This window comes from Schistocerca gregaria, chromosome 5, assembly GCF_023897955.1.
Source record: "Schistocerca gregaria isolate iqSchGreg1 chromosome 5, iqSchGreg1.2, whole genome shotgun sequence".
Classification (NCBI taxonomy): domain Eukaryota; kingdom Metazoa; phylum Arthropoda; class Insecta; order Orthoptera; family Acrididae; genus Schistocerca; species Schistocerca gregaria.
This window is the reverse complement of record NC_064924.1, coordinates 457,733,493-458,859,815: the sequence shown is the minus strand read 5'-3', so window position 1 is coordinate 458,859,815 and position 1,126,323 is coordinate 457,733,493. Positions and strand designations below refer to the sequence as shown.

The window sequence follows — 1,126,323 nt, the reverse complement described above, 5'->3', positions numbered from 1 at the left end:
GTTACATTATCTGTTGTTACAAATACCTATACAATCCATTGCTCTTTTAGACCAGTGGTCCCAAACTTTTCTGAGACTATAATCCCTGGCTGCAATCGGATATTAGCTGTTACCACTCTCCTACCTTCCCCCCTACTCATTTTCAGCATTAGCACTCAACAATGGACTGAAAAAGAATTTTCTTCGAATACTTATTTGTAAAATGAGCAATATAAGCTACATATAGCTTTATTAAAACACAAAGTAATAAGTCAGTGAGACAATTGGTACTGCTTATTTCTAACAACCTTAACTTATAAAATGGCGAAATAATTCTCAGTACATCACAAATGCCGATTAACCCACATTGGGATTGACATTTCTTACAAAACGTGCTTCCTCTGCTAGGGTAGCCAGATTTGAGTGAGGGTAAGTAGTAACACATTTATTTTTTAACAAATAATTATATTCACTGCACATTTTCTGCATAACACACCCAATACAATGAAGAGAAGTACTTTTCAGTGGAGCGTGCAATTCTTCACATTTTTTTTTCATTAAGGGAGCAATATTTTATAATTCTCTGTCAAACAACCTGAAACAGCTTACTGGTAGAATTTTTAAAAATTAGTTAAAAATGGCTTATATTGAAGTGCCCATACAGTATGGTGCTGACATGATTTGACCTCAGAAATGCTATGTTAAATCTACTTAAATGATTTTTTACTTAATATCATGTACTCTATATTGTGTATCAATAATCTAAATGTAATTATTATAACATTGCCCATGCATGTTAAATACATGTTTCGAGCTGTAAGATAAATAAATAAATAAAGTACTGTCTTATAAAAATCACTACAACTTCCATCATAATTGGAATAAGTGTACGATTCATTTTTTATTAGATCAGCTGAACATGTGTTTTGCTCATCCTTCCATTTAATGTTCATAATGGGGAAAACTCCCTCCATGAATGCATTTGAATGGAATATACTCGAAACTAATGTAACTAAAACACTAGCATAGTAGCTAAATTTGCTTCCAAATGGCCATTCTCTTCCTCCCCAAAACAAATCAGAAACCACAGCGACCTCTGAATATATATTATCTACACTAAGGAAATCAAGAATACAAAGTGATCGGCTAATTTTAAAATATTTTGAAACTTTTTTTTTTTTCAAGTGACATGCAATTCATGAAGGATAATACGTTACTCTCACCAAAATCAAACTATTTATTTAAGTATTTCAGACAAACTTTCTATATATGTCTGCATTGTTCCAGCTTTGTTTGTCTTTCACTTGGGACCAGGACCTCCAATTTATCTAGCAACCATTGAACCTTATAATCAAGAAACAGTTCATTTATCCTATTTTCTTACTCCATTTTTATTTTCTCCATCACACAGTACACTTCACAAATTGTCAGTGCATTTTTTTCTGAATTGAGTACTCCCTTTGAAAAAATGTAAGTTAAGTGAAAAGTTAATTGTAGATATATTTCCACTAAAATAAGTTGTTTTCCTGAACCACTCACACCTATCAAGTTGTTTTTAACGAAGCTGGGGCAATTATCTACATTAGAGAAGTATGATATAATTGCAGGAAGATTTTTGAACAATCTTTCTACAGTGAAATTTAGGCTTAACCACATTTTAGGTACATGTCTCAGCAAAGCAATGTGTTCTGTATCAACAACCTGAAAGAAATTTTTCAACTGAGGTATCCTTTTAGCTGGATTTGAGAAATAGTTGAAAGTCCTAATCACTAACATTTCAATATCTATTGTCATAGCATTTATACCAGATTTACAGCAATTATGGAAGATATGTGCACAGCAGTTTGATTTCACTATATCACAGTTTTCTTTCTTTAAGTAAACATAAACCTAATTTTTTTCCCATAATTTGCATTTGTATTGTCTGTAGTAAAACTTGAAAACTGGGACAATTTCAACTTTTGTTTTGGAATCTTATTCAAGATCTGGTCAGACACTGCAATGCAGATTCATCAGAGTCCTCATAGACATCTAGAATTCTGTGGGACATGCCTGCTTGCACATCAAAGAATCTTACACAAATAGGATAACACTTTTGATTACCTTTGTTGGAAGCGTCAAACCCACATCAAAAACATTGTTATCCGTCAGTGACACTATTTGGTCCAAAAACACCGGTAATTAATGCCTCTTTTTTCCCGTATGTGATTTTATTTGCAATTGTCAAATCCAGGAATAACTGAGAAGTTATTTTTACATTGCAGTCAGTGCTGGTGTAGATAACATGATGGTTAACTGTGTGAAACGCGAATGTAAGCTCAGACATTGATATCTGAAAATGAAGAAAGAAGCACCAATAATAATTGTCTTTTTATAATTGCCTGAACAGGTCTATTATTGCCTTGAAAATTAGAAATGTTGAAATTAGCATGTACGTACTACATACTTTGTCTGCTTAAACAGAGTCCACCTTGTAGAGACTTTTCATCAGTATGGTTTGTACTGATGTTAAGTGTCTGCATTTGTAGTTGACACTGTTAAAGTGATGCCTAACATGGGTTATGCTGCCATGTCAACTCAAAAATCCCTCTTCCAGCTTTTCCAACATAAAAGGTACACCTTGCTCTATATACATTTCCTGCAATTGGCCGAAATTCTGGAAATTCTTTTTCCCAAACTGAACGATACACTTGCAGTCTTCTGTTCTGGTGTTTACTGGTTAGAATACCAAATTTTCTTTTCATGGGATTTGCCACATTCCCATCCATTTTGAGCACACTACTTCCACAAAGAAATAACTTAAACATAAAATATATGCTGGCTTGCAATAAAGCGTTGAACCTACTTCCAAAATGAACGAAACAATGTGCATGGAGTGGAAGTTGTTCACAAAAAGAAGAAAAATTCTGAGGGGGTGTGGTGTTGGGAGAAAAAGCCACACTTCCATCATGCCGTGCCAGTACTTCACTTGCACTTACATATCAATTTATGCCTAAGCAAGGCTCCAGTTGGAATTGTTAGTTTCCTGTTGAATTATGGTGCTTTTTGCTCCTAATTTCATATCATAGATGTTTCGAAATTGAAAGAGTCAGTAATAATACTTACATTTTGGTGAGGGGGGCGGGGGCAAAAAATATTTTTCAACATGTTTCTTAAAGTGAAAATTAAATTTGAAGATTTGTATGTAACAAATGAGGTATGGATCAAAGTCCATGATGTACTGTTTTTAACATACATATACGTTTTTTGTTTGCACTTATGAAATTTTCTTAATAGAAAATGAGCGTATGGCGTCAGTTGTTGGGAGTTCCCAGTCGGGAAGTTCAACCGCCAAGCGCAGGTCTTATTGAGTGCAACGCCAATTTGGGCAACCTGCGCGTTGACAATGGGGATGAAATGATGATGAAGGCAGCACAACACCCAATCCCTGAGAGGAGAAAATCTCCTGCCCCAGCTGGGAATCGAACCCAGGTCCCCGTGCGTTGCAATCCAATGTGCTGACCATTCAGCTAATGTGGTGGACACTATTCATAATATTTACAGTACACATGAATAAAACAAGTCTTCACCCAATTTAGCACAACAACCATGACTTTACCCAGAAGAGTTCTCTGCAGAGTACACGGGGATAATAATAATATTTAACACTAAGAGCATTCTAAGATAAGAAGTTTATTACTAGATATTTAATGGCATCTTCCCTTGTCAAAATTGTAAAAGGATCTACTCATTTAGTCACATGGCATATATGTATCAAATTCGAAAGCAGAAATCTATTACAAAACAGAATTATATTGTTGTATGAACCTGCACATATATAATATATATTTTCTTCCAGACTAGGGCTCACTATGCATCCACATTCAAAAGTCTCGTTTTCTATACTAAAACTTAATAGTACTTGAGATTTTACTAATTTGTTGCTTACCAGTAGCTCCTCTTGTCTTTACATGTACAATGGACATTTCCACAAAATTCTTACTCTACTTAATCTTGTCTCTAAATTGTTCAGATGTACCACAAATCGAGCTACGTGTATCAATCAAACAGGTATCTTCCCACTGGTCAGACTTATTTTAAATTAAAGTCACCAAAAATATGAATCATCTGCTCTGTTGTCAGACACTTCATGCAGTAGATCACTTCTAATTTCATCAAATGCTACATCTTCATTGTCTTCACAAGGTTTTATCAACTTTACGGGTATCATAGCATTACTCTGATTACTCATGTTGACAGGTAAAGATTGAACACAAAGAATAGGTTCCACAGCAAATTAACATCACTTGTTACAAAAGGAACACAAAACACATTACTGTCAAAATTACACTTCCTACTTAGATCCTCTTTCACTTCATTCCGCCAACTGGGATACAAATTCTGACTAACCACAGATAAATTATTCTAGAATGTATCTTTATCTATGTTATCGTCAATCTGGTCCCATATAAACTTCAAAAAGTTTTCACCTTTATTCTCCACGCTCGCAGATACCTTATATTTACTGTTTTGATCATTACTCTGCATAATTTTAATGGAAAACTGTTTGTCTAGACTGGCATTCCATGACCCTCACTTACACCATCACATACATCTCTCATCTTACCTGTATTGTTAACATCATTTGAAACTAACTCTGAAAATTCATTATTCATGAACTCCATGAATACCTGATACTCATCATCATCATATTCCTCCAAAATTACATCATCAACAGCATCACTAACAATAGAAGTCTCATCTCCATCAAAGTCACTTACCTTCATTTTCAATAAGCCACCAGGCTCAGAGTTACCAACCTCAGTTATTTCATAGCTCTCTTTCACATCTACATAAAAAATACCACCTAGTTCAGATCCAATACAGTCATCACCTGATTTACATATAGCAACAACACTGTTTTCCATCTAAGAGAAGAAATCATTAGTACATACTACATCAAAATTGACACTGCTCTCCCATCCCAATTAGTGATTCGCACCTACATCACCATAATAGTAGTAGTAGTAGTAGTAGTAGTAGTAGTAGTAGCTTTATTCATGTGTAGATCTCTTTTTACAAGGGCATAGGACATAACTAAACATAGTATCCCGAAACTTTTGAACAAAATATAAATTAAAAATCTGATATTCTTTGTGTTAATTTCAGATACCTGTGGCGTATCATTAACACTGTCTAATTGCAAGTGTAACTTGGGGGTCCTGCCCTTGTTATGTGTCCTCACCCCAAAACTGTGGACCTTCATTAAGGCGAACTGCCATTTCCCAAGTAGTTACTTCTATTATTGTTTCTCCTATTAAAATTCCTATGGTTATTCCCATTATTTATATCCTGCAAATGTTTGGAATTTCTCTTTCTATTGACCCTTTGATCTTGATAGAAGTTGACCACTATCTGTGTTTCTGTGACTACTCTCATTATGATTTCAGTAATTCTGATTATTATGGTACATACTTCTTTCTGTAAAAATTGTTCAAGACAATTGTCAGGTCGGTGTACTAAATCCCACTGCAATCTTTCTAGTAATCTCCTTTTAAGTGCATCAGTCAAGGTTATTTTGTCAAATGGTTTGTCAAAATGTGCAAATTTTTTAAGTTGGTTCTTACAAAACTCTTTCAAAGTGCTGTCCCTATTCGTACAATAAGGACCATTCAAAAAATTCACTTTTGATTCTCCCTTGTTCAGGTTCTGACCAAAATTTATTTAAAAAAACTTTTCTCAAAACTCTGATATGTTCCCCACTGACTTAAATTTAAATCTACACATGGCAGAGGTTCACCTTCAAGAAATCTTTTTAACAAATTTAAGTTTTTGATCGTCATTCATGCTTAACACAAAACTATCTCTGCAGTGGTAAAGAAAATACAGTGGATGTAAATTATCTGATGGAAAACTTTTGATAGGAGTGTTGGACCATGCAATACTATTGTTTACAGACAGATTTTTGCGAATTCAAATTTCCTGAACTGTTTAATTTTATTGATTTAAAACAGTTACATTAGTTTGCATATTGTTTCCTACAATTAAATTTTTTTCCTTTAAACCAGCGATATTTTGTCAAGTTTTTTCTGGTGCTGTTCAACTCTGATGTCCACAACATTCTTTGATTGTTTAGCTGACTCAGCTACAAACTCTTTTTCCAAACCAATACATTTATTTTCTAAAAGCTCAACCTTTTTGTCCACACTATTTAACCCCTTTGACAACCAACTTTTTAACTCTGAAACTTGCTCGCTAAATTGAGCTATCTGATCTTGTACTCTGTCCATTTTGCATTGTTTGCAGTTCTTATTACAGCTAACTGATCATAAACTGCCCTAAATTTTCTATTGTTATCAGTGTTGATTTCCTCTAGTTTTGCCAGTATTAAATGCAAAATATCAGTTTTTACTGTTTCTGTACTGACTACGATTTCACTCGGCTCAAACATACCCTGACTGAATCTTAGAGCTTTCACTTCTACCTCACTTTTGCTTTCATCCCTATTCATTTTGTTAACAAGCACACAAGTCCACAAACAAATTAACTTCACAAATATTTTCTATTTATCTTTCGTTTTTGATGTCTCTGGCTGTAGTTGTAAAGTCCTCTTCACTTTCATTCACTCTGGTCCACCATCACTGTTGGAATGATTTGCTTTGCTTCGGTTTTTTGCTCCATGTGATCAAAAATTTATTTGTACATAAATTTCAAAAATTTACAAAATAGAGCACTTTCTGCAACAGACAAAACTTCATTATCAGTTAATTTATTATGGACAATGCCCACAATTGTAATCTCCTCCCTCCTTACTAGTTGCAGCTGTTGTCCACAAATAGCAAAGTCTTTTCTGAAGATTTGAGAGGAGTAAGATTACATAAACATTTTAGTTTTCTTATCTTTTCTTCTAGAGTTGGCTCCAGTTCTCCTTGTCTAGTGGTCTGATTCTTGAAGCTGAAATTCTCACATTTTAGGTCCTGATCTAGATAATTCTGAAGACTGTTGTTGCAGAAATTTTGTTTTTGTGTTAATTTATTTTGTCACATTTTAGTAAATCACACTGTCTTTTGAATTTTCACATTAACAAAGCTGAAATTACATTGTTTGCCCAAAATACAGAAATATGCCCGATCACATCTGAGGCGTGCTTACTACTAATTCACTATGAGGATATAACAATATTCCAAAGGATTTTCAATTTTGCTTGGCAGATGGTGCTGGACAGCAAATCATCAGTGACTGCACGTGACAATCGTGTATAAAAGGAGCTGTGATGAGAGAGAGAATCAGATGTGCCAGCAGTCGCAGCATGTTGACGTTACCTGAAAAGGTGCTTTTAGTGAAGCTGTATTATCAGAATGGGGAATGTGCTAGTTCAGCATTACGATCCTATTGCCATAGGAAGGGGATTTGAACGGGTAAAGGTCCATTGACAAATGCAGCTGTGGCGAGAATGATTTAGAAGTTCAACGCCACTGGTTGTTCAGACGATAGACCCTGTAGTGGCCGACCGAGCATGAGGCGAATGCTGCTGAGACAGTTCAGGAAGAAATGGAGACCGTAGCGGGTTCGTCTATGCACGGGGAAGTCAGCACTCGTGCAGTTGCACATCGCACCGGCATTCCATACACTACTGTTTGGTTGGCACTTGGGCGTACCCTCCGATGCTATCCATACAAAATCCATCGGCATCATGAACTGTTACCTGGCGATTTCCGGTGTGGGCATTTCAAAAGATGGCAGAAGATGATGATTGGTTGAGAAACGTGTTGTGGACTGACAAAGTTCATTTCATGCTCCGAGGGTCTGTCAACACCCACAACTGCAGAATTTGGGCTACTGAAAATCCTAGAACTGTCGTGGAAACTCCATTGTCCGATGGGAAAGTCACGGTATGGGTTGGATTTACCACATCTACCGTTATCGGGCCTTCTTCTTCTTCTTCTTCTTCTTCTTCTTCTTCTTCTTCTTCTTCTTCTTTTTCCCAAGGAAATGTGTGATTCTGGTTTTGTAATTGCTACCATGACAGGTGAGAGGTACGCTGATATGTTACAGAATTGCATCATCCCCAGCCTGGCTGATAAACACCTGCTGGAACGTACGATGTTTATGCAGGATGGTGCTCCACCCCATATTGCTAGACGTGTGAAAGATCTCTTGCTCGCGTCATTTGGTGATGATCGTGTGCTTAGCCGCCACTTTCGTCATGCTTGGCCTCCCAGGTCCCCAGACCTCAGTCCGTGTGATTATTGGCTTTGGGGTTACCTGAAGTCGCAAGTGTATAGTGATTGACCGACATTTCTAGGGACACTGAAAGACAACATCATTCCTCGACTACAGCTATTGTTAAGGAATGATGGTGGACATATTGAGCATTTCTTGTAAAGAGCATCATCTTTGCTTTGTCTTACTTTGTTATGCTAATTATTGCTATTCTGATCAGATGAAGCACTATCTGTCGGACATTTTTTGAACTTTTATATTTTTTTGGTTCTAATAAAACCCCATGTCATTCCAAGCATGTGTGTCAATTTGTACCTCTCTATCTACATTATTCCTTGATTTATTCAGTTTTCAAATTTATACTGACTTTTAAATAACCCAGGACTTCCTGACTGACGACATTTTGCTGATATCTAGAAACCCCTCTACATGAGAGATACTGCCAGACTGTGCACAACTTCTCCTGCAAGACAGTGCAGTCTGACAAATCACAAATACATTAACTTGACACACATCTGAAGATGTCAACCATCACATGTTTGCCATACCTATTGTGTGATTAAATCACTGCCAGTATGAGAGGACATCATCATACAACTGCAACATTCACTAAGGAGAACTGAAACCACAGACCAACCTGCCAGTAACAGTTTGAAGACGTATCTTGATGAGTTCAGGATGTGAAGAAAATCTGTCTTTTGGATTGTGACATAATGTCAGTTGGGAAGCAGTAACAGGAGAGTGTGTTGGTCAGGATAGCTCAGTGACTTTGAATGTGGACAAATCATTGGATGCCAGCTTAGTAAAAAAAATCTATCAGGGACATTCCAATCCTTCTAAAGCTGTCCATGTTAGCTGTTGGTAATGGACTGAAGTGGAAAGACAAAGGATCAACCACATCTAAATTATGACCAAGCAGACATCATGTACTGTCAGACAGTGACTGTTGAGCATTGGTGATGGTGATTGTAAAAAATTGCATGAAATCAGCAGAAAGAATCACTCCCGAGTTCCAAAGTGCTGGCAATAGTCGTGCTACCACAATGAATATGCACAAGAAGCTGAAAATAATGAGGCACAGTGGCTTAAGGACTCCTTATAAGCCACATATTTCTGTTGTCAGTGCTCGGATAATATTGAGGTGGTGTAAAGAGTGACCCCATTGCACGAGAGATCACTGAAAACAAGTAATTTGGAGTGGTGAATCATGCTATACCATGTGTCAATCTAATGAAAGTGTTTGTGTTTGACAGATGCCTGAAGAAAGTTACCTGCTATTGTGTAGTGCTAATGGAACAGCTCAGAGGTGGTGGTGTTATCATATTGGGGTGTGTTTTGTGGTTAGGATGTGATCCCCTCATTCTACTTAAGGAAATGCTATGTGTGGAAGGATATGAACACATTTTACAGCATTGTGTATTGCATATAGTAGACCAGGGCTTCCCAACGTGTGGTCCACGGACCCCTTAGGGGTCCGCCGGCTCTTTCTGGGGGTCCGTGGTCACCCTTCACCAAATCATGTAAAATTATTGAATAAAAATGTGAAAATCAAATTCATCACTGTTTTTTTCTTTTTTTTTTTTTTTCGTGTGAAAAACATGTGATTTTACTTCAGGTCATATTCCCAAGCAGCCTTTGCGGTTCCTAAATGAGAACGCATACACAGTTTAGTGCCGGAGAATGTGGCTTCTCTGATCTACTGTTTCGCATGCTCGCTGGCATGTATGCATCCCCAGGCATAATTAAATGTTAAACTTGCTTTGACAGTGCACTACCTATTTCATACCGGTAAGTCGATTTTTGACCTTCAAGTTGTTTTCATTCATCTCTAAACCAAAGACTATTGATACTTCGGGAGCAGGGGGGGGGGGGGGGGGGGGAGGATCATTGGGAACATGGAACTTGCATTAAGAAGCTTTCAGTTCCCATGGGTTTCGCTCTGAAATTTAAAGTTACTGTGCTTTTGACTGACTAGGGGTCTGCTATGGATTTTCGACTGAAGAAGGGGTCCACCAGCTGAACAGGTTGGGAAGTCCTGTAGTAGAGGAACAGTTAGGACATCGTGACTGGTTGTAAAAGCACAAAAATAAGCCTATTCATAAAATAGCATTTGTGAAGCAATGGTTTGTGGACAGTAACATTCCTGAATTGAATTGGCATGCCTGGAGTCCTGGCCTGAACCCAATGGAACACTTTTGGGACGAGTTAGAATGCCAGTTTTACTCCATGACTCCTATCACTGAACATCACTAGCTTCACTGGTTTCAGCTCTTAAGGGGAAATGGGCTTCCATTCCTCCATAGACATTCAGACACTCACTGAAACTGTCTCTAGCAGAGTTCAAGCCATCATAAAAGTGAAGGATGTGCACGCCAATATGTATCTGGATACTTTCAATCACATAGTGTATGTGTTTCTGTCTATTTTTGATTGTTGGTCTCTGTTTTGCCAGCAGTTATGGGTCTGCTTTAAATTTAGTATTTAATAAATTGTTATTACTTCCTGGTTTTTTGACTACAAATAGTCATTACAGGAGTTTATGGGCCCATGAGACAGGTTTCACAGTGTAACAGTCATAGTGGTAGGAAATCAATTTCAGCAGTTTGTTACATTATCTACAATAAAATAGCACAGGAAATGGAGAAATGTAGGGTACCAGTACCATTAATTGTTTCTTAGTATAAAGTTCAGCAGCTGGATATGTAGGACTGAAATTCTTTTAAGAGGGATGGAATTACTGAGTTTTGTGAAAAGACTGTGCATGGAAATGATGACAGCTGTAAAACTTGCACCAGAAAAAGGCTCTTCTGGGAAAGCAACAGGTGTAAGTCACAAATAATCCATTTAATTTCTGACATTAAGTTGGAATATACCCAAGACAAGGAAACCACCAATGATTTATTGAACCAAAGCCACGTGTGGCTGTTGCCATCAACTGGTATAGTGTGTGCACTAATGCCAAGATCTTTGTTGCTCACATTGTAGAGAAATAGACAATGTGCAACGGGCATGCCTTAGGCTATGGAACCAGCAGAAGAGAGATTTTCTGAGTGTTAGATGCTAGAGGAATTACAAGCACACATGAAAATAAATCCACACCATAAAAGAAAACATGAAACTTTTTAATTCCAAAAATTGTAGCCACTTTGTTTTGAACAGTAGTGCTGCTAATGACGATTGCATATGATGTTATTTATATGTACTTGACGATGCTGGTGCTGATTTGGGTTTAACATTTGATGATGCCACTATGGCTCCAGTATATTAGGACATGTTTTTATAAAACAGATCTGAAGATGGTCATTATAGGCCAAATTTTGCATTGAAAATGTCCTGTGTGCCATCACCAGTGGCCTGGAGAGAGATCTATGTTCAGAGCGACTACTTGTGGTTCCCACTGACACTGCTAGATGGCATCTGATGTAACTCCACGGTTGTTGGCTTGGAAAAGGATGCATGTGCCTTCAGTATTCAGTAAGAGTCAGTGCTACACTTAGGGAAGTCTGAGTGTTGATTTATATTCACTACTCATTTAAGTCCTACCCCCCTGAACCATGGACCTTGCCGTTGGTGGGGAGGCTTGCGTGCCTCAGCGATACAGATGGCCGCACCGTAGGTGCAACCACAACGGAGGGGTATCTGTTGACAGGCCAGACAAACGTGTGGTTCCTGAAGAGGGGCAGCAACCTTTTCAGTAGTTGCAGGGCCAACCGTCTGGATGATTGACTGATCTGGTCTTACAACACTAACCAAAACGGCCTTGCTGTGCTGGTACTGCGAACGGCTGAAAACAAGGGGAAACTACAGCATAATTTTTCCCGAGGGCATGCAGCTTTACTGTATGGTTAAATGACGATGGCGTCCTCTAGGGTAAAATATTCCAGAGGTAAAATAGTCCCCCATTCGGATCTCCGGGCGTTATCAGGAGAAAGAAAACTGGCGTTCTACGGATCGTAGCATGGAATGTCAGATCCCTTAATCAGGCAGGTAGGTTAGAAAATTTAAAAAGGGAAATGGATAGGTTGAAATTAGATATAGTGAGAATTAGTGAAGTTCGGTGACAGGAGGAGCAAGACTTTTGGTCACGTGAATACAGGGTTATAAATACAAAATCAAATAGGGGTAATGCAGGAGTAGGTTTAATAATGAATAAAAAAATAGGAATGCGGGTAAGCTACTACCAACAGCATAGTGAATGCATTATTGTGGCCAAGATAGATCCGAAGCCCACGCCTACTACAGTAGTACAAGTTTATATGCCAACTAGCTCTGCAGATGATGAAGAAATTGAGGAAATGTATGATGAGATAAAAGAAATTATTCAGGTAGTGAAGGGAGACGAAAATTTAATAGTCATGGGTGACTGGAATTCGGTAGTAGGAAAAGGGAGAGAAGGAAACGTAGTAGCTGAATATGAACTGGGGCAAAGAAATGAAGGAGGAAGCCGCTTAGTAGTATTTTGCACAGAGCACAACTTGGTTCAAGAATCATAAAAGAAGGTTGTACAAATGCAAGAATCCTGGAAATACTAGAAGGTATCAGATAGATTATATAATGGTAAGACAAAGATTTAGGAATCAGCTTTTAAATAGTAAGACATTTCCAGGGGCAGATGTGGACTGACCACAATCTATTGGTTATGACCTGTAGATTAAAACTGAAGAAACTGCAAAAAGGTGGGAATTTAAGGAGATGGGACCTGGATAAACTGAAAGAACCAGAGGTTGTACTGAGTTTCAGGGAGAGCATAAGGGAGCAATTGACAGGAATGAGTAGCTTCGAGGGATGAAGTAGTGAAGGCAGCAGAGGATCAAGTAGGTAAAAAGACGAGGGTTAGTGGAAATCCTTGGGTGACAGAAGAAATATTGAATTTAATTGATGAAAGGAGAAAATATAAAAATGCAGTAAATGAAGCAGGCAAAAGGGAATACAAATGTCTCAAAAATGAGATCGACAGAATGTGCAAAATGGCTAAGCAGGGGTGGCTAGACTTCAAATGTAAGGACGTAGAGGCTTATTTCACTAGGGGTAAGATAGATACTGCCTACAGAAAAATTAGAGAGACCTTTGGAGAAAAGAGAGCCACTTGTATGAATATCAAGAGTTCAGATGGAAACCCAGTTCTAAGCAAAGAAGGGAAAGCAGAAAGGTGGAAGGAGTATATAGAGGGTCTATACAAGGGCGATGTACTTGAGGACAATATTATGGAAATGGAAGAGGATGTAGATGAAGATGGGAGATATGATACTGCGTGAAGAGTTTGACAGAGCACTGAAAGACCTGAGTCGAAACAAGGCCCCCGGAGTAGACAACATTCCATTGGAACTACTGACAGCCTTGGGAGAGCCAGTCCTGACAAAACTATACCATCTGGTGAGCAAGGTGTATGAGACAGGCGAAATACCCTCAGACTTCAAGAAGAATATAATAATTCCAATCCCAAAGAAAGCAGGTGTTGACAGATGTGAAAATTACTGAACTATCAGTTTAATAAGTCACAGCTGCAAAATACTAACACGAATTCTTTACAGACGAATGGAAAAACTGGTAGAAGCCGACCTTGGCAAAGATCAGTTTACATTCCGCAGAAATGTCAGAACACATGAGGCAATACTGACCCTACGACTTATCTTAGAAAATAGATTAAGGAAAGGCAAACCTACATTTCTAGCATTTGTGGACTTAGAGAAAGCTTTTGACAATGTTGACTGGAATACTCTCTTTCAAATTATGAAGGTGGCATGGGTAAAATACAGGGAGCGAAAGACTATTTACAATTTGTACAGAAACCAGATGGCAGTTATAAGAGTCAAGGGGCATGAAAGGGAAGCAGCGGTTGGGAAAGGAGTGAGACAGGGTTGTAGCCTCTCTCCGATGTTATTCAGTCTGTATATTGAGCAAGCAGTAAAGGAAACAAAAGAAAAATTCGGAGTAGCTATTAAAGTCCATGGAGAAGAAATAAAAACGTTGAGCTTCACCGATGACATTGTAATTGTCAGAGACAGCAAAGGACTTGGAAGAGCAGTTGAACGGATTGGACAGTGTCTTGAAAGGAGGATATAAGATGAACATCAACAAAAGCAAAACGAGGGTAATGGAATGTAGTCGAATTAAGTCGGGTGATGATGAGGGAATTAGATTAGGAAATGAGACACTTAAAGTAGTAAAGGAGTTTTGCTATTTGGGGAGCAAAATAACTGATGATGGTTGAAGTAGAGAGGATATAAAATGTAGACTGGTAATGGCAAGGAAAGTGTTTCTGAAGAAAAGAAATTTGTTAACATCGGGTATAGATTTAAGTGTCAGTAAGTCATTTCTGAAAGTATTTGTATGGAGTGTAGCCATGTGTGAAAGTGTAACATGGACGATAAATAGTTTGGGCAAGAAGAGAATAGAAGCTTTCCAAATATGGTGCTACAGAAGAATGTTGAAGATTAGATGTGTAGTTAGATGTGTAGATCACATAACTAATGAGGAGGTATTAAAAAGAATTGGGGAGAAGAGGAGTTTGTGGCACAACTTGACAAGAAGAAAGGACCGGTTGGTAGGACATATTCTGAGGCATCAAAGGATCACAAATTTGGTATTGGAGGGTAGTGTGGAGGGTAAAAATCGTAGAGGGAGACCAAGAGATGAATACACTAAACAGATTCAGAAGGACGTAGGTTGCAGTAAGTACTGGGAGATGAAGAAGCTTGCACAGGATAGAGTAGCATGGAGAGCTGCATCAAACCAGTCTCAGGACTGAAGACAACAAGAACAACAACAACACTCATTTAAGTGTGTTTTGCTGCTTATTGAAGAATTATATAGAGCTAAGATGTTAAGGAACATCCCAAAAGTGAAGGAATTGCATAAACCCCCAGAAAAGGTATGTTTCAATCAGTTCTTTGCTATATATAACAACATAATCAACACATTGTTTGCATTAAACTCCTTCAATATTGTTGCTTATTCCGCTGTGTTCATTCTACCCAGGCTTCCTGTAAATGCAGATATGCATGCCAATCATTGATCAAGAGCGACATCCAAAAGCTGTATGAGGATTTCTCTCATTTAGCAAAAGATGCACAAGGCACATATTTAATGAGTCTTATTCAACTGACAAACATTGCAAGAAGACACCGAGGGAACTGTGAAGATCCAGCAGACAGCAGAACAAAAGTGTCAGCTACGTACACTATTCCATCATGGCCATGTACCGTACGGGTCTGTAACAATACCTTCTTAGCTGTTTTCAGAATATCGAAAAAGAAAAACCAACTTCTTTTGGACTGTTTGAAGAAAGGAGGTATACTGCTCAGGGATGCCTGAGGCACTTTTGCTGCATCACACATGCAAAAATATAATGCCACTGACTTACATAACATAAAAGATCATGTGCAATCATTCCCAGCAGAAGAAAGCCATTATTCGAGGCAGAAGTCAGCAAGGCAGTACCTCAGTCCTGACTTAAACATTAATCAGCTTTATCATGCATTCAAGGAAAACTTTCCCGAGGCACATATTGATGGTCGACTTTATTGTTGAGTCTTCAAGAGAGAATTTCCCAATTTTCATTTTAGATGGCCGTACCTGCGATAAGTTCACCTGTGAAATAATTGCCAGTAGTGAGGCATCCAGATTCATTGCAATTTCCGCAAAAAGAGCTTTGCCTCAGGAAAGCTGGGAAAGCTGTAAGACTTCTTTCTGCTTCCATTAAATCTAGCCAATATCCTTTGAGCTCCATAGTGACTGTAGCTATCGATATGCAACAGGTTATGTTCACGCCAACTTTAACACATAGTAACATGTTTTATATGTGGCAGCTGTCGAATTATAACTTGTGTATTCATGTGGGAAATTCTGTAGTCACATGTATGTGGCATGAAGAAATTGGAGGCCGTGGAGGCAGTCTAGTTAAAAGTTGATTACTTAACTCTCTACAGTAAATTGTTGATTTCTTAGGATGGATAGGATGTGTGACTGCTGTGTACAGATGCAGGAGGAGCTGGCCACTGTGTGCGAACGTGCTGATGGCCACGGTCAGCCGTCTTCAGGCTGCTGCCTCTGAGTGTATTGGCAGTGGGGAGTCGGGTGTGTCGCATGGTACACCCCAGGTGTTACATGCTTCACCCATGGTCTCTGCTGTTGAAACAACTTAGCAAGTACTGAGCACGGTTGAGCCATTCTCTCGCCAATGGGAGTGGCGGGTTCAGCGGCGTTCACATCATACGAGGCGGAGGGTCAATATGGAGGCTGACCATGTGGAATCGCCCACTCTGCCTGTGAGTGGACATGTGGCCGCTCCTTCAGCAAGGTCCGAGTAGGCAGGCTGGGGAGAGGTTTATTAGTGATTGGGAGCTCCAATGTTAGGTGGGTGATGGAGCCCCTTAAGGATATAGCGGAAAGATCGGGGAAGAAGGCCACTGTTCACTCTGTCTGCTAGCCGGGGGGGGGGGGGGGGGGGGGGGGTGTCTCATCTGAGATGTGGAGGAGGCCCTGCCAGTGGCGATAGAGAGCACTGGGTGCACCCGAGTGCAAATTGTTGGTTATGTTGGCACCAGTGACTCCTACCGCCGAAGTTCAGAGGTCATCCTCAGTTCATACAGGCAGTAGGCAGAGATGGTGAAGGCAGAAAGCCTCACTCACGAGGTGGAATCTGAGCTTACTATTTGTAGTGTCGTTCCCAGAACTGATTGCGGTCCTCTGGTTTGGAGCCAAGAGGAAGGCTTAAATCAGAGGCTCAGATGATTCTGCGGAGATCTGGGGTGCAAATTTCTCGACCTCCGCTATCGGGTGGAGAAATCTAGGGTTCCCCTGAATAGGTCAGGCATGCACTACACACAGGATGCGGCTACAAGGGTCGCGGAGTACATGTGGGTTTTTTAAGTTAGAGAATTCCCTCCCTAGGCTCGACAAGATGCCCCCTGAGATGCGACAAAGTAGCAATAGGCAAAACGCAACAGGGAATGACAATATTAATGTGCTAGTAGTAAACTGCAGGAGCGTCTATAGAAAGGTTCCAGAACTGCTCTCATTAATAAACGGTCACAATGCCCACATAGTACTACGGATGGAAAGTTGGCTGAAACCAGATGTAAACAGTAATGAAATTCTTAACTCAGATTGGAATGTATACCGCAGAGACAGGCTGGACAGTGAAGGGGGAGGCATGTTTATAGTGATAAAAAGTGCAATAGTATCGAAGGAAATTGATGGAGATCCAAAATGTGAAATAATTTGGACGAAGGTCATGGTTAAAGCAGGCTCAAACATGGTAACTGGATGTCTCTGTAGGCCCCCTGGCTATGCTGCTGTTGTGGCAGAACACCTGAAGGAAAATTTGGAAAATATTTTGAGTAGATTTCCCAACCATGTTATAGTCTTGGATGGAGGTGTTAATTACCAGATAAAGACTGGGAGACTCAAACGCTTATAACAGGTGGCAGAGACAAAGAATCCAGGAATTTTTTTAAGTGCATTACCTGAAAACTTCCTTGAGCAGTTAAACCAAGAACCAACTTGTGGCAATTACATATTAGACCTTCTGGTGACAAACAGACCCAAACTATTTGAAACACCTAACACAGAACAGGGAATCATAAATCGTAAAGCGGTTACAGCATCGGTGATTTCAGCCGTCAATACAAATACTAAAAAGAGGTAGGAAGATTTTTGTGTTTATCAAAAGTGACAAAAAGCAGATTTCAGGGTACTTGATGGCTCGACACAAAAGTTTTATCTTAAGTACAGATAGTGCTGAGGATCAGTGGACAAATTTCAAAACCATTGTACAACATGCATGACATGAGTATGTGCCAAGCAAGATTGTAAGAGCCACCGTGGTACAACAGCCGAGTTAGAAAACTGCTACGGAAGCAAAGGGAACTTCATAGCAAACATAAACATAGCCAAAGCCTTGCAGACAAACAAAAATTACACGAAGCGAAATGTAGTGTGGGGAGGGCTATGCGAGGGGTGTTCAATGAATTCGAAAGTGAAGTTCTGTGTACTGACTTGGCAGAAAATTCTAAGAAATTTTGGTCTTGTGTCGAAGAGGTAGGTGGATATAAACAAAATGGTACTGAAACAGAGGATGACAGACTAAAGGACGAAATACTAAATGTCTTTTTCCCGAGCGGTTTCACAGAGGAAGACTGCATTGTAGTTCCTTCTCTAGATTGTCACACAGATCACAAAATGGTAGATATTGAAATAGATGACAGAGGGATAGAAAAATAATTAAAATTGCTCAAAAGAGGGAAGGCCGCTGGACCTGATGGGATACCAGTTCAGTTTTACAGAATACAGGAAGGAACTTGCCCCCCCTTCTTGCAACGGTGTACCGTAGGTCTCTAAAAAAAAGCATTCCAAAAGATTGGTGAAGGGCACAGGTCATCCCTGTTTTCAAGAAACGACGTCGATCAGATGTGTAGAACTATAGACGATCAGTTGTAGAATTTTGGATCACATATTATGTTCGAGTATAATGACTTTTCTGGAGACTAGAAATCTACTCAGTAGGAATCAGTATGGGTTTCGAAAAAGGCGATAGTGTAAAACCCAGCTCGCACTATTCGTCCATGAGACGAAGGTCAGCAACTGGAAGCAGTTAATTCCATAAATTATCTGGGAGTAGGCATGAGGAGTGATTTAAAATGGAGTGACCATATAAAATTAATCATCAGTAAAGTAGGTGCCAGACTGAGATTCATTGGAAGAATCCCAAGGAAATGCAGTCGGAAAACAAAGGAAGTAGTTTACAGTACACTTGTTTGCCCACTGTTTGAATATTGCTCACCAGTGCGGGATCCTTACCAGATAGGGTTGATAGAAGAGATAGGGAAGATCCAACGGAGAGCAGTGTGCCTCATTACAGGATCATTTACTAATCGGGGAAAGCATTATGGAGATGATAGATAAACTCTAGTGGAAGACTCTGCAAGAGAGGCGCTCAGTAGCTCAATACAGGCTATTGCTGAAGTTTTGAGAACACACCTTCACCGAGGAGACAAGCAGTATATTGCCCTCTCCTACGTGTATCTCGTGAAGAGGCCATGAGGATAAAATCAGAGTGATTAGAGCTCACACAGAGGCGTACCGACAGTCTTTCTTTCCACGAACAATACAAGACTGGAACAGAAGGGAGAACCAATAGAGGTACTCAAGGTACCCTCCGCCACACACCATCAAGTGGCTTATGGAGTACGGATGTAGATGTAGAAGTAGATTTATTTTAAGGCTACTGATTCAAGAGAATTTGTATTCCATTTATAATCTTTTTAACAAGATTCTAGGGACATGAAAGGTGCCTCCCTGAAGTATGCTAATTACACATTTGAGCATCCCCTGAGGAACAGCTTTGGCTGGCCCATCCTTTCACTCCAGAAACATCAGAAGTGAAACAATTAGAAGATGTAAACAATGCAGAGGTCCTTTTCAGCTTCAAAGATGACTTATCTCTAAGATGACTGTTATCTCTTTAAATATGGAGGGCATATCCACATGCTAGGAAAAGCAGTTTCAGGGCCAATGTCAAAAATAGGACTGATGGCCTGTGTATTCTGGCGACCCACAGAGATAGTTACCAGAAGAGACCTAGAATTCAAAGCAGAGGCTTACTGCCAAAAGACCTCATTGACATTATGGAAGAGCAGTTTGTGTTGAGCCCAGCATCCAGATCCAGTCGACCAATATAACTGAGGAGAATGAAACTGAGATACTAATAGTAGAACTGAACAACTGCACAGTTACTTCTATGTGTACACCACCATACACTGAAATTGAGGCCAACGAATTCCACTCATTTGTTGCTGAAAAGGTACATTTGATGGTTGGGGATTTGAACTGCCACAGCAGTCTCTGGGGGTGCCGTGATGATGACAAGAATGGGGAGGTGCGATCCAGTTGGCAGACACAAATGGTCTAGGTCTCTTACACGATGATAAATTACCATCCTCCTTCAGTAAAGCTGGATAGTGGAGCAATAATGGCCCACAGATGCTATTTGTGAGTAACGGGATAAACCACCACTGGATCAATGGAGTATGCCCACTCATTCCGAAAACTCAGCTTACTGGTATTGACAGATCCTATAACATCCCCTTCAGATGCATATATGACTTTCAAAAAGCCGCCTGGTCCTCATTTCAGAAACTACTGGATAATGCAATGGATACCCTTTTCCCCATCCGAAGCATGGTGGCAGGTTTGTGAAAATTGTTAAAAAATGCTCATGACTCCATCTCCAGAGGATGTAACAAGAACTACATTCAAGGTCTGACAACAATAACAAAGGCTGAACTGCAAAACTACCTAACTCTCTTCGAGGCCAATTCCCTGTGAGATGGCACAATAGGGGGCAAGCTATCAATTAATCAGTTCCGTATTAGAGGCCAAGAGAGAGAATTGGATCAAACTAATGGAGGAACTCAACATGAGCAAGAGCAGTCACAGAGTGTGGAGACTACTGAAACACCTGAACAGTGACCCAACTCACTCAAGAGCCTATACGTATGTATGGCAGACCAAATAGCCACTCAGCTTGTAAAGAATGGCAAACCAGATCAAATCCTCCCAAAGACATGAACCTCATATTAACTGAAAAGATGACAATGAAATGTCCAAACTGTCCGCCCCTTTCACCATAGAAGAGCTGATTACTGGACTGATAGCTAAACAGTGACTATTTACATATTCAGTGCCTGTTCACAATAGCGCAAAATTCCTAGAATCTGGCAAAAAACCAAGACTATACCTATTCTTGAACCATATAAAGATGCCAGCAGTCCAAAGAGCTACCATCCATTCTCCCTGTTATGCTATATGTATAAAGTTTTCAAATGAATTTTATAAAACTGCCTCTCACTGGCTATGGAACCTATCCTCATACTCCAACATGCTGGATTCTGTCCCGAAAAAAGTGTACCACCCAAGTGCTCAGTCTAACTCAGCACATCAAGAATGGTTTCCGAGGGGGCTATGTAACATGTGCCATTTTCATTGACCTTACAGCTGCATCAGTCTCCAACTCCTGATGCAGAAGGTGTATGCTTCAACTAAAGACATTAATCTTACAAACATCACTAGAAACCTGCTCCATAGTCTGGGGTTTCTAGTGGAGTTAGAGCAACAACAAAGCCGAATGAGAAACCAGAGGAATTGCCTGCCACAGGGAAGTGTATGTGTTTTGGGGTGCAAAACCAACTGGGGTCATACACACCCAAGTCAAAACCATAAAACACAAAGACAGAGAGGAGTTAAAAAATGATTACACGTCAGTCCCTATTGACATAAGAGAAGACAGCTAAAAACAGGGATGTGGAGAAAGGTCTACAAATACACCACAGACAAGTGGGGGTCCAGAACTAAAAATTAAATGGCCTTCACCATGTTGCTACAGTGGATAAAAAGTAAAACGCGGTTGACAGCCCGTGCGTTGTTCGCTAAGATGACCAATAACTCAGAAGGCAAACCCAAGCAGAAACGTAAATGGTTAAAAAATGGGCATTCTATCAGGAAATGGTGGGCAGCTAAAACTTGGGTGCAATGTGCACAAAGTGGTGGGGGAGCACCAGTTAACAAATGGTGATGGCTAAAAAGGCAGTGCCCAATACGCAACCTAGTTAAAATGACCTCCTCCTGGCTGGAGGGCTGTGAGGAGGTTGTCTAATTGCTGGCTGAGGCTTAATAATCTGGAGCTTATCCCCAGGAAGGGAGGAGCAATGGGAATGCTAAAGTGACACCACCTCCTGACAAACAGCAACACAGAGATCATCAGAGGGGAATATAGAAACCAGTAGGCTGAGGTACGAGGACTGCAGCCTTGGTAGTGGCAGCAGTGTCAGCAGCCTCGTTTCCTGGAAGACATAACAGGAACCCACATAAACGTCACAGTGGCTCCATCAAGAGTGAGCAAGTGGACCCACTGCACTAAGTAATGAGCAGTGTACAGCGCACAGGGACTTTAATGGGCACTGAGAGAGCCTGAGCAGAGAACACGATAGAATAGTCAGTGTTGCCAGGTGTACTCCATGGCCTGATACAGGGCCAATGATGAAGGCATACTCAATACCATGCCCAGTTCAAGAACCATCAGTGTACACAAAAGTACTATCACGAAGTTCCATGCGAAGGTCATGTAATTGAAGGCAATAGAGCGAGGTTGGAGTAGAGCTGTTAGGAAGCAAATGAAGACTAGGTGAACATGGACTGCTGCACAAAGCCAAGGTGGTGAAGGGTTCACACCCACTAGGAAAGTTGCAGGTAGTGTGAAGAGAGCAAGAGCCAAAAGCGGATTACAGGAGGTAATAAGGAAGAGGGGCATGCCCCATACTGGCTATCAAAGGAGTCATCGAAGAAGGAGGCATAGGATGCATGGCCACACGTGGCAGACAAAAGGCGTGCATACCTTCTGAAGAGAAAGTCACAGTGGTAGGACAGTGTAGTTCAGGAGCTTCGACATACAGACTCTCATCCAGGCTAGTGTGGCCAAACAGATGTCATGGTGATGGATAGTGTTGAGATGGCATAAGAGGGACGGATATGCAGATGCATAAACAAAGCAGCCATAGTCTAGTTTCGAACGGACAACAGACTGGTACAAATGGAGGAGGGTGGTTTGATCTGCACCCCTGGAAGTACCATTGAAGACATGTAGGACATTGAGGGACCATGTACAGTGGGCTGCCAGGTAAGACACATGGAAGGACCAAGAGTGTTTGCTACCAAGAATGAGCCCCAGGAATTTTGTAGTTTCAATGAACAGAAGTGCAACAGGTCCAAGATGTAAAGTCTTGAAGCTGAAAAATCTCACATTTTAGGTCCTCACTGTTGGATTGAATTAAATAAATTTGGAGATTGCTGTCACAGAATTTTTGTTTTTAGATAAACATATTTTCCCACATTTTAGTATATCATACAGTATTTTAATTTTTTGCATTAACAAAGCCAAAATTACATTGTTCGCACAAAAATACAAACTTACATCCGGTCACATCAGTGCATGCTTATGAGTTCTTCACTTTGTGGAAATAACACTATTCCAAAGGGTTTGCAGTTCCTCTGGACAAATGAATTTCTGCTAGTTACCATTACATTATTAATTTCAATTATTATTTCATAAATGAATCCAGACATAAATATAGCAAACAGTACAGGATTGTGTAATTAATAACAGAAATTTTAAGTGTACCAATAATTTATAATTTCAAATTTTTCTAAAAAATAATTTTAACTGTACATTCAGAACTAGTACCTATCAGTTATAACATCAAAACTATTTATTTTACAAAGTAATTCCTTTTCATAAATTTTAGCTTGAAATACAACATACTGAGCATAAAATTGTATGAAAGTTTTCAAAAAAGCAACTGCAATAATACTGACCAGTCCAAAATTCAAAAAAAAAAAAAAAATATACAGGTATCAACAACTACTGTTGAGGAAGAGTAAAGCTGGAGGAGGATTCCTGTTACACACTAATGCCCATGGAAGGTGCAACTCTTGCATATATTCTTGGTCCTGCTTAAATAGAAGCCTAGCAACAGTGTTTTGCTCCCCTCTAGATCAATTAACTTAAAATAATAGTTTTTTCCTTATATTCACATGAGTATCTTTCATTTCTTGAAGAGCCAAAGAGTGTATCATGGCATTTCCTAAAAAAGACGTCATGTTAAATTACAAGGTGTATTCTGTATGTGAAGATTTTTGAGAGCTGGGGTTCTCTTCAAATCTCCGATCCACATTAGATGCCTTAAAAATCCTACAGTCAGTATTTTTTCCATAACCATGTATGTCAACACAAATTTCTAAATTCTTTCATCATTGGTTTCTGACAAATGAAAGGGATCTTTTTTATGATAACATTTTGGACTTTTGCAACAGTTACACACACAGTTGAATGTCCGACATGGAAACTGTGCTCTATGGTATAAAACACGTCACTGTAGCAAGATAGTTACAACACTGAATTATCAGAAATGAATATTACTCATATACCTGATAATAATTAATATACTGAATATTAGTAAAATTAATAGCTTATGAGAAAGAGTAATGTTTCATAATGCATCTTGTTATTTTCAGGAAAATCACCCAAGAAAAAAAAGACAGGAAAATGTCTGTGACATCTATTATGAATTTTTTAATAACACTAAAATAGAACGGACAATCAGCTGACAGTAAGAAATTGTGTGATCTAAACAAATGATGGCATTTTATCCCTTTGACTTTTGTGTTAGCACTACTAATGTAACTGCACCTGCACATTTAATACATATACAGAAGGAACAAAGGAATGTTATGAATATCCCTCTTGCACAAAATAGGAGTTAACTGTCTGTGACGTCCAAAACAGCTAAAATCAAACACCTGCTCTGCCTGCACAAGCAATGTTAAGCGAATCACTCCCTGTAACAAATTGCATGGCACATATCACTAAGAAAAGGACTAAGGATCTCCTCGAAATTGTTGCTTTCTGTAATAGACATTTTTTTCACCATATGCCAAAATGGTGAAGACATTTTCACTTACAAGGCAAGCCTTAGTAGAATTAAAAATAAACATCAGCTACTACTAAACAGTGAAAACTCGTGGATAGAGTAACTACCATATGGAAAGGATAGATTGCTACTCACCACATAGAGGAGACATTGAGTTGCTAACATTTGAATAAGAGTACATTTGAAGAAAACCAAGAAAATGGCAGCATGTAACAGCAACATGCATTCTACCTCGAATGATAGTGTTAAGGATGTGGAAGTGAATGCTTTCTACTTTACTCATGAAGCGTGTTAAACAATAGAACTGAGTAACTTATTGCAGTGTCTATTGCAAAATATGTGCAGTCATTAGTTAGAAATCAATAGCAGCCCACAATAAAGTACTTTGTAATTTTTTGGTATGTACAGTTCATTTGTAATTGTACAAATGGAAAAGTGTTTGTGTGTACATATGGTTGCAGTTTGCTTACAGTAAAGTGATGACCAACCATTTTTTCAGGGGGCAACTGAATTACAGAAAGCTGTATCTGCTTTTCGTATTTTGTCTTTGCCAAGATTTAAAATCTCATTGAAACATTCACTAGTCATTTTAAAGTAAATGAAAAATTGTTTCTTATCTAGACAGAGTTGTGGCATCAATGTAGGATATTCATCGTACTTGCAGTTTTCCAAAATGATGCTATTGGATGCTTACCTCATTCTTCAAACATCATCTATTATAGCTAAAAATAGAAATGTGTCTTCTTCATCAGACATCATCAGACATCATCATTATGAAATGGATCGATTGGTACTAACGGTAAAGGTAACACACTGAGTTGCAGACAGGCACAATGAAAATATTGCACAGTCAGGAAGCACACCTCGTGCATACACGACAGCGCACTCTGGTCGCTATGGACCATGTGCATGTGTGTGGGTTTTTTAGGTCTGAAGATGGCTTTCGCCGAATGCTAAAGAGTGTAACAGTCTATTTGTTGTGCCTGTCTGCTACTCAATGTATTATATTTCCAATGGACAGCAGTCTGTCCTTTTCATAATATTGTAGATATTCCAGCAGGGTCATTCCAGTGTGGACATCCTCTTCATTTGACTCGCTGCAGAAAATTATGTCATGCCATCAGGGCAGATTTTACTCCATGTGGATTGTCTAGATAAAACACTTCTCCATTGCTCTTGTGCAGCCGGGGCGTAATTCCAAATCTGCTGCATCACATTTCATCCAACAAGATCACATCTGTGTAGAGACCACTTTAACATTGATTGGTACAGGTAATGGAGATCATCAATTTTTTTTTCTGAGAATTCTTTCCAAAAGTATGTTGACAATGTGACAAAATATGGTCAATGGCCATTACTGTTACTGTATCTAGGAAATAAATATTTCAACTATGACCTTGTGGGACTGACTTCTTGATATTTACAAAGCACAAGTGAACTCTAGGACCAGATTTCTGAAAATGGACTGGACGTAGCATAATTCATCATATATTGTATCTACACCTATGCTCTGCAAATGACTAATTTGCTTGACAGAGGTATGCCCCACTGTACTAGTTACTGTTTCCTCCTGTTCCCTTCACGTGTGGAATATGGGAAGAATGATAGTTTAAATGCCTGTGTGTATGCAATAATAACTCTAATCTTATCCTCATGATCCCTATGTGAGCAATACATAGTGGACTGGGATATACTCCTTGAGTAATCACTTGAAACTAACAGACTTCATGACAGTTTACATCTGTCTTCAAGAGTCTTCCAGTTCATTTGCTTCAGTATCTTTGTAATACTCTTCCAAAGATTAAACAAACTTGTGATAATTCATGCTAGCCTTCTCTATATATGTTCAGTATTATTGATGAAATCCAAAAGTTGGATTTGTGGCATTATTGAATGAGGGTTCAGATTATTTTTATTGATCTCTGGCTCAAACTGTCACAGGTTATATATGAGGGTTGGTGGCAGCAACTACTCGTGTATAAAGTGAGAATGAAGAGGGTTTCACCCCATCTGGGACCAGCGCAGAAAGCTTTTTCTGTGCTCTATAGCTTTACACTACCTGACAGTAGCAAGAACACACTAAATTGGAGATCCATGTTCCTATCACCAATAATTTTTTAGTCGAGATTGTGAAAACATTTCATTACTGACTCTGAAATAAAGCCATAAACAAAATAAAGTCCAACTGACAAACTATGCTCATGACCACAATACATGTAAGAATTAAGTTTTTGTGATTTATTACTTGGTAGAGACAGAAAAGCAAAGTAGGAATAGTTGGATCAAAACACTTTTGGTCAGTATAATCTTGACATTAATGTAAACCAGTGGTAACATTTTCACCATTGTTTCAAATGGCCTTCCTTCATCAGGATGGTGAATTTATTATTTACCTGCATTCCTGAATTGCCCTTCCTTAACACACTGATTGCCACGAGACTGTCGCTGGCCAAAGCAGAGCCTCAGTTCTGACACCATGGCCTGGCATGGTGATATCAGCATGTATGTGGCAGTTAACTGAGCTTTACTCATAATATTGTACACATGCAGTCTAATAACATAGCAGATATCAACATTCGAGCTTATCTTATAAGGAGAATGTAAATTTTAATTTTTTTTTGTAAATTGCAAAGATAAATTTAACACCAGATGATTATGTAATCCACAGATTGTGTATAGGAAAAACCAGCAAAGACTGTGTCTAAATGTTATTCATTTTTTAAGAGAAAATTAAAGAAGCATGGACTTCCTCTTTTACTCTTCACTTCTTGTTGCATTAATGAACAGAGGTATGTATAATTGCTCTGTGTAATTTGTAATTATCGATGATTAATAATGCAGTTTCTTAGAAATGAGTGTACAGTCATTCATGGACTCTTCTAGAATCAAGCCTTTTAATCTTGTTTAAGAGTTTTAACATTTCAGATGTGTTTATCAGATTGTGCAAGATTGCCAATAAAATACACTTTCACGGTCAATGCTTTCAAACAGTGACAATGCATAATAGTCACTACGGCCTGATAAATTGAGAAGACTTCAAAATAGCAATGGCAGAAGTAAGATACTGAAAATGATAACAGTTAACCAAATGATAAGTTTTGTGATGTGTGTGAAACTGGTAACCATTCATGCCATCAAACTTGTGATGTGTCTTTTCTGAGGCAAATCTTCCTTAACCGTTCTGCATACATTTTGGTTACAGCTAAATGTGTTTTTTTTTTTTTTTTCAATTTTTATTCTGTTAGTAAGGTAGGATACATTACAATTTCCTATGTTATTCATATAATTATAAACAGTGGTTGCCCATGTGAACATCCCAACAAGACACAATCTTCTCTGTATATTTAATCCATAATGGACATCATCATAAATAGTACCACCCTCTTTCAAACCAACAGTTTTGCCCAATGGGCCGATATTATGAACAAGGATGGTCTCCATACAGTCTTAAAATAACGTAATTTGGTCCAGAATGGTGTCCATTATTTTTAGAAATTTACATTTAAAATGCCATGCCAGCAACTATAAACGTTTCAGCTACTTCCCAACTGAAAGTACTGGATGGAATAACAACAATCTGGAAAGGACAGATTGCTACTCACCATATAGATGAGGTATTCAGTCACAGACTGGCATTATGAAAAAGGCTGGCTATCAGATAAAGCACTCCTTACAAAGTACAAACAACACACCTCACACATGCATGGCCATGATCTCTGTGCCCTGGCTCCCAACTACGACTGCTGCTGACATGAAGAGCCATCTGCTGGGGTAGGAGGTAGTGAGAACATGGCAGCATAGTGATGAGATGGGGCAGGGATAGAACGATAGGTTTGGGGGCAGATGCTAGCACTGTCAGCTGTGCTGTTGGGAGGGGGGTGGGGGGTGGGTGGGTGGGTGGGCAAAGAAGTAGGAAAGGAGAAAGAAGGACTGGCAGGTGCATTGACATATAGAAGCCTTGTGTAGTGCAGGAGTCTAAGCAGGGAAGGCGATTGAAGGTACAGGGCAGGTGCTAGCGGGAAGGCAGTGGGGTTATGGGAATGAAGGCTATGTTGCGCAGCAAGTTTTCACTTTCACAGATCAGAAAAAATTGGTGTTGCTAAGAAGAACCCAGATAATGCAGGCTGTAAAACAATCATTAAAGAGAAGCAAATCATGTTTGGTGGCATGTTTAGTAACTGAGTAGTCCATCTATCTCTTTGCCACAGATTGGCAGAGAACATTCATGCAGATAGACAACTTGTTACGTGTGAGATGCACATAGTAAACAGCACAGTGGTTGTAGCTTAGCTGGCAAATCACATGGCCCTGTATGAAGTGGCAGATGTCTGACATGACTGGAGTAGTTGATAGTGGGAGGATGTGTGGGACATCTCTTGCATTAGGTCTATTGCAGGGATACAAGCCATGAGTCAAAGAGATGGGAGCAGAGGTGGAATAATGATGAACGACAACACTAAGTTTGTTGGCAGTGAAATACCATTGTGGGAGAGATGAGAAGAACAGTCCTCATTTCGTGACATGATGAAAGAGAGTCTTAACTCTAGTGGGGAACATGATTCACTTGCTCCTGTCCTAGTTGGGAGTCATGGAGATAGTTAATATTTAAATTTCTTCTATTTTGCAATCCCAAATTCCTGCACCTCATTTTCCACATTCAAACTCTTGCCCTCCAGAACTAGAGCAGCATGCCACCTCAAAAAACCCCTCAACTCTGTTCACCTCATACTCCCACCTTAGATTAGCACTATCTACCATCTCTGCAAGAGCCTCCAACAAATTTTCCCCACATCCCCTCAAAATCACCAAACCCTGCCTTACAGACCAGTTACATTTATAACCGCTATAAGAATGCAGAACCTGAACAGACCCACAGCATAATCCTGAACCTATCCTCCAAAATTATCAGCCCCACCAAAGTATTAGTTCTTTCCAAAAGCCCTAAGTTTTGTGGCACTTCCAAATTAAATTATGTTGGCCTTGTTGATCACCTCTTCGTGTCCCAGTAGACACTGCCTTGCCACCAATCCAAGCATTCAGACTCGATCTGAAACCAATATTTAACTCTGGCAAACTGTTTATTCCTCCATTCAACCATGATCCATCCTAACTGGCCCCAGCCCAACTACTGACTTTCCAGAATTGTCTCAACCCAAACCTCGTTTCACTATCATCCTTCAGCATGGAAATCTACCTTACAGCTGCAGAAGAAACTGCAACCCACCACATAAAAACTGGTCCCAACTTTATAATCCCACCTGCTGGCAAAGGCTCCACCACTGGTTATGAAATGCAGGGATTACCTGGTGGAAGGACTCTTCCAGCTGTCAGGTGTAACCACCTACACACCCTGATGTTTTTCCAGAAATCCAGCCTATTACCTGTAACCTGCCTTCCTATATAAATGACATCAACCATCTCCTCCACAGACTCTTCACAGTTCGTGCTGGTGTCCTGCTTGCCACTGCTGATGCCCCACCTCCTTCTACACTAAGATTCCTAATGCTCATGGCCTTGCTGTTATTGAACACTATAATATGCATGACAGTGGTTTCAGCTTGTAGATCCCACCCACCAACTCGCCAGTCAGGCACTACAGTAATAGAGCTATTTTCCACAGAGAGGATGACAGAAGTCTTCCTCCAGGTCACTAGAAGTGAAATTCATTAGAGATGGTTTTGGGAGAAAAGCAAGATCGCTTTGTTATTTGGGGCAAAACTGTTCCAGGCAGGGTTCTATGTTGGTTCTATTTCTTGGGGTTGGTATTGGATGGTGAAGTGCTACATCCTCTTGAGGTGATATTTAACTAAGGCATTATGACTGAATTCGATGTGGAGGGCTGAAGGTTAATGTTTTCAACAAAACGGATGCCTCTTGTGCAGAGAGGTAGTTTGAAGATAGGTTTAGAATCAAACTGGAATAAGTACTTCGAAGTGTTCAGGTGTGATCGTAGTTTTTGTGCATAGGCAGATGTGTTGAGGTTAAGTGAGGAGACAGACCAAACTGTATTTGCCTTCCAAGGAGGATTGTCATCCAAGGAGGAGGAGGGGGGGGGGGGGGGGGGGAGGTAGTTGGGTAGTTTAAGGAATTAGGTAGACGACCACAACTTTTGAAGTACTTGGCCAAAATGACATGTAATATCCTCATGTGCGTTAGGAATTTTGTTAAAATTTACAGCTGGCTTCTATGAAAATGATGGTGGCTGTATTCACAGACCCACTGGCTGAAATGTGGAGGATTTGTACAGCTGTGTATAAAGCTAACAGCAGTTGTATGTTCCAGAAATTGTTCAGGTCTTATCAGTACTTCATACCCATGTCAGAATAACAAAGCGACTGAAAATCAGTTGCTTACAAAAACAGCTACCACAGGAACCCACAACCAGAGAGTGAGCTTGGTCACACCTGCTGTTTTGTTGTCAGTTGTCTTATTGCTCTGTGGGTAATGATTATGGTTGACAATTTAACTGTTATGACTTGTTTTCACAATGGTTTTTATAGTACACAAAACAATGCCTGCAGCTAATAGTGAAAGTGATAAGGGTTATTACAGTTCTGCATAGAAAAATCCAGTATTGTCAGTTAACAGAGAATATGCAAAGGAAATTCATGTTTAACTTAACAGCTGCTGCTGCTGCAGCTATCATATTACGATTGCAGTAACAGTGAACTGCCAGCATCGCCTGTTTTGATGTGTATCAATCATTTTGTTTGTTTTATGATCTAGTTACATGCTATTAATCTTTTTTCTTATTTGTGAAATTTCGAACTTCATACTGAATCCCACTTACCTATTTGAGAAAAATGTAAAACAAAGGGCATAAGGCAAAACTGCAAAGAAACTGGAAAACACATTAGATTAATATTTGACACAAACTGTCCTGTAAATACTCCAAAGTGTGGATCTTTCTACATACTGCACCACTTACAGTTTAACACACAGTAATCCGCAGTCCTTGACAGTTTTCGTCTGTTTGCCTAATTTTCTTACACTATACCTAATGTGTTCTCCTGTAGGTAGTCTCGTTTGGCAGTAAGATAGCTAATTCAGCATATTAGGCTTGTTAACAACAGGAGTAAAACTGTATATATAATATTATTTGCTGATATTGTCACCAGATTTTGATTGAATATCTGCACTGTTAACATATTTACGACTGTCTATTTGCTTGTGATGCTGTTTTGAGTTTTGTGCCTACTATGTGGTTCAAAACAGAACGTTATCATTCAGGTACTGCTGAATGATTCTTAATTAAGAAGGTTAAAAAGATAACCAAATACAAGGAACGTTCTAAAAAATCTGATGACACTTTATTCATTCTGATATCATAACCAATGATTTGACATGAATATTCACAAATGTTGTAACAAATTGAATGACGTTAACTTGTTTACAGGAAGTCTTTGAAACTGTTAAATATTATATTCCAACTACAATTACTGTACAAAAATGTCATGAAAAGGAAATATCTTACTGTAAACAAAACACAGCAAATTATTCTCAGATTACCAGCATTAAATCACCTGATTTGTGGTCACAAATGATATTAGTAAGTCACTGACAATTTCAATAGTGTGATGATCATTAAAAATTGCAGATGTAATCTGAGCACAAAATAAATGAAATGTCAACACCACCATTTATATAAATATGGACATTGGTGAAACTGACACACACACACACACACACACACACACACACACACACACACACACAATACTTTCATATTTAGTAAATGTCTTCTGAATACTGAACAGTCTCCACAGTTCTCACAATAGCTTTTATAGAAGTTATCTTTCAAGCATCTTTGAGCCATCTCGAGAAAGTCTCATAGCTTTCTTCAATTGGTGCAAGAGCAACTATTACAATAATTGCTACAGCAAGTCCAAGTATGATCACGATGTAAATGCCAAGGAGCACTTTCCTCAAACATGTAAACTGTAAAGCAAGAAAACTGAATTAATATATGTTACAATTGAAAAGGAGGTAAATTTGCTACAATAACAATAATAACAAATTTTCTTAAAATCTGTATGGTTTTCCACCACAGCTACAACCCAAATAGGTTAGAATCTGTTCAGTCTAAGGAGCTCAAAATCTATTTTAATCTCCATGGGGGACATTGATGAAATTTACCAAAAGTCACAAAAATAACTACAGAAACAACTGTACTGAAGTTTTACATGCAGATTATTAAATATAAGCAGGTCAAACTTAATACCAATAAGAACCCAACAACTTATGTACAATAGAGGATTTAAACACACAAACACTTATTTAATGATTAATAAAATTCTAACTTCTATCAACACAGGAATAGGATAAATTTAATATCACTGGGCTACAATGACAATTATTTGCTGTATACAAAGATGGGTGACAAAAGAGCACAGGTTTGTTTGACTTGCAGGAAAGAGTCACCCAGACTTGGTGAGCTTCATTGTTTCAGTTTAACATGTGAAGACCTCAGCTTACACGAGCAATCTGACAATATAGAGCTCCCTGGGATCATGTAACCATTCAAGTGATTGAATGTTTAGCAGTGTGATGCAGCTATTCTGTCCTAAATAAGCAGCACAGCTGTGTAGCCTATGTTCACAGTGTACTTAGAATGGTCACCAGCTCAGCAGACAGCTTTGTTATAGTGCATCGCATCTCCTCCACCAGTTTTTGGTAGGATCACGGTGGTGAGGTTAGGTTAGAATCTGTTCAATCTAAGAGCTCAGAATCTATTTTAATCTCCTTAAGGGATGGGAGACGATGATGAAATTTTACCAAAAGTCAATTTTCAATTTATTTTTTATTTGTTACTACAACTCATGGACAATAAGTTTCAACATTGAAATCGCACCCGAACTGCCTGAAAAATTAATTAAAAGTGTGACGTGGCCTTTCTGCCATGCCCATATTTTGAAGCAGCACTTCAATACCAGCTGAGTGAACAACAATTCTGTGTATTACTTTCATCCAAACTTGGGCGGGATATACCTAAAAGGCCACAATACATACTCTTTGGTTTTATAGATCATCTTTGACTGTTCCGCATCTTATAAATGATTCTCTAAATTCACTCCTATGGAAATGGTGCCCTAAAAACACATTTGACATCATGAGAAAAATAGTTTTACAGTGCATCTCTGCAGCTGAAAAGTCAGTTTAAGACCTGGTAAAGGAAAGAAGACAGAAAACAAGAAACCAGAAAAGAAGCCTTGAAGGGAGAGATGACCCAGAGTACAAATGTGGTGCCTTCTGAAGAAGTGACTTAAGGAAACAAATTAGGTTGAACTTAAAATTGTGTTTCCTGAAATTTGTTTTTAAAAGTTTATGTAGCTTTTCCTCAGATTCTATGAATGTTAGAATTGTGGAATTTTGTACACATTTCTGTAAACCTAATGAACGCTGTCTCAAGAGCAAATTTTGAAATTCTGATTGCAAGCTGAGATATGGGGCAAAATGATTGGAATTTTGCATGAATTTAAAATTGTACTTGTGGAATTATAATTAAAAAATTACGAAAATTTTCCTATTTGACCTATCCCAAAAACCTCATGAGGGAAGCTTACAACATACAAAGAAATGAAACAGAGAATTTTTTGTAGAAATCTATTTAATACTTTCTAAGAAAAAGGAAATGCATTATTTTTTGAAAATAAAACTTCAAATTTCATTCAAAAAAGTAAATGTGTTGCTTTCATGTAAAGTGTGGTACAAAGTTTCATTGCCATATCTCCAAAACTGTGGATTTGGTGCATTTTTGAAATAGTTTGTTTTTTTCATCAACATCCCCCTATTCCTTTAGTTATTGGAATAACGCGACAAGTTTAATGAATATACGAGATGATGTGTAACAGTTCACAGAAAGCTTAAGTTGTCACACACACTCCAAAATAAAAAAAAAAGTTATTACAGTAACTTAAAGCATTACATATGGCACCCTTCCCACTTGAACGTATTTTATGGGTTATAAATTATGTCTTAGACTTCCGATAAAGATGTTGAAATTTTGGTACACGGATTCCAAGCTACATCCTGATGATAATTTTCGTCCTCAGAATACCACAAACTACTACTTTCTTGGACTTAAACTCATCTTCTTCTTACAGTGCAAATATCATGTGAAAGAATGTTGGCCAATTCAATCAAAGAAAACAGACTTATTTTAATTTCACCAGTTGCCATCCAAAATCTGTACATTCAGGCAATGAGATCACATACACTGCGACAGCACATGCACACTCTTACTGATTTGAAAAGATCAGCCGTCCACTGTCAGCAGGAACAACCAATGTCCGTGTCACTGATTGCAAACTGTCTGCAGCACTTGAGCGGATGTGCCAGCTACTATCAAATATATGTTGCCCAATTTTAATAAATCTATTCTGTGAAGAGATTTCATTTTTGCACATACACCATATCAAATCAAGTAAACCATTGTATGAAACTTTAAAGAGTTTGCAGAGGTAAAAGTGCATTGTGTGGACTTAGTGTATTGTTCATTTTGGGTCCTGCATTGCTGCAAATATGAAATGTTGCTAACCTAACAATTTTTTTTTAAACTAGAGAGCAGAGCAATATTGGTTTTTATACAGTGTTAACATTAATAAAATTGACTAACTGCATGGACTGGTTCCTAAGTGAAACAGAGGAGAAAGTCCTATCAGCATCCGTCCGGAAAAGCATTGTTGCCATGGTAGACGGCACTGACAAATGAAATTTCCTCTGACCGTGGCAGTGCATTCTTTGTGCGTTGAAGGCTGTGCGATTGGCTCAGCATACTGTAAGCAGTAGTTTAGTCCAGTATTCTCATCGGGAACAAGCCAAGATGGTGTTTGTGTGTAGCCAAGCAGATGGAAATGATCGAGAGGCAGAACCCAATCCTCCAAATCAGATGTATGCACGTTCCGCTGCCTCCTTGAGTGTTTGTCCATATGAAAGGATCCACAGTCATACTATCACCCAAAACAGGTTTGAAATTTTGTGTGATGTGGTTGGTGTCTTTGAGGGTACTTGTTTTGGTATAGCCATGCTGCCTCTACTATTTCCATCTGTAACCTGAAACTTAAAACTCATTTTTCTCAAAACTGTGTTTTTCGAATTGGTGGAAAATGCACCTTGAGTATGGTTCATACAACTTTAATCAGAACTCAATGCTAGCATTTCAAATTGAATTTTCCTGTTGTAACTTAAAACGCAAACTGCATCCACTTTGTGCAAAAATGTCAAAAACTGATTGTGTCCGCTTTGATTGGGTCTGTCGTGCTGCAGCCATTAGTTAACCGGCTTTCATTATAACTGCAATGAATTTGTGTAAATACTTACTCTAAAGTTCACCATCTTTATCAGAATGTACACAAACAAATATTAGGATTTCTCAAATTTTCCAAGCAAAATGGCAGCTATGATATTTGAAGTGTAAAACAATTCTGCTGAAAACATTGGTAACTTGTGACTCCGCTTAATCTTTAAGTACTCAGCATTTTCATGTTCAACATTGTTTGCGTAACTGGAGTTATAAGTTTGTGTGATCTAAGCCAGTGAAACTTTTTTTCTACACAGAAATTTGAATCGAATACAAGCCTTACTCATTAATAAACCATTCACTTATGCAAGACTTTCATTGTAACTCATAAGAAATGGGCACTTGATAAGAAGTAGGCAATCAACAATACACATACTAAAATTTGTTTATTGTTAGTTTACATAAGGTACATGGTTGAAACCACACTGAGAATGTTGAAGCAGCTTTCAATTAAATCTGTTCTGTATCAGTTTTTGCCACAGTGTTGTAATAAATAGTAAAGACTTATCTATGGTGCGTTGTCTGCATCATTTGCAATTAGTATGCCATCCCAATGCCCTGATAATTTGATTTGAACCACAGACATGTTTTAATGGAATAGCTATCACAACTTGCCAAGTTGCACTACCCACAAAATGAGCTGCAAATTATCAGTTAAGTAATGAAATGAAATGCCTGGTCCATTTCATAGTTCATGTGTAATGTAATAGGTGAGTGAGAAGTATTATTAGTAAGGGTAAATGAGACTGTTGGTGTGAGATTTAGAGTATCATCAGGAAGCCAGTGTTTAAAGTAATGACAGCCATTTGGGGATACCAGTAAGGACACGAGAACCATTAATGGTAATTAAGGATGGAGCAATACATCCAATAAGGGAAAGGCACAACTAGTGTATAGCAGATCAATGTGTGGGGCACAGGAAAACAACTGAAAACAGTATTCACAATAGCTTTTGAACACAAACTCTTTCTAAAGAAAGTAAATACCTCCCTGCACAAAGACAAAAATACACACTGCTGTGTGCATGGCAAGAGTAATTATTGATACCAGATTATCAAAAGCAGTTGCCTGAGCTGATTGAGATGCGGAGTGGGTAGGAAAGTGTTTTCAACAGATGACTTGCGAAGAAGCAAGCTGGGATATTTTTAATTCCACTTTTGTTTTGCCATCTGCCTCCTTAAAATTCATTTTTTCAAGTCTGACTAATTACCATTGACATACATGAGTATAATCTGCATTTTCATAAAAGAGAAAGGTTGCCCGTCAGTTTCAAATAATATAACATCAGATCTAATTTTGTGCTTAGTTTCATGTATGTAATTGATTTTCTAATTTATTTTGACTATTCCTAGTTAGCATCTTTTGTTACAGGATGAAATCAGTAATTGTTTTGTAACTTAAATTCTATTGTTGACTTATAAACAAATATAAATTCTGTACCAATTATAAACATTTGGAAGACGAAACACTGGCATTCTTTTAGTAATTATTTGGCTCTGTTTGAAAACTTCATTCCAAAGTAATTACCAGTTTTGTCAGAAGTATTGTTTGTATAACTATTTGTTTTAATTTCATCATTTAAACAAATAATTCAGCTTAACTGTTGCAGTAGAAGAAACCGTTAAAAAAAGAAAGAATTTTCCATGTGTTCAGTTAATTGAATGAGGTATGCTTTAATTGTAATTTCTGTAACTTTAACATCAAACAATGTATAGTTTCAGTGCCTAGTATTGTGAGGATATATGAAGGCCCGATTTTTGGTGCCTAGACAGTCAGTCCACAGCCGATTTTCAGAAGAGAAACCTGTGCTTGTTAGGTCAACAACAATGTATCAACTTAACTGTGAAATAAGTGTAAGACAAATAGTCTGTGTGTTAAAACAATGACTGTGTGTTAAAACAATGACTGTGTGTTAAAACAATGACTGTGTGTTAAAACAATGACTGTGTGTTAAAACAATGACTGTGTGTTAAAACAATGACTGTGTGTTAAAACAATGACTGTGTGTTAAAACAATGACTGTGTGTTAAAACAATGACTGTGTGTTAAAACAATGACTGTGTGTTAAAACAATGACTGTGTGTTAAAACAATGACTGTGTGTTAAAACAATGACTGTGTGTTAAAACAATGACTGTGTGTTAAAACAATGACTGTGTGTTAAAACAATGACTGTGTGTTAAAACAATGACTGTGTGTTAAAACAATGACTGTGTGTTCAATACGTACTGTATTATTCTGCAAGAACTGAACTGTGTGGTTAGATTTTTACTGCTCATAGATATTCAACAGTAAACTATTGTAGCAGTCTGTTTATGTTTGCTTGCAACCTATTAATGAGGCTTATCAAAGTTAACCAATAGTGGACTGGCCATATAACCATTATTTGAAGGGGGAGGGGGGGGGGGGGGGCGTGGTGGTGGTGAACAGTGAAAATAAAGAACTGTTAAACACAAATGTGGACCTGTCGGATAAATCATTTAAAGTAGCCAGTGTTTAACTCCCCCACTCCCCCCCCCCCCCCCCCCCCCAATTTTTCAGCCAGTATAGCAACACAGTATGTTGACACTGCGGACAAGCAATGAAGAAATGAAGCAAGCAAACGTCACAGACTCTGTGGCCGCACAACAAGATGAAAACAATAGAGCAAAAAGTGGTATAAAAGTAGGAGGGGGAGGGGGGGGGGAGGAGGAGGAGGGTAGATAGCAGGGAAGAAGTAAAATGATGCAACATGGAAAGGATAGTGGAGGTTTGCACCAAGAGGATTGTGAGTGCAGGATAGGCTCCAACACATCCTGCGCTCTGTTTTGCAGCCATGTGCTAGTTGTTTAGGTTTCCAAAAGTTGTATTCCTGTGTTGCAGAAAATTAAGCAGCATCTTCCTCCAATTCACTAGAGCTACTTTATTGCTCAGAAACCTCACTTTTGAGTTTTTGTACAGCTTGCCCACATGCAGCTGGATGTTTAAAATTCACATCCTTAAATGGAGTTGTAAAGGATGCATGGTCATTTGATTCAGTTAACACACAACTTTTTCTTTGGCTCTCTCAATAAAATTCCTTGCATTCTTTAAGTTCTTTATATTTACTAAGATGGTACCTGTTCTTTCAGACATGTCTGAAAGAACAGATACCATCGGTGACCAAGCAGCTTGTTAGAATGAAATTACAAAGAAATGAACACCCTTAGCTGCTTACAGGCATAGTAAATATATAGTTAAGGCTCACCGGCTACTTGACCATCATCTTCTTCTGAGCGAATGCACAAACAGAGCCGAACTCTTACAGGAACAGGCAACGAGCCGCAAGTAATGAGTATAATGGGCGGGGGGGCCACTAGGTTGACAATGTGGGTTTCGCGGAGTCATGCTAGAGATAAATCTCTGCAGTCGCGCTATCCTGTGTCCTCAGTGGCTCAGATGGATAGAGCGTCTGCCATGTAAGCAGGAGATCCCAGGCTCGAGTCCCGGTCGGGGCACACATTTTCATGTGTCCCTGTTGACATATATCAATGCCTATAAGCAGCTAAGGGTGTTCATTTCTTTGTAACTATTAAGTTCTGTTGATGAATAATCTCTGATACAGGTTTGGATATTTTTAACATACTTTTTGCAAGATGCCTATGATATGACATAGGCTTTAATATAGCTGTAAGTTGGTCAAGTGTTTCCATCTTTACAGCAGTTGGGAAGCCAGGTGTTCCAACACTTTCAGTTTCAATGTCAGGTATCACTTGTCAGAAATGTAAGCACTGCTCCAACATGAAATGCCAAATTCAGCATTTTTGTCCTTAGTGGAGTGTCTTTCCTTTTACATTTTACCATATTCAACTTCCTGTGCTTTGTTGTTTCCACCTGTGGATTCATGATCCATGTCAGGTACATTTTGTATGTCTTCAGCTGACTGGAATGTTACTGGTCAGGTCGCAAGTGCATCCATGTGGGTGGGTCCCCCTCACAAGCAATGAAAAATATCTTGTGTTAAACACAGATGGCAATTTAAAGAAATCATTGCCATTATATTTTTGTGACTGTTTCATGATATCTTGTTCTCCCGAAGTTAGCTGTAACCACACTAGAAACATCAGCAGCTTTGATACCGTACATTCAAAACCTACCAAACTTAATATAATGGTCAAGCACTATTTGTCAGGTTACAAACACTTTTGCATCTGGAAAGAACTAAACGTGATGTGATGAAGCAGACTTCAGCAAAATGCAACCTGCTCTGGATGCAGTTTTCAGCAAATATGAACAGGCCTGGTGGATGAACAGCAGTGTAGCCAAGAGTAACCAACCACTATTTGGATATGGGTGTAAAATCTATTCAATAGAAGTACTTTTTTCTGATACTGAGTAAGTACTGAAAGAATGATTTGATTCTAAAACTACTCTGTATCAAAACAAAAGTATCAAATATTTACTTGTATCATAACATCCCTAGTTGTGTGGTCCTGGAGTCATCTGTCTGAAGACCAGCTTCCTCCTCATTACCCCTTTCTTGCAACCTCCTCTACCCTCTCTCTATCTCCAACAGCTCAGGCGTCACTAATTAGTCCTGCCGCGGCCACAGATGTATGGGTTTTTTTTTTTTTTTTTTTTTTTTTTTTTTTTTTTTTTTTGAAAGTATGTACTTCTGCTAGAAGACGACCTAGTGCTTGAAAGCTAGTGTGAATGTTTTCTGTTCTCCAGGCATCAATTTATTAGCATATATGTATGACCATGCCAACTACTTTACACAATTCTGTACTGTGTCACCCCTGTTATTATTTTAATGAAATCTGCACTATAAATCTGAATAGGTTTTAGTTTATCCAGTCGTGGTGGTGTAATAAATAAAACACACACAGTTTTGTTGATAGATGACTAGAGCTATTGTCACAATCCACATCACCATCCCAAAATCTATGATAAGCAGTATTTGTTCAACACTACCCTCCAAAATTCATGATAAAACAAAAGAAGGTTATACTGATCTGAAGTAATAACTTCCTCCAACACCGAATTAAGTAAAGTCAAAACTTAAGAACTTGGAAAATAGGACATCAGAGTCTGTTGACCCTGTAGATATGAAAGGCGACTGTGATACCAGGCTTGCACTGGCTGTGTGGATTACTGATACATAATCTTTTAAGACTTAACAGATTAACTATACTTTGCCTCAGGAAATGAAGAAACAGGTATCACTTGCTGCATTCCATTAAATTATTAAAAAAATAATTTGCAGAAGTTAAGGAAGGTAGTCAACTCACTCTTAGAAGGTTAACAGTGAGTCATGGAGGATATATTCACTATAGACCTAACTATAATGAGAATGAGGAAGCCTGGGAATTTTGAAAGAACTCTGTGTTGACATGAGAAACACATTCCACAGTATCACAAAGTAAAATATGTGGAAATTCTGCTGAGGTGTGGAAGTACAAAGCTTTCTCATTAAAAATGAAAAGATTTTACGGCAAGCAATGGAAACTCCATGTAGGAATATCAATAATGCAGGAAGAAACAGATTGCTACTTACTCTAAAGAAGAGACATGTAGTTGCAGACTGGCAGACAAATATAACTTTTGGCCACAGCCTTCATCAGTAAAGAGGACACATGCGCACATGGTTGGACACAAGTGAACACGGACGAGCACATGCCTGCAACCACCGAACTCCAGCATCTCAGACCAGCATTGTGGCCAGAGGTGCTAGAGAAGGCAGTTGCTGATGAAGGCTGTGGCCAAAAGCTACATGCAAGTCTGTTTTAATCATGTTTGTCTGCAATTTGATGTGTCTTCTTTGCATTAAGTAGTTATCTGTCTTTTCCTACACTGTTAAGATTTTATAACAGATGTTACAGTTGCATTCTGGTAGTGAACGGATGATCCAAGCAATTTGAAAAAATATAAGAGTTCATTATGGAAGTTCTTTATGACTATGACTATTTATTGTAGTTAAAGATCAAAATGATTAAAACAAGTAATGAAAGTTATGGTACATTCTGGTATTTATAGGTGTTATTATGTTATGGGAGAAATCTGAAATAGCATTGCAGGAGAAACTTACTACTTTGACTAACCAGTTAAAATAATTCACATGCTGGCTGAGCAGATATTCACAAAACTTTGGCACATGCACCACTTAACCAATACACCTTATAGTACACATGTTTATTGTTCACAAGGATATTGGTAATTTTAGACAGTGTGTGAAGGAACAGCAGCAACCATATACATTTGTGTATTGCTGACAAAGGCCAATGGCCTAAAACTAATTGTGAAAGTCTTTCTGTTGTTCCTATCTGCGACTCAGCATCTCCACTATCTGGTGAGTAGCAACTTTCCTTCTCATAATATTATTGAAGATGTAAGATTGATAAACTACATTAGATATAGAGGCCTTTAACAATTTGATTGTAAAAGCAGTTATAAATAAATTGTCTCATTTCTGTGAACATTATTACTAAAATGACAAATTACTGAAGGATGAAATATGGGTAAAACAGGATCAAACAGTGATAATTCTGAATGGATGCTAGTGGGAGAGGATAGAATTCAAATCTCTATCCAGCTATTCAGATTCAGTTTTTTTAGTTTACCTATATTGTTCAGGATGAGTGAGAGGCTGGTTAATTTGGAAAGTAAATGGCCAATTATGTTCTATCTTATCTGATCTAAATGAGCTTCTGTACACCTGCTTCCATATTTTGTAAACCGCTGTGAAATACTTAGCACATACTACTTCCCATTGCACCACATAATAATGTTCGGTTCTATTCCACTAACATAGGGAGGGAGGGAAGATTGAGCGGTTAAATGCCTCTGTTTATGCTGGCTTAGCAGTCTCTTTGACAGCAGTGCAAGGTCTGTTAGAGAAGTATTCGACCATAGGAGGAAGAAGAAGAAGAAGAAGAGGAAGAGGAGGAGGAGGAGGAGGAGGAGGAGGAAGAAGAAGAAGAAGGAGACCCCCTGGAGTGTTGGACACCTAATCACCCTAAAAGTAGTTCCCTTGGGACTCCCCACATGTTGCACACACTTTTCCCAGTGGTGCCACCATTGTTGGGGTGTTTAGCTTGGCTGTTGTCGCTGCCATAATACGCTTTCTTGTGAAATCGATATCCTTTCAATAGCCTCTCGAGTTTGGTGAACAGCCAGAAGTTGCAGGGGGCCATATTAGGAATGTAACGAGCCCGTTTTAAGCATAGGAATCTGGTTTTTCACCAAAAAAAGTCTGAATCAATTGCAATGAATGTGCTGGAGCATTGTCATGATGGATGTGCCTATTTCCTGTTGACTGTAAATATGATCTCTTGCACTGGACAGCATCACATCCTGCAGTGCTTTCTCTTGGTGTGCCACACTGTGGGACTCAAAGAAAGCAGTCAGCATCCCTCTGACATTGCTGCATACTTGGTGAGTCGTCTTTGGGCTTGGTGACAAGGGATGCTTCCACTGTGACAACTGGGATTTGGTTTCCAGATCATACATTCACTCCCAGGACTCATCACCAGGGATTATGGTGTTCACAGAGTTGGGGGTCACTGTTTCTGGAGTCCAGCATGTCCAATGAGACATGAACACAAAGTTGCTTTTCCTCCACCACCAGCAGCTTCAGCACAAGTTTTACTGACACTCTTCATGGCCAAATCTTCCATCACAATGGACTAAAAAAAGGCGGATGCTTACTTCTGCAATTTCTCTGATAGTTACTTGATGGTCCCACATCACCAGTGTTCAATTTGGCAATGATCTGGCTATTTCGGCATTTTGATGGTCAATTGGAGTAAGACTTGTTCTCCACTGATGTGCAGTCATCTTTAAAACCATTTTACCGCTCATTAATCTGTGTGATGCCCATAGTATCCTCACTGAAAGCTGTCAATCTCCCAAATGGTTTCCACCTGGCTGTCACCCAGTTTCTGCCAACATTTGATGCAGTAGCACTACTCCAGTCATTCCATCATTTCCCTTGCAACGAAAAACTGACATTAGCAGTACCTCACAAAACAGCTGCTTGCCAGCAGCTGATGCTATCTACAGACAGGAAAAAATTTATGAATGCACATGAAGGATCAAGGTTGGCTCATGCAAGCATGCTAGATTCAAATCCATCAGGTACTCACAGAAAGTGAGCCTGGTAGTTTACTACTAGACCTAGTATACAGGGTTTTTAATTACATCACTAGATTCTTCATTTAATATTGTTCTTGAAATTTTATAAGTAGACTTTTGTGGGATAACTGATGCTTATTTTCATATATTTGCCTGAACTGGACTTCCAGAATTTCTGTGATTGTCCAGTGGGTCATACAAACTTATGAGCAAGTGCATTGTCATTCTTTGTAGACAACTGGTATCCCCTTTAGAGCTACACTGGTAACAAAATTGCAAAACCAGGAAGGACAGCAAATAAAAAAAAATTACTTCACTTGCTTCCACAGTTTAGTAGGAAGATAGAGGAGATTTGGGGGTATACAGGGAGCAGAATTGAGTGCACAGAGCTGGCTTCTGCGGTAGCAGCAGTGGCTAACACAGCTGTACATCAAATTGAGCAGAGCTTGGACAGTAGATATGGGCACATCATTCCATGCTGCTTCACTCTTGCAGAAATGATCAATGAGAGTGGCTGGTGAGAGGTAGTGCAATAGACTTTCAGCGTCCTGTTACTAGATGTTTTCAATACGAGAGAGATCAGGAGAATTCAATAGCCAGGGCCTCCGTAAGGAACTAGGTTAAGACAGCAAAGACAACACACAGTTTTGCTGCATAATGGAGAATAAGGTAAAGACACAGGCAATGTTAACATATCATAAATGCCTGATAGCCAACTTACTAACTGTGCAAACCAGGGGTGTAATATTTATGTGGTGGCATCCCATACCATGACACCCACTGCGTGGACTACATTTATGACAATGATTACAGTCTGGCACTAATCTTTTTCCTTTGAGCCTCCACACATGGATACATCCATTGTGTGGCTGTAAATTTAACTGCGACCAGTATGTAAAGGTCGTGCATGCTACTCTAGCATCCAGCATTACTGCTGTGTGTATGACTCTCTCTGTGCCTTTCACTGCTGCTGCACCAAGCAAAGTTCAACAGTAGTCCCTGTGCTGACAATCATGGTGCTCCAGGCACCATGGCATTCTTTTTTTGGAACTTAAGTTGCTACAGAAAAGTGTCCTTTATAATCCAAGGTATATGATGTAATTGTACAGTCCTGCACAGCTCAAGCAAACAATGCTTGTGTCCTCTTGGGCAGCAGGCTTGTGGAGACACTGTGATCCTGCATGGCTTTTTCTATTGCCTCCCTGAACCCATTGAATCCATTGTCACATGACAGTCGTGGAATCCCAACAAACACAAGCAGCAGTATTGCAGAAAGATAAACTGCAGTCTTGATAGGCAATGAACCTGCTGCTGCTCAATTCTGACATGCTGGTACACATTTATCCTCCTCACACAAGGATAACAAAACCTTCTCATAAAGGACTAACAGTCACGTGCATTTTCTCAAAAGAAACTCTTCACATAATATATCATCATACACAAAATGTACGATTTTGTTAACCCGATTTTGTTAACCCTATTTTGTGCTTTTGTGCTGTTGTTGTGAAATATTAAGCATTTGCATATTATAATGCAATTGCAGAACATGATACACCCTTTAATAAACAAGCTGACCCATAGTAAATGCTTATTATGGGAACTTTTATTTTCCACTCACTGTAATTATTGACTCAATATGTTATATGCAAACATAATTAATGTCCTCATTATTAAATAATTTTAGAGAACCGGTGTGTTTCTTATATGCAGATTTATGTGCCTAACGTTTTCAGAATTCCAAGTAGAAGGAAAAACTTTATATGACATTCTACGATGTAAAGTTCAGACACAAATGATACGTGTGTAATTAAAATCTGAAACTCTGATTGTTGAAAATACATATGATGTAAATTTGAAGCTGGGAAGCATGTAAATTACTTAATTCTTAACAGAAAGTACATATTTATATTTTGTCAAGTATACAAATGTGCATTTCAGTAACTCTATAATGAACTTCTCTAATTAGAGAATCAAGCTAAAATATTATCAGCAATACTCACGTTGGTACAACTGTTAATAATGTACGTATACTCTGGTGGCAGAGCTCAACAAACCAGTGTAAACTGAGTGCACCCAAGTGCCAGTGTAGTGAACAATTAATCATACAAGAGCCCAAGGTCATGTCGATAGACACATCAATGTTTTGAGAAAATTCAATCAGAAATTTTAAAAATTATTAAGTATGTGAACTTATTTAATTTATATGTGATTTTATTTGAGGTACTGAGTACACCAAATAACACAACTTGGAACTAAATTGTTGCAGTAAGCAGTCTCAGCTGACTTACCTTCTACAGTTGGATTATGAAATAAGCAAATCAAAAAGTAATGTTGCATTTGTCTACTGCAATATACTGATATGGTTCTTAGTTGTGCTGAAGGTTGCACAATTTAAATGCACATATTTTAGCTACACTAAAGGCAAGGGGGTATTACAATATCCAAGCACATAGTAAACTTGGTGCCAGGTTGACTTTTTACATGTCACCTTCACGCTGGTGCAATTTTAATGGCCCACAGCTTATGTTTTACTCCTCTGTGTACAGTCAGTATCCACTAGCTGTCTTGTTTGGTGTTAGTCCCATAAACTTTAGAAATATTCTAAAATGAATTGCTAGAGTTTCTTTTAAGTAATACATCTTACCGGAGCATCATGTTTCCTGTCAGTCTGGAGTGCCATACGACTTGATGCAATGTCTTTCATTGGGAAACTGTCTATCCTTGATGCACTATGTCGTTCACTCATACAACCAGTGACCTGAAATGAAAGCAATGAATCTCTGAACAGAGTGAGTGAGCACGTGTGTGAACACCTGTTGTAGCTGCAAGTGTGTTACTGATACTTTAGTCAGTGATAAACAAGAACTGTGTAAATAGTTCACTTACACGATACATGTGGTCACCTTCAATTTTTCAGAAAAAATTCTAAGGTATCTAAACAAGGTTTCTCAATAGGACTTTATTCCCCCCCCCCCCAATAAACTTTATCTGTGTAGTGAAGCTATTTTTATCGGAAGCAGTGAACTATGATATTTTCACAATGCACATAAATAGTAGTATAACAAAACAATATGTCCCAATTGTTTATGCTGAAACAATTAGCAAAAATACCCAGGGCATAACAGCTTTATGTGAAACTGATGTCTGTGCATACCGACCAGTTTCTGCCCTTTTAGCTATAATCACGAAGAAATCTAAGAAGAAATGCTCTGTACTGTACCACTTTACACAACATTAATTGCAGTTAAGTTCATTGTTCCATTTTAAACCAATCATAATGGCAGTATGTAAAGTTTTTAATGTTGATTATACAGAAAAAAGCTTAACCTTTCCCTATGACATAGAAAAAATTTCTGTTTCAATACCCTTAACAATCATGGAAAGGATACATAGCTACTCACTGTAAAGATGAGACAGTTGCAGACAGGGCCAACAAAAAACTTCATAAGAAAAGACGAAAACACACACACACACACACACACACACACACACACACACACACACACACACACACACACACACACTTTACGCAAATGATTGCTTTCTACGGCTGCTCAGACCAGGCAAATATGTCTAACAGGAGTAATTATCTGTAGCAGAGCAGTGAACACAGAGGGATGACAGAGAAAGGGCAGGGAAGGTGAAAAAGTGGTGCATAGCAAAGTGTGCAGGGACTAGGTGACAGACAAGGCTGGGGAAAGGGAACAGGAAGGAGAGTAGCACAGAAGGGAAAAAGAGCAGTGCAAAATGAGGGTGAGGGGACACAAACTCCCTCACAATCGCAACACCACCTCTCCCATACATGTCACTTGGTCCTTCTCAAACCAACATGCTATCTTCCTGGAAGTTGACCACCTCCTCTCTCAGAGCTCCATCCACACCTTTGTCCACATTAAACACATCAATCACCATCAGTGCATGGATTTTGACAGTTGCCATCCTTTCCACATTAAAGAATCCCTCCTGTGCAGTGTAGCCATCTGAGTATGGCATATCTACAATGATTGCACCTCCCTTGCTCAGTATGCTGCCAGTCTCACAAAAGCCTCCACAGTCAGGCACAACCCCTCAGACCTAGACTGCAAACAGATTTGGTGTGCCAAATACCCATACACCACAAATCCTTCCACCACTCCCAATAATCAGTTACAAAATAATGCATCCCTGTCATCCAATTCCACCTTAGACTGGAGCAACTGAACCACATCCTTTGTCAGGGCTTTGATTATTTATTATCTTGCCATGATATGTGTGACATCCTCCCAAGATCCTTCCCACTCCTCCTAAAGCAGTGTTCCAGTGCCCATCCTACCTCCACAACATTCCAGTCCAACCCTACACTACTACCAAACACACTGCTTGCCACAGTGATGTTATCCCTGTGGAAGGCCCAGGTGCAAGACTTGTCCAATCCAACCACCCATCACTTCCTATTCTGGTTCTAGCCCATCAGAGGCTGGGCCACCTGTGAAAGCAGCCCTGTTGTGTACTAGCTCTGCTGCAATCATTGCACAGCTTTTTATATTGGTATGAGTACCAAGCAGCTATCCACCAGGATGAATGGCCACCTCCAAACTGCAGTGTAGAGAAAGTGGACCAACCTGTTGCTCAACATGCAGCTGAACATAATATGCTTTATTTCAATGGCTGCTTCACAACCCGGGCCAGCTAGTTCCTCCCCTCCCTCAATTTCTCCAAGGCCTCATGATGCTATACCAGGCAGCCTTGTCTGTTACCTCTAATCCATTTCATTCTGCCAGACATAACGGTTTTCTCTTCCCCCACCAATACCCTGCTATCCCTCGCTCCTTCCCCAATTCAAACTGATGCTCCCATTCAACGCATTTCAGCTTCAGTCTGAAATCAGACACACACACACACACACACACACACACACACACACACACACACACACACACACACACACACAGAGAGAGAGAGAGAGAGAGAGAGAGAGAGAGAGAGAGAGAGAGAGAGAGAGAGAGAGAGAGAGAGAGAGCATGCTTTGGCTGGAAGTTTACTATAACATAAGTTATTTGTGAGAATGACCTATGTTCCACTGAGGACACACACACTGGCAAAAGATGGATGTATCTCTTATAAACGTTTTATGTAGTGGAAAAAACCCACTGCATACACCTTGATTTTTTTTATCTGTGCATATGAGTAGTACGCAGTGACAAGCTGCAGCATGGTGACTGAATTAGCACTTGCTTGACATGGATGTTTATGCCTTGGGGACACACTTTCAAAGTATCATGAATACCACACAGAAGGAGGACATACTATAATGCAAACACTCAAAGACGAATGAAGACTGTAGACCTTTGATCTTAAGTTGTGCATGATGTGGTTGGATGTTTTGAGTGATGTGTCTCAGTCTACGAGTTACTAACATTTGTATCTGTCTTCACAAATGATGTAAACAGCTGGAACAATACAGAATATTATTGTGGAAGATTTGTTCCTCAAGCGTGCACATGTGAGCCAGAGTGGCCGCTGCCTGTTACAGCTTCTCAATACGACTTGCCCACTTAACCTGTGCAGTCAGTGGCAGTTTGCTGGTCTACACATTGGGTCGGATACGATTTTGTAAATTTAGCACTCTTCTATTATTAGTATTCTATTATTTTGTGTACAGGAACTTACAAAATTAGTTACCAATGTGTGTGATGAAGACTAGTGATGCCTAGATTAACTAATTATTTGAGCATTTAATTAGCAGTGTATGCCTTTGTGGACAAAAAAATGGCATCAGAAGCACTGGAATGGTTTAGGTTATTTGTGAAACAGAACAACAGAGCAGTGGAGGAAAACAGTGAAGGAAGCATTTAACATGAAATTAGAAAAAAGCATTAAGAAACTCACAGGGCCTTTATAGTACTTAGGGACAATGATAAAACCAAACTGGAAGTTATCATTAAGACTCTATAGACTCAATGGGAAGTTAGACTTAAGAAGTTGGAAAAAAAAATATCAACCAATATTAGAGGCTACAACTACCAAGTTTGCAGCAATTAAATCACATGCAAAAATGTTTGAAGAGGAATTTGAAGTCTATAGTTAACATGCAGCAAAATAAAATTACTGCTATTGAGAAAGAATGAAATGATTTGCCTAGTGAATTACAAATGGACATTAATTCACAGTGTGATTTAGTGGAGGATGAAGTAAATAATTATCTGAAAGAAGTTCATAATAAAAGTACAAACAATCAGATATCAGGTACATACGCAAGTGGGTTGAAACAAAGCAGAGACAATTATTGAATGAAATTTTGAGTCCGCAAACAACCTTTATTAGTTTGGAAGATAGAATACAGGAGTTGGTACAACAAAAACTACAGGATGCAGTTGAATCCACTGGTATTAAAACTCTTTCTTTGTGAGATATTGTAGACCACAGAAAGGAAATAATATAATTTAGAATTAATGAGAATAATATTAACACTGATGTACCGCATGGAAGACTAATAATAATGTTGGTGTACATCATTAGTTTGGGGATATTCAAATGGAAAATAGAATAAAATTTTCTGAACAGTTTCATAAGTTCAGAGCAGATGCGGAGGTGCATCCAGTACATTTTTCAAGGCCATTCTGTAGATCTTTACCGAAAAGATGGGAGGACTCCGGAAAGATAGATTATAGGCTTAGTTGGTGATTCATCAGACTGAGGAAATGCCCATTCTGAAGATTTCAAGTCTTGGGAGAATTTTTCAGGGAAGTTTTAAAAAGGCAATATGTGTCTCCTAGCACACATGAAAAGCTAATACTTTATGTGACTTTAAGCATTATAATAGTTCTTGGGGTAATTATAAGAAGTAAATTGAGTGACACATAATAAGATCAAACTATTTAAATAATGCATTATAGGAATCACATTTAGGGAAAGTGTTAATATATCAGTTGCGGCATGACACACAGACATTTTGTAGAGGCTGGACAACTGTGAATGAGCTACCAACTTTTGTTGAGGGATTAGATACCTTAAGGAATGTAACGAAAATATTAACATTACTAATCAGAACAAGGAACAAAGGCAATAGACCATTTCCAAAGGAGAGAGAAAAGAATTTCTGTTCCATCAACAATAGACTACAACTAGCAATATTAATACACATTCGCAGATACTAATACCAACCCCTGATAACAATGAACAATAATGCTGGTAATACTTAGGAATTGGTAAGGATGTAACAACAGGCAAATATCTGGTAATAACAGAAAAAAAACAAAATGTGCTGGGTTGAGGGCCAGGATCCAGAATGTGACTGATCCATAGTTGACACATATATACAAAAATTAGTAGCCTAAATCCATACAATGCTATGTAATGAAATAGAAAATTGGGCCAGTTTGAATGTATACAGTCTATAATAGTTGTTTCAAATGTTCACAGACGTATTGTTGGGGATAGACTGGCTGCTAAAGTGCAAAGTGATTTCAGATTTTCATACAGCTAGCTGTCACAGAAGTTTATGTTAAGCGTATATTGCTACCTTTCAAAATAATGAAGTTATTATGCAGAATATAGTAATACAGAGAAAATGTGTCCAAGATGTAAATGGACAATCAGAAAGTGGCACTGTACCACATTCTATCAAATTAAAAATCAGTTTTCCCAATGAGCCAGGAGTCTTAGGAAGTTACATCTGTCAGTTTAATACCAAGAATATTAACTCATTCATATGCAAACTTTATCCTGTGCCTTTAAGTTTAAGGTCTGCAGTTCAGGATAAAATTAACAGTATGGTTATAATGAGGAGATTGAACAAAGTACTAGTTTGTATAACAGCCCACCGTTAGGGGTTAAAAAAGCCACAGCAGGTGTGTTTTTAGTTTTAGTTGCATGTATACTTAATGATTACATAAAAACACAAAGGGCAAGTATTGAGGAACTGTCAGTCAGATTTGAGCAAGCCCAGTATGTTAGCTCAATGGATTCAATGGCCAGATATTGCCAGGTGAGGTTGCATGAAAACTCCAATAATTATACTACTACTATCTTATTTGATGGAAAATCTTACCAATCCTGCATCTTACCTTTTGGTTTGAATTCTCTGTGTCAGTTTTGATTCTAACTCTGGGTTAAGCATCAGCAAGAGTATTACTACAAGAGCTACTTGTATATGATGACAGTGATGACATTCTGTCGTTGGTGAAAAAGTTGGAAAGAACTTCGTACACTGTGCATTACACACATCACAGGAGAAGGTGATGGGGAAATCCTGTACATGCAGTGTAACAGACTGAAATATGACATGCTAACATAAGCGTAATGAGTGGAAGATTGTAGTGCCATCTATAGAGAAATCTGTTGATAGATAGCACATGTGTGTGGTCAATAACACAAGACTATTTTATCAGTTTTAAACAGAGTTAAAGTAGGCAGTACACAAGAAACGGGAGTAGCAAACACAAAGATTCTATAAGTAACAATGTTCAATCAGTGTAAGAAGACAAACAACAGTTAATCACCCAGATATACATTATAAGATAAGGAGAAAATAAAATAAAGTTCACTCTACCACCATGCAGGTTTTGACATCACTATAAAATCAGTTGAGTCTTCAGAGGATGAAAATGGCAATTTCAGTCCTTTCTTTGCTATGCCTTGTGGAATTTTTATTGCCAAATTGAGATATACGTGTTGGCTTCAATAATTTTAAATACAAACATTGGAGGAGATCTAAATGATCTTCAGGAAAGGAATACCATTGCCCAAAGTTACAACACCAATGTTTTTTGTACAGCAACAATCATTTAGGGAAAATCAATTTTGTATAGGGAGTATAGTGCAGTATGCTTTAAGAAAAGGGGCGAAGACACGCCAGAAATAAAGGAACCCCTCTCTGTCAGGACTTGAGAAATGAAACTGAGGTACTGTGCACAACTAAATTTTATATGAAGAAGTGTACCATGCCTTAGGTGAGTTGAAGGAGTTTGAGTTAGTAGGCAGACTTTTAGAAAGGCTGTCCTACAACTAAGCACAGGTGTATTCAAGAAAGAAATGGCCTGTACCACATTTAGGGTAGAGGAGTCTTGGGACAGGTGTACAAAATAGAGGGGCCTATTCCTTAGTTGAATCTGCAGAGTGTAACAAACTGTTTTTGTAGGGAATGGATAGGTGACACTCATCTGAAAGGAAGAATGGTTGTATAGTATCTGCCCATAGAGAGGATTGAACTGAATTATTAAGGTTGGAGAAGATGCGTGTAGTGACTGTTTGTCACTTTGTCAAAGGAGTATCCAAATTAGTTAGGAGCAAACAACTTTACAATGGAACCCACGTGTGGTAATCTATATTCCATGTAGCTGACTTTTGAAAAAGGATGAAATTAAGTAATTTCTAATGATAAACTTCTACTGTTACCCAGCAATGTATTTCAGTTTAAATGAAGTAAGCACATCTCATCCTCTTTGTAAGTTTAATTAATGTTATGGGGTGTGTAATGACTGAGCACAAACACCATGGTATGCTGAATTGCTGGAGACAGCTTCCACACTAACTCTGTGACAACATAATCATGCATGAAGATTCAAAGAAAAGTTTCCATATATTTAGTACGGATAAATAAAACTTATCAATTGTAATATGATACCAGTTCTTTTACATTTAATTGTAAATAGTAGGTTGAAGGACTTTTGCACGAAATCTTTGTCTCAATGGGGAGATTTGTAGGATACCATGGGTTGTTCGTGAGAATGCCAGTATGACCATCCTCAGTGGAACATAGTCAAAGGATGATCAAGTCTTTAATAAACATTTTATGTAGTAGAAAAAGAAAACCCATTGTGTGCACCCCGATCTGTGCTGATGGCATGTATGCAGTGATGTGACACATTAGGAGCATTAAGGCATAGTCAGCATGGATGTGGACATTTATGCCTTAGTGACACCCTTTCAAAGCATCGGGAACACATCAGACATACTACAATGTAAACACTCAGGACAAATGGCTATTGTAAATTTTCTATCTTGGGTGAAGTTTGATGTGGTCAGACGTATTGACTGATTTGGTTCAGTTTATGAGTTACTGATATTTGGGTCTGTCTTCACAACTGATGTAAATAGTTGGAACAATACAGAAGGTTACTTTTGAAAACCTATTCACTATTCTGTAGTTTAAAGTAGTGAGATACTCTTACAACATCAACTTGTCAGGATACGAAGTCAAGAGGAATAAGTTTGCAAATGGATGTGGTATGGAGCAGCCGCACTACGAGAACAAAAATAATTATTTGTCTCACTTGAGTACTTCGAGTGCTTTGGTAGTCGAGTTTCTGATCTCTGCATGTTAGTCTAACTTACTACACACAGTTCTTCCACTTTCCTCCATGTCTACTATAGGGTGACAAAGTACATTTATATTTCTTTCAGGAGTGCTAGTTCTGCAAGGTTCGCAGAAGAGCTCCTGCGAAGTTTGGAAGGTAGGAGACGAGATACTGGCAGAAGTAAAGCTGTGAGTACCGGGCGTAAGTTGAGCTTCGGTAGCTCAGATGGTGGAGCACTTGCCCGCGAAAGGCAAAGGTCCCGAGTTCGAGTCTCGGTCGGGCACACAGTTTTGATCTTCCAGGAAGTTTCATATCAGCGCACACTCCGCTGCAGAGTGAAAATCTCATTCTGGATACATTTATATTGTCCTTATTTGTATGTGTAGTATAGTTTTCCACAGACTATATTATGGATAGGGACTGCAATTGCTGTGTATAAATGGGAATGGAGCTGGTAACATTTCACTCCCAGCTCCAGGTTGTGCTGGGTTCCGCTATAGCTTGAAGCTGCAGTGGATGGGCATCACTGTTGCGGGCCGGCTGTGTGGATCTAACAAATGTCCAGTACATCTGACCCCTCACCCGTGGTCGAGTAGGAGGTCACCTTCGAGTGCAGCAGGTGGTGAAATACTCCCAGGGAGCCGAACATAAGGCCTGCCCAGTTAATCTGACAAACATATTCCAGGTGCTGTCTGTGGCTGACAACCTCTCAGCCAGCAAAATCCGGGAAGTCACAGAGGGTAGGATTATTGGTACCTGGGAACTCCAATGTTAGACACATTACGGGGTCCCTTAGGAACATGGGTGTCAAGGAAGGAAGAAAACCAATAAGCACTCAGTGTGCATACAGAGTGGAGCCATTCCAGTCATGGAGCAGGTTCTTCCAGATGCCATGAAGAGCACTGGATGCAGCCAACTGCAGGTGGTGGCTTATGTCAGTACCAATTGTGTGTGTCAATTTGGATTGGAAGAGATTCTACCTGGTTTCAAGCAGCTAACATAAGTGGTAAAGGTTGTTAGTATTGCTTATGAGATGAAAAGCAGAGCTCACCATTTGTAGTATTGTCTACATGACCAATCATGGATCTCTGGTACAGAGCTGAGTGAAGGGTCTGAATCAGAGACTCTGACAATTCTGCAACTGCGTAGGCTGCATATTCTTCAATTTGAGCCATAGGGTGGCTGGGTTTCAGGTTCTGCTGACTAGGTCAGGAATCCCACTACACACAGGATGTCACTACATGGGTTGCAGGGGCTGTGTGGCATGGACTGTGTGGTTTTTTAGGTTACTGGGTCTCGGGGAAACACAAAAAAGGCTTCAGTGTCAAACAGGAACATAGAGGAACTATTGGTATAACAGTTGGAAATTGTTGTAGCTGTTTTGGGAAAGTATCGGAGCTCCAGGTGCTAAGAGAAAGCACGGATGCTCAAACCATTACAGGCAATGAAAGCTGGCCTAAAGGCAGAGATAAGTTCAGCTGAAATTTTTGCAAAGAACCTAACAGTGTGCTGAAAGGATAGGCTAAACACAGTTGGCAGTAGCATGGTTGTTGCTGGTAGAAATAGTTTACCTTTTATTGAAATTTAAGTAGATAGTTCCTTTGAGTTAGTGGGGGCAGAGGTTATTCTTGGAAACCAGTACAAAATTATAATTGGATCCTTTTACTGACCTCCCAACTCAGATGATACAATTGCTGAAAGGTTCAAAGAAAACTTTAGTCTAATTTCAAACAAGTACCCAACTCATACGATTATAGTTGGTGGTGACTTCAGTTTACCCATGATAGACTGATGAAAATACATGTGTAAATCTGAAGGTATGCATAATACCTCATCCAAAATTGTGCTAAATGCATTCTCTGAAAATTATTTTCGGCAGTTAGTTCATGAGCCTACACAAATATTGAGCAGTTATGAAAACACACTTGACCTCTTAGCAACAAATAATACTGCGCTAATAATGAGTATCAACACAGGGTTTCCTTAGCGAAATTTAATATTGTCATTTCCAAATTCTTCAAAAATAAATGAAAAATAGTCCTATTAAAAAAAAGCACATAAAAATTCACTTAACACCTTCCTCAGAGACAATCTCCACTCCTTCCAGATTAACAATGTAAGTGCAGATCAGATGTAGCTTCAATTTAAAGAAATAGTATCTGCAGCAATTTAAAGATTTATATCAGATAAATTAACAATTGATGGAGATGATTCCCATTGCTACACAAAATGGGTCATAACACTGTTCCAATTGAAAAAAGTGTGCCAAATTTAAGTGAATGCAAGATCTCCAAGACTGGTGATCTTTCGCAGAAGCTCAATACTTAGTGTGGACTTCAATGCAAGATGCGTATAATAGTTTCCACGATGGAACTTTGTCTTGAAACCTGCATAAATTCCAAAGAGATCCTGGTTGTATGTAAAGTATACTAGCAGCAAGACAGGTCACTATTTGTGACAGCACTGCCAGAGCAAAGTTACTAAACACAGCCCTCTGAAACTACTACACCAAAGAAGACTAATCAAATACTCCAGAATTAAAAATCAAGAACAGCTGCCAACATTATTAACTTTAAGTAAATAGCCTCCGAGTAGTCCAGCAATTAAATCACTTAATAAAATCAAGTCTTTCAGTCCAGATTTTATACCAATTAGGATTTTTCAGAGTATGCTGATAAAATAACTATACCCAGCAATCTTATACAACCATTTGCTCAACAAAACATCAGTACACAAGCATGGAAAGTTGCACAGGCCACACCAATATACAAGAAAGGCAGTACGAGTAATCCACTAAATTCCAGGCCCATATCATTGAAGTCTATGTGCAGAAGGATTGCGGAACATATATTGTGTTCCAACATTACGAATTACCTCTAAGAGAATGGTCTATTGACATACAGTCGACACATATCTTGGACTTTCTAATGTTTGTTTCAATATCATTAAACGTTTATAAAATACTACTACTGTCCACACCACATTCAACAAATTGTTTACGATCAATAAATATGTTTATGTTTGGCAAAAATACCATATTTCAGGCCACATTACACAAGGTGTATGGTTTTTTGTCTCAAATTAATCACTTATCACTATAAAATCTGTGTTTTGATATAAAGAAAAGCCGTCAAATCTGTACTTACAGAAAATACTAGGTGCATGACCACATGGAACACCACATATGACACTAGTATCCAGTCCAGCCATACAGGAAGTTCAGCCTTTCCCAGTTTTGCAGCAAAGAAAATTGTAACAACTGTAAATCAGAAAACATACACCAAAAAGTTAATTGATTTCTTATTTTTCATTTTGCTTAGAAATTAACTGAATCAAGAAATAAAAACTTTTAATGTAATTATCAATGTGAATCGCAGAAACCCCCTGCCTCTATTGACAGTATAGGAATAGGGATAGGGATAGGGATCAACAAGGGCGAGCAGGAGGGAGCAGCACAGTCCTGTGGTGCGCAAGTGTGTGTGTGTGTGTGTGTGTGTGTGTGTGTGTGTGTGTGTGTGTGTGTGTGTGTGTCAAAACTCCTCTGCCTCTCAATACTATGCTACTCCCTCCTGCTCCCCTTGTAGATCCTTATACTCTCAACATTGGTAAGGGCGGTGTAGGGGGGGAAGGCGGTGTAGGGGGGGAAGGCGGTGTAGGGGGGGGGGAAGGCGGTGTAGGGGGGGGGAAGGCGGTGTAGGGGGGGGGGAAGGCGGTGTAGGGGGGGGAAGGCGGTGTAGGGGGGGGAAGGCGGTGTAGGGGGGGGAAGGCGGTGTAGGGGGGGGAAGGCGGTGTAGGGGGGGGGGGGTGAAGGCGGTGTAGGGGGGGGGGGGGGGAAGGCGGTGCAGGGGGGGGGGGGGAAGGCGGTGTAGGGGGGGGGGGGGGTGAAGGCGGTGAGGGGGGGGGGCGGTGAGGGGGGGGGGGGTGAAGGCGGTGTAGGGGGGGGAAGGCGGTGTAGGGGGGGGGGGGGGTGAAGGCGGTGTAGGGGGGGGAAGGCGGTGTAGGGGGGGGAAGGCGGTGTAGGGGGGGGAAGGCGGTGTAGGGGGGGGAAGGCGGTGTAGGGGGGGGAAGGCGGTGTAGGGGGGGGAAGGCGGTGTAGGGGGGGGAAGGCGGTGTAGGGGGGGAAGGCGGTGTAGGGGGGGGAAGGTGGTGTAGGGGGGGGAAGGCGGTGTAGGGGGGGGAAGGCGGTGTAGGGGGGGGAAGGCGGTGTAGGGGGGGGAAGGCGGTGTAGGGGGGGGAAGGCGGTGTAGGGGGGGGAAGGCGGTGTAGGGGGGGAAGGCGGTGTAGGGGGGGAAGGCGGTGTAGGGGGGGAAGGCGGTGTAGGGGGGAAGGGGGTGTAGGGGGGAAGGGGGTGTAGGGGGGAAGGGGGTGTAGGGGGGAAGGGGGTGTAGGGGGGAAGGGGGTGTAGGGGGGAAGGGGGTGTAGGGGGGAGACTAATGGATGAATGGAGTACATGATACGGACAATGACAGAAGTGAAAAGGAAAGAGGTGACAGGGTGGTCGGGAACAAGTTAGTGAAGGAAACTTCCTGGCAGGTTAAACCTGTGTGCTGGACCGAGAGACAAACTTGGGAGCTTTGCCTTTTGCGGGTAAGTGCTCTGGTAGAATTAAAGCTGTGGGGACAGACCACGAGTCGTGTTTGGTTACCTCAGTTGGTACAGCACTTGCCCGCAAAAGGCAAAGGTCCCAAGTTCGAGTCTCAGTCCAACATCAGGGAGTTTCACTTCACAGTGGAGTGTACGCTGATATGAAAATCTCATTCTGGAAGTTAGTGAAGGTTTAGGTTGGGGATGGGGATTGCAGAAACAGCATATACTGGAGAGAATTCTCACCTGTATAGTTAAGACACACACGGGCTGGAAGGGAGTATCAAATCGGTATACACTGTGAAGCAGCTGTTAAAATCATCTGTGTACTAGTGTGCAGCATATTCACCAGCTGAATGGTCAAGTTTGCAGTTGGCCACAATTTGGTGGAAGTCTTCATGTAAGTCTACAGTTGGTCGCCTTTCATGCCCACATAGAAAGCTGTGCAGGAATTGCAGCATAGCTGACACGTAACATGGCTTCTTTCATGAGTGACCATGCCATTTATAGGTTAGGACATGACTGCAGTAGGAGGTGGTGGGGTAAGAGTATGGGACATGTATTACACTTGGGTCATCCACAAAGGAATGGCCCATGGGCTGCAGGATTTTGAGCAGCATTAAAATAGGAATGGACAAGGATATTCTATAGATTGAGTGGGTGGGTGGGAGGGTGGGTGGGTGGCAACACCCTACATTGGATGTGTAAATATAATTTGGGTAGGATATCTCTCCTCTCAGGATGCAAGAAGATTCAGTCTACGCCCTGCTGAAGGATGTAGTTGAGCTTTCTCAAGGCCAGGGTGATACTGGGTGATCAGGAATGTTGATTGGTGTTTGGTGTTTGGTTAACAGTTTTACTGGTGTCAGAGGAGGAGATGCAGGGGAGATCTACTTACAGGTAAGGTGGCTAGGATGTTATCTGCAAATACAGGCTGAAGTAGAGTTATTGGTATGTTTTGCCAGCTCATGCTTTAAACTGCAAATGCAGCATTCATGGTGGAGAGGCTGGAAGGAAGAGTCTTTTTGACAGCTGTCATAATGGAGGTGCTGATGGTAGGTTGTTGCCCTTGATAAGAACAGATGTGTTTATGAAGCCATGTGAGAGGTGGAAGGCAACTCCTAGGAAGGTGGATATGTGAGAGGTGGAAGGCAACTCCTAGGAAGGTGGATCATTGAGTTGAGGAGGGCCAGGTGAAGCAGATTTGAGAGTAGGTGTTGAGGTTATGGAGGTCAACAAACTCTCTTGCTGAACAGGCCTCTGAAGGTCCAAGGGCACCGAATTACCACCTATCATCCTGAGCTGACAGGTGTCACTGTATGCGGATATGGAGGAGCATGTTGTCAGCACATTGCTGTGAAGCCATTGTCAGCCTTTGTGACCAGAATGCTATTTCTCAGTCAGTCAGCTTCTCAATTGGCCTCACAAGGGCTGAGTACACATCTCTTGCCAACAGCATTCAGCACACCAAGACAGTCACCCACTGAACTGTTTGCCAAGCCCAACAGTGCTTAACTTCAGGGATATTACAGAAATCTGTGTTACCACTGCAGCAAAGCAATTGGCCGAGATCAACAGAGGCAGAGGTTTATTCTGTGGGAGCATTGTAACCAGCCACAATAGGACAACAAATAGAGAAACGTGAAGAGATTTTAACAACAAATTTAGTTTAAGAGGAGCATGAAGAATTTATTAGTGGATGACTCCTCTTACTCCACTGATGAATTTTTTAATAGCACCAGCTGATGTGTGTGTGTTTCTAATAATATAAAATAATGCACTCACACACACCATTCTGCTGAAGTGTTATGAATTTAGCTTATTTCTAATTGGCACAGACAGTTGGAAATAATCTCTTATGTTTTGAAGATACAGTATGTAGAGTACTATTATAATGTTTATATCTAATTTCCTTGTTCAGTATGCTTACTTGCTAAAATATGTGCAGAATTTCCAATGAACCAGTGAACCCAATTAAATACTGGTCGTCGTCTTGTTCCAGGGTGAGGCCTGAATGCTGCTCCTATTGGCTGTATAAAAGCTAAAATTGTTGTAATTGTGCCAAGAATTGCATGTGGATTGTCTTCTTGTGACCAGCCACGTAGTTCCACAAAGATTATTACAAAACCAGCGATGGTGAGGACCCATGTGGTGACCATCAACATGCGATGCCACTGGAAACAATTTCCAAATATGTTTGAGCTATAAAGTAATGGAAGTATCACATTTCAAAGTCATGTTTGTTAATGGCAGCCTTATTCATTAGAAAATCAATAATTAAATATCTGGGAATAAAATAATCTTAAGTAAGATCTAAATACGCTGAGTTACACAGCAGCACACTTACTGCAAACCATAAGTCCTTTTTGCAGAGTTGTGTACCGACCCAAGTTTGTCTGAAATATCTCGCCAAGAGAATTCCAAGACTTGCCGTTCCTATCCATGCAGCTACCATGAACGCACCATGGAGACGGAGCAACACTTTTGAAGCAGCAGTCCATCCCGTTACATCAGACAAGTATTTAGCAGATGATGTACTGACCTTAGCAGAGTGGATACCAATATTATTATCTGAAAATAAAAGTTATGTTCATTTCCTGCTAGTATAGAACTGCTTGTGGAAATACAACCAATCATCAGACATACAAAATTTATGATAATGGAAAATATGTTGGATCAATGGTTGGCTGCAGAACCCACCAATTAAATCAGTTAAATAGAATGCCGACTGTTAGAAAATTTTACTTTTTGTCCAAAGATGATCTTCAGATGAGAGACAACACCACACACTTTCAGACTTGCACAAAAAGCCCAAGCATGCCCGCACATGGTCATGGCCTCCTTTACGCACATATGTAAAGCTGATAGTTTTCAATAGCCCACTTTTAAATGTGTGTGCCAGTCAACACATCTCCTATCTGGTGATCAGCAATATGTTCAGTTCATACTGTTATTATTATTCGATCCCAGATTTTGCATTGTTCAAGTAGACAGAAATATGTATATGACGTAAGGTGAGAAGCACAATTCAGACAAAAAGTCTAACAACAACAAGAACGCTATTACTGTGATACAAACAGAGAAAAAGGAACCAAACACCCAAGCAAGCAGGCACATTTTAGGGCCTTTCCCTGTTTGCACATGTACGTTTTATATGAAGAGTGTCAAACAGTAGACAAGCCCAGCCAGAAAAACATAAAAATCTAAAAATAGTTAATTATAATAGAGGGGAACATTCCACGTGGGAAAAATATATCCAAAAACAAAGATTATGTGACTTACCAAACGAAACCGCTGGCAGGTTGATACACACACAAACAAACATACACAAAGAATTCAAGCTTACGCAACCGACAGTTGCTTCATCAGGGAGGAGGGAAGGAGAGGGAAAGATGAAAGGATGTGGGTTTTAAGGGAGAGGGTAAGGAGTCATTCCAATCCTGGGAGTGGAAAGACTTACCTTGGGGGGGAGGGGGGGGGGGGGGGGGGAACACACACACACACACACACACACACACACACACACACACACACACACACACACACACACACACACACACACACACACACGTGTATGTGCAGATGGGTGCGCCGTAGAGAAACACATTCAATACCCTGTGGAAAGTTAATTGCTAAAACTTATTTTTGTGGCCATTTGAAGTTAAAGGAATATTTGAATAGTCTCTTATTAAAATATATAGTTGAACATGAAAAAACTCTTCAGAAATATAAGGAATATTATGTGATTCTTCAATTTCTCCCAGTGTATTTCTTGCTCGAATAGTCCACAGGTGTACTGCCAGTGCATAGTGTCCAACGGGCACAATATTTTGGTGATCAGACAAGTCACCATCGTCAGGTGCACTGACGAACTGAGCTGAGTGCGGGCGGCAGTCCTAAATCCCCTTCCCCTCGAGGCATTCTCTCCGCGGCCATGCGTCGGCAGTCGCTGAGAGGCTGGCGTCAGCGTCTATGGTGGCGTTTGTGTATCTGGCTCATCCGCCCTGGTCGCTCGTTCGTTTTCATTGCCGAGTCTCTTTTTAATTAGGCTCAGTGCTGGTTCCCGTGCCTTGCTGAGGTTGTAGCTGCAATCTCTGTTCATGAGTCTGTCCATGGTACGAACTTTGATAGCCTCTCTAACGACGCTGTCCCAGTATTTAGATGTCTGTGCCAAGACCCTGGTATGTTGGTAGTCCATTTTGTGATTTTCGAACAAACAGTGCTCTGCGACTGCCGACTTGTTGGCCTACAAAAGTCGAGTGTGCCTCTGATGTTCTCAGCAACAATCTTCGATGGTGCGCACTGTCTGTCTAATTTAAGTCTTCCCTCACTCACAGGGAATCTGGTATCCCCAAACTTAGATCGTCTTTGACACTTCCCAATAATGCTCATGTTTTATTGAGTGGGCAAAAGACAATTCCTACTCAGTGTTTCCTCAATATTCGTCTTATTTTCCCCAATAGTGTGTCAGTATGCAGTATATAGGCGGTGGCTACCTCTTCCTCCGTGACTTCATCCATCTCCATAAGCTGTACTGTAGAGAAGGGGCGGAGAGCATGTCTAATCTGAATGGCAGATACTAGACTGTTGCATGGAGGGTTGTGAGCTCAAAACTCACCTGCACAGTAAAATTTTAATTTCTATATTTGGTTTGAGTATATTCTATAAGTATCCACAAATGTCAAGGGTCATTGTACTGGAATGTTTTGTGTGTTTGGCTAATGCAATTTTCTACTTGGAGGGCACTGCAAGCAGTAATATAAGAACAATTAGGAGAAGTTCACAAGCTGGGAAGTATTCCAGGTAGAATTGCGCAAGTATTTCAGAGATGAACGACGACAGAAGTGCAAGGCTGAAGATGAACTAAAGTGCAGGGCACAGCGTCCAGGAGAAATTACAGCATCCCACTTTCAAGACGTCTGAGCTGTGTAAAATAGTGGATCCTAGAATGAAGGAGGAAGATAAGGTTGCACATTTCATTAAGGGTGTTGCTGAGGACATTTATCAAGCCCTACTCCTGAAGGAGGCTTCGACAGCAGGCGACTTCATAAATTGGTGCCAGTATATCGAGACAAGGCATCAAAAAAGAAGTACAAGTAGTTTGAACGGCTTCCAAATGTCATATCGATGTCTGGGATGGAGGAAGGAACCAATTTCACAAGTGTTCATCAGATAGTGAGAGAGAAAGTTCAGGAGGCGAGCAAAAAACAGAGTCACTTCAAGAGGTCATAAGGGAGGAAGTGGAACAGACATTGAACCCAATTTCTCATCCTTCATTTCCCTTTAAAACTGTGAAAAAGTCGAGACCCAGGCGAAGTTACATCCCTACGAAGCCGCATGAGGAACCTGTTTGGGTACCAAGGATGACTGATGCTTGGAGGACCCAGGATAACCAACCAGTATTTTTCCACTGCAGACGACTGGGACATGTGGTGCGCTATTGTCGAGTAAGGCTGCATGTATTTGATGATGCCCGTGCCAAAAGACAGCAGACCAATCTTAGCAGACGCCAACTCTGGGACAATGAAGACAAATATGAAGATTTTGGTGCAGGACGATGTAGGTCACCATCGCTGCAAGCTGGCCACTGGAGAGGATGCTCCCCAACACTCCAATCAAGGTGTCCATCGCCGTTTAGAAGCTCCAGCCAATCACCTAGCCACCACAACCTGGAAAACAAAATGGTTCCACCTTCCATGGATGTGAGGCCGCCGAAAAGAAAAATCCTCCACCATCGATCACTATGAAAATGATAGGAAACTATGTTGATATCCTCTTGGATGGCAGATCAGACCAAGCCCTTGTGGACACTGTAGCATCATATTCAGTCATTTCAGAGAAGTACTGCCGCCAGTTGCAGAAAACCATATTCGTCGACAATAAAACATCTCTGCTGAAGGTGGCTAATGGGAAATATGTAAAACCTATAAAACCTGCAGGAAGATGTGTCATTCATGTGAGTAAGTAGCCATACACAGCCCTCAGAATTCATCGTCTAACAAGAGTGTAGTCATGATGTCATTCTCAGATGGGACTTTTTGAGAGCTCCTCAAGCAATTATAGATTGTAGTTGCTCAAAGATTATGCTATACTGTGGACAGAAAGATGTGCATCTGTATGCGTGGAGACTGTGTGTGCTGGACGAAGTAATCATTCCTGCAGTCAGCGCTACAAAGGTAGCTGCCATGTCATACCATTCATCAACCCATGGATCCTTTAGTGGAATGTAAGAGAAGCATACCACTGAAGAAAAACGAGACTATAGAGGCTGGGATGACCAAGTTAAAGAACAGATTCGGTGAATTGTGCATAGTTAACTGTCGCCGAGAACTGCAGATGCTTCCAAGACATGTGTGTAGTAAATGCTGAGCCGTTAATTGCAGAACAGCCGAGCGTCATAGACACCTCCCATGCCGAGTCTGTGGGCGAAATTAGTGCTACCACTACGAGACTTCTAGCTTGACTATCACCAGATCTCACTAAGGAACAACAGAAGAAGCTACTTGCCATTCTTCCAGAGTTCTCTGAATGCTTCAATCCACAGGTGACAAGGAAATTAGACAAATCGATCATGAAGCACCGGATTATCACTGGTGACCATCAACCAATAAGCCAGAGAGCATACCGTGTGTCAGCAATGAAATGTCAAATAATTCGTGACGAGGTAGAGAAAATGATGATGAATGACATCACTCAGCCTTCGTATGGTCGTCACCAGTGGTTCTTGTCAAGAAGAAGGATGGCAGCTGGCACTTTTGTGTTGATCACAGGAAGCTTAATAAGATAACTGAAAAGGATGTTTACCCCCTTTCCACTAATTGATGGTCCACTCGATTGTCTGAAGGAGGCCAAGGTTTTCTCTGCCATGAACATGTACTCGAGATACTGGCAAATTGAAGTAGATGAGGTGGATCGTGAGAAAACTGCATTCGTCACCCCTGAGGGCTTGTATGAATTCAAGGTAATGTAGTTTGGTTTTTGTAACGCACCGGCACCTTTTGAATGGATGATAGGATGATGGCTAATCTTCTAAGTCACCGGAAGCGGACGATGTGTCTTATTTAGATGACATTATATTGTACTCAGAGACATTTGATGAACACACAAAAAGACTGAGGGCTGTTCTTAAGTGTCTCCAACAAGCCGTACTGAAACTTAATCCGATGAAGTATCTCTTTGGAGCAAAAGAAATCAAAATACTTGGATACCTTGTGTCAAACGAAGGTGTGTGGCCAGACCCATAAAAGATGAGAACTATAACGGAATTTCCTACTCTTAAAATTATTAGAGATGTGAGAAGCTTCCTCAAATTACTTTCTTATTACTGTCGTTTTATCGAAGACTTTTGCATCAAAGCCAGGCCACTCCAAGAGTTGTTAAAAGCCAATACTAAATTTGTGTGTGGTGGTGCTCAACAAGATTATTTCTATGTTCTGTGAAAACCCTTGACGACTGACCCTGTACTTTATCTGTTTGATGGGAGAGCAACTACAGAACTACACACAGATTGCAGTGGGTACGGGATTGGTGCAGATTTCAGATGGAAAAGACAAGGTTGTAGCCTATGCTTACAGGACACTTAAAAAAGCCCAGAGAAACTACTCAACTACAGAAAGAGAATGTCTTGCTGTGAGCTGGGCCATGTGCAAATTTCGACAGTATCTCTATGGAATGCCATTCACAGTTGTTACAGAGTATCATTCACTTTGTTGGCTTACAGGTCTTAAGGATCCAACAGGACGAATTTCCAGGTGGGCACTGTGTCTTCAAGAGTGTACAAAAGTGGAAGAAAACACCAAGATGCCGACCGTGTCTCAAGAAACCATACGCAAGGCCATCAAGACTTTGATGAAGATAGTGACTGTCTCTCAGCACTCCAAGATCTCTCTATTGAGCAGAAGAAGGATGCCAAGGTAAGTCAAATTATGCTTGCCTTAAATCCGGTCAGAGGATGTGAAAGGACAATTTAAGATTAATTAAGAAAAACTTTAATCTGTTTGAAAAGAGGTGGCTATCAGTGATTCCTAAACACATGGTATAGATGTTCTACAGAAATTCCACGACACACCTGAGGCCGGACATCTAGGATTTATTCACACATACGATAGGTTCTGCAAGAGATTTTTCTGGCCAGTTTTATCTTGGAGTGTCCGCCACTATGTGTCGCATTGTAGAGAGTGCCAGAGGAGAATGGCAGTCCCTTAGAAACCACCTGGCTGACTCATACCAATTCCACCAGCTGAAACGCCTTTCCAGCGCGTTGGGATTGACCTCCTCAGATGATTTCCAACGTCTGCTAGTGGCAATAGATGGATTATTTTTTGCACTGATTATCTGACACACTATGCCATTACAAAAACCGTGAAAACAGCCAAAGCATTCTAGGTAGCCAAATTTATCGTAGAAGACATTGTATTAAAACATGGTGTCCCAAGGTCATTAATTACGGAACGAGGGAAGTTTTTCAATCAAATCTTGTGACAGAGAGGAACAGCCAATGCAACATTACTCATAACATGACAACTAAACTAATAGGCTTACTGAACGCCTTAATAAGTCCTTGGCCAACATGCTATCAATGTTGAGCAGAGCAACTGGGATGAGATGCTACCTTTCGTGACGTTTGCCTTCAGCACTGCCAAACAAAACACCACAGGATTTATGCCATTTTTCTTGGCGCATAGGAATGAGGAGACGACGACAACAGACACTGTGTTTCTGTTACATCCTGATGATATGGATGACAACTACATCGGCCAGGTGTTAACCAGAGCTGATGAAACTCTGGCAGTTAGCTCGACTCCACATGCTGCAGGCTAAAAAAAAAAACGATTGCCAAATGTATGACACAAGCTACCACCCTGTTGTCTACTAGCATGGTGACAATCTCTGGATCTTCACTCCTGTTCAGAAGGTTGGGCTCTCTGAGAAGCTCCTCAGGCGATACTTTAGACCTTATAATGTTGTCAGACAGTTGTCTGATGTTACATGTGGAGTTGAAGATTTCGACCCCGACGCAAGACTACGAAAGATCAGAGATACGGTCCATGTCCTTCGAATGACGCCCTATAAGGATCCTGCAACCCAGGGTAAATTCGAAGCTCAAGTGACAGGCAACAAGCAAAAAGGCAATGAACATAGCAGCAAGGGAAGTTCTAAGAAGATTACCACCAGGCTGAACAACAGTCATTGGGAGTTGGAGTATGCAGGACTAATGACTTGTTCCCAGAATAGGAGGAGGTAACACCAAGATGCTGTTCTCTTAAGGAGGGAGCAAAGTCACAGAAGAAGCCGAGTAGCGCAGTCACCGTAGTGTAGTGGTTATGGTACTATATTGTTGCATGGAGGGTCGTGAGTTTAAAAGTCACCTGAACTAAAAAAAAAATAATTTCTATATTTGATTTGAGTACATTCTAGAAAAATCCACAAATGGCAAGAATCATTGTACTGGAATGTTCTGTAGCTGTATATATACTGTATGTGTTTTGGCTGGAGGCAGTTTGCTCCGCACTCTTGTATGTGGAAGTACTGAATAAACCTTCATTAAGTGAAGTTAGCATTCGTCATTCATCTACTTACGCCTTCCTCTACATGACAATATAGCGGAAGTCCATGGACATCTTCTGAAGACCAAATTGATGTAACAGTTGATTAACATTACTTTATTCTCAAAAGGGAACTCAAAGAACTTAGAGTGTAGATGCTTATGGAACTATACCACACTGTCCGATGAACCAGGAGCAGTGGATGTCCCTGCACATGTGATGGAGTACAACACTATAAGCAATAGTTTTGTTCTGCGTGTTTGTGGCACCATGCAGAGTAAGATTATTCTTTGGCCACAAGTCTTCCATTTCCATGCACCCAAAAAACCAGAGGGTAAAGTCATGGTGTTACACCTGATCTTGGGGCTTCATTCTTCTGGACTGTTGACCCCGGGGAGGGATTCACCACAACACAGCTTGAGCACTGGCAGCAAAATTTACGGCACACCCTGTTTAGTCGGGTATAGGTACAGCAACTTCAAAAACTGCCATGGGACTGAGCTGCTGCTGCTGCTGCTGCCTCCTCCTCCCCCCACTGCACCATTTATTTGAAGGGTTTAGGGAAAGACAATGGTAACTGAGCCGTGCTCCAGCTCACCTTGGGGCCATTGACAGGTTGGCATCGTGTATTGGGATTGTCACCTCTCGTTTTCTTAGTCTGTTCACTGGTGCCACTACGTTTGCTCACTGTCTGTCCATCAGTGGCAGCAGCAGTGCTTATCGATAGCAAATACTGTGGTACTATCTTTGGAGCGACCTCCAATATTTCTGGGCCGTCTTGTGTCAGGAAGTTTGCTTAAGACAGAGGAGCAGTGAGGTCCGCACAGTGCCAGTACTTGCCAGGCCTGTGTGTATCTAGTGTGTTTGAATGAACAGTTATTTTAATGCTGTCTGCATACTGCATTTGTGGAGTGGTCCCTTCTGTCTTTTGGTGTTTTCAAAGCCAGATTCTGCAGACACAGTGCTCTCTGTCACTTCACCCTCGCCTGAATTATTCCATCATTTTACTGGTTATCAGATGTTAGGTGGATCCGGTAAGAGGGTTGGTCAGCGTGTAAACTGTCCCTAGTTTGAGTTGTAAACTGTCCCTAGTTTGAGTTGTAAACTGTCCCTAGTTTGAGTTGTAAACTGTCCCTAGTTTGAGTTGTAAACTGTCCCTAGTTTGAGTTGTAAACTGTCCCTAGTTTGAGTTGTAAACTGTCCCTAGTTTGAGTTGTAAACTGTCCCTAGTTTGAGTTGTAAACTGTCCCTAGTTTGAGTTGTAAACTGTCCCTAGTTTGAGTTGTAAACTGTCCCTAGTTTGAGTTGCCATCCTGTTACTTGAGCATAACACTTTGCTGCCTGTCTCACTGCTTACACAGCTACAGGGACTTTCCTCAGGTTGGTCCTTGGAGCACTGTCTGTGGATCACACTCTTCTTTATTTGGTCTGATTGTGTCAACTGTTTAAAAATAATATTTTGTTTAAATTATTCCTTTTGCTTGTGGCCTTCAGCCGATAAATAATTTTAATTCTCCTTAATAAGGCCTTCACCTGTCAGTGTAGTTTGTGTTACAGTCCGTTTCTCTTTTTTTTTAAAAAAAGATTGGTTTAAAAAATTATTTCCTTAAATAAATTGTGTGTTTACTGTGCAACCAACAGTAACCAGTTAGGATCCGTCCACACCTTTTCCTGCCTTCCCCAAGTCCCACATATCAGTACCCATCAAATTTGAATTTTTCAAACCAAGTACAGTCAGACAATGGTAAACTTGATCTACACCAGGAAGTGTAACGAGTTCGTCTTATTGATGACAGATGGCAGGACAACAAACAATGTTTATTTGCTTCTGTGGGAATCCACATACACTGGTGAGAAACAATGGTAATGCACAAATTCAAAATGGAGGCAGCAGCAGATTGCAGTGAAGGAAGTTGTGATATTTTTGTTATTTTAAGTGAATTGTGTGGTGATTCCAGTGGTTCTGACTGTTTTCATGATGACAATGATCCAGATTTCAATTTAAATGAGGAGATGGAAAATTCTACTTATATTAATCCTACCACAAGTCAAGTCAGTTTTGTTTCCCACATCATGTTGTTTGCTGGTTACCATTGTCTTTATGCTAGCTAGTTAGGCTACATATTTTATTTCCACATTCAACTTTTTTTTTCTTCAAGATCTTTATACAAAGATAGAGTCAACACATTTTTTTACTATGTTCGCCACATCTACGGAAAGCTAGACCTTTGGACATTATTAACTCAAAGTTTGTATTTTTTTCCATATGCACTTAATGTTTTACAGTGGCTACCAGTTGCATAAATAATAAAATATTAATAACTTAAGTATGATTTTTTTAACTTTTCAAATTGAATATCCCAATTCATAGCTAATGTGGGTTACCATTATATTTCCCCATACCATTAAATTCATGTGTTTCTTCATATTTCTTGAGCGTATTGTGTAGCCCATTTACTGTTGTCGTCATCCTGAATCTGCTTAATGTATTCATCCTCTACGATTTTTACTCTCCACACTGCCCTCCAATACTAAATTGGTGATCCCTTGATGTCTCAGAACATGTGCTACCAATTGATCCCTTCTTCTAGTCATGATGCACCACAAATTCCTCTTCTCCCCTTACCTGATCTACCCACCTGATTTTCAGTGTTCTACTGTAGCACCACACTTGAAAAGCTTCTTTTCTAATCTTGTCTAAAGTAGTTATTGTCCCTATTTCACTTCCCCAAATTTCTCTTCTTCAGACACACTTTTCTTTCCATTGCCAGTCTACATTTTATATCCTCCCTACTTCAACCATCATCAGTTTTGCTCCCTGAACAACAAAACTCATTTATTACTTTAAGTGTCTTATTTCCTAATCTAATTCCTTCAGCATCACCAGATTTAATTCAACTACATACCATTATCTTCGTTTTGCTTTTCTTGCATCTTATATCCTCCTTACAAGACACTATCCATTCCGTTCAACTAATCTTCCAGGTCCTGTGCTGTCTTTGCAGAATTACAATGTCACTGGCAAACCTCAAAGTTTTTATTTCTTCTCCATGGATTTTAATTCCTACTCCAAATTTTTCTTTTTTTCCTTTACTGCTTGCTTAATATACCGATTCAATAATATCAGGGATAGGTTACAATCATGTCTCACTCCCTTCCCAACCACTGCTTCCCTTTCATGTCCATCAACTCTTATAACTGCCATCTGGTTTCTGTACAAATTGTAAATAGCCTTTCGCTCCCTGTATTTTACCCCTACCACCTTCAGAATTTGAAGGACAGTATTCCAGTCAACATCGTCAACAGCTTTCTCAGTCTACAAATGCTAGAAATGTAGGTTTGCCTTTCCTTAATCTGTCTTCTAAGGGAAGTGGTAGGATCAGTATTGCCTTGTGTGTTTTAACATTTCTACGGAATCCAAACTGATCTTCCCCAAGGTCAGCTCCTACCAGTTTTTCAATTCACTTGTAAAGAATTAGTGATAGTATTTTGCACCCATGACTTATTAAACTGATAGTTACGGAATTTTCACACCTGTCAGCACCTGCTTTCTTTGGGATTGGAATTATTATATTCTTGAAGCCCGAGGGTATTTCGTCTGTCACATACATCTTGTTCATCAGATGGTATGGTAGTTCTGTCATGGTTGACACTGAAATACCACAGGTTAGACAGTGGGGAGGGGAAGGGAGGGGAGGGGAGGGGAGGGGAGGGGAGGGGAGGGGAGGGGAAGGGAGGGGAGGGGAGGTAGCGGAAAAAGAGAGAAATAAAGAGACCAGGCATGGTGGTGGAATGACAGCTGTGTAGTGCTGGAATGGGGACACGGAGGGGGCTGGATGGGCGAAGACAGTGAATAATAAAGGTTGAGGCCAGGAGGGTTACAGGAACGTAGCATGTATTGCAGGGAAAGTTTCCAGGATATCACATTGGCAGTGTGTTTGGCAACAGGGTGGTCCACTTGTTTCTTGGCCACAGTTTGGCAGTGGCCATTCTTGCGGACAGACAGCTGGTTGGCTGTCACGCCTACATAGAATGCAGCACAGTGGTTGCAGCTTAGCTTTTAGACCACATGACTGGTTTCACAGGAAGCCCTGCCTTTGATGGAATAGGTGATGTTAAGTGACCGTACTGCAGTATGTAGTGGTGGGAAGATGTAAGGGACAGGTCTTTCATCTAGGTCTATTACGGGGGCATGAGCCATTTGGTAAGGAGTTCGAGGCAGGGGTTGTGCAAGGATGGTTGGGTATATTGTGTAGGTTCAGTGGATGGCGGAATACCACTGTGATGGGTGGGAAGGATAGTGGCAGAACATTTCTTATTTCAGGCTTCACCTGGTCCTATTCAACCCAACGAGCCACCTTCCTAGATGTAGATCTCCACCTCAAAGATGGCTACACCAGTACTGACCACGAGCAATACCTCCACTTCGGCAGCTGCCACCTGTTCCATACCAAAAATCCCCCTCCCGTACAGCCTAACCACTCGTGGTCGTCATATCTGCAGTGACGAGCCGTCCCTCTCTAAATATACAAGGTCTGACTGAAGCCTTCACCGACCGTAATTATCCTCCCAACCTGGTACAAAACAAATCTCCAGTGCCTTATCTTTTCAGACCCCCACCACCTCCCAAAGTCTCACCATCCAGTCACAAAGGAGTATTGCCCTTGTAACTCAGTACCACCCAGGACTGAAGCAACTGAATTACATTCTCCGCCAGGGTTTCAATTACCCCTCTCACAGTGGCATTCTGCTATCCACCAAACCTACACTCATCCCTCCTTACACCACCCCTTCTCCCAACCCCTTACCATTTGGCTCATATCCCTGTAACAGACCTAGATGCAAGACCTGTCTCATACATCCTACCATACATAAAACAGGTGGGGGAGGGGGGGGGGGGGGGGGGGGGGGACGGCATACCCAAAAAACCAAGATCCATGAACTGTTAGAAATAGTTGGTTCCTCAATAAAACCCTTAACAAATGCATACAATTCCGATGCACAGTTTAGTATGATTGTGGATGTTGTTAATATGGAGTGCAGTGCAGTGAGAACACGCCACCTGCTTCAGTTAGCAAACTGCACACAACCTAGCACTTCCCACACACGACATGATACAAAGTAAAGAGACATCAAACAATGTTCTGGTGGATGTACCCAGCTGCAGTCTGTTTCACAGCGCCCTGATCCACCCAAAGAAAACATTTTCATGCCAAAAAGTACATGGCATCCTCGCAGAATGCCTGCAAAATCAGGGCCGTCAGGTTCAGGAACAATAACCAAAAATGTGTGCAAGAAGAGAGTGAAAGTACTGAAGGCCCAATTACACATGATGAAGGCAGAACATAAGAAAGAGCTGAGGATTAAAAATTTAAAGATTCGGGCCCTAAAAGAAAAACTAAAATCTGGAAGAAATTTTCCTGTGACATTGAATTTTTGTAATTTTTTCTGTTGTGTTATATTCTGTCTAATGTATTAAAGTTGTCTCACAATTCAAACTAACTAACACACACACTCTCTCTCTCGGTGTGTGGTGTGGCCTGCATCTGTTAATATTTATAATGGCAACCTACAGCTTTTATCACAACAGAATTTGTAGCAAGATATTTTCAGTAATGCATTCCTATGATGGGAAACTGTATTCTGCTGTAGTAATCCAAGCATGTGTGGCTTTCTTAGCAATACTCTGCACCTGCTAATGTTTATTATAGCAACCCATAACTTCTGCCACAGCTGTATTTGTAGTGAGGAATTTTTCACTGGCACTATGGTGTGACAAGGAATTCTCCTCTGCAAAGGCGAGCATTAAATACATGAAAAACTGCATCAACATCAGTGAGAGTGAGGGGAGGGAGAGAGTTTTCCTTTGTAATAACTTAAAGTATTACACTTCTTACAGACAACCCACAGCATTATGGTTCCACTTTCATATCTTCCGAGGTAGCACACTCGTTAACTAATTATTGTTCTTGCACTGATCCCAAAGTGTTAGACACTGCTGACAAAATTCCATTGCCTTTTGTAGCAATGAGAACTTGTTTTTGGTGGCAATTTCTAATCACAACTTTGTCTTCACTTTCATGTATTTTTTTGATTCCATACAGTTGTACATAATATTGTGTAAAGTGCTGCTACAGGCATGACTGGCTAGAATTAACAACATAATTCAATTCTTTGCACAGTTTGTCATTACATCAACATTTACATAAGTGATCTGGGCTACAATCTTATAGCCACACACACTGATGTTTGAAGCAAATCATATTGTAAACAAAGAGTAGTGATTAATATGGAAACAATTTAACAAATACGCGATGCCAAACTCACATTTCATGTTATTACACAAATGATTATTTTGTGCCTATGTGTTTACTGCATATTCACAAGTTTAAGCTAATGGGCGATAAGACTGCATTAATAGTGAGCAGAAGTGCAGTAAAATAATCTCTAATCTGAAAGGTTCTCATAATAATGAATGTGCTCTTTTAATTGCAAAATTGTTGGACATTCACATATTTGTTGTTACAGTAGAAAATTTAAGAGATAACAAGTTTGTTTGTGTGGCCATCCTCCGCAGCAAGCATATAAATACTTGTTTTGCAAATCAAACTGCCTTTTCCTGCTGCTAGGCAGTTTGGTTTGCAAAACAAGAATTTTTAGAGAAGGTTAGGGTCTATAGTGAACATAACACAGAACTATCCATTATATTTTATTCCATTTGATTTTACTCTCAAACTCTCTAAATGTAATGGAGTCATTAGTTCCCAAATTTAAGTAACCCATTGCTTTCTTGCTTTCACAACCAATGTGATATGAGAAATATATCTTTAATAATGAATTATCAACAGTTCCAGACTAAAAAAATCTCTCAGAAAAGCAGCAGCTGTAGGCAACACATCCTGTCCCTGGCACGCCTCAACCTCAAATTTCTCAAACACCCAGTTCAGTGAATTCTTTTATTTTCCCTAGATAACAGAAAAAATAGATTACATGCTGAAATAACCGAGAAAATTCAAAATACGGCGGAATCCCGTGACTGTAATAATAATTTTTCCATTCTGAACAATATCTGAATTTATGTTACCTTATTGCAAATGTTCATTAATTATAGCACTGCAAACTGCTTTTCCTGGTAATGTATCATCATGATACATCTGCTGTCCAGGTAGCACAGGTTCGTTACCTTAAATGTTGGGGCCTCTCTCATCCTGTAACCAATTAAAAGTCGAGAAATTTCTGCATCTTCTTACGATTTTTCACTGCTTGTACTCCTCGCAATATTATGTAAGAATTGACATTGCTTTTTGTGGATTACATCTTATTCCTATAGATGATATGGGAAATCATCTCTTCCACAAGCCGTATTTTCTCTCAACAGTGTTTCTAATTTTAATATGAGGCCAATTATATAGATGCTCTACTTCATTTTGCAGATTTAAAAGTGGAGTTAAGAAATAGGATCTACATGTGCAACCACTATCTCCCAACAAGTGACCTTGTGGTATTTCTCCGTTTTCAAATTGTGCTCTTTGAGCATAGTCGAGAAATATGGTACTGTCGTGCACTGAGCTCGGCCATCGAGTGACAATATCTCTTATTAACAAATTGTGATCACTAATGGTTTGACAGTTAAAGGAAAAATATGATTTCCTATTGCGGAAAAGTTCCGCATTATGTTCTCCAAGAGACTGGATTCTTATATGGGTACAATCCAAGTTACCAGGAATGCCAGGAAATCGGTCCAATTTACTAAAACCATACATCACAGGGCACACTTCTCTTGTAGGAAATTTTATAAAGCAAGGAGACATTGATGCTATGATGTGTGATACATCACTGATGATTCGTTGCACTGTTGTATGATGTACATTACTGTTGTCCCCAATAAAAATGTTGAATGCACCTGTTGTATATGCCCTTAAAGTAATCGAAAGTCTGTTCATTGGCAAAATGGAGTTATTCCGATCAGTAAGAAATCCGAACCTATCATTAATTTGCTTTAATAACCACCACGCTGTTTCTTTTGACAGACGAAATCTCTCTTCAAACTTCCTGTCACCATAATCTTGACAAGGGTTTCCCTTTCCATATTACTTCAACACTGTTTTGGTCACGATTTAAATGGTCACGGTATAACAATTCTTCCTCAATGCCATCCATATCATCAAAATGCGCCACGAGCTTAATAATGTATGCTTCTAAAACAGCGGTTATGTCGAGAAAACTGGGAAAGAGCCCCAGTTAAATCTTAACATGGTCGATTCCCTCGTTTAACTTAGATTGATGTTGGTGCACTAGAATTTTGCGTTGAACAGGATTATATATTGATTGAACTGCGGTTAAGTGTTAATCGAGATTGGTGCACTCCGCCATGTGAGTTGCTCTAGAGAGAAGTTCCGGCAAATCATGCAGAAAGGCAGTAGTGCAACTGAGCATATCCATATGCTCTGTTCAATGGATTCCTAAAAGTGAACTCCAGATGTATCCATACAAGAAGACTACTACTCAGAAGTTCACTGCAGTGCACAAGCAGCAGGGACTACTGTTTGTGTGCTGGACTGAGGAAAGAGAACAAACTCGCAACAAAATTTGGTTTTCAAATGAGGAGGATTTTTATTTGGATTGTGTGGTTAAACTAAATTTACACTGTAGGGCTTCTGAAAATCCCAGATTGCTTCATGAACAACATTGCTCTGAGGTTTTCAATGTTGGTCAAAATTTCCATTCATGGTCTTACTGGACTTGTTTTCTTTGACAAAACGTAACAGTGCACATTATTTAGCCGGATTGAGATGTCTTGGCAACAAGAAACTGTTGTTCATAGCTCCATCATTAATATGATGGTAATGGTTTGGATGCTGCTATGACAGTGGTTTTAAGTAAAGGACAAAACATTGCAGCCAAACCCAAAGTTTTACCAATTCCTCCATTGACCAGTGCCATTGAAGAAGCTGTTTGACCTCTTTCTACAGAATCAGCAGAAGAAATAAGAAGCGAAACTTGTCGAGCAGTTATGAAAGCTTGCCCACGACGGATTTACATGTCTGTGACAGAGAGGGCTGCACTACATAAGCTTGGCAGGATACTGAGATGATGGTTCTTACAATGATAAAGGTAATGTCACTGATTCAGTGTCTTGTGACAACTATCACGATAAAATGAACAATTTACTGTGTGATAGCACATAAAAGAAAATCAGTAAAGAACCCACCAACCAAGTGGTAAGGAAGGCTGCTTCGCTTTAAAACACATGCCCCTTTCCACTAGAGGTTGTGCTAAGACTTAACCTGGTGCAGTTCCTCTGAGGCTTTATGGACTTCCAAAGATCCAGAAGAAGAGAGTTCCTCTGTGTCCGATAGTAACATTGGCCCTCCAACCTATGACTGTGCTTAACATTTAACATCACTATAAAGGCCTCTGTTGGGAAAATGTGCTCATCATGTGTGTAATTCTGATGACTACATTGACAAATTAAAAATCATTCAAACTGAACACTGCTGATATGCAAGTCTGTTTCGATGTAGCGTTGTCGGTCATGAAGGTTCACTTTTGAGACTCGTCATTTCTCATTGGCAAAACCTTTGACAAAGAGATTCCATAAACAAAGTCACTTCACAAAGTGATCTATATTTGCATTTGTTCTGAACTCGGTGGTATTTAAGAAAACGTGGTGACTCTTGACTGTGCTGTTAGCAGAGAAAATAGATTCATTGCCATAAACATTAATCAAAACAGGAAAACTGAATGGAAACATTCAAATCAACCCATCAAGGGAGGAGGAGAGAGAGAAAATAAATGACAAAAGAACACCACAAGTAAAGTGACATTCACAGATTTATGACTCAAACCCATTTTTTTAACAGTTTAGAAGCACAGTTCACTGAACAGCTAGTACTAATTCAATGAGCTGTAAAAACTAAGAGTCACAATATTAATATAACATCAAAGAAATGAGTCTGCTGTACTGTATCAATTTCCATCATTAAGGTAAGATAATGTTCTGGGCTCTGGTCTTAAATGGGCCCACTGCCATGTCATCCTCTGCCAATGGCACCATTGGATGCAGTATGAAATGGCATGTGGTCAGGACACCACTCTCCCAGTTGTCATGTTTCTTGACCTTGAAACTACTACTAATCAGTTGAGGCTCCTCAGTTGGTCTGATAGGGCTGAGTGCACTCCGTATAAGACTTCACATCAGGAAAAATCCCTGACTGCGCCAGAAATCAAACACTGGTTCCCACATGGCAGTCAGCCATGAAGACAAGACATCTTTGGAGACAGACCACCACCACAGAACCGAGAAAATGCAACAAGAGGGTGAAATTAGTGTTCAATGGCACATCGATGATCAGATATTGGACACTTAAGTACAAAACTGGGTTTGGGAAGGGTGGAGGGTGGAGGATGGAGAATGGAAACCAGCTGAGCCCTTTTCAACCCCAGCATTTGCATCATCAGATTTAGGGAACCTTGTAAAAATTGTTGATGGCCTAGAAAGGGATTTAACTGCCATTATCTCAAATGCCAACCTAGTTTATTACCACTGCACCACCTCACTTTGAAGAAAACATCAGACATTATTATAAATTTTGGTTAGAAGGTCTGTATCATCCACTTTACCAGTCAAGCCTTATATAGCTCAATTTTTATTTGTTAAGTCTGCTGCTCCAGTGTGTACAGATCATGTTTCAAAAGGAAAATACAGCAACAGAACAGTAAACATGAGATGCTCAGACACCAAGATTTGATTTGAAAGCTCACTTGGCAGTGTTATGAACGACTGTGTTTGAGGCTACATGGTAAAGCACTGCATCTTTCATTGTTTGTTCAGTAAATGATCTGAAAGATAAAATTTAACAGCACTTGAGACTAGCTCATTTTTATCAATATGATTTGTTTTTAAATTTGGAAAGTGTGGGTCAAGAATTAGTGGAGGATTGGTGACAAATTATTGATCCTAATCATGTACTGAGGGTGCACTCAGCCTTGTGATGCCAACTGAGGAGCTACTCGACCGAATAGTAGCGGCTCCGGTCAAAGAAAACCATCATAACGACCGGGAGAGTGGTGTGCTGACCACACGCCCTCCTATCCACATCCTCAACTGAGGATGACACGGCAGTCTGATGGTCTCAATAGGCCACTTGTGGCCTGAAGACGGAGTGCTAATCATGTACTGAGGAGGACAAATTATCAGTTTAATTTTTTTGAGTATTTTAAGAATTAACATTGCTTGTTTTAGTAATTAATATTTAAAGAATTTTTCTGAGTCATAAATCTTCAAACTGGTTTGATGTGGCCCACCATAAATTCCTCTCCTGTGCCAACCTCTTCATCCTAGAGAAGCGCTCACAATCTACATCCTAAATTATTTGCTGTGTGTGTTCCAGTCTGTCTTCCTCTACAATTTTTGCCCTCTACAGCTTCCTCTTGTACAATGGAAGTCATTTCCTGGTGTTTTAACATATGTCCTAATCATTCTGTCCCTTCTAGTCAGTGTTTTCCACATACTCCTTACCTCTACAATTTTGCACAGAACCTCCTCATTCCTCACCTTATCAGTCCACCTAATTGTCAACATTTGTCAATAGCAACACATCTCAAATGCTTTGATTCTCTTTTGTCCCGGTTTACCCACAGTTCATATTTCACTACCACAAAATGCTGTGCTCCAAACATAGATTCTCAGAAATTTCTTCCCCAAATTAATGCCTATGTTTGGTACTAGTAGACTTCTCTTGGCCAGGAATGACCTTTTACCAGTGCTAGTCTGCTTTTAATATCCTCCTCTCTCCATCCATTACCGACTGTTTTGCTGCCTACCTAGCAGAATTCCGTAACTTCATCTACTTCATGACTATCTATCCTGATAAGTTTCTCACTGTTCTCTTCAATTTGTTTGCTTTTAGATAGTTAATAATCCTGTTCAGTTTTCTGTAACATTTAAGTTCATTTCTGATGTACTGATTTCACATTTATAAATCTTAATTGAGGTCCGTTTATTACATAGTACCATCCAAATAATAATATTAAAAATCATCACTTCTTATGAATGATACACACTAAATTTCATATCTTTCAAGTTCTGTGTTAGTTCTTTAGTTATTACGATATGAAGCTAGTAAACTATGCAAAGTTTTATTTTGTTTCTCTTACTGAAGGAATCACTGAATAAGTGAAATTGTTGATTAAATGAATAACATACATTAGTATTTTAACCTATGCTTAGTAAATATTTATAAAATTAACTCTAATTCTGGGAAAAATATATTCTGAACTGATTTCTCAAAACATACAGTAATAAGATGTCATTAACATACCTCTGATATTTGTGCCAGAAGCCAGAAGTAGGAAAAATGGTTGATTGGCTAAATCATATGTCTTGTTGTTCGTGTAAGTCACCACTTGCCTTCTAAACCTGCAGTAAACTCTACCATTGACGTAACTGTGATTCACCAATGTAATTCCTTCAAAAGGCTGTAAATTAACACAGCAATGAAATACTTAATTCGAAAGGTATGAGTGACCATTTAAAACAAAAAAATTCTAGTAAAAACAGGCACTAAAATGTATACTTAAAGAGCTATGACCACTAGCTTATTTTCACTGCTCTGTGAAACATCTCTTCTACTGAAGAAGTGCCCATAGCTCTTTGCACATGGATTGGCATGGACAAGGAAGGTATGAAAGCAGAAGCCTTTTGCTGGAGTATTAAGGAGTTTTGGTAGAACTTTGATTATTCATAACATTTTGTAACCACATAGTACCTTATACAGTAAGCTAAAACAATATATACAATATCTAAATTGGGTATTTCATGCAGTTATAGAGCTTCTTGTGTTGATAAAAGCTTTGTCTACATCAGTATGCGTGTGTATAGATTCACAAATACAGTTTTACATATTTGTTTTTATAAGTATCCGATCACGTTATGTGTATATCCAATAGTTAAGCCATGTAAGTAATAAATTCTTAGTGTAGCGTAACTTACTTTTTCATCGCGGAAATTGGCCTTGTCATCAGGAGCATTTGATGACCTGTATGCTTGAACAGCTGTATTAGTGGCATCATAAACACACTCCACAACACTGTCGTCACCCTGTAATTGAACGTTATATATGTGACTGAAATTTATTATCCAATTTTCCTGTATATTTAGTCTCGTGTACTAGACATACATGTGAATAAGGTCTCAAATTCACTCACTACCTCATAAAAATAACATTTTAGTGCTCACCATAATTCCATCATCTGACAAGCCAACAGCAACATATAAAGCACCATCTGCCATCATTTCAAATTCATAATCTTCTACTCTATCAAGAACCGATACCATCATACTACAACTTTTTGTTGCAAGGCATTCACCAGGACCAAAGCAAGCTTTTGTTGAGCCACAGCCTTCATATATAGGGTTTGAAGGTTCCGATATCTGTACGGAAAAAAAAGGGAGCCAAACAAAGTCAGTTATCTTTCTGTACTTTTATTATTAAATTATCTGTTAATAAAAGGTCAACATACTGCTTTAGGATCAGGAAACTCTGGTATAACTGGTATCTCTGTAGTATACTTCACTGGATTCCTGGTTGTTGAGATTCCTGTTGAATGATCAGTTGTGACTTCTGGGTGTTCAACAACTTTCACTTCTTCTGACAAAATCCCTGTCCAGTAAGTCTGGAAATCTTGCACAACAGTGGCTCTGAAAATTCAGAATAGAAGATATTTCAAAAAACTAACAATACTAACAAACAATAATTAAAAACGAGTACCTTAACCAGTAGTTGTATGAAAATTTTATCCCTAGTATGTACAGCTTTTCACTAAATATCCCTGACAATTAGGATAATGCAGTTTGTACAAAACTCACAGCACAAAGATAAAGCTGCTACAGGGCACTTGAGTTTATTCCCAACAGTCTACTGCAGAAATGCTAATGATCAACTTATAATATCATCAAATGGTATAATAGTAATAAGCAGCTTTATTTTTCCTCATCTTTGTTATAAAAATATACTATATAAGAGCAATTATAAAAGAAGAGCTACAAAGTAATTAATGTTTAACTCTACAAATGTATAATAGACAATTTAATCTTCCCTATCCCCAAGTTAACAATTTGGTTTTGTGGTGTGTATTTTACTTTGTTACTGACTAAATACAGTGGCTTACTTAAATATTCATTATTACAATAACCTTAATGAATATTCCGAAGTTCTGTAATCATGAAAGCCATTATAAATTACTCACCGGAAAACGAATGTTTTAATGTCTTCGTCTGGTGCTGTCCACTCAAACGTTAAGGAATTCTTCTTTGAAGCATCCTTATGAGTTACTGCCGACTGAAACAAGTCATTAAGCAGAACTGTGTATCAGAAAATCAGTGGAAGAAATGGAAACAGGAGAAAAAGAGGACACAAAGAAACAGAAAAATACTGCACATGCATTTAGCATGTATCTTTATACTTAATGTAAGAAAACTGGCAAATGATAGACCATTAGGTTATTGTGTATTTTGTTTACAGTAACATAAAAAGCATATTACACTATTTCTTCTCACTTGTGCACTTCAGATGTATACTCTGCAAACCACTCTGTTGCATAGCAGATGGTACTGCCCATTGCAACACACACTACAATTTATTTCTTTTCTATTCCAATTTGGGGTGCAGGGACAATAATTGCTTAAATGCCTATGTGAGCACTGTATCCAGTCTAACCTTGTGTTCATGGTACCTACAGAATGATACATAAATGGCTGTGGTATATACTTAAGAGCACACAACTGTTCTTTAAACTTTGTAAGGAGACTTTCACACGAAACCAGGTATACCTTCAAGCATCTGCCAGTTCCAGTTTTTCAGCATTTCTGTAATGTTCTTCCATGGGTCAAGCAAACCTGTGACCATTTGTGTTGCTGTTCTCTGTTTGCGTAATATACCTGGTAAGCCCTATTCGGCAAGTGTGTATCTCACTCTAGTAATATTCTTTGACAGATCACAGCCAAGTCTTTCCTCTGTATCCTGACAGTTTTTTGCCCAGTATTCGAGCAGCATAGCCAAGTTTTACTCGCAGTTAAGCATATTTTATCATCCCATTTCATACCCTTGGAAATTGTTACAACTCTGTATTTGTTTAGAGCTTTCCAACTTTAATTATTGATCATTAATATTTTAGTCATAGGATCCTACTTCCATGTGTTTTGTGAAGTGTGTAACTTCACATTTCTGAATATTTAAGGGAAGTTGGAAATCTTTGCACCAGTATGAAATCTTATCAGAGTATAATTTAATATTAGTGCAGCTCACGGTCTAGCTGTCAGTGTCACAGTGGGATCGCAGGATCCCATTTTGGATTCCTTCCTAGACTGAAGATTTTCTTCACTTGAGAATCTGATGTTTGTATTGCCTTAATCATCTCATCTCCATTGACTTACAAATTGCAGAAGAGTCATCAAATAAAAATACTTGCCCCAGGAGGAGAAACTAGCTCTGATGAGGTATCCTGGCCATTTCATTTGAAATAGTGCTTCATTACAAATAACTGCATCTGCAAAATGTCCAAGATTCTATTAATATTGGTTGCCAAGTCATTAATATTAAACATTAACAGCAATTGTCCCAGTGCACTTCTCTAATAATTTCAGAAGTTCCTTCTAAAGTTTTCAAGGGCTCACCATCTACGATATCCAAACTGGGTCCTTCCTACCAAGAAATTTTCAATAGTGACAAATTTTGTGTGACAATCTGTATGATAGCTCATTCATTATTAAGTGTCGGTGCGATGCTGAATCAAAAGCTTTTCTGAAGTCTAATAATACTGCTGCCACCAGATTTCTTAACACATAATTTTAGTATTGTAAAGTGAGCAAAGTGCGAGATTGGCTTCACATTACAAAGCTTCAAAATCCGCGAGTGCATTATGTCGCAAAAACAACTGAGGCTTTGACAACCAGCACATCATTCTCAAAAATGGCTAATAACTCATACGACAAACACACACTAGAATTCAAGTGGCCAAAAAGAAAAGCATTCACTCAGGAAATGGCAAACTGTCTAAGATTGACACCAATAAGCATACTGTGGTAGCGGAATCACCACCTAACAAATGACGGCTAAAGTGACAGTGCCCAATATGAAACCTAGCTAAAATAATCTCATTACAGTGAGAGGGCAAAGAGGAGGTTGACCAAACTCCTGGGAAAGGTTAAAGTCTCTGGAGCTTGTTTGCATGAAGAGACGACCAGTGATGATGCCAAAGTGACACCACCTGCACAGCCTTATCTCCCTGCAGACCAATGTGACCAGGAACCCACTTAAATCACAGTGGCTCCCTCAAGAGTGAGTAAGTGGATGCTTTCTTGGACCCATTTCACTAAAGGATGAACTGTGTACAGCACACAGAGGCTCTGAAGGGCATTGACAGAACTGGAGTGTGTAACAATTTAAAATCCTGTGTTGTCTGATGTACTGCATAGCCTGGTAGAGGGCAGAGACCTCTGCTATAACTACTGAACAATATTTCAGAAGCAGATACCAAAAATGGATGGTACCAATCGCGAAGGCACACCCACCACCACAGTCAGTCTTTGAGCAATCAGTGAACACAAATGTGCTACCGCTAACCTGTGTGCAAAGGTCAAGGAACAGCGATCAAATTAATCTGCTGTAGTTTCCTTACAAAGCAAATGAAGTACAAGATGAACATGGGTCGTCACATGAAGCCAAGGTGATGAAGAGTTCACATGCACTGAGAATGTGGCAGGTAGCATGAAATTAAGCTTCCGAAGTAATTGCCAAATGTGAACTTTGGGAGACAACAGAAGGAGGATGTGCCCTGTACTGGTGGTCAAGTGAGTCATCAAAAACAGAGGCATAGTATGGATGTCCAGGCATGACAAACAGCAAGCATAATCCAATGAGAACATCATGCTGGTGTGACAGTGGTAGTTTGGCAACTTCTGCATAGAGACTCTCAACCAGGCTAGTGTGAAATGTGCCTGTGGCCAAACAGGTTCCACGATGGTGGATCATATTAAGATAGCCTACGAAGGATAGACGTGCAGACAAATAAACGAAACACTCATAATTTAATTTCAGACACACAAGGGATCAGTACAAATGGGGGAGGGTGGTCTCATCCATATCGCAGGAAGTACCACTTAGGACACGTAGGGCATTGAGGAACTGGGTACAGCAGGTGGCCAGCTAAAACAAGTGAGAGGGCCGAAAAAGTTTTCGGTCAGGAACAAGCCCCTGGAATTAATTTGTTTCAGCGAACATAAGAGCAACAAGCAATATGTAAAGACCATGGAACAAAGACACTGCATTGTCAATATTTCATACAAATGGTTTTATCAGTGGAAAAACTAAATCCATTGTCAATGCTCCGTGAGTAAGTATTATCGAGACGTCACTGAAGACTCCAATCAAGGAGACAAATCCGTGGAGAACTGCAACAGATCACAGAGTCATCAATGGAAAAGGAGCCCGAGATGCCAGGCGGGAGAAAGGCCATAATAGCGTTAATGGCAATATCAAAGAGGACGAAGCTCAGGACAGAGCTTTCAGGCACGTCGTCCACCTGGGTAAAGTTTCCAACAAAGCCAAGCCAATACGTATATTGAAAACTGTGTCTTAAAAATTCCTGGAGGAAATGGAGCAGGCAGCCTCTGAAGTCCCTTAAGTATAGAGAATGGAGGATAGCAGTCCTGCAGCAGGTCTTAGAGTTTCCCTAAATCAATATTCCACTCACAGTTTGGTGTATCCACAGAAAACCATTCATGACAAGGGTTGAAAAAGTGACGATATGGTCAACTGCAGAACGAGGCGCTCAAAATCCACATCGTGCAGTGGTTAGTAGATTGCAAGACTCGAGTCACAATACCAACCAGCCACAAATCTTAGATCAATCACCTTGCAAACACAGCTGGTGCGAAGTGGGTGGTAGCTAGAAGGAAGGTGTTTTACCTTAGGTATGGGTATGACAGTGACTTCACACCAGCATCTGTGATATGTGCGATCTTCCCAAATGTGTTTGTACATATGAAGGACAAAGCAAAAAAAAAAAAGTGCAACACATCTGAATGTGCACGTCTGCCCCTGGGGCGAAAGATTGGAATGAACTGAGAACATGATCTAGCTCCCTCCGGCTAGGCGCAAATTGAGCCGCGTATAGCACGACACGACACGACACTCATGAGTCGCGCGGGTGCAGCGCATATTGCAACGCGTACACCACACTTCGCACGCGCCGACAGAACCGAACCGCGCGCAACCTGTTATCTTTCTCAAACGATTTTACAGAAACTATTCACTGAAAATATTTGATTTTTGTCTTACTTGTAGGGTTATATATCAGCTTCGTGGCGAAGTGCCCTTCATCTCGCTAATGTCCATTCTTATTGTGAGGTACACATTTTAGTAAGACACTACGCAAAACTCAAAGTTTGCAACTAAAATCAGGGGTCGTTATGATTTTGCGTTTGGTGCGTATTACACCATATGTTGCTGCGTATGAAATTTAGCTAACATGTTGAATCTTTGTTTAAACTTACGAGGAGGTCTCTCTATCTGCCTCCGATTTCGAGGAAGTGGATCCCATGTAGCGAGGTGACTTCCGATCTCACGCCCACAAGTATTAAATACTCGCAACATGTCTCATATCTCTTAAGCCGCTCGAGACATCGAAACGAAAGTTTGGCGAATGATAGCTCACAAGGAGCAGAGTGTTTGACAATTCTTAAACACACGGAACTTTCTTACCTATGGCGATATATCAGTACTTCCACTTTTATTTATTTCACTCCAGCGACTAATTTTTTTAAGAGTTATCGACAGCTAGCGAAACAAGAGTTTCCTAGTATGAAAATAAACATTTTCGTAAGTTACTGAACTCTGTGGTTGCCAATTACTTGTTTAATGAGGCACTCCGCTTCGGAATTCTGTCGCAATAGTTGCTGAGAGATGAGTTTGGCAAATTACACTGTGACAAACTAAGTACAATTAAACCTGTCACCAAGAGAAATGTGGCTGTTACAAACGGTGATGTTTCTTCTAATGAGAAAAGGTTAACAATTCACACTAAAATAGATTGCCAATTCTGTTGGAATTTTAGTGGAATCCCCGTAACCCATCGTATTTTTAACACTGAGCGACTGGAATGGAAACTTACCAAAGGATTTTATTTCCTCTCGTGACCTGAGCAGTATTAAAATAATGACGAGCAGTCCTTCAGGCGGCCACATCCCAGATACTAATTACTCACCTACGGCTTGCCAAACTGACAATGTGTGACCGCGAATAAAATAGTTGTTATTGAGAAAAATAAGCAATTGATCTATCGCACAACACAATGGTCGGTGTATTGTCAGCAGCAGAGGATAATGCGCGCGACAGAAATGCTCAATCTAGCCATGTGTACGTTGTGAGTTGGAGTTCGAAAAACATTGTCGTGGAAGTAGATCTGCCTTTGTTAGCAGTACATTTCAACAAATTAAATATATCATAACAATCTTTTAGGATATTCCTACTTTAGTAATAATACCGACCACTTTCTTCATTTGTGTAGCCTGTTGTATAATTAGTTTATTAATGCTGATAATGTGCACGGAACAATTTAAATGTTTTTTTCTCATCTCGGCGAACCATTTAAAACATTGTTATTTGTGACTGCTTTTCGAATGTTTCTAACTTGCAGTGGAAATGTGAGGTTCACATGCATGTAGTACAGCGTGTCTTATTACATTATTACATCCACATCCAAGTAATCACAGTGAGGCTTTTATACTTCACGTCTTGGACGCTTTTTACCTGGAGCACAAAGGGATCACACCTGTGGAGATTATCCATTTCTAAATTTTTTGTAACAGATCGTACAGATACGTCAGCATACTAGGCAGCGAGGAGATAACCTTGTTTTACTTTCCTGCCTTGATTCTTAATCACATGATTTTATAATACTGCCCAAAGGCAATAAAATTTAGTACACAGTAAGGAAAATTTATCGTATGGGCAATACTACCACTTCTCATATGTGCCGTGCCGATGTGAGCATATAGCCGGGCTCCTTTTCCGCTCCCCGCCTCAGATTTCCCACGGTGCTAGCGAGGTACGAGAAACTGTGCCTCAACCACAGGCGCGTGTCGCTTCGCGTCGCGTCGTAATTTGCGCGGTCCCATTTGAACCTGTACAAAAACACGGGCTGCGCTGCGTCGCGCCACACGTGCTATACGCGTCTCAATTTGCGCCTAGCCTCATAGTAAAGGCGGTACTGTAGCATTCACCATCATAAGATGAAAAGGTTATCACCCAAGCCGAGGTGGCTTCTTTCCGAGGGAGGATAGTGGGTTGATGGAGCTTTAAAAATAGCGGTCTGAGGTGTTGGAGATAGCAGTAGGGTCCACAGTGACATCTGCTATGGTCAGGCCAGAAATTGGGAAATGGACTCTGGTTCTAGAGAGCAGATGGTAGTGGCCCCACACAACAGAAGAGGGAGCGAGACTGTTAAAAGATCTAGTAAATGAGATCCAGCTACCTGTTTCGCTATTTCGAAGAATGCAACAACACGGTGCACCTAACTGTTTATAAGGAATACGGTTCACCATCTTAAGATTATTAAAAACGCAGAGAGCACATCACGAATCTTGTCATAGCGTGCCTCAGTCCAGGACACGGCACAGTAAAGATGATATGTGGGGTATGGAACATTCTGCAGCAATAAGGAAAACGTTTCTAAGTTACTTTACCTGGTCATCACACCTGGGGAAATGTTGTTCATCAAAGGTTGCCTGAGAGGAGTTTCCAGTCGGCTTTACAAAACTGCCAGTTGAGTTTACACATAGGTGGGATACGAGTCAGCAAATGAATAGGACACAGGAAATCACTCGAGTACATGTCGGAGAGAACAGGTTATCTAGACAATGACCAAGCTGGGCAGTGCAGAACGAGAGGTCCATTATGGGAATAGATGTGTGTGGAGTCAAAGAAAGGGGGTCCGCCAGTGTTAAAACAAATGATATTGAATTGATTGAGTTCAGCCAAGAGGGCACCTCTCCGACTGTTTCTGGGCGAGCCTGAAAGGGTGTAGTGTGCATTAAAGTCACCAAGCAGAAAAAAGGGATGAGAGAGTTGACTAATAAACTGGAGGAAATCTGCCCTGGTGACACGGAATGACGCAGGGATGTAGACGGTGCAAAGAGGAAAGGGAAGCGAGGAAGGATAATATGGATTGCAACAGCTTGTAGCTGTGTGTTCAGTGAGATGGTTTGGCTATGATTGTCATCCCTGATGACCAGCATGACTCCCCCACGAGGTGGAATGCCGTCCTGGGGGGGGGGGGGGGGTAAGATCAAAGTGGACCAGACAGAAATGTCAGAGGTCAAAGCACTCTCAAAGATGCAATTTTTGTTTGTGGGAGCCAGAAAACAAGTGGACGCTGCGAATCCAAGAGCAGCTCTAATGCCTCTTTGTTGAATATAATGCCGTGAACGTTCCATTGGAGGAGAGTCAAAGTGGGGACAGGGGAGGAGGGAACAAATGAAGGGTTGTTACCTAGACAGCTGCCGAGTCCCAGCCTTCGAGGACTCTCTGCTACAGGGCGCAGTGGCTGGAGGATCCTGTTCCACAAGATCTACATAGCCGGCGGCATTCTCTCTGGGTCGGCATATGGACCCCACGGTGGAAAAACAGTAGGTAGCGCGCACCAGCGAAATGGAAGGTCAGATGGGTGAGTATCACGCGGCGATACCGTTTAAGAGATTCCCCGAGTTGAAGACCACTTGCCTTTCTTTGATTTCTTAGAACCTTTGCTTTTGGCAGATGAAGACTCAGATGTTCGTTCAGTGTACGGACGTAAGAAGTCTTCATGGGAGTATTCCTTATGTCCTTTCGAGCCTGCCGGTTGTGAAGCAGGCTATTTCGTCGCCGGGGGTGAAGATTTGTAGGCTTGTTGCGCAGCTGTGGGAGAAGGAAACGGGAATGCTGCCATGATACTGGGCGATTTTACAACTGCAGTGCGGAACCCGAGCTGCAAGCCTGGGTGGCCATGTCCTTCGTAGAGCGAGGCATACCAAGAACGGAACGGCAAGTGCCAGATGGTAAAATGCATGGCTTTTAACTAGCCAGCAACCTGCGGAAGACAGGGTAAGGCACTCCTGAATGGCCCGCTCATCGAGATACACGGGATATTCTCGGGACTAGGGTGCATGGTCGCCATTACAACTGATACAGTGGGGAAGCGGAGGCTGGCAATTGCCCTCTTTAGCATCCCAACCGCAAGTAATACATTCGGCTATGTTTTGATAGGACCTGCGAGTGTGGTTGTAACATTGACACTGGTAGCAATGCATTAGGTTTGGAATTTACAGTCGAAACGTGATGACTTTACAGCCTGGTTTGATCTTTGATGTAAGCACTACTCGATCAAACATCAGAGAAAGAGTGGCCGTAGGTACTAAGGTAGCATCAACCTTTTTCATTCCCCAATGGACTGCACTGACGCCCTGATCAGAGAGACAAGTTCGGATTTCACCTTCAGTCAGATCACCAAGCAGCTGAGTATAAATAACACCATACGAAGGACCATGTTCGACAGGCCTGGACAAGAACAAGACAGCCTTGGAGGAGCAAAATTTTAAACAATTGTTGGGCTTGAAAATCACAATTGGTCCCCCAGAGGCAAAATTTAATTCCATAAGCAAGAGCAGGATTTCATAGGGCCTTTCTGAAAAATGAACAGATTAACCGTAGCAAAGGACTGACCTACTTCAGTACGTGATACCACTACGAACTGAGGTGCAGTTGGGTGTTTCTTTGAACTTGAGCCTCATTCTGTTTACGTTGAGTAGAAAGACTGACATTGTGATTGGCTCATTGCAAACAATTCCCCCACGATTGCCAGCTTCTACGGCGCGCTCCTTCCAACTGGGGTCGCGCGCTCAGAGGTAGGCTCATCTGCCTTAGGTCCCTACAGCACTGGGATTCCATGGCAGGTCTGCTGGCAGAGACGCAAGATCAAAGCGTGGGACGCAATGGAGCCTCTCGCACTTGGCAGCTACCTGAGTATAGCATCTCTGCCGGCAAGCTTATGGCCACTTCCACACCAGGACGCCAGCAGAGTTGCCAAGTGCTCACCTGCCGCTCATAAATTAAGGACAACTGCAGAATGTGGCGCCACACAACGTGGCACTACACAAAACTGTCGCTAATAGCATAGGAACATAGGGAACATACATGACACAGATCTATAAGTCCACAGTATTGGTGATAAGTGAGAAAACCGTCCCTAAACACATGTGCTACAAAACGCCATTGTTTCCTGCGCATGTACCCCGACATCAATATGGAATATGATCACCATGCACACGTACACAGGCCGCACAACGGGTTGGCATACTCTGGATCATGTGGTCGAGCAGCTGCTGGGATATAGCCTCCCATTCTTGCACCAGTGCCTCTCGGAGCTCCTGAAGTGTCCTAGGGGGTTTGAAGACGTGCAGCGATACGTCGACCGAGAGCATCCCAAACGTGCTCGATGGGGTTTAGGTCTGGAGAACACGCAGGCCACTCCATTCGCCTGATATCTCCTGTTTCAAGGTACTCCTCCACAATGGCAGCTCGGTGAGGCCGTACGTTATCATCCATCAGGAGGAAGGTCCGACCCACCACACCTCTGAAAAGGCGGACATACTGGTGCAAAATGACGTCCCGATACACCTGACCTGTTACAGTTCCTATGTCAAAGTAATGCAGGGGTGTACGTGCACCAATCATAATCCCACCCCACGCCACCAAACCACGACCTCCATACAGGTCCCTTTCAAGGACTTTAAGGGTTTGGTATCAGGTTCCTGGTTCAAGCCAGATGAAAACCCGGCGAGAATCACTGTTCAGACTATGTCTGGACTTGTCCGTGAGCATAACCTGGGACCACTGCTCCAATGACCATGTACCGTGTTCTTGACACCTTGCTTTACGGACGCTCTTGTGACCAGGGGTCAGTGGAATGCATCTTGCAGGTCTCCGGGAGAATAAACCCAGCCTGTTCAGTCGTCTGTAGACTGTGTGTCTAGAGACAACTGTTCCAGTGGCTGCGGTAAAGTCTTGAGCAAGGCTACCTGCTGTACTCCGTGGCCATCTGCAGGCACTGGTGGTGAGATGTCGGTCATCTTGTGGTGTTGTGCACTGTAGACATCCCGTACTGTAGCGCCTGGACACATTCCAGTTTGCTGGGATCGTTACCATAATCCTGAGATCACACTTCGTGGCACACAGAGGACCCGTGCTACGACCTGCTGTGTTTGACCAGCCTCCAGTCGCCGTAGTATTCTACCCCTCATAACGTCATCAATATGTGTGTTGAAAATGGCTCACACAGTCACCATTAGCACGTCTGAAAATGTCTGCACACTTACTCGCTGCATCGTACTCTGACATGCACCAACACACCTCTGCGTATGTGGACTGCTGCCAGCGCCACTGTACGACGACCATAAGTCAAATGCACCGCATGGTCATACCCAGAGATGATTTAAACCCGCAAACCGCCCACCAGAGCGTGTTTCACCATGCGTCAGCATTAGCCTTAATTTATAAGCATGAGTAGTTTTATCCGACCACATGAGCATTATGGCTAGTTTTGAGACCGAATCATTTTATCTGCGAGATGCAGATGAAATCAGCACCATGGGACACTCAATCTCAGTCATCCAAAATGCAAACTGGAGAAAAGGTGTTGGGAATTACCAGGGTCATAAATGAAGCTCAGTTCGAAGAATAAGCCTCTCCGCTTTACAATCGCGTTTTAACTACTTACAATAACGCAGTTTCTGCACTCTGGCAGGCTGGCGATCGTGGAAGTTATCGAACCTCAGTTTCTACACATCCTGTTCCCGATGCTCCACTCCAGCCACAAGAGCTTTACACCACAGACGAAGCACATTTACTATCCGGGCTATGTCACTTTTCCTCGAAAGCTACTTCCAGACCGAAATAGCACAGCCTCATCTCCTGTTTCAGCCATAGAGTAGAAATATCTCTAGAGTGAGCATTGAGAAGCTCAGAATTGATTGTGTGTTGTCAACATACGTTGCCACAATGGCCACGTGATCTCGGGTGATATTTGAAATAAATTGGACTCTTATCTTTGAAGAGCAAAATGAACGAGACGTCACAGAAGCTTCACGTCAGCATGTATTTACTATGTCTTTCAGGTCACATCTCGTCAAGTCGCTTAACACAGTACTGAACGGCGAAATTGGGGTTTTGAGTCACCATCCCTAATAAGCATAAAATGTTACAGTATAGTATCAGAACTGAGGAGCTAAGCATGACAGAATTTGTCAATGGCCGAAGCAAACTTTATGACAAGTTCTTGATCAGTTTTGTTTGGTAAATTACTGAGAAGTGAGACAACGTTTCAAAACATCGACAATTATTTGCTAGGGAAAATATGTACATTCATACACATCAAAGAAAGCTTCAAACGAATTAATGAAGCCTGTTAAACTTATCCATTATGTTTTTTCTTACGTAATTAATAACGTCATTAACAACTGTATATGACTCCTTCATTGAAGCTGACTGTTTTTGCTTAAAATGTCATATGGTGGAATTTGCTTCGTCTACTTATGTTCTTATACATACACATTGTGAGCGTCAGCGCCGTTGTGTTATCGTAAAACCTAAATAACTTTTCGTCTTCAGATATACGACCTCGGTTGTGTAAGAAGGTGGAAAAAATATCCCAGTCGTCATGGAACATCTCCAATTTGTCACTAAAACAAAGCGCTATTATAAAAGATTATGAAGATACAACAGTACAAAATCCACTGTTATAAGGAGAATGAGCGCGGCGAAACCTTGATGTACCGTGAAATGACGTGACGTTCCATTGACGACCTGTGCGAATGCTTCCATTCGAAAGGTATTGTAGAACGTTTTGGTGTTGTGTGACGAGACGTGACGTCACCTGATGGCGGACGCGAATTGGCGTTAAACAATTGACGTCGTCCCTAGATCACGTGACAATTCCAGTTTAATGTTGACAACATGCGCAGAACGCAATGCTCACTCCAGAGATATTTCTACTCTATAGTTTCAGCTAGTGATGCTATTGGGCCAGATAAATCACACAGGCTGGAAATATTTTAGACAAGTTTCCGACTTCTTGTCTAAACATTTATAAATTTAATTTCAGTTTATAGCAACGTACTTTTCAAACAGAAACTGAAGACCACTTTTATGTACACTTTACGGTTACAACTAAAACTGTAAATATCGCTGCAGAGTACACGTCACGAAAATCTTTTTCTCTGGTGATTATTTTCCTTAAAACGTGACTTTTTCGCCAGTTAATCTCGGGAGATATCCACTATCCACTATCTCGTCAAATGAACAAACTGACAGTATCAGGGCACTGGAAAATAACACTGTAATGTCTTGCGTAGTAAAGCGAGTCAAATAAGCCGGTAATATCACGGTCAGCAATGAATGGATGTGCCCAGAACTACTTTTTCTGCATTCTCTTTTTATTTCGAACTTGCACACAAAAGTTTCAGCTCTTTTGCCGAGCTGAGACTGAAGGCTATCATCTGGCGTCTTGTACCGCCAGACTTGAGTGTTCGCAAGAAGGTCCGGGTTCGATTCCCGGCACGTGACTGGGTATTGAGTGTCCATTTTCATCATCATTGACACGCAAGTCGCCGAAGTAGCATCAACTAAAAAGACTTGCAATACGGCGGCCGAACCCCGAAGGGGATATCCCCGCCAATAAATGCCATACGATCATTTCGTTTCACCTGGTCGCTGCCGGTAGAGCAGCCAGAAGACGTGCCGTAGCGTCCCAGTACGATAGGGCCATCGGGTGGTTGCTCATACTTCCCGAACTATTGACGGTGGGAACATCTGGAAATTTGGGAAGGACACAGCTTAGGCAATCACCCTTCCCTGGGCCTGGCCTGCAGCGGGGGTGGGGTGTGTTAACATGTGAACACTGAACACTGTGTCGACCAGGGGCCCGAATTACGTGTCAAACGCGTGCGTCGGTCTTCAATAGCATACAGGGAGGACGAAGAAGCAGAAACCTCAAATGCCGAAGCGGAGGAAGGGCAGGAGATGGACAACGAAGAAAAAAGGCAGATGAGGGGTTGCTCTGGTGTCAAGCTATTGAAACTCAAAAACACATTCCCAAAAATATCCGAGACATGTTCCCGAAGGGAAGGTATAAAGAATATTGGAAGTGTAGACATGCAGCACTGAAATGGAAGAGGTGCTGCAGGCACAAATTCACCGGAGATTAGGGACCCCTCCGGGGCGAAAATACATGTTTGAAATGGAGGTGATCCTTCTGCTAAAGACTCCTTTCTTAAAACTGTGTTCTATGATTCTGCAGGAGATGGATTTCAGGTAGGTGACTGTTTTGTTAGTAACTTCCGTGTCCCTTCTTGTCAACAGATGGGACATACTCTCTTACAATTACTGAGCACAGTCTTTTGTTTGAGAAAGCTGTGGCAACTTAAAAGTTAGTTGCAGTTTTTTCTTCTTTCAAAGAAGTGGCACGTAATTGCCGGCCGCGGCAGCCGTGCGGTTCTAGGCACTTCAGTCCGGTCGCAGGTTCGAATCCTGCCTCGGGCATGGATGTGTGTGTGATGTCCTTAGGTTAGTTAGGTTTAAGTAGTTCTAAGTGCCAGGCGACTGATGACCTCAGATCTTAAGTTCCATAGTGCTCAGAGTCATTTGAACCATTTGGTTTTTTTTTTTTTTTCGCATGTAATTCCCTGATTCTTCCTTCTTTGAGATACTGTCTTTTGCTCGATACATACTTTCATTCTGAATACTCACAAAATTACAGTTATGTAACTTGAGTCATGGTATATCGATATGCACGTGCACAGGGTGGTCCATTGATAGTGACCGGGCCATATCTCTCACAAAATAAGCATCAAACGAAAACTACGAAGAACGAAACTCGTCTAGCTTGAAGGGTGAAACCAGATGGCGCTATGGTTGGCCCGCTAGATGGTGCTGCCATAGGTCAAACGGATATCAAGTTAGTTTTTTAAATAGGAACCCCATTTTTTATTACATATTCGTGTAGTACGTAAAGAAATATGAATGTTTTAGTTGGACCACTTTTTTCGCTTTGTGATAGATGGCGCTGTAATAGTCACAAACGTGGTATCACGTAACATTCCGCCAGTGCGGAGGTATTTGCTTCGTGATACATTACCCGTGTTAAAATGGACCGTTTACCAATCGCGGAAAAGGTCGATATCGTGTTGATGTATGACTTGTGATCAAAATGCCCAACGGGCGTGTGCTATGTATGCTGCTCGGTATCCTGGACGACATCATCCAAGTGTCCGGACCGTTCGCCGGTTAGTTACGTTATTTAAGGAAATAGGATGTGTTCAGCCACATGTAAAACGTCAACTACGACCTGCAACAAATGATGATGCCCAAGAAGGTGTTTTAGCAGCTGTCGCCGCTAATCCGCACATCAGTAGCAGACAAATTGCGCGATAATCGGGAATCTCAGAAACCTCTGTGTTGAGAATGCTAAATCAACATTGATTGTACCCGTACCATATTTCTAAGCAACAGGAACTGCATGGCGACGACTTTGAACTTAGTGTACAGTTCTGCCATTGGGCACAAGAGAAATTACGGGACGATGACATTTTTATGCACGCGTTCTATTTAGCGACGAAGCGTCATTCACCAACAGCGGTAACGTAGATCGGCATAATGTGGACTATTGGGGCGGAAAATCCACGATGGCTGCGACAAGTGGAACATCAGCGACCTTGGCGGGTTAATGTATGGTGCGGCATCATGGGAGGAAGGATAATTGGCCCCCATTTTATCGATGGCAATCTGAATGGTGCAATGGATGCTGATTTCCTACTTAATATGGGAGTAGCTTCTCCATAGCACTGAGAGGGCCAGCAAGACTGGACACGTAAATACAATAATGCATAAGTTCTCTAAAGACTTACCCATGCAACATGAGGGGTTTTCGAATGTCAGTTTACGTACGAGTCGCACAAGCCAGCGCTCAAGCGCACCGACTGTTAATTAGTTGACTCCCGTTCGATTATAGCTGCTACTACTTTTCCATTTTATTTTATTCCTCAAAAAGTTAAACGATTAATTACAAAATTGAAATGCATTTAAATAGTTACATTTACGTAAGTAAATTTAATATATTCACTTCGGTTACTATTACTACCCTTGTAAGTCAAATTTCTATAGACCATCACGTTGTGGCACACTGGTTTGAACTGTTACCCACAACAATGAAACGCCGTTGCAGCATTCGTGTGTGTGTGTGTGTGTGTGTGTGTGTGTGTGTGTGTGTGTGTGTGTGTGTGTGTGGAGGGGGTTGAAGATCTGCTTTTCAGTAGCCGACTATAATGAACACCACCGGCTGATGACTGCTGCTGCATACAAATTATGGCACATTAAGTACCGAGATGTTCATGGAACATAACTATCACCTATTGCGGAGAAACAGTGAATAGCTTCGTCAGTCCAGACAACATAAAACTGTCCATTTGTAGCAGTTTCTGAAACAGCTGCGAAAAGGCAGCTGCTGTCCTCTGAAATGACGTTGCTTAAATATCGAAATTAACTGGCCAATTAAAGATGTTAATTGTGAATTGCCAGAATAAGCCAGTCATCCCACTAGACCCTACATCGTATCTACTATCGTCGCATGAAGTGGAGCATTAATAGCTCATTTATTTTAGGAAACAGTAATGTGGCAAATAAGAGCGGACATGTGATTTGGAAACCTCAGGCTGGTAAAAAAAAAAGGCACCAATTTCTGCCGTTAGGCGGAGGAATACCGTACAGTCAAGACAGAATGGCGCGGGGGAGGCTCGAACACAAATAGGTACCCCTCCGCAAACTTCGGCACTACTTCGCCACGTTTTGCCAGCTGTAGGGGATACTTGCCATTGGTTTAGACTAGATTCTAGAGCTTCATTCACGCGTGAGTGTGAGAAAAAAAATAAAAATATTAGGCCTAAGTATCATGTAATATCTTGTATAGACACCTTTTATTAACCTGACACGTCCCACATCATTACGAAGTGTCGTATTCATGATGTATGGAACAAGTACTAATCTAATCAGAGAGAGAGAGAGAGAGAGAGAGAGAGAGAGAGAGAGAGAGAGAGCGCTGATGCAATTTTCAAAAATAAAAAAAAGGGAAACTAACACTTTCGTTCAATTGCGCTTAAGAGTAAGCAAAACATGTCCAAAGAGTACGCATTTAGTAAATGTCACAAATGAACTCAATATCACCCTTAAATGAAGAGCACTGTTCGTGCCACCATCTCACTCAATGCGCTGGATCCAGTCCTCTGGAAACGCTAAAATTCTCTACTCACAGTTTTCAGTCTTTTCCTTAAAGCAGACTCCTCCGTTACCACGAGCAGGGGGCAACCAAATTTGAAGTCATTCGGAAACAAAAGCTATCCTTCGGACCACACACACACACACACACACACACACACACACACACACACAAGGTAGAAATGTGCAGTTATGCCCTAAAGAGAACATGCGCACTCTTTGTTTCTGTACGAAGGAGCGCGCATATAACGTCCCAATCATTCCAAGTGGAGTCAACAGATGGCAGCACACGTCACATTAGCAAAACATGTGGTTACAGTAGGGTAGACTGGAAGCCAGTCTTTCACAACGCAGACAAGAACTGAAAGATACTGCTCATGTATTCTGTGTGTAACTTATGCAACGGAGTACCAAATCTACATCAAGAAAGCTGGAAAGTGAGTCTTGCCTGTTCCACTCCTGAAACGCAGGATTTCTGCGGACAACTTCTACGAGGTGTTTCTGATATCACTCTGAATACAACTACGTCAGAGGCGAGCTAATTAGTTTAATCAACTGTTAGGAACACATACTGCGCTCTCTCTGGGGCCGCGCACTCTTTGGTACATTTGCTCTGTCTTCCATTTCGACCACCTATCGTCAGCTTCGCTGAGGCTCTCTGGACGGTATGCCATGGCAAGAGGGCGTGCGTGGAAATATGGACGCACTTCTTATGCCGTGCACAAGACCGGAGTGGGAATTCTTATAGACTGGAAGGAGCATGCGTGAGGCTGGTGTATGGCGATTAACTTGGACGCTTGACGTGATCTATCCTGGACCAGCGCGGCTCGTACCAGAGGCACCTCTCGAAAAGGGGCACAGCGCTTTTGCCGCCGTTAACGAGGACGTACACCGCACAACACAGCGACCTGAGCCTGAGCCTGGAAGCCGAGAGCTAACGACCGTCTTGCTGATCTATAACTGGTGAACATCTGCCGGATTTGTCTGTCTCGTTCAAAGACAGCGTTGTCTCCGGCTGTGACACTGACTTAACATAGACAAGTACCAGTGGCGCAGAGTAGACTATGTCTAGAACAGTTGCGTAGTATGCGCGGTCGGCTGTAGTGCCACTCAAGTTAAACCTCCAAAGTAATGTAAAAATTAAGCTTACGTCGGTAAGGTTCTTTTCCACTAATCGACTGCCTGTCTCATGGTTGTTTGGCCAGTTATTGCACCTGTCATTTGATTCAGTATTGAACTGGGGCGATTATTTTTCTACACCGGCTGTCACTAAATCAGTTTTGTTATTAATGCGCCGGTACGCCAGGAGAAGTTTTTGTATACATGATTTGCTTCAGTATTAATCTATGTACTATTCCTTTTTTAAACTAAATCATTTTGGGTGATATCTTGTGAGGCGCGGTAGATGAAGATTTTGGTGTGTTATTGCTTATCATGACCTGTAAGCTTATTGTGTCTTTCTCTGTTATAGAGGTTAAACTTTGTATATTTTTGTACTGTAAGACGTCCCAGCACAGAGTGTGGTCCACGGGCATCTTTTACTTGTGAGCTGACTACGGAAGTTGACTACGACCTAATACGCCACCTTCACTAGCAACTGCTACCGCTGCTTTCTCTTAAAGATTACAGCCGCAACTTCGTGTTTATCAGTTTTGTATCTTGATATGGCCAGATCACTGTAGTTGTACCTGAACATTTTGGAGATTGCCGTAGTTAAATTGTCAGTTGTTCTTTAACGGTTTCAGACGATTTGCTTTTTGAATATTGAATATTAAATTTTTTAATATATTTATCTGTTGTGTTAGTCAATCCACTTACCTTGAATTTAAAATCTATTACACTATTGTCAATTGTGTTAAGAAGTTGGTCAATTTCCACACCTTAAAAACTTAAAATATTTTTTTAAAGATTTGATTCAATTACAAATATCATTACTGTTATTATTGATTCTGACAAAGATTTCTGGCTAATTAACATTTTCTGTGTGAAGTTATGTTTTTCAAGTACCGGTGTATACAAATATTTGACATTTAATAATGGTGTAAGTGAAATCCCAGTGGCTTGTCGCCTACGTATGCATGTCTCCAAGGTATTCTACTCAACCGCACCTAGCGCAATACATAGGAGCTAACCAATTCCAGCATTATTCCCCTATGTGACATGCTACATAATTTCACATTACTTTAAGCCTTTAAATGGGTAACTAGCTGCAGTAAAGTTGTGTGTTAGATTTTTTTTTACTCTGTGCATATTAAGAACACACACGTCTGTAAATCAAATACTGAAGCAGAACCTTCAGGGATATGGAACAGTTCACTACTGGTGCGATTTGTCATCCCTCTTTGTATAATTTAGGTTGTGATCTTAATAAGGGGGCCTTAGGATCCAGACAGGAGACATTACTTTTCTTATCCTGTCTACAAGAAATGTTTGCTTTAACTGGCCTTTTCTTTTGTTGAATCTTTGCTCAGTTGCAGTATGTCGTTCCCTACATACAAACTCGGCCAAACCATATCACTTCTTAAAATAAGTACTTCATACATGAAACCTGTTTTAGTAGTGTGGTTGCGTTAGCAGTCCAACCAGATCATCAGTCCTTTTTTCCCCTAACATATAGGTCTGCCCGACTATTGATCAGAGAGAGCTTAACGCAAAATCCAGAAGCAGCAAACAAGGTCTACGAAGGGCCAATAAAGGTAAAAAAAGAAAAGAAAAAAGCGAGACAAGGAAAACAACCTGTTCTGTAGAGAACAGTACCATGCTAGTCAGTGAAATTAGAGAAACATTCCATATGCTTCCAGATTTATATCACAAACCGATACTGTAATGTTCCTATTACAGAAGCCATTACACTCAGAACAAATTACTAAAGCACAGAACGTGTTCATAAGCTGAAATTAAAGAATTTATGACATTACTAGAACTAATCCTCAACTGCAATACATTCAGGGTAATATTTAATAGTAACATAGACTCGTCTTGGGCTCGTCCTTATCTGGTGCAATAGGAGGTATTTTCATTGACGCCTAATACAGTAAGTATATCAGAATTTTAGTCCAAGGTGACTACGAGGGCTACGCTAATATTATAAATTTGTTCAGTAATGCACACAACTGACAAGCAACATGGTGGCGAATATGGGTACCGACAAAGATCATCTCTCGATTTCCGAAGTATGTGTTGGTTCTGCAGGTAATATGTGCTCTCAAAACTTAGTACGGTAGGGAGTATTTTATGTACGGAACGTAAGTGTTAGTATCACTGGAAGTGATAAACGATGTATCAGTGCAAAAGCCGTACGTGTATCGAGCACTTAGCAGAAGGTAATTTAAAGAACTCCCAAACGTTGCAGGAAAAGGAAGCGTCTGCTACCACTGGAACTTATAACCTATCCTGGTCGAGTTCACTCCTATTATAGGAATGAATTTTGTTCTTTAGTGTCTTCTTAATCTTTATTGTGTTCTTTGCTTTGTTTTCGTGACACACAAAAGTTACACAAAGTTCTGGTATTTTTTTACTACTAGTGTTCTACAAGAGGAACGAAATATCTGAAAACAAGAAGTATTTACGTTTTACAGAGAAAGAACCTACAGTGAGTATAAACAACGTTGATAGATAAACGTTTAATGAAAGGTTTTTGAACAGCTAACAACTCGTAATTACAGGATAAGAGAACTAGTTTTCGACGTCATTCGGCACCTGGAAAGAAAACAAGATACAAATTATAAAGGAAAAAGGGGGCTATTACTGCGTTCTGCATACTTTCTGATGTGTTACAGGCATATATTTCCTCGACCAAATGTTTTCTGAAAGATTTGGATGATACTTTTCCTATTCTTTCAGCTCTCAGTAGTGTGAACAATTTACCATACGACCTTTGACAAGAACTTCCACTATGAATTCTCATTTGGTCATTATTTAACTCTATTCTCATTGCTTTTTTTACGTTTTGTTACTGTATTTCGATTTTTCCGTGAAAAAGGATAAGCCCTCAAACTCCACAGCAGACCGCTTTCACAATACCGGCCATTTTGGCGCTGGCCTGTAAACGAAAACGACCACTCAACACAGACGGCTCAGTACAGCAATAAACCGCCAGGGCATTGCAGTAGATCTTCGACCATACCATACTATGGTCGAAGCAGTACATGCACTTGGTGCACGTAGTCAATTGGAACAATGAAGTCGATAGTGTAAAAGGGGCTTAAAGCCGGTATTACACTATCAAATTCCTTTTTTCAAAGAATTTTGATGGTGTAATAGGGAACTTAGTCAAATGTCGTCAAATATTTCCATCAAATCTAGGGCCTCGCTGTAGATATGATCAAAGAAGTTGCTTGTCTTCTGTTCACTGCAATGTGACATGTTACCACGTGGAGCGCTAGCATCGATTCAGCGTTGTGTGATCCATAGTGTTTGTATAAACATTGCCGGTAAATAGAAATGGTGGGTACCGACAACTACAAAATTAATAGACCTGTATGAAACTGATGAGGCGCTTTACATCGTGAGGTACCCTGAATACAAAAATAGATTAAGAAAATTGGAGACCTGACCTAACATAACTCTCTCCTGTAGCAAGTAATGTGTTAGTGAGCCTGTTTTCTGTAGATATAGCTGTTCTTAAGTGAGTATTTTGCATTGTGATATGAGGACACACTTCACTGAGCACATACAGAAATTTATGCTCATCCATCCTTAAATAATTTATGTACGACTTAACGTTCTCCACTATAAGCTCACGTAACAAGTTTTGTTGGTTTATCGTGTCGTCGTAGAACTCACGGGTTCACCCAGGTACGTTTCCTTTTTTCCCCATTTCCCTTCCGCATGTGCACACAGTGCAATTGTGGTACATGCAACTGCTGCGGTTAATAACAAGTTGTTGTCAGCCATCTTTAACTTTGACGAAAAATATGATGACAGTGTAATAGCCCTTTTCAGGGCCACATCAAATATCTTTGTCAAATATATTTGACGAACATTTGATCAATCTTTGACAAAGAAATTTGAGAGTGTAATACCGGCCTAAGGGACGGTCCTGTACTCATGGCTAGAGTTGTGGCGATTCGTGAATGAGTCTTTCATTTGAACGTCTCTAAATAAAGAATCGTATGAATCGAATCGTGATACGGACGAATCGTCGTTCAAAAGAATCGTAAGAACGATTGTGTGTTTGCGAGTCGTGACGATTCCAAGTTCCAATGATTCATCGATTCTTAGTACGCTATGCTTCGAAGGCAACTGCCGAGTCGTGCCGAATGATTACGACCCCCTGATGGATGCGTGTTAACAAAGGAAGCTCAGAACGAACAAACGAAGTTCGTGGGCCGTAATATTACTCGTGAAAACAAAGCTGATATTTGGCGGTGGCTGACGGGAACGAGCGTAAAAGAATTTCCCATTTACTATCACTACCATCAGCCACCGCGCCGACGTCAGCTTAGTTTGCGCGAGTAATACACGAACTACGATGACAAACGATATACAGCGAGTACACAGTTCCCAATACACACGATTTCAGACATGTCCTGCCATCTGTGAGTAAGATGTAGAACTTAACTGCATTCCGTAAGAATCGTGAACGAGTAGTAGGAATTGATTCGCAATGTGAGATTGAATCGTAGGAATTGAACCGGGAAAAAGAATCGTGTTGCCCAACTCTACTCACGGCGTATCGGCCGTTGCAGTTGATGGTCTTGGCGGTGTCGGGGTAGCTGGTGAAGGCGCCTTGGGCCTCGTCGGAGCCGGGCGCGCGGGCCTCTAGCAGGAAGCCGTGGATGGGCAGGCCCTGCGGCGACGCCAGCGCCACGGTCAGCTTGCCGTTGCGCGCCACCTGTCGCACCGACGGAGTCACCGTGTAGGGCGGCGGCGAACTCTGCGGCGTTGAGCCGGTGTGGTGCGGCGTCATCGAGGCGCACGTGCTGTTGGGCGCGCCGCTGCTCAGCGCCCAGCCGCGCCCACACAGGCACAGCCAGAGCAGCAGCCAGGCCGTCCATTCTCGCATCTGCAACACACGACACCTAACGTCACACCTGCTGCTCATTCACTTTCACAGTCTTATTTCTATATAAGAGGGACAGAGGTTTCAATTTAAACAAGGCTCTGGGTTCGGCATTCAATACTCGGCAAGTCAGAAAGGACTTCACAGCTTCGGAATAATATATAAATTTGAGATGAATTACAGAATCGGCAGATGTGATATTTTGTAGCAAACAACCTCAAGTTACTAAAATTTAGACTTTTACGGCCGGAAATGTCATGTCCATTATAATTATCCGGGCTGTTATGCCGTGGTCGGCTGATGAATTCTGTGTCAATTCCCAAGGTTTCGTCCCCGTCTGCGGGGGACATCTTCAAGTGGGCGTATAGCTCGATGGAAGGTCCAACACACCCATAACTCGCTACTGACTGCCGCTAAATTCCGTGTCCGCGCGCTCCCGCGCCGAGGCGTGACGTCACGTGTTTTGGAAACGTCAGTGCAATTGGCCGCTGTCCGCTGCCGTCGATCGCCGTTGCCGTCACCCAGTGGTGGACGGGTGGTACACACCTTCAACACCGGCATCCATATACCGTTTAATTTCACGCCCTCCTCCTTTCGATTGAAATTATTACGGTGTTTGGCGATTTCGATTGCCTCCCTATAAGAGCCTTTCGTAATATCCGCATGTGGCCGCTAGTACTTGCGTCTCCCCGAAACGAATATGGTGGTTACCTGGTTACCCTTGTGCTCTTCCAAACGTTTTGAACAAGGGCAATTGAAGAGGAGGAACGGAGCGATCAGCTGTTGCGGAGCATGCTTTCCAACCAGGTAACCACCATATTCGTTTCGGGGAGACGCAAGTACTAGCGGCCACATGCGGATATTACGAAAGGCTCTTAAAGGGAAGCAATCGAAATCGCCAAACACCCTAATAATTTGAATCAAAAGGAGGAGGGCGTGAAATTAAGCGGTATATGGATGCCGGTGTTGAATATTCTGACTGTGAAAGTCATCGGTCCCATTCCTCCAAACATGTTGCAAAGAACCTGGATAGAAACTGAATACAAATTAGGCATTCTTCGAGTCACCGCAGGGGATCGCATGTAAGTGTTTCAATGTTTTAGTTTTTTTTTTTAACTCAACTTCACATCCAACTTTTTTTTAAGAGTAAACCAACTTCATTTAATTGTTTCTTGGGAGCAAAATGAAAACAGGGCATTTCAGTGTAAACCCCGTATCAGTTCTGCAATGTATCGGCAACGTGCCACGAAAGTTTGAACCACTCTTTGCGTTACACGCAGAACTTTCAAGGTGCCACACTTTATGTCGCTTCCATCTGAAGCCCATATTTGGTGGTTTTTATAGTTTACATCCTACGAATAGATGCTGTTTGTAAGCACCGGCACATGGAGCTGCTCTTTAAACTGTCATTAAAAAGGAAGTTCCAATGGCTCTGAGCACTACGGGACTTAACATCTGAGGTCATCAGTCCCCTACAACTCAGAACTACTAAAAACTAACCAACCTAAGGACATCACAAACATCCATACTCGAGGCAGGATTCGAACCTGCGACCGTAGCGGTCTCGCGGTTCCAGACTGAAGCGTCTAGAACCTCTCGGCCACCGCGGCCTGGTTAAAAGAAGGGGAGTGTTATATTTGTGGTTAAACGATTTTCGTATTTTTGTGCTATAACTGCGTGACATTAAAGTACGCCGTTTCTAGGCAACGGGACATTGAAGATTCATAAAAATACGTGCCTTTCTTGGTAGGAATTATAATTAACTGAAGATAACATATCGGCAATTAAAGTCGTCAGATGATCGTAACAAAAGAAGTCATTGGTCGAAGTTCTGTGTCGCTTAATTGGTGGAGAAGATGAGGTACGAAGCACTGTAGAGTGGGTTCGTGTTTTGCTTTATCCTAATTTTTCATTTTTTTTATCTTCAAGTTCTCTAAAAGGCTCTGGGACTTTCTTACTAATCAACAGAAATGTTTTCTGTAATATTTAATGCTATTTAAATATAAATGTCCTGAAACGCAAATATTAGACATGAAACTTTCCTTTTTGTCTTTTAACAATTTATCGCTACTCAAGTTTATGTACAATATAGACAGAACAGCGTGACTAGCATATGAACAAGGGAGGAAATGTCCCTTTTAAAAGAGCTAACGAAGGAATTTCACGTGCGTCGATTTGCGCGAACCAAATGTATGGTTTGGGAGCCGATACAGCAGATAGCTGCAACTGGAGAGCGCTGTAGTCGCAAATGGCTTGAAAACACAAGAAGCACGTGACGCGTGGCCTGTCTCGTGAGGTTAGATTTCTCGTTCGCGACCACGTAAACATTATCTGCCTCGTCGCGTGTGAATAAGGCTTCACCGAGCTGCTGCAAGTGCGTTGATTCCGCTCTGAGGGAGCTCCTCGTGCTTCTAGTGTCCCCTGGACGGCAGTGTCGCATCGTGGCGGGTTCAAGGCGAGTCACTCACTGTCATTTCCTCGGGGAAACGTACGGTGACCGGAAATACCGCAAGTTCTTGAGTCACAACAGCGCGTCACGGCAAGAACCACAGGAAGCGCGGAAATATCACAGATAGGAGAATTCCTGTGATAATCAGCACTGACACGGACTGAACGTCCGTAGATTTTAGTATTTAGGAATCACCGCTGTAGTGGGACGCGAAATTGAAGCGTCACCCATCCACCAGTGTCAGCCCAGTTTGCAGGTGAATACAAGTTTGAATTAGTGTTTTGTTTATGTATGTTGTAATATCTGTAATGTTTGTGAATTTTCTAAAGTTTATTTATTTTTATGTTTCATGTACGGAGAGGGTGGCGCAACGAAGACTGTCGGGACCAGAGAGAAAATTGCTGGCCACTATACGTCGCGGGTCGACAGCCAAAGAGCAACAGAAGATCCTGAAACCGAGTTGTTGCGTCGTGCTTCTAAAAGCTGAAAAAATAAGAATCTGTAATGTTTCCACAACAAAGACATCATAGAAAGTTTAATCATGTTGTAAATGTTCAGTCCTATCTTGTCAAGGCTCATGTTCACGTCTATATGTAGTATATTCGAAGATAATAAACTAGTATATACTACAAAAGTTTAAATACATGTTCCGAGAATTGTGTTGAGGAGGAATTATGTTGAGGAGGAATTATGTTGAGGAGGAATTATGTTGAGGAGGAATTATGTTGAGGAGGAATTATGTTGAGGAGGAATTATGTTGAGGAGGAAGTATTACTAATTTGTTTGACAAGATTATTAATTTTTGACAACGTTCATTGTGAGTGAGTCTTAAAAGTTTATTCAATGTGGTTTTAATATTTATTAAAGCAGATAACTTGCATTAATATAATTTCTGAGAAGAAAGAAACGACATCTAAATTGAAAAAGGTTTGCGCAAACTAATTGGTATGAGTAACGTAATTCTGCTCATACGACTCAAATGATGTTTTAATTACAGTTTCGTTCAAGAACCATTCAGAGACAACTTTAAAAAAGAATTTTAATAATTTTGAAGTGCTTTGTAACTGACGTAGGTGACAAAGTCTGCACATGTTCATATGTCAAAAGAAAATCATTTATACAAAACACGTCGTTACACTACACCGCGTATTACAGACTCCCCACCGCGTTTTTTGTCTATATGTGAAGGTTAATCTCAGGAACTAGTGTAGCAACTCTGATGCTGTTTTCACTGATGGACTAATTAACTAGCTAGATTTTGTGTGTGTATTACCGCTACGCCAGACAAGACGTCCGCACGTAGATACGTCAGTGCTACCGCGTAATACCGGTACGTGTCTCTGGCATGTGGTAAAGATAAGCAGTACAAATTGTGTAGATTTTATTTGTTTTGCAAAGTCTTGATTCTCTCGACTAACGATATCAGTAAGATGGCCATGAGTAACGAGCAGATCGCTTCCAACAATGTAACCGACCACTCAACTGACCTTCCGACCACAGAAAATTTTACAGGCGAGGTCATAAATTTTATGAAAAATTACATTCGGAGAGAATACTATTTTTGAAATTCTAATTAACCACTTCACCAGTTGATGTGACCACAAATGCCTCAGTCTGGAGAAAAGCCCTTACGTGATGTGTATTTTAATAAAGTAAGCGAGGCAGCAGGGCGACCAGATCACCAGTATCAAAGGAGTTTAGCAAGCACCATATTGAGTTGGTTAGCTCCAGGAAAATCTTGGGTCCTTTCGGAACATTTCTGCCTTCGGCAAGTACGTTCCATGTTGCAGTAAAGCTATGAGCAGCTGACGTACGTGAGACTAGCTGGGAGTTTCTCACGCTGGTTCATTACGTGTAGTACATGGCCTCCTGGTTTCATAGCAGATTGCACAATAATGTGTGAATTTCAGCGTTGCTTAAAAGAGCAAAGTATCTAATATGTTGCGCTGCGATGTCTGCACTTTTCGCCGTTACTATAGCTGTGTTATCCATGCCAGGAGTCTGTCATCAGTCTTAGACGACACTTGCGATAGGTGGGCAGCTACCCCAGTCGCAGCGATGTTTTAAGGGTGTTTACGGTGCCCCGAAAGAGTATTTCAATACGATAATACCTGAAGCGTTTGATCGAGTAAGGTGGCGCGTTGTAAACTATGGTATCGTATTCGGTTGGACGGCAATTTAAAACTTTATATAGTCATCCAGGTATAGGCAAATGAGAAGATGGTTCCTTGTAAACGTCACGCCGATTCCTTTCCGCAATACAAGCCCTGAACTTCATTCATTCCTGAAGTGTTGGATCATTACCAGGAACTCGGCCAGAATGTTTTAAGTGATGTGTTCCTAGCGGAACTTTGGAGGTACTATTATGCTCCAATATACCTGTAAGAAAACATACTGGCATACAATCAGGAAGAATTCAAAAAATATCGTTCAATAGTTCTAGACTTCCAGACGGCTTTTGACTCCGTTCCTCTCAAGCGGCTTCTAATGAAATACGTGCTTAAGGACTATAGTCGCACCAATCCAACTGGACTATCTTCTGTCGAAAATGACGGGAAATAATCTTGTGTGCCCCAAGGTACGTATAGGCCCTGTGCTGTTCTTAATCTTTATATATGAACGACTTACGAGATAATCTAAGCAGTAAGATTCATTGCAGATAATGCTGTCAGTTACCGTCTAGTAAAGCCACAAGAAGTTCAGAACCAATTACAAAACCACTTAGACACGATATCTACGAGGTGTGGTAAGTGGCACTTTTCTAAATAAGTGAAAGAGGGTACATTCAAACGAGTTCTAAAAGAAATTCCTTACATTTCTGTTACACGATAGACCAAATCGAGTACTTGTTGATTCAACTAAATACCTAGTCGAATAGTTTATCATTAGAAAGAATTTTAACTGGAACTCTGAAGTTATTAGAAGGCCGAACAAAGCCTCCGTACTATTGGCAGAACACACAGAAGATGCAGTAAATCAAGTTCAGGGAGTGCCTACACCATGATTGTTCGTCACTTACGGGGTATTGCTGCTCGGTATGGGAGCCATACCAGATAGGATTGATGGATGACATCGAAGTTCAAAGAAGGGTTGCTCGTTTTCTACTATCGCGGTATAAGGGAGACAGTGTCACGAATGTGATAAGCGAGTCACGACCAGCGTTTTTCGGTTGCGACGAGATCTTACCACGAAATTTTAACAACTTTTCCGGTAATACAGAGAACGAGTTACAGCGCGATACTCACTAGCAGTATTTAGTTTCTGGCGCGTCCAGAGGCGTGCTACGGTAGTGTGACGTGGGGATTTCAGTCCGTACCACCACTACGGACCTGTATCTACGAGGACCGTTCACTAAGTAATGGAACTTTTCTCCGCCAAAAATACGGAATTGTTTGTAGGACATCGTGAAATATTCCCGCTTCAGTCCCTATAGTTTGTCAAGTTCCGTTAGGTGGCGTAGCCTCAAAATGGCGCCTGTAAGAGGTGCGTTGCAAGCAGATAGCTGTCACCGAGTTCCTTTTGGCGGAAAACCAGACCGCCTTAGACATTCATAGGCGCTTGCAGAATGTCTACAAGATCTTGCAGTGAACAGAAGCACAGTGAATCGTTGGGCGAGGCGTCTGTCATCGTCGCAACAAGGTGGTGCAAACCTTTCCGATCTCCCGTATGCGCCCAGCTGCTCACGGCTGTGACTCGTGCAGTGCTGGAACGTGCAGACACATTCGTTGGAGGTGATCGATGCATCAAAATTAACCACCTCGCTGTTCAACTGGTTTTCTGTTGGTAGTTCTGAGGCGCATGTGCGCGCGCTCGCACTTATGTCGACCAGTTGCTGTACACAAAGGTGTACTGTGCTATCATCAGCAAACTGAGGAAACAACTTCGCCACAAACAAAAACAGACGAATTTGTCCTCCATGGCAACCCAAAGCTTAACCCAAGTCGGCATACCCGAGAGGAGCTCACAAAACATTGGACTGCTCTACCTCAACCACCGTCAGGATCTCCTACCTTCTGACTTCCATTTGTTTGTCCCAATGGTTGGTTGCTTGCTTGTTTGTTTGTTTGCTTTAAAGGCGGGAGAAGGGACCAAACTACAAGGTCATTGGTCCCTTGTTCCTAATAAAACAGTGCCACAACTTTGAGAATAAAACGAAACATAGAAAACGGAAAGGAAGGAAAAAGCCACAAGAAAGAAGGGAAGGCAACGAACACTAAAAGGAACAAAAGAGTACAAGAAAACAGATACGCTAGAAACAGAGAGAGTAAAACATGAAAGCAAATTACAGTGCCTGGCCAACGAGAATAAAAAGGGAAAGCCAGCCACTCTGCAACACATTAAGACCTCCACCCAAAAGCACTAGGGGAGGAAGACACAGACGGACAAAGGGCATGCGCTAAAACTTACACAGAAGTATATAACCCACTCCCACGGTTGTTGTTGTGGTCTTCAGAAACAACAACAACAACAACCGCAACAACGGCAACAACGGCAACTGTGAGAGTGGGTTTTATACTTCTATGTAAGTTTTAGTGCATGTCCTTTGTCCCTGTGTCTTCCGTCACAGATAAAACGTAAAACTAAAGCTGCTGTGGAGGGTTTGTCGCCCAACACCGAAGGCAGGGTGCTGGGAAAGTAAAAAGTCTGCCGCAGAGCGGCTAAAAGTGGGCAGTCCAGCAAGAGGTGGACGACTGTCATTTGGGAGCCATAGCGACACTGAGGTGGGTCCTCGCGACGGAGTAGGTATCCTAGAAACGTATAGCCAATGCGGAGCCCGCAGAGGACAACTGATCCCCGCGAGAGGCACGCATGGAAACTTGCACACATTCCTAGACTCCTTAATGACAGCAGTTTGTTATGCGTGCTGTTATGGCATTCCGTCTCTTAAAGCCGGAAAACCCTGCGGTGTAAGACAGAACGCAGGTCAGCTTCGGAGACGCCTATCTCCAGAAGCGGTTTCCGCGTCGCCTGTTTGGCCAGCCTGTCGGCAAGTTTGTTGCCGGGGATTGCGACGTGTCCTGGGGTCCACAGAAACACCACGAAGCGGCGGGACTGTTCCAGGGCATAGATGGACACCTGAATGGACGCTACCAGATGTTAGCGAGGGTATCACTGGTCGATAGCTTGTAGGCTGCTCAGTGAATCACAGGAGAAGTGACTCGCCAGGGCACGAGCGGAGGTACTGAAGAGCACAAGATATGGCCGCCAGCTCTGCAGTGAAAACACTGCAGACAACAGCACGGAGTGCTGCTCAACGTGTCCTCCATGAACATAAGCGAAGCCTACGTGACCATCAGCCATTGAGCCGTCGGTGTAAACCACTTCAGAGCCCCGGAACACGTCAACAATCCAGAGGAAGTGAGAGCGGATTGGTTGACAGAGTCCTTGGGGTCATGCAGAAGGTCCAGACGAAGCTGCGGTCGAGGTGTACACCATGGAGGCGCACGTGGAGGTGCCGCAAGCAGACGTGGTAAAGCGAAGGACTCCAGTTCTGAGAGAAGGGACCACACGCGAACCGAACGTTATCCCCGATCTGGGCCGCTGATGCGGGAGATGGACTGCCACAGGCGGGAAACGCAGACGGTTATTCGGATGCTCAAGGGAACTATGAATGTGTGCTGCGTAACTGGCGAGCAGTTGCTCACGTCTGATCTGTAGTGGAGGGACTCCAGCCTCCACCAGTACGCTGGTCACCGGACTCTTCCCAAAAGTTCCTGTCGCCAATCGAACCCCACAGTGGTGCATAGGGTCGAGTAAATGCAATGCTGAAAGCGCTACCGAACCATAAACCACACTCCCATAGTCAATTCGGGATTGGACAAGGACTGTGTAGAGCTGCAGCAGCGTGCAGCGGTCTGCAGCCCAACTGATGTTGCTCAGGCAACGGAGGGCATTGAGCTGCTGCCAGCACTTCTGCTTAAGTTGACGAAGAGGAGGGAGCCAAGTCAATCGAGTGTCGAAAGCCATTCCTAGGAATTTATATGTATCCACTACAGAGACTGGATCGTCATTAAGGTAAAGTGTGGGTTCCGGATGAACTGTACGACGCCGACAGATGTGTATGACACACGACCTGTCCCAACGATGGATGCACTCCGCGGGAAGCTGGATGTGGATGATGGAAAGGTTATTAATGCTGCACGACGTTGGCTCCGACGTCGAACAGTTGAGTGGTACCATGTGGGCACACGAGCCCTCCCAGTACGACGGTGGAAGGCTGTCTTACTGAACTATTTAAAGGAGTTTGTTGAAAAACAGGGTTTTGTCGCCAAAAAAGTGGGGAATTGGAATTCTGAATAAAACGAACCTTCTTTGAGAAAAATCTGTGGCATTACTTATTAAACGATCAAAAAACTGACAATTTTTGTGAGGTGGCGAAACTGTGTGGCTAACCCTCACACTGTCTTTATGCATGGCGGAGGAATTCTCGTAACAATGAGGAGAGAAACGCAGGAGGGTCTAAGAGTTTTCTTAATCTAGCTCGGCTTGGCGACCGATGTGTTCCGGCACGCCGCGCTGTGTTGTGTTGTGTTTACCGGCAAGTCGCTTCTCTCTGCTTTCGCAACGTCCACCAAGGCCGTGTGGGCGCGCCAAGGCGGCGGGCCGTACGTGCCTGTGGAAGGGAATGGCGCTTCTACACACCTCGAGGGATGTGTCGCCGGCCGTAGTTCCACAGCTGTGCAAGTGTCCAGTTACGGAATCACTGAAATAATCTTATAATAGTGGCCTGGAGCAACTGGAGATCTCGTCCAGTTTTGCTCTGCAACCTGCATCTACATTTATACTCCGCAAGCCACCCAACAGTGTGTGGCGGAGGGCAGTTTACTTGCCACTGTCATCACCTCCCTTTCCTGTTCCAGTCGCGTATGGTTCGCGGAAAGAACGACTGCCGGAAAGCCTCCGTACGCGCTCGAATCTATCTAATTTTGCATTCGTGATTTCCTCGGAAGGTATAAGTAGGAAGAAACAATATATTCGATACCTCACCCAGAAACGCACCCTCTCGGAACCTGAACAGCAAGCTACACCGCGATGCAGAGCGTCTCTCTTGCAGATTCTGCCAGTTGAGTTTGCTAAACATCTCCGTAATGCTATCACGCTTACCAAATAACCCTGTGACGAAACGCGCCGCTGTTCATTGGATCTTCTCTGTCTCCTCTGTCAACCCGTTCTGGTACGGATCCCACACTGATAAGCAATACGTAAGTATAGGTCGAACGAACCCCCATGAACCATGGACCTTGCCGTTGGTGGGGAGGCTTGCGTGCCTCAGCGATACAGATAGCCGTACCGTAGGTGCAACCACAACGGAGGGGTATCTGTTGAGAGGCCAGACAAACTTGTGGTTCCTGAAGAGGGGCAGCAGCCTTTTCAGTAGTTGCAGGGGCAACAGTCTGGATGATTGACTGATCTGGCCTTGTAACACTAACCAAAACAGCCTTGCTGTGCTGGTACTGCGAACGGCTGAAAGCAAGGGGAACCTACAGCCGTAATTTTTCCCGAGGGCATGCAGCTTTACTGTATGACTAAATGATCATGGTGTCCTCTTGGGTAAAATATTCCGGAGGTAAAATAGTCCCCCATTCGGACCTCTGGGCGGAGACTACTCAAGAGGATGTCGTTATCAGGAGAAAGAAAACTGGCGTTCTACGGGTCGGAGCGTGGAATGTCAGATCCCTTAATCGGGCAGGTAGGTTAGAAAATCTAAAAAGGGAAATGGATAGGTTAAAGTTACTAATAGTGGGAATTAGTAAAGTTCGGTGGCAGGAGGAACAAGACTTCTGGTCAGGTGACTACAGGGTTATAAACACAAAATCGAATAGGGGTAATGCAGGAGTAGCTTTAATAATGAATAAGAGAATAGGAATGCGGGTAAGCTACTACAAACAGCATAGTGAACGCATTATTGTGGCCAAGTTAGATACGAAGCCCACACCTACTACAGTAGTACAAGTTTATATGCCAACTAGCTCTGCAGATGACGAAGAAATTGAAGAAATTTATGATCAAATAAAAGAAATTACTCAGATAGTGAAGGGAGATGAAAATTTAATAGTCATCGGTGACTGCAATTCGGTAGTAGGGAAAGAGAGAGAAGAAAACGTAGTAGGTGAATATGGAATGGGGCAAAGAAATGAAAGAGGAAGCCGCCTGGCAGAATTTGCACAGAGCACAACTTAATCATAGCTAACACTTGGTTCAAGAATCATAAAAGAAGGCTGTATACATGGAAGAACCCTGGAGACACTAAAAGGTATCAGATAGATTATATAATGGTAAGACAGAGATTTAGGAACCAGGTTTTAAATTGAAAGACATTTCCAGGGGCAGATGGACTCTGACCACAATCTGTTGGTTATGACCTGTAGATTAAAACTGAAGAAACTGCAAAAAGGTGGGAATTTAAGGAGATATGATCTGGATAAACTGAAAGAACCAGAGGTTGTACAGAGTTTCAGAAAGAGCGTAAGGAAACAATTGACAGGAATGGGGGAAACAAATACAGTAGAAGAAGAATGGGTAGCTTTGAGGGATAAAGTAGTGAAGGCAGCAGAGGATCAAGTAGGTAAAAAGACGAGGGCTAGTAGAAATCCTTCGGTAACAGAAGAAATATTGAATTTAATTGATGAAAGGAGAAAATATAAAAATGCAGTAAATGAAGCAGGCAAAAAGGAATACAAAAGTCCCAAAAATGAGATCGACAGGAAGTGCAAAATGGCTAAGCAGGGATGGCTAGAGGACAAATGTAAGGATGTAGAGGCTTATCTCACTAGGGGTAAGATGAATACTGCCTACAGGAAAATTAAAGAGACCTATGGAGATAGGAGAACCGCTTGCATGAACATAAAGAGCTCGGATGGAAGCCCAGTTCTAACCGAAGAAGGGAAAGCAGAAAGTGGAAGGAGTATATAGAGGGTCTATACAAGGGCGATATACTTGAAGACTATATTATGGAATTGGAAGAGGATGTAGAAGATGAAATGGGAGATACGATACTGCGTTTAGTGTTTGACAGAGCACTGAAAGACCTGGGTCGAAACAAGGCCCACGGAGTAGACAACATTCCATTGGAACTACTGACAGCCTTGGGAGAGCCAGTCCTGACAAAACTATACCATCTGGTGAGCAAGATGTATGAGACAGGCGAAATACCCTCAGACTTCAAGAAGAATATAATAATTCCAATCCCAAAGAAAGCAGGTGTTGACAGATGTAAAAATTACCGAACTATCAGTTTAATAAGTCACAACTGCAAAATACTAACGCGAGTTCTTTACAGACGAATGGAAAAACTAGTAGAAGCCTACCTTGGGGAAGATCAGTTTGGATTCCGTAGAAATGTTGGAACACGTGAGGCAATACTGTCCCTACGACTTATCTTAGAAGAAAGATTAAGGAAAGGGAAACCTACGTTTCTAGCATTTGTAGACTTAGAGAAAGCTTTTGACAATGTTGACTGGAATACTCTCCTTCAAATTCTGAAGGTGGCAGGGGTAAAATACAGGGAGCGAAAGGCTATTTATAATTTGTACAGAAACTAAATGGCAGTTATAAGAATCGAGGGACATGAAAGGGAAGCAGTGGTTGGGAACGGAGTGAGACAGGGCTGTAGTCTATCCCCGATGTTATTCAATCTGTATATTGGGCAAGCAGTGAAGGAAACAAAAGAAAAATTCGGAGTAGGTATTAAAGTCCATGGAGAAGAAATAAAAACTTTGAGGTTCGCCGATGACATTAATTCTTTCAGAGATAGCTAAGGACTTGGAAGAGCAGTTGAACGGAATGGACAGTGTCTTGAAGGGAGGATATAAGATGAACAACAACAAAAGCAAAACGAGGATAATGGAATGTAGTCGAATTAAGTCGTGCGATGCTGAGGGAATTAGATTAGGAAATGAGACACTTAAAGTAGTAAAGGAGTTTTGCTATTTGGGGAGCAAAATAACTGATGATGGTCGAAGTAGAGAGGATATAAAACGTAGACTGGCAATGGCAAGGAAAGTGTTTCTGAAGAAGAGAAGTTTGTTAACATCGAGTATAGATTTAAGTGTCAGGAAGTCATTTCTGAAAGTATTTGTATGGAGTGTAGCCATGTATGGAAGTGAATCATGGACGATAAATAGTTTTGACATGAAGAGAATAGAAGCTTTCGAAATGTGGTGCTACAGAAGAATGCTGAAGTTTAGATGGGTAGATCACATAACTAATGAGGAAGTATTGAATCGGATTGGGGAGAAGAGAAATTTGTGGCACAACTTGACCACAAGAAGGGATCGGTTGGTAGAACATGTTCTGAGGCATCAAGGGATCACCAATTTAGTATTGAGGGCAGCGTGGAGGGTAAAAATCGTAGAGGAAGACCAAGAGATGACTACACTAAACAGATTCAGAAGGATGTAGGTTGCAGTAGGTACTGGGAGATGAAGCTTGCACAGGATAGAGTAGCATGGAGAGCTGCATCAAACCAGTTTCAGGACTGAAGACCACAACAACAGGTCGAAGGAGTTTTTTTGTAAGCCACCTCCTTTGTTGATGGACTACATTTTCAAAGGGCTCTCCCAATGAATCTCAACCTGGCAACCGCCTTACCAACAATTAATTTTATATGATAAGTCCACTTCAAATCGTTCCGTACACATACTCCCAGATATTTTACAGAAGTGCTACCAGTGTTTATTCCGCTATCGTATAATCATACAATAAAGGATTCTCCTTTCTATGTATTCGCAATACATTTGCCTATTTTAAGGCTCAGTTCCCACTCCCTGAACTAAGTGCCTATCCGCTGCAGATCTTACTGCAATTTTCTAATGCTGGAACTTCTCTGTATACTACAGCATCATACGCGAAAAGCTGCATGGATCTTCAGACACTATCTAATAGGTCATTTATATATATTGTGACAAGCAATGGTCCCATAACACTCCCCTGTGGCACGCCAGAAGTGCTAATCTTTCTATCTGGCGTTATTTCCGCAACCTACGCGTATTTATCAAGATGAGATGAAGTAAAATACTTATGAGAACAGGAACACTGAGTCCCCGAGTAAAGAAAAACTCCGACATGACCGGGACTTCGTTGCTAAGAATCTGCAAGTTGACGCCACTTATTTTAAGAGCAGTTTCGAGGTTTATATGCACATGGGATGTTTAAGAAAGTGTCACACTTACGGGAGCTAGTTTTGCTCGAAAATAGAAGTTCCTATATTATGTCCGGAAAACGATACCTTTCAAATATCAGCCAAACTGTTCTATCATTCCCATCTGCCTGCTAAGCAGAAGTAGACTAACGGAGGTGACAATCATGGCGGTACCACCGAATATCGAGTCGGTCTCCTTTTATCCAGGGTAGTATCACAAGTCGACGTGGTATGGATTAGTCGCGGAAGTCCTGAACCGTGCTGCCTTTTTAGCCGTCCATAATCGGTGAAGTGTTGCCGGTCCAAGATATTGTGCAGGAGCTGATGTCTCGATTGCCCAATAAATGTTCGCTTGAATTGATGTAGGGCGATTTGGGTGGGCAAATCATTCGCTCGAACTGTCCAGGACGTTCTTCAGTCCAGTCGCGAACAGTTGTGGCCTGCTGACAGGGCGTACCACCATCTATAAAAATCCCATCGTCGCTTGGGAACAAATGATCTCCAAGTTAAGACTGTTGATATTTTTAAAAATGCCGGAATCCAATATATTTATATTTAAAAGCATCGGCTCTCGGTATATCGGGGAAGAAATACCGATGTACCTGCCTATAAAAATTACGATTGTCTATTGTAAATATCCTGCCGAGAGATGTATATTGAATTTTTGATTTATTATTAGATATTCTGTAAATCAAGTTAGCAGCTTGCCTATCACCCTTACAGCAAGAATTTAAACGAAAACGTTACGCGTTCACACTTGGCGATAACACCTTTGATAACAATGTAACTGCATTTAAGAGACACAATGAAAGGTGTGTGATGTGTCAATCGTTCGATTTCCTCGCCTATCGGATTTGTCCGGACACTTCACGTCGACTTCTGTTTTTCCATTTCTCGAAACATCAGTGACTTAGCAGTTGTAGTGTCAAACTGCTTGCTGAAGCAAAATGTTGCAATTTCATTTGGCAGTGGCGAGTACCGACTACGTCAGCATTTTCCCCTCAAGCTTCTCCGCCCACTGTTTAAAAAAAAAAAAACCAACTGGTGTGCTGTTTCTTCACATCGGAAATCCTCTTATTCCATTCACACAGCCACTTATCCTAAGCGAAACTGAAGAAAAATTATTGTATGTGTTGAATGGCATGAACAGTCTAATGAGTACAGATTATGGATTGAGAGTAAATCGAAGAAAAATGAAATAATGAGGAGCAGCAGAAATGAGGAGAGAGAGAAATTTAACATTAGAAATGGTGATCAGTAAGTAGATCAAGTTAACGAATTCTGTTACCTAGCAAGCAAAATAAACCGTAACGGTCGGAGCCAGGACATCAAAAGCAGATTAGCGCTGGCAAAGAAGAGGAAGAAATTTCTCAGCGTGTACGTCTGGAGTACAGCATTATAAGGCACAGAAATGTGGACTGTGGGGAAACTGTAACAGAAGAAAATCGAAGCATTTGAGATGTGGTGCTATAGATGAATGTTTAAGATGAGGTAAGGAATGAGGAGATTTTCCGCAGAATCAGCGAGGATATGAGTATATGGGAAACACCGACTAGAAGATACAGGATGACAGGAATTGTGTTAAGACATCAGGAACTAAGATCCATGGTACTAGAAGGCGCTGTAGAGGGTAAAAACTGTACAGGAAGACAGAGATTGGAATATATTCAGCGAACAATTTAAGACGTAAGTTGCAAGTGCTAGTCCAAGGTAGATGAAATAACGGATGAAAAAAGTTGTAGAAATTTCTATTAAAATACTAGCTAAATCAGCAATGGGCATTAAATTCTCCATTCTAAAGTCATGGAGAAGACTGACAACGTGACAGCTATGTTGACAGGATTCGGGCCCCCCATTTGTAACAACATGTTTGTTAATTACGTCACCCAGTTAGGAATGTCTTTGAACATCTTGATACCGAAATGAAAGAGCGCGACTGAACATTAGCAGGATCATCAACCCGATGTACACTGCTCCAAAGCGACCAGTGTACTCTTAAGCTTTTTTGTGATTGTGGTGGTGGTGGTGGTGGTGGTGGTGGGGGAAGAGACATTTTGTCCAGTGGGTTTGAATTAAAATGCGGTTCAACTTAGTCAATGACCCTATGCAGCAATGTATCTCTTAGGGAGGGTTGACGGGCTAGGAGCGCCGGTTTACTGAAACTGGTATTAGCCTCTTGTCTTACGGGCTTTCACCGTACAATCTTATCAGCCTGTGAGTGTTAAGACGCATCATCATACATAGTACCGTAACACTAAGTACCAACGACACAGGCAGACAAGATTATTGTATTGTGGAAGCCACGACGAAGAGAATGTGGAGCGTCTAACACTTCGCCCCCACACTTCTTAAGCAATACATAACTATATAAAATCATCACGTAAAATTAGTTTAACAATCTATTAATTTCTAAAATCTATGCCTGACGAGTAGAATCAATCTCAAGTACGTCGCTTTTTAATCGTGATCACTGGTGACTGGTGTCGATAACAATATTTTTTTCCTTGGGACAAATAGAAGTCGAGGACGGATTACCCTAAAGGTAATGATTTATTTCTGTTACCAGTGGCAAATGCATGAAACAAATGAACCGAATCCTGTAAATCTGAGACAACGAACAGCCAATAGCTTGTGTTTCTCAGACAGTTTGTGATAAATTGATGTCGTTACTGTGGTGAAAGCGACACGCAAAAATTTGTGAGGTGGTTCGGCCTTGTGATAATCACTTCACTGGTGCAGATACTGAACACTGGTATTTTATACCTAATGCCTTCACTATAGACGGCAATTAACCTTATTACTCTGTTACATATTTAAGGGTTTAAGGGTCATTAGAAGTATTTACACAAGTACGTAATCTGTATTCAGTTTTCTTTCCTGCACTGTGATTACCTCGTTGTGTGTGATACCTACTTTCAGCAAGGCAGGTACAAATCCTTACCCATAAATTCTTTAACAAGGCGGCCATAAAATCGTGGAGCCAGGCGTAGCCCCAACATCTGCCGCGTTACTCGTTAGTCCTGTTACAACCGGTTTTATATAGTGAGGGCAGATGCCAGGAAAGAAACCTTGAGGGATGCCAAGTGCTGCCCTCCATGGGGTAAAAGCAAAGCTCAGCCTCCTGCACAAAGAGAAATATACTAACGAAAACATCTGAACTCTAAAAAATAAATTTAGCAGAATTTTCTCATTATGGGAGTACTGAAGGGCTATCTTTTTAGTTGTTAAAACTATTCGAAAGCCAATATCTTACGAAATATTTTCTATTCAAGACAACCGGTTTCAGCAGTCTTAGGTGTCATCCTCAGGTCTTAAGATTTTTTTTGTACACTACTGGCCATTAAAATTGCTACACCAAGAAGAAATGCAGATGATAAACGGGTATTCATTGGATAAATGTATTATACTAGAACTGACATTTGATTACATTTTCACGCAATTCTGGTGCATAGATCCTGAGAAATCAGTACCCAGAACGACCACATCTGGCGGTAATAGCAGCCTTGATACGCCTGGGCATTGAGTCAAACAGAGCTTGGATTGCGTGTACAGGTACAGCTGCCCATGCAGCTTCAACACGATACCACAGTTCATCACGAGTAGTGACTGGCGTATTGTGACGAGCCAGTTGCTCGGCCACCATAGTAGTTATTAAATAATTTCTGATACAGATATTAACTATAATTTCAGCGAGTGACATACCAGTAGCGAAATGCGTTGTGGATGTTTCTCCTGGGCCATGTGAAGTGTACTAGTACATCCTGTTTACCAAGCACACAGGACTTTATTCAGTCAGTCTTGGACGAACGACCAGACGTTTTCAGTTGGTGAGAGATCTGGAGAATGTGCTGGCCAGGGCAGCAGTCGAACATTTTCTGTGTCCAGAAAGGCCCATACAGTACCTGCAACATGGGGCCGTGCATTATCCCGCTGAAATGTAGGGTTTCGCAGGGATCGAATGACGGGTAGAGCCACGGGTCGTAACACATCTGAAATGTAACGTCCACTGTTCAAAGTGCCGTCAGTGCGAACAAGAGGTGACCCAGACGTGCATTCAATGGCACCCCTACCATAACGCCGGATGATACGCCAGTATGGCGATGACGAATACACGCTTCCAATGTGCGTTCACTGCGATGTCAGCAAACACGGATGCGACCATCATGATGCTGTAAACAGAACCTGGATTCATCCGAAAAGATGACGTTTTGCCATTCATGCACCCAGGTTCGTCGTTGAGTACACCATCGCAGGCGCTCCTGTCTGCGATGCAGCGTCAAGGGTAACCGCAGCCATGGTCTCCGAGCTGATAGTCCATGCTGCTGCAAACGTCGTCGAACTGTTCGTGCAGATGGTTGTAGTCTTGCAAACGTCCCCATCTGGTGACTCAGGGATCGAGACGTGGCTGCACGATCTGTTATAGCCATGCGGATAAGATTCCTGTAATCTCAACTGCTAGTGATATGACGCCCTTGGGATCCACCATGGCGTTCCTTATCACCCTTCTGCACCCACCGATTCCATGTTCTGCTAACAGTCATTGGATGTCGACCAACGCGAGCACCAATGTCGCGATACGATAAACCGCAATCTCGATAGGCTACAATCCGACCTTTATCAAAGTCGGGAACGTGATGGTACGCATTTCTCCTCCTTACATGAGGCATCACAACAACGTTTCACCAGGCAACGCCGGTCAACTGCTGTTTGTGTATGAGAAATCGGTTGGAAACTTTCCTCACGTCGTAGGTGTCGCCACCGGGGCCAACCTTGTGTGAATGATCTGAAAAGTTTATCATTTGCATATCACAGCATCTTCTTCCTGCCGGTTAAATTTTGCGGCTGTAGCACGTCGTCTTCGTGGTGCAGCAATTTTAATAGCCAGTAGTGTAATAAAACGTGTTCATTTTACACTGAAAATCATGCACAAAGTGTCACGTGGGTAAAACTTAACACAATATAAAATTTTGTCGTCGCTAAAATATTTAAAAACACACAGCCCCTTGTCCAAAAGGCCATGTCCGTATACGTATTGCTTATGACGCCACAAATCGACGTCACTGATTTCACAAGTGACTCTTTTGGCTCAGTGGAATGATCGCTACTGGGCGTCTGGCTCTGAGTTGTCCTTGAAGTAATCGATTTGTAACAGTTCATTGTTTGGCGTAAACTGCTGCTCAGACTGCTGATGCAGATGCAATGAGATGCGCCACAGCCATACGCCAATCCGATGGTCTTCACTGTCGGCAGTGTCATGTCGCCGTCCGGAGCCGAAGACTATACTCTCACGTGGCTATCATTGCCAGCACTCATGTACAATGGCTCTATTCCTGCCAAGTCTTTCTGCAGCATCGCAGAAGGAACATCCAGCTTCTCGTAGCCCTATTACACGACCTCGTTCAAACTCAGTGAGATATTGATAACATAATGACGTCTCTGTCGCCTTAAAGGCTTTATCGAGTAACATCAACTCACCACGTCCAATATACATCCACATCCACATCCATACTCCGCAAGCCACCTGCCGGTGTGTGGCAGAGGGTAACTTGAGTATCTCCATCGGTTCTCCCTTCTATTTCAGTCTCGTATTGTTCGTGGAAAGACGGATTGTCGGTACGTCTCTTTGTAGGCTCTAATCTCTCTGATTTTATCCTCATGGTCTCTTCGCGAGATATACGTAGGAGGGAACAATATACTGCTTGACTCCTCGGTGAAGGTATGTTCTCGAAACGTTAACAAAAGCCGGTACCGAGCTACTGAGCGTCTCTCCTGCAGAGTCTTCCACTGGAGTTTGTAACTCCGTAATGCTTTCGCGATTAATAAATGATCCTGTAACGAATCGCGCTGCTCTCCGTTGGATCTTCTCTATCTCTTCTATCAACCCTACCTGGTGCGGATCCCACACTGCTGAGCAGTATTCAAGCAGTGGGCGAACAAGCGTACTGTAACCTACTTCCTTTGTTGTCGGATTTCATTTCCTTAGGATTCTTCCAATGAATCTCAGTCTGGCATCTGCTTTACCGACGATCAACTTAATATGATCATTCCATTTTAAATTACTCCTAATGCGTACTCCCAGATAATTTATGGAATTAACTGCTTCCAGTTGCTGACCTATTTTGTAGCTAAATGATAAGGGATCTATCTTTCTATGTATTCGCAGTATATTCCACTTGTCTACATTGAGATTCAATTGCCATTCCCTGCACCATGCGTCAATTCGCTGCAGATCCTCCTGCATTTCAGTACAATTTTCCATTGTTACAACCTCTCGATATACCACAGCATCATCCACAAAAAGCCTCAGTGAACTTCCGATGTCATCCACAAGGTCATTTATGTATATTGTGAATAGCAACGGTCCTATGACACTCCCCTGCGGGACACTTGAAATCACTCTTACTTCGGAAGACTTCTCTCCATTGAGAACGACATGCTGCGTTCTGTTATCTCGGAACTCTGCAATCCAATCACACAATTGATCTGATAGTCCGTATGCTCTTAATTTGTTCATTAAACGACTGTGGGAAACTATATCGAACACCTTGCGGAAGTCAAGAAACACAGCATCTACCTGTGAACCCGTGTCTATGGCCATCTAAGTCTCGTGGACGAATAGCGCGAGCTGAGTTTCACATGATCGTCTTTTTTGAAACCCATGCTGAGTCCTACAGAGATAGCTAACGCTCACGACCATTACAGAGTGTACTTAAAGCAAACCTGATCTGCATCCTCGAAGTGGCGCCACTAGCGCCATTTTTATGCGAGTGGTGCGAAATTTAAACTTTCTTTCGTTGGTGTATATGACGTCTGGGAAACCAAGCAACGTCGCAAAATTTTTAGTTTCTCTTTCAGGTCGACGTGTTAAGTCTAACTCCGGGAGGGGGGGGGGGGGGGGGGGGTGCAAAGTTTCATTCATATTGGTGCGAAGTAAGAAGCTTATGCAGCCAATAATGACAAAAATTGACGAAAGTTGGTGTCCGAGGAGATATAAAGGAGGGAAGAATGAATAACTGGAAAGGCTTTCGCATACGAAGAGATGTCTGATCTCGCTCAACGCTAAACTGCCACATACCGGGTGATCAAAATGTCAGTATAAATTTGAAAACTGAATAAATCACGGAATAATGTAGATAGAGAGGTACAAATTGACACACATGCTTGAAATGACAAGGGGTCTTATTAGAACCAAAAAAAAAAAAAATACAAAAGTTCAAAAATGTCCGACAGATGGAGCTTCATCTGATCAGAATAGCAATAATTAGCATAAGTAAGACAAAGCAAAGATGATGTTCTTTACAGGAAATGCTTAGTATGTTCATCATCCCTTAACAATAACTGTAGTCGAGGAATAATGTTGTGAACAGCACTGAAAAGCATGTCCGGAGTTGTGGTGAGGCATTGGCGTCGGATGTTGTCTTTCAGCATCCTTAGAGATATCGGTCCATCACGATACACTTGCGACTTCAGGTAACCCCACAGCCAGTAATCGCACGGACTGAAGTCTGGGGACCTGGGAGGCCAAGCATGACGAAAGTGGCGGCTGAGTACACGATCTTCACCAAACGACGCGAGCAAGAGATCTTTCACGCGTATAGCAATACTTTTTTTGTTCTAATAAAACCCCCATGTCATTCCTAGCATGTGTGTCAATTTTTCCATCTTTATTTACATTATTCCGTGGTTTATTAAGTTTTCAAATTTTTACTGACTTTTTGATCACCCGGTATTTTTGGCCACGCCCGCAGCAAGACACCGAACAACCGACAGTCTGCTGCCGCGTGACACGCTGAAGACTTAGCGTCAGTCCCTAAGAGGACTCCAGTCAGGCGGACAATGAAGGCTACCCGCCTGCACAGCCGACACCTCACTCAGCTGCACAGTGAACATTTGTCAAGACGACACCTAATTATTTTCAGGAAACACACATGAAATAATGTGCCATTTTTGCTCCACCAGTGATGTACCGAGTAACAAGATTATCTCTTCAGAATGTTCTAATGTGGGTGAAATCTTAGGGGACTTAACTGCTAAGGTCATCAGTCCCTAAACTTCTTGTGGTCTTCAATCCTGAGACTCGTTTGATGCAGCTCTCCATGCTACTCTACCCGGTGCACTCTTCATCTCCCAGTACCTACTGCAGCCTACATCCTCCTGAATATCCTTAGTGTATTCATCTATTTGTCTCTTACGATTTTTACCCTCCTCCCTACCCTCCAGTACTAAATTTGTGATCCCTTCATGCCTCAGAACATGTCCTACCAACCGATCCCTTCTTCTCGTCAAGTTGTGCCTCAAACTCCTGTCCAAACACTTTATCGTGCATGTTGAAGTTCATCTTATATCCTCCTTTCAAGACACTGTCCATTCCTCTCAACTGCTCTTCCAAGTCCTTTGCTGTCTCTGACAGAATTAGAATGTCATCGGCGAACCTCAAAGCTTTTGTTTCTTCTCCATGGATTTTATTACCTACACCAAATTTTTCTTTTGTTTCCTTCACTGCATGCTCAATATACAGATGAATAACATCGGGGAGAGACTACAACCCTGTCTCATTCTCTTCCCAACGACTGCCATCTGGTTTCTGTACAAATTGTAAATAGCCTTTTGCTCCCTGTATTTTATCCCTGCCACCTTCAGAATTTGAAAGAGTATTCCAGTCAACATTGTCAAAAGCTTTCTCTAAGTCTACAAATGCTAGAAACGTAGGTTTGCCTTTCCTTAATCTTTCTTCTAAGTAAGTCGTAGGATCAGTATTGCCTCACGTGTTCCAACATTTCTACGGAATCCGAACTGATCTTCCCCGAAGTCAGCTTCTACCAGTTTTTCCATTCCTGTGTATAGAATTCGCGTTAGTATTTTGCAGCTGTGACTTATTGAACATAGTTTACACATTACTTAACCTAAATTATCCTAAGGACAAACATACACACCTATGCCCGAGGGAGGACTCTAACCTCAGCCGGGATCAGCCGCACAGTCCATGACTGCAGCACCAGACCGCTCGGCTGATCCCGCTCGGCGATTATCTCAAATATACAAACAGGTAACAGATTTGTTTGTTCTAATTCATATACTGCCACATTAGCAGTCTTCCCTTCGTGTATGCTATAAATTTGGTCTTTATCGGGTAACATTCAACGGTCTGCCGCCCAACAATTATAAAGAAATGGCTGGAACGAACGGCGGACTGCTACAAATACGTTGTATACAACTTAGCGCAGAAATTTCCATATTGTGAGACTACTGAACACACTTTGCACTTCATGCGACTGCGATTGTCATTTTATAGTGAGTACCAGTGAATTAGTCAGTCGTACAGTAGGTGCTGTTGTCGATCCGTCAGCGGCCGACCGCGTTCTTCGAAGCAGAAATTGATCGTCTCGTCTCCTTGTGAGATAACTGTCTTAACGCATTTGCTGATTACTTTTGAATGGCCCATTCCGTGGTCCCGTTGTGGCGGGTGTTTTGTTTTCATTTGACTGCCCCTTAGATGATGCATAGCTAGGAAGAGTGCATCTCACCAGCTTTGACAAATACGCTGTATAAGTTATAATTACCTAAGTACACAGTTACACTTTTAGGAAGGTTAACATATCGACGATTGCAGTTTCGAACTTCCATGTAGTGCGCGTTTTTATCTGCCATCTTAATCATGCACAGAATACACGGCCGGCCAGAATGACATCTAGGAAGGAAGCTTATTTATGGAAGATACTAGTATTAAAATATCGTGTATCATCAATTCCAAGAAAAAGTGTCACTTATCTGCAAAGATATGAAAATTTCTAGATAGCGGTCTCAAAATCCCTGCAACTATGTAGGTATGCCTACATATGTCACTTTGTATTGGGGAATACATACCATTTATATTGTGTACTTGCAAAACCGCACTATTCACATTTAGATTACACAAGCCAACGACGAAAAAAATATTTTTGCTGTAAACACCTTATTCTTATGTTTTTAGGGTGGGAAATCCAAATATTATACTTAAAAAACTTTACCACCACCATTTCTTCACATTTTACAGTTGAATTGATTAAATTAAGCGAGTTTTTACAGAATTTAATACCTTGTATATAGTTAAAATAATTTAAAAACGAAATGTAATGAATGTAGATGACGTTGGTAGCATTGCTGAAAAACATTTGATGCCAAGAAGAGACTTTTTGTCTTAACGGATGGCGATTTGTTTACTGTCAACCTAAATTCACTTTCCCGTTTCCTCTACATGTGTTCAGTACAAAGTCTAATCGTGGTTGTAAAAACTGTTGACAGTCTTGTTATATTTGTGGTTAATTTGTGATTAAAAACATCAAAGAAACATTACAGACTTTGTGAAAAGTCTATCATACTTCGGATCTAAGCTTGGCGATCAAGATAAATCTTGGGCGCCGCATAAGATATGTTGTTTGTGCTGAAGGTCTGACAAAACGGTCCAAAAATGAGAAGAAACTTTTAAATTAGCTGTCCCTATGATACAAAGGCAGTCAAGAAATCATTCCGATGATTGCTACTTTTGCAGTGTTAGTATTACTGGTCATAAATCGAAAAACAAGAAGGTAACAAGCTACCCTAACCTTCCGTTCGCCATCCGACCAGTAAGGCATGGTTTAGATTTGCTTGTTTCTAGACCACCAGATGATTTACATTCTATTGCAACCGAAGTATTTTCTGATGTACAATCAGATTTACCTGAGCCACATGATGAATTCCATTGTAAGAGAGATAGTCTAGAGCCTAAATTGTTTACTCAGACCGAGCTTAACGACTTTGTTAGGGATCTGGGCTTAACGGAAGAAAATCTGAATTTGTTCGCTCTAGATTAAAAGAGAAGAACTGACAGCTGGAACCAGTATATACGTGTATAGAAAGAGAGATAGCAGCAATTTTCCAAGTTTTTTTCAACAAGAAGGTGATTTAGTGTAGTGCTCAGACATTCTCGGTCTGATGAATGAGTTTTGTATTGAATACAGAAAGGAAGACTGGAGACTTAATTGATTTATCCAAAACTAAAGGCTGTTTTATTACACAATGGTAACATGTATGCATTTATACCTGTTGGACGTTCTGTACACATGAAAGAAAGCTACTTTTTAAACCTAGAAACAGTGCTGAATAGAATAAGCTATTCTGCTCATGGTTGGATGATATGTGGCGATCTAAAAGTAATATGCAGGATCCTTGGTCCTTGCTCAGCAAGGTGGCTTTACCAAATTTCCATGTTTCTTGTGTGAATGGGACAGTAGTGCTAGGGATCAATACTGGTGCAGAAAGAACTGGACTGTGAGGGAGTCTTTAAAACCTGGTGAGAAGAACATACTACGCAAAAACATTGTAGATAAAAAACATACCTCTTCATATAAAATTAGGCCTAATGGAACAGTGTGTAAAGACTTTGCCTAAGGATGGACCACGTTTTAAGTATGTGTGGACACTTTTGGCCAAAAGTTTCCACACCTTTTAAAAGCTAAACTATAATAAAGCATCATTGTACGACCTGACATTATATAATTGATGTTTGATATTGACTTTGAATCCACAATGACCTCAAATGAAGAAGCATGGGTATCACTCAAGCAAGTTGTTATAAAGTTCTTAGGACATGAAAAAGACCCAGAATATGGGTATTATAACAACAATGTTGTTGTTGTTGTGGTTTTCAGTCCTGAGACTGGTTTGATGCAGCTCTCCATGCTACTCTATCCTGTGCAAGCTGCTTCATCTCCCAGTACCTACTGCAACCTACGTCCTTCTGAATCTGCTTACTGTATTCATCTCTTGGTTTCCCTCTACGAATTTTGCCCTCCACGCTGCCCTCCAATACTAAATTGGTGATCCCTCGGTGTCTCAGAACATATCCTACCAACCGATCCCTTCTTCTAATCACGTAGTACCACAAGCTCCTGTTCTCCCCAATTCTATTAAATACCTTCTCATTAGTTATGTGATCTACCCATCTAATCTTCAGCATTCTTCTGTAGCACCACATTTCAAAAGCTTCTATTCTCTTATTGTCCAAACTATTTATCGTCCATGTTTCACTTCCATACATAGCTACACTCCATACAAATACTTTCAGAAATGACTTCCTGACACTAAAATCTATACTCGATGTTAACAAACTTCTCTTCTTCAGAAACGCTTTCCTTGCCATTGCCAGTCTACATTTTATATCCTCTCTACTTCGACCATCATCACTTATTTTGCTCCCCAAATAGCAAAACTCCTTTACTACTTTAAGTGTCTCATTTCCTAATCTAATTCCCTCAGCATCAACCGACTTAATTCGACTACATTCCATTATCCTCGTTTTGCTTTTGTTGATGGTCATCTCATATCCTCCTTTCAAGACACTATCCATTCCATTCAACTGCTCTTCCAAGTCCTTTGCTGTCTCTGAAAGAATTACGATGTCATCGGCGAACCTCAAAGTTTTTATTTCTTCTCCATGGATTTTAATACCTACTCCGAATTTTTCGTTTGTTTCCTTTACTGCTTGCTCAATATACAGATTGAATAACATCGGAGAGAGGCTATAACCTTGTCTCACTCCCTTCCCAACCACTGCTTCCCTTTCATGCCCCCTCAACTCTTATAACTGCCATCTGGTTTCTGTACAAATTGTAAATAGCCTTTCGCTCCCTGTATTTTACCCCCGTCACCTTCAGAATTTGAAGGAGAGTATTCCAGTCAACATTGTCAAAAGCTTTCTCTAAGTCTACAAATGCTAGAAGGTAGGTTTGCCTTTCCTTAATCTTTCTTTTAAGATAAGTCGTAGGGTCAGTATCGCCTCACGTGTTCCAACATTTCTACGGAAGCCAAACTGATCTTTCCCGAGGTCAGCTTCTACTAGTTTTTCCTTTCGTCTGTAAAGAATTCGTGTTAGTATTTTGCAGCTGTGACTTATTAAACTGATGGTTCGGTAATTTTCACATCTGTCAACACCTGATTTCTTTGGGATTTGAATTATTATATTCTTCTTGAAGTCTGAGGGTATTTCGCCTGTCTCATACATCTTGCTCACCAGATGGTAGAGTTTTGTCAGGACTGGCTCTCCCGAGGCTGTCAGTAGTTCCAATGGAATGTTGTCTACTCCGTGGGCCTTGTTTCGACCCAGGTCTTTCAGTGCTCTGTCAAACACTACACGCAGTATCGTATCTCCCATTTCATCTTCATCTACATACTTTTCCAATTCCATAATATAGTCCTCAAGTATATCGCCCTTGTATAGGCCCTCTATATACTCCTTCCACCTTTCTGCTTTACCTTCTTTGCTTAGAACTGGGCTTCCATCCGAGCTCTTTATGTTCATCCAAGCGGTTCTCCTATCTCCATAGGTCTCTTTAATTTTCCTGTAGGCAGTATTCATCTTACCCCTAGTGAGATAAGCCTCTACATCCTTACATTTGTCCTCTAGCCATCCCTGCTTAGCCATTTTGCACTTCCTGTCGATCTCATTTTTGAGATGTTTGTATTCATTTTTGCCTGCTTCATTTACTGCATTTTTATATTTTCTCCTTTCATCAATTAAATTCAATATTTCTTCTGTCACCCAAGGATTTCTACTAGCCTTCGTCTTTTTACCTACTTGATCCTCTGCTGCCTTCACTACTTCATCCCCCAAAGCTACCCATTCTTCTACTGTATTTGTTTCCCCCATTCCTGTCAATTGTTCCCTTACGCTCTTTCTGAAACTCTGTACAACCTCTGGTTCCTTTAGTTTTTCCAGGACCCATCTCCTTAAATTCCCACCTTTTTGCAGTTTCTTCAGTTTTAATCTACAGGTTTTAACCAATAGATTGTGGTCAGTCCACATCTGCCCCTGGAAATGTCTTACAACATAAAACCTGGTTCCTAAATCTGTCTTACCATTATATAATCTATCTGATACCTTTTAGTGTCTCCAGGGTTCTTCCATGTATACAGCCTTCTTTTATGAGTCTTGAACCAACTGTTACCCATGATTAAGTTGTGCTCTGTGCAAAATTCTTCATTTCTTTGCCCCATTCCATATTCACCTACTACGTTTCCTTCTCTCCCTTTTCCTACTACTGAATTCCAGTCACCCATTACTATTAAATTTTCGTCACACTTCACTATGTGAATAATTTCTTTTATTTGATCATAAATTTCTTCAATTTCTTCCTCATCTGCAGAGCTAGTTGGCATATAAACTTGTACTACTGTAGTAGGTGTGGGCTTCGTATCTATCTTGGCCACAATAATGTGTTCACTATGCTGTTTGTAGTAGCTTACCCGTATTCCTATTTTCTTATTCATTATTAAAGCTACTCCTGCATTACCCCTATTCGATTTTGTGTTTATAACCCTGTAGTCACCTGACCAGAAGTCTTGTTCCTCCTGCCACCGAACTTCACTAATTCCCACTATATCTAACTTTAACCTATTCATTTCCCTTTTAAATTTTCTAACCTACCTGCCCGATTAAGGGATCTGACATTCCACGCTCCGATCCGTAGAACGCCAGTTATCTTTCTACTGATAACGACGTCCTCCTGAGTAGTCCCTGCCCGGAGATCCGAATGGGGGACTATTTTACCTCCGGAATATTTTACCCAAGAGGACGGCATCATCATTTAGTCATACAGTAAAGCTGCATGCCCTCGGGAAAGATTACGGCCGTAGTTTCGCCTTGCTTTCAGCCGTTCGCAGTACCAGCACAGCAAGGCCGTTTTGGTTAGTGTTACAAGGCCAGATCAGTCAATCATCCAGACTGTTGCCCCTGCAACTACTGAAAAGGCTGCTGCCCCTCTTCAGGAACCACACGTTTGTCTGGCCTCTCAACAGATACCCCTCCGTTGTGGTTGCACCTACGATACGGCTATCTGTATCGCTGAGGCACGCAAGCCTCCCCACCAACGGCGAGGTCCATGGTTCATGCACAATGTTAAAGTAGTTTAAAACTTTAGGATGTTTAACGAGCCTGAAAGTTCACTTTTTGAACAGTCACACTGATTACTTTCCGGACAATATGGACGATGTTAGTGAGGAGCAAGGAGAGCGTCTTCATCAGCACATTAAAATGATGGAAAAACGCTACCAAGGCCGCTGGAACACCAACATGATGGGGCTTACTGTTGGTCATTTCACCGAGAATTTCAACAAGCGACTCATCGTGGAAAAAGCTACTCAAGAAGCTTCAAAGAAAAAATAGAAAGAAAATACAAAACAAATCCAGCTGGAAGTGAAACCCCTATTAACACACATTGTTTGAAGTAGCTTACTGTAAATACAAACCATGCGTATGTTGTAATAAACCGTTTCATTAATTTCTTCGTTTACCGTATAGCATAGAATTTTTATACTATATGATAAAAAGCATATTGCTCGAAAACTGTTGGTGACAAAAAACTGAGGCTACATTTGGGTTCAGCTCAAAAATCGATAAAGATAAGCCATCAAAGCAAAAAAGTTTTTGAAAAATTTTTGTTGGCCTGTGCTATATGTTAGTGTAGGACAATGATTTTTAATCTAGAGTGCAACACTGTTTACATTTTCTTGGATCTTATTGAGAACCAATCCCGTCCTCCTCTCTAACAGGTCTTGTGAAATCTACACTTATGTGAGTCACTGACTTCGAAGAAGAAAAAGTTACGACCAGAGCCGAGGAAAAATTAAACTCTAGCGTTCAAGGTCTTGTGCACAGTAACGACAAAAGCGATTCCAGATTATCACCAAGGAGTTGCACCGTGTCTGGCTTTTACTACGCTCATTATGAACGAATATAGCCAAATAAACGACCAGTACCACACTCAGTCTCTGAAATGGTCGAACTCCCCGGAATGTAGCATTACTTTGAATCCAACTCACTATTCACTGTTATTAACCGATCAACTTTGATGTCCGAACTCGCTGGTACCAGATCTTTAAAAAAAACTATCCTTATATTTGGTGCGTCTGCGAGTTCTGATGCCAGATTTTCCATTTGTGTTATTGTCAGAAATCTGACTGCAGAGGATTGTTTTCAACTATATTTTCCTCCTAACTTTTACATTACAAAAATAAGCACTGCTATGTACTGTATTACGATGCCATATAATCTATATGAATAAATCTCGCGAAATATTTTATCGGCACCAGGTTTACCAACTTTTCGCATTTTTCAGCAGTTTTGTTGCAATAGGTTCTCATTTCTCATGGAGCCATGAATCAGTCCTAAGAATGGAAGGACTTGCAACTTGTACCCAGTTATGATAAACAGTCCATTCAAGATTTAGAAAGTTCACCTATAGCGGCTGTAAGTGAAACAGCGCTGGAGATAAGTGTTGACAAAGTAAGATCTTTTAACGTGAGGAATTACTCCAAGCATAGTACTTCCTTTTAAAAAGACACTTGTGAACGATATCAAACAGATATTACATAATTCTTACTGTTACGTGAAAAATAACAAGCATTACTGTTCTGGTTCTGTTACGCAACAAATTAATAAGCTCTTCCGAAGTAGCAGTAAAGCTTTAAAACTACACGCCATTGCTTTTAAGATAGAACTGCCCTTGTTTCAGCCACAACTGGTTATCTTTCAAGGAGCTTTGCTACAGCGACTATTAGGAAACTGAGGGTCTGACCTTCGAGACATTCGTTGTGTCAACATATGGGAAACTGATATGAAGTACATTAAGGGAAATCAACATCTCATCCAATGAATTTACGGCTGATGTTGATCTAAAAGGCCTAAAGATCCCTTTAGAGTTGTCTTATGTAAGCACTGCCTAGTTAGAAATTTATTACCTTCTCTTCGAGCATCTTTCACACTCAAAAACGCGATGCTCTAGTCCCTCTTAGTCTGTTAATTTTGGCAGAAAACTATCAAAATGAGCAGAAGCAGATACTAAATTGTTTGTGCTAAACAGAAAAGGCAAAAGCAATTTTTAGTCTTCCGTCGAATACTGTTGGTATCAGGCGCTTACCATCGCACCAAGTCAGTTCAAAATGAGTAAAATTAATTGGAAACTCAAGATGTCACGATCTGCCACCAGTCGACGTTTGAGTGTCAGACTGACATTTTCCGCCCAGCTGATTCCATTGTCAGGCCGTGCTTACTAAGCGCGTGCGTAACTGTCAGCATACGCGACAAGCGTTGTGCAGCACTACATGCAAAACCGTATTTATCAGTCACTTTCCTAGTCTCGGGTTCCTTAGTTACTGCAGAGAATTGTGCACGATTTGAATATCAGTTGGCACCAGTGAATAATGGTAGGTAAAAATAACCCTCGAACGTCGGGATAGCATTTTCCCAATTCAGTAACATTCGAAAGCACTTTTGTGAACACGATAATTGTAGTGTCGGAGACTGCCATGATCAAAAAATTATCCTTTGCACTGTTTTCAGTGGTTTATTTTCAGAATTTTTGGTTTCTGCTGTGACCAACAGGCTTTTCGGATCAGTGTTCCGAAGCTTTTTATGTTTAACACATCGAAGACGCAACCGGTAAATAAAGTAAGAAACTAACACTTGTGTGTGATGCATTTATGACGTTCGTTTTTCGATAACAACTCTCCTGCCTAAGAAACGTAGTTAAGCTCATATAGTGTAATACCCTCTGTTTGCTCTACCGTATGCTCAGTCATCGCACGTTATCTTCATCTTCATTATCTGTACAGCGTATCACGAATTTCCATTAACATAGCAAAATGCCATTCATGCAACAACGTAACACACTAGTCTCGTCAAATCATTTTCTGTGTTGGGAATCCCACTTTGGAACAACCTTGCTGCAAGTATACGAAAAATTCTAGTCTTCCCCAATTCAAAAGATAGCTATGTGGCAGAAGATGGACCGTTAATTTTCTTCTCCATATAACTGTCTGCAGCTAATTTTCGTCAACTCTTACCGCGTGTAGAGTCCTCTATTCAAACAATCTACTCTAAGTTCCTTTAATGAATTTCCGTTTTCTCCTTTGTCATTATTCCTCCCATTTCTTAAGGTAGAAATCACTGCATCAAAAGTGCAAAAAAATTACCACTACTATTTCGGCAGTTCTAGGTATCATCACGATTTCTCAGATTTATTTCTGCACCCGAAGTATGCACAGAATACGTTTTTTAATACATTTTGTTATGAATAACCGCTGGTTCGATGTAAGAAGGCTCGAAGGCCCCAATGTGACCAAGCTAAAAAAAATATGAAAGGATAGCGATTATAGAATTGAGAAATCAGTAGAATACTCTATATGCGGACTGTGCAAAGCAGCTGACGAAGCAACTGACCATCTCTTTAGCGGTTGCAAAATGGTCGCTCAGACTGGTTATAAGCAGAGGCAGAACGATATAACAAGATTGATACGGTTTAACGTGTTGTGACAATTACGATTCGCCGGAGGCAACGAACTGATCGGACCACAAGCCATAAAAAAACACGGCAAATTTCTGTGCAACTTCGGACAGATTGAATGCTAAAACAATACTCCAGACATGACAACTGCGATGAAGTAAGTGTGGATCATTGACATTACCATTCCAGGTGATCGCAGAATCGACTAGAAACGACTTTAGTACTGGTCTCGGTGAGCCTAAAACCACTGCAACCTCTGACAAGTTTCTAAAGTGTCTTAGTGGGCGCTTTAAAACCATTGGCACCGATAAAATATCGATCTTGCAACTACAACTCTATTGGGATCTGCACGAATTATCCGCCGATAGATCACGCAGTCAAACTCTTGGTAAGAGACTACCGATAAGATAGGAAATCCAGCACAGAAGTCATTTGCAGTGTCGCCTTAATAATAGTCCACTGTCGGCGATAGTGTAGGTTTGCTGCGTTGGCGTTCCACGTGGGAGCTGTGGCTAGACACAGGGGCAGCGCCCACCCTGGTAACACTTCAGCTTCTGAGCCGTGACGCAGGACGTCTTAAAAACACTATGCCCGTCACACTACACACAGTAAACGTAACACACTTCAAAGTAACTACATTTACCAGCTGTGAACTAACACCATTTGTTCATTATTCACCCTAAGGAATGAGAGCAGATGATTTCTTTCCGCGACCAATTTTTCAGAGACTTTTTCCCTGTTTTTAAGAAAGATTTGGTTATTTTCTTTTACGCGGTACCCATAACGATACGGGATACTGTGTTCATATCTTAAAATAATGTGAATTCAGACAAATTTGGAAACAAATATGACAGTCTTTACTGGTTACAGTTAAAGGGTGCTTTCATATACACAAAAACTTACACTAAGTTTTAAGTTGCTGTGCATTAAAATTATATTGCCAAGGAACGGGCTATGCACATAGTGGAAAATAAAGATGAAAAAAACTTTCATCACTCGGTAAATGCAGGTTTCTGTGAGACAAATTACAATAAGCTAATGCATTTTCTGTTTAAACATGTGAACGTTATTTGACGTACATTAATCACTTTCACGTTACCAAAGAGCACACTAGAAAACCAAGTCTGCAGCGGAAACTTGTCGCGACCTGCTCTAAAATTTAAATGGACGAATCAGTTCGTCATCTAGTGTTTCTGTTGTTATGGAGGGTGCGCTCCTTTGCAACGAGGCACTCACTTTTCAAAGAACTTCAGCGAAGAAAATGTGTGTTAAGACAACGGTTTTGATACTGAAATAGTTCAAATGGCTCCGAGCACTATGGGACTTAACATCTGTTGTCATCAGTCCCCTAGAACTTAGATCTACTTAAACCTAACTAACCTAAGGACATCACATCCATCCATGTCCGAGGCAGGATTCGAACCTGCGACCGTTGCAGTCGCGCTTTTGATACTGAACACAGTAAGATACATTGTTTCTGTCGATGAAAATACGTAAACTCATTTTTTTAAAAAACTTTTGATGCCCTAAATTTTCTGGTAGATAAAGCTATCACTGTATAGGTCAAACAACAACGCGCTCTCTTTCTCTTATGTTAAGATTTTATGAAAACATTGTTTCGAGAGATTCAACAATTTATTACCTGGGACTCTTTGCCTATTTTGATTACATTGTTTTCCGTCTCTATTTTACTTATACAGGAAGGTCCGGGATGAAGCTAGGCTAATAAGTGGTCATTCGTGAAACCACAATAAAAAAAAAATCGAAATTCACATCGGTAACACCGAATTAACAAGGGACGTGGGAGCGAGCGATGTCCGAGTTCGATACACCGCCGTGTCCGTTGTGGCTTTCGGTATCGACTGGCCCACTTCTGCGAGCTCTTTCTGACCATCAGCTTTGCATTCATTTTACATGCGCCGTCTACGGTAATGCATCCAGGGTTGCGAGATCTATGCCAAGCAACGACCCAGAAAGACTATACCCCGTGCAATTTGCAATTGTTCGCACGCGACCCGTGTTAAACCTGCTCGGCAATGGTGCAGAGACTAATCCTTTCCGCTTTAGTACAGTATTTTGCACAGTGGTTTGAATCTCAGTAGACTGCAAATTTGAGTAAGGGCGTAATACAGTCTACTAATAACAATAGACAATAATGGTTAATCAGCGTTGGCTAGAGGACAAATGTAAGGATGTACAAGCATTTATCACTTGGGGGTAAGATACATACTGCCTACAGGAAAATTAGAAAGACCTTCGGAGAAGAAAGAACCACTTGTATGAATATCAAGAGCTCAGATGGAAAGCCAGTTCTAAGCAAAGAAGGGGAAGAAGAAAGGTGGAAGGAGTATATAGAGGGTCTATACAAGGGCGATGTACCCGAGGACAATATTATGGAAATGGAAGAGTAGGTAGCAGAAGATAAGGGAGATAAGATACTGCGTGAAGAGTGTGACAGAGCACTGAAAGACCTGAGTCGAAACAAGGTCCCGGGAGTAGACAAAATTCTATTAGAACGACTGACAGGCTTGGGAGAGCCAGTCCTGACAAAACTCTACCATCTGGTGAGCAAGATGTATGAGACAGGCGAAATACCCTCAGCCTTCAAGAATAATATAATTCAAATCCCAAAGAAAGCAGGTGCTGACAGATGTGAAAATTACTGACCTATTAGTTTAATAAGTCACGGCTGCAAAATACCAACACGAATTATTTACATACGAATGGAAAAACTAGTAGAAGCCGACCTCGGAGACGATTAGTCTGGATTCCGTAGAAATGTTGGAACACGTAAGGCAATACTGACCCTACGACTTATCTCAGAAAATAGATTAAGGAAAGGCAAACCTAAGTTTCTAGTATTTGCTTTTGACAATGTTGAATATAATACTCTCTTTCAACTTCTGAAGGTGGCAGGGTAAAATACAGGGAACGAAAGGCTATTTACAATTTGTACAGTAACTAGATGGCAGTTAGAGTCGAGGGACATGAAAGGGAAGCAGTGGTTGGGAAGGGAGTGAGACAGGGTTGTAGCCTCTCCCTGATGTTATTCAACCTGTATATTGAGCAAGCAGTAAAGGAAACAAAAGAAAAAGTCGGAGAAGGTATTAAAATCCATGGAGGAGAAATAAAAGCTTTGAGGTTCGCCGATGACATTTTAATTCTGACAGTGACAGCAGAGGACTTGGAAGAGCAGTTAAGCGGAATGGATAGTGTCTTGAGAGCAGGATGTAAGATGAACATCCACAAAAGCAAAACGAGGATAATGGAATGTAGTCGAATTAAATCAGGTGATGCTGAGGGGATTAGATTAGGAAATGAGACATTTAAAGTAGTAAAGGAATTTTGCTATTTGGGGAGAAAAATAACTCACGATAGTCGAAGTAGAGAGGATATAAAATGTAGACTGGTAGTGGCAAGGAAAGAGTTTCTGAAGAAGAGAAATTTGTTAACATCGAGTATAGATTTAAGTGTCAGGAAGTCGTTTCTGAAAGTATTTGTATGGAGTGTAGCCATGTATGGAAGTGAAACATGGACGATGAATAGTTTGGACAAGAAGAGAATAGAAGCTTTCGAAATGTGGTGCTACAGAAGAATGCTGAAAATTAGATGGGTAGATCACATAACTAATGAGGAAGTATTGAATCAGATTGGGGAGAAGAGAAATTTGTGGCACAACTTGACCAGAAGAAGGGATCGGTTGGTAGAACATGTTCTGAGGCATCAAGGGATCACCAATTTAGTATTGGAGGGCAGCGTGGAGGGTAAAAATCGTAGAGGGAGACAAGAGATGAATACACTAAACAGATTGTGAGACCCAACTCGCTTTATTTGTTCATGAGACCCAGAAAATATTAGATGCAGGCTACCAGGTAGACGCTATTTTCCTTGAATTCCGGAAGGCGTTCGATACAGTTCCGCACTGTGGCCTGATTAAGTAGGAGCCTACGGAATATCAGACCAGCAGTGTTGCTGGATTGAATTTTTAGCAAACAGAACACAGCATGTTGCTCTCAATGGCGAGACGTCTACAGACAAAGTAACCTCTGGCGTGCCACAGGGGAGTGTTATGGGACCGTTGCTTTTCACAATATATATAAATGACCTAGTAGATAGTGTCGGGAATTCCAAGTGGAATGATCATAAAAAATTGTTGGCAAGGCGGGTACCAGGTTGAGTTTCATTGGGAGAGTCCTTAGAAAATTTAGTTTGTCAACAAAGGAGGTGTCTTACAAAACACTCGGTCGACCTATACTTGAGTATTGCTCCTCAGTGTGGGATCCGTACCAGAACGGGTTGACAGAGGGGAGATAGAAGATCCAATGAACAGCGGCGCGTTCCGCCACAGGGTTATTTGGTAAGCGTGATAGCGTTACGGAGATGTTTAGCAAACTCAAGTGGCAGACTCTGCAAGAGAGGCGCTCTGCATCGCGGTGTAGCTTGCTCGCCAGGTTTCGAGAGGGTGCGTTTCTGGATGAGGTATCTAATATATTGCTTCCCCCTACTTATACCTCCCGAGGAGATCACGAATGTAAAATTAGAGATATTCGAGCACGCACGGAGGCTTTCCCCCTAACCATACGCGACTGGAATAGAAAAAGGAGGTAACGACAGTGGCACGTAAAGTGCCCTCCGCCACACACCATTGGGTGGCTTGCGGAGTATAAATATAGATGTAGATTCAGAAGGATGTAGGTTGCAGTAGGTACTGGGAGAAGAAGCAGCTTGTACAGGATAGAGTAGCATGGAGAGCTGCATCAAACCAGTCTCTGGACTGAAGACAACAACAATAACAGGGAACTGTAAGAAATATGGTGGTTCACAATTTTGTGAATACGGCAATAAAACAGAAGTAGAGATCAGTTTCTCTGCGTCGTCCATCTATCAGAGATTTTTTTTTGTCTCTGCAACTCAAACGGTGCTATCTTACATGCAGGATGATATCACCTTCGTGCTGTAACGCGTCCGGCCACCCTGATTTAGGTTTTCCGTGATTTCCCTGGTCGCTCCAGGCAAATGCCGGGAAGGTTCCTTTGAAAGGTCACGGCCGACTTCCTTCCCAGCCTTCCGTAATTCGAGGGGATCAATGATCTCGCTGTTTGGTCCCCTTCACCAAATCTACCAACCAACGTCTAATAACTGGGGTAAACCCGAACACATCTATACCTGGTCACCGCTAACGAAAACCTTTTTACAAGAAGGTGAGATAGGCCCAGCGTGGGGTTGCTGGAATTAATTAGGTGTAATGTACAATAAAACAGCTTTGTTATTAATGTTACTTTCTAATGAACACTCCTCACCCTTTAAGACCAACAATTGAAGCCATGTAATGATATCTGGCCATGCTAGTCACCCTGTTTCTGTTCCGAAGACATACTGATTTTTAAAAAGATAAATGTGTACGTCACATCCCATCAAGATGGTGATTTTTCCGTAACAGGAGCAGCTTAACCATATCTGGAAATGAGAAACTAAAAGGTGGAGGACTTATTAGCAACTAAAGCTTTTCTGAAAAACAAATTTATATCTAATTTTTATTAATTTTTAGCAAGCATTATTTGGAAGTATGTGTGTGGCTTTAAGCCTTGTATGGAAATGAAACTGTCGATAGATCGCGCACACGAAAGTAAAGAAGCTTTTGAAACGCGGTGCTATTCACGAATGCAGAATATTAGATGGGCAAATTTAATGACTAAATCGGGAGGGTACTAATCCAATTTGAGGGGAAAAAACAGACACCTTGACTGAAACAAAGGATATGTTGATAGGTCACATCCTAAGAAACTTTGTAATGGAGGAAAGAATAGGCTGAAACAGTGACGCAGAGATTATGAAGTTCGCATAGGAGAGACTATGGTGGACAGCTGCATGTAACCAATCCTTAGACTGAAGACAACAACAGAATATTGGATTTATTTTCTGTGATACTTCGAGGAGTAACTTAGTTTACTAAATGAAAGTAAAACGTATCGTAGCATGACAGGGCTACAAAGTTCAATTAAGTTTCCGCGCCGGCCGCTGTGACCGAGCGGTTCCAGGCGCTTCAGTCCGGAACCGCGCTGCTGCAACGGTCGCAGGTTCGAATCTTGCCTCGGGCGTGGCTGTGTGTGATGTCCTCAGGTTGGTTAGGTTTAAGTAGTTCTCAGTCTAGGTGACTGATGACCTCAGATGTTAAGTCCCATAGTGCTTAGAGCCATCTGAACCATTTTAAGTCTCCGCAGAAAGGCGATAGAATGTTTGCTTCCGTGTATAAAAAATTCTGGTTCAGTGCTAATAAAATTAATACCACACGTGGGCTTCCGCAGCCTTTGTCACAATTAATCACATTTTTCTGGGTTTGACTGAATTGTCAACATGTAAAACTACCCCCGTTTCAGTCACTATTACGAATGACCTCCTTCAGGGTATCTTTGTTTACAAAATGATTTATTGATTGAAAATTAATACTGTACATGATTCGTGAAGCTCGTTATAATATGTCATGAAATGTAGAAAAACCATTTCTTCTCGCTCTAGCAATTCGAAATATTGGGATTATCAGTTTCTAAAATTTGCAATTTTATTTTTTCTCTAAATTCTGAAATATGTCTATGTACTTGAATTAACAACGTCATCTGCTACCGAAATCATTACATTAGTAGATATCAGCATCAAATGCGTGACAATGATTCACTGACAAGCAAATACTGCGGTTGTAAATATTTTACAGCAGATTAGCAGTATTCAGTTTCGTACGCTCAGTTATCTTTCCCAATAGACGAGTTTAATATAGACCCAAACGTCATTGTGTTCACTTTATTGACAACGCGATGAGGATGGCGTCGACAAGAATGTTAAGAATGCCAGTTCGTTACCAGATGATCCAGTCTCTTACTGCTGCAGTTTGAGCCAGTTTTCGAGTCTGAGCAACGATAATCTTACGTGACTTCAATAGCGGTCACGCCGTGGTTATCACTGTAGTGTTGAAGACAACCTTCCCCATTTCAGTTGAAATTAGAATATACAAAACAACTCAAAAATAGATGATTTTTCAGATTATATGCAGCGCATCATCAGAAGTTATGTACTATACTGATGAGTGGTTCGCAGTTATCGAGTTTCAGTTTTCTGTTAAACACTGAACGAGTCGTATATACGTGGCACGCTAGGGAAATACTGTGCACGCAAGTCTGTTCACGTTTTTCCCCGCAATCCAATGCCGCTAAGGAATTTATAGTATGCAGCCGGATGTTGTTGGCTTCAGTCCGCAGGCTGGTTCGATACAGCTCTCGATGTTGCTCTACCCTGAACAAGTACCCTCACTTGTGAATAACTACCGCAATTTACTTTCACTTGAACCTGCATACTGTTTTCATCTTGCAGCCTTCCAGTATAATTTTTACCCATCTCCCCGACTCACTGCACCACTCACACACCACCTGTAACACCCGACTGCAAAAACAGGTCTGTATGGTTAGTCAAGCTGTGCCACGAATTTTTTTTCTCCCCAGTTTCTATTTGTTACTACCTCATTACTCTCCTAATCTAATCTTCAGCATTATTTTGTAACACCACATTTCAAAAGCTTCTCTTCTCTCATTGGCGGTGCTGTTTATCATCCACGTTTTACTTTCACGTAAGGCTACATACACTCCCAGAGTGCTTTGATAAACTCTTAATACTTATATGTTGGTAAATTTATATTTTTATAAACGCTTTTATTCTAATTGCCAGTGCATTTAATAGCCTCTCTTACGGCCATCGTCACGGTTTGCTGCCCAGGTAGCAAATCGCGTGTGTTTTCGCCGTAATTATCGAGTATTTACAGCGTATTGCCAATGTCGCTGACATCAGACTGGAATCGTCACGTGACTTCTGTATAAGGCTGTATGTTTACTTTACTTTCATTCAAACTTTTATATCACATGGGTGTTTGCTCTTTTACACACATTTATTTATAAACAACAGCAACTGTCAATAACTGTTGCTGCTGTAAATGTATGTATAAACACTCAAAAACAAGAAAATAACTCTTCACAGATTAAAACCACGAAGGTCCAAAAAATATGTTTTCTAGTATCTAGGTAGTAGTGTAGTAGTGTACTGCAAGTCAAACCGTCCAGTTCTACTCAGTGCTCCCTCAGTAACGGGATTAACCCGTCTAGTCTTCAGCGACCTTCTATAGCACCAGATTTGGAAAGCTATTCTCTTTTTATCTAAACTGTTTATCATCCATGTTTCACTTCCATACTTCGTAATACTTAAACCGATATTCGATGTTAAACTTCTCTTCTTCGGAAACTTTTCTTTCCATCGCTGGTCTAAATTTCATATCCTCCCTACTTTGACAATCAATTATTTTGCAACCCAAACAGCAAAACTCGTGTACTACTGAAAATGCGTCATTTTCTAATCTAACGCCCCTAGCCTCACCTGATTTAATTCAACTACACTCCATTATCCTTGTTTTGTTTATATTGCTATTTCGTTCAGCTGCTCTTACAAGTCCTTCGCTGTCTCTGACAGTATTACAAGATAATGGGCAAACCTGTAAGTTTTTATTTCTCCATAGTTTTTAATTCCTACTCCAAATATTGTTTGTTTCCTTTACTGCTTGCTCAATATACAGGTTGAATAGCATCGGGGATATGCTAAAACCCTGTCTCACTCCCTTCTCAACCACTGCTTCCCTTGCATATGTCCCTCGACTCTAACTGCCGACCGATTCCTGTAAAAGTTTTGAACAGCGTTTCGCTCCCTGTATTTTACCCCTGCTACTTTCAGAAATTCAATGAGAGAGAAAGCTTTTGATACTGTTGACTGGAATACTAAGTCTAAAAATGCTAAAAATGTGGGTTTGCCTTTTCTGAATTTCTTCCAAGATAAGTCGTAGGGTCAAGTATTGCCTCGCGTTTTCTTACATTTCTTCGGAATCCAAATTGATCTTTCGCGAGGTCGGATTCAACCAGTTTATCGTTTTGTAAGGGATTCGTGTTAGTATTTTGCAACCATGACATTAACTGACAGTTCGGTAATTTACACACCTTCTAGCAACTACTTTCTTTGGAATTGGAGTTATTACGTTCTTCTTGAAGTCTGAGGATATTTCGCCTGTCTCCTACATCTTGCACACCAGATCGAAGAGTTTTACCAAGGCTGGCTCTACCAAGGCTATCACTAGTTCTGACGAAATATCATCTATTCCCGGGGCTTTGTATCGACTTAGATCTTTCAGAGCTTCGTGAAATTCTTCTCGCTGTGTTATGTCTCCTATCACCATTATCTAAGTCAACTTCTTTTTCTATAATAATGCCTTGGAGTTCATCTCGCTTGCATAGGTCCACCTTCCACCTTTCATCTTTTCCTCTTTTGTTTAGGACTGGTTTCCCACCTGAGTTCTTTTTAGTCTTACAGCTGCTTCCTTTTCCGTAATGGCCTCTTTAATTTTCCTGTAGGCGGTGTATATCTTTCTCATAATGAAAGATGCTTCTAAATCGTTAGATTTGTAGGTTAATCCCTGCAAAGCTTTTTGCAGTTCTTGGCAGTCACATTTTTTATACGTTTGTATTCCCTATCACCTGCTTTATATGCAGCATTTTTAAATTCTCCTCTCATTTAAATTCAGTATCACCTATTATACCCAAGGATTTGTACTAGGCCTTGTCTTTGATCTTCTGCTGTTTCCACGATTTCATCTCTTCAAGGTTTTGTCTTTTACTGTGTTCTTCCCCCTGGTCTAGTCAATCATTGCTAATGCTCAATCTGAAACTCTGAACTATTTCAGGTTATTTCAAATTACCCAGGTCCTATCTCCATAGTTTTGTACCTTTTGTTTTCAATTTCTTCAGTTTTAATCTACAGTTCATAACCAACAAATAGTGGTCAGGATCCACATCTGCCCCTGAAAGTGTCTTACATATTTAAAAACCTGGTTCCTAAATCTGTCTAATCAGTCTGACAGTGCAGTGGTTTCCACGTATACAACCTCCTTTTATGATTCTGAAACCAGGTATTCCCGTGATTAAATTATGCTCTGTGCGAAATTCTACCAGGCAGCTTCCTCTCATTTCTTTCCCTCACCCCATATTCAGCTAACGTTTTTCCTTCTGTTGCTTTTCCTATTGTCGAATTCTAGTCATCCATCACAAATTTTCGACTCATAACTATGAGAATAATATCTTTTATCGCATCATACATTTCTTCCATCTCCATCTGTGGAGCTAGCTGGCATGTCAACTTTTACTACTGTGGCAGGCGAGGGCTTCGTGTCTGTCTTGGCAATGATAATGTCATCACTGTGCTGTTCATATTAGGTCACCCACATTCCTATTTTCCTATTCATTATTAAATCTACTCTTGCACTATCCCTATTTGTCTGTTTATAACTTTGTATACACCTGATCAGAAGTCTTGTTCCCCAAACTTCACTAATTACCCGCTATAACCTCAAACCTATCCGTAGAATGCCAGTTTCGTTTTTCCTGATGATAACATCCTCCTGAGTAGTCCCCGCCAGGAAATCCAAATGGGGAGGAGGGTCTTATTTCCGGAATATTTTACCTATGAAGATGCCATCGTCATTCAACCATACAGTGGAGCTGCCTGCCCTCGGGAAAAATTACGCTTGTAGTTCCGCCTTGCTTTCAGCCGTTCGCAGTACCAACACAGCAAGGGGTTGTGGCACAAGGCCAGATCAGTCAATCATCCAGATTGTTGCCCCTCTTGAGGAACCACATGTTTGTCTGGTCTCTCAATAGATACCCCTCCGATGCGGTAGCGCTTTCTCTATTGCTAAGGCACACAAGCCACTTCACCAACGGCTGGGTATTTCGTTTATTGGGAGGAGGGTGACTCTGGATTATACACCTCTTCAAACTACTGTGACAAAATAGTCGCAAAAGGAAAGTGTAGAAGCCTTTTCGTACCCACGACGTGAAGACTGGGTGTTTAAGATTGTTATTTTAATTAGAGGGATGGCACCGGAAACTAAAAACTCAAGTATTTCCCCTTGAAAATATTTAAATATATGATGAACTGCTTATTTCCAGTACGCCAGAGCTCTAAATTCGACGATTTTCGGGACTTATCCGCTTGGTGTACTAGAAAGCCAATTTGCAATTTGACATCAGCGTAATTTCTTATACTTACATCTATACCACGCAAGCTAACGGACGGTCTGTGGCAGAGAATATTGTGCACCACTGTTACTTCCCCTTTTTCGTACCAGTTGCGAATTGTTCGCTGGAAGTAAGAACGCTGTAAAGCAATGAGCTAGAAAGTGTTTACTTTCATACAGATACACAAGCAGCTATCAAATAAAAACGAGACAGATGGAGAGGTAGAGGTGCATTCAGTAAGTGATGCAACATTTTTTCCGACTAATTATGGCTGAGGAAATTCTGTATTTGTGGTGGGACGTCGTGGAATATTCTCGCTTCACTTCATGCGCGTGAAGTCTCAAGGAACTTCCAGAGTTATGCACTACGTCATCTACGTGTGTTGTGGAAAGTGACAGTACCATAACACTCCTATGAGATGCGTCCGAAATTACTTTTACGTCTGAAGCTCTCTCTCCGTTTGGAATGTTATGCTGGGCTTACTTTGGTAGAAACTCTTGAATCACGTCATACAGCTGGTATGACATTCCGTACGCTCTTATTTTGTTGATTTAGGCGGCAGTGCGGAACTGTGTGGAACGCCTTCCCGAATCTATGTTGATTCCTACAGAAATTTTCTGACTCCACAAACGTCGTAATAAGCATGAATAAAACACGTTCCAAAACCGAACAGCCGGCCAGGGTGGCCAAGCGGTTCTAGACGCTACAGTTTGGAACCGCGCGACCGCTACGGTCGCAGGTTCGAATCCTGCCTCGGGCATGGATGTGTGTGATGTCCTTAGGTTAGTTAGGTTTAATTAGTTATTAGTTCTTAGTTCTACGGGACTGATGACCTCAGATGTTGAGTCCCATAGTGCTCAGAGCCATTTTTTGAAAACCGAACAACAGACCGACGTCGGAGCTATTCTCTTACATATCCGTGTGTCTCTTCGGCGACTTCTTGGAAAATGTAAGTAATCTGCGCTTCCCTCCCTCCTCCCCCCCCCCCCCCCCCCCCAATCAGTAATAACGTTTCGCTCGTATAGCGATCTACGGTACACAGCTCATCTTAAAGCAACAGCCCTTTCGTATATTCAATGTAGAATCTTATTGGTATTCCTTACCTCTGTTAAGTGGTGTCCTTTGTTTTTCTGTCCCATGTTGACTTATTTCACCGTATGTCATTTTGACGATTTAAAGGAGGAACTACAGTGCGATTGTCCTCTTTGAAGCAGTTTTAGAAAATGACATACAACTTCCGCCGTCTGTGTCTTCCTCCACTTAGATGCCATTACGTCCTCACTGTGTCTAGACAGACGGCATTGACCCGTGTACCGATACGATACGGGCTCGGCAATATGTTGGAGTGCAGTATAAAACCAAAGAAAAGTATCAGTGGCTGTCCTTTCATTTCTCCTAAGGAAAAAATTAGCAATGTCTGAATCACGAAATTTGTCGCTAATAAGTGAAATGTTCTTCCATTTCCCAAGTTGCGACATGGCCGCGGATTAAAACAGTGATACATGAAGGTTGGAATGAATCTCCCTTATTTCCGCTCATGAATACTGATCTTTTAACCTTTAGGCTACTACCAGTTTGTCAGCAATTATCTTCAGAAATGCAAATAAACGTGGGAAATTAAATACGACTAGTGAACAGATTACGTCTTAGAACAATGAAATATGTCATTATCAAAAATTATTGCTGTGATAGTTGTGAAAGATACGCTTAATGTATGACGAGGCATACCTGTTTTATAACGTGTCCCAATATTATGAAGTCATACACACATCGTCACAAACAAAACCATCTTAGCATTGTCATACACACCTAAAATATGGTGAAATCTAGGCCACAGTTCTGGCAGTCATATCTTTATCGCCACTGAAAGTGTGCATATATTCCTCTATCATAAAATCTTACAGTAGTTAATAAATGAAGAATGCGATATGTAAAGTCTATAGTGGGCTAGCCAAATGAATAATTATTACAGTTATAAAATATGAAAATTAGAAACATGAATAAAGTGCAATTTGAAATAAGCTTATGGAGGCCCTCCAGCGGCTAAGTTACTCCGACTTCTGATCTATGCTACATTCTGGAGACTACGTCAACAGATTGCGCTGATTACTTTAGTCTTTTTTCATCTTTTTTACTTCTTTTCCTAGTTATTCTATCAATTTTATGTTATATTATTAGCTCCATGAATTTTTTCTTGAGTAAGTTTTATCTGAAATGACAAGAACGTCTCAAAATCAAGTATTATCACTTAAGCATTTCCTTTTAACAATTTTAAATTTATTCGAGTTCTTAATCATTACACTTTATCAGTCCAGCAAAATACATATACGGCCCACTGTAGACTTTGTCTACTGTACTCTTCATTCATTGACTACCGTACGACTTAATAATTGATGAATGTGTAGACTTACAGTAGCGACATTACCGATCTTACGGCACAAACATACGCTGTGACTACTTCATTGCAGTTTGTTATGGACAGTAGCGATATACCCGGTATGACTGCTAGAACTGTGACGTAGCTTTCACTGTATTTTAAGTGTGTACGGCACTGCTAAGCTGATTTTGTGTATATTTTATGGTGATGCCACTACGGCTTTGTAATATTAGGATGCGTTATAAAACAGGTCATCAAGCCAGTCAGAGGACTAATGACTTGACAAAAAACATGCATGCCTCGTCACATTTTAAGCATACATTTTCACATCCATCAATGTAATACTTTTTGTTTATGGCATATTTTATTGTTCTAAGAGGTAATCTGTTCACTAGTTTTATATAATTTCTGATTTTTTCTGTCGATCTGAAGATGCTCACTTTTGATCGAAACCGGTAGCCTGAAGACCAGAAGTTTCGTGGTCATTGGCAGGAACGGTAGAAATTCGTTCTTGCTTTTAGCTCTTTTAGTACTTTCAATCGAGATCTGACAATACTACAGATTTAACGACATTAAAAATGTGCTGAGCGCTTACGAGGAATCGTTAACGCAATACCAATCACGTGACTGGAGGAAAGCAAGGCTGACGCCAAAAATTGTATTTAGCGCATCTGAATGCTAGCGCTGAAGGTATTCTTACTCTATGGTATCTAGCTCCGCGTAAAAAGAAACAGCTCAAGCAGTCTGTAGCGCGTACTTTGCGTATCGCTTCTGGATATGCAAATTATCGCTCGTTTCGCGCGGTGAGGGCAACGACCCGCATCCACGCACGCTAGCCCTCATATCGAGCGGCCTGCAGGAGGACCACCCTCGGTATCGCGGCCCCTTCTCTGACCACCTGTCCACTTGCCATGTTCTACAGTCAGCGGGATTTTGCCTCTTTACTCGTGGTGTCTTACTGTAATGGGAGGGAGGGAGGGTGGGTGGGTAGGTAGGTAGGCACTAAAGCTGAACGTGCTAACCGATACAACGTTTAAAAATGCTACATCGTGAAAGGTCTAAAACATGGAGGTCGTTGAAAAGTAGTGACTGACTGAAGGCACTCATCAGCATAGTTATCAGCGCTCTCACTGGATGTCAGCATACTCATCTCAAGTTCGTAGGCTTCCACAGCCGGTGTAATTTAGGATAAAATAATTTTGGCTATTGGGCCGCGTCACTTTAAATTACAAAAACAACTAAGTCGCCGACATTTCAATTGATTTGCGCCGGTTCTCTCTGAAGAGGCCCGCAGCAACTCGGCCGAAACGTCGGCAACTTAATTGTTTTAGTAGTTTGCAATGACGCGGTCCAATACCCAAAATTAGTTCATCCGAAATACTCTACCCATAGTCTGAAGATTATCTGCTTTCACAAGCCAAATTGCTGGAAGATTCTGCCAGGGAAAGATAGTCGTCCATTCAGAGCTCGGTGACACCTCCCCAAATGCTTGGGTAGCAGGCTAGACACTTAACGACATTCAAAAACGCGTTTTCACCAAAGAAAAGTCACCAAGCAGCCATATGTTTTCAGAAATTATCTTTTTTACACAATCAGTTTCGGCATCTCATTACGCTATCTTCAGGCCCCTTATATATATGTTAGCACCGAAACTGTTTTGTCATAATACCAAACATTACAAAAACAAACAATACGGAAAATTGACGCAGGAACTAATTAACTTTGCCTGTTGAGCTCTTTTTATTAAAAAATTCTGGAACTCGTGTTGATGGGACCACCGTAGTTCTTAGGAAAAGCTATGTTCATTCACATTAAAAGTCTTGACTTAACGTATGAAGTACACAATTACTGACTTTGTACGGTAGTGACATCTTGAGGGAGAGAACAGTACGCAGCACTCAGTGGTTGTTCGTAATAGGTGTCGCCGATATCTCCAACTTCACTACTTTCAAGAATTAGTTGTCCTAATATCAAAACACGTAACCAGAGACAAAACAATACGGCCGACGAATTACTTCGTGCATAACGGCAAACAAAAAACTTTCGATGGGAATACTCATACGAAATCTAGGACATAATGCTATATATCAAATCAAAAAATGAAGAGATTTGGCTTAGAGTTTCTTAAACATCAATCTCCGGGCAAATACTAGGGTGAGACAAGCAATGTCTGACTGCATACCGTTCCGTATCCACGCCACGAGATTTTAAAAATGCATGTTACACTGTTCCCGTTGTCAGCAAGGATGGCAAACAGATCTCCAGCCATACTGGGTTATTTTCATCGTGCGAAACGTGCGGTTGAAATATGTTGTAAACTTATGACAGAAGAACGAGCATGAAACCTGGTGGTGTTACAGAGCTCAATCCTTAGCAGCAGCAGCAGCAGCAGCACCGGGGCCGACGGCTTTCATGTCACCGCCCAGCAGACATACCACCATCGACAGTGTCACCTGTCCTCACTCCATGGGGGCACTGGATAGCCGTTTGGAATGTAACCAAGGACATCAGCTTCAAGTGTTATAAACTGTACGCTATTAACTTTCCTCCCTTTTGCAGGACAAATTCTGTTGCTAAAATACAACCGGACCGACTGCCATTGTTCAGGCGGTGCTGGAATTCAGGAAAAGGATCCTAAAGAAGGCTCTCGCGCTTAGGAACGCCTCGTGACCAATTATTTTGGTGTCGTCACAGATGTTTTACGAGTTCAACACTATTTTTAAAATAATAATAATAATAATAAACCCCGTGGACGCCCGGGAAAAGAATAGGCCTCCGGTATGTTCTGCCAGTCGTAAAAGGCGATGAAAAGAACAAACCACTAATAGGGCTAACTCCCCTTTTGTGTAATTAGTTGGTTCAGGACAGAACTAATGAAGCCTCGGACAAGCGCTGTCATGGTCGGGGACGACGCTTGAACCCTATGTTCGTCCACAATGGTAACGACACTGCTAACCACACGGGAAATGATTTAAATCCAAATAAAAGTGTTTTGCAGGATATGCTTCCTGCAACCACCCAACAAGGAAAACAGACAGAGGATGAGATAGATGAAGTTAACCGACACCTCGTGTTCTGTTATTACCAATCAACAAACTTAGGAACAAACACAACGGGACACAGATCACAAGTATATGTATAATGTGCTATCAGAAGAAGGAGAAATTACAGTAATGGACTCAAACATCCCAGAGCAAACAAACAAAGGACAACACGCATCAATTAAACAATCAGTGGGAAACGAAATCTTAAGACTGCCACCAGAACAAGTACAACTAGAACACGAAGTGAAGAAAAATTTCAGCTGACATATACAGAACACAAAGACACAAATACAGACATTAGACCATTCTTGCATAGACCACCAAATAACCCACAAGTCGAAACAATAACTATCAACACAATCATACGCAACAAAATAAATGAAAATACAACTATGGAAGAGTTAAAACTACTGGTTTATATAGGAGCACTCACTACACTAAATATACACACTAGGCAGAGATCAGAACCAACACACACACAGAAGAAACCCACAAAACCAGCATGGCAACATAGGCTACAGATCAGAACAGAAAAACTGAGAAGGACATCGGACAGCTAACACAATTTATAAGAAATGAAATATCAGACAAAAAACGAAAAAGGGTAGGTAAAATCTCGCAACAAGAACCGATAGAGGAATTAGATGAAAAGAAGCAGAAATTACAAGCATTGGCCAAACGACTTAGAAGATATAAAAAAAGTGAAAATAGAAGGAAACAAAACCAAACATTCAACACAAACCAAAAGAAATGTTTCCAGACAATAGATAACACACACAAAAATAGACAATCCACCAAACATAACAGACATGGAACACTTCTGGAGCAACATATGGTCAAACCCGGTACAACATAGCAGGCATGCACGGTGGATACAAGCAGAAACAGACACATACAAGATGATACCACAAATGCTTGAAGTGGTAATTTTGCAACATGAAGTCACCCAAGCAATTAATTCTACGCACAATTGGAAAGCCCCTGGAAAAGATAAAATAGCAAATTTCTGGCTAAAGAAGTTCATCTCAACACATTCACATCTAACTAAATTATTTAACAGTTACATTGCAGACCCATACACATTTCCTGATACACTTACACATGGAATAACTTATATGAAAGCTAAAGATCAACCAGACACAGCAAACCCAGCTAAATACCGCCCCATAACATGCCTACCAACAATATACAAAATACTCACTTCAGTCATTACACAGAAATTAATGACACATACAACACAGAACAAAATTATAAACGAAGAACAAAAAAGGCTGTTGCAAAGGAGCACGAGGATGTAAAGAGCAACTGATAATAGATGCAGAGGTGACACATCAAGCTAAAACTAAACAAAGGTTGTTACACTACGCATACTTTGATTACCGAAAAGCTTTTGATAGTGTACCCCACTCAAGGTTACTACAAATATTCGAAATATACAAAGTAGATCCTAAATTGATACAGTTCCTAAACAAAGTAATGAAAACTTGGAAAACCACACTTAATATCAAAACAAATCTAAATAATATCACGATAACCGAAGTATTCAGTAATGATATAAATATGGCTTTTGGAACAGACAAAATTAAGAAAAATAGCGTAGTCAAGGGAAAACACACTAAACAAGAAGATTATATATTGAATAACCACAGCGACTGCATAGAAGCGATTGAAAAAACAGATGCCTATAAATATCTAGGATACAGACAAAAAATAGGAATATATAATACAAATATTAAAGAAGAACTAAAAGAAAAATATAGACAAAGACTAACAAAAATACTGAAAACAGAATTGACAGCAAGAAACAAGACAAAAGCTATAAATACTTATGTTATACCGATATTGACCTACTCATTTGGAGTAGTGAAATGGAGTAACACAGACCTAGAAGCACTCAATACACTTACACGATCACAATGCCACGAATATAAAATATATCACATACATTGAGCAACAGGAAGATTCACATTAAGCAGAAAGGAAGGAGGAAGGGGATTTATCGACATAATAAACCTATATTATGGACAGGTAGACAATTTAAGAAAATTCCTTCTAGAACGAGCAGAAACTAGCAAAATACACAAAGCAATCACTCATATACATATATCGACTACACCATTGCAATTTTATAACCACTTCTACAACCCTTTAGATCACATAACTACAACAGATACAAAGAAAGTAAATTGGAAAAAGAAAACACGACATGGCAAGCACCCGTATCATCTAACACAGCCACACATCGACCAAGATGCATCCAACACATGGCTAAGAAAAGGCAATATATACAGTGAGACGGAAGGATTCATGGTTGTAATACAAGATCAAACAATAATCACCAGACATTACAGCAAGCAAATTATTAAAGATCCCAATACCACAACAGATAAATGCAGACTTTGCAAACAACAAATAGAAACAGTAGATCACATCACAAGCGGATGTACAATACTATCAAATACCGAATACCCCCCAGAAGACACGACAATGTAGCAAAAATAATCAACAACTTGCCATACAACAAACTAATAAAACAACACGTTCCCACATACAAGTATGCACCACAAAATGTACTGGAGAATGATGAATACAAATTATACTGGAACAGAACCATTATAACAGATAAAAACAACAACACCTAACAAACCTGACATCATACTCACAAATAGAAAGAAGAAATTAACACAACTAATCGAAATATCCATACCCAATACAATAAATATACAGAAGAAAACAGGAGAAAAAATTGAAAAATAAATCCAACTGGCTGAGGAAGTCAAGGACATGTGGCATCAGGATAAAGCTGACATACAAATTACACTACCAACTACAGGAGTCATACCACACAATATCCACCAGTACATCAACGCAATACAGCTACATCCAAACGTATATATTGAACTACAGAAATCTGTAACTATTGATACATGTTCAATTACCCGAAAATTCCTAAATGCAATGTAACATATACCGTACAGTTAATAGGAAGTCGCGGTTGATCAAGGTCCGCGTCACTTTCCATTTTTAACCAGATATAACGTCTGAGACAGTAAATAATAATAATAATAATAATAATAATAATAATAATAATAATAATAATAATCTTGAGTAAATGATGTAAGCCAGCAGTTAACGTTCTACAATGCGGTATATCCAAGACATGATCGACCATGGTAATTTATATTTATGGGACGACTGAACAATGGCTGGAAAATAATGAATGGCAGGGCAGTATGCAGCAGTAACAGAGGCTTACATGTGATCAAGCATTGAAAGATCTTTCTGGGACCACCTACAGATTTTTTTCCTACCTCCAATTCTTGTTAACATTTATGCGCATAGACAAACTAACTACATCTCCTTGAATTTCTTTGTTTTTCGGAAGTGTATGTCGCTACTTTCAAGAATGGAATATCGTCCCGTCGATGGGGTCATTAGAGACAGAGCTCCTATAGGAGCAGGGGAACGAATGAAATCTGCTGCGACCTATTCGTAGGAACCTTTCCAGCATTCGCACTGCGCCACGTCGACCCGTTTGATCGGTTAAGACTTCGGTTCTGCTGCAAATATTTTAAGCAATACTGTCTAAAGAGTGCAGTAACATGAGATCACAACTTACAACTGCTATATTGTCAGGTAGGATAGAAACATTAAATCAAGGTATATTGAGAGGTTTGAGGTAATATGAAGTCTATTTACGTTCGAATTCTGCCACCACGAAAGCACTGTTAAGATTTTTGAAGTTCTAGGTTATAGTCTTCTTCGTGTTACAGATTTCTTTCCATTTTACAATGTCTCCAGATGTGGTAAAACAAACCAGAGACCTATGTTTTACCTTACGGATCTAATCTGAAACACACACGTGATAAATACTGAAGTGTTCACGATATCTATTGTAATTGCAGAGCAATCCGCCATTTCTATGTGCTGTGTTCCATCCCCGTGAGTCATTACCGTACATCCAAGTATATTACGAAGTCGGGAAAGGTCGTGGGGAGGGCATGTTAGGTGTCGCCCTCTATATGTAGTATGTCAGGATGCAGTAGTCACGTTAAAACGAACTGTCCCAAAGACTGGACCGCTTTTGTTTGAACGTATCATCTTCACGTACCACACAACGGCGACGCCTTACAATACGCTGAACTCCCTGTCCTCTATAATTCCTGACTTTGTAATTTATGTACGGTAGTGATTTCTTGAGGGAGAGCACAGCACGTAACACTGGCTGGTTGTTCGTAATAGCTGTCGCCGATATCTCCAACTTATCAATTTCTAACAAACATTTGGTAAGAGTGACTTGCTCGCTTACGTCACAAACATACGTATTCGTACAGCAAAAGCAGCCGCAACGATTCAAGCCTGCTTTCACTAAACAGCAGCTCCGTTAGGTGAAGCTTCTGACACATTCATTCTGCCGTCGAAACAGACTACGATAAGGTTATGTGCGGGTACTGCATTAGCCGTCAACCTTGCAAATGGTTTTAAGTCTGATTTGACTGCGCAATTATATGAACTGTTCACAAAAACAGAGCATCAAACAGGCTGTACGAAGCACCGGACTTACCCGGCTTCTCGTTGTTACACTGGTCCTGTTACGACGTATCAAGTGTGAAGGAGACTGGTTTCGCTGGTGTCGCCCGCTGCCCAGGGACGTGAATCACAGGCGACGCGCTCGTGACGCAACCAACGGTAACGGTTTGCACTTGGCACGCACAGTTCCGTCGCTGTGCGTCACGCACCGGACGACGAACGGAAACTGACACTAGGAAAACCCCGGCCACACTAATGCCACGTAACCGGTTAATGGACACTGCTTCAGGGTCAACTATGGCCTCATATGCTCGCTTGCGTTGTACTGGACCTAACAACCAATTTGTCAACCTAGAGTCTCCAACAGTTTCACTTGGCACTCTGTTGTTCTCTCGCTTTAAACACTAACGTGACCGGAAACTAGAAAATGCAGGAATAATAACTCTAATGACTAACACAGGAGTTGCTTTTAATAGTTTCCACAACGGAACTGTCTCGTGACAGAAAATTCAAAGACATTCTAGTCGTATGTAAATTACACCAGTATGAAGACGCAGTCAATACCCTCAATGCGAAGTAACAATGTTACGGACGACAGTGTCGCTAAAGCGGAGTTACTAAATAGTTTTCCGAAATTCCTTTATCACGAAGGACGAAGTAAATATTCCAGAATTCGAATCAAGAACAAATGCTAACATGCCGAACTTAGATATCCTCGGTGTAGCGAAGCAACTTAAACCACTTAATTAGGGCAAGGCCTCCGGTCCAGTTTATATACCAGTAAGGTTTCTTTCCGCGTATGCTCATGCTGTAGCTCCATACTTAGAAATCACATGCATCCGCTCATTCGTCGAAATATCCTTGCCTAAAAGCTGGAAGACGCATAAGTCACATTAGTAAAAAAAAGAATTAGAAGTCATCCGTTGAATTACAGACCAAAATTTCGAACGTCAATTTGCCGCGGGATTTCGGAGGATTCACTGTTTTTCGAAAGTGATGAGTTACCTCGACGATGATTTACTGACAAAACAGCCAACACGCATTCAGAAAACATCGTTTTTGTGAAACAACTAACACTGCCGGGGTATTCTCCCGCCGAAATATCTGCGCTCGCTGAAAGTGTTACCTGGCTGAATTCCCGGAAGTTATTTGAAACTAACAGTACTCTCACGGAATACTTAGTGCTGTCGATAGGGGATGTCAAATCGATCCCATATTTTTATATTTTCACAAGGCTTTTGATACCATTCCTCACAAGCGAATCATGGTCAAATTGCGTCCCTATGGAGTATCGTATGAGTTTTGCCGCTGGATTCGTGATTTCCTGTGTGAAAGGTCACAGTTCTTAGTGAACGACGGGAAGTCAGAGTAGAACAAAAGTTATATCCGGCGTTCCCCAAGGAAGTTTCTTAGGTCCTCTGTATAGAACAGGAACAGCAAACGATACAGGAGATAATCTGAACAGCCCTCTCCGACTGTTTTTGTAGATGTTGCCATTTACAGTGTTATGAAGTGACCAGATGATCAAAACAGTAAATAACAGACTAGATATAGGTAAAGTCATCCACATTATTACTAAAAAAATCCGTTAAGTTTCGGTTACACAAGTCTAAAGGTTGTGAATTCAAGTAAATACTTAGTGATTACGATTACGAATAATTTAAACTGGAACGATCGCATAGATAATAAAGTGATGAACGCAAACCAAAGACTGCGAACTGTTGGCAAAACAGTTTAGAGAGATTTCTTACACCATGCTTGTCCGCGATTTTCTGGGGTATTTCTGTTCAGCGTGAGGTTCTCATCAGATTGGACTGACGGAGGATATCGCGGAGCTTTAAGTAAGGGAAATGAGTGGAGCGTGCCGCGGTTATGATACACCAATTGGGACTGGCAATCACTAAAACAAAGGCGATTTTCATTGCGGTGGGATCTTGTCATGGAATTTAGATCACCAACTTCGTACTCAGAGAGAAAATATTTTGTTGACCACCTACATAGGTAGAAGTGATGATCAAAATAAATCAGAGCTCACTCCGAGGGATTTTAGTGTTCGTTTTTGCCGCACGCTGTTGGAGATTGGTACGGTAGAGAACCTTCTGCCAGGTACTTAATGGTGAACTGGAGAGTAAACATGCATATACGTGTAAACGTTGAGCACGCAGAAGAGTGCCGCGTCAGTAAGTGGTTACTACTGCAAAGAGGTGGATTAACAGACCCGCAAGCGCCATCTACGCTGGATGTTATACCAAGGTCATTCACTGAAGATATGAATGGCTGGAAACGAGAAAGCAAGCACCTGTATCAGCAGTCGACCTCTACGGCAGCAACATCGGCATCCGAATTCCAACAGACCACTATGACCGATGTCTGGAAACGAGTTTGCTATTGTGCATTCCGGTTTGTACTGAGCGCACCATTAAGAGGTGTTGTGGTCCCGCCTGCGTCCACTTCCCGACACTGCCTTTTTCAACACGAAATGGTGACATGGCTTCCACAACGTCGACGAGAAACTCCGAACGCCAAAGACCGGAACGAGCACGTGAAAGTGGCCACCAGCGTTCGGACAAGGGTAGCGCGCAGGAGTCACAGCTTTAGCTCATATTTCGTACGATTATAGTGCATGCTTCGTACTGCTCAATTACGTTGCGCTCCTCAAACGTTCTTGAGAAACAGAAGTTCCAAGTTTAACGAGTCTGTTGAATACTAGGCAAGTGTGCCAGACGCATGGCAGCAACGTTAGGGAAACCGGTGAAGGCACCACAAATGAAGCGCATTCGTGTACTGCGTTCGAATTAAATATCAAACTACTGACGAATCCTCCTTCAACCTCTCATGCAGTAACGGCCGCATACCTGCTAGGCGCTACTGTGGCAGTGGTAACTACAAAACGGTGGCTTCCATTGTTGAATGGCATAATATGGAATGATATGGGGAGCCATCCAGTCACCTACATATTGAGGGAAATTTGAACAGCATCCACTACATCAGAGGAGCTAGTCACCCATCTTCATTAATTTCGCATGCCGTATCTGAGCAAGCCAATACTTAACCACAAACGATGAGATATTTTTTTTGTTTAGCCCAAGCTAGTACCTTTAGCTTCCCTGCCCTGCACTTTCGCCGGGTATGTCAGACTACGTCATAGGTACGATCGATGGTAAGTAGTTCATCACAGTCCGGCATGACTGCTGACGCTTTGTGGACGGAGGGAAATTCCAAACGAACATATTCAGGCTCCGATTCCATCGGATGTTTTTCGACTGCAGCACGCATTGGCTGAATGGTCATTGTCAAGTCCTGTACAGGTCTGCAATCAGAATCATTTCTATATCGCCCAATCTGACAAAATCAACATCAAGCGTCATTTACAATTTTTCGTTTTGCAGAATGGCCAACGTCAGCTCCACCTGTAACGTTAAATACGATCTGTCTTCCTGGCTGTACCGCTCCAAAAACCAAAAACTTTCAACAGATACAGTGTATGGCAAAGCAAAAAGTGATTTCCAGAAGTTGGTAGAAAGCCCAATCAATTTTTCGTAATTCTATTTTAGCGCCTCAAATTACATAAAAACACTAAGAAAATTAAGTAAACGCGACAAAGTTTAAAATAAATAATTCCAGCGAAATAACGTCAGTTCAGGCGTACACATTTTTCCAGACGAGCCTTGAGGTTATTAATCACATTCCGCAGTAGTGCCAGTGGGATTTGAACCACCACCTGTGGGATCCTTTTTTCAATGCATCAGCTGTTCGTGATGGATTATCCTGATACAACACTCCTTCGTTAACCCCACAAGAAAAAGTCGCATGATGGTAAGGCCAATAGACAATAATGCCATACGACGCCTTTACTTCCAAAGATCACTTGATTTGGAAATAAATCGTTAGCACAATTAATGCTTAAACTTGCCATATGGGAGGTTGCTCCGTCTTTTTGAAAAAATATATCCTCGTGTATTTCGTGCTGAGGAAGTCGGGGATAAAAAAGCTTTCCAACGTGTCTGAATCTCTCTTAAGTCACTGTCTTAGCACTACCTGGATCATCTTCGAGAAACTATGACCCTTGATCAATACATAGCGCACCAAGAAGCAATTTTTGTTGAACAGAAGGGCTAATGTTGCTGTGATTCATATGAGCCCATGTGCTTGTTGACGTTACCGGATGAATGAAAACGGGTTTTATCACTTATCCATAAATTGTTTACAATGTCTTCGCCTTCATCAAGTAAATTCAACATTTCACAGAACCGTCTCCGTCTAACTATCTGTTTTCTTTAATACCCCGGACAATTTGGATCCTTTAAGGAGGATAGAGTAGATCGTTGTGTGAAATACGCCAGACCATTCTGTTAGAAATCCCTAATGCCATCCCAGCGGGATGAGCGACGCGGACATCTTTCGTTTTCAGTTCTTACACGCTATATGTTCTGAGGTTACATACTATCTTAGGGTTTCCCAGACTTCTTTATCTTCATTGACGATCTCTCTTCAAAGTTCTTAACCCACTTTTTAATCGTTGAGGCAGATGTCTCCGCCTGATCCCAATCAACCTGAATCAGAGTGCGAAAAGCACGATTTGCCTGCACGCGAGAACTGTAAACACCATCATCAGCTCTTATCAGATACAACAGATAACACTTTGCATCAACGAAATATGACAATGCACGCAGAAAAACAAATCTTTCTTGATCAGATATTCGTAGTTTCAAAGTTAAGTAGTATTTGTGAGGAATTTACTGGCGACTGTACGTCAGAAGCTTTGTATATACATCACACGAGAAGCTATTAGTTTAGTGTTCTGTGTCTTTTTATAAGATAATAAAGTGACTTATTTTTGGTTTTCCATGTAATTGGTTCGTATTTCACAAATTCTGCAACACCTACTTTCCTCATACGTTTGATGATGGCTGCAAAATCGAGACCGGTTATCTCTTCAAATAAAATTCTGTGATACCACGATTGTATAATACAATTTTTCTTAAGCTTAACCTAGGCCATCAAGACGCCCCATAGCTCACAGAGAAACATTAACCACTGTTTAAAGTTTCTCCATCATTGTCATCAGCTTATGGAACGAGCTATCTAGTAATTTAGCCCTCCCGGTTAGCCGTGCGGTCTAACGCACTGCTTTCCGGGCGGATTAGTGTCGTTTTCTAGTGTGCCGACCAGTCTGTGGATGGTTTTTAAGGCTGTTTTCCATCTGCCTCGGCGAATGCGGGTTGGTTTCCCTTGTTCCGCCTTAGTTACACTAAGTCGACGATTGCTGTGCAAACACTTTCTCCACGTACGCGTACATTATAGTTACTATATCACGCAAACATTGATGTCACACTCGTCTGACGTTACCGGCAGGTAGGGAAGGGGTGTCCACAGGAGGCCGAACCGCACAATAACCCTGGGTTCGGTGTGGGGTGGCGATGGGGTGAGTGGACTGCTGTAGCCTGTTGTAGGGGTTGTGAACCACTAAGGGCTACGCCTCTCTGTCGTTTCTATGTCCCCAGTTCCATACAATACAATACAATGTAGTAATTTACACATGTTGCCGTAACAACGTAGCGCGTAACGAAGCTCCTCATTCAACCCGCTTGTTTCTTTATAGGTTCAATCTATAACCCTCACTGAGTCGCACCTTCCTAGACTACTCTTCGCTGTCTATTACTTCCATGCCTTTCAACGCCCTTCTGTCTCTGCAGTAAATTCTCTTTCGTCTCGCGTGGACTTCTGGCACAACTTACGGTCTTTTTTCCACGTCTTATGAAACAGAAGTGCGGTTTTAAGTTATGGGCCAATATGCCTAACGTTTATTTGTTGCGGGCTACTTCGAAGACAACCAATTGCAGGCCTTACTGGATGAAGATGATACTCAAACTCGACAGGAACTCGCGGAACAACTGAAAGTGACGCAGAAAGCCGTTTCTCTTAGGTTGAAAGCTATGGGTAAGGTGCAGAAAGTGGGGAAAATGGGTTCAGCACGAATTGAATGAAAGGCAATAATCAATTCGAAAGACCACTTGTGAAATGCTGCTCGCCAGGTACAAAAAGTCGTTTCTCCATCGAATAGTGACAGGTGATGAAAAATTGCTACATACTGAGAATCCTGAGCGTCATAAATCATAGATGAATCCAGGCAAACATCCACTGAAAGACCAAACCGCTTTAGAAAGAAGACAGTGCTCTGTGTCTAGTGGGATCAGAAGGGTGTCATCCATTATGAGCCGATAAAACCTGGTGAAACCGTTAACATCGCTACCAACAGCAATTTATCGATTTAACTCTAGCATTACGTTACAAACGACATGATTATGGGAGAAGGCAAAACAGAGTCATACAGCTCCATGATAATGCCTTATTACACACAGCAAAACGGATCAGGGAAACGATCGAGGCATTCAGCTGGGAAATTCCAGGTCATGCGGCTTTTCTCCAGACTTGGCTTCGTCCGGTTACCACCTATTTTATCACTGGGACACGCTCTCGCTTAACTACGCTCCAGTTCGTATGAAAATTTACGAAAATGGCTCGCTGACTGGTTCGCCTCAAAAGAAGAACTGCTTTTTGGTGGGAGAAATGTATAAATAGCAATGGAGATTATTTTGAATAAAATATTGTTTATCAGTTTCAAACAACACATGTTTTATTATTGCAACCAAATTCCGGTTTCAGGCTTCTACACCTGGTATAGTCTAGTTACGAATTTAATGTCCCTTCTTGAAAAAGCAGTGCCAAAAAATTGTCACTCTTTCAGAAGGCATGTCTAGTGTGAAGCAAGCTTGGACTCTCGGAATGAATCCTGGTATATTTCTCTACACCAGTGCTGAAGATCAGACCATTTTTTTTGTTGTGACTTGAGAAAATTTAAGGTATTTTTCTAAGCAAATGAAGAATGGCATTTAAAATACTAACATGTCGTAGAAGCGACAGATAGTGTAAAGAGGAACTAAACTGCTCGTTATGTGTAGAAAAACCCCGACGTCTTATGTAATTGGATAAGCGGTAATCCTCGACTGCAGTATCTATGAAATCTTTATTGGTAAGCCTACATGTAAATATACGAAAAGGAACATATATTTTGTGTTTTATTGCTGCATTATTACCATTTATCTAATTGTCTGCAGTGAGCCGTAGAATCATTAGGAGAAAACAACAGGCAACACTCAGTATTAAATGAAAATTAAAAACTGACATAAAAATTTTGTTTGTGCGCGCGTGCAACTTGCTTGTACACGGGGAAATCATCTCGAGTAGTGCTCGTAAGTCAGCTTTAATGGATCGAAGGGATTCACAGGTTGGCTTCTACATTGCTGTTGATCGGTTAGAGATCTTACTTGGAGATCGTTTGTAAAGGCTTGAATCTTACACTTCGCTGATGGGCCTCTAAGAATATAATATGTAACATGATACGAGATTTGTATTATTCCGATACCTATGAACATTGCTTCACAATGATCTCACGAAGAGAAATGACATACCGAAAAATGGAGTTCCTTGTTGAGAAATCGCCTTCGAAAGCTATGCGTCCATCGTAAGGTGCTTGTTATAACAAACTTGCACGTTAGTACTTTATCCCGTCTTTGTTTTAATTCGGTTTGAAAGTTTCATTCTCAGTGCTCCTACAATACGTATGCAATTTTTTCTCTCGACTTATTCTAGCCCATGCGTTCACACACTGTGTGGGCCATAATTTACGCACTCCTAATCAGTTATTCTGAAAACCAAGGATTGGCCGAATAAATTATCAAGTATGCGTACATCTCTGGCGACGCACAATGAACATATTGGTTACGACACCTTTGCATATACGTGCCCCATTATTGCGCCTACAAGCTTACTTCAAAGATACGTCACTGAAAGCTAATATACTCTTACGAAGCTTTTAATTTTAGTTAACCATTTAATTTTAGTTAACCATGGACCTTGCCGTTGGTGGGGAGGCTTGCATGCCTCAACGATACAGATAGCCGTACCGTAGGTGCAACCACAACGAAGAGGTGTCTTGAGAGGCCAGACAAACGTGTGGTTCCTGAAGAGGGGCAGCAGCCTTTTCAGTAGTTGCAGGGGCAACAGTCTGGATGATTGACTGATCTGGCCTTGCAACATTAACCAAAATGGCCCTCCTGTTCTGGTACTGCGAACGGCTGAAAGCAAGGGGAAACTGCAGCCATAATTTTTCCCGAGAGCATTCAGCTTTACTGTATGACATTGTAATTCTGTCAGAGACAGCAAAGGACTTGAAAGAGCAGTTGAACGGAATGGACAGAGTTTTGAAGGGAGGATATAAGATGAACAACAACAAAAGCAAAACGAGGATAATGGAATGTAGTCGAATTAAGTCGGGTGATGTTGAGGGAATTAGATTAGGAAATGGGACACTTAAAGTAGTAAATGAGTTTTGCTATTTGGGGAGCAAAATAACTGATGATGGTCGAAGTAGAGAGAAGATAAAATGTAGACTGGCAATGGCAATTGCAGGGAAAGCGTTTCTGAAGAGTAATTTGTTAACATCGAGTATAGATTTAAGTGTCAGGGAGTCATTTCTGAAAGTATTTTTATGGAGTGTAGCCATGTATGGAAGTGAATCATGGATGATAAATAGTTTGGACAAGAAGAGAATAGAAGCTTTCGAAATGTGGTGCTACAGAAGAATGCTGAAGATTAGATGGGTAGATCACATAACTAATGAGGAGGTATTGAATAGAATTGGGGAGAAGAGAAGTTTGTGGCACAACATGACTAGAAGAAGGGATCTGTTGGTAGGACATGTTCTGAGACACCGAGGGATCACCAATTTAGTATTGGAGGGCAAAATTCGTAGAGGGAGACCAAGAGATGAATACACCAAGCAGATTCAGAAGGATGTAGGTTGCAATAGGTACTGGGAGATGATGAAGCTTGCACAGGATAGAGTAGCGTGGAGAGCTGCATCAAACCAGCCTCAGGACTGAAGACAACAACAACAACAGTATGAATTAATATTGTTTATGTGTCGAACAAAACAGAACACGACGGGAGAGTAAGTTGAGCCAAACTCCTCAACGCAGTCTTTGTTAGACACTGTGCGTTCAGTACACTCTACACTCCAGTTCTTTTTCACTCACTGAACCCAACTGGAGATAGCTGATGGTCACGGTTTACATAACACTTGGCGGACAGCTTCAAGGGTGAGCCTAGACGTACCTCGTGTCGCGTGATGGTTTCGCTGACTCGTCAGTAGCCCCGGAGGCGTCTCGCCGTCTTCGACAGCTCTGCTGCTACAGACTGGTCTCTCGCAGTGCGACACGGACAGTATATAGTGCTGCCCGCCAGCGCCTGTTACGAAACGTGTGACGCGCAGCCGAATCTTGAGCGCCGTGCAGTGCCGCTGCTATCTGCTCCGGCAGGTAATCAGGAAGAAGACACACTGGCTGTCTGGGTGGTGGGGACAGATTTCCGGAACCTCTGACGCTGCCATTGCTATCTGGCCAGGCTACAGCAGTTAAGTAACACTTGCCGATGATCATCGCCAGCTATTGTGCTCATAATGCCATGTTAATCGTACGATGGTAATCCCAAAAACAAGGTCTCCAAAGCGCTGGGGCTCAATAGGGGGTGGCTGTTTTCTCCCCCCCCCCCTTTTTCCCTCGCTTCCTTTACTCTACAGAAACCACCTCACATCCGCTGGAGCTTTCAGTCTTGGTGACAGGCATCTAAAGCTAGCGAAATGAGGGATGTTCAACTACCTTATCTACCTATAGATGGCTCTAGCGTCAAGCTACCGCTAGCTATCGACGCCTGTGTTTGTATACGCCACATAAATGGGTGTCCATGTAAGACAACAAACAGTACGTATCAGTATACCTTAATTTAGCTGCTAACGAGTCTTCACTGGCAGTATCCGTCAAAACCACAGGTAACTTATATTCTCTGGTAATGTAGTTATTTTTCATAGCTGTGAATGTTGATTCGTCGCGAATGATAATGCCGATCCTTTGCTTGAATCTATTCTGAGTGATTTTGTTACATTTTTAGTTCCCTTGCCAGTCAAAGTATTTATTCTCCAATAGTTATCACACACCATTTTTGTGTACGTGACGGTCTTGACCCATACTGTAGTAGTTTACTTATAATTGCAATGCCCAAATATCGCTAATGACGTCGTAGCGTAACGACTACAATTTTTTGACTAGTAATGTTAAGGTCCTGGGTTCAATACCTACTCACTGAAGTTTATCTGGTGGAAAGATTTGGAAGGAGGTTTCTTCTGTCTTGGGAAACCAACAGAAAAGCTATTGAATATAAAACGAGCCTGTGTCTTGGTGCGGCAGCGACTTTTAATGGCGTTTCCGTTAGCCACTACCACCACGAGCGAAATTCGCTCAGTTATTCGGGTTTTGAGTGCAAAAGGCGTTAAACCAATCGACGTTGACGGAAGTGTTTGGAGTACCGTGTGTGTATAGTGGTGTAGTGTGTTTGCAGGTGGTCGTACTGAAAATTAACGAGGAAAGAAGCGGGAGACCGCCAAATCACGAAGAGGCACTCGCAAAGATTGATCGAAACGTGCTTCAAGACCGGAGGATCACTCTCAGTAAGCTCTGCAATGTCGAAGTTTCTAGAATCGCCGTTCACTAGAATTTGAAGTGTTGAAATTTTGGAAGGCGTACGCAAGATGGGTTCCAAGAATACTAGCGCAAGACCACAACGGGTTGAAACTTCACACCAATTGCTTCAATGTCATGCGGATGAAATTGACAACATGTGAGATTCAGTAGTGACGGATGATGAAACCTGGACTTTCCGTTTCACACCTGAGACCAAACAACGATCATCTGAGTAGCTGTATCTGGATTCATCCAAGCCGCCAAAACTCATAACATAGTCTCCAGTAAGGTCATCACCACTGTGTTTTGGGATCGAGAGGGGATGTTTCTGGTCGACTTTATGGTTCCTGGGACAACAAATGCCGACAGGTGTTGTCAGACAAAGAAACTCAGACGAGCGATTAAGAAAATATGACTGTTCAGCGAGGGCATAAGCCTTCTCCATGACAATGCTCGCCCCGACATCGCCCGTCCGTCAAACGACGACGACGAGGAAGATGAGATCCGACGCTTCTTCAGTAGCTTGGCAGCGGGCTAGCATGACGTAGGCATACAAAACTGGTACAGCGTTTACAAAAATGCATCGATCGAAAGAAGAGATTACGTGGAAAAATAGCAAAAAATGTTCAAGATTCGAAATCGTATGCAGTTAACTGTAAATAGATGTTTCCCCATATTTTTAGAGGAACTAGAGACCTTACTTTTGGAATCACCCTAGTATCAATTTATAGACTCAATGCAAACCTTTTAGTAAAACGTTACGTTTGCCGAGCAGGTAAAGAAATTATTGTAAAGTGTTTTTTTTTAATTTTTAACTCAGTCATATTTTTATGATTGAATCATGACCGGTTTTGGTTTTCAAAGACCATCTTCAGATGCTATGGGTGACATCTGGTGAACTCATGTTCAAGATTCTATCAGAAAAAGTGAAAGAGTCAAAAATAAAAAAATCTTACAAACCTTTCAGGGGAGGAGTTCATGTACGTCGTCTCACGCAAGCGATCATTTCTTAAGGCTGCGACGTACTCGCCAGGTGATAAGACCTCTGTCAAGAGCTGTGAGCTCTTGAGACAGGTGCTGCGCGAGAGAATAGCAATCTAAACTATATTGTGTATCGACACTGCACTGCTCGTACTGTTCTGGCTTACCAGTCAGCGGAGAGATGGCAGCGGCATTCGAGTCGCCTAATACTCGAAACGAGCCAAAGCAGATAGTTTCTAGGCTGGATGAAACTTGTAGCAGTCTATGTACTACCTGAAGATTTGTTATTAGCTAGACCTGCCTTAAATGTAAGGTTACTATGTCCTGTGGGCTATTAAGTTGGCACCCTAGCGGAGGTGGTCTCAGTGACTTGTTCACTGTCAGGTAGCGGTAGAAAGGTTATCGACATAAGAGCTCACGCTCCCTGGTTAGAAAGAAGGTTATTCCTTCTATTCAGTTGCCGCCATCCATATTTAGTTACTTTCATCAGAAAATTTGCAACCCAAAGTGTGTATAAGTAAGTTCCAGAAATTAGAAACCCTAAGGAACCACCATTCCGAACTCTACCATCTGGTGAGCAAGATGTTTGAGACAGGCGCGATTCTCTCAGACTTCAAGAAGAATATAATAATTCCAATCCCAAAAAAAGCAGGTGTTGACAGATGTGAAAATTACCGAACTATCAGTTTGGTAAGTCACAGCTGCAAAATACTAACGCGAATTCTTTACAGACGAATGGAAAAAGTGGTAGAAGCCGACGTCGGGGAAGATCAGTTTGGATTCCGTAGAAATTTTGGAACACGTGAGGCAATACAGACCTTACAACTTATCATAGAAAGAAGATTAAGGAAAGGCAAACCTACGTTTCTAGCGTTTGTAGACTTAGAGAAAGCTTTTGACAATGTTGACTAGAATACTCTCTTTCAAATGCTAAAGGTGGCAGGGGTAAAATACAGGGAGCGAAAGGCTATTTACAATTTGTACAGAAACCAGATGGCAGTTATAAGAGTCGAGGGACATGAAAGGGAAGCAGTGGTTGGGAAGGGAGTGAGACAGGGTGGTTGCCTCTCCCCGATGTTATTCAATCTGTGTATTGAACAAGCAGTAAAGGAAACAAAAGAAAAATTCGGAATAGGTATTAAAATACATGGAGAAGAAATAGAAACGTTGAGGTTCGACGATGACATTGTAATTCTGTCAGAGACAGAAAAGGACTTGGAAGAGCAGTTGAATGGAATAGACAGTGACTTCAGAGGAGTATATAAGATTAACAACAACAAAGGCAAAACGAGGATAATGGAAGGTAGTCGAATTAAGTCGTGCGATGCTCAGGGAATTAGATTAGGAAATGAGACATTTAAAGTAGTAAAGGAGTTTTGCTATTTGGGGAGAAAAATAACTGATGATGGTCGAAGTAGAGAGGATATAAAATGTAGACTGGCACTGGCAAGGAAAGCGTTTCTGAAGAAGAGAAATTTGTTAACATCGAGTATAGATTTAAGTGTCAGGAAGTCATTTCTGAAAGTATTTGTATGGAGTGTTGCCATGTATGGAAGTGAAACATGGACGATAAATAGTTTGGACAAGAAGAGAATAGAAGCTTTCGAAATGTGGTGCTACAGAAGAATGCTGAGGATTAGATGGGTAGATCACATAACTAATGAGGAAGTATTGAATAGGATTGGGGAGAAGAGGAGTTTGTGGCACAACTTGACCAGAATAAGACATCTGTTGGTAAGACATGTTCTGAGGCATCAATGGATCACAAATTTAGTATTGGAGGGCAGGGCGGAGGGTAAAAATCGTCGAGGGAGACCAAGAGATGAATACACTAAGCAGATTCAGAAGGATGTAGGCTGCAGTAGGTACTGGGAGATGAAGCAGCTTGCACAGGATAGAGTAGCAGGGAGAGCTGCATGAAACCAGTCTCTGGACTGAAGACCACAACAACAAGGAACCACAGGAGACAGGAGTATAGCAAGTGACTTCCACGATGATTATTAGATTGTTTGGACGCACGACACCTAGGTCTTTAGACCCGGTAACAAACGCATAGAAAATAAGTTAATTTGTTCCTGTGAGATACGCTACGTGCAGTCGTAACCAAGTTACCAACTGGGCCTTTAGTTATGGTAGTAGACAAGTGCATCGTCTGGAACAGATGACCAACTAAATCGCCTTATCACTATCAGTTTATAGGCATCATCAGAGACGGTGGCCCTCCAATTATCCGGTGCGGTCACTACGATGCATTCGTATTCCGTTGTAGAGCAGAAAATGCAATGCATGTTTGCCCGTTCACCACAGTTGGGGAAACAAAGTAATTCACGGCATTATCAACATAAAATCAAGCAGCAATTCTGAAGGTTTCACGACTGAATGAGAAACTAAGCTCTACAACACAGCTCTGGAAGCCTTCAGCCAGATGAATCTGTAAATTGTGACTAACATTACATCGGCCGCATTTCTTACTATTGGTCTTACGGCCCAACTGTTAATAGCCTCATATTGTAGCCCCATTCAAATGAGTCTGCAGAATAAGGACATGAACAGAGAATGTGGTGATTATTTACGACTAGCTGGGAAACCTGACTTTGACCTATCAGAATATACAATACGGCATGGGAGAAGGCATGAGTAGCATTATAGATATGAGATGCATACAGACGTATTGATGAGTAAGGGCACTACAGACGGTGTTTTCCTGTTAGCGAAGTGGCCCGGTCGCGCTGCGTTGCAATGGGTGAGTGTGGTGGGCAAAAATTTGCGAAATATGGGGCAATAAATACTCTCAGGTAAAACTAAGAAATATATGACTTAAGAACTTTACTGTATATGTGTAAGTATTTTTATTGTTTCATTCACGATGGTTATCAGAGTCCTCAACATGTAAATACTGTGGTGAGTGAGTTATTGTGGTTGGCTTTTTCTAAGAGAACTAAGTGTTCGGCATCGCGCATTACGTTGAAACTTGCCATGTTCTCAAAAATGGTTCAAATGGCTCTGAGCACTATGGGACTCAACTGCTGTGGTCATTAGTCCCCTGAAACTAAGAACTACTTAAACCTATCTAACCTAAGGACATCACACACATCCATGCCCGAGGCAGGATTCGAACCTGCGACCGTAGCAGTCTCACGGTTCCGGACTGCGCGACTAGAACCGCGCGACCACCGCGGCCGGCTGCCATGTTCTCTATGATTTTTGAACTTTACCGTATTAATGGATATACTCGCTTATACAATCCTCACCGTGTTCCATCCATACTGCCATTAACATTAAGTTACGTTGCGCAGGCACATTTAACCGTGGGTAACACAACGGGGCCAGTGCTAGTTTAGTAACATTCTCTTTACATAACAGTGTTTGAACCAAGTTGGAAAGGAAGTTACTTTATTTCATTAAGCATTAGCGAAGTGAATGACGAAAACGCGCTAAATTATGGAAAGGATTATACTCACTAAGAATTAGAGAAATGTTTTTCCGAAATCACTGTAGTGTACCTTTGGATTATTCATTCGTTGGTTACGATTAGTTTTATTTTTGAGTTTATCTGGATTTTTTCATTTGTGTGTGTTGACGGTAACGCTCGTTTCACAACAGTTCCCGCAAACGTGACTATAGACGTCACACACAATACCGGCGACCGTATGGCCGGGTATCGTCTGTTAGCATTCGGATACAGGTATCGACATTTCATCCGCGGGTACCGCAGATTTACAGGAACACGTCATTCTTGGAACGATTTATTATAGATATTGCTATAGTAAAATGTCAATTATTTATCAGCGGTTAATGCCCTCCTTATAAGAGTGCTCTCTTGGAAGTGAGCTGTTGTCAATTTACAAATTAAGAATGGAACACTTGTTTTATAATTTGCACATGCCGCTTCAATGTAACGGAGCATTGGAAACACACATCACCATTAGCATTAAATGCCACTTAATAACGCATTGATGATACAAGCCTTCAAGGTAGAATATGGTAACCAAGACAGGAGCTAAACACCGCATAGTTAGGTGCTAGCGTAATGAGTAACGTCGTGGTTTCTGGAGTCTCAAGTTGTTGATTCACTTACCGATACACGCAATCTTTTGTATTAGCGTTGTTAAAATGTTACTTTCTTCTGAATGTAATAAAATTATATTCCGCTATATTGGATGTTACTTACATTCAGTCAGATCAGAGAACGAAGGATTACATAAATATTTAGCGATATGCGAGTATGTGGTTAGGCAGGAACCTAAATGGACAGCATAAATTGCTGAGAGTCAATCGAGGAGCCATAATATTCATATTATTCTTTGTCACGAAGTCGATAGCCCATCACGGAGTCGTCGATATTGCGCGCGAAGTGGAAATGACATCACGTTTGTAGGAATTATTGTGAATCGATCATTAGCCCTATGTTGTCGTCGGTAAAGTACGCTTTACGAAAACACGTTGAGCTTTAACAACTGATCTGTTCGGTACTACACGTCGTTATTAACATCTGAATGACGAAACCGCGCAAGCGTCGTATTACGTCGGACGAATGAAACAATAAAAGCGTTTTCACATATGCGGCAAAATTCCTAAGTCACAGAGTATATGGCTTTTACAAAGAGCATTTATTGCTCCATATTTCAGATTGTTGCTCGCTACACTCGCCGACTGCCACGTACCGCAACCGAACTCCCTTTCTAATAGCGTGAGACCAAGGACGATCTACCACTACAATCACAAGAGGGTAGTCGCGGAGGAAAGTGTCAAAACACACACACACACACACACACACACACACACACACACACACACACACACACACACCACACACACACCTTTTATACACAGATTACTTCATTTATGCATCGGCCTGTTCAGTGAAAACTCTTGAAAATTACGCCGTAAGTCGAGAATTGCCCTTTAAATGCTTCAGAGGCTACTTTGAGTGTGTGTGGGGATTGAGGTAAACGTCTGGAGTTATAGGCAATTGTCCAGTAGCGGCTCTTCTCACACATTACTCGCGGGATGCCTGCTCTGCGCCAGCACTGCTTTCTACGTAGCGCCAAGTGCGAGTAGTAAAAACGGCCTCCACGGCAGTGTGCGACGTCCATTCCCGGGGAGATATAAGACGCGCTAGCACGAGCGACCGAGCCAAGTTCAAAACAGATGCACTTTATATCACAAGCCCACTTCCGCCACATCAAAGGCGCCGCTTTCTAGCTATCTGACGCACTTTTTCATTGGTCAAAGTCTGCTTATTTCGTTTGCAACGTTCAGTTCCTGCTTCCTTTGTCCGATAAAACATGTGCAAGTACAACGAAAAAAAAAAAAACGGGAAAAAATTAGTCTATTTCTCAATGTGCACAAGGCGTAGAAGAAACTCCGTAACAAAAATGGTTCAAATGGCTCTGAGCACTATGGGACTCAACTGCTGTGGTCATCAGTCTCCTAGAACTTAGAACTACTTAAACCTAACTAACTTAAGGACATCACACACATCCATGCCCGAGGCAGGATTCGAACCTGCGACCGTAGCAGTCGCACGGTTCCGGACTGCGCGCCTAGAACCGCGAGACCACCGCGGCCGGCAAACTCCGTAACAACCGTGTTCCACAGCACCGAACAAGAGAAGACTTCCAGGAAAATGGAATATGTTAACATGGATGTTAACGCAAGACAAGCAAATCTTGTGATCATCCTGTATATTAACAACAAACCATCACAACAAACTATCGCAACAACAATGCTTCATGGTATTCCCACTCAAGCCAGCTACATTTAAATTATAAAGAAACTTTCTACTCTTACTTTAATGAAGCAGGAGTTTGAGTTATATTAAACTAGTAACTCCCATTCTTTACAGAATCTAACTCCATGTATAAAATAGTTTAAAATCTGTTTACAAATGAGTTAGCGTGTTCAACATTCGCCTTTAACCATAAAGGTTTAGAAAATGTTTTAAGTGCTCTCAATATCAAACACAGGCTGACTATAGGCTGGATAATTGGGACTCCGTTTACAGAAGGTGTTTTTTCACGTGTTTATGATTACTACGTACTGAACTGTGTTTCATACAGCGACACAATTTTGCAAGTACATTCAGTGCTATACGTGGATACTGCCTGCAAACTTGCAAGTAGAATTAGCAGTAAAGTATAAAACATAGTGCTTCATGCGGCAACTTCACTTTTCATTATTTTATAGCGGATGTCAGCGAGAAAGTTTCACAAACATTTGAAATTATGTGCGAAGTTTGTTATCAGTAGGTGAGCGCCCTCATACTAGGAGAATATAGTCTGGGTACTTCCCTGTCTCAAGACATGCACACTGTTAAACTCAGAATTATTCCCCTTAATGAGTAGTTTATGACAACATTTTAAATTATTAAATTTGGTCATTAATTGTATGAAAGACTGGAAACTATTGTTGTCCCTCGAAGACAACAACCTGCAACTGGTAGTGGATGCCCATGCACTGGGCTATTCACGTAGTAACAAAGGTAGCTACTAGAATGAAATTTTCGCTCTACAGCGGAGTGTGCCCTGATATGAAACTTCCTGGCAGATTAAAATTGTGTGCCGGACCGAGACTCGAACTCGGGACCTTTGCCTTCCGCGTGCAAGTGTTCTACCAACTGAGCTACCCAGTCACGACTCACTCCCCGTCCTCACAGCTTTGAAGTTTGGAAGGTAGGAGACGAGGTACTGGCGGAATTAAAGCTGTGATGACGGGGCGTGAGTCGTGATTGGATCGCTCAGTTAGTAAAGCATTTGCACGCGCAAGGCAGAGGTCCCGAGTTCGAGTCTCGGTCCGTCACACTGTATTAATCTTCCAGGAAGTTTCGAAGGTAGCTACTGTTTATCACAAGTAGTAGCTTAATGTTTAATTGATTGCACCGGTGTCTGAGAAAGGAAATTGTTATGTACATCTGAATACTGAGCCCCGTTTACACGTAATTATTTGTAGCGCACCTATACAACGAGCACTTGTATGTGCGATGAGCGTTCAAAGTAATGGAAAACATCTTTTTCTCGGACAATTTAGGTTGAAAATGGGGAATTTGTTGCAGGACATCGTTGATATTTCCGCTACAGCCGTTATAGTTTAACAAAGTTCTGCTAGGTGGCAGTGCCATACATCTCCATCTACGTGATTACTCTGCTATTCACAATGAAGTGCCTGGCGGAGGGTTCAATGAACCACCTTCATGCTGAGTGTCTACCGTTCCACTCTCGAACGGTACGCGGGAAAACTAGCACTTATTTTTCCGTACGAGCCCTGATTTATTTTATCGTGATGATCATTTCTTCCTATGTAGGTGGGTGCCAACAGAATGTTTCTGCAATCGCAGGAGAAAACTGGTGATTGAAATTTGACGAGAAGATCCCATCGCAACGAAAAACGCCTTTGTTTTAATGATTGCCACTAATTCACGTATCATGTCTGACACTATCTCCCCTATTTCTTGGTAATAGAAAACGAGGTGCCCTTCCTTGTACTTTGTCGCTGTTATCCGCAGTCCCATCTGACGCGGATCCCACACCGCACAGCAATACTCTAGAATAGGTCGGACAAGCATGGTGTAAGTAGTCTCTTTAGTGGACCTGTTGCACCTTCTTAGTGTTCTGCCAATGAATCACAGTCTTTGGTTTGCTCTACCCAGATTATTGTCTATATGATCCTTCCGATTTAGGTTATTTGTAATTGTAATCCCTAAGTATTTTGTTAAATAAATAACGTTCACGATGGCGTCTGTAACGGAGATGTGTTCCGAGCAGGAGCTATCATTGAGTTTGTTTTGACGGAAAACCAGAGCATCGCAGATATTCATTGGCGCTTGCGGCATGTTTACAATGATCTTGCGGTTAACAGAAGCACGAAACCACGATGAGTAGTCGGGCGAGGCGCTTACCACCGCAATTCTAACTTTTTGCAGTGTTTGAACGTGTGGACACTCACTCATTCGATGTGCCCTGTGCATCACAAACACCTCCCTGTACAACTGGACGTCTCTGTTTTTGATCCTTACTTACTTTTCAAGCAGTTGAGGTACGGTACCCGCCGCCTAACTGTAGACCATGAATAGCAATCATCTGTGCTGAATTGCTTGCGCGTGAAGAGGCTGAGTGTGACAATTTTTCGTCGAACATCGACACAGGCGGTGAAACACGGATTCATCACTTTGAACCAGAAACAAAACGGCAATCCATCGAGTGACGCCACACGACCTCTCCTCCAAAGAAAAAGTTCAAAGCTGCACCCTCAGCCGTAGAGACATGGCGACAGTCTCCGGGACATCTGAAGGAATTATTCTGTTTGATGTCCTCCCTCATGCTCAACTATCAGTTCATATGTTTACAGTGCTATCCTCAGGAAATTCAAGAAATGACTTCAGCGTGTTCGTCGCCATAAAAAATGCAAACTAATTACTCCTCCATTCAAAGGCAAGGCCTCGCAAGCCTGCGCACCGGAGCGGAGCTCTCAAAACTCGTTCGACTGTTCCTCATCTACCATACAGCCTTGATCTTTCATCTTCCTATTACAAAATGTTTGGCCTAATGAAGGGTGCACTGAGCAGGAAGCAGTACAAGGATGATGGAGAGGTTATTGATGCAGCGTGACACTGGCTCTGACATCGACCAGTAGAGTGGATTGTGTCTCTCGTGTTGCGATTGTGTACATCACAGTTTATATTAAATTTCGTTTTACTGTTAGCGCTGAAAACATTTAACAAGCAATGAATTGTGAAGTGAGAGAAACTTAAGATCCTTAAAAAGGCTTCTACGCGATGTACGGTTATCTAATGTTCCCCCGTCAGCTTCTGTTCAATAAATGCTATTAAAAGTAGGTGTACTCTTTCAGACGACACTATCAGATAATGATGCATGAATAACACATGCAAAATAAGTAGACGATTGTCTTTAGTTCAGTACAATGAGAGGCGCAGCTATGCACGAAACTTGCTCTGCCGAGCTTCTCGATTAGTTTGTGCTGGCTTGACTTGTTATATCATCTAGTCCTCCCTACCATTTACTAACCCTCCCCCAGCCCTCCAAAACCGAAGACACTGTCATTTTCTCGTATGTGCAACCACACTGGAGTGGTTCTTGTCAAGGGACAGAGCAGGATGAGGAGATCAATGTTTAACGTCCCGTTGACAAAGAGGTCATGGAGATGGAGCACAAGCTCGCATTTGCAGGAGTGGAGAAGGAAAGCTGCCATGCCCTTTCAAAGGAACCCATCCTGTCATCTGCGTTAAGTCATTCAGGGAAATCACGGAAATACTTGTCAAGAGAGAAGAGACGGACTAGCATTCAGTTCTGGAAGAAGGGCAACAGCCTCTACAGCACTTGCAGGGTCAACGGCCTGGATGATTACATTAACCAACACTGCTATGCTATGTTCGTACTGCGAAGTGCTGAATGCAAAGGGAAACTATTACTACTGTATTTCCCGAGTCCTTGCAACTTTACTCTATGGTTTAATAATGGGATCGTCTGGAGTGAAATACCCCGGGATAAGAGAGTCCCCTATCCAACTATGGGCGGGGGATACTCAGGACGACGTTAACAACAACAAATCTGGCCTTCTACGAAACTGACAAGGGGAAGGCCTCAGACACGGCCAACCGATTCGGCTTAGATTTGGTAAGTCGCTTGTGTACAAACTAAAACGAAGGAATCTAAGATATTTTGGGTCAACACCCCCGCGTTTTTGAGAAAATCACCTCTATAGGTTATGACTAGCGATCGGCTCAAAGTTGGCGGGATCGATAGATAATTGTAAATAGAGCATTTTTTATCATTAGGTATGGGGTCCGAAAACGCATACTTTTTCCAGAAATCTACGTAAGAAACTTTTACAACTGCCGCGTCTGTACCCACATGGTCAACGCTTTTCGCCGACAGCGCAACGAGGTGGCACAAAACGGCTGAAGTATTTGCAACAGTAACATCAAATATACTGTATTCTCGAGAACGGCATTGGTTTTGAACAAAACAGTTACTTTTACCACCTTACATAAAATTCGGTTATGGGGTTTTATGCTTGTGTCATGTGGTTTTAGTTTTCGGAGGACCCGCTACCTTTTTCCTTTGTCAACGAAACTTGCATCTTCAGATCGAATCCATCCACCCATTCGCCGCCCCCCCCCCCCCTCGTCCACCCCAACTGTTCACAAATGGTTGTTGCTAATTACCAGTACTGTATCCAAACAAAAGCAGCCCTTCATACCCGAAATGGTTACTTTTTTAAACGTTCGAACTACTTTGGCCTCAATGATTTTTAAGCTGCTACCTATTACTCATCTGTTACAATGTGTGACTGAAGTAAACAAAAATTATCATTAAAACAGAGAGGAACATTTGACACGAAATTTAGAGGGTTTGAAGCACTACGTCAAAGGTAAAACGTGCAACTTAGGTATTTTCCAGCTACAGAAGATGTCTCATTAGCTGAAAACAAGCACACGTGCACAAAATGCAGCAGTCATTTGAGCATCATAGATGAAGAACGATCAGAATCAGCGGCTTTTGCAGCTGAACATATTCATACAAAGAAGTGTCACTGTGACAGGCCTGCCTTCGCCCGATGCCCAGCCTATTTCTACTTTTTTTTTTTTTTTGTTTCCGCGATCGGTATGATCCAAGCGAATGCATGATATCCCTGAAGAATAAACATTCGAATAAAATACACGAACCGACAGTAAGAATGAGACATCAAATTGAGAATTTAGAAAGACCTCTCAACGTATCATACATATTATGTAATAAATGTGAGACATTTATTATGAAATGTAACAGTAATTTCACAATTGGTATTAAGCCCTTGTATCCCCTGATTTGATAAATATTCGTGTAGTGACCAACGAACATTGGTAGAAAAATGCAAACAAAGATAAAAATAATCGGGTTTCAAACACAGGGCGCAAAATTAACAAGCCGCGACGTTAACCACTTCGTCGGAACATATCGGACGGTAAAAGGTACATGAAGTACACCGAAAACTTTGACCGTCGCTTGACAGCACTGAACTATCTTTTAATAGATACAAATCTTTTACAGATCTTGTCTTCAAGAAGATAGCCTGTTAAAACCAACACTAGTAGTATATTCCGTAAACGACAGCTTGACCTTCCCACTTTTGCTTCAGTAACAATGTTTGGTATAGTGTACAGACATAAATGGGCTGCTTACAAAATTTGGGCTGATAAGCAATCCAGAAGAATGGCGTCTATTTATAGACTACTCAAAGAGCAGTCTCATTGTTGTTGTCTTACATAACAGAGAAGATAAACCTTCGATACCAGTGGCCATTCCTTTCAGTGAAAAGAAACCTACGAGATCGTGAGGCTACTTAAGTATACTGGCTATTCGAATCAGATGGAAAATCTGTTGTGATCTCAAAGTTGTGGGGGTTACTTCAGGGAATGCACATTTGTTACACAAAATATTGCTGCGTCTTGTGTCTCTGGGATAGTATGGCGAGGAAAGGACATTATGTTGTCAAAGAATGGCCTTCGAGAGAAATTACCCAATTCTCGCAAACAAAAAAAAAGTATGAATTCCTTGTCGATAAAGACTGTGTTACCAGCCAATAGATGCTGACAGGCACTGCGAAGTCAACTTGGCTTGCTTGTAAAGATGTAGGCTATAGTTTCTTGGGAAACTAATGTCTGAGAATTACGGAACACATGCTGGACTGTTACACAGCCATATGGTACAACATGTCTCTGTAATTACATTTCCTTCATTCCTCTTTCGATTTGTTCCCATACAATTCTTGAGATGTGAAAGACGAATGCGGTGAGCGATTTTACCCTCATATCGCTACCATGGGAAGACAATATGTAGATTGTCTCCAAACCTTTTGGCGGATTAGGCTGCACACTCCTACAGGGGTTTTTTATGGCCATCCTTTCGACAAGGGGGTCCTGGGGACGACGGGCGTTTACTATTGTGAGAAAGTGAAACACCTACAGCCGTCCTAATTTTATTTATTTTGTAGCTACAAGTTTCGGTGCTTCAATGCTCTATCTTCTGACTGTAGTTGATGCTGAAGGGGTTGAAACTATCACTCTACTTACCTCATCAGTGGCGGACATAACTGGTTACGCAGACTACATGGCCACTTATGCGGTATATGTAGGGATCGTTTCAACCCCTTCATCATCAACAACAGCCTGAAGATGACGCACTGAAGCGCCGAAACTGGTAGCTACAAAATAAATAAAACCAGAAGGACACCTGTAGGTGTCCTTTTCTCACAACTACAAGAAGTTTCACCATACACCCACAAACGGAAAATTTCCAAGAAAAATTTGTAACTTGTAAGTACTGGGTGATCAAAAAGTCTGTATAAGTTTGAAAACTTAATAAACCACGGAATAATGTAGATAGAGGGGTAAAAATTGACACACATGCTTGGAATGACATAGGGTTTTATTAGAACCAAAAGACAACAAAGTTCACAAAATGTCCAACAGATGGCGCTAGACAGCAAAACGTCAGTGACTGCACATGACAATCGCGTTACAGAATCGCATCACCACCAGCCTGGCTGATAAACACCTGCTGGAACGTACAATGTATATGCAGGATGGCGCTCCACCACATATTGCTAGACGCGTGAAAGATCTCTTGCGCGCGTCGTTTGGTGATGATCGTGTGCTCAGCCGCCACTTTTATCATGCTTGGCCTCCCAGGTCCCCAGACCTCAGTCCGTGCGATTATTGGCTTTGATGTTACCTGACGTAGCAAGTGTATCGTGATCGACCGACATCTCTAGTGATGCTGAAAGACAACATCCGACGCCAATACCTCACCATAACTCCGGATATGCTTTACGGTGCTGTTAACAACATTATTCCTCGACTACAACTATTGTTGGTGGACATATTGAGCATTTCCTGTAAAGAACATCATCTTTGCATGATCTTACTTTGTTATGCTAATTATTGCTATTCTGATTAGATGAAGCGCCATCTGTCGGCCTTTTTTTGAACTTTTGTATTTTTTTGTTTCTAATAAAACCCCATGTCATTCCAAGCATGTGTGTGTCAATTTGTACCCCTCTATATACATTATTCCGTGATTTATTCAATTTTCAAATTTATGCTGATTTTTTGATCACCCGGCACATTTCAAACTTTATTCAGATTTCTCGTCCTATTTTCATTTTATTTTATGTTTTTTAATACATACAACTGGATTGTTACGGATTCTTTCAGTATTGTTACTAAGTCGTTTCCAAGTTTCTCGGAAGTTGTGTACGTGGCGAGTCTTTTCCAGAAAGACTGGAATGTAAAGGAATACTTCTGATTTCAGTTTCGCAATCAGCTATGTGATTTAGTTAAGAACACGTACCTTCATTTCTCGGCAAGACAAAAGTTCTGATTTGTTGCACTTTGTGAATTCCAAGCTGGTAATCAAAGACGCTGGTAACCAAAGAAGCTGAATTTCTGAAACGAGCCCCGATTTAAATTATTTTTTTTAGTGCTTTAACAGCTTAACATAGTCAAGGCTTCCCTTTATACTCGTTGTGCCTGGCTTGATTGTTGGAATGCTGTTGCGAGTAAACGTTACGAAGAGGTGAGTTTGTAGCGTTTTCCAGTGCAGTGTGCAGCGCCAGCCACTCGCAGGTGCTGACGTCTGCTGCGGCGAAAGCTATCCACCAGACGCAGGTGCGTGTGCGTTGTTCGTGTCCAGCTATGCAGCAGGAACGCCAGCATGTTACGTCACGTGCTGCGGTCCTGGCCCCGTGGAATGATGAACTATCGTTTAACTTTGTACGAGCGTATCAACTAGGCAGAAAACACTTTCTGACACGTGTCGGATGACTTGCTTATCTCTACGTATAGCGTCAAACAATTTCGGAGCGTATTTCCACAGGATCTGGCACGTAAATTCGTGCAAACGCTAGTTCTAACGAATCTCCAAATCTTGTGATTTCATTCGAAAAGTAATGAAAACACTAGACAGTTACAATTAAGCAGGAATGCTTGTGTGCGTTACGTCTGCAGCATTCGTCTGAATCAGGGATGGCTTCGGGGATCACTTTGTGGAACCGGATAATATTGAAGGGACACACTTTTTAAAATAATTGAATGCATTAGTTAACTCTGCATTTCAGAAAAGATATAAATTCCTAGATATGAAAGTAAATGTCTCGACTCACTCACCTCATTACACCCCAGCCCAAACCACTCAGGATAGAAACGTGAAATGTGCAGATGGTGTTGGTCTTCTACTATAGGCGTCGTTTAAGAAGGGATTTTTTTAAATTCCATCCCTAAGGGGGTGAAACAGGGGATGGAAAGTTTTTTGAAAATATGTTGCTGTTAAGGCAATTTTGAGGCTAAACCTGCGAAAATTAGTTTTTGATTTCTTGGTCAGGGATGAAGAAATGTGTGAGAATTTTTGGAAAACTAGCTCTTACGGAGGCGAAACAGTGAGTGAAAGTTTTCTTTTCAAATTAAATTGCTAAAGTAGTATTTAAGTATTGAAGTATTTTAAAGCATAATTGATACTCTACTTCTCGGTTCCAAATAAATACATATTTAAGGGTTTTTGGAAATCCAACCCCTAAGGTGATGAAATAGGGCACGAAATATTTCACGAGAATAATTACGAAAACATTATTAACGCTATATCTGTTAAAATCTGAATTCGTCTTCTCGGTTGTAAATAAATATTTCACTGCTTCTAAAAATTCGACCCCATGGGAGAGAAATAAGGGATCACCATTTCTAAGAAAGTATTTCGTTACAAATTAAAAAAAAAAAAAAACTGCTACATCAAGAAAACCGGTATTTCACCTCTGTTACAAGGCAATGTGTGTTCAGGAATGAAATATCACCACACGAATGCCAAAGGCATGACTGACTTAACCGTTGGACTCCAGCTACCAGAATCACCTTTTGGTCGGAAGTATATTCGGGAAAGACCATGCTTCTATGGCCCTAATTAGCGTCACAAGCTTAGAAGGTATTGCTATTTGTGAAAAACATTCGATTAAAGAGAGACAAAAAATCTTTGCCAGGCATACAGTGTTCGCAAGGGACAAAAACCACTCTTGGGCAGTATGCTGCCCTCGGGCCGCTATTTGTTAACGCCTGGTCTAAAGGTCCAGTACATTTCTTCACACGTCCCGATATGTTGGTTGTGGCCAAACTAGTTACGGGACTATCGCACACTATGTCTTCTTCATCGGGTCCTCAATGCGCAAGTAGCTAACATCAGAGGTTAAATACCTCTCATCTTTATCGTGGCAAGTGGTCCCACTTATCTAATATCTTAGCTGGGCCCCTTCACAAAAAGTCGGGATTTTTCACTGTTTCTGTTGTCTGCCTCTGAAACAAGCTGCTCTGCTCTTCACTTTGCACACAGTTCACTGCCCTATTGTGTTAAAGAAGCTTAAGCACTTTCTTTCGTCACACTCATAACATTTTCTCGAAAAATTACAGTTTATGGCCGATTTTCCCCTTGTCGCACAGTAAATCTATCTTACCCAAGCTACACTTCCGTCTTTTCTCTTTTCTCTACGAGTGACGCCATTTTCTTTCCAGTTATATTCATTACATTTCTCGTCATCTTCCTCTTCCTAACCCTGTTCCGTCCTTTCCCCATGCTCATTGTTCCCAGCACTCATAATTAACACCTAGATTCCCGTAATATCTGTTATGTATGAATACACGCTTTATATGGGGTAGTGTAATTTTTAATTTCTAATTTAGTACAACATGCTTTTTTGACAATGTGAAATACGTACAATGCCAGGTCAGATGTAAGAGAGGGCTTGATGGTCATGTTGCCAGCTTAAACAAACAATATTTCGGGAAGAGTATTCATGGAGGACGATGACTGTTGAAATCGATATTTATTTTTAGTTTTCGGGTTATCAGGTCGATTTGTGGAATTTTCACATGAAATTTCATCTCTAGACATTTAGAAGAGGGGTTGTGGTGAGAAAGAGCCAACATGTAAAGTTGATGTCTGGAATATGTGGAACGATTTCAGCTGTACGAATCACTATCTGCAAAAAAGCACCTCCCTAGCACGCCTGAGTGGCCAGTCAGGAAGGTTGCGACAGGGAAGACAAATATTATTTGTGAGATTATTGTCAAACAGGGTGAGTAAAAACGAAGTGAGCCACTACTGCTATTAATCTTTACTACTGCTCTGTCTTCAGCACATGAGTAGTTTTTAATTTATTTTAACTCTAATTTTCCGTGGTTGAAAAGAGAAACATGCATCTACTTTTGTCAATGGTATGCCTAACCATGTTTACACCGCAGATGCAATCACTTTAAAATGATCGAAACGTCGAAATCTTAATAGTGCATATTGTAATAAATGTGCAGTGAGCGACAAATATGAAGTCATTAAAAAAATTACGAGATTGTGAGCCCACAACAAATACGATTGTATACACAAAGGCATTCCGGGCGTTGACTGTATACAGACTCAATGATATTTCATAATCTAAGAATTACTGTCAGATACAGGGGGTGGGAATGTCATGGTAAGAAAGTCACATGACAGCGCGGGCTAATTAGCTGCTGTGTCATTAGGTTTCAAGTGATCGAAACGAGATTTAAGCGAAGTAGTGAATATTTTTTCTGCGCTGTTAATATCCTTCCTAGACGGAGACATAGCAATAGTTACCCATTTTGACAGAAGAAAGATGCACTTCCCGTAAAAGCGTTCGGTGGCTTACGAAAATGCGGAATATTTCGCAGAAGAAAGTGGAAGCAAGGCTGAATGTCACGCAGACACGTGCCGACACATGGCGCTGTTTTACGGCTGTTTACAGATAGTGGAGGAGAGAAAGCGCCTTGTTGACAGACCTCTGCAAGACATTTAGCACAGAGCTCTCTCTCTCTCTCTCTCTCTCTCTCTCTCTAAAACACTAATATAAGCTGATAACCATTTCCAAGACGTATGAAGCGATATTTAGGAAAGGTCGCACTTCTATAGCTGCTTTAGTCTATCTCCGTAGTTAAAGTCTGCACTGTTAATCTTCTAGCAATATTCTCATAATTTTGCGTATCATTATTTGACGAAAATCTTTTTAGGAATCCGAACATATATGAAGCGTTAATGGAATAGGACTCACAGTACGCTTTATCAATATTTTTGCACAAATAAGCAAACATTTTAGTTATGATGATTCTTGGTTGGCTGTAGCATGTATGAAATGAAGCAACACGTAACAGATACGATGGAAAGTCTTAATCAAGAACAAAAAATGACAGAATAAGCTAAAAACGAAAAGCACATATCGTGTATATTATACGTGATTAATTTATTTAGTTAAACGGTTTTCGGCTTACAAGCTTCATGAGACAGATCATCGTCGTGAAAGAAGTTACAATATTCGTAGAATACGTTGTTACTCATCTAGACTAAGGCACAAACACAGCAAATGTCATCTTTGACAGTGCAGTGGCAATTAAAAAGGTAAAGAAGTTGATTAACAAATATAAAGCGATTAAACCAGGACAAATGTATTGAAATCGAGAAAGAGTGAGTTTATAACAATTTACATTAAATTAACAATTGCAATAAAATAAATTAGTGGTTGACAAAATTACTAAAAACTAGGTTGAAGAGGTATTACATGCGGCAAGTGATACAGAAACAGCGTAAAAGATGGAATTGACTATTTTAATAGCAGAAAAGACGGAGGACAGAGGCAATCATAATAAAATAAAATAAATGGTTCAAATGGCTCTGAGTACTATGGGACTTAACATCTATGGTCATCAGTCCCCTAGAACTTACAACTACTTAAGTCTAACTAACCTAAGGACATCACACAACACCCAGTCATCACGAGGCAGAGAAAATCCCTGAACCCGCCGAGAATCGAAACCGGGAACCCGGGCGCGGGAAGCGAGAACACTACCGCATGACCACGAGCTGCGGACATAAAATAATAACAGGAAAATGGGTGCATTGAATTGAACAGACTGTGTGAGAACTAATGGGGAAAAGCGACTAAGTGAAATTTAGAAGCGGTGAAACAGTGAGCTGCTGCTGTATTTGGGAGTTTAATATTTATTCTGAACAGAGGGCCACACCTAACAGCTCAATACAGCCCTCTTACGAAATTCGCTCATCCCTGTCTTTATTTTTTCCCACGTTGTCCATTTTCATTCCTTCATTTTCCTCTATTTTTGTTTTATTGTGATTGCTTCTATACTCCGTATAGCCTGCTGTTACAACCGTCAGTTCCACCTTTTCCTCTCTTCCTGTGTCATTTTCCGTGAGTAATATCTCTTCAAACTGAAAGCATGACGTCCAAAATTAAGTACATACCTTTCAAAACTATTGGAAATTGGAAATTTGTGGTACGGTCTTATGGGACCAACCTGCTGAGGTCATCGGTCCCTAAGCTTACTCACTACTTAATCTAAAGTAAACTAAGAACAGCATACACCCACGTCCGAGGAAGAACTCGAACCTCGGGGGGGGAGAGAGAGCAGCCGCGCGGACCATGACAAGGCGCTCTAGACTACGCGGCTTTAAACTATTCTTTACTAGTGCCAATTCGTTTCATTATGATTGCTGATTTAAATTGTTACATATCACTGTTTCTCGACTTTAGTACGTTTCTCCTGATTTGATCTCTTTTATTGTTCAGTTTTTTGCTTTTTATTTTCGCTATCAACACACAGTCAAAAATGACACTGTGTTTGTATCCCAGGGGAATAGATCAGAAATTTTTTCCAAATGTTACTTTACAAATATTTTAACTTCTTAGACGACGATAGTCAGTTGAAGTATGATGACAATCTTGTGAGCCGAAAACCTGTTAGCTAAACACACACGCCACGACACACGCGACACACACACACACACACGCGCGCGCGCCACGACACACACGCGCGCGCCACGACACACACACACGCGCGCGCGCCACGACACACACACACGCGCGCGCGCCACGACACACACACACGCGCGCGCGCCACGACACACACACACGCGCGCGCGCCACGACACACACACACGCGCGCGCGCCACGACACACACACACGCGCGCGCGCGCCACGACACACACACACGCGCGCGCGCGCCACGACACACACACACGCGCGCGCGCGCCACGACACACACACACGCGCGCGCGCGCCACGACACACACACACGCGCGCGCGCGCCACGACACACACACACGCGCGCGCGCGCCACGACACACACACACGCGCGCGCGCCACGACACACACACGCGCGCGCGCGCCACGACACACACACGCGCGCGCGCGCCACGACACACACACGCGCGCGCGCGCCACGACACACACACGCGCGCGCGCGCCACGACACACACACGCGCGCGCGCGCCACGACACACACACACGCGCGCGCGCGCCACGACACACACACACGCGCGCGCGCGCCACGACACACACACACGCGCGCGCGCGCCACGACACACACACACGCGCGCGCGCGCCACGACACACACACACGCGCGCGCGCCACGACACACACACACGCGCGCGCGCGCCACGACACACACACACGCGCGCGCGCGCCACGACACACACACACGCGCGCGCGCGCCACGACACACACACACGCGCGCGCGCGCCACGACACACACACACGCGCGCGCGCGCCACGACACACACACACGCGCGCGCGCCACGACACACACACACACGCGCGCGCCACGACACACACACACACGCGCGCGCGCCACGACACACACACACACGCGCGCGCCACGACACACACACACACACGCGCGCGCCACGACACACACACACACACGCGCGCGCCACGACACACACACACACACGCGCGCGCCACGACACACACACACACACACACACACGCGCGCGCCACGACACACACACACACACGCGCGCGCCACGACACACACACACACACGCGCGCGCCACGACACACACACACACACACACACACACACACGCGCGCGCCACGACACACACACACACACACACACACACACACGCGCGCGCCACGACACACACACACACACACACACACACACACGCGCGCGCCACGACACACACACACACGCGCGCGCGCCACGACACACACACACACGCGCGCGCGCCACGACACACACACACACGCGCGCGCGCCACGACACACACACACACGCGCGCGCGCCACGACACACACACACACGCGCGCGCGCCACGACACACACACACACGCGCGCCACGACACACACACACACGCGCGCCACGACACACACACACACACACACACACACACACACACGCGCGCCACGACACACACACACACGCGCGCCACGACACACACACACACGCGCGCCACGACACACACACACACGCGCGCCACGACACACACACACACGCGCGCCACGACACACACACACACGCGCGCCACGACACACACACACACGCGCGCCACGACACACACACACACGCGCGCCACGACACACACACACACGCGCGCCACGACACACACACACACGCGCGCCACGACACACACACACACGCGCGCCACGACACACACACACACGCGCGCCACGACACACACACGCGCCACGACACACACACGCGCCACGACACACACACGCGCCACGACACACACACGCGCCACGACACACACACGCGCCACGACACACACACGCGCCACGACACACACACGCGCCACGACACACACACACACACACACACACACACACACACACAGTGGTACGAATAGTTCTGATGGTTTAAAAAAGGCCAAACGGAACTGAAAGATGACCCTCGTTCATGACGCCCTTCGACGATTACCGACGGCGCTCATGTAAGTAACGTCAATGGAATTGTGCGCGCCAATCGAAGACTGACTGTCCAAGGGACTGCAGAGTAATACAACGTTTCAGTTGCATCATGGAATGAAATCTTGACAATATCTTTTAATGCATCGAGTTGCAGCCAAATTCGTCCCGCGGGTCCTAAATCAAGACCAGGAAGACCTACGCCACACACTAATAAAGAGCTTTTGGATCGCGCAAATGAGACCAAAATGTTGCTTAAGAGAATTTTAACTGGTGATCAGACTTTGGGGCTACCGTTATGATGCTGAGACTTAACAAGGGGAGGCAGATTTACTGCTAACTTCGTACACTCGTAGTACTCCATGAGGACAACAAAATGCGTAAGCAGTAGCGCGTACTTCTCAAGCGTTATTGAGAAAATCTCAAGATAATTTCGGTCGTCAAATATATACCTGTGCGGGGCCATTATTGTAACGAAGCGGCGGCAGCCGAGTGGTTAACGTTCAAGCCCCGTAATCGCTGGATCGCAGGATCGAGTCCCGTTCGTTAGTTTTTTTTTATTTCTAACAGTCAATTTCTTTACTGTTTATATTACAGTTGATCTAATGGAGAAAAATACTTGTAATCGGATGAACTTTTATCAAATTTACAATGTTATTTGGCAGTCTACAAATTTTTATTATAATATAACTAGTAAACGACCAAACGCATAAAGTGATACTGAAAATGCATGGTTGTCCGTGACTTCAAAATTATTCGTATTTAATCGAAAGAGAACGAGAAATTGCTTCTCGTGAAGATGCTATTAAAATACACTCGACACTACATGACCAATTATCAGCGTCGATATTTAAGAAAATGCTGCGTTATGCATGGTTCGCTTCCAAATTATCGGCTGAAATAAAGGTTTTTGAAAATTTTAACGAGGTTTGTTTTTCCACGGAAAACCTCAAAAGATCTTGCATATGCGGAAACATAGCATTTATTCAATGCCGTTGGTGCCATTTAACTTATGTTTTGATTGTTTTTACGAAAAATACCATGCTGCAACTTGTAATGGCGAAAGTGACGATTAATTGTACATTTTTCGAAAGCCCTCTATGCCGGCCAAAACTTGGAGGTAACAAGTCGTTCCGGGCTCCTCCCAGGTACAAGGGATTTCTCAAATCGCGAACAATCATACATTTTCAGTATCACTTTATGCATTTGGTCGTCTACTAGTCGATAGTTATGAATATTGTATGTGATAATAAAAATTTATAGACTGCCAAATAACATTGCAAATTTAATAAAAGCTCATGCGATTACACGTATTTTTCCCATTAGATCAATTGTAATATAAACAGTAAAGGAAATGACTGTTAGAAAAGGATAAAACTGACGAACGGGACTCGATCCTGCGATCCAGCGATTACGGGGCTTGTACGATTAACTCGGCTGCCGCAGCTTCATGGTAAAAATGACCCTGCACAGATATATATTTGACAACCGAAATTATCTTGCGATTTTCTCAATAACGCTTGAGAAGTACGCGCAACTGCTTACACATTTTGTTGTCCTTATGGAGTACTACGAGTGTACGAAGTTAGCAGTAAATCCGCGTTCCAAACGACGTGGCCTCTCCTTGTAAGATTCAATCTTCACAATGGGTCTGGAAAGTTCCTCCAAGACAAAAAAAAATCGTCAGGTCAAGTCAAATGTCAAAGCCATGCTGATAATTCTTTCACTTTGGATTAGTTCATCATGAACCCGTGTCACAGCGACAAACAATCGATAGTACGATCGGGACGTGTCGCGACGCATGTGTCGCATAAGAGGACTGTATCGCCACAATACGGGAACGCCAATGTGGAACTGGGGACCAAACACGAAACTAGGGTGTTTACAGAGAACGCTGCCCCAATTCGACAGCTACGCCAGTCACATCTCTACTAGAGGCTGGTGGGATTCGCGTCCACGGTATATAGGGATGGTTTACACAATAGAATTCCAAGTAAGCTGCTGAGTTTGCTTTTATTTCTGCAGGAGACCTGTTTTCAGTCCAGAGCCTGGTTTCATGCAGCTCTCCGTGCTACTCTATCCTGTGCAAACTTCCATCTCTGAAAAACTACTGCAACCTACATCCTTTTGAATCTGCTTGGTATATTCATCTATATCTCCCTTTAAGATTTTTACCCTCTACGTTTCCCTCCAATACTAAATTCGTGATCCCTTGATGCCTCAGCACGTGTCCTACCAACCGATCCCTCCTAGTGAAGTTGTGACACGAATTGCTCTTCTCCCCAATTCTATTCAGTATCTCCTCATTACTTACGTGATCTACCCATCTAATCTTCAGCATTATTCTGTAGCGCCACATTTCGAAAGGTATTTACAAAATTTGGTAGTCTTATTTTTCGTTATTACTTATTTGCATGTTCACGTAATGTCATCGCTTGATACTGTTATTGTAATAAGTCACATTGACACGCAAATGTTAAGCAGGTAATTAACAAGTGTTACCAAAATTTGTAAATAATACCGAAAGTTAAATATTCAAACATTTATAGATGTAGCACTCACAAAAAGAGAGAAGGTAACATTAGCAATAGGACTATCTACACTCCTGGAAATGGAAAAAAGAACACATTGACACCGGTGTGTCAGACCCACCATACTTGCTCCAGACACTGCGAGAGGGCTGTACAAGCAATGATCACACGCACGGCACAGCGGACACACCAGGAACCGTGGTGTTGGCCGTCGAATGGCGCTAGCTGCGCAGCATTTGTGCACCGCTGCCGTCAGTGTCAGCAAAATTTGCCGTGGCATACGGAGCTCCATCGCAGTCTTTAACACTGGTAGCATGCCGCGACAGCGTGGACGTGAACCGTATGTGCAGTTGACGGACTTTGAGCGAGGGCGTATAGTGGGCATGCGGGAGGCCGGGTGGACGTACCGCCGAATTGCTCAACACGTGGGGCGTGAGGTCTCCACAGTACATCGATGTTGTCGCCAGTGGTCGGCGGAAGGTGCACGTGCACGTCGACCGCAGCGACGCACGGATGCACGCCAAGACCGTAGGATCCTACGCAGTGCCGTAGGGGACCGCACCGCCACTTCCCAGCAAATTGGGGACACTGTTGCTCCTGGGGTATCGGCGAGGACCATTCGCAACCGTCTCCATGAAGCTCCCGCACACCGTTAGGCCGTCTTCCGCTCATGCCCAACATCGTACTGCCCGCCTCCAGTGGTGTCGCGACAGGCGTGAATGGAGGGACGAATGGAGACGTGTCGTCTTCAGCGATGAGAGTCGCTTCTGCCTTGGTGCCAATGATGGTCGAATGCTTGTTTGGCGCCGTGCAGGTGAGCTCCACAATCAGGACTGCATACGACCGAGGCACACAGGGCCAACACCCGGCATCATGGTGTGGGGAGCGATCTCTTACACTGGCATACACCTCTGGTGATCGTCGAGGAGACACTGAATAGTGCACGGTACATCCAAACCGTCATCGAACCCATCGTTCTACCATTCCTAGACCGGCAAGGGAACTTGCTGTTCCAACAGGACAATGCACGTCCGCATGTATCCCGTGCCACCCAACGTGCTCTAGAAGGTGTAAGTCAACTACCCTGGCCAGCAAGATCTCCGGATCTGTCCCCCATTGAGCATGTTTGGGACTGGATGAAGCGTCGTCTCACGCGGTTTGCACGTCCAGCACGAACGCTGGTCCAACTGAGGCGCCAGGTGGAAATGGCATGGCAAGCCGTTCCACAGGACTACATCCAGCATCTCTACGATCGTCTCCATGGGAGAATAGCAGCCTGCATTGCTGTGAAAGGTGGATATACACTGTACTAGTTCCGACATTGTGCATGCTCTGTTGCCTGTGTCTATGTGCCTGTGGTTCTGTCAGTGTGATCATGTGATGTATCTGACCCCAGGAATGTGTCAATAAAATTTCTCCTTCCTGGGACAATGAATTCACGGCGTTCTTATTTCAATTTCCAGGAGTGTATATAACAGCAATCCAACAGAACTGTCTAAAACCATAGAATATCGCTGGACTATCTGTCACATAAGCTACGCACAGTCAGATAAGGTGATAACCAAACATTATCACTCCAATAACACCAAAGGAACTGAAAGAACAACCAAATAGTGATAGAACCACGGAAATCACATGGATGGCAAAACCATCAGGAGTATATAAAAACGTAATATAATGAAATCAATCTAAATATTACCTACAGAATTAGAAATGTACCCAAATTATGTTTCATCTCATACAGATAACTTTAAAATGGCAATTCAGCCGAAATAGGCATATTGTAAAAATAGGACGGAATTATACTATCAAATTTTCTTTTTGATAGTGTAATAAAGAACTTTGTCAAAGTTCGTCCTTGGTCAAATTTTCTTTGATATAATCTAGCGCCTCGCCTTAGCTTTGATCGAAGGATTCGTCTTGTGCCGGCCGCGGTGGTCTAGTGGTTCAGGCGCTCACACCGGAACCGCGCGACTGCTACGGTCACAGGTTCGAATCCTGCCTCGGGCATGGATGTGTGTGATGTCCTTAGATTAGTTAGGTTTAATTAGTTCTAAGTTCTAGGGGACTGATGACCACAGATGTTAAGTCCCATAGTGCTCAGAGCCATTTGAACCATTTCTTGATTCGTCTTGTGTTTATTGCATGGAAAAGCGTAATCGCTTGGACCGCCAGCATCGCTACAGCTGTGACTAATGTTTATAAAGATAGCTTCGAAATTCACATGATGCTTCATATCTACAACGTAATTTAAATGTACGATGCAGATGTAACATTGTACAACTTCCGGCATTCGGAATACACAGATAGAACAAGAGGTATAGATAGATATTAAAAATTGCTCAGGCCGTTAGCTGTAAAGCACTCTAAAGGATATACAGGGGAAGATCTACAACTTTTGTAGAAATAAAAAGGCTTATTAATGGCTGTAGTATGTACTGAACAAATATTTGCCTGCAGATATTCCTTCTACAGTGTTTTCTAAATAGCTTCACACGTTTCTGATATTTTCGTCTATGTGCACTGCAGTATTAGAGTGCTGTACTCGAAATACTAATAGCTTTATCCTGTTGCAAGGAATCTTAACTCCCATTTTTACGGATATAGCATTTCTGAGGTCATTGTTCTGCTTCGTTATATGAGAAGCGACTTTAGCACATACTGAATGTACTCTCATCTATTCGCAAGAAATTTTGATAAGACTTGGGTCCTCTATTTGCAGCTCCCGTGACAGATCTTGTTGAATGCTTTCAGAATTTCGCCGTGAAACCAATGGTTTCACCAAGGAACGTTTCCCTTTGTTCTATTACTCTGCTCCTCTCCCAAACACAAATACAACGCATTTGTGGTACATGAAAATACAGAGCACAATAGTAAGTCCTCGTCAGCCATTCTGAAGGAGCTATGACGACGAAGATCTTTGTCAAAGGACATTTGATGATAGTGTAATACCCACAGACATACATTACTAGACTTGCAATGCTGTATACATCATTAGTGTCACTGACGCCAGCAATCTTTAATAGCAATATGGTGGCGAGCGCAAAGAACGTGTGAGCAGCAGTTTTATCAGGAGATGAACGCTCGTATGAAATGGGAATAAACTAACAACTAAGGTACCTTTAGAATTTTGATATAATGGTCAATACATGTGACGTGTTTAATTTTTCGTGTAACAGACGGAAGATGCAAGGAGCGGAACATGTCTCAATGTAAACTTAACTATAAATATCTTACTATTTTTGTTTTTGTGTTGTATGCAAGCCTAAATAATTATATTACGGTTTGTCTTATCCGAAATAGCAGCAGTAGTTAAATAGTTTATGTATATTTTAGGGGGTTAATAATCTAGTATTAACAGACGTAGCTTAATGATGTGCTTTTAAGGAGTTCTGATGAACTTCTGTTTTTCTTAGGAAAGTACGCTCGTTATGAAAGTGTTCCTGTAAACAGAACGTGCTATTTATCTTTGATAACAAATGTGGTTCATTTGAGTGTTCTTACGAAAACTACAGGCTGCTTTAAACGTGTATATATGTAACCTGAGTCTACACTGATGTGTCACACTCAATTACAACGCAAAGAATCACTCAGCAGCAGAAATTCTTTAAACCACCTCGTCAAGCTTACAACGCCGGTTCGTTTCAGAAAATGGTGTTAGTATCTCACACAAACTTCCTGACGCCGCCATATTACAGTACCAAACGCCAGGCTTCAGTAAAAGCTACGTCTTTGCCAATCTGACCCACATCAAATATATTTGTCAAAGAAAATTTGGTAGTGTAATACTTGCCATAAAAGCGAACTTAGCAGCGTACTTTGAAATGCAGCGGGCCCAGAAGAATATAAAAGGTTATTTACATGATAGCCCACGAGTTCTTTTTAACGGCTAACACGAATCAGAAAGCGAACACCGAGTCGGTAGGTCAGTGGAGACTGGGCGCTAATTAAAAAAACGAAAGGCAGTGGAGAGACTGAGGGGAGGGGTGACTTTGTCGAGGAAATTATGCCGTCGTTTCCAATAACATCACATCCGTGTTGTTAGAATGTGGTAGCCCGAATCTCTACATCTACATCCACACTCCGCAAGACACCTGACTGTGTGTGGCGGAGGGTGCCCTGAGTACCTCTATGGGTTCTCATTTCTATTCCAGTCTCTTATTGTTCGTGGAAAGAAGGATTGTCGGTATGCTTCTCTGTGGGCTCTAATATCTCTGATTTCATCCTCATGGTCTCTTCGCGAGATATAGGTAGGAGGGAGCAATATACTGCTTGACTCCTCGGTGAAGATATGTTCTCGAAACTTCAACAAAAGCCCGTACCGAGCTACTGAGCGTCTCTTGCAGAGTCTTCCACTGGAGTTTATCATCTCCGTAACGCTTTCGCGATTACTAAATGATCCTGTAACGAAGCGCGCTGCTCTCCGTTGGATCTTCTCTATCTCTTCTATCAACCCTATCTGGTGCGGATCCCACACCGCTGAGCAGTATTCAAGCAGTGGGCGAACAAGCGTACTGTAACCTACTTCCTATGTTTTCGGATTGCATTTTCTTAGGATTCTTCCAATGAATCTCAGTCTGGCATCTGCTTTACCAACGATCAACTTTATATGATCATTCCATTTTAAATCACTCCTAATGCCTACTCTCAGATAATTTATGGAATTAACTGCTTCCAGTTGCTGACCTGCTATTTTGTAGCTAAATGATAAGGGATCTATCTTTCTATGTATTCGCAGCACATTACACTTGTCTACATTGAGATTCAATTGCCATTCTCTGCACCGTGCGTCCATTCGCTGCAGATCCTCCTGCATTTCAGTACAATTTTCCATTGTTACAACCTCTCGATACACCACAGCATCACCTGCAAAAAGCTTCAGTGAACTCCCGATGTCATCCACAAGGTCATTTATGTATATTGTGAATAGCAACGGTCCTATGACACTCCCCTGCGGCACACCTGAAATTACTCTTACTTCGGAAGACTACCTGCATTGAGAATGACATCCTGCGTTCTGTTATCTAGGAATTCTTCAATCCAATAACACAATTGGTCTGATAGTCCATACGCTCCTACTTTGTTCATTAAACGATTGTGGGGAACTGTATCGAACGCGAAATTATTCTGGAATTCGTTATTATCAGCCAGAAAAAAAAAATCATGCAGCAGTGCACCTGTCTCCTTTGGGAAGGTGAAGTGCATGGTGACAGCCCTTGTGGAAAGTGGAACTCTGTCTGATGTCTCATTTTAGGAAGAGATCAGAATATTTCACCAATAGTTATCTGCTCTTGTGAGATGTCGCGCTTCCTGTAATTGCTATCGGGCGAAGGAATTCTGCAGTTACATTCCACGGCAATGACCTTGTCGCAGCACCTGAATTCATTTGGTTCTCAATTTCCGTGTTAACGTTTTCTCGGCAATGCTGTTTTAGGAGATATCAACACCTGGTTCTGACTAGTAGGCCCTCCCCTAAAAATAACTGCTAGTTTTTGTAGGCTTGTGAAACAATAAGAGACATACGACACAATATAAGCAATTCCTGTTACGTAGTTGCATTATGAATTACCTCGAAGAAAACGGACTATTAACACACAGTCAGCATGGGTTTAGAGAACATCGTTCCTGTGAAACACAACTAGCTCTTTATTCACATTAAGTGTTGAGTGCTATTGACAAGGGATTTCAGATTATTTCTTATTTCTGGATTTCCGGAAGGCTTTTGACACAGTACCACACAAGCGGCTCGTAGTGGAATTGCGTGCTTATGGAATATCGTCTCAGTTATGTGACTGGATTTGCGATTTCCTGTCAAAGAGGTCACAGTTCGTAATAACTGACGGAAAGCCATCGAGTAAAGCAGAAGTGATTTCTGGCGTTCCCCAAGGTAGTGCTACAGGCCCTTTGCTGTTCCTTATCTATATAAAGGATTTGGGAGACAATCTGAGCAGCCGTCTTCGGTTATGACGCTGTCGTTTATCGACTAATGAAGTCACCAGAAGATCAAAAACTGCAAAACGATTTAGAAAAGATATGTTAATGGTGCGAAAAGTGGAAATTGGCCCTAAATAACGGAAAGAGTGAGGTCATACACCTGAGTGCTAGAAGGAATCCGTTAAACTTCGGTTACACGATAAATCAGCCTAATCTAAAAGCCATAAATTCAACTAAATACCTAGGTATTACAATTACGAACAACTTAAATTGGAAGGAACACACAGAAAATGTTGTAGAGAAGGCTAACCAAAGACTGCGTTTTATTGGCAGGACACTTAGAAAATGTAACAGACCTACTAAGGAGACTGTCTACACTACGCTTGTCCGTCCTCTTTCAGAATATTGCTGCGCGGAGTGGGATCCTTACCAGATGAGACTGACGGAGTACATCGAAAAAGTTCCAAGAAAGGCAGCACGATTTGTATTATTGCGAAATATGGGAGAGAGAGTCACAGAAATGATACAGGATTTGGGCTGGACATAATTAAAAGAAAGGCGTTTGTCGTTGCAACGGAATCTACTCACGAAATTCCGATCACCAACATTCTCCTCCTAATGCGAAAATATTTTGTTGTCACCGACCTACATAGGGAGGAACGATCACCAAGATAAAATAAGGGAAATCAGAGCTCTTACGGAAAGGTATGTGTTCATTCTTTCCGAGCGCTATAGGATATTGTAATAATAGAAAAGTATGAAGGTGGTTCAATGAACCCTCTGCCAAGCACTTTAATGTGATTTGCACAGTATCGATGTAGATGTAGATAGATTTGAGAAATACTGTATCTTTTTTCAAATCGCATGCGAATATTTAATTTACCAACCTACCCTCTTCCTCCTAGTCTAAGCTACGATTCCCTTACGTTCTGAACACTTCTGTCGGACATTCTCGATACTCTTGTCCGATTACAAGTATGAACAGCGATAGCTGAAAAGTGTGAGCAGTAGCAAGCTGTAGACGTTTGAGTCCGTGCTGAACTTCCACCTGTAAGTTTTTTTTTTTCTTGACGCCAAGCCTCCCTCTGATGCTGTGAGCTACACACAATTTTTATACTGAACAGGAATTTGTTAAAATTGGTCATTGATATCGCCTCTCCAAGAATACTGCAGAGTAAAATCTTTCCCTTAAGTGTACTGCTCCCAATATTTTGTTACCGTCAAAGAAAAACCAACTTAATCTCCATGTTAATTATGAACGAGCAGGAAATCATTTAAAAACCTGTACGCTTGTAGATTTGCTTTTAGCTGAGTTCCTGACAACACCAAAGTTGTGTATTTCTTTCTACAAGCGACAATGAGCAGTGATTATGACAGTTCCTTCCTTTCTCGTCAAATATTTACAGCACAGGACTTTTTTAGGAAGCTCTCACCATACTATAATAGAGCTGCCTAACCGGAACAATATGAATAGAAACAGCTGTTTCAACTTTTTGCCGATTGACGAGACATATGAAAAACGAAAATTAAATACACCGCTACAGGGAAAGCTGTCCCTGAAGGAACGAACTCTTCTAGTGATGGCTGGCAAATGCCATTGAGCACGGGGAGCTATGTAACGCCCTTTCTCGCCGTAGTAACTGTGTGGGCTTTGTAGGTTCTATTACGAAGTGATCGTAAAGCTCCAAAGAAACTTGCAGGCACAACAGCTTTTCACTAACGAGCGGGGCGAAACGTGATTCTCTGAAGTGCTTACTCCGAGAAACGAAGGTTAGCACACGCTTCAAATTAAGTATGTCTGTAATGGAGGTAGAACAGTGTCAGGGCAAACAACAGCTGTGTGTGGGCGCTTGCGCACGTTCGCTACACGACAGTAGGGTAGAAAGGGGGCAATGTGGAGAAAAGTACGACACGATCTAACAAGGGAACAGTCTTTTCTGGCCTGATAGAGCCAGCAGGGCGCAATGAAATGTGCGAAATTATACCGAGTAACCTACAAATCTGCAAATGCGGGTAGCAAGAAGGTAAGTGCAAGAGCAAAAGTAAGTTCGAGATAAAATATTACGACTAAGCTGCAAGTTCTCCCCCCTCTAAAAAGGAAGGAAGGTAATTGTATGACAATTCCAGTCGACGCCGATGTCATCAGAGACAATGCTAGCTGGGACATGACGAGGATGGGCCAGTAAACTAACAGTGCCTTTTCTTAAGGACATCAGCTGACGGCCACATGAATCAGTTTAGGGAAACGACGAGAAATCCCAACCTGGGCACCACCTCGTTGATACTGAAGACCGTCCATCTGGAATAAGATTTGGATTCGCAATATGCCTCTTTAGTCGAATAAGCTGCGGGGGGAAGACTAGTACTGAATTTCAGGAGAATGTAAGGCGAGGAGCGGGGGGGAGGGGGGGGGGGGGGACACAGCTCCTACAGTTCGCAGAACAAGTTATCTTCTCCAATAGTACGGACATGGCACTATCTGCGTTAGTGGCGTTGTACATGTACTTACAGAGCACTGTTGTAAAGAAATAAAGATGGTCGTTTCAAGGATGATGCCCGATAGACAAGCGAATATTTACTTTTGCCGTAGCTTGGTGTATTTATAATCACTACATTAAAATCACTCGTTTGCACTGCTCGAAAGGATATTTCATCTTTAGTATTGTGTGTTTCGAGAAGCCGAATTCGTTCCATTTCCAGAATATTTCAGAGGTTACTAGCCCTATCGTGGTGTAGGTGACTATCTAAACAGATGTTTGCTCCACAGAAATGTTAAAAGTTTTTAATAGTCAGTTAACCATAGTAGCACACACTAATTTGCGAGAACATGTTTAAATCGTTGAACTGTTCAAACACTGACTTAACCACGATCACAGCCTATACTAATATAGGGTCGCAGGTAAACTTACATTGTGTTCAGTGCACTCATTTTATTTCATCACACACCTTGCCGAATTTCTAAGCTGCTGTTCTATTTTGAAATAAATGTGGTGTTTGGCATCAGTCTTCTGCTGCATACCGAAGATATCTTTATTCCAGTCCTGTTTAAGTGAAGGTGCCATCTGTTGCTCAACATTTCTGTGAAATTGAGTTTTAGAAGTTTTCCACGTTTTGTCTTATTTTGGGTCAATAAACTAGTATGTGCATCTACTTTTGATGTGTTTCCTCACCTTCAAGAGAATCATCCCTAACCAGTTTTTATCCACGTCACAAGAATAGTTAACGAGCGCATACCACCATCTGCTAAGCAAAGAGTAAGTTTTTGTGCAAAGACGATTTTTTTAGAGGTTAGAATTGTTTTGTGCAGAAAACTTTATAGATCACAGTGTCAGACAGCATCTTATCTTGTTAGCGCCAAGTCATAAATGATTTACATGAAGGTGAGTAACCTCATTAAAAGTAGACTACACGCAAGTTTTTGGGCCTAAAAAGTAACATATGCCGCAGATAATCAGCATTTCACTGTGCAAATTATGAACTGCAGTGTTAGAGAATGGAGAGTCGTTTACATGTCAAGGTGTTAAGAGATTTAAATAGTGGTACAACTTTCAATGTTGAAGTAGACACAAAAATACCTTTCCAGAGGATGGAAGATGACAAACTACGAGGTTAGAAATTTGGGGTTTAACCACTGATTGCAACGAAACAGTATTTGGTTCCTTGAGGAGTGGGTCAGGACCTGGCGTTAGGTTTTCGAGTCGTAACGTCTTTGGCCTTCTTACAAATACACTGTTGTGCGAAAGTTATGGGCGTAATTAAGTTTCGCACGATGTGTCACTGTTAAGTAACACAGCTCAATGAAACTTTACAGTCAATATAACTGCTACAGTATAGTACAGAAGGTAACGAAGAAATATGGAAGAAGACTAAAACGACTCTTCTATTGAAAGACAATAGGCGCACGGAAGTCACTGCGATTCGGCGAATGGACTGGCCTGTCCGTTCTCAGATTTAAAACGCATCTACGACGTGCAAAATGTGTTAGAGAGACGTTTTGCAGCACATCCACAGCAGTAGAGCTACCTGTGGCCACCCCACATTCCATTATTGCCAAATTTATTCAAGATGGCGACGATGACGTCATCCAAGATAGCGGATTTTGGCGGGAAGATAGGGCAGTTGGGCTACCCCCAATAACCTAACCCTTCAGAAAAAAAATCGGCGGATAATTCAAATTCCAGCAGGATAATGCGTCACACCACAAAAACTGCGGGAAAATACACCAATTGGGCTACATACACTAACCTAACCCCCAACCCCCTAGAAAATGGCGGCAAGTTCAAATTCCAGCACGATAATGGCGGGAAAACCGGTCTTTTCATTATTATTTAAACAATATCATGCAAATGTGTTCGCCCCTGGGTCTAGACTGCAACTGACATAGTTCAAATTGGTGCCACCAGAGTGCACTCTCATGACGTTAGATCATGACAAGTACAGTTATTCAAGATGGCTGCACCGAATGTGTCCACCACGAGCTCCAGAGCTCAAGTGGTTTAGTTCATATTGTCAACACCAGAGGACGCCACAGCGACGTCAGGTGATGACACAAGATAGTCCGCTTTATCTCGCACCGCCTCACCGGCCCACGACCGTCCGACCGCTCACGTCGCAGCCTTAGGTCGGTTGGCGCCGAAGTTGTTTGCTGGACAGTCGAATCTGCCCGGTCAGTTGCTGTCCAGACCCAGGAGCGAACACATCTGCATGATAGTGCTTAAATAATAAAGACAAGTCTTGTTTTCCCGCCATTATTGTGCTGGAATTTGAACAAGCTGCCATTTTCTAGGGGGTTTGCAGGTTAGGTGTGACGCGTTATCCTGTTGGAATTTGAATTTCCCGCCAGTTTTTTCTGGAGGGTTAGGTTAGAGGTGGTGGGCTAATTGCTCTATCATCCCACCAAAATTCAAACTTCCCACCAAAAGCCGTCATCTTGGATGACATCATGCACTGTTGGCAAGTCTACATGCCGCCATCTTGGATGACGTCATCGTCACCATCTTGAATAAATTTGGCAACAATGGAATGTGGGGTGGCGCACTCTTAGCTCTACTAGTATCCACATGCACAAACGACCGCCCAGCGGTTGGTGGAGGAACAGAACGCACTACGACAAGAACTCTTCCAAGATTGTGACCAGCAGGGGAGAACATTGCAGAGCATGCATTGTTGTCCCTGGTGATCATACGTCCTATGAAGGACCATACCCCGCCTCTTTCAGCGTCAAAGACAGGATCACCATCAATAGCAGCGACTTCATTGTAGTTACTCTTTGAATGAAAAGTGTGGTTTGTTCGTCCCATTGTTTCTTACCGTTATCCTTCTGAACATACTGGAGCAGTTACTTTTATGTATGGTCCAAGTTTCGTCGAGCTATGTTTCGGAGTGACACCATGCGGAAGTTACTTTCGTCATTAAGTCTTTCACTCCGGTGTATTCGCGAGTCATTAGCAACATAGATAGATCCAGTAAGGGCGAAATTAGGAACTGCATTCTCCTAAGTAGACAAGCAACAAAAATACAGTTTTATGGAGCACACGTGTTAGATCAGATATAAAGATAAAAACATTTAAAACAGAGATAGTATAGCAACGTATCTTGCAGGAACGTGGGAAATAAAATATTAGGAGGAACTTATTGTCAATGGGGGTGAGATCTGGGGGTCTCGCTGTAGGTCGACACTACAGGATGAAATTAAAAAGGTAGTCATACGAGAGAAAGAACCTCGGTATCATTGTAATGGATAGAATCTGAGCTAATGACACAGTATGGGCATGTATGCTGTGTGAGAACACAGGTGACCTAAGATGATGATGATGATGATGATGGAATGAATTACAGCTGATAGAGAAACCCCAACACTATAAGAAGATCGAGTCAGAAGAGCTATGTCAGAGGAATCTGCTGGCGAAAGACTGAAAATGAAGACTTTATAATGGTTTTCTCGGATACTAGATTACAATGTTTCATTACATTGCAAAAAATAATGAGTAGAAAAATCAGTCAACGAATCTTTTTACAGACATAACACGTGACCCAATGGAAGCATATAGGTGAAAAAAAAAAGAGCGTGAATAGGGAAAGAACTGCTTGATTAAACCAAGTTTCGCATAGACGTTTATGTGGCATACAGTGTAATATCTAATCATTTTGTTGTTGTGGTCTTCAGTCCGGAGACTGGTTTGATGCAACTCTCCATGCTACTCTATCCGGTGCAAGCTGCTTCATCTACCAGTACCTACTGCAGCCTACATCATCCTGCATCTGTTTAGTGTATTCATCTCTTGGTCTCCCTCTACGATTTTAGCCCTCCAATACTAAACTGGTGATCCCTTGATGCCTCAGAACATGTCCTACCAACCGATCCCTTCTTCTAGTCAAGTTGTGCCACAAACTTCTCTTCTCCCCAATCCTATTCAATACTTTCTCATTAGTTATGTGATCTATTCAATGTAATCTTCAGCATTCTTCTGTATCACCACATTTCAAAATCTTCTATTCTTGTCTTGTCCAAACTATTCATCGTAAATATTTCACTTCCATACATGGCTACACTCCATACAAATACTTTCAGAAACGACTTCCTGACACTTAAATCTATACTCGATGTTAACAAACTTCTCTTCTTCAGAAACGCTTTCCTTACCATTGCCAGTCTATATTTTATATCCTCTCTACTTCGACCATCATCAGTTATTTTGCTCCCCAAATAGCAAAACTCCTTTGCTACTTTAAGTGTCTCATTTTCTAATTTAATTGCCCCAGTATCACCCGATTTAATTCGACAAAATTCCATTATCCTCGTTTTGCTCTTGTTGATGTTCAACTTATACCCTCCTTTCAAGACACTGTCCATTCCATTCAACTGCTCTTCCAAGTCCTTTGCTGTCTCTGAATTCTAATGTCATCAGCAAACCTCAAAGTTTTTATTTCTTCTACATGGATTTTAATACCTACTCTGAACTTTTCTTTTGTTTCCTTTACTGCTTGCTCAATATACAGATTGAGTAGCATTGGGGAGAGGCTACAACCCTGTCTCACTCCCTTCCCAACCACTGCTTCCCTTTCATACCCCTCGACTCTTAACTGCCGTCTGCTTTCTGTACAAATTGTAAATAGCCTTTCGCTCCCTGTATTTTACCCCTGCCACCTTCAGAATTTGAAAGAGAGTATTCCAGTCAACATTGTCAAAAGCTTTCTCTATGTCTACAAATGCTAGAAACGTAGGTTTCCCTTTCCTTAATCTATTTTCTAAGATGAGTCGTAGGGGCAGTATTGCCTTATGTGTTCTGACATTTCTGCGGAATGTAAACTGATCTTTGCCAAGGTCGGCTTCTACCAGTTTTTCCAGTCGTCTGTAAAGAATTCGTGTTAGTATTTTGCAATTGTGACTTATTAAACTGATAGTTCGGTAATTTTCTCATCCGTCAGCACCTGCTTTCTTTGGGATTGGAATTATTACATTCTTCCTGAAGTCTGAGGGTATTTCGCCTGTCTCATACATCTTGCTCACCAGATGGTAGAGTTTTGTCAGGACTGTCTCTCCCGAGGCCGTCAGTAGTTCCAATGGAATGTTGTCTATTCCGGGTGCCTTGTTTCGACTCAGGTCTTTCAGTGCTCTGTCAAACTCTTCACGCAGTATCGTATCTCCCATTTCATCTTCATCTACATCCTCTTCCATTTCCATAATATTGTCCTCAAGTACATCGCCCTTGTATAGACCCTCTATATACTCCTTCCACCTTTCTGCTTCATCTTCTTTGCTTAGAACTGGGTATCCATCTGAGCTCTTGATGTTGATACAAGTGGTTCTCTTATCTCCAAAGGTCTCTCTAATTTTCCTGTAGGCAGTATCTATCTTACCCCTAGTGAGATAAGCTTTTACATCCTTACATTTGTCCTCTAGCCATTCCTGATTAGCCATTTTGCACTTCCTGTCGATCTCATTTTTGAGACGTTTGTATTTCTTTTTGCCTGCTTCATTTACTGCATTTTTATATTTTCTCCTTTCATCAATTAAATTCAATATTTCTTCTCTTACCCAAGGATTTCTAGCAGCCCTCGTCTTTTTACCTACTTTGTCCTCTGCTGCCTTCACTACTTCATCCCTGAGCTACCCATTCTTCTTCTATTGCGTTTCTTTCCCCCATTGCTGTCAATTGTTCCCTTATGCTCTCCTTGAAACTCTGTACAACCTCTGGTTCTTTCAGTTTATCCAGCTCCCATCTCCCACCTTTTTCCAGTTTCATAGTGCATACAACTTCTGCCCACCAGCCTACCGACTTGGCTGCGTAGCATGTCTACAGAAGTTAAACTGAAGTGACCTTTTATTATTTCTTAACACAATGGCGACGGACTGCTCTACGCCGTGCTACGTTGCCCACTGCTGGGGAAGGCGCAGTCCTCCACGCGTGTTCGGCCTCGCTCCCTTTCCTTTTCCTTTCCCGAGCCGCCGTCTACAGTCAGGCGCACCTCTACCGTCGACCAAGGTCATGCATGACTGCGCTAGCGGACAACAGCCTTACTAGTCTGCTTCGGTTCCGCGAACACATACTCCGGCCTCCGCCGTCTGGGCTCTTTCATGTGTCACTGTAACAATACCGGACAAAAAGTCACTCGTACGGCTAATCGAGCAAATGTCGCGTAACAACGTCCATAGCCTAGATAATAGCCTCGACCCCGAAGTGGAGCGTTCACTACTTCCTTCCGACATACCATATACAGCTTGAAGCCCCTCTTTGGTGGAGTATATCCCGCTGAGGTATCACATTGCACAGACTGTTTACTGCTACGTTTCACACACTGCTCCAAATGACAGACATTATCTGTGGCCTAAAGCCAGTTTCCTACGAGCGACTTTCTGGTGAAAATCGACTACTCTTATGGGGAGACTGTCGCGAACAGGCTGAAAAAATCAATTTTTTTTAGTCTTAATCTATGCTCCAATTATTTGGCTACAAAATGCCGTTTGTTTGATACAAATCTGATTATTAGATTCGGAGTTATTAATTTGTTCGTGAAGCATGGTAACTAGAGATATCCATTTTTGCTGTGTCTTGCGTAGTAGTCAGCGTTGACTATAGTACAACAATGTTCCACGGATATAAATACTCTTTATTTGGGTTGCAAGAGAGAATTGTTATTCTGATGTTTGCCAGCCTGTCTGCATTGTCGACTATCGTTTGCAGTTTCTTCATCCTAGTTGTTTACGTTTTAGTGATACAAATGTAATGATTTTGTGAAACGTTATAACGTAATGGGTAGAATAAGGAAGCCTAAGTTTCGTGGAAATAAATACGTAAAAATACACTGCGAAACTGCTAGTTTTGAACAGAGGGAAGAAAATAATATTGAAAGTGAAGTCAGTAGGAGTGTCAGTGCTTCAAGCAAGAAGCTTCTAGGTGCTGCCGGTTTTCCAAGTGCCTCTCAAATGCGTGACAATGCAATATGTGGCGTGAACAGTGTTTCTGTTGTTACTGACACAAAAAGTCTGATCTCCATGAGGTTATTACGTGAACTTATCGAAAAACACACAAATTGTAAAAACTGTGGTGGCAACGTTGCTTTGCAGGAAGATGTGGTGAAAACCAAGGGAATTGTTTTTAATTTAGTTTTGACATGTTTGGAATGTAGCTGTACTGCCAATACAATGTCATCCCACGTAACATGAAGCAGATTGTATGAAAACAATCTAAGATCAGTGTATGCACTTAGATCTATTGGAAAAGGGCGAAGTGCAGGTGCTATTCTTTGTGCAGTGATGAAAATTCCTCCACCCCCAAGAAAGTTTGATGTTTACAACAAGACTATTGGTGCATTTGTAGCTGAGGTAAGTGAATCACAATGTTGAAAACAGTCAAAGAAGCAGTTCAGTTGAATGATACGAAATCTCCAAGGCAAATTTCTGCTGGTTTTGATGGCAGCTGGCAGAAACGTGGGCATACATCCCTAAATGGCATTGTGTCAGCAACTTCTTTTGATACTGGGAAGGTTTCGGATATTGAAATTATTACTAAGTTCTGTGACATCTGTAGCAAAAATCCCACTATACAACATGTGTGCAAAAAGGACTATGATGGCTCTAGTGGAGGCATGGAAGTGGCTGGTGTTGCTAACATTTTCAAAAGATCTGTGCAGTCAAGAGGTGTCCTCTATACAGACTGTGTTGGGGACGGGGACAGTAAGGCTTATCAGAAAGTTGTAGAAGATAAACCTTATGAGCCTAGAGTCAAAATTAATGAACTGGAATGTTTAAGACACGTACAGAAAAGAATTGGATCACGACTTCTAAGGATACGTAAGGAAAAAAAGTTAGATGGTAAAGGGGGCCTGAAAGGCTGAAATAGACAGGATTCAGACTTATTATGGTATGGCAATTAGAAATACACTCCTGGAAATTGAAATAAGAACACGGTGAATTCATTTTCCCAGGAAGGGGAAACTTTATTGACACATTCCTGGGGTCAGATACATCACATGATCACACTGACAGAACCACAGGCACATAGACACAGGCAACAGAGCATGCACAATGTCGGCACTAGTACAGTGTATATCCACCTTTCGCAGCAATGCAGGCTGCTATTCTGCCATGGAGACGATCGTAGAGATGCTAGATGTAGTCCTGTGGAACGGCTTGCCATGCCATTTCCACCTGGCGCCTCAGTTGGACCAGCGTTCGTGCTGGACGTGCAGACCACGTGAGACGGCGCTTCATGCAGTCCCAAACATGCTCAATGGGGGACAGATCCGGAGATCTTGCTGGCCAGGGTAGTTGACTTACACCTTCTAGAGCACGTTGGGTGGCACGGGATACATGCGGACGTGCATTGTCCTGTTGGAACAGCAAGTTCCCTTGTCGGTCTAGGAATGGTAGAACGATGGGTTCGATGACGGTTTGCATGTACCGTGCACTATTCAGTGTCCCCTCGACTATCACCAGAGGTGTACGGCCAGTGTAGGAGATCGCTCCCCACACCATGATGCCGGGTGTTGGCCTGTGTGCCTCGGTCGTATGCAGTCCTGATTGTGGTGCTCACCTGTACGGCGCCAAACACGCATACGACCATCATTGGCACCAAGGCAGAAGCGACTCTCATCGCTGAAGACGACACGTCTCCATTCGTCCCTCCATTCACGCCTGTCGCGACACCACTGGAGATAGGCTGCACGATGTTGGGGCGTGAGTGGAAAACGGCCTAACGGTGTGCGGGACCGTAGCCCAGCTTCATGGAGACGGTTGCGAATGGTCCTCGCCGATACCCCTGGAGCAACAGTGTCCCTAATTTGCTGGGAAGTGGCGGTGCGGTCCCCTACGGCACTGCGTAGGATCCTACGGTCTTGGCGTGCATCAGTGCGTCGCTGCGGTCCGGTCCCAGGTCGACGGGCACGTGCACCTTCCGCCGACCACTGGCGACAACATCGATGTACTGTGGAGACCTCACGCCCCACGTGTTGAGCAATTCGGCGGTATGTCCACCCGGCCTCCCGCATGCCCACTATACGCCCTCGCTCAAAGTCCGTCAACTGCACATACGGTTCACGTCCACACTGTCGCGGCATGCTACCAGTGTTAAAGACTGCAATGGAGCTCCGTATGCCACGGCAACCTGGCTGACATTGACGGCGGCGGTGCACAAATGCTGCGCAGCTAGCGCCATTCGACGCCCAACACCGCGGTTCCTGATGTGTCCGCTGTGCCGTGCGTGTGATCATTGATTGTACAGCCCTCTCGCAGTGTCCGCAGCAAGTATGGTGGGTCTGACACACCGGTGTCCATGTGTTCTTTTTTCCATTTCCAGGAGTGTAACTGCAACAATGTAGAAGCATGAGGCGAGCCATCTGGGCTATATTATTTCATAAAATTTCAACAGATGAGGAACCACAACATAACCTTTGCCCACGGGGACCTGACAGCTGGTGCAAATTCAACATCCCAGCTACATCTTCCTGCTATAAGCACAAACATTCAATTCCAGAAAAAATCCTGCTAGCTGTGAAACCTATTTTCAGAGACCTTAGCCAACAAGACCTCTTGAAAAAGTATCCACGGAAAAACTCAAAACCCAAATGAAAGTTTGACTTCTGTCATTTGGACAAGGCTACCAAAAACGGTTTTCGTTAGAAAAGAAACACTAAAATTTGGTGTTCATGATGCAGTGATGTGCTTCAATGCTCGTGTGTCAAAGAAGACTGATGTATTAAGTCTTGGGAAAAAAGGATGGTATCAATACTGAAAGGGGGACTGAAAAAGATTGACATGGACCGTATCCGTTATGCTGATATTTCTGCAGGAAATGCTACCAAGGAGGCCAGGATAGCCAGAAGACAAAAAAAGAAGGTAAAGATCAAGAAGCTGAGCCAAAGTATAGCCCTGGAATGTTTTAAAAGTGGGTCTGTATGACATTGTACATTACTTTCTTGCATGTAAAACTGTAATGCCATTTTTCTCAAAACTACATTTTTTGACCTTCTGGTACACTTTTCTCAAAAAAGTATGACTGCTACAGACATCAGACATACAGTATCTCTTGTTAATACAACGATGATTAGATAAAAAATAGACCAGTAGTGATAAAAAGAACAGATTTACATGCTCCAAGTTGTTTAGAGAAGTTAATTTTTTGTCTTATAGAACAAAAAAATGGTTACTCATGAAATACATAAAATACATTCGCCATTTTTATGTGATTTGAGAATGATGTTTCAGCTGTACACTGTAAAAGTTTCAGGTCTTTATCTCCATTAGTTACTTCAGAAAGCGTACCTGACGTTCGATCGTTTTAGCATTGATTCCTTATGGGAGGTCCCTCACGACTGTGTCCTCTTAATGTTGTGTCTTTCTTCATCCGTGTAAATCAGCAACGAACGACGTAGCGAGTATGTCATGACGTCAAGTATCTACAGATTGTTCCGAGTGTGGAGTTCTAATTTCGTTGTATGTTACACACAGCGCACGCGCAGAAACGTGCGTCTGTGGAGGCGTCTGCTAACACCGAAGTGTTAACATGTTCTGGCCGAGATAATTCCTGTTAGAGCAATGGATACTGTGCTATCGCATCTTTTTGATCTATATTGTGTTCGTTTTGTCGTCGTCCCATATGGGAAAGCTTTGCAGAATGCCCAGATATTTTCCTACTGATACAATCCAACAAGAGACACGAACTAACTGAAAGCAAGAAGTTCTTTTCATTTTACACATATACGCAAAATAAGTGAAAAAGTGTTTGATGAAAATGATTTCAACAGTGAAAGAGTCTTATTTGCCGGGAATAACAATGGTAGATAATATTTGGCACTTTGCATGAAAACCAGATACAAAGGATAAAGTAAGGAGGAGCTATTTTCTAGGTTTTAGATATTGTTTGATATGTTTGCAAGTACGTGTTTTGTCCAACAATTACTTGTCTATTCTAATCTTTCAGTTCTCAGGATGTAGTGAATATTCCACGCGACCTCTGAAACAACATCCATTATGCCTTTTGCTTTGTTCAGTGAAGGTTATGGATTGTTAGTACATTTTGTATTTCCAATTTTTTCATGAAAAGTGTAGCCCCTCACAGTCTTTCACCGATAATCACTGGAGACAGACTACAATCAGTGCAGGGATAAACCGCCAGGGTCGCTGCAGTAGACTCGCTTGTCCTGAGGAGTGAAAAGCGAGAACGAAGTCGATAGTGTAAAAGTGGCTTCATATTGGGTTATGTAGCGGAATAAAACTGGGAACGCAAGCATCCACGCTAACACTCATGACAAAAATAGAGGAATATAGGGCAATCTTTTTTTTACCAGGAATACTGAAACATTCAGTCTCACGTCTATGGCAAAGGGTCAAAGGGTAAAGTGCATGAGCGAGCCCAATTCATGGCGCTAAAGCCTCCCCCCCCCCTCTCTCTCTCTCTCTTTCTTTCCTCTCCCCCCCCCCCCCCCCCGCCCCATCCCTACCATCACCCTTCACCAAGATACGAGATCAGAGATCATGAAACCACCTCTGGCCAGGACTACACCCTCCACACTCAGCAAGTTGAGAACCGTGGGTGCAATCTATGACTTGCATCATTCGAAAAGCAAATTCGCGGTTCGTCAGATTACACTACATACCTCCAGTCAGCGTTCGGTTTTGTGTTTTTTGGCTTATTGAAGAGGTGCAGCTTGATGTGATGCTGTGATAACGGCCTTCCGCGAGTACCCCACTCCTGATGTCGGTTGCATGCAGTTCTCTTGACCATGTTTCGAAAACTGAGATTGACCCGCATTCTCTGACCTCAGTATTTCCCGTTCTGTTTGAGACAATCACTGACGGAGTGACAGCACTCCTTGGTTTGTTGGGATCTCTAATTTATTCAGTCGTCTTCACAGTACACCATTCCTTTAGGAAGCGTTGGGACAGTTCGCTTTGAAACGCCATGAAATCTGACAATTTCACACACGAAGCTGTCACTGATGCAGGACACAAAATTTGATACTTTCTCTAAACATTGGTTGGATGCAGCTCTCGACACTATTCTGTGCACCCCTTTTCACCAACGCACTGTTGACGTATTTCAAAGGCAGAGTAGTCGAATATTGGTCTCCCTCTAAAAAATTTACACACAAATGTCCCTTAATTACTGAATCAACTATTCTTTGATGGCTCAGGATGTGACCTATCAACCTACCCCCTCTTTCAGTCAGGTTACTCCGTAAGGTTATCTTCACCCCAGCTACATTCAGTACCCCTCCACCCCACCCCCACTTTAGTTGTTCGATCCACCCATCTAATCTTAAGCATTTATCTGCACCATTACACTTCAAAAGCTTCCATTCCGTTCTTGTATTAAAGGTTCATCATCCATGTTTAATTTATGCACATGACAACAACCCAGACGAATACTTTCAAAGAGACTTCCTGAAACATCTATATGCGACGTTTAAAAAATGTTTTCTAAATAGCTTTCTGCAATTTATATCATCTTTACTTCTGATATCGCCAGTTTTTTTCCACCCAAACGGCAAAACCAGTTTAGTACAAGTATATCATTTTATAACCAGCCAACGGCCTTGCCTCAGTGGTAACACCGGTTCCCGTCAGATCACTGGAGTTAAGCGCTGTCGGGGTGGGCTAGCAGTTGGATGGGTGATCATCCGGTCTGCCGAGCGCTGTTGGTAAGCGGGTTGCACTCAGCCCTGGTGAGGCAAAATGAGGAGCTACTTGCCTGAGAAGTAGCGGCTCTGGTCTTAAACTGACATAGGGCGGGGAAAGCGGCGTGCTGAGCGCATGCCCCTCCGTTTCCGCATGCAGTGACGCCTGTGGGTTGACGATGACACGGCGGCCTTCCAAGGTCTGTTCGGACGGAGACACTAATTCAGCTACTATCCATTGCCACTGTTTTTTCTTGACATTCAGTTTATAACCTCTTCAAGGTAGTATCCGTTCCATTCAGCTGCTCTTCCAAGCAGTAGCACTCTCTGCCAAAATTACCATCTCATTTGCTAGCCTCGACGTTTGTTGTTTCTCGCCGGACTTTAATTCCCTTTCCCAATTCCACTTTCGATTCTGTTACAGGTTATTCAATGTACAAACTGGGTAGGGTACAATCCTGTATCACTCTTCTGAATTATTGCTTCCCTTTCATTCCCTTCGACTCTTAGCTGTAGTCTGGTTTCTGTACAAGTTTAAATAAAGTTTCGCTCCTGTACTTTATCTCTGCCATATTCAAAATTTGGAAGAGAGTATTGCAGTCAACGTTATCAAAAGCTTTCTCCAAATATGCAAGTGCTGTGAATGTAGATTTGCATTTCTCCAGTTATCAGTTATGAGAAGTGCTAGCGTTATACGTTCCTGACATGGTCTATCTGGGGACGGTCTACAGCGTATGGTAACTGAAGAAAACGTCACAAGCCACGATTGCTAGAACACTATTATTGTATGACCTGTTTCCACAAAACTATGCTGCGTTGCCAGCTATTAATGTGCAACAACGTTAGCAATCGACACAATACAGTTACGTTTATGTTTGTACGTAATACTTCTCCATTTGAAATGCCGATGTCTAGTGATCTTCATGATCGTGAGGGGGTGCATATGCAGTGTGAATCGATTGAACACTGATGGATAATTTGTAGAGAAGTTAAGATCCGATTACAGCATAGCTTGTCGTAATCAGTCATCCAATAAAATACTGTTGTTGTGATGTTGGCTTGTGGAGTTTAGTTACTAGGTCATGACGTCATTACTGTCATCCATGTTCCTACAGTCCTCTGGAGCCCACACTGATTAACAGATGTCTGCTTCTACCTTTTATTCCGTCCTTCTACAGAGAAACCCTGCCAGTAAATTTGCAACCATGACTTGTGAACGTGAAGTTTCGATAATATGCTCAATTGCCAGCGCGTGCCACTTTATTCGGCATTGTAAAATATTTCGCCCGCCTAAAATCTTCCCTAAATGAGATGGTGAAAGAAACCAGGAGAGAACTATTGTATGCCTCTTATAATTCACTACTGGCCATTAAAATTGCTACTCCAAGAAAAAAATGCAGATGATAAGCGGGTATTCATTGCACAAATATATTATACTACAACTGACATGTGATTACATTTTCACGCAATTTGGGTGCATAGATACTGAGATCAGTATCCCAAACAACCACCTATGGCCGTAATAACCGCCTTGATACGCCTGGGCATTGAGTCAGAGCATGAATGGCGTGTACAGGTACAGCTGCCCATGCAGCTTGAACACGATACCACAGTTCATCAAGAGTGGTGACTGGCGTACTGTGACGAGCCAGTTGCTCGGCCACCATAGTAGTTATTAAATAATTTCTGATACAGATATTAACTATAATTTCAGCGAGTGACATACCAGTAGCGAAATGCGTTGTGGATGTTTCTCCTGGGCCATGTGAAGTGTACTAGTACATCCTGTTTACCAAGCACGCAGGACTTTATTCAGTCAGTCTTGGACGAACGACCAGACGTTTTCAGTTGGTGAGAGATCTGGAGAATGTGCTGGCCAGGGCAGCAGTCGAACATTTTCTGTGTCCAGAAAGGCCCATACAGTACCTGCAACATGCGGCCGTGCATTATCCTGCTGAAATGTAAGGTTTCGCAGGGATCGAATGAAGGGTAGAGCCACGGGTCGTAACATCTGAAATGTAACGTCCACTGTTCAAAGTGCCGTCAATGCGAAAAAGAAGTGACAGACGTGTAACCAATGACACCCCATACCACCACGCCGGGTGATACGCCAGTATGGCGATGACGGATACACGCTTCCGATGTGCGTTCACCGCGATGTCGCCAAACACGAATGCGACGATAATGGTGCTGTAAACATAACCTGGATTCATCCGAAAAGATGACGTTTTGCCATTCGCGCACCCAGGTCCATCGTTGAGTACACTACCACAGGCGCTCCTGTCTGTGATGCAGCGTCAAGGGTAACCGCAGCCACGGTCTCCGAGCTGATAGCCTATGCTGCTGCAAAAGTCGAACTGTTCGTGCAGATGGTTGTCTTGGAAACGTCACCATCTGTTGACTCAGGAATCGAGACATGGCTGCACGATCGGTTACAGTCATGCGGCTAAGATGCCTGTCATCTCGACTGCTAGTGATACTGCGTTCCGTATTGCCCTCCTGAACCCACCGATTCCATATTCTGCTAACAGTCATTGGATAACGACCAACGCGAGCAGCATTGTCGCGATGCGATAAACCGCAATCGCGATAGGCTACAATGTAACCTTTATCAAAGTCGGGAACGTGATGGTACGCATTTCTCCTCCTTACACGAGTCATCACAACGTCGTTTCACCTGGCAACGCCGGTCAACTCCTGTTTTTGTATGAGAAATCGGTTGGAAACTTTCCTCATGTCAGCACGTTGTAGGTGTCGCCACCGGAGCCAACCTTGTGTGAATGATCTGAAAAGCTCATCATTTGTATATCACAGCTTCTTCCTGTCGATTAAATTTTTCACCTGTAGCACGTCGTCTTCGTGGTGCAGCAATTTTAATGGCCAGTAGTGTAATTATGAACGAACGTCATCTACTCCACGTGCGTTGTATCAGGAGAGGAACTAGTCAAAACAGCGCAAAGAAAAATGGTCCTATGTTCCGCAGTAATTTGCACTATATTTCAACCCCGTCATTTCGCGAAAGTATTTTCCGCTATGAGAATTCGTTTCTTTCCCCTCCCCAAAAGGTAGCTGTCGCGTCCACAAAGGCGTGTTTGGGTGTCTCGACGGCGACACTCCAATGGAGCGTGGTAACCGTTAGGCGAAAACGAAGTCCCGCTGCTCGCTAGAGGAGGAAGACGGGAGAGGAGCGAAGATAACGTGAGTTTCTCCGCCGCAGGCCCCACACTGGGCTTCGTCCACCGTCATCATAACGCATACTCCCGTGCCACCTGGCTACGCCTTTCAAAATGGCACCGAATGAATTTCAATCAACGTAATCGAAAGTGTGGCACAATAAAAAACCAGTAGTTTTCCGCTGATGTGTGACGCAAACACATACGATAAGAGCAAATCTCATTTATCGCAGATATCTGTCTAGCGTCACACCTCACATGCTTAGGACTGAAAGTAAATTGCGATTACCTAACCTAGGAACTTCACGAACACCAGGTTATGTTGTGCAATACTAGTCGAATGAAACAGCTTTAAATCTAAAGCTACATCACTTTCTCGTTTGAAATTATGGAATGTAAAAAAATGCTGATGGTTTTCGTATTCCGTGTACGTCTACTATTCAATGGCAACCTTACAGCTTACTGTGTTGAAAATATTTGGAATGACAATCTTGGCCACAGCACTGGTGATATAACACGACCTTCACTGCCTAAGCACGTAGACAAACTGACAATGAGAAACACAAATGGCTCTGAGCACTATAGGACTTAACATCTACGGTCATCAGTCCCCTAGAACTTATAACTACTTAAACCTAACTAACCTAAGGACATCACACACATCCATGCCCGAGACAGGATTCGAACCTGCGACCGTAGCAGTCGCGCGGTTCCCGACTGAAGCGCCTAGAACCGCTCGGTCAAAACGGCCGGTTGGGAAACACTTAATACCTATACCATCTCGAATACACAGACGCTGTGGACGGATTTTCTCTGAATGTTCCTTTTCCATGGAACTATAAATTCACCTTTTCGAAGCTAGTTCCTTGAACACCATTCTGTAATCCTCCATTCGGTCATCGAGGAAGATCAGAAGACTATGATCTTTGAAGTATATACAGCGAAGTCCCTAGTGTTAGGCGAGCGCATAAATTTTTACAAATAAAAAGGCGGAGGTTTGGACGAAGGGAATCAGCCTTGCGCTCACCCAAGAAACGCCGCAATGATTTGGTGAAACAAAAATATGAATCAACTTTGATTTCATAACGAATCAGTGTGCACAGCGACTCTATACTACTTTAAAGGAAGGATAGGAACATATCGATCAGTCGCGGTGCCACTTTTGTTGTTCTCGCCTATCGAGATTTCAGCTACAAATAGCCACTCAGTGCTTTTGAGTGAGTTAGATGAGAAAATTACCGAACTATCAGTTTAATAAGTCACAGCTGCAAAATACTAATGCGAATTCTTTATAGACGAATAGAAAAACTAGTAGAAGCCGATCTCGGGGAAGATCAGTTTGGATTCCGTAGAAATATTGGAACACGTGAGGCAATACTGAACCTACGACTTATCTTAGAAGCTAGATTAAGGAAAGGCAAACCTACGTTTCTAGCATTTGTAGACTTAGAGAAGGCTTTTGACAATGTTGACTGGAATACTCTTTCAAATTCTGAAGGTTGCAGGATAAAATACAGGGAGCGAAAGGCTATTTACAATTTGTACAGAAACCAGATGGCAGTCATAAGAGTCGAGGGGCATGAAAGGGAAGCAGCGGTTGGGAAGGGAGTGAGACAGGGTTGTAGCCTCTCCCCGATGATATTCAATCTGTATATTGAGCAAGCAGTAAAGGAAACAAAAGAAAAATTTGGAGTAGGTATTAAAATCCATGGAGAAGTAAAAACTTTGAGGTTCGCCGATGACATCGTAATTCTGTCAGAGACAGCAAAGGACTTGGAAGAGCAGTTGAGTAGAATGGACAGTGTCTTGAAAGGAGGATATAAGATGAGCATCAACAAAAGCAAAATGAGGATAATGGAATGTAGTCTAATTAAGTCGTGCGATGCTGAGGGAATTAGATTAGGAATTGAGACATTTAAAATAGTAAAGGAGTTTTGTTATTTCGGGAGCAAAATAACTGATGATGGTCGAAGTAGAGAGGAGATAAAACGTAGGCTGGCAATGGCAAGGAAAGCGTTTCTGAAGAAGAGGAATTTGTTAACATCGCGTATAGATTTAAATGTCAGGAAGTCGTTTCTGAAAGTATTTGTATGAAGTGTAGCCATGTATGGAAGTGAAACATGGACAATAAATAGTTTGGACAATAAGAGAATAGAAGCTTTCGGAATGTGGTGCTACAGAAGAATACTGAAGATAAGGTGGATAGATCACGTAACTAATGAGGAGGTATTGAATAGAATTGGGGAGGAGAGAAGTTTGTGGCACAACTTGACTACAAGGGAGGATCGGTTGGTAGGACATGTTTTGAGGCATCAAGGGATCACAAATTTAGCATCGAAGGGCAGCGTGGAGGGTAAAAATCGTAGAGGGAGACCAAGAGATGAATACACTAAGCAGATTCAGGATGATGTAGGTTGCAGTAGGTACTGGGAGATGAAGCTTGCACAGGATAGAGTAGCACGGAGAGCTGCATCAAACCAGTCTCAGGACTGAAGACCACCACCACCACCACCACCACCACCACTAACAAACTCGCAGCAGCACATGTCACAATATGACATACCATATGCACCAGTGAACTCAGAGTGCCATGTATTGCTGCGATTTTGTTAGATAGTGACTCACTAGAAAGCACTGAAGACGGCTATTTGCAGCTGAAATCTGGATATGCAAAAATCCAGGGACAGCGACCAATTGCTGTGTTCCTATCCTTCCGAATTATATGAGCAGACGGGTATTCTAACCATGTTACTTTAAGTGTGAATCTAGTGCCAACATCATTCGGTCAGACCGAGTACTCATTGTGCAGGATGGCGAAACACTTCCACGTGGAAAAACAAAACGTGGAAACATTTAGCGCGCGTACAAACAGTTCGGAAATAAGGAAAAGGTGGAAGTGCAGGCACCAGGTATATCACATCATAACGCAAGGAACTGATACCCAGTAACGATATATGTATGTAATAGGTTGGTAGCCGCCACTTTCGACTGGTACTCTGAGTTTTACTCTTTTTCTTGGCTATCAACATGTGCGACATTATCTTTTTGCGTAACTTGAGTAATTTTTCGTGAAGTCGTACTAGGTGGTAGTGATGGGACGATGCGAGTCTTTCATGCGTGTTGCATTTTCTTTTGCCCGGCGTTGTGCAACAACCCTACATGTCGTGGACTTAGTAGGTCGTTGGAAGTCCCCTAAAGCAAAACTGAGTCATACTGCCTCTACAGCTGTTCGTAGCTGCGAAAGAGTTACCATTGCACGAGTTTGTGCACGAACTGACCCCTCAGTTATGTCCCGTAAGTGTTCTATTGGTTTTAGGTCGGGCGATCTGAATTCTCCAGAATGTGCTTCAAACCATTCGCGAAACTATAGTCTGGTGGCATTACCCATTGTCATCTATAAAAATTCTATCGTCGTTTGGGACATGAAGTCCATGAATGGCTCCAATTGGTCTCCAAGTAGCCGAATATAAGCGTTTCCAGTCGATGATCGGTTCAATCAGACCAGAGGACCCACACCATTTCGTGTTAACAGAACCACACCATTATGAAGCCAACAAGAACTTGGACAGTGCCTTCTTGACAGCTTGAGTTCATGGCTTCGTGAGGTCTGCGTCATACTCGAGCCCTACCATTAGTTCTCGTCTAAAATCTAGGTCATCTGACCAGGTACACGATTTTTCCAGACATCTACGGTCCAACCAATGTGGTCCGGAGCCCAGTAGAGGTGATGTCATGCTGTTCGCAAAGGCGCACGCGTCGGTCTACTGCCATAGCCCATAAGGCCAAATTTCGCCGCACGGTCCTAACGGATACGTTCGTCGCATGTTCCACATTGATTTCTGCGGTTATTTCACACAGTGTTGCTTGTCTGTCAGCACTGACAACTAAGTAAACGCCGCTGCTCTCAGTCGTTAAGTGAAGGCCATCGGCCACTGCGTTGTCCGTGGTGAGATGCAACGCCTGAAATTTGGTACTCTCAGCACGCTCTTTACACTGTGGATCCCGGACTATTGAATTCATGTCATCTGCATTTAACGCCAACTAATATTCCCGCCGTGTGGCCCGAAAAACGTCGGGAACTTTTCACATGAATCACCCGAATACAAATGTCAGGTCTGCTGGGACTAATATGCGAACGCTGGCGCTGCATGCCATACTTCACATCTCAGTAAATTAAAAGTCGTGTGCGTTTCTAGGACGCGAAGCGAAACGTCGGAGGTGCTAAGCTTGAGACCACACCTGACGTCAGGGCACCGTGTGCCGTGCACTTTTACACCGTCTCTGAACATCTGACACAGGACTTGTTTCATTCACCCCTGCCGGCCGCGATACGACTGTCATTGCAGGATTACTGCATGTACTGATCGAATCAGTCTGAGTAGCTATGTCCCTTCAGGGAACACTTCCGATGTTACTTATTTCTTGGACCAATTCTAGAATCGACAGTACAGTTGAGATGTGCAAAGAGGTAAGTTGTAAGCGTCCCTCACGTGTCTACGTCAGATGCTTGGAGATGAGGCCGGCAAGTGTGTAATATCGCTACGTGGGAGATCGCCAAAATCGTTCGTCCAAGACTGACTGAAGAAAGTCCTGTGTGCTTGGTAAACAGGATCTACTAGTACACTTCACATGGCCCAGGAGAAACATCCACAACGCATTTCGCTACTGGTATGTCACTCGCTGAAATTATAGTTAATATCTGTATCAGAAATTATTTAATAACTACTATATGATAGCGAGCGAAGCTGAAGCTACACGAGCATACGAGTTGGTTTGATAAATTTCCATGTAAGAATGCGACGTTTTTATTGCGCCTTCATAGCTGGTAAGCTTGATTATTCCAACGATCGTATAATAAATCTTAACAATGCCACATGTACAAAACACAATTAGTTGTTCGCAGTGTTCTGAATTGATCAGTGTGTCAATTGCTGTTGGCTGTTAACAGCGGGTAGCGTTGCGCAGTTGAAGGTGAGCCGCCAGCAGTGGTGGGTGTGGGGAGAGAGATGGAGTTTTGAGAGCGGAAGATCTGGACGTGTGTCCATCAGAGACAGTAAATTTGTAAGACTGGATGTCATATGCCTTTTGAACACTATTAAGGTAAATACACTCCTGGAAATTGAAATAAGAACACCGTGAATTCATTGTCCCAGGAAGGGGAAACTTTATTGACACATTCCTGGGGTCAGATTCATCACATGATCACACTGACAGAACCACAGGCACATAGACACAGGCAACAGAGCATGCACAATGTCGGCACTAGTACAGTGTATATCCACCTTTCGATGCAATGCAGGCTGCTATTCTCCCATGGAGACGATCGTAGAGATGCTGGATGTAGTCCTGTGGAACGGCTTGCCATGCCATTTCCACCTGGCGCCTCAGTTGGACCAGCGTTCGTGCTGGACGTGCAGACCGCGTGAGACGACGCCTCATCCAGTCCCAAACATGCTCAATGGGGGACAGATCCGGAGATCTTGCTGGCCAGGGTAGTTGACTTACACCTTCTAGAGCACGTTGGGCGGCACAGGATACATGCGGACGTGCATTGTCCTGTTGGAACAGCAAGTTTCCTTGCCGGTCTAGGAATGGTAGAACGATGGGTTCAATGACGGTTTGGATGTACCGTGCACTATTCAGTGTCCCCTCGACGATCACCAGAGGTGTACGGCCAGTGTAGGAGATCGCTCCTCACACCATGATGCCGGTTGTTCGCCCTGTGTGCCTCGGTCGTATGCAGTCCTGATTGTGGCGCTCACCTGCACGGCGCCAAACACGCATATGACCATCATTGGCACCAAGGCAGAAGCGACTCTCATCGCTGAAGACGACACGTCTCCATTCGTCCCTCCATGCACGCCTCTCTCGACACCACTGGAGGAGGGATGCACGATGTTGGGGCGTGAGCGGAAGACGGCCTAACGGTGTGCGGGACCGTAGCCCAGCTTCATGCAGACGGTTGCGAATGGTCCTCGCCGATACCCCAGGAGCAAAAGTATCCCTAATTTGCTGGGAAGTGGCGGTGCGGTCCCCTACGGCACTGCGTAGGATCCTACGGTCTTGGCGTGCATCCGTGCGTCGCTGCGGTCCGGTCCCAGGTCGACGGGCACGTGCACCTTCCGCCGACCACTGGCGACAACATCGATGTACTGTGGAGACCTCACGCCCCAAGTGTTGAGCAATTCGGCGGTACGTCCACCCGGCCTCCCGCATGCCCACTATACGCCCTCGCTCAAAGTCCGTCAACTGCACATTCGGTTCACATCCACGCTGTCGCGGCATGCTACCATTGTTAAAGACTGCGATGGAGCTCCGTATGCCACGGCAAACTGGCTGACACTGACGGCGGCGGTGCACAAATGCTGCGCAGCTAGCGCCATTCGACGGCCAACACCGCGGTTCCTGGTGTGTCCGCAGTGCCGTGCGTGTGATCATTGCTTGTACAGCCCTCTCGCAGTGTCCGGAGCAAGTATGGTGGGTCTGACACACCGGTGTCAATGTGTTCTTTTTTCCATTTCCAGGAGTGTAGATCCTCCTCTTAAGACACTGTCCATTCCGTTCAACTGCTCTTCCAGGTCCTTTGCTGTCTCTGGCAGTATTACAATGTCATCGGCGAACCTCAAAGTTTTTATTTCTCCTCCATGGATTTTAACATCTATTCCGAATATTTCTTTTGTTTCCTTTACTGCTTGCTTAATATTCAGATGGAACAACATCGGAGAGAGTCTACAACCCTGTCTCACTCCCTTCCCAACCACTGCTTCCCTTTCATGTCTCTCGACTCTTATAACTGCCGTCTGCTTTCTGTAGAAATTGTAAATAGCCTTTCGCTCCCTGTATTTTACCCCTGCCACCTTTAGAATTTGAAAGAGTATTCCAGTCAACATTGTGAAAAGCTTTCTCTAAGTCTACAAATGCTAGAAACGTAGGTTTGCCTTTCCTTAGTCTACCTTCTAAGATAGGTCGTAGGATCAGTATTGTCTCACGTGTTCCGATATTTCTATGGAATCCAAACATACAATAACAGTAATAATAATAATAATAATGATAGCTACATTAACGACCCAAAAAATGACGCAGGCTATGCGATTTGGTTAGAATAATGTTCATTCAGAAAGCAAACCAATAGCGAAAGTGGTCGTATTTCGAGTTACTGTTATACTCGACCGCTTATCCATTTGATAGAGTTCGACCATTCACAATCTCATCGCGAAACAAAAGTCCAATATTCCACCTCGTTATTTACGAGGCGCGCGGCTGCTCACCGCTCAGAGACCAAGTCCCGCGATACCACACAACGCGAAATTTTCCAAGTCGTTTCACTTCGTAGCTTCCTAGCTACCTAAAGACCAACTGTCCGCTTTCGCCTCTGCATCCCAACTGTTCCCTTTGGTGCATAGACCAGAACTGTCTCTTTGGCGTCTGCACCACCACTGTCCTCTGCCCGGGAACTTTCCTGAAGCCGTCCGTCTGGTTGGCTACAGCTTAATCTACATTATTCTACATTGTAACATATTTAAATAATCCAAGCTTGACCACTGTCACATTCTAAATAAAGAAAGAAAAATATCCATTACATAATGAACATCAAATTCTTTTATATAATGCATCACAATTTCCTCCTTAGCTTTGAATGCCACTGCCAGTAGCTTTGCAACAATCTGTTTTCTGATAAATACAGAACAAAAGTAACTATTATGCACTAAATTTTATAGTAAATATTCTATTACCTAATGATTAAATAAGGTGTCATTCTGTCATCGTCCAATGTGTTTTATGTGGAGGAAATGACGATCTTATGCTTAACTGTAAATACTGATAATTTAAATTTACTATATCTTGTAAAGGAAGTTAAGCGTTTGTCATTTTAATGATGCGCTTCTATATGAAATGATCGTTACGATCGACCAAGGCGTTCAGATTTTAGCACTCAGGTCTTTGTTACAAACTTGTTGATTTCACTTTAACAGTAAATCCTAAACTATTATAGATATGATCAATATTAAAGTTCTATTTGCATCACCATGAAATTTTATGAAAGATGTTGTTGTTGTTGTGGTCTTCAGTCCTGAGACTGGTTTGATGCAGCTCTCCATGCTACTCTATCCTGTGCAAGCTTCTTCATCTCCCAGTACCTACTACAACCTACATCCTTCTGAATCTGCTTAGTGTACTCATCTCTCGGTCTCCCTCTACGATTTTTACCCTCCACACTGCCCTCCAATGCTAAATTTGTGATCCCTTGATGCCTCAAAACATGTCCTACCAACCGATCCCTTCTTCTAGTCAAGTTGTGCCACAAACTTCTCTTCTCCCCAATCCTATTCAATACCTCCTCATTACTTACGTGATCTATCCACCTTATCTTCAGTATTCTTCTGTAGCACCACATTTCGAAAGCTTCTATTCTCTTCTTGTCCAAACTAGTTATCGTCCATGTTTCACTTCCATACATGGCTACACTCCAAACAAATATTTTCAGAAATGACTTCCTGACACTTAAATCTATATTCGATGTTAACAAATTTCTCTTCTTCAGAAACGCTTTCCTTGCCATTGCCAGTCTACATTTTATATCCTCTCTACTTCGACCATCATCAGTTATTTTACTTCCTAAATAGCAAAACTCCTTTACTACTTTAAGTGTCTCATTTCCTAATCTAATTCCCTCAGCATCACCCGATTTAATTGGACTACATTCCATTATCCTCGTTTTGCTTTTGTTGATGTTCATCTTATATCCTCCTTTCAAGACACTGTCCATTCCGTTCAACTGCTCTTCCAAGTCCTTTGCCGTCTCTGACAGAATTACAATGTCATCGGCGAACCTCAAAGATTTTATTTCTTCTCCATGAATTTTAATACCTACTCCAAATTTTTCTTTTGTTTCCTTTACTGCTTGCTCAATATACAGATTGAATAACATCGGTGAGAGGCTACAACCCTGTCTCACTCCTTTCCCAACCACTGCTTCCCTTTCATGCCCCTCGACTCTTATGACTGCCATCTGGTTTCTGTACAAATTGTAAATAGCCTTTCGCTCCCTGTATTTTACCCCTGCCACCTTTAGAATTTGAAAAAGAGTATTCCAGTCAACATTGTCAAAAGCTTTCTCTAAGTCTACAAATGCTAGAAACGTAGGTTTGCCTTTTCTTAATCTTTCTTCTAAGATAAGTCGTAGGGTCAGTATTGCCTCACGTGTTCCAACATTTCGACGGAATCCAAACTGATCCTCCCCGAGGTCCGCATCTACCAGTTTTTCCATTCGTCTGTAAAGAATTCGCGTTAGTATTTTGCAGCTGTGACTTATTAAACTGATAGTTCGGTAATTTTCACATCTGTCAGCACCTGCTTTCTTTGGGATTGGAATTATTATATTCTTCTTGAAGTCTGAGGGTATTTGGCCTGTATCATACATCTTGCTCACCAGCTGGTAGAGTTTTGTCATGACTGGCTCTCCCAAGGCCGTCAGTAGTTCTAATGGAATGTTGTCTACTCCGGGAGCCTTGTTCCGACTCAGGTCTTTCAGTGCTCTGTCAAACTCTTCACGCAATATCGTATCACCCATTTCGTCTTCATCTACATCCTCTTCCATTTCCATAATATTGTCCTCAAGTACATCACCCTTGTATAAACCTTCTATATACTCCTTCCACCTTTCTGCCTTCCCTTCTTTGCTTACAACTGGGTTGCCATCTGAGCTCTTGATATTCATACACGTGGTTCTCTTCTCTCCAAAGGTCTCTTTAATTTTCCTGTAGGCAGTATCTATCTTACCCCTAGTGAGATAAGCCTCTACATCCTTACATTTATCCTCTAGCCATCCCTGTTTAGCCGTTTTGCACTTCCTCTCGATCTCATTTTTGAGACGTTTGTATTCCTTTTTGCCTGCTTCATTTACTGCATTTTTATATTTTCTCCTTTCATCAATTAAATTCAATATTTCTTCTGTTACCCAAGGATTTCTAGCAGCCCTTGTCTTTTTACCTACTTTATCCTCTGCTGCCATCACTACTTCATCCCTCAGAGCTACCCATTCTTCTTCTACTGTATTTCTTTCCCCTATTCCTGTCAATTGTTCCCTTATGCTCTCCCTGAAACTCTGTACAACCTCTGGTTCTTTCAGTTTATCCAGGTCCCATCTCCTTAATTTCCCACATTTTTGCAGTTTCTTCAGTTTTAATCTACAGGTCATAACCAATAGATTGTGGTCAGAGTCCACATCTGCCCCTGGAAATGTCTTACAACTTAAAACCTGGTTCCTAAATCTCTGTCTTACCATTATATAATCTATCTGATACCTTTTAGTATCTCCAGGGTTCTTCCACGTATACAACCTTCTTTCATGATTCTTAAACCAAGTGTTACCTATGACTAAGTTGTGCTCTGTACAAAATTCTACTAGGCGGCTTCCTCTTTCATTTCTTAGCCCCAATCCATATTCACCTACTATGTTTCCTTCTCTCCCTTTTCCTACACTCGAATTCCAGTCACCCATTACTATTAAATTTTCGTCTCCCTTCACTATCTGAATAATTTCTTTTATTTCATCGTACATTTCTTCAATTTCTTCGTCATCTGCAGAGCTAGTTGGCATATAAACTTGTACTACTGTAGTAGGTGTGGGCTTCGTATCTATCTTGGCCACAATAATGCGTTCACTATGCTGTTTGTAGTAGCTTACCCGCATTCCTATTTTCCTATTCATTATTAAACCTACTCCTGCATTACCCCTATTTGATTTTGTGTTTATAACCCTGTAATCACCTGACCAGAAGTCTTGTTCCTCCTGCCACCGAACTTCACTAATTCCCACTATATCTAACTTTAACCTATCCATTTCCCTTTTTAAATTTTCTAACCTACCTGCCCGATTAAGGGATCTGACATTCCACGCTCCGATCCGTAGAACGCCAGTTTTCTTTCTCCTGATAACGACATCCTCCCGAGTAGTCCCCGCCCGGAGATCCGAATGGGGGACTATTTTACCTCCGGAATATTTTACCCAAGAGGATGCCATCATCATTTAATCATACAGTAAAGCTGCATGTCCTCGGGAAAAATTACGGCTGTAGTTTCCCTTGCTTTCAGCCGTTCGCAGTACCAGCACAGCAACGCCGTTTTGGTTAATGTTGCAAGGCCAGATCAGTCAATCATCCAGACTGTTGCCCCTGCAACTACTGAAAAGGCTGCTGCCCCTCTTCAGGAACCACACGTTTGTCTGGCCTCTCAACAGATACCCCTCCGTTGTGGTTGCACCTACGGTACGGCCATCTGTATCGCTGAGACACGCAAGCCTCCCCACCAACGGCAAGGTCCATGGTTCATGGGGGGGTTATGAAAGATGGTAGATGGAAATTACTGTTGCTTATTTCCCTGCACTACTGCAGAATTAAATAGTTTTCATAACTGTTTCCCTTTATGGCTGATCTTACGTCCGCCATATTTAACACTGCTACTGCTTCTACTGGGTTTCCCTATGCCGGAGGTATCGTCTCTCACTCGCAGACTGCAGCGCTTAGGCCTCAATAGACAGTAGATGCCTGTGAGTTCCCCATCTCTTGGTGAATCTGCGCACTTTGTGGCACACAGTCCTGGACGGCGGAGTTTCTTTTCATAATTCCTGAAGGCTGACTTTTTCGGCCATATATTTAAATGAGTGCGAAATGCTCGTTAACTCATGTGTGACCAGAAATGAAATACAGTGTTAAAGATTTTCCGGTGTTACGCTATAAGATTGTCATACACACATGAATCAATTACAGTTGTGTTTTAAATTTACTGAAGGACGTTGTCATTAAAACAAAGTAACGCTTAACATGACATACATCTCACAAAGCCGGCCGGTGTGACGGTTCTAGACGCTCGAGTCTGGAACCGCGCGACTGCTACGGTCGCAGGTTCGAATCCTGCCTCGGGCATGGATGTGTGTGATGTCCTTAGGTTAGTTAGGATTAATTATTTCTAAGTTCTAGGGGACTGATGACCACAGATGTTAAGTCCCATAATGCTCAGAGCCATTTGAACCATCTCACAAATGCCAATGAGTTGAGCCAGAGAGTAGGCCCCTAGACATGTTCCCTGCGTCTCTGACATTCTTTCAGGCAAATGCTTTCCACAGTCTTTCCTTGCACCTGTATCTGGCATTGGTACCATTTTCCTCTGTTTTGGCCTCTCTGTAGGGACCGTTTCGGTAGTTTATACACCTGATCACTCTCATCTGGGGAATCTGTTCTTGTGTAGATGACGACGATTTGGCGATAGTCCAGAACATCTTTCGTCTGTAGTCCACCGCTGACGTGGGATCATTGGTTCGTCAGCGCAAATGTTTGTAGCTTGTAGGTCGTCAAACAAGTTTCACTCGATATTTAGCATAGGCATCGCTTTCCAGAAGCGATCAGATTGTCTGTTCAAGACAGCACTATGAACTACTACTTTCAGGGTGACTAAGAATCTTTTTTCTGGTAGTGTAGTCTACTTCCTTTGCTATCCTTGTTCCTCGAGCCCAAAACATTATCAGACGTGGATGATCGATTAGTATCGTGCAAAAACAACTTGCGAAGAATGTTTTCATTTTATCGAAACTGGTACCAAATGATTTTCCTTTAAATCGGGAAACTTACCTACTTTCGCAAAAACTGTCATTTAGACGGTCTCGATACCATTCAAATGCCTTCCGAAGATTGAGACACTGGCTGTGGTACAACCATCTCGGTTTGTGAAAAGCTGTTCGCGATAAAATAAAAAAATCTGTAATTTCTACAATCCATTATCTCAAAGGTGCAGTTTCTCATTATTAAAAAAAATTTTTTTTCTGTACACACATATCCAGGTGCCTGTAAGAATCTTGTAAATTTCTTCCCCCTACTGGTTTAAAATATTGCTGCAAGTGACTAAGGGGTTAGTCATAGAAAATTTCCCAAGAATAGGTATTATTTTCCTGTATCATTTATTTCAAACACGAAATCAGTGTGTTCTGTGTATGGTTTATTAGATGTGAAATTTCATCGTCTGTGTCCTGCAAATGAACGGAGGACACCAATCTCTGCTGTGAGTATGGATTACGTTGGCATATTACGGAATCAAAGTATAAGATATATTTTAACGTTTTGACCTAGGAATTCCATGTGAATAGGCATTTTAGTTATCCAATACAACTGATATGAGTAGTGTACTCTAATGGAACGTAGTATAAGGAAATCAGTTTAGAAACTGAAGAATATTCTATTTATCTTCGTTTTTCGTAGCAGATTGATAGCTCGCATACTAAACATTATGCTGACATGATGTCTACTGGCAAGGTGGTAATGTTTGCAACAGTTACCAGTCGTGTTTTGCATGAAGCACGCATTTTGACATTGTTGGTCCCCGAAAGAGAGATGCGCTCTTAACATCATGGAAAAATTTTGAAAGTGAGGTGTCACATACAATACCCGGGAACCGAAGATGATGTAAGCATGCTCTCAACCCGGGCGAATGCGCTCGCCGAAATTCAAACCGTTCCTCTGGTACGCCGTACAGCCAGGCTATGGCTTTTGGGCTATTTTCCGAACTCGTCTTTGTGAACATCGTGCTCTGCATTCATATGGCTATCTTTTAAATCAAGGTAAAAGGCGAGGTGACGCTAGAAGATTATCTGACTACAGAAAGTGTGCGTTAAAATGCAGAAAAAACTCCATTTAGCAGTATGACGGGCAAAGAAGATATGCGTATCATGACGAAATGATGTGCGAAGTTGGGGTTTATGGCTTTATTTTTTAATGAATGCTCATCATTTTCTGTACTAAGTGTTTGATCTTATTGTTGATCAGTTACGATATTAGCAAGTTCGAAATTTGATCGTGAATCGAAGCAGTGGACTGATAAGTGAGCGTCCCTCAACGGCTTATTGTAATTATATGATGCAGGCTTGGTTTGCGGGCCATCTTGCGTATGCATCGTGAGTTGAGTGACGTGCTACGTCAGCAGTTGTGTGGTAATATGTTGCGCAATGAATTATCGCAAAGGTACTCGATGAGTAACCGAATCTTTCAAGGCTCCACCTACATTAAAAACAAACCTTTATCAGAGAGTCCAGTGAAAGAGAAGAGCTGTACTAGCATTGCGACAGCAAACATTCGCATTGTTGGGTACGCTAATGACAGTTATTCAAAATGTTACGTTTCAAGAGAACAGTACCAGTAAAACATAACCACAGCTGTAAACTAACAGATATGCGTCGGTGCGTCGAGAGATGCTAAACGATACGTAGTTGGCAGTCATCAGATATCGTCGTTTCCCCCATTTTCAATTAAGAGTATAACACCACATTTGAATACAGAAGCGTGTGAAGTGAACGGTTAGCAGCAGCCGTAGATAGTTACTTGCAGTAGAAAAATGAATGTTAGTGTTGTTATTAGTTTGTAACTGTATGTAGTCGGCACAAACGATAGTCCTGTGAAAATTCTTAGTATTTGAAACAGAAAAGATGTCGCCTATTTTTTAAAAATCAGCTCCTAGAATCATAAACGAAAAAGTGAAGAAGCGAAAGGTGCAGTTGTACTTCGCATACAGTGATTCGGCAAGTGTCTTTGTCCACCCGTCAGTGGGGTTTCGTTGTCACGGCACTATTAGCGTCGTCCTTACACAGCCCTGGCGCTAAGCGACTCCAGACTTCTGCTGGGCGGACTGTCGCAATCTTCCCGTCTCGGGGACAGGTTTGAACGGCGTCTGTTACGTCACTCCCACGTTGTTCGATTCCACTGGTAGACGATGACGAGGGGTTCAGGTGGATGGCATAGCAAGGTGTTCTGGTTAAGTGTTCTTTAAAGTGAAAAAACATATATAGGTAATTCTCAGTTTGTTAACAAGATTAGGTAATTCTCAGTTTGTTAACAAGGTTGCACCCGTTTTTGCCTCGAAATAGGCACCGATTCGCCAAAGATAATACCGAATTCCAGGTCGGTCTGCAGTAGTAGTAGTAGTAGTAGTAGTAGTAGTAACGTAAATACATTGAGCCATCTGACGAGCGAAATGTCGACAAACCTCAATGTGCGAAATCATGTGAATGAAACTGAATTCACCCGGGCGCTCTTTACCACCATCACCAATAAAGGACAACGCAGTTCCAACAAAATTGACGCTTGATAGTACATCTACATGACTACTCTGCAATTCACATTTAAGTGCTTGGCAGAGGGTTCATCGAACCACAATCATACTATCTCTCTACTATTCCACTCCCGAACAGCGAGTGGGAAAAACGAACACCTAAACCTTTCTGTTCGCGCTCTGATTTCTCTTATTTTATTTTGATGATCATTCCTACCTATGTAGGTTGGGCTCAACAAAATATTTTCGCATTCGGAAGAGAAAGTTGGTGACTGACATTTCGTAAAAAGATCTCGCCGCGACGAAAAACGTCGTTGCTGTAACGACTTCCATCCCAATTCGCGTATCATATCTGCCACACTCTCGCCCCTATAACGTGATAATACAAAACGAGCTGCCCTTTTTTGCACCCTTTCTATGTCCTCCGTCAATCCCACCTGGTAAGGATCCCACACCGCCCAGCAATATTCTAACAGAGGACGAACGAGTGTAGAGTAAGCTGTCTCTTTAGTGGACTTGTTGCATCTTCTAAGTGTCCTGCCAATGAAACGCAACCTTTGGCTCGCCTTCCCGTCAATATTATCTATGTGGTCCTTCCAACTGAAGTTGTTCGTAATATTAACACCCAGGTACTTAGTTGAATTGACAGCCTTGAGAATTTTACTATTTATCGAGTAATCGAATTCCAACGGATTTCTTTCGGAACTGATGTGGATCACACTTTTCGTTATTTAGCGTCAACTGCCACCTGACACACCATACAACAATCTTTTCTAAATCGCTTTGCAACTGATACTGGTCTTCGGATGACCTTACTAGACGGTAAATTACAGCATCATCTGCGAACAGTCGAAGAGAACTGCTCAGATTGTCACCCAGGTCATTTCTATATATCAGGAACAGCAGAGGTCCCAGGACGCTTCCCTGGGGAACACCTGATATCACTTCAGTTTTACTCGATGATTTGCCGTCTATTACTACGAACTGCGACCTTCCTGACAGGAAATCACGAATCCAGTCGCACAACTGAGACGATACCCCATAGCTCCGCAGCTTGATTAGAAGTCGCTTGTGAGGAACGGTGTCAAAAGCTTTCCGGAAATCTAGAAATACGGAATCAACTTGAGATCCCCTGTCGATAGCGGTGAAAAAGTTTAAAATCTAGAAATTTCTAAATTATGACTCTTTTGATGATATCTTTGTTATTTAGAAGTAAATGCCTCGTCCGTCATACGCTCTTTGTCATTTTTTGCTTACCTATCCATTCTAAGTAAAACATTCGGAAATCTGTATCTGCCGTGCATTGTGTAATGATGTAAGAGTTAGCGGAACAGTCACGACATTGCTCAAGACACACTTGAGATGACGAATCTGAGGCCAGAATCAGCTCCGTTCCTCGGTATCTGTGTCGTTAGAAACTGTAAACACAAAGGAATTTTTAGCTTATATAAACGCAAGTCTCATCGAAAAACCAACGTGCGACATTTATATCTTTAGCTTATATAAATACAAATTTCATCAAAGAACCAACGTACGACATTTATATAAATGCGGACAATCGCATAACAAAGCTCTTGCAGCTTACGTAACGTCCGATCACACTCGGTAACGTCGTGATCCATACTGTCGCAGAGAGATAGGCAAGCGTTTCAGTGAATGGCCTACGCCCAGTCCACGCAGTAAATCACCGGAGAAGCCAATTCGGTCTGACGAGGCCAGTTGTGTTACACCGATTTCACCTTTCGGAGTGTTAGACACCCTCGTGACGCACTCTTTGTTCGAGGAACGCTCTCTTCCCGAATGACAGTCGTGAGACAGTTGAAGCTTGCACCGGACAGTACGTTGACGTTTCAAGAATGCTTATTAGATCCATGACACCAATTCTCCTTTTCCACTACAGTTCTAAAACTGTATGTTCTAATAACGTACTGAAGTGGGCCATAATATGAAAGCGTCGACTCCATTGAGAGTCCTCCATATTGCACAATATGGTGACGCAATATCCCCAATCAGTACCTGTTTCTCATTTATATTCTCTATTTCCACTTCTCGATTCAAGTTACCAGTCAAAATATGCGTATTTTCTAGCTTTCTATATCTGCTGGTGTTTTGAAATTCAGTCACTTTCGTCTATATTTGCTGAGTATCATCAGATTATTTTTGCTATTGCTAACTGAAACCCCTCAATTTAAGGAAGATGAGAATATAAGCTTTTAAAATGTGATGCTACAGAAGAATGCTGAAGATAAGATGGGTATATCACGTAACTAATGAGGTGGTACTGAATAGGAGAGAAAAAAAGTTCTGGAGAAACCCGACTAGAAGAAGGGATCAATTGGTAGGACACATTCCGAGACATTAAGGGATTATGAAATTAGTACTAAAGGGAAATTGGTGGTGGGAGTAAAAATCTTAGAGGGAGGCCACGAGATTAATTATTATTTTCACTGTCAAGGGGAAGGCCTCAGACACGGCCAACCGATTCGGCTCAAATTGGCAGGTCGCTTGTGTACAAACTGAAACGAAGGACTAAGATATTTTGGGTCAACACCCCCGCAATTTTGAGAAAATCGCCCCTAAAGGTTACGACGAGCAATCGACTGAAAATTGGAGGGATCGATAGATAATTGTAAATAGAGAATTTTTCATTATCAGGTATGGGGTCCGCAAACGCAAAATTTTCCAGAAATCGAGGAAAAGCTTTTACAGCTGCCGCTTCTGTACCCTCATGGTGAACACCTTTCGTCGATAGCGCCGATAGCGCAATGGCCAAGGTAATTGGCTGGGAATCGAAAAACCCGGGTTCGGATCTCTAAGAAACGTAGCGGATGTTATGCTTTTCATTTGTATTTTTCAATATCCCAATTGAGAGAGATAGGAGGGTAAATAAGGAAATCAATTAGGAATGATAATACTTACCTTATTAACCCTCATATCCCTATTAATTGAGACATGGGGAAATACAAACGAAAAGAACAACATCCGCTAGATTTATTCCAGATTCGAACCCGGGTTCTCCGAGTCCCAGCCAGTTACCTTGGCCGTTGCGCTACCGGTGCCGTCTGCGAAAAGCGTTTACATGTGGGTACAGAAGCAGCAGTTAAAGTTTCTTACCTCGATTTCTGGAAAAGTATGCATTTTAGGACCGTATACCTGATGATTATCTATCTATCCCTACAATTTTAATCGATTGCTCGTCATAACCTTTAGGGGTGATTTTCTCAAAATTGCGGGGATGTTGACCCAAAATATCTTAGATTCCTTCGTTTTAGGTTGTGCACAAGCGACAAGCCAAATTTGAGCTGAATCGGTTGGCCATGTCTGAGACGTAGACCTTTCCCTTGTAAGTCACGGATAAAACTGGGAACGAGAAATTTTGTCATAATTACTTTGGAAAGGTATTTTTTTCCAACCTGAACGAAACATCGTTCTTTAAGGTTTTCCATTGTTGAGAGAATGTCTGGTGGTTGGGGAAGTTCTTGGTTCGTCGGTGAGGAGCAAAACAAATTGGGAAAGAAGAGAGAGAAGAGCCACTTTAAGACTAGGATGTTTAAAAAATGCAATGGTGGGGAGGACGAAATTTTGCCAAACTACGTTTCAGTGTGAGTAGTTCTTCATTGCTCCTGAAGAAACTCATAGTCCCTTTTAACAGTCAGATTTAAATGACTACGAAGTTAGAGACATCGTTTCGGGGAAGAATTAGACAATCCGAACGACTGACATTGAGAAATTCTGCAACCAGAACTCCCCAGGCAGCATTATTACTTATCTCCGAATGCAAAACGGGCTGCCCGAACAGACAAAACTACTCTTCTTTAGTTATTACAGAGTGAAGATATTAAGAAAATTGTACTTCACAATAACAAGTAAATAAGTAAAAGGCTTTGGCACCGAAGTCAAGACACACACTTAACACACTGATGACAAGTAAAAGCACTTACCAGATTTATCTTTCTTTGTAAGGCTACTACCAACAACTCTGATGTGAATTTCGATGGTCTTTACTCCAGAAAATTTGGTTTTATTTTTTAGATGTGTCATGTCCAAACACAGAGTCAAATTCCTTATTTTATATTGGAGATTTGATTCTAAACACATACGCGGCGAGAGAAGAAATGATGAATTAGCGCCCTTTCGTGAAGTGCCGGACATCCTACACCCCTTCCGGTTGTGTCACTGTCGAAAACCCCGACTTAGTTTCAAAGGGAAGTGTCCCTTGAAAATTTGTACCCTAAAAATTCCAATGAATGTCAAGATTGTGTCACTTGGAAACAAACGCACATTTTATTTTTGCAATGGGAGATCCTACATAGTTAAAAATACAATTCAGAGGGAAGGCCCCCTTTTACCAACATTAGACATCTTTCGCCTGCGTGCAACATAAAAAATACGAATCGGAATGTAACAGCAGACAGCTGGTTTGCATCGTACGAATTAGCTTAGGAGCTCACCTTTGTTGACACCATCCGAGGCTAAAAACTAAGAACATCGTTGATTGCTGTGAAAGGATTCAGTGAAATTAAAATTTGTTTACCAGCCCGACAACAAGCTTAGCACCACTTCTGGAAAGTAAGTAAGCATAATACTTTTACTCACCATGCATGATTGAGGAACCGTAAATACCAACACACGGAATCTTTACGTCGTTGAATTTCCCAATATGACAAATGGAAGACTTCACAATTTCGACAGACTGTCACTCTTACACTACAAATAAGTAGTGTTGTAGGGATGCCGGTTATTGCTGAAGTAACTTGCTTTCGGTTATATCGCTCTTCTGCACGCTTGTTTCAATTAAACCAATAAAGATAACCGGTTCCTGGAATAACCAATTTTCGGTTTTTTATTCCTTTTATTTTCTGCAGTAAACTTAAAAATCGAACGTAGATTAACAACTTGGTCTCTACAGCTTCAAAATACATGGAAACAAAATATTAAATTAATAGGCACATAAAACAAAGTTTAGTCCAGCCCCTTACGGTGCTTTTTTTCGGAAAGTGAAAATTTAAAAATCAGTAGTATCCTATTGATTCTAATTTGTTTGAAACTACTAAAAAATCATGTTGTAATCTGGGATCGTACCACCGTTTGGGCATTACGAGTAGTCGGTGCTAAAGGGTGAAAAACTGAATTATTTTTCGTCTTAATCCATCCGTTTTCAAGGGCTACAAGAAGATGAGGGCACATTATGTAGATACAGGAAGCAGATCAGCTATTTTCTATTTTTAATGTATGCTATGAATGGATTGTGCTTAAGGTTTTATATTATTGCTGTTACTGAATTTCCATTTCGTAGAAATGGCAGACAAATCTAATTTGTTAAAGCCAATGAAGCATAGTAATTCATTGCCACCTCAATTCGTAAAAATATTTCCAGACCAGCATTTACACCATACAATGGATGCTCGGCGACGACAAAGGGAAACTATACATATGGTGGGGCAAGTCTCCCACTCTGCACGTGTACCTTAAGCCACGAGACACGGCGACATCTTTGTCTCAGCAGTGCTGCACCGATTCTTATGCCATATTTTGGTTCCTCGCTTCTGTCAGCATTTTTATGAAGAGAGCACCGATTGCATTTCCTGCAATAACACAATATCTAAAGCTTACGCAAATTTTACAAATAAAAATTACTCCTTTCTTTAAGGTAGTTTATTTAAATACTAAAAAATTTAGCACTGCTGATATGGCTAACTGATGTCAGTTCTTTCATTCGGTTATTAGTAAAAAAACTAACACCTGTTACACTGAGATCAAACAAATACTGAAAAATACCAGTTATTCAGAAATAAAAACCAGTGTCGGTTTTAAGTAGTCTGTTTCCCCATCTCTGTACCATAATAATCGCATGGGCCAACGACAGCGGTATACTCGATATAATGGTAGTGAAAAGCTGTGTTTTATTTACCACAGCTGGACGTCAACTGACTCGACAAGATTTTTTGAGAGATCTTGGCTGAGCCTTGCACCAGTGGAAGACATTGTAAGGATTAGGAAAACCTTACGTTTCGAAGTAGGAATGGTTCTTGGAACTAAAGAAGATACACAACACCCCGCCACGCCTCAAGAGTGAGATGCCAAATGTGCGATAGAAAAACAAGTAATGAATACAAAAACACAAGAGCCAAATGTAACCGTCCAGTTTGCAAGACACATGAAAGACTTAATTCATCATGTATGATGCAAATGATTCATAAAGTGAATAAGTAAAAGATTCATTCTGTGATGAAATCTTGGAATGTTAATTTGTTCTTATTTTCAAAGTTTATGGAGCGTTCAGGTTTGTACACTATTCGAAGGCTCATTTTAGTATAGTCAGTAGTGTAAGTTGCTTTTGCTTCGTCACTGATACCGCAATTCAAAAAAAAAACTTGAGTTTTTTTTCGGAGGTTTGCTGGTTTATTTTTGATGTCAATGCAATACTTCGAGTTAATATACACTGAAGCGCCAAAGGAAAGCAATTTCCAAATTTGCTACCCCTTGTCTCAATTTGCGATAACAATATGTTTCCTTGATACTTCTACTTATATGAGAAATACTGTTCTCATATTCAATGATCGCTTAAGTTTATATATCATTTTGGTGTCCATAGAATGTCAGTTTTGAGTTTGTGTCATTTTGGTATACAACAACGTATCCACTTCTATGTAATTTTCTTGCCTTGTTTCTTTTCTGGAATATCTTAATGCTTCTTTCCATGTATTTTAGGTGCTACAAGCCACAATTTTACTTCGTGAGGCTTTAAATTTGAGGGTATACTCTTAGCCACCTTTGACTTTATTGTATGTCGTTTTGACGCCTGCCCGATGCGATTATGTGGTGCTGTCTCCAGAAATGAAAGGTCCGAGCAGACCACGTGGTAGACGGTGTTCCAAGTCCTGGTAAACAGTGACGCATCCAGGCTTATTGTGACAGCGTGGTTCGGCCTGAACTGTAGCAACCGTCCGAGACACATCCAACCTACTAACCCTGAGGACATGCCCACCAATTTTCTCAGCGTAAGAAGGCACCAGCCCATTTTGCGGTATGCATCGAAACTGACGAAGTTTAAGAATCCGGAAGAGTTTGCACACTGAGCAATAGGATGGTTTCAATCGGTTCCTCTAGAGAAATGGAGATTATGATGGTGGTGGTTTGTGGGGCGCTTAACACGGAGGTCATCAACTCCCCTACAAGTTCCCAATCTTTCCAGTTCCAATCTCGCCACTTCCCAAATGATGATGAGGACACCACAAAAACCCAGTCCCCGGGCGCAGAAAATTCCCACCCAGCCGGGAAACGAACCCAGAACCCCATGGTCCAGAGGCTAGCCACTAGATCATGAGCTGCGGACGCGAAATGGAGAGCGTTAGCAACGTAAAATTAATAATATGTCTCAGTTTCAGAGAAGTTACTATCAGCAATCAACGTTTTATAGAGCAACACGAAGCACGCTATAGAACGACAGTTTAGCCAAGCGAGCTATTAAGTGAAATCGTCAATACTACGACAGTAACTGAATTTTCCATAGATGCTTGGCACAACATTAGGGAGTTTAATAACGAGCATCAAAGTGGCAACACATGCTTTATAAAATGCTTGCAGAATGAATGCCACAATCCGCACACTTACCAAGCCAAAATCAAATGACTGACCTGATAAGAGGCGTGTGTGGATTGTTGTATTTATTCTGTAAAGAGCTATTAAGCATGTGTCGCCACTTTGCACTGTCAATGCAGCCTCAGTAGGATCGGCCTGAAATTTGAACCTGTAAGTTCGAAACTAGTCGTCTAATATAAATACCGCAACTGTTGACAGAATCTTTGATAAACGCTTTAAGGAATTTGTTTCTATGTATCTTCTATAAATTGCAATTAAGAAGCTGTATAATGAAGTAGATATGACCTATGTAAATATATGACCACAACATGGCGTTGGGACGGGGGGGGGGGGGGGAGGGGGGGAGGGGGGAGGGAAGAGAACTGCTCACGCTGACATTGAGCACGTGAGCACGTTGTAATATTCATGAACTTGACAACCAAACACAAACATGTCACATCGATGACTATAAAGAGAGATTCTTTATCTAAGCATTCTTCCCATTAATGTACATCAGATTCGATAAAGACCAGTACGAATGGATTTTGCGCTTTACTTTCACTGAACCAACTAACAAGATGGTTAATGGGGCTGGTGTGTCCTTGGTTCTTCATTCACGTATGGATTAATTCAGACAAAAGCGTCTGCTCATTAGGTGTGTGTGTGTGTGTGTGTGTGTGTGTGTGTGTGTGTGTGTGTTTGTTTAAAAAACCTCAAGTTCCTAGCTACCTAGCCACCATTTCCTCGTAACTAGATGCTATACTGGGCGAAAGTTTTCCATTACAATTATTAGTTCAAATGCGAAGTGTGTGTTGCAGTCCGGTTTCAGAGTAGTCCCATGTTTCAAGTCAATTTAACGTTACAGTTTGGAGTAGCACGTGATATACCGTTTGTTGGAGTTCGAAACCTCTCGACAAGTTGCATGATTCCCTGAATATCGCACCTACGTGTATCAATTCTTGGATTTATGAAAACGGTAGGCTGGCAACTGTGAGGGTTTGAATCACGTCATCGGTGGACAGCTGATGTACTGTGGGAATGGCGTTACCGCTGGAACAACCGGTTTCATGTTAACGGATTTTTCATGTAGTTTAATCTAAATATTAAAACCGCTAAAAATAAATTTCTGAAGCGACTTTTTTCGTTTTTTATTGCTGTTATTCCCAGCATTTATAACCGTACACTTCGAACAAATACTTAAAAATTCTGAGATTCCTTCTGACTTACTTTCATTATACATTTGAAGGCACATAGAAGAGAAGAAAATCAAACAGTCTGTCCACTTCGCTATTTTTCTGGAAGAGTAATGAGCATTCTTAATAGTATAAAATTCACCAGTATTCTCCTACTGATTCTAATTTTTTTTTTAATCTTTGCTCAATAATAACGGTGTAATAGAGGCTCATACCACTATTTGTGCTTTAGGAATAGTCACTTCTGGAGGGTGAAAACTACTTTTCGTGGAAAGTTGTTGGTTCCCAAGGGTTACCGGTAAAGGCACATTATGTAGCGAGGGACCAGATCAGCTGCTTTCAATTTTTATTGTAAGCCATGGATGAATAAAGTTTTTAAATTATTACTGTCACCGCAACTTCTTTTATCTCATTTTACAGAAATTACTGAAACAATAAGCTTTTGTTTAACATTTGTACTATTTTTCTTTAATTTTATCTAACGAAAAAGCCGTTTAGTCACATGTATATCTTTACTTTTAATTGTGGGTCTGAACAAATTTATGGAGAACACAAAAAATGCTCTTTCAAGAAATTCAAATTAACTATTTTAATAATATGCAAAAAGTAACATTTACAAGGAACAACTAAATGTCAACAATTAAAATATAAATAACGAATTATTCCATTGGCCAAAATTTGTTCAATCTGTTCATAAATATTCGTTCTGTAATGTGTTTTTCTGTAAGCTGGGACCTATCATTAGAACATCATTTAATAACGACAGTACCTACCAATATTTCGGAAGCTATAGAACTTCTCCTCCACCCATGAACCATGGACCTTGCCGTTGGTGGGGAGGCTTGCGTGCCTCAGCGATACAGATAGCCGTACCGTAGGTGCAACCACAACGGAGGGGTATCTGTTGAGAGGCCAGACAAACGTGTGGTTCTAGAAGAGGGGCAGCAGCCTTTTCGGTAGTTGCAGGGGCAACAGTCTGGATGATTGACTGATCTGGCCTTGTAACACTAACCAAAACGGCCTTGCTGTGCTGGTACTGCGAACGGCTGAAAGCAAGGGGAAACTACGGCCGTAATCTTTCCCGAGGGCATGCAGCTTTACTGTATGATTAAATGATCATGGCGTCCTCTTGGGTAAAATATTCTGGAGGTAAAATAGTCCCCCATTCGGATTTCCGGGCGGGGACTACTCAAGAGGATGTCGTTATCAGGAGAAAGAAAACTGGCGTTCTACGGGTCGGAGCGTGGAATGTCAGATCCCTTAATCGGGCAGCTAGGTTAGAAAATTTAAAAAGGGAAATGGATAGGTTAACGTTACTAATAGTGGGAATTAGTGAAGTTCGGTGGCAGGAGGAACAAGACTTCTGGTCAGGTGACTACAGGGTTATAAATACAAAATCAAATAGGGGTAATGCAGGAGTAGCTTTAATAATGATTAGGAAAATAGGAATGCGGGTAAGCTACTACAAACAGCATAGTGACCGCATTATTGTGGCAAAGATAGATCCGAAGCCCACACCTACTACAGTAGTACAAGTTTATATGCCAACTAGCTCTGCAGATGACGAAGAAATTGAAGAAATGTATGATGAAATAAAAGAAATTATTCAGATAGTGAAGGGAGATGAAAATTTAATAGTCATGGGTGACTGGAATTTGGTAGTAGGAAAAGGGAGAGAAGGAAACGTAGTAGGTGAATATAGACTGGGGCAAAGAAATGAAAGAGGAAGCCGCCTGGTAGAATTTTGCACAGAGCACAACTTTATCATAGCTAACACTTGGTTCAAGAATCATAAAAGAAGGCTGTATACATGGAAGAACCCTGGAGATACTAAAAGGTATAAGATAGATTATATAATGGTAAGATAGATTTAGGAACCAGGTTATAAATTGTAAGACATTTCCAGGGGCAGATGTGGACTCTGACCACAATCTATTGGTTATGACCTGTAGATTAAAACCGACGAAACTGCAAAAAGGTGGGAATTTAAGGAGATGGGACCTGGATAGACTGAAAGAACCAGAGGTTGTACAGAGTTTCAGGGAGAGCATAAGGCAACAATTGACAGGAATGGGGGAAAGAAATACAGTAGAAGAAGAATGGGTACCTTTGAGGGATGAAGTAGTGAAGGCAGCAGAGGATCAAGTAGGTAAAAGGACAAGGGCCAGTAGAAATCCTTGGGGAACAGAAGAAATATTGAATTTAATTGATGAAAGGAGAAAATATAAAAATGCAGTAAATGAAGCAGGCAAAAAGGAATACAAACGTCTCAAAAATGAGATCGACAGGAAGTGCAAAATAGCTAAGCAGAGATGGCTAGAGGACAAATGTAAGGATGAAGAGGCTTATCTCACTAGGGGTAAGATAGATACTGCCTACAGGAAAATAAAAGAGACCTTTGGAGATAAGAGAACCACTTGTATGAACATCAAGAGCTCAGATGGAAACCCAGTTCTAAGCAAAGAAGATAAAGCAGAAAGGTGGAAGGAGTATATAGAGGGTCTATACTAGGGCGATGTACTTGATTGTATTATGGAATTGGAAGAGGATGTAGATGAAGATGAAATGGGAGATACGATACTGCGTGTAGAGTTTGACAGAGCACTGAAAGACCTGAGTCGAAACAAGGCCCTCGGAGTAGACAACATTCCATTGGAACTACTGACGGCCTCGGGAGAGCCACTCCTGACAAAACTCTACCATCTGGTGAGCAAGATGTATGAGACAGGCGAAATACCCTCAGACTTCAAGAAGAATATAAAAATACCAATACCAAAGAAAGCAGGTGTTGACAGATGTGAAAATTACCGGACTATCAGTTTAATAAGTCACAGCTGCAAAATACTAACGCGAATTCTTTACAGACGAATGGAAAAACTAGTAGAAGCAGACCTCGGGGAAGATCAGTTTGGCTTCCGTAGAAATGTTGGAACACATGAGGCAACACTGACCCTACGACTTATCTCAGAAGAAAGATTAAGGAAAGGCAAACCTACGTTTCTAGCATTTGTAGACATAGAGAAAGCTTTTGACAATGTTGACTGGAATACTCTCCTTCAAATTATGAAGGTGGCAGCGAAAGGCTATTTACAATTTGTACAGAAACCAGATGGCAGTTAAAAGAGTCGAGGGGCATGAAAGGGAAGCAGCGGTTGGGACTGAGTGAGACAGGGTTGTAGCCTCTCTCCGACGGTATTCAATCTGTATATTGAGCAAGCAGTAAAGGAAACAAAGGAAAAATTCGGAGTAGGTATTAAAATCCATGGAGAAGAAATAAAAACTTTGAGGTTCGCCGATGACATCGTAATTCTGTCAGAGACAGCAAAGGACTAGGAAGAGCAGTTGATAATGGAATGTAGTCGAATTAAGTCGGGTGGTACTGAAGGAATTAGATTAGGAAATGAGACGAAGTAGTAAAGGAGTTTTGCTATTTGGGGAGCAAAATAACTGATGATGGTCGAAGTAGAGAGGATATAAAATGTAGACTGGCAATGGCAAAGAAAGCGTTTCTGAAGAAGAGAAATTTGTTAACATCGAGTATAGATTTAAGTGTCAGGAAGTCATTCCTAAAGTATTTGTATGGAGTGTAGCCATGTATGGAAGTGAAACATTTACGATGAATAGTTTGGACAAGACAAGAATAGAAGCTTTCGAAATGTGGTGCACAGATGAATGTTGAAGATTAGATGCGTATATCACATAACTAATGAGGAAGTATTGAATAGGATTGGGGAGAAGAGAAGTTTGTGGCACAACTTGACTAGAAGAAGGGATCGGTTGGTAGGACATGTTCTGAGGCATCAAGGGATCACCAATTTAGTACTGGAGGGCAGCGTGGAGGGTAAAAATCGTGGAGGGAGACGAAGAGATGAATACACTAAGCAGATTCAGAAGGATGTAGCTTGCAGTAGGTACTGGGAGATGAAGCAGCTTGCACAGGATAGAGTAGCATGGAGAGCTGCATCAAACCAGTCTCAGGACTGAAAACCACAACAACAATGGAACTTCTAACCACTTTTTTTATTTAAGCGGGTTATTTAGAAGCAAAAAATATTACCATCACTGTTATAGCAAATTGTTATATCGGTTTTTACCCGGCTATCAGTAAAAAATACCTCACGAACGAGACCAAACACCGAGAAATACCGGTCACTACACAGAAATAAATTACCGTTATAGGTTGTAGCCGGTTTTTTTTAACGTTAACGATTATTCCAGGCCTGTTTGCTGCTTTTTCTCCATTTCTCTACTCATATCAACTCCCTCCTCAAACTGGACCAGTATTCATCGACTGCATACCCCAAACGTATACATATCTCGCTTTCAGTTTCAATGTCAATGAAATTTGCACTAAAAGTTCCTCTCAATCTTCTCCAAAGCGAGATTAAACAATTAGAGATATTCTTATTTCAGCTCTATCATACCAAAACTTTTCGTTAAATTGTTTTCCGGGTTTAACTTGCCCTTTGTACTCTACACGCTGATTTAGTTAACTAGCTTATGTAGTAAAGCTGATACTGTTTATCTGTAATGTCTTTGAACTGCTCCCGCTATGCAGATTTATTTACTACCAACATTACACGCAAATCAGTACGGTCCAGCGTCAGCTCGATACATTGCAGCATTAAATCTGTATTGTAGGAATCGTCCTTTCTGGAATCCTCCTTTAAATCCTTCGGCTAATGACGGAATTCCACCCAGGTCACAGTTCGAACAATTTACTTTTTTTTAATAATTTCGCAGGATATCGTTATCCGGTTGTTACGATGGAACCCACTATATTTGCATTATCCATATTACAGAAACCACACGAAGTCTAGAATAGGTCAACCACAACGTGATTCGAACCCAAATCCCCTGAACACAGGAGCAGAGTTTCACCTGTCCAGGCCAGGTACCTTCCTACCGTTGTAGTATTCACACTTGTGAAGCAATCGTTTTAAAACAGTCGCTATTCACCAACAGCCGGTTGAGACAGCTTTTCCTGGTCAGCACCTTACGCTCTGCTGCAGATGTTTACGGGTAAACATCACGCGTCGCGCGAGTGAGGTTACGTGTTTGTATGCATGCTTTGGTGCAAAAGAAAACAGGGTGGCAGGGGGGGGGGGGGGGGTGGAGACTGTAGGAGGTTCTAAACAAAACCGATAAAAAACGAGCGTTGAAAACTAATATTTACACAGAACAATCTTTGAGGAACTGCAGAATTTCTTCCGAAGTTAGTTTTATTTTAAACAAAACCAGATTTGAAAATTGCATTGTTGAAATCACAAAAATATGGCGGTAACGAATATTACCTCTATTATTCATAGCAACTCTCAACACTTACGACTCCTATCTTAAACTCCCAACTAAGCTTCGTAAAACAGCCACTAGGGCCCAAAGAGAAAATAAATATTCAAAATAGTACATACATGGGGCAAAAAAGTCAAAGTTTTTAAAATAATTGTAATTTGCGTTTTTCAATATTGTTGCTGAGTGGTGCTAGTTAGAAATTGGGAAGTTTCTCTATTCTATTCACCGTAGCAGGCTCATTGGGAATCTCTCTAAGCTATTTTTATTTAGACAGTAATTTTGATCGAAGTACAGTGATCGTCAGGATTTCATTCTGGTACTCACTTTAAATTAATGCTGCCGATTCATTCTTGATGATGGCTTATTGACTGTATAGATGCTGCTTCTTCGTTAGGTCTTCTCCAGCCGAAGCTTTGGTCATTCATTCGTAGACGAGATGTGTCTGTGATTGGCGGAGTGATGTATTTCACAGGTCAGAATGACTTCCAGTAGGATCAAGTCTGCTGAAGCACCGTCTTGTTCACATCCATCTTTCGATTAACACTTCTGAACTAAACAATTGTCAGGCTAAAATCAACTCCAATCTAGGACAATTTCTTAATATTTACAAAACTTAAGATCTATCGACTATCAGTGTTTTTTGAAAAGTATAATACATCTTTTAAAAAATGGAAAATTCAAGATGGAATGTAATAATATTCTGTGACTTAGCATCTCCGCTATGTGGTGAATATTAATACATCTTTTTGATACACTGTGAATGATGTACAGTTAGAACAAAACAGTTGTCAAATAGTCATCTTGAGGTTGAAGTTCTTTTGCCTGTGTTTGCTTTAATACATATGTTTTGGATGGGTCCGCCTTGAGCGAAATGGTTTTGTTTTTTGTCCCCAAACATGTTTCACTACAGTTGCAGCAGCATCAGTGGGTTTATGTTACGGCACAAGTTGTGGTTTTCCTACTGTACTACGTTTTTACACTGTGCTTTCTTTACAGTTTGTCTTTTTTTCCTTCATCTTCTTCACTATTAAGTTCTGTGTATTGAGTTGCCACTGTCACTGTTTACCAGCGGTAAAAACAGTGCTGCAACAGCAGTGAAACGTGATTAGGAACAAAAAAATATGTTTTGCTAAAGGCGGACCCCATCCAAAAACTTATGTTGTTGTTGTGGTCTTCAGTGCTGAGACTGGTTTGATGCAGCTCTCCATGCTACTCTATCCTGTGCAAGCTGCTTCATCTCCCAGTACCTACTGCAGCCTACATCCTTCTGAATCTGCTTAGTGTATTCATCTCTGTCTCCCTCTACCATTCTTACCCTCCAGTTGCCAAATATTTCGACGTACGTTAGCTTGCAGTGGATGACGCCATTCCTCACACATACAACACGTTATTGCCCTTAAATGTCCTTGCTGAAGATTACATGTTACAGCTGTAAAGCTTTTTTCCGGTTCCAGTAACCTAACCTTTTTTGACTCAGAACCAGCAAGCATTTACTAACAAATCTGTCACAGTTGTGTAGATGTGTGTCGCGACTAGTTTCGAGCCAACTGGTTCACTATCAAGTGTGGCCTACGAAGGTCGCAATGGAAGTGCCTGTTCTGAAGAACATTAAAATGGCAAAACACGCTGCATAAAGTGATCGCTGATGACACGATCAACATATGCCTACTTAGCTAAGTACGCACATATTGATTGTGACAATCATCTGCGATCATTTTATGGAGCATATATTGTCATTTTGGTCTTTGTTATTAAGATCAGGCTCTTTCAGTGCAGCCTTCGTAGGCTACGCTTGAGAATGAACCAGTTGGTTCAAAACTAGTCGCCGAACGTAAGTACTGCAACACGTAAAACTGAAGTTCATTAATTTTATGACGACAGATTTGGGCCTATAATGTAAACTCAAATGACATTAAATTCATCAACTTGATATAAACACTATAGTAAGAATAGCGTAGGGTCAACAAAAAGGCTGCTCGGGATGTACGAATTCTCTCTCCTACAAAGGAAAAGCAGAAAGGTGGAAGGAGTATATAGAGGGTCTATACGGAGGCGATGTTGTTGGGGATCATATTATGGAAATGGAAGAGGATGTAGATGAATAAGAAATGGGAGATACGATACTGCGTGACGAGTTTGACAGAGCACTGAAAGACCTAAGTCAAAACAAGGCCCCCGGAGTAGACAACATTCCATTAGAACTACTGACAGCCTTGGGAGAGCCAGTCCTACCAAACTCTACCATCAGGTGAGCAAGATGTGTAAGACACGCGAAATACCCTCAGACTTCAAGAAGAATATAATTCCAATCCCAAAGAAAGCAGGTATTGGCAGATGTGAAAATTACCGAACTATCAGTTTAATAAGCCACAGCTGCAAAATACTAACGCGAATTATTTACAGACGAATGGAAAAACTGGTAGAAGCAGACCTCGGGGAAGATCAGTTTGGATTCCGTAGAAATGTTGGAACACGAGGCAATACTGACCTTACGATTTATCTTAGAAGAAAGATTAAGGAAAGGCAAACCTAAGTTTCTAGCATTTGTAGACAGAGAAAGCTTTTGACAATGTTGACTGGAATACTCTCTTTCAAATGCTAAAGGTGGCAGGGGTAAAATACAGGGAGAGAGAGGCTATTTACAATTTGTACAGAAATCAGACGGCAGTCGAGGGGCATGAAAGGGAAGCAGTGGTTGGGAAGGGAGTGAGACAGGGTTGTAGCCTCTCCCCAATGCTTCTCAATCTGTATATTGAGCAAGCAGTAAAGGAAACAAAAGAAAAATTTGGAGTAGGTATTGAAATTCATGGAGAAGAAAAAACTGAGGTTCGCCGATGACATTGTAATTCTGTCAGAGACGGCAAAGGACTTGGAAGAGCAGTTGATAATTGAATGTAGTCGAATTAAGTCGGGTGGTACTGAAGGAATTAGATTAGGAAATGAGACAAAGTAGTAAAGCAGTTTTGCTATTTGGGGAGAAAAACAACTCACTATGGTCGAAGTAGAGAGGATATAAAATGTGGACTGGCAATGGCAAGGAAAGTGTTTCTGAGGAAGAGAAATTTGTTAACATCGAATATAGATTTATGTATCAGGAAGTCGTTTCTGAAAGTATTTGTATGGAGTGTAGCCATGTATGGAAGTGAAACGTGAACGATAAATTGTTTGTACAAGAAGAGAATAGAAGCTTTTGAAATGTGGTGCTACAGAAGAATGCTGAAGATTAAATGGGTAGATCACATAACTAATTAAGAAGTATTGAATAGGATTGGGGAGAAGAGGAGTTTGTAGCACAACTTGCCTGGAAGAAGGGATCGGTTGGTAGGCCATGTTCTAAGTCATCAAGGTATCACCAATTTAGTATTGGAGGGCAGGGCGGAGGGTACAAATCGTAGAGCGAGACCAAGAGATGAATACACTAAGCAGATTCAGAAGGATGTAGCTTGCAGTAGGTACTGGGAGATGAAGAAGCTTGCACAAGATAGAGTAGCATGGAGAGCTGCATCAAACCAATCTTAGGAACGACGACGACGACGACGACGACGACGACGACGACGACCACCACGTTACGTCAGTTGTTATACAGGGTGTTACAAAAAGATACGGCCAAACTTTCAGGAAACATTGCTCACACACAAAGAAAGAAAATATTTTATGTGGACGTGTGTCCGGAAACGCTTACTTTCCATGTTAGAGCTCATTTTATTACTTCTCTTCAAATCACATTAATCATGGCATGGAAACACACAGCAACAGAACGTACCAGCGTGACTTCAAACACTTTGTTACAGGAAATGTTCAAAATGTCCTCCGTTAGCGAGGATACATTCATCCACCCTCCGTTGCACGGAATCGCTGATGCAGCCCTGGAGAATGGGGTATTGTAGGATAGCCGTTCACAATACGAGCACGAAGGGTCTCTACATTTGGTACCGGAGTTGCGTAGACAGGGGCTTTCGAATGCCCCGATAAATGAAAGTGAAGAGGGTTGAGGTCAGGAGAGCGTGGAGGCCATGGAATTGGTCCGCCTCTACCAATCCATCGGTCACCGAATCTGTTGTTGAGAAACGTACGAACACTTCGACTGAAATGTGCAGGAGCTCCATCGTGCATGAACCACATGTTGTGTCGTACTTGTAAAGGCACATGTTCTAGCAGCATAGGTTGAGTATCCCGTATGAAATCAAGATAACGTGCTCCACTGAGCGTAGGTGGACGAAACTAAAATGAGCTCTAATATGGAAATTAATAGTTTCCGGAGATGTCCACGTAACATCTTTTCTTTATTTGTGTGTGAGGAATGTTTCCTGAAAGTTTGGCCGTACCTCTTTGTAACACCATGTATAGAGACGGGCACTATAGCACAGCATTCAAGCTGAAGGGTCATCAGTATTACAGTCACGCCATGTTTGGAAAACTGCTCCAACGACAAAATGGGAATGTGCGCACATGCATACGTGCTGCGTCTCTTCTATGGCACTAGCCAGATATCCGCAGCAGATAGCAAAGAGCTTTAAATTCGCGTCGCGTCACTAAGACCACTACGCAGTCGCCTCTCGGTAGCGTGACGTAGTACGGCAGACATGCAGCCCGCATTCCTACGCCGCAGAAAAACCGAGACGAGGCCGCTGTTGCATCACAGCCTGCTGCTACAGCTGACCCCACTCCCACTTAAGTCCTTCCCACCTGTGAGTCCCACCGGCCGCGCCAGTACAACAGCGCAGAGGCGGCTGGGGCGCACACCACACACGCACACCGCCACCGACCCTGGCCGATCCGGCGCCATTGTTAAAACTCTCCCACCGCTCAAGCGCGGATCCCAGCTCGCCGCGGACAGCGTGTGCTTGTTTGTAGTATCTCTTTTCGGCGCTTGGGAATAGTTTTAACCTCTTTCGACAGCTGCCTACCTCAACTGTCTCTGAGTGGTGAGGCTAGATATACACGGCTATTCAGATGTAGAAATGGGCAAACTCTCATCCTTGGGAACTAGTTCACTGGTGATCGTTCTTTTTTGGGAACCGTTCATTTTTACTCGTTCATCGTTCATTTGTGCTTGGTATATGGTTCTTATGAAAAACTGAAAACCAGTAGCGTAGGTGACTGAAGGATGGAGGGCACCAAGAGGAGGCACTTTCCTCCCCCCTGGAGTATAGTGTTTTTATTCATTACAGAATTCTTACACACTTTTAGAAGTAATTTCTGTGATTCTGCAGAACCTCTCGTTTAGCCAACTGTAGCGTTGTGTGGCTGATCGCAGGAAAATAATACAGGGTGGCGCACGGAAAACCGGCCGCGGGTACAGACTGCTCGCCAATTACGGGCGATGTGTTGCCCGTTACGAGCAGATACAACAAACATGCAAGCAACAATTGCGAAACAATCGATGGCAATGTGTAGTGAGCTGGAGAAGAGAACATTAAAATCTCACGCAACGCGCATGGGCTATAGCACATGTAGTCTTGAAAACCTGTTGGTGGCTGTTTCCCAACTTAATAGACCAAAAGTGTCTTGTATAAAAATTCTTCGTTTCCACTTCCACTACATAGCTATGCTACGTTGTAAACAATAATCGTTTACACCTTGTAGATACTTCACGTTGCCTCTGAGTTCGTAGGCGAAGTAGACTTTATGGAAGCATTAAATAAAATGTCTCTCATCATAGTTGCGTCACACGCTTAGTAAAAATTAGATTTTTATGTTGCATTATTAAAGTTAATGCAGCAATAATAATAATAATCGTGGAGGCCCGGGAAAAGAATAGGCCTCCGGTACGTTCTGCCAGTCGTAAAAGGCGACGAAAAGAACAAATAGGGCTAACCCCTTTTAGTGTTATTAGTTGGTTCAGGACAAATAAAGAAGCCTCGGACAAGCGCCGTCATTGTCGGGGACGACGCTTTAACCCTATGCCAGCACACAATGCTAACGACACTGCTAGCCAACTGGAAAATGATTTAAATCCAAGTAGAGGTGTTTTGCAGGATATGCTTCCTGCAACCATCCTAGAAGGAAAACAAAGACAGAGGATGAGATGGTCAGATGAAGTTAATCGACACCTCATGTTCTGTTATTACCAAGCAACAAACCTAGGAACCAACACAACTGGATACAGATCACAAGTATACACAACGTTTATTACCAGGTACCCAGAATTAAAATTTTTAACAGAACGACTAGCTGATCAGATCCGTGTTGTTGTTGTTGTTGTTGTCGTCTTCAGTCCTGATGCTGGTTTGATGCAGCTCTCCATGCTACTCCATCCTGTGCAAGCTTCATCTCCCAGTACCTACTGCAAGCTACATCCTTCTGAATATGCTTAGTGTATTCATCTCTTTGTCTCCCTCCACGATTTTTACCCTCCACGCTGCCCTCCAATACTAAATTGGTGATCCCTTGATGCCTCAGAACATGTCCTACCAACTGATCCCTTCTTCTAGTCAAGTTGTGCTGCAAACTCCTCCCCAATTCTATTCAATACCTTCTCATTAGTTATGTGATCTACCAATCTAATCTTCAGCATTCTTCTGTAGCACCACATTTCGAAAGCTTCTATTCTCTTCTTGTCCAAACTATTTATTGTCCACGTTTCACTTCCATACATGGCCATACTCTATACAAATACTTTCAGAAACAACTTCCTGATACAGAAATCTATACTCGATGTTAACAAATTTCTCTTCAGAAACGCTTTCCTTGCCATTGCCAGTCTACATTTTATCTCCTCTCTACTTCGACCATCATCAATTATTTTACTTCCTAAATAGCAAACTCCTTTACTACTTTAAGCGTCTCATTTCCTAATCTAATTCCCTAAGCATCACCCGATATAATTTGACTACATTTCATTATCCTCGTTTTGCTTTTGTTGATGTTCATCTTATATCCTCCTTTCAAGACACTGTCCATTCCGTTCAACTGCTCTTCAAAGTCCTTTGCTGTCTCTGACAGAATTACAATGTCATCGGCGAACCTCAAAGTTTTTATTTCTTCTCCATGAATTTTAATACCTACTCCGAACTTTTCTTTTGTTTCCTTTACGGCTTACTCAATATACAGATTGAAAGGCATCAAGGAGAGGCTACAACCTTGTCTCACTCCCTTCTCAACCACTGCTTCCCTTTCATGTCCCTCGATTCTTATAACTGCCATCTGGTTTCTGTACAAATTGTAAATAGCCTTTCGCTCCCTGTATTTTACCCCTGCCACCTTCAGAATTTGAAAGTATTCCAGTCAACATTGTCAAAAGCTTTCTCTAAGTCTACAAATGCTAGAAACGTAGGTTTGCCTTTCCTTAATCTTTCTTTTAAGATACGTCGTAGGGTCAGTATTGCCTCACGTGTTCCAACATTTCTACGGAAGCCAAACTGATCTTTCCCGAGGTCAGCTTCTACTAGTTTTTCCATTTGTCTGTAAAGAATTCGTGTTAGTATTTTGCAGTTGTGACTTATTAAACTGATAGTTCGGTAATTTTCACATCTGTCAACACCTGCTTTCTTTGGGATTGGAATTATTACATTCTTCCTGAAGTCGAGGGTATTTCGCCTGTCTCATACATCTTGCTCACCAGATGGTAGAGTTTTGTCAGGACTGTCTCTCCCGAGGCCGTCAGTAGTTCCAATGGAATGTTGTCTATTCCGGGTGCCTTGTTTCGACTCAGGTCTTTCAGTGCTCTGTCAAACTCTTCACGCAGTATCGTATCTCCCATTTCATCTACATCCTCTTCCAATTCCATAATACTGTCCTCAAGTACATCGCCCTTGTATAGACCCTCTATATACTCCTTCCACCTTTCTGCTTCATCTTCTTTGCTTAGAACTGGGTTTCCATCTGAGCTCTTGATGTTCATACAAGTGGTTCTCTTATCTCCAAAGGTCTCTCTAACTTTCCTGTAGGCAGTATCTATCTTACCCCTAATGAGATAAGCTTCTACATCCTTACATTTGTCCTCTAGCCATCCCTGCTTAGCAATTTTGCACTTCCTGTCGATCTCTTTTGAGTCGTTTGCATTCCTTTTTGCCTGCTTCATTTATTGCATTTTTATATTTTCTCCTTTCATCAATTAAATTCAATATTTCTTCTGTCACCCAAGGATTTCTACTAGCCTTCGTCTTTTTACCTACTTGATCCTCTGCTGCCTTCACTACATCATCCCTCAAAGCTACCCATTCTTCTTCTACTGTATTTCTTTCCCCCATTTCTGTCAATTGTTCCCTTATGCTCTCCCTGAAACTCTGTACAACCTCTGGTTCTTTCAGTTTATCCAGGTCTCATCTCCTTAAATTCCCACCTTTTTGCAGTTTCTTCAGTTTTAACCTACAGGTCATAACCAATAGATTGTGGTCAGAGTCCACATCTGCCCCTGGAAATGTCCTACAATTTAAAACCTGATTCCTAAATCTCTGTCTTACCATTATGTAATCTATCTGATACCTTTTAGTATCTCCAGGATTCTTCCATGTATTCAACCTTCTTTTATGATTCTTGAACCAAGTGTTAGCTATGATTAGTACAAGTTTATATGCTAACTAGCTCTGCAGATCCGTGTAATAATCAAAAATAACAGGATACCCCCGTCAGAATTAGAAAACATCAAATAACAAGTGCAACAAATACTGGAACAAAATAATGTGCAATCAGAAGAAGATAGAACTGGGTTGCCAACTGAGCTCTTGATATTTATACACGTGGTTCTCTTCTCTCCATTTGGAGTAGTGAAATGGAGTAACACAGACCTAGAAGCACTCCATACACTTACACGATCACAATGCCACGAATATAAAATATATCACATACATTGAGCAACAGGAAGATTCACATTAAGCAGAAAGGAAGGAGGAAGGGGATTTATCGACATAATAAACCTACATTATGGACAGGTAGACAATTTAAGAAAATTCCTTCTAGAACGAGCAGAAACTAGCAAAATACACAAAGCAATTACTCATATAAATACATCGGCTACACCACTGCAATTTCATAGCCACTTCTACAACCCTTTAGATCACATAACTACAACAGATACAAACAAAGTAAATTGGAAAAAGAAAACACGACATGGCAAGCACCCGTATCATCTAACACAGCCACACATCGACCAAGATGCATCCAACACATGGCTAAGAAAAGGCAATATATACAGTGAGACGGAAGGATTCATGATTGTAATACAAGATCAAACAATAATCACCAGACATTACCGCAAGCAAATTATTAAAGGTCCCAATACCACAACAGATAAATGCAGACTTTGCAAACAACAAATAGAAACAGTAGATCACATCACAAGCGGATGTACAATACTATCAAATACCGAATACCCCCCAGAAGACACGACAATGTAGCAAAAATAATCAACAACTTGCCATACAACAAACTAATAAAACAACACGTTCCCACATACAAGTATGCACCACAAAATGTACTGGAGAATGATGAATACAAATTATACTGGAACAGAACCATTATAACAGATAAAAACAACAACACCTAACAAACCTGACATCATACTCACAAATAGAAAGAAGAAATTAACACAACTAATCGAAATATCCATACCCAATACAATAAATATACAGAAGAAAACAGGAGAAAAAATTGAAAAATAAATCCAACTGGCTGAGGAAGTCAAGGACATGTGGCATCAGGATAAAGCTGACATACAAATTACACTACCAACTACAGGAGTCATACACCACAATATCCACCAGTACATCAACGCAATACAGCTACATCCAAACGTATATATTGAACTACAGAAATCTGTAACTATTGATACATGTTCAATTACCCGAAAGTTCCTAAATGCAATGTAACATATACCGTACAGTTAATAGGAAGTCACGCTTGATCAAGGTCCGCGCATCACTTTCTACTTTAGACCAGACATAACGTCTGAGATAAGAAAGAATAATAATAATAATTATTATTATTATTAGTATATCAATAATATCGTGAATCATTGGACGCAGCTCCAAAAAATCTTAGTTGTACAGAACATTCAGTACCGTCTAGGGATACTTTTGGAATTAGTCTAAAGTGTAATTCTTGTCTTAACTTATCATTTGCTATTACTGTTTAAGCCACATTACAATTCTTTTCACAATAGTAATTAACGAATGCCATTTTTTTCAGATGGAGCACGTTGGCAAGTTACGATATACAGCTTTTTCCTCGACATGAAGCTGATGTCTTATGTTCGGAAACAGATTCGTTTTCAACGGCGAAAAAATTTAAATTTATGACAAATATCCTTTCTTCCGACATTTAACGTCGGTATTTTGTGTAATATTGCTGTTACGATGTTTCAAATACATCAGTATCGATATTGTAACATCTGCGTTTAAACTTCGAACATAAACGTATCGCAAATATCGACGGTAAACATCTGTTACTGATAACTGCGAGCCTCTAGCTTTGTGGTGAGATTTAAGTACAAATGTGTGTATCTGACACGACGCACCAGGTGCGCACTGAACCTAGCGGCAGTATCTAGGGCGTGGTAGAGGATATTGACCAACATTACCTCATGTTTCTCCCTACACTCCTGGAAATTGAAATAAGAACACCGTGAATTCATTGTCCCAAGAAGGGGAAACTTTATTGACACATTCCTGGGGTCAGATACATCACATGATCACACTGACAGAACCACAGGCACATAGACACAGCAACAGAGCATGCACAATGTCGGCACTAGTACAGTGTATATCCACCTTTCGCAGCAATGCAGGCTGCTATTCTCCCATGGAGATGATCGTAGAGATGCTGGATGTAGTCCTGTGGAACGGCTTGCCATGCCATTTCGACCTGGCGCCTCAGTTGGACCAGCGTCCGTGCTGGACGTGCAGACCGCGTGAGACGACGCTTCATCCAGTCCCAAACATGCTCAATGGGGGACAGATCCGGAGATCTTGCTGGCCAGGGTAGTTGACTTACACCTTCTAGAGCACGTTGGGTGGCACGGGATACATGCCGACGTGCATTGTCCTGTTGGAACAGCAAGTTCCCTTGGCGGTCTAGGAATGGTAGAACGATGGGTTCGATGACGGTTTGGATGTACCGTGCACTATTCAGTGTCCCCTCGACGATCACCAGAGGTGTACGGCCAGTGTAGGAGATCGCTCCCCACACCATGATTCCGGGTGTTGGCCCTGTGTGCCTCGGTCGTATGCAGTCCTGATTGTGGCGCTCACCTGCACGGCACCAAACACACATACGACCATCATTGGCACCAAGGCAGAAGCGACTCTCATCGCTGAAGACGACACGTCTCCATTCGTCCCTCCATTCACGCCTGTCGCGACACCACTGGAGGAGGGCTGCACGATGTTGGGGCGTGAGCGGAAGACGGCCTAACGGTGTGCGGGACCATAGCCCAGCTTCATGGAGACGGTTGCGAATGGTCCTCGCCGATACCCCAGGAGCAACAGTTTCCCTAATTTGCTGGGAAGTGGCGGTACGGTCCCCTACGGCACTGCGTAGGATCCTACGGTCTTTGCGTGCATCCGTGCGTCGCTGCGGTCCGGTCCCAGGTCGACGGGCACGTGCACCTTCCGCCGACCACTGGCGACAACATCGATGTACTGTGGAGACCTCACGCCCCACGTGTTGAGCAATTCGGCGGTACGTCCACCCGGCCTCCCGCATGCCCACTATACGCCCTCGCTCAAAGTCCGTCAACTGCACATACGGTTCACGTCCACGCTGTCGCGGCATGCTACCAGTGTTAAAGACTGCGATGGAGCTCCGTATGCCACGGCAAACTGGCTGACACTGACGGCGGCGGTGCACAAATGCTGCGCAGCTAGCGCCATTCGACGGCCAACATCGCGGTTCCTGGTGTGTCCGCTGTGCCGTGCGTGTGATCATTGCTTGTACAGCCCTCTCGCAGTGTCCGGAGCAAGTATGGTGGGTCTGACACACCGGTGTCAATGTGTTCTTTTTTCCATTTCCAGGAGTGTATTTGCAGATAGCATGCACGTCTTAATGAATGTGTACAAGGTGCTTAAGGAAGACGACTTCGCTTACAACACCTTTCTGTTCATTGCACTGCATTTTAAGTCCTGCCCCCCTCAAAGCAGTCCCTTTCACTGGCAATATACTGTTCCCTATGTTTCTTCCATTTCTGGAAATCATCCTGAAACGCACTTTCTGGGACAGCCCACGCGTATTTTGTCGTACTGCCTGGCATATCCTCTTGGTTTGCAAAGGACATTTTTCCAACGTGGTTTTAGGTTTGGGAAAGCGGAATACGTGTGCTAGATCCGGAGGATAGGGTGGATGGAGCGCAACGGGTGTCTAATATTTTGTCAGATGGTGTAGACAAGGAGCGACGCATAAGCTGGTGCACAGTCACGATGCAGCATCCAAGTGTGGCTTTTCCACATTTCAGGCGTACCTCAGACAGGTAAAGTTCCCAGGCAGACTTAAACAGGCGATACGAACACACTATCGATAATGTTGCAGTTAAAAACCACTAACAGACCCAATGGCCACCATCTGTATCTTTGACTCACGCCTGCTTTTTATGGACAAGGAGACCAATGGTCACATCTGACCAATCTATGTACCTGTAAAAACAAACAAACAAACAAACGAACACACACACACACACACACACACACACACACACACACACACACACACACAAAAAATTGTTCTTCAACCTCTTTCATTGCCACTTTGTCACTAATCCAAGCAACAGTTTGTGCAGGGGCTCATTTAAGCTCGGCAACTAACAGGCACAGTGAAACGTGGCTAACGGCAGTTTGTTTTCCCAACTTTGCGACTGGGCGTACTGAGAAGCTGCAGCACGCGCTCTGTCGCACGAGGTGCATTTTCCAAACTTTGGTCTTATGTTTAAAACACGGATGTTTCTCGGCAACACTGATTTCTCTAATTTTAAAAGTTGTAATTGCGCGAAACGTACAAGAAAGTAATAATTAGTCGTAATTAGTTCAGATAGTATGTTCTCTATAATTACAGACCAGTATTTCGTGACACACACTTTCGTACAGTGCACCACACAGTAATTTCTTAAGCTTTTCCATAACGCTTTAATGTTTACTAAACTCCCTGATAAGAGTCCTCAATTCTATGAAGTTTTTGTTTTTCTTCTCAGGATCGCATACTGACTGACAACACCGAGTAATTACATCGGCTCTTACTAATAATCGTGTAACTTCTGCGGGAAAACCGCTATTACAGCATTAATAATTATTCGCGTCCCCGTCATTTGTCCTCAAGCGTTCAGTAATACGTCACGAACGTATTTCTTTTGATGTTTCAAGCGCCATGAATATCACCTAGCGGTGTATTTGGGTAGTTGCAAATGTAACATCGCTACTGAAATCGACGACTGGATAGAATGCTTTTGACTTCTTTTGAACAGAATGGCTGTCAAGAAGTCCAACGCTCCATCGCATTTTACCATGTCTCGCTCTAGCAATCTGGTCACTGTAAGGTCAGCCATTCATTCGGTGGGCGTAGCAGCTGAAGACAAGAGTGACGTGGCGGACAGAGCTGACGTCAGCAGCCGCCTGGACACCTGGGCCCACGCATCAAGGTCAACATACCAGGGACTTCCCCCTCACTGCGCAACCGTTCTCGCCAGAAGAGGGAGAACAGTTTCTGGGACTCAAAGGTTAATTCTGTTTCACGTGATACTTTATATTCCCCCCCAAGTTCGTTGGCGTGGATGTCTTCCGCAGGATGTCTACAAATACTAGTTTCATAAATTTATGGCGGTAAGAGTCTTAAGCAGAAGCATATTCATCTACATAGATACTCCGCAATCAACCGTACGGTGCGTGGCGGAGGGCACCCTGTACCACTGCTTGTCATTTCCTCACTCGCTAATAGAGCGAGGGGGAAAAAAAAAGTGTATATACCTCCATATGAGCTCTAATTTGTTGTGTCTTATCTTTGTGGTTCTTACACGCAGTGTTTGGGGCAGCAGAATCTTTCTGCAGTCAGCTTTAAATGCTGGTTCTCTAAATCTTCTCAATAGCGTTATGCGTTCTTGTTTACAGATGAACCACATTATCCTAAAATTCTCCCAATAAACTGAAGTCCACCGTTCGCCTTTCATACCACTGTCCTCTTTCTCGTTCCATTTCATATCGCTCTGCAACGTGAAGCCCAGATATTTGAACGATTTGACTGTGTCAAGTATGACACTAATGCTATACCCAACGTAACGGGCCTGTTTTTCATACTCATCCGCATTACTTAAAAGCAACAATACACAGACGCACAGAAAATTTTAAGGGCACAGGTCTGACATGTTTTCATCGGTGACTATGCCCGCATTTGTTAGTCGAAATTGTGCTGTCTACACATCGCAGTTTATGTGGAAAAACTGGTGAAGAGTTGCGTATCACTTAACTGCACAAATAATTTCGATAAAGGGACCAATATTACTTTACACAGCCGGCCAGTGTGACCGAGCGGTTGTAGGCGCTTCAGTCTGGAAGCACGCAACCACTACGGTCGCAGGTTCGAATCCTGCCTCGGGCATGGATGTGTGTGATGTCCTTAGGTTACTTAGGTTGAAATTGTTCTAACACATTTGAACCATCACTTTTCATAGGTTCGCGGATGTTTTATGCATCAGTTTACTTTCCTGATAAATGTGTGTCCTACGTGGTAATAAACGTGCATGCTGGCTTGCCATTTGAAAAACACAGCTCTTAGAAAAGCACCGATACAGGGAACGCATCAAATTAGTATTGATGTTACCAAAAATCTCTAAAAGTAGTTGTTAGATTTTCTTTTATTTTTTGAAGTTGGAAGTAAAACTTTTTGAAGTTGGAAATAAAACTTTTTGAAGTTGGAAATAAAACTTTTTGAAGTTGGAAATAAAACTTTTTGAAGTTGGAAATAAAACTTTTTGAAGTTGGAAATAAAACTTTTTGAAGTTGGAAATAAAACTTTTTGAAGTTGGAAATAAGCCATTTTTTAAAACCGACTGCGAAAGATAAATGCTCCTGTGAAAATATGCAATTCATTTTCTTCCTTGCCGTCTGTTGTAACTACCGTATCAGGGAACAAACAGAAGAACACGTTTTTCGCATGGCCACTTGCATGCTACTCTTTCTCCAACTGGTACTTCAGATAACCAGGTCACCCTCGTAACACGCATTATCCATTATTCATACTCTAATCACTCTTTATCCAAAAAAAAACGAATAATGTATATTCAGAAGTTTTGTGATTGTACTGTGTAGAAAGAAATTAAAAATCTGTAAAAACGAAAAACAATGACCAACACAAAGGATTCTGTATGATTTATTATACTTTCGAGATCCATAGCAACAATGAGACGAAATTTGCGTCCTGACAATCCCCAAGGATATCCCAGATTAGAATATGTATTCAATTCCACACACATTTAGCAGATGGGGTGCTTTGCCGTTCAGTAGTATAACAAAAGTCAGTATCGATATGACATTAACCCTAGAACACTAAGGGGCGGAAAATATTATACCGCTATTAAACCACTAAAGTTTACTCATTGTTAATTACCATTACTGTATCTCCAATGGGATGTTACACCAAATTAAGGACAAGATTTCCTATTTTATACCCTACTGCAATTTTAAATTTTATGAAGATTTTTGAATCTAGGGTTTATAATGGCAATAATGCTGTGTGTTGCCAGTAACACGAAGTAAAGAATTTTTTTATGTTTTAGTAGCGCCACTGTCTTATTCTGTAGTCATAAGTCCGACGTATTTTGTTTTCTTTATCCTTATCCTTTTGGCGTAAAAATTTAATGCTGGAAATTAAACGTCTCGTAAAAAATGGACTGTAAGCGGTTTCAATACAGCACCTAACGCTAGACAAGAACTGCAGGCTTTTGTAGTAATTTTTGAGTCCCAAACATTTCCGTGGAGATGCAAGGCCCTGCTTTTCTAATCTTTACAGTACTTTTGACAGGATAGTTTCAAGAATTTATGTCGCTTTACGAGAACGTATCACTATACCTAACACTCACTATACCTAACATTAATACTAATTAGAGCATTCTTATAAGGACGTATTACGCAGGAGTTTTCCTTACAGCTGCTTGGTTCAACAATTAACTCTGTTAAGCGAGACGATGAATCTTCAAAGTACGGGAATCTTCCATTCCCGTAAAGTGGCCTTGAGATGTGCACCTTCGTACAGTTTTTTCATCAAGGACAGACGTTGTGGAACTACGTGAGGAAATGCTCAGGTGAGGTGAGGTGAGACGCCTAGATTAAATCGCCAGCTTGCTGCGGGGCGATGATTCAGCTGTCCTGCAACTGCCATGACGACGGTGGGCGGTTGCTCCCTGCCGGAAATGAAACTCGTTACTTCCGCCCAGCCAAGCATCGATTTTGTGCTTGTGCACAGTATGGAACAAGGAGGGAAAGCGGGGTATTAATTAATGAGCGTATGCAGTGCACGTCAGAATGAGCAGTTCCCAATGGCGACCAAATCTTGTCCAGGGTAACTTGCCATCGGGCAGAACGAAACATCTAGCAAACATAGCAGGTCTAGTGATTCTTACCCAGTTCCCTGTGTAAGAATACGGGTTCATTTCGATACCTGCCTACAAAGTGGAAGGACTCTGCATAAATTCTGCTGTTGTTTGGTATCACTATGCATATATACGAACAACATTCTGCATGTCAACTTACAGTAATGATGTACGGGTGAACCAAGAACTTTATATTACTACCCCTTCTCTCCCCCCCCCCCCCCTCCCTCCCATCCATCGACCAGTTACCCAATAGCAGAGGGCTGAAGTACTGACAAGCCCCTGCAACTGTACTCTGTAGATCATTGCGAACTGCATGACAGAGGGTACTTTCGAAAAGGTTTTCGTGACATACTGTTAGAGAATGTGACAGCATCTCTTCCTTCAGTCAAAACTGACCATTCGCCCTGCCTTCCTCGTGAACATTCTAATTTCCTTCTAGTCTAACCTGGTACGCAACCAGCAGTACTTCACCGGATGCTGTATTATACTGCGTTCATCATAAGAATAAACCTGATGTAAAGATTACGCAGTGTACTCTTCCGCGTTTGCTTGTATCTCATTGGATTTTGATTCACGTCGAGCGGAAACCGAGCCGCGTCCACGACAGTCAAGTACGATTATAAGGATACTTTTTATGCTGTGTTTCACGCGCACAGACTGAGCGATAATGCGAGACAACAGCTTTACCGGCACGTTAAGCTTGGGCAGCACTGGCCAGCCACCTGGCCCAGCTAACCCGTAATTATGTGAGCATATGCAGTTCAGACGTAAAATGAGACTAATAAAGAAACAATATAGCTTCGAATATCATTTAATTTTTAAAGAGAATGAAATATTCCGCAGAACTCTAGCATTACCGCACGCTTCTCAGGTGACCAGACGGAAACCATAAAATGATCTCGTTCTCGCCTCACATAGTATTCTAATTAGAAACAAGAGTGATGGAAATTGCTAACTTAAGCACAGCGAGGTTTTTCTGAACGATTTATGTTTGATGTCAAAACGTTCTGCACGGATTTCACCGTACTGTTTAGTACTGAAGCCACTGAAGGGATTAATTACAGTCCGTTGTCTAGTATTCTCTTAGATCCTCCATTATACAAATGCGGCAAATACATTTCAGTTCTGGAACAGTCATCTGCTACGTTAATAACGAATATACCAACAACAGAATCCATGAAGCCACCCAGGCGCCGCATTTTCTCCTCCTATGAATAGCCGTCCTATGTTATTTCTCGCGGTAAATCCCTTAACTTTGCTCCAGACGAGTTTTGGGTTCATATTGTAACGCTGCAGCGGCAAATGTAAAAACTTAGCATTTGTATGGTTTGGAAATGATTGTTTTTACGACACTTATCATTCTCATTCGTGCAAGGCTGCATCTGTGGTATAAAAAATGGACAGTCGAAATTTGCCTTAAAAATCGAATTATGTTTTCTTGATTTAACCAACTTTTATTAACAGTATCTCATAAAATATCGATAATTAGGAATTTATATTTGAAATGAAAAATTTAGCGTGCGATATTTAATTATAAACAAGACGAGGTGCATTATTCATAAAAAATATGAATTTTACAACTAAGAGATGTAGGTATTTCAAATTGAATGCAAAGAAAAAACCTAGCGAGAGTTTAACCAGCGAACCACGAACTACAGTTGGTCGTCATTGTGCTACGTTGCCGTTTCCGCTATACTTCTCATTTGAATGTGTCAGTTGTATGTAACAGTGTCTCAGAAAACTTCAGTCTTATTTCTGAAAATTTATGAAAAACATTAAAAACCGCTTATTTCTCGGCACTTTTCTAACAGTGTTCCACGGGCGTGTTTCGCTATGGAACAGAAACAGCCTCAGCCATTTTCATACTGCGTGAAGTATGAACGGCGCGACAATCAGAGCACAACAGTAGAGAGACCGTGACTGTACACGACTTTTGAAATAGGAACTGCATAGCTAACGCTTGATTAAGAACAACAGCGTTGTTGGCAGTCTTAAAGTTTCATTTGTGATAATATAGCTGATACAGAAGTAGGACCTACTTCCCTGAGTGTGACAACGGTGTACGCGTGCTACGGCTTTGTGCTTTTTTTACATCAGGTTTATTCTTATGATGAACGGAGTATAGCGCTGTGAATGGACTACGTAGATACATCACAGTGGGTAATTTGTTATTTTTAGCTATTTTTACTTCGAGAGATGTATGTTACACTAGTTACTCGCCCCGGCTACACATACTTTACATCTTCACAGCGCCATGCCAAATACATTTTAAAACAATCTAATTCATTTCACAATCAAAAAAGCTTTCTGCAGCTCTTACCGTAAGTAATCACGAAAGATGAGCAGAACTTGCAAAGCATTTTGGGCTGCGACTATCTCACCTGCAAGGAAACAAATACAGTTTACACATTCCATGTCTATAGGACTTGTTAACAAGTACAGAACAGTCTTATTTTAGGATTAACTTACATCATAGAAATATTTCTAAAGAAAAGAACATATTCCTCAGATTTTCGCCTGGCTATCCAATAGACCGCTTATCTTACTATGAAATGCATTGCCGAAGTATTGTGACCAAACCGATTTGGAAAAGTGTAGAATTCATCAGCCAAATGACAATTTGAAATAAATTTAAATAATTTTTCTTATAAAGATCAATTTTTGTTTGTCACCTGATAGTGTGGTTGATTATTAATATTTTGTGAAATGCAAATAAAATAATAAAAATGCGGTTGTAAGCTCAAACAGAAAACTTGCTTTTGAACAAATTACTATTACAGTTTCTACATTCAGATGAAACAATGAAGAAAATTACTGGAAAATTAAATGCCTAACAAGCGAAATACATTGTGGTAAGCTAATTCCGATTGCGAAGATAAATTACAGCGGCAGTACCCATATTCTACATAGTATCAGACCTCACTGGATGACAACGGGCGAAATCTCGAGAATTTTGGCAGATATGACTCCCGGCCCACAAAGCTGTACGCTCATTTCCATTTGCAAACCGTTGTTTATCGATTAGTTGCCATTGTTAACATGACCTATGCCCTAGAAGGTATTTTAGCCCGTGTTTAAGTTATTTTTATTATTAAAATCCATAGTGCCATACAGGTCGGGGATATAGTACCAACGGAAGATAATAGCTCGCGGGCACATCAAAAGATCAAATAGAACAACGTACAGTGTTCTAACACAGACCACCTTGAAACAGCGAAAACTGAACTGAAACAGTGGTAAACACTAAGACGTACTTATCGCAAAATTTAACAGATGGCCCAACTAATTTTTGCAGAGAGAGAAAATATAAAGTTTGAGAAAAATTTCTTGAAGAAATGAACCTCAGCAAGAGCATCTAAGTTCTGCTTGTCGAATTCTGATGATTAAGCAAAATTCAATTTCCTCCTTAAGCGAAAGTTTTAAAATCGTTTACATCACAATTTCTTATTTGGCAGTTGCTTAGTGCGGTGATAAAGGGGCGTGGCCGTTGGCTTGAATTACCATTTATCGGCTAAGTCACCTTGATTTCTCTATGCTAATTTTTAGTAGTTTTAAAGTGCTGATTTGGTTATTTAAGTTAGAACTAGAAAAACATTTGGTTATGAAGGTAGGGGTCAGTTAATACCCATAGGAATATCTCCGAAAAGGAAGTGTGTTGGTCAGAAAAACCCTGCAGCCCAAAGACAAAGCTATTCCGGCGTCGGAAACACCTGCACAACGGACGCTTCGTTTATATCATGACCGTACAAGGGCTTCTAATTCTAGGGCAAGTGAAGTAGCGACAACTTTGATGATGTGTCACATATTACATCGTACGGGTTTTTGATGCCGCTGGGGTTTAGCTGACAACCGAAAATGACCCCAAATCCAGATTCGAAGAGTAAAACGCGATTTGCGTCATACAAACAACTTCCAAAACAAACTTAAATGAAGTAGTTTTGTGATAGCGAGAGTTATGCTTGAGTAAGTTCCACGAGTATTGAGGTCAAAACTCAGAATAATTTTTTTAACGACTAATCCACACAATCGTGCTGTGTGTTAACACTTACTGTCACTGAACGCAACAAATATCAATCAATAAGTTTAATAGGATGGTGTTTACAACTATCTCCGTTTAAAAGTCTTTACGATTTTTGTTAGCTTCATAACGGAGAAACTCATCTGTCATCTGAAGTGAGATACAGTTCCAACAACGATAAGGCTCTCTGCAGTTGGTTTGTACTTTGAATTTAAGAGCCGGGGAAAACCCACATTCTGTGACGTTGAGTCATACACAAACAAAGTGTTTCTCGCTTCTAAGTCTACGTGTTATATAATGCACTAAAGCGTTATAATGATGTATGCTGACAATCTCTTCCCGCTCCCACGATCTCATATAACCGTTATCATTTTTCGACGAATTTACGACAAAGAGAATTCTGTAACACTTGCGCAACGGAATTAGCAACGACATACATGCTTTGCTCTTAAAACAGCTGTCAATTTGACTAAACAAGCACGTATAGTAATGCTTTCTTCAGAATTCCTGGTGGTGTGTCTACAAGTGTGATTGGAAGTGATGTTGCAGAAAATTTCGTAGCTTTTTTAAAATGAGTGATGAAGTGGCGAGAGGAGGAGGAGGAGGTTGCTGGCAGATGAATGAGAATTAAAAAGCTACAGGATAAAAAATCTACAGGAGCGCTCACCATTTTACTGACTCTAAATAGGAACGGAATACGTCACGTCGAGACGGGACGTTGACACTTTGAAGGCAAAACGCTCCAACTACTGTACTATGCAAGTTTCCATTATTCGAAGGACCGTTTTTTTTTTTTAAATCTAATCTCCACAAAAAGTATTCTAATATACATCAACCATATACAAAAAAACAAGCAGGAAGAGTGCACGGAGTGATACGATACTTTCGTGTCTAGAAATTTGATTTGCCGAGTATATTTCGTCAAACTTTAGTAAAGAAAATGACAGTGCCCTTATAAATTCGCAGCTAATTTACGTGTGATCATGTATTATTATAATGGAACAGAAGTTTTATTTACCAATTTCTAGCGAATATAGGAGTAATTTTAGTCTTGCAGCCCCGGTATCACACATTTATTCCTTAACGTTAGTGTGGTACTGGCAAAAGTAGCAGATGTGTACGGACCGATTGGCTGGGAGGGAAGCGAGCGTGGCCGAGTTTCAGACGCATGCGGACGTCATTCATTGTGTTTGAGGTCCGAGCATCTCCAGTAATATTAAGTTAGGGAGACAACTTCGGGTAGTGTTTCCTGATAGGAAAAGAGACGGAGAAGTTTGTATCAACGTTTGTCTGCAAATAGACTTAAACCTTTAATAATCCATTAGTACAGATACATTATATTACACATGGTATTAATTTATTATTTAATTGATGCATATTTGCCGACTTATCGCACAGCATTATACTTTAGTTTGGACTAAATCCAAGCACAACGGCTTTTTATACATAACGGGAACAAACCAGGATGGGTTTACCTACAGTCAATCACGAGGAAACGATCGAGATGTCACATGGGATTACCGAGTCACTTAGCCTGGTAGAAGGAGCCGTCCAACAAACATTTGCACCTATTTTTCCCTATTTTTGTGAACATTTGCCCTTTCAGAAAACACAGACGTGGGTGGCGCTCTTACATCAGCTCTGGAACGAGAGGTTCTACACGTTAAGAGCTCCAGGCACGGGACCTGCCAGCATCGATTACGAAACTGGACAGGGTGTCTCTTTCCTTCATGAAAACTGATTACCTACGACGTGTATAGAGATTATCAGAGAGGATTTTCCTCCAGAAGAAAGGTTCTGTTGCTGGTCGTTGCAGTATACAACTATCATGGGTTTTCTGTTGTCAGTGCCCTTCACAGAGGAATCGAGTACTGGGAAAGATGGAGTCATAAACCTACATGATCGTATGTGATCTATGAAAAAATCTTCGGAGAGCCGTTGAATCTTCTCATCAGCAACGGTTTAGCATCATTGGTTGGGCAGGTATAATTGGTGACCACCGAAAGGTAACATCTGCTTTGTCAATACGCCTTAATTGAGACGCTTCTGTAGAAGTTCTGCAGAGTACTCTTAATCTTTTGCTCGAGAAAGTAACTTTAGCAATGTTCTTTGTTGTTGTTGTCTTCATTCCGAAGGCTAGTTTTACGCAATGCAGCTCTCCACGGCACACTATCCTGTGCAAGCGTCTTCGTCTGCGACAAACTACTGCAACCTTGCTACCTATATTCTTTCGAACCTGCTTACTGTATTCATCTGTCTCCATCGTCAATGTTAACCCCCTTCTTCCTCTCCCCGCCACACACACACACACACACACACACACACACACACACACACACTTCCGTCCAATCCTAATCTTCGTCTGCGACAAACTACTGCAACCTTGCTACCTATATTCTTTCGAACTTGCTTACTGTATTCATCTGTCTCCATCGTCAATGTTAACCCCCTTCTTCCTCTCCCCGCCACACACACACACACACACACACACACACACTTCCGTCCAATCCTAAACCGGCGACCCCTTGGTGTATCAGACATAATGTGTCTTATCAACTGATCCCTTTTTTTAGTTTAGTGGACTGAATATCTTTCTTCCCAGTTTGATTTAGTACCCCATTAGTTACGTGATAAGCCGTAAAACCGCATTTCAAAAGCTACTTTCACCCATAATGGATGAAGTTTTATTCTCTTCTTGTCTGAACTGTTAATGTCTACGTTTCACTTCCATACAAGGCTACACGCCAGGTAAATTTTTCTGAACACTATTCCTCACACTTAAAACTACATTCACTGTTTACAAATTTCCCTTTTTCAAAAACTTTTTCTTGGCACTGCTATTTTATGTTTTGCATTTTATCTACTTCGGCCCTCAGTTATTTTACTGTCAAAGTATCAACACTCGTCTAATTTCTACCTAATTCTCCCAACGTTGCCTGATTTAATGCTACTACAAGCCATCACCCTAGTTTTGCTTTTACATCTTATCCTCCTTTCAAGACACACAGCCCATTCCGTTCAATGGATTTTCCAACCCCTTTGCTATCTCTGGGGGAAGTACGTCATCGGCAGACCTTAAAATTTTTATTTTTCTCCCTGAACTGTAATTCCTTCTCCAAATCTTTCATTAGTTTCCTTTATACGAAGTTTCCCGTCTTTGCTTCGCACTGGTTTCCCATCTGAGCTGATATTCATACAGCTGCTAGTCTTTCTTCCAAAAGCCTCTTTCATTTTCCTGTAGACGGTATCTTTCACCTAGCTATTTTCTCACATAACCGCCACCCCATTTAATGCATTTCTTGAGCTGTGGCTTTAGCTTGTTTATACCGTCCTCTAAGAAGATTCACTTCTCCTACGTACCTTCGGGGAGACGAGAAGATCATCTCCAGGCCTCAAGCCAAGTCAGAGGAAAATGGGAGGTTGTTCAAAACATGCCAAACAAATGAGTCCAAGAGTGCCTTGGTGGTTAATTCTGTGTGAGGACGGGGTTGTCGTGCAACATGCACATACCTCCCGTCAGCATTCCATCCTTTTGTTTTTGAATGCTCCTTTTCAGTTTTTTAGGGCCTTAATGTCTATGTGCATTGATGATCATCTCTCAGGCAGAAATTCTACTGAAGATACCTTTTTGGTCCCAAAACACAGACCATGATTTTTTACCCGAAATTGTGGTTTTGAATGTTTTGGGTCTGGCGTGACACGGAGGAAGGGAGGGAGGGAGGGAGGGGAGGAAGGTTGGGTTTAACATAAGTTCGGCATCGAGGTCATTAGAGACTAAACACAAGCTCTACGTTAAGAGGGGAAGGAAACCGGCCGTGCTCTTTCAAAATAACCACCCCGGCATTTGACTTAAGCAATTAGGAAATCACGGTAACTAATCTGGACGGCCGGCCGCGGGTTTGAACTGCCGTCCTCCCGGGACACTACAGTAACGATTGTTTTTGTCTCGCGTGTAATGATCCACCAACGTTTTATCTCCATTCACAATAGAGCTCAGTTAAATCCTCAGTTTCTAATTTAAATCTGTCAAGAATCTACAGGGTTGCATTTTTCTTGTGCTGCTGTCACATGGCGGTTAGTGTTTAACGTCCCGTCGACAACGAGGTCATTAGAGACGGAGCGCAAGCTCGGGTTAGGGAAGGATTTGGAAGGAAATCGGCCGTGCCCTTTCAAAGGATGCTGTCATGTTTGGGAAGTATCTTGCGCACAGATTCCAGTATCCAAGCGTTTTTGTGAGTGTGTCGTATAATAGGAGTTCTGGGCAAATATCGAAACATTGCAGCAGAGACTAACACGTGGAGACACTGAAATCTTGTTTCAATAGATTTTAGAGACTGATAATCATCAATTAAGACTGATTATGCCTTTCAGCGTTCAGTCTGGAGCATAGCCCCCTTATAAAATTCCTCCACGATCCCCTATCCAGTGCTAACATTCGTGCCTCTTCTGATGTTAAACCTATTCCTTCAAAATCATTCTTAACCGAATCCAGGTACCTTCTCCTTGGTCTGCCCCGACTCCTCCTACCCTCTACTGCTGAACCCATGAGTCTCTTGGGTAACCTTGCTTCTCCCATGCGTGTAACATGACCCCACCATCTAAGCCTGTTCGCCCTGACTGCTACATCTATAGAGTTCATTCCGTTTTTCTTTGATTTCCTCATTGTGGACACCCTCCTGCCATTGTTCCCATCTACTAGTACCTGCAATCATCCTAGCTACTTTCATATCCGTAACCTCAGCCTTGTTGATAAGGTAACCTGAATCCTCCCAGCTTTCGCTCCCATACAACAAAGTTGGTCGAAAGATTGAACGGTGCACAGATAACTTGATCTTGGTACTGACTTCCTTCTTGCAGAAGAGAGTAGATCGTAGCTGAGCGCTCACTGCCTAGAGACTGATCTGAAGAAAAATTTCATTGTCAGACTATAGTGTCCTGAGACACCACAGACAACATCGTTAACGATGTAACCTCGGGGTCATACGCTCTAAAGCTGTGGGACACACAGTTATATTTAGTTTAGGATCGTTGAGTAGCGCGGCACATGCGCTGCTGTTCTACGGGCAAACACCGAGCGGAGGAGCAACGGGTGATGCGTCAGCCCGATGAAATAATTAAATCAACTGTGTTTGGCAGCTCTGTAAGAAATGTTACTTAAAACCCCTCGCAGAAGATAAACTTAATTGCTCTGCAACTACATTCGAAAAAAAAAAAAAGCCATGCTGTCGTCTGGTATACTTCAGTTTCAAAAACATTGAATGGAACAAGCCTGGTGAGCAGCAGCAAGCCTGTCTTCGGACCCTAATAACAACGACCGCCACCTGTCCACGGTTTTAAAACTCTGAAGTACGATCTACATCTACATACATACTCCGCAAGCCACCTGACTCTGTGGCGGAGGGTACCCTGAGCACCTATCTGTTCTCCCCTCTATTCCAGTCTCGTATTGTTCGTGCAAAGAAAAACTGTCGGTATGCCTCTGCGTGGGCTCTAATCTCTCTGATTTTATCCTCATGGTCTCTTCGCGAGATATACGTAGGAGGGACCAATATACTGCTTGACTCTTCGGTGAAGGTATGTTCTCGAAACTTCAACAAAAGCCCGTACCGAGCTACTGAGCTTCTCTCCTGCAGAGACTTCCACTGGAGTTTGTGATCTCCGTAATGCTTTCGCGATTACTAAATGGTCCTGTAACGAATCGCGCTGCTCTCCCTTGGATCTTCTCCGTCTTTCTATCAACCCTACCTGGTACGGATCCCACACTGCTGAGCAGTATTCAAGCAGTGGGCGAACAAGTGTACTGTAACCTACTTCCTTTGTTTTCGGATTGCATTTCCTTAGGATTCATCCAATGAATCTCAGTTTGGCATCTGCTTTACCGACGATCGACTTGGTATTATCATTCAATTTTAATTCACTCCTAATGCCTACTCCCAGATACTTCATGTAATTACCTGCTTCCAGTTGCTGACCTGCTGTATTGTAGCTAAATGATAAGGGACCTATCTTTCTATGTATTCGCAGCACATTACACTTGTCTACATTGAGACAGGGCTGCTAGAAATCCTTGGGTAACAGAAGAAATATTGAATTTAATTGATCTACATATACATGACTACTCTGCAATTCACATTTAAGTGCTTGGCAGAGGGTTCATCGAACCACAATCATACTATCTCTCTACTATTCCACTCCCGAACAGCGAGCGGGAAAAACGAACACCTAAACCTTTCTGTTCGAGCTCTGATTTCTCTTATTTTATTTTGATGATCATTCCTACCTATCTAGGTTGGGCTCAACAAAATATTTTCGCATTCGGAAGAGAAAGTTGGTGACTGAAATTTCGTAAAAAGATCTCGCCGCGACGAAAAACGTCTATGCTGTAATGACTTCCATCCCAACTCATGTATCATATCTGCCACACTCTCTCCCCTATAACGTGATAATACAAAACGAGCTGCCCTTTTTTGCACCCTTTCTATGTCCTCCGTCAATCCCACCTGGTAAGGATCCCACACCGCGCAGCAATATTCTAACAGAGGACGAACGAGTGTAGAGTAAGCTGTCTCTTTAGTGGACTTGTTGCATCTTCTAAGTGTTCTGCCAATGAAACGCAACCTTTGGCTCGCCTTCCCGACAATATTATCTATGTGGTCCTTCCAACTGAAGTTGTTCGTAATTTTAACACCCAGGTACTTAGATGAATTGACAGCCTTGAGAATTGTACTATTTATCGAGTAATCGAATTCCAACAGATTTCTTTTGGAACTCATGTGGATCATCTCACACTTTTCGTTATTTAGGGTCAACTGCCACCTGACACACCATACAGCAATCTTTTCTAAATCGCTTTGCAACTGATACTGGTCTTCGGATGACCTTACTAGACGGTAAATTACAGCATCATCTGCGAACAATCTAAGAGAACTGCTCAGATTGTCACCCAGGTCATTTATATAGATCAGGAACAGTAGAGGTCCCAGGACGCTTCCCTGGGGAGCACCTGATATCACTTCAGTTTTACTCGATGATTTGCCGTCTATTACTACGAACTGCGACCTTCCTGACAGGAAATCACGAATCCAGTCGCACAACTGAGACGATACCCCATAGCTCCGCAGCTTGATTAGAAGTCGCTTATGAGGAACGGTGTCAAAAGCTTTCCGGAAATCTAGAAATACGGAATCAACTTGAGATCCCCTGTCGATAGCGGCCATTACTTCGTGCGAAGGAGAAAATATAAAAATGCAGTAAATGAGGCAGGAAAAAAGGAATACAAACGTCTCAAAAATGAGATCGACAGGAAGTGCAAAATGGCTAAGCAGGGATGGCTAGAGGACAAATGTAAGGATGTAGAGGCTTATCTCACTAGGGGTAAGATAGATACTGCCTACAGGAAAATTAAAGAGACCTTTGGAGAAAAGAGGACTACTTGTATGGATATTAAGAGCTCAGATGGAAACCCAGTTCTAACCGAAGAAGATAAAGCAGAAAGGTGGAAGGAGAATATAGAGGGTCTATACAAGGGCGATGTACTTAAGACAATATTATGGAAATGGAAGAGGATGTAGATGAAGACGAAATCTGAGGTAAGATACTGCGTGAAGAGTTTGACAGAGTACTGAAAGACCTGAGTCGAAACAAGGCCCCCGGAGTAGACAACATTCCACTGGAACTACTGACTGCCTCGGGAGAGCCAGTCCTTACAAAACTCTACCAGCTGGTGAGCAAGATGTATGAGACAGGTGAAACACCCTCAGACTTCAAGAAGAATATAATAATTCAAATCGCAAAGAAAGCAGGTGCTGACAGATGTGGAAATTACCGAACTATCGGTTTAATAAGTCACAGCTGCAGAATACTAACACGAACTCTTTACAGACGAATGGAAAAACTGGTAGATGCGGACCTCGGGGAGGATCAGTTTGGATTCCGTAGAAATGTTGGAACACGTGAGGCAATACTGACCTTACGACTCATCTTAGAAAAGATTAAGAAAAGGCAAACCTACGTTTCTAGCATTTGCAGACTTAGAGAAAGCTTTTGACAATGTTTACTGGAATACTCTCTTTCCAATTCTAAAGTTGGCAGGGGTAAAATGCAGGGGGGGGGGGGGGGGCGAAAGGCTATTTACAATTTGTACAGAAACCAGACGGCAGTTAAAAGAGTCGAGGGGCATGAAAGGGAAGCAGTGGTTGGGAAAGGAGTGAGACAAGGTTGTAGCCTCTCCCCGATGTTATTCAATCTGTAATATTGAGCAAGCAGTAAAGGAAACAAAAGAAAAATTTGGAGTAGGTATTAAAATTCATGGAGAAGAAGTAAAAACTTTGAGCTTCGCCGATGACATCGAAATTCTGTCAGAGACGGCAAAGGACTTGGAAGAGCAGTTGAACAGAATGGACAGTGTCTGGAAAGGAGGTTATAAGATGAACATCAACAAAAGCAAAACGATGATAATGGAATGTAGTCAAATTAAATCGGGTGATGCTGAGGGAATTAGATTAGGAAATAATACACTAAAGTAGTGAAGGAGTTTTGCTATTTGGGGAGCAAAATAACTGATGATGGTCGAAGTAGAGAGGATGTAGACTGGCAATGGCAAGGAAAGCGTTTCTGAAGAAGAGAAATTTGTTAACATCGAATATATATTTATGTATCAGGAAGTCGTTTCTTAAAGTATTTGTTTGGAGTGTAGCCATGTATGGATGTGAAACATGGACAATAACTAGTTTGGACAAGAAGAGAATAGAAACTTTCGAAATGTGGTGTTACAGAAGAATGCTGAAGATTAGATGGGTAGATCACGGAACTAATGAGGAGGTATTGGAGGGCAGCGTGGAGGGTAAAAATCGTAGAAGGAGACCAAGAGATGAATACACTAAGCAGATTCAGAAGGATGTAGGTTGCAGTAGGTACTGGGAGATGAAGCAGCTTGCACAGGCTAGATTAGCATGGAGAGCTGCATCAAACCAGTCTCAGGACTGACGACGACGACGACAACAACATTGAGATTCATTAGCCATTCCCTGCACCATGCATCAATTCCTTGCAGATCCTCCTTCATTTCAGTACAATTTTCCGTTGTTCAAAAATGGTACTATGGGACTTAACGTCTGAGGTCATCATTCCCCTAGAACTTACAAGGGGAGGCCGCCAATTGTGAAATTCAGATTCGACTCATACTGCGCATAATAAAAGCTCATGGCCAGAGGTGTAATGTGGCAAAGCACCAAGATGCACTTCTCAGGCGTTGTCGAGAAAATCGACACTTAAAATAAACCGTTGCCGTGACATACTCTCTACGATTAATACTTTTCCACAGCGTCGTGGCACAGCGGTAAGCGCTCGGATTCGTAATCCGAAGGTCGCCGGATCGAATCTCGCGCCATGCAACCTTTTTTTAGGAAATTTGTTTTTTGTAATTCAAATGTGTATACACACACACACACACACACACACACACACACACACACACACACACACACACACACAGATAATATATATATTCCCGGCAATCAGTTGCAACAATTATGCATGTAATAAGTTGTTGGAAGTCGTTTGTCGTGGAAAAACTGGCGACTTCGAACATCATTATGTTTTCCGCAAACAAAGTTGTATTTCACAAATGTTATTAATTGTCTTCATAATGTTAACCACGTATAGTTAACGGAAGACGTAGAAACGATATTTCGAAACGAATACATATCGCATAAGTCAAACGTTCGAATTAGAATAGAAACCCTATGAACACAAGTTTGCTGTGGCAGGTATGAAATATAAACTCCGTTACTCGCTCGTTACAGTTGAAGGACAGATGTTGAATGGGCCGAAACGAGCCGCCGCATAACAGCGTAGTTGCCTGCTAACTTCGAAAGAAGGTAGCTGCGGTCCCTAGCACAACTTATAACATCGTCGAAAATCATTGCGGACGTGAGAGCTTTGGTACACACTGTTAAACAAACGGAAAAATGGAGGCGGTTCAATTGGAGAGCGATCTGACTTCACCAACATGCACAAGCAATTCATTAATAGTTTATATATATATTACAAAAACTAATAAAAAAGTTGCATGGCGCGAGATTCGATCCGGCGACCTTCGGATTACGAACCCGAGCGCTTACCGCTACGCCACGACGCTGTAGCAAGTTATTAATCGTCGAGAGTATTTCACCGCAACGGTTTATTTTAAGTGTATTTTCTCGACAACGGCTGAGAAGTGCATCCTGGTACTTTGCCACATTACACCTCTGGCCATGAGCTTTTATTATGCGCAGTATGAATCGAATTGGTGGCCTCCCCTTGTTAGAACTACTTAAACTTTACTAACCTAAGGACATCACACACATCCATGCCCCAGGCAGGATTCGAACCTGCGACGTGGTCGCGCAATTCCAGACTGTAACGCCTAGAACCGCTAGGCCACACCGGCCGGCTTTCCATTGTTACAACCTCTCGGTATACTACAGCATCATCCGCAAAAAGCCTCAGTGAACTTTCGATGTTATCCACAAGGTCATTTATGTATATTGTGAATAGCAACGGTCCTATGACACTCCCCTGCGACACACCTGAAATCACTCTTACTTCGGAAGACTTCTCTCCATTGAGAACGACATGCTGCGTTCTGTTATCTAGGAACTCTGCAATCCAAATGCTCTTACTTCGTTCATTGAACGACTGTGGAGAACTATATCGAACGCCTTGCTGAAGTCAAGAAACACGGCATCTACCTGTGAACCCTTGTCTATGGCCCTCAGTCACGTGGACGAATAGCGCGAGCTGGGTTTCACACGACCGTCTTTTTCGAAACCCATACTTATTCCTACAGAGTAGATTTCTAGTCTCCAGAAAAGTCATTATACTCTAACATAATACGTGTTCCCAAATTCTACAACTGATCCATGTTGGAGATATAGGTCTATGGTTCTGCACATCTGTTCGACGTCCCTTCTTGAAAACGGGGATGACCTGTGCCCTTTTCCAATCCTTTGGAAAGCTTCGCTCTTCTAGAGATCTACGGTACACTGCTGCAAGAAGGGGCGCCATTTCCTTCGCGTACTCTGTGTAAAATCGAACTGGTATCCCATCAGGCCCAGCGGCCTTTCCTCTTTTGAGGAATTTTAATTGTTTTTCTATCCCCCCGTCATCTGTTTCGATATCTACCATTTTGTCATCTGTGCGACAATCTAGAGAAGGAACTACAGTGCAGTTTTCCCCTGTGAAACAGCTTTGGAAAGAGACATTTAGTATTTCGGCCTTTAGCCTGTCATCCTCTGTTTCTGTACCATTTTGGTCACAGAGTGTCTGGACATCTTGTTTGGATCCACCAATCGCTTTGATTAAGTTTTAGATCAGTGTAGGACTGTAGCATGTTTTTGGTGGTTATTTATAAAAATGCCACCTTATAGTCGATGTTGGAAGCTAAGAGCTGGAGGAAGTGCGTTGTCCACGGCCTGTTTGGTCTCCATGTGGGCGTAGGGACGCTGCTTCACCCACCCTGCACACAAAGGCTTTGGTAGGCAGTGCACGTCACCGCCCGCCATTGTCCTCCGCCTGAGGTGAGGTCCATCTGTGTCCACGTGCGTGGACGGACACACACACACACACACACACACACACACACACACACACACACACACACACACAAGCGCGCGCGCGCGCCCCTCTGGACACCGCATGCTACAACGGGAAGCGATAAATCAGGCATTTATTTCCAGAAATTCCTGTTTTCCTGCTGGCCAAGGTTTTCCGTAGAGAGAGAGAGAGAGAGAGAGAGAGAGAGAGAGAGAGAGAGAGAGAGAGAGAGAGAGAGAGACGCTACAACATTCACCAAAATTCGAACAACTCACGTACTTTAATTTCTGTAAGGTCAGACAGACCAGTACGAAATCAGTCAATTCAATGCGACGGCTACAGAACTGTTACCATACTAAGTGCCATATCTTACCTACTTTTATACAGATATGCCCAGCTATTAGTTTAATAAGCCGTCACTTCAGAATACTAACAATGGAAAAATGATGAAGGCCGACCTCGGCGAGGATCAGTTTAGGCACTGAGAAACGTGGGAAAGCAATACTGGCCATACGACTTTCTTACACAACAGGCAAATCTGCGTTAACATTTGTGGAAGGTTTTTAACAATAAGGAATACCCTCTTTGAAATTTTGAAAGTAACAGGGATAAATCACAGGGAAGTGGCAGTTACGTTCAACTTATGCGGAAACTAGACTGCAGTTATGAAGCCTCTAAGGACATGACACGTATGCCACAGTTGGGAAGGCAGTGAGACAACGGTGTAGGCTATCCTCGATGTTATCCGATCTGTACACTGAAAAAACTATAAAAGAAACGAAGGAGAAATTTGGATAGGAGATTAAAGTGTAGGTAGAAAAAATTAAAACTCTGAGGTTTGCCGATGACATTGTAATTCTGCGAAAGAAGGCAAATAACTGAGGATCGATTGGTCGGAATGGGTAGCGTCTTGAAAAGTTTTAACATGTATAGGTAAGACACGGAGAATCGGATTTAGTCAAATCAGGTGATGTTGAGAGAGTTAGATTAGGAAACAGAGTAAGGGTAATAATGAGGTCTGCTGTTTGGACAGCAAAAAAACAGACGGCGGGCGCACTGAAGAGGATACAAAATGCAGACTGGCAATAAAAAGGAAAGCTTTTCTGCCGGAGAGGAATTTGTTATAAACCAATATGAATTTAAATGTTAGGAAGTCATTTCTAAAGACATTTGCTTGTTTGTAGCCTCGTGCCGAACTGAAACGTGCACGTTAAATAGACCCGACAAGAATAGAAGAAAAGCTGTCTGAATGTGGTGCTGTTTATGAATACTGAAGATTAGGTCGGTAGATTGAACGGCAAGCATGTATTTAAACGAATTGGGGAAAAGAAATTTGTGGCACAAATTCCCTTAGAAGAGATCGGTCGACCGGATACATCCTGATGCATCAAAGATCAATTTCCTAATGGAGCGACGAATGGGAATAACGACCACGTCAACACATCTAAACCGATGGTACTAAGCTACGAAAGGCGGTGTATGAAGTAGGTACTTCCCGGATATGGTGGTGTCCGTAAAATAAGGTTGGGCCATAAGCGTTCTGTGCTGCGATTGGCTGATGTTATGACTCACTAAGGACCAGCCTCTGCCACCGAGAACAGCACTAACATGTGGGCCACGCATTTATACGATGTATGGCATGTTTTAGCTTCTACTGCAGCGGAAATTGCTTTTCTGTTGTTGCTACAATGCTACTGCCACATTCTGTAACCTGTCCAGGTTTTAAGTAGGCACTACTGATTTTAAGAGACTTCAATCGTCTATCGGATCGAAATATGTGAAAAGTCTAAGTATAACCTGTTTTTTTTTGCGGTTTTCTGCAAAGGCGAAAGAACTCCTGAAAGAAAGGATATTGCACAGACATGGTTTAGCTACAGCCTGGGCGATGTTTCCAGAATGAGATTCCTTTATTCCCTGAGTGCTAGTTCTGCAAGGTTCGCGGAAGATGATCTGTGAAGTTCGGAATGTAGGAGACGAGGTACTGGCAGAATTGAAGCTGTGAGGACTGCCCGTGAGTCGTGCTTGGGTAGCTCAGATAGTAGAGCACTTGCCTGCGAAAGGCAAAGGTCCCGAGTTCGTCTCGGTCTGGCAAACAGTTTTAATCTGCTAGGAAAGTTTCATATCAGCGCACACTCCGCTGCAGAGTGAAAATCTCATTCTAGCCTACCATTGCATAACAAGCAAACTGATTAATTCGTATGCCCTCTTCCCTCACATATTTACATTTTGATTGCTTCAGTGTACATTAGTTTATATTCTAATGATGAAGGTAAGTTTAGACAATGCCAACTCGCCACCTACGTAGAAAGAGACTATTTTCGGTTCCTTGTTGGCATACACTTACCTATTTGTAGACATGTGTATATTTATTTACATCGACGACCGACCTTGCCGATGTGCCGTGCACAGCGTGTGGGGCATGAGAACGTATCACGTTGTGTACTGACGTAGTACTTATGGGTCTGACGGGTGCATTTTCCCCCTCTGCCGTCTTGGGTGAAGGAAACGTATTATTGGCGACGCTACATGGAAATCATCCGTTTTATGAATACGAACACTTTTGAATCAATCAGTCGTGTGGTATCTTTAGGCTGAAGGGCGATGAAACCAACGCTAGGAGGTTGTCTACGAGAGACGGCAGTTGAGAGCTGTGGGAGCCAGCCGCAGAGGCCGACGCTGGACATCAGAATATTTGCATTCTAAAACAGGTAAAAAAAAATCGAATCGCCAAGTTATTTTAAATACCTTTCAAACGTGTTTATCTTCAAGGTCTATTACTTGCCCGTCTTTCGGCAGCTGGAACCTCCGTTTAAGTCCATGCCACCTGTTGCAAGATGAGTTGCAAGCAAGACATAGTGGGAAAGTGTGTCCAACGTAAAACCAGTATGCCTCATGCCCGAGATTCAAGTACCAATGTACTTACTAAAAACATTAGTAAGATAAAAAACATGTTATCTGTTGATAAGAGGCACTCGAAGTGGTGGTCACGGACATCCTGGCATCGCTGACTTCGTGTGGTGAGAATACCATCACGCTGAACCGTTAATTTCCCTAGTAATGTTCAGTCTAAGATCGTCTATTATGTGGGGATTGTAAGCTCACACTGTTTTTTTAGTGTGTCCATAAATAAAAATGGTGTTAAGTCCAGGGACCTCGGGACCACAGGCCTGTGACAAGCCTGTCTTCAGAGAACACATTGGTGATGTGGGTCATATTTTGGTTCGATGTACAAGTGGTTGTTCCATCTTGCTGGAATACTGCTTAGAGTTTCTCTGCATCTGTTAACCGTGCATACAACGCGTCAAAGCTCTCTAGATATCCGTCGCTGTTTAAGGTATGATTGAAAAACATGAGGCCAACAATGAGCATGCTGGCAATGTACGCCGAACATCTATCTTCTCTCAGTTGAGAGGTTCTTCATGCAGAATGTGGTTTGGCCTGCGACCGGTATACGTAATTCTAGGAGTTTACCAAACCCGACAAATGAAACCAGGCTTCATTTGATGAAGAAAAGCTAGGGGTCCAAGAAACCATTAGCAATTTATGTGAATAATCAGTTACAATAATGAGCCCTTTTTCCTTATACTCTTCTTTCAGCTCTTGCGCCACCCGCTCACGAGTCTTTCCATTTCCTATCTTTTGGTCCACGATGTACAAGATACACCAACCTTCTGCGGTAACCTCCTTACGACTTGTGGGGACTTCTCTTAATGCCACTGCGCTTTTTGTCTAGTTTCATGGGCCCTCACTGTCGGTCGGCTATTCATATGCACATTCTGAACTGATCCGACAGCTATCCGTTGTTTTACAGATATTTAATAGTGCTTGCCATCGGAAGTTTCCTACCAGGATCCTTCACTTGAAACATTTCTTTACATTTCTTTACATTTCTTGATGGAGCCTGCCTTTATGTATCACTTCACGTTATCAATTCGCTGTTGTAATACTAACTGCCTCATTTCTGTGACAACTCACCACCAATAAGCCTGACGCACGAACACACAGCTGCACAAAACTTTCAGATAAAATGCAGTGTAGCCAACTTTCGAGACAGTGTTGCCACTTCAAAGCAATTCGACTAAAGGTGTGGGGGAGACACTACATGTGCTTGCCTGTGCGCTCTAGTTTGTGACATTCGTTTCTCTCGCTTTGTGGTTAAGTTTTGATACAAACACCCTTTATTTTTTATGTTCTAGTGCATGGACAGTATTTTTGTATATACTTTTGTCGCCTCAAAATCTTGAAACTTAAATTTTTTAGTTACCTTTCAGGTGTTATAGAGCTATATTTACACTAATATAGACGAGGACAATTAACACAAGAACATTGTCCGCCCTCATACACCATTTTGTATTTTATTAATACAAAGTGAAATGTTAAACTAGTAGAACTCTTGCAACACAGCAATTTGTTTATTCTGTTGTGGATTCTTTGGAAACAGTCAAGACATTTACCAGAAGAGTTTTGTACGATATTTTAAATCCTCTATGTGGATTTAATTAAACGGTCCAGGGTAATCCTGAAAGTGATTTCGAATGCGAACAGCACTGTCACTGAGAAATTTGATGCCACTGCTCATGAAACTGCAAAAATGTACAGGTTTGTAGGGCTGGTTTAATATGTCAGCAACTCTTCACTAAGTTTTAATGCATGGTGCCTAAGACGTATATAATGCAATTCTACCTACAAGCCAGTTGTTGAAGGAGGCAGCTCAGGTCCGCAACAAGTACGTGAGCCAATACAGAAAAAATTCTGGTCCAAAATTTTCACTTTTAGAGTGTAACAGGTGCACTACACAGATTGCTACTAATTTCACACAAACACAGTTGTAGCACACAAAGTAATCATAAGGAGAGTGTCCCATTTTGTGACAGATAATCAGTTAAATGGTCGCAAGCTAACAATCTCTACCTCCAGATGAAAATGATAGCGACAAAGCTTCAAAGGAAGGCAAAGATGAAGAGGAATATGACCAACAGCTTGACACTGATTGTCGATATACTGTAACAGTTTGCTTGTCAAATGTTTTTAGTGAATATACATGTAATGGTGAAAATTACCGAACTGTCAGTTTAATAAGCCACGGCTGCAAAATACTAACACAAATTCTTTACAGACGATTGGAAAAACTGGTAGAAGCCGACCTCAGGGAAGATCAGGTTGGATTCCGTAGAAATTTTGGAACACGTGAGGGAATACTGACCCTTAATCTGTTCTTAGAGAATAGATTAAGGAAAAGCAACCCTACCACGTCTCTAGCATTTGTAGACTTAGAGAAAGCTTTCGACAATGTTGACTGGAATACTCTCTCTCAAATTCTGAAGGTGACAGGGGTAAAATACAGAGAGCGAAAGGCTATTTACAATTTGTATAGAAATCAAATGGCAGTTATGAATCGAGGGACATGAAAGGGAAGCAGTGGTTGGGAAGGGAGTGAGACAGGGTTGTAGCCTCTCCCCGATGTTATTCAATCGTTTTGCTATTTGGGGAGCAAAATAACTAATGATGGTCGAAGTAGAGAGGATATAAAATGTAGACTGGCGATAGCAAGGAAAGCGTTTCTGAAGAAGAGAAATTTATTAACATCGAGTATAGATTTAAGTGTCAGGAAGTGGTGTCTGGAATTATTTGTATGGAGTGTAGCCATGTATGGAAGTGAAACGGACTATAAATAGTTTGGACAAGAAGAAAATAGAAACTTTCGAAATGTGGTGCTATAGAAGAATGCTGAAGATTACATGGATAGATCACGTAACTAATGAGAAGGTATTTATAACTGAATTGTGGAGAAGAGAAGTTTGTGGCACAACTTGACTGGAAGAAGGGATCTGTTAGGAGGACATATTCTGAGGCATTAAGGGATCACCAATTTAGTATTGGAGGGCAGCGTGGAGGGTAAAAATCGTAGAGGGAGACCAAAAGATGAAACACTGAACAGATTCAGAAGGATGTAGGTTTCACTAGGTGCTGGGAGATGAAGCTTGCCCAGGGCAGTAGCATGGGGAGCTGCATCAAACCAGTCTCTGGAGTGAAGACCACAACAATACATGTATTGAAGCTCAAATAATTTATTTCATTTGATCGCACTGTGAAAGTATAAAATAATTTTGGCCTGCTTTACAGAGCAAATACTCCCATGGGCGACGCCACCGGGAGTTTCCGCTGTCAAGAGAGAGGTCGCCTGAGCCACTGACACTGCGGCCGCACAAGGCTGTGTACTTAGAGGCCTCCGTTACAGAACTGAGGCCAGGTAACGTGCATGATAACTGGGACATGGTCGCACCTGCTGTTGCCAATCTCAAAGATGGCTGCCACTCACATAACGTAGATAGTTGCGACGCCATCGCCGTTACAGTCTTGACAACACAAAATGGATGCGAAACTAATGGCTGAACTACTAGTTCATGGTTTCGGTTACTGCCATCTTCGAAGTTTACAGAATTATTTACTCTCTCCCCTTCATTAAAGCAGTCACTGGGTTTATGACGTCCATCCACGTGGGAAAGAATTTCAGTGCTTTCCTCGGCGAAGTTACGTTTTTCTAACAAATTATCTGAGAGAGAGAACGGGAAAGGTAGGCTTTTTCAGCCGTCAACGTCCTGCGAATGATGTTTAGAAAATATCGAGAGTAAGAGACCAATACAGTATAACAGTGACATTACTACCTTCATCAACGAAGTCTGCGATAGTACATGATCAATATACGAGGTATGTGTGAAAAGTAGTAAGACTGACAACACAGCGAGTGATCTGGCAAAGCTGTGTCGTTCTAGTCTCGTAGACCGGTGCGTCAATCCCTTCCAGATGCTCAGTCCCAGTTTCAGCTCCGTACAGCCATCACGAGATTGTTGAGAGCGCCATCAATGAATTAGTGACAAAAGTTGAACAGCGGAGTTTAGAACAACGTTATACAATCAAGTAGTGTGTTGAACTTAAGGAAGTCATGAGCGTGACCTTTGAAAAGTTGAAACAGGACTATGGGGAACAATTGTTATGAAGAGCACATTTTTTGCCGGTCAAATCATATTTGGAAGGCTGAGAACACGCTTAAGATTAACCACGCTTTGGGAGACCAACTTTAGAAACCGACGAAAATGTCAAACATGTGCGTTCTCTTGTGAAATCAGACAGTCATTTACCAATAAGGATGATAGGTGACGTGTTAAGCACTTCCACTGTACATCAAATTTTGGACGAAGATTTGCTAAAGGTTTGGGCCAAAATGGTGCCGAAAAATCTCCCAACTGAGCAGGACAACCTAAGAAACGTGTACGTTTATTGTGTTGACAGGACTACCAGTGACCACAAATGGTTCAGACGTGTGATTACAGGTAATGAATCCTGGATTTTTTAGTACGATCCTGAGAGAGCGGCAGTGAGGTGTGACCCAATGAGACATGTCCTCTAACGGAAAAAATCTCGAATGAGCAAATCTACGATCAAACCAATGCTGATTTGCTTTGACAGCAGGGGTATCGTGCTCCTCAGTCTACACATTTCACACTTGAGCCTCTGCGATGGAGATCAGAACCGCGACACCCTCCGATGAAATCACACTATTTTCTTCTGGGTGAACGAGAAAAAGATGACGCACCGCTGCTCAGAATCGACATGCAAAGGCGCCATAGCAGTGGCAAAAGCGCGTCCGTGAAACCACCCCTTTCTCTGGGTCCCTTATACCCACACATTTCGCAGTTGAAAACAACGTTAGAAAATGCTGTCACCCCCTCGGCGTTTCAACACTACTTTAAGGCCATCGTGTGTCTGCAACACCACTGAATGTTATCCTCTCTGTGTGTTGTGCAGCGCGACCGCACTTTTTGCTCTATTGTACGGGTTGAAACACCCTCCCCTTCTGTGGCATGATCACGCAGGAGTGGAACATTGACGTGTGCGTTAATGAAACAGGAGAGTCCCTGCAAGACCCCCAGTCCGCCAAGACACAAATGTGCCACACACTCAACTTTGCTGAGCATGTTACAAATGCACCTACCACAAATTTCGAAATGAAATCAGTCTGGCGTCTGAATGTCGGGAAGCTCTGCCCAAGGGGGTCTCAAATGGATTGCTCAGCCCCTGTAGTGTCCCTTTTGCAATATTCACCATTATCGAGGTGAAACATAAATAAAAATGACTGACTCAAAATGAACTGCAAACATCGATTTATCTGCGAAAGGTAATAACACTAACTGTAAAAATATGCAATATAGATCGATAGATGGAGAAAAGACATTTTTATTGTATGAGATTATAATGGGTAAGTAATAAAAGAAGTATTATAATCTTTGTAAGTGCGTAAAACAATGCAATGCTCATACTTCTGTCTAGTCTGTTTTGTTCTGTTCGTTCTGGTGTTTGCTGGAATAAAGTACGCAAGCTATTGTGCTGCGCTAGCTTCTGTTTCTGTTGTAACGTAATTGCAAATATTTAATGGTGTAAACTGTGTCCTAGTAAGAATATATTAGTATAAAGTGATCTCCGTGTATTATTTCAGGAACCTACGCCACATTTATCGTATGAAAAGAATATTTAATGAAAATTATTTAGCATGTTTCCAGCTGCTGCGGAGCGAGTAACAGCGATCTCTGACTTAACAATTAGCCGCCATTACGCGGTACGTTTAAAAATATTTTTTCACGGCACAATGATAGCCGGAGCGGAAGAAATTATGTAAAAATATTCGGCGAGATTAATTGAAGGAATCGAGTGAAATAATTTGATTAAAACTTGTCTATTTTCTGTGATAGTAATAATTTCAGATCAGTGAACTGGAGCCGAGTTATACTACGCTATTTCATTTACAGTAATTTGTAGGGAGCTTGCTGCTCGATAAAACCAGATAATTGACAATCTACGAAACTCATTATTTTGCTTATTATCTCTTGTATTTTTTTGGAAGCTAAACGTAAAAACTAACTTCACTAAAAATCAGTAACAGAACACGATAAATCAAAGGGCAAACAAATTTACTAAGAGTGTTTCCTCTAAATAAATAGTTACATGTTTTTTTAAGGAGATATAGTACCCCAGGGGCTAGAGCAGCCGCTAGGTTGATTTGGTTTCCAAATGTCTGACATACGTTTATAATGTGCTCAACAAAGTTGCGTGGGTGGCGCAGAGAGTGTTGCCAAACTGGTGGGTTGTAGAGATACTCTTTGCTGTTTTATTCAGGCACACGTTAATGTTGCACTCCCGTGTGATCACGCAGCAGGAGGCGGCCGGAAAAAAGGGAGGCTTGAAATAGCGTAAGTACTCTTTACTAAATCGGATCCTGTTCGAATTGCGTCGAATGGTCTTGAATAGTCCCTGGTGGTTCCAATCTGTAAACGAGAGCAGAAATTGCGGTCGCGCTGCGCTCCCCTCCAAATGGGTCACATCATATTTAAAACGGATGCAGCTCCACAATGTCCTTAGAGAAGGTAGAAACGTCCGAAGGCGTCAACAGCGTAAAAATTTGTGAAGTACATCTTTCTGTCGCTTATCGCCATTCGGACAGTGTTTTTCGACCGCCAAGTGCGTGGGAACCGACGATCCATCGAAAGGGGTGGTTTGATTGACGCTCTTTATGCCACCCCCTGAGCCCTTTACACGACGATTCTGAGCCGGTGTGTCCAATGTTTCCCTCCGCCACCCATAAAAACTGCTCGACTTCAAACCTGAGTATCAATCTTCCTATCTCAAGCGCAGAGGCGTCAAGGGAAGGGCTGAAATATGGGTAAGCGTGGCTGTGACGACCTTATGTGACACGCCCGTTAGCCCGTGGGTGCCATAGCAGGGCAACTTTCTCACAATTACAGATGAACGTTGTAGGCATGTTTGAACCGAATTTCGCGATGGGAAACAGTTACGGAGTTTCGAATGAGTTATCCTTTAGAATGAAATTTTCACCCTACAGCGGAGTGTGCGCTGATATGAAACTTCCTGGCAGATTAAAATTGTGTGCCGGACCGGGACTCCAACTCCTGCGAACCAGGAGAGCTTCTGTGAAGTTTGGAAGGTAGGAGGCGAGGTACTGGCGTAATAAAAGGTGTGAGCACGGGACGTGAGTCGTGATGGGTAGCTCAGTCGGTAGAGAACTTGCCCGCGAAAGGCAAAGGTCCCGAGTTGGAGTCCCGGTCCGGCACACAGTTTGAATCTGCCAGGAAGAGTTATCCTTTAATTCTGTTTCGCAGTGTAGTAGGGAAAACAGACACGGATGAAAGTGTACCACGGACAGGGGGGGGGGGAGGGGTTGCCAGATCATACGTCGCATGTGTGGAAAAATTTTCTCGGACCAGAACTGGTCCCATCACGATAACAGATACTTTGTGGGCCAGTAACTCCCATTGTTAATCCCCTGCAAGCTACTAAGACAGAAAAGTCGCACTGGTACACGAAGTACCCTAAAGCCATACACAGCAACAAGGTGGCTTGGAATATGGATGTAGATGGAATCTACCTACGATTCTCTAACTCCTTCGCTGTGCGCCTCAACAATGCACTGCAGAAGAGACAGGCCAAGCGAAGCCAAGCAGAGAGAGAGAGAGAGAGAGAGAGAGAGAGAGAGAGAGAGAGAGAGAGAGAGAGAGAGAGAGAGGGGGGGGGGGGAGTCGCGACAGGTCCTGAAGACGCAGCGTTACCACGCATATTGTCCGCCGCTATGATGCAGGCGTGCGCGCCCCCAGAGGCGGAAATGTAGCCGACAACGGTGACTGCGTCGAAATTGCGAAACAGCAGGCGTTAGGAGTGCGTGATTACAGTAGCTACCGTGCACTCTGCGGGGAAATTGACAATTTCCTACAGCGCTGCGGACAAATAACGCAAAGCGACGTTAGTTCTTAACTTGCCGCTGTCCTGCGCAAACAGTCGGCAGCTGCCGTCGTGACTGTACCCAGAAATTATCCTGCCATGACGATCTGTAATTAGCAACAAATTACGTGCTACTCTTTTGTAATGTTTGTTCTTTAGCTTGATACCATAAGACTACAAAATATGTCCCCATCACCCTTCCTCCTATTCCCTCTAAATCATGTAATTTTCAAATTAACCGCCTCTAAAACAAGTAATTGTGTAATTTTAAGTATGTCAGTCAGTATCAATTAATATGGTGCTAGCAAATAGGTGCTAAGGTACTTAAGACCACTGCCACGATAAATAAAAAATTCGACACAATGACAATCATCATGATCCACGTCAACCTCCAGTTTAAGCAAAAATTGTGTATTGAAACTTAACAGACAATTTTTCGTAAGAGCTAGAGGCTAATTTAGATCGCTTGACTAATTCATAAGTTATTAGGTAGGACCTATATATGTAATTTCGCCTTTTGACCTCTGCAACGTAATTTTCAATAAGTTGGTAGCAAAGTATTGGTAAAAATTACGTCCATCGATTGGTAGGGCCCTATATTGTCTATTTGTTTAATTGCAGTTAGGACTATTCAATTACAAACAATTGGGTAAGAAAAAAGAAATTTACTGATTTCACGATGTTGGAAACATGTAACAACTGTCATACTGTCAATATGGTATTCTATTGTTTAACCTAATGGAATCTAATTACTTCGTAATTACTATTATTCACAACAGTAAACTAATTGACAATGTAAACAATTTTTTTATTTAGGCTACTCTAGTATATACTGAAATTGCATCCACACTAAATAAAATAATGTACTCTTAGTTGATGCAGGTAACATCGTAGGAATACTTGAGATAGGTAGTTTTAGTGCAATTAACAAATGTAATCAGTATCGTTTATTTGTATCTTTTCACTTATTTTTCTGTGAAAACGCTTTTTATCCTATTTGACTTATTTCGACTGTAATATCCAAATAATAACGTTTTCTGTGTTTCTGAACAAATTCTGTAATTGTAATTAATGAAATTACTATGTGCAACAACGTTCGAAATGTTAAGCAGTGTGTGTAAAACGACGAGAAATCGTGCGCGGGGAAAAGGGGGGGGGGGCTGTGCAGTGAGATATTTTGAACTGAACTGTGTGACGTAATATCAAATATATTACCTTACAACTGAATCTTTGACTTTCAAGTTATTAGACAACCCTGGTGTTCTCTGGTTCGGTATCACTTAAATTTACAGAAGACAACTGGAGCGGACCAACGGAAAGGAGCTGCGTTTACGCCAACATCTTTTTTGCACAGTCCGAGTTACACCCGTCCAACTTTTAAGATTAACATTCACAGGGACTTTTATTTTGTTTTATTTGATAATTATCGTCCCAGCAATGCTGTTACACCACAGTCTAAGAACTAAACAGGAAAGAATGTCCGCAGTTAGAACGCGAGCTGCTTCTGCTATATGAGGGCTAAGAGCGAAGTTATTATACTGGCACTAAACCGCCCTATCCGCTACAAAGAGCAAGATCCTGGAAACATCCCATACCATGTGCCTAAGCCTTTTTACCTAGAAAAACTCTCGTCTGTTCCCGTACAGTAAGGTGCGCAGGAGAGCTGCAAAATTTTGGAACGTAGTTGATAAGTATTTTTGGCCCTTTTTCTTGTGCCTTTGTCCCGAATCAGCGCAGGGTTGGCATGATTATGAACGATTTTTCCATGGTTAGTCGCCAACCTCTTCGTTCCCCGCCCTGGCACCCTGGACGGAATGTGTGTAATCCTAATTGTCTGCCTGTTGTGTTATTCGTGTGAAAGTTAGCGAAAGTTTATAAATATTTGTCAACTGTGTAACTGGGGCGGGACTTTGGTACCAACCCAGTATTCACCTATTGGAATGTGGGGAACTACCTAAAAACCACGTCTAGACTGGTCGACACTCCGATCCTCGCAAATCTGCCAGGCAGATTTGATTCGGGGACGGAACACCACCTTTCCCGAAGGCGGAGGTGTAACATGCATGGTTATCCGGGCGGGTCAGTTTAGAGGTGTTGGCAAATTTAAAGCGGTGAAGAGGATGACTTCTGCTTCGAGACCTCAGAAGGTAAGAACACTGTACGTCAGACACCGTTTCAACAACCAACAGAGCAAAGTTAATTTCCCGGACTGAAGGTCTTACCGACTTGGTGGTATCTTTTGACTACTTTTAGTATCACCGTTATTAAGTCAAGATTGTGGATGAGATAGTGAGTGAGTGTTTTCTCACATTCATGTTGTAGAACCCCTTTCTTGCTATTGCGAACGCGTTTTCGTCTTCCCTACATCGGCCGTCCTCAGATATTTTTTTGCCAAAATGCGAACTCATTATTTTCAACGTCTTACTTCGTTATCAAACTGCCCCAGCATCGCCTGATTTACATTTACTGCAACTCAACCTTTATTTTACTTTTGTTCATATTCATCTTATACCCTCTTCCTTTATACTACCAATACTCATATTCCACGTTTAACACTGTCATCGGCAAACAGTTCATTACGCTACAGAAAACTGATCATTGTATTCTATTGTCTCTTCCACAGAGCATGGTAATGCAACCTTACAAACCATACAGTCTTAACAGCAAGCTCAGTGAAGCGCGAGAGTTTCATACGTCAAACGAAATAGATTCTCTCTTTTACACTCTCATGCTAGTTTGCTTCACAGAACTCAGTTTTTATTTCGATTTCTTCGTAAAAGATAAGATCAGCAATGGACATTATGAAGTGGTTACGTCACTTCACGCCATGCTTCGGTAAAATTGTTCCACAGAAGTGCACAAAGGCTCTTGCTACGAAACAATGGCAGTGCGCAGAAGGCATGTATTATTCAACAGCAGTAACACAGCATCATACCTGTCACTGCCTTATCTCTACACTCTTCAGTAAGTATTAGTGATTAAAATACGATTTCTGCAGATCGATAACAACTGAGTACGTGAAAGTACTTTTGTATGACGATTAACACTGATAAGATTACGAAGCGACTCATTGATCAATAAGTCATTTGAAAACTTGAGGCTTTCTTGTGCTGTCAAAGTCTGAAATTGCGTAACGTGCAGACGATGACATCATTCCCCTGGAATCTAAACCAGAAGGCTTCTAGGCAGTAACCAGTTTTCGGCGGTAGGATGTTTAGGAACCACTCACGTCACAGGATATATCACCTACACACCAGAAATCCCTATGTTCGTTGACCACAAATACATTCTCTTGTTAAGCTGGGTTCATTGTTGATCTGCGCAGTACAGTGTGGTTAAAACTCTTACTTTCGCTATTTGAGATGGTTGCGTGGAAAAACAAGTGATTGTATGACAATGCTGCTTTTTTGCAACGTTTGTAACAAGCGGAAGAAAAATAATTGAGACATTTTAATTTCGCATGAGGGGGTACCGTTTGTTAACTACATACCACCTTTACGTTCCGGGTTAGAAACGTTTCTCAAAGTCACGGCCATCTTCATCCACGACAGTCCTGAAGTCTGTGCGGATACCATCCCACAACTGTTCGTAGCACTTTTCAAACGGTGGGCCACCTGTCCTGAAACATCTCGTGCACCGCTTGAAGATCGCACATTGCGTTCAGCGTTCTAAGCCACGGCAACAGTATCATCAATTTTTGCCACAATTGCCCGTCAGAGTTTCGCAAGAGCAATTCCCAAATCGCCCAACTTCCGAATCACGTTCTATTGCGGTGCAGAAAGAGGACCTCTCCGTGTTCCTTTAATGCGTCGATACTCGCCAAAAGTAGCGTCACTACTGCTGTTTCATGAAGCAGGTGTACTGGTGAAGAAGCCCTGTTCACCTTGGCCAGACCCATCACACTGACAGAACCACAGGCACATAGACACAGGCAACAGAGCATGCACAATGTCGGCACTAGTACAGTGTATATCCACCTTTCGCAGCAATGCAGGCTGCTATTCTCCCATGGAGACGATCGTAGAGATGCTGGATGTAGTCCTGTGGAACGGCTTGCCATGAGATTTCCACCTGGCGCCTCAGTTGGACCAGCGTTCGTGCTGGACGTGCAGACCGCGTGAGACGACGCTTCATCCAGTCCCAAACATGCTCAATGGGGGACAGATCCGGAGATCTTGCTGGCCAGGGTAGTTGACTTACCCCTTCTAGAGCACGTTGGGTGGCACGGGATACATGCGGACGTGCATTGTCCTGTTGGAAAAGCAAGTTCCCTTGCCGATCTAGGAATGGAAGAACGATGGGTTCGATGACGGTTTGGATGTACCGTGCACTATTCAGTGTCCCCTCGACGATCACCAGAGGTGTACGGCCAGTGTAGGAGATCGCTCCCCACACCATGCTGCCGGGTGTTGGCCCTGTGTGCCTCGGTCGTATGCAGTCCTGATTGTGGCGATCACCTGCACGGCGCCAAACACGCATACGACCATCATTGGCACCAAGGCAGAAGCGACTCTCATCGCTGAAGACGACACGTCTCCATTCGTCCCTCCATTCTCGCCTGTCGCGACACCACTGGAGGCGGGCTGCACGAAGTTGGGGCGTGAGCGGAAGACGGCCTAACGGTGTGCGGGACCGTAGCCCAGCTTCATGGAGACTGTTGCGAACGGTCCTCGCCGATACCCCAGGAGCAACAGTGTCCCTAATTTGCTGGGAAGTGGCGGTGTGGTCCCCTACGGCACTGCGTAGGATCCTACGTTCTTGGCGTGCATCCGTGCGTCGCTGCGGCCCGGTCCCAGGTCGACGGGCACGTGCACCTTCCGCCGACCACTGGCGACAACATCGATGTACTGTGGAGACCTCACGCCCCACGTGTTGAGCAATTCGGCGGTACGTCCACCCGGCCTCCCGCATGCCCACTATACGCCCTCGCTCAAAGTCCGTCAACTACACATGCGGTTCACGTCCACGCTATCGCGGCATGCTACCAGTGTTAAAGACTGCGATGGAGCTCCGTATGCCACGGCAAACTGGCTGACACTGACGGCGGCGGTGCACAAATGCTGCGCAGCTAGCGCCATTCGACGGCCAACACCGCGGTTCCTGGTGTGTCCGCTGTGCCGTGCGTGTGATCATTGCTTGTACAGCCCTCTCGCAGTGTCCGGAGCAAGTATGGTGGGTCTGACACACCGGTGTCAATGTGTTCTTTTTTCCATTTCCAGGAGTGTATATAAACCCTACGCCACCGCACCAGTAACGGCTCCCATCGTCAAGTCACGACATTAATACTACCAACAACATAAATCCTGTAGGGGACAGTTTGCAGATCATTCCTATGAAATTTGGTACCCATAGTGGAAATAGTTTACCGTCTACTAGGGCAGTTACCGGAAGTATAGTCATCCTGTAAACAGATTACAGTGATCCAGCCGTTACTGCGGCTCAGACCATCACTCGCAGCTCCAAACAAATATCATGCTTATAAAAGTCTAACAAATGTAGGGCAAACTTATGAGAAGCAACTGTCCATATTCCAGATGCGACTATCAGCGATATCCATAAAATGTGTGTAATACACGACAGTCTGACATTTGTCGCAATGCCATAAAATTATCACTCGCTTGTGGTATGAATGATTACGTCGTGGAGACGAGATGGCGTGATGTGTGTGTAAATGAAAACATATAAGTTGTCAGTCAAATACCAAATTGCCAATTCTTTGATGCCCAGAATAGGACCTATCAACTATTCCCTTCTTTATGTCAAATTGTGTCAGTTTTCCCCGAAGTTCAATGTAGTATCATATCATTAGTTATTTGATCTGTCCTTAGCACCATTGTTTTCGTGTCTGAACTGCTTATTGTCTACATTTCGCTTTGTTAAAAGGCTACACTTCAGACAAATAGCTTCAAGAAAATAATTCCTAACACTCAAATTTACATTAGTTACTAAGAAATTCGTATAACCAGTTTACATTTTATATCCTCTACTTTTGCAGTCAGTTTTTTGCTATCCAAATAGCGAAACTCATTTAATTTCAGTATCATTTGAGGGCTTAACTATTTTAAATTAGAGGTAAAGAGTTTTAAATTTATCTGTAGTTCCGATTCCAGGTAAGGTTTATTTGCAGTGCGTACCCCAATCTCCATCTATAGGTTTGTCCCTTCTCCGGCTCCCTGTAATATCATGGAATTATTCCTTTTAGCCGATTCTGCGAGGATTCTTAAAATTTTGAATCACACTCATTTTAACAGACATTTAAAACTTATGGGGTACGCAAAACTTAGCTATTTAGTAGTTATACAGCGCCAGTATTGTTTTGTGAAGGCATGCAATATAACCTACAACTAAAATTTTATAATTTTGTAGTCCATAACAGCTACCAATGTATTTCGGCGAAATTATAAAATTGACCCTGATGATTTACAAATAACTAACGACGCAAGTTTCAGCAAGGTGCGATGGATCGACTGCTGCCTGCTTTTGCGAATTTCATGACATCGAGAGGTTATACTAATTCTCCGGATCACTTCTGATATATCTATGGGCAACTTTTAGTGAATAAAGTAGCAGCATACAATCTCAGACTTTTGACAAAGAAGTGTATTTTTCGTACTTTAGCGTAAAGGGTGGGGCTGAGGACGGACATGTTCTATGCAAATGGTACAATCTCGAGGTCAAGCACTTTACTCAAAATATGGGACCAATTAGAACGCCAGAAGTTGGTGGTAAAAAAAAAAAAAAAAAACGAGAATGTTCAATACGATTCAACAGTGGATACAAAAAAAAGTTGCCCCCACTTCATGTAAAATTTGGCATTATGAAAATATGTTAATGCCCTACCAAAAGATGTTACAGTTTCAAGTATGTGGCAAGGAAACTACTGCGGCTATAAGAAGCTACGGGAAAAGATGTAAACTAATGAAAGACTAAGCATTTGACGACAAAATGAATTAAATTAGAAGATAGTCTTGGATATCCTTTGACACCCTGGCAAGTTTCTTGGCAACTGAACAAGATTCGGGTAACTTTTAGAGTATTGGATGGCTCTATGAGCCTGAAGCTGGTTTTTATGAGGTCCCGCGTCATTTATTTATTGGAAAATATAGGTGCTGTAAGTGAGGAAGAAGGAGAACGGTTCCATCAAAAACTAATGGAATGAGTGTACCAGGGCCGATGGGTTAACAGCATGAAGTCGCCCGTTTCTTGATGCTGTATAGCAAACTTATTCTGTCAGCGCACAGAAGAAAAGCAATGGAGATTTGAGCACAGAAAAAAAAGAGGCATTAATTTACTCCTGAATAACGTAATACTTCGTTAAGATGCTAGTAATGCCTTATTTGTCATGTATTTTGAATTGTGTTTTTATGAAGTAATGGATTGTTTTTTGTGAAAGTGAGAGAGGAAACTTACAATATCAGAAAGCTTTAGAATCACACAAAATGATTAAGAATAAAATGGTCAAGTATAAATTTGTAGACTTTTTTCTTCTTATGCGGTTCTCACAATTGCTTGGTTTGATTTGACAAAATGCTATTATCGTTGTTTTACTTCTGCTGACAATGCTGTAACCTGTCTTGCAATGCGTTATCTATTCCTTTCCACTGTCTCTGCTATCTCTGAGGGTTACCAGCAAGACTAATTCTGTCTAAGTATTTGTGTCATCTCCCAAAAATTCAATACACTTTCCAAGTTATGCCTTTATTTCCTTCACAGCTCTATCTCATAAATCTAAAACGCAATAAAGGAAGTGTAGTTATTCCCGAACATCGATACCTTAGTATGTCTAAGGTACAAATAGGAAATACTGTACAAAAGCGACGTACAAGACATTTTCGCTTGGTAATCTATGTCTTTATGTGCAGGAATGCTTCAGCACCGTGGCTTGTCTCCTGGAATCTGTGTGAAGCCTAACTGCAGGCATTCCTCCTCTTTCCCGGCCTTTCGGTCTTTACAATCTCCCTCGATGACCCGAGGTTATCGTTGCCACTTCCTGCCGCTTCTGTACGCACTACCAAGCCAGCTCACAGAACGTTCTCCCAAGAAATTTGGAACGTCTCTATACCAACCCTCTAAAATAAAAATCTATACAGTCACATTTATTTAACTAATGTTAAGTCTGCACTTTTCAGTATGCAATATTTAGTGTTGAGACAAAGAAAGGGTAGAGTAGTTTAACTGTTCTTGAGGGACCCAAACAGCTATGTATTCGAAACTTCCTGGCAGATTAAAACTGTGTGACCGACCGAGACTCGAACTCGGGACCTTTACCTTTCGCGGGCAAGTGCCGCGAAAGGGAAAGGTCCCGAGTTCGAGTCTCGGTCGGGCACACAGATTTAATCTGCCAGGAAGTTTAATATCGGCGCACACTCCGCTGAAGAGTGAAAATCTCATTCTGGAAGCTATGTATTCACCCACAGTTTAACTTATTGGGCGCTTGACAGCATGGTTATGAGCGTCCTTGCAGGATATGAACTGAATGCTTGGTGAGGAAATTCTTTCCTCCTATCCAATCGTCTCAGGGACAATGGCCCATGGAGAGAGATTAAGACTGCTGGCAATAATACAGAAAGTTGTTTCTGACTGTTTGAAAGGCTGTACGTTCATCGTTTTCAGTCAGTTAGCCACCAAATTGTGTCAGTCAAGTGGTGGCCAGACCTTCAATGAGCAATCGCTGCACTGCCGCAGATATATCTAAAAATGTGTATTAACTGGGTAGTAAAACTGACGGGAGCGTACCCGTCTACTTGCACGTTCACGCTCGTTCCTGATGCTTAAAAAGCTATAATCATGACAAAGAAACTGTAAAAATTATTCTTTAGTAGTTGTGGTACATATGAGTTACCACCAATAAAAATCTGAGTCTCAGTTTAAAAATATATGTTAAAAGATTCAGGATTAACTTTATGACTGACTAAAAAAGGATGACCTAGCCACTCTGAAACAATTGAACAACCGACCTGTTTACTTGACAGGAGTCTGTACAGCACGAACCATTCTCATCTTTTTAACACGCGCCTCATTTAAAACAGTGTTATCTCGAGAAACTGCTGTCCCCTGGTCAGAACATAAAACGCAATAAAATAAAATGCAGACCACTAATTCTGATGGGGTTAGGCGTTCGTGTGTCAGAAAACACTTTTCTCAAATCTAAAGAAGGGTCTAAACTACGGTTATGATCTGTTAATAACCATTGTCAGATGTCTAACAGTCTAGGAAGTAATTCCGTAGAAATGTAAAGTTTCAGGGAAGGGCGAAATTATTACGTTGCTACATAATGTGGATAACCCAATTCGTCTTTGATCTCTGCCTGGAGTGTAATCTATCCCGCTTGCTCAAGCAGTCGAGTTGTGTGCAACACAAACTTAAATAGCTTGCATCTATAAAACTGACTTAACTGGACCAAGAGAAATTTATCAGTAGTTGGTGAAGACTTACAAGGAATGTGCACCTCTTTTTGTGTAAGTTACACACTCACGAAAGCGAAGGCAGGAACTAATTCCCAGCGACGTTTGGGCCCCTTTGTGAACAGATTTGTCACGAAGGAAGGATGGCAGGCAGGCAGATTAGGTTTTAACCTCCCGCCCACATCGAGGCAGTTAGAAACAGACCAAGCTCTGTTTCAACGTGGGGATGGAAATCTGGCACGCTTTTCAAAGAAGCTATGCCAGCATTTTCCAGGAGCTATTTCGGAAAATCACGAAGAACCTAAATCTAGATGCGCGGATCTGAACCACCGTTCTCTCTATTTCTTGTGCAGTGTCCTAACTACTGCGACACTCCGCTCGGTGAGAGACTGGGTAAGACGCCTATGCACAACTTCAAAGGAGAGCAGTGTGACGAACCTGCAAAAAGTACAGTGAAACTCTATTGAAAAATTTTTGATGTAATTTGAATGCAGGAGACGTATAAAGAACCTTACAATAAATAACTATTTAAATGTAGAGCAGTTAATGAATTGTGTCTTGCACGAGATGCTTGCAGCCTAAGTCATTCTATGAAAGGATAATACAATAAGACCTAAGTTGTTTGTTTAGTTTTAGAGCGCAAAAACAATTAGGGTCATACACTGCCATGTCTGAGCTGGAGAACACACAGACAAAGAGGCAAGATAAAAACGACTACATGTTAATGGCAATCGGCGGAAGAGAAGACAGCTAACAACGCGGACGTGGAGAAAGCAAGACCTAAGTGTTTTCCCCTAGCCGAAAGGCATTTATGGTATGGGTTGACTGAAAATCGACCCCATTCATTATAGAGGGGTCCGAAAAAATTTATCCATTGTTTAGAAGTCCATAACTGGCAATCTGACAGAGTTGTCTCATCTTTGGTAGTGTAATATTCTGTAGTTCCAGCAATCGCCACACAAGCGTTGTTTCGTGTGGCCAGATGACAGTTGGCCAGATGACAGTTGGCCAGATGACAGTTGGCCAGATGACAGTTGGCCAGATGACAGTTGGCCAGATGACAGTTGGCCAGATGACAGTTGGCCAGATGACAGTTGGCCAGATAGCGTTTTGTTCTTAGTTGCTCCTAGTTCTCGAGTAAACATGGCTGCCACAATGCTTACATTCTATGAAAGGCAGTTTTGAAGTGGTATTTTAAGTACGAAAACTTTAAGGAGATTCAACAGCAATGGCAAAATGAGTATCAAACAGAGCCACCGACACGTTTAACGATTCGTCGCATTAGAGACAAATTTGAAGTCGAAGGCTGTGTTAAAGATGTGCACAAACAAAGATCTGGACGACCTGGAACAGTATTAAGCCCAGCTAAGTCCCGTCGTGTGTTACAACAATTCACTCGCTCACCACAGAAGTCTGTGAGACAGTGTGGCCGTGAAACTGGAGTGAGTCGCTCAAGTGTTCGGTGAATTTTGAAGACAAAAGTGGAAGTGCTACATCCCACGATTTCTACACGTAATGAACGAGGACGACCCAAATCAAAAATTGGTTCAAATGGCTCTGAGCACTATGGGACTCAACTGCTGTGGTCATCAGTCCCCTAGAACTTACAACAACTTAAACGTAACTAACCTAAGGACATCACACACATCCATGCCCGAGGCAGGATTCGAACCTGCGACCGTAACAGTCGCACGGTTCCGGACTGCGCGCCTAGAACCGCGAGACCACCGCGGCCGGCACCCAGATCGTAGAATGGAGTACTGCGAATGGTTTACTACCATGGTGCGCAACGATGAAGATTTTGCAGAGATGATTGTGTGATCTGATGAGGCACAGTTCAAACTCAATGGTACAGTAAATCGCCACAATTACATCTTCTGGGCCGCTGAAAATCCGAACGTCCATATAGACAAAGCCGTGAATTTGCCAGGCGTAATTGTTGGTATGGGTTGTCTTACCGGAGCTTGATTGGATCACTTCTTTGACTGTTACCGGTGAGATGTACCTTCAGAAGCTTCAGACATCCATTTTACCTGCCATCCAAGACTTGTATGGAGACGGAAGAGTTTACTTTCAACAAGATGGTGCCCCAGCCCACTACCAAAATCTTGTTAGGGCGTATCTCGACCAAAATCTACCAGGAAGATGGATAGGCCGTAGAGGTGGTGTGGAGTATCCACCACGTTCCCCAGATCTAACTCCTCTGGACTTTTACCTGTGGGGAACACTAAAGGACGTCGTTTATCGACAAAAGCCACGAACATTGGATGAACTTCGAGAATCCATCATACATTCATGCGCAAATATCCGACTGAACAAGTTGCAGTCAGTAGTTCGTGCTGCAGTTCGGCGGCATCGTTTGTGTGTGGATGTTAATGGTGACCATTTCGAACGCATACAGTTACATCTTTAAGTTGGACTTTAAGCTACACTTTCACCAAAACTGAGAGAACTCCATTAGTTTGCAAATTATGGACTTTTAAACAGTGGATACATTTCTTGGACCCCTCTGTATTTGGCATCGTGTGATTACTTAAAGAATTTCGTGACAATCTTTTAAATCCATTTATGTTAGATTCAGATCTAGGCTAAGTATAGGAACGGTATCTATTAAATCGAAAAAGTTAGGACTAGGTGCAGTGAGGTATACCACTTAACGTGGGGAAATAGGTTGCTTTAATTTAACACGTAAGAAGATATCTTTAAATGCCAGATCGCAAAATGTTTCTTTTGCTATGATATGTGAGCACGAATCAGCAGGAACGTAATGTTGTTGTTGTCTTCAGTCCTGAGACTGGTTTGATGCAGCTCTCCATGCTACTCTATCCTGTGCAAGCTGCTTCATCTCCCAGTACCTACTGCAACCCACATCCTTCTGAATCTGCTTAGTGTACTCATCTCTCGGTCTCCCTCTACGATTTTTACCCTCCACGCTGCCCTCCAATGCTAAATTTGTGATCCCTTGATGCCTCAAAACATGTCCTACCAACCGATCCCTTCTTCTAGTCAAGTTGTGCCACAAACTTCTCTTCTCCCCAATCCTATTCAATACCTCCTCATTAGTTACGTGATCTATCCACCTTATCTTCAGTATTCTTCTGTAGCACCACATTTCGAAAGCTTCTATTCTCTTCTTGTCCAAACTAGTTATCGTCCATGTTTCACTTCCATACATGGCTACACTCCAAACAAATACTTTCAGAAAAGACTTCCTGATACATAAATCTATATTCGATGTTAACAAATTTCTCTGCTTCAGAAACGCTTTCCTTGCCATTGCCAGTCTACATTTTATATCCTCTCTACTTCGACCATCATCAGTTATTTTACTTCCTAAATAGCAAAACTCCTTTACTACTTTAAGTGTCTCATTTCCTAATCTAATTCCCTCAGCATCACCCGATTTAATTTGACTACATTCCATTATCCTCGTTTTGCTTTTGTTAATGTTCATCTTATATCCTCCTTTCAAGACACTGTCCATTCCGTTCAACTGCTCTTCCAAGTCCTTTGCTGTCTCTGACAGAATTACAATGTCATCGGCGAACCTCAAAGTTTTTACTTCACCTCCATGAATTTTAATACCTACTCCAAATTTTTCTTTTGTTTCCTTTACTGCTTGCTCAATATACAGATTGAATAACATCGGGGAGAGGCAACAACCCTGTCTCACTCCTTTCCCAACCACTGCTTCCCTTTCATGCCCCTCGACTCTTATTACTGCCATCTGGTTTCTGTACAAATTATAAATAGCCTTTCGCTCCCTGTATTTTACCCCTGCCACCTTTAGAATTTGAAAAAGGGTATTCCAGTCAACATTGTCAAAAGCTTTCTCTAAGTCTACAAATGCTAGAAACGTAGGTTTGCCTTTTCTTAATCTTTCTTCTAAGATAAGTCGTAAGGTCAGTGTTGCCTCACGTGTTCCAACATTTCGACGGAATCCAAACTGATCCTCCCCGACGTCTGCATCTACCAGTTTCTCCATTCGTCTGTAAAGAATTCGCGTTAGTATTTTGCAGCCGTGGCTTATTAAACTGATAGTTCGGTAATTTTCACATCTGTCAGCACCTGCTTTCTTTGGGATTGGAATTATTATATTCTTCTTGAAGTCTGAGGGTATTTCGCCTGTCTCATACATCTTGCTCACCAGCTGGTAGAGTTTTGTCAGGACTGGTTGTCCCAAGGCCGTCAGTAGTTCTAATGGAATGTTGTCTACTCCGGGGGCCTTGTTTCGACTCAGGTCTTTCAGTGCTCTGTCAAACTCTTCACGCAGTATCGTATCTCCCATTTCGTCTTCATCTACATCCTCTTCCATTTCCATAATATTGTCCTCAAGTTCATCGCCCTTGTATAAACCTTCTATATGCTCCTTCCACCTTTCTGCCTTCCCTTCTTTGCTTAGAACTGGGCTGCCATCTGAGCTCTTGATATTCATACACGTCTTCTCTCCAAAGGTCTCTTTAATTTTCCTGTAGGCAGTATCTATCTTACCCCTAGTGAGATAAGCTTCTACATCCTTACATTTGTCCTCTAGCCATCCCTGATTAGCCATTTTGCACTTCCTGTCGATCTCATTTTTGAGACGTTTGTATTCCTTTTTGCCTGCTTCATTTACTGCATTTTTATATTTTCTCCTTTCATCAATTAAATTCAATATTTCTTCTGTTACCCAAGGATTTCTAGCAGCCCTCGTCTTTGTACCTACTTTATCCTCTGCTGCCTTCACTACTACATCCCTCAGAGCTACCCATTCTTCTTCTACTGTATTTCTTTCCCCTATTCCTGTCAATTGTTCCCTTATGCTCTCTCTGAACCTCTGTACAACCTCTGGTTCTTTCAGTTTATCCAGGTCCCATCTCCTTAATTTCCCACATTTTTGCAGTTTCTTCAGTTTTAATCTACAGGTCATAACCAATAGATTGTGGTCAGAGTCCACATCTGCCCCTGGAAATGTCTTACAATTTAAAACCTGGTTCCTAAATCTCTGTCTTACCATTATATAATCTATCTGATACCTTTTAGTATCTCCAGGGTTCTTCCACGTATACAACCTTCTTTCATGATTCTTAAACCAAGTGTTAGCTATGATTAAGTTAGGAACGTAATGTGTAAGGAAAATAAATAAGTCTGGATCTGAAAGGTGCAGCGATCGAGCCAATGTCACCAACTCGAGTATCAACACCTGTCTCTAACCAGTGTTTGTTAAAAAGATCAAAAAATTGTTCTGGAGCAAATCGGTCATCGGGAACGAACAATCGCCGGGTCATCCTCTGCCAATGCAGTCACTTGGATGCGGTATATAGGAGCGGTGAGGGGTCGGGGGGAGGGGGGGGGGCGAGGTCAGCTCACTGCTCTCCCGGTTGTCAACTTTGATTTTTCAGCCCCTACTTCTCCATCAAGTAGCTCCCCTACTGACAGCATCAGGCGCACCCCGTACCGATTCTCCCACAAAGGAAAAATTTCTGTCACTGCTAGAAATCCACCCCGAGTCCTCCGCTTAGTAGTCAAAGTCCCTGACCACTAAGTTAGGGAGGGGACTGCAAACCCTTCGCCTTTACAAGTTACGCAATAGTGTGTGTCCGCGTAGCATTCCAATGATTGGGGCAGCGTGGCTGGAACAGGCGCCTGCTCGCAGCGGGGAAGCTATCACAGACCTCACAGCTCACAGGCCGCTCGCTATCTGGAGGTCTCTAACCCGGTCCGTCTAACGGTAAGTCAGACACCGCGCAGCACACTCATTGTCCGAGCGAACGGCTGTCGAGTGCGGAAAAGTGCTGCGGCTCCACGCAACAGCGCGGACTTCCAGCAGGTGTGACCAGTTAAATGGCAATGAAATACAAGACCATAAGACACTTCGACGCCGTGTTTCATGCGGTCAAAACAAACCAGCGGAAAAATGCTCCTACCTGAGTACAAAAAAAGTCGAATATGTTCCTCTTTATTAATGGCTCAAATGGCTCTGAGCACTACGGGACTTAAAATGTGGTCATCAGTCCCCTAGAACTTAGAACTACTTAAACCTAACTAACTTACGGACATCACACAGATCCATGCCCTAGGCAGTTGCACGGTTCCAGACTGTAGCGCCTTAACCGCGAGACCACCGCGGCCGGCCTTCCTCACCATCTTTGAAAATTTCGCAAAGATATTGCCATGCGAACATATTCTTGCTTTTTATTCTGGAGTGAGGGAAATCAATCCAACAGAAGACTATTCGGCTACTTTGAGAGGTATATTAGGGAAAGATACGAAAGGTTCAAACGGGCAAAAAGCCAACGCCTAGTATATACCCTTTGATAGCAATCGATATTGAATTTAACCGATGAAATAAGAAAATACTGCAAATTAAGGAAGCTAAAGGAATAGAGAGGTATAAAAATGAGATCGACTAAGTGTGAAATGGCCAAGCGGGAATTGCTGCAGGACTTATGCAAGAATGTAGAAGCAAGCAAACCTACAGTAAAGGTGTGTACAGCCTATAGGTAAATTAACCTTTACAGAAATCAAGAGTTCAGATGGCAAGCCAGCACCAAGCAAACATGCTAAAATTTAATGGTGGAAGGATATGCACAACAGCTATAAGAGGGAAACGAGGCTATACTGTAAAGAGAAAAGGGAGTATACAAAAATCAGTTGGGAGTACGATACTGCGTGAACAATTTGACTGAGCACTGAAAGGCCTGGGTCGAAATAAGGGACGTGGTTGAGAAGGAGAGACAGGGCTGCATTCTACCGCTGACAATATTGAGTCTGCACTCTCAGCGAGCTGTGAGCAAACTAACGAGAAATATGGAAAGTGAACTGAAGGTCAAGGAGAAGAAATATAAATGTTGAGGTTTTCCGACGATATTGTATTGCTGATAGAAATTGCTAAGCAGTTCTAAGAACAGCTGAATGGAATGGATAGCGTCTTGAAAGGAGGTTACAAGATGAACAACGAAGTGAAATGTATTATAATAAAATCTGGCGATGCTGAAGGAATTAGACTATGTAATGAGACATTTAAAGTAGAACAGTTTTCTATTTTGATAGTAAAGTAACGGATGATTAAGTATCGAGGGTATAAAATGAAGTCTGGCAACTTGAAAAGAATTTCTGAGAACAGGAATTTTCAGAGGGTATTCGCCTGTAGTCAAACGTTGTGTGAAGGTGAAAGTGGACGATAAACATACGGAAAAAAAGGGTGCTGTACAAGAATGCGAAGATTAGATGGGTAGGTCGAACAACGAGGTGGTGCTGAATCTGACTGTGGAAAAATGAAATTATGGTACAACTTGAGTAAAATAAGAGAACACTTGATAGGACACATCCTAAGTCAACTTGGTAAAGGCCCGTGGGGGAGGGGCGTAAAACTGTAGACGGAGATAACTTTGATGCAGTAAGCAGTTTCAAACTGATGGATGTTGCAGCAGTTTTCAGAAACGAAGGGGTTTCTAATGTGGAAGGATACCTCATTTAAAATGTTACGTAAAACTGCACACACAATTATTGAAGTAACGGTTGTTCCAACTGCCAAGAAACTTTCAGCTGCTTTAGAATACTCATACAAAAAGGACAGTTAATTATATCCTCTACCCAGCAACTAAATTCTTCAGAAACGAAACTTATCTCTTGCTTCTGGAAGTTTGGAACTGTTTCAAACTTTACTACAAGCCTATGTAAAGATTCTCCATTGCTACATAATTCTGGGGCTATCCAGTGGTGTAATGTATCTGGCAAAGAGAATTTTACGAATAAAGTTTTATTACACAACTAAACAAATACAGCAATGTACATAAAATACAATTCAGTTGCAGAGCATATTTTTATATATTTCTTTAATCTTCTCTTAAGATATTTACATGTATTCAAAGGCTGAGCGCACAAATTCAGCAGTTGTGTAAGTTACAAAATGAAACATAAAAACTCTCCCTTTCTGTACAACTGCAATATGTTCTCTAAAAGTACAGCAACTAACATTACAGACTGGCACCACAAGGAGCGCTAAGGAACGTGACGAATCATCTGTGTATTGTTTTTCTTTCTGGTAAATACTGATGAGCTCGTAACGCTACACTTCGAACGATGGCTGCTAAGTGATGACTGGCCCATTCATTGTACCTCTCATTTCCTAGGAAAATCCTGAAGGATGATCATAGATGCAAGATAACTCCCACACGATTCGCCATTTTCTTGTGAAAACCTTGAAATATAATATGCGGAATGCACATTTCTCGTTATAGCTTTATCTATGATGGTATGATTCTTGTGGAGATGTGAAGTGTATCAATGTCGCCCTCTTTTAGATGAGAGATCTTTGTCTTATGTTTTCATGTAAGCAGATTACGTCTTCGAAGTATGAATTTGGAAGGTCACTGAGGAAACAGCCATTGGATTCTTTCTGAGTGAGGTTTCTTATAACCCAGCAATCATTATGAATGAAGACACAAGGGAATTACGGACATTAAATTAATGGCGAAAGTCGATTAGTGCCGTACCAGGATTCGAAGCCGTGTCTCCCGCTTACTAGGCAGATGCTGTGACCGCTGAGCCATCCGGACACAGATGTCATTTAAACTACACGGACTGCCCTAGTATGCCTCACGTCAGACCGAAGTTCTCAAGTTATTCACATATTACTGTTATAGTGTCCGTTGCCCAAAATCCTCTAAACTCGCGGCATTTCGCCATTTCCCGTAAGAGTTCGAGCGTGTTGCGAATCCTCACTGAAGTGATCCGTAGTCAAAACAGGCAACTGATTTTGCATATCAGGAATAAGAAAGTTTCTTTGTAGATTTGTGGAGGTATGTGGTATTAGATGTCTACGCACAGGTCACGTAATTCGTGTAAACAACGGGCCGCCGATTTGCACATGGGGCGGTGGCGCCCGACAGCTACCCAGCGGGGTTCTATAGGATTTACATCAGGCGAATTTGATCGCAGAGACATTAACGTGAATTCACTATAATGCTCCTGCAGCCACTACAGCACGGTTCTGGTTCCGATAGACGAAGTATCATATTGCTGAAAGATTACATCGCTGTCGGGGAAAACGTCAAGCATGAAGGGATGTAGGTGGTTCTCCGCAGTTAGCGTGTCTTCGATTTCTACCACAGCTCCCATGCAAGAGCAGGAAAATTTCTTCCACAGCATAGTACTGATCCACCAGTCTGCGTCGGTGTCGCGCTGTACATCTCGAGCCGCCGTTCACCTAGATGAAGGCGTTTGGAGACGACCATCAACCTAGTGAAGCAAAAATTTGATTCACCCAGTCTAGAAGTCCGCGGGGAGATCAACACGTGCTCCACATGGATCCATGTGGAGCACTTGGATCCATGTGGAGCACTTGTTGATCTCACTGCAGACTTTTAGATTGAGCCACACTCAACTGATTTCAGCAAAGTATATGGGCCTGAAGATAGCGTTAACGCAACGCCGAAGCTAGTAGCTAAGTAAATAAATCTTCAGTACAGCTGGAGGAATTTCATTTCTAATAAAAATCACGGTCGATACTTCCGCAACCAATGTCTAGTTCCTTTGTGTCTGAATATTTATGTTACGTCCATAGCGCTGGAATAATTTCTTGTGTCTGTAGCGTAATAAGAGATGTAAACACGATTCTTCATTTCGTCTCCAGTTCTTTGTTTCTTGATTTGAATTTTAATTTATTTTGTTCTTATTTAAATCTTTGTCTATCGTTACAAAAAAGACAATTGATTAGAGATAAAAGTAAATACTATTTATTTCATTAATTACCTAAACAGGTTCAATCTTCCAGTAATTCATATTGCAAAGTTTTTTTTCTTGCCAAGGTATCCTAATGTGAGGTGCATTGTTCTGATTTGACAACTTTTTGGGTATCTCAACAGATGAGTCAGACTGGTAAATACGGAGAACGATCCAGGAATTCTTACTTAGAAACCCTTGACATTAGATAATTTTCTGCATTAACTGTCTCTTACCACGTTTCTTTTTGTTTCTGCTCGCCTAACTATTCCGTACAACTTTCGTAAGTCTTCGCCATTTTTTACCCTTTGCAAGATGGTCGACTTGATGAATTCTCTTTTTCCCTGGTCACTGCCTTTCTGGCAGATGAGAATATTTTTTCTTTTCTTGTGTGGTACCACAAGCAGAGTTGACTTGTTTCGCTTCAGACGTGAAAGATGGACCGGTGTTTCATCCACAGTTCTACATCTACATTTACATGACTACTCTGCAATTCACATTTTAGTGCTTGGCAGAGGGTTCATTGAACCACAATCATACTATCTCTCTACCATTCCACTCCCTAACAGCGCGCGGGAAAAACGAACACCTAAACCTTTCTGTTCGAGCTCTGATTTCTCGTATTATATTTTGATGATCATTCCTACCTATGTAGGTTGGGCTCAACAAAATATTTTCGCATTCGGAAGAGAAAGTTGGTGACAAATTTCGTAAAAAGATCTCGCCGCGACGAAAAACGTCGTTGCTGTAACGACTTCCATCCCAATTCGCGTATCATATCTGCCACACTTTCTCCCCCTATTACGTGATAATACAAAACGAGCTGCCATTTTTTGCACGCTTTCGATGTCCTCCGTCAATCCCACCTGGTAACGATCCCACACCGCGCAGCAATATTCTAACAGAGGACGAACGAGTGTAGTGTAAGCTGTCTCTTTAGTGGACTTGTTGCATCTTCTAAGTGTCCTGCCAATGAAACGCAACCTTTGGCTCGCCTTCCCGACAATATTATCTATGTAGTCCTTCCAACTGAAGTTGTTCGTAATTTTAACACCCAGGTACTTAGTTGAATTGACAGCCTTGAGAATTGTACTATTTATCGAGTAATCGAATTCCAACGGATTTCTTTCGGAACTGATATGGATCACACTTTTCGTTATTTAGCGTCAACTGCCACCTGCCACACAATACAGCAATCTTTTCTAAATCGCTTTGCAACTGATACTGGTCTTCGGATGACCTTACTAGACGGTAAATTAAAGCATCATCTGCGAACAACCTAAGAGAACTGCTCAGATTGTCACCCAGGTCATTTATATAGATCAGGAACAGCAGAGGTCCCAGGACGCTTCCCTGGGGAACACCTGATATCACTTCAGTTTTACTCAATGATTTGCCGTCTATTACTACGAAAAGCACCAACAATATCAGCAACACCAATTTTTAAAAACTAAACATTTCTTAGAAATTCGTTTTAGCATTTGCCTCTTAAGACATGAAGAGATGTAGCGCATATCACTACATAAATTTTCCATGTGTAATTTGCCGTACTCTTTCTTCTGTTAGATCTATTTGGCCCACCATTAACCGCCGATCGTCCAATACCATGTTCTGCACTTTCAATATGTTCTTATCTCTGATCCCGGCTTGTGGAACTCTTTCACGCAGATAATCTTCAAAACACGTTCAGCCTCTTTCAGTTCCGGCACCTTTCCTGAAAAGTTGAAGACGAAGTTAACTCTTCATGAACACTCTACATATTTTCATTGGCGATGAAATATGTAACTGTATTCCAGATAATCTCTTTGATGATGTTGACTTGAGGATATTTGACAAACGATAGTACTTGGAAACTGCATCAAACCAATATCAGCACTGGAGGCAAAGACAAAATTCAGATACCAAATCTGTTGAGCATTCGCCAATAAGCTCTGTTACTAGTTCTTTAGTGTGTGTGTGTGTGGGGGGGGGGGGGGGGGTTCAGCAGAAATGACCGTTTCATGGAAGGCTAGCTTGTGCCACTCTCAGCATTGCCCCTTTCCAAATAACTTTAACTTAATTTTAGAAGTAATTAAGTCACTGTTAGTTATTAGGTTTATGCAGATGATTATTAGGTTTATGCACATGATACACGGTTATCTTCCGCATCCCTTACGCCCATTTCAGCCAGTGGAGCTCTCATCCGTGAAGTGACAGGTAAGTTAGAACGCTGCCAATTCTAATTTATGGCATCACACGACGCTGTCTAAAGACAAACCGCGATGTGCATGGACGAAGTTCACATTCGCTAGAGGCTACGTGAAATGCCCGTGTATTTTTGTGCAGTACATAGTACTTTAAAGCCACAACTTTCTCAAGTTATAAAATTTGGTGCAAATTAAGATATAAAATACAGGCTACTTTATTATTATTATTATTATTATTATTATTATTATTATTATTATTATTATTATTATTATTAATCAATAAAGTAACCAACAGTGGGACTCATATCCCGAACACCCTTTGTTTAGATGTAATTTCATTCTATGTACGGAAGGAGGATAATTTAACTGCCTCTAGCTTTCGCTCTTGAGAGCAGCTACCTCCCGATGAAAGCCCCACGGAACTGATACAACTCTAACAGTAATAAAAAATCAACAATAAATTAGAAGGTCGCTCAAAGTGAGTAATGTTATCAGCTTTAATTCAAATTTAAACGTCAAGGAAGCTAGAAACAGCTTAGAATTAAAACCATACACACTTTTCTTTAAAGAATCTAACTGCCTTGTATAAACCAGCTTCAAACTTTGATTACTTTACAAATGAGTTGAATATTTGTATTATGAATTTAAGGGAGAAAAAGTTTGGAGAAGGTTGAAATTATCTTTTAACCTTGTTGGAAGTCGTTAAGTGCTCTCACGCTTCAGTACACAATGAGCACTGAGTAATTTGCGTATAGTGGGTTACACTGCCTGAACACAGGAATACAGCTTCTAATTTTACTACTTGTCTGTGATTAACCTTTCACGTAAGGTTATAGGTCTTATTGAGCAGATTATGTCAGCATTTTAAATTCAGTCAATAATTGCACCAAATATCGAAAATCAAATTTTTGTTGGCACTGGGAAGCCTGAGCTAGGCAAACTGCAATTGCATCAGCGTTCCGTGCCGCTGAATAGGCCTTAGAGATGATCTATTTTTTTAAAAATGGTTGTCACACTGTCAGTGTCTCAGTGTCGCAGTGCATGCTCCAGCCCCCTCCCCCCATTCAAACCACTATATCCACTTGTCTTCGTACAAACATAGTAAAAGTGTTAATTGCTTTTTGTGTTAGCATAGACTTCTCGCACTAGCGATTCTTCGTAAAGCAGAAGGAACCAGCCTTTAAAGGGCAGTGCCTGTGCGGAAGTGCGTTTGAATTGCCTCGTTTCTTTTGAATGACTGGAAGGCGGCGCGCCATGACCGAGCAGTCTTTAGGCAAGCGAAACTTATTACACTCGACTGCCAGTCGAATTCTTTACACTTTCCCATGATAGGCCCTTTTTAGTACGATATAATGCAAGGAGCGGGCGCACCAAGCTTACATGGTTTTTCAGTCCGAACCGCGAAGCTGATACAGAGTCCCGGTATGAAATAGTGTACCCTGTGTGTGCCCTTTACATAGTTTTGCAGGGAGAAGATGTCTGGATGCGTTTACTGGATAATCTGGAGAGCACTCAGCGAGTCTTAGACACGAACGTTCAAGAATAGCAACCAAAGGCTTTAACTTTTTAGCTACTCCGTTATGATGGCCACCTGATAACTAAGTTTGAAAAAGTTGTTATTCTCCAGAAAAAAAATCGCATGTCCGACTCACCGACTATAGATCTGCGTGTAATTCACTACTGCGGCAACAACGTGCCAGCCAAAAAGTCAGAGATATGTAGGAGCAACACACACTGAAGGATTTCGTTCGAGGAACTTGCGGGCAACTGCGGCTATTATAGCACAAGTTTGTGTAGTGACTAACTTTCTCGGGTAAGGCTTAGATTATTTTTCCAGTAGACAATAAGCGTGTATTTCCAAGGCTAGACGCTGAAGGGTGAACAAAACACCTAACTTCAAGTGGCTGCTTCCTCTAAGATTCAGTGTATATTTACACCATAATAACAATACTAATAGTTCTGAAATTTCAGTAGTCAATTTAATTTACCTTACAGAACGCTATTTGTACTCACGTAGTTCTAGGTATCACTTCTCCCCCTTAATTTTTGGGAACAAAACAGCTCTGGTCACATTGCAGCCTTAGAAAAGAATGGTTGTGTTTTTTCGAGTTTCATAGTGTAATTTTGAAACCTTTCAACAGACAACACAATTTCGGCCCTCGGAAATATTGTACTAATTAGTAGATATACATTTGGAATGTAAATATTTCGGTACAAGTTCCCATGTGATTTCACCAAGTCTTCAAAAATAAAACACTACTTGAGCACGTTCCTGTAACACCTTTCGCACATTTGCTTCGAAGTGGTGCGCCACGTGTCTGAGTTTCGACGGACTGCTGCGTCTTTTCTATAATGAATTAAGAATTCTTTCAAAGACGCCAAATCATCTCGGGAAGTTTGGTGAAACGGTACAATTCGCTAGCCCAGTTCCTCAACCGTATGAGCAGGGATGCTGTACACTTTCCTTATGGCTCCAGATAGGAGTACCGAGAGGAATGAGTTCAGCCTACCTTCGAGACCAAGGTAGAGCCTCTGCTCGACTATCCATATTAGCGCGTTAGCTACCGTATCACCAGCAACAAGCGCTGGTACCATTACTGTACGTACCACATTCTGCACTCATGGGATTAATTTACACCCAGTTAGGCTAATGGATGAGTTTGCATGGAGGTGAGTTTCATTTCACTGACGACTGACGCTTCTATCCAGCAGTAACATTCCTACAACACTATCGGCTTAGTAAACGTACACGCTTCCTCGTGAAGGTAAAAATAAGCATCTCCATTGCTCTCCTCATAGCAGTTACGCTCTTGAACGCGGCACATCGTAAACTGGCAGGCGAGTTAGTCTGCATGGCCTACATTCGCACCAAGAGTGACTGTAGGAGGATACAAGATGACTGACAGGATTTGTGATTGGTGTAAAGAATGGCAGCTAACTCTAAATATAGATAAATGGAAATTAGGCAGATGAATAGGAAAAAGAATCCCGTAATGTTTGAATACTCCATTAGTAGTGTAGCGCTTGACACAGCCATGTCGATTAAATATTTGGGCGTAACATTGCAGAGCGATATGAAGTGTGACAAGCATGCAATGGCAGTTGTGGGGAAGGCGGATAGTCTTCTTCGGTTCATTGGTAGAATTTTTGGAAGATGTGGTTTATCTGTAAAGGAGACCGCTTATAAAACACTAATACGACCTATTCTTGAGTACTGCTCGAGCATTTGGGATCCCTATCAGGTCGGATTGATGGAGGACATAGAAGCAATTCAGAGGCGGGCTGCTAGATTTGTTACTGGTAGGTTTGATCACGCGAGTGTTACGGAAATGCTTCAGGAATTCGGGTGGGAGTCTCTGGAGGAAAGGAGGCGTTCTTGTCGTGAATCGCTACTGAGGAAATTTAGAAAACCAGAATTTGAGGCTGACTGCAGTACAATTTTACTGCCGCTAACTTATATTTCGCGGAAAGACCACAAAGATAAGAGATTAGGGCTCGTACAGAGGCATATAGGCAGTCATTTTTCTGTTTGAGAGTGGAACAGGGAGAGAAGATGCTAGTTGTTGTACGAGGTACCCTCCGCCACGCACCGTATGGTGGACTGCGGAGTATGTAGATGTACAGAAATATTAGTTTTGTATATGAAGAAAGTATCTTGCTGCAGAGTAATTTGTCTCAGACGCGCTTGGCTTTTTACTTTAAGGCATCTTCAGTGGAATCTAGAATGATGGGTGTTTAGTTTTGATACGCGACATTAAGTTAGATTACTTACAATTATTCGAGTTGTTTGGCTGACATCTGCGTTCCCTCTCATCTGGTCGCATGTTGGAATTCGCGCTGTAACTTCACTTACGAAAAGTAAGAGTGATTTCGCGTTCTGAACTGTTTTCACAATTTTCATGGTCTCGGCGCTAACTGCACTATTATTCCTCTGTCACTATTATCCCTCTGCAGATAAGGAAACATTATAACAGGTCGTCGTCGTCGTAATAGGTACCACTCCTCGCTTGCCATGAATCCCTCCACAAAACCTTTACACCAACATTCAAATCAGCTGAACACCAAAATTTTTCAACCACTCAGATAGTACCTTCACATTCAACTTACCTCCTCCTTCCCTCTCCCTCCCCCTTTTTTTTTAAACAAATAATGCCCTATGCACGAAATAAAGCAGATAAATATTTAAACGGAAGAAAGGATTATACGTAAAGTTAAGTTCCAGCAAAATGATGATTAAGAACAATGAATGAAATAACATGCACGAAAATATAAGATAAAAGTGAGGAAATTCAGTCGAAATCAATAAATTCACCTCCACAAAGATTCCACATGGAAGAGGAATGATAGGAAGAAAAAATGAGGGAAACAAACTCAATTCTTTGATTAAAATGACTAAGATATAAAGAATACATTCGAACCAAATAACTGAATAAAAATCACGATCAATGTGATTTCGATAGAGATTTAAAAATAAAAATCTTCAAAGCAGCTGACGAGATTCGAACTTGAGTGGGAAAACTGCACAATAACCACTACGTTACAGCAACAGTTCGATTAATTCTACTATTTTGAAAGGTGTACAGCATCTTGCGAAATTTCACTTTTCTTTTGTCATTTACTCAACAATGAGAGTCCATACGGATTGATGGCTGCAGGGTATGATACTTTGTATTGATACTTTTCGAAAAGTCAGTCCCATTGCTGGGACATTCCTCCTTGTAAGTTGCACGCGGAGGTGTCTCTCGCGTTAACATCCGGCCGTGTGTGTAGAGCTGGCCGCGTGCCTGGAGGTTTCCCAACGCCACATGCCGGCTTGGCTTTCACTGCCGCGGTTGGCTGGCCGGACACCTCGCAGTCCACAGCAGCGGGCCTCGCTCGGTTTCTCCGTCTGTCAGTCCAGCACAGCTGCTGTCCGCCAGGGACCGCCCGCGCGTCGCTTCCCTAATGTCCGCATGCCCTGCAGATAGGCCGCTTTCAACGCATGTTCTTCCACAAGCCTAGTAAATTTCCGTGAGGAAAGGTTGGTGAGCTACAGTATTTCAAGGAGGGTATGAAGGATTTCAACAATCTACAGCCTACAGTTAATTGTTGTCAGTGGCGTGAATTCTTGAGTGTTAATTGCGACTGACAATGGAGAAAATCGAGTTTCATGCTGGTACTAAACATTTTCATTGAGGGGTTGGACTGCCGCGCAGATCAAAGCAAAAGTCCCACGGATTCTGCACTACCGTTGAAGATCATTTACTTTTGGATTAATTAATAAACGACGTTGGACAAGGACCAAAGAGAGCGCGCTCCGACCGTCCACAAAGGAAACAAATGAAAAATCCACGGTATAGTAGCATACAGTGGGGCTATTCCGCGTGTTTCAACTGTAAGCCCTATTCAATACGAAACTTCTTAGAAATCTGTTAATGTGAATACATTCGAGCATATAAAAGGTCGCAATTTCTTTATGCGAACAAAGCATTAAACGTCTGAAGGCGGAAATCACAAAATATTCCGCTCACGGGACTAATTCGTCTGAAATAAAGTTTACTATAGCGCGCCACTTCCCTCGAGTCCGGGACGTTTCGTCTTCAGTGCGTGCTCTATGCGCCGCACGTGATTGCAGTAAGGGCATTTTTGTTACGTTAATTGACAGCACAAAACACACTCTAGAGGTAAACTAATAGTGATGAGATTCCCATAGTTAAAGAATAAAATCTAAGAAATTTAGATGTACCACGCATAATAACGTGAAATTTTGAACCTATGTTACTTGTATAACAACACAGGTTATGCAGTGCGTGTCATAAAACATTGTTGACTTTTTCCACAAACATGTGACTTGCCGCGTGTTTCGAAATGTCGGCGGGGATCTATTTCGCCCCGTACACGTCAGGCTATATCCGCTTACACAAATCACTCATTTAATTGGTGTTTTACTGCAAAATTCTGGAAAACACTTTCTCTACTTTTCAGATAGTCAGTAAACACAAAAGTAAAAAGCAAAGTGCTTCATGGTGCGAGGCAGCAACAAATGTTACAGGCAACTCCTCTGGATAAGGTGCCAGCAGTCTGCTTCATGATTTCACGAAGTGTGAGAGGATGCAGAAAGGAAGAAAAATATTTGCTTATGGTATATGCTTCTGATTGACAAATTTATTTTGGCACTCAAATAGCCCTGTAAGGGTCTACTCCACCCGGTCAAGAGCCTGATCTGTCCTGTGTATTTCAGTGTCAAAATCACAAGCATTTACCGCAAGTAAATATTTTTGTTCCTTTTTGCACCCACCCACGCTTCGTTAAATCATGTAGCAGATTGCTGGCAGTATCCAGAGGAGCTGTCTATGCCATTCGTTACTGCTTGCTTCGTATTTTCCACCATGAAGCACTTTGCTTTTTCCTTCTGTATTTACCGATCATCTGAAAAATCAATGTTTCGCAGTAAAACATCGATTAAATTAGTAATTGAAGTGAGCGGAAATAGCACCACGTGTACGGGTCGAAATGGACCTCCGCCGACATTTCTAACGACGTTTGTGGAAAATCCAGCAATTTTTATTGACACACATACTGCATAACCTGTATTCTTATACGAGTTATGCGAGTTTAAAATTTCACGTTATTGTGCATGGTACATATAAATTTCTTAGGTTTTATTCTTTAACTATGGGGATAATTAATCAGAAATCGCTTACTTCTTGAGTTGTTTGTTCTGTTACTGAAGTAACAGAAAACGACCTTACTATAACCGCATGCAGCGACATATGATACTAGCACAGACTGAAACGTGACTGTGGGGAACTAGCGCACTATAGTAGAACTAATTTCTGGCGAATTCGTCACGTGAGCGAAGTAGCTCCGCTATACCCTAATGCAAGACCGCCGCATAAAAATTCATAAGATTGATGAGAGTGTAGGTATATGAACTGACCGAGTGCTTCATGTTCTGCACGGAGAAATGGCTACGAAGAAGCTGTGGACGCCGCGATTGCTTACAGTAGACAAAAAGGACATCCGACACAACAACTCAATGTATGGTTATGTTTAATCGTCATCCGTAAGACTTATCCGCCGATCTGTGACTCTTGATAAAGTCTTGAACCATTATTACGCAGCAGTCTCAAAACGACAAACAATGGACAAAGACTGGTGAAAATGCATCGCAGAAGCCAAAGTCCATTTCGCAATCTGGTACGGCGATGGCCACTGTTTTTGTGATTCCCTAGGAATACTACTCTAAGATTACTCGGAAAGAGGCAGAACCATTACTGGACCCTATTATGCTTCACAGTTGGATCGTCTGATACTTGCATAAGCTGAAAAAAGCCTAAGGCGGACACAAAAAAATACGCTCTTTCACCAGGATAAGGCAACATCCCTAACAACAGCGATAACAACGGCGAATGGACTCTGGTGGCCGAGCGGTTCTGGGCGCTACAGTCTGGAACCACGTGACCGCTACGGTCGTAGGTTCGAATCCTGCCTCTGGCATGGATGTGTGTGATGTCCTTAGGTTAGTTAGGTTTAAGTAGTTCTAGTTCTAGGGGACTAGTGACCTCAGATGTTGAGTCCCATAGTGCTCAGAGCCATTTGAACAACGTCGAAAACACATGAATTGGGCTCTGAAATGAGGTGACTACTTCCTGTTCCTTCACTTTTAATTTTGGCTTTCTGGGGAGAAATTTTCATAAAATAACGCAGTGATAGTTGCAGTCGACCAGTATTTTGCAGAGTCGGGCAACCTATTTTTCCTGTATGATGAAAAAACTCGAGGATCACTGGGCCAAGTGTGAATCACTCGAATAAGGCTGTGTTGAGAAGTAAGGTGATCTGTTTACGAAAAATTTTTCTTGCTTTATCAGACTTACCAAAACACACACTGTTACGCCTGTACGGCCCACGAATGTTTGCGGTTATCATTCAGTCCCGGTAATACTCCTGCCACCTTACGAGTTTACCAGTGCTACATAGGCACAGATGATAGATGCCAGCCTCCATCATCAGCCGCCACTGAAGAGTAGGCCAGGGACCTAACTACATCGATCCAGCCTGGGGCGCGAACTGTTGTGAAATAACATTGCATGGGTCGGCGTTCAACACGACCTCACTGCATCCGACATCACAGTTTATCTGATAGGACAACACGGGCAGTGATCTAGGAGGGACAGAGTCTCCCAGAACGGCAGTGTCTCAGCACTCGTGCCGTAGTCATTTCGGCAGAGCTCCGATGGGACGCGCCTTCCACACCACGGATGGCAACCCGGCCTGAGCCCAGAGCTGATGCAGCGATCGGAACCAGCCACTGGGTTCAACAGATTCCTCGCCGGCTTGCTAAGCCAGCAGCCGCCGCCAAAGATACAGCGCCGAGATGTATTCGGAGAAATAAGCGAAGTAATATTTAATCCTGCTTTGTTGCATTTGGCGACGCTACAAGTTCCTCGTCCTTCATTCTGGCCAATAGTAGGGGGTTTACAGCCCCGGAGTGAGCAACGTACGTTTTGTCAGGTTGTTATTTACATAAGCTTAGTCTTACAAATTGAGAAAGTGCCTTGGCATCCGAAGGAGAAACTAAATCCTCTTGGCACACGAGATACTGAGAAGTCTCAATAGAGCAAAGGCGCCATGTCAAGTGATTCATCTACAACGTATTACGGGGCATGCTGGTATTATAGACAACTAACTAGCAGACCAGCGGACGAAAATTGTGCCGAATTTATTTTACGCTGACAGACCACTACCATATTTTGACTCAGATCGTATTCGACAACAAAGCAAAAATAGAATGGACAGTGTTGGCAGACATGGATCGTAACATTAAAGGCACGTGGTATTCATTGACTATGACATTGCACATATAGTAGAAGAACGCGATAATCATTCAGGAGCAATTACAATGTACGATTTAAAATTACTTGGTACCCGATGTTTCATGAGAGAATAAGATATCTAGTGCAGCAGGGTGTGTCCATTACGGCAGAGACGCATCGGAATTATTTTAATCCGTCATTTTTAATAGCCGACTGGTCTGACGAAGTATTTACTTAATAGTCACTTATCCTTGAGAATATACTGGAAAGACAAGGAGTTGTCACCAATGAAAAGACCTCCACCGTCTGTATGCTGAGGCTGGTTGGTGTGGTCTTCAGTCCAGAGACTGGTTTGATGCAGCTCTCCATGCTACTCTATCCTGTACAAGTTGCTTCATCTCCCGGTACCTACTGCAACCTACATCCTTCTGAATGTCTAGTGTATTCATCTCTTGGTCTCCCTCTACGATTTTTACCCCCCACGCTGCCCTCCAATACTAAATTGGTTACCCTTTGAGGCCTCAGAATATGTCCTACCAACCGATCCCTTGTGCCACAAATTTCTCTTCTCCTAAATTCTATTCAATACCTCATTAGTTATGTGATCCACCCATATACAGCATTTTTCTGTAGCACCACATTTCGAAAGCTTCTATTCTCTTCTTCTCTAAACTACTTATCGTCCACGTTTCACTTCCCTACATGGCTACACTCCATACAAATACTTTCAGAAACGACTTCACGACACGTAAATCTATACTCGATGTTAACAAATTTCTCTTCTTCAGAAACGCTTTCCTTGCCATTGCCAGTCTACATTTTATATCTTCTATTTCGATCATCAGTTATTTTGCTCCCCAAATAGCAAAACTCCTTTCCAACTTTAATCGTCTCATTTTCTGATCTAATTCCCTCAGCATCACCCGATTTAATTCGACTACATTCCATTATCTTCGTTTTGCTTTTGTTTATGTTCATCTTATATCCTTTCAAAACCCTGTCCATTCCGTTTAACTGCTCTTCCAGGTCCATTGCTGTCTGACAGAATTAATGTTATCGGTGAACCTCTGTTTTTATTTCTTCTCCATGGATTTTAATTCCTCCTACAAATTTTTCTTTTGTTTCCTTTACTGCTTGCTCAATATGCAGATTGAATAACATCGGGGAGAGGCTGCAACCCTGTCTTACTCCCTTCCCAACCACTGCCCCTTTCATGCCCCTCGACTCCTTACTGCCATCTGGATTCTGTACAAATAATAAATAGGCTTTCGCTCCCTGTAGTTTACCCCTGCCACCTTCAGAATTTGAAAGAGTATTCCAGTCAACATTGTCAAAAGCAAATACTAGAAACTTAGGTTTCCCTTTCCTTAATCTATTTTCTAATATGAGTCGCAGGGTCAGTATTGCCTCACGTGTTCAAACATTGCTTCGGAATCCAAACTGATCTTCCCAGAGGTCGGCTTCTACCAGTTTTTCCATAAGTCTGTAAACAATTCGTGATAGTATTTTACAGCCGTGGGTTAATAAACTGATACTTCGATAATTTTCACATCTGTCAACACCTGCTTTCTTTGGGATTGGAATTATTATATTCTTCTTGAAGTCTGAAGGTATGACAATAAATGTTTCCGATTCTTTCGTGTCCACAAATGAGAGAATTGAATGTTGGAACTGACTGCATATTCAGGCAACAAAAATTAACAGAGGAAGAGTGCAGCATTGGATGAAAAGCAGATGGTATTCGTTGATTAGGACATTGCGCACATACAAATAGAATGTGATAACAGCAGTCTAAGGATAATTACAATAAACAATATTTTAAAAATTAAAGATTATTTCTCATTTATAGTAGCTCTTAGTTCCATGGTTAGGTCCGCTGCCAGATAGACGTGTCATTTCAGACGTTTTTACAAAAGGACCTTTAGTACTTTATCTTTTCTCCCATTCAGTAAATATGTCACATAGTTGTGTTTTGTATTTTGTAATGCCATATTTGCGTCATTGTATGACAGTTTTACCACGCGAAAAGTGTTTCATTTGAAATCAATAAAATGAAAAATCAATGCAGTGGGACGGAAAAACTGCGAAGTTTCTAGGTTGCCAACTGGTAGTGTGTCCCAGTTCTAGCTAGCAATTACTTCGACAAATTCTTTGGCGGCGCAGAGATGTCTTTTTCCACAATGCAAGACGGTATCAGTAGTGCTTGAACGTTGATTCCAGCAAAAACAATATTGCCTGCCACATATGCTCTGCCTGTCAAACTCCGATCTTTCAGGAGACGAGACACTATCTTCGTAACGTTATCAGGGATTAGGGAGTCCGACAGTCATAACGGCCGATGTGTTGTCTCTCCGCCTACACACTGTCTCTGGTAACCACACAAAGCGTGTTACATTCGCAAACTATACTATAGACGTCACCAAATTTACGTTGTTTGAAGTCTGAAATTAAATGGGGCATGTTACCCCAGCGTATCAAATCTGCTGAAGAAACGAGAGGGTCCAGCCATCGTTAAGCCGGTAATGAAACTACATCGGCGGTGATAACACAGCAATTTTTTCATGTTACCTTACCTACTACTACAGACAGGCAAAACCAGGCTTGGTCCGGACATTGCACACTGAACAAATCTGTACATTAACCAAAGGCTCTTCAGTGTTCTTGTCAGTATTTGCTGATATCTAATGTAAGTCAAGATAGCACGTCAGTCAGAAATCACTGTCAAAAATAAAAACGCGCATCTTGCCCTTAACTCGTGAATAAAATTTGTATGAGTAAATTTGCAAGTCTTTTCCGAAAGGAAAGTGACGTAACTGCCATTTGTACAGCTAACATACGTTGGCCTTACGTCCACTTGAGCAATGTTTTCTGGTGTTTCGACACATTTCCAATAATTTCACAAATACCTCTCCGGTGCTTCGAGTACTTTGTCACGAGACGTCGAAAACATTTCCCATCGAGGTTTCATTTCTACCTTCCTGGATTTCGTTACATTTTCTAATCCCTTAGCATATGTTGTACGAGGGCTATCCACAAAGTACATTACGTTTTGGAATTAAAAATGTATTGAATTTTTTTAATTATATACAGATGAGAGCCACACTTAAATACTACTTTTGTAAATGTTGCCATTTAAATTAAGGCACTTATCGTAGCGATGGACGAGCTTGGAAATTCCTTCGTCCTAAAATTCGGCCGCCTGCGCCTTTAACCCCGTAATGACTGTCTTTTGGGACAGAAAAGGTGTGATCTTTGTGGATTTCCTGGAAAGAGGCGCTACAAGAAACTCTCAAAGGTATTGCCAAACTCTGCACAACCTCAGAAGAGCAATACAAAACAAGCGCAGGGGAAAGTTGGGCTCAAAGATCTTGCTGATTCACGACAACGCCCGGGCCCACACGGCAATGCCACTCGTGAAGCTCTCGAATCTTTCAAGTGGGAGTTGTTTCCTCATCCGCCGTACAGTCCCGACCTGGCACCGAGCGACTTCCACTTACTCCCAGCAATGAGGAAGTGGTTGGCTATGCGGCGTTTTGATGACGAGGCACAGCTTCAAGAAGAGGTAACCACGTGGTTGAAGGCGGAGGCGGCCGAATTTTACGACGAAGGAATTTCCAAGCTCGTCCATCGCTACGATAAGTGCCTTAAATTAATGGCAACTATGTAGAAAAGTATTTAATTGCGGCTTTCATCTGTATATAATAAATTTTTCAAATACTTTATTTTTAATTCCAAAACGTAATGTACTTTGTGGATAGCCCTCGTACAAACAGTTTCCTGACAAACGGCACTTAATAGTGCTCTCGGTGCGTTCTTCAACAGCCCCTCGTTTCGAAATTTTTGCTCGTTCTTCAGGAACACATTCTAAAATCTTAGCGTTTTTTTACTTGTGGTTTTGCCGGCGTTCATCTTTCACTTTCATGATACCTATCTACAGGTCAACTGTATTGCCGCCTGAAACCAAAAACGATTGTCATTTGAGGCGGAAACTGTACGGCGGGGGAGATCTTTATTAGTGTGTGGCTCAACAGTCTGTTAGAGGAAAAAAAACACTATAACGTACCATGATTGGCTATCGCAGTACTCAATCATCACATCCCTGAGAAATGCATGTCGATATCTTCTGTGTTATGGAACTGGACAACTGCATTCTATAGTCCTAGTTTTGAAGGAAATGGCACTGAAAGCACTTGTGCAACGTTCATCGTATTTATCAAAACACAAATTTCCTCAATTTAACCAATAGTGTGTTTGTACACTTGAAAACAGGAAAACACTTTTACGGATTATTACCGAAGTGGGTGGGTCTCTTACCCCAATAGGGCGATCAGGGGATATTGAACATATAGGGAGAAAGAGGGTAGGGCATCACGAGTTGTCACAGGTTTGTCTTATCCACGCAAGAACCACTTTAAAATGAAAAAGCTCTTAACTGACAAACGCTTGAATGACCAACAGTCTGGCGAAAGGCTACTTAAAAAGTTTCAAGAGCCAGAATTAGGCGAGGCATCTAGCAATGTACTACAACCACCTTAGATCAGAGATTACAGCGTGAACCGAGGCAATTAAGCAGTCATTCTTTCATGGCTCAAATGTGAAACGGGTACGAAGAGGACCTAATGTATGGTGCAATGGGAGTACCCTCTGCTACGCACTTGTGGTTTGCCGAGAGTGGGTGTCAATACTTTTAACGTAGTGTTAGCTGGAGAAGTTCCATGAATTCGATAATATCTGTGTATGTAAATTCGTGTTTCAAAAGGTTATCGGATTACTATTATATCTTCTTGTATGGGAATGTTTGAGTAATGATTGGTGATGTCAAGTGATAAAAATTGAACATGTTTGAGTTTTTTGAATTTAGTTCAGCTAGTAACGTATTACTTGTTATAGAACGTGTTTCATGTGGGTAACTTTCAGTGACAGTTTATATACTGGGCTGTTTATGCCTTTTTTTACCATGGGCCATATTGGATTGCCTTCTTTGTTTAATTTTGACCGTGCTAGTAATTGCTGTACCTTTAGGTTCATGCATGTGAGATTTCTTTCCGGTTTCTGTCAATAGGAGATGTGTGTCCCTTTGTTGTTCCTTAATTTTACTTTGAAATTATTTTCTTGGGTATTTTATAACGTGCTGAACATTATCATCATTGAATTAATGTATTTTGTCTGCGTACTCCATTTCTTTCGCAACTAATGTACTGCTGTTGTCTGACTTTGTAACTACGATTTGGTTTGCTTTTCAGTTTCTTATTTATGGATTTTGAAGGTTTTGTATCATCTATTGTATAGTTCATTTATTTCAAGATGCTTGCTGGCTTTGTGATCTATTGTTGCTTTTGCATTTGAATTTAAAACAATTTGGACATGGAACTGCTCTAACGGTATTTCTCCCTACGGTGTGCTTTATTGAATTACACATTCAACCAATTTACAATATGAAATTTTGACGAGAATCTTCAATTAAAATTATTATGTACCCATAAATTTTATCCTCGCTCACCTGACTAGTGAACTGATCTGAACATAATGACAACGTCTTTTTCAGGTCCTGAGCGATATTTCAATTAGCTTCCTAGCCAACATTTTCCGTTGACCAAAAAGAAAGTTTCTCTTGTTTATAGGCATTTCATTACACATTCCTGGGCCCGAGCATGATCAGAACCCAGGGTCCCACACAAACAATGTAGCCGCAATAGCTGATGGTTCCTCAGTTTTTCGTTAACACTTCAGGTGATCAGAAGAACGCCTGCACTTACGTTGAATACAGTTTAGGAAAAACCTGCAACGACGTATGCCGAATACTATTAACGTCCTGTCTTATAAATTCCCGCTTGTAAAGCATTACACGTATCTGTGAACTAAAATATGAAGCGGAACATATACAGAGCACGAAAATTGTTTTTCTGTGCAATCGTCGTGAATATAAATGTCTCCTTGCGATAGAGCCAGTCTTACAAGCCACCAGGTATGTAGCTCGTCGTTTGTGAAATGTGCACAACGTTCAGTGCAAGACATGTCCACTCAGTACTGCCCTCTGACGTGCTAATTACAGCCGCAGACAAGAGGAAAGTTTCACACTGCCTGTCTCTGAAAGGACAAATTAGATTTTAGAGACTGCTTTTTAATTTTTCAGCACGGTAATTTTGCAAGTATCAAAAGCTAGCAGGGCGTAGGTCCATACTAACACCCTCGAAATTTGTCCTCTACAAAATACACGTTCAGTCTACTGAATTTCATGTTAATCTTCGTCCAATATGCCATTTATGTAATTGCCTGTTTGGGAACAGAAAATTTTTTTTACAAACAAATCCGTTAAGGAAAACATTTGTGAAAGCACTTCAAAGCCACTGTCGAGTGTTCTTAGCAAATACGTAAGACCTATGTGAAGGCAAGTCATTGTAGTGAAAAACAACTTTCTTCCCTGCAATTTGTGTTTAGCCTAAACAACTTGTCTTGTGTAGTGATGACGCACGAGTACTCCACACTATGCGTTTACGCTTGAAATGCCGCACCAAGAATTTTCACGAGATCTGAGACGTAAGTTTTTCTGCAAAGGAAGAGACTGAGGTTTCACATTTCGTCGACAACAATATCGTTCTAGATCTCGTACTGGGGACGGATGGAGAAGGAAATCAGTCTTGTCCTTTTCCAGGCATTTGACTTTAGCGATTTAGGGAAAGCACGGGATACGGCTTCATCGTGCAACCATTGCGTCACCTCGTTCGACAGCTTTTCAACAGACGGACACTCATTTTCTTCTTTTCTCGCCCGCCGTTTCACACTTCATCTCGGGTGTATATTTCATGTTACAGTTTTTACCAGACATCACAGAAACACGGCAATTTCGCTAAAAGAAGTAATCTGCTGCGAAGTTCATTAGAAGGTGCTCTTGGTCGGTGGTTAATGAAGACACGCCACTCGTTGAGTTGACACATTCTATCTAAAAGAGAGCGAAGCATACGCTCTCTTGTAGTTTCAAACGGGTATCATTGAATACGGCTTTGTGATTTCCACTACAATCTCATCGGTCTTACAGATTTTTGAATGTTTTGAGCACTTATCTTCAATAGATAATCGACAACTTTATTTTTGCAGCCCATTACCTACCTATTGAAATGTAAGAGAATAATCGTTTAGTCTATTTGTAAATCTCCTACATAATTACTTCGTAACTGTTGCTAGTTTGCATTATCCGTTTTCGCTGGAATTCAATCTCACGACCGCCACAAAAACAAAACGTGCACACAAAGTTCACAGAACGCCTTAATCATGCTCTTTAACAACTCCCAATACAAAAACTGGCGAAAAGACATCTAATTATTCTCGCACAAACGATAACCTAACTTTAATAAAAACATTTTACAAATAAATCAGAATTAGCCATTTCTAAACCACACAATGAGCTAATGTTAATTATGAACAAACGTATTTGATCGTTTTTCGAAACTTTACACCTGGTTTTCTACATTTTAAATACGTTGTCTCAAAATCTGATATATCCTTACATCTTACAACTTTCAGGGTGTCCACCTTCCAATGACGAGAGGAATGGATTGATAGAGGAGCGTTGAAGCAGTGTGTCTGCCTAGCACTGGTAAAAATAGCACGAATGAAGCATTCTACGTCGGAGAATGCCAAATGCGTCGTAATACAACGACACTTCTTTGAATCGGATTATTGTTTGCCTTGTTGAGCAGTTTGTCATTTGGCTGTTACGCGATATCTGGAATTGCACCTATCAGGGTCAAAGCCAAACCCTGAGTTTCATTTGATGCTCTTATCGTACGAGGCGACAGCTTCACCAAATCCGGATTACGGAACGGAATTTAATGTCCCTCTACATATTACTGTTGTCAGTGTGTGACAAATCCCTTTAGTTTTGGTAATTGCTATACGGAAAGTTTTTTGAATTATGCCCTTTTCTTTCTAATCTGACAGCCGTAGTTTGTCATCAGATCCAAACAGGGAGCGAAATATCTGGACTACTTTAATCACTCCCGTTTACTGTATTGTTTTTGCTAGACAAGTATTGGAGACGTGATAAGTAAGGAAAAGCTGTTCTGCACAGCAAATTAAAACGTGTCTTCTGGGGGATTAGCTCCACTGTGAAAGCCGACAGCCGGATAACATGTAGGGCTATCACTATCACGTAAGTGTCTGGACTAAACCCATCAGGCCGGCCGGAGTGGCCGTGCGGTTCTAGGAGCTACAGTCTGGAGCCAGGCGACCGCTACAGTCGCAGGTTCGAATCTTGCCTCGGGCATGGATGTGTGTGATGTGCTTAGGTTAGTTAGGTTTAATTAGTTCTAAGTTCTAGGCGACTGATGACCTCAGAAGTTAAGTCGCGTAGTGCTCAGAGCCATTTGAACCAAACCCATAAGAGTACTGGCCGGACTTGTGTTTACTCACCAATGTAGCGTACGTTATCGTGCCACTGACTGCAGCCACTGCTGTAACTGAATCCACTGGTAATCTGATAGCTGTTTTTAAATTACTCACATACAGATGCGTATCCCCATAGATGAAAGCTACCGCCAAAACTTACTTTTTCCGAAAGGATTACGCAGCTGCTTGCGGGAAGGGCATATCCAAACGACGTTTGAGGTACATTCTTGGCAAACCACATGGGATGGTGACGGGAACTTACGGCTTTCTTCCAAAACTCTGTTCTCGTCAGCCACGAACATCAGATTTTTCTCTTAGAGAAGCTAAAATAATGTGTCAGACCGTAGAAGTAACGATTTAATGCTCTCTAACTAAAGAGATGCGGAATGTCTCGTTAAGAAACCCAAGGAGTACGCATAAAGAAACAGCATTTTCAGAAGAAGAATGCTAACACGTGTCCCACATGGCTCGATAATGGGACGCTCTTTGTAGCCTTATACAGGGTGACTTATTAACGCTTAAAAAACCCCGAAGCAGCATAGGTGGCACCGAGACAAGTACTTTAATATAAAGACAAGGTGCCGCAAATCTGAGGAAAATCCGTAAAAGTAGATTACAAATGTTGAACATGTTACGGCACCGGATGATGTACCTCGGCGCACATGTAGCGATGGAGCCCAATGTCCCATCATTCACGTGGGTGTGGCTCTGCGCCATGCGCTCTACTTGAGCGCGTGGGGCTAAGGGTTCGACACACTTGTCTGGCAGGCTGTGTTTCAGGCGCTGTGTTACACAGTTCTGTGTTTATGTTGCTGTAAGATTCATTATTTCATTTACAGGTCTACAGGTCTCCGCTAGTTAATTGTAACGTACGTACAACGTAAACCTACCATACTGCGCCACAATTAAATATAAGCTTCCTAATTGCGCCGCTATCAGTAAATACCTATCCATCTCTCACTAAATGAAGTCTAAACAAAAACGGGAGAAGGAAAGAAATTAAATAAAAAAACAGGTCTTGCTGGTTACGTCGAAGACAATTTTGAAACTTCTACGTTTACAACACATTTCGAAAAGGTGTTCGGAAACTGAGTGGCCTAGTGGGTCGATGCCTAGCACTGCCCCATACCATGAGGGTGAGATCGACAAGCCCAATCGGAGCACGTGCGGCAAGGAATGTCAACAGATGACGTCACATCTACATTTGTCATCAACTTTTGGGGTATTCCCTGAAGTATAGGTCAAATGTGTCTTGTATTAAATTACTTGTCCCAGCGTCATTTGCGTCGCTTCAGGGGTTAATAATCGCCCTACATGTAAATTATTTCCAATCATACTTTATATCCAAGAAGCAGAAATACCTCATGGAGTAAGCAGCACTTGAAAATGTAAACAATATTTCCTGAAAATATTGACACACTGCAAAAAATAAGAGACAGACAGACAGACAGACAGACAGACAGACAGACAGGTAGGTAGGTAGGTAGGTAGGTAGATAGATAGGTAGATAGGTAGGTAGATAGGTAGATAGGTAGATAGATAGGTAGATAGGTAGATAGATAGGTAGATAGGTAGATAGATAGGTAGATAGATAGATAGATAGATAGGTAGACAGATAGATAGGTAGGTAGGTAGGTAGACAGATAGATAGATAGATAGATAGGTAGGTAGGTAGACAGATAGATAGATAGATAGGTAGGTAGACAGATAGATAGATAGATAGATAGATAGGTAGGTAGACAGATAGATAGATAGGTAGGTAGGTAGACAGATAGATAGATAGATAGATAGGTAGGTAGACAGATAGATAGATAGGTAGGTAGGTAGACAGATAGATAGATAGGTAGGTAGGTAGACAGATAGATAGATAGGTAGGTAGGTAGACAGATAGATAGGTAGACAGATAGATAGATAGATAGATAGATAGATAGATAGGTACATGAAACTATTCTAAATCATTGAGTATGTCGACAAGAACCTGAACTTCGTGTCATATGTTACAGATCTTAAATGTGTAAGCTCTGCAACTTCCACGTTACTGATTGTATCATTATGGAGATTAAAATGTGGAAAGTTCACATCCATTTTTATTAACGAATGTCTTCATATTCTGTGGTATCTAGTCACTGAAAGAAGTGTGTACTGCACAGAAGCCTGTAATAAGGATAACAGGTGATTTCCTTTCTAGCACCTTTTTCAGACAGCTCTAAACAGTTCAGCACAGTAACCACAGCCTTACAGTAAGTCTACATGCTCATGTAGTTTGTCGTCAATGATAGATGACAGTTCTATAACATTAACATTCATAAACTTTGTAGCAGTAGCAGAAATGACGTGCACTATCAATTACGAACCTTTGATGAGGCACACAAGGGAGTAAAACTCGGCTGTAGGAGTCTCACCACCTACCTAGTTATGTGAATAATTCAATCACTAGTAAAATAAACTTCGACTGAAATACTTGCTTGGACCAGGTCTGCCACCACAACCACAAACTGTGTGATCAGAAGTATCCTGACACCTGGCTGAAAATGACTAGTTCGTGGAGCCCTCCATCGGTAATGCTGGAATTCAATATGGTGTTGGCCCACTCTTAGCCTTGATGACAGCTTCCACTCTTGCAGGCATACGTTCAATCAGGTGCTGGAAAGTTTCTTGGGGAATAGCAGCCTGTTCTTCAAGGAGTGCTGCCCTGAGAGGTATGGATATCGGTCGGTGAGGTCTGGCACGAAGTCTGCGTTCCAAAACATCCCAATGGTGTTCTATAGGATTCAGGTCAGGACTCTGTTCAGGCTAGTTCATTACAGGGATGTTATTGTAGGGTAATCACTCAGCTACAGGCCGTGCATTATCAACAGGTGATCGATGATGTTGAAAGATACAAAAAATGGTTCACATGGCTCTGAGCACTATGGGACTAAACTGCTGTGGTCATTAGTCCCCTAGAACTTAGAACTACTTAAACCTAACTAATTTAAGGACATCACACACATCCATGCCCGAGGCAGGACTTGAACCTGCGACCGTAGCAGTCGCACGGTTCTGGACTGCGCGCCTAGAACCGCGAGACCACCGCGGCCGGCTGAAAGATACAATCGCCATCCCCGAATAGCTCAACAGTGAGAAGTGAGAAGATGCTTAAAACGTCAATGTATGCCTGTACTGTGACAGTGCCACGGAAAACAAGGGGTGCAAGCCCCCCTCCTTGAAAGACAACCACACCATAACACCACCGCCTCCGAATTTTACTGTTGGCACTACACGCAGGCAGACTGCGTTCACCGGGCATTCGCCATACCCACACCCTGCCATCTGATCGCCACATTGTGTACAGTGATTCGTCACTTCATCCATTTTTCCACTGTTCAATCGTCCAATGTTTACGCTCCTTGCAGAAAGCGAGGTGTCGTTTGCATTTACCGACGTGATGTGTGGCTTGTGAGCAGCTGCTCGACCATGAAATCCAAGTTTTCTCACCTCCGGCCTAACTGTCTTAGTACTTGCAGTGGATCCTGATGCAGTCTGGAATTCCTGTTGATGGTCTGGATGGATGTCTGCCTATTACACATTACGACGCTCTTCAACTGTCAGCGGTCTCTGTCAGTCAATAGACGAGGTCGGCCTGTACCTTTTTATGCTGTACTTGTCCCTTCACGTTTCCCCTTCACTGACACATCGGAAACCGTGGACCTAGGAATGTTTTGGACTGTGGAAATCCCGCGTACTGACGTATGACAAGTGACACCCTATCACCCGACCACGTTCCAAGTCTGAGTTTGGCGGAGCGCCCCATTCTGCTCTCTCACGATGTGTAATGACTGCTGAGGTCGCTGATATGGAGTACCTGGCAGCACAATGCACCTAACATGAAAAACCTATGTTTGAGGGTGTCCGTATACTTTTGATCGCATAGTGTAATCCACTGGAGCTGTCATTCAGAGCTCCGATTACGTCTGCATCCCGTGAATTCAAAAAGTTGCCAAAACAGGCATCTTTAGATTGCATTAAAATTTTACCAGATATGAAGTTTGAAAACCCACTGGCATGGCAGTGGAGAAAAAATGCCAATGAGCAATACAAGCGGATAAGTAACTTCAGAAACTTACAAACCTCCCACAGTATGCCTTCGCCGACTCCGATTTACCTGCGAGCCATACTCGTTAGCTTACAAACGAACTAATCAGCAGGTGTGGTAACAGCTCAGCTAATGGTTCACCTCAGGTAATACGTTAATGGTCTGATAACAGCAGGACAGAGCTAGCGAGCGTTGGCAGCCATCTGCCCACTTCACACTTCTTCCGCAAAACGGCGAACACCGTACACTCGCTCCAGCCCACTAGGTTGCTTTTTCGTCTTCAGATGCTGTTGCTCCGTGTCTTTGGACTGAGCTGTAGGCTAAATTAAAAAAACTGCACACATTCTTTGTTCGTGGAAAGTAACCCAACACAAGCCAGACTGTATGACCGCAGCACGTTCCGTCGTGGTCTGAACCGCAACGAGAATGATATGTAGAGAAAGGAAATAAAATCGTCGTGTCAAACTTTTACGGTAACTATGTGCGCTAACAAGATTGACAGACGCTTAATTACATCCTTTTTGTGTGTATTCCAAGTAACAAAAGAAATCATTTTCCTTTATTTTGAAAAAAAAAGACTAAGGTGCATCATTCAGGAACCTTAATATTGTAAACAATGTGACAATGTCAGCTAGTAACAGTTTGTCGTTTAAAGTAAGGACTAGTTTGTTCTATGTCTTCAAATGAAGGTTTTATTACTTAGATCCAAGGATTTGCCAGTCTGTAGTAACTTAGAAGTTTATCTAAGACGACTAACCACTTTGACTGTCCACTGCTACATAACGCCAAGACGCTACGTTATTAGGTTTAATGCCTCTCACAAATACGGAACAGGTGATGTAAGACATCCAGCAGTTTAAAAGATAGCATGAAATTGCTTCTGACTTGCTTTGAAGTATGGAAAATTGTATCTTCACACTCAAATTTTTGAGATGCGCCCTAAAAAAATTTATGGATCGCCATGATATATCTAGAACCACTAACAAATAAGAAATGATGAACAACATTAATCCTGTTTCTTTCATTATTCGATCGTGTCTTAAATTTACAAGGATTTTAAGCTTCTCAGGAAAGTTCGCTCTTCAGCTGAGTACTGCTACTAAATTTAAAAGACAATATTTTTCTACATTTTCGCAATGGCTTGATATGCTACTCGATGTCATTTTTTGCAAAAATGTTTAGTGCTATGGTTATCCAGTGTAACTAAGGGCGGCAGTTATATATCGCGCTTCAATTTTGGAAGAAAATACGATTCATGTTCTTGGGACGTCATCTATACGTTTTTATTTTACAGCACTAACTGCGATATCGGAAACGTATAGGTAGCAAGAAGTGATTCAACAGCGAGCAGCCGCAAGAATATGAATCAACGTTACACGACAGTTTGCTGTGAGTGTGTGAAAGAATGTTGCAGTATTCTAGAAGGAATCCATGCCTCTCATTTCAGGGAAGTAAGGTAAGCGGTAGTAACTCCGCATTGTCTTATTGTCTGCCCAGTCTCGTTTCCTTGAAACGTTGAATCAGCTGGCAGCGAAACGAACAGTAAAGCAAGGTCACTGGTCCACAATCACCACAGATTATTACTGCACAAGAAATGAATTATTTCCTTTCGACGAGCACGTTTAACTAGGTCGAAACTGATGTATCTCGTAAGAAACTAATACGGAATTTATTCTTTCCTCGACAACTAAACGAATGTTTTAGATATTAAATTTATGAGTTATGGAATGAAGCCTAAAATATGACTAACTGCACAATAACGATCGTGACAATCTAGATGCGATTTTACGACTGGCACATCTAACTGCGCGCTTATTTTCACAGAAAAGCTTTATCGTATGCGATGACAGCCAGCGTCAAACCGCTACAAGAGTTCCGCATACAATTTGCGAAAGCCGCCGCTATGTTACTTTCTCGCAGACTATCAACGTCATGCGTTATCGGTATCACAGAACTACTACGGAAATTCTTCGATCTGCAGTCATGAGCAACTCTGTCGATAGCCGAGACTTCGCAGTCGCTTCCCAGTGTGTGTCGCAGTGACTGAAGATTCCGCGGCCAGAAAGAATTACTGCTGAACGGAGGAATCTAATGGACACGGGATTTTAAGATGCGGTTATCCCCTGAAATCTCAGACGCTGGGTATAGCTTAGACTTCAGAGGAAATTAGCGCCCAAATTACGTACATGTATAACATGAGATCCTGGTATAGACATCAGTAGGGTCAGATTTAAGCAGACCAGTTCAAACGCTGACCACTATCTGACAGGAGTTAACTGCACTTCAGAAGCCTGGCCCATTGACTTCTCTCTTGACGAGCAAGGAACAACATGCCACACAGCGGATACCTATTGTTAGATTAATAGTTCTGTGTGGAATACTTATTGGAACGATGTTCTGATGACGTCCATACCGGTCAAGCTGCTTTGTCAAGCCGATATTTTGAATTTGGTTGGAGAAGGGATCAAACTACGCGGTCATCAGTCCCTCCGACCTGAGATTAACTAAAACCGATAAAATCCCACATTAAAAGATGGAACTACAACATCCATAAAATGATGAAATATTGACAGGAAAGGAAGGAAAAGAATAGAAGACGAGGTGAGGGAAAGAAAGTAATGACAGGGGCATGAAGGAAGAAGCACAGGAGACAAGAGAGATGAGGAAAGGAGTGGGGAGGCAGACGACCGGGGTGAACCACCAAACCCAGTTGAAGCCAATCCAGTCGGGGTGAAAGGGTGGGGGGGGGGAAGAGAGCATTAAAGTCTGCCATCCCCTCCACTCACCGATCGATATTACTTTCATTTAACGGGTAGTCAGAGGCTGATCTACGTTCAAAACTGGTTCAAATGGCTCTGAGCACTATGCGACTTCTCAGGTCATCAGTCGCCTAGAACTTAGAACTAATTAAACCTAACTAACCTAAGGACATCACACACATCCAGGCCCGAGGCAGGATTGCAATCTGCTACCTCAGCGGTCTACATCTACATCTACATCCACACTCCACAAGCCACCTGACTGTGTGGCGGAGGGTACCTTTAGTACCTCTATCGGTTCTCCCTTCTATTCCAGTCTCGTATTGTTCGTGGAAAGAAGGAAGGTCGGTATGCCTCTGTGTGGGCTCTAATCTCTAATTTTATCCTCATGGTATCTTCGCGAGATATACGTAGGAGGGAGCAATATACTGCTTGACTCCTCGGTGAAGGTATGTTCTCGAAACTTCAGCAGAAGCCCGTACCGAGCTACTGAGCGTCTCTCCTGCAGAGTCTTCCACTGGAGTTTATCATCTCCGTAACGCTTTCGCGATTACTAAATGATCCTGTAAACAAACGCGCTGCTCTCCGTTGGAACTTCTCTCTCTTCTATCAACGCTATCTGGTACGGATCCCACACTGCTGAGCAATATTCAGGCAGTGGGCGAACAAGCCTACTGTAACCTACTTCCTTTGTTTTCGGATTGCATTTCCGTAGGATTCTTCCAATGAATCTCAGTCTGGCATCTGCTTTACCAACGATCAACTTCATATGATCATTCCATTTTAAATCACTCCTAATACGTGCTCCCAGATAATTTATGGAATTAACTGTTTCCAGTTGCTGACCTATTTTGTAGCTAAATGATAAGGGATCTATCTTTCTATGTATTCGCAGCTCATTACACTTGTCTACAATGAGATTCAATTGCCATTCCCTGCACCATGCGTCAATTCGCTGCAGATCTTCCTGAATTTCAGTACAATTTTCCATTGTTACAACCTCTCGATATACCACAGCATCATCCGCAAAACGCCTCAGTGAACTTCCGATGTCATCCACAAGGTCATTTATGTACATCGTGAATAGCAACGGTCCTACGACACTCTTGAAATCACTCTTACTTCGGAAGACTTCTCTCCATTAAGAATGACATGCTGCGTTCCGTAAAGCTCGGCTCCAGACTGTAGCGTATAGAACCGCACGGCCACTCCGGCCGGCGCTGAGCTAGGAAATTCTAGTCATTTTATGCAATGTCTTACCGGAACCAGGCCGTAGATCGTTACTCAGTTATGTCACTTTTCACAGTTGCACTGTGATTCTGAATCCACATTCAACTACAGGACTCTTCTGGGTAAGTCCGTCCGAAGCAGAACAGCTGTAATAGGGCTCTGCCTAGTAAAGCATTGTGTTGTTCAAACCACCATCTGGGACAGGTTTACCTTTCTCAAACAAAGGAGTCTAGTCATGGTGATGGTTTTATTATCCATTGAGAGACAATAGCAAGTGGAAAACGGCGGATGTGCAGCGGCTCTGCCCTTGCAGGAGTTGACGGCTGGCCATTAGACGTGTGATGCCTACACGGCTATGAGGAACGCTAGACTCTCCCACGGCAGGTGATGGGAACCGCCGCTGACTCCCTGCCGTCCTCGAGGCTGTGTGGAACGAGGACGCGCCTGGGAGACACTCAGCCACCTGCTAACCACTACGTCACGGAAACGCGTCAAGGGGACGTTCCGCGAAGGACCAACGCACTGTCTGTATTATCACATATCAATAATTCCGTTATCACTTTCTGAACAGGGAAGTTCAAAGAGGGACAAAAGAAGCAGGACCGAAATTATAAATATATTATGGTCTACCTGATTTAGATGGACGATAATATATTTAGAATTTCGGTCCTGCTTCTTTTGTCCCTCTGTGAACTACATCTACATGACTACTCTGCAATTCACATTTAAGTGCTTGGCAGAGGGTTTATCGAACCACAATCATACTATCTCTCTACTATTCCACTCCCTAACAGCGAGCGGGAAAAATGAACACCTAAACCTTTCTGTTCGAGCTCTTATTTCTCTTATTTTATTTTGATGATCATTCCTACCTATGTAGGTTGGGCTCAACAAAATATTTTCGCATTCGGAAGAGAAAGTTGGTGACTGAAATTTCGTAAAAAGGTCTCGCCGCGACGAAAAACGTCGTTGCTGTAACGACTTCCATCCCAACTCGCGTATCATATCTGCCACACTCTCTCCCCTATTACGTGATAATACAAAACGAGCTGCCCTTTTTGCACCCTTTCGATGTCCTCCGTCAATCCCACCTGGTAAAGATCCCACACCGCGCAGCAATATTCTAACAGAGGACGAACGAGTGTAGTGTAAGCTGTCTCTTTAGTGGACTTGTTGCATCTTCTAAGTGTCCTGCCAATGAAACGCAACCTTTGACTCTCCTTCCCCACAATATTATCTATGTGGTCCTTCCAACTGAAGTTGTTCATAATTTTAACACCCAGGTACTTAGTTGAATTGACAGCCTTGAGAATTGTACTATTTATCGAGTAATCGAATTCCAACGGATTTCTTTTGGAACTCTTGTGGATCATCTCACACTTTTCGTTATTTAGCGTCAACTGCCACCTGACACACCATACAGCAATCTTTTCTAAATCGCTTTGCAACTGATACTGGTCTTCGGATGACCTTACTAGACGGTAAATTACAGCATCATCTGCGAACAACCTAATAGAACTGCTCAGATTGTCACCCAGGTCATTTATATAGATCAGCAACAGCAGAGGTCCCAGGACGCTTCCCTGGGGAGCACCTGATATCACTTCAGTTTTACTCGACGATTTGCCGTCTATTACTACGAACTGCGATCTTCGTGACAGGAAATCACGAATCCAATCGCACAACTGAGACGATACTCCATAGGTCTGCAGCTCGATTGGAAGTCGCTTGTGAGGAACGGTGTCAAAAGCTTTCCGGAAATCTAGAAATACGCAATCAACTTGAGATCCCCTGTCGATAGTGGCCATTACTTCGTGCGAATAAAGAGCTAGCTGCGTTGCACAAGAGCGATGTTTTCTGAAGCCATGCTGATTACGTGTCAATAGATCGTTCCCTTCTAGGTGATTCATAATGTTTGAACACAGTACATGCTCCAAAACCCTACTGCAAACCGACGTCAATGATATAGGTCTGTAGTTAAATGGATTACTCCTACTACCCTTCTTGAACACTGGTGCGACCTGCGCAATTTTCCAATCTGTAGGTACAGATCTATCGGTGAGCGAGCGGTTGTATATGAGTGCTAAGTAGGGAGCTATAGTATCAGAGTAATCTGAAAGGAACCTAATCGGTATACAATCTGGACCTGAAGACTTGCCTGTATCAAGCGATTTGAGTTGCTTCGCAACCCCTAAGGTATCTACTTCTAAGAAACTCATGCTAGCAGATGTTCGTGTTTCAAATTCTGGAATATTCCGTTCGTTTTCCCTGGTGAAGGAATTTCGGAAAACTGCGTTCAATAACTTCGCTTTAGCGGCACAGTCGTCGGTAACAGTACCATCGGCACTGCACAGCGAAGGTATTGATTGCGTCTTGCCGCTTGTGTACTTTACATACGACCAGAATTTCTTCGGATTTTCTACCAAATTTCGACACAATGTTTCGTTGTGGAACCTATTGAAGGCATCTCGCATCGAAGTCCGTGCCAAATTTAGCGCGTCTGTAAATTTTAGCCCATCTTCGGGATCTCGCGTTCTTCTGAACTTCGCATGCTTTTTCCGTTGCTTCTGCAACAGCGTTCGGACCTTTTTTGTGTACCACGGGGGATCCGTTCCATCTCTTACCAATTTATGAGGTATGATTCTCTCAATTGCTGTTGCTACCCTGCTACCCTGTTCAGAAAGTGATAACGGAATTACTCATATGTGATATATCTAATAAAAGGTAAGCAGTGCTTGGGAAGGGAATGAGACAGGGTTGAAGCCTATCCCTGATATTAAATCAGTATAAAGCAAGCAATAAAGGAAACAAAAGTTCGGAGTAGGTACTAAAAGCCATGGAGCAGAAATATAAACTTCGTGGTTCGCCGATGAGATTGTAATTCTGTCAGACAGCAAAGCACTTGGAAGAGCAGTTGAATGGAATGGACAGTGTCTTGAAAGGAGGGTGTAAGATGAACATAAAAAAAACAAAATGAGGATAATGGGATGTAGTCTAATTAAATCGGGTGATGCTGAGGGAATTAGATTAGGAAATGAGAAAGTAGTAAAGGAGTTTTGCTATTTGGGGAGCAGAATAACTAATGGTCGAAGTAGAGAGAATATAAAATGTCGACTGGCAATGGCAGGGAAAGCGTTTCTGAAGAAAAATTTGTTAACATCGAGTATAGATTTAAGTATCAGGAAATCTGTTCTGAAAGTATTTGCATGGAGTGTAGACATGTATGGAAGTGAAACGGACGATAAATAGTTTGGACAAGAAGAATATAGAAGCTTTCGAAATGTGGTGCTACAGAAGAATGCTGAAGATTAGATGGGTAGGTCACGTAACTAATGAGGAGGTACTGAATAGAATTGGGGAGAAGAGGAGCTTGTGGCGCAACTTGACTAGGAGGAGGAATCGGTCGGTAGGATATGTTTTGAGGCATCAAGGGATCACCAATTTAGTATTGGAGGGCAGCATGGAGGGTAAAAATCGTGTACGAAGACCAAGATATGAATACACTAAGCAGATTCAGAAGGATGTAGGTTGCAGTAGGTACTGGGAGATGAAGCAGCTTGCACAGGATAGAGTAGCATAGAGAGCTGCATCAAACCAGTCTCAGGACTGAAGACCACAACATACCTTATCTTCCACAAGGAAACGCAGTCGAACGAATTGTACCAATGACCAGACTATTTCATGTGGCTGTAAGTCATTTATGCAGACGACCGAAGTTTAGCAAGCGAAAGTGAGCATTCCTGGATATGGAACATGAGCCTGCGAGTGCTCTAAATGTGCCCTCCAAACACTATTGGAACCTTCACTACATTCCATCTAATAAAATTTCTACTGCGCTTGCTTGCTTGCTTCGCGAGGTGTAGGGAATGCAGACGTTGTGTGTGACAGAATGCGGCTGAGCTGCAGCTTAAGGAATTGCTGAAGTATCTGAGTAAACACTAGACAGATTAGGCAGAAGGCATTTCAGCACACCCAGTCGGGTCTAGTGGTCCAGCGGTAAAGCATTTGACTGGAAACTAAGAGGTCGCGGGATCGAATACCGAAACTGATTTTTCAGTCTTCGCTTTAACCTAACCTTCACGTCTTGACGATGTCAGGAGTCGCTAGAAACGACATGTGGTTCGGATTCCACGTTAAACAGTAGTCCTCTTTCTCAGGCTGGATAACTAAGTTAGCTTAGGGACATGCAAGTGACCAAAGTGACTTCCAGTTAAACTTTCATCAGGCCAGTTAGCCAGTAACACCTATCGAAATGGCTGCCTTCATTTGGGTGCTCTCACAGCTGGAGACAATGACAGACCTATCGGCATTCTAAATGTCTCAGTATCACCCGCTAATGATTATGTTATACCCAGTTCAGCCCCATCCTCAACAACGGGACTTTTGTCGATTTTAGACATTTACAGAATCCATAATGATGTTTAAAGCACATAAGAATCCCACTGCTATGATCTTAGAACCAGCCCCAAGAACTCCGAATGTTATAATTACCAAGATGCCACCCCGTTAACAAGGGAATGAATTCCTCCCCCCTCTCGACTTCCTCAACTATCTTCTGCGTTCCATGAGAGCCACACTTAAATACTACTTTTGTACATAGTTGCCATATATATTAAGGCACTTATCGTAGCGATGGACGAGCTTGGAAATTCCTTCGTCCTAAAATTCGGCCGCCTGCGCCTTTAACCACGTAATGACTGTCTTTTGGGACAGAAAAGGTGTGATCTTTGTGGATTACCTGGAAAGAGGCGCTACAAGAAACTCTCAAAGGTATTGCCAAACACTGCACAACCTCAGAAGAGCAATACAAAACAAGCGCATGGGAAAGTTGGGCTCAAAGATCTTGCTGATTCACGACAACGCCCGGGCCCACACGGCAATGCCACTCGTGAAGTTCTCGAATCTTTTAAGTGGGAGTTGTTTCCTCATCCGCCGTACAGTCCCGACCTGGCACCGAGCGACTTCCACTTACTCCCAGCAATGAGGAAGTGGTTGGCTATGCGGCGTTTTGATGACGACGCACAGCTTCAAGAAGCGGTAACGACGTGGTTGAAGGCGCAGGCGGCCTAATTTTACGACGAAGGCATTTCCAAGGTCGTCCATCGCTACGGTAAGTGCTTTAAATTAATGGCAACTATGTAGAAAAGTATTTAATTGCGGCTTTCATCTGTATATAATAAATTCTTCAAATACTTTATTTTTAATTCGAAAACGTAATGTACTTTGTGGATAGCCCTATTATATTACACAGGATAAAATGATGTGCTGCTGCTTAAGTAACAGAAGAGACAATCAGTTCTGCTATGAGTCAAGCAGTCCATCTCCTCGCACCGCTACCAACTTACTAGTCACGTTCTTTAGCCTCACCCCCGTCTCATTACCTGTCACTGTTTCATGAATGATTTTTAAATGCATTTTTAACTGGAACTATATTCCAGCCATATCCTAAGGTGGTGTGTTTCTCAGGTATGCACATTCTTCATAGTATTATGGAAAGCATTCTCTGTTTCGTATCATGGTAATGGTACCCTTCAGAACAAACAAGTTCACCTATATTCAAATTATCGGGCTGACTGCTATTAAACTTTCTTCCTGAATAAACAACGAAGAACTCTTTAGTTACAAACTGGAAAGTTTATTTAAACCTCCCAGTTTACAACCATGATTGCTGCTCCATTTATATACAAAAAAATTGTTTAAGGACTATAAAACTTCGAATTTGTTTGTGTCTTGCAGTGAACACGTAGTGCGGGATCACTCTGTCATAGAAATAATTCAAAAGCCAAGATCGCTTAAATACCGTTCATTGGATTGCCCGTTTCAACACACTAAAAGTGCCATCATCGGATCCGTGAAGATATAACATGACAGGTATGAGGGAGGGCTTACATGAGTTACAATATATACATTAGTACTAGTACAGTACCACATACCTCAATGTAGCTTAACATTTATAAACCAACTGATGTAAGTCCCTTGAAAAACAAAACAAAAAAGAACCTGCTCTCATGGTCATTCTTTTCCATCAGATACGTAGAACCGAAATCACAAGATAAAACTAGTAAACAGTATCTAATCGATCTTTGCTTTTGAATTATTTCTTGTTTGTGTCTTCGAACAACTTTTAAGTGTCAAGGATTTGTTGTTATACGATATGAGAATTCACTGGTGGTGTTGAGTGAACCACTTCCAGAAGATTTCCGTTCATTACTGCACCTAAAATCTCTACAGGTACACGCTTTCAAGCCACATACCACGCAACATTTATGACTGAAATAATAATGCAAGAACAGCAAAAGATAGTAAATGATTTCGAAGAGACACTCTTAAGAACATAACAGGCTGGTATGTTGATTGCGAGAGTAAGCAGAAATTAAATAGTCATCTTTAGAAGGACAAGAATATGGCAAATGGGGACTGAACTTTAAGATCGAAAGGGCACAATACTTAACCACAGGTACATAATTGGTAGATCTTCAAATATCAGACGATATAACCCTGGGTAATTGTGTAAGTTTTAAATCCTTAAGGAGTGTAATTACACTGAGGTGACAAGTCATACGCACACTTACAGATAGCGGTAGTATCGCTTACACAAGGTATCAAAAGGCACTGCGTTGGCGGAGGTCACTTTTACTCCGGCCGCACATCGGGAATCTACAGACTTTGAACGTGCAGTGGTAGTTGGAACTGGACTTGTGGTGCATTCCATTTCGGAATTCGTTAGGGAATTTAGTATTCCGAGATGCAGTGTCAGGAGCGTGCCGATACTACCAAATTTCAGGCATTACGTCCCACCATCACCACGGACAACGCAATGGCCAACGGCCTTCACTTCGCGACAGAGAGCGGCTTGCAGAGAGTGTTCAATGCTCAGACAAGCAACAATGTGTGAAGTAACCACAGAAGTCAATGTGGGATGTACAACGATCGCATCCGTTAGGGTAGAGCGACGAAATTTCGCGTTAATAGCCTACGGCAGCAGACTACCGACCCAGTGCTTTTGCTAATAGCACTACATCGCCTACAGCGCCTCTCCTGGTCTCGTGACCATATTGGTTGGACGCTAGGCGATTGGAAACCCATGTCCTGGTCAGATGAGTCCCAACTTTAGTTGGTAAGAGTTGATTGTAGAGTTCTGGCGTGCCTCAGACCCCGCGAAGCTATGGACCCAAGTTGTCAAGCTGGTGTTGGTTCCATAATGGTGTGAGCTGTGTTTACATGGAATGGACTGGGTACTCTGATCCAATTGTTGTCGATCATTGAGAGGCAATGGCTGTATTACGCTACTTTGAGACCATTTGCAACCATTCATGGACCTCATGTTCCCAAACAAGGATGGAATTTTTATGGATAATAATGTACGATATAACCAGGCAACGGTTATTCGCGATTTGTTTAAAGAACATTCTGAACAATTCCAGCGAATGACTGGCACCCAGATTGCCCGACATGAATCCCATGTAACATTTATGGGACATAATTTAGAGGAGAGTTCGTGCACGAAATCACGCACTGGGAACACTTCCGCAATTATGCACGGCTATTGAGGCAGTATGGCTCAATATTTCTACAGGTTACATCCAATGACTGAAGTCCATGCCACGTCGAGATGCTGCACTATGGAGAGTAAAAGGAGGCCTAAAACGGTATTAGAAGGTATCCCATTACGTGTTACCTCAGTGTAAAAAAAAAAAAAAATAATTAAAGATGCGAAGATGACTTGAGAAAAAGATTGAGCTCAGGTAGAAGAGCAATATAAAAACTGAATTCCCTTTTGTGGCCCACAAAAATCTTATTAAAACTAAACTTTATGCATATGAGGCCATTTCTGAGGCAATTATCTATGGTTCGGAATGCTGCGCGATTACAGAGAAGCAGCACAAGAAAATTGAAGCTGTGGAAACGGATTTTCTGAGACTAACATCAAGGATCTCCATTTTAAAAGGTACAACAAATGAGGATGTTCGGGACGTAACACAAGAATATAACGTAATGGATGAAAGAGCATCGAAGACATTCATTCACGATTTGGATAATGAGAATGAGACAAGAAAGAATAGAGTAAAATAAATACAGACAAAAGGATCTGAGGAAGACAGCTATTGAATCGATTCAAGGAATAGAAAGGAGTATATCACCAGAAAAATTTTGGTATTTTGAAAACATCCCACGATCTTAAAAGTGGTTAAAATTAAAATTTGAAAGTCTTGATCGCAATCTTGTTAAAATATTTCTTATATTGGAGTGTGTAACCGGTTTCGACTATACGAGGGAGTCATCTTCAGACTGCGGAGCGGTGTATGGACACTGCTAGACGAGTTCCGTCGACCCTTGGCGCTCGCATTACAGCTATGAAGAATGCTTTCACAGAGTCGAAACAGCTCACTCACCGCAATATAAAAAAAATATTTTACCAAGATTGCGATTAAGACTGTTTTAAATTTTAATTTTAAAGAAATTTGACCGTGAAAGAGCCGTGGGAACCCTGCCAATGTTTTTGAAAGGAAGGCGACGTTATCGTGAAAGTCAAGTACATCTACATCCATACTCTGCAAACCATCGTAAGGTGCGTGGTGGAGGGCACTCTGTACCACTACTAGTCATTTCCTTTCCTGTTCCACTCGCAGATAGAGCGAGGGAAAAACGACTGTGCTCCTCCATGTGAGCCCTGATCTCTCTAATCTGATCTTCATGACCCTTACGCCAAATGTACGTTGGCAGCAGTAGAATCGCTCTGCAGTCAAGCTGAAATGCTTCTCTAAATTTTCTCAATTGTGCTCATCGAAAAAAAGAGATTCATCCGGCGGTTCCCATTTGATTTCCCGAAACATCTCCGTAATATCTGCGTGATATTCGAAACTACAGGTAACAAACCAACCAGATCGCCTCTGTACCTTTGATGTCTGCCTTTAATCCGACCTGATGCGGACCCCAAACACTCTACCAGTACTGAAGAATAGGTTGCAATAGCGTCCTACATGCAGTCTCCTTTACAGATGAATAGAATTCCCAAAATTCTCTCAATAAACCGAAGTCTACCATTCGCCTTCCGTGCTACGGTCCTTACATGCTTATTCCATTTCGTATGGCTTTGCAATGTTACGCAAGATATTTAATCCTTCTCATCTGGATTAACTTACATTTTTTGCACATTTAGAGCTAGCTGTCATTCACCCACCAACTAGAAATTTTGTCTAAGTCACTCAAAGACAATACCTTGCCATACGCCATAAAATTTGGAGAACCGATGTTCCAGGAAGACAGTGTGATAGTTATACTTCCACCAGCGTATACGCTCGCGCACTAATCATGAGCGAGAGGCAAGAGTGAGCAGCGCCCGTACAGAGGCCTATTCTCAATTTTCACCCCTCCAAGCCATTTTACTAGGACAGACAACTGCAACGATTGCTACGAATGACCTATTAAGTTTTGAGTGACTTGTGCATATGTAACATTGACAGGGGCCGTGCGGTGCGTCGTCCTGGTCGGAGGATAGTTGAGCACGAAGATGACGTAGGTTGTTCATCACTCCAGAGAGCAACTACAATTCTCGGTACTCTGCTGTCACCTACGACCACAGACTTCTGGACTTATTTCCTCACGATGATACGCAATACGTAGAAAACTGCACGGAAACGCAATCGCGTGTAGACACTACTTCAGCGTTGAACAGAGAGACAGCCGAGTTTAAAGGTAGAGAACGCAAAGCTGATCATTTCACTACACGGAACGATTAAGCAGGTTTCACTGTGGGATTACGACTGGAGTTTCATGCCCAAGTACCGGTTTATACACTCCTGGAAATGGAAAAAAGAACACATTGACACCGGTGTGTCAGACCCACCATACTTGCTCCGGACACTGCGAGAGGGCTGTACAAGCAATGATCACACGCACGGCACAGCGGACACACCAGGAACCGCGGTGTTGGCCGTCGAATGGCGCTAGCTGCGCAGCATTTGTGCACCGCCGCCGTCAGTGTCAGCCAGTTTGCCATGGCATACGGAGCTCCATCGCAGTCTTTAACACTGGTAGCATGCCGCGACAGCGTGGACGTGAACCGTATGTGCAGTTGACGGACTTTGAGCGAGGGCGTATAGTGGGCATGCGGGAGGCCGGGTGGGCGTACCGCCGAATTGCTCAACACGTGGGGCGAGAGGTCTCCACAGTACATCGATGTTGTCGCCAGTGGTCGGCGGAAGGTGCACGTGCCCGTCGACCTGGGACCGGACCGCAGCGACGCACGGATGCACGCCAAGACCGTAGGATCCTACGCAGTGCCGTAGGGGACCACACCGCCACTTCCCAGCAAATTAGGGACACTGTTGCTCCTGGGGTATCGGCGAGGACCATTCGCAACCGTCTCCATGAAGCTGGGCTACGGTCCCGCACACCGTTAGGCCGTCTTCCGATCACGCCCCAACATCGTGCAGCCCGCCTCCAGTGGTGTCGCGACAGGCGAGAATGGAGGGACGAATGGAGACGTGTCGTCTTCAGCGATGAGAGTCGCTTTTGCCTTGGTGCCAAAGATGGTCGTATGCGTGTTTGGCGCCGTGCAGGTGAGCGCCACAATCAGGACTGCATACGACCGAGGCACACAGGGCCAACACCCGGCAGCATGGTGTGGGGAGCGATCTCCTACACTGGCCGTACACCTCTGGTGATCGTCGAGGGGACACTGAATAGTGCACGGTACATCCAAACCGTCATCGAACCCATCGTTCTACCATTCCTAGACCGGCAAGGGAACTTGCTGTTCCAACAGGACAATGCACGTCCGCATGTATCCCGTGCCACCCAACGTGTTCTAGAAGGGGTAAGTCAACTACCCTGGCCAGCAAGATTTCCGGATCTGTCCCCCATTGAGCATGTTTGGGACTGGATGAAGCGTCGTCTCACGCGGTCTGCACGTCCAGCACGAACGCTGGTCCAACTGAGGCGCCAGGTGGAAATGTCATGGCAAGCCGTTCCACAGACTACATCCAGCATCGTCTCCATGGGAGAATAGCAGCCTGCATTGCTGCGAAAGGTGGATATACACTGTACTAGTGCCGACATTGTGCATGCTCTGTTGCCTGTGTCTATGTGCCTGTGGTTCTGTCAGTGTGATCATGTGATGTATCTGACCCCAGGAATGTGTCAAAGTTTCCCCTTCCTGGGACAATGAATTCACGGTGTTCTTATTTCAATTTCCAGGAGTGTATTTTAAGATAGCGGGAAACTGCAGCTGATATGCTTCTGAAACGCTTAAGCAACCTTCATAGGAATAGTGTAAGAGTAATACGTAATCGTGCTGTGTCAGGATATACAGTATTGTATCACTGCCAGTCAGATGTGCGAGAAAGCGAGCTCCTTCAGTGCTCTGAAACATTCATAATTAGTCTTATTTTTCATAAATGTTTATCTGGTATTCAGAGTGTACTTGTAATCCAATCAGTATTCGAAATGATTCTGAGAATATAGGCTGTTAAAAATTTTCTGCTCTACTAGAACTATAGAAACGTCGTTATTCGTACTGTTCCATCGAAATCTTGACAAGCTTTTCTTAATTCTGCGGACTAATAGTTTCGAAGTTATCAGTTTCCTAGCACTCTTACAAATGATGTATTAAGCTTTAACGAGAGACAATAGTTAATTTACAATAAACACAAACCACTAACTTGCCAAGAGATTTAAACTTAATTCAAAAGTAATTCTCTTTGTAATGTAGTACCGCTAACGGACATCGAGCTTCTACAGGCGAAGACTGTTTAACTTCCAGTCGATGACGCGACTGAAGTATCATGGATGGGGCAAGGGTGCGAAAGAAACAGAGCCGCATCCTTGATGAAGGATTTAATCCCAGCATTCTCCTTTATCAATTGAGAGAAAGCACGGGAAACAAAGCGGCTGACGAATGACGAGTTCACCTCCTGAATCCAAATCCGATACCTGAAGAACTGCACGATTTCCACTTATTGTATAGTGTATATAAAGAAACATATCGTCTGAGGCCTTGAGTTTTTCTAGACTTTCTCGACGGGTGACAGTAGTATTTTTCATGTTGCCGCCGCAAAACGCATACAAAATTTAAAAACACACGTTGGGAGTTCGTGAATTAATTTTTCCGAATTGTTGCATATTTCGCAGAGGCAATGAAGTTGTCAGTTACTTTACTCTGTCCTTGAAAGGCATTTAGCGAATACAAACATTTCCTAATGGAATAAGAATAAGAAAGTGGTATGATAACAGATGAGAGTAACCAACGATCTTTTACACAAAATCGCTTAACATACGGCACTGGAGACTTCCACGACAGAGTAAGAGGAAAACCCAGCAATATTGGAACGATGGAGTTAGGTGTGCGATGCAGGAAGGACTGGCAAGAGAGAATGTGGAAACTTTGATGCGAGAGATGCAGCATGGTGTACAAAACTCTCAGAATGGAAATTCAAATGGCTCTAAGCACTATGAGACTTAACATCTGAGGCCAGCAGTCCCCTAGACTAAGAACTACTTAAACCTAACTAACCTAAGGAGAGCACACACATCCATGCCCGAGGCAGGATTCGAACCTGCGACTTTGGCAGGCGCGCGATTCCGGACTGAAACGTCTAGAACCGCTCGGCCACAGCGACCGGCCAGAATGGAGGAGAAGAAGCATCGTCGGTCCCTCAGTTCGCATGGAGTTTCAAAGACTAGATCTACATTAAAGGTCAATGAACAGTTAAAACGTCAAGAGTGAGAGCCTATGATTAGATGATTGAAGTTTCCTGAATGTCGCTACCACTATCCTTTGCAGAAATGTAAGCCTTCCCAGTTATCGTCCAACACGTCGGTGCTCATTCGCTAACTTCGGGAGTCTATAGTCTTTCAAACGTCGTGCACCTGTCTTCCACTTCTTAAACTCCTCGTCCATGTCAGTAATAGGTCTAGAGATATCAGCATAGTATGCCCTAAAACACTTTACAAATCTTCTAAGGAGCGTTAGGAAATTCCCGTTACAAACTTCTATGGCTTTAAGAGGGGAATGAGTACATAGTATTTTGAGCTGGCACCGATGTCCGGAAACGTGCCGTTTTCTTGCTACAGCCGTTTGAAAACATGTCTGCAACAGGGCAGTCATGATGGGAGGAGAGACGGGTGCTTACGTCGGGTCGGCTGATGTCATTTGACGTCTATTCTACTACCTCTCAGGTGACTAACCTCTTTCACGTATCAGAATGTTGTAGCAACATGTTTGGGCACACGTTTGCAAAATACACCGACATAATCCTTCTGTATGGCGATACTCACGGTAATGGTAAAGTTGCTCGTCGCCTTTATCAAGATGTTTCTCAATAACGTTCTACTCAATCGCATACGCGTTTCGCCGCAAGTACGCAATGGTTTCGAGAAAGGGTGGCTTCATCAGTGAGTGTGGCACTGTTGCCCCAAGCAGACGCCGCACACCGGAATTGGAAGAGTGGGTGATGTCCGTGGAAACTGTTTCCTTTTTGTTTCTTTGGTTATTAATGATTGGATTAGAAAACAAGTGATGTACTGGGTCAAGCCTAATAAATTACTTGAAAAATTGGTCGCGTTACCAACATTATTTCAAATGGCCGTAGCACGGAACGGTGCGTTTCTGGACGTGGGTTAGTATTCAAAATATCATGTACTCCTCTGTACAACTCTTAGATGTTTATAACGTTATACACCATGTACAGCGTAGCTGACAATGCTACTATCTTAATTGTATTAACAAGTCTTTCTTGCTTTACTCTTTAGTACATTTCGGAAGCTGCTACCCATGCAGCAGGTATAAAAAACGTAAAAATACGACAGGTCCAAAAGCATGCTTCACATATTGAAAATATTGGTACGAAAGTCGTCATACCGAAACACTATTACTGCGTAAGGTATCTAGCAACTACTGCTAAACCGGAGGAACACATCGCGTTTCTGCACTTTGGACGCAACGAAACGATCCCCGAAACCAACGTCTGTTAATACTGTGGATCTCACAGTGTACGACGCTCTACTACAGATAATTCGCCGTTCAATGAAACTGTAAAATGTAGTTGGAATGGTGGTTGTTGTGGTCTTCAGTCCAGAGACTGGTTTGATGCAGCTCTCCACGCTGTGTGCAAGCTTCTTCATCTCCCAGTACCTAATACAACCTTCTAAATCTGCTTAGTGTATTGATCTCTTTGTCTCCCTCTACGATGTTTACCCTCCACGCTGCCCTCCAATACTAAATTGGTGATCCCTTGATGCCTCAGAACATGTCCTACCAACCGATCCCTTCCGGTCAAGTTGTGCCACAAACTTCTCTTCTCCCAATACCATTCAATACCTCATTAGTTGTGTCGTCTACCCATCTAATCTTCAGCATTCTTCTGTAGCACCACATTTCGAGAGCTTCTATTCTCTTTTCTTCTTGTCCAACCTATTCATCGTAAATGTTTCACTTCCATACATGGCTACACTCCATACAAATACTTTAGGAATGACTTCCTGACACTTAAATCTATACTCGATGTTAACAAATTTCTCTTCTTCAGAAGCGCTTTCCTTGCCATTTCCAGTCTACCTTTTATATCCTCTCTACTTCGACCATCATCAGTTATTTTGCTCCCCAAATAGCAAAACTCCTTTACTACTTTAAGCCTCTCATTTCCTAATCTAATTCCCGCAGCATCACCCAACTTAATTCGGCTACATCCCATTATCCTCGTTTTACTTATGTTGATGTTCATCTGACATCCTTTCAAAACACACTCCATTCCGTTTAGCTGCTCTTCCAGGTCCATTGCTGTCTGACAATGTCATCGGCGAAACTTAAAGTTTTTGTTTCTTCTCCATGTATTTTAATTCCTCCTACAAATTTTTCTTTTGTTTCCTTTACTGCTTGCTCAATATGCAGATTGAATAACATTGGGGATAGGCTACAACCCTGTCTCACTCCATTCCCAACCACTGCTTCCCTTTCATGTCCCTCAACTCTTAACTGCCATCTGATTTCTGTACAAATTGTAAATAGCCTTCGCTCCGTATATTTTACCCCTGCCACCTTCAGAAAGGAGGTTGTATACATGGAAGAACCCTGGAGATACTAAAAGGTATCAGATAGATTATATAATGGTAAGACAGATTTAGGAACCAGGTTTTAAATTGTAAGACATTTCCAGGGGCAGATGTGGACTCTGACCACAATCTATTGGTTATGACCTGTAGATTAAAACTGAAGAAACTGCAAAAAGGTGGGAATTTAAGGAGAGGAGACCTGGATAAACTGAAAGAACCAGAGGTTGTACAGAGTTTCAGGGAGAGCATAAGGGAACAATTGACAGAAATGGGGGAAAGAAATACAGTAGAAGAAGAATGGGTAGCTTTGAGGGATGATGTAGTGAAGGCAGCAGAGGATCAAGTAGGTAAAAAGACGAAGGCTAGTAGAAATCCTTGGGTGACAGAAGAAATATTGAATTTAATTGATGAAAGGAGAAAATATAAAAATGCAATAAATGAAGCAGGCAAAAAGGAATACAAACGTCTCAAAAATGAGATCGACAGGAAGTGCAAAATGGCTAAGCAGGGATGGCTAGAGGACAAATGTAAGGATGTAGAAGCTTATCTCACTAGGGGTAAGATAGATAACTGCCTACAGGAAAATTAGAGAGACCTTTGGAGATAAGAGAACCACTTGTATCAACATCAAGAGCTCAGATGGAAACCCAGTTCTAAGCAAAGAAGGGAACGCAGAAAGGTGGAAGGAGTATATAGAGGGTCTATACAAGGGCGATGTACTTGAGGACATTATTATGGAATTGGAAGAGGATGTAAATGAATAAGAAATGGGAAATACGATACTGCTTGAAGAGTTTGACAGAGCACTGAAAGACCTGAGTCGAAACAAGGCCCCGGGAGTAGACAACATTCCATTAAAACTACTGACGGCCTTGGGAGAGCCAGTCCTTACAAAACTCTACCAGCTGGTGAGCAAGACGTATGAGACAGGTGAAACACCCTCAGACTTCAAGAAGAATATAATAATTCCAATCCCAAAGAAAGCATGTGTTGACAGATGTGAAAATTACCGAACGATCAGTTTAATAAGCCACAGCTGCAAAAGACTAACGGGAATTCTTTACAGACGAATGGAAAAACTAGTAGAAGCCCACCTCGGGGAAGATCAGTTTGGATTCTGTAGAAATACTGGAACACGTGAGGCAATACTGACCTTACGACTTATCTTAGAAGAAAGGTTAAGGAAAGGCAAACCTACGTTCCCAGCATTTGTAGACTTAGAGAAAGCTTTTGACAATGTTAATGGAATACTCTTTCAAATTCTGAAAGTGGCAGGGGTAAAATACAGGGAGCGAAAGGCTATTTACAATTTGTACAGAAACCAGATGGCAGTTATAAGGGTCGAGGGGCATGAAAGGGAAGCAGTGGTTGGAAAGGGAGTGAGACATGGTTGTAGCCTTTCCCCGATGTTATTCAATCTGTATATTGAGCAAGCCGTGAAGGAAACAAAAGAAAAATTCGGAGTAGGAATTAAAATCCATGAAGAAGAAATAAAAACTTTGAGGTTCGCCGATGACATTGTAATTCTGTCAGAGACAGCAAAGGACTTGGAAGAGCAGTTGAACGGAATGGACAGTGTCTTGAGAGGAGGATATAAGGTGAACATCAACAAAAGCAAAACGAGGATAATGGAAAGTAGTCGAATTAAGTCGGGTGATGCTGAGGGAATTAGATTAGGAAGGGAGACAAAGTAGTAAAGGAATTTTGCTATTTGGGGAGCAAAGTAGCTGATGATGGTCGAAGTAGAGAGGATATAAAATGTAGACTGGCAATGGCAAGGAAAGCGTTTCTGAAGAAGAGAAATTTGTTAACATCGAGTATAGTTTAAGTGTCAGGAAGTCATTTCTGAAAGTATTTGTATGGAGTGTAGCCATGTATGGAAGTGAAACGTGGACGATAAATAGTTTGGACAAGAAGAGAATAGAAGCTTTCGAAATGTGGTGCTACAGAAGAATGCTGAAGATTTGATGGGTAGATCACATAACTAATGAGAAGGTATTGAATAGGATTTGGGAGAATAGAAGTTTGTGGCACAACTTGACTAGAAGAAGGGATCGGTTGGTAGGACATGTTCTGAGGCATGAAGGGATCACCAATTTAGTATTGGAGGGCAGCGTGGAGGGTAAAAATCGTGGAGGGAGACCAAGAGATGAATACACTAAGCAGATTCAGAAGGATGTAGGTTGCAGTAGGTACTGGGAGATGAAGCAGCTTGCACAGGATAGAGTAGCATGGAGAGCTGCATCAAACCAGTCTCGGGACTGAAGACAACAACATTGCAGTCAACATTGTCAAACGCTTTCTTTAAGTCTACAAATAATGCGTAGGTCTGCCTTTCCTTAATCTATTTTCTAATGTAAGTTAGTTGGAATTAAGAACCGGATATGTAGGACGGAAGGAACACTGCGTTCCTGGCGCGCACGGCGGTGCGGCTCACCTTGCGAATGCGGATCAAGACCACTGGAAGGCCGCGACTCACTGCGGGACCAACCTTGTCACGGTTAGCGGTGAACTCCCAGCCGTTTAGCCAGCACAGCAGGGTCCTGGGGGTACGTCAATTGAGACCAACGTCATATCCGTTACACTGGACTTCCGGTCTCAGCCGAGTGATTGCTGGTAACCTCAGAGATAGAGATACTGGAAGATACTTGTAAAAAAAATAAACCTACTTTCAACGAAATACGCACCACTGTAACGTATGTTCCCATTAGTACTTTGGTCCTGAAATAAGCATACTACCTACTTCCTTTCTGTCGTGAAAACATTTTGTGAATTGCCAAGAGTTATAAGTTATATCATCCTAATTACATTGTTCTTCACTGGCTAGACAACAAAACATCACACTTAAGGGTTCAATGTTTTTTTTTGTAGAGAATGAATTTTCACTCTACAACGTGTAATGAATCTTTTCTCCGAAGTTCTGTGTTTAAACTTAATTGTACGATGCCGCATAAATTTCAGCCTGGCTCGAGGAGTTAATGTTCATACTTAAATTATACACTGCTGGCCATTAAAAATGCTACACCACGAAGACTAAGTGCTACAGAAGCAAAATTTAACAGACAGGAAGAGGATGCTGTGATATGAAAATGATTATCTTTTCAGAGCATTCACAGAAGGTTGACGCCGGTGGCGACACCTACGACGTGCTGACACGAGGAAAGTTTCCAACCGATTTCTCATACACAAACAGCAGCTGACCGGCGTTGCCTGGTGAAACGTCGTTTTGATGCCTCGTGTAAGGAGGAGAAATGCGTGCCACCACGTTTCCGACTTTGATAAAGGTCGGATTGTAGCCTATAACGATTGCGGTTTATCGTATCGCGACATTGCTGCTCGCGTTACTCGAGATCCAATGACTGTTAGAATATGGAATCGGGGGTTCAGGAGGGTAACACGGAACGCCGTGCTGGATCCCAACGGCCTCTTATCACTAGCAGCCGAGATGACAGGCGTCTTGTACGCATGGCTGTAACGGATCGTACACCCACGTCTCGATCCTTGAGTCAACAGATGGGGACGTTTGCAAGACAACAACCATCTGCACGAACAGTTCGACGACGTTTGCAGTAGCATGGACTATCAGCTCGGAGACCACGGCTGCGGTTATCCTTGAAGCTGCATCACAGACAGGAGCGCCTGCGAAGGTGTACTCTATGGCGAACCTGGGTGCACGAATGGCAAAACGTCATTTTTTCGGGTGAATCCAGGTTCTGTTTACAGCATCATGATGGTCGTATCAGCATTTGGCGACATCGCGATGAACGCACATTGGAAGCGTGTTTTCGTCATCGCCATACTGGCGTATCACCCAGCGGGATGGTATGGGGTGCCATTGGCAACACATCTCTGTCACCACTTGTTCGCATTGAGGGCACTTTGAACAGTGGACGTTACATTTCCGATGTGTTACGACCCGTGGCTCTACCCCACATTCGATCCCTGCGAAACCCTACATTTCAGCAGGATAATGCACGACCGCATGTTGCAGGTCCTGTACGGGCCTTTCTGGACACACAAAATGTTCGACTGCTGCCATGGCCAGCACATTCTCCAGATATCTCACTAATTGAAAACGTCTGGTCAATGGTGACCGAGCAACTTGCTCGTCACAATACGGCAGTCACTACTCTTGATGACCTGTGGTTTTGTGTTGAAGCTGCATGGGCAGCTGTACCTGTACACGCCATCCAAGCTGTGTTTGACTCAATGCTCAGACGTATCAAGGCCGTTATTACGGCCAGAGGTGGTTGTTCTGGGTATTGATTTCTCAGGATCTACGCACCCAGGTTGCGTGAAAATCACATGTCAGTTCCAGTATAATATATTTGTCCAATGAATACCCGTTTATCATCTGTATTCCACATAAAAAGGAAATTTTATATAGATTGGACCACCTAAACACTATGCTTATGATAATAAAATTATATCTTTCATGCCGATCCGTTTAGCAACATCACCCTTTAACCATCAAAATCAGTAATCACAATTAACTGAAATGAGTAAAAAACCACGTTCTAGTGAAATAATTATTATGCTCTGGTTTTCATGTAATGAAATTTGTTTTCATTTTAATATTTTTCCTTATTTTATTCGGACATGCACGCATTTTATGTATTTCATAATGGCTGCAGTGGCCACAGTACATGTTACTTCGGACTTGCATGAATGTCTGAAGGAACAATGCACTTTACTTTTGAGCAACAAAGGGGCTGCAGTATCCTATTTATCCGCAGACACCGGGCAAGTGACTCAAAATGTCCTTCCCAGTCAACTGCTTAGTGTTCATCACAGTCTTCGTCTCCGTTACAGTTTAGTGGACGTGTTCTCAAATGTGGAGTTGGCGAAGGCCCATTTGCTGTGTTGATTACCAGATGGTGATGGCCATGGCGCTCAACGTTTGTATCGAGAGTGATTTCCGGAATGACAGTGTCCAGACGAGAGGACGTGTGTAGCAACTGACCGTCGTCTTAGAGAGCATGGGTCGTTTAATCCCACTACTTGCGACTGAGACATGCCTTGAAGTCCGAGGACATCTCAGCTAGAGGGGAACTACATCGTGACGTTGACGACCCTAGTGTCAGCGTTGAGACAGTTAGCTGCAAGAAATAGTGTTGACAACAGGAGACTTTAGAGTGCTACACGAGAGAGCGTGTGCAGGCAGAATCAGTGGCTGATTTTCCAGCACGGGTACAATTCTGAATATGGTTCATTCAAAAGTGCCAACTCTCCGTTTTAAGGACAATGTGCTGTCTATGGACGAAGCTCCGTTTCAAAGTAGTGATTAACGCGTTGAAGTGTTATAGAAACTTAACTGTAACACGAAAATAAAACGTTCCCGGACTTATATCCATCTATGAAATTTTCTTCCTGTATATGGGAGGGATGTTTCCAGAAAGTTTGGCCATACCTTTCTGTTATGCCCTGTTTAATGGTAGACTAATTTTCCAGTAGAGTTCTTGACACTAGCCATAAAAAATTTAATATATTGCTACTGAATACTACTTTCCAAAAAGGGATGATACTGCTGCAAACAACAAATGACTGCTGTCGCTATGGACGGAAAGGATATCAGGAAACAACCCAGTAATAATCAAAATTAAAAAGTCCGGAAAATTCATCTTTAGGGACTGTTCTAGTATACACTGGACTGACGTATAACTACTGAACATGAGACGCAGCGGGCTATGTATACAAACAGGATCACAGTTTAATCAGCCCGTGCTCTGTGTGACTTGGGGAAGAGGAATTAAACTCATTCGTTACCCCGGAGATAGAAACAGATTTCATATCGCTAAAAGCGCAGAAAGTGAAAGGCTGTCATTTCTTCGGAACGCTTCCGCAGAGGAGAAAGGTTCTTGCTCCACGCCAATTACCCATTTCAGTGCTATAATCATTTAGCTCTGCTGCGCGACACTACGTTACGCAAATAGAATCATCAGGCTCAAAGATGCTTCGCTACAGCTGAGGCTATGGTATAGTTTCAGCCTTGGTTCTTCGATTTGACGTAAAATATCTGTAGTTACGACTGTACGAGGCTGAAGCTGGGATGTCCGAAGTGATTACGATGACGGGCTACTATCACGTCCACGATCCTTACTATTGTAATATGTAAGAAATTATCAGCCTCGATTGGGGTAATGAAACCAACCTGTACCTAGGTTTCAGCCCAAGTACTTGGGCCTTCTTCGGAAGATATACCCGATTCTATAATACGTCTACGAGAGCATGGTCTAGAAATAAAACTAGAACAGCCTTACTATTGTATCAGTAGACAAAGTGAACGACCCGTTTGGGTATCTTCATGACCCACTGTACAGCGCACGGTAGAGGGTGCTTTCTATTGCATCACCGTGCAGAACGCTTAAAGCAAGACTTCGAAGCAGCTCAAAGGTGGTGACTTAAGAAAACAAAAGCCAAGATCGATGAAAAAGCATTTCTTTGGATGAGCGGTTTCGACAGATGTTGGATCTTATGTTCTGATGACAGCAAAGCTCTGTCGAAAGTGATCATCCAGAAAAAAAATCTTTAAAGATCTTTGCTTGTGAAGTTTTATTCATTTACCATACGTTATAGATTACCGCCATACTGACACTGCCAGGAGTAAGTAAACTATTCAAAGGAGCCCTGTTGGGTTTCTTACCAGCCAGTTCGGTCACAAAGGGTGTTACAGAAATGCTCACTTACTTTAGATGGGAATCGTTGGAAGAAAGATCATTCCGCGAAACGCAATTAAAGTTTACAATGACATCTATGTTCTGCAAAATAGTCTACTGCCTCCACAGTTCATCTTTTGTGAGGTCTGTAACAACAAAATATGGCAGGTTATGGCACATGTTTGCAGCCGTGGCGCCGGCCGGTAGCTCAGTGTGTTCGGTCAGGGGGCTGCTTGCTTTCTCTAATAAAAAACTGAGTACAGGAAACAACGATAAATTTGAACGGATGTCTTGTGGCGTCAGCCCAGACCAAATGCAACGGACTATATCGAAAAAAAAAAGAGGTAGCGTCTTTGATTCTTAATCAAAACTTCTTTGGTCCCGGGTTCGAATCCCGCCGCTGCTTACATTTTGATTTATAATCAGCATTGGCGGCCGAAGACTTCCTGCATAAGAAGTCATCACCCATTCCGCCAACGGCGTTGTCAAAGAGGGCGGAGCAGCGGACAGAGATACAGGGCACACTTGTCCTAGGGGTGGTAAACTGCCCCTAAAGGCGGAAGAATCAGCAATCATCAACAGCTTAAGGATGCAGAAGGCAATGGAAACCACTGCATTAGACAATATGTATCCACAGGAGATGTGGCCTGTAATTCAAGAAGTGTCAAGATGATCTCTCCATTGGCAAAAGATTCCGGAATAGTTTCCCATTCGGATCTCTGGGAGCGGACTGCCAAGGGAGAGGTTACCATAAGTAAAAGATTGAATAATCAACGAAAGGATAACGTTCTACGAGTCGGGGCGTGGAATGTCCAATGCTTGAACGTGATAGGGAAACTATAAAAGGGAAATGCAAACGCTCAATCCAGTTATAGTAGGGGTCAGTGAAGTGGAAAGAAGACAAGGATTTCTGGTCAGATGAGTATTGGATAATAAACAGCACCAGAAAAATGGTATAACGGGAGAAGGATACGTTATGAATAAGAAGATAGGGCAGAGAGTGTTACTGGAAACGGTTCAATGACAGGGTTGTTATCAGACAGCAAACCAACACAGACAGCTATAGTTCAGGCATAAATGCCGACGTCGCAAGCTGAAGATGGAGATAGTGATGGAGATGGAGAAAGTATGGGAATATTGAAAGAGTAATACAGTATGTAAAGGGGGATGAAAAATCTAATAGTCATGGGGGACTGGTATGCAGTTGTAGGGGAAGGAGGAGGAAAGGTTACAAGAGAATATGGGCTTGGGATAAGGAATGAGAGAGGAGAATGAGTTATTGAATTCTGTAATAAATATCAGCTACTAATAACGAATACTCTGTTCAAGAATCAAGTGGAATAGGTATACTTGTAAAGGCTGGGTGATACCGGAAGAAGTCAATTAGATTACATAATGGTCAGACAGATTGCGAAATCAGATACTGGATTGTAACGCACACCCAGGAGCAGACAGACCCAGATCACAAGACAGTAGTGATGAAGAGAAGGCTGAAGTTTAAGACATTTGTCAGGCAGAATCAACACGCAGAAAAGTGGGATACGGAAGTACTAAGGAATGATGAGATATGGTTGAAGTTCTAAGGCCATAGATACAACAGTAAGGAATAGCTCAGAAGGCAGTACAATTGAAGATGAATCGACATTTCTGAAAGGACTATTACGGAAGTTGGGAAGAAAAACACGTACAAAGATGGTAACTGCGAAGAAACCATGGGTAACAGAAGAAATACTTCATTTAACCGATGAAAGTAAGTACAAAAGCGTTCCGGGAAAACAGGAATACAGAAATACGAGTCGCTGAGGAATGAAATAAATAGGAAGTGCAGGGAAGCTAAGACGAAATGGCTGCAGGAAAAATGTGATGACATCCAAAACGAGATAATTGTCGGAAGGAAAGACTCAGCATACAGGAAAGTCAAAACAATCGTCGGTGACATTAAAAGCAAGGGTGATAACATTAAGACTGAATGGGAATTCCACTGTTAAATGCAGAGGAGAGAGCGGATAGGTGGAAAGAACACATTGAAACCCAAAGCCACTATGAGGGGGAAGATTTGTCTGATGTGACAGAAGAAACAGGAATCTATTTAGAAGAGAGGGGATCCAGTATTAGAATCAGAATTTGAAAGAATTTTGGAGGAGGAGGAGGACATTAGTGTTTAACGTCCCGTCGACAACGAGGTCATTAGAGACGGAGCGCAAGCTCGGGTGAGGGAAGGATGGGGAAGGAAATCGGCCGTGCCCTTTCAAAGGAACCATCCCGGCATTTGCCTGAAGTGATTTAGGGAAATCACGGAAAACCTAAATCAGGATGGCCGGAGACGGGATTGAACAGTCGTCCTCCCGAATGCGAGTCCAGTGTGCTAACCACTGCGCCACCTCGCTCGGTAAGATTTTGGAGGACTTAAGATCGAATAAGGCACAATAGATAGATAAGATTCCATCAAAATTTGTAATATCAACGGGGGAAGTGGCAACAAAACTAATATTCATGTTGGTGTGTAGAATGTATGAGTCTGACGACATACCATCTGACTTAAGGAAAAGCATCATCCACACAATTCCGAAGACGGCAAGAGCTGACAAGTGCGAGAATTATCGCACAATCAGCTTAACAGCTGATGCATCCAAGTTGTTGACAAGAATAATATACAGAAGAATGGAAAAGAAAATTGAGGATGCGCTAGATGACTATCAGTTTGGCTTGAGGAAAGGTAAAGGCACGAGAGAGGCAGTTCTAACGTTGCGGTTAATAATGGAAGCAAGACTAATGAAAAATCAAGACACGTTCATGGGATTTGTCGACCTGGAAAAAGGGTTCGGCAATGTAAAATTGTGCAAGATGTTGGAAATTCTGAAAAATATAGGGGTAAGCTATAGGGACAGACAGGTCATATACAATATGTACAACAGCCAAGAGGTAATAGAGTGGACGATCAAGAACGAAGTTCTCGTTTTAAAAAGGGATGTAAGACAAGGATGTAATCTTTCGTCGTTACTGTTCAATCTGTACATCGAGGTAGCAATGCTGAAAATAAAAGAATGGTTCAGGAGTGGAATTAAATTCAAGGTGAAAGGATATCAATGATACTATTATTGATTACACTGCTATCCTGAGTGAAAGTGATGAACAATTACCTGACCTGCTCAACGGAACGAACAGTCTAATGAGTACGGAGTATGAATTGAGAGTAAATCGAAGACAGACGATTTTAATGAGATGTATTGGAAATGAGAACATCGAGAAACTTATCAGGATTGATGGTCACGAGATAGATTAAGTTACAGAATTCTGCAACCTAGGTAGTAAAATAACCAATGACGGACAGGCATCAAAAGCAGACTAGCAATGGCAAAAAGGGGCATTCCTGGCTAAGAAGTCTACTATATCAAATATCAGCCTTAATATGAGGAAACGTTTCTGAGAATGTACGTCTGAAGTACAGGACTGTATGGTAGTGAAACATGGACGGTGGGGAAACAGAGAATCGAAGCATTTGAGATGTGGTGCTACAGCAAATCTATGTCAGTGAAATTGGCCGGTAATTATGTGCATCCGATTTTCTACCCCTTTTATAGATTGCTGTGACCTTGGCCTTCTTCCAGTCCAGTGGAACTTTCCGTTGTTCCAATGATCTCTGATAGATGATGGATAAGAATGGTGCTATATTTGTAGCATAGTCAACATATAATCTTACGGGGATACCGTTTGGGCCAGATGCCTTCCTGGTGTCTAAGGATCTTAACTGTTTTACAATCCAAGATACGCTAAACACTATGTCAGCCATCATTGCGTTTGTTCGATAACTGAACGGGAGAGTGGTGCTGCAGTCCTCTGCCGTAAACGAGTTTCTGGAAGATAGGTTTAGAATTTCGGCCTTCTGTTTATCATCATCCGTTACAGTACCCGTAACGTCAGTAAGAGAAGGTATTGAATTATTTGTAGGTCTGAGCAGTGCAATGGCGAATTTGACAGTGTGAGGAATTTAGTCCCGTGTATAGTCACCGAGAGAAGATTAAATGTAATCATGGGTCGTGATGAATTGTTCCACACATGTTATGGTGCCCACAATTTACTGCAAGCTTGACAAGCATGTATGTGTTAGCATTTTGCACAAGTCGCCCACGCCCGATATTTTAATCATCGTTATACAGTCTGTGTAATCAATGACGCCCTCGTTTCGGTCGTGTTTGCAACTGCGATTAAGGAAACTATACTGTGTATAGAAAGTGACTGAGTCAACAGTCTTCAGACTGGCTTGTTGCGACCAAGCACGACTCCTGTGTCAGCCTCTTCATGCCAGACTAGCACTTACACGCCACATCCTCAGTTTTTAGTTTTATGTATCCTGATCTAGTTTCCTCTAGTTTTCCCTTCTTGAGCCACTGAAATTAATCCCTCGTGTATTAAGTGCCCATCATCCTGGTCTTCCTTCTGCTCAGAGTTTCGCACATCGTTGCTCGACGATTCTGCAAAGAAGTACATTTAACATAACATTTATTTACAGACTTCTTTAACACCACATCTCAAACGCTTCCATTCTCTTCTTTCCCGTTTCCCCAAGCTCCATGATTCATTTCGAGCAATGATGTGCTCCAGACAAACACTCAGCAAATTATTCCTCAAAATCAGGCCTACGACTAACAAAATAAGTCATTCCAACATTAATGTATTCAGTGAATTGATATATCCAGCAGGATGATATAATCTAAAGAATGGACAGATATATGTGAACATTTGGTCACTAAACTCCCTTCATTAAAGACAAGATGAGAGCACACGAGTAACTGTAATACTGTTATTTCTGGCGGCTGTGAAGAACTGACTAGCTAGTCTCCTCTTATTCCTTTCACAAATTTTGTTCTGAAAAATGTATTTGTTATTGACGTCTCCGCCGGCAATCGGTTTAATTACTTGGAGTTTAAAAACAATATGATGTGATGCTGCACAATTACTCTTAGTTTAATTAGTTACATTTTCATCTAACCCGCCCGGTTAGCCGTGAGTGCTGCAACTCCACTTACAGGATCGAATCCGGCAAGCGGATTAATGACGAAGCTTGGTGTGCAGCCTGCCTGGATATGGTTTTTAGGTTGTTTCCCACATCCCACTAGGTGAATACTGGGCGGGCACCCAAGTATTGTTTTAGTTGCTAGACAAACTTTAGATAACTTTCGCTCGCTTTCACAAGAACAACACTACACGCACACAATTTGAGTACACATTTTCTGTCACAGGAATGGCATCTGGCCACCACTTAAACTAAAAACTGAACTAAACTCTGCACAAACAGACCATGAAGGCCCAATGGTACCTACCGGCCGGCGGGTCATCCTCAAAATGACCCAAGTATTGTTTTAGTTGCTAGACAAACTTTAGATAACTTTCGCTCGCTTTCACAAGAACAACACTACACGCACACAATTTGAGTACACATTTTCTGTCACAGGAATGGCATCTGGCCACCACTTAAACTAAAAACTGAACTAAACTCTGCACAAACAGACCATGAAGGCCCAATGGTACCTAGCGGCCGGCGGGTCATCCTCAAAATGACTGAGCACTATGGGACTTAACATCAGAGGTCATCAGTCCCCTAGAACTTAGAACTACTTAAACCTAACCTATGGACATCACACACATCCATGTCCGAGGCAGAATTCGAACCTGTGACCGTAGCGGTCGCGCGGTTCCAGACTGAAGCGCCTAGAGCAGCTCGGCCACAGCGGCCGGACTGTTATCTTCAGCCCACAGGCGTCACTGGATCCGGATACGGAGGGTCATGTGGTCAGCACACTGCTTTCCCAGGCGTATGTCATTTTACGAGACTGGAGCCGCTACTTCTCAGTCAAGTAGCTCCTCAGTTTGCCACGTAAGGACTGAGCACACCCCGCTAGTCAACAGCGCTTGGCAGCTCGGATGGTCACCCATCCAAGTGCTAGCCCAGCCCGACAGAGCTTAATTTCGGTCAGCTGACGGGAACCGGTATTAACACTGCGGTAAGGCCGTTGGCACCCCCGTAAACGAAGCATCCCCAATACATTAACAACCATCCTGAACCTGCGCCGATGCGGGACAAACGCACAAGAGAAAGACTTCAATTTTCATCTGCTAGGACAAGCTCAAATAAAACGCCCAAACAGATAACCATCTTAAATAGGTTGGTAACTTGCAGCTCTTAGAACGAGTCTTTGCTTGTAAAAATACGCACAAATCTGAACACAAAAGCAGAGACGCTTGCGCAAACGTGCACAATCTAAAACAGTCTTTGCTTCAAGCCACACGAGTAGTTAAAAAAACAACTTTCAACAGAGGAACCTAAAATTCGTTTTTGTGGCCATATTGTCTGCAGTTGCTTTACATTTGAATATTTTAATTTCGTCTTTGTAACTATGCGTGATTTTGTCACCAAGGACGTTTCATTTTATTATAAATGGTCTGTAATGGAAGTCATTTGCAATTTAATTGCCTTCGAGATGGAAAACAGTTCGTTGCAAATTATATTTACTTACTGGAATGAGATTTTCACTCTGCAGCGGAGTGCGCGCTGATATGAAACTTCCACAGAAGTGCTGCAAGGTTCGCAGGAGAGCTTCTGTAAAGTTTGGAAGATAGGAGACGAGGTACTAGCGGAAGTAAAGTCGTGAGGACGGGGCGTGAGTTGTGCTTGGGTAGCTCAGATGGTAGAGCACTTGCACGCGAAAGGCAAAGGTCCCGAGTTCGAGTCTCTGTCCGGCACACAGTTTTAATCTGCCAGAAAGTTTTATGTTCACTTACTGCGTTTCATGCCTGGTTTTCCTCTCGCATCAGGAATTACCGTCTCCTTATTACGAGTTTTTAGGTCATTTCTTGATTTGACACTTTATTCTAGTGATCCCACAATGATTTACAGAACTGCATTGTAGAAATAACAGTGCATGCCCTTATTTGTATCATTCTGGAGTACTGTGCAGCGTTGCCAACTTTGCTACTAGTTGTTCCTTCGATCTGAAACTTTTTCCTCTTGTCATTTGTATTTTTTGTTTATTTGTAACATGTTCCATTACAACTTTTTTGTAATACCGTATGTATGTAGAGTTTGTGAGTGAGTGAGAGTGGCTGTGTGTGTGGGGGGGGGGGGGGGAGAGGGGGAGGGGGGCGGAGGAAGTGGTAGGGGTTATAGAATAAGGGGGGGGGGGTGAAACCCACAGCATAACATAGCCTGCTCCTCACAAATAGCACCTAGGGGACCACCAGGCACTATGTCCCAATCCGAAGTGTTGTCACATGCCCTCACTTTACGAGGCACTGCAGAAATGTTTGAAATTCAGAGCAGGATAATGACGTAAAGTCTGATGGTCAGGAACTTTACACCATCGCCTCATCCCCCTTTGGCAGTGAAAATGTTTTCTACCACCAAGATTAGAACTAGCTTACCCTCAGGTTGAGGACCACCGCGTAAGTGTGTGTCAGCGACTTCTACCAAGCAGGCGGGTTTCGTTGTTTTTGTTATTGCATTTAGCTATGTTGGCAGAAACTGTTTCTTGTAGTTGTAAAGACGGAATTAAAATACCCTCAGTAACAGGCGCGCTAGTTCGATTTCACGACATGCTTGCGCATGCGTACTCGGCAAGCTTTCAGCAGCGTGTGTAGGCACCACCTCCAAGGGCCAGCTGTGGCGAGCCGGGTATTTCCCAGTGGCCGGCGCGGCTGTGAATCAGCCAAGGCCGGCAGCGCGAGGGCCGATCTCCGAGGCGTTGTCCCAGCTCCGCTGCCGGCCTCGGGGCTCCGTGTCTGTATCCGGCGGAACGGCAAAGTTCCGGTGACGTAACGACCTCCTGCCCACGGCACGCGCCGCCTACTTCTCTACGCAGAGACGCATTTCTGGCGTGTGCGAAGTGACGTCCGGGAAATACAGATATCGTTCTCGGTTTTCATTGTCTTCTGTCCCTACTACCTTCCCTACTCCATTCCGCAAAACACTTCAAACGAGCTTTTACATCCGTAGCCTTTTGCTGTCTTCTTTCGCTATCCGGAAACTATTGGAACGACAACCACAATACGGTCCAGCAATTTCTTGGAACAGCAACTGCACATCACTGATGGCCATGTTCGACCGTTTAGAAGCCGCGTGTGTGTGTGTAGGTTCGCATTTTCATTGTCACCTGGAATGTATTCTTCGCCAATCAGGAACCAGCTTTGAAGAAAGGATACGTATATAACACCTGCAATCGGAATAGTTCGCTGTGGTAATTAAGAATCAGCTAACATTGAAAATGGGGTGTGGTGATAATTTAATCCACACAAAAAATGGTTCAAATGGCTCTGAGCACTATGGGACTTAACATCTGTGGTCATCAGTCCCCTAGAACTTACAACTACTTAAACCTAACTAACCTAAGGACAGCACACACATCCATGCCCGAGGCAGGATTCGAACCTGCGACCGTAGCAGTCGCGCGGGTCCAGACTATAGCGCCTAGAACCGCTCCGCCACCCCGGCCGGCTTAATCCATAGATGTGGAATGCAATCGACAGGGTGGAGTAAGTAGTGAACACACGAGTAACAATTCATGAAGATGTAAACATGCTGAGATTTGCCGATGATTTAGCACTAATTGTAGAAAGTAAAGGAGACTTGCAAAAGAGTCTTAAGATAATGGATAAAATAATAAAGAGGAGGAATTCCTTACGACAAGAAACACACAAAAATTCTAGTCTGCAGTACAAACAAAGAAAGCAAGAGAGCGGCGAAGCTGAAAAATGAAACGGTTAAGTAAATTCACGAGTGATGGAAGAAGCTATCAGGAGGCAGTGTGCAGAGTTGCCAAGGCCAAGAACGCTTTTAATACGAAAAACATTCACTACCAAGAGTATACAATTTGACGCGAGGAAGTAAATGTTGAAGACCTATATGTGAAGCATTGCGACATACGGCAGCAAAGCTTGGACGATAATTGTGAAAGTAGACAAGCTGCATTCGAAACATGGTGCTACAGAAAAGTGAACGAAGATCAGCTGGAGAGAAATGATTGCGAACGAGGAAGTTTTCATTAAAGCAAGAAAGGAAAGAAACCACATTTTCCGACGTGATTGTCTATCGGAAGTAATTAAGGGTGCAGCAGAAGGCAGAGCACAAGACCCAGACTGGAGAACATTAAACAAATAATAGAGGATACGAATTATTGTTCATACTATGAGCTGAAACAGAAGATGCAGGAAGAATAGGGAGCTGCTACCAGAGAGAGAGAGAGAGAGAGAGAGAGAGAGAGAGAGAGAGAGAGAGAGAGAGAGAGAGAGAGAGCTTTTAACGAGCTAGAACGTGAGAAAACAATGGGACTATTCCTACAAAACTACCATTAGAAATATGTAAAGATCTTGTCATAAAGACAGCCAGCTGATAGATTAATGAGCGGAAATGCGGAAGAACTGTCACCACCTGATAAAACAGTCGCCTTCCACATGACTACATCAATGATTATCCGTGTATATTTAGATGCAACGCAGCCGAAATGACTGCTAGTTCTCTGGCAGAGAAGAATCGGGCTTCGGTAACTTCTCTCATTCAAAACTTATCTTTGGGCTCAATATTAGCATTGGAATACATTCACAAGGCAATATAGATATCCGAATACCTGATTTCTTAATATTGTGGGTAAGCATTTAGCACACAACTTCCAAACCACACATTTTACAAATAATGATAGGCTGATTATTTTGTGGGATCTCTTCGTTACATGGAAACATCAGAAGTTTCCACAAACATGCACGATTTTGCTTTAGGTTTCAGCGAAATCCCGAAATTTCATTATGTTATAGCATTTTACAAGAACAACTAATTCCAGCTTACTTAAATTGTATGTTGTTGCTGAAATAAGCGTCCTCAGGCAAGGTTTAGTTCAAAATGTCAAGCTCACGAACTTACTTTATGGGTAATTGAGTTCCCTAGATAAGCTTTCACATCCAAACCAGTTCTCATCTGTATTTTCTTCCTCTCATGAGGTATTTGGCCTTTTCACAACGCCTGTCCCGAACAAGCATATCACAAAGCACCTGTATTTTAATTTCAAACTCTTGTTTACCGAAAGTCTGAAATATTAAGTTGAACACAGTTGTCAAGTAACTTATTGAATATATAGTTTTCATATAACAACTTTTGAACATAATAGCCATAAAGTTCACTGAAGTTCTTGTTTTTAAACTTACTTTAGCACCAACAATCATCGGAAATAACCCGCACGCGATCGAACAACGGTTGACGACCAGCTAGCTGCTTTTTTTGTTCTCACTACTGTTCTAGACATACAGTTGGGCGTATTTTAGTGGGAGACCATACTGTTGCAGGCGATTTGTGTGTTTATAGAATTGATTACAGACTAAAGAGCGTCATTAGGAAAGTCTCCCTGCTTTATTACCCTATCTGGAACATAAGCGAGTTTTTAAGCTTGGTTCTCAAGGAGCTGCCAGTGAAGCACATGAAACTTTAAATCTTGCGCCAAGCTGTGTGTTTCTCGTATAAAGACATTTCCATCCAGGAAAGAACAAATTACTGAGTATGAGACCATAAGCGAATTCTGTCAGAGGATTCGTCACCGGAAAGTATAACACCCAAAATGATGAATTACATCGCCTCGTGAAGTGACTCCAACTACCCAGCATATCAGAAGACGAAAGGGTCACGTGTATTGTGAGGCATTCATACAATATTATTAAAGATTTATGGAATCTATGCTACTTGTTTTGCTCAAAACTGGGACCTGTTTTATAAGTTATGGATGCGTGTAATGGTCATGAACCCAAAAGTCAATAGTAAAGCAAAATTTAAGTGGAGGATGGAGAAGGCAATGGCCGTGTTCTGTTAACAGAAACCATTTTGCTCTAAGCAGTTTAAGTGAACTACGTACAACCTAAGGCTGGATGTGCAGCGGCGGAGGTTAACATACGTCCTCTAGACAAGGAACGCAGTGCCTTAACCACTGCGCCACTGATCGGCAGAGAATTCGACGTCGGCCGGGAAAGAATCTCGCACAGAAAAGTTTACCACGAGCAGCCTTATTTGGCGACAAAGGCCAGTTTCCCGTGCTAAACACGCAGACCCGCAGTAACAATGGACGAGCCGTGCAACTGCAGGTAGACTTTTGCAAGTCGCGAGTAATTCTCATTGTGTTCCAGGATGCACGATTGACTTCTCAGACCAAAAAGCTTAACGACCGACTGCTCAACTGATGCCACAGCTATCACACGCTACGACTTGCTTTCACCGCTGGCCAACAAAACAACTTGCAAATCCCTTAAAAGCGTGGCACCCCAGGTTAGAAGCGTATTCGGAGGGAAAGCGGTTCTGATGCAGCGAAAATCAGTTTCCATCCCACCGTTTTCATTAGCTAAGACCGGGAAGGTATTTCGCGACCAAGACTACCGGCATTTACATTTCAAGTCCCACAGCTGGCCGACGTATAACAAATCAGTAATGATTAAAATCATTCAGTGATTGTATCCAAAAGGAATGAATATGTATATTTAATTTTTCCATTGTGATGGAAGATGGGAACGCAATTTTGCTATGAGTTGAAATCAGACAATTTGTGGTTGCTAGAACCGTTTTTAATTTCCTTATGGCATTACAGATTTCGGTATTATGAGCCCCAGATGCACCTGGTGTATATATACAGCTAACGCTATTGGGCATAACTTCTTCGGCATCACAACTTGTCATGGTCTGTCAACAATCTTCTCTGCGACACCACACAAAATTCACACCTTAGCTTCCGACTGACGAGGTGTTAATTTTGTGTGGAGTTGCAGACATGTTAGTTGCCCGCATTGTTGATTGTCATGACAAGTTGTGATCCCGAGGAAGTTATACCTAACATCTGAAAGTATACAGGTTGTCTTTCCTATGCGCCGTGAGACGCATTTTCTCTGGCGTTTCGGCAAATATTTTCAATTTCGTTTTTGCAGCGTGTAGCTGGAGTCCGTCCTAGCGAATACTGTACATCGCATCTTCCATGTGATGCCAAGCGTCAGTTTGTTTTTAGTTACAAAAATGATTTTTATAGCGGTATTTTGCATGCCCATCCCACAGAACAGTTCCAAATTAGCCTCGTACGATATTCGCGTTAGCGAATTAGGGACTGTAAAACACGAAGAATAATCAGTGCTCCACCAGCGACAACACTGCCTTGGCCCGCGCTGTTTGCTACCTCGATGCAGAAGTGCTGTTCTGTCACTGCTGGAGTATTTATTATTCTTCGTGTTTTACTGTCCCTGCCAACACATCGCTAAAACGAATACCGTACCAGGCTAATTTGGGACTGCTCTGTGGAATGGGCATGTAAAATACTGCTGTAAAAATCATTTTTGTAACGAAAAACAAACCGACTCTAGGCCTCACACGAGAGACGCCATGAGTAGTAATTTTTGGGCTGAGAAAGACCCTATAATTTTTATATCCTTTGAAAGCAATTTACTCGTCTCCATATGGTACGTTCGTTAGAAAGGACAGGGATCATTGCGGTCAAACTTGCTTCATTACCACATTTCTGCCAGATAGAATCTTCCTTTTGTGGGAGTTCTGGACTGAGCCTTTTACTCAATAAGCTACCTATAAGCCAGGGAGTCTCCCAACTGTATTGATACTTTAATTACGTAACCATTACGGCACCTCACCTGAACCTCTCGATACCAGCTATATTATACTGTGTTTCTGTGAAGTAGTTAACGTATTTCTGAGACAACATTCAGATTTGATTTCATTAATGTAGAGGTACTTTGATACATCGATATGTTTATGTTGCAATGATATTATTCTTATGTGTATTTCTTTTGTCACTATGCTCTTTAATGTACTTGTAACTCTGATTTTTGGGCGCGTAAGCGGTTATTGGTTAGTTGTTAGAGAGTCTGACCCTGAGAAGGTTAAGTCTTGGATGTCATGTTGGAAAGACGCCCATTATAGTCAGCTTATAAAACGTGAACTTTAACAGTGAGGAATATGTTTTCAAGTATGTTTTGTACTGTGAAGTGATGTTTTGTGTGTTACGTGTTATTGCAACAAAAGCAATAAAAAAGAAGTATAACTTAAATTCGGAGTGCTGATTATTTTTTTTACATCACCGTTGTGCTAACTTTGAAAGGTTTAATCTTCAAGAATGGTTTGTGAAGCGCATCTACAATACTTTTGAATATAGCAGAATAAAACCTAGGCTTCTTTGCATCCGAGCTTGGAATCACCACCACCACCACCACCTAAATTTTCGACGATTGAGCCATGATTTTAAACGAGACCAGCGTGGGAAATACGAAAAGATGAGTGCCTAGTTTATTCATTATTACATGAAATGACTATTAACTGTGCTCTAATGACACCTCCCACATGTTTCCCGAAAATGCAGTATTTAGCAGCGTGAGCAACACCACAATCATCATTAAACTTTGACCTTTGTTGTGGTAGGGTTGTTAGACAACGATTATGTGAAACACCACAGGAGGGTCAGAGCTGCCTCCCTCTTAAGTCGGCTGCAAGGCACTATTTCCTTTCCACTATGGAGGCACCCCACACTCAACATCGATAAAATAAAAAAGGGGCACAAGCTTCCAGATCACTTCAAAACAGTATCTTTTAGTTAGTCTGTTTCGGTACAGTATGAACACTGATGTAAAAGTCTGCTGTCCTCTTAGTTACAACATGTGATGGACTTCATTATCTTTAAGTCATGTGTACGGCAAACTCAAAATTGGTATTCGGCCGTGTCTCTACAAGATGAGCGCAACTCCGGCGGTCGCTGTTACACGCGCTCGCGTCCAGTACTGCAAGCAGTCAGCTGCCAGCTCACCGATAATTGTGGAAAGAAGTGCGCTCATGTGCCCGCACCCTCATCTCTAGGAGGATGCTAAGTTCACCCAACCTGGATATGATGTGACGTCATTATGACATATACGCTTTATTCGATTAACACACCCATCGACTTTTATGAACGCTCGAGATTCTAGACTGTCGTCAGCTAGTGGTTTGTTTTGACACGTGCGAGTCTGAGAACAGCTCAGTGTGGCAGAGTATATGTATTTCGCCAAAATAAAAGTAGAAGAGCTGGGTATTAATAGAAGTATTCCTGCCGTGGCCTTGAAAACACCACGGACAACACGTTTCGTAAAAAATGTGAAGTCTTATGTCCCGAACAGATTGTGTGATTGTTGTATTGAATTCTTACGCCGAAGATAAATATTTATTATCAACATTTTAGTATGGTTTCATACAATTGGTCTTGTCAGTACATATTAGATTGTAGCAGCATACTCTTACTGACTTTTTTTTCTTAATTTATATAGCTGAAAGAGAACTCGTGCAAGTTTGTTAGCTAAGTAATTTATATGTCCATCCCAAGATAGTCTTATCAACCACTATTCCAAGTAATTTTACACTCGGACCGTAGAGACAGGTACCTTAGTGTCCAATAATGACTGGTGTGTAGAATGATTGAATTTTGAACTTACAAAGAAAAATATGAGGCATTGTTGAAGAAAAATGGTCGACCGGAGATGAAATACGAAGGGAAGTGGATTTCTCAATCTAATCTTAACCGAAGGTTAGTGTCTAGTACTGATTGACGTATGAAATGATTGAATGCAGTGTCAAAGCATTCCATGGTGGTATGATAAACCAGACGCACAACCTTAATAGTTTTAGCATGTACTTGGCCATGTCAATGTGGTTTATGTCAGCAGTATAATTTGATAAGATTATGCAAAATACGAATTGCATCACAACGAGAGCGGATACCTTAAACTATGCAGAAGTCTCGTTACTTTTGCTGGATGCAGCTTGCAGAAGATGGCACCAGTAAAGGTCTCTTACTCGGAGAACCAATGTGTTTGGTCATCATATACTCTGTTCAGCTTTGGAGTCTACTGTTCACAAACGAATGGCGCAGAGCACAGCGCTACCATGTCACAACCTCTCGAAAGTTCACAAAAGTCGAATAGTCGATATACGGTTTCTATCGTTTTCAATGTAGCTCAATGTAGCGTGTATACGTCATAATGACGTCACATATCCAAGTCCGGTGAACTTAGCATCCTCCTCATCTCTACCACCCGTGGCTCAGTATCTACATCTACACTCCGCGGGCCACCCAACGGTGTGTGGCGGAGGGCACTTAACGTGCCACTGTCATTACCTCCCTTTCCTCTTCCAGTCGCGTATGGTTAGCGGGAAGAACGACTGCCGGAAAGCCTCCGTGCGCGCTCGAATCTCTAATTTTACATTCGTGATCTCCTCGGGAGGTATAAGTAGGGTGAAGCAACATATTCGATACCTCATCCAGAAACGCACCCTCTCGAAACCTGGACAGCAAGCTACACTGCGATGCAGAGCGCATCTCTTGCAGAGTCCGCCACTTGCGTTTGCTAAACATCTCCGTAACGCTATCACCCTTATCAAATAACCCTGTGACGAAACACGCCGCTATTCTTTGGATCTTCTCTATCTCCTCCGTCAACCCGAACTGGTACGGATCCCACACTCATGAGCAATACTCAAGTATAGGTCGAACAAGTGTTTCGTAAGCCACCTCCTTTGTTGATGGACTACATTTTCTATTTCCGTTCGATTAGTTCACTCTGCCTACACCCCTAGTAAGTTTCCCTAACGGATGGAAAGAACTTCCATTGTTTTCTGTTTCACGTATTCTTTCCCTAATGGACAGCTTATCTTGAGATTTGATTCCATTAAGTTAATGTACCTCAACCACAAAGTATTGCAAACAGCGATGGTCGTATAATTTGGAACCTTTTTTTCTATTACTGCACGTCGATTTCAGAGTGATCATCTTCAGTGCAGTATTACGACCAGTGGACTCACAGTCACGCACGTCTAGCTTCTAACATAGGTGTCTACCGTGAATAACATGCCAACTAGCAGTTTGAGTCTTGCCTGCTAGTTGGCATGTGCTTTACGATAAACAGCCATGTTTGAAATTACATTTTGTGTGTTACTATCAGTCCACTGGTTATAGTATTGCCCTGAAGATGATCAGTGAAATAGATTAGCAGAAATAAAGTTTCAAATTTATACGACCAATACTGGAGTTTCCCTTGTTTGCAAAGCTTGCTTTGTGTCAGTAGTTATGCAGATTTGTGGATTCGTGGCCGTTACCATATTGTGAACGCAGCCTCACCATTCCCCACATGTTTGAGGTCAGTATAAGGGTTTTGAAGTCAACTCCAGCACTTCTTATTCCTCTGTAGCTCTTCCGTATTGTAATGTTATCAATCCAGTTATACATTAGGACTCCTATAGTACCAGCACGTATTATGATCTTAGTATCTTCGTTTAAATGCACTTAAACTGAGCGCATAAAAACTGCAGAAAAAATTATTTCACTCCTAAATATGTATATCCCATGTTCAAAATAATGCTTAAGTTTAAACATTCCATTAATTTTGCTATATATGTAACAGCTATTGTCTCTACCAAAGATATAAACTTTTCGCTTTGTGTAACGTGTTCATTGCATAGACTTGGCGAGAAGTGGTTATAAATGGAAGACGAGTCGTTTTTTGATGCCGCAGGAAGTCTTATTTGTTCAACTTGTGCCATTCTCACATGTGCATCGTGCAGAAGGTAAACGTTTGAAAGTTAAGATCCTTTACTTAACTTACTATTTCGAGGGCTACTCGATTTTTAGAAATTCATCATTTCCTCCGTCTAAAAGGAAACCTGCGAACGTTATCATGCCTAAAAAAAGACAATCAGCTCAGTAAAACTTCATATTTTCGTATGTGTATGTGCCCTTTGATGAAATTTCAAAATAAGTAACGTCCGGCTCTGAGGAAAAGTGAAGTAGCAAATTACAACCTTAGCTTAGGAAACTCAAGCCGCTAGCTAAACACTTGCTGCAGGTTGCGAGCTCCGATGTTGAACGGTCAAATAGATGGGCAGTTTCTGCAGGTAAGCCGTAATCTGTACAGCTGCAGGAAGGCGTGACAATTGCAGGCGTCGATAGAAATCAACCATCGTATTTCCATTTTATAATAATCTTTCCTGCTATAAATCTAGTCCCCGGTGGTAAAGCAATACTAAGTTTTTCTGGGTTTTTACAGGTCTGGGGCGTACCAGTCCAAGTGTTTTCCACAACAGCAGCTACACTGGGCTATCCTGTTCTCTGCTCCACCCTTGCGTTCCACAAAAACATTTACCATGGAGGTTGTTCAGCGAGCAAAGGAAAGACATGCTGGGAAAGACAGGGAAACAAATGTGTCAGGGAACAGAAGATCAGACACGAATAGTGAAAATGGTATGGAAGGTGGACGGAACACGCCGAATAGACTGTAAGTGGGCCAAGGCTGGATTCCAAGACAAGGAAAGCCTAGCAGAAAGCAGGCAGTTGAACACTGTTACAGACAGACAAGTCCGGAAGTGGTTCTTATTCGGCGATTGATGTCAAATGGCCGATGAGTCCCACTCTTTTCTTCGCGGAACTTATAGTAGTTGTAAACTGCACTTCAACTATTCAGGTCTTTTAGCGGGATTCAGAGCACCCCATTTTAGCACTGCATCGTATTACTTTGTCCGAGTCTTAGTAATCATCTTCAATTACGTTTGCATCTCTTCCAGATTTTTCCTTCAAAACAGTTTTCACTATAATATGGGAAATGCCTACTGACAGTATGTTTGCTTTCCCCTTGCTAGAAATTTTCCCAAACAACAGTGTCAGGTCACCTTTTTACTGTCTTTCTAATCATAATGTTAGCTCCATAACCATGCTTATGATGATCTTTAATGCTATGCTGTTGAAGGATCTATGACTGTTCATTCTAAATGAATAATGTCAAATGTTTGTTTTCATAGAATTAGAGCTTTATGGCAGTATTTAAAGAAAGTATTGCTATGTGGAGATTATCAGGTGACTGAAGTACATTACACTCTTTTGCAACTGATTAATCAACAAATGAGCATATGTCGAGCTCTACCAGCATCTGAATGGTTATTCGACCTGTCAAGGGTCTGGAGTGGAGATGCATTTTTAGACTCCTTCTGAGGAAAACAAATATCAAGCTGTGACGTGGAAAACTTTTTTTACCGAATAGTTTCCTCAAAATCGAATGAAAAAGACTGCATAGCGCAGAAGCGCACGAATCACAAAAACACTCGTTTTTAACTTTTCATATGAAAGATAAAATATTCACCAACCGACCTCGAATACTCCCCTGCCAAACGTGAAAGTTCAGCATCAGTTTAAAAAAGGCCAGTTCCACGGTATCCAGAGCTTTTTTTTTGCAAAATCTCTGAAGTATTTCGTCATTCACCACGAAATTAAGGTGAATCGCTTCCCCACCCACCCGTCAGATACTAGGTGTTCTTTTGACAAGTTATCACTAGTTCCTGAATTTTACCAGCAAGGTGAAGCTGATGACAGAACGAAGAGCCTGTAATTTAATATTAATATTCCTGCAAACTGCACTAAATTCAAAAATGCTCACTTCGTAACTGAAATTACTTTGTACGTAACAATGCTTTGCTTGGTCAAACGATATAGCCGACATTAATAAACAAGAGACATAGGTGTGGTCACGATTGAATCCCATTCCGCAACTTCTCTTTTAAAACTATCTTGAGTATAGGTGAATGTTAAACTAACGTTGATGGATCAGAAACGCACGTTTACCTTTTAAAACTTGTTTTGCGAAGGCCGCAATTTTGTGAAGGACGCAATAATATCCCAACGCCCACGCAGGCTAACTGGTTCAGCACTTGCTTCATATCAGGTATGACGGAAGGTTCCGAGAGGTGATTGTGTTTCAACGAAAACGATTAAGAGTGGAAGAAAAGTGAAACAAAAGGAACTTGCAAATCTACTTGCAGGATCTTTGCATAGGAAGCCAATGCCACAAAGGTGGAATTATGCAGTAATTGTTTACTTCACAAGAAACGAGAAAAGCACATGTAAAAAACCGAGACCAACAGATGAAAACTACAGATCCACCATTAGACTTCAGAATACAGAGAAATTCAGAACTGAAGGAAGATTAAGGTAAGGAAAATTCCACATCCCTATACTGTTCCCAACTGTCAGAAACTGCAGATTGTGACAAAACTAAGGAATGGGTCTTTATGAACATATCTAAGCTCCTGGGATGTGCCAAACGAGACCTGAGTCTATTATAGAACGAACATTATACAATGAACATACCGAAAATAAAATTGTACATACTAAAAACGAAGTCAAAACAGTTTTTTGTATGAAAGGCCGTCTGTGACAAGTAGAGCCGGGATCAGTGAAATGTCACAAATTTTGTTTGGAGTGCTTTCAGTAAACTCCATAGGATTCTCAAAACGAAGGACCCGATGAGTCAAAAACAGAACTCTACAATCAATGCGTATTATCTCGATTTATGGCTGTAGAACATGAACTTGTAAAGTGAAAACCATTGAAAAACAGGATTGATCCACCAGCAATGGAGAGCTACATGTACAGTATCAACATAAGAAAAAACATATGGGAACAAACCGGTGCTCAAGACGTAATCATGGCAAATGAAAATAAAAGATGGGCTTATGTACGATAGGTGGACCACAGATTAGCTGGATTACAAGAGATAAGAGACGAACAAACGACGACATAATGGAAGGTGGGTAGACGTGACATTTGAAAAGAGTGGCGCACAAACATAGCGCTTATAACCACTATACATATACTAGGCAAACCACATCTTTTACACAGATGGCCAGTACATATCACTGTCTGTAATATGTGTATAGTAAATGGTTAATTTCTCATAAGCACTAACTTATTTTCATACACACAGTTGCCGGTTGCACACTGATCTATGTTCTCGTCCTGGACCGGTCAAATGCATGAATTATCTACTCAGACAGTTTGTAATGGGTTGGCTTGTAATTAGAATCTGACAGTTTGCAGATAAGAATGCAAGCGAACATCACTTATCAAAAAACAAAAAAAAAAGTATGGGCTGACTGGCATATTTTACAGGCTTTTTGTCTTTACATGTATAGAATTGTCTTCGTCAGAATGTGGACAGAGATAATTCAGTCTCAATTTGAATCAAACAAAAATGTTATTGTTGTGAACTATTTCCGAAAATTGCGGGGGAGGAGAATTAGCCGTAAGCGGGTGCTAGTTTTTTCAGTAAACAGAATACAAGTGTATATCGAAACCACCAGCATTGAAAATCTACCTTTCGTAATTTGTAAGTTGTAAGAACGAAATGAGGACGCACACGATGGTACAAGTTGTCGCTCCTGTCTGTTCTTCGTGTCACTGAGTAAGCAACTTATGAAGGTCTCTTAAAAAGGTGTTACAAGGCTGTCTCCGATAAGCCAGAGTCTGGGATACTTTTCCTCTTCAATGAATTGGAGACTCGGTTAACCAGAGTTAACAATATTCAAACAACACTCCACAGAGTGCAGTAGGGCACGTTTTATCGCAAGAGATAACACTGCACGTTTCCGCGCCAAATATAAAGACGACTCTGATCAGAAGGTGACAATTTAGCCGTCAAACTACTTTCGCGAATGAGACTTATTTCCTCGTCCACTGCGAACAATTTCGATATAGACATCACTTGTGTATTATTCTCAAGGTGGTGAGAGACCTAGTTATTTCCAATTCACACACTGTAAAGTTCCTCTCATATGCACCCTTTCATCAACACTGTAAACAAAGAAGCTGATTGACCCAGCAACGTCTCACTTGCTGCAAAGGTAGGCGCGTCCGAAAGGCTACATTGACACCTTGAAGTAAGAAAAAGAAATTCGATGTCAGGGAAAAGTGACTGACCTTAGACAGTTGGCTCCTTCGACGTCGGGTGTGATGAACTTTGTTTCAACCGTGACAGCTCCCACGGTAGTAAGCAACACTGCGTGGTCTGGGTAAACACTCTGTCTTCTGATGGAACACCTGTTACCTGTTGCTCCGAACAACGACAGCGGTTGTACTGAGCAGTCAGCCACGCGCTCTTTGCGTCCCTGGGTTGGACGCCTTTCCTCATTGGCTCGCCGAAGCTCCGCCGTTCACTACCCTCCACGAGGTAGTTACGCTTGCCGTCGCTAGGTGCCAGTGCTAGTGGCGTCTGGCATGATACTTCGCACCAGGAATGTGGTCGCGACTGCACAACAGGCACTAGGTTTGTTATTTTTAATTTTTCAGTTGCAGATGTTTAATTATGGCATTGCTTGCTCTTCATATGTGTACAGTTACTACGTAGTCGACTGCAGTATCCTCAGAGATTCCTTATTTAATATTCGTCCTTGCAGGCACGTAATCAGGATTTTATCAAAGGAACGATCCGATTTGCTGTAGAGGACCTTAATAAGATTGTTTTTCATTTATTCTGAAAATTTCCATGAATAACGACGAACAATTTTATTCGGTGATGATCCGGAGTTTTCACCAAGCAAAGATGTAATCTCGTTATAAGTTTCTCCATGTATGGATGACACTGTTGATGACACAAAAGTTGTTTAGTTAGTGAAACGCCGCTCCAGTTGCTTCTTTTACAACTTTATTAAGTTCACACATCCGGCTTCGGCGTTTATATTAAACCATTATCAAGTGTATCAGAAAATTATGTTGTACAGAAGCAAAGTCAAATGTCGTAATTGGACATTGCTTCTCTACACCATACCTTCCAGATACGCTTGATGATGGCCTAATTTAAGGACCGAACCCGGTCGTGTGAGCTTAATGAAGTTCTAAAAATTCAGTTGGAGCGGCGTTTTGTTAAATTAAATACTGTCGTTATTTAGGACTACTGTATTTTGGCAAAACACTAAGAAGCAGTCATGCTCCGGTCCCCTTTCTTCCTTCAAGATCATTTTACACTCTTCTTCTTTCAGTTTGGATTTGAGCTGAGGAAGCGATCAGAAATGGACGAGCGCAAATTTTTTGGGACGCCTTTCTTATTACCGACAGTGTTGGTGTACGTGTCTGTTGTGTGGGGGAAGACCACCGACTCACGAAGTAGGGGGTGCAGAACCGACCTCTGAAACTTGTTAGTATGCTGTTTAGGTTTTTATTTTGGTAACGCCACGTAGCGCTCTGTATGAAAATCGCTGACTGCGCTGTGTTCAGTGTGTGGCTGGTTGGCCTCATTGTTGGAATATACACTTGTGGAGTGTTGGGCAGTTGGATGTGAACACCGCGTAGCGATGGGCAGTTGGAGGTGAGACGCCAGCAGGGGTGGATATGGGGAGAGAGATGCCCGAGTTTTGAGAGGTCACTATCAGCGGACGATCTGCACTGTGTTCGTCAGATATAGGAAATTTGTAAGACTGGATGTCTTATATATAATGACTTTCGAACACTATTAAGGTAAATGGATTGTTTGTTTTCTATCAAAATCTTTCTTTTGCTAACTATGCCATCAGTAGTTAGCGCCTTCAGTAGTTAGGATCTTTTATTTAGCTGGCGGTATTGGCGCTCGCTGTACTGCAGTAGTTCGAGTAACGAAGATTTTTGTGAGGTAAGTGATTCATGAAAGGTATAGGTCATTGTTAGTCAGGGCCGTTCTTTTGCAGGGATTATTGAAAGTCAGATTGCGTTGCGCTAAAAATATTGTGCGTCAGTTTAGTGATGACCAAAATTAGTGAAGAGAGAATTGTCTGAGTACGTTCAGTTTCGCTCAGCTGTTTCAGTATCAAATAACGTAGTTTACGAGCACAGTCATTCTTTACATGTAAAGGGGATGTTTCAAACTGCTCTGCGCTCCCGAGGCTGTATTCAAGAATGTCTGCTGCACGGGACACTGGAATTCCTCTTTTGCGGGATGGAATCTGGCAGAGTGCACGTGCCTTCTATGAAAACTCTGTTCAATCCCGCCATCGGCTCATCATTCAACTGGGCCACCATCCACGCCACAAGCCGACAATACGTTGGCCTGACCTGCTGCGAGAATAGGTCACCTCCACATCACCATAGGCCAGTCTTGCTGCGAGAGTAATTTTCTCTGCAGCAGCGTGAGGACCATTACCTCCACATCAAAAAATGTGTGTGAAATCTTATGGGGCTTAACTGCTAAGGTCAACAGTTCCTAAGCTTACACACTACTTAACCTAAAATTATCCTAAGGACACATCCATGCCCGAGGGAGGACTCGAACCTCCGCTGGGATCAGCCGCACAGTCCATAACTGAAGGGCGTAACCATTCTTTTAGTTTTTTTAAAAAATCTCATTTTGTTCGCTTTTGTTCGTTGCATCTGCTCGGGGCGAACGTCGTGAAACATCCGTTTAAATACGTTGTTGACCGATTAGCTCGTGCCGGCCGCGGTGGTCTCGCGGTTAAGGCGCTCAGTCCGGAACCGCGCGACTGCTACGGTCGCAGGTTCGAATCCTGCCTCGGGCATGGATGTGTGTGATGTCCTTAGGTTAGTTAGGTTTAAGTAGTTCTGAGTTCTAGGTGACTGCTGACCACAGATGTTAAGTCCCATAGTGCTCAGAGCCATTTGAACCATTTTTTGAGTAGCTCAGTTTTATTTATTAGAGAGGGCAGCTAACCCTCTGACCGAACACGCTGAGCTACCGTGCTGGCAGACCGCTCGGCTAATCCCCACCACATCACCTGAGGCCAATTCTGCATGTCAGGTAAAACGTAACACCATACCGAGCGGTTCAGCAGGAATGACATTTTAATGTTCAGCCTGCACACATGACAAATAAAGAACGCTCTACAATTATTGTCACTGTGACTGCGACCGACACTGCTGTTCTAGTGAAGAGATCTGTGTTCGACAGAGGCGCTAGAAAAATGTTTAGTGGCGAAAATGCATAGGTTCTGGATTCATTCAGCCTTACAGTTTCTTAATTTTCCTGATTTAAGTATACAGCCGTCACTTCTTGTAGTGTAGAAGGATCATTTTTTGCATTAAAGAATGTCTCAGCAGACAAACGCCTGAGTCTATATGAGACGAATTTGGATTGTTATTTATTTACCTTATGGCTTTTAGCGCCTTGTGTTTCCAAAGAGATGTTCGGCCCGCGCCGCGCGGGATTAGCCGAGCGGTCAGCCGGCACGGTAGCTCAGCGTGTTCGGTCAGAGGGTTAGCTGCCCTCTGTAACAAAAAATCTGAGTTAACCGATCAACAACGAACTTCAGTGGATGTCTTACGACGTCCGCCACGAGCAGATGCAACGAAAAAAAGTGAACAAAATGAGATTTAAAAAAAAGCGGTCTAAGGCGCTGCAGTCATGGACTGTGCGGCTGGTCCCGACGAAGGTTCGAGTCCTCCCTCGGGCATGGGTGTGTGTGTGTTTGTCCTTAGGGTAATTTTAATAAGTAGTGTGTAAGCGTAGGGACTGATGACCTTAGCAGTTAATTCCCATAAGATTTCAAACAGATTTGAACAATTTTTTTCGGCTCGCCTTCAATGCAGCTCTTTTGCTTTAAGCAGAGAGGCTGTATCTTCAAGGGAATTGGAATCTGTCAGGAAAGTAATAATTTCGGAAGGGATTGGCTGTGACCTACAGTAGGGATCCAAGCCCGGTACATGGCTAACTTGAAAATGGGAAACAAGCCGGCGAATGGATATGAACCACCTCACCTTCCGAACCCAGGGATTGCTATCACGCAGAGCTACCCCGGTCAATGGCGAATTTGCAAAAGCTGGTTGTTGTACATTGTTTTAAGGTAAAATAAAATGCATCACACAAAAAACGAAGTTCTTGTGCATGTTGGGTCACTTGATAGTGCATGAATGTATGCATATTTTAAGAGTTAATCGTGCAAGGAATTCTTGTCGTGAATTAATATAAATTTTGGACGAAAGAGGGAAGGGATGGGGGAAGCTGAAGTAGGGAGCAGTCGGCTCTGACGAATCCAACGAAACCTCTGAAAAAATCTTTTAAAACCGAACGAACTATAGAATGTGCTGTCATCACGTACCTCTTCCGCTCTCCACAAAGCTCTCCTCATTGTGTCGTGTCGGAAATGGTTTTCATAACTGAGAACCACCGTGGTTGGACGATATTTTGCCATTTGGGCTTCTAATGATAGAATATTGGACAAAGATTTGCAAGTATCACCGTTTGGGCGATGTTTATGTTGATCAGCGCTGTTTTTGGGCGACATGGACAAATCCAAGTGTATTTTTATGCACTGATTTTAATCTAATCTTATTTGTAGTGATTTTTACCGCTCCGCTGCGTCGTGAAATTCAGAAATATTGCGATCCCAAAGTTCTGCCAGCCTCGACCCCAGTGTTAATATTTAACAGTCATAGATAGGTAACAAGGCTATTGTTGAAACTTCCTGGCAGATTAAAACTGTGTGCCCGACCGAGACTCGAACTCGGGACCTTTGCCTTTCGCGGGCAAGTGCTCTACCAACTGAGCTACCGAAGCACGACTCACGCCCGGTACTCACAGCTTTACTTCTGCCAGTATCCGTCTCCTACCTTGTTGTGGCTTATACATATTTTTAAGTTACGATAACACTAGGTGAAGAACCAAAATCAGTTTTCTTCTTCTTCCTTGTAACGGACTTAGGCATAATTAGAAACTATCACAATAACACACCTCAAAAACAATAAACTGTAATTTTGAATCTATCGTTGGCCTTTCGTCGTATGATTGAAAACTAATATATCTTTCAGTTTTACTACACGGCAACAGGGTAGCGTGTACTTTCATTTAGGTGATTGGGGAGGGGGGGGGGGGGGTAGGATCCAGACTTGTTCTTGAAATTTTGTAAGTAGGCATTCGAGGAATATGCATCGACATCTCATCTATACTCTGCAAACCAACGTGAGGTGTTAGGCAGAGGGTAAGTCCCACTGTACTATTTATTAGGGCTTCTTCGCATTCCATTTACGTATGCAGTGCGGGAAGAATAATTGTTTGCATGCCACTGTGCGTACTGCAATTGTTTCAATCTTGTCCTCACTACCCCTATGAGAGCGATACGTAGCAGGTTGTAGTGTACTGCTAGAGGTATCGTTTAAAGCCGGTTCTTGAAACTTTCTTAGTAGACTTCCTCGCGATATTTACACCTATCTTCAAAAGTCTGTCAGTTCAGTTTCCTTAGCATCACTATAACACTCTCCCACTGGTCAAACAAATCTGTGATAATTCGTGATGCCCATCCTTGTATACTTTCAGTCTTCCCTATTAGACCTATTTGGTATGGGTCCTACACACAGGGGCAATATTCTAGAATAGGTCGTACAAACTATTTTTAAGAAATCTTCTTTTATAGCCTGATTATACTTCCCAATATTCTATCAATAAACCAATGTCCACCACCTGTCTTACTCACAACTGATCCTATACGATCATTCCATTTCATATCCCTACAAACTGTTACACCCAGGAATTTGTATGAGTTGGCCGATTCCAACTGTGACTCTCTGATATTATACTCAGAGGATAAATCATTTTTTGTTTTTCGGTTTGTCAAGAGCACAGTTTTACATTTCTGAACATTTAAAATAAGATGCCATTTTTTGCACCACTTTGAAATCTATCGATATATGACTGAAGGTTTGTGGTAAAGACTAGGAGACCAAACTGCTGTGGTCATTGGTCTCTAGGCTTAGGCACTATTTAATCTAACTTAAACTAACTTACGCTAAGGACAACACACCCACCCATGCCCGAGGGACTCGAACCTTCGACAGGGGGTGCCGTGCGAACCGTGACAAGACGCCTCAGACAGCAAGGCTACCCCGCGCGGCGATATATGGCTGAATGTTTATGCAGTTTATTTCAGACATAGCTTCATTATAGACAATTGCATCGTCTGCAAGAAGTCTGATGTTACTATTAATATTCTACGGAAGGTCATTAATATACAACATGACCAACAGGGGTCCCAACACATTCCTTTGGGGCACACCCGAAATTACTTCTACATCTGGCGATGCGATGACTCTCCATCCAGGATAACATGCCGCGTCCTACCTACCAAAAAGTTATCAGTCCACTCACATATACCACTCGATAGACCATATGATCGAACGTTTGACAATAAGTGTAGGTGTGCTACTGAGTCAAATGGTTTTCGGAAATCAAGAGGTACTGCATGTGCCCGACTATCTTGATCTAAAGCTTTTAGTATGTCGTGTGAGAAAAGTGCAAGTCGAGTTTCACATGATCAATGTTTTCTGAATCCATGCTGGTTGGCATGAAGCAGATCATTATGCCCAAGGTACCTCATTACGTTTGAGCTCAGAATATGTCCTAAGATTCTGCAACAAATCGATGTCAAAGATACTGGACGGTAGTTTTATAGATCACTTTTGCTACTCTAGTTGTAGACTGGCATGACCTGTGCCTTCTCCCAGCTACTGGGCACAGGTTATTGTTCGAGGAATGTATGATAGGTTATAGTTAGAGGAGGGGCTAACTCAGCTGCAAACTCAATATCAAATCTGATAGGAATTCCGTCGGGCCCTGGAACTTTGTTCTATTTTAACGATTTCAGCTGTTACTCAACACCACTGACACTATTTATTGTGACAGAATACTACGTATTTGCGTTTCGAAAGGTGTTCAGTTTACATTTCTAAACATTTAAAACAAGTTGCAGATCTACGCATCACCTTCAAATCTTATCAAAAGCTCTGCGAACATCCACGTTTTTAACAACTGCATCTATTTTTTCTGCATTTTTCTATATAGATTTAGCCAATTGTATGATTACTGAAACTGTGCTCACTAGATGCTACAGTCACTGACATTGTCATAAATATCCACAAAGGTGTTTCGATGTTTAGATAAGCCACGTCAATGCTCTTCATCAGCTCTTTCACCTGAAACTTGGAAGCAGCTCCGCTGTATCAATATTTTTATGTATTTGGCACCAAAATCAGCTGCACATTTTCACGGCGCGGGACATACATACCTTTTATTTAAGCCGTTTCTTGACAGGTAGTTAAAGTCGGATTAAATGCTGTGATTATTTGAATTGTGTTTTCATCTCACTTGTTATTCTGTCAAGTTCAGACAGTTTCTCCTTCTCGTGTACAATCGCGTAGCCATGTTTCCTTATTTATGTAAATGGTATGCCCTCTAGTATTACAGGTGATTTTAAAATGTTTCTGTTTGCTGATGACACTAGCTTGGTAGTAAATGATGTGTGCGACGTTGGCACTGTTGCAAATAGTGCAGTTCATGACGTAAGTTCATGGTTGCAGAAAATAAACTAAAGCTGAACTGCAGTAAGACTCAGTTGTTACAGTTTTGAACTTACAATTCAACGAAACCTGACGTTTTAATTTCACAGAAAGGACATATGATTAGTGAAACTGAACAGTTCAGATAGATGGTAAAATGTCGTGGAAAGCCCACATTCAGGATGTTGTTCAAAGACTTAATTCTGCCATTTTTACGACAATATCTGAAGTACGTGATGATTCGACATGAAAGGTAGTCTACTTTGCTTATTTTCTTTCACTTACGACGCATGGTATTATTTTTGGAGTAACTCTTCCCATTCTCAAAGGATATTTTTGGCTCAGAAACGGGCGGTTCGGGCAATAAGTGATGTAAGCTTGCGAACCTCTTGTCGACCCCTGTTTACCAGTGTGGGTATTCTGACATTGACCTCTCAATATGTATATTTTGTTACTGTCGTTTCTTGTTACCAATGTCAGCTTATTCCCAAGAAGTTGCATCTTTCACTCAGTTAATACCAGGCAGAAATCCAATCTGCGTTTGGATGGCACTTCCTTGACTCTTGTGCAGAAAAGTGTGCAGTATACAGCTGCATCCATTCTCAGTAAGCTACCACAAGAATTCAAAAATCTTAACAGCAATCCAAGCGCTTTCAAATCGAGACGGAAGAGTTTCCTCATGGGTAACTCCTTCTATTCCGTTGAGGAATTCCTTGAAAAATGAAGCTTATTCCTGTGTTGTATTGTTGATTCCCCTTACATAAACTTATGGCTCGTCTCTTTTTGTGTACATAAACATTTTATCTGTTATTACTTTTATGTGGTAATTTCGTGCATTGGCACGCCTTTGACATTGGAGATTTGCACCTCATTTTGCTACTATTAACAAGACTTGTAAAATAAAATAAATAAAAAAGGGTTGTGCATGTTTAGCCGCCTCTCCGCTAAAGAAACCCACCAGTTACCGTCACAATTAACCTGCAACAGCGCCTCCTACTTCGCGGGCGTCCGCCAGGATACGCGAATGTGAACGATGCGTCCACATGGGCACAGCGGAACAGATACAAGAGCTAGCTGGGTTAAACGTATAGCCCAATGGTTAACAAAGAAGCTTATGACTTTCGATGCTTTAGAGTGTGTCCGACTTCCATTCACGTCTAATACATACGAGATATGGCTATAAAATGACGGAACTGATGCTATCACGGAGTAAGTACGCTTGCGGCAAATATGAAGGACCAATAGTTGTGGTGCGTAAAGCCTTCTTACCCGAAGGTGCCCTCTCTGATATCTGCAGACAAATCAGTGTGGTCGTGGCCTCCGTCTGTGTAAAAGCTGTTTTGTTTTGCAGGAAAAATGAGAAGTTTAATAACAGAGCAACGCATTGTCGTGAAGTTTCACATGAAACTTGGAAAAAACTGCTACTGAAACTTTATCTCTTACTAAAAGAAGTGTGTAGCGAAGATGTTTATCATGTACACGAATTTTTTAGTGGTTCAGGCGTTTTCAGTACAGCCGAGAAGACGCCGAAGATGACTCACACCCAGGACGTCCTTTAATATCAAAAAAGGATGTAGATATTAAAATAGTAGGTAATCTGATTCGATCTGACCTTCGGCTGAATATTCGGTCGATTTCTGAAAATGTAGGAATTGACAAGGCAAACTTTACATACACAATTTAACATGAGAAAAGCGTTTGCGAAACTGGTGCCGAAAATTCTCACTAGCGAACAAAAAGACGCTCGTGGAAGTGTGTCTATCGACACATTGAATACCACTGAGAATGATCCTAATTCCTTGGAAAGAGTGATAACATGCGAGGACTCTTTGTTTTTACTTATTATCCGGAAACTAAGCGCCCGTCCATGCATTGCAAAGATCCAATTTCATGGAGAGAGAAGAAAGCTCGAATGAGTATTGCAAGATTCATGGCGATAATGATCGTTTTCTTCCGATAATCATACCATTGTGGCAGTTGATGGTTGAACTGCTGACACATTATGTGCGTATCCAGTAATGCTGGCAACTGATCTGTTATTCATGGGGATCATATCAACCTGTACCGCATCAGAAACAGCCTGAAGATGACGCACTGAAGCGTTGAAGCTGGCAGCGACAAAATAAAATAAAATCGTAAGGATGGCTGTAGGTGTTTTTATTTGTCACGTTTTGCAAATGTGTTCAAACATGTCTTTGAGAATAAGTCATTTGCATACACTTACTGTCATTAATGCTTAGAACATTATGGTTCTCTCATGTTTTTAATTCATCGATGATAGGTTGTGTTCCTTAACAAAAATTATCCTCTGCGTGTGTCCTACTGTTGGTCAATGTTTGCCGGTGAGGCCCTGCAACACCCCTAGGGCTATATGACTGATCTCGCCATAAACCCTTCTGCGCACAATTGTACAGCATTCAAGTGTTTGCTGTGACGATGATCTGTGCATGGGATGGCTTCAACAACCCATAACAGCAAATACTGTCTATCCGCATCTATGATAACACTTGACTGACTTCTCGAATGTCCAACTTGTAACTACAAATTGTGGCTATAATCTACAAGAACAGAAGGACAATCGTTGTTCATTTGAGCTACATCTAGGTTTGGCCAGCTGTCAGTTCGCCGATGAAAGTCCATCACACAGATAATGTTCCCTTGACGTCATTTGAGGAAGTTGGTCACCCTAGTCGTCTTTTCTCTTTCTCTTACCACCAACTCTTGCTCTGCTGTTGAACAGTACATGTCCGCTGCGTACACGTGATCCAAGTGATTGCAGCGCCCCTAGTTTGTGTCTGGTTGTGCTGTGGTAACCACGTACTCAATATATATTGTCCTTTACTTCATGCTTTTCCGAGCTATCGCTGCTTTTGCCGTTTTCCTCTATAGTCGCTGGACTGTCCAGTCTTCGTTCTTTGGACATCACAATCTCACCTAATCGAAAGCAGTCCTAAGAGCTCATTGCAAGTGAGTCCCGAATGGGCGTTACACAACATTGGACAGAGCTATTCCGTCGAAGTTGGTACTAGTAGAAATCTCCATCACACATCGCAACTCAAGATGTGTGACACACACACACACACACACACACACACACACACACACACACACACACACACTGATGAATCAAAATTTTATGACCACTGTCCATCGCGTGAATGTAAAGAGATGTAGGGGAAGGCAAGGCAAGATGAGGAAGCTAACTTTAAACCCTTACAAAAGGGACAAAAACAAACAAATTTAAATAGGTTTGATTACCATTTGTTTATATAACCACTGAATTACAATAGCATGCAAAGAAACCTGCAAACTTTTTACATTTAGTTAGAAACATCTCGATTTGAAACATAAACTACCAATTCCCCATCTTGCCCCATATGCGGGGTAAGGTGGGGAACTAGCATGAATTCATCTCTAAAGCTTAAATAAGGACTGGAATAACGAAATCATGTGACGATAATGTTTCGAAACATGGTTCTGCGAATTGTAGAATTAGGTATTACGTTTTATTTAGGACTCTTACTTTCACATAGTACACAAGTGTGGACAGCCTCGTCATCATCACTTTCTGTCCCTGCACAAGTGTCGTGGGCACACCGACGGTAAAACACATATATCTGTGGCACATTGAACTGTCGAGCAGCCCTGAAAGAACCCATATGACCTTCCATAACAGCATTTACAGCGCCTTCCATTGACTCAAATGACCAATCTTGCCTAGACGTTTGTCGCCGATACTTGTGAACCATCTGAAATAAAACACATGGAGCGTACTATTGTGTCAGATCATTCCTGATAATCTACATTATACAGTAAATACCATATTTCCAATAGTCAGTCGTTAAAGCATGGCAAGAATATTGACTTTGCACGTTTTGTGTATTTTTATTCACCGTATAGCCTAAGGCAAACTTTGTAATTAATTAGGAAAGTGTTGGAATAACGAATACCATTCTATTTACAATTGTATTCAACGTGTAATGTACGTGTTCAAAACCTGCAGCGAGGTAAACACATGAGACGATAAGAACGTAATGGTTGGACAAATAGTGTGGGAAAGACGGAGAAGCTCCCCATCTTGCCCCCTACTATGCTGTCAGGTTATGTTACGCCTACATGAACACTATGTAGTGAACATTGACTACTGACCCAGCAGTTTACTGTTAATAAGACGTACTATTCAGTGCTATATATACAGTCTGGACAAATGTTCTCGAAACACATGTTTTAGGACCTCGAAAGGTGTAAAACATTGCAAATCAGTATAACAATTGTACGTACCTTGAAAAGCTCACAGAAACCGCCGCGAAACTATGGTTCAGCAATGTCAACACACTGGGACCTGTGTATTGATGATGTTGACGTTGCTATCCACAGATGGCCCGCCTTCCCCTACAAAAGTAGAGCAGAGATGAATGGGTAATTATTCTAGCGACGATACGGGTCTAAAATGAGGAAATTAAATGACAAGAGCAACTTTGACAAAAGGAAGATTATTGAGGAACCTAGTCTGGGAACAAGCATGTCGGAAGTGCCGAAGCCGCCTTGCTGTTCTCGTGCCACTGTCGTGAACATACACTGACAAAAAAATCGCTACACCAAAAAATAGTTTATGTAGAGTAATGAAATTTGGAGAATACATTTGTCTGCATAACATATTTAAGTCATTAACATTGAAATATCGCAGATTAATGTAAGCACAGGGACGATTGATGCTTGGGACAGAGTTCCACACACTAGGTGCTGCCGGCCATCCACGTGGAGCACGTGTTGGTCTCACCGCGGACTGCTAGACTGAGCCACGCACAACTGATTTCAGCAAAGTGTACGGGCCTGAAGATGGCTTTGACGCAACGTCGAAACTAGTAGCGAAATAAATAAAAAATCTTAAGTACAGCTGGAAGAATTTGATTTTTAATAAAAATTTAATATTATGACAAAAAGGATTTCGGCAGCATTACAGACGTTGAAATAAGTCGGTGGAGGAAGCTGAAAATTTGTGTTGGACGGGGACACTCGAACCCATGTACTCCACTTGTTTGGAATGGTTGCCTTAAGTGCCTTTTTTTAATTTTTTGCTATGGTGACAACGAAAGTTTGTGCACAGGCTGGAACTCGAATCCAGATCTTTTTTTTTTTACGTTTAAACAGGATCAATAGAGAACAAAAAACTGCCTTTTTATTAGAATTGCAAAATGAAATTACAAATTTCTTTATATATAAACTTACATAAGGTGAACAAAATAACTATAGACCAGACTGAGATAAAATTAACATTGTAATAAGTAGTAATCGTTGGAAAGTTAAACATACTACATAAACTGAAAAAAACACAATAAAGTTATGTTAAAAAGAAATACCCCTCTAACTATGATTCAAATTCCATGGATATCTTACACAAATTAAAGCAAATCCGTGTTCATATATATCATTTAAGTAAAGTTAAATTTCGGTAAAAAACACTTCATTTTAATACCACAAATAATATTTCTGTATTGCTTGAAAGCTATTAAACTGAACACTATCCTCATATAACATAAAGAAAGAAACACACAGCACAATGGAGAACCGCATTTCCAATCTCCCCAATGCTCTGTCATCTGGGTATATCTTCTCGTAGGCATATGGGATCCATCGATTCTTACCTCCTGTTCATACTTTCACCGCGTCGATAGTTTAACTTCTCCTATCCTGGACGTTCCAGCTATGCGGGGGTCTTGAAACGCACTGCATATGAAGTAAGAGAAATACTGTCCGTATTTCGGATTGCTGCAGACGTGGTTAGCTTCTGCATTGATGTACAAGCAAGTATTTCTCGTGGTTTTTCTATACTTTTGTCCAACCCCTCCAGATGTGGTACTTCTGGATTTCCGCAAAGCATCTGACTCGGTACGACACCTACGTTTATTTTGAAGGTATGATCAGATGAGGTATCAAACGAAATCTGTGACTGAATTGAGGATTTCTTGGTAGGGAGGAAGCAGGATGTTATCTTCGACGGAAGGTCGTTGACAGATGCGGGAGTCGCTCCAAGAGTGTCCCAAAGTGGCGGAATGTCGGAAACTTGCTTTACATATCCAGAAATGAGAAATTTTGCACTTCACAAAACGAAAACAAAGGTAGTATCCCACGACTCCAATAAAGAGAGTTTCAATTTCAAACGGTCAGTTCACGTAAATAACTGGGCGTAACAATTTGTGGAGAAATGTAGGGTCCCCCTGAATAGGTCAGGCGTGCACTACACGCCGGAAGCGGCTACGAGGGTAGCGGAGTACGTGTGGAGTGCACATGGGGTTTTTTTAGGTTAGAGAATTCCCTTCCTAGGCCCGACAAGACGCCTCCTGAGACGCGGCAAGGCAGGAGTAGGCAAAATGCAACAGGGAATAACAATATTAATGTGCTAATAGTGAACTGCAGGATCGTCTATCGAAAGGTCCCAGAACTGCTCTCATTAATAAACGGTCACAACGCCCATATAGTACTAGGGACAGAAAGTTGGCTGAAACCACATGTAAACAGTAATGAAATGCTAAACTCAGATTGGAATGTATACCGCAGAGACAGGCTGGACAGTGAAGGGGGAGGCGTGTTTATAGCGATAAGAAGTGCAATATTATCGAAGGAAATTGACGGAGATTCGAATTGTGAAATGATTTGGGTGAAGGTCACGGTTAAAGCAGGCTCAGACATGGTAATTGGACGTCTCTATAGGCCCCCGGGCTCAGCAGCTGTTGTGCCTCAGCACCTGAAGAATAATTTGGAAAATATTTCGAGTAGATTTCCCCACCATGTTATAGTTCTGTGTGGAGATTTTAATTTGCCGGATATAGACTGGGAGACTCTAACGTTCATAACGGGTGGCAGGGACAAAGAATCCAGTGAAATATTTTTAAGTGCTTTATCTGAAAACTACCTTGAGCAGTTAAACAGAGAACCGACTCGTGGCGATAACATATTAGACCTTCTGGTGACAAACAGACCCGAACTATTTGAATCAGTTATTGCAGAACAGGGAATCAGCGATCATAAAGCGGTTAGAGCATCGATGATTTCAGCCGTAAATAGAAATATTAAAAAAGGTAGGAAGATTTTTCTGTTTAGCAAAAGTGACAAAAAGCAGATTACAGAGTACCTGACGGCTCCACACAAAAGTTTTGTCTCAAGTACAGATAGTGTTGAGGATCAGTGGACAAAGTTCAAAACCATCGTACAATATGCGTTAGATGAGTATGTGCCAAGCAAGATCGTAAGAGATGGGAAAGAGCCACCGTGGTACAACAACCGAGATAGAAAACTGCTGCGGAAGCAAAGGGAACTTCACAGCAAACATAAACATAGCCAAAGCCTTGCAGACAAACAAAAATTACGCGAAGCGAAATGTAGTGTGAGGAGGGCTATGCGAGAGGCTTTCAATGAATTCGAAAGTAACGTTCTATGTACTGACTTGGCAGAAAATCCTAAGAAATTTTGGTCCTATGTCAAAGCGGTAGGTGGATCAAAACAAAATGTCCAGAAACTCTGCGACCAAAATGGTACTGAAACAGAGGATGACAGACTAAAGGCCGAAATACTAAATGTCTTCTTCCAAAGCTGTTTCACAGAGGAAGACTGCACTGTGCTTCCTTCTCTAGATTGTCGCACAGATGACAAAATGGTAGATATCGAAATAGACGACAAAGGGATAGAGAAACAATTAAAATCGCTCAAAAGAGGAAAGGCCGCTGGTCCTGATGGGATACCAGTTCGATTTTACACAGAGTACGCGAAGGAACTTGCCCCCCTTCTTGCAGCGGTGTACCGTAGGTCTCTAGAAGAGCGAAGCGTTCCAAAGGATTGGAAAAGGGCACAGGTCACCCCGTTTTCAAGAAGGGACGTCGAACAGATGTGCAGAACCATAGACCTATATCTCTAACGTCGATCAGTTGTAGAATTTTGGAACACGTATTATGTTCGAGTATAATGTCTTTTCTGGAGACTAGAAATCTACTCTGTAGGAATCAGCATGGGTTTCGAAAAACACGGTGGTGTGAAACCCAGCTGGCGCTATTCGTCCACGAGACTCAGAGGGCCTTAGACACGGGTTCACAGGTAGATGCCGTGTTTCTTGACTTCCGCAAGGCGTTTGACACAGTTCCCCACAGTCGTTTAATGAACTAAGTAAGAGCACACGGACTATCAGATCAATTGTGTGATTGGATTGAGGAGTTCCTAGATAACAGAACGCAGCATGTCATTCTCAATGGAGAGAAGTCTTCCGAAGTAAGAGTGATTTCAGGTGTGCCGCAGGGGAGTGTCATAGGACCGTTGCTATTCACAATATCCATAAATGACCTGGTGGATGGTATCGGAAGTTCATTGAGGCTTTTTGCAGATGATGCTGTGGTGTATCGAGAGGTTGCAACAATGGAAAATTGTACTGAAATGCAGGAGGATCTGCAGCGAATTGACGCATGGTGCACGGAATGGCAATTGAATCTCAATGTAGACAAGTGTAATGTGATGCGAATACATAGAAAGATAGGTCCCTTATCATTTAGCTACAAAATAGCAGGTCAGCAACTGGAAGCAATTAATTCCATAAAATATCTGGGAGTACGCATTAGGAGTGATTTAAAATGGAATGATCATATTAAGTTGATCGTTGATAAAGCAGATGCCAGACTGAGATTCATTGGAAGAATCCTAAGGAAATGCAATCCGACAACAAAGGAAGTAGGTTACAGCACGCTTGTTCGCCCACTGCTTGAATACTGCTCAGCAGTGTGGGATCCGCACCAGATAGGGTTGATAGAAGAGATAGAGAAGATCCAACGGAGAGCAGCGCGCTTCGTTACAGGATCATTTAGTAATCGCGAAAGCGTTACGGAGATGATAGATAAACTCCAGTGGAAGACTCTGCAGGAGAGACGCTCAGTAGCTCGGTACGGGCTTTTGTTAAAGTTTCGAGAACATACCTTCACCGAAGAGTCAAGCAGTATATTGCTCCCTCCTACGTATATCTCGCGAAGAGACCATGAGGATAAAATCAGAGAGATTAGAGCCCACACAGAAGCATACCGACAATCCTTCTTTCCACGAACAATACGAGACTGGAATAGAAGGGAGAACCGATAGAGGTACTCAGGGTACCCTCCGCCACACACCGTCAGGTGGCTTGCGGAGTATGGATGTAGATGTAGAAGATACGAAACGACATTATCACATACGATCAATGAAAGGTACAGCACGTGGCACACTTCATTCAGTTGTAGGATGCTGGGGAAGGCTCTCCATCCACAAAAGGAAAATTCTGATTGATTAATTCATTCGTCGTCCCCTGTATTTTACTAATCGCCAATCTTCATTTCAAAGCACAGCTTCATCGTCAGAGCCACTCTTATCGTTGAGAGAATTTCGTTGTGAAATCAAAGAAAGTGAGTACCTCTGAGTCGCGTGTGTTGAATATACTTCTTTTCCATGGGATTATTCTTCTGTTTGTTTCACTGTTTTAGGTTGCCGAGTAGTGTCCAGGTGGCTACCATTCAATAATTTCGATGATTTGGAAGCTACCCAATGCTTTTGATGCCCGCTTTGCACTTAGATTGCATCCGACAATCTCACTCATGTGAGAGGAGGCTCTCTCATGCTGAAAAAGATCTTCTCGCAGACAGACAGCTATAATGTGTCACTATTGCATTCCTGAGTCAGAGGACTGTTTCGATGAGGCTCTCAATACTAGAGCCAGTCTCTTTACTTACTGCGAGGCATATTCAGAATGTGTGCTGCGAACATAATGGGCTGCGACTTTTTTTTGTTTCTTGGTGGGGGAGGAGGAGAGGGCGATTGATGACACTGAGTACTCTATCAAAACGTCATCTGTCGCGAGTTCAAAATCAGCCACCGCTTAAATTTTGATTAATAATCAGCACTGGCGGACGAAGACTTCCGACATAAGACGTCAGCCCCATTCTGTCAACGGCCTTGTCAGAGAGGTACAGGGCACTCTTGTCCTTTGGGTGGGAAACTGCTCCTAAAGCCGGAAGAATCAGCAATGATCAACGGCATAAGGATGCAGAAGGCAACGGAAATCACTGTTTTCAAGAAAAGTAGTAACAGTAATCCATTTAATTACAGGCCCATATCATTAACATCAATATGTAGCAGGATTCCAGAACATATACTGTGTTCGGACATGTTGTTGTTGTTGTTGTTGTTGTTGTTGTCTTCAGTCCTGAGACTGGTTTGATGCAGCTCTCCATGCTACTCTATCCTGTGCAAGCTGCTTCATCTCCCAGTACCTACTGCAACCTACATCCTTCTGAATCTGCTTAGTGTATTCATCTCTTGGTCTCCTTCTACGATTTTTACCCTCCACGCTGCCCTTCAATGCTAAATTTGTGATCCCTTGATGCCTCAAAACATGTCCTACCAACCGATCCCTTCTTCTTGTCAAGTTGTGCCACAAACTCCTCTTCTCCCCAATCCTATTCAATACCTCTTCATTAGTTACGTGATCTACCCATCTAATCTTCAGCATTCTTCTGTAGCACCACATTTCGAAAGCTTCTATTCTCTTCTTGTTCAAACTAGTTATCGTCCATGTTTCACTTCCATACATGGCTACACCCCAAACAAATACTTTCAGAAACGACTTCCTGATACATAAATCTATATTCAATGTTAACAAATTTCTCTTCTTCAGAAACGCTTTCCTTGCCATTGCCAGTCTACATTTTATATCCTCTCTACTTCGACCATCATCAGTTATTTTACTTCCTAAATAGCAAAACTCCTTTACTACTGTAAGTGTCTCATTTCCTAATCTAATTCCCTCAACATCACCCGATTTAATTTGACTACATTCCATTATCATCGTTTTGCTTTTGTTGATTTTCATCTTATATCCTCTTTTCAAGACACTGTCCATTCCGTTCAACTGCTCTTCCAAATCCTTTGCCGTCTCTGACAGAATTACAATGTCATCGGCGAACCTCAAAGTTTTTACTTCTTCTCCATGAATTTTTATACCTACTCCAAATTTTTCTTTTGTTTCCTTTACTGCTTGCTCAATATACAGATTGAATAACATCGGGGAGAAGCTACAACCCTGTCTCACACCTTTCCCAACCACTGCTTCCCTTTCATGCCCCTCGACTCTAATAACTGCCATCTGGTTTCTGTACAAATCGTAAATAGCCTTTCGCTCCCTGTATTTTACCCCTGCCACCTTCAGAATTTGAAAGAGAGTATTCCAGTCAACGTTGTCAAAAGCTTTCTCTAAATCTTCAAATGCTAGAAACGTAGGTTTGCCTTTTCTTAATCTTTCTTCTAAGATAAGTCGTAAGATCAGTATTGCCTCACGTGTTCCAACATTTCTACGGAATCCAAACTGATCCTCCCCGAGGTCCGCATCTACCAGTTTTCCCATTCGTCTGTATAGAATTCGCGTTAGTATTTTGCAGCTGTGACTTATTAAACTGATAGTTCGGTAATTTTCTCATCTGTCAGCACCTGCTTTCTTTGGGATTTGAATTATTATATTCTTCTTGAAGTCTGAGGGTATTTCACCTGTGTCATACATCTTGCTCACCAGATGGTAGAGTTTTGTCAGGACTGGCTCTCCCAAGGCCGTCAGTAGTTCCAATGGAATGTTGTCTACTCCAGGGGCCTTGTTTCGACTCAGGTCTTTCAGTGCTCTGTCAAACTCTTCAAGCAGTATCGTATTTCCCATTTCATCTTCATCCGCATCCTCTTCCATTTCCATAATATTGTCCTCAAGTACATCGCCCTTGTATAGACCCTCTATATACTCCTTCCACGTTTCTGCTTTCCCTTCTTTAGTTAGAACTGGGTTTCCATCTGAGCTCTTAATATTCATACAAGTGGTCCTCTTTTCTCCAAAGGTCTCTTTAATTTTCCTGTAGGCAGTATCTATCTTACCCCTAGTGAGATAAGCCTCTATATCCTTACATTTGTCATCTAGCCATCCCTGCTTAGCCATTTTGCACTTCCTGTCGATCTCATTTTTGAGACGTTTGTATTCCTTTTTGCCTGCTTCATTTACTGCATTTTTATATTTTCTCCTTTCATCAATTAAATTCAATATTTCTTCTGTTACCCAAGGATTTCTAGCAGCCCTCGTCTTTTTACCTACTTTATCCTCTGCTGCCTTCACTACTTCATCCCTCAGAGCTACCCATTCTTCTTCTACTGCGTTTCTTTCCCCCATTGCTGTCAATTGTTCCCTTATGCTCTCCTTGAAACTCTGTACAACCTCTGGTTCTTTCAGCTTATCCAGATCCCATGTCCTTAAATTCCCATCTTTTTGCAGTTTCTTCAGTTTTAACCTACAGGTCATAACCAATAGATTGTGGTCAGAGTCCACATTTGCCCCTGGAAATGTCCTACAATTTAAAACCTGATTCCTAAATCTCTGTCTTACCATTATATAATCTATCTGATACCTTTTAGTATCTCCAGGATTCTTCCATGTATACAACCTTCTTTTATGATGCTTGAACCAAGTTATGATTAAAAAAGAAAAGGTTGAAAGAGCTCTAAGAACTATGGGACTTAACATCTAAGTCATCAGTCCCCTAGAATTAGAACTACTTAAAATCTAACTAACCAAAGCACATAACACACATCCTTGCCCGAGGCAGGATTCGAACCTGCGACCTTAGCAACAGCGTGGTTCCGGACTGAAGCGCATAGAACAGCTCGGCCACACCGACCGGCATTATGAATTACCTCGAAGAAAACTGTCTATTGACACACAGTCAACGTGGATTTATAAAACATCGTTCTTGTGAAACACAGCTATTTCTTTATTCGCATGAAGTGTTAGGTGCTATTGTGAAGGGATTTCAGATCGATTCTGTATTTCTGGATTTCCAGAAGGCTTTTGACGCTGTACCACACAAGCGGCTTGTACTGGAATTGCGTGCTTACGGAATATCGTCTCAGGTATGTGACTGGATTTGTGATTTCCTCTCAGCGAGGTCACAGTTCGTGGTAATTGACGGACAGTCATCGAGTAAAATAGAAGTTATTTCTCAAGGTAGTGTTATAGGCCCTTTGCTGTTCCTCATCTATATAAACGATTTGGAAGAAAATTTGAGCAGGCGTCTCAGGTTGCTTGCAGATGACGCTGTCGTTTATCGACTTATAAAGTCATCAGAAGATCAAACAAATTGTAGAACGATTTAGAAAAGAGATCTGAATGGTGTGAAAATTGGCAGTTGACCCTAAATAACGAAAAATGTGAGGTCATCCACGTGAGTGCTAAAAAGAATCCGTTAAACTTCAGTTACACGATAAGTCATTCAAATCTAAAGGCAGTAAATTCAACTAAACACCTAGGAATTACAATTACGAACAACTTAAAATGGAAGGAACACATAGAAAATGTTGTGGGGAAGGATAGCCAAATACTACGTTTTATTGGCAGGACACATAGAAAATGTAACAGATCTACTAAGGAGACTGCCTACACTACTCTTGCCCGTCCTCTTTTAGAATACTGCTGCGCGGTGTGGGATCCTTACCAGATAGGACTGACGGAGTTCATCGATAAAGTTCAAAGAAGGGCAGCACGTATTGTATTATCGAGAAATATGGAAGAGAGTGACACTGAAATGACACAGTATTTGGGCTGGACTTCATTGACAGAATGAAGTTTTTCGTTCCGACGGAATCTTCTCACGAAATTCCAATCAACAACTTTCGCCTCCGAATGCGAAAATATTTTGTTGACAACGGCCTGCATAGCGAGAAACGATCAACACGATAAAATAAACTGAAATCAGAGCTCGTACGAAAAGATATAGCTGTTGGTTATTTACCCGCGCTATACGAGTTAGGAATAACAGAGTATAGGGGAACCCTCTGCCAGGCACTTAAATGTGATTTGCAGAGTATCCATGTAGATGTTGATGTAGACATAACGTGTATCCAAATGACACGTCGCCTGTAATTTAAAAAAGTGTTATGATGATCTCTCCATTGCCAAACATTCCGGAATAGTGTCTCATTTGGATCTCCGGGAGGGGATTGCCAAGGAGGAGATGACCATGAGAAAAAGACTGAATGACCAACGACAGGATAATGTTATACGAATTGGGTGTGGAATGCCCTAAGCTTGAACGTGGCAGGGAAGCTAGAATATCTGAAAAGGGAAATGCAGTCTGGATATAGCAGGGGTCAGTGAAGTGAAATGGAAAGAAGACAAGGATTTCTGATCAGATGAGTATAGCGTAATATCAACAGCAGAAGAAAATGGTATAACGGCTGTAGGATTCGTTATGAATAGGAAGGTAGGGCAGAGGGTGTGTTACTGTGAACAGTACAGACAGAGTTGTTCTTATCAGGAGCGACTGCAAACCAACACATACAACGATAGTTCAGGTATACATGCCGACGTGACAAGCTGAAGATGAAGAGACAGAGATATTATATGAGGATATTGCAGGGGTATTACAATATGTAAAGATGAAAGTCTAATAGTCATGGCGGACTGGAATGTAGTTGTAGGGGAAGGAGTAGAAGAAAACGTTACAGGAAAATATGGGTTAGGGACAAGGAATGAGGGAGAAGAATGAGTGATTGAATTCTGTAATAAATATCAGCTTGTAATAACGAATACTCTGTTCAAGAATCACAAGAGGAAGAGATTTACTTGGAAAAGGTCAGGTATTACCGGAAAATTTCAGTTAGATTACATAATGGTCAGACACACATTCTGGATTGTAAGTCGTACCCAGGAGCAGATATAGACTCAGATCACAATGTAGTAGTGGTGAAGAGTACGTTGAAGTTTAAGAAATTAGTCAGGAAGAATCAATACGCAAAGAAGGGGGATACGGAAGTATTAAGGAATGGTGAAATACGCTTGAAGTTCTCTAAGGCTGTAGATAGGAAAATAAGGAATAGCTCGGCAGGCAGTAGATGTGAAGAGGAGTGGACATCTCTAAAAAGGGCAATCACAGAATGTGGAAAGGAAAACATAGGTACAAAGAAGGTAATTGCGAAGAAATCATGGGTAACAGACGAAGGAAGTAGAAAAATGTCCAGGGAAATTCTGGAATACAGAAATACAAGTAGTTGAGGAATGAAATAAATAGGAAGTGCAGGGAAGCGAAGACGAAATGGCTGCATGAAAAATGTGAAGAAATCGAAAAAGAAATGGTTCTCGGAAGGACTGGCTCAGCATATAGGGAAGTCAAATAAGCCTTCAGCGAAATTAAAAGCAAGAGCGGTAACATTAAGATTGCAACAGGAATTCCACTGTTAAATGCAGAGGAGAGGGCAGATATGTGGAAAGAGTACATTTGAAGGTCTCTAAGAGGGGAAAGATTTGTCTCATGTGATAGAAGAAACAGAAGTCGATTTAGAAGAGATACGGGATCCAGCATTAGTATTTAAGAGAGCCTTGGACGACTTAAGATAAAATAAGGCAGAAGGGACAGATAAAACACCATCAGAATTTTTAGAAACATTGAGGAAAGTGGCAATAAAACGACTATTCACATTGGTGAGTAGAATGTATGAGCCTGCCGATATAGCATCCGACTTTCGGAAAAGTATCATCCACACATTTATGAAGAGTCCAAGAGCTGACAAGTGCGAGAATTATCGCACAATCAGCTCAACAGCTCATGCATCCAAGTTGCTGACAAGAATAATACACAGAAGAGTGGAAAAGATAACTAACGATGTGTTAGATGACGATCAGTTTGCCTTTAGGAAAGGTTAGAAAAGGTAAAGAACTCAGACAGACAATTGCGACTGATAATGGACGCAACTAAAGACCTGGAAAAAGCGTTCGACATTGCAAAATGGAGCAAGATGATCGAAATTCTGAGAAAAAGACGGGTAAGCTATAGGGAGAGACGGATAATATACAATATGCACAAGAGCGAATAGTGAATAATAAGAGTGGACAGCGAAGAACGAAGTGCTCGGATTAAAAAGGGTGTAAGGCAGAGATGTAGTCTTTCGCCCTTACTGTTCAATCTGTATATCGAAGAAGCAATGATAGAAATAAAATAAAGGTTCAGCAGCGGAATTAAAATTCAAGGTGAAAGTATATCATTGATACGATTCGCTGATGACATTGCTATCGTGAGCAAAAGTGAAGAAGAGTTACGTGCTCTTCTGAAAGGAATGAACAGTGTAATTATTGGATTGAAAATACATAGAAGAAAAACTACAGTAGTAAGAAGTAGCAGAAATGAGAACGGCGAGAAACGTAACACCAGTATTGGTGGCCACGAAGTAGATGAAGTTAAGGAATTATGCTACCTAGGCAGCAAAGTAACCAATGATGAACGGAGCAAGGAGGCCGGCAAAAACAGACGCGCACTGGCAAATAGGGCATTCCTGGCCGTGAGAAGTCTATTAGTATCAAGCAAAGGCATTAAATTGAGGAAGAAATTTGTAAGAATGTACGTTTGGAGCACAGCTTTGTATGGTAGTGAAATATGGACGGTGGGAAAACCGGAAAAGAAGAGAATCGAAGCATTTGTGATGTGTGCTACAGACGAATGCTGAAAATTAGGTGGACTGATAAGGTAAAGAACAAGGAGGTTCTGTGCAGTATCGGAAAGGAATATGTGGAGAACACTGACAAGGAGAAGGGACAGAATGATAGGACATCGTTAAGACATGAGGGAATGACTTCCATGGTACTAGAGGGAGTTTTAGAGGGCAAAAACTGTCGACGAAGACAGAGATGGAATACATTCAGCAAATAACTGATGACGTAGGCTGCCTAGACAGAGTAAAAATGGACAGTTCCCTCAAACTAGAGTAGCACATGACGTTTGTAATATAGTCAGCAAAAACCTAACTAATTCTCATAATATTGTTAATTCCGACAAAAAAAAATTGAAACCATAAATACGAAGTTCGTAGAAAAAGATGCTTTGGTAACGAAGTCTGATAAGCGTAACACCATTGTCACGGCTAGTAAACAAGAATATGTTACAAAAACTGTAGTACAGTTCTTTGAGGATAACGATATTTCCGAGCTACATGAGGACCCCACACCAACTTTGCAGGAAGAAATCAGAACAATTAACGATGCCAAAATCTTCTGAAACGTTTTCAAAAGAAGCAGCTAATCAACACGAATCCGCAACCGCCTAAATTATGAGCTCAGCTTAAATTCCATAAAAAAGACCATCCGATCCGCCCAATTTCCAACAGTATGAACAGTGTCTATCACTACTTAGCTAAATTTCTGCAAGACGTATTGAGAAAATTTTTCGTAATAATTATTCTGTTTCCAATAGTCAAGATTTTGTTAGTAAAATTAAAGACGTTCACTGTGATAGACACAAAATTACTTTCTCTTGACATTAAAAATCTCTACACAAACGTGCCAGTACTTTCAGCCTCATGCATAGTAGAAAAAAATTACGCTCATTCAGAAAAGACTTATCTGATGAGCAGATCACCTATCTTATGAATACACTTCGTATCGTAGTGCAATACAATTATTTTTAGTGTAGTGGAAAGCTGTATCAACGAGATGGCCTTGCAATGGGGAACCCTTAGCAGGAATCCTTGCAGATGCGTTCATTAATTCCTTAGAAGTAAAATTTTTCAGTAAATTCTCAGCATCACCTGTAGGCATTCTTTCTTACGCTAGATACGTCGACGGCTTCTTGATCATTTACAAAGGGCCTAACGATGGTATTGACCGACTATTCAAATTTTGTAACGAGTTTCACGTAAATATTTCTTTCACTTGTGTACTTGGAAATGAGTTTCGGCAGTTAAACTTTCTAGATCTCACTCTTACGATGGTAGATGACAAGATTAGCTTCAATATCTTCTGTAGAGAAACTAGTTCTGATGAAATTATACCTTTCACTTCAGAATACCCACGTTCTCATAAAAAAAAGCCTTTTTTCATTCAGATATCCGTAGAGCCATTTCCATCTGCCTTTCTAGTGAAAATCTCAAATCTGAAATCAGTAATCGCTATGACCCTTCCACAGTAGTTAATATTTTTTGTAGTAAAACCAATAAGGGAATCACCACCCTAGGCATTTCTAATAATGAACCTTATGAAAAAAACTTTTTATCTTTACCATTTCTGGCTCCAGAATCTTACAAAATACAGCGTCTGCTTCAAAATAAGTATAACTGTATAATAGCCTTTTCCTCTAATAATTCGTTAAACATCAAACATAACTTGAAACCTACACTTTCCTCTGTACAAAATTCTGGTGTTTGTAAAATTATTTGCGACAAGTGTCTCGCCTATTATTTTGGGCAAACGGGCTGAGCTATTTCGATAAGGTCAAGGAACACATTCTAGGAAAAACAGGCACCAATGTTCATAATTCAACTTTCGCCGACCATTTATTAATCACAGGGCACAATCCTAAAGATGTAGATGTCCAGATCTTGCATTCAGAGAAATAAGGCTTTAGGCTTAACATTGTAGAAGAGCTAGAAATTTTTAAACGCCTATCTGTAAGGGACGGTCTCATTTTTAAAGAAAAGTTGCAATTAGGCAACAAAAACTTTTTCGAGGTATATAGCCGCTAATTAATATTGTCTGAATGGCGAGACTGTCCTCAATGTGGTCTCCTAAGCATCGTTTATCCTTCCAATCTTGTGTTTTCTTTGTATATTACCTTAACGGTATTTTCTTTTACAAAAAAAATGTTATCTTATGTTGTAACTTTCATATACTGGTTCCTATTTGTTACCAGTAATGTTTAAAATTGTCCTTAAAATGCCTCATTTGTTCTTAATCAGCCTGTATTTACTTCCTGCTAGATGGCGCGAATCTGTATACGCGTCCGCCTCATGGCTGCCTCGGCGTATTAGCAGTTTAGTCTGACGGTAGCTGCTGTGTTTTGCCGTTCCTGGTCCTAAGCGGCCTTGGAGCTGTCATTATATTCCATGGAGTATTTTATCTGGTTGACACTCATGTTATATTTTTACGTTTTAGTTTTTATTACTAAGACATTTCTGTTTGACGAGAGCTCTTTTGCTCAGACGTTTTAAACTATGGTGTGATTACATGTAAGTACATTCTGTTTGTACGTAATTTATGGAAGTAATCCTATTAAGTGTATATTATTTCAATCCATGTCATTACATATTAAAGTATACCATGTAACGTTTTATTCTGATGAAGATTGCCTGAGTGCAATAGAAATCGTGGTTAACTGACAAAATTTTGTGCAACCGAAGTGTTTGCATACAGGGTGGTCCATTGATAGTGATCGGGACAAATATCTCACGAAATAAGCAACAAACGAAAAAAACTACGAAGAACGAAACTCGTTTAGCTTGAAGGGGGAAACTGGATGGCGCAATGGTTGGCCCGCTAGATGGTGCTGCAATAGGTCAAACGGGTATCAACAGCGTTTTTTTTAAAAAATAGGAACTCCCATTTTTATTACATATTCGTGTAGTACGTAAAGAAGTATGAATGTTTTAGTTGGAACACTTTTTTCGCTTTGCGATAGATGGCGCTGTAATAGTTACATACGTGTAAGTACGTGGTATCACGTAACATTCTGCCAGTGCGGACAGTATTTGCTTCGTGATACATTACCCGTGTTAAAATGAACCGTTTAACAGTTGCGGAAAAGGTCTATATCGTGTTGATGTATGGCTATTATAATCAAAATGCCCAACGGGCGTGTGTTATGTATGCTGCTCGGTATCCTGGACGACATCATCCAAGTGTCCGGACCGTTCGCCGGATAGTAACGTTATTTAAGGAAACAGGAAGTGTTCAGCCACATGTGAAACGTCAACCACGACCTGCAACAAATGACGTACAACTAACTGCATCCATTTGAACTTGATAACTTCTGTATCTTCAGACCTTCCCGTCTCTCTACGATTTTTACTGAAACATGGGACTTAGGGAAAGCAGTAAAAGGCGGGGGATGGGACCTAATTAGGTACAGTTAGTTGCACAGTAAACACGTACACTTTATTTCAGGAAATATTTTTTTCAAAACAATCATTTAAAAAAAATTGACTGTAAAACAAGCTACACTGACGGCTGAAGGCCTTATTAAGAAATAATCCAAATTATTTATCGGTTGAAAGCCACGAGCAATACTTCAGAACATTAAACGCCTGAAGGCCTGAAATACAAATGAGGAAGACAATTACACGTTGAAAATACCAAAATTATTTTTAAAACAATCATTTTAAAAAAATGTAAGCTACACTGACGACTGAAGGCCTTATTAAGAAGAATTCAAGCAATGGGAATAATTTAAACAAAATATTATTTTTTAAACAATTGACACAATCAGACCAAATAAAGAAGGGAGTGATCCACAGAGAGCGCTCCAAGGATCGACCTAGGAAAAGTCCCTGAAGCTGCGTAAGCGGTGAGACAGGCATCCAAGCGTTATGCTCACGTAACAGGATGGCAACTCAAAGTAGGTACAGTTTAAATGCCGACCAACCCGCTTACTAAATCCACCAGTACAATGATCAAATAATTCAAACGAGGGCGAAGTGATAGACAGCACTGCGTCTGCAGAATTCAGCTTTTAAAACACCGAAAGACAGAAGGAACCACTCCAAAAATACAGTACGCAGACAGCGTTAAAATAACTGCTCATTCAAACACACTATATACAACCGGACGCGCGAAAACAATTCGACCAATAACTCAAACAATGCTAAAACCAGTCACTGTGGAACAACAAGCACGAACCACAAGCTGACAGAAAAACAGAGGGCCCAGAAGCGGTCGGAGGCCAAATGCACGTCTTCCGATGAGACGACCGACTGAACGACCAACCAACGGTCGACCCCGCTCAAGTCAGGCAAGGGAAAGGTGCCAGTATGAATCGTAGACTGACAGCTTATGGCTATGAGGTCACTTCCATGGACACACACACACACACACACACACACACACACACACACACACACACACACACAAGTGAAGCTTGCACTTAAACTCGCTGAATCCGGACCGCGACGTGGTCGTGCACTCTCGCGACCACATCCTTCCATCGGGCAGTGCATACCGGGTGTTACAAAAATGTACGGCCAAACTTTCAGGAAACGTTCCTCACACACAAAGAAAGAAAATATGTTATCTGGACATGTGCCGGAAACGCTTACTTTCCATGTTAGAGCTCATTTTATTACTTCTCTTCAAATCACATTAATCATGGAATGGAAACACACAGCAACAGAACGTACCAGCGTGACGTCAAACACTTCGTTACAGGAAATGTTCGAAATGTCCTCCGTTAGCGAGGATACATGGATCCACTCTCCGTCGTATGGAATCCCAGATGCGCTGATGCAGCCGTGGAGAATGGCGTATTGTATCACAGCCGTCCACAATATCAGCATGAAGAGTCTCTACATTTGGTGCCGGGGTTGCGTAGACAAGAGCTTTCAAATGCCCCCATAAATGAAAGAAGAGGGTTGATAGAGGGTTGAGGTCAGGAGAGCGTGGAGGCCATGGAATTGGTCCGCCTCTACTAATCCATCGTGCTCTCTAAGACGCCGTCAATTGCTTCGAACGTCTTCCTGTCGGGACATCTTCGTTCTGGAAATCTGTCTCGAAACAAACGCACCGCGCCACGGCTATTGCCCCGTGCTAATCCATACATCAAATGGGCATCTGCCAACTCCGCATTTGTAAACATTGCACTGACTGCAAAACGACGTTCGTGATGAACACTAACCTGTTGATACTACGTACTGATGCGCTTGATGCTAGTACTGTACAGCAATGAGTCGCATGTCAACAGAAGCACCGAAGTCAACATTATCTTCCTTCAATTGGGCCAACTAGCTGTGAATCGAGGAAGTTTAGTACATACTGACGAAACTAAAATGAGCTCTAACATGGAAATTAAGCGTTTCCGGACACATGTCCACGTAAGATCTTTTCTTTATTTGTGCGTGAGGAATGTTTCCTGAAAGTTTGGCCGTACCTTTTCGTAACACCCTGTTACCTGCTCCCAGTCCTAAGCGTACTGCCTGACACACGAAGACCCGGAAATACTAGAGGTTGCTCCAAAGATAGTACCACAGTACTTGCTATCGATAAGCTCAGCTGCTGCCACTGACGGACAGACAAAGCGAACAAACGCAGTGGTGCCAGTGAACAGACTAAGAAAACGAGAGGTGACAATCCCAATATACGACGCCAACCTGTCAATGGCACCAAGGCGAGCCGGAGCACGGATCATTTACCCTGCACACTTCTGTCCTTTACCAGATTAGCTACTCCTTCAGGCCTCAGGATGTGCCCTGTCAACTTAACTCTTCTTTTAATAAAGTTATACCATAAAGTTCTATTCTCCTCAACTCGTTATACATCTACACTACTGGCCATTAAAATTGTTACACCACGAAGATGACGTGCTATAGACGCAAAATTTAATCGATAGGAAGAAGATGCTTTGATATGCAAATGATTAGCTTTTCAGAGCATTCACACAAGATTGGCGCCGGTGGCGACACCTACAACGTGCTGTCATGAGGAATTTTCCAAACGATTTCTCATACACAAACAGCGTTGCCTGGTGAAACGTTGTTGTGATGTCTCGTGTAAGGAGGAGAAATGCGTACTGTTACGTTTCCGACTTTGATAAAGGTCGGATAGTAGCCTATCGCGATTGCGGTTTATTGTATCGCGACATTGCTGCTCGCTTTGGTCGAGATCCAATGACTGTTAGCAGAATATGGAATCGGTGGGTTCAGGAGGGCAATACGGAACGCCGTGCTGGATCCCAACGGCCTCGTATCACTAGCAGTCGAGATGACATGCATCTTATCCACATGGCTGTAACGGATGGTGCAGCCACGTCTCGATCCCTGAGTCAACAGATGGGGACGTTTGCAAGACAATCACCATCTGCACGAACAGTTCGACGACGTTTGCAGCAGCATGCACTATCAGCTCGGAGACCATGGCTGCGGCTACCCTGGCAGGCTAGAGCGCCTGCGATGGTGTACTCAACGACGAACCTGGGTGCACGAATGGCAAAACGTCATTTTTTCGGATGAATCCAGGTTCTGTTTATAGCATCATGATGGTCGCATCTGCGTTTGGCGACATCGCGGTGAACGCACATTGGAAGCGTGTATTCGTCATCGCCATAGTGACGTATCACCCGGCGTGATGGTATGGGGTGCCATTGGTTATACGTCGGTCACATCTTTTTCGCATTGACGGCACTTTGAACAGTGGACGCGACCCGTGGCTCTACCCTTCATTCGATCCCTGCGAAACCCTACATTTCAGCAGGATAATGCACTACCGCATGTTGCAGATCATGTACAGGCCTTTCTGGATACAGAAAATGTTCGACTGCTGCCCTGGCCAGCACATTCTCCAGATCTCCCACCAATTGAAAATGTCTGGTCAGTGGTGGCCGAGCAACTGGCTCGTCACAATACGCCATTCACTACTCTTGATGAACTGTGATATCGTGTTGAAGCTGCATGGGCAGCTGTACCTGTACACGCCATCCAAGCTTTCTTTAACTCAATGCCCAGGCGTAACAATGCCGTTATTACGACCAGAGGTGGTTGTTCTGCTTACTTGTTTCTCAGGATCTATGTACCCAAACTGAGTGAAAATGTAATCACATGTAAGTTCAAGCATAATATATTTATCCAATGAATATCCGTTTATCATTTGCATTTCTCCTTGGTGTAGCAATTTTAATGGCCAGTAATGTATTTCACGGTCGACTACCATCTGAATATACCTATCTAATCTTCAGTATTCTTCCGCGTCACCCCAGTTCGATAATTTCCCCCGTGTTCAGCTGGCGGTGCTCCATTCCCTCTGAGCAGCAGTGTGTGTATCTCACCCGGTAGGCAGCTCAGCGCCTCAGCCGCTGCCGTGCTCTGTCGTGTTGTAGCTCTGCTGTTCTCCCGCCGCCTCTTCCTCGCACAGCCCGCGGCTATCAGGTGGAAGATAAGCGCGGAAGCTGTCAAGGACTCGCGGCGGCAGTTCCGCATGCAGCGCTAACCTTGTGCTATTAGGTAGAGCGATCCCTTCGTTTCGTCTAAGTTCAGCGCTGATCTCGTTTTCGCTACTCCTCATTACTTTCGCCTGTCTTTGGTTTACTCTAAACCCATTGTCTGTGCTCATTCGATCTGTTCATTCCTCTCGACAGGTTCTGCAATTCATCCTCAGTTTCAGTGATGACAGCATTAACCTTTCACCCTGAAATTTAATTCCACTTCTTAAACGTTTTTTTCTTTACCGTCATTCCTTTTTCGGCGTAGAAACTGAACAGTGTGGAACTGAACAGTGTGGATGAAACATTAGAACTTCGTCTTAACCGCTTTCAAATCCTATCACTTCTTTTGTCCTCGTCCGTTCTTATTTTTACCTCTGGGTTCTTGTTCCTATTGCATATTGTCGTCTTTCCATATAGCTTACATCTCTTTGCCTGAGAATTTCCAACATCTTCCACCAAAGGGCTGAAATGACAGTGGTACAGAAAGTACACCCCCCCCCCTCCCTCCCCACACCGTAAGGTGGCTTGCGAAGAATAGATGCAGATTTTACATTATCTACTTTTTAATTTCACCAATAGTTATTTCGAGGTTTGTACACTACTGGCCATTAAAATTGCTACACCAAGAAGAAATACAGATGATAAACGGGTATTCACTGTACAAATATATTATACTATAACTGACATGTGATTAGATTTTCATGCAATTTGGGTGCATAGATCCTGAGAAATCAGTACCCAGAACAACCACCTCTGGCCGTAATAAGGGCCTTGATACTCCTGGGCATTGAGTCAAACAGAGCTTGTATAGCGTGTACAGGTACAGCTGCCCATGCAGCTTCAACACGATACCACAGTTCATCACGAGTATTGACTGGCGTATTGTGACGAGCCAGTTGCTCGGTAACCATTGACCAGACGTTTTCAATTGGTGAGAGATCTGGAGAATGTGCTGGCCAGGACAGCAGTCGAACATTTTCTGTATCCAGCAAGGCCCGTGCAGGACCTGCAACATGCGGTCGTGCATTATCCTGCTGAAATGTGGGGTTTCACAGGAATCGAATGAAGGGTAGAGTCACGTGTCGTAACACATCTTAAATGTAACATCCACTGTTCAAAGTGCCGTCAGTGCGAACAAGAGGTGACCGAGACGTGTAACAAACGGCACCCCATATCATCACGCTGAGTGATACGCCAGTATGGCGATGACGAATACATGCTTCCAATGTGCGTTCACCGCGATGTCGCCAAACACGGATGCGACCATCATGATGCTTTGAACAGAACCTGGATTCATCCGAAAAAATGACGTTTTGCCATTCGTGCATCCAGGTTCATCGTTGAGTACACCATCGCAGGTGCTTCTGTCTGTGATGCAGCATCAAGGGTAACCGCAGCCATGGTCTCCGAGCTGATAGTCCATGCTGCTGCAAATGTCGTCGAACTATTCATGCAGATGGTTGTTGTCTTGCAAACGTCCCCATCTGTTAACTCAGGGATCGAGATGCCTGTCATCTCGACTGCTAGTAATAGCAGGCCGTTGGGATCCAGCACGGCGTTCCGTATTACCCCCCTCAGCCCATCGATTCCATATTCTGGTAACAGTCATTGGATCTCGACCAACGTGAGGAGCAATGTCGCGATACGATAAACCGCAATCGCGATAGGCTACAATCCGACCTTTATCAAAGTCGGGAACGTGATGGTACCCATTTGTCCTCCTTACACGAGGCATCACAACAACGTTTCACCAGGCAACGCCGGTCAACTGCTGTTTTGTGTATGAGAAATCGGTTGGAAACTTTCCTCGTGTCAGCACGTTGTAGGTGTCGCCACCGGCGCCAACCTTGTGTGAATGCTCTGAAAAGCTAATCATTTGCATATCACAACATCTTCTTCCTGTTGGTTAAATTTCGCGTTTGTAGCACGTCATCTTCGTGGTGCAGCAATTTTAATGGCCAGTAGTATATATTCTGAATCAGACCTTCTGAAGATCTTTTTGATTTCTTCACATTTTCCCAGTAGCTAGCCATTTGGCTTTATCTCCCCTAGACGTTTTACTGATTTCATTCTTATGCGAATTATATTGCAGCAATCCTTTCTTTCCTAAACATTTTTGTATTTCCTTCTGTGTCGATCAACTGAAGTGTTTCCTCTGCTCCAAAGATTTCTCCCCGGTTACCTGATTGCCTCTACGTATTCAGTACAAAATCTGACGGGCTTCTGAGCAGGTCTTGTGGCCTCACAGGGTAGAGTGTACCCTGCTTGCCAACAGCGCTCGGCAGACCCGAATAGTCACTCATCCAAGTGCTAGCAAAACCCGACAGCCCTTAACTTCGCTGATCTAAATGGGGTCGGTGTTACTGGTCAGAGTTTCGAACTGTTTCTCAATTTCAGTCTCTTATTTGTAGACTTGAGGTTTTCACATCTGTACGACGATTGAACATAGGAACTGTGTTGTACTCTTCTGCGAAGGCTAGAATGTAGTACTTTGGTCTCCGTTTTAACATCTTCAGTGTCGATGCCCTAATAGTCAGCGAGCAATTGAGCAGACTACTTTATTCCATTGACTGTCTTTATGCCGGACCAAAACTCTTTAGGATAATTTGACAACAAGATCTTGCCATCCAGCTTATTAGAAGCTGCTCGCATAGCTGGCTATATGCTTGGTTTGACTACAGCTTTTATTGGTCAGCAAGGTTTGGGCTTCGTTTGAATCTGCTTTGCATCTCTTTCTGCTTTGCTAAAAGCTTCCTAATGATGTTGTAGAGTCACGGTGTGCCCTTATCCTCCTTCACTACTTTTCGCGACCTACAAATGTCTGAATTTGTGTCAGAGAGCCTTCACGTTCTCCCGCTCAGGGGGCGATGTTTCCGATAGATCTAGTAATGTGTCGTCTCCACTCTGCGAACTTCAATGGAGATAGTTTAAATTTAGCACAAAAACCCTCACCGAGAAAATAGGCATACGTAAAGAAATCACTCGGCTTGGTAAGTCCGACTTTGGACCATCTCCGAAGCCTACTCAGACCTAAATTGGGAGGATCTGCCGTCACAGTTTTTTTCCATCTCTTACAAGGATCTTTCGAGCATATAAGAAGCTTTGATAGCTGCAGTTGGTCAGTATTCTGTGTTATCGAAATAGGACAAATTAAAAATGGGTATCACCTTTGTTAGGGGGCCATGGAGAAAGAGCTTGTAAGAAAAAGTAAGCACAATGATGTATTTAAGATAGCTTAAGTCTGCACACCCATCTACAATGCACTAATTAGAATGGTAACATACTCCCTTTTGCTGCAATCCTTTTCCTGTGGTTTATATAAGAGCAAGCATTGGCAGTTTGCACTGTGTATTTATAGAAGTTTTTCTGGATAGATATTTGGTAACAGATGTGCTCGTGCAAGCACTTTGTAGATATTCCGGCTAGGTGGAGAATCCGCTTCATCTTTGGGTGTTAAAGAAAGCGATCCACACCTAGTGGGGTATCCAATAAGATATCAAATATCTTTATTAACTATTTTATTCAATATTTATAAAATTTTTATTTTATTAAATATTTTATTATTTTATTAAATAATTATTTTATAATTAATAAATAATAATAATAATGATAATAAATAAATAATAATTAAATAATTATTTTATTAAATATTTTATGAAATATCTTTATTAATTTGCATGCACGTTTACACAAAGAATATGGAAAAAATGTGGATACGAAAGGGGAATACAAGATGTCTGCACTTACTGTAAATGCTGCTGGAAAGTGATCACACATTGGCATACTTTCAGAAAATGATAGATTCGTGTTTAATACGTTAGGGGATATACAAAACATCTATTTGTAAACCAGCATTCCCAGTTGGATCTGCTTAAAAAATGGTTGTATTCTTTCAACTTGTGATGAACTGGGCATTGTACCTCTTGTTCTTCTACATGTCTTAAGAAAAAAGTGCCATATATTGTTACTGTTTCTAGAAATGACGATATTCGATAGGTCTTAATAAAAAGAAGCGCTGTATTGAATAAACTTTAGCAGGTCCCTGTTAATCCTAGCAATAACATTGGGGGGGGGGGGGAGTGGTGGGAGGGGGGGGGGGGAGTGAGTTTAGGTTATGCCCACCTTTCATAAATATTGTAATTTAGTAATTTACTTTATATTTCAAAATTTTGAAGTAAATACTGATTGTTTGCAACGAAATCTTCTACTAAATCCTTTAATTGTTTTAATTTTTGAGTTAAACTTAACCCAAAAATTGAAGTCTAATTGATGTGTAGTAGGCTAGTAGATACGACATTACATAACAAATCTCATACCCAATATTGCCAGGTTCTGGATCCTAATTAGACATCACTGTCTCTTTAAAACGTATAATCTTAACAAAAGACAACAAAAATTAACAAATTTTTAAATATTTCTGATGGTGATTCTAAAGTCCACCCCCCGTTTTGTTGGTAGTATACGATATTGACAATGTTCTGTTATTGGTAGGATTAAAGAAATTACTCCTTTAAGTGCAGCTGAAGTGAAAAACTGGAAATGGAACAGATACAGGTCAAAACGCAAAAACTGGAGTATTTGGCGAAAACAATTGCTACTAGGAAAATCTTTAAATTGGTACTCAAAAACAGCAAATCACTGCAAATGTGCGAGCAAGATTCGCATGGTACTTTGAAGACAATATATGGAAGGTATCTGGATACGAATGGGGAATGCAAGATATCTGCATTTCTGTAATGCTAATGGACAGCGATCAGGAGTTGTTTACTTGCCAGAAGGTTAGGGATTCGAAGCTGTTTGTTGCATTAGAGAGTATGTGAAAAAATATATTAATGAACCTCCATTAGCAAATGGGTCTGCGTAAAAAATGCAGGAAATAAAGGGTGAAATTTAAAAACTCGAATGCTTTCGATTACTGACAGGTGTAGTGCACGCAGCCTCTTTAGTAGGTCAGTTACATCCTCTAAGTATTCCGGTAATAAAATGTGGTATTACCGTGACATATATTAATACACGTTAGTTTACATGATGCTTCGGACATGAGAGACATAGAAGAGAAGTGGGCATTTGATATTCTGCGTAATTCACACTGACCACACTACGACTACGGACCTACTATCGATACAAACCCGACTGCGCCATAGTAGCTTCACCTGGCGGGGAATGACTACTGGTCAGACACATGTACGATGCGTGCAGCATCAGTGAGTGTGCTGTCCGACTGTGGCATGGCGAAGGCGCTCGTTTTACCTGAGTTTGACCTAGTGCCAATTGTGATGGCCCGGAGGCTCGGCAAGAGGATTTTTGGAACTGCAGGACTTGTCGGGTGTTCGAGGAGTGCTGTGGTGAGTGTCTTCAATACGTGGTGAAACCGAGGTGGACCAGACGTCGTGGGGTTGAACGGCCACTCCTCATTATACACTCCTGGAAATTGAAATAAGAACACTGTGAATTCATTGTCCCAGGAAGGGGAAACTTTATTGACACATTCCTGGGGTCAGATACATCACATGATCACACTGACAGAACCACAGGCACATAGACACAGGCAACAGAGCATGCACAATGTCGGCACTAGTACAGTGTATATCCACCTTTCGCAGCAATGCAGGCTGCTATTCTCCCATGGAGACGATAGTAGAGATGCTGGATGTAGTCCTGTGGAACGGCTTGCCATGCCATTTCCACCTGGCGCCTCAGTTGGACCAGCGTTCGTGCTGGACGTGCAGACCGCGTGAGACGACGCTTCATCCAGTCCCAAACATGCTCAATGGGGGACAGATCCGGAGATCTTGCTGGCCAGGGTAGTTGACTTACACCTTCTAGAGCACGTTGGGTGGCACAGGATACATGCGGACGTGCATTGTCCTGTTGGAACAGCAAGTTCCCTTGCCGGCCTAGGAATGGTAGAACGATGGGTTCGATGACGGTTTGGATGTACTGTACACTATTCAGTGTCCCCTCGACGATCACCAGAGGTGTCTGGACAGTGTAGGAGATCGCTCCCCACACCATGATGCCGGGTGTTGGCCCTGTGTGCCTCTGTCGTATGCAGTCCTGACTGTGGCGCTCACCTGCACGGCGCCAAACACACATACGACCATCATTGGCACCAAGGCAGAAGCGACTCTCATCGCTGAAGACGCAACGTCTCCATTCGTCCCTCCATTCACGCCTGTCGCGACACCACTGGAGGCGGGCTGCACGATGTTGGGGCGTGAGCGGAAGACGGCCTAACGGTGTGCGGGACCGTCGCCCAGCTTCATGGAGACGGTTGCGAATGGCCCTCGCCGATACCCCAGGAGCAACAGTGTCCCTAATTTGCTGGGAAGTGACGGTGCGGTCCCCTACGGCACTGCGTAGGATCCTACGGTCTTGGCGTGCATCCGTGCGTCGCTGCGGTCCGGTCCCAGGTCGACGGGCACGTGCACCTTCCGCCGACCACTGGCGACAACATCGATGTACTGTGGAGACCTCACGCTCCACGTGTTGAGCAATTCGGCGGTACGTCCACCCGGCCTCCCGCATGCCCACTATACGCCCTCGCTCAAAGTCCGTCAACTGCACATACGGTTCACGTCCACGCTGTCGCGGCATGCTACCAGTGTTACAGACTGCGATGGAGCTCCGTATGCCACGGCAAACTGGCTGTCACTGACGGCGGCGGTGCACAAACGCTGCGCAGCTAGCGCCATTCGACGGCCAACACCGCGGTTCCTGGTGTGTCCGCTGTGCCGCGCGTGTGATCATTGCTTGTACAGCCCTCTCGCAGTGTCCGGAGCAAGTATGGTGGGTCCGACACACCGGTGTCAATGTGTTCTTTTTCCATTTCCAGGAGTGTAGATGCCGGATATCGTAGGCTGGACAGACAAGTGAAATGGGACAGGTGGCCAACTGTGGCAGAACTAACATCAGACATTAATGATAGGCAGAATACAAGTGACTGAACACACAGTGCACTGAACTCTCCTATCGATGGGCCTCCTCAACCGATGAGCCATGCATGTGCCAATGTTAACGCCACGACTTTAATGGGCTAGTGGCATCGGCACTGGACGTTGGTGCAGTCGCAGAACATTGCTTGGTCTGATGAATCCCGATGCCTTCTTCATCATGCCGATGGGAGGGCGCGAATCCGTCGTCTTCTTGGGGAACATTATGTTCTGGGGACAATCACGTGGGCATATCATGGGTCCAGTGGAGCTCGTGAAAGACACCATGGCGGCCAAGGAGTGTCGTAGACTGGTTGCAGACCACGTACACCACTTTATGTCGATCATGTTTCCCAATGGCAGTGGCATTTTCCAGCAAGATACTGCGTCATATCACAAGGCCAGGCTTGTGATGGAGTGGTTGGAGAAACACAGTGGCGAGTTCCAATTGATCTACTGGCCGCCAACCCGATAGAACTATGTGGCTTGTGACTGAATGTGGCATCAGAGTTCATCGCGCTCCTTCCCTCCCAGACTTCATTGGAATTAGATAATTAGTAGGTGCAGATATGGTGCCCACCCCATCCAGTGATCAATCAAGGCCTCATTGGTCCCATACCATGATGCATCGCTGCTGTTATCCATGCCAAAGGTTGACATACTGGGTCATAATACTCTGACTGATCAGTGTACATCGTATTAGAGATACATACTGATAGACCATATGGCAGAGTTAGCAAAATTCTGTATAATTATATACTCTCAGAGGATGTATCTGTTTTGTCAAAATAGTGCATTTCAGCATCCTGTATTGAGATAGATAATACTTGGATAGGTAAGATTACATCATGATCGTAATACACTCATGCTCATAAATTAAGGATAATTGCAGAATGTGTTGACACGCAACGTGGCACTACACAAAACTGCCGTTAATAGCATAGGCACATAGGGAACACACACTACACAAATCTGTAAGTCCACAGTATTGGTGATAAGTGAGAAAACCGTCCCAAAACACATGTGCTACGAAATGCCACTGTTTCTTGTGCTTGTACCCTGACATCAATATGAGATATGATCACTATGCACACGTACACATGTCACACAATGGCTCGGCATACTCTAGATCTGGTGGTCGAGCAGCTGCTGGGGTGTAGCCTCCCATTCTTGCACCAGTGCCTGTCGGGGCTCCTGAAGTGTCGTAGGGATTTGAAGACGTGCAGCGATACGCCGACCGAGCCCATCCCAGATGTGCTCAATGGGGTTTAGGTCTGGAGAACAGGCAGGCCACTCTATTCGCCTGGTATCTTCTGTTTCAAGGTACTCCTCCATGATGGCAGCTCGATGGAGCCGTGCGTTATCATCCATCAGGAGGAAGGTGGGACCCACTGCACCCTTGAAAAGGTAGACTTTCTGGTGCAAAATGACATCCCGATACATCTGACCTGTTACATTTCCTCTGTCAAAGACATGCAGGTGTGTATGTGCACCAATCATAACCCTACCCCACAGCATCAAACCACGACCTCCATACAGGTCCCTTTCAAGGACATTAAGGGTTGGTATCTGGTTCCTGGTTCACGCCAGATGAAAACCCGGCGAGAATCACTGTTCAGACTATACCTGGACTTGTCCCTTAACATAACCTGGGGCCACTGTTCCAATGACCATGTACTGTGTTCTTGACACCAGGCTTTACGGAGTCTTCTGTGACCAGGGGTCAGTGGAATTCACCTTGCAGGTCTGCGAGAAAAAAAACCATGTCTGTAGATTGTGCGTCTAGAGAAAACTGTTCCAGTGGCTGAGGTAAGGTCGCGAGCAAGGCTACCTGCAGTAGTCCGTGGCCGCCTGCAGGCACTGGTGGTGAGATATCGGTCTTCTTGTGGTGTTGGTCGCGTACTGTAGCGCCTGGAGACGTTTCCTGTCCGCTGGAATCGTTGCCATAATCTTGCGATCACACTTTGTGGCACGCGGAGGGCCCGTAATATGAACTGCTGTGTTTGACCAGCCTCCAATCGCCCTAGTATTCTACCCCTCATAACGTCATCAATATGTGTTGTTTGAGCCATTTTCAACACGCAGTCACCATTAGCACGTCTGGAAACGTCTGCTCACTTACTTGCAGCACCGTACTCTGACATGCACCAACATACCTCAGTGTATGTGGACTGCTGCCAGCACCACCGTGCGACGACCGCAGATCAAATGCATCGCATGGTCATATCCTGAGGTGATTTAAACCCGCAAACCGCCCACCAGAGCGTTGTTTCACCATGTATCAGCATTATCCTTAATTTTTGAGCATGAGTGTGCTTCCCTCTTGATCTTAACACTTGACACACTCAGCATACAGAAGCAACTGCAAGAATTGAAAATAAGTAAGTCGCCAGCTCCGGATGGAAAGCGAATGCGGTTTTACAGAGAATACTGTATGACATTGGCCCCTTACTTAGCTTGCATTTATCGCGAATCTCTCATCCAATGTGAAGTACAAAACGACTGGAAAATAAGCGCAGGTGAGTCCTGTGTATAAGAAGGGTGTAAGGAGGACCTGAAAAATTACAGACCATACTCCGTAACATCGATTTGCTGCAGAATTCTTAAACATATTCTCAGTTCGAATATAACAAATTTCCATTTGACATAAAAACTTCTATCCACAAATCAGCAATTGGTTCAAATGGCTCTGAGCACTATGAGATTTAACATCTGAGGTCGTCAGTCCCCAAGAACTTAGAACACTTAAACCTGACTAACCTAAGGACATCACACACATCCATGCCCAAGGCAGGATTCGAACCTGCGACAGTAGCAATCGCGCGGTTCCAGACTGAAGTGCCTAGAACCGCTCGGCCACATCGGCCGGCCACAACAGCAATAATTTAGAAAACATCACTCATTCAAAACTGAGCTTGACCAGCGGACAACTGCTATTCCTAGATTTCTGTAAAGTGTTTGACACGGTTCCTACTAAACACTCTTAGTGAAGGTCCGAGTATATGGATTAGGTTCCCAGATATGCGAGTGGCTCGTAAACTTCATAAGTAACAGTGTTCAGTACTTTGTCCTCGACAGCGAGTTTATCGCAGAGACTAGCGTAGAGTCAGGAGTGACCAAGTGGAATGCGAAGGGCCGCTCTTACTCCCTATATGTTGTTGTTGTGGTCTTCAGTCCTGGTTTGATGCAGCTCTCCATGCTATCCTATCCTGTGCAAGCTTCTTCATCTCCCAGTACCTGCCCTTAACTACATACTTTTGAATCTGCTTAGTGTATTCATCTCTTGGTCTCCCTCTACGATTTTTACCCTCCATGCTGACCTCCAGTTCTAAATTGGTGATCCCTTGATGCTTCAACACATGTCCTACCAACCGGTCGCTTCTTCTTGTCAAGTTGTGCCACAAACTCCTCTTCTTCCCAATTCTAATCAATACCTCCTCATTAGTTACATGATCTACATATCTAATCTTCAGCATTCTTTTGTAGCACCACATTTCGAAAGCTTCTATTCTCTTCTCGTCCAAACTATTTATCGTCCTTGTTTCACTTCTATACATGGCTACACTCCATACTAATACTTTCAGAAACAACTTCCTGACGCTTAAATCTGTACTGGATGTTAACAAATTTCTCTTCTTCACAAACGCTTTCCTTGCTATTTCCAGTCTACATTTTATACCCTCTCTACTTCGACTATCATCAATTATTTTGCTCCCCAAATAGCAAAACTCCTTTACTACTTTAAGTGTCTCGTTTGCTAATTTCATTCCCTCAGCATCACCCGACTTAATCCGGCTACATTCCATTATCCTCGTTTTGCTTTTGTTGATGTTCATCTTATATCCTCCTTGCAAGACACTATCCATTCCGTTCAACTACTCTTCCAAGTCATTAGCGGTCTCTGACAGAATTACAATGTCATCGGCAAACCTCAAAGTTTTTATTTCTTCTCCGTGGATTTTAATGCCTACTCCGAATTTTTGTTTTGTTTCATTCACTGCTTGCTCAATAAACAGATTGAATAACATCGGGGAAAGGCTACAACCCTGTCTCACTCCCTTCCCAACCACTGCTTCCCTTTCATGTTCCTCGACTCTTATAACTGCCATCTGGTTTCTGTACAAATTGTAAATAGCCTTTCGCTCCCTGTATTTTACCCCTGCCACCTTCAGAATTTGAAAGAGAGTATTCCAGTCGACATTGTCAAAAGCTTTCTCTAAGTCTACAAATGCTAGAAACGTAGGTTTGCCTTTCCTTAATCTTTCTTCTAATATAAGTCGTAAGGTCAGTATTGCCTCACGTGTTCCAGTATTTCTACGGAATCCAAACTGATCTTCCCGAGGTCGGCTTCTACTAGTTTTTCCATTTGTCTGTAAAGATTACGCGTTAGTATTTTGCAGCTGTGACTTATTAAACTGATAGTTCGGTAATTTTCACATCTGTCAACACCTGCTTTCTTTGGGATTCGAATTTCACTTGTCTCATACATCTTGCTCACCAGATGGTAGAATTTTGTCAGGACCGGCTCTCCCAAGGCTGTCAGTAGTTCTAATGGAATGTTATCTACTCCCGGGGCCTTGTTTCGACTCATGTCTTTCAGTACTCTGTCAAACTCTTCACGCAGTATCATATCTCCCATTTCATCTTCATCTACATCCTTTTCCATTTCCATAATCTTGTCCTCAAGAACATCGCCACTCTCTGTATACTCCTTCCACCTTTCTGCTTTCCCTTCCTTGGTTAGAAGAAATTCCCTATATACATACAGTAAATGATATGATGCTCAGGGCTTGAAGCAATCTGTGGCCGTTTGCTGATGGTGCTGTAGTGTACGTTACAGTGTCGTCGTTGAGTGTCTATGGGAGGATCCAAGATGACCTGAACAAAATTTCTAGTTGGTTTGATGAACGGCAGCTTGCTCTAAAAGCAGAAAAATCTAAGTTACTGTGAACGAATAGAAAAAACAATCCCATAATGTTGGAATACAATGTTAGTGGTGTGGTGCCTGACACAGTCAGGTCGATTAAATATCTGGGCCGCAACGTTGCAAAATGATATCAAATAGGAAGAACTGCTAAGGATGGTAATAGTGAAGGGGAATTATTGCCTCAGTATATTGGAAGAACTTGAGACACGTTTTAAAAAACGTCGAGGATTTAACGTCATGTTTCTCGTGTTTTATTCATTTTTGTTTTCCTTTCATAGCCTATTATGTCACGTAGAGGGTGATATAAGCAAATTTGCTATGCGTCAGTAGTAACTAAACAACTAGTTTGCATATATTTCCTTTTTAATTCTTATTACAATTGTAGCTTGCCATAACAGTGCACTTTGGGTAGCTTGTAAGTGCAGTAGATGCTAGTCAGAGCTGTGGTGTAGAGGACAAGGCACACGCTCTTCCCACGACAGAGCGAGCCTGGGACGCTAGGCTGCACAGCTCAAACTTAATGAGTTTACGGCAGGGCGCTGCCATCTGCCCAGAGGGATGCCGTGATGTGGTCCGCCATCTCTCCAGGGCACGAAGAGCGGATGGCACAATTTTTTGCTCCTAAACGAACAACTGGCATCAGAGCTCGAGAAACAGAAAACATACTTTTACGTTTCGTTTTACTGCTTCCGCTGTGTTAGAGAATGAACCCCCCCTCTCTCCTTGCAGGGAAGACACCGCCATCGGCAGAGTGTATTCTTAAAGATGCGGACCCAGGACGCAAAATTACCACCTACCACCCATTTTAAGGTGTTTTCCTTGCAAAACAGAAGACATGCGTTTACGTTTCGTTATACTGCCTCCGCTGTGTTAGAGATGGGCTCCCCACTTTCTCCCCACACTGCGAGGACAGCTCCATTGACAGAATTTAATATAACCCCCCCCCCCCCCCCTGGAACCATGGACCTTGCCGTTGGTGGGGAGGCTTGCGTGCCTCAGCGATACAGACAGCCGTACCGTAGGTGCAACCACAACGGAGGGGTATCTGTTGAGAGGCCAGACAAACGTGTGGTTCCTGAAGTGGGGCAGGAGCCTTTCCAGTAGTTGCAAGGGCAACAGTCTGGATGATTGACTGATCTGGCCTTGTAACACTAACCAAAACGGCCTTGCTGTGCTGGTACTGCGAACGGCTGAAAGCAAGGGGAAACTACTGCCGTAATTTTACCCGAGGGCATGCAGTTTTACTGTATGGCTAAATTATGATGGCGTTCTCTAGGGTAAAATATTCCGGAGGTAAAATAGTCCTCCATTCGGATCTCCGTGCGGGGACTACTCAGGAGGACATTGCTATCAAGAGAAAGAAAACTGGCGTTCTACGGATCGGAGCGTGGAATGTCAGACCCCTTAAACGGGCAGGTAGGTTAGAAAATTTAAAAAGGGAAATGGATAGATTAAAGTTAGATATAGTGGGAATTAGTGAAGTTCGGTGGCAGGAAGAGCAAGACTTTTGGTCGAGCGAATACAGGGTTATAAATACAAAATCAAATAGTGGTAATGCAGGAGTAGGTTTAATAATGAATAGGAAAATAGGAATGTGGGTAAGCTACTACAAACAGCATAGTGAACGCATTATTGTGGCCATGATAGACACGAAGCCCAAGCCTACCACAGTAGTACAAGTTTATATGCAAACTAGCTCTTCAGATGACGAAGAAATTTAAGAAATGTATGATGAAATAAAAGAAATTATTCAGATTGTGAAGGGAGACGAGAATTTAATAGTCATGGGTGACTGGAATTCGGTAGTAGGAAAAGGGAGAGAACAAAAACGTAGTAGGTGATTATGGATTGGGGCTAAGAAATGAAAGAGGAATCCGACTGGTAGAATTTTGCACAGAGCACAACTTAATCATAGGTAACACTTGGTTCAAGACTCATAAAAGAAGGCTGTATACATGGAAGAACCCTGGAGATACTAAAAGGTATAAGATAGATTATATAATGGTAAGACAGACTTAGGAACCAGGTTTTAAATTGTAAAACATATCCAGGGGCAGATGTGGACTCTGACCACAATCTATTGGTTATGAAGCGTAGATTAAATCTGCAGAAAAGTGGAAATTTAAGGAGAGGGGACCTGGATAAGCTGAAAGAACCAGAGATTATACAGAGTTTAAGGGAGAGCATAAGGGAACAATTGACAGCAATGGGGGAAAGAAACAAAGTAGAAGAAGAATGGGTAGCTCAGGGATGAAGTAGTGAAGGCAGCAGAGGACAAAGTAGGTAAAAAGACGAGGGCTGCTAGAAATCCTTGGGTAACAGAAGGAATATTGAACTTAATTGACGAAAGGAAAAAATATAAAATTGCAGTAAATGAAGCAGGCAAAAAGGAATACAAACGTGTCAAAAATGAAATCAACAAGAAGTGCAAAATGGCTAAGCAGGGATGGCTAGAGGATAAATGTAGGGATGTAGAGGCTTATCTCACGAGGGGTAAGATAGATACTGCCTACAGAAAAATTAAGGAGACCTTTGGAGAAAAGAGAACCACTTGTATGAATATCAAGAGTTCAGATGGAAGCCCAGTTCTAAGCAAAGAAGGGAAAGCAGAAAGGCGGAAGGAGTATATAGAGGTCTACACAAGGGCGATGTACTTCAGGACAATATTATGAAAAAGGAAGGGGATGTAGATGAAAATGAAATGGGAGATATGATACTGCGTGAAGAGTTTGACAGAGCACTGAAAGACCTGAGTGGAAACAAAACCCCGGGAGTAGATAACGTTCCATTAGAACTACTGACAGCTCGGGAGAGCCAGTCCTTACAAAACTCTACCACCTGGTGAGCAAGATGTATGACAGAGGCGAAATACCCTCAGACTTCAAGAAGAATGTAATAATTCCAATCCCAAAGAAAGCAGGTGTTGACAGATGTGAAAATTACTGAACTATCAGTTTAATAAGTCACAGCTGCAAAATACTAACACGAATTCTTTACAGACGAATGGAAAAACTGGTAGAAGCCGACCTTGGCAAAGATCAGTTTACATTCCGCAGAAATGTCAGAACACATGAGGCAATACTGACCCTACGACTTATCTTAGAAAATAGATTAAGGAAAGGCAAACCTACATTTCTAGCATTTGTAGACTTAGAGAAAGCTTTTGACAGTGTTAACTGGAATACTCTCTTTCAAATTCTGAAGGTGGCAGGGGTAAAATACAGGGAGCGAAAGGCTATTTACAATTTGTACAGAAACCAGATGGCAGTTATAAGAGTCGAGGGACAAGAAAGGGAAGCAGTGGTTTGGAAAGGAGTGAGACATGGTTGTAGCCTTTCCCCGATGTTATTCAATCTGTATATTGAGCACGCAGTGAACGAAACAAAAGAAAAATTCGGCGTAGGAATTAAAATCCATGAAGAAGAAATAAAAACTTTGAGGTTTGCCGATGACATTGTAATTCTGTCAGAGACAGCAAAGGGCTTGGAAGAGCAGTTTAACGGAATGGGTAGTGTCTTGAAAGGAGGATATAAGATGAACATCAACAAAAGCAAAAGTAGTAAAGGAGTTTTGCTATTTGGGGAGGAAAATAACTGATGATGGTCGAAGTAGAAAAGATATCAAATGTAGACTGGCAGTGGCAAGGAAAGCGTTTCTGAAGAAGAGAAAGTTTTTAACATCGAGTATAGATTTAAGTGTCAGGAAGTCGTTTCTGAAAGTATTTGTATGGAGTGTAGCCATGTATGGAAGTGAAACATGGACAATAAATAGTTTGGACAATAAGAGAATAGAAGCTTTCGAAATGTGGCGCTACAGAAGAATGCTGAAGATTAGATGAGTAGATCACATAACTAATGAGGAGGTATTGAGTAGGATTTGGAAGAAGAGAAATTTGTGGCACAACTTGACTAGAAGAAGGGATCGGTTGGTAGGACATGTTCTGAGGCATCAAGGGATCACCAATTTAGTATTGGAGGGCAGCGTGGAGTTTACATATCGTAGAGGGAGATCAAGAGATGAATACACTAAGCAGATTCAGAAGGATGTACGTTGCAGTGGTTACTGGGAGATGAAGATGTTTGCACAGGGTAGAGTAGCATGGAGAGCTGCATCAAACCAGTCTCAGGACTGAAGACCACGACAACAAGAACAATCTAAAACATTCGGGTATAAGATATAAAAGAAATACCACCCACTACCCTCTTATAAAGAGTTTTCCTTTTTGGATCCGTGCCATAGCTTGGAAATCCTGTAGCATTCAGAGACCGCAATTCCTATTGGCGAAAATGTTGTGGCTCCAGAGAGGTGATTGTCGTGTCCCACACCTGTACTAGAAGAGTGAAGTTAAACGTTCGATTGGACAAGACTCTTTTTTTTATTTTGGTAGAAGTACATTCCCTCAGCACTCAGGCCTGAGTTTGGAAAAGAAAAGTGAAAAAGAGAGAAAAATAGGTGTATTTGTTTTGAGTGGGGTCCGCCTTCACCAAAACACTATTTTGTTTTTGTCCCAGCCATGTTTCACTGCAGCTTCATCAGTGGTTTTTTATTGTTATGGCTTCTTACCACATGGTGTGGTTTTCCTGCTGTATTACGTTTTTGTAGTGTCTGTTTTTCTTTACACCTGCAAGGTTTCTTTTTTCGTCATCTTCTTCGTTGCCAAGTTCAGTGTTTCGAGTTGTAACTGTCGATGTCTATCAGCTGTCAAGATTTTGTAATTGCCACCGGGAGACATACGGTCAGTCTTCACTCTCCGTTATCAGACTTTAGCTCTATTCTGGGCTCTCGATACTCTGACCCCAGATCAAACAGTCATCTGACTCCATGAAATTGTAGGAAAACTTCTGTTTTGGTATGTGATCATGGACAACATTCGTTTTGTTCTATGCAGTTGTTGAATGACGTTCTACTTCAGTATTTAGCGAAGTAGCCATATTTACGTCTAGCCTGCTCTCTCAGATTAAAAATTTCTCTTTAGATATGAGATTTGACGGGCGTAAATATCCCGTAACATCTCGTAAAAATGAATTTCCTTTACATTTTTAGCGATAAATATTTACGTTAATACAGATAGCTGGATTAGAGAAGATGCTATTTATAATTACATCAGTAGTATCTGGTAGTATGACAGAAAAGATAGCGTTCTGTGACTTTCCAAATTCGGAAAAATTTTCAAGTGGAAAAATGAACTTAAATTTCGGATTTTCGTCTTAAATTTATAAGTTATTTAAGTGCAGTGTGTCAACTAAATTTCAACACTCTAATACGGAGCTTTAACACATAACATCCTCCAGGCTCCAGTACTTTTGGTTTATTACTTATACTTCTTTTCTTTGCTGTTTCGAGAATTATTTACAAAATACACATTTTTGACCACGTCGTACTATTTACAATAATTAAGATAAAACGAAAATACACTTATGATATAGAGGTGTAATATATATTTTCCCAGATATCGGAAAGTGGAGAGTATCTAACATTTTTCAGTTCAAGTACGAGAGTTTCACTCCAAGTTCGGGTTCGATATAAGCATCACTCAGGAACATATATTTTAGTGAATTTATTCCTTCTGACTTTATTCATCCCAACAGAATATTCATTTTCTTCTAATCAGGTTCTTATCAAATTAGATAGGTTTGCATTCGATTGGACGTATATCTTCGTCCTCATTAACTTAAATTTGAACAGGGATCTTTCAGTACGTATTTGAGCATGCGGCAGGGTTAATCACATTTTCACCATCAACCGCCGATTGTGTCTGTACAAATAGACACGTCATACAGCACAAGAGCTGAGCCATCACACCCTCAGATGCAGCCACGTCATCGCAGAACATACGTTCTATACGGTAAAGTATATCTTGGCTCCAGCAGTGTAGGGAATCTTGATGTCGACTCCATGCTCAGGACTGGTTATGATTCAAGAGATTGTTAGACGAGCATGCCAAGTTTAATACTATAGTCCTTTTCGATTGTTTTAAAAAATTCATCAGCCAGTTGTTTCAATTCATTTTGCTATTGTTGAATGACTCTTACTTACACCCATCACACTACGGGCAGTGTTGCTGAAACAAGTTGAGGGAGCCCTTTTGTTTGTTTGTTCAAATAAATGAAGCTCTTTAAACGTACTTACTTGTATTGTATTGTATTTGGTATTAACCGGGGCCCTAGAAACAACGGAGAGGCTCCGTCCCCGCCGCAGCCGCAGTGGTCCACAATCCCACGACGACTACCGCAGTCCACTTCACCCCTCACCGCCCCACACCGAACCACTCTTTCAGGGTTATAACATACGTACTTTGTTTCAGGATACTAGTACCAGTCATCATTTGTATCTGTATGTGATTCTTAAGTGTGAGAGAGCCACTGATTGAATTTCACATAATTATTTTGGTGAGAGCCAACGTCCTTACCCCAGCGGTAGCGCCGGTTCCCGTCAGACCACTGAAGTTAAGCACTGTCGGATTTGACTAGCACTTAGATGGGTCACCTTCCGGGTCTGCCCAGTACTGTTGGCAAGCGGAGTGGATGCACTCAGCCCTTGTGAGGTCAACTGAGCAGTTACTTGACAGAAAAGTAGCGGAACCGGTAACGAAAACTGAGAGCGGTTTGCTGACTACATGCTCCTCTGTATCCACATGCGGTGACGCCCAAGGGCTGAGGATAACACGGCGGCCGGTCGGAACCGTTGGGCCTTCTAGGCCTGTTCGGACGTTATTTATTTTTTTATTTTTGTTTAGATCAGATGCGTAATTTTTCGATAAATTCGTAGAAAGAGGTTATTCATATGTCGAGATACCAATCTTGGGTTGAATGTCACAGAGTTTATTTATTTCTTGAGTTATTCAATATCCGTTGCGTCCTTTTGTTAAACATTTAACTTAAGGGGAGCAGCGTGGTGTTTCACGAACATTCACACAATGCAAAGTTATTCAGATACACAGCACTAAAAAGGAATCTTGCTGTGTAGCTCATCTATAAAGGAGACCACATATAGAACGTTAGTGTGACCAGTCTCGTATACTATTGGAGTTTATCCGGTTCCCACCAGGGTGGATTAAAGAAAGACAATGAAGCGACTCAGGCGTGCTGCTAGATTTGGTATTGCTAGGTTTTTATCAAAATGCGAGTGTTACGGACATGCTTCATGAACCCACATGCGGATCACTAGGTCTGTGTTAGAACACAACTCGAACTGTTCCAACAGTTCACGTCACAGTTAGGGAAATCCCTGGTTCTGTTCAGTCTTCTGATCGGGCTACCACGTAGTGAATTTTGTTGGTACTATCGCAACGACTTGTGTTTTTGATGCACTATTGATTTTAGTAACAAAAACAATTGCTCACGTGGTCTGAAATATCTTCTAGGTTGCAGGTAATGCGTAACGACAGCAACTAATGAATAAGACCGCAAACATGATTCTCTGCAATTCTCAAGGTCTAGTTCGTCCCACTATCTGGTGACATCTGACGGTATTAGCTCCAACACGTGTCTTACCGCTGTAATTCATTCTCGCGATAAGAATTAGTCACTGTATTACTATTTTGTTTGTTCAGCATTTGATTCGTAATTACTAGTCTTGATTGTATTATCTGAATGTTGCCGTCTTGTTCTCAAACTGATTAAAATCTGATAACGTTTTTATCTGTTATTCTGCTATGTCAACAGGGACTGAATTTTTCATTTGCAATGTACCTCGTAAACCATCACCGCCTCTCGTAAGCAAATAAAACATTTTTGGAAGGCAACATTTCCTTCTCAGTTTGTTACTCTTACTTAAAAATCCGCATAAATATTTATATATCCATACATATCGGTACTATATGAGAACTCATTGTAAATGTGTTCAAACACAATAAGAGTTGGTGCAGTGGTAGGATTTAACGCTGTTTCCTTTAGTGTTTCATGAAACGGTCAGGTTTTAAGAGGAGCTATAGCTTATTGTTGTGGCTTGTCCGTAGTTTCTTCCGTTTCCCTTGCACCCGAACCGAGTGGGTCAAATGTCACGTGATTGTTCGAACAAGCTCGACAGTGTATCGGACTCTGCAGCATATCGGGAAATCTCGAACCCGTTCGAAGGGGAGTACCATTTGCCCAGCCCTAGGGACCACTAGAGGGAAGAAGATCCTCTTCTCGCAAAACACTTTTAACAAAATGTTGAGAGCCAGAATTTGAATCTGACTGCAGAACGATTCCACTGCCTACAATTTACATTTCGCGTAAGGACCATAAAAATGAGATAAGATGGAGGTATATACAGACAATCCTTTTTCCCTAGCTCCTCTTACGATTAGAACAGGAAAGGAAATGCCTAGCAATGCCGCCACCACGCACCGTTTGGTGGGTTGTGAAGTACATATGTACATGTAGATGTAGGTGTAAATGTGGGGTGGCCAGCGGTGTGCTACAGTCGGTTGGCAGAAGCACCTCTAGTGCTGGTAATGTATTTCCGAGTCGTCGTGTGTCAGGCAGTTCGCTTAGGATGGGGAGCAGTGAGGTCCAGACAGCACCACTACTCGCCCGGACAGCTGGCGATTAGAGATGGGTAGTTCGCGAACGAACGGGTGCAAAGGAACGCTTCACCAAGATGAACGAAAGGACCGAGGAACGAATTCCAAGGAACGATCGGTTGATAGTTCACGTCGGTCGTGGCGCTCTACTTATACACTCCTGGAAATTGAAAAAAGAACACCGTGAATTCTTTGTCCCAGGAAGGGGAAACTTTATTGACACATTCCTGGGGTCAGATACATCACATGATCACACTGACAGAACCACAGGCACATAGACACAGGCAACAGAGCATGCACAATGTCGGCACTAGTACAGTGTATATCCACCTTTCGCAGCAATGCAGGCTGCTATTCTCCCATGGAGACGATAGTAGAGATGCTGGATGTAGTCCTGTGGAACGGCTTGCCATGCCATTTCCACCTGGCGCCTCAGTTGGACCAGCGTTCGTGCTGGACGTGCAGACCGCGTGAGACGACGCTTCATCCAGTCCCAAACATGCTCAGTGGGGGACAGATCCGGAGATCTTGCTGGCCAGGGTAGTTGACTTACACCTTCTAGAGCACGTTGGGTGGCACGGGATACATGCGGACATGCATTGTCCTGTTGGAACAGCAAGTTCCCCTGCCGGTCTAGGAATGGTAGAACGATGGGTTCGATGACGGTTTGGATGTACCCTGCACTATTCAGTATACCCTCGACGATCACTAGAGGAGTACGGCCAGTGTAGGAGATCGCTCCCCACACCATGATGTCGGGTGTTGGCCCTGTGTGCCTCGGTCGTATGCAGTCCTGATTGTGGCGCTCACCTGCACGGCGCCAAACACGCATACGACCATCATTGGCACCAAGGCAGAAGCGACTCTCATCGCTGAAGACGACACGTCTCCATTCGTCCCTCCATTCACGCCTGTCGTGACACCACTGGAGGCGGGCTGCACGATGTTGGGGCGTGAGCGGAAGACGGCCTAACGGTGTGCGGGACCGTCGCCCAGCTTCATGGAGACGGTTGCGAATGGTCCTCGCCGATACCCCAGGAGCATCAGTGTCCCTAATTTGCTGGGAAGTGGCGGTGCGGTCCCCTACGGCACTGCGTAGGATCCTACGGTCTTGGCGTGCATCCGTGCGTCGCTGCGGTCCGGTCGCAGGTCGACGGGCACGTGCACCTTCCGCCGACCACTGGCGACAACATCGATGTACTGTGGAGACCTCACGCCCCACGTGTTGAGCAATTCGGCGGTACGTCCACCCGGCCTCCCGCATGCCCACTATACGCCCTCGCTCAAAGTCCGTCAACTGCACATACGGTTCACGTCCACGCTGTCGCGGCATGCTACCAGTGTTAAAGACTGCGATGGAGCTCCGTATGCCACGGCAAACTGGCTGACACTGACGGCGGCGGTGCACAAATGCTGCGCAGCTAGCGCCATTCGACGGCCAACACCGCGGTTCCTGGTGTGTCCGCTGTGCCGTGCGTGTGATCATTGCTTGTACAGCCCTCTCGCAGTGTCCGGAGCAAGTATGGTGGGTCCGACACACCGGTGTCAATGTGTTCTTTTTTCCATTTCCAGGAGTGTAGTTCCCGGGAACGAGGAACGATCGGTTCATAGTTCACTTCAGTCGCGGCGGTCACTTCGGCAGTTCTCGCTCCAGCCTCGTCTCAGTCTCTCGGTCTCCCTCGGACGCACTCGTCGTTCTAAGCATGACCACCAGTCTCAGTTTCACTGCCGACTGCTCCTAGTTAGTTCAGTATCCAGATGTTCGTTTCGTTCACTGCGCACGCCTATTTTACATGTGTTCCAGACTGTTCTTGCTCTTGGTTCTGGCTATTCAGCGTCCACGACCGGTAATCAAAAAGTATTTTATAGTTCCGTAAATTACATAAAAATTACGTTGTATGTAATAGGTACGTCTCTTCAGGTAACAAAAGGGCGTAACAGCTCACTTCATTATATCGATCAACAGCAGAAGACGTACTTATAACAAGGCAAGTATTTTTTTTGTTATTCATATATTTTTTGGTTTCATCGACTTGATTTAGCAGCTAACTTTCAATAATTTGCTTAATTTTTAGTATAAGAAAACATAAAAACATTATTGTGTATCTTTCATATACAAAACTTTACATTTAGGAAGGCTCTAATTATTTTTAAGTTTGGTTGTTTCCAATTTGCATTACCTGCTAGTTTGGTTTCATTGAAAAAAAAGGGGGTTGTGTATCATTTTGGCTCAGTAGGAAAAGGGGTGTTTCTCCATTTGAAAAGACATAGATTGCCATAAAATCGTATTTACTTATTATCTCAAAAACATTTGTTCAGAAGGAGCTTTCAAACCAAAAACTTTACTACTGTGAACTTAATTATTATTATTAACTTTAATAATGCAATATAAAAACCTAATTTTTACTAAGCGTGTGACGCAAGTATGAGAAAACCACATTTTATTTTGTGCTTCCATAAAGTCTCTAATTTGCCTTCGAACTCAGAGACAGTGTGAAGTATGTATATGGTGTAAATTATTATTGTTTACAACGTAGCATAGCTATGTAGTGGAAGTCGAAACGAAGAATTTTATACAAGACACTTGTGGTCCATTAGGTCGGGAAACAACCACCAACAGGTTTACGAGACTACATGAGCTATAGCCCACGCGCGTCGCGTCAGATTTCAAGTTCTCTTCTCCAGCTCTCTACACATCGCCATCGATTGTTTCGCAATTGTTGCTTGCATTAGCTTGTTATTTCTTCACTGCCTAATTATTACATGTTTGTCTGTTTGCTGTATCTGCTCGTAACGGGCAACACATCGTCCGTAATTGGCGAGTAGTCTGTGCGCAGGGCCGGTTTTCTGTGAGCCACCCTACATTATTTTCCTGAGATCAGCTACACAAGGCTACAGTTGGCCAAACGAGAGGTTCTGCAGAATCACAGAAATTAGTTCTAAAAGTATGTAGAATTCTGTAATAAATAAAAACCCTATACTGCTGGGGGGAGGCAACTGCTTCCTCTTGGTGCCCTCCATCCTTCAGTCACCTACGCTACTGGTTTTCAGTTTTTCATAAGAACCATACACCAAGCACAAATGAACGGTGAACGAGTAAAAATGAACGGTTCCCCAAAAAGAACGACCAGCAGTGAACTAGTTCCCAAGGATGAACGAGTTTGCCCATCTCTACTGGCGATACATGGCTGGGGTGACCGAGCGGTTCTAGGCGCTACAGTCTGGAACCGCGCGACCGCTACGGTCGCAGGTTTGAATCCTGCCTCGGGCATGGATGTGTGTGATGTCCTTAGGTTGGTCATGTTTAAGTAGTTCTAAGTTCTAGGGGACTGATGACCTCAGATATTAAGTGCCATAGTGTTTAGAACCATTTTTGGAGTGGGGGAAAAACCTTCGGTGGCCATATTTGCGTCATATTACACTGAGGCTAAATATTTCTTGGGTCATAAATCATAGCCATTAAGATAAATGTAGCAATAAGGATAATTGGGCCATAAATTAAGCTTAAATAAACAAGGAATAAGAGCCCAAGTTGGCTACTGGGGTGTAGTTAGTTTACACATCAGTCATAATTTATGCTTAAGGAAACATAAGATAAGAGCACATCTGTTATACCGTGAGAAGGGGCGGGGGGAGGTCATAAATCATGTAGTGGGGTTGTCCGTGCGCCAAAATGGCCTCTGTTCCCTTATTACTAATGACAAAAAATTGTACAAGTCAACAACTTCCAAGACATGCTGGCTGCTTAAAGTATTTGTTGTACAGGCCTCCACACATAATAATCCAAAAGATCGGTGCATGTGCGGGCTATCCTGAGCGTCTTATCCATCCATCATAGTAGACATCATGACACACTAGAGATCAGAAGCAAAGCAAGTACGAGTCTATGTTCGGGTTGCATACTTCATAAATCAAGGTGCCGCTGTTACATCAGTGCTAACGGGTACCGGGCAGGGCAGCGCAGTGGTTAGCGCACTAGAATCGCGTTCGGGAGGATGACGGTTCAAACCCGAGCCGGTCATTGTGATTTAGGTTTCGCGCGATTTCTCCACATCGCTTAAGGTAAATACCGGGATGGTTCCTTCGAAAGGGCAAAACCGTTTTCTGTCTACTTACTTTCCTACTCCGAGCTTATGCTCCGCCTGTAATGACCTCAACGAGACGTTAAACACCAGTTTCCACCCTTCCCCCCCCCCCCCCCCCCCTCCTCCGTTAGCGGGTTTGCTTCGTTCCTGGGTAGTTCTACGGGTATTACGAGTCTGATAAGTGTGGCGCTGCGGTCGCTTGATACTCGTCTCGTCAGGCCAGTTGCGACTCATTGTTATGTTATTTTAGCAGAGAAGATGAGTACACGGTCCTGTTGTAGAGTAGCACTGATTAGGCGAAATGACCGATTTTCGGAATCAGATGGCCTTTAACGAAGCTGTGTTTTGTGGGCCTATGCATCGTGTAACACGCAAATCAATTGATACAAAGCGCACAGTTGCAAATGCGTCGCTTTAGAGGAGGAGAGACATCGGTAACTAGTGTCATGCTTCAGACAAAAAACATACATATTCGTTCAATGCAAACAAAATGGTTATATTCTTTTTTTATTCCACCTCCATCACGATAAAACATACTGGGCACTAAGCAACGTCACCGCTATATCCATGAGGAAAAAAGTGCACCATTTCTGTATTCATTCGGTCAGAACACGCGTTTATGGGGTAACATTGGGTTGTGTAGCTTGTATTTCATTTCAGTAATTTATTTTAATAATCAATCACAATTTAGAGAATCCACTTCATGCTCATATTATGTTTTGTGTTACTATCGTTACAGACTCGCCTCGAAAGTGTGTATATGTCATTGAAATTGATAGACATTCTCTGCATAGACGTTAAATATCAAAATGAATTTACAGCAGTCTTCAAAAAAATTATCTGCGTGAATGGTACTGTTATCGACGACTGTGCCGCTAAAGTCGAGTTATTGAACGCAGTTTTCCGAAATTCCTTCACCAGGGAAGACGAATGGAATATTCCAGAATTTGAAACACGAACATCTGCTAGCATGAGTTTCTTAGAAGTAGATACCTTAGGGGTTGCGAAGCAACTCAAATCGCTTGATACGGGTAAGTCTTCAGGTCCAGATTGTATACCGATTAGGTTCCTTTCAGATTACGCTGATACTATAGCTCCCTACTTAGCACTCATATACAACCGCTCGCTCACCGATAGATCTGTACCTACAGATTGGAAAATTGCGCAGGTCGCACCAGTGTTCAAGAAGGGTAGTAGGAGTAATCCATTTAACTACAGACCTATATCATTGACGTCGGTTTGCAGTAGGGTTTTGGAGCATATACTGTATTCAAACATTATGAATCACCTCGAAGGGAACGATCTATTGACACGTAATCAGCATGGCTTCAGAAAACATCGCTCTTGTGCAACGCAGCTAGCTCTTTATTCGCACGAAGTAATGGCCGCTATCGACAGGGGATCTCAAGTTGATTCCGTATTTCTAGATTTCCGGAAAGCTTTTGACACCGTTCCTCATAAGCGACTTCTAATCAAGCTGCGGAGCTATGGGGTATCGTCTCAGTTGTGCGACTGGATTCGTGATTTCCTATCAGGAAGGTCGCAGTTCGTAGTAATAGACGGCAAATCATCGAGCAAAACTGAAGTGATATCAGGTGTTCCCCAGGGAAGCGTCCTGGGACCTCTACTGTTCCTGATCTATATAAATGACCTGGGTGACAATCTGAGCAGTTCTCTTAGACTGTTCGCAGATGATGCTGTAATTTACCGTCTAGTAAGGTCATCCGAAGACCAGTATCAGTTGCAAAGCGATTTAGAAAAGATTGCTGTATGGTGTGTCAGGTGGCAGTTGACGCTAAATAACGAAAAGTGTGAGATGATCCACATGAGTTCCAAAAGAAATCCGTTGGAATTCGATTACTCGATAAATAGTACAATTCTCAAGGCTGTCATTTCAACTAAGTACCTGGGTGTTAAAATTACGAACAACTTCAGTTGGAAGGACCACATAGATAATATTGTCGGGAAGGCGAGCCAAAGGTTGCGTTTCATTGGCAGGACACTTAGAAGATGCAACAAGTCCACTAAAGAGACAGCTTACACTACACTCGTTCGTCCTCTGTTAGAATATTGCTGCGCGGTGTGGGATCCTTACCAGGTGGGATTGACGGAGGACATCGAAAGGGTGCAAAAAAGGGCAGCTCGTTTTGTATTATCACGTTATAGGGGAGAGAGTGTGGCAGATATGATACACGAGTTGGGATGGAAGTCATTAAAGCATAGACTTTTTCGTCGCGGCGAGACCTTTTTACGAAATTTCAGTCACCAACTTTCTCTTCCGAATGCGAAAATATTTTGTTGAGCCCAACCTACATAGGTAGGAATGATCATCAAAATAAAATAAGAGAAATCAGAGCTCGAACAGAAAGGTTTAGGTGTTCGTTTTTCCCGCTCGCTGTTCGGGAGTGGAATAGTAGAGAGATAGTATTATTGTGGTTCGATGAACCCTCTGCCAAGCACTTAAATGTGAATTGCAGAGTAGTCATGTAGATGTAGATGTAGAATGTATGTGTAAACTAGAGGTTGGTCGTTCGCGAACTAACGGGTCCAAAGGAACAGTTCGCCAAGATGAACGGAACGAGCGCGGAACGGATTGTAGGAACGGTCTTTCAAAGGTCACTTCGGTCGCAGCTTTCTAATTACAGTTGCCGGGAACGGGAAACGGTCGGTTTCGTTCCCGAACGGCACATCGGCCGGTCTCGTTCCTGAGCCTCGGTCTCGTTCCCGTCTGTCTCGGTCTCGCTCGGCCGCACTCGTCCTATTCTCGAATGGCCGCTCGCAGTTTCACTGCCGACTGCTCATAGTTACTTCAGTATGGAGTTGTTGTTCGTTTCGCCCATTCTAGATTTGTTTCAAACCTTTTTTGAACTCTGAACTTCTGTTCCTTTCGCATTCTATTCAGCGTCCACGACCGGCAATTAAAATATATTTTATAATTATGCAAACTACATAAAAATTACGTGGTATGTAATACATACATCTTTTCGGGTAACAAAACGGCGTGTCAGTTTACTGCACTATTTCGATAATCAGCAGAAGAAATACTTGTAAAAAGGCAAGATTTTTTGTTATTACACACGCAAAGAACGTCGGTACAGCAAACACGAGCGGCCATTGTGCGTCTTTTTTTCATCCAAGGTCAAAGAGCATGTTCATTGTTATGGAAGGCAGACCGTCTTACAACCGAATGAAGCCCGTGCTTCGTAATCGAATATATGGTGTCACATTTTGCAAAGACAATATGATAACTCCTACAAAATTATTTCAGTGGTACAGGTTGACACACGAAAAATCGGCCCCGAGTACTAGGCTCCTCATTCTCGCTTACCAATCGTCATCTATTGTTTCGAAGTTGTTTGCATTAGCTTATTTGTTATTTCTTCACTGCCTAATTATTACATGTTTATCTATTCTGCTCGTAGCGATCAACAAATCGTGCGTAATTGGCGAGCCAGTTTTTTGAGAGCCACCTTATATTATTTCACTGCGATCAGCCACATAACGCTCAACTCTACTGTAAACAGAACAATACTCACTACTAACCAATCAGTCGTTATGCTGGTATATAATTTGTTCTGTCATTTAGGCAGATCAGACGTTTTGTGGTATTTCAACTTGCACTGGAGAATGGCTATAAAATCGAAATCATGAGAGCGTGAAATAAATACGAGCTAAGTCCATGGGCACACCAGACAGCGAGTTCGGGGATGACGTCACAGGACTCGCAGGCGAGTTCGCAGCAAGTATACGGAGCCCATTTCTGATCGCTACAACACACTGAATTAAAACAACATTCCGGAAGCAGTGTGAGATGAGCCTTTGGGAGGAGCAGGAAGGATTTCCTGAGATCTTGACAGCCGTCTCCCCATCTCTACACCTTGGGTGTTATGGCAGCACACCCACCGTGAATCCTGAATTGTGCCACAGCGAGCCAAGGGCTAACAATTCAGAAGGATTAAGGAAATCAAGTTCGCTTCTCATACAGTAGTGTAGTATAGCTTAGTGTTGTGTAGTTTAGTGTTGTGTAGTGTAGTGTAGTGTATAATTTGAAGCCATTTTGACTATTTTTCAACCGTGACTGTCTCAAGAAATATATAAAGGTTTTTTAAATTACCGCTACCAGTCACAAACTTTGTTGACTATTGTGTTACTTATTTATCTAGCGACATGTTTCGAGGGAATACCTCATGTTCAGGCTAAATGGAATTACAAAAATAATTTTACAATAAGGTCACGCTGATGTTACATAGTATTTTCGTAAATGCCGTGGTTATCCTGTAAAAGAAGAGAAAACTTAGTAAGAGGCGATATCACTTTGGAAGATGGGCTGCCGGCCACGGTGGCCGTGCGGCTCTAGGCGCTTCAGTCCGGAACCGCGTGAATGCTACGGTCGCAGGTTCGAATCCTGCCTCGGGCATGGATGTGTGTGATGTCCTTAGGTTAGTTAGATTTAAGTAGTTCCAAGTTCTAGGGGACTGATGACCTAAGATATTAAGTCCCATAGTGCTCAGAGCCATTTGAACCATTTTTTTTTTTTTTTTTTTGAAGCTGGGATGATGTTTGTCAAAGTGAGATTGTTTGTTATTAAGTTTTTTCTTCTTCCACAGGATAAGCACAGCATTTAAGAAAATACTATGTAACATCAGTATGACCTTATTATAAAATTGTTTTTGTAATGCCATTTAGCCTGAACATGAGGTATTTCCTCGAAACATGTCGCTAAATAAGTAAGTAATACCAATAGTCAACAAAGTTTGTGACTGGTAGCGGTAATTTAAAAAAACCTATGCACAATCTATAATTATAAAGTATCAGGTCTGAGATGTAATAACCGGGTACAGTAAAGTAGAGCAGTAGCATGTGCCTTCTGGATTTTGTATGAACCATATGTCCTAAAGGTATGTAGATATTTTTTCCTTAAACATCACAATTCTGGTTTATACTGGTGCATTTGAAATTATATTATTGTTATATCCATATAAAAGGTATTCGGAAATTCCAGTTACAAAAACTGTCTCTGTGAGTGTTAGAGCGACATGGTTGATTACACGATACACGGACATGATCCTTCTGAACGGCGAAGCTCCCGGTAATAGAAGAGCTACTCATCGCCCTTATCAAGATCGTCATCCACAACGTCCGACTCCATAGCGTACCCTTTTCGTCATAATTACGGAACGGCTTCGTGAAAGCCGGACCTTCACCGTCAACAGGCGTGACTGGGGTGCTCCGAGGAGACGCCGCACGCCTTAATTGGAAGACGCCGTACTACATGCAACAATGCTTTGCTCAAAAGAAAGTAGCGAATAAATACAAAGCAGACATCATCAAAGCATCTTGAACTGAAGTGAAATATGGTAGAGCACCAGCTTGCATAATGTTCCTCTTATTTGCAGATGTACATTCGTAGCATGTCAGAAAAACTGTTCGGAAGAAAGTCGCTGTAGACAGCAGCTGTAAGACGCACTGGGAGAACATATGGACCTACCAGACAGTTCATTACAATTTATGCCGGTGTCTAGCGTCAACTGTGCTCTGGAGATTTTCGTCTGTCCACAGATGTTGTGCGGCTTCCTGCTTATGTAAAAGCAAACGGAGATCACATTGAATATGTGATATGATTTTCTGACTTAAAAAGCTTACAAAGATAACTTCGGAAACGAAATTTTTCGGACGTATGTTCTGTAAATTTTCCCTTGTTTTGATTTGAGCAGCTACTCTACAGTTTGTAAAAGAATTTCTATACACGATGTAAAAAATATAAGCAGTGTTCAACTGAAAAGGTACGAAACGTTGTAACAACAAAACGGTTGAAATTTGCATGTGTCGCTTTGGGATAACGTAGTGAGACATAAAGAGACGCGAATACTGAGTCGTCATCTCCCGTTAATAAATCCAAAGCTGTGCCCTCGTTGTTGTTGTTGTGGTCGTCAGTCCTGAGACTGGTTTAATGCAGCTCTCCATGCTACTCTATCCTGTGCAATCTGCGTCATCTCCCAGTACCTACTGCAACCTACATCCTTCTGAACCTGCTTAGTGTATTCATCTCTTGGTCTCCCTCTACGATTTTTACCCTCCAATACCAAATTGGTGATCCCTTGATGCCTCAGAACATGTCCTACCAACCGATCCCTTCTTCTAGTCAAGTTGTGTCACAAACTTCTCTTCTCCCAAATCGTATTCAATACCTCCTCATTAGTTATATGATCTACTCATCTAATCTTCAGCAATCTTCTGTAGCACCACATTTCGAAAGCTTCTATTCTCTTCTTGTCCAAACTATTTATCGTCCATGTTTCACTTCCATACATGGCTACACTCCATACAAATACTTTCAGAAATGACTTCCTGTCACTTAAATCTATACTCGATGTTAACAAATTTCTCTTCTTCAGAAACGCTTTCCTTGCCATTGCCAGTCTACATTTTATATCCTCTCTACTTCGACCATCATCAGTTATTTTGCTCCCCAAATAGCAAAACTCCTTTACTACTTTAAGTGTCTCATTTCCTAATCTAATTCCTTCAGCATCACCCGACTTAATTCGACTACATTCCATTATCCTCGTTTTGCTTCTGTTGATGTTCATCTTATAACCTCCTTTCAAGACACTGTCCATTCCGTTCAACTGCTCTTCCAAGTCCTTTGCTGTCTCTGACAGAATTACAATGTCATCGGCGAACCTCAAAGTTTTTATTTCTTCTCCATGGATTTCAATACCTACTTCGAATTTTTCTTTTGTTTCCTTCACTGCTTGCTCAATAAACAGATTGAATAACATCGGGGAAAGGCTACTACCCTGTCTCACTCCCTTCTCAACTACTGCTTCCCTTTCATGTCCCTCGACTCCCCTCGACTCTTATAACTAGATTAAAACTGAAGAAAGTGCAAAAAGATGCAAATTTAAGGAGATGGGACCTGGATAAACTGAAAGAACCAGAGGTTGTAGAGAGTTTCAGGGAGAGCATAAGGGAACAATTGACAGGAATGGGAGAAAGAAATACAGTAGAAGAAGAATGGGTAGCTGTGAGAGATGAAGTAGTGAAGGCAGCAGAGGATCAAGTAGGTAAAAAGACGAGGGATAGTAGAAATCCTTGGGTAACAGGAGAAATATTGAATTGACTCTTTGGTGTGACGTCATAAGCGCGTGACTGCGTGAGAGTCGCTCTCCAAGTTTTTATATATTTTTAGGTTACAGATATATATTTTAACGGTTTTTGTGATAATATTTACTATATAAGTGACTTATTAGTGGTTTCTTCATTCACCTCTGCCTTTCTTGTGTTGTGACCTGACATTTGTGAGTGTTTCGTATCGAGCAACTTAACCTCTTACCCGTGTTTACCTTCCGCGCTGACCAGTTGCAGCTGTAGCGGCGCATCTAAAGCTAAGTACTAATTAATTGTTTGTGTATAATAGTTTATTTAGGAACTTTAGTAGTCTTCAACCGGTGTTCTTAGTGTTTTCCGGTGAAATAACTTCAGAAGAAATTTTTGCGAACTGCTTTCAGTTTCGTTACTGTGTAATTAGATGTTTGATTTTCTTTCTGTGTTAGTATTTTGTTATATTCTCATGTGTTGTTGATTAATACTGTCAATAATAGTAGTTACTTCCCTTGTAGAGCAAGTTTGTGATTATTGTAGTCACTTTTTAACATCTTCTTATTGTAGTAGCGGAACTTAGATAAAGTTGTTTTTTTGTATCAATAACTGTAAAATTGTACCATGAGTGAGAAGTGTGGGCTTTGCCGTAGGTTCGTGAGTAGTGGATTGCGGTGTGAGACTTGTTCCAAGTATTTTCACTGGGGTGAATGCAGTGGGGAAGCCAGTGGGCATTCTGGTGAGATCCTCTCCTGGAACTGCAGGTTATGTAGCAAGAGTAAGTTGATAGAGGAGCAGGAGCGTAAGATCTGTGCCCTTCAGGTACAGTTGAAAAACGCACAGGAGGAGCTAGATAGGATGAGGAGGGAGAAGGGGGTTGGGGAATGGGAGCTGGCTGTTGGCAAGAGATCTGCTAGTAGAAGGAGATTTTCAGATAGTTTTACTATTGGTGTTTGTAATAGATATGAGCAACTGTCAGAGTCTATTGGAGAGGAATCTCTAGTAGCTGTAGCAATTGGTTCGCCTCTTACTTTAAGAACAGAAAGCAGAAGGTAATTCTCCAAAATATTGAGAGTGGTAGTGATGTTCAGTCCCAAAGGGGCACTGTTAAGTGGGGCGTTCCTCAAGGGTCGGTGCTGGGGCCACTGCTGTTTCTTATTTATATAAATGATATGCCTTCCATTATTACAGGTGATTCAAAAATATTTCTGTTTGCTGATGACACCAGCTTGGTAGTGAAGGATCTTGTGTGTAATATTGAAACATTATCAAATAACGTAGTTCATGAAATAAGTTCGTGGCTTGTGGAAAATAATTTGATGCTAAATCACAGTAAGACTCAGTTTTTACAGTTTCTAACTCACAATTCAACAATAACTGATATTTTAATCAGACAGAATGGGCATATTACAAGCGAGACGGAACAGTTCAAGTTCCTAGGCGTTCGGATAGATAGTAAGCTGTTGTGGAAAGCCCATGTTCAGGATCTTGTTCAGAAACTAAATGCCGCTTTATTTGCCATTAGAACAGTATCTGAAATAAGTGACATTTCAACACGAAAAGTAGTCTACTTCGCATATTTTCATACGCTTATGTCATATGGTATTATTTTTTGTGGTAATTCTTCTGATTCAAAAAGGGTATTTTTGGCTTAAAAACGGGCTGTTCGAGCTATGTGTGGTGTAAGTTCAAAAACCTTTTGTCGACCCCTATTCAATAGCCTGGAAATTTTGACATTGCCCTCACAGTATATATTTTCTTTAATGTCGTTTGTTGTTAGCAATATTAGCTTATTCCCAAGAGTAAGCATCTTTCACTCAGTTAATACTAGGCAGAAATCAAATCTGCATGTGGAATGCACTTCCTTGACTCTTGTGCAGAAAGGAGTGCAGTATTCTAGTGCATCCATTTTCAATAAGCTACCACAAGAACTCAAAAATCTTAGCAGTAGCCCAAACACTTTTAAGTCCAAACTAAAGACTTTCCTCATGGCTTACTCCTTCTATTCTGTCGAGGAGCTCCTGGAAGAGCTAAAAAATTAAGCAAATTCCAGTGTTACATTGTTGATTTTCTTTATTTAAACTAACGACTTGTCGCCTGAATATGTTTCTTATATTTCATTTTATCTGTTTGTACAGTCTACAACTGAATATGTTTCTTATATTTCATTTTATCTGTTTCTACAATCGTGTTATAATTTCATGTATTGACTCGTTCCATGACCATGGAGACTTCTCCTTAATGTGGTCCCACGGAACAATAAATAAATAAATAAATAAATTGATGAAAGGATAAAATATAAAAATGCAGTAAATGAAGCAGGCAAAAAGGAATACACACGTCTCAAAAATGAGATCGACAGGAAGTGCAAAATGGCTAAGCAGGGATGGCTAGAGGACAAATGTAAGGATGTAGAGGCTTATCTCACTAGGGGTGAGATAGATACTGCCTACAGGAAAATTAAAGAGACTTTTGGAGAGAAGAGAACCACTTGTATGAATATCAAGAGCTCAGATGGAGACCCAGTTCTAAGCTGTGCCCTCAGCAGGCAAGATAATGCTCTCCGTCTTTTTCGACACCCGAAGTCCGATACTGGTCAAATTCCTCAAGCACGGGAAAACCATTAACAGTGACATGTACTGTGAGTCACTCCACAGCCTACACAAGTCCATCAAGAGCAACCGGACTGCGCTGCTCACTGAGGGAGTCGTTCTGCTCCACGACAGTACTCGTCCACACGGCTCATGTTCAAGTGGAAGCAGCTTGCACATCTGTTCTACAAGCCGGACATGTCGCCCAGAGACTTCCATATGCTTGGTCCGCCAAAAAAGGAAAGAACCGTTCAGAGGGAAGCGCTTCTGTTCGGACGACGAACTGGACACAATGGACAACCACCACAGGGAATCCCCCGACTCGCCAAACAGAGGGATAGTTGTCCTAAGGCTCTGGTGATTACTTGTGAATAAAGACCCCAGTTATACTTGTAGTGTAGTTTCGCACCTTTTCTTTTGAACACTGCTCATATTTTTGTACTTACATCACTACCGGTGTTAGAGAATGCGTGAAGTTAGCAAAAAGGGAATTCCTCGCACTGGTTTCACTCTCTAAAAAAAGAACAATATCGGTTCTATAAAGCAAGAAATAAGATAATTCTTTTTATGGTTCATGCCGAATCTCAGAGAGCATACCCGTGTAAAGAAACGCTCTACATTTTAACGGTGATATTTCTTAGTAATTCTGCGTTGTTGAGTGCTAAAACGATTCTTAATTGAGCAAGTAGAGGAAGAGAAAGTGAATTTATCAGGGTGCTGATACCCAAACTTCCGCGACCCGAGCCAACTGCACATAAGACGCAGACATCCGGAAGAAAGCGATTAAAACTTGCATTATGAGTTGCAGACAGGCGCGGGCTCGTTACCGCCAACGGTAGCAAACAGCTGTAAAGTGGTCCACCTCCACCTAAGTAAATCCGCTGGTTTCGGATGAAATAGTCATCATCATAGTTTGGTAGCACGGAACACGCCACGTTCCGCTATTCTACATCTACATCCATACTGCGCAAGCCACCCGACGGTGTGTGGCGGAGGGTACCCTGAGTACCTCTATCGGTTCTCCCTTCTATTCCAGTCTCGTATTGTTCGTGGAAAGAAGGATTGTCGGTATGCTTCTGTGTGGGCTCTAATCTCTCTGATTTTATCCTCATGGTCTCTTCGCGAGATATACGTAGGAGGGAGCAATATACTGCTTGACTCTTCGGTGAAGGTATGTTCTCGAAACTTTAACAAAAGCCCGTACCGAGCTACTGAGCGTCTCTCCTGCAGAGTCTTTCATTGGAGTTTACCTATCATCTCCGTAACGCTTTCGCGATTACTAAATGATCCTGTAACGAAGCGCGCTGCTCTGCGTTGGATCTTCTCTATCTCTTCTATCAACCCTATCTGGCACAGATCCCACACTGCTGAGCAGTATTCAAGCAGTGGGCGAACAAGCGTACTGTAACCTACTTCCTTTGTTGTCGGATTGCATTTCCTTAAGATTCTTCCAATTAATTTCAGTTTGGCACCTGCTTTACCAACGATCAACTTTATATGATCAATCGATTTTAAATCACTCCTAATGCGTACTCCCAGGGATAATTTATGGAATTAACTGCTTCTAGTTGCTGACCCGCTATTTTGTAGCTAAATGATAATGCATCTATCTTTCTATGTATTCGCAGCACGTTACACTTGTCTACATTGAGATTCAATTGCCATTCCCTGCACCATGCGTCAATTCGCTGCAGATCCTCCTGCATTTCAGTACAATTCTCCATTGTTACAACCTCTCGATACACCACAGCATCATCTGCAAAAAGCCTCAGTGAACTTCCGATGTCATCCACAAGGTCATTTATGTATATTGTGAATAGCAACGGTCCTATGACACTCCCCTGCGGCACACCTGAAATCACTCTTACTTCGGAAGACTTCTCTCCATTGAGAATGACATGCTGCGTTCTGTTATCTAGGAACTCTGCAATCCAATCACACAATTGATCTGATAGTCGGTATGCTCTTACTTTGTTCATTAAACGACTGTGCGGAACTGTATCGAACGCCTTGCCGAAGTCAAGAAACACGGCATCTACCTGTGAACCCGTGTCTATGGCCCTCTGAGTCTCGTGGACGAATAGCGCGAGCTGGGTTTCACACGATCGTCTTTTTCGAAACACCGACCGAGGTGGCGCAGTGGTTAGCACACTGGACTCGCATTCGGGAGGACGACGGTTCAATCCCGTCTCCGGCCATCCTGATTTAGGTTTTCCGTGATTTCCCTAAATCGCTCCAGGCAAATGCCGGGATCGTTCCTTTGAAAGGGCACGGCCGATTTCCTTCCCCATCCTTCCCTCACCCGAGCTTGCGCTCCGTCTCTAATGACCTCGTTGTCGACGGGACGTTAAACTCTAATCTCCTCCTCCCTCTTCTTTTTCGAAACCCATTAAACTGACAGTGAATAACCATAGATTACTAGTAGAACTTCATGGGAACTAATCCTTTCACCAGCAAGCCGTAGACCTCGTCGATTCCTCGGGTGCTTTGCGAAAGGCGTAGATTACGGGCTGCATCCCGCATCTCCATATCCCACAGACGCAAACGTCATGCTTCGTCGTTCACACAAGAAAAAGACCTTCTCTTATAACGTTATTAACCACTTCAAGACCTAATTAATTTCTGCATTCCTTGCTAGCGTGTGTGTTGTTAGACTGTTTCTTTAATACAAAGAAAATAAGTCAGTGTCTGTAAAATTCCCTTACTATTTATTCACGCTAGCTATAGAAGTTAGATCAACGAAAAGGCTGTATGCAAGAAACCTCAGATTAGCGTGACGTGTAGTACGTGGTTAGTACGATGCAGTGTGCTTCTGGGTGTTCTAACGAGTTGTTGCTTCCATTTTACGCACACTATTAATCAATCTCGCCAAGCGAACCTGAGAGATCACATTACTGTGATGTAATCGAGCCTAAGGCATATTACGAAACCTTCGATAACTGTGGGTATTGGTCATAAGTGTAAATCAATTTTTAAGTAAGCGATATACTTTGTGAGCTGCTGCTTTCGTTTTACATACACTGACGGGAAAAAATCGCAACACCGAAAAGTAATTAAAACTTTCGGTAATACGTTTGTCTAAGTAACATACTTCAGTGGCCGCGCGGGATTAGCCGAGCGGTCAAAGGCGCTGCAGACATGGACTGTGCGGCTGGTCCCGGCGGAGGATCGAATCCTCCCTCGTGCATGTGTGTGTGCATGTGTGTGTGTGTGTGTGTGTGTGTGTGTGTGTGTGTTTTTGTCCTTAGGATAATTTTGGTTAAGTAGTGTGTAAGCTCAGGGACTGATGACATTAGCAGTTAGGTCCCATAAGATTTCACACAGATTTGAACATTTTTCAACATATTTAAGTAATTAATATCGCAAGATCACAATGTTTGAACATTTTTCAACATATTTAAGTGATTAACATTGCAAGATCACACGTTCATGTAAGCGCAAGATGTGATATGCTGGTAACCGTCAGAATGTTGAACGCAAGCATGTAAACATGCACGCATTGTGTTGTATGGGTGCCGGATGTCAGTTTGTGGGATGGAGTTGCACGCTTAACGCACTTGATCGGTCAGTAAAGTTGTTCGTGGATGACAATAGAGATGTCGTCCGATGATGTCTCATATGTGCTCGATTGGTGATCGAGTAGACCAAGGTTACATGTCAACACTTTTTAGAGCATGTTAAGTTACGACAGCGGTATTTGAGCGAGCATTATCCCATTGGAAAACACTCCCTGGAATGCTGTCCGTGAATGGCAGCACAACGCGTCGCATCCCCAAGCTCACGTACAGTTTTGCAGTTACGATGCGTTGGATAAGTACCAGAGTACTGCTGCTGTTATACGAAATCGCACACCAGCCCACAACTCCAGGTGTGTCTAGCATGCAGACAGGTTGGTTACAGGCCCTCAACTGGCCCCATTCTAACCAACACATGGCCATCACTGGCACTGAGGCAGAGCCAGCTTTCATCAGAAAACACAACAGATGTTCCCCCTGCCTTTCAGTGAGATATTGCTTGACACCACTGACGTAGCAAATGGCGGTGGATTGGAGTTGCTAGAATGGACGCTACAGGGCGTCTGGCTTCGAGCTCTCCTTGAAGTAACCGATTTGTAACAGTTGCTGCTCAAGTTGTTGCAGGTGCAGTATGAGGCATCAGTGCCATAGGCCAAACATGATGGTCTTCCCTCTAGAGTGGGTACATTCCTGCCATTTCTTTCTGCATTATCACAGAAGGGACATCCAGCTTCTCGTAACCCAATTACACGCCCTCGTTGAAACTCAATGAGGTGTTAATAATGGCGTCTTGCTCGCCTTAAAGCATTCTTGACTAACATCAACTCACCGCGTCCAGTCTCAAACGTAACTAACGCTCACGACCATTACAACGTATAAAGCAAACCTGATTTACACCCTCATGGTGGCGCTATTAGCACCAGTCTTATGCGACTGGCGCGAAATTTTAATATACACTGCTGGCCATTAAAATTGCTACACCAAGAAGAAATACAGATGATAAACGGGTATTCATTGCGCAAATATATTATACTAGAACTGACATGTGATTATATTTCCACGCAATTTGGGTGCCTAGATCCTGAGAAATCAGTACCCAGAACAGCCACCTCTGGCCGTAATAACGGCCTTGATACGCCTTGTCATTGAGTTAAACAGAGCTTGGATGGCGTCTACAGGTACAGCTGCCCATGCAGCTTCAACACGATACCACAGTTCATCAAGAGTAGTGACTGGCGTATTGTGACGAGCCAGTTGCTCGGCCACCATTGACCAGACGTTTTCAGTTGGTGAGAGATCTGGAGAATGTGCCGGCCAGGGTAGCAATCGAACATTTTCTAAATCCAGAAAGACCCGTACAGGAGTTTTGCAGGGGTCGAATGAAGGGTAGAGCAACGGGTTGTAGCACATGTGAAATGTAACATCCACTGTTCGAAGTGTCGTCAGTGTGAACGAGAGGTGACCGAGACGTGTAACCAATGGCATCCCATACCATCCCGCCGGGTGATACGCCAGTATGGCGATGACGAATACACGCTTCCAATGTGCGTTCATCGCGATGTCGCCAAACACGGATGCGACCGTCATGATGCTGTAAAACAGAACCTGGATTCATCCGAAAAAAATGACGTTTTGCCATTCGTGCACCCAGGTTCGTCGTCGAGTACAACATCGCAGGCGCTCCTGTCTGTGAGGCAGCGTCAAGGGTAACCGCAGCCATGGTCTCGGAGCTGATAGCCCATGCTGCAGCAAACGTCGTCGAAGTGTTCGTGCAGATGGTTGTTGTCTTCCAAACGTCCCCATCTGTTGACTCAGGGATCGAGACGCGGCTGCACGATCCGTTACAGCTATGCGGATAAGATGCCTGTCATCTCGACTGCTAGTGATACGAGGCCGTTGGGATCCACCACGGCGTTCCGTGTTACCCTCCTGAACCCACGGATTCCATATTCTGCTAACAGTCATTGGATCTTGACCAACCCGAGCAGCAATGTTGCGATACGATAAACCGCAATCGCAATAGGCTACAATCACTGGCGTATCACATGGCATGATGGTATGGGGTGCCATTGGTTACACTTCTCGGTCACCTCTCGTTCGCATTGACGGCACTTTGAACAGTGGACGTTACATTTCAGATGTGTTACGACCCGTGGCTCTTCCCTTCATTCGATCCCTGCGAAACCCTACATTTAAGGAGGATAATGCACGACCGCATGTTCCAGGTCCTGTATGGGCCTTTCTGGACACACAAAATGTTCTACTGCTGCCCAGGCCAGCACATTCTCCAGATCTCTCGCCAATTGAAAACGTCTGCTCAATGGTGGCCGAGCAACTGGCTCGTCACAATACGCCGGTCACTACTCTTGATGAACTGTGGTATCGGGTTGAAGCTGTATGGGCAGCTGTACCTGTAGACGCCATCCAAGCTCTGTTTGACTCAATGCCCAGGCGTATCAAGGCCGTTATTACGGCCAGAGGTGGTTGTTCTGCGTACTGATTTCTCAGGAACTATGCACCCAAATTGCATGAAAATGTAATCACATGACAGTTCTAGTATAATAGTCCAACGAATACCCGTTTTATTATCTGCATTTCTTCTTGGTGTAGCAATTTTAATGGCCAGTAGTGTAACAAGAACCTTACAACTGTGGCGGTATTTTCAACCTCTGGTGTAATGCTCAGTTGCGGATGTTCCTCCGATAGGATTGTTTGGTCCAACACGTATGCAGATGCTAGCCAAGCTGGCAGGTTGCGCGGTTGTATCTGAGCACGGACAGCACCTGTGCTGTGTCCTCAGTACGTTGCAAGTGTCAGTAGTGGTCAGAACAGTGCTTTGACTAGTTGGGAGTGCATAAATCGGAGGCAAGTGAGATCGAACGTGGGCAGATTGTTGGTGCTAGTGTTTGCGCACATCGCCAAGAAATGGTGCGCCTATGGTAGGTGCTTCTATACCCAAGGCAGCAAAAGTATTGATGTCTCAAGAGGCACCGCTTCGAAGATTTATACTGCATACATGAAAAGCGGAAAAACCATTATTCCCTTAGAATCGTAAAATTACTACTGGTTCACCAAAGGTTATTAATCTCAATCAATACACAAAATGTAGAGTGGAAGTAGGTGCTAAGGAATAACTGGTGAAATTACACACAATTTTGAGTAACACTTTTTATTCAAATTTGGTGCAAGACTTTACGATATTAAAAAAAACAACTATCATTTATCAAATAAGTCACAATTTACGATAGGAAAGGACTTTTAATTTTTTAAATTATTATAAAGCTATTTCACGCCAGTAAAAGACAAGTACAGGCAAGCAATTTAACATATACAATGCGACGCTGTATAATACTTCAAGCTCAGCTAAATTACAGGTGAGTTTCACTTCATTCATTAAATGGCGCAGAATGTAACTAGTCTGCAACATATAAAGACAAACCTGTTTGCAAAAGTTCTCAAAATAGAAAAACCAAAACGCATGATTCATGTACACGGGGGGGGGGGGGGGGGGGGGGGGTGGGGGGAGGGGGGAGTCACTCACAGTTTAACATTAACATTTCCAAAATATATAAAAAACAAGTTTTACAAATCTCTGCGGGTTAACTTACGGCAAACACACACGCTTACCAGGTACAACTTTTACAACATTCTCCTTTCAAGGCAACAATTTCTACACGTAATGAAATGACGAACTTTTGCATGGCAAGTAAACACACTAATAATCAACCACATGTATAAAGCACATAAGCACGTTGAGTAAAAGCCTTAAAAGGTATTGAATTGGAAAAACACACAACAGTTTTTGCTGACTAGAAGCAATATAAAAAAATCCACTACGGCGTACATTAACAACCTTGCTTACCTATAGCTAAATATACATAAACACAAATTTACCTAAGTTACAGCTTCCAGATGAGCAGGAATTCGTTATGCAATTGACTGGTTCTCACCACGAGGCAAAAGGAATCTTTCTTCTTTCTTAGAGTACCTTTTACACGTGACTCTAGTAATACTAGTTGTGGCAGGCGAGAGAATGGATCAGGTCTCGGTGCCTTGCATTTTAAACAGTACAGTGCCTTAGACTTTCACAGACATGGCGGAGGCTAACAGTCGAATAAACCCCTAGTTAAGGTGGGAGGTGAAAGAAGCAATCCGAACCACAGATTTATTCTGACTCCCCACCTTCCCGCGGGTGGGCAGACAAGAATGGATGGCGGGAAACCCCCAAAAAACACGGCTTGTATAATTAACAAGAATAAGTAAATTGAATTCATAAAATGTGTTAACAATCAATACTCAACTTGTGGTGTGTTACGAGTACCAGGATTGAACCAACGCAGCACCTCCAAATGCTTTGCCGAGCCGCCCGCTGCCAGCCGTTTCGACGGACGCAGGAAGGCGCGCCGATTTTCAGGACCTCCTCGCCTTTCGACAGCATACTGCCGAACTGCAGATTATGTCCCTTGCGGACCCACGCTCAGGAAGATTCCTTTCGCGACGAGCAGTAATCGCCCCATACCACGGAGCCGCTTACGCTGATGCCGCGTTCTGCGTGCTGTCCCACTAGCACGACCCACGCTTAGTCACTACGCGGACAAAAATGCGTGTCGAGTGATCGTGGCGAACGGTCATTGAAGAGGATTATGACGGAAAATAAGGTAATGACAGCGGCAAAATCACTGCTGAGCTCAATGTCGCACTCGCGAACTATCTCAGTACCGAAACAACATGAAGGGAGCCCCGTAAGCAAAGAACTACGGAGCGAGCTTGAATTCCAAAACCGTACATCAGTGATGCGAAAGTCCGTAACAGGGAAACATGGTGCCGAAGCCAAAGAACCTCGACTACGGTCGGATGAGTGTTGTTTCGCACTGTTTCCGACTTCTGGCCGAGTTTACGTGTTAAGACGAAACATGGCAGGGGTTAGGTGATGATCTGGCCAGACGTATCGAGGTATTCGAATGCCCCGTGTTTACTCCGCAGTGTCTTATTAATGCCGAGGACTATGTGGACATTATGGTTTATCAGGTGCATCCATGGTTCAATATGGTGATGCTGTGTTTCAAGATGACTGTACCTCTGTTCAAACAGCTCGCATCGTCCAGGTCTCCGTTTTGTGAGCACGAGGATGAACTACATGTACATCTACATTTATACTCCGCAAGCCACCCAACGGTGTGTGGCCGAGAGCACTTTCCGCGTCACTTTTATTACCTCCCTTTCCTGTTCCAGTCGCGTATGGTTCGCGGGAAGAACGACTGCCGGAGAGCCCGCGTGCGCGCTCGAATCTCTCTAATTTTACATTCGTGATCTCCTCGGGAGGTATAAGTAGGGGGAAGCAATATATTCGATACCTCATCCAGGAATGCACCCTCTCGAAACCTGGACAGCAAGCTACACCGCGATGCAGAGCGCCCCTCTTGCAGAGTCTGCCACTTGAGTTTGCTAAACATCTCCGTAACGCTATCACGCTTACCAAATAACCCTGTGACGAAACGCGCCGCTCTTCTTTGGATCTTCTCTATCTCCTCCGTCAACCCGACCTGGTACGGATCCCACACTGATGAGCAATACTCAAGTATAGGTCGAACGAGTGTTTTGTAAGCTAACTCCTTTGTTGCTGGACTACATTTTCTAAGGACTCTCCCAATGAATCTCAACCTGGTACCCGCCTTACCAATAATTAATTTTTTATGGTCATTCCACTTCAAATCGTTTCGCACGCATACCCCCAGATATTTTACAGAATTAACTGCAACCAGTGTTTATTCCGCTATCATATAATCATACAATAAAGGATCCTTCTTTCTATGTATTCACAATACATTACATTTGTCTATGTTAAGGGTCAGTTGCCACTCCGTGCACCAAGTGCCTATCCGCTGCAGATCTTCCTGCATTTCGCTGCAATTTTCTAATGCTGCAACTTCTCTGTATACTACAGCATCATCCGCGAAACGCCGCATGGAACTTCCGACACTATCTACTAGGTCATTTACTGTCGCGTCTTCTCTGGCCACCACGGTCACCAGATCTCAGTATTATTAAGCCTTTGTTGTTTACTTTGGATCGAAGGTTATGTGGCGATCCACTTCCATCATCGATACCAGAACTTGCGGGGGTAGAATGGTATACGATTCCCTTGGAAAATCACACAGTGCCTTATACTTATCTGTTCAGAGATGATTGGAAGCTGTTTTGAACGCCAACGGATTTCCTTCATCGTATTAGGCGTAGTAATGCATTGTGTTTCCAAATTGTTTCCCACTCTCTGTACGTCGCTTGCAGTTAAACTGTTAAATACTGCCGTTGCCAGCTATGTAAATGCATAGATTCTTTACTTACAGTTGTGCTGTCTCTATTATTCTACTCGGCATTTGACGGAAAGAGATTTTGTATTAGCGAGTCTTGTGGAGTTAATTACCATAATGGAGGTACATGTTTGGACTCCTGAAAGGGAGGGACAGGTTTTGCAGTCATAGGGAGCTGTATTTCTATAAATGTTATCATTGTGAAACAGTTTTCTTGTTTCTGTAAAAAAAAAATACAACACAAATCAACATGCAAAAGATAAATTCCGAAGAAGCTAACATAAAACTGAACCAAGTACCAGATTTTATAATGTTTCACTGTTGGCGTGACTTCTTTCAACTTTACGCAAAATGACAAATTCTGAGTTAGAAACTGTAAAAACTGTGTATTACTGTGATTTAGCATCAAATTATTTTCCACAAGCCACGAACTTATTTCATGAACTACATTATTTGATAATGTTTCAATATTACACGCAAGATCCTTCACTACCAAGCTGGTGTCATCAGCAAACAGAAGTATTTTTGAATCACCTGTAATACTAGAAGGCATATCACTTAAATAAATAAATAAGAAACAGCAGTGGCCCCAGCACCGACCCTTGGGGTACGTCCCACTTAACAGTGCCCCATTGGGACTGAACATCGATACCACTCTCACCACTGCGGAAAATTACCTTTTGCTTTCTGTTCTTAAAGTAAGAGGCGAACCAATTGTAAGCTACAGTTACTTCTAACGGGTTGGAGCAACTGCCAACAGCAGTCCGAATCCTGGAGCACATTTACAAAATTTTTAACAGGTCTAATGTGTATCATAACAAACCTCATAGTCTCCAAGAACTTAAGAAGAACGTTTCGGCTGAGACCGCAGCAATTCCAGCAGTCCATCTTCGACCTGCCTTCAGTAACTTGTGGACCAGGGCCCAGAAGAGCCAAGAGATGAATGGTGGTCACTTTCAACATCTGCTATAGTCAGGTTAGTAATGTATTTCTTTCCTCTGCTGTGGTTCTTTGTACCCTGGAGCTCTTTTCTCTGGGCCACTTTTATTTGCTCCATCTTGTACAAAGAGTTGGAAAGCTCTTGAATAGCGAGTTCCTTAAGGTAATGAATATTTATTGGGTGCCAATACTTTCCAATCAGCACACCTGTGTCAAGCACATGGAATGTATTCGCATTTGTGAATACGAACAACCAGCAGCTGTATAATGGAATGACGACAATGGAAATTTGTGCCGGGCTGCGACTCGAACGCGAATTTGTCGCTATGCGCGAGTAGTCACGTTAAACGCTTTGGTTATCCGTGCAAGACACAGGCCAGAGACAAAAAGACTCATGGCCAGAGAAACATTTTAACCCTTTCACTGCGTATTTATTCTGAGCCACGGATACTAGGGGTCACTCGCAGGCGAGCTGCAAGCTGTGACGTCACCGCCACACTGCATTGGGCACACGGCGCACACAGCATTAAATCACACGCAGATATGAATGTAATCGAGATTTTCTGTGTTTTACTGTATTATTATTATTATTATTATTGTTATTTATTTTGTTATATGGTCGGTGAACGCTAGTGTAAAGCCTGTGAAGGACTTCTTTCATCATGTCGGACGACATAGATTTTTTTCTGGGGGAGGAGGCTCATCCAGACTTAGATCATATAGATCAGTTAGTATACCGTCCTTTCATAACCGTTTGCTGTTGACAGCCACAAAAGGGCCTTCAATCACTTCCTAAACATGTTTTAATTTCAGTAACTCACTGCTACATCGAGAGAGATGACTCTTTTGCATAAGGTATTTTACTTCTGCTTGCATAATTTCTAACAGTAGGCGTAAGGACGCATTGCCGCATTCACAGCAGTCTTTGTTTTCCTGGTTAACGTTATATCTAGCAGCATTTTCTTCATTACCTGGTAAAAAAGTTTCCTCCAAAATATCTTCTACTTCTTTACGATAGCTTTGTTTTTGTGCTAAAATATTTCTGTCATTATTAGGATCATTACTACACCCTAAATTAGCACCGGAGGTTGGTAGGTTTAGAACTGGAACAGCATCAGTCCTCAACTTGCGTTTCGAAAATGGCTGTGAGCACTATGGGACTTAACATTGTGGTCATCAGTCTCCTAGATCTTAGAGGTACTTAAACCTAACTAACCTAAGGACATCACGCACATCCATGCCCGAGGCAGGATTCGAATCTGCGACCGTAGCAGCAGCGCGGTTCCGGACTGAAGCGCCTAGAACCGCTTGGCCCCCCCGGCCGGCCACTTGCGTTTCGAAGGAATATTCAACAGTTCACTTTTCAAATTCCCTTCATAATCCGAACCAGTAAAATGTATTGAGCAGACATGAGCATTTTCAAGTAAAAACGAAGCGTTCACATGCGCTCGTCCATTTGGGTGTTGTCTTATTGTTTTTAGGAACCATAAGAAACTAACTTCCTGATTTACTTACTTGTCTGCTGTGGTTAGTACAATTGCCGATTGCACAGAAAACCATTATTTTTCACTTAAAAACTGGCTCTATAAAGCCCTAAATACACTGATAATTACGGCGTAACTCTGTACTCCATCGCCAGTTACTTATAAAAATTCAGGCTACCGTAAACTATCTGGTTTTTCGTCGTAAAGGGAATTACAACACAGTAAATTACGGTAAATCGGGCTACTGAGCGCTGGTTCTACATCTACATTTATACTCCGCAAGCCACCCAACGGTGTGTGGCGGAGGGTACTTTACGTGCCACTGTCATTACTTCTCTTTCCTGTTCCAGTCTCGTATGGTTCGCGGGAAGAACGACTGCCGGAGAGCCTCAGTGCGCGCTGTAATCTCTCTAATTTTACATTCGTGATCTCCTGAGGAGGTATAAGTAGGGGGAAGCAATATATTCGATACCTCATCCAGAAACGCACCCTCTCGAAACCTGGCGAGCAAGCTACACCGTGATGCAGAGCGCCTCTGTTGCAGAGTTTGTCACTTGAGTTTCTTAAACATCTCCGTAACGCTATCACGGTTACCAAATAACCTTGTGACTAAACGCGCCGCTCTTCTTTGGATCTTCTCTATCTCCTCCGTCAACCTGATCTGGTACGGATCCCACACTGATGAGCAATACTCAAGTATAGGTCGAACGAGTGTTTTGTAAGCCACTTTCTTTGTTGATGGACTACATTTTCTAAGAACTCTCCCAGTGAATCTCAACCTGGTACCCGCCTTATCAACAATTAATTTTATATGACGATTCCATTTCAGATCGTTCCGCACGCATACTCCCAGATATTTTACAGAAGTAACTGCTACCAGTGTTTGTTCCGCTATCATATAATCATACAATAAAGTATCCTCCTTTCTATGTATTCGCAATACATTACATTTGTCTATGTTACGGTTGGGTTCACTCTGGCGTTAGCGGCGTGGCTTGCTACTGCGCATACATCTCGTGATCCCTACTGTGTGTTCTAGGATCCGTGGTCACCTTCCATGTTTGCGTAATTTTCAAGTGATGCATACGACTGTAGCAGTCTATCGTTATTATTTAGAAAAGATTAATATCTAAAAGATTAATATCTAATTCTATATCCAAAAGATATCTATATCTAAAAGATTAATATCTAAACTGCAGTATTATCTTGTTAAATTGTTTCTTTTCAAATTCTTGTGGATTAATGCTTTTTTATTATGTTATTAGGAGATAAAATTTCATAAATTATTCCATTATTAAAACTGTAGAGTCTCGTATATTCGGAAACAGAAAAGGAGCCGTAAAGGTGCATTACATTTTATGCAAATGTATCTAGTGTCACTTCGTCATGTTTTGCACATACAAGACACCTTCTGTGGGCGGTCTTCTTCTGTGATATCCCGGGGATTAGCGACATACAGTGGCGCTCGGCTAGACGTAAGGGATTATCACCATCAGCCGATCTCCTTCCACAACGGCCCCCTGTCTGCAATCGCAAGTGAATCCTTACGATCTCCTTCGTGAGTTTCTGCTGAAAATCAGATACTGAAATATTTCCTCCCGTTTGCGTTTTATATTACGCATGCACATTCAGCACAGACTGAACCGCCAAATGAAAAAAAAACCAGTTTTTTATACTATTTTACAATTGTTCGTACGGATTCTACTGAATTTAGCATAATGTCGCACCTGTCGACGGCCCCCATAATTTCATTGTGGCTTGCGATGCAAACTGGTTCTCTTTTTGCTTCATTAGTGCTTCTTCCAATTCTGTCAGCCGCTATGATTTCGCTTTTATGAGTAGCTGAAAGCATTTTGACTTTCCGCTTGTTCTGCAACGTGAAGCAAGAAGTTTATCTGTTCACATAAATTCGGTCTCATCTGTTTTAAGTTTTTTTAATATAAAGTAGGCATGCCCTTATGATATTTCCTTATAATTCGACAAGCATTAGTCACTATTACGCGGATTAGAAAATAACGCTGGGCTAGTCAACCAATTATGTACCTACAATATGTGACCTTTACCAAGGTAGCGTTCTAATAAAGTAAAAACTATGTTTACAGGTATTCCATAATTTACACGAAAATGTTTCATTTTGCGTTCGTTGCTGCACCCACATAATAAAGTCAACAATATATCCAGCTTCACAATCACAACAACAGAAATAACGATACGGCAGATCTACGGCGTCCAGCTGGAATGTACGTTCTGCAGAAGAGACGGACTTTGCAGAGAGCTAAACTTCCACCAATGCACAATTTTTTTGAAAGAGACGGAAAGAATCTGGAAATGCTTTTCTTAGATGATCCACAGTTCGTCTAATTTTTCAGATTTTGTCATCTCCATTGTCATCATTGTTGTCAACGAAGTGTAACATTCTTAGTAAGACAATAACGGACCGTTAGTCAAGTAACTGTTTATTTAATTATTTCTCATTTGAGCAATCGGAAAATTTACAGCAAGGAAATAGTAAATTTCATCCCAGTTTGTGTTTTTCCAAAGTCGCAGACTTAATTCCTTCCTAACGTCGTTGCGAAGGTGCTTGTAAAATAAATTGCATTGCTCAACTATGTGGCTTACAATTACTAGACAAAAAAAATCATGAAAGCGATCATATTAGTTCATTATTATTTTGAATATTCGTGGTGAAGGACTCACCTGCAGGAGCATCGGCATCACTATCTGTCCAACCACAATCAGCTGGATGTGGCTTGATGAAGTTCTCGTCGTCATTTTGACTTGGAAGACTCACCATCTCACTTTCTGAAAACGGTGACGTCCTGTTATTGTATTCGTTAACACGGAAAGCGCAGCGCGCAAACTAGGTAATGTTACGATGCCAATGATCTCTAAAGAGAATTCAGCATTCAGTAAGTCGTTCGGGTTATTCTCAGTATTCCAACAACTAGACCGCGCTTGTGCAACAATCATCTCCAACTCGCTGCCCGGATAGTACACATTATACCTGTCCATATGTGTAAATGAGAAAACTAATATGTCTAATGATGACTGAATGATGGACAAACTATTATTTCACAATTTGTAATAAGCAAAGGTAGTATTAATTACTTGAAGGCAAAAATATAGCGTTGTATGTACATTATAAACTGTCAAAAATGTAAACTTTATTATTCATGAAAATTTAGCTAACATGCTGCGAAGAACTGGTCATACTGGAATGTAATGACATTTTTGTATATATTGCTTCTAAACCTTAATGTACAAAAATCTGAGAAATCATAATAATCTTTTCCTCGATGTATTATACTTTTACGAAAATGTGAAATGAATTGATGAATGTAAAACATGGATTGACGCCTGTCTCTCCATACCTGGTTTTTGCCTCGTTTTCCAGTGTACCGCACCTGAGTTGGTAGGCGAACAAATCACTAGGGGCACAAGCTAGAACACGGATCTCAGTTAAGCGGTAGAAACCATCACCAGTAGTAACAAATTGCAAAATTTAAGAACTGGTGAGGATGCAGCAAGCCGCATTTAAGTTATATCAGAATCGTAATTCAAATGAAAGTCCTTTTACGTATATTTTTGTCAAAACAATATGAATGCAACTAAAAGCAAAAGACAGACCTCAACAATTAACTGCGTATGTACAAAGTGAAGTTACGTCTGTTGTTGAATGTTGACCCCAGATGCAAGTGTGCATACGGGGCTCAGCATTCAAGGGACATCCGTGGCGTCACAGCCAGACTTAACATATTTTTCCCCATATCAAGAAAAATGATTACTAAATGAAAGCGCCTAATCCGCTTAAGTGAAACAATATTTTACTTCATTGCTTAAAACATATACGTAATGTAGCGATGAATGAACCTTGTTACTAGTACTGAGATAAAAATGACGCGAATTTATTACTGTTAGATTATTATAAAAGGATATGCAAGAGTGTGGAAAGTCCTTTTTTCTTTAGCTCTCTTGATCTCTTGTTCTCTAGCTCTCTTACGCTCTTGTTATCTTGTTAAGGCCCCTTGCGTATTAGATCTTTCTTGCTCGTTGTCGCTGGGCTGTATAACTGACGTGTTTAGTCTGAATGTCTATTGAAGCATAAAAACTAATCTGCACATTACGACCATGTTGTTTGAAGACATACTTTCATTCTGGATGGAAAAACAGTAAATAGATTTCATTCATAAAAAAATGATGAAATTAAATACGGAAGCTTTTCGTTTGGAGGTTCGAGTCCTTCCTCGGACATGGGGGTGTGTGTTGTTCTTAGCATAAGTTAGTTTAAGGTAGTTTAAGTATTGCGTAAGTCTAGGGACCGATGACCTCAGCAGATGGTCCCTTACGAATCCACACACATTTGAACATTTTTCCTTTGGTTCGCAGATGTTTCAAAAGCCATTCTGTGTGTAATTACTATTGGCATATTGCATTAATTAGAACCTGCAGACATTTATTTTTCTCGAAGTTCCACAATTTTTTTGAGTGTAATTATTACGAAAGTAAACTTCATTTCTTTTCACGGTCAGTAAAATACCAAACGAATCGTTTCCAAGCTAACTGCGGGCTGTAGCTATTTTACTGTTGTAAGTAAATGAAAGTTAACAGGTTAACGGTATTATCATTCTTCAGTTTTACGAAAGCAGTTGAGATTATATCAAGGGTATAATTTGGCCCCAGTTTTCTTATAACGTTACCGCCAACCCGAGTTCCAATAAATAATTTTTCGTAACATTCAACGTTCTTGATTATCAGATCCATATATAAAGCGAATCTTAATCAATTACAGGCGGTTGTGCTGTAAACGTCTGCTATGAAAGTCGTTTTTGTAAACTAATAAATTGGTTCATGTGGTGAAAGAATATCTACATTGGAGTTAGAATGAAATGGAATATCCTTTCTTCCAGGAGTGCTAGGTCTGCAAGGTTCGCAGGAGAGCTTCTGTGAAGTTGGGAAGGTAGGAGACCAGTTACTGGCGGAATTAAAGCTGTGAGGACGGGCCGTGAGTCGTGCTTTGGTAGCTCAGTTGGTAGAGCACTTGCCCGCGGAAGGCAAAGGTCCCGAGTTCGGGTCTCGGTCCGGCACACAGTTTTAATCTGCCAGGAAATTTTACATTGGAGTTAATATAGCTGTCGAATAATTTATTCCCGTTTAGGCTGGTGGACGTTGAATGCCACATGGAATGATTAGGGTTCAGATTACTCGCTACTATTAAGAGGTTCGTTCAGTCCACTCAGTACATTAGTGGGATCACTTGCTAGAAGTTTCCCTTGGGGCTGCTGTTAAGAGATACTAACGTTATGTCGCTCTGAGACGTTCGTCTCTTCACATCGGTTGCTTCTAGGTTAGTTATCTCTGGGAAAATAATTTCCCAGTGCCGTAGTTTTTGCTAGCCGAGTCCGGAAATGATGCCGCTTCGCCTGAGATGTCTATCAGTGCAGTAGCATTTGCACTGAAGCGCTAAAGAAACTGGTACAGCCATACGTGTTCAAATACAGATATTTGTAAACAGGCAGAAAACGGCGCTGCGGTCAGCAACGCCTATATAAGACTGCAAGTGTCTGGCGTAGTTGTTAGGTTGGTTACTGCTGCTGCAATGGCAGGTTATCAAGATTTAAGTGAGTTTGAACTTGGTGTTATAGTCGCTGCACGAGCGAAGGTACACAGCATCTCCGAGGTGGCGATGAAGTGGGAATTTTCCCGTGCGATCTTTTCACGAGTCTACCTTGAATATCAGGAATCTGGTAAAACACCAAATCCCCGACATCGCTGCGGTCGGAAAAAGCTCCTGCAAGAACGGAACCAACGACGACTGCAGAGAATCGTTCAACGTGACAGAAGTTCAACCCTTCCGCAAATTGCCGCAGATATCAATGCTGGGCCATTAACAAGTGTCAACGTGCGAACTATTCAACTCAACATCATCGATATGGGCTTTCGGAGCCGAACATCCACTAGTGTACCCATGATGACTGCACGACACAAAGCTCTACGCCTCGGCTGGGGCCATCAGCACCGACATTGGACTGTTGATGACTGGAAACGTGTTGCTGGTCGGACGAGTCTGCTGGATGTCAGCAGGGAACTGTTAAAACCTGGTGGAGGCTCTGTAATGGCGTGGGGCGTTTGCAGTTGGAGTGATATGGGACCCCTGATACCTCAAGATACGCCTCTAACAGGTAACACGTACATAACCATCCTGTCTGATCACCTGCATCCATTCATGTCCATTGTGCATTCCGACGGATTTGGGCAATTCCAGCAGGACAGTGTAATATCCCCCACGTCCAGAATTGCTACAGAGTGGCTCCAGGAACACTCTTCTGATTTTACACAACTTTCGCCGGCCACAAAACTCGCAGACATGAGCCTTGCAACGTGCTGTTCAGAAGAGATTTCCACCCCTTCGTACTATTACCGATTTATGGACAGCCTTCATGGTGTCAATTCCCTCCATCACTACTTCAGACATTAGTCGAGTTCATGCCATGTCGTGTGGCACTTGTGCGTTCTCACGGGGGCCCTAAACGATATTAGGAAGGCGTACCAGTCTGCTTGGCTCTTCAGAGTAAATCGTGCTGTCTTGGAAATTTCTCAGAGTAGCAATTGATCCAGGTAAGATTTAGTTAGTGAAAAATTATAGTTCTGGAACATCTTTTTTGTTATGTCTGGTGTAGAAAGTGAAAAATCTATCAGCACATATCGAAATTGGACAGTGGCAGAATTGCGACATGCGGAGAGTGCATTTTATCGCTGTACGGTACTGCTGCTCGCGTTTGGCAGAATTCCATGACTGACATCGAATATGGAATCGACTGGTTCACAAGGGCAATTCGAAACACAAAGGGAGGATTTCTTCAGCCCTACGATTAGACCCCGAGAAGACAGAAATACAGGATGTCCGTAAAAGAATGTTCCAGTTATAATTTTTATTGGATGAACTGTAAGCGTTGTAGAGTGTTGGTTCAATGTCATGTGCAATAAAGAGGGCGGAAATGATGTTTATGTTTATCTCTATTCCAATTTTCTGTGCAGGTTCCGAAACTCTCGGAAGCGAGGTGATGCAAAACTTTTTTTTTGGTGGGTGTATTTTCTTCGTTCCTTTATACTGGGTGATTATAATCGAAGTTAAACATTCAAAACGCTGCAAAAATAACACCACTGGTTAGAATGACGTCAAATTGCAAGGGAATGTTAGCTGAGAAGGGGAAAACGTGTGGCAGAAGGAATTGATCAATAGATGGCGCTGTACGTGCCAGAATACGTACACGCAAACACCTGTCATGCACGTGACCTATTAAAGTTAGTATAAACACGAAGGGTACAAGGCTTTTCATCCTTTCGCGTCTGCGACGTTTCCCATGACTGCTTCAATGCAGGATCGCGCTCTGCTAGTAAATTTGCGTTACAAGAACAATGAATGTGCACACGTCGCTCTGCAGAAATTCCGGACACTGAAGAGTTTGAAAAAAGGCGTTGGTCAGATGACTGCCGTGGGTCTGGAGGAAATGATGCACAAATTTGAAAAGACAGGTTTTTTTAGTGTGCAACCTGGTAGAGGGAGGGAACGAATTGTTTCGACGTCGGTATCATTTATCATAGGGCCATATTTTTTTGAAGTGACAGGTGGCTACCTGTACCATCACTGGTAAGCGCTATGAGTGCCTTGCGCAACCACGTCATTCCAGCTCTCCAACAGCGTCGATGGGATAATTTTTACTCAAGGCGGCACACCTCCTTTCGTTGCAAATCCTGTTAAGCAATTGCTGGAGCGCCGTTTCGGAAATGCTAGAATTATCAGCGACCATTTCCCTACAGCCACCGTACCGATCATCTGATCCTAAGCATGTGAGTTTTGGTTGCGGGGCTATCTGAAAGATATTGGGTTCAGTGTTCCGTTTGCAAACTTACGTGCATTGAAGGCACGCATTGCGCAACACGTTCTGAACGTTACACGGAAACACTTCGATCAATTGTGGAACTTGCCGTTTCTCGATTTCAAGTTGGAGAAAACGGTGGACAGCATATTGAACATGTTTTGCGCCAGTCACACGGAAATTAATAATCCGATTTGATTTTGATTGATGCTTTTTATGCGGTTGTTGGGGTCAGGACGATTAAAAACCGATGTGATTGATGCTTTTTATGCATTTTTTGGCCTCAGGACCATTACAAACTGATTTTTCCCATCCGATGTGATATGACCTAGCCGCGGTGGATGGGCTTACTTAGCTAGCGGAGATGAGCAAGAGCTCTAGCTCTTAAGGAATCCATTTTAGAACCTATTGTTTACTAGACAATTTTTTCTTGTTTCTGTCCATTCTTCCACCACTGAAAGTTTGACCGTGGAGCTCTGATTTACCCAGTAGTTTCCTTCCGCCTTCCAACCTTCCCTTCTTTCTTCAGTATCTGAGCACTTGATATTCCTGCTGCTATTTCTCTTTCCTCCAAAGGTTTGTTTAATTTTTTAGTAAGTATGTAGGACATCTACCTTTTCTATAGTTACGCATGTTCCAACTATTTTGCATTTCTCCGCTAGCCATTCCTGATTTGCCATTGGACACTTTGTATCTGTGTCATTCGTTAGACGCCTGCATTTCCTTTTGCCTGCTTCGTTTGTTGCATTTTTATATTTTTCTTCCTTCAATTAAATCAGTTAAATTCAAATATCTAATGCCTTATTCAAGGACTGCTACTGAATCTTACTTGTTTTCTTATTTGATCCTTTGCTCCTTTCATTATTTCATCTCTCAAAGCTTCACATTCGTCTTGTATTTCTTTCTCCTGTTTCGGTCTGTCGCCACCTAAAGCTGCTTTCGAACCTCTCACTAACCAGTGGTTCTTTCAGTTACCCAGCCTCCCTCCTTAATTGTCCATCTTTCTGCAATTTCTTCAGCTTTAATCTCCCGTTCACTAAAAACAAAAACCCAAAAAACCAAAAGAGAAAACAAGAAGTGCTCAGAGTCCACATCAGATGTGGTGGAAATGGCACGCATTTTAACATATGCTTTCTAAATTTTTATGTCCTTTATTGTTATTTCCATTCCTCATCAGGGGCGAGCTGGCAGCAGCATAAGCGCTGCTCTTCAGTCGCGAGACAAAAATAGACAGGAAGAGATTTAAAACAATATACAGAAGAAAACATGGCGGAATATAGAAAACCAAAAATGCCGAACAGAAGGAAAGAAAGCATTGCAGAAGGAAAGAAAGCATTCAAAGTGGTGACTGTAAATCGGAGATAAAAGTCTAAAAAAGAAAGTAATTCACACAAAAAAGACATACATTTGATGAAAAGGCACCAGACAAAGTACGGCCGGAGCATAAAGTCATAAAACTAAATAAAACAGCGACGTATCGGACGTCGTAGCACGGAACAGTCATGGACGATCAACAGGTCTAGCACACAACTGAAACCACAGCTCTTGACGCGTAGGAGAAGAGGACCAAACAACACTGACGTAGCACAGTGACGGCGATGAGAAAAACAGGATTTGCCAGGGGCATGGAGGTGAGAGTGAAGGGAAGAAGGGAGGGAGTGGGGGTAGAAAGGGGGTGGGTGAGACGGGCCGGAGAGCTTCGAAGAGGGCTGGGGAGGGATGGACGTGGGAGGGAAGCTTTCTAAATCTCTGCCTTCTCATTAAATAATTTAGCTATAATCTTCCGACAAGAGCACAATAGAGCTGGAAAATGAAGTGTTTAGAACAGTTTGCATTCGTTTTCAGAACCATGATTCTCATCCAGTGTGGCGCTTCTTCCGTTGTGATAAAATCGTGGACCAACCAAATGGGGCCTTTAGTGCATTGGTGAAGTCGTGCTTGCTCGTGTTTCCCACTTCCGGCGAGTACAAATAGACCTCCTTCGCATGTGGTAACGCCAGTGACGATAGCCAGGTGGCATCGTTGTTCGGAATTCGCTGTAAATGTATTCCCCCGCTGTCGAGTAGGACACAGTCGGTTGGATTAGGCCGTGACTGTAGCGGAAGTCGCGGCAAATAGAAACCGTGTCACCAGTACTCGTTGCTTACACAAGAAACTTTGTTTTATTTTATGAAGCAAATGCCGTATATGGTCACAGGGCATTTACTCCACAATTTATTTCAACTAGAGAGGTTGATAATTTTGGTAGTAAACGGATTTTGAACGCGGGCGTCCTCTTTCGCGGGTTTTGTTCTTCTTGGGACAGTCAGCAACATTGTTTCATTGCTTTCCTAAGATTTCAAACTCTCCAAGATATCTGAGAAATTACATAGCAGTGAGTATAGATGCCGAGTTTGAATGTGAGACCAGAACCAAATTTTCTCATGTCATTTAAAAGTCAAACAAGTACGCAACTAGCTCCTGATGAACCTCTTTCTCTGCGTCAGAACAAGTGCGATAGGTGACCTCCGAAGTGCACCTAGATCTGCGTGACATAAAGAGCACAGTGACATTAGTAGTAACACCTTTTTCCAGTCAGAACAACAAGCAAAATCTACCGAGTAGCAAAAGACGGGAAGAAACAGAGCTTTCAAAACACTCGAAAGAACTACCTCCAAAAATACATGCAGAAAACGCATAACAAGCAGTTGGTTTTGATGAGGATGATCATGATTTTGCTAGCGGGTTAATCCATTAACTAATTGACGCAAACACGGCCGCCAAATGATTAATAGGTGGCAGGGAAACCTTTCATACAGCAAGAATCTTTCGAATTATCGTAGGGCTACATGAATCCAGATGTTCTTGCAACTCTCTGTTCAAAAAACTATTTGTTTTTTACTTCAGTTGGTTCTGTTCAGTGCGATAACGTGTTTGAAATTCGAGTTTTTAAAGATTAAGGAATATCTCGTCTCTAATAACACGTTTTCTGATGTAGACAATATTACGGTATTAATTTACATCTGGACTGATTGCCATAAGTTGGCGTCTTGAAGTAACAATTTGTATACACTGCGCAACACAGTTAAAAGAGTCACTTTTTTGAAACCCCGTAACTGTCTCCCATTGCGAAACAGGAATTTGAGTCAAAGCCGCCTACAACCTTCCTCTGTGACAGCCCAAAAACGTGGCACCCTGCGACACATCAAACAGCACGGTGTCAACCCATGCGGAAAAGAGGCCAGAACTCAGAAGTTCGTGTGAGCTCCAAGGTGGGTTAATGGTGTCACATTGGCATCAAATTTCACCACAATTCTGCCCACCACTGAAGTGTGATACTATGGAGAAGTCGTTACGCCTCGTCTTACACACATTTCACGACTTATTTCGACACCTGTGCGATAGAGGTCAAAACCGTAACGCCCAGAGTTGAAACCTCGCGGTTTTCATGTGGATGGCCGAGGAAACTCCTCTACGATGGAAGTCGGAACCCCGACTCTCAACGTTGAAATCAAGCGGTTTTGCTTATGGGTAGCCGAGGAAGTCATTTCAGACACCGCCGCTCAGTATAGATACGTAATGGGCTCAGGGGATGGCATGCAGGGCACCAATGAAACTGCCCCTTCCCTTGGGGCGTTGGATCCTACAGATTTCGTCGAATTGTTTTGACCCGTCCATAATGGTTCCACTCACTACGCTAGAGCAGACGTTGCTGTCATGCTACACTCCAATGACCAATGGGTTTGCAGGCCCTCTACGTCCTTAGAAAAGAGTTGAGTTGCCCGGAGGGAGGGGGCAGGGGATGTCAGCAGTGTCGAAGATTGTCAAGACTGTCGGCCTGTTACTCATCACACTGCGAACTGTAATTTTCGACCATGGAATGTTCGGGGAATCTGGTGCTTTTATTGATGCCTTTTATGCTCTCTGCTGAAGCCTTTGTGTGTTGTGAGGTAACGGGCGAGTTGTGGCGCCCTGAAAATATTCTAAGCTGGCATGGCCACACGGGGGCCGCTCGGCGGGCAGCGCCTTGTGGGCAGCCACGTGGGGCCAAGCATCGGCCTGAGCAAGAGGGGTACCCCCAGCGCGTGGTCCAGGCCAAACGCGTGGCTGGGAATTCCATGTTGACGCTGTCATGAGAACTGTGCCTTGTGTCGATGGAGGAGATTTGTACGCCGGGAGTGCCAAAGATGACGGACTTTGTGAAACCATAATGGCTTTTCACAGCTTGTGTAGAAATAAATAATAGCCAGAGGAATCTTAAAACCTTAAAAAGAAACATGTACATTACCATTATTTGCACGGCGATTCTGATGGTGTAATCAGATTTTCAATATCTTTATTAGTTTAAAGTTTAGTATCTGACTGTAAATTATACAAGTAACACCCACCAACGAATTTCCAAAATCTAAATAGTTCACCCGTTTTTTCGATCGACATGTCGTAAGAAAGATATTAGCGTAAACCGAAATTGGTGTGAATTACAGGCATGTAAGTCGAATAGTACAGGCATGAGCTATTTGGAGGTCAAAGTGGCCGATTACAATTAATAGCGTCAGGCCATAAGTACTCTACAGTTACGGTAGCAGCATGCTTATAAATGTATCTATTCGTCTATGTATTTGTTTATATCCGATATATACTATTCACGAAGAAATTGGTTAAATATTTACTATATTTTAGAAATGTTTATTGTCCAACTATAGGAACATTTATTTAATTTCTAGTTGTTTAAAAGTAAATCCAGTATTTCGTATGAGTTTCAATACGTTTGTGAGTGAGCATTGGCTTGAAGACATGGCGGGAGTGCTCTAGCCAATCACAGCGCTCGTTAATGGGGAGACTGTATGGAAGTGGGGGAGTACAACACAGGACAGGGGAGTGCTTGGACGAGGAGGTGTGATGGAAGGTCGCTGGAAAACTTGGAGAGTAGAGCAGTTTGCGCGTGGCCGCGGGAGATAGGGGTGATAGAAATATTTCGGAGTGCCGACCTGTGCTCTTGTGTGATTTCCATGGCTTCCGAAGTGAAGTAGCAGTATGCATTTAGAATTGAATATCTCGTTAGCTATGTTGTTGTTCATAACTAATTACATAATCTACGAATCTGTTGTTTCCCTGTTATTCAGCTTATATCTTATTTAATTGCTGGACCATCGACACCAGTAAGTGTTTGCAGTAATAAACGACATTCTTAAAGGTACTTCCGCTATCGTACTCATCATTTAAAGTCGTTAAAAATAGTACCTGCAGATTTTATTTAATTGCAATCTTTCATTTATAAATTTCTTCGTTACATTCGCAATTTCCGAGTGATAGGAACCTTAGACCATTCGATTCATGTGTATATTCATGTTGTATACTGTAGACTCAGCAGTATTTTGCTTGTAATGCGGAAACTACGTATCCCAGCCCCTAGACAACGAAACTAGCCAAAACTTTTAATCGGGATTAGCCGAGCGGTCCAAGGCGCTGCAGTTATGGACTGTGCGGCTGGTCCGGCGGGGGTTCGAGTTCTCCTTCGGTCATGGGTGTGTTTGTTTGTCCTTACGATAATTTAGGTTAAGTAATGTGTAAGCTTAGGGACTAATGACCTTAGCAGTTAAGTTCCATAAGATTTCACACACATTTGAACAAAACTTTTAATATTTCAACTCTGAGTCTCTGGGTACGTAGTTGAGGATCATCGCGTCACATTTTTATTTCGATGCCCGCAGTGTCAATAAAGACCAGTGGTGTCTGAAATGTTTTCCTTGGCCATTCATAAGAAAACCACGATATTTTAACGCTGGGTGTCGTGATTCTGACTTCAGTCGCAGAGGCTGGAAAAAAAGTAAACTACACCTGAACAGGCCACGAAGTCCCAACGGTATCGACCGGCCGCCGTGTCGTCCTCAGACCACAGACGTCATTGGATGCTGATATGGAGGGGCATGTGGTTAGCACACCGCTCTCCCGGTCGTATGTCAGTTTACGAGGTTGGAGCCGCTACTTCTCGATCAAGTAGCTCCTCAGTTTTCCTCACAAGGGCTGAGTGCACCCCGCTTGCCGACAGCGCTCGGCAGACCGGATGGTCACCCATCCAAGTGCTGGTCTAGCCCGACATCGCTTAACTTCGGTGATATGACGGGAACCGGTGTTATCACTGCGGCAAGGCCGTTGGCTCGGAGGCGGGAAAAGAAGTAGCGAAATGTGGGTAAAAAGAGCTGCGACGGTCTTCCCATCTACGATGGCGTTGTGCAATTGTAGTCAAATTTGGTGTCAATGTGGCACCATTAATCCACATTACACTTCACATTAACGACTGAGTTGTGGACCTTGTTTAGCAAGTGTCGACACCTGAAGCGTGCCGGCCACAGTGTACTGTACGTAATTTACGAGAATTGCGCGAGATATTTGGTGCCACATGCCTCCGAAAACAGACCGGCCGGAGTGGCATTGCGGTTCTAGGCGCTTCAGTCCGGAACCGCGCGACTGCTACGGTCGTAGGTTCGAATCCTGCCTCGGGCGTGGATGTGTTAGGTTTAAGTAGTGCTAGGTTCTAGGCGACTGATTACCTCAGATGTTAAGACCCATAGTGCTCAGAGCCATTTGAACCAGAAGTGTCGCCGACGTTGCAGGGCGCCATGCTTTTGCATTAGTACAGAGGAAGATTGGAGGCACCTTTGAGCCAAATTTCAAACCCCTGCGTCGAAATGCGAGACAGTTCTGGGTTTTCGAAGAAGTTACCCTTTAATTGTATTGCGAAGTGTAATTACATGACTACACCCCAAGCGATTAGAGTACTTGCAAGAAAAGTAAGTTACATGGGCTTCATAAGGGTCAGACAGGCCGCAGTGGAGGTCGTACGCAAAATTTTGTGTGTGGTACTACATTTACTCTATAATAACCTTTTTTCTAATAAGAAAGAATTATTCCAACTCCGTTTGTGATCTACCTTACAACTACTACGGAAGAAAAACAAATGATTTACATCAAGAGCTTGCCTCCTCGTTTAGGATACAGAGGAGCCCTGAATTCTGGAGACAAGGTCATAAAAATCAACAAACTGAGAATACCTCCAAAATGAAAAAAAAACTTGTCATCGCCTCCTTCTACTAAGTAAGTATCCAGTTATTTAGATTCAAAATATCCATATGACAAGTAAGAAAGTTGAATTGACTTGTGGTACAGAGATAAATCTTGGTCTACGGCAAATATCTGTCTGCTCAAGTAGGTATTAAGTCAGAAATAAGAGATAAAACGAAAATACACTCCTGGAAATGGAAAAAAGAACACATTGACACCGGTGTGTCAGACCCACCATACTTGCTCCGGACACTGCGAGAGGGCTGTACAAGCAATGATCACACGCACGGCACAGCCGACACACCAGGCACCGCGGTGTTGGCCGTCGAATGGCGCTAGCTGCGCAGTATTTGTGCACCGCCGCCGTCAGTGTCAGCCAGTTTGCCGTGGCATACGGAGCTCCATCGCAGTCTTTAACACTGGTAGCATGCCGCGACAGCGTGGACGTTAACCGTATGTGCAGTTGACGGACTTTGAGCGAGGGCGTATAGTGGGCATGCGGGAGGCCGGGTGGACGTGCCGCCGAATTGCTCAACACGTTGGGCGTGAGGTCTCCACAGTACATCGATGTTGTCGCCAGTGGTCGGCGGAAGGTGCACGTGCCCGTCGACCTGGGACCGGACCGCAGCGACGCACGGATGCACGCCAAGACCGTAGGATCCTACGCAGTGCCGTAGGGGACCGCACCGCCACTTCCCAGCAAATTAGGGACACTGTTGCTCCTGGGGTATCGGCGAGGACCATTCGCAACCGTCTCCATGAAGCTGGGCTACGGTCCCGCACACCGTTAAGCCGTCTTCCGCTCACGCCCCAACATCGTGCAGCCCGCCTCCAGTGGTGTCGCGACAGGCGTGAATGGAGGGACGAATGGAGACGTGTCGTCTTCAGCGATGAGAGTCGCTTCTGCCTTGGTGCCAATGATGGTCGTATCCGTGTTTGGCGCCGTGCAGGTGAGCGCCACAATCAGGACTGCATACGACCGAGGCACACAGGGCCAACACCCGGCATCATGGTGTGGGGAGTGATCTCCTACACTGGCCGTACACCTCTGGTGATCGTCGAGGGGACACTGAATAGTGCACGGTACATCCAAACCGTCATCGAACCCATCGTTCTACCATTCCTAGACTGGCAAGGGAACTTGCTGTTCCAACAGGACAATGCACGTCCGCATGTATCCCGTGCCACCCAACGTGCTCTAGAAGGTGTAAGTCAACTACCCTGGCCAGAAAGATCTCCGGATCTGTCCCCCATTGAGCATGTTTGGGACTGGATGAAGCGTCATCTCACGCGGTCTGCACGTCCAGCACGAACGCTGGTCCAACTGAGGCGCCAGGTGGAAATGGCATGGCAAGCCGTTCCACAGGACTACATCCAGCATCTCTACGATCGTCTCCATGGGAGAATAGGAGCCTGCATTGCTGCGAAAGGTGGATATACACTGTACTAGTGCCGACATTGTACATGCTCTGTTGCCTGTGTCTATGTGCCTGTGGTTCTGTCAGTGTGATCATGTGATGTATCTGACCCCAGGAATGTGTGAATAAAGTTTCCCCTTCCTGGGACAATGAATTCACGGTGTTCTTATTTCAATTTCCAGGAGTGTATTTAATAGTAACTGCTTTGGCTTTGTCTTTAGCTTTTTCGCTAATGGCCTATGTTAATTTTAGCCAGCAATCATAAATGCACTGATGAGCCAAAACATTATAACTACCTGGTTAGTAGTGTGACGGTACATCTTCAAAACGAATTATAACATAGATTTTGCTTGGCATGGATCGACAATTTCTTGTTAGGTTTTCGGAGGTTGGTTCAAACGGCTCTGAGCACTATGCGACTTAACGTCTCAGGTCATCAGTCGCCTAGAATTTAGAACTAATGAAACCTAACTTACCTAAGGACATCACACACATCCATGCCCGAGGCAGGATTCGATCCTGCGACCGTAGCGGTCGCTCGGTTCCAGACTGTAGCGCCTAGAACCGCAAAGCCACTCCGGCCGGTCTGTTTTCGGAGGCATATGGCACCAAATTTCTGAGCATATCTCGCGCAATTCTCGTAAATTACGTACAGTGGTTTGTGGGAGCGGGCTAGATCCTGACGGTGTACAATATCTTGCTCCGCAATAATGTTCACCCGGTCCACAGCTGTAATGATGTCTTCGACTGCTGCCGATTGCCCCATGGAAGCCCAGCTTAATATCCCCCACAACATAATAGCGTCTCCACTGGCGCACAGTATATGTTTGTAACAGTGGTTCGCCAGGATGAAGGCATATCCGGGCACGACCGCTGCTTTGGTATAAAAAGAAACGCGATCCATCCAACTTGGTGACAAATTTCCATTGATCCTCGGTTGGTTGGATCTCGATGATCCTGTGGGTCAACAGTCGTATGCTGTGGAGCCCCATATTCAACAATATACACTGAATAGTGTGCTCAGAAACACTTGTGTCTGCACCAGTACTGTACTCCCTGTTACCAGGTCTGTCATAGATCGCCGGCTTTCCTGGTTTGCAGAGTGGGCAAGGCTTCGATCATAACATTCTGTTGGTCTCGCGGTTCTAGGCGCTCAGTCCGGAACCGCGCGACTGCTACGGTCGCAGGTTCGAATCCTGCCTCGGGCATGGATGCGTGTGATGTCCTTAGGCTAGTTAGGTTTAAGTAGTTCTAAGTTCTGGGGGACTGATGACCACAGATGTTAAGTCCCATAGTGCTCAGAGCCATTTGAACAATAACATTCTGTGATGAGGTGTGGATGTTCAACACCTTACAACGTTAGGCGTATATAGGCGAGCGATGTTGTCTCCTGGAGTTGGTATGAGAGGAGGTGAATTTTCTTGTGCGAATTTTCTTGTGCGAATTTTCTTGTACAGCTAAGGACCAGCTATACAGCCCCAGTGCTTAGAATGCGTCACGTCAGGTAGTGGCCAGCCAGGTGCAGAGAAAAGTAATGTTGCCGGATGTGGGTAAATCCAAACGGTGGGAATTTAGACAGCAGTCACCTCGCTTAGCAGAATGTGGAATGACCAGCAATGACGGGCTTTGAGAAAAACTGAAAGATGACTTCTTACAGCCCTTTCAGGATCTATAATAATGTACAGTCAATACTGAAGCAAATATGAATACATTTGCGATATCAGAAAACTGAGGCGCATCCAACGACATAACTGTAATTTCAATATCTTTAAAACTTCAGAAGGTAATATTTCACAGTGAATAAACATCTATCAAGGAACCTCTGAATTAACAACTTTTAAACGCTTCATGCGATTTCAATAAACAAGTCTCAGATGATAGCATTGCACTATAGCTATTATGCCTGAAAGCCACGTTTCTGTATCTGTTTTATTTCTTGATTTAATACGTTTTAGTTTTCTTATATCTGTTTTATTACGTAAATGTTTGTCAGAACATTGTATCTTACAAATTACACACCAAATGAATGCAGCATAAATATCGCTCATTTTGTCATTTAGTGAACAGTTTACTATTTTGCCTGTAACTTTATTTAAATATTAATTAAAACTGATAATACAATATCATCGTAATTTAAGAAGTGCTCAGTCACATGTGTTAGCTGTCACTACCTTTGCAAAAGAGTGCCAAAAGACGTTTCTGACAAACAGGACTACAATATTGCTTAAACGATATTTAACAATAATCTGTTTTCATTTATCATGAGCGCACTTGTGCGCAAGAATATTAGCTCATTTATTTATGGACAAAACTTTATTTATATTTATTGTGAATGGTATGAGTGTGACCGAATGTTCATAACATTTATGTATTTAAATACTGTTGTAATATATTAGTTTAGTCCGGGAAATGGTCAAGTTGAGTCGAATAATGTCAGTAGAACTTATGAACGATGTAGTTGTGGTGGGGACAGCTTGCACCCAACGGAAAAGCAGAGAGTGGGCGAACACTTTGGGAGTCTGGTGGAGACTGGGACTTTTCGAATGAAGAGCTCAAGCGAGCGATTCTGAACACTTGTATGTTGGTTCTGGAAGAAGGCAAACCTGCCTCTGGTATCGCGTGGTTTTTGATGGAGTGCGTGACTGATTCTGGTCGGTGAAAGATCGCTACCATGCTTTAACTTCTGAAACGATTTTTTTTATTTCGTGAGGTCTGAATGTGCACCAGAATAGGATTCTAACTTTTTCCGCTTGTATTTCGGAACTGAGGATGGACAGAATGAGTTACTATTCTTTGTATTGTATGTGTTAATTGTAAATCATGATGTTGATGTCTGATCTGTTTTGGACTACTGAATATTTCGTGTATTGTGATACCGAAATATACTTAATTTTCGCGTATCTTTGATTACAGTATACTTAGGGGATTTTGCTACCATTCTCGTAACGTTCTCAATGTAACTTTACGGCATTTGATAAGAATATTTTCTGTCTGTATTTTAAATGAATATCTAGCACCACTTCGCCTTTATTTCAGATACTCTTTCTTGAATAAACATTATTCAACACAATTCTCTGTCGTATACACTAATTACAGACGTTAGAATAGAACCCCTGTTATTAAATTTTTCATTTAACTTTATTTTCGTATTTCTGCTTATTTTTTTAACTCGCAATTCTAGCAAGTGCATAGACTATTTGACTGCAGGAACATAGCCACAGGTTATTATTACCTGCAGTGCTTTAACTGTGAGGCATGAGAGCAGACATGCGCGGCTGTACCCTATGACTACATCGAGAAATTCTTTTTAAACAGGGCCATGCATAGCCCAAGCTTCGAAAGTGCGAGTAGCCACAGGTGAAGAGCCAATTGCTTTACTCGTTTGGGATGCTGTTTAGAAGACACCTATATTGGCAGTAACCGACAGGTACCGTCGCAATCTTGTCGTCTTCTTGTGATTTCACCGTCCTTCAACGATTTCCCGTAGATGCCCTCGGCAATAGCACGTGAACAGCCGACCAACTTCGCCGTTTCTAAGATGTCCTTGCCAGGGTAGAGGCCATAACACTCTATCCTTTTTTCATTGTCCTGAAGGAACTTTTTCATGATAAACGTACGGAACGTCATGAAGCAATGAATAAACGTTCTACCTATGATCGCATTCGGGAGGACGACGGTTCAATCCCGCGTCCGGCCATCCTGATTTAGGTTTTCCGTGATTTCCCTCAGTCACTCCAGGCAAATTCCGGGATGGTTCCTCTGAAAGGGCCCGCATCTCGTGGTCGTGCGGTAGCGTTCTCACTTCCCACGCCAGGGTTCCCGGGTTCGATTCCCGGCGGGGTCAGGGATTTTCTCTGCTTCGTGATGGCTGGGTGTTGTGTGATGTCCTTAGGTTAGTTAGGTTTACGTAGTTCTGAGTTCTAGCGGACAGATGACCTAAGATGTTAAGTCCCATAGTGCTCAGACCCATTTGAACTATCCTCTGAAAGGGCACGGCCGACTTCCTTCCCCATCCGTCCCTAATCCGAAGAGACTGATGACCTCGCTGTCTGGTCTACTTCCCCAAACAACCCAACCCACCCCTCTACCTATGAGTGGGCAATCTGCTGAAAGAAATTTACGCTCCTTCTATTCGCCACTACAGCATGTTGTGAGTCTTTGTAAGAGCGAAGAAGCGTCTGCTGATAACCGTGCTTTAAATTGACGCTCGGCGAGAGATTTTAAGTTGACAGGTTGCTGACATTCACAGGTTAATGATTTGCTGATTACATCAGTGACAAACCCTAAAAAATTAAAATACCCTATAGTACAGTGATTGATAATGGTGAAAGCAGGGTAATCAAAAGCATCGCCACAGAGAAATCGTGATGTTTTCGTCATGAGGTTCAAATCTACTCCGTAAATTTATACTGGAGCTAATTTAGGGAAGCTAAGAACATTTATCCCTGAAAATCAGATTCTTGGAATTCTCTCAAGAGTTTTGGTGAGTTATCATATGTATGTATTCAAGCTTTTGCCAGTTGAAGATCTGCATATTTTTGTTACACTCGCTAGGTAAACTCACTCTCGATTATTTGTCCTTCAGTTTTCTGGATAACCTTAAAGTACTACACGAGCTCAACTTTACATGGATCCCATACTCTTGAGGAGTGTTCTAGAGTGGGACAGAAAGGTGTTTCGTAGCCAGTCTCTTTTGCATTAGAGTTTCAGCGTCCCACAACTAAGCCAACCAGTTCCTGTACGTACATCTGACACGCACTGATAGTCCCCGAATGTCTTGAGCGACTCCAGTTTCACTTGTTAATCGTCTAGCGAAAGGCTACTACGTACTTAATTTTCGGGAAGTTCTCAAATTCAAATTTACGTAAATTAAGAGCTCGTTGCCTTTATGCAAAAGATCTGATGGGCTATCACCTCCAATTTCATCAAACAACGCTTCCTCAGAGATACCCGAGTCATACGCGAGAAGAATGGAAAGGAAATAATATAAATCGCTTACTCATTAATACGTTACATCGCTCTTCCCAGGGAAATTACCTGTGTCCCTGAGGGTGACTATCTGTCTGGATAACGTGGTACATTACCTATGTGTAGATTATCAATCAAGTTACAATCCTCGTTATATTTCGTGTGGTAAAATAATTTCTATTAACTCTATGGTTCGCGCGACAGTCGTACAGTACGTGTAAAATGTCAGCATTTTCGCCAGACGACGACGCCCATGATATGCACCAGACCATTACGTACAGCAACTGATGTGCCCTATCTCGCAGCGTCGTAACGACTGGCGTCATAGAGGTGACAAAAACGCTTGGTAATGAAATCCATGCCGAAATCGATTGTAGAATAAACTGGGCACCATATACCATACATGTCATTTCATTTTCAGTTATAGGTGTCGGGTGTTAGATGACTAAAACCGAACTTTGTCCTTATAAACTGTGGACAAAGGGGTCTGATAAGATCTGTGAATGTTACATCTACTTGTGGGATTCACCCATATTTCGAAATTTATATGTTTATACTGGCCTTACACGGTAAGAGGTAATCGGTAATGTTATTCACTTTCAGGATTTGGTATTGCGCATAGCGACTGTATGTAACCACGTCAAATGGCGTAACGGTAAGACACTGACTTGCATTTGGGAGGACAGCAGTTCGAACCTCCATACGGTCATCCAGATTAAGATTTTCCGTGATTTCCTATATCATCTAGAACGAAAGCTGGGACAATTTCATTTACAAGGACATGCCCGCTTTCACAGTGTACCCTTACTCCATCCGATCTTGTGGTGCATCGCTTGACCTTATCGGTGACTGAACGTTATACCATAATTTTTTAATTTAGCACCTGAAGGCCTGGAGTATCACTTCTGTGCATTTCTTCCCAAGGATTTTGATCATAGGTATGTCATGAAATTCTCCGTGACAACAGGGAAATATATTATACTGTCGGTTGCGGAAACCATGTGCCAGATTTTTCCCATCTCATAGTGTTAGATAGAATGAGAAGGAGTGCCAAGAGGAGAGGTTTTTACGTCTTGTTGGCAGCTTATAAAACTGGTTCTGTGGCACGCAAGCATGGCTGGCACCTTGAGAGACAGGCACCAACCACACAGAAGAGAGCAGCGGGTTGCCGGATCCCCAGGCGCCCACAACTCATCCGCAGCACATTATGCCTGCAACTGCCGCTGCGGTATCTGTTGGCGCCACATCTGTCAGATACAGCACTGCCTTCGCTGGCGCTAGCTTTTCTCCGCGAGTCACGTGACACAAGCACACCTTCCCACTATTCCAACACCTGTCGGATTTATAAGACGCTATCCAGCAACTCCCCTTTCAGTCTGCAAGTGCGTGAGTTCCAATTATACTTCACGAATTCGACATCGACGTTAAACGAGCTCTGTTCATCAGAGTACAGTCGGAACCAAGACATCGATAGTGTAGCAAATACAGACATTGCCTGCGGCAGTGTTTCATTACTGTGACAGACCGTATCTTCAGGAACTTTTCTCATAGGATGACTGTGATCTTTTAGTCGCATTTATACAGAAGCTGTTCACCTGCTGTTCAGAATCTAACGTTATCGTATATTCTCTGTGTCAGTAATAAAGTTGTAGTGTTGGTTACCTGGACACATCATTCTTCTTGTAACAAGCATAATCCAAAACGGGATACTAAAGTTTCCATAAATCAAGAAAGAATCAGAAAGTAATAATAAAAATGCAGAGGATAATGTGTCCAGTGAAAATCATCCAAAGTGTGGAACTCACGACAGTCTAGAAATGAACCACTATTACTTGGTTCTGCACGATTAATTAATGTTTAAAACTGAGTCACGTGTAGCGCCAGTAATGGTTGCACGCAGCCTGGTTAACAGCTGTAGCAACAAATCGATGTATGAGTCAACGGTGGTTCCTGTGAGCCGTGAGACAGCGAACGGTTTTCTTCTTGGCAGGCTGCCTTGAGGGCAAGTATTTTGGCACCATCGTACATCTCGCGCAGAGATGATCAGAATCAGGTAAGAGGCTTCAGGGCACAAACAGAGGCACACAGATTGTCACTCCTTTCTCACTCAATACGTGAATGGGATAGGAAAAAAATCGATGAAGGAGGGAAGATCAGAGTTTAATACCCCTTAGATAACGTGCTCATTAGGGATGAGGCACTATCTCGTATTTGGGAAATATAGGGAAGAAATTGACCGTGCCCTTTTGTTAAGGAACTAGCCCAGCATTTGCCTTAAGTGATTTAGGGTGGTCGCAGAAGACCTAAATGTGAATTGGCGGATAAGGGTTTGAATCGTCGTCCAACCGAATGCATGTGCAGTGCATAATCGACAACATTGGTAAGAGGTACCCTCCGCCATGCACTGCACTTTGGCTTGTGGTGTGTACATGTAGATGAAGATTGGAAGACTGCGAGCTGGAACACGTCTTCTGAGAGCATCACAAACATTATAGGAATGAAGGTTAGGTTTTAGCGCTTTATCAAGGATGTCATTAAAATTGGAGCACACGTTCGGACAGGAAAAGAGGAGGAAGAAAACCAGCAACGCCCTTTCGCCAGAAACCAATCTGGCATTCACCGTAAGTAACTGAGGGAAATCCGCGAAAACATAGACGTGGATGTGGGGCTGAATCCCGCTCCTCGCTGGAGGAACTCCAGTGTCAAAACCACAGTGCCAACTATCTCTCTTGGTTGCTACTCTGTGGTATTGAGAGACCGAGCTGCCCACTCAAAGCACCAACTTTATCTTCACACTGTTAAGTTACTCTTTAACGAGCCCTCTATTACTGATTTTTGTCAATTCACGAAGAGAACGGTAGTGTATTGATATATCAATTTTTGTTGAGGGTTCAAAGCGAAAGCAGAAGATGAACCATTGTATGTAAGTGTGCAGTATGCAACTTTATAGTGACTAGTATGGAGAAAGTGTCAAAAAATTGTTTTTTAAATTTGTGTTTCAAAAATTCTCTGTAGTTTTTTGAACAAGAAAACTATACTTCGAGGACATTGTACCGCAGAAAGCACCAAAATTAGAGAAGTTTAAAAGTGACTGCACACCTGACGTCATGCAGACAGCTGTGTTAAAAACAGAATTTTGTCTACCTTTTTTTTATGATTTTACAATCTCTAATGTCTTAATGACACACTATTATTGGAGAAATTATTACATGGTGGGACTCAAAACCCAAGTGAGAGTTTTAACAACTGATATGATATGAGAACGGATACCGAAAACTTTTCTGGTGGGACTAAATACATCCAACGCAGGTGTGCTGGATCGTCTGCTATGTTTCAGTGATGATGCAGTGTCACGGTATGGAAATGAAATGATCGTTTGACGTCATTGGCCGGGAGGCCCCTTACGGGGCAGGTCCAGCCGCCTTGGTGCAGTTGAAGGATACGGAATTCATGGGTAATGCCTATATTACTAAATATGCAAATAACTTTCACTGCCATTAACCTCAGGAGACTCTTTGAAGCAGTATTTGAAGCCACCAAAGAAGCAAGAATAAGAAGGTCTGGAAAAGATAAGGGTGGGAGAACAACACCAGAAACAAGATGATTGTGAATCTGAGCTGTATTAATGTTATGCAGGGTACGTAGAGCAAAAAGTTTTAACTTCATTTGAACTTCTGCAAGTTCACTTTTTTAATGTTCTGAAAGGCTAAAATTTTGTGTACTGTCTTAAAACACATTTATCTAAAAGGTAGAGAACTCTAATGACTTAAATTTGAAAAGTAAAGACTTTTTTTTACAAAAACTAAGGGTTAATTACTGAAATTTTTGATAAATATTATCAAAACAACTTAATATCATAATTTATAACATCAACATCTTTTTACATGTCTGCTTTAAAGATAATAGGTAAAGAACTTCCAGAAAAAATCAAGCTTCTATATCGCTTTCATTTCAAGATATGTGCAAATAAATACACTGACGGAAAAAATCACAAAGCCCCAAAATAGTTGATGTAGGGTAATGAAATTTCGGGAACACATTTGTCTAGGTAACATATTTAAATGATCAACATTGCAAGATCACAGAGTAATGTAAGCACAAGGCAAGCCATTGCTAATATGAAATTCTGGTACATTAATAACCAGTGTAGCCGCCAGAATGCTGAATGGGAGCATGCAGACATGCAAGCACTGTGCTGTACTGGTGCCGAAATGTCAGTTTGTGGGATGGAGTTCCATGCCTGTTGCTCTTAGTCGATCAATATAGGGATGGTTAATGGGGATGATGCTGGGGCTGTCGTCCGATGATATCCTGGATGCGATCAATTGGAGACAGATTTGGTGGTCGAGCAGGCCAAGGCAACAGGACGATAGTCTGTAGAGCATGTTGTGTTACAACAGCGGCACGTGGGCGAACGTTATCCTGTTGGAAAACACCACCTGGAATGCTGTTCATGAATGGCAGCACAACAGGTTGAATCACCAGACTGATGTACAAATTTGAAGCCAGGGTATGTTAGATAACCACGAGAGTACTGCTGTCACGCGAAATCGTACCACAGGCCGTAACTCAAGGATAGGTTTAGCGTGCCTAGGCTGCAGACAGTTGGTTGCATGCGCTCACCTGGCCTCCTCCCAACCAACACACGGCCAACATTGCACTGAGGCAGAACAAACCTCCACACTGCCCTCCAATGAGATTTCGCTTGACACCAGCGAAGTAGCAAATGACGATCAGTGGAATGCACGCTACAGAGCATCTGACTCGGAGCTGTCCTTGAAGTAGTAGTAGTAGTAGTAGTAGTAGTAGTAGTAGTAATAGTAGTAGTAGTATTAGTACTAGATTTATTCGTCCATAGATCTCTTTTTACAAGGATATACGACATGTCAAAGTGTGGTGTGTGTACTGCAAGACCTTCGGTACACACACCATCAGATTATTTGACTTGTCACTCTAACGAAGTAGGCGAGTGTCAGCAATATGTCTCGTGGTCTTATAGTGCGTGTTAATCTTCTGCCGTTAGGTCAGACGATAGAAATGCCACTTGCACGCTTAGAGTAGCAGATTGACGGTGACCAACTTTATACAGAACTTGATTAACAATAAGCATAAACATTAATTAACTGGATTCTGGATGCTATTTACAACTGACAATCTGAAGTTCCTTTTGTCTTGGTACGTTAATCTTATTCTCACATATCTCTGTTACAAATTGTCTATACATTTCTCTTCATGGCTATGTACAGGATTATGATAATCGTATTAGGCGCAAACTGAAACTTGACTACAGACAAATGCAGACTGATGCAGACTGGTACAGACTGGTGCAGACAAATGCAGACTGACTAATCGGAGGTCCATACACTCGTTATAATACCTCGAACATTCAGGTATCACTGTGCGATTGTGATCCGCGAGGAGAAAGGTTCTACATTAGCAGCAATCTCATTGGCTGCGGTACATATTAATATGCAGATCGGCGGAAGCAGAATTTGGTCCGTCTCTAAGACAGCGCCATCTCGTAGTGCGGAGACGGACGAGCGCTGCGCCTGCGCTGTTGTGCTTAGCGGGGCGCGCTCTAGTGGTAAAGTTGTGTACGCGCTGACTACGCGGAAGTTAAAATAAGCTAATTTGTATACACACACATTTACAGACTTCTAGTTAGAGACGATCATTAGATTAACTCCTGATATACAATACTTATTTTTACAAATGACTTATTATAAAATGTAATGCCTCCCCCCATGAACCATGGACCTTGCCGTTGTTGGGGAGGCTTGCGTGCCTCAGCGATACAGATAGCCATACCGTAGGTGCAACCACAACGGAGGGGTATCTGTTGAGAGGCCAGACAAACGTGTGGTTCCTGAAGAGGGGCAGCAGCATTTTCAGTAGTTGTAAGGGCAACAGTCTGGATGATTGACTGATCTGGCCTTGAAACAATAACCAAAACGGCCTTGCTGTGCTGGTACTGCGAACGGCTGAAAGCAAGGGGAAACTACGGCCGTAATTTTTCCCAAAGGCATGCAGCTTTACTGTATGATTAAATGATGATGGCGTCCTCTTGGCTAAAATATTCCGGAGGTAAAATAGTCCCCCATTCGGATCTCCGGGCGGGGACTACTCAGAGGATGTCGTTATCAGCAGAAAGAAAACTGGCGTTCTAAGGATCGGAGCGTGGAATGTCAGATCCCTTAATCGGGCAGGTAGGTTAGAAAATTTAAAAAGGGAAATGGATAGGTTAAAGTTAGATATAGTGGGAATTAGTGAAGTTCGGTGGCAGGAGGAACAAGACTTCTGGTCAGGTGACTACAGGGTTATAAACACAAAATCGAATAGGGGTAATGCAGGAGTAGCTTTAATAATGAATAAGAAAATAGGAATGCGGGTAAGATACTACAAACAGCATAGTGAACGCATTATTGTGGCCAGGATAGATACGAAGCCCACACCTACTACAGTAGTACAAGTTTATATGCGAACTAGCTCTGCAGATGACGAAGAAATTGAAGAAATGTATGATGAAATAAAAGAAATTATTCAGACAGTAGAGGGTGATGAAAATTTAATAGTCTTGGGTGACTGGAATTCGGCAGTAGGAAAAGGGAGAGAAGGAAACGTAGTAGGTGAATATGGATTGGGGCTAAGAAATGAAAGAGTAACCCGCCTGGTAGAATTTTGCACAGAGCACAACTTAATCGTAGGTAATACTTGGTTTAAGAATCATGAAAGAAGATTGTATACGTGGAAGAACCCTGGAGATACTAAAAGGTATCAGATAGATTATATAATGCTAAGACAGAGATTTAGGAACCGGGTTTTAAATTGTAAAACATTTCCAGGGGCAGATGTGGACTCTGACCACAATCTATTGGTTATGACCTGCAGATTAAAACTGAAGAAACTGCAAAAACGAGGGAACTTAAGGAGATATGATCTGGATAAACTGAAAGAACCAGAGGTTGTACAGAGTTTCAGAAAGACCGTAAGGGAACAATTGACAGGAATGTGGGAAACAAATACAGTAGAAGAAGAATGGGTAGCTTTGAGGGATAAAGTAGCGAAGGCAGCAGATAATCAAGTAGGTAAAAAGACGAGGGCTAGTAGAAATCCTTGGGTAACAGAAGAAATACTGAATTTAATTGATGAAAGGAGAATATATAAAAATGCGGTAAATGAAGCAGGCAAAAAGGAAGAGAAACGTGTCAAAAATGAGATCGACAGGAAGTGCAAAATGGCTAAGCAGGGATGGCTAGAGGACAAATGTAAGGATGTAGAGGCTTATCTCACTAGGGGTAAGATAGATACTGCCTACAGGAAAATTAGAGAAACCTTTGGAGATAAGAGAACCACTTGTATGAACATCAAGAGCTCAGATGGAAACACAGTTCTAAGCAAAGAAGGGAAAGCAGAAAGGTGGAAGGAGTATATAGAGGGTCTATACAAGGGCGATGTACTTGAGGACAATATTATGGAAATGGAAGAGGATGTGGATGAAGATGAAATGGGAAATACGATACTGCTTGAAGAGTTTGACAGAGCACTGAAAGACCTGAGTCGAAACAAGGCCCCTGGAGTAGACAACATTCCATTGGAACTACTGACGGCCTTGGGAGAGCCAGTCCTGACAAAACTATACCATGTGGTGAACAAGATGTATGAAACATGCCAAATACCCTCAGACTTCAAGAAGAATATAATAATTCCAATCCCAAAGAAAGCAGGTGTTGACATATTGGAAAATTACCGAACAATCAGTTTAATAAGCCACAGCTGCAAAATACTAACACGAATTCTTTACAGACGAATGGAAAAACTAGTAGAAGCCGACCTCGGGGAAGATCAGTTTCCGTAGAAATGTTGGAACACGTGAGGCAATACTGACCTTACGACTTATCTTAGAAGAAAGATTAAGGGAAGGGAAACCTACGTTTCTAGCATTCGTAGACTTAGAGAAAGCTTTTGACAATGTTGACTGGAATACTCTCTTTCAAATTCTAAAGGTGGAAGGGGTAAAATCCGGGGTGCGAAAGGCTATTTACAATTTGTATAGAAACCAGATGGCAGTTATAAGAGTCGAGGGACGTGAAAGGGAAGCAGTTGTTGGGAAGGGAGTAAGACATGGTTGTATCCTCTCCCCGATGTTATTCAATCTGTATATTGAGCAAGCAGTAAAGGAAACAAAAGAAAAATTCGGGTTAGGTATTAAAATCCATGGAGAAGAAATAAAAACTTTGAGGTTCGCCGATGATATCGTAATTCTGTCAGAGACAGCAAAGGACTTGGAAGAGCAGTTGAACAGACGGATAGTGTCTGGAAAGGAGGATATAAGATGAACATCAACAAAAGCAAAACGAGGATAATGGAATGTGGTCTAATTAAGTCAGGTGCTGCTGAGGGAATTAGATTAGGAAATGAGACACTTAAAGTAGTAAAGGAGTTTTGCTATTTGGGGAGCAAAATAACTGATGATGGTCGAAGTAGAGAGGATATAAAATGTAGACTGGCAATGGCAAGGAAAGCGTTTCTGAAGAAGAGAAATTTGTTAACATCGAGTATAGATTTAAGTGTCAGGAAGTCATTTCTGAAAGTATTTGTATGGAGTGTAGCCATGTATGGAAGTGAAACGTGGACAATAAATACTTTAGACAAGAAGAGAATAGAAGCTTTCGAAATGTGGTGCTACAGAAGAATGCTGAAGATTAGATGGGTAGATCACATAACTAATGAGGAAGTATTGAATAGGATTGGGGAGAATAGAAGTTTGTGGCACAACTTGACCAGAAGAAGGGATCGGTTGGTAGGACATGTTCTGCGGCGTCAAGGGATCACCAATTTAGTATTGGAGGGCAGTGTGGAGGGTAAAAATCGTAAAGGGAGACCAAGAGATGAATACAGTAAGCTGATTCAGAAGGATGTAGGTTGCAGTAGGGACTGGGAGATGAAGAAGCTTCCACAGGATAGAGTAGCATGGAGAGCATCAAACCAGTCTCAGGACTGAAGACCACAACAACAACAAAAATGTAATGCCACACTGTTCACTCATATCACACTATCAGTCACTGCACACACTATACACACATTGTTTCGTAACACTTCACTCACTACACACACAAATGCACACACACTGGTCATCTCTGGGCCATTTTCTGTACCACCACTTCCCATTTGCTATCCTGAAAAACTGAGTCAGCATTCCTCTATAATGAGTGAGATGTTGAGCTCAGAAAGAGGGTGAGGTGTTAGTACTGAGGAATGCATAGATTGTGGGTAAGTTTTTCTAGAAAAGAAAAACGAAGAAAAAATAGTATGAAGGTGTTATGTGGAATGTTGAATGTTTTATAATCATTATTATTATTTATTTGGGTAACATTTTTTACCAAACCACTACTCTGTTTTATGTAAGTAATCCTTCAATGTACAAAATGTATTGCATAACAGGTACTTATTACCTGCCTTTTTATAGAAGTGTATTTTTGCAGTTTCTTTTATCTCTTTTGGTAATTTATTGTATAGTTTTATTCCTTGGTAGAAAATGCTGTTTTGAGTTTTATGTTTATTTCTTCTTGGTAAATGTAAGTTGAGTCTATCTCTTGTTCCATGATCATGCCAAAACTGTTAATGCAGTAATTATCAATGTTATTTTTGATGTGTACAACTGACTGGTAAATTATAATTAGAAGGAAGGTCAGCACTGGCCCTAATTTTGATGATTGATTAACAGCAAAATCGATTTTCGATCACATTATGACCATATTCAGTGCTTGAAGTTAAGCATTTCACATAGCGATCAGTGAATAAGAAACAAAAGACCACAAAGACACCTGAGTATAAACCAACTGTTGGTAAGAACATACCTTTAGCGTGCAAATTAAAGTTCGTAGGCACTGGCGTCTAGTTATTAGCAGTTACGGAAGCTTTGAAACGATCACAGTAACTCAAGTAACTGTATAGATTCACCTATACAGCAGACGTCGTTGTGACAGGGGCTTGGAACGCCCTCTATGTGACATGTGTCACGTGAAGACTTAACAGTACTTAACTTGGCAAGAGATTACTACAAAATACCAAATGTGCCCTTGCAAATCATTAACTGAATGTATCAAATTTAAAATTATACATTAAAAACGCATAGCAAAAAGAAAGGGGGAAATGCACATCTTGCCAACGTACACTGGCATGTTATTTTCAAAAGAGCAAGAATAAAAATCAACAGGTAAATTATAAGGTGTCAGATTACTGGACTAGTAAAAAAGAAAGGGGGAAATGCACATCTTGCCAACGTACACTGGCATGTTATTTTCAAAAGAGCAAGAATAAAAATCAACAGGTAAATTATAAGATGTCAGATTACTGGACTAGTAAAAAAGGCAAGTATACAAATAACATGACATCAAATATAACAGAATTTGTTATGGCACAGTAACCGCCACCTGGCGTGGGAAGTCAGAGGTGCAAAGTTCTTAATTTACGTATCATATTACGTTGAAACCAAGAAGTCAATTACATAAATAGTGCTGATTGTACAATACACCATGATTTAACAGGTCAAAATGTCATGAAACATAACATTCATTATAAAAAATTTTATGGTGTGGACTAACAATTTTTTAAAATCATGTTTAACGACATGATGATACTCACATCTCATTCGTCCCTTTCGGACATGTTAACACATTATGACTGTTTCTAAGGCTTAATTACGAAAATTCATGATAATTATGAAAAGCAGAATGTTATAAAAGCACATATTGGATGCAGAGATCATTTAGCGCATTCATCAGTAAGAACTACTGTTACCAATTGCATAGAAGTAGTGATATGTTGCCTAGAGACACAAGTGTACGAAATACGTTAGCCTAGTAGAAGCCTCCACTACCACACCTATTATTTATAGAAAAAATTTCTCATATGATACAAACAGAACTTGGGTACAAGGAAACAGTAATCTCTGTAAAGTATAAATGCTTTGTCCCCAAAAAATACATCGTATTCTGGTTATACACTTTTGCATAAGCACTGGGTCAGAAGCCATCATACATACATTTACAGCTGATACAACAGAAATGAAAACTGTCAAGCAAACGGTTTTAAATACTCATACGAAGGAGATGATTTTATTACATGTCTTATAGCAGCAGTGGGACCCCTTATAACATGAAAGCTGATTTTGAAAATACCCGTATGTCCAAAGTAGGACATAAAAATTAATCTAAAACGCAAAGTGTGGATAAGTAGTAATATACATTGTACATCCAGAAGAAAACGTCATAACTTAGGAAAGGTAACAGTCCAAATTATTCCCAAAATATAAATCGTACTGTAGACAAATTAGAACCAGATTATACACACATGCACGTAACTGATGGACTAACAGACAGATGCTGGCAAAATGATCGTATAAGGGTTCCATTTTTACGGATTGAGATACAGAACCATAAAAAGCACGTGTTTCCCACGCTGTTAAAGCGCGACATTTATTAAAGGGTGTCACCCTGTGTACAAAAGTTAGATTCCAATTTGAAGTTTTCATTTGTAGTTTATATCTTCAAGAGCCTGGGTACAATGCGTTGTCTTTAACAAATTCAGACACATCTCTGGTCCATCATAGAAGAATTTGATAATATTTTTGCTTTACGCATAAAATATTAATTGCAGCCCACCTGCTAGGCTGGGTGGTGACGTGCTTGCTTCCCATGCAGTGGGCCCGGGTTCGATTCCCGACCGCGTTCGAGATTTTCACCGCTCGTGGACTGAGTGTTGGGTTATGCTCATCATCATTTCATCCTCTCCACCGGCGCGCCAAGTCGTCCAGTGTGGCGTCGACTGAAGTAAGGCTTTGCACTCGCCGGCCGAAGTTCCCTGGATGGGGCCTTCCGGCCAACAATGCCATCCGACCATTTCATTTTTTGTCAAATGCATGTGTGATGCCTAAGAGATTTTGTGCGTATGATTTTCATTCATATCCGACGATCGTAGTTTATCTGCTACATATGATTTTTCTTTTGTTTTTCTCATTACACTTGGAATTTGTGCCTGCCGCTGCGCAGTTCAAAATACTATCTGCTAAAGCTGGTATTTGTGCAACTGAATTTCATAACTATACTCTGCAAATCACTGTGAAGTGCGTGGCACAGGGTCCTTCCCATTGTACCCTTTATTAGGGTTTCTTCCCGTTATATTCACGTATGGAGCGCCGGAAGAATGGCTGCTTATGTGCCTCTGTGCGAACCGTAATTAACCTAATGTTGTACTCACGACATATACGACGAGTGAGATATTTGGGAGCTGTAGTATATTCCTAGATTTGTCATTTAAAGCTCGTTCTTGAAACTTTCTAGGTAGGCCTTCTCACGATAATTTCCAGCTATGTTGAAGTATCTGCCAATACAATTTCTTCAGCGTCCCTGTGACACAACAAACCTATGAACATTTGTGCTGCACGTCAGTGTTTCCTGGTAGACCCATCTGTTACGGGTCCCACGCACCTGAGCGACGCGCGACTGATTTGTAAGCAATGTCCTTAGTAGACTGATTCTATTTTCCTAGTATTCTACCAATGAACCGAAGTCTGCCGCCTGACTTACCTACGACAAAGTCTAAGTGGTTGTTCTGTTTCTAATGCATATAACGTCTTACACTCGGGTATTTTATGAGGTGACTGATTCCAGCCGTGACTCGCTGCTATTGCAGTCGTTATTTCGCACACTATAATCATACAAACTGGTAAGCTTCTGATGGAAAGTTAGCACTGCAGTATACAGAAAAGAGCAATTCTTTTTACAGGAGTGTGATATTTCGACAGTATTACCAGGAGCAGTTCGTGATCGAGAGGCAAATAACATGAAAACTCTACAAAAGAACCTCCAAATTTCAGTGTACAACAAAAAATTGAATGAATATTGTCCAAGCAAAACTCTTATTACCGGTAAGTAATTTTTTGCTTGAGCGTAACTTCGAATAATTTCTGGAACGAAAACTTTCTGTTTGTATAATTAAAACTAGTATGAAATACACTACTGGCCATTAAAATTGCTACACAAAGATGAAATGCGGATGATAAACGGGTATTCATTGGGAAAAATATTATACTACAACTAACATGTGATTACATTTTCACGCAATTTGGGTGCATAGATCCTGAGAAATCAGTACCCAGAACAACCACCTCGAGCCGTAATAACGGCCTTGATATGCCTGGGCATTGAGTCAGACAGTACTTGGATGGCGTGTACAGGTACAGCTGCCCATGCAGCTTCAACACGATACCACAGTTCATCAAGAGTAGTGACTGGCGTATTGTGACGACCCAATTACTCGGCCACCATTGACCAGACGTTTTCAATTGGTGAGAGATCTGGAGAATGTGCTGGCTAGGGCAGCAGTCGAACATATTCTGTATCCAGAAAGGCCCGTACAGGACCTGCAACATGCGTTCGTGCATTATCCTTCTGAAATGTAGGGTTCCGCAGGGATCGAATGAAGGGTAGAGCGACGGGTCGTAACACATCCGAAATGTAACGTCCACTGTTCAAAGTGCCATCAATGCGAACAAGGGGTGATCGAGACGCGTAACCAATGGCACCCCATACCATCACGCCCGGTGAAACTCCAGTATGGCGATGACGAATACACGCTTCCAATGTGCGTTCAGCGCGATGTCGCCAAACACACATGCGACCATCATGATGCTGTAAACAGAACCTGGATTGTTAAAAATAGTCAAATGTGTATGAAATCTTATGGGACTTAACTGCTAAGGTCAGAACCTGGATACATCCGAAAAAATGACGTTTTGCCATTCGTGCACCCAGGTTCGTCGTTGAGTACACCATCGCAGGCGCTCCTGTCTGTGATGCAGCGTCAAGGGTAGCCGCAGCCATGGTCTCCTAGCTGATAGTCCATGCTACTGCAAACGTCGTCGAACTGTTCGTGCACATGGTTGTTGTCTTGCAAACGTCCCCATCTGTTGACTCAGGGATCGAGGCATGGCTGCACCATCCGTTACAACCACGCGGATAAGGTGCCTGTCATCTCGACTGCTAGTGATACGAGGCCGTTGGGATCAAGCACTATGTTCCGTATTACCCTCCTGAAACCACCGATTCCATATTCTGCTAACAGTTATCGGATCTCTACCAACGCGAGCAGCAATGTCGCGATATGATAAACCGCAATCGCGATAGGCTACAATCCTACCTTTATCAAAGTCGGAAACGTGATGGTACGCATTTCTCCTCCTTACACGAGGCATCACAACAACGTTACACCAGGCAACGCCGGTTAATTGCTGTTTGTGCATGTGAAATCGGTTGGAAACTTCATGTCAGAACGTTGTAGTTGTCGCCACCGGCGCCAGCCTTGTGTGAATGCTCTGAAAAGCTAATCATATTCATATCACAGCATCTTCTTCCTGTAGGATAATTTTCGCGTCTGTAGCACGTCATCTTCGTGGTGTAGCAATTTTAATGGCCAGTAGTGTAACTCAGCATGTCGCTAGTTTTGAGAAGACTATTGGAGGTCAAAAATTTTTATTTATCATAAACATTGTCTGAAGGTTTCGTGTAATTTACATTATTATCTCTGCTGCGTCGAATAACAGAAGTCGCTGTTATTTTATGAGCACTGCATTGCCCTGTGCCCACTCGGTGTTAAGGGTATGCCTTAAATTATTACGTTTCCGTAGGTGGCAGCAGAATCAGGACGAGCGCTCTCTGCTGCTGCTAACTCCCAGAACTGGATAAATCGTTAACGCGAAAGGACAGTACATAAATAAATAAAAAACTCCCAGAAGTGTCATTCTCGGGCGGTGTTGCTGGCAACAACTCTTCGCAACACAATCAGCGGCGTGGTCTACAGTTATCGTCTGATGGAACTTCAGACATCCTCTTGACGCTCGCTTCTAAACTTCATTCCGCCCAAAGAGGGCGTGAGCTGAAGTTATCTCCCGAAAAAAGATCAAAGCGCCGCACTGTAGAACGTCAGAAATGTTTCGGAGAACAAGAGAAAAATTATCTTCTAAGGAATTTTTGTGTCTGGTAATCACAGTACATTTATCTGCTCCTAAGCAAATAACAAATTGATAGTGTGCACTACGTAGGATAAATGTACGAGTGAATGAGCTGGCGCTGTATTGAACATAATCGTGCTGGGAGGTAGCAAGAAGCAAGGAAGGAAAATCAAGATTTAACGTCACAAGACTGGGTCAAGCTTGGATTGAGGAAGGCTGGGAAAGATCGGTCGTGTCCTTTTCAATGGAAACATCCCAGAATTTGACTTAAACGATGTAGTGAAACCACAGAAAACCTAAATCTGGGTGGTTGGAGAAGGAACTGAACCTCAGTCCTCCCGAATGCGAGACAAGTGTGATAACCACTGCAACAGCTCTCTCGATAAGGAGCGGAGTGACTGAATTTCACGAGAAGATCCTGCCGCTACGAGAAAGTCTTCGCTTTAATCGATTGCCACCCCAGTTCACGTATTGTATCCGTGTTAAATCCCAATGTAAGCAGTCTCTTTAGTAGAACTGTTGCATTTGCTAAGTGATCTGCCAGTAAATCGCAGTCTTTGGTTTTTACGAGGGTGAGTCAAATGAAAACCTAAAATTTGTAATAAGAAATCGAAATTTCGCGCCGTTATCCTGTAAGATGGTACGTTTGCTACAAACACCGTGCAGAATGGCCTGTAGGTGGCAGCATAGTGCAGATGCACACATACCGTCGCAGTGTCAGTATAAAGATGGCCGCCCCACTTGCGACTTGCACCAGGGAAGAACAGCGTTCTGTTATTCGTATTTTGCGTAGTGAAGGTGTGAAACCTATTGAAATTCATCGGCGAACGATGGTTCAGTACGGTGATGCATGCTTGTCACAGCAGCAAGTCTATGAACGGAGTAGGAAGTTCGCAAATAGTGTGATTTCAGTGGAAGATGCTCCTCGTCCAGGTCAGACACAACGAGTTGTGGCTCCACAGAACATTGCAGCAGTTGAAGCCATAGTGAAGGAAAACCGCCGAGTGACATACAATGACATTGCAGCAGGTTTACAGATTAGTCATGGGTCAGAACACCACATTGTGCATGATGTGCTCCAGTTTCACAAAGTGTCTGCGAGATGGGTGCCGCGGCAGCTGACTCCTGAAATGAGAGAACGACGTGTTGATGCTTGTGAAGAACTTCTTCGGGCCTTTGAACGAGAAGGTGGTGGCTTCCTTGCAAGAATCGTTACTGGAGACGAAACCAGGGTTCACTTCCACCACCCAGAAACGAAGGAGCGAACAAGGAATGTCTCCATTCCTCATCACCAAAACCAAACAAGTTTCGAATAGAACCATCAGCAGGGAAATTATGCTGACTCTCTTTTGGGACTAAAATGGCGTCATTTTGGAGCATTACATGCCTATAGGGACCACTGTCACCAGTGCATCACACACAGATCTCCAGAATGAGATTTTCACTCTGCAGCGGAGTGTGCGCTGATATGAAACTTCCCGGCAGATTAAAACTGTGTGCCCGACCGAGACTCGATCTCGGGACCTTTGCCTTTCGCGGGCAAGTGCTCTACCATCTGAGCTACCGATGCACGACTCACACCCGGTCCTCACAGCTTTACTTCTGCCAGTATCTCGTCTCCTACCTTCCAAACTTTACAGAAGCTCTCCTGCGACCCTTGCAGAACTAGCGCTCCTGAAAGAAAGGATACTGCGGAGACATGGCTTAGCCACAGCCTGGGGGATGTTTCCAGAATGAGATTTTCACTCTGCAGTGGAGTGCTTCTGTAAGGTTTGGAAGGTAGGAGACGAGATACTGGCAGAAGTAAAGCTGTGAGGACGGGGCGTGAGTCGTGCTTGGGTAGCTCAGTTGGTAGAGCACTTGCCCGCGAAAGGCAAAGGTCCCGAGTTCGAGTCTCGGTCGGGCACACAGTTTTAATCTGCCAGGATGTTTCATACACAGATCTCCTAAAAAAATCATCTGCGGCCTGCAATCAAATCAAAGAAACGTAGATTGCTGTCAGCAGGTGTCCTCTTGTAACATGACAACGCAAGGCCCCACACTGCCCGTACAGCAGTTTCAACAATCACATACCTGCATTTTGAGTGTCTTCCTCATCCACCATACTCACCAGACCTTGCCCCAAGTGATTTTCATATGTTTGGACCACTCAAAGACGCAATGGGAGAAAGAAGTTCCGTTCTGATGAAGAGGTACGCCACGCGGGGCATGAGTGGTTGCGCGGACTACCAAAAGAATTTTTTTCTAAAGGAATTTATTCACTTCGTAAGTGCTGGAGGACTTGCATTGAGCGTGGGTGAGATTATGTTGAAAAGTGAAACAGCTTTGTACCACTTCTGCATAATAAATATTTAAAAAATATTTAAGCTATTCATTTGACTCACCCTCGCATTCACCCACACAATTATCTGCGTGATCTATCCAGCTTCAGTTATTCATGATTCTAATCCCTAACAACTTAGTTGAATTTACAGCCTTTAGATTTGTTCGATTTATTGTGTAACTGAAATTTAGCGTATTTCTTTTTGTAATCATGTGGATGCCCTCACCCTTTTCATTATTTAGAGTCAGTTACCACTTTTCACACCACACAGATATCTTGCCTAAATTGTTTTGCAATTTGTTTTGATCGTCTGATGACATTAGAAGACACTGAATGAGAGAATCACCTGCAAACACTCTAAGAGAGCTGCTCAGATTGGCCCCTAAATCGTTTATGTAAATCAGAAACGGCAGAGGGCCTATAGCACCGCCTTGGGGAACACTAGATATCACTATTGTTTTACTCGATGACTTTACGTCGATTACTCAGTTCTGTGACCTTTAAGACAACAACTCACGAAACCAGTCGAACAACTGAGGCGATGCTCCATACACACGTAATTTATTAGAAGACGCTAGTGAGGAACGATTTCAGAAGCCTTCTGGAAACGTAAAAATATGGAATCAGTTTGATATCTCCTGTCTAGCACTTGCTACTTCATGAGAGTAAATACCTAGTTGGGACTCAGAAGAAGGATTTTTCTGAATCCGTGTTCACTATTTGACAATAGATTGTTTTCTTCGAGATAATTCATGATGTTGGAATACAGTTCCAAAACCCAGGGTTCCACAATCCTGCTGCAAATAGATGTAAGTGATATTGTTGTTGTTGTGGTCTTCAGTCCAGAGACTGGTTTGATGCAGATCTCTATGCCACTCTATCCTGTGCAAGCTTCTTCATCTTCCAATACCTACTACAACCTACATCCTTCTGAATTTGCATAGTATACTCATCTCTTGGTCTCCCTCTACGGTTTTTACCCTCCAAGCTGCCCTTCAATACTAAATTGGTGACCCCTTAATGCCTCAGAAGATGTCCTACCAACCGATCCCTTCTTCTAGTCAAGGTGTGCCACAAATTTCTCTTCTCCCTAATTCTATTCAATACCTCCTCATTAGTTATGTGATCTACTCATCTAGTCTTCAGAATTGTTCTGTAGCACCACATTTCGAAAGCTCCTATTCTCTTCTTGTCCAAACTATTTATTGTCCACGTTTCACTTCCATACATGGCCATACTCTACACAAATACTTTCAGAAACGACTTTCTGACACTTAAATCTATACTCGATGTTAACAAATTTCTCTTCTTCAGAAACGCTTTCCTTGCCATTGCCAGTCTACATTTTATATCCTCTCTACTTCGACCATCATAAGTTATTTTGCTCCCCATATAGCAAAACTCATTTACTACTTTAAGCGTCTCATTTCCTAATCTAATACCCTCAGCATCACCAGATTTAATTCGACTACATTCCATTATCCTTGTTTTTCTTTTGTTGGTGTTCATCTTATATCCTTTCAAGACACAGTCCATCCCCTTCAACTGCTCTTCCAGGTCCTTTGCTGTATCTTACAGAATTACAATGTCATCGGCGAACGTCAAAGTTTTTTTTTTCTTCTCCGTGGATTTTAATTCTTACTCCGAATTTTTCTTTTGTTTCCTTCAGTGCTTGCTCAATATGCAGATTGAATAACATCAGGGATAGGGCAAAAACCCTGTCTAATTTGAAAGGCTTGCTCTAAGTCTACAATTCCTAGAAACGTAGGTTTGCCTTTCCTTAATCTATTTTCTAAGATAAGTCGTAGGGTCAGTATTGCCTCATGTGTGCAAACATTTCTACGAAATCCAAACTGATCACCACCGAGGTCGGCTTCTACCAGTTTTTCCATTCGTCTGTAAAGGATTCATATCTCCCATTTCATCTTCATCTATATCCTCTTCAATTTCCATAATATTGTCCTCAAATTCATCACCCTTGCACAGATCCTCTATATACTCCTTCCACCTTTCTGCTTTCTCTTCTTTGCTTAGAACTGGGTTTCCATCCGAGCTCTTGATATTCCTACAAGTGGTTCTCTTTTCTCCAAAAGTCTCTTTAATTTTGCTGTAGGCAGTCTCTATCTCTCCCCTTGTGACATATGTCTCTACATCCGTACATTTGTCATCTAGCCATCCCTGCTTAGCCATTTTGCACTTCTTGTCGATCTCATTTTTGAGACGTTTGTGTTCCTTTTTTGCCTGCTTCATTTACTGCATTTTTATATTTTCTCCTTTCATCAATTAAATTTAATATTTCTTCTGTTACCCAACGATTTCTACTAGCCCTCGTCTTTTTACCTACTTGATCCTCTGCTGCCTTCACTATTTCATCCCTCAAAGCTACACATTCTTCTTCTACTGTATTTGTTTCCCCCATTCCTGTCAATCGCTCCCTAATGTTCTCCCTGAAACTCTCTACAACCTATGGTTCTGTCAGTTTATCCAGATCCCATCTCCTTAAATTCCCACCTTTTTGCAGGTTCTTCAGTTTTAATCTGCAGTTCATAACCAATAGATTGTGGTCAGAGTCCACATCTGCCCCTGGAAATGTCTTACGATTTAAAACCTGGTTCCTAAATCTCTGTCTTACCATTATATAATCTATCTCATACCTTCTAGTATCTCCAGGATTCTTCCATGTATACAACATTCTTTCATGATGATTAAGTTTTGCTCTGTGCAAAGTTCTACCAGGTAGCTTCCTCTTTCATTTTTTGCCCCCAGTCCATATTTACCTACTTCGTTTCCTTTTCTCCCTTTTCCTACTATCGAATTCCAGTCACCCATGACTATTAAATTTTCGTCTCCCTTCTCTATCTGAATAATTTCTTTTATTTCATCATACATTTCATCAATCTCTTCGTCATCTGCGGAGCTAGTTGACTTATACAGGGTGAGTCACCTAACGTTACCGCTGGATATATTTCGTAAACCACATCAAATACTGAAGAACCGATTCCACAGACCGAACGCGAGGAGAGGGGCTAGTGTAAATGTTTAAAACAAACCATACAAAAATGCACGTAAGTATGTTTTTTAACACAAACCTACGTTTTTTAAAATGGAACTCCGTTAGTTTTGTTAGCACATCTGAACATATGAACAAATACGTAATCAGTGCCGTTTCTTGCATTGTAAAATGTTACTTACACCCGGAGATATTGTAACCTAAAGTTGACGCTTGAGTACCACTCCTCCGCTGTTCGATTGTGTGTATCGGAGAGCACCGAATTACGTAGTGATCTAAAGGGAACGGTGATGGACCTTAGGTACAGAAGAGACTGGAACAGCACATTACGTCCACATGCTAACACCTTTTTATTGGTCTTTTTCACTGACGCACATGTACATTACCATGAGGGGTGAAGTACACGTACACGCGTGGTTTCCGTTTTCAATTACGGAGTGGAAAAGAGTGTGTCCCGACATGTAAGGCCAATAGACGTTCAATGTGGCGGCCATCATTTGCTGCACACAATTGCAATCTCTGGCGTAATGAATGTCGTACACGCTGCAGAGGTGAGGCGTGGCTGTGTGGCACGGCGGAGGGTAGTCTGATGACCGGAACTGCAAGAGCAACGATATTTTGGAGCCAGTACCTGGGAGCCACGGACAACATAGAATAAGTCGTTTTCACGGTACTGGTACCACACATGGCGCACCGGCCGAGATTGCTTGTGCATCGGTGTGCCTGGTCCAGGCGCCAGCGTAACTGCGTGTAGATGGAGGGCAGGGTGGCCGCTGTCCCCCTCAGACGGACAGCATCGGTCGAGAGTGGAGAACGGCCAGCAATGAGACACGAAGGAGCATGAGCCTGTGTCCATTTCAATATGGGAAAAAGACATTCCTATCAGGGTTCGAACAGTTCCTGCTGCCCGCGGAAAAAGAAGTGAAACAAGGTATATTTTGAAATTTTGTACAGTTCCGCTTCATAAAGACAACCGTTTTCACAGTGCCATACAATAAAAAAAGTAGTAAGACCCTATGTTTATGTACAGGCTGTAGGCTAAATACAATACGTGATATAATACTAACTATAAAGGAATATATCTCCTCGTTAAATGAAAACGAATGGCTCGGTGATAGTATTTGCTTTGCTACGTGTAACGACAGTAAGTTTTATAAAAAAAAGGAACAGATGAACAAATGGACACTTCAGAAATAGGTTTCGTCTCTTTTTAAGTAACTAAATGCTTCTCTTGTTGTGCACACTAATACGGCTGATAATGATGATTATTTTTACATGTAGTTTACAATTACATCTCAGTTATATTATATAAAAAGTGATACTTTTCTTTATGTATCAGAAACTGTTTTCTTTTAATGTGGAGAAACGTTTATGTTCAAACACTGAAAGTTTAAAATAAAAATGATGTAGAGTTGATGACATGTTAATCAGTCTATGGTCACATGCAAAAACTAGCAGGCCGAAAAAATACTGTTTTGTATTGTGACATTACTGTACGCAACCTGAATCGATAATTTAATTCACGTTTGTATTTGTTTCTTACCTACCTGCGAGCTGCACAGACTATTATCAAGGAGGGACTAAAAGGCACACCAGAGAGCAGCAGGAGTGGGTCACATTGGCCTCAGAAGAGATAAAAAAAATGCCATTAACAGCACCAAGAATAAAAAAGTTGCAGTCCCTAACATACTCTATAGCGAGTATTTAAAAGACACTGCCCAAGTACTAATGCCAATGTGGACAAAACTTTGCAATAAGTGCATAGAAACAGCCTTCGTTCCCAAACACTGGAGACAGTCAATGGTAAAAGTGATGCATAAAAGGAAAAGAGACCCCAAGGACTCTAGCAAAGGCAGAGGTATAAAAAGCACTCCGTCTTCAGGCCACGATTGGCCTACCGGGACCATCCGACCGCCGTGTCATCCTCAGGGGAGGATGCGGATAGGAGGGGCGTGGGGTCAGCACACCGCTCTCCCAATCGTTATGATGGTATTCTTGACCGAAGCCGCTACTATTCGCTCGAGTAGCTCCTCAATTGGCATCACGGGGCTGAGTGCACCCCGAAAATGGCAACAGCGGATGGTGGCCTGAATGGTCACCCATCCAAGTGCCGACCACGCCCGACAGCGCTTAACTTCGGTGATATCACGGGAACCGGTGTAAACACTTCGGCAAGGCAGTAAAGGCAGAGTTATAGCCCTAGAAAATTTACCTTCAAAGCACTCATAAAAATAATAACAAAAAGAATAAAGCACACAATCGATGAACATCACCCTGAAAGCCAAATGGGATCCAGTGAAGGAATAGACTGCAATAGAACTCCTGCTAAAGAGCATATGGGAAGCCCTTGAAGAAAGAGAAAAGTTTTACGTAGTATTCATAAAAGCCTATGACTTCATAGACAGATAATTACTGACCAAAAAACTAGAGGAAACCGTAATTGAAAAAAATAGGGACAAGAATCAGAAGCGCAATACTGCGATGGAACGAAATAAGAATCTCGGACAACCTATCCGAATCAGAGCCTATACTCCAACCGGACGGAGTACTTTAGGGAAACCTATTGAGTGCTGTGGTATTTATCTTTGCAACAGAAGAAATTGTAAGAATACCCCTATTGAGGGTTTAATCTGATATGTATATCCATACAATATTGAAATGGCTGCAAAGGACATTGCAAAGTTACAAGAAGCAATAAACGATATGGAAGACTGGTGCGTCGAACACGGCTTCGAAATAAATGTGGAAAAAACAGAAATGATGGTGGAGGACGAGCACCTGCATCAGCAGAGATCTTCATACGAGAAAGAAAACTGAAAATCGTACTAGACTTGAAGTACCTAGGGGTCACAATACAAATAATTGCAAAATGTTTCACAAAAGATGCAACAGAGAAAGAAATGTAAGCAATAATAGGAATCCATTAAATAGAATACATTAGGTCCTTCAGCCTGGAGACAGCAATGGCTTATTCAGCGCCAAAAGCTCCCCAGTACTGACGTACGGACCACATCTCAGAGTGAAAAATCTAACGACACTAGAAAGAGTAAAGATGACCTGCATAAAGAAAGCAATTGGAATGTCCAAAACGACACGATCCAAACTTGTGTACCTGCTGGCGAGCGAACCCTTCCTCATTGAAGACCCACGGACAAACCTGATGCTACCCAACACCAGCGCCTCGGAAACTCTACTAAAAATATTGAAGGAAAAACGGGAAGATATACGAGGTGCGACAATAAAGTAATAAGACATGTGAAAAAAAAGTTGCTTGCCGTTTTAGTTAAGTTAAGTGTTGTCTCCTTCAAAGCAGTTCCCTTCTGACTGCACACACTTTTTCCAGCACTTCTGTCACTGATAGTAAAATTTCTGGAACTGATCTTATGTAATATGCTCCAAGACCCTCGTCACAGCTTTTTGGACATCTTGTGTTGTTTGAAAATGGTGTCCCTTGACCGCCTTTTTGACTCTTGGAAATAGATAAAAGTCGCACTGAGCGATATCTGGTGAATAAGGTTGCTGTGGTAGTACTGAAATTTGTTTTGAGGTTAAAAATTACTGTACTGGCAGAGCAGTATGGGATGGCGCATTATCGTGATGCAGAATCCAATTATCAGCAATGTTGGCATGGACACGAAGAACTCTTTTACGAAGACTTTTCAAAATTTCTTTGTAGTAATATTGGTTAACTGTTTGTCCAGGAGGTACCCTCTCTTTACGAACAATTCCCTTGGATTTTTTTTTTTTTTTGCCTGGGTAATCCCTTTGAGCACTATTGCGAACTTCAGCGTTTTGTCTCTGGATCGTACTGAAAAAACTAACTTTCATCACCAGTGATAACACGGCTCAACAATTCTGGATTGTTTTCCGTTTGCTCTAACAGACCGGTTGCCATATTTTTCCGTGTTTCTCGCTGTTATTGTGTGAGATTTTTGGGGACCATTTTTGCACAAATCTTTCTCATATAAAGATCTTCAGTTGTTATTGGACGAACCGTTTCTCGATTGATGTTCAGTTCTTCAGCAATCATTTTCACGGATAATCTTCGATCAGATCGTACGAGTTCACGCACCCTGGCCAACGAAAAACTTGAGCTCTAGACATAGCCTCCTCTCCAAAAGCGTTCTGAAGCTTACCGAGGGTTGTCGTGTTTTCACTCAATTTAGCGCAAAAAGAAATGGCATACCGTTGCGCAATATTATGCGGGTCCATTTCCGTGACGAGAGAAACAAACATGTGTTAACTTACCTGTATTACAGCACTCGGAACCTTGCGACTGCTACGGTCGCAGGTTCGAATCCTGCCTCGGGCATGGATGTGTGTGATGTCCTTAGGTTAGTTAGGATTAACTAGTTCTAAGTTCTAGGGGACTAATGACATCAGAGGTTGAGTACCATAGAGCTCAGAGTCATTTGAACCACATACCAATCACTGGAATGTAAATAGATTACATTAGAATACTTTAAAATTCAGAAAATGTTCTTTTTGTTATGGCTGTTAATTAAATTCACTTCCTTTTACAGAACACTGTTACGAAACTATTAACAACTTCCCATCACTAGCACTGACTGTGGTTTCTATTTCGCGACTTATCGTTCCTTACTTTCTGAATAGCCCTCGTAAACGTACCTATCTGAAACTTCGACACGCATTCAGCCTCACGATCGCTCTAGCGCTGGAGGGTGTGGCAACCCCTTCGACACCCCTCAGATGGGGTTTGCCTGCCTTCAGGCGTTAAAGCAGACGTGAGACCCAATGTGTACCAAACTTTCGACAGGTACATTTGGAACGTGGCCAAGGATGGGTCGTGTACAGCGCCGAGAGTGCTGCAGATTCAAATTTCGTCGAATGGTTTTAAATTGCCCCTAGTGTTTCCACCCCGTATACTAGAGCAAAAATTGCGTTCGCGATGCACTCCAAAGGGGTCAAATCACATTCAGTGTGACTGCAGACCTACTACGTTCTTACAGTACGTCTGAGAGGCCCATGGGTTGACAGCAATGTCCAACGTTGGCAAGAAAATCCTCCTTCTGAACATCACCTGCGAACTGTCGTTTTCGACCGCGAGACATGTGGGAATCAAAGCACCCAGGGAAGGCGTGGTTTCATTGGCGACATATACACCCCCCCCCCCCCCCCCCCCGATCCGATGTCTCTTCGTGTCGGTTCTGAGAGGCAATGTGTCTGAAATGTTTCTCTCGGCCGCCAATAAGAAAAACCACGTGATTTCAAGGCTGGGTGTCTCGGTTCTGACCTCCATCCCAGATGCGGTAGAAGTAGGGGTGAAACGCGGGTAAGAGGGAGTGTGACGAGCTTCATTCATCTGACACGTCCATGGTGGTGTCGGACAGAATTGTAGTAACATTTGGTGCCAATGTGACATCATTAACCCACCTCACACCTCAAATAAAGTTCTGAACTTTGTCGTTTTTTGCGTGTGTCGCCTAGCCCAAGGGTGACGTTGCAGGACACCACGCTTTTGCATAATTACAGAGGAAGGTTGTAGTCACACTGAGCCATATTTCAAACCTATGCGTCGGCGTGGGAGAAAATCACAGGGTTTCGAGAGAATGATCCGTTAATTTTGTTGTGTAGTGTATAATGTATTAAAGTTCCCCACCGTCTTTTCTAGTACATATGAAAGTTAACTATTGTCAGGATTTTGATATAGTTTTCACTAGTAAACTGAGTCACGAACAACATTTGTGTGTACAAGTTGTCTGGCCAAGATTAGTGCTACCTGTGTGAAGCCAGAGTGGGTGTATCCACAAGAGTTGTGGATTTGGGTATCTAGTGGTGGGGGCTCGATCAAACCAGTAAATAAACTTAAGTAGATCTGAAGAATGTGTCAAGGAAGTATCTACAGACATTTCTGCACTCATAATTTCATTGGAAGCTACACTGAAATACCTGTTATGGTGAATCAGCCCCAACGAATAATTTGATGCAATGTTTAAGGCATTTTATTGTTTAGTAGCAGCATTCACATCCACACAGTTCATTTTCTAAATGTTGTTTATTAGACCTTTGATTTTTGAACCATGCAGCCATCTACAGTCACAAATTCACTCTCCTAGGTGAACATTGAAATTAACAATTACAGTTGTTTAAGATATATATTTTTCCACACTTTACGTAAGTCTGTTCAAACTTGACAGTCACGTACAATTGAAACACTCGTTGAAATACTGCGAGTAGTTTAGTTTAACACAAGCCGTATTCAAGTGGCTTGTGTTGTCGTCTACAAGGAGTCGTTACTGCATCTTTTGCATTGTGTAGGCTCTTCAGTAAAACTGTTCTCCTCGGAAGTGCTGTACTTCATGGCCGACCGATGTGGCCAAGCGGTTCTAGGCGCTTTAGTCTGGAACAACGCGGCCGCTGCGGTAGCAGGTACGAATCCTTCCTCGGGCATGGATGTGTGTGATGTCGTTAGGTTAGATAGGTTTAAGTAGTTCTAAGTTCTAGGGGACTGATGACCTTAGCTGCTAAGTCCCATAGTGCTCGGAGCAATTCTTTGTACTTCATGGTTCTGTTCCGTCCGGCGACATACGAACACCTCGATGAAAAATCTTATGCTGCTGCAGGGAGTGGTAACCGGGAAGGGGCTCCTGAAACTGAAATTGTGTAGCTGTTTCAGGAGGTTGTGTTCATTTTCTTCAGTGTGCTCCCAAAAACAAATTGATTATTGCCCCATGTCCATTTTAAACTTCATTCGAGCAATTATTGCATATGATCTTGAAAAACACCGACCCTTGAATCAGGTTTTGAGGGCACTTCAGGATGTACTTGCATTTATGTCTGCCGCTAATCATCGACAACATTTTCAATTTGCAATTCTGTCCCGCTCTCTGTTGTTCACTGCGACAGCCGTAGGGCTGCAATATGAGATGGATTTGTGTGATGTCCTTAGGTTAGTTAGGTTTGAGTAGTTCTAAGTCTAGGGGACCGAAGACCACAGCAGTTGAGTCCCATAGTGCTCAGAGCCATTTGAACCATTATTACAGCACAACTCACGTCTGAACAGTTGCATCGATATGCTGATTGGACCAGAAGCAGTTTATAGACCAAGGTCAAAGATATTGTGCCTACGCAAGCCAACAGGGTTGCCACATCTTGCATAGAAAATAATTCCCATTACTTTATTGTCGCACCTTGTACCTCCAGAAGTTTTCAGCACAGGCGCCATGATATACCGAACATGGACAAAGGAAAACTTCGAAATGAGACACTGGCCACCAGAATGGCAGTCAGTGGTTTCCACAACCTTATTTGCAACAACACGGAATGTGTGAATGGAAACTGTGTCATCAGTAATGCAAACGTTACCATATAGAACTCTGAGCCAAAGGGCACCATCAATAAGTGACTATGCAAACCAGTGGGGCACAAATTTTCAACCTTCCCCATTGATGTAAATCAATGCCCACCAGTGGCTACAAGTCATAATTCGTTTATGTTTAGATCCGAATATCTTGGAGCTTCACTCTCCAGGGAATATTACTTTCAATTGGTACCTCTCACAGTATTGGCGTCTTTTTTGTTGATATAGTTCGTAACTCAATTATTTTTGTTCTTAGGTAACTTCTGATTAACCTTTGTAAAACTTAAGGCTAACTAAAATCCTGTTAGAGGCAGGCTTGACCTTAATTTAAAGATACTTAACATTGTAATTCTGTCAGGGACAGCAAAGGACCTGGAAGAGCAACTGAACGGAATAAACAGTGTCTTGAAAGGAGGATATAAGATGAACATGAACCAAAGCAAAACGAGGATAATGAAATGTAGTCGAATTAAATCGGGTGATGCTGCTGGAATTAGACTAGGAAATGAGACGCTTAAAGTAGTAAAGGAGTTCTGCTATTTGGGGAGCAAAATAACTGATGATGGTCGAAGTAGAGAGGATATAAAATGTAGATTGGCAATGTGGCAAGGAAAGCGTTCCTGAAGATAAGAAATTTGTTAACATCGAGTATAGATTTAAATGTCTGGAAGTCTTTTCTGAAAGTATTTGTATGGCGTGTAGCCATGTACGGAAGTGAAACGTGGACGATAAATAGTTTAGACAAGAAGAGAATAGAAGCTTACGAAATGTGGTGCTACAGAAGAATTTTGGAGATTAGATGGATAGATCACATAACTAATGAGGAGGTATGAATAGAATTGGGGAGAAGCGAAATTTGTGGCACAACTTGACTAGAAGAAGGGATCGGTTGGTAGGACACGTTGTGAGGCATCAAGGGATCACAAATTTAGTATTGGAGGGCAGCTTGGAAGGAGACCAAGAGATGAATACACTAAACAGATTCAGAAGGATGTAGTTTGCAGTAGGTACTGGGAGATGAAGAAGCTTGCACAGGATAGAGTAGCATGGAGAGCTGCATCAAACCAGTGTTTGGACTGAAGACCACAACAACAACTTTTCCTACAACTTTCCTGGATAGGCGACCTCTTAAAATAAAAATACATGTAACCTTGGTGTACAATGGTGAGATTGGATGATTTGTTATTTTTTAGTTCTTTTTGTCATAACAACGAGGGTTGCACTCCGCTACGCTATACCTCACTAGAGAGAGCCACTTTTCATGCCGATCCTCATCTAAGATCATATTTTTACTTTCTTTTTGAATCTTTCCGTTAGGACGGCACTGCGAAGCACTTCTTGTGGTATAAGTAGTTATATGGACCATTTTATCCCATCTTGCATATGAGTGTGCCTTGCAACAAATGCTACTACCGCACATGCATATTTTGTGTTTCGTACAAATCATCTGTTGTAGGTACCTGTTGTTTGGGGGTTTGTGTGTAGTAGGTGCCTGTTGTTTGTGGGTTTTTATGGGAAATTACTCTGTGTGTGAAGATTTTTTTTGTATTTCATGTGAAGATATTTCCGTGTTTAGAGTCATTCACACGTGGCGAATTTGTGATAGCAAGAGTTCGTTTTATGAGAGACATTTCGGTTTCCCTTATAAACATGGATAGGGCCAGTTGAAATCGGTCTTGGGTAGAAAGGAAAATTATTGGGCGAGAGGATTTAATAGATCCAAAATAACTAGTATACGCGTGTGTTTGTGGGTTAGGTGCACTCAACGACCTTATCAGCGCCCTTACGAAATTAGGAGACACGGATGTCGTTAAAGAGAAGAAAATGCAAGAAAAGAGATAAAAAACAATCTCTCTCTCCCCAGTCTCACTCAAGATCACCCACACAAGCACTCTGACTCACATCATGGAAGATAGAGAACTGTTCAGTTGGGACTTTTTGAGAAGAGACGTCAGCAACAACAGAGTTGCATGTGATCCAAGATATAGAAACGACAGCAAAATTTTGCGGAACTAGCGGAATTTGTGAGACAGAATCGTCAGTGTCACAGAGAAATACACAGAAAGGCCAAAAAAATTGATACATTTGCTTAATATCATGTAGGGCGCTCGCGAGCACGCAGAAGTGCTGGAGGAGTACGAGGGGTGGAGATCTCTTCTGAACAGAAAATTGCAACGCATCCCAGATATGCCCAATAATGTTCATGTCTGGGCAGTTTGGTGGGCTGTGGAAGTGTTTCAATCCGGAAGAGTGTTCCTCGAGCCACTCTGTAGCAATTCTGGACGTGTGAGGTGTCGTATTGTCCTGCTAGAATTGCCAAAGTCCGTTGGAATGCGCACTCGACATGAATGGATGCAGATTATCAGACAGGATGCTTATTTACGTGTCACCTGTCAGTCCCATCTGGACGTACGAGGGGTCCCATATCACTCCGACTGCACACGCCCCACACCATTACAGAACCTCCACCATCTTGAACAGTCCCCTGCTGACATGCAGAGTCCATGGATTCATGACGTTGTCTCCATTTACACGTCTATCCGCTCGATACAATTTGAAACGAGACTCGTCCGCCCAGGCAACATGTTTCTAGTCATCAACAGTCCAATGTCGGTGTTGACGGGCCCTGGCGAGGCGTAAACCTTTGTGTCGTGCAGTCGTCAAGGGTACACGAGTGGGCCTTCGGCTCAGAGAGCCCATATCGAAGATGTTTCGTTGAATTGTTCGCGTGCTGACACTTGTTGATGACCCAGCATTGAAATCTGCAGCAATCTGCAGAAGGGTTGAACTTCGGTCACGCTAAACAATTCTCTTCAGTCGTCGCTGGTCCCGTTCTTGCAGGATCTTTTTCCGGCCGCAGTGATGTCGGATATTTGATGTTTTACCGGATTCCTTATATTCACGGTACACTAGTGAAATGGTCGTACAGGAAAATCCCCTCTTCATCACTACCTCGCAGATGCTGTGTCCCATCTTTCGTGAGCCAACTGTAACACCACGTTCAAAGTCACTTAAATCTTGTTAACCTGCCATTGCAGCAGTAAACGATCGAACAACTAGGCCAGACACTTGTCTTATATAGGCGTTGCCAACCGCAGCGCCACATTCTGCCTGTTTACATACACGTATATCTGTATTTGAATACGCATGCCTACACCAGTTTCTTTGGCGCTTTGGTGTACAGCTGCTGAAAACTTTGGAGATATTCCATTGAGTGAAAAAGCAAACGATAGAGAGAACAGAAGCAGACAGGAAAATAGGTGCAGCAGGTAGAAAGAAATCGAAGATGGGAAAGCCGAACCAGGCAGGAGAACTGCGGAAATAGGCGGAAAGAAACAGAAGCAAACAGTGGAACGGCCGAAGCAGACAGAAAACTGTTTGGAGGAGAGATGGCGGCGCTGCATGGAGAATTTAATGGCAGAATTAAATCGGGCGAAAAGGTTCGAAAGTCAGTCGCAAGCAAAGTGACCTGGCTGTATCAGGCTGAGGCAAATACCTCGCTTTCTGAAAGAATGAGGACTCTGGAGGAACGAAATGAGTCGAAAAGTACGTGCGTTTCTCCGAAACTAAGGCATTTGCGTCGCTTAAACAAAGAATGAAGAACTTCAGAAAAGAAATGAAGGGACCGCAGGCCATGGACTCATTAAAGTCCCTAGTAGAAAGTAGAAAACGAATTAACAAAGATCAGCATATTTGTGTAACTTCAGAGTCCAGTGGTGCCCTGTCAGTGACACAAGGCAGGGTGATTACGAGAGAATCGTGTCAATCATATAGATTCGTGTGTCAGCGGACGGGACTTTGACGATAATCATTTTTTCTCACTAAGGAAATACTTCATCTGTTCCGCAGACCGAGACATGCACATCAGAAACTGGATAGGCCAATTTAGAGACAGTATTCCGAACTCTTGGCCAATCCAGAGAAAGAGTTTATGAGTATTCATATGTGTGGAGATGTCAATCCGAATGTGTTACTTGTCAGTCATTGTACCACTTTAGGTGAATTCGAAACAGAAGTTATGGAATTATTCTGGTCGGCCACAGAACGTAATAGTGTACAATTAAGTACATAATAAAGGATACATCACTGGCAGCAACATGCTTCCAATCCTATCCACAGCAATTAGACAAAATCTTAAAGTAGAATCAGCATTCCGACCATCCGTACGGTCATGGAGAGCTGATTCAACTTTTCATCAACAAAATGCCAACTAAGCACAAAAGATCGTTGCTTTGAGTTGAGAAGAGTGACCGGCAGCTGTTTAATCTGGTCTTAACCGACCTTGATGAACACGTACGGGAAGACAGGAGAACACACTACAGGAATCAGTGCAGAAATTCACGAGTGACTCAATGGACGAATGGCAACGTCAGGAAAATCGGTAATACCAGCCGACCACAAGATCAGAATAGTAACTGCGATAATCAGAGACCAAGGCACTACGAGGAGAGGCCCCATGCGGTAAACGACGTGCAAAGACCACCGAGGGTTAGGACAACAGGGGAGAAGAAATAATTGCGGTGAAACCCTGCCCAAGATCATCGTTAATAAATTTGCTTATACAGGGAAGCGAATGCAGGCAAGGATCATGTCAGTCTAAGTATACTAAAGTACTATTAGTGATTAACATTAAGTTTATTTTGTTTTTTTTGCGTATAATTATCTGTTTTATAATGGCTACTACTTTTGTGTGTTTATGTGTATGACGTTTTCTTTAGATAAATCATAAATGCCTAGATGCACAGGGCGTCGGAAACAGAAGCTTTCTCAGTCTTTTGACTGGTTTGATGCGTTCCACCACGAGTTACTATCCTGTTCCGACCTTTTCAGCTCAGAGTAACTCTTGCAAGCTATGTCCTTAATTATTTGGTGCATATATTCCAATCTCTGTCTTCCTCTACAGTTTTTACCTTCTACAGCGTGGAGGTTACTCCCTGACGTCTTAACAAATGTTCTGTAATCCTGTGCCTTCTTCTTGTCAGTGCTTTCCACATATTCATTTCCTCACCGATTCTGCGGACAATTTCCTCAATCCTTACCTTATCAATCTATCTAATTTCCAACATTCTTCTGTAGCATCACATCTCAATGGTTTCGATTCTATTCCTTTCCATTTTCCCCATAGTCTAAGTTTCACTACCATACAATGCTGTGATCCAAACGTAAATTCTTTGAAATTTCATCCTTAAATTGATACTAGTAGATTTCTTTTGGCCACGAATGCCATTTTTAGCAGTCCTAGTCTGGTTTTTATGTCCTTCTTCCTCTGTGCGTTATGGATTATTTTGCTGCCTAGTTATCAGAATTCCTTAACTTCGTCTATTTCGCGAAATCCAATTATGATGTTAAGTTTCCCGCTGTTCTCATTTCTGGTACTTCTCATTAATTTCGCATTTCCGCGATTTACACTCAAACCATACTATGTACTCATTAGACTGTTAATTCCATTCAAAATACCCTGTAAAGCAGTCTGCACACGGACCGTGCATCCGAACGTTGAGCGTTGAGCGTGCCGAGTCTGACGTCATAGCGTGGAATAGCACGCTCGGCAGCCTTTCCGAACGTGCAGAGCAATATCTGGCATGTCAGATATTCTGAGCGTGCGTCCGAGCGTTGACCAATGAGATGGCACAACGCCTCCTACGTCACACGCACGCCGGCTCCCTTCAGTACAGAGATGTGAGGCGCCATATTGGCATTCATTTCATGCCTACACGTGTATATGCTGTTTCTGAGCACCAGCAAATTCAGAATCACTGGAAAACTCGTTGTTAACTGTGTGATTCGTTCCAATAAAATAATGAGAAACACCATATTCGTGGCAAAAGAATTATTGTAACTTTTGGTGTTATGAGAGTAGGCTATTTGAAGGCAGCGACAAACTGAATATCCACCCAAAACATATTGTTCTTGGTACAATTTGTTATAATTAAATTTCAATTAGTAACATACTAAAAGGTACCAGATAGATTATATAATGGTAAGACAGAGATTTAGGAACCAGGTTTTAAATTGTAAGTCATTCCCAGGGGCAGATGTGGACTCTGACCACAATCTATTGGTTATGACCTGCAGATTAAAACTGAAGAAACTGCAAAAAGGTGGGAAATTAAGGAGATGGGACCTGGATAAACTGAAAGAACCAGAGGTTGTAGAGGGTTTCAGGGAGAGCATAAGGGAACAATTGACAGGAATGGGGGAAAGAAATACAGTAGAAGAAGAATGGGTAGCTTTGAGGGATGAAGTAGTGAAGGCAGCAGAGGATAAAGTAGGTAAAAAAGACGAAGGCTGCTAGAAATCCTTGGATAACAGAAGAAATATTGAATTTAATTGATGAAAGGATAAAATATAAAAATGCAGTAAATGAAGCAGGCAAAATGGAATAGAAACGTGTCAAAAATGAGATCGACAGGAAGTGCAAAATGGCTAAGCAGGGATGGCTAGAGGACAAATGTAAGGATATAGAGGCTTATCTCACTAGGGGTAAGACAGATACTGCCTACAGGAAAATTAAAGAGACCTTTGGAGATAAGAGAACCACTTGTATGAACATCAAGAGCTCAGATGGAAACCCAGCTCTAAGCAAAGAAGGAAAAGCAGAAAGGTGGAAGGAGTATATAGAGGGTCTATAGAAGGGCGATGTACTTGAGCACAATATTATGGAAATGGAAGAGGATGTAGATGAAGATGAAATGGGAGATATGATATTGCGTGAAGAATTTGACAGAGTACTGAAAGATCTGAGTCGAAACAAGGCCCCGGGACTAGACAACATTCCATTGGAACTACTGACAGCCTTAGGAGAGCCAGTCCTGACAAAACTCTACCATCTGGTGAGCAAGATGTATGAAACAGGCGAAATACCCTCAGACTTCAAGAAGAATATGGTAATTCCAATCCCAAAGAAAGCAGGCGTTGACAGATGTGAAAATTACCGAACGTTTAATAAGCCACAGCTGCAAAATATTAACACGAATTCTTTACACTAGAAACTAGTAGAAGCCGACCTCGGGGAAGATCAGTTTGGATTCCGTAGAAACACTGCAACACGTGAGGCAATACTGACCTTACGACTTATCTTAGAAGAAAGATTAAGGAAAGGCAAACCTACGTTTCTAGCATTTGTAGACTTAGAGAAAGCTTTTGACAATGTTGACTGGAATACTCTCTTTCAAATTCTAAAGGTGGCAGGGGTAAAATACAGGGAGCGAAAGGCTATTTACAATTTGTACAGAAACCAGATGGCAGTTATAAGAGTCGAGGGACATGAAAAGGGAGGCAGTGGTTGGGAAGGGAGTGAGACAGGGTTGTAACCTCTCCCCGGTGTTATTCAATCTGTATATTGAGCAAGCAGTAAAGGAAACAAAAGAAAATTTCGGAGTAGGTATCAAAGTCCACGGAGAAGAAATAAAAACTTTGAGGTTGGCCGATGACATTGTAATTCTGTCAGAGAAAGCAAAGGACTTGGAAGAGCACCTGAATGGAATGGACAGTGTCCTGAAAGGAGGATATAAGATGAACATTAACAAAAGCAAAACGAGGATAATGGAATGTAGTCAAATTATATCGGGTGATGCTGAGGGAATTAGATTAGGAAATGAGACACTTAAATTAGTAAAGGAGTTTTGCTATTTGGGGAGCAAAATAACTGATGATGGTCGAAGTAGAGAGGATATAAAATGTAGACTGGCAATGGCAAGGAAAGCGTTTCTGAAGAAGAGAAATTTGTTAACATCGAGTATAGATTTAAGTGTCAGGAAGTCATTTCTGAAAGTATTTGTATGGAGTGTAGCCATGTATGGAAGTGAAACATGGACGGTAAATAGTTTGGACAAGAAGAGGATAGAAGTTTTCGAAATGTGGTGCTACAGAAGAATGCTGAAGATTAGATGGGTAGATCACATGACTAATGAGGAGGTATTGAATAGTATTGGGGAGAAGAGGAGCTTGTGGCACAACTTGACCAGAAGAAGTGATCGGTTGGTAGGACATATTCTGAGGCATCAAGGGATCACCAATTTAGCATTGGAGGGCAGTGTGGAGGGTAAAAATCGTAGAGGGAGATCAAGAGATGAATACATTAAGCAGATTCAGAAGGATGTAGGTTGCAGTAGGTACTGGGAGATGAAGAAGCTTGCACAGGATAGAGTAGCATGGAGAGCTGCATCAAACCAGTCTCAGGACTGAAGACCACAATAACAACAACAACATATCTAAGGTTTTCAGCAAGGGTATCATAACATGATTAGATGATTAGGTTGTAATATTGGTTTAGCGTAATGAGTAGAGTCACTGAGGGGGGGCAGTGGTTTGCGTCTTGGCCCTTCCAAATTTTTTTTCCTAACATTCGCGTTTTTATTAGGTTCTGATACTTTATTATTAGTTTAATACAAGCATATACTATAATATTTTATGTTATGTAAATATAAGTTCACCTTTTTTTTGAGAGGTGACTTTGTTGGATTGGCTTAAGCCGCAGGACAGCTTGCGCTACTTTTTTTTATAAAGATATTCCTTTTTCTTTTGCGCCTCGTAATTCACATGTTGCAAAGATTCTGCTGCTGCGTAGGAACAGTGATCAAGTAACACTGACCTTGGAGTTTTACTTAAATGTGGGAATGATGAAATAATGTTTATCTTATACGGAAAAGTATTCCAAATTTGTAATGCACTCTTTGTAATGGAACTTTTATAAGTCTGTGTCCTTATTAATTGTACATGTTACTTTCCTTTTCGTGGACGATGGTGGAAATGTGCGTTTTAATAGAGCTAGCGTGGAAATTTTAAGCAAGCCCGTTGAGTAAAAAGTGTGATTACGAACTAGAAGCATCCCTCAACTGCCGCTGGAGTGTGTTGCGATCGCGTGTACCCTGTTGGGCCCCACGCAACGTATGCACAAGTCGCATCGTTTCTGAGCGTTCAGCAGCACGTTGCACTTGGCACGCTCAACGTTAACGTTCGACAGCACGTTCCGTGTGCCGACGGCTTTACTCTTCTTCACTTTTCACTCAGGATAGTAACCACTGATATCTTTTCACCCTGAGTTTTAATCCCACTCTTGACCTCTGCTTAAGACAGTATTACTACTCAGGGCACATATTGGTTGAAAGCACCGATGATGGCTGTTAATCAGTTAAAATCGATTTGCAAACGTGAATAAATAAAACATGATTTGGCGACTGGTTGCTGCATATTTGGTAATTTTATGGTTTACGGTCGCTGCACGACTTGGGGACCACATGGAGCCCACCATTCACTTGTTTTTCATTGTCATAACAAAAATAAATGCTAAGTCATTAATATTAGTATCTTTCCTTTCTCAGAGGTTATGTCTGGTTAAAAATGGAAAGTGACGCGAACCTTGATCAAGCGTGACTTCCTTTTAGCTGTATGGTATATGTTACATTGCATTTATGAACTTTTGCGTAATTGAACATGTATTAATAATTACATATTTCTGTAGCTGTATTGCGTTGATGTACTCGTGGATATGGTGTGGTGTGACTCCTGTAGTTGATAGTATAATTGGTACAATGTCAACTTTATCCTGATGCCATATGTCCTTGACTTCCTCAGCCAGTTTGATGTATTTTTCAATTTTTTCTCCTGTTTTCTTCTGTGTATTTGTTGCATTGGGTATGGATATTTCGATTAGTTGTGTTAATTTCCTCTATTTATTGGTGAGTATGAGGTCAGGTTTGTTATGTGGTGGTGTTTTATCTGTTATAATGGTTCTGTTCCAGTATAATTTGTATTCATCATTCTCCAGTACATTTTGTGGTGTATACTTGTATGTGGGAACATGTTGTTTAATTAGTTTATGTTGTATCGAAAGTTGTTGATGTATTATTTTTGCTACAGCGTCATGTCTTCTGGGGTATTCTGTATTTGCTAGTATTGTACATCCGCTTGTGATGTGATCTACTGTTTCTGTTTGTTGTTTGCAAAGTCTGCATTTATCTGTTGTGGTATTGGGATCTTTAATAATTTGCTTGCTGTAATGTCTGGTGATTATTGTTTGATCTTGTATTACAATCATGAATCCTTCCGTCTCACTGTATATATTGCCTTTTCTTAGCCATGTATTGGGTGCATCTTGGTCGATGTGTGGCTGTGTTAGATGATACGGGTGCTTGCCATGTCGTGTTTTCTTTTTCCAATTTACTTTCTTTGTATCTGTTGTAGTTATGTGATCTAAAGGGTTGTAGAAGTGGTTATAAAATTGCAATGGTGTAGTCGATTTATGTATATGAGTGATTGCTTTGTGTATTTTGCTAGTTTCTGCTCGTTCTAGAAGGAATTTTCTTATATTGTCTACCTGTCCATAATACAGGTTTATTATGTCGATAAATCCCCTTCCTCCTTCCTTTCTGTTTAATGTGAATCTTCCTGTTGCTCAGTGTATGTGATATATTTTATATTCGTGGCATTGTGATCGTGTAAGTGTATTGAGTGCTTCTAGGTCTGTGTTACTCCATTTCACTACTCCAAATGAGTAGGTCAATATCGGTATAGCATAAGTATTTGTAGCTTTTGTTTTGTTTCTTGCTGTCAATTCTGTTTTCAGTATTTTTGTTAGTCTTTGTCTATATTTTTCTTTTAGTTCTTCTTTAATATTTGTATTATCTATTCCTATTTTTGTCTGTATCCTAGATAAATATAGGCATCTGTTTTTGCCATCGCTTCTATGCAGTCGCTGTGGTTATCCAATATGTAATCTTCTTGTTTAGTGTGTTTTCCCTTGACTATGCTATTTTTCTTAATTTTGTCTGTTCCAAAAGTCATATTTATATCATTCCTGAATACTTCTGTAATAATTTAGTTACATGTGAATGTGTTGAGGTGAACTTCTTTAGCCAGAAATTTGCTGTTTTATCTTTTCCAAGGGCTTTCCAATTGTGCATAGAATTAATTGCTCAGGTGACTTCATGTTGCAAAATTATCACTTCAGGCATTTGTGGTATTATCTTGTATGTGTCTGTTTCTGCTTGTCTGTTATGGTGTACCAGGTTTGTCCATATGTTGCTCCAGAAGTGTTCCATGTCTGTTATGTTTGGTGGATTGTCTATTTTAATGTGTGTGTTATCTACTGTCTGGTAAAATTTCTTTTGGTTTGTGTTGATTGTTTGGTTTTGTTTCCTTCTATTTTCACTTTTTTTTTATTTTCTAAGTCATGTGGACAATGCTTGTAATTTCTGCTTCTTTTCATCTAATTGCTCTATCGCTTCATGTTGTGAGATTTTACCTAACGTTTTTCGATTTTTGTCTGATATTTCATTTCTTATAAATTGTGTTAGCTGTGCGACGTCTTTTCTCAGTTTTTCTATTCTGATCTGTAGCCTGTGTTGCCGTGCTGGTTTTGTGGGTTTCTTCTGTGTGTTGGTAGGTTCTGATCTCTGCCTAGTGTGTATATTTAGTGTAGTGAGTGCTCCTATATAAATCAGTAGTTGTAACTCTTCCATAGTTGTATTTTCATTTATTTTGTTGTGTATGATTCTGTTGATAGTTGTTATTGTGGTTTCAACTTGTGGGTTATTTGGTGGTCTATGAAAGAATGGTCTAGTATCTGTATTTGTGTCTTTGTATTCTATATATGTCAGCTGAAATTTTTCTTATATATCCATCATGTGTGCCACTTCGTGTTCTAATTGTGATTGTTCTGGTGGCTGTCTTGAGATTTCGGTTTCCTCTGATAATTTAATTGATGCGCGTTATTCTTTGTTTGTTTGCTCTGCGATGTTTTAGTCCATTACTGTATATTCTTCTTCTTCTGATTGCACATTATTTTGTTCCAGTATTTGTTGTACTTGTTGTTTGATATTTTCTAATTCTGACTGGGTTTCCTGTTATTTTTTATTATTACACGGATCTGCCCCCCATGAACCATGGACCTTGCCGTTTGTGGAGAGGCTTGTGTGCCTTACTAGCGATACAGATGGCCGCACCGTGGGTGCAAACAACGGAGGGGTATCTGTTGAGGGGCCAGACAAACATGTGGTTCCTGAAGAGGGGCAGCAGCCTTTTCAGTAGTTGCAGGGGCAACAGTCTGGATGATTGACTGATCTGGCCTTGCAACATTAACGAAAACGGCCTTGCTGTGCTGGTACTGCGAACGGCTGAAAGCAAGGGGAAACTACAGCCGTAATTTTTCCCGAGGACATGCAGCTTTACTATATGATTAAATGATGATAGCGTCCTCTTGGGTAAAATATTCCGGAGGTAAAATACACTCCTGGAAAATGAAATAAGAACACCGTGAATTCATTGTCCCAGGAAGGGGAAACTTTATTGACACATTCCTGGGGTCAGATACATCACATGATCACACTGACAGAACCACAGGCACATAGACACAGGCAACAGAGCATGCACAATGTCGGCACTAGTACAGTGTATATCCGCCTTTCGCAGCAATGCAGGCTGCTATTCTCCCATGGAGACGATCGTAGAGATGCTGGATGTAGTCCTGTGGAAAGGCTTGCCATGCCATTTCCACCTGGCGCCTCAGTTGGACCAGCGTTCGTGCTGGACGTGCAGACCGCGTGAGACGACGCTTCATCCAGTCCCAAACATGCTCAATGGGGGACAGATCCGGAGATCTTGCTGGCCAGAGTAGTTGACTTACACCTTCTAGAGCACGTTGGGTGGCACGGGATACACGTGGACGTGCATTGTGCTGTTGGAACAGCAAGTTCCCTTGCCGGTCTAGGAATGGTAGAAAGATAGGTTCGATGACGGTTTGGATGTACCGTGCACTATTCAGTGTCCCCTCGACGATCACCAGAGGTGTACGGCCAGTGTAGGAGATCGCCCCCCACACCATGGTGCTGGGTGTTGGCCCTGTGTGCCTCGGTCGTATGCAGTCCTGATTGTGGCGCACACCTGCACGGCGCCAAACACACATACGACCATCATTGGCACCAAGGCAGAAGCGACTCTCATCGCTGAAGACGACACGTCTCCATTCGTCCCTCCATTCACGCCTGTCGCGACACCACTGGAGGCGGGCTGCACAATGTTGGGGCGTGAGCGGAAGACGGCCTAACGGTGTGCGGGACCGTAGCCCAGCTTCATGGAGACGGTTGCAAATGGTCCTCGCCGATACCCCAGGAGCAACAGTGTCCCTAATTTGCTGGTAAGTGGCGGTGCGGTCCCCTACGGCACTGCGTAGGACCCTACGGTCTTGGCGTGCATCCGTGCGTCGCTGCGGTACGGTCCCAGGTCGACGGGCACGTGCACCTTCCGCCGACCTCTGGCGACAACATCGATGTACTGTGGAGACCTCACGCCTCACGTGTTGAGCAATTCGGCGGTACGTCCACCCGGCCTCCCGCATGCCCACTATACGCCCTCGCTCAAAGTCCGTCAACTGCACATAGGGTTCACGTCCACGCTGTCGCGGCATGCTACCAGTGTTAAAGACTGCGATGGAGCTCCGTATGCCACGGCAAACTGGCTGACACTGACGGCGGCGGTGCACAAATGCTGCGCAGCTAGCGCCATTCGACGACCAACACCGCGGTTCCTGGTGTGTCCGCTGTGCCGTGCGTGTGATCATTGCTTGTACAGCCCTCTCGCAGTGTCCAGAGCAAGTATGGTGGGTCTGACACACCGGTGTCACTGTGTTCTTTTTCAATTTCCAGGAGTGTAGTCCCCCATTCGGATCTCCGGGCGGGGACTACTCAGGAGGACGTCGTTACCAGGAGAAAGAAAACTGGCGTTCTACGGATCGGAGCGTGGAATGTCAGATCCCTTAATCGGGCAGGTAGGTTAGAAAATTTAAAAAGGGAAATGGATAGGTTAAAGTTAGATATAGTGGGAATTAGTGAAGTTCAGTGGCAGGAGGAACAAGACTTTTGGTCAGGTGAATACAAGGTTATAAATACAAAATCAAATAGGGGTAATGCAGGAGTAGGTTTAATAATGAATATTAAAATAGGAGTGCGGATAAGCTACTACAAACAGCATAGTGAACGCATTATTGTGGCCAGGATAGACACAAAGCCCATGCCTACTACAGTAGTACAAGTTTATATGCCAACTAGCTCTGCAGATGATGAAGAAATTGATGAAATGTATGATGAGATAAAAGAAATTATTCAGGTAGTGAAGGGAGACGAAAATTTAATAGTCATGGGCGACTGGAATTCGTCAGTAGGAAAAGGGAGAGAAGGAAACATAGTGGGTGATTATGGATTGGGGCTAAGAAATGAAAGAGGAAGCCGTCTGGTAGAATTTTGCACAGAGCATAACTTAATCATAGCTAACACTTGGTTCAAGAATCATAAAAGAAGGTTGTATACATGGAAGAATCCTGGATATACTAAAAGGTATCAAATAGATTATATAATGGTTAGGCAGAGATTTAGGAATCAGGTTTTAAATTGCAGGACATTTCCAGGGGCAGATGTGGACTCTTACCACAATCTATTGGTTATGACCTGTAGGTTAAAACTGAAGAAACTGCAAAAAGGTGGGAATTTAAGGACATGGGATCTGGATAAGCTGAAAGAACCAGAGGTTTTACAGAGTTTCAAGGAGAGCATAAGGGAACAATTGACAGGAATGGGAGAAAGAAACACAGTAGAAGAAGAATGGGTAGCTCTGAGGGATGAAGTCGTGAAGGCAGCAGAGGATAAAGTAGGTAAAAAAGACGAAGGCTGCTAGAAATCCTTGGATAGCAGAAGAAATATTGAATTTAATTGATGAAAGAAGAAAATATAAAAATGCAGTAAATGAAGCAGGCAAAAAGGAATACAAACGTCTCAAAAATGAGATCGACAGGAAGTGCAAAATGGCTAAGCAGGGATCGTTAGAGGACAAATGTAAGGATGTAGAGGCTTATCTCACTAGGGGTAAGATAGATACTGCCTACAGGAAAATTAAAGAGACCTTTGGAGATAAGAGAACCAGATGTATGAATATCAAGAGCTCAGATGGAAACCCAGTTCGAAGCAAAGAAGAGAAAGCAGAAAGGTGGAAAGAATATATAGAAGGTTTATACAACGGCGATTTACTTGAGGACAATATTATGGAAATGGAAGAGGATGTAGATGAAGACGAAATGGGAGATAAGATACTACGTGAAGAGTTTGACAGACCACTGAATGACCTGAGTCGAAACAAGGCCCCCGGAGTAGACAACATTCCATTAGAACTACTGACGGCCTTGGGAGAGCCGGCCATGACAAAACTCTACCAGCTGGTGAGCAAGATGTATGAGGCAGGCGAAATACCCTCAGACTTCAAGAAGAATATAATAATTCCAATCCCAAAGAAAGCAGGTGCTGACAGATGTGAAAATTACCGAAGTATCATTTTAATAAGTCACAGCTGCAAAATACTAACGCGAATTCTTTAGAGACAAATGGAAAAACTGGTAGATGCGGACCTTGGGGAGGATCAGTTTGGATTCCGTAGAAATGTTGGACCACGTGAGGCGATACTGACCTTACGAGTTATCTTAGACGAAAGATTAAGAAAAGGCAAACCTACGTTTCTAGCATTTGTAGACTTAGAGAAAGCTTTTGACAATGTTGACTGGAATACTCTCTTTCAAATTCTGAAGGTGGCCAGGGTAAAATACAGGGAGCGAAAGGCTATTTACAATTTGTACAGAAACCAGATGGCAGTCATAAGAGTCGATGGGTATGAAAGGGAAGCAGTGGTTGGGAAAGTAGTGAGACAGGGTTGTAGCCTCTCCCCGATGTTATTCAATCTGTATATTGAGCCAGAAGTAAAGGAAACAAAAGAAATATTTGGAGTAGGTATTAAAATTCATGGAGAAGATGTAAAAACTTTCAGGTTCGCCGATGATATTGTAATTCTGTCAGAGACGGCAAAGGGCTTGGAAGAGCAGTTGAACGGAATGGACAGTGTCTTGAAAGGAGGTTATAAGATGAACATCAACAAAAGCAAACAGAGGATAATGGAATGTAGTCGAATTAAATAGGGTGCTGCTGAGGGAATTAGATTAGGAAATGAGACACTTGAAGTAGTAAAGGAGTTTTGCTATTTAGGAAGTAAAATAACTGATAATGTCGAAGTAGAGAGGATATAAAATGTAGACTGGCAATGGCAAGGAAAGCGTTTCTGAAGAAGAGAAATTTGTTAACATCGAATATAGATTTATGTATCAGGAAGTCGTTTCTGAAAGTATTTGTTTGGAGTGTAGCCATGTATGGAAGTGAAACATGGACAATAAATACTTTAGACAAGAAGAGAATAGAAGCTTTCGAAATGTGGTGCTACAGAAGAATGCTGAAGATAAGGTGGTTAGATCACATAACTAATGAGGAGGTATTGAATAGGATTGGGGAGAAGAGAAGTTTGTGGCACAACTTGACTAGAAGAAGGGATCGGTTGGTAGGACATGTTTTGAGGCATCAAGGGATCACAAATTTAGCAATGGAGGGCAGCGTGGAGGGTAAAAATCGTAGAGGGAGACCAAGAGATGAATACACTAAGCAGATTCAGAAGGATGTAGGTTGCAGTAAGTACTGGGAGATGAAGAAGCTTGCACAGGATAGAGTAGTATGGAGAGCTGCATCAAACCAGTCTCGGGACTGAAGACAACAACAACAACAACAACAACACACGGATCTGATCAGCTAGTCGTTGTTCTGTTAAAAATTTTAATTCTGGGTATCTGGTAGTAAATGTTGTGTATACTTCTGATCAGTAGCCAGTTGTGTTGGCTCCTAAGTTCGTTGCTTGGTAATAACAGAACATGACGTGTCGGTTAACTTCATCTGACCATCTCATCCTCTGTCTTTGTTTTCCTTCTAGAGTGGTTGCAGGAAGCATATCCTGCAAAACACCTCTATTTGGATTTAAATCATTTTCCTTGTAGCTAGCAGTGTCGTTACCATTGTGGACGGACATAGGGTTCAAGCGTCGCCCCCGACCATGTTAGTGCTTCTCCGAGGCTTCATTAGTTCTGTCCTGGACCAACTAATCACTCTAAAAGGGGGGTTAGCCCTATTAGTGGTTTGTTCTTTTCGGCGCCTTTTACGACTGGCAGAACATACCGGTGGCCTATTCTTTTCCCGGGCCTCCACGGGTTTTATTATTGTTATTATTATTATTGTAATTTTTGGGTGGATGTTGGGAAGGGAGTTATGCACACAGTTTTTGTTAAGAGAAAAAGGACATTTTGTTTACATAAATTAATCTGGACCACGTTCACAAACTCTGTACTAAATACTTCGTGGTTCCAAGATTCTAATTCAGTTAACTTCATTTCCTTTACTATCAGTTTAACGTATGAGCCATTTCTGCTAGCCTTACCCAATGTAGGGAAAGAATTTTTTTAATCTTGTAAACAAAATCAGTCTATTTGCCGAGTTCCCTTAAATCTGTTTGGATTGTACGTATAAACTCTTTTACGAAACTTGGAATTTTGTTAAGTTAGTTAAATTAAGACCATGTTCACTGAAACAGGCCTGCACTGTACGCAGACTAAATTAAAAAGAAGAGTTAGTTTTGTAATCATTGTTATGAAACACAGATTCCTAGTACGAAATTTATTATTTAATAACCAGTCAGGCAATATTATGATTTTCTATGTCTCTGATCTTAAAGATAGACTTGTCAGGAGTCGTTTTGTGGGCTCTGTGATTGAGTTAGTTAATTTTCTGACATGCCAAACCCATGAGATGAACAGATATTGCTATTTGAGAGTTTTTTTTATTCACTTTGAGAAGTTTGTGGAGGTGACGTGACCGTACTGAGTCGTATAGCTATGTGATATCAGTTCATTTTTCAGACACTATTTTGCGGTTACATTTGTGGGCACTGGAAATTTGTACTTGGAGAGGAAGCTTCGCACCCTTGTAGCATTTCAGTATGGTCCCAGGTCTCCTTTGTTAGGAGAAGGGTCTCTGAATCTTATTAAGCCGAATATGCCTTCTTGGGATGTTGAGCAACCTACATAGAAGCCAGGCTGTGGCGTGCTCCACTGTTTTTGTGTCAACAACAGCCGGTAACTTTCCGCATGCTGTATAATGAACGCTATGCCTGTCGTGCCACACCTTTGTGATAATTTCAGCACGACATTTTTGTCTTTCTATGCTACTCTCAAAGGCCCAAACAGTGCAGGGTCACCCGTCTAGCATGGAAGCATCGGTTTCGTATTGCACCAAAAATTTGGGCTACCTAATGAGACTGCATTGTACCGCCTACCGTGCGGCAGACACGGGCCGACAAAAACAACCGCAAACCTCGTGATGCTAAAATGTGGGAATTTTGCAGTCCTTTCCCCGAGATCTCGTTTTTTTTTTTTTTCATCAGTGTTCTGACTGCTTTAATGGGGCCCGCCACGAATTTCTCCCCTATGCCAACTTTTTCAATCACAGTAACTCTTTCAACCTTCGTCCTCAATTATTTGTTGGTTGTATTCTAACCCACATCTCCCTCTAATACCATGCAAATCACTCCCTGAGGTCTTAACAGATGTCCTATCATCCTGTCCCTTTTCCATATATTCCTTTCCTCTCCGATACTGCGCAGAACTTCGCTCCTTATCTTATCAGTCCACTTAATTTTCAACATTCGTCTGTAGCACCACATCGCAAATGCTTCGATTGTCTTCTATTCCCGTTTCCCACAGTCCATGTTTCACTACCATACAATTCTGTGCTCCAGAAGTACATTCTTGGAAATTTCTTGATGCTAGTAGACTTCTCTGGGCCAGGTACGCCCTTTTTGCCAGTGCTAGTCTGTTTTTGATGGTCTCCTTGCTCCATCAGTCATTGGTTAGTTTGCTGCCTAGATAGTAGAATTCCTTAACTTCATCTACTTCGTGACCATCAATCCTGATGTTAGCTTTCTCGCTGTTCTTATTTCTTCTATTTCTCATTAATTTGTCTTTCTTCGATTTACTCTCAGTCCATATCATGTACTCATTAGACTGTTCATTCCATTTATCAGATCATGTAATTCTTCGTCACTTTCACTCAGGATAGCAATGTCATCATCGAATCATATCATTTATATCCTTTCACCTTGAATTTTAATTACACTCCTGATTTCCATCATTACTTATTCGATGTACAGATTGAACAATAGGGGGCGAAACACCGCCTCCCTGTCTTACGCCTTTTTTAATTCGAGCACTTCGTCCTTGGTCGTCCACTCTTATTATTCCCTCTTGGCTCTTGTATATATTGTATATTACCATTCTCGCCCTGTAGATTACCACTATTTTTCTCAGAGTTTCGAACATCTGGCACTATTTTACATTGTCGAACGCTTTTTCCAGGTCGACAAATCCTAAGAACGTGTCTGTTATTTTTCTTCAACCTTGCTTCCATTATTAACCGCAACGTCAGAATTGCCTCTCTGGTGCCTTTACCTTTCCTAAAGCCTAAATGATCATCTAACACATCCTCAGTTATTTTTCCATTTTTCTGTGTATCATTCTTGTCATTCTTGTCATAAACTTGGACTCATGAGCTGTTAAGCTCATTGTGCGATAATTCTCGCACATGTCAGCTCGGAATTGCGTGGATGGCATTTTTCCTAAAGCCAGATGGTATGTCGTCAGACTCATACATTCTACACACGAACGTGAATAGTCATGTTGCCACTTTCCCAAATGATTTTAGAAATTCAGATGGAATGCTGTCTACCTCTTCTGCCTTATTTGATCATAAGTCCTCCAAAGCTCTCTTATATTCTGATTCTAATCCGCTATCTTCTCTAAATTGTCTCCTCTTTCTTCTTCTGTCACATCAGACAAATCTTCCCCCTCATAGAGACCTTCAGTTTACTCTTTCCACCTATCTGCTCTCTCCTCTGCATTTAACGGTGGAAATTTTGTTGCATTTTTCCTTTGTCACATTGTCAATAGCTTGGAGCCGTAACCTTCGCGTTGAAATTTTGGACTGTTGGAAGTTCGACAGAAGAAGTAATTTTTGGGCATTTGGGAACAGAACACCGAAGTGGCTGACCGCCACATGGGACTGATTTGGCACACTTAGCTGCTATTGAGGAGATGTAAATTATTCCAATTTGTGGCGGCTTCCTCAGTATTAGGAGGCCCCGCAACTGATATGTTTCGGGTACGCAAGTGGAGTCGCTCATTTAATTCCAATTTGTATTTTGTTTCTTTACCTTGTCTCCATGATCCGCACAGATGAGGATATTTTTTTGGCACTTCATTTTTCAGGCAGTCTCCTTTCATTTGATACTTCTCACGGTATTAGCACCTTTTCTATTGGCTCTGAGCACTATGGGACCCCCTAGAACTTAGAACTACTTAAACCAACTAATCTTAGGACATCACACATATCCATGCCCCAGGCAGGATTCGAATCTGCGACCGTAGCGGTCGCGCGGTTCCAGAGTGTAGTGCCCAGAACCGCTCAGCCACCCTTTTTATTAACGTAATTGGCAATTCAATTACTTATTTTCTTAGATAATTTTTATTTAACCTCTATAGAACTTAAGAGTAATTAAATATTGTTAAAAGTATACTTGACCTCAATTTCAAGATTCTTAACTCGTTCTACAACTTTCCTGTTTAGGCGGCTCAATACGTATAACCTGTTATACTACCAAATTGTGCTTTGTCGTTTGAGCATTATCCTTTGCGTACAGTGGCCAGATTATACAATATGTTGTTGCGGTCTTCAGTCCAGAGACTAGTTTCATGCAGCTCTCCATGCTACTCTATCCTGTGCAAGCTTCTTCATCTCACAGTACCTACTGCCAACTACATCCTTCTGAATCTTCTTGCTGTATTCATCTCTTGGTCTCTCTCTACGATTTTTGATATCCAAGCTGCCTTCCAAAACTAAATTTGTGATCCCTTGATGCCTCACAACGTGTCCTACCAACCGATCCCTTCTTCTAGTCAAGTTGTGCCACAAATTTCGCTTCTCCCCAATTCTATTCAATACCTCCTCATTAGTTATGTGATCTATCCATCTAATCTCCAAAATTCTTCGGTAGCACCACATTTCGAAAGCTTCTATTCTCTTCTTGTCTAAACTATTCATCGTCCACGTTTCGCTTCCATGCATGGCTACACTCCATACAAATACTTTCAGAAACGACTTCCTGACATTTATATCTATACTCAATGTTAACAAATTTTTCTTCTTCAGCAACGCTTTCCTTGCCATTGCCAGTCTACATTTTATATCCTCTCCACTTCAACCATCATCAGTTATTTTGCTCCCCAAATAGCAGAACTCCTTACTCCAGTCAACATTGTCAATAGCTTTCTCTAAGTCTACAAATGCTAGAAACGTAGGTTTGCCTTTCCTTAATCTAGATTCTAAGATAAGTCGTAGGGTCAGTATTGCCTCACGTCTTCCAATATTTCTACGGAATCCGAACTGATCTTCCCCGAGGTCTGCTTCTACAAGTTTTTCAATTCGTCTGTAAAGAATTCGTGTTAGTATTTTGCAGCCGTGACTTATTAAACTGATAATTCGGTAATTTTCACATCTGTCAACACCTGCTTTCCTTGGGATTTGAATTATTAAATTCTTCTTGAAGTCTGACGATATTTCGCCTGTCTCATACATCATGCTCACAAGATGGTAGAGTTTTGTTGGGACTGGCTCTCCGAAGGCTGTTAGTTGTTGTAACGGTATGTTGTCTACTCCCGGGGCCTTGTTTCGACTCAGGTCCTTCAGTGGTCTGTCAGTCTCTTCACGCAGTATCGTATCTCCCATTTCATCTTCATCTACATCCTCTTCCATTTCCATAATATTGTGCTCAAGTACATCCCCCTTGTATAGACCCTCTATATACTCCCTCCACCTTTCTGCTTTCCCTTCTTTGCTTAGAACTGGGTTTCCATAAGAGCTCTTGATGTTCATGCAAGTGGTTCTCTTTTCTCCAAAGTTCTCTTTAATTTTTCTGTAGTCTGTGTCTATCTTACCCCTAGTGAGATAAGCCGCTACATCCTTACATTTGTCCTCTAGCCATCCCAGCTTAGCCATTTTGCACTTCCTGTCCATCTCATTTTTGAGACGTTTGTATTCCTTTTTATCTGCTTCATTTACTGCATTTTTGTATTTTCTCCTTTCATCAGTTAAATTCAATATTTATTCTGTTACCCCGTAGGATTTCTACTAGCCCCCGTCGTTTTACCTACTTGATCCTCTGCTGTCTTCACTACTTCATCCCTCAGAGCTACCCATTCTTCTTCTACTGTACTTCTTTCCCCCATTCCTGTCAATTGTTCCATTATGCTCTCCCTGAAACTCTGTACAACCTCTGGTTTAGTCAGTTTATCCAGGTCCCATCTCCTTAAATTCCCAACTTTTTGCAGTTTCTTCAGGTTTGAAGTTCTTAATCAATAGATTGTGGTCAACTTATATACTGTTGATATACAGGGTGTATCAATAAGAATCATCAGATTTAATAATCCTAACTATTATATTATTTGAGATATGTGTGTGAACAGCGTACTGTTGGAAAGAGCAATCTATCGAGTTTTACATGGTTGTCACTAGGTAGCAGCAGTTACGTCCACTTAAGTTCTAGTAAAAATGGTGTCGGGGACAACGGAAAGCGTTTTGTGTTCTTCGTTTTGAGCAGTGCGGGTCAGTAATAACTGTTCAACGCGACTTTCGTACTAGTTATGCTGTGGATCTTCCTGCAGCAAGGAGCATTAGACGATGGGATAAACAATTCCAAGAAAGAGGTTGTTTGTGTAAAAGCAAATCGCTGGGCCGTCCCGAGTGTCTGACACATCGTTTCACAAGGATTCCGCAGAAATCCATTCGCCGTGCAGCTCGACAGCTCAGCATACCCCTGATGTCCGCTTGGCGTGTGTTGCGTCGACGTTTACACGTGACACCATACTGAAAGCTCTTCGTGAAGGTGACAAACAACAGCGTGTGGAGGTCTGTAATTTCGTTCTTGGCAAGATGCAGGATGACAGTTTTCTTTCACGCTTAGTGTTAAGTGACGAGGCACCACTCCATTTAAATGGAAAGGTGAACCATCATAATGTGAGAATATGGCGTAGGGAACAACCACATGAAGTTGTACAACATGAGAGGGACTCTCCAAAATTTAATGTGTTTTGTGCATTTTCACGGGAAAAGGTGTGTGGTCCGTTTTTCTTTGCCGAGAATACTGTTACAGGAAGTACATATCTCGATGTGCTTGAGGACTTTCTTTCCAAAGGTTGGAGACTGATTCGAACGACTTCATTTACCAACAGGATGGGGCATCGCCACACTAGCATCTGGAAATGTGGGAATTTTTAAATCGAAGGATTACTGAAAGACAGATCGGTCACACTGAACCAAATGATTCAATGTTACATTGCTGCCTTCTGAGGTTACCTGACCTGACTGTATGTGATTATTTCTTGTGGAGGTTTATAAAGACTATTTGCCTCTATTACCAAGAACAATGAATGAACGGAGACATCGCATAACAGCAACTGTGGAAGCTGTAACTCAAGTCTTGCTCGTTGCAGTGTGGGAACAACCTGCATGCCGCATTGACGTATGCCATGCATCTCAAGAGGGGCATATTAAACACCTATGAAAATGTGTGAAAGAAAGCCTTTTTACTTCCTTGTTCATCAGTAAACAAAATTCATTGTACATGTTTATTAGTTTCAGAAATACAGACGTGCCAAATCTAATGATTCTTTTTGATACACCATGTTTATCAATAAGGTGACGAAGACCGATGATCTTTTCTTTAAGCGTGGATGCACACCGTGCCCGATCTTTTGCGGGAATCAGGCACTGTGAGTAAGGGGTTCACGGGTAGGCTTCACTACGTCGGCGGTAACTGTGGCAATTTTGAGTCGCATGAAAAAAAAAAAAATGGCTCTGAGCACTATGGGAGGTAACATTTGAGGTCATCAGTCCCCTAGAACTTAGAACTACTAAAACCTAACTAACCTGACGACATCACACACATCCATGCCCGAGGCAGGAATCGAACCTGCGACCGTAGCGGTCGCGCGGTTCCAGACTGCAGCGCCTACAACTGCTCGGCCACGGCGGCCAGCGAGTCGCTAGAGAGGCGTGCTTGGGTGGACGAGTCTGTTAAGACGACCGCTCACATGAAGCACGAAATCCGGGTTCGAGTTCCGGTCAAGATAAAATTTTCACCTGTTACCACTGATACGTTCCAATGCCCAAATGTGGATAACGTCATGAAAACCGTTGTGCGAATGTAATGATGGTGATAAGTGATCGCTAGTATGACATGACGGAAAGCAAAAGAAATAAACAGGCGATGCGTTGGGCAGGAGCAGCCAGCCGCCCTGACACAGTCGATGTCCTGTAGCTTTCTAGTCTGGAGGCAAGGGCTGAGTTTGTCGGTCAGGCGCTATTGCATGAGCGACCAATCGTGAACCCAATGCGTTTTGTTGGCTGTAGCGAAATATTTGCAGAATAAAGGGGTTCTCTAAGGCAGAGTTGACATGGACATAACTATCAGGCACAGAGCTAGCAGGACTTGGGGTCGTACGTATGCTTTTTAGCATGTGGAAAGAGAGCGTTACCTAACAATTACGAACGTTACTGTTAAGTACGAGGGATGACTGAAACGTTCTCGGCCCAATCAATAAATGTTGACAGTAGTCCAACTGTTTACGGCTGTTTTTCAACGTATTCCCCTTTTACAGCCACACACTTTTATCACCAGTCTGTAGGCCCATTATACCTTCATTGCAGAACATTTCTTCCTGCAAGGAAAAAAGGCCTCCAACTGATGTGTTATTCTTTTGACAATTCGCAATTAAACACATAACCAGTCTGTAGTAGCCATACACTTTATTGCAAACATATGCTCTTAATGAAATTAACAGTAATAACGATTATAATAAAAGGCACCTTCCCTACAGAATCACCAGCAGGACTCAGATTAAAACACTAATACATTTAAGTCCGATAAACACAGATCTTTCAAAATTTTCTCACCCAGTTTTCACTAATTAAAACAATGTTCATGAAACAGTCAAGTTTAACTGAAATAACTGACTCTCACATACCTTTAACATACTTCATTACTTACATAGGAACTGGCTTTCACATAACTCATATAAAATTCTAAAACGACTTCCAACAACCAAGACATCTTCCATGGACTGATATTAAGCAACTTTAACAAATTAAAAGTATTGTCAGATTAATACATTCAACTAGGCCTTTCTTTAGTATTACATAGAGGTACGAGGTTCACATACATTTCATCCCCAGAATATGCTAATAGCATATTAAATAGTCTTAAAATGGGGCCGTTTCAATTTTACGTTGAAAATTAGTGATGGGCGCGAGCAGACCCAAAGCTTCTAACAGATGCAGGAGATTCACGGACCAGAAGGTGAAGTAGAACTATACTCAACTTTCAGCTACAATTAAGCTTCCGGAAAACCACAATACTCCACCGGAAAGATGGAATTGCAGGACACTAACAATTTAACCATAGACACCGATCCAGGTCCTTAAATTCTCCTCTTCCTCCGTGATACCCTGATCGGAGTTTGCTCTCGTCGATGACTGCCAATTACCTGAAACATAAATACATCAACGGCAGACAACAATCTGGTGCATCAGATACACAAAGCATATCTACCCAACTGGTTATAAATAAATTTTTAATTATACACGGCACAAAATGAACCCAAACAGAACTAACCTACGTGACCACTTGCCCAGTAACGGCTCTTAAACTTTGATTAGCCAATTCTCTAGAACAAACAAATAAAATAATAACATAGAAAAAGGAAATAGGGAAAATTATTTCAGCCCGCTCTCGAACGCCAGGCACAGACTGACGCACTACCTGGTCTGACTTCTAGCTACGCCTTAAGCACGGCTTCATGTTTATTTGTTGTGCGTAGCTAGCATTCCCTTAAATGCCGTCAACATATCAGGCGGCCAGACCAAATACAGAGACAAGTAACTGAAACAATCAAGATAGTTTTCAGTGCACTCGGGTATTCAATTAACATGGACAGAAGTCACCAAGCAACAATTCGATGACTCCAATTCATTCACTTTGAGTAACATGTAACAGACGCAAAGGAAATCTGTCCTCCAGATCTCAAGGAAAACCCAATCACCGTCGGCAGCGAATCTGTATTCCAACTAGAGATGTGTAGTTCGCGAACGAACGGATGCAAAGGAACGGTTCACCAAGATGAACGAAAGGACCGAGGAACGAATTCCAAGGAACGATCGGTTCATAGTTCACTTCGGTCACGACTAACTACTTATAGTTCCCGGGAACGAGGAACGATCGGTTCATAGTTCACTTCGGTCGCGGCGGTCACTTCGGCAGTTCTCGTTCCAGCCTCGGCCGCGTGCTCGTCTCAGTCTCGATCTCCCTCGGCTGCACTCGTCGTTCTTCGCATGACCACCTGTCTCTGTTCCACTGCCGACTGCTTTAGTTAGTTCAGCATCCAGTTGTTCGTTTCGTTCACTGCGCTCGCCTATTTTACATGTGTTCCAAACTGTTCTTGCTCTTGGTTCTGGCTATTCAGCGTCCACGACCGATAATCAAGAAGTATTTTATAGTTACGAAAATTACATAAAAATTACGTTGTATGTAATAGGTACGTATTTTTAGGCAAAAAAGGGCATATCAGCTCATTTCATTATATCGATTAACAACAGAAGATATACTTATAACAAGGCAAGTTTTTTTGTTATTCATATATTTTTTGGTTTCATCGACTTGATTTAGCAGCTAACTTTCAATAATTTGCTTAATTTTTAGTATAAGAAAATTCATATAAAACGATTTTCGTGTATCTTTCATATACAAAACATTACATTTAGGAAGGCTCTAATTATGTTTAAGTTCGGTTGTTTCCAATTTGCATTAGCTGCTAGTTTGATTTCTTTGGAAAAAAAAGTGGGTTTAGGGTCATTTTGGCTCAGTAGGAAAAGCGGTGCCTCTCCATTTGAAAAGACATAGATTGCCATAAGATCATAATTACTTACTATCTCAAAACCATTTGTTCAGAAGGAGCTTTCAAACCAAAAACTTTATTACTGCGAACTTAATTATTATTATTGTTGCAGTAACGTTAATAATGCAACATAAAAACCTTATTTTTACTAAGTGACGCAAGTATGAGAAAACCACATTTAATTTTATGCTTCCATTAAAGTCTCTACTTCGCCTACGAACTCAGGGAACGTGAAGTATATATAGGGTGTAAACGATTATTGTTAACAACGTAGCATAGCTATGTAGTGGAAGTCGAAACGAAGAATTTTATACAAGACACTTGTGGTCTATTAAGTTGGGAAACAGCCACCAACTGGTTTTCAAGACTACATGTGCTATAGCCCATGCGCGTCGCGTGAGATTTTCATGTTCTCTTCTCCAGCTCTCTACACATTGTCATCGATTGTTTCGCAATTGTTGCTTGCATTAGCTTGTTATTTCTTCACTGTCTGATTATTTCATGTTTGTCCGTTTGTTGTATCTGCTCGTAACGGGTAACACATCGTCCGTAATTGGCGAGCAGTCTGTACTCGGGGCCGGTTTTCCGTGCGCCACCCTGTATAATTTTCCTGCGATCAGCCACACAAGGCTACGGTTGGCTAAACAAGACGTTCTGCAGAATCACAGCAATTACTTCTAAAAGTGTGTAAGAATTCTGTAATGAATAAAAACTCTATACTCCAGGGGGAGGCAAGTGCCCCCTCTTGGTGCCCTCCATCCTTCAGTCACCTACACTACTAGTTTTCAGTTTTTCATAAGAACCATATACCAAGCACAAATGAACGGTGAACGAGTAAAATTGGACGGTTCCCAAAAAAGAACGATCAGCAGTGAACTAGTTTCCAAGGATGAACGAGTTTGCCCGTTTCTAATTCCGACGGCTGAACACGCCACAGCAGGTGCCCACTCTCCTCTGTCGTACCGACTCGGTCACTCGCCACGTTGCATACATCCACAGCGCCACACGTCACTGTTGCTCACACAGCTGACACCCGAACTCAAGCCCCTGCAGAGCGCGCGCGCCGCAGTTAAATAGCCATCCGCCAAAGATACGAAGAAGACAAGCAGGCATCGAAAATCGACGCACAACGATCGAGATGACTATCGATGGAGACTGGTGCCAGTGGAGCACCAACGCAGTCATAACGTCATCTTCTAATCGAAAATTGGTTCCAGCTAGATGTTTCTTTTGCTTAGGGAAGAGACAGAGTCGGAGAGGACCAAATCGGATGCGTAAAGTGGGAGCCGAAGCAGTTGAAAGCCATAGGTCTCGATGGCAGACATCGCAATGATGTATGTGTCCACGGGTACATTGTCTTGATGAAACACTACTCCTTTTTCTAACATCGCGACGCGCTTTACGTTGGTTCAAATGGTTCAAATGGCTCTGAGCACTATGGGACTCAACTGCTGTGGTCATCAGTCCCCTAGAACTTAGAACTACTTAAACCTAACTAACCTAAGGATATCACATACATCCATGCCCGAGGCAGGATTCGAACCTGCGACCGTAGTAGTCGCACGGTTCCGGACTGCGCGCCTAGAACCGCGAGACCACCGCGGCCGGCGCGCTTTACGTTGATGGCCCCCTCAAACGCATTAGTTGAGCATCATAACATGCTCCGCTTACTGCTTCACCTTGTCTGAGGTGTTCAACCAGTCAAAACCCCTCTAATCCCAAAGCACAGAGACCATTAACTTGCAAACTTATGTGAGTGATTTGAAGTTCGTGGGGGGTCGGTGAGGAGGGGTGTTTCCACTGTTTCGATTGAACTATTTATTCGGTTTGAAACTGGTGAACCCTTACTTCATTCATTGTCACAAAACGTTTTAAAAATGTCACAGGGTCTGCCTCAAAAAGGGTAGAATTTTCGGCTGACAGGACGTATCTTCGGTGTCTGTTTTTCTCCTGTTAACGTTCTTGGGGCGAATCGACGTGAGACCCTGTGCATCCTCCTTCCGTACACCACTTTATTCGTATCGTAATGGCTGATACTGGTCTCCCATTGCGAGGTTAGTCTTAGAAAGGAAGCCCTGCCCCGCTTGAATTCCGCCACCCACTTTTCCCACAGTGGAATAGGAAGGGGAATCCTCCCCTAATGTTTCCATAACGTTGTTACGGATCTCCTGTGCACTCAAGGGTAATTTCCAAGAATGACTGCCTATCGAAGTTGGAGGGCTCCAAACGATACTAACCGAAGTTGCAATAGTAAATCGATTATGGAGATCTCGTGGCGCGCGTTACGAGTATGTTTCAAGTTGTCACTACAGAAACGCCAAAAGAGAAGCGTTAGAGAAGCACTTGTAAACTGAAAGGAGACGACTTACCTTACTCGTCGTCGGTGTTATCGCCTTGTGATAGTCTGCGTGATGTATTAGCTGCAGGGTCAATTCCTTTTTTCCGTACCCAGGGTAAACTCTGACAATATCGCGCAGGAATATCGGCAGAGTGTCGCATGCGTCGACTTTCCCCTGCAAACGCAAGTTGTGAAAGTATAGGTACTGGAACAAATACAGTTCATCCCTCTGTCCTGGTCGCCCTTCTCTTTTTATGGTAGACATGACAGACTTCCACAGCCGTTCTGTATTCTGGACATGGACACTGGCGTCATCTGAAGAGACAAACTCCACAGAGTGGTTCAAGAATTTGTGCTCTAACCCTTCAGCTTTGAGAGTCTGGTACAACTGAAACCCATCTGTGATGACTTTTGTTCCAGGCAGTATGAAATGTCACCTTGTCTCGGGACAATACCTTCAAAACTAAACACTTCCGTGACTCCCTTTCTATCCCAGCAAAAATCCAAATGTGATGTACTTCAGTTTTACAAGGTCGTCCTCTCTGATTCCTTCGTCTAGCAATATGAGATTCGTTTACTTCTACTACTTTTTTCGGTCCACCAATTGGCACACTGTCATTTGTCACTATCACGTAGCACACATCTCGGCAATACCCGAAGTAGTCACACACGGTATTTGCCGATAACTCAGTTGCTGATGCTGTGGCTTCCAAGGTGTAATCTCGAATCCAGCACGACACAAGGATTACGCTGGTCTGAATCGATAATTTGGAGTACTCGAACCACGTAGTTTTCCTGATGCTGGTTCGCTTTCCGCAAAGTCCGCAATGAAATTGCGACGGCATCTCAGAGCCCACACTCGTCTTACGCAGTTTCACAGACTTCGCAGCACCACAGTCAACACAGTCCCTCCTTCCCTCGCCCGGCAGAAGTCCATAACTCCGGCAAAAAGTTTAACATTTGTCTATGCCGGATATATTGTGAATGTTATCCCTTATCTAGGAAAGGATGACACTAGGCGGACTGATGAGCGTCTTGGTGACCTCGTTGTAAAAAAAAAATGATGCAACCTTACCTAAACAAAGGAATAAATGTCACATGCGACAATTTTTTCACCTCCTTAGCGCTCTCTGAGATACTGAAAGCTAATTCTACGAGACTTGTGGGCACAATAAATCGATCTCGCAGGGAAATAGCAGTCTGTATCAAGAAGGCAAGAGAACAGTTATACAGCACAGTGTTGCTGAAAAAAGATGATATCACACTGACTGTTTATCAGGGTAAGAGTAACAGGAATGTCCTGATTCACAGCAATGTGCGTCCGTATGTGACGATTGAGGATGGTATAAAAAAAGAAGCCAGACACAGCTACGTTTTATAACTGCTCTAAATATGGAGTGGACGTGGTCGACCAAATGGCTCGCAAATACTCTGTCAAAGCACCATCGAGTCGTTGGCCTGTTCACACATTTTACAAATTGCTGGATTTGGCTGGGATAAATGCGTGGGTATTGTTCAATTCTGTAAATGATAAAAAATTGAAACGCAGGGATTTCATCCTGCAGCTGGGGGAGGAGCTTCGTGAGGAGTACGCAGCGACTAGAGAGACAAGCGGCCCTGTCAGACGTGAAGATATTCCTGACGGACGAAAAAGGGAACACGTTGCCTTGTGAAGGCTAACTGTGAAGGAAACAAATCATTTGTAAAGTGTCACATCTCAAGAAAACTGTGTGCAACAAATGTACGCCGGCCGCGGGGGTCTCGCGGTTCTAGGCGCTCAGTCCGGAACCGCGCGGCTGCTACGGTCGCAGGTTCGAATCCTGCCTCGGGCATGTATGTGTGTGGTGTCCTTAGGTTAGTTAGGTTCAAGTAGTTCTAAGTTCTAGGGGACTGATGACCACAGCTGTTAAGTCCCATAGTGCTCAGAGCCATTTTTGAACAAATGTACATCAAAAGACTGTTATGTATGTTCATTATGCAACGGTAGCCAGTAAAAACACTCAGCAAATACGTGTAAGTTTTAAAATATAAAATTATAATCTGTCTAAACCTTGTTTATTTTTGTTAATTTCATTCTAAATTTCCTAGTGCTTCTAACAATAGATTCATTGGCAGTAACAATAACCCACTGACATAGGGGAAATAAAGGAAAAGATCGCGGGTCAGTGACCCAGCCACGGTTCTAGGTATGTCCAAATAACAGCGGTTCTAGTGTTAAATGAATGCATGGTGTCCGCTGTCTCCGTATCATGCCCAAATACAGGTGCTATCAGTTCAAATGGTTCAAATGGCTCTGAGCACTATGGGACTTAACATCTATGGTCATCAGTCCCCTAGAACTTAGAACTACTTAAACCTAACTAACCTAAGGACATCACACAACACCCAGCCGTCACGAGGCAGAGAAAATCCCTGACCCCACCGGGAATCGAACCCGGGAATCCGGGCGTGGGAAGCGAGAACGCTACGGTGCCATCAGTAATTCCTTCTAGTTCCTCTCCCCTTCATCCTCAGTTTGCGTTTAATGTACGGCTGCTGCGAATTCCGAGTTGTGTCTGCTCTTTCAGACATCTCTGAAAGGACAGACACCACGCATTTACGTAACAGATTTTCCTAGACGGGCGATGGACCCACCTTCTTCAGTGCAGATGTGAAAATACATCGGACCTCCTGCAGGAATCTCAAAGTGGTGAGCATGACGGAAACAGACAGGGACGGTGGACAGGTGCGCTCGGCAGTATGTGGGTCGGCCGTGACGCGTGCTGAGATAGTCCTCGCAGATGCGGTAACATTGTGTCCTGGATGGTGCAGTGGTTATCGCGCCTGACTTGTAACCAGGAGATCCTGGGTGCAAATGCCAGTCCGATACACATTTTCGCCTGTCAGTGCTGATTCTGCGTCATATATACTATGCACTGGGACATGAAGCGGTATATATATATATATATATATATATATATATATATATATATATATATATATATATATATATATGGTGTTTCAAAAATGACCGATATATTTGAAACGGCAATACAAACTAAACGAGCAGCGATAGAAATACACCGTTTGTTGCAATATGCTTGGGACAACAGTACATTTTCAGGTGGGCAAACTTTCGAAATTACAGTAGTTACAATTTTCAACAACAGATGGCGCTGCTGTGAAAGATATAGAAGACAACGCAGTCTGTGGGTGCGCCATTCTGTACGTCGTCTTTCTGCTGTAAGCCTGTGCTGTTCACAACGGGCAAGTGTGCTGTGGACAACATGGTTTATTCCTTAGAACAGAGGATTTTTCTGGTGTTGGAATTCCACCGCCTAGAACACAGTGTTGTTGTAACAAGACGAAGTTTTCAACGGAGGTTTAATGTAACCAAAGGACCGAAAAGCGATACAATAAAGGATCTGTTTGAAAAATTTCAACGGACTGGGAACGTGACGGATGAACGTGCTGGAAAGGTAGGGCGACCGCGTACGGCAACCACAGAGGGCAACGCGTAGCTAGTGCAGCAGGTGATCCAACAGCGGCCTCGGGTTTCCGTTCGCCGTGTTGCAGCTGCGGTCCAAATGATGCCAATGTCCACGTATCGTCTCATGCGCCAGAGTTTACACCTCTACCCATACAAAATTCAAACGCGGCAACCCCTCAGCGCCGCTACCATTGCTGCACGAGAGACATTCGCTAACGATATAGTGCACAGGATTGATGACGGCGATATGCATGTGGGCAGCATTTGGTTTACTGACGAAGCTTATTTTTACCTGGACGTCAATAAACAGAACTGGCGCATATGGGGAACCGAAAAGCCCCATGTTAAAGTCCCATCGCCCCTGCATCCTCAAAAAGTACTGGTCTGGGCCGCCATTTCTTCCAAAGGAATCATTGGCCCATTTTTCAGATCCGAAACGATTACTGCATCACGCTATCTGGACATTCTTCGTGAATTTGTGGCGGTAAAAACTGCCTTAGACGACGCTGCGAACACCTCGTGGTTTATGCAAGATGGTACCTGGCCACATCGCACGGCCGACGTCTTTAATTTCCTGAATGAATATTTCGATGATTGTGTGATTGCTTTGGGCTATCCGAAACATACAGGAGGCGGCGTGGATTGGAATCCCTATTCGCCAAACATGAACCCCTGTGACTTCTTTCTGTGGGGACACTTGAAAGACCAGGTGTACCGCCAAAATCCAGAAACAATTGAACAGCTGAAGCAGTACATCTCATCTGCATGTGAAGCCAGACACGGGTAATTTCATTCAGAGACTACGCCATATTATTGCTACGCATGGTGGATATGTGGAAAATATCGTACTATAGAGTTTCCCAGACCACAGCGCCATCTGTTGTTGACAATTGTAACTACTGTAATTTCGAAAGTTTGTCTGCCTGAAAATGTACTGTTGTCCCAAGCATATTGCAACAAACGGTGTATTTCTATCGCTGCTCGTTTAGTTTGTATTGCTGTTTCAAATATACCGGTCATTTTTGAAACACCACATATATATATATATATATATATATATATATATATATATATATATATATATATATATATATATATCATGAAATAAGCATCAAACGAAAAGACTACAAAGAACGAAGCTTGTCTAGCTTGAAGAGGGAAACCAGGTGGCGCTATGGTTGGTTCGCTAGATGGCGCTGCCATAGGTCAAACGGATATCAATTACGTTTTATTAAAATAGGAACCCCCATTTTTTATTACATATTGGTGCAGTACGTAAAGAAATATGAACGTTTGAGCTGGACCACTTTTTTCGCTTGGTGATAGATGGCGCTGTAATAATCCCAAACGTGTAAGTACGTGGTATCACGTAACATTCCGCCAGTGAGACGGTATTTGCTTCGTGATACATTACCCGTGTTAAAATGAACCGCTTACCAATTGCGGGAAAGGTCGATATCGTGTTGATGTATGGCTATTGTGATCAAAATGCCCAACGGGCGTGTGCTACGTGTGGTGCTCGGTATCCTGGACGACATCACCCAAGTGTCCGGACCGTTCGCCGGATAGTTACGTTATTTAAGGATACAGGAAGTGTTCAGCCACATGTGAAGCGTCAACCACGACCTGCAACAAATGATGATGCCCAAGTAGGTGTTTTAGCTGCTGTCGCGGCTAGTCAGCACATCGGTAGCAGACAAATTGCGCGAGAGTCGGGAATCTCAAAAACGACGGTGTTGAGAATGCTACATCAACATCGATTGCACCCGTACCATATTTCTACGCACCAGGATTTGCATGGCGACGACTTTGAACGTCGTGTACAGTTCTCCCTCTGGGCACAATAGAAATTACGGGACTATGACAGATTTTTTGCACGCGTTCTATTTAGCGACGAAGCGCGTCATTCACCAACGGCGGTAACGTAAACCGGCATAATGTGCACTATTTGGCAACGGAAAATCCACGATGGCTGCGACACGTGGAACATCAGCGACCTCGGCGGGTTAGTGTATGGTGCAGCATTATGGGAGGAAGGATAATTGACCCCCATTTTATCGATGGCAATCTATATGGTGCAATGTATGCTGATTTCCTACGCAATGTTCTACCGATGTTATTACAAGATCTTTCACTGCATGACAGACTGGAGATGTACTTCCAACTTGATGGACGTCCGGCACATAGCTCGCGTGCGGTTGAAGCGGTATGGAACAGCATATTTCATGACAGGTGGATTCGTTGTTGAAGCACCATACCATGGCATGCACGTTCACCGGATCTGACGTCCCCGGATTTCTTCCTGTGGGTAAAGTTGAAGGATATTTGCTATCGTGATCCACCGACAACGCATGACAACATGCGTCAGCGCATTGTTGATGCATGTGCGGACATTACGGAAGGCGAACTACTCACTGTTGAGAGGAATGTCGTTACACGTATTGCCAAATGCATTGAGGTTGACGGACATCATTTTGAGCATTTATTGCATTGTGGTATTTACAGATAATCACGCTGTAACAACATGCATTCTTAGAAATGATAAGTTCACAAAGGTACATGTATCACATTGGAACAACCGAAATAAAATGTTCAAACGTACATACGTTCTGTATTTTAATTTAAAAAACCTATCTGTTACCAACTGTTTGTCTAAAATTGTGAGCCATATGTTTGTGACTATTACAGCGCCATCTATCACAAAGCGAAAAAGTGGTCCAACTAAAATATTCATATTTCCTTACGTACTATACGAATATGTCAAAAAATGGGCGTTCCTGTTAAAAAAAAAACCGCAGTTGATATCCGTTTGACCTATGGCAGCGCCATCTAGTGGGCCAATCATAGTGCCATCTGGTTTCCCCCTTCAAGCTAGACAAGTTACGTTCTTTGTAGTTTTTTCGTTTGACGCTAATTTGGCCCTGTCACGATGCATGGACCACATACATGAATCAGCTGTGACAGGCGAAAATGTGTATCGGATATATATGTATGTTATGATGAACTACTAAATATTTAAGTCTGCTGAAATAATATTGATGTACGTAATTTGCATAAACATTTTATAGTCGCTCATTCCTCAGAAAACTTTGTTTGCTAGATAACGCTGCAAACACGGAAAATACACAAAGCCCAGAACAAAATTTATCTTGTTACCTACATCGGCTTGTGCAATTAAACGATGCCCTCGTGGTAGCGAGATATATCATAAGAACAGATGTCGCTATACTATGGAGGATTTAAAAGTAAGGTATGGAAGATACACAAATCCCAGAACAAAATTCATCTTCATTTTACTCCTCAGGGGGGTAATTACTGCTACGCTGCGACTCACTGCTGTACAGAATGTTTAGAAGAGGTGAGAGCACACCTGCGGTAGGAAGCAAATAGGTAACAGCTTGTCAAACAGCTAAGTGGTGACAGATAGTCACTAACGACGTGTTTTGTTTATTACTAATGGATTATTGGTCTCTCAGTGCTGGTACAAATTCTCTTAGTTGAAATAATAAGAAATATCCTATTACAAGAGAACCTCCCCATCGCACCCCTCTCAGATTTAGTTATAAGTTGGCGCAGTGGATAGGCCTTGAAAAACTGAACACAGGTCAATCGAGAAAGTTCAAGTCTTCCCTCGGATGAGAACTTTAATTTTTTATTTTCAGACAATCATCAAAGTTCAGACACTCTCACATAATCAACTTCACTCTCCAAAGTTCCAGGACATGTTTAGATTTGCTTGGACATGTGCAGGATTTGACGGTCTACACACGGAAAAATTTGAAAACGTTAAAAACATATGTTTTGACACAGCACAGGGAAAACTGTGCGACAGTGAAACTGTTGCATTCATTTATTGCAGTTCATGTGACAAAATCTTATGTTTTCATCACTTTTTTGGGAATGATTATCACATCCACAAGAAAACCTACATCTGTCGAGGTAGAAGAATCTTTTTACCCATTTGCCATGTGTACAAGTTAGGTGGGTCGACAACATATTCCTGTCATGTGACGCACATGCCGTCACCAGTGTCGAATAGAATATATCAAACGTGTTTTCCTGTGGAGGAATCGGTTGACCTATCACCTTGCGATCAAATGTTTTCGGTTCCCATTGGAGAGGCACGTCCTTTCGTCTACTAATCGCACGGTTTTGCGGTGCGGTCGCAAAACACAGACACTAAACTTATTACAGTGAACAGAGACGTCAATGAACGAACGGACTCATCATAACTTTGCGAAAATAAAGAAGGTAAACTTTCCACTCGAGGGAAGACTTGAACCAAGGACCTCTCGCTCTGCAGTTGCCCACGGTAACAACGGGACTACGGCGCTCAAAAGTTTACAATAGCCTTTATGTTGCCTATCATGCTCATGGACAACTCAGTTTCTGTATTTTGCTTATTTTTATCACAGTTCCACACTACTTCTTCCTGTTCTCTCGATTGAACTGTGTTCAGTTTTTCAAGGCCTATCCACTGTGCCAACTTATAACTACATCTGAGAGGGGTGCGATGGGGAGGTTCCCTTGTTAGCAATAAAACAGACAGCAAACGAAGTGTCCAAAGTTAAACGTAGCGCGCCGCCACGTGCCCCGTCTGCCAACTAATCGATGCGCGCAAACGGGTTAGTTGGCCGTCCTGCTCACAGAGCGCGCCAGTGACGGAGGTCCATCCCAGGCGGGGCGAGGCCGTCAGACAAGCGTAGCCGGCGTGCGCAAGCCAGTGGCGGCGGGTTGGCTGCAGGAAGGACAGTTGCCGGTTGCAGATCGGCACGGCTGTTCCCTACTCACTGCAGGTATCCGAGTACACGGCGCGACTCGCGAAATAAAGACGACTCGTGTAGCAGGGCGGGGAAGCGAGATCTCTCGAGGCGAGGCGGAAGAAACGAGCGCAGACGCGACGGAGAGCAACAAGTGTCGAGTGACAGACAGCAGGAAGTGACGTAGCGGGCGGGGGAGGGTGCGTGCGAGTCCGCGCGCATCTGCGTCTGTGTGCGTGCGTGCGTGCGTCTGTGTGATTCAGTCGGGATGCGACTGTCAATACAGTGAGCTGCCTCCCTGCGTCTCCAATTGAGAAAGAGTGGTAAGTCCACCCCGCGCCCTACTCTAACGTTCGCACGCTCTTCCCTGCCACCACACGCTTCTCTAACGCATTTCATTTTGCACACCTCCTGTGTAGAACCCTCTTTTCACGGAAGTTCTTGCTTTATAGATACTGTTTTTTGTTACAAGTTGGTGACATATGACCGGGATCCTAGGAGGAAGTTATTGTCTGTTCTAGGAGATTATGGAATAGGAGGCAAACTTTTGCAAGCAGTTAAAGGTCTTTCGACAGATAGTCAGGCAGCAGTTAGAGTTGATGGTAAATTGAGTTCATGGTTCAGAGTAGTTTCAGGGGTAAGACAAGACTGCAACCTGTCTCCACTGTTGTTCATATTATTTATGGATCATATGTTGAAAACAATAGACTGACTGGGTGAGAACACAAAATAAGCAGTCTCGCATATGCAGATGACTTACTTGTGATGGCAGATTCGATTGAAACTTTGCAAAGCAATATTTCAGAGCTAGATCAGAAATGTAAGGACTATGGTATGACGATTAGCGTTTCCAAAACGAAAGTAATGTCAGTGGGAAAGAGATACAAACGGATTGAGTGCCAAATAGGAGGAACGGCTTCAAGTAGTTACGATGCATATTCTCACAGGATGGCAACATATTGAAAGAACTGGAAGCGAGGTGTATCAAAGCTAATGCAGTGAGCGCTCAGCTACGAACTACTCTCTTCTGCAAGAATGAAGTTCAAACAATGGTTCAAATGGCTCTGAGCACTATGGGACTTAACTTCTGAGGTCATCAGTCCCCTATAACTTAGAACTACCTAAACCTAACTAACCTAAGGACATCACACACATCCATGCCCGAGGCAGGATTCGAACCTGCCACCGTAGCGGTTGCGTGGTTCCAGACCGTAGCGCCTAGAACCGCTCGGCCACCCTGGCCGGCAAGAAAGAAGTCAGTACCAAGACTGAGTTATCTGTGCACCGTTCAATCTTTCGACCAACTTTGTTGCATGGGAGCGAAAGCTGGGTGCATTCAGGTTACCTTATCAATAAGGTTGAGGTTACGGGAATGAACTGGGAATGAACTCTATAGGTTTAGCAGTCAGGGCGAACAGGTTTAGATGGTGGGCTCATGTTACACACATGGGAGAAGCAAGGTTACCCAAGAGACTCATGGGTTCAGCAGTAGAGGGTAGGAGGAGTCGGGATACACCAAGGAGAAGATACCTGGATTCGGTTAAGAGTGATTTTGATGTAATAGGCTTAACTTCAGAAAAGCACCAATGTTAGCACTGAACAGGGGATCATGGAGGAATTTTATAAGGGAGACTCCAGATTGAACGCTGAAAGTCATAATCAGTCTTAAATGATGATGATGATGTTGGTAACACGAGGAAAATCGGACTACAAGGTGTTTACAGCGGTTGCATTACGAAATTTAGTCCGTGGTCGAAGCAACTGCTGGTGACTAACAGGCGGGGAAAACCCTCGGTGCTGTCTGCCGCTGTGTTTCCTCTAATTGCTCATTCCTCCTTGTGTAAACTCGGATGTGTGACATTAATTGGCCTAAAATGTTGTCACATATCAAACCACGACTGCTAGATAGAAATACCACTACCATCTCTCCGGTTATAGCAGATTTTGCTGGCGGCGAAATTTAACTGACTGAATTCCGCTTTTTCTAAGCAGCAGCATAAGACTAAATTCTACTGGACTTCGCCGTTAAAATAGACGTAGTTTGCAAGGAAAACCTATGAAGTCAAGTTTGGTTGCTACTGAAAAGGCATTAGCTTTGTGTAACACCTGTTAACAACTAGCGCCAAATTCCCCATGCTGATTTATTGCTGGCTTTTTGACGAGGTACACCAGTCTACGAGTTCGGTCCGTGTTCCTTGTGATATCAAAATACATGGCTCAGTTTAATACACGTATCTGCAGCGGAGCGAAACGTGAATACCGTGACGAAAGATGACTTCCAGAGCTAAACAGCCCCCAAGTCGATAACAGCAAAGCGTGTGTTCTTTCTTTCTCTTTCTCATATTCCAAAAAATTTTAAGCAACATGACTCGATACCTTTCCCAACACTTTCTACCTCTTCTAGTACTCCTTTCTACCCACTGACTTGTGGTCGGTATTCTGATATTTTCCATCCTATTTATATGACACTTAAAAATTTAATCCCTTTATAAGTACATTTTTTCGTATCTTATGAGGTGTCTGAGTCGTATAAGTCAAAAAATTTGATCTATGCTGCCTGTATATGGCTTTTGTCGTTTTTGGCCACTACCATTTTTTGTTTCCATGCATCAATTCTGCTACTTCCATAACTTCGTAAAATTTGAGTCGTGTTTCTATTCTTGTTTTTCCTGTCAGAATGCGTCTAATTGTTCCCCTTTCTGTCATAGTTGTAATTGGCATCCAGTCGTAATAGCTAAAATAGCTGGCGTATCATCGGCAGTTGTTTCTGATCTACCAGGGTATTTTTCTGTCAATGCCATTCATAATTTTACCCATGGCAGATCTGATTCGGTTTATGAACTGCGAAATGCAGACTGTCTGCTGTGTAATATACAACTAAAAGGTTACTACCAAAAAGAATGAACCATGATATCCTAATGTCAGTCTCTGCGCCCTTGGGTTTAAACATCTTCTTTCCAACTTCATATTACCTCGTCTAGATATGTATTAAAAAGCTTAGGACAGAGCCTGCGTTCCTGTAGGATGACTTGATTCGTAACTGCTCACCACTTGGTTTTCAGAAGTCAATTACTCCTTCACTACTTCCATAGGAGTTTCCTCTTCAGTCAAGCTAAAGCCTTTTTAAATATCTAGAAATACCATACGAGTAGCTATACTGAATTTTATGCACTTTCCAATTAATTAAATTAATAGAAAAACATTACTAATTCATGAATGTCTTCTCATAAAAGCTTGATACACTTCACTATGTTTTATTTCCCTCAAAACCTTCGTACTGTTGTTTAACATTCTTTGGTATAATTTTTACTCAGAGTTTAGTACACTTATGCTTCTTTAATTGACTATCGTTTCATTTTTTTTTTTATGGGTCGACTCTGGCTACTTTTCGTATTTGTGCGATTCTTCCTTGACACCGACAAATATTAAACAAACTCTTTCATTTGTGATTCAGAATACTTTACCAATTTTGAACTAATATTTTCATACGCGCTAGCTTCCTGTTCATAGACTTCCTGAAGGTGTTTCATCTCTGACATTGTCAAAGAGTATGCTCCCTCAAGTCAATAATGAACTGTTCCATCTCTTGGCATGTATATCGTTATTACACCATGCGTTTCTGTTATTTTCCAAGTTTTTTCTTCAATAAAGTTTATTAGTATATGCTCGCCACACTTTTATTATGTCCTTTCATAATTTTATGTCCAACCACATCAATCTCCATATTATTAATGAGTATGTTTCAGTCCTCTCCCAGTGCACTACTAACGTCTGTTTTTACTATTCTTTGCTTTTCTGATATCGAAATTTAGATTCTTCTATTTGCTATTTTAAATGAACTAAATAAACCATGTCCCAACAAGATGTTCTCATTCCATATTCTTAAAACAGTCTTTTTTGGCTTTATTGCTCCCAGAACTTTTGAAGCTGCTTTAAATACAAATTGTTTAACGTTATTCCACTGTATTTAAGTCTGTGTCTCCCTTAGTTTTTACATTGAGGTGTTGTGTACACCTGCTCTTATACAACAGGTGTGTTCTCTCCTTTAGTAACAAACGCAGTCTGTACTTTTTTTTAATATCTTCTGGTTCACGGTTACTTGGTAAAACAGCTAGATGTTTGGAGTACGTGTTTTAGCACCAGCGAGTCAGTCTCACTACATAATGATCAATTTGTCTATAACTTCCTCTTAAAATATGAGTACTCTTCACTAGTGGGGCTACTGCGGTTTCCCATCAGTCTTTAACAGATCTTGATCCTTGAGCTGTCTACATGTATTATTAATGTCCTCCTTCCCAAAAAAGCTACTAATCTTTTTCAGTTTGTTAAAGGAGCAGAATATTGTACGAGCCATAGCTTATTCGGACGTCGTGTAATGCATAGCATACCGACTTACGAACAATATTGAGATAAAAAAAATGTAAAACTTTAGAGACTTTCGTCAGCAGGCTCCAAATATGAATACTACATTACAGCGAAAGTTTCAGAACCTGCATTGATGCTTTTTAATTTATGTGTCAATGTCCAACGTTTGAAAGTATCATTTTTCATTTCTTTTAGAAGCAGACTTAAAATGGAAGCTACAGAAAAATGCGAAATATTCTTCGCAGTGGTTAAAGAAGTGATCTCAAACCGTATTAGAGTCTGTTTTTTTTTTCGCTAAAAATTTGCAGTTCCTTACTGTAAGGTAAGTCCTCCACAGGGGAGTGTGTGTACGGAAATGTCAGAAGAAGAATTCCTAAGGCGCAGCCTAAACTTAATTAGCGAACGCATAGTCATCCTGATTACCCTATCGTAGTTTACGAATATTCGTTGGAAATGTATGGAGTTACCCTAGAATACAGTCCGATAGGGAAGTACAAAATGTTCAACTAACCACTGCCTCTCAGCTAGTTAAGGCAATCCGAAATAGTTTGTTCTACATTCATTTTCTTGTGTTCCTTCTGAAAATTCTGTATTGCACGTAACTATAAGAAACTGTATGAGAGTATCACAATAGCATGTTGGGGAGTACGCGTGTTGGTTCGTCCGTTGTTCTGTAACGGACTGTGTGCAATTATTACTGCAAACAGGGGAACCAAAGGAAGACGTGGACACCGCTAAAATCTGACGATGAAAGCAGGTAAATAGGTTGTGCTAAACACCCACACGTTTTGTCGGCGGCAAAGTGTTGCCCTAAATTATGGCAGGGAACAAAGGTCACTGGTTCAAGTACAGCGGAAGAAATCTTAATGTAATATTTCAGCCACGTAGTAGGAAAACTTGTAGATGGGTTTAAGCAAAATAATAAAGTTTTTGCAACTAAAAACATGCTGACTCTGCTGCACCTTGTAAAGTTCTGTTACGCGTAATCCAGATAAACAGATACACAGTAATACTTCACGGTCGATAACCATCTGAATATATTTTTTATGCTCTCGTTCTGATAAACATCTTATTTTCATATTTTGTAAAGTACATGACAGGGAGAACTGTTTACTGTGCGGTACACGAGGGCTATTCGGAAAGTAAGGTCCGATCGTCGCGAAACGGAAAGCACAGTGAAAATCAAAACTGATTTACAGAATGAGATTTTCACTCTGCAGCGGAGTGTGCGCCGATATGAAACTTCCTGGCAGATTAAAACTGTGTGCCGGACCGAGACTCGAATTCGAGACCTTTGCCTTTCGCGGGCAAGTGCTCTACCAACTGAGCTACCCAAGCACGACTGACATCCCGTCCTCACAGCTTTACTTACGCCAGTACCTCGTCTCCTACCTTCCAAACTTTACAGAAGCTATCCTGCGAACCATGCAAGACTAGCACTCCTGAAAGAAAGGATATTGCGGAGACATGGCTTAGCCACAGCCTAGGGGATGTTTCCAGAATGAGATTTTCACTCTGCAGCGGAATGTGCGCTGATATGAAACTTCCTGGCAGATTAAAACTGTGTGCTGGATCGAGACTCGAACTCGGGACCTTTACCTTTCGCGGGCAAGTGCTCTACCATCTGAGCTGCGCAAGCACGACTCACGCCCCGTCCTCACAGGTAGGAGACGAAAAAGGCAAAGGTGCCGAGTTCGAGTCTCGGTCCGGCACACAGTTTTAATCTGCCAGGAAGTTTCAAAAATGATTTATTTGCAACAGTTAGCTACACCTTCCAGCTACTTCTCTACAAAGTCGCCGCTCCGACCGAGACATTTGTCGTAGCTTTGTACCAACTTTCGAATACCCTCGTCATAGAAGGCTTTCCGTCAACTGTCTACGCAATTTTGGAACTTGTTGTCTGCGCCAAAACGTTGTCCACATAGCCAACGGTTCATGTGAGCACATGTGAAAATCCGAGTGAACCAAGTTCTGACTGTGTGGTGCACGATCAAATACTTCCCATCGAAAATGCTGCAGAGGCGTCCTCATTGGCCGTGGAATATGCGGTCGACAATTGAAGAAAGAAATGCATGACAATTACGTTGTGTGAGCTTCATTAAATCAGGGGAAATCCCTTTCAGGCACTCACACTTGGCTGGAGACTATTTTCTAAGCATCTTTACGTGCTCACTGTGCACTCAGACCCGATCGACTGGCGTACTATAGACACTGTCCGACACGCCAATGCAAAGCTTCATCGCATTTTCACTGTGGTTTCCATTCCTCAGTCGATCGGACCTTACTTTCCGGGTAGCTCTCTTATTTAGGCAGGGTCACCGTGGATTAGGGGAACCGTCTTTGAGCAGTAATCAGAAACCTTCTGCGTCCCAGGTGAAATGGCAGCAATTGCTTAAATTTGGAATAAAAATGATTAGAAATGGGGTCGAAGACTTTCGGTATAAGGGACCACCCTTGCTCTGCCAACGGCCTTGCCAAAGACATTTCCGGGGCGCTTTCTTGCCCTCGGGGTGTGAAACTGTCATTAAAAGGCGGAAAGGTCAGCAATTATCGAAGGCAATGGAAAGCGCTTGATTAAGTTCACATAATGTGTATCTGCAGGACAAGAGGCCTTTAACTGAAAATGCCTGATGATCTCCCCATTGGCGAAACACTCTGTATTAGTCACCCAGTCAGATCTTTGGGAGAGGAATGCCAATTCTATGAGTTGGGGTGTGGAATGGCAGAGTTTTGAATGTGGCTCGGAAGCTAGAAAATTTGAAAAGGAAAATGCAAAGGCTCAATCTACATATAGTGGGGTAATTTAAGTGAAATGAATAGAAGATAAGGATATCTGGTGATATGAATAAATGGTTAATATCATCAGAAACAGTAAATGGTATAACGGGAGTAGAATTCGTCATCATTAAGAAGTAGGGTAGACAGTGACTTACTGTCTGCCGACGTGACAAGTAGAAGATGAAGAGATGGAGAACGTATATGAGAATACTGAAATACTGAATTCCGTATGTAAAGAGAGATGAATATCTAATAATTATGGGCGACTGGAACACCATAGTAGGGGAAGGAATGAAAGAAAGAGTTAGGTGACAATATAGGCTCAATAGTACGAGTGAGAGAAAAGAATAATTGAGTTTTGGAATACATTTCAAGTAGTAACGGCGAAAAGATTCTTCAGTTTCCGCAGGAGGTGAAGATATACTTGGAAATGATTTCATAGATAAGGGAAAATTCCTACTGGATTACATCATGGAGAGACAGAGTCCAAAATCATGTACTGAGCTGTACGACGTACCCAGGAGCTGAGGTAGACTCAGATTCCGGTGTATTAATGATGAAGAATAGAACCGGTCGAAAGAATCAATTTGGAAAGAAGAACGATACTGAAGTGCTGTGGAATAATGATGTGCGTTTAAAGTTCTCTAAGGTTTTAGATACTGTGATAATAAATACCAAAATAGGCAATTCAGCTGAAGAGAAATTGACTTCTGTAAAAAGGACAATAACGTAAGTTGGACAGACAACAAGAAATACATGGAAGATAACTCCTCAGAAACCACTGGTAATAGAAGGAATTCTTCAGTTGATTGGCGAAATAAGCACGTACAAAAATGTTAAGGAAAAGACAGGACTACAGTAGTGAAGTTGCTTAGGAGCGAAATAAATAGGAAGTGCAGGAAAGCCAAGGTGAAATGGTCGCAGGAAGATTGCGAAGAACTAGAAAAAGAAATGACTCTGGGAAGCATAAATAAAACGAAAAACCTTAGATGAAATTAAAAGCAAAGGCATCAACGTTAAGAGCCCAATAGGAATTCCGCTTTACACGCAAAGGAGAGATATTAGGAAGAGTACCTACAAAGAAAACGGAGTACCTTAACATATGGTACGAATACGTGCAGAGGACAGACAACACACAACGTCTCAAATTAGCAGTGGCATATAAGTCGCCAAGTCGTAAGAGGAGATAGGCAAACAATTCGTGAAGACGAAAAACACATGAAGTGAGAAAGTAATAATGCAATGAGCAACAATAATAATAATGTGCTTGTTTAATACGTTAATTACAAATTATTACAATTTTAGCGAGCAATAAACATATCGCATTCGAAAAACTTGTGGCTAGAACTAACAATTATTCGCTTCTAATGAATTTGCGTGCCTACAGCGTATCATTCAGCTGTGCGACGGTATAGTGGTTTCCTATCAGAAAGGTGACAATTCACACCAAATGATATCTTGTGTTCCGCCAAGAAAGTGTTATAGGCCCTTAGCCCTTCGTAATCTATATAAACGATTTAGGTTGTTTGCAGATGATGCTGTCGTCTACAGTCTAGTAAATTCATCAGAAGGTCAAAACAAACTGCAAAATGATTTAGATGAGATGTCTGTATGGTGCGAAAAATTGGCAATTGAATAATGGAAAGCATGAGGTCATGCGGTTGCATGATAAATAACCCAAATCTGAAAGCTGTAAATCCAGCTAAATACTTAGGGCGTAAAATTACAAACAACTTAAATTGGAACGATCATATAGATAATGTGACGGAGGAGAAGAGCACAAGACTGCGTTTTATTGCCAGAACACTTAGAAAATGTAAGAGCTCTACTAAAAATGTTGCCAGCACTACACTTGTCTGTCGTCTGCTAAAGTAGTACTGTGTGATATGTGAGCCTTACCGGATAGGACTGATGGAGAACATCGAAAAAGTCGAAAAAGTAGGGCAGCTCGTTTTGTATTATAGCTAAAGAAGGCAGAGAACTTCAGGGATGTGATACTCGTGTTGGGGTGTTAGTCATTAAAACAAAGGTGTTTCTCGTTACGGCGAGATCCTTTCAAGAAATTTCAATCAGTCACTTTCTCCTCCGAGTGCGAAAACATTTGTTGATGCCCGCCTCGTAGCAAGAAATAATCATCGTAATAATGTAACAGAAATCAGAGCGCGCACGGAAAGATTTAAGCGTTCGTGCTGCCCGCGCTTTGTGGGACAGTGGAACAGTAGAGAAATAGACTGAAGGTAGTTCTATGGTGTCTCTGCTAACCTCTAAACTGTGAATTGCAACCTAGCCATCTAAATATAGATGTAGAACACTTCTGGTAAACCAGTAATATGTGGCATGCACAGTAGTGATCTTACCGCTTCCCTGCACCATAACCGATGTAACTTTTCTGATTTTATCCGTTACATGACTCTACAACCAAGATAACGCGCTGCGTTTGTGTATGTAGGAAAAACGGCGTGATTGTGGAGGTGATATTTAAAGAGCATACTATAGCGTCGTATGAAAAACTTTAATTTATATGTTCTACTAAGACTGCGTAGGAGAGGCTCTTTAGGAGAAATATCGAAGTGCAAGGATTGGACAAAAATATGGAAACACTACGACAGACTTATGCTTGGACATAAATGCAGATGCTGGTCAAGTCTGCAGGTAGCACTGTTGTATCTGATCGCGAACGTCACCTGTGTAACGTTTTCAATACGTCATATGTGCCAATCGTCGCCAGAACAGTCTTGTGTGTAGTTCCGGCCGCATTATGCAGGAGCTAAGTAAATTTGAACGTGATTTTCGTATGATGGATACATCCGTAACCGAAGGAGCAGAAGCATTTGATGTTTCAAGAAGTAACGAAGATTTATACCGCATACAGCGCAAGCGGCCAAACGTCATCCGCTAAGTCACGACGTGGACGAAAGTGTGTGTTGAGCGATCGTGACAGAAGGTCATTGAAGAGGAGTGTGACGAAAACTAAGAAGAAAACGGCAGCAAAAGTCCCTACAGAAATGAACGTTGCACTCGCGGACCCTGTCGGAACCAAAACAACTCTAAGGGAGCTCCATAGGCAGGAAATACCAGGGCGAGCTGGATATGCAGAACCGCACTTCGGTGATGCAATTGCCCATAAGAGAAAAACAGGGTGCCGAAGCATAAAATCTGGACTACAGAGCAATAAAAGAAACTCATTTAGTTGGATGAGTGTCGTTTCACACTATTTCCAACTTCTGGCCGTGTTTACGTCCCAAGAGTGGAACATGACGGGGATTCGGTGATGATTTGAGCAGCTGTATAGCGATATTGGTTGGGCACCATAGTTCCTCTGCAAGGACGCATTACTGCCAGGCATTATGTGACCGGTTTGGCTGATCAGATCAGTCCCATGTTATAATGTTTTTCAATGGCGATACTGTGTTCCAGAAAGAGAGGGCGCCTGTTCACACAGCTCGCATCGGCCACGACTGGTTCTGCCAGCTCGCGGATGAAGTGTTGCTTCTCTCCAGGCCATCACATCAGAAGACCTCAATGTTTTTGAGCTTTTGTCGTCTACTTTGTAGAGGAGGATTGGTGATCCCTATCCAGCTCCATCATCATTACCTGAGCTTCTCAATATTTTTCAGGAAGAATGGTATAAGATTCCCTTGAAAACCATAGAGGATCTATACTTATCCTTTCCGACACGACTGGGAGTTGAATTCCAACGGTTTTCCTACAACGTATTAGGCATGTCGTATTTTTGGTGTTTCCATATTTTTGTCCAATCCTTGGACATTAAGGGGAAGAGCGCAGGTAAGTGCCATATTATGAGCAATTTTTAGTACACAGAGGTTTATTGAAATAAAATCGTTCGTCCACAAAATGTGGCTTTGTAATCTAAAAAAATTTTCCACGAAGTGCTATCGTTTCACGCGGCGCTCTCAACTTTTGTCGGAACCTCCTTTTTCGATATTTTTTTAGTAACAGAAAGTCGTTACATATATCTACCGCTGTAATGTATCTGAAATTAAACATGATTTATCAGTGCAGCACAGTAAAGCATGCTGTGTCCAGTCTTGAAAGAGGCAGTGAAGCTTGTGTACGCTGTTGAGTGTCAGCGTGACACGGAGGGTCATTTCAAGGTTACACCGTAAGCGAATCGTCACTTTTCGGCAAGGAGGGTTGTCAGCATCGGTAATTCCACGCCGAACTGGCGTACACAACAGTTAGGTGGTTCGAACGTTGAGCTGCTTACATTATATACAAAACATAGAAGATCTGCGTAGTAGTGGTTGCCGCAATCGTCTTCAGCTGACGACAGCTAACTACAAATTATATCACTTTTGTAACTGGAGGAGAATCTACAGAATTGAGCGATGCTTTTTTGAGGCCACTGGGAAGGCGACGTCGTCCCAGACAGTACGCAGCCGTCTCCACAGGGTCTATTTGGGCTCTACACATCCATTACGATAAATTGTACTAATCCCCAGAGATGTGGTGCGCAAAGGATGTGTACAAGGGAAATACCTTGAATGGAACGTGGATCAGAGGCGTCGGTTTCTCTCCACTGGAGACTGCAGGATTGGCCTGAGGCTCGATGGTCTTTATAGAACCCTGAGTCATGAGGTGTAAAAATTCATACCAATGAATCAAGAGCACAAAATCTGTGGTGAAAATGTCTGAAGAAAGTCTGCACGAAATGTATGCCTCTCATCGCTGTTCCGAGTTTTTCGAGGGCTGCGCAGTGCAGGACAGGACCCTCTAACCTAACGCTCAACCCTGGAGCCAACATTTTGCGATGGATTCGTCTTTAACCTCTAAATGACAAAATGGCCTATCCAGCAAACCAATGAAGTAACTGTTAGTGTTTGCTCTTTGGGAATAGTAATCAATGAAACTGCTCAATTATTATGTATTTCTAAGTCCACCTTGAGTTATGGGGTGTAAAAATTCATACCATTGAACCAAGAGCACAAAATCTGTGGTGAAAATGTTTGAAGAAAGTCTGCACGAAATTATCGATTTCGGCTTCGTAAACAAATGCCCTCAGGAGGAAGACGTTCCCCAAAGGACTGGGAACCATGCAAATAAATCCACAATCAGTTTCTTCAATCACAAGATAACTGTCTACCCCACATGCTGCATCGTACAGATGTGTTTTACCCACTGGTCCACTTGACACTGTGTTACTCCAACTACTATCAGTTACTGTAGAAACATTAGTTAGATTATCTGCATCAGAGACTTCTCCAATTTCTCAATCTTCTGCATGTTTCCTATGTAACCACTTCCCAGCAGTTCATTTCACGATCAGTGACAACTTCAGCCCACATATAACTGTGTCACCTCCGTGCAGTTGTTCTTATAGATCCCAAAGGAAATACTCATGAACATCAGTGTGATCCCTGCAACCATAAAACCAACCAAATATGGGTAAGAAATATGGCTACTACATTCATACAGGTGCGTAAAGTATTTCTGTCATCTTGCATATCTTCAGTAACCATCCTATATGTGCACCGTATAAAATGAACACACAATGCACGACCAACCAATAAACGAATAAAATCACAATGCGCATTTCACTATTTTTGCGACATTAATAATAATAATAAAAACAACATGTGAGTGTTATATGTTTATGTTAGTACGTAGCTGTTGGACTGGCTGCAGTCGTTCAAGAATAGACTAAATTTCTTCAAGATCTGAAATTAGATAATGCGGATCCCATCTGGAAATGCTGAAAACACTAATGTCGTTTTAATACTGCTGATTCACTACCAGCTCCTTGTTTCGGCACCAGTATTTACCAACATTTTAAAATACAACTCCATATAAACTGACCCTTGATCTCGCGGTTTTATGACAACCAATTAAAAATTTCGGAGTAATATATCCGACCTTTTCTTCTCAAAACCAAAAGCTTCCAACTAACTACCTGCAGTAACGGCGCGAATAACAACTACAAGGAGACCACAAGTTACAGATTTGTATTTGAGTATTTTCAGTAAAATAAATATTCTTTGTGTTGTTAACGACATCGATGAACTTCTAATTTCATGTAAATGTTCGTTGCATTAAAATATTTTTGCTTTGTACAATATCATTCTGTTTATTTTTATTTGAACTGATCGTGATAAATATGAGGATGATACCTTTTCAGAATTGACCTATTTTTATATAAATAACGCATATATTCTCAGAATTTATCAAATGGGTGGTGAAATAACAAACCAGGCCAAAGAAATGAACAAAAACTGAAGAACGTGAGAATTCGATCATAAAAAGTATTGAACGATTTAGAATAACGAGAAAGCCTTGGTTTGTTGTAACTGACAGCGCAAATAATTTATATTATCTCAGCGGGTAACATTTTCGAGATAGTTTGTGAAACTATATCACCTGCAGTGTCCCTTCTTTATTGTAAGCAGCACTGCACAGCTTATAATCAGTAAAATTTGATTTAACTGGGAACTGAACTGAAGGCAATCTATTTATTCACATGTACAGCGCAGAAGAAAGTGATCTATAAATATGCTTAAACAAGCTGTAAATTTATTTACACACGTCTCCCGTATTGGTTTTGTGCTTCTTTAATGTAGGAAATGCTACTGTGAATTAAATTTGCCGTCGTTAATGTCAGAAGAGTAATTACACAGGCGACAAATGCTAGCGGAACACGAAGACGAATGCCTCAAAGACCATCGGTAAATAATCGTACCATTACTCACCTGTTCGCTGATATCTCAATCCTACTAACATCGAAATATACAAATGGTATTCATATTTATCACAGAAATTACTGTGAAATGGAAATGATCGTGTGGCAGTGTTGGCCGGGGGGCCCCATGCTGGGGAGTTCGGCCGCCGTGTTGCAAGTCCTTTTTTTTTTGTGACGTAATAAACTTTTATTTACAAATCAACAATACACTTGTACAGATAAAAATATCTTTAAGTTTCTTGTGTACATTTTCCGTATAGTTCGAGAGTCTTTTTCTTTCGTTTTCACTGTGGTTGCTTTCTGATTTACGAATTTGGCATTAAAATAATTATTTTGTTACGTTTTGTTCGCTTGCAAATTGATTTATAAAGGTACTGTGATAGTATTTTAGTTCTAATCCTTTAGGTGTTTATGGCGTAGCGACACAGAATTTTTCTTTCTGTTTTTGTTCTGTTTTGACATTTTGTGTTCGTTAATGCTGTCATTTCAAATTGCTACCATCAGGGAGACAACTGATCTGGTGCCATAAGGTGGCATCTCTTAAGAGTTGTTTGTAGTTTTAGCTTACTGACTATGGCATACATCTAAGGATCAATGAACAACGACAAATATGTATAAATATATATATGCATATAAAACACACAAAACCCAGTCTCCCGTCTCGGGAGTGATAGGCGGTAACGCTACCGCTACGCTACGCAGGTGTATCAACACCAGTAACATCCATTGTTTGAAGTAACTAAAGTAATAAGAAATATTTTAGACATATGCTCTATACATTAACCAGTGTCACAAGGTTAAAGCCGATAATTGTCTATGAAACAGTGTCCATTTCGTGAAAACCTTTCACCAGGAACCGACAATAACGGTGCTGTTGTCTGCGGTATCTGTTTAAATTACCCTGACTGAGAGTATTTGGACTCGGTTTTGAAACAAGCAGTGCTGCGTTGCAGGAATCTTCCCCACACGCTTGCAAGATTTAAGGAGAGCCGCATCCTCAACCAACCTATGGAATACAGTCCGATGAAGATCCAGTTATGTTACAATACATGGTGTGGGGCGACGTGGTGCTAAGCATTGTCCTGTGTGCCGTTCGATTTCACAGATTCCTTTATTTTGGTTATTGATTTACTTATTTTTCTAGTTCCGCACGGATTAGACCATTATTTTCTCCCCTAAAATGTAAGTCCATACACGTTAACAAATGTGCATGAGGTAAAATAATACTTGTGTAGTTCCTTGTGGTACTGCTCTTCAAAAGAACACTTGATGCAGCTCTCCAGGACATTCCATTCCCTGCACGTATGTTCATCTCCGAATATCTACTGCAACCTGTATGCATTTGAACCCACTTACTGTGTTCATCCCTTGATCTCATTGAACAATTACACCCCCCCCCCCCCCCCACTTCCACATTTCATTGCCAAACCGAAGATTCCTTGATGTCTCAGAATGTGACTTATCAACCAGTCCCTTCTTTTACTGAAGCTGAACAATAAACTTCAGTCTTCCCCGATCAGTTAGGTAGTTAATTAGATGTTCCAGATATCATTTGAACGATTCTTCTTATCGAAATGATGTGGAACGAGTCAGTTTACAGTATATGTATACTTGATTAGTATTATCATTAATGAACACATTCTTTCTAATCCTGCTCATGTAAGTACACACAAAAACAGGATATTTTCAGACTGCTAGATTTTAAACAAAAATTCGTTTACAGAATAGGAGATGTCCAGGAGAAACGATTTTATGTTAGATTTAAAACATGCTCTGCTGCTTGTCAGACATTTTATGTCATAGGGCAAATGACCAAAAACTTTTGTTGCTGCTTACTGAACTTTTTTCTGAGCCACTGAGAGCTTCAGCAACGGGTAATAAAAGTCATTTTCCTCTAGTGCTGTAGGTGTGGACATTGCTGTTCTTCTGAAACTAAAACGAATTATTTACGGCGTATTTTGCTAGCGAATATATGAATTGAGACGATCAGCTAAAATGGCAAAATCCTTGAAGAGATATATACGTGACGACTGTGGATACTCACTTATATTAGTCTTACTGCTCGCTTTTGCGCATCAGTATCTTCTAAGTGAGGAGCTACCCCAGAAAATTATTCCATAAGACATTATTGTGGAAAAATGCAGAATACATCAGGAGGTTTATTCATTCATTCGTTTGCTTCCAAAACTAGTAATTATATGAAGAGCAAAAGTAGCTGAACTCAATTGTTTGAAAAACGCGATGATATACTTTTTTCCAGTTCAAGTTTTCATCGATACGTGCACTAAAAAATTTGACGCATTCTACCAGTTTACTAACTGCTGTTCATGTGCTGCCCGCAGCTCGTGGTCTCGCGGTAGTGTTCTCGCTTCCCGAGCACGGGGTTCTGGATTCGATTTCCGGCGGGGTCATGGATTTTCACCTGCCCCGAGATGACTGGGTGTTGTTGTGTCGTCTTCATCATCATCAGCCATTCCCATTGCGTTCGGAGGAAGGCACGGTAAATCACCTCCATTAGGACCTTGCCTAGTATGGTGGTGCGGGTCTCCCGCATCGTTCCCCCTACACTCTGTCAAGAAGCATGCAATTCATGTGCTACATCAACTGATGATATGACTATTTGTTGTAGAGAACCGAATACAGTCTTCTCAAAATTTAGGAAGAGCCCATTTGCAGAAAAACACCTAAAACTTCTTTGAAAAACATCTTATGTGGCTTCCTCTCTAATGGGTCTTGTTATAACACTAGTACTTCTGTGAAAAGTACCAAATTTTCATTCTGAATCTTAAGTAGGACCTCACTCAAATACATAAATAATAAGATTGGTCCCAAAATTGAGCCCTGTGGGAGTTTCTTTCTTATTTCTCCCCTGTCACTCATTAAATATTCTACCCTTCCAACACCGTTTGAATTGTTCAGCACAATTTTGCTTTATGTTTGTTATGTGTGGTTTAAACCAGTTGTGTTTAGGCCACCAGTTCCTTAAAATCTGAGTTTTTCTAAGAGTGTGACATGGGATAAACAATCAATCGCCTTGGAAAGATCACAGAAGATACCAACAGGCGATGTTTTATTATACAAGACTTGCAATATTTGATGAATGAATGTACAAACAGCATTTTCAGCCGAGCTACCATTCTGGAATCCAAACTGTGATATACTATGTAAATTGCTTTTAGTTAAATGTGAGACTACTCTTGAATACATTACTTTTTCGAATATTTTGGAAAAGATCTCAATAAGGAAATTTGATGATTATTTAAGTCTTTCTTGTCACCTTTTTCATGAAGGGGTTTAACAATTGCATATTTTAATCGGTCTGGAAAAATTCACTATGCCAGTGATGTATTACGTATATCACTAACGACATTACTTATTAAGTTAGAATAATTTTCCAGAATTCTTTTAAAATTCCATCAACACCATATGAACTGCTTTTTAGAATTATAGTTATATTAATTTCTGTGATGGGTGTTGGTGGTACTTGTAGTTGCTTAAAGTTAAATTTAGTAACCCCTCATTAGTTATTCATCCCATCTAATCCTCAGTTTTCTACTGTACACCACATTTCAAAAGTTTCTATTTTCTTCCTGTGTAAACTGCTTATTGTCCACGTTTCTCACCTACACATGGTTACACTCCAGACAAATACGTTCAGAAAAGACTTCCTAACATATATATTTAGGTTCGGGCTTCCTGGTACTTTGTATTTTAAGTTAATAAAGTCCGTTTTTTCAGAAATGGTTTCCTAGCTACAGTGGATTTGTACTTTATACTACTTCGGCAGTCATTTATTTTGCTGCCCAAATAGCAAAATTCATCTATTTGTATCTCATTTCCTAATCTAATTTTGTCAGCACCCTTTGACTTATTTCTACAAAATTCATTGCCTTTCTTTACTTTTGTTGATGATCTTATAACCTCTTTTCAAGACAGTATCCGTTGCATTCAACTCATCAGCTGTTCTTCCTAGTCGTTTGTTGTCTCTGACAGAATTACAGTGTCACCGGAAAACCTAAAGTTTTCATTTTTTCTTCCTGAACTCTGATATGCTTTCCAAATTTCTCCTTGGTTTCCTTCACTGCGTGCGTAATGTACAGATTGAATTACATCTGGGATAGGCCGCAGACCTGTCTCACGTTTTTCTCAACTGCTGCTTCTCTTTCATATCTGTCGGGTCTTGCAACAGTAGTTTGACTTCTATACAAGATATAAATAAACATACGTTCCCTGTATTTTATCTTGGTTAGCTTCACACTTCCAAAGCAAGTATTCCAATCAACATTGTCAAAAGCTTTATCTAAATGTACAAATTGTGTGAATGTAGGTGTGCATTTCTTCAGCCTATCTTCTGAGATAAGTCGTGGGCACAGTATTGTCTCGCTTCTTCATATATCTCTCGTAACATAAGCTGATCTTCTCTGAGGTCAGCTTCTACCAGTTTTTCCATTCTTCTGTAAATAATTCTTGTCAATATTTTGCAACCATGACTTTATAAACTGAAAATTGGGTGTATTTACACCTTTCAGCTTCTGCCTTCTTTGCAATTGGAATTAGTAAATTCTTCTTGAAGTCTGATGGTATTTCGCCTGTCTTATATATTTTGCACACCAAATGGTTCAAATGGCTCTGAGCACTATGGGACTTAACATCTGAGGTCATCAGTCCCCTAGACTTAGAACTACTTAAACCTAACTAACCTAAGGACATCACACACATCCATGCCCGAGGCAGGGTTCGAAACTGTGACCGTAGCAGCAGCGTGGTTCCCGACTGAAGCGCCTAGAACCGCTTGGCCACTGCGGGCGGCTTTGCACACCAGGTGGAAAAGTTTTTATCAGGTCATCTTTTTTCAGATCATCTTCATCTACTACTTCTCTCTTTTATATAAAATTACCTTCCCATGTGTTTCCCTTCTGTGTATTCCTTCCACCTTTCAGCTTTTCGTTCTTTGCTAAGTACTGGTTGTCATACGAGTTCCTGATGTTAATACAGCTGCTTCTTTTCTCCAAAGGTCTCTTGAATTTTCCTATATACAACATATATCTTTCCTCCATTCATGAGTGCTTCTACAGCATTGCTGTTGTCCCCTGGACATTCCTACGTAGCCATTTTGGGCTTTCTGTCAGTCTGGTATTTAGACGTCTGTATTCCTTTTTACTAGCTGAATTAGCTGCTTCCATATATTTTCTCCTTTCGTCAGTGAACGTCAGTATCTCCTATGTTATCGAGGAATTTCTATTAGGCTTTGTGTTTCTGCCTGTTTGATCCTCTGCTGCCTTCACTATTACATCTTTCAAAGCTACCATTTCGTCTTCTACTGTGTTCTTTTCCTGCGTTTCACTTAATCTTTGCCTAATGATCCTTTAGGAAGTCTCGACAACTTCTGGCTCTTTCAATTTATACCAGTCCCACCTTCTAAATTTCCTATCTTTCTGTAAATTCTTCAGTTTCAATCTTTCTTCATGATAACCAATGAATTATAATTAGGGTCCACATCCGCCACTGAAAATGATTTACAGTCTTAAGTCTGATTCCACGTATACAACATTCTTTCACGATTCTTGAATCGTCGGCTATGATTAAATTATGATCTGTGCAAAATTCTAGCAGGCAGATTCCTCTTTCATTACATTGATCGTAGTCCATATCCCCCTACTATTTTTCCTTCTCTTCCTCTCCCTGTTACCGAGCTCCACTTACTTATCAAAATTAAGTTTTTCTCTCCCTTCACTATCTGAGTAATTTGTTTTATCTCACTATACATTCTTTCAATCACTTCATCTGCGGAGCTAATTGACATATAAATCTATAGTATTGTGGTGGGAGTTGGCTATTTGTCCAGTTGGCTGAGGTAATGCATTCGCTAGACTGTTAATTGTAGCTTACCCACATATTTATTTTCTTGTTCAATATTAGACCTACTCCTGCATTACCTCTAATTTTGTATTTACAACCGTATACCCATATGACCGTGAGTCCTGATCATCCTGCCACTGAACTATACTAATCCCATCATGTCTAACTTCACGCGTCCATTTCCATATTTAAATTTTCTAACCTACCTACCCAGATGTAACAGTTCACGCTTTGATCCATAAAATACCACTTTTTACTTTTCCTGACGACGATATCCTCCTGAGAGGTCTTTTCCCGACGGTCTGAACGGAGGACTGTTTTGCATCTGAGGATGCCATCATCAGAACTCCATGCCCTCGGGAAAAATAACGGCTGTAGTTTCCACTTGCTGTCAGCTGTTCGCAGCACCAGCACAGGAAGGTCATGTTGGCTGATCTTACAGAGCCACATCAGTCAGTCAGCTAGACTATTGCCTTGCAATTACTGAAAAAGGTATAGCCCTCTTCAAGAACGCAAACACGTATCGTCGAGGCACACAAGCTGCTGTACCTTGGTGAGGTCCTTGGTTCATGCGGATTGTGTACGTCACATGTCTTACGAGTTATTAATGTTATTTGCATCCAAATACATAATCTGTAAACTGCTGTTGTAAAAGTAGCATGTACTATCTAACAGTTGATCCATTACCATAAGGGAAGAATTAAGCAGGAAGCAGAAAGTAGTCAACGATTCTTTTGGTGTAATGTGAATATCAGTGTGACTCTGCCTAGAATTTTATAATCTTCTTCAAAATATGCTGATAATGTTAGTCTGGTGTATAGTAAATATGTTTTCTTAGTGGTTAATACTGCACAGAGTTACTGACTATGGCAATGAAGGCAATGCATCGATTATATTATCATCTATGTCATCCTGTGGCTGACGCCTCATGTGATGATGTGTTGGTGAACACTGAATACTTGCAGAAGAATTTTTTTGCTGTGTTGCCAGCTTTCTACAATCTATTAACACGTTGTGAGATCGTGCTGGTCATTTTTGATGTGTAAATGTTACCCACTACCACATTTTAGCTGGAAATTCCGTAGTTGTGTTGATGTAAACAGATACTGCGATGGAAAGCGACTCGGCATCATATTTTAGTGTTACTGATGAGAGTTGATGATGTAGTGAATAGTAAGATTACCGATAGTATTGATAGCATCAGCAGGGTAAGAAACATAAATGAACGCTTGACAGAAACTACGATCCGACGACTTCTTTGTATTTTTTGTTTGTTTTGCACATAATCAGAACCACGAAGTGTTCAGTTTTAGTCCATTGTGTATTTTATATACTTACAAAATACAAATTGAATTTTGTAAGTAAAAAAAATAGTTGATCACGTAACTACTGCGCTTCTATCGAACCAAAGCAAAGACAATTGATGCAAGGGCAGTTTACATGCACAAACATAAAGAACAATATATTTATTGTTGTTATTTTGTAGTCAACGGACATTCTTCATCATGATCATAGGAAAGAATTTCCTGTTTTTATTGATAAGTGCGAAAGTTGTTTACGAATGAGATGAACATGTTTTATGTAATCTTGACGAAGTATTGAAGCAATGTTTGATATTTTTTGTTTTGTGTTTTTTTAATTTTACTCTTTTTTGATGAATTTGCGTTTTATAGTGTTACATGATAGAATATACTGTTTCTTTTTATTTTTTCTAAGACTAACCTCTCTTTCACGTTGCAAATTAATTTTCGAATAAAATCTGAATTAAACGTTGACAATTTCAGTTTTGCGATAAATATTGTTTATTTATAAGTAACAGACAGGAGGACAAGTAGGTAGAACAAAGTTTCTCTGTACGTTACGCGACCCTTTATATGCCCTCACTTAGTTTCTAGACGGTTCAACGCTGCCGGTTTTTAAGAGAGTGTACTGAGACACTAATCGCATACGCAAAAAAAGTGGTCGAAATGAGGTAACGCCCGATAAGAATGCAACACATCTAACATACAGGTAACATGGTTACGACCTTAACTGGCCAAAGTTACATGCAAAACGACACTTACTTCTGATAATCTGTGGTAGTATACAGTAGTTTTATGAGAAGCGTTTGATAAGTCCGAGAGATGGCACCACCAGCTCACATTGAGGTCATTTTTAGTTAGTAGCATCCTTTGAAAGAACGCACACCAAGTTTCAGCCATATTGGTCTATGTCTTTGTGTTTGGCATTCGTGTGAATTAAGGAAGTCGAGTGATTGTCAAAAAATGGATGAAAAAGAATTTTATGTGGTGACTAAACATTACCTTATGAAAGGTAAAACGCTTCAGGAGATTAAAGAGAAGCTTGATAAACATTACGGTGACTCTGCACCTTCGATTAGAACAGTTTAGAAGTGGTTTCAAAATTTTCGGAGTGGTCATATGGGCACAACTGATGCTGAACGTTCTGGACGCCCTTTGGCGGTACGACTCCAGAAATCGTTAATAAAATCCATGATATGGCGATGGATGACAGAAGAGTTAAGGTGCGTGACATTGATAGTGCTGTGGGCATTTCGAATGAACGGGTACATAATATTTTGCATAACATTTAGACATGAGAAATCTATCCGCAAGATGGAATTCGCGATTGCTCACGCTTGACCAAGAGCGGAATCGTGTGAAGTGCTGCAAGGATTGTTTGCAGCCATCCAGGAAGAATCCTCAGGACTTTAAGCGTCGTTTCTTCACTGTGGATGAAACATGGATACATTACTATACTCCTGAGACCAAACAACAATCTAAACAATGGGTTAGCAAGGGAGAGTCTGCACCAAAAAAGGCGAAGACCATTCCTTCAGCCAGAAAGGTTATGACGACTGTCTTTTGGGATTCGCAAAGGATAATCCTCATCGACTATGTGGAAAAGGGTAAAACTATTACAGGTCCATATTATTTTATCGTTCTTGGACCGTTTGGAAACGGAGCTGCGAGAAAAACGCCGGCGACTGGATCGCAAAAAAGTCCTTTTCCATCACGACACTGCACCAGCATACACCTCAGGAGTTGTGGTCGCAAAATTAATGGAAATAGGATTACAACTCGTTTCACATCCCCCCAATTCTCCAGACTTGGCTTCGTTGGGCTACTATTTGTTCCCCAATTTGAAGAAATGGCTGGCAGGACAATGATTTCATTCAAACGAGGACGTGATTGCAGCAACTAACAACTATTCTGCAGACTTGGACAATTCCTATTATTCGGAAGGGAACAACAAATTAGAACACGTTGGACGAAGTGTATAAGTCTAAAAGGAAAAATAAAAAAGAGGTTTAACCCAAACACGTAAGTAACTTTTATTTTTGCATGGACTTTTCAAACGACCCTCGTATAACTCTATTATTGATGTACACTGACCGTCGAACATTTTTCCGCAAGAAGTAAATGATTCATATATTTATTTTGGTGTTTTAAAAAAATTGTTAGTGTTTCCAAGCTAAAAAAGAATAAGCTGTGCAGAATGATAGCCATTACGATTATTTTGAAAATGGTTCAAATGGCTCTGAGCACTATGGGACTTAACTGCTGAGGTTATCAGTCCCCTAGAACTTAGAACTACTTAAACCTAACTAACCTAAGGACATCACACACATCCATGCCCGAGGCAGGATTCGAACCTGCGACCGTAGCCGTCGCGCGGTTCTAGGCTGTAGTGTCTAGAACCGCTCGGCCACCCTGGAAGTCGATTATTTTGATAACGAGGTACTGCAGCCTTTATGAAACTGTACTAGGAGATAAATTTACAAAGGATGCGATAACAGTGGATCTTCAAGAACACTAGCGATCTCATATTGCAGCCCTACGGCTGTCGCAGTGAACAACAGAGAGCGGGACAGAATTGCAAATTGAAAATGTTATCGATGATTAGCGGCAGACATAAATACAAGTACATCCTGAAGTGTTCGCAAAACCTGATTCAAGGGTCGGTGTTTTTCAAGATCATATGCAATAATTGCTCGAATGAAGTTTAAAATGGACATGGGGCAATAATCAATTTGTTTTTGGGAGCACACTGAAGAAAATGAACACAACCTCCTGAAACAGCTACACAATTTCGTTTTCAGGAGCCCCTTCCCGGTTACCACTCCCTACAGCAGCATAAGATTTTTCATCGAGGGGTTCGTATGACGCCGGTCGGAACAGAACCATGAAGTACAAAGAATGGCTCCGAGCACTATGGGACTTAGCAGCTAAGGTCATCAGTCCCCTAGAACTTAGAACTACTTAAACCTATCTAACCTAAGGACACCACACACATCCATGCCGAGGTAGGATTCGTACCTGCTACCGTAGCGGCCGCGCGGTTCCAGACTAAAGCGCCTAGAACCGCTTGGCCACATCGGCCTGCCATGAAGTACAGCACTTCCGAGGAGAACAGTTTTACGGAAGACCCTACACAATGCAAAAGATGCAGTAACGACTCCTTGTAGGCGACAACACAAGCCACTTGAAAACGGCTTGTGTTAAACTAAACCAGCCGGCCGCGATGGTCTAGCGGTTCTAGGCGCTCAGTCCGGAACCGCGCGACTGCTACAGTCGCAGGTTCGAATCCTGCCTCGGGCATGGATGTGTGTGATGTCCTTAGGTTAGTTAGGTTTAAGTAGTTCTAATTTCTGGGGGACTGATGACCACAGATGTTAAGTCCCATAGTGCTCAGAGCCATTTGAATCATTTTTTGAAACTAAACTACTCGCAGTATTTCAACGAGTGTTTCAATTGTACGTGACTGTCAAGTTTGAACAGACTTATATAAAGTGTGGAAAAATATATATCTTAAACCACTGTAATTGTTAATGTCAGTGTTCACCTAGGAGAGTGAATTTGTGACTGTAGATGTTCGCATGGTTCAAAAACCAAAGGTCTAATAAACAACATTTAGAAAATGAACTGTGGGGATGTGAATGCTGCTACTAAACAATAAAATACCTTAAACATTGCATCAAATTATTCGTTGGAGCTGATTCACCATAACAGGTATTTTAGTGTAGCTTCCAATGAAATTATGAGTGCAGAAATGTCTATAGATACTTCCTTGACACATTCTTCAGATCTACCTAAGTTTATTTACTGGTTTGATCGAGCCCCCACCACTAGATACCCAAATCCACAACTCTTGTGGATACACCCACTCTGGCTTCACACAGGTAGCACTAATCTTGGCCAGACAACTTGTACACACAAATGTTATTCGTGAATCAGTTTACTAGTGAAAACTATATCAAAATCCTGACAGTAGTTAACTTTCATATGTACTAGAAAAGACGGTGGGGAACTTTAATACATTATAAATTAACGGATCATTCTCTCGAAACCCTGTGATTGTCTCCCACGGCGACGCATAGGTTTGATATATGGCTCAATGTGACTACAACCTTCCTCTGTAATGATGCAAAAGCGTGGTGTCCTGCAACGTCACCCTTGGGCTAGGCGACACACGCAAAAACCGACAAAGTTCAGAACTTTATTTGAGGTGTGAGGTGGGTTAATGATGTCACATTGGCACCAAATTTTACTACAATTCTGTCCGACGCCACCATGGACGTGTCAGATGAATGAAGCTCGTCACACTCCCTCTTACCCGCGTTTCACCCCTACTTCTACCGCATCTGGGATGGAAGTCAGAACCGCGACACCCAGCCTTGAAATCACGTGGTTTTTCTTATTGGCGGCCGAGAGAAACATCTCAGATACATTGCCTCTCAGAACCGACACGAAGAGACATCGGATAGGGGGGGGGGGGGGTTGTATATGTCGCCACTGAAACCACCCCTTCCCTGGGTGCTTTGATTCCCACATGCCTCGCGGTCGAAAACGACAGTTCGCAGGTGATGTTCAGAAGGAGGATTTTCTTGCCAACGTTGGACATTGCTGTCAACCCATGGGCCTTTCAGACGAACTGTAAGAACGTAGTGGGTCTGAAGTCACATTGAATGTGATTTGACCCCTTTGGAGTGTATCGCGAACGCAATTTTTGCTCTAGTATACGGGGTGGAAACACTAGGGGCAATTTAAAACCATTCGACGAATTTGAATCTGCAGCACTCTCGGCGCTGTACACGACCCTTCCTTGGCCACGTTCCAAATGTACCTGTCGAAACTTTGGTACACATTGGGTCTCACGTCTGCTTTAACGCCTGAAGGCAGGCAAACCCCATCTGAGGGGTGTCGAAGGGGTTGTCACACCCTCCAGCGCTAGAGCGATCGTGAGGCTGAATGCGTGTCGAAGTTTCAGATAGGTACGTTTACGAGGGATATTCAGAAAGTAAGGAACGATAAGTCGCGAAATAGAAACCACAGTGTAAATCAAAACTGTTTTATTTGCAACTGTTAGCTACATCTTCCTGCTACTTCTCTATACAGTCGCCGCTCAGACTTAGACATCTGTCGTAGCGTTGTGACAACTTTTCAATACCTCGTTATAGAAGACAGCCACCGGTGCTTTTCGACAATTTTATATTCTGCACTGCAGCGCGTTGTCAGTGTCAAAATATTGTCTTCATAGCCAGCGGTTCATTTGAGCAGAGATGAACCCCAGGGGTGGCCAATCACAGGCTGTATTGTGAGTGATCAAACACTTCCCATCGTAAACGCTGAAGGAACATCTTCATTGCTCCTGCAGAGTGCGGCCGAGAATTGTCGTGTAGAAAGAACTGCATGGCAGTTATGTTATGTGGATTGCGTACATTCAGGCGAAATATTTCCCCAGGCCCTCATACTTGACGGGAGACGATAATTTCTAGCCATCTTTACGTTCTCACTGTGAGCTCAGAACTGAAAAGAGCGACATTGTGCGACCGATGGGCGTACTATACACAGTGTCCAACACATCTGTGCAAAGCTTCATCAGGTTTTCATTCCTTACTTTCCGAATAACCCTCGTATAACGCGCTCAACAGAAGTGCGACGATAGCATTGAGGGTGTTGCCAAACGGGTGGGTCTTAATGGGATCCGTCGTCGCTGTTTGCATATGCACATGTTAATGTTGCATCTCCCTGTAATCACGGCACAAAAGGCGCGAAAAAGGAAGGATGAAAAAGCACAAAAAGGCTTTTCGGCTTCGGATCTCGTTCAAACTTCATCGAACGGTTTTGAACGGCTCCTAGTTGTTCCATCACTGCGGTCGCGCTGCACTCCAAAGGGTACGATCACTTCATCCCATCAACTGACACCTTTCGTGTCGATTCTGAGCGGCGGCGCATCTGAAATGTTATCCTCGACCACCCATAACAAAACACTCTGACTTAAACACTATGTGTTGCGATTCTGACGTACATCGCAGAGATGTCAAAAGAAGGGGTGAAATGTGGATAAGAGGCGCTTTTGACTGTGTGACTCGTCCACAGTGGCGCTGGGCAGGATTGTGGTGAAATTTGGTGCCATTGTGTCGTTATTAATCCACCTTATACCTCATGTGTTGACACCTTGCTGTCTGAAGAGTCTCCGGGTCCTCGAATGATGTCGGAGGTCGCCACGCTTTTGCACCGGAATGGAAGACAAATGCGGGGTTTAGAAAAAGTTTGTTGCACATTGTATGTGTAGGAGAAGAAAATATGTATAATCTATAGACTCTGGTAATAATGGTTTCGTGCGATTCAGTGGCCTGGTGGTTTGTGGCGAATCTCCATGTTACTGAGAGGTCAGTATTAGGTTAAAAAGCAGACTGAAAAATTCGTGATCCGTGATTCGATATCGAGACCACGCAGTTTCCAGGCACGCACTTTACCGGTAGGCTGCCACACTCCGTATAGTTTCTGGCCAATCTTCGCTATTGTCTCGAGCTGCAGCGGCTGCTTGCTTTGCTGCTTTTCCCGGCAGATAGTTCCTGCCCTGTAGCTCACCAGTTCGTAGTACCCATCGATGCCGCCAGATTTCATTCCAAAAGCCAATTAAATATGGAGCAGGTAACAGTATACATATCACAGAGTCATCCTTTCTTAGTAGTAATTAATTATTTGCACAGACCTTCCTCGTGATTAGTCTATCTATTAATGATAACCGCATCAAATCCCTATGGTCACCATAATATGTACCAAAATTATGCTGTTAGCATCCACAAACTTACAAAAATACGGTCAGTGACATAAAAAATATGATCTAAAACTATTAAAATGAGGTAAGACTTCTGTTGTGAAATAAATTGGTAAGTCAGTTTGTGTTACTGAACTATTTACTTAAGAAGCAAGGTAAACTATGGCATTTGATGTTGTACTATGCTTTTTATTAACATTATCAGAACACAGTAAACCTATGAAGTAGTTTTTTTGTACATCCTCATTTTTACATCAATTACGCCAGTTTATGTCACACTTTGTTCCACGTGTAAACGCTCCTGAATGCCTGAATTCAAAAAGAGTGTGACATATGATGAGCAGTGCTTATTGTTTCTTTATTTATTGCAAACTGTTTTTCTCAGCGGTACTCCTATAGGTAGTTGAGGATGTGTAGACCATTATATGCTGACATTTATCTTCATTCCTTATTACAAAGTTATGCGCTTTTGTAGGGGCATTCAAGCGCTGGAGGTACATTTCAAGTGCTGTGTAAGAGCATGGTAGAAATACTGTTTCCAACACTGTTTTGAAGGACGTAATCAAGTTGACCAACTCTAACGCTTCCTTTGAACATTCCCAGTAAAACACTAGATTTTATGAATTATTCCTTTGTATGACTTGTTCTTACACTTCTTCATTTATATAGAACTTCGACTGTCTTGTTTCATTTATCCTTTTGGAACAATATTAAAATTTTTGTCGCCCCTAAAAACCTGCCGTCCTTGGCGGTGGTACGATTCGCCCCCATATTGGGCCGACCTGAAATACAGGGTGAGTCAGTAATTATTGCCACCAAGAATAACTCCGAAACTATGATAGTAGCTGAGAAGTCTGTGGAACAAATGTTGCATGGGACAACGGAGGCCATAATATGACGTTGTTTTTTGATGCTACGTGGGGTCGTTTCAGAGACATGAAGGTCGACTTTGTTTTTTTAAATGGGATGTTATAGTTTGGTGCTTATTTTCTGATAGCGGCTATCGAGACGAATCCAATGATGTTAACAGTAAGGTCTTTGAAGGTCAACGAAGGTCAGAAAGGTGGCATGAACGTCCATTTATGGAAGGTGTTCGAAGTGATGAACATTGGTATCAATGCAGTGCTGTAATCTTATCGTGGACTGAGTGGTATTCTTTAACACTGCGGCACTTATCGAAGCACATGCTCCGACAATTCTCTCTCGTATATCGTGCAAATAGTAAATATTCGCCGAATACGGTGTATCCATCTAACGTGCCATTGACATGTAAACACCATTCGACGGTTTCGCAATGCAACAGTAATAGGAACGGTAAGAGTAGTATCGTCGAATCAAGCGAATGTGAATGATGAACCTTCTGCCAAGCACTTAAATGTGAATTGCAGAGTAGTCATGTAGATGTAGATGTACATGTGGAGGAACGATCACCACGATAAAATAAGAGAATTCAGAGCTCCTACGGAAAGATATAGGTGTTCATTCTTTCCGCGCGCTATACGAAATTGGAGTAATAGAGAATTGTGAAGGTGGTACGATGAACCCTCTGCCAGGCACTTAAATATGATTTGCAGAGTATCCATGTAGATGTAGATATTCCTTCGAAGAACAAGTCGATATGCCTCTCATTTACGGAGAATGCCAACGAAATTCAGTGAGAGCTAGGGACTTATACGTAGAAAGATATCCTCAACGTATTCACCCTAAAGTCGTACATTTAAATATGTGTATGATAAATTGAGAACAACTGCATCTTTAACACATCGGAAACATATCCGACAAAGAAAAGTTACTAACGAGGAAACGGAAATTGGTACTATTGCCACTGTGGTTCGAGATCCTTGTGTTAGTTCGCGGCAAATCGAAAGGGAATCTCACATGAGCCAGAGTAGTGTTGTTCGTGTTCTGCGTCGCCATAAATATCATCCTTACCATATCAGTCTCCACCAAGAATTGACTGGTACGGATTGTATGCGTCGCATTGAATTCTGCCGTTGGGCTCAACTTCAGATTCAGAGGGATGACACATTTATTAATTTGATTTTATTTACTGACGAGGCTACATTTGCGAACCATAGAAATGTTAATTTGTATAACATGCATAATTGGGCAACTGAAAATCCATGTTGGCTGCGGCAAGTTGCACACCAAAAACCGTGGTCGGTGAATGTATGGCGTAGGATTCTGGAGGACAGAATTATAGGCCCTATTTCATCAAAGGAAATCTTAATGCTAGGAAGTGCACCACATTCCTGCAAGAAAAATTAGGTCTGTTACTGGAAGAAATACCTTTAGAAACAAGGAACAGAATGTGGTATCAACACGATGGGTGTCGGGCATATTTTTGGCTGATGGTTGACCTTCAAAGACCTTACTGTTACACATCATTGGATTCATCTCGATAGCCGCTGTCAGAAAATAAGCGCCAAACAACAGCATCCCATAAAAAAAGTTGAAATTAATATCTCTGACGCGACCCCACCTAGCAACAAAGAACCAACATCATATTATGGCCCCCGTTGTCCCATGCAACTTTTGTCCCACAAAATGTTCAACTACTATCATACTTTCGGAGTTATTCTTGGTGGCAATAGTTATCCCTCCATGCTGGCGGTAACTGCCCACTGCCAGCTGAGCCAGCTTCTGGTGTTATGGCAGCTCATGACGACGATTTTATGTCGTAAGCCAAGCTCTTAATTACAAAATGTCTGTTCAATAATTCTTTAGGCAAGTAAACAATGTAAAGTAGGTTACGTGAATTTATGTGACAGTGTGATGGCAGAAATGTTAAGGACCACCCTTAACTTGGCATGCGTACTGTAGTAAGGCGACAATAAAACTAATTTTATATTTTGCTGAATCATAGATTAACCTCCGAGATTGTAATACTTTATTACTGCAAAAACTGGTAATGCAAACCTCAGCATCATAAAATGAAAAAATTTAGATCTTTGAAATTTGTGTTTTTGAGAGGTGTCACAGTAACGTTTCGTAAACTTGCGCGGCAACTAAATTGTGGTAGGTCAATGCAAACTCGTATTAAGTGCACTCAATAAACAATGACGTATTTTTAAGAGTAAAATTTTGGATAGTATTTGCGATTTTAAAAATATATCACTATTCTCTAAATATTTGAAAACAATGAGTCATCTGAACAACAAAAATCACAATGGATGTGCTTGAAATATCGTATTTACGAGAGTTCATTGAAAATTTATTGCACAACTTTTCAAAACGATCGAGTTGCCACTTATCATTCTTTACGGCCAAAGTCTTCAATTATCTACTCTACAATGTACAGTTACACTATGGGCCAACTTTATGCAAGTTTCACTGCATCAAAATAGAATTCTGGGACACCCACAGATTTCCATTTCAGTTCACCTGGAGATCCCATTCATGACACACTGATTAAACATGTTGTCATGGTGATAGGTCTAAAAACACACAATAAAATCAGTATAAAATTCCGACATTAAAATTTAACACAATGTGGTTACGTGGGATAAAACACAGATAGCTGTACATAATTATTTTCAAATGAAAATATCAAATTCTAACATACAAAAGACGCTGGGAAGTTTACTTATATTGCTTTACATACTCGTAAAAAAATAACACTTGGTTCGCGAATTTAGACGAAATTTCAAACTAACTACGAATATTTTTAAAATTATGTAACGTTTGGCCATCTCGCCCACACAACAGGATTAGATGGCCAGCTGGTAAAACAGTTTAAAAACAAAGAGGAAATTGTACTAAAAGAGTATCCAATAATCTTAACATGTTATTATTGAACTACTTGTTACAGGAAAGTTTTTTACAGACTGTTATAGGAAATTACACAAGTCGTCCCTAACTGCTTAAACCTGCTGCAGTTTGTGAATCAGAGCCGGTTTTCATATTTCGCTATAGGGTTTTCATTGGCATATTAAATGCTGTAGAACCTTTTCTGAGTGAATAACTATAATTTTTTACTTCATTAATAGCAATCTGAAGTGTCTCTCGCTCCATCTGTCTTCAATAGAACAATTTTTGGGAACATACTTAGTTTGCATCTGTAAGAGGGATGAATTCCCGTCAAAACTAAAAAATAAACAAAACTTTGCGGGGTGGCTAACGAATCCCAAGATGGTACACCCATTTATCCCAATCGGCAGAGAGAGATGGCCATAACGCCTTATCAAATATGGTGGACGAGAACGCAATGAGAAATAACGTAACGATGTACACCTAGGCCTAAGCAGCCCTGAAATGTAAATTTCCGTAACTATTCGTTGTCTAATTTATGGAAAGACGGAAAAGCATTGACAAGCTATGTATTATTACAGAGTGTTGAAAACAAAAATCATGAAATTTTTTTCTCCAAATAAAGAGTCAGGGGAACCATCAAAGACTCACTGTCAACTGATTGGCAGTACTGTAAAGCGGGCGGATGGAGATCCAAGGACGTTGGCCATCTCCTCCAAATGGCTACCTATCCCTGTTTTACTCTATATGAAATGGTCCAATTTGATCAGAGGAGTACTTATCTGAAATCTGACTTAAAGTTAGAATTTCCAAAGTTTTCGATGCATATTTAAGTCAATGTCAATCGCGGTATTTTGACCTCGTAATTCGACTGAGATAAATCAGCGTCTTTCAAATTTTATTTAAAGAAAATGCCGAAAAATAAGTTAACCAATGCTCTCGTTCATGGAAGCTTTCCCGCCTCTCCAAAAAAATTGCAAATAACGGGCAGTTCTGCCTTCAAACAATTGTTGCTAATGTAGGGCGCATTTTCTAAAAGGGGAACCAAAAGGAAAAAATTTAATTACACAGTTTGATCTGATAAATACAGAGAGGAGATAGAAGTGATGGGATAGCAATATGCACATGTACAGAAGGCGGTAGTATCGCATGTAGAAGGTATAAAAGGGCAGTGCAATACAGAGCTATCATTTGTGCGCAGGTGCTTCGTATGAAAAAGTTCCCGACGTGATTATGGTCGCACGATGAGAATTAACAGACTTTGAACGGGGAATGGTACTTGGAGCTAGACGCGTGGGACATTCAGTTTCGGAAATCGCTAAGGAATTCAATATTCTGAGATCCACAGTGTCAAGAATACCCCGTTCCGGCATTGCCTCTCACCACGGAGAACGCAGAGCCCAACGGCCTTCACTTAACGACCGAGAGAAGCAGAATTTGCGTAGACTTGTCTGTGCTAACAGACAAGCAACACTGCGTGAAAAAGCCACAGAAATCAATGTGGGATGTACGACGAACGTATGCGTTAAGAGGTCGGCCACTGTGGCAGAGCGGTTCTAGGCGCTTCAGTCTGGAACCGCACGACCGCTACGGACGCAGATTCGAATCCTGCCTCGGGCATGGATGTGTGTGATGTCCTTAAGTTAGTTAGTTTTAAGTAGGTACAAGTTCTAGGGGACTGATGACCTCAGATGTTAAGTCACATAGTACTCAGAGCCATTTGAACCATTTGTATGCGTAAACACAGTGTAAGTAGGCTGTTTAGTTTTTTATGTTGGTAACGTCACGTAGCGCCCTGTTTGAAAATTACTGGCTGTGCTATGTGCAGTTTGTGGCTGGTTGGCATTGTTGGAATATTCGCTATTGTAGTGTTGGGCAGTTGGATGTGAACAGCGCGTAGCGTTGCGCAGTTGGAGGTGAGCCGCCAACAGTGGTGGATGTGGGGAGAGAGACGGCGGAGTTTTGGGAGGGGATGATCTGGACGTGTGTCCGCCAGAAAAAGCAAATTTGTAAGACTGGATGTTATGAACCTTATATATATATATATATATATATATATATATATATAATAATGACTTTTGAACACTATTAAGCTAAATACATTGTTTGTTCTCTACCAAAATCTTTCATTTGCTAACTATATCTATCGGTAGTTAGTGCCTTCAGTAGTTAGACTCCTTTATTTATCAGGCAGTATTGGCGCTCGCTGTATTGCAGTAGTTCGTGTAACGAAGATTTTTGTGAGGTAAGTGATTCATGAAAGGTATAGGTTATTGTTAGTCAGGACCACTCTTTTGTCAGATTGCGTTGCGCTAAAAATATTGTGTGTCAGTTTAGAGATGATCAGAATAAGTAAAGAGAGAAATATCTGAGTACGTTCGGTTTTGCTCAGCTGTTTGAAAATCAAATAACGTAAGGGGTTTACCAGCACAGTAATTCATAAATTTTTCTATGGGGAAGTTTCAACAGTGAGGCATAATTCGTCGTGTTCGGGCTATGGCGGTAGACGACCGACGCTATTGCCTTTGCTAACAGCATGACATCGCCTAAAACGCGTCTCCTGGGCTCGTGACCATATCGGTTGGATCCTAGACTACTGGAAAACCGTGGCTTGGTCGGATCATTCCCGATTTCAGTTCGTAAGAGCTGATGGTAGGGTTGGCGTGTGACGCAGGCCCCATGAAGCGATGTGTCCAAGTTGTCAACCAGGCACTGTGCAAACTGATGGTGGCTCCATAAATCCGTGAGCAGTGTTTACATCGAACTGGCAGAATCATTTAATGGAATGGTTGTTTTCGGCAACTTGGAGACAATTTGCTGCCAGTCGTGGGCTTCATGATATAAAACTACGATGGATTTTTTTGTGAATGATAATGTGACACGTCACTTGGCCACAGTTTTTCGCGATTGGTTTTGGACAATTCGGGCGAATCGTCCGACATGAATCCCATCAAGTAATTGAGAGGTCAGTTCGTGGACAAAATCCTGCGGCGGCAACTGTTTCACAATTATGGGCTGCTATAGAGACGGTATGGGTCAAGATTTCTGCAAGGGAACTTCCAAAGACTTGTTGAGTCCATGCCTGATCGAACTGCTGCACTACGCTGGGCAAAAGTAGGTCCGACACGATATTAGGAAGTATACCATGACTTGTCACCTCATTGTACACTACTGGCCATTAAAATTGCTACCCTACGAAGATGACGTTCAACAGACGCGAAATTTAACCGACAGGAAGAAGATGCTGTGATATGCAAATGATTAGCTTCTCACAGCATTCACACAAGGTTGGCGCTGGTGGCGACACCTACAACGTGCTGACATGAGGGAAGTTTCCAACCGATTTCCCATACACAAACAGCAGTTGACCGGCGTTGCCTGGTGAAACGTTGTTGTGATGCTTCGTGTAAGGAAGAGAAATGCGTACTATCACGTTTCTGACATTGATAAAGGTCGGATTGTAGCCTATCGCGATTGCGGTTTATCGTATCGTGACATTGCTGCTCGCGTTGGTCGAGATCCAATGACTGTTAGCAGAATATGGAATCGTTGGGTTCGGGACGGTAATACGGAACGCCGTGCTCTATCCCAACGTCCTCGTATCACTAGCAGTCGAGATGACAGGCATCTTATCCACATGGCTGTAACGGATCGTGCAGCCAGGTCTCGATCCCTGAGTCAACGGATGGGGACGTTTGCAAGACAGCAACCATCTGCGCGAACAGTTCGACGATGTTTGCAGCAGCATGCACTATCAGCTCGGAGACCATGGCTGCGGTTACCCTTGACGCTGCATCACAGACAGGAGCGCCTGCGATGGTGTACTCGACGACGAACCTGGGTGCACGAATGGCAAAACGTCATTTTTTCGGATGAATCCAGGTTCTGTTTACAGCATCATGATGGTCGCATCCATGTTTGGTGACATCGCGGTGAACGCACATTGGAAGCGTGTATTCGTCATCGCCATACTGGCGTATCACCCGGCGTGATGGTATGGGGTGCCATTAGTCACACGTCTCGGTCACATCTTGTTCGCACTGACGGCTCTTTGAACAATGGACGTTACATTTCAGATGTGTTACGACCCGTGGCTCTACCCTTCATTCGATCCCTGCGAATCCCTACATTTCAGCAGTATAAGGCACGATCGCATGTTGCATGTCCTGTACGGGTCTTTCTGGATACAGAAAATGTTCGACTGCTGCCCTGGCCAGCACATCCTCCAGATCTCTCACCAATTGAAAACGTCTGGTCAACGGTGGCCGAGCAACTGGTTCGTCACAATACGCCAGTCACTACTGTTGGTAAACTGGGGTATCGTGTTGAAGCTGCATGGGCAGCTGTACCTGTACACGCCATCCAAGCTCTGTTTGACTCAATGCCCAGGCGTGGTCTTCCTGGGTACTGATTTCTCAGGATCTATGCGCCCAAATTGCGTGAAAATGTAGTCACATGTCAGTTCTAGTATAATATATTTGTCCAATGAATACCCGTTCATCATCTGCATTTCTCCCTGGTGTAGCAATTTTAATGGCCAGTAGTGTACGTGAAAATTTAGGATACGCTGACCGAAGGGCGTCCCGTCTGAAGCAGTCGAATGCTTTCAGTTGGCCTTAGAATTACACCACAGCCGGCAAGCAGAGAGCGGGCCACGTCGGCGGCTGATTCCACGGAACAGCAGCGATGATGCAGCGGGGCGGACCGGCAAGCGGCCGCTAGCAGCCACAGTGCGGTGTGACTCACGGCCCTGGAATGTTCCGCCGCCAGCGCAGCCTTGCTCAGTCCTTTAAGCACAGCCGTCCGCTCCTACCAAAACGCCGCGGGTTTCTCTCGTGCCATTAGGAAAGACTGGGCGGTCGCCTAGGACGGTAAATTCCTTAGGGCATCGAAGGGTGGAAAAAATTAATTCCAAATCAAACAGCGAAAAAACTGAGCGAATGAGAAGAAAATTGAAAAAGAAGAAAAATTAGTCACCGTATGGTTTTTCAGAAGCAGGCGGAACAGTTATATGAAACGTCCCCTTAGAAAACTTTATGTATTACTGTGCCGACAAACCGCTTAAATAATTTGATTTTCAAACAGCTGAGCAAAACCGAACGTACTCAGATATTTCTCTCTTTACTTATTCTGATCATCTCTAAACTGACACACAATATTTTTAGCGCAACGCAATCTGACAAAAGAGTGGTCTTGACTAACAATAACCTATACCTTTCATGAATCACTTACCTCACAAAAATCTTCGTTACTCGAACTACTGCAATACTGCGTGCGCCACTACTGCCAGCTAAATAAAGGAGTCTAACTACTGAGGGCACTAACTACTGATAGGCATACTTAGCAGATGAAAGATTTTGATAGAGAACAAAAGTGTATTTATCTTAATAGTTTTCAAAAGATATGTAGTTGTTGTTGTCTTCAGTCCTAAGATTGGTTTGATGCAGCTCTCCATACTACTCTATTTTGAGCAAGCTCCTTCATCTCCCAGTACCTACTGCAACCTATATCCTTCTGAATTTCCTTAGTGTATTCATCTCTTTTTACCCTCCACACTGCCCTCCAACTAAATTGGTGATCGCTTGATGCCTCAACACATGTCCTACCAACCGATCCCTTCTTCTTGTCAAGTTGTGCCACAAACTTCTCTTCTCCCCAATCCTATTCAATACTTCCTCATTAATCTTCAGCATTCTTCTGTAGCGCCACATTTCAAAAGCTTCTATTCCTTTCTTGTCCAAACTATAATGCAAACCAGCCACAGACTGCACAGAGCACAGTCAGTGATTTTCATATAGAGCGCTACGTGGCGATACGGACATAAAAACCTAAACAGCCTACTTACAGTTACATAATAAGTCTTTACTTACTTTGACGAAAGGAAAGACAATGCCTCAACCTACCTTAAAACTGAAGCAGCCGCTACTGACAAGGCAAACTCTCTACCCCCCCCCCCCCCCCCCTCAGATTTTGTGGTAAAGTGGCCCACTGGTAAAATGGCCCACTGGATGGCCCGTCAAAAACTGAATACAGATCAACCATGAAAAGAGGAAGAAGGTGTACTGAACTGTAGAAAAAAAAGGCGAATGGTTCAAATGTAATATATGCAATATCGAACGGTATTAATGGCACCCGTTTCGTCGTTTGTGTGGTTCTTATGGTTGGGGCCGATTGTCCTCTGTAATAAAAAATACCGAGTAAAGGAATCGACGATCAACTTGAACGGATGCCATGTGACGTCCGCCCAGACCAAATGCAACGAACACTCCCGAACAAAATAAAAAAAAATGGGTCACGGTTTTAGACTGTGGAAGGGGAGATCCAGGTTCTAATCTCCCTCGAGCCTCATTTTTTTCCCGCAAAATTACGAACTGTCTGTCCGGTCATTGACTTGTCTGTTCGCTGTATTCAGATTTGCGTATGTATCGTGGCGTAATATCCATTTGCAGAGACATGTAATGAAGGGACGTACAGACGTATATACCTCCTATTTGTTCTACAGAGGTACCACATATTATGCTCTTGCGTTCTGTTTTTGGAAGTTTTGACTCTTTAATTCCTTGGCTGTAACATAGTTCACAGCCGTTTATTTGTTATCATTTCTGTGATAGGTCTATGCGGCATCTCGCTAGACATCACAGAATATGAGTCATGTGGTAACGATATATTGCCTCCGCAAGTAAATGTTATGAATAGCTCGAGCAGTCGGGATGCCACCTAGATCTCTCATAGAAATGAAAACAAGAAATAAATGGGTGTGGACTATGATGCAACGAAGGAATTAGAGTCATAACTTTCAAAACGGAACGCAAGTGGCATAACGTATGGTAACTGTGTGGAACAAATAGGAGGTGTGCACGTCTGGAGGTCCATTCGTTACACGTCGCTGTTGCAGACGGACATTGCGCCTTGACACACACACAAATGGAATACAGCGAAGAGACATCAATGATCGGACGGACAGTTAGTAATTATGTGAAAAAAATATGGTGCACGAGGGACATTAGTACCCGGACCTCCCCACGCCCTGCTCCCTCCCCCGCAGTCTTACACTGTGATTGCTCAAACTACGACACAGCTGTCATTAACGTCGCTCGATATTACGCACATTAAATATGGACCGTTCACTACTTCTATTTTTCTACAGTTGAGTACACTTTCTTCTGTTTTCACGCTTGGTCAGTGTTCAGTTCTTGACGGGCTTTCCAGTAGGCCATTTTACCACTAAATCTGAGGGGAGGGGGGAGGGGGGGGGGGTGCGATGAGAAATTTCGCTTGTGAGTACGAAACGGAAATAAACATGACCCTGACTCATCTCTTTCGAGCGATTGAGCGTAACTGCTTCGCTGGCTTGCGGTCATGTTGCGGCTCGATACCACACCTCCCTCCTCCTCTCTTTGTTTTTTGCTACCGCAAATCATTTGTCAATCTGTTGTGTCTAGTGATTCTGTTGATTTCTTTAAGTTCTGCTATTATTATCTGTGGATAATCGACCACGTATTCACAAGCTAGGCTTCGTACTTCTCCATCAGTTTATCTCAAAGGAGTAAAAGGTAAGTGCGTTTCATGATACTCATACATAAGAATGAGTCTTTGTCTGACTAAGTGTCTCTGAGTGTCTGAGGCTCGCAGCAAGAGAAAAAAAAACTGCACTGTCATTTCTGTAACAAATTAGCTGTCGTTTTCTTAAAATCTGACGTATTTGGAAGTAATAATCAGGAAGAAAGTGTCATGACTTGTTTATCGACAACATTTAATTGTAGAAATTGTGTACCTCGTGACTGCAAGCTGTTGTCTCAATATATTTTACACATTAGAGCATAATCCAATCTCTATGTTGCATATTACACTTTACTGACGGTTGCATTCACACAAGTAAGGTCCAAAAGAAATTTTGCATAGGCTTGGTGCACTGTCAGGACAAACAAATGTAAATGTCGTGCGACTAGGGCCTCCCGTCGGATAAACAGTTCGCAGGGTGCAAGTATTTGGATTTGACGCCACTTCGGCGACTTGCGCATCGATGGGGATGAAATGATGATGATGATGATGATGATGATTAGATGAGGGTGATAGGATGTGATGATATTGACAACACAACACCCTGTCCCTGAGCAGAGAAAAATCTCCGACCCACCCGGGAATTGAACCCGGGCCCTTAGGATTGGCATTCTGTTGCGCTGACCACTTTCTTTTCTTTTTTTAAATCTCAAAAAAATGGCTCTGAGCACTATGGGACTTAACTTCTGAGGTCATCAGTCCCCTAGAACTCAGTACTACTCAAACCTAACTAACCTAAAGACATCACACACATCCATGCCCGAGGCAGGGTTCGAACCTGCGACCTTAGCGATCTCGCGGTTCCAGACTGTAGCGCCTAGAACCGCTCGGCCACTCCGGCCGGTTTAAATCTCATTTTGTTCGCTTTTGTTTATTGCATCTGCTCAGGGAGGACGTCGTAAGACATCCGTTTAAGTTCGTTGTTGATCGATTAATTCAGTCTTTTTTTTTTATTTCAGAGGGTAATTAACCCTCTGACCGAACACGATGAGCTACCATGTCGGCACCACTCAGCTACCGGTGGTGGACACTGTCAGGATAAGAACTCGTACAAGCATTCATAATCTTGAACACTGAAACATATTATTACTAACAATGATGATGTCTTTCGTGATAAAGTTCGAGTTTGAGTTCGTCACATCATCAAAAATTTGATGAAGTTATTGACTGATTAGTAAAGTTTCAAGCAAATTCGCCTGGTGCGATAACATCGTAGAAACGAGTCCTGTACATTTTATAATTTAATCATTAAATTACAGTTTAAATTACAATTTAAGTGGAACATAACCTGTGTTAAAATACAAATATCAGAAAAATGTAAGAATTTTTGGATTTGGCATGTGCCTTGAGCAACTCAACGGGCTACAATCAGTCGCCCATCCTTAATTTAGGACCGCTGACTCCAGGGAAGGGAAAGAGCCAGTGCGTTTATAAACACAACATCCATGCCGCACCAGTATTCGAATCTGGACCCAACTCAGACGAATTATCAGAACCCAATCACCTGCACTACTGCGCCACCAGGGTGGCTAATGAAATCTATAGAACTCTCAATACAAACTTCAAACAAGGCATTTATTTATTTAATCGCAAGAAAGTGGTTGTTCAAAAAAAGATTTATTCTCAATTCCAAACATATTTAAACAAAAACAGACACTTTACAATACGACGATTGTCCAGGTGACCTAGGTTGGTGCTTCGTTATGTCTGCCATCAGTGTAGAATAATTTATGTATTTAAAGAAAAATCCATTCACACCGGAAAGTAGCTAAACACCGTTATTAGTTCATTTTCTTTCAGTTACGTAAAGTGAGTAACTGATTCCAAATTTGATTGTACTGGTATATCCAGTTTAGTCGCTGGCCGCGGTGGCCGAGCAGTTCTAGGTGCTACAATCTGGAACCGCGCGACCGCTACGGTCGCAGGTTCGAATCCTGCCTCGGGCATGGATGTTTGTGGCGTCCTTAGGTTAGTAAGGTTTAAGTAGTTCTAAGTTATAGTAGACTGATAACCTCAGAAGTTAAGTTCCATAGTGCTCAGAGCCATTTGAACCATTTTGAACCAGTTTAGTGCCAGTTTAAAATGTTCAGCACATTTTTTCCGTTTCAGTTATTCTGGGAAATTTCAGAAGTTGAGGACAAAAAATAAGAAACTGAGGACATTTGTACTCCTCGATCTATTTTAAAGGGATAGAGCACAAAGCATGAAAATGGAGGACTATCCCCAGAAAACGAAGACCTCTGCTCATCTTAAAAAAATGGCTCTGAGCATTATGCGACTTAACTTCTGAGGTCATCAGTCGCCTAGAACTTAGAACTAATTAAACCTAACTAACCTAAGGACATCACACACATCCATGCCCGAGGCAGGATTCGAACCTTGTGACCTTAGCGGTCTTTCGGTTCCAGACTGTAGCGCCTAGAACCGCACGGCCACTCCGGCCGGCTGTTCATCTTAGATTAACGACAAAGTATAATAGGAGATTTGTATTGTTACGCCGTTGGATGGTGGTGGTGAAGGGAGGGTGGATATCGAGGCGTCATTTTTCAGTTCTCGCCAGGGGCGGCAAAACACCTAGCAACGGCTTTGGTTTCTCCATATCCGTGAGCATTTCATTCAGTGATATCAGCGCACGAGGACGTCCGACAACTAAAAGAATGAGTAGATTTGTGAATGCGGGTGACTCAGTCAGGATGTGAGCAAAACAACACGTCGTCGCGTGACTGCCGTTGCAGCATGGGAGTCTCGCGCAATGCGATGACACGTGCGACAGTTACGCAACGGCAGCGGTGCGTGTCAGAGCAGGCTCGCCGCACCGCGGAACATCAGTCTGAAACGAAATCCGAAGTTAACGTACTCCATAACCTTTTATACTGTGCATGGTGTTTCATATCATTATTTGCCACATTCTTGCCAGATAAGCAAAAATGACTCCTTGCGCGACCTAATCTCTCTTATGTTATTTCCATGGAGCTTCCACGAATATACAAGACACAATATATACCGGAAGCCCGTCCTAAGAGTCGTCAGTACGGTTTTCTCTCGTATTTCGGTATATACACTGAAGAGCCAAAGAAACTGGTACACCTGTCTAATATCGTGTAGGACCAACACCGACTAAAAGGAAGCCCTCGGCGCTTGTTGGTGACATCACGTCAGCTAGGCACGGCGATCGCCAGATCTGTTGCAGGAAGAAACTCCTGGGCGTGCTTATCACTATAAATCTCTTATTTTTGGACAAAATGTTTGGTATTGTTTTGGATACTGCAGTTTTAATTAGATGGAAGATTTTCTTACTATCGTAAAGCTACAAATGAAGCTCATAGTTCTGTATAACTGAATCCTGTCGAAACAAACGTAGATCAATATGAGATGCTTTGCCCCATTGCAAGCTTCGAAAATTTTACATTCAAGTAACTATATTTACTTCATCCATTTTGTTATCGAATCTTACCCCAACCCCCTTACAATTAACTCGTTTCTTTTACTTATCTATTTATTTTCGTTTGACATCGCCACTGGAAATGTGAACTAATTTACATGTGTAAATGTCCATCTGTTGCCAGTCATTAGATTACAGTCGTTTTCAACGAAAGGAATTCTAAACAGGTAACAAAATAGCTTCATACATCGAAAACACTGCTGAGCTTAAACTTTTTTAAACATGCTCGTTAGAAAAGATAAATATTCCCCTCTTGCAACATAAAGGAGAAACTTTATAAGATAAAAAAAATTATTTGATAAAACAAGTGTCTCTCTTTTGCCTCTGCTTCTGTCCCCCACCCCATCCCCCAACGTGTACAATCGCAAGATATTTCATTAACATTCAGTGCTCCTCACTCCATAGTCAACCAAGATACCTAAAGAAGAGCACCAATATATTCACAGTTTCTTGTAAAAGCAACCCAGTACAAACGTAACTTCCTCAGATATACAAATAAGGTAAAGAAGCACGAATTCTCTTGCTGCTGGACCATGAAGTTGTTTTTGTATGTCAATCCTTAAAACAGGTGGAAGTTTAAGTTCAGGAGTACACTATTTGTTAAGAAGTGTAATGAATTGCACAATTAATTGATTGCAGAAATCTCTCAGAACAATGTGTGTTGGTCAGCTATCGCCAATAGTTTCACATTTTCCTTTGTCAGGGAGGGAGACACCACCATTATGAATATGCTTGCAACAGACCTGGCGTTCGCCGTGCCTAGCTGACGTGACGTCACGAACAAGCGCAGAGGCCTTCCTTGGTTTTGGTAGGGCCCCCGCGAGCTGTTACGTGGTATGGACTCGACTAATGTCTGAAGTTGTGCGGGGGAACTGGCTCCAGGGCTGCAGGGCTGCCCATAAATCCGTCAGAGTAAGAGGGGTGGAGATCTCTTCTGAACAGCGTGTTGCAAGGCAAGCCAGAAATGCTCAATAATGTTCATGTCTGCAGAGTTTGGTGGCCAGTTGGAATGTTTAAGGATGATGATGGTGAGTCCCATACTCCTTTACAGGAGACCCGCACCGCCAAAGTACTAGTGGAGGTGGTTTGCCATTGCCTTCCTCCGACCGTAATGGGGATGAATGATGATGATGATGAAGACGACACAACAACACCCAGTCATCTCGAGATAGGAAAAATCCCTGACCCCGCCGGGAATCGAACCCGGGACCCCGTGCTCGGGAAGCGACAACGCTACCGCGAGACCAGCAGTTGCGGTCTGCTTGAGGATACAGGGTACTTATAAATGGGGGAAAAACATAAATTTTTTATCACTTTATGACCTATATATACCAAATTTTAAAGTTACAGTCTTGTATGCCACCACCCCTCTTTTATTTCTGTTACAGAAACCATATTCTTTCGAAAAGAACCGTGAACTTCCTGTTTCCAGCGATTATACGTATGATACACTGAATATGTTGGTAACAGTGCAGGTTTCTAGTGTCTGTCATAGAGTAAATATCTCTGGAGTGATCATTCACATGCGCAGAACAGATTTCGTGTTGTCAACATATATTGCCGGCCTGGTCACGTGATCTCGGGACGACGCGTGTTTGTCCGTATAGAGCCCTGTATATTTAGAATGTCACTACATCCCTAATACAGACGGATTCTTTTCGTACGTGTCGGGGATTATTTATCTATGTTGCACAGACATTGTAACAGTATCCATTTGATTACGGGAATAAACTAGCTACGTAACTTTTAAGGGCAAGTGATATTGCATTCTGCTTCTTTGCAATACGTGTCACAGCTCAGATGCACTCGATTTTTGGTAGTTTTCGGTACGATACGGCACTTTATAGTGTTACAGAGCCTGACGTACATTTTTGCACTGAAAGTCTTGCAAAACGACTTGACAGTACGCTAGTACTTTTGCAAGTGTCCGAAAACCACCGAATTTGCCACACATTAGCGTTATATCCCTTCTAATTCGTCCTTTTTTTCTGCTATTTCTGTGTATTTATTTTCTCGTTTTAGCAATCTAAAGCACAATTTTTCTTGCTGGTGACACTTTCAAGTATTTATTTAACGCATTTTACGTACTTGCTTCCAGTTTATTAAACAAATAGTAGACCGAGTAAACTATATACACAATCGACAAGTCACTCATAAATGCATGGAGGATAGTATTTGCTGAAACAACTAACCATTCCCTTTCCTGTTCCACTAGCAAATTTACGAGAGGACGCGATTGTTTGTAAGCTTTTGTACGAGCCGTAATATCTATTATATAGTCATAAAATCGTAGAAAATAGGTCTACAGAACCAAGCAATTATAATGCGTCTTGAAATTTTTAAACATATACAGTGTCTCTTGCTAATATGATAACTACACTCCTGGAAATTGAAATAAGAACACCATGAATTCATTGTCCCAGGAAGGGGAAACTTTATTGACACATTCCTGGGGTCAGATACATCACATGATCACACTGACAGAACCACAGGCACATAGACACAGGCAACAGAGCATGCACAATGTCGGCACTAGTACAGTGTACATCCACCTTTCGCAGCAATGCAGGCTGCTATTCTCCCATGGAGACGATCGTAGAGATGCTGGGTGTAGTCCTGTGGAACGGCTTGCCATGCCATTTCCACCTGGCGCCTCAGTTGGACCAGCGTTCGTGCTGGACGTGCAGACCGCGTGAGACGACGCTTCATCCAGTCCCAAACATGCTCAATGGGGGACAGATCCGGAGATCTTGCTGGCCAGGGTAGTTGACTTACACCTTCTAGAGCACGTTGGGTGGCACGGGATACATGCGGACGTGCATTGTCCTGTTGGAACAGCAAGTTCCCTTGCCGGTCTAGGAATGGTAGAACGATGGGTTCGATGACGGTTTGGATGTACCGTGCACTATTCAGTGTCCCCTCGACGATCACCAGAGGTGTACGGCCAGTGTAGGAGATCGCTCCCCACACCATGATGCCTCGGTCGTATGCAGTCCTGATTGTGGCGCTCACCTGCACGGCGCCAAACACGCATACGACCATCATTGGCACCAAGGCACAAGCGACTCTCATCGCTGAAGACGACACGTCTCCATTCGTCCCTCCATTCACGCCTGTCGCGACACCCCTGGAGGCGGGCTGCATGATGTTGGCGCGTGAGCGGAAGACGGCCTAACGGTGTGCGGGACCGCAGCCCAGCTTCATGGAGACGGTTGCGAATGGTCCTCGCCGATACCCCAGGAGCAACAGTGTCCCTAATTTGCTGGGAAGTGGCGGTACGGTCCCCTACGGCACTGCGTAGGATCCTACGGTCTTGGCGTGCATCCGTGCGTCGCTGCGGTCCGGTCCCAGGTCGACGGGCACGTGCACCTTCCGCCGACCACTGGCGACAACATCGATGTACTGTGGAGACCTCACGCCCCACGTGTTGAGCAATTCGGCGGTACGTCCACCCGGCCTCCCGCATGCCCAGTATACGCCCTCGCTCAAAGTACGTCAACTGCACATACGGTTCACGTCCACGCTGTCGCGGCATGCTACCAGTGTTAAAGACTGCGATGGAGCTCCGTATGCCACGGCAAACTGGCTGACACTGACGGCGGCGGTGCACAAATGCTGCGCAGCTAGCGCCATTCGACGGCCAACACCGCGGTTCCTGGTGTGTCCGCTGTGCCTTGCGTGTGATCATTGCTTGTACAGCCCTCTCGCAGTGTCCGGAGCAAGTATGGTGGGTCTGACACACCGGTGTTAATGTGTTCTTTTTTCCATTTCCAGGAGTGTATAATTAGAGCTATATGGTATGTGCCCATGAAAAGTTACTATCCCTCCTTTCACATATTTTTCTTTGCAACCGTAACAACAACAGTAATTCACCATCGCTATACACTATCAACAAACGGTGAAACACAACAAAAACTCTTGATATAAACTTCAAACGCTGCGGAAAGTACACAGGGACAGCGAAGTCCCGAAAACACGTGACAGTCCTGGTTTAATGTTGACAACATGCGCAGAACGCAAAGCTCACTCCAGAGATATTTACTCTATGGTGTCTGTAAATGATTATCTTTGCTGGTTTCTACTTCTGTTGCGCTGAAGCAGTTTGTTCACGTGTTACTTAATGTTTGTTCCCCAAGTACTACATATATTTGTGGAAATACATATCCTTTAGTGTGCCATAAATACGAACTATGCCACGCATCAAGAGATTCAATAATAGGAAATTCCGTGGTAACCAGTTCACAAACAAAGCAAGCCACACTGTTGAAAGTAACCTATGTATCAGTTCTTCAGGGAAGAAACTCCCACATGGCACGCCTCCTGGTGATTCAAATTGTTGTGTTAACAATGACGTTGTTTGTTGTGGATTTGTTGTTGTTGATGTGTGCATCTTATCTCCTTTAATAAAAGAAATGGCGAAATGTAAACAATGTGATGGTGTAGGCTGTCTGGAAATAACTGAACAAGAAAGTAGCAGGAAGGGATCAGCGTCAAAATTAGTGGTTCTGTGTAGATCCTGCAATAAATCTACCTCGAAAATGACTTCGAACCTTGTGCATAATTCAAATGATGTGAATTTGAACTTAGTGTATGCAATGCGTGCAACAGGAAAAGGAAAAAAAAATGCTGCTCAAACATTTTGTGGTTTGATGGAATTTCCTCCTCCTCCCAGTAGGTTCAGCAAGTACATGCAAATACTTTTAGGTGCTTTGTAGATTGTGTCTAAAGCATCTATGAAACGTGCAGTAGAAGAAACTGTAAATATTAGTGGAACCAGGGATATTGCTGTTGCACTTGATGGGGCATGGCAACGTTAACGACATCGTTCCTTGAATGGTGTTTAAGTGCTACTTCTCTGGAGAATGGAAACGTTCTTGATGTTCAGTGCTTATCTAAGTACTCTCACATCTTCCATGGTAACACTGAAGGACATATTGAACATCAGTGTTCTAAAAATTATGACAGTTACAGCGGAGGTCTGGAGTGTGATGGAGCTCTGGAAATATTTTAGAGGTCGTTGCCCGTTTATAACATTAGGTATACGAAGTACCTAGGCGATGGGGACTCTAAAGCTTTCAATAAAATTAATGAGTTCAATGTTTATGGCGATACCTTAGTAATAAAACTGGAGTGTTGTGGACATCTTCAAAAGAGAATGGGTGCTAGATTGAGGAAGCTACGAACAGAAATGTAAGGAAAGTTGCTATCTGACAGAACATCTCTGTCTGGACACGGCAGATCGACAAAAACTGAAATAGACCTTCTTCAGAGTCATTATGGACTGGCCATTAGACGAACTGCACCTCTGAATGATGTTATAGAAATGAGAAAAGGTGTATGGACCACCTACTTTCATAAGTTGTCCACAGATAACCAGCCTGTTCACGGACTTTGTCCTAAAGGAGCAGATTCTTGGTGTGGTTACCAAAAAGCAAAATTTAACATTATAAGCATTCTTTTCCTGAGCCTGTTATGAATGAAATAAAACCAGTTTTTAGAGAACTGAGTGACCCTGTTTTGCTTGGTAAATGTCTTTAATGGGGGCACTCAGTATACAAAGGAAAGTTTCGACCATGGCATATGGGAAAGATTACTCAAGAATGTTTTTGTAGGACTAAATACATTAAAAGTTGGTGTAACAGACGCAGTGATATGTTTCAATGATTGAGTGATAGGAAGGTTGGAAGTCTTGAGAAATTTATGCATAAAATGTTGCTCTAATATGGAAGATCAATTGCTTGCGTGTGACAGGCAACGGGTGCATGAAGCTGAAAGATTCGCTCTTCAAGTTACCAAAGAAGCAAGACGTGCTAAAAGGAATGCCAAGAGAAAGGTTGAAGATGAAGAAATGCTGCAGGATGAAGACTATGATCAGGAATGTTCTGAGGAACAGTTTAATTGGTCTCATATCTTCATTCGCAAATTCCCGCAAGTTGTATTTTCAGAATTCAGGTACAAATATTTCCTAAAGTTTATAAAGCATTCCTCTAATTTTTAATGTAACTTGTAATAGTCCATACTTATGTAGTAGACCTAAGCTTTATTGAGGAATCAGTTAAATTATAGAAAAAATAACATTTTTATTAGGAAAAATTTTAAAAATTAAAAAGTAAGATGTGATTATTTTTTTTATTCTTGTAATATACACAATAGGTGGAATTAAATAGGTCTAGTACCTCAGCCATCATGTCATGCAAATTTGATAAAAATTTGGTCTCCTTCAAATGTTTAACTTTGGATTAAATGGTACCTCAATTTGAGGAAGTAATTTGGAAAAAAATTGCATCAATTTCTTTGTAATTTTTTAATAACCCTATGCAGGTTCAAAAATATTCAAAATATTTCTAATTTGTTTAGAAATTGTGCTGCATTACCTTATATCAACAAAAAATCTGTAAGACATATACATTATAAACAGTGCCTGAAAGAAGTAGGTGTTGATTTTTACATAATATTGAGATGGGAAAGTACCAGTATCCTTAAACCAAGAAGAGTGTTCCTGGAGCCAGTCTGTAGCAATTGTCCTGCTAGAAGTTCCCTAGTCCGTCGGAATGCACAGTGGACATGAATGGATGTAGGTGATAAGACAGGATGCTTACGTACGTGTCACCCGTCAGAGTCGTATCTAGACGTTTCAGGGGTCCTATATCACTCCAACTGCACACGCCCCACACCATTAAGAGCCTACATCAGCTTGAACAGTCCCCTGCTGACATGCAGGGTCCATGGATTCATGAGGTTGTCTCCATACCCGTACACGGCCATCCGCTCGATATAGTTGGAAACGAATTTCAGCCGACCAGGCAGCATGTTTCCAGTCATCAACAGTCGAATGTCAATGTTGATGGGCCCAGGCGAAGCGTAATGAGCCATGGCGCCATTGAGTTAGTGGACTGTTCTGTCTGTCGCCACTGGCTTAGGTGTAGTATCGACTATCCCTCTTGCGGCTCCATTGACAATATCTACGAGGAAGAGTTGGTATCTGTGGTTTGTGCCCTTAGAAGGTCTTTGCTTGCCGATATACAGTGTAGTCAGAAAATGTCTGAAACGCTTGTAGGGATGTTGCAGGGCAGATTGTACTGAGATATGAATGTTACAAAAAAATTTCTATACGTTGCGCCGCTTCCGAGTTTTTTTAGCATTGAAGTTAGCCAATCAGATCGTCGAGCGCGTAAATTCAAGTTTCAGCTAACGAGTCACAGCACTCGTTGGGCAAACCGCCCCTGGCAGGCCGCTTGAATGTGAGCGCGCGACGTCCCGATTGGTTAAATTCTATGCTAAATAGCTCGGAAACGGAGCAACGTATTGAATTTCTTTCTTAACATTTATGTCTCAGTACAACCTGCCCTGTAACATCCCTACAAGCATTTCACACATTTTCTGACCACCCTGTATGTACGGGGTTCGCACGCCCTAGTGGGAGGCATTAAGTTTGGGAATTGGCGGTAGCGTCGCGACAAGAGGTGGTCACGAGGTCCGAGAAGCCGAAGCCACGAGGTGCGCAAGGAGGGCTTGCGCAGAGCTAAGATAACCGGAATAATTCACCGGGATCAGCGTCAACTACAAACAGCAGGCCGACATCCCGTCTGTTGGTTGGCAACATTCGTGTCGGACGGCCTCTCGTGGCCTCCCTGCCCTCTTCTACCCGGCTTTCATTAGCAACACTCAGTAACAGCTGCGACGCACCGTGGATCCATGGAACTGCTAGCTGATAAAGGGGGGTAACATTCTGTAATCCTCGTAGCTATTTGTGTCATTGTCTGCCTGCTCTTCTTATTATTTTCTGGTTTGTATCCGACGCTCAGAGTTTTACTCGGTCGACTCTTTGGTCGTAAATATAGGCCGCAGTATTGTACTAAGACACTAGTTGTCGTTCGAAAATTTGTCCCGCTATTATATTGTCTTTCCTTTGCGGTTTGTACTCGATCATTAATGTTCTAATGAATCAGCTACTGGTCGTAAATACAGTCGGAACAATAATACTAAGGCACAGGTTGCCGTTAAACAAAAGAGGGACCATGTGGCTAGATTTAGATGTTAACCAGTTTAATTCTTTGACTGTAATTGCATTTCTCAGTCATTAGTTATAATCTGAACAACCTGTTGTACTAAGCTGTGCGTTGCTGTGGTTGAAAGACCGGGTCATTATTGGTGTATTTTAACTGTACCTTGTGGTTCCGCCGAGTGAGTTCTCTTGTAATAAGTGTTCACAAGTAATGTTTTAAGATGTTCCGTCAGAGCGGTCTTAATAACTGACAATCAGTTTAACTTTGAAAATATTAACAGCCAACTGTTACCAGGGCTTTAGCCAAAATGAAATTGCCAGAAGGGACGGTTGGAATCCAGTCGCACCTTGGTTGCTGATTGAAATTAAGAGGTTGGTTGCTTTGAAGTAAGCCTTTTCATTGTCATATTGTTTCCTGATCTGTTTAACCTTAAAGCACAGGTGCGCGTCTTAACCTCGAACCTTTCGACATACAGCTTTCATATTAAAAGTTACGTCATCTGTTTTGAGTAATTGAATCTTTTTTGTCATCTATGGTGCTTATATAATTTTTCGTGTGTTGCAAAAGGGCATTTAATAAGACAGACTGTGCCCAGTCCGTGGCCGAGCGGTTCTAAGCGGTACAGTCTGTAACCGCGCGACCGCTACGGTCGCAGGTTCGAATCCTGCCTCGGGCATGGATATTTGTGATGTCCTTAGGTTAGTTAGGATTAAGTAGTTCTAAGTTGTAGGGGACAGATGGCTTCAGAAGTTAAGTCCCATAGTGCTCAGAGCCACTTAAACCATTTTTTGTGCCCAGCGCGGTAGTAAACACCACTGTTTCACCCGATAACGGGAGGGCTGCAGGTCCGGCGGTCTTGTAATTATTTCATATTGTTTGCTACACATCACTTCAGATTACTTTGCAAAAGCTTATTCAATTGAAGGTTTAAAATCAAAAGAATTTTGCAAATTTGTACAATTTTTTAAAGAAAATATGGTTATATATTGTTAAATAAACATGTTGTCTAATAAGAAACTTACATTGGTGGGTGCTCCCTTCCACGTTTTCCTTAATTCCAGTAAGTTCCATGTATCACGTAAACTTTGTGTCGTGCAGTCATCGAGAGTGCACGAGTGGGCCTTCGGCTCCGAAAGCCTATATCGATGATGTTTCGTTGAATGGTTCTCACGCTGACACTTGTTGGTGGCCCAGCATTGAAATCTGCAGCAATTTGCGGAGGGGTTGTAGTTCTGTCACGTTGAACGATTCCCATCAGTCGTCGTTGGTCCCGTTCTTGCAGGATCATTACTGTGCAAGTGTAAATGCAACACTGGAAATAGACAACAGTCTAATGACGGTGCTGACTTTAAAGAAATATATAAAGACTGTGGACCCGCACTATGAAAAAATTATTAGTTGTGTGATATGGTTGGTGTCTGTGACGGTACTTATTTTGATATAGTCGTGCTGCCTCTCGACCGTTTCCAACTCTCTGGCCGTACTCACCAACACCATCTTAGGTGGTTCCCTGCATGAATACCGAACCATTCTGTACCTTACAGTACGTTGCGTCAATCACACAGTCTGCAACACGCAAGGAACACACGCCATGTCGTCAGAAGAATTTTCATTAATCAGCGCCATCTACCGTGGAAACGAGGCGTTTCCGGACATAAGTTCATAGGACCTTTCTTCCTCCACATCCAATCAGGAATTCGTCCCTTCACTTTCTCGATTTTGTTACTGTTAACACAGTATACATTTTAAACAACAATGGTCCTGTCACAGTTGGTTCAAATGGCTCTTAGCACTATGGGACTCAACTGCTGTGGTCATCAGTCCCCTAGAACTTAGAACCACTTAAACCTAACTAACCTAAGGACATCACACACATCCATACCCGAGGCAGGATTCGAACCTGCGACCGTAGCAGTCGCACGGTTCCGGACTGCGCGCCTACAACCGCGAGACCACCGCGGCCGGCTCCTGTCACAGTTGCTTGGTGTACTTCGGAAATTACTTTTACATCTGTCAGTTTTGTTCCGTTAAGAGAGTATTGAGTTCTAGCTGGAAGGAAGTCTTGAATCCAATGCAAATATGTTCCGATACTCGATAAGCTCCTATTTTTTCGCTAAACGGCAGTGCGGGACGGTGTCAGATGCCTTCCTGATGTCAAGGAGCACGGTTTTAACCTGAGTGCCGTTATCTACAGCGCTGAAGGTCATCGAGGTACAGAGCGTGCTGAGTTTCTCAAGATTTCTTTTTGCGGAACCCGTGTTTATTTTTAAGGGGGTTTTCGTTCCCCAAAAAATGTCATAATTCTCGAGCATAAAACATGTTCCAAAATTCTACAGCAGACTAATGTCAACGATATAGGCCTATAATTATGTGTCCCCTTCTTGAAAACGGGGATGACCAGCCTTCTTTTCCAGTCGTTAGGACCCTTCGTTGCCCCAGCTATTTACGAGAAACTACCGCATCTTCGTTTTTTACCTTTACTTCTTACAATATAGAAAACTCTTTTGTCTCTTAATGAGTCTCTTGTGCAAATTAACATTTAGCAAACCAGCACATGCACTTGCTGCGCAGACCATTACCACAGATTTATTTTTTGTTTATGTGTGTATTAATGGCAGTCGTTCCATTTCACTAACAAGGGGACCTCCCCATCGCACCCTCCTCAGATTTAGTTATAAGTTGGCACAGTGGCTAGGCAAAAAATCGTGTTCACTGCACACACAGGACATATCTAAAATAGGCCAACACTAGTCACACAAACTCCACTCTAGGCAGGAGGAAGTGTCTACAGACAATACCCTCCACAAAACCGGCTCTCAAATATGAGGCCAAATATTAGTGAAAGCAGCAGCACAGTTGCTAGGCCTTGAAAAACTGAACACACATCGATCGAGAAAACCGGAAGAAGTTGTGCGGAACTATGAAAAAATAAGCAAAATATACAAACTCAGTAGTCCATGCGCAAGATATGCAATATCAAGGACAATGTGAGCTTAGAAGCGCCGTGGTCCCGTGGTTGCGTGACCAGCTACGGAACGAGAAGACCTTGGTTCAACTTTTCCCTCGAGTGAAAAGTTTAACTTTTTATTTTCAGTTTATGTGACAAAATCTCATGTTTTCATCACTTTTTTGGAGTGATTATCACATCGACAAGAAAACCTAAATCGGGCAAGGTAGAAGAATCTTTTTAGCCATTCGCCAAGTGTACTAGTTAGGTGGGTAGACAACATATTCCTGTCATGTGACGCACATACTGTCACCAGTGTCCTATTGAATATATCAGACGTGTTTTCCTGTGGAGGAATCGGTTGACCTATGACCTTGCGATAAAATGTTTTCGGTTCCCATTGGAGAGGCACGTCCTTTCGTCAAGTAATCGCACGGTTTTGCGGTGCGGTCGCAAAACACAGAAACTAAACTTATTACAGTGATCAGAGACGTCAATGAACGAACGGACAGATCATAACTCTGCGAAAATAAAGAATGTAAACTTTTCACTCGAGGGAAGATTTGAACTAAAGACTCTCGTTCCGCAGCTGCTCACGCTAACCAAGGGACCACTGCGCTCGTGAGCTCACATTGTCCTTGATATTGCCTATCTTGGGCATCGACTACTCAGTGTCTATATTTTGCTTATCTTTTCATAGTTCCAACCAACTTCTTCCTGTTTTCTCGATTGATCTGTGTTCAGTTTTTCAAGGCCTATCCACTGTGCCAACTTATAACTAAATCTGAGGGGGGTGCTTTGGGGATGTTCCCTTGTAAAGACATGGCTGCGCAGAGTGGCCGTGCGGTTAGGGGCGAACTGCGCGGCCTCTCCCGCCGGACGTTCGTGTCCTCCCTGGGGCAGAGGTGTGTGGGTTGCCCTTCGCGGAAGTTAGTTTCAGTTAGTTGAAAGTAGTGTGTAAGTCTAGGGACCAATGGACTCAGCAGGTTGGTCCCTTAGGAATTCACGAACATTTGAACTAAGCACACGTTTCAATTCCTGTGTACCATTGCCTTTTGCGGGCAAGTGCTGTACCGGCTGAACTACTTAAGTACGACTGACGAACTACCGTGAAAGCTTTACGCCTGCCAGTAACTCGTCTCCTATCTTCCCGAGTTCGAGTCTCGGTCCGGCAAACAGTTTTAATCTGCCACGAAGTTTCAGTCTAATGCAGTGCTCAAGCAAACGATCATGTAAAATTTCATGACGTGTGAGTGTTTTTTTTCAGTAGAATTGCGTTTTGTTGTAAATAAAGAACACTCGTTTGTAACACACCGGTGTGTAAAAGTTAAGGACGAAAGTGACTTCTGCATGATGTGTAACTACCAAGTGACATAGCTCTATGAAACTTCGACCATATACTATAGAAGAAACTGCGACACTATAGTAAGGAAGATAACTGCAAAGTACGCAATCTACAACTACATCTAAATCTACAAGGTTAATCTGCAAATCACATTTAAGTGCCTGGCAGAGGGTTCATCGAACCAACTTCACAATTCTGTTATTCCAAATCTCGTATAGCGTACGGAAAGAACGAACACCTATATCTTTCCGTACGATCTCTGATTTCCCTGATTTTATATTGGTAATCGTTTCTCCCTATGTAGGTCAACAAAATATTTTCGCATTCGGAGGAGGAAGCTGGCGAGAAGATTCTGCCGCAACGAAAAACGCATTTGTTTAATGATGCCCACCTCAAATCCTGTATCATTTCAGTTACACTCTCTCCCCTATTTCGCGATAATACAAAACGTGCCAGCCTTATTTGAACTTTTTCGATGTACTCCGTCCCGTATGGTAAGGATTCCACACCTCGCAGCAGTATTCCAAAAGAGGACGGACAAGTTTAGTGTAGGCAGTCTCCTCAGTAGATCTGTTACGTTTCCTAAGTGTCTACATCTACATCTACATACATACTCCGCAATCCACCATATGGTGCGTGGCGGAGGGTACCACGTACCACAACTAGCATCTTCTCTCCCTGTTCCACTCCCAAACAGAACGAGGGAAAAATGACTCCCTACATGCCTCTGTACGAGCCCTAATCTCTCTTATCTTTGTGGTCTTTCCGCGAAATGTAAGTTGGCGGCAGTAAAATTGTACCGCAGTCAGCCTCAAATGCTGGTTCTCTAAATTTCCTCAGCAGCGATTCACGAAAAGAACGCCTCCTTTCCTCCAGAGACTCCCACCCGAATTCCTGAAGCATTTCCGTAACACTCGCTTGATGATAAAATCTAGCTGCCCGCCACTGAATTGCTTCTATGTCCTTCCTCAATCCTACCTGATAGGGATCCCAAACGCTCGAGCAGTACTCAAGAACAGGCCGTATTAGTGTTTTATAAGGGGTCTCCTTTACAGATGAACTATATCTTCCCAAAATTCTACCAATGAACCGAAAACTATTATCCGCCTTCGCCCACAACTGCCATTACACGCTTGTCCCACTTCATATCGCTCTGCAATGTTACGCCCAAACATTTAATCGACATGGCTGTGTGAAGCGCTACGCTGCTAATGGAGTATTTAAACATCACGGGATTCTTTTTCGTAATCATGTGCATTAATTTACATTGATCTATATTTGGAGTTAGCTGTCGTTCTTTACATCAATCACAAATGCTGTCCAAATCATCTTGTATCCTCCTACAGTCACTCAACGACGAAACCTTTCCGTACACCACAGCATCATCAGCAAACAGCCGCAAATTGCTATCTGTTCTATCAAAAAGATCATTTATGTAGATAGAAAACAACAGCGGACCTACCACTCTTCCCTGGGGCACTCCAGATGATACACTCACCATCGAGGACAACGTACTGGGTTCTACACTCCTGGAAATGGAAAAAAGAACACATTGACACCGGTGTGTCAGACCCACCATACTTGCTCCGGACACTGCGAGAGGGCTCTACAAGCAATGATCACACGCACGGCACATCGGACACACCAGGAACCGCGGTGTTGGCCGTCTAATGGCGCTAGCTGCTCAGCATTTGTGCACCGCCGCCGTCAGTGTCAGCCAGTTTGCCGTGGCATACGGAGCTCCATCGCAGTCTTTAACACTGGTAGCATGCAGCGACAGCGTGGACGTGAACCGTATGTGCAGTTGACGGACTTTTAGCGAGGGCGTATAGTGGGCAAGCGGGAGGCCGGGTGGACGTACCGCCGAATTGCTCAACACGTGGGGCGTGAGGTCTCCACAGTACATCGATGTTGTCGCCAGTGGTCGGCGGAAGGTGCACGTGCCCGTCGACCTGGGACTGGACCGCAGCGCCGCACGGATGCACGCCAAGACCGTAGGATCCTACGCAGTGCCGTAGGGGACCGCACCGCCACTTCCCAGCAAATTAGGGACACTGTTGCTCCTGGGGTATCGGCGAGGACCATTCGCAACCGTCTCCATGAAGCTGGGCTACGATCCCGCACACCGTTAGGCCGTCTTCCGCTCACGCGCCAACATCGTGCAGCCCGCCTCCAGTGGTGTCGCGACAGGCGTGAATGGAGGGACGAATGGAGACGTGTCGTCTTCAGCGATGAGAGTCGCTTCTGCCTTGGTGCCAATGATGGTCGTATGCGTGTTTGGCGCCGTGCAGGTGAGCGCCACAATCAGGACTGCATACGACCGAGGCACACAGGGCCAACACCCGGCATCATGGTGTGGGGAGCGATCTCCTACACTGGCCGTACACCTCTGGTGATCGTCGAGGGGATACTGAATAGTGCACGGTACATCCAAACCGTCATCGAACCCATCGTTCTACCATTCCTAGACCGGCAAGGGAACTTGCTGTTCCAACAGGACAATGCACATCCGCATGTAATCCGTGCCACCCAACGTGCTCTAGAAGGTGTAAGTCAACTACCCTGGTCAGCAAGATCTCCGGATCTGTCCCCCATTGAGCATGTTTGGGACTGGATGAAGCGTCGTCTCACGCGGTCTGCACGTCCAGCACGAACGCTGGTCCAACTGAGGCGCCAGGTGGAAATGGCATGGCAAGCCGTTCCACAGGACTACATCCAGCATCTCTACGATCGTCTCCATGGGAGAATAGCAGCCTGCATTGCTGCGAAAGGTGGATATACACTGTACTAGTGCCGACATTGTGCATGCGCTGTTGCCTGTGTCTATGTGCCTGTGGTTCTGTCAGTGTGATCATGTGATGTATCTGACCCCAGGAATGTGTCAATAAATTTTCCCCTTCCTGGACAATGAATTCACGGTGTTCTTATTTCAATTTCCAGGAGTGTGTTACTTAAGAAGTCAATACTTGCCAATAAAACGCAGTGTTTGGAAAGCCTTCCCCACAACATTTTCTGTGTGTTCATTCCAATTTAAGTTGTTCGTAATTGCAATTCCTAGGTATTTAGTTGAATTTACGGCCTTAAGATTTGACTGATTTGTCCTGTAACCGAAGTTTAACGGATTCCTTTCAGCACTCATGTGGATGACTTTACACTTTTCGTTATTTAGGACCACTTGCCAATTTTCGCACCATACAGATATCCTTTCTAAATCGTTTTGCAATTTGTTTTGATCTTCTCATGATTCTATTAGTCGATAAATGACAGCGTCATCTGAAAATAACCTAAGAGTCTAATGAGACGAACAGAAAAGGCACTTTTATTCTAACAAGGAGACGTCATGACCGTGGGTCCGAGATTTGTCCGAAATTTTGTGTGGTGAAAGAGGACCCCTAACACCTCACGTGGTTAAAATATTAGGACGCACTACTCGGAAAATCCCGAGAAAAATCGATCCAAAGTTTCTTAGGTGCCTGATGAGTGTAAAATGTTAGTCTACTGCTGAGTCGCCGTCTGGCCTACCTGGTTAGCGGTCGGACACTTACGCCAGAGGTCTCGGGTTCGATTCCTCCTCTGGCACTTTTTTTATCCTTCTGTTACCCCCAAATTTGCAGCGCATTGTTACAGGAGAATCGTGAAATAAATCTCGGGAAGACTGTATAAAAATTCATTCTGTAATTCACCATCAGTTATCCTCACCAATATTACGAGACATGATTCAATATGCCTGGTTTGCCTCAAAATTATCAGAAACTCTAAACATTTTCGTAAATGTTAATGGGGCATATTTTTGTACAAATTTATTGCAAACGCCCTGTAATTGTAAAAAACATCCGCTTTTATATGTTGCGTAAGATGTCGCAAAAATTATTGCTTTGTTTGTTTTTACGATAATACCACTGCGGTTCTTGTTCATAATTAGTATGTGTATAAAAATTGAATGTTTCCCAATCGAATTTGTTATTTTGATTAAAAACCCAGTGATTCTCCTTATATACTTTACAATGAAAAATGGAAAACCCACCGCCATGAATTGTGTTGTTGGACAAAAAGAAAATAATTTTTATTCAATAGTGTAACTAATTTGTTAAAGATAATGTAGGTTTGGGAAACTTTCTGAATAATTGATGAAATAAAAAAATAAAATGAAACAGAAGAAAAAAGTGCCAGAGGAGGAATAGAACCCGAGACCTCTCTGGCGTAAGAGTCCGAGCCCTAAACACCTTTTATTTTTTTATTTTTTTTATTTGCATTTTGTTCGTTATTGATCGTTGTGTTTGGTCGTTGCGGACGTCGCAAGACATTCTGTTCAAGTTCGGAGGTCGATCCTTCCACTCTGTTTTTTATTACAGAGGCCAACCAGCTCTCTGACCGAACACACTGAGCTACCGTGACGGCTACCTAAGAAACTTTGGATCGATTTTTCCCGGGATTTTCGAAGTAGTGCGTCCTAATATTTTAGCCACGTGAGGTGTTAGGGGTCCTCTTTCACCACACAAAATTTCGGACAACTCCCCGATCCCACGCTCGTGCCGTCTCCTTGTAAGACAGCAATAAAAATGAAGTCACCTCGATTCATGACGGCCCCTGAACATTACAATAGGCATGGCAGGACTCTTAATAGGGTGTCTGATCACCACTGACAGCAGTGCATGCTCTGCAACAGGCACTCATCTTGCGTGTCGGCTGGTAAGGATTTCTTGTGGTAGGACGTTCCATACCTCCAACAGCGTGGCTGACAGCTTCTGGATGGTCGTTGGTGCAGTACATCTCTCAAACGCATCCCACACGCGCTCGATCAGATTTAAATCGCCTATTATCCTCTCGTTACAAGAGCTAGTCCACCCGTGCTGTTCGCTGCAGTCGCGCTGAGCCGTGTGTGGCTCGCGTTCATGCCGTTCATTACTTGTCATCTTGTTTTTACGGTACTGCCGCCTCCTTTTTTTATTTTATTTGAATTACTGGCGTCACTAAGTTGCTGCCTTACCTGCTCGTGAGTGGCAGCAGCAGCACTGATCGATAAGTGCACTGTCGTACCATCTCTGGAGCGACCGATGGTATTTCCGGGTCGTCGTGTGTCTGGGATTCAGTTGAGATCTCAGTCAGGATGCAGCAGCAGTGAAGTCCAGGATGGAGCGCCAGTGAGGCGCGGACAACCAGTGCTCGCCGACGGAAGGAGGTTGGAGCGGACGACTGTTCGTTGGTCGTTCGGTTGGTCGTCTCATCGGCCGACGTGTATTTGGTCCTTTGTCTGTTTCCGGGCTTAGGCGGTCGGTCGGTTGGGGCAGAGCAGGAGGTTGGAGCAGGACGACCGTTCGTTGGTCGTTCGGTTGGTCGTCTCATTGGCCGACGTGTATTTGGTCCTTTGTCTGTTTCCGGGCCTAGGCGGTCGGTCGGTTGGGGCAGAGCAGGAGGTTGGAGCAGGACGACCGTTCGTTGGTCGTTCGGTTGGTCGTCTCATTGGCCGACGTGTATTTGGTCCTTTGTCTGTTTCCGGGCCTAGGCGGTCGGTCGGTTGGGGCAGAGCAGGAGGTTGGAGCAGGACGACCGTTCGTTGGTCGTTCGGTTGGTCGTCTCATTGGCCGACGTGTATTTGGTCCTTTGTCTGTTTCCGGGCCTAGGCTGTCGGTCGGTTGGGGCAGAGCAGGAGGTTGGAGCAGGACGACCGTTCGTTGGTCGTTCGGTTGGTCGTCTCATTGGCCGACGTGTATTTGGTCCTTTGTCTGTTTCCGGGCCTAGGCGGTGGGTCAGTTGGGACAGAGAAGTATCCGTGGCGTGTAGTCAGGCCGGAGCCGCTGCCGGCGTGCATGCGTGGTTGGATTTGTGAGGTGCTTCTTTTGAGTGTTACAAAGTTCGTCGCCCACCGATCCTGGACACTAAAGTTGAGTACTCAACCTAATATCAAGCTTCAACTGCTATCACATCTCGTCGTTTGATCCCGGTTCTCGCTTTCTGGGAGATCCCTGCGAGCAACAACGTGTGTGCATTGAAGTTGGCTAGAATTGCAGCCATCTTCCTGTGTGGTGTTTAACCTAATTTAATTTGTGCCTTCATTAATGAAGTGTACCAGTGTTATCTTCTACCTTGTGGCTGTTGACGTTCCGGTTACCTGCCTGGTCGTTGACATAGTTTTCGGCAGTGTTCCTCGTTGTGTTGATGCTGTCCACCACAGCGTGTAGTTCGACAGCTGAGGTGCTGTTGGTAGTCTTGGGCGTTTATTCTGACTTGGCTGGATTGAGTACCTGTATACGGGACGTTGTGCTAGTGACATCTTGGTGTCGTTTCGCTGGTAGGGCGGAGCGGAACTGATCTTGTTGATTGATTTGTCGGCTGGCTTTCGGTTGGGTTGCCTTCTGATTAAGAGGTTGTCAGTCTGGCTGCCTGTGTCACCTAAGCGTGCGTTAGTATTACTTTCCCAGGCTGACCCTTGGAACCTTCTGAGCGCCGCTCCTTGTGTTTTACATAGTGATTTCCTTTTTAGTCTTAAGTACTCTGTGTGGCCAAGTTTTAATTCTCTTAATTTAAAAATCCAAAATCCTTGTCTGACCCATAAGTCATAAGATTGTTCTTCTTTAGTATGAGGCCTTCATCCGAGTTTTATACGAAATATTTTAAGATAAGGCCTTCAGCTTTTTCATATTGAAAGCTCTTCTTCCTAGGCCTTGTTAAATTGTTTTGCTGATATGCGGCCTTCAGCCGAGTTTTCAGCCTATATAGATTAACTATTAAAAAGCTTTGTCTCGGGCTGAATCTCTAAACTGTTCTTGATTAATGTGTGGCTCTCAAACCGACTTCTATGGAAAAAATTTAAGCGAAGCTTTCAGCCCATTTATATTAAAGATAAAGAATTTTTTCTAAAGAAGTGAAGCCTCCAGGAGAACTCCTGTACCTCAATTCCTTGCTTAGGCCCTGTGCCTTGGATTTTCGATGTGACCTTCAGCCGATCCAAATTAAATCAGAGGTGGTCTTTCGCTAAAACCTTGAGAGTTTTTATTCTTGCTTGTGTAATAAATAAAGTTTATATGTTTAGTGCACTGACAGTAACTTATTTTGGCCGCTCTGTCCCGCTGTGCCAGGGATATCACGCGCATTGCCATCCACGTAAATGAAGTGGGAGTCGAAAGCGCCCTTGGAAACCGCACGTGAGGAGGAGTACAGCGTGACGGTAACGTTGACTGCTGAATGTACCGTGTTCAAAGGTTTAGACCTCAACATTCCCGTGCAGTTCTCCACCTCCCCACACCATAACACCTGGACCATCAAAACAATATTGTTAGACGCTATTCCTGTGTGCATTACATGTGAAACTTCCCCTTTGAAAATTAAGGAAGTGCTGGAAAAACTCTTACGTTATTTGATACCGAAACAGCTGAGTAAAACTCAACGTACTCAGATAGTTTTCTCTTTACTTATTCTGATCACCAAAATGACACACAATATTCTAGCGCAACGCAATCTGGCTTTCAATAATCCCTACAGAAGAATAGCCCTGATTAACAATAACTTATACCTTTCATGAATCACTTACCTCACAAGAATCTTTGTTACTCGAACTACTGCAATACAGCGAGCGCCAATACTGCCAGCTAAATAAAAGATTCTAACCAGTGAAGGCATTAACTACTGATAGGCATAGTTAGCAAACGAAAGATTTTTATAGAGAACAAACAATGTATTTACCTTAATAGAGTTCAAAAGTGATATGCCAACTGCCCAACGCTACGGGCTGCTCACATCCAACTGCCCAGCACTACACAAGCGAATAATCCAACAATGAGTCCAACCAGCCACAGACTGCACACAGCGCAGTCAACGATTTTCGTGCAGAGCGCTACGTGGCGTTACCAACATAAAAACCTAAACAGCCTACTTACATATGTTCGCACCACTCGCCATATGAGGGGACGTCCAGTATTGTCGAACATGATCGCTTTTGTGATTTGCATGTTATCGGATTATGCTGCATGGGCATACAGTGCTCCAAAACTTTGAACACGGTTCATTCAGCGGTCAATGTTATGGTGACATTGTGCTCCCTCCTCCATATGCGTCATTTCAGGGGTGTATTTGACCGTAACTCCATTTTTATGAAGATTTTGCTTCCGTGGGGATCCACAGCATCTAAGTGTTTAATAAAAGAATACATTGTCCGTTGCAGACTGTATTGTGCTTTATTAAAATCGTGCTATTAAATAATTTCACCCGTGAGCCATTATCAAGCACACTTAATGTGTCACGTAGTACATACCGCGCTCATCATATTCTTTTATGACACACACATAAAACCAGAAGTCGCAGCCTGACGACTGCAGCACACTGAACGTTTGTGAAACGTAAATGAAAACTTTGATTCTAAACGTAACCGTAAAAACTACCACAAGGTTTTATGTGCATGCATGCATGTGTGAATGTACAAGACACTCCCCTGTACAATCGCATGGTTCCTTTGAAAGCCACGCATGATAGCCGCCTGGTCTGAGCCGCCTTGCCACCGACCGAGGTTCGAGTCCTCCCTCGGGCATGGTTGCGTCTGTTGCCCTTAGCGTAAGTTAGTTTAAGTTATATTAAGTGGTGTGTAAGCCTATGGACCGATGACCTCAGCAGTTTTGTACAATAGGAAATTACCACAAATTTTTAAAAAATTCCCTTTTGAAAATGAACACTATTTAGTCCCAAACGTAAGTTAATGTTTACTACAAGTTTTATCTTCATTCGCGTAGAAGATATACACTACTGGCCATTAAAATTGCTACACCAAAAGAAATGCAGATGATAGACATGTATTCATTGGACAAATATATTATACATATGATTACATTTTCACCCATTTGTGGTGCTTAGATCCTGAGAAATCAATACCCAGAACAACCAACTCTGGCCGAAATAACAGCCTTGATACGCCTGGGCATTGAGTCAAACAGAGCTTGGATGGCGTGTACAAGTACACCTGCCCATACAGCTTCAACACGATACCACAGTTCATCAAGAGTAGTGACTGGCGTATTGTGACGAGCCAGTTGCTCGGCCACCATTGACCAGACGTTTTCAGATGGTGAGAGATCTGGAGAATGTGCTGGCCAGGGCAGCAGTCGAACATTTTCTGTATCCAGAAAGGCCCTGCGGTCGTGCATTATCCTGCTGAAATGTAGGGTTTCACAGGGATCGAATGAGGGGTAGAGCCACGCATCATAACGCATCTGAAAAGTAACGTCCACTGTTCAAAGTGCCGTCAATGCGAACAAGAGGTGACCGAGACGTGTAACCAATGGCACCCCATACCATCTCGCCGGCTGATACCCCACTATGGCGATGACGCATACACTCTTCCAATGTGCGTTCACCGCGATGTCGCCAAACACGGATGCGACCATCATGATGCTGTAAAGAGAAACTGAATTCATCCGAAAAAATGATTTGCCGTTCGTGCACCCAGGTTCGTCGTTGAGTACAGCATCGCAGGTGCTCCTGTCTGTGATGCAGAGTCAAAGGTAACCGCAGACATGATCTCCGAGCTGATAGTCCATGCTGTTTCAAACGTCACCGAACTGTTCGTGCAGACAGTTGTTGCCTTTCAAACGTCCCCATCTGTTGACTCAGGGATCGAGACGTGGCTGCACGATCCGTTACAGCCATGCGGATGCCTGTCACCTCGACTGCTAGTGATACGAGGCCGTTGGGATCCAGCACGGCGTTCCGTATTACCCTCCAGAACTCACCGATTCCATATTCTGCTAACAGTCATTGGATCTCGACCAACGCGAACAGCAGTATCGCGATACGATAAACCGCAATCGCGATAGGCTACAATCCGACCTTTATCAAAGTCGGAAACGTGATGGTACGAATTTTTTCGCCTTACAGAAGGCATCACAACAGCGTTTCACCAGGCAACGCCGGTCAACTGCTATGAGAAATCGTTTGGAAACTTTCCTCGTGTCACGTTATAAGTGTCGCCACCGGCGCCAACCTTGTGTGAATGCTCTGAAAAGCTAATCATTTGTATATCACAGCGCCTCTTCCTGTCAGTTAAATTTCGCGTCTGTAGCACGACATCTTTGTGATGTAGCAATTTTAATAGCCAGTAGTGTAGTCTTATGAAATCGGATGAATCTTTTTTTAAACAGTACCACGGCTCCACACGACTGCTCCTGTGAGTAATTATCATCCTAGTGACAGTGTACTGACGAGAGTGGTTGACACCCATGCAGACTGCGCCTGAGCCGAACAGCGTCCGCCAGACCACGTGGCCTAATTGTGCAACACTACCTACGGTTGCAGATTCGCGAGAGACTTCCCCGTGTCCGAGGTCCATCACGTGACCCCGTCCACGTCAGCCAGCAGGTAGAGGCACTGCCACTCCACAGCTCCTCATTCGGGTCACAGACTGGAAGCAACGCCACTCGACTTCGTCCCCGTCTACTTCGAGGCCACCACACTTATATGTAAGTCACAGCACTCCAGCCGGGGGCTGTTTTCTCAGCATTTCCAACTTTGCTATGGCTTGCTCTAAACTTCACTGCAGCATCTCTGTACATCCTGCTATCTCTTACCTTGTTAGAAATTATGCAATTCTCTGTCTCTGTCTTTTTCTTTCTTTTAAAAAGGTAATATCTCGCTATGTTGGGGAATATGCCAATGGGGTAGTAGAAATAGTGCATTTACTTAGAGAAAATATACGAGGGTAATCCCAATCCATGGAGGAGAAATCAAAACTTTGAGGTTCGCCGATGACATTGTAATTCTGTCAGAGACAGCAACGGACTTGGAAGAGACGTTGAACAGTATGGACAGTGTCTTGAAAGGAGGATAAAAGATGAACATCAACAAAAGCAAAACGAGGCTAATGTAATGTAGTCTAATTAAGTCGGGTGATGCTCAGGTAATTACATTATGAAATGAGACACATAAAGTGGTAAAGGAGTTTTGCTATTTAGGGAGCAAAATAACTGATGATGGTCGAAGTAGAGAGGATATAAAATGTAGACTGGCAATGGCAAGGAAGGCATTTCTGAAGAAGAGAAATTTGTTAGCATCGAGTGTAGACTTAAGTGTCAGGAAGTCGTTTCTGAAAGTATTTGTATGGAGTGTAGCCATGTATGGAAGTGAAACATGGACGATAAATAGTTTGGACAAGAAGAGAATAGAAGCTTTTGAGATGTGGTGCTACAGAAGAATGATGAAGATTAGATGGGTAGATCACATAACTAATGACGAGGTATTGAGTAGGACTGGGGAGAAGTTTCTGGCACAACTTGACTAGAAGAAGGGATCGCTTGTTAGGTCATGTTCTGAGGCATCAAAGGATCACCAATTTAGTACTGGAGGGCAGCGTGGAGGGTAAAAATCGTAGAAGGAGACCAAGAGATGGATACACTAAGCAGATTCAGAAGGATGTAGGTTGCAGTAGTTACTGGGAGACGAAGAAGCTTGCACAGGATAGAGTAGCAGAGAGAGCTGCATCAAACCAGACTCAGGACTGAAGACCACAACAACAACAGCAACAACAACAATCCCAAAAGTAAGGACTTCTATTTTTTTATAAGTACATAGACCTGTTCATTTCTGCAATGGTTTACACCAGTTTACAGCTTCAACATTTAGCTGTTTTTCGACATAATCACCATTTCTGTCGATCCATTTTGTAGACGCTGTGGCAGTTTTTGTGTGCTCATGTCATACCAGCTCGCCGCCATGCTGTTCAGAAAGTTATGAACCTCGTCTTTCACCTTGTCGTCGGAGCTGAATCGCTGGGACCACAATGAACGCTGACAGGTACTGTGAGACTCAGAAAACTCAAATGGGCAATTCAGAACCGGGGAAGAGGAATGTTGAGCAAGGGCGTACGCATTCTCTATGACAACGCTCGCCCACACATCGCCCGGCAAACCGTTGCTCTCCTGGAACAGTTTCAGTGGAACATAATCACCCACCCACCCAAAGTCCTGACTTGGCGCCCAGTTTCCTAGGTTAAAAGAACATTTGGGCAGAAAGCGATTCAGCTCCGACGACGAGGTGAAAGAAGAGGTTCATAACTTTCTGAACAGCATGGCGGCGAGCTGGTATGACATGGACATACGAAAACTGCCACAGCGTCTGCAAAAATGCATCGACAGAAATGGTGATTATGTCGAAAAATAGCTATTTCCTTAAGTTGTACTCTGATGCAAACCATTGTAGAAATAAACAGGTCTATGTACTTATAAAAAATAGACCTTTCTTTTGGGATTACCCTCGTATCTATATGTTGGCCATTTAAATGTTATCCTTGTACGTTAATCTTAATTTACATTTAGTAACTCTGTATATTCATAAATTAATCTGTGAGTCAAAAGGAGTTGTTACTCGAAGGTATTTTTAATTCACACCGCTTTCACTGTGTATCTATGCCTTGCAGTTCTCGAGGAAAGTGTCCGGATCCTCTTATTTGTTTCATCCGTATTTGATGAAGCAACAAAGGCGTTCCGCTGCTGTATACGTTTAAGTAATTAAACAGCAGCTCGACGTCCACGGTGCATTTAATGCCTCAGAAACAGATTTTCAAGCAGGACAAAAGTTCTTCAGTCACTCGTTAAACGAAAAACGTGTCACAGAGATGATGACGACCACGCACTAAGCAGTCTGTGCAAAGCAGAGGTGTGATACAATTACTGTAAGAATTTTATGGGTAGTACTCTGTTCCCCTCTGTTCAGTAGTAAGATTAAGTTAGGGACATTTGGCACAACTTTTGCACCCAGTTTTAGACTTTGGCATCTACTGTTATTTTCAGATTGTGGGCGCCTCTCCAAAGCAAATTTCCAACTTCAAATAGAGTAATGTATTGTGTACTGTTAACATATCTAGTATTTTAAACGTTTGCTTACATGAGATCTGGGGATATAAAATAAATATTATCCTTCCACCATGTCTCTCCAAAGTGTTTACGTTGTGCCTAAGTGTGGAATTCACCTACAGGATTATTCTATACGATATTACAGAAGAAAAATAAATATTTTTTTATGAAACTTTCAATTATCATACCTTCTATTGCTGGTTGATATGATGCTTACATCAACAGTAAAGAAAAGTACCTGTGCTTTATCGATAAAAGATGAGAGGTCACTTGCAGAAAACAAGAACAATAGTGGACACAATACTCAGCCTTGTGGGCCACCAGTAGTGCTAATTTCCCAATTAAAATGTAATTCGGTATGGAAACTGCCTGCGCGGCCTACTATGTCATTTTTCTTTGAAGTAGCTTCGTCACCATCAGTTACTGTGTCTTCTAACCCATAAATTTTCGTTTCTCCAATTGGATGTTGTGATTTTCTTGGTCAAGCGAGTTTTATGAATCATAAAAATCCCAATAGGTGAAATTGTCATATTCTATGAGATGTTGGACTGCTCAGTGAAGAGGTCGTTCTGGAATCAAAAATTTTAACTGACTCACAAGTTCATACATCTACAAGGCCGGAGTGGCCGAGCAGTTCTAGGCTCTTCAGTCTGGAACCGCGCGACCGCTACGATCGCAGGTTCGAATCCTGCCTCGGGAATTTATGTGTGTGATGTCCTTAGGTTAGTTAGGTTTAAGTAGTTCTAAGTTCTTGGGGACTGATGACCTCAGATGTTAAGTCCCATAGTGCTCAGAGCCATTTGAACCATTTGATTTACAAGTGCTCATCTATTCTTCAGTACATTATCTTTTCTCAGAATTTTCAGCTGGACGTTAACCGTGAACTCTCAAATAATAATTAATATGTCTCAATAAGTTCCTTTAAAAGGAGTCAAACCATATCATACTTTAGACGGTCTGGAATGATGTATCGTGTGCTTGTACAACCTCTTAAGTTACTTGTAGATTTCATGTGGATGTTTTTATGTAATGCAAGGTCCATTTTTAAATATCTCACTGGGTGTTCGTTTACTCTTGGACAGGTACCACGTAGTTCTAAAAACTGGGAGAGAACGAAGTTTCGAAGGAAATGATAAGAACTGGAGGAAAAAGCATAAAAATGACTTTCAAAATTAATTATAGATTATGGGAAATTAGTTACAGAATTTGGGAAAGAAGTTTCTAGCCACGAAACCATTAAATAAAATTGTCTTGGTCTTCGTGGCGTGTCATATAAGAGGACAGGCAAAACATAAAATATTAGATATACACCTTTCAGCCTCACCTCCATAACGTACAACTTACACTAAAATTATCACTTCCCAGATAGAAAAAAATAATTTAGAAAAAAAAGTCTTGGTTGCAGGAGAAGCAATGCATTTACTGAGGCGTTTCGCCTTGATGGGACATCTTCAGAAAAATTTAATATGCACCAAATTTTGCCCCTCTTTAAAAAAATTCTGATGTTGCTCCAGAAGGCCGATACGCTTTAGTGAAAGTATTATGTCCCTCGCAACCACGGCTGTTTTCTTTTCAAAGTAGTACCCACGGTTGCTGTTCCTGATAGTCCATGGAGTGTGAAGGCTTGTAGAAAAGATTTTAGTCAGGCAAAGGAACAAGCTGGATATGACACAATAGACCATTTGCAAGTCATGAATGAAATTATAGGAGAGAGCAATCAGTATAGATTGCCACCCTGTTTAGCATTCATAGATTTGAGAAAGCGTTTAAGTTGATTACAACGAACTGCCTTTGAGTAGCGAGGTATTGATTCATCATACACCGAAGAGACAAAACACTATCATCCCTGCACATTTTGGTGTTGAAATCCGTCTGGTAGCGATGCGGACACACGAAGTGGCCAGAAAAGTACGTAGGTCACACTCAGTCATGAGGAATCCATTGTTAAAATTCCAATATCAAAAATGTAACAAAAATGATGCCACCATCGTAATCTATAGAGATTACACTGATGTTGCCATATTATGACGTCATTATCATTTATCACGTGACCAGAGACAGTACTTCCAAAATGGCTGTCATCATGTTTCGTTTCGGCAGCGTGCTCTCATTGAATTCCTTATTAAAAAGGGAAATGTGTAGCTGGAATTCACCGCTGACTTCAGCGTGCCTATGGAGAAGTCTGGAAGAGTAACAACAGTGCTAAGAGGTGAGTGAAACATTCAAAAGGTGGAAACACGAGTATCAAATATGAGGTTCGTAGCGGTCTCCCGCGGACTGCCTCCACGGAGCGCAACAAAGAAAGACTTCACGAGCCGTACCAGAGAAGACAGGCGCGTCACAGCAGATGAAATCGCTGCAAAAGTTGCTGTAGGACATAGTGCAGTGAAAGAAATGATTCAAAGCTTAGGTTGTCGAAACGTTTATGCCCGTTAAGTCACACTTTTATGGTCCAAAGGCCACAAACTCCAGAGAAGAATCATCGCCCAAAACTACTTCAGAGACGTCAAAATGGTCATGATTTTTTGACTAGCATTACGTCAGGCGTTGAGTGCTGATTCCTTTATTACGAGCTTGAAGTAGGACGCCAGAGAATGCAATGGCATCTCTTGAATTTGTCATATAAGAAGAGTGCGAAGACAGTGCCATTTACTAGGAAAGTTAGAGGTACTATCTTCTGGGGTGCAAACGATTGTATTCTGATAGATTTTCTTGAACGTGGTCAAACCGTAAGTGATGCCCGCCATATCGAAACACTTTTGAAGCTCCGTTGTGAACTGCGGGGCAAACGTCCGGAAATGACCATCTTGCAACACGATTAACACAGTTCGTGTCGCTGTGGATAACATCAGGACATTTGGGTGCGAAACTCTTTCACATCCTCCCTACAGTGCCGACTTGGCTGCCTCCGACTACTATTTTTTCGGTTCTGTTAAGGAACAGATGTGAGGCCAAAGGTACAAGTTGGTGGACGATGTTCAGCAAGTAGTTCGCCGATGTCTTTCGGGAAACTGAAACGTGGTTTCATCAAAAGGACGTCCGCTCCCAGTAGCTGAGTGGTCAGCGCGACAGAATGTCAATTCTAAGGGACCGGGTTCGATTCCCGGCTGGGTCGGAGATTTTCTCCGCTCAGAAACTGGGTGCTGTGTTGTCTTAATCATCATTTCATCCTCATCGACGGGCAAGTCGCCGAAGTGCGTCAAATCGAAAGACTTGCATCCGGCGTACGGTCTACCCGACGGGAGGGTCTCGTCACACAACATTTCCATTTCCATCGAAAGGACATTATCAAATTTGCAGAACGATTGGAAAAATGTGTGCAAAGAAATGCAGATTAAATTACGGAAAACATGTAGATTAAGATGGTTTACTTGGTTTATCTAAAAAATAAAGATTTAAACTTTTGAAAGTTGTTGATAATTACTTTCAGTATGGCCTTGTATACAGGGGGGGGGGGGGGCAGAGATGAACGGGGAACCATTCAAGCGACTATACAGTTCGGAAATGGGGAACTCCACCGACGTAAGCGATTTTGACAGAGGACAGATTGGTATCGCCCGGTGTCTGGGAACGAGCATCTTGGGATTGGCATAGCTTGGCGACTGTTCACGTGCTCGTATCTATGGACAGTGAAGAACTACGAATAGACGACAAGGTTTTGGATGTTCGCGCCTCAGCACAGAACTTGGAGGCCACAGGCCTTCGCTCTGTGTAAAGCAGGCTGGGTAGCGATCTGTGGCAGATCTGAGGACGGAGTACAATGCTGGTGCATCATAAGCGTTTCGGAGCACACCGTTCAGTGATAATTTTTGAACAAGGGACTCCACAGCAGGCAACCCCTACGTGCTCCCATGTCGACCCAATGACATCATCAATTTGGATTGCAGTGAAGACGGGATCGTCGTTATTGGACCTTGGATCAAAGGAAACGTGTCTCCTGGTTCGATGAATCAAGCTTCTTGTGACACCAGGCCGTTGGTCGTGCCCGGAAACACCGCCATCCTGTCGACCGGCCGCCCGAAATACGGTCCGCGCCTGTGGCCTGTGGCGGCAGTACTTTGCTACGGAGGACGTACGCCTGGAATTTCGTGAGACGTATGGCACTTAGCAAAGCCACCATGGAAGCTGCGGGCTCTGAGGACATTATGGCGGATGGTATCTTGCAACAGGATAACAGTCGGTCTCACATGCTCAGAATTGTGGTACAGCTGTTTCAGGAGCATACAGTGAACTCACGTTGACATCTTGTGCATCAAATCCGCCCGAGCTGAACAAAATGGAACACGTTTGTAACGCTATCGATTGCCAGCCAAAAATCTGTTAATTCCCGTCGGCGGCCATAATCACGTCGGAGACCTTTTCACGTGAATCAACCGAGTGCAAATGACAGCTCCGCCAATGCACTGCCCTTTAATACATTGTGTCGAGGATACCGCCATCATCTGTGTATGTGCATATCGCTATTCCATGATTTTTGATATTTCAGTGTATATCACACAGCATTTAAATGTGTAGAACTCAAAATGTTTAGAAATGTTGCACAGAACTAAACCTCATAGCCAACAATAACAAAAACTGTAGAAAATGGCGGAAACCGCTGATAGGGGTGTCTAGTGGGTACACCTTCATATGATTAAAAAATCAGTCACCAGGCTGAGTACAGACCAAAAAACAGCAGGTGTTCTTAGCGACACTATCCTATAAGTACAACAAACGGTTTCCCGTACGAGACCATTGCTGCATTGGGGAAATGAGATATGTTACTCAGCTCAACTGAACGTGTTCGCAATACGTTGAAATAGTACAAAACAACCTTTCCAGCGCCTTACACATGTGCATACTGAATTCCCAAGTTGTTCTCAAGGTTCATACCGGAAAGAATAGCCGGCAGCTGTGGACGAGCGGTTCTAGGCGCTTCAGTCCGGAACCACGCTGCTACTACGGTAGCAGGTTCGAATCCTGTCTCGGGCGTGGATGTGTGTGATTTCCTTGGGTTAGTTAGGTTTAAGTAGTTCTAAGTTCTAGGGGACTGATGGCCTCAGATGTTAAGTCCCATAGTGATAAGAGCCATTTGAACCGGAAAGAATACTCCAATCGCCGAATGTTTTCTTTGTCTCATTCATTATTGATAAATTCCTCTAAAATAGGAAACCATCAGGAGGTCGTCCATCAGGCGAGGGAAAATGTTTCGACTTCGATAAAACCACATTCCATGCGCTGTTTAATTTTCAGTAGAATTTAACTTTCAGTAGAATAAACCTGTAAGAAGACATGACCTATGCAGGAAGAACAAAAAATAGGACGAAAGGCTTTAGATTGAACTGTGTGCTGTTCTTCATTTCGAAGTATATTTGACACAAAAAGTTTCTGCAGTGTTCTTGTTTGTAAAGTTTTGTTTTGAGAACTGTCAACAATAAAGGATATTTGAGGTATATTGTGTTTTAAAAACTTTTAGAGATCATATACACACAGTAAGAGCCTGCGATGGTAGTAAGTCGGGGCAACGTCAAATGAAGCCCAGTATGGCTGTCAGAAGCGAAGTTATGGTGCTATCATGTTTCCCCGTAATTACTTTTGGGGTTCCGAATCTCAGTCTGTTAAAACAGAATGCTTATAGCATCACTGTCTTGTCCCTCTCTCCGTCCGTCCGACTGTTTAAACACCTTTCTCTGAAGAATGGTTAGACGTATCAAGTTGAAATTTATGTCACATATTAACGTCTATGGTTCTTTAGCGATGACAAATATATAAACTTCTAAATTATGCCGGCCGGGGAGACCGAGCGTTCTGGACTCTACAGTCTGGAACCACGTGACTGCTACGGTCGCATGTTCGAATCCTGCCTCAGGCATGGATGTGTGTGATGTCCTTAGGTTAGTTAGGTTTAAGTAGTTCTAAGTTCTAGGGGACTGATGACCTCAGAAGTTAAGTCGCGTAGTGCTCAGAGCCATTTTCTAAGTCATGCAATCAAAAGATACTACTATTTATGTTACATATTATGATGCTTCGAGCTCAACAAAACCTATAGGGTACTTACCGCTGACCTAGAATCATATTATTTGGCAGGAACCAATGGATCACAGTACAAGTAAACGAAAGATCCGAAAATTCATAATTTGTACGTCGTTACACGAAAAAATATTGTCTGACTGTCCATGTGCTAAGACTCCTTTTTTTCTCATCAACGGGTGTCCGTATGAAGTTGAAATTTATGTCACATCTTAAGGTGTATAGTCCCTTGGCGATACAAAAAATACAAACTTCTAAGTCAATGCAATCATAATATATGGCTATTTGTGGCATTTATATTCGGAAATTCACTCATGAAAAGCTATAGGGTAATTTACACTGATCTAGAACCATGTAATTTGGCAAGAACGTAGATTTCACAGTACAAGTAAAGAAAAAATCCAGAAATGGGTAATTTGTAATTATAATACACTTTTTTTCATTTGTTTTCCTGTCTGTCTGTCTGTCTTTTGGTCTGTTAGAACCCCTTTTTCTCAAGAACAGGTAGAGGCATCAGGTTGAAATGTATGTCACTTATTAAGGTCTACGATACTTGGGTGGTGTATAAAAATTTAATTTTCTAAGTAATTGCAACCATAAGACACGGCCATTTATATCACAAATTGATGCAAATTTATTCATCAAAACCAATAGGCTACTTCTCATGGAACTAGAAAAATGAAATGTGGCAAGAATCAAGGTTATACAATACAATTAAGGGAAAAAAATCCTAAACTCTTCGAACTGATCTCAAAAGTTTCGGACTTCACAGGACTTGTCACCAACGATGTCGATAACAGGCAAAAACAGTTGAGATTCTCGTTTCCAAGGATGGGCGAGACATACTCGCGCTTACCCGATTTCCTTTGCGGATGACTGTCCAGCCAAGATAGCGCGCTGCCGTCTTGCGACCGGGAAGTTCCTGACCAGCCGGTAACCTATCACGGGTTCGCTTTGCGCTTCGCAGCGTGCGGACGTGGAAGAGCAATGCTGCGCGAGCGGCAGCTATTCATTTCCCTGTTCACTCCAAGTTTAGTGAGAACAGAAAAGTCCAAGTTTCTCTCTGTACAGTCTGAACTCAATCGCCTTCCCGAAAATTTGCATCGACATGGAGAGTCCTGAGAAGAACTCACAAACACGGCAGTAGCGCCGAGTAGCGACGGAACAGATGAAAAAAAAAAAAAAGTTCTGCAAGGATGTAAGAAGACGGACCGGTTTCCAAACTTGACACAGCAGACGCCACAGCACACGCAAGAACCCGAAATGCGCAGAGAGTAAATGTGTTCGCTTAATTTGACGTTGGTCAGTTTTAAGCCTTTATTAAGTATAGGGATACATTCAATGTTTACGGTCAAATTACTGCATAGCGAATGCGGAGGCCTGTTGTTGTTGTTTTTGTGGTATTCAGTACGAAAACAAGCTCTCCCCGCTGGTATATTCTGTATGATTTAGGACCTCCGATACACAGAGACGCCGGCCGTTGTGGCCGAGCGGCTCTAAGCGCTTCAGTCCGGAACCACACTACTGCTACGGTCGCAGGTTCGAATCCTGCCTCGGGCATGGATTTGTATGATGTCCTTAGGTTAGTTGCGTTTAAGTAGTTCTAAGTCTAGGCCATTTTGATACACAGAGCTTAGAAAAAAGGTACGAGCCAAGCTTCCAGCACATATTCGTCACACTCTGGACAAGAACATTATGCAGTATGAACAGATGCACAAATTTTTCTGTCTAGGTCGCACATTATTTTTGTAATTACTCTTTTTGGCGGAGTGGCGTCGTCATATAAATAAATTAAAGAATCACTGCAATGCATTGCGTCAAATAGCAAATGATCGCATCTCGATGTAACAGTTGATACAGATACGAAATAGAATGACGATATGGGCTCAGTCATAGGTAAAGGAGGTAGCAGTCTTCAGTTCGTTGGTGGAATACCGCAAAAATGCAAGGAATCTACGAACGAGATTGCTTAAAAGCCACTCGTGTTATCCATCCTAGAATATAGTTCGAGTGACACGCACCAAGTAGGTTTAACACAGAATATTGAAAGAAGGCGCCACAAATAGTCACAGGTTTGTTTGATCCATGTGAAAGTGTCACGAATATGCTGAAAAAACTGAACTAGCTGACATTTGAAGACATACATCAATTTACAAAAACTTCAAAAGCCAATATTAAGTGAAGACTCTAACAATATACCAAAGGCCTTACGTAACACTCCCGTACGGGCAGTGGACTGGACTTATTATTGTGCTCACATATGTATTTAAGGAGCCATTCCTCAAACGCTCCATAATCGCATGGATCGGGAAGAAACACTAATGCCTGGTATCATGTGAAATACCCTTTGCCATGCGCTTCACAGCGGTTTGCGAAGTATAACTGTAGGCGTATCAATTTTATACGAGGACACCTGACGCCGAATGTTACGTGCAGGTTGTTTTCGTGGCCTGGCTGTGTGCATAATTTCAAAGACACATATGACGTGGCTAATTATAGCTATTTGTAAATGCGCAGACTGCCGCAGACGATTTGGACGATTTGGAAATGGGTCTTTCGTATTTTAAATTGTGGAAAATGTTATATTAAATCAAATGTTCCTAAGACAAGTGTTCGTAGATCTATGACCGATAAACGGCTACATATTCTCTTGCCACAAACTGAACTACGATTCACACTTGTTCATTGCCGTTGGTCCCAATCACAGACCCAATGGTGTCATGCAGTGGTGAAGACGCTGAACTAGTTAGTGAGTTGTTTATTTCTCCACATGATGTTAGACATACCTGCGTAATACAATAGTAAAACAGAATTAAAACTTAACGAACATCCACGCTTTTATCTATTTACAGGTGTCGACAATTATGAAATCAATGTTACACTCTTCATTCACACCTCATCACTCGCCATTGCACACATGCTAGTATAGCACACACTATCACACTATACACACAAACTTCCGTCTCTCATCAAGACCACGGCGGTGTCCCCAGCGTCTTCATTAAATTTTTTGTGCTTTCCTATTTGTCAGAAAAAAATCGGAATCAGCATCCCTCCACAATGAAGAAAGTACTGAACTCAGGAAGCTGAAAGCAAGTCAGAATTTTCCATTACAGATATTGGGCACACAATTTTCCAATAACATGTATTATACACTCAATACTTGTGTAGTGACAGAAACATTTTACTTTTTAAAATTTATTTACCAACCCTTTAACATTTTTCACCAACCTACTCACAAGGGAATCAGCCCATCACACATCCTTCGATTTAGTGGTAAGATGGTCCAGTGTATAGCCCGTCAAAAGCCCGTCAAAAGCCCGTCAAAAAAACACTGATCAAACATGAAAACAGGATGAAGGTGTACTGAACTGTGAAAAAAGAAGCAAAAGAGAAACAGTGAACTGTCCACACTTAATATGTGCAACATCGAGCAAAGTTGAATAGTCAAGGCGTCGTGATTATGTGATCACGGCGTTGCTTTGGGAAGTGGGAGACCCATGTTCAAATCTCCCTCGTGACCCATTCTCTCTCTCTCTCTCTCTCTCTCTCTCTCTCTCTCTCTCTCACACACACACACACACACACACACACACACACACACACAAGTATGAACTGACCGTCCGGTCATTGACGAGTTTGTTCACTGTATTCAAATTTGTGTCTGTGTCGTGGTGTAACATGCGTTTGCAACAGCGAGATGTAAGATATGGGCCACTTACACATAAAGTATTGATTGCACAAAAGAGAACAGTAAGAATAATTAGTGGTGTTCACCCAAGGGCGTCATGTAGGCACCTATTCAAGGAGTTAGGTATTTTAACTGCACCATTAGAGTTCATATATTCGCTAATGAAATTCGTTATAAATAATCCATCTCAATTCGCGAAGAACATTGCTGTTCATACGTACAAGACTAGAGGGAAAAATGACCTTTCCTATCCATTATTGAAGCTGTCAGTTACTCAAAAAGGAGTGCATTATTCAGCAACAAAAATCTTTGATCATTTGCCCAAAACATAAAGTGACTGGCAGGTAGCTGATCAAGTTTTAAATCAAGCTTAAAATCATTTCTTTTGGACAACTCTTTCTATTCCATGGACGCGTTTCTGTTTCAGAACCTGTAAAAAACAGAAAAGAAAAATTGTATCTCTACATGTAGTTGCATGTGTAGAACTAATAATTTCAGTAATATTAATATTAACAGTATTCTTGCGTGTACATATATCTTATTATCTGACTTGTTCCACATCATATCGATAAAAGCTCCTAGCTTTCACCTTTTTTGACAGTCAGTGCACGGTCTTCCTCTTCTCATGCATGATCTGTGTCCATTTCACCGCTAAATCTGAAGGGGGTGCGATGGGGAATTTCACTTGGCGGTTTGTATACTGCATACTATGTCATATTTATTACGTATTCTGTAACGTCTTTGGACATGTGGGTTTTAGTTATCTCTTTCATTTTCTTTTCAGTTTGTTCTACTGTTGGATTCTGTGGTAGAAAATACTGTGGTAGCGTTCAGACGAACTCTGAGTTTCCCGTGATTTCCGCTTGTTACACAAACGCTGTAAAGCTACTGGCTGGATTTAGCGGAGATGTTTACGTTGGAAACGCGAGCGGTCGCACACAGAAGCGAATCACAGGCGGCGGTGGTTGGAGGCAGCCACTTGTGAAGTAGCGCGTGAAGCCGCGTGCTACGGCCGCTGCTGCCTTTTTGCTCCGTCGCGGGTGTTCGGCGAATGTCCTTTTCCAGCTCACCGTTATCTGCTGAAGGTCCATTGCAATTTTTATTTCAAAGTGCGGCATGACCGCAACAGAAACACCCAACAGTTGTTTTTATGGAGCATCGCTATTGTTCAAAAGTATATCGGCGAGCGGCGAACTGCTTTCGACATCTGACACACAAATACTCTACGATCTAGTACAGCAGAGTGCTTCGTACCGGTACCTTCGTATCAATTCCTGTTCTGCTTCTGAATGTAATGTCTAACTTGTCTTTTCTAGTACTTTCATCCCATTATACACTGTATTCAAAGAAAAGAATCGAATACGTTGAGAGGTGGTAGTACTCATCGAAAAAAAATATTAAGTCCAATAAACATGGATCCAGAAATGCATACTTTCCGAGATAAACACGCGTTTATAGCAACCGCAGCGCGACGCTTAGTTGCGTATATTAACACAATCATTGCATTGGCGCTCCGTCAAATGTGTCAAATGTTCAAATGTGTGTGAAATCTTATGGGACTTAACTGCTAAGGTCATCAGTCCCTAAGCCTACACACTACTTAACCTAAATTAACCGAAGGACAAAGACACACACCCACGCCCGAAGGAGGACTCGAACCTCCGCCGGGACCAGCCGCACTGTCCATGACTGCAGCGCCTTACACCGCTCGGCTAATGCCGCGCGACTCAAATGTGTCGACAGGCGATTGTGCTATTGTGATGTCGTGATGTTTTACTCACAGTGCTCTACCTGCCGTTAGGTGGTCTGCCGTCAGTTGTGCGGTTCGAGCCCTGTTATAGCCTACGCTAATTTTCGTCGCGATTGTGTGCCTTATTGTCCAGTATTGTCAAACCTGGATGCATATTATGCTGTTTTACCTGCTTCCGAACGCGGAATCGCTTATGCGTTTAGTGTTATCGCGCCGTTTGTACGTACAAATGGTGTAGTTCATTCAGATTTTTTATCTTCCACCAGTTGTTGGCAATGGGATCCTACCACCCGACAAGTGAAATGGCGGTTGTTACACTACTGGCCATTATAAGTGCTACGCCAAGAAGAAATGCAGATGATAAACGGGTATTCATTGGACAAATATAATATACTAGAACTGACACGCAATTTGGGTGCATAGATCCTGAGATATCAGTACCCAGAACAACCACTTCTGGCCGTAATAACGACCTTGATACGCCTGGGCATTGATGCAATCAGAGCTTGGATGGCGTGTACAGGTGCAGCTGCTCATGCAGTTTCAACACGATACCACAGTTCATCAAGAGTAGTGACTGGCGTATTTTGACGAGCCAGTTGCTTATGTGGTCGTGCATTATCCTGCTGAAATGTAGGGTTTCGCAAGAATCGAATGAAGGGTAGAGCCACGGGTCGTAACACATCTGAAATGTAACATTCACTGTTCAAAGTGCCGTCCATGCGAACAAGAGGTGACCGAGACGTGTAACCAATGGCACCCCATATCATCACGCCGGGTGATACGCCAAAATGGCGATGACGAATACCCGCTTCCAATGTGCGTTCACCGCGATGTCGTCAAACACGGGTGCGACTATCATGATGCTGTAAACAGAACCTGGATTCACCCGAAAAAATGACGTTTTGCCATTTGTGCAGCCAGGTTTGTCGATGAGTACACCATCGCAGGCGCTCCTGTCTGTGATGCAGCGTCAAGCGTAACCGCAGTTGATAGTCCATGCTGCTGCAAACGTCGTCGAACTGGTCGTGCAAATGGTGGTTGTCTTGCATACGTCCCCATCTGTTGACTCAGGACTCGAGGCATGGCTGCACCATCCGTTACAGCCATACGGATAAGATGCCTGTCATCTCGACTGCTAGTGATACGAGGACGTTGGGATCCAGCACGGCGTTCCGTATTACCCTCCTGAACCCACCGATTCCATACTCTGCTAACAGTCATAGGATCTCGACCAACGCGAGCAGCAATGTCGCGATACGATAAACCGCAATCGCGATAGGCTACCATCCGACCTTTATCAAAGTCGGAAACGTGATGGTACGCATTTCTCCTCCTTACACGAGGCATCACAACAACGTTTCACCAGGCAACGTCGATCAACTGCTGCTTGTGTTTGAGAAATCGTTTGGAAAGTTTCTTCATGTCAGCATTTCCTCATGTCAGCACGTTGTAGGTGTCGCTACCGGCGCCTACCTTGTCTGAATGGTCTAAAAAGCTAAACATTTGCATATCACAGCATGGTCTTCCTGTCCGTTAAATTTCGCGTCTGTAGCACGTCATCTTCGTGATGTAGCAATTTTAATGGCCAGTAGCGTATATTCTGTTGTGATTTAGCAAATTGACGTAGCCTGCGAGCCTGTGCCCTCTATGCTGAAAAATATCCACAGTGCATAGTGCCCTCTGATAAACTATTCTGCACAGACTTTTCCAGCGTATGAGGGACAAACGTATCCTTGCACCTAAGAAGACTGACAGTGGATGGGCACGCACTGTTGGTGCGCCTGACATGGAGAACCATGTACTACGTGCGGTGGAAGAAATCCCTGGGACCAGTGTGTGACGATTAGCATCAGAAGGAGGCGCGGCTCACACTTTTATCTGGGGATTACTTCATGAACAATTGCTGTAAGCATATCATCCACAGCCTCCAAGCCCTAAGGCCACAGCGTCGTCATGGCTGATGGTGGTTCTTTCAATGGGTGTTACAGAAGTGTGCCGCAGATCCACTTTTCACATCCAAGATTTTATTTACCGATTAGGCAGGTTTCATAAAAGATGATGTTGTGAATTTCCATAACCAGCATGAATGGGCAGTTGTAAATTCCCCAGCAATTCAGGAAAGAGGACATCAACACCGATTCTCAATCAACGTATGGGCAGATGTACTTGTAGGGCCATACCTGCTACCACAAAGGTTAACTGGGGTGCATTATCAGGACTTCATTAATGTATTGCGTACCTTTCTGGAGCCTGTGCCATTGCAGCAACGAATAAAAATGAGGTTCATGCATTATGGCTCACCAGCACACTTTCGTCTCAATGTGCGCGACCATCTGGCTCAGACATTTCAGGCCCGCTGAATTGATCGGAGATGGGCTAGAAGGGGGGGGGGGGGGGTGGGCACACCTTTAGCTGCTCGTTTCCCAGATCTTAATCCCCTAGACTTTTGGTTGTAGGGACACTTGAAGGAATTGGTCAGGCTTTGAGCGCTATGGGAGTTAACATCTGAGGTCATCAGTCCCCTAGAACTTAGAACTACTTAAACCTGACTAACCTAAGGACATCACACACATCTATACCCGAGGCAGGAGTCGAGCCTGCGACCGTAGCGGTCGCGCGGTTCCAGACTGAAGCGCCTAGAACCAGTCGGCCACATTGGCCTGCGGTACGACTACAACAACCTTGTATAATTCAAATGGTGAGTCGCTCCTTACACCGGAGGGCAGAGAGGTGCATTGATATAAATGGACGCCACGCTGAACACCTCATATAAACACTTGTTTTCCGCAGAAAATATGCATTTCCAAACCCATGTTTATTGGACTTATTCTTCTTGTTTCGACGAGAAGTACCGCTTCTCAGAGTATTCGACACTTTTCCTGAACACCCTGCTAATTCCACAACATTCCACAGAAACAACGGAAACATTTAACGGTTTGTCTCGAATACTGGTTTCCTGAACGTTTCCAGCAGTGCTACGAGAAAAGTTGCTTACTTAAATAAGATTTATGAGAACCTTCGCGAGAATTTCATACTGACTTAACAGGCTGGTTACAAATCTAGCATTATTTGTCTGTGCTCCTCCCATCGCCTTCTCTAATTAGACGAGGTGATGTTCTTAAACGCTAGAGATGTACGAAAGAGTAGGTGTGCAACAGGCTTAGGCACGGTCTCATTAGAGGGACAAATAAATTTGAATCTACTCTTTGCCCTCTAGGCCTTTTGTGTTGTCATCTCATTTCTTGACACTTACATGGAACTCCTTGAGTGCTTGGCTCAAATGGCTCTGAACACTATCAGACTTACCATCTGAGGTCATCAGTCCCCAAGACTTAGAACTACTTAAACCAAACTAACCTAAAGACATCACACACGTCCATGCCCGAGGCAGGATTCGAACCTGCAACTGTTGCAACAGCGCAGTTCTAGACTGAAGCGCCTAGAACCGTTCGGTCACAACGGCCGGTTCCTTGAGTGCGTGGTCGCAAGTTTGGTTTTTAATAAGGCTCGTGTAAAGGTGTAGTGTTAACAGTTGTGACAGGAAAAATATTAGATGCTACTGACTCTCCACATGCATCAGGAGGGCGACAGAAAATGAGTGTCCGGGAGGTGCTGACATCAATCTTCTACAGGGTGTATGTATTACGCTTCACAAAAAGAAAATCGTTGAAATTTAATAAATATTCAAAACAAACCATTAACTTGCACCATGAATGTTGTTGTTGTTGTTTGTTGTTCTTTGTTGTTATGGTCTTCAGTCCTGAGACTGGTTTGGTGCAAATTAAACAGAAGTCTATAATAAACCATAGATTACACAAGAAATAAAGATTTCCTGTAAGACAAAAAGGAAAATGTATCTGTCTACCAAGAATAGCTCGAATGCTGATGATTTAGCTAAATACAAGGAATACTGAAAAATATTAAAAAAAGTAAGTCAGATATCTAGACAAATGCACTACGAGAAGAAGATAGCAATGCCAGGGAGCAAAATAAAAACAATATGGGATATAGTGAAAGAGGAGACTGGTAGAACCAGAAAGGAACAGGAGAAAATAGCACTAAGGGTAGATGACACATTAGTAACCTTTGGGCATAGTGTGGCAAATCTATTTAACAAGTACTTTATATCCGTTACTGATAGAATGGGACTGACAGGATCAGTAAATAATGCCCCTGAATATCTGAAATTAGCCTTTACAAACAGCTTCAGGTACATGAATATGTCACTCACTTCACCAAAAGAAATAACTTCCATGATAAAATCTTTAAAAACAAGCCATTCTAGTGGTTACGAAGAAATATCAACAAAGTTAATTAAGGCATGTTTTTGTGAGTTTAGTACAATTCTAAGTTACTTGTGTAACCAATCAATTATAACTGGGGCATTTCCTGACTGGCTAAAATATGCAGATGTTAAGCCTCTATTCAAGAAAGGGGCTAAAGAGGTACCATCAAACTACAGACCGATCTCACTTTTGCGAGCATTCTCAAAAATTTTAGAAAAAGTAATGTACAGGCAGCTTCTCAACCATCTGACTGAACACAGTTTGGATTTCTGAAGGGTTCTGATATCGAGAAGGCTGTTTAACCTACAGTGAAAATATACTTAATTCATTAAATAACAAGTTACAAGCAGCTGGTATTTTCTATAATTTGTCAAAGGCACTCGATTGTGTGAACCGCAACATCCTTTTAAATAAATTAGGATTCTATGGTGTCACTGACAGTGCTGCAAAACGGTTCAAGTCATACCTCGCTAACAGGAAACAAAGGGTGTCAATGCAAGGGACTAGTGAATTAAGTCATCAGTCATCATCAGAATGGGAAGAAATTACATGTGGTGTCCCACAAGGATCCATCTTAGTGCCATTGCTTTTTCTTGTGTACATAATGATCTCTCATCAGTTACACTGCCAGACGCAGAGTTCGTTTCGTTTGCAGATGACACAAGTATTGCAATAAATAGTATTTCGAGTGTAGTTCTAGAAAGATCTGCTAATGATATTTTCATGGATATTAATAAATGGTTTAAAGCCAACTCACTGACATTAAACTTCGAAAAGACTCACTATATGCAATTCAGAACCTGTAAGAGGTTCCCACGCAGAATATGTAAAGTACGAAGAAGAGCAGATAGAAGAGGTTGACAGTCTTAAATTCCTGGGATTATAACTTGATAATAAATTTATTTGTGGTGAGCACACCACAGAACTTCAGAAACGCCTTAACAAATCTGTATTTGCAATTCGAGTGTTAGCAGACATAGGCGACATAAAAATGAAAAAGTTTGAATACTTTGCCTACTTTCATTCCATAATGTCATGTGGTATAATATTTTGGGGTAACTCTTCAAGTCAAACAAACGTTTTCCGAGTCCAAAAGCGTGTAACACTTATTATTTGTGGAGTAAATTCACGGACGTCCTGTAGAAACCTCTGCAAAGAACTGTGTATACTAACTACTGCCTCTCAATATATTTACTTCTCAATGAAATTTGTCCTAAATAATATATCTGTTTTTCCAACAAACAGATCAGTTCATACATACAATACCAGGAACAAAAATGATCTGCACAAGGACGTAAAAGCACTTACTTTAGTTAAAAAGGGGTCCACTACTCAGGAACACTTATCTTCAATCATCTGCCAGCAAATATAAAAAAATTTGTTACAAATAAAGATCAGTTTAAAGGGAGCCTCAAAGACTTACTAGTGGCCAACTCCTTCCACTCCATTGACGAATTTTTTAACAGAAACAAATATTCATACTATTAGTATTGTTATTTCAGCTTTAAAAAATTGACATGTTCCACATCCACGAGGATCTCCTCAGCACGGATCTATGGAACGAAAAACTAATCTAATCTAATCTCTAATCAGCTCTCCATGCTACTCTATCCTGTGCAAGCTGCTTCATCTCCTAGTACCTACTGCAGCCTACATTCTTCTGAATCTGCTTGGTGTATTCATCCCTTGGTCTCCCTCTACGATTTTTACCCTCTACGCTGCCCTACAATACTAAATTGGTGATCCCTTGATGCCTCAGAACATGTCCTACCAACCGAACCCTTCTTCTAGTCAAGTTGTGCCACAAACTCCTCTTCTCCCCAATCCTATCCAATACCTCCTCATTAGTTATGTGATTTACCCATCTAATCTTCAGCATTCTTCTGTAGCACCACGTTTCGAAAGCTTCTATTCTCTTATTGTCCAAACTATTTATCGTCCATGTTTCACTTTCATACATGGCTACACTCCATACAAATACTTTCAGAAATGACTTCCTGACACTTAAATCTATACTCGATGTTAACAAATTTCTCTTCTTCAGAAACGCTTTCCTTGCCATTGCGTCTACATTTTACATCGTCTCTACTTCGACCATCATCAGTTACTTTGCTCCCCAAATAGCAAAACTCCTTTACTACTTTAAGTGTATCATTTCCTAATCTAATTCCCGCAGCATCACCCGACTTAATTCGACTACATTCCATTATCCTCGTTTTGATTTTGTTTATATTCATCTTATATCCTCTTTTTTGGTCAAGACACTGTCCATTCCGTTCAACTGCTCTCAAGTCGTAAGTCCTTTGCTGTCTCTGACAGAATTACAATGTCATCGGCGAACCTTAAAGTTTTTACTTTTTCTCCATGGATCTTAATACCTACTCCGAATTTTTCTTTTGGTTCCTTTATTGCTTGTTCAATATACAGTTTGAATAACATCGGAGATGGCTACAACCCTGCCTCACTCCCTTCCCAACCACTGCCATCTGCTTTCTGTTCAAATTGTAAATAGCCTTTCGCTCACTGTATTTTACCCCTGCCACCTTCAGAATTTGAAAGAGAGTATTCCAGTCAACATTCTCAAAAGCTTTCTCTAAGTCTACAAATGCTATAATGTAGGTTTGCCTTTTCTTAATCTAGCTTCTAAGATAAGCCGTAGGGTCAGTATTGCCTCACGTGTTCCCACGTTTCAACGGAATCCAAACTGGTCTTGCCCGAGGTCGGCTTCTACCTACACCATGAATATAGAATGAAAAGTGGCGCGCCACATTGATCGCAAAGGTTCGCGTTTACGGTGAACTCCTTGGGAGTTACAGACTGTGCAGGACGTTGAGCTAGGTATTCATTATTAAAGAATGCATATAGAATTATATTGCCGCAACGGACTGACGAGAATTAATGGAATGCGATGGTATCTAACCGAATGCGAAACAGTCTGTCGTGGAACTTAACGGGAAACTGGCTATCCTTTAAAGTGTAGCTGGAAGTAGAACGATAATATGTTTTGTAGGCACGGGAAAAGGCACCCAGGGATGGAATTAGTTCAATAGTTCCAGGTGGTTAGAATTGGAAAGTCACATACTTTTCAGGGGGATAGTTTACTCCAAAGAAGTGTAATTTTTATGTGCAGACCAGGAATCAAGCAAAAGCAAGTTATTTTCACCAGCTATTGGCCAAAAGCAGTGCCCACATCACATTTGCTGTGACGTAAATATTCCCCACTACCCTTGCAAGCTCACCCACTCGGAAAAGAATCACAGGGGGTAGAGCACGTCCAACTTCACGCTGCATAATAAATCTTTCCAGTCGAGATTTACAGTTGGCATAATTGCATACGAATGCGTTAAGGCATTATGTTAGTTTATCTTGATAAAATTCTCTTTGTATCTCTAGTTTCCCGCGTTTCTTTCAAAAGCTCTTCCTTTTGAAAACCCATCTGGTCGGAGGTGAAAACAAATTCCTCGCTGAATAATGATATAAGTTTGTTTATCTCATCTACAAATTTTGGGCCGATTCCGCAGTGTGCTGTGCATTGTCAAGTAGACACTTTGAAATTTCTTCCAATTTTGTAACACTGTCTGAAGTTATGCAACCATCCACTGCTTCCCTCGAAGCCACTGTAAGCTATGTCGTGCACAGTTTGATGTGCATAACGTACTAGGTCACCAACATGCACATCCTGTATGTACATTGCACCGAGCATCCTTGAAAAGCGCGAACACCAGTCTTTGTAACAACTGCGCTTTGTCCTACCTTGAGTATTCTCAATTTTTCTTATGCACGACACGGTCGTATTGCTGAGGACTTACTGGAAATATGTTTGTAATTGTTTTTTTACCACGCCGCGGATTATCTACCGCGCATATCTGGGTAGTCGTCTTAGATTGTTTGCAGATGATGCAATCATTTACCGTCTTGTAAAGTCATCAGATGATAAAAACGACTTGCAAAATGATTTAGATAAGGTATCAGTATCGTGCGAAAAGTGGCAATCGACCCTGAATAAAGAAAAGGGCGAAGATATTCGCATGAGTACTAAAAGAAATTGGCTTCATTTCGATTACGCCATAAGTCACACAAATTCAGCTAAATACTTAGGGACTACAATTACAAATAACCTAAATTTGAACTATCACATAGATAATACTGTGGGTAGAGCAAACCAAAGACTGCGATTCATTGGCAGAACACTTAGAAGGTGCAACAGGTCTACTAAAGAGACTGTTTACACCACGTTTTCCGCCCTATTTCGAGTATTGCTGTGAGGTGTGGGATCCGCATCAGGTAAGACTGACGGATGACATCGAAAAAGTACAAAGAAGGGCAGGTCGTTTTGTACTATCCCGAAATAGGGGCGATAGTGTCACAGACATGATACGTGGATTGGCGTGGCAATCATTAAAACAAAGGCGTTTTTCGCTGCGACGGGATCTTCTCATGAAATTTCAATCACCAATTTTCTCCTCCGATTGCGAAAACATTCTGTTGAAACCCACATACATAGGGAGAAATTATCATCGCGATAAAATAAGAGAAATCAGGGCTCGCACAGAAAAATTTAAGTACTCGTTTTCCCCGAGTGTCGTTCGAGAGTGGAACGTTAGAGAGACAGCTTGAAGGTGTTTCATTGACCCCTCTGCCAGGCACTTTATTGTAAATAGCAGAGTAATCACGTAGATGTATATAATTGTGTTAGTACCAGCTCCACAGGCAACGATTGTCCTTTACTACATTTCACTGGAGACGGTACTTTTGGTTCCCTGTCCGATAAGAATGATGACCTACATTATTCGACACCTGCTTTAATATCACTCTCACTTGTTAAGCACGTATGTTCATCACTGCACTCCTGTTGTACACACAGTCGAGCTTACACGGCACCACACATTCTACTCACTCATCTGCCACTTCTTTCTCATTCTGCTAATTTCCTTGACTCCGTTCAGTCGAAGTGTCAGCTTCGGAAATTGTTGTTGTAGACATAATGTAATGTTTGCTTTGTTCATCGTTGCCGTTGCTCTGCTTTGTATCAACACCGCTAGCACTGTAGCACTGTCGTGTGTTAACCCTCGACTAAGCAGTTCAACTACGCTCCTGGGGTTCGCGGTGTGCCCACCATTGGATACCTCCAGTGCCGTTCCTTGCAGCCATTAGCGACCAATATTGTGGTTACATGGTAGTAAATCTGTGTACCGTAGAATGGCATAAGCATCATTGACTTTTCACGACCACGCGCTCAAGGGGATGCTTGTTAGATTGATTATCTTTCTGTTATGGGGTCATGCGGCTCCTTCTATAGTTTAATCAATAGACTAGCAGTTATTCACCGATAATATAATATGGATGTCATTTTCTGCACTTCCTGGAATGTCGACGATGCTCTATCTCATGCTTGACAGTAAACATCACTAGTGTGCTGTACGCAATTTTACTGTAAAATGCTATAGTTAATAATATAACAAGAGAATAACTACACTGAAGAGCCAAAGAAACTATTACACCTAACTAATATCGTGTAGGGCGCCAGTGAGCATGCAGAAGTGCTGCAACACCACGTTGGTGTTGTTGTTGTGGTCTTCAGTCCTGAGTCTGGTTTGATGCAGCTCTCCATGTTACTCTATCCTGTGCAAGCCTCTTCATCTCCCAGTACCTAATGCAGCCTACATCCTTCTGAATCTGCTTAGTGTATTCATCTCTTGGTCTCCCTCTACGATTTTTACCATCCACGCTGCCCTCCAGTACCAAACTGGTGATCCCTTGGTGCCTCAGAACATGTCCTACCAACCGATCCCTTCTTTTTGTCAAGTTGTACCACGAACTCCTCTTCTCCCCAATCCTATTCAATACCTCCTCATTAGTTATGTGATCGACCCATCTAATCTTCAGCATTCTTCTGTAGCACCACATTTCGAAAGCTTCTATTCTCTTTTTGTCTAAACTATTTGTCGTCCATGTTTCACTTCCATACATGGCTACACTCCATACAAATACTTTCAGAAACGACTTCCTGACACTTAAATCTATACTCGATGTTAACAAATTTCTCTTCAGAAACACTTTCCTTGCCATTGCCAGTCTACATTTTATATCCTCTCTACTTCGACCATCATCAGTTATTTTACTCCCTAAATAGCAAAAATCCTTTACTACTTTAAGTGTCTCATTTCCTAATCTAATTCCCTGAGCATCACCCGTTTTAATTTGACTACATTCCATTATCCTCGTTTTGCTTTTGTTGATGTTCATCTTATATCCTCCTTTCAAGACACTGTCCATTCCGTTCAACTGCTCTCAAGTCCTTTGCTGTGTCTGACAATTACAATGTCATCGGCGAACCTCAAAGTTTTTATTTCTTCTCCTTGAATTTTAATACCTACTCCGAATTTTTCTTTTGTTTCCTTCACTGCTTGATCAATATACAGATCGAATAACATCGGGGATAGGCTACAGCCCTCACTCACTCTCTTCCCAACCGCTGCTTCCCTTTCATGTCCCTCGACTCTTATAACTGCCATCTGGCTTCTGTACAAATTGTAAATAGCCTTACGCTCCCTGTATTTTACCCCTGCCACCTTCAGAATTTGAAAGAGAGTATTCCAGTTAACATTGTCAAAAGCTTTCTCTAAGTCTACAAATGCTACGAACGTAGGTTTGCCTTTTCTTAATCTTTCTTCTAAGATAAGTCGTAAGGTTAGTATTGCCTCACGTGTTCCAACATTTCTACGGAATCAAAACTGATCTTCCCCGAGGTCCGCTTCTACCAGTTTTTCCATTCGTCTGTAAAGAATTCGCGTTAGAATTTTGCAGCTGTGACTTATTAAACTGATAGTTCGGTAATTTTCACATCTGTCAACACTTGCTTTCTTCGGGATTGGAATTATTATATTCTTCTTGAAGTCTGATGGTATTTCACCTGTCTCATACATCTTGCTCACCAGATGGTAGACTTTTGTCATGACTGGCTCTCCCAAGGCTGTCAGTAGTTCTAATGGAATGTTGTCTACGACTGGGGCCTTGTTTCGACTGAGGTCTTTCAGTGCTCTGTCAAACTCTTCACGCAGTATCTTATCTCCCATTTCGATTTCATATACATCCTCGTTCATTTCCATAATATTGTCCTCAATTACATCGCCCTTGTATAAACCCTCTATACACTCCTTCCATCTTTCCGCCTTCCCGTCTTTGCTTAGAACTGGGTTTCCATCTGAGCTCTTGATATTCATACAAGTGGTTCTTTTCTCTCCAAAGGTCTCTTTAATTTTCCTGTAGGCAGTATCTATCTTACCCCTAGTAAGATAAGCCTCTACATTCTTACGTTTGTCCTCTAGCCATCCCTGCTTGGCCATTTTGCACTTCCTGTCGATCTCATTTTTGAGACGTTTGCATTCCTTTTTGCCTACTTCATTTACTGCATTTTTTATATTTTCTCCTTTCCTCAATTAAATTCAATATTTCTTCTGTTACCCAAGGATTTCTATTAGCCCTCGTCTTTTTACCTATTTGATCGTCTGCTGCCTTCACTACTTCATCCCTCAGAGCTACCCATTCTTCTTCTAATGTATTTCTTTCCCCCATTCCTGTCAATTGTTCCCTTATGCTCTCCCTGAAACTCTTTACAACCTCTGGTTCTTTCAGTTAATCCAGGTCTCATCTCCTTAATTTTCCACCTTTTTGTAGTTTCTTCAGTTTTAATGTACAGTTCATAACCAATAGATTGTGGTCAGAGTCCACATCTGCCCCTGGAAATGTCTTACAATTTAAAACCTGGTTCCTATATCTCTGTCTTACCATTATATAATCCATCTGATACCTTTTAGTATCTCCAGGATTCTTCCATGTACACAACCTTCTTTTATGATTCTTGAACCAAGTATTAGCTATGATTAAGTTATTCTCTGTGCAAAATTCTACCAGATGGCTTCCTCTTTCATTTCTTCCCCCCAATCCACATTCATCTACTATGTTTCCTTGTCTCCCTTTTCCTACGCTTGAATTCCAGTCACCCATGACTATTAAATTTTCGTCTCCCTTCACTACCTGAATAATTTCTTTTATCTCGTCATACATTTCATCAATTTCTTCGTCACCTGCAGAGCTAGTTGGCATATAAACTTGTACTACTGTAGTAGGCGTCGGCTTCGTGTCTATCTTGGCCACAATAATGCGTTCACTGTGCTGTTTGTAGTAGCTTACCCATACTCCTATTTTGTATTCACTATTAAACCTACTCCTGCATTACACCTATTTGATTTTGTATTTATAACCCTGTATTCACCTGACCAAATGTCTTGTTGCCCCTGCAACCGAACTTCACTAATACCCACTATATCTAACTTTAACCTATCCATTTCCCTTTTTAAATTTTCTAACCTACCTGCCCGATTAAGGGATCTGACATTCCACGCTCCGATCTGTAGAACGCCAGTTTTCTTTCTGCTGATAACGACATCCTCTTGAGTAGTCCCCACCAGGAGATCCGAATGGGGGGCTATTTTACCTCCGGAATATTTTACCCAAGAGGACGCCATCATCATTTAATCATACGGTAAAGCTGCATGCCCTTGGGAAAAATTACGGCTGTAGTTTCCCCTTGCTTTCAGCCATTCGTAGTACCAGCACAGCAAGGCCGTTTTGGTTATTGTTACAAGGCCAGATCAGTCAATCACCCAGACTGTTGCACCTGCAGCTACTAAAAAGGCTGCTGCCCCTCTTCAGGAACCACACGTTTGTATGGCCTCTCAATAGATACCCCTCCGTTGTGGTTGCACCTACGGTACGGCCATCTGTATCGCTGAGGCACGCAAGCCTCCCCACCAACGGCAAGGTCCATCATGGTTTAAGGGGGGGGGGGGGGGGGGGGAGACCACGTGGTATGAACTCGAATAATGTCTGAAGTAGTGCTGGAGGGAACTGACACCATGACTCCTGCAGGACAGTCCATAAATCCGTAAGAGTACGAGGGGCGGAGATCTCTTCTGAACAGGACGTTGCAGATTTTTCAATGATGTCCATGTCTGGGGAGTTTGGTGGCCAGCGGAAGTGTTTAAACTCAGAACAGTGTTCCTGAAGTCACTCTGTAGCAATTCTGGACGTGTGGGGTGTCGTATTGTCCTGCTGGGACTGCCCAAGTCTGTCGGAATGCACATTGGACATGAATGGATGCAGGTGATCAGACAGGATGCTTACATGGTGTCACCTGTCAGAGTCGTATCTAGACGTGTTAGGGGTCCCATATCAGTTCAACTGCAAGCGCACCACATCATTACAGAGCCTCCACCAGCTTGAACAATCCCCTGCTGACATGCAGGGTCTATGGAGTCACGAGGTTGTCTTCATACTCATACATGTCCAGTCGCTCGATACGATTTGAAACGAGACCAGGCAACATGTTTCCAGTCATCAACAGTTCAACGTTGGTGTTGACGGGCTCATGGGAGGCGTAGAGCCTTGTGTTGTGCAATCATCAAGGAAACACGAGTGGGCCTTCGGCTCTGAAAGCCCATATCGATGATGTTTCGTTGAAAGGTTCGCGCGCTAACACTTGTTGATGGCCCAGTATTGAAATCTGCAGAAATTTGCGGAAGGGTTGCACTTCTGTCACATTGAATGATTCTCTTCAGTCGTCGTTGGTCCCTTTCTTGCAAGATATTTTTCCGGCCGCAGCGATGTCGGAGATTTTATGTTTTACCGGATTCCTGATATCCACGGTACACGCTGGAAATAGTCTCACTGGATAATCCCATCTTCATCGCTATCTCGGAGATGCTGTGTCCCAATACTCGTACGCTGATTATAACACTACGTTCAAACTCATTTAAATCTTGATAACCTGTCAGTCTAACAGCAGTGACCGATCTAACAACTGTGCCAGACATTTGTGTTATGCAGGCATCGTCGAACGCAGCGCCATATTCTGTTTACATATCTCTGTATTTGAATACGCTTGCCTATACCAGTTTATTTGGTGCTTCAGTGCAAGTTTTCTACTAAGGGGCTGATGTTAGTAGGTTTAGTGCAATCGTCCTGCTATTCTGAACACAACATACGCAATATTCTTGGTCACACGCTTAATGTCGGTTCTTCTGTGACGCTGTTGGAGCGTGATGCGGGCGCATGCAGGGAGGTTGCAATGCGAGAAAATTACACTGCAGGAAGAACTTCAGAGGATCAACGCCTGGTATGACAACACAAACGAATGTAATGCGCGCGTATAAGTAAGATGGTGGACCCATTATTAGTTGATTAAAACGTTCGGACATAAATCTACTGAAGCAATAACAACCGTAAAATATCTAGCAAAAACGGAGAGATCTAATGTGGAACGACCATGTAACGCTAGATTGTAGCATAAACAGATGCTAGACTGAGGGGTAACCGAAGACTCCAAAGAAAATGTTATTAACTTAAGGATTCGGTAGCTTATAAAACATTCATTCGACCGGTCATATACAATATTTCTCAAGCCAGCATCCCCTTTTCTCAACGCATAATAACTACATAGTAACGAATGAGGTATAATTAGAAAGGTTTTTTAACCGACGTCTGACATTGCATACCGATTTTGCGCTAAAACCTAACGATGATAACCGAAGATAGCAAATAAAGCGCTGAGATAAGTAGAGATAAAAGAAAAATCGAAAAATTGTGTGTCGAGGAAGAGGGGAATTCCCTTAATAAGAGCTATGATATCCAAAAGATGATTGTACGAAAATAAATTCTATGAAAAGAGTCTTGAATTGGCACAGATGAGAGATGTGAAGTATATATCGCTCGAATATGCAACCCATTTATTAGATTTGGCTTCCTATAACTTTCATATTTTATGAAATTAGTGTCTGGAAACGTTATGAGTCCAATGGAGATGATATTGCATCTATAACTGGGTATTTTTCAGACCTTCCAGAATTGCTCTTCAGCGACGTAATCTGCTAAATGGAGAAACGGCTAGCAAAATTTATGCACCGAAAACAAACTACGTCAAAAAATTAGGGCTTTCTTGGCCGAAAAAGACAGTCTTGCATTGCCAGGTCGAGAAATTGTCACCTTGTCCACATATCGCTAGTAAATAATTAATTTCTGTAACGTAAGCATCACAGAATTACCAGTTTAGTTAGTGTATCTGCGTAACCTCTAAGACGAATTCCTACTTTTCTGGTAGTAGTTATGTGATAAAGCCGTTATTATCAGGAAACGTTTAAAAAGAAAAAGATTTCTGAAAAAGGGCGAGGGTTTATCGTAGCGAGAAAATCGTATCCCGTGTAACTTAAGGTGTACTGCGCTTCTTCTGGAAGCGAAGCGATTTCAAGTGTTAGCTTCGATTCCCGTGTCTATTGTTCGTTTAAATTGACTTCGTTCTCAGATCCTCCTCGCCAGCATTAAGAAGCAAGCGCAGGAAAGGGGATGTATCAGCGGAAACAAGAGAAAGTCCGTAGCTGCTGGATCAGAAGAACTTAACAGATGGCTTCCCTATTGTGAAAGTCTATTTCTGTGTGTGCAGCCGCCTCGAGTAATCGACCTGTATTACAGCTCGGATCGAACCATCCTTTCCGCTGTTTCCGCTATTCAATCTGCAAGATTTCCGTGGTATATTATCTCAGATAACGCGTGCGATAAGACAAGGAAACCGAAAACATTAACAGCGCATCTCATTCAGGAAAGTGATAAACTCTCGATGAGATTGTAGCACTTATCTGTTGAGTTTTCCCGAATGGTTTTGTTTCTCTTCGTTCGCAGACAATGCAGTAGCGGTTTTTCAAATATAAAATTTGATGAAATGGTGGCCCTCAACTACGTACCCTCAAACTTCGAGTTGAAATATTAAAAGTTTTGGCTAGTTTCGTTGTCTAGGGGCTGGGATACGTAGCTGCCGCATTACAAGCCAAATACTGCTGAGTCTACAGTATACGTTATGAATAAACAAATGAATCGAATGGTCCGAGGTTCCTATCACTAGGCAATTACGAAGTTTTAATGCAACATAGTAATTTATAAATGAAAGATTGCAATTAAGTTAATTCTGCAGGTACTATTTTAACGACTTTAAATGATGGGTACGATAGTAGAAGTACCTTTAAGAATGCCCTTTATTACTGTAAAATACTTATTGGTGTCGATCGTCCAGCAATTAAATAAAATATTAGTTGAATAACAGGGAAACAATAGATTAATACTATACATAATTAATTATGAACAACAACTTAGCTCGCGAGATATTCACTTCAAAACGCACACTACGTCTTCATTGCAGAAGCCACTGAAATCACACAAAAGCACAAGTCGGCACTCCGAAATATTTCTACCTCCCGCGACCACGCACAAACTGCTTCACGCTCAAAGTCTTTCCCGCGACTGTGCTTCCGTCGCGCCGTACTGTTCAGAACTCTTTCGTGTCCTCTACCGTACTGCCCAGAACTCCTCTGTCCTCTCTCGAAACGATACTCCTCCCCCACCTTCATACAGTCTCTCCACTGTCCTTTTTGGAATGATCGCTGTGATTGGCTAGAGCACTCACACCCTAACTCCAAGCTAACGCACAGCCACAAACATAATGAAACTCATAGAAATCGTAAGTAAAACGAAAGATACATCATTTTATGGAACTTGTGCTACAAAAGTTGCTTCTAACCTAAAAAAAACCGACAAAATGTTGTATATCAACAGATTATATCTAGCAGATAATACGCTTACTGTATATATAAAAAGAAACATGTATTTCAGGCCACTGATGATGCTTCCCAAATAAATGAAGCGAAACGCGCATGGCAACAAACAAACTGCCTTCATTTTGTTGCATAGACGGCACATACCTCCACGAATTTAAAGCAACAAAGGACAAGACGGAAAACAGTTAAGAATGACGATCATAGAAAAGACTTGACTTACATTTAAATAACTTGAAATTAAATAAATACTCCTACGGCTGGACCACAAACACGCTCCAACACACACTATTAAATACATAAACAAATTAAATAAACATATATCAAAGGAATAAAACAGCAGTAAGCCAGTAGCCTAAAGTCTCTGTGCTTTCTAAAACACAGTAAATAATTAACCAATTTCTTCCTGAATAATATATATCGGCTATAAACAGACATAGATGAATAAATATATTTATAAGCATGTTGCTACCGTTTTTCGTGCAATTGTGGAGTACTTATGGCCTGACGTGATCAATAGTAATCGGCCACTTTGACCTCCAATAACTCATGTACTATTCAAGTTACATTCCTGACATTCATACCAATTTAGTTTTACACTAATAGCTTTCTAAGGACACGTCGATCATCGAAATCGGATGAAACGTTTAGATTTTGGAAATTCGTTGCTCGGTGTTACTTGTATAATTTACAATCCGATAACAACTTTAAACTAATAAAAATATAGAGAATCTGATTACACCATCAGAATCATCGTGCAAATAATGGTAATGAACATGTTTCTTTTTGAGATATCATGATTCCCCTGGATATTATCAATTTCTAATATGAACTGTGAAATGCCTGCCATTATGGCTTCACAAAGTCCGCCATCTTTGTGCACTCCCGGCATGTCTCCATCGACACAGCGTCAACATGGGTTTCCCAGCCACGTGGTCGGCCTGGACCCCAGCTAACGTTCGGCACTATGCGGTCGCTGTCGAGCCCCGGCTTGCCGAGCGGCCAGCGGGGCCACGCCAACTCCGAACTTAGGATATTTTCAGGGCGCCACAACTCGCCCGTTACCTCACACAGTTGTCTGTAGAAAGGTCAGAAGATTGTAGCGAACTGCAGGGTGACATGCAGGGGATCAATGGCTGGTTCAGGGACTGCCAGTTTATATATAAAAATGTAACGTATTGCACATAAGTAGGCGACGAAATCCATTAATGTTCTATTAAATTAAGGTGACAGATCACTAGAAATAGCAAATACAACAAATTAGTTAGAAGGAATCTCCAGGAGCAACGTAAACTGAGCTGATAAAATCCGTGGGATAGCGATATGCTCGTAGACATATGGCAGTAGTATCGCATACACAAGGCATACAACGGCAGGGCATCGGCGGAGACGCGTGAAAAGGTTCCAACGTGATTATGGCTCCACGGTGGGAATTAACAGACTCTTAACGCCAAATGATAGTTGGAGCTAGACGCATGGGACATTCCATTTCAGAAATCGTTAGGTAATTCAAATATTCCGAGATCCAAAGCGTCAACAGTGTGCCGAGAATACCAAATTTGCTGCATTACCTCTCGCCACGGTTAGCAAAGTGATTGACGGCTTTCACTTAGCTGCCGAGAGAAATGACGTTTGCGTAGAGCTGTCACTGTCAAGAGAAAAGCAACACTAGTCGCCCGACAACACAAAAAATGACAAGTAAATATGTGACTACAGCATCCTCACGTCGCTGATGCTCAAAAGACTTTTTTTTTTAATCTGGAAGGTTAAGCTAAGTATATTACCAGCTACTGTGTGTTCTTTACGATCAATCTCACAACAGCTCTTGGGAGACAATTCATAATTTTTTTGATTAATTCAAAGGAATTTTATACACATTTCGCAGCAGCGTCGGAAAGGAAAATGCGAAATATTTGCAGTGAACATCAAAGTAAGGGAATTTAGACCGCAACCAATAACGATTCATCACTTATGTATGTTCTCTTTCGACCCGAGGAGCAGTAACCATGCAATTCGTATTAAATTGTTGACTATCGAACGCGTCCTTAAACTACTATGACAACTCCAGGTGCATTGATAAAGAGAATATAAACTTCGTTTCATACATTTCGGTGGGTCAGAGTTTGCATTGTGGACTGCAGTGCAGAAGATCGCATTTCGAACCTCTATCAATTCCATATTTTTCCGTTTGTTACTACTTTCTCTGTGTTATTGGTCGTAAATATAATCATAGCAGCATTACCATACTGTACATACCATTGAAACCATACGATACTCTCCATTTTCCGAGCGTTCTGCACCACTGTTGGGCAAATTTCTGTGTGCAACAACCATACGCGGTGTGAATTACATTGTTTCCTGCCGTTTACTTTACAAATATCTGAGCATTCAGATGTGTCCACAGTGGACGACGATGACGAGGTCCAACGAGATCCTCGCTCGTTCCGTAAAAGGAATTAAATAACACGTCGTTTAAACTGAGATTTCATTTGGAAGAATGTTCTGTTCAGCAATTGGAACTAAGGCTCAGAATATCTGATGAAACCAGTCAAAAGAAATCAGTCACTGACTGCAATGTCCATGTTACTGTTAACTTTCATATTTTACGACGCAAGAACCTTTCAAATAGCGGTTGGCGATCTGTTTAAAGCAAACACAGCTACAGCTTGTAGAGCTGGCCATAGGTCAACTTATTCTCTCCATTCATTTACCTTATTGACCTCATCTTTTTTTTTTCTTTTTTTTTTTAACTCAATTGTATCGTTATACGGTCCAACAAAGTTTCTAGCAGCAAGTCTTTCTCGTATTGAGAAAAGTTTGACGATCACTCCTTTTTCTGTTTACTTACTCCCTCACTTATACAATACCTTCGATGATGACTACCTTCGATGTACGATAAATATCTGCGATCGAAGCACAGTAATCGTTTCGATAATCGATTTTAGACGTGTTGCCAAGCATGTCATGTGCTACCTAACATTAAATCTGAACCTGCTTCGATGGATCCACATTTAACGTTATATAATAGAGCTGAGTCTGAACATAGTTCACTTTCTCATCTAATGCCAAATTTGATCTCCAATCAGTGATGTTTATACAATCAGCCCTTATTCGCTTAATTCCGATGGCAAAAATTCCGTCCGCCACCAGGATTAGAATGGGATGTCCTCGGATTAAGAGCCACAGTGTTAAATGGGTTCTCTCGGGCATGGAAAACACAAACTTTTGGACAATACACTTCGTCCTTAGAGAGCTGTTTGTTGAACGTTGCGATTGATTTGATAGTATACAATAACATCAGTTTCCTGCTTCAGCTACTCTGTTTATTTTGCACCAGACAGAAATAGACTGTACACTTTTAGTTAATTCTAGTCTAGCATGCTATAGATCTCTTTTTGGAAAGTTTGTCCTTCCATCCACTTGGTTCGGTCATCAACCGTAACGCTAATTTTACGCAGTTATCCAGTGCTGTCGCTAGCAAGGTATTCTCTTTATTTCAGTGTAACTGTTGCACCGTATATCTCCTGCCATCTACCTTCTGTATGCATTTTTAGATGTGACGCTGTGTCCATATCTTCAAGTACAGCAATGACTTGCTTCATAATACCTACCCAACCACCCTCTCCGTTCAGACCATTATGTTCTTTACTAGCCATTTTGTCCAGTTTTGCTCCTCGGTCGCTCCAACTGAACTCCAACAATATCCTGCTCTCCTGTGACACTACGTTTCCGAGATTCCTAATCGCTCCTTTTCTGTCTTCCTTACTGCCTACGATCCACACCATGGAGTAATTTGCTCCCAAACATAGGTTTTCATGAGTCTTCGACTGTTTTCAAAGCTCATATTTCTAGACGTTAGCAGATTCTTTTTCACAGAAAACCCTTCCGTCTTGTACAGTACTTTATACTATGTCTTGCATTTTCGCCTTCGTCTGTTCTACTGACGAGATAAGAAACTTTGTCCATCTCTTTAAGAGTCTCTTGTCCAAAGTTATATCATGGTTGTGGTGACAGATCGATTGTAGTGTAGCCCGAGATCTAATGTTCGAAAGTGGCATTATGGTTGTGAATTGGTGAAGCTAATGAATCTAAATACGGAATAAATGCTGTGGTAATAAACTTTTGAGTAGCTTAGCCACAGCTCTACGTTCGCTCGACATTTAAGGCGCTGTTCATTAATCACCAAATCTGCGATATAGATTCCGAATATCTGTTTTACGCGATAGAAAAGTCTTCGAAGAGCATTTTGGTGCACATGAAAATTGAAAAGAGGGTCGATAATTCTTACCAAGGATGAAAAAAACGAAAATCGTGTGTAGTTGGTTGCAGTTAGAAAAAGAACACACTCTTAAATTCAATAACTAGTTTTTTACACATAAAAATTAAAAAACTGTGTGTATTTTATGATAAACAGACATTAATGCAACGCTTTGTGTTAGTCACTCTTGTAACTGGTTAAAAAAGCTGCAGTTAGGTGGCTCATGAATTAGGGGTAACAACGAGAACATGAGAACGTCTACGAAGGATATCACTGCAACCACTGAAACCATTCTCTAAGCGGTAGTCAAATGAAAAGAGACAGATGGAAAGTAAGTAAACTGCTTATTTTTTTCAAAAACAAGTGCCAGAACTGTCAACACATTTTATTCTACTGTGAGTATGCCTTTATAGAGAAAATATTTTCACTAGGCTACGGAACCATATTGTACCCAGCTTGCATCTCTTCATCCGAAGCAAATGATGACCTTGAATGTCTTTCTTCAGCGCTCCAAAAGTATGGAAATCAAGCAGTGAGACATCGGGACTGTAAGCAGGATGTTGCCAAGGTTTTTCCACTACGCTGCAGAAGTTTCTCTGGTGACGCCCTTACGCCACCTTCATACAGTGTTGACCTCACCCCTTACTATTTCCATATTTTTGGGGTCCGTCTTGTGTCTTGTGTCACAGCGAGATAAATGTATTAACAGTTATGGCAATTAATTTTGAAACAATAAACAGTGTAATTACTTTTTTTCACATCTGTCTAATTTTCATTTTGTGCCACCTTATACAGGGTGAGTCACATAAGGCACAACACTCATTTCGTGAACGATATCTAAACGCTGTTTTCTGCAGTTGATAGTATTCTAAAGGGCAACCGAGATGTTGAAACAAGGGGTACCGTATACTTTTCATAGCTGCATTTAATAGCTCTTGGAAAGGCAGTTATAGCGATTTAGCGGTTTTTAATATTGACGTTGAAGCCTATCGTAAAACATACCGAGAAATCTACTAAAATAGGAAAGCAATGCGGCCACAGTCGGCTATTGCGTTGTAAACATCGACAAGCAGAGCTTTCATGCCAGGCTCCGTCGTTATATGCAGCAAAACAGGCCTACGCTAATAAGACCAAATTTCATTTCCTATACGACATAGATACAGCATCCGCTATAATTTTTGTATATGGAACTACGGCATATCTTAGCTCCTGGCTCATCCGATATCCGATTAGAAGAACTATATGAAATGTGTGTCGTTCGCAGGTTTTTGAAGGAACAACTATAGTTTCGTCTGCCAGTTTTCCATTTAAACTCTCCGCCTTGCTGCTTTCTTGTCAAATCCAAAACAGAGACGTTAGTCGTTAATACTTCATACTGATAAACATTTCCATGTAACACTTCTAGTATGAAGCAAGGACTTACAATGGAATTCCCTTTGATACCGCACCATATGTTTGCTTCCTACAGTCATTGATGTTGTACCTGACGAATCCAGCGTGGATTTTCAGCTGCCTAGTAGAGCATCTTACGTAAATTTGCATTACAGTGGATTGTAAACGTTGATTCGACGGTATAGAGCAGACGATGGAAATATGTAGTGTTGTCTTCCAGGTGCTGCAGATCAAACCGACAAAACTCTATATGACATTCGAAATTGTGTCTTCCGAGTCCTTGACGTAGTGACAGATGATGAGAGTGGAATTTATGTCGATGCATGATGCGTATGACATTCGTCCGGCCTATCCTGCATTGCTGTGTTGTCACCATACGGACTGATAAGTATCGCAGCCAGAACACTATCCTCAGGTGCTCTGTCGTTTCACACTCGTCTTCCTCGTCCTCTGTTTGACGTTGAAGCTGCCTTTTTGCAGTAGTGACCTAATAAAAGGTGCCAGTGCCTTGGGTGTCGGAGAGCGACCGTCGGGATAGACATACCTATACAGTCGTACCGTTTCAACAGCATTACCAATGGCCGATTCTGGTCGACTCTCCTTTCAATTTCAGAATATTTCTTTTGCGAATAGTTTCAACCTCAAAATTAACAATCATTATGTCACTGTACTACTCTTTACAAGAGTTTTCGATGACCGTTAAAGAAAGTATACCTTTCTATTTAAAGAAAACCACACTTGTTTCAATTTATTGATCGGTACAAGAGCTGAGATTCTCTATCACACACATAGTATGAGCCCTTGACGTACTATCATTCGCCGAATACTTTTTTTTGGTGTTATGTTTTTATGGTCCAATTTACATAATTCTGCAATAATTCAATCTTCACCAGGTTATCAAACAATGAAAGCTTTCTCGATGTGTTAGTCATGAGACAGACCGATGGCAGTCTAAAACATAAAGTGTTTCGGAAGAGCACACATACTGATAGATACTTACATAAGAACTCCAATCATCGCCCACAACAAAAAAGAGGCGCAATCAAAAGTTTAGTGGACAGGGCAAAACGGATTTGTACGCCGGAATATCTGGATATGGAACTGAATCATCTGAAACAGGCCTTCGAAAAGAATGGGTACTCAAACAAAGAAATTAATAGAGTTTTAAGACCTAATTACAGCAGGCCAAAGGAAGAGGATGGTACACAGCAATGGAAGAACACGGTGTCTTTACCTTTCATTAGTAAGATTACAGATCGAATCGGCAAAATTTTGCTGAAACATAAAGTGAAACCGGTATTCAAACCTACCAGAAAAATTGGACAAGCAATTCGTTCTGTTAAAGACAGAAGGCTATCATTTTCATCCAGCGGTGTGTACAAAATTCCGTGTACTTGTGGCAAAGTCTATATTGGTACTACGAAAAGAAGTGCGAATACGAGGGTAAAGGAGCATAAAAGTTTTTGCCGCCTGGGAAAAATAGATAAATCGGCTGTTGCGGAACATGCATTTCAGTCAGGTGACCATATAGTTAAGTTTTCTGAAACTACAGTTTTAAGTGCTACCACGAACTAGTATCCACGGCTGTATAGGGAGGCTATTGAAATTTATAAACATGAAGATAATTTTAATAGAAAAGAAGAGGCCTTGAAATTAAGCGAGATATGGACAGTGGCGTTACAGAATCGATAACTGATTTTTATCTATGAAGGGCTATTATCTTAGACTAGTTTTCTCTCTGCTACTATGTGCAAGCTAGACAACGCCCACTTTCCTCGTTATATAGACCGCTCTCCGACGCCCGACTCGTCAGTCGGCAGGACTCAGCAGGACCAGCCATACCTCTGAGGATGTCCAACGTAGTATTGGACGAAACGTTAGGACTAGAAGAATTCCATGGACCACGGCCTTATACCCCGGAAGAATTATCAACAACTTCACCAGGTAATTTATTGTGTTTTAATGATTCGATTATTTTAACTACTTCTTCGTTTGGAGATGGGAGCGAGTCAGGATTTGGTGTTGGTTCTGCCAATCGGAGTTATTTAGATGGCTCTCCGTAGTTGAACCGTGTACTGAAATATTTGTCTAGAGTCGCACAGTTTTTTATATTACTTTCCAGGGATCCATCAGGTCGTTGGAATCATTGACTGGAAGACTGGTAGCCAGCTAAATTTTCTCCGAAAGTCTTGCAAAAATTGCGGGTGTTGTTCTTGATAACGGGTGTTTTGTTCAACCTCTTATTATCGTAATTGCCTATCTCTCGTCGAATAATTTTACCTCTACGAATACCTGTTACTTTTATATTGTTTTATGACTATTGAAATTATTCTATGTTTTAATCTTATATTCGACAGTTTCATCTCATGTGAAGTTCCACCACCCGTTTTCTCCTTCTCAATGACTGACCTAATTTTCAGTAATTTTCTTCTTGCTGGGTTCTAGGTATTCGGCACCAGTCCAGAAACTCTGGCTTATTCTTGTCTGTTTTCTGTTGGAATGAAATTTTACTTTGATTTGAAGTAAATGGTGGTCTAATTTTATGGATCCTTTGCTGGGTTTTGCACTGAGGACTTCTTTGGTGGTACTCTTGCAGATAGCAATATTCTCAATCTGGGATCCTCAGAGTGTTTCAGTTGTGGATTTCCGTGTCTTCCTTGTTCGGTGGGTTTCTGAAATTTTATTGACATAATTTTGGTTTTAAAATTTTGGCACAAGCGCATGAGACGTTCTCCATATTTAGTGGTACTATTATGAGCAGTATACGGTCCAGTTCAAATGGTTCAAATGGCTCTGAGCACTATGGGACTTAACATCTGTGGTCATCAGTCCCCTAGAACGTAAAACTACTTAAACCTAACTAACGTAAGGACATCACACACATCCATGCCCGAGGCAGGATTCGAACCTGCGACCGTATCGGTCGCGCGGTTCCAGACTGTAGCGCCTAAAAGCGCTCGGCCACTCTGGCCGGCTACGGTCCAGTGATTCTCCTTTGTTTATTTTTTTCCTGACTGCTCATTGGACTCTCTTAGGAGAATCTTAATGTGATGTTTAGGAATTTTGTTCATTCTTCTTCCAGAAGTCTTCTATCACTCTTGGATCTTTTCTGTCGTAGTAATTTATTTGAGAGTACACGCTAATCACTGTGCAAGCGTGTTTACTGATTTCTAGAGACAGCCTAAAATCAGTGTCTGAATCTGTGATGGAGTTGTAAATCGCAAAACCTTTACAAACTGTTTCGGTCCTGTGTTCATGTCCACTGCAGGTTTTCCTTTATAGAACCTGTAATGTTCAGAGTAGAAGTAATTTTCACCCGTGAAGCGGGTTCCTTGCAGTGCTGGAATTTTGATGCTGAATGTTTCTGGTGCATTCTTTAGATGTTTCAGCTTCCCTGGGTTCAACAGAGTATTTACGTTCTTTACACCTACGTAAAATTTTTGTTTTGTTCGAAGATGTTTTAGTAAGTTCCGATCCTTCTCCATATGTTATTCCTGGTCCTCCAGTATCCTACGAACAGAATGGGTATCCAATTTACTGACTGGGGCCTGAGGTAGATGAACTCTTTCATGCTATTCTGCCATCTTTCCTTCAAGCTGAATAGTGTTTTTGGCAATCTTCGCTGGAGGTCACGAAATTGTAAGACTTATTTGTTGGGAACAGGTCATATTCCTAGCAGCTGCCTCAACTAGGTGAATAAACGCTGATCAATAGCCGCTGGATATGACATCAGACGCTGATGGGTTTTGTGATAGTATTTGGTGTTACTGAAGTGATTAAAAAAACGAGTCAAATTAAAGAAAGGACTTGGCAATATGAGCCCACTTATCAGTATGACATTGCACCCATTCAGTGCGGGATGCATGCACTGATTTGGTTGGAAGAGACTCAGAAAGCGGTTCTATCCTTTCCTGAGGCAAGCTAGCCTACAACTGTTGCAACTGCCGCTTGATATCCTGTATGTTGGCACTGGAATGGAGCTGACGACCAGAGATGGTCCCACACATATTCTACTGGGGACAGACATGGGGATATAGCTGGGCACGGGAGTACTCCAGTATCACGTAGACAGTTCATGGAGACACGTTCCACGTGTGACGAGCACTGTCCTGTTGAAAAATGGCACCACAATATTGTCTCAAGAGATGTAACACGTGGATAGAAGGATGTCCGTGATTTACTATTGTGCCGTCGACGTTCCTCAGCCAGTACCAGCTCTGCTCTGAAGTCGGACCCTACGACTCCTCACACCGTGACGCCAGTAGTAACACAGATGCGTCTCTCCAAAACGTTGGAAGAACAGGATCTCTTCACAAACCTCTTCCGTAGTCACCGACGATGATCATCCAGGGTAGCGCAGAACCATGATTACTCGCTGAACACAATGCGACGTCACTCATCAGTCTGACCTGCCCAGGCAGGGCACTTCTCCAAACGCAACCATTTGTTGAGGCGTTAATGCCACCCTATGCATTGGACTGTAATTGCCTAGCCTGGTGGCTGCTTGTCTCCAGCCAGTGCTGCGGGAAGACACAGAAGGTTGCAGATATTTCATTGCTTGTTTTCAGCCAGTAGGCGCAGATGAGAAGCGGTTACGATGTGCCTGGTCCAAAATACGGGGACCCTCCCTTTTAGTGGTCAGCCGTGGTCCACAGGAACATTGACAAGGAGTATACCTGCTATCGCGTTCTCATGCAGTTGAACATGACCCACTGTCACACCCGAATGCCCCACTAATCGGGATATCGCACAGTGTAAGAATGCAGAGGTTCGCGGCGGTAACATTGAATAATAAGTTCTCGGGTATCCAGCCGCCTCAGGTCATTTAAATTACTCGAATTTTCTGCCATTGTCAAGTGGTACGACTGCTAGTGGGATTATATACAGCTACCGGCTGTGACGTCACTGGTGCTCGCGGCATCGCTAAATATGGGCATACATTGCTTAGCGTTTGATGTGCTCGCTTCTGCCGCGAGATCGCTGGATCCCACGCCGTGTTGTACTGTAGGCCACCGTCTGTAAGTAGGGTGTTATAGGTGATGGTTTCTTTAATTACACAGTCCCAGAAGTGGTTTGTCCGAACCACGACGGAAGTTTTGTCTAATATTATCTGTTGGTCACTTTCTAAAACACGTTAAGTTAAAGCAGATTCTCGGGGTAGCGTAGGCGATAAAACCTCTCATGCTCGTTCCTGCGTTGTTCCACAGTGGATAATGTCTATCTGACATTTAGACTGGTCACATTCGCAAGGTATCTTGTAGACTGTAGGTGTTCTGACACCGACAGTGTGTTTAGCTGGTCTCACTAATTGACGAATTTTTGTCGGAGGTCTGAAGTTCGATATGATCTTGTGTCTTTTCAGCAGGCGGCGTATCTTGCCGACACGGATCCACAGAACGGCAAGAAAGCGGGTTTCTTCTACCGCTCCTAGTAACTGGTTTCATTGTGATTCTTGCTTGAAATCACTTCAGTCATTTGATGAGCGTTATAGCCGTTTTTCCTGAAGACCATGCACAGGTGGCCCAGCTCATAGGGCAGGTTATCAGCATCTGATATTCTTGCACGATGCCCAGTGTTTGCAACACAGTGAGATTCTGTGCCGGTTATAATGGCTGATGGCGTGCAAGTACAGATTGGGCTAAACATCCATTTCGTCTGCGGCGGACGAGGACGTCGAAGAAGGCCAATGCGCCCTCTTTTTCTACCTCCATGGTGAACTGGATGTGAAACGTCCCCTTAGAAAAATTATACAAGACTGTGCTTAAACTGACACACAATATTTTTAGCGCAACGCAATCTGACTTTCAAAAATCCCTACGAAAGACTGACCCTGACTAACATTAACCTATACGTTTCGCAAATCACTTACCTCACAAAAATCTTCGTTACTCAAGCTACTGCAATACAGCGAGCGCCACTACTGCCAGCTAAATAAAAGATTCAAACTACTGAAGGCACTAACTACTGATAGGCATAGTTAGCAAATGAAAGATTTTAATAGAGAACAAACAATGTATTTACCTCACTAGTCATAATATATATAGCAGTTCATGACACCAATTCTTACAAATTTCAAAACTCCGCCATCTCTCTCCCCACGTCCACCACTGCTGGCGGCTCACCTCCAACTGCGCAACGCTGCGCGCTGTTCACATCCAGCTGCCGCTGCCCAACACTACAATGGCAGACAATAATGCCAACCAGCCACTGACTGCACACAGCACAGCCAGTGATTTTTCAAACAGAGGTGGTGTTACAAATAAAAAAACCTAAACAGCCTACTTACAGATGTTACTGTTAATATCGCTGGGATGTTCCAAGAACTCGTCAAGTTTCTTTTACCCGTGGGGCCAAATGGCGAACGTATTGTCAACGTATCAAAGGAAACAGCTTCGCTTTAGTAGCACGGTGTATGAGACAACACCTTAAAAATTTTTCATGGAAAGGTTTGCAACGCCTGAAGCTAACGGGCTACCCATTGCAACGCCGTCCATCTTGTCGTAATACTTTTTGATTCAGTCCATATTGCACAATTCGATCAGTTGGAAAAATGAAATCACACATTGAGGCTCCTCTCAAACACTGTCAGGATCTGATAACGCAGTGTCATACGAGTATGCGCTATCACTGTGTCCTTCACAGTAATCAAACATCTGATGCTGTTTGTGCCCATCGCTTCCGGCGCCCGGGTTCCCGGGTTCGATTCCCGGCGGGGTCAGGGATTTTCTCTGCCTCGTGATGGCTGGGTGTTGTCCTTAGGTTAGTTAGGTTTAAGTAGTTCTAGGGGACTAATGACCACAGCAGTTGAGTCCCATAGTGCTCAGAGTCATTTGAACCATTTTTTGATGGCCCAGGATTGAAATCTGCAGCAGATTGTGGAAGGGTTGCACTCCCGTCACGTTGTCCTTGTCGGACCCGTTTTTCCGGCCGCAGCGGTGTCGCAGATTTGATGTATTACCGGATTCCTGTATTCACGGTACGCTCGAGAAATGGTTGTACGGGAACATCGCCACTTCATCGCTACCTCGGAGATGCTGTTACCATTGCTTGTGCACGGACTATAACACCACGTTCAAACTACCTTAAATCTTGGTAACGTGCCAATGCAGCAGAGGTAACCGATCTAACAGGTGCGCCAGACGCTTGGTGTCTTATATTGGCGTTGCCGACCGCAGCGTCATATTCTGCCTGTTTACATATCCCTGTACTTGAATACGCATGCCTATACCAGTTTCTTTGGCGCTTCAGTGTATATCGCTTTACCTTCGTACCTACAGGGTGTTTCAAAAAGACCGGTATATTTGAAACGGCAATAAAAACTAAACGAGCAGCGATAGAAATACATCGTTTGTTGCAATATGCTTGGGACAACAGTACATTTTCAGGCGGACAAACTTTCGAAATTACAGTAGTTACAATTGTCAACAACAGATGGCGCTGCAAGTGATGCGAAAGATACAGAAGACAACGCAGTCTGTGGGTGCGCCATTCTGTACGTCGTCTTTCTGCTGTAAGCCTGTGCTGTTCACAACGTGCAAGTGTGCTGTAGACAACATGGTTTATTCCTTAGAACAGAGGATTTTTCTGGTGTTGGAATTCCACCGCCTAGAACACAGTGTTGTTGCAACAAGACGAAGTTTTCAACGGAGGTTTAATGTAACCAAAGGACCGAAAAGCGATACAATAAAGGATCTGTTTGAAAAATTTCGACGGACTGGGAACGTGACGGATGAACGTGCTGGAAAGGTAGGGCGACCGCGTACGGCAACCACAGAGGGCAACGCGCAGCTAGTGCAGCAGGTGATCCAACAGCGGCCTCGGGTTTCCGTTCGCCGTGTTGCAGCTGTGGTCCAAATGACGCCAACATCCACGTATCGTCTCATGCGCCAGAGTTTACACCTCTATCCATACAAAATTCAAACGCGGCAACCCCTCAGCGCCGCTACCATTGCTGCACGAGAGACATTCGCTAACGATATAGTGCACAGGATTGATGACGGCGATATGCATGTGGGCAGCATTTGGTTTACTGACGAAGCTTATTTTTACCTGGATGGCTTCGTCAATAAACAGAACTGGCGCACATGGGGAACCTAAAAGCCCCATGTTGCAGTCCCATCGTCCCTGCATCCTCAAAAAGTACTGGTCTGGGCCGCCATTTCTTCCGAAGGAATCATTGGCCCATTTTTCAGATCCGAAACGATTACTGCATCACGCTATCTGGACATTCTTCGTGAATTTGTGGCGGTAAAACACTGCCTTAGACGACACTGCGAACACCTCGTGGTTTATGCAAGATGGTGCCCGGCCACATCGCACGTCTTTAATTTCCTGAATGAATATTTAGATGATCGTATGATTGCTTTGGGCTATCCGAAACATACAGGAGGCGGCGTGGATTGGCCTCCCTATTCGCCAGACATGAACCCCTGTGACTTCTTTCTGTGGGGACACTTGAAAGACCAGGTGTACCGCCAGAATCCAGAAACAATTGAACAGCTGAAGCAGTACATCTCATCTGCATGTGAAGCCATTCCGCCAGACACATTGTCAAAGGTTTCGGGTAATTTCATTCAGAGACTACGCCATATTATTGGTAAGCATGGTGGATATATGGAAAATATCGTACTATAGCGTTTCCCAGACCGCATCGCCATCTGTTGTTGACAATTGTAACTACTGTAATTTCGAAAGTTCGTCTGCCTGAAAATGTACTGTTGTCCCAAGCATATTGCAACAAACGGTGTATTTCTATCGCTGCTCGTTTAGTTTGTATTGCCGTTTCAAATATACAGGTCATTTTTGAAACACCCTGTAGCTTACAGTGATTTTTGAAACACCCTGTAAATACTGTTTACAGTAGATTGCGGCAAGCCTCACATGAGTGAAGTCGTAGCGTCGACTCTCAGGGGTATTTCATTCCGCCCGACTGTGCGCCGTCGCGAGGAATGTCGTGATGCGGGCAGACAGGGGACAGACAGCTCGGTGGTGGCCGCCTTGGCTGTGCCGCTGGCTCATTATCGACCGCCGAGGGCCGCGGCTGCCTTGTCGCCCGCCGGCGTCTAGACGCGGGGTCACCGGAACCCGGCGCGACACTGCGGGGGGAAACACCCAGGCACTCACTTGAGTCGCCCTCATACGGGACGAGATGGCTGACGTCGACAGTGCGCTGTAGCCACCTTGCTGGGGACAAGTATACATCTTTACGAAATATTGTAAGAAATAGCTGAAATCAATACATTCTTGGGATCTGGTGGGTCTACCTCAGTCTGTTCAAAATAATAAACGTTGACCACAACGTATCTTCATTTCGTTGCTTCGCTCCAGCTTATTGCTTCCTGTAAGTTTCTTAAGCGAAAACGGGCCAGAGAACACCGTGGCTCTCAAAAGACGTGAGTAGTCAGTTACTGTTTCAGCTGTACAATTTATTACGTCACGGAGAGCTGCTCAAGATCATACCTCATGCTCGGCCACCCACACGATTTCTCTTGGGTCTTATATACTCTTGCTAACAATTAACGTATAACTGCGTATAGCAATTTCGCTAGTTACAGTTGCAGAAGTTATTGAAAATTACAAAAAATATTATCATCCCGTGGTTACAACAAAAATGCAGGGAATGTGGTACGAAGACTATTCCATGTGTCTTGTTCTGGTGGAAAAATAAGTGAATGGTAACTGCATTTTTGTTAATAGACCGAAACAAAGTTATACCAAGCATTCCTGCCATGTCCCCTGTTTGAAATATGAGTAAATTATTTTTTAGTGTGAACAGAATTTCAGTATATGATATAGCAGCCCAAATAAACATTTTGCTTACATTGTTAATCTGGTTGTGTTTTATGGATTACAGTAATTACGAGGTAATTAGATGTTGTTCAAAAAATGTTCAAATGGGTGTGAAATCTCATGGGATTCAACTGCTAAGGTTATCAGTCCCTAAGCTTACGCACTACTTAACCTAAATTATCCTAAGGACACACACACACACACACACACACACACACACACACACACACACACACACACACACACACACATATCCATGCCCGAGGGAGGACTCGAACCTCCGCCGGGACCAGCTGCACAGTCCATGACTGCAGCGCCTCAGACCGCTCGGCTAGATGTTGTTATAATAGCCAGTAGCATAGCAGGCTAACAGTATGATAAACAGAGTTGTTAAGTTTGACACTATAATTAAGTGTATTTGGTAGCTCTTTTGTTACTAGATTGGTCCTAAATGAAAAGCTGTTATTGCAATTAAATGAATTGGTCCTACCAATCGACAGGTGTAATATTAATCAGTACTTCGACGTGAAGATTTTGAAAATTACGTTACAAAGCATAAAAACCGAAATTACTTATGTGCGTCCTGCCAGTGACATAACAGTTAATCATATAATCCAAATTAGCTTCGAAATTGTATGAAAAATGAGCTGTTGCATTTCAGCGTTGAACTGTATGGCATTTGTGACGTCACATCCTGTTATTTCACCCTGAGGAGCCATCGCCTCACGTGACACACAAAACAAGTTCTGCGATATTTCGCCAACGTGGTGTTAAAGGTTGAGCCAATGAGAGACATGAACGCTCTCTAAGTCACAAGCATAATTAATTTGCCGTTCTCAGGTTAAGTCTATCTTTGGTGGGTTTTATACTATAATTTACACCCTATCAATATTTTCTGTTTCTAAGCAGCAGCACAATGAGGATCTCTCGAAAGCTTGTCATTACTAGCACGATTTGTGGTAATAAAATGACGGGTAACGTCTTATTGGCAGTTAAAGAAGTTTTGTATTTAGTTATTACCTTGTTGTAAATAGCGTGTTGTGAAAGTACCCCCTTTTAAGGCAACGGTTCACTGAAGGTTCATCAGAAACGCTCATTCTTCGTAGAATTTGTTTTACTTAAATGTCAGTTAACAAAATATCGGCGATTAAAGCCTTCAGAAGATCGTAATATAAAACAAGGTCGTTTTATTATTCTTAAATATCAGGTACACCAAGATCGCTTGTAAATCTCTTTATTGATTTGTCTGCGAAAAGATGCGGTTTCAACACGACGATGCACCAGCCCGATTCGATGTTAATGTCCGCGACCATCTGAACAACACGTACTCTCGTTGTTGGTTTGGAAGGGGATGTCCTATCCCGTGGCCAGCGCGATCGCTGGTTCTCACACCTCTGGACTCTTAAGTCAAGACGTTGAAGTATGAAACCCCCGTAGAAACGACTGAAGATCTGCTTGCTGCCAGTTTACTGTTACAACAGACACCAGGGATCTTTGTGAGAGTGTGGGACAACTTCATGCACCGTTCGATGCGTGCAGTGAGACTGGCAGTCATCGTTTTGAACAATTACTATCAATTACGTTGTTGTTATTGAGTTAGGCTGTGTATGTCCGTAACAAATAAATATCCATTTCCGACCACTGGTTCCCTGTTCACCATAATCAGTTGTGGATCCACTATCACCTGTATGAAATTTCACTCATAGATAATGTCATCAGCGAAAACGTTGAAACTCCATGTAACACTAAAAACTAAGTAATTAGTGTATGACATGTATAGTAGTGTTCATACTAAGCTTCCCTCGGATACATAATGAATTACGAGTATCTGCGTCTGTTCTTGAATGCCTTTTCGTTGGGAATATCGTGCTACATTGTGCATGCCATGAAATACTCGATCCATCCACAGTGCTGGGTAGTTAATTTCCATGGAGAGGGTTGCCAGGTGTCCGGCTTTTTACGGTCGTGGCTGCACAAATACATACAACTGCAGCCTGTCTAGTTTTCTCTAGATTGTTTAGCTATGAAGCACAAAACACATACCTAAGGTCTTCCGGACTAATGACGTATGGGCAAGGAATAATTATAAGAAAACAAGAAGATAGACCGTAAGGACATATACAGATACGCCAACCAGTGCTATTCTTATGTCTCTGTCACGCCGAACGATCCTAACACTTATTGTCACAACAACGCTACGCCGAGCTTGGAAAAACAGGCAAGTACTACATTTCCATCAGCTGATACCAATCCGCCAAGCTCGTTAACTGTGAAATTGCTGCTTCTTTTTTAGGCTTAAGAACGTTTAAAGTTGAGCACTAAAAGCACTAACTGAAATAGACTACTAATAAACGATCGAAAATACCCAACTGACTTTATTTCTACAGTCACGCTAAAAAAAAACACCTTGATTGACTAGAGATAGACGTTCAAATTCACAGGACATGTATATTAATACGTTCTGCAGAAAAGATGTCCCATTTTTTCTGAACATGAGTGTATTTAAAATAAGTAGTCTGACTTTGAGGACAAAATGTCCGGCTAAATATACCATCCGACTCCGGCTTTTCTGCTAGCCCTATGCATGGGTCATTTGTACGATTAATCGTAATGGTGTAGAACAAGTCGTTTTACATTCACTTTACACATTCATCTGTAAATATGGTTTCATACTTCATAATTTGTTAACTTCGAGTATACATTTAAGTGTCAGGAAGTCGTTTCTGAAAGTATTTGTATGGAGTGTAGCCTTGTATGAAAGTGATATGTGGACGATAAATAGTTTAGACAAGAAGAGAATAGAAACTTTCGAAATGTCATGTTAGAGAAGAATGCTGAAGATTAGATGGGTAGACCACATAACTAATGAGGAGGTATTGAACAGAATTGGAAAGAAGAGGAGTTTGTGGCACAACTTGACTAGAAGAAGGGATCGGTTGGTAGGACATGTTCTGAGGCATCAAGAGATCACCAATTTAGTAGGGAAGCGCAGAGGGTAAAAATTGTAGAGGAAGACCAAGAGATGAATACACTAAGCAGATTCAGAGGGATGTAGGTTGCAGTAGGTACTGAGAGATGAAGAAGCTTGCACAGGATAGAGTAGCATGGAGAGCTGCATCAAGTCAGTCTCTGAAGACCACAACAACAACACTGGCCAGTTAGCTGCAAGTTTTTTTAAATACAGGTATGAGTTACTAATTCCTACGCACCACCTTTTACGGATTACGAAAACTGAAATCCTTCTATATCAAACAAGGAGTTGTCAATGAGAAACTGTTTCAGTTTGTTTTCAAATTTAATTTTGCTGTGTGTCATACATTTTATGTAACTGGGTAAGTGGGTAAATATTTTGGTTGCAGCATTGTGCACTTCTTTTGGCTAAAGAAAACCTTAATGTGGAGTAATGAATGTTAGTTTTGCTTCTTTTCTGCTTCTGTGATGATGTATATCATTGTTCCTTTTGAACTGCGGTGGTTTATTTACAATAAACTTCATGGGGGAATAAATATACTGTGAAGCAGTAGTCAAAATGTGTAACTCCTTAAAAAAATCTCCACAAGATGTTCGTTAGTGAGCAGCACATATTGTTCTTGCAGCACATTTTTTAGTAATGAAGATTTTTTCCTTAAAGAAGAGTTACCACGAAACATTATTTCACATGAAATTATTGAATGAAAATACACAAAATACGACAACTTACTGATTTGTCTCTTCCCAAGATTTTCAATGATTCGAAGTTCAAATAGGGGTGACCTAAGTTGTTTTACCATTTCCAAATTGGTTTTTTTCTTCAAATGCTCATCAATATAGACACCTAAAAGTTTTAAAGTTTTCACCCCAGTTGTTATTTCTGTGCCATGTGTCACACTTATCATTGGTGTGGGACCTATAAATGTGCAGAACTGAATATGTTGAGTCTGCTTAGAAGTGAGGGTGAAAATTCCGCAGAAAACCACTCAATAATAGTTCTACCAACATCACTGAACATTTCTTATGTTGCTGTATGTATATTTGGACTGATTACAGTGCGAGTGTCATCAGCAAAAGGAACTAACCCTGCTTGTTGTATATTAGACGGAAGGTCGTTTACATATATGAGGAACAATGTTGAACCTAAGACAGAGTCTTGTGGAACACCATATGTGATTTCTACCCACTCAAAAGAAAGTGCCCGCTTACATTGGTTGAATTATTAAACACAGCTTTCTTTTTTGTTTTGGTTAGATACCGCACATCCATAGGTTGTCCATACCATCAAATCCATAAAACCTCAGTTTACGAAGGAGAACATTGTGATTCCGAATGTCAAATACCATCGATACGTCGCAGAAAATACCAGTCGGTGCTGTTCTGTTATTTAATTACGTGAGTGAACATTTAAATAGGATCCTGAGTTGAGCAACTCTCCTGAAATCCAAACTGTCCTTTTCGGAGGATATTATTGTTGCTCAGGTGGGATACTGTTCTAGAATACATTAACATCTCAAATTCGGGAAAAATGGTGTCATTAGTGGGAAGGGTCGGTGGTTATTGCCATGCTTAATATCTCCTTCCTTATAAAGGGGTCTAACATTGGCAGACTTCAATTTCTCTCGAAAACTGCCATGATTTAGTGGTGCATGACGTATTTCAGGAAAGACAGCATTTTTTTATGTGGAATGTAGTCTTTAGTGTGTTTGAAACACAATCAGATCCAGTTGAGTATTTTTGAGAGAATATGATTTTCTTAAGTTCAGAAGGAGAAGTTGTCAAGATGTTCATACAGCTGAATTTATGGGAGCTGTTATTTCAACAAACTGCCTGGATTTTTCCCTTGAAATGTTTGTCCCTATAATTTCTGTTATATTTAAGAAATGATTTTTAAACATATTTGTTATCTGTGACTGAGCATTTATAGCCCTTCTACTTAAATCAGTAATGATGTTTCCAAATAGAAGGAACAAAGTTAGAACAGGTGGACGGTTTCAAGTACTTAGAATGCATATTCTCACAGGATGGCAACATAGTGAAAGAACTGGAAGCGAGGTGTATCAAAGCTAATGCAGTGAGCGCTCAGCTACGATCTACTCTCTTCTGCAAGGAGGAAGTCAGTACCAAGACTAAGTTATCTGTGCACTGTTCAATCTTTCGACCAACTTTGTTGTATGGGAGCGAAAGCTGGGTGAATACAGGTTACCTTATCAACAAGGTTGAGGTTACGGATATGAAAGTAGCTAGGATGATTGCTGGTACTAGTAGATGGGAACAATGGCAGGAGGGTGTCCACAATGAGGAAATCAAAGAAAATCAAAGAAAAACTGGGATTGAACTCTATAGATGTAGCAGTCAGGATGAACAGGCTTAGATGGTGGGGTCATGTTACACGCATGGGAGAAGCAAGGTTACCCAAGAGACTTATGTGTTCATCAGTAGGGGGTATGAGGAGTCGGGGCAGACCAAGGAGCAGGTACATGGATTCGGTTAAGAATGATTTTGAAGTAATAGGTTTAACATCAGAAGAGGCACCAATGTTAGCACTGAATAGGGGATCATGGAGGAATTTTATAAGGGGGCTATGCTCCAGACTGAACGCTGAAAGGCATAATCAGTCTTAAATGATGATGATGATGATGATGATGTTATCCCGTTCTGTGATTTGTCACGCTGTCACTCGTTTACCTACACTGAAGAGCCAAAGAAACTGGAACACCTGCCTAATATTGTATAGGACGCCCGCGAGCATGGAGAAGTGGCATGGATTCGACTAATGTCTGAAGTAGGGCTGGAGGGAATTGACACCATCAATCCTGCATGGCTCTCCATAAATACGTAAAGAGTACGAGGGCTTGGAGACCTGTTCTGAAAAGCACGTTGCAAGGCATCCCTGATATGCTGAATAACGTTCATGTCTGGGGAGCTTGGTCGCCGTCGGAAGTGTTTAAACTCGGAAGAGTGTTCATGGAGCCACTCTGTAGCAAATTCGGACGTGTGGAGTCTCACTCTCCTTTGGAATTGCCCCAAGTCCGTCCCAATGCACAATCAACATGAATGGAAGCAGGTGATCAGGCAGCATGCTTAGTACATGTCACCTGTCAGTGTCGTATCTAGGCGTCTCAGGGGTCCCATATCACCCCAACTGCACACGCACCACACCATTACACAGCCTCCATCAACTTGAACAGTCCCCTGCTGACATGGAGGATCCGTGGATTCATGAGGTTGTCTACATTCCCGTATACCTCCATCTTATCGATACAATTTGAAACGAGACTCGTATGACCAGGAAACATGTGCCCAGTGACCAACAGTCCAGTGGGGTGTTGACGGGCCCAGGCGGGGCGTAAAGCTTTGTGTCGTGCAGTCACCAAGGGTACACGAGTGGGCATTCACCTCGGAAAGCCCACATCGGTGACGTTTCGGTGAATGGTTGGCACGCTGCACTTGTTGATAACCCAGCATTGAAATCTGCAGCAGTTTGCGTAAGGGTTGCACTTCTTTGACGTTGAACGATTATCTTCAGTCGTCGTTAGTCCCGTTCTTACAGGGTCTTTTTTCCGGCCGCAGCGATGTCGGAGACTTGATGTTTTACCGGATTCCTGATATTCGCAGTACACGCGTGAAATGGTCGTACTGGGTAATCCCCACTTTATAGCTACCTCGAAGATGCTGTGTCCCATCGCTAATGCGTGGACTATAACACCACGTTCAAACTCACTTAAATCTTGATAACCTGCCATTCTAGCGGCAGTAACCTATCTAAGAAGTGCCCCAGGCACTTGTCTTATATAGGCGTTGAAGATCGCAGCGCCGTGTTCTGCGTAGTTTACATATCCCTGTATTTCAATATGCATGCTTATATCAGTTTCTTTGGCGCTTCAGTGTGCATTCCCTGCCCGCATCTCGTGGTCGTGCGGTAGCGTTCTCGATTCCCGGTGGGTCAGGGATTTTCTTTGCCTCGTGATGGCTGGGTGTTGTGTGCTGTCCTTAGGTTAGTTAGGTTTAAGTAGTTCTAAGTTCTAGGGGACTGATGACCATAGATGTTAAGTTCCATAGTGCTCAGAGCCATTTGTACATTCCCTGTATATTTAAGACTGCGCCGAAGTTATTGATTTCTGACATAATACGTATGTTGCTTAGTTTTTAATAACTTTTCTCAGTAGTTTTTGTAGTTTACAACTATTTCACGACCTTTACCTGTTCTTCCCAACAGCTACTTTTCCCTTTTCCTCTAAAAAAATCTCGGGAAGAAATTTACCTCCTTTAAGAGGTATCGATGTAGTATTGAATGGTTTTTTCTTTATTCTACATACACTGACTCTACCGTCTTACCACTGTCTTACAAGAAGCACGCCTTTAACTAATTTCTTAAATCAAAATTTCCAAGAAGTTGGCTTACGTAGCGGATGGGCGACTCTCTTTAAAGAAGTGTGTAAGTTCCCTTGTTAACTGTGCGAGCTGCGTCGCAGGAGATATCTCCTGAAATTAATCTGCATGGCAGCCGGGAGCCGTGTTGGGGTTTGTAATTGCATAGCCCGAGTTTCTCATTACATACAATCTCGGAGGCGGCACAAGGAGACATGTCTAAAAGATTGCTTTGGTCTTTCGAAACACAGACGGGATTCCCGCAGCAGAAAGCTTCTTTGCACAGGAAATTCAAGAAATTTGCTTTCTCAATTTTACGACGGAAGCAGTGCTGTCAGAAAATCTCTTCGCTGATATTCTCCGATACACAGTGCTACATAGAAGATGGCTACTGAAACGAGCTCATATTTTATTGTTGCGATGTTCAAGCTAATTGTTTTTATGGGTGTTTTATGTTCGCAGTTTGTTAGCTTTGGTGTGTTCGAAACAAATTTTAAAAAATGGCTCAAATGGGTCTAACCACTATGGGACTTAACGTCTGAGGTCATCAGTCCCCTAGAACTTAGAACTACTTAAACCTAACTAACCTAAGGACATCACACACATCCATGCCCGAGGTAGGATACGAACCTGCGACCGTAGCAGCAGCGCGGTTCCGGACTGAAGCCCCTAGAACCGCTCGGCCACCGTGGCTGGCGAAACAAATTAAGCCGATGCTCATGTCTTCCATAGGAATCACTGTGGTTGTTCGAATTATTTCATTGGCTTTCGTCTCCATACCCCCCCCCCCCCATTCAACTGTTACTAAATCTTAGAATAATTTGGTTATATTAGATTGTAAAAAAAATTTGGTTGTAGTAGATTGAAATACTATTTCAAGAGCGTTGTATCTAGGGAATAGAATCTAGCAATTACATGAAGTAAAGTGCACAAGAGACAGCCATAAGCAGTTCCCGCCATTTTCTAAAGTTTTTGTTTTTGTTCGATATGAGGCTGCGTTTCGTGCAGCATTTGTAAATATTTTACACATTTAAGTGCTATATGGTATATTAAAGTTAATTGGCATATTTTGTTAATTCTTCAGGTACAGAATGTTATGATGAGTAAACTATTATTTGGAACTATGTATACAACATGAGACAGTTGAGCAGTACTTCGCCGGTCGCCCGCCATCTTGTACCCTGGAACGTAAGAAGCTCTTTTAACACGGGACATGTGATACTTGCAAATGAACTGAGTTCCCCTTATGACTTAACAATTTTACCTGTCTCAAAAATGGAAATTTGTGCTAGTTTCCAATAGCTTCTGTTTCAAAATGTATTTAATTTGTAACTAGTCTTTTGTAACACTTCTGCTTCATTTTGGGTTCCTTGTTGTGTTTTTCCGTGGAACGTGTTGTCACATTTGGAAAAACTCCTGTTTTCCGGAGTAAGTTTTGTAGTTTCAGGAAAAAGACTGCAGCACATCAAAAGTGAATACCATCATTTAAAAACTGTAAACAAAATATTAAACCTCCATTACAGGGCTGGCAAGAGGCGAAGATCTCTCTCCTACGGTACTTCAGATCCTCTATTGTGTATGGACAGACCATGTGTTTTCTAAACTCGTTAAACAAGCGTGGCGGTGCAATGTTAAGAGGGATGTATACTATAGAAGAGGATTCACATTGTGCGGCAGTCATACTGTACTGTCTTCCTGAGGAAAGTCCCTTCTTTTTCCAATACATTCAATTCTCTTATCTTTTGTATCGCCTATTGCAGAAAAAAAAAGGTTCAAATGGCTCTGAGCACTATGGGACTCAACTGCTGTGGTCATTAGTCCCCTAGAACTTAGAACTACTTAAACCTAACTAACCTAAGGACATCACACACATCCATGCCCGAAGCAGGATTCGAACCTGCGACCGTAGCAGTCGCACGGTTCCGGACTGCGTGCCTAGAACCGCGAAACCACCGCAGCCGGCTCACCTATTGCAACTAACATCTCTCAACAGATGGACTACTGTTACAGCATATCTAGACTATTTCAAGTTGCGGCCCGTTTTTTGGGGAACGATCGAGGGACAGGTGCGCGCACCGTAGGCTTTTTATCGCTGACGCTAAAAACAGTCCGGCCTTCGAGATTCAGGTTTCTACGTTTCCCCTAAGACGAATGTCGGGACGTTTACTTCAATGCTGACACGCCCGATTTCCTGCTCGTCTTGTTCAGTCCAAGCCGCTGTTCTAACTCTAACAAATTCGTCGTTGACAGGATGTTAAATCTTAATTCCCTTATCTTTTTTCCTACACCAATGACGTGAATTTGTTATTTGATCGTGTAATGTTTTTGAGCGCGATGCTTGCTTTGGACACAGAACACCTCCTCTGTAAGAATTGACACGGAGTCAACCAGCGCTGACTGTGTGTGTGTCTTTTTATTATTCATTTATTTCACACCATAGTGATTTCGGTTTTATAGGCAGTGCCAAGTGCAAAGGTGGAACGGTCATTAAATAGCCGACAATATCATTCAGAAACGTCGGATATTTTCCTTGCGGCTCCCCCCGTCGGAGGTTCGAGTCTTCCCTCGGGCATGGGCGTATGTGTTGTCCATAGCGTAAGTTAGTATAAGTTAGATTAAGTAGTGTGTAAGCTTAGGGACCGATGACCTCAGCAGTTTGGTCCCATAAGACCTCAGCACAAAAAAAGCTGAATATTTAATGACTGTTTCATCTTTGCGATTGATAATCGCTATAAATCTAAAATAGCGATAGCGTGAACAAATTAAAAATAAAAAACATGGTGCCAATTTCATTTAAAAAGCGTAACATGAAATATTTCTTAATTTTCGAAAATCCATCGATGCCAGTCCGCCTAGCTAACTAGTAAACGAAATACTTGTTTCCAGAGTATAAGACTTGATACGCATTTGGAATTAAACCCATGACATATATACTGTGCTGCTGCACAAGTTCGTAGCGTTTTTCCATACGTAACTTTTCGACTACGCGACTGTAGAAATCACGTGGTTATGGGGCGAAGAACTCGTCGAGACATGTTCGGAACGCGGTTTCATCCGTAAAGGAAGTTTCTTGAAGGTTGTTCGACAGAGAGCGGAAAAGGTGAAAATCTGAGGGCACAAGCTGCGTAATGGCTTCCCATCCCAACGCCTGTCTAGTGTATTTTATCAGTCTAGCAGAATTAGGGCGGGCGTTAACGTGGAGTAGCATCACTTTCACTCAATCTTCCTCGTCGTTGTACTTGGATTGCGTCTGCAAGACGTCCCAGTTGTTGACATTAAATGTCAGCAGTGATAGTTACACTTCGGGGAAGCAGTCCGTAATTCATCACACCGTCGCTGGTCCTCAAGACGCGTAACATTATCTTTAAAGGATGTGCGCAGGTCTTGGTACGGGGAGATGCTGCTTCGTCTGAGCTCAACCTTTCCTTTCTTTTTCTTACCGTAACATAAAGGCACCATATCTCGTCACCAGCAACGTCTGTCAACGGTGCTTGTGGTCAATTAAGTACCAGTTGGACGTCGGGTCAATGATAGTGGTCATGTGACTGAGCCTCCCGTTGGGTAGACCGTCCGCCGGGTGCAAGTATTTCGAGTTGACGCCACTTCGGTGACTTGCGTGTCGATAAGGATGAAATGGTGATTATTAGGACAACACAACACCCAGTCCCTGAGCGGAGAATATCTCCGACCTAGCCGGGAATCGAACCCGGGCCCGTAGGATTGACATTATGTCGCTCTGACCATTCAGCTACCGGGGGCGGACAATGATAGTGGTGAATTCGGGGCTCTGAGTGCCTCTCTGTGGCCGTCACTTTCTGTCGTCTTTCTAGGTGGTTCACTTCCTTCTTGCTGCTGCCTGCATTCGGCGATGGTGCACTCATTCATGCCAACATCGCCGAATACACACACACCGTCAGGTGGCTTGCGGAGTATGGATGTAGATGTAGATGAATAGTGGCATGGCTCCTGTTCAAATATCGAGCAATTAACCGATTACTCTAACCGGCTTGTTTGAGCCCAACTACACGCTTCCTCTCAAAGGCTGACATCTGCGTATATTGTTCACGTGTCGGCAGTGTGGTAGAGTTACTGTCCAACTCAGTACATTGAATGATATTCGCAAAGATTTTATGCCCTGGTATTGGCAGTCCTCCCCTTTTTATCTTTGCCAACTGAGCAGTGAAACTGAGCTGCAGCGTCACACATTCATCCATCGGCTCCCAAAGTTTCTAATTTTGCATTTCTGTCGATACCTGTGTGGATGTGTCTTTTTTGAGTTCTGTGTAATTTGACAATAGAAAACGTTTACAAGGTAACACGTAACGAATTTCACGAATAGTGTTAGTAATGCTTCTGTCTCCTCCAGGACACAAACAGTAAATTCGGCTTCACGACTTAAATTTAACAAGTTAGTAACAATTTTCTGTTGCCGCTTGCAGGAACAAAGGCACAAGAGAGACAGTAACATCCATAACTTATATGAAGAAAGAAATTATTCTGTTTTTCTTTTGGCGGAGTGGGGTCATACGGCGTTATTGTTGTTGTTGTTGTTGTTGTTGTTGTGGTCTTCAGTCCAGAGACTGGTATGATGTAGCTCCCCATGCTACTCTATCCTGTGCAAGCTTCTTCATCTCCCAGTACCTACCCCAACCTACATCCTTTTGAATCTGCTTAGTGTATTCATCTCTTGGTCTCCCTCTACGATTTTTACCCTCCACGCTGCCCTCCAGTACTAAATTGGTGATCCCTTGATGCCTCAGTACATGTCCTACCAAACGATCCCTTCTCCTCGTTAAGTTGTGCCACAAACTCCTCTTCTCCCCAATTCTATTTAGTACTTCATCATTAGTTATGTGATCTACCCATCTAATCTTCAGCATTCTTCTGTAGCACCACATTTGGAAAGCTTCTATTCTCTTCTTGTCTAAACTATTTATCGTCCACGTTTCACTTCCTTACATGGCTTCATTCCATACAAATACTTTCAGAAAAGACTTCCTGACACTTAAATCTATACTCAACGTTAACAAACTTCTCTTCTTGAGAACGCTTTCCTTGCCATTGCCAGTCTACATTTTATATCCTCTCTACTTCGACCGTCATCAGTTATTTTGTTCCCCAAACAGTAGAACTCATCGACCTAATTCTCTCAGCACCACCTGATTTAATTCGACTACATTCCATTATCATCGTTTTCCTTTTGTTTCTGTTTATCTTATATCTTTTTTTCAAGACACTGTCCATTCCGTTCAACTGTTCTTCCAGGTCCTTTGTTCACTCCGACACAATTACAATGTCATCGGTAAACCTCAAAGTTTTTGTTTATTCTTCATTGATTTTAATTCTTACTCCAAATTTTTCTTTTGTTCCCGTTACTGCTTGCTCAATATATAGATTGAATAACATTTGGGAGAGGCAACAACCCTGTCTCTCCCTTCCCAATCACTGCTTCCCCTTCATACCCCTCGAGTCTTATAGCTGCCATGTCGTTTCTGTAAAAATTGTAAATAGCTTTTCTCTCCCTATATTTTACCCCTGCCATCTTTAGAATTTGAAAGAGAGTATTCAAGTCAACTTTGTCATACGCTTTCTGTAAGTCTACAAATGCTAGAAACGTAGATTTGCCTTTCCTTAATCTATCTTCTAAGATAAGTCGTAAGGTCAGTATTGCCTCATATGTTCCAACATTTCTACGGAATCCAAATTGATCTTCACCGAGGCCTTCTTCTTCTAGTTTTTCCAGTCGTCTGTAAACAATTCGTGTCAGTATTTTGCAGCTGTGACTGAAAAGTGCTGTAATCTTCAGCTGATCGAAAAGTCCTTTGATTCAGATAGTACAGTGATCAATGACAAACGGTTTGTATCCAGAAATAAGCAAATAATCAGTCAGTTACTGACAGATCGAAACATTTTGCCTGAGTGCAATAAAGCGGGAAACGTAGGCAATAGGTCCCTGTAGGCCGTGGAAACTCCAGTACTGTTCTCCATAAAGCTAGCGTACAGATCAGTGGCTGAATCCGGGATTGTGGCGCTGCCGTGTGTACCGCAAATCGGGATCCCCTTTACCTTGTTCCCAACTGCGTGAAATTTCTCTGAAAACTACTAATAATCACCTGTCCGCCTTTACAGTGACTGCAAGGTTCTCCCAAAATGTCATAAGAAGAAGATCAAATAATGATGACTCGCCTACATATTAAAGTTGGTGTACCCTTGCGCAATCCATTTTTGAAGAAGTCAGTAGGTGTGGCTATACGGCATTTCCCTGGAGGAATGGTCAGTATTCAGGGATATGACAGGAACACTAATTTGATGCAAAAAAGCTTCATGTAGACACATGCCCTAGTCCAAATGGTTTTCGACTTTAATGTTATTTGAACTGATGGCTTTACACACAACTGGTTTGAATCACACTTAAACACGATGCGAGAAGTTGTGCTGAAGAATTCAGACAATGTTGAAAAGGTAGAAAATTTTAGTTACTGGAGAGAAATCACAAAGGGAATCGCACAAGTTTCGATTTTGGATCAACACCTATTCTATGGCGGAAAAACATCCCGAGCAGAGGTTGAAAGCAACGAGGTAGGTTGGAGTATAATAAAACGTCAAACAGGTTAAGTGGGTAAGAAGCATGCGTGCACGTTTCTAGCCCAGAAACAAATGTGCATTGAATGTGTTCTATCGCGTAAACTATTCAGAATAGGGCATATGTCCATATGAAATTTGTTTTGCTTCCAATAATCGTGCCTGTCATATCCCCGAATATTGACCATCTACATCTACGTGGTTACTCTGCAATTCACACTTAAGTGCCTGGCAGAGGGTTCATCGAACCATTTTCATGCTACTTCTCTACCATTCCACTCTCGAATGGCGCGTGGGAAAAGGGAACACCTAAATCTTTCCGTTCGAGCTCTGATTTCTCTTATTTTATTATGATGATCATTTCTCCCTACGTGGGTGGGTGTCAACAAAATATTTATGCATTCGGAAGAGAAAGTTGGTGATTGAAAATTCGTAAATACACTCCTGGAAATTGAAATAAGAACACCGTGAATTCATTGTCCCAGGAAGGGGAAACTTTATTGACACATACCTGGGGTCAGATACATCACATGATCACACTGACAGAACCACAGGCACATAGACACAGGCAACAGAGCATGCACAATGTCGGTACTAGTACAGTGTATATCCACCTTTCGCAGCAATGCAGGGTGCTATTGTCCCATGGAGACGATCGTAGAGATGCTGGATGTAGTCCTGTGGAACGGCTTGCCATGCCATTTCCACCTGGCGCCTCAGGTGGACCAGCGTTCGTGCTGGACGTGCAGACCGCGTGAGACGACGCTTCATCCAGTCCCAAACATGCTCAATGGGGGACAGATCCGGAGATCTTGCTGGCCAGGGTAGTTGACTTACACCTTCTAGAGCACGTTGGGTGGCACGGGATACATGCGGACGTGCATTGTCCTGTTGGAACAGCAAGTTCCCTTGCCGGTCTAGGAATGGTAGAACGATGGGTTCGATGACGGTTTGGATGTACCGTGCACTATTCAGTGTCCCCTCGACGATCACCAGAGGTGTACGGCCAGTGTAGGAGATCGCTCCCTACACCATGATGCCGGGTGTTGGCCTGTGTGCCTCCGTCGTATGCAGTCCTGATTGTGGCGCTCACCTGCACGGCGCCAAACACGCATACGACCATCATTTTCACCAAGGCAGAAGCGACTCTCATAGCTGAAGACGACACGTCTCAATTCGTCCCTCCATTCACGCCTGTCGCGACACCACTGGAGGCGGGCTGCACGATGTTGGGGCGTGAGCGGAAGACGGCCTAACGGTGTGCGGGACCGTAGCCCAGCTTCATGGAGACGGTTGCGAATGGTCCTCGCCGATACCCCAGGAGCAACAGTGTCCCTAATTTGCTGGGAAGTGGCGGTGCGGTCCCCTACGGCACTGTGTAGGATCCTACGGTCTTGGCGTGCATCCGTGCGTCGCTGCGGTCCGGTCCCAGCTCGACGGGCACGTGCACCTTCCGCCGACCATTGGCGACAACATCGATGTACTGTGGAGACCTCACGCCCCACGTGTTGAGCAATTCGGCGGTACGTCCACCCAGCCTCCCGCATGCCCACTATACGCCCTCGCTCAAAGTCCGTCAACTGCACATACGGTTCACGTCCACGCTGTCGCGGCATGCTACCAGTGTTAAAGACTGCGATGGAGCTCCGTATGCCACGGCAAACTGGCTGACACTGACGGCGGCGGTGCACAAATGCTGCGCAGCTAACGCCATTCGACGGCCAACACCGCGGTTCCTGGTGTGTCCGCTGTGCCGTGCGTGTGATCATTGCTTGTACAGCCCTCTCGCAGTGTCCGGAGCAAGTATGGTGGGTCTGACACACCGGTGTTAATGTGTTCTTTTTTCCATTTCCAGGAGTGTAGATCTCGTCGCAAAGAAAACCACCTTTATATTAAAATAAATAAGCCCTCGGTCACAAATATTAAGTCAAAAGTTTTACTTTTCATTTTATTTATTTCTTTGCTATCGAGAACTGCATTAGTTTAACAAAATCCCAGATATGCCGTTTGAGCAGTTTCACGTATGCTGCATTGAAAGAAAGTTAAATGGTAGCGCTGTGTCAGAAAGTAAAACACCTCAACAATAATAGTATTTTTATTCTGGGAATGTTACAAATGTATTTCAGTTATTTATAAAACCTCAGTACAGAATTATTGAAAGTATGAAGACATTGTGTCAGACATTTGCAATGAAACTTTTTGTCGAATACCACGCAGATTCACGCTCGACTACAAACTCAACATAGGTGGTGTATTCCTTTAAAATGAATTTTCAAATTATAAGATGTGCTACATGTCAGTAATCAAAAACGTATAAGGCTAACCAATTGCCACTAATTTAATAGTTACAGTAAAAACTGCTTCTAGTGTAGCTGCTGTTAAGAAATCCATGACGATGTGGTAAACATCTATTGGATGTTTATAAAAGCAACATTTGATTACTCACAGGTGACCTCGCTCCGTTTACAACCCAGACCCCTTCGGGATTCGACCCACCGCCATCACGATCTCTAGTCACGCACCCGTCACGTAGCACACAACACTCACGAACGAACTAAAAAAAAAAACTCGCAATGACAGATTAACGCCTTTAGCTGACCAAGTGCTCATAATTCTCCCTAAGCGGTCATAATGTCGGAAATATAAACTGCACTAAACATTAAAAAATATAAAGCCCCCGGATATAATATTAATGGGTCACAACTTGAGGCAGTAAAGTCGCGCAAATACCTGGGATACAGTACCTATACCTGAGTACCTTTAGAGACCGAAATCAGAGTGGTCACGAGTGCTCACATGTACGTGAATCAAAGACGGACGTTTCGCTTTGTTGGCAGCCTGCTGGGAAACTGCTATTCATCTACGGAACAGATTGCCTCGAAACATTTGCGTGGTCCATACGTTGGTGAAGAATGTCGAATCCATACCAGACTGAGCTAAAGATGGGTACTCAGAGAAGAGGGGCACGAATGGCAAGTGTATTTGATTAGCGGTTGAATGTAACAGAAATGCTGAATACATGAACTGACTGGCACTCGAAGTTAGGAGCTGTATACTTAGCGAAAACCTGCTTAGAATTTTCCAAGAACGTGGTTTTCACCGTCAAAAGTACAAATATTTTGCAGCCCTCTATGTATTGATCTCATAGAGATACTAAAAACAAAATTAGATTATGACAGTTCGCACAAAAGTTTTTAATTAATTATTATTCCCATGATCCGTACATGAGCGGTTTGAGAAGTACAGGGTGTCCCACTCGAAAGAGGTCCCACAAGCAAACATTTGATTAAATTACACTTAAAGGCTTTGCACAAAAATCAGAAAATGAAATGAAATGAACATGTCGTAGCTTGTTCATGGGTAAATAAAGGTGAATTACAAAAGGTGCTGGAAGTAACCGCCCTCGATTAGTAAACACAGTTGAACACGACGTTGCAGATTCTCGAATGTTTCTGCTATAACCACTGGTATCACTACCTGGATTTCGTGATGTTCCCTCGTAAAGCTTTCAAGTTTGTGGTGTGTTCCTGTAGACCTTGCCTTTTAGGTCACCCCACAGGAAGAATCAGGTAGTGTTAAATCAAGTGACCTTGGGGGGGGGGGGGGGGGCACAGTCCTTTCGCAATGACTGACGAAATATGATTTGATCTCAGCCATAATCAATCGAGACGTGTGGAATGTGGCGCCATCCTTTCGGTACAAGTCGGGGGTTAGTTCTTCAATGTCCAACTGGTTCATAAAATCTCGGAGCATTTCGATGTAAACTGCACTTGTCAGAGTAGATTCGAAAGGCGTCTGTCCGACGATGCGACGCTGTAATATTGCACAGAACACACCAGTATTTTGTGAATACTGGGGTTGTTCGACCACGGCATGTGGATCTTCATTACACCACAAACGTGTATTCTGAGAGTTGACACAGTGAGAGATGTGGAACCACGCTTCATCACTCAGCCATGTGTACTGCAATATTCCTGCTCTCTGAACAATAAACTGCTGACCACCTATAAAATGTTATGCATTTGTCCTTGTCATTGACGTTAAGTACCTGAATAAATCTGTATATGTATGGATACATGCCGGCTTTCTTCGCAGCTCTGTGACATGTGAACCGTGAAATTCCACATTCCGGGGATAAACGCCGAATAGACTTTGCAGGAGAGGCCAAAAATCGTTGTTTCACATCGGTCACTTTTTGTCCCGATAATAGCGGCCGTCCCCCGCCGTGAAGATCCAACACCGTTCCACTGCTCTCCATCCTGTTCACGAAATTTTGTGTGCAGCATTTAGACGGTATATGGTGCTCACCAACCCGTTCAACAAATATTCGTTGACATGTCGTAATGGAACCAGTAATCCAATATTGTTTCGCAAGAAACACGCTCTGTTCAAAAGAATAGCGACAAATTGTCACTAAACACTGAACTCGAGCCACAGCGATGCGCGGAAACACACTGTTGCGTCGAACTATGTTGCAGAGTGCAGTGTCGCCACGTCATACGTCACAAACTTCACGGCGCAGTATCAGCGGAATTGCTACCCCATGGGGCCTCTTTCGTGTGGGACCTTTCCATCGCTCTGTACTATGATTCGCAGTACGTAGCTGAACATTTGTAGTCGTCAGTAGTATTACGTCGATAGCCAAAAAAATAGCAGAGAGCGAACATTACGACTGTAACTTACCTCAAAAGAGTGAACAAAGCCAGCAGCAAGACGCAGTCAAACAGATTTCCAAATCAAAATTCATCTCCAGAAAATCGAAATATCTCGACATAATATAATCTTTGGCCTATCTTGCACGTTTTTACAGGGTATTGCTCTCAATACGTAAAGTGTTTTCTCAAAACCACGTCAGGCAATTTCCACGCTTGTCCGCCCTCTGCTAAATTATTGCTGGGCGGTATGGGGTTCTTACCAGCTAGGAGTGACTGGCGACATCGAAAAATTTCAAAGAAGGGCATGCATGGAAGTTTCAGCAACGAGATCTGACATGTCGTTTCATCCCCCGAGCTAGACATTTTAATTCCTGCAGCGAACCAAAGGCTCTATTCATGTTACGTGTTTGCCGCGAACTCTAGAGATGCATCAGCCGAACGCAGAACAATTTACTAGTCAAATAATATCGATGCAAATGTGTCTCCATATCATTGGAACTGTAAGGTATTGTTTTGTTTAAACGACAGGAAAAACGTCCCTCAGGCTTCTTGATGAAACTTTCATTCCCGCCAGTACTTAAACCACTTAACAGACAAAAGCAATGTGGCGGACTGGGACTCGAAAGTAGAACCTTCCGTTCCGCAAACAGCGCTTTACCAGTTGTGATTCCTGAGCTCCTCTCACAGCCTGCCTCGGAACGTTTTCCCACCTCCCTTCTCTTACAGGGAGATTCTTTGGCCTATTTTGCTCGTTTTTACATGATATTGCTTTCAATACGTTAAGTGTTTTCTCAAAATCACGTCAAGCAATTGTCTACAAAACAGACTGCCTACACTACGCTTGTTCGCCCTCTGCTAGAGTACTGCTGTGCGGTATGAGGTTCTTACCAGCTAGGATTGACTGGCGACATAGAAAAATTTCAAAGAAGCGCAGCTCGTTTTGTATTATCGCGAAGTAGGGGAGAAAGTGTCACGGAACACGGGTGGTAATCATTAAACCAAAGGCATTTTTCCTTGCAGCGCGACCTTTTCATAAAATTTCAAGTTACCATCTTTTTCCTCCGAATGTGAAAGTATTTGTTGACATCCAACTACATAAGGAGAAATGACCATCGTGATAAAATAAGAGCAATCGGAGCTGAAATATTTAGGTGTTCATTTTTCCTATGCACTATTAAAGAGTGGAACGATAGAGAAGTAGCCTTAAAGTGGTTCCAAGAAAACTCTACCAAGAACTTGGATACAGTTTGCCAAGTTGGAGACATTATACATGCCTCAGCCGATTTTCTTCTCCATCTTTGACCTTCGGAGGTCTATTTAACTTTCCTTTCTTCCTTCCAATTGCGAAGATAGACATTTGCTGTCAGAATCACATTTTATACATTACAATTCGTGGGATAATTCGGTGTAGAGCTTCAAAACGAAAAGAAGAAGAATTGATATTTACTTGACACCTCCCTCTATTCTGTGTACCGATTCATTCGCAAACGGGTGTTTCCAACGTTCGCTTACAAAGTCGATCACATGTTGCGGACGGCGGGCAAATAATGCTTTGAAAAGGTACGTACGTCCAGAGAGGAACCCTATCACGTGCACTAAAAGTAAAGCTATTGCACGACTCACATGTCTCTTTTTCCACTGATAAACGGTATACTAGTGAGTCAGTGCAAGTGACATTGACACTGGTCTTCGAACCACATTACGTAGATGTCTCCAAACGTAGTAATTGCCAGTGTTATTATCAATTACTATCGTTCTTACACTCAGTAGATGCGACAGGCTGGAAAAGATGACCGAGCGAGGAGCAACAGTGGTTAACTCTCAGGACACACATTCAGGAGAGCGACTGTTCAAATCCGCGTGCAGCCAACCAGATTTAGGTTTCTGTGATATCCCTAAATCGTTCCAGGAGAATGCGGGAGTGGTTTCCTTTGAAGGGCGCAGCGGCTATCTTTCCTCAGCAACAGTCCGAGCTTGTGCTTCAACTCTATCAAACCCTAGTATCCCTTCCCTTTTTTTCTTTTGTGTGGAAAAGATGATTTTAAATGTTTCTTGTTGTGTACTTGCGGCCTTCATTCCGGACACTGGTTTGATGCAGCTCTCCATGCTACTCTGTTTTGTGCAATCCTCTTGATCTCCGAAAAACTACTGCAACATACATCCTTTTGAATCTGTTTGCTGCATTCATCACTTGGTCTCCCTCTATATTTTAACCCCACGCTTCCCTCCAGTACTAAATTGGTGATCCCGTAATGTCTCGGAAAGTGACCTATCAACTCGTCCCTTCTTCTCTCCGTCTGCTTATCTGCGTGGTTACGTGGTTGCCTACTATGCAGGAGGCCTGGGTTCGATTCCGGGCCGGGTTGGAGTTTTTGTCCGCTCGTGGGCTGTGTGTTGTCCTCGTCATCATATCATCACCAACACGCAAGTCGCCCAATGTGGCGTCTCCTGAAATAAGACTTGCAACCCGGCGGACGAACTTCCCGGGATGCGACCTCCTGGCCAACAACGCCACACAATCATTTCGTTTTCATTTCATCCCTTGTTCTAGTCAGGTTGTTCCAAAAATTTCTTTTCTCTTGAATTCTATTCGTGATCTACCATCCAATCTTCAATCTTCTTCTGACGCACCGTATTTCAGTAGGTTCTATTCTCTTCTTGTACTATTTATCATCCATGTTTCACGCCGGTACGTGGCTACAATCCATACAAACACTTTCAGAAAAGACTTCATATCACTTAAATCTGTATTCGATGATAACAAACTTATTTTCTTCAGAAACTCTTTTCTTGCCATTCTTAGTCTGCATTTTATATCCTCTCTACTTCGGCCACCATCAACTGCACCTGATATAATTCGTCTTGATTCAATTATCCTTGTTTTGCTTTTTTGATGTTCAACTTGTATCCTCCTTTCAGTACACCTTTCTTGTTGTGTACTCCTTCAGTACACCTTTCTTGTGTCTTCAGTTCTGTTGCATTCAAGTGCTCTCCCAAGTCTTTCGCTGTCTCTGACAGAATAACGGTGTCATCGGCAAAACTAAAAGTTTTTATTTCTTCTCCCTGGAATTTAATTCCTTATCCAAATTTTTCTTTGGTTTCCTTTACTGTATGCTCAATGTACAGGTAGAATAACATTGGGCTACAGCCCTGCCTGACTCGCTTTTCAGCCACTGCTTCTCTTTCATGCCCCTAGACTCTTATAAAGGCCGTCTGGTTTCTTTACATGTTGTAAATAGCCCTCCGATCTGCGTATTTTACCCTGCTGCCTCCAAAATATCAGACACCGTTCCAGTCAACACCGTCAAAATCTTTCTCCAAGTCTACAAATGCTATAAACATAGGTTTGCCTTTCCTTAACCTATCTTCTAAGGTAAGTCGCAGGGTCAAATAGTTCCTCATGTGTCCCCTCATTTCTCCAGAATCCGAGGTCGGCTTCTACAATTTTTTTCCATTCTTCTGTAAATGAGTTGTGTTAGTAATTCGCAACCATGACTTGTTAAATTAATAGTTCGGTAATATTCACAGCTGTCGCCACCTGCGTTCTTTGGAATTTGAATAATTATATTCCGTTTGAAGTTTGGGCATATTTCTCCTGTCTCATACATCTTTGTGTCACACGAATAGATAAGGTGCCCACTGACCGGTCCCTATTGAAACCACCCTCTACCCAGAGCCCCGTACATTTCCACATCGGGAATTTCGAAATACCCTTTGTACATGGTGTTTACTAGTAACGTAGTGCTTAGAGGACATAGTACTGATCAGGGTGAGAAACAATCTAATAAAAACCTATCTGTTGACAAGTGAGCCATTCTCTGTTGTGACAGCCACCTGCTTGTTGTGACCACAAGAGGTGCTTAACGTGGTTGTCACTCATTTATGCTCATTAAATGTTTGTTTTAGGTATTGTCGCACGAGATGTAGAAAATGAGGGTAATTTGTCGTGCAGAATTTGATGATAACCGGCACCTATTAATTTTTCCAGTAGAGTGTATGGTCCTATAAAGCTATCACGCACAATCCTAGCACACACATCGAAACTAAAGCGCACCTGATGCCTTCCTTCCGTAATCTCTCAAGGATCTGCGTCCGCCCACACGTGGTAAATGGTAATTTACGAGGGTGTACTGTAAAGCAATGCCTCCGAATTTTTAATGTGAAAACTCTTAAAGCTTTTTAAATGAAACAGACTTTATTAACATTCTGTATTTTTTTCCTTTACGTCTACATATTTATTTCACAACATAGTCATGCTGGCCATGAACACGTTTTGCCCAATGAGGGACCAGTCTGTTCATGCCGTCATTGCAGAATGTTTGCTGAGGGAGCTACAACTTCGTCTCTGTTTGCACCGCTTCATCACTTGAAGGTGTTCCTTAATTTTTTGGAACAGATTAAAATCGGATGATGCCAAGTCGGGTCTGACCAATGGCAATGAACCCAAGACGCCGGATTTTTGCAGATTTCTCAGTGCTCGTGTGTGGTCTGACATTGAGACGCTGAAGGAGAGATTGCTCCATGTGAGGACGAACTCTTCCAATTGGTGCTTTCAGTTTGCTGTGGGTCTGGCAGTACCTTGCAGAGTTTATGGTGGTGCCTTTGAGCACGAATTCCTAATGCACCACACCTTGAACATTCCAGGAAACTGAGGGCATGACTTTGCCTGCTGATGACATGGTGTTGAACTTTTGTGGCGAGGTGATCCTTTGTGGCCGAGCTCCATTGATGCTTTGGTTTTTTTTCCGAGGCCAAAATGCTGAACCAGCCTTATCATATTTCACGGTGTTATTAAGAAATTCATCATCATCACGTTCGAAACGGAAAAGAAATTGTTGACAGATGTCCAGTCTCCTCTGTTTCATGTCAGGAATGATCATTTGAGCCTCGTGGTCTTGGGCACCTTGCCACGGTTGGCGCAGCTCCACGCGTCCGAGGTTCAAGTCCTCCCTCGGACATGGGTGGGTGTGTTCAAAAGTGGCTCTGAGCACAATGGGACTTAACATCCGAGGTCATCAGTCCCCTAGAACTTAGAACTACGTAAACCTAACTAACCTAAGGACATCACACACATCCATGCCTGAGGTAGGATTCGGGCATGCGGCCGTAGCGGTCGCACGGTTCCAGACTGAAGAGCCTAGAACCACTCGGCCACAACAGCCGGCTCTCCAATTTATTATTTATGTTGTTCACGCTCCACGGAATTACTAATCTTGCTCAAATTACCAGCACAACCTCAGAACAATGTATGTAATGGTTAATTTAGGAGACAGCTGTGTGAATGCTGTGACTGACAACAGCAGCAGAGCCCCAGGACTGAATACGAACACAAGTACAACCAATAAGAAAGGTAATGCACGAGGATAGACTGAAAAGTAATGGACACATGCTTGTAGAACACGAACACACACAATTTGGAAGATCAGGCAAAAAGTACATTACAGTAAAATTCTCAAGATTCAAAATCATGTGTTTATCTTTCAACGTTAAGACAAACACATTTCCGCTAACGTGTAGCAAGTTTTTTCAGTGCACCACTGAGAAATTCTTCCAACTTTTCTCCAATCCAGGACTTGACAGCAACTTCCATCTCATTGTCTGAGGTGTAATTATTACACTTGAGGTCTCTCATGAGTCGAGGGGGAAAAAAATAAAAAACGCAAGGCGTAAGATTGAGAGAGTAAGAAGGGTGTGGAAACGGTTCAAACGTCAGGTTTTGCAGAGCCTCCTCAGTTGTGCCCGAGGTACTTGGACTAGCTTTGTTACATTGCGAGATTACTGGCGCCAGGCTGCATCTAACACGACAAACTCGACGTCAGAGGTGTTTTAGAGTCTGTATGTAATGAGAATGTACCATTGCCCCTTGTGCTAGATAATCCGCCACATAAACTAGGTGAGCAGCCGAAAACACATACTGTTTTGCGTGTTTTGAAGTTTTTCACCTGAGGAGAAGACGAATGTCGATAATCAGCGCTCTGTCTTTTCTCTTCTGGGTCATAATGATGGACCCATGGCTCGTCCCCTGTCACAATATTCAAAAGGAGATCGTCTCCTTCATCAGGTGGCGCTGCAAAATCTGTTCGCAGCGTTCCGACCGCTGTGAGACGGAGTGTACCCCTCACGGACAGATTTGTTGATAGCCTAATTGCTCGGTAATGAAGCCTTGGACATTCCAATATGGTTAGCGATACGCTTTTGAGTGATTCGTTGGTCATTTTGAATCAAATCGTTGGCGAGCTTGCGATGGTTATCGTCTGATACAGTGGTCGTACGTCGACTACGTGTTTCATCAACACTTATGGCTTCTGTAGGCTCTCACCCACAAAATTTTGGTATCCATAGATTTACAGTAAATCTACCAACAATACCGTCACCATAAACAGCCTTTAAACGACGATGAATCTCACTTGGAGCCACTTTTTTTAGCAATTAAAAATTCAATAACAGCATGCTGTTTAACTTAGGTTGACAAAGCACTAGAATACGTCTGCTACTCCAAATACACTGGATGGATGCAGCGCATTGCAACTGAGCGTGCATGCAGAGGGGGATGCTACCGTCCACATATCACCACCTGGCCGCGTTTCTCAAGATCAATGGTGGCGTTCTACAAGCTTGTGAACATTACTTTTCAGCTTACCCTTCTATCTATTTCCTTTCCTTTTAATCTTACTTTTAATAGACTTACAGTTTAACAGCTACAGTTGGACTCTCGCCAAGTTTAACTCTCTGATTGTTATGGACGAAAACATACGTAAACAGTAAAAAACGTATAAAAATCATTTAAAAAGTAGAAACACCGTGATTCAAAATGAGACACAATAAGAATAAATGGAAATTACGTAATGGTGTGGTAACGACGCCGAATCTAAGCAACGCTGGATTTTCCAATGCAGGAGGATCAAATCACTTTGGAGGCAGAAAATAATAATAAATTCCCATTCGTGTCAGTACGCACATTTCTCAGTCTTACACAGAACTCTGTTACTGTTAATAACGACCTTCCTAAATAACACTGACTGCTCTAATGCAATGAAGAATGGAAATTTGTTTAAACAAATACGAATGTTGTTCTGGGATCGAGCTGCTAACTATATGCTACTTATCAAAGCTAAACTTCATGAGCCTGTAACTACAGTGACTCATGGAGGAACAGAATTGTGATTCGGCACGGAAGAAGATTCCAACACATATTTTTAAGTGAGCCTGAAAGCTATTCTTTATCTCAGACCAGTTTTTGACGCTCGTATGTGCTAGAGTAGTCATGTCAGTACCAGTCAGAGTATGTGACTTCTTTCATCGATGCTATGCACATATTGTCGGCGTCCATCTTCCTCGCAATATGCGCAACCCGACGCTAGGCGTGATTTATACTGACTCATCCGCCATTTGTAGACCAGTGAGCGATGCTGTGTGGCTCAGCACGGCTTCCAGCCAGGGTTGGGTCACTGTTTCTTTATTTTCTCCAGCCGCCCCCCCCCCCCCAATATAATTAGGTAGTCCCACTTATAACGTGCAACAGTTAGAGAATTTTGGTAGTAAGAACAATAAAATCGTGGTGTCTGTCATAGACTTCAATAAGGGTTTTGACTCGGTGAACAGGGAATTCGAGGTCAAACTCAAACTGACGAACATAAAAGATTCAGCTGGGTTCTACAAAACACTGTTAAAATTTGGAAATTAACCATTACATACATTGTTCTGAGGCTGTGCTGGTAATTTGAGCAAGATTAGTAATTCCGTGGAGCGTGAACGACATAAATAATAAATTGGAGTGCCGGCTGTTGTGGCCGAGCGGTTCTAGGCTCTTCAGTCTGGAACCGTGCGACCGCTGCGGTCGCAGGTTGGAATCCTGCCTCGGGCATTGATGTGTGTGATGTCCTTAGGTTAGTTAGGTTTACGTAGTTCTAAGTTCTAGGGGACTGATGACCTCAGAAGTTAAGTGCCATAGTGCTCAGAGCCATTTTTTGAGACCATGAGATAATGAACAACAAAAGGCTATAATAGGCAATCTCAAAAATGGAGAAAGCACTTGGGCTCACTAAAAAATTTTACAACAAACAGTGCTTCTTCTGGAATTTCAGGCTAGATACTATGATACTGTGATCAAAACAGAATGCCTGCACGCCAATGAATGCCTCTCGATGAAGTATAAGCTGGAGAAGTGAGCGCTCGATTTTATCGGTATTTCAATTAGCACCGATATTGTGTCTCCAATCTGTGGCTACGCTAGCATATGGAATGTTGTTTCTTTCAGTCGTTTCTGCCTATGTTTGGGAGAGTCAGTCTTTCAAAATGGCGGGCGAAAGTCAGGTAGGTATCCCACCACTGTCTGGGGCGTCTCCAGACACGTCTTCGCTGATCATCAGGGCTCAGTTCGGAACTGGACTCATCGCTGAAGACAATTCAATGAGATTCCAGGCTGAAGACATGTCTGGAGACATTGCGGACATTGGTGGGATACCTACCTGACTCGCCGCCATACGGCCCAACAATCAGGAGTGATGATCCGGGGTGCCACTTCTTTTCATATCAGGACCCCTTTGGTATCATCCGCAACATACGTACAGCATAAAGACAGGTCGACGATATCCTGCGCCCCGTTTTGTTGCTCTTCATGGCAAACCATCCTGGACTTACGTTTCCGTAAGATAATGCCCACCCCCACTTGGTGATAGTCACTACTGCTTCTCTTCGTGTTTATCAAACCCTACCTTGGACATAAATTCGCCGGATCTAATTGGGGAAGTTTGGAGCATTATGTTCAGGGCCCTCTAACCATCTTGTGATTTTAATGACCTAACGCGCCAGTTGCACAGAATTTGGCACGATATCCTGGAGGAGGATATGCAGCAGCTCTGTCAATCAATGCTTGCATAAGGCCCAGAAGTGGAGCAATGCGTTAATTCCTTTTTCAATTTTTGAAGCTCTTTCTCTTGAATAAAAGATCCAAACTTACTGAAATTGTGATAATTTGTTTGTATATGTACATCCCATTACCGATTTCCATTCCATTTGGATAATTCTTCGTGATGCGTCGTGGCTTTTTTCTTTTTAAGATTATATTATGCAACACTTTGATGTCTAGAACTAAAAAATTTGCAAAAAATACCCAAAACACAGCCTCATGTCTGATAACAAAGACAGAAGAAAAAGCCATAAACGGCTTATGGCTTCCTCTATGGCGCACTAGATTGGAACACCGACCAGGAATGTTCTTAGGTGCACTGTCCACTACGTACAGCATTCTTCGCTATAAATGTTTACCGTGGTTGCTTAACAATTGTGTATGTTTCTGCTTTATAATTAAGTTAGTGATAACTTCCGAATTAACAGATTAACATTTACTACAAATTTTCATACCAATCAGTTTACTCCTCTTATACATAGATTAACAACATTACCAGTATTTCAATGGGTTCAATAGGTTTAGAGATACGACTTGATAAGTTTCATATTGTCCCAGTTCGAAACAATTAACGTAATACCGGCGTCATTTGAAACTGACATGCGTAGAGACACTACAGAAATCTGCACGACACGGGAATTTGAGACTTTTTATGAGACTATGACTTTAAAATGATTTCCTATCGCTGTGTAACGCTGTTGTGGCTGCCTGCACACAACACTTACCGTGAAAACATCGCAACTGCGGACCTTGTATGTACGTTGGAAACTAATTTGAACTAGACTGTAGCGCACTGTTTGTTTGTACGCCGTGGAGGTTCAGCAGTACCATGACCACGGTTACACTAACGATCTACACTTTGTACTGTCCGGGTGACCCTACAGCTTGAGCGTTACTCTGTGAAACGACAGTCAGTTCAGTGCTGTCCCCGTTTCGTCCGAGAGCCGGTGATTCCCGGGCCGTCGTTCTCCTGGGCCAGCATGTCCCACGCGGTTCTCAGAACCCTGACTGTGGTTGACGCCAGTCGACAACGCCTCAGGCAGTTACTCGGAAACCGAGAAGCAGGTCCGACCTTTTGCTCACAAAATTAGGCGCGGGGCTCTTCCTGGCTTTGCGGTAACTTCCAAACCCGAGTGGCCTGTAACACCGGCGCTCATGACCCTTTCACCTCATAAACTGGAAAACAAGAAAGTCACCTCCAGAAGATACCGTCTAACACCGCCACTAGCCTCAATAATTGCTCAATGATAGGGGAGGAAGGAAGTCCACAAGCTCTTTCGGGTATGTGATACCTAGCTGAAGCTGCTCATTCATGATAAGATTCCGTAGCACAGTGGTTCCCAACCTTTCTGAGGCCATTATCCCTGAGGGCAATCAGATACTAGATAGTACCAGCTTCCCCCCCCCCCCCCCCCCCTTGCCAAATCCACCACAGATATCGTCAACATTAGCAGCACGTAACTAAACCTTGGAACGAAAAATAATTTTCTATGAACACTTTTTTAACGGCAAATGATAAAACATATACACTTTTTAAAGATGTTTTATTAATCCATGAACTAATGGGTGTTTCTAAGAACCAGTCTTTAAAGGAAAGATGAAATAGTTCCCGGTGCACCGTGATTGCTACCTACAACTCCCAGAAGAAAGCTTACTATCCACATTGAGGGAGTAAACAAAACATGCTTCTGATTACGCTGATCCATTACGGACATTTTAGAACCGTGACTGTATATTGAATTTAAATAAGTTATACGAAACTGCAGCCAGTCACTTTTTTGTGTAATTATGTTTTATTCCATGAACCGGTTATCGAACCTTTTCAGGTTCATCTTCAGATGATTTCAGGATGTTACATCTTTATTGCTAGCATAATGCTGGGTGCTGGTTCTATGACAAAAAGATGGAACACACTTTAATGTATCGCCATGACTGTAGGTTATCTGTCGATATGGATGTAAATTTAGTTTTTTACTTACTGCGACAGTATAGGAGGCTTTTTTCGGTTAGTGTCCATCTGTCTGCCTCAATTTTGACGTCCAGTTGTTATATCACCACACACACTTCCACACAAATTATATTAATTTACACTCTGACGGCGCGACTTTTCCAGCATCCAGCAAGAGCTTTACAACTGTTGCTTGTAACAAAGATCTTGACAGAAAGATATGGCATAGGCCTACTTTACACAGAGATGTAATTCGTTCTTCTTTACATTATTAAAGTCGATATAAGGGCAGATATTTTGGTCAGACTGGCGATAACATGAGAGCACAAAATAAAATAAATAAATAAATTACTATAAGAACAAATTTCAGGTGATACGATGTCTTATTTCTATTTGTATATTACAGGCAGTTAATAGCTTTTTTTTGGTGTGCTGGTTGCAGTTTTGTATAACTTGTTTACAAACATGCTTCTTCTGCATCATTCTTCTCCCTAACGTTACTCGCTAGACTCACACACTGCCTGCTACACTATTTAAAATCAGGCAAGTTTAAATTTGTGTACTTAACTTACTGATTCTAATTTACTTGATTGTTGGACTTCTTACTTCTGAAATGGCAGAAATTGGAAGGCTTCAGACTGCCAGAGCTTTTGCCTGACAACTGCTAATCAGCAATAATAATACTTTCCAGATTGTGTCCTCGGATCTGCAGCCGAGTGTGCGCTGATATAAAATTCCTGGCACATTAAAACTGTGTGTCGGATATACAGGGTGGCCCAAATGAAAGCGGCCCGGACGAGTGGATACGATTGGACATAAATTTGTGACAACATTAACGGAGGAGGAAAAGACTTAAGTTACTTTCACAATTAAGGTGTATCGAAACAACTCACACAGCCTTCCAGAGCTGCAGCGGAACATTTCGGATGAGACAGCAGCAATTCCAGCAGTCCAGAAGTGCCAAGAGATGAATGGTGGTCACTTTCAACATCTGCTGTAGTTAGGTTACTTTTGTACTTCCTTTCCTCTGCTGTGTTTCTTTATACCTCGTTATTTTGTTCTCCAGGCCACTTTCATTTGCCTCACCCTGTATACAGGGTGATTTTTTCCAACGTGTTCAAACTCTAGGGATTGATCGATGAGATGATATGGAACAAAAATGTTCTAATGAACTTATGTCCGAGAATGCACTGTTTCCGTGCAAGAGACTATTTATTCAATCATACATTGCTACAAAGTCCGCGGTCTAATACCCGCTGTACCACGCAGCCACAGTTACAGTAAGTGTTGAAAACAGTCTCCCTGTGCCTCAACGCATGTGTGCATGTGCCGCAGCATGCTCTGTTTCACGCGTTCACATCGGTCAGGCTGCATTCGAACAGCGTCAAAGGCAACATGACTACTCTGATCCTGTGTCTCCACATCTGGAATGGGCTCTCCATACACGATAGTTTTGAGAAGGCCTCATAACCAGAAATCGCACGAGTTGAGATCCGGTGAACGAGCAGGCTCTGCAACTGGACCCCCTCGTCCGACCCGTCAACCAGGGAGGACACGATTGTGTCGTTAACGGTGAATTGGGCTGGAGCACCATCATGTAGCAGCCTTACAACCCTTCGAAGCATCAATGGCACTTCTTCCAGCAGGGGAACAAAGTCACCTGCTGGAAACGCCGATAGTTCCGGCATTTTAGGCGATGTGGAAGGAAGATTGATCCTAAAATACGGTTTCCAGTTATCCCGGCCCACACATTCCGGCTGCACCGATGCTGATGATTCGCTGTCACCGTACCATGGGGTACTGCATACTCTCCCGCAGATGACTGATAGGAAAGTTTAAGATACCACTTCGCGTAAAGGTGTCCTCATCTGTGAATAGGATGGATGACACAAATCCCGGGGCCGTGGTTGCCTGGTGAAGAAATCAGTGAGAAAACTGCTCCCGGTGTTGAAAATCTGTCGCTAGTAAGCCCTGCACGTGCTGTAAGTGATAAGGATAGTAACAGTTGTCACGGAGAATGTTCCACACGGTCGTCTGGCTTATCTTGTTCTGGCGGGCCAACTGCCATGTACTGATACTGCGGTCGCCTTCCACAGTGTTAGTCACATTTTCCTCCAAGTCCGATGTCCGAACATTTCGGGTACGTCCTTCACGATTTCCTGCTTCCTGAAACGACGCTGTCTCAAAATGGCTCTGAGCACTATGGGACTCAACTTCTGAGGTCATTAGTCCCCTAGAACTTAGAACTAGTTAAACCTAACTAACCTAAGGACATCACACACATCCATGCCCGAGGCAGGATTCGAACCTGCATCGAGCATGGATGTGTGTGATGACCTTAAGTTAGTTAGGTTTAAGAAGTTTGTAAGTTCTAGGGGACTGATAACCTTAGATGTTAAGTCCCATAGTGCTCAGAGCCATTTGAACCCTACAGCAGTATACCAGCCATGACATAGTTACTGCTATCTTGTGCAGTCAGTTTGTTCTGTTATGTTTGCGAATTATTCAATGGAGCAATTTCTGTCAATTGTAGGAGACGCCATTTTCCTGAGATGTTTAAGAATTTATTATATACACCGTTAATCACGAAAGTTCCGATGCTTTATTCCTGCATGTAGGCGACGTCAGCGCAGTTACTACGGTGGCAGTTTGAACTACGCGTAACAGCTGTAAACGACAGATGTACATTCGACAGGCAGGCTATGTTAAATAGGAGGCGTGAGGCCCTAGTGCGCGCGTTGTTGTGTCACAAATCGCAATAGAGCAACAAATTAAGTGTTCAAGCATTCTCAATAAAGCTTTGAAGAAGAGTCAAGTATCTGCTAAGTGTAACTCTTCAGGCTTTCCCGGCGATCTAATGACATCTTGGGTTGTCGGATGTTCTGCCGGATATCAGCGCCGTACTTGCACGATATTTCGGTCACCTAGCTCGTAACTTTCATCAGGTGCGACCTCACACTGCTCCTCGAGTGGACCTGGTCCAGTATTTATGCCTATGGCCTTCCCCCTCCACCAGCGGCTGCAGGCGCTTCCTCCGTGGTCCGCGCCCATTCCCTGCGACCTGCTGGAGCGTTGCCGCTCCGTTTTTCGTCCGCTGCGGCTCTGGATGTTCCCTCTGCGGTCCGCGCCCACCAGTCCCACTTATGGGTGTTCCATCTTCTATCTGGTGCGCCTGGCAGTCCGATAGGGGCTCGTTTTCCATCTCCATGTCTCTGGTTCTTCTGTTTGTGTAGTGTTGCAGCTGGCCCCGTTGCTCCTTTAGCAATTCCAGAGCCGGATCCCAGGCTCTGCTTAGCTAGTACCCTGTGTCACGGTCCATAAGATCGTCAGCCATTTTTATTTCTATCGATTCTGTTATAACACTGTCCCAAAATCTGGGTGTTTGTGCTAGAATCTTGGTATCCTTATACTTCATGGCAGGATCTAGTTTTAGACAGTGTTCAGCAATGGCTGACTTAGTCACCTGTCTTAATCTAGTGTGCCTCTGATGTTCTTTGCACCTGATCTCCACAGTTCTTGTCGTCTGGCCAATGTTGGACATGCCACATTGACAAGGTATATGGTAAATCCCTGGTTTTCGTAACCCCAGGTCGTCTTTGACACTCCCCAGCAGTCCCCCGATCTTGTTGGATGGACAGAAAACACACTTGATATTGTGTTTACGGAGGATCCTACTGATTCTGGCAGAAATCTGCTAAGTGTTTTCTGCGCACATTGGCTTCCAAACAGAAGCAATGGTGCGTGGACGCCTGACTCGACTTGACTGGAAAGCAAAACGAAGACAGTTCTTTCCTAAAAACAAATCATCCTGCGTTACGAGATTGTTATCAACACAACCTAGCACAAAATAAGAAAGTGTAAAAATTTGCATGACGCACTAAAACAACTTTTGTCTATTTTTTATTAATCCAGTCCACAGACTTTTTGCATTGGTGTGGTATATGTCCCAATTTTACTGTCATAGATGCATGACACAAAGTGCAAGGTATGTATGTAGTGGGTGGACTATCTGGAGAAGCTGTTCATACGTTTATTTCACAAGCTGTAAGACCCCCCCCCCCCCCTCCACCCACCCACACACACACACACACACACACACACACACACACACACACACACACACACACACACACACACATTGTGTACGTGTTAATGTTAGTATTTGCTAACTTAGTAATCAGTTTTACAGCGTCACCAAACAGTGATAATAGTAATAATATTTGTGACCTGGAAGTAAGGGAGAGGCAGGATAAGGCAACGATTGTGGATGGGGTCGTAATCAGCTACCGTTGGCCACAGTAAACACACAGACTTTATTTGAAGAAATAATTTTCAACAATCATTATAAAGGAATTTATTACACTGACAACTGAAGGCCTTACTAAGAAAGAATTCCAAATTATTTGTCAGCTGAAGGCCACAAGCAACTTCAGAGTACTCAACGGCTGAAGACCTGAATTGCAAAAGTTTCAAATGGCTCTGAGCACAATGGGACTTAACTGCTGAGGTCTTCATTCCCCTATAACTTAGGACTACTTAAACCTAACTAACCTAAGGACATCACACACATCCATGCCCGAGGCAGGAATCAAACCTGTGACCGTAGCGGTCGCGCAGTTCCAGACTATAGCGTCTGAAACCGCATGAATTGCAAGTGAGGTTGGCAATTACACATTAAAACATTAAGGTATATTTTAAACAAAACTTGACCGAGTAAGACAGAGTGGTCCACAGACAGTGCTCCCTGGATCGACCTGAGGAAGGTCACTCCAGCTGTGTAAGCAGTGAGACTGGCAGCCAAGAGTAATGTTCACCTAAGGAGGGCAACTCAAACTAGAGACGGTTTAAACGCCAATCAACCTTCTTACTAAATCCACCTAACGCCAGATAACCAGTACAACGATGGAATAATTCAGGCGAGGGCGAAGTGACAGACAGCACTGCGTCTCCAGAGTCTGGTGTTTAAAACACCAAAAGGCTGAAGGAACCACTATAACCAAGGTAGACAAGGAAACAATTATCCATACCCCAACCGAGTAAGCTGTCAAATTACACGCCATGCCGGACAGCATCGGCAAGACGAGGAAAGGTACACTGCCGCAAATTGCGCTAACCTCCAGGGCAGGTAACTGGAGCATTAGCGGCCACTAGGCAGTAAGATACCGCTGGTTGCACTTCACCAATAATAAAACCAAATTCAAACTAATATCAAACAGTAGAAGACACCTAATAGCTTCTGTCAACCTGACGGAGTCCACTTGTTGCAGCTGGTCTCACTGACCCTGGGAGCAGCAACACGCAAACAGCGAGATCTCAAATCGTGGAGGTTTCACTACTGGATAAGGTTCGCCGAACTTCAAACGTCCTGGGTTCGGTCGCCTGCTACAGCCCCTCAATCCGACAGCGCCTGCACACCGCCAGCGGTCCCAGCCTGCCCTCGCGTTGCGGACCTCCTCGCTGCTCCATCCGAAGCCGAACTGCCGGACACACATGACGGCCCAGAAATGCAAGTGGTCGCACCAAAGTACTGGCTATCGATAACCGCTGCTGCCACTCGCGGACAAACAATGCTAGCAAACTCAGTGGCGCTATTAACACAAGAAGGAAACGAGACGCCACTACCGCTAATACAAGACGCCGAGTTAAAAACAGCAAGAACGCTCAATATTTTAAAAAATAATTTAATTTCGTGACCAAAACGTAATTGTACTCCTCTGTTTGTACCCTTCAGAAAATTTCATTTTATTCGCAACGTGAGAACAAGTGCCATAGAGCTACGAAACTGACAGGTACGTTTCACCCGTTATTCAAAACAGTCGCAGATATTTTTTCTGGGATGGGGGTGGGCTGATTTGGACAAGTGTGGGTAACGTGTGCCTGATTATTCGTCAAACTGAGAGCGCATGCACGCAGCCCTTTGAACACGGTTGTTGTCATCGTGGAAGACTGGTTTGTTCACTGTATACTTATCATTAAGGTGTAGGAGGACAATACCTGAACACCTGGAATGTTCGTGTTCACGGATACACTACGAAACCCTCTGCGGCTTGAACTAGCTACTGCAGATTATGCTGGCGGTGCCCACGACACCTTGTTGTTGTTGTGGTCTTCAGTCCTGAGACTGGTTTGATGCAGCTCTCCATGCTACTCTATCTTGTGCAAGCTTCTTCATCTCCCAGTACCTACTGCAACCTACATCCTTCTGAATCTGCTTAGCGTATTCAACTCTTGGTCTCCCTCTACGATTTTTACCCTCCACGCTGCCCTCTAATACTAAATTGATGATCCCTTGATGCCTCAGAACATGTCCTACCAACCGATCCCTTCTTCTGGTCAAGTTGTGCCACAAACTTCGCTTCTCTCCAATCCTATTCAATACTTCGTCATTAGTTATGTGATCTACGCATCTAATCTTCAGCATTCTTCTGTAGCACCACATTCCGAAAGCTTCTATTCTCTTCTTGTCCAAACTAGTTATCGTCCATGTTTCACTTCCATACATGGCTACACTCCATACAAATACTTTCAGAAATGACTTCCTGACACTTAATCTGTACTCGACGTTAACAAATTTCTCTTCTTCAGAAACGCTTTCCTTCCCACTGACAGTCTACATTTTATATCCTCTCTACTTTGACCATCATCAGTTTTTTGCTCCCCAAATAGCAAAACTCCTTTACTACTTTAATCGTCTCATTTCCTAATCTAATTCCCTCAGCATCACCCGACTTTATTCGACTACATTCCGTTATCCTCGTTTTGCTTTTGTTGATGTTCATCTTATATCCTCCTTTCAAGACACTATCCATTCCGTTCAACTGCTCTTCCAAGTCCTTTGCTGTCTCTGACAGAATTACGATGTCATCGGCGAACCTCAACGTTTTTATTTCTTCTCCATGGATTTTAATACCTACTCCAAATTTTTCTTTTGTTTCCTTCACTGCTTGCTCAATATACAGATTGAATAACATCGGGGAGAGACTGCAATCCTGTCTCACTCCCTTCCCAACCACTGCTTCCCTTTCATGTCCCTCGACTCTTATAACTGCCATCTGGTTTCTGTACAAATTGTAAATAGCCTTTCGCTCCCTGTATTTTACCCTTGCCACCTTCAGAATTTGAAAGAGAATATTCCAGTCAATATTGTCAAAAGCTTTCTGTAAGTCTACAAAAGCTAGAAACGTGAGTTTGCCTTTCCTTAATCTATTTTCTAAGATAAGTCGTAGGGTCAGTATTGCCTCACGTATTCCAACATTTCTTCGGAATCCAAACTGATCTACCCCGAGGTCGGCGTCTACCAGATTTTCCATTCGTCTGTATAGAATTCGCGTTAGTATTTTGCAGCCGTGACTTATTAAACTGATAGTTCGGTAATTTTCACATCTGCCAACACCTGCTTTCTTTTTGATTGGAATTATTATATTTTTCTTGAAGTCTGAGGGTATTTCTCCTGTCTCATACATCTTGCTCACCAGATGGTAGAGTTTTGTCAGGACTGGGTCTCCCAGGGCCGTCTGTAGTTCCAATGGAATGTTGTCTACTCCCGGGGCCTTGCTTCGACTCAGGTCTTTCAGTGCTGTGTCAAATTCTTCACGCAGTATCTTATCTCCCATTTCATCGTCATCTACATCCTCTTCCATTTCCATAATATTGTCCTCAAGTACATCGCCCTTGTATAGACCCTCTATATACTCCTTCCGCCTTCCTGCTTTCCCTTCTTTGCTTAGAACTGGGTTTCCATCTGAGCTCTTGATATTCATACAAGTGGTTCTCTTATCTCCAAAGGTCTCTTTAATTTTCCTGTAGGCAGTATCTATCTTATCCCTAGTGAGATAAGCCTCTACATCCTTACATTTGTCCTCTAGCCATCCCTGCGTAGCCATTTTGCACTTCTTGTCGATCCCATTTTTGAGACGTGTGTATTCCTTTTTGCCTGCTTCATTTACTGCATTTTTATATTTTCTCCTTTCATCAATTAAATTCACGTCGTGTGAAAAGAGCAAAGCAGTGACTCGTCTGGCAGCACTGCACGCCCCCATTCAGTTACCGTCCAATTCAGATAACTTTTTCCATGAGGCGTCTACTGTGTTACTTGTGTCCAAAGCTCTTTTCAGACGATCTCACACACGCACATTTTCTGGTTACGGCATGGCATGATTAATGTAAACATAATCAGTTGTATCGTGTTTCCAAACTTGTTTCAAATATGGCTCTCTCTCTCTCTATTTTTTTTTAGAACAGTGAAGCAATCGCAGTTTGAATAATAACAGATAACTTAAGTGTAACAGATAGTCCAGTCTACAAACGAAACTGCACTGACGAACTCGTTCTTATCCAGAGTTTTCCAATTCCGCCGTATGTACACCGCTGTCCCTTTGAGATTGGATGACAGATAGGGGTACGTCATTCCACGATGCTTTCTCTCTTTATGCCTCAGTTAACCAATTGTAGTGGCTGGCGAGTCCTAGCGTGTAACCCAGGACCAGATGATTCCACTGGATGAGAGATGTGGAGGACGTGCTGGCTAGCCCAACATTCTAACCCGCTTCGTATCGAAGTAAGCCTTGCGTTATCTTGTTGAAAGAAAAAAAAAGGTCGCTGACATCAAGGAGGCACGTCACAGTCACCACCGTTAACACTATAAAAATATGAAACGGCTGACGTCCAAACTGCCGGCTATACGAACCACAGGTGGTAGTCATGTTGGCCACTGGCACTAGGCACACCATCACACCAAGTCATGGGCCCGCATGATGATGATGATGATGATGATGATGACGAATGCCAGCAAAGTTTGTTCCCCTCAGAGCCTTCACACACAGATGAATCCATCGTTATGCTTTATGAATCTATCGTTATGCTATAAGTAGAACCGGCATCCGTCTGAAAAGTCGACGTGGTACTACTGCTCTTACTGCATATAAACCTTTTTCCTGCTTTTAAGTAGGTGACTTCGCTCTACGATCCTGCACGACTAAGCGAATAGCATACAGTGACGAGCCAAAACCTTATTACCACTACCCACCGTGAGGTTTTATGCTGCACGCTGGCGCTAGGGGGACGTGACGCGGTAAGAGAAATATATGAGCGGAGCGGAGACGAATTGGCAGTCATTCTAGCGACGATAAGTGGCGCACTCGTGGAAATCTGCCGACTTAAGCGACAGACAAAAGTCAGTTTGTTGCGGCCCAGTGCCTTTCTACGAGCATCTCGGAAACAGCGGAGCTGGTCGGCTGCTCGCGCGCTGGTGTCGTGAGCGTCTATGGGAAGGTTTGCAGAAAGAAATTTTCTCTCTGCACTGGAGTGTGCTCCAAAATGGAAATTCCTATCAGATTAAAATTGGCTGAAGGACCGAGACTCAAAGTTCCCCTCACAGCCTTCACACACAGATGAGTCTATCTTCGTGCTTTATGAATCTATCGTTATGCTGTATGTAGAACCGACACCCGTCTGAAAAATCGCCATGGTGCAACTGCTCTTACTGCCTTACAAGGGCGAGTGCTCTACCTACTGAACTACCCAAGCACGTTTGACGCTACGGCCCCACAGCTTCACCAGTACCTCGTCTCCCACCTCCCAGACTTCACAGAAGTTCTTCTGCGAAACTTGCAAGACAAGCACTCCTGGAAGAAAGGAACTGCGGAGACATGGCTTAGCCTCAGTCTGGGGGATGCATCCAGAATGAAATTTTCGCTCTGCCGCTGAGTGTGCGCTCATATAAAACTTCATGGCAGATGAAGACTGTGTGCCTGACTTAGACTCGAACCCGGGACCTAGGAATCTTCATTAATGTTCACCTTTTACAGGTAGAAAAAGGCGGCGGGAGATTTTAATTTATAACATGTATTTAACGAGAATGTGTGTGTTGTATATGTGATAGATTCTGATAACAGCAACTTCTTGTAGCCTCAGAGTCCTGGGATAATCTTTGAACTGGACATTACTTGCCGACATGCGTCTTTCTAGCCAGTTATCCTACCAGGGAAAGGCGGCCTATAGTTCAAAGTGGAATTCCAAACACGTTTCGTTTCTGGCAGATCTGCAAATTATTGTCAGGTGATCGCTAGGTTAAAAAACGGAGATAAAAATCTGTGGACTGGCCTGGATTCAACGCAGGGAACTTTGAAACTTCCTGGTAGATTAAAACTGTCTGCCGGACTGAGACTCGAACTCGGGACCTTTCCCTTTCGCGGGCAAGTGCTCTGCGAACTGAGCTACCCAAGCACGACTCACGCCCCTTCCTCACAGCTTGCACTCAGTTTTAATCTGCCAGGAAGTTGCATATCAGCGCACACTCCGCTGCAGAGTGAAAATCTCATTCTGGAAACAGGGAACTTTGTTACCCAACCCGCGCTACCGCTAGACACCAAACCCGACTTCAGTTCTGCTCTATAGTTTAACATGTAATCCGAACCACGTTTCGCTTCTGATAAACATCCACATCATTGCGAGGTTAATACTAGGTTGCAAGACAGTGAAAAATCCGAGGTCCGACCGGGATTCGATCTCGCAACCTTCAGGTTTTCAGGAATATGCTACACCAGCGGTAGACTAGCATCTGCCCTTGTGCCTATCCATTCTTTCTCCTTCTTTGGTTAGCTGTACTCTCGCTTTGGGTTTATAATGCAACCTTGGAAATAAGTGTCTTCTTCTGTTAAACTGATAGCTCATCTTCTCTTGATACACAAATAATTTTCCATTCTTAAAAAACAGATATTCTTCTTGGAATTAAAATTTCTTTTTGTATGAAATAATGAATTCTGGCATCACTACCACTGTTAATCTGCTCCTGAGCGAAGGAAAAAAAAAGATTAAAATATTATTTCTTGAAAATAACAACTTATAAAATCCTCTTCTTAAAAATCGAAATTTTGTAGCATGTAAAATGCAGTGTGCTATTTGGAAATTAAACAGTTTCTTTGAAAACGAAAAGAAGTTCTGATTGAGGAAAATGAGTAATATAGTTCACTAAGTATTTCCGTCTGGCTGCCGCTCCTTGCAATGTCTCTCGTAGTTATTCCTCTATCGTATCCAACTGGTATATATATCTGTTATATGTGTACTACTTGTTTCGACGCACGTTTTTAAGGTGTGTAGGCACATTTACTATGAGTGTTCTGAGTATATCCCCAAAGATATTCCTGTGCTTTGAGTCCTCTGCGGTCTTCCAAAACTCGAATAGGATTTCCAAGGTGGAAATCAAAGTTTGTCTGGTCGAAGCAGTTCTCAAGTGGTTTTATGATTGCTGGTTGCTGGGTCAAGGAGTGCTGGTTTCCGACTCGGATTTTGCTCACGTTTCGCTGCTGTCTGAGCTTGAGCTAGATGGTAATGACATTGTTCTTACAGTGGCGGCGGTCTACATCTACATTTATACTCCGCAAGCCACCCAACAGTGTGTGGCGGAGGGCACTTTACGTGCCACTGTCATTATCCTCCCTTTTCTGTTCCAGTCGCGTATGGTTCGCGGGAGGAAAGACTGTCTGAAAGCCTCCGTGCGCGCTCGAATCTCTCTAATTTTACATTCGTGATCTCCTCGGGAGGTATAAGTAGGGGAAAGCAATATATTCCATACCTCACACAGAAACGCACCCTCTCGAAACCTGGAGAGCAAGCTACACCGCGATGCAGAGCGCCTCCCTTGCAGAGTCTGCCACTTGAGTTTGCTAAACATCTCCGTAACGCTATCTTTAATTCATCATCATAGTTCTGCCAAATGCTACGAAATATTTATAAATTTTATTCACGAAGGTTCATCGTGAATCACCCTATTAGTCAAAACTGGATCAAAACCATAACGGTAGATTAGCCCGTACGTATCAACAGGAGCGGACAGGGAACTCCAGTTATTTGTATATGTATCCTCGCCAGTACTAAATGGGCAACCATTACGTGCTACACCGTCCATCGATGAATGCGCACCGCTCTTTCGTCTCCTCCTTACCTGTCTCAGACCCTTCCAAACGTTCACCTCCCACCGCTTCACACGTAGGCGGAACAGCTTGTGTGTTTGCTTTCCCCTCATTCACCACGCGCTCAGAAGCCCCGTACTGTCTTAACAAACACTCTAAAATGTTTTGTTCTCGTGAACACAAATTTAGGTAAACATCCTCTTGCCTCCACACCACAGACTGCTACCTAAAAGCTATTCCGATTCCAGGAAGTCGTTACCAATATTTAATTCTACTCGCAGAAGATTCAACTAGTTTTTCTCTGGTTGTAATACAAGGCGTCTATATTTCTGTGTGAAATTTCTGCAGGCACTTCGTATCTGTGTTAGTATCTGTTTTCGAGGTTACAAATGTTAAAAGTGAGAATTTGCCTCACGTCTGCAGAAACATGTAAACTCCAATCTTCTATTGAGTTTTTTTTTTCTAAATGAAGCGACAGCAAAACTTGCTTGATTACAACAAATAATCCACTTAGTCTTCTTCTCTTCAACTGATGTCACTGTATTTCAGCAGAAATGACAATAAAAATATTGAGAAAGAAAATGGTTTTCAACAATTTTGTGAACTGGCTGTTCTTCTGATTGCCTCCGTTGGTGAATGAGTGAATTTGACGCATGTTTCTCAAATCTCTCTCCTTGAAGGTGACGACTACTCATTCTAGAATGGAAAGCATATATGACACAAGCAACCACTGCTGGGATAGTCATATTCACCTAGCCAGCTTCGAGATTTTAAATCTCATTCTGAGATATGGCATAGACAATTTTTTCAAGCTGCCACGAATTAGATGTCAAAGTGATGATATGTTTTCCTGAGTCTCGTCTGATAACCCTTTTTTTTTACTTTTCTTAATAACCTCTTTCCAAGACACTATCGATTCCGTTCAACTCATACTGCAATATCTTTACGACCTTACAGAATTAAAATGTCATTGGTAAACCTGAAAGCTTTTACTTCTTCTTTTACCTGACCGGAAATCCTGTTCTTCTTGTCGTCGGCCCTCACTGATTCCCTCTATGTTCTAACATCAGCCTATCCGTCCGCCTGCTTATCTGAGTGCCCGTACTCAGCATCTTTATTGAGGGTGTTGTCCGATATTGTGATCTCTTTTGCTTCATTTATTACGCCATCCCAGAAGTCGTTGGTCCATTTAAGACAGAAGTATCATCGAATGGAATTCGTTGTCCATTTTCCGGTGCATTCTCCGCTACAGCTGATTTTTTTCAGGACAGCACAAGTGGAAATACGTTTCATGTTGAGCTTTGATTGAAAACTGTCAACGTAGCATAGACCACTTCCAGAGAACACTGTTTATTAACACGTATATTTTATCCAAGGCCTACTACATAGCACACCTTCTCCCCATCCCATCACTGGCGGCCGGCCGCGGTGGCCGAGCGGTTCTAGGCGCTTCAGTCCGGAACCGCGCGGCTGCTACGGTCGCAGGTTCGAGTCCTGCCTCGGGCATGGATGTGTGTGATGTCCTTAGATTAGCTAGGTTTAAGTAGTTCTAAGTTCTATGGGACTGATGATCTCAGATGTTAAGTCCCATAGTGCTCAGAGCCATTTGAACCATCATTGGCGGCGAAGACGATGATGTCCACCTCAGCAAAGTTTTTATGGAAAGGGGAATTGTTTCCAGTTTCGTTGAAGATAGCAGTGTTGGATTCAAGCAATGGAGGAATGGGAGTAACCGACAGCAAGCCTAAAGCGATGGCATTGTATATCTAACGAACATGGGGCATATGTGTAACGATCCATGGTGCATTACAGCAAAACTACACGACATTGTCAGGCCAGAAAGTGTAGAGCCGCCGATAAATATACAAAAAATAAGTTTTAAACTAAAACATATTATAGAGTTTTATCTCGATCTAAGATACCTCAGCAAAAAGCTTTTAATCACCAAAAACGTTACAACAAAGGTAATTTTAGCTGAAAGACGGAAGCTTGAAAGCAAAAATGGCATAGAAACTAAATATGCTGGAATAGTATGGAATGTAGTCTGGAAGAACATCAGTAGTGATGTTCTTTCGTCTGACGCGAGAACAGTGTCGTACAAGGTAGTGAATAACATCATCAGCACTAACGAGCAACTCTTTGCCATCGGTTTAAGTGATACTAACCTCTGCAGCAAATGCAACTTCGTTGATAGTGTGCCTCATCGGTACACATGTGGAGATCGGATTACCAACTGGAGTTGGACCAGGGAGAAAATTGCTCAAATAACAAGAACTTCAGCAAACAATGTACCGACTAATATTTTCTTTAGACCAGAAGAAAGTTACTACCCTCAGGCAAAAAAATAACGCAGTGATTTAGTTAATGCGCAAATGCACAAGTTACGTTTATAACAATATTGGGAGCTATGAACATATTGAACACAAGGTGTATACACTGTGATCAAAAGTGTCTGGACACCCCTAAAACCATACTTTTTCATTTTAGGTGCATTGTGCTGTAACCTACTGCCAGGTAGTCATTAGATATCGTGTGAGAGCAGAATGAGGCGCTCCGCGGAACTCACGGACTTCAAACGTGGTCAGGTGATTGGGTGTCACTTGTGTCGTACATTTCCTAAACATCTCTAGGTCCACTATTTCTAATGTGTTAGTGAAATGGAAACGTACAAAAGCGTACAGGCCGACCTCGTCTGTTGACTGACAGAGACCGCCGACACTTAAAGAGGGTCGTAATGTGTAATAGGCAGACATCTATCCACACCATCACACGGGAATTCCAAACTTCATCAGGATCCACTGCAAGTACTATGACAGTTAGGCGGGAGGTGAGAAAACTTCGATTTCATGATCGAGCGGCTGTTCATAAGTCACACATCACGCCAGTAAATGCCAAACGACGCCTCACTTGGTGTAAGGAGAGTAAATATTGGACAATTGAACAGTGGAAAAACATTGTGTTTAGTGACGAATTACGGTACACAATGTGGCGACCTGACGACAGGATGTGGGGGTGGCGAATGCCCGGTGAACGTCAACTGCCGGCGTGTGTTGTGTTAGGCGGTGGTGTTAAGGTGTGGTCGTGTTTTTCGTGGAGAGGGCTTGCACCCCTTGTTACTTTGCGTGGCACTACCACACCGTAGGCCTACATTGATGTTTTAAGTACCTTCTTGCTTCCCACTGTCGAAGAGCAATTCAGGAATGGCGATTGAATCTTTCAACACGACCGAGCACCCGTTCATAATACACAGCTTCTGGCGGAATGATTACACGAGATTAACATCCCTGTAATGGACTGGACTGCATAGAGTCCTTACCCGGATCCTATAAAACACCTTTGGGATGTTTTGGAAGGCTGACTTTGTGCCAGGCCTCACTGACCGACATCGATACTTCTCCTCAGTGCAGCACTCCGCGAAGAATGGGCTGCCCAAGAAACCTTCCAACACCTGACTGAACTTACGCCTGCGAGAGTGGAAGCTGTGATCAAGGCTAAGTGTGGGCCAAGACAATACTGAAAACCAGGATTACTGATGGGGGGCGCTACGGACTTGTAAGTCATTTTCAGCCAAGTATCCGGATACTTTTGATCACACAGTGTATGGGAAATGTATTCGAGAAAAAAAAAGGTTCAAATGGCTCTGAGCACTATGGGACTTAACATCTGAGGGCATCAGTCCCCTAGAACTTAGAACTACTTAAACCTAACTAACCTAACGACATCACACATCCATGCCCGAGTCAGGATTCGAACCTGCGACCGTAGTGGTCGCGCGATTCAAGACTGAAGCGCCTACAACCGCTCGGCCATCCCGGCCGGCTCGAGAAAACGCTTAAGTATCAGAATCACAATGAAAAATATGGTAACATGCTCCGAATTGTCTTCAATAGAATGGGTACAGGTTAGGAACACGTGGACTCCTCGTGGAGAGAGGATAGGCCGGGCCACGAAGCACTAGCTGTGCCGTGGAGAGGCCCCACTGCTTCTGCGGCGCGTTCCGGCCCTAACCTCACCTGCAAGTCACACATGACAAATAAATCAGTAGTACAGCAGATACAAGAATATGGCAGCAACATCTGGTGTCTGTTATAAAGGAAGATCTTGAACTCCCTAAAGAAGCGTACAAAAAATAACAAGGCAGTGAAGGACTTTTCGATGTTGCTGTTCGGGACTGCCCTTCTATCCACGTAATTTACCCTGGAGAAGACTTAGGAACACACAACAGGGATTTACTGAATGGTTAATTTGGGTCTGGGGAATAATGATGAGGAACCTACGGCTGCAGAAGAAGAAAATGTGAATGCTGAACTGCTACCAGTTGAAGGTGACAGTGATGATGCTAAACGAGTGCTATTGCTAGAGACTGAATATCATTCCTCATTCTGTGAACGATGTAATTTATGACTGCAATTATCTGTCACTTTACAGAATGAGATTTTCACTCTGCAGCGGAGTGTGCGCTGATATGAAACTGCCTGGCATATTAAAACTGTGTGCCGGACCGAGACTCGAACTCGGGACCTTTGCCTTACGCGGGCAAGCGCTCTACCATCTGAGGTACCCAAGCACGACTCACGCCCCGTCCTCACAACGTCACTTCTGCCAGTACCTCGCCTCCTACCTTCCAAACTTTACAGAAGCTCTCCTGCGAACCATGCAGAACTAGCACTCCTGAAAGAAAGCATATTGCGGAGACATGTCTTAGCCACAGACTGGGGGATGTTTCCAGAATGCAGCGGAATGTGCGCTGATATGAAACTTTCTGGCAGATTAAAACTGTGTGCAAAGGTCCCAAGTTTGAGTCTCAGCCCGGCACACAGTTTTAACCTGCCAGGACGTTTCATCTGTCACTTTATTTATGTCATTTCATTGTGAGCTACCCATTTTTGTTACTGTTTTTGGGGAATAATATAAAAAGGAATTACAAGTACACTAAAAAATTGGTTACGCGCTTGCCTATCATGCAGCGGGCCCGGGTTCGATTCCGAGCCATGTTGGAGATTTTTCCTCTCGTGGACTGGTTGTTGTGTTGTGCTCATCGTCCTCTCATCATCGTCGCCGACACACAAGTCGGCAAATGTGGCGTCGACTGAAATAAGACTTGTTCCCGGCGCCCGAACTTCCAGTCAACAATGCCACACGATTATTTGTTTTTTTTTTGGGTTTTTTTTTCAACGTATCCATTTATCTTTTTAAATTCTCTAGCCTACCAACCTAATTACGAAATCTAGTATTCCATGAACTGATCTGGAGGACACCCGTTTTGTTTTTCCAGATAACGACAACCTCCTTGGTAGCCCCGCCATTAGATCCGATTGGGGGCCCAAATTAGGTCGGTAACGATTCACGAAAGAGGGTGCCATAAACGTTAAGCTATACTGCAGGGCTGCATGTCCTCGGGAATACAAGGAATGTAATTTTCCCTTGCTTTCAGCCGTTCGCAGTACCAACAAGGCAATGACATGATGGCTGGTATTACAAGGCCAGATCAGCAAGACTGTTGCCCCAGTAAGTACTGAAAATGCCTCTCCTCGAGAACCAAACGTTAGTCCTGCATCTCCACAGGTGCCCCATCGTTGTAGTTGTACCTACGTAATGGCTCCCTGTATCACAGAGGCACGCAAGACACTCGACCTCGGCAGGTTCCAAAGTTCGTGGGGCCTGAAAGACATTAAAAAAATTATGTTTGGATAACGGATTAGAGTTCTAATTCAGTTACGCCAGAATGGGAGGGAAAACTGAACTTAGCATTTTCAAAGACATCTCCTCGGTATATATCTGAAATAACTTGGGACAGTTTGGGAATATCTAAAGCTCGATAGCCGCAAAGAGGTTTGAACCCCGGACCTCCGAAATAAGTACGTACACTCCCTCTTGGACGATACAAAAGCATTCATCCAAGGGGGTCCTAGACAAGAAAACGATTTTATTTCGATAATACGTCCTTACCTATTTGCAGAAAAGTACACCATCTTATAAGTTTAATCATAAATGTAGAATAATGTGAGCGATAAACGCCAGACTTTTAAATCTAAATGGAAAAACTTCCGTGCGTTACACTCCTTTCAATATAAACAATGATACTGGTTCGGAGCCGTTTGCTCTTTGCTCTAGTACTTGTATATCTGCTGTCGTAAATCAGAATATTATGAGTAATTACATGTTACGTGATTGAGTAACTTTGGATCAGTTTATTCTCGGAGCATGGCGAAACAGAGTATTAAAAAAACAATAAAAATACAGCACATAACACTCGAGTAGTGTGAATTATCGTAGTTGTTACCACTCTCAAAACTATGCCTACTCAAAAGAAACCTGTTGTTGCGAACATCGATTCCAATGTTAATTTGATGCCCTTCTCAACCGCTGACACTGGCCATACATCATCAACCATCTGCATCATACATTACCCTCTTCAGTACATCTCGATCTTTACTAGCCCTTCTTACTGTTTACTTAATGTGGGACATCTTCATTTCTTACTCGCTCATTTCATATGATCTTCAGAAGTCTTCTGTAAACCCACTTCCGAAGTTCCTAGTCGTTTCTCTTGTTTTCACACTGGCCACTTCTCACGCCTATGCAGATCTGTGTACCGAACATAGTTGTTCATGACTCTTTCTCTGGTATCATGCCGATATTTTCCAATTTTAATAGCTGTTTTTTTTTATCTTGCGCGAATTCTTGTTACCTGTGTTTTTCTTGGAAATCTTTATTGCTCTACACGCTTACTGCGACAGCAAAATTTATATCCCTCTTCAGGAATTTCCTGTCCAATTTTAAGATTTATCCACTCACTATGTCTACCTACAGCTAACACCTGACTCAGTTCCTGCGCAGTTTCGGCGACCACCGCTTACTCGTCAATGAATCGTATCGTGCACATGTTCATTTCTTGGCAAACAAATCCCAAATCAGGATAGGCCTTTACTTCCCAAAACAAGTCTGTTGTAGATAAACGAGCAGATCCAATTTATGTGTCTGTGAGAATGATAAATGTGTTTTCACTGTTCCTGGACCAGAGCAGTTGGCATATGGCTATTATAGTGTCACCATACCTACTGTGAGAAAATAATTTTGTTGCCAGGATGATGAATGTTTATTTAAAACTTTCGTAAAAGACGGCTGTGATAGTGAGGGTTTCGCAGGATCGCTTCAATGGCCAAAAATTCCAATCAGTATTTAGGAAGAGAAGGCTAGTTGAGGCCGTGGGGATCTCCCTCGCGTATTTCGACATGTTTCCTTGATTAAGGTCACAGCGAGGCCCTCGCGATCCTAATTGAATGCTCCGCGACTGATGATTTCCTGCGGCAACGTCGACTGATTAAACACACACACACGCACACGCACACGCACACACACACACACACACACACGCATGCGCGATCGCGGACACAGATTTGAAGTTGGACGTTCGCTTCTTCTGACAGAACATTACTTGTATCATATTACTGTTGTGGTATACTGAAGATAATTAGAGCTGCTTATTGGTCGAAGTATGTTAACTCAATGATGCATGTTCGATACAGAACGCGTCTGAACTTGTATCGCATTGCCCAGTTATTTTATGGGCTGTAATAAGATGTCTGTAACAACTGTCTTACAACGACTATCAACATAGGAAAAAGGCAACATTAAAATTTTGCTCCAACAACAAGCACGTGTTTCATTTTAACAGGTAGCATGTTGATATAGAGATTCAATGGTATATGAAAATTTAAAAAATAAAATAGCAAGTTTTGGTTACATTGATACGTTTTCCTCAGGAATAAGTACAAGACATGTTTAGACAGCAAGGTGATCTCTTTAAGTATAATGATTTTGTTTGAAATAAACTCAACAAGCACATTAAAGGAGTTTTCTTATATCAGTGCAGTACCTACAAATAATCTTGTGTGTTCCATTCCAAGTGCTCGTTATTGCTGAAAAGGCGTACGCAGATCGTTTGTCTTCTTATGTGAAAGAAGATGCGGAGGGGCAAACGCAAATGCGGTCTTCAAAAAGGCTTGAAAAAGGCAGCCATTTTACCAAACTTGATTTTTATAGCGTCAACCTACAAAAAGAGTGATTAAAAATAAGCACGGATAAAAATAAGCAGCTATTTTATAAAACAGCTGGCGGTAAGAACACATCCTTTCAGACACATAATTCTTCCAGTCGTGCACTTGAATTATTCATCAACTTTCCTCAGCATTGAGAGAACAATCTCAGTAAGTTAACTTACGTCCAGGGCTCCAAACGTTCGTTGTTGTTTCTTTTGCAACACTTTACTCTTCAGGTAATCTCGTAAGACGTCCTTTTTGAAGCCTGGTGAACGGAGCGGCTAAGCGATATCAATATTTCGAAAGATCCTATTATTTGAAAATATTGTTCAACTTTAACAATATCGCTACTTATCTCCGCCGCGTTGGGAGGGGGGGGGGGGGGGAGAGGGGAGGACGCTCGCTGCGTAACAAAAAAGTGTGTTCGTACTGTGCAAATTTTGGAGTTATATCTTTTCCAATATGTTTGGATATATCTGTTAACATCCTGTCAGGGCAACGCAAAAGGCATCTTCGATAAGGTACAGCTCTTTGACCCATGATGAAAACGTAATTCATCGTACAGTTATATTCGTGAAATGAAAAGGGTTTGGGATCCACGTCCCTACAGAATTTGTAATACTGCTTTTTGACGTCGGATAAATGGAGAAAGGCTTCGTCACCCATTTTTTTCTTTATTTTTTTATGAATGAAAATAAAAATTCTAGGCATAACCGTCTTCGATTCAAATGATTTGTTTTTTAAATATTCGGATTTTGAACGAATAAAGGTGCAGAACGCTGTTTAAAATCCGTTCCACCATTCTGTTGCAAAGCGCTCGTGTAGTGCTGTGCCGGCGACCTGAGTGAACGCGGGGTTCTTCCAATCGCAACCTGTTATGCGCTCCACGCTTTCGTTCGGGCGCTTTGATATATCATGTTTTTCTTTTTTTCTTAAGCTTGACGGAGTCTCTTTTCAAAGTTTGCATCCCAGGTTTTAAGCGCACAGGTAGACGACACCACTCGATTGCCGTGAATGGAAGCATTAGCACTGCGGATAAAGTGTTTTGAGTGTGGGCGCGCTATGCCGTGTGAAGCCGCTCCAGCACTGACAAAAGCTTCGGCTGTCGAACATCCCCGCCACCTCCCAATGGCGTAGCAACAGCTCCCCTCTTTTGCAGATCCCTCTTTATTCTGCCACACGTTGAATAGATACTCACGGAACATTCCCAATAAAGGTGGATATTCCATACATCTTACTGACGCCACGAAAATCTTATATACGGACGCAAAATAACATTTAAAGTTGATGTAATAAAAGTGATGAAATCACAACCAGCAAGGGATTTAAAATATGCTGCAGTATGTCACGAACCTTATTTAATGTCTAACTGAATGATTTAATTTAGAGCTGAAGATAGGAAGTAAATCTGGATATAAAGCATAATCTTATCTGTGCAAATAATGTTACAACTTTGAAAAAACATGAAGATGAAATACAAAAAGCAGCGTATAAACTGTATAAATTAGAGAAAAGAAAGTGTAAACTTCGCGCTTTTGTGTTCCTCACTCTTCAACCTGTGTCGAGGAACAAAGATGGAAATGTCAAAACATGGCTCTGAGCACTAAGGGACTGGTCATCAGTCCCCTAGAACTTAGAACTACTTAAATCTAACTAACCCAAGGACATCACACACATCCATGCCCGAGGCAGGTTTCGAAGGACCATAGCGGTCACGCGGTTCCAGACTGAAGCGCCTAGAACCGCACGGCCACACCGGCCGGCAAGGAAATTTCAAAATGATACATAAGAAGCTTTATGACTACAACAGAGAGCATGTAACTGATCGACTCAACAATACATAAAATACATACAGTCAAATCGTGGCTCGTGGTAGGAAATAGCCCGCTTATTCAAATTAATAACAGATAATACTTCACTTGAGTAGGTCTCCAGTTTCAATTTTTTATGATAAGGATATAGAAAATAAGATTAACCAATATAAATCAATGTGGAGATTAATAAACAAAATATTTCAAAACAAAATACGGAAGGAAACAAAATTAAAATTTTATTAAACAACGACCACACCTGTATTCGTATATGGAAGTGAGTGAAGAATCCCTAAAAAAGTGAAAAAAGTAAACTGCAAGTAGCAGAAATGAGATTTCTCACAAAAGTTAAAGGTACTACCAGGGATACGCATAAAAAATAAGGACATTCCGAATCTACAAGATATTTATAACATTAATGAAAAGACTGAAGAAAATAAAACATGAAGGAAAAATCACCTACAAAGAATGAGTGTAGAGAGTATCCCAAGTCAAATCATGAGCCAAGATTAAAAATGACATAGGAACACCCAGTACGAGGTGCCAGTGAAGAGTGGAGACGGAAGAAACGCAAGTGCCTAAACCTTGAAGTGCAGAAGACATTCGCACTTTTGGTGTTCCTCACTCTTCAACCTGTGTCGAGGAACCAAGATGGAAATTTCAAAATGATACGTAAGAAGCTTTATGGCTACAACAGAGAGCATGTAAATGTCGTAGTTTGTATGAAATCTTTAGGCCGAAAACAAAAGAGCAGTAGCGCAAGCTACCTATACTACCACACAAGGACAAGTAGTATTTCACATTTTACCAAAAATATCGAAAAGTACTCCACTGATTTACTTCAGACTTTTACACTGTACTCTAATCAGCTTTTAAAAGGACTTAGGCTACTGATTTCATAATATATATATAATATATAAATACATATGAAATATATAAATAGGAAACGTTGTTACCAAGAGGGCACTTAGTCGGTTGATGCTGTTGAATGACGCTAGAGTTATCGTCCGATGACGTCCTATATGTGCTCGATGGAGACCGTCTGATCGAGCAGGCCTAGGCATAATTTCGATGATTTATAGAGCATGTTGGGTTACAATAGTTGTACGTGGGCAAACGTTATCCTGTTGCGAAACACCACATGAAATGCCGTTCATGAAGGTAGCACAACAGGTCGAATCATCAGATCGATGTACAAGTTGGCAGTCAGGGTGCGTGGGATGGCCACGGGAGTGTTCCTGGTGTAGGCCCGGTGAGTCTAACAGGCAGCGGTTGTAGGCGCTTCAGTCTGGAACCGCACTACCGCTACGGTCGCAGATTCGAATCCTGCCTCGGGCATGGATGTGTGTGATGTCCTTCGGTTGGTTAGGTTTAAGTAGTTCTGAGTCTAGGGGACTGATGACCTTAGATGTTAAGTCTCATAGTGTTTAGAGCCATTTGAACCATCTAGCATGCAGACAGTAGGTTACAGGCCCTCTTCTGGCCTCGTTATAACTAACACATGGCTATCACTGGGAATTAGACACAGAACACTACAGAATTCCACACTGCCCTCCAATTATGTTCAGGCGCAACTACTGTACAGCAGACGGTTCTCTGACAAGCCATTGCCTTCTCATTGGATGTTTTATCGTTTCGTATCTCGTGTATGTGAAACGGGAAGTTTAAATGGAAGCTCTCGAAATTGTCATAGAATATGAAACGACGAAGCTACTGAGGTCGCTGCGCTCACTACTGTAGCTGTGAATCCTCAAGTCAGCGCACGACGATTTCAACATGAAGTTGGTGTCTCGAAAACAAGTGCACATCGCATTCTTGCAACATCATAAATCCCATCGTTACCATACTCATTTGTGCCAAAAGCGTCATCGAAGTGACTCCAACAATAGCGTTCAATTTTGTCAGTGGGCTCAGCAACAACCCTTAACTAATCCTAATTTCTTCTCAGGTGTTCTTTTTACCTACCAGGCGTCATTCTCCAACAAAGGAAATATGCGTTGTTGTTCGATCAACAATCCACAATGGCTCTGACAGATAAAGCGTCAACGTCCATGGAACGTTAATGTTTGGTGTGGAATTATTGGAGATATCATTATCGACCTTTCTCTGCAAATGGCAACCAAAATGGCAGATAATATGCCAGGTTTTTAAGACTCGCTCTTTTCTTGGATGCCATATCTCTGAATCAGAGGATGGTCACATGTTATCAGCATGATGGATACCCTGCACGTAACACCCTACGAACACGACGAATTCTGGACCATAAATACCATGGTAGGTGGTTTGGACGTGGTGGACCAGTTAGTTGGCCTGCCCAATCTCCGGAATCTCACACGCTGGATTTTTTTCTACGGGGAGCAGTCAGCGGTGCTGTCTACCAAATTGATCCAACAACACCCTAGGACATGCAGCAACGCACTATTGATCCTTGCACAGCCATCACAGAGGAAGTAGTAGCACACTGTAGGACGTCCTTCGTCCAAAGAGCGACCGTAAGTACGAATGCCAACAGTTATCATTTTCAGCATGTAGCGTAAACGCTCTGTTTTTCGTCTAGTGGTGGTATCACAGTAACAGTTACTAGAAAGTGCCTCGTTACTTCTGCATTGTCGTAAGCATTGTAATACGGTACTGCACAATAACAAGATCCAGTTACTGTACAGTGCAGTAGTGTTGCATTCAAGGTTTATTGGTAATTTGTAAAATGTCCAAACAGACCTTGATGAGGTTAAATGATTTAATTAATGAAATGCACTGAAGTGATATTTAAATTAGAGAAGTTATGTGTTATTTACCATGAGAGGGTGAAAGAATTTTTGAATAAAATGTACATGGTTCCATTTAAAAAATGTAACCTCTACCCCATATCTCCTACATATATGGGGATTGGTGCTACGAGAGGGAAGACCCGCAAAATGATTTAGATAAGATATCTGTATGGTGCCAAAAGGGGCAACTGACCCTGAATAAAAAAAGTGTGAAGTCATTCACATGAGTACTAATAGAAATCCGATAAATTTCGATTACGCGATAAATCACCCAAATCTGAAGGCTGTAAATTCAATTAAATACTCAGGTATTACAATTACAAATAACCTAAATTGGAACGATCACATAGATAATATTGTGGGTAGAGCAAAACAAAGATTGCGATTCATTGGCAGAACACTTAGAAGGTGCAATAGGTCTACCAAAGAGACTGCTTACACTACGTTTGTCCGCCCTATTCTGGAGTATTGCTGTGCGGTGTGGGATCCGCATCATGTGGGACTGATGGATCACATCGAAAAAGTACAAAGAAGGGCAGCTCGTTTTGTATTATCGCGAAATAGGAGAGATAGTGTCACAGACACGATACGTGAATTGGAGTGGCAATCATTAAAACAAAGGCGTTTGTCGGTGTGACGGGATCTTCTCATGAAATTTCATTCACCAGTTTTCTCCTCCGATTGCGAAAACATTCTGTTGGCACCCACCTACATAAGGAGAAATGATCATCACGATAAAATAAGAGAAATTAGAGCTCGCACAGAAAAGTTTAAGTGCTCGTTTTTTCCGCGTGCCGTTCGAGAGTGGAACGGTAGAGATACAGCTTGAAGGTGGTTCATTGAACCATCTGCCAGGCACTTTATTGTAAATAGCAGAGTAATCACGTAGATGTAGATGTAGATGCTCTGTGTGGCTCTGGCGTATCTTACTGCATCTTCAGCAGCAATTTGAGCAGCCGTTGCGTCACAGTGCCACAGCGAACTGTGACACATCGGTTACTTCAAGGACAGCTTTGACCCAGGCGACCTGCAGCGTGCATTCCACTGACCCAAACCACCACCATTTTCGATTTCCGTGGTGTCGCCTGCCTACAGCAAATTATAATACAGGTACATACAGTAGAGTACAAGATAGACACAATAACATAATAATCATAATGTTCTCTAACGATACTGACCATAAAAATGCACGTTATTGAATTATTTACTGTCAACCTAATTTCCCCGTAGATCAAAAGCATTTCCGTCTTATCATCACGCATATGCGTCATACACTTGTACACAACCAAAACTCTATTGACAAAGTGCACTGCCGCCAGGCAGTTACTAATACTTGATACACGATGTCACTGTTATGCAGCGTATTATACGCTAAACAACAACAAAAAAATGAGGTGCGCAGGGGCCGGGGGTGAGGGTGGGGCGATTGCCGGTGTTTACGTGAGTCAGAAATCATAAACAAAGTCTCACATCTACTACAGCTCTACGCTGGGTGCGTATTGTGTACAAAAAAAAAAAAAATGGTTCAAATGGCTCTGAGCACTATGGGACTTAACATCTATGGTCATCAGTCCCCTAGAACTTAGAACTACTTAAACCTAACTAATCTAAGGACATCACACAACACCCAGCCATCACGAGGCAGAGAAAATCCCTGACCCCGCCGGGAATCGAACCCGGGCGTGGGAAGCGAGAACGCTACCGCACGACCACAAGATGAGGGCTGTATTGTGTATAATCAAGACAGTAAACAGCTCGGTTTCTTCTCAACCTCTGTGCTCTACACCTTCTGCACATCTGTGTTTTATTGACAAAAATGGTACAGTGTGATAGATTTTTGAATAGCTCTTGGAGAGAGTACGTGTATTCATGAATAAAATGTAGAAGTTCCTTTAATTTACGTCTATGGTCACAAATTTGTTGTTAACAGATTACCGGTTTCAGTCTTTAATGACCCATCAGATCTGTGTCATAAAAACAAAGTCCTAATGTACTGCATTACTTTGTTTTTATGAAACAGATCTGATGCTGGTCATTAAAGACCGAAACCAGTAATCTGTTAGCAAAATGTCTGTGACCATAGATGTAAATTAAGGGAACTTATTTACATATACGGGTCACTGTTTTTTCTTGATGTCGCAGCTTGTGAAAATGTACAAGGTTCCATTTCTAAAAAAATTTAACTTCTACACCGTATTTCCTACATCTGTGAGGATATGTAAAACGTATACTCTCAGCAAGTACTATCCAATTATGTTCAAAACACTGGCTGAAACAATTTTTCATTTAAAGCATCAGAAAGAGGTACTTTGGGTGAGCAGGACAAATAGGACACCTTAAATAAAAAGTACTGCAAGTGGAGAGTGAAGTATTAAACGAACAAGTCCGAGAGACTATTTCAAAACGGTTCAAATGGCTCTAAGCAAAATGGGACTTAACATCTGAGGTCATCAGTCCCGTAGACTTAGATTCTAACTAACCTAAGGACATCACACACATTCATGCCCGAGGAAGGATTCGAACATGCGACCGTAGCAGCCGCATGGTTCCGGACTGAATCGCCTAGAACCGCCCTATTTCGACGATACTGTCCGGTATTCAGCTGTAGAGTTTTATGACGAGTAAAATTCTGTATATTTTTTAAAGTAGTAATACAACGTATGGACAGTTAGGGCATCCTTAGTCAGTCGTGCACTATCTTGTACCTTGGAACGGAAGGAGGTCTTCTGCCACGGAACACGTGGCAATAGGAAGTGAAAAATATTTCTTCAGTATCGTAGCGATTATTCCTGTCTTCAAAATGAAAATATGTGTTAGTTGCCAATAGCTTCTGTTTCAGAATATTTTACCTTGTTACATGTTTTTGATAACACTTCTTCTTAATTTGATTTCACTTATTAATTATTGAAGTGCAGCAGAGTAATAATGTAACAGGCATTTTTAAATACAACACTGACAAAATTTTCTCGATCGCAACACTTTCAGATTCGAACAGAATATTGGTTCCTATGTACATGAATATGTACCTTGGGACATGTTTTCATACTTGGACATATTTTATTTTTATGTAGTGGTTTCTGTAGTTTCAGAAAAAGACTGCAGTACATCTTTTCAATATGGAATCATAAAATATATTAAATTTCTGTTAGAGAGGCGAAATCTGAGAAGCATTTCAACGTACAGAACTCTCTGCTACTGCTAGTTTTGATAGCAGTGAGACGTAGGCCTTCAGTGCAAAATACGTCAAAAAACTGAGTGTTGCTCACAGAACAATCTAGAGATGCACTTTGGTAATTACTGTGAGTAAGCAGAAAAACAGGCACATGGATCAGGGAACAGACTGCGTGGCAGATGTAACTGTGACTGAAATTAAAACGGGATAGGGCTGGGCGGGACTTGTAACCAGGTGAATAGACGGTAAAGCGCGCCTGACACTTCTGTCCCAAAGATGAGAAAAGACCAAGAGGATGTCGGTAGCGGCCGCGGACGCAGTCCAAGCACGCTGGGCGCCTCGTGAGACAAGTTAAGCGACGCACTAGTTCGCAGATATACGCAGAAACGTGTATCAGCGGACCTGCAGGGCTGCTCTGATAAATAAGACTAAATAAGGGTTGGCAGCGTCGCTTTGATCGACGAGGCAGAGCTAAACTTCTCATTACTCAAAAGTCAACAACTGAAAGCCCTGTAGCTATCTAATTATGTTCAGGAAAATACCGGGGTCTAACCAGTGGACTGGAAAATGCAGACTTCTAACAGTTCCTACACCGCCCCCAAATTACCTCCTAGTAACTTCCCCCGATAACCTCCACGACAACAAAACAGGAATACCTTTCAAAATCAGTAGAGAAATAGTCGCACAGGAACGCCACCCTACAGCTTTCCACGGAAAAATACAATTTATTGGCGCCAATTAAACCCTGCAAAGTCTGTCTCGTTTACTATGTGCTAGTGTAACACATAGCTGCTTGGCTGCGCAACCTAACTCGAGATGGGCGCGTCCACGCACGTGCTACGTGGCAAAACACACCTTGAATACCGGGACTGACTCAATCAGAATTCCATGACCGCGCACTGACACTCACTTCTCGGTTCTCTCAGCTTTCCGCAGGGGAGACTGTTGTAAGGGGTGGCCAAGATGAAAGCGACCCTGCGTTATACTGAACATGATATTTGAAGGTGTATGAGTGTTATTTCTTAACGTCAGGGGTCACGTGATGTCGAGCGGCGATTTAGTTATCAGTGTTGCGTTGTCAGTAGTCAGTTTGAAGCTTGTTGTGAATACAGTTCTGCAGAATGCTTTTCAATCGAACAAAGAGTGTCTATTGTTGAAAATTTTTGGGGTGTAGATCGTTTAAAACATTGAACGAAAGGTTCACAATAAAATATCCAGAGACAGCCCACACTGCAAAAAATATTGTGCAGAAATGGATCACTAAATTTAGAGCAACTGGTTCAGTCGCTAAAGCCAAACGTAACCGTCTAAGAAAGTTTGTTCCCCGGAAAACATTGAACGTGTTCACGAGACTATGGTAAGAAGTCGGCGGAAATCAACTAGACGTCTATCCTCCCAACTAAACATGAAACGAACGTCATGTCAAAACATGCTGAAGCTGTTACATATGTGAGTATACAAAGTAAGAGTGATGTAAGCATTATAATCTGGGGATTACGCACAATAACAATACTATTTTGAATTGTTACTCACGCATGTCTCTGATGGTTATCTGGATCCAAATCTTTTCTTCAGCTCAGACGAAAGATAGTTTCACCTTAGCGTATACGTGAACTCTCAAAACACACGCTATTGGTCAATAGACAATCTCAGGCAACGCTCTGAGGTGCCTCTGCATGATTTGAAAATAGGCGTTTGATGTGTAGTTTCAGGCCAACAGACTGAAGGCCCCATTTTCTTTAACAACACCATGGACTCTCAAGTGTATGTAACGGAATTACGCAAGCATTGATAGCACAGCTAACAGAGGAAGAAAGAGAGTATACGTTTTTCCAGCAAGATGGTGTTATGGCGCGTACTTCGCGGTTGTCAACGTCACACGTCCATGAAGCTTTCGGAGAAGAACGTACAAGGTTTATGGCCTCCCAGATCGCCCGATCTGTCTAATTAGGACTTTCATTTGTGGGATAATTCAAAGGATAAAGTCTACAGTTAGAACCTGCATACAAATGAGGACTTCAAAGCAAACATTCGCAACGATATCACGGAAATCACACCGAATGAATTAGCAAACACGTTGAGACGTGCTCAGTTATGTATCGAAGTTTATGGTGAGCATTTTCAGCGCTTCCTGTGAACTGTTGACTTATTGAATGTTCGGTACGTCGTTAATAATAATAATAATAATAATAATAATAATAATAATAATAATAATAATAATAATAATAATGATAATTTACTATTCTGTACTCATTATTTGCAATAAACTGTGGTTTAGCTGTGTGGTATTTGTAAGGCATAGGGTCACTTTCATTTTGGCCACTCTATACTTAGAGAACAATGTACCTGTGGACGCACCATGTTTTTTTTGGTTCAAATGGCTCTAAGCACTATGGGACTTAACATCTGAGGTCATCAGTCCCCTAGATTTAGAACTACTTAAACCTAGTTACCCTAAGGACACCACACACTTCCATGCCCGAGGCAAGATTCGAACCTGCGACCGTAGCAGCAACGCGTGTTTCCGGACTGAAGCGCCTAGAACCGCTCGACCGCAGCGGCCGGCTGCTTTTTGGTCGGTACTTCAGTCTAGAAGGAATGTGCACTAGAGACCACCATAAGCAGGTTCTGTTATTTTATACAGTTTTTTTGGTGTTGCTGGAGAGGAGGTTGTGTTTTATTCAGCATTAGTAAATATTTCACGTTCTGAACATTTAAGTGCTATATACTATATTAACCAGAATGCTCCAAAATGATTAAATAACAGCCAAGGGAAAATGATGAAAATGCAAAATACCTGGTCGCATGTATGAAAGTAACAAGTACAATGATTTACTTGCAACACTGTTGACCGCTTCAAGTACTGAAGGAGTCTTTTTACTAAACAAAGGGATGGATATAGAAATAAATGTATGTATAGCAACTTTTAGTTTCATTAAAATTTAAAGAAAATATTACTTAACAATAACTTCAAAATCCGCTTGTATCAGTCGAATATTATACCGGTAACATTGTACAGATGTGATGCTTTAACATTTAGAAAGAAACATGAACAAAAACTGTTAGTATTCGAAAGAAAACAACAGAGGAAAATTTACGGGCCCGCATATGACAAAAACAACATGGAATGGAGGCTGAGGAGAAATGAAAAATTAAGAGACTTGTACAAACACCGAACATCGTAGACGTGCCAAAGAAAAAGAAGGATGAGCTGCACAGGCCATATAATAAAACATGATTGCTTGCCACGTCATACAGTGAACAATTTTTACAGAAAATAAGGGTGCTAAAACTTAAAATAAAACTGAATGAAATGTCCAACGGTCCGCTGTAACTGTACTTAACAAAGGTCACTTAGAAACCCACAGAGCCTCATTCACAAATATTAGACTTGCATCTTGTGGTGCAAATATAAATATGTAATACTATACTATATCTTACTAGTATTACCAAACTTGAAAAAAGTAATTTGTGTTTGTTTCAAAATGCATTTAACTTGAAATTGGTTTGTGATAATACACTACTGGCCATTAAAATTGCTACACCAAGAAAAAATGCAGATGAAAAACGGGTATTCATTGAACAAATGTATTATACTAGAATTGACATGTGGTTACATTTTCACCCAATTTGGGTCCATAGATCATGAGAAATCAGTACCCAAAAGAACGACCACTGGCTGTAATAACGGCCTTGATACGACTGGGCATTGAGTTAGAGCTTGATGTCGTGTACAGGTACAGCTACCCATGCAGCTTCAACACGATACCACAGTTCATCAAGAGTAGTGACTGGCGTATTGTGACGAGGCAGTTGCTCGGCCACCATTGTCCAAACGTTTTCAGTTGGTGGGAGACCTGGAGAATGTGCCGGCCAGGACAGCAGTCTAACATTTTCTGTATCCAGAAAGGCCCGTACAGGACGTGCAACATGCAGTCGTGCATTATCCTGCTGAAATGTAGGGTTTCGCAGGGATCGAGTGTAGGGTAGAGCCACGAGTCGTAACACATCGGAAATGTACGTCCACTGTTCAAAGTGCCGTAAATGCGAACAAGTGGTGACCGAGATGTGTTGCCAATGGCACCCCATACCATCCAGCCGGGTGATACGCCAGTATGGCGATGACGAAAACACGCTTCCAATGTGCATTCACCGTGGTGTCGCGAAACACGGATGTGACCATCATGACGCTGTGAACAGAACCTGGATTCATCCTAAAAAATGACGTTTTGCCATTCCTGCACCCAGGTTCGTCGTTGAGTACACTATCGGAGGCACTTCTGTGATGCAGCGTCGAGGGTAACCTCAGCCATGGTCTCCTAGTTGATAGTCCATGCTGCTGCAAACGTCGTCGAACTGTTCGTGCAGATGGCTGTTGTGTTGCAAACGTCCCCAACTGTTGACTCAGGGATCGAGACGTGGCTGCACGATCCGTTACAGCGATGCGGATAAGATGCTTGTCATCTCGACTGCTAGTGACACGAGACCGATGGCATACACGGCGTTCCGTATTACCCTGCTGAACCCACCGATTACATATTCTGCTAACAGTCATTGGTTGTCGACCAACGCGAGCAGCAATGTCGCGTTACGATAAACCGCAATCGCTATAGGCTACAATCCGACCTTTATCAATGTCGGAAACGTGATGGTACGCATTTCTCCTCCTTACACGAGGCATCACAACAACGTTTCACCAGGCAACGCCGGTCAACTGCTGTTTGTGTATGAGAAATCGGTTGGAAACTTTCCTCATGTCAGCACGTTGTAGGTGTCGCCACCGGCGCCAGCCTTGTGTGAATGCTCTGAAAAGCTAATCATTTGCATATCACACCATCTTCTTCCTGTCGGTTAAATTTCGCGTCTGTAACACGTCATCTTCGTGGTGCAGCAATTTTAATGGCCAGTAATGTACACTGATGAGCCAAAACTTTATGATCATCTGATTAATAGCTTGTTTGTCCGCCTTTGGAACGAAATACATCACTGATTCTGTGATCAGAGATCCGACAGTTTATTGGTAGGCTTGTGGAGGTATGTAGCATTAGATGCCTGTGCACAGGTTATGTAATTCGCGTAAATAACATGCTTCTGGTTTGCGGTGATGGCGTCTGACAGTGACCGAAATTGGTTTCATAGGATTTACATCAGATGAATTTTGTAACCGAGAAATCAACGTGAGTTCACTATTATACACCTCAAACCAATGAATCACGGTTCTGGCTCCGAGACACTGACGGCTCTTTGAACAGTGGACGTTACATTTCAGATGTGTTACGACCCGTGGCTCTACCCTTCATTCGATCCCTGTGAAACCCTATATTTCAGTAGGATAATGCACGACCGCATGTTGCACGTCCTGTACGGGCCTTTCTGGATACAGAAAATGCTCGAATGCTGCCCTGGCCAGCACATTCTCCAGATCTCTCACCAATTGAAAACATCTGGTCAATGGTGGCCGAGCACCTGGCTCGTCACAATACACCAGTCACTACTGTTGGTAAACTGGGGTATCGTGTTGAAGCTGCATGGGCAGCTTTACCTGTACACGCCATCCAAACTCTGTTTGACTCAATACCCAGGCGTATCAAGACCGTTATTACGGCCAGCGGTGGTTGTTCTGGGTTCTGATTTCTCAGGATCTATGCACCCAAATTGCATGAAAATGTAATCAAATGTCAGTTCTAGTATAATATATTTGTCCAATGAATACCTGTTGTCTTCATTTCTTCTTGGTGTAGCAATTTTAATGGCCAGTATTGTATATGCTGAGGCAAATGGGCTGCACAATAGATTGACTTGAGAGGACAATGCTTAGCGAAGGCGCCGAGTGGCGGCGCTGATAGTTTTGGGAAAGTTAGAGATAATCAAATTTCTCAAGCGGTCGGAAAAATTAAGCGCTAATGTTCAGCTGATCACCGAAAACAAAGGTTTTTTTGTGATACCATGTCAGCTTTGTCAACATTTAGGTAGCTTTCCCTCTCCTGTTGGGTTTGATCCTCACTTTTTCTGCCTTTATGTCCAAGCACTGCTGCTTCGTACTCAGTTTTCGCCATTACTCCGATATTTTTAAGCAATTGTGATTTTTAACTTCTTGCTCCCCCCTCTCCATATGTGTAGCTATTTTCCGTTTACCACCGATTCGTCTATTTTTAATTTTTAAGGGTATTTCGCTCTGTTCCTTTAGTTTATAGGCTCTATTCAGCAGTTACTTTATTTCACTCCCTTTTTATAATAAGCGCCGCCACTTGGCGTTTTCACTGAGCACTCTCCTCTCAAGTTTGTCTGTTGTTCTACCAACTCGCTTCAGCATACAGGTTGTCTAGAGAAATATTTGTTTAACACTGTGCCGGCCAGGGTCGCCCAGCGGTTCTAAGCGCTACAGACTGGAACCGCGCGACCGCTACGGTCGCAGGTTCGAATCCTGCCTCGGGCTAGGATGTATGTGATGTCATTAGATTAGTTAGTTTTAAGTAGTTCTAAGTTCTAGGGGACTGATGACCTCAGAAGTTAAGTCCCATAGTGCTCAGAGCCATGTGAACCATTTTTTAACACTGTGTTTCATGTCTGTGATAGCAAACCCATCTTCGCTCCGTGTGTTCCCTTGGTTTGGTGAGTTACTTTTTGGTTCCTAATCCTGCGCTCACGCAGGATTAATCTTGTAATTTTACTCTTTCAATTTCGAGTGAGGTATTCACCTAGAATTTTAGGCTTTCCTACATTTATATTTGACAGCTGCTGTCACCGCCGTTCAAGGCAAATGAGTCACTTAACTTCTCATCTTTAGCTTAGCTATCGGTGATAGACAGATTCGCGAACCTGCTGTGTTTGACCAGCCTCCAGTCGCCCTAGTGTTCTACCCTTCATAACCTCATCAATTATTTGAGCCATTTGCAACACACAGTCACCACTAGCAAGTCTGAAAACGTCTGCACACTTACTCGTGGCACTGTACTCTGACTTGCACCAACACACACCTGCGTATGTGGACTGCTGCCAGCGCCACCATGCGACGACCGCAGATCAAATACACCGCATGGTCATACCCCGAGGTGATTTAAATCAGCAAACCGGCCACCAGAGCGTGTTTCACCATGTATCAGCATTATCCTTTATTTATAAGCATGAGTGTAGAATTTTGACGGTCTACAGCACTAATTGGACATCATTTGGCACGATATCCTCAGTAGGACATCCATAAACTCTGTCAATCAAGCTAAGCCGAATATCTGCTTGCATAACGGCCAGAGGAAGACCAACGTGCTCAGTTTCTGAAGCTGTTTCTTTTGAATAAATCGTCCAGTTTTTCCTAAACTGTAATAATTTGTGTGTCTGTACACCTATATCACGTCTACTGATTTAGGATAGTTTGTTCGTGGTGCGCGTTTAGCATCCATACTGTGTACGTAGATAAATGCGAAGCGACATCACCCTCGCCGTGTTCTACTGTCAATCACTTTGTTATTTAGATCGAAGTGTATGTGCCTTTTGTGATATGACGTCAGATGTTCCTTTACAGCTAGTGTTGGGAAACACAGACGCGAATATCCACAAGCCTTTAAGCCACCCACGTAATCTGCGACGACAACTTATTAAGAGGATTAAGGGGATACCGGCTCATCACATAAAGGCTACAGAAAGCCTCCTTCCACGGAGTTCCAGACGCCGGCTCTGGGGCGCAGGCGTACGCAAGGGCGGGGTGGAGGGGGAGTGGTGGAAAAGGGGGGGGGCACTTCCCCCCTCCCGGAATCAGGGTACAGCCTTTTTATTCATTATAGAATTCTTCCAAATTCCTAGCAATCATTGCCTGCGACTCCACTAAACTGCAGATTTAACATTGACGACCAGACCGCGACGAAAAATACTTCATCTTTGGCAATTGCTGTATTTCTCGGCTTTTCATAGTTATCAATCTATTCACGGGAAATTGTGGTGATTCCTTGATGTGGCTGCAGTTTCTACGCTGCTCTGTAGTCAACGTGGTGCGAACCTTTACAGGAACGTGCCGTAATAATGTCTTCAACACTTTGCTGTCGCTTCCTCGTTCAGTTTGTATCGAGATGCAGAGAGGAACCTGTATAACACCATGGCACACGGATTCCGTGGTCTATTCCCAACAAATAAGCACAGTATCAGTATACGGGCCAGTCACTGTACCCAGTTCTCATGAGGTCTCCCTTACCCACTCATGCACAATGGAATAGCAGTAGTACTTTAACATTTTTCTGTGGAAAAGCAAGACCTGACGACTTGCTGACCCTTCACTCAATTTCACACGACATTGCTGTAGTACACTCGCAAGCACACACTCGTGCTATATTGCAGATGTATACAACTATACACGCCTTTTTCTGACCTAGAAGAGAGAAAAAGAGGTTGAATTTTTATGGTCCAAAAAATGTGCACTTTAGAATGGCAACTTATCGAAGTGTATGGGTACAAACACAGCGCCACATGCAGTCCTACAGCTACGAATTCTGCATTGCAGTTGGCATGCTGCACAGTCATCTGACAAACTGGAGAGAAGTTGCAGTGCTAGGCTGCTAAAAGGTGATCCTACCGGCCAATCTGAGGATGGTTTTAGGAGGTTTCCCACATTCATTTAATCGTGTACTGCTCCTAGGCTACACTTTGACTAACCAACTAAAATTAATACGCTTTCGAAACACATTTTATTCGTCTTCAGTTATACCAGTCGGAACTAAGAAATAGAAAACGTGAAAGTAATGCAATAAATCCGTTAACGTAAACAGATGTGAAGTTTTAAAACCAAACAGTGCATTACAGATGGCATCAAAAATGAATAAGCGTTGTTCAAATTTATTCTCTGTTTTGCCACTTCTAGGGGTTTTAATGTGGCATTTTTATTGATATCCAGGAGGATTTTCTTAAACATTTTGATATTTTTCCTACTTCAAAGTTTTAATTGACAGTTTCAGTCTAACATTGTCGGAACGTGAATCAGTTGTTTTTGCGAATGTTTTCCAGCTTATTTGATAGTTCGTTGGCTATCCAGGATTCAATCACACAGGGATGTAATTTCGATGGTTTAATCAAAGAGGTAGCAATCATGTTCACATTAATAACATAAAAAGATGTACTTTGCATGTAGCCTACTACTGAAATACACTGAGGTGATAAAAGGCCGGGGTAGCGATATGCACGGAAATACATGGCGGTAGTATCGCGTATAATAGGTATAAAAGAACAGTACATTGGCGGAGCCGTCATCCATGTGAATAGGTGTCCGACGTGATTATGGCCGCACAACGGAAATTAACAGGCAGTTGGAGACATCTAGGACCTTCCATTTCGGAAATCGTTAGGGAATTCAGTATTCCGAGATCAGTAGTGTCAAGATGTGCTGAGAATAACAAATTTCAAGCATTACCTGCCACCAAACAGCGCAACGGTCGAGGTCTTCAAACAACGACCGAGAGCAGCGGTGTTTGCGTAGAGTTGTCAGTGCTAACAGACAAGGAACATTGCGTGAAAAAGAGCAGAAATCAATGTGGGACGTATGACTAACGTATCCATGAGGAGAATGCGGCGTTACTGGGCTATGGGAGCAGACGACCGACGCGAGGGTCTTATCTAACAGCGCGACGTCGCCTGCAGCGCCTCTCCTGGACTCATAACCACATCGGTTGGATCCTAGACGACTGGAAAACACTGGCCTGGTCAGATGAATCACGAGTTGTTAGTAAGAGCTGATGGTAGGGTTCAAGTGTGGCGCGGACTCCACGAAGCCATGGACTCAAGTTGTCAACAAGACGCTGGTCAAGCTAGTAATAGCTCCATAATGGTGTGCGTATTTTTACACAGAATGGACTGGGTCCTCTGGTCTAACTGAACCGATCATTCACTGGAAATGTTAACGTTCGGCTACTCGAAGAGCATTTGCAGCCATTCATGGACTTCATGATCCCAAACGACGATGGAATTTTTATGGATGACAATGCGCCAAGTAACCGGGTCACAATTGCCCGCGATTGGTTTGAAGAACATTCTCGACCATTCGAGCGAATGATTTGGCCAACCATATCGCCCAACACGAATCCCATCGAACATTTGTGTGACATAATGGAGAGGTCAGTTCGAGCACAAATCTTTCACCGGAAACTCTTTCCCTGTTATAGACGGCTGCAGAGGCATCATGACTCAATATATCTGCAAGAGGCTTGCAACGACGTATTTCTGCACTACCCCGGGCAAAAGGAGGTCGGACACGATATTAGGATCTTGTTGTTGTTGTGGTTCTCAGTCCAGAGACTGGTTTGGTGCAGCTCTCCATTCTACTCTATCCTGTGTAAGCTTCTTCATCTCCCAGTACCTACTCCAGCCTACATCCTTTTGAATCTGTTTAGTGCATTCATCTCTTGGTCTCCCTCTACGATTTTTACCCTCCACGCCGCCCTCCAATACTAAATTGGTGATCCCTTGATGCCTTAGAACAGGTCCTACAAACCGATCCCTTCTTCTAGTCAAGTTATGCCACAAATATCTCTTCTCCACAATTCTGTGTAGTACCTCCTCATTAGTTATCCATCTCATCTTCAGCATTCTTCTGTAGCACCACATTTCGAAAGCTTCTATTCTCTTCTTGTCCACACTATTTATCGTCCATGTTTCACTTCCATACATGGCAACACTACATACAAATACTTTCAGAAACGACTTCCTGACACTTAAATCTATACTCGATGTTAACAAATTTCTCTTCTTCAGAAACGCTTTCCTTGCCATTGCCAGTCTACATTTTATATCCTCTCTACTTCGACCGTCATGTGTTATTTTGCTCCCCAAATAGCAAAACTCCTTTACGACTTTAAGTGTCTCATTTCCTAGTCCAACTCCCTCAGCATCACCTGATTTAATGCGACTACTTTCCATTACCCTCGTTTTGCTTTTGTTGATGGTCATCTTATATACTCCTTTCAAGACACTGTCCATTCCGTTCAGCTGCTCTTCAAAGTCCTTTGTTGTCTCTGACAGAATTACAAAGTCATCGGCGAACTGGAAAGTTTTTATTTCTTCTCCATGGATTTTAATTCCTACTCCGAATTTTTCTTTTGTTTCCTTTGCTGCTTGCTCAATGTACAGATTGAATAACATCAGGGAGAGGCTACAACCATTTCTCACTCCCTTCCCAACTACTACTTCCCTTTAATACCCCTAGATTCTCATAACTGGCATCTGGTTTCTGTTCAAATTGTAAATAGCGTTTCGATCTGTATTTCACCCCTGCCACCTTCAGAATTTGAAAGAGAATATTCCAGTCAATATTATCAAAAGCTTTCTCTAAGTCTACAAAAGCTAGAAACGTGAGTTTGCCTTTCCTTAATCTATTTTCTAAGATAAGTCGTGAGGTCAGTATTGCCTCACGTGTTCCAACATTTCTACGGAATCCAAACTGATCCTCCCCGAGGTCCGCATCTACCACTTTTTCCATTCGTCTGTAAAGAATTCGCGTTAGTATTTTGCAGCTGTGACTTATTAAACTGATAGTTCGGTAATTTTCACATCTGCCAACACCTGCTTTCTTTGGGATTGGAATTATTATATTTTTCTTGAAGTCTCAGGGTATTTCTCCTGTCTCATACAATTTGCTCACCAGATGGTAGAGTATTGTCAGGACTGGCTCTCCCAAGGCCGTCAGTAGTTCCAATGGAATGTTGTCGACTCCGGGGGCCTTGTTTCGACTCAGGTCTTTCAGTGCTCTGTCAAACTCTTCACGCAGTATCGTATCTCCCATTTCATCTTCATCTACATCCTCTTCCATTTCCATAATATTGTCCTCAAGTACATCGCCCTTGTATAGACCCTCTATATACTCCTTCCACCTTTCTGCTTTCCCTTCTTTGCTTAGAACTGGGTTTCCATCTGAGCAAGTGGTTCTCTTCTCTCCAAAGGTCTCTTTAAGTTTCCTGTGGGCAGTATCTATCTTACCCCTCTACATCCTTACATTTGTTCTCTAGCCATCCCTGCTTAGCCATTTTGCACTTCCTGTCGATCTCATTTTTGAGATGGTTTGTATTCCTTTTTGCCTGCTTCATTTACTGCATTTTTATATTTTTTCCTTTCATCAATTAAATTCAATATTTCTTCTGTTTCCCAAGGATTTCTACTAGCCCTCGTCTTTTTACCTACTTGATCCTCTGCGGCCTTCACTACTTGATCCCTCAGAGCTACCCATTCTTCTTCTACTGTATGTCTTTCCCCCATTCCTGTCAATTGTTCTCTTATGCTCTCACAGAAACTCTGTACAACCTCTGGTTTAGTCAGTTTATCCAGGTTACATCTCCTTAAATTCCCACTACTTATACCTGACTAACCTAAGGACATCACACACAGGATTCAAACCTGTGACTGAAGCAGTAGCGCGGTTCCGGACTGAAGCGCCTAGAACCTCTCGGACACAGCGGCCGGCCAGAGGTCAGTTCGAGCACAAATCTTGCACCGGCAACTCTTTCCCTGTTATAGACGGCTGCAGAGGCATCATGGCTCAATATATCTGCAGGAGGCTTGCAACGACTTGTTGCTGCACAACCCCAGGCAAAAGGAGGTCGGGCACGATATTAAGAGGTATTCAATTAAAAAAGAGAAGAAAAGGAAAAAAACGCCATTCCATTGTGGCAGAGTGCTACAGCAAAAAGTTTTGAATTATGTCAGAATAAAAACAGTCTTGATGGACGTTGAGTTTTATATGTTTTTATGACGGATGGCTTACACAACCGACGACCGGTGTGGCCGTGAAGTTCTAGGCGCTTCAGTCTGGATCCGCGTGACCGCTACGATTTCAGGTTCGAATCCTGCCTCGGGCATGAATGTGTGTGATGTCCTTAGGTTAGTTATGTTTAAGTAGTTGTAAGTTCTAGGGGACTGATGACATGAGATGTTAAGTCCCATAGTGCTCAGAGTCATTTGAGCCATTTTTTTATTACATAACCAATTACTGTTGCATCCATTTTGCATTTGTTATGGCTTTGTGATGCATGGGTTTCATATCCAGATACTTTTACACAATTTCATAATGCCTGAGAAGGGTGAAACGCGTCACTGATGTTAAACAATTTTGCGACGAAGACTATTTTTATTCTGAAGGTATCACGTTACTTTTTGTCGTTTCCGCGTATGCTTGCTTACTGTTTAGGCAGTAAAGTACTCTGTCTTAATAATATTAATCAGTTAACTGCAAACTTTTGAGACACAATTCGTTTTGTGTACTTCGTGCCAACTTTAGTTCTTGAGGCGTAACACGTTTTCAAATGTGTCAAATGTGTGTGAAATCTTATGCGACTTAAGTGCTAAGGTCATCAGTCCCTAAGCTTACATACTACTTAACCTAAATTATGCCCGAGGGAGGACTCGAACCTCCTCCGGGACCACCCGCACAATCCATAACGGTAGCGCCCTGGACCGCTCGGCTAATCCGGCGCGGCGACACGTTTTCAAACTCACCGAATCAGTTTTATTCAAAGTGGCAAGTTTCGCATCTCGCCCTCTTTTGGAAAAATTTCTGCAGACTGCCCACGCTCTAGCGCACACAATAATCGCGGGAACAGTACACAGGTGGCGTCGGGAAGTGGTGTGCTGCAGTTTGTCTGGCACGCATTGTGACAGCTGCCGTGACGCTAGACTGCCCTGCTCGGCGGCTGTCCTCAGGTGCGGCTATGGAGTGCGGCCCGTCACGCCGCGAGGCGTCCTTATCGCCGGACTGCACCAGGCGCTGGCCAGCTGGAGTCGCGCCACTGCGGATCGACCGCGCCGCTGAATCACCGGTCTCTCCCCCTGCTTGGCGCCGAGCCGCTTTCCTTTCGCGCTCGCCACTTCGCTTCGCCTTTCGGGGCGCGAATTCCGCAGCTGTACCGCGCGCCGCTCGCGACTCGATATCGCAACAGCTTTTTCGAGCACGTAAAACACAATTGCAGATCTTGGCGACGGCTGCAATTAGTTCCGCGACCAATTCACAACACAGCAGTTGGCGCAGACAGTCTGGTTTGGTGCAAGGGCACTACATCGTTAGTAGAATTTCACAATCAGCAGGTATGATAACCCTTTTTCTACGTAACGAAAATATCCAGAGGCGCTATGTGCGCGCATATTTGAACCTTTGTCGCCCTTTTCCCTTCGCTCGCTGCATTTCCAGTACTTACGTACAATACTGGTCATTAAAATTGCTACACCAAGAAGGAATGCACATGATAAACTGGCATTCATTAGACAAAGATGTTGTTGTTGTTGTTGTTGTTGTGGTCTTCAGTCCTGAGACTGGTTTGATGCAGCTCTCCATGCTACTCTATCCTGTGCAAGCTTCTTCACCTCCCAGTACTTACTGCAACTACATCATTCTGAATCTGCTTAGCGTATTCATCTCTTGGTCTCCCTCTACGATTTTTACCCTCCACGCCGCCCACCAATACTAAATTGGTGATCCCTTGATGCCTTAGAACATGTCCTACCAACCGATCCCTTCTTCTAGTCAAATAGTGCCACAAATTTCTCTTCTCCACATTTCTGTGTAGTTCCTCCTCATTAGTTACTTTATCTATCCATCTAATCTTCAGCATTCTTCTGTAGCACCACATTTCGAAAACTTCTATTCTCTTCTTGTCTAACCTATTTATCGTCCATGCTTCACTTCCATACATGGCTACACTCCATACAAAAACTGTCAGAAACGACTTTCTGACATTTAAATCTATATTCGATGTTAACAAAATTCTCTTCTTCAGAAACGCTTTCCTTGCCATTGCCAGTCTACATTTTATATCCTCTCTACTTCGACCATCATCAGATATTTTGCTCCAAATAGCAAAACTCCTTTACTACTTTAAGTGTCTCATTCCCTAATGTAATTCCAACAGCATCACCCGAGTTAATTCGACTACATTCCATTATTCTCGTTTTGCTTTTGTTGATGTTCATCTTATATCTTCCTTTCAAGACACTATCCATTCCGTTCAACTGCTCTTCCAACTCCTTTGCTGTCTCTGACTAGACATATGTCAGTTCTAATATAATATAGACAAATGTATTATACTAGAACTGACATGTGATTACATTTTCAGGCAATTTGGGTGCATGGATGTTGAGAATTCAGTACCCAGAGCATCCACCTCTGGCCGTAATAACGGCCTTGATACGCCTGGTCATTGAGTCAGAGCTTGGATATCGTGTACAGGTACAGCTGCCCATACAGCTTCAACACGATACCACAGTTCATCAAGAGTAGTGACTGGTGTATTGTGACGAGCCAGTTGCTCGGATACCATTGACCAGACGTTTTCAATTGGTGAGGGATCTGGAGAATGTGCCGGCCAGGACAGCAGTCTAACATTTTCTGTATCCATTAAGGCCCGTACAGTACCTGCAACGTGCGGCCGTGCATTATCCTGCTGAAATGTAGGGTTTCACAGGGATCGAATGAAGGGTAGAGCCACGGGTCGTAACACATCTGAAATGTAGCGTCCACTGTTCAAAGTGTCGTCAATGCGAACAAGAGGTGACCGAGACGTGTAACCAATGGCACCCCATACCATACCATACCGTCACGCCGGGTGATTCGCCAGTATGGCGATGACGAATACACGCTTCCAATGTGCGTTTACCGCGATGTCGCCAAACACGGATGCGACCATCATGATGCTGTAAATAGAACCTGGATTCATCCGAAAAAATGACGTTTTACCATTCGTGCACCCAGGTTCGTCATTGAGTACACAATCGCAGGCGCTCCTGTCTGTGATGCAGCGTCAAGGGTAACCGTAGCCAGACTCTCAGAGCTGATAGTCCATGCTACTGCAAACGTTGTCGAACTGTTCGTGCAGATGGTTGTTGTCTTGCAAACGTCCCCATCTGTTGACTCAGGTATCGAGACGTGGCTGCACGATCCGTTGCAGCCATGCGGATAAGATGCCTGTCATCTCGTCTAGTGATACGTGGCCGTTGGGATCCAGCACGGTGTTCCGTATTACCCTCCTGAACCCACCGATTCCATATTTTGCTAACAGTCATTGGATCTCGACCAACGCGAGCAGCAGTGTCTCGCCACTATAAACCGCAATCGCGATAAGCTACAATCCGACCTTTATCAAAGTGGGAAACGTGATGGAACGAATTTCTCTTCGTTACACGAGGCAACACAACAACGTTTTACCAGGCAACGCCGGTCAACTGCTGGTGTATAAGAAATCGGTTGGAAACTTTCCTCATGTCAGCACGTTGTAAGTGTCGCCACCGGCGCCAGCTTTGTGTGAATGCTCTGAAAAGCTAATCATTTGCATGCCATAGCATCTTCTTTCTGTCGGTTAAATTTCACGCCTGTAGCACTTCATCTTCGTGGTGCAGAAATTTTAATGGCCAGTAGAGTAATATTACAGAGCCATTTTGCATTCTCCATTTTTTTTTTTTTATGATTCAAGAAAGGCTATGTACAAGTATAGGCGCCCATGTACGCCATATTGTAAATGATTGAATACAAATACGCAGTACTGCTCAGCGAGCGCTGTTACGGCTTGAATAGCACTTTCTCATTTAAAACGAAAGCTAAGGTATTTGGATGTAATTCAGCTAATTTTATTTATCATGATCGAAAGTGAATCGGCAGAAATATTATAGTGTCTGATGTATTTGTGTCTCTATCTGATGCTGCAGTTAATGTCGACATTGGCTGCTCATTTTCTTTTGGCTTATTTCGAACTTACTTCTTCGTGATTTCTCTCAAAGATATAGTTTCGTTGTGTGTTGCAACTAATGTGCTTCACTGTTATAAGTCGTCAGACAGTACAAGCAAATATTAAATTCTTCACACTGCACGTTACAACTGGCGACTGTGACAGGGTATAATAATGACACAAATGAAAATGATTCTTCGATGCATTGCAGTGTACAGTTTTATTTGTAGGACTCCTCTCGATTTCCTTAATGTGCCTGCTGGACATATCCTTCGAGTCCCATGGGGAAACTAACCCGTTAATTAATTCTGTGATTCTGCAACCCAGAGAAAGTGATGCTAGCTGACTTGAAGACCTTACTTAACAACACTCTGTGAGGACTTTCCTGTAAAGTACAATTCATCTGCCCCATATTTATTAGCCAATAATTTAATTTGCTGCCTTAGTTGCAAATGTTGCTAATGCATGACTGGGTGGCGATGTTCAATCCGTTTGTAGGTGATTCGAATTGTGAACGTGAAAGAAATAGTGATGAAAGGTATGGAGGCCCCAACGAAGTTAACCAGTGACCTGAATTAACTCCAAGACAGCGCCACGTTCTACATCTACTTCCATATGCCACAATCCATAATGTGGTGCGTAGTGGAGGGTACCTTGGACCACTGCTAGTCATTTTCTTTCCTGCCTATATGACTCCATACAAGCCTAAACTTGTCTACAATGTCTCGTGCAGTGACAACCTGTAACATAGCCGGTGATGTTCCACCGGACGAAGATTTTAAGCTCAACATTACAGTTCATTCTATACTAGAAGCACAGGCTATGTAGCACCGCTGGGCTTCACCATTTCCGCCCCTTATATTACAATACCCACACGCAACAACACAAGGCAGAACAAAGGTCTAAATTTTGCACAGTATACTGAGATAAATAAAAGGATCTCACTTCCACAACGATACTTCTTATAATTTAAGATGTTTAGGATGTGTAGTACAAGTTGGAACCAGAAACTGCCACATCTACTCACCAAGATATACAGAAACTGCCGAAAAGGTTTTCACCATTTGCATATCTGTATAGGCCTGTGATCTTACGTTCGACAGGAGGAGCGGAAAAAAGAATAAAACCTAATGAAATTCTAATATAGCAACCTCTCTATATAAAAATACAAAAATAGACAGGCAGTGAGATCGAAAGCGTAAATATCTGAAATCTGTGACATAAAAAGCTTCCCAGTTACTCAGTTCCTTGTTGCTGCATTCCGGGAATTCCGATGTTAATCGTCCTGCTCACTGCCCACAAAATGGTCGACCCACCGTTCTTCGACGCAGTCCTTCTGAGGGTTCCTGAGACGTCACTGCAATTTTCAGCTGAACCCAAGCATGCACAATCGGATTCATACCAGCGGAGAACGCAAAAAAATGGTTCAAATGGCTCTGAGCACTATGGGACTTAACATCTGAGGTCATCAGTCCCCTAGAACTTAGAACTACTTAAACCTAACTAACCTAAGCACATCACACACATCCTTGCCCGAGGCAGGATTCGAACCTGAGGCCGTAGCGGTCGCCCAGTTCCAGACTGAAGCACCTAGAACCGCTCGGCCACTGCGGACGGCGCGGATAACGCAGACCACTCCAATTCTAGAGGAAAGTATTAGGGAGCTTGGTGCATTCGTCCACTGTGACGAACCTGTGGCCATAACGTTGACTGTAGGGCTAGAAAGTAGACTGGAGGGTCCACTCCCGACACTTCACACTCTTCATATTACCATCGATAGCGATGGGAGACGTCTGTACACGATACAGATCCAAAACATGACTGATCCATCACCCTGCTGAACCCATGGGACAGCATGCGTGTGCACTGGCAGCTGGGCACCTCTTCTACAACTTTCTTAAGGCATCAGATAAACCCACTCTCGTTGGGGAAGAGAAGCCGACGAAACTGATCCAGTTTCCCTTCCAGGGCATCTTTTGCCCGCCTTCTACACACACTACGGAGCTGGGGTTTTCTTATTGTTGTTCCTAAGGGACGCCTAGAAAATAAACTGGAGACGGTTGCGTACTGTCTGCGTCAGCGAAAGCCTCTAGAAAGACAGCACCCAGTACTGTTGCATTTCTCTGGACACTAACTCGCCATATTTTGTAGGCACGATAGCTATTGTTGGCTGTCACTGTTGATCGCGGGGCTACTACGCCACAGATCTTTTTACATGTAAGCTTGAACAACATCGCTCTGGTGCTCATCAAGCGACGAGTGGCGAGCGACTTCCCATGATGACAAAGCTTCTCGCAGTATTCTCTAAGCACCGTCTAAGCTTGAAATCACCCTAACAAACGTAATGCAAGTATGATCAATGTACATAAACCGCACTGTCCTATTCATGCCTGGACACATGTTAAGCTGCACTGAACTGAACAGAATTCAAATCGACTTGTATTCCAGTTACACACTTGTATGTAGCAAGCGATTCCCTGTGGCCAAGAACGAATAGTGACAGGCGTTCTATTCAAGTACTGTGGGTTCTGGAAAGCCTGAGGTTGCAACATTTGTATAGCACTTGCTACCACAGCGTAAATGTATACAGATTGTTTGAAGTGATATAACAACCGGCCATCAAAATGGAAGTAGGCAGATGGACACTAACAGAAAAAAGCCGCCCATGCTGTCGCAAGCCAGCACCCAGCGTTGTGCTAGAAACAGTGATGTGACCTTCAGAAAATCATCTGAAGGTGTACCTGAAAAGGTTCGAAAATCGGTTAATGTAACAATAATTATTCAAAAAAAGTGACTGTTGCAGTTTTATGTACGAGGGTCGGTCAAAAACTAATGCCTCCCATTTTTTTTCTACTTAAAAAAATTAAGTTAAGTGAAAAATTTGAATTTGGCGCCATTCCTCAAACCCTCTGCAATCCACTGCAGTAGTAACTTTCTGTGTCAACAGGTGGCAGCACAGCAGAAGTTTGTAAGATGGCCGACATCGATGTTCGTTTGAGACAGCGTTGTGTGATTGAATTCTTGAATGCAGAAGGTGAAACGCCCATACGCATTCATGAAAGACTGAAGAAGGTGTATGGTGTTGTGACAGTGGATGTCAGCACTGTTAGACGATGGGTTCGTCGTTGTAAGGAAGCTGAAGGGCAAACACCGTTGACTGACGAAAAGCGGAGCGGCAGGCCGGTGAGTGCAGTGACTCCACACAACATTCAGCAAGTTGATGACACCATTCGTGGTGACCGTCGGGTGACTGCAGATGAAGTGTGTCGCATTATTTCTCTTAGTAAAGGCAGTGTGATCACGATTATTAAACAATTGGGGTACTCAAAAGTTTGTGCACGGTGGGTTCCAAGAATGTTAACCGATCAGAATAAAGAGGCAAGGAAAACAATAGCCTCCCAACACTTGCAGCGCTTCCTTTTGGAGGGAGATGAGTTTCTGAAAAAAATTGTGACCGGGGACGAAACATGGGTGCATTTTTTTGAACCCGAATCAAAGAGGCAGTCAATGGAGTGGCGTCACACAAGCTCGCCGAGGAAGAAAAAATTCAAAACTGTGCGATCGGCAGGGAAACTTATGGCAACAGTTTTCTGGGATACAGAGGGTGTGATTCTGGTTGATTTTTTGGAGCAGGGATGCACAATAAATTCTGTTCAATACTACACAACCCTCAAAAAACTTAAAGCACGTCTTCAGCGAGTTCGCCCAACAAAATCAATGGCAGATGTTCTTCTTCTGCATGACAATGCAAGACCACGCACCAGTCGTCACACCTCTGACGAGATTGTCAAAATTGGATGGGAAGTTTTGCCTCATCCCCCATACAGCCCTGACCTGGCACCATCAGACTTCCATCTGTTCGGGCCACTAAAAGAAGCTCATTGTGGGATTCATTTTGAAGATGAGGAGGCCGTCAAAACATCCGTGCGTCAATGACTTAGGAAGCAGAGCTGTGATTTTTACCGTGCTGGGATACATGCCCTTGTTCAAAGATGGACCAAAACTGTAGAGATTGGCGGAGATTACATTGAAAAATGACAAAATGATCCTCAATGTTGTGGTTTTCAACCTATGTAATTGCATTTAAATTTCCTGACAATTAAACGTAGAAAAAAAAAATAGGAGGCATTACTTTTTGACTGACCCTCGTATTTACAGGAGATAAATCAGTCACATTACTTGGGTTTCCTTAGTGTTCAAAACAAAGTATTTATTCAGATTCTGTTTTCCATAGCGAAATTTATGTCCATCATATTATATTGTTGGGCAACAGCATGATCTTTTGAGTACACACAGACATAGCAGAAGTATAGCATAACAATGAGTTGACAATAGACAAGATGTGCAAGAAAAGTATGTACCTGAGTTTTAGAGTCAAAAAATACAGATGTTCCAGCGTTATAAACTGTATATTTGGATACTGAACCAATGGTCGAAATGAATTTTCAGACGGTACCAGGTGGTGAGTGCTTATAAACTGCATATTCTTCTGCATCAACGTTGGTGGCGCCACTTCACAGAATAATACATTTTCTGCCTGTGATTATGTAAGCCTCACACCTCTTCCGGCACTCGCTATAATCGACTATGACTATGTGTACCTAATCGATTCCGGAGAAAATAGACCGAAACGATGTGGAAAAGTGTACAAAGAATCGTTAAAGTGACGAGCGGATACACTGCTCTAATAACGACTGAGTCCAAATATGTGTAATTACAAAGATTAATTTTAATTCTTTATCGAATTCGTCATTAATGAGCGAGCTAAGGTTTAATGAAATTTTAACTTTATGACGGAACAAAAGCATCGCCAGTCCTAAAGCAGAAAATGTATTCTTGAAACCAATCGGTTATAACTGAATTTAAGTGTGGGTAATAAAAATCAGTAACACGCTTATGGTCGGCGTCGGACATTGCTCACACAGCAGCAAGTTTATACATTCAAGTGATCACAAAAATCTTTATACAAATCCAAGTACATATTCAAAACTTCAGATTTCTCTAAAGGAATTACAGACAAAATCAAAAATGAATGAATTACTGCTACACGCGACGCGAACAATAATATCGTAGCGTAACATCACTGTAACCTCTACTATTACTGATTTTGGTTAGTCAACCCTTCTAAGTAGCGATATTTCACTCTCAAATTTATTTCACGTAAATGCGAATGATTTCAAAACAACAGCAAAATGTCATGGCAACGGCAGTCAAGACATCAATACACAAATTTAACAATTAATCTAAAGTTAATTATTATAGTTGAGAAAAATGTAAAATTAATTGAGATCCCAGAATCAACGACTTTGACAGTTTTCACAAAAACATTTTCTACGGTTATCATGATTGTTAGACTACAGTTCTAAAATTACGTAACGTCCTTGACTAATTAACAACAAATGTACTTTAAATTCAAGAGAAAAATTAAGCTATATCTTTTACATTAATACGTCCTTTCATTCATTAAGTGGTACCAGGAACTTGGATAATGGACCCTGATAAGGTAACTATGTCTCGGGTTAATAAGGCCCATAAAGCTATGATTAAACTTTACGCAAATGTTATTTTGTCCTAATAACTGGCGAGGCTATTACAACAACTGTAAGTGTGCAATGGTTCGATCTTCCATTCTGAGATGCCGTAGGTGCGAACTAATAGTTCGGCTGCAACAATTGGAATCAATCAATGCACATTGATCCTTAAGCATGTTGCGACCGGATAGTGCCCTTTCTTTTAATCTCCTTGAAACCACGTTATATGTCAACAATTTAGTGTGGTCCTTGGAACTCGCCTCCCGCAATCACAAGAAGTTGGTGCATACATAGACGCTGTTCTGCAGCCACACACTCTTGCGTCCTGTCCCAATCGTGGCTAAATGATACATTTCTTTGGTAGCTACTGTCTCGCAATTCTGCGTGCAAACTCCAAACAGTGTTTTTTTTATACATTCAGACGTTATCATTGACACTACACAAAACTATAATCCTGACACTACCAGTGTTTCTGTTACACAAAAGTTATAAGAATCGTTTTCAAGGATGCATCAAAAATTCAATACGTATGTTCATTTAATGAAATTTACACGACTTTGACAATGACCATATATAATAAAGAAATAAAAAAGAAAAAAATGCATTCGTGAAAAGGAGTAGAATTCAACCATTCGAAAGTAATGCTGTATCATACAGTGACATACTGTGATTTAATATCACACTGTGACAAGGAAGGTACTTTCTTTTTGCTGCAAAATTTTATGTGCAGTTGTGATGCCGATCGCCGCTTTGAACAGTACTTCTGAGCTGAAGGATGATGCAACTCGATTGTATCGGTGAAATTCTCAGTATTCATTTCCGACCAATAGATTTATGTTTGACAGTACTCGGCTTAGGATTCTCTCTTAAACTGCGTCCGAACAGGTTTCGGAAGGCCTAAAGGTTCCGACCGACCGCCGAGTCTTCCTTAGCTGTTAGGCTTGACTGGATGCGAATATGGAGGGGTATGAGGTCACCACACCCTCTCCCGGCCGTTGCCAGACTTCGTGACCGGAGGCACTGTATTTCCGGTAAAAGCTCCTCAATTGGCCTCTCAAGGACTGAGTGCGCCCCGTTGCCAACAGCACTTGGCAGACCCAGACAGTCACTCATCGAAGTACTCATCAAGGCCTACCCCGCTTAACTTCGGTTAACACTGCGGCAAGGCCGTTGGCTTAGGATTCTTTAGCGTCTGTATAATCTTGGTTGGTTCAAATGGCTCTGAGCACTATGCGACTTAACTTCTGAGGTCATTAGTCGCCTAGAACTTAGAACTAATTAAACCTAACTAACCTAAGGACACCACACACATCCATGCCCGAGGCAGGATTCGAACCTGCGACCGTAGCGGTCGTTCGGTTCCAGACTGTAGCGCCTAGAACCGCACGGCCACTCCTGCCGGCTAGAATCTTGGTCTCATAGGTCTGCGACACCCTATCTAACAGCATGAGTAGGTTTTGTAAATCATTACTTACAGCAGACTTGAAAGTGTAGAAACGACAGAAGACTTTTAATTTCTCGGAGTCTTAGGAAACATATGAGCCAAAGTTGCCATAGAGCGACTGACTACAAAATTCCTGTAATTTATTGCCTTACTCTTTTATTAAACGTCGAATGCCACAGCAGCTAGTACATTCAACATACCGACTTGTTACATAAACATTTCCTGAACCACACTTCCTCAAATGTTCGACAGTTCGGCCACAAAGTGCGCATAGACTTTGAAAAATAAACCGAAAACAAATTCAGATTCCAAATTTTATGTGAATAATGTAAACTCTAGTGTTAGGCAGTCGCACCAATTATGCGCACAACACGTTGTCTTGCTGAACAATCCGGAAATTTCTCAAGAGTTTTTAGAGTCCTCCTGACGAAAGTTAGTCCGAATCACTGCTAGCAACAGCAGGGGAGCTTGCGTTATGATAAAACTCGTCACAGATCACGTCCGGAGAAACCGTTATTCTGGTATGGCGACGGCAGGATTTCGGGGAAATGTGCGCATCCTGCAGTCCCAGGAGAAATTAGAAAAATCTGCAAATCGCACGTAGCATCTGCAGTAGGTGGCAGCCGGAGGTGGGTGGGTTACCTCCCTCCCTCCCTCCCACCCAACCCTCAACCCTCCCTCTGTGCGCGTGCAGGAAGGGCAGTTCTGCAGGCGAAATCACACAGCGCTAAATGCTGTGTTATCTGTAAACCGTCGCTACCGTATGTTCTTTACTCAGTTTTAGTTCAAACATAGAAATAAAGCAAAAACTGACTGAAAATTGATATAGATCTCCTGAGTAATCTTCAGCCAACGAAAACTCGCTAATATCTCTCACTTTAAAACAACCACAGCTACTTCTATAGCAGAAAAACGACAGTTATGTAACAAGCCATGACAATCGAAACAGTCAGCTGAACAAATTCACATGATACTTGGATGGATTATACCCTTTCCCTACCATCAAAGTACATGCAGATGTTAAGCTGACGTCTTTTAGTAATGTTCGGTGTTTACCAGCGCTGTTCTCAATATTTTCACTCTGATCAACACCACATACGTATTATATTTATGAAATAACAACTTTTCCTCCACATAGCTATAAGGAATATAAGGACAATTTCTCCACTATCTATTTCGACGTACAAGCTATGGTCACGTGATGTTGAGTCGGCCAAGCTTGTGCTGTAATCAAATCAAACCAATTTTAGGGACCCGTACCTCAATCTATAAATACGGAGTTCTTATAGAAGCGCTTTGTCGTCTGTCTTTGTCTGTCTGTCCGACTGTTAGGAACATTTTTTCTAAGCAATCGGTATAGGTCGCATATTAAGGTCTATGGTCCGTTGGCGGTGTAAAAATTTCGTTTTAATACTCTAAAACTCCCTCATCAAAAGCTGTATGGTGCTTCCCGTTGACCTAGAATCATTAAATTTAGCAAGAAGCAAGGATTAAGTGTACAAATAAAAGAATAAATCGGAAAACTGTAATACGTAATTATATGACACTAAAAACTTGTTTGTGATTTTCTGTCCGTATGTCAGTCTTCCCGTCGTTTAAAATCTCTTTTTCCCTGAAACAGGTTGATGTATCAAGTTCAAATTCATGGCACAAACTACAGTAGGCGCAAAAAGTTTAAGGTTCAAAAGTCAGTGCAGCCAAAAGGTCGGTCATTAATGTCACACATTTTCACACTCGCAAACTCACTCATTAAAACCTATTGGATACTGCCAGTAGACCTAGAATTATGAAATTCCAGAAGGCACAAGTTTTCACACTACAAGTAAAGTAAAAAATTAGAAACTTTTTAAATTGTAATTATATCACATAAAAGTATCTTTTGCCATTTGAATATACATTGCGTTCAATGTTCGTCAAAGACATAACAGACCAACATTACTGCATGCAAACGTAAAATGTGAGCGGAAATCTTTTTTTAGTAAGTAAATGAAAAATGTTGTATTAAATCTGCTCTGTGTCCGCATATATACTGAAATCCCCAGCTCGTCCGGGCTAGTCTGAGGAACTACAGTAGAGATTTTGATAATACAGTCTTGGAATTCCCGGTACCGACATCTTGCCAGTATCGATATCGATAACAGGCACAAATTGTTGAGATTGTCGATACCTAGAATGGATGGACTATACATATACACAGACGTTTGTACGTATCCTCATTTTTGTTTTGTTTAGTACAAACTCTTAAACTAACGTGAGTCAACAACACTGCTACTACACACGCAACAACAAAAGGTTTCATAACCAACGTTTGCTGTTGCAGACAACCTGGACTTCAAAAGGATAAAAATAATGACGAAAATGGTGAAGTCAACAGTATGAATCACCTGATTCGTGACGTATTTGCGAAGTAGGTGCAGTTTCTAAACAGTGATGTATGGTAGATAGTTTTATAAACCGATTATCAACAGCCAACAAATATTTTATGAAGTGCTCGAGCTGTATCTTTGTCCCATGACCAGTTTCGAATTCAGATCATCAGCACGGGCTTCTGTGGACACGAACACGATAGGAAAGCATATATGCCTACATAAGAAAATTACACTCAGAAAGCTAAGAACGTAATGGGGCAAGATGTTACAATAGCTACAATACTTCCTGTTTTACTACCGCATCAAAACTTCATAAAGTAAAGTTAATGACACGAAGATAATAGATAATTATGCGACTTCACTTGTTTCAATTTGTATATGAGGTAGGTTTTCTGGCTTACACTGTGGTTTACAATTTATGAAGTTCTGAAACACCCACAAATCTGAAAGTATTATAAGTACCGTAAGCTCGTGTTCCCTTATGTTCATTATTCTCTAAGCATAAATTTATGTTGTAGTCTTGTATGCTTCCATTCTTTTTCGTGTGAACAGAACCCTGTGGTCGTGAACTGAGATCGAAAGCGGTCATGGAATAAACATATATTCTCAGACAGCCGCTGTACCATGAACTTCATAAAATGATGTATGTGTCTTGTCTAGCTTCAACTTTTGTACAGAGACGTTGGCTATCGGATAAAGACCAGCGATGTAGCTCGTATCAAGCACTTAAAAAACGTTCGTAGGTGTAAAAATCCCTGGTACTACCAAGGCAGCTAGAAAAACCTCTTTTCAATATACTATACATTCCGTTCAACAGATCTTCCAAGTCCTGTGCCATCAATGACTGCATTACAATGTTATCAGTAAACCTACAACATTTTATATGTCCTACTTGAACTGTGATTCTTTTACAAAACTGTCCTTCATTCCCTTTAGTGCTTCGTCTAAGTGCAGACTGAATAACTTGCAGGATAACAACGGAACAAGAAATAGAAGCCGTAAAAAAAATAGGGAGAGAACGGTACTCGACAGTAAGCGTTCGGGTTCGAGTCCTGGACTAGAACACAGTTAACATGTCATATTTGTGATGAACAGTGACTGCAGCTGAAAGGAAAATCAGGAAAAAGAGAAGAATACTGTTGACACCGTACTGGAGATGCGACGCATACACAACATAATTTATCGAATGCGATGACACGCCTGATCCAACAATAGTATCTACGAAGAGGGAAAACGCGTTCACGATGTCATTACCGACGGAAGGTGGTCACTTTCGGTCCGAAACAAATCCTCCACCGAAACTTTTATTCTGCTGGAGAATTGACTAGGGAGCGAGGCAGCGATGAGAAACGCGACCACAGAAAGGGAGAATTTTCCAGGGGCAAACTTGCGCCACGGCTCATTCAGGGGGTATCGACCCCTAGAGCGGTAGGCAGCCCGCCAGACGACAAATCCGCTTTATTGCTCCCGCCGTCCTTTCAGCCCTGTCCTGACTAGCATCTAGCTGCAGGCCATGCGCCACTTCTGAAAAGTTGCAACCGCTTTCCGGTATGGGGGCCGTATTTGAATTGGCGGGGATCTGGGAGATAACTGTCCGGATGGACCAAATACGATCATCTGTTTCAATATAGCTCAAGTTGTAAGTAGCCTTTTTATATGTTTGTATGTTGGCAGCGGTATAGACTGTAATTAATATCGCTGACAGCGTTCTGCGCCCTCGGTAAGAGACTCTGGTTGGACTGACTAGTGGTTAGCAGTTAGCAAGCGGACAGCTTGGACATGTGTCATTCGTGGAGACTCAGTGTTGGTAGGACATGCATTGTAAAATGAAGATGGATGTAGTTGTTAATGTTTGGGTAATGGAATTATTGATGGCTATATAATTTTTGGAATTGGATGTCACATGAATAAGGTAAAATCTGCTAAACACATTGTTTGCTATTCAACAAAATCTTTGTTTTGCTAACCATATGCGTCCTAGTAGTTAGAGCCTATAGTAGTTAGAATCCTTTTATTTGACTGGCTGTAGTTGCTGCTTGCTGTAATTGCTGTAGTTCGTATTATGAAGATTTTCTGTGAGGTAAGTGACTTAAGAAAAGTATGGGTCATTGTTAGGATTTCTTCCAGTTCAGGGCCATTCTTTTGTGTTAATTACTTGAAGTCATGTTGTCACTGTAGAGCAGTCAGATTGCGTTGGGCTTGTATATTGTGGATAATAAATGAATAGGTTAAGTTTGAGTTGTCATTTTCACGGATAATTCCGTAGGTCAGTGTTGAAATGATAAAAATAAGCCGGCCGTTGTGGTCGAGCGGTTTTAGGCGTTTCAGTCCGGAACCGCGCTGCTGCTACGGTCGCAGGTTCGAATCCTGCTTCGGGCATGGATGTGTATGCTGTCCTTAGGTTAGTTAGGTTTAAGTAGCTCTAAGTCCAGGGGACTGATGACCTCAAGATGTTAAGTCCCATAGTGCTCAGAGCCATTTAAACCATTTTGATAAAAAATAAATAACGAGACAGTAACAGCAGTTTCACTCAGAAGCAGTTTATGTAAACACAAAGAAATTTCAGTAGACTCACACAAAGAAGTTTCAAAGTTACCAACGTCAGGAAACTTCTTCGTCTTTGTTCTCACTGTAATCAAGGTCGTTAACACACATCAGATTGCTACAGCCTTCTAGGAGATTCAAAACCTACTCTGATTTTTTTTTTTTTCCATTTCAGTTTTGGTGTAAGTCACGGTGCAGCGGCTGATGAATGCTGTAGTGAAGCTGCCATCATATAATTCTGTAGCTGAGTGGTAAGTGAGGCTGTCTGTCACGCAGAGAGCCCGCGTTCGATTCCCAGTACTGTCAGAGATTTTCCCTTGCTGTGAGGACTGGAACGGGGTGCAGTCACAAGTAAACCTACACAAAGAATACACTTCGATTCTGATCGGCTTTGAATATGTTGTAATGTAGAGGAAAATAAGAGACACATATTTTAACAAGACACAAAAGAATTAATGACAGTAACTGCCAGTGAGCAGTGATTGAAATCAATGGGGAAAGTTATAAATTTGTGCCGAACCGGTATTCTAACCCGGGTCTCCTGCTTCTGAGGCCCATGCGCTGACCACTGCGCCATTCGGACACAGCTGTCATCGTAACTGTACGGACTACCCGGGCAAACCTCCCATCAGACCGAAATTCCCAACTTATCCACACACTACTGATGTGGCGTCCCTTGTCCATTATCCTGAATACTCGTGGCACGCTCACAGGACCGTTAAGGGGGAGAAAGTTGTTAAACATTTCTGAATGAATATCGTTGAAAACGCAGAAGATGTAAAAAAAAGCCTTCAAATAAAGTTCTACGGTTATTAATGTGCCTTGCAACGATGCAGCCAGAATTGTTGAAAGAGTGTTTCTTTTCGAAATCCCCTCACCCCTCTCATTATTTTGTATTTCATTTCGACATTTGATGAATAACAAAACATACAACATCGTTAATACCAAATTCAATCATGTATGATGAAGTGGTATTCGAAAGAGTCATTTGCCAGAAATAAGCTAGATGCATCTCTACATCAGTCTATGCGCACCCAATATGCGTCCGCTTTAGTATCGTGCTGGGTTGTCTAGTAAGACTTTCACAGATACATATATTCTAAATGTATATTCTGCATATATTTCTCTGTACGCAGATATATTTTCTTTTCATTTTATGAATTATAAAATATCTTGTCTTGCGTTTGTGTTTTCTTTTTATATTTCTAGTACTTTTTGTTTTTAAGCTGCAACATTTTCGGATTTAATTATATATGAAGTTGTTTGTATTTTACTGTTGCAACTTAGTTGTAATCAGAGATATTTGTAGTTTTTTACGAAAAATGCGTCTTTGGAACACCACTTCATATCACATGGTTGAATTTGGTATAAACGATGCGATATGTTATGATATCAGTCAAATGAAGAACTGAAAAACAACATGGGGCGGACATTTAAAAAAAAATGACTTTTGCAACAAATCTGGGTGTACCGTCGTGAGGTACATTAAAAACCATATAACTTTTACTAAAAGTTTTTTTATGTATATATCTGTTACCTTTTCAACAGCATTCATTCACAAATGTAAAACTCAGTTTCTTTCAAGGGGGTGTTTCACGTCCTTAAAGGCCATGTGGGCACGTATAAAAAAGTATGTCTTTTATTTTGTTCTATACTACTACATATTCAAAGCCATTCTAAATCTAAGTGTATCCCTTTAGTAGGTTTACTTGCCAGCCTTGTGTTGCCACTTGACCGAGTACTAGCGGCTCTTGGTTACGAAAACCGACAACGGTCGGGAGAGTCGTTTGCTGGCTACGTGCCCATCAACACCGCATCCAATGACGCCGTTAGCAGAGGTTAAAAAAGAAAAGGTGGGATTTAGCGTCCCGTCGACGTCGAGGTCATCAGAAATGGAGAACACGCTCGGAGTGTTTCAAGGATGGCGAAGGAAATCAGCCGTGCCCTTTCAAAGGAACCATCCCAGCATTTGCCTGGAGCGATTTCGGGAAGTCGCGAAAAACGTAAATCCGGATGGCTAAATTCGTGGCAGAGGACGACTAGGCGGACATTCGGTGTCGATGGGCCCGCCAGGGCAAGTGGGCGGGGTTACGTGTACGATCCTGCCATCACAGAACGCAAAGCCCCGCAATGTCCACAGCAATAGCCTATATTTTGGTTTCCTATTTGACCCCTTCTTTCCTCATTCGTATTTGTAGAAACAGATTAAAACACTACGAACACTCCTCAAAACAGGGAGTATACGCAACTGAACTTGTAACTTTCTCTTAGAACAGTTACACAGGACTGTGCTTAAACTGACACACAATATTTTTAGCGCAACGCAATCTGACTTTCAAAAGTCCCTACAAAAGAATGGCCCTGACTAACAATAACCTATACGTTTCACATATCACTTACCTCACAAAAATCTTGGTTACTCGAACTACTGCAATACAGCAAGCACCACTACTGCCAGCTAAATAAAAGATTCAAACTACGGAAGGCACTAACTACTGATAGGTATAGTTAGCAAATGAAAGATTTTAATAGAGAACAAACAATGTATTTACCTTAATAGTCATTATATATATATATATATATATATATATATATATATATATATATATATATAATCAGTTCATGACATCCATTCTTACAAATTTCAAAACTCAGCCATCTCTCTCCCCACATCCACCTCTGCTGGCGGCTCACCTCCAACTGCGCAACGCTACGCGGCGCCCCCATTCAGCTGCCCAACATTACAATGGCAGACAACAATGCAAACTAGCCACAGACTGCACACAGCGCAGCCAGTGATTTTCATACAGAGCGCTACGTGGCGGCGGCGTTACCAATAAAAAAACCTAAACAGCCTACTTACAAACTTTATAACACTACAAACGGAGGAAACCTTATTACCTGCATGAAGAGAAATTTATTAATCATGGTGATGTACTATGAAAGCGCTTCTACCAAGACCTTTCCCCACACCGTGGCGTTCAGAAAGTGCCTAGATGTGTTGCGGTTATTGATTCAGCTCCGGCGGAGAAGACTGGCTCCCCAGATTTTCATCGGGTAGAGAATCAACAGGCCGAGGCATGTCTTACGGAGAATAAAGAACGTTTCCTTTTGTTTGCTGCTTCAATGATTTTTTTGTCGACTACCGTTCTAAGTCAGGGCTGATATTGACAGCGTGGAACCAGGTAAATAAAGGAGCAAGCGAAGACCCAAAGAAGGACAGCGCGTTTAGCCACGACGAAAGAACAAAGTGGATGAGGGCGTTATGCACTACGGTGTTGGTTGTGGTAAAACTTCCGTGACTATACGTTCTAAGAACATTCAAACAACATGTATCTTCCCATACACTTCTTGCAAGATTGTCATGACGTTAAAAATCGCCGCCGACTCTACCACGGGTACCAGAATCCACGATAACGGTAGGGGGGGGGGGGGGGGGGGACGAGCAGGCAGGTTATGAGCTGTGACGTCATTCCTTATCATCTCCCCACGCCTTACTGCATTGAAGCTTATATTATAGACACACGACGCACACTTGTTTAACTCATACACAGGTATGCATGTAATCGAGATTTTCTATGTTTTAGTGTATATTTTCTTATCATTATTAAGCTTTATAGTAGACTTTTTTTCTACGGTCGGTGGGATGCTAGTGTGTAATCTCCGAAGGATGTCAATCTTTTTCACCATCTCGGACGGCACAGATTTTTTTCTGGAAGAATAGGCTCACACAGGCTTGGACCTGTAGTACGCAGAAATTTCCAATAATGTCATTTTAAGCTCGGTATTAATAGATTTTCTTTTTCTATTCTGGAAAGTTGTGGTAAAGTCTTTTCATTCCTTTCTTTTTGGTCTTCGTTCACTCTCAGTTCGCTTACTCCCTTCGCTTTTTTTCCCCTTATTGATAGCTTTCAAAATGGTTCAAATGGCTCTGAGCACTATGGGACTTAACTACTGAGGCCATCAGTCCCCTAGAACTTAGAGCTACTTAAACCTAACTAACCTAAGGACATCACACACATCCATGCCCGAGGCAGGATTCGAACCTGCGATCGTAGCGGTCGCGCGGTTCCAGACTGTAGCGCCTAGAACCGCTCGACCACCCCGGCGGGCGATAGCTTTCTTTCTTATAAAAGTGCCTGTCCTTACGTAAAACATTACAGAGAAGTCCTGTAAAAAGATAACGTTTTACAAGATAGACTTTGTAATATCTTCAGATGACCAGTTAGTACATGCCCTTTCATAGCCACTTTTCGTTGACTGTCAGAAAAAGAGCCCTGAATTACGTTTTGAACATGTTTTAATTTCAGTAACGATCCTGTAAATCTGCATTTTTTTTATTTGCCTAATGTAAGGTCTTTTATTTCTGTTTCCATAGTTTAAAATTATTGGCGTAAGAACGCACTGTCATGTTCACAGCAGTCTTTGTTTTTACGGTTAACTTTCTGTCTAGTAGTAATTTCTTCATTAGTTGGTACTACATTTACGTATAAAGTATCTTATACTTCTTTGCAGTAGCTTCGTTTTGTGCCCAAATATTTCTCTCACTATTACGCTCATTACTACGCCCTAAATCAGCACCGGTGTATGCAGAGTTGGAACATCATCAATCTTCATCTTGCGTTTTGAAAGACTATTCAACAGTTCACCAAATCCGTTTCACAATCCAAATCAGTAAAATGTATTGAGCAGACATGAGCATTTTCAACTGAAAACGAATGTACGTGTTTATAAGCATTTATTCATTTTCGTTTCATCTCATTGTTTTTAGAAAATAGCTTATTTATTTGTCTGCTGTGGTTAGTACAACTGGCGAATGAGTAGCAGACAGATGACCACAGCAGTTAATTCCCATAGTTCTCAGAGCCATTTGAATGAGCAGCAAACCATTATTTTTTCACTTAAAAACTTACTCCAAAATTCCGTCAATATACTGATAATTATGGTGTAACTCTGTACTCAATCGCCAGTTATTAATAAAAATTCACACTGCGGTAAACAACCATGTTTTCACTCGTAAATGAAATTACCACATAATACGTTATGGCAGTTGCAGGCTACTGAGCGTTGGTTGGGTTCACTGTGACGTCAGTGACGTGGCGTGCTACTGCGTATATGCCTCGTGATCTCTACTGTGTATTCTAGTACAGTGGACTCTACTTTGTCCCGGCATACTTTATAATGCACATTAGCTTCAAGAGTTACTGACGAAGTCCATTAATGTGCTATTTTTCAATTATAGAACGGGAGATAATGGCTCCAAATGCACACTGATATGAAAACAGTATGTTACTGACAAAACTTCATTGTCGGGCTCATGTATTTATTTATTTGTTTGTTCTTCACATTACAGCCTATTATCTAGAAAGACCCTCGTTCTGCCAACGGCCTTGTCAGAGAGGGTGGAGGAGTGGACAGAAGGTTCAGGGCACTCTCTTGTCTTACGGATGGGAAACTGCCCCTAAAGGCGGAAGAATCAGCAATGATCAACGGCATGAGGTGCAGAAGGCAATGGAAACTACTCCGTTCAAGACATGCGATGTGAATCCTCAGGACAAGTGACCTGTAACTGAAAAAGTGTCATGATGATCTCTCCATTGGTAAAAGATTCCGGAATAGTCCCCCATTTGGATCTCCGGGAGGGGACTGCCAAGGGCAGGTGACCATGAGAAAAAGATTGAATAATCAGCGAAAGGATAAGGTTCTACGAGACGGCGCACAGAATGTCAGAAGCTTGAATGCGATAGGGAAACTAGAAAACCTGAAAAGGGAAATGCAAAGGCTCAATCTAGATATAGTAGGGATTGGTGACGTGAAATGGAACGAAAACAGGGATTTCTGGTCAGATGAGTATAAGGTAATATCAACTGCAGCAGAAAATGGTATAAAGTGAGTAGGATTTGTTATGAATAGGGAGGTAGGGCAAAGAGTTTGTTACAGTGAACAGTTCAGTGATAGGGTTGTCCTTATCAGAATAGACAACAAATCAACACCGAAAACAATAGTTCAGGTATACATACCGTCGTCGCAAACTGAAGATGAAGAGATAGAGACAGTATGTGACAATATTGAAAGAGTAATACAGCACGTAAAGGGAGACGAAAATCTAAGAGTCTTGGGAGTCTGGAATGCAGTTGCAGGGTAAAGAGTAGAAGAAAAGGTCACAGAAGAATACGGGCTTGGGACAAGGAATGAGAGGGCACAAACACTAACTGAGTTCTGTAATAAATTTCAGCTAGTAATACCGAATACCCTGTTCATGAACCAGAAGATGAGGAGATATACTAGGAAAAGACCGGGTGACGTGGGAAGATTTCAGTTTCAGACAGAGATTTCGTAATCAGTTACTGGATTGTAAGGCGTACCCAGGAGCAGATGTAGACTCAGATCGCAATGTAGTAGTGATGAAAAGTAGACTGACGTTCAAGAGATTAGTCAGGAAGACTCAATTCGGAAAGAAGTGGGATACAGAAGTACTGAGAGATGACGAGACATGCTTGTAGTTCTTAAAAACTATAGATACAGCAATAACGAATTGCTCAGTACAGGGTGAAAAGTATTTAAACCGACAACCTCTGGGAGGTTGTAAGGGACATTAAAACAAATATTTTTCCCTAATGTCATTTTTTTCCTATGAGGATTATTTAAACCAGTGGAGGTCATATTGCGCTCTTCAGTTGTTAGAGGCCGTATTACGGTTTTTAGAGGGCGTATTACGCTCTTCAGTTGTAGGCAACTGCTGTCCACCAGTGTAGTAGTGCATTGTCGCTGTTTACTAACGGAGCGATACACCTGGAATGAGTACACTGATATGCTTGGTGAGTACTACGTAGCGCACCACAACGGACGAGCTGTACAGCGGGTTTATCAACAAGAATATCCTAATCGCCGTATCCCGCATCATACGACCTTTGCTGCCGTGTACCAACGTCTGCGTGAGACCGGGTCATTTAGCAGATTAACTGGAGAGACACGCCGTCGCACAGCAAGAACGCTACAGTTTGAGGAAGTTGATGGAAGACGTCCCGCTCGCTGCAAGACAACACATGTGGTTCCAACATGACGGGGCGCCGGCACATTTCAGTCGTCGTGTTTCGGTCCCCAGAAACGTGGATTGGCAGAGGTGGTCCTGTATCATGGCCTGCTCGATCCCCAGATATGTCCCCTCTGGACTTTTTTGTGTGGGGAGAGATGCGCAACCTTGTTTAGGCAACTCCTGCTGCATCAGAAGAGGATCTGGTTGCCCGGATAGTAGCAGCAACAGGAACAATACAGGATGCTCCTGGGGTTTTTGCCCGTGTCAGACAGAACATGATCCGACGGTTTAACCTTTGTTTACTTGTCAATGGAGGAATTTTTGAAAATCTACTGTAATTGAAATTGGATTGTGTTAATGTATTGTCTCTTCGTCATAAAAAATGGAAAAGTGTTTGTTGGTTTAATTAATTTGCCGCCAGAAAAATCTTCCTCTACCGGTTTAAATACTCCTCATAGGAAAAAATGACATTAGGGAAAAATATTTGTTTTGATGTCCCCTCCAACCTCCCAGAGTTTTTCGGTTTAAATATTTTCACCCTGTAGACAGGACAGTTGAAGAGGAATGGACATTTCTAAAAAGGGTAATCACAGAAGTTGGAAAGAAACAAAGATACAAAGAAAGTAACGGCGAAGAAATCATGGGTAAGAAAAGAAATACTTCACTTGATCGATAAAAGAAGGAAGTACAAAAATGTTCAGGGAAATTCAGGAATACAGAAATACAAGACTATGAGGAATGAAGCAAATAGGAAGTGCAGGGAAGCTAAGACGAAATGGCTGCATGAAAAATATGAAGAAATCGAAAAAGAAATGATTGTCGGAAGGACTGACTCTGCATACAGGGAAGCCAAAACAATCTTCGGTGATATTAAAAGGAAAGGTGGTAACATTAAGAGTGCAACTGTTAAATGCAGAGGAGAAAGCAGATAGGTGGAAAGAGTAAATTGAAGGCCGCTTTGTCTAATGTGATAGAAGAAGAAACATGAGTCGATTTAGAAAATATAGGTGATTCAGTATTAGAATCAGAATTTAAGAGAGCTTTGGAGGATTTAATATCAAATAAGGTACAAAGTATAGGTCACGTTCGACAAGAATTTCTAAAATCAGTTGGGGAAGTGGCAACAAACGACTATTCAAGTTGATGTGTAGAATGTTTAACTTTCGGAAAAATATCATCCACTCAATTCCGAAGACTCCAAGAGCTAACAAGTGCGAGAATTATCGCTACAGTGACAGCGGCAGCCATTTTGAAATTCGTCTATCGGATTTGGGTTACGTGTTTCTCATGGGAAGGGGATCATGTGGCAGATCATTTTGAATTGCCTCTTTCTCAGTAATACGCATATGAAATCTGTTGTAAGATATCTTTATTTGGGTAGAACTTGAAGTTTAGGACACTTGTCAGTGTTAGTATTACAGCACGTGCTCAATATGACCTACATTACGCTGGAAACATAGACATAAGTCTTTTCTGCCCGTTTTGCTGCACTCGTCGCAGAATCTGTGGGTTAGCAGAGGCACAAGCCTGCTCAGTAAACCGGCAAAGATGGGCTGCATTGTTTATTTGTACCTCATACACTATTGATTCCAATGTTCCCACAGTTAAGAGTCAAGAGGTGTAAGATCAGGGAACCGTGGTCGCCATTCGATAGGACCCTCCTACCTATCTAGTGACCTCAAAACTGATCATCCAGAAACTGTCTGACTTCAGTAGCATAGTGGGGAGATAGGTTGGGAAACCACCCTACGGGTTCAACAGTGTTGGAAGCACATGATCACGGACCATGTTAAATACCTCTCCCCACTCAAGGTTCCGTCAATAAACACCTAACCTACGATTCTTGTGTCCCAAATCCCGCACCAAACCATCACTTTTTCACCATCAGCACCATTACTGCGATCCACCAACGAGGGGTTTGCGTCTGACCAGTAACGACGATCGTTTGTTTACTTCTCCTTGCACATAAAAATTAGCTTCGTCACTGAACAACACCTGTCGTATGAAGTTTGGATTCCTGTTTGATCCAGAGCCCACCGATCAGGATCATCCTCCTAAAGATGATGTTACGACTCTAACTTGTACGGGTGCAATTGGTGTGTATGCAACACACGCAGTATGAACGCTGACTGACACCGGATATTGCAGATAACCTGCGCATACGGCGCTGTGGACTTTTCACAAAAGATGCCACAATTGTCTCCTCATGGGTGGCTGTTCTTGGACTCCATTGTGTGGTTTATTCATCACAGAATATGTTGCCGGAAATTTGTCCAGTAAATTTAATATTTTCAGAAGTGAAATGTCATTTCTCTCAAGGTGCCGGGCATTAAATTCAGCAGCAATCACTCTGGTACTTCATTCAACGCTCATTAACACAATTTCAATTCGATTCTAGTGTGTAAGTGCCATTGTGAATCAGCTGCAACAATAGACAATAGCCAGAATTCATCTCCTTGCAATTTCAGACTTTAATAGGTCGTAACTTCTACACAAATAAAAATACCTTAAAACAGATTTCACATTTGTATTCCTGAGAATGAGGCGGTCAAAATGATGTGCCGCTTCCCATTTGAAACTCGTAACCCAAATATAGTACTGCGGATTTCAAGACGGTCGCCGCTGTCGCCACAGCTCCAATAAGTTGCGCCCCCACCTACAGACACCCCATAACAGACGCCATTATGATTCCTCTCACAGCTGGACTTTCATAAAGTTACTCGTAGATCAAGTAGTGTGTAAGCCTAGGGACCGATGATCTCAGTAGTTTGGTCCAATAGGAACTTACCACAAATTTCCAATTACTAGCTTTACGCCATGCCTGGACGCGTCAACACCGACATTGGATTGGCTCAAATGGCTCTGAGCACTATGGGACTTAACATCTGAGGTCATCAGTCCCCTAGAGCTTAGAACTACTTAAACATAAGTAACCTAAGGACATCACACACACCCATGCCCGAGGCAGGATTCGAACCTGCGACCGTAGCAGTCACGCGGTTTCGGACTGAAGCGCCTGAAGCGCCTAGAACATTGGACTGTTGATGACTGGAAACATGTTGCCTCGTTTAAATGTATCGAGCTGATGGTCGTGTACGGGTATGCAGACAACCTCACGAATGAACGGACCCTGCATGTCAGCAGGGGATTGTTCAAGCCGGTGGAAGCTCTGTAATGGTATGGAGCGTGTGCAGTTGGAGTGATATGGGACCCCTGATATGTCTAGATACGATTCTGATGGGTGACTAGTACGTAAGCATCCTGTCTGATCACCTGCCACCATTCATGTCCATTGTGCATTCCGACGGACTTGGCCAATTCCTGCCGGACAATACGACGTCCCACACGCCCAGAATTGCTACAGAGTAGCTCGAGGAACACTCTTATTAAACACTTGCGCTGGCCACCAGACTCCCCAGACACGAAAATTACTGAGCATCTCTGAGATGGCTTGCAACGTGCTGTTCAGAAGAGATCTCCACCCCATCGTTCTCTTACGGATTTATGGTTAGCTGAGATTCATGGTGTCAGTGCCCTCCAGCCCTTCTTCAGACATTAGTTGAGTCGATGCCATGTCGTGTTGTGGCAGGGCAGGGGCAGGGGCACCAGTGCCTTTGGCTCTTAATTGTATGACTGAATATACGAGTACAGGAGACGTTGGTGTCACCTTACCGGCGGCAGCACGTATCGTAGTTGGAACAAGGAAGTTCTTTGTGGGATCCAGACTGAGATGATGACTTATTGGCATAGATGACGTTATAAAACATGCGTGAGAAGACTGGATGCATATGACTGAAGGCCAGAGAAGTTTCCAGGCGATCTTTTTCAAGTTGTTTATGTCAAATGGGCGATGATGTCGTTTCTGTCAAATACCTGTTATCTTACACACATGTGTTCACATTACTCATGCCTAGTGCTACATGAAATAGTACAAAACCGTGTCTCATACCTGGAAGCAGGTGTGTTTCTGCTTCTGTGGACCATGTATTATCCGCAGTTACCATGTATTATCCGCAGTTACAACCTGAATGTAGAAGTACAGAACTGCAGCGTGTCTGCAAATTCATGTGCTTTGCAACGTCCGCCATGTTGTAATTTGGCAAACATATTTCCATCGGTCCGTACCTAACAAAGAACAGCAGACTGATTTCTTGTCTTGAATTTTATGTCAACATGCGATGTAATAGGCTGACGTGAGAGCGGACTCATAAAGTATTTTCTTTTCGTGTTCTAGTGACATTTCCTAGACATTTCCTAGTAGCCATGTTGTAGTTTGGCAAGAGACATCACACACATCTATGCCAGAGGCAGGATTCGAACCTGCGGCCGTAGCGGTCGCGCGTTCCAGACGGCTGGCACGATCAGACAGCTGAAGTTCAACATCCAGGGTGTATAGAATCACCGGTTATCCGGACCCAAGCGCATACGGGCGCTACCAGTTGTCGCCGGATCTAGGCAGCTGGAGCTGACGGCTGAGTAATGCCCCTCGCGGCGGCGCTACACGTGTACACACTAATACAGTAATTTGTGTCTGTGTCGTCTATTTGCTCCTGGGGCCGGTCGATGCGCTTCAAGGGGACACCGTTCTGCGCGTATGTGTTAGCGCCCGACGTGTTTATTCCTGCTGCGATCACGCAGCAGGTGGGAGTTGTTAAATGCCATGCGTTCGGCTGCAGATACGAGAAGCGGTGCAAGTCTGTAAAAAGAGAAAACAAACGTTTTAGCATAGGGTATCAGGATACCTCAGCAGATAGGTAATGCCACGGTAACCTCTGACTAAAGACGTTTGGTATGGGGAGTTAAATGGTATTAAATATCAGTAGAAAACAAACTATAACTAAAAACAAGTTTTACACTTTACATTAATGATAACTGTGGTAGAGAATATGGTAAATATGTACGTAGCTTTGTCAACCATGCACGGAATGGTTTCGCAGTAACGCCACGTGCCAAGTGGTATTCAGCAGAGCAATTCAGAATCATTGTTTTACTTTCAGTGCAATGTAAGATGTGTATGAACTAGTCAAACTACGCTACATAAGTGCTTATAATAATTCTGTGGTCCTTACTGAATGGATTTCAAAATCCTAAAGTAAGCTGATGAATAACACCCTCAGCTACAGACGCTACATTTCGAAATATGTAGCAACAAAAGTGTACGGCTGTTCTCTAGGAGTTTAATCATCGCCTGTTCTGTTCACAGCAGTTCAAGCAAAGTCTTACAAAAGTTTGTAGTAAAGGCGTGTCGCACATTAGAAAACGAGCTTCATTAGTTCAGTATTTTGTCAGTACAGTCACATCGAAAATTTGAATTCGTATCTATATTAATAAGTGATTACCCCGGAACTAAGACACGGTGTACGTTCCTGGTTGTCTATCTAACGGCTTCAAGGGGCAACAAAAATTTGATTTTCAGTATTTCGCGTAATTAATGAACGAAATTAAAACTCTAAAATGTTTTCAGATTTACCCAGTAAAAGATACCATGTGGCCACAATTAAAGTGCAGATACTTACAGAGGTCCAGTGTGGGCTGTAATTATCGTATGGCAGCGAGACTTGGTAGATATTCTAATGCGGAACCGATTTACGCTGAAAAAAATAAATTAGTTCCAATTTTGGCCACCAGGTACAAATCTGGCGCTGTGAATGCAAGAAAGGTGTTCAAATGATTCAAATGACTCTGAGCACTATGGGACTTAACATCGGAGGTCATCAGTGCCCTAGAACGTAGAACTACTTAAACCTAACTAACCTAAGGACATCACACACATCTATGCCCGAGGCAGGATTCGAACCTGCGGCCGTTGCGGTCGCGCGGTTCCAGACTGAAGCGCCTAGAATTGCTTGGTCATGCCGGCCGCCACGAAAGGTGTACAGAAATGTTTCCGTATGTAAAGGATTAGGAACGTGACGTGGGCATAAACGGTCAAACAAGTGGCAAATGTATAGTGTTGATTTTATTATTAACCGGCGCTTACAGATCTTGTTTAATACGAGCACCAGAGACGTCGATGAGAAATACGCACCAGACTTGCATCTGGTGCCCAAAATTGGAACTATTTTTTCAGCATAAATCGGCTCCACATTAACGCATTAGCATACCTACCAAGTTTCGCTGCCATACGATAGTTACAGCCCACATTGGACCACTGTAAGTAGTTGCACTTAAACTGTACCCTTACGTTAAAAGTCTTACACTGTAAGACCAGTATTATTCGTGTTTGTCTTGAGGTAGCACAAGTGACGACGTGCAAACACACAGACTTTGCTCATCCAGTATTTGAGAATGAGAGCACTTAGCAACTTCCAAGAACACTGTTTTAAACCTTTTCCAAAGAATTTCTCGCTTACAAGTTTAAAGTAAATTATTTAACACATTAACTCGTTTCTAAAGTAATGAAACATTTGAAGCTGTTTTATTCACGGGAGTTCGATTCTTTAACGAGTCGAAAATTCACTGGTTATTGACTACCGTGACTTAGCCGAGTTGGCTCCATTTTGATTTACTAAGGCACAGGGATTAGACGATACAGTCCGTCCTGTTTATACTAGAAATTCCACTGTAGTCATCTACAGGCAAAGAACAAGAAATTGAAAGATTGTATAAAATATGAGCGCAACGTCAGCTCATGTTCTAGATCCAATCGTATACAACCACTTCTGTAAACATGTGAAATCATTCATTCGTTTTTATACAGATTAGCTTAGCACACGAATTTCCCTCGACTCTTGACAACGCCAGGCGTTACTCGCTTCAAACAATCACACACAGCCATGTTGTTTTGTAGGTTTTCTAGTTTGGTACAATAGCGAAGTCAGTCCTGCACTCTGACATGATCCAGCAATGCACGATTCCTCACAGCCAAAGTGGTTTGCTGTTTCCTTCCTGCGTAGTTTAGGGTTGTTTCGGATGATTCGGGATTAATGAGAGAGAGAGAGAGAGAGAGAGAGAGAGAGAGAGAGAGAGAGAGAGAGAGAGAGAGAGAGAGAGAGAGGGGGGGGGGGGGGTGAAACCTAGTGCCAGAACACAGCCTGCCCTTCCTGAACAGCACCAAAGAGACCGCCTAGCCCTAGCTCAACGTCTGCACCTGACGGACTGTTTATCATCAGCAGCGTCATACGCCCTTATTCCGTGAAACCACTGAGGAAACCGGTAGTGTTCATCCCAGGACATCGGGGTAACGCCTAGCAATCAGGAACCTAGTACCATCTCCTCTCTTCATCTTGATAGCTAAACGTGCTTCCATTGTCAGGATTCAAAGTGCCTATTTCCGTATTGACCGGCAACTAACTAATATTCATTAATGAACCCTCTATGAAAAACTAAAGGTCTTTTAATTCTATTTATGGATTCCCATCTTACTGCATGGACGAGGGACTTCAGTTGATGGTATGTATGTACCACCACAGCTGTATCTTGAGAATGTCTTTAGTCTATCACACTATTGGTTTCGGCGGCACACTATCGCAATTTTCAGGCTCTGATTGCCAAAGAATCATTACAAAATACCAGTATTTGAAAACAAAACAGCTATAAAAAGAACACATAAAATTTTGGTACTCTAATGTAGTAGTTGAAGTAACCTCAAGGTAATATTCTACGAAGCGCCATTACAGCACATTATGTCAATGCCTTCATTTTTTTCCCTGCACCAGTACTGAAGTGTACAAGCCTATGAAACATAAACCTGAATCACATTCACAAAACACATGGCAGTCGTATGTAAAAACAATGGACATCTGAAAAGACAACTTTCGCTCCTTTCAAACCAAATCATTACATAACACTATGCACCACGGTATAAATTTAACAAAAGGTCGAAAATATCAGACACGATTCAACTAAAAATGTTAATTAATGTTCAAAGACGTATCCCGAAGTTGTACATGTTATGTAAAAGTGAAACTAACATGTTAAAGAAAATTAGTGACAGAATGAAACTGTGTGCCGCGCCGAGACTCGAACTCGGGACCTTTGCCTTTCGCAGGCAAGGGCTCCTCGAGCTTCTTTAAAAAAAAAAATCACATATTATTCGCTTCTGCTCGGAGTGGACGTAGTAAGACACCCCCGTAATTTCGTCGTTGATCCATTAACTCAGTTTTTTTTTTTTTTTTATTACAGAGGACAGCTAACACTCTGACCGAACACGCTTAGCTACCGCGCCGGCACTGACTTAGCTCCCCAAGCACGACCCACGTCCCGTCTTCACAGCTTTATTTCTGCCAGTACCTCGTCTCCTACCTTCCAAACTTCCCAGAAGCTCTCCTGCAAACCTTATGGCTTAGCTGCAGAGTGAAGACGCACTGCAGGTGTGCATGAACCACAGAGTTCTGAGATAAACTACCTCCAAGAATTGAAAATACCCTCCCCTGTAAGTCCTACTGTTAATGTAGTCGCTCCCGGTAGCTGAGTGGTCAGCGCGACTGAATGTCAATCCTAAGGGCCCGGGTTCGATTCTCGGTGGGTCGGAGATTTGTACTAATCATCATCATTTCATCCCCATCGACGAGCAAGTCGCCGAAGTCGCGTCAAACAAAAAGACTTGCACCTGGCGAACGGTCTACCCGACGAGAGGCCCTAGTCACATGACATTCACTGTTGGGTTGGGTTGGGGTTGGGTTGTTTGGGGAAGGAGACCAGACAGCGAGGTCATCGGTCTCGTCGGATTAGGGAAGGACGGGGAAGGAAGTTGGCCGTGCCCTTTCAAAGAACCATCCCGCCATTTGCCTAGAGTGATTTAGGGAAATCACGGAAAACCTAAATCAGGATGGCCGGACGCGGGATTGAACCGTCGTCCTCCCGAATGCGAGTCCAGTGTCTAACCACTACGCCACCTCGCTCGGTGACATTCACTGTTAATGTACGAGATGGTTAAATGTCAACCAGTTTGTGTTTCCTACCTTCTTATTTATCACTTCGCAATTGAGACTCTTTCCTTCATCTACAGACAATACAGTTTCGTGATCCGTCAACATCTAATTCCACCAGTACAGCGAAACTTCATTTCTATAGATAGAAAGCGTTTCCACTAACTAATTTCTAACTGATGCATTTATTCGTTACTAAGAGGTGCTAATCAACCAGACTTAGCTATTTTTCATCGAAATTCTGATGAATACACGGGAAAGGTCAAGAAGACGTTCAATGAAAAACATGTAATGTACCATGCAGAGAGCAAGTTTCCATAAACATTAAGCCCCGGGAGAAGCTTCATGAACAAAGTGGACACAGAATCTCTGGAATGGTACCCACCACTAGAAATTGAGCTAACAGTTACCCAGCTGTAGTAGGAAACTTGGAGGATCTACAGCAGATTACGAACAGGTGTTGCACCAGTACGGAGAAACCTATCGTGATGGGGGTTACAAGTCGACAGCGAAATTTTCTGTGATAGAGATGAGGATCTGGGTATGGCACACTCATTTCTTTTTCCTGTAAGTCCTTAGAAGCGCACCGTCGAAGATCTATGGCTGACAAAAGTAGCTATTGGCGTTATATAATACTGGGCCGAAAGTTTTAGAAGGGATGATAAAGATCAGAGAGCATGGCTAAAAGCTCTCTCTGACACGAAAAACTAAAGTAACAACTGCTGCACATCTGAAATGTTTTTAAAGTACATTCCAGCACTTTTGGCTAAGGAAACAAGTATCCGGGCAACTGTTTCTAAAGTGATGGTACTATGCAATGTTCCAAACTGCCAGTTTGTAATCATCCTTTTGAAACGCCTCCTATAAGCCATCGTCGTTGCCCAGATACACAAGTCACAATGTTCAGTAAATAGCTCCCAGATGCGCAAGCAATCAGTCTTTATACGAAGCACTACCTAACAGCCTGCGAGGTGTCGGGGTGAAGAAGAGTTTGTACCTCTTTAATTCAGATGAATCTTGCATGAGAACAAAACATGCACTCGACCCCCTCCTTATCTACCAGCTAATTAATTATGCGCACAACGGTAACAGAAGGAAATGATGGTGGACCCTGCTAGTTGGTAAAATAAGTGCACACTCACAATAGTTTAATAAAAATCGTAATCTACTCAAGAAAAGAGAACTTTATCATAATAAACAACAGGTTCAAGTGGTTCAAATGGCTCTGACCACTATGGGACTTAACTTCTGAAGTCATCAGTCCCCTATAGTTAGAAATACACTCCTGGAAATTGAAATAAGAACACCGTGAATTCATTGTCCCAGGAAGGGTAAACTTTATTGACACATTCCTGGGGTCAGATACATCACATGATCACACTAACAGAACCACAGGCACATAGACACAGGCAACAGAGCATGCACAATGTCGGCACTAGTACAGTGTATATCCACCTTTCGCAGCAATGCAGGCTGCTATTCTCCCATGGAGACGATCGTAGAGATGCTGGATGTAGTCATGTGGAACGGCTTGCCATGCCATTTTCACCTGGCGCCTCAGTTGGACCAGCGTTCGTGCTGGACGTGCAGACCGCGTGAGACGACGCTTCATCCAGTCCCAAACATGCTCAATGGGGGACAGATCCGGAGATCTTGCTGGCCAGGGTAGTTCACTTACACCTTCTAGAGCATTGAGTGGCACGGGGTACATGCGGACGTGCATTGTCCTGTTGGAACAGCAAGTAGAACGATGGGTTCGATGACGGTTTGGATGTACCGTGCACTATTCAGTGTCCGCTCGACGATCACCAGAGATGTACGGCCAGTGTAGGAGATCGCTCCCCACACCATGATGCCGGGTGTTGGTCCTGTGTGCCTCGGTCGTATGCAGTCCTGATTGTGGCGCTCACCTGCACGGCGCCAAACACGCATACGACCATCATTGGCACCAAGGCAGAAGCGACTCTCATCGCTGAAGACGACACGTCTCCATTCGTCCCTCCATTCACGCCTGTCGCGACACCACTGGAGGCGGGCTGCACGATGTTGGGGCGTGAGTGGAAGACGGCCTAACGGTGTGCGGGACCGTAGCCCAGCTTCATGGAGACGGTTGCGAATGGTCCTCGCCGATACCCCAGGAGCAACAGTGTCCCTAATTTGCTGGGAAGTGGCGGTGCGGTCCCCTACGGCACTGTGTAGGATCCTACGGTCTTGGCGTGCATCCGTGCGTCGCTGCTGTCCGGTCCCAGGTCGACGGGCACGTGCACCTTCCGCCGACCACTGGCAACAACATCGATGTACTGTGGAGACCTCTCGCCCCACGTGTTGAGCAATTCGGCGGTACGTCCACCCGGCCTCCCGCATGCCCACTATACGCCCTCGCTCATAGTCCGTCAACTGCACATACGGTTCACGTCCACGCTGTCGCGGCATGCTACCAGTGTTAAAGACTGCGATGGAGCTCCGTATGCCACGGCAAACTGGCTGACACTGACGGCGGCGGTGCACAAATGCTGCGCAGCTAGCGCCATTCGACGGCCAACACCGCGGTTCCTGGTGTGTCCGCTATGCCGTGCGTGAGATCATTGCTTGTACAGCCCTCTCGCAGTGTCCGGAGCAAGTATGGTGGGTCTGACACACCGGTGTCAATGTGTTCTTTTTTCTATTTCCAGGAGTGTACTTAAACCAGTCTAACCTAAGGACATCGCACACATCCATGCCCGAGGCAGGATTCGAACTTGCGATCGTAGCGGTCGCGCGGTTCCAGACAGTAGCACCTAGAACTGCTCGGCCACCCAGGCCGGCTAAACTACAGGAAATGGGATTCTGCCTATATCTACGAAATGATATGCGGATTAAATATTACAATGAGATTTATTATATATCAGAACATAAAAACACATTATTGTTGACACACACAGTAGGTTAAAGGATATGGTATACTGAAATATTATGAGAATAAGATTTGGCTAAAGAACAAGGGGCTCCTACTCTGTGTGATGCAATAGATTGACGATAATGACTGGAAGTCCTAATGAATCAAATATTAATCTTCCGACTATATAGCAGTATTGCAATTAATAGTGAGAGCTCAAATGGTATCACATGGAGAAACAAGCAATGTGGACTCGTAGCAAAGCGAAAGCGCATGCTGCTGATGGATTCAGTATAAAACTGGTAAGGTCCTACAATGGAGGAGCCGCAAAATACTGTACCAGTACTGAAATCTGCAGCACGTCATTGGTAGGCAGCGCCCTGATGATGTAGGCGCCGACTGCTGCCGTGCAGCAACTCTGTGTCAACCCCTGGCCGCGAAGGCTGTCCGAGATTTCTAAGTTCTTCCGAAAACGTGCGACCAAGTTGCAAGACCGCCTGACTCCGAGGAAGATCAGATCCCGAAATCCCTGCCCGCGCAACGCAAGAGCGAAGCCAACATTGTTCTACTCCCTACTCTCCTCGAAAACTGCGAATCAGCCTTCAGTTCTGATTCCAGAATTCCCCCACACTGCCTCAGAACATCACTCGAGGCAATGGCGACCGTTCCCTCCAATATCGAGCAGGGCTTTATGACGGCAACTAGCCTCAAAGGCGAAACTCGACCGACGTCAGTCGTTCCGCGAGGCGCTGTACCCCATTTTACGAACCTCTCAGAATTCAGGGGAGTGCAGCGCCCAACCGGAAACGCAGTGTGCCGCGTCCTCCGATGCTCGCCTCGCACAGGCCAGCCAGGGAATTATTCCAACATGTTTAGGAATCAAGTGAAAAGTATTTCTTGAGCTCTCAGTGCAAATACTCTCATTACCATAACCTTATTCGGTCCGTTACTACCGAGCAATGACATAGAGCATTAATCAAATTGATGAAAGTTAGAGGCGACATGCAAAAGACGGCATGGAACTTTCAAGCCTTCAGAGGAAATCCCCTTGAGGTAGTTTATACACTGTCCAATCACACCAATGTCAGTACCAGTCGCCCGCATCTCGTGGTCGTGTGGCAGCGTTCTCGCTTCCCACGCCCGGGTTCCCGAGTTCGATTCCCGGCGGGATCAGGGATTTTCTCTGTCTCGTGATCCAGCGATCATTGAAATCACAATTCAGTGCGCCTTTGCCTCTTACGAAGTAATGTGTCAGACAACTATTGTGATGACTGGGTGTTGTGTGACGTCCTTATGTTAGTTAGGTTTAAGTAGTTCAAAAATGGCTCTGAGCACTATGGAAGTCAACTGCCGTGGTCATCAGTCCCCTACAACTTAGAACTACTTAAACCTAACTAACCTAAGGACATCACACGCATCCATGCCCGAGGCAGGATTCGAACCTGCGACCGTAGCAGTAGCAGTAGCACGGTTCCGGACTGAGCGCCTAGAACCGTGAGACCACCGCGGCCGGCAGGTTTAAGTAGTTCTAAGTTCTAGGGGACTGATGACCATAGATGTTAAGTCCCATAGTGCTCAGAGCCATTTGAACCATTTTTTTGAGTACCTGTCAAATGCGTGAAGAAGCACATTTTGCATCGCGGACTGCTGCGACGCTTGCAGAAGAGAGTCAGGGATGTGAAGCCATGCAGACCCTAGTGCCGTGGCCAGTTGGTTGAGGACGCGAAGAGCCGATGGAGGTGGCCACACAGATTCTAGATCTGGTTTCAGTCCGGGGAGTTTGGTGGCCAGCGGAGTACGCAAAGTCATCTTGGTGCTCTTCGAAGCACGCACGTTAAAGTGCGAGCTGTTTGGCACGTTGCATTGTCCTGCTGGTAGATGCCATCGTGCCTAGGGAAAAATAAACTGCACGTAGGGGTGGACTTGGTCCCCAAGAATAGATGCATATTTTTGTCAATCGATTATGCCTTGCAGAATGACGAGAGGACCCAGGGAATGCCAGGGAAACATTCCGCAGATCATAACGCTCCCTCCTCCGGTCTAGATCCTTCAGATGAGTGGTTCATGGTGTTTGCCACAGACGTTTCGCGCCGTACACGCCATCGGTCATCTGTCATCGGAAAAGGCCACCTGTCGGCACGTTCAACTGTGGTATTGGCGTGCAAATACCCGTCCTCGTCGCCAGTGAACAGCACTCAGCATGGGTGCATGAACTATACTCTGCTCCAGAGACTAATACGCATCACAATTCTCATTGAGGAGGCACTGTTGGTAGCCACTTAGTTCATCTGGGCGGCCAGATGCTCTACAACTGCGCGTCTATTCCCCTGTACATATCTCCAGAGCTCTGGTTCATCCCTATCACCCTTGGCTCATGGCGCACCACAGTTTCCTCGGCACAGTTTTGGATAGAGCCATTTTGCCATGCGCGGTATACTTTCACCACTTGCTAAACGCGAACAGCCGGCCGCGGTGGTCTCGCGGTTCTAGGCGCGCAGTCCGGAACCGTGCGACTGCTACGGTCGCAGGTTCGAATCCTGCCTCGGGCATGGATGTGTGTGATGTCCTTAGGTTAGTTAGGTTTAAGTAGTTCTAAGTTCTAGGGGACTGATGACCACAGCAGTTGAGTCCCATAGTGCTCAGCGCCATTTGAACCGTTTTGAACACGCGAACAATTTACAAACTTAGTCATTTTGGAAAAGCTACTACCCTTTGCTCGAACGCCAATGATAATACCCTTTAGGACGTCAGATGAATTCCTCTGTTTCTGCACCAGAACAAAAACTGCAGTCTTTTACCCCCCTCCCCCCCTCGCCCCCCCTCTCCCCCCCCTCTCTCCCCCCCCCCCCCCCATATGCTTTGTATACCCTCCGCTGATAGTGATGCCAGCTGCCGTTTGTCAATGGTTGTTGCACATTGTCTCATTTATGTGGCTGGACCGTGCAGGTGTTGGGAGCAGCAGCCACGACCATTTCAAAGCCCAAGCGACCCGGTGAGAGGCAAAAGTGCAAAATCTGTACCCAAGGTGTATCACAATTAATAGAGGAAACTGACACGACAAAACGTGAGCGACAGGAGGGGGGTCAAATATGTCGATCGTGTGTAAAAATAGAGGGGTTAAAGCCCCAAATAATAGTTCGATTAGACGGAAAAGTGGTGGGAGGAAGGGGAGCCGAATGATATGTCGCTTGTGTGGAAAAGTGTTCTCATACCAGCCCTGACAGAAGCCGTGGTTTGGCGTTCCAGCGAAACCCTGTAGAGATAGGGACGTCTGGTTGGTATACACTCAGTCTTTAGATGACTGCAATAGCTGTCTATTCTTGAGTGACGACCCAACTATAAAAAATGATTAAATATCAATGGTGTGGATCAATTTCGACAACGAAACTCTCCCTCGAAACCTGGCAGAAAATCCAGAGAGATTCTGGTCCTATGTACATAGGACTTTCAACCCGCCAGGTTAGCCGAGCGCGCTAACGCGCTGCTTCCTGGAGTTGGGTAGGCGCGCCGGCCCCGGATCGAATCCGCCCGGCGGATTAACGACGAGGGCCGGTGTGCCGCCCAGCCTCGATGTGGGTTTTAGGCGGTTTTCCACATCGCCCTGGGTGAATACCGGGCTGGTCATTACGTCCCGCCTCAGTTACACGGCTCGCAGACATCTTCACACCTTCGCACTAATCCATGGATTACACTAGTCGCAGACAGTTGGGGTGCACTGATTCCTTCCCGGGGAGTACGGGGTGGCGGCTGGAAGGGCATCCGGCCCCCCTTCAACTAACACTGCCACATACGATTAACCATGACGACCCTGCGTCTCCGCGGGAAAAACGGCACAAGCAAAATAAGCAGTACATGGCCTTTTAATAAGTAATGCAAAACATTTTTTCTCGGACAGTTTCTGCTGAAAAAATTAGAGAATTGTTGCAACACATGGTGGAATATTCCCGTCTCAGACCCTATAGTTTCATGAAGTACCGATAGCTAGCACCGCTGTACGCAGCTTTCAAAATGGCGTCTGTAACGGGGTTGCGTTCCAAGCTGAGAGCTGTCACTGAGTTTCTATTGGCTGAAGACCAGAGCACTGCAGATATTCATAGGCGCTTGCAGAACGTATACGAAGGCCAGGCAGTTAACAAAAGCACGGTGAGCGGGGTGTCATCATCGCAACAAGATCGCGCAAAACTGTCCCCTCTCTCGCGTGCCAGTCGGCCGCTCGCAGCCGTAACTCCTGCAATGTGTTTGTCGCCATAGAAACGCTGACCAACTTCTCCTTCTCCGTGAAAAAGCAAGGCCTCACACAAGTCTGTGCACTCGTAAGGAGATCACGAGTCTTCGTTGGAATGTTCTTCCTCATGCAACCTACAGGTCGGATCTCACACCTTCCGACTTCCATCTGTTTGGCCCAATGAGGGAAGCAGTACGTGGATGATGGGAAAGTTATTGATGCCGTAAGACTTTGGCCCCCACGTCGACCAGTAGGGTAGTGCCATGTGGGCATCCAGGCCCTACCAGTAAGGTGGTGTACGGCCGTCGCATTGGGCGGAAATTATGTTGAAAAGTAGGGTTTTGTAGCCAAAAGAGTGGGGAATAATATGGTGTATTGGAGTCCTGAATAAAACCGATCTGCTACTTATTTACTCTCATAAAATACACAGCGGGAAGACACACCTTCATTGCCCTGTACCAATGGTAATATTACCGATAACAGTATCACTAAATCGGAGTCGCTAATCATAGCTTTACGAAATTCCTTCGCCAAAGAAGAAGTAGTAAATATTTTATAGTTTGAATCAAGATCAGCCAGCAACAGGAGAAACTTAGAAATAAGTATTCTTGGTGTGGCGAAGGAGCTTAAATTAGCCTACTTAACAAATGCAAGTCATCCATTCCAGATTATATACCGTTTAGATTCCTTTCATAATATGCTGATGCCCATAGCTAAATACTTAGCAATCATATACATCCATTCGCTCGATGAAGAATCAGTACCAAAAGACTGCAAAGTTGCACAGGCCGTATAAATACTCAAGAAAGGAAATAGGAGTAATGTGATGAATTATAGACCCATATCACTGACGTAGAAATTTGGAACATATACTGTATTAGAACCTTGTGAATTATCTCAAAGAGTCCGCTCCTAATAGCTGAGTGGTCAGCGCGACGGAATTACATACCTAACGGCCCGGGTTCGATTCCCGGCTGGGTCGCAGATTTTCTTCGCTCAGGGACTGGGTGTTGTGTTGTCCTTATCATCATCATCATTTCATCCCCATCGCCACGCAAGTCGCCGAAGTGGCGTCAACTCGAAATACTTGCACCAGGCGAACGGTCTACCCGACGGGAGGACCCAGCCACACGGCATTTCCATTACCTCAAAGAAAGCGATCTATTGAAACGTTGTCGTGATGGATTCAGAAAATATCGGTTTTGTGAAACTCAATTAGCACTTTATTCGCACGAAGTAATGGGCGCTATCAACAGGGGAACTCAAATTGACTCCATATTTCTGCACTTCCAGAAGGCTTTTGATACCCCTCCTCACAAGCGATTTCTAATCGAATTGCTTGCCTATGGAGTATCTTCTCAGTTGCGCCACTGGATTCGTCGTTTTCTGCCAGAGAGGTCACAGTTCGTAGCAAGTAACGGAAAGTCATCAAGTAGAACAGAAGTGATATCTGACGTTTCTGAAGAAAGTGCGATCGGCCCTCTACTTTTCCCAATCCTTATAAATGATTCAGGAGATAATCTGAGCAAGCCTATTTCGTTGTTTCCGGTTGATTCTGTCATTTACCGTCTGATTTAGACAGGATATCGGCGTGGTGCGAAGAGTAGCAGTTGACTCTGTAATGTTTGAGTTTATGCACACGAGGAATCCATTAAATTTCGGTTACACGACAAATTACACAAATCTGAAGGCTGTCCTTTCAACTGAAATTGGCCGAGAAAAATTTTTGTTGCCTTACTAGGGATAACAGTTACGAACAACTTAAATTGAAACGATCACGCACATAATGTTGTGGGACAGAAGAAGCAACGACTGCGTTTTATTGGCAGAGCACTTATAATGGTTCAAATGGCACTGAGCACTATGTGACTTAACATCTGAAATCATCAGTCCCCTAGACTTAGAACTACTTAAACCTAACTAACCTAAGGACATCACACACATCCAGGCCCGAGGCAGGATTCGAACCTGCGACCGTAGCAGTCGCGCGGCTCCAGAACCGCTCGGCCACAGAGGCCGGCAACACTTAGAAGACGTAACAGGTCTGTTAAAGAGATTGCCTATACTACGCTGTCCCGTCCTCTTCTGGAGGACTTGTTGCGTGGTATATGATCCTTACCAGACAGGATAGGTGGAGCACGTCAAAAGAAGGGCAGCTCGCTTTGTGATGTCGCGAAATAGGGGAGGAAGTATCTCGGATATAATATGCGAGTAGGGGTGACAGTAATTAAACAAAGGCTTTTACCATTGCGGCGAGTATTTTCACCAACTTTCGCCAACGAATGCCGAAATAAACTATTGACACCCAACTACATGGGGGGAAATGAGCATAGTAATAAAATAAGAGAAATCAGAACTCATCCGGAACGACTAAAGTGCTGTTCGGCAGCGAAATGCTAGAGAAATAGTCTGAAGAAGGTACGTTAAGCCCTCTGACAGGCACTTGACAGTGCAGTCATGTAGACGTACAGGGGCGTTCAACAAATAACGTAACACTTTTTCTTTTCTGAAAGAAGGTTGGTTTTATTCAGAATTCAAAATTTGTTCAAATGGCTCTGAGCACTATGGGACTCAACATCTTAGGTCATCAGTCCCCTAGAACTTAGAACTACTTAAACCTAACTAACCTAAGGACATCACACAACACCCAGCCATCACGAGGCATAGAAAAATTCAGGGTTCCAATACACCATATTGTTCCCCACATTTGGCTACAAAACCCAATTTTTCAACTCAATCTGCCTTCTATGCGACAGCCTTACGCCACATTGCTGGGAGAGGCTGTATGCCCACACGGCACCACTCTACTGGTCGACGTAGGAGAGAGCGTCTTGCTGCGTCAATAACCTCTCTGTCACTGACACACCGCTTCCCGCGGTGTGGGTCCTTCATTGGGCCAAACAGATGTAAGTCGAAAGGTGCGATGAAGCCCCGCGTTGTCAAACGACCCTCGATCACCTCGAATGAGAGTGTCCGCACGTTCCAACAATGCAGGAGTCGCGGCTGAATGTGGCCAGCCGTCACGCGGGAGATCTGACAAGTTTGCGTGACTTCTTTACGATAATGGCAGACGCCTGGCCCAACGACTCACCGTGCTTTTGTTCATTGCCGGGTCTCATTTGGCATTCTGCAAGTGCCTATGTATACTTGCTATGCTCTGGTTCCCGTCAAAAGGAACCAAGTGACAGCTCACTGCTTGGAACAACCCCGTTACTACGTATAGCGCCGACACTCATAGGAATTCCATGAGACTGTAGAGGCTGAGGCGGGAATGAATATTCAACGGTGTCCCACGAACAACTCTGCATATTTTTCAGCCGATATTGGCCTAGAAAAAAATGTGTTGCATCACTTACTGAACGCCCCTCTTAGTAACCGGCAGGTCTTAGTAACCGGCAGGAGCGCTGGTAATACTGTCGACGCGTGGGGGACGACGCCTCGGTTCCCTATCGACACGCTACTGTCATCGGTCTGGCAGCAACTCGGGCGCGCATGCGCGGTTTCTGGGCATCGCGTCCACAGCAGAACCGCTGCCGAGCGAGCACTGGTGGCTGCTGCTTGCCAGTGGCAAACGGCTGAAGATGTCGAGGATTTACCTCGGGGAAATACTGTGGTATTTACACAGCGTGGTTCGACGGCAGAGGACCGCATATTGATTCAGATCGTAAGGGCCAGCCCGAAGGGTCACATTGTAAAAGTTGTAATCCATACTGAACGGTGACTGGGACAGGCTGTATGTCAAAGCACATGCTAGTAACGCGATCAGTTTACTGTGGTAAACAAGTTGTTTACTATTCCAGGATGACTAGGGCCGATCTGTTGGGTAAAGCGAAATGAAGACATGGTCGGCGTGGCAACATCGTCGTGTTTGCACTCGATGAACACGGAGAGACCTAGAAACGGTTCACATTCCATATTATTACCAGTGTAGCGAAATCTGTGGCTGCACGTCTATACGCCAGTGCCCAGCGTAGCACAACTATTGATCACTGCTTATGAGCAACGTTTCTGCTACCAGTCACGATTTTCTTTTATGTATATTGTGCCAATTTTAAGTGCGTTTTCTGTGTGATACGCTATTTATTCGGCATTTTTCCGTTGTGTGAGGTAGTGATTGTTTTTTTGTCTTACCTCAACATAAAAACAGGCCGATGTTTTAACGTCAAGTGTGGCGTACAGAGCACATCAAAGCCCACGAGCAGAGCCTAAGCAAAGCATCAGCAATAGTCGACTTCCCCCCTCCCCCCTTCCACCCCACACACACGTACATTAGAAGAGAACCATTAAAAAAAAAAGTAGATCAAAATGTCAAAGTACTCAGCCGACTTAAGTTCATAATATAGACGTGTTAGAAGAACTGTAGATATATTCATATTACAAAAAAATATGTAGATAAAATATTAAATGAAAAACTGGAAAGTGAATCATTGAATTTCTTTAGATGCTTCGACAGTATTTTTGAATAAAAATAGTTTATAAGTACTATTGTAAATGTACAGAGTGCCCTAGAAGGAATAGTCAATATTGTGGGATATAGCAGGAACAGTCATTTGAAGCAAAAAATTTCTTATGACATATGTCCTATTTCGAATGGTTTCCGAAATAGAACACGTTTAATGTACATTGTTATTTATGGAATAGATGGCTTTACGCGCATACAGTTTGAATCATATTTAACAAACAGAATGCAAAATCTTGTACTAATTAAAAATGTAGAAGAGGTAGAGAATTTTAGTGACTTGACAGAAAGCATAAACGGAGTCTCACAGGTTTCAATTCTGGGACCGCTCCTAGTCGTTTGACTGAAGACATCCTAAGCAAAAAGGCTGAAAGCAACAAGGTAGCTTGGGCTAGATTAAAACGTCAAAGAGGTTGGATGCCTAAGACACATACATGTGTGCCACTAGCCCAAAAACAAATGTACATTGAAGCCTTTTGGAGTAGGACATCTATCCATATCATGTTCTTGTTCCATCCTTCAAATAAGTATTCCTGTCATATACCCTTAACTGAACATTCCTGCTGGGTCATCCTGTGTATTTACAGGCGTACTTATTTTTTGTGCAATTATTTTTATTCAAATATATTGCCGAAACATCTAAAGAAATTCACTTATTCATTTAATCTTTTATCTTCGTAGTTTTTGTAATGTAACTGATCCATTTTATGACCTTTATTTAGTTGGTAAGGTACGTTGACATTTTACTCTTCTTTTTCAAATGGTTGCCCTGCATAGTACTGTGTGTGTGTGTGTGTGTGTGTGTGTGTGTGTGTGTGTGTGTGTGTGTGTGTGTGTTAGTGTTGTTTCAGTGTGGATATTACTGACGTGTGTCTTTTGTGTGTGTAGACCTATTTCTGTATGTTGCAATAAAGGCAACAGAAGAATGCACCACCTTACACATCGAAAACACCACAAATGCTGTCATAAAACACAGATAACGAACTTGAAAATGGGAATCACTTCGTGAAACGCGCCGTGTGGAAGATAAATAAAAGATAATCGTTACTCGTAGCAGAAAAGATATTTATAAACAAGTATTTCGTTTTTACAGTCGCTGACTTTCACATACCGTTTCTAATGGACCAAGTCAAATGGAACACTGAATGGCACTTTTGGTTGACAGTATTTCTCGCAAACTCAAACGCTGACAATATATACACATTAATCCGTATATTCCCACGTTTCCTCTGAATACAAACTGAACTGGCTGATTTAGTTCTGATGCTTCATTTCTTCGCAAAAATCAAATGTAGTAAGCCTTTTCTCAAACTAACTCGCCCAGTTCGAGTATGATGACTCGTTTATTCTGTCACCTGTTAAAACCAAATTCCACGAACAGAACAATTAATCCAAGAATATTCTCGTAGCCTCGATGTCCAAATTTGTGTAGAAAAAGCTGTGAAATTTTCTCGAAGATGTTGTTACTTTGTATTCTTCACAATATCTTAGAAATTGCTGTCCATTAACACATTTATCCACATCGTCAGTAGGATATTTATTCTGAGCACTGTTTGTAGATAATTGTGTACCAAACCGTTAGGCATCGTGTCCCTTCTGTAATTTGTATACCGCCGGCTGACTCAACTTAAACATTTCGCTTGCACGTTCCATCACTGCCATTTTTTTCTCCTTGTCATCGTCAATAAATGTAATTACATTAAAAGCGAGCTGTCGCGTTTGCACACGATGGCATTTTCCGCGATCACTTTCCGTGCTTGCACTACGAGGTAACAACACGCACTACTCTGAACAGGAACCTGGCTAGTTGTCATGCGACCAACTCACTTTTCGCTAAGGTCGGGTCTACGGCTCGCTTTGTCTAGGAACACCGGTGTTTTTATGTTTTACAAGTGTGGACGTTCGTCAGCCTGGAATTTTTGTATGCTTGCACTCACGTTCTCATTAGAGATTGAGCATGGATCCACAAGTAGTCTTGATGTCGCATAAATATGGTTCATGTACATGTAGGCCTTGTTGAAACATGGGAAGACCTCAATAATGACTATAAATGCTCCCACATGAACAAAACGCTGGTGAAATAGATGTTTAAGCGACTGGTTCAAATGGTTCAAATGGCTCCAAACATTATGGGACTTAACATCTGAGGTCATCAGCCCCTAAGCTTAGAACTACTTAAACCCAACTGACCTGAGGACATCACAGGATTCGAACCTGGGACCGTAGCAGCAGCGCGGTTCCGGACTGAAGCACCTAGAACCGCTCTCCCACAACGGCCGGCTAAGCGACTGGTTTTATACGTATTTGTTGCTGTGCGTGGGTTTGTTCTACTCATTGCCTTACTGCATGTCTGCGGGGACGTGTTGGTAAACCATAATGCCCGGTTCTACAGCTGCCATTGTGTTCCGTACTTCCACCCTGAACATAGTCGATTGCTGAACTACCCCATCAAACGGATTGTGAACACACAGAGGCCAGAAGCGTTTCCTGGAATGGAGCACGTGTGAGTTGCACGGAATCTGTGATGTAGTGACTACATAGGGTCAGAGAGCCAGAATTTATTGGCCACTGGATATCGACGGAAGCCATTTCAACACAGCAGTATATTACTCCCTCCTACGTATATCTCGCGAAGAGACCATGAGGATAAAATCAGAGAGATTAGAGCCCACACAGAGGCATACCGACAATCCTTCTTTCCGCGAACAATACGAGACTGGAATAGAAGGGAGAACCGATAGAGGTACACAAGGTACCCTCCGCCACACACCGTCAGGTGGATTGCGGAGTATGGATGTAGATGTAGAAGTAGATGGGTTACTTAAGCCCCGAGGGAAATATCCCGACCACACCTCTCACTGAGTTTGTGACAGTTGCGTGTAGATGGAGTCTGATGACATTTTTGCGGAACCCAAGACACTTCAGGTAGTTTCTTGCTTTCACATTCGTTAGCTTCGTTAACTCGCGACCAAACTGTCACACCTAGACCTCGTGCTAAGTTACAGGCAAATCTGTCACCACAACCGTGTTTCATGTCTTCACAGTCGTTGGGTACGCCAACTCACAACCAAACTGTGAGCTTCCAACCAAGCCTATAGCTACCTACCTAAGAAGGCAAATAAAATATAATGAAAAAGTGACATGGCGCAGCTTTTTCACATTTACAACGTACACAAGGTGTCTCAGACCTTTTTGGTGAAAACAGCCATAGACGGTCCACAATCGATTATAATGAGGTAGGAAACCAATGGTCGGAAATGTATATTTATTATGAACACCGCATAACAACAACGTTGCTAATAGTAACGGTTCAAAGCGACAGCTGCCAGTCTCAATGCATGTATTGCAACAGCGCTTGAAATTCTGCCGCATTCTTGCAGAGATCCCGGGTGCCTGTTATGTGCTGGAACAGGCAAAAGTTGATAAACAGCGTACATCCCTGACCACCAAATAGACATATACTGTACACAGCTTAGCTCACAGCACGTGATGACCGCAAGCGTCGTGTTCCTCCGAAAAGTGCTGCCACAGTTCTTGGAGACTGTACCCGTTGTCAGCGAAAGGATGTGGTTTCAATACAACGGTGTACCAGCCCATCTTGATTTTAATGTCCGCGGGCACCTGAACAACACGTACCGTCATTGGATTGGAAGGGAAGATCCTGTCCCATGGCCAGCGTGATCGCCAGATCTCACACCTCTGTACTTTTTTCTTCTGGGGTAATGTCAAGACGCTGGTGTATGAAACCCCCGTAGAAACGGATAATAACTGATTGCTGGGGTCCAAGCTCCAAACAGACACCAGGGATCTTTGAGAGTTTGGTAGAACTGCATGTGCTGTTGTCATGCATGCGTTGAGATTGGCAGTCGTCACTGTGAATAATTACTGTGAGCTACGTTGTCATTTTGCGCTGCCCGCTATGTATGTTCATAATACAGTAAATATGCATTTCCGACAATATGTTCCCTGTCTTCATATAATCGGTTATGGACCCACTATCACCTGTTTCAATTTGATTCCAGAGTTTTGAGACACCACGTACTGAAAGTAGGTCTTAGGCTACAGCACGCTGTGCTACACCGCTGCTGTGATCGAGCAGTTATAGGCGCTTCAGTCCGGAACCGCGCTGCTGCTACGGTCGCAGGTTCGAATTCTGCCTCGGGCATGGATGTGCGTGATGTCCTTAGGTTAATTAGGTTTAAGTGGTTCTAAGGAACTAATGACCTGAGTTGTTAAGTCCCATAGTGCTTAGAGCCATTTGAACTATTTTTTTGGTACTCTGCTAGAGAGGAATCAAGTTCTTAGTGTGCATGTATGCCAGCTGCGAAAAGCTGTTTATACCAGCAACAGCTCCAGGCTCCGCAGAAGTACCTCTCTGCAGAACAGTCACTGGGCACAAGTCTCCACCCCTGCCACCCTGTTCGCTGTGGTCAGGACAATACATTCTGGGAAACCGGTCCGCCTAAGAAAACTGGACTTCACCATGGTGGCGAACTCCACCTTGGAACTAAAGTTCCATATTCAGTTCTAGCCCATAGAAAGCAGGAGTTGGCAGCCGGAGGTCATGTGAACGACCGACAAACAGTGATGGAGCAGAATTGCAAAAACCGAGAATTACGGTTGAGTTGTGCAGAAGTTAACAGTAGGAGATACCACGAAACGGAGGAGACGTAGATTCCAGCGTATCAGAAGAAGGATTGTTAAAATTTGTGAAGTACGAGAAGAGAGGAGACGGGTGACGTTGTGGGTAGCACAGGACAAAGAGAAGACATCCAGTAGGGGAATGAGGCAGAAGAGACTTTCTGCTACGAGACGCAAGAGCTGTTCCGAAGGGATGCAAATTCCCGACTTCCATTAACAATGACCACAGATAGCTGAGCACAAACCGCCGGTGTGCGTCACGGAAGACACCGATCGCAGCAGCTACATAACAAACAAATCTCATTTCACCCGTGTTAACGTGGCCATTCAGAGACACTCTCATTGTGGGTTTCCTTTTCGTAATTCTCTGAATTTCGTTTGTCATTGCCAAAATATACCCAAAGACAAATAAAAAATGGTTCAAATGGCTCTGAGCACTATGGGACTTAACATCTATGGTCATCAGTCCCCTAGAACTTAGAACTACTTAAACCTAACTAACCTAAGGACATCACACAACACCCAGTCATCACGAGGCCAAAGACAAATAAAAAGAAAGACACGGCACAAAGGAATTATCAGAATAGGACGGAAATAGGTAGAAGTAATGTACATTTCCAGACAAATAAATGAGTCAGGTTACCTTCCATCAGGAATGTTGGTGCACCCAGCGACTGTGATATTATTTATAAATTATAGAGCTTAGCAATCAGTCGTCCTTTTTTGTAGGTTTTATTTGGAGAATTCAGATTTCGGGTAGTGCCTAGCCATTATCAATGCACTATTTTCTACTCTCGATACCTGTTGTTTCGGCGTCTGTCACAGTTCTTTGAATACTCAAAGAAACAATCAAAGAACTGTGACTGACGCCCTAACAACAGGGAACTGAAAGGTATCGAGACTAGAAAATAGTGCATTGATAATGGCTAGGCACCAGCCGCAATCTGAATTTGCCAAATAAAATTTTACAAAACTGACTGCTGCGCCCTATAATTTATAAATAAATGAGTACTATCCCACAGAAATTGCATGATTGACGAAAGAGAAAGAGCTTCACAAATTGAGCAAGTCAGTAAAGCGTTGCTCCACCTCTGGTACTCACGCAAACAGTTATTCATCTTGGCATTGATTGATAGTGTTACTGGATATCGTGCCAAATTCTGTTCAATTCGCACGTTAGATCGCCAAAATCCCGAGCTGTCTGGAGGGTTTTCTGGCCAAGGTAGGATTTGCCAAGCAGTTGAAACTCTCGTTGTGTGCGGGTGTGCATTATTTTCCTGAAATATGAGCGCAGGATTACTTGCCAGGAAGGGCAACAAAATAGGGCGTTGAACATCGTCGACATACGGCTGCGCTGTAATGCTGCCGCGGATGCCAAGCAAAGGGGTCCTGCTGTGATACTAAATGGCACTCCACACCATCAGTCCCGGCTGTCGGACCATATGCTGGGTGACTGTGAGGTTGGTATCTCACCATTGTCTGCAGACTAAAGCCCTTTGGTTTTCATCCTCTGCACCCTTACAAGACGGTATCCCACTCCCTGTTTTGTTGCCGCCCATGGGAAGCCATAACACTTCCTTAGCCAGCAGGGTCGCCGGGTGTCTCCCCAATTGCGAACGTTTGAAACATCAAGGGCAGGGCCCTCCAACCAACTCTGGATTTTGACTATATAACGCGCCAACTGGACGGAGTTTGGTACAATATCTCTCACGAGAACATCCAATAGCTCTACCAAACAAGCCGAATAACTGCTTCCATAAGGACCACAGGTGAAACAACCCGCTATTAAAACTCTTCGTCTTGAATAACTCGTCAACTTTTTCTGAAACTGTAATCATTTGCCAGTCTGCAAAAGTACATCACATCTATAGATTTCCGTCTCATTCATATAATTCTTTCGTGGTGCTTCGTTATTTTGTATTAGAGTGTATGTTCTCCTTGACAGGACGTGACCGCCACCTTCGGACCCTTGTCGGTTAGATATTTTTACGACAATTGTTCTTACGCCGTGTTTCATGGCTGCGAATCGTGCACCGTTCGTTGTAGACACGCTGGACAGCCCGCATTGATACACCAACAAATCGTGCAACTCCTGTCGCTGTGTGTTCATCGGCTCATGCAGGCACGACAGCTGCTCTCTGCCATTCTGTCACGGCTCCAAGCCAACCTATCTCACTGCGATGACTCCACTATTTCGCTGCCGTGGCTTAAACGTGAGCTCTGGAGGGTCACATGACCTCGTCGTACCAATTCCACGAACAGTGAGCCGTTTAAAGGTAGTAACTAATACTTTGTCCGACGAACTTACTACAAACACAATTGACACACGCACATACGCAGAACCATCCTGCTATGAGGATCTCCCAGTTATGACGCCTTGAACTATGCGTGAAATCTCCCTACTGTCTATTAACTGAATCGATATGACGTATGGCTCGCTTCACACACTAACAATGAAATCACTAGCCACTGTGTAAACGAAGCTTCCGCAGTTAATGATGGTGCAGTTATTGTCAAGGGTGTGCAGAGAGAGAACATGTGCTACAGGCGTTGTGTCGGCCTGCGTGACAGAAGTTTATGGTGGTAACACTGATTTCTGTCGTCTTCAATTTCCAACCATTTCTGTAGGTTTTTGGTCTGAAAGTGACAAATAAGCATTTATCAGGCAACTTTTTTATGATTAATTTATTTATTTGGCAGCCAAAAATCCTCAAAAATAGAGGAGGAAGTTATTATATCCATGAAGCATGTGTATTTGTCGATCTCATTTACGTTCATAGGCGGTTGCGCGGAAATGTCGAGTGTATCGCAGTATTTAGGCAGTCATGTTTCCTATAGTCCATTCAATACGGCCCGCCACAAATTTCTCTCTTGCGCCAGCCTTTACAGCTCAGAGCAGCACTTGCACCTACGTCCTAAATTATTTGCTGCTTCTATTCCAGACTCTGTCTTCCTCTACAGTTTTTACCGTCTACAGCTCCCTCTGGTGCGGTGGAAGCTATTTCCTAATGTCTTGTCTAACGTACTACCATTCTGTCCCTTCTCCTTGCCAGTGCTTTTCATATATTCCTTTCCTTGCAGATTCAGCGAAGAACCTCCTTTTTCCTTACCTTATTAGTCCACCTAACTTTCAACATCCTTCTGTAGCGCCGCATCTCACACGCTTCGACTTTTTTCTTATTTCTTTTTCCAACAGTCCATGTCTCTCACTACCATACAATGCTGTATTCAAAACGTACATTCTTAGAAATTTCTTCCTCAAATTAAGACCTATGCTTGACAATAGTAAATTTTTCTTGGCCAGGAATTCCCCTTTCGTCAGGGCTAGTCTGCTTTTTATGTCCTTGGTCCGTCCATCGTGGGTTATTTTGCTGCCTAGGTAGCAGAATTTATAACTTAATCTACTTCATGATCCCCAAGCCTGAGTTAAGTTTATCGCTGGTGTCATTTCTTGCATCCATCGGGATGATAGGGACGAAAGACTACATCCTAATCCGTGTAGTCCGTTCTTGATCTTCCATTCTTATTGTTTACCCTTGGTTCTTGCACATTTTGTATATTACTGTTCATTTAGTATATTACTCGTTTAGACCTTATCCCCATTTTTTCTCAGAATTTCGAACAACTTGCATCTTTTAACACTGTCGAACCTTTTCCAGGTCAATTAGTCCTACACTATGCAATCAAAAGTATTCGAACACCCACAAAAAATACGTTTTTCATATTAGGTGCATTGTGCTGCCACCTACTGCCAAGTACTCCAAATCAGCGACCTCAGTAATCATTAGTCATCGTGAGAGAGCAGAATTGGGCGCTCCGTGGATCTCACGGACTTCGAACGTGGTCAGGTGATTGGATGTCACTTGTGCGTCTATACGCGACATTTCCACACTCCTAAACACCCCTAGGTCCACTGTATCTGATAGTGATGTGGAAACGTGAAGGGACACGTACAGTAGAAAAGCGTACAAGCCGACCTCGTCAGTTGACTGACAGAGACCGCCGACAGTTGAAGATGGTCGTAATATGTAATAGCAGATATTTATCCAGATTATCACAGAGGAATTCCAGACTGCATCAGGATCCTCTGCAAGTACTATGACAGTTAGGCGGGAGGTGAGAAAACTTAGATTTCATGGTCGAGCGGCTGCTCATAAGCCACACATCACGCCGGTAAATACCAAACGACGCCTCGCTTGGTGTAAGGAGCGTAAACATTGGACGATAGAACAGTGGAAAACGTTGTGTGGAGTGACGAATCACGCTACACAATGAGGCGATCCGATGTCAGGGTGTGGGTGCAATCAAAAGTATTCGAACACCCACAAAAAATACGTTTTTCACAATGAGGCGATCCGATGGCAGGGTGTGGGTGTGGCAAATGCCCGGTGAACGTCATCTGCCAACGTGTATAGTGCCAACAGTAAAATTCGGAGGCGGTAGTGTTACGGGTTGGTTGTGCTTTTCATGGAGAGGGCGAGCACCTACCACAGCACAGGCCTACATTGATGTTTTAAGAACTTTCTTGCTTCCTTCTGTTGAAGAGCAATTCGGGGATGGCGATTGCATCTTTTAACACGATCGAGCACCTGTTCATAATGCACGGCCTGTGGCGGAGTGGTTACAGGATAATAACATCCCTGCAATGGATTGGCCTGCACAGAATACTGACCTGAGTCCTATAGAACACCTTTGGATGTTTTGGAACGCTGACCGATATCGATACTTCTCCTCAGTGCAGCAGTCCGTAAAGAATGGGCTGCCATACCCCAAGAAACCTTCCAACACCTGATTGAGCGTATGCCTGCGAGAGTGGAAGCTGACATCAAGGCTATGGGTGGGCCAACACCATATTGAATTCCAGCATTACCGATGAAGGGCACCACGAACTTGATAATCATTTTCAGCAAGGTGTCCGGATACTTTTGATCACATAGTGTATGAACGTGTGTTGATTTTTCTTCAGACTTGCTTCCATCATCAGCCGCTACATCAGAAATAACTCTCTGTTGCCTTTACCCTTTCTAAGCCAAACTGATCGTCATCTAACACATCCCTAATTTGTAGATATTCATTGCATTTCAGTCGTCTTTCGTGGTTTCAAAGTAGCGTAAATATCTTGAGAATTTGTTTAGATTTTGAGAGCACTTTTGCTATGTGACTGCCCCCCTATTTACTCACATAGTTAAGGGAATTAAGTACGTACATCACAATGGTTGATGTCATAGAGAGATGTTAACACAGTTGAATGGTTCTACAAATGAAAATTTCTGAAAAAAATTGCGAGTAGGAGTCGCGATTGATGGTTCCGTACAAACTTATTATGTATGTTGACAGTTCGTCTCCAGGTTTTGATGAGTGAGTTCGCGATCATCAAGATGTGTGACCTAAACGGCCGTATCTTTTGAGTGCATTGAGTTACAATCATAGATTTTTTTCACTGCCAAGGGATCCACTTACACCTTCGTATTTGACATAGATTTCAGCTTGATACCTCCACCCGTTCCTGAGAAAAGGGGGTCTTAACTGATGGTCGGACAGAGGGACGCGTAACAAATGGCAAAAACATTTTTCGTATGATATAATTATATATTTGCGATTTCCGGAGTTGATCCTTTACTTGTACTGTGAAAATTTGCTTCTTGCCAAATTTCAACGGGAAGCGCACTATAGACTTCGATGAGTGAATTTGAGATTATCAGAATGTGTGACATGCAAGAACGTAACTTTTGATTTCACTCACTTAGAAGCTTAAATTTTTTTTACACCTTCAAGGGACCGTACTCCTTAGTATTCGACATATACTTCAATTTGATGTCTCTACCCGTTCCTGAGAAAGAGGGGTCTTAACAGACGGATAGACAGAAGATCCTATAAGGGACCCTTTTTAACCGATTGAGGTACGGAACCTTGTTGTTGTTGTTGTTGTCTTCAGTCCTAAGACTGGTTTGATGCAGCTCTCCATGCTACTCTATCCTGTGCAAGCTGCTTCATCTCCCAGTACCTACTGCAACCTACATCCTTCTGAATCTGCTTAGTGTACTCATCTCTCGGTCTCCCTCTACGATTTTTACCCTCCACGCTGCCCTCCAACGCTAAATTTGTGATCCCTTGATGCCTCAAAACATGTCCTACCAACCGATCCCTTCTTCTAGTCAAGTTGTGCCACAAACTTCTCTTCTCCCCAATCCTATTCAATACCTCCTCATTAGTTACGTGATCTATCCACCTTATCTTCAGTATTCTTCTGTAGCACCACATTTCGAAAGCTTCTATTCTCTTCTTGTCCAAACTAGTTATCGTCCATGTTTCACTTCCATACATGGCTACACTCCAAACAAATACTTTCAGAAACGACTTCCTGATACATAAATCTATATTCGATGTTAACAAATTTCTCTTCTTCAGAAACGCTTTCCTTGCCATTGCCAGTCTACATTTTATATCCTCTCTACTTCGACCATCATCAGTTATTTTACTTCCTAAATAGCAAAACTCCTTTACTACTTTAAGTGTCTCATTTCCTAATCTAATTCCCTCAGCATCACCCAATTTAATTTGACTACATTCCATTATCCTCGTTTTGCTTTTGTTGATGTTCATCTTATATCCTCCTTTCAAGACACTGTCCATTCCGTTCAACTGCTCTTCCAAGTCCTTTGCCGTCTCTGACAGAATGACAAGGTCATCGGCGAACCTCAAAGTTTTTACTTCGTCTCCATGAATTTTAATACCTACTCCAAATTTTTCTTTTGTTTCCTTTACTGCTTGCTCAATATACAGATTGAATAACATCGGGGAGAGGCTACAACCCTGTCTCACTCCTTTCTCAACCACTGCTTCCCTTTCATGCCCCTCGAGTTTTATGACTGCCATCTGGTTTCTGTACAAATTGTAAATAGCCTTTCGCTCCCTGTATTTTACCCCTGCCACCTTTAGAATTTGAAAGAGAGTATTCCAGTCAACATTGTCAAAAGCTTTCTCTAAGTCTACAAATGCTAGAAACGTAGGTTTGCCTTTTCTTAATCTTTCTTCTAAGATAAGTCGTAAGGTCAGTATTGCCTCACGTGTTCCAACATTTCGACGGAATACAAACTGATCCTCCCCGAGGTCCGCATCTACCAGTTTTTCCATTCGTCTGTAAAGAATTAGCGTTAGTATTTTGCAGCTGTGACTTATTAAACTGATAGTTCGGTAATTTTCACATCTGTCAGCACCTGTTTTCTTTGGGATTGGAATTATTATATTCTTCTTGAAGTCTGAGGGTATTTCGCCTGTCTCATACATCTTGCTCACCAGCTGGTAGAGTTTTGTCATGACTGGCTCTCCCAAGGCCGTCAGTAGTTCTAATGGAATGTTGTCTACTCCGGGGGCCTTGTTTCGACTCAGGTCTTTCAGTGCTCTGTCAAACTCTTCACGCAGTATCGTATCTCCCATTTCGTCTTCATCTACATCCTCTTCTATTTCCATAATATTGTCCTCAAGTACATCACCCTTGTATAAACCTTCTATATACTCCTTCCACCTTTCTGCCTTTCCTTCTTTGCTTAGAACTGGGTTGCCATCTGAGCTCTTGATATTCATACACGTGGTTCTCTTCTCTCCAAAGGTCTCTTTAATTTTCCTGTAGGCAGTATCTATCTTACCCCTAGTGAGATAAGCTTCTACATCCTTACATTTGTCCTCTAGCCATCCCTGCTTAGCCATTTTGCACTTCCTGTCGATCTCATTTTTGAGACGTCTGTATTCCTTTTTGCCTGCTTCATTTACTGCATTTTTATATTTTCTCCTTTCATCAATTAAATTCAATATTTCTTCTGTTACCCAAGGATTTCTAGCAGCCCTCGTCTTTTTACCTACTTTATCCTCTGCTGCCTTCACTACTTCATCCCTCAGAGCTACCCATTCTTCTTCTACTGTATTTCTTTCCCCTATTCCTGTCAATTGTTCCCTTATGCTCTCCCTGAAACTCTGTACAACCTCTGGTTCTTTCAGTTTATCCAGGTCCCATCTCCTTAATTTCCCACATTTTTGCAGTTTCTTCAGTTTTAATCTACAGGTCATAACCAATAGATTGTGGTCAGAGTCCACATCTGCCCCTGGAAATGTCTTACAACTTAAAACCTGGTTCCTAAATCTCTGTCTTACCATTATATAATCTATCTGATACCTTTTAGTATCTCCAGGGTTCTTCCACGTATACAACCTTCTTTCATGATTCTTAAACCAAGTGTTAGCTATGATTAAGTTGTGCTCTGTGCAAAACCTTAATAAACTAGAAAGGTGCATTTCAGTTGTGTGTCAGGTAGACGCAAAGTATTATCAATGACTGAAAGTGCAGACAGAGTGTTATGAAAGCGCAGTGACACTTAGAGCGGCCTGGCAGTTACTGGAGAACCACCGGACAGTTCGCCTCGGTGGCACGCTAGACACGTGTGGCGTTTAGGGACCCCACTGCCCAGCGGGAGTCTCCTGGTTGGCGTTCATGGCCGCGAAGATAGGCTAAAGCTGTTCGCTGGAAAAACAACTGGCGCAAAACTTCTGCTGGTCATACTATGCTCATGAATATACTCCTGTGTTTTAAAATACCAGCTAACCAACTAACTTAGTTACATGTTCCAAAGTTCATCTCAACGATTCTTTTATTGAAATGATGTGGTACGAGTCACTGTAGCTGTATACATATTTAGTGTTGACGTGAATGAACATACTATTTTGTAGTCCAACTCATGCAACTACACATAAGAAATAGTTTTTTTTCTTTTTTCACTGTCAGTTCTTAAATAGAACATCGTCCATGTAATAGAGGAAGTTGTCCCGAAAATGATCTTATAACGTGCTTTACTACCCATCAGACGTGTTATATTATTGAAAAAATGGTCAACAGGTATTGTTCCTGCATATTGAACTCTAGTCTGAGCCACTGACAGCTTCAATAATGTGTAATAAAGGCATTTTTTATCCTCTAACGGTGTAGGTGACATCATCATTCTTCTCAAATTGTGATGCATTATTTATGGCTCTGAGCACTATGAGACTCAACTGCTGTGGTCATTAGTCCCCTAGAACTCAGAACTACTTAAACCTAACTAACCTAAGGACATCACACACATCCATGCCCGAAGCAGGATTCGAACCTGCGATCGTAGCAGTCGCACGGTTCCGGACTGCGCGCCTAGAACCGCGAGACCACCGCGGCCCGCGTATTATTTATGACGATAGTCATTAGCGAATATGTGTATTGTGATGGTGCAATTAAAATGCCCAAGTCCTTGAAGAGATACCTACAGGACAATTGCGTGTGAACACCAAAATTATTCTTTTTGATTGCTTTTGTGCATACGATACTTTCTTTCTAAGCAAATATGTCAGGGGGCAGAGTCGTGTCTTTCTAAGACTAGCAGTTATTTACGAAGAGAAAAAGTTCAATATTTGGAATGTTCTACCCTATTTCCCGACTCTTGTTCATGTGCTACATCAGTTGTTGGTCTGACATTATTTGTTGCACGTAACTGAATATAGTTTTTTCTCAAAATTAAAATCCATTTTCATATAAATAATAATTTTTCCTGTTGCTTTCTATCTTATGTGATTTACTATAACACTAATATCGTTTGCAAAAAATACCAATTCTGCTTGTTGAAAGTTAAGTGGAAAGTCATTCACTTGTATAAGGACTAGGATTGGACCAAAAATTGAAGCCTGTGGGACATCCTTTGTGATTTCTGCTCAACCACAAAAATTTTCAATCTTCCGAACACCGAATCATTCAACACAACTTTTGGCATTCTGGTTGTTAACTAAGATTGAAACTAATTGTGTGTAAAGCCGTCAGGTCCATAAAACTCAGATTCTTCTAAGAGTTGGGGTGGTCATCATCCTTTTCACTGTTTCGATGCAGCTCTCCGCAAATTCCTCTCCTGTGCCGAACTCTTCAACTCAGAGTACTACTTGCACCCAACGTCCTCAGTGATTCGTCGGATACTTTCCAATCTCTGTCTTCCCATATAAGTTTTACCCTTTGCAGCTCCCTGAAGTGTAATAAAAGTTATTCACCAATACCTTAGCACATGTCCTATCAACCTATACCCTCTTCTTCGCCGAGTCTGCAGAGAACCTCCTCATATCAATCCTCCTCGCCGCGCGGGGTAGCCGCGCGGTCTCGGGCGTTTTGTCACGGTGTGCGCGTCTCCCCCTTTTGGAGATTCTAGTCCTTCCTGGGGCATGGGTGGTTGTGTTGTACTTAGCGTAAGTTAATTTAAGCTAGATTAAGTAGTGTGTAAGCTTAGGGACCGATGACCTCAGCAGTTTGGTCTCGTAACATCTTACCACAAATTTCCAAAATTTTTCCAATGCACCAAATTTTCAACGTTCTTCCATACCACCGCATTTCAAACGCTTCGATGCTCTTCTGTTCCGGTTTTCCCGCATCAGTAATTCACTTTCTCATAAAATACTGAGCTCCAAATGTACTTCCTCAAGTTAAGGCAGATGTTGGTCATAAGCAGACTTCTTTGTGTCCGTAATACCCCCTCTTGCCTGTGCTAGTCTGCTCTAGACGTCCTCCTTGCTTCGTACATAAAGTTTTATTTTGCTCTCTAGGTAGCAGATCTCCCCCACTTCATCTACACTCCTGGAAATGGAAAAAAGAACACAGTGACACCGGTGTGTCAGACCCACCATACTTGCTCCGGACACTGCGAGAGGGCTGTACAAGCAATGATCACACGCACGGCACAGCGGACACACCAGGAACCGCGGTGTTGGCCGTCGAATGGCGCTAGCTGCGCAGCATTTGTGCACCGCCGCCGTCAGTGTCAGCCAGTTTGCCGTGGCATACGGAGCTCCATCGCAGTCTTTAACACTGGTAGCATGCCGCGACAGCGTGGGCGTGAACCGTATGTGCAGTTGACGGACTTTGAGCGAGGGCGTATAGTGGGCATGCGGGAGGCCGGGTGGACGTACCGCCGAATTGCTCAACACGGGGGGGCGTGAGGTCTCCACAGTACATCGATGTTGTCGCCAGTGGTCGGCGGAAGGTGCACGTGCCCGTCGACCTGGGACCGGACCGCAGCGACGCACGGATGCACGCCAAGACCGTAGGATCCTACGCACTGCCGTAGGGGACCGCACCGCCACTTCCCAGCTAAATTAGGGAAACTGTTGCTCCTGGGGTATCAGCGAGGACCATTCGCAACCGTCTCCATGAAGCTGGGCTACGGTCCCGCACACCATTAGGCCGTCTTCCGCTCACGCCCCAACATCGTGCAGCCCGCCCCTAGTGGTGTCGCGACAGGCGTGAATGGAGGGACGAATGGAGACGTGTCGTCTTCAGCGATGAGAGTCGCTTCTGCCTTGGTGCCAATGATGGTCGTATGCGTGTTTGTCGCCGTGCAGGTGAGCGCCACAATCAGGACTGCATACGACCGAGGCACACAGGGCCAACATCCAGCATCATGGTGTGGGGAGCGATCTCCTACACTGGCCGTACACCTCTGGTGATCGTCGAAGGGACACTGAATAGTGCACGGTACATCCAAACCGTCATCGAACCCATCGTTCTACCATTCCTAGACCGGCAAGGGAACTTGCTGTTCCAACAGGACAATGCACGTCCGCATGTATCCCGTGCCACCCAACGTGCTCTAGAAGGTGTAAGTCAACTACCCTGGGCAGCAAGATCTCCGGATCTGTCCCCCATTGAGCATGTTTGGGACTGGATGAAGCGTCGTCTCACGCGGTCTGCACGTCCAGCACGAACGCTGGTCCAACTGAGGCGCCAGGTGGAAATGGCATGGCAAGCCGTTCCACAGGACTACATCCAGCATCTCTACGATCGTCTCCATGGGAGAATAGCAGCCTGCATTGCTGCGAAAGGTGGATATACACTGTACTAGTGCCGACATTGTGCATGCTCTGTTGCCTGTGTCTATGTGCCTGTGGTTCTGTTAGTGTGATCATGTGATGTATCTGACCCCAGGAATGTGTCAATAAAGTTTCCCCTTCCTGGGACAATGAATTCACGGTGTTCTTATTTCAATTTCCAGGAGTGTATTTCTTGTTCCCTAATTTTGATGTTACGTTTATCGCTGATCTCATTTCTGCTACTCATTACTTTCGTTTTTTTTCGGTTTCCTCTCAATCTGCTGTGTGTGCTCATTAGACTGTTCATTCCATTCAACAGGTCTAGCAATTCTTCCCCACTTTCAATGAGGACAGCAATGTCGTCAGCGCATCTTTTCATTTACATGCTTTCGCACGGAATTTTAATTCCATTCCTGACCCGTTCATTTGCAGAATTTTCTGGTGTCCGCCTAGGTCTCGTCGTAAGTTCTTCGCGATATTTCGGCAGACAGACTCGTTGCCAACTGAAGATGGTTTCTAATGACTGCTGGTCTGCTAGTGTCGGTGGCCTATATGCGTAGGACGCACACCGCCTATCGCCCCACTCCATGTATGAATTTAAGTGCTAGAATTCTTTCGTGAACGTATTTGTACCGAGTGTAGTCTTGTACAGCGGTGAAACATGGACGACAATCAGTTCGAGTTGTAAAAGAATAGAAGCCTTTGAAATGTGGTGCTGAAGGAAAGTGCTCACGGTTAGACAGATAGATTGCGTAACTAATGAGGTAGTACTGAACCGAACTGGGGAGAGAAGAAATATATGGCACAACACCAGTGACTAAAACAAGGCTGTCGTCTTCCATCAGTTCTGTTTGAGGAACACACCTTAACAAAAGTTCGGCATGTCATAGAGTTTACTACAATGACTTCGTATAGTACACCCATTGAGGTTTCTACAATACCTTATCGTCAAAGTTATCCGTTTGCACGTGCAAGTGTAATGTTCTGGACGGCTATAATGATGGAATAGTGGACCCATCTACGGCAATTTGACTGATCCCTGATACCTCCAAGAGGTCCTACAAACGATTGTAAGGCCTTACAGATGAGAAGTCGGTGACAGCTTTATCCTAGTAGATAACAGTGCAAGACCACAGCGCACTCTAGCAGTGTCTAGGTATTTTCAAATATGCAACATCAATCGAATGTACTGGCCAGTCCAGACCCCAGACACGAATGCAGTTGAGCATGCATGGGACCTGTTGAAAGAGGCCATTTCACAGCGTCCGAATCCACGTTGGAATCTTAAGGACCTCACGGATGCTGGCATTCAGGAGTTAAACCTCATAACCCAAGATAAACTTGTTGGTCTGATCCAGAGCATGCCTTGCAGAGTGGAAGATGTACGCTTAGGAAAGAGCTTGCTTTGTTTTGTAATGATTGTTTGTAAGTAACCAAAATAGTTCTTGCTTTGAGAAGGAGTTGTGTTCATTTTGATTTATGTATGGCAGTGAAATCTGGAGCCTAAGAACTGAAGCAGTCGAGATAAGGTTTCTGAGATCACTTCTTGGACTAACGCTGAGAGACAGGAAAAGCGAAAGGCAGAAACTACTTGTAAAAACAACGGTCACAGATTAGACACTACCGAAAAACATGGTATGACCACGTCAAAGGGACGTCACCTGAGCGCCTGCCACTTTGGCAACAGAAGGAGAGTGGGGGTAAAAACTGTAGAGGAAGAGCTGAATGCAGTGAGTAAATTCAAACGATGTAGGATGCGGTCGTTACATCTATATCTACGTCCATACTCCGCAAGTCACCTGACGGTGTGTGGCGGAGGGTACATTGATTACCTGTATCGGTTCTCCCTTCTATTCCAGTCACGTATTGTTCGTGGAAAGAAGGATTGTCGGTATGCTTCTGTGTGGGCTCTAATCACTCTGATTTTATCCTCATGGTCTCTTCGCGAGATATACGTAGGAGGGAGCAATATACTGCTTGACTCCTCGGTAAAGGTATGTTCTCGAAACTTCAACAAAAGCCCGTACCGAGCTAATGTGCGTCTCTCCTGCAGAGTCTTCCACTGGAGTTTATCTACCACTTCCGTAACGCTTTCGCGATTACTAAATGAACCTGTAACGAAGCTCGCTGCTCTCCGTTGGAGCTTCTTTATCTCTTCTATCAACCCTATCAGGTTACCCAGAGATAAACAAGCCCCCATCTCGTGGTCGTGCGGTAGCGTTCTCGCTTCCCACGCCCGGGTTCCCGGGCACGATTCCAGGCGGGGTCAGGGATCTTCTCTGCCTCGTGATGGCTGGGTGTTGTGTGATGTCCTTAGGTTAGTTAGGTTTAAGTAGTTCTAAGTTCTAGGGGACTGATGACCATAGATGTTAAGTCCCATAGTGCTCGGAGCCATTTGAACTAGATAAACAAACTTGCACAGTTCAAAATGGTTCAAATGGCTCAGAGCACTATGGGACTTAGCATCTGTGGTCATCAGTCCCCTAGAATTAGAACTACTTAAACTTAGCTAATCTAAGGACATCACACACATCCATGCCCGAGGCAGGATTCGAACCTGCGACCGTAGCGGTCTCGCGGTTCCAGACTGAAGCGCCTAGAACCGCACGGCCACCCGGCCGGCTATTGCCCAGTACAGAGCAGCATGAGCAGCTGTACAAAACAGTTTCTAAGTCATTCACTTGTCTTTTTCGCCACTACTAATTCGAGGGTTCACAATATTCTCTTCAGATGGAGAACTGTTTATTCATATAGATGGTGTTGGTGAAGAGTTAAGACAACTTTTCACAATCGCAGACCAAGAGCAGTGTAAATTATTTTGTGTCTTTTGAGGGACGGTAGTGTTGTAAAAGTTCTACATGCTGTTACTTGATGTATGTACTCACAACTGCACATTACATTTACGCTGTCACTTCATAGATACGTAAATGTAATGAGCAGTGTAAATGAAATACATCAAGCAACAGTATGCGGATTTTTTACTACACTATCACCCCTCAGAAGACACGAAATAATCTATACTGCCCTTGGAACGCGACTGTGGAAAGATGTGTGTACTCTTCACCAACACCGGCCACGTAAATAAACAATTCCTCACTTCCAGAATGAGATTTTTACTCTGCAGCGGAGTGTGCACTGATATGAAACTTTCCTGGCATATTAAAACTGTGTGTCGGGCCGAGACTCGAACTCGGGACCTTTGCCTTTCGCGGGCAAGTACTCTACCAATTGAGCTACCCAAGCACGACTCACGCCCCGTCCTCACAGCTTTACTTCTGCCAGTACCTCGTCTCCTACCGTCCAAACTTTACAGAAGCTCTCCTGCGAACCTTGCAGAACTAGCACTCCTGAAAGAAAGGATATTGCGGAGACATGGCTAGTGAGGACGGGGCGTTAGTCGTGCTTGGTTAGCTTAGCTGGTGGAGCACTTGCCCGCGAAAGGCAAAGGTCCCGGGCTCGAGTCTCGGCCCGGCACACAGTTTTAATCTGCCAGGAAAGTTTCATATCAGCGAACACTCCGCTGCAAAGTGAAAATCTCATTCTGGAAACATCCCCCAGGCTGTGGCTAAGCCATGTCTCCGCAGTATCCTTTCTTTCAGGAGTGCTAGTTCTGCGAGGTTCGCAGGAGAGCTTCTGTAAAGTTTGGAAGGTAGGAGACGGATACTGGCAGAAGTAAAGCTGTGAGGACGGGGCGTGAGTCGTGCTTGGGTAGCTCAGTTGGTAGAGCACTTGCCCGCGAAAGGCAATGGTCCCGGGTTCGAGTCTCGGCCCGGCACACAGTTTTAATCTGCCAGGAAAGTTTCAATTCCTCACCTGATGACGACAGCGTGAAACATCGAAACGTCTCGTGGAAAAATAAACAAGTGACTGACGCAGACACTGTCCGTATTTATCAATAGTCGTTACGGACGAAATATACAGCCGTGTCCAATCAGTCTTTGGAATGAAGATGACAGCAGTAACAACATTATTTTGATATTTGGAATTGGAACGTCTGTGATCCTTAGCAGAATCCTCCTACCCCATTTGCTCAAATCTGGAGAGCTGTGTAGCAGCGAGGGCGAGGGCGGGAGTGGGGCGACACAGGGAGAAGTGGGTCGCGCCCGCAGAGACCTCGTCTGCACCAGCGCCTCATTATCATATTCCCTCCCCTAGACCCCTCTCACAATACTCCAGCTTCCTACCTACACCACTCTAATTACGGCGACAAACGCGAAGTACGTGAGCAGTAATAATTGCGGAATATCAATTCATTAAGCTCTCTGTCTAGTTGAAAATGGTGTAGGTAATTAATTTGCCCTTATCCGAAGGCGACACTGGCTAATGAGTTTCTCGTGAACTTTAGAATACTCTATGTGTCGAAGAGTTTTGAGGTATGAGTTGCCTGCAAGCTCGTAATGCATTACAGTATCATAATGAAGCTTTTAGGAGTGAAATGCAATCCAGGTGACATTTTGTTACCAGACCAAGTATGAAGTGTCATGTGTATCAAAAGGACTTAGCAATCAATCATCGACATCTTCATCATTAGCATCCGTAATAAGTATTATGATAGGCGGATGAGGAAACGCCCTTGTGCGTAAAACAAGTATACATTACAACCATGATACGATCAGAGCATAAGACGAGTGATAAACTGTAATACAGAGTGAAAATAGAAACATCTAAAACACTACATTTGAAAAACACAGTGACACTATCAAACTGCATGACTTTCGCTTTTGATTCTACAGACAGGTGTAGCACCACACCTTTCTGTCTTTGTGTTACGTGCTGTTGCAAAGATCCTGTAAATCTGATGCGACGTGATAGTAGTGGCCTTATGCACAGAGAAAAGGGTAATGACTCTCAATGTGAGGAAGGCCCATCATCGAAATACTGAGGGAAATTGAGGTGTACCATGTGCCTTCCAATTTAGATACTTCTGTTCTACTCAACTGAAATTTATTAGTTCGGCTGACATTGTAAAAAAACAGTTGACCCGTATCAAGGCGGCATTATGTGCAAAGTCCACTCAAGTGACGCCTTTGTTTCACGTTAGGTTAAAAATAGTCTGACAGACTGGACTTTTAATAAAGGACACTTCGATAAAATTTGTATTTCATAGATTTATTTATGTAGAATCATCACATGCGGTTAAGCTAGAGATTCCTACTAAAAATGGAGCTTATCTGGTGGGTTAGCGTCAAAACAAAAAAAATGGCTCTGAGCACTATGGGACTTAACATCTATGGTCATCAGTCCCCTAGAACTTAGAACTACTTAAACCTAACTAACCTAAGGACAGCACACAACACCCAGCCATCACGAGGCAGAGAAAATCCCTGACCCCGCCGGGAATCGAACCCGGGCGTGGGAAGCGAGAACGCTACCTCACGACCACGAGATGCGGGCGGGTTAGTGTCAAAACGCTTCATACTAAAGTTACTTACTTTTTAGCATAAAAATATAACATAGAACTTAAATTAGAGGTTTCATTTTCAAAAAATGAAAGGGACCCATTTCACCGTTTGCAGTACAATCTAATATGAAATTAATATGATTACCTTGTGTCGCCCTTACCCAGCAAAAAGTTTATATGAAATTTTTTTTGAGACGAACACATGCTGATATAATCTTGTAGGAAATATTAAAATGGCACTATTCTATCTCGATGTCGTCTCAATAACGACTTATGAAATCACCGTCTATCGTCATCCACACAGTAAATGTCCATAAATCGTATAAGCAAAGCCGTGCACAACGCTGGGGTTGGTCTGAACAACGAAATGGTCGGATGTCTCTTTCTTTCGACATTACCCAGCAAGGGACAGGGAACTGCAGTTTAACATGCATTCCGAAAAACGACGCAGCTTTGCATTCTTCTAATCAGCGAACATTATCAAAAGTGAGAGAAGTAATAAGTGACAGGAAAAAATCTAGAGATAACTTTTTTAACGATGATAAACGTTATATATACGTAATAAACAATACACATACTCACAAAACATGAGCAGCTGTGGGCCTATATCGTCTTATGTATTGTGCAGGTACTGTGCAGAACATAATAGTTCACTTTTAGTGTCTTTTGTGGTCTAAGGACGCCGGTTTTATCTCAGGTTTGAGATAATAACTCGAGCTATTACTTCCTTCTTTATACAAGTATTTGAACTGCTAGTTTATCATGCACCCAAAATAAGACAGAACGAAACATACATGCGACCAGTTAAAACAGTAATATTTGGCTAAACTACATCAAATCTTTTCAATGAACTTATGCATCTCTCTACCTCTCACTATCTCTCTCTCTCTCTCTCTCTCTCACTCTCTCTCTCTCTCTATCTGTTGTGTTGGCAGAAGAGCCAACAGCGTGTTACTAGTGGAGGCCGAAATGCACGCGTTTTAGCTCACGCAGGCTGACGTGAGGAGGGAAGGACTATACTGACGTGAGGTCTGGAACATGACAAGGAATTAGAATTCAGAAAGCGGACGTAATTAGTTTGATACTTAACTTTAATCCATTAACGACGAACGTCGCTCTTGACGGTACATGAGTCACAATATTATCTGTTCAGAAGACATAGTAACTGAATATGGCGCCTTGCTAGGTCGTAGCAAATGACGTAGCTGAAGGCTATGCTAAACTGTCGTCTCTTAAATGAGAGCGTCTGTAGTCAGTGAATCACCGCTAGCAAAGTCGGCTGTACAACTGGGGTGAGTGCTAAGGAGTCTCTCTAGACTAGAAACGCCGTGTGGCGGCGATCGGTCTGCAATCACTGTTAGTGACGACACGCGGGTCCGACGTATACTAACGGACCGCGGCCGATTTAAAGGCTACCACCTAGCAAGTGTGGTGTCTGGTGGTGACACCACACTATCTATCTATCTATCTATCTCTCTGCCCGAGTACACAACACACACACACACACACACACACACACACACACACACACACACACACACACACACACACAAATCCACACAAACCACACACTACTGACGCCAAATACAATTCAAACTGCGCGCCTCACCCAGCCAAACACGCCACGAAAAAAAAAAAAAAAAAAAAAAAACCACCACACAGCCACAACAACAAGTAATGGCAGCGAAACCTCCGCCTATGTTTTGAGAAATCGAAAAAGTGCAGGGTCAAGCGACCATAGATCACGAAGTAAGCCTATTTACTTCACCAACAACACACGATAACGCGGCACAACTTAAAAACTGTAAGATACAAAAAGAAAATTGTTCAAATGGCTAAGCGACTTAACATCTGTGGTCATCACTCGCCTAGAACTTAGAACTAATTAAACCTAACTAACGTAAGGACATCACACACATCCATGCCCGAGCAGGATTCGAACCTGCGACCGTATCAGTCGCGCGGTTCCGGACTGAGCGCCTAGAACCGCGAGACCACCGCGGCCGGCCTATAAGTTACACACAAGAAACGTGACACAGATTCATTTCCATTCGCAAATGTATAACAAACAGAACAATAAATTACGTTTTGATGTTTACAGATGACAAGTTGTATATTGTGTAGTAGAATAGCTACCAAAATAAGTTGACAATAACATCACGTAAGGTATGTTAACTGATGCATTCAACCACTTTTCGGCAATTAAGCTATAAATGGGACTTTGACATAATGTTATAAACAACACACATGTTAATATGTACCAACAATTTTACAGTTAAAAATAAAAATTAACCCCATTGATGGTAGCACAAAAGTGCTAAACATGCCGGCCGGAGTGGCGAGCGGTTCTAGGCGCTACAGCCTGGTGCCGCGCGACCGCTACGGTCGCAGGTTCGAATCCTACCTCGGGCTTGGATGTGTCATGTCCTTAGGTTACTTAGGTGTAAGTAGTTCTAAGTTCTAGGGGACTGATGACCTCACAAGTTAAGTCCCATCGTGCACATAGCCACTTTTTTTGTTGTTGCTAAACATGTATGGGTGAAACAAAGCGTAAAAAAGGTGTCTTGCATAAGGCAGAACTTCTCATCCCAACCTGCATTTCTGATGAACGCTCACCGTCAAGGACAATGTGCTGGGTTCTATCGCTTAAGAAGCCTTAGAACCACTCACATATCTGAAAGCATATTCCACCACACTGAGTTTGAACGAGATCGTGTAATAGGGCTACAAGAAGGTGAATGTTCCTTCTGCGTTATTGCACGGAGACTTGGCGGGAATGTAGCTACTGTAAATGATCGCTGGCAACCATGTTGACGATAATGTACGGTCGCAAGAAGACCTGACTCCGGACGGCCACGTGGCACTACTGAAAGAGAAGACCATCGTGTTCGGCGTATGGCTCTGGTGCGTCGTACTGCATCTGCAGCAGCAATTTAAGTAACAACTGGCACCACAGTGGCCCTACGAACTGTTACAAATCAAGAACAGCTCCTAGCCAGACGCCCTCTAGCGTGTATACCACTGACCACAAACCACCATCATTTGCGACTTCAGTGGTGTCAACCGAGAGCTCATTCGAGGGCAGAGTGGATGTCTTTTGAGTTTTCTGATGAAATCTGGTTCTGCCTCGGTGCCAGTCACAGTAAGAGCGGTTAAACACGTTTAGATGCGACTCTGACGGGTGACACGTACGTAAGCATCCTGTCAGATCACCTGCATCCATTCATGTCCATTGTGCATTCTAACGTGATCAGGTGACTAGGTTTGGCCACGTTTCAGTTCAAAAAAATGGTTCAAATGGCCCTGAGCACTAGGGGACTTAACATCTGAGGTCATCAGTCCCCTAGAACTTAGAACTACTTAAACCGAACTAACCTAAGAACATCACACACATACATGCCCGAGGCAGGATTCGAACCTGCGACCGTAGAGGTCACGCGGTTCCACACTGAAGCGCCTAGAACCGCTCGGCGTTTCAGTTCGATAGCGCCTTTCTGCCTCGCGGCGCAATTGTGGAAAGCGATCGCGGGAAATGCCTTCATGTGCAACCGCTAAAGACCATTACTTTTATTGTCGACGAGAAGAATAAAGAAACAACAGTGCTACCGGAATAGGTGATGGAATGAATACGTACAATGTTTAAGATGATTCAGTCGGTGGTATCTTACTTCTGAAGAGGAGCTAGTGTAAGTAGGCTGTTTAGGTTTTTATACTGGTAGCGCCACGTAGCGCTCTGTATGAAAATCACTGGCTGTGCTGTGTGCCGTCTGTGGCTGCATTGTTGTTGGCTATTGTAGTGTTGGGCAGCTGGATGTTAACAGCGCGTAGCGTTGCGCAATTGGAGGTGAGCCGCCAGCAGTGGTGGATGTGGGGAGAGAGACGGCGGAATTTTGAAAGCGGACGATCTGGCCGTGTGTCCATCAGAAAGAGTAAATTTGTAATATTGGATTCATGGACTGATATATATTATGACTTTTGAACACTATTAAGGTAAATACATTGTTTGTTCCTTATCAAAATCTTTCATTTGCTAACTACGCCTATCAATAGTTACTGCCTTCAGTAGTTTGAATCTTTTATTTAGCTGCCAGTAGGGGCGCTCGCTGTATTGCAGTAGCTTGAGTAACGAAGATTTTTGTGAGGGAAGTGACTTGTGAAACGTATAGGTTAATGTTAGTCAGAGCCATTCTTATGTAGGGATTATTGAAAGTCAGACTGTGTTGCGCTAAAAATATTGGCTGTCAGTTTAGTGTTGATCAGAATATGTAAAGAGCGAAATGTGTGAGTACGTTCAGTTCTGCTCAGCTGTTTGAAAATCAAATAATGTAAGAGGTTTATCTGGATAGTAATTCAATAAGTTTTCTAAGGGGACGTTTCACTAGGAAGAAGGAAAGACCGTTAAAGCCTGGCGTCACGCCGTCATTGAGGTTATCAGAGCGGGGACCAAAGTTGAGATTGTACAAGGATGCTGCAAGCAATCGGCCGTTACCTTTTTACGAAGCCATCCCAGCATTCCCCTGAAGTGATTCAGAGAAATCATGGAAATCAAAATCAGCACTTCCATACGGGGATTTGAACCGTCTAAAAGCCACCCCACTCACCCAAAAACTGTCAGAGCAGAAGGCTCGTGCAGCAGCTACGAAGAATGCGGTAGTTTTAGCGTAGGTAACAGCCGATGCAGACAGACACATTTCACATCTACGGTAGCCTGTCAGAGTAGTCCAGTCTGCAAGGACAACGGAGAGGATCATCTATAACTTTCCCCGTTGTGTCAAAGTGGATTCTTAGGTGTACGATACGTAGCAAAATCAGCGATATTTTGTATGAAAAATTACTTAGTCATACCTTGACGCTCGCAAGTTAAATTTCGTCTAGTGTGGGATAAATGCCTCTGCAATAGTTATTTATATTTCTCTCCTCTGTTTCACGAAGTGATTTCTCATTTCCACTATTTTTTAATAGTTTTACACTTATACAAAGGTTGCAGATTTTGTTTTATCTAATAGCTTCCTGTGTCCTACCGTTGTTGGTCTGTCACTGCGACAGTCAGTTATCACGTCAGGATATCTTAGAAGCTGAAAAATAATTCTTAATTGTTAAAAATTGTTGCAGAAAAAGAACAAAATGTGACTAGAAGCATTAGTTGAAAAGGGAGTGAGACAGGGTTCTAGCATATCGTCGATGTTATTCAATCTTTACTCTGTAAAAGCAGTAAAGGAAACATAAAAATTGGAGTAGGAATTAATAAAGTTGCTTTGAGGTTTGCCGATGACAGTGTAATTCTGTCAGAAACAACAAACGACGTGGAAGAGTGGGTAAACGGAATAGACAGTGTCCTGAAAGGAAAATAAAATGAACATCAACAAAAAGAATACAAGTATAATGGAATATAGTCGAATTAAATCAGGCGATGCTGAGGGAATTAAATTAGAAAATGGGACATTTAAAATGAATGAGAGATTCCGAGTGCAACATCACAAGCTGAGACATTTAAAGTAGCAGAGTAGTTTTGCTTCTTGGACAATTAAGTAACTGATGATGGTTGAGATAGAGAGGAGGTAAAATGTAGACTGGCAATGGCAAGAAAAGCGTGTCTGAAGAAAAGAAATTTATTAACATTGACCATAGATTTAAGCTGTATGAAGTTTTCTCTGAAGATATTTCTGCGGATTGTTGCCACGTATGGAAGTGAAACATGAACGATAAGCAGTTTAAACAAGAATGGAATAGAAGTTTTTGATGTGTGGTGCTACAGAAGAATGCTGAAGATTAGGTGGTTAGATCACGTAACTAATGAGGAGGTACTGAACGGACCTGGGGAGGAAAGAGGTTTGTGGCACAACCTGACTACAAGAACGAGTCGGTTGATAGGACACGTAGTGAGATATCAAGCAATCGCCAATTTAGTACTGAGAGAAGAGTTTTTCGGGGTAGGGGGGGGGGGGGGTGAAAACTGTAGAGGGAGACGAAGAGATGAATATAATAAACATGTTTATAGGATTGAGTAGCGTGGAGACAAGTCTTCGTACTGAAGACGACAACAACATTTTCTGCCAAGCACGGACGGAGAATTTTTCCCATTGACTTGAGTAACCCTTAGTTTCTTAGACTGTTTTTGCATGTTAGTTTTCTGCCTTGCTATTGAAGCCTAATCATGAGCTTCCTAATTAAAGCATATAGGTTGTTTTCCTTTCAGTATCCAATCGAAGAGCCACTTCATCTTTCATTTTATTTCTCTCTGTGGTCATCCTCGCACTTCATCTTAATCGTCAACTGGTTCAGCAATGCCGTTTCTAATGTTGTCTGTTTCTTTCAGGGCACTGATGATAGGTCGTTTTGTGATTAACTTTTAGGGTGAAACTACTGATGTCATACACTCGTCCTTCTCATTAGAAAATGAAATACGATTCGTCGATACCGAATACATAGAAAGATAGATCCTTACCATTTAGCTACAAAATAGCAGGTCAGCAACTGGAAGCAGTTAATTCCATAAATTATCTGGGAGTGCGCATTAGGAGTGATTTAAAATGGAATGATCATATAAAGTTGATCGTCGGTAAAGCAGATGCCAGACTGAGATTCATTGGAAGAATCCTAAAGAAATGTAATCCGAAAACAAAGGAAGTAGGTTACAGTAAGCTTGTTCGCCCACTGCTTGAATACTGCTCAGCAGTGTGGGATCCGTACCAGATAGGGTTGATAGAAGAGATAGAGAAGATCCAACGGAGAGCAGCGCGCTTCGTTACAGGATCATTTAGTAATCGCGAAAGCGTTACGGAGATGATAGATAAACTCCAGTGGAAGACTCTGCAGGAGAGACGCTCAGTAGCTCGGCACTGTTTTTGTTGAAGTTTCGAGAACATACCTTCACCGAGGAGTCAAGCAGTATATTGCTCCCTCCTACGTATATCTCGCAAAGAGACCATGAGAATAAAATCAGAGAGATTAGAGCCCACACAGAAGCATACCGACAATCCTTCTTTCCACGGACAATACGAGACTGGAATAGAAGGGAGAACCGGTAGAGGTACTCAAGGTACCCTCCGCCACACACCGTCGGGTGGCTTGCGGAGTATGGATGTAGATGTACAAAAGACAGACAAATTGAAAAGATAAGCGAGTTTTATGTGACATTCTTAAGGAAGCGGATTTTAGATGACACTTTGAAAGGCATAACCAGTATCATAAACTGCCTCAAACCATGCCCAGCACAACGGAGTGAAAGCTGCGCTGCAAGATGAAATACGCCAGTTGTGGTTATAGGATGCGCTAGTAGCCTTCTGCGTTGGCCTGATGTGGCTCATCGGTAACCGTAGCCACCGAAACTACTTACCTAGGCACAGTGTGCACAGCGGCGACGTGTGACGTGTGACTCGTCTATACCGTTATCTGATAAGAGGCCATCGGGCGCTAGTGCGGGCAGGTTCTCGCTGTTCGTCTCACAGGACCCCATGACAGCGTGCGCCGTCGTGTGGCATCACTGCTACCAGGCGTCTCTGCGCGAGGGATCTTCTGCTGCTACGGCGTCGGTAAGGCGACGCTAACTTCTTCTGTGATCATTCAGACTGTGACAAATGACACTGGTCGAGTTTATTTCACTGTAGCCCGATTTAACATCTTTTAACAACTTGGCATTTTGATATCACTGTACTGGTGTAGGCATCATGTTTACCAACTCCTGTGCTATGACTTAAAAATAACGAATCAAATTACTTCGTCAGTCAGTAGCGAAATTTTGCTGTATATGAAAATGTACAGCACTCTATAAAAGAATGGGCTGGCTTGCGTTCGAGAAGAGTTCGACAAACGACATCTGACCACCGCCTTTATCTTGCCCGTGGTTTTCCTAAATCTCTTCAGTGACTGTGTTACAGCTGATTACTTTCCCCATACTTCGAATTATATACAGTATCACACATACGAATGCTAAAGAACACACGAAAATCATCACCAGGCATCTGATACCAGCTGTTGCTGGAGAAAACCACCTCGGACTTGAGCTGTACGCATTCATGTCGCCCTAGCATGTCTCGTAATGTCATCCAGTCACCTTTGTCAATCTCTCCCTTTCTCTTTCAGTCCAGTAAAGACCTTCCTTGTCCGATCTACCATGCTTTCGCCTGTCTTCCTGTCTCCTCCATCTTAATTTAATTTTGTTTACAATCAGACTTACGCATTCCACTCTAATATCTTCCGTGATTCAGCTTTATGTTTCTATATCTCTCTTAGTAATTTCCAGCAAGTTTTAGTGATAGGATTTTTATCCTACGTTAAATTTTCGCCTTGTCTATTCATTTTAGTATTCTCTGATTGTGAAACTTGTTTTATGTCGAATCAGTCCTTTGTTAAGCGTCTGTAATTTCGTACCAGAGTACGATCTAAGGTAATGTCTACCACGAATTGTCAAAAAGATTGAATTATAACGGCTCCCGTGTTGAGGTGGCTGTGGGGGCACCTTCCGAGAGCCAATAAATAAAAAAAAAACAGTAGTTTCGCATGTAAAGTGTATACCTCACTGCCATAAGTCAACACTTGTTAATTTTCCTTTGAGACACAGCAGAAGCTTAGCTGTGAGAGCCCAGTTTAGTTCACGAAAAGCCGTGTTTAACTATTCTGTTTGTTTCTTTTCCAGCCCACACATTTATTTTTCTCCACTGCCCTAAATGTAAAAAAAAGTCTCATTCAGTGGTTCTATGACATCACTGTAAATTTGTACTTTTTTTTTGTTTCCAAACGTTGGTTTCAGATTTATTGTAAATGAGCTGAAAATCTATTTAAACTCACTCCATTAGTTCTCCATTCGTTGTGGAGGTGTGTGTATTAGAGGCAAAAAGTATTTGCAGTTGAAACTTCTGCATCTACATCTACATGACTACTCTGCAATTCACATTTAAGTGCTTGGCAGAGGGTTCATCGAACCACAATCATACTATCTCTCTACTATTCCACTCCCGAACAGCGAGCGGGAAAAACGAACACCTAAACCTTTCTGTTCGAGCTCTGATTTCTCTTATTTTATTTTGATGATCATTCCTACCTATGTAGGTTGGGCTCAACAAAATATTTTCGTATTCGGAAGAGAAAGTTGGTGACTGAAATTTCGTAAAAAGGTCTCACTGCGACGAAAAACGTCTATGCTTTAATGACTTCCATCCCAACTCGTGTATCATATCTGCCACACTCTCTCCCCTATAACGTGATAATACAAAACGAGCTGCCCTTTTTTGCACCCTTTCGATGTCCTCCGTCAATCCCACCTTCCAGGCTGAGAGGCCGTGATCCATGTATAAAATTTCCACCTGACGTTTCGTGTCCATCAGCGGGAGACATCTTCTGAGGTCATCTGCGAGAGACATCTTCTGAAAAAGTATTTTGTCATCAGTAAACATAAAGTGATACATTAACACGTATTCGTATTTCTTCATTTTTGTAGTTTAAGAATTTCAAACTTCCCCTAGGACACCTGAGAACAGTTTCGGTGAAATGAAATCTCTTCGACTGTTACCTCTTTCAGTTCTCAATTTATCTCATCTGAGGGAATTAGATTGAGAAATGGGACACTTCAAGTAGTATATGAGTTTGCTATTTGGGCTGCAAAATAGTTGAGGATGATCGGAGTAAAGAGGATATAAAATGGCGACGGCAAGAAAATCGTTTCTGAAGAAGAGAAGTTTGTCAACATCGAGTTTATATTTAAGTGTCAGGAAGTCTTTTCTGAAAGTATTTGTGTGGAGTGTAGCCATGTATGGAGGTGAAACGTGGACGATAAACACTTTAGACATGAAGAGAATAGAAGCTTTTGAAATGCGGTGCTACAGAACAATGCTGAAGATTAGATAGGTAGACCACTTAACTAATGAGGAGGTGCTGAACAGAACTGGCGAGAACTTGATTATAAAAAAGGATTGATTGGTAGGACACGTTCTGAGGCATCAAGGGATCACCAGTTTAGTACTGGAAGGAAGCTACTTACACCTAACTAACCTAAGGATATCGCACACATCAATGCCCGAGGCAGGATTCGAACCTGCGACAGAAGCGGTCTCGCGGTTCCAGACTGAAGCGTATAGAACGGCAGTTCTTACCAACTGAAATTGAGAGTCATCTGACCAAACCACGGTTTGCAGTCGTCTAGTGTCTAACCGATATGGTCACGAGGCAGGAGAGGCGCTGCAGACGATGTTGTGCTGTTAGCAAAGCCCCTCGCGTCGTCAACTGCTGCCACAGCCCAACAACACCAAATTTCGCCGCACAGTCCCAACAGACACGTTCGTCGTACGTCCCACATTAACTTCTGCGGTTATTTCACCTTTTGTTGCTTGTCTGTTACCATTGACAATTCTTCGCAAACGTTACTGCTTTCGGTCGTTAAGTGAATGCCGTTGGCCACTGCGTTTTCTGTGCTGAGATGTGATGCCTGAAATGTGGTGTTCTCGGTACATTTTTAATACTGTAAATTTCGGAATACTGAATTACCTAATGATCCAGTCCTCCAATTATCATTCCGCATTCAAAATCTGTTAATTGCTATCGAGCGTCCATAATCACCTCGAAAACCTTCCACTTGAATCACCTGGGCAAATATGAGAGCTCTGTTAATGCACTGTCCTTTTATATCTACCGCCATCTGTATACGTGCATATCGCTGTCCCATGACTTCTGTCACCTCAGTGTGTATATTTCACCTGCCCCGGCACGTGCCGGCAAATACTTTCAGACGGTATTGAGATTCGTGGTGGACAGTGGCTCATCAGTGTGCGTGCGTGTGTGTGTGTGTGTGTGTGTGTGTGTGTGTGTGTGTGTGTTTGTCATTTATTCACCCTGTTCCTATAACTTATCCGAGAATTATCTATTTAGCAATTTTATCAAGGAACTTTCGATCTTTTGAACAGTAACATACCTCTCTACTCAACGTTATCGAACACGGAAAAAGGTAAAAATGAAATTAGTGGATGATTGTTAGAGGAAAACCTAGGTCGTATTTTTCGCTTTTTGAAATAATTGCATTTTCGCTATCCACAGGAATTACACACATTTGAATGTCAAAACGTGTGTCAGTCACGCTTTCTTTGTGCGTGTTAGAGCCAGTGTATTTTCTGAAGTGAGCGTCAAAAGGTACCTACGTCAGACTCTGGTCGCTTCTCACACTCAACCGTTGGTAATATTGCAAATTGCGTTTGGTTCCTTTTGCTTCTATTGTTTGTTGTGGTGCCGAATTGATGGTGCACATGAGCTGAGCTAAGTAGTTGGCATCTGCTCTTAATGAAACGGCTAAAAAGAGTAATGGAAATGAAAACATTTTAGGCCTTGTATTTGGCTATATGCAAAATGTAGGTGTACCGAAGATTCCTGTTCAATAAATTTATTGCTAGAGCAATTCAGTGAACGTTTTTGTATTTTCAACACTAAACCAGATTTAGCCCATTACTGCATCTACCTTGAAGGTCAGACCCACAAAGGACATGATGAAGTTGCTTCGTTGCTGCTGGACTACATTAAAATCCATGTACTCGAGACAGTTACTGAATTAGAACTGTTTTGGGATGACTGTCCTGGACAAAACGAAAACATCGTCGAAAGTTTGTCTTGCCCTAAGCGATACGTGCAGACTTAAAACTATTAAACACTTTTTTCCTTTGCATGGACATTCATACAATCCATGCGACCGAAAATTTAGGGTAACAAAGCTTCCCATTACGAAATGCCGGTCGAGACTGGCATGACCATTGGTGTTTTGCATTGTTTCTTTGTGCCCTACTTATTATAAGAAATCGTCAGTCTCTCTTGAAACCCTAAATTAAAGCGCGGAATTCAATATTTCCAAATATCATTTTTTCAGTACTCTCATGATCACAAAAATATTTAAAACAAATGAGAATATAAGATCAGGTGGTTTTCAAATCCTAAATATCTTTATACTCACAAAAACTAATAAAGTTTCTTTACCTAGTCAAGAAAATTATCTGCAAGAAAAGTAGTTATCCAAAATAGCAAAATTGAAAACTTAAAGATAGGTGTGTTGTACACAGTAGAAAAAAGGCTTTCACAATCAGCTTTTACAGTGGTCAATAGCTTCTGTCGCTCCCAAAGATAATGAATAAGATTCAGAAAAACAAGTCCTTATAGTGTAATAATATTCATTAACTATTAAAGATTTGTGTTTGTAATATGAGCTATCACATACTGTTCATTATTTAACAAAAAACCTGCGTTGTATGAAACAGAACCCTACTATAAATTTTATTGATTGTTAAGAGGCACCTCAGTAAACAAGATAAAATAATTTTTTCTTGTTTCCTATCAAATATTAAGCGTCGAAACGTATCTAATTGTAGGTCTATGTACATAGTTTAATACATAATTTTAACAAAACATTATTTAGCAACACACAAGAAAAATAAGTCCGTTTAATTTTCCTCAAAACTATAAAAAAGTGACTTAGGTACTTTTTAATAATCACCCATTCAAATATACCGGTGGCAAATGCACAGTTTATGGCATTAGTGGGCTGATAGGTGCCTCTCCCTGTGACATTTAATCCCCAGGGCTGCAACTAGAAGTGATGTGTAAAGCATTACTCGGGATATCTTGCTACAATTTAGACAAAATTGGTACACGCATGAACAGAATAGAAAAAGCTGTGGTAACGGGACACACCAAACACTGTTCGGGATGAACCGCGGAAGTAACTGACATGGAAGGGTAATTCTGTAAAAGACAGAAATTTGAAATAAACTTCGTAGCTTCATTGCTTACTGAGGGGATGAGTAACCTCCAGCTCCGCTAGGAGTAGGAAGAAGGTAAGAAGGACATATAATACGAAAATATGTTGTTGTTGTTGTTGTTGTTGTTGTTGTTGTTGTCTTCAGTCCCAAGCCTGTCTTGATGCATCTCTCCACGGAAGTCTATCCCTTGCAAACCTTTTCATCTCCACATAAAAGTCGCAGCCTACACAAGCTGAACCTGCTTACCGCTTTCATGCCTTCGTCTGCGTCCACAATTTTTACCCCCCCTTCCGCACTTCCTTCTGTTTCCAAATTGACAGTTCCTTGATGCCACAGAACGTGTCCCATCAACCGATCTCTTCCTTTAGCCACTTTTTTTCCCTATTCGATTCAGTAGCAACTTGTTGGTTATTCGATACACCCGTCTAACCTTCAGCATTGTTCTGTGGAACAACATTTTAAAATGTTCTATTCTCTTATTGTCTGAATCGTTTATTGTCTTCGTTTCACTTCCTTACGAGGCTACGTTCCAGACAAATGCCTTAAGAAAAGATTTCCTAACAGTTAAATATACATTAGATGGTACAAAATTGTTTTTCAGTAGTGCTTTTCTTCCTACAGCTGGTTAGCATTTTATGTCTTCCCTACTTCGGCCATCGTCAATTATTTTGATGGCCAAATAGCAAAACTCGTCTACTGCTGTTAGTGACTCATTTCCTAATAATAATTCCTTCAGCATCGCCTGAATTAATTCGACTACATTCCGTTAACACAGTGCTACTTTAGTCCTCGTTTCAAGACACTGTCCACTCCATTCAACTGTTCTTGCAAGTCCTTAGCCGCGTCTCACAGAATTATAAGGCACCGGCAAACCTAAACGTTTTTATTTCTTCTCCCTGAGCTCTAATTCCGTTTCCACATTTATCCGTAGCTTCCTTTACTGCTTGCTTACTGTACAGATTAATTTCGGGAACAGGCTACAAACTCTGCGTCACTCCCATCTCAATTACAACTCCTCTTTCATGTCCTTCGACTCTTACAGCAGCAGTATGGATTCTGTACAAGTCTTATATAAATTTTCGATCCTTGTATTTCATCCTTGCCACCTTCATAATTTCAAAAAGTGTATTCCAGTCAACATCAAAAGCTTTCTCTAAGTATACAAACTCAAAAAACGTAGATTTGCCTTTCTTCATCCTATCTTCCAGGATCAGCCGTAGAGCCAGTATTACCAAACGTGTATCATCATTTTCCGGAGCCCAAACTCATCTCGGTCTCTACCAGTTTTTTCCATTCTTGTATAAATGAATCGCATACAAGGTGTAATAATTTTTTCATGGCTGGCTCCCCCAGGGATCTTAATATTTCTAAGGGAATGGCGCCAGCTCCAAGTCGTTGTACCCACTTAGGTCTTTCAGCGCTCTGTCAAATCCTTCTCGCAGTATTGTGTCTCCCACCTCATATTCATTTACTTCCTGCTCTCTTTCTATAAAAGTGTCGTGAAGTTCGTTCCCCTTATGTAGTTCCTCTATGTTTTCCTTCCATCTTTCACGCTTCCCTTCTTTGCGTAGTGTCGGCTTGCCTTGTGAGCACTTATATTCATCTAGTTGCTTATCTTTTCTCCAAATGTCTCTTTAATTTTAGTTATGCGTGCTTCTACACCCTAGCATCTGTCCTGTAGCCATCCTCGCTTACCCATTCTGCACTTCCTGGAAATCTCATTTTTTAAATGACTCTGATCCCTGTCACCTGCTGTATTTTCTGTATTTTTGTAATTTGCCTTTCATCAAATAAATTCAGTATCTCCTGAGTTATGCCGGGATTTCTAAGGCCTTTTTACATATGTTATCCCATGCTACCTTCCCTTTTTCATACCTCAGAGCTACCCATTAGTCCTCTACTGTATTATTTCCGTTTTTCAGTTCAACGTTGTCTAATATTCCCCCTGAAACTCAGCCTTTCGTTCCTTCAATTTATCTAGGGCTCATCTAATAATTGGTTATCTTCTTGAAATTTCTTCAGTTTTAACCAATAAATTATGACCACAGTCCACACCTACTCCTGGAAATGTATTCCATTTTCAAATCGCGTCAATCAATCTCAAACCAGGTCTCTTCCACACATACCTTTTTCTTCCATGAGTCTTAACACAGATGTTCGCCATGTTTAAATTATGTTCTGTGCAAAATTCCACGACTGCTTCTTCTTTCATTCCTTTCCTCCATTCCATGTCTCCCTGCTATTTTTCCTTCTGTTCCTCTTCCTGCTATCGAATACCAGTCACCCACCACAATAATTCCATTCATCTCATCATGCATTCTTTCAGTCTCTTCATCATTTGCGGAGTTAGTTGGTATATAAACTTGTATTACTGTGTGAATAGGCCCACCGGCTTCGTGTCTATTTCGGCTACGTTAAAGCTTTCACACCGAGCGAGGTGGCGCAGTGGTTAGCACACTATATCGTGTTCGGCTGTCCTGATTTAGTTTTTCCGACATTTCCCTAAATCGTTTCAGGCAAATTCTGGGATGGTTTTTTTTCAAAAGGCACGGCCGACTTCCTTCCCCATCCTTCCCCAATCCGATGGGACCGATGGCCTTACTCTTTGGTCCCCTCCTTCGAATCAACCAAAGCTTTCATTGTGCTGTTACTCGCATTCCTATTTTCTTATCTGTTATTAGACCTACTCCTGCAATAATCATATTTAATTTTGTGTTGGTAACCCTATCTTGACTTGACCTGAAGTCCAGTTCCTCCTGCCACTTTTCTTCGCTAATTCCCACAATATCTAACTTCAGCCTATAAATTCCTCTTTTTCTCAAATTCTCTAATGTACTTACTCAATTAAACGTTCTAACATTCGACGGTCCGACATGTAGAATGCCAGTACTGTCTTTCCTGATAATGAAATCCTCCTGAGTAGTCCACTCCAGGAGATACGAAGGGTGGACTATTTTACCCGCTGAACGTCCTACCCAAGATGATGTCATCGTTATTAAGGCACGCAGTAGAATTGTAGAAAAATCTCGGCTGTAGTTTCCCCTTGCTTTCACCCGTTCGCAGTAGCGTGACCATGATCGCTAATGTTATAAGGCGAGGGCAGAAAATCATCCAGACTGTTACCCCTGCAACTATCGAAAAGGTTGCTGCCCCTTTTCAGGACCATGGTTTAGTCTGTTTTCTCCAGAAATACCCTGCGTTGAGCCATGTTTCATATGGAGCAAAAAATATAAGACTGTGAGAAATATGTGTTTATGACAGAGGCACACAGCACTGTGTACTCCGGGATTTCGACCACCTTATGGTGCCTCATTACACTTAGAATTCTAGTGGAACACATTTGTCCACTGTAAAATAAAGGCTGTCTCTACGTAACCTATTAGCAATCCATTTACTGAGCACTGTAATGAAATAGTATAAGTAACAACAAAAGAAAAAGAAAAATAATAGTTTTCCAACGATATTATTATAATTATTTCTCGTTTCTAAAATATGAGAAATATGATTTTGTTATATTACCATTCGTCATCAACATAGAATAATTCTCTCCACCTGCTCAAAAAATGTACGCCACTGTTTTCCACTGCGAATCTAAACAGACAGGTGAGGCATGCAGGTTTGAATGAAGTTGAAATTCATTTTAATAAGCTTCTACACGTCGATGTAATTACTGAGCTAGATATTTTGTGTGTAGCTAAGGATAATAAGCACGCAACTCTCTCCGGAATATCTGCAAACAGATGTAATTAATATTGGTGTTGCCACAGGCGATTTCTGTGCGTTACAGTGTCATATTGAAAATGCATGTTCGTCTAACGCAACAGATGTCAATACATTTGTTTTGTAAATAAAAAATGCTTTCTCTTGCTACGCTTTATTTTATTCTCCCAGACGCATTTCGCCTTTTTTCACTTTAAGGCATCGTCAGAGGGAGTGTAATGATACAGTTATGATACCATTTTGTTTTGATATGTGTTATTCGTAGATTATAAAACAGTTCACTTCTCACTTTTTATATAAATTAGTGATTACTTACAGTTTTTAGTTGGCACTATAGATTCCACTGATAATGCCTTAAAGAGAAAAGAGGCGAAACGTGTCTGGGAGAATAAAGTGCAGTGCAGCAAGGGAAGGTACTTTTTATTTACAAAACAAGTATTTCTGTGCGTGTTGCGGAGGATGGCCACGCAAAAAAAACTCGTTAGATAGTAATATATTCATTGCTTGTCATTACAATGAAAAATTTTGTTTTTTTTTCAGATTGACAAGCAGAAGTTGCAGACTGCAAAAATGTCGTCTTTCAAGCTGGTGATTCCAAAGGTAAAAATAAATGAACCCAACTTCTTGTTAATTTATAGTTTAAGGCATATATAAAATTTTTTTATTGCTTATTAGACCAAATCAGTACAAGATACATTCTTCTTCACAATGAGTAAAATTAACATAGCCACACCTGTTTGTACTCGAAACCTGTCGAAGGTGTTGGCGGATTGCGTGAGTCAGAACTTATTCCCCACGGGCGTATTCCATTGTCCTCACTGTGTCCCCCTCATCTGTGGCGTTTGTCAGTTCAGAGATAAACAATTTAAACAGCAGCTTGTATACACTGTAAACTAGGACTGCGCCAACAGCGCAATTTAGAGCTTCAAGCAACAGAAAAATCAACTCTACAGTGATGACATGCCTGGTGGGAAATGTGATTGCTAAATGAATTCTTGTACTTCCGGGCACATACATCAGATACAAGCATAACAGAATCGCAAAATGAATTACAAGTAACGCTCGAGCTTGCAATTCTTTCGGTGCAGTGGAAGTACTTGTAGCTGATTTTACACGTAGCTGATAGGGGTAAACGTTGATGGTTGATTTTTTAGTTTATGTCCGTTACATACTCGTACGTTAACGGACGACCTACTGAATCGAAGGAGCATTGTGTTCTCATCGCTGGCTCAGCTGTTACGTGCGTTATACCTGTAATTCAGCACTAAAAGTAACTGAGAGAATAAAGTAAAGATGAGCGCACCCCCGTGCCTTTTAGATTCTCAACACTTTTTTTTGTGGATGGGAAAACTGAAAACGTTTCGTTTATGTTTTGTGAACATTTACCAAGCTGCTTTTAGGAGAAACCCGTGCTAACGGCCGGAAGACCATAGGGTTTACATAATGTGCTCCTGAGATACTATTGTCCAGTGACGCCTAGACAACGGAGAGGCAAACATTTGTCGGCGAATTGTGGTCCCTTTAGAATCCTTGCAGAGTTAGGTAGTTTTTTACATGTTCTGTTGATGATTTTCATGATTTGTATCAAAATTATGTGGAATAAGTGAGTGCAATAAGCGAGTGTACGTGTTGTGTTTGTATGAGTAGTTTTTATACACTCACGTTCAGAACATCTTGAACGACGAGTGATAGGACGTTCATGTTCACAGGACATGAACATTAGTTTACTCTGCAGAAATGATCAACATTTCAGTCACCTTGGTTCAGCAAATGTCCTGTTGCGTAGTAGGCACAGGGTCGGCCTGGGCTCTGATAACTTGTTCAACACGTGATGGCGTCATGTCGTGTAGACATCCATGATGCATTCAGCTGGTTCCGAAGTTCATCTGTGGTAAGTGGCATTGGGTCACAGAGCTACAGGCAGGCCAGGACAAAAGGTTGACATCCTGTGACACCAAGAAGGCACGTGTTCGTGCTGTAACATGTGGTCGTACGTTGTCTTGCTGGAAAATGGCGTCTGGGGTGTTTCGCAAAAGGGGTATGGCTATGAATCGCAGGAGGTCATTCATGTAGGTCACACGAGTCACAGTGCCCTGGACTCGCACCAGCCGTATGTCGTGCGAATGCAGTCATTTTGATGCCGCTCCCCCTGCCTGTCGCGAACCAAAATGCGGCCATCATTTTCAAACTAACAGAACCTGGATTCTTCCGAAGACACTAACTGATGCAATTCCTGTCCCCACTGTCGTCTTTCCATACGCCATTGCCGTCTAGCATCTTTCTGCACATTGGTCAACGGTAGGCGGAGAAGTGGGCGGCGCACACGTAACTCGTGCCGAAATAAACAGCGGCGGATTGTCATTCCTGATAGCGTAGCACTCCGTCTTCAGGCCACAAGTGACCCATCGGGACCATCCGACCGCCGCGTCATCCTCAGTTGAGGATGTGGATAGGACGTGCGTGTGGTCAGCACACCGCTCTCCCGGTCGTTATGATGGTTTTCTTTGACTGGAGCCACTACTATTCGCTCGAGTAGCTCCTCAGTTGTCATCACGAGGCTGAGTGCACCCCGAAAAATGGCAACAGCGCATGGCTGTGTGATGGTCACCCATCCAAATGCCGGCCACGCCCGACAGCGCTTAACTTCGGTGATCTCACGGGAACCGGTGTATCCGCTGCGGCAAGGCCGTTGCTCCCGATAGCGTACGATGTGTTAAACTGTTCCATTGTTGCACCGCCAGAGCCGAGGAGGACGCAGATCTGTCTTACAATTCCAGTTGTGTCGATTTTTTCGGGGAGTGGTCTGGTGTCGTGCGACCTGATTCATCTCGTCTTATTCTACGGCCTTCTGTGAACCATTCTGCACACAGCCGTTGCACTGCCGAAACGCTTCGTCCCACACGAGCAGCCGTTTTCCAAATGGATGCATCACATTCTCTCATGCCAATAATGCACTCTCTTTCAAACTCACTGATTTGACAATGCGGTTAGCGCATAAGACTGCGAGGCATCCTGCACGTCTGCTCAAGTCACACTGATACATTACCTTCGTTTTATAGCAACAACGAGAGCCGCAGGCACATTTTACCAATAGGCGGTGTTGCTCCGCATCATCGATGTTGACCTTGAAACTGCGAACCGACCTGGTTCAAATGCTAATTATTTCTGCATACCAAAGTAACGTACATGTCCTGCGAATATGAACGTCCTATTACTAGTCATTCAGGGTACTCCGTTTTTTTTTCTGAACATAGTTGCATGCTGGCCACTTACAAATTTCTAAAAAGCACAGTAGCTTAAATTTAGTGAAACTGAACAGCTTAATCTTTGTTATTTAATGCGATCCTGTCTGTTTTAATTGCTCGGAAGTTGACCGTCTGGTTTTAAACTTTCTTTGCTTTTTGCGCTTAATTTGATTGGGAAACCGTTGAGATTGAACTTAACATATACATGGATGCACAGGAGAAATGAAAGGTTGCAATAAATTTTTCATCTGTGATTATTACTTTACGTATGAAATATTCTGTTGCAGATTAATAAAAATGAATTTCCTTGAATATTCAAAAATAGTGATTCAAGTTTTACTTTTATTCAAGTTCTAAAGCTGTTAGTGCAAGAATGAAAATATTATTGTCCATCGAACTTAGCAAACATTTTCACGTTGCACTGGACTTTTGTTTAACTGGATATACCCCGATTAGCTTTCAAGCATAAGACTATCTTTACAATATGAAAATGTTTTCTTTTTTTCATGTATTGGTATGCTCTAATGAAAATTATCCACTTTTAAATACACTTTACGATATGTTCAGAATTTATCACTTTTTGGAATGAAAATTTACAAAAGCTGCAGCTTGTATCCACCTGTGAATGCACAAGATAAAATGTACTATCTTTTTTTTACCCTGCGTCTGGAATTCTGTGAAAAGAAACACTTTATTATTTTCCTTCACCTCTACCTCTACCCTTTTTAGGATGTGGTCGTTATTGAGATCGTATATTTAAATCTGCCGCTGCTCCAGACTGCTCGTTCGCGGCGCAGCTTCACACCGCGAGCGATATCCAATAAAATGCTGAAATTTCTTAAATAAAATGGGTAATGTGAGGTGTGAACTTGTCAGTAATTGTGACAAACAGATTTTACTAGATAAATATATCTTAACAGAAACAATTAAAAACTTTACACACCTTTTACAATCCCAGCTACAAATGGCGTCGATCATCGACTTACGACAAATGAAGACTACCTAAGAGCCTAATGCAACGTCACGGGTTCCTCTCCCATTCAGTCCGTACAGAAGACAAGTGATTCTATTACAATATATTGCCTATTTATATCTTAACTGATTCTTGTACAGTCTTTGTCATTTTTAATTACATATCGTTTCTTCTGAGGCGGTTTTCACATCCTCCGCCACAGATAGTATTTCACAATCTTTGAAGAATCATTTATAATAGCAAAATTCATAATTATCTTTTTCCTTACAATATTAAGTGTCCTTTTGAAATTCAATTAACAGAAATACATATAAATTATTTGTTACAGTGAGCATTACACATTGAAATGTTCTTTCAACTTTCACTTTGGATGCGTGCTGCCAGAGAACGTTACAGTCACTACTCAAGTTAGAAACTTAACAACAAAATAAATATATCTGTATACTAAACTATACATTCTTACCATTATCAAATTAAATGTTTGTCTTTAGAAAGAAAGAGCTGTCCAAAAGAATTGTTAGGCAAGTGATTTTTATTTATTTATTTTTTTTTAATCACCTGGTCAGAGAACTCATTTCTCAGCCACTGACTGCATTAGCAATGAGTAACGAAAGCTATTTCTTGTTCTGTTGTTGTAGCTGAGGCCTTTACTATCACTATTAAAAAGCGATGGACTAGTTTTGACGAATTTCGTTTGTAAATGTAAATGTCGTGTGGCTAGGGTCCCCCGTCGGGTAGACCGTTCGCCAGGTGCAGGTCTTTCGAGTTGACGCCACTTCGGCGACCTGCGCGTCGATGGGGATGAAAGGATGATGATTAGGACAACATAACACCCAGTCTCTGAGTGGAGAAAATCTCCGACACAATCGGGTATCGAATCCGGGCCTTTAGCAGTGACAGTCTGTCGCGCTGACCACTCAGCTACCGGGGGCGGACATTTGAAGGATGAATCAGAACCAGACCTACAAACTTTCAGAGATTGTTCTAAGATACCTTCTTAGTATTTTGGTATAAGGGACCCAAGTTCTCCGATGTTTCGGCAGATATTTGCAATTTGGATACTACCGAAGGAAGCGTGACGCATGCAAAACCAACTCCTAGAGCTACAGTAACGGGGATCGTCAATAATGAAATTGCAGTACTACCTGCGGTTGGCTCATAATAATCTGCGTGCAAGTACATGAGACACATCGCGGCAGTTTGGAGTTGCTCCGGCACGTGTTTGGGCGATCCCACACCGTCAAAAATACCGTCCCTATCACATCTCCATGCATAGAAAACTAAATGGGGATTATTTTTAGACTCGCATGCGGTTTTGCAATTGGGAACTCATGCAAATACAAAGAGCCCGTAATGCATGCATAATTGGAGTGTGGATCACGTGCACTGGATATGTGAGGTTGCTCGCCAGCTTCCTTGGTCTGTTAATGTTTGGTGCAGTATCATAGACGACAACTTTTTGTGGAATGTACATTGAACGGAGAAAGATATCGTAACTTATTTGCAAAATGAGATACCCATCGTGTTGGAAAATGTACCCCTCGTAGTGCGACATAACATGTGGCTGCAATGTTGTCTGAAAAATGGTTCAAATGGCTCTGAGCACTATGGGACTTAACATCTATGGCCATCAGTCCCCTAGCACTTAGAACTACTTAAGCCTAACTAACCTAAGGACAGAACACAACACCCAGTCATCACAATAGTTGTCTGACACATTACTTCGTAAGAGACAAAGGTGCACTAAATTGTGATTTCAATGATCGCTGGATCAGTAAGCGTGGGGCGACAATGTGGCCTGCCAGGTCACCCGACTTTAGATCGCCTGATCTTTTCTTGTGGGGTTATCCGATGGACAAAGGGTATGCAGAGCTACCAGCTACTTGACATAACATGACAAAAGGTATCAAAAATACTCGACAAGACATTGTACGAGACATAATTTTAAGTTGTGTAAATGCATTCCACGCACGAATTAATAAATGTATCGAAATGGAACGTCTTCAGTTTGAGCGTCTATTTTGAATCACAGTTGTGGTGACAGGCGAGGGGACTCACCGGAATTAAGAACCCCACGGTGATAGGCAAAGGGCCTCAACGAAATGAAGCAGCCCAGTGCTGAGAGGGAGAGGGACTCAACGGTATCAAGCATCCCGATGGGAAAACTATTACATACACGTTGTTGTTCCTGGTTCAAGCTAAACGTTGTTTCTAACCACGCATTGAAATGGATAAGTGCATTTAATCAAATTTAAACACCAAAGAAATATCAAGCGTTAGCACATAAAGTTTACATTTACATCGTAATTTACATTTAGGAACAAATGCTTGAGTTCTTAATTGCAAAAACAGGCACACTTGATATTTGCGATTACAGCGCCATCTACCAAGAAAGTAAAATAAGCGTGTGTGTGTGTGTGTGTGTGTGTGTGTGTGTGTGTGTGTGTGTGTGTGTGTGTGCAGCGCTCCTTTCTACCGAGAAGTAGCCAAACTATGTATAATCTACACCATTAGTGTTGTTGGTCACGTCGACAAAGGAAGCATGCTCCGTTATCTCTCTGTGAATTGATCGTTTGATGTAAGCTAAGTCACTCATATTACTTTAATTACTACACTTTTATTAAGTATTGACGATATCGCGGTTCACGCAGTGCCTTTTAGCTTACAAATATAAATATAAGTCACTGTCATTTCCTTCGATTGTATTGTTTCGCCTGTGAACTACTGATGTGACATGGCGTCCGATCGGCAAAATTGGCTGCGATAGACGCCGAGAAAAGTGGCCAAAGTGGCCACTTTTCTCGACGGATGGCCGCTTTTCTCGACAGCTCTTTTTCACTCTGTTTATCCAAATGGGAAGTGCCATTTCCATATCTTATGTATAGTATAAGAACTGAATTTAAAATATTACAAATCGTTTTATACACAAAGTTAATATCCGTTATCTGCTCTTCTTCAAGATTCCAAGAAGATACGTCCGGAAAACAGAGTAACAAACATAGAACCATGTTGCGATGCAAAAGGTAACTAAAGCGGTAAAGAATGATAACATGCATTTTTCAGCAGCAGCAAAACAATTCAATATTCCACGTAAAATGCTAAAACGAAGAGTTATAGGGGAAAATAGAGATGCAGTTGCAAGTAAAAAGGTTATGGGCAGCTTAAGGCCCGTGTTCAATGAAGAATAAGAGCAAGAAATCCTTAATTTTTGAAATGTATTTTTATGGAATTAATGTGAATGACCTGAGGTGATTAGATTTCCAGTTGGCAGAGTGTAACAAAATACCACATTGTTTCAGCAAAGAGTCTGAAATGGCAGGTAAAGAGTGGATGGTAAGCTTAAGAGAACGGCATCCTAATATTAGCCTTATGAAGCCAGAATCTACCTTTTTGGCTGGAGCACAGGCCTTTAACCAGGTGAACGAAGACAAGTATTTCGATATCCTTAAAATATTGTAAGACAAACGATTTCATCCATTTGTCGCATTTATAATGTAGATGAAACCAACCTTATGACATTCAGCAAAACAACACCAAAGCGTTTGCACTCAAATGAAGACAACAAGCTGGAGTCACTAGTTCAGCTGATAGGTGTTTGCTGGCGACTTTGTTAGTTTGCATGTCTGCAAGATGAAATATCATTCCCCCTTTTGTAATCTTGCCTATATGAAGAATGAAGGTTAAATTTAAACATGAGTTTCCGCCAGGAACCGAATTGGCATGCACACTAAGGGGGGGGGGGGGGGGTTGGGGTGCAGAGTGAAACATTTTTGGATTGGTTGGAACATTTTTTAAAACATGCAACAACCAACGGCTCAAGACCTAGTTCTATTAATCTTAGATGGTCACTTTACCCGTACTAATAACGTAGGTTTCATTGATAAGGCAAGAGAAGATCATACAACTGTTGTGTGCTTGCCGCCACACTGTGGCTACAAGCAACAACCATTGCAAGTGGCGTTCATGTCTCCTTCAGAAACCTTCCATATACAATATTGTCAAAAATTAGTTTTGCAAGGTTCGCAGGAGAGCTTCTGTGAAGTTCGGAAAGTAGTTGACGAGGTACTGGCGGAAGTACAGCTGTGAGGATGGGGCGTGAGTCGTGCTTGCGTAGTTCAGTTGGTTGCCGGCACGCACGGTAGCTCAGCGTGTTCGGTCAGAGGGTTAGCTGCCCTCTGTAATAAAAAAACTGAGTTAATCGATCACTCAACGAACTTCAACGGATGTCTTACGACGTCCGCCCTGAGCAGATGCAACGAATGAAGCGAACAAAATGAGACTATAAAAAAAAAAGTTGGTAGAGCACTTGCCCGCGAAAGGCAAAGGTCCCGAGTTCGTGTCTTGGTCCGGCACACAGTTTAATCTGCCAGGAAGTTTCATACCAGCGCACACTCCGCTGCAGAGTGAAAATCACATTCGGACACCAATAAATGTTTTGCGGAAGTATACCACATTATCAAAAGTACTTCTACTATCATACTCATCATTGAAAGTCTTTAAGATAGTACCTGCAGATTTTCTTTAATCGCAATCTTCCATTAATAAATTTCTACGTTACATTCGCAATTGCCGAGTGATAGGAAGCTTCGACCATTCGATTCATGTGTATATTCATATTGTATCCTGTAGACTCAGCAGTATTTGGCCTGTAATTCGGCAACTACGTACGCGCCCCTAGAAAACGAAACCAGCCAAAACTTTTAATATTTTAACTCTGAGTCGGAGGGTACATAGTTGAGGGCCATCACATCACCACTCATTAATTTATTTGAAAGCCCTCAATAGATACTGTATTACATCAAAGGAAAGTATAACACTGCGCGTATTTTGAAAACTTCATAGTGGGAAAGGTAGTCGCTGGCCAGTTTACGTTTTGCGCGTTTTATATTTTACAGCGCACTAAATATAGCTAACATATCGCTATTGTTTTTAACGGTGGAAGGAGAGCCGTAACCTTTTCCGTTCGCGAGAAAGTACGTGAGACATAGTGGAGATGTCTGCGGCGAGATTGTCACCTGCACGCCACGCCCGCCGCTTTTGCCGCCTACTATGTTGAGTGCGGAGCTGCCTCGTGTTTCTCGGGAGTCGTCAGCTCATAATGCTGACTGCATGTTTTTGGGATCCCATTCGTCAGTCGGTAAAAACGGAACCCTTATAGTCTCACTTTGTTCTCCGTCTGTCTGTGTGACAGTTAAGGACTCTTTTTCTCAGGTCCAGACAGACGTATCAAGATGAAATTTATGTCACGTACTAAAATCTATGGTTCCTTGGCGGTGTAAAAAAGTGTTGGCTTCTACTTCGATGCAATTAAAAGATCCAGCCATTTACTAGCTGTTTGAGAAAAGTAAAGAGGCTGACAACACTGCGAGCGGTCTCACAGCATTTTGTTGTTCTCCTATCGTACTCCGCGGTGCTCATGCCTTCCATATGTTCAGTCCGAGTTTCAGCTCCGTAGAGCAACCCGTGATTTTTGAGAGAAGCATTACTAAAACTGTGTTTTTGCTGTGTGATACGAAACGGAAACAGTGAAATTTCGAGCAGTATTATGCCATCAAGTTTTGTGTTAAATTTGGGGAATCTACGAGAGTAACCTTTGAAGAGTAGAAACAGGCTTACGGGAAACATTCCCTATCAAGGGCACAAGTTTTTCGCTAGCACAAATCATTTTTGGAAGGCCGAGGCCAAGTTGAAGATGACTCTCTTTCAGGGAGACCTCCGGTTTCTGTGCTTGCTTTTGTGAGACAGTTCCTCCAGGACAAACTCCATCCCGATAGCTGAGTGGTCAGTGCGACGGATTGCCGTCCTACGGGCCCGGGTTCGATTCCCGGCGGGGTCGCGGATTTTCTCCGCTGAGGGACTGGGTGTTGTGCTCTCATCATTTCATACACATCCGGCGCGCAGGTCGCCCAGTGTGGCGTCGAATGTAATAAGACCTGCTCCGAGGCAGCCGAACGTGCCTCGTAAGGGGCCAATGACGCCAAACGCTCATTTCATTTCCATTTTTTTCAGGACAAACTGTCACCCAAATGTTTTATAAAGATATCCCTCTAAGGCTAAGGAAACGAGTGGCTCAAATGAGACCGGACATTGCAACAAGTGGATGCTGCACCATGACATCGTGCCATGTCACACGACCACTTCCATCGCGGAGTGTTTGACCTGAAAAGCTGTTCCTGTTGTTGCACAGCTCCCCTGTTCACCTGCTCTGAGCCCATGTGACTTTTTTCTTCTGACAGAAATTGAAACGTGTCTTAAACAGACGTCATTTTGTGACTCTGTAGAACATTAAAAACAATGTGGCCCTATCAGCTGAAGCCTTTCATCGCTGCTACCAAGATAGGGAATAGCGACTCCGCCGGTGTACAGCAGCCGAAGGAAACTGCTTTCATGGGCACAATATTGTTCTCTGAAAAAAAAACCTTCGGTAGATAAAAAAAATCACTCTCATTACTGTTCTCACACAGTTCGTATGTCACTTATTTTGATATCTTATCAGTATAAATATCGATAACAGGCAAGAATTGACGAAATTCTCGACTCCCTCGATAGATGAACTATCTTCATATATAATTACATTGTAGGGAATCCTCGACGGGCGATTCCTTCCTGTACTTATCCAGATTTTTTTAAGGAAACAATGTTACCTGCACTGAAGCGCCAAAGAGATTGGTATAGGCCTGCGTATCCAAATACAGATACGTAAAAAAGGAGAATACGACGCTGCGGTCGACAAAGCCTATATAACATTACAAGTGTCTGGTGTAGTTATTAGATCGGTTACTGCTGCTACAGTAGCAGGTTATCAAGATTTAAGTGAGTTTGAACTTGGTGTTATAGTAGGCGCACCAGAGATGGGACACAGCATCTCTGAGGTAGCGATGGAGGGGGATTTTCCCATGCGACCATTTCACGCCTATACCGTGGATGTCAGGAATCGGGTAAAACATCAAACCTCCGACTTCGCTGCGGCCGGAAAAAGATCCTGCAAGAACGGAACCGACGACGACTGAAGAGAATCGTTCAACTTGGCAGAAGTGCAACCCTTCCGAAAATAGCTGCAGATATCAATGCGGGACCATCAACAAGCGTCAGCGTGCGAACCATTGAACGAGACATCATCGATATGTGCTTTCGGAGCCCTTGATGACTGCACGACACAAGGCTTTATGCCTCGTCTGGGCCCGTCAACGTCGACATTGGACTGTTAATGACTGGAAACATGTTGCCTGGTCGGACGAGTCTCGTTTCAAATTTTATCGAGCGGATGGACGTGTACGGGTATGAAGACAACCTCATGAGTCCATGGATCTTGCATCTCAGCAGGTGACTGTTCAAGGTAGTGGACGCACTGAAACTTCGTGGCAGATTAAAACTATGTGCCGGACCGAGACTCGAACTCCGGACCTTTGCCTTTCGCGGTCAAGTGCTCTACCAACTGAGCTACCCAAGCACGACTCACGTCCCGTCCTCACAGCTTCACTTCTGCCAGTACCTCGTCTCCTACCGTCCAAACTTTACAGAAGCTCTCCTGCGAACCTTGCAGAATTAGCGCTCCTGAAAGAAAGGATATTGCGGAGACATGGCTTAGCCACAGCATGGTGGATGTTTCCAGAATGAGATTTTCACTCTACAGCGGAGTGTGCGTTGATATGAAACTTCCTGGCAGATTAAAACTGTGTGCCGGACCGAGACTCGAACTCGGGACGCACTGCAATCGTGTGGGGCGTGTGCAGTTGGAGTGATATGAGACCCCTTATACGTCTAGATACGAGTCTGACACGTGAAACGTACGTAAGCATCCATTCATGTGCATTATGCATTCCGACGGACTTGGCAATTCCAGCAGGACAATGTGACCCCCCACATGCCCAGAATTGCTACAGACCGGCTCGAGGAACACTCTACTGAGTTTAAACACGTCCGCTGGCCACCAAACTCCCCAGACATGAACATTATTGAACATATCTGGGATGAAATTTCCTGGCAGATTAAAACTATGTACCGGACCGAGACTCGAACTCGGGACCTTTGCCTTTCGCCGTCAAGTGCTCTACCAACTGAGCTACCCAAGCACGACTCACGCTCCCTCCTCACAGCTTTACTTCTGCCAGTACCTTGACTCCCACCTTCCAGATGTGAAAATCTCATTCCATATCTGGGATGCCTTGCAAACGACCTGTTTAGAAGAGATCTCCACCGTCTGTAGTCTTACAGATTTGTGGATAGCCCTGCAGGATTCATAGTGTCAATTCCCTCCAGCACTGTTCCAGACATTAGTCAGTGGCACGTCGTGTCCGGCACTTCTGCGTGTTCGCGAGGGCCCTACACCATATGAGGCATGTGTACCAGTTTCTCTGGCTCTTCAGTGTACGTTAATCTGTTCGCAGCGTCACCTACACTATTGAATCTATTCACTCATTTATGTAATTACCTTGAAAGTAGCAGTCTAAAGCAAATCCGGTAGAAAGGCGAGATGAGGCAGTGAGCGAACAAGAGACACAGGTAATACAGCAGCGAGACTGGTGCTGCGGTGAGCGTAGTAGGTACCGAAGGGCTGGGGCGTCGGAGCGCGCGCTCTCTGGTCCTTCGCCACGGAAAGGCCCCTCTACTTACTTATAGGCTCTGTAGTCGGAATTTCGGAATTCCCACGGTGCAGGGAATGGTAATTGAATCTCAATGTAGACAAGTGTAATGTGCTGCGAGTACATAGTAGGAAAGATCATTATCATTTAGCTACAATATAGAAGGTCAGCAACTGGGAGCAGTTAATTCCATAAATTATCTAGGAGTACGCATTAGCAGTGGTTTAAAATGGAATGATCATATAAAGTTGATCGTCGGTAAAGCAGATGCCAGACTGAGATTCATTGGAAGAATCCTAAGGAAATGCAATCCGAAAACGAAGGAAGTAGGTTACAGTACGCTTGTTCACCCCCTGCTTGAATACTGCTCAGCAGTGTGGGATCAGTACCAGACAGGGTTGATAGAAGAGATAGAGAAGATCGAACGGAGAGCAGCGCGCTTCGCTACAGGATCATTTAGTAATCGCGAAAGCGTTACGGAGATGATAGATAAACTCCAGTGGAAGACTCTGCAGGAGAGACGCTCAGTAGCTCGGTACCGGCTTTTGTTGAAGTTTCGAGAACATACCTTTACCGAGGAGTCAAGCAGTATATTGCTCTCTCCCATGTATATCTCGCGAAGAGACCATGAGGATAAAATCAGAGAGATTAGAGCCCACACAGAGGCATACCGACAATCCTTCTTTCCACGAACAATACGAGACTGGAATAGAAGGGAGAACCGATAGAGGTACTCAAGGTACCCTCCGCCACACACCGTCAGGTGGCTTGCGGAGTGTAGATGTAATTGTATATGTAGATGCACCTGTGATATCTACAAGGATCGGAAGCGCTACGGGCGGGAAGTCTACGTAGCCTCCCGGCTGGAGGACAACCCCTGTCGACGAAGGCGGTTGCCAACAGCGACCAGAACTAGCTGACGAGCACGGCCCCGGTACTCATACCTTCCAAGTTCAGATCAACTCTCAGATCGAGAACAGTTTTAGTTAACAGCTGACCTTTCCGCAGCTGTGTCTTTTAATTCATGTGCTCAATGATGAGTCAATCTCGGGGTCGTCACCCTATTGAATTCCTGAATCTCGTTTCTTTTAATCTTACAAAGGAACCTCCCCATCGCACCCCCCTCAGATTTAGTTATAAGTTGGCACAGTGGATAGGCCTTGAAAAACTGAACACAGATCAATCGAAGAAACAGGAAGAAGTTGTGTGGAACTATGAAAAAAATAAGCAAAATATACAAACTGAGTAGTCCATTTACAAGATAGGCAACGTCGAGGAGACTTTGAGTTCAGGAGCGCCGTGGTCCCGTGGTTAGCGTGAGTAGCTGCGCAAACGACAGCGAAAATTTTACTTACTTTATTTACGCAAAGTTATGATCTGTCCGTTCGTTCACTGACGTCTCTGTTCACTGTAATAAGTTTAGTGTCTGTGTTTTGCGACCGCACCGCAAAACCGTGCGATTAGTAGACGAAAGGACGTGCGTCTCCAATGGGAACCGAAAACATTTGATCGCAAGGTCATAGGTCAACCGATTTCTCCACAGGAAAACACGTCTGATATATTCTATTCGACATTGATGACGGTATGTGCGTCACATTACAGGAATATGTTGTCGACCCACCTAAATTGTACACTTGGTGAATGGGTAAAAAGATTCTTCTACCTCGCCCGATTTAGGTTTTCTTGTGGATGTGATAATCACTCCCAAAAAAGTAATGAAAACATAAAAGAGTTTGTCACATAAACTGCAACAAATTAATGCAACAGTTTCACAGTCGCACAGTTTTGCCTGTGCTCTGTCAAAACATACGTTTTTAAAGTTTTCAAAATTTTCCGTGTAGACCGTCAAATACTGCATATGTCCAAGCAAATCTGAACATGTCTAGGAATTTTGGAGCGCGAAGTTGATTATGTGTGAGTGCCTGAACTTTGATAATTGTCTGAAAATAAAAAATTAAACTTTTCACTCGAGGGAAGTCTTGAACCATGGACCTCTCCTTCTGCAACTGCTCACGCTAACCACGGGACCACGGTGCTCCCGATCTCACATTATCCTCGATGTTGCCTATCTTGTAAATGGACTACTCAGTTTGTACATTTTGCTTATTTTTTTCATAGTTCCACACAACTTCTTCCTGTTTTCTCGATTGATCTGTGTTCAGTTTTTCAAGGCCTATCCACTGTGACAACTTATAACTAAATCTGAGGGGGGTGCGATGGGGAGGTTCCCTTGTTAGAAAGACCGCCATTCTGTGAGCAGTGTGACTAGCAAGCACAATACAGCAGTAAGCAACGCGAAGCAGTTATTAAAATTCTTTCCATACCACGGATAACTATCGCAATTTTATTGCCCCTTCACTTCAGAAATTGATTTGTGACGCAGAGCGCCGGTACTCGCAGACCCAGCTTTCTGCGTCATTCGGAGTGAGACACCATTTGTCGCCACTGTCGGCCCGTGGTAGATTAATTACGGTTGCTCAAATCGGTTTTCCAATTAGTGCGACGCGATATTCCTCGTTAGGCCGGCCGTGCCATTCACAGTGCTATTGGACCCCCGCCAGATAAGTGGATATGCGCGCCCATTTACAAGCGCCACCGAGCCCTCGCGAGCGGCGGATTTTAACGCCTAAGGGCGCGTACTCCACGCTGGGTACGTTTCTGACGTGGGTACAATGTGCGGCCAGTTACGGTATCAGGCTTTTGCACTCTCTGTCGGCTACAGTCTTTGGCGAGTTCTCCTGCCCGCATGAAATGCCTTATCTGTCACCCCGCGAAACAAAGAGGTCTTCGGATCGACTCCAGCAACTAGTAGGGATGCCTGCATCAGACACACCCAAGAGCGAGATGCATGAAACGTCTTGTTGTGTTCGTCGGTGTTCCGAGGTGTATGAATATTCTAGAACATATTAAACACTATACAACTATTAAAAAATATATGTATTTATTTACAGTATATGCAGTAGTGGGTAAACGTAACTTGTATCCTGTAAAAGTAACTTTATGTTCTGTACCTCATATAAAACGGGTGGAAAGGTATATATGTACTGTAAAGCAAATAAGAAAGTGGTGATGTCCTATCTGAGACTTTCAGCAAGGTACAGGGGCATGCAAGAAACTATGGTTCAAGTTTAAAAGAATAGTTAACTATGCACTGGATAGATAGGTACCCTATAGAACAGTTCATAGTAGGGGGGACCTTCTAAGGTATACAGTCACTGTAGAGACACTTCTAAAGAAATAGAGACAAATGCATAATAGGTGTAAAACAAAGCATAAGATTATACACTCATACTCATAAATTAAGGATAATTGCAGAATGTGGTGCCAGAAAACGTGGCACTACACAAAACTGGAACTAATAACATAGGCACATAGGGAACACACACGACACAGATCTGTAAGTCCACGGGAGTGGTGATAAGTTGAGAAAACCGTCCCGAGACACATATGCTACAAAACGCCACTGTTTCCTGGGGTATGATCACCATGCACACGTACACAGCACAACGGGTTGGCATACTCTGGATCAGGTGGTCGAGCAGCTGCTGGGGTACAGCCTCCCATTCTTGCACCAGTGCCTGTCGGAGCTCCTGAAGTTTGAAGACGTGCAGCGATATGTCGGCAGAGAGCATCCCAGACGTGCTCGATGAGATTTAGGTCTGGAGAACAGGCAGGCCACTCCATTCGCCTGATATCTCCTGTTTCAAGGTACTCCTCCACAATGGCAGCTAGGTGAGGCCGTACGTTATCATCCATCAGGAGGAAGGTCGGACCCACTGCACCCCTGAAAAGGCGGACATACTGGTTCCAAATGACGTCCCGATACACCTAACCTGTTACAGTTCCTCTGTCAAAGACATACGGGGCTGTACGTGCACCAATCAGAATCCCACACCACACCATCAAACCACGACCTCCATACAGGTCCCTTTCAAGGACATTAAGGGGTTGGCATGTGGTTCCTGGTTCACGCCAAATGAAAAATCCTCGAGAATCACTGTTCAGACTATATCTGGGCTCGTCTGTGAACACAACCTGGGACTACTGTTCCAATGACCATGTACTGTGTTCTTGAAACCAGGCTTTAAGGGCTCTCCTGTGACCAGGGTTAGTGGAAAAGCACCTTGCACGTCTCCAGGCGAAAAAACCGTGTCTATTCAGTCGTCTGTAGACTATGTGTCTGGAGACAACTGTTCCACTGGCTGCAGTAAGGTCCCGAGCAAGACTACCTGAAGTACCCCGTAGCCGTCTGCGGGCATTGATGGTGAGTTATCGGTCTTCTTGTGGTGTTGTACACTGTGGATGTCCCGTACTGTAGCGCCTGGACACGTTTCCTGTCTGCTGGAATCGGTGCCACAATCTTGAGATCACACTTTGTGGCACACGCATGGCCCGTGCTACGACCTGCTGTGTTTAACCAGCCTCCAGTCGCCCTAGTATTCTGCCCCTCAGAACGTCATCAATATGTGTTCTTTGAACCATTTTCAACACACAGTCACCTTAAGCACATCTGAAAACGTCTTCACACTTACTCGCTGCACCGTACTTTGACATGCACCAATACACGTCTGCGTATGTGGACTGCTGACAGCCCCACCATGCGACGACCGCAGGTCAAATGCACCTCATGGTCGTACCCCAAGGTGATTTAAACCCGCAAACCGCCCAACTGAGCGTTGTTTCATCATGTATCAGCATTATCCTTAATTTATAAGCATGAGTGTAGATAAAGAGATACTGAATGAAACGCGTTTGTCTGTAGGCAGAGCAATGCAAGAAGCCTTCAATGACTATCGTGGTAAATATTAGCAAATAACCTTTCACAAAACGCAAAGAAATCCCCTTCGTATGCAGAGGGTATTAGTGGCACCAAAGTTAGTAACCAGTCACTCGCAAATGAGGTAGGAACTGACACTGAGAGTAACAAAGCAAAAGCTGAAATGCTTAACTCCGTTTTCAAATGTTCCTCTACCAAGAAAGACCCAGGAGAACTGCCCCAATTTAATCCTTGCGTCACTGAAAAATGAATGAAACAAGTGTCAGCGCCAATGGTGTTGAGAAACAGCTGAAATCGTTAAAATTGAGCAAAGCTCCAGGGCCCGATGGAACCCCTGTCAGATTCTATACTGAATTTTCGGCTAAGTTAGCCCCTCTACTAACTGAAATCCATTGTACAACCATCGTACAAAAAACCGCATCCGGTAGTTTGAAGAAAGCACAGGTCAACCCGTTCACAAGAATGGTAGTAGAAGTGGTTCCAACCACCCTGTTAAACTCAACTCGGACTTTTCTCACGTAACATACTGAAAGCTTTGGAGCAAGTCAGTCAGGCAGATGCAGTACCTCATCAGTCCCGAAAAGCATTTTACTCAGTAACACATATACTCGGTAGCAAGGACGCAGCACGTTACCTTTGATGGAAAGTCATCGTCAAATGTAAAAGTAACTTCGGGTGTGCTGCAGGTAAGTGTACTGGGCTCTTGCTGTTCATGTTGTATATTAACTATCTTGTGGACAATATTAATGGTACCCTCAGAATTTTGCAGATGATACAGTTATCTATAATGAAGTATTGTCTGAAAGAAGCTGCATAAATATTCAGGCAGATCTTGATAAGATTTGAAAGTGATGCAAAGATTGGCAACATGCTTTAAACGTTCTGAAGTGTAAAATTGTGCGCTCCATAAGGAACAAACTTATTTTCTTATGACTATATCAATTAATCGCAGCAGGAATCGGCCAAGTCACACAAATACCTGGGTGTAGAAACTTATAGGACACGAAATGCAATGATCACATAGGCTCAATCGTGAGTAAAGCAGTTGGTAGACTTCAGTTTATTGGTAGAATACTGGGGAAGTGCAGTCAGCCTACAAAGGAGGTTGCTTAAAAACCACTCTTGCGTTCCGTCTTAGAATGTTGCTCAAGTGTATGATACCGGTATGAAGAAAAACTGACAAAGGTTATTGAACGTATATTGAGGACGGCAGTACGAATAGACACAGGTTTGTTTGACGCGTGGGAGAGTGTCACAGAGATCCTGAAGAAACTGAACTGGCAGACTCATGAAGATAAACTGTCGCGAGAAAGCCTAATTACAAAGATTCAAGAACGGGCGTTAATTGATGACTGTAGAAATATACCACAACCTTCTATGCATAATTCACATAAGGATCCTGACGACAAGATCAAGCTAATTATAGCATGCACAGAGGCATTTTCAGAATAATTCTTTCCAAGCTCCATACGTGAATGGAATGGGAAGAAACTCTACTAACTGGTACAGTGGGATGTACCGTAGTCTCTCTACAGTCTCTCTCGAAGTAGCATTAGCATTCTACCAGCTTTCAAAAAGTCTGACTGGCGTTGTGCTAGGTTAGTAAGACCTCACTTTTTTCTAGTGTGTGTGTGTGTGTGTGTGTGTGTGTGTGTGTGTGAGAGAGAGAGAGAGAGAGAGAGAGAGAGAGAGAGAGAGAGAGAGAGAGTGAGTCAAAGTATTACATGCACTAAGGCTGGACTTCTGTGATATCTGGGTGTAGGGATTTATTCAAGATTATTCAGACGTAACCGGGGGAATGGTTTGTAGCCTGTGACACTACTAAAGGTGAAACTTCCTGGCAGATTAAAACTGTGTGCCCGACCGAGACTCGAACTCGGGACCTTTGCCTTTCGCGGGCAAATGCTCTACCATCTGAGCTACCGAAGCACGACTCCCGCTCGGTACTCACAGCTTTACTTCTGCCAGTATCCGTCTCCTACCTTCCAAACTTTACAGAAGCTCTCCTGCGAACCTTGCAGAAGTAGCACTCCTGAAAGAAAGGATATTGCGGAGACATGGCTTAGCCACAGCCTGGGGGATGTTTCCAGAATGAGAGCACTTGCCCGCGAAAGGCAAAGGTCCCGAGTTCGAGTCTCGGTCGGGCACACAGTTTTAATCTGCCAGGAAGTTTCATATCAGCGCACACTCCGCTGCAGAGTGAAAATCTCATTCTGGAAACATGGCTAAGCCATGTCTCCGCAATATCCTTTCTCTCAGGAGTGCTAGTTCTGCAAGTTTCGCAGGAGAGCTTCTGTAAAGTTTGGAAAGTAGGAGACGGATACTGGCAGAAGTAAAGCTGTGAGTACCGAGCGGGAGTCGTGCTTCGGTAGCTCAGATGGTAGTGCACTTGCCCGCGAAAGGCAAAGGTCCCGAGTTCGAGTCTCGGTCGGCACACAGTTTTAATCTGCCAGGAAGTTTCATATCAGCGCACACTCCGTTGCAGAGTGAAAATCTCATTCTGACTACTAAAGGTGTTTGAGTTGGATCGAGTTACTGGGGGTCCTCAATGATCGCACGAGAGACGAGAGACCTGCACTCGGTGACACTCTTCTGGAACGATAGAGCCAGCAAATTCCAGGTGTCAGGTAGTAGGCCAGTGTTCTTCGATCCTGCGGAGTAACTTCTGCATTGTAGATGTGATTTGTCAGAAATGCGTGGAATATTCCTTTCGGCGTGGAGGTCGGCAATCCGGGCCCATCTCGGAGCTCCTAAGATTAGTTGGTGGCATCTGTTTTGACTGACTTGTAGTGGCAAAAGTTTGGCTGCACTGGTTGTTCCCCATGTTGAGCAAACATAAAGAAATACAGGTGAAGCTGTCGCTTGATGCTTGTTTGAACGTCCACCTGAACACTACTTAACAATGGGGTGCAACTGGTGTAGGAGGTATATAGTTGAATCCTCTTGTTGTGGATATGATGTTTGATGAGGAGGTTTCTATCGCGAGTCACCCCTAACTAATTTACTTGGTCCGTCCATGCAAGTTCTTGATGATGAAGAGTAAGCCTGCCCCTCAAGTTGGTGTTTTTGTAAGTAATGAGATCAGCGTTGGTTTTGTCAGTGTTGAGACGAATGTCATTATCTCATGCCCAGTGTCCCATCACCATAAATTGTCGTTGAAGTCTCCATCATTGCTGCAGCTATCATTGGGTAATGGTTATTTGTCCGCAAACTGAGATAGGACGGCCTGGGGTAGGAAGGGCAACAGGTTATCCTAAACTATGGAGGGAGTTGGGGACTTGGCCGAGCCCTGTGGAAAACTTCCTGTAGGCAGCTAACGCTGAAGGGATGCCACTCGTGAACATCATCTGCTGTGATGGACAAAACTGCTGATTATCTAAAGACAATGGTCGTGCATGGTTTGAAGATCTTGTAGTTCGTTAACAAAAATGGCTCTGAGGTTATCAGTCCCCCAGAACTTAGAACTACTTAAACCTAACTAACCTAAGGACATAACACGCATCCATGCCCGAGGCAGCATTCGAACCTGCGACCGTAGTGGTCTCGCAGTTCCAGACTGTAGCGCCTAGAACCGCACGGCCACTCCGGCCAGCGCAGTTCGTTCAAAAGGTTATCAGTCCACACATGGTCAAAAGCCTTTTCTAAATCTAAAAAATATCCACTGTGTAATTGGTGACATTCATATTCACAGTACTTGAAGTTCAGCTGAAAGCGAAGGCTGGAACGCAAACTGATCTGGACTAATGATGTCCTGATTATGGATAAATGGTCTCATGCGGTGCAAGCAAGTTACGTAAGGTGTAAAAAAGGCTAATAGGACGGTAGTTAGTCAGTAGACTAAGATCACTGGCAGATTTTGGGGTCAGGCTACTCGAGAAACTTTTCATGCGCCTGGAAAGTGGCCCATCCTCATACAACTATTACAAATCCTTCCGACGGACTTGGGGAATTCCAGCAGGACAGTTCGACGCACCACACGTCCAGAACTGCTAAAGAGCGGCTCGAAGAACACTCTTCTGAGTTTACACACTTCCGCTGGCCACGAAACTCCCCAGACATGAACATTATTGAGCATATCTGGGACGCCTTGCAACGTGCTGTTCAGAAGAGATCTCCACTCCCCATAACTTAATGCTCTTACGTATTTATGGACAGCCCTGCAGGATTGATGGTGCCAGTTCCCTCCAGCACTACTTCAGACATTAGTCGAGTTCATGCCACGTCGTGTTGCGGCACATCCGCTGGCCACGAAACTCCCCAGACATGAACATTATTGAGCATATCTGGAAACACCTCTCTGTGAATTGCCAGCGACGCCTCCTAGATGTTTTCAACCGCATCTGGGTTGAGGGTGGGTTCCCGTCTCAATGGCTAGAAAGCATCGTTCTCCCCGTGTTGAAACCTGGCAAGAACCCGCTGGAGGTGGACAGCTACCGCCCCATAAGCCTCACCAACGTTCTTTGCAATTTGCTAGAACGTATGGTGAGCCGGAGGTTGAGTTGGCTCCTCGAGTCTCTAGGCCTTCTGGCTCCGTCTCAGGGTGGGTTCCGTAAAGGCCGCTCTGCCGTCGATAATCTGGTCTCCCTAGAGTCTGCCGTCCGTACAGCCTTTGCACGCCGCCTACATCTGGTTGCCGTCTTCTTCGACATGCGGAAGGCGTACGATACGACTTGGCGATATCACATCCTGTCCACACTTCATGGGTGGGGTCTTAGGGGCCCGCTCCCGATTTTTATTCAGAATTTTCTGTCGTATCGTTCCTTCCGCGTGCAGGTTGCTGCGTCCCATAGTTCCTCCCGGGTCCAGGAGAACGGGGTCCCACAGGGGTCTGTCCTCAGTGTCTCCCTGTTTTTAATTGCGATCAATGGGCTCGCTGAGGCGGTGGGATCGTCCGTCGCAGCTTCGTTGTATGCAGACGACTTCTGCCTCTACTACAGCTCCGCTGGCATTGCAGTTGCTGAGCGCCAGCTGCAGGGCGCTATCCGCAAGGCGCAGTCGTGGGCTGTAGCGCACGGCTTCCAGTTTTCGGCCGCTAAGACCTGCGTTATGCATTTCTGCCGGCGTCGCACGGTTCACCCCGAGCCACGCCTTTCCCTTGACGGTGAACCTCTTGCTGTGGTAAAGACGCATCGGTTCTTGGGACTGGTATTTGATGCCCGGTTGACTTGGCTGCCTCATATTAGGCAGCTTAAACAAACATGCTGGCGGCATTTAAACGCTCTCCGTTGCCTTAGCCACACCGGATGGGGTGCCGATCGGTCCACCCTTCTCCGGCTGTATCAAGCGCTGATCCAGTCCCGCCTTGATTACGGGTGTGTGGCTTATGGTTCGGCATCGCCATCAGCGTTGCAATTACTGGATCCCATCCATCACTGCGGGATCCGACTCGCCACAGGAGCATTTCGGACAAGCCCTGTTGACAGCTTACTTGTGGAGGCTGGTGTTCACCCATTGCGGATCCGGCGCGACCGACTTCTGGCCGCTTATGCTGCCCACGTTTGTAGCTTGCCAGGGCGTCCCAACTACCGTCTCCTGTTCCCGCACTCGATCGTCCATCTTCCAGACAGGCGGCCCCGGTCAGGGTGTACGATCGCGGTTCGCAACCGGGCTCTACTGTGTGAGATTGAGTTTTTTCCTCTCCCGCCTGTTTTCCGGACCAATCTCCTTCTGCCCCCTTGGTGTGTGCGCCGACCATGCATTCGGCTGGATTTGGCACAGGGTCCGAAAGACTCGGTCCCTCCTCCGGCCCTCCGCCGCCGCTTTGTTTCTCTTCTTGCCGAGTTTCCCGGATCTGCCGTGGCCTATACCGACGGTTCGATGGTTTCTGGTCGCACTGGTTACGCTCTTACTCTAGAGGATCATTGTGAGCAAAGGTCGCTGGCACCCGGGAACAGTGTATACACTGCCGAGTTGGTTGCCATCTATCGCGCCCTAGAGTATATCCGCTCCCGCTCAGGTGAGTCCTTTGTCATCTGTAGTGACTCCCTGAGTGGTTTACGAGCTCTTGACCAGTGCTTTCCTCGTTCCCGTCTGGTGTTGGCCATCCACGAGTCGCTCCTTGCTCTTGCCCGTTGCGGCCGCTCCGTGGTCTTTGTTTGGACCCCAGGTCATGTCGGCATCCCGGGCAATGAGCGGGTTGATACGCTGGCTAAACAGGCAGTGAGTTCACCGACTCTGGAACTCGGCCTTATGGAGTGTGATCTCCTGTCGCTTTTGCGCCAGAAAGTGCTTGGTGCCTGGGGTGACGAGTGGCGCACCCTGCCCACGCCCAACAAACTTCGGGCGGTGAAGGAGACGACCGGTGTGTGGCGCTCCTCCATGCGGGCCTCTCGGAAGGACTCTGTCGTCCTCTGCCGGCTGCGCGTTGGCCACACGTGGCTGACGCACGGCCATTTGTTGCACCGGGAGGACCACCGCTGTGTCGCTGCGGGGCAGCTCTGACGGTGGTCCACATTTTGGTGGACTGCCCGCTTTTAACAGGACTCAGGCAGACGTTTGCGCTGCCTGATAACCTCCCTGCCCTTTTATGGGATGACGTTGCTATGGCGGACCTCTTGTTGAGTTTTATTCGGGCAGGGGGTTTTTATCGTATGATTTGAGTGTTTGTCCTTTTATTTCCTGTATTGACTTGGGCCTTTTGCCTGTGGTTTTAAACTGTGGGTTTTAATGTCATTTGGTGGTTGGCTTTTCCTTATTTTCATGGTCGGACAACCACCTTCACACTCGGTGTGATTTTAGTTCCGTTTGTCTGGTCTTTGTCTGTCTTTCTTGTATTGTGTCGTCCCTTGTCTCAGTTCTCCGTTTTTAACGACTGACAGTTTTTATTTCGTGTGATTTTATAGTGGAACAAGAGACCGATGACCTTAGCAGTCTGGTCCCTTCAATCTCACACCCAACCCCCCCTGAGCATATCTGGGACGCTTTGCAACGTGCTGTTCAGAAGAGATCTCCACTCCCCACAACCTATTGCTCTTACGTATTTATGGACAGCCCTGCAGGATTGATGGTGCCAGTTCCCTCCAGCACTACTTCAGACATTAGTCGAGTTCATGCCACGTCGTGTTGCGGCACATCCGCTGGCCACGAAACTCCCCAGACATGAACATTATTGAGCATATCTGGGACGCCTTGCAACGTGCTGTTCAGAAGAGATCTCCACTTCCCATACCTTAATGCTCTTACGTATTTATGGACAGCCCTGCAGGGTTGATGGTGCCAGTTCCCTCCAGCACTACTTCAGACATTAGTCGAGTTCATGCCACGTCGTGTTGCGGCACATCCGCTGGCCACGAAACTCCCCAGACATGAACATTATTGAGCATATCTGGGACGCCTTGCAACGTGCTGTTCAGAAGAGATCTCCACTCCCCACAACCTATTGCTCTTACGTATTTATGGACAGCCCTGCAGGATTGATGGTGCCAGTTCCCTCCAGCACTACTTCAGACATTAGTCGAGTTCATGCCACGTCATGTTGCGGCACATCTGCTGGCCACGAAACTCCCCAGACATGAACATTATTGAGCATATCTGGGACGCCTTGCAACGTGCTGTTCAGAAGAGATCTCCACTCCCCACAACCTAATGCTCTTACGTATTTATGGACAGCCCTGCAGGATTGATGGTGCCAGTTCCCTCCAGCACTACTTCAGACATTAGTCGAGTTCATGCCACGTCGTGTTGCGGCACATCCGCTGGCCACGAAACTCCCCAGACATGAACATTATTGTGCATATCTGGGACGCCTTGCAACGTGCTGTTCAGAAGAGATCTCCACTCCCCACAACCTAATGCTCTTACGTATTTATGGACAGCCCTGCAGGATTGATGGTGCCAGTTCCTTCCAGCACTACTTCAGACATTAGTCGAGTTCATGCCACGTCGTGTTGAGGCACATCCGCTGGCCACGAAACTCCCCAGACATGAACATTATTGAGCATATCTGGGACGCCTTGCAACGTGCTGTTCAGAAGAGATCTCCACTTCCCATACCTTAATGCTCTTACGTATTTATGGACAACCCTGCAGGGTTGATGGTGCCAGTTCCCTCCACCACTACTTCAGACATTAGTCGAGTTCATGCCACGTCGTGTTGCGGCACATCCGCTGGCCACGAAACTCCCCAGACATGAACATTATTGAGCATATCTGGGACGCCTTGCAACGTGCTGTTCAGAAGAGATCTCCACTCCCCACAACCTAATGCTCTTACGTATTTATGGACAGCCCTGCAGGATTGATGGTGCCAGTTCCCTCCAGCACTACTTCAGACATTAGTCGAGTTCATGCCACGTCGTGTTGCGGCACATCCGCTGGCCACGAAACTCCCCAGACATGAACATTATTGAGCATATCTGGGACGCCTTGCAACGTGCTGTTCAGAAGAGATCTCCACTTCCCATACCTTAATGCTCTTACGTATTTATGGACAGCCCTGCAGGGTTGATGGTGCCAGTTCCCTCCAGCACTACTTCAGACATTAGTCGAGTTCATGCCACGTCGTGTTGCGGCACATCCGCTGGCCACGAAACTCCCCAGACATGAACATTATTGAGCATATCTGGGACGCCTTGCAACGTGCTGTTCAGAAGAGATCTCCACTCCCCACAACCTAATGCTCTTACGTATTTATGGACAGCCCTGCAGGATTGAAGGTGCCAGTTCCCTCCAGAACTACTTCAGACATTAGTCGAGTTCATGCCACGTTGTGTTGCGGCACATCCGCTGGCCACAAAACTCCCCAGACATGAACATTATTGAGCATATCTGGGACGCCTTGCAACGTGCTGTTCAGAAGAGATCTCCACTCCCCACAACCTAATGCTCTTACGTATTTATGGACAGCCCTGCAGGATTGATGGTGCCAGTTCCCTCCAGCACTACTTCAGACATTAGTCGAGTTCATGCCATGTCGTGTTGCGGCACATCCACTGGCCACGAAACTCCCCAGACATGAACATTATTGAGCATATCTGGGACGCCTTGCAACGTGCTGTTCAGAAGAGATCTCCACTCCCCACAACCTAATGCTCTTACGTATTTATGGACAGCCCTGCAGGATTGAAGGTGCCAGTTCCCTCCAGAACTACTTCAGACATTAGTCGAGTTCATGCCACGTTGTGTTGCGGCACATCCGCTGGCCACGAAACTCCCCAGACATGAACATTATTGAGCATATCTGGGACGCCTTGCAACGTGCTGTTCAGAAGAGATCTCCACTCCCCACAACCTAATGCTCTTACGTATTTATGGACAGCCCTGCAGGATTGATGGTGCCAGTTCCCTCCAGCACTACTTCAGACATTAGTCGAGTTCATGCCACGTCGTGTTGCGGCACATCCGCTGGCCATCAAACTCCCCAGACATGAACATTTTTGAGCATATCTGGGACGCCTTGCAACGTGCTGTTCATAAGAGATCTCCACTCCCCACAACCTAATGCTCTTACGTATTTATGGACAGCCCTGCAGGATTGATGGTGCCAGTTCCCTCCAGCACTACTTCAGACATTAGTCGAGTTCATGCCACGTCGTGTTGCGGCACATCCGCTGGCCACGAAACTCCCCAGACATGAACATTATTGAGCATATCTGGGACGCCTTGCAACGTGCTGTTCAGAAGACATCTCCACTCCCCATAACTTAATGCTCTTACGTATTTATGGACAGACCTGCAGGATTGATGGTGCCAGTTCCCTCCAGCACTACTTCAGACATTAGTCGAGTTCATGCCACGTCGTGTTGCGGCACATCCGCTGGCCACGGAACTCCCCAGACATGAACATTATTGGGCATATCTGGGACGCCTTGCAACGTGCTGTTCAGAAGAGATCTCCACTCCCCACAACCTAATGCTCTTACGTATTTATGGACAGCCCTGCAGGATTGATGGTGCTAGTTCCCTCCAGCACTACTTCAGACATTAGTCGAGTTCATGCCACGTCGTGTTGCGGCACATCCGCTGGCCACGGTACTCCCCAGACATGAACATTATTGAGCATATCTGGGACGCCTTGCAACGTGCTGTTCAGAAGAGATCTCCACTCCCCATAACTTAATGCTCTTACGTATTTATGGACAGCCCTGCAGGATTGATGGTGCCAGTTCCCTCCAGCACTACTTCAGACATTAGTCGAGTTCATGCCACGTCGTGTTGCGGCACATCCGCTGGCCACGAAACTCCCCAGACATGAACATTATTGAGCATATCTGGGACGCCTTGCAACGTGCTGTTCAGAAGAGATCTCCACTCCCCACAACCTAATGCTCTTACGTATTTATGGACAGCCCTGCAGGATGAATGGTTGCCAGTTCCCTCCAGCACTATTTCAGACATTAGTCGAGTTCATGCCACGTCGTGTTGCGGCACATCCGCTGGCCACGGAACTCCCCAGACATGAACATTATTGAGCATATCTGGGACGCCTTGCAACATGCTGTTCAGAAGAGATCTCCACTCCCCACAACCTAATGCTCTTACGTATTTATGGACAGCCCTGCAGGATTGATGGTGCCAGTTCCCTCCAGCACTACTTCAGACATTAGTCGAGTTCATGCCATGTCGTGTTGCGGCACATCCACTGGCCACGAAACTCCCCAGACATGAACATTATTGAGCATATCTGGGACGCCTTGCAACGTGCTGTTCAGAAGAGATCTCCACTCCCCACAACCTAATGCTCTTACGTATTTATGGACAGCCCTGCAGGATTGATGGTGCCAGTTCCCTCCAGCACTACTTCAGACATTAGTCGAGTTCATGCCACGTCGTGTTGCGGCACATCCGCTGGCCACGGAACTCCCCAGACATGAACATTATTGAGCATATCTGGGACGCCTTGCAATGTGCTGTTCAGAAGAGATCTCCACTCCCCATAACTTAATGCTCTTACGTATTTATGGACAGCCCTGCAGGATTGATGGTGCCAGTTCCCTCCAGCACTACTTCAGACATTAGTCGAGTTCATGCCACGTCGTGTTGCGGCACATCCGCTGGCCACGAAACTCCCCAGACATGAACAATATTGAGCATATCTGGGACGCCTTGCAACGTGCTGTTCAGAAGAGATCTCCACTCCCCACAACCTAATGCTCTTACGTATTTATGGACAGCCCTGCAGGATTGATGGTGCCAGTTCCCTCCAGCACTACTTCAGACATTAGTCGAGTTCATGCCACGTCGTGTTGCGGCACATCCGCTGGCCACGTAACTCCCCAGACATGAACATTATTGAGCATATCTGGGACGCCTTGCAACGTGCTGTTCAGAAGAGATCTCCACTCCCCACAACCTAATGCTCTTACGTATTTATGGACAGCCCTGCAGGATTGATGGTGCCAGTTCCCTCCAGCACTACTTCAGACATTAGTCGAGTTCATGCCATGTCGTGTTGCGGCACATCCACTGGCCACGAAACTCCCCAGACATGAACATTATTGAGCATATCTGGGACACCTTGCAACGTGCTGTTCAGAAGAGATCACCACTGCCCACAACCTAATGCTCTTTCGTATTTATGGACAGCCCTGCAGGATTGATGGTGCCAGTTCCCTCCAGCACTACTTCAGACATTAGTCGAGTTCATGCCACGTCGTGGTGCGGCACATCCGCTGGCCACGAAACTCCCCAGACATGAACATTATTGAGCATATCTGGGACGCCTTGCAACGTGCTGTTCAGAAGAGATCTCCACTCCCCATAACTTAATGCTCTTACGTATTTATGGACAGCCCTGCAGGATTGATGGTGCCAGTTCCCTCCAGGACTGCTTCAGACATTAGTCGAGTTTATGCCACGTCGTGTTGCGGCACATCCGCTGGCCACGAAACTCCCCAGACATGAACATTATTGAGCATATCTGGGACGCCTTGCAACGTGCTGTTCAGAAGAGATCTCCACTCCCCACAACCTAATGCTCTTACGTATTTATGGACAGCCCTGCAGGATTGATGGTGCCAGTTCCCTCCAGCACTACTTCAGACATTAGTCGAGTTCATGCCACGTCGTGTTGCGGCACATCCGCTGGCCACGAAACTCCCCAGACATGAACATTATTGAGCATATCTGGGACGCCTTGCAACGTGCTGTTCAGAAGAGATCTCCACTCCCCACAACCTAATGCTCTTACGTATTTATGGACAGCCCTGCAGGATTGATGGTGCCAGTTCCCTCCAGCACTACTTCAGACATTAGTCGAGTTCATGCTACGTCGTGTTGCGGCACATCCGCTGGCCACGAAACTCCCCAGACATGAACATTATTGAGCATATCTGGGACGCCTTGCAACGTGCTGTTCAGAAGAGATCTCCACCCCCCACAACCTAATGCTCTTACGTATTTATGGACAGCCCTGCAGGATTGATGGTGCCAGTTCCTTCCAGCACTACTTCAGACATTAGTCGAGTTCATGCCACGTCGTGTTGCGGCACATCCGCTGGCCACGAAACTCCCCAGACATGAACATTATTGAGCATATCTGGGACGCCTTGCAACGTGCTGTTCAGAAGAGATCTCCACTCCCCACAACCTAATGCTCTTACGTATTTATGGACAGCCCTGCAGGTTTGATGGTGCCAGTTCCCTCCAGCACTACTTCAGACATTAGTCGAGTTCATGCCACGTCGTGTCGCGGCACATCCGCTGGCCACGAGACTCCCCAGACATAAACATTATTGAGCATATCTGGGACGCCTTGCAACGTGCTGTTCAGAAGAGATCTCCACTGCCCACAACCTAATGCTCTTTCGTATTTATGGACAGCCCTGCAGGATTGATGGTGCCAGTTCCCTCCAGCACTACTTCAGACATTAGTCGAGTTCATGCCACGTCGTGGTGCGGCACATCCGCTGGCCACGAAACTCCCCAGACATGAACATTATTGAGCATATCTGGGACGCCTTGCAACGTGCTGTTCAGAAGAGATCTCCACTCCCCATAACTTAATGCTCTTACGTATTTATGGACAGCCCTGCAGGATTGATGGTGCCAGTTCCCTCCAGGACTGCTTCAGACATTAGTCGAGTTTATGCCACGTCGTGTTGCGGCACATCCGCTGGCCACGAAACTCCCCAGACATGAACATTATTGAGCATATCTGGGACGCCTTGCAACGTGCTGTTCAGAAGAGATCTCCACTCCCCACAACCTAATGCTCTTACGTATTTATGGACAGCCCTGCAGGATTGATGGTGCCAGTTCCCTCCAGCACTACTTCAGACATTAGTCGAGTTCATGCCACGTCGTGTTGCGGCACATCCGCTGGCCACGAAACTCCCCAGACATGAACATTATTGAGCATATCTGGGACGCCTTGCAACGTGCTGTTCAGAAGAGATCTCCACTCCCCACAACCTAATGCTCTTACGTATTTATGGACAGCCCTGCAGGATTGATGGTGCCAGTTCCCTCCAGCACTACTTCAGACATTAGTCGAGTTCATGCTACGTCGTGTTGCGGCACATCCGCTGGCCACGAAACTCCCCAGACATGAACATTATTGAGCATATCTGGGACGCCTTGCAACGTGCTGTTCAGAAGAGATCTCCACCCCCCACAACCTAATGCTCTTACGTATTTATGGACAGCCCTGCAGGATTGATGGTGCCAGTTCCTTCCAGCACTACTTCAGACATTAGTCGAGTTCATGCCACGTCGTGTTGCGGCACATCCGCTGGCCACGAAACTCCCCAGACATGAACATTATTGAGCATATCTGGGACGCCTTGCAACGTGCTGTTCAGAAGAGATCTCCACTCCCCACAACCTAATGCTCTTACGTATTTATGGACAGCCCTGCAGGTTTGATGGTGCCAGTTCCCTCCAGCACTACTTCAGACATTAGTCGAGTTCATGCCACGTCGTGTCGCGGCACATCCGCTGGCCACGAGACTCCCCAGACATAAACATTATTGAGCATATCTGGGACGCCTTGCAACGTGCTGTTCAGAACAGATCTCCACTCCCCACAACCTAATGCTCTTACGTATTTATGGACAGCCCTGCAGGTTTGATGGTGCCAGTTCCCTCCAGCACTACTTCAGACATTAGTCGAATACATGCCACGTCGTGTTGCGGCACATCCGCTGGCCACGAAACTCCCCAGACATGAACATTATTGAGCATATCTGGGACGCCTTGCAACGTGCTGTTCAGAAGAGATCTCCACTCCCCACAACCTAATGCTCTTACGTATTTATGGACAGCCCTGCAGGATTGATGGTGCCAGTTCCTTCCAGCACTACTTCAGACATTAGTCGAGTTCATGCCACGTCGTGTTGCGGCACATCCGCTGGCCACGAAACTCCCCAGACATGAACATTATTGAGCATATCTGGGACGCCTTGCAACGTGCTGTTCAGAAGAGATCTCCACTCCCCACAACCTAATGCTCTTACGTATTTATGGACAGCCCTGCAGGTTTGATGGTGCCAGTTCCCTCCAGCACTACTTCAGACATTAGTCGAGTTCGTGCCACGACGTGTCGCGGCACATCCGCTGGCCACGAGACTCCCCAGACATGAACATTATTGAGCATATCTGGGACGCCTTGCAACGAGCTGTTCAGAAGAGATCACCACTGCCCACAACCTAATGCTCTTTCGTACTTATGGAGAGCCCTGCAGGATTGATGGTGCCAGTTCCCTCCAGCACTACTTCAGACATTAGTCGAGTTCATGCCACGTCGTGTTGCGGCACATCCGCTGGCCACGAAACTCCCCAGACATGAACATTATTGAGCATATCTGGGACGCCTTGCAACGTGCTGTTCAGAAGAGATCTCCACTCCCCACAACCTAATGCTCTTACGTATTTATGGACAGCCCTGCAGGTTTGATGGTGCCAGTTCCCTCCAGCACTACTTCAGACATTAGTCGAATACATGCCACGTCGTGTTGCGGCACATCCGCTGGCCACGAAACTCCCCAGACATGAACATTATTGAGCATATCTGGGACGCCTTGCAACGTGCTGTTCAGAAGAGATCTCCACTCCCCATAACTTAATGCTCTTACGTATTTATGGACAGCCCTGCAGGATTGATGGTGCCAGTTCCCTCCAGGACTGCTTCAGACATTAGTCGAGTTTATGCCACGTCGTGTTGCGGCACATCCGCTGGCCACGAAACTCCCCAGACATGAACATTATTGAGCATATCTGGGACACCTTGCAACGTGCTGTTCAGAAGAGATCTCCACTCCCCACAACCTAATGCTCTTACGTATTTATGGACAGCCCTGCAGGATTGATGGTGCCAGTTCCCTCCAGCACTACTTCAGACATTAGTCGAGTTCATGCCACGTCGTGGTGCGGCACATCCGCTGGCCACGAAACTCCCCAGACATGAACATTATTGAGCATATCTGGGACGCCTTGCAACGTGCTGTTCAGAAGAGATCTCCACTCCCCATAACTTAATGCTCTTACGTATTTATGGACAGCCCTGCAGGATTGATGGTGCCAGTTCCCTCCAGGACTGCTTCAGACATTAGTCGAGTTTATGCCACGTCGTGTTGCGGCACATCCGCTGGCCACGAAACTCCCCAGACATGAACATTATTGAGCATATCTGGGACGTCTTGCAACGTGCTGTTCAGAAGAGATCTCCACTCCCCACAACCTAATGCTCTTACGTATTTATGGACAGCCCTGCAGGATTGATGGTGCCAGTTCCCTCCAGCACTACTTCAGACATTAGTCGAGTTCATGCCATGTCGTGTTGCGGCACATCCGCTGGCCACGAAACTCCCCAGACATGAACATTATTGAGCATATCTGGGACGCCTTGCAACGTGCTGTTCAGAAGAGATCTCCACTCCCCACAACCTAATGCTCTTACGTATTTATGGACAGCCCTGCAGGATTGATGGTGCCAGTTCCCTCCAGCACTACTTCAGACATTAGTCGAGTTCATGCTACGTCGTGTTGCGGCACATCCGCTGGCCACGAAACTCCCCAGACATGAACATTATTGAGCATATCTGGGACGCCTTGCAACGTGCTGTTCAGAAGAGATCTCCACCCCCCACAACCTAATGCTCTTACGTATTTATGGACAGCCCTGCAGGATTGATGGTGCCAGTTCCTTCCAGCACTACTTCAGACATTAGTCGAGTTCATGCCACGTCGTGTTGCGGCACATCCGCTGGCCACGAAACTCCCCAGACATGAACATTATTGAGCATATCTGGGACGCCTTGCAACGTGCTGTTCAGAAGAGATCTCCACTCCCCACAACCTAATGCTCTTACGTATTTATGGACAGCCCTGCAGGTTTGATGGTGCCAGTTCCCTCCAGCACTACTTCAGACATTAGTCGAGTTCATGCCACGTCGTGTCGCGGCACATCCGCTGGCCACGAGACTCCCCAGACATAAACATTATTGAGCATATCTGGGACGCCTTGCAACGTGCTGTTCAGAAGAGATCTCCACTGCCCACAACCTAATGCTCTTTCGTATTTATGGACAGCCCTGCAGGATTGATGGTGCCAGTTCCCTCCAGCACTACTTCAGACATTAGTCGAGTTCATGCCACGTCGTGGTGCGGCACATCCGCTGGCCACGAAACTCCCCAGACATGAACATTATTGAGCATATCTGGGACGCCTTGCAACGTGCTGTTCAGAAGAGATCTCCACTCCCCATAACTTAATGCTCTTACGTATTTATGGACAGCCCTGCAGGATTGATGGTGCCAGTTCCCTCCAGGACTGCTTCAGACATTAGTCGAGTTTATGCCACGTCGTGTTGCGGCACATCCGCTGGCCACGAAACTCCCCAGACATGAACATTATTGAGCATATCTGGGACGCCTTGCAACGTGCTGTTCAGAAGAGATCTCCACTCCCCACAACCTAATGCTCTTACGTATTTATGGACAGCCCTGCAGGATTGATGGTGCCAGTTCCCTCCAGCACTACTTCAGACATTAGTCGAGTTCATGCCATGTCGTGTTGCGGCACATCCGCTGGCCACGAAACTCCCCAGACATGAACATTATTGAGCATATCTGGGACGCCTTGCAACGTGCTGTTCAGAAGAGATCTCCACTCCCCACAACCTAATGCTCTTACGTATTTATGGACAGCCCTGCAGGATTGATGGTGCCAGTTCCCTCCAGCACTACTTCAGACATTAGTCGAGTTCATGCTACGTCGTGTTGCGGCACATCCGCTGGCCACGAAACTCCCCAGACATGAACATTATTGAGCATATCTGGGACGCCTTGCAACGTGCTGTTCAGAAGAGATCTCCACCCCCCACAACCTAATGCTCTTACGTATTTATGGACAGCCCTGCAGGATTGATGGTGCCAGTTCCTTCCAGCACTACTTCAGACATTAGTCGAGTTCATGCCACGTCGTGTTGCGGCACATCCGCTGGCCACGAAACTCCCCAGACATGAACATTATTGAGCATATCTGGGACGCCTTGCAACGTGCTGTTCAGAAGAGATCTCCACTCCCCACAACCTAATGCTCTTACGTATTTATGGACAGCCCTGCAGGTTTGATGGTGCCAGTTCCCTCCAGCACTACTTCAGACATTAGTCGAGTTCATGCCACGTCGTGTCGCGGCACATCCGCTGGCCACGAGACTCCCCAGACATAAACATTATTGAGCATATCTGGGACGCCTTGCAACGTGCTGTTCAGAACAGATCTCCACTCCCCACAACCTAATGCTCTTACGTATTTATGGACAGCCCTGCAGGTTTGATGGTGCCAGTTCCCTCCAGCACTACTTCAGACATTAGTCGAATACATGCCACGTCGTGTTGCGGCACATCCGCTGGCCACGAAACTCCCCAGACATGAACATTATTGAGCATATCTGGGACGCCTTGCAACGTGCTGTTCAGAAGAGATCTCCACTCCCCACAACCTAATGCTCTTACGTATTTATGGACAGCCCTGCAGGATTGATGGTGCCAGTTCCTTCCAGCACTACTTCAGACATTAGTCGAGTTCATGCCACGTCGTGTTGCGGCACATCCGCTGGCCACGAAACTCCCCAGACATGAACATTATTGAGCATATCTGGGACGCCTTGCAACGTGCTGTTCAGAAGAGATCTCCACTCCCCACAACCTAATGCTCTTACGTATTTATGGACAGCCCTGCAGGTTTGATGGTGCCAGTTCCCTCCAGCACTACTTCAGACATTAGTCGAGTTCGTGCCACGACGTGTCGCGGCACATCCGCTGGCCACGAGACTCCCCAGACATGAACATTATTGAGCATATCTGGGACGCCTTGCAACGAGCTGTTCAGAAGAGATCACCACTGCCCACAACCTAATGCTCTTTCGTACTTATGGAGAGCCCTGCAGGATTGATGGTGCCAGTTCCCTCCAGCACTACTTCAGACATTAGTCGAGTTCATGCCACGTCGTGTTGCGGCACATCCGCTGGCCACGAAACTCCCCAGACATGAACATTATTGAGCATATCTGGAACGCCTTGCAACGTGCTGTTCAGAAGAGATCTCCACTCCCCACAACCTAATGCTCTTACGTATTTATGGACAGCCCTGCAGGTTTGATGGTGCCAGTTCCCTCCAGCACTACTTCAGACATTAGTCGAATACATGCCACGTCGTGTTGCGGCACATCCGCTGGCCACGAAACTCCCCAGACATGAACATTATTGAGCATATCTGGGACGCCTTGCAACGTGCTGTTCAGAAGAGATCTCCACTCCCCATAACTTAATGCTCTTACGTATTTATGGACAGCCCTGCAGGATTGATGGTGCCAGTTCCCTCCAGGACTGCTTCAGACATTAGTCGAGTTTATGCCACGTCGTGTTGCGGCACATCCGCTGGCCACGAAACTCCCCAGACATGAACATTATTGAGCATATCTGGGACGCCTTGCAACGTGCTGTTCAGAAGAGATCTCCACTCCCCACAACCTAATGCTCTTACGTATTTATGGACAGCCCTGCAGGATTGATGGTGCCAGTTCCCTCCAGCACTACTTCAGACATTAGTCGAGTTCATGCCATGTCGTGTTGCGGAGCATCCGCTGGCCACGAAACTCCCCAGACATGAACATTATTGAGCATATCTGGGACGCCTTGCAACGTGCTGTTCAGAAGAGATCTCCACTCTCCACAACCTAATGCTCTTACGTATTTATGGACAGCCCTGCAGGATTGATGGTGCCAGTTCCCTCCAGCACTACTTCAGACATTAGTCGAGTTCATGCCACGTCGTGTTGCGGCACATCCGCTGGCCACGAAACTCCCCAGACATGAACATTATTGAGCATATCTGGGATGCCTTGCAACGTGCTGTTCAGAAGAGATCTCCACTCCCCACAACCTAATGCTCTTACGTATTTATGAACAGCCCTGCAGGTTTGATGGTGCCAGTTCCCTCCAGCACTACTTCAGACATTAGTCGAGTTCATGCCACGTCGTGTCGCGGCACATCCGCTGGCCACGAGACTCCCCAGACATGAACATTATTGAGCATATCTGGGACGCCTTGCAACGAGCTGTTCAGAAGAGATCACCACTGCCCACAACCTAATGCTCTTTCGTACTTATGGAGAGCCCTGCAGGATTGATGGTGCCAGTTCCCTCCAGCACTACTTCAGACATTAGTCGAGTTCATGCCTCATCGTGTTGCGGCACATCCGCTGGCCACGAAACTCCCCAGACATGAACATTATTGAGCATATCTGGGACGCCTTGCAACGTGCTGTTCAGAAGAGATCTCCACTCCCCACAACCTAATGCTCTTACGTATTTATGGACAGCCCTGCAGGTTTGATGGTGCCAGTTCCCTCCAGCACTACTTCAGACATTAGTCGAATACATGCCACGTCGTGTTGCGGCACATCCGCTGGCCACGAAACTCCCCAGACATGAACATTATTGAGCATATCTGGGACGCCTTGCAACGTGCTGTTCAGAAGAGATCTCCACTCCCCACAACTTAATGCTCTTACGTATTTATGGACAGCCCTGCAGGATTGATGGTGCCAGTTCCCTCCAGGACTGCTTCAGACATTAGTCGAGTTTATGCCACGTCGTGTTGCGGCACATCCGCTGGCCACGAAACTCCCCAGACATGAACATTATTGAGCATATCTGGGACGCCTTGCAACGTGCTGTTCAGAAGAGATCTCCACTCCCCACAACCTAATGCTCTTACGTATTTATGGACAGCCCTGCAGGATTGATGGTGTCAGTTCCCTCCAGCACTACTTCAGACATTAGTCGAGTTCATGCCATGTCGTGTTGCGGAGCATCCGCTGGCCACGAAACTCCCCAGACATGAACATTATTGAGCATATCTGGGACGCCTTACAACATGCTGTTCAGAAGAGATCTCCACTCCCCACAACCTAATGCTCTTACGTATTTATGGACAGCCCTGCAGGATTGATGGTGCCAGTTCCCTCCAGCACTACTTCAGACATTAGTCGAGTTCATGCCACGTCGTGTCGCGGCACGTCCGCTGGCCACGAGACTCCCCAGACATGAACATTATTGAGCATATCTGGGACGCCTTGCAACGTGCTGTTCAGAAGAGATCACCACTGCCCACAACCTAATGCTCTTTCGTATTTATGGAGAGCCCTGCAGGATTGATGGTGCCAGTTCCCTCCAGCACTACTTCAGACATTAGTCGAGTTCATGCCACGTCGTGTTGCGGCACATCCGCTGGCCACGAAACTCCCCAGACATGAACATTAATGAGCATATCTGGGACGCCTTGCAACGTGGTGTTCAGAAGAGATCTCCACTCCCCACAACCTAATGCTCTTACGTATTTATGGACAGCCCTGCAGGATTGATGGTGCCAGTTCCTTCCAGCACTACTTCAGACATTAGTCGAGTTCATGCCACGTCGTGTTGCGGCACATCCGCTGGCCACGAAACTCCCCAGACATGAACATTATTGAGCATATCTGGGACGCCTTGCAACGTGCTGTTCAGAAGAGATCTCCACTCCCCACAACCTAATGCTCTTACGTATTTATGGACAGCCCTGCAGGATTGATGGTGCCAGTTCCCTCCAGCACTACTTCAGACATTAGTCGAGTTCATGCCACGTCGTGTCGCGGCACATCCGCTGGCCACGAGACTCCCGAGACATGAACATTATTGAGCATATCTGGGACGCCTTGCAGCGAGCTGTTCAGAAGAGATCACCACTGCCCACAACCTAATGCTCTTTCGTATTTATGGAGAGCCCTGCAGGATTGATGGTGCCAGTTCCCTCCAGCACTACTTCAGACATTAGTCGAGTTCATGCCTCGTCGTGTTGCGGCACATCCGCTGGCCACGAAACTCCCCAGACATGAACATTATTGAGCATATCTGGGACGCCTTGCAACGTGCTGTTCAGAAGAGATCTCCACTCCCCACAACCTAATGCTCTTACGTATTTATGGACAGCCCTGCAGGATTGATGGTGCCAGTTCCTTCCAGCACTACTTCAGACATTAGCCGAGTTCATGCCACGTCGTGTTGCGGCACATCCGCTGGCCACGAAACTCCCCAGACATGAACATTATTGAGCATATCTGGGACGCCTTGCAACGTGCTGTTCAGAAGATATCTTCACTCCCCATAACTTAATGCTCTTACGTATTTATGGACAGCCCTGCAGATTTGATGGTGCCAGTTCCCTCCAGCACTACTTCAGACATTAGTCGTGTTCATGCCACGTCGTGTTGCGGCACATCCGCTGGAAACAAAACTCCCCAGACATAAATATTATTGAGCATATCTGGGACGCCTTGCAACGTGCTGTTCAGAAGAGATCTCCACTCCCCACAACCTAATGCTCTTACGTATTTATGGACAGCCCTGCAGGATTGATGGTGTCAGTTCCCTCCAGCACTACTTCAGACATTAGTCGAGTTCATGCCACGTCGTGTTGCGGCACATCCGCTGGCCACAAGACTCCCCAGACATGAACATTATTGAGCATATCTGGGACGCCTTGCAACGTGCTGTTCAGAAGAGATCTCCACTCCCCACAACCTAATGCTCTTACGTATTTATGGACAGCCCTGCAGGATTGATGGTGCTAGTTCCCTCCAGCACTACTTCAGACATTAGTCGAGTTCATGCCACGTCGTGTTGCGGCACATCCGCTGGCCACGGAACTCCCCAGACATGAACATTATTGAGCATATCTGGGACAACTTGCAACGTGCTGTTCAGAAGAGATCTCCACTCCCCATAACTTAATGCTCTTACGTATTTATGGACAGCCCTGCAGGTTTGATGGTGCCAGTTCCCTCCAGCACTACTTCAGACATTAGTCGAGTTCATGCCACGTCGTGTCGCGGCACGTCCGCTGGCCACGAGACTCCCCAGACATGAACATTATTGAGCATATCTGGGACGCCTTGCAACGTGCTGTTCAGAAGAGATCACCACTGGCCACAACCTAATGCTCTTTCGTATTTATGGAGAGCCCTGCAGGATTGATGGTGCCAGTTCCCTCCAGCACTACTTCAGACATTAGTCGAGTTCATGCCACGTCGTGTTGTGGCACATCCGCTGGCCACGAAACTCCCCAGACATGAACATTATTGAGCATATCTGGGACGCCTTGCAACGTGCTGTTCAGAAGAGATCTCCACTCCCCACAACCTAATGCTCTTACGTATTTATGGACAGCCCTGCAGGATTGATGGTGCCAGTTCCTTCCAGCACTACTTCAGACATTAGTCGAGTTCATGCCACGTCGTGTTGCGGCACATCCGCTGGCCACGAAACTCCCCAGACATGAACATTATTGAGCATATCTGAGACGCCTTGCAACGTGCTGTTCAGAAGAGATCTCCACTCCCCACAACCTAATGCTCTTACGTATTTATGGACAGCCCTGCAGGTTTGATGGTGCCAGTTCCCTCCAGCACTACTTCAGACATTAGTCGAGTTCATGCCACGTCGTGTCGCGGCACATCCGCTGGCCACGAGACTCCCCAGACATGAACATTATTGAGCATATCTGGGACGCCTTGCAACGAGCTGTTCAGAAGAGATCACCACTGCCCACAACCTAATGCTCTTTCGTATTTATGGAGAGCCCTGCAGGATTGATGGTGCCAGTTCCCTCCAGCACTACTTCAGACATTAGTCGAGTTCATGCCTCGTCGTGTTGCGGCACATCCGCTGGCCACGAAACTCCCCAGACATGAACATTATTGAGCATATCTGGGACGCCTTGCAACGTGCTGTTCAGAAGAGATCTCCACTCCCCACAACCTAATGCTCTTACGTATTTATGGACAGCCCTGCAGGATTGATGGTGCCAGTTCCTTCCAGCACTACTTCAGACATTAGTCGAGTTCATGCCACGTCGTGTTGCGGCACGCCCGCTGGCCACGAAACTCCCCAGACATGAACATTATTGAGCATATCTGGGACGCCTTGCAACGTGCTGTTCAAAAGAGATCTCCACTCCCCATAACTTAATGCTCTTACGTATTTATGGACAGCCCTGCAGATTTGATGGTGCCAGTTCCCTCCAGCACTACTTCAGACATTAGTCGAGTTCATGCCACGTCGTGTTGCGGCACATCCGCTGGAAACAAAACTCCCCAGACATAAACATTATTGAGCATATCTGGGACGCCTTGCAACGTGCTGTTCAGAAGAGATCTCCACTCCCCACAACCTAATGCTCTTACGTATTTATGGACAGCCCTGCAGGATTGATGGTGTCAGTTCCCTCCAGCACTACTTCAGACATTAGTCGAGTTCATGCCACGTCGTGTTGCGGCACATCCGCTGGCCACAAGACTCCCCAGACATGAACATTATTGAGCATATCTGGGACGCCTTGCAACGTGCTGTTCAGAAGAGATCTCCACTCCCCACAACCTAATGCTCTTACGTATTTATGGACAGCCCTGCAGGATTGATGGTGCTAGTTCCCTCCAGCACTACTTCAGACATTAGTCGAGTTCATGCCACGTCGTGTTGCGGCACATCCGCTGGCCACGGAACTCCCCAGACATGAACATTATTGAGCATATCTGGGACACCTTGCAACGTGCTGTTCAGAAGAGATCTCCACTCCCCATAACTTAATGCTCTTACGTATTTATGGACAGCCCTGCAGGTTTGATGGTGCCAGTTCCCTCCAGCACTACTTCAGACATTAGTCGAGTTCATGCCACGTCGTGTCGCGGCACGTCCGCTGGCCACGAGACTCCCCAGACATGAACATTATTGAGCATATCTGGGACGCCTTGCAACGTGCTGTTCAGAAGAGATCACCACTGGCCACAACCTAATGCTCTTTCGTATTTATGGAGAGCCCTGCAGGATTGATGGTGCCAGTTCCCTCCAGCACTACTTCAGACATTAGTCGAGTTCATGCCACGTCGTGTTGTGGCACATCCGCTGGCCACGAAACTCCCCAGACATGAACATTATTGAGCATATCTGGGACGCCTTGCAACGTGCTGTTCAGAAGAGATCTCCACTCCCCACAACCTAATGCTCTTACGTATTTATGGACAGCCCTGCAGGATTGATGGTGCCAGTTCCTTCCAGCACTACTTCAGACATTAGTCGAGTTCATGCCACGTCGTGTTGCGGCACATCCGCTGGCCACGAAACTCCCCAGACATGAACATTATTGAGCATATCTGGGACGCCTTGCAACGTGCTGTTCAGAAGAGATCTCCACTCCCCACAACCTAATGCTCTTACGTATTTATGGACAGCCCTGCAGGTTTGATGGTGCCAGTTCCCTCCAGCACTACTTCAGACATTAGTCGAGTTCATGCCACGTCGTGTCGCGGCACGTCCGCTGGCCACGAGACTCCCCAGACATGAACATTATTGAGCATATCTGGGACGCCTTGCAACGTGCTGTTCAGAAGAGATCACCACTGGCCACAACCTAATGCTCTTTCGTATTTATGGAGAGCCCTGCAGGATTGATGGTGCCAGTTCCCTCCAGCACTACTTCAGACATTAGTCGAGTTCATGCCACGTCGTGTTGTGGCACATCCGCTGGCCACGAAACTCCCCAGACATGAACATTATTGAGCATATCTGGGACGCCTTGCAACGTGCTGTTCAGAAGAGATCTCCACTCCCCACAACCTAATGCTCTTACGTATTTATGGACAGCCCTGCAGGATTGATGGTGCCAGTTCCTTCCAGCACTACTTCAGACATTAGTCGAGTTCATGCCACGTCGTGTTGCGGCACATCCGCTGGCCACGAAACTCCCCAGACATGAACATTATTGAGCATATCTGGGACGCCTTGCAACGTGCTGTTCAGAAGAGATCTCCACTCCCCACAACCTAATGCTCTTACGTATTTATGGACAGCCCTGCAGGTTTGATGGTGCCAGTTCCCTCCAGCACTACTTCAGACATTAGTCGAGTTCATGCCACGTCGTGTCGCGGCACATCCGCTGGCCACGAGACTCCCCAGACATGAACATTATTGAGCATATCTGGGACGCCTTGCAACGAGCTGTTCAGAAGAGATCACCACTGCCCACAACCTAATGCTCTTTCGTATTTATGGAGAGCCCTGCAGGATTGATGGTGCCAGTTCCCTCCAGCACTACTTCAGACATTAGTCGAGTTCATGCCTCGTCGTGTTGCGGCACATCCGCTGGCCACGAAACTCCCCAGACATGAACATTATTGAGCATATCTGGGACGCCTTGCAACGTGCTGTTCAGAAGAGATCTCCACTCCCCACAACCTAATGCTCTTACGTATTTATGGACAGCCCTGCAGGATTGATGGTGCCAGTTCCTTCCAGCACTACTTCAGACATTAGTCGAGTTCATGCCACGTCGTGTTGCGGCACGCCCGCTGGCCACGAAACTCCCCAGACATGAACATTATTGAGCATATCTGGGACGCCTTGCAACGTGCTGTTCAAAAGAGATCTCCACTCCCCATAACTTAATGCTCTTACGTATTTATGGACAGCCCTGCAGATTTGATGGTGCCAGTTCCCTCCAGCACTACTTCAGACATTAGTCGAGTTCATGCCACGTCGTGTTGCGGCACATCCGCTGGAAACAAAACTCCCCAGACATAAACATTATTGAGCATATCTGGGACGCCTTGCAACGTGCTGTTCAGAAGAGATCTCCACTCCCCACAACCTAATGCTCTTACGTATTTATGGACAGCCCTGCAGGATTGATGGTGTCAGTTCCCTCCAGCACTACTTCAGACATTAGTCGAGTTCATGCCACGTCGTGTTGCGGCACATCCGCTGGCCACAAGACTCCCCAGACATGAACATTATTGAGCATATCTGGGACGCCTTGCAACGTGCTGTTCAGAAGAGATCTCCACTCCCCACAACCTAATGCTCTTACGTATTTATGGACAGCCCTGCAGGATTGATGGTGCTAGTTCCCTCCAGCACTACTTCAGACATTAGTCGAGTTCATGCCACGTCGTGTTGCGGCACATCCGCTGGCCACGGAACTCCCCAGACATGAACATTATTGAGCATATCTGGGACACCTTGCAACGTGCTGTTCAGAAGAGATCTCCACTCCCCATAACTTAATGCTCTTACGTATTTATGGACAGCCCTGCAGGTTTGATGGTGCCAGTTCCCTCCAGCACTACTTCAGACATTAGTCGAGTTCATGCCACGTCGTGTCGCGGCACATCCGCTGGCCACGAGACTCCCCAGACATGAACATTATTGAGCATATCTGGGACGCCTTGCAACGTGCTGTTCAGAAGAGATCACCACTGGCCACAACCTAATGCTCTTTCGTATTTATGGAGAGCCCTGCAGGATTGATGGTGCCAGTTCCCTCCAGCACTACTTCAGACATTAGTCGAGTTCATGCCACGTCGTGTTGTGGCACATCCGCTGGCCACGAAACTCCCCAGACATGAACATTATTGAGCATATCTGGGACGCCTTGCAACGTGCTGTTCAGAAGAGATCTCCACTCCCCACAACCTAATGCTCTTACGTATTTATGGACAGCCCTGCAGGATTGATGGTGCCAGTTCCTTCCAGCACTACTTCAGACATTAGTCGAGTTCATGCCACGTCGTGTTGCGGCACATCCGCTGGCCACGAAACTCCCCAGACATGAACATTATTGAGCATATCTGGGACGCCTTGCAACGTGCTGTTCAGAAGAGATCTCCACTCCCCACAACCTAATGCTCTTACGTATTTATGGACAGCCCTGCAGGTTTGATGGTGCCAGTTCCCTCCAGCACTACTTCAGACATTAGTCGAGTTCATGCCACGTCGTGTCGCGGCACATCCGCTGGCCACGAGACTCCCCAGACATGAACATTATTGAGCATATCTGGGACGCCTTGCAACGAGCTGTTCAGAAGAGATCACCACTGCCCACAACCTAATGCTCTTTCGTATTTATGGAGAGCCCTGCAGGATTGATGGTACCAGTTCCCTCCAGCACTACTTCAGACATTAGTCGAGTTCATGCCTCCTCGTGTTGCGGCACATCCGCTGGCCACGAAACTCCCCAGACATGAACATTATTGAGCATATCTGGGACGCCTTGCAACGTGCTGTTCAGAAGAGATCTCCACTCCCCACAACCTAATGCTCTTACGTATTTATGGACAGCCCTGCAGGATTGATGGTGCCAGTTCCTTCCAGCACTACTTCAGACATTAGTCGAGTTCATGCCACGTCGTGTTGCGGCACATCCGCTGGCCACGAAACTCCCCAGACATGAACATTATTGAGCATATCTGGGACGCCTTGCAACGTGCTGTTCAGAAGAGATCTCCACTCCCCATAACTTAATGCTCTTACGTATTTATGGACAGCCCTGCAGGTTTGATGGTGCCAGTTCCCTCCACACTACTTCAGACATTAGTCGAGTTCATGCCACGTTGTGTTGCGGCACATCCGCTGGAAAGAAAACTCCCCAGACATAAACATTATTGAGCATATCTGGGACGCCTTGCAATGTGCTGTTCAGAAGAGATCTCCACTCCCCACAACCTAAAGCTCTTACGTATTTATGGACAGCCCTGCAGGATTGATGGTGTCAGTTCCCTCCAGCACTACTTCAGACATTAGTCGAGTTCATGCCACGTCGTGTTGCGGCACATCCGCTGGCCACAAAACTCCCCAGACATGAACATTATTGAGCATATCTGGGACGCCTTGCAACGTGCTGTTCAGAAGAGATCTCCACTCCCCACAACCTAATGCTCTTACGTATTTATGGACAGCCCTGCAGGATTGATGGTGCTAGTTCCCTCCAGCACTACTTCAGACATTAGTCGAGTTCATGCCACGTCGTGTTGCGGCACATCCGCTGGCCACGGAACTCCCCAGACATGAACATTATTGAGCATATCTGGGACACCTTGCAACGTGCTGTTCAGAAGAGATCTCCACTCCCCATAACTTAATGCTCTTACGTATTTATGGACAGCCCTGCAGGATTGATGGTGCCAGTTCCCTCCAGCACTACTTCAGACATTAGTCGAGTTCATGCCACGTCGTGTTGCGGCACATCCGCTGGCCACGAAACTCCCCAGACATGAACATTATTGAGCATATCTGGGACGCCTTGCAACGTGCTGTTCAGAAGAGATCTCCACTCCCCACAACCTAATGCTCTTACGTATTTATGGACAGCCCTGCAGGATTGATGGTGCCAGTTCCCTCCAGGACTACTTCAGACATTAGTCGAGTTTATGCCACGTCGTGTTGCGGCACATCCGCTGGCCACGAAACTCCACAGACATGAACATTATTGAGCATATCTGGGACGCCTTGCAACGTGCTGTTCAGAAGAGATCTCCACTCCCCACAACCTAATGCTCTTACGTATTTATGGACAGCCCTGCGGGATTGATGGTGCCAGTTCCCTCCAGCACTACTTCAGACATTAGTCGAGTTCATGCCATGTCGTGTTGCTTCACATCCGCTGGCCACGAAACTCCCCAGACATGAACATTATTGAGCATATCTGGGACGCCTTGCAACGTGCTGTTCAGAAGAGATCTCCACTCCCCACAACTTAATGCTCTTACGTATTTATGGACAGCCCTGCAGGATTGATGGTGCCAGTTCCATCCAGCACTACTTCAGACATTAGTCGAGTTCATGCCACGTCGTGTTGCGGCACATCCGCTGGCCACGAAACTCCCCAGACATGAACATTATTGAGCATATCTGGGACGCCTTGCAACGTGCTGTTCAGAAGAGATCTCCACTCCCCACAACCTAATGCTCTTACGTATTTATGGACAGCCCTGCAGGATTGATGGTGCCAGTTCCCTCCAGCACTACTTCAGACATTAGTCGAGTTCATGCCACGTCGTGTTGCGGCACATCCGCTGGCCACAAAACTCCCCAGACATGAACATTATTGAGCATATCTTGGACGCCTTGCAACGTGCTGTTCAGAAGAGATCTCCACTCCCCACAACCTAATGCTCTTACGTATTGATGGACAGCCCTGCAGGATTGATGGTGCCAGTTCCCTCCAGCACTACTTCAGACATTAGTCGAATTCATGCCACGTCGTGTTGCGGCACATCCGCTGGCCACGAAACTCCCCAGACATGAACATTATTGAGCATATCTGGGACGCCTTGCAACGTGCTGTTCAGAAGAGATCTCCACTCCCCACAACCTAATGCTCTTACGTATTTATGGACAGCCCTACAGGTTTGATGGTGCCAGTTCCCTCCAGCACTACTTCAGACATTAGTCGAGTTCATGCCACGTCGTGTCGCGGCACATCTGCTGGCCACGAGACTCCCCAGACATGAACATTATTGAGCATATCTGGGACGCCTTGCAACGTGCTGTTCAGAAGAGATCACCACTGCCCACAACCTAATGCTCTTTCGTATTTATGGAGAGACCTGCAGGATTGATGGTGCCAGTTCCCTCCAGCAATACTTCAGACATTAGTCGAGTTCATGCCACGTCGTGTTGCAGCACATCCGCTGGCCACGAAACTCCCCAGACATGAACATTATTGAGCATATCTGGGACGCCTTGCAACGTGCTGTTCAGAAGAGATCTCCACTCCCCACAACTTAATGCTCTTACGTATTTATGGACAGCCCTGCAGGATTGATGGTGCCAGTTCCCTCCAGCACTACTTCAGACATTAGTCGAGTTCATGCCACGTCATGTTGCGGCACATCCGCTGGCCACGAAACTCCCCAGACATGAACATTATTGAGCATATCTGGGACGCCTTGCAATGTGCTGTTCAGAAGAGATCTCCACTCCCCACAACCTAATGCTCTTACGTATTTATGGACAGCCCTGCAGGATTGATGGTGCCAGTTCCTTCCAGCACTACTTCAGACATTAGTCGAGTTCATGCCACGTCGTGTTGCGGCACATCCGCTGGCCACGAAACTCCCCAGACATGAACATTATTGAGCATATCTGGGACGCCTTGCAACGTGCTGTTCAGAAGAGATCGCCACTCCCCACAACCTAATGCTCTTACGTATTTATGGACAGCCTTGCAGGTTTGATGGTGCCAGTTCCCTCCAGCACTACTTCAGACATTAGTCAAGTTCATGCCACGTCGTGTTGCGGCACATCCGCTGCCCACGAAACTCCCCAGACATGAACATTATTGAGCATATCTGGGACGCTTTGCAACGTGCTGTTCAGAAGAGATCTCCACTCCCCACAACCTAATGCTCTTACGTATTTATGGACAGCCCTGCAGGATTGATGGTGCCAGTTCCCTCCAGCACTACTTCAGACATTAGTCGAGTTCATGCCACGTCGTGTTGCGGCACATCCGCTGGCCACGAAACTCCCCAGACATGAACATTATTGAGCATATCTGGGACGCCTTGCAACGTGCTGTTCAGAAGAGATCTCCATTCCCCACAACCTAATGCTCTTACGTATTTATGGACAGCCCTGCAGGATTGATGGTGCCAGTTCCCTCCAGCACTACTTCAGACATTAGTCGAATTCATGCCACATCGTGTTGCGGCACATCCGCTGGCCACGAAACTCCCCAGACATGAACATTATTGAGCATATCTGGGACGCCTTGCAACATGCTGTTCAGAAGAGATCTCCACTCCCCACAACCTAATGCTCTTACGTATTTATGGACAGCCCTGCAGGATTGATGGTGCCAGTTCCCTGCAGCACTACTTCAGACATTAGTCGAGTTCATGCCACGACGTGTTGCGGCACATCCGCTGGCCACGAAACTCCCCAGACATGAACATTATTGAGCATATCTGGGACGCCTTGCAACGTGCTGTTCAGAAGAGATCACCACTGCCCACAACCTAATGCTCTTACGTATTTATGGACAGCCCTGCAGGATTGATGGTGCCAGTTCCCTCCAGCACTACTTCAGACATTAGTCGAGTTCATGCCACGTCGTGTTGCGGCACATCCGCTGGCCACGAAACTCCCCAGACATGAACATTATTGAGCATATCTGGGACGCCTTGCAACGTGCTGTTCAGAAGAGATCTCCACTGCCCACAACCTAATGCTCTTTCGTATTTATGGACAGCCCTGCAGGAATGATGGTGCCAGTTCCCTCCAGCACTGCTTCAGACATTAGTCGAGTTCATGCCACGTCGTGTTGCGGCACATCCGCTGGCCACGAAACTCCCCAGACATGAACATTATTGAGCATATCTGGGACGCCTTGCAACGTGCTGTTCAGAAGAGATCTCCACTCCCCACAACCTAATGCTCTTACGTATTTATGGACAGCCCTGCAGGATTGATGGTGCCAGTTCCCTCCAGCACTACTTCAGACATTAGTCGAGTTCATGCCACGTCGTGTTGCGGCACATCCGCTGGCCACGAAACTCCCCAGATATGAACATTATTGAGCATATCTGGGACGCCTTGCAACGTGCTGTTCAGAAGAGATCTCCACTCCCCACAACCTAATGCTCTTACGTATTTATGGACAGCCCTGCAGGATTGATGGTGCCAGTTCCCTCCAGCACTACTTCAGACATTAGTCGAGTTCATGCCACGTCGTGTTGCGGCACATCCGCTGGCCACGAAACTCCCCAGACATGAACATTATTGAGCATATCTGGGACGCCTTGCAACGTGCTGTTCAGAAGAGATCTCCACTCCCCACAACCTAATGCTCCTACGTATTTATGGACAGCCCTGCAGGATTGATGGTGCCAGTTCCCTCCAGCACTACTTCAGACATTAGTCGAGTTCATGCCACGTCGTGTTGCGGCACATCCGCTGGCCACAAAACTCCCCAGACATGAACATTATTGAGCATATCTGGGACGCCTTGCAACGTGCTGTTCAGAAGAGGTCTCCACTCCCCATAACTTAATGCTCTTACGTATTTATGGACAGCCCTGCAGGATTGATGGTGCCAGTTCCCTCCAGCACTACTTCAGACATTAGTCGAGTTCATGCCACGTCGTGTTGCGGCACATCCGCTGGCCACGAAACTCCCCAGACATGAACATTATTGAGCATATCTGGGAAGCCTTGCAACGTGCTGTTCAGAAGAGATCACCACTGCCCACAACCTAATGCTCTTTCTTATTTATGGACAGCCCTGCAGGATTGATGGTGCCAGTTCCCTCCAGCACTACTTCAGACATTAGTCGAGTTCATGCCACGTCGTGTTGCGGCACATCCGCTGGCCACCAAACTCCCCAGACATGAACATTATTGAGCATATCTGAGACGCCTTGCAACGCGCTGTTCAGAAGAGATCTCCACTCCCCACAACCTAATGCTCTTACGTATTTATGGACAGCCCTGCAGGATTGATGGTGCCAGTTCCCTCCAGCACTACTTCAGACATTAGTCGAGTTCATGCCACGTCGTGTTGTGGCACATCCGCTGGACACGAAACTCCCCAGACATGAACATTATTGAGCATATCTGGGACGCCTTGCAACGTGCTGTTCAGAAGAGATCTCCACTCCCCACAACCTAATGCTCTTACGTATTTATGGACAGCCCTGCGGGATTGATGGTGCCAGTTCCCTCCAGCACTACTTCAGACATTAGTCGAGTTCATGCCACGTCGTGTTGCGGCACATCCGCTGGCCACGAAACTCCGCAGACATGAACATTATTGAGCATATCTGGGACGCCTTGCAATGTGCTGTTCAGAAGAGATCTCCACTCCCCACAACCTAATGCTCTTACGTATTTATGGACAGCCCTGCAGGATTGATGGTGCCAGTTCCCTCCAGCACTACTTCAGACATTAGTCGAGTTCATGCCACGTCGTGTTGCGGCACATCCGCTGGCCACGAAACTCCCCAGACATGAACATTATTGAGCATATCTGGGACGCCTTGCAACGTGCTGTTCAGAAGAGATCTCCACTCCCCACAACCTAATGCTCTTACGTATTTATGGACAGCCCTGCAGGATTGATGGTGCCAGTTCCCTCCAGCACTACTTCAGACATTAGTCGAGTTCATGCCATGTCGTGTTGCGGCACATCTGCTGGCCACGAAACTCCCCAGACATGAACATTATTGAGCATATCTGGGACGCCTTGCAACGTGCTGTTCAGAAGAGATCTCCACTCCCCATAACTTAATGCTCTTACGTATTTATGGACAGCCCTGCAGGATTGATGGTGCCAGTTCCCTCCAGCACTCCTTCAGACATTAGTCGAGTTCATGCCACGTCGTGTTGCGGCACATCCGCTGGCCACGAAACTCCCCAGACATGAACATTATTGAGCATATCTGGGACGCCTTGCAACGTGCTGTTCAGAAGAGATCTCCACTCCCCACAACCTAATGCTCTTACGTAATTATGGACAGCCCTGCAGGTTCGATGGTGCCAGTTCCCTCCACCACTACTTCAGACATTAGTCGAGTTCATGCCACGTCGTGTTGCGGCACATCCGCTGGCCACGAAACTCCCCAGACATGAACATTATTGAGCATATCTGGGACGCCTTGCAACATGCTGTTCAGAAGAGATCTCCACTCCCCACAACCTAATGCTCTTACGTATTTATGGACAGCCCTGCAGGATTGATGGTGCCAGTTCCCTCCAGCACTACTTCAGACATTAGTCGAGTTCATGCCACGTCGTGTTGCGGCACATCCGCTGGCCACGAAACTCCCCAGACATGAACATTATTGAGCATATCTGGGACACCTTGCAACATGCTGTTCAGAAGAGATCTCTACTCCCCACAACCTAATGCTCTTACGTATTTATGGACAGCCCTGCAGGATTGATGGTACCAGTTCCCTCCAGCACTACTTCAGACTTTAGTCGAGTTCATGCCACGTCGTGTTGCGGCACATCCCCTGGCCACGAAACTCCCCAGACATGAACATTATTGAGCATATCTGGGACGCCTTGCAACGTGCTGTTCAGAAGAGATCTCCACTCCCCACAACCTAATGCTCTTACGTATTTATGGACAGCCCTGCAGGATTGATGGTGCCAGTTCCCTCCAGCACTACTTCAGACATTAGTCGAGTTCATGCCACGTCGTGTTGCGGCACATCCGCTGGCCACGAAACTCCCCAGACATGAACATTATTGAGCATATCTGGGACGCCTTGCAAAGTGCTGTTCAGAAGAGATCTCCACTCCCCACAACCTAATGCTCTTACGTATTTATGGACAGCCCTGCAGGATTGATGGTGCCAGTTCCCTCCAGCACTACTTCAGACATTAGCCGAGTTCATGCCACGTCGTGTTGCGGCACATCCGCTGGCCACGAAACTCCCCAGACATGAACATTATTGAGCATATCTGGGACGCCTTGCAACGTGCTGTTCAGAAGAGATCTCCACTCCCCACAACCTAATGCTCTTACGTATTTATGGACAGCCCTGCAGGATTGATGGTGCCAGTTCCCTCCAGCACTACTTCAGACATTAGTCGAGTTCATGCCACGTCGTGTTGCGGCACATCCGCTGGCCACGAAACTCCACAGACATGAACATTATTGAGCATATCTGGGACGCCTTGCAACGTGCTTTTCAGAAGAGATCTCCACTCCCCACAACCTAATGCTCTTACGTATTTATGGACAGCCCTGCAGGATTGATGGTGCCAGTTCCCTCCAGCACTACTTCAGACATTAGTCGAGTTCATGCCACGTCGTGTTGCGGCACATCCGCTGGCCACGAAACTCCCCAGACATGAACATTATTGAGCATATCTGGGACGTTTTGCAACGTGCTGTTCAGAAGAGATCTCCACTCCCCACAACCTAATGCTCTTACGTATTTATGGACAGCCCTGCAGGATTGATGGTGCCAGTTCCCTCCAGCACTACTTCAGACATTAGTCGAGTTCATGCCACGTCGTGTTGCGGCACATCCGCTGGCCACGAAACTCCACAGACATGAACATTATTGAGCATATCTGGGACGCCTTGCAACGTGCTGTTCAGAAGAGATCTCCACTCCCCACAACCTAATGCTCTTACGTATTTATGGACAGCCCTGCAGGATTGATGGTGCCAGTTCCCTCCAGCACTACTTCAGACATTAGTCGAGTTCATGCCACGTCGTGTTGCAGCACATCCGCTGGCCACGAAACTCCCCAGACATGAACATTATTGAGCATATCTGGGACGCCTTGCAACATGCTGTTCAGAAGAGATCTCCACTCCCCACAACCTAATGTTCTTACGTATTTATGGACAGCCCTGCAGGATTGATGGTGCCAGTTCCCTCCAGCACTACTTCAGACATTAGTCGAGTTCATGCCACGTCGTGTTGCGGCACATCCGCTGGCCACGAAACTCCACAGACATGAACATTATTGAGCATATCTGGGAAGCCTTGCAACGTGCTGTTCAGAAGAGATCTCCACTCCCCACAACCTAATGCTCTTACGTATTTATGGACAGCCCTGCAGGATTGATGGTGTCAGTTCCCTCCAGCACTACTTCAGACATTAGTCGAGTTCATGCCACGTCGTGTTGCGGCACATCCGCTGACCACGAAACTCCCCAGACATGAACATTATTGACCATATCTGGGACGCCTTGCAACGTGCTGTTCAGAAGAGATCTCCACTCCCCACAACCTAATGCTCTTACGTATTTATGGACAGCCCTGCAGGATTGATGGTGCCAGTTCCCTCCAGCACTACTTCAGACATTAGTCGAGTTCATGCCACGTCGTGTTGCGGCACATCCGCTGGCCACAAAACTCCCCAGACATGAACATTATTGAGCATATCTGGGACGCCTTGCAACGTGCTGTTCAGAAGAGATCTCCATTCCCCACAACCTAATGCTCTTACGTATTTATGGACAGCCCTGCAGGATTGATGGTGCCAGTTCCCTTCAGCACTACTTCAGACATTAGTCGAGTTCATGCCACGTCGTGTTGCGGCACATCCGCTGGCCACGAAACTCCCCAGACATGAACATTATTGAGCATATCTGGGACGCCTTGCAACGTGCTGTTCAGAAGAGATCTCCACTCCCCACAACCTAATGCTCTTACGTATTTATGGACAGCCCTGCGGGATTGATGGTGCCAGTTCCCTCCAGCACTACTTCAGACATTAGTCGAGTTCATGCCACGTCGTGTTGCGGCACATCCGCTGGCCACAAAACTCCCCAGAAATGAACATTATTGAGCATATCTGGGACGCCTTGCAACGTGCTGTTCAGAAGAGATCTCCACTCCCCACAACCTAATGCTCTTACGTATTTATGGACAGCCCGGCAGGATTGATGGTGCCAGTTCCCTCCACCACTACTTCAGACATTAGTCGAGTTCATGCCACGTCGTATTGCGGCACATCCGCTGGCAACGAAGCTCCCCAGACATGAACATTATTGAGCATATCTGGGACGCTTTGCAGCGTGCTGTTCAGAAGAGATCTCCACTCCCCACAACCTAATGCTCTTACGTATTTATGGACAGCCCTGCAGGATTGATGGTGCCAGTTCCCTCCAGCACTACTTCAGACATTAGTCGAGTTCATGCCACGTCGTGTTGCGGCACATCCGCTGGCCACGAAACTCCCCAGACATGAACATTATTGAGCATATCTGGGACACCTTGCAACGTGCTGTTCAGAAGAGATCTCCACTCCCCACAACCTAATGCTCTTACGTATTTATGGACAGCCCTGCAGGATTGATGGTGCCAGTTCCCTCCAGCACTACTTCAGACATTAGTCGAGTTCATGCCACGTCGTGTTGCGGCACATACACTGGCCACGAAACTCCCCAGACATGAACATTATTGAGCATATCTGGGACGCCTTGCAACGTGCTGTTCAGAAGAGATCTCCACTCCCCACAACCTAATGCTCTTACGTATATATGGACAGCCCTGCAGGATTGATGGTGCCAGTTCCCTCCAGCACTACTTCAGACATTAGTCGAGTTCATGCCACGTCGTGTTGTGGCACATCCGCTGGCCACGAAACTCCCCAGACATGAACATTATTGAGCATATCTGGGACGCCTTGCAACGTGCTGTTCAGAAGAGATCTCCACTCCCCACAACCTAATGCTCTTACGTATTTATGGACAGCCCTGCAGGATAGATGGTGCCAGTTCCCTCCAGCACTACTTCAGACATTAGTCGAGTTCATGCCACGTCGTGTTGCGGCACATCCGCTGGCCACGAAACTCCCCAGACATGAACATTATTGAGCATATCTGGGACGCTTTGCAACGTGCTGTTCAGAAGAGATCTCCACTCCCCATAACTTAATGCTCTTACGTATTTATGGACAGCCCTGCAGGATTGATGGTGCCAGTTCCCTCCAGCACTACTTCAGACATTAGTCGAGTTCATGCCACGTCGTGTTGCGGCACATCCGCTGGCCACGAAACTCCCCAGACATGAACATTATTGAGCATATCTGGGACGCCTTGCAACGTGCTGTTCAGAAGAGATCTCCACTCCCCACAACCTAATGCTCTTACGTATTTATGGACAGCCCTGCAGGATTGATGGTGCCAGTTCCCTCCAGCACTACTTCAGACATTAGTCGAGTTCATGCCACGTCGTGTTGCGGCACATCCGCTGGCCACGAAACTCCCCAGACATGAACATTATTGAGCATATCTGGGACGCCTTGCAACGTGCTGTTCAGAAGAGATCTCCACTCCCCACAACCTAATGCTCTTACGTATTTATGGACAGCCCTGCAGGATTGATGGTGCCAGTTCCCTCCAGCACTACTTCAGACATTACTCGAGTTCATGCCATGTCGTGTTGCGGCACATCCGCTGGCCACGAAACTCCCCAGACATGAACATTATTGAGCATATCTGGGACGCCTTGCAATGTGCTGTTCAGAAGAGATCACCACTGCCCACAACCTAATGCTCTTTCGTATTTATGGACAACCCTGCAGGATTGATGGTGCCAGTTCCCTCCAGCACTACTTCAGACATTAGTCGAGTTCATGCCACGTCGTGTTGCGGCACATCCGCTGGCCATGAAACTCCCCAGACATGAACATTATTGAGCATATCTGGGACGCCTTGCAACGTGCTGTTCAGAAGAGATCTCCACTCCCCACAACCTAATGCTCTTACGTATTTATGGACAGCCCTGCAGGATTGATGGTGCCAGTTCCCTCCAGCACTACTTCAGACATTAGTCGAGTTCATGCCACGTCGTGTTGTGGCACATCCGCTGGCCACGAAACTCCCCAGACATGATCATTATTGAGCTTATCTGGGACGCCTTGCAACGTGCTGTTCAGAAGAGATCTCCACTCCCCACAACCTAATGCTCTTACGTATTTATGGACAGCCCTGCAGGATTGATGGTGCCAGTTCCCTCCAGCACTACTTCAGATATTAGTCGAGTCTATGCCACGTCGTGTTGCGGCACATCCGCTGGCCACGAAACTCCCCAGACATGAACATTATTGAGCATATCTGGGACGCCTTGCAACGTGCTGTTCAGAAGAGATCTCCACTCCCCACAACCTAATGCTCTTACGTATTTATGGACAGCCCTGCAGGATTGATGGTGTCAGTTCCCTCCAGCACTACTTCAGACATTAGTCGAGTTCATGCCACGTCGTGTTGCGGCACATCCGCTGGCCACAAAACTCCCCAGACATGAACATTATTGAGCATATCTGGGACGCCTTGCAACGTGCTGTTCAGAGGAGATCTCCACTCCCCACAACCTAATGCTCTTACGTATGTATGGGCAGCCTTGCAGGATTGATGGTGCCAGTTCCCTCCAGCACTACTTCAGACATTAGTCGAGTTCATGCCACGTCGTGTTGTGGCACATCCGCTGGCCACGAAACTCCCCAGACATGAACATTATTGAGCATATCTGGGACGCCTTGCAACGTGCTGTTCAGAAGAGATCTCCACTCCCCACAACCTAATGCTCTTACGTATTTATGGACAGCCCTGCAGGATTGATGGTGCCAGTTCCCTCCAGCACTACTTCAGACATTAGTCGAGTTCATGCCACGTCGTGTTGCGGCACATCCGCTGGCCACGAAACTCCCCAGACATGAACATTATTGAGCATATCTGGGACGCCTTGGAACGTGCTGTTCAGAAGAGATCTCCACTCCCCACAACCTAATGCTGTTACGTATTTATGGACAGCCCTGCAGGATTGATGGTGCCAGTTCCCTCCAGCACTACTTCAGACATTAGTCGAGTTCATGCCACGTCGTGTTGTGGCACATCCGCTGGCCACGAAACTCCCCAGACATGAACATTATTGAGCATATCTGGGACGCCTTGCAACGTGCTGTTCAGAAGAGATCACCACTGCCCACAACCTAATGCTCTTTCGTATTTATGGACAGCCCTGCAGGATTGATGGTGCCAGTTCCCTCCAGCACTACTTCAGACATTAGTCGAGTTCATGCCACGTCGTGTTGCGGCACATCCGCTGGCCACGAAACTCCCCAGACATGAACATTATTGAGCAAATCTGGGACGCCTTGCAACGTGCTGTTCAGAAGAGATCTCCACTCCCCACAACCTAATGCTCTTACGTATTTATGGACAGCCCTGCAGGATTGATGGTGCCAGTTCCCTCCAGCACTACTAAAGACATTAGTCGAGTTCATGCCACGTCATGTTGCGGCACATCCGCTGGTCACGAAACTCCCCAGACATGAACATTACTGAGCATATCTTGGACGCCTTGCAACGTGCTGTTCAGAAGAGATCACCACACCCCACAACCTAATGCTCTTACGTATTTATGGACAGCCCTGCAGGATTGATGGTGCCAGTTCCCTCCAGCACTACTTCAGACATTAGTCGAATTCATGCCACGTCGTGTTGCGGCACATCCGCTGGCCCCAAAACTCCCCAGACATGAACATTATTGAGCATATCTGGGACGCCTTGCAACGTGCTGTTCAGAAGAGATCTCCACTCCCCACAACCTAATGCTCTTATTTATTTATGGACAGCCCTGCAGGATTGATGGTGCCAGTTCCCTCCAGCACTACTTCAGACATTAGTCGAGTTCATGCCACGTCGTGTTGCGGCACATCCGCTGGCCACGAAACTCCCCAGACATGAACATTATTGAGCATATCTGGGACGCCTTGCAACGTGCTGTTCAGAAGAGATCTCCACTCCCCACAACCTAATGCTCTTACGTATTTATGGACAGCCCTGCAGGATTGATGGTGCCAGTTCCCTCCAGCACTACTTCAGACATTAGTCGAGTTCATGCCACGTCGTGTTGCGGCACATCCGCTGGTCACGAAACTCCCCAGACATGAACATTATTGAGCATATCTTGGACGCCTTGCAACGTGCTGTTCAGAAGAGATCTCCACTCCCCACAACCTAATGCTCTTACGTATTTATGGACAGCCCTGCAGGATTGATGGTGCCAGTTCCCTCCAGCACTACTTCGTACATTAGTCGAGTTCATGCCACGTCGTGTTGCGGCACATCCGCTGGCCACAAAACTCCCCAGAAATGAACATTATTGAGCATATCTGGGACGCCTTGCAACGTGCTGTTCAGAAGAGATCTCCACTCCCCACAACCTAATGCTCTTACGTATTTATGGACGGCCCTCCAGGATTGATGGTGCCAGTTCCCTCCAGCACTACTTCAGACATTAGTCGAGCTCATGCCACGTCGTGTTGCGGCACATCCGCTGGCCACGAAACTCCCCAGACATGAACATTATTGAGCATATCTGGGACGCCTTGCAACGTGCTGTTCAGAAGAGATCTCCACTCCCCACAACCTAATGCTCTTACCTATTTATGGACAGCCCTGCAGGATTGATGGTGCCAGTTCCCTCCAGCACTACTTCAGACATTAGTCGAGTTCATGCCACGTCGTGTTGCGGCACATCCGCTGGCCACGAAACTCCCCAGACATGAACATTATTGAGCATATCTGGGACGCCTTGCAACGTGCTGTTCAGAAGAGATCTCCACTCCCCACAACCTAATGCTCTTACGTATTTATGGACAGCCCTGCAGGATTGATGGTGCCAGTTCCCTCCAGCACTACTTCAGACATTAGTCGAGTTCATGCCACGTCGTGTTGTGGCACATCCGCTGGCCACGAAACTCCCCAGACATGAACATTATTGAGCATATCTGGGACGCCTTGCAACGTGCTGTTCAGAAGAGATCTCCACTCCCCACAACCTAATGCTCTTACGTATTTATGGACAGCCCTGCAGGATTTATGGTGCCAGTTCCCTCCAGCACTACTTCAGACATTACTCGAGTTCATGCCACGTCGTGTTGCGGCACATCCGCTGGCCACGAAACTCCCCAGACATGAACATTATTGAGCATATCTGGGACGCCTTGCAACGTGCTGTTCAGAAGAGATCTCCACTCCCCACAACCTAATGCTCTTACGTATTTATGGACAGCCGAGCAGGATTGATGGTGCCAGTTCCCTCCAGCACTACTTCAGACATTAGTCGAGTTCATGCCACGTCGTGTTGCGTCACATCCGCTGGTCACGAAACTCCCCAGACATGAACATTATTGAGCATATCTTGGACGCCTTGCAACGTACTGTTCAGAAGAGATCTCCACTCCCCACAAACTAATGCTCTTACGTATTTATGGACAGCCCTGCAGGATTGATGGTGCCAGTTCCCTCCAGCACTACTTCAGACATTAGTCGAGTTCATGCCACGTCGTGTTGCGGCACATCCGCTGGTCACGAAACTCCCCAGACATGAACATTATTGAGCATATCTTGGACGCCTTGCAACGTGCTGTTCAGAAGAGATCTCCACTCCCCACAACCTAATGCTCTTACGTATTTATGGACAGCCCTGCAGGATTGATGGTGCCAGTTCCCTCCAGCACTACTTCAGACATTAGTCGAGTTCATGCCACGTCGTGTTGCAGCACATCCGCTGGTCACGAAACTCCCCAGACATGAACATTATTGAGCATATCTGGGACGCCTTGCAACGTGCTGTTCAGAAGAGATCTCCACTCCCCACATCCTAATGCTCTTACGTATTTATGGACAGCCCTGCAGGATTTATGGTGCCAGTTCCCTCCAGCACTACTTCAGACATTAGTCGAGTTCATGCCACGTCGTGTTGCGGCACATCCGCTGGCCACGAAACTCCCCAGACATGAACATTATTGAGCATATCTGGGACGCCTTGGAACGTGCTGTTCAGAAGAGATCTCCACTCCCCACAACCTAATGCTCTTACGTATTTATGGACAGCCCTGCAGGATTGATGGTGCCAGTTCCCTCCAGCACTACTTCAGACATTAGTCGAGTTCATGCCACGTCGTGTTGCGGCACATCCGCTGGCCACGAAACTCCCCAGACATGAACATTATTGAGCATATCTGGGACGCCTTGCAACGTGCTGTTCAGAAGAGATCTCCACTCCCCACAACCTAATGCTCTTACGTATTTATGGACAGCCCTGCAGGATTGATGGTGCCAGTTCCCTCCAGCACTACTTCAGACATTAGTCGAGTTCATGCCACGTCGTGTTGCGGCACATCCGCTGGCCACAAAACTCCCCAGACATGAACATTATTGAGCATATCTGGGACGCCTTGCAACGTGCTGTTCAGAAGAGATCTCCACTCCCCACAACCTAATGCTCTTACGTATTTATGGACAGCCCTGCAGGATTGATGGTGCCAGTTCCCTCCAGCACTACTTCAGACATTAGTCGAGTTCATGCCACGTCGTGTTGCGGCACATCCGCTGGCCACGAAACTCCCCAGACATGAACATTATTGAGCATATCTGGGACGCCTTGCAACGTGCTGTTCAGAAGAGATCTCCACTCCCCACAACCTAATGCTCTTACATATTTATGGACAGCCCTGCAGGATTGATGGTGCCAGTTCCCTCCAGCACTACTTCAGACATTAGTCGAGTTCATGCCACGTCGTGTTGCGGCACATCCGCTGGCCACGAAACTCCCCAGACATGAACATTATTGAGCATATCTGGGACGCCTTGCAACGTGCTGTTCAGAAGAGATCTCCACTCAACACATCCTAATGCTCTTACGTATTTATGGACAGCCCTGCAGGATTGATGGTGCCAGTTCCCTCCAGCACTACTTCAGACATTAGTCGAGTTCATGCCACGTCGTGTTGCGGCACATCCGCTGACCACGAAACTCCACAGACATGAACATTATTGAGCATATCTTGGACGCCTTGCAACGTGCTGTTCAGAAGAGATCTCCACTCCCCACAACCTAATGCTCTTACGTATTTATGGACAGCCCTGCAGGATTGATGGTGCCAGTCCCCTCCAGCACTACTTCAGACATTTGTCGAGTTCATGCCACGTCGTGTTGCGTCACATCCGCTGGCCACGAAACTCCCCAGACATGAACATTATTGAGCATATCTGGGACGCCTTGCAACGTGCTGTTCAGAAGAGATCACCACTGCCCACAACCTAATGCTCTTTCGTATTTATGGAGAGCACTGCAGGATTGATGGTGCCAGTTCCCTCCAGCACTACTTCAGACATTAGTCGAGTTCATGCCACGTCGTGTTGCGGCACATCCGCTGGCCACGAAACTCCCCAGACATGAACATTATTGAGCATATCTGGGACGCCTTGCAACGTGCTGTTCAGAAGAGATCTCCACTCCCCACAACCTAATGCTCTTACGTATTTATGGACAGCCCTGCAGGATTGATGGTGCCACTTCCCTCCAGCACTACTTCAGACATTAGTCGAGTTCATGCCACGTCGTGTTGCGGCACATCCGCTGGCCACGAAACTCCCCAGACATGAACATTATTGAGCATATCTGGGACGCCTTGCAACATGCTGTTCAGAAGAGATCTCCACTCCCCACAACCTAATGCTCTTACGTATTTATCGACAGCCCTGCAGGATTGATGGTGCCAGTTCCCTCCAGCACTACTTCAGACATTAGTCGAGTTCATGCCACGTCGTATTGCGGCACATCCGCTGGCCACGAAACTCCCCAGACATAAACATTATTGAGCATATCTGGGACGCCTTGCAACGTGCTGTTCAGAAGAGATCTCCACTCCCCACAACCTAATGCTCTTACGTATTTATGGACAGCCCTGCAGGATTGATGGTGCCAGTTCCCTCCAGCACTACTTCAGACATTAGTCGAGTTCATGCCACGTCGTGTTGCGGCACATCCGCTGGCCACGAAACTCCCCAGACATGAACATTATTGAGCATATCTGGGACGCCTTGCAACGTGCTGTTCAGAAGAGATCTCCACTCCCCACAACCTAATGCTCTTACGTATTTATGGACAGCCCTGCAGGATTGATGGTGCCAGTTCCCTCCAGCACTACTTCAGACATTAGTCGAGTTCATGCCACGTCGTGTTGCGGCACATCCGCTGGCCACAAAACTCCCCAGACATGAACATTATTGAGCATATCTGGGACGCCTTGCAACGTGCTGTTCAGAAGAGATCTCCACTCCCCACAACCTAATGCTCTTACGTATTTATGGACAGCCCTGCAGGATTGATGGTGCCAGTTCCCTCCAGCACTACTTCAGACATTAGTCGAGTTCATGCCACGTCGTGTTGCGGCACATCCGCTGGCCACGAAACTCCCCAGACATGAACATTATTGAGCATATCTGTGACGCCTTGCAACGTGCTGTTCAGAAGAGATCTCCACTCCCCACAACCTAATGCTCTTACGTATTTATGGACAGCCCTGCAGGATTGATGGTGCCAGTTCCCTCCAGCACTACTTCAGACATTAGTCGAGTTCATGCCACGTCGTGTTGCGGCACATCCGCTGGCCACGAAACTCCCCAGACATGAACATTATTGAGCATATCTGGGACGCCTTGCAACGTGCTGTTCAGAAGAGATCTCCACTCCCCACAACCTAATGCTCTTACGTATTTATGGACAGCCCTGCAGGATTGATGGTGCCAGTTCCCTCCAGCACTACTTCAGACATTAGTCGAGTTCATGCCACGTCGTATTGCGGCACATCCGCTGGCCACGAATCTCCCCAGACATGAACATTATTGAGCATATCTGGGACGCTTTGCAACGTGCTGTTCAGAAGAGATCTCCACTCCCCACGACCTAATGCTCTTACGTATTTATGGACAGCCCTGCAGGATTGATGGTGCCAGTTCCCTCCAGCACTACGTCAGACATTAGTCGAGTTCATGCCACGTCGTGTTGCGGCACATCCGCTGGCCACGAAACTCCCCAGACATGAACATTATTGAGCATATCTGGGACGCCTTGCAACGTGCTGTTCAGAAGAGATCTCCACTCCCCATAACTTAATGCTCTTACGTATTTATGGACAGCCCTGCAGGATTGATGGTGCCAGTTCCCTCCAGCACTACTTCAGACATTAGTCGAGTTCATGCCACGTCGTGTTGCGGCACATCCGCTGGCCACGAAACTCCCCAGACATGAACATTATTGAGCATATCTGGGACGCCTTGCAACGTGCTGTTCAGAAGAGATCTCCACTCCCCACAACCTAATGCTCTTACGTATTTATGGACAGCCCTGCAGGATTGATGGTGCCAGTTCCCTCCAGCACTACTTCAGACATTAGTCGAGTTCATGCCACGTCGTGTTGCGGCACATCCGCTGGCCACGAAACTCCCCAGACATGAACATTATTGAGCATATCTGGGACGCCTTGCAACGTGCTGTTCAGAAGAGATCTCCACTCCCCACAACCTAATGCTCTTACGTATTTATGGACAGCCCTGCAGGATTGATGGTGCCAGTTCCCTCCAGCACTACTTCAGACATTAGTCGAGTTCATGCCACGTCGTATTGCGGCACATCCGCTGGACACGAAACTCCCCAGACATGAACATTATTGAGCATATCTGGGACGCTTTGCAACGTGCTGTTCAGAAGAGATCTCCACTCCCCACGACCTAATGCTCTTACGTATTTATGGACAGCCCTGCAGGATTGATGGTGCCAGTTCCCTCCAGCACTACTTCAGACATTAGTCGAGTTCATGCCACGTCGTGTTGCGGCACATCCGCTGGCCACGAAACTCCCCAGACATGAACATTATTGAGCATATCTGGGACGCCTTGCAACGTGCTGTTCAGAAGAGATCTCCACTCCCCACAACCTAATGCTCTTACGTATTTATGGACAGCCCTGCAGGATTGATGGTGCCAGTTCCCTCCAGCACTACTTCAGACATTAGTCGAGTTCATGCCACGTCGTGTTGCGGCACATCCGCTGGCCACGAAACTCCCCAGACATGAACATTATTGAGCATATCTGGGACGCCTTGCAACGTGCTGTTCAGAAGAGATCTCCACTCCCCACAACCTAATGCTCTTACGTATTTATGGACAGCCCTGCAGGATTGATGGTGCCAGTTCCCTCCAGCACTACTTCAGACATTAGTCGAGTTCATGCCACGTCGTGTTGTGGCACATCCGCTGGCCACGAAACTCCCCAGACATGAACATTATTGAGCATATCTGGGACGCCTTGCAACGTGCTGTTCAGAAGAGATCTCCACTCCCCACAACCTAATGCTCTTACGTATTTATGGACAGCCCTGCAGGATTGATGGTGCCAGTTCCCTCCAGCACTACTTCAGACATTAGTCGAGTTCATGCCACGTCGTGTTGCGGCACATCTGCTGGCCACGAAACTCCCCAGACATGAACATTATTGAGCATATCTGGGACGCCTTGGAACGTGCTGTTCAGAAGAGATCTCCACTCCCCACAACCTAATGCTCTTACGTATTTATGGACAGCCCTGCAGGATTGATGGTGCCAGTTCCCTCCAGCACTACTTCAGACATTAGTCGAGTTCATGCCACGTCGTGTTGCGGCACATCCGCTGGCCACGAAACTCCCCAGACATGAACATTATTGAGCATATCTGGGACGCCTTGCAACGTGCTGTTCAGAAGAGATCTCCACTCCCCATAACTTAATGCTCTTACGTATTTATGGACAGCCCTGCAGGATTGATGGTGCCAGTTCCCTCCAGCACTACTTCAGACATTAGCCGAGTTCATGCCACGTCGTGTTGCGGCACATCCGCTGGCCACGAAACTCCCCAGACATGAACATTATTGAGCATATCTGGGACGCCTTGCAACGTGCTGTTCAGAAGAGATCTCCACTCCCCACAACCTAATGCTCTTACGTATTTATGGACAGCCCTGCAGGATTGATGGTGCCAGTTCCCTCCAGCACTACTTCAGACATTAGTCGAGTTCATTCCACGTCGTGTTACGGCACATCCGCTGGCCATGAAACTCCCCAGACATGAATATTATTGAGCACATCTGGGACGCCTTGCAACGAGCTGTTCAGAAGAGATCTCCACTCCCCACAACCTAATGCTCTTACGTATTTATGGACAGCCCTGCAGGATTGATGGTGCCAGTTCCCTCCAGCACTACTTCAGACATTAGTCGAGTTCATGCCACGTCGTGTTGCGGCACATCCGCTGGCCACGAAACTCCCCAGACATGAACATTATTGAGCATATCTGGGACGCCTTGCAACGTGCTGTTCAGAAGAGATCACCACTCCCCACAACCTAATGCTCTTACGTATTTATGGACAGCCCTGCAGGATTGATGGTGCCAGTTCCCTCCAGCACTACTTCAGACATTACTCGAGTTCATGCCATGTCGTGTTGCGGCACATCCGCTGGCCACGAAACTCCCCAGACATGAACATTATTGAGCATATCTGGGACGCCTTGCAATGTGCTGTTCAGAAGAGATCACTACTGCCCACAACCTAGTGCTCTTTCGTATTTATGGACAGCCCTGCAGGATTGATGGTGCCAGTTCCCTCCAGCACTACTTCAGACATTAGTCGAGTTCATTCCACGTCGTGTTGCGGCACATCCGCTGCCCATGAAACTCCCCAGACATGAACATTATTGAGCATATCTGGGACGCCTTGCAACGTGCTGTTCAGGAGAGATCTCCACTCCCCACAACCTAATGCTCTTACGTATTTATGGACAGCCCTGCAGGATTGATGGTGCCAGTTCCCTCCAGCACTACTTCAGACATTAGTCAAGTTCATGCCACGTCGTGTTGTGGCACATCCGCTGGCCACGAAACTCACCAGACATAAACATTATTGAGCATATCTGGGACGCCTTGCAACGTGCTGTTCAGAAGAGATCTCCACTCCCCACAACCTAATGCTCTTACGTATTTATGGACAGCCCTGCAGGATTGATGGTGCCAGTTCCCTCCAGCACTACTTCAGACATTAGTCGAGTTCATGCCACGTCGTGTTGCGGCACATCCGCTGGCCACGAAACTCCCCAGACATGAACATTATTGAGCACATCTGGGACGCCTTGCAACGTGCTGTTCAGAAGAGATCTCCAATCCCCATAACTTAATGCTCTTACGTATTTATGGAGAGCCCTGCAGGATTGATGGTGCCAGTTCCCTCCTGCACTACTTCAGACATTAGTCGAGTTCATGCCACGTCGTGTTGCGGCACATCCGCTGGCCACGAAACTCCCCAGACATGAACATTATTGAGCATATCTGGGACGCCTTGCAACGTGCTGTTCAGAAGAGATCTCCACTCCCCATAACTTAATGCTCTTACGTATTTATGGACACCCCTACAGGATTGATGGTGCCAGTTCCCTCCAGCACTACTTCAGACATTAGTCGAGTTTATGCCACGTCGTGTTGCGGCACATCCGCTGGCCACGAAACTCCCCAGACATGAACATTATTGAGCATATCTGGGACGCCTTGCAACGTGCTGTTCAGAAGAGATCTCCACTCCCCACAACCTAATGCTCTTACGTATTTATGGACAGCCCTGCAGGATTGATGGTGCCAGTTCCCTATAGCACTACTTCAGACATTAGTCGAGTTCATGCCACGTCGTGTTGCGGCACATCCGCTGGCCACGAAACTCCCCAGACATGAACATTATTGAGCATATCTGGGACGCCTTGCAACGTGCTGTTCAGAAGAGATCACCACTCCCCACAACCTAATGCTCTTACGTATTTATGGACAGCCCTGCAGGATTGATGGTGCCAGTTCCCTCCAGCACTACTTCAGACATTACTCGAGTTCATGCCATGTCGTGTTGCGGCACATCCGCTGGCCACGAAACTCCCCAGACATGAACATTATTGAGCATATCTGGGACGCCTTGCAATGTGCTGTTCAGAAGAGATCACTACTGCCCACAACCTAGTGCTCTTTCGTATTTATGGACAGCCCTGCAGGATTGATGGTGCCAGTTCCCTCCAGCACTACTTCAGACATTAGTCGAGTTCATTCCACGTCGTGTTGCGGCACATCCGCTGCCCATGAAACTCCCCAGACATGAACATTATTGAGCATATCTGGGACGCCTTGCAACGTGCTGTTCAGGAGAGATCTCCACTCCCCACAACCTAATGCTCTTACGTATTTATGGACAGCCCTGCAGGATTGATGGTGCCAGTTCCCTCCAGCACTACTTCAGACATTAGTCGAGTTCATGCCACGTCGTGTTGTGGCACATCCGCTGGCCACGAAACTCACCAGACATAAACATTATTGAGCATATCTGGGACGCCTTGCAACGTGCTGTTCAGAAGAGATCTCCACTCCCCACAACCTAATGCTCTTACGTATTTATGGACAGCCCTGCAGGATTGATGGTGCCAGTTCCCTATAGCACTACTTCAGACATTAGTCGAGTTCATGCCACGTCGTGTTGCGGCACATCCGCTGGCCACGAAACTCCCCAGACATGAACATTATTGAGCATATCTGGGACGCCTTGCAACGTGCTGTTCAGAAGAGATCACCACTCCCCACAACCTAATGCTCTTACGTATTTATGGACAGCCCTGCAGGATTGATGGTGCCAGTTCCCTCCAGCACTACTTCAGACATTACTCGAGTTCATGCCATGTCGTGTTGCGGCACATCCGCTGGCCACGAAACTCCCCAGACATGAACATTATTGAGCATATCTGGGACGCCTTGCAATGTGCTGTTCAGAAGAGATCACTACTGCCCACAACCTAGTGCTCTTTCGTATTTATGGACAGCCCTGCAGGATTGATGGTGCCAGTTCCCTCCAGCACTACTTCAGACATTAGTCGAGTTCATTCCACGTCGTGTTGCGGCACATCCGCTGCCCATGAAACTCCCCAGACATGAACATTATTGAGCATATCTGGGACGCCTTGCAACGTGCTGTTCAGGAGAGATCTCCACTCCCCACAACCTAATGCTCTTACGTATTTATGGACAGCCCTGCAGGATTGATGGTGCCAGTTCCCTCCAGCACTACTTCAGACATTAGTCGAGTTCATGCCACGTCGTGTTGTGGCACATCCGCTGGCCACGAAACTCACCAGACATAAACATTATTGAGCATATCTGGGACGCCTTGCAACGTGCTGTTCAGAAGAGATCTCCACTCCCCACAACCTAATGCTCTTACGTATTTATGGACAGCCCTGCAGGATTGATGGTGCCAGTTCCCTCCAGCACTACTTCAGACATTAGTCGAGTTCATGCCACGTCGTGTTGCGGCACATCCGCTGGCCACGAAACTCCCCAGACATGAACATTATTGAGCACATCTGGGACGCCTTGCAACGTGCTGTTCAGAAGAGATCTCCACTCCCCACAACCTAATGCTCTTACGTATTTATGGACAGCCCTGCAGGATTGATGGTGCCAGTTCCCTCCAGCACTACTTCAGACATTAGTCGAGTTCATGCCACGTCATGTTGCGGCACATCCGCTGGCCACGAAACTCCCCAGACATGAACATTATTGAGCATATCTGGGACGCCTTGCAACGTGCTGTTCAGAAGAGATCTCCAATCCCCATAACTTAATGCTCTTACGTATTTATGGAGAGCCCTGCAGGATTGATGGTGCCAGTTCCCTCCAGCACTACTTCAGACATTAGTCGAGTTCATGCCACGTCGTGTTGCGGCACATCCGCTGGCCACGAAACTCCCCAGACATGAACATTATTGAGCATATCTGGGACGCCTTGCAACGTGCTGTTCAGAAGAGATCACCACTCCCCACAACCTAATGCTCTTACGTATTTATGGACAGCCCTGCAGGATTGATGGTGCCAGTTCCCTCCAGCACTACTTCAGACATTACTCGAGTTCATGCCATGTCGTGTTGCGGCACATCCGCTGGCCACGAAACTCCCCAGACATGAACATTATTGAGCATATCTGGGACGCCTTGCAATGTGCTGTTCAGAAGAGATCACTACTGCCCACAACCTAGTGCTCTTTCGTATTTATGGACAGCCCTGCAGGATTGATGGTGCCAGTTCCCTCCAGCACTACTTCAGACATTAGTCGAGTTCATTCCACGTCGTGTTGCGGCACATCCGCTGCCCATGAAACTCCCCAGACATGAACATTATTGAGCATATCTGGGACGCCTTGCAACGTGCTGTTCAGGAGAGATCTCCACTCCCCACAACCTAATGCTCTTACGTATTTATGGACAGCCCTGCAGGATTGATGGTGCCAGTTCCCTCCAGCACTACTTCAGACATTAGTCAAGTTCATGCCACGTCGTGTTGTGGCACATCCGCTGGCCACGAAACTCACCAGACATAAACATTATTGAGCATATCTGGGACGCCTTGCAACGTGCTGTTCAGAAGAGATCTCCACTCCCCACAACCTAATGCTCTTACGTATTTATGGACAGCCCTGCAGGATTGATGGTGCCAGTTCCCTCCAGCACTACTTCAGACATTAGTCGAGTTCATGCCACGTCGTGTTGCGGCACATCCGCTGGCCACGAAACTCCCCAGACATGAACATTATTGAGCACATCTGGGACGCCTTGCAACGTGCTGTTCAGAAGAGATCTCCAATCCCCATAACTTAATGCTCTTACGTATTTATGGAGAGCCCTGCAGGATTGATGGTGCCAGTTCCCTCCTGCACTACTTCAGACATTAGTCGAGTTCATGCCACGTCGTGTTGCGGCACATCCGCTGGCCACGAAACTCCCCAGACATGAACATTATTGAGCATATCTGGGACGCCTTGCAACGTGCTGTTCAGAAGAGATCTCCACTCCCCATAACTTAATGCTCTTACGTATTTATGGACACCCCTACAGGATTGATGGTGCCAGTTCCCTCCAGCACTACTTCAGACATTAGTCGAGTTTATGCCACGTCGTGTTGCGGCACATCCGCTGGCCACGAAACTCCCCAGACATGAACATTATTGAGCATATCTGGGACGCCTTGCAACGTGCTGTTCAGAAGAGATCTCCACTCCCCACAACCTAATGCTCTTACGTATTTATGGACAGCCCTGCAGGATTGATGGTGCCAGTTCCCTATAGCACTACTTCAGACATTAGTCGAGTTCATGCCACGTCGTGTTGCGGCACATCCGCTGGCCACGAAACTCCCCAGACATGAACATTATTGAGCATATCTGGGACGCCTTGCAACGTGCTGTTCAGAAGAGATCACCACTCCCCACAACCTAATGCTCTTACGTATTTATGGACAGCCCTGCAGGATTGATGGTGCCAGTTCCCTCCAGCACTACTTCAGACATTACTCGAGTTCATGCCATGTCGTGTTGCGGCACATCCGCTGGCCACGAAACTCCCCAGACATGAACATTATTGAGCATATCTGGGACGCCTTGCAATGTGCTGTTCAGAAGAGATCACTACTGCCCACAACCTAGTGCTCTTTCGTATTTATGGACAGCCCTGCAGGATTGATGGTGCCAGTTCCCTCCAGCACTACTTCAGACATTAGTCGAGTTCATTCCACGTCGTGTTGCGGCACATCCGCTGCCCATGAAACTCCCCAGACATGAACATTATTGAGCATATCTGGGACGCCTTGCAACGTGCTGTTCAGGAGAGATCTCCACTCCCCACAACCTAATGCTCTTACGTATTTATGGACAGCCCTGCAGGATTGATGGTGCCAGTTCCCTCCAGCACTACTTCAGACATTAGTCGAGTTCATGCCACGTCGTGTTGTGGCACATCCGCTGGCCACGAAACTCACCAGACATAAACATTATTGAGCATATCTGGGACGCCTTGCAACGTGCTGTTCAGAAGAGATCTCCACTCCCCACAACCTAATGCTCTTACGTATTTATGGACAGCCCTGCAGGATTGATGGTGCCAGTTCCCTATAGCACTACTTCAGACATTAGTCGAGTTCATGCCACGTCGTGTTGCGGCACATCCGCTGGCCACGAAACTCCCCAGACATGAACATTATTGAGCATATCTGGGACGCCTTGCAACGTGCTGTTCAGAAGAGATCACCACTCCCCACAACCTAATGCTCTTACGTATTTATGGACAGCCCTGCAGGATTGATGGTGCCAGTTCCCTCCAGCACTACTTCAGACATTACTCGAGTTCATGCCATGTCGTGTTGCGGCACATCCGCTGGCCACGAAACTCCCCAGACATGAACATTATTGAGCATATCTGGGACGCCTTGCAATGTGCTGTTCAGAAGAGATCACTACTGCCCACAACCTAGTGCTCTTTCGTATTTATGGACAGCCCTGCAGGATTGATGGTGCCAGTTCCCTCCAGCACTACTTCAGACATTAGTCGAGTTCATTCCACGTCGTGTTGCGGCACATCCGCTGCCCATGAAACTCCCCAGACATGAACATTATTGAGCATATCTGGGACGCCTTGCAACGTGCTGTTCAGGAGAGATCTCCACTCCCCACAACCTAATGCTCTTACGTATTTATGGACAGCCCTGCAGGATTGATGGTGCCAGTTCCCTCCAGCACTACTTCAGACATTAGTCGAGTTCATGCCACGTCGTGTTGTGGCACATCCGCTGGCCACGAAACTCACCAGACATAAACATTATTGAGCATATCTGGGACGCCTTGCAACGTGCTGTTCAGAAGAGATCTCCACTCCCCACAACCTAATGCTCTTACGTATTTATGGACAGCCCTGCAGGATTGATGGTGCCAGTTCCCTCCAGCACTACTTCAGACATTAGTCGAGTTCATGCCACGTCGTGTTGCGGCACATCCGCTGGCCACGAAACTCCCCAGACATGAACATTATTGAGCACATCTGGGACGCCTTGCAACGTGCTGTTCAGAAGAGATCTCCACTCCCCACAACCTAATGCTCTTACGTATTTATGGACAGCCCTGCAGGATTGATGGTGCCAGTTCCCTCCAGCACTACTTCAGACATTAGTCGAGTTCATGCCACGTCATGTTGCGGCACATCCGCTGGCCACGAAACTCCCCAGACATGAACATTATTGAGCATATCTGGGACGCCTTGCAACGTGCTGTTCAGAAGAGATCTCCAATCCCCATAACTTAATGCTCTTACGTATTTATGGAGAGCCCTGCAGGATTGATGGTGCCAGTTCCCTCCTGCACTACTTCAGACATTAGTCGAGTTCATGCCACGTCGTGTTGCGGCACATCCGCTGGCCACGAAACTCCCCAGACATGAACATTATTGAGCATATCTGGGACGCCTTGCAACGTGCTGTTCAGAAGAGATCTCCACTCCCCACAACCTAATGCTCTTACGTATTTATGGACAGCCCTGCAGGATTGATGGTGCCAGTTCCCTCCAGCACTACTTCAGACATTAGTCGAGTTCATTCCACGTCGTGTTACGGCACATCCGCTGGCCATGAAACTCCCCAGACATGAATATTATTGAGCACATCTGGGACGCCTTGCAACGAGCTGTTCAGAAGAGATCTCCACTCCCCACAACCTAATGCTCTTACGTATTTATGGACAGCCCTGCAGGATTGATGGTGCCAGTTCCCTCCAGCACTACTTCAGACATTAGTCGAGTTCATGCCACGTCGTGTTGCGGCACATCCGCTGGCCACGAAACTCCCCAGACATGAACATTATTGAGCATATCTGGGACGCCTTGCAACGTGCTGTTCAGAAGAGATCACCACTCCCCACAACCTAATGCTCTTACGTATTTATGGACAGCCCTGCAGGATTGATGGTGCCAGTTCCCTCCAGCACTACTTCAGACATTACTCGAGTTCATGCCATGTCGTGTTGCGGCACATCCGCTGGCCACGAAACTCCCCAGACATGAACATTATTGAGCATATCTGGGACGCCTTGCAATGTGCTGTTCAGAAGAGATCACTACTGCCCACAACCTAGTGCTCTTTCGTATTTATGGACAGCCCTGCAGGATTGATGGTGCCAGTTCCCTCCAGCACTACTTCAGACATTAGTCGAGTTCATTCCACGTTGTGTTGCGGCACATCCGCTGCCCATGAAACTCCCCAGACATGAACATTATTGAGCATATCTGGGACGCCTTGCAACGTGCTGTTCAGGAGAGATCTCCACTCCCCACAACCTAATGCTCTTACGTATTTATGGACAGCCCTGCAGGATTGATGGTGCCAGTTCCCTCCAGCACTACTTCAGACATTAGTCGAGTTCATGCCACGTCGTGTTGTGGCACATCCGCTGGCCACGAAACTCACCAGACATAAACATTATTGAGCATATCTGGGACGCCTTGCAACGTGCTGTTCAGAAGAGATCTCCACTCCCCACAACCTAATGCTCTTACGTATTTATGGACAGCCCTGCAGGATTGATGGTGCCAGTTCCCTCCAGCACTACTTCAGACATTAGTCGAGTTCATGCCACGTCGTGTTGCGGCACATCCGCTGGCCACGAAACTCCCCAGACATGAACATTATTGAGCACATCTGGGACGCCTTGCAACGTGCTGTTCAGAAGAGATCTCCACTCCCCACAACCTAATGCTCTTACGTATTTATGGACAGCCCTGCAGGATTGATGGTGCCAGTTCCCTCCAGCACTACTTCAGACATTAGTCGAGTTCATGCCACGTCGTGTTGCGGCACATCCGCTGGCCACGAAACTCCCCAGACATGAACATTATTGAGCACATCTGGGACGCCTTGCAACGTGCTGTTCAGAAGAGATCTCCACTCCCCACAACCTAATGCTCTTACGTATTTATGGACAGCCCTGCAGGATTGATGGTGCCAGTTCCCTCCTGCACTACTTCAGACATTAGTCGAGTTCATGCCACGTCGTGTTGCGGCACATCCGCTGGCCACGAAACTCCCCAGACATGAACATTATTGAGCATATCTGGGACGCCTTGCAACGTGCTGTTCAGAAGAGATCTCCACTCCCCATAACTTAATGCTCTTACGTATTTATGGACACCCCTACAGGATTGATGGTGCCAGTTCCCTCCAGCACTACTTCAGACATTAGTCGAGTTTATGCCACGTCGTGTTGCGGCACATCCGCTGGCCACGAAACTCCCCAGACATGAACATTATTGAGCATATCTGGGACGCCTTGCAACGTGCTGTTCAGAAGAGATCTCCACTCCCCACAACCTAATGCTCTTACGTATTTATGGACAGCCCTGCAGGATTGATGGTGCCAGTTCCCTCCAGCACTACTTCAGACATTAGTCGAGTTCATGCTACGTCGTGTTGCGGCACATCCGCTGGCCACGAAACTCCCCAGACATGAACATTATTGAGCATATCTGGGATGCCTTGCAACGTGCTGTTCAGAAGAGATCTCCACTCCCCACAACCTAATGCTCTTACGTATTTATGGACAGCCCTGCAGGATTGATGGTGCCAGTTCCCTCCAGCACTACTTCAGACATTAGTCGAGTTCATGCCACGTCGTGTTGCGGCACATCCGCTGGCCACGAAACTCCCCAGACATGAACATTATTGAGCATATCTGGGACGCCTTGCAACGTGCTGTTCAGAAGAGATCTCCACTCCCCACAACCTAATGCTCTTACGTATTTATGGACAGCCCTGCAGGATTGATGGTGCCAGTTCCCTCCAGCACTACTTCAGACATTAGTCGAGTTCATGCCACGTCGTGTTGCGGCACATCCGCTGGCCACGAAACTCCCCAGACATGAACATTATTGAGCATATCTGGGACGCCTCGCAACATGCTGTTCAGAAGAGATCTCCCCTCCCCACAACCTAATGCTCTTACGTATTTATGGACAGCCCTGCAGGATTGATGGTGCCAGTTCCCTCCAGCACTACTTCAGACATTAGTCGAGTTCATGCCACGTCGTGTTGCGGCACATCCGCTGGCCACGAAACTCCCCAGACATGAACATTATTGAGCATATCTGGGACGCCTTGCAACGTGCTGTTCAGAAGAGATCTCCACTCCCCACAACCTAATGCTCTTACGTATTTATGGACAGCCCTGCAGGATTGATGGTGCCAGTTCCCTCCAGCACTACTTCAGACATTAGTCGAGTTCATGCCACGTCGTGTTGCGGCACATCCGCTGGCCACGAAACTCCCCAGACATGAACATTATTGAGCATATCTGGGACGCCTTGCAACGTGCTGTTCAGAAGAGATCTCCACTCCCCACAACCTAATGCTCTTACGTATTTATGGACAGCCCTGCAGGATTGATGGTGCCAGTTCCCTCCAGCACTACTTCATACATTAGTCGAGTTCATGCCACGTCGTGTTGCGGCACATCCGCTGGCCACGAAACTCCCCAGACATGAACATTATTGAGCATATCTGGGACGCCTTGCTACGTGCTGTTCAGAATAGATCTCCACTCCCCACAACCTAATGCTCTTACGTATTTATGGACAGCCCTGCAGGATTGATGGTGCCAGTTCCCTCCAGCACTACTTCAGACATTAGTCGAGTTCATGCCACGTCGTGTTGCGGCACATCCGCTGGCCACGAAACTCCCCAGACATGAACATTATTGAGCATATCTGGGACGCCTTGCAACGTGCTGTTCAGAAGAGATCACCACTACCCACAACCTAATGCTCTTTCGTATTTATGGACAGCCCTGCAGGATTGATGGTGCCAGTTCCCTCCAGCACTACTTCAGACATTAGTCGAGTTCATGCCACGTCGTGTTGCGGCACATCCGCTGGCCACGAAACTCCCCAGACATGAACATTATTGAGCACATCTGGGACGCCTTGCAACGTGCTGTTCAGAAGAGATCTCCACTCCCCACAACCTAATGCTCTTACGTATTTATGGACAGCCCTGCAGGATTGATGGTGCCAGTTCCCTCCAGCACTACTTCAGACATTAGTCGAGTTCATGCCACGTCGTGTTGCGGCACATCCGCTGGCCACGAAACTCCCCAGACATGAACATTATTGAGCACATCTGGGACGCCTTGCAACGTGCTGTTCAGAAGAGATCTCCACTCCCCACAACCTAATGCTCTTACGTATTTATGGACAGCCCTGCAGGATTGATGGTGCCAGTTCCCTCCTGCACTACTTCAGACATTAGTCGAGTTCATGCCACGTCGTGTTGCGGCACATCCGCTGGCCACGAAACTCCCCAGACATGAACATTATTGAGCATATCTGGGACGCCTTGCAACGTGCTGTTCAGAAGAGATCTCCACTCCCCATAACTTAATGCTCTTACGTATTTATGGACACCCCTACAGGATTGATGGTGCCAGTTCCCTCCAGCACTACTTCAGACATTAGTCGAGTTTATGCCACGTCGTGTTGCGGCACATCCGCTGGCCACGAAACTCCCCAGACATGAACATTATTGAGCATATCTGGGACGCCTTGCAACGTGCTGTTCAGAAGAGATCTCCACTCCCCACAACCTAATGCTCTTACGTATTTATGGACAGCCCTGCAGGATTGATGGTGCCAGTTCCCTCCAGCACTACTTCAGACATTAGTCGAGTTCATGCTACGTCGTGTTGCGGCACATCCGCTGGCCACGAAACTCCCCAGACATGAACATTATTGAGCATATCTGGGATGCCTTGCAACGTGCTGTTCAGAAGAGATCTCCACTCCCCACAACCTAATGCTCTTACGTATTTATGGACAGCCCTGCAGGATTGATGGTGCCAGTTCCCTCCAGCACTACTTCAGACATTAGTCGAGTTCATGCCACGTCGTGTTGCGGCACATCCGCTGGCCACGAAACTCCCCAGACATGAACATTATTGAGCATATCTGGGACGCCTTGCAACGTGCTGTTCAGAAGAGATCTCCACTCCCCACAACCTAATGCTCTTACGTATTTATGGACAGCCCTGCAGGATTGATGGTGCCAGTTCCCTCCAGCACTACTTCAGACATTAGTCGAGTTCATGCCACGTCGTGTTGCGGCACATCCGCTGGCCACGAAACTCCCCAGACATGAACATTATTGAGCATATCTGGGACGCCTCGCAACATGCTGTTCAGAAGAGATCTCCCCTCCCCACAACCTAATGCTCTTACGTATTTATGGACAGCCCTGCAGGATTGATGGTGCCAGTTCCCTCCAGCACTACTTCAGACATTAGTCGAGTTCATGCCACGTCGTGTTGCGGCACATCCGCTGGCCACGAAACTCCCCAGACATGAACATTATTGAGCATATCTGGGACGCCTTGCAACGTGCTGTTCAGAAGAGATCTCCACTCCCCACAACCTAATGCTCTTACGTATTTATGGACAGCCCTGCAGGATTGATGGTGCCAGTTCCCTCCAGCACTACTTCAGACATTAGTCGAGTTCATGCCACGTCGTGTTGCGGCACATCCGCTGGCCACGAAACTCCCCAGACATGAACATTATTGAGCATATCTGGGACGCCTTGCAACGTGCTGTTCAGAAGAGATCTCCACTCCCCACAACCTAATGCTCTTACGTATTTATGGACAGCCCTGCAGGATTGATGGTGCCAGTTCCCTCCAGCACTACTTCATACATTAGTCGAGTTCATGCCACGTCGTGTTGCGGCACATCCGCTGGCCACGAAACTCCCCAGACATGAACATTATTGAGCATATCTGGGACGCCTTGCTACGTGCTGTTCAGAATAGATCTCCACTCCCCACAACCTAATGCTCTTACGTATTTATGGACAGCCCTGCAGGATTGATGGTGCCAGTTCCCTCCAGCACTACTTCAGACATTAGTCGAGTTCATGCCACGTCGTGTTGCGGCACATCCGCTGGCCACGAAACTCCCCAGACATGAACATTATTGAGCATATCTGGGACGCCTTGCAACGTGCTGTTCAGAAGAGATCACCACTACCCACAACCTAATGCTCTTTCGTATTTATGGACAGCCCTGCAGGATTGATGGTGCCAGTTCCCTCCAGCACTACTTCAGACATTTGTCGAGTTCATGCCACGTCGTGTTGCGGCACATCTGCTGGCCACGTAACTCCCCAGACATGAACATTATTGAGCATATCTGGGACGCCTTGCAACGTGCTGTTCAGAAGAGATCTCCACTCCCCACAACCTAATGCTCTTACGTATTTATGGACAGCCCTGCAGGATTGATGGTGCCAGTTCCCTCCAGCACTACTTCAGACATTAGTCGAGTTCATGCCACGTCGTGTTGCGGCACATCCGCTGGCCACGAAACTCCCCAGACATGAACATTATTGAGCATATCTGGGACGCCTTGCAACGTGCTGTTCAGAAGAGATCTCCACTCCCCACAACCTAATGCTCTTACGTATTTATGGACAGCCCTGCAGGATTGATGGTGCCAGTTCCCTCCAGCACTACTTCAGACATTAGTCGAGTTCATGCCACGTCGTGTTGTGGCACATCCGCTGGCCACGAAACTCCCCAGACATAAACATTATTGAGCATATCTGGGACGCCTTGCAACGTGCTGTTCAGAAGAGATCTCCACTCCCCACAACCTAATGCTCTTACGTATTTATGGACAGCCCTGCAGGATTGATGGTGCCAGTTCCCTCCAGCACTACTTCAGACATTAGTCGAGTTCATGCCACGTCGTGTTGCGGCACATCCGCTGGCCACGAAACTCCCCAGACATGAACATTATTGAGCACATCTGGGACGCCTTGCAACGTGCTGTTCAGAAGAGATCTCCACTCCCCACAACCTAATGCTCTTACGTATTTATGGACAGCCCTGCAGGATTGATGGTTCAAGTTCCCTCCAGCACTACTTCAGACATTAGTCGAGTTCATGCCACGTCGTGTTGCGGCACATCCGCTGGCCACGAAACTCCCCAGACATGAACATTATTGAGCATATCTGGGACGCCTTGCAACGTGCTGTTCAGAAGAGATCTCCACTCCCCACAACCTAATGCTCTTACGTATTTATGGACAGCCCTGCAGGATTGATGGTGCCAGTTCCCTCCAGCACTACTTCAGACATTAGTCGAGTTCATGCCACGTCGTGTTGTGGCACATCCGCTGGCCACGAAACTCCCCAGACATAAACATTATTGAGCATATCTGGGACGCCTTGCAACGTGCTGTTCAGAAGAGATCACCACTGCCCACAACCTAATGCTCTTACGTATTTATGGACAGCCCTGCAGGATTGATGGTGCCAGTTCCCTCCAGCACTACTTCAGACATTAGTCGAGTTCATGCCACGTCGTGTTGCGGCACATCCGCTGGCCACGAAACTCCCCAGACATGAACATTATTGAGCACATCTGGGACGCCTTGCAACGTGCTGTTCAGAAGAGATCTCCACTCCCCACAACCTAATGCTCTTACGTATTTATGGACAGCCCTGCAGGATTGATGGTGCCAGTTCCCTCCAGCACTACTTCAGACATTAGTCGAGTTCATGCCACGTCGTGTTGCGGCACATCCGCTGGCCACGAAACTCCCCAGACATGAACATTATTGAGCATATCTGGGACGCCTTGCAACGTGCTGTTCAGAAGAGATCTCCACTCCCCATAACTTAATGCTCTTATGTATTTATGGAGAGCCCTGCAGGATTGATGGTGCCAGTTCCCTCCTGCACTACTTCAGACATTAGTCGAGTTCATGCCACGTCGTGTTGCGGCACATCCGCTGGCCACGAAACTCCCCAGACATGAACATTATTGAGCATATCTGGGACGCCTTGCAACGTGCTGTTCAGAAGAGATCTCCACTCCCCATAACTTAATGCTCTTACGTATTTATGGACACCCCTACAGGATTGATGGTGCCAGTTCCCTCCAGCACTACTTCAGACATTAGTCGAGTTTATGCCACGTCGTGTTGCGGCACATCCGCTGGCCACGAAACTCCCCAGACATGAACATTATTGAGCATATCTGGGACGCCTTGCAACGTGCTGTTCAGAAGAGATCTCCACTCCCCACAACCTAATGCTCTTACGTATTTATGGACAGCCCTGCAGGATTGTTGGTGCCAGTTCCCTATAGCACTACTTCAGACATTAGTCGAGTTCATGCCACGTCGTGTTGCGGCACATCCGCTGGCCACGAAACTCCCCAGACATGAACATTATTGAGCATATCTGGGACGCCTTGCAACATGCTGTTCAGAAGAGATCACCACTGCCCACAACCTAATTCTCTTTCGTATTTATGGACAGCCCTGCAGGATTGATGGTGCCAGTTCCCTCCAGCACTACTTCAGACATTTGTCGAGTTCATGCCACGTCGTGTTGCGGCACATCCGCTGGCTACGAAACTCCCCAGACATGAACATTATTGAGCATATCTGGGACGCCTTGCAACGTGCTGTTCAGAAGAGATCTCCACTCCCCACAACCTAATGCTCTTACGTATTTATGGACAGCCCTGCAGGATTGATGGTGCCAGTTCCCTCCAGCACTACTTCAGACATTAGTCGAGTTCATGCCACGTCGTGTTGCGGCACATCCGCTGGCCACGAAACTCCCCAGACATGAACATTATTGAGCATATCTGGGACGCCTTGCAACGTGCTGTTCAGAAGAGATCTCCACTCCCCACAACCTAATGCTCTTACGTATTTATGGACAGCCCTGCAGGATTGATGGTGCCAGTTCCCTCCAGCACTACTTCAGACATTAGTCGAGTTCATGCCACGTCGTGTTGCGGCACATCCGCTGGCCACGAAACTCCCCAGACATGAACATTATTGAGCATATCTGGGACGCCTTGCAACGTGCTGTTCAGAAGAGATCTCCAATCCCCACAACCTAATGCTCTTACGTATTTATGGACAGCCCTGCAGGATTGATGGTGCCACTTCCCTCCAGCACTACTTCAGACATTAGTCGAGTTCATGCCACGTCGTGTTGCGGCACATCCGCTGGCCACGAAACTCCCCAGACATGAACATTATTGAGCATATCTGGGACGCCTTGCAACGTGCTGTTCAGAAGAGATCTCCACTCCCCACAACCTAATGCTCTTACGTATTTATGGACAGCCCTGCAGGATTGATGGTGCCAGTTCCCTCCAGCACTACTTCAGACATTAGTCGAGTTCATGCCACGTCGTGTTGCGGCACATCCGCTGGCCACGAAACTCCCCAGACATGAACATTATTGAGCATATCTGGGACGCCTTGCAACGTGCTGTTCAGAAGAGATCACCACTGCCCACAACCTAATGCTCTTTCGTATTTATGGAGAGCCCTGCAGGATTGATGGTGCCAGTTCCCTCCAGCACTACTTCAGACATTTGTCGAGTTCATGCCACGTCGTGTTGCGGCACATCTGCTGGCCACGTAACTCCCCAGACATGAACATTATTGAGCATATCTGGGACGCCTTGCAACGTGCTGTTCAGAAGAGATCTCCACTCCCCACAACCTAATGCTCTTACGTATTTATGGACAGCCCTGCAGGATTGATGGTGCCAGTTCCCTCCAGCACTACTTCAGACATTAGTCGAGTTCATGCCACGTCGTGTTGCGGCACATCCGCTGGCCACGAAACTCCCCAGACATGAACATTATTGAGCATATCTGGGACGCCTTGCAACGTGCTGTTCAGAAGGGATCTCCACTCCCCACAACCTAATGCTCTTACGTATTTATGGACAGCCCTGCAGGATTGATGGTGCCAGTTCCCTCCAGCACTACTTCAGACATTAGTCGAGTTCATGCCACGTCGTGTTGCGGCACATCCGCTGGCCACGAAACTCCCCAGACATGAACATTATTGAGCATATCTGGGACGCCTTGCAACGTGCTGTTCAGAAGAGATCTCCACTCCCCACAACCTAATGCTCTTACGTATTTATGGACAGCCCTGCAGGATTGATGGTGCCAGTTCCCTCCAGCACTACTTCAGACATTAGTCGAGTTCATGCCACGTCGTGTTGCGGCACATCCGCTGGCCACGAAACTCCCCAGACATGAACATTATTGAGCATATCTGGGACGCCTTGCAACGTGCTGTTCAGAAGAGATCTCCACTCCCCACAACCTAATGCTCTTACGTATTTATGGACAGCCCTGCAGGATTGATGGTGCCAGTTCCCTCCAGCACTACTTCAGACATTAGTCGAGTTCATGCCACGTCGTGTTGCGGCACATCCACTGGCCACGAAACTCCCCAGACATGAACATTATTGAGCATATCTGGGATGCCTTGCAACGTGCTGTTCAGAAGAGATCTCCACTCCCCACAACCTAATGCTCTTACGTATTTATGGACAGCCCTGCAGGATTGATGGTGCCAGTTCCCTCCAGCACTACTTCAGACATTAGTCGAGTTCATGCCACGTCGTGTTGCGGCACATCCGCTGGCCACGAAACTCCCCAGACATGAACATTATTGAGCATAATTGGGACGCCTTGCAACGTGCTGTTCAGAAGAAATCACCACTGCCCACAACCTAATGCTCTTACGTATTTATGGACAGCCTTGCAGGATTGATGGTGCCAGTTCCCTCCAGCACTACTTCAGACATTAGTCGAGTTCATGCCACGTCGTGTTGCGGCACATCCGCTGGCCACGAAACTCCCCAGACATGAACATTATTGAGCATATCTGGGACGCCTTGCAACGTGCTGTTCAGAAGAGATCTCCACTCCCCACAACCTAATGCTCTTACGTATTTATGGACAGCCCTGCAGGATTGATGGTGCCAGTTCCCTCCAGCACTACTTCAGACATTAGTCGAGTTCATGCCACGTCATGTTGCGGCACATCCGCTGGCCACGAAACTCCCCAGACATGAACATTATTGAGCATATCTGGGACGCCTTGCAACGTGCTGTTCAGAAGAGATCTCCACTCCCCACAACCTAATGCTCTTACGTATTTATGGACAGCCCTGCAGGATTGATGGTGCCAGTTCCCTCCAGCACTACTTCAGACATTAGTCGAGTTCATGCCACGTCGTGTTGCGGCACATCCGCTGGCCACGAAACTCCCCAGACATGAACATTATTGAGCATATCTGGGACGCCTTGCAACGTGCTGTTCAGAAGAGATCTCCACTCCCCACAACCTAATGCTCTTACGTATTTATGGACAGCCCTGCAGGATTGATGGTGCCAGTTCCCTCCAGCACTACTTCAGACATTAGTCGAGTTCATGCCACGTCGTGTTGCGGCACATCCGCTGGCCACGAAACTCCCCAGACATGAACATTATTGAGCATATCTGGGACGCCTTGCAACGTGCTGTTCAGAAGAGATCTCCACTCCCCACAACCTAATGCTCTTACGTATTTATGGACAGCCCTGCAGGATTGATGGTGCCAGTTCCCTCCAGCACTACTTCAGACATTAGTCGAGTTCATGCCACGTCGTGTTGCGGCACATCCGCTGGCCACGAAACTCCCCAGACATGAACATTATTGAGCATATCTGGGACGCCTTGCAACGTGCTGTTCAGAAGAGATCTCCACTCCCCACAACCTAATGCTCTTACGTATTTATGGACAGCCCTGCAGGATTGATGGTGCCAGTTCCCTCCAGCACTACTTCAGACATTAGTCGAGTTCATGCCACGTCGTGTTGCGGCACATCCGCTGGCCACGAAACTCCCCAGACATGAACATTATTGAGCATATCTGGGACGCCTTGCAACGTGCTGTTCAGAAGAGATCTCCACTCCCCACAACCTAACGCTCTTACGTATTTATGGACAGCCCTGCAGGATTGATGGTGCCAGTTCCCTCCAGCACTACTTCAGACATTAGTCGAGTTCATGCCACGTCGTGTTGCGGCACATCCGCTGGCCACGAAACTCCCCAGACATGAACATTATTGAACATATCTGGGACGCCTTCCAACGTGCTGTTCAGAAGAGATCTCCACTCCCCACAACCTAATGCTCTTACGTATTTATGGACAGCCCTGCAGGATTGATGGTGCCAGTTCCCTCCAGCACTACTTCAGACATTAGTCGAGTTCATGCCACGTCGTGTTGCGGCACATCCGCTGGCCACGAAACTCCCCAGATATGAACATTATTGAGCATATCTGGGACGCCTTGCAACGTGCTGTTCAGAAGTGATCTCCACTCCCCATAACTTAATGCTCTTACGTATTTATGGACAGCCCTGCAGGATTGATGGTGCCAGTTCCCTCCAGCACTACTTCAGACATTAGTCGAGTTTATGCCACGTCGTGTTGCGGCACATCCGCTGGCCACGAAACTCCCCAGACATGAACATTATTGAGCATATCTGGGACGCCTTGCAACGTGCTGTTCAGAAGAGATCTCCACTCCCCACAACCTAATGCTCTTACGTATTTATGGACAGCCCTGCAGGATTGATGGTGCCAGTTCCCTCCAGCACTACTTCAGACATTAGTCGAGTTCATGCCACGTCGTGTTGCGGCACATCCGCTGGCCACGAAACTCCCCAGACATGAACATTATTGAGCATATCTGGGACGCCTTGCAACGTGCTGTTCAGAAGAGATCTCCACTCCCCACAACCTAATGCTCTTACGTATTTATGGACAGCCCTGCAGGATTGATGGTGCCAGTTCCCTCCAGCACTACTTCAGACATTAGTCGAGTTCATGCCACGTCGTGTTGCGGCACATCTGCTGGCCACGAAACTCCCCAGACATGAACATTATTGAGCATATCTGGGACGCCTTGCAACGTGCTGTTCAGAATAGATCTCCACTCCCCACAACCTAATGCTCTTACGTATTTATGGACAGCCCTGCAGGATTGATGGTGCCAGTTCCCTCCAGCACTACTTCAGACATTAGTCGAGTTCATGCCACGTCGTGTTGCGGCACATCCGCTGGCCACGAAACTCCCCATGCATGAACATTATTGAGCATATCTGGGACGCCTTGCAACGTGCTGTTCAGAAGAGATCTCCACTCCCCACAACCTAATGCTCTTACGTATTTATGGACAGCCCTGCAGGATTGATGGTGCCAGTTCCCTCCAGCACTACTTCAGACATTAGTCGAGTTCATGCCACGTCGTGTTGCGTCACATCCGCTGGCCACGAAACTCCCCAGACATGAACATTATTGAGCATATCTGGGACGCCTTGCAACGTGCTGTTCAGAAGAGATCACCACTGCCCACAACCTAATGCTCTTACGTATTTATGGACAGCCCTGCAGGATTGATGGTGCCAGTTCCCTCCAGCACTACTTCAGACATTAGTCGAGTTCATGCCACGTCGTGTTGCGGCACATCCGCTGGCCACGAAACTCCCCAGACATGAACATTATTGAGCATATCTGGGACGCCTTGCAACGTGCTGTTCAGAAGAGATCTCCACTCCCCACAACCTAATGCTCTTACGTATTTATGGACAGCCCTGCAGGATTGATGGTGCCAGTTCCCTCCAGCACTACTTCATACATTAGTCGAGTTCATGCCACGTCGTGTTGCGGCACATCCGCTGGCCACGAAACTCCCCAGACATGAACATTATTGAGCATATCTGGGACGCCTTGCAACGTGCTGTTCAGAAGAGATCTCCACTCCCCACAACCTAATGCTCTTACGTATTTATGGACAGCCCTGCAGGATTGATGGTGCCAGTTCCCTCCAGCACTACTTCAGACATTAGTCGAGTTCATGCCACGTCGTGTTGCGGCACATCCGCTGGCCACGAAACTCCACAGACATGAACATTATTGAGCATATCTGGGACGCCTTGCAACGTGCTGTTCAGAAGAGATCTCCACTCCCCACAACCTAATGCTCTTACGTATTTATGGACAGCCCTGCAGGATTGATGGTGCCAGTTCCCTCCAGCACTACTTCAGACATTAGTCGAGTTCATGCCACGTCGTGTTGCGGCACATCCGCTGGCCACGAAACTCCCCAGACATGAACATTATTGAGCATATCTGGGACGCCTTGCAACGTGCTGTTCAGAAGAGATCTCCACTCCCCATTACTTAATGCTCTTACGTATTTATGGACAGCCCTGCAGGATTGATGGTGCCAGTTCCCTCCAGCACTACTTCAGACATTAGTCGAGTTCATGCCACGTCGTGTTGCGGCACATCCGCTGGCCACGAAACTCCCCAGACATGAACATTATTGAGCATATCTGCGACGCCTTGCAACGTGCTGTTCAGAAGAGATCTCCACTCCCCATAACTTAATGCTCTTACGTATTTATGGACAGCCCTGCAGGATTGATGGTGCCAGTTCCCTCCAGCACTACTTCAGACATTAGTCGAGTTTATGCCACGTCATGTTGCGGCACATCCGCTGGCCACGAAACTCCCCAGACATGAACATTATTGAGCATATCTGGGACGCCTTGCGACGTGCTGTTCAGAAGAGATCTCCACTCCCCACAACCTAATGCTCTTACGTATTTATGGACAGCCCTGCAGGATTGATGGTGCCAGTTCCCTCCAGCACTACTTCAGACATTAGTCGAGTTCATGCCACGTCGTGTTGCGGCACATCCGCTGGCCACGAAACCCCCAGACATGAACATTATTGAGCATATCTGGGACGCCTTGCAACGTGCTGTTCAGAAGAAATCACCACTGCCCACAACCTAATGCTCTTACGTATTTATGGACAGCCCTGCAGGATTGATGGTGCCAGTTCCCTCCAGCACTACTTCAGACATTAGTCGAGTTCATGCCACGTCGTGTTGCGGCACATCCGCTGGCCACGAAACTCCCCAGACATGAACATTATTGAGCATATCTGGGACGCCTTGCAACGTGCTGTTCAGAAGAGATCTCCACTCCCCACAACCTAATGCTCTTACGTATTTATGGACAGCCCTGCAGGATTGATGGTGCCAGTTCCCTCCAGCACTACTTCATACATTAGTCGAGTTCATGCCACGTCGTGTTGCGGCACATCCGCTGGCCACGAAACTCCCCAGACATGAACATTATTGAGTATATCTGGGACGCCTTGCAACGTGCTGTTCAGAAGAGATCTCCACTCCCCACAACCTAATGCTCTTACGTATTTATGGACAGCCCTGCAGGATTGATGGTGCCAGTTCCCTCCAGCACTACTTCAGACATTAGTCGAGTTCATGCCACGTCATGTTGCGGCACATCCGCTGGCCACGAAACTCCCCAGACATGAACATTATTGAGCATATCTGGGACGCCTTGCAACGTGCTGTTCAGAAGAGATCTCCACTCCCCACAACCTAATACTCTTACGTATTTATGGACAGCCCTGCAGGATTGATGGTGCCAGTTCCCTCCAGCACTACTTCAGACATTAGTCGAGTTCATGCCACGTCGTGTTGCGGCACATCCGCTGGCCACGAAACTCCCCAGACATGAACATTATTGAACATATCTGGGACGCCTTGCAACGTGCTGTTCAGAACAGATCTCCACTCCCCACAACCTAATGCTCTTACGTATTTATGGACAGCCCTGCAGGATTGATGGTGCCAGTTCCCTCCAGCACTACTTCAGACATTAGTCGAGTTCATGCCACGTCGTGTTGCGGCACATCCGCTGGCCACGAAACTCCCCAGACATGAACATTATTGAGCATATCTGGGACGCCTTGCAACGTGCTGTTCTGAAGTGATCTCCACTCCCCACAACCTAATGCTCTTACGTATTTATGGACAGCCCTGCAGGATTGATGGTGCCAGTTCCCTCCAGCACTACTTCAGACATTAGTCGAGTTCATGCCACGTCGTGTTGCGGCACATCCGCTGGCCACGAAACTCCCCAGACATGAACATTATTGAGCATATCTGGGACGCCTTGCAACGTGCTGTTCAGAAGAGATCTCCACTCCCCACAACCTAATGCTCTTACGTATTTATGGACAGCCCTGCAGGATTGATGGTGCCAGTTCCCTCCAGCACTACTTCAGACATTAGTCGAGTTCATGCCACGTCGTGTTGCGGCACATCCGCTGGCCACCAAAAACTCCCCAGACATGAACATTATTGAGCATATCTGGGACGCCTTGCAACGTGCTGTTCAGAAGAGATCTCCACTCCCCACAACCTAATGCTCTTACGTATTTATGGACAGCCCTGCAGGATTGATGGTGCCAGTTCCCTCCAGCACTACTTCAGACATTAGTCGAGTTCATGCCACGTCGTGTTGCGGCACATCCGCTGGCCACGAAACTCCCCAGACATGAACATTATTGAGCATATCTGGGACGCCTTGCAACGTGCTGTTCAGAAGAGATCTCCACTCCCCACAACCTAATGCTCTTACGTATTTATGGACAGCCCTGCAGGATTGATGGTGCCAGTTCCCTCCAGCACTACTTCAGACATTAGTCGAGTTCATGCCACGTCATGTTGCGGCACATCCGCTGGCCACGAAACTCCCCAGACATGAACATTATTGAGCATATCTGGGACGCCTTGCAACGTGCTGTTCAGAAGAGATCTCCACTCCCCACAACCTAATGCTCTTACGTATTTATGGACAGCCCTGCAGGATTGATGGTGCCAGTTCCCTCCAGCACTACTTCAGACATTAGTCGAGTTCATGCCACGTCGTGTTGCGGCACATCCGCTGGCCACGAAACTCCCCAGACATGAACATTATTGAGCATATCTGGGACGCCTTGCAACGTGCTGTTCAGAAGAGATCTCCACTCCCCACAACCTAATGCTCTTACGTATTTATGGACAGCCCTGCAGGATTGATGGTGCCAGTTCCCTCCAGCACTACTTCAGACATTAGTCGAGTTCATGCCACGTCGTGTTGCGGCACATCCGCTGGCCACCAAAAACTCCCCAGACATGAACATTGTTGAGCATATCTGGGACGCCTTGCAACGTGCTGTTCAGAAGAGATCTCCACTCCCCACAACCTAATGCTCTTACGTATTTATGGACAGCCCTGCAGGATTGATGGTGCCAGTTCCCTCCAGCACTACTTCAGACATTAGTCGAGTTCATGCCACGTTGTGTTGCGGCACATCCGCTGGCCACGAAACTCCCCAGACATGAACATTATTGAGCATATCTGGGACGCCTTGCAACGTGCTGTTCAGAAGTGATCTCCACTCCCCATAACTTAATGCTCTTACGTATTTATGGACAGCCCTGCAGGATTGATGGTGCCAGTTCCCTCCAGCACTACTTCAGACATTAGTCGAGTTTATGCCACGTCGTGTTGCGGCACATCCGCTGGCCATGAAACTCCCCAGACATGAACGTTATTGAGCATATCTGGGACGCCTTGCAACGTGCTGTTCAGAAGAGATCTCCACTCCCCACAACCTAATGCTCTTACGTATTTATGGACAGCCCTGCAGGATTGATGGTGCCAGTTCCCTCCAGCACTACTTCAGACATTAGTCGAGTTCATGCCACGTCGTGTTGCGGCACATCCGCTGGCCACGAAACTCCCCAGACATGAACATTATTGAGCATATCTGGGACGCCTTGCAACGTGCTGTTCAGAAGAGATCTCCACTTCCCACAACCTAATGCTCTTACGTATTTATGGACAGCCCTGCAGGATTGATGGTGCCAGTTCCCTCCAGCACTACTTCAGACATTAGTCGAGTTCATGCCACGTCGTGTTGCGGCACATCCGCTGGCCACGAAACTCCCCAGACATGAACATTATTGAGCATATCTGGGACGCCTTGCAACGTGCTGTTCAGAAGAGATCTCCACTCCCCACAACCTAATGCTCTTACGTATTTATGGACAGCCCTGCAGGATTGATGGTGCCAGTTCCCTCCAGCACTACTTCAGACATTTGTCGAGTTCATGCCACGTCGTGTTGCGGCACATCCGCTGGCCACGAAACTCCCCAGACATGAACATTATTGAGCATATCTGGGACGCCTTGCAACGTGCTGTTCAGAATAGATCTCCACTCCCCACAACCTAATGCTCTTACGTATTTATGGACAGCCCTGCAGGATTGATGGTGCCAGTTCCCTCCAGCACTACTTCAGACATTAGTCGAGTTCATGCCACGTCGTGTTGCGGCACATCCGCTGGCCACGAAACTCCCCAGACATGAACATTATTGAGCATATCTGGGACGCCTTGCAACGTGCTGTTCAGAAGAGATCACCACTGCCCACAACCTAATGCTCTTTCGTATTTATGGAGAGCCCTGCAGGATTGATGGTGCCAGTTCCCTCCAGCACTACTTCAGACATTTGTCGAGTTCATGCCACGTCGTGTTGCGGCACATCTGCTGGCCACGTAACTCCCCAGACATGAACATTATTGAGCATATCTGGGACGCCTTGCAACGTGCTGTTCAGAAGAGATCTCCACTCCCCACAACCTAATGCTCTTACGTATTTATGGACAGCCCTGCAGGATTGATGGTGCCAGTTCCCTCCAGCACTACTTCAGACATTAGTCGAGTTCATGCCACGTCGTGTTGCGGCACATCCGCTGGCCACGAAACTCCCCAGACATGAACATTATTGAGCATATCTGGGACGCCTTGCAACGTGCTGTTCAGAATAGATCTCCACTCCCCACAACCTAATGCTCTTACGTATTTATGGACAGCCCTGCAGGATTGATGGTGCCAGTTCCCTCCAGCACTACTTCAGACATTAGTCGAGTTCATGCCACGTCGTGTTGCGGCACATCCGCTGGCCACGAAACTCCCCATGCATGAACATTATTGAGCATATCTGGGACGCCTTGCAACGTGCTGTTCAGAAGAGATCTCCACTCCCCACAACCTAATGCTCTTACGTATTTATGGACAGCCCTGCAGGATTGATAGTGCCAGTTCCCTCCAGCACTACTTCAGACATTAGTCGAGTTCATGCCACGTCGTGTTGCGTCACATCCGCTGGCCACGAAACTCCCCAGACATGAACATTATTGAGCATATCTGGGACGCCTTGCAACGTGCTGTTCAGAAGAGATCACCACTGCCCACAACCTAATGCTCTTTCGTATTTATGGACAGCCCTGCAGGATTGATGGTGCCAGTTCCCTCCAGCACTACTTCAGACATTAGTCGAGTTCATGCCACGTCGTGTTGCGGCACATCCGCTGGCCACGAAACTCCCCAGACATGAACATTATTGAGCATATCTGGGACGCCTTGCAACGTGCTGTTCAGAAGATATCTCCACTCCCCACAACCTAATGCTCTTACGTATTTATGGACAGCCCTGCAGGATTGATGGTGCCAGTTCCCTCCAGCACTACTTCATACATTAGTCGAGTTCATGCCACGTCGTGTTGCGGCACATCCGCTGGCCACGAAACTCCCCAGACATGAACATTATTGAGCATATCTGGGACGCCTTGCAATGTGCTGTTCAGAAGAGATCTCCACTCCCCACAACCTAATGCTCTTACGTATTTATGGACAGCCCTGCAGGATTGATGGTGCCAGTTCCCTCCAGCACTACTTCAGACATTAGTCGAGTTCATGCCACGTCGTGTTGCGGCACATCCGCTGGCCACGAAACTCCCCAGACATGAACATTATTGAGCATATCTGGGACGCCTTGCAACGTGCTGTTCAGAAGAGATCTCCACTCCCCACAACCTAATGCTCTTACGTATTTATGGACAGCCCTGCAGGATTGATGGTGCCAGTTCCCTCCAGCACTACTTCAGACATTAGTCGAGTTCATGCCACGTCGTGTTGCGGCACATCCGCTGGCCACCAAAAACTCCCCAGACATGAACATTATTGAGCATATCTGGGACGCCTTGCAACGTGCTGTTCAGAAGAGATCTCCACTCCCCACAACCTAATGCTCTTACGTATTTATGGACAGCCCTGCAGGATTGATGGTGCCAGTTCCCTCCAGCACTACTTCAGACATTAGTCGAGTTCATGCCACGTCGTGTTGCGGCACATCCGCTGGCCACGAAACTCCCCAGACATGAACATTATTGAGCATATCTGGGACGCCTTGCAACGTGCTGTTCAGAAGAGATCTCCACTCCCCACAACCTAATGCTCTTACGTATTTATGGACAGCCCTGCAAGATTGATGGTGCCAGTTCCCTCCAGCACTACTTCAGACATTAGTCGAGTTCATGCCACGTCATGTTGCGGCACATCCGCTGGCCACGAAACTCCCCAGACATGAACATTATTGAGCATATCTGGGACGCCTTGCAACGTGCTGTTCAGAAGAGATCTCCACTCCCCACAACCTAATGCTCTTACGTATTTATGGACACCCTGCAGGATTGATGGTGCCAGTTCCCTCCAGCACTACTTCAGACATTAGTCGAGTTCATGCCACGTCGTGTTGCGGCACATCCGCTGGCCACGAAACTCCCCAGACATGAACATTATTGAGCATATCTGGGACGCCTTGCAACGTGCTGTTCAGAAGAGATCTCCACTCCCCACAACCTAATGCTCTTACGTATTTATGGACAGCCCTGCAGGATTGATGGTGCCAGTTCCCTCCAGCACTACTTCAGACATTAGTCGAGTTCATGCCACGTCGAGTTGCGGCACATCCGCTGGCCACCAAAAACTCCCCAGACATGAACATTATTGAGCATATCTGGGACGCCTTGCAACGTGCTGTTCAGAAGAGATCTCCACTCCCCACAACCTAATGCTCTTACGTATTTATGGACAGCCCTGCAGGATTGATGGTGCCAGTTCCCTCCAGCACTACTTCAGACATTAGTCGAGTTCATGCCACGTCGTGTTGCGGCACATCCGCTGGCCACGAAACTCCCCAGACATGAACATTATTGAGCATATCTGGGACGCCTTGCAACGTGCTGTTCAGAAGTGATCTCCACTCCCCATAACTTAATGCTCTTACGTATTTATGGACAGCCCTGCAGGATTGATGGTGCCAGTTCCCTCCAGCACTACTTCAGACATTAGTCGAGTTTATGCCACGTCGTGTTGTGGCACATCCGCTGGCCATGAAACTCCCCAGACATGAACGTTATTGAGCATATCTGGGACGCCTTGCAACGTGCTGTTCAGAAGAGATCTCCACTCCCCACAACCTAATGCTCTTACGTATTTATGGACAGCCCTGCAGGATTGATGGTGCCAGTTCCCTCCAGCACTACTTCAGACATTAGTCGAGTTCATGCCACGTCGTGTTGCGGCACATCCGCTGGCCACGAAACTCCCCAGACATGAACATTATTGAGCATATCTGGGACGCCTTGCAACGTGCTGTTCAGAAGAGATCTCCACTTCCCACAACGTAATGCTCTTACGTATTTATGGACAGCCCTGCAGGATTGATGGTGCCAGTTCCCTCCAGCACTACTTCAGACATTAGTCGAGTTCATGCCACGTCGTGTTGCGGCACATCCGCTGGCCACGAAACTCCCCATCCATGAACATTATTGAGCATATCTGGGACGCCTTGCAACATGCTGTTCAGAAGAGATCTCCACTCCCTACAACCTAATGCTCTTACGTATTTATGGACAGCCCTGCAGGATTGATGGTGCCAGTTCCCTCCAGCACTACTTCAGACATTAGTCGAGTTCATGCCACGTCGTGTTGCGGCACATCCGCTGGCCACGAAACTCCCCAGACATGAACATTATTGAGCATATCTGGGACGCCTTGCAACGTGCTGTTCAGAAGAGATCACCACTGCCCACAACCTAATGCTCTTTCGTATTTATGGAGAGCCCTGCAGGATTAATGGTGCCAGTTCCCTCCAGCACTACTTCAGACATTTGTCGAGTTCATGCCACGTCGTGTTGCGGCACATCTGCTGGCCACGTAACTCCCCAGACATGAACATTATTGAGCATATCTGGGACGCCTTGCAACGTGCTGTTCAGAAGAGATCTCCACTCCCCACAACCTAATGCTCTTACGTATTTATGGACAGCCCTGCAGGATTGATGGTGCCAGTTCCCTCCAGCACTACTTCAGACATTAGTCGAGTTCATGCCACGTCGTGTTGCGGCACATCCGCTGGCCACGAAACTCCCCAGACATGAACATTATTGAGCATATCTGGGACGCCTTGCAACGTGCTGTTCAGAATAGATCTCCACTCCCCACAACCTAATGCTCTTACGTATTTATGGACAGCCCTGCAGGATTGATGGTGCCAGTTCCCTCCAGCACTACTTCAGACATTAGTCGAGTTCATGCCACGTCGTGTTGCGGCACATCCGCTGGCCACGAAACTCCCCATGCATGAACATTATTGAGCATATCTGGGACGCCTTGCAACGTGCTGTTCAGAAGAGATCTCCACTCCCCACAACCTAATGCTCTTACGTATTTATGGACAGCCCAGCAGGATTCATGGTGCCAGTTCCCTCCAGCACTACTTCAGACATTAGTCGAGTTCATGCCACGTCGTGTTGCGTCACATCCGCTGGCCACGAAACTCCCCAGACATGAACATTATTGAGCATATCTGGGACGCCTTGCAACGTGCCGTTCAGAAGAGATCACCACTGCCCACAACCTAATGCTCTTTCGTATTTATGGACAGCCCTGCAGGATTGATGGTGCCAGTTCCCTCCAGCACTACTTCAGACATTAGTCGAGTTCATGCCACGTCGTGTTGCGGCACATCCGCTGGCCACGAAACTCCCCAGACATGAACATTATTGAGCATATCTGGGACGCCTTGCAACGTGCTGTTCAGAAGATATCTCCACTCCCCACAACCTAATGCTCTTACGTATTTATGGACAGCCCTGCAGGATTGATGGTGCCAGTTCCCTCCAGCACTACTTCATACATTAGTCGAGTTCATGCCACGTCGTGTTGCGGCACATCCGCTGGCCACGAAACTCCCCAGACATGAACATTATTGAGCATATCTGGGACGCCTTGCAACGTGCTGTTCAGAAGAGATCTCCACTCCCCACAACCTAATGCTCTTACGTATTTATGGACAGCCCTGCAGGATTGATGGTGCCAGTTCCCTCCAGCACTACTTCAGACATTAGTCGAGTTCATGCCACGTCGTGTTGCGGCACATCCGCTGGCCACGAAACTCCCCAGACATGAACATTATTGAGCATATCTCGGACGCCTTGCAACGTGCTGTTCAGAAGAGATCTCCACTCCCCACAACCTAATGCTCTTACGTATTTATGGACAGCCCTGCAGGATTGATGGTGCCAGTTCCCTCCAGCACTACTTCAGACATTAGTCGAGTTCATGCCACGTCGTGTTGCGGCACATCCGCTGGCCACGAAACTCCCCAGACATGAACATTATTGAGCATATCTGGGACGCCTTGCAACGTGCTGTTCAGAAGAGATCTCCACTCCCCATAACTTAATGCTCTTACGTATTTATGGACAGCCCTGCAGGATTGATGGTGCCAGTTCCCTCCAGCACTACTTCAGACATTAGTCGAGTTCATGCCACGTCGTGTTGCGGCACATCCGCTGGCCACGAAACTCCCCAGACATGAACATTATTGAGCATATCTGCGACGCCTTGCAACGTGCTGTTCAGAAGAGATCTCCACTCCCCATAACTTAATGCTCTTACGTATTTATGGACAGCCCTGCAGGATTGATGGTGCCAGTTCCCTCCAGCACTACTTCAGACATTAGTCGAGTTTATGCCACGTCGTGTTGCGGCACATCCGCTGGCCACGAAACTCCCCAGACATGAACATTATTGAGCATATCTGGGACGCCTTGCAACGTGCTGTTCAGAAGAGATCTCCACTCCCCACAACCTAATGCTCTTACGTATTTATGGACAGCCCTGCAGGATTGATGGTGCCAGTTCCCTCCAGCACTACTTCAGACATTAGTCGAGTTCATGCCACGTCGTGTTGCGGCACATCCGCTGGCCACGAAACTCCAAAGACATGAACATTATTGAGCATATCTGGGACGCCTTGCAACATGCTGTTCAGAAGAGATCACCACTGCCCACAACCTAATGCTCTTTCGTATTTATGGAGAGCCCTGCAGGATTGATGGTGCCAGTTCCCTCCAGCACTACTTCAGACATTAGTCGAGTTCATGCCACGTCGTGTTGCGGCACATCCGCTGGCCACGAAACTCCCCAGACATGAACATTATTGAGCATATCTTGGACGCCTTGCAACGTGCTGTTCAGAAGAGATCTCCACTCCCCACAACCTAATGCTCTTACGTATTTATGGACAGCCCTGCAGGATTGATGGTGCCAGTTCCCTCCAGCACTACTTCAGACATTAGTCGAGTTCATGCCACGTCGTGTTGCGGCACATCCGCTGGCCACGAAACTCCAAAGACATGAACATTATTGAGCATATCTGGGACGCCTTGCAACATGCTGTTCAGAAGAGATCACCACTGCCCACAACCTAATGCTCTTTCGTATTTATGGAGAGCCCTGCAGGATTGATGGTGCCAGTTCCCTCCAGCACTACTTCAGACATTAGTCGAGTTCATGCCACGTCGTGTTGCGGCACATCCGCTGGCCACGAAACTCCCCAGACATGAACATTATTGAGCATATCTGGGACGCCTTGCAACGTGCTGTTCAGAAGAGATCTCCACTCCCCACAACCTAATGCTCTTACGTATTTATGGACAGCCCTGCAGGATTGATGGTGCCAGTTCCCTCCAGCACTACTTCAGACATTAGTCGAGTTCATGCCACGTCGTGTTGCGGCACATCCGCTGGCCACGAAACTCCCCAGACATGAACATTATTGAGCATATCTTGGACGCCTTGCAACGTGCTGTTCAGAAGAGATCTCCACTCCCCACAACCTAATGCTCTTACGTATTTATGGACAGCCCTGCAGGATTGATGGTGCCAGTTCCCTCCAGCACTACTTCAGACATTAGTCGAGTTCATGCCACGTCGTGTTGCGGCACATCCGCTGGCCACGAAACTCCCCAGACATGAACATTATTGAGCATATCTTGGACGCCTTGCAACGTGCTGTTCAGAAGAGATCTCCACTCCCCACAACCTAATGCTCTTACGTATTTATGGACAGCCCTGCACGATTGATGGTGCCAGTTCCCTCCAGCACTACTTCATACATTAGTCGAGTTCATGCCACGTCGTGTTGCGGCACATCCGCTGGCCACGAAACTCCCCAGACATGAACATTATTGAGCATATCTGGGACGCCTTGCAACATGCTGTTCAGAAGAGATCACCACTGCCCACAACCTAATGCTCTTACGTATTTATGGACAGCCCTGCAGGATTGATGGTGCCAGTTCCCTCCAGCACTACTTCAGACATTAGTCGAGTTCATGCCACGTCGTGTTGCGGCACATCCGCTGGCCACGAAACTCCCCAGACATGAACATTATTGAGCATATCTTGGACGCCTTGCAACGTGCTGTTCAGAAGAGATCTCCACTCCCCACAACCTAATGCTCTTACGTATTTATGGACAGCCCTGCACGATTGATGGTGCCAGTTCCCTCCAGCACTACTTCATACATTAGTCGAGTTCATGCCACGTCGTGTTGCGGCACATCCGCTGGCCACGAAACTCCCCAGACATGAACATTATTGAGCATATCTGGGACGCCTTGCAACGTGCTGTTCAGAAGAGATCTCCACTCCCCACAACCTAATGCTCTTACGTATTTATGGACAGCCCTGCAGGATTGATGGTGCCAGTTCCCTCCAGCACTACTTCAGACATTAGTCGAGTTCATGCCACGTCGTGTTGCGGCACATCCGCTGGCCACGAAACTCCCCAGACATGAACATTGTTGAGCATATCTGGGACGCCTCGCAACGTGCTGTTCAGAAGAGATCTCCACTCCCCACAACCTAATGCTCTTACGTATTTATGGACAGCCCTGCAGGATTGATGGTGCCAGTTCCCTCCAGCACTACTTCATACATTAGTCGAGTTCATGCCACGTCGTGTTGCGGCACATCCGCTGGCCACGAAACTCCCCAGACATGAACATTATTGAGCATATCTGGGACGCCTTGCAACATGCTGTTCAGAAGAGATCACCACTGCCCACAACCTAATGCTCTTACGTATTTATGGACAGCCCTGCAGGATTGATGGTGCCAGTTCCCTCCAGCACTACTTCAGACATTAGTCGAGTTCATGCCACGTCGTGTTGCGGCACATCCGCTGGCCACGAAACTCCCCAGACATGAACATTATTGAGCATATCTTGGACGCCTTGCAACGTGCTGTTCAGAAGAGATCTCCACTCCCCACAACCTAATGCTCTTACGTATTTATGGACAGCCCTGCACGATTGATGGTGCCAGTTCCCTCCAGCACTACTTCATACATTAGTCGAGTTCATGCCACGTCGTGTTGCGGCACATCCGCTGGCCACGAAACTCCCCAGACATGAACATTATTGAGCATATCTGGGACGCCTTGCAACGTGCTGTTCAGAAGAGATCTCCACTCCCCACAACCTAATGCTCTTACGTATTTATGGACAGCCCTGCAGGATTGATGGTGCCAGTTCCCTCCAGCACTACTTCAGACATTAGTCGAGTTCATGCCACGTCGTGTTGCGGCACATCCGCTGGCCACGAAACTCCCCAGACATGAACATTATTGAGCATATCTGGGACGCCTTGCAACGTGCTGTTCAGAAGAGATCTCCACTCCCCACAACCTAATGCTCTTTCTTACGTATTTATGGACAGCCCTGCAGGATTGATGGTGCCAGTTCCCTCCAGCACTACTTCAGACATTAGTCGAGTTCATGCCACGTCGTGTTGAGGCACATCCGCTGGCCACGAAACTCCAAAGACATGAACATTATTGAGCATATCTGGGACGCCTTGCAACGTGCTGTTCAGAAGAGATCTCCACTCCCCACAACCTAATGCTCTTACGTATTTATGGACAGCCCTGCAGGATTGATGGTGCCAGTTCCCTCCAGCACTACTTCAGACATTAGTCGAGTTCATGCCACGTCGTGTTGCGGCACATCCGCTGGCCACGAAACTCCCCAGACATGAACATTATTGAGCATATCTGGGACGCCTTGCAACGTGCTGTTCAGAAGAGATCTCCACTCCCCACAACCTAATGCTCTTACGTATTTATGGACAGCCCTGCAGGATTGATGGTGCCAGTTCCCTCCAGCACTACTTCAGACATTAGTCGAGTTCATGCCACGTCGTGTTGCGGCACTTCTGCGTGCTCGCAATATTAGGCACTTGCACTGTTTCTTTGGCTCTTTAGTGTAGTTATTCAGTCCTCGCCAGAGGCGGCTGCTGGCGCTCGTAACACTGCAATGTCTGGTGCTGAGACGTACGCGTCACGTCCTGTGTTTCCTGCGAGGCCTACTCGAACTCTTCCATCCGTGCTCAAGCTCAGCGCTAATCTGAATGCTCACTCCATAGGTATTCTTGTTGTTTTTGTGGTCTTCAGTCCTGAGACTGGTTTGATGCAGCTCTCCATGCTACTCTATCTATGCAAGCTGCTTAATCTCCCAGTACGTACTGTAGCCTAACATCCTTCTGAATCTGCTTAGTGTATTTATCTCTTCGTCTCCCTCTTTGATATTTACCCTCCACGCTACACTCCAATACTACATTGGTGATCCCTTCATGCCTCAGAACATGTCCTACCAACCGATCCCTTCTTCTATGCAAGTTGTGCCACAAACTTCTCTTCTCCCCAATCCTATTCAATACCTCCTCATTAGTTATATGATCTATCCAGCTAATCTTCAGCAATGTTCTGCAGCACCACATTTCGAAAGCTTCTATTCTCTTCTTGTCCAAACTAGTTATCGTCCATGTTTCATTTCTATACATGGCTACAATCCATACAAATACTTTCAGAAATGACTTTCTGACATTTAAATCTATACTCGATGTTAACAAATTTCTCTTCTTCAGAAACGCTTTCCTTGCCTTTGCCAGTCTACATTTTATATCCTCCCTACTTCGACCATCATCAGTTATTTTGCTCCCCAAATAGCAAAACTACTTTACTGCTTTACGTGTCTCATTTCCCAATCTAATTCCCTCAGCATCACCTGACTTAGTTCGACTACACTCCTTCATCCTCGTTTTGCTTTTGTTGATGTTCATCTTATATCCTTCTTTCAAGACACTATCCATACCGTTCAACTGCTCTTCCAAGTCCTTTGCTGTCTCTGACAGAATTACAATGTCATCGTTGAACCTCAAAATTTTTTTTCTTCTCCATGGATTTTAATACCTACTCCGAATTTTTCTTTTGTTTCCTTCACTGCTTGCTCAATATACAGATTGCATAACATTGGGGAGAGGCAACAACCCTGTTTCACTCCCTTCCCAACCACTGCTTCCCTTTCATGTCCCTCGACTCTTCTAACTTCCTACTCTATGGTATTGACTATAAGATAATTAATCTATAAACAATGACTCTGAACCACACAAAAATGCATAATTTTTTATATTCTAGAACATAATTTTCATTCATTATTAACCACAACTAACGAAATATTCCTTCCCCTTATCACATCAGTCACTATTCTATAGAAATATGATTCGTTTTGTAAATGCACTAGCATCATCAGTTTAACTGCAATGAAAATTTTGCTAGAATGATGTTATTCAGAATGTGGAAACTGCGGCACAGGGTACATAATAAAATTTCTACTTCACTCTGAATCCGTTCTCCAGATAATTTTAAATTGACAGTGTCAGTTAAAAACCCTCGCTCTCGGGCTGAACACATTTAGCTGTAAAACGTTTTCCCGCTGGTGTACGGGTTGCGCTTATCCGCCAGCATCGTCTGTCAGGTGCGCCCTCAGATGTCAGCAGCTGCGTCCGGCGACAGCCGTATTGACGCACCACCGTGGCCAATAATTCACGGCTACAGCCCATCTCCCTGTGCTGTCCAGCATACGCAATCTTCCGTACCTGCTTCCTCGTCCTCTCTGAATAGATTCAATCTCTGAAATTTCTTGCATTAACAGTATTTTCATTGCTCTTAAACGTACGCACTACATTAAAACAAAAAAACAAGACTGACTTACAAATACTTTTTGTATCGTACTACACGTCAAATAAACTGTTCAATCTAAACTTGGCAATAAATATTCTAAAATGTAAAATTATTACAACTCGCAGTTAGGAATATACTATCTACTTTATTTGCCACGGGACGGATGTCACTATCTCAGTCTTTTAAATCTTACAGTTGAACCATACATACATAGTCGCTCAAGCCCCTGGCTCTGGCGTGTTTAAAACGTACATCCACATCAAGTAACGGGTAGAATAAAACTGAATTTCTGCCCTTGCGCTCTATGCGAAGCGGAGGGGACAGATTAATTTCCCTATTTCTTGTCGAAATAAAGCATTGCTAATAACATTTAACATACTTGTTGTCTTAGTATTACACGTGTTGTTCTGCAGTTAATGTAATTTCTGCGAAACTCCCAATGGTTGTCGTTTAACAATCACTCAAGTGAAAGCGTAATAAAATTTGAAACATTATGTTTGCAGTTCTTACAGTGTATAGTTTTTACAAGCGTCAGAATTACATTTTGGGTAGAGTCAATAAGTTTAGCAGATTCCTTTGGTTAGCGGAAATGAACGCATCAGAAAAATGAACGCAGAAGTAAAGAAAGCCTAAGACTGTACCCGTGGTCTAGGGGTACGTCTTTGATTCATAATCAAAACGTCTTCGGTCCCGGGTTCGATCCATGCCACTGCCTAAATTTTGATAAATAATCAGCATTGGGGGCCGAAGACTTATGGCATAAAAAGTCAGCCTCATTCTGCCAACGGCCTTGTCAAAGAGGGGGGAGGAGCGGATAGAGGTTCAGGGTACTCTCTTGTCCTAGGGGTGGGAAATTGCCCCTAAAGGCGGAAGAATCAGCAATGATCAACAACATGAGGATGCAGAAGGCAATTGAAACCACTGCATTAAAGACACGTAACGTGTATCCACAGAAAATGTGGTCTGTAGTTGAAGAAGTGTCATGATCATCTCTCCATTGGCAAAAGATTTCGGAATAGTCCCCCATTCGGATCTCCGGGAGGGGACTGCCAAGGGGGAGGTTACCATGAGAAAAAGATCGAATAATCAACGAAAGGATAATGTTCTACGAGTCGGGGCGTGGAATGTCAGAAGATTGAACGTGGTAGGGAAACTAGAAAATCTGAAAAGGGAAATGCAAAGGCTCAATCTAGATATAGTAAGGGTCAGTGAAGTGAAGTGGAAGGAAGACAAGGATTTCTAGTCAGATGAGTATCGGGTAATATCAACAGCAGCAGAAAATGGTATAACAGGTGTAGGATTCGTTATGAATAGGAAGGTAGGGCAGAGGGTCTGTTACTGTGAACAGTCCAGTGACCGGGTTGTTCTAATCAGAATCGACAGCAGACCAACACCGACAACGATAGTTCAGGTATACATGCCGACGTCGCAAGCTGAAGATGAACAGATAGAGAAAGTGTATGAGGATATTGAAAGGGTAATGCAGTATTTAAAGGGGGACTGGAATGCAATTGTAGGGGAAGGAGTAGAAGAAAAGGTTACAGGAGAATATGGGCTTGGGACAAGGAATGAAAGAGGAGAAAGGCTAATTGAGTTCTGTAACAAGTTTCAGCTAGTAATAGCGAATACCCTGTTCAAAAATCACAAGAGGAGGAGGTATACTTGGAAAAGGCCGGGAGATACGGGAAGATTTCAATTAGATTACATCATGGTCAGACAGAGATTCCGAAAACAGATACTGGATTGTAAGGCGTACCAAGGAGCAGATGTAGACTCAGATCACAATATAGTATTGATGAAGAGTAGGCTGAAGTTCAAGACATTAGTCAGGAAGAATCAATACGCTAAGAAGTGGGATACGGAAATTCTAAGGAATGACGAGATACGTTTGAAGTTCTCTAACGCTATAGACACAGCAATAAGGAATAGCGCAGTAGGCAACACAGTTGAAGAGGAATGGTTGTCTCTAAAAAGGGCCATCACAGAAGTTGGGAAGGAAAACATAGGTACAAAGAAGGTAGCTGCGAAGAAACCATGGGTAACAGAAGAAATACTTCAGTTGATTGATGAAAGGAGGAAGTACAAACATGTTCCGGGAAAATCAGGAATACAGAAATACAAGTCGCTGAGGAATGAAATAAATAGGAAGTGCAGGGAAGCTAAGACGAAATGGCTGCAGGAAAAATGTGAAGACATCGAAAAAGATATGATTGTCGGAAGGACAGACTCAGCATACAGGAGAGTCAAAACAACCTTTGGTGACATTAAAAGCAACGGTGGTAACATTAAGAGTGCAACGGGAATTCCACTGTTAAATGCAGAGGAGAGAGCAGATAGGTGGAAAGAACACATTGAAAGCCTCTATGAGGGTGAAGATTTGTCTGATGTGATAGAAGAAGAAACAGGAGTCGATTTAGAAGAGATTGGGGATCCAGTATTAGAATCGGAATTTAAAAGAGCTTTGGAGGACTTACGGTCAAATAAGGCAGAAGGAATAGATAACATTCCATCAGAATTTCTAAAATCATTAGGGGAAGTGGCAACAAAACGACTATTCACGTTGGTGTGTAGAATATATGAGTCTGGCGACATAGCATCTGACTTTCGGAGAAGCATCATCCACACAATTCCGAAGACGGCAAGAGCTGACAAGTGCGAGAATTATCGCACAATCAGCTTAACAGCTCATGCATCGAATCTGCGCACAAGAATAATATACAGAAGAATGGAATGTAAAAATTGAGAATGCGCTAGGTGACGATCAGATTGGCTTTAGGAAAAGTAAAGGCACGAGAGAGGCAATTCTGACGTTACGGGTAATAATGGAAGCAAGGCTAAAGAAAAATCAAGACACGTTCATAGGATTTGTCGATATGGGAAAAGCGTTCGACAATATAAAATGGTGCAAGCTGTTCAGGATTCTGAAAATAAGTAGGGGTAAGCTACAGGGAGAGACGGGTCATATACAATATGTACAACAACCAAGAGGGAATAATAAGAGTGGACGATCAAGAACGAAGTGCTCGTATTAAGAAGGGTGTAAGACAAGGCTCTAGCCTTTCGCCCCTACTCTTCAATCTGCACATCGAGGAAGCAATGATGGAAATAAAAGAAAGGTTCAGGAGTGGAATTAAAATACAAGGTGAAAGGATATCAATGATACGATTCGCTGATGACATTGCTATCCTGAGTGAAAGTGAAGAAGAATTAAATGACCTGCTGAACGGAATGAACAGTCTAATGAGTACACAGTATGGTTTGAGAGTAAATCGGAGAAAGACGAAGGTAATGAGAAGTAGTAGAAATGAGAACAGCGAGAAACTTAACATCAGGATTGATGGTCACAAAGTCAATGAAGTTAAGGAATTCTGCTACCTAGGCAGTAAAATAACCAATGACGGACGGAGCAAGGAAGACATCAAAAGCAGACTCGCTATGGCAAAAAAGGCATTTCTGGCCAAGAGAAGTCTACTAATATCAAATACCGGCCTTAATTTGAGGAAGAAATTTCTGAGGATGTACGTCTGGAGTACAGCATTGTATGGTAGTCAAACGTGGACTGTGGGAAAACCGGATCAGAAGAGAATCGAAGCATTTGAGATGTGGTGCTATAGACGAATGTTGAAAATTAGGTGGACTGATAAGGTAAGGAATGAGGAGGTTCTACGCAGAATCGGAGAGGAAAGGAATATGTGGAAAACACTGATTAGGAGAAGGGACAGGATGATAGGACATCTGATAAGACATGAGGGAATGACTTCCATGGTACTAGAGGGAGCTGTAGAGGGCAAAAACTGTAGAGGAAGACAAAGATTAGAATACGTCAAACAAATAATTGAGGACGTAGGTTGCAAGTGCTACTCTGAGATGAATAGGTTAGCACAGGAAAGGAATTCGTGGCAGGCCGCATCAAACCAGTCAGTAGACTGATGACAAAAAAAAAAGATTAACGACCCGTCGACATCGAGGTCATTAGAGGCGGGGCACAAACTCGGATTGTATCAAGGATGAGGAAGAAAATCGGCCGTGCCCTCTCAAAGGAACCATCCCGGCATTTGCGGGGTGCGATTTAGGGAAATCAGAGAAAACTTAAATGTGAATGGTTGGACATAGGTCTGAACCGTCACTCTCCCGAATGCGAGTCCAGTGTACTAACCACTGAGCCACTTCGCTCGGTAAACAGAGAACTATTATGTTAATAATACAGGCACATCCTTTATCAACGAATGTGTAACAGGGATACACCAATTGCATTATGCTGTATTAATCAGTTTCTTTTTACTGACTGTGAACACAAATGAACAGCATTTTGGTAGTAACATCTGCAAGTATATACATCACATTCTGCTACTGACGTTTTAGTCTCGGGATCCTGACTTATTTGGGAAAGGTAAGAATGGTGCAAACATATTAGCTGGGACAAACTCGTAGATTATGTTGCGAAGAAACGAAAGGCAACGGCGAGTCACACAAGGAAACATTGCTAGGAAAAGAGGAAGGAGGACAAAAAGAAAGCGATTCGCAGCACTGGACGATATTTAAAAAATGAGCGAAGTACCATCAAATTAAGGAAGAAACACAGGACACAGAGAAGTTGAGAGCGTCTAGCCGATATCTATCGTAAGAGAAATATACCCAAAGAGATGATGATGATTAGGACAACACAACACCCAGCCCCTGAGCGGAGAAAAATCTCCGACCCCAGTTTATTTTGACAAACTAAACAAAACTTCAACTACATTTTCTCCCCGATGGACTGAAACTACGTTTGAGCAATTCAAACACGTATAAATATTTTATTGATTAATACCAATAGAAGTAGAAACAAAATGTGTCTTATATTGTAAACTCCTGGAAATTGAAATAAGAACACCGTGAATTCATTGTCCTAGGAAGGGGAAACTTTATTGACACATTCCTGGGGTCAGATACATCACATGATCACACTGACAGAACCACAGGCACATAGACACAGGCAACAGAGCATGCACAATGTCGGCACTAGTACAGTGTATATCCACCTTTCGCAGCAATGCAGGCTGCTATTCTCCCATGGAGACGATCGTAGAGATGCTGGATGTAGTCCTGTGGAACGGCTTGCCATGCCATTTCCACCTGGCGCCCCAGTTGGACCAGCGTTAGTGCTGGACGTGCAGACCGCGTGAGACGACGCTTCATCCAGTCCCAAACATGCTCAATGGGGGACAGATCCGGAGATCTTGCTGGCCAGGGTAGTTGACTTACACCTTCTAGAGCACGTTGGGTGGCACGGGATACATGCGGACGTGCATTGTCCTGTTGGAACAGCAAGTTCCCTTGCCGGTCTAGGAATGGTATAACGATGGGTTCGATGACGGTTTGGATGTACCGTACACTATTCAGTGTCCCTCGACGATCACCAGAGGTGTACGGCCAGTGTAGGAGATCGCTCCCCACACCATGATGCCGGGTGTTGGCCGTATGTGCCTCGGTCGTATGCAGTCCTGATTGTGGCGCTCACCTGCACGGCACCAAACACGCATACGACCATCATTGGCACCAAGGCAGAAGCGACTCTCATCGCTGAAGACGACACGTCTCCATTCGTCCCTCCATTCACGCCTGTCGCGACACCACTGGAGGCGGGCTGCACGATGTTGGGGCGTGAGCGGAAGACGGCCTAACGGTGTGCGCGACCGTAGCCCAGCTTCATGGAGACGGTTGCGAATGGTCCTCGCCGATACCCCAGGAGCAACAGTGTCCCTAATTTGCTGGGAAGTGGCGGTGCGGTCCCCTACGGCACTGCGTAGGATCCTACGGTCTTGGCGTGCTTCCGTGCGTCGCTGCGGTCCGGTCCCAGGTCGACGGGCACGTGCACCTTCCGCCGATCACTGGCGACAACATCGATGTACTGTGGAGACCTCACGCCCCACGTGTTGAGCAATTCGGCGGTACGTCCACCCGGCCTCCCGCATGCCCACTATACGCCCTCGCTCAAAGTCCGTCAACTGCACATACGGTTCACGTCCACGCTGTCGCGGCATGCTACCAGTGTTAAAGACTGCGATGGAGCTCCGTATGCCACGGCAAACTGGCTGACACTGACGGCGGCGGTGCACAAATGCTGCGCAGCTAGCGCCATTCGACGGCCAACACCGCGGTTCCTGGTGTGTCCGCTGTGCCGTGCGTGTGATCATTGCTTGTACAGCCCTCTCGCAGTGTCCGGAGCAAGTATGGTGGGTCTGACACACCGGTGTCAATGTGTTCTTTTTTCCGTTTCCAGGAGTGTAGATCAACAGGTGTCGAGTTTTATATCATTTGTTTGCCGAGTGAGGCTGCTGTTTGCTGATGGACCACAGTTTCTGCTAGTGTTTGCTCACATTATATATTTAACGGGTTTTTCAGCAAATGCGGCTGTATTCACATTGTCGGTCCATTGCCGAATCCACACAATGTATTTCCTTTCTGCACTTCGTAGAGTCCTTGTTAATGGTGTCGTAAATTTTGCCAAACATTTCATACGTTTAGATTACATCTAAATTCACACCTACGTACGTGTAGATACTGAGCCAGCAGTCTTACAATGTAGCCGGCCTGTCTGACCGAGCGGTTCTAGGCGCTTCCGTCCGGAACCGCGCTCCTGCTACAGTCGCAGGTTCGAATCCTGCCTCGGGCATGGCTGTGTTTGATGTCCTTAGGTTAGTTAGGTTTAAGTAGGGGACTGATAACCTCAGACGTTAAGTCCCATAATGCTTAGAGACATTTGAACCATTATCCTACGATGTATGGCAGAGAGTATTATTATTTGCGAGGAAGTATCACTGCTGATAAATCTCCGTTTGAGTTTTGATTTCACTGATCGTCCAGTCGAGATCATTTTTTGAGACGTATGTGAATGAACTAATATGTTGACCGACTCTTCTTGAAATGTACATTGTCTTGAACTGCAATATTTAATGACTCCTTGTCTCTTCTTTAGCGCCTGCCACTGGAGTTTGTTGAGTGGGGCTTCAAACGTAACTACTAAATGTTGCACCGTACGTATTCGGTACTGTCGACACACAGCCCCGTCCCAAAGTATTTGTTACTCATTACTTTATTTACTGAACATAGTTGTTGATGTAACCACTGAACATAAATACTTTTTTGCTAAACTATCTGGTTGTCTCTGCAGCTGTGTTCATGAATAAATACTTCATTTAAGTGGTTCCTCACTCCTAAATTTTTCTCTTCTACATACTGATGAGCAGTCACCGTGGCTTTACTTGAAATAATGGTAAATGCTGAAGTTGGAACAGCTGAACTCATTGTCATACGTTCGTTTTTAGGTCGGTAGTACCTCCAAGTGGTTCCCGTCAAATCACCGAAGTTAAACGCTGTTGCGCTGGGCTAGCACTTGGATGGGTGACCATCTGCTCTGCCCAGCGCTGTTGGCAAGCGGGGTGCACTCAGCCCTTGTGAGGCAAACTGAGGAGCTACTTGATTGAGAAGTAGCGGCTCCGGTGTCATAAACTGACAGCCGGCCGAGAGAGTGGTGTGCTGACCACATGCCCCTCCACGTCCACATTCAGTGACGCCTGTGGGCTGAGGATGACACGGCGGCCGGTCGGTACCGTTGGGCCTTTCAAGGCCTGTTCGGGCGCAATTTAGTTTAGTTTTAGTACCTCCAAGTATGTATGGCAAGAGCAAGCCGTTACTGCTTATTTTCCCCTGGGCAGCGGGTCAGGTGTTGAAGTGTGGGCACGTGGCCCCAAAACGGTTAGTCTATACTGCCTGGCGTAGTCCACTTAGTGGCTCAGTAGCGACCGTGCAACGCTATTCCACCGCTGTCCAGGGCGTCTCCAGGCACGTCTTCGGCCTGGAATCTCGTTAAATGGTGTAGAATTGTCTTCAGTGATGAGTCACGCTTCAAACTGAGCACCTACAACGAGCGAAGACGTGTCTAAAGACGATCCAGACTGCGGTGGGATACCTATCTGACTATCACCCGCTATATACCCCATAACCAGGAATATGGTCTACAATGCCGTTTTATTTCAATAGCAAGGAGCCTCTGATTGTCACCGCACCGCCCTTACAGCACAGCAGTACTTTCAACGTTTTGTCACCATTCGTGGCAAGCCATCCTGGGCTTATATTTAAGCAAGATAATGCCCGCTCGCACACGACGAGAGTTCCTACGGCTTTGCAGGATCTCTCCAAAACTGAGAGCGTTCGGAGCATTATGAACAGGGCCCTCCAACGAGACGAAGATTTTGACGATCTAACACGCCCTCAAAAGGAAGTCCAACTACTCTATTCGAATAACTGCTTGCATAAGGGGCCAGAGGTGGACCGATGCGTTATTGACTTGCTCAATTTGTGACCCTCTTTCTCTTGAATAAATAATCCAGTTTTCTTAAAATCGTAACCATTTGTTTGTACATATACATCACGTCTACCGATTTATATACGGAGTGGTCGAAAATACCCGTTACAAACTTCTAGGACATGTAGAGGGTAATGAAAAAAAAAAAAAAAATTCAAATGGCTCTGAGCACTACGGGCCTTAATATCTGAGGTCATCAGTCCCCTAGAACTTAGAACTACGTAAACATAACCTAAGGACATCACACAACCAGCCGCGGTGGCCAAGCGGTTCTAGGCGCTCAGTCCTGAACCGCACGACTGCTACGATCGCAGGTTCGAATCCTGCCTCGGGCATGGATGTGTGTGGTGTCCTTAGGTTAGTTAGGTTTAAGTAGTTCTAAGTGCTAGAGAACTGATGACCACAGATGTTAAGTCCCATAGTGCTCAGAACCATTTGAACCATTTTGACATCACACACATCCATGCCCTAGGCAGGATTCGAACCTGCGACCGTAGCAGTCTCGCGGTTCCAGACTGAAGCGCCTAGAACCGCTCCGCCACACCGGCCGGCGAGGGTAATGAGTACAGAACATTCTGAATAAGAACCCATGTCCGGAATCGTATCGTTTCCGTTCTACGACAGTTTCAATTCACATGTGTACCTCGTCAACGTCTGCTTAGGACAAAAGAAACGTCTGAGTTCCATGTCCTGGTATGCAACAGGGCAGACACAATGACGTGTACTACGTCAAACGATCCCCAGATGTCACTTACTGTCCGCTTTGCTGTGAGACCGAGTCAATACCTGTGCATCACTGATAAAGAAACCATGATGCAGTACACCTTTGCGGAATACACAGACATGCTCCTTGTGTATGGCGAAGCTGGAGGTAACGGAAGAGCTGCTAGTCGGCTGTATCACGAACGTTTTCCACGACGTCACACTCCATCACGCAAGTTACACAATGGCTACGAGAAACGGGTACCTTCACCGTGTGGAGGCAGGACTGTGTTGCTCCACGGCGACGCCGCACTCCCTAATTTGAAGAAGGTGTACTGCGTCGCATTGAATATAGCCCGTCAACGAGTTCGTAAACAATTGCGTGTGCATGCTATCAGTCACAGTACCGTCTTGGACGTCCTGCTCGAGCAACAATTACATCCGTACCACTTATAAAGGCTACACGCTATGGGTCCAGCAGACTTTCCACAACGCGTCGCCTTCTGCACATGGTTCCTGCACAGTTGCATCAACGCGCCCCTGTTTCCCGTAGAGTTCTCTTCACAGATGAATGTAGGTTCACAAGGGATTGTGTTCTGAATGTTCGAAATAGACATGTCTGCGCGGACGAAAACCCTCATGCCACACATGTTCAGGGATTTCAAGACAGGTTTGGAATTAACATGTGGGCAGGTATTCTGGACGGTCACGTGATTGGACCATACCTCCTTCCATCCAAACTCATGGGTCCCGCATACTTAGTCTTCCTACGACACGTAATGAACCCGTTCCTGGAAGCTGTGCCATTGAATGTCCGTCAGGAAATGTGGTTTCAGCATGATGGAGCACCACCTAACTTTTCACTGGCTGTCCGGAGGCATCTCAACAGACAATATGGTGAAAGATGGATAGGCCGTGTTGGTCCAACCGCGTGGCCACCACGATCGCCGGAGTTAAACCCCATGGACTACTTCTTGTGCGGTCGTATGAAGAGCCTAATTTATGAGACACCTGTAGAGACAGAGGAAGATGTGCTGGCACGAGTTCAGGCCGCTGCACACGACATTGAAGAGACACCAGGGGGGATGGAGAGAGAGTGTACCAGAACATGCTTCGGAGGTACAATGTGTGTAACAAAGTTGATGGTCGCCACATCGAGCAGCTGTTGTAATGAATCGGTACGTTGCTGCTGGTGCCGTAGATGCTGGTTTCTTGTTGTTGTCGACTAATGTAAACCGTAAGGTGTAAGTTATAATGCAAATGCGTAAGTAATAACGGAACGAGTCAGTATTCTTATCAAATGTATTGCAACAATTGTACTGGGCCATGCCTAAGTACATTCCCCACGTGGGTGTGGATGAGATGTTCATCTGTATTGAATTTGTCGTAGAACGTAAACGATACGTTTCCGGACATGGGTTCCTATTCAGAATGCTATGTACTCACTACCCTCCACATGTCCTAGAAATTTGTAACGGGAATTTCCAACCAACCTGTATATAAAGCAGAGTGTGTGTGTGTGTGTGTGTGTGTGTGTGTGTGTGTGTGTGTGTGTGTGTGTGTGTGTTTGTGTGTGTGTATGTGTGTGTCCAGTATCTCATCCCATACCCCTCAATCGATTTCAACGATTTCATGAATAACAACACTGTGGGGGTTAGAACCTGTTAGCTCCCGGAGGAGGAGAGACAGGCAAAAATAGTTTATCAGCCCCTGATGAGTGTACTATCCTGCACAACAGGCGTGTTGTATGGGAGTAATATCGGCCTGACCAATATTAGGAGAACATTCAGGGTGGGGCAAATAAAAGCGGCCTGGCGCGTTACATTGCTAACATTTTGAAACCATTTGTGGCAGCATTAACGAGGAGGAAAAGACCGAAATTTACATCCGACGGGATGGAGCAATGTCCATGCAGCTGGCCGAACCTTGGAGAACATTTACAAACTCTTCATGCCTGACAGAGTTGTTAGCAGGCCTCAGTCTAGTTGCGGCCTTAGCTGGCCACTCTGGTACCTGATCCGTCAGTGTACGATTTCATTGTGTGGGGAATCCTCAAGTCTAACGTGTATCGTAACAACCCTAATAGTCTTCAAGAACTGCAGTAGATCATTTGGGGTGAGACTGCAGCAATTACAGCAGTCTAGCTTCCATTCACCTTCAGCAGCTTGCTGACCATGGCCCAAAAGTGTCAAGAGATGAATGGCACTTTCAAGATCTGCTGTAGTCAGGTTAGTAACGTATTTCCTTTCCTCTGCTGAGCTTCTTTGTATCCTGGAACTCTGTTCTCCCAGACACCTTTATTTACCCAACTTTGTAGAAATTGTCATTGGCAGCCCGCTGCCTCCGGTGATCGTGAATCTGCTCATGGAGAAATTTGAGGAGGAAGCATTAGAGGAGGCTAGATGCAAACCCACATGCTTCTTCAGGTATGTTTATGAGGCATTTGTGATTTGGCGTCGTGGCAGGAAAGGGCTCAACGTCTAAAATCGTGTACACACATATAAAGTTCGCCATGGAACTGGAGAAGGTTGGTCAGCTACCGTTTGGACTGGTCAAAAGAAGCCGAGGTGTTGATTGGCGACAATGTCTATCGCAAACCAGTGCACACTGATTTATATCTGCGAGATACTAGCTGTCACCACCCAGCACAGAAGAATGGAGTTAGTCTACAGAGCACATATCATGTCAAACAACTATAATTTCACATTAAAAAAATGGTTCAGATGGCTCTGAGCATTGTGCGACTTAACATCTGAGGTCATCAGTCGCCTTGAACTTAGAACTAATTAAACCTAACTAACCTAAGGACATCACACACATCCATGCCCGAGGCAGGATTCGAGCCTGCGACCCTAGCGGTCGCCCGGCTCCAGACTGCAGCGCCTAGAACCGCACGGCCACTCCAGCCGGCTCACATAAAAAATACAGCACCAATGCTCAGTCTTCTGCAAAAATGGATACATAGTTCAACAGATTTAGAAGGCCTTTCAGCCAGAGACTCTGCCGCACAATAGAGAAGAAGAGTAAAATTAAGCAAGGAGTGTGTTTTATCTGCCCTTTATAGGATCTATTTCTGCCAAGATCAAAAGGATTCTCAAGGAGAGTAACGCCAAGTGTGTGCTTTGTCCACCTACCAGAATAAGCGGACTACTGGAAACGTAAAAGATGACTTTCGTTTACGGAACGCAGGAATTTACAATACGCCTGGCCAATATCGCATGGCCAAACAACTAGGACAGTGGGCATCAGATGCCAAAACATCAGAGGCACACCCAGCTGAGACAGGCATCTAAATCAGGCATCGCCAAACTTTGTCTGGAACTTAATCATGCCATGGTCAATGAAAAAACTATGGTTCTGGCTCTGACCCTAAATACTGGGACAGATTTATAAGAGAAGCAGCAGTGGTAAAGGTAGTGGAAAAATCTGATGAAACGGGACACTGGGTACAAACTCAGCAAAGCCTTGAACTGCTAAAAACACAACGGTTGTATCAGCAAAATTCAACAAAATTAAGAACTGAGACTGTGGACGAGCCCTAAACAAGGCGCCTGGTAGACTGTACCGAGAAGATTGCTGTCAGGTGCACAGTACCTAAAACAGAACGCCAACACGGAGCCAGGCGCTCCAGACTGAGGACACAACGTAACGTCTCGGGACGTGTCCAGTGGGAACTGACCGCAGGCAGAGCATCTATAATCGACAAAGGCGGGGGAGGCGGTAGGTATGGACCGCTTTTACCCATAAATGTGTAAAATCCACTGCGTGCAGGTGTAACGTGTATAAATACAGATATTTCAATTGGAGACTGGGAGGGTTTACTGAACAAGATTGCATCAGTATTTATGTAACTTGCAAACTAATAATTATAACCATTAAAGGCCGTATGTTTTTAGGTTGGTTAGTACCACCAAGTGCATGTGGCAAGAGGAAACCTTTACTCCATTAACTGAGATGAGGTGGGATAGCGATAAGCACATACACAGATGGCGGTAGTATCGCGTACGCAAGGTATAAAGCGGCAGTGCAATGGTGGAGCTCTCATTTGTACTCAGGTGACTCATGTGAAAAGGTTTTCGACGTGATTGTGGCCGCACGACGGGAATTAACAGACTTTGAATGCAGAATGGAAGTTGGAACTAGACGCGTGTAACATTCCATTTCGGAAATGGTTACGGAATTCAGTATTCCGACATCCACAGTCTCAAGAGCGTGCCGAGAATACCAAATTTCAGGCATTACCTCTCGCCACTGATAACGCTGTGGTCGACCGAGAGCAGCGGCGTTTGCGTAGAGTTGTCAATGCTAACAGACAAATAACACTGCGTGAAATAACCGCAGAAATCAACGTGGGACGTACGATGAACGTTTCTTTTAGGACAGCGCGGCGAAATTTGGCGTTATTGGGCTACGACAGCAGACGACTGACGCGAGTGCGCTTTCTAAAAGCAAGACATCGCCTGCAGCGCACGTCCTGGGCTCGTGGACGTATCGCCTGGGTCCTAGACAACTGGAAAATCGTGGCCTGGTCAGATAACTCCCGATTTGAGATGTTAATGGTTGACGACAGGGTTCGAGTGTGTCGCAGACACCACGAAGCCATGGATCCAAGTTGTCAACAAGACACTGTGCAAGATGGTGGTGGCTCCAAAATCACGTGGACTTTGTTTACATGGAATAGACTGGGTCCTCTGGTCCAAATGAGCCAATTACTGACTGGCAATTGTTATGTTTGTAAGTGAGCTGCTTCTGTGTTGGCAGCGCTGTGTAGCGGTTTGCATTGAATCTTTGACTGCACTTTGTAGGAGACTCTGTGGCTGGGTGGACTCGTTGGAAGTTAATTGCCAGTAGCGTTGGGCAGTTAGAAATTAGGCGCCAGCAGTGATGGAAGTACTGTTGGGCAGTTGGAGGTGAAAGGCCAGCAGTGATGGATGTTAGATGTGAGAAGTTAGCATTGGTGGAGCGTAGAGGTCTGAAGTTTTAGCGTAGGCTAACTATCTGTACATGTTCGACTTGGAGATTGAATATTATCATGATTATATGTCTTTGTACTAGATGTCAATGAAGATTTATGTTTGTGTCTGAACTGGATATCACATTATTAAGGAAAAAAATACATTATTTGGTTTGCAACAAAATCTTTCCTTTGCTAACCACATGCCTGTTAGTAGTTAGAGGCTTTAGTAGTTAGCATATTTTATTTAGCTGGCGGTACTGACGCTCGCTGTATTGCAGTAGTTCGCGTAATGAAGATTTTTGTAAGTGCATAATGAAATGTATAGCTTACTTTAAGACTTCTTTTTGGTCAGTGCCATTCTTTTGAATTAATTATTTGAAGTCAGGTTATCCGTTTTTTGAGCAGTCAGATTGCGTTGCGCTAGAATATTGTGGGTCAGTGTTGACGTGAAAAGAATAAGTGGTTCAAAAAATGGTTCAAATGGCTCTGAGCACTATGGGACTCAACTGCTGTGGTCATCAGTCCCCTAGAACTTAGAACTACTTAAATCTAACTAATCTAAGGACATCAGATACATCCATGCCCGAGGCAGGATTCGAAACTGCGACCGTAGCAGTCGCACGGTTCTGGAGTGAAGTTCCTAGAACCGCTCGGCCACTATGGCCGGCGAACTATTGCCAATAAGACTCCGTATGAACTTGATATTTTCCAATTTTACTGTCGTGATTATTTCTTGAGACGTATGTGAGAGTAAGCAGAAATTGTTTAACTGTATTGGAGTTTATAGCATCAGAATTTTAGAATATCCTTCAGTGACTCTCTACGCTGTTTCAGCATGTGTTTTATAGCTCTTCGAGCATTAACAAATCCTTTAAAGTCTTGTTTACGTCGTGGTGTCTGAGTGGGATAATATAGACGACAAATACCGGACAGTGTCGAGAGTGCTTCGATATTTTACCATGGTCTAAACTTCAGCAAAAAAAATGTTTACACTTAAGTAAGGTCATATATCTATTTTTAGATGGAGAGCTCAAGAAAAATAAAATCAGAGAAGGCTACATGGACTGAAGAAACCCTAAAAATGTATTACGTTTAGTGAAGTCAGGGACGTCACTGAACATTGTGTCAAACTATTAAACATTCCAAGAAGTCCACTTTATGATCGATTAAAATCAAATTCAGACAAGATACCTTCGTTTTGTAAAAGGTCTGTTTTTTAAACCTGAACAAGAACACGAATTGTCACAGTTATTCTATGGCATTCCTCTAGTTGAGCTGCGGCGAATTGCCTAGGACTTTGCCATAAAAAGCTGGGCGTTAAGCACAGTTTCACTGAAATTACGATAGTGGCTCGAAAAGACTGAGTTTCTGGTTTTAACAAGAGAAATGGCAGTATAAGCTTAAGAACACCATCAGCAACAAGTTTCAACAGAGTTCTAGGATTCGATATAGTTGAAGTCCATTTATTTCTTTTCCAACTTGGACATTCTCGAAAAAACCTGCTGCATACGTATATGATATACGTTGCGATAATAAAATGTGTTAGTTTCTTAGAATAGGAATTTTGTTCTGTCCGTATTTCATACTGTTGATAATACCCTGTCGATATTACCGACAAGTTGCAATACCGATAAGTTGCAGACTTCAGAAATATTCGTATAGCTCCGAAGAATTCATCTTTTTCAATTTTTCTGATACAGCTGTCCGTCTAACATTCTTGGTTTATACAGTGTGCCCTGAATATTCCATAGAAGTGACAGATTACAAAACAAAACGAAAAATCTCTTAAGGTGTCGATATTCCCCAGTCTTCCCTCCAAGGTACAACATTCTCCATTATATAAAGCAGATGGTCGACAAAGTGGAATGTGGCTGATTTGGTGAAACAAGAAGAATAGCTGGGAAGCAACAGAACTGGTCAAACCAAGCTTACGGTGATGAGCAAAACAACAAATTCTTGCCACAATTTTTGCCACCTTTCGAAAATACAGTGTAGATGATAACAAACTACGACAGGTGTTCAGTAAGCAACGCAACACATTTTTTTTGAAAGCATGTTCGGTTTACTCAGCCTTCCAATACACCATGTTAATTCCCACTCTTTTGGCTAAAAATCCTATTTTTCAACATAATCTCCATTTAATGCCACTGCCTTACGCCACCTAACTGGCAGGGCTTGTATGACCGCGTGGTACGACCCTATTGAGAGACGTCGGAGCCACATCTTGCTCCATCAGCAACCCCTCATTCCTCCACGTAGTGCTCTCCACGGAGGGCATCCTTCATTGGGCCAGACAGATGGAAGTCAGAATCTTCGCGGTCACAGCTGAAGGGTAGATGAGAAAGAACAGTCCAGTGAAGGTTTGGGAGCTCCTCTCGGGTGATTGCGTAAGGCCTTACGTTGACATGGAGAAGTTCGTTTGAATTTTTGTACCAACGAACACGCTGAAGTCGTTTCTTCAATTAGCAGAGGGTACCAGAATACACTTCAGAGTCGATCGTTACTCCATGAGGGAAGACATCAAACAGAATAACCGTTTCAGAGTCCCAGAAGACCGCCACCATAGTTTTTTTGGCTGAGGGTGTGTCTTTGAACTTTTTCTTCAGAGGGGAGGTGGTGGGGCACCACTCCATAGATTGCCGTTTTGTTCCCGGTTCGAAGTGATTTTTCATCTCCTATGTCGAAGTTCTACAAAAAACTGTCGAGGTCAGCTTCGTAGAGCGTAAGCAGTTCCGTACAGATGATCCTCCATTCTTGTAAATAATAGATTTCAACTATCAGTCGTCCTTTTGAAATTTATTGGTAGAAATTAGCCATTCTCAATGCACTATCATTTTTGATCAATGCATGTAACGCCTGTTGGTCGGGCTTCATGCACAGTTCATTGATCAAAAATGATAGTCCGCTGAGAATGGCTAGTTTCTAGCTGAAAACTAGATCTACCAACAAAATCTCAAAAGGACGACTGAAGGCTGAAATCTATTATTTACAAGTCAATATAACAGTCGCTGCGTGCAACAGCCTTCTGAATGGAACCCGATGATCCCCCACTCTCCGTAGAGATTCTGCAAGCGCCTATGAATATCTGCGATGCTCTGGTTTTCCGACAAAAGAAACTCTGGCTGGGACGCAACCCCGTTACAGTCGCCATTTTCAAGGCTACGTATCGGCAGTTCATGAAACTGTAGGGGCTGAAGCGGAGATATTCCAGGAAGACCCATAACAAATCCCGCTTTTTTAAACCGAAACTGGCCGAGAGAAAAAATTTATTATATTAGTGCAGTCCTAAAGTATCGACTGTACACCGACCAACGCAGCGCCGCGAAACGGTATCAAGAAGGGGCTGACCCGTGCGCCAATGGAAAGAGCGGTCAGCGCTACACAGAAAGAGTTCAGCGCCCCCTGTCAACGCTGATTATTAACCAGCCGACCATCGGTGGTCGGCCCCAGTTCTGTCGCAGACTTCCAGAGCGGCAGTACCGAGTAACAGGAAGACGATACTTAGCCTGCGTTCTGCGAGTAATACATGCAAAAGTAATTGCATGTAGGAGGCACATCAAGCCACCTCGTAAAGAGGTTAACAGAAATAGTGATCTGCTAATCTGCAAGTGTTGTGCACAGATCACCGTCATACCTTAGCAAAATATCTTACTGAAAAACCAAGGAAATTCTGGTCTTGCATAAAATCGGTAAGCGGGTCGAAGGCTTCCATCCAGTCACTCACTGATCAGTCTGACCTGGCAACGGAAGACAGCAAAACGAAAGCTGAAATTTTAAATTTAGCATTTGAGAAAACTTTCACGCAGGGGGATAGTACGAACATACCGCCGTTTGTGTCTCGTACAGATTCCCGTATGGAGGACATAGTGATAGACATCCCTGGGGTTGTGAAGCAGCTGAATGGGTTGAAAATAAATAAATAGCCAGGTCCTGATGGGTTTCCAATTCGGTTTTACAGAGAGTAGTCTACTGCAATGGTTCCTTACTTAGCTTGCATTTATCGCAAATCTCTTGCCCAACGTAAAGTCCCGAGCGACTGGAAAAAAGCGCGGGTGACGCCTGTATATAAGAAGGGTAGAAGGACGGATCCTCAAAATTACAGACCAATATCCTTAACATCGGTTTGTTGCTGGACTCTCGAACATATTCTCAGTTCGAATATAATGAATTTGCTTGAGACAGAGAAGTTGCTGTCCATGCATCAGCACAGCTTTAGAAAACATCGCTCCTGCGAAACGCAACTCGCCCTTTTTTCACATGATATCTTGCGAACCGTGGATGCGGGTATCAGACGGATCCCATATTCCTTGACTTCCGGAAAGCGTTTGACGGTGCCCCACTGCAGACTCCTAACTAACATATGAGATTGGTTCCCAAGTATGTGAGTGGCTCGAAGACTTCTTAAGTAATAGAACGCAGTACGTTGTCCTCGATGGTGAGTGTTCATCGGAGGTGAGGGTATCATCTGGAGTGCCCCAGAGAACTGTGGTAGGTCCGCTGTTGTTTTCTATCTACATAAATGATCTTTTGGATAGGGTGGATAGCAATGTGCGGCTGTTTGCTGATGATGCTGTGGTGTACGGGAAGGTGTCGTCGTTGAGTGACTGTAGGAGGATACAAGATGAGATGGACAGAATTTGTGATTGGTGTAAAGAATGGCAGCTAACTCTAAATATAGATAAATGTAAATTAATGCAGGTGAATAGGAAAAAGAATCCTGTAATGTTTGAATACTCCATTAGCAGTGTAGCGATTAAATATTTGGGTGTAACATTGCAGAGCGATATGAAGTGGGACAAGCATGTAATGGGAGTTGTGGGGAAGGCGGATAGTCGTCTTCGGTTCATTGGTAGAACTTTGGGAAGATGTGGTTCATCTGTAAAGGAGACCGCTTGTAATACACTAATACGACCTGTTCTTGAGTACTGCTCGAGCGTTTGGGATCCCTATCAAGTCGGATTGAGGGAGGACATAGAAGCAATTCAGAGGCGGGCTGCTAGATTTGTTACTGGTAGGTTTGATCATCACGCGAGTGTTACGGAAATGCTGCAGGAACTCGGGTGGGAGTCTCTAGAGGAAAGGAGGCGTTCTTTTCGTGAATCGCTACTGAGGAAATTTAGAGAACCACATTTGACGCTGACTGCAGTACAATTTTACTGCCGCCAACTTACATTTCGCCGAAAGACCACAAAGATAAGAGAGATTAGGGCTCGTACAGAGGCATATAGGCAGTCATTTTTCCCCCGTTCTGTTTGGGAGTGGAACGAGGTACCCTCCGCCACGCACCGTATGGTGGATTGCGGAGTATGTATGTAGATGTAGATCATCCTGGATTGCTGACACCGGTCATCGCAACTTCTCTGCTTCCTTGTTTGTGACGGTGTTGACTCCGACAGTAGACGGCACAACGTATTATTTATTGAATGCTCTCGTTCTCCACGAGTAGACATCCCCGCCTTGTGCGTATGCTTTAAAACACAACGTCGTCGACGGAAATTTATGTGAGACTGTAACGAGCTATCAGACTGACTCCTTGCGTTGCTCCCGAAATTCCTGAGCAGTAATGCGGGCTCAGCTAGGACCCGCCGGCAAATTTGGTCTCAGCGCTGTAGCTGGCTGCAGATGCTCCGCTCCAGCGCTGGAGCTGCAGCTGGAACTGGAACTGGAAGCGCGGCCGCGGCCACGGCGGCGCCCATCGATTGGGCTGCGGCCCGTCTGGCACATCCGCTTTAACGCGGCCGACACCCCTTTTCGGTTCTACCCCCACTTTTTTCTCTTTTTTCCCGTTTTTTTTGCCAGCGACCTCTCAACCTCTCGGGCGTAAGCGGCCGAGTTGTGAGGATTACGTCGTCAGTCGAGGGCACCGGCTGTTCCCCGCGGCTCCTCGTCTTAAAAGCCGAGCTGTTCGGCGGGTCAGGCAGTGTGTAGCGAACGTGCAGATGCGTCCATTGACGTACCTCTGAATAAAATCCCTCTTCCTCACGTATCGTGTAAGTAACCAACGAGGCTCACATGTCTCTCCTACAACGAGTAGTCCCAAGCATGTAGGAAAACTACGGGCTACTCCCGTGTACAGGAAAAGCAAAGGAGCGGAACTGCAAATTTTGCACAGCGATATAGACCTACTGCCTACGATTGAGGTGAGAAAAATCATAGGATAACTCCTAATATCTTGTCGGGCCGCCTTTTACCCGCCGTAGTGGAGTAACTCGACGTGGCATGAACTTAACAGGTGGTTAGAAATCTATAGAAATATTGAGCCATGCTGTCTGTATAGACTTCCATAGTTGCGAAAGTGCTGTCCACAAACTGGCTCCCGAATATAAAAAATGGTTCAAATGGCTCTGAGCACTATGGGATTTAACTTCTGAGGGCATCAGTCCCCTGGAGCTGCTGTTCAAGTTGGCCGGGACCAGCCGGGCGCGGCGCTTGTATCCTCTTCACATAGGGGCCACTGCTGTCGCGTTGTCGTCCTGGAGAGGGGTCGGTCTCTGCTGTATCGCTCTATCTGCTCTACGGCTCCCGACTTGCGTGCCGGCGCTTGACTTTACGCCGTAACAAGTGGTATTAGCCGAAATGAACCCGACTGATCAATCAACGAATGCTATACGAGGAGCACTTGAAAGGTCCGTGCAAAGCCCGAGAGGTGGCACCACCGGCGAGGTCATATTTAGTTAGTAGCAGCTTTAGAAACAACGCACACCAAGTTTCAGCCATATTGGTCTATTGCTTTGGCATTCTTGTGAATCAAGGAAGTCGAGTGATAGTCAAAAAATGGACGAAAAAGAGTTTCCTGTGGTGATTAAACATTACTTTATGAAAGGCAAAACGCCTCAGGAGACTAAAGATAAGCTTGATAAACATTACGGTGATTCCGCACCTTCGATTAGAAAAGTTTATAAATGGTTTCAAAATTTTTGGAGTGGCCATGTGGGCACAAGTGATGCTGAATGTTCTGGACGCCCTGTGGAGGTTATGACTCCAGAAATCGTTGATAAAATCCATGATATGGTGATGGATGACAAAAGAGTTAGGGTGCGTGAGATTGCTAGTGCTGTGGGCATCTCGGAATCGTGTGAGGTGTTGCAAAGATGGTTTGCAGCTGTTCAGGAAGAATCCGCAGGACTTAAAGCGTCGTTTTGTCACTATGGATGAAACATGGATACATTATTACTATACTCCTGAGACCAAACAACAATCTAAACGATGGGTTGCCAAGGGAGAATCTGCACCAAAAAAGCCGAAGACCATTGCTTCGGCTGGAAAGGTTATGGCGACTGTCTTTTGGGATTTGCAAGGGATTATCCTCATCGACTATCTGGAAAAGGTTAAAACTATTACAGGTGCATATTTTTCATCGTTATTGTACCGGTTGAAAACCGAGCTGCAAGAAAAACACCGGCGATTGGACCGCAAAAAAGTCCTTTTCCATCGAGAAAATGCATCAGGCACACACCTCAGCAGTTCTGGTAGCAAAATTAATGGAAATAGGATTCCAACTCGCTTCACATCCCCCTATTGTCCAGACTTGGCTCCCTCTAACTACTATTTGTTCCCCAGTGTGAAGAAATGGCTGGCGGGACAAAGACTATTCAAACGAGGTGGTGATTGCAGCAAATTTTGCAGACTTGGACAATTCCTATTATTCGGAAGGGATCATCAAATTAGAACAGCGTTGGACGAAGTGTGTAAGTCTAAAAGGAGACTATGCCGAAAAATAAAAAAGGTTTACCCGAAACACGTAAGTAGTTTTTTTTTTTCACAAACTTTTCAAACGCCCCTCGTATCTGGCTTTCGATAAAATTTTGCTCCCACAGCTTTACAAACATCTTTTACGTTAGATATGATACAACTGACTAAAATGTTGGTAGGGACATTGTCAATGCTTAGGACAGAAACAAATACTTTAAAGCAGTGCTGTTCACACGTCGGCGCACTAGACGCAGAAGAATCGTAGAAGATGGTGAAAGACGTTCAGATGTGTAATTGAACTTGACTATAGATGATGTAAACAATTACAAAAAACGTACTCTTTTCGACGGAGTGTGTATGAAATATAAAAGAGGTTAGTGTGGGGCTTGGAAGGTACAAGGACTTGTTCATGTCAAGGGTGGGGGGTTGGATGGGGGAGGGGGGGGGGGAGGATGTTCTGATGTGTGTTTAAATGGATAGTTTGTTGTTGTGGTTTTCAGTCCTAATACTGGTTTGATGCAGCTCTACATGCTATTCTGTCCTGTGCGACCTTCTTCATCTCCGAGTAACTACTGCAACCTACATCCTTCTGAATCTGCTTAGTGTACTCATCTCTTGATCTCCTTCTACGATTTTTACCTTCCAAGTTTCCTCCAGTTTCCCTTGATGCCTCAGAATGTTTCCTACCTATCGATTCCTTCTTCTAGTCAAGTTGTGCCACAAATTTCTTGTCTCCCCAGTTCTATTCAGTACCTCATTAGTTGCACGCTCTACCCATCTAATCTTCAACATTCTTGTGTTTGCACCACATTTCGAAAGCTTCTATACTCTTTTTGTCTAAACTGTTTATCGTCCACGTTTCACTTCCATACATGACTACTGTCCAGACAAATACTTTCAGAAACGACTTCGTAATACTTAAATCTATATTCGACGTTAACAAATTTCTCTTCTTCTAAAACGCTTTTGTTGGCAGTGGCAGTCTAAAATTTATACACTCTCTACTTCGACCATCATCAGTTATTTTGCTGCCCAAACAGCAAAACACATCTATTGTTTCAAGTGCTTCGTTTCCTAATCTCATTCCCTCAGCATCACCTGATTTAATTCGACTACTGTCAATTATCCTAGTTTTGATTTTCTTGATCTTCATCTTATATGCTCCTTTCAAAATACTGTCCATTCCGTTCGACTGTTCTTCTAAGTCCATTGCTATCTCTAACAGAGTTACAACGTCATCGGCAAATCTTACAGTTTTTATTTATTTCCCCTGAACTTTAATTACTATTTCAAATTTTTCTATGGTTTTCTTCACTGGTTTTCAGTGCATACGCTGAATGATGTCGGGGATAGGCTTCAATACTATCTCCGCTGCCTCCCTTTCATGCCTCTCGACTCTTATAACTGTTATCTGGTTTCTGTACAAATTGTAAATAGCCTTTCGCTCCCTGTATTTTACCCCAGCTATCTTTAGAATTTCAAGGGAGTGTTCCAGTCAACATTGTCATAAGCTTAGTAAATTAAAAACATCAGCTGAATGGATGTCAAGTAGCGGCGTATTTCATTTCGCTAATGAGGAGAAAGTGCTGGTTGAAGGGACTCCACTGTACATGTTTTGGATTTGTCTATGAAAGAGTATGGAGGATCATGAACCCGAAGGCTTGCAATTCTTAACTAAATCCTTTATAACAAAAAAGCGTCAAGCGTCAGTGACGTAATCGCTGTCGGAGTAGCTGCGTACATTTTGCTGAAACGTGACGGAAGTCACCTTTTAAGGCCCTGCAGTGGCCATTTTCTGCTTATTACAGTCTTGCATGTGTGATAAATGGTTCATTTCAAACATGATCTCCATAGAGCACATTTAGAATTACCTCGTTAGTCTTGTGCTGTACGTTTCAGTTCCCTACAGAACGATAATGTGAATTAATTCTTTTAATGTCCTATTTCGACTCATATAAGTTGATACAATGCTGGGAGGGCAGTTTAAGGATTGTGCAGATGAGATTCGAAGTAGTGTGAACTGATGATTGGCAGTGACGCTAACGTTTTCTTAACAGAAAAGCGGCGCTTGACACTGATCTTAGGAAGCTTTTATCTGAAACAGGATTACGGAAATGGAGACCGGGAATACCGGTGTAGCGCTGATCACGGAAGACAACCTGTGCGGATGAGCCTTCATGAGAAACTAGTCTTCTGATACCTTCAGTCACAGGTGGCGAACGAGGAGAGACCCAGCTGCATCGGCATCATTGTAAATCCTTAATCCCTGGCCATTAACACGTTAAACTGATGGCAGCTTTAATCGACTGTCGAATACTTTTTAAGAAGCTAATTTTCACTTCCAGTTTTAGCAAACTGGATTTCCACTACCTGTATCGCGCACACAGTAACGTCATTTAATATTTGAACAAAAGCATTGACAACATTAAAAAACTGATTTATGCATTCCCTCGTAGCAAATCGGAGAAAGAAATTGCTAATATAGTGTTAGTTTGCAAAGCCCCACGGTGTGTGGATGTGAAATCGACCGAAATTATGGAACTGCCCAGACTCCGTCACACACGCCTAAGACTTGTAAAATTTTAATTTCCCAACGGAATCGCTATCTCAGAAATGACCCTAAGATGGAATCCTAAGTTGGGGAATTGCTGAGTATTTTTATTCAATCGACAAATAATAAAATAATTAATTGAAGTAAACTGCAAGCTACTTAAAGTGAAATATAAATAAAATTGAATTGATATTTTATTGTATTAAAAACAATGATCAGCAAAAGATTCAGAGACATGGCTGTTAGGAAAAGTAATTGCAAAAAAGGTATGAAGCAACTGGGAGAGTACTACCGTGTCCTAGCGGCACATTCAATCACTAATACGAATGCAACCGACCAAATGATTTAGTTACTCCAGTGGTTGACTGAATAATAAATGAAAACGGCACTATCACTGGAAATGTGGTTAACGGTATTGCAGCAACAATACGCCCTTTTGCAAACATCAACGGCCACCCATCCCCGATGCTGACGCATACTCTCACCAGTCTGCTGTGGCTTTAAGTCGGCTGTGTGAGAGGACTGCGACTCCGTGAAGTCTCATCCACCATCTGAACACAAAGTTCCAGACAACTATAACCACCAGCAACTTGTCGTCTACCACATCCAAACCAAGACTGTCCATTTTCACGTATCCCTGCCCCAGATTCTGCTGGTTGCACAATTGCGGCCGCAACCGCCAATCAGGAAATATGTTACTTTTTTCCGCCAATTGCGCGAAAACTGCCATATTTAATAAATTCCCATCACAGAGTGTCTCCAGACACGGACCAATCAGAGCACATATTCCTCGCCAGTTTGTTCTAGAAATTCCCGTCTCACGTCAGTAGGCGATGGACGAATCAGAGCGCTGTTTATACACTTCTGAATTTCCAGAAGCCTGACCAACCTGACGAGAACTCTGCAAGGCTTCTCTTCGCAACGCGTAGACCCAGGCATTCCAAGACCTGTGATTTCTCACCATAAATTATTAGGTGACAGCCAGCACTTGAGACTAGTGCCCCTAGCTCTCTATAGAGCCTAATAACGCGGGCCCCTCTTGGCTTGGCTGATAGGTGAGATCGGTGAGCCCAGCCAGGTGGGTCCTTGGCAGGCGTTAGTCGAAACAAAGCCTCTGAATGCCGAGTGGTCCCCCCTGTCGCTCTCTGAATTCTGCGGGAACTGAGCGTTCCCCATTCATTCTTAGATTGGAACAAGCCTAGACCAACAACCACTTTAGATTTATAAAATACATTCCCCAGCTTTTAATAACGCCATGAGACTTCAGCATGATGAGACTAAAATGTCGTGCCTGTAGCCAACAGTGACAGGGTTCACATGAATTCAGCATATACTCTGAAGCGCCAAAGAAACTAGTATAGGCATGAATATTCAAATACAGGAATATGTAAACAGGCAGAATACGGCGCTGCGGTCGGCAACGCCTATGTGAGACAAGTGTCTGGCGCAGTTGTTACATCGGTTACTGCGGCTACAACGGCAGTTTTAAGTGAGTTTGAACGTGGTATTATAATCGGTGCATGAGCGATAGGACATAGTATCTCCGAGGTGGTGGTGAAGTGGTGATTTTCCCGTACGATCATTTCACGAGTGAACTGCGAATATCAGGTATCCGGTAAAACATCAAATCTCCGACATCGCTGCAGCCGAAAAAAGATCCTGCAAGAACGAAGACTGAGAAGAATCTTTCAACGTGACAGAAGTGCAACCCTTCGGCACATTGCCGCAGACTTCAATGCTGGGCCATCAACAAGTGTCAGCGTGCGAACCATTCAACGAAACACAAGCGATATGTACTTTCGGAGACTAAGGCCCACTCGTGTACCCTTGATGAGTGCACGACACAAAGCTTTACGCCTCGCTTGGGCACATCGACACCGACATTGGACTGTTGATGACTGGAAACATGTTGCTTGGTCAGACGAGTCTCGTTTCAAATTTAATCCAGCGGATGGACGTGTATGGGTATGGAGACAACTTTGTGAATCCATCGGCCCTGCAATACCTGCAGTGGACTCTTAAAGCTGGTGGAGGTTCTCTAACGGTGCGGGGCGTGAGCAGTTGTAGTGGTATGGGATCCCTGAAACATCTAGATACGACTCTGACAGTTGACACGTACGTAAGCATCCTGTCTCATCGCCCACATCCATTGATGTCCATTCTTCATTCTGAAGGACTTGGCAGTTCCAGCAGGACAATGCGGCATTATATGCAGAATTTTCACAGAGTTTAAACAGTTCCCCTGGCCACCAAACTCCCCAGACATGAACGTTATTGAGATATCTGGGATACCTTGCAACGTGCTCTTGAGAAGAGATCTCCACCCCCTTATACTCTTACAGATTTATGGACAGCCCTGCAAAATTCATAATGTCAGCTCCCTCCAGCACTACTTCAGACATTAGTCGAGTCCATGCCACGTCCTGTTGCGGCTCTTCTGCGTCATCGCGAGGACCATACACGATATAAGGCAGCTGTGCGTTTCTTTGGCTCTTCAGTGTAAATGGAAGGAGGCAAGCCAGACGGCTTGTAATCTTTAACAAGCTTCTATGGAAACGCACCGGAACTAATGTCGCTAATAAGTGAATGGTGAGTTTTCGCGTTCTGGCCTTCGATGGTCGTGACCGATCGTCGATGCAGTATGGCGGGACATGTGGTCAGCACAAAGTTCTCGCCGCCGTTACCGGGTTTCTTAACCTTGCAACCGCTAATCATCCGAGCAGATCCTCAGTTGGCTTCACAAGTCTGAGTGTACCCTTTCTATACCTCTAACCAAGGAAACACCCCTCCAGCACCGGGTATCGAACCCAGTTCCTCTGCAGGGCAGTCAGTCGCACTGACGATTCAGCTACAGAGGGGGCGAGTCTCGCTAATAAATGATAACAATGCTCGCATGGTGCTGGAGACAGAATCTTGGCTGAAACGAGATGTCAATAGCAATGAAATTTTAAACTTCGACTGGAATGTACATCGCAAATATTGATTGAACACTGGTGGCGGAATAAAAAATAATACGAGGGGTGTCCATAAAGTAAGTTTCTATTGGTCGCGAAATGGGAACGACTATGAAAATCCGATAAAGCTTCGCACAGATGTGTTGGGCAGTGTCTCTAGATAGCATCACGTCGCTCTTCTCGTTTATGAGCTCACAGTGAGCGCATAAAGATGTCTAGAAAATAGTGTCTCCCGCCAAGTACGAGGGCCTGGTGAGAAATTTCGCCTGAAGCTATGCAGCCAACATTACATAACTATCGTGCGGTTTCTTCTTCAAGACAATTCTCAGCCACATTCTGCAGGGGCAATGAAGATGTTCCTGCATCGTTTTCAATTGGAAATGTGTGATTACCCACAATACAGCCCGTAATTGTCTCCCTCTGAGCTTCATCTCTGCTCACATGAAACGCTGGCTATGAAGACAACATTTTGGCACAGACAAAGAGCTCTAGGCCAGCGTAGAGAACTGGCGGAAAGCACTGGCGGCTGCCTTTTATGATGAGGGTATTGGAAAGTTGATACCATGTTACGACAAATGTCTCAGTCAGAACGGCGACTACGTAGAGAAGTAGCTGCAAGGTGTAGCTAACTGTTACAAATAAAACATTTCTGATTTTCACTGTGGTTTCCATTTCGCAATCAGTCGGAACTTACATTATGGACAGCCGTTGTAATACATAGCGAGATTAGTACAAATTCAGAATAAGAAATAACTTTGATGAAAACTGTTAAAGGTGGATGCAACATGGTCATGGGATGCTTCTACAGACTCTCTGCCTCTGTAACGGAACATTTGGGGAGATGTGCGAGAGGCATGAAGAATACTTCGCACAGTGCTGTAACTCTCATGTTATAGTTTTAGATGGAGATTTTTAACTTACCACCTACAGACTGGGAGAATCGAGAGATTAGGACGAGTTGTAGGGGCACAGAATCGAATGAAATTGTTCTATGAGCTTTATCAGAAAAACGACTCTTGAAGATAACACCAGCTGGTGGCAAGCAGACCCGAACTTTTCGCATCAGATAGCGTATAGCAAGCAATCAGAGGTCATCGTAACAGCATCACTGAATACGATTGTAAATAGTAGCACAAAGGCAGATAATCTGTTTAGCAAGAGTGACGAGAGACAGATTTGAGAATACTTGACAGGTTAACTAGAAAGTTTCATCTCCAGCACTGGCAATACTGAGCATCAATGGCCAAAGTTTAAGAGCATCGTGCAATCCGCTTTCGAGAGATGGAAAGGATCCAGCGTGGTTCGGCAACCTGGTAGAAAGCTGCTACGAAAGCAAAGAGTTTCACTGCAAATTTAATCCTAGCCAAAGCTTCACAGATAAACACAAATTAAACTAAGCCAAAATTAGCGTAACGAGAGCTATGTGTGAAGCGTTCAAAGAATTCAAAAGTAGCATTCTATTTACCAGCTTTTAAAAAAATCCTAAGATGCTTTGGTCTTATCTTAAATCAGTAAACGGATCGAAACCGTCTGCCCAGAGATTAAGTGCTTCCATGGCACTGAAACGTGGAAAGACACAGAAATGACCAAAATACTAAACGTCTTTTTCCAAAAATGTTTCAAAGATCGACCGTAGTTCTTCCTCTAAACCATCATACGAACGATAAATTGGGAGATATTGAAATAAGTAACCAAGGGATAGAAAATGGTTCAAATGGCTCTGAGCACTATGGGACTTAACATCTGTGGTCATCAGTCCCCTAGAACTTAGAACTACTTAAACCTAACTAACCTAAGGACATCACACACATCCATGCCCGAGGCAGGATTCGCACCTGCGACCGTAGCGGCCGCGCGGTTCCGGACTGAGTGCCTGGTACCGCTAGACCACCGCGGCCGGCCAAGGGATAGAGAAGCAACTGAAACCGCTCAACAGAGAGAAGGGCACTGGATCTGACGGGATATCATTTCGATTCTGCACAGAGTATGCTAAAATATTCTAGCAACAGTGTGCATAGTTCTCTAGAGGAGCGAAACGTCTCTAATGATTGGGAAAAAAAGCACAGGTTTTCAAGGGTCGTCGAACAGATGGACAAGATTATAGGCCTGTATCTCTGACATCGGAGTGTTATAGAAATTTGGTATACGTTTTATGCTCGCATATAACCATATTTCTGCAGACTGTAAACCTTCTCTGTAGAAATCAACATGGATTCCATTGCATGAAACGCTGCTAGCTCTGTTCGTCCACGAGGCCCAGAAAGCAGTAGATACAGGTGCCCAGGTAGATGCCGTGTTCCTTGACTCCGGAATGCGTTAAATGCAGTTCCGCACAGCCACCTAACAAGCAGCATACGAGCGTACGAAAATCAAACTGTGTTTGTAGCTAACAGAGTACAGCGTGTCATTGTAAGCAGAGAGAAGTAACGAAGGGCGTGCACCAAGGGAGTGTTGCATCACTATTACTTTTCACAATACATATGAATGACCTAGTACATAACGTCTGAAGTTCCATGAGACCCTTCGTGGATAATGCTGTTGTGTACAGACAAGTGCCAACGCTAGATAATTGTAGCGAAATGCAGGAGGACCTGCTGAGGGTCAACACTTGGAAAAGGGAGCGGCAGTTGAGTCTCATCAAGATACATAACGTATTGCGAATACATAGATAGGAAGACCCGTTACTGCAGAACAACCACTGGAAGTAGTTACTTCCATAAAATATCTAGGAGCATGCGTACGAAACTATTTGAAGTGGAAGAGCCACATAAAATTAATCGTCTGTAAGCAGCTGCCAGCCTGAGATTCATTGGAAGAATACTCAGGAAACGTAGACCATCAACAAAGCAAACAGCTTAAAAAAACAATCATTCGACCAATCCTTGAATACTGCTCGTAAGTATGGGAGATGTACCTGAAAGGATTGAGAGAGGAAGGAGAAAAGTTCTAAAGAAGAGCAGCACTGTCCTGACGGATACGTTCGTCTTACGTCGCGCGTTGATTTCTGCGGTTATTTCATATAGTGTACCTTGTCTAAGCAGACACCGCTCCTCTCGGTCGTTAAGTGAAGGCTGTCGGCCACAACGTTGTCCGTGGTGAGAGATAACGCCTTAAATTTTGTGTTATCGGCGCACTTTGACACTGTGGGTCTCGGAATATTGAATTTCCTAACGATTTCCAGAATAGAGTACCCATTACCATTTCGCGTTCAGATTCTGTTAATTTCCATCATGCTCCCATAATCACATCAGAACCATTTCCAGATGAACTACCTGAATACAAATGACAGCTCTGCAATGTTCTGCCCCTTTAATAACTTAGGTATGCGGTACTACCACCATCTATGTGTGTAGATATCGCTAGCCCATGACTCTTGTCACCCCAGTATGTGTACCCCCTTTCGGATATTAATTTCATTTACGGGCCGAGAGCATTCTTCGGTTACTTAGGACGTTTTACAACAGCTTTCTCAAGTGTTTCAAATTTAGTTAATGTTTCAAGGTGTACAACTTTGCTTCTGCAGTTTTTTTCCCCAACATTTGAGGCTGTAAAGAAACAAAGCGGTTACACATGTATCATTAAAAGTATTTTCTACCGCTGGCCACTACTTTCTCCATCTTTGGGGTAGTGTACGAATCCCGCGTCGAAAAAATTGTTCATTTTTTGAAGCGATCCACGAATCGTTCCAATTTGTGACTTCTTCATGAGTTCGAAAGTGTTGATCAGACAGGCCATGCGACATAGACCTAAACAGGTGATAGTCAGAGGGAGCAATGTCTGGAGAATACGACGGTGAGGCAGGACTTCCCAGTTTAACGTTTCCAAGTACATTGTGACCTCTTTTGCAACGTGGGGTCGAGAGTTGTCTTGCTGCAAAATCACTTTATCGTGCCTTTCGCTGTATTGCGGCCGCTTGTCTTTTAATTCTCTGCTCAAATGCATTAATTGCGTTCGATAACGAACACCTGGATTGTTTCACTTGGTTTTAACACCTCACAACTAGTCCCACCAAATGCAGAGCATGATCTTGGAGCCGTGAATATTAGGTTTGGCCGTCGACGTGGAAGCATGGCCTGGATGTCCCTCATGATTTAGGGTTATCGTAATGAACCCACTTTTCGTCCCCGGTATCAATTCGATGCAGAAAACCTTTTCCGTTTTTGCCTCTGAAGCAACTGTTCACAAACACACAAACGCCGTTCAACGCCTCTGAGTTTCAGCTCACACAAGATCCAAGTTCCCTCTTTCTGAATCATTCCATAGCCTTGAGGCGTTTTTAAATGGCTTGCTGTGTCACTCCCACTAATCGTGCCAATTCTTCTTGAGTTTGACGCGATTCTTCACTCAGAAATGTCTCCAATCCTGTATCTTCTAAAACATTCTCTCTTCCACCACAATGCCGGTCTACGACGTAAAAATCACAGTTCTTGAAGCGTTGAAACAGCTCACGACACGTCCTTTCACTAATAGCGTCCTTACCATGCCTACTTGAGAGCATTCGATGAGACTCAGCCGCTGCTTTCTTCATATTGAAAGAAAACAGTAACACCTCCCGCAAATGACGAGAATTAGGCTCGTAAACTAACATTTTCAATCAAGAACAACTTTATGATTCAGATACAAATCGACTAATGTTTGAATGAGGTTATGTTGACCGAGGTTCAAGCTAACTGCCTGACGTCTGCGATCTGTTTCTTTCGACAGCTACTTACCGTTGTCGCCACCTATCGGCAAACGGCGGAAGCAAAGTTGTACACCATGTAATATCCGTAAACATTGTTATCAAACAATTTTAAAAATATTTGTTCAAAAATACTTTCGGTGACTCATGACATAGGTATGCGTTGATCCTCAAACATTAGATAATGTAAACCATCATTTATTTCTCCATTTTAAAAAGTTGTAAGTCTAAATAGCTTGAAGCTAGCATACATCGGCTGTGTTGTACAGAAGGCAAACCGGAAAAATGCGTGCAACAGAATGGTGAATTGTCAAACCGCTACTATATGCCTCACATGCTCAGTACACATTAGTCACAGCAATACTGTTGGTCAATAATTGTAGTGTCGGTAAAAGACGTCACTGACGCTCAGACAGTCATATTGACGTATTGACAGTAACATTGAACGTGAGAGGGTCTCTTTAACTTCATTTCTGCAGTTGCAGATGATAGGCACGAATCGTCTGTTGTTAGCACGGTACGATTTGGACGAAACTCTCAAAACCCTTGACAGCAGAGCTCAGAGCTCACAAAGCCTTTTACAGCCTTTACGGCCAATACGAAAGCAGTATTCATGTAGCGAGCCGAGCGGTGGCGGAAATATCAGAAAATGGATCCCGGTGGGTGGGGAGTACAATGCGAGCAGCTCGCTCTCTCCCACAAATTTCTTCCGCGGACCTCCGGTTGCCCACCTGTGCCGCAAGCCGTTGCCACACGGAACGTGCAATCGAACGTGCCGTGTTCCTGACGTCATAGCGAGGGAGAAGTACGTTGGGGGCTCTTTCCAAACGTGCAGGGCAATACCTAACATGGCAGATATTCTGAGCGTGCGTTTGGAAGTAGATGAATGAAATGGAAGGATGCTTCCTACGTCAGATGACGCCATCTTTCTTTTGTACAGAGTCACAGACGCCACTTTTACTTTCAGTATAATCGCTTATGTACATATGTAGCTGCAAATTTAAGATCACACGATTTCTTGTAAAAAGTGACGGGAAACGCCACATTGGTGGTTAAAGAATTTTGCTTGCTTAGTATGAAAGTATGCCGTTTCAAGGCAACGGAATATTAAGGATCCATAAGAAAATCATTGTTCTAGGTATGATTTGTTACAATGAAATGTCAGTCATTAACATATCTACGATTAAAGCTTTCAGAAAAGGGAAAGATAGTAAGTATGATCGTAAACTGTGTTGCTGGTTTGAATCCTCACTATATCCAAATTCTTTTACTAACTTCCGCCTTTTCTAATAGATTCTGATACTTTCTTATTACTTTAATAGAAGAATATTCTATGAAACTGGATGATATGTAAATGTGCACTTTCTTAGGAGTGAGTTTCTTCCGTTTGCTTTATGGACAAAACAGCTTCCGCTACTTGCAGTAAGATATTTTGCATTCTTTCGTTTCACGTTTTGTGTTTCATATGTTGTAATGCTTCTGAGACAGAACAGGAACAGTGGTCAAGTAAGACTGACGTAAGGGTTTTGCTACAAAGTGAGAATGATGAATTAATTTTGTATCTTACGTGGAGAACTATTGTAAATTTGCGTCGCACAATTTGTTTGTAAGTGAACCTTCACAAGCCGATATCCTTATTGACTGGACATGGTACTTTTCTCTTTGCCTTATATCGTGTTGAATTTTTTATTTCTGTGTACTACAGACAGAACAACGTGGCTGGGATATGGACAATGGAGGAAATGCTCGTTTTTGATCGAGCTAACGTAGGAGTTTCGCGCCAGTCCATTTTGTAAACAGTGTGACTTACGAGCCAGGTATAATCGATAACTGCCGGTGGAGCGCATCGCTACGGCGCGTAACACATTGAAGCACACATGCCGTACGCACGGGTCGCACCTTGGCGTTGAAAAGCACAGACGGTGTATCGACGGCATTAGAGGTTCGAAAGGCTATGTGCCGGCACCGGGTTTAACGTTTTCCCTTCTCTCATACATCGTCATGCAACACCAATGTAATTTATGCTTTACGTGCATTCCTTACACTTACCTACACTTAATAAATGCACATACGGCACACCTCTCACATATACACGAGGAAATGGGACAATGTGCGCGGAGGAAGAACGTCTTTTCCGCTAGGTGGTGAACTCGCCCCAGTGGGATATCCCTGCCAAACAATACTATGGGACATTTACATCTTTTTGCTTACTGGAATTATGTCAAGTAGTGTCGATTCAAATGGTTAGGCAGGTGTACTTTAAGCAGTTGGTACACGGGACGCGTTAGCTAACGTTGACATGGCGATCTACGAATTTCATGACGTCGCTTCCTGCCGTTTGGGGCCAACGAGATATACGGTCCCTGCAACGAACTTACGACGTCGCGCTAGTAGGCTTGCCCACACCACTTCACGAACGATTGGCTCCGTGCACGGCCCACTGGAAATCAATACTTAATTGAAAAGGTCTTAATTTTGTAGTGTACTCTCGAGAACTTGCATGTATTTAAATGCACAGTCAAGAATTATTAAACTCGTCTGAAATAGTTACTCGCTCCCTGCCGGAGACGGCTGCTGGCACTCCTAAGACCTGCAGTGTCACGTGTTGTGACGTTTGCGCCACAGTCTCTCTCTCTCTCTCTCTCTCTCTCTCTCTCTCTCTCTCTCTCTCTCTCTCTCTCTCTCTCGTGGGCCTCGCTGATTTTTCACGTTCAGGAGCTATTTCGACGTGTTAACCATAAAATAAGTTGTGCGGTATTTCGGCGACGTGTCATGTCAAGTAAAACCAATAGCTCCCTAAGTCACCTAAGTCACAAGCAGAAAGCTTGAGGCCTGCAGAAAGCAAGATGTCATATTGTACATGTCTTGTTCGGTAGAAGCCCATATTCCGTGGGTTTTGTGTTGTATCTTACACCCCACTTATACAGGGTGTCCCACTCAAACCACCCTGATTTCAAGGACCCGGGAAAGAAAAACCATAGTAGATAGGGCCATGAAAAATTCACCACATTGTAGAGCATCTCAAAGAATTCGCACGTCAGAAGTGCCAAGTATCGTCGCACAGTGTAGTATGGTCACATGAAGTGAAAATGTCGACTCCACAGCAACGCGCGCAAGCTGTAGTGTGGTTTGCAGAAACAAAATCGCCGGTTACTGTGCAAATAAATTAGCCGTCCTGTTAATGAATGTGATCCCCCTGACGTGAAAACAATTAAGGACTGGCATAGGCAGTTTCTGGCAACAGGAAGTGTTCTGAAACATTCTGGCAGAGCACGTTACAGAGTTTCATAAGAAACAGTGGAGGGCATCAGACAAATGTTTCTCAGAAGTCAATTCTTCAAGCATCTAGGCAGCTTGATGTATCTAATCAGCATTGCATCGTGTAGTTCTCCAGCGTCTTCCTATGTGTGCTTACAAAGTGCAAATTCTGCAACATCTGACGCCAAACGACAAACCACACCGACAACAATTTGTTGCGTATATGCTGCTGCGTATTGATATGGATACCAGCTTCCTGGAAAGAAGCTTATTCTCAGATGAGACAACCTTTCATCTATCAGGAAGGGTTAATAGGCATAATGTTCGGATTTCGGTTACGCAGAATCCTCATGTTGTCATTGAACATGTTCGTGATAGCCCTAAACTAAACGTCTGGTGAGGGTTAATGCACGACAGAATTGTTGGACCGTTCTTCTTTGCGGAACAAACAGTGAATGGGTCAGCGTATCTGGGCATGTTGGAGCAGTGTGTGTACCCTCAGATACAAGACTTGCAACCCAACATCATTTTTCAACAAGATGCAGTTCCGCCACATTTGTCAACGGGTGTTCGCAAATTCATGGATAGGAAAATTCCCAATCATTGGATCGGACGTCGAGGATCAATTTCCTGGCCACCACGTTCACCCAACATTACGGCGCTTGATTTGTTCATGTGGTGATTCGTGAAGGACCACGTGTATGCGACCAAAGTGGACGATATTCCTACTTTGCGACATCGTATCACTAATTCGATTGTAACAATAACAGAGGAAATGTTACAAAGAAGTTGGCAAGAAATTGAATATAGACTCGATATTCTTTGTGCTACAAATGTTTCACATGTAGAGGTGTATTGATGATAAACGAATAAATTCTTTGAGATGCTCTACAATGTGGTGCATTTTTCATGTCGTATGTACTTGGTTTTTCTTAATCCTGGGTCTTTGAAATCAGGGAGGTTTGAGTGGAACATCCTGTGTATGCTGTTTGTAAGCACCAGAGTATTGAATGTCACGATAATGAATCTGTTGTAAAAAAACTACGAAAAACGTTATATTGGTGGTTAAAGAATTTTCGTACTTAATTGTCATAGCATTATAGCTCTCGCGTTAACCATTTTCAGGTAACGGCACATTAAATATTCATGAAAAACTTGTCGTTCACGTTCGAATTAGTTATAATTAAAACAAAAAAGCTACAGCCTAGCGCAGAGTCTGGAGGCACCACGGTGCAGTGCAGAGATAAGTCCGGTATAGGATTCGAGTCTTGTGTCTAATTTTTTTTCTTCTTCTTTATGTTCTCCAAAAGGCTAAGGTACTTTCATAAGAAATTAATATAAATAATTTCTGTAATACTTAAATAATTTCTGTAATACCTAATGTAACGTGAATATAACTGCTTTTCCTGTCAGGAAAGAGTTTATCCGATACGGTAAGTTTTATAAGCTGATGTCGTCAGTGATCCGGACATGGACGTTTCCTTTTTGTCTTATTACATGTTCACGAAAACCGATGTTTTTGTTTATGTATAGCACTGACAGAACGAAATGACTAGTATAAGGACAAGGGAGGAAAACTGTGTTTAAATATAGTTAACGTAGGAATTTTACGCATGTATGAGGTTGCCTTGAAAAGTTTTCGGAACAGAATAGAAAAAAGTACTTACATCACTGAAACTTTTTTAATTTTTCAATGTAGTCTCCTTGTAAATTAATACATTTGGTCCTACGATATTCAAGTGCCTTGATCCCATCTCGAAAATGAGTTTCCTCCAGGCCTGCAAAATAGTTATCAACTCCGGCTATCAAATCTTTGTATGAAGTGAATCTTCATCCACGAAGAAAAATTTTCAGTTTGGAAAAAGATGGAAGTCTGACACAGCCATATCAGGTGAATAAGGTGGGTGTGGCAACAGTTCATACCGTAGTTCGTGTAATTTTGCCATGGCGATGGCACAAGTGTGAGGTTGTGCATTGTCTTGATGGAAGATCACTTTTTTCCTTGATGAACCTGGCCTTTCTTCGCTTATCTGTTGTTGCAATTTGTCCTGGAGCTTATCATAGCATTCTCCATTAATTGTTAGCCTAGTGGAGAGATAATCTACAAACAGATCCCCTTCGCATCCCAGAACAGTGATCACATGACCATTCCCGCCAAAGGAATTGTCTTTGCTTTCTTTGGTGGCGGAGAATCAGCATGTTTACACTGCTTTGACTGTTCTTATGTCTCTGGGGTATAGTAGTGCATGCAAGTTTCATCTCTGGTCACAATCCGGAGCAAAAAATCTTGTCAGTTTCCCCTAAAACAGGCCAAACATTGTTCTGATATGTTCATTCTAATGCGTTTTTGATCCAGCGTCAAGAATCACGGCACCCATCTTGCAGATCATTTTTTTCATTTCTAATTCCTCAGTTAAAATGTATTATACCCTTTCAGATGACATCTAACAAGCGTGAGCAATTTCACGCACTTTCAATTGGCGATCCTCCATGACCATTTTACGCACTTTTGCAATGATTTCTTGAGTAGTCGTACCTCTTGGCCGACCACTGCGCGGATCGTCATTTAAAGTCATTTGTTCAATTGAATATGAAGAAGCAGCGTCCCCCAGTGTATCTCGCAAAAGGGTATAAATATCCTTTCCTTTCATACCTTTCTTTACGAAGTACTTAATCACTGCTCGAATCTCGATTTTTTTCCATCTTCGCGAATCACTACGCGGGAACTGTAACAGAGCCACTTCACCGTCACAGCTCTCTTCCAAGAACACCGACGTGGCACGTGTTTACAGCCAACAGTCCAATGAGTATCACGTGAACAAATCGTTGCGCTAGTGCTGACCTCTCGTGGTGATTGCGAGATGTTTTCAAACCACCGTCGAACACTTTCGTGAACGAACTACACTACTGGCCATTAAAATTGCTACACCAAGAAGAAATGCAGATGATAAACGGGTATTCATTGGACAAATATATTATACTAGAACTGACATGTGATTACATTTTCACGCAATTTGGGTGCATAGATCCTGAGAAATCAGTATCCAGAACAACCACTTCTGGCCGCAATAACGGCCTTGATACGCCTGGGCATTGAGTCAAACAGAGCTTGGATGGCGTGTACAGATACAGTTGCTCATACAGCTTCAACACGATATCACAGTTCATCAAGAGCAGTGACGAGCCAGTTGCTGGGCCACCATTGACCAGACGTTTTAAATTGGTGAGAGATCTGGAGAATGTGCTGACCAGGACAGCAGTCGAACATTTTCTGTATCCAGAAAGGCCCGTACAGGACCTGCAACGTGCCGTCGTGCATTATCCTGCTGAAATGTTGGGTTCCGCAGGGATCGAATGAAGGGTAGAGCCACGGGTCGTAACAAATCTGAAATGTAGCGTCCACTGTTCAAAGTGCCGTCATTGCGAACTAGAGGTGACCTCATACCATCACGCCGGGTGATACGCCAGTATGGCGATGACGAATACACGCTTCCAATGTGCGTTCATCATGATGCTGTAGACAGAGCCTGGATTCATCCGAAAAAATGACGTTATACGTGCACCCAGGTTCGTCGTCGAGTACACCATCGCAGGCGCTCCAGTCTGTGATGCAGCGTCAAGAGTAACCGCAAACCATGGTCTCCGAGCTGACAGTCCATGCTGCTGCAAACGTCGTCGAACTGTTCGTGCAGATGGTTGTTGTCCTGGAAACGTCCCCATCTGTTGACTCAGAGATCGAGACGTGGCTGCACGATCAGTTACAGCCATGCGGATAAGATGCCTGTCATCTCGACTGTTAGTAATACGAGGCCGTTGGGATCCAGCACGGCGTTCCGTATTACCCTCCTGAACCCACCAATTCCATATTCTGCTAACAGTCATTGGATCTCGACCAGCAGCAATGTCGCGATACGATAAACCGCAATCGCGATAGGCTACAATCCGACCTTTATCAAAGTCGGAAACGTGGTGGTACGCATTTCTCCTCCTTACACGATTCATCACAACAACGTTTCACCAGGCAACGCCGGTCAACTGCTGTTTGTGTATGAGTAATCGGTTCGAAACTTTCCTCATGTCCGCACGTTGTAGGTGTCGCCACCGGCGCCAACATTGTGTGAATGCTCTGAAATGCTAATCATTTCCATATCACAGCAACTTCTTCCTGTCAGATAAATTTCGCGTCTGTAGCACGTCATCGTCGTGGTGTAGCAATTTTAACGGCCAGTAGTGTATATGGCTTGTGAACCAAATAAAGCCGACAAGTCCACTGGAGAGCGCTGAGAGCGCAAAATCACGTTAACCATCTCGTTCCGTGTGCCGACGGCGCTGAGCCTCGTAACGTTGGAAATCTCGTCTGTGTGCACATGAATAGTTGCGTTGTCCCGTGTGCCGAAAGGAAGGAGAGTGGGATTGCGAGCGCCGTGGGCAGAGCGCAGCACAGAACATTCGCAAACAGGTCTGGCGGAGCAGACAATGACCGCGACACACGATAGCCTGTGTGCGGGGGCAGCGGTCGGCCGCTGGCTCCGCTGTACAGCACAGCCACGCGAAAACACTTCATGCAGATTTTTGTCTCTCCTTGTGGTATATAGTCGGCTGTACGTCGCCCCTTCACATACGCAACAAAATGAAACAAGCACAGCCGTCGTTTTGATGTTATTTTATTATATTGCAACCAGTTTCGGTGACTCAGTACACCAACCCAGGCCTTAACTGACGCTGAGCGGCTGACCTCCAGTGGTATACACGACCCCGTCTATCGCCTACATCTGTGAACTGGCTTCCGTAGAATTTTGCAATTGAGTTGCTAATTAATGGTTACAGTCATAACATCGCTTTTTTAGTATTCTACGGAATCCAGAACACTGATGCAATCGTTTATACGACTGGAGTTCACATCCTCAACGCCAATTAAGGCCTGAAGATTGTGTATTGAGTCACCGAAACTGGTTGCAATACAACAAAATAACACCAGAACGACGGCTGTAGGTGTTCCTTTGTACTCCGTACTGCATGCAGACGTCCACAAGCTTTGACACGTAGGCAGATCAACGCCCTCCCCCACTAAACCTTTCTTAACTTTCATGTTCATAAGCGCTAAAACTATGAATGTAAATGAAGTGGTTCTTTCGAATCCAGAGTCGGAATGGGAGGCTGCGCAGTTGTTTTGTACGATTCAGATTCAGAGGCGGAGGTGGTATTTACATAATTCTCTTCGCTGTGTTAAACTATCAGGTTATATAGAAAATGATTCTGCAATGAACGGTTATAAAGCATACTGGAAATAGTTGAGTAGAAAATAAAAAAGAAATAGTGTCCTTATAAATGATAGTTTGATATAACAAACTGCATTAACCACTGAAATCCCAGGAAAGGAAATGAAACGGGTGGACACTTACTGATAGTCATTTGTTAACTCTGGGAACCAATCTTCACTGAGCTTCCACTGGAAGGCAAAGTGCCTACATCATGCATAGCACCTAAGGATTTCTAGGAGGATGACTACCATACATTGTGCAAGCTTTCCTCCGAATCTATCGTTTCACCTACGTTTACATCTGTATGATTACTCTCGAATTCTCAAAGAAGGTATGGTAGAGGGTTCATCGATCCACCTTAAAGCAATTTCTCCTCAGTTCCACTGTCAAAAACAAACACTTAAATATTTTCGTGCGAGCCCTTTTTTCTCTTATGCAGGTGGGCGCCAACAAAATATTTCCAAACTCTGAGCACGAAGATTGAAATTTCATGAGAATGTCTTGCCGCAACGAAAATTGCCCTTACTTTAATGATTGCCAACCCTATTCGTGTATCATATCCATGGCACTCTATCCCCTGTTTTGCGATAATGCAAAACGAGCTACTCTTCTCTGAACCTTCTTGATGTCCTTCGTCTGTCCTGTACGATACGCGTCCAAAACCCCACAGCAATACTCCAGAATAGGGCGGACAAGCGTAGTGTAGGCAGTCTCTTTAGTAGACATGTTTCATCTGATTCGTCACCTCAGATTTTTTTTATTTCGCCGATCGAATTATTTGTTTACATCTTTCATTGCTGTAGGACGAAGCGCTCTATTCCTGTGTTAAAGGTAACACAATAGTGCAACAAAACGTTCTTTTCTAAAAGCATGCCATTTTAATACAATGGACCCGCATTCAAGAGGATCACGGTTCAAATCTCCGTCTGGCCATCCAAATCTAGGTTTTCTGTGATTTACCTAAATCATTCGAGACAAATGGTGGGCTGTTTCCCTGAAAGAACACGGCAGATTTTCCTTGCCAATCCTCCCCTAATCGTAGTTTGTTTTCCTTCTCTAATTACCTCGCTGTCCACGGGAAGCTAAACTCGAATCTTACTTCCTCCTTCTTTCATTTTTAACGGTACGGTATCTTAATATATAAAAAGCGAAACCCTTAAAGGATCACTTTGTTTTGGTCTGTCTGTCTTTCTTCCCCACTGTTCTAAGCCTTTTGTCTCAGGAACGGCTAAACGTACCAAGTTGAAATTTATGTCGCATACTGAGGTCCTTTGGCGGTGTAAAACATTGGAGCTTCTAAGTCAATGCAATCGAAAGATACGGTAATTTATGTCGCATATCTTAATACTCGCAAACTCACTCATCAAAACCAACAGGGTAATTCCCACTGACCTAGAATCATGAAATTTGGCAAGAAGCAAGGTTTCACAGAATAAAGGGGAAAAAATCTGAAAACTGTAAATTTGTAATTATATCACACAAAAAATGTTGTCATTTGTTATTTTATTGTCTGTCTGACAGTCTGTTAAGACTCCTTTTTTCTCTGGAACGGACAGAAGTATCAAGCTGAAATTAATAACATACTAAGGTCCCTTGGCGGTATAAGAACCGTTAGCTTCAAAGTCAACGCCATTTATGCCACATATTTTGATGCATCAAAACCTACAAGGTACTTCCCGTTGACCTAAAATCCTGAAATTTGCCAGGAAGCAAGGTTTCGCTCTACAAATAAAGGAAAAATACGAAAATTTTTAATTTGTAATTGTATAAAAAAATCTTTTGTCGGTTGTTATCCGACGTCAAATTTGAAAATAAAACAATCAGTAGTTCATAAAACTTTTATTCATTCTGGATTTGGAACACTGCGACTGTCTTGTTAAAGGTTTGAGGAATTACTGCAACCAATCGCCGTTTTTTCTTCAGTTTTTATTTATTCATGACCGGTTTCGAATCGCCTGGCGATTCATCATCAAATGATACATTTTAATTTGGAGTATTGTGGTGGTCGTGCATCTGTGGCAAATACAGAGACGAAAAAGAAAGCACTGTATGTGGAAATAATATTACGAATGTAAGATTAATTTGATGGTATTACTCACTGTTTTTATTTAATTTGGAGTATTGTGGTGGTCGTGCATCTGTGGCAAATACAGAGACGAAAAAGAAAGCACTGTATGTGGAAATAATATTACGAATGTAAGATTAATTTGATGGTATTACTCACTGTTTTTATTTTTGTGACAGGCCCTTCTCTGGAAAACATAATGTGTGCTTGCCAGTATACTTAAATATCAAGTGACGCAGGCACTTTTCCACCGATGGCGACTCCCATATACTTTACAAAATATAAACAAACTAAAGAGTGTGACTGTTGTTGTCTCCAAAGAGTTTTGTGGAGGCAGAGATTTTCTTTGCTCATTTTTCGTTTTGTGTGGCATTCGTAATAAAAAATATATATACTGCATTACTTTCTTTATAAAATTATTATTGTGTTTTTACATTCCAAAATTTTCTTATGCTATTCACAAAATATTGTCCTAAGCACTTTGTTGTAGATACTTCAAACTAAATTTTATCATCTGATGATGAATCCCCAGGCGATTCGAAATCGGTCATGAATAAATAAAAACTGAAGAAAAAACGACGATTGGTTGCAGTAATTCCTGAAACCTTTAATAAGTAGTTCTCCATTCAGGCTGCCTGGGTCGCAGTGGTAAAAGTCAAGCAGCAGGCAAGGAATGACTTTATTGCTCAAACTACTCGCTTCGAAATTTCTCCATCATCAGATATCCAGGAGCGATTGCTGCACGTAACTGTGGAGTTTCGCACACAACTTGAAGCGCCATTTGTGCAGTTATTGCTCCTGGATATCTGGTGATGGATAGATTCAGAAACGTGTTAAATGAACAATAAATTCATTTTTTGTCTGAAATTTGACTTTTATCATTGAGGCTCAGTCAGCCTGGATGGCCGCACGGGGTAACCGAGCGGTCTGGGGCGTCTTCTCATGGTCCGCGCGGCTTCCCCCCTCGGAGGTTCGAGTTCTCCCTAGGGGGAGGGGTGTGTGTCGTTCTTAGCGTTAGTTAGTTGAAGTTAGATTAAGTAGTGTGTAAACTTAGAGACCGATGGCCTCAGCAGTTTGGTCCCATAAGATCTTACCACAAATTTCCAAATTTTCCGCATGAATAGAGAAATTCTGATTATCATGATGATGGTTTCCTACCTCCTGCATGAATTTATGTCACATTTATATTATTGAAAGTAAAGCATTCTCAAAAATCTTGGAATCCCTAGGACCGATATCTTGTCAGTATCAGTGTCGATAATAGGCAAAATGGTCGAGATTCTCGGTTCCGAGAATGAATGAACTGTCTATGTACCTAATGAAATTTGTACGGAACTCTCAGTTCGCGAGTCATATCCGCACGGCCAATTTTTCTAACAATGCTTTGTTTTAAAAATCCGTTATCTGAAAATTTCATATCCTGTGGAGTCGTAAATCTTATCAGGCCCCTTTACTGTTTCCTCCAAAACACTGTCTTTGTCGTACTATGTGGACAAAAACACCCACTGGGCGCATGTCTGATCCCACCAGCCACCTACAATGGTTGGTGAGGATGCCCGTCTTGAGAGAAATTGTCCAACGCTACCAAACTGATCACCACTTAAGTGGCGCCCAGAGTGAGGCTCAGAACAAACTTGCACACAACATAGTTAACTAGTGTTGTAGGCTGATTATTTTTCAACTGAACGACAAAGTCACTAATAGGAAGACTGACTGGCTGCACCTTCCCCCTTTCAATTATCGAACAAACGTAAGGATGACTGACATAGTGTTTAGTGTATCTGGGGTTGTAAAACAGTTAAGATCCTTAGACACCCGGAAGGCATCTGGCCCAGACGGTAGCCCCGTAAGATTTTATGTTGACTATGCTACAAATATGGCACCATTCTTATCTATCATCTATCAGAGATCACTGGATGGTTCAAAAATGGCTCTGAGCACTATGGGACTTAACATCTGTGGTCATCAGTCCCCTAGAAATTACAACTACTTAAACCTAACTAACCTAAGGACATCACACACATCCATGCCCGAGGCAGCATTCGAACCTGCGACCGTAGCAGTCGCGCGGTTCCGGACTGTGCGCCGAGAACCGCTAGACCACCGCGGCCGGCAGAGCACTGGAACAGCGGAAAGTTCCACGGGACTGGAAGGCCCAGGTCATAGCAATCTATAAAAAGGGTAGAAAATCGGATGCACATAATTACCGGCCAATTTCACTGACATCGCTCTGATGTAGAATCATGGAACATATTTTGTGTTCAGACATCATGATCTTTCTAGACTCTGAAAAGTTCATCTGCAGACACCAGCACGATTTTAGGAAACAGCGGTCACGTGAGACACAGCTGGCCCTCTTTGTGCATGATATACATTAGCCGGTATCTAAACCGGCTCCCAGGTTGATGCCATATTTCTCGACATGCGAAAGGCATTCGACTCAGTTCCGCACTGTCGCTTGCTCCAAAAAGTGAGCGCTTACGGTCTATCCGATGACATATTCGATTGGATAGAAAGTTTTCTAACAGACAGGGAGCAGTATGTCGTCGTGAACGGGGTGACTTCAACAGAAACAATCGTAACATCAGGTGTGCCCCAGGGCAGCGTAATAGGTCTCCTGCTTTTTACGATTTACATAAACGATCTGGTTGATGATACTGACAGCGGCATTAGACTGTTTGCCGATGAGGCTGTATCTACAGGAAACTAGTATCACACGAAAGTTGTGAACATATCAATGAGGATTTGCAGAAAATAAATGGGTGATCTAATGACTGGCAGTTATCTTCCAATGCTAGTGAGTGTAACCTTGCTGCGTATAACAATTGCGAAAATCCCCATTAATGTAAGAGTACAAAATAAATGCCCAGTCTTTGGAAGCGGTAACATCCGTCAAGTATCTGGGTGTGACTATTCGAAATGATATAAAATAGAATGATCAGATTACACAAGTAACGGGCAAGGCGAACTCTGGATTGCGGTTTATTGGTAGAACACTGAAGCGATGCAGTCCTTCAATAAAGGAAATAGCTTACAATACGTTAGTTCGTCCAGCCTTAGAGTACTGTTCGTCTGTATGGGACCCTTACCAGTTGGGTCTGATTCAATAGACTGAGAAGGTCCAAAGAAGAGCGGCAAGATTCGTGATTGGTACATTTAGCCATCGAAAGTTTGAAGTGGGACACACTTGCAGATACACGGCGCGCTAAGCGGAAGGGGCTGCTCACTAAATTCCGACATCCGTTCTTCGCCGAGGATGTAGATCATATATTATTACCACCAACTTTCAAATTGCGCAATGATCACCATTCAAAGGTAAGGGAAACTAGAGCTCGTACTGAGGCGTTCAGACAGTCGTTTTTCCCTCGCGAGATCCGCGAGTTGAACAGACGGGGGGAAATATGACTTGGCGTGTATTGTGCCCTCCGCCACACACATCTTGGTGATTAGCGGAGTATATATGCAGATGTAGATGTAATACATTACATGTTTTACTCAAAGCATCATTTATAAATCTATAAAAATAACCCATTATTGTAAAAGTTTACATTTTTGGTCGTTTTTTCCTAAAGAACAAATTTTAGGAGTTATCAATAACATAAATTTGCAAAATAAGATCCAATTATAAAAATACAATGAATAAAAGAAAATTACCTGTCCACATTATTGCTCTATCATGATATTATCGATTTGCCAAGTGTAATGGAATGTGCCTTCTCCAGTGTCCGTAGCAGGTGAAACACGGCGAGGTTGACATCGCTTGTTTTTCCGTAATACCAGTCAAACCCGTAAACAAGACACAATACCACTAAGTCCTGTGTGTGTGTGCGCCCCAGAAGCAAGTGCTGCCTATTTCTTTGCAGCTGTCACATGGTCTTTTACAACTTTCCAGTCGTATAGTACAACACTTTTCTGCGTAATTTTATCCATGCTGGATCTCGTGAACTTAATGATTCTTGGCAAATAACACAACCAACCACAAATGCCTCTCTGCTTCAGTGCTATAACCGGCCTCGGGCTCCTATGACCATCTTCAGATTCTTGTGAAGCACAGGAGCAAACGATATCTTACTGACAAGAATCCTAATGTAATTGGAAACCTAGCAATATGAAGATGGAGATGATCAGTTACGGTATTGAAATAAAGTATTTTAAAAATATTTGGTCCTGCTTGCATTATTCACCAACGACATTTTTGTACTTGTGCCGTGGGACACGTACAGTCCAATTAAAATTGCTTTTCAGTTGACAATTCAAGGGTTGGAGCTGGTTTTCTCCAATAAGAGCGATCAAAGTCTCGCCCGAACCGTTCACCGACGCCAAACTGGCTCAACTAATACTAGTCAGTTCAGTTTCAGTTCCCGGTCCGGCAATGTTTTTTCATGTGTTTGGATCCCAAATCATGGGTTCGTGCGTGACTTTGATTACAGGGCTACAAAACACGTTGTCTGTCGCAGTTCAGTCATTGGTCACCCAAAATCAGCTGCGGACATAGCATCTCGCATTTCCGACGTACGTACCTCGCAGCGGCCGCTTCCAACATTGCTCGCGTTACACATTAACAGCATTTGTGGAGTGACCCGCCTGGTATGTGTCTCATCTATAACCGACCGGTAGCCGGCCGCCGATGTGGCAACACTGTAGCGGCACGTGACTGACATCAGCTGTCAAGTAATTTTAACCAGACTATAGCCAGAAACGCGCTGTCATTATTTCACAGAGAAAACTACTCTAGGTAAAAGCATCTGTAAGTGCTATAAGATGAATATATTATTGACAAGTGAGTGCACTCAGATTACCTATTGATTTCATGACACTGTGGTATGTGTCATTTCCGTTGCATGTTTCTTGTTTCATAATTTTCCCCGTTATTTCGTGGACATTTAGGTTTTAACTGTTGTTCACATGCGTTGATCTCGTAAGGGGACGGCATCCAGCAGTAAATTATGGGGCACTGCCGCACTAAATCTATTAGGAACATCACGCCTGAAGCCATACCAATGATGAGTGGCCGGACAGAAGTCAGTTATTGCATGAAATGAAAAATCAACGGCCCAATGTGTTTGTGCTGCAATATGTGGCTGCAATGGCCAGTCACATTTGTTTCAGTTACAGACATATACTCACTCACGTTTGCGGAAATCGCAGTATTGCAAAGGACCATCAGGCACATGTAAATATTGTTTTGCCTCGTGCACTAAATTCGACGTACGTAAAGCTAGTTGGCAGAAAATCGGATGTATTTTCAATTTCTTGTATGGCATAGGAAGACCTTGTGCGACGGGGAATTGGCAAAGAGATTTTAAATTGAGTATAAAACATAACTCTGTATTTCTCAGCTGACCTTGTCCCACGTCGTTAAAAATACTGTTTATCTGTAACTCTGCAGTATTTTGCCTCAGCTATGGTATCTTCATCCCACGCGAATTTCATTCCACCGAACCATTATTTCGAATTTCCGAAGAGATATTGGTAGCAACAAACGGCCTCGGAGGAACACCATCGTTAACTTACTGGTTTATAAAGTGCTTCAAAACTTTTGTTCCTTGGTAACTGAAATCTCCCAGATATAGACCTGGAGAAAGAGAATAATTTTCTTCACCATGAAGGTCACTTCTTCTGATTTGGTCCTCAGTCACAAGGCTGAATTGTTTTTTTATTTTTATTTTTTTTTTATTTTTAATAGCACTATGCGACTTCACTTCTGAGGTCATCAGTCCCCTAGAACTTAGACCTACTTAAACCTAACTAACCTAAGGACATCACACACATCCATGCCCGAGGCAGGATTCGAACCTGCGACCGTAGCGGTCGCGCGGTTCCAGACTGTAGCGGCTAGAACCGCTCGGCCACCCATGGCCGGCGCTGAATTGTTCACCATGGTCCTCTACTAAGTAGAATAGGTGAAAGAAGACGCCTGTTAGCTGCAATGGGCTTGACGTGGCAGCTTCTAGCTTTTATAGCAACCAATCATGTGACGCGATCTTATGTGTTGTCGCAACTCTGTAGACATTTGCTGTTTCCGATTGGAGCCCCTTGCGCTTTGCATTTGTAAGCCATCAACAGCGCTGCCGTTTGTCTGGGATATTTTTTACCGACTCTGCTATAGATGTGGTACTATTGGAGATGTTTTTTTAACTTTTCTACAATCTTTCAATTTATTTATTTAATCGTATGGCTAGGGTCCCCAGTCGGGCAGGCCGTTCGCCGGGTGCCGGTCTTTCAATTTGACGCCACTTCGGAGTCCTGCAGTCGATGGGGATGATAGAATGATGATGAGAACAGCACAACACCCAGTCCCTGGGCGGGGAAAATTCCCCGACCCAACCGCGAATCGAACCCGGGCCCAGAGGATTGGCAATCCGTCACGCTGACCATTCAGCTACCGTGGGCGGACAGTCTTAAAACTGATTTACCCTGACAGTTACAGAGGGATCTGCAGTTTAACGTGGACTTCGAATCACGGTGAAAGGTGATTTTATCATATTAGGAAATCAACAACCCATAAAAAGACACAAAAAATTATGTTATTGACTGACTGTTGATCCTCCGGCCTGTGAGTGTGTAGTGTGATACGTAAGTCCTTAGACACGATTGCTCGCTTTTTCATGCAGTCGTTGAAATGTAATTTACAAAACACGCTATTTACACTGCCGGAAAAAAAATTAGTGAACCTGGAAAGACGATTTACACTCCTGCAAATGGAAAAAAGAACACATTGACACCGGTGTGTCAGACCCACCATACTTGCTCCGGACACTGCGAGAGGGCTGTACAAGTAATGATCACACGCACGGCACAGCGGACACACCAGGAACCGCGGCGTTGGCCGTCGAATGGCGCTAGCTGCGCAGCATTTGTGCACCGCCGCCGTCAGTGTCAGCCAGTTTGCCGTGGCATACGGAGCTCCATCGCAGTCTTTAACACTGGTAGCATGCCGCGACAGCGTGGACGTGAACCGTATGTGCAGTTGACGGACTTTGAGCGAGGGCGTATAGTGGGCATGCGGGAGGCCGGGTGGACGTACCGCCGAATTGCTCAACACGTGGGGCGTGAGGTCTCCACAGTACATCGATGTTGTCGCCAGTGGTCGGCGGAAGGTGCACGTGCCCGTCGACCTGGGACCGGACCGCAGCGACTCACGGATGCACGCCAAGACCGTAGGATCCTACGCAGTGCCGTAGGGGACCGCACCGCCACTTCCCAGGAAATTAGGGACACCGTTGCTCCTGGGGTATCGGCGAGGACCATTCGCAACCGTCTCCATGAAGCTGGGCTACGGTCCCACACACCGTTAGGCCGTCTTCCGCTCACGCCCCAACATCGTGCAGCCCGCCTCCAGTGGTGTCGCGACAGGCGTGAATGGAGGGACGAATGGAGACGTGTCGTCTTCAGCGATGAGAGTCGCTTCTGCCTTGGTGCCAATGATGGTCGTATGCGTGTTTGGCGCCGTGCAGGTGAGCGCCACAATCAAGACTGCATACGACCGAGGCACACAGGGCCAACACCCGGCATCATGGGGTGGGGAGCGATCTCCTACACTGACCGTACACCTCTGGTGATCGTCGAGGGGACACTGAATAGTGCACGGTACATCGAAACCGTCATCGAACCCATCGTTCTACCATTCCCAGACCGGCAAGGGAACTTGCTGTTCCAACAGGACAATGCATGTCCGCATGTATCCCGTGCTACCCAACGTGCTCTAGAAGGTGTAAGTCAACTACCCTGGCCGGCAAGATCTTCGGATCTGTCCCCCATTGAGCATGTTTGGGACTGGATAAAGCGTCGTCTCACACGGTCTGCACGTCCAGCACGAACGCTGGTCCAACTGAGGCGCCAGGTGGAAATGGCATGGCAAGCCGTTCCACAGGACTACATCCAGCATCTCTACGATCGTCTCCATGGGAGAATAGCAGCCTGCATTGCTGCGAAAGGTGGATATACACTGTACTAGTGCCGACATTGTGCATGCTCTGTTGCCTGTGTCTATGTGCCTGTGGTTCTGTCAGTGTGATCATGTGATGTATCTGACGCCAGGAATGTGTCAATAAAGTTTCCGCTGGGACAATGAATTCACGGTGTTCTTATTGCAATTTCCAGGAGTGTAGATTTTGATTCGATGACAGCCTATGCCTTCTGGGGGATAGTAGATGTGCTGATAACGGTTTTAACGTCGTCCGCCAACAGATAACGTAGTGACATAGCTGCCAGAGTGCCATCTGTGGTTGTCCTTTAATACGGAAGGGTAAATCCAGAAGGCTCAGTTTGGTGAAAACGTGCGAAGCAAACAGGCAACTATGCCACGGAGACGCACCCGTGCTTTCTACAGCCAAACGAGTGACTTTGAAAGGAGTCAAATTGTGGTTCTCCGAGTGGCGGGATGGTCCTTTCGGAGAACTGCCACACAAGTTGAACGCGCTGAATCGATTGTGCAGCGATGCTGGTATCAGTGGTCACATCAAAATTCTCACACTCGTAGACGAGGTACGTTTACGCAACGTGGACGCCAGCTAGGAACGTCTTAATGTAAGGCCATATGTGGCAGGTCCTACAGCTACTACAGCACACTCACACCCCTAGCCCGCCTTCCACTCACGCCACGGCATCGACGTGCACGGCTCGAATGGTGCCGTCAAAGGGTCGCTGGGAGAATGGAATGACACGCCATGGTCTTCAGAGATGAAAGCAGATTATGTGTGCATGCATGGGATGGTCATGTGTGCATGCGACGTAGGCCTGGTGAGTGCTGTATCATAGAGGCCTCATTCCAGGCTTAATGATCTGAGGTGTGATAAGCTACCACTTTCATTCGCCTTTTGTGTTTCTGGAGCGGACGCTAACCAGCGCTCGGTATGCACAGAATGTTCTTAGACTATTCCTTTTGCCATTCTTGCAATAGTAAGGCGATGTGTTGTTCCAACATGATAATGCTCGCCCACACACTGCCTGTGACACTCAGTGTGCTCTGCAACAGGTAAAATGGAAAATGAGCGTTTGGGGTCATTGGCCGGTAGGCCCGTTACGGGGCAGGTCCAGCCGCCTCGGTGCAGGTCTTTTTACATTCGACGCCACATTGGGCGACCTGAGCGGAGAAAATACCCGACCCAGACGGGGATCGAACGCGGGCCCGTAGGACGGCAGTCAGTCACGCTGACTACTCAGCTATCGGGGCGGACTCTGCAACAGGTGAAGCAACTTCCCTGGGCAACACGATCTCCAGACTTGTCCCAACCGAGAACATGTGGAACGTGATGGGACGAGAAGTGGTTCATGAGACTCGTCAGCCAACAACTCTTACAGAACTACGTGAACAGGCCGAGCAGGCGCAGAGTAACGTATCCAAGGACCGTTTTCGCCGTCTGTACAATCGACTGAATGCGAGAGTCAGCGCCTATATTGCCGGCCATGGAGAATACACCACGTACTAATAAGGGTGTTTCAGCGCAGGTCTATTCCTGGCACCTTAGAACCTCTTGTGCTACTGATCTGTAAATGTAATCATTTCACGTACTCCATATGGGCTTTTGCAACAATACATCTTGAGTGAATTGGAAACCTCTAAAAGGGCGTACTATTTTTTTGCATCAGTGTATTTTCCTTACGGTTGAAACGTATCATATTTTGTGTGTGTGGCCCTTCTAGCTAGAGGAAGAGCTTTAACAGGTTTCCCCTACTCTCTTCAGGACAAACCCTGATGGTCCCTCACTTCCAGAAAAGGTAGAAAAGAAGGTTTGAAATCTACGTTTGATAGTAGGGCCAATCACCTCTGGACAAAAAAGGAAAAGTAAAAATGCGCTCGAAATAGCCATCCTAAATTGGAAGAAACTAAGAGAGTAAGTTTGAACATTGGCCTATTTTGTGTCGCTGCTGACACAAGCTTTATTTTATCAGGACAAATGCTAGAGTCTCAATACTATCTTGCACTCCCTTCTGTCGTAGCCATCTTAGTGAATGGATGGAATAAAAGGTGGTGCCTTATGATGCTAGTTTAAATAAGACGAATTACACCACTATGAATATTTACTTTTTCATTTCTATTATTTAATTCAAGCCTTGCCAACATCGCATAATCGTTTTTCAGCAAATATTCGTCGTTGGTTGTCTTAATACGATGATGGAATGGATCGGCCGCCTTTGTTGCTGTCTCAAACGCTCACAGAACGCATCAGAAAACGTACCCATCTTCATTCAGGTGCGTGATAACGCAGTCGAATGCCGATTTATGAGCGTTATTTTATGACAATCCTGACCCACAAAACCAATCAATCATCTTTCCACAGCCAAGCATCACCGTGTTAAAGATAGGCGTCCAAAATAGGCTTCGCCAATTTCGTCGTTCATTTCATCATTATAATAGCTCTTTCTCTCTTTTGCTTTTTATATTCACTACAGCCAGTACTAACAACTTACTAAACTAAAATAAAGATTATAGTGTGTGTGTGTGTGTGTGTGTGTGTGTGTGTGTGTGTGTGTGTGTAAATTTACACACACACACACACACACACACACACACACACACACATACACACATACACTGTGTCCCGCGACCCACCCTTCCTCCATCGACCACCCCAACCCCCAACTCCACTCTCTCAGGACCCCTCAGTCAGTTCCCATGGTCCCTCAGTCAGCTCTATAGCATGTGCTTAAGAGCAGTGCAAACATGTGTTGTTTCCTACAGCCCTGGTTATGTACAGAGGAGTATATACTGGATACTGCGTATACCATATGCATTTAGCACATATAGAACAACAAATGGCAGAATGAACGGGTCACGAGAATGAATATAAGTAAAGAAACAAAAACAAATAGTTATAAAATTATAAACAGCAGACCAGTTGCAATGGATAAAGAAATTCTTTACCTAGGTTTCGACAGATATTAATGTGTCTTCTTCAGAAGGTAACCTAAGGACAATGAACATCACAGCTTACATTAGAAAAGTATGAAACGTATAAGCCAAGAATAAATTTTAAGACAAATTAGAGAGCTCTTGCATTGCAGAAGTATGATAACGACGACTGGTACTTACAATTTTACATTAGTAACGACTAATGTACCATCGCCGTTTTTACAATTGTCGGCATAGATCCATGTGTAAAAAATAAAATATAGCCCTAGAATTGGGGTTTGTCACGTTAATATGAAATAGCTCCTGGATCTTGCAGAGCTCACAACCGACTGAGTGTAATCGGCGAGCGTAGTTTCTCTGAAAATAGGGCAGGTGGCGCTCGTGCCGAGAAACATGTTCTAATTGACGTACAAAGGCAACGTGTAAATTATTATTATTGATAACGTCCTTAGGCAGAGTAACAGTAAAAAAAGGAAGGAAATTAACACTCCCATTATAACCGTATGGGAGCATTGGTACAAATAATGTAGTTATACCTCAAAAAAGGCAGGTGGCGCTTACGCCGACAAACTTACGCCCAGTGGCATATACAGCCAAAATACTGAAACATACAGTTGTCAATAGAAACAGCTGGACCAAATCAAACTTCCATAGAATCACTACATCAAAATATGTATAATTGAATAATTTTATATGTATTATAGATCACTGAAGATGCCCAAAATGGATAGGCGAACGTGTCTGGTACTTAAGAATACATTACTATTGCAAAAGATGGAAGTTTTCTTATCATCAAGATAAGATGAAACATACTTGAATTTATTATTAGCGACTGAGGAAAATGGCTGCAAATACTTAGCAATAGACATACTCCTTTTTGTATCCGACAGTGATTCGGATTCCCCGCCCGGCCCGAGTATCGATGTGGAGAATGTCAGAGATACCCGGGCTCCATACCACGGCCACAGCCCCCCAGCCGCAGCCGCAGGCATTTCACGTGGGTCCGTGCGCCGACGCGAGGGGGCGAGTAAATACCGTGGGCCCGTACTTGTGCCTCAGTCCTGCTGTTTCACCGCAGCCTTCGGTACGCGACATTCATTACTCGAGTGACCGAGCTCGCCTGTTTTTACATTGTCGATCGGGATTCCTTCCGAGACTGTTTGTGTACGCTTACGACGACTTGTGCCTTTGCTTCTGGCTAGGCGTCCACTTCGTGAACTCGACTGCCATCAACACAGGAACCGTTCGTCTGTTCCACCGATCTCTGCGTCACCGGCCAATTCGAGTGACTGTAAACTGTGTTCTACCTTTGCAAAGTAGTACACAACTACGCTCATTACTCCTTGTAAACAAGTCAGTAGCAAACAAAAAACAATGTTGAAATCAGAACGCATCGTACTAGTGATTGTATTCAATATACGAGGAGCGCTTTTAACTAAGGTCCGTTTGAACATACAGGGTGTTTCAAAAATGACCGGTATATTTGAAACGGCAATAAAAACTAGACGAGCAGCGATATAAATACACCGTTTGTTGCAATATGCTTGGGACAACAGTACATTTTCAGGCGGACAAACTTTCGAAATTACAGTAGTTACAATTTTCAACAACAGATGGCGCTGCAAGTGATGTGAAAGATATAGAAGACAACGCAGTCTGTGGGTGCGCCATTCTGTACGTCGTCTTTCTGCTGTAAGCCTGTGCTGTTCACAACGGGCAAGTGTGCTGTGGACAACATGGTTTATTCCTTAGAACAGAGGATTTTTCTGGTGTTCGAATTCCACCGCCTAGAACACAGTGTTGTTGCAACAAGACGAAGTTTTCAACGGAGGTTTAATGTAACCAAAGGACCGAAAAGCGATACAATAAAGGATCTGTTTGAAAAATTTCAACGAACTGGGAACGTGACGGATGAACGTGCTGGAAAGGTAGGGCAACCGCGTACGGCAACCACAGAGGGCAACGCGCAGCTAGTGCAGCAGGTGATCCGACAGCGGCCTCGGGTTTCCGTTCGCCGTGTTGTAGTTGCGGTCCAAATGACGCCAACATCCACGTATCGTCTCATGAGCCAGAGTTTACACCTCTACCCATACAAAATTCAAACGCGGCAACCCCTCAGCGCCGCTACCATTGCTGCACGAGAGACATTCGCTAACGATATAGTGCACAGAATTGATGACGGCGATATGCATGTGGCCAGCATTTGGTTTACTGACGAAGCTTATTATTACCTGGACGGCTTCGTCAATAAGCAGAACTGGCGCATATGGGGAACCGAAAAGCCCTATGTTGCAGTCCCATCGTCCCTGCATCCTCAAAAAGTACTGGTCTGGGCCGCCATTTCTTCCAGAGGAATCATTGGCCCATTTTTCAGATCCGAAACGATTACTGCATCACGCTATCTGGACATTCTTCGTGAATTTGTGGCGGTAAAAACTGCCTTAGACGACACTGCGAACACCTCGTGGTTTATGCAAGATGGTGCTCGGCCACATCGCACGGCCGACGTCTATAATTTCCTGAATGAATATTTCGATGATCGTGTGATTGCTTTGGTCTATCCAAAACATCCAGGAGGCGGCGTGGATTGGCCTCCCTATTCGCCAGACATGAACCCCTGTGACTTCTTTCTGTGGGGACACTTGAAAGACCAGGCGTACCGCCAGAATCCAGAAACAATTGAACAGCTGAAGCAGTACATCTCATCTGCATGTGAAGCCATTCCGCCAGACACGTTGTCAAAGGTTTCGGGTAATTTCATTCAGAGACTACGCCATATTATTGCTACGCATGGTGGATATGTGGAAAATATCGTACTATAGAGTTTCCCAGACCGCAGCGCCATCTGTTGTTGACAATTGTAACTACTGTAATTTCGAAAGTTTGTCCGCCTGAAAATGTACTTTTGTCCCAAGCATATTTGCAACAAACGGTGTATTTGTATCGCTGCTCGTTTAGTTTGTATTGCCGTTTCAAATATACCGGTCATTTTTGAAACACCCTGTAAGTACACGACGAAAGGTTATTTCAAGAAAGTAAACTTAACTTCAGAAAGTACGTACTTGACTCTGTTTTTCGACATAGTTGCCAAGTTTGTTCAAATACGTATGATACCTCTCAACCAATTTCTAAAATACCCTCTTCATAAAAACTTGCCGCCTGCTCCGATAACCAAGAGTTCACTACCGTCTTTACGTCGTCGTCATCATTGAGACTGTTGCCACTGAGGCGTTGTTTGAGACGGAGCAGTAGGTGGTAATTGCTGGGCGCAAGATCAGGACTGTAGGGTGGGCGGTCTAAAATTTCCCAGCCAATAAATCGCGGGTCTGACCTGCAGTGTGACGTCTTACATTTTCATGCAGAAGTACAGCTGCCTTTGTCAGCATGCCGCTTCTTTTGTTTTGAATCGCTCTGTGTCGTTTTCTCAGAGTTTGGCGGCATGCTTTTGCATTGATAGTGGTTCCTCGTTGCATGAAGCGACCAACAAAACACCATGCCTATCCTAAAACACCGACGCCATGATCTTGGGATGTGACAGACTCTGTTTGGCCTTCACCTTTACAGGCAAGTGTGTGTTACCCCATTCCATGCTCTGTTGCCTCGATTCGGGCGTGATATGCGAAACCCATGTTTCGTCTCCAATTACGATCTGACTCAAGAACCCGTCACCTTCTTCGTGATAACGAGTCAAGAACTTAATTGCACACTCAAATCTTCGGTTTTTGCGGTCCTCTGTTAGGAGTTTCGGGATCCAATGGGAGCACAGTTTCCTAAACTTCAGGTGTTCAGAAACGATGTAATTCACTGATCTCGACACGTCAGGAAATTCCTTTGAGAGACCTGTTATTGTGAAGCGCCTGTTCTCACGAATTCTCGCTTCAACTTAAGCCACCAAATCGTCTGTAGTGAAAGAAGGGCGACCGAAGCGGTCCACATCATGGACGCTGCCACCGCCATCTCTGAATTCTCGTACCCACTTACGCACTTTGCTTTAACTCATAACGGCGTCACCGTACACTTCGCAAATCTGTCGATGAATTTCTGCAGCCGGCAGGTTCCTTGCTAACAAAAACCGTATCACTGACTGAACCTAAAAGGCGGCGGGCGAGTAGATGGTCTTAAACATTTTGAAAGCACAGAACAGAACCGCACAGGTTAGCTACAGAGTTGAAACAGCACAGTTGTTCCCGAGGCATGCCGGTACACGACGCAAGCCCTTGCTGCGGTATGCGCGCGAACTAATAGTGTCTAGAACAAAACAGACCTTACTTAAAAACACGCCTCGTACTTTAAATTCATGGAAAACGCCCCTAGGGTACGTAAAGTTCATTTATAGTACATTAGTGTACTCAAGAACCCGCCGCTACATTGGAGTTGCATTTCTCATTCGGTCGGTTCATAGCAAATTAATATTTGATGTCTCGTGTCATATAAGAATAACTTGAATCAAGGATTTCGTGCTCCAATAGGTGACTGAGAACTCCAAGCTCGTCAGAAACCCATACGAGAAATCGGCAGTCGCCAAACCGCTCCTAAACTCGAGCGATAGGGTATCCCCGTGACACCTGAGGTCTCCAGGCCGGCAGAAATGAGTAGGAGCAAGATTCGACACATAGAAAAATACATAAGTATCTGTACCCTGTGCACTGAGGTGACAAAAGCCGTGGAATAGCTCCGACTATCGTGTCGGATCTCCTTTTGCCTGACGCCATGCAAGGACTCAACAAGTTGTTGGAAGTTCCCTGCAGAAATATGGAACCATGTGCTTCTATAGCCCTCCATAATTGAAAAATTTCTGAGAATGTACGTTTGGATCACAGCACTGTATAGTAGTGAAATATGGAGGCAGCGCGGGGTGGCCGCGCGGTTTGAGGCACCATGTCACGGATTGCGCGGCCTCTCCCGCCGGAGGTTCGAGTCCTCAAATAGTTCAAATGGCTCTGAGCACTATGGGACTTTACATTTGAGGTCATCAGTCCCCTAGAACTTAGAACTACTTAAACCTAACTAACTTAAGGACATCACACACATCCATGCCCGAGGCAGGATTCGAACCTGCCACCGTAGCGGTCGCGCAGTTCCAGGCTGAAGCGCCTAGAACCGCTCGACCACACTGGCCGGCTGTTCGAGTCCTTCCTCGGGCATGGGTGTGTGTGTTGTTTTTAGCATAAGTTAGATTAAGTAGTAGTGTATAAGTCTAGGGACCGAGGACATCAGCAGTTTGGTCCCTAAAGAATTCACACAAATTTGGACAATTTTGAAATATGGACTGTGGGAACACTAGAACAGAATAGGATCGAAGCATTTTAAATGTGTTGCTACAGACGAATGTTGACATTTGGGTGAACTGGTAAGGTAACTAGTGAAGAGGTTCTGCGCAAAATCGAAGAGGAAAGGAATATGTGGAAAACACAGGCAAGAAGAAGGGACTGGATGATAGGACATCTTTTAAGACATCAGAGGAATGGCTCCCGTGGTACTAGAGGGAGCTGTACAGGATAAAAATTCTAGAGGAAGACAGGGACTGGAATCCATCCAGGAGGACGTAGGTTGCAAGCGCTAGTCTGAGATGGAGAGGTTGGCACAGGAGAGGAATTCGTGGCGGTCCGCATTAAACCAGACAGAAGACTGAGGACAAAAAAAATGCAGGATTTTGTGCACGAACTCACCTCTCGATCAAGCCCCATAAATTCTCGATAAGATTCATGTCGGGCGATGTGGGTGGCCAAATCATTCGCTCGTATTGTTCAGAATGTTCTTCAAACCAATCACGAACAACCGAGGCCCAGTGACATGACATCGTTGTTTGGGAAAATGATGACCGTGAATAGCCGCAAATAATCTCCAAGTAACCATTTCCAGTCAATGATAGGTTCAGTTGGACCCGAGGACCCAGTCCAACTCATGTAAAGACAGCCCATTTCATTGTGGGCACAGTGTCTTGTTGACAACTTGGATCCGTAGCTCTTACCAACTGAAACAGGGACTTACCTGACCAGGCTGCAGTCGTGCAGGGTCCAATCGATATGGTCACGAGCCCAGAAGAGGTGCTGCGGGCGATGTCGTGGTGTTAACAAAAGCACTGCCGTCGGCCTCTTGTTGGTGTGGCCCATTAATGGACGATTCGCCGCACTGTACTAGCGGATACATTCGTCATACGTCCCACATTGATTTCTGCGGTTATTTTACGCAGTGCCCCTTGTCTGTTAGCACTGAAAATGCTACGTGAACGCCACTGCTGTCGCTTCGTAAGTGAAGGCTGTCGGCCACTGCTTTGCTCGTGGTGAGAATTTGCTATTCGCGGTACACTCTTGACACTGTGGACCTCGCAATATTGAATTCCGTAACGATTTCCGAAATGGAATGTTCCATGCTTCTAGTTCCAGCTATCATTCCGTGCTCAAATTCTATTTAATTCCCGTCGTACGACCAAAATCACCTCATAAACACATGAATCACCTGAGTACAAATGCCAGCCCCGCAAATGGAAATGAGCGTTTGGCGTCATTGGCCAGGAGACCCCTTGCGGGGCAGGTCCGGCCGCCTTGGTGCAGGTCTTATTACATTAGATACCACATTGGGCGACCTGTGCGCCGGGTGGGGATGAAATGATGAAGAAGACAGCAGAAACGCAGTCCCTGAGCGGAGAAAATCCCCGGCCCAGCCGGGAATCGAACCCGGGCTCGTAGGACGGCAATCCGTCACGTTCACCACTGAGCTATTGGGGCGGACCGCAAATGCACTGCCCTCTTACAGATTGTGTACGCGATACGACCGCTTTCTGTATATGTACATATAGGTGTCCCATGACTTTTGTTACCGCAGTGTGTATCATACCAGAACTACAGCTAGAAATAAGTCGGCATAAGCTAGAAACCCCACCGGACAAAATATTACTCACCCATTAAGCGAGCACACTGGTCGCTTCGGAGAGCCACAAAAGCTGTGAGACTGGTAGTAGGTTGTCATGGAACGTTCTAGGGGTGACGTAAGTAAAGGCTGTGAAGTCGTGTGTGTATCAATCGCCTGTATGGAGTCAGCGGTTTCCACGCCAATCAGAGAAAATTTGGCACGATATCTCACAGGAGGGCATCCAACAACTCATCAGTCAGTGCCAAGTGCCAAGCCGAGTAACTGCTCGCATAAGGATCAGAGGTGCAGCTATGTGTTACTGGCTTCCTCAGTTTGTGCAGTTCTTTCTCTTTAATGGCAACAGCCTTGCCACAGTGGACACACCGATTCCCGTCAGATCACCGAAGTTAATCGCTTTCGGGCGTGGCAGACACTTGGATGGGTAACCATACGGACCGCCATGTCCTGCTGCCATTTTTCGGGGTGTACTCAGCCTCGTGATACCATTTGAGGAGCTACTCGACCGAATAGTGGCGGCTCCGGTCACAGAAAACCATCATAACGACCGGGAGAATGGTGTACTGGCCACACGCCCCTACTATTCCCATCTTCATCTGAGGATGACACGGCGCTCGGATGGTCCCGATGGGCCATTTGTGGCCTGAAGACGGAGTGCTGCTTTTCTGTTTAATAAATCATGCATTTTTTCTGAAATTGTAATCATTTGTTTGTCTCTACATGCACATCAAATCTACTGACTTCCGTCCCATTTGGATAATATCTTCGTGGTGCGTCGTTTTCTTTCTTTTTTCCCTTGGAGTGTAATTAGATTAAAAAGTGGGACACTAAAAGTAGTAGATGATTTTTGCTGGTAGGGCAGCAAAATAACTGAGTATGGCTGCAGTAGATTGGATATACTGTGCAGATGTGGTGTAGCACGTAAGGTATCTCTGAAAAAGAGAAATTTGTTAATATCTAGTATAAACTGAAGTGTTAAGAAGCTTTTCGTGAATCTATTTGCCTGGAGTGTAGCCTTATGCAGAAGTGACATATGGACGACAAGCAGCTCAGAAAAGAGGAAATAGAAATTTCTGAAATTTGGTGCAACGGAAGAGTGCTGATGACTAGATAGGTAGATCGAGTAACTAATAAGCAGGCACCGAATCGACTGGGGAAAAAGGAGTATATGGCACAACTTGACTAAAAGAAGGAACCCTGGGGCACCAGGGAAATGTCAATTTCATAACGGATGGAACTTTGACGGTAAAATCTGTAGAGGGAGACCGACGAATGAATACAGTTAGCAAGTTCAGAAGGAAGAGAACTGCGTAGGACAGAGCAGCGCGTAGAGCTGTATTAAACCAGATTCGGACTGAATACCATAACAGCAAATGTAGACGTACAGGGCGACTCAAAAGTCCGTTAACATTTGAAAACGCAATACTTCACGGATTGAAGTAGGCAGAGAGGTAAAAATTGACATACATACTTTAAATGACATGTGGTTTTATTAAAACCAAGGAAAAGTGCACAAAATGAACAACAGATGGCGCTTCATATGGTACAAAAGGAATAATTAACAGAACAGCTGATTTTTAGTAGAGACGATGTTCTCTGTAACAAATGCTCAACATGTCGGCCGTCATTCAATCGAGGGACAACATTGTGAACAACATCGTACAGAATATCAGAGCCGTGGTGAAAAGCTGTGTCTTTTAGCATTCCTAATAAGGTCGAACGATCGAGGTAGACTTGCGACTTCAGTTTTTTTTTTTTTTTTTTTTTTGTTCCTTTATTGTGGTTTTGATCACCTTATTACAAGGCGGGCTGTCAGCAGCAGAGTACGCCGCTCTTCAGCCTTGAGTTTGACAATAAGTATGACATAAAGGAGACACAGAGAAGACAGTCATAACGGCGGGCAAAAAATGAAGACACTAAAAAACAAAAAACATGGAGCCGTTCACGCTGGACGAGAAACATCACGAACCCTAGTTGACACGGCGCACATAACACGGATGACGGCGACGGTACACGTGAACAGTGGAGGCGTGACTGCGACACACATCGAAGGCACACACACGAGACACTGATGGCGATGATCGACGCGCGAATGTTCACTGAGCGTGTGCGAGTCTGCGACTTCAGGTAACCCCACAATTTATAACCACACAGATTGATGTCTGGGGACTTGGAAGGCAATCCTGACAGACGTGGCGGCTCAGCACGCGATCCTCACCAAACGATGTGCGAAATAGATCTCTCATTTAGCAATGTTGAGTGGAGCGCCCTTCTGCTCGAAAGACGTACCTCCCAGCAGTTGTTTATCAGCGAGGCTGGATATGATCTGACTCTCTCTCTAACTACAGCACATTTTACGCACGATTCTCAAGCGACGTCACTGACGTGTTGCTGCCAAGCGCCATCTGTAGGCCAGTTTTTGGACTGTCCTTGGTTTTCATAAAACCTCATGCCTTTTCAGCATGAGTGTCAATTTGTACCCATTTACCTACATTATACATGAAGTAACTTCAGATGTGACTCAGGGGGATGTGTTGACCCTTGCTATTCAAGTCGTATATTAATGATCTAGCAGACAATATTAATAGTAACCTCAGACTTTTTGCATGTAATGCAATTATCTATAATGAAGAACTCTGAAAGAAGCTGTGTGACTATTCAGTCAGATCTTGAGAAGATTTCAAAGTGGTGCAAATATTGGCAACTACACTCATGCTCATAAATTAAGGATGATTGCAGAATGTGCTGCCACACAACGTGGCACTACACAAAACAGGCGTTAATAGCGTAGTCACATAGGGAACACACACGACACAGATCTGTAAGTCCACGGTATTGGCGATAAGTTGAGAAAACCGTCCCGAAACACATGTGCTACAAAACGCCACTGTTTCCTGCGCATGTATCCCGACATCAGTATGGGGTATGATCACCATGCACATGTACACAGGCCGCACAACGGCTTGGCGTACTCTGGATCAGGTGGTCGAGCAGCTGCTGGGATATAGCCTCCCATTCTTGCACCATTGCCTGTCGGAGCTCCTGCGTGTCGTAGGGGTTTGAAGACGTGCAGTGATACGTCGACCGAGAGCATCCCAGACGTGTTCGATGGAGTTTGGGTCTGGAGAACAGGCAGGCCACTCCATTCGCCTGATATCTTTCGTTTCAAGGTTGTTCTCCACGATGGCAGCTCTGTGGGGCCGTGCGTTATCTTCCATCAGGAGGAAGGTGGGACCCTCTGCACCCCTGAAAGGGCAGACATACTGATGCAAAATGACTTCCCGATACACCCGACCTGTTACAGATTCTCTGTCAAAGACATACGAGGGTATACGTGCACCAATCATAATCCCACCCCACAACATCAAAACACGACCTCCATACAGGTCCCTTTCAAGGACATTAAGGGCTTAGTATCTGGTTCCTGGTTCACGCCAGATGAAAGCCCGACCAGAATCACTGTTCACACTATACCTGTAATCATCCTTGAACATAACCTTGGACCACTGTTCTAATGACCATGTACTCTGTTCTTGACACCAGGCTTTACGGGCTCTTCTGTGACCAGGAGTTATTAGGATGCACCTTGCAGGTATCCGGGCGAATAAACCATGTCTGTTCAGTCGTTTATAGACTGTGTGTCTGGAGACAACTGTTCCAGTGTCTGCAGTACGGTTCCGAGCAAGGCTACCGGCAGTACTCCGTGGCCGTCTGCGGGCACTGATGGTAAGATACCGGTCTTCTTGTGGTGTTGTACACTGTGGACATCTCGTACTGTAGAGCCTGGACACGTTTCCTGTCTGCTGGAATGGTTTCCATAATCATCACATCACACTTTGTGGTTCACAAAAAAAGGTCCGAACGCTGTTGAAGAGGCAACGGAAAAAGCATGCGAAGTTCAGAAGAACGCGAAATCCTGAAGATGGGCTAAAATTTACAGACGCGCGAAATTTGGCACGTACTTCGATGCGAGATGCCTTTAATAGGTTCCACAACGAAACATTGTCTCGAAATTTGGTAGAAAAACCGAAGAAATTCTGGTCGTATGTAAAGTACACAAGCGGCAAGACGCAGTCAATACCTTCGCTGCGCAGTGCCGATGGTACTGTTATCGACGACTGTGCCGCTAAAGCGGAGTTATTGAACGCAGTTTTCCGAAATTCCTTCACCAGGGAAGACGAATGGAATATTCCAGAATTTGAAACACGAACATCTGCTAGCATGAGTTTCTTAGAAGTAGATACCTTAGGGGTTGCGAAGCAACTCAAATCGCTTGATACGGGCAAGTCTTCAGGTCCAGATTGTATACCGATTAGGTTCCTTTCAGATTACGCTGATACTATAGCTCCCTACTTAGCACTCATATACAACCGCTCGCTCACCGATAGATCTGTACCTACAGATTGGAAAATTGCGCAGGTCGCACCAGTGTTCAAGAAGGGTAGTAGGAGTAATCCATTTAACTACAGACCTATATCATTGACGTCGGTTTGCAGTAGGGTTTTGGAGCATATACTGTATTCAAACATTATGAATCACCTCGAAGGGAACGATCTATTGACACGTAATCAGCATGGCTTCAGAAAACATCGCTCTTGTGCAACGCAGCTAGCTCTTTATTCGCACGAAGTAATGGCCGCTATCGACAGGGGATCTCAAGTCGATTCCGTATTTCTAGATTTCCGGAAAGCTTTTGACACCGTTCCTCACAAGCGACTTCTAATCAAGCTGCGGAGCTATGGGGTATCGTCTCAGTTGTGCGACTGGATTCGTGATTTCCTGTCAGGAAGGTCGCAGTTCGTAGTAATAGACGGCAAATCATCGAGTAAAACTGAAGTGATATCAGGTGTTCCCCAGGGAAGCGTCCTGGGACCTCTACTGTTCCTGATCTATATAAATGACCTGGGTGACAATCTGAGCAGTTCTCTTAGACTGTTCGCAGATGATGCTGTAATTTACCGTCTAGTAAGGTCATCCGAAGACCAGTCTCAGCTGCAAAGCGATTTAGAAAAGATTGCTGTATGGTGTGTCAGGTGGCAGTTGACGCTAAATAACGAAAAGTGTGAGGTGATCCACATGAGTTCCAAAAGAAATACGTTGGAATTCGATTACTCGATAAATAGTACAATTCTCAAGGCTGTCAATTCAACTAAGTACCTGGGTGTTAAAATTACGAACAACTTCAGTTGGAAGGACCACATAGATAATATTGTCGGGAAGGCGAGCCAAAGGTTGCGTTTCATTGGCAGGACACTTAGAAGATGCAACAAGTCCACTAAAGAGACAGCTTACACTACACTCGTTCGTCCTCTGTTAGAATATTGCTGCGCGGTGTGGATCCTTACCAGGTGGGATTGACGGAGGACATCGAGAGGGTGCAAAGAAGGGCAGCTCGTTTTGTATTATCGCGTTATAGGGGAGAGAGTGTGGCAGATATGATACACGAGTTGGGATGGAAGTCATTACAGCATAGACGTTTTTCGTCGCGGCGAGACCTTTTTACGAAATTTCAGTCACCAACTTTCTCTTCCGAATGCGAAAATATTTTGTTGAGCCCAACCTACATAGGTAGGAATGATCATCAAAATAAAATAAGAGAAATCAGAGCTCGAACAGAAAGGTTTAGGTGTTCGTTTTTCCCGCGCGCTGTTAGGGAGTGGAATAGTAGAGAGATAGTATGATTGTGGTTCGATGAACCCTCTGCCAAGCACTTAAATGTGAATTGCAGAGTAGTCATGTAGATGTAGATGTAGATGTAGATGTGGCACACGGAAGGCCCGTGCTACGATCTGCTGTATTTGACCAGCCTCCAGTCGCCCTAGAATTCTAGCCCTCATAACGTCATCAATATGTGTTCTTTGAGCCATTTTCAACACATAGTCACGATTAAAACGTCTGACAACGTCTGCACACCTACTCGCTGCACCATACTCTGATATGCACCAACACTCCTCTGCGTATGTGGACTGCTGCCAGCGCCACCGTGCGACGACCGCAAGTCAAATGCACTGCATGGTCATACCCCGAGGTGATTTAAACCCGCAAACCGCCCACCAGAGTGTTGTTTCACCATGTATTAGCATTATCCCTAATTTATAAGCATGAGTGTAGCATTAAATATTCCAAATCGTAAAATTGTAACGATTTTAATGTCAACGATTTCCAGTTGGAACAGGCAAATAGGTACAAATACTTAGGTGTAACACTTCGTAAGGATATGAAGTGGAATGATCACAAAGGTTCAGTCTAGCGTAAAGCAGATGGTAAATTTCGGTTTACTGGAAGAACACTGGGGAAGTGCAATCAGTCTACAAAGGAGATTGTTTACAAACCACACGTGTGACCGGCTTCAGAATATTGCTCTTGTGTGTGGAATTCGTACCAAACAGAACTAACAAGGGACATGGAGCGTATACAGAGAAGGACAGCACGAAAGGTCGCAGGTTTGTTTCATCCGTGGGAGAGTGTCATAGAGATACTGAAGAAACTGAACTGGATGACTCTTGAAAATAGACGTAAACTATCCCGAGAAAGTGCATTAACAAAGTTTCAACAACTAGGTTTCAAGAACCGGCTTTCAATGATGACTCAAAGAATACACTACAGCCTCCTACGTATCGCACACATAGGGATCCTAAGGATAAGATTAGAATAATTACTGCACGCACAGAGGCATTTAAACAATCAGTGTTCTAGCACTTCATAAGTGAATGGAATGGGAAGAAGCCCTAATAATTGGTACAATGAGACGTACCCTCGGCCATGCACTTCACGGTGGCTTGCAGAGTATAGATGCAGATGTAGATATAGATTGATGCATTTTTAAATGTCAACGGACTTTTCGGTCACCCTGTAGAGCACAACTTGGCAGTAGCGTATTGCCTCAGACAAGCATCAGATATACGAAACTACGCTATGCTCAGGAAAACAGGGAATCCTTACATCAGTATTTCACGTGTCGTAGGAAAAACCTCGGGAGGGGGGCGCAGCGTCTGCTCGCTAAGTAACGAGGGACGCTAGCGCAGAACTGCCTCCGAGGTTGCCCCGGCGCGGTCGCCAATTTCCGGCTGCAGCTTGTGATGTAAGTGGCTTCTCGCCTCGGTTTCAGTGCGGGGACAAAGGCTCCGCTCGCGTTTTGTGTGCAGTCGTCTCCCCCCACCACTGGTAATGAACGCCGCCCCCACCGCCCCCGCCGCCTACTCAGACTGCAGATTGCGCTGCGCCTCTTCCTTTCTTTCCGCTTTCTTCGGAGGCCGCCGGCATCTGGAGGCGGGTGGATGGGGAAGAGGGGGGGGATGACATAGAAGACCCTCACCCTTTCTCTCTCGTTTCAGTTCTCTATGCCGTACAATAAGCGCCATAATTAACGACAAAATGGTAGCAGTCGCTCCCATATATTTTCACGCACCTCGTCCTGTGGCGCGAGGAACAGAAAACGGCCGTGACACGTGACGCAGTTACAAGAAAAAAGGCGCCAGTTACGCAATGCGTTATATAAAGCAAGTAAAAGTCACATAAAACAGTTCACTTTGCTGAATAGTGTACTGCTTCATTAAATTACGCAAGACTTTGACTACTTCTCAGTTAAGCCCTGGTAGCGGCCTCGCGGTCTTACAGTAGAGGCGTCGTTTCATGAAAATAATAATTTGTCTTGTAAGGACATTGCAACCTCCCAACAGTTTACTTCCGTAACCTCGCAATAAAAATGTGACTAACATCCCTGTGAAAATTGTGGCTCACATGTAACCTTTCAATAATTAACTAACTGTGAATTTAAACTGGTAAATATTGGACGTCAGCAGTGCAGCGTCATGGCCCTGAAAGATTATTCTGAACAAACTGAAAATTCTTACCTCAATGAAGTCGCCGGATAGCGCATATGTAACTGCTCCTACAAGAAATTTTTCTGGCACAGCACAGTACGATGCTGTCCGCTAGATTTCCCATGTATAAAAAGAAGCAACTGATTTTTCTTTACGATAATCGGGATGACCATGGATAGGAGATATTAGTAAAATCTTTAAATTTAGATGATTGATTGTCAAAAGTTATCTTTATAAGAAAGATTAATATTAAAAGATTTTTGAAAACATTTACATGGGACGTGATATTACAACAGTACAAAATCAGTTGTTAAAAATTACATATGCGCGCGGCTGCTTTTACCTTATACTAACATCGCTCAGTCACGACCGGACCAACCGCCCGACTGCGAGCTACGCAGCCGACAATGCTCTCTGGTCTGCGATTCTAATGTAGCTTACATATCGCAGGCAGCGATCGAAATTACATCTGCCCGAGTGAGCTAGCAATAAATTCCTTAGTCATGGACCTCTTACAACATTATACAATGAACAGCCAGAACGTTATGACCATCGACCTACTGTCGACATAAACCCGTCCAGGCGATAGCAGCGTCGCCTGACGAGGTACGAGTGCTACATCAGACACACTTACAGTGCATGCAGTATCAGTCAGCGTGCTGTGCGTGTGTAGAACAGGGAGGCCCACGATCTGAGTTCAACTGAGGGCAGACTGTGATGGCCCAGAGGCTCGGAACGAGCATTCCAGAAACAGCAGGTAGCCTTGCTCGGAACCGTACTGCAGCCACTGCAACAGTTGTCTCCAGACACACGGTCTACAGACGACTGAGCAGACATTGTTTATTCGCCCGGATACCTGCAAGGTGCATCCCAATAACTCCTGGTCACTTGTCGTGTGTTTCGACGAGTGCTGTGGTGCCTTCGACACGTGGTGAAACCATGTTCAAACGTCGTGTGGTTGGGTGACCACTCGCCAATACAGTCGCCCGGGGTGGCCGATCGGTTCTAGGCGCTTCAGTCTGGAACCGCGCGACCGCTACGGTCGCAGGTTCGAATCCTGCCTCGGGCATGGATGTGTGTCATGTCCTTAGGTTAGTTAGGTTTAAGTAGTTCTAAGTTCTAGGGGACTGATGACCTCAGAAGTTAAGTCCCATAGTGCTCAGAGCCATTTGAACCATTTTTGAACCCGTCATTACATACGTCGGACATCGCAGACTGGGCACACTGGTAAAACAGGACAGGCGGTAAACCGTGGCGGGACTATCAGACTTTAACGTTGGAGAGAGTTCAGTTGTGTCTGAACAGACAGTACACCGAACACTCCTGACGCTGGGCCTCCACAGCCGACAATCGAAGCATGGTACAAATAAAAAAAATATAAAATAATGAAATTTAAATAATTAAGTTCTGACCTATGATAAATCTTAACTCATGAAAAACGTAAACAGCGCTACGCCATGGCCGTGTGAAATCAATCTGAATCTGTCCGTAATAAATGAACTGAAAAATTCTTACCTCGTGATGGTGTCGCCGGATAACGCTGTCTATATATCTGCTCGTAAATGGCACAGCTCAGTGCAATGCTGGCCTATCTGCTAATACTGGATAACATTTGTCTGAGATGAATTCCTAGAAAAACTGATTTTACTTAGTACCACATCTGCACAGCTGGTTGTCTGATTACTAAAGAGCACATGACTATGATCTGACAAAAATTCTGGAATATTTTAATTTAGATAAATGACTGTATCGGGACTGGGGAAATTATACTTCTATAGTTGACTGGTAAAAACAATTATTTTCTGAAATTGTTTTACGTTATTGATAAAGATCTACAATCCATTACGCGGGAAAATGGAATATATTACAAATCTGGGTCAACTGGTGCTGACGAATCACAAAGGAAAGATTGAAACGAATTCATATTAACATCTGAAACAGCCAGCCCCGTTGGCCGTGTGGTCTAATGCACGGCTTTCCGGGCGGGAGGAGCGCCAGTCCCCGACACGAATCCGCCGGGAGGATTTGTGTCGAGGTTCGGTGAGCCGGCCAGTCTGTGGATGGTTTTTAGGCGGTTTTCCATCTGCCTCGGCGAATGCGGGCTGGTAGCCCTTATCCCGCCTCAGCTACACTATGTCGGCGATTGCTGCACAAACAAGTTCTCCACGTACGCGTACACCACCATTACTCTACCACGCAAACATAGGGGTTACACTGGTCTGGTGTGAGACGTTCCCTGGGGGGTCCACCGGGGGCCGAACCGCACAATAACCCTGGGTTCGGTGTGGGGCGGCGGAGGGGTGAAGTGGACTGCGGTAGTCGCCGTGGGGTTGCGGACCACTGCGGCTGCGCCGAGGACAGAGCCTCTGCGTCGTTTCTAGGTGCCCGGTTAACATAGCATAACATGTCAGACAAGTGACTTAACTACGCGCATGCTAATAAAAATAATAAAATTTGCCTTACAACAGATGGTTGGCTTAATTACACTGTTTGTTTTTCATTATATTATTGTTCATCATCATCTCATTCCATGGTATCATTTAGCTCTGCGGCTGATCACAATTATTATCCAGTTCCATATAATAAAATTTTACAATTTGTTGTGCACTGTGACTTTAACAACTGCTAACTACAAACTGCGCTGTACCAGCGACAGACTACAACTACACTGCAGTAACGAGCTGCAACTGCGGCGGAGACTGCTCTGACCTGCGACTCTATTGCAGCTCTCTTTTAACAGGGGCAAAGTTATTTGATGTCTCAGGCAGCGACTGTGAGTTTTCGTTCTAACAAGTGAGCAATACATAGAGATTACATTTGCTCCAGCAGGGTGGTGAAACCCTTACAGACTTCGGCACCTGCGAGCGAAAAGGCCACGTGACAATCGGCGCTGCACATTGGCAGAGCGTTGCTTGATCTGATGAATCCCGATACCTTCTTCTTCACGCGGGAGGGCGCGAATCCGTCGGCTTCCAGGGGAACAGCTCCTTGGTACCTGTACTGCGGGCGGACACAAACTGGTGGTTAGTGTTTAACGTCCCGTCGGACACAAACTGGCGGCGGCTCCATTATGCTCTGGGGAATATTCACGTGGGCATCCATAGTTCCAGTGAAGCACGTGCAAGTCACCATGACGACCAAGGAGTATCGTACACTGGTTGCAGACCAGGTACACCCCATTCATGACGACCATGTTTGTCGACGGCAGTTGTATTTTTCAACAAGTTAATGCACCCGGAGTGCGATGGAGTAGTTCGAGGAACACAGTCGCGAGTTCGAATTGATGTGCTGGCTCGATGGCACCTCAGCTCCCCAGATCTGCACCCGATCAAGCTCAGCTGCGATGTGATTGTACGTGGCGTCCGAGCTCATCGGGCCCCTACTCGGTATTTCGGTACTTACGGAAATTGGGTGGCTTGTGTGTACAGTGTGGTGCCAGACTCTCCATGCTACGACGCACGAGTCGCTGCTGTTATCCATGCCAAAGATGGACATACCGGCCAGGAGGTAGGAAGTCATAATGTTCTGACTGATCAATGTGTGTCTACGAAGTCGAAACGCTGCTATATGGCTCTGAGCTCTATGGGGCTTAACATCTATGGTCGTCAGTCACCTAGAACTTAGAACTACTTAAACCTAACTAACCTAAGGACATCACACAACACCCAGTCATCACGAGGCAGAGAAAATCCCTGACCCCGCCGGGAATCGAACCCGGGAACCAGGGCGCGGGAAGCGAGAACGCTACCGCACGACCACGAGCTGTGGACTGCTGCTATGTTCAAAGACTTTTCATGACGATGTTATTTTCTGGTGCTACAAGCTTATTTCGGTTCCATGGTCATTATCAAGCAATGTGCAAACATATGGAGTTGTTAGTGCATGTGCTTATGTCTGTTCGTAACTAATAACAATTTTGTATATATCTTCCATAACACATCGTTACGCTGTGCGATATCCAATACTTTGTGCTGCTCCGTATCGCAGGTGTAGCACAGACGTAATTGTAGGTGTGTAACGTCTCAGTAGATATGCACTAATAACTCCTTATGGTTGCAGATAGCTTGATAATGGTCATGGAGCCGAAATAAGCTTATACGATGAGAAAAAAAATCACAATAAAAGTCTTCGAATATAGCAGCGTTTTGGTTTGCTAGACATATGGTTCAAATGGCTCTGAGCACTATGCGACTTAACTTCTGTGGTCATCAGTCGCCTAGAACTTAGAACTACTTAAACCTAACTAACCTAAGAACATCACACACATCCATGCCCGAGGCAGGATTCGAACCTGCGACCGTAGGAGTCGCACGATTCCGGACTGAGCGCCTAGAACCGCGAGACCACCGCGGCCGGCTGCTAGACACATAATATACTGATAGCTAGCGAGCCGACGAAGTTAAATATTGTTACTATGACAGCGAGGTAGGTGGCAGTAGAAGCGTACAGAGTGTTTCTTTTGTTTTTACCGGTAACAGTCAGTTTGAAGGTTAGTTTTGTCGAATGAAATTCGTTTTTAATTCTTATTTGCCCTCTGTTATTTGTATTTCTCTGTCAGCATGGACAAATCTTTAAATGTAAGTACAGAAAGTCACGTATCATGCACTTCTAAAGACATGAATAGCTGAAAATGCAGGAAGTATGACGACAGTTTTTTAAAAAATGAACGCAAACAGTCTCGACCGCAAAAACATTTATTTTGTGGTAACCGATTGTGGTCAGTTTTTGACTATCTTCAGTCCTTGTAACTCCACGAACGCCAATTGCCCGCTCTATTCACCACACCGCCTACCATCATGGTATGAATGTCTGACGATGGTCAAAAACTGACCAAAAACGGTTACCATAAAATAAATATTTTATGGTGGAGACTGTTTGCGTTTATTTTTAAAGTATTTTTTGCCAGGTCGCTGTTCTTCACGAGAAATGTTCTCAAAAATTTATGACGACAGGTATGTTAGTTTGCTTCCTAATAAAATGAAACTACATTCGGATTCATTAACGGTAGACATCATCTGTCTACTCGGCAGAAGATTACTGAAGTGATCGCGGTCTTAAAAATCTACAGATAAGAGTCATTTTCACTGGACCAGAGGTGGGAATCTTCCTACATGGCGGTAAGGCGCCCTGAAGATGGCGTAAGATATCACCGAAACTGTTTGCCCAATAAAATAACGATTTGAAAATTTAGACGGCTTAAAGGTGTTTTGACCTGACACGCTCAACTGGTTCTTGATGAATCAGTAACAATAATCAATGACGTTAAATCAAGCCGTCTTCAGTGTTGATCGTTTTCAGTACTGTATGAACATAATGGAAGCAGACATAAAACACGAATACTCCCCACCGAGATTAGATGGTTATCTTGGGGTGAGACCTTAACAAGATTATTCAAATTAAAAGCAGAATTACAAGTTTTTATGATTCATACTTCTTTTGAATTGAAAGACCGTTTGAGTGGCCTGAGTTGGTTGTTCAGATTAGGTTTTCTGGCAGATATATTTCGAAAAATTAATTACTTAAATCTATTGGATTGTTTGGGGGAAGATACCAAACAGCGAGGTCATCGATCTCATAGGATTAAGGGAAGGACGGGGAAGGAAATCGACCGTGCCCTTTCAAAGGAACCATCCCGGCATTTGCCTGGAGCGATTTAGGGAAATCACGGAAAACCCAAATCAGGATGGCTGGACGCGGGATTGAACCGTCGTCCTCCCGAATTACATCTATCTTTACAAGCAAACAGACAAAAGATTTCAGTACTAATAACAAAATAACCGCCTTGAAAAATTACATTTTTGGATTGTTAATGATGGCAACAGGAAACTTTTTAACTCTGAATGTGATGGTTGGTGAGCCAGCAACATAACCAAGTGAAATATTTGAAGAACTGGTCCAACGCCTCCATGATATGTGTGCATCTTTTGAGACGTATTTTCCTGAAGAGCAGAATACAAAACTGAAAATGAACGCTTAGGTTCAGAATTCTTTTGTGCCTAATTCGCAGAAGCTGAAATCGTTATAGGTACAAAAAGCTGGGCTAAAGCCTGAAATAAGTTCTGCAGAAATTTTTACGAAGTCTCAGACGGTGTTCAGGAAAGATAGATTAGGCAGAATTGGGGGTGGAGTGTTTTTGTCTCTCAGTAGTGGTTTATTTTGTCGTGAAGTCGAAGTAGATACTCCGTGCGAATTGGTATGGGTGGAGGCTATACTTAACAACCGAACTAAGTTAATAATTGGCTCCTTCTACCGACCCCCAGACTCCGATGATATAGTTGCTGAACAGTTCAGAGAAAATTTGAGTCTCGTAACAAATAAATACCCCACTCATACGGTTATAGTTGGTGGGGACTTCAACCTTCCCTCGATATGTTGGCAAAAATACTTGTTCAAAACCGGTTGTAGGCAGAAAATATCTTCCGAGATTGTCCTAAATGCTTTCTCCGAAAGTTATTTCGAGCAGTTAGTCCACGAACCCACGCGAATTGTAAATGGTTGCGAAAACACACTTGAACTCGGAGCCACAAACAATCCAGAGCTAATAGAGAGTATCATGACTGATACAGGGATTAGTGATCACAATGTCGTTGTAGCTAGGATCGATACCATTTCTTCCAAATCCACCAGAAACAAACATAAAATAATTTTATTTAAAAAAGCGGATAAAGTGTCACTAGAAGCCTTCCTAAGAGACAATCTCCATTCCTTTCGAACTGACTATGCAAATGTAGACGAGATGTGGCTCAAATTCAAAGATATAGTAGCAACAGCAATTGAGAGATGGAACTGATCCCCCATGGTACACAAAACAGGTCCGAACGCTGTTGCAGAGGCATGCGAAGTTCAGAAGAACGCGAAATCCCGAAGATTGGCTAAAATTTACAGCCGCGCGAAATTTGGCACGGACTTCAATGCGAGATGCCTTTAATAGGTTCCACAACGAAACATTGTCTCGAAATTTGGTAGAAAATCCGAAGAAATTCTGGTCGTATGTAAAGTACACAAGCGGCAAGACGCAGTCAATCCCTTCGCTGTGCAGTGCCGATTGTACTGTTAGCGACGACTGTGCCGCTAAAGCGGAGTTTTTGAACGCAGTTTTCCGAAATTCCTTCACCAGGGAAGACGAATGGAATATTCCAGAACTTGAAACACGAACAGCTGCTAGCACGAGTTTCTTAGAAGTAGATACCTTAGGGGTTGCGAAGCAACTCAAATCGCTTGATACGGGCAAGTCTTCAGGTCTAGATTGTATACCGATTAGGTTTCTTTCAGCTTACGCTGATACAATAGCTCCCTACTTAGCAATCATATACAACCGCTCGCTCACCGATAGATCTGTACCTACAGATTGGAAAATTGCGCAGGTCGCACAAGTGTTCAAGAAGGGTAGTAGGAGTAATCCATCGAACTACAGACCTATATCATTGACGTCGGCTTGCAGTAGGGGTTTGGAGCATATACTGTATAAAACATTATGAATTACCTCGAAGGGAACGATCTACTGATACATAATCAGCAAGGTTTCAGAAAACATCGTTCTTGTGCAACGCAGCTAGCTCTTTATTCGCACGACGTAATGGCCGCTATCGAAAGGGGATCTCAAGTTGACTCCGTATTTCTAGATTTCCGGAAAGCTTTTGACACCGTTCCTCACAAGCGACTGCTAATCAAGTTGCGGGCCTATGGGGTATCGTCTCAGTTGTGCGACTGGATTCGTGATTCCCTGTCAGGAAGGTCGCAGTTCGTAGTAATAGACGGCAAATCATCGAGTAAAACTGAAGTGATATCAGGTGTTCCCCAGGGAAGCGTCCTGGGACCTCTGCTGTTACTGATCTATATAAATGACCTGGGTGACAATCTGAGCAGTTCTCTTAGGTTGTTCGCAGATGATGCTGTAATTTAACGTCTAGTAAGGTCATCCGAAGACCAGTATCAGTTGCAAAGCGATTTAGAAAAGATTGCTGTATGGTGTGGCAGGTGGCAGTTGACTCTAAATAACGAAAAGTGTGAGATGGTCCACATGAGTTCCAAAAGAAATCCGTTGGAATTCGATTACTCCATAAATAGTACAATTCTCAAGGCTGTCAATTCAACTAAGTACCTGGGTGTTAAAATTACGAAGAACTTCAGTTGGAAAGACCACATAGATAATATTGTGGGGAAGGCGAGTCAAAGGTTGCGTTTCATTGGCAGGACACTTAGAAGATGCAACAAGTCTACTAAAGATACAGCTTACACTACACTCGTTCGTCCTCTGTTAGAATATTGCTGCGCGGTGTGGGATCCTTACCAGGTGGGATTGACGGAGGACATCGAAAGGGTGCAATAAAGGGCAGCTCGTTTTGTATTATCACGCAATAGGGGAGAGAGTGTGGCAGATATGATACGAGAGTTGGGATGGTAGTCATTAAAGCAAAGACGTTTCTTGTCGCGGCGAGATTTATTTACGAAATTTCATGCACCAGCTTTCTCTTCCGAATGCGAAAATATTTTGTTGGGCCCAACCTACATAGGTAGGAATGATCATCAAAATAAAATAAGAGAAATCAGAGCTCGAACAGAAAGGTTTAGGTGTTCGTTTTTCCCGCGCGCTGATCAGGAGTGGAATGGTAGAGAGATAGTATGATTGTGGTTCGATTAACCCTCTGCCATGCACTTAAATGTGAATTGCAGAGTAATCATGTAGATGTAGATGTAGGCTGAAAATAAGCGAAACGAAGCCTATGAATCCTTTTTAGAAATGACAGCACAATCAAGTATGTAATCATTGTTCAAAATAATATCACTTGACCTTTCGTGCACGTTAGCTACATACAACTTGCCACACAGGATGTGACTGTTCTTCTGTTCCCAGTAACATGCTTCTGTCAAATTGGATTCTCGCCATTTGCTGCGACAAAGACGCAACAGACTGGATGCTGAATCCGACATGCGTCTTCAACTCTTTTCTATCAAGCTTGCATCAAGCAGTAGATAAAAGATAAAAATCAACTTCATTTCTTCTGTTAACTGGAAACAATTTTATCAATTTACGGTGGAAACAATATAGTGTTATTTTGTGTATTATATTGGTGTGTGTTCTTTTGTACTTGTTACTGAAGTCAGTACTATATTCTGTACCTATTACAGTATCATTTTCATTAAATGATTGTAATTAAAGAATGAACATAAGACCAGGTTTAGCTTATTTTTGGGGTCTGTAAAATATTTAGTACTTCAAAAGAGTTGCGACACCAAAATAGTTTGCGAACCCATGCTCTAAATCACCTGTAACTGAGTTACAGCCACTGTGTTCGCCGAGATCCATCACGGGTAAAAGCACATGCTGTGTAGGCAAAAGTTAAAATTTGATACAAAATTCGTTTCTGGAGCTTCTTAGAAATGTAACTTGCCTGCCTGACGTGATTATAAGCGTCGGAATTAAACAGATAAGTAAATTAAGGTGTTCTAATTATTTTCTTTCTGAAATTCCTGCTTAAAGACATCGCATATTTAAGAAAGAATGTTCCTGCTGCACAGGAAGGTTTCGAAAAATGTTATGTGTTATGTGATACTCACTCAAGATCGTCGTATAGATAATTGTTTGAAGTGTTACGTTTTTTGACTAAAGCTCTACAGACTTATACGGTTTTACGAAATTAGTTGTAAATAATCCGTCATGGTTCAGAAGGCAACATGATGTTAACACGAGTATTCGTTTATTACAGGAACTACCCCTTCATCAGTCTTCATGAAAACTGACTTAGCGTCCTAAAGGAATGAATTACCAAAGTCCTACGATTCTACGGAACATAATGAGAAAAAAATGAAGTAATTCTATCGTTAAAGTAAATAATGTGCCGTAGTACACGCCAATCTGTAAATAATCAGTATGTAGACATATTTAAATATAAATCGTTTTAAATACCCTGTAAACTGATTCATTTGGTACAAACCGGTGATAATTCGAATATTACTTATCATGAATACTCAGTTCTGCATGGGAATGCCACCTTGTGATTAGCAATTAAGAGTCAAAGGATCTCTATGCACTGATTCGTGTTCCTGCGGTAAACCGTGTCCCTCGGTGAACGAAGTTTCCCCTCTACACGATGCTCGCCAATTTATTGCATTTATAGACACTCATAATACGGTATTCTCGCTCACTGCTTTACATACGTGGTGTTTCTGCATGCCACTACGAGATATGGCAGTGAAAAGCAGCAGGGAAACGGCGGCTTTCCACGTCCAAAACAGGACTTAATGCAGAATAACAGGAAGTTTAAACGAGCGGCAGAATCAAATTTATGAGAAGGAATTGGCGGCGGATCCAATAAAACAAGTTGGAAGATGCGCTGCGAATCGGAAGCTCGCGGATCGATAGGCACCGGAGCGAAAACTGTGAGGAAGACTTCTGGCGAGCCAGGTGGGCGGAGAGGCGGCGCGCTACCCGAAACCCGCGGGCTTCTGTAGGCTTGTCTTACGTCCAGTGCGCAAGCACTTCTGCGACGGGACGTAGTACCTACAAGACCGACGCCTTGTTCTTTTTTCCCTTATTCGTTTCCATACCTCCTGCTAAGTTATTCGAACTACCTACCTAGTCTTAAGCATTCTTTGGCAGCATCATGTTTCAAAAGCCTCTAATCCCTTCTGCACTGTACCGTTCATCACCCGTGTTTCATTTCCATACATGGCCACGCTACACATGAATACTTCCAGGAAAGACTTCCTCACATTGAGGTGTGCAGATCATTCTCACCAGCCATCTCTCATTTTACTTTTTACGCACGAGATTACCGTACAGGTTAACTTCCATTAAATTTTCTATTTCATACACCAACTTCAATGAACATACTGGTAATTTACACTAGTGGCCATTAAAATTGCTACACCACGAAGATGACGTGCTACAGACGCGAAATTTAACCGACAGGAAGAAGATGCTGTGGTATGCAAATGATTAGCTTTTCAGAGCATTCACACAAGGTTGGCGCCGGTGGCGACGCCTACAACGTGCTGACATGAGGAAAGTTTCCAGCCGATTTCCCATACACAAACAGCATTTGACCGGCGTTGTCTGGTGAAACGTTGTTGTGATGCCTCGTGTAAGGAGGAGAAATGCGTACCATCACGTTTCCGACTTTTATCAAAGTCGGATTGTAGCCTATCGCGATTGCGGTTTACTGTATCGCGACATTGCTGCTCGCGTTGGTCGAGATTCAATGACTGTTAGCAGAATATGGAATCGGCGGGTTCAGGAAGGTAATACGGAACGCCGTGCTGGATCCCAACGGCCAAGTATCACTAGTAGTCGAGATGACAGGCATCTTATACGCATGGCTGTAACGGATCGTGCAGCCACGTCTCGATCCCTAAGTCAACAGATGGGGACGTTTGCAAGACAACAACCATCTGCACGAACAGTTCGACGACGTTTGCACCAGCATGGACTATCAGCTCGGAGACCATGGCTGCGGTTACCCTTGACGCTGCATCACAGACGGGAGCGCCTGTGATGGTGTACTCAACGACGAACCTGAGTGTACGAATGTCAAAACGTCATTTTTTCGGATGAATCCAGGCTCTGTTTACGGCATCATGATGGTCGCATCCGTGTCTGGCGACATCGCGGTGAACGCACATTGTAAGCGTGTATTCGTCATCGCCATACTGGCGTATCGCCCGGCATGATGGTATGGGGTGCCATTGGTTACAAGTCTCGCTCGCCTCTTGTTCGCATTGACGGCACTTTGAACAGTGGACGTTACTTTTCAGATGCGTTATGATGCGTGGCTCTACCTTTCATTCGATCCCTGTGAAACCCTACATTTCAGCGGGATAACACACAACCGCATGTTGCAGGTCCTGAACGGGCCTTTCTGGATACAGAAAATGTTCGACTGCTGCCCTGGCCAGCACATTCTCCAGATCTCTCACCAACTGAAAACGTCTGGTCAATAGTGGCCGAGCAACTGCCTCGTCACAATACACCAGTCACTACCCTTGATGAAATGTGGTATCGTGTTGAAGCTGCATGGGCACCTGTACCTGTGCAAGCCATCCAAGCTCTGTTTGACTCAATGCCCAGGCGTATCTAGTGGTTGTTCTGGGTACTGATTTCTCAGGATCTTTTCACCCAAATTGCTTGTAAATGTAATCACATGTCAGTTCTAGTATAATATATTTGTCCAATGAATACCCGTTTGTCATCTTCATTTCTTCTTGGTGTAGCAATTTTAATGGCCAGTAGTGTAGATTAACAACGCCTTACTTTTCTTTCTCATTATACAATTAAACTTACTACAGTCATTACCATCATATTATTTACACATTAACTGTGCCTTGGGGAGAGAAACAGGTAATGAGGTTCTGCACACAAGCATCTTGAAAGTCGTTGAGTGCCCACCGCCAGGCCGACGGCGTAAGCTACCCTTTGTGATGTTCAACTCTAATCCAATCACAAAGGTCGGGTGGCGTGGAGACCACCAGGATACAGCACTGCCTGTGTGTAGACTGCAGAATAACGTGGCCGGTAAGTGCGCAATCGGCACGGCACGCATGGGGAGAATAGTGAGGGGGAGGGGGTTGCGAGCAGGCGCTGTAGGGGAAATGCCGAGCGCTGGAGGGGAAATGCTGTTCTAAACCGAAGTCTAACGTCACATTTTTTTGTAAATATCAAGTGGAGCCCCTAGACATCCATAACTGCATGGTTACCATTCAAAAAAGTCTGTCTCCTCTGCTTTGATTAGTATCTAAAAAGGAATCATGCTGAAAATGCAACAAAAGTCACAATGTATTTCCAATCAGCTTGTTAACCATTTGTAACTTTCAGAGAAGTGTCGTGAGTGGCGAATTTTGACTAAAATTTACATTTCTCTTGTTTCTGTGTTAAAACTTGCTCCCTTTGCTCACTAACATGTTGTGCAGAGGCAATTGCAAGACAACTCTGAAACAGTGGTGTATCAAATTTATTAAATGGGGAACTGAGGAAAATAAAGGTAAATAGCTTACCAAAAAGCTCATCCTTGGTACAAAAATAAACATGTAGTGACTTCACTTGTTTTCCAAAACCCATGCCATTTCTCATCTCATCAGGTATGGATGGTCCTTAAGAATTACATTTTTCGTCTAAATAATTAGTAGATAACGGAATAACATGGTCAGTAACGAAGTTTTGCATAATTGAGCTATCATTTGCCAAAACCTCATTTCATTATCTAAAATAGTTTATGAAATATGAGAAATGTCACAGATATTTCGTTCTGGTTTAATCGCTGGTGCATGCGATCGCAAATGAATCTGCTACAACAGATCAATTTTTTTGAGATTGGTGAGAGATGGAGACCTCCACCCAAGCATAAAGAAAAATTCGATATGTTAGCTACACTACTGGTCATTAAAATTGCTACACCATGACGTGCCCAAATTGCGTGAAAATGTAATCACATGTCAGTTCTAGTATAATATATTTGTCCAATGAATACCCGTTTCTCATCTGCATTTGTTCTTGCTGTAGCAGTTTTAATGGCCAGTTGTGTAAGTTTCATACATAGCAACATACTATGTAATATGCATCAAACGCAAAATCATAGCGGCCCTATTTTTCATTGCCAACTTTTTCGAAAATCGCACCATATCTTACTTAAAAGCAAATATCACAATAACTATAACCATTAACGAAATTATGCGCACATTACCATGAATCTGACATATAAAGCTACAAGTAACGTAACAATGAAAGTTTTGCCAAATAGTTTCTGTAAAATCGTTTGAGAAAGACTGTAGGGTGTGTGCCTTAGATCTGTCATGAAAGAGCGTCGCAGAACAGCCGAAAGGGGCAAACAGTGTCGACCCCTCATTCCAAGCAAACGAATGAATTTTCCCAGCGCTTTGGACGAAAATGGGTTACTGCACGTCTGCCACTATATCTTGCGCAGTCTCTAACACAGCTCTACGGCTGGATATCACATTAGGCAGTAACTGTTTTGATGCGATATCTTTCAAAACATTATTGTGAACCACAGCTCAGATCTTCTATGTATCCTTTACTCGGGATATTTCGAAGCACGTGGGAACAAAGTTTCAGGACTCTTCCCATCTGTGCTAGCCTATGGATTGTCCGGCCCAGCTTTTACAAATTTCGTGCTAGCAAAAATTATTATTACAATACTGGAGGGGTGTTCAACGCCAAGCCCTGCACTTGGCCTTAGCTGCAGGGAGAGACCATCTGAACCAAGTTTAGGAGGGAAGTTAAGGGAAACTGTAGAGGACTAGATTTAGTTCAGTAATTACGCTGTTATTCCACGTTTGATCTGAAGCCGGAGGCGCACTTGTGCTGGGTTCAGAGTTCTGCAACTTGGCTGAACTTCGCTGATGAGCAGTGGAGACATCATGCACATCAGCCCTTTTGACACGGTCGTTACATGAGGTTTTGTTAATATTGCAGCGCAGTGGTAGCAATATTGGGGAATGTTCTGATAGTCTGATTAGGTCACGTTGATAAATTTCACATTTTCAGATCATCTGACATGTGTGAGAGGCAGGGGGCCATTCACACATTCTTGTCTCACTGTGTAGTTATTTAGGTCGGTACTAATGTGTTGCATAATCTAAATGCAACTCGAGATCTTTTAATCGTGTTTCCTTCTTTCGCACCGTCGATTCTAGTCTATTTCGGTCTTAATCTCTGACTGTCTCCCTGTTTCCTCTACCTTTTTACGCTGTTTTTTCCTTTATATTCTTTCATACAATTATACTTGTCCTCTTTTGCAAATTCAAGGGAAATTTTGTGTTACGTCAAACGCCTTCATTGAAATGATGGCATTTTCCAGTGATATCTCGCTGATGGCGGCCCAGATGTTATTCTTTTTGTCCTTCATTCTTTTTTATTCAATTTTAAAATTAATCCAACGTCTTTTGTGTTTTTAATGATCATTTCTGTTGGACTAGCCTTAATAAATTACATTTTTATCAACTCAACCTATCTCATTTAGTAGCTAAAGGTTTTATCTTTGCAAATATTAGTAACGAGATATCTCAGCCACAAGCTGATGTGTTAAACGTAGTAAAGGGGTGATCCAGTGCAGAAGCAGTGCGCAATAACACGGTAATCATCAGCTTCGTGAGGACGCTCTGCTTCACTAGATGTAGGGTGGCACGGATTAACACAACTTACCTTTCTGTCCACTAGATACCTCATAGGAAAGCTGACGTGTTATACGTTTTAACCAGCACTGGGCACAATTCACACCAATATCTACACACACACATTGCATAAAAAAAGGGATAGATCTGATGCTAACAACTACCGCCCAATCCCATTTCTGATATATTTATGCTAAAGTCTTGAAAAAGTAATGTATTCAAGAGTAGCATCACATATTTGTAAAAATGAAGTACTAACAAAATGTCAATTTGGTTTTCAGAAAGCCTTTTCAACAGAAAATGCTATATATGCTTTCACTGATCAAATATTAAATGCAATGAATAACCGAACATCATCCATTGGGATATTTTGTGATCTCTCAAAGGCTTTTGATTGTGGGAATCATGAAATTTTTCTAGATAAGCTTAAGTATTGTGGTATGAGTGGGACAGTGCACAAATGGTTTAATTCATACTTAACTGGACGAATGCAGAAGGTTGAAAGTAACAGTACAAATAGCCTACAAAAACCAGCAGAGTCCTCTAACAGGGGAGGTATCAAGAATGGTGGCCCACAGGGTTCAGTCTTGGGTCCCTGATTGTTCTTAACATATATTAACGACTTGCCACTCTGTATTCATGAAGATGCGAAGTTAGTTCTTTGTGCTGATGATACAAGTATAGTAATCACACCCAAGAATCAAGAATCAGCTGAGGAAATTGCAGATAATGTCTTTTAGAAAATTATTAAATCTGCAAATGGACTCTCACTGAATTTTGAGAAAACACTGTTTATATAATTCTGTACAATAAATGGCATAACACCATTCATAAATATAGGCTATGAACGGAAGTCTGTTGCTAAGGTAGAATACTCAAAATTTCTGGGTATGTGCATTGATCAGAAATTGAATTAGAAGAAACACATCGATGATCTGCCTGAAACGGTTAGGTTCAGCTATTTGTGGTATTAGAGCTATTGCAAATTTTGGTGATAAATATACCAGTAAATTAGCCTACTATGCCTATTTTCATTCACTGATATCATATGGCAACATATTTTGTGGCAATTCGTCATTGCACAAAAGCGAGTAATCAGAACAATAGCTGGAGCCCACCCAAGACCACCTTGCAGACATTTATTTAAGGAACTCGGGATATTCACAGTACCTTCGCAATACATATATTCACTTACGAAATTTGTCATTAATAACCCATCCCTATTCAAAAATAACAGCGAAGCACATAGCTACAACACTAGAAGAAAGAATGATATTCACTATTATGGATTAAAACTCACTTTGGCACAGAAAGGGGTGAATTATGCTGCCACAAAAATATTTGGTCGTTTGACAAATAGTATTACAAGTCTGACAGATAGCCAACCAACATTTAAAAGCAAATTAAAAGAATTTCTGAATGACAACTCCTTCTACTCAATATATGAATTCTTAGATATGAAGTAGCAACTGTAAATATAAATTAACTATTTTGTGTAAAGAAAACTTATGTTAAAGTGACACATTCCACATCATTAAGAAATGTCATATTCATGATCTATGGAACAAGGATTAATGTATGTATGTATGAATGTATGTGGCTAAGAATGCAAATATCATTACGTTAAACATCGATGTGCGATATATCGATGTTCTGAAAATAAGATGATGGAAATGAATATTGCCTAAGAGATACCAATGTATCGAAACACTGACGTTTTTTCAAATCATTGATGAGAGCAAAAACTACCAGTTTGTGTGTTTTTACTGTAGTACGAAATGTGTGTGTCAAAGAAATTAATTAACCGCTACTAAAAATAAGATAATTTCGGTAAATTTGAAATCGAATTACAGTTTTATATTTTCAAGTCTCAAAACAAGTATACAGCACATAACACCAAATCGCTCTAAAACAGTATTTTATTTTTTCTCTTCTTACTAATCAAAGTTGTATTTCAAAATTTAGAAACTGAATATAAAAACAACAGTTTTAAAAGCCGTTCCCCTCTGAACGATTACATTGCTGATTTATTGTCGCCTTTGGAAAAAAAGTCGTTTGCTTGGGAGCGACATTGCTACAATTGGTAAGTAGTTGACGAGGGCCTTATATACACCTGGGAACATAGATTTAATGTCTTCCCACATTTCAATAGGATTTTGAGTGATCGGAACAACACTGAACCAGTATACTCGTACGTCTGAAATTCGATCTCCAGTGTACCAGTGGATGACGACGGCCTAAACTTAATAGTACTATGTGCTAAATGTTCATGACATTTCCATACATCAAAAGTCTTGTCTCCTTTTTCTGACTCGTTGGAAGGATAGGTGTTGTTGGTATTAGTGGCGTTCCATAATTAAGATTAATCCAGCAATTTACCGTTTTCACTAGTTTAATAGTTCAAGTTACTGCTAAAAAGCAAAATTACCACAGCCTTATCTCTTTTTTATATCACCAATTTGACAAAAAAGTATAAAGACTACTGGAAGTCAAGCAAACTTTTACTGTGATGGCATGATTAAAAACAGAAAAAAACGTCGAAATGAAACCTTGCTCAAAATAACATCTATGATTTGCAACTGGGAACGTCGATGGCAAACATCGATATTTTCCTATTAAAACAAATGTGTTTCTAGATCTTAAATATGGCTGCGAAACAGCAAATGTGTAATTCTGAGGAGGCTGAAAAATCAGCCAGCCAGTTGTAAATAAAGGTTTATTTGCCTTTGATTAAGGTTTCGATATGTGTAAAAATATTTTCTTGAGAAGTAATGGTCTTGTTTATTTATTTATTTACTCGTCAAGTTCCGTAGGACCAAATTGAGGAGTAAATCTTCAAGGTCATGTAATTACAACATAAAAGTAATAACAGATAAAAATAAAATGTTTATGAACCCAAAAAAAGGCAAGCCATAAATTTAAGTGAACGCAATCAACAATGTAACATAAGAATCAGGTTTTAAAGCGCGTGGATTACTGCTAAGCTTTTTGAATTCTTGTGTTAGCTTATTGAAAATGGATGCACACCTTTCTGCACAAGAGTTAAGGAAGTCCGATCCAAATGCAGGTTGGATTTCTGCCGAGTATTAACTGAGTGAAAGCTGCTTATTCCTGGGAATAAGCTGATATTGTTAACTAGAAACGACAGTAAGGAATATGCATATTGAAAGGTCAATGTGACAATACCAAGACTAGTGAACAGGGGTCGACAAGAGGTTCGCGAACTTACACCACTTATTACTCGAACCTCCCGTTTCAGAGCCAAAAATATCCTTTAGAATGGGAGGAGTTACCCCAAAATATAATACCATTCGACATAAGCGAATGAAAATAAGCGAAGTAGACAAATTTTCGTGTCGAACGATCACTTACTTCAGATACCGTTCGAATAGTGAAAATGGCAGCATTAAGTCTCTGAACCATGTCCTGAACGTGGGTTCAAATGGCTCTGAGCGCTATGGGACTTAACATCTTAGATCATCACTCCCCTAGAACTTAGAACTACTTAAACCTAACTAACCTAAAGACATCACACACACCCATGCCCGAGGAAGTATTCGAACCTGCGACCGTAGCGGTCGCGCGGTTCCTGACTGAAGTGCCTAGAACCTCTCGGCCACTGCGGCCGGCCGTGAACGTGGGCTTTCTACGTAAGTTTTCTATCTATCTGAACACTTAGAAATTTTAACTGTTCAGTTTCACTAATCATATGCCCATTCTGTGAAATTAAAACGTCGGGTTTTGTTGAATTGAGTGTTAGAACTGTAAAAACTGAGTCTTACTGCGATTTAGTATTATTTTATTTTCTACGGGCCTTGAACTTATATCATGAACTGCGCTATTTGAAACAGAGCCAATGTTGCACACAACTTTACTGCCAAACTAGTGTCATTAGCAAACAGAAATATTTTAGAATTACTCATAATACTAGACGGTACATAATTTATATAAATAAGGAACACAGGTCACTTGGGCACCTCCCATTTTACCGTGCCCCATTCAGACTCCACGTCACAGCCATTCTCAACACTGTCTGTTGTTAAAGTAAGGAGTGCTTCAATTGTGAGCTACTCCCGATATTCCGGAATGGACCAACTTGTTACATTAGATGATGGTACATGTAATCTACTATACCATCATGTGATGTAACATGGCCATTACTTCTGAAGAAGAAATTTTTACGAACATCGAAACCTAGGTCAAGGGCTAATAAACCTTTATTTGCAACTGGTTAGCTGATATTTCAACTTCCTCAAATACACTACCGGCCATTAAAATTGCTACACCAAGATAAAATGAAGATGATAAACGGGTATTCATTGGACAAATATATTATACGAGAACTGACATGTGATTACATTTTACCTCTGTCCCTAATAACGGCCTTGATACGAACGGTCATTGAGTCAAACAGACCTTGGAGGACGTGTACAGGTACAGCTGCTCATTCAGCTTCAACACGATACTACAGTTCATGAAGAGTAGTGACTGGCGTATTGTGGCGAGCCAGTTGTTCGGCCACCATTGACCAGACGTTTTCAATTGGTGAGAGATTTGGAGAATGGAGAATATGCTGGCCAGGGCATTAGTAGAACATTTTCAGTATCCAGAAAGGCCCGTACAGCACCTGCAACATGTGGTCGTGCATTATCCTGCTGAAATATAGGGTTTCGCAGGGGTCGAATGAAGGGTAGAGCCACGGGTCGTAACACATCTGAAATGTAACGTCCACTGTTAAGAGTGCCGTCAATGCGAACAAGAAGTGACCGAGACGTGTAACCAATGGCACCCCATACCATCACGCAGGGTGATACGCCAGTATGGCGATGACGAATACACGGTTCCAGAGAGCGTTCGCTGAGATGTCGCCAAACACGGATGCGACCATCATGATGTTGTAAACGGGTCCTGGATTCATCCGAAAAAATGACGTTTTGCCATTCGTGCACCCAGGTTCGTCGTCGAGTACACCATCGCAGGCGATCCTGTCTGTGATGCAGCGTCAAGGGTAACCGCAGCCACGGTCTCCGAGCTGATAGTTCATGCTACTGCAAACGTCGTCGATGTTTGTCGTCTTGCAAATGTCCCCATCTGTTGACTCAGGGATCGTGACGTGGCTGCACGATCCGTTACAGCTGTGCAGATAAGTTGCCTGTCATCTCGACTGCTAGTGATACGAGGCCGTTGGGATCCAGCACGGCGTTCCGTATTACCCTCCTGAACCCACCGATTCCATGTTCTGCTATCAGACCAACGCGATCAGCAATGTCGCGATACGATAAACCGCAATCGCGATAGGCAGAATCCGATCTTTATAAATGTCGGAAACGTGATGGTACGCATTTCTCCTCGTTACACGCGGTATCACAACAACGTTTCGCCAGGCTGCGTCGGTCAACTGCTGTTTGTGTATGAGAAATCGGTTGGAATCTTTCCTCATGTCAGCACGTTGTAGGTGTCGCCACCGGCGCCAGCCTCGTGTGACTGCTCTGAAAAGCTAAACATTTGCATATCAGGGCATCTTCTTCCTGACGGTTAAATTTCGAGTCTGTAGCACGTCATCTTGGTGGTGTAGGAATTTTAATGGCCAGTAGTGTGTGTTTGTTTGACAGTGTCGGATCTCTAAGTGTGTGCGCTGGCGGCAGGTGGACGAGACGTACCGCAGCGGGTCGTCGGCCGACCTGTCGGCTCTGCCCAGCGTGCCGGACGTGCTGCCGGGGTCGGCGGCGGAGCGCGCGCTGCAGCTGTGCGCGGGGGTGGCGCCGCCCGCGCGGCCGCAGCCGCCGCCGGACTCCCTGCTGGACGAGCTGGTGACGCGCAGCGCCGCCTTCCCGCTGGGGTGGCCGGTGGCCGGCGTCCGCTGCGCCCGCCTCCTCCAGAAGCCGGACATCGACAAGGTGAGCCGAGGCTCCTGTCGGCCACGCTCGAACCACGAGAAAGACAGACCGTGGCACGTACCAAACAGTGCGTGACACTGCACGTCTTAAGATTGCCAGCAGCCCTCTCCGGTGGAGAGCGTGTAACTATTTCAGACGAGTTTAATAATTCCTGATTACGTGTTTAAATATATGCAAGTTCTCTATAACACATTAAAAAATTAAGAATTATAGAGGGTACCTTTTCGATTAAATCTTGATTTCTCGTGGGCCCTGCACGGGGCTGAGCCTTCGCCGAGTGTGGTAGAGAAGCCGACTAGTGTGACGTCGCAAGTTCATTGTAGGGCCCGTATATGTCTTTAGCTCAGGGGCAAGGTGTTTAAAGTGATAATGCACTCTCGGTAGTCTCCAGAGGCCATTCTCGGCTTTATCTGGTTCACAAACTGAGCAGTTTCCTTGCGAAAATAGACGCGCGTAAAATAGCTGCATTAGCTCTGTTAGCGATTTTCGAAGAAGAGCAGAGAAAATCGTGAAGAAAATTCTCGGCTCGTCAATTGACTGAACAGCGAATTGCTAGTGGTGGAACGCTATATAAGGCTGTACAACCATCTGACATATGAACTAGTAGAAGTTATTCGTTAACTCAACTGAATTTTCATCCCATTTTCGGTTTTAAGTTGAAAATAATTAACGTACAGAGTCTAATGTCAGTTCGCCCATTCACCATATCCATAGTCTCGATGTTTCATTGACTACCAACATTCTGAAATAACGCACTTTATGACACAGAGTTCAAGAACGAGATTCGTTTCGTAATTTCATTCAGATAGAAGCGTAGATTTTTGTCGAAGGTGCTTACGATCGTGTCCGCATCCGTAGTGTAGCGGTAGCTTTACCGCCTACCACGCTGGGGACCCGGATTCGATTCCCGACAGGGGACTGGGTGTTGTGAGTCCTTCAGCATCATTTTCATCATCATTGACTCGCAAGTCACCGATGTAGTGTCACCTAAAAAGGACTTGCAATACGGCGGCCGAGCTACCCCGAATGGGGCCTTCCGGCCAACAATGCCATACGATCATTTCATTTCATTTATCATTGAAAAAAATATTTACCGGCAAGATACAAACATGAGCCAGTTCATTAGCCAAGGTTCTAGCTAATGGTTCTAATGGCTATGAGCACTATAGGACTCAACTTCTAAGGTCATCAGTCCCCTAGAACTTAGAACTACTTAAACCTAACTAACCTAAGGACAGCACACACATCCATGCCCGAGGCAGGATTCGAACCTGCGACCGTAACGGTCACGCGGTTCCAGACTGTAGCGCCTAGAACCGCACGGCCACCCCGGCCAGCGCCAAGGTTCTGTATTACAAGCTACACACTATATTGGAACGTGGTATTCCAAGCTGTAACGTCACCAGTTCCTCGGCCACGTGCGTTTTCACGTCCCACAAGAGGACGGCTTAAGCATTACAATTTAGAGTTATAATTTTCGGACCCTCATATCGTAAATAAGATGGTGTAATAGTCGGAAGTCTATCAGAAACGAATGTGACTGTCGGTGAAACAGTGTTGAACAGTTACGCTCACATGAACTGAAACTAGACGAACGGACGTGAATACACCGTAGAAATTTATTGTCGCCACGTGTCACAGTCCGCGCGGCTTCCCCCGTCGGAGGTTCGAGTCCTCCCTCGGGCATGGATGTGTGTGTCGTCCTTAGCAGAAGTTAGTTTAAGTTAGATTAAGGAGTGTGCAAGCTTAGGGACCGATGACCTCAGCAGTTTGGTCCCATAAGTGCTTACCACAAATTTTCAATTTCCATATTTCACAGATATACAACGAATGGTTCAAATGGCTCTGACAAGGGAACCTTCTCATCGCACCCCCCCCCCCCCCCCTCAGATTTAGTTAAAAGTTGGCACAGTGGATAGGCCTTGAAAAACTGAACACAGAACTATCGAGAAAAGAGGAAGAAGTTGTGTGGAACTATGAAAAAAATATGCAAAATATACAAACAGAGTAGTCCATGTACAAGATAGGGCACATCAAGGGAAGTGCGAGCTCAGGAACGCCGTGGTTAGCGTGAGCAGCTGTGGAACGAGAGGTTCAAAATGGTTCAAATGGCTCTGAGCACTATGGGACTTAACATCTGTGGTCATCAGTCCCCTAGAATCTAGAACTACTTAAACCTAACTAACCTAAGGACAGCACACACATCCATGGCCGAGGCAGGATTCGAACCTGCGACCGTAGCAGTCGCGCTGTTCCGGACTGAGCGCCTAGAACCGCTAGACCTCCGCGGCCGGCGGAACGAGAGGTCCAGGGTTCAAGTCTTCCCTTGAGTGAAGAGTTTAATTTTTTATTTTCAATTATTATCTGTCACCAGTGTCGTATAGAATATATCAGACGTGTCGTCCTGTGGAGGAATCGGTTGACAGACAGCAAACGTATTACAGTGAACAGAGAAGTCAATGAACGAATAGACAGAACATAAAGAACATAAAGAAATTAAAATTTTCACTCGACGGAGGATTTGAACCAAAGACCTCTAGTTTCGCAGCTGCTCACGCTGACCACAGGATCACAGGGCTCCTGAGCTCACGCTTTCCTTGATGTTGCCTATGTCGGACTACTCACTTTGTATATTTTGCTTATTTTTTTCATAGTTGCACACAACCTCTTCCTGTTCCTGTTGATCTGTGTTCAGTTTTTCAAGGCTTATCCACTGTGCCAACTTATAACTAAATCTAAGGGGGGTGCGATGGGGAGGTTCCCTTGTGAGCTCTATGGGACTTAACATCTGAGGTCATCAGTCCCCCTAGAACTTAGAACTACTTATACGTAACTAACCTAAGGACATCACGCACATCCATGCCCGAGGCAGGATTCGAACCTGTGACCGTAGAGTTCGCGCGGTTCCAGACTGAAGCGCCCAGAACCGCTCGGCCACGGCGGCCTGCTACAACGATTGGATAAAAATATAGAAACATTAGGAGAAATACATGCTTGAACACAAACGCAGATGATAACCATACTCGCACATTGCGCCGTTTGTCTTTGACCACGAATGGTGTTGTATTGAATTAAGGTAAATATATGAAATATGTCAGGCGACAGGCCACTACGTCGACTAAGCGCCATTACGCTAAATGCTATTTGAATACGTAATTCCGTAACCTAGGCAATTCAAAAGCTCCTCTCGAATAGGCCATGGAGGCTCAACTGTACCGACCGGCCGCCGTGTCATCCTCAGCCCACAGGCGTCACTGGATGCGGACATGGAGGGGCACGTGCTCAGCCCACCGCTCTCCCCTCCGTATGTCAGTTTCCGAGACCGGAGCCGCTACTTCTCAGTCAAGTAGCTCCTCAGTTTGCCGCACAAGGGCTGAGTGCATCCCGCTTGCCAACAGCGCTCGGCAGACCATCCAAGTGCTAGGCCAGCCCCACAGCGCTTGACTACAGTGATCTGATGGGAACCGGTCTGTGCGTCGCTGTGCAACTAGCTGCAAGTCGACGGTTGACATTCCGCTACCACAGCGGAATGTCAGCGTGCACCGCCCTTCTTAGGTCCTGCACTTCCGCACTCGAGCCCAAGTCTTTGGCCTCAATCGCGGCGTGCATCTTCTCGTCTATTTTTTTTATTAAGGTCGGCACTGCGGCAAGGCCGTTGGCAGGCAATTCATAAACACAGGCTGAAATATATAACGTTTCACCAGCATTGTAGCAGTTAACTATCACAATGTATAGTTCTTTAATACGTGCAAATGAATTTATCTCATATATCAGACGCAAATAAAAATATTAAAATATTTCACTGGAGACGAGCGGGCGCAACTACAGTCATGAAAGTCGGCAACAATACCAGACGTTTCTTTGAATAGCTTTAAGATAACAGTCGCGATAAGATGGATTTTGTTAACGCATTGCGATAGCAGTGCGCCAAGCGACCAGCAACGACTCTTCTCAATCGGGTACCGGAAAATGCAAATACTATTGTTTATACTGATTTGTAACATACTTTTTACGTTAGGGAGCGTTTGTAGTCCCATAAAAACCGACAATAAGTTGAAAACGACACTAAATTTGTCACTGCACGACAATTTATTTATGATTCTCGTGAAACGTAGAGATATTTAGTGAAGACTATGTTTTGCTTTAATAACAAAAAATTTCTGTAAACACCAGAGGTCGTGACGTCATATATCTACCCAACAAAGTGGAGTTTTGTTAGCTATACTGTGGTAAATATGGAACGTACGAAACGTGTACAGAATGTAATACCTACATTATTTAACGCACCAATTAAGCAACCATACCTGTAGCTAAAGAGAAAATCACATGGACGTGATTAGAAAACGTCAGAAACCATAAAATATTCCCCAACACCGCGGAAACGACTGCCAGAATTGTTTCTATAAGGTGCGTTCAAAAGGAAACGAGCCAGAGGCGTAATTACAGAAACTAGTACCTGTATTTTTGAAGTATTGACCCTGTCTGTTGAGAACTTGTCCCACTGTGACACAGGCGGTGAATGGCTGCCTCATAAAATTCCCAGGGCTGCGATGTTAACCAGTTCCACTCGTACAGAGTGAAGTCGTCGTCCGAGGTGAATCGTTTGCCCCTCAGAGCCTTTATGAGGGGACCAGAAATGGCGTAATCACAGGGAGAGAGGTCCGGGCTGTATGGAGGGTGGCCGAGAACCTCCCTTTCGAATTTCTGCAGGAGTGCCGCGACTGTGTTGGCCGTATGAGGCTTTGCACTGTCGTCGAACAGAATGACCCCACGGGTGAGATTGCCTGCTCGTTTTTATTTGATCGCTTGGCGAAGGTTGGTCAAGGTTTGTGAGTAACGCTGGACATTCACTGTTGTCCCGTGCTGCAGGAAGTGGATCAGAAGGGGGCCATTTTTGGTCCTCTTAAAAAAGCTCTGAGGAGCAAACGATTCACCTCAGACGACGACGTCGAGCTGTGCCTGCGGAACTGGTTAACATCACAGCTCCGGGAATTTTATGAGACAGCCATTCACCGCTTTGTGTCACAGTGGGACAAGTGTCTCAACAGCCAGGGTCAATACTTCCAACATACAGGTACTCGTTTATTTAATTATGCCTCCGGCTCGTTTCTTTTTGAACGCCCCTTATATGTTTGAGCCAATAGCCACAGAAGGCAAGAATCTTCAACACAATCCCTTTTGAAGCAAAAGTAATTGCATTTTCAAAAATATTCGTGTGTTAGAAAGTCGAGTGAAGTGTAAGAATTGTCGAATCATGAGGCTTCATACAGATATTCTACTTGTCAATCAAAGAGCCTATCATAAAAAGAATAGCCAATAAGGGAACTAAATGTTTCTCATGCATGAAATAAGTGTTTATATTCTCTTGCTTTCAACGGAGTAAGCCACAATTACATTCGAAAGTACTTCTTTATGAATTAATTGTAACTTATATCACTGATCCAGTGAGATTCGGCAATTTTTACATTTATTTCACGACCATTTGTGTGTCTTGGTAATTTTATCGACGGTAAACCGCCTACAAAAAGTCCAAAACAGAACGCTAAACGAGCTTTCCACATCCTCACGCGATTCCCCATGGCTCACAGAAATAAACACAAAAGATCAAAATCGCTTCTCCTGCAATAGCAGTTTGTCAGTGCATTCATAGAGCCGCTTTCGGACTATTTCTCGACGTTGTTGTTGTTGTGGTCTTCAGTCCTGAGACTGGTTTGATGCAGCTCTCCATGCTACTCTATCCTGTGCAAGCCTCTTCATCTCCCAGTACCTAATGCAACCTACATCCTTCTGAATCTGCTTAGTGTATTCATCTCTTGGTCTCCCTCTACGATTTTTACCCTTCACCCTGCGCTCCAGTACTAAATTGGTGATCCCTTGATGCCTCAGAACATGTCCTACCAACCGCTCCATTCTTCTAGTCAAGTTGAGCCACAAACTCCTGCCCAGTTCTATTCAATACCTCCTCATTAGTTATGAGATCTACCCATCTAATCTTCAGCATTCTTCTGTAGCACCACATTTCGAAAACTTCTGTTCTCTTCTTGTCCAAACAATTTATCGTCCATGTTTCACTTCCATACATGGCTACACTCCATACGAATACTTTCAGAAACGACTTCCTGACTCTTAAATCTATACTCGATGTTAACAAATTTCTCTTCTTCAGAAACGCTTTCCTTGCCATTGCCAGTCTACATTTTATATCCTCTCTACTTCGACCATCATCAGTTATTTTGTTCTCCAAATAGCAAAACTCCTTTACTACTTTAAGTGTCTCATTTCCTAATCTAATTCCCTCAGCATCACCCGACTTAATTCCACTACATTCAATTATCCTCGTGTTGCTTTTGTTGATGTTCATCTTATATCCTCCTTTCAAGACACTGTCCATCTGTTCAACTGCTCTTCCAAGTCCTTTTCTGTCTCTGACAGAATTACAATGTCATCGGCGAACCTCAAAGTTTTTATTTCTTCTCCATGGGTTTTAATACCTACTCCGAACTTTTCTTTTGTTTCCTTTACGGAGTGCTCAATATACAGATTTAATGGCATCGAGGAGAGGCTACAACCCTGTCTCACTTCCTTGCCAACCACTGCTTCCCTTTAGTGTCCCTCGACTCTTATAACTGCCATCTGGTTTCTGTACAAATTGTAAATAGCCTTTCGCTCCCTGTATTTTACCTCTGCCACCTTTAGAATTTGAAAGAGAGTATTCCAGTCAACATTGTCAAAAGCTTTCTCTAAATCTACAAATGCTAGAAACGTAGGTTTTCCTTTCCTTAATATTTCTACTAAGATAAGTCGTAGGGTCAGTATTGCCTCACGTGTTCCAATAATTCTACGGAATTCAAACTGAACTTCTCTGAGGTCGGCTTCTACCAGTTTTTCCATTCGTCTGTAAAGAATTCTCGTTAGTATTTTGGAGCTGTGACTTATTAAACTGATAGTTCAGTAATTTTCACATCTGTCAACACCTGCTTTCTTTGGGATTGGAATTATTATATCCTTCTTGAAGTCTGAGGAAATTTCGCCTGTCTCATACATCTCGCGCACCAGATGGTAGAGTTTTGTCAGGACTGGCTCTCCCAAGGCTGTCAGTAGTTCTAATGGAATGTTGTCTACTCCCGGGGCCTTGTTTCGACTTAGGTCTTTCGGTGCTCTGTCAAACTCTTCACGCAGTATCATATCTCCCATTTCATCTTCATCTACCTCCTCTTCCATTTCCATAATATTGTCCTCAAGAATATCGCCCCTGTATAGACCCTCTATATACTCCTTCCGCCTTTCTGCTTTCCCTTCTTTGCCTAGAACTGGGTTTCCGTTTGAGCTCATGATATTCATACAAGTGGTTCTGTTTTCTCAAAAGGTCTCTTTAATTTTCCTGTAGGCAGTGTCTATCTTACCCCTCATGAGATAAGCCTCTACATCCTTACATTAGTCCTCTAGCCATCCCTGCTTAGCCATTTTCAACTTCCTGTCGATCTCATTTTTGAGATGTTTGTATTCCTTTTTGCCTGCCTCACTTACTGCATTTTTGTATTTTCTCCTTTCATCAATTAAATTCAGTATCTCTTCTGTTACCGTCCGCAGGTCGTGGTCGTGCGGTAGCGTTCTCGCTTCCCGCGCCAGGGTTCCCGGGTTCGATTCCCGGCGGGGTCAGGGATTTTCTCTGCCTCGTGATGGCTGCGTGTCGTGTGCTGTCCTTAGGTTAGTTAGGTTTAAGTAGTTCTAAGTTCTAAGGGACTGATGATCATAGATGTTAAGTCCCATAGTGCTCAGAGCCATTTGAACCATCTCTTCTGTTACCCAAGGATTTCTACTAGCCCTCGTCTTTTTACCTACTTGATCCTCTGCTGCCTTTACTATTTCATTACTCAAAGCTACTCAGTCTTCTTCTACAGAAACCAAAATATTGTTTCAATGCAATGTTTTAGTTTCTGAACAGAAACTAAAACATTGCATTGTAACAAGCGTTCAGTGCATAGTGCTGTGGAATGTTGAAAAAACCGCAAATTGGCGTTCATAAGAAGAACAACAACACCAAAAATGCAACAGGAGCGTAATATGTAAGAAATTGTCCACGCAACCTGCGACTGATGATTCCTTGTAGAAAATAAAGGTGAAACGCGTATGGCACTACAATTATGTTTAATTCAGTTGCTGTCAGACGGTCCATAAGTAAAAATTATCAATACACCGTAAGGTTATTACTGTCTTTTTGGTTTTTATGACCCTGTGTTCTATCAGTTGCTTCAGGTTAAATATCTGTTCTATACAACCTCTTCCCTTCCTGAATCCCGCTTGGTAGTCGCCAACTGTACTTTCCAGCTGTTCTTCTACTCTCCTGTCTTTCAGTCAGTTGCTACGAACTGACACCTTTTCGACACGAAGTCACGAATCCAGTCGCACAACTTAGCCAATACTGCATGTGTACACAATTTGATTGGAAGCCGCATCTGAGCAACGGTGTCGAAGACCTTCTGGAAATCTGGCATCAACTTGAGATCTCTTGATATAACCAGTAGCAGCGCCAGCGAAACCCGGCGCCGCTCTACTGCTTGTGTCCGGGTGTCCGCAGGAGACGCTGGTGCGGAACGTGGACTCTGCGTACCCGGTGATGCACGAGAAGGTGCTGTACCTGCTGGTGAGCTTCCTGGAGTTCAAGAGGCAGCACGGCTCGGCGCCGGAGCGCTCGCTGTACGCCGACATGTCGGTGCTGGGCCTCGTCGACCGGCTGCTGCAGCGCCGCGCCGCCGCCTTCTACGGCGACAGGGACGTCTACCTGCTGCAGGTACGTGACGCGCTCACTCCATCACGAAAAGCCACTTGTCAAATGGCCTATTGTCACAGTTCTTAGGATCTTCAATTTATCACTGATTACCAAACGCTAAACGAAGGCCTAACATTCTACACTGAAGAGCCAAACAAACTGGTACACCTGCCTAATACCGTGTAGGGCTCCCGCGAGCACGCAGAAGTGCCACAACACAACGTGGCATGGACTCGACTGATGTCTTAAGTCGTGCTGGAGGGAGCTGACACCATGAATCTTGTAGACAACCGTATCATCTGCGAACATTCTTACAGAACATCCGACGCTTTCCACTAGATCATTTATATGTACACTGTAAACAGTAACGATCCTATTACACTTTCTTGGGGTACTCCGGAAATTAGCTTTACATCTGTCGATTTTTTCCGTTAAGAGCTGCGTGCTGAGTTCTACCTGTAATGAAGTCTTGAATCCAGTATTACATCTGGTCCGCCACTCGATAAACTCGTATTTCTTTCATCAAACGGTAGTGCGTGAAGGTGTCAAATGCTTTGCCGAAGTCAAGAAAAACGGCATTAACATGAGCGCCGTTACCAAGCAAGCATTCGGGAGGTCCACGGTTCAAACCCGCGTCCTGCCATCCTGATTTGATTTTCCGTGATTTCCCCAAAATGCTTCGGACAAATGCCGGGATGGTCCCTTTGAAAGGGCACGGCCGCTTGCTTCCCCATCCTTCCCAATTCCAATGCGACCGATGAATCTCTGTTTGGTTCCAACCTGAGCGCCATTGTCTACAGCGCTATGGATCTCATGGAGGAACATTGTGAGCTGAGTTTCGCAAGATCTGTGTTCTCGAATCCAGAGGAGATTTCCGTTCTCCTAAAACATCGTAATTCCTTAGCATAAAACATGTTTCATAAGTCTACAATAGATCGATGCCAACGGTTATAGATCGACAGTTGTGTGCACCTATCCTGCGGCCCTTCTTGAAAACGGGAATGACCTATCCTTTTTCCAGTGGCTAGGCAGCCCTCGTTGCGGCAGCGATCCACGATAAACTGCTCCTAGATTGGGAGTAAATTTCTTTGTGTAATCTTTGTAGAATCTTATACGTGCGAGGTGCTATCCAAAATTTTTGGGGCTGGTGCTGCCATCTGTTGAAAACCTTACTTTTTATTTATTTATTTATTTATTGTTCCATGGGACCAAATTAAAGAGAAGTCTCCATGGTAATGGAACGAGTCAATACATGAAATGATAACGCGATAGTAGAAACAGATAAAATGAAATATAAAAAAACATATTCAGGCGACAAGTCGTAAGTGTAAATAAAGAAAATCAACAATGTAACACTGGAATTCGCTTAATTTTTTTAGATCTTCCGGGAGCTCCTCGACAGAATAGAAGGAGTGAGCCATGAGGAAACTCTTCAGTTTAGACTTAAAAGAGTTTGAGGTACTGCTAAGATTTTTGAGTTCTTGTGGTAGCTTATTGAAAATGGATGCAGCAGAATACTGCACTCCTTTCTGCACAAGAGTCAAGAAAGAGCATTCCACATGCAGATTTGACTTCTGCCCAGCATTAACTGAGTGAAAGCTGCTAACTCTTGGGAATAGGCTAATATTGCTAACAACAAACGACATTAAAGAAAATATATATGTCAGAATTCCCAGACTATTGAATAGGGGTCGACAAGAGGTTCTCGAACTTACACCACACATAGCTCCAACAGCCCGTTTTTTAGCCAAAAATACCCTTTTTGAATCAGAGGAATTACTCCCAAAAATAATACCATACGACATAAGCGTATGAAAATATGCGAAGTAGACTACTTTTCGTGCTTAACTGTCACTTATTTCAGACACTGTTCTAATGGTAAATAAAGCAGCATTTAGTTTCTGAACAAGATCCTGGACATGGGCTTTCCACAACAGCTTACTATCTATCCGAACGCCTAGGAACTTGAACTGTTCCGTCTCGCTTTTGGACTAATGGTCACCATCACGTAGTTCCCATCCACACGTACACACCGGTCCCAGCGCTTCTGCCTCTGGTCAAACGTTTTCTGAACTCCTGTTCTTTGACAGTGTTCATCACCGCCAGCGATGCTTCTTGGATCCTCTCTAAAGTGTCGAACCGACGGCGTTTTAACTTGAGTTTCAGTTTTGGGAATAGCGCGAAGTCGCAATGTGCCACGTCTGGCGAATACGGTGGGTGGGGTACAACCGCCATGTTGTTTTTTTGCCAAAATGGTCCTGGTGAGCAAGGCCGTGTGACAGGGCGCGTTGTCGTGATGCAGCAGCCAGTTCCCTTAACGCCAAAGTTCTGGCCACCGTCGTGGCACGTTTCATGGAGCCGTCGCAAAACGTCACAGTATTACGCAGAATTCACTGTTTCATTTGGTGGGACGAATTTCTTGTGCACAATTCGCTTGGTATCAGAGTAAACGATGATCATGCTCTTCACCTGTCTCGCTTTTTTGGGTCTTGGCGAGCGACTCAAACACACGTGTACCGCTCATGCTCCGTCCCCCAAAAAACTTGTTGAATCATTGCAAGGGCCTCCGCAGCACTTTTCCTGAAATTCGCACAGAATTTGATACACACGCGCTGTTCTGTTCGCGGATCCATCGTAAAAACACCACACACCAAACACAAAGTATTACGGAAATCACAGTGGACACGCAACATGTCCTCCCAGATGAATGCCACTCCGCACACTGACTCATCAGATATGCAGCTCTGACCAACTACTATTCCTACTTTCCAGATGGCAGCACCAGTCCCGAAAATTTCGGATTCCACCTCGTATCTCATCTGGTCCTGATGCCTTTCCACTATTAAGCGATTGTAGTTGCTGTTCTATTCCGCGATCGGTTAAGTCTTCTGTGGGTTGCAGAGGGGACTTAGTAGATGAATTTTTCATCAGGAACCTATCTCCGAAATACGATATTATTCCGCATTACAATGCAAAGTTCCTACGGACATGCATGCGTGACCAAAGGAACAGGCACTGTGGCGACTGCAGCTGTTATGAAATACATTAAATGTATTCACAATTGCGAATATGGACTACCATCCGCTGTATAATGGAATGACGACTACGAAAATTTTGTGTCGAACCGGGACTCGAACTCGGATTTCCCGCTTATCGTGAGCGGTCGCCTTGCTATTTTTTTTTTTTTTTTTTTGTGTATGTAATCTCATTTTGTTCGTTTTCGTTCGTTTCATTTGCTGTGGGCGGACGTCGCAAGACACCCGATTCAGTCCGTTGTTGATCCATTAACTCAGTTTTTTTATTAGAGGGCAGCAAACCCTCTGACCGAACACGCTGAGCTACCGTGCCGGCAACTATTTGGCTATCCGTGCGCGACTCACGGTCACACCCAGACTTCCATAGTTCGTCAACTATGTATCTACAGCCTGTATTCGTACGCTCATTATGTAGATTCCCGTACAGCGGAGACATTTTACTTGAAAATCGCCTGTCCAAAGTCGGCGGATAAAATGCGATAATGCAGTGCCTGTGTTATTTCGAATTACGATGCATAGTTCCTTCGGTCATGCAAGCATTCCCGTGGGAAGAGGAACTGCAGTGATTACAGCCGTTATGAAATGCGTGCATGTCCAAAGGAATTTTCCATCGTAATTCGGAATAATACAGGCACTGCAATATTTATTTATTTACACTCATGCTCATAAATTAAGGATAATATCAGAATGTGGTAACACACAACGTGGCACTACACAAAACAGGCGCTAAAGCGTGGTCACATAGGGAACACACACGACACAGATATGTAAGTCCACGGTATTGGTGATAAGTTGAGAAAACCATCCCGAAACACATGTGGTACAAAACGCCACTGTTTCCTGCGCATGTTCGCCGATATCAAAATAGGATATGATCACCATGCATACGTACACAGGCCGCAAAACGGGTTGCCATACTCTGGATCAGGTGGTCGAGCAGCTGCTGGGGTATAGCCTCCCATTCTTGCACCAGTGACTGTCGGAGCCCCTGAAGTCTCCTAGGGGTCTGAAGACCTGTGAGAATCCCAGACGTGCTTGATGGGATAAAGGTCTGGAGAACAGGCAGGCCACTCCATTCACCTGATATCTCCTGTCTCAAGGTACTCCTCCACGATGGCAGCTCGGTGGGGCCGTGCGTTATCATCCATCAGGAGGAAGGTGGGACCCACTGCACCCCTGAAAAGGCGGACATACTGATGCAAAATGACGTCCCGATACACCTCACCTGTTACAGACATGCTGGGGTGTACGTGCAACAGTCATAATTCCACCCTACACCATCAAACCACGACCTCCATACAGGTCCTTTTCAAGGACATTAAGGGCTTAGTATCTGGTTCCTGGTTCACGCCAGATGAAAACCCGGCGAGAATCATTGTTCAGACTATACCTGGACTCGTCTGTGAACATAACCTAGGACCACTGTTCCAATTACCATGTACTGTGTTCTTGTCACCAGGCTTTACGAGCTCCTGTGACCAGGAGCCAGTGGAATGCACCTTGCATGTTTCCAGGCGAATAAACCATGTTAGTTCAGTCGTCTGTAGACTGTGTGTCTAGAGACAACTGTTCCAGGGGCTGCGGTGTGGTCCCGAGTAAGGCTACCTGCAATACTCCGTGGCCGTATGCGGGCACTGATGATGAGATATTGGTCTTCTTGTGGTGTTGTACGCTGTGGACGTCCCGTACTGTAGCGCCTGGACACGTTTTCTGGCTGCTGGAATGGTTGCCATAATCTGGAGACCACACTGGAGGTCCCTTCCTACGACCTGCTGTGTTTGACCAGCCTCCAGGCGCCCTAGTATTCTACCTCTTCAAATTTTTTTTATTGTTTTTTTTTTTGTCATCAGTCTGCTGACTGGTTTGATGCGACCCGCCACGAATGCCTTTCCTGTGCTAACCTCTTCATCTCAGAGTAGCACTTGCAACCTACGTCCTCAATTATTTGCTTGACGTATTCCAATCTCTGTCTTCCTCTACAGTTTTTGCCCTCTACAGCTCCCTCTAGTACCATGGAAGTCATTCCCTCATGTCTTAGCAGATGTCCTATCATCCTGTCCCTTCTCCTTATCAGTGTTTTCCACATATTCCTTTCCTCTCCGATTCTGCGTAGAACCTCCTCATTCCTTACCTTATCAGTCCACCTAATTTTCAACATCGTCTATAGCACCACATCTCAAACGCTTCGATTCTCTTCTGTTCCGGTTTTCCCACAGTCCATGTTTCACTACCATACAATGCTGTATTCCAGACGTACATCCCCAGAAATTTCTTCCTCAAATTAAGGCCGGTATTTGATATTAGTAGACTTCTCTTGGCCATAAATGCCTTTTTTGCCATAGCGAGGGTGCTTTTGATGTCCTCCTTGCTCCGTCCGTCATTTGTTATTTTACTGCCTAGGTAGCAGAATTCCTTAACTTCATTGAATTCGTGACCATCAATCCTGATGTTAAGTTTCTTGCTGTTCTCATTTCTACTACTTCTCATTACCTTCGTCTTTCTCCGATGTACTCTCAAACCCTACTGTGTACTCATTAGACTGTTCATTCCGTTCAGCAGATCATTTAATTCTTCTTCACTTTCACTCAGGATAGCAATGTCATCAGTGAATCGTATCATTGATATCCTTTCACCTTGTATTTTAATTCCACTCCTGAACCTTTCTTTTATTTCCATCATTGCTTCCTCGATGTACAGATTGAAGAGTAGGGGCGAAAGGCTACAGCCTTGTCTTACACCCTTCTTAATACGAGCACTTCGTACTTGATCGTCCACTCTTATTATTCCCTCTTGGTTGTTGTACGTTTTGTATATGACCCGTCTCTCCCTATAGCTTACCCCAACTTTTTTCAGAATCTCGAACAGCTTGCACCTTTTTATATTGTCGAACGCTTTTTCCAGATCGACAAATCCTATGAACGTGTCTTGATTTTTCTTTAACCTTGCTTCCATTATTAGCCGTAACGTCAGAATTGCCTCTCTCGTGCCTTTACTTTTCCTAAAGGAGAAGGGACAGGATGATAGGACATCTGCTAAGACATGAGGGAATGACTTTCATGGTACTACAGGGAGCTGTAGAGGATAAAAACTGTAGAGGAAGACAGAGATTGGAATACGTCGATCAAATAATTGAGGACGTAGGTTGCAAGTGCTACTCTGAGATGAAGAGGTTAGCACAGGAAAGGAATTCGTGGCGGGCCGCAACAAACCAGTCAGTAGACTGATGACAAAAAAAAGAACGGCCGAAGAAGTACAATAGGTGCAACATATAGCAGTAAGGAGGAGCCGCGGCGTCTCGGTGGTAGTATTGGATTGTAGAGCGGGTGATTTGAGTTTTTTAAAAGAATTTTCCGCTGCTCGCTGCATTCAAATTTGTGTCGGTGTAATGGTGTAACGCCCGTTTGCAACAGTGAGATCCGTTTGCAACAGTGAAGTGTAAGGGAGTAGCCTATAAAGAAAGTTGATTCTGCACTACTCTATTATGTAAGGAAAGGAAGCAGCTTTCGAATGGGAACGGCAAAGGCGACAACTGAATCGAACCCTCCACCAGAAAACACGTCTAGTGTGTCTGTCATAGACGGCATTAGTAACAGTACGTGTGTCATATGATAGGAATCTCTTACCGATACACCTAACTTGTACGCCTGGTGAGTGAGTCAGATATGCCTGCTTGCCCAATTTAGGTGTTCGTACGAATGTGAATGTGATCACTCCCAAGGAAACGATGAACACATAATAGTTCGTCACATTAGCTGCAACAAATGAACGCAACAATTTCACAATCACACAGTTTTCCCTGTGTTCTGTCATAACACGTTTTTACTGTTTGTGAAATTTCGTTCCGGTTTTGACTCGAATTCCTTTGTCGTAACATAGTTCACACCAGTTTATTTCTTGTTTTCATTACTGTGAGACGTCCATGTGCTATCTTGTGTGCTCTCACTATTCATCACATTTACTTGCGACGGTAGTGTTTTCTTACCAATGTATCGTAAAACAACAACCAAGAATAGAGAAAGAGAACAAACATGTCAATGACCGGACTGACAGTTCATAATTTTGTGAAAGAATAAAACAAAAGAAATGGTACGGAAGGGTTTTGAATCTAGGTCATCTGCGTAGCAGTCCAACACCGTGACCACGACGCCGAATTTATAACTTTGCGCTCAACCTTGAGCTTGTTAACGTTGGATCATTCACTGTTTCTATTTTGCTTTTCTTCACACTTCAGTATACTTTCTTCCTGCTTTCATACTTGATCTCTGTTCAGTGTTTGACGGCTATCAACTGGGCCCTCTTACCACTAAATCTGAGAGGGGTGCAATGGGGAGTTTCCCTTATAACTACTCTCTCGAACCGCTAAATGTAAATGTCGTGTGACTAGGGCCTCCCATCGGGTAGACCGTTCGCCGTGTGCAAGTCTTTCGAGTTGACACTACGTCGGCGACTCGCGCGTCAATGAGGATGAAATGATGATGATTAGGACAACAAAACACCCAGTCCCTGAGCGGAGAAAATCTCCGACCCAGGGAATCGGACCCGGTCCCCTAGGATTGACATTATGCCGCGCTGACCACTCAGCTACCAGGGGCGGACTCTCGAACCGCTAAGAGCCTGTAATAGGGATTGTGAAGCGTCCGCTATATCGTTGTTAGACCGTTTTCATAGTGATTTGAAGCAGAACAAATAACGAGAAGGAAGGAAGGAAGATAAAGGCTTAACGTCGCGTCGACGACGAGGTCTTTAGGGGCACAGTATAAGTTTCGATAAGGGATGGAAAGAGAAGAAAATATGCCGTGTCATTCGTAAAGAAACTAATCGGAAATCTGGATAGACAGACGGGAACTGAATCCACGATTCTCTTAAACACGAGTCCAACGACTTAACCAAAGTGTCACCTCGCTCAATCGAACGCTATCATGATAAGAGAAAAGAGCACGGATTTTGAGGTATCCATTTAACCAATTTCAACAAAATCTACACATATATTCCTTGAAAACAGCCTTTATTGCATATGAAGAGTTACACGCCAATGTTACAGCTTCCATTGGAGCCCATGAGCGTACGAAAAATTTGGAACTGAGAGGAGTCAAGAAAGGTCGTTAGACATTTCCAGTACTAATCTCAGTAGTCCCAGAGAAATATTTCTGATCGATGAACTGGGAAAAAGGAAGAAATCATGCCTGTTAATGAAACGTGCCGTACGCTAGTATGCACCGAGGAGTCGCGTGGGCGATCGAAAGATCAACAGTTGTTCAAGAAGGTTCTATGACTGCAAAGGACGCTCAATCAAAAATTTAATTGAAGCCAAAGTTTACTTGACAAACTTAAGCTAAGCGAAGCCAAAATGAACGTCAGCAGGACAATACCAGAAGTGTTCAATCAATTTTAAAAGTAAAAATTTGCCTCGCGATCAGAATAAAACTATTAAGGAGCTTGGTCTTACGTAAAATCTGTAACCTGATCAAAAGAGTCTATTCAGTCACACACTGGCCACAGCAGTGGCAAATACATATGGGAGGGGAGGGGGGGGCCGTGCGGGCCGCCCACATTGCCACCCACGCCGCCCCCGCCAGTTGGACCGCACTCTATTCGTTCGTTCCGACTGAATCGAGCTATCGAGTAGTTGTACTTTCCTATGTAGCACGCGCGTCCGCGTCGTCGTATTTGATACGTTTCTGTCTGGCACATAGATAGCTAACACATACCTACGAGAAAAGTCGCGGTCATTCTAGTGATCTCGATGCGTTATTCTGTCTGGCATTTGTGATATGATATATTGGAAAAGAACTGTTTTATTCCAACACTGGACCATGTTACGACTGCCATGAGTGAGTGAACGTTTTGCTGAAGAAAATACTTATCATTTAAAATTCAACATTCGTTTGCCCTCACAACTGCTGAAACATGAGGGTAATGTAATGATCTGGCACATAAATTGAATCAGTGCTTAATTGAACTACTGTTCTGTGAAGATGAATCACACTTTGTGATTGAAAAGAGACTAATGGGAGAGATTCTTCAATGCAAGCAAACGAGCATAAACGCCCTTATTGATCGTGAGTCTGCTATGCAAGCGTTGTCTGTTCGTCTTAGATCTGACTAGCCGACTTTGCACACACTGTACAAAATATTTGCTTGTCTACCTGCAACTATTGCTGCAGTAAAAAGAAGTTTTCCAAATTGCGGCGTACAAAGTCATGGCTCAGGTCGACAATGGAGGAACTGCTTAGTGGGTCAGCTCTGTTGAACACACACCCTGACATTGATTGCCCTATTGGCGATGTAATTAACCAATTTGCCAGGAAGAATAGGAGCATAGAATTCATTATTTAAGGAAGAGAACCACAATTGTAACTTTTTTATATCATAATATGTCATTGTCTTTCGTATGTGTATTATCAGTTTAAATAAAACTTTCTTAAACTTTGCATGTGATTTGATTATTTTTTATTACGGTAAAAGTAAAGGTAGCTCAAGATATCCTTAGCACCCCTTCCTTGAGGTTTTTCTGTATCCGCCACTGGGCCACAGTGACACCTAAACGAAAAATAACAGAGAGAAACTGTAGAAGTTTGTCAGACCGTTACTCCTTTCAATCCTCGCACAAAGCCAAAGCTCAGATAAGTGACAACGGAATATAAAATCAACTAAAATCGCTCCACAGTATAAAGGAACCTTGACTGGAGCTGATTCCTGCGAGATTGTGCACGGATTGTGTGGAAGAGTGTGTAGCAGTCCATCGTACGTCACTGGAGCAACGAAGGGTAACATACGTCTGGAAAAAAATTCAGGTCATTTCCGTTTTCATGAAAGGCCTTTAGACAGACGCGATTGCCTTATGTTCCTTTCTTCGCCGAGTCCGCAGAGAACCTCCACATTCCTTCCCTTGTCAGTCCACCTAATTTTCAACACTTTTCTGTGGCACCACATCTCAAAAGCGTCGATTCTCTTCTGCTTCGATTTTCTCACAGTCCATGGTTTGCCACCATAATATTCCGTGCTTCAAACGTACATTCTCAGAAATTTCTTCCTCAAATGAAGGTCTATGTTTAATACTAAAAGACTTCTTTTGACCAGGAACGCCTGTGCTAGGCTGCTTTTTATGTCGTCCTTGCTTCGTCCATCATGGGTTATTTTGCAGTCTATGTAGCAGAATTCCTTGACTTCGTCTAGCCAACTTCGTGATCCTCAATTCTTTTGTTAAGTTGCTTGCTGTTCTCATTTCTGCTGCTTCTCGCTACTTTCATCTTTCTCTGGTTTACTCTCAATCCGAGTTCTGTATTCATTAGATTGTTCATTCCATTTAGCAGATCCTGTAATTCATCCTCATCTGCCCTGAGGATAGCAATGTCCTCAGAAAATCTTATCACTGATATTCTTCCAGCCTGAATTTTAATCCCATCTTGAACCCTTCTTTTATTTCCGTCACTGCTTCTTCGATGTATGGTATGTGAAGCACGTCAGTTGCAGAACTTTGGAACTACGAGTCTAGCAAACCATTCATCGCAATATTGGCGACTGGGAGCGCCATAGGCTAGGAAGACATTCGGATATAAAATTGATGTATGCCTTCCTTGCCGGCGGGGAGGAGTCTCCGGCGGGATCGATGCATTCAACTCGGCGTGTGCCTCGAGCAAAACGTGGACGAAGCGCGGAGAGAAAACTTCCAAGAATTTTGTGCGCTGCTATCATATTCTAGCGATGCAGACGCAGGCAGTTATATATGTGAAGTTGTACCGTTCAGTACATGTATAAGAATGACGCGCATGTCTTGGAGGTTTTTGAAAATGCTTAGAACGATTGGGAATTGTAGAATCCAAGCGATATGGCATACATATTAAGATAGTGTGTTTCAGTTCAGACGGAACGACGTTCGACTATTCGTCTAGCAAACCAGATTTAGATTCACCGTGATTTACCTGAATTGTTTAAAAGAAAAACTGGTTGGCTTCTTAGAAAAGGGTACGATCGATTTCCGTCCCACTTTTTACCCTACCCTGGAATGTGTTCCACCTCTGAAGCTCTCGGCTTACACGGAACATTAAACGACAACATTCCTACCTTTTTCTTAAATTTGCTATTCCGTAGATGTTGTTATAGGTTCAATGTATGTCATACAACACATTCAATCGTATTATAATGGTTTCTGAGTTGGTCATAACATTGTGGCAGACACTTAATGGAACTTTCGGATTTTTTAAAAGCAATATTGGGTCGCACCTTTGAATAGTGGACCGTTATAGTGTTAAATTCTCCTTACGCAGCTAACTACTATACGAATTGTTTTCAAAACTGCATTCATCTTGGAAACACTCGTAGTTTAGTTATCCAGTCATAAAGCTGGAAACTTCGCCGAGAGAAAAGCAGTAGTGTAATGTATGCAGTTACAAATATAGAAATACCCCCTAAGGAGTGGTGGCATACAGTTGGTCATCATCAGGATGCTTGATGATGTCTTCAGTTGAATCCCAAACCTCGACTGATTACCGTAAAAGATGACTCAGTGATTTAGTCACTGGAACGGGTGGAATTCCAGTTCCCGCCTGGCAGTTTGCCTGAGACCCTTGAGTTGGATATCAAGATCAGTCCTCCGGTTAGGCTATGACTGTTTCTTCCTACACCCGTCTCCGACAGATTTACAGTTCAGTCTGTAATCACGTTCGCGGGATCTCGGCTAATCATACAGGTGGAAGAGGGCTCTAAAAGCGATATTTTCGGATAAGGAACTGTCGAATAAATATTTAGTTTTTATTGATATGAACTGAACAATGCAAAGAGAAGGAAGTTCAGCAACTTAGCGCTGTTCCCGATAATCATTGGCAGTACTGAACTCTAGGTTCATGTAATCTCAGATGATTCAGTTATCTGTAATGAAGTATTGTCTGAAAGAAGCCGCATAAGTATTCAGTCAGATCCTGATAAGATTTCAATGTGGATCAAAGATTGGCAACTTGCTTTAAATGTCCAGAAATGTAAAAATGTGAACACAAAACGAAAAAACGCAGTATCCTATGACTATAACATCCATGAGTCACTGTTGGAATCGGCCAACTCATACAAATACCTGGGTGTAACACCTTGTAGGAATATGAAATGGAATGATCACATAGGCACAGTCGTGAGTGAAGCACGTGGCGGACTTCGGTTTACTGTAGAATACTGGAGAAGTGCAATCAGTCTACAAAGGAGATTGCTTACAAATCACTCGTGCAACCAATTCTAGAACATTGCTCAAGTGTGTGAGACTCGTACCAAATAGGATTAACAGGGGATATTGGACGCATGCTGAGAAAGGCAGCATGAATGGTCACAGGTTTGTTTGATCCGTGGATGAGTGTCACAGAGACGCTGAAAGAACTGACAGGCTCTTGAAGATAGACATAAGCTGTCCCGAGACAGTCTAGTAACAAAGTTTCAAGAACCGGCTTTAATTGATGGCTCTAGGAATGTATAACAGCCCCCAACATATCGCTCGCATAGGGATCGTGAGAATAGAGCATCAGAGGTATACATGAATGGAACGGGAAGAAACCTTAAAAACTGGTACAATGAGCCATACCCTCTGTCAGGCACTTCACGGTGGCTTGCAGAGTGTGGACGTAGCTGCAGATGTAGAAGTAAACGTGCCACTGTTCAACAACAAAAAATCCTTCACACTGAGGCAGCTGAATAACCTCACAGGGCACCAACAACACCGCAGGGCACCAAAACAATTCTTCCTTCTTTCTTTTAGAGACTCGCTAGAATGTCTGACTACACAAAGATTATAGAAGAAACGGAAACTCCGACCGCATGTCCTGGCGGGACCATTGGTAGCGACCGACTATCCTGTGATCCTCTGCCATTTCGCCATTGGATCCGGTGTGGCCCGTTGCCAGTTTTCGTGACCTGGAGCCGTTACTTCTCAATTAATTAGCTCCTCGGTTGGTCGCACGAGGCTGAGTGCACCTCGTTTCAGTCTCCCTCCCCAATCCCCTCCCCGACTCCCAAAAAATCGCTGGCATTACCCGAAATCGAAACCAGATCCTCTGCTTGGGCGTCAGCCGCGCTGAAAGCTCATCTACGAAGGCGGACGCCCAACTTATTTCTCGCTGAGATATTCCAGTCGGCGACCTGACTAGAGTGCTAAATCTGTACCGTGGAAGTCATGACTAATTCAACTGGTACCAGTACAAATATTTCTAAAACCGACTAAACGCATGCAGGCGTGTGTGTACTAGTTTATCCAACGGGTCAACATGGCAGCCCTGTACAAACTCATGATGCCGTTGGGCACTTCATCGGTTCATCGTATTCTCAACAGATGACTCAGTAGCGGTGCTCGGTTTCGTTCTGACAAGTCAGGATTATTTGTAGGTATAAGATCAAGAACTATCTTCTCCTCACCCACACCAAACACCTCCGCATCTCCTATACTATCCACAAACTAGATTCCAGTAACCTCTGGTTACCAACCGTGTTATGCTTCACCCTTCACAAACAGCTTCCCCGTCCCTACACCTACACACATTCCATATCCTACCTCAACGCAACTTCAACCAATTTCCTCTCCCAGACAATGAGATCCGCCCCGATATTTATCCCTTCTACCAGCTTTAACCCTTTCTCATCTATCTCACATCTGGACTCTGCTCTCCTTTCCATTCTCGTTCCACCTATCCTTTTCTTCTAGTACCGCTACATTCCCCACACTCCAGACTGTTTCTCACCCTCTGTCTTTACACCATCTGTATTCCCACTACCCGCTTTACCTCCTACCTATCATTTCCTTAGTTTTCCTGCCTAACAGACCCCTATCTCTTTGCACACACCCCTAAACCTATATGGGTCATATTCTCTCCTTCCACAATATTTCTCACCCAGTGCAGGTCCTTCAGTTGTTTTAGTGAAAGTGCAGTGCCCCAGTGCTTTTTCATGGAAAAGAATCTCCACACTGGATTTGTGTTTTTCAAATTATATATTTTTTTGTCCTTCCAGCTGTCTGTCATTAACCTTTTTAATTTAAAACAACAGTTCTCATATTCTTTTTTTCTCTCATCTTTATTATATCATTCAGAATGCTCTTGCCTGAAGAGCGGATTATTGTACCGCTGATATGGAGCGAGGGGGATGAAATAACAATAAAGAAAAAAAAACGTATTATGTGCTTAACGAATGGTTGAAGAATGGGCTAGCGTAATCTCGTGTGAATACTACTTTTCCTGTTCAAGTATCTTTATCATCACTTTCGATATTTGAACATTAGTGAAGTGGATCATTTTATCACAAGCGAAACTCAACAGCTTCAAAAGCCATAGCTTTTATTCATCTGTTTCAAGCTTATCACTTCACTTCCAATATTCCTTTACTTTTTGTGAATTCCGTCTGATAACTGCTTCAAATATTGTTTATTTTTGAATCGGCAGTCTGTTCTATTGGCAGTACCTGCTATAACTTTCCGTTGTTTTTTATTAATATGAACCGGCAACTTTTTTCCTCCTCGTGATCGTAAAAATCTTCGCGACTAACTTCCCAAATGGAGGGCACATTCCGTTAGATTTCAATAAATTCATGGAAATACTTCGTGAAGCCATCTTGGCTGTCTAGATGCACGGTGAGATTTACCTGAACAGTCCGCACCATACAAGCGCCGCTTTGCCTGTGCAGTCATCACTTGCGCAGGCATATACAATGACCCCGCGCACTGCTCTGGTCGCCTGCGCAAGTATACACATTCCTAGTTTCGTTTTCAACACTTTCCAATCTGAGAGCACAGGCGCGCTCGCACAAGGGAACGTGTCACCTCTACCTGCAGTTGTGCAGCGGTCTTAAGCACGTACATTGCCTTTCATAAGTTTTGGGACAAACGGAATAGTTTTGTAATTACTTTGAGAAATAACAAATAAACAATTAAACGTATTATGTTTATTATTCCAACAGACAGAATGGTATTCACAGAGCAATGAACTGAACATTTTATTTCGTTTAACGACTCACAAAATATAAATAATTTCATATTTATGTGAAATAACACCGATTTGCCTTCGGAAAAGTTTTGGGAAAAAGTGCAGAAATAAACCAAAAACTATGAAATAATGAGGAATTAGTACATTGTACTACTACCGCGACGTTATAACACTTGTGTTAGCCGTTTTGGCATACTTTGTACAAGCTTCTGTAAGTACGAAGAACTTAGGTTTTCCCATTCTTCTTGCAGTCGTCTCCTAACGTCTTGTTTGGACTCTATGGAGACTTCTCGAATATTTATTTCTAACGCATCCCATAAATTCTCTATGGGGTTCTTGTCCGCACTTTGTGGAGGGAGCTGACAACTTTCGCACCGTTGTACATGAGCCACAATCATACAATATAGGCGGTGTGTTTGGGATCGTTGTCCTTATAAAATCTGAAACAGTCTCCAATCCCCATATTTTCTACGCTCTTCTTCAAATTGTTCCTTAGATTCTGTAAGTATGCATTTTTATCCATTGTTTCGTCAATTAAGACCAGCTCATATACCCCCGGGGCCGACATTCAATCCCAAACCACAACATGGTCCGCCATATTTCACAGTAGCTTGCACATTTGTCTCTTCCAGCTCATTGTTGGGCTGCCGCCAACCGGTCCTAATACACTCCTGGAAATGGAAAAAAGAACACATTGACACCGGTGTGTCAGACCCATCATACTTGCTCCGGACACTGCGAGAGGGCTGTACAAGCAATGATCACACGCACTACACAGCGCACACACCAGGAACCGCGGTGTTGGCCGTCGAATGGCGCTAGCTGCGCAGCATTTGTGCACCGCCGCCGTCAGTGTAAGCCAGTTTGCCGTGGCATACGGAGCTCCATCGCAGTCTTTAACACTGGTAGCATGCCGCGACAGCGTGGACGAGAACCGTATGTGCAGTTGACGGACTTTGAGCGAGGGCGTATAGTGTGCATGCGGGAGGCCGGGTGGACGTACCGCCGAATTGCTCAACACGTGGGGCGTGAGGTCTCCACAGTACATCGATGTTGTCGCCAGCGGTCGGCGGAAGGTGCACGTGCCCGTCGACCTGGGACCGGACCGTAGCGACGCACGGATGCACGCCAAGACCGTAGGATCCTACGCAGTGCCGTAGGGGACCGCACCGCCACTTCCCAGCAAATTAGGGACACTCTTGCTCCTGGGGTATCGGCGAGGACCATTCGCAACCGTCTCCATGAAGCTGGGCTACAGTCCCGCACACCGTTAGGCCGTCTTCCGCTCACGCCCCAACATCGTGCAGCCCACCTCCAGTGGTGTCGCGACAGGCGTGAATGGAGGGACAAATAGAGACGTGTCGTCTTCAGCGATGAGAGTCGCTTCTGCCTTGGTGCCAGTGATGGTCGTATGCGTGTTTGGCGCCGTGCAGGTGAGCGCCACAATCAGGACTGCATACGACCGAGGCACACAGGGCCAACACCCGGCATCATGGTGTGGGGAGCGATCTCCTACACTGGCCGTACACCTCTGGTGATCGTCGAGGGGACACTGAATAGTGCACGGTACATCCAAACCGTCATCGAACCCATCGTTCTACCATTCCTAGACCGGCAAGGGAACTTGCTGTTCCATCAGGACAGTGCATGTCCGCATGTATCCCGTGCCACCCAACGTGCTCTAGATGGTGTAAGTCAACTACCCTGGCCAGCGAGATCTCCGGATCTGTCCCCCATTGAGCATGTTTGGGACTGGATGAAGCGTCGTCTCACGCGGTCTGCACGTCCAGCATGAACGCTGGTCCAACTGAGGCGCCAGGTGGAAATGGCATGGCAAGCCGTTCCACAGGACTACATCCAGCATCTCTACGATCGTCTCCATGGGAGAATAGCAGCCTGCATTGCTGCGAAAGGTGGATATACACTGTACTAGTTCCGACATTGTGCATGCTCTGTTGCCTGTGTCTATGTGCCTGTGGTTCTGTCAGTGTGATCATGTGATGTATCTGACCCCAGGAATGTGTCAATAAAGTTTCCCCTTCCTGGGACAATGAATTCACGGTGTTCTTATTTCAATTTCCAGGAGTGTATTATACTAGAACTGACATGTGATTACATTTTCACGCAATTTGGGTGCATAGATACTGAGAAATCAAAACCCGGAACAACCACTTCTGGCCGTAATAAGAGCTTTGATACGCCTGGGCATCGAGTCAAACAGAGCTTCCACGGCGTGTACAGGTACAGCTGCCCATGCAGCTTCAACACAATACCACAGTTCATCAAGAGTAGTGACTGGCGTATTGGGTCGAGCCAGTTGCTCGGCCACCATTGACCACACGTTTTCAGTTGGTGAGAGATCGGGAGAATGTGCTTACCAGGGCAGCAGTCGAACATTTTCTGTATCCAGAAAGGCCCGTACAGGACCTGCAACATGCGGTCGTGCATTATCCTGCTGAAATGTAGGGTTTCGCAGTGATCGAATGAAGGGAAGAGCCGCGGGTCGTAACACATCTGAAATGTAATGTCCACTGTTCAAAGTGTCGTCAATGCGAACAAGGGGTGACCGAGACGTGTAACCAATGGCACCCCATACCATCATGCCGGGCGATACGCCAGTATGGCGATGACGAATACACGCTTCCAATGTGCGTCAACCGCGATGTCGCCAAACACGGATGCGACCATCATGGTGCTTTAAATCTGCGGATGCGACCATCATGGTGCTTTAAATCTGGATTCATCCGAAAAAATGACGTTTTGACATTCGTGCACCCAGGTTCGTGGTTGAGTACACCATCGCAGGCGATCCTGTCTGTGATGCAGCGTCAAGGGTAACTGCAGCCATGGTCTCCGAGCTGATAGTCCATGCTGCTGCAAACGACGTCGAACTGTTGGTGCAGATGGTTATTGCCTTTCAAACGTCCCCATCTGTTGACTCAGGGATCGAGACGTGGCTGCACGATCCGTTACAGCCATGCGGATAAGATGCCTGTCATCTCGACTGCTAGTGATACGAGGCCGTTGGGATCCAGCACGACGTTCCGTATTACCCTCCTGAACCCACCGATTCCATATTCTGCTAACAGTCATTGGATGTTGACCAACGCGAGCAGCAATGTCGCGATACGATAAACCGCAATCGCGATAGGCTATAATCCGACCTTTATCGAAGTTGGAAACGTGATGGTACGCGTTTCTCCTCCTTGCACGAGGCATTACAACAATGTTTCACCAGGCAACGCCGGTCAACTGCTGTTGCGTATGAGATATCGCTTGGAAACTTTCCTCATGTCAGCACGTTGTAGGTGTCGTCACCGGCGCCAACCTTGTGTGAATGCTCTGAAAAGGTAATCATTTGCATATCATAGCATCTTCTTCCTATCGGTTAAATTTCGCGTGTGTAGCACGTCGTCTTCGTGATGCAGCAATTTTAATGCCCATGTACAACTTGCAAGCGTACGTCTTTATTTCCGTATTAATTATCATAAATTCTTTCGTACCCAGACACACTGTGCACTATGTTTGCACCAAATTTATGAGAGGCACTGTAAGAGCTACCGAACTGCAATCGAATGTCGCTTTCAGTTGCGGATTCCCGTTAATGAAGCAGGAGCCGTGGGTGAGCTACTCGGCACTTTGTCCCCCCGGTCACGGCGCGCGGCCTTAAACCTAGGACAGGATGCACGTGAGCGGCGTTCTGGAAGCGCAAGCGGTGACTCAGACTTGTCTCTCCGACTCGGCGTCTGCCGCCTGCAGCCTGCCATTTAATTGGAGACCTTGGCGGGCGCGGCGCGGCGCGGCGCGGCGCCTGCGGTTGTCCGCAGCTGTCGGCCGCAATGCACCCACACACGCGCCGTTCGAGGGCCACTTGCGCAACCTCCCTTTTTTTCTTTTAAAGGAGTGACTGTTCACTTTTGAAACACAACCAACTATTTATGTATGTACGCCTTCTTCAGTTCTCATGAAGTTCTTGTGGGTTGCAGACCAAGTTGGGTTGCAAACAGCCTTCATGAGAAAAGGATGTCAAGTCAAATACCTTTCAGCAGTCTAAATTTCCAAATCGTTGTTTTATTGAGCTGCCAGTTTCGGCGATATCTTACTCCATCTTCATGCACAGACAACAATGGTAACAGTATGAAATCCATAAGAAAAGGAGGTAGTGTAAGTGTTATATACGGTGGTAATATGTACTAGTGTAACAGTACCAAACTACACAGGAAGTTACATCAAAGTTACAGATAATTTAAGGAATAAAATAAGAGAACAGTTGCACACTATCTTAACATAAACTAGGGAGCATATATATATATGGCAATGGCCTTGCTGCAGTGGATGCACCGGTTCCCGTGAGATCACCGAAGTTATATATATATATATGGCAATGACCTTGCTGCAGTGGATGCACCGGTTTCCGTGAGATCACCGAAGTTAAGCGCTGTTGGGCGTGGCCGGCACTTGTATGGGTGACCTGTTGCCATTTTTCGGGGTGCACTTAGCCTCGTGATGCCAAATGAGGAGCTATTCGACCGAATAGTGGCGGCTCCGGTCACAGAAAACGATCAAAACGACCGGGAGAGCGGCGTGCTCACCACACGCCCCTCCTATCCGCATTATCAACTGAGGATGACATGGCGGTCGGATGGTCCCGATGGGCCACGTGTGGCTTGGAGGCAGAGTGTTTTTTTCAAGGGAGCATATATATGTCACATAATCGTAAAAAAGAACCTACTAAAAGGAGGCCAGTGTTGCATGTTATGCACAAATAACCACGGTGTAATAATAATGAAATTCCCGTGAAACAACTGGAGTCGTATACTGATGGGTAGGGACTGAAGGAAAAACAGTTGGCTATATGTCGTCATATAACAGTAAAACGTAAACCACTTATTGGAGGTCAACCCCACATCTGTGTATCATCCTGGTCCCTAGGCTATAGCTACTAATAATAACTAACAAAACGAGAATATAAAGTTGTTCAAATATGTGTGAAATCTTATGGGACTTAACTGCTAAGGTCATCAGTCCCTAAGCTTACACACTACTTAACCTAAATTATCCTAAGGACAAACACACACACCCATGCCCGAGGGAGGACTCAAACCTCCTCCGGGACCAGCTGCACAGTCCGTGACTGCAGCGCCTTCAGACCGCTCGGCTAATCCCGCGCATATAAAGTTGCATCAATGCAATTTACCAATCACAGATTCATAAAATACAACATATTTAATAAAACATTTTTAATTAACCAAAATATAACTCTAATGTACAGGGTTATTATAAATAACGTTAAGCTTTCAAACCGTTGTACAAGTAACACCACTGGTCAGAATGACGTCAATTTGCAACGGAATATTGTCGGAGAAGGGGGAAAACGTATGGCAGAAGAAAAATAAATAGTTACCAAATGTAGCAATAAATGGCTCTGTAAGCATCATACTTTAATAGTGGTCGACTACAAATGACAAATGAATCATACAACAACGCGTAAGGTGAAGCCCGCCCTGCTAGCCGCGCGATCTAATTGAAACGTCCCCATTGAACAATTATACAAGACTGTGCTTAAACTGACACACAATAGTTTTTAGCGCAACGCAATCTGACTTTCAATAATCCCTACAAGAGATTGGCCCTGACTAACATTAACCTATATGTTTCACAAATCACTTACCTCACAAAAATCTTCGTTACTCAAGCTACTGTAATACAGCGAGCGCCACTACTGCCAGCTAAATAAAAGATTCAAACTACTGAAGGCACTAACTACTGATAGGCATAATTAGCAAATGAAAGATTTTAATAGAGAACAAACAATGTATTTACCTCACTAGTCATAATATATATAGCAGTTCATGACACCAATTCTTACAAATTTCAAAACTCCGCCATCTCTCCCCCCACGTCCACCACTGCTGGCGGCTCACCTCCAACTGCGCAACGCTACACGCTGTTATCATCCAGCTGCCGCTGCCCAACACTACAATGGCGAGTGTTACAACAATGCCAAGAAGCCACAGACTGCACACGGCACAGCCAGTGATTTTCATACAGAGCGCTACGTGGCGGCGGCGTTACCAATAAAAAAACCTAAACAGCCTACTTACATAATGCGCTGCTTCCCGAGCGGGAAGCCGAGCGGTCTTAGGCACCTTGAAATGGTCCACGCGGCTCGCCCCGTCGGAGGTTCGAGTCCTCCCTCGGGCATGGGCGTATGTGTTGTCCTTAGCGTAACTCAGTTTAAGTTAGGTTAACCAGTGTGTAAGCTTAGGGACCACTGACATCAGAAGTTTGGTCTCATGAGACCTTAGCACAAATTTCCAAATTTCCCGAGACGGAAGGCGTGCAAGTCCCCGCCACAAATCAGCCCGGCGGATTGGTGTGGAGGTCCTGTGTGTACCGGCCAGCGTGTCGATGGTTTTTCAGGCGGTTTTCCATCTACCTTGGGGAATGCGGGCTAGTTCCCCTTATTCCGCCTCAGTTACACTGTGTCGGCGATTGCTGCGCCAGCACCCTTTCCCCGTACACGTACACCATAATTATTCTAGCATGCAAACATTTGTGGTTACACTCGTGCGGTATGAGACGTTCCCGGTGGGTCCACTGGGGGCCGAACCGCACAATAACCCTGGGATCGGTGTGGGGTGGCGGTGGGGTGGGTGGACTGCTGTGGCCTGTTGTGGGGCTGTGAACCACTGAGGGCTACGGCGGGACGAAGCTTCTCCGTCGTTTCTAGGTCCCCGGTTTAATACATACATACATACACGCCTAAGGTGTAGGTTTGATGTTAAACAAACTGTACTACTCTGTTTGCATGGGTGTACAGGTGTGAGTCCGCAGCTCGTGGTCGTGCGGTAGCTGGTTCGATTCCCGGCGGGGTCAGGGATTTTCTCTGCCTCGTGATGATACTGGGTGTTGTGTGATGTCCTTAGGTTAGTTAGGTTTAAGTAGTTCTAAGTTCTAGGGGACTGATGACCATAGATGTTAAGTCCCGCAGTGCTCAGAGCCATTTGAACCATTTTTACAGGTGTGATGCTCCTAGTTAACGTAAGCCCATCCAACATGGCAAGGTCATATCACATCGGATGGGAAAAGTCGGTTTTTAATTGTCCTCAAGCCAAAAGCCGCATAAAAACATCAATCATATCGGTTTTTAATTGTCCTGAGGACAAAAACCGCAAAAATAGCACCAATCAGATCAGTTTTTAATTGTCCTGAGGCCAAAAATCGCATAAATAGCATCAATCAAAATCAAATAGGATTATTAATTTTCGTATGACTGGCACAAAACATGTTCAGTATGCCATCCACCGTTTTCTGCAACAAGTTGAAATCGAGAAACAGCATGTTTCACAACTGATCGAAGTGTGTCCGGGGTGACGATCAGAATGTGTTGCGCAATGCGTGCCTTCAATGCAGCTAAGTTTGCAGTCGGGACACTGAACATAACATCTTTCAGATAGCTCCACAGCTAGAAATCACACGGATTAAGATCAGGTGATCGGCACGGCTAGGCTGTAGGGAAATGGCGGCTGATAATTCTAGCATTTCCGAAATGGTGTTTCAGCAGCTGCTTGACCGGATTTGAAATCTGCAGAGGTGCACCATCTTGCATAAAAATGATCCCATCCTCACATCCACGCTGTTGGAGAGCTGGTTGCGTAAAAGACACTCATAGCGCTTACCAGTAATTGTGCAGGTAACAGAACTGCAAGCACCTGTCTCTTCGACAAAATATGGCCTATAACGATATGTTTACGTAATGTGTATACATAAGCATACGTTATAAACGTCCCCGTTCGTAGTCGCTAATTATAACAATATGTTTCTTTTGTGCTGCAACATATAGCTATAATCAGCGGTGGAAATATATTTGCGAACGCCGACCGTGTTGGATCGTCTGATCAGTCGGAAGTTGCATTGCAGAGGAGAGTAAATGCCTATTCAAAATATAATTACTTTTGGATAGCTCAACATGAATTTCCTAAAGTACCGAAGTTTATCATGCATTTACTAGTAGAATGAGGCGCGGAGAAAATATTTCGCCGCATACAACTTCCGTCCGATTTCGACGAAAGAATTCGTGACTGTGAACTCTCTATTTGGCACAAACATAAAGAAAATTAAATAACTTCATGAAGGAGTGAGACATACATTCTATATTAAATAAATAGTCCATACACCAATTCCATTTAAATCTGAATTTATTGCAATTAATAGATGAACTTACACTACAATGAAGAATTTTAACATGGATGCCGTTTTGACTGGCACTTCTCTTCTCGTAATGACACTAATTCCTTTGACGTTTTCACATACACGTCGCACAATAAATTTACTGCTATGCAGTATTGCACTTTTAGTATTGCACTTTACTTTACACCAAAATAATATTATTTTTAACGATAATAATACGGCGGCAAGACATGAGCGTCCGACACAAGTTACAAGAGACAAGAGAAGAATGAGTAACTGTTCATCGAGAATATCTGGTACATAAAAAAAGAAAATGTGTAAAAGTGTTCTTCTTCTGTCCGTTTTTCGCGCCGCGGTTTTCAAAGTCAATAACTCGCCGCATCTCTGACGGCCCTTCGACAATAAACAAGTTACGTCACAGGTCGTTCACCTTTTACATTCTCGCAACATTATTTGCTAACTGTATCTGCTGCCGAGCGACTGCTCGATTAGTGAATGATTTAAAATAATAAGGCAATCACATAATGTTACAGGCCCTGTGATAAATGATGCCTAAACCCGCACCACACAGTAACCTTTTCAGGATGAAGTGGCACTGGTTGATTTGCGTGTGGATTTGCCGTTGCCCATATTCGACAATTCTGTGCATTGCCATATCCTGTCAGACGGAAGTGGGCTTAGTCGGTCCACAAAATCTTCCACGGCCAAGCATGGTTTACTTCCACGCGAGCAAGAAATTCTAAAGCAAAGTCTCTCTTGTTGGCAGGTCAACAAGAAGCAACTCGTGCACATGTGTCATTTTGAACGGATAGCAAAGAAGGGTGTTTCGTAGCATTTTACGCACCGTGCTAGCGGGTATGTCCAGCGCTTGGGCAATACTCCGTGCACTACACGTTTGCACACCACCATTCGTCTGCTAGTGCATTGCTGTGGCCACTGCTTCCACTGCCGTCGAATCAATTCGTTTCCTCCCTCTACCAGGTTGCACACCAAAAGAACTCTTCTGCTCGAATTTCCGAATCATTTTCTCCAGACCCACGGCGGTCGTCGGACCAACGCCTTCTTTTCAAACCCTTAAGTGTCCGGAGCGACGTGTGTACAGTCATGATTCTTGTAATACAGCTTTACAAACATAGCGCGATCCTGCATTCAGACAGTCATGGCGAACGTCGTAGACGCGAAAGGAGGAGAAGCCGTGTACCCGGAGTGTTTACACCAGTGCCAGTGGATCGTGCGTTCGACAGTTGTTTTCATTTACATACAGCGCCATCTATCATCAATTTTCTACCTATTTTTAATTTCTTCTGCCATACGTTTTCCCCCTTCTCTGATCATATTCTGTTGCAATTTGACGTCATTCTGACCAGTGGTGTTATTTCTACGGTGTTTTGAAAGTTTAACTTTAATTACAATCAAACTGTAATATACGAATTCCCATTAAGCTCAAATGGTTCAAATGGCTCTGAGCACTATGGGACTTAACATCTGAGGTCATCAGTCCCCTTGAACGTAGAACTACTTCAACCTAACTAACCTAAGGGCGTCACACACATTCATGCTCGAGGCAGGATACGAACCAGTGACCGTAGCGGTCGCGCAGATCCAGCCTGAAACGACTAGAACCGCGCCGCCACACCGACCGGCTCCCGTTAAGCAATAAGTATTGAAATACACTCCTGGAAATTGAAATAAGAACACCGTGAATTCATTGTCCCAGCGGAAACTTTATTGACACATTCCTGGGGTCAGATACATCACATGATCACACTGACAGAACCACAGGCACATAGATAAGGCAACAGAGCATGCACAATGTCAGCACTAGTATAGTGTATATCCACCTTTCGCAGCAATGCAGGCTGCTATTCTCCCATGGAGACGATCGTAGAGATGCTGGATGTAGTCCTGTGGAACGGCTTACCATGCCATTTCCACCTGGCGCCTCAGTTGCACCAGCGTTCGTGCTGGACGTGCAGACCGCGTGAGACGACGCTTCATCCAGTCCCAAACATGCTCAATTGGGGACAGATCCGGAGATCTTGCTGGCCAGGGTAGTTGACTTACACCTTCTAGAGCACGTTGGGTGGCACAGGATACATGCGGACGTGCATTGTCCTGTTGGAACAGCAAGTTCCCCTGCCGGTCTAGGAATGGTAGAACGATGGGTTCGATGACGGTTTGGATGTACCGTGCACTATTCAGTGTCCCCTCGACGATCACCAGAGGTGTACGGCCAGTGTAGGAGATCGCTCCCCACACCATGATGCTAGGTGTTGGCCCTGTGTGCCTCGGTCGTATGCAGTCCTGATTGTGGCGCTCACCTGCACGGCGCCAAACACGCATACGACCATCATTCGCACCAAGGCAGAAGCGACTCTCATCGCTGAAGACGACACGTCTCCATTCGTCCCTCCATTCACGCCTGTAGCGACACCACAAGAGGAGGGCTGCACGATGTTGGGGCGTGAGCGGAGGACGGCTTAACGGTGTGCGGGACCGTAGCCCAGCATCATGGAGACGGTTGCGAATGGTCCTCGCCGATACCCCAGGAGCAACAATGTCCCTAATTTGCTGGGAAGTGGCCGCGCGGTCCCCTACGGCACTGCGTAGGATCCTACGGTCTTGGCGTGCATCCGTGCGTCGCTGCGGTCCGGTCCCAGGTCGACGGGCACGTGCACCTTCCGCCGACCACTGGAGACAACATCGATGTACTGTGGAGACCTCACGCCCCACGTGTTGAGCAATTCGGCGGTACGTCCACCCGGCCTCCCGCATGCCCACTATACGCCCTCGCTCAAAGTCCGTCAACTGCACATACGGTTCACGTCCACGCTGTCGAGGCATGCTACCAGTGTTAAAGACTGCGATGGAGCTCCGTATGCTACGGCAAACTGGCTGACACTGACGGCGGCGGTGCAGAAATGCTGCGCAGCTAGCGCCATTTGACGGTCAACACCGCGGTTCCTGGTGTGTCCGCTGTGCCGTGCGTGTGATCATTGCTAGTACAGCCCTCTCGCAGTGTCCGGAGCAAGTATGGTGGGTCTGACACACCGGTGTCAATGTGTTCTTTTTTCCATTTCCAGGAGTGTATTTGGAAAAGGGCATAACCAACGTCATCATGAAAGTGATAAGTGTGCTGGTAGGCTGGCGTGTGGCTGTGTGATATACCAAAACATAAGTTATGAAGTAAATCTAAAGAAGAGTACTGCGATACATACACAGTATATTAGAAAGACACTCATTTCAATCAGAACAACGACAGATACGTACCTCCATATGTCATGTAGCCCTTAAGCAAGGGAAGGCAAAGGATAGTATGACCTACGCCAGAAAAACTATGAGAAAACATGTGCCAGGGTATATTATACAGGTATAGTATCTTCATGAATAGGTGGTTAATTGAGAACGTCAAGGAATATACCAGAACACTGTGTTGGGTATTATAAGAGATGTTATTAGAGGTACAGGCGTGCAATCTGAAAAGGCGCTCGTGTCAACTAACAAAAGTAGTAGTCACGTGAAAAGGATCACTTGTCATCCACCACGAAAACAAAGCTTACTATGCCATAGAAGTTGGGCTGACGTTGGCTGTACATCCAATCTCTTTCAACACCAACCGCCCTCTCTGGATCCTATGAAGTCAGCTGCGAGTGCAAAATACTATACGTGGGTGCGCTGGGGTGAGCTATTAGCATGGCCTACTTGGCTTCCCCGCTGCTATCTTTTTTTGGGCTGCAGTGATGTCAGACAATCCACTCTGGGAATATTAATGCTTACTTTGTTATAATGACTTAACTCCAGTGGAGACACTCTCAGAATTCTACATGAAGTAATGTTTCAAATGGTTCAAATGGTTGGTTGGTTGGTTGGTTTTGGGGAAGGAGACCAGACAGCGTGGTCATCGGTTTCATCGGATTAGGGAAGGATGGGGAAGGAAGTCGGCCGTGCCCTTTCAGAGGAACCATCCTGGCATTTGCCTAGAGTGATTTAGGGAAAGCACGGAAAACCTAAAGCGGGATGACCGGACGCGGGATTGAACCGTCGTCCTTCAGAATGCGAGTCCAGTGTCTAAGGTTCAAATGGCTCTGAGCACTATGGGATTTAACATCTATGGTCATCAGTCCCCTAGAACTTAGAACTACTTAAACCTAACTAACCTAAGGACATCACACAACACCTAGTCATCACGAGGCAGAGAAAATCCCTGACCCCGCCGGAAATCGAACCCCGGAACCCGGGCGCGGGAAGCGAGAACGCTACCGCACGGCCACGAGCTGCGGACAGTAATGTTTCCTACGTCGTAACTCTGATAAGTTTGTGATGGACTGTATTTCTTCTCCCCTTTTGCACTGCCTTAGACTGTCCCACTAAGTCGTAGGTGATGGGTGTCCTACCGTACAAACTAAGCCATATTATTGTTTTGCTCAGCTTTTTGTACTCATCTGGATCGACTGAGTCGCATTTGTAAAATAATGGCATTATGTATTATATCATGACACCTAGACGCTGCTGTGTTCGATAATACATTTTTATTACAACAGGCCTATTTCGGCGTGATTACCATGTTCAGGTTATCTGCGGAAAATACATAGCATGATACAATATTTCAGATTTTGAAGCAGATAATTTAACATATCATAGAATTATGCTTTGCTACGTATATCATGTGGTCTTGATATGCATATGCACATTGATGTCTGTTGCTGTGACTGGTTTAGAATCTTGCTCCTTTGATTTTGATGTTGGAGCTATAGTGGATGTTAAACTTTAGCTGGAACAGTAATTTCTGAAGCCGTCGATATATATATATATATATATATATATATATATATATATATATATATATATATATATATATATAGCATCGCTGACTCAGTCAGGTCCACTAAATATAGGTCCACTAACACCAAAGGAGCAAGCTTGTACAATAGTGGCAGCAACTGAGACATTGATGTTTTATGAATATCAAGAACCCCTGATGTATGTAGCAAAGCATAGTTGTATAACACGCTAAATTGTCTACTTCAAAATCTGAATTATTGTACCAAACTTCTTACTTCCCACAGATAACAAGAAGATGCCAGTCACTCCGAAATAGGCCTACTGTAATAAAAATGTAGTCGAACACAGCAGTATCTTGCTGTCATTTTTCTCAGAGTTAGTACTCTTACGCCAGACTTCCAGACGATTTAATCTGATCGTACATCATGCTCACTTGGCATTTTTTTTTGTGTGTGCCTGCATCCTCCTGCTTGACAATGGCTCCTCACGGCCGAAGCCGACTTTAGGGGATCCGGATTATCATGCTCAATCAAAATTCAAATATCTCGTGATCCCAAGCTCGGCTCACGTTGCGGTTTTCATCCATCTCACTTTAATAAAATTTTACGTCCATATACGTATGTTTCCACCGGATTACTTCTCTCCATCGTTATTTTAAACTACCAACTTATCAATTCTTAGATACATGTGTACAGTGAGATGACGTACCATCGCCACATCTCAGTCATTGAGTTCAGTACTCAGTGAACATGCCTGGTTTTCATGAGAAGTACCGAGTCGTAAGGGCAAATGATATTCTTGTGGAACAACGACAAGAAACAGCGATATTGTCTCTCAAGCCTTCTCAAATTGAGAGGCTCACACTAGGCTGAAGAGCACACCACAGGTATTCATTTTTAGTAATCAGCCATGCCAAGAGTATAGGTCTTGATACAGGTAAGATGCCACAATTAGATTAGTTGTTTCCTTGGTGATTTAAAAGTTATGCTGATGTTTCTTTGCTGGCTCGTACATTGGTGGCCATTAAAATAACAGTACCATGAAGGCGACAAGCAACAAACATCAAATTTCCAGAATAAATGTGCACTCTGCAGCAGAGCGTGCACTGATTTAAAACCTCCGGCCAGATTAAAAATGTATGCCGAGCTGGAAAGAGAACCTGGGACCTATGCCTTCAGCGGGCAAGTGCTCTACCGACTGGTCTATCCAAGCGTCACTCACGACCTGTCCTCACATCTGTACCTCCGCTGGTACATCATCTCCTATGTCCCACGCTTCACAGACGTACTGGTACATTGCGGGACTAACAGCTGCAGGGTGAGAATTCATTCTAGGACTAATCCACCAGGCTGTGACTAAACCGTGTCTCCACAATATCCTTTCTTCGAAGCGTGATAGTCCAGAAACGTATGCAGGGAAACTTCTATGAAATTTGGAAGGTAGGAGATGGGGAGCTGATGGAAGTAAAATTGTGAGAGTGGGTCATGTGTCGTGCTTGGCTAGCTGAGTAAGCGAGCACTAGTACGCTAAAGCAAAGGTCCCAGGTTCGAGTCGCGATCCGGCACACAGTTTTAATCTGCAGGCTGTTTCAAGAGTCAAATTGGTTAGAACTGCATTGTGTAGCGCCCCAGAAAGTCTCGTCGCCAAAAGCGCAATATCCTGTCGTGCTCGGAAAATCTAACGGTACAGCAGCGGTAAGCGGAAAATCCGGGTTCGAGTCCCGGTCGGGCACAAATTTCCATTGTCGTCATCCCACTGTACAGCTGACGGTTGTCCATATTCGCAACTACGTTTCAAGAGGAGAGATTCTATACAAGAAGTTACAACCAACGACAGAACAACTACAGGTAGCCTTCCTAGAAAAATAATGGCCAAGTTTGTGTGAAATCTTATGGGACTTAACCTAAATTAGCCTAAGGACAAACACACACACCCATGCCCGAGGGAGGACTCGAACTTCCGCCGGGATCAGCCGAACAGTCTAGCCTTCCTAGAGCTGAAGCTCCAAATTATGTCATCTTTAAACTAGCATGTTGCTTTATGCGTACCGGTAACCATTCATTCCTTCAAGACTGTTGTACAAAGCCGTCCGATAGGGTGTAGAGCTTACAGTTCGCACGGTACCTGTATCTCATTTCGATCAGACACCCACCTGCCTTAAAGATATTTTTGCACCCTCTAGTGCCAGTAGCTCTGTACACTAAATTTTGTACCCTGTCTACCATCTAATTGCCTAGTATTTAATCATTTTTTCTTCTTACTATACTGTTGATGTATAACAAATAAAATTTCATTATTTTCTATCATTGCCGCTGTTGCAGTGTTGATGGCCAGCAGTTTACTGCACAAGTAAAGGGGGAACATAAAGTCTCGGTGGTTTTCTGATAAAAAATGGATGTGCACACTAAGAAAAAAAATACGCACCACGAAGGAGTTATCCAAATGGGATGGAAATCCGTAAATGTAGTGATGTACATGTGCAGACAAACAAATGATTACGATTTCTGAAAAACTGGATAATTTATTGAAGAGAAAGGGCTTCACAAACTGAGAGAGTCAGAAAAGCTTTAGTCCAGAAAATGGTTGAAGTGGTTCTAAGCACTATGGGACTCAACATCTGAGGTCATCAGTTGCCTAGAACTTAGAACTACTTAAACCTAACTAACCTAAAGACATCACACACATCCATGCCCGAGGCAGGATTCGAAGCTGCGACCGTAGCAGCAGCGCGGCTCCGGACTGAAGCGCCTAGAACCGCTCGGCCACGGCGGCTGGCCCCTGTTAGTCCACCTGTGGCCCTTACGCAAGCGTTACTCAGCTTGCCATCGTTTGGCAGAGTTGCTGGGTGTCCTGAGGGATATCGTGCCAAAGTCTGTCCAATCGGCGCGTTAGGTCGCCAAACTCTCTAGTTGTTTGGAAGGCCCTGTCCATAATGTTCCAAACGTTCTCAATTGGGTAGAGATCCGGCGAGCTTGCTGGCCAAGATAGGGTGTGACAAGCATGAAGACAACGAATAGAAACTCTTGCCGTGTGCTTGCGGGCAGTATCTTGGTGAAGTGAAAGCCCAGGATGGTGCCATGAAGGGCAACAACACGGAGAGTAGAATAGCGTCGATGTACCGCTGTACTGTAAGGGTGCCGCAGATGTCAACCAAAGGACTCCTGCTATGAAATGAAATGGCGCCCCAGACCATCACTCCTCGGTATCGGGCCTTATGGCGGGGCGACATGCCGGGGCGTCTCCAGATACGTCTAAGCTGGTCTTGAGGGCTCTGTTCATCACTGTAGACAGTTCTGCACCAGTCAATGAGATTCTAGGCGGAAGACGTGTCTCGAGTCGCCCCAGAGAGCGGTGTCATTCCAAAATGACTGTCGCCCACCATACTTCCCGACAACCGGGAGTAATGATCCTCAAACCAGCTCGAAATTTTGACGATATAGCGCGCCAATTGGACAGAATTTGGAACGATATCTCTCAGGAGGACAACCCAAAACTTTGTCAATCAGTGCCAAACCGAATAACTGATAGCATAAAGGCCAATGGTGGGACAACACATTACTGATTTGATTAATTTGTGAAGCTCTTTCTCTTGAGTAAATTATCCATTTTTTTCTGAAATAGTAATCATTTGTGTGTCTATACTTTTATATCACATCTACCGATTTCCGTCCCGTTCAGATAATTCCTTCAAGGTGCGTCGTCTTTTTTTGTCTTAGACTGCTTTTACATAATAGACTTTTATATTTATTATAAATCTTGCGGCAAGAAAGGAAGAATTAATAACGATCATCCTCCTTTACTTCCTCTGCATTACTGCAGATGACGTCACTGAGCACATTTGTTCTGTGCATGCAGTACACGTGAGGTGCCCAGTTGTTTCCACTGCACTGTGTGGAATAAGAAGGTTCTGTTACAGTTCACTAACCTGCTGTCTTCAAGTCGACGTCCCCAGCGCACAAAACAGCACGCAGGTCGTAGGTTCTGTACCTTGAGGCTGAAACACTTTTAGCGTGGTTCTGTTCTGAAATAATGTATCACTTCATTGGGATGCCACTCGCGTATTTTAATATAGCCGCAGGAGAAGACTACATGATCTTAATACAACACTTTCTGATACATCAAAGTACATGATCAAACACAATGTTTACGAAAATGTATCTTTACACTATTTGTGGCATGGGTCTGAGCCTCATGACTACCGGAGTGAATCTTTTAATACTGAATACTGGCAAACACATCCTGCCACAGATAACATGTCTATTCTCGACTGCCTAATCCATAGTGACGAACGGTCCGAAACACTTCGCGCGCCATACCAGAAAAGGCGTGACCCGAACGCTTCCGAAGTGCTTCGTCTGCAATTTCGCCAGTCTTTTGTTTTTTATTTAAATTGTTTTTAATAATTCTACCATGACTGATTGACAGTTAGCTGTTGAGAGATATTTATATTAAAAGGTGAAGTCATTCCAATTAGTGGTTTAACTAATAATAGTAACTATACTTTAACGTTTTGGCGCCCTTGCTCCGAACACAGCAGCCAATCACAGAGCAGTAGCATTATGCAGGCGGTCTTTCTCACGGGAATGGTACCGAATCTAACATCTGTCACATGTACCTCACACCACATTTCGTCATCTATATACATTTTGCAGCTCCACTGCTCTGGGAACAGCTTCTTGGAGCCTAATATGATGTCTGACTAAGCTAGAAATATTACAATCTATGTACACACTTTCAGCGTACTTCAACACAGCCTCCGTCCATTTGGAAGCATTACTTCCATTGCTGAAGAGCAGACATAAATAAATCTGAAGCATATCTTGTGGAACAGCCCATGCTGCACACCAGATTCGAGCTCTTAGATCCTGTAGATCCATTTCCTCTGTTTTGTAAACGTTGACCTTACGTACCCCATTGCGAAGAAATCCAAATCAGACGAAGGCGGTAGAAGGCAGTAGACACAGTCTTGCAGAGTCTCTTCCTATCCATCTGTTGGTGAATCTTCGATTTAGGTACCTGTACCCCGTTACTACGAGAGAAAAATGAGGGGTTGCTGTAATCTGTTGGGCCACAGCAATGTTAGCAATGCCGTCTTCTTGCTGAAGTGTGGTTCCAGGAATTGCTCCAGCATACCAAGCTGTCCTGTATTTTTCGGCTTGTCTCTTTGCTGTTGAGTTACAGCATGAGGTGGCTCGTTGCATCTCAGGCGGCAATTCCGTTTATTAACTTTTCGACAGATGTGATATGCAGCCTTATTAGTAAACATAATGTGATCCATTAGGGGTTCGCTGCGTGAAGCTTCCATCAAATCATAACACACAGCTTGCGAGAAGCGCATCTTCGAGGTCTAGTTTGTGAAACACCTGAGTGTGGTACGCTTGTTTCTTTACAGTAAAGCGTAAACCTTTCGAAACCGTTGATTTTGGCACCTCAAACTCGTCTCTTAACCAACAGGTTGATCCATTCGAACCACTTTCGATTGCGTCTCTGATCCGTTGAACGGTATCTTGTGGTGCGGGAAGTCTCGTGGCGCACGTTTCGTTGGTAATGTTTCCAGTTCTTTGGAACTTACTGACAAGTAACTACATGTGTATTCTTGTCGGTGCCGCCTTGTGAAATTTCCGAGTGTCTTCTATGTTACCTCCACATTAGTTAAATCTCGCAATCCTCCACCAACAGCACGCACGTATTCTCTATCGACCTAATTCTTTTTGTCTAAATTGAAAAAGGGAATGGCCCACAATATAACAAAAATGGAGTATCGTTATGTTTCACGTAGATATATCTATTATTTATTAGAAATGAATCTAGATTTTACGACCACCCTGTGCTTCTTATCACATCGAAAGAATTATTTGCGGATTTCTGTGATGATGAAGCCCTTTTCACCCTCGAGTGTACCTCGGATCTCAGTAGGTAAGTGCCAGACGACAAACCCCAACGTTCGTATGCGACTGCTAGTCGGTCCCAGGAGTCTGGGTTCAACCCTCAGTCGATCCTAGGATTTTTTCTGTCTTCTTTTACTTTTTTCAATGTACTGTACACGTGCAAACTGATAAGCTGCACCGTGGTACGGAGTGCACTTTAAACTGTAAATCCCCTGTAACTAGTTATGTCAGTTACTTGGTCAGAGGAAGGCCGCGGTTTACCACCTCCAACAGGACCCCACCTACAGCCCGAATTACGAACGATGGCGGTTCGCGAAGGTCAAGGCACGGTCCTAAGCGACAGTTGCGGTACGCGCAGACCCGTTCTTTGCACTTGAAGAAAGCGTGTGTCCTGGAAATTATGTCTCTCGCTTGCTTATGAAGAATTTATCAATTACCACCACCATCAGCGATGACAACTCCCAATAAATGGAATAAAAATTCACTAAATAGCACGCTACGATCATGTTTAATTCTCGCATTTGCTAGGACATTCACAATAGAGCTCGCAGAGCACTACTGAACGCTCACTGGCTCTCGGAGAATGCATGTCGTACGAGGTGTAACGAGAATTTTTGTCTTTCATAAAGAACATCAACTTTGTCCTTTTCAAAGTAATCCCCATCGGATATAGTACACTTGTACCGGCGCATTTTGCAGTCTTGGAAGCACTTCTGGAACTCAGTTTTCGTTATGGTGTTCATCTCCTTCAACGATTCTGTTCTATCTCATCAGTGGTAGCAGAACGACGTCATTTCATGGTTCCATCAAACCTCGGGAACAGAAACGAGTCGTTTGGGGCCATGTTCGGCGAACACGGTGGCTGAAACAATATAACAGTTTCGTTTTTTTTTGCCAAAAAATGACGAACAAACATTAAATTGAGCGGAGGTATTATCGTGATGCAGGTTCAGTGTGTGGTTTTGCCATAATTCTGATCGTTTTCTTCAGATTTCTTCCTGCAAACGGCGCATAACTTCCTTCCTGTATGACCAAAAGACAGAAGTCACGATGCACTAACTCATTGTAATCGAAGAAAACAGTGGGAGCAACCTCCACATACGATCGAACTTGTTGAATTTTTGTCGGTCTTGGCTCTTTGGGCAGTTTCCACTGGGACAATTAGGCCTTGATTTCGACAACATACCCGTATACCCGTGTTTCGTCACCTTTTATAACTCCTTTGCAAGCTGCGGATCGTTGTCGACTTTATTCAGCAATTCCTGAGCAGTGTCTATGCGTCGTTCTTTTGGTAGAAATTGAACAATTTTAAAACAAACTTTGTTGCTGTGCGTTTCATGCCCAAAACATCAGAAAAAATAGCTTAGAATGAGCCAAAGTATACACATCACAGTCTAATTTATACTGTCACAACACTCTCTTGTGCGAAAATTGTTACCGTTAGACAGTTGGAGCGATATTAGAATTGCATGCCAGCGTAATGTTTGTTTTTAATAATTTTCTACAAAATTAACAAAATAGTGGTTATGTTTTTGCGTTCCATGCGTTAATATATAACAAAGAGACGTGAATGATCGTAAATACATGTAAAACAGACGAATCACATTGATTCAGTGACATAAGCTACAACCTATTCACGAAGAAATACTTTCGAATATGTGTATATTTGCAGCTTATTCCGCTGAAAGCAAGAGAATATAAACACATATTTCATGTGTGAGAAGCATATGTTTCTGTTGCTTTCCAAGGAGTGGAACAAAGAGTTACGGGAGAATACGGGCTTGGTGCTAGGAATTAGAGAGGAGAAAGACTAATTGAGTTCTGCAATAAACTGCGGTTGTTAATAGCGAATAACCTGCTCAACAATCACAAGAGGAGAAGGTACACTTGGAAAAGGGCGGAAGATACGAGAAGATTTCAGTTAGATTACAACATGGTCAGACAGAGATTCCGCGGTCAGGCACTGGGTTGTAAGGAGTACCCTGGAACAGGCACAGACTCAGATCACAATTTAGTAGTGATGAAAAGTAGACTGAAGTTCAAGAGATTAGCCAGGAAGAATAAATGCGCGAAGAAGTGGGGTATGGAAGTACTAAGGAATGAGGAGATTCGCTTGAAGTTCTCTGAGGCTATAGACACTGCGATAACGAGTAGCTCAGTAGGCAGTTCGGTTGCAGAGGAAAGGACATCTCTAAAAAGGACAATCACAGAAATTGGAAAGGAAAACATAGGTACGAAGAAAGTAACTGGGAAGAAACATTGTGTAATATAAGAAACACTCCAGCTAATCGACTAAAGAAGGAAGTATAAAAACGATCAGAGAAATTCAGGGCTACAGAAATACAGGTCACTTAGGGATGAAATAAACAGGAAGTATGGGAAAGCCAAGGCGAAAAGGGTGCATGAAAAATGTGAAGAAAGCGAAAAAGGAATAATTGTCGGAAGGACTGACTCAGCATATAGAAAAGTCAAAACGACCTTGTGTGACATTAAAATTAAGGGTAGAAACATTAAGAGTGCAATGGCAATTCCACTGTGAAATGCAGGGGAGAAAGCGGATAGATGGAAAGAGTACATTGAAGGCCTCTATGAGGGCGAAGATTTATCTGATGGCGTGATAGAAGCGGAAACAGAACTCGATATGAAAGAGATAGGGGATCCAGCATTAGAATAATAATTCAGAAGAGCTTTTGGAGACTTAAGATCCAATAAGGCAGTAGGGACAGATAACATTCCATCAGAATTTCTAAAATCATTAACGAAGGTGGCAACAAAACGACTATTCACATTGGTGTGTAGAGTGTATGAGTCTGGTGATGTACCATCCGACTTTCGGAGAAACGTCATCCACACAATTCCGAACACTGCAAGAGCCGACAATTGCGAGAACTATCGCGCAATCAGCTTAACACCTCATGCATCCAAGTTGCTGACAAGTTGCAGGGCAGAGGGGGGAGGGGGGGGGGGGAAATGAGGATTTGTTAGACGACGGTCAGTTTGGCTTTAGGAACGGGAAAGGCACCAGAGAGGCAATTCTGACGTTTCGGTTGATAATGGAAGCAAACTAAAGAAAAATCGAGACATGTTCATGGGATTTGTCGACCTGAAAGAAGCGTTAACTGTGTAAAATGATGCAAGATGTTCGAAATTCTGAGAAAAATAGGAGTAAGCTATAGGGGAAGCCAGGTAATATACAATATGTACACGAAACAAAAGGGAACCATAAGAGTGGAAGACGAAGTGGTCGGATTAACAAGGGTGTAAGACACAGGGATGTAGTCTTTTGCCGTCATTGTTCAATCTATACATCGAAGAAGCATTAGCCCGCAGCTCGTGGTCGTGCGGTAGCGTTCTCGCCTCCCACGTCCGGGTTCCCGGGTTTGATTCCCGGCGGGTTCAGGGATTTTCTCTGACTCGTGATGACTGGGTGTTGTGTGATGTCCTTAGGTTAGTTAGATTAAAGTAGTTTTAAGTTCTAGGGGACTGATGACCATAGATGTTAAGTCCCATAGTGCTCAGAGCCATTTGAACCATTTTTTTTTAAGAAGCATTGATGGAAATAAAATAAATATTCAAGAGTTGAATTAAAATGTCAATGATAAGATTTACTGATGATGTTGCTATCCTCAGTGAAAGTGAAGAAGAATTACAGGCGTCTAATGAGTACAAAATATGGACAGAGTAAATCGAAGAAAGACGAAAGTAGTGAGAAGTTGGAGGAATGATAACAGCGAAAAACTTAGGATTGGTGACCACAAACTAGATGAAGTTAAGGAATTCTGTTGCCTAAGCACCAAAATAACCCAAGACAGACGGAGCAGGGAAGGCATAAGAAGCAGACTAGCACTGGAAAAAAGGGCATTCCACACCAAGAGAAGTCTTTTAATATCAAACATAGGCCTTAATTTGAAGAAGAAATTTCTGAGAATTTACATTTTGAGCACAGCATTGTATGAATCTTGGTGTGTGGGAAAATGGGAACAGAAGAAAATTGAAGCATTTAAGATGTGGTGCTACACAAGAATGTTGAAAATTAGGTGAACTGATAGGGTAAGTAATGAGGAGGTTCTTTGCAGGATGTGGAAAACACTGACAGGATAATACGGTATCTTGAGCAATATTCTAGAACCAGTCATGTGAGAGATTTGCAAGCAATCTCTTTTGTAGACTGATTGCACTTCCCCATTATTCTACCAATAAAATAGCCCTCTTCTGAAAAACAAGTTATTTTAAGCTCCTCCTCCCATATTTTGGTTTCCTTGCTCAGCATTTCTCGCATCTGGTACAAAAACGGCCTACGATAACTGTTTACTTCTGTTTAATTATTGCAATAGTCAGTTACAACAACAACAATAATAATAATAATAATTACAGAATGGCATTCGAGCATATTCAAGGTAAACTTTTTAAAAAAATTATTATACATTTGTTTTACTCAAAGGCGGTACAAGTTCACAAATACAACATCACAGAATAGCTTCCATGGTACTAGAAGGAGCTGCAGGGGGTAAAAATTGTAGAGGAAAACAGAGATTGAAGTACATCCAACAAATAAGTGAGGACGTAGGTTGCAAGTGCTGCTCTGAGATGAAGGGGTTGACGCAGGAGAGGAACTCGTGGTGGGCCACATCAAACCAGTCTGGAGAGCGATGACAAAAAAAGTCTTCTGGTGCTTGCCAGCAATTTTTAGTTATTACAGGAAAACAACATTATTCCGTAAATGTCTGTACGTTACAAGTGAATATTCAATAAAGTCTGCGTACATGTATCGTTTTTTACGTCTTAGCGTCATTAGGAAATTAAATCATGACGAACGTCGTGTCATTTTTAACTAATTGTCTATTTTTATGACACTGCAAACGCTCCGTATTGTACAAAGTATGTTACAAATCAATATAAACGATAATATTCGCTTTCGGAAGTGTCACTTGCTGACCGTTTGGGGCGCTCCTGTCACTGTAGGTGACAAAAACAAGGTAGTGTCGCGACTGTTATGATAGTGTGTGCTGACATCATTTGCAACGTCTCTGATAGTGGTTCTGCGATTTTCCAGAACCATTTTCTTTTCTTCTTCCGCATTGTTGTCAGTAATTAATCTGCTACGGCACCAAGGGTGGTCGTCGTCTTCAATGTTTTCTTGACCCTCTTTGAAACGTTTATACCACTCGTAAACTCTTGTCTTACTTATAGTAAGTTGGCTAAAAGCCACAATCAATATTTCGAATGCGTTGCTACACTGTATTACATTTTTCAAGCTTAATTTAATGCACATTCTTTGATACATCCATTTCAAAAGTAAAAATTCGCCGAACAGTCGAAAACGCGTATAACTTTTTGGACTGTCAACAATAAGCTAACTATTCAAGACAGCTAAAAATGCAAACAAGCATCAGGAACATGTGTACCAACAACATGAATTTTTTTTAATCGGATGTGCAAAGGCCATAAAATTAAAAGAATCCCTTTACTTTTTTATCACAATTCGTAGGTGCGCAAAACATGCTAAACTCGACCGCCGTCGTTCGTGACTCCACTTTCAGTGATGTTCAATCCAAGCTTTGCATTGAGGGCAGCTCAAATAAATTGCTCAAAAAAGACTTTGATCCACCTGTATATTTGCTGATATGGGGCCCACGGAATACCACGATAAGGCTGCCCAAATCATCTCTGAACGGCCGCCATGTATCACTCCTTGTAAGTAAACTCGGCGAGAAGTTGGAAGCAGAGTAGAACAAGACTCTTTCGGCTAAAAGACTTTCTTCCATTGCTTCTTTGTCCACGTTTTTAAGGCTTCGGCACCATTTTTCCTGTTACGGACATTTGCGTCACAGGTGAGTGGTTTTGGAATTCCAGCTAGCCCTGAAATTGCCTGCTCATTGAGCTCCCTTCATGTTGTTTTGGTGCTGACATGGTTAGCGAGTGCGACGTTCCGTTGCCGCTGTCGTCCTCTTATTTTTCGTCACAGTCCTCTTCAATAACCGTCCGTCACGATCACTCAACACAGAACTTCATCAGCACTGTGCCTTAGCGGATGATGGTATTCCGCTGGCAGAGGGTACGTCCCGTTATACCAGTTATTAGGGTTTCTTCCCATTCCATTCACATATGAAGCGCTGTGCGTGCTGTAATTATTCTAATCTTATCCTCAAGATCCCCATGTGAACAATACACAGGGGGTTGTAGTATACTCCTAGTCATAATTTAAAGCCGGTTCTTGAAACCTGATTAATAGACTTCCTCGAGGTAGATGTAAACTATCTTCAAGAGCCTGCCAGTTCAGCTCCTTCAGTGTCTCTGAGACACTCGCCCACGCATCAAACAAATCTGTGACCATTAGTGATGCCCTTCTCTGTATACATTCAACATTTCTGTTAGTATTGTTTGGTACGGGTCCCACACACTTGAACAGTATCAGAACTGGTCCCACGAGTGATTTGTAGCAAGCTACTTTGTAGAGTTATTGCACTTCTCCAGTATACTTCCAATAAACCGAAACCTACCACCTGCTTTACCCACGACTGAGCGTATGTGATCACTCCATTTCATATCCCTAAAAAGCGTTACACCCGGGTGTTTGTATGAATTTACCGATTCTTACAGGTCACACCAATATTCAAGAAAGGAAATAAAAGCAACCCATTGAATTACAGACCCATATCACTGACCTCAATTTGCAGTAGGATTTTGGAGCATATACTGTACTCGAACATTATGAATCACCTTGAAGAAAATGACTTATTGATACATAACCAACACGGATTCATAAAATATCGTTCTAGTGTAACACAGCTAGCTCTTTATTCCCATGAAGTAATGAGTGCTGTCGACAAGCGATCTCAGATAGATTCCATATTCCTAGATTTCCAGAAGTCTTTTGATACCGTTCCTCACAAGCGAATATTAATCAAATTGCGTACATATGGAGTATCGTCTCAGTTGTGTGACTGGATTCGTGATTTCCTCTCAGAGAGGTCACAGTTCGTAATGATAGACGGTAAATCATCGAGTAGAACAGAAGTGATATCTGGCGTTCCGCAAGGTAGTGTCATAGGCCCTTTGCTGTTCCTGATTTATATAAATGATATAGGTGATAATCTGAGCAGCCCCGTTAGATTGTTTGCAGATGACGCTGTAATTTACCGTCTAGTAAAATCATCAAACGATCAATTCCAATTACAAAATGATCTAGAGAGAATTTCTGTATGGTGCGAAAAGTGGCAATTAGCACTGAACAAAGAAAAGTGCGAGGTCATCCACATGGGTAATAAAAGAAATCCGATAAATTTTGGGTATACAATAAATCGCACAAATCTAAGCGCTGTCAATTCGACGAAATACATAGGAATTACAATTACAAGCATCTTAAATTGGAAAGATCACTTAGATAATGTTGTGGGGAAGGCGAAACAAAGACTGCGCTTTGCTGGCAGAACACTTAGAAGATGCGACAAACCCCCTAAAGAGACAGCCTAAATTACACTTGTCCGTCCTCTGCTGGAATACTGCTGCGCGGGGTGGGATCCGTACCAGGTAGGATCAACGGAGGACATCGAAAAAGTGCAAAGAAGGGCAGCTCGTTCCGTGTTATCGCGCAAAAGGGGTGAGAGTGTCACTGATATGATACACGAGTTGGGGTGGCAGTCACAAACAAAGACGACTTTCTTTCCGGCGAGATCTGTTTACGAAATTTCAATCACCAACTTTCTCTTCCGAATGCGTAAATATTTTGTTGACACCCAACTACGTAGGGAGAAATGACCATAATAATAAAATAAGAGAAATTAGAGCTCGAACGGAAAGATTTAGTTGTTCCTTTTTCCCACGCGCCATTCGAGAGTGGAATGGTAGAGAAGTATTATGAAACTGGTTCGATGAACCATCTGCTAAGCACTTAAGTGTGAATTGCAGAGTAACCATTAGATGTAGATGTAGATGATTCACTGATATTGTAATCGTAGGATACTATGTTTTTTTTCGTTTTGTGAAGTGCACAATTTTACATTTTTGAACATTTAAAGTAAGTTGCCAATGTCTGCACTACTTTGAAATCTTATCAAGATCTGACTGAATATTTATGCAGCTTCTTTCAGACAATACTTCATTATAGATAGCTGCATCACCTGCAAAAAGGCTGTGGTTTCTCTTAATATTGTCTGCTAGATCATTAATATAGAATATGAACGGCAAGGGTCCCAACAAACTTTCCAGGGGCACAACTTAAGCTACTTCTACATTTGACGATGACTCTCCATCAAAGGTAAAATGCTGCTTTCCAAAAAGTCCTCAGTCCAGTCACAAATTTCACTTGATACCCCATATGATTGTGCTTTTGACAATAGGCGTAGGTGTGGTATTGCGTCAATGCTTTTCGGTGGGGGTGGTTAGTGTTTAACGTCTCGTCGACAACGAGGTCATTACAGACGGAGCGCAAGCTCTGGTTAGGGAAGGATTGGAAAGGAAATCGGCCGTGCCCTTTCAAAGGAACCATTTGCCTGAAACGATTTAGGGAAATCACGGAAAACCTAAATCAGGATGGCCGGAGACGGGATTGAACCGTCGTCCTCCCGAATGCGAGTCCAGTGTGCTAACCACTGCGCCACCTCGCTCGCTAATGCTTTTCGGAAATCAAGAAATACTGCATCTGCCTGACTGTCTTGATCAAATCTTTCAGTATATCATGTGAGAAAAGTTTGAGTTAGGTTTCACACAATTGACGTTTTTGGAATCCGTGGACGACGCCATTCTGTTCAAGACACTTCATTGTGTTTGGGCACTGAATATGATCTAAGATTCTGCAACAAATCCATGTTAAGGATACTGGACGGTAGTTTTGTGGACCACTTCTACTAACCTTCTTGTAGACGGGTGTGACCTGTGTCTTCTCCAGGAACTGGACAAAGTTTTTTTTTGTTCGAGGGACCTACGATAGAATACAGTTAGAAGAGGGGCTAAGATATCCGCATATTCGGCGTAGAATGATTGGGCCCGGCCACTTTGTTCGATTTTAATGATTTCAGCTGTTTCTCAACACCACTGACACTAATACTTATATAATCCATTTTTTCAGTGGTACGAAGGTTAAACTATCGCGGTTCTCCGGGGTTTTATTTAGTAAAAGTAAAGTTGAAAACGCATTAAGCATTTCAGCCTCTGCTTTGCTGCCTTCAGTTTCAGTTTCTGTCTCATTCACTAGGGACTGGACACTAACTTGGGTGCCACTAACAGCGTTTACATACAACCAGAATTCTTTGGGCTTTGTGAAGATCATTTGGCAATATTCTGTGGCAGTAGTCACTGAAGGCATCACGTATCGCTCTCTTGGCAGCCAAACGCCTTTCATTCAGGATCTCTGTATCTGCAACTCTGCACTTTGTTTTACACCTATTACACAGTCATCTCTTTTTCTTTAGAGTATCCTTACAGTGACTCTATATCAAGGAGGTTCCCTCCCACTATGAACTGCTCTACTGAGTACATGTCTATCTAGCGCATGGTGAATTATTCTTTTAAACTTTTCATTGCTCCTCTACGTGTTCCTGTACGCGGTATAAATCTTCGATACGATGCCTCTTGAAACACCGAACATTTTGGCTGCCTTGGTCACGTAAGCGCTTACCACACGAGCGCCAACTATTTCCCCCCCACTTTCGCATTCACTTAGCTTCAACGTAACACTCTTATAACTACACAGAACACGGTTGTGACCAGGACTGAGTTTACAACGTATTGACATTGCATATGTGCCATTTGTGGTCAAATAAAACAGCGCAGCTGCAGTCTCAGTTAGCATCTGCATTTATATTCAAGCATGTATTTCTCGCGGTGTTGCCACAGTTTTGTCCAACCGGTGTATGTAGGGTGCTCCCGTAAGAGCGAGCAGAAATGTAACGCGACATAGAGAATGCTCCACTCAACAATTTGAGGTAGGGAACCTTGGGTCAGAGAAGCCAGCTTAAGAAGAAATGGAAGTAAACTTGTCCATATCATTGTCTAGCATTACTGCTTTCCAGCTTACTTGCAATAAACACGCATACAAGTTTACGCATACTGTGGTGCTTATTTCCAAGTACATTCTTTATTTCGTGCAAGGAAACTAGGAGGACGAGCCTAATTACTAGCAAGTCTTGAAGCAGGTTCTGTTGACATTACTTCTCCATAAGATGGTTCTGTTGTATCGTATTTACATTGTTCCATGACAGAACATGCTATGAATCAACGACAGTCCCATTCTTTACTCAGGCGATTCAGAGACGTAGAGTACAATGTAATGGAGCTGTACCGCTACAGTTTCGCAGAAATCACTGACATGCACCTTGTGGATGGGGAAACACGTTGCAAGGCTTTAGCTGCAGAAAGGCTGTACAGGGAACGATTTCCTAACAGGCTTCATCCGTCACCACGAGTCTTTATTTCTTTCGATCGACGAATGTGGGAGACTGGTTCATTGGAAAGGAGAAACGATAAAACTGGCAACAGGGGGAGCACTCATACATCCGATTTTGAAGAGCAGATGCTGGAACGTGTTACAGCGGACTTCGCTACAAGTATTCGTCGTAATGCACGTGAAGGGTTCGCTGGACGTACACAAATCAAAAAAAAGTTTTGCATCACCTTGGTTCAGAGAGTTCCGGAACCTGTACAGAAAATCGGAATAGAAATCAACATAAACATCATTTCCGCGCTTTTAATTGCTCATGAAAACCGCACATTGCACATTGTACCACCACACAGCGAGACCTTCAGAGGTTGTGGTCCAGATTGCTGTACACACCGGTACCTCTAATATCCAGTAGCACGTCCTCTTGCATTGATACATGCCTGTATTCGTCATGGCATACTATCCACAAGTTCATCAGGCACTGTTGGTCCAGATTGTCCCACTCCTCAACGGCGATTCGGCGGAGATCCCTCAGAGAGGTTGGTGGGTCGCGTCGTCCATAAACACCCCTTCTCAATCTATCCTAGGCATGTTTGATAGGGTGCATGTCTGGAGAACATGCCCCCTCTAGTCGAGCGATGTTGTTATCCTGAATCCTGAAGGAAGTCATTCACAAGATGTGCACGATGGAGAGGGGGGGGCAATTGTCGTCCATGAAGACGAATTCCTCTCCAATATTCTGCCGATATGGTTGCACTATCGGTCGGAGGATGGCATACACGTATCGTATAGCCTTTACGGCGCCTTCTATGACTACCAGTGGCGTACGTCGGCCCCACATAATGCCACCCCAAAACAGCAGGGAATCTCCACCTTGCTGCACTCCTGCACTCGCTGGACAGTGTGTCTAAAGCGTTCGGCTAGACCAGGTTGTTTCCAAAAACGTCTCTGACGAATGTCTGGTTGAAGGCATATGCGACACTCATCGGTGAAGAGAACGTCATACCAATCCTGAACGATCCATTCGGTATATGGTTGAGCCCATCTGTAACGCGCTGCATGGTACCGTGGTTGCAAAGATGGACCCCGCCATGGATGTCGGGAGTGAAGTTGCGCATCATGCAGCCTATTGCGCACAGTTTGAGTCGTAACACGACGTCCTATGGCTTCACGAAAAGCATTATTCAACATCGTGGCTTTGCTGTTAGGAGTCCTCCGACCCGTAATCAGTAGGCACTGATCATCCACTGCAGTAGTAGCCCTTGGGCGGCCTGAGCGAGGCATGTCATCGACAATTCCTGTCTCTCTGTATCTCCTCCATGACCGAACAACATCACTTTTGATCACTCCGAGATGCCTGGACACTTCCGTTGTCGAGAGCCCTCCCTGGCACAAAGTGACACTGCAGACTCGATCGAACCGCGGTATGGACCATCTAGACATGTTTGAACTACAGATAACACGAGCCGTGTACCTCCTCCCTGGTGGAATGATTGGAAGTGATCGGCTGTCAGACCCCCTCGGTCTAATAGGCGCTGCTTATGCATGGTTGTTTACATCTCTGGGCGGGTTTAGTGACATCTCTGAATACCAGAGGGACTGTGTCTGTGGTACAATATCCACAGTCAACGTCTATCTTCAGAAGTTCTGGGAACCAAGGTGATTCAAAACTTTTTTTGATACGTGTACTGGCGTGCGGCGAGTACTCCACGAGCAACAGTTACACCCATATCAACCACAAGGAGTCCACGCAATGCTTGTGATTGGCTTTACACACCGAAGAGTCGCATTATGTCAGTGGTTGCGCCAACAATGGATTGATCGACTGGATTTCCTCCGGCTTGTGCTGTTTACTGACAAGGCCCCACTTGATCGTGATGGAATTTCGAAGAGCAGAAAGAACCATGTTGGGGTGAGAAAAACGCTCACGCTGTATTACAGTCACACCATCTAGTACGTTTTGCTGTGAATATCTGGGCTGGCATTGTAGGCGACAATCTCATTGGGCCATATCTTCTACTTGGCCATCTGAACGGGTATCTGTACTTGAAGAACGTAACCTTGGTTATTCGTTAGAGCAGGGCTTCCCAACCTGTGATCCGCGGACCCATTACGGATCCGCCGGCTCGTTCTAGGGGGTCCCGCGGCCACATTTCATCAAATCGTGTAAAGTAATGAGAAAAATTATTGAATAAAAATGTGAAAATGAAATTCATCATTAATCTGTTTTTTTCGCGTGAAAAACATGTGTACTTTTACTTCAGGTCGTATTCCCAAGCAGCCTTTGCGGTTCATAAGTGAGAACGAATACACAGTTTAGTACCGGAGAAGGCGGCTTCTCTGATCGACTGTTTCGCAACAATACAGGGGTCGTTTGTGCGCCGGCTCATAGCGCTAGATGCGCTGAAACCTTTCACGCATGCGCGGAGCGAGCTTCGTCGAAGAATCTCCACAGTCGGATTTATTACGTGAAAACGCAGCAAGTACTCCATTGGTTGCAATATCCTGTGGAAGTGGAATAACCAAGAAGCGTAAGTACAACGAAAGCTATTTAAAAATTGGCTTTATGGAGACAAAGAAGGGTAATGCTCAGTGTGTAATTTGTGCGCGAGTCCTTCCAAACAGTTCAATGGTTCCAGTTAAATTGCACCGCATTTTGATGGTACTCACCCGGATTTCCAGGCTAAAGACATAGATTTTTTTCAAAAGGAAGAGTGCTGAACTAGCTGCTTCTCAGCATTGCATGAAAACTCATGCAAAAACAATTAATAAAAATTCATTAAAAGCTTCTTTCTTGGTTAGTTATCGAGTGCCAAAAACAGGCAAAGCTCATACCATTGCAGAAAATCTGATATAGCTGTGTGTTAATGATATTGTTTCTTGCATTCTAGACGAATTGGGAACATGGCCCGTGCATTAAGAAGTTTTCAGTCCCCATGGGTTTCGCTCTGAAATTTAAAGTTACTGTGTCTTGACTGACGAGGGGTCCGCCATGGATTTTCGACTGAAGAAGGAGTCCGCCAGCTGAAAAGGTTGGGAAGCCCTGTGTTAGAGGATGTGGATACATGATGGTGAACCGCCTCACTTCAGTTCGTATATCTGCAACCATCTCAATGGTGTATTTCCTGATCACTGGGTTTGAAGGGGAGGTCCTTTTCCATGGCTTCCGAGTTCACCTGACCTGAATCCACTTGATTATTTCCTATGGGGATATCTAAAGTTACCTGTGTATGGGACCCCAGTGAACACGGAGATGGAATTAGTTGCCAGAATTGTAGCTGCCTGTGATGTGATTCGAAAACCACCAGCGATATTTGTCAGGGTGTGTCAGAGTCTTGTTCGCCGATGTCATGCATGCATTGAGGCTGATGGCCATCAGTTTCAGCACATTTTGTAAGGAGCAATACAAGTGGTACGTTCACTGTGTCAGTGATGGTATTTACAGTTAACTGTAACTAACCTGAATAAAAAAGTGCGCAGTAATGTGATTTTATTCCTCTTATCTCCTTGACTCTTTATTTGGCAGTGTTGCTCTCAAGCAACATCAAATTTACGTTGGCCTTATGGGACAACAAACACTTCCCAGTGCCTTTTACTGGCATTGTTGCCTCCAGGCAACGTTTCTTTACACGCTGCGAATGCCAGTTGTTGTAATAGTTCAAGGTTTTCCACACAAGATGGCAGTTTGTGCAGTGATGTTACAGAGATCTCCTCGTGTGAGCAACAGGGGTGTCTTATTTTGGTTCTGAAAGTGTGGATTTCAATAAATTGACAGTAATCTTAGCAGATTTTGTTCAAGAAATACCCAGAGGTGAGTTTACAGCAGAAATATTTCAATCTAATATTGTTTTGAATTACGTAAATAGTATAAAAGTTTTATGTTGCCTGTGAGCAACATTACCCATAGTTGGGACATGTGTCAGTATATTACATATTCTTATGGCGGATATTCAAAACAATAAAATCTGACACTTGCAAGCTCATTTTCTGGTGTCCAACCACTCTCAACAGTAAAATGATGGGACAGCAACGAAAAAAGAAGAATTGATATGCACTGTCCCAGTATTGTACGTCAGTACAACAAGCATATGGGAGGAGTTGATCTTGCTGGTATGCTGATAGAACTCTACAGAGTATCAATGAAGGTGTTGGTACATGATATTGTTTGGATTTATGCTAGATCTGAGTGTTGTAAATGCCAGACTGGTATTTCGAAGAGAATCTCTGGACAAGAAGGCCTCACTGAAGTCATTCAGGGCAGATATTGCCAATGGTTTGATGTTTTCAGGGAAAAGGAAAGTAGGAAGGCCCTCAATAGATATAACAGCACAAAAGAAGAGGAGGAAGCCAACAGCTCCGACTGTTACGCAAGATGTCCGATATGATAATATGGAGCATTGGCCTGTATACGGTCCCAAAGGTCGTTGTCGTTATTGTCCACCTGGACTTTCTACGGTCAGGTGTTCAAAGTGCAATCTAGTATTGTGCTTCGTTCCAAAGAGGAACTGTTTCCGAAAATTCCATTGCAACAAGATCTAGAAGGGAACTATTACACAGCAGGAATGTATAAATGTGTTTACAAATTAAATTATTCACGTACAGGAAACCTTTTGCTTGAGGTTATTGGCAAATACTTTTTTTCTATAATATATATAAATGTGGTCTACTGCTAGCAATGTTGCTTGTAAGCAACCTTTCATAATTTTTGTCAAAAATTTCTAAAACACCCTGAATTGTATTTCTTGAAGCGTAATAAATAAATATAAGCACTGAATTTTTTTTTGTTTTTATTTTCACCATTTGCCAAATAAAGGGTTAAGTTGGCTTCTCCGACACCAGGTTACCTACCTCAAATTGCTCGGTGAAGCATCCTCTATGTCTTGTTAAATTCTTGCACACTCTAACGGATATATCCTGTATAAACGCCATTGCGACACAACAGCGGGAAACCGGCGTTGCTAATCGGCACGAGTGCGGCTGGTGTTTTCAGGACGGAACGAAGGGCAGCGGCGGCTGGGAGCTGGTGGGCACAGACGAGGAGCGGCCGCCCCTGGTGCTGAGCGCCTGCCTCAGCTACGACGAGATCAAGCTGTCCGCGCTGCTCTCCGTTTCCTCGCACTCCGTCTTCACCAACGACGGCTGCCGCAACAATCGCGGTGCTGAGACAGAGGATGTCGGCAGCTTCCAGCGTCACGGAGTCATCATCGGGATCATTGGCAGCCGCCTCAGGCGCCCCAGCTTCATGGAGTATCAGGCAAGTGAGCCGTCTCTACACTCGAGCAACGTAAACACAAAAAAAATCGGAATAGTCATTTACACTACTGTGATGTACACCGATGTGCCAAAATAGTCTGACGGAAAAAATCGCAACACCAAGATATATACACTCCTGGAAATTGAAATAAGAACACCGTGAATTCATTGTCCCAGGAAGGGGAAACTTCATTGACACATTACTGGGGTCAGATACATCACATGATCACACTGACAGAACCACAGGCACATAGACACAGGCAACAGAGCATGCACAATGTCGGCACTAGTACAGTGAATATCCACCTTTCGCAGCAATGCAGGCTGCTATTCTCCCATGGAAACGATCGTAGAGATACTGGATGTAGTCCTGTGGAAAGGCTTGCCATGCCATTTCCACCTGGCGCCTCAGTTGGACCAGCGTTCGTGCTGGACGTACAGACCGCGTGAGACCGCTTCATCCAGTCCCAAACATGCTCAATGGGGGACAGATCCGGAGATCTTGCTGGCCAGGGTAGTTGACTTACACCTTCTAGAGCACGTTGGGTGGCACGGGATACATGCGGACGTGCATTGTCCTATTGGAACAGCAAGTTCCCTTGCCGGTCTAGGAATGGTAGAACGATGGGTTCGATGACGGTTTGGATGTACCGTGCACTATTCAGTGTCCCCTCGACGATCACCATAGGTGTACGGCCAATGTAGGAGATCGCTCCCCACACCATGATGCCGGGTGTTGGCCCTGTGTGCCTCGGTCGTATGCAGTCCTGATTGTGGCGCTCACCTGCACGGCGCCAAACACGCATATGACCATCATTGGCACCAAGGCAGAAGCGACTCTCATCGCTGAAGACGACACGTCTCCATTCGTCCCTCCATTCACGCCTGTAGCGACACCACTGGAGGCGGGCTGCACGATGTTGGGGCGTGAGCGGAAGACGGCCTAACGGTGTGCGGGATCGTAGCCCAGCTTCATGGAGACGGTTGCGAATGGTCCTCGCCGATACCCCAGGAGCAATAGTGTCCCTAATTTGCTGGGAAGTGTCGGTGCGGTCCCCTACGGCACTGCGTAGGATCCTACGGTCTTGGCGTGCATCCGTGCGTCGCTGCGGTCCGGTCCCAGGTCGACGGGCACGTGCACTTTCCGCCGACCACTGGCGACAACATCGATGTACTGTGGAGACCTCACGCCCCACGTGTTGAGCAATTCGGCGGTACGTCCACCCGGCCTCCCGCATGCCCACTATACGCCCTCGCTCAAAGTCCGTCAACTGCACATACGGTTCACGTCCACGCTGTCGCGGCATGCTACCAGTGTTAAAGACTGCGATGGAGCTCCGTATGCCACGGCAAACTGGCTGACACTGACGGCGGCGGTACACAAATGCTGCGCAGCTAGCGCCATTCGACGGCCAACACCGCGGTTCCTGGTGTGTCCGCTGTGCCGTGCGTGTGATCATTGCTTGTACAGCCCTCTCGCAGTGTCCGGAGCAAGTATGGTGGGTCTGACACACCGGTGTCAATGTGTTCTTTTTTCCATTTCCAGGAGTGTACTTACATGAGTATGGTGTCTGTTCTTTCGGACACCATATCCAAGTAAGTATATAGTTCTGGCAATACCGGCCATGACCTTCTTCTTCTGTGCAGATGCACACACACTTCCCGAACTCTTACTGGACCTAGTAAGAATGTCTTCCACGAGTAATGAGTGTGTTGGGGTGGGACACTACGAATGTAGTTTGTGTACATACAAGGTGAGAAGGTGGGTCTCGCAGTAGCCGTGCTTGAGATACTCCCTGCAGTCGCGGTATCCTGTGTGCTCTCGGTGGCTCAGATGGATAGAGCGTCTGCAATGTCAGCTGGAGATCCTGGGTTCGAGTCCCGGTAGGGGCACACATTTTCACCTGTCCCCGTTGATATATATCAACGCCCGTCGGCAGCTGACGGTATTAATGTAATTGTAACAGCAAAAAATAATTAATGATAGGGTAACACAAGCTAAAGTGCTCCAAGAATTTGGCATTAAACCCAAACAAGCAAACCTTTTCCAAGACTACGTTGGAAAAAAATGGTTCAAACGGCTCTGAGCACTATGGAACTTAACTTCTGAGATCATCAGTCCCCTAGAACTTAGAACTACTTAAACCTAACTAACCGAAGGACATCACACACATCCATGCCCGAGGCAGGATTCGAACCTGCGTCAGTAGCAGTCGCACGGTTCCGGACTGCGCGCCTAGAACCGCGAGACCACCGCGGCCGGCTACAATTTTGCAGTTGAGGTGCGTAGTATAACAACGAGAGTTCTATTGCTGTCATACAGAATCGACGCCAGACCGTAACTCCAGGTGTAGGACCAGTGTGTCTAGCACACAGACACGTTGGCTGCAAGCCGTCAACTGGCCTCCTCCTAGCCAACACACGGCCATCACTGGCCCCGAGGCGGAAAAAACTTTCATGAGAAAACACGACAGACCTCCACCCTGCCCTCCAATGAGTTCTCGCAAATGGTAGTGGTTTGGGGTAAGTGGAATGCACGCTACAGAGCATATGGCTAGGAGGTGTCCTGGAAGTAACCGAGTGGTAGCAGTTCGTTGTGTCACTGAGATGCCAACTGCTGCTCAAATTGCTGCAGCAGATGCAGTATGATGTGCCAGATTCATACGCTAAACACGATAGTCCTCCCTCTCGGTGGTGCCAAGTGGCCAACCGGAGCCCTGTGTTCTCACGACCGTACATTCTCGTTACCACCGCTGCCAGCCATCAGGTACAGTGGCTACATTCCTGCTAGTTCTTTCTGCAGTATCACAGAAGGAACAACCAGCTTGGCATAGTCCTATTATACGACCTCGTTCAAATTCAGTGAGGTGTTGATAGTGGCGTCTTTATCGCCTGAAAGTCATTCTTGACTAACATCGACTCAGCACGTCCAGTCTCAAAGGCAACTAACGCTCACGACGGTTACAGACTGCATTTAAAGAAAACCTGACTTGCATCTTCATAGTGGCGCTACTTGCGCCACTCTGATGCGACTGGCGCTAAATATGAATAGACATCATCTTTCAGATGTAGAAACATACTTCCCAACTTCCGTTTACGTCCTTCTTGGTGTTGCGATTTTTTTCAGTCTGTGTACCCGGTGATCAAAAACCACGGAATAATATAGATAGAGAGGTAAAAATTGACACACATGCTTGGAATGACATGGGGTTTCATTAGAACAAAAAACACTAAGTACTGCTATACACGTGAAAGATCTCCTGCGCGCGTCGTTTGGTGATGATCGTGTGCTCAGCCGCCACTTTCGTCATGCTTGGCCTCCCAGGTCCCCAGACCTCAGTCCGTGCGATTATTGGCTTGGGGGTTACCTGAAGTCGCAAGTGTATCGTGATCGACCGACGTCTCTAGGGATGCTGAAAGACAACATCCGACGCCAGTGCCTCACCATAACTCCGGACACGCTTTACAGTGCTGTTCACAACATTATTCCTCGAGTACAGCTATTGTTGAGGAATGATGGTGGACATATTGAGCATTTCCTGTATAGAACATCATCTTTGCTTTGTCTCACTTTGTTATGCTAATTATTGCTATTCTGATCAGATGAAGCGCCATCTGTCGGAAATTTTTTGAACGTTTGTATTTTCTTGGTTCTAATAAAACCCCATGTCTTTTCAAGCATGTGTGTCAATTTGTACCTCTCTATCTACATTATTCCGTGATTTATTCAGTTTTCAAATTTATACTGACTTTTTGATCACCCGGTACTATGACCAACTGCTTAACTGCCTGTTGGTCACCTTTGGAATGGAGTAGTGCAAAGATTCTGCATGGCAAGAATTCGACCAGTTTTTGCAAGGTTTCTGGAGGTATGTGATGAAATGTCTACGCACAGGTCACGCAGTAAATTACAGGTTTGTGGGTGCTGAGATAGCATCCTAGATGTGTCCCATCCGGCACTGATCAGGCGAGTTTGTTGGCCAAGGCGTCAGTAGGAGTTCACTGTCATGCTGCTCAAAACATTGTGGCATGATTCTAGTCAGATAGTTATCCTGCTGGTGCCATCGCCGTTGGGAAAGTGTCGAGCCTCAAGGAATGCAGGAGATCTGAAATGTTGTTTATATAGTCCACAGCTGTGCTCTCGTGGTGTCTTCTACTACTACAACAGGTCCCATACAAGGCCATGTCAACGTCCCCCATAACATGCTATTGCCGGCGTTCGTGGCACTGTGCACGTCTCCAGCAGCCATTCGCCTGGATGGTGGCATATCTGGACGCAATAATCGAACTGATGTAACAATAAACGTGATTCATTCACCTAGGCGAAAGCAAAGAGAGCTTCACTGCAAGTTTAAACGCAGCCAAAACCTCTCAGACAAACAGAAGCTAAACGATGTCAAAGTTAGCGTAAGGAGGGCTATGCGTGAAGCGTTCAGTGAATTCGGAAGTAAAATTCTGTGTACCGACTTGACAGAAAATCCTAGGAAGTTCTGGTCTTACGTTAAATCAGTAAGTGGCTCGAAACAGCATATCCAGACACTTTGGGATGATGATGACATTGAAACAGAGGATGACACGCGTAAACCTGAAATACTAAACACCTATTTCCAAAGCTGTTTCACAGAGGAAGACCGCACTGCAGCTCCTTCTCTAAATCCTGGCACAAGCGAAAAAATGGCTGACATCGAAATAAGTGTCCAAGGAATAGAAAAGCAACTGAAAAGACTCAACAGAGGAAAGTCCACTGGACCTGACAGGATACCAATTCGATTCTACACAAAGTACGCTAAAGAACTTGCCCTCCTTCTAACAGCCGTGTACCGCAAGTCTCTAGAGGAACGGAAGGTTGCAAATGATTGGAAAAGAGCACAGGTAGCCCCAGTCTTCAAGAACGGTCGTCGAGCAGATGCGTAAAACTATAGACCTATATCTCTGACATCGATCTGTTGTAGAATTTTAGAACATGCTTTTTGCTCGCGTATCATGTCATTTCTGGAAACACAGAATCTACTCTGTAGGAATCAACATGGATTCCGGAAACAGCGATCGTGTGAGACCCAACTCGCTTTATTTGTTCATGAGACCCAGAAAATATTAGATATAGGCTTCCAGGTAGATGCAATTTTCCTTGACTTCCGGAAGGCGTTCGATACAGTTCCGCACTGTCGCCTGATAAACAAAGTGAGAGCCTACGGAATATCAGACCAGCTGTGTGGCTGGATTGGAGAGTTTCTAGCAAACAGAACACAGCATGTTGTTCTCAATGGAGAGACGTCTACAGACGTTAAAGTAACCTCAGGGGAGTGTTATGGGACCACTGCTTTTCACAATATATATATAATGACCTAGTAGATAGTGTCGGAAGTTCGATGCTGCTTTTCGCGGATGATGCTGTAGTATACAGAGAAGTTTTAGCATTAGAAAATTGCAGCGAAATGCAGGAAGATCTGCAGCGGATAGGCACTTGGTGCAGGGAGTGGCAACTGACCCTTAACATAGACAAATGTAATGTATTGCGAATACATAGAAAGAAGGATCCTTTATTGTATGATTATATGATAGCGGAACAAACACTGGTAGCAGTTACTCCTGTAAAATATCTGGGAGTATGCGTGCGGAACGATTTGAAGTGGAATGATCATATAAAATTAATTGTTGGTAAGGCGGGTGCCAGGTTGAGATTCATTGGGAGAGTCCTTAGAAAATGTAGTCCATCAACAAAGGAGGTGGCTTACAAAATACTAGTTCGACTTATACTTGAGTATTTCTCATCAGTGTGGGATCCGTACCAGGTCGGGTTGACAGACGAGACAGAGAAGATCAAAAGAAACACGAACATGTGCTAGCATGAGTTTCTTAGAAGTAGATACCTTAGGGGTTGCGAAGCAACTCAAATCGCTTGATACGGGCAAGTCTTCAGGTCCAGATTGTATACCGATTAGCCTTCTTTCAGCTTACGCTGATACAATAGCTCCCTACTTAGCAATCATACACAACCGCTCGCTCACCGATAGATCTGTACCTACAGATTGGAAAATTGCGCAGGTCGCACCAGTGTTTAAGAAGGATAGTAGGAGTAATCCATCTAACTACAGACCTATATCATTGACGTCGGTCTGCAGTAGGGTTTTGGAGCATATACTGTATTCAAACATTATGAATCACCTCGAAGGGAACGATCTATTGATACATAATCAGCATGGCTTCAGAAAACATCGCTCTTGTGCAACGCACGAAGTAATGGCCGCTAACGACAGGGGATCTCAAGTTGATTCCGTATTTCTAGATTTCCGAAAAGCTTTTGACACCGTTCCTCATAAGCGACTTCTAATCAAGCTGCGAGCCTATGGGGATCGTCTCAGTTGTGCGACTGGATTCGTGATTTCCTGTCAGGAAGGTCGCAGTTCGTAGTAATAGCCGGCAAATCATCGAGTAAAACTGAAGTGATATCAGGTGTTCCCCAGGGAAGCGTCCTGGGACCTCTGCTGTTACTGATCTATATAAATGACCTGGGTGACAATCTGAGCAGTTCTCTTAGATTGTTCGCAGATGATGCTGTAATCTACCATCTAGTAAGATCATCCGAAGACCAGTATCAGTTGCAAAGCGATTTAGAAAAGATTGCTGTATGGTGTGGCAGGTGGCAGCTGGCGCTAAATAACGAAAAGTGTGAGGTGATCCACATGAGTTCCAAAAGAAATCCGTTGGAATTCGATTACTCCATAAATAGTACCATTCTCAAGGCTGTCAATTCAACTAAGTACCTGGGTGTTAAAATTACGAACAGCTTCAGTTGGAATGACCACATAGATAATATTGTGGGGAAGGCGAGTCAAAGGTTTCGTTTCATTGGCAGGACACTTAGAAGATGCAACAAGTCCACTAAAGAGACAGCTTACACTACACTCTTTCGTCCTCTGTTAGAATATTGCTGCGCGGTGTGGGATCCTTACCAGGCGGGATTGACGGAGGACATCGAAAGGGTGCAAAAAAGGGCAGCTCGTTTTGTATTATCACGTAATAGGGGAGAGAGTGTGGCGGGTGTGATACGCGAATTGGGATGGAAGTCATTACAGCAAAGACGTTTTTCGTCGCGGCGAGATCTTTTTACGAAATTTCAGCCACCAACTTTCTCTTCCGAATACGAAAATATTCTGTTGAGCCCAACCTACATAGGTAGGAATGATCATTAAAATAAAATAAGAAAAATCAGAGCTTGAACAGAAAGGTTTAAGTGTTCGTTTTTCCCGCGCGCTGTTAGGGAGTGGAATAGTAGAGAGATAGTATGATTGTGGTTCGATGAACCCTCTGCCAAGCACTTGAATGTGAATTGCAGAGTAGTCATGTAGATGTAGAAGAGCGGCGCGTTTCGTCACAGGGTTAAGTGGTAAGCGTGATAGCGTTACGGAGATATTTAGCAAACTCAAGTGGCAGACTCTACAAGAGAGGCGCTCTGCATCGCGGTGTAGCTTTCTGTCCAGGTTTCGAGAGGGTGCGTTTCTGGGTGAGGTACCGAATATATTGCTTCCCCCTACTTATACCTCCCGAGGAGATCACGAATGTAAAATTAGAGAGATTCGAGCGTTCACGGACGCTTTCCGGCAGTCGTTCTTCCCGCGAACCATACGCGACTGGAACAGGAAAGGAAGATAATGACAGTGGCACGTAAAGTGCCCTCCGCCACACACCGTTTGGTGGCTTGCGGAGTATAAATGTAGATTTAGGTGTAGAAGCTTCAATTGATGATGAGTCTACTCTTGATGGTACCGAGTCTACTGCAGTTGTAATTAGTGATGTCATTGGGTCAACACGGGAGCACATTGATTGATCTGCTGCTGAGTTCCATATTCAACAATGGGCAGTGAATGACTTGTTCCAAAACGCTTGTGCCTGCACCATCATTGTTCTCTGTCATCAGATCTGCCTATTGTGCTTTTACAGAGTGGCAAGACTCCATCCTCCATGTCTTGCAGTGAGGCATGGACGTCCAACATCTTGTCGCATATTCCCAGTTTCCCCATCAATCAACCACTTTCCAAAGATGTCAACCACTTTCCAAAGTTGCACGTGACATTGGCACACGGACAGCTGACCAGCTTCACCATTTCCAAGATGCTCATTACTAGGCACTGGGCCATAACAATCTGTCCTATGTCAGTAGATTTCTCCACTTGTGGCCCCTATCATTGCTAGAATGTCTCCCTGTTCGTCTTTGCTCTGCTTTCCTTGCCGATCAAACGCCCACATCCAGTTTCACAATGAGGAACGGTCGCTAAGTTTTGAATCATCAGTGTATTTAACTGATTTAATTTAGTCTCGCACAGACAGTTTATAATACATTGATGTCATAATTTTGCAGTGTGATTGTGAACAATTGGAACAAACTGAGAGAGATGAGTCATGGAGAGATTAGGACAAATAAAGCCTAATGAACAAGTGTCTAGAAATGTATGTTTTCTATACTAGGAGCTAATTGACCAAATTGTTGTCTTAGCTCATCAAGCTGGGATTTAAATTGTTCAGAATATTTATTGAGTGTAATGCGATCTGCGTTGCCCGCTATTCTGCTCAAAATGTACATTGGCCTATTCTATCTGCTTTTCAGAAAATGTTTTCAAACTACTATCAATTTGTTTTCAAAGTTTTATCAATTCGTTCAAATTGCTGGGTCGCGTACTTACTCACATGCCCCTGAATCCTAGGAAATAATCTTTCAAAGGGGCCTACAACAGGGGGACTTAATGCCTTATTCTGAGCGCACATTTCGGTTTCAGGTTGATTAATTACGCTACGAACACTTTCTCGAACGGAAATATCGTGTTCTAAATTCTCGTGAATTGCTTTGTCTACAGCTCAATCGTCATCACTTTCATCAGATAAAGACATATTCACGTGTTTGCCAAACTTTCCCATAGCCTGTAATCACTGCATAATTATCCCGAAACTTCACACACAATTATTTTACATTGATATTTTATCAAATTTCACCTCACGAAAATGTCTTTTAGCACGAGAAATTGGTGTGCTTTAGTTGCCATGTTCGTGATCCAAATTGCTGTAACCGTTCACCATCTTGTTCAAGCGTCGTATTTCAGAAAGTATTAACCAATTTTTCAAAACTTTTGTCCACTATTAATGTGAACTTAGGATCATATATTTTCACTTTCTGAAATATGGTGCACTGAAATATGATATTCCAAGATCGATTCCCTTATCTTTTACGAGCCAAGCATCTACATCTACATCCATACTTTGCAAGCCACCAGACGGTGTGTGGCGGAGAGTACCCTGAGTACCTCTATCGGTTCTCCCTTCTTTTCCAGTCTCGTATTGTTCGTGGAAAGAAGGATTGCCGGTATGCTTCTGTGTGGGCTCTAATCTCTCTGATTTTATCCTCATGGTCTCTTCGCGAGATATACGTAGGAGGGAGCAATATACTGCTTGACTCTTCGGTGAAGGTACGTTCTCGAAACTTTAACAAAAGCCCGTACCGAGCTACTGAGCGTCTCTCCTGCAGAGTCTTCCACTGGAGTTTATCTATCATCTCGGTAACGCTTTCGCGATTACTAAATGATCCTGTAACGAAGCGCGCTGCTCTCCGTTGGATCCTCTCTATCTCTTCTATCAACCCTATCTGGTAAGGATCCCACACTGCTGAGCAGTATTCAAGCAGTGGGCGAACAAGCGTTCTGTAACCTACTTCCGTTGTTTTCGGATTGCATTTCCTTAGGATTCTTCCAATGAATCTCAGTCTGGCATCTGCTTTACCGACGATCAACTTTATATGATCATTCCATTTTAAATCACTCCTAATGCGTACTCCCAGATAATTTATGGAATTAACTGCTTCCAGTTGCTGACCTGCTATTTTGTAGCTAAATGATAAGGGATCTATCTTTCTGTGTATTCGCAGCACATTACACTATTCTACATTGAGATTGAATTGCCATTCCCTGCACCATGCGTCAATTCACTGCACATCCTCCTGCATTTCAGTACAATTTTCCATTGTTACAACCTCTCGATACACCACAGCATCATCTGCAGAAAGCCTCAATATACTTCCGATGTCATCCACAAGGCCATTTATGTATATTGTGAATAGCAACGGTCCTATGACACTCCCCTGCGGCACACCTGAAATCACTCTTACTTCGGAAGACTTCTCTCCATTGAGAATGACATGCTGCGTTCTGTTATCCAAGAACTCTTCAATCCAATCACACAATTGGTCTGATAGTCCGTATGCTCTTACTTTGTTCATTAAACGTCTGTGGGGAACTGTATCGAACGCCTTGCGCAAGTCAAGAAACGTGGCATCTACCTGTGAACCCGTGTCTATGGCCCTCTGAGTCTCCTGGACGAATAGCGCGAGCTGGGTTTCACACGACCGTCTTTTTCGAAACCCATGCTGATTCCTACAGAGTAGATCTCTAGTCTCCAGAAAAGTCATTATTCTCGAACATGATACGTGTTCCAAAATTCTACAACTGATCGACGTTAGAGATATAGGTCTATAGTTCTGCACATCTGTTCGACGTCCCTTCTTGAAAACGGGGATGACCTGTGCCCTTTTCCAATCCTTTGGAACGCTACGCTCTTCTAGAGACCTACGGTATACCACTGCAAGAAGGGGGGCAAGTTCCTTCGCGTACTCTGTGTAAAATCGAACTGGTATCCCATCAGGTCCAGCGGCCTTTCCTCTTTTGAGCGATTTTAATTGTTTCTCTATCCCTCTGTCGTCTATTTCGATATCTACCATTTTGTCATCTGTGCGACAATCTAGAGAAGGGACTACAGTGCAGTCTTCCTCTGTGAAAGAGCTTTGGAAAAGGACATTTATTATTTCGGCCTTTAGTCTGTCATCCTCTGTTTCAGTACCATTTTGGCCACAGAGTGTCTGGACATTTTGTTTTGATCCACCTACCGCTTTGACTTAAGACCAAAATTTCTTAGGATTTTCTGCCAAGTCAGTAGATACAACTTTACTTTCAAATTCATTGAACGCCTCTCGCATAGCCCTCCTCACACTACATTTCGCTTCGCGTAATTTTTGTTTGTTTGCAAGGCTTTGGCTATGTTTATGTTTGCTGTGAAGTTCCCTTTGCTTCCGCAGCAGTTTTCTAACTCGGTTGTTGTACCACGGTGGCTCTTTTTCATCTCTTACAATCTTGCTTGGCACATAATCATCTAACGCATATTGTACGATGGTTTTGAACTTTGTCCACTGATCCTCAACACTATCTGTACTTGAGACAAAACTTTTGTGTTGAGCCGTCATGTACTCTGTAATCTGCTTATTATCACTTTTCTAAACAGAACAATCTTCCTACCTTTTTTAATATTTCTATTTACGGCTGAAATAATCGATGCAGCAACCTCTTTATGATCGCTGATTCCCTGTTCTGCGTTAACTGTTTCAAATAGTTCGGGTCTGTTTGTCACCAGAAGGTCTAATATGTTATCGCCACGAGTCGGTTCTCTGTCTAAATGCTCAAGGTAGTTTTCAGATAAAGCACTTAAAAAAATTTCACTGTATTCTTTGTCCCTGCCACCCGTTATGAACGTTTGAGTCTCCTAGTCTATATCCGGCAAATTAAAATCTCCACCCACAACTATAACATGGTGGGGAAATCTACTCGAAATATTTTCCAAATGATCCTTCAGGTGTTCAGCCACAGCAGTCAGTTCCAGAAAACTCATCAATCGTCAACTAAAGTACTGCTTTCCGTTTGTCCTCCAGAGTGGTTTTAGGCGTGCATGAAAAAGAAAATATACAAAAATTACAAAATTGTTTAGTTATTACATATATAATACTCTACAATCCGAAACAGCCATGGCACAGTCGACAATTTCACTAGACCCTACCGGTACCAGTGTTTCCTTGTGACTTGAGTGCTTTTATTACAGGAAATAGATAAAATATATCTCTAAACAATTATTGGGAAATCAAGAAGGCCTATTCGTGTACTCTTGATTACTGCATGACACAAAGCTTTACGCCTCACCCAGGGCCTGACAACACCCACATTGTACTGTTGATGACTGGAAACATGTTGCCTGGTTGGACGAGTCTCGTTTCAAATTGTATCAAGCAGGTAGATGTGTACGCGTATGGGGGGAACCTCATGAATCAATAAACCCTGCATGTCAGCAGGGGACTGTTCAAGCTGGTGGAGGCTCTGCGGTGTTGTTGGCATTTGCAGTTGGAGTGGGACCCCTGATACATCTAGATACAACTCTGACAGGTGATATGTATGTAAGCATCCTGTCTGATCACGTGTATCCATTCATGTCCATTGTGTTCTCCAACGGACTTGAGCAATTGTAGCAGGACAATGCAACACCCCACACATCCAGTGTTGCTACAGAGTGGCTCCAGAAACACTCTTTTGAATTTAAATATTTCTGCTGGCATAAACCTCCCCTGACATGAACATTATTGAGCACATCTGAGATGCATTGCAATGTGCTGTTCAGAAGAGATCTTCACCCCCACCTACTCTTACGGATTTATGGACAACACTGCAGGATTCATGGTGTCAGTTCCCTCCAGCACTACTTCAGAATCAGTAGAGCCCATTCTACGACGTGTTGTGGCATTTCTGCCTGCTTGCGAGGGCTCTACATTATATTAGGTAGGTGCGCCAGTTTCTTTGGCTCTTCAGTGTATTTTAGTGCTGCTAAAAATTATCTCTGGTATGGGTATTAAATATCATTATTGCTGATTCGAAATAAATTGAAAATTCTTTTAATTCTGAAACATTACCCAGAGTTAATGCAAGCTTCTGCTAGTGTGGTTTTACATAAAGATAATTTTTCAACAATCAAAGCTAACCATGCTGTGTTAATTGAAAATGAAACTTCGTAAATAACTTTAAAATGCAAATTGGGTACAACAGAATGCAAGAAATAAAAGAAATCTAATTTTAAACTACTTCTGGAATTAAATTAAAATACCACATGAGCTTCCACCCGTACAAAGCATTGGCCACATTTACATAAATGACAAGGAGAAAAAAAGATTTCTGTCCAAAGAAAAAATAAATATTTAAAACTCAACACTGACAGTTATTATTTAATGGTAATTCAGCTTACATAAACAGCAGCAAGCCCCTATATATCAAACGGCATACAGAGCCATGAGTGTAAGACGATAAGAGCTAAGCAGGAAGTTCAGAACGACAAGCAATAAGAGAGAGAGATAACATGGCGCTTTTCCTTTACACTGTAGTTCATGGAATCTTTATACATCACTAAGAAATCTAAAGTTTCATTACACTACTTGTGATAAATATTTGTTGTTAAGTGCATTTCAGTGTAATTAATTTTACCGTTAGTTAGAGGCATCACAACTTGCAGACAGCATAACAATCCGTTCGTGCTGCCTGTGGACCATTTTGGATGTAGGCTGCTGTACTCGCACAAGTGCACAGTGTGAGTATATGCCTCAAGATAGATGGGGACAACTCCTTGCAACACATCTATGACAGGTGGCTGGATTTAATTAGTGAAAGTAGGGTACTAAGGCGTTGGGTTTCAGCTGCAGAGGAATTGTTGCATAGTGTAATGTGGCTGTTGGTGGTCCATTATACGCAAACAGTTGGCTGCTAATGGGATGCGATGGTTTGTAATTCAAGCACAGTGCAGTAGACGTGGGTGGTAAGATACAGGTATATGAACTGCACTGGATGGTATGCTGATTTGTCACATTGTCCAAGTGAATGTTATAGAGGGCACTCTGAAATAAGCATGCTGCACATGGTAAGATAGCTGCCTATTGTTCTATTGTTCATTCAACACATTGTTGATACAGAGTGCAGGTGCTCATATCCAGTATGCAGAATGGAGGACATGGAAGGCACGAGATTTAAGTGTGATGCATGCTGTGTATTAAACTGATTCAAACCACTGTCTATCAGTGCATTCATCTTGACATTAGCTAAGTGGACCATTGTTAGGAGTCATAGTTATCTATTTTATTTTATTTTGCGTATTGCAATACAGTGACAATATTTTATATAAGTACAACAATATGTAAACGAAACGTATAAAACAAAACAATGTGTAAATAGAACATGTGTAAAAAAACAAGCAATAGCACAAAAGGATAAAGTACAAACACTCAAGACAAAATAACTACACGTTAAAGGCTTGGCAAGCCTGACTAGAAACTCATTCATATATTGAAAGCTCAATATCTAGATTGCACAGCCAATCCAAAGCAGAAGGTTTCACGTATGTAACCTCAGAGACAGGTCCAGCGTATCTTCTTAAGGGGCATTCCTCAATAATATGGCGGACGTTCTGTTCTGGTGCTCCACAGTCACAGGCTGGTGAGTCGCATAGTCCCTGCTTGTACTTATATGCATTGCATCTTCCATGACTCGTTCTGATACGGTTTAATTTAGTCCAGGTACATCTCTTCAGGTCAAAGCCCGGTAATTCCAGAGTAGGATCTTGGGTACATTGTTTATAAATTCCGGAATCATTGCAAAAGTGCCGCCATTACTCCTTGATGTCAGGTTGATGTTCTTGTGTATTAACCCATATAGGCTTCTGTGCCTTCAAGCAGGTCGATGGTATTCCGTTCAAAACATCATGGATTGGTAGATTCTGTGGGTAATCTGAGTCATGAATTTTTGACCACTCTCTTGCTGCTGCTTCTTGCCTTCTCAATTGTGGTGGTGGGATATTGTTTAGAGAATGCACCGAAGGGACTGGGGTGGATTTAATCATACCCATTATTATCCTCATACACTCGTTGCCAGACAGCAGAGCAATATTCGGCAACAGGATATACCAAGGCTATTGCGGCAGTGTGTAAGGTGGATGCTTGAGCTCCCCAAGTTGAGCCAGCCAATTTTCTCAGGATGTTGTTGCGACTCTTTAGCTTTTGGCTTACGTTTTCTAGATGTTTTTTGTAAGTCAGGGACTGGTCTAGTGTTATGCCAAGGTATTTGGGGTTGAAGTTGTGTTTGACTCTTTGTTCACAGAAGTTCACATTCAGTTTCTGGTGGGCCATTTTATTGTTCAAGTGGAAAGCACACACACCTTCGCCTTGGTTGTATTAGGGCAGAGTCGCCATTTTTTTAATAGGGATTCAAGGACTCCAGATCGTGTGAGAGTACGTTCACCCCCCCCCCCCCCCCCCCCCAAGTGTTTAAGTTTGTACAACTAGTGCCAAATCATCGGCATAGCAAAATTTCCTGCTGACTATATTTCTCAAGTCTCTAATATACAAATTAAAAATTGTTGGAGCCAACATAGATCCTTGAGGAAGGCCATTTTTTATTTTATACGATCTGCTGGTGTTGTGGCCGATGCTCACTTTGAAAGACCGGTTCCTCAGCATGTTGTTCATTAAGTTTGCCAGTTTTGAACTAGGTAAGTGTCTCTTGAACTTAAGCATAAGACCCTGGAGCCACACAGTGTCGTATGCCGATGACAGATCAACAAAAGCTACACTTGACTTCATACTGTTCTGGAATCTGTTTTCTATATATGATGTTAGGGCTAAAAGAGTCATGGTAGTTGTTTGCTCTCCATGTGATCACTGAGGAGATTAACAACACTCAGTTTTCACTACATAATTAGCACAAAAATGACTGTTCTTCATGCACCACACACACATTGCTGATGTAATCCAGCATGGGTGTGGTGGTTGCAGTAGAATGTGTCAGTCACATTGTCGCATTGTTATCTGATTGAATGTGCTGTATATTCAGAGGGAAATACAGGGTCACCAGTGTTGAAGAAGGGTACTATGGTGTAGTAGATATACAGCATGGTAATACATGAATTATTTAGTAAATAGAGCAAATTTACAGACCTTCCACACAGTTAGAATGCCAAGAACATACTGCCAGTCTCTTCCAAAGATCCTTTGTGTCGGATGTCAGAGAGGTTTTGACCTCTCAAAGCTCTCAGTGTTCCCATAAATTCATTGAAATGTATTGGACAGAAACTGCTTGATAATATAAATAAAATCCACAGTAGCACAGCAACTGTATGTTTCACTACATATGATTATCAGCCTTTATTTTTTATTTGTCCTCTGTGTGATAAAAATAATGGATGATACTCATATCATAAATGATTTTTATATCTGTTTCTCTAAGGCCTGTTGATTTATAACCAAACAAAAGCTGGATACCTGGTTATTTATTCACAGTGTCTGGCCATATATTCACCTCCAGCAGCAAACAGCAGTACCTCAGCCAAGCCAGAGATTTTAAAACACCATCCAAATTACTTTGAAAACAATTTTACTGCTAACCTTTTTATATTTTAGATTATTTAGCCCTTGTGCCATAAGCTCTGGGATATTTTTTGAAAAGAAGCACCTTGTTCCATTGAAATAACCTATAGCTGTTTTAATCAGTCAGACTGTTACAGTTATCAACTGTGCTCATCTGTCGGAACCCCTCTGTCAAATAGGTGCTACTCATGCATGGTTATTTACATCTTTGGGTGGGTTTAGTGACTTTTCTGAACGATGTCTGTGATACAATATCCACAGTCAACATCTATCTTCTGGAGTTCTGGGAACTGGGGCGATGCAAAACTTTTTTTGGTGTGTGTATTTATATCCTCCATGCCAGGAAAGAATACCTTATATTAATAACAGCTTCTCTTTGCAGGAATTAATTGTATCCAAAAACCAAAATGTCTCAGACAATGGCTATGGTCATGATACCTCAGCAAGCTTGCCAGCGTGCAAGTGGCGGCAGATATTTGCAGCTTTCTATGGAGTCCAGCCTAACTTCCCTCTCTATGAAGAAGCTTTGGAAATGCACCAAAAAGATGTCAAACAAAGTGGAGTGGTGAGAGGTAAATAACAAGTATTTCAGTGATACTGAACAATGCTCAATAACGTCAGCCTAAAAAAAAATACAAAATATTCATAAACTTTAAAATGATAAGTAAGATTGCTTTGTTTAAAAACTTAGTTCCATTTTTCCATTAATATAATAACATAATGTGAGGAAGAATGTTTTCACATACCAACTTTGCATAAGAGTTTTGTGCACTCTTTGCTTGGAATTTGCTAATATAAAAATTTGTATCATATTTCATTGAAAAATTTAACTTGAAGAATTTGCATGAAAAGAAATTGTATATTCTTCTTTGAAATGTGATTCAGAGAGAGGACTTGCAACACCAGCACCAGACACAATTGACTGGATATCAGCACTGTAGAGTCTGCTAAGTGTTCATTTACTGACTATATGTGACATTTTCAAAGCTTGTTTTACAGATGAAATATATGTTGCTCCTTTCAGCATTATTTCAGACAATCAGCCCAAAGAGAAACAAGGAGTGAAAGTGTGTGCACTCATTTCTCCACCCAATCATTCTTATGTAATGTTCTTCAGGACACCAATAAACTCCACACTCACAAATCACGACAATATTTTGCACAGATTGGTCAGAACAAGGCTGCTCAGAAGCCTTAATGTTCACTGCTGAACCTGTTGCATTGAACATTATAATAATTATCCAAACTGTTGATTCATTCAATGCTACATTGTAATCAAGAACTGCATGAAGATATCTCACAGTCACTGCATTAAATTTCTTCATTCTCATAAAATATTTTCATTTATTAGCACACATTGTGCGATAGTAAACTGCTCGATGGTTAGATACAAAATGAAGAAATGTGAGAAATTTTGACGGGAGCAACAATCAGAATGCTTACAGAAACTAAAATTATACACAACAAGATGATCAACCGACAAACAAAAATATAATACAGGATTCAAAACTGGTGTGTTGTTTGAACAGCCCTTTATCATGGCAAGATGTTGACATCATCCAGCTGCCGTATTGAAACCTAATGGAATACTTGTTACGCCAAGGAAACTACAAGAACCACAATATATTCACTGGTATGAAGAAGTAGCACCCAGGATCTTACTCTGTAGACTGCTTTAACAGCCAGAAAACTGCTGTTTTCTATTTGCACTTATTCAGGCTATAAACAAACCTAATGAAATTAACATAAAAATCACTATTAAAAAAAGAAGCAATTTATTTATCAATTATACTAATTAGTTACATTTATCTTCTTCTGCTTGATTAGCATTACATGACCATCTTGATAAGTATCAAAGGTAAATTATTAAATTATCTATGTGCTAGAAGAATATAGACTAATCTATAAAGATCTGTATCACTTGTATGTTGCTAGCAAGAGGGTTTCTTTCATACAACCTAGATAATCAGATAATTTGCAGACAAAAACTGTAATAATTTGTGTGTATCTCCAGTTTTTGTTAATTTGAATGCAGAAAACCTCGTAACTTACCAGATCATGCTGCTGCTATTAATGGGTTGGATTGGTGTACATTAAGGAACACACACTATACTTCAACACATGATTTTCAATCCCTTCACATTTATGGAAACACAAATTTACTTGTGCGATGATGAGCTTTTTAACAACCAGAAGTCTGAGTGCTTAAACTAGATCAGTAAACTACATCTATTAACACAGTCTCACAATTCATTAGTAGCACATTAAATCAGAGACATATGAATATGAATAACAATAGTGGACATTCCTGGATGGAGCAGTATGTAAAGTAAGGGAAAGCTGATTGGTGCATGGAGTTCAGTAACATGTAATAGAAAGTAGCATTCACACTAGCTATTGAGTAATAGCTCTTTTTCCAGCAATAATACATGTAATCACACACACAACCACATGGACACCCAAACACACACTCCTACGGGTGCCTTTGGGAGTGTACATTTGGGTGACTTTGTGGTTGTCTGTGTGGATAGTTATACTATTGCTGGAAAAAGATCTAGTGCTCAAAAGATAGTGTGAATGCCATTTTATGTTATGTGTCACAATGCTTTATTTGTTGATTTCTGAGCCTGTATGGCCTTAGTTGTTTTTGTGCTCCAAAACAAAATGCATTGATCAGTATAGGTGAGTGGTTGCCTTTCCCTTGCCACACATGAATATGATGGACATATACATTCTCTCACATACTGATTCATAAATATATGATGTAAACATGACATTTGATACACAGAAAGTAAGTATACCTTGATGTGGACTTTTTACTGGCAACAAGTAAACCAGGACTGAATGATACCAGCTAGAGACTTAGAGTTGCTGACAACTACCTTTTACATACTGACTGACTGAAACATAATCCTACACAACATCTTATAGATGCACCTTAGAACAAAAACAAGCTCTGTTATTATATTCTAGTTCACAACAGGAAAGGCAGCAAACTCAGACGATACATATCAGTATATACACTGCTGTGCAAACCTTGGAGAGAAATTTGTGGACATAAAAGAAATATTGTCAGGTCCTTTTTCCATGGGCTTTTATCAGATGTTTGAAATTTTATTTTTTTAGTGTGTAGCTGGAATCACCTTAAACAAATACTGCTTATCATGTCTTTCACATAACACCCAATGTCAACAGAGGGTATCAATTTGTTTCCTGTTACAAACAGAATTATTTTTGAAGTGGAATTGTGCACACCCATTCAATAGATTGGTTCAAAATTAGTTTACTGCAATGTTTATTTTATAATATATATTAACAGGCATAGTAAAACACAAAGAATAACCAATACTTAATCCGTGACAGCACTATCCTGGCCTATACTGACTGCAGTGCTGCTCTGTTGCTGTTGGAGTGCTGGTTGTTCTTCATGTTTTAGTATCTCTCTTAATACATATTGATACCTAAATCAAATATCACACTAAACTAATTTGGGACTGCTCTATTGAATGGGCATGTAACATTCCACTTTAAAAATAATTTTGTTTGTAAAAGGAAACAGTTCGACACATTCTGTTGACAGATGAAAGACATGACGTGTGGTACTTTTTGGGCTGACTTCGGCTGCTCATTGCAAAATCAAAATTGCAAATATCAGCCAAAACATAGAAGAAAAGGCACCTGAAGATTCTTAGAAGGGACACTTGGTACATAAATGACCCAGGGGATAACCTCAAAAGTTCCATGATGTATTTTGTGGATGATGATGTTGTATAAAGAGAAATTGCAACACTAGAAAATTGTAATGAAGTACAGGAAGACCTACAGAGCATAGACACTTGGTGCAAGTATTCACAGTTGACTCTTAACATAAGCAAATGTTATTTCTTGTGCATAAATAGGCAGAAAGACTGTTATTATATAATTACATGATTGCAGAAGCATTACTGGTAGCATTTACAACCATAAAATAAGCAGGAGTATGTGTATCGAATGATTTAAAGTAGAATGACCACATAAAATTTATTGTGGGTAAGGCAGATGCCAGGCTGAATTCATTGAAAGAATACTCAGGAAAAGTAGCCCACCCATGAATGAGGTAGCTTACAAAACCCTCATCTGACCAATACTTGAATATTGCTCATCAGTCTGGGATCCCCATCAGGCAGGATTGATAGAAAAAATAGAGAAGAACCAAAGAAAAGCAGCACATGTTGTTACAGGTTAATTTGGCAAGTACTGAAACATCACAGAGATGCTCAGCAAACTCTGGTGGCAATAAGAGAGATGTTTTGAATCATGATATGCTTTAAAGTTCACAGAGTGTACATTCGTAGAAGAATCGACCATTATATTGCTCCCTCCTGAGTATGTTTTGCAAAAAGACTGTGAAGGTAAAATTAGAGAGGTCTGAGCTCAGATGTCCTCAATGGTGAGTGTTGATCAGAGGTGAGGGTATCATCTGAAGTGCCCCAGGGAAGTGTGGTATGTCTGCTGTTGTTTTCCATCTACATAAATGACCTTTTGGATAGGGTGGATAGCAATGTGCAGCTGTTTGCTGATGATGCTGTGGTGTACGGCAAGGTGTCGTCATTGAGTGACTGTAGGAGGGTACAAGATGACTTGGACAGAATTTGTGATTGGTGTAAAGAATGGCAGCTAACTCTAAATATAGATAAATGTAAATTAATGCAGATGAATAGTAAAAAAGAATCCCATAATGTTTGAATACTCCATTAGTAGTGTAGTGCTTGACACAGTCACGTCTATTAAATATTTGGGCGTAACATTGCAGAGTGAAATGAAGTGGGACAAGCATGTAATGGCAGTTGTGGGGAGGGCGTATAGTTGTCTTTGGTTCATTGCTAGAATTTTGGGAAAATGTGGTTCATCTGTAAAGGAGACCACTTATAAAACCCTAATACAACCTATTCTTGAGTCCTGCTCAAGTGTTTGGGATCCCCGTCAGGTTGGATGAGGGAGGACATAGAAGCAATTAAGAGGTGGGCTGCTAGATTTGTTACTGATAGGTTTGATCATCACGTGGGTGTTACGGAAATGCTTCAGGAACTCGGGTGGGAGTCTCTGGAGGAAAGGAGGCATTTTTTTCGTGAATCGCTTGTGAGGAAATTTAGAGAACCATCATTTGAGACTGACTGCAGTACAATTTTACTGCCGCCAACTTATATTTCGTGGAAAGACCACAAAGATAAGATAAGAGAGATTAGGGCTCGTACAGAGGCATATAGGCAGTCATTTTTCCCTCGTTTTGTTTGGGAGTGGAACAGGGACAGAAGATGCTAGTTGTGGAACAAAGTACCCTCCGCCATGCACCTTATGGTGGATTACGGAGTATTTATGTTGATGTAGATGTAGATGGAGACTTTCCAGCAACTGTTCTTCCTGCAAACCATTTGCAGGTGGGACAGGAGAAGGGACAGTGATAATTGGACACAAAGTAACCTCCACCATACACTGTAAGGTGGTTTGTGGAGCAGAGAATTAGGTTGACTACACCTCATTAGTTATTCAGTCTACCTAGATACTTTTCAAAATCCTTCTACAGCATCATATTTTGAAAGCTTATTATTATCTTGTCATCCAAGGCTCCAGCACTTACAAATACACTCCTGGAAATGGAAAAAAGAACACATTGACACCAGTGTGTCAGATCCACCATACTTGCTCCGGACACTGCGAGAGGGCTGTACAAGCAATGATCACACGCACAGCACAGCGGACACACCAGGAACCGCAGTGTTGACCATCAAATGGCGCTAGCAGCGCAGCATTTGTGCACCGCCGCCGTCAGTCTCAGCCAGTTTGCCATGGCATAAGGAGCTCCATCGCGGTCTTTAACACTGGTAGCATGCCACGACAGCGTGGACGTGAACCGTATGTGCAGTTGACGGACTTCGAGCGAGGGCGTATAGTGGGCATGCGGGAGGCCGGGTGGACGTACCGCCGAATTGCTCAACACGTGGGGCATGAGGTCTCCACAGTACATCGATGTTGCCGCCAGTGGTCGGCGGAAGGTGCACATGCCCGTCGACCTGGGACGGGACTGCAGCGACGCACGGATGCACGCCAAGACCGTTGGATCCTACGCAGTGCCGTAGGGGACCGCACCGCCACTTCCCAGCAAATTAGGGACACTGTTCCTCCTGGGGTATCGGCGAGGACCATTCGCAACAGTCTCCATGAAGCTGGGCTGCGGTCCCACACACCGTTAGGCCGTCTTCCGCTCACGCCCCAACATCGTGCAGCCCGCCTCCAGTGGTGTCGCGACAGGCGTGAATGGAGGGACGAATGGAGACGTGTCGTCTTCAGTGATGAGGGTCGCTTCTGCCTTGGTGCCAATGATGGTCGTATGCATGTTTGGCACCGTGCAGGTGAGCGCCACAATCAGGACTGCATACGACCAAGGCACACAGGGCCAACACCCGGCATCATGGTGTGGGGAGCAATCTCCTACACTGGCCATACACCTCTGGTGATCGTCGAGGGGACACTGAATAGTGCACAGTACATCCAAACCGTCATCGAACCCATCGTTCTACCATTCCTAGACCGGCAAGGGAACTTGCTGTTCCATCAGGACAATGCACGTCCGCATGTATCCCGTGCCACCCAACGTGCTCTAGAAGGTGTAAGTCAACTACCCTGGCCAGCAAGATCTCCGGATCTGTCCCCCATTTAGCATGTTTGGGACTGGATGAAGTGTCGTCTCACGCGGTCTGCACATCCAGCACGAACGCTGGTCCAACTGAGGTGCCAGGTGGAAATGGCATGGCAAGCCGTTCCACAGGACTACATCTAGCATCTGTACGATTGTCTCCATGGGAGAATAGCAGCCTGCATTGCTGCGAAAGGTGGATATACACTGTACTAGTGCCGACATTGTGCATGCTCTGTTGCCTGTGTCTATGTGCTGTGGTTCTGTCAGTGTGATCATGTGATGTATCTGACCCCAGGAATGTGTCAATAATGTTTCCCCTTCCTGGGACAATGAATTCACGGTGTTCTTATTTCAATTTCCAGGAGTGTATATTCAGAAAAGACTTGACAAATTTCTCTTTTGCAGAAATACTTTTCTTCCTGTCGTCATTCGTCTCTACTTTAGCCATCACCAGTTAATTTGCTGTCCAAATAGCAAAACTCATCATCTACTTGCATTGTGTCATTTCCTAATCTAATTACCTCTGCATTGCATGTTTTAAATTTATTACATTCTGTTACCCTTGTTTTAGTTTTGTTAATATTCATCTTACAAACTATTTTCAAGACAGTAGTTATTCTGTTCAACTGCTTTTTCATGTCCTCTGTTGTCCTTGACAGAAATAGAACATCACTGAGAAAAAGCATCCACTTTTCTCTTTGGTTCCCTTAACTGCTCACTAAGTGTATAGATTTAATAACATTACGGATAGGCTACAACATTGATTTGAATATCTTCTGTAGTGCTGTTGCCCTTTTATCTCTTTGACTCTTATAACTGAAGTCTGATTTCTGTACAAGTTGAAGATCACTATTCTCTCTCTGTAATTTACGTCTTCTACCTCCAGAATTTCAAATAGTATATTCCAGTTAGCAGTGTGAAAAGCTTTCTCTAAATCCACAAATGATATAACTGTAAGTTAAACTTTCTTCAGTCTATCTTCTAAGATAAACCGTAAGGTCAGTATGGCCTTGCATGTTCTTACATTTCTCCAGACCCAAACCGATATTCCCCTTAAGTTGGTTTCTACCAGTTTTTCCACTCTTCTGTAAATTCGCTTCCTTATAGAAAAGCTGAAGCACACACAAGGGGAGGAGAAAACTAAATGAAACATCCCTGGTGGAGAAAATATGTGTTGTTATTTGAGCAATTTTCAAATGGAGTCACAATTGCAAAGAATATGGGAGAATGAGTCTACTTAGCAGTATAATGTTGCACCACACCTCAGCTGGATGCATGCGCTGACATCATTGTAAAGGGTGTCATAAAAATGTATCCTCTCCTGAGCAGGGTCAGTTCAAGAACATTTTTCCACCATCATTTGGTGGCTCCCCTCCTTTTCCCTCATACACTTTCACCTCGTCAGTTTTTACTACTAATTGAGATACACACTGCATAGAAATCCTGCACCTGGGCACCCATCTCAGCTTGGTGCTGCAAGTGATATGTCCTGCACAGAAATCTTACAGTTGTGATGCCTCTGACACCCCTCTCAGTTTGGTGCCAAAGCAGTGACTTGTATCACTTGTGCCTTAAAACAGCCCTTTTCCTGAGGCAAGCTGGTCCTTGATGTTCTGAATTGGCACTGGGGTGAAGTGAAAGTCCAAGCTAGCCCTACAGAGTTCTATCAGGGGCTGATCTGCCATTCTTGGTGGCCATGAGAGTATCTCAGCATCATGCAGAAAGTTCCTAGAGGCATGTGCCATGTGTGAAGGAGCTCCTATGGGATGTAGTGAATCCACCAGAGGCAATCGTGCAAACAAAGAGACCATTCATTTTAAGGCACAGGTTCTTCAGTCACCAAATAAAATCTGAATTCCATGTAAGGTTTTCACATTTCCCTGTCAAAGGGATCAAAAGATATGCCAAATGTTTTGTTAGATCACAATGTGGCAAAGCACAATTCTTTCCTTATGTGTCTTTGGCAGACCATGAAGTCTTGGCATTTGTACTCTTAAGTTTTTTTCAGGTGGTCAGGAAACTGGCTGGATTTAAGAACAGATGTCTTATATAGCACCGTGTTTTTGGATCCTTCTGCGTATGATGATGTGTTGAACCCTGAAGTAAATCCATCAACTTGCCAAAATAAGATGTAATGAGATGTTACAGACAGAAGAACACTAATGTTTCCCTTGTCAGCAGATAAAATCGCCATTTGTGTGTCTTCTCTTAAAGATTGGAATGCTTTTCTTTCATCAGTGTCAATGTTCTCGTTGGGTGTTGGTATCCTAGTTATTGCCTTTCAGCTCTTTTCTTACATCTTCAGTAGTTTCGCTGAGAAGTTTCAAGTCACTCTGCTCTATGGATAATTCTTCTAAAGACTTGATTAAAAGATACATGGAATTTCAACTCAGTAAATCATAGAACCAGAATTTGTGGCACAAAGACATAATCAGGTGCAGACAAATCCAATGGGTTAGCGCAGATGGGGAACTGATGCCATGATAGTTAAGCTGGATACCAACACCTCATCTGTTCATGTATGGTGGAGATCTGTGGTTTGTGGTCAACCTTCCTGTATTGTACATGCAGAGTCCACAGCCCCTTTACCCACCAGGGGCACTAGATGTTGATATCCTGTACAATAATATTCTAGCCCTGACCTTTGGCAACTACATTTTTCTAGTGGACAATCATGTAAATTGACAAACCACAGCAGCTAGGAACAGTAGTGCCTGAAGATGACAAGCAGCTGCTTCTTGGAAACATTGTGCAGTTCAAACAATACCATGCAACGCAATGCCTGCGAAACTTTCAAGCAGATACTATGTCAGGAAAGCCTCAAACAGCACACAATATAGTTACCTTTCGGAAAAGGACTGGAGAGATTTACAAAAAGGGTTAGAGTTCAGAAAGTCACCCAGAACTACAGGTCAGGGGAGACTTACTGGATGGGATGAGAATGAAAGACTATCATTGGGAAATGCACCAGACACAGTTTGAAAACCTTGATAGCTTAAAGGTGCAAGACTGGGTAATATGCAAGACAGAGATTACTGCTAAAATCTTGTGCATGAGTTAATAAGAGTGTAAACTAAGTGCACTGTAAATAACAGACATGGGAGGGGGATGGTGAAAAATAGATGTTCAGAAAATGAAAGATGTGGAAAACTAGAAAGGAGTAGTTACTGCGAGAAATGTTGAAACAGAAGAAATTAACATAAAATATGGCCAGGTGGGTCATGAGAACTAAGGACATGTTGTAGCACTAGTTCCCACTTGCGGAGTTCTGAGAAACTGGTATATGGGGGAAGAAACCAGATGGCGCGTGTGGTGAAACAGGCACCGAGGTCATGACTGTCATGTTCCAGATCATGTTCTGCAACAGGATACTGTATGTTGCTGGTATACACCCTCTGCCTATGCCCATTCATCCTAACTGATGACTTAGTGGTAGTCATGCTGATGTGAAAGGCCAAACAGTGTTTACATAACAGCTGGTGTATGACATGTCATTTCATGATGGCTCTCCCTTTGAAATTATACAGTTTGCCAGTTACATGACTAGTGTAGTTGGTGATAGGAGAGTGCAACTACATTAGTAGTATTACCATATATCTCTCAGGTCTTTTGGGCTTCTTGACCAAGATTGTAATAATTACTTTAAATTCCAAAAATACAGTCTCTTCTACACTACATTTTATGAATAAAATCTTCACATTATTCGTGGATTAACATGTATTACCTTCCACTTTAAATACACGAGTCTCTCATATTAATTGAAAATATTAATGATTTTATTCAAAAGATCAGTGTTTATCACAAATTTCACCTCATTTCCATTACAATGTTTTTTTCTGTTCTTGATATACGAGTTCTTGGGAATTCCATGATCCCCAGGGCAGAATGGCAGTCCATAGAATTCTTATTTCCTTGTCCAAGCAGCTATTTCCTCTCGAAAGGGTGCAGTGATTGCCATTCCATGCTGAAGAGCACTCATCTTTCAGTATGACTCACCACATGCACAATAAAAATAAAACCAATGCACAGTATCTGCACATTTGTACTGTACATATTATATTATTATTTTCTTTCTATGTACAGTATTTTATTATGAGTCTCAGTCACCAGCAAGAAAAGGTAGAGATACATCTCACTCCCATGGAATGATATGTATAACTACAACAGATATGCAGTCAGATCATGGTAAGATTTCAGTATGATGCAAAAATTACAACTTGCTTTACATGTTCAGAAATGTAGGGTTGTGCATTTCACAAAACAAAAAATTGAAGTACCCTATGAGTACAATATCATTGAGTGATAGTTGGATTCAGTTAACTCATTCAAATATCTTGGTGTAACAATTTGTAGCGATATGAAATGGAATGATCATATGCACTCAGTCATAGGTAAAGAATGTGGCAGACTTCATTTCATTGGTATGATACAAGGAAGTTTCAGTCTGTCCTGAAGGAAAATGCTTGTAGAACACTCATGTGACCCATCACAGAATACTGTTTAAGTATATGGAACCTACACAAAATAAGATTAACAAAAAATATTGAATGTATAGAAGGGAGGCTAGCACAAATAGTCACAGGTATGAAATTGATCCATGAGAGAGCATTATGCATCTGCTGGAAAACCTGAACTAGCAGACGCCTGAAGATAGATGCAGAATTTCTCATGGAAGCCTACCTACAAGGTTTCAAGAATCAGCAGTAAGTGAGGAATCTACGAGTATACTACAACCCCCCTATAAATTGCTCTTATACAGATCTCAAAAACAAAATTTGACTAATTACATTATGCACAGAGACACCTTTTAATTAAAATTATTAATAATCCCCTAGTTGATTTACCTGCACCAACAAATATTTCATTTTGATGAAATTTTGAGTCTCTAAACAATAATTTGTCCTGTGTTCCATAAGTGAATAAAATGAGAAGATGCCTGAATACGTGATACAGTGGAAGTACCTTCTGCTATCCACTTTACAGTGGTTTGTAGAGTATAAATGAAGGTGCAGGTGTAGAAATCTGTTTGTATGTGTAGTCCAACTAAACATGTCAAATGAAGTGAGTACTTTGCCATAAATGTAATTCATTTATTCCACAGGCAGTGGTGGTATTGATCGCTATGTGGAGCTGCAGTTAGGAGATAGAGATACTCTACTGTTTGACAACATGTTGTACCAGCGGCGAATGTCTGTCAGCTTTGAAACTCTACTACTGGAAGCTGCATCTCGTGCTGAGGCTGCTGGAACCACTGCCCTAGTGCACATTGTGGGAGCAGGCCTTGGAGTATGGCGCATTTCAAAGCATCAGGTCAGAATCCTCAAGAATGTTCCTACTCACTCGTCCTTCAAATCAGTTGCAAACATTTTTGGATGAAATAAATATTTGATGTCATTTTGACCTATAATAGCACATTGAACTTGTTATCCAACTTCTTTGTTAATACAAAAATGAATTCCCCTGTGTTTTTGACCATTACAGTGTACGTTATGAAAATGTGCAGAAATGATGAATCTAGTTTTGAGAGATTTAATCCCACTTCTTATACACTGGTGGTGTATGTGATGATTCACATCCATTTTACTCATTTATTAACGTTGTGAACTGCTGGTTTTCCTCATACTACCACTTTATAATGACCCAAGCTCCAAATTGCATTCATGAATATTGTAATAAATAATATAGCTGATAGTGAACATGATATAATTCTTTTAAAAATCCTTGTTTGTGGTGCTCTGTTATTAATTATATTCATTCTCACATTTTCAGCAAACTACTTTGTTATTCCTGTAGTGTATGTTGTCAGTTTGAGAAATGACTACATTATCACCAATAACTGTAACATCTCAGCATTTTTCTCAAAAATGATCTTTGTATAAATGCAATATTTAATATCAATATAAATAATTGTGATTTATTTTAAAGCTTTCTTAAGGCATGTTTATACCTGTGCATCCTTTGACTGGTCGCTGCGTGTCTGTGCTTGCCCTACATGCAAGTGAGGTATATGTCTCCCTGTCTGATCTGCGAAGACTCCAGCACCCCATGTGCACAATTCAGAAGCATGCATGACTTTGCATTGGTGCGTGTACCTCCTTGCCTCTTTGTGAAATGGCTGCATGCACGTAGTGCACATGGAAATTCACACAGGTGTAAACACACCTTTAGGTAGTCATTGGTTATTTTACTTGATTGCATACACAATTTGTGAATTAAAGGCAGACTCTCCAAAAAATGATGTAGTTAGAGATTCTCATAAATCAAGACACTGGGGCGTAGTGTTAAATATAATTTTCATTATGATATTGATTTTATTGTGTCACTGCTTTTAATATCAAAATGAAAGTAAAGTCCCACAGATGAGTGCTGTGTTAGGTTGATATTCCATTCATCTTCCTGATATAAATAAAATTGTTCCACAATAATATGCTAGACTTTTACAGAAGGCCATTGGTAAATAAAAATTCTGAGCTAACAAAGCAATATGCTTCAGACACTTAAGAGGCAAGTTGTTGTTCTCAGCCGTATGAAACTGGTTGACAGTGGTGACAGTGATGGATTTGTCCCTCGTAACTAAATCAATCCCTTGTGGTGTAGGAGAAACATTTAATCAGTTAGTTCCATATTTCATGGATCATATTTATAATAAACTTTATTATCTGGAATGTATAGTGCAGTATGATTTTAACAAGAACTGAACATCATTATTAAAAACATTTTATCCTCACCATTTACACCTTTGTAACTGACTACCTCTTTGTACCTACTCAAGGATTCCTCTATGGTACCAGTATGCAAGAAACTCTCAAGGACAAACAACTTTAATCTACATTTTAAAACATGTCTCCTATTTATATTTAATATTCTCTCCAAAAGGTCTATTTCAAGTGTGTCACAAAAGCTGTTGTGGTTACAATGCTCCTATTTGTCTAACAGGTTAATTCAGTTCATAAGTTGTCAGAGAATTCTGAAATGGTGTATTTCTCCCTTATTCATACAAAAATTAGACTCACTGAAGAGTAGACCATTTTTATATTTAGTATTGTATTTGTAAATATCTGTATCACTTACAAATTTAAATTGATCACATAAAATTCTGTTATGGAAAAATGAATACCTTTTACATAACAGAGTGCTTAACCAACATTCCATAGCACATTCTTGTTATATTTCTAAAGTTAACATACATTTTAATCATGTTGATTAGCTGAAATTAAATGTCTCAGAATTTCTACTGTATGGGTTTTCTACTTAATTTTTTCATCAATGTATACATCTGACAATATTATGAAAAGGGAAGTTGCTACTTGGTTCAAATGGCTCTGAGCACTATGGGACTTCATTTCTGAGGTCATCAGTTCCCTAGAACTTAGAACTACTTAAACCTAACTAACCTAAGGACATCATACACATCCATGCCCGAGGCAGGATTCGGAGCTGCGACCACAGCGGTCGCGCGGTTCCAGACTGTAGTGCCTAGAACAGCTTGGCCACCCCGGCCGCCAAAAGTTGCTTCTCACAATATAGCGGAGATACTGAGCCGCAGATAGGCACAACAAACAGACTGTCAGAAACAAATCTTTCAGCCAGTAAGACCTTAATCAAAATCAGACAACAGACACAGACAGACTCATTCACGCAAGCACAACTCACACACAAGACTGCAGTTTCAGGTAATTGAAACCACACTGCTATATGACAACATTTTGTTTCTAATACATTTTCTTTTTATAAATAATTAATCAAACAGTTCTACTGTTGACAGTACAAAACTGGATGAAATATGTTATTGCAAAAGTTAAAGTAAGTCACATCATTTGTTATATATCTGGTGGTACTTTCTTTCTTGTTCAGCTGTGTGTGTGTGTTGTGTGTGTGTGTGTGTGTGTGTGTGTGTGTGTGTGTGTGTGTGTGTGTGTGTGTGTGTGAGAGAGAGAGAGAGAGAGAGAGAGAGAGAGAGAGAGAGAGAGAGAGAGAGAGAGAATGTGTTGAACCAAAGCAGAAAGTTCAACTGGTTATGCTTACAGGTAAGAAAGAACTGTTTTCTAATCTGTTACCCTAATATTGTTTCACAGGAACGCCATTTCCTTGACGCATTTGCTAGTTGCATTCAGCGTCTGCTACCATCACTTTCACATGTTTCTGAGGTGCGGTTTGCCTGGTTTTCGGAGGGTGCAACACTGCGTGGTGTTGGAGATGGTGGTCGCGTGGGTCATGTAAGAGTGCGATTTTCACAAGCTGAGCCGCAGTCACGGCTGGTAGACAATCCTGAGCAGCTGCTTGTAGTTTCATATGCATGGGATGGCAATGCGCTGCCAGGGAATGAATTTTGGTGTGGCAGCTTGACATCTTCTGGTGACCCAGCAGCTGCCTGCTGCAGCCAGGTATGTGTTTATGTGTCATATTACAACATGGTAGGAGATTTGCATAAGTTTGCTCCAATACCAATAATTTTTATTTCTGCATTTAAATTTGATGTCAGTTGTACTGTGTTATGTGACCACTTGTTTATAAAAAAAAATTGAAATTGTCCTGTAATACCAAAAATGAAACATTTAGAACAATGAATGAAAAGAAATGCGAAAAGGTGCATATTTTGGATGTTGAAAGTGATTCCAATTCTGACATATTGTTAAGCCAAAATTAAAATTATGTGTATTTTTTATTTTAAAAATATATCTTGTTTCTCATCAGTACAGCTTCACTATCCAGCCCCCCCCCCCTTTTTTTTTTTGCCCTCCCCCACCAGAAAGCACACCAATATTCCATACAAGTACAATCATCTGGTCAGAGCAGTGACTAGGCTCACACTCCACACATGAAAAATTTATATCAATATGTAACTCCATATCCATGGAATGTGGCAGTCTGAGACCCTCAGTGGTACTCTGTATGGTGTTAGTAGCTCCACGCAACACCTGCTGTGGTGTAGGAATGTCTGCTATCAACCTTACCCATCACTCACTGTTCAAGGAGAGCCTCATACAAATAATAAAATACAAAACAAATATATGCACATATTTAAGATATAATATTAATACAAATAACATCTTTTGACCCACTCAATTCTTATTAGAGCTGTAACAAAAGTAATTGTATGGATGCTTGCACATATGTAGTCTATGAAAGTACAGAAAATTTCCCAACTTTAATATTTGTGATAAAATTTTGAATTTAATTCATTGAAATTCTGAACCCTCACAAATATTATCTACACAGGTTACTGATTGAGCATTTTCTCTCATAGACTGTGAGAAATTTGATTTGAAGCTGTGTTATTTGATTAAATCAATGTATTTTTATGTCTTTGGCTTCCACCTACAACATTGATGTTGAGGTCAGTTGCCATTACTTTTTTTTCTTGACTTACATATTTGAGAAAACTATGAAATGCGTACAGGAAACATTCAGATGTCACATTTCCTTGGATTCTATAACTGGAAATTACAGTAACCTAACTCTTCATGCAACCTTCAAAATTATATTTTTCAATTAAATAGTCTAAATCATTTCTTTCTTTATAATTTTTATTAAAATTAACAAGTACATAAAATTTTCTAAGCATTTTACTTTATTCTGAAACTTTAGCTGCCCTCAATTTTTCAACTTCATTTACAATGTTTAACGTATCTCCTGTCAACCAGTGTTCATTCAGACAAACAACTGTAACATTCCTGCATTCAGACAGACTAAATTGCATTTTGTCAATTATATAATTTCTATTACTTCAGTAGTCAACATGTAGACCATTTACATTGTACCACATAATACATGAAATATGTAGTTGGAACTGTATGAATAGTTTTCAGCACAGTTTTGCTTATAAAGTCTTTTGGCCCTGGGCTTTTGGTGCCTAGTATAATTTCACATGCCCATAACTGGTTACTAATTTCCTCTAGTTTTTAGGATCTGGCAAGCATCAGTTAACATTTCGCTAAACATCTTGTGCTTAGCCTTCCCCTAGACATAAGTTACTTAAAAACTTATTAGGGCTATGAATGTTGCTACTAAATTATTGCAGTGCTCTCTAATATGAGAATTTAACACATCTACATACTTATCAGTTACTGACATGTAGTTTATGCTACAAATTACAAGCCTACAAGCCATGTATTAATTCCTGGCAGCTTGAATAATATTTGTAGTTTCACTGACACATTGTTCCTCGCCATTACTATGGAGTGAATTTGTTCCCACATGTACAAACACACCCTATATACACACATCCAAAAAAAGTTTTGCGTCAGCTCAGTCCTGAGAGTTCCAGAACTTGTACAGAAAATTGGAATAGAGATCAACATAAACATCATTTTTGTCCTATTTATTGCTCATGAAAACCACACATTGCATGTTGTACCATCATGCAGCGAGAACTTCAGAGGTTGCTGTACACACCGGTACCTCTAATACCCAGTAGCACATCCTCTTGCATTGATGAATGCCTGTATTTTTTATGGCATACTATCCACAAGTTCATCAAGGTACTGTTGATCCAAATTGTCCCACTCCTCAATGACGATTTGGCATAGATCCCTCAGACTGGTTGGTGGTTCATGTAATCCATAAACAGCCCTTTTCAATCTATCCCAGGCATGTTCGATAGGGTTCATGTCAGGAGAACATGCTGGCCACTCTAGTTGCACTATCGGTTGGAGGATGGCATTCACATACTGTACAGCTGTTACGGCGCCTTCTATAACCACGAGCATCATATGTCGGCCCCACATAATGCCACCCCAAAATGGCAGGGAACCTCTACCTTGCTGCACTTGTTGTACAGTGTGTCTAAGGCCTTTAGCCTGGCAGCATTGCCCCCAAACATGTCTCTGACGATTGTCTGGTGGAAGGCATATGCGACACTCATCAGTGAAGAGAACGTGATGCCAATCCTGAGCGGTCCATTTGGCATGTTGTTGGACCCATCTGTACTGTGCTGCATGGTGTTGTGGTTGCAAAGATGGACCTCGCCATGGAAGTCGGGAGTGAAGCTGCACATCATGCAGCCTATTGCACAGTTTGAGTTGTAAGATGACATCCTGTGGCTGCAAGAAAAACATTATTCAACATGGTGGCATTGCTGTTAGGGTACCTCCAAGCCATAATCTGTAGTTAGTGATCATCCACTGCAGTAGTAACCCTTGGGTGGCCTGAGTGAAACATGTCATTGACAGTTCCTGTCTCTCTGTATCTCCTCCATGTCCAAACAACATCACTTTGGTTCCGTCTGAGATGCCTGGACACTTCCATTGTTGAGAGCCCTTCCTGGCACAAATTAACAATGTGGACATGATTTAAACTGCGGTATTGGCCATCTAGGCATGGTTTAACTACAATAATACGACCCACGCACTTCCTTCTTGGTGGAATGATTGAAAGTGATCGGCTGTTGGGCCCCCTCCGTCTGTTAAGCACTGCTCAATCATGGTTGTTTACATCTTTGGGCAAGTTTAGTGACATCTCTCAACAGTCAAAGGGACTGTGTCTGTTATACAATATCCACAGTCAATGTCTATATTCAGGAGTTCAAAACTTTTTTTTGATGTGCGTAGTTCCTGAGGGTTTCATCAAAAGATCTGTCATTTCAGGTCAGATGTTTTTTAATTGATGGAACTTGAGTGCAGGATGGAAGTAAATTTTTACATCAGGTACATAGAGTTGCCTATTATGAGAAATTCCTTTTTCTCTTTATCCTTTCACTATTTTGTGACTAATTTTTGCTTTTGTTGTATGTTACCCATGTCGACTGATATTTACTTACTGGTTTAGAATTTCAGCTAGTACTTCTTCAGTAACTGCTATGGATGTGTTTGCTGATACCTGGGATTCATCACTCTGCAGGCTTTTGTGGTTATATTTTCTCGTTTCACTGTGCATGCTTTTGAGGCTTCACTTTACCACTAGAAAATTCACACAATTACATATTTTACTACTCTTCAGCTCAAGATTTTCATCCTTCAGTAATGATAGTTCATGTATCAGTATAGCAGCGTCAATTTATAGCGCTTTAATAATGTTATCTTCTTCTGTATTTATTGCTATTGCCAGAGGTACTGAATTGAATTAAACTTTATTTGATCCTGTAGGGCTCCATTTTGTACAGCAGATGCACATACAGTATAGGATACACGAAGAACAGAAAAAAGCCATTATCACTTACTGCCTAAAGAGCAACCACTTTGATTACGCTCTCTAGTATCATTGATTATGTGTTGTTGTTGTGCTATTCAATCCAAAGACTGCTTTGGGGCAGCTCTCTATGCTAGTCAATCCTCTGGAACTCTCTTCATTTCTGTACAACTACTGAAACCTACAACCATTTGAACCTGCATACTTTATTCAGCCCTTGTTCTCCCTCTACAGTTGTTATTCCCCCACACTTCCCTTTTTTGTGTCATCTCATTGTTTCTGTAGGCTTGTAAGATGGGAAGCAAGGAGAGGATGTCCGGTATCCTCTTTCTATAACACCAACTGCACACATATATTAATTGGGTTCTTTATTCATAAGAATAGAAAAATACTTAAGACAGTCCAAGTGTGGTGGTACAAGCTCTCCATAATAGACCATGTTAGCCTCACAACTGGTGAAGTACAAGTCTGCTATGTGCACTATTCTGGTCACTATGTGCTGCCTATCTCTGAGCTAGAGGCAAAACTAACTCCTATTGCAACTCCCTCTGGGCTGTGACTGATGACTAGACTAGTTGACTCATTTGATTACTAACTGGAACTCACTAGGCCCTCTGGTCTGCAGCGACAATGTCAATACTGGAGGCCAAGAGGGCATCAATAGCGCATTTCTTGCGAGTCTGACTTTGGTTTCTATCAATCTTCTCACAACCTCTTTGCTGCATAGTGTGCTGGCAACAGCTCACACCAGCACATACGTCCCCCCTTGAAATATTGCACCATTGTTGTGTAGTGAGGCTGCAAATGACAACAGGGAGGGAGGCAGGACACTGGACTTAGAGATGAGCCAGGAGCCGTAGCTGTGGAGGATGGCATACTCCCAACCATACCCTTCCATCTGGCTTGCAAGACAACAGAAACAGCCTCCTGAAAACTGCTGGCAGAGCACACATCCAGGCCTGAGGGCATATCTTGAGGCAAAAATGGCGAGGCCAATGGCAGGTTCAGGTCCATGGGGTCGGCGAGCGAGCACAGCAGGGGTGAGGGCGCATCATCCATCTGCGCCTCCTGGGGTCCCCTGGTGACACCAGCTGGTGGCTGCGAAAGCCATGCAGTTCCACAAGGTTGTGAATCTGGAGGAAGAAAAGCAGCAGAATCAGAGGCAGAATGAAAAGCACGAATTTGGCTCTGGTGGCGGTGCTGCAAACCATCAGTACCTGCAATTAAATACATATAAGAGCCAATGCGTTCCTGGATCATGCCTCTTTCCCAGCGCCCACAGTTACCATAAACCCTGAAAAGAACACGATTTTGTAGCTCAAAGCAATCCTTGCAGACTGTTGACGGCACTGGATGCTGCAGTGGGTGTAGCAAGTGTAGAAGCATTCGATAGTGGTGACTGTGCAGAAGTTCTGCCAGTGATGGTCCGTTTCGTGGATGGAAGTGATAGGAGGCAAGAGAGAGTTGCAGTGCCTGTTCCAGTGTGTGGGTAGTATGAACCTTGACCATCTGTTACTTGAAAGTATGTACAAAGTGTTCTGCTTCTCCATTGGGCTGCAGGAGAAATGGAGCACTTGTTAGATGACGAATACCATAGTGTTCACAAAAGAGTTCAAAATCACATGAGTTGAACTGTTGTCTATTGTACAAAACAAGTACTTCTGGCAAACCTTTGATACAATGTTTGAATGGTGCTACATGGTGTAGTAGAAGCTGTAGGCACCGCCAAATGGAAACTCGTTAAAAGAGCATACCACTATGAGCCCACAAGTGTTCCAAAATGGTCCTGCAAAACCTATGTGCACTCATTGCCATGGCAATTGTGTCTTAAGCCAAACTGAGAATGTCTGTGGTGGAGCAGATTGGTTCTCTGCACGTGGGCAACACTGTGACATCATCTGTTTAATATACCTGCCAAGTACAATGCCGGCGTGCAAACTGTTTAGTTCAAACAGTTCCCCAATGTCCTTGGCAGAGCAACCACAATACATCCTTTTGCAACACTTTGGGAATAAGCAAATGGGGTTGTCCATTGTCATTCTGAGCTGGAATCACACGATGTCGAACTGAAAGATTATCCCGTGCAAAATATCAGCACACAACTGAGTTCTATGTACTGTTCAATGCACGAGGCCAAGACGTGAATATAATGCATCAAAATCTTCAGCTCTAGGTCTACTTCCATGGCCTGTCTAATGTTTCTGTAGCACAAGGGAAAGGATTCCAAGCAATTCAGAGTCCTGCACATCAATTTGGCAACAAGATGCGGCAGATGCATCAAAACCAGCGTCTGGGCCAATCAGAAGGCAAGATGGGATGTAGGTCCGTACACAATTTCATACTGATAATGTGAAAGCAACAAAGCCCATCACTGCAATTTTTGAGCAGTGTGTGTAGGGACCAGCTTTGATGGATGAAAAAAGGACTTAATCAACACTTTTTCCTACGGAATTGACCCTGTTCTTTTGCACAGAATTGGTGCACAAGACAAACATATTGCTTTTGCCTCCACTTATACAAATAGTGATTGAATTTTGTCACACCATTTGCAATAGCAAGAGCTTCATTTTCAGTTTGAGAATAATTGTACTGAGTTTGGTTTAACATCTTTGAGGCAAAAGCAATATGTTTGTCTTGTGCACCAATTCTGTGCAAAAAAACAGGGCCAATTCCATAGGAAAAAGTGTAGATTTGCAAACTACTGGTTTGGCAGGATCAAAATGTACTAAACATCTGTCACTGAACAAGGCATTTTTGAGTTTCTGAAATGCATCTTGACAATGTTTAGTCCGCACAAAAAGTACATTTTTGTGATGCAAACGATGCAATGGAGCCACGACCTGAGCGGCATTTGGTATGAACAGAGTGTAGTACGTCATCTTGCCTAGTACTGACTGCAGTTCAGACACATTGCAAGGAACAGGCAGGTCATGGATTGCAAGCAAATGACATTGGAGGGGGTGTGCACCATGACTGTTTATCTCGTGACATAAGTACTGTAGTTTGAAAAAAGTCACACTTTTCGGGATGACGCTTGAGTCCTCTTCTGGCAACAACAACAAAAAAATAGTATGCAAACTGCCAATGTGTTCCTCTGGTGTACAACCTGAGACAACAATGCCATCAAGGTAGTTTGAGCAAAATGGCACTTTTTCAGTCAGCTGTTAGTAATGTTGAAAATTAGTAGGTGTGGAAGCACTGCCAAAAGGCAAACATAAATACTTGAACAGTCCTTAAGTATGTATTTACAACAATCTGTTTCTGTGATTTTGCATCTAATTGAATCTGCAAGCAAGCATCATGCAAATCTATCTCAGAAAAGTAACATCCTGCACCAAGCCTGTCCATGAGTTCCTCATGGGGAGGTAATGGATACTGCCTGTGGGTTGACTGTAGATTTGAAGTCAATGCAAAAGTGAATGTGACCAGAAGGCTTAGGCAACAAAACAAGAGGATTTGTCCATTGATTAGCTTGAATGGGAGCAATTACACCATTATCTTGCAAGTCTTTCAATTCACTGACAATTTTGTCTCTTAAAGCAATCGGAACAGGGCAGGCCCAAAAAAACTTAAGCTGTACATTGTCTTTCAAAGTAACATATGCTACAAAGTTATTAGCTTTTCCCATGTCTTCTGAAAATAGTTCAGGAAATTCCTTAAGCAAGCTAGCTACATTTTCTTTTGGATCACAAGCTGATATGGAAAGTATATTGTCGTGGATGCTAAGGCCAAAAAATTAAATGCATCTAAACCAAATATGTTCTCACTGTCTCTTGATTTTAACACAGTAAAATTCACTGTGTTAGTGTGAGATTTGTAAGTGGCAGGCAAATGACACTGTCAAAGTAGTGGATTTTCCTGTCCATTGTAAGCAGTGAGGTGCTTTCTAGGTTTAGAAAGGCTTGGTGAGACTAACTGTTGCACGATTAAACAAAGTTATTGATGCACCTGTTCACTCGATGGCCATCAATTCATAATGAGACAAATAGTTTGTTTGAACATCACTGCACAGCACTAGGGCCAGAATGAGGCACAACCTTACTCTTACATTAGTCAGAACCTGTTGTAGGTTTAGAAAACACAACGTTCGCTGCATGTGCATGAGCCTGTTTTTTTCTGGGAGTGGGCAAAATTGATGTTTTTGTGCTGTTGCAGACAAACTGCTTGGACATGGCCTTTTGTTCCACACGTGTAACATGTTGTGTTACATGATGAGCAATCCTATCTTTTATGGTGAGCAAAACATCTAGGGCAAGACTTCACTAAGTTCACAGGTCTGTTTACCTGTCTGTATAGCTGTCTATGTGGCTGTGTAAGCACTCGTTGTTGTGGCTGCTTGGGGTAGTTACAAGCAAAGGGGGACTTGAATCGACCAAATCAGGGCTGATCAAACTTATTGGCTGATATGGCACCCAAATCATTGCTCTAATATTTACAACACTTGAGGAAGTGTTGGATCAGAGTACTTTAGGATCTGTTCCATTTTCTACTATCTGGGACGTTGAATTTTATTACATCCATAATACTTAAGTCACTCCAAAAGTTGGCACAACTACACTTAAATTTGCGTTTCCTAGTCATACCCGTTAGTTCTGTATAACACCTATGGCATGTCTGTTTTGACTTTTTCTGCAAGCAAAAAAACTGATATCTGCTTGCAGCTACTTGGATTTGCTGGTCATAGTACTTGGTTAATGCAGCAATTACTTCCTTATCACCTAATTCATAAGGAGTTGCAGTTGGGAATAGTTTTTGTATTAACCTGAACACGGGGACACCTCAACTGAAAGACGGTATTGTAGTTTTACATACCTTGTACACAGTGAATTTGACAATGTGCTTGGAACTGTGTCAGGTATTCAGGCCATTCCTGTTCTGTGTTGTTAAATTGGCGAAATATTGGGATGCTGGTCAGCAGCACTTGTTGGGCTGATTGTTCAATCAGTTGTCATGATTGTGCAGCTGATGTAGCTTGTTCAGCCTAAAATATTAAAGTCCTGTGACAATGCCTCTGAGTAATGCCTACATTGAGTCCAGAGCTGGCCTACAAAGCCTATGGAACCTAAGTCTCAGAGACAATGAGCAAACACCGCCGATTGTAGACTCAACAGTACTGGAGATTGTAAATGACTTGGTGCACTGAAGAGAACGGTCTGCCTTTGCTCATTACTCTGGTATTTAATGAGGCATCAGTCAATCGCTATCCACACATGTGATGCCCGTGGGTTGGCTGCTATGGTCCCTCATGGACCTCAGTATAGTTTGTACTGCCAACCCATACAGCTACTGCATTATATGTGTTTTGGGTACAGCTTGTCAATTGTGGTGCACATTTTTCCATAAGTTTAATAAATACAACAGATACACATATTTAGTCATCATTAATGTAGTCTCCTTCACTATTTACAACAATCTGCCAATGTTCAAGTAACTTTTTGATCCCGCAACTGTAGAAACCACTTGGTTTTAAGGTGAAGAACTCATCAAGCCATGTTCAGATACAATTTCATCGAGAAAGGAAATTCCTAGAAGAGAATGGAAAAGGTGAAAATAGTATGGCACAAAATCAGGTGAATAAGGTGGGTGTGGAATGGCTTCCCAACCCAACTCCTGTTTAGTGTTTTTGTCAGTCTAGCAGAATGTGAGCAGGCATTATCATGGAACAGCATCACTTCACACAGTCTATCTGGTCATTGTTCTTAGATTGCATCTGCAATACATCTCAGTTGTTGACAGTAAATATCAGCAGCGATGATTACACCTCAGGGATGTAATTCGTAGTACACCACACTGTTGTTGTTCCACGAGACGCATAACACTGCTTGTATCTGTATATGTGCGGATGAATATGTGTGTGTGAGTGCGAGTGTACACCTGTCCTTTTTCCCCCCTAAGGTAAGTCTTTCCGCTCCCGGGATTGGAATGACTCCTTACCCTCTCCCTTAAAACCCACATCCTTTCGTCTTTCCCTCTCCTTCCCTCTTTCCTGAAGAAGCAACCATTGGTTGCGGAAGCTAGAATTTTGTGTGTATGTTTGTGTTTGTTTGTGTATCTATCGACCCGCCAGCGATTTTGTTTGATAAGTCACATCAACTTTGTTTTTAGATATATTTTTCCCACGTGGAATGTTTCCATATATATATATAAAATAGAAAGAAACTTCCACATGGGAAAAATATATTAAAAACAAAGATTCCAAGACTTACCAAGCGGGAAAGTGCCGGTAGACAGGCACAATGAAATAACACACAAACACACACACACAAAATTTCTAGCTTTCGCAACCAACGGTTGCTTCTTCAGGAAAGATGGAACGAGAGGGAAAGACGAAAGGATGTGGGTTTTAAGGGAGAGGGTAAGGAGTTATTCCAATCCCGGGAGCGGAAAGACTTACCGTAGGGGGAAAAAAGGACAGGTATACACTTGCACACACACATATATCCCAGTTTGGAGGAAAGGTTAACTACTGAATTGGGGTGTTATGGTTCTAGATTGTGTTGACTAGAATTTTGAGGTGTTGGGGGGAGTGGAGCTGGAAGTGGGAGATTGAGTAGATGGGAGAGACTGGGTCTGTGTGCAATGAGAGGAGGTTTGTTGGAAAGGTTGTGGAAGGTGAGTGAGTTGCCTTTCCGGAGGTGGGAAACCAGGAGATTGGATAGTTTTTTGAGGTGGAGGGTGGCACGCTGTTCTAATTTGCGGTTGGCCTGTAGGAGGATGCTATGAACAGCCAGTGTGGATGTGGGAGAGGAAAGATTGAGGACTTTGATTTGGGATAGGAGTTGACGGGTGTGTTCATTGGCCGAGTCGATGTATAGGTGAAGGATTAGGCGGGTGAGGGCTATGGATTGTACAGTTTGGAACTGGTATTAGGACTGATGGAAAGTAGGATTGCACCCAGAGATGGGAACTTTAAGTGTGAGGCTTTTGGGGGTAATGCCAAATGTCAGACAAGCCTGAGTAAATAAAATATGGGAGCATAATCTGGCTAGGGTGAAGGCATGTTTGCAGAGGGAATGTAAATAAAATTTAATGGGGTCATTGTAGGGATGTTGTGAGGTTGACATGGTATTAGAAGGTGGAAAGGGTAACATGAGGTTAAAGTGAAAATAAATAGATGTATATATAGGGAGAGATAAAGGTGTGAAAAAAGTCGAAAAAGTGTTGGTTTGAGATGAGCTATGTTGATCCTGTGCTGAACTTAGGTTGGTGAACAACAATGGGTGCAAAGGTTAGGTAGTTGTGTTGTCTCCAAAACACGTTAAAGGGTGGGGAAATTCAGGAAAATTTCGAAAACACTGCGTGTAAATGTATTCAAAGGACTGGTTATGTACTGTCAGATTATGAAAATGAGGCTAACAATTGTTTGACGAAGAAATAATAACGTTTAAACCTGTGAGAATCTGCTAAAAAATGATCGGTTATGTGGGAAAAATGGGAATGGAAATAAAACAAAAGTTGTTGGGAATAGCTGAGATGGTTATTTAATGGGTGAAAGAAACTGAAGCTGTGAAATAGTATTCACGAGTTTACATGAAATGTTTGTAAACTTGGAACAGTGGATTTTATAGCAGGGGTCATGTTGAAAGTGTTAAAGTTTTTAGGTTATGGTTTGGAAGTAAATTACGTATTATTGAGTATAATTAGGCAGGATAAAATGTATGGTAATTACGGAAAAAGGGAAGATGAATACAAAGTGAAACTACTTGTACAAACAAAAAGAGAAAGTAAGATGATAGAAAAGATTTTGAAATACAACAGAGACAATAAAAAATGTAATTGTTGGGTTCAAATTAATGATGTAAATAAAATAGAAAGAAACTTCCACATGGGAAAAATATATTAAAAACAAAGATTCCAAGACTTACCAAGCGGGAAAGCGCCAGTAGACAGGCACAATAAAATAACACACAAACACACACACACGAAATTTCTAGCTTTCGCAACCAACGGTTGCTTCTTCAGGAAAGAGGGAAGGAGAGGGAAAGACGAAAGGATGTGGGTTTTAAAGGAGAGGGTGGGGAGTCATTCCAATCCCGGGAGTGGAAAGACTTACCGTAGGGGGAAAAAAGGACAGGTATACACTTGCACACACACACATATCCCAGGGATATGCAACAAAAAGCAGTCCAATAATCTAAGGGCTGATTCTAACAAATTACTTTCAGAAATCCTAACCTGATTTAAAGTAAACTCACTGCCAGTAAACGTGAACAAAACTAATTAGCATAAACATGATGCCTCTAGTCACAAAAACTGAAAGGAGAAATACGAAGGGTACAATGTGCCAAATTACTTACTTTCAGTACTTTCCCTCTGTTATGTGCTGTAGAATTATCATCTGGGTCAATTCATCTCCATTAAAGGAAATTTTCTTTCTGCAGAAAAAGGTTGTCTGAATTATGCACAAATTTTCCTCCGAAAGTCTCCTGTCATAATCGTTTTAGGAAACTTGGGATGCATGCTACAACTTCCCAATACATTTATTACATTATTAGCTTGATGGTCCCATGTACCATGAAAGCAATGAAATGTACCTTGATCAGAATACAAGAAGGAACTCTACTCTCCACTGTGATTACAGAAATCTTACCTCAAGTAGAGAAAGGTGTATTAAAATATTTAATAAAGTAAACTCGATCCAAACAGGCCTCAGAAGGCCCAGTGGTATTGACGAACTGTGTCATCCTCAGCCTATTGGCGTTATTGTATGTGATATGGAGAGTCATGTGGACAGGACACCACTCTCCCAGCCATAGTCACTTTTCATGACTGGAACCACTACCTCTCAGTCAAGTAGCTCCTCAATTAGTCTTGCAAGGGCTTAGGGCACCCCACTTCCTGACAGCACTTGGCAGACTGGTCGGTGACCCACCCAAGTGCTAGCCAAGCCCAACAGCCCACAACTTTCGTGATCTGACAGGAACCTGTGTTACTACTGTGGCAAGGCCGTTGGTCCGAAATATTTAATACACTGCCAAATAACATTCTAGGTCTAAGAGTAGATTAACTAAAAATAAAATAAAGCCTTATTGATGAAACTTTTTATTCATTATATGATTTTTTTAACAGAGAAGTAGAGTCTTTGTGTTCATAATATTGTTATTTTCTGTTTATTATGTAGTGCCGTTCATCCTTGTATGATGTCTTCTCTTTTCACATTGCTTTTATTTTGTTTTAGTTTTATGTTTTTATTTTCCCTGCAAGTGTTTTTGTAAATGTACTGTACTTCCCTTGTTATGTGTTCTATATAATTTATGTTTATATATTGTTTGACTAATTCTGTATCATAGCATCTCACATGCATAATAGGATAATTGGAAATCAAATATAAATAGATAACCACTTTTCAAGATATTATTTATTGCCCTCAACTTAGGGACCGATGACCTTTGTAGTCTGGTCCCTTCAACCCCATAAATCAGCCAACCATCCACTCAACTGGTCTCCTGAGCCCTTGTTGCCTCAGGCAAAATTGCAGTCAAACTCAGCATGAATTATAAAGTTCATTAATTAACCCATTTATTCATGCATTTTGTTTTGTATATGAAGAGGAGCCGTTAGGGATGTGGAATAAATTAATTTATAAATTGACAGACAAAAGCAGACACACTAGATTATGTCTGTAACGTGTACAAACAATCAATTATAGGTGCTACAAATTAACAAACATGAATTATTTGTAATTTACTGCTTATTAATATATTATATGTGAGTATTTTATACATATTAGGAGAAAGGTACCTACTTTTAAAGAAGAGAAAGACATTTCTCTTCCTCTTACACTGCTCACCTGCTACCTCATAGTAAGCATTCACAAAGTTTCAATAGTTGCAGAGAAAGCTATCAGCTGTATAAATATTGCAAAAGTTAAAACTTGTTTAGTGTGAATAACATTGTTATGAATTTGCAGTTTTCATTTTATTAGATCCATGGGCAAAATACCAATAAACAACAACTTTTTTTTTTCTCACAAACAGCATTTTTGTATATCTGTTTACACTCCCAGTATCTAGAAACTTGTCATACTAAGCCTAATCATCTTAACATCTAGCAGCTATCTTTGAAATTCACATCGGAAATTTCTTTGGACAGCAATGGGTGATTCCATTTCTACATATCACAACATGCAATGGGCTACCTTTGATCTGTAGCCATTTCTAGTAATTATTTAGCCCATGAAACAAAATGAAAAGAATCATTTGGAATAAATCTGCACAGACTTTCTGATTTGCTTTACATGATGCTGCAGACCCTATTACCTGTAACACAAGTTTTTAAAATCGCATTAGGAAATCAAGAAGGTTTCATGTGGGCACCCTGTATTTTTAATATGATAAATGCATGGAATTGTATAAAATGGAATCATTGCCAAACAGAGAGGAAATATATTTAACAACTGTAATTATAATTTTCAGATCACTGAGCTTCATACGGCAAGTATCAACAGTGACAGAGTCTGCGCTAGAAACCTCCACATCGCAAGTTCTGTGTGGGGTGTGTTGCATGTGAGTGAATACGCACGTCGCATGCTCAAGGCAACCACTAGTGGAGGTGGACAGCCACCGGACAGTGACTAGAAAGAAGGAACATCACACCTCCATAACATGTGATTTGAAATTACATGTAAATATTACTGTTCCCATCAGTCCTTGGAGTATTATTACAACAGGAGATGAATAATTTCATGGATTAATTTAACTTATTGTGAACTGTGGGAGGCACCTGCAACAGCAAGACTAGAGAGATTTTGGCAGAGGATTTTTCTGTACTTATTTCATAAAGCAAGGGAATAGATTTTTGCCTCAAAGGGATTGGAGTGTGAATAATATACTCATAATTTTTACTCTAGGTGTTGCCTTCCAATGTTTAAAGCTGTAATGTGGGAGACAAGTTTTGTGATGATATTAGAAATGTTGTCAAGAGTAAAGAATTGCAGATTTGGATAGACAGAGCTTTACTTCATTCCAAAATAGCCACTGTCATTGCAAGCATACTGAGTTTATACTGTTCCATGAGATTAACTATTAGAGAGAATTTATGCAAAATAAAAATTGATGGTTTTAAAGAAAATAGTATGTAAGCTTAAGGAATTTTAATGTTGTGATCATCATAAAAATATGTATGATCATTTTGCTTGTGTATGAGCAATTATAATTTAGTTCAAGTTAGGATATTCCAATTACTCATTAGCTGCCTATAGATATCATTTCTTTACTTTTGAAACCTCTCATGTGTGGCAAGATCAACTGGATTACCTCTGGGGAGCCTGACTGTATAAGAAAGTAAATGGAGCATTTTTAGTGCTAGTTGTTACGTCCACTGGGGTACTGGATATCAGTCAGGTAATATAAAGATGTGTTCTTTGCTGCAGATTAAAATTGTACTGTGTGTGTGTGTTTTCATAAGACTGAAACAGCACTAAAGAATTTATTGACTGTTAAATCTGGCTTCATGATCATGGTTACTCTCTAGAAAACTTAGATTAGCTATTCTTTGTTAGCAGTCTAGTAATAACACGAGTGTCTGTATCTTGCAGATTGTAAGGAGAGTTCATGCTGCTGGATGCTAGATTCTGTATCTTACAGATGTGTGTGACTTGAAGAAAGAGGATTTTTGTAAAAAACAAATTGAGGACAAACAGAACTTAAATTTATCTTGTTTTTTTAATAGTTACAGCTCCCTTTGTCATCATCTTACATAACCACAATGTTATAAAACGGAAACTGGATTAATAGGAAGTGATCAAATTACAAAATATAGTGACTAAACAGTTGCAGCAGCATAATACCTTTTTGCCATGACTGGCTTCAGTGAATGTTTAGTCAATAATTCTACACTTAATGTCTTTAGAACTTCAGCAGATGCTGTACACTGATTGTATAAACAATCTCACTCATGTTCACTTATTGTTGTGAGCATGTTCAATCAGCAGACCATCATCAGACAAATCTGAAGCAGCAGTAATTAGGGCATTGAGGTAATACTGAAACATATCCCTCAACTTCTTAGCAGACTTCTGCCTCATCAAGTAAATGTGACTGAGACTATTTTTTACTAATTACTAAGTAATCATCACCAGCTTTCCGTGAAATGTCCTACCTTTAATGAGTTGTGGTGAATGAAGTCTCTCTAGAATAAGTATTCCTAAAGCACACAGTTGCATACAGATGTACTAGTTAAATATGTAGAATCTGCACTAGACACTGTGAGCCCACGATCCTCAGACTCAGTATGTGCGGAAGCAACTGTAATTCCTCCTATTTTTTTGAAATGTAGTTTTTCAATTAATAAAACTACACAGGGACTGCACTGAATCACTGCTGTGATTGTTGCAGCAATCATATTCAGATTATATCACTAGTATGTCAGTATATTAACAAGTTATTACATGTTCAGGTGCAAAACTGAATTCGATACAATGGAATAACTGTGTGATTTTGTTGACTGAATAAACATTTTTGAAAGTGGTATATCTTTTCAGCACAACACAGTACATTGCTATACAAAAATTTCCTGTTGTATGTGTATGTTGTTATATACTTCATAACTATTCTAGAAGTACACACATTGTTCAGACATTAATTAAAAGTAACATTTTGTGGAAACCTGATTACGAGCAATCACTACTCGAAAGAGGTCATGGCAATACTGGATTGTGCAATTAGAATTGCTTTTAAATTACAACAGACTTCTACACTTAATGATATGTCCTTGCATCTTACAGTAATCATGGAAAAAACAGTTAATTATAGAAATAAAATTTGTATATATTTACTGGATGAACCATGGAAGCAATGTGAGTCTGTTCAAATTAATCCTTGGTTACAATACAACTTCTATTCCTTTCCAATACCAAAATGTTCATGTCATTGCCTGCTGGTTTTTAATAAAAACTGAACAGATTATTTTCATTCGCTGGTTTTCTCATCCACACAGGGATGAGGAATGGAGGAGTAATAGTCTGCAGGCATAAACATTACTGATTTAAAAAAGTTATGGTTTTTGTCATAGGATTATCTAACATTTAATAGTGTAAAATGGTAGGGATACAGAGCTAAACTGTATGTGTAAGAGTTTCTGTCACTGAACATGAATACATTTTCATTTGGTGCCAGTTGTTGTCAACGAAAGAATTTTTTCTGTTGAAAAATTACAGTTTTAACTATAGTGCTTTACATCATTTATCTCAAATTTAGCAAGACATGGTATTTTAACCATAGTCATCATGCTGAAGAATTTTAAATGGTTTACCTATTTCTTTGATTAGGGTACCCAAATGTATCTAGTAATATGGGAGTTCTTTTTACATGAGTAATATTATTTTAATATGTGGTGACCATTCCTGTATTTTGTTAAAAATATATTTCATTGTGAACTAAAATAAAATGTTTATAGCTTTTAGTCTTTCTACTGTATGGTGCTCTTTGATTATTCATGTTTTCAACCACTGCTTGGAACTAGTGCCTTTGCTTGCTTTATAATGGAGGACTCTAATTTATATACTGTCAGTTACTTTATGTGAATTATTGTGTAATGTCGTTATAGTTGTCTGATACTGACAGCTTCATATCATTATCTTGCCTCAACTTTTGATATATTCATGCCAAAGAATTACAGTATTGTTCTTTCATGCATGATTTTTTCTGTTTTGAGATAGTATCACCCGGAGTTGCTATCGTGATTATACTGCACTTGTCCAAATTTGTTTAATAACTATTTTTCCATATTACCCAATATGAACTATATTTCATTGAACTGTTTTGTATGATAAACTGTAGATATCATTATGTATTTGTAAAGGCTTTATTTAATGTTTGTGTCTAATTTGTCTCTTTTTTATATAAAAAGAATTCGCTTTTGACAATTCATGACAATTTATGAAGTTTAAATGTTGTAGGAAAGTTCTTGTAGAATGTAGAACATAAATACTTTTGGATTGAAGGAGACAACTCATTGAAAAGCAGATGCATTGAGTTATCCGTAGACACACACACAAAAGAAAGAAACCTTCGGTAGCTTTTGGAGATGTTGATGTTCTTTGGCAGGCTAGAGTAAAAGATACACACACACACACACACACACACACACACACACACACACACACACACACACACACACACACAGAGAGAGAGAGAGAGAGAGAGAGAGAGAGAGAGAGAGAGAGAGAGAGAGAGAGAGAGAGAGAGCCTTAAAGGATAACATTAAAAGCTAGCAAGGTATCTTTCCTTTGTTTGTGGCTATCGACAACCCAACACTTCCACTTTTCAGTGAGTGGTCTCCTTTAATCCCCAAGTATTTAATTTCTAAAGTTTGTACAACAAATTTTCGTAGAGCTTAATTTTGCAAATTATGTAACATGCTAACCCTCGTACCAAAACAATGACTATACATTTTAGCCAATGTTCTGTTCCATTGCATAAACAATAAGGCAGATTCCATATCTGTGTCTCGATTTCTCTTTTACATTTCATACAAAAACCAAAATAGAATGAGTGACAGTGCAGAAATTTGGGAATTTTGTTACGAATAGTGTACAGTTACAAAAATAGAGCTTTAAGAGAGTGAATTTTATTGCTTAAAACGCCATTTCAGTGGTTAGAGCAACTATTATTTTCAACGGGATTCAGAATATATGTATATTTATGTTGCAGCAATTGATGATTTCTGTGATTATAGGTCGACTGATATTAAACTTATGTTTTATTATGATCACTTGTTTACCAGCCAAGGACACAGAAGTCTCTGAAGTGTATGCAACAGAGAAATAACTGTTCTTCCATCACTTTATCCATATTTAACAACTACAGCATGTTGTGTTAAATAATAACTCAAGTAATGTATATTCTTGAGAAGCAGTGCCTAGATATCTTTATCTAATCAAGTGCACTGCTATCATCTATGTTATGTTGTATAACTAACTGCTTCACCAGCTTTGAAAGACTGAACAACATTCTTAAAATGAGAGGTACTTACTTGACCAAAGGATATATTTTTGCTATGACAATGCAAAGTAGTTTTTAAACTGCAGTTAATACTTATAAATTATTTCTGCTTATAAAAAATATATATATGTATGTTGACAGTTTTATTATTCATGTATTTAAACCTAAGTGTAAGCAAATTAGTACCCTTTCTTGTTCCATAGCAGTCAAATCACACTGCTGTAAAATGTTTATGATGATTGTATTTTCTAAGAAATAAAGCTATGAAGCTATTATATTATTATTATCATTATTTTGAAAATTTTTTGCAGGTGGTATCCAACAGTGGTAATGTATTTAAAAAATCCATGACACAGAGCTGTATTAACAATTTCTTATTGTTAATACCAGTTTCACTAATCACTATGTTATTGGTATCTGTATCAGTGAAAAGGCAAAACCAGTTACAGAAGTTTATGGACAAACATCATTAGGTTATAGGCCGTACACAAAGTAACACTTACAAAAAAGATTAATATTACTCACCAAGGCATCATAATTTCTGACATGGTGGACAACATTTTACATTTAAACGCTTCACAGCTGTTGCATAGATAGAAAGACAATAAACACTTTACATAGAAAAGGCTATGTGTAACCCACTAGGATAGCAAATGATAGCTGATCACCATGTAGTAAGCTTAAGGACAAAGCAATTAGTGTACCAAACATGACTGACATATGCGGTCAACAAAATAGAGGTGTAACTTAAAGCACTTTACATAATTAATTTGACCAATATTCTTTGACACTATACACTGAAGCACCAAAGAAACTGGTACAGGCATTCATATTCAAATACAGAGATATGTAAACAGGCAGAATATGGTGCTGTAGTCGGCAATACCCATAGAAGACAAGTGGCTGGCACTGTTATTAGATCCGTTAATGCTGCTACAGTGGCAGGTTATCAAGATGTAAGTGAGTTTGAACGTATGTTACAGTTGGTATATGAATGATGGGCCACAGCATCTCTGAGGTAGCGATGAAGTGGGGATTTTCCCACACAGCCATTTCATGAATGTACCATGAATATCAGGAATTCAGTAAAACATCAAATATCTGACATCACTGCGTCCGCAAAAATGTCCTGCAAGAACAGGATCAATGACGACTGAAGAGAATCATTCAACATGACAAATGTGCAACCCTTCCACGAACTGCTGCAGATTTCAATGCTGGGCCTCAACAAGTGTCAGCATCTGAACCAGCTACGAAACATCATTGACATGGGCTTTGGAGCTGAAGGCCCACTCATGTACCCTTGATGACTGCATGATGCAAAGCTTTACACCTCACCTGGGGCAGTCAAGACTGACATTAGACTTTTGATGACTGGAAACATGTTGTCTGGTTGGATGTGTCTCGTTTCAAATTTTATTAAGTGGATGGAAGTGTACGGGTATGGAGACAACCTCCCATCGACCATGCATGTCAGCAGGAGACTGTTCAAGCTGGTGGAGCTCTGTAATGGTGTGCAACATGTGCAGTTGGAGTGATATTGGACCTCTAACATGTCTGGATACGACTCTACTCTTTGGAGTAGGGGCAAAATTTAGCCCTTTACCTAGGACAGATAACGTAGCTTCATCCAGATCATTACCCATCAAATTTATGAGAGGATGTTGGATAACAGAATCCACCTCAGAAGGCTGGTCTAATTGGCTATACTTGGCAATCTGTCTTTCTATAGCCACTTCACGAACCCAGTCAGACTTAGCCCATGTTGTGCCATCAATCCAGTCCCATGAGTCGGGAGGTAAAACAGCTGCTGTCTTCAAATGCAGATGACACAGGTGTTCAGAAATGATGGCCAACTTCCAAAGAGTAAAATGAATTCTTTCTCTGATAATAGCAGAACCAGCCATGTGTAAAAGTATATTTACTGCAGCATTCATGACAGAGTGAACCAGCTTGCAAATTTTGGAACAACTCTATGGTCCTGGCACTTCAGTAAGAAACTCAAGGAGCTTATTGGTAGCAAAATGTAGTCACCACATTCGTATTAACAAACTCAGCGATGTCAGGCTAAATAGTACAGATGGCTCATTAGTTTTGACGTGGTATCATTATATACCAAGATACCTCTAAAGAATTCTTTCTCTTATCAGCCAACATTTTGAGAAGAAAATAATTTCCTTATTTGAACATGTGTTTTTGTCATCATATGTCCAGTCTAATGTTGAATTTTATGAGCAAGTTGATGGAATTGCTATGGGAAGCACCGTCTCCCCTCTGGTAGCTAATTTATTTAGGAAGACTTCGAGGACAAGGCACTGGACTCAGCAAGTTTTAAACCAACGGTCTTCCGGAGGTATGTGAATGACACACTTGTAGTATGGTGCAAGGGATGGCTAAATTACATTGATTTTTTGAGCGTGTGAATTCTATCCATGCTAGTATCAAATTTACTATGGAAATAGAAAAAGACGGCTGCCTCCCCTTTTTGGATGTTGTTGTTTGCCGTAAAGTTAATGGAACATTAGCACATGCTGTATATCATAAATCTACACATACAAATCTATATCTACATACCAGTAGCTGCCATCATCCTTTACAGACAACAGGTTTCCTTAAGACCTTAGTGCATAGGATGATAATTTGCAAGAAGAGCTCACATACCTCAAGAGCATTTTTAAAGCAAATGGATTTTCTCCACAACAAACTCATACACCATTCAGTGTAAAACCTAGAATGCAGGTATGTGATGGGAAAGAAGATAGTTATTCCTTCAGATCAAGTGCATTTTTGCCCAATGTGGGTGCTGTTTCCTCGAAGATAGGCCATATTTTTGAGAAACGCTGTGTTGAGGTGTACTTCTGGTGGAAAGTCATTGAGTAACACAGAAGTCACTTCTGGTGTTCCCCACAATTGTGTTATAAGCCCTTTGCTGTTACTTGTCTATATAAATGATTTTCGAGACAATCTGAGCAGCTGTCTTAGGTTGTTTTTAGATGACACTGTCGTTTATTGAAAACAAAGTCATCAGAAGATCAAAACAAATTGCAAATTGATTTAGGAAAGACATCTGAATGATGTGAGAATTGGCAGTTGACCCTAAATAATGAAAAGTGTGAGGTCATCCACATGAGTGCTAAAATGATTTCATTAAATTTGTGTTACATGTAAATCAGTAAAATCTAAAGGCTGTAAATTCAACTAAATAACTAGAAATTACAATTACGAATGTCTTAAATCAGACGGAACACATAGAAAATGTTGTAAGGAAGGCTAACCAAAGGCTGTGTTTTATTGGCAGGACACTTAAAACATCTAACAGACCTACTAAGGAGACTGCCTAAACTACTCTTGTCCTTCCTCTTTTAGAATACTGCTGCGCATAGTGTGATCCTTACCAGACAGGATTGACAGAGTACATCGAAAAAGTTCAAAGAAGGGCAGCACAGTTTTGTATTATCATGAAATATGGGAGTGAGTGTCACTAAATGATACAAGATTTGGGATGGACTTAATTAAAAGAAAGGCTTTTCTCGTTGCGATGGAATCTTCTCACGAAATTCCAATCACCAACTTTCTCCTCCAAATGTGAAAATATTTTGTTAACACCAACCTACATGAGGAGAACTGATCAGTAAGATAAAATAAGTGAAATCGGAGCTCATATGGGAATATATAGGTGTTCGTTCTTTCTGTGCACTATACGAGATTGGAATAATACAGAATTGTGAAGGTGGTTCGATGAACCTTCTGCCAGGCACTTAAATGTGATTTGCAGAGTATCCATGTAGATATAGATGCAGATGTTAGGCAAATATTATAGTATGATAACTGGTACTTACATAATTCCAAGTCAGGAAATGAAACAGGAATTCAGATTATATCTTGGTTTTCCCCCTTAGGTAAAGTATGAAAATCACAAGTATAGCAGTAACCACATTTTATGTCAGGTTGGAACATCATAACATGCCCATGTGTACATATACTATTTATTTCAAAAATAACTTACAAAATTAACCAATTGTCAAAACAGGTCAATAATATAAACATCATGCAGCATGAGCATGAGCATGATGTTCAAATGTTGTAGTGAAATTTGAGAAATGAAATTTGTCTTATGTAAACATGAGTAGAATAAGTAAAATAAGTACTTATGTCATATTTTATGGTAAAATCAACAGTCACTGTTTCCTCCCGGGACAATGCCTGCTCTTGCTACAAGAAAACAAAACAGAAAAAATCAAAGGTTTTTTGCAGTATTGCACTGGTTGCTCTTCCACCAACAATATGTTGGGAATATGTAATAAACAAGGGATCTTAACAAGATCAACCATGTAACAAACTAAAACTTACCATATTACAATCAAACTCCTCATAAGACTTAAGACCTAAAGTAAAGTACATGGTATATACTACCAGTAATACAAATCGATTACATATTTTGGCTTTCCTCAAATCCTGCTGAATTAAATTGAAGTTCTGTGTGTTTGGTGGGGCAGTATGTGAATTTGGTTTGTGAATTATTTGATGGGTTTTCAATTCTGAAATAACACTAACTGATGGTGCAAGTGTCTTGTATGTATCAGAGGCGAATGACCACTTAATACAAATTTACTAGAACTTCTTATCTGTGTAAATTAGTCCATAAGAGGATTATAACTTATGAAGTTATTTATATCAATCTGAGGGTTGTCTCAGTGGAGAAAGAATCTATGCACGTGAAGACAGTACTCAGTCAAAGGACAGGTTAAGGGCCGAGTGACTCCTGGTCGAGATAAGCAGGAATGCAAGCTTCAGGAGAGAGTGTCAAAATAAAAGAGTTATTTAAGAAATGTCTAGATACATTTTCTTCATGGATACAGATGTGAACACCTGAGCTGCCCTGTGAGGTCTTCAGCCAAAAGATCATGGACAGATGTTAGTTTTGTGTCAGCACAAAATCTAAAAAATTAGCAAAGAGAGGAGATCGTTCGTGTCATAACTAGCTGAAAGCCAATGCAGGGAAAGCATGCACTCTGAGATATATACTGCAGCAGCAAACACATCATTCCTTGTCCATGTTATCTAATGGTTGTGCAAAGTGGCAGATAGTAGCTTCTTTGTCAGCACTTACCATGGGAACAAACTACCTCAACTAATGTGGCAATCCTACCCATCACACAGGCCACACAATGGATTATCCTCAAACACTACAAATTAAATATTCAAGTGGAAAAAATGAGGAATAAAGATGAAAATTCCATAGGCCCACATATAGAGGGACAAGGAGGGGCTCATGTCAGGAGCTAATAGCTAGGTATAACAAGAGTTTGAAAAGCTAAATTTGCCAGATGAGATTTAAAAAAATAATTACAGTTTATTATTGTTATTGTTACTGGCCTTAAGTATGGCTGTGAGTTGGTGACATCAGCCATCCATAGCAGCTGAGTATCCTGAGCGAAACATAATGTCACCTGCGACATTTGTAGCATAGAGTAAGCCTTAGGAAAAATTTTACAAATCAGTCTGGCTTTTGGGCATTGATACCAGTAACATCTTTTTTAACTGTTTCAATCAAAAATTCTGAACATTAAAGGCCATGCTAAACAGGATCAAAGTGTAAATGTTAAATTATTCAACCTGAAAAGATCCAAATGTCAAATATTGTTTGATGTGGGGTGATTTGTAAAATTATTTAGGTATTTAGGTACCCAATGATAGGTCCCCAACACTATCGCATACAACTAGTAATCCTCAGTAAACCAGAGTGCAAGTCAACTACCTACATCATAAAAAATCTCAAACATTAAAACTCCCATAATATAAACATTAAATGAAGTGACTCCACAAAAATGTGAAAGGAGAATGACAATTTGTTTTTTCATTGCCTTTGTGTAAACTAAAGAACTTAGACCTTTGTGGTCAATTCTTCCAAATCTACTACAATTAAACTCAATACTCAAAATGAGAGTAGCATAAGATAGCCGACAAGATGTTGTGGCCTGATGGATAGGCTTCATTGCTGTTGACCATAACAAGTGATCAAACTTATTGTTGACACTAAAGGACAGTCTTTGCTTCAGTCTCCATTTATTACACAGCTTGTTTACCTCTCCCCACAAGTATTGTTAACTACAAAGTTACATATGTGGATGTTACCTATCCTACTGAATTTCCCATTGTGGTGACTCCACAAAAATGGATGAAAACACTGTGAACATTCAAGTTGTGCAATGTACATTTTTGCAAACTATGGGTTTGCTGATTCAAGCACCTGAAAGTGCGATTAAGAAGGAGCAGAACTTACCTCTCAAGTCAGGAACCCCTCCTCTGACTACTGATTCATCAGAAAAAAAGCTACAGATGACAACTGACAAGATGTTGTAGTCTAACTGCTTTGTTGGGCTATGAAAGCTTTTAATTCTTGGTGTTGCTGTCAACTTCACCTGAAACAAGTCTTCAATTCACCATAATGTCAGTATCTGCATGTCTTGATTGATTAGATCCAGTAAGATGATGTACCCAAAACAGTTCACTGCTTTTGATTTGTTATTTATTCACATCACAAAGTTACACAGGTTTCATACCTGAATTTGACATAACACTGATTCTTACTGACTGACTCTCAGCTGTTGGCACCATTCCATATGTAGTTTAAAATAATCAAAGCATAAGCACAAGCATTGTTTAATACAGCAATTTCAAAGTTTATAGTTAAATGTTGAATATTTCTCTACAAAAAGTAACAGAATTTGGATTTACAAGTCATTAAATCACGCCAGAATAATAAACATTTCATAGCTTAACATTTAAAATACCTTTTCACTATAATATTTGATTTACAAAATGTAGTAACTTTTCAAATACAGACTGGATAATGCTGCTAACATATTTCCTAGGTCTTTTCATTAAGCTGAAAAGTAATTGCAAATATTTTTTGTGTATAAATTTTATCATTGTGTGTTTTAGTATTTGTTTACATTTATTATGCATAGCTTTGAAATTTTGCTGGTAAGGGCAGCAAGCTAGTAGTGGATAACCCATTTGCTTTCAACAATCAAACAAACTTGAGACCAAAACCAATACTGATAATGGGACTAAGTGATGTAGAAATAAAGGAACTGGTAGTATGGAGAAAGGTTGGTTAGGAAGGGACAAAAAGAAGAAATAGTGTTGCAATAATATTAACTAAAGGGCTAGTGAACGAAATGTAAGCAAAAGAATAATTAAACTTAAGATAATGATAGAAAGAAATATTCTTGATGTAGTCGAAGTTTATACTCCTCAAACAGGATGTGAAAAGACTTGAAGAAAGAAGCTCTAACCTCTAACAAGACTGTAATAATAGGAGACTTTAATGCCAGAGTTAGAAATGACACAAAAGGATATGGAACAGTCATAGAATGCCACTGAGAAGATCACAGAAATGAAAAAGGTGAGGTATTATCAGATATATGTCTAAGAAATAAACAGATAATTGGTAATGGATGGTATAAGAAAAGAGATAGTCACAAGTTACCAGACGCAGTTGGCATTTGGAACAGCCTGCATTTTAATAACGGAAGAAATCAGCCTGTATTATAATAACTGAAGAAATCAGAAGATGCCTGACATAAGTAAAAGTGATACCAAGCACGAAAGGGATGCTGAGGAAATTAAGAAAAGGTACATACAAGTGAAAAGGACAGGTAGGAATCAAGTGCTGGAAACTGAAATATAGAACTCAAGAGATATACAGGGAGAAGATTAAGACACAGCTTCTTAAAGATGAGAGTAAGGATGTAGAGGAAGAATGGAGGAGGTTCAAGCAGATCCTAATCAAGGCAGCAAAAGAAACATGTAGAAGGACATCAATAAAAGTCAGACCCAAAGAAACTCCATCTTGGAATGAGAGAATTGCAGAAACTTTCAACAAGAAGAATAATGCATGGAGAGAATGGTTCAAAAGCAGAACTGAATGTAACAAAGACAAATGGAAATGACTAAATAGGGCATCAAGGAAAATGATGGCATTGGATAAGAAGATGTCTTGGAAAGAATTCACAAAAGATATAAAAGAGAATTTTAAAGATGACAAGGAGATATTTTACGCCCTGATCTTCCACAAACCTGATAACATCTCTTAAGCCACATCCTTCCTCCATCAGACATTGTCAGACACTATATCCACCCTTTTTTCTACTGCAACCATATGTCCTCACCATGACCACAAGCCTTACTCCTCCTCCAAGAATCTTAACACTTACACCACTCCTTCTTGTGGACTCATGACTGGGATACTCTCCAACACCACCAGTAAACACAGAAATATATCAGGAATTTACTTAGTGCTGAAAAATGCTCGGAATGGTGACGGGCATGCACCAGACTCAAAACTACACCCCCCTTAACTGTTACAAGTATGTACTGGAAAGCATTCCATCAACTCACTGGTAATAACTTCATACCACACTATCCTCTCCTCAACAACAACAATGCCTTACCTAACAAAAAGAGCAAGCTGACCACTTGTCATCCTATCTCTCTGATATTTTCTCCCTCCCAGATGACCCTCATTTTGATTACTCCCTGTCACCTACCATCCATGAACACAAAGACATCACTCTCCCACACCTGGCTCCCAGATACCATTACTTGGAAAACATAGCACAAACAGAAGTAAATACACAAATCCCAGCAGATGACATAAAACAGGTACTCCACAAGGAATGCAACACTCCCCCCCCCCCCTCTCCCCCTTCATCGACACATCAAAGAATGCCCCCCTCTCCTTTCACGTTGGCCTTGCAGCCTTTACACCAGTATTTTCTCTACAGTGTACTAACCTCAACTATGGAAAACCAGCAGAATCATACTTTTCCTAAAACCCCACAAACCCCCTATTGATAGCTCTTCCCACTGCCCCATCTGTCTCACCTCAGTGTTTAGCAAGGTCTCTGAATTCACCTCTCGTGCTGGAACCATCAGCACCTGAAGCAACACAATTTCTTCTTGATAAACAGTGTGGCTTCAGTTCCAATTTCTCCTCTGATGACCAGCTCTTGCACCTCAACAAACTTCTATCTTTCTATCTCACCAGCTCGACTTGTATAAATCAGGCATTTTTGCCTCCCTTGACCTGGAGGAAGCATACGACCAGGGCCTGCTACTCCAGTCTCCTCTTTGAACTCCAGACATATGAACTTCCAGTTAACTGTGGCTGTCTTATTGCATCCTTCCTCCCTAATCGCCCATTCTTTGTCACTATTAACAATACCAACTCCCATACCTTCATCCCGCTGCAGGACTGCTCCAAGTATCCATCCTTCATCCTCTTCTTTACCTCCTCTACACTGCTGATATGCCCAAACCACCCTCACCAGCCCACCGCATTCACTATGTTGGTGACACCACTTTCCTCACCCTCTGCCCTTTACGCCAGAAATCCCTATGGTCCCTCCAAATCCATCTCAATCAGTTTACCTCCTGGTGTAATCAATAGCTGCTCAAGACCAACCCCTCCAAAAACAAAGGCAATTATTATACAAGCTACTCGCACCTTCCACCTACATGACTTCTACCTGACCATTCATGACCATCCTATCCAATTAACTAACACACTAAAATATCTTGGACCAACCCTTCACCAGCAACTAATGTGGAAACTTCATCTACTAACTGTGATGTCGTCAGTCATACAACCACACCACCGCCTGAGAGATCGATCCGCCGGATGCGATTCTCTCGATAAACGGAACAGAAGAAAAGCTGTGTTAGCCAAAGAGTACACAGCCAGTCATAGAACTTATGCTCGCCATGAGGCGCCACTAAGCCACTTCATGTGCAACAAGAGAGTAGTGCAGTTGTGCCAGTCTATAGTTCGTAGCTGTGCTCAGTGATTAGCCAGTGCCGATGTTAGCCATCGTCTGCAGCTCAGTCATTGCTGCCATCAAGTCTTTGTAGCTCCATTCCCAGTTAGTCTTCAGATTCAGCAGATTAAACATTCAAGATTATGATAGATTAATTCATCACTGTAAGATTTGTGACTTGTAAATTATGTCATCCCACAGACGTTTAGTCTAGTCACATCTTCCACAATTGTCAACCAACTGATCATGGACTACAGCAAAGTTAAGTAATAAATACTTTCTTATTTTGTTCTCTTGCTAATTAATTATATTTCCTGTTGTAACTATCAAGTAGTCTTTGCATAGTAGAACCCTCATTTACACTTCCTTGGCTACCTCATATTTGCCACCTCATGTTGATGGACTCGATTATGGTGGAAGATCAAGAGCCATCACTAACCATTCAAGAGAAAGCCCACAATACACTAAAACTAATAATAGGCTAAACTTGGAGATAACACCATTCTGCTTCTTCCACAACTACAAAACCCTGATATAACCCAACCTCTGCTATGTGAATGTTTCTCCAAATCCTTGAAAGCCATACAGTCTTTCTCACTTTGTGCATCATTTTATCTTCTGTCACAAGGATCCCTATCATCTCATCAAATTCGCAGCATTCCTCATCCACATCGAACACCTCCACATATCCTATACACTCCCAAAACTGGATTCCAATAACCCCACTGTCTCCTCTCAGATCACCAACCCTGTTATGCTGCCATGTCTTTACAAACACATCCCACCAACTCTACACCTACACACATTCCGTATCCTAACCCAACACAATTTCAACCAACTCCCTCTCCCAGACAATGAGATCCACCCATTTATCCCTCTTGCCAACATAACTCTTCCCCACCCATCCCACTCCACATCAGTTCTCCTCTCTCCTTTTTACTCTCCATGCATTACGATTGTATTATCCATGCTCCAAACTCGTCCTCTCCTTCTATCTTTCCCATCTTCTGCATACCCACAGTCCAACCCAACCCAAAACTTCAGTTTTCCCACTTGACTAATCCTATATTTCTATACACACTCCTCATCTCTGTGGAACATATTCTCTCCTCCCAAAATAATTCTCACCAAGTAGAAGTCCTTCAGGGTGAAAATGAAGTGCTTCAGTATTGTTTTAGAAGAATTTCACCATTCCATGATGTGTTTTTTCAATGCATATATTTTCGTTTTTTAGTAAACTTTCTTTTATTTTTAATTTAAAACAGAAAAACAGTCCAAATACTTTTATCATTCTTTTTATATTTTTAAAGCCCTTGGATGAGAGTGGAATATTGTACTGCTTACAGCCCACTACTGGAATGACAATAAAAGGAAAAAAAAAAGGCTCAAGTGTCATCCATATTATAGACTGCGATGCTCACCCACATCCAACAGATGATCCTCAAACAACATCCAAAAGTTGTCTTTTTAATATCACTTGCTCATTGGACAGGTGAAATCCAGATGTTCTGTATCAATAGAAGGGATGTGGCAGAGAAGTTCAGCTCTCTCACTCTTCTGATTGAAAGTTGACATTCTGTTCCAGCTGTGAGGCTATTGATGGGTGCTGAGGTTTATGGATCTCCTTGAGGAGATGAAGATTTTATGGCACAATGAATCATCTGGCATTCATCTGCTCAATGAACACGGGACAATTAAAAATATCCATTTTTGGAAGTTGATTGAAGGCTCTTTATTGGAGGCTGGCGTCACAGTCCATAGTGTGGACGATATTTGAGCCATTTTTTTCTTTTCCATCCCCTCCTCACCCCATATGTCTGGGGAGGGAGGGGAGGGGTAGGCTATCTGCAGTACAGTCAACCCACTTTTCAGCCAATTCACAAGAAAATATAAATATGATGAAAAAATATAAACAGAAAGATGAGATACTTACACAATGCAAAATAAAATGGAAGTTTTTTTATTACGAGACATGACTTCCTTCACTTTTAGTTAAAAACGGTTGTAATAAAAGGTACCACTCTGAAGCACAATACGATTACATGTAAAACATTGATGTTAAAAGAAGCTCTTCACTGGTGCTAATGCTGAAAGGACCTGCCCTGGCATAAGTAGGCTGTTGTTGAAAGCAAAAGGTTAGTCATTGTGGAGGGTAGGAAGGTGATGGTAAGTGGACAGAGGACTGAGGTGGATGTATTGATGGGATAGGAGTGGCTGTTGGAATACAAGAGGGTTTGGAGTATAGGGGGTATTAGTGACGCTAAAATTTGATGAGGAAAAGGGGCTAGGGAAAGCATGGTGGAAGGGGAAAACACAGGGTAGGGAAAACGTGGGGAAAGGAAGAGAGGGAGACTTGGTGAGGTGGAATGGGTGGGGTGGATTTAAAGTTGTAAGGGTGGGGCAAATGTCATGATAGAGTTCATACTCTGGGGGGAGGGGGGGGGGGGGGGGGGAGAGACACAGTTGAAGTTCCTTTGGAAGAGTATGTAGTATGTGGAGGATATGTAGATGTGGGGTTGGTGGGATGTGTAGAGGCACAACAGTGTTCTAGGATTGGAAAGTAGAGAGTTAACTTGTGTTTTAATAATTAAAAATGAATAAATAAATATTATTAAATATGCATATGAAAACACTTTTTAAACTGATATAACACAATTGCATTATTAGAAAAGTTCTGTGGTTACACGAAATTTTTAGGCAATCGGACCTCGTTTCTTACTTCTTCCATTGTAGCTGCAGGCAGCAGACTCCAAGTACACCGACACTTGTCATAATTAAGAAAATCCTTGTTACTTGGTTTCACTTCACTTGAATAAGAAATACTTAATACGAGTACTGGTATCAAATTTCTTTCTTATTTCAAACATGTTTGATACAAAATACTTGTAGCCCGTTGTCCTCTGCACAGCACCACTTAGCAGAACTTCTGCGTGCAAGAGAGTGTGTAAAAACAAAATCATGTACAAAAAATTGAGTGAATGTTTTTTTTTTTCATTTGTCTGTGCCTTACTGCCCATTCATAATTAACGTCTTTGCCAAAGCCTATGATTGATCGACGTTTCATTTTTTTGTTTTTTAATAATCTTAATTTTATTATATCCTTGGGATCTTTCACCAAGTACTTATACAAACTACAAGAGTTTGCAGATGGTGTAGGTTGTTCGGAGTGTTAAATGTGGATGATAAGAATTTGAAACTTGATGAGTTAGTAAAGGATCCATGTAGGGGAAGGTAGATGGATGTGGAAGGCGGGGTGGAGTGCGTACATTCTTGAGGCTCATAGAACTTAGTAGGAGGGGGGGCAGATATCCATGCAACATTTACATAGCAAACGATGGGTCAAATCAAGGTTTTCTAGGTGTTAACACAGTCAGTTAGTAGTTTTAGTCTAGTGTCGACTTTCTGATGGATGGTTAGTAGATCAGGTTTCCACATTAGTTGCCAGTTGAGGGTTAGTCCAAGTTATTTTATTGTGTTAGTTAACTGGATAAGACATTCGTAAATGGTCAGGTAGAAGTCAAGGAGGCAGAAGGTGCAACTGGTTCATCGAATAATGACTGCCTAGGTTTTGAAGGGGTGAATCTTGAGAAGCCAATTTTTACACCAAGAGGTAAACTGACTGAGGTGGATTTAGGATTTATGGTGTGTACAGTAGAGGATGGGGAGAGCAGTGTCATCAGCATAGAGAATGCAGTGGACTGGTGGGGGTTGTTTGGTTATATCTGGGAGCCTTTGGGCCAGTCCTGTAGTAAAACAGAAGGTACAGGAATTGGCATTGTTAACAGTGACAAAGGATGGGCAATTAGATAGGAACACTGCAATAAAGTGAACAAGATTAACAAGGGTGTGTGTCTAGAGTTTGAAAAGGAGATTGGATACCATGCCATGCTTGTACGCCATCTCTAGGTCAAAGGTGACAAAGATAGCCTATCTACAGGAACTGAGTTAGTGGGTTAGAAGGTAGGTGATGTGCAAGAGCTGCTCATCAGATATAAATTGTGACAGAAGCCACACTGGTTAACAGGAAGAATGTGGTGTTTGTTCAAGTGTTGATGGATGTGTCTGGACAGGGTGGATTCAAAGACCTTTCTGAACATTGGGTTGAAGCAGATGGTGTGATTGGAGGAGGTAGCAGTAGGGAGGGGTTTGTGCAGTTTAAGGACAAGTAGGATTCTGGAGGTTTTCCACAGCTCAGGACTGTAACCTGTGGAGACAATGATATTTGAGCATGTGCTCCCCTACTTTGTGATATATACTTTGCATGTTAGTTTGATCAGATTTCTTACATGATCAAGATTACCATGTTTTTCTTGTCAGATTTTATATTGGGACAGCAAATGTTTTTGCTTTTAACTGCTCCTCATAAAGTTATATATTTTAATTTTGTAAAAATCTTATTTAGAGTTTGTCACTTTTTGTGGGGGCCTGTCAATCAGCACCATCTGTTAGTTTTCATGAACAGATTCATGTTTACATGTAGTCTTTTCAGAGTTCTCTATAGATGGTCATGTTTTACACATCCTTGTCCTTCTCTCTGTCACTGTTTTGTATTTTAAATAAAATTATTGTCGTATTAAGTTCCATATGATCTTATATTTGTACGAGACTGAGTCTGTGTGTTTTTTATTTTTAATTTTGTGCTTTTACATGGAAATGTACCCTCTTGCCATTCATACATGGCACTTCCTACATTTCTGCAACAGGTAATTCAATGTATTGGCATACTGATGTCTATACAGGGTGTCACATACCTCTTGTGTCAAATTGAAACAGATGATAGTGGGTCCACAACTTATTAATTGAGATAGGGAGCCAATGGTTGGAAGTGAATATTTATTGTGTTATGGACACAGTGTGCACTACATAACAACAAAGTAGCTCACAGTAATTGTTCACAGTGATGACTGCAGTCTCAATGCACTCATTGCAATGGCACATGAAGTTCTGCCTCACTCTCTCACAGGTCCCTGGTGTCTGTTGCACCAGGAGGCAGGCAGCTTTGGATCCTAGTAAGCAGGTCTCCATCCATTTCTACAGGAGTTTCATACACCATCTCGACATAACTCCAGAAGAAAAAGTCCAGAGGCGTCAGATTCAGTGATTGTGCTGGCCATAGGACAGAACCTCTTTTTCCAATCCAAAGGTGAGAGTATGTGTTGTTCAGGTGCTTGTGGGCATTAACATAAAAGTGGGCTGGTGCACCATCGTGTTGAAACTACATCCTTTCAAGGACAATGAGGAGAACAATCTCCAAGAACAGTGGCAGCATACCTTGTGAGAACACCAGGTAATGTGGGCCAGTCAAAGGGGGATGCAGCAAAAAAAGGTTCTGTTAAGTAATTTTGCACAATGCCCACCCATATGTTGACAGAATTATTGCTGGTGGCCACAGATGTTGGTGGTGTGGGGATGTTCTCACTCCAGACATGGCTGTTGAAAACACCATCATGGGTGAATAAGACTCCATTAGTGAACAATACAAACTGTATGAAGTTCAGCACTACAGCACTGCAGTGGATACTCCATAGATCACAGAATGTTGATTTGGTGGGCAGGGCTGTAAACTGTTTCCCACCTGCTGACTGTTCCAGTGAATGACAGACACACGTGATCTCAAAATCAGTTGGTTCCAGTGCTTGCACATGTTCTTTATGATAGGGGTGTAATACCTGTCCCACCAATACTCTCTCTTTTTCTCTCTCTCTCACTTCAAAATGTGTGTTTCAAGGGCAAGTTGGTGTCTGATTATTGCTGGATAGTCAAGCATGCGATCAAACATCATCTCCTGAAGTTTGGACATGGTGGGAATGTCAGCCAGCTCTCTGTGGCAGAATGACCCAGTTGCCTGTTAGTTGGTATCCATGGAGATAAATTTCTACCAATCAGAATAATGCTTGCTTGGAAGGGGTTCTCTATACACATGTGCTCTTTTACAGGCACTACATCCTGCCACACTGCACAATAAATGCATGTCTGCGAACTGTCATGACAAGTAACGTTCCCTCTTTGACTGTGCATCATACACTGTAGACAGACACCTCACCATGAACACATCACAAGCTGTCTGATGCAGTTTGTGATGCAGCAAGCTGGGATATTTTCAGCAATAGACTATTATTTATTTATTTATTTAGGATCCGTGTTGTTGTACAAATGATATTGGATTTGTCATACATAGAAATTAACAATATAGTATATACAAAATGAAATTGTCTACAATTGGATTTGTCATGCACATAAATTAAAATATAGAATGTACAAAATGAAATTGTCTGTAATAAATGACAGCAAACTTACAGTGTCTTTCCACATAAATGGTTTATAGTAATTTGTTTCTCAGTAACAATATATAACTAGTACTACAGATGGTAAAGTATAATCAAAGCTGAAACAAACGAATATAGAAAATTTTGCAGGTTAGTTAGGAAAGTCATTTTCTTGGTCTTCAAGATATTCCTTTATTGAGTAACAGTATGTAGATTCTCACCTGCTAACTATTAATGAGGCTTATGGGAAGTTAGAAAAATTGTGCACTGGCCATATGTAACTGTGTATTATTATATTATTAGGGGTGTGTGAACAGTGTAATTAAAGTACCGTGAAATGCAAATGTGCACCTGTCAGCTATATTATTTACATCAGTGTCGGAATCCACAACCCATTTTTCAGCCAGTGTAGCGACGCAGTACGTCGACACTGAGGACAGCAAATGAAGAAACAAAGTAGACAGAACAGCTACAATTTGACAACTGACAGCTGAAATAGTGGCGTAAATGCACCACACGATAATGTGCCAGTGCGATGCATGTGGTCATTACATCTCACAAGTGCTATGACCCAAGTTGTGTACAGAATGATGATTTGGTGGGCAGGGGTGTACACTGTTTCAAACCCGCTGACTGTTCCAGTGAATGACAGACACCCGTGATCTTTGTGAGATCACAGCAGAACCACATGAACCTTTGCAATAAATGCATTTTGACTGGTGATTGTCACTTTGAACAATTACTATGAGCTACATTGTTGATATGTGTTGTATACTGTGTATGTACGTAACACAATAAATGCACATTTCCAACTGCTTTTTCCCTATCAATGTTAGATATTTTGGATCACCATCACCTCTTTCAGTTTGACCCAAAAGGTTTCAGGCAACCTGTATATTTGCATTAACACTGTTAATTTACTTTTAATGAATTATTTAGTAGCTTCTAATATTAACAGTGTATGCCACATGTATATGTGCCATTATTCTTGGTGTCATGACATGCACCTACCTTAATATTTTTTTCAAAAATAAACTTTAATTGAATATTTGCCCATATGGAGAGCACTCTTGGTTAAGGTGTCACACTGATGGTGTTGCTGTAGTCTGCAAACAGTAATTTCCATTCGTGTTCGTATTCTGTCAAATATGCTGGTTCTTTTTCCCAATATGTTAATATTCGTGACTATGTGTTCAAATTTGAAAGATATTTGCTTTTAAGACAAGTTTGATGTAACATATGGTATTGGTAGGCCTACATAGTTTTCTTGTTTGTATTTTTACTGCAATCCACTCTCTTGAATATACTTGTATCTTATTTGCTTGTGTTACCTCTAGCTCATCTAACGTGCCTACAGTCCTCTCAAAGTTATGCTGTTGTTTTGAAGGTGGCAGTGATCTCTATACTGTATGAGATCACTGGTCGAAGGCATCAGTAGATTACATGTTAAGGTGTTGTCGTGGCTGCAGCAGCCATTCTAGCAGGTAAATTAAAGCAAAAATTATTTCTATGTTTGGCTGGTTCATTCATTACAAATTTGGAAATATTACTCACTTTTCTTTCCTTGAAAGTGACAAACTGCTCACTTTACACTCATTATTTACATAGAAGGTACATAGTATGACAAGTACTTAAGGAACTCCCCTAATGTTACAAAAGTGTGCTGGTTGAGTGAAGTTTGTCTTAATTTGTTCAAAGAATTACAACTTTTGCAGTATATTCTTTCTTTGAAAGAGACAACCTGTCAACTACATACTAGATATTTACATAGTGGTACATATTACAAAAAGAACTTAAAGAGAAACACCGCCACTGCTAAATAAATGTGCTGGTTGCATGAAGTATGTTCTAATTTGGAAGAAAAGTTACAATTCACTGACAGAAAAGTAAACTTCTTCCTTAGCTCTTGAAAGTAACTGAAACACCAGCAGAAATATGCCTGCACCAGTACCAGAATGTATTTCGTCTGCATAAGTGCTTAACATTCACATCAAAAAAAAGTTTTACATTACCCCCGTTCTCAGAACTCCTTAAGATAGACGTTTACTGTGGATATTGTATCACAGACACAGTCCCTTTAACTGTTCAGAAATGCCTCTTAACCTGCCCAAAGATGTAAACAACCATGCATGAGCAACACCTATTAGACAGAGGGGGTCTGACAGCTGATCAGTTCCAGTCGTTCAACCAGGAAGGAAAGAGGTACACAGTTCGTGTTGTCTGCAGTTCAACCATGCCTAGACGGTCAATACCGCGATTCGATCGTGTCCCCACCGTATTGTTACTTTGTGCTAGGAAGGGTTCTCAACAAGGAAAGTGTCCTGGCCACAGTGAACCAAAGCGATGTTGTTCAGACAAGGAGGAGATACAGAGAGACAGGAACTGTCGATGACATGCCTTGCTTAGGCCGCACAATGGCTACTACTGCAGTGGATGACCGCTGCTTACGGATTATGGCTTGGAGGAACCCTAACAGCAACACCACCATGTTGAATAATGCTTTTTGGGCAGCCACAGGACGTTGTGTTACAACTCAAACGGTGCACAGTAGGTTGCATGATGCGCAACTTCACTCCCGACATCGATGTCAAGGTCCATCTTTGAAACCACGACACCATGCAGGGAGGTACAAATGGGCCCAACAACATGCCAAATGGACTGCTCAGGATTGGCATCAAGTTCTCTTCGGCAATGAGTGTTGCATATGCCTTCAACCAGACAATCGTCGAAGATGTGTTTGGAGGTAATCCAGTCAGGCTCAATGCCTTAGGCACACTGTGCAGCAGGGTGGAGTTTCCATGCTGTTTTGGGGTGGCATTATGTGGGGCTGACGTAAGCTGCTGATAGTCATGGAAGGCACTGTAACGGCTGTATGATGCGTGAATGCCATCCTCCGACCAATAGTGCAACCATATTGGCAGAATATTGGCGAGACATTCGTCTTCATGGACGACAATTCGCGCCCCCATCATACACACCTTGTCAGTGACTTTCTTCAGGATAACGACATCGCTGGAACAGAGTGGCCAGCATGTTCTCCAGAAATGAACCCTATCGAACATGCCTGTGATAGACTGAAAAGGACTGTTTATGGTCGACATAAACCACCAACCACTCTGAGGGATCTACGATGAATCGTCATTGAGATGTGGAACAATCTGAACCAACAGTGCCTTCATGAACTTGTGGATAGTATGCCATGACAAATACAGGCACGCGTCAATGCAAGAGGACGTGCTACTAGGTATTAGAGGTACCGGTGTGTACAGCACTCTTGACCGCCACCTCTGAAGGTCTCGCTGTATGGTGGCACAACATGCAATGTGTGTATTTCATGAGAAATAAAAAGGGCAGAAATGATATTTATGTTGATCTCTATTCTGATTTTCTGTGCAGGTTCCGGAACCAAGGTGATGCAAAACTTTTATTGATGTACGTATGAAGACGTTCATGTTTGAAAAAGATGTCTCTTAAAATAATTACCTTGTAAATCAGGTAATATACCTCATATGAGGGTGACAGTGAGACTACATCATATTTTTATTCTTTCTCACATGTGTCAGTTTTTTTACGTTTGTTGCTCTGATTATGAGTGGTAGTTTCCCTTGAAACTGGGGTGACCTTATGTCTCGCTTTTAATGGGACTGTCCTCTCTGTCCTGTGCCCCATTGTTCCGTAATATATTCAACAGGATGCGAGATGTCCCGTTTTTTCATAGTAAGCAGTAACCTTATCTTTTTTGTCTCATTTTATGTTTTTATTTTTTTATGACAATTTAGTGTCGCAGGCATAGTTTTTTAACATTTTCTTAAGTCTTAATTTGTCTTGATCTCAAATACAGAATAAAGAAGCACTATTTTGGTCACGGAATGAGGAGAGGTGTGAACAGAAGATTTTCCATCACCATGTTGAGTGCCAATGACCAGTGATCTCTATTGCCAAGGTTCCTTTGAAAGGGCACGTCCAATTTCCTTCCCCATCCTTGGCAAAATCGAAGCTCGTGCTCCATCTCTAATGACATCTCTGTCGACGGGACATGAAATCCAATCTTCCTTCTTTCCTTCCTTCTTCACGATTCATGTCGATTGTATGCTACTACAGAAATGACTCGTGAATGTAACAAGTTTTCGCTAAGGAACCTTATAGGGTTATCAATGTCCATTGTATTTGTAGTTACGAATTAGCTATTCACTATTAGACGACATAAATTTGCTGTACTCACAACCGACAAAATGTCTTTGGACTGTTACAGACAACAACGAGAAGTAGGCTGCAGTTTCAGTACTGGATTCAGCAAGCTTGCTTTATTGCGCTACAGTGACTGTTGTTTGCTGTGTGTGAAACTGGCTCATGCCCATTAATATAGGGAAAAGAAAGTCATCTTTCTGGAAAACCATGAAAGAAGAGGTTCTTGAAGAAAACCATGCGTATAAAAGTAGAATGTGTGTTGTGTCGTTCAGATTTTTTTCGATTGACAGTGGACGATACACCGATATAATGCAGCACATAAAGATAAAGGAGCACCTATTGACAGTTTCTGCTACAACTTGTAGCATCATAACTTCCTCTGTAAGTACAAATAAACTACAAACAGAGAAAGATATATGTATCGCTGCTGAAGAAGGGCTGTTTGAGATTTTTACTGCAAAACACAACCATTCTTTCCATTCAATGGACTGCACTACTATGCGGTTCTAGGCGCTACAGTCTGGAACCAAGCGACCGCTGTGGTCGCAGGTTCGAATCATGCCTTTGGCATAGATGTGTGTGATGTCCTTGGGTTAGATAGGTTTAATTAGTTCTAAGTTCTAGGTGACTGATGACCCCAGAAGTTAAGTCGCATAGTGCTCAGAGCCATTTGAACCATTTCAAGAATTTTAAGATGTTAAGTATGTGTCTGTGATAGTTGATGCTGTGGCCGCCCACTTCAGATATCAAAGCACCTACTGCATTGGCATCCCACTTCACATCCAACCAACATGAGATGCCTGCATCACAGGACATATATTCACCAGGAAAACCTATGTAGTCTGTCTTGTCAACACAGATATGTACCAGCAGCCTCAACACAACACAACACGACACCAGGTCTCCACCAACAGCCGCCAGGGACCACTACCTATTTGCGGAGCATGCAGAACAGCTTCACCAGAGGTCACATCTAGCCCATGAACTACTTTGCTACGCCAGACACGTGATCGCAAATAGTGGCACAGCCGGCAAAGGGCAGTTTGATGCAAGGCTTGGAAGTGTGTAGAGCTGCAGCCATGGCCAGACTCCTCTGCTGGCTGGTCGATACCTTGCCAATGCACTTGGTATAGTCGACAAACATCTTGACATTGTATAATTGTTTGATTGTGATCTCTCCCTGTGAAGAGTCGTGTCTTTTCTATTACTATTCATCATTGTGTATTGGTGACGATCCGCATTTGCGATCAAGTCTGTTGTTCTTTTTTGTTTCGTTTTAGTAAGTCTAATAAATTGTCTTCAGACTTGTGTTTCTGGCATTTCTATTCTGCTATTGCAGATACTTCAGTGTCAACGAGTTGGTTTAAGGGTTTCCCACATTTGCTCAGTTGTTGTCTGCTATAGCAGACGGTATTCCAGGTCTTGATGAACCATAGTGAGAGTCATAGTTCTCTTGTAATGTATGCAACAAATGAATGAGCTCATTATTCAGCGTTTACAGGCGATGTCCACCCCCACACCCCCAATTGAGGTGCTTCTGCAGGGGTCCCCCGCTTCCCTGCTTCTGGAGCTCCTTGCCGCTCCCCCTGCATTTCCCAAGTTCGACAAATCCATTGAGCCTTGGGGCAACTTTGTGGCTCATCTGGAGCAACACTTTATTGCTCGTGATGTCACTAGTGGCGTTCAGAGCCAAGCATTTTTTTCTCTCCTATGTGGGCCCAGAGGTTTATTACCTTCTGCAACAGTTGCACCCTGATACAGAATCTTATCTTCTCTGTTCAAATGTCCAAATGTGTGTGAATTCCTAAGGGACCAAACTGCTGAGATCATCGGTTTCTAGACTTACACACTACTTAAACTAAACAACACACATACCCATGCCTCAGGGAGGACTCGAACCTCCAGCTTGAGGCTTATGCTCTCTCCTACAGGGCATTGACTTCTAGCCTATTGGTTATTTTGACTCTCAAGTCCACGTGGTGGCGGCACATCACAAGTTCTTCTGTTGTCAAAAGCCTCTCACAAAGTCATACAGGAAATGGATTGCTACACTGCAAGGTCCCTCCCATGACTGGCGTTTTTTCTGTGACAACCCCCATTGCAAGTAGTTTTATGGTTCGGCACTCATTCATGATATGACTCTTGTCCATGTCTCACATGATACCTTATGGACTGATCTTCTGAAACTGAAAGATCCCTCTTTAGACACCTGTTATTCCTTTATCCACGCTCATGAGCAGTCCTTACGCTCTGCTTCCACGCTGCAGTCCTCAACACAGGTATTCGCCCTCTCCCCATGGGACGCCAGCTCACATCAGTGGAACAGCACCAGCGGCCACTTCCTGAGGCCGCACCCGCCCTCCTGGACCAGGGCGCCGGTCGCCACCTGCGCCAACGGCGGCCACACCAGCAGCGAGAATGGTTGCCCTCCTGTAGTCAATCCTTTGTCACACATCAGTTTAGTAAGAAAACAACTATGATCTCAGACACAGGTGAAACACAGTGCTTTCCAACTAGTCTTCCGGTTCTGTCTTTTCATTGGTTTCTTGGTTAGAACTGGGATGACTTGGTGCAGATAGTGCAAAGCCCTGTGTTGTATCCATTCTTGAGATGATAACTTGACAACAGAGACAGCCATTGACGCCTTCGAAAAAGCTAGTGTATATTTTTGAAAGAACTT

At 43.2% G+C, this 1,126,323-nt stretch overlaps 2 protein-coding genes and 2 pseudogenes across 7 annotated transcripts; 1 reads left to right on the top strand and 3 right to left on the bottom strand.

Moving 5' to 3' along the window:
- Window positions 1–31,953: 31,953 nt before the first annotated feature.
- Window positions 31,954–378,153, bottom strand: LOC126273103 (putative ferric-chelate reductase 1 homolog). Of its 3 annotated transcripts, none has more exons than XM_049976539.1 (12): window positions 377,898–378,153; window positions 104,491–104,826; window positions 82,711–82,802; window positions 81,985–82,162; window positions 81,701–81,895; window positions 81,455–81,562; window positions 80,784–80,940; window positions 61,263–61,486; window positions 60,846–61,089; window positions 57,478–57,590; window positions 46,699–46,812; window positions 31,954–32,603 (listed from the first exon to the last, which is right to left on the bottom strand). In XM_049976539.1, exons 2-12 carry the CDS (start codon window positions 104,824–104,826, stop codon window positions 32,463–32,465), a joined length of 1,902 nt encoding a protein of 633 aa, XP_049832496.1. In that variant the 5' UTR covers window positions 377,898–378,153; the 3' UTR covers window positions 31,954–32,462. The 3 variants fall into 3 exon arrangements, with proteins under 3 accessions (XP_049832496.1, XP_049832494.1, XP_049832495.1); XM_049976537.1 differs by lacking the exon at window positions 377,898–378,153 and adding an exon at window positions 166,936–167,033; XM_049976538.1 differs by lacking the exon at window positions 377,898–378,153 and adding an exon at window positions 157,793–157,877.
- On the bottom strand, window positions 363,016–363,133 carry LOC126274430 (5S ribosomal RNA; annotated as a pseudogene).
- Window positions 378,154–541,984: 163,831 nt separating the features above from the next.
- Window positions 541,985–1,103,640, top strand: LOC126272507 (uncharacterized). 4 transcript variants are annotated; one of them, XM_049975401.1, is made up of 10 exons: window positions 541,985–542,361; window positions 607,130–607,293; window positions 805,579–805,638; window positions 994,862–995,113; window positions 1,003,692–1,003,904; window positions 1,053,098–1,053,361; window positions 1,070,004–1,070,193; window positions 1,081,399–1,081,607; window positions 1,084,373–1,084,681; window positions 1,098,839–1,103,640. In XM_049975401.1, the coding sequence occupies exons 3-10, from the start codon at window positions 805,609–805,611 to the stop codon at window positions 1,098,998–1,099,000; spliced, it is 1,629 nt and encodes a 542-aa protein (XP_049831358.1). In that variant the 5' UTR covers window positions 541,985–542,361; window positions 607,130–607,293; window positions 805,579–805,608; the 3' UTR covers window positions 1,099,001–1,103,640. The 4 variants fall into 4 exon arrangements, with proteins under 4 accessions (XP_049831358.1, XP_049831361.1, XP_049831360.1 ...); XM_049975403.1 differs by lacking the exon at window positions 541,985–542,361 and adding an exon at window positions 581,060–581,104; XM_049975404.1 differs by lacking the exon at window positions 607,130–607,293.
- LOC126274463 (5S ribosomal RNA) lies at window positions 807,616–807,732 on the bottom strand (annotated as a pseudogene).
- Window positions 1,103,641–1,126,323: the final 22,683 nt, after the last annotated feature.

Coding starts and splice junctions, on each gene's coding strand:
- LOC126273103 (XM_049976539.1), bottom strand. CDS start 104,826: ATGCGAGAATGGACGGCCTGGCTGCTGCTCTGGCTGTGCCTGTGTGGG. Junction 81,896..81,984: donor AGTTTCCTGATCCTAAAGCA/GTATGTTGACCT, acceptor TTTTCCGTACAG/ATATCGGAACCTTCAAACCC. Junction 61,090..61,262: donor AAAAGGACTTATGGTTTGCA/GTAAGTGTGCTG, acceptor AATTGTTTCCAG/TGGCATCGCATGTTGATGGT.
- LOC126272507 (XM_049975400.1), top strand. CDS start 796,045: ATGACAGCGTGCGCCGTCGTGTGGCATCACTGCTACCAGGCGTCTCTG. Junction 1,053,362..1,070,003: donor CCAGCTTCATGGAGTATCAG/GCAAGTGAGCCG, acceptor TTCTCTTTGCAG/GAATTAATTGTATCCAAAAA. Junction 1,070,194..1,081,398: donor ACAAAGTGGAGTGGTGAGAG/GTAAATAACAAG, acceptor TTTATTCCACAG/GCAGTGGTGGTATTGATCGC.